This window comes from Typopeltis vanoorti, chromosome 12 (genome assembly GCF_054136105.1).
Source record: "Typopeltis vanoorti isolate ZY-2024b chromosome 12, IOZ_Tvanoo_1.0, whole genome shotgun sequence".
In the NCBI taxonomy this organism is placed as follows: Eukaryota; Metazoa; Arthropoda; class Arachnida; order Uropygi; family Thelyphonidae; genus Typopeltis; species Typopeltis vanoorti.
The window spans coordinates 120442875-121596307 of NC_143560.1; the positions used below are offsets into that span (position 1 = coordinate 120442875).

General features: G+C 36.0%; 5 protein-coding genes and 1 long non-coding RNA gene across 8 annotated transcripts; 2 read left to right on the forward strand and 4 right to left on the reverse strand.

Annotated features, from left to right (window-relative positions):
- Window positions 1-491: 491 nt before the first annotated feature.
- On the reverse strand, window positions 492-114815 carry Rad23 (UV excision repair protein Rad23). Of its 2 annotated transcripts, none has more exons than XM_090401449.1 (8): window positions 114633-114815; window positions 88978-89056; window positions 69026-69105; window positions 54003-54235; window positions 49413-49596; window positions 42090-42198; window positions 19446-19771; window positions 492-1562 (listed from the first exon to the last, which is right to left on the reverse strand). In XM_090401449.1, the coding sequence occupies exons 1-8, from the start codon at window positions 114696-114698 to the stop codon at window positions 1452-1454; spliced, it is 1188 nt and encodes a 395-aa protein (XP_090257575.1). In that variant the 5' UTR covers window positions 114699-114815; the 3' UTR covers window positions 492-1451. The 2 variants fall into 2 exon arrangements, with proteins under 2 accessions (XP_090257575.1, XP_090257576.1); XM_090401450.1 differs by having other exon boundaries at window positions 88974-89056; window positions 114633-114678.
- A 257-nt stretch (window positions 114816-115072) lies between these two features.
- On the forward strand, window positions 115073-415339 carry LOC150101186 (tRNA:m(4)X modification enzyme TRM13 homolog). The gene is made up of 13 exons (XM_090401720.1): window positions 115073-115272; window positions 133964-134007; window positions 187787-187853; window positions 202501-202557; window positions 220198-220267; window positions 242782-242967; window positions 284907-284995; window positions 285085-285160; window positions 331683-331751; window positions 355031-355100; window positions 359568-359728; window positions 387008-387065; window positions 415069-415339. Exons 1-13 carry the CDS (start codon window positions 115123-115125, stop codon window positions 415259-415261), a joined length of 1290 nt encoding a protein of 429 aa, XP_090257846.1. The 5' UTR covers window positions 115073-115122; the 3' UTR covers window positions 415262-415339.
- Window positions 415340-458845: 43506 nt separating this feature from the next.
- LOC150101187 (intracellular coagulation inhibitor 3-like) lies at window positions 458846-491927 on the reverse strand. Its single transcript, XM_090402103.1, has 2 exons — window positions 491771-491927; window positions 458846-460131 (listed from the first exon to the last, which is right to left on the reverse strand). Exon 2 carries the CDS (start codon window positions 460122-460124, stop codon window positions 458922-458924), a length of 1203 nt encoding a protein of 400 aa, XP_090258229.1. The 5' UTR covers window positions 460125-460131; window positions 491771-491927; the 3' UTR covers window positions 458846-458921.
- LOC150101188 (uncharacterized) lies at window positions 463465-783653 on the forward strand. Its single transcript, XR_016549191.1, has 5 exons — window positions 463465-463748; window positions 499011-499145; window positions 548101-548201; window positions 733343-733391; window positions 783542-783653. It is a non-coding gene; the product is annotated as an uncharacterized LOC150101188 (long non-coding RNA).
- On the reverse strand, window positions 545489-953912 carry LOC150101189 (leucine-rich repeat protein soc-2 homolog). 2 transcript variants are annotated; one of them, XM_090402101.1, is made up of 16 exons: window positions 952663-953912; window positions 794782-794877; window positions 773085-773120; window positions 734678-734809; window positions 724655-724723; window positions 716212-716427; window positions 711719-711814; window positions 674063-674183; window positions 657482-657590; window positions 633328-633421; window positions 619866-619970; window positions 607545-607659; window positions 597120-597332; window positions 562326-562463; window positions 562048-562217; window positions 545489-546219 (listed from the first exon to the last, which is right to left on the reverse strand). In XM_090402101.1, the coding sequence occupies exons 1-16, from the start codon at window positions 952942-952944 to the stop codon at window positions 546184-546186; spliced, it is 2028 nt and encodes a 675-aa protein (XP_090258227.1). In that variant the 5' UTR covers window positions 952945-953912; the 3' UTR covers window positions 545489-546183. The 2 variants fall into 2 exon arrangements, with proteins under 2 accessions (XP_090258227.1, XP_090258228.1); XM_090402102.1 differs by lacking the exon at window positions 794782-794877.
- Window positions 953913-984877: 30965 nt separating this feature from the next.
- Window positions 984878-1115981, reverse strand: TBC1d7 (TBC1 domain family member 7). Its single transcript, XM_090401854.1, has 6 exons — window positions 1115809-1115981; window positions 1085555-1085739; window positions 1074669-1074815; window positions 1041476-1041621; window positions 998492-998621; window positions 984878-985152 (listed from the first exon to the last, which is right to left on the reverse strand). The coding sequence occupies exons 1-6, from the start codon at window positions 1115912-1115914 to the stop codon at window positions 985075-985077; spliced, it is 792 nt and encodes a 263-aa protein (XP_090257980.1). The 5' UTR covers window positions 1115915-1115981; the 3' UTR covers window positions 984878-985074.
- Window positions 1115982-1153433: the final 37452 nt, after the last annotated feature.

Consider the following 1153433-nt stretch of genomic DNA (forward strand, 5'->3'; position numbering starts at 1 on the left):
TAATAATTAAAAAAAAAAAAAAAAAAAATTACAATGTCATGTCTCAATTTACCTGAAGCCAATGGTATATCATCTTGAATATATATCATACCCATTTCTGTATTTTCAGTTCTACTAAAATAGTTCACTAATTCTGGAAAAAAAAACATTTGTGACAGATGACTGTTTCTGGGAAGACCTTCCTCCTACTCCATTAAAGATGCAATAAGATCTGCTGCTGCTATGTTTAATATGAAATGACAGCAGTTTTTAGAAATAGTTGCAACTTTCAATAATAAATAAGTTTAAATAAAGTTTGTTGTGTGTGTGTGTGTGTAGAAAGTATTTTACCTTGGGTATAATAAATGTTAAAGATACCAAGCTATTTTAAACCTGGTTTTACTCCATTTCCTAAGTAAGCAAACAGACAAACAAGTCAAGTTTGCGCCTGTGTTTAACTTTTATACTTTATATGTAGCTGACAAAATAAAAGAAAACAGCAGAAACAGTAATACCAATTTCAAGAAAAACTATAATCTTTATACAATGGTTCCAAAATGAAATGACAAGTTGTATCTGATTCTAAAAATCGCATTTAGAACAGATCATGGCAAACAAATTTAATAATCACTACTAATGAGGAGTAGTAGTTGTCTTAGAAATATACACTGATTAAATTAGTGTAAAACCCAATTTAACATTTTGCATTTTTATCACAAAAAATAAAATGAAATTGCTAATTTAATCAAATGATTTTTAACAATTTAAATTAAAAGTCATAAAATAGTTATGATCACCAATTACATGTATCAGTTCATTGTATTACATTACAAGTTATAATGGTATATATTCCTAAAGTGGGAAATAATTTATTTTCAATAGGTATTTGTACAAATATGTAAGGAATTTTTTTTTTTTTTGTCTTCAAAATATGAAACACACAGTGAGTACTAAATTTATAGCAAAACATATCTAGGTACAGTTAAGAAAAATAAAAATGGATTTAGAAGCTCCAAAACAGAACTCATGAAGCAAATTAACCTGTCTTATGTTTAAACAGAATTTGAAGAAGGGAGTAGATCTTGCATAAATTTGTTAACATATGCAATACTGAGAAATCTGAATTACTAATAAATTTTTTTAATATAAATTTTAAAGATACAATTAAATACTTTGTGATGCAAAAGACAAACTCTTTATTAAATTAAGTGGGTAACAAATATTCCTTCTCCTCCACTTTTCCTCAACTAACTCTTGGTCCAGGACTCCCTTACTATAAGTAGTAAAGGAAAGTGCTCATCATTTATGTAAATTTTTATATAACTCCTGCCAAAACTTGATGTTAATTTAACTTGGAGAAACACTGTACTTGGGTTTGTCAAGCATCATTTCATGAAATGAGCAATTAAAAAACAATAGCACTACTCCTCAGTAGCATTTCTTTAATTCTTCTACTGTGGAAAATATGCATTTCAGTCATCAAAGTTCTGTGATAGAAGAAAATTGGCTGCAAGATTTTCATTTTTGTCACATGCGAAGTATGCCTGAATAACAAGGTATTCTGGAAAACCTAAAGCTTTAAGCTGGAGGAAAAAAATGACTAGTTAAAAAATTGCCAGTAATGTATTATTATAAATTTAAAATAATTCAATTTTTTTTCTCTCTTTATAAAAACTGTTTATCAACAACAGAAATTTGTTTCTTTCCCTTTTGATTAGATAAAGACTATGTTTGTTTGTTTTACAAGAAAATTGGCTGTACTTCTCCTTTCAGTATCATTTCATAGTGATTCTCCCCCCACCCACACAGACGTTCTACAATTATGAATGAACCAGGATCTTAAGTTATTTTTGTATACAGCTAATAAATGTGCATTAGAATATATGATTACTAATTTATTAGGAACAAGTGTGGACAGTATTAGTTTAACTTACTACTCTGGATTTTTTTTCTTACCACCATGACATCAAATCCCTGTTTTATTAATTTTGCTAATCTAAAGCAGTTTACAACATTGTTGAATGACAAAAAATCTCAAGATCTTCATTGTTAATAGAGATTGTTTCAATAGTGAAAATTAACTGAACTGCTACATTCATATTAATGCCCATTATTATTATTGAACAGAAAGAATAATAATGGGCAAGAGAAGAAAGAATAGGACTTTGTGTGTGTGTGTGGGGGGGGGGGGGGCTTTGTCCAGCAGTAGTTAGTGTTAGTGGGCACTCCATTCCATAGAAATCCATTTCACCCATTTACCACTCTCCAAGCAAAGACGTAGTCCACATGCCCTTACAAACCACACTCTTACACAACTTACAAGAGTTATCCCTTGTCCCCCCCCCCCCACAACTCATATTGAAAAAAAAAAAAGTGTCCATCTTATAGAATTCCTTTGGTAACTTACAGGTTTCTATCATGTCCCCTCTCTCCCACTTATCAACTAAACTGGCAATTCACACCTTCAATCTATCCTCACAGGAAGAATTTTACAGATCTGTCACCAGCTTAGTCACATGTCTCTGAACCCTCTCCTCCATCTTTTGATTCTTCAAGAAACCCAAGTGACCAAATTTGTACACAGTGGTCAGGATGTGCCTGAATCACAGCCTTATAAAGAAGGATAATCTTCCCCATCTTTATGTGCATTGTATTCTTCAACATTCGAGTAATCCTTTCAGATATTTTGTCAACTTCCACAATACATCCCCTGAACTTCAAATTTCTGTCCACTATCAACCCAAAATCCCTAGCCTCATCAATATTATACAAAGTATGTAATATTTTAATTCCATGTTCATTATCTTACATTTCAACATTAAACTGACAACCATTGTCCTTTGCCTATACTGCCAATTTAAATCATCCTACAGGATATCTACATCACCTTGGTAAACTATTGTCCCCCCCCAATTTGCATGAATTGTTTGCATGTCAGCAAACAACTAAACACCTCTCCCTAAATCTTCTCCTATATCTTTAATATACAAATTAAAGAGTGGCCATAGTACAGAATCCTGGGCACTCCATTAGTCACCTTTGTTTGCCTTAATTCTGCTCCACTATACACCACCCACTGAGGTCTGTCAGCCACCTCTGTATTATTTATGCCAGTCTCATATCCATTTGTTCAAACTTTCATAATAGTTTTTGATGCAGTATTCTGTCAAATGACTTTGCAAAGTCCAGCAGTATTATGGTGTAACAATTTCCTTTATCCAATTTCACTGCCACTTTATTATAAAATAGATACCAATTCGTCTGTAATTTGCTACTTCTGGCTAGGCACCATGTTCATGTAATGGAACTATCTTACATTCTTTTCACCCCTTTGAAACCTTTCCAGAGTTGACTTAGCTTAAAAAACTTCATCAGAGGCACTGCCAGTTCCTTTGCACATTCTTGTAGCACATGGGCTGACATCCATCCAGTCATCCTGCTGTTATTCACACTGATATTTTTCAATATGTTGAGAACCCCAGTCAGTCTACCTCAATTCTCATAACAGTGACTGCAAAGTCACCACCTGGATGATACACCTTTGCAAAGGGTTTATCATCACTTTCTTATCACCAGCAATTTGTAATGGTATCCTTCCATAATCACTCTTCCTCTTACTTGCTACATAGCAAAAAAACTTTTAGATTTACTTTGGACTGCTTATCTAATTTTCTCTCACAATCTGATTTTGCCTTCCTTTCCAACACTATTCAGCTTTCTTGCCTATGCTTTTTATTGCACAAGCATGCTGATCACCTGTTTGTTTATAATCCTTTCACAATGCTTTCTTTTTTGCAGCTCTTGCTTATTTTGCTACTCATCCACTTAATCTCTATTCAGTTTATCCTTCTGACCCTGACATGCAGTCTGATACTGTCAAATAACTCCTAATCACTTTCCCTGCACTATTGAAGTGCATTTCTTGTAGCTTCTCATGTCATGTACTTTTCTAAGCAGCTACCCGAGTTTGTCATAATTGCCAGATTTATAGTTCCACATAAACCTTATCTTGACTGAGAATTCTACATGTTGAGCAAACCTCCCAGAACAAGACTACATGGTCGCTTTCCCTGACTGGAGGCAAAGTTGCTACTGAAGTTACATGTATATATATTCCATTTCCATCTTGCTATGCACCCTTTCCTCCTTCCAATCTATATCCTCATAGTTGAAGTCTCCCATGATAATTGCTTGGCCTACTCTCATTGTGCTAATGTATGGCATCTACATCTTCCTGTGGACCGTCAAGTCTATATTTTGTTGGTTGAATTTCTTCAGCTATCATTAATAATACTCCTCCTCCCACCTTATTCCCTCTGTATTTTTTGAAAATATAATATACCTTATTTTCTGTCTCTTTAACTAAATCATTCTCTGTCAACTAGGTCTTGCTGATGCCAATAATCTTTGGCCAAGTTGAGCTGTCTAATGTCAAAAACTCCTCTCCTTTATTTCTGATACTTCTGGCATTCGTGTACATGCATTTCAACCCCCCCCCCGCGACCCAGAGTTATTCTTGCTTAACATCATTACTATCCATTTAGATTCAAAATCTGGGAAATTGCACTCAGCTGTTAAGTCATTTCTGTGTACTCTCATTTATCCAAGAGGTGGCTAGACACACGCTTATTTGCTTACCCCTAATATCTCTAATCTTTCACTTCCAGCTCATTGAACAACACTTCCTTCAAGCACATTTGATTCTAAAACAATTCAAATACAGTCCATCAGGCATATACAAGTCCTTTCATCCATCAAATTCACCCTATATATCTATAACATGCACAATCTTTTCATTGATTCATTAGCAATCATAGCTCTTCTCATTTCTGTCCCATCATTTGGAAGCAGAAGATACAATCTTTACTGCATTTTTCACACATATATATGTCATCAACCCTTCAGTAAATAAGAATGTGTAAGATGTCTATGATCTATGCAGAGCTTAGCAAGAACAATTTCCTGTATTCTGTTTTTACATTGACTAGACTGCCACTTTCTTGTGGACCCTGATGTTATTCACATTGATAATTGCACTAGTAAGCAATTATCAATGTGAATTGCTCAGGTTTAAGCATTGGTGACATAGTAATGTCACCAATGCTTAAACCTATGCAATGTTTGTCAGGACATTCTGCCATGATGATTGCCACTGGGTAAGCAGCTTTGATTTTATGAACTTTCTGTAGTTTGCATATGGGACTCTCAAACAGCATGTTGAAATTGAAAGTTTTTCCACTTGGTTATACTATAAATTAAAGATGCCAAGAAATTGTATTCTTAGTTTAGTCTGCTATCCAAGTGTAAGCAAACAAAAGTTTGTACGTGAAGTTGTTTGCTTACATTTAAAGGATTAAACCAAGAATATAATTTCTTGGAATCTTTAATTTATAAGTATGTTGGAAATGTATAAGCTGATTTAGCAGCCACATCTGCAGTCTCATTTCCTGTAATTCCAATATGGCTAGGAATCCAGCACAACTTCTTCTTCCTTTTTATAGTGCTTTTAATCATAGTGGACCCTGCTCGGTACAGGGTCCACTATGATTATGCAATTGTGGGAAACCCCAACGGGCTTGTCGCAGTCAGGTTGGGGGGAAGAGGGGGGGGCAATTTTTATGACTGTAGAAGTGTGTTTTCACAGGGCCGGTTTGCCTGTTCGGGAAAACGAAAAACTCGAGTTTCCAGGCTAAAAAAAAAACAAAAAAACTACCTCTGTATGAGATTGGCTAACTCATCTTTAGTCAAAAGAGACCAGATAAAGGTTCCTCAATCTTGGATGGGAATGAAACCGGGGTCTTTCTGACTAAAGGGCCTCGTCTATACGGACTCAGCTATGGAAGCTCTAGGAATCCAGCACAACTGAACATCCAAATTAAGTTTCTTCATTTTGCATAACCTCACACAGCACTGAATGTGGATTATATATAGGAGAGGATATAGCCTATAAAGAACTCAGTGAGTCCATATAAATTACACACTTTTTGTAGTGTTTTTCTTTTATATGCAAAAGCACAAGTGAGCGGCATGAAACTCTGCTGTATAATTACTGCACTCAACTGGGATGGGTTGGAGATAGTAATGTCAGCAAACACAGCAGTACAACCAATTGAGGTTTCAGATCTTGAACCATTAATATAGATGGACAAAAAAATCAGAGTAGGCTGCTCTGTGTGCATTAAATGCAGGTAGTAAGCTGTGATGCGCATTAAAAACAACTGCAGAGACTGATGATGGAGTATGAGATTTCTCTGGTGGACAAAAACCTACTGTGGAAAAATGCTAGGTTTGGTGCAGGTAATGTTGTCAACATTTGTGCAAATAGCTTCCCTAATCTCTCGAGCAGTGGTGTAACTAGAGCTTTTGCCTCCCAAGGTGGTCCCTGTGTTTGCCACCCTCTCAATACACATCAAAAATACTACAAAAAGTCAAAACGATGTATAGGGAAATAAATTAAAACACTATGTTTATTTTTTAAGTAAAACTTTAATTCTAACATTTTAAAATGTTATTTTTCTTGCATTTCTGTTATCAAAATCGTTGATGACATTGGCGAAGTCTATTTCATAGTAATGTAGGTAATTCTTAATCAATTTTAATTTAGAAAAACTCCTCTCACAACTAGCAACACTTACAACAATTGTGAGGAAAATTTGCAGTGGTATACAATATTTGGAAATGAGTTCTCGAGACTGTATTTTAGAGTTAACTACAAAAGTTCAAAAAGGTTCAAAGTGCTGCCCGGAGTGAAACCCCCCCCCCCCCCTGCTGCTCTTGAGCACACATACCAAAGGGACATATGCAGTCTGACATCAAGCTTCCCAACATGCATATTTAAGAGACAATTGTTTTCGTCTAAGTGATTAGAGGAGGTTCATTGACTTCAAGGACAATGTGCTAAAAGTAACAGAAGGTATTCATATACCTTGATGTTCGATATGTCCAAAAAATGGAGTGAGGAATATTGATCAGTACCTCTGAGTGCAAAGGATATTCAAAGCTTTTTTTGCACTTTTTCTCTAAGTTGATGAATGTAAGGAATTGACAGCTTTCTGTCAAAAGATGAGTCCCAAGAACTTGGCCTCTAGTGCTACTAGAATAATACTTTGTTCCATTCTTAAATCAGAATGTGGATGTAGAATATGTTTTGCAGAAGTGTACATAATTTTTTCTGCTGAAAACCTGAACCCATTACTAAGAGCACATGAAGAGACAATTTCTTTTTGAAGCAGTCTTTCATAGACACAAAGAATATTGTATACTGTTGGAGGAAGTGGTTCAGTGATTGAGTTAACTTTCATAGCAAAGAGGGTCACACTTAAGACAGATCGTTGAGGAACACCCTCTTGTTGATGATATAGCTGATATGATGACTTGACTCGGCTGCATAGAAAGTTCTTAATAAAAACAGAATGTGTCTCCTCCAATCATGAATAAACAAGTCTTTTAATATGCCATATCTCCAGGTCGTGTCATAATCTTTTTCCATGTCAAAGAAAACTGAAGCCAGAGGTAATCAGTTTCCACGAAAGCCACATTGGTTGTTGGAAAGAAGTTTGTTGTTTTCTAAGTAAGAGAGAAACGTTACATTTACCATTTTTTCCAAGATCTTACAAAGAGAGCTGGGCAGCAATAAGATGATAATTCTTTGCTTGTGTTGGATCCTTTCCTGATTTTGGGATGAGAGTTGACTTATGCCAAGAATCCAGAAATTCTTCCTCTGTAAGTATTCTGTTCTTTAGTGAGTAGGAGATCCATAGAAGTTGATGGAAGATGTTTTATCATCTCACAATGGATGTCATCAGGACCTACTGCACTAGGGTGGAGATAGTAAAAGAACTCTTTTTAGTTCCTCATGAATGACTGATTCTATGGCTCTAACCCATTGGTACAAAAGCTTAACCCCTATTTCTCTTGTTACTCCTTCAGTTATTAAAAACTAGGAAGGATATGAAGCCATTGCTGAGATTCTGGCAAAATTTGCTCCCAAAATGTCTGCAGCAGCTTTGGGATCCACAACAATACATCCATTATGTTCCAAGGTAGACAAATGGTGTGTTCTGTATTTACCTTTATCTCCTGGATTTTATCTCATACAATTTTTAAGCTGATTGCTTGATTGATCTATGATGTAAATTGGATCCATGATTGTGTTTGACTCCGACATCTCACATAAGCTTTGGCCCGAGCACATTTAAATGCTATTAGGTTTGTTGTGGTAAGGTATCTACAAAATACACTCCATGCTGTCTCTTGATCTTTTTTTTGGCTGCTTGGCACTCTGGGTTCAATCAAGGATTTGAATAGTGATAAGAGTATGTTTTTGGAATTGCAGCTGTAGCAAAATGGAACAATATAATCTGCTACAAACTTCACTGTTTAATTGACAAGTGTGCCACTGAATGCTTCAGCATTAAATTTTGCAAAATGAGAAAATAAATAAATACAAAATGTTATATTCAGGCAATAACAATCAAGGAAAGGAAGGGGTAGCCATAGTATTCAACACAAAATACGAGGTCAATCCTCATGAATGGCAGGCAGTCTCAAGTAGAGTGATGCGGGAAAATATCAGAATAGGGAATTGGACAATGAGACTTATTTGTGCCTGTGCTCCCACAGATTGTTCTACTAAGGTAGAAATGGAAGAATTTTTTGATGCTTTAGAAAAAGCAACTGACACAATGAAAAAGGAAAAGTTGGTCCTTGTTGGGGATCTAAATAGCAGAGTAGGAAATGATTGTGAGACATACAAAAATATTTTGGGAAAATTAGGAGAAGAGCAAAGCTAATAATAATGGCAAATATCTGTTGGATTTCTGCTCAGGACATGGACTGGTTATTACTAACACCATGTTCCAACATAAAAATGTGCACAAATTCACATGGAGAGAAGAGGCTAGGAATAAGAAAAGTCTCATTGACTATGTTATTGTTGATAGTGATGTTTTCTCCCTGGTGCAGGACACCAGAGTGTACAGAGGATTTGAAATTGGAAGTGATCACTATTTAGTCTTGAGCAGGATAAAATTGAATTTCATATTGAAAAGCATAACATGTGAGAAAGTTTTAAAGCGAATAAAAGTTCAGCAGCTCTCAGATGTGAACTGTAGACTAAAATACAGAAAGATTATTGAAAAGAAAATGAAAGAGTTTGAGAACAGGAATCAAACCTTGGAGATTCAGTGGCAAACTCTGAAGAAAACATTGACTGATTCTGCCAGAGAGGCAGGTGGTGAGGTTGTGTGCAAGGATAAAAAAAAATCAGAACTCCCTGGTGGACACAGGAAGTTAAAGAGGCAGTGAAGGAAAAGAAGAAAGCATATCAAAAGTTCCTAGCAAAGAAGTCAGCTTTTACTCTTACAGAATACAGAGACAAATGTAAGAAAGCTAAACAGTGTGTAAAACTAGCTAAACAAAAGTCATGGAGGACTTTGGCAAGAATATAGAAAATAAATATCAAGAAGGTGGCAAAATATTCTGGAGGTTGTTGAATAAGCTTAGGAGTGGAGGAAAGAGTGCTGTAAAAGGAGTTAGAGATGATAAAGGTTACATGAAAACAGGAGAAAAAGATATCCTTGAAGTATGGAGTCATTACTTAGAAAAATTGCTAAATGAAACAAGCAGTGATAGCACAGTGGTAAAAAATACCCAGCAGGCATGCAGTCATGAATATACATATCCATACTTGAAGTAGAAAAAGCCATCAAAGGCAGCAGGAGTAGATGATATTCGACCAGAAATGCTGAAGTATGGCGGTATAAGAGTCTTACAGTGGCTGCACTGCATAGTTCAGAAAGCCTGGACAGAGGGACGAATTCCCGATGATTGGAGTAGAGCTCTCATAGTACCCATATATAAAAACGGAAATAAAACTGAATGTGAGAATATTACAGAGGTATTTCCTTACTGAGTGTTCCTGGCAAGATTTATACAAGAATAATTAAGAAATGGTTGAGAAGAATTGTAGAAGAAAAGCTTGGTGAAGAACAAGCTGGATTCAGGCCAAATAGAGGCTGTCAGGATCAGATCTTCACTTTACGACAAATAGTCGAGAAAGCATGGGAATATAACAAAGATCTGTATTTAAGTTTTGTCGATTTGGAAAAGGCATATAACAAGGTGCCAAGAGAGAAGCTATTCAATACGCTGCAGTTATATGGTGTCAATGGGGCATTATATCAAGCGATACTTAGTCTTTATTTGAGTTGTAAGTCAGCAGTTAGAATTGAAGGAAGTACAGGAAGATGGTTTAATGTTAAATCTGGTGTGAGAAAAGGATGTACATTATCCCCTCTGTTATTCATTATCTATATGGATCATATTATGAAGGAAAGTGGTATTAAACCTGATATCAAAATTGGAGATGTTAATGTCAGCTCTTTGCTTTATGCGGATGATGTTATACTTCTAAATAAATCCAGTACAAGTCTGCAAGATTCCATGACTAAATTGAATACCTGTTGTAATAAATATGGTGTGAAGGTCAGCAATAAAAAGACAAAGACAATGAAAATAGGCAGAATCGTTGAAAATGTCAACTGTGTTGTGAACGGAGAACCTGTGGAATAAGTAAAACATTTCAGCTACTTAGGCACGATTTTTACTGAAGATGGTAAATTAAATATAGAAATAGACAACAGAATCAGCAAAACAGAAAAGCTGGTATGGTGGGAAGTCAATTGAATAAATTCATATGGAATAAGAGAGAAATTAGTTGGAACACTAAATTAGCTGTATACAAGACAGTGTTCAAACCAGTTTTAACTTATGGATCTGAGAGCTTTGTCAGAAGTAAAACACTTGACCAAAGACTAGAGACCGCAGATATGAGAGTACTGAGAAAGATTAGAGGCATGAACAGATGGCATCAATGGCAATATCATATTAAAAATGAGGATATTAGGAAAGAGCTTGACATTGTCAGCATCCAGGAATGCGTTAGCAGAGCTAATCTCAGGTGGTATGGTCACTTAAATAGAATGGGAGAGGAAAGATTAGCAAAACAAATGTTCTCTGCCAGGTTGGCAAGAAAACGACCCAGAGGAAGACCAAGATATAGGTGGATTGATATGGTACAAAGTGCCTTAGACGATAGAAATATAACATCTGATAATGTTGGAGTCTTGACAAGTAACAGACTGATTTGGAGGAAAATTGTAGATAGGAAGTTAGTAATGATGTAATTTTTTCATGTAGTACTGTCATATCCTGTACACCGCTTGAGGGTACGTGGCAGGAATTTGATGATGATGATGAACTGACACAATGAAAAAGGAAAAGTTGGTTCTTATTGGGGATCTAAATAGAAGAATAGGAAATGATTGTCAGACATACAAAAATATTTTGGGAAAATATGGAGAAAAGAGCAAAGCTAATAATAATAGCAAATACCTGTTGCATTTCTGCTCAGGACATGGACTGGTTATTACTAACACCATGTTCCAACATAAAAATGTGCACAAATTCATATGGAGAGAAGAGGTAAGGAATAAGAAAAGTCTCATTCACTATGTTATTGTTGATGGTGATGTTTTCTCCCTGGTGCAGGACACCAGAGTTTACAGAGGATTTGAAATTGGAAGTGATCACTATTTAGTCTTGAGCAGGATAAAATTGAATTTTATATTGAAAGAAATAACATGTAAGAAAGTTTTAAAGCGAATAAAAGTTCAGCAGCTCTCAGATGTGAACTGCAGACTAAAATACACAAAGATTATTGAAGAAAAAATGAAAGAGTTTGAAAACAGGAACCAAACCTTGGAGATTCAGTGGCAAACTTGGAAGAAAACCCTGATTGATTCAGCCAGAAAGGCATGTGGTGAGGTTGTCTGAAAGGATAGAAAAATTAGAACTCCATGGTGGACACAGAAAGTTAAAGAGGCAGTGAAGGAAAAGAAGAAAGCATATCAAAAGTTCCTGGCAAATAAGTCAGCTTGTGCTCTTAGAGAATACAGAGACAAATGTAAGAAAGCTAAACACTGTGTAATAAAACTAGCTAAACAAAAATCATGGGAGGACTTTGGCAAGAATATTCTGGAGGTTGTTGAAGAAGCTTAGAAATGGAGGAAAGAGTGTTGTAATTTAGAGATGATAAAGGTGACATGAAAACGGGAGAAAAAGATATCCTTGAAGTATGGAGTCATTACTTAGAAAAATTGCTAAATGAAACAAGCAGTGATAGCACAGTGGTAAAAAAAACTCAACAGGCATGCAGTCATGAATACATATCTATACTTGAAGTAGAAAAAGCCATCAAAGGCTTGAAATGTGGAAAGGCAGCAGGAGTAGATGATATTTGACCAGAAATGCTGAAGTATGGTGGTATAAAAGTGTTACAGTGGCTGCACTGCATAGTTCAGAAAGTCTGGATAGAGGGACGAATTCCCGATGATTGGAGTAGAGCTCTCATAGTACCCATATATAAAAACGGAAATAAAACTGAATGTGAGAATATTAGAGAGGTATTTCCCTACTGAGTGTTCCTGGCAAGATTTATACAAGAATAATTAAGAAACGGTTGAGAAGAATTGTAGAAGAAAAGCTTGGTGAAGAACAAGCTGGATTCAGGAAAATAGAGGCTGTTAGGATCAGATCTTCACTTTACGACAAATAGTTGAGAAAGCATGGGAATATAACAAAGATCTATATTTAAGTTTTGTCAATCTGGAAAAGGCATATGACAAGGTGCCAAGAGAGAAGCTATTCAATACGCTACAAGGAAAGGAAAACAGTTATAGCAACTGTTTTCCTTTTAACAGTTAAACAGTCAAGCAATACTTAGTCTTTATTTGAGTTGCAAGTCAGCAATTAGAATTGAAGGAAGTACAGGAAGATGGTTTAATGTTAAATCTGGTGTGAGACAAGGATGTACATTATCCCCTCTGTTATTCATTATCTATATGGATCACATTATGAAGGAAAGTGGTATTAAACATGATATCAGAATTGGAGATGTTAATGTCAGCTCTTTGCTTTATGCAGACGATGTTATACTACTAAATAAATCCAGTACAAGTCTGCAAGATTCCATGACTAAATTAAATATCTGTTGTAATAAATATGGTGTGAAGGTCAGCAATAAAAAGACAAAGACAATGAAAATAAGCAGAATCGTTGAAAATGTCAACTGCGTTGTGAACGGAGAGCATGTGGAACAAATAAAACATTTCAGCTACTTAGGTAAGATTTTTAGTCAAGATGGTAAATTAAATATGGAAATAGACAACAGAATCAACAAAGGTGGTATGGTATGAAGTCAATTTGAATAAATTCATATGGAATAAGAGAGAAATTAGTCAGAACACTAAATTAGCTGTATACAAGACAGTGTTCAAACCAGTTTTAACTTATGGATCTGAGAGTGGATCAGAAGTAAAACACTTGACCAAAGACTATAGACTGCAGATATGAGAGTCCTGAGAAAGATTAGAGGCATGAACAGATGGCATCAATGGTAATATCATATTAAAAACAAGGATATTAGGAAAGAACTTGACATTGTCAGCATCCAGGAATGCGTTAGCAGAGCTAATCTTAGGTGGTATGGTCACTTAAACAGAATGGGCAAGGAAAGATTAGCAAAACATGTGTTCTCTGCCAGGGTGGCAGGAAAACGACTCAGGGGAATATAGGTGGATTGATACAGTACAAAGTGCCTTAGACGATAGAAATATAAGATCTGATAATGTTGGAGTCCTGACAAGTAACAGACTGATTTGGAGGAAAATTGTAGATAGGAAGTTAGTAATGATGTAAATTTTTCATGTAGTACTATCATATCCTATACACCCCTCGAGGGTACATATCAGGAATTTGATCATGATGATGATAAAATACTTTGGTTTCTTGCATTTTTCTTTGTATTCTCTCAGATCACAAGTACTTATTGGGAGTTTTTGATACACTTTCCTTTCCTTGACTGCTTCTTAACTTCCTGAGTCCATCATGGGGTTTTGATTTTTCTATCCTTGAAGACATCCTCACCATATGTCTCTCTGGCTGATTTTGTGTGTGAGAGAGAGAGAGACAAAGTGATTCAGTCTACTACAGAAATTACTGTCATTTCAAATGGCCCTGGAGTTATGAAAGCATACAGAAACCATGTACTGCATTCCATTCTTTCCAATTATCTCAGTTATAAAGATAAAAAAAAAAAAAGTATTCAACACACTACCTTTAACAATAAGAAATGAAACTAACCCAAACAAATGCAAAACTCTAATCAAAGAGTATTTACTTTCCCACAGAAATGAGGAAGCTCTGTTCAAAATAATTGTATAAATCATTGGTTTTTATCATATTTATATTCAAAGATCCAGTCTTATGTGTAAAACGTAAAATTTAAATGCTATTTAAATTTTACGTGTTCATAATTAATTGTTATGCAACTTTCTCTGTATGATGAAATTTTATTTTATCTGTGATTTTATTATGTAATTATATTATAATAATATGTAATATGTATATTATATGAATGTACATATGTGTATATAATGAAAATGCATTACATAAATTTTTGTAACTTTATGCATATCGTAACCTGGATGAGCTGTTGCTCTTAGGTTACACATATGATTGTTCAACATATTGTACTATTATAGATAGCTTATAAATAAAATCGGTAATAATAAAAAAAAAAGATAGAAATAAGCCATGAAACTACTGTCTATCCATTCTTTTGCAAATAACAGAGAGCACCATGGCCGGCCATCAGAAGATCCCACTTATATGGATTCCGCAATGCATATGCAGTAGATTTCCTAACCAACATTACCCACTTTTGGAGAACTTTTTTACATTTTTTTATATGACTCCCACCCACAAAATGCTGTAAATCTATAATATATTAGTATTAGGGGAATGCTGAGGAATTAAAAAAAATTTTTTTTTGTATTTTTTAATTGATTTTTTACATAACCAGGGAACCCTGCTGTAGAGACCAAACATGGGGTTTTTCAAGCCATTCCAGACCTCCAATAAGCAAAGAAATGAGAGTTATTCATCTATCACCCACTAATTTGCATGTTCCTTGACCAGTTTGTCTGTATGCTAGATGAAAAGCTCGTTTCATTGCTCGATGAGGCCTGGAGCATGTAGTATACTAGTGATGACACGCTGGGTGACATTGGATTACATAATATATTAACAGATGGGAGACTGTGCAGTGTGAAGTCAATGTGAGTGGCGCAAAGTGCTTTTATAGAAGGTATCCTTGAACTCCATGGGGGTGTAACACAACAACAGCAATAACATGAAGACCTACTTAACAAGTTACCATCTCATCATATGCACTGTTAGGAAACTTCGCAACTGGGTTTCAGTTTTCTCTCCCTGAGTTTCGTTACCAATGCTGTTTTAGATCCTGAATGGAGAACTTTACAAGTAAATTCTTTATTCAGGATTTACCATGATAAATATTAATAATTAAGGAGATACCTGCACATCAACTAATAATTAAGAGAAATTTCTTTATGTTATGTGATAATGTGTAGTCCATATGTGCCATGTATTGAAATTTATTCCTGTATAACTGAAATGAGAAGCAGAGAATTTTGTGTCATAATTCTTCATGTAAGAATTATGGAAGGGAATTGTTAAGTTATTTGTAAATCCCATTAAGCTGTCTAGTACATTACGAAATTTCCAGAAAGATAATAAGTAGTAATACGGAATAATCGTGTATAATCTGTACGAATCGAGCATAGCGATGGAGGCTGTACCTACGTTGAAAGTGACGTCAGAATTACTACCTGGAATAGGGTAACCTAACAGATTAGGGAGAGTGTAGGATCACCCAAGGAGCATGAACGATGGGGTTCGTGGGCAAAAAACACATCGAACAGAGGGTGCCCGATAGGGTGAATAAAAGACGATGCACGTGATATTACAGGGCTTTTTCCTTCTTCAGGTCCTGGATTCGAGTTTTAGGAGGTTTGCCGGGGGATTCGTGAAAGAACGGTGGGTCGACTGCAGCGATGTTGGATGCTTGAGGATTTCCAAACGAAGCTTATCGTGTTACGATGGCCTATGCAGAATCGAGCCTTCGAATAACGTCCCATCGAGAAGAACCGAGAAAATTTCCTGTGGAGCGGTAGACAGCACGCCACAGTCCGGAAATGATTCAAAGAAAAGCATAGTGCATCGCCAGTTGCAAAGACGGCCAATAGCTATACAGTAAGGTAATCCAGATCTACATGAGATGGCGGCATGAAATCTGAAAGGATCCAGTAATGTAAAGAATTTCATTCTATGTTAAAAAAATCGCTTAGAAGAATAAGAATGTTGTGTACGCTGTAAACTAAGGACACTAATAGAGAACTTTTAAGTGAGAATTTGATTGAATTAGTTAAGACACCGAGGAACAAAGAAGAATTGTTGATAGGCAGTATTTTGATTGAGAATGGCTAGGCTTGACTAATGAAATTTAGAATTAAGATAGTTATTGATAGAGTATTAATGAAAGTGTCAATGCGTGTTCTGTGAATAACCTGTGAAATTATATCCTAGTAGTGTTATGCTTACACTTAATCTTATCCTTTTGTAATTGAAGGATTTAGCTTACTCAAATTCATTGTTGTGATTTAGTATGAACCTTAACTTAGAGTGAGTTTTGTTCTATTGAGTATTTGAATTTTCTTAACTATAAATGTTTTATATTTTTCCAATAAACATGTTTTGTACCTTATACTTGAGCAAATGAGTTTATGCCTGATTACAAATTCAAACCACCACTTATGAAATAGAACCTTTTGGCACGAAGGAATTAGATATTATTGCTTTAGTGAGATTCAGGTCACGACTGCTAACTGAATCTACACAGCGCTAGCGTAAGATTAATTATTGTGTATCCCTTTTGAATTTAGAATTGTTTCCCTGAACAAGCCTCTTCTGTTATAGGATATTGGCTGGCGCAGCAAACAAAAAAAAAAAAAAATTGCCAATATCCAAAAAGGAAATAGTACTGAATTAATATTTTAAAGGTGCAACAGTAGATTAGAAAGCGGGCTATTTAGAGATAAAACAAGGTAAAATATAGAAAAAATGACGTAACAGCTGAAATACTCTAGAACTGTACATTTGACTATGCCTTCTATGTATCACTGACTCGCTCAATAACTTCAAATCTCATCCACAGTTTTTGCTAATGACAGTCCATTCAATGACAACCGTTGTAGTCCCCCAAATAACTTTTACATGGAAGAAGACTTCGAGCAACAAGCTCTAGATTCGGCCAGCCTAAAGCCCAAAGTCTGGCTCAGATATATGAATGATATTTTTGCCATTTGGCCACACAGCTGCGAAACATTAAATACATTCCTAAGCCACCTGAACAAACAACACAAACATATCCAATTCACCATTGAAATCGAAAACAACAACTCTCTTCCTTTTCTAGACCACTCATCACATGTCTTCCCCATTGTCTACTGCAAACTTACACATACAGGCCAATACATACATAAAAATTCATACCACCATCCAACACAAAAACTAGGAGTCATCAGTACCCTCAAACACATACCCCTAACAATCTGCTCCAACAAACAAGCTCTAAACCAAGAATTTGAAATCATTAATCAAACATTTGCAAAAAATGGCTACCATAAAAATAAAAAAAATTCACAAGATCCTCCATAAAAATGCCATTAAAAGCAAAAAAGATTACAAGAATGCCATAGTCATACCCTATATTAGGGGCATTTCAGAAAAAATAGAACACTACTTAAAATACAACCTTCAAACCCCCACCAAAATTAAGAAATTTACTGAGCTCCTCCAAAGATCCTCTTCCATACCTTGCCCACCTGAGGGATTACATAATCCAATGCACCTGTAACAGGATGCGCCATCCCAATCAGAAAAGATGAGTACAAACACCACATTAAATACTTCCTATGGTAAAACATGCCACAGAATTGACTGGAAAGTCCCTACACTGCACCAAAAACCTGGTTTGAAAGAAAATTCAAAAACGCTTGTGAAATGCTGAAACATCATCCAATCTGAACAAAAATGATGGACTAATTATTCCAAGAATGTGGAGGACCCATCTAGCAATCAGAACAATCGACAAAAGAAAATCTCAATACGAAAGGACTTCAGAAATTGTTTAATGTAGTTCTATTTTTGTGTTTTTTTTCCCTTACCAGAGATCAGGCTAGGATAAATGATTAACAAACAATTAGATTCATTTTACTTTGTATAGTGCAGTGTCATCTAGCTTGTATCTTATACATATGTATGTTTTCCTGATGATGATCTCAATACAGAGGTCGAAACGTCGATTGTTACTTGCTTAATGTTTAAGTAAAGTAATTATTCTAACATGCGTGTTGTGTCTCCATAGATTCTTCACTATGAATACTGACCACTGTGTAACCTTAAAAGAAAGAAAAACAACCGTTGTAGTGCTCAAACATTTCAAGCTACAAGATATTCTATAACTAATGCCTTAACACTAGATTGCTCTCCTCCAGAGGTGTGAGGCAATCTAGTGAACTTTGATACTACCAAAATACAATTCTTACATCTTGCCAGAAAGATCTCACTTCACTTCCTGCTGATAACACTCAAATGTCAAAGCAAGTTCAGATTTCTCTTCTCTGGTTAACTTGCACTCTAGTTTTTCCTGGACAAACACATCACATCCATACCTGCTTCAACTTCCAAACAACTTGGTGCCCTTTTCTATTGAAGACATTAAAGTGTCACCTGTACAACTGTTGACATTGAATCTTCAAGGTTTGGTTCTTGTTTTCAAACTCTTTAATTTTTTTCTAATGTATGAATATATAAATTGTATACATATAAATTTCAAATCTGCCCAACTTTAGAATACTGTCTTGACATTTAGGGTGATGTAAACCCCACCCCTCCTAAAATGTGTAGGATACAATTCAGTTGATATGACCCTTCCTTTCGTCCACATCATTCCACCACTTTCTTTTAAACTTATAAAAACACAAGCTGCTGCTGGTAAACATCCATTATCCCCATTCAGCTTCAAACCTATCTAATTAACATTAGTCATTCTCTTTCATTTCACCTACACATCTGTTTTTATTATTATTATTATTATTTTTTAATGACCTACCCCCTAATACCTGTTTATATCAAGAGACTAAAACATGAAGCTGTTCAAAGACACATCAACAGGTTCAATCATTTGCTTGCAATCAGCATTGATATGCTACAAATTTGTAGCATATAAATGCTAACTCAGCCAATTTCCAGAGGATAAATTATATATATATATATGTGGTATATATACATATATATATACCACAGATATAACAGTACCTATTTCAGCCCCCCCTTCTCTATCCTTAAGTAGCTTCACAGTATATATATCAGTCAAACCTGAATGCTAATTTAAAGATGGATACTGGCTATGTTAATACATGAAACATATTAATGCAAATATATAATGAAATGTTAAGAAATTCCTGAATGGGAGAAATTACCCTTTCAATTGCTTCTTTATCTTGTGGTGTAACCTGAGTAGTAACTTGGGCAAGTCCAGCTTCAAATGAAGACCCCCCTTGACTTACATTTCCACGTCCGCCACTAGCTGCTTGGCCTGTATTTCCTTGACTACTAGCTCCACTTGCAGGTGGTTCATTTAACATTCGAACAAAGGCTTCTTGATTTTCAGATATGAGTTCCAATAACTGTGGATTACTCTGTCCAATTTGTTGCAACACTGCATTAAGTAAATGAGGATTTTGTTGTATAACTTGCCTCATTTGTTGGAACTGTGGCTGTGATCGTAAAAAAGCCAAAGGATCCTCTATATTAAAAAAAAAAAGTATATTAATAATAGATATACAATACAGATATTTGAAAAAAATCATAAAATCATGCTAGAAAAGAGAGAATAATAAATTACAGCATGTATGATGGAGAATAATAATAAAAGACACCCTATATCATCATCATTGACAAACTCCTGATATGCACTCTCAAGGGATGCAGAGGCCTCCAATACTATCAGATATTTTGGTATTCTAATGCATTTCTAAATTCATCCACTCCATCTTGGTCTTATTCTGAGTCATTTCATTGGCATCAAACTTGGTTGTTTAATCCAACTTTTGTTGATAATTATATTTTGCAATTGGATAATTTTAACTATTCTGTAGTCAACATTATCAGCTATAATGGTATGCATAAAGAAATAGACAAGAGAATTGAGAAGGCCAATCATGGATATTTTGCAATTTTACCACTCCTTAAGTCTAGAATATTATCAAGAAAATCAAAAGAAAAACTCTATTTAAGACAGCATTAGACCTAAATGATCTATCATGCTGTTGAAGAAGAGGAGAGGGAATCTAATCCTGAACATCTCTATTTGGCTTGAACCACAGTTGTTCTTCTCCAAGTTCCCCTTCCACGATTTTTTTAGCCTCTTGTCAGTCTATGCCTGCACAAATCTTACCTGGTAAACTCAGTAGATAAATTTCTCTGTAATCCTCACATTCATTCATTTTTACAGATGAATACTATAGAGCTCTACTCCAAATTCTGGAATTCAACCTTCTAAGCATGCCTTCTGGATTGATGCTGTGCAACAACTGTAACACTTCTACCTCCATATCTGAGCATTTGTGATCAAACATCTGCCACTGCTATCTTTCTACATTTGAGGTTTTTGATGACTTTTCTATCTCAACTATTGATAAGTATTCCTGATTTCATTCCTCTTGAATATTGTCTACAAATGTTCAGTTACCTCTTGCATCTTTTAGCAATCTTTCAAAGTATTACTCCAGACAATTAGAATATCTCCAGTTTTGATGGACCTTTGTTATCTCTGATTTCTAAAACTTTCCTCCATTTCTATGTTTTTTCAAATAGCCTCCAGAACATATTAAACATTTCTGAGATTTATTTTCTATTTTTTCACCAGTCGCATCATGATTTTTGTTTAACAACTTTTATGCTTTATTTAGTTTCTTGCATTTTTTTCTGCATTCTCAGATAATACATGTTAACTTACTTTATTGGTACTTTCAATACACTTTATTCATTTCCAAGACTGTCTCCCCATACCTCTCTGGATGAATCAATGTTTTCTTCAGAGTATGGAACGAATAACTACTGTGCATAAGTGAATGACTTTTGTAATCACTCACTTTAATAATAAATATACCAAAATATTTATTAAAGAGCTGGAAGAAATCAAGGTAACAATCTGAAAGGTTACTTTAAGATTATGTTACCTAGAAAAAATAAACACAGTAAGGCTAGATTCATAAAAGAACACAGTCCAACAGTCTAATAAGCTGTCGATGGAATGTGGAATAAACATTATCTCTTAATAACATGCTATTGGCTATCTATCAGTGCAAGATCTGATTAGCAATTGCCATGATATATATAAAGATATGAATTTACCAGATTCTTTAAAAAGAATGTAACCAAAAAAATTTTTTTTCAAGTAAGGTACTGAAGATTTAGACTAGCCTATGATATGCCCAGTTGCTTGACACGATAAATTTGGTCTCTCTCTCTTTTCTTTGGCAAAATTTTATTTATTTTTAATAGCAATCCCACCCAGAAAGGTTGGGAATGATTGTGAGGAAGTAACTCTGGAAAATGTCGTCAAAGATTAATTATGCTTGAAGAATTTGTGTGTGGTGCTCTTTTGGTTATATTGACTCTACAGAAAAAAAGAAATACTATGGAATAAGAATAATATTTTAAATCACCAGTTAAAAAGGCTAGAAACTTAATGACAATATAAATTAGAAGAAAACTTCACAGGAGAAAAGTAATTAACAATAAACTGTTTACACAGAAAAAAGGTTGATTTACTGATTTCCAATCAGAAATCAGTAAAAGAAGTGAAGGGAAAACACTACCAGACTGAATGCAGGGAGGTGTCACAGATTTTAAGGCTCAATATGATAAATATCTTGTTGGTTAACCACACTACCGGCCAGGACATATATATATACGTCCAAGTTACCATGGATGCGAAGCGCATATTAAAATTGGAATACCATTGATATTACATTGAAATATATGATGGATACAAAGCATATGAGGATGCGTATTTGATCCATAATAGCTGGTAAGGTGGTTAAGTGAGCCTCCCTCAATTCAGTGTCATATGAATAATAATAATAATAATTACTGAAAATCTTAAAATCTAAATTCTGAATCAGAATTGTAACTAATGGCTTGTCTAGTGATTCTATAAAACAATGTATTTTATAAGTTTTAGTCAATGCTCTTTCACAGGGGTAATAAAGATCACAAGTCATACCTGGTACTACAGAAATATAATAAACTTTTTTTTTTTTTTTAGCATAGTATGACTTATTTGAAGAGAAAATGTTTTATGACTAAAAAATGTTTAGTAACAACAAGGGAATTTAAGTTGTTAAAATTTGAAAAATACACCTACTAGTTTTGCACACCTAAAAAAATGAACTGGTGGCTTCATCAAGGCTTAATAAACATCAAATATATATAAAGAACTAAAGTCGATAAGAAAATTGTTACAAGAAAAATAAAATAAATTCATGCTAAAAACACAAACATAAAATGCCTGCAGTTAATGAAAGAAGGTGATTGTTGGTGAAGCTCATGTTAAAAGTATAATAAATTTAGTTTAATCCTTTATCCAAGTGTGAGCAAACAAACTTTGCGCCTGAAAGTATCTTCAGGACTGGGGTAAGGTGGTACAACACCAGGACACTCCTTGCAAAGGTGGAGCAAGCTACCAACACTCCTATCTTAGTATCTCCCATAATGCAAAACACATCTCCTTGTGAATATGTCTGATGTTATGCATTAAGGGAAGGGCCACAACCCAGACTAGTTTCGACCTTTATTGAGGTCTCTTCAGTGGGAGCCAGGCCCAAGTGGAGATACCAGGCAGAAGCATAGCAGGTCATTTCTACCTATAGGAGTTGCCAGATGGTGTGCCACCCTTTTTTAATAAATTACTCTGGATTTAGAGAATCCAGAAACATTTTTCATCATGTTAAAAGATTTAATAAGTGATTACCATATGTCACTTAATATCAGTCCTTTGTTTTTATTTGGTGATCCATGTGAATGGATGACTGTAACTGATTCCTTCAGAAGTCAAAAATTTTCTTCTACACAAGGCCCATGCCTTACATAGAAGAATTGGGCAGAGCAGATCTATCTTTTCTTTTATGCTCAACATCTGTAAACTGTTCCTTTTTTCTCACTTCAAACCCAGAGATTGTCTATTGATAACAGCATGCCATTCTATATACCCCTAGGTATTTGTAGAAAGGTGTGCCATCTTTAGAGGAGACCTCAGGAGGCTGCGAGCAGTTTGTATTGGTCTAAAAGTTACTTTGATGTATGAGCTTTGAAAACAGAAGCTATTTTAATTGATAGACTACCAATATATAGAAATGTGATCAAGTCACTACATTGGATATTCTAGTGATAGGATATTGAGAGAGATCCTATCCTATCCTATCAGTGGTCCTAACAGGCACTTAAGTGCCCACAACCTTTCCAAGTATTCTTGATCTCCGCAACCGTAACTCAAGGATAGGGTTCCTCATGTCATGGACAGGAATCGAATCCAGGTCTTTCCGACCAAATGGCTTTGTCTATTTCTGACTGAGCTACAGATATTCACTGAGAGAGGTAAGGCTCAAAAATAAAATCCTGTCAACAGATTTTTTTTTATTTTTTGAGTAGCCACTGAGAGTCTGAAGTTCAGTCGATTATGTCTAATTTCTGAGAAGGATGAGGAAATGAAGATAATGTCCTGCAAGTGTAGGCTTACGATACACCTCAAGAAAAGGGAATTCCATCTTTTTCTTTAATGTAAATTTGATGGTAGGTTTGTAAGAGTTAAGAGAATGAAGAAATTGTTGCAGAGTTGGGAGATTATGTCAAATAATAAAAATATCTACATATCTCCACCAAACTGCTGGTTTTAGACTCATTTCTGCTAGGAAAGTCTTTGCAAAGTGAACAGGAAACAGTGTTCAAATAAGCTTGTGATGTCTGGTGGAAGAAGGTCTTCAGCGAGGTTTAACACATCTACAGGAACATTAGTAAAGAGGAATACTATGTCAAGACTTGCAAGAATGTCAGTGGATGAAATGATAGTTTCCAGACAAAATGGGATGAATTTTTGAAAAAAAAAATGTTGAAAAATAGGCAGAAAACTGCTCAGATTGTTCATGAAAGTGCAGTGGTAGAAGGTCAAGAGAATGAGGAAGGCATCATGAAAGAAACAGTGCCCTTATGTGGACTACAGAAACATCAAGCAGTAGATGGCAGAGCTGAGAAGAGAAAGAAAGATGTTAAAAAAAAAAAGAACGTGACAAAGTGTGAGTCAGAGATTTGAGAGCTTTTATGTTGATTCGATGATCAGAGAAGTACTTATCAAGAATAAATCTTGTTTTCCTGGCATGAGAAAAGTAATGTTATCAATAAGGCTATCAGGATGTAAAGTGAAAGAGATGACTGTTTTGGCAGGTACTGATGACTTAAAAAGTGAAAAGCATAGTATGAAAGAATATATGAAAGTGTTGTTGGAAGAAGTGAAAAAAGAAGAGTGAGACTATAAAGTTGGCGAGTCTGTTAAAAGACTACGATATAGGTGAGTTGAGGAGGAGAACCATGATAGCAAATGAGTCAATGTATAGGTTATGGGGAAGAAATGGTATACATTGTAAATGTTGATGGCACTTAAATGTATTTGGAGTTATCCATCTTAAGAAAACATTGTCCATTGAGAGTGTGGAAGTGCAATAAGAGAAATTAGAACTGGGGAAAAGCAGGTGGTTGTGTGTGAAAGCACCCATCAAGGAGAGTAATCATTCTTACCCGAGAGATACCAATGAGTGTGAGAATGACCAAAAAATGTGGATTATATAACCTCTCAGATAAGAAAACTGAAAGTTGTTCATATGCAAGGTGTAAAACGTAGATTGGGGGGGGGGGCTAAGTGGATACTTCAGTTTATGCCTACTAATTCCAGAAGGAAGCATCAGGAATAAGAGGTAAGAGTTAGATTTGAGCCATTAAGGGCTGGTGGTCATACACTATAGTCATTTATACCTTCTTTCTTCCCTAGTTGGATGAAATGCCAACTAGAACTCTGAGTGAAACGTCCTTCACCACCACCCTGCTGTTTGGAGTTATGAAGTATCCTTTGCACTGCTTTGTCTCTAGGATTTTCAGTCCCCCCCATGCAATATAGGCAAAGCCCTCCTTATCCATGCACTAACATAATTTTTTGAGGAGACAGCTGTAAAGTTGTTTCTGCAGGCCTCTGCCAGATGGTACATGGGGCAGAACCTGTTAGTAACTACATAAGCTTCCCAATCAACTGGCGATTAATCCAGATGCTACTTACTTTGCCAGGCTGTACCTGGAGGGAGTCTGAATACAGCGCCCTATAGGCACAACCTGGGTGAATGACTCGAGTGGGGGGAGGAGTCAGTACTCCTACACAGTGTCCACACTCCAATCCAAAATCGGGTGGTGACCTTCACCCAAATCATTCATCCCATTCTGCCCTTTCCCAAACCATGCTTTTTAAATTTCCCAATATTTTACTTACAACCATAATAAACAGCACAGAAAATTTCACTCATCGCAGAAAAAAAATTGTTGGAAACAAAACCAAAAACACCCAACAAAATCTCAGAATTAAATCAATAAACAGAACTTTCATATCGACTGACACCAGAGGTCTTCATTCTAATATTAATGATGTGCACCCCACCACCACCTACAGCCATCCAAAACCTGATATGTTACCCATCACTTAACCACAAGTGGCATCATCTGCAACCACATCTCACATTAACTTTCCTCATTACATCTTCCATGATGCCTTTTGTAAGCAGGGCAGAAAATGTACATTTGCCAGGTCTGATCATCATCATCAAATTCCTGCCATTTACCCTCAAGGGGTGTACAGGATATGACAGTACTACATGAAAAAATTACATCATTACTAACTTCCTATCTACAATTTTCCTCCAAATCAGTCTGTTACTTGTCAAGACTCCAACATTATCAGATTTTATATTTCTATCGTCTAAGGCACTTTGTACCGTATCAATCCACCTATATCTTGGTCTTCCTCTGGGTCGTTTTCCTGCCAACCTGGCAGAGAACACTTGTTTTGCTAATCTTTCCTCTCCCATTCTATTTAAGTGACCATACCATCTGAGATTAGCTCTGCTAACGCATTCCTGGATGCTGACAATGTCAAGTTCTTTCCTAATATCCTCATTTTTAATATGATATTGCCATTGATGCCATCTGTTCACGCCTCTAATCTTTCTCAGGACTCTCATATCTGCAGTCTGTAGTCTTTGGTCAAGTGTTTTACTTCTGACCCAGCTCTCAGATCCATAAGTTAAAATTGGTTTGAACACAGTCTTGTATACAGCTAATTTAGTGTTCCGACTAATTTCTTTCTTATTCCATATGAATTTATTCAATTGACTTCCCACGATACCAGCTTTGCTGATTCTGTTGTCTATTTCTATATTTAGTTTACTATCTTCAGTAAAAATTGTGCCTAAGTAGCTGAAATGTTTTACTTGTTCCACAGGTTCTCCATTCACAACACAGTTGACATTTTCAATGATTCTGCCTATTTTCATTGTCTTTGTCTTTTTATTGCTGACCTTCATACCATATCTATTACAACAGCTATTCAATTTAGTCAGAGAATCTTGCAGACTTGTACTGGATTTATTTAGAAGTATAACATCATCCGCATAAAGCAAAGAGCTGACATTAATATCTCCAATTTTGATATCAGGTTTAATACCACATTCCTTCATAATGTGATCCATATAGATAATGAATAACAGAGGGGATAATGTACATCCTTGTCTCACACCAGATTTAACATTAAACCATCTTCCTGTACTTCCTTCAATTCTAACTGCTGACTCACAACTCAAATAAAGACTAAGTATTGCTTGATATAATGCCCCATTGACACCATATAACTGCAGCGTATTGAATAACTTCTCTCTTGGCACCTTGTCATATGCCTTTTCCAAATCGACAAAACTTAAATACAGATCTTTGTTATATTCCCATGCTTTCTCGACTATTTGTCGTAAAGTGAAGATCTGATCCTGACAGCCTCTATATGGCCTGAATCCATCTTGTTCTTCACCAAGCTTTTCTTCCACAATTCTTCTCAACCGTTTCTCAAGTATACTTGCATAGATCTTGACAGGAACACTCAGTAGGGAAATACCTCTGTAATTCTCACATTCAGTATTATTTCCCTTTTTATATATGGGTACTATGAGAGCTCTACTCCAATCATCGGGAATTCGTCCCTCTGTCCAGGCTTTCTGAACTATGCAGTGCAGCCACTGTAAGACTTTTATACCACCATACTTCAGCATTTCTGGTCGAATATCATCTACTCCTGCTGTCTTTCCACATTTCAAGCCTTTGATGGCTTTTTCTACTTCAAGTATGGATATGTATTCCTGACTGCATGCCTGGTCAGTGTTTTTTTTATCACTGTGCTGTCATCACTGCTTGTTTCATTTAGCAGTTTTTCAAAGTAATTACTCCATACTTCAAGGATATCTTTTTCTCCTGTTTTCATTTCACCTTTATCATCTCTAATTCCTTTTACAGCACTCTTTCCTCCACTCCTAAGCTTCTTCAACAACCTCCAGAATATTTTGCCACCTTCTTGATATTTATTTTCTATATTCTTGCCAAAGTCCTCCCATGACTTTTGTTTAGCTAGTTTTACACACTATTTAGCTTTCTTACATTTGTCTCTGTATTCTGTAAGAGTAAAAGCTGACTTATTTGCCAGGAACTTTTGATATGCTTTCTTCTTTTCCTTCACTGCCTCTTTAACTTCCTGTGTCCACCAGGGAGTTCTGATTTTTTTATCTTTGCACACAACCTCACCACATGCCTTTCTGGCTGAATCAATCAGGGTTTTCTTCCAAGTTTGCCACTGAATCTCCAAGGTTTGGTTCCTGTTCTCAAACTCTTTCATTTTCTTTTCAATAATATTTCTGTATTTTAGTCTACAGTTTACATCTGAGAGCTGCTCAACTTTTATTCGCTTTAAAACTTTCTTACATGTTATTCTTTTCAATATGAAATTCAATTTTATCCTGCTCAAGACTAAATAGTGATCACTTCCAATTTCAAATCCTCTGTACACTCTGGTGTCCTGCACCAGGGGGAAAACATCACTATCAACAATAACATAGTCAATGAGACTTTTCTTATTCCTAGCCTCTTCTCTCCATGTGAATTTTGTGCACATTTTTATGTTGGAACATGGTGTTAGTAATAACCAGTCCATGTCCTGAGCAGAAATCCAACAGATATTTGCCATTATTATTAGCTTTGCTCTTTTCTCTAAATTTTCCCAAAATATTTTTGTATGTCTCACAATCATTTCCTACTCTACTATTTAGATCCCCAACAAGGACCAACTTTTCCTTTTTCATTGTGTCAGTTGCTTTTTCTAAAGCCTCAAAAAATTCCTCCACTTCTACCTTAGTAGAACCTTCTGTGGGACCATAGGCACAAATAAGTCTCATTGTCCAGTTCCCCATTCTCATATTTGCCCACATTACTCTACTTGAGACTGACTGCCATTCAAGAAGATTAGCCTCGTATTTTGTGTTGAATACTATGGCTACTCCTTCTTTTCCTTGATTGTTATTGCCTGAATATAACATTTTGTATTTATTGCTCAGAAAGATCTCACCAGTTTTGGTCTTTTTTGTTTCAGTCACCCCTATTATGTCGATCTGGTACTTATCTAATTCCTCAGCTAGCTCCATTTCTTTGCCATTCAGGCTTCTAATGTTGATAGTACCGATCTTTAACTCTGGTGATGTTGAGTTGGGGTTTGTTTTCAGATTTGTTCCAGTAGCTGACTTTTCGCTGTTCGCCCTGGTTCCCTGGCGAAAACAACGGGGGCCTTGTTTAACCTGGCGACGCCCCAGCCGGCATGAAATTTTGTCATGCTGTACCATCATTTTTTATTTTGGTTTAACCAATAAGAATACAATTTGGTCGGCTAAATCCCAAATATGCCAGCCCATCCTCGTTCGTTCAGTATCAAAGTAGATACCCAACAGGGTGCACCACGAGAAGGTGAGGATTGGACATTAGGTCAGAAGCCCTGGTCGGTTCTCCGCATTCCTTTAAAGGCTATGTGGAGGTCTCCTCTCAGTTATACAGCTTTGACCCTTAAGCACCCCGCCAGGTCTGATGTCCATTCTAAATGTTACTGGAACTGAAATCATTCCCATTATATGATATGTTTTGGTTCAAGATTTCCTTACCTCACTTTACTGATTTAATTTCTTGCTTCTACCATTCTCCAAGCTCTAATGATTTCATTATTTATGAGATAACTGCATATTATTATAAACTGTATAAGCTATATGTAGACACAACTGAGAAATTATTTAAGATAGATCAATTACAAATATTTCAATTGGAATTTTAAAATTACAGTCAAATTACTCCAACAGTGAGATAATATTCCTGGGCGATTTCAACATCCACAATTCAGACCAGCTTCCTTTCTCCAACTTTACAGACCATGCTGGAAAAGAAACTAAACTGTTTTTTATTAGTAAGGATTTAACACAAATTGTTTACCAATCCACGAGAATTTCAGATAGTTATCATTCTCACAACACCTTGGACCTTTTCTTAACCAGCTCTCCTTTCAAATACATCGTTGATGTTAGCTCTCCTCTTGGCAGGTCTAACCATAATCTTGTCCGCATCTCTTTTTCTATATACAGATCTTCCCAATCATTCCCAGCCTTGTATCCTGTGGCACTACAACAGTGCCAAGTGAGAATTCTGGTGCACAAACTTTTAGTACAGCTGGAGTAATACCATCAAGGTCAGGTGACTTATTAGTATTGAGGCTATTGAGTTTTTTTTCTGATGTCCACAGTTTGATGATGCTTCTGTTCTTCTGATCCTAGTACTTGCTCTGATCTACTAAGAGAAACTATTCTCACTGGAATGGAGTGCTTTTATTCCCTACTCCACTCCAAATCCTCAATTCTAATCCAAACCCTGGGCTCTCCAACAAACGTGCAGAAGCAGCCCAAGCCAAAAATTTTGCATAAGTCCAATTGACTCAACTCAAAAACTCAAGCCTCTCACTCTGCTTACACTAGTTTGTAATAGCTACAAAAAAAAAAAAATCCAAAGCCAACTTTGTAAGGGCCAAATGCACTAAGCTTGTCTCACGTCCAAATGGTAGTTGCCTTTTGGTCCCTTTCTAAGGCTTGATTTTCAACATCCACAATTCAGACCAGCTTTGCTTCTCCAGTCGTACAGACCATGCTGGAAAAGTAACTAGCCTCTTTATTAATAGTAAGGATTTAATACAAATTGTTTAGCAACTCACCAGAATTCCAGATAAGTGTCATCATTCTCACACCTTGGACCTTTTCTTAACAAGTTCTCCTTCAAAAATAAACTAACAAGGATGCAACATCTGTCCTTCCATGTTTATACCTCTCTCACATCCTGCTAGTACAATGGTAACATCTTCTAAAGATAAACAAAAAAATTGATGCATCTTGGCATCAGCTTTTTTTTTTTCTCTAATTCTCATGTAGACTACTAAGGTCGATCTCCTGCTACTATTTCACAAACTATTCACAGTATGCTTCCTCTGAAATTTCACCAGAATAAGAGGGAAATTAGTCAAAACACTCAACTAGTTGTATACAAGACATGTTCAAACCAATTTTAACTTATGGGTTAGAAATAAAACACTTGATCAAAGACTAGAGATCACAGATATGAGGGTTGTGAAAATTACAGGAGTGAACAGATGGCAACCTGACATTATTAGCATTCAAGAATATGTCAGCAGGGCTAATCTAAGGTGGTATGACCACTTAAATAGAATGGATGAGGAAAGGTTAGCAAAACAGGGGTGTTTGATGCCAAGAAGGCAGGAGAAACACTGACCAAGATCTAGGTGGATTGAGCCAGTCATAAGTGCCTTAGAAGAATGAAATGTTAGATATGACAATATTTTAGTGCTGACAAGTAATAGATTTATTTGGAGGAAAATTGTTGAAAGGAGATTATTAATAATGTAAACTTATTCATATAGTGCTGTCATAGTAGCCTGAACACACCCCCTTGAAGGTACATATCAGAAAATTTATAATGATGATACATTTCATCATCCAGTGTGAGGCCACTGCACTATTTATTAGAGGCCTGAAGTGGCTTGTAAAAAGTTGTGTTTGGTCTTTACAGAAGAGCTTCCATACTGCAAAAATACATAAAAATAAATAAGTAAATAAATAAACAAAATAAAATAATACAAAATTTCCCTACCCTGGCCACAGTACTGTTGCACTATAAGTTTACAACTTTTAGTGGAAGGAAATCACATAAAAGAGAGAGAGAGAGAACAACATCTTGAGAAGTGTTGGTACAGGCATTGGAGAAGTTGGTCAAAGACAAAATTCAGGAATGGTGATAAGGATAGATACTCTATGGAGACAGAATAGTTTTCTAAAGGTAAGTTATGCAGTCCCCAAAGAGTATCATACACCAACAGGATGGCACTGCCTGGTTTTGTAAAGGAGTTTGACAGGACACCATATGGAACTCTGTTACAAAAACAGGAGGAAGAAGATGACTGATGGTGGGCTGCAGATCTGTGTGTTTGGACCATTGCAATTGGTAACTGTACATGAATGATAAAGGAAATAATCTTTGCTGATGATTCAAAATTGGGTAGTGTAATAGTCAACCGAGGAAATATAGAGTGCCTACAGAATGATTTAAACATTTTGATAATATGGGCAAAAGATAATAGTGCCAATTTAATGTGCACAAATGCATTCTGGGCATGAAAAGATTACAAGATTTGCACTACTTTGCAGAAGCTTTGGCAGAACTACACTCCAGGAAATTGATTGATGATTGAGGTGTTGGTGGATAGAGGGTTGAAGTTCAGAGGGCATATTGCAAATGACTAAGATAGCTGATAGGATTAGCTGGTTACTGAAGAAAATGCTGTGATAAGGAAGTTATCTTTCTTTATTTATAAGGCTTTGATACAGCCACATCTGGATTTCTTGAGAATGAGAAAGTGGGGGAGAAGATTCAGAGGAAAGTGACAAAATGGTGAGTCTGTGGAATGTTCCCTATGAGGACAGATTGAGAGTTTGTAGGTTGGTTGGAGAAGTTGGTTAACAGGTGAAAAAGAGAAGATATAGAACCCTTAAAGTTACTAAAAGGGTTTTATAGGACTGAAACAGAGAGAAAAATTTTTAGCACTTGGTTGGGGGGGGGGGGGATTAAGGGAGCATTCCTAGAATTTGAATATGAGGGTAAAAGGCCTCAGGACTAGATTTTTCATGTGGAGCAAGCATGGTGAATGAATGAAATGAGTTGCCAAAGCTTGTTATTGGCAAATGCATTCAAGGAGAGGTATGATAGTGCCCATAATCATACCCATAAAATTCATCTGGAGCCTCCCACAATGAATTTTAGACCCCATGGAGATTCTCATGCAATAATAGCATATCCACAACACAGTATTCCAAAAAATGTATCCACATTATCATGCCCATAACTCTGTAACATCTTTTTCTTTTTCAGGTGAAAACTGGCATTAGAAACTGATAATTACAGACTTATGTCTGATGGTACTGGAAATGTGAAAACATAAAGTCCAGAGAAAGCGGAGAAATGAATTTCAACGAATCTGATTTCTTACTTATGGGGTACCTCAAAGACAAAGTTTATGCCATAAAACCCACAATGCTTATACAGCCACAGAAACAAATAAAAGCTAAATGTCACAAATTTATAGCAGTTAATCAATGTTTGTAGATCAGTTTCTCACTGATATTAGCAATACCTCGATGAGAATGGAGGATATGATATTTTGAACACTTAAGATAATGCATTATTTAAACATAAATCATGTAATTACTTTTATATCTAATCTTTATGTAACGTATAGCATTGTATCCAGGCAAATTCAGACAAATCAGTTTCATATAACTAACACTTTTGAGTAGAAAGTGGGTACACATTTAAATATTTAAATCGCATGCAAAGGAATCACATGTAGCCCTGAACCAAGCAGTGCTTCAAACCAATGGAATGTTTTGCAAACATTTTCTAAGAGGCTGTCCTCACTCTACCATGGAGAATTAAAAGATAGATTTTTTGTTATAACTGCAAAACATGACACATCGTGGCAGGTCAGCTCCATTCAAGCAGAGGTACATGGATAAACTCTTGACAAACTGTGGCAAAGATGTCTGCAACAAGTAGGCCAATACACCAAAAGGCCTGTAGACTCCATTCCTTTAACCACAGCTCATCGTAGAGCATGTTTTCAGTGGTGTTGTACCATAAAAATTGGACAAGACATCAATGAGCTAATAATATACTCTTTACAGATTACAGCCGTTTTAGTTTTTCTTTTGATTCTAGATGACACTTGATCTGGTGTGAAAGTGGTACTGCTTACCATTGCAAAGATGTTCTTGAAATGGATAGATACAGCAGAGCTGAGGGACATGATGTAGTGAGATATTATGACTAATGGACGGATCGAGCTACAAATGCTGGAAAAAGGGACTATGACTGGTGAACAATATTGCAACAAAGTTCCTCAATGTCATGTTCAGCTGTTTCGTGGTGATGTAGGTGAAGAATTCTTTTTTTATGGATGATAACGCCACACCACATCACACACAGATACTTCTGGAGACTAAGGATATTAATGAAATCAAGTGGATAGCACTTGATTTGAATGAGTCTTGACTTGCTCATTCTTGTTTTTTTTTCATTCTCGGTGACATGGGAATTTTCCAGTGCATCGATTGTCTCTTTGTTTCTGGTTCGTACTCGAAAATCCACGTCTCATCACATGTGATGATCTTTTCCTGCAAGTCCAGTTCCACTGTCAGCCGTTCCATGATGGATGAGGTAATGAGAAAATGACAGCGCTACTGAAGCAGATAACACCTGATGACTTGCAGCACTGATTCCATCAATGGAAAATTCATATGCAACAGTGTATAGAGAGAGGAGTATGTTGAAGGGGATAACAATTAAGTTGTACAATTGTAATAATAAACCACATTTTTGCAAGCAATCTTGTTATTTAATAGCCACACCTCATATTTTTATCTGGATTCTCTAAGGAGATATGCTAATTTACTTGCAAGAAGAACTTCCATATGATTTTTTCCTTTCCCAAGATTGTTTGTTTAACCTTTCCATGAAATTCATCTCATCCCACTATTTTTGTCACATATCTCAATCAATTGTATGTGGTTCTTGTTTTCAAACTGCCTCAATAACAGTTATATACTTATTTAATGTGTATCTGTTTTTAAAAACTTTTTTCTAAAAAAAAAAAAAAAAAAAAAAAAAAAAAGACTGCAGTTCACTTCTGAAAGTTTCTTGCTTCTTGACTTTGATTCTTTTCAAAACCTTCAACATTTTTCTTTTCAATACATTTTTATCCTGCTCAGAACTAAATGGTGATCGCTCAATACTTCAAATCTCCTCTTGTGTTCTGAACTATTGCAAAAATATCTCTATTAAAAATAACATATTTAAATAAAACTTTTTTTATTAAATTTCTTGTAAAGTACTATGCCAACATAATAATTAGAGATACCAAGACATTGAGGCAAAAACCAGTAAGATTATTCTAAATAAAAATGGCAAGGAAGGGGCAACTACAGCATTCAACAATAAATACAAATATATAATTTCAAGTAGAGTGATATTGCCAAACATCAAAATGGGGAAATGGACAAGTGTATACGATCCCACTTAAAGATCTACTAAGGAAGAAGCGGAGGAATTTTCTGAGCCATTAGTGAAAGCATATTATAGTAGAGGAAAAGCCAGTCCACTTTGATCTTTTAGATCCCCATTCTGGAGATACAAACAGCAGAGAAGAAAATGAATACCAGACATGTAGAAATGTTTTGAGAAAACTTTGAGAAAAGACCAAAGCTAATAACAGTAATGGTATTTTCTGGCTTTCCATCCAGGACAATTGAAAAGTCATTCCTAATATCATGTTCTAACACGATATTAGGAACAAGACATCTAACATCTCTTGTTAGATATCCATCAATTGATGGACATCTAACAAGATGTCCATCAATTCACATCAAGAGGAGACATGAAGAAATACAAAAAAAAGTATAACTAATTTATTTTTGAAAGTGATATTTTCATGCTGGTTCAGAACAAAAGCATATGGGTAATTTCAAACAGGAAGTGATTTCTACTTAGTTTTCAGTAGGATTAAAAATGAATTTCATATTGAAAAAGAAAAATATTAACAAAAGTTAGGGCAGCATGCAGCGAAGTTATTTTCAAGGATAGAAAAATTAGAACTCTATGGTGAACTCCAAAAGGTAAAGAGGCAGTCATGGAACAAACACACGTCAAAGAAAGACAACCATAAGATGTAGAAGACAAATATCATGAAATTACCAGTATGTTCAAGAGGCTATTGAAAGAGTAAAAAGAATCACTAATGATAAAGATATTCTAGATATCTAGAGTAATTACTTTCGAAAGATTGATAAATGAAACAAGTAACATAAGAGGAGTAGAAAACATCTGGAATTCATAGCGACTTGAGGACTACATGTACAATAACACAACTAACCAATAACATTGATCAAAACATTAATCACACAAAGTAGAATAAATAATAAATGTAAACATATGTTGTAAAGCATATGACAAGATGCCAAGAGAAAAGCTACTCAAAACACTAAAAAAAAAAAAAAAAAAAAGGAAATAAAACTGAATGTGAGAATTACAGAGGAATTCCTATGATGAGTGTTTCAGGAGTTTTATGTAAGAATACTTTGTCAAAGAGAAACCTGGAGAAGAACAAGCTGTGTTTGGGCCAAATATGGGTTTGTCTTTTTATGGGGTTTAACTTTAGATTTTAACTTTATGGCAAACAAACAGTTGAAAAATCATGGCATTATAATACATATTTGTATTTCAGTTTTGTAGATCTGGAAAAGGCATGTGACTGAGTGCCAAGAGAAAAGCTATTCAAAACACTATGATTATATGGTGTAAATGGGACATTATACAGAACCCAAAATCTCTAGGTTATAGGTTAATATCGAACTGAAGGAGATACAAAGGAACTCTGTCTGCTGTAAAAGACATATGCACACTCCATTCTTATTCATCATCTAAACTAGTGTTTCCCAAACAGTGTTACGTGAAAAATTATCAAAATTAATATGATCCTGGATTGGATTTAAATACTGCGACAAGTTCAAGAATAAATGAAAATCAGGTGCTCCTCACTTTGGGTGTGGATTGTGCTATTAAGGCCAACATGTGCTGGCCTTGACTCAGATGCCCGTGGTTGTTGACACCTCCCAGCACGAGTGAAGTATGGAGGTATCTATTCCAGGAAATGTACGGTTACAAACAAAGTCATCACATTTTTGCGATGCAATACAGCCAGCTGCAGCGATAGTGTGTGCTCAGTTTTACATTGAATACAAGAATAACGATACTCGTCTCTAACCGAGGTGTTCCGTTAAAATTTCAGGATTTGTGAAGTGTTCCATCGTAGGAAAAGTTTGAGAAATACTGATCTAAATGAATCACATCCCAGCTCTTTATGTAGATGTTACACGCTTAAATCCATTACTAGTCGGTAAGATTCCTTATCGTCATCATCTAAATGAATTCACATCCCAGCTATTTATATATGTTACATGCTTAAATCCATTACTAGTTGGTAAGATTCCTTATCATCATCAATTTCAGATATGTATAGGACAGTACTACATGAAAAGTTTACATCATTACACACCTCCAAATTAATCTTATTTTTAAGGACTTCTACATTGTCAGAGCTTGCAAACATAAGTTTCTGTGGTTTAGCAATTCTGTGGGAAGCAAAAACTTCCCACAGAATATGATGTAAATCAAGATGTGAATATGATGTAAATCAAGAAGTTTAATAAAAATAAGCAATTAAAACCCGACAAATTTCGCAAGTCATTAGACTTACATCATCAGGGATACTGGTACAGAAAAGTTTTACACAACAAAAGCCTATTAACAATATATGTAACAGTTGTGAAGTTATCAAAACATCTAATATGTGTAATTAATTGTTAATAGGTTTTGTTGCATAACTTTTCTGTACCAGTATCCTCTGATGATGTGTCTTACAATTTATGAAACTTGTTGGGTTTTAAGTGCTTATTTTCATTTATTTACATCATAATGTGGTCTCAATACCAAAAACTTCCCACAGAATTGTCAGAGCTTATCTTTCATTCTTTAGGCACTCGGCTGTATTAATCCACATAGATCTTGTTATCCTCTGGGCCTTTTTCTTACCATGTTTTGCTAACCTTGCCCATTTCTGTTGAAGTGACCATATAATATTAGGTTACATCTGGTCACACATTCCTGAATGTGTCAATTCCTTCTTAATATTATAATCTTTAACATGATTTTGTCAAAGATGCCACCTGCTGACTCTCACTATTTTTACAGTTTGAATACTATCTTGTATACTTAAATATAAAGAGCTAATAAGCTTCATTTCGGCGATATAAACAATATTTTAAATTAAGGGGATATAAAATCCACATTGTTTTAAAACCGAATAAGAAACTCAAAGATTGGAATCAGAGAGTTTCAAGTCGAATATAGTAAACTATAAAGTATCGGTGACACTAGCGTGAGCTAATGTAAGTGACCCTAGTACGTAGTACAATATCGGACAACTCGTTGCAAAGGTGGGGAAAGTTCAGATCGCTATTATTCTTAGGTATATTCCGTAATGTAAAACCACATTTCCTAGGAAATGTATGCAGTTATTGCATTATGGAGGGGGAGTCACTACCCAGACCGGTTTCAGCCTTTTTTGAGGCTTCATCAGTGAGTAGCTAGACCATAATACCAAAGTGTATAGCGAAAAGAACTTATATACTCTGCTATACGAGTTTCCGAGGAAGATGCAACCATTAAGTTACTTAAATATAAAGAGCTAATAAGCTTCATTTCGGCGATATAAACAATATTTTAAATTAAGGAGATATAAAATCCACATCGTTTTAAAACCGAATAAGAAACTCAAAGATTGGAATCAGAGAGTTTCAAGCCAAATATAGTAAACTGATGAAGCCTCAAAAAAGGCTGAAACCGGTCTGGGTAGTGACTCCCCCTCCATAATGCAATAACTGCATACATTTCCTAGGAAATGTGTTTTTACATTATGGAAAATACCTAAGAATAGCGATCTGAACTTTCCCCACCTTTGCAACAAGTTGTCCGATATTGTACTACGTACTAGGGTCACTTGCATTAGCTCACGCTAGTGTTGCCGATACTTTATAATTTACTATATTCGGCTTGAAACTCTCTGATTCCAATCTTTGAGTTTCTTATTCAGTTTTAAAACAATGTGGATTTTATATCCTCTTAATTTAAAATACTATCTTGTATATAGTTAGTTTAGTGTTTTGCCTAATTTCTGTGATATTCCATATAAATTTATTCAGGTAACGCCTTACCATACCAAGTACGCTTATTCTGTTGCTATTTTCCCACCTGCAATAAAAATGTGCCTAAACAGCTGAAATGTTTTACTTCTTTTGAAGGTTCTCCATGCAGGATGCAGTTGATGTTTTTAGTGTTCCTACCTATTTTCATAGTTTTATTCTTTTTATTGTTGATTTTCACATAAAATTTATAACGGCTAGTTATTTCATTTAGCTAATCCTGCAGACCTGTACTAGATTTATTTAATAGAATAACATCATCTGCAGAGCTGAGATTGGATATCAAAATTGGAGATGGGTCTCTCCAATTTTGATATCTGACAATGCTACTTTCCTTCACAATATGATTCATACAAATGAAGAATAACAGCAGAAGTAATGTGATAATGCACCTTGCAACTCGAACACAAAACCATCTTCCCATAACTCCATTAATTCTAACTGCGAACTCATACTCAAATACACACTAAGTATTGCCTGATATGATGTCTCATTCAGGCCACATAACTGTGGCATTTTGAACAGTGTTTCTCTTGATTTCTTCTCACATGCCATTTCCAGATCTCCAAAACTTAAACACAGATCCATATTATATTCATATGATTTCTCAAATATTTACGTCAAAGTGAAAAATTGTCATGTAAAACTCTATTTGGTCTGAGCCCAGCTTATTCTTCACCATGTTTTCCTTCCAACATTTTTCTTAGCCTCTTCTCAACTATGCTTGCATAATTCCTACATAAAAAACATCCAGCATGAAAATTCCTTTGTAATATGTTTGATTATATATCCCTTTTTAAAGATAGGTATTACTGAGAGCTCTACTTCAATAATCTGGAATTCAGTCTTCTGATCAAGAGTTCTGGATTATGCAGTGCAGCAAACTATAAAAACTTTTATACCTTGAGCATTTATTAACTACCATCTATTCTAGTTACCTTCATTTTTGCAGTTTTTCTTCCTCTATGATATGTACTCTGACTGCATTCCTCTTGAATGTTTTCTACCATCATTCTATCACTTCTTATTTCATTTAGCAATCTTGCAAAACTATTTTCACGTGGTTTCTACTCGCAAAAGGTTCTTATGTAAACTTATAGTTTGTACCATGGCTGGGTAAGCGAAAGATTATCTTTTTCTATTTTATTTATTTTTTACATATTCCAAAAACCCTGCTCTAGAGAACAAACATGAAACTTTTCACACACTTCCAATAGGGAAGACAATGGTTTCACACTGGATGATGAAATTCATCTCTTACCTAAAGGTAATCACATACATCCATGCCTGTGATTTGATTCAAACCTACACCCGAATGGACGGAAAGCAGATGTACTAACTACTCAGCGACCAGGCCAGCAATTACTTCAGACATCTAGAACTTTGTCTTTAGCTTTCATGTTACCTTTATCGTCTGATTCCTTTTACAGTCCTCTGAATCAATGTTTCCTGAACATAAATCCTTTACAGCGTTGTATAGCAGTTTTAATTTCTGGTGGCATTCCTTTATACGCTGACACTTGCCTATGTATGAAACAATGTACCCAATTCATAACCAGAACTACTTCCTTGACCTTAGAAACAGCCCCACTATGCCTGCCTGTAAGGGCACGAGCTCCGTCCAAACAGAAGTCCATACATTTTCCCAACTGGATCCCTTTGTGTATTAATGTGAATTATTGAGTGTGTGAAATATTTCTTCTCCAGTTGATCCAGATGACAAAGTTCTACAAAACAGAATATCATCATGAATGTTGTTATTGTGCATATATCTTATGTAGCATATTAACTGCGCATCATTTGTAACATCAGTAGCCTGAGATTCTGTGTCACCTGCCATATCATTAATTCTGTGACTGACAGTGTCCTTTAAAAGAGGAATCAAATCAACATCTTTAGTAACTTGTTGACAAATATAGTTTTTACCAGATCTTTTATAACTGGAAGGAGTAAAATTTCTCTGCTTTCACTACACGCAGATTTAAGACATAGGATGCTTCCAGTGCCTTGCTATTAATCGACCCCATGGCTGAAACTATATCTTTCCCATGATTTAATGTCCCTTAGTGTCGCTAATTTTTCAATTAGCGACAATTGGCTTATTTTTCACACCACAACGTTTAGTTTCTAAATGTCGGAGTTTCGCAGGTTTTATGCACTCGTTCGACAATACTTCATAACACAAAACACATTGAGATTTCTGTTCACTTTCATCTCCACATCAAGTAAACTTGAATTCCAAATATGAACTGTTATATTTCCTACTGTGTTTTTTCTTTGATGCCTAATTTTAAAACTTTTTCTTTGATGCCTAATTGTGATACAACATGTGTATCACAATCAGGATTGTGATAACCCGTTTCGGTTGTTTTGCTTTTCAAAGTCCTAGTTCTAAGCCACTTTTCCATTATTAAAAAACGTTTCTGAAAAATATATAAATACCAGGGTTAACTCACGACACACTTTATTCAGGTATCACTTAGCACTTCTGAAGATATACTGAGCCTTGGTTGAAGGAGGAAAACCTTCAATAATAAAAATCAATAAACAACAAGCAATTAGTTGAAATGTGGATAACACGTTTACTTCAAATCTGACAAAACAGCAAGAGAAGGCGGAAGCAAAAAAACCATATTGTTGTTTACATCACCCCTCTTTTATTACTCGTCACTCTGCCACTGCAATAATTTGTAGCGGCAGAATGTTCACGGAATGAACATTCTGCCACTATTTGCTGTTTTTTTAAGTATCCATTTTATTTCAATAATTTTTACTTACTTATTCAATTTTAATTTGTTTTGTTTGGATAATTAAACAATATATATTTATTTATTTAATATAAGTCTGCCACAAGTTGAGAACCACTGATCTAGATGATGTCTTTGGGACATTACAAGACATTCAAATTTCAACTTTATTCAGTCATGAAAAGAGCTTCCTTTAAACACAAATCGCTTGGTGCAGTCTTTTACCTTTTATCCTGCTGAGTACTACCATGTGACTCCTTTGCACATGATTGGAAAATCTGAATGCCACAAGCTGATTTGTCTAAATTTGCAGTTGTAATCTTCATCCTTAGGTTTTGGACATCAGTGTACTTTATATAGCAGTATGTGCCATGTCTGATAACAGGAATATACATAACAGTGTTCACCTTCCCCTAAAACAAGGGAGGGTTCTAATATCTATTTCAATATAGTATAAACAGGATTCTATGTTTTTGTTATTATAACGACTGATTTTCTTCTGTACATAACTGAAAACTGAGATGGCAACTGTTCCTTGAACTTTATTATTAACCAAGATTTACTAGTATATCATAAATCAAATTCTGAATTTGTGAAACCTTATAGCTAATATATTCTTAATTGTCACACCAACCTGTATGGATCACAGGAGTAGTTTGCTAGAGTAAATTTATTTTAGCATAGCTTTGTGCCTATAGACTATGGTTAGGACATTTCAGTTGTTTGTGAGAGTAGACTGTATAATACCAAGTATTTTAAATAAAATTTCATTTCTTACCTTCACTAGATGTAGTAGTGGAGCTATTGTTACTGGAAACATTACTGATAACTGGAGCAGCTGCAGGAGCTTCACTTTGAGATTCATTCTGCTCTACAGAAGGAACGCCCTGTGCAAGCAATAAAAATTTTCAATGGGAGAACCGAATCGTTTTATTGCATATTTGAATAAACTGTTAATTGCAACTCAACAGCTTGATAGTTGTATTTTATCTCATAGAAGATGTTATGTAAATTTCAATTTCGGATTCTTTCGAAATTTCAATTTTGGAAGCATCCGAAATTTTTTTGCTGTTATACTGTACGTAACTCTGTAATGATAGTTTATGTATGGCCAGCACAAAGTCCAGTGACTCCTTCTGAGTATTCCAGTCTAGAAGGAACAGGGAAGATTGCAACTCTACATATCCATCCACACTTCCATGAATAATACTCTGGAACTCTATGTCCACACAATTAATTGGAAATCCCAAAATTAGTCCCTATTTTGTATATGTGAATCAAAACCCTGTCACTACTCGAGTTCATACCCGTGACAAGCGAGTAAATTACATTCAAAGAACTATTCTCAAATAGCAACCTGCAAACCCCAAAATAATGTTTTTTAAGTCAACCAGGTCTCTAGCTCTCTATCCTAATAAAAAAAAATAATAAAAAAAAAATAAATAAATAAATCGAAACTCTCAAGTCTTTATATTCTTCTACAAGTTAAATTTACTATATGCTCAAGTCAAGCATTTTTTGTTATCAAGAAGCTTTTTTAAGGTTAATATTGAATTATTGTATTTAGTAATATATATATTATTATTTGACACCTCCAGGGAGTCCAAGACTCATCGAGGGAGGGCACCTACTCTACAACTCTCCATCTCCACCACTCACCCATCATCCACCAACCCCATCTACCACTAGTATTTTCACAATCACAAACATCCGTGTCCACAGTGGGATTCGAACCCGCAGCCTTTTGGGTGGAAAGCGGATATGCTAACCACTTGGCCAACCAGGCCAGCAATATATTTAGTTTAAGCGTACCGAGTGGGATTTTTTATACGTGTATTTTTATACACATATAATACATCAATACATGTAGTAACATAACAATAGAGGTGGTTAGCACTTTGTTATATTGCAATTTCAACATGAATTGTTTGCTTATATGTGTGTGTGGGGGGGTAAAGGATTTATCAGAGGGGGGGAAATGCCTCTCCCTCCAAATATTACACCAACACATAAAAGATCATAAAAACTATAGCAGATTAATGCCATGTCTGTATAAAAGGATATGAAGTTAATATCTACTAATGTGTTTCTTGCACAGCTAAAGGTTACAGTCTTTGGGGAAAACAGAGTAGGAGATGCTGTTCCAAAGAATAGTTATATGATATGAAAGGGGAGGAATAGAAGCTGGATCAGTAAGTTTGGAGATGGACTGTAAATGAATGTTAACCTTGTAACTGCTGAGATACTAAATAACCAGTATGACCCTCCTTGCTGAGTTATTTTCACAATTATAAAATATTTTATAATAATATAAATAGTTACTATAATGTATTACACATTTTTACACTGTTTTCTTGTATAAATTGAAGTCACTGAACAAAACTGTTATATAGAAATTTTATTTTCAAGTTAGGGATGTCCAAAATTTATCTTGAAATTTATTTGTTTAATCCATGTCAAATAATGTCACACCTAACTTCAAGTGAGAAACACCTCCCCAAAAATACTTCAATACTTGGGTAGTGTGTGGTAATTTTGAAAGCAGGGGTGTACACATAAGGCCATGCCACATTTGGCACACATATACTGGCTCTCTTTTCTTTCTCTTTGCCCCAATGTGGTATTTGAACACACATGACAATGCCTAGTGGGATTTGCTTTCTTGGGTGTGGGTGGCACAGGTATTAGGAAATGGCTTTCCCTCAGTCTGAGGGGTTCGTCACCGTGTGATGGTCGTCTAGATATAGTGGTCGGTCTTGGCATGTGGAACTTTTGAAAAATTTCTCTGATGAGAGTCAATTGAAAATTAGCATGTGACATTTTCACCAGTATGTACATTATACAAAATATGTGAATTGAAAACAGTGAGATCCAAGAGATGGAAAAAGAATTTTCTATACCATCTGAAGGTTTTTCGCACACATTCAAGAGACCTGACCATCATGTCTGTCCTGTCCACAGCCCCATATTCCTATTATAATCCATGACACATTCAGGTCTCATCATTACTGTGTTTGTTGTCCTGTCAACTTTCCCTGATTGTTTCATAGAGTCTGTGTGGAGTATGGTCAACATACAAACTTCTTGTTTATCAATCCATTTTATCACCATCATATTATCTGTGTGTCTGGATTCTATCTTCCTTTTTTTGTTCAGTTTCGGCAACCACTTCCTGTTTTTCCTAACAGTCCCACATGAATTGGTACCATTTTTATGTAGTCAGTCATGCAGAAGAGGGCCAGAACCAAATGTCTAACCACAATGCGTGCCCTTTCTGCAAATACTTTGCCACTAGGGTTTGCACCACGGCCCCAGAAATCCCAAATTCACTTTCTGGAATAATGTCTGTAGTTGCCCCTGTGTACACTACACATGACAAAATCTAACACATATCCAGTCTCACAGTCAACACAACACAAAAACTTTGATCCTGAATCTATGTCTTTTCGAAGGAACGTACTGTTTGAACTGGAGGCAGCCCTTGAACAGTATCTCGTCAATACATATATTTTGAAAAGAGGGTAAATACTTCACTGTAGGTTTTTCTCAGATAATTGATTGTAGTTTGTGTAGTCTTTGTCCTGGAACCTGTGTTTCATTGTCATTATGTAAAATATTTAAAAGTAAAAGGAATCTGTCCCTGGAAATGTAGTCTGTGAACTGAGGAGTAGCTATGAGGGGATCCTTGGACCAATATTCTGCTATTGTTAGTTTTTTTTACCCTAGCCATAAGCATTATGATTCCAAAAAATATATATAATTCCTCTGGGGTAGTATTTTTCCATTTTTGCAAACGAGATTGGCATGCTGGTGGTAGTTTCTGAGTCAAAAATACATAATATTTATTAGTTTCGTCAGCAATATGTTGCATTATATGAGGGAGGAAAAATAGTTTGAAAAAAAAAAATCAAAAAACAGTTGACCCATCATGTATAATTGCTGAAATACCTGAATTATCATTATTCAATTGGTGAACTGTTGGACAAAAATTTTTATCGCGCCATTGAAACAATGAAGCATCAGTACGATTTCTTTTTTGCGGATGCACTAGTGCTGGTGATTCGTTATCTGAACTTTCACTATCACTATTTTCTAAAAAATAAATATCATCATTGTCACTGTCACTCAAATCTGATAAATCGGAAGGTAAAGTTTCTAATACTTCTACTAATTCTGCCTCAGTAAGAGAACGCTGCTGTCTGCTTGTCGAAGCCATTTTTACTAACTCTGGAATCACCGCATCATGTGATCGCCTGGCTCCTATTGTCAAGGACGGCTCTGATAACATTGTGCATGGTCTCACAATTTTTTAACGAAGATAGTGCCACAAAGCAGACAAAAGATTGAAAATTAATTTCTTCTAATCCTAAGACATGGCAGTATAAGCCTGCTTAATTCAAATGCTTTCACAAACTAAATTAAATGAGTATTAAACATTGAAAGTTCAAATCGAGTTAACTCGTATGTAGCAACATTGCCATTTTTCCCGCACTCAAGTTAACTCGACCATAGCAGTTAATGGGTTAATTGACAGCTATACTTGTATTACATTCTTGGAATGAAGAGGAGGAATGATGGTAACATGACCTGTAGAATATTTCCATGAAAGCACCTAGAAGAGACACAGGGAAGTAACCAAATATCCATATGTGTGTGTGTGTGAGAGAGAGACCGGAATGAATCTGTGCGAGAGCAAGTCTTAACTGGCGTACCCTTTTCTGTATAGCACAGAGCTATCTCCGAGGTTTTAGAGGTCCTGAACATAAAAAGATGCATCAAGGTTCTTAGAGGCTGAAGAAGAGAAATCCAATTATGTTTGGAGAGCTGGATATTATCAAAAGTAAGGGAAAGTTATGCTGAGATCTTCCGTGTGAAAAATTAGACAAATGTAAAGACATTTAAACATCTGTAAATAATTTGTCTTACTTCTAATTTTTTTGGAAATGACAACGTAAAAAAATTATTAATTATAAAAATTTTAATTAATAATTGTCTTACTTCTTTTTTATAATTTTAATTGTCTTACTTCTAATTTTTTTGGAAATGACAACGTAAAAAAATTATTAATTAATAACTACCTATATTTCGGCAATGTTACATTGCCATCTTCAGGGATCACAAAACAATGATATGTGAACACAGGCACTCACACTAAGCAAATGAGGCTGAAGAAAGGCAACTGAGGTCACTCCCAGAGTCCTAAAAGATGCCCCCCCCCCCATTAGGCTAAATTGGGCCAACGCTCTTAGAATGTAAGCTTCCCAATTTTGGGATAGTATTATGCATCTAAATTTCTTGAGGTTTGGGAAGTTTTTCAAAACTGAGGCTGATTCAAGGAATAATATCTTTCATTTTATTCTTATACCTGTACCCGCTGCAGTTGTAATAAAGTGGCCTTCTTCCATCATGGTCAGTTGATAGTTTGCAACTGCAAAGGACCTGGTATACTTTGCAGGTCCTTTGCAGACCAGCTCTCTGAGATAGAGCAGATAAGAGATGCCAATTTTTTATGTGGCTTGTAACTAGTTGTGAGGTCATATTTTCTTAGGATTTTTGTTAGTTTTTCGGATGTAACCTGGATATATACAGGGTGGCCATAAAATAACTTTCCCTCTTTGGAGGATGCTATAGCCAAAACCAATAAACAGAACGAGACCAAATTTTATATTGAGACTTTTGAAGGCATGGGAAGATGATTTCCACAAAAAAAAAAAAAAAAAAAAAAAAAAAAAAAAAAAAAAAAAAAGTACCAAAAGTCGCCGACAGGGGAAATTTTGGCGCTGGCAGAGCCGAAAACAAGTGAATAATTACATTAAAGGCCAGATAAAATGGAATAATAACATTTTGACGGTGTAAGCGACAGCCGCATCACAATGATAATAAGAATAATAAAAATTAAACTAAAACAATTTGCGAGAGAGACAGAAATTAATGTAGTGATTGAACTCATAGGAAATAACGTTTTATTCATCAGAATCAGAGTCCCCTGGACCACATACATGATTTTCAATGTGCTGACCTTTCTTGTGTACAACATGCTCTACAGCTGAGCGTAAGGAGTCAGATTGGATGACTCCTTACGCTCAGCTGTAGAGCATGTTTCAAGACATGCAAGTTGAGAATGCCACCAAACACAACGGATTTCAAATACTCCCACAGCTAAAAGTCACATGGATGATGTCCGGGGATCGAGGCGGCCATGCCGTCGGAAAGAACTGACTGATAACCCTCTTATTAAATTATATTTAACACTAAATAGCAATAATATCAGCAAATTTTCAACACTGTTTTATGCATTTTTTAATAAAATTGTTATAAGAGAAGAAATGCAAATACAAAAATTTATTGAAAATTGAAAAAGATTTTTAATCGCCCTCCTAAAGATTATAAGGCAAAATAAGATCTGACACATTCAAACTTTAATCACTCACCATACCAAAAAAAATGTTTTTTAAGAATTCAGATTAAAGTGAAACACAGAAGATTAGTACAATCATTCAATCATTTAACTGAAGCTGAGAGTAAAGGGCATGATAACTAGGGGAGAAACTGTGGTTCCTGACTTCCCTATGTGCCATAAGCACATGCTTATTTTGCTTAATAGTTAATCCAGCGATGGCAGATCAATACAGTATAAAATGACTTTAAAAGACCAAAATTTGTAAATAGGAATTTAGTAATCACATAAACTCTTCATACAATACTATCATAATATTTTGTATGCTCCCCCCCCCTCCACCCACAAGTTACATAAAATCACCACACTTGACTGGCTCCCACAGAGCCCTGATCTGAACCTCTAATGAACATCTGTGAAATGAGCTGGAGGGTCAGATGAGGTCAAGAGATGTCCACCCCCACAACGGTCCAGGCCCTCATTACATGCCTACAGGAGGAATGGTCCAAAGTTCTCATTGATCACTATTGTATGCTTGTGGAAAGTATGCCCGTAGGGTTGTTGCAGTCATTGCAGCAAAAGGAACTGCTACATCTTATTAAGGTGAGTGTCATGGCTGCTTGTTCTTCACACTATGGTGTCCACTGACTTCTTTCCAATAAAACTAGTAATGTATATGATCAGCATCCTTTATTGCTACACTGACTGCTTATACTGCAAGATCATGGTAATACATTATGTTTAATAATGTTTTCCTCCTTCACATTTCTTTACCATCTTCATTTCAAAATCAAATGGTCTTATCACTCTTACTGCATTTTTGTCTCTTTTGAGTCATATTTACAGCTCTAAAATTCATTAACAAAAAATAGCAAGTGATGACAGCTATGAACATGCCATGATGAAGTTAAGATCAAATTACAGGTACTCTGTTGCTATCATAGACACAGCAAGAAAAGTTTGATAGTGTATTCTTTTATTAGAAAAAATAATTTGGCCTCACGGGAAAAGTTTTGTAAGTCCGAATTTTTGTAAAGTGAGTATTTTACAAGGTGGGCAATGCTGATATTACTAATATAAAAAGAAGTTACCCTACAGTCATCAGTTCACTTGTAAAATGATTCCATATGGAATATTATAATAGCTATTATAATATTCCATATTATAATCCCTAAAAATTAATAGTATGAATTTAAGATCATGCATCTATAACTGCTTCAAAAATTTTTATGTACAGATTTACAGTATGTGAACAGCTCTTTTTTAGATAAAGGACTTCATGATGAGGAGAAAAATGTTAAGTGCTAATTTTTTTCGTGTTTATTAAAGCATTTTTTATGTTATACATTTCTTTTTTTTTTTTTTTTCTATTTTTCTTTTTGGAATGGGAGTTAAACATAATGCAAAAGGCTCAAGGACTCTTTCCTTTTGTATATGGATGTATACCCCCTACCAAATGACTCAGTACATCACAATTAGGTGTGGTATACTGAATCATAATTTATGAGGATATACACCCACCAAATTACACCGAATCAGGTTATTATTCCTGCACACTAGTATTTTTAATCCTTATATTAAACTGTTATTGATAGTATACTGGTAGACAATGCCATCTTTCTGTATTTTTTCATTATGGGATTTTTCCATGGACTATACTATGTAAATTTTAATTACTTACAACTAAAAAATAATAAAACTTACAGAAAGTAAGTACTCAACAGCTCTGTCAGGATTATTGAAACTAGCCCTTAGAGCTCTTTCAACTTGATCCTTTTCATAACCCATTTCCATTATTTGCTGCACCATTTTTTGATATTCTTCACCCAAAACAAGAGTAGATTCTGCAGCTGACAAATTTAGTGAGGCACTATCTACTGGACTGGAACTAGAAAATGAAACAGTTGATTTATTTATTTTTTAAATTTAATTTTCATCTTCTTATATTTTATTTAATGTAAATCTACTGATATAACAAGGAATCCGACCATATTAACAAGATTAATTTTGGAGCAATAGGTATCAAAACTAGGCTTTACTCTATATGAAGATGACATTTTTTAAAAATAAATCCTTCCATTCTCCAAGATGTAATCCAAACTAAATAACTGCTGCAATAAATATGGGATAAAATTTAGCAAAAAATATTTTTTTGATGAGGAGCAACATCTATGTTATTTATGATATGACATTTCATGTATGACTTTGCACTATTATTAGTAAAATAATTAACATAGCAGATATAATGAATAATATAACAATTTGATAATAACACTGAGTGAAAACAACTGATATAGTCATGGAAATGTACAGTGCGAACAATCATGAAAATAGTCTAGTGAAAGCTGGATATATAAAGCCTCTCAATATAACAAAAACAGTTGATCCTTTTCTTTCTTTAAGGTACAATTTGAAAAACGCATAACATGATATCAGATTTTTTTTTTTCTTTTTTTTTTTTTTTCCATTTGGTATATTCACTAAAATTTGTCAATTATTTCAATTTCAGTTTAAAGACCACTGGCCATTTTAGTGACATAATGACTTAAAATTATACAAGGGTACAATAATAATACAATAATCCATAGTGTTCTGAATGGAAAGAATTTAAAGAAATCTGTAATTCAGAATCTGTATAAAAAAAAAGTTTTGGTTTCAGTTAGATTACCTTCATAGTAAACAATCTGAAATAATATGAACCTAGCACTAAATGAATGAGTTATATCTATATGCACCTGTGTTTGGAGTGAAACTGTTGATTCAAATTGCAGAAATGCTATATAGTGAAAATAACACAGCAATGTGAGAAAAAAATAAAAAATAAAATCACAACTATTGAACTTGTGTCATAAATGTTAATTAACACTGTAAATGACCAGGCTTGATGCATGAATTTTTGATCTCTGAATAATATCAATGGATGCCTGTGTGCCACTGTGGAAATAGCATTTGCTTCTAAAGCAGTAAGCTGCTAGAAATAGAAGAAAGACTGTTGGAAGAGATTGATTCTAGTCAATGACTGGAAAAACTTTTTGTAGGTCTTTTTTTTTTTTTTTTTTTCTCCCCAGACAGGTTTTAAATTAGTTTATTTTTGACAGAAGAAAGCAGGGATTTTTCCTCCCTAGAAGTTAGGGTTTTTAATCTCACAACTCACAAAAATTGATACAACCGCCACTATTTTCAAACAATAATACATAGTTCAGGATTACGGACTACCCCAAAATGACAACAGTTGTCTGCCATACTCTCTCTGTATCCCTTGATGTTTATGAAATCAGTGGCTGCTTTGGAGCCAATTATCAGTGCACCAATGGGTGGATATTGGCTCCCCACCGATCTTCAAATAATCAGGCCTAAAAGCACCTTACTTACTACCTTTGAGAATAAAAGGAATTAGGATTTTTTTTTCTTCAAATAATATCAATAACTTACACACTGGTCATACTGCATACAAAATATGCTGTAAGAATTTATATAAAAGGGATGCTACTTTAATTAAGAATTAATGTAATGTAATGTTAATTAAGAATGTTAGAAATTGTTATTATTCCCATATGAGGGGGGAGCTGAAAAGTTCAGATAAACACTTAGAACAAACATGATATTAAAGCAACTGATATAACCACAAGAAAGAACATCTTAAAACTCTTTAACTTCCATGTTTCATCAAATTGTAATAATTTGTTCTTTTTCTTTTACAATATATAAGAAGATGTATCAGAGGTTTAAGAAATTCAAAGACACAGAGGTGCAGGCAGTGATAAAATTTTTCATGCCAAGAAAAGTCCACAACTCAGATTCACAAACTTTGTGTGACTTTAGGGAACTGTGCCCCAGAAAAGTCTATTAACAATTAATAGGCTTAATTAATTAAGCAATTATATTTATAGATTTAGGGAGACAAAAACACGTGTTGAACAGATTATTTTATTAATTACTAATAAAATAAAACTTGATGTTTCGACCCTGTATCGAGGTCATCATCAGAAGGATACAAGCGTATAAGGAACCAAGCTACATGCTCTAGCCCTGTATACCGGTAAACTAAATCTACGTAGTTAATTAATCCTAACTAGATTAATTAGGCTGTGACACTAGCAAAAAAGAGAATAGGAGTGATATGATTGAGACTTACAAACTTCTGAAAGGATTATACAGAATTTCAGTAGAAAGAATTTTTCATTTAATGGAGGATGGAGAAAGGACACAAGGGCATCCATGGAAATTGAGAATGAATGCTGTTAAGAAGGGGGTTAGGGCTATATGATTCTCTCATAGAGTAGTATGAGATTGGAATGGATTGCCGTTGGATGTTGTGTGTGCAAGTAGCGTGAATGAAGTCAAGAACAGGTGTGACAGCTGGTGCGAATAGTATGGCCTCCCTCAATGAGTTCCCGACTTCCCAGACTTTAAATAATAATAATATTATTATTATTATGACTTATTAAAGTAACTTCTTACTTTGGCCAACAGCTTATGGTCAATAGAATTGGCTGTAGACTGTTGGCCAAAGAATTGACTGGGCAGAGTATGAAATGATAAGAACAGACTTAAGATGCTCCTTATTTTCAGACTTTGGCTGAATGATTTGGCCAGATTTTGGACTTTGGCCCTAACACACACACACACACACACACACACACACACACACACACACACACACACACACACTGGACAATGAATTAGAAACTTTAAGTACCATGTTAGATCTCCTTTAGCCTGAATTACAGAACATAAGCGGTTTGACATAGAGTCCATAAGGTGTTTAATTACATCTACAACATTCACCAGTACTTTAACTGGCTCAGATTTGACAGAAGAGGACTTTGCTCTCGGATCTGTTTTTTCTAACATGTCCCACATATTCCCAATGGAATTTACAGATTTGAACTTTGTGGTGGCCCAAGAAGTTAGTTGAAGTTGCTATCATGCTCAATGAACCACTGCTGAACAATTCTTGCATGATGGACAGTAGCACTGTCGTCCATGAAAGAACTGCCACCTGCTGGAAGGACTTGATCGGCATCAATGTTCATATATTCCCCAGAGGACATCTGACCTTCCAGCAATATCAGGGGACCCATTCTATACCAACAGAATATGCCCCACACAATGACACCACCTCCAGAATCTTGAGTTGCGTTTACAAGGCAAACTGGGTTCATTGCTTCATGGGGCTCCTGCCAAACTCTCTGCCTACCATCAGTACAGAACACAGTGAGCCATGACTCATCAGATCACACACACGACTTTTTTCTAGTCTTCCAGTGTCCAGTCACTACTGTAGATGAACTTTCTAATTCTTCGCAGAAATCAGTGATTTCCATATAGGCATATGACTGCCAATACCAATCGTCTTCAATTTTCTGCACATAGTATGGTGAGATATGGGTCGAGAATGGCTTTGATTAAATGGCCAGGTTGCTGCATGCAGGAAGTTCCGCTTATCCATTCACGCCTTCTCAGAAGACAGCACTCTTTCCTGACAGACTTTCTTAGGATCACAGTTATGCCTCTGAGACAAGCAATGTTAGACAAAAACATATTTTTCCACTGATTAAATATCCACGATATCTCTCCATCAGAGAAACCAGTCCAGCTCTGCTGTTTTCAAAATCGTGGCTCTAGCCAGATGGGCACCCACAAGAAGCCCTTTATCAAACTCCAAAAGATCCTTTGTTTTTCCTATTGTGATTATTGACCAGCAGCATTCTTAAATAGTTGCCAAAACTTATGATGATGCACATGACCAATATTTTGCATAAATGCTGTGTAAATGGTGTTTACATACATCTGTATAAAGGTTTCTAATTCAGTAACTGTGTGTGTGTTATTTCAAAAATCATAGCAGTTAATGATAATCAATAATCTAAATTTTAAGGCAATAAAGTATATTGCTTTCCGCTTATTCATTCGTTATGTATTCTAAGCACATAAGAAAAGAAAGACTGTGAACATTAATAATAATTATGGAAATGATAAGCAAAAGAGAAAAAAATAAAAAACTTGAGTTACTAGAGGTTCAACTCATTCAAGAAATTTTCTTAGAAAAATAAAATACATGATGGGAACTACACAACAGCACTATGATGAAAATGTATAGTTTAATTTAAGAGATGACAATACATCCATATTCCACTATGTTAAAGCTAGTGTTCTCAAAGTAACAATAACAGAAAGGCAACAAAGAAATATGATTAAAAAACTCAAATAGAATTGCATGTCCAAAGACTGATTCATACTACCACTCATTACAGATTAATTATTCATGACTAGAAAAAATGTAGATCTCACCTTGTGTTAGAGGATGGCTCTTCACCTTCTTCTTCCTTTTTTTCAGGCTGCCTTTCTTCTGATGGATTCAAGTCTTCTGAAACAACCTCTGAATTACTAACTACTGCTGTCTCATCCGATGCTGACTGTGAAGCAGTAACTACTGAAGATGACTGGGCCGGATTAGTCGAGATGGTTGCATTCTGCGATGTGGCTATTTCACTAGAAGCAGCTTCTGATGGTAAAGGTTTAGGCTATGTAGAATAATATTTTAACTTGTATATAAAACTTGTTTAACTCTTTTTGACACTTGTGAAAATGTTGGGGATGTTTTGTAATCAAACAAGTGTATAAGGCACCTAAACAATTTTAACATGAAAAACCTATATTACAATTCTCTAATGTATTTAAGACTGTCAGTACTGGCTTGTTCAGCTACAGCAAACTAATTTAATCTGCAGAATGTGCAATAACTGTTCCTATTTTAATTAACATTTAAGGAAAGGTATTATATTTAATATTCTCTGTATGTAACATTTCAAAATGTTACTGAATTTCCAAATTATATTAGGACAACAATATTTCATACAGTTCATTCATTTTAGTAAAATTATGGCAACTACAGTGTTAGGAATGATTACTTTAATTTCCTGACATTTCAACCTTCATAGTCTTCATATTAAGGTCATCATCTGGTGTATACACATATATACAAAGACAAGCTATATTCCATTTCTAACAGTAAGCCAAAGCGACAATGATTCGATTAACTGTCATTTTACTGGCCTGATCACTAGCGGGGAAAGAAGGGAAAAAAAAAAAAAAAAAAAAAAAAAAAAAAAAACCCTACACCAAAAGCTATATTTTATTACTAACATCATCAAAGAACAAATCCATAAAGGTAGTTTTAATACAGCAAAAGTGGTGGTCTAATCAATAATTTAACAAGAGTGTTATATCAGAGTTATGATATCCTGGATTGCTTACAGTCCTAATTATAATTACCGTATTTGCCGGCGTATAGGATGCACCCCCTTTTTTGTACACATTTTTTAGGAAAAAAACTTTATCACTGAATATTATAATGAATTTACAGTATTTCAAATATAAAGTAATAAGTAGGTCTACTTTCAACAAATACCTAATCTAACTAGGAAAGACTACCCACCTTTTAATCTTCTTCGTCAAAACCCAGAAATTCATCTCCAGAGCTAAATAAAGAGACACTTGAAACCTCTTCTAAATCAGAATCTGAGTCCTCATTCAACAAATTGTCCTCTGTACTATCTAGTGCATTACTAATGCCACACTTCTTAAATGATTTAATCACTGTCTCAGTTTTCACAGCAACCCATGAAGCTTTGACCCACTCACAAACTTGCAAAATGCTAGGCCTCTTCCTTCTTCCTGATGGCATAACCTCAAAATCTGAAGACTGCATCCAGCTGTTCCACTTCTCCTTCATAAATCCCTTAAATGGTTTATTAAAACTGACATTTAAAGGTTGAAGCTGACTAGTTAGACCTCCTGGAATTACGGCTAACTGAGTTTCCAATTCCTTGCGTTTATTTGTAACATCATCTGTTCTGTGAGAACAAAACTGATTCCATACTAGCATGGCAGGCTTCTTCAACAGTTCACCAGGGTGCCTAGACCAAATTTTATCTATCCATAACTTCATTCCTCCTCCATCCATCCAGCCTTTTGCATGGACATGTACAAACACTCCTTTAAGCAGTTTTTCTTTGGGTAGCATCTTCCTTTTAAAAATCAACAGTGGCGGCAATTTTGTTCCATCAGCACAGCAGGATAAAACAACCATGTAGTGAGTTTTCTCGTGTCCCGAAGTTTTAATAGTAATACTTTTAGTGCCCTTGGAATCTACAGTTTTGTTTAAAGGCACATCAAAAGTCAGCGGAACCTCTTCCATGTTTCCTATTTGGCAAGTTCAAAATTTTCTCGTTTCCTTGCGTTAATGATGAATTGATGGAATTCAATAGTTTTTTCTTCATATTCGGCTGGCATCTTTTGTGATATTTTTGTTTTAGTCTGCATACACAGCTGGTTTCTCTTCATGAATCTTGAACACCATGATGTTGATCCAGTAAAGTTGGAGATTCCTTTCGCTTGATGAATAATCATTTTTATAGACACTGAAAGTCCCGCTTCCTGTGGTCTAAAAATCCAAGTATTCAGTTCTGTTTCAAGTTCTGGCCATTTTGCAGTTCCACTTCGTAGGTTACGTTTACTGTGAGATGTTTTTATTAAATCCTCTTCCTGATTCTGCCAAGTTCTTATCAATTTCTCAGTTGGGGCAGTCCGAAATGCCTCTCTGCAGCCCTGTTTCCATGTTCTTTAGCATACGCAATCACACGTAGCTTGTATGCAATATTGTAACAATGCTGACGTTTTTCAGCCATAATTTGCCAAGAAATTTAGAGAAAATTTAACAGCAGAAATTTATCACCGTTCACAACTGCGACAACAACTGGAAAGTTTAAATGAACAGGACACAGCTGTGATCGTCTATGACAGTGCATGCGCATCCACTGAACTCTACATCGGTGTTTCTCAAAGTGTGGTACGTGAAAGGTCTTCAGGGGGTCCGTGGCAATTTTTGGCTATGAATCATTAACGCATAGAATAATATTCAATATATCCGTGAAGTTCGAGATCGTAAAACATTCCTATTTTATCACTGAATAAGGTACAGAGACATCTGCAGGCTGTGTAATATGTTTCTCCACAAACAGTACAATTAGAGACAACTGGGATAAAAACGGCACTAACTAATGAATCGCATGTCCCCCTCCCATAGAAAATGCTGTATGACTCAAGCAAAACCATATGTTGCCGGTGCAACATATGGTTTCGTTTGAGTGAACGTGTTAAAACGAAGAAATATATAGTGAATGTGTTTCAGATATTATATAAGGAATTCGGTTGAAGAGAATTAGCATTTCAACTCAACTTTCGGCTTGACTTAGTAATTTAGTAGCATGATCTTTGTTAATACTGCACCAATCATACGAACGTGGATGTCCGAAGTTTGAGAAACACCGCTCTCACACACACTGCAAGGAAGCAATAAAGAAATCGTGTAACTCAGAACAGAGAAAATAATAAAAAACTGAGTATCGGCGTATAAGACACACTCTGTTTTTCAGACCTATTGTCAAAGAAAAAAAGTGCGTCTTATACGGTAACTTTTACACCAAAATGCCAAGTGGATAGAATATGTGCCATCCATATTATTTGGAGAATCGAAAGTATATCATGCCTGTCCAAAGAAAGACCGTTATAGATTCCACGGGGTGCGAGATTTTGGCAAGTGCATTTTTTTCCTGGTGAGTAGGATTTTACATAATTTGTGGAGCCCTGGCTGTGGGACTGGTGCTCTATGTTTCTCCTTGCAAATATGAAATTGACCACTGAGACTTTTTTAGATATGAAGTGAAGTAAGAATTTGGAAAGTGAGTTCATGCTATTGATATTAGTTAGTACTGTGGTCAAGGCTGACAGTAACAATAACACTGTTAAGATTAGGGTGATTGATGAGAATTTCACAGGCCTCCTTAAATTTATGTTCATACCACATTTTTATGTGATGTAAACAACAGGTATCTTTCCAGTCAATTCTATGTAGAGTATTCAGGGCATTATCAGAAGGGCGAGATTTACCATAATTATTAAATTTAATATGCTGTTTGTGGTCCTTTTTTTCTGATAGGAATTGTGCTCCCTGTTTCACCTATATAGGGCAAATTACAGGTGTAATGAATACAGTATACTGCAGGATGGGCCAAATGGATCCTTGGATGAGTTGAACAAGTATTTTAATTTTGCAGGAGGTTTAAAGGTGGCATTAAGGTTGTATTTCTGTAGTATTCTGTTTATTTTATCTGATATACCTTTAATGTATGGTATGACTACAGTTTTACACCCTCTGTCCAAAAAGAAACCGAACTTTTCAAAAATAGAAGAAGCTTTCAACAACAAAAAGATACAACAGGTGGCAACCTTTCTTAGTGTTGTTCCAACTGTTTATGACATTTATTTCATTAGAAGCCGAGTTATAGTGCCAAGAGTGACAGTGTGTTTTGACGAATGGTCAGAAAATGAGTTTCAAACAGACAGCTGTGATTGACTTTTGTGTTAAACTTGTAAACATTTTACCGAAACGCATCGAATGCTTCAAAAAGCATACGGTGATGAATGCTTATCCTGTACTCAAGTTTACAAGTGGTTTAAGCGATTTCAAAGTGGTTGTAAGACGTTTGAGGACGACGAAAAGCCGGGCCATCTAAAAACTGGACTGAGTGAAGTTAACATCCAAAAAGTGCGTGATTTCATCAAAGAATCCGAAATCGTGCGTGAGATTGGTTGAAGATGAATTGGGAATTCCAAAATAAATTGTGCACAACATTTTGACCAAGAGTTTGGACCTTCGCGATTTCTTTCCCACAAGTTGACCGACGCCAAAAAAAAAAAAAAGTATCGAATTGAACACTGTAAGGACCTCATTAAAACCGCTCTTAAGGACTCAGACTTCCTTGAAACGATCGTTACTGGTGACGAAACACGGTGTTTTGAGTATGAGCCCAAAACAAAGTGCTAAAGTGCTGAGTGGAGACCACCAGAAGAGGGCATCCGAAAAAAAGTCGCTTGGAGAAATCAAAAGTAAAGACATTGCTGATTTGTTTCTACGATTCCAAGGACATTATCCACAAAGAATTCGTTCCGCCTGACCAAATGGTCAATGGTGAGTTTTATCTCAAAGTTTTGATGCTATTGATAGTGAGAATTCATCACATATGGCATGAACATCATGACGACCGACTGTTCATCAAAACACACTGTCACTCTTGGCACTATAACTCGGCTTCTAATAAAACAAATGTCATAAACAGTTGACACAACGCTAATGAAGGTTGCTGCTTTCGACAACAAAAAGATACAACAGGTGACGCCACTAGTTTCTTCTATTTTCGCAAAGTTCGGTTTCTTTTTGGACAGAGGGTGTATTGTAATCTAGCTAATGAGAGAAGTAAATCAGATAGAGAGGACTACTGCAAAAGGTAATAGATAACGAGAGAGAGAGAGAGCTCATCCCTAGAAACTGTAAAAAAGATCATGTGAGTAAAAAGTCAAGTGAAGTGAAAAGGAGATTTTTACCAATGCATTCTATTCATTCAATGAATGGAATGTGTTGACAGAGTGAGTGGTGGATGAGCCTTTGTTGAACATCTTCATGATAAGATATGATAGTTAATTGTGGTGTGTGAGGGTCTCATCTCCTGTAATGGCTTTGGACTTCATGGAGGCTTGGATCAAACACTAATACTATATTAAACTAAGGGATCTGAGTTAAAAGCTAGTAAAAAAAAATTAATTAAAAAAACAATTTCATATATTTTAATTCTAAAAACCAATATTATGTTCAGCTCCCAACAAAAAGTTTGTTTGACCTATCATCCAGGAATTGGCAAATTCAGAGGGAAAGGCTATTCAAACAAATAAGCTGAGAGTGGTGACAATGTATGATAATAAAACAAATACAAAATTAATAAATAAATAAAACAAACTAAAAATGTGAAATAAATATAAGTGAAAAACTGCCCAATACTATGCAAACGGGCATTAAGGTTTGGAAGACAAATATAGCCAAAAATTTCTCCAAACCACTAAACCAGATGATTAGTAGCTGTTTTGATAAGGCCTGCAGCATAAAAGACTCAGACAACTGTTTGGGATTTGGTTAAAAGTTAGAGTCAAATCAACTAAGGCCACCAACCAGTGCATTATATGCTCTTCATTTTTGGGAAAAGGGAAGGAGAGGTATAAATTTGAGTTTTAGAGGAAGAAATCCCCCTACCTCCTAAAACATTAAATATGGTCAATAATCTGGAATTACATATTTGAATACTGAGCCTCCTGTATTCAAATACAGGTGATTCAATACTCAAAGCATACATACATAGTTTATTCACAACATGATACAATGTGAAAAGGGGAAAAGAAATTTATATTAAAAATTAAATATTGCAAATTATGGTCTTCCATGTCTCTCTATCTTGAGCTAACTGATAGATGTCAGATAGAGTTTTGCACTTCAGCCTACTGATGGTTTCACATATGTATTGCCAAAATTGTCTTCCTCTACTGCATTTGCCATCTTCTGGTTTGTACAGGATGAAGGATTCTAAATAGGGCGAGACTTCAGGATGTCTGAGTTGATGCCCAAGCCATCTGAGTTGTAGATTTTTGACTATACTGGCAAGTGGTTCTTGCTTAGCAGATTTAGCACAGCAGTGTTAGTGATGCGGTCCATCCAGGTGTATCCAAGGATCAGTCTGAGACATGCAGTTCCAAAGGAGTTATTTAGATCTGTGTAGTTTTTTTGGTGCTTATTGTCTAGGTTTGACCATACAAGAAGATGGATACTGGTTGCATAGTATAGTCTTAAGTTTGTCTTTAATGATACTAATGATAATTTCCAGATGGGGAAGAGTTTGTTATGGAAGACTAGAGCAAGCTGTTTGCGTTTTCTGATATCATTTTCTGTATTGCTGATGTACGATCCAAGGTATCGAAAATCCTTTACTCTTTCTAAGAGTTTATTGTTGATATGAAGTATAAAGTTTTCACAACCTATTGAGAATACTTTGGATTTTTGGATGTTGATCTGCAGACCAATAAGTTTAGCCTGTGCCTCTAGTAGACTGAGATGTTTCTGTGCATTTGTTGGTTCTGTATCAATAAGTACAACATTGTCAGCAAAGCTAAGGTCAGTTATTTGCATGGTATGGTTGGATGTTTTAATGTTAAAACCAAGATCTTCTGTGTTGATAGTCCAGAAGATGTAGTCCAAACATATCAAAAACAAATAAGGTGCTAGTACAACACCTTAATGATGTACTAGCATCTTAAGCACTCAAAGCATAACATTTTTTTTTTCCTTAACTGCAAATTTAAAATACTTTTTGTTTTGATTTCTCTGGAAGCAATTCCACTATCACCCAAGCATACAGACTTGCTACCACATGAGTGAAAGATCAAATCTATCAACGTTGATTTTACATATGGAACTGCCACATCATATTGCTATTTAAGCATTAATTTTTTATTGTAAAAGAATCATAAAAATTAAAGTAACTTAAATCATTTGTTTATTTTTTAATGTAAGTATACACGTTTACCAATAGGGCTCAAGAAATCCACTTGCCACAAGTGAGTTATCAGAGACAACTCATTCACTGCCAAGTTATTTCTTAAGGGCCAGTATTATTCCCAACTAGGTGAAAGCATCTTATGTAATTACAAAGAAATTAAGTTATTAAATTAATTTAGAAATTCAAAATGATATAACAGTTACTGCTGATTTTATTAAACAAGAATTATTTAAGGAAACAGAAGATTCCAGTAGTTAGCGCCCTTCCAGATGTTTCTACAGATTCAAATGAGGATGAACTTGCCCATTATATATAATACACTGATAAAAATCAGAAACTGAAAGAGGAATTTATTACTATAATTCTATTGCAAACTACAGGGTACGCTGATATATTAGAGAGTAAAATGAACAATTTATTCTTGCCTCAGCATCCCATAATATGCAGCATACTCCCTTTCAGGCCAGGAAACGAAGTATGCATGTGAAGTATCTTCATGACTAGGCTATCGATATGAATGCAACTATCTCTATATACAATTAGCCTATTCATGAAGATACCTTATATTGTTTGCTTACAATAAAACTTATAATTGGTTAGTAGGCATTGGGACAAGTAGAGCAGGTAACATGCTATGAAAAAATAACAGGCTAGTGGGAGGGAGAAAAAAAAAAAAAAAAAAAAAAAAAAAACTGTATGGCATACATTTTGAATCTTGCTGTTTTAAATTCTATTAAAGATGTTCCCTTTGTTGCTGAAATTAAAAAAAGAAGTAAAAGGGATATACTTTTCACCAGAATTAACCAAAAAGACTGAAACAATTAAGAAAAGTAGTGACCATGTTACAAACAAAAATCCTGAAGTATTGGCATTCAGTAAGGTGGACTGATGCCTTAACAATTACTCTGCAATGGTAATGCATTTGGAGGAAATAGATGATGGAAAAAGGGATGATACTGCAACATCATAAGGCTTGCACAAGGTTGTCTTGATTCCTGGAAAAAACAGCTCGAGAATCGAGATTTTTCATAAATTTAAATTTAAAAATCTGAAAGAAATACATCCAATTGTGTGGAAAGCAAAGCCTGAGCATAAAAAGAAACTGGCTCTGCATGCTAAAGACAACCCACAAGAATTCTATAGATATGCTGCAAGTAAAAGAAAGAATGAATATGAAAGAATAACTCTTCTAAATACAGTTGGCATGAGAGTTACAGATGTACAAGAGGCTGTTCAGTTAATGAGTGCCCATTTTGTTAAAAGCTAACAACCTGGTGTACACAACATTGAGCTCACTGTTATCTCTTCAATAGATGAAGAAATGCAGGTGTATGAGGAAGAAAAATTAGAGCTGTTGCACAAATTGAATAAGAATTCAGCAATAGCGACTGATGGGATATCAGCACATGTGATAAAAGAGTGTTCAGCGAACTGGCCATTCCTTTTACCAGGCTGTTTAATGTGAATCTCAGAACAGGGAAGATTCTGCAGGAATGTATGTTAATTCCATTGCACAAGGGTGGTGCAAAGACCAATGTATCCAACTATCAACCAAGTAGTGTCTCAGGAGTGGTGGTGAAGATTTTGGAAAAATTGGTTAGCGTTCGCATTCAGAAATGGGTTGACAGTGAATCTCTACTTTGCAACAAACAACATCGGCTTCCTAAGGGAAGGTCATGTTTTAGTAACTTGTTCACATTCTATAACAATGTTACAATTGAACTAGACAAGGGGAATGGATACACCATGATACTTTTGGATTTTGTTAAGGCTTTTGACAGAATACAGCATGGTAGACTGATGCATAAATTAGAGCAAATGGGTTTGGATTATAGAATATTAGCATGGATAAGAGGATGGCTGCCTGAGAGATATCAAAAAGTGGTATATACAGGGGATGCGAGTCTGCAAGATTTAAGTTAACAAGTGATATACCACAAGGATCAGTGCTTGGTCCACTGTTATTCAATGTGTACATTAATGACACCTGGAAGAATTTCACAAGCAACATACTATTTGCTGATGATGCAAAAATAGGTAGGGTAATCAGCAAAGCCTGATATGTAGTACTTGCAGAATGATTTGAATAGGCTGGAACTATGGGCATGGGAAAATGGATGTCAGTTCAGCTTCAGTAAATGTCAAGTCATTCACTTCGGCGTGATTAGATATCTAATGTCGTATTATATTGGTGTGATTAGGCTAAAAGAAACTGATGAGACTAGGGATCTTGGAGTGTTAATAGATAGGAAGTTGGAAGTTCATTTTCCACATGGTTAGACTATAATAAATTTAGTTTAACCCTTTACTCAAGTGTAGGCAAACTTTACTACTGAGGCAACTCGTAGTAAAGGTGGACCAAGCTCTCATCACTACATGTCTCAGTATCTCCCATCTCTAAATTTATTATAGTCTAACCAAGTGGAAAATAAACTTTTAAAAGAATGCTGAGGAAAATATGGAACCTATAAATACCTCAAAACAGAAATAAAGCTCAATCAATTTTTAATTTTTGTAAAACAAGAAAATTAAGTGAGAATGTATCTAGATTGGCTGCCAAAGATGGAATCCCAATTTGAACAACTGCCAATAGTTCTTTTATGCTTGAGTCAGCTTCAAAGCAGAATTATATATTACCAAAGGAGTCAAATGTCTTCAAGTCAATTTTGCTAAACATAAAAAAGAGCAAAGATTAAAACTTAATGAATTAACGGAATCAGGTCATCATTTTAGTCTTACTTTGAATGAGTAGAACATTACTGTAAATAAAAGATTTTTCATATTGTTCTTCATTCAGATGACTCAAACGTTTTTAATTTAGGAGTTCATTTATTCAAAAAATGTCCATCAAATGATATTTAAAATATTGTTGACTTGTGTCTGGACAGTTCATCATGGAGATTATTCATTGCTGGAATTATTATTATTATTTATTTTAAATTTATCTATATAAAGTCTCATTCATATTCTTTCTTACAGCTCTGTAGATGGAATGATAATTGTTCCATCTACAGAGCTGGGATAGGATGGTGAGGGAGAAAGAGCACCATATTTAAGAATATTTAGGGAGAATAGTTATATCCAACTAATATTGTGGCAATCAATTTTCTAACTAAGATTATGAATAAAAAATAAAGAAAACAATTTATAACAGATGGAGACTATTTATTTTAAGATTCGGATTTTTATGAAATTTTATAAAATAATTGTTTGACAAAAATAATTATCTTGAATCAAGTTCTGGGAGAATAAAATATATGGGTGACTAAGATAATTAGCAAAAAAAAAAAAAAAAAAAAAAAAAAAAAAAAAAAAAAAAAGATAGTGGCATTGTTCTCCAGAGTGATACAATATTAAGTGAAGAAATATGAAAGGATCTCTTATTTGCGCTGGCATTAAAAACTATAATTATAAATAAAACAAGTAGCAAAAATAAATGTAACGTGTAGGTAATATAATTTAGATTACAGTTACCGAGCAAACAACAAGCAACTGCATTTCTGGTAATCGGTAACTACATATGCCAGGTAATCTAGTTAAGTGTTCTCGTTAGTGTGATGGATGATTGCCACAATATTAGTTGGATATAACTATTCTCCCTAAATATTCTTAAATATGGTGCTCTTTCTCCCTCACCATCCTATCCCAGCTCTGTAGATGGAACAATTATCATTCCATCTACAGAGCTGTAAGAAAGAATATGAATGAGACTTTATATAGATAAATTTAAAATAAATAATAATAATAATTCCAGCAATGAATAATCTCCATGATGAACTGTCCAGACATAAGTCAACAAATCACACTTTCTAATGGATATGACATTCAAATGCACTTGATATCCATGTTTTTTCAACAGGTGGTCTGACTTGTATCCAGGATTTGCTGGACAAGAACAATGACTGGTTGGGAGGTCCCCAGCAATGATTTTTCCTCTAGATGAGGTTTCCATGTGCTAAATTTTCCGTGAACCTTGTGGACTTACAAATGCAAGAATTTGGAATCATTTAAAAAAAAGACATTGTGGTTATAATGACAGAAAAATCAAGGATGTAGCAGTTGAAAAAAATTGCAGCTTAGATCGCGTATATCCAAGAGATACATTCCTTAATAGTATGTGCTGAAATGCAATATAAAAAAAAAAAAAACACTACAAATATAATACATGATGGTTTATTTAATTTCAGTTACAATCTAGAAATTATTGAAAAAAGAAGAAACAAAACAAAACCAATACTATACTGACATTGGAGTTCGCGGTATCTCTCAGATACAATTTACTATCAAATATCACTTTCACTTTCGCATTCGACTCTATCATTCTCATCATCAGACTCGAGTAACATTCGCTGAATCTCTTCAACATCTAATGGATTATCCTGTCGATATATTTTTCCAGCCATTTTCGACAGCAAATAATAAAAAAAAAATGCTATACTGACATCAGAGTTCGCAGTATCTCTCAGATGCAATTTACTATCAAATATCACACCTCTCTACATAACACTTGTTAAACCAAACTGACTTTAAATTTTCTTGCAAATAACACTTTCAGCGAATTTTTTCTGCGATATTTTACCCCACGATGAATTGTCCATGAACCTTGTGGATTTACAAATGCAAGAATTTGGAATCATTTTGAAAAAACACATTGTGGTTATAATGACAAAAAGCAAGGATTCAGAGATTTGGACTTGAAAACCCAGTTGAAAATTTATTCTGCCTTAATCATGCCATTCATTTAAGAGTTATTGGCATATTTTATTTTAAACAAATAATAAATAATAAATATATTTAAAAAAATAATTTTCATGAGCAAAAATATACAGTCTTGGGAATTCCCGGGACTCATTTGGAAAAACGTCTTGGGTCCCAGGAACAGAAAAATGCCGCGACTCAGAAATCCTAGTAATCGGATAACACATGCAGAAAGCTATCCCAATGTTTTTGATGATAATGACAAAATAGTTTCAGTAAATTTGGTGAACAAGTGGTGATAAGTTTCGAGTTGTAGGGAAGCATTCAAACATAAGATCTTTATGGAAGAACAATGGGTAATAAGAATGGGTTACTATTTCTCTGAAAACTGCTCGAAGTTGTATCCAGTAAGTATGTAATCACGTGAACAAGGTTTTAGTCAAATAAATCCAATAAAAGAGAAGTTGAGGACATCAATGAATCTCTCCAAACTGAATGATTTATTGATGATACATATGAATGGCCCCTGCAGGAATGAAGCCCTTATGCAAATTGACAGTGTTAATGGTGTATATTTTAAACCTACATTGAAAGGAAAGGATATTTCTGTATAATTACATAATGTGAAGTAAGAATTAAATAATGTATTACTTTATTTTGTCATGATAACATTTCATTTTTTAAAGCAATACAAAAGAACGCAGTTTGAACTGCGTTCTTTTGTATTGCTTTTGTATTGCACAGGCCCACTTATACGCAGTTTTTTGAATACATATATTAACTTTTGCAACAATCTGAAAAAACTTGCAGAGGAACTGTGTAGCTTAGAAATATCGAAAAAATTAAGTATGTCATGAATGCATAAAATAAATGTAGATACTAGTCTATTTTTTCATTTACTACCATAAAATGTACATAAATTTATTATAAAAAGTTAAAAATTATCAAAACTTATGCACACAAACACTTACAGACCATACATGGTGCCATTTGCAGTCGAGTATTAAATCATAACTGCATAACATAAAAATTTCATAATGATTCATTCATTAGTGTATAGGATAGGCTACCATAAAGCCTAGAGTGAATCTTATCATGAATCGTTATACCTGTAAATAAATATGAATAATTTCTTTTCATTCTTAATGTCTAGTGTTAGTAATGCATATAACATCTGCAGTGTTTTGTATCATATAAGACAATGCTGATGTAGGTACTGACAGGCATACAATTCATCTTGTAAACAGATGACAAACTTACGGTACTAATAAATACGGTTCAGTATTGTAAATCCTTATGGTTTTCTTTAATAACATTTTCTTTTCTCTAGTTTACTTTATCGTAAGAATGTAGTATATAATACATACATACCATGCAAAATATGTGTTAATCGACTGTTTGTTATCACTTTCGGTCAACAGTAGGACTATTAGTAGTTATGTTTTTGAAGAGTCAAAAGTTATATGTAGATTTTCGAACAATGCGAGAGTCGACGCCCCTAACTCCCGCATTGTTCAAGGGTCAACTGTATTTATATGAAACAGACTGATACCTCGAGCAAGTAAAATTTTTTCTATGGGTAGTAGATTTAAGTTGTATTTCTGGAGCTCAGTTTAGTAGTGCTATTTTTATTTAACTAATTGGTATTGCTAATGGCTTTATGGATTTTTGCTCAATACCATAAAATGAAGGCACTCGGTGAAGTGATTTCTATAGGTCAGTCAGTAATGACAATGCTATTAGTTTGAAAGACCTAATCCCAATTATTATGTGAAGGAACTTTTAAAAGGGCAATTCAATAAAGTTGAAAAGCTCTATTAAAAGTTCTTCACATAATATTAAGGTTTCTTATTCTGCAAGACAGACAAATCAATAAAAGAACACAAGTCAGTAATAGACATAGCAGACTAAATGAGATTAAATATCCTATTATAGCATTAACAGGTTTTTATGAAGGCAAACTATTTGGCTGTGACAAGCCACTGAGACACACAAGATGAAGCAAAACCAATTTCCCATAATGATTTCAGCATTACTATCTTTTAAAATTTTATAAAAAACGTGTTTAAAGTAATCAAAAAAAAAAAAAGTGACTTATTAATGATCACTGATAAGCTACTTTTCAAGAAGTCACACCCCTCTGATACTTCAGACTTAATAGCTTTCCCCCTGCTTCTTAAATGTCCAGTTTCCTTTATATATGTTTGTACAAATAACTTCTTGTAAAAATTTAAAAACACAGGATAAAATGTACCTGAGTGTATAAGGATCAGACAGCTTGGTAAAGCTGTAAATTAACTGCTGAAAGATATGAGGTCAGTCTGCTAAAATGTGATAAAAGTTAAAATAGATGTGTAGTACCCAAACATAGGCATGTCAGGAACGTATGAGTATAGCCTGTAGGTAAAGAAAGGCTTAGGTGTGTGCGTGATTATTTATAATAGTGCTTCGCATTGTAATAAAAATAATACATAAATTTATTTATTGAACCTACTAATATTTAGCTGGTTTTCTACCAGACATCTGCAGAGCACAAATTACAACTACAACAAGCACACAGGCACTGAAGTAAATCATTAGAAATACAACTTGTAACCGAAACAGAACTAACATCAGTCCTGTTAGACCATTACATTAAGTCCTCTTGTCAAATGGTTTCAATGAAGCATTCATTAACAAAGCTTTCAACAGCTATAGAATTCCTGTCTCTTCAGCCCAAGAATAAATTATGTGAAAATGTGAATTTTCACATAATTGTGAAAATATCGGAATATATACTACAAAAAATTTAAAGCCTCTCAACATTTCTGTGACATTTTATCGAGTTGCAGAAAAATCTCCACTCTTCTCAGTACACAAAAAGACAGGCACACTCCAGTTAGTTTTTCAAGTGTCTACCAGATTCCCTGCTCATGTGGCTTATCTTATTGTGGACTACCTAGATATGTCTTTGTCCAGTGAGAAGATCCTAGGTTACATCAAGTATCTTGAGCATGAGCAACCTGTCCTTGCTAAATGTGTCACTTCTAGTAAGCACAGAATCCTTGGAATAAGACTAAAAGTCTAAATAAGAGGATTTCTTATGGAACGTTTTTTTAATAAAACTTTTGAAATTACATCAATGTCAAACTTTATGTACATATGTAAACATTTATCCCAAATATGATTACTTACCTTTGTTACCATTATCACTACAAACTTCTTTTCATCAATGTTATATTCACTTAGTCTACTTTCATCATTAAGAATTTTTCCTAAGTAATAAAAAATAATCATATATTCATATCACTTATAATCACTGAATTTTAAAATATGTTCTAAAATCATTAAGGAAATTTATAATTTTAAGAACAGTAACCTCATGCAAATAACAGAAGTCGGGTTGTGCAACATATTGCCTATTCCAGGCAAAATACTTTTCCCATCAAAGTTGCACAAAGAGCTCTGATGATCCAGCAAGAATTGAAATATTTCAACAGTAAAGTAACTTCAACGTCAAACAAAACAAAGTTGCTCAATGAAGATATATATGTAAAGTGGTGTCCAAAACCTAAGGAGATTTGTATAAGATATTTTTACCTGTATATGAAAAAATGTTCATGACTACAACCAAATGCCAGCATACAAATAAATTTATTACTCCAAAAATGTGTTATAAATTTCATACTAATTAAATTGCGATATGTTTTTGGAAGATGTTAAAAATTTCTAAATATGCAGATAAGGAATTAATGTGCTTACAGAAAACAATGCAGAGAGATATTTCAGTATGGAATATGTCCACCCCAAACTGTGATGCAGTTTTCACAACATCCTACAATGCTTACTACCAAGTGATTCAGGAGTTCTCGAGGAAAACTAGCCCACTCCTCCTTCAGAGCAAGAATAAGGCTTTATTTGTTTTCTGGAGGGGAATTTCGAGTGCCAATGCATCTCCCTATTGAGTCGAAACACGTTCTATGGGGTTGAGACCCGGGGAGCATGCTGGCCACTCAATTTGATTAATATTTTCAGTCTCCAGAAGTATCTAAACTGCTTGTGTATGATGTGGTGTGGCATTGTCATCCATAAAAATGAATTCTTCGCCTACAGCACCACAGAAAAATTTAACATGATGCTGAAGAACTTGGTGGCAATATCTTTTCACCAATCATAGTCCCTTTTCCCAGAACTTGTAGCTCAGTGTTACCATTAAGCATAATGCCTCCCCACACCATGACTGCAGCACTGTCATATCTATCACTTTCAAGAACATTCTTGCAATGGTAAGCAGTACTACTTTCACACCAGATCAAGTGTCATCTAGAACTGGAGGAAAGACTAAACTTACTCTCACCTGTAAAGAGTACATTGGTCCATTAGTGCCTTGTCTAATTTTTATGGATACAGCACTACTGAAAAAATGTTCTATGATGAGCTGTGGATAAATAGATGCACACTACAGGCTTTTGGGTATATAGGCCTACTTGTCATGGATATCTTGCCACAGTTTGTCAAGATATCCATGTATATGTGCTTGAAAATAGCCGCTTGCAAGCTGATCTGTCATGGTGTGTCAGTTACATTTTACAGTTATAACTAACAATCTGTTTTCATGCTTTGTGGTAGAGTGAGATCAACCTCTTAGCAAACATCTGGATTATATTCCATTGGTATGAAACTCTGCTCAAAGCCTGAATAGATACAACACTATGTGAGATTCCAAACTCTGGCAATATCAGTAATTCTGCAGCCATTTTCAAGCTTTCCAATAATTCTTCCCCATGTAAAATCATATAGATGATGTCTTAGAGACATTACAAAACATCCAACTTTGCAATTTTATTCCTTCATGAAAAAAGTTTCCTTCAAACGAGATTTGCTCAGCGTAGCCTTTTATCCTGTTGAGAATTTGAACGTGTACCCACTTTCTACTCGAAATCGTCATTTATACAAATTGCCACAAGCTAATTTGTCAGAATTTGCAGTGGTAATCTTCAGAAATAGTGTTTGTCCTTAGGTTTTGGACAGCAGTGTAGTTAAGCATGTCAACTATTAGAAACACAGTGGAATGAAATGAAATATATATATATATATATATATATATAACGCAATAAGAAACTTCCTAACAGCTAACACTTTAACCCATGCTGCTTACTTGGAGATCATGTCAATAAGGAACTAAATACAGTGATATATGTAATTTGGATAGGTTAGTGGGATGTGTTGATGAAGTCGCATTGTGGCCATCAGGAGCTGGATCGCAAACATGTTCTCTGTATGAATGTTTGAAAATTCTGAAACTCACAGAAAACAATCTTAGGTTTTATGACTTTCATTTTTCAACATTTTAAACTTTATAGTAAGGCCATTACCTGGAATATGTGCATGGATACACACATATACAGTGCTTTTTGTGAAAAAAAAAAAAGTTCTGGTACTCATTCTTTGCTATTTACCTATATTGTTACATCATAGCATGATAATGTTTTCTTTCTTAAAGATAGTAGTTGCTATCTACTTTCACTAAAATAGGCAACTTCATTGTTTGCTCATTCCTTAGAAATCTTCATGGCAATCTTTTTTTCCACTCCATGAGTTCTTTCCATTCGTTTACATAATAAACATTCAAACAGGTTAATAACCCACTAAGCAACTAAGGGAATGCCAAGGAACAGGCTCACAGAGCTGCAAAATCTGGTAAAATTGTATCTAAAGCAGTGTTTCTCGACGTGGGGCAATTTGAATATTTTGGGAGGCAATTAGAAAATGATGTTGCATTCGTCACCTCATCACTGATATACTCAAAACACTCACCATTGTCGGCGATGGGGAACATTAAAATCTTTGAGGTGTTGAGGTGGGGCATGATCCAAAAAACATTGGGAAATACTGATCTAAAGCCTCAAAAAAATAAAAAATAAAATAAAATAAAAACTTTTCTGATACCATCATGAACTAAAACAGCTCATTTAATTTCTTAGCTGTGGAAGGGGAGGAAAAAAAAAACATTTCGTTTTTTACTTTATGGTTCAAGATCTTTTTTTTTTTTTTGTATTACTTCTTGGCTGAACAGAACATCTGCAAAAGTCGGAAAAAACCTAGTAAAATGATTTACTTAACATGCTTGCAGGGGAAAAGACAAATCGACTCGTGTTGTACTTGGCCTTCAGGCAAAACAGGAGAATTTGTTCAGTGCTTTCTGTTTGCATATCTGGCATACATTGGTAGTTTAGAACTAAAATGAAAAATGACACTGTAGTGAAACACATCTCTCCTACAAACACCATACTGCACAGAAGCAAATAAAACAAAGTAAATTTTTATTGTACCACTAAAAACAGCATGCAGACACTGTCGATGCATACTATATATTTAGTGAAAAATAATAATTAAAATATTTGGTGTAATTAGAAACAAGTGGAATGAACACCATACTGTATAGTCCCAAACATAACAAAGTAAATGTTTTATTGTACCACTAAAATACAGCCCTGTTTTAGGTGCAACATGCACGACATACAGCCCGATATGAAAGTGTTAATATATAAACGTGAAAGTAATTTAAAATTCTAAAAATATTGGGTTGGCAAATAAGTTCATTCAGTTTTTCAGAGTGGAATGAAATACATTTTATTTAATATATATAATACATACTAGTCAGTTAGATATTGACCCTCTTTATCAATGACCTCTTGCCACCTGTCCACCAACTTCATTATGCCGCATTCATAAAACTCCCGAGGTTTACTGGCAAAAAACTAATCCAGGTGTCTTTTGACAGCCTCCTCATTAGCGAAGGTTTTCTGGTTCAGAGAATTCTACAACGATCGGAATAAGAGGTAATTGGAAGGTGCCAAGTCTGGCGAATACGGAGGATGCGGCAAAACATCCCAGCCAAGACGTAATAATTTACTCCGGGTTGTTAACGATGTGTGGGGTCTGCCGTTGTCGTGGTGAAAGACAACTCCTTTCCGATTTGCCAATTCAGAACGTTTTGTGCTAATTGCATGGGTCAGTCATATTAACTGTGAGCAACAGACAGTTGAATCAATCGTTCAGCCTGATGGTAACACCTCGTAGTGAACAACACCTTCATAATCCCACCACACACAGAGAGCATGATCTTCTTTGGGTGCAATCCCACTTTCAAGGTTGTTTGCAGCGGTTCATTCTTGTCCACCATGATCTTTTACGTACGATGTTATCGTACACGACCCATTTTTCATTTCCCGTAATCATCCGTTTCAAAAATGGGTCGTTTTCTTGGCAATGTCGCAGCGAATCACAGATGGATATGCGAGCAGTCATATTGGCCTCGGTCAATTCATGTGGCACCCAAACATTGAGTTTTGAAACATATCCCAGCTTGTGCAAATGGTTTTCAACGCTTGTATGGAATATGTTCAGTACTGCAGCAATCTCCTGCACTGTTTGTGACAGATTTTTGTTGACAATATCCTTCACAATACTCGAATCAACCTCGGTCGGGCGACCGGTGTAAGGTGCATCACCACATCGAAATCTCCAGAATGGAATTTGGTAACCCACTTTCGGCATATGTGTTCTGTTACGGCACCCATCCCTATATACGCTGCATATTTTTTTTATGAACCCCCACACCTCGTTTGCCTTTTTTGAAATAAAAAAGCAAAATATGCAGGTAATGTACGTTATTTCCCTCCATTTCTAAAAATATGTTACAAGCACACAACTGAAGTAGGCCGAATGAAAATTCAATGAAAGGTTATGTGAAAGGTCGCCTTTCGACTGCGCAATACTGGTGCACGGTAGCGCAACAATAGCGAGAGGCGAAGTGGCGTAAACTTGTACTAACGCATAAACCGAACAAACTTATTCGCCAACTGAATAGTTATAGAAAATATCTTAACTACAGATGTAGTAAATACATGCTTATTGAAAAATGCAATGAATACAACAATCCTCTTCACATGGACTTCATAGATTTTAAAAATGCTTTTGATTGCATAAAAACATCATCATTAATAAAAGCCCTTAGAGAAAATGACATCGAAAAACAACTTATTGAGATAATAAAATACATTCATGAAAATTCTACAGCAGATATAATTCTCAATGAAATAAGCAAAAAACTTCATCTAAATTGAGGAATAAGGCAATGAGACACATTTCTGCCAAACTCTTCACATTAACACTAGAAAATATGACATGTAATTCAGAATGGTCCAATAAAGGAGTCATTACTGGAATTAAATTAAACAACCTAAGATTTATCATCATCATTCCTGCCATGCACCCTCAAGGAGTACAGGATATGATAGAACTCATGAAAAATTTACATCATTATTAACTTCCTATCTACAATTTTCCTCCAAATCAGTCTGTTACTGGTCAAGACTTCAACATTACCAGATCTTATATTTCTATCGTCTAAGACACTTTATACCGTATCAATCAACATATATCTTGGTCTTCCTCTAGGTCGTTTTCCTGCCAACCTGGCAGAGAACACTTGTTTTGCTAATCTTTCCAGGCCCATTCTGTTTAATTGACCATACCACCTGAGATTAGCTCTGCTAAAGCATTCCTGGATGACAATGTCAACTTCTTTCATAATATCCTCGTTTTTAATATGATATTGCCATTGATGCCATTTTCGTGCCCTAAATCTTTCTCAGGACTCATATCTGCAGTCTAATCTTGGTCAATTCTAGTAGCAAGGCTTATACGTTGGTCAGACATAACTGGTAATTAGTTTACGGATTTAACAACGCATATAAAGTATATTAATTAAAAGTAACTTTAATGAATAACTTCTATATTTCGGCAACGTCACATTGCCATCTTCAGGAACATAAAGATATGGTATGTGCACGCAGGCACTAATACAAAGCAAATGAGGAAGAAAGCAAGAAACTAATATTGTTCCTAAAGTCCTAATGGTGCCCTCTTTTGGCTAATTTGGTAGTCTTGGCAGTTGGGCTGAAGTTCTCATAATGTAAGTCTCCCAAATTTGGGGTAGTTTTATGCACCCAAATTTGTTGAGGTTAGGAACGTTTTTTAGAGCTGCTGAAGATTCTTTGAATAATCTTTCATATTTAAACTTGCTGCGATGAATTATTTTTGTTTTCTTCCAACGAATTTTATGGTGGGTATCCAAGGCATGGTCTGCCAGCCAAGAGCGGCTGTACTGGTGAAACCGGATGTAGTCTTGGTGTTCTGAAATCCTGATATTTGTTGTTCTGCCTGTTTGGCCAAAGTAGGACAATTTGCAGCTGCAAGGGACCTGGTATACACCAGGTAGGTCTAGGGGAAGTGGTTGGTCTTTGGTAGAGCGGATAAGGGATGCCAACTTTTTATATGGTCTGTAACAGGAAGCAAGGTCATATTTTTTGAGGATATTGGTTATTTTCTCAGAGGTGCCCTGGATGTAGGGGATGGTGATAGACTTCGTGTAATCTTTATTGTGGAGGGGGGAGGGGGGTTGTGGTTTACTGGTTTTAGTATTTTTTTGGGGGGGGTTATAGCCATTGGCTAAGAAAGTGTTGAGGATGTGGTTTAGTTCAGTAGTTAGGGCCTTGTCCATTGAGCAGATTAATTTTGCCCTGTTATATAGTGTTTTTATTACCCCATATTGTTGTGAGGTGGGGGGGGCTGCTGGTGAATGTATCTGCCAGTATGGGTGGATTTTCTGTGAACAGAGAAAACCAAAGATCCATCAAGCTGGCGGGTGATTAAAGTGTCTAGGAAGGGGAGGGTGTTGTTTTCCTCTTTTTCTGAGATGAACTGGACTCTGGGGTGTTGGTTGTTTAAGTGTGTTAGGAAGGAATGGAGTGTGTCTGAGCCATGTGGCCAAATAGCAAACACATCATCCACATAACGAAGCCAAATAGTGGGTTTTTATGGGGCGGAGTTTAAGGCTTTCTCTTCAAATGTCTCCATAAAGAAATTGGCCAAGGGTGGGGAAAGTGGTGAACCCATGGCTGTCCCCTCTATCTGTTTGTAGAACTTTCCTTGCCAAACAAAATAGCCTGAGTTCATTGTGAACTGAAATAGGGCTGAGATATCGGGAGGAAACGTGGCTTGGATGAGCTCTAGGGTTTCTTTGAGTGGGACATTAGTGAATAGGGAGGAGACGTCAAAACTGACCATTATGTCAGTGTGTTAAAGTGTGAGGTTTTCTATACTGGCTTTAAAGTGGGCTGAGTTTTTTATGTGTGATGGTGTGTTGCCAGTGTAGTGTGTGAGCGTTTTGGCTAAATGTTTGGCTAATTTATATGTGGGGGAATCAATGCCATCCACTATGGGACGCAATGGCACATTTTGTTTATGTATTTTTGGGAGTCCATATAATCGGGGGGGTCTAAAGTTATAAGGTTTTAGTTTGTTGGTGACTTCCACAGGCCAAGAAGTGACCTTCTTAAGGAGTCTGTGGAGAGTTCTAATCTGAGAGCTGGTCGGATTATATTCAATGGGGAGGTAAGTCGTATGGTCTAGTACTAAAGCAGTTAGCTTACCTTTGTAGTCTTTTTGATTGAGCACCACAGTGGCGTTTCCCTTATCCACCTTGGTGATTACTATTTTTTTGTTGTTTTTCAATTCTTGTAGGGCTGCATATTCGTTTTTGGATAAGTTGGTTTTTGGAGGTTTGGCTTTAGTGAGAACACCGACTACATCCAGTCTAACATTGTTGGCGATATTGTTAGGCAGGTTGCGAATCCCACGTTCTATCTGGATCGTGATTTCTCCGGCAGGTATTCTTTTTGGAGCTAGGGCGAAATTGTGACCACATGAAAGTGCGGTGGGTGCTTCAGGCTTTAAAACTGCCGACGAGAGGTTGACTACAGTGTTGAGTGGTGGCTGTAGTAAGGAAGTAGAATTCTTTGTCAGGTTTCGCATTTTTTCAAATTCTTTTTTTGCCGATGCGCATGGGACGTCATAAAGTATCGACCATAGATCACGGCCGAGTGTATCCGAAAGCTCTTCCTCTAGCGCCCGTAAGGTTTTTTCGTCGGCAAGGAGAACGCGTGTCGCATTAATTTGTTCTCTTAACAGGGAGAAGCTAGTGCGATTATAAATGCGCAGAGCTTTCTCGGAAGTAAATCGGTGCTTCAATTTAACACAATTAGGGATCACTTTGTTATCCCGACAGCGGTTTAGGAACATCAGGCGATTTATTTGCCTCGATATCTTCAACCTCGTTGCCGAAATATAGAAGTTATTCATTAAAGTTACCTTTAATTAATATACTTTATATGCGTTGTTAATTCCGTACACTAATTACCAGTTATGTCTGACCAACGTATAAGCCTTGCTTCTAGAATCATGATCATCCACCGAGATGCTATCGCACGAAAGGCCCCTCAATACGGCAAATTGAGGTTGAAGATATCGAGGCAAATAAATCGTCTGACGTTCCTAAAACGCCGCTGGGATAACAAAGTGATCCCTAATTGTGTTAAATTGAAGCACCGTTTTACTTCCGAGAAAGCTCTGCACATTTATAATCGCACTAGCTTCGCCCCCTGTTAAAGAGAACAAATTACTGCGACGCGCGTTCTCCTTGCCGACGAAAACAAAACCTTACGGGCGCTAGAGGAAGAGCTTTCGGATACACTCGGCCGTGATCTATGGTCGATACTTTATGACGTCCCATGCGCATCGGCAAAAAAAGAATTCGAAAAAATGCGAAACCTGACAAAGAATTCTACTTCCTTACTACAGCCACCACTCAACACTGTAGTCAACCTCTCGTCGGCAGTTTTAAAGCCTGAAGCACCCACCGCACTTTCATGTGGTCACAATTTCGCCCTAGCTCCAAAAAGAATACCTGCCGAAGAAATCACGATCCAGATAGAACGTGGGATTCGCAACCTGCCTAACAATATCGCCAACAATGTTAGACTGGATGTAGTCGGTGTTCTCACTAAAGCCAAACCTCCAAAAACCAACTTATCCAAAAACGAATATGCAGCCCTACAAGAATTGAAAAACAACAAAAAAATAGTAATCACCAAGGTGGATAAGGGAAACGCCACTGTGGTGCTCAATCAAAAAGACTACAAAGGTAAGCTAACTGCTTTAGTACTAGACCATACGACTTACCTCCCCATTGAATATAATCCGACCAGCTCTCAGATTAGAACTCTCCACAGACTCCTTAAGAAGGTCACTTCTTGGCCTGTGGAAGTCACCAACAAACTAAAACCTTATAACTCTAGACCCCCCCGATTATATGGACTCCCAAAAATACATAAACAAAATGTGCCATTGCGTCCCATAGTGGATGGCATTGATTCCCCCACATATAAATTAGCCAAACATTTAGCCAAAACGCTCACACACTACACTGGCAACACACCATCACACATAAAAAACTCAGCCCACTTTAAAGCCAGTATAGAAAACCTCACACTCCAACACACTGACATAATGGTCAGTTTTGACGTCTCCTCCCTATTCACTAATGTCCCACTCAAAGAAACCCTAGAGCTCATCCAAGCCACGTTTCCTCCCGATATCTCAGCCCTATTTCAGTTCACAATGAACTCAGGCTATTTTGTTTGGCAAGGAAAGTTCTACAAACAGATAGAGGGGACAGCCATGGGTTCACCACTTTCCCCACCCTTGGCCAATTTCTTTATGGAGACATTTGAAGAGAAAGCCTTAAACTCCGCCCCACAAAAACCCACTATTTGGCTTCGTTATGTGGATGATGTGTTTGCTATTTGGTCACATGGCTCAGACACACTCCATTCCTTCCTAACACGCTTAAACAACCAACACCACAGAGTCCAGTTCACCTTAGAAAAAGAGGAAAACAACACCCTCCCCTTCCTAGACACTTTAATCACCCGCCAGCTTGATGGATCTTTGGTTTTCTCTGTTCACAGAAAACCCACCCATACTGGCAGATACATTCACCAGCAGTCCACCCCCCCCCTCACAACAATATGGGGTAATAAAAACACTATATAACAGGGCAAAATTAATCTGCTCAGATGACAAGGCCCTAACTACTGAACTAAACCACATCTTCAACACTTTCTTAGCCAATGGCTATAACCCCAAAAAAATCCAAAAAATACTAAAACCAGTAAACCACAACCCCCCCTCCACAATAAAGATTACACCAAGTCTATCACCATCCCCTACATCCAGGGCACCTCTGAGAAAATAACCAATATCCTCAAAAAATATGACCTTGCTTCCTGTTACAGACCATATAAAAAGTTGGCATCCCTTATCCGCTCTACCAAAGACCAACCACTTCCCCTAGACCTACCTGGTGTATACCAGGTCCCTTGCAGCTGCAAATTGTCCTACTTTGGCCAAACAGGCAGAACAACAAATATCAGGATTTCAGAACACCAAGACTACATCCGGTTTCACCAGTACAGCCGCTCTTGGCTGGCAGACCATGCCTTGGATACCCACCATAAAATTCGTTGGAAGAAAACAAAAATAATTCATCGCAGCAAGTTTAAATATGAAAGATTATTCAAAGAATCTTCAGCAGCTCTAAAAAACGTTCCTAACCTCAACAAATTTGGGTGCAAAAACTACCCCAAATTTGGGAGACTTACATTATGAGAACTTCAGCCCAACTGCCAAGACTACCAAATTAGCCCGCAAGAGGGCACCATTAGAACTTTAGGAACAATATTAGTTTCTTGCTTTCTTCCTCATTTGCTTTGTGTTAGTGCCTGCGTGCACATACCATATCTTTATGTTCCTAAAGATGGCAATGTGACGTTGCCGAAATATAGAAGTTATTCACTAAATTTACCTTTAATTAATATACTTTATATGTGTTGTTAATTCCGTAAACTAATTACCAGTTAATCTTTGTCAAGTGTTTTACTTCTGACCCAGCTCTCAGATCCATAAGTTAAAATCAGTTTCAACTATTTCAACATCAATGTCTTGTATATAACTAATTTAGTGTTCCGACTAATTTCTCTCTTATTGCGTATGAATTTATTCAATTGACTTCCTACCATACCAGCTTTGTTGATTCTGTTGTCTGTTGTCTATTTCCATATTTAATTTACTATCTTTTAAATTTTAATTAAGCGCCTCCATAGCGCAATTGGAAGAACAATGGTACATTGCGCCCTTTGATTGGCATAAGCCTAAGCTCGATTCTCGTCGCGACAGGAGGAATCTTTATCTGGACGATTTCAATCGAACTTGAGTTAGCCGATCCCATACAGAGATAGCAGGGGTTTGCTCCTGGAAACTCGGGTTTTTCATCCCGCATACAGACAAATCAGCCCTTCAGAACACACGCAATTTACACACAAAAAATACTAGTTGTGGTAGTGGTGGAGGTGGGCAGTAGATGGCGTTGATGGAGATGATTCGTAGTAGAGGTTTGGGGTAGTGGTTGAGACAGTTGTAGGTGTCCTCCTGATGAGTCTTCAGAGTCCTTGGAGGGGGTCACGAATAATAATAATCTTCACTAAAAATCGTGCCTAAGTAGCTGAAATGTTTTACTTATTCCACAGGTTCTCCATTCACAACTTAGTTGATATTTTCAATGATTCTACCTATTTTTCTTGTCTTTGTCTTTTTATTGCAGACCTTCATAACATATCTATTACAACAGTTATTCAATTTAGTCAGGAAATCTTGCAAGCTTGTAGCGGATTTATTTAGAAGTATAACATCGTCCGCATAAAGTAAAGAGCAGACATTAGCATATCCAATTCTGATATCATTTTTAATACCACTTTCCTTCATAATGTGATCCATATAGATAATGAATAACAGAGGGGATAATGTGCATCCTTGTCTCACACCAGATTTAACATTAAACCATCTTCCTGTACTTCCTTCAATTCTAACTGCTGACTTACTGCTCAAATAATGACTAAGCATTGCTTGATATAATGCCCAATTGACACCATAACTATAGTGTATTGAATAGCTTCTATCTTGGAACCTTGTCATATGCCTTTTCCAGATCTAAAAAACTTAAATACAGATCTTTATTATATTCCCATTATTTCTCAACTATTTGTCGTAAAGTGAAGATCTGATAATGACAGCCTGTATCTGGCCTGAATCCAGCTTGTTCTTCACAAAGTTTTTCTTTCACAATCCTTCTCAACCATTTTCCAGGTATACTTGCGTAAATCTTACCAGAAACACTCAGTAGAGAAATATACCTCTATAATTCTCACATTCAGTTTTATTTCCCATTTTTGTATATGGGTACTATGAGAACTCTACTCCTGTGAATAAAACGTTTAATTTTCTTGACCAAAAAGCTCTGGAAAAACTTTTATTGGGATTATATTGATCAAGTGTATATAATAAACAACTAAGTTATACCAACTAGTTTCACCAACTAAGTCTGTTGGCATCTTCAGGGTACATAACTGATGTAAGGTACTAAAAAGTAAAAAACTGTTACAAACTAAAATCAACCGATTCCAATTATATTAAACAAAGAACAGAGCGCGTACAATACATTCATAGAGCGTGGATGATCTCACTTGTTATTTAGGAACGTTCTATAGTTGGCACTATAATTCAGTTCTGGCGAGTTGAAGGATCTGATAAGGGTCTTCCAGATCACGGGCAAGATTAGTCCTTGGTTCCTGTTAAGGTTTTGTGTACAGCGGGCAACTGTTGTGGCCTCCTTAAAAATTCAAGAGCGGAAGTACTCCTCCGTGTAAGGAATTGTGCTTCTATCCCACTCTATGGTATGGTTCGTTCTTGAGAAATGAAACGGTAACCCACAATTTTTCTTCTCTGTTATTATTGACGTCACCTATATGTTCTTTTTGCCTAATTTCAAGGCTCCTTGAAGTTTGGCCGATGTAATTCAAGCCGCACGAGCATGGTATGTTATAAACTCCAGCATATTTGGAGAAAGGATGGCTATCTTTTGGAGATCTTAAGAATTGTCTAATCGTTTCTGTGGGTTTAAAGGCCACTCTCATTTTATGTGATCTAAGGAGTCTAGCAATCTTATTGGAAACTGTCCCTAAATATGGAATGACGATGGTAGAAATATAATGTACATCATCTTGTTGTCTTTGTCGGGGTTCAGAGAAAAGTATCTTGTGGACGAGTCTTCGAGGAAATCCATTCATGGTAAGGTTGGTGGATATCAGGGATAGTTCTTCCTGTAGGTCTTGTTGATCCGTTGTAAGGAGAGAGGCACAGTTCTTCAACATGTGTATAATACTAAGTTTCTGAGAAATGTGGTGTGAGGAAGTGAAATGTAAATAACGTCCTGTATTGGTAGGTTTGCGGTAAACTGAGAGGTTGATACCACCATTCGGAAGCTTCTTAATTAAAGTGTCCAGAAATGATAATTGGTTATCTTCTTCAAGTTCTAGAGTGAATTTGATTGTGTGGCGTAGAGAGTTGATTTTCTTAAGAAAGTCGAACAGGTCCTTTTTTGTGTGGTTCCAAACGATGAAGATATCATCCAGGTATCTCCACCATACTGTGGGTTTAGGGTCTGTTTGAGTTAAGATTTTATTTTCAAAATCCTCCATAAAGAGATCAGCACAAGATGGAGAGAGGGGACTACCCATTGCAAGGCCAGTCAATTGCTGATATATGGTTCACGAATGGTGGTATCAACCTCTCAGTTTATCGCAAACCTACCAATACAGGACGTTATTTACATTTCACTTCCTCACACCACATTTCTCAGAAACTTAGTATTGTACACATGTTGAAGAACTGTGCCTCTCTCCTTACAACAGATCAACAAGACCTACAGGAAGAACTATCCCTGATATCCACCAACCTTACCATGAATGGATTTCCTCGAAGACTCGTCCACAAGATACTTTTCTCTGAACCCCGACAAAGACAACAAGATGATGTACATTATATTTCTACCATCGTCATTCCATATTTAGGGACAGTTTCCAATAAGATTGCTAGACTCCTTAGATCACATAAAATAAGAGTGGCCTTTAAACCCACAGAAACGATTAGACAATTCTTAAGATCTCCAAAAGATAGCCATCCTTTCTTCAAATATGCTGGAGTTTATAACATACCATGCTCGTGCGGCTTGAATTACATCGGCCAAACTTCAAGGAGCCTTGAAATTAGGCAAAAAGAACACATAGGTGACGTCAATAATAACAGAGAAGAAAAATTGGGGTTACCGTTTCATTTCTCAAGAACGAACCATACCATAGAGTGGGATAGAAGCACAATTCCTTACACGGAGGAGTACTTCCGCTCCCGAATTTTTAAGGAGGCCACAACAGTTGCCCGCGATCTGGAAGACCCTTATCAGATCCTTCAACTCGCCAGAACTGAATTATAGTGCCAACTATAGAACGTTCCTAAATAACAACAAGTGAGATCATCCATGCTCTATGAATGTATTGTACGCACTCTGTTCTTTGTTTAATATAATTGGAATCGGTTGATTTTAGTTTGTAACAGTTTTTTACTTTTCAGTGCCTTACATCAGTTATGTACCCTGAAGATGCCAACAGACTTAGTTGGTGAAACTAGTTGGTATAACTTAGTTGTTTATTATATACACTTGATCAATATAATCCCAATAAAAGTTTTTCCAGAACTCTACTCCAATCATCTGGAATTCGTCCCTCTATCCAGGGCTTCTGAACTATGTAGTGCAGCAACTGTAAGACTTTTATACCTCCATACTTGAGGATTTCTGGTCGAATATCATCTACTCCTGCTGCCTGCCAACATTTCAAGCCTTTGATGGCTTTTTCTACTTCAAGTATGAATATGTATTCCTGACTGTATGCCTGTTGAGTGTTTTTCACCACTGTGCTGTCACTGATTATTTCGTTTAGCAATTTTTTGTATTACTCTATATTTCAAGGATATCTTTTTCTCCAGTTTTCATGTCACCTTTATTATCTAATTCCCTCTACAACGCTCTTAGGCACTTGATGTTTATTTTCTATGTGCTTACCAAAGTTTTCCCATGACTTTTGTTTAGCTAGTTTTACACAGTGTTTAGCTTTCTTAAGTTGTCTCTGTGTTATCTAAGAGCACTAGATGACTTATTTGCAAGGAACTTTTGATATGCTTTCTTCTTTTCCTTCACTGCCTCTTTAACTTCCTGTGTCCAGCATGGAGTTCTGATTTTTCTATCCTTGCAGACCACCGCACTACATGCCTCTCTGGTTGAATCAATCAGGGTTTTCTTCAAGGTTTGGTTCCTGTTCTCAAACTCTCATTTTTTTGTCAATAGTCAACGTGTATTTTAGTCTACAGTTCACATCTGAGAGCTGTTTAAGATTTATTATTATTATTAAGAGAGACCTCCAGGGAGTCAGAGACTCATCAAGGAAGGCCACATACTACACATGCCAGCTATCATACTTATTCTTGAATTCATTCACACTGCTTGCACTCACAACATCCAAAGGCACCACTCTCTGAGAGAAAAATCTAGCCCTCACCCCTTCTTAGAGGCTTTCATTCTCAGCTTCTAAGGATGCCCTCTCATCCTTTCCCCACCCTCCATAAATTGAAACATCCCATCAATTGAAATCCTGTATGATCCTTTCAGAAGTTTGTTAGTCTCAATCATATCACCCCTCTTTCTTCTGTTTGCTAGTGTCTGCAGTCTACAAATTCTCAATCTGTCTTCAATATTCCATAATCCTGATAGCATTTTTAACGCTCTCCTTTGTACTCTTTCCAATACATCAGAATTACAATGGAAACCAGACCTGCACACAATAGTCCAAGTGAGGTGTTATCGAGGCCTTGTAAAGAGGCAAAATAACATCCTTATCTTTAGGATGTTATTTTGTGAACATTCGTTTCAGCATTGCAATTATCTTTTGAGTTGTATTTGCAATCTTTGCCAAATGGCTGCTGAACTTCAGTTTCCTATCTATTAACATTGCAAGATCCCTATCCTCATCAGTTTCTTCTAGCCTAATCCCACCAATATAATACAACAACTGGTTATCTAATTGCGCCGAAGTGAATGACTACATTGACTGACACCCATTTTCCCATGCCCACAATTCCAGCTTATTCAAATCATTCTGCAAGTACTGCATATCAGCAGCATTCCGGATTACCCTACCTATCTTTGCATCATCAGCAAATAGCTATATGTAACGTCAAATCCTTTCCAAAATCATCAATGTACAGACTGAATAACAGTGGACGAAGCACTGATCCTTGTGGTATAACAATTGTTACCTTAAATCTTGAAGGCTCACTTCTCCCCCGTATATACCACTTTTTGATATCTGTCAGTCAGCCATCCTCTTATCCATGCTAATATTCTATAATCCAAACTCATTTGCTCTAATTTATGCAACAGTCTATTATGCTGTATTCTGTCAAAAGCTTTAGCAAAATCCAAAAGTATCATGGTGTATCCATTCCCTCTGTCTAGTTCAATGGTAACATTGTTATAGAATGTGAGCAATTTGCAGATCTGCTGATGATATTCTTATTATTGTGAACAATATAAAAGATTTAAAAGAAATGACAGAACTAATGACTAAATCATAGAAACTGGATTAGACGTTCATTTTGAGAAAACCAAAAAGTATACAATGAAAGACAGCATTATTGAGGTAAACAATAAAGAAATTGGAATAGTAGATGAATATGCACACTTATGAAAATTGTTAACAATGAAGACACAAGGAGTCAAGGAAGAAGTGAAAAGAAGAAAATAGGAATGGGATGGTCAGCTTTTGGAAAACTGAAGAGATTTTTAATCAAATCAGATGAACAAGTTCATTGTTTCCTCTCAACATATAACTTATTTTACACAATAACTATGGTATAAAATAACTAGGGAATTCTTAACTATGGATTTCTTTTATCCTAAGGGATAGGAGAAATTCATTCTGAAGCAGGTCGTTGCGAGAAAAAAAGAATTAACACCAAGAATGGCATTAAAATTTTTTTTTTAAAACTTGTTTTTCCACAATCCACTACTAAAAAGATAGCAATTTTATCCGTAGCCCTCTTAGATTAATGATAGGTTAGAAGAAAGGATCACTGTATCAAGAACAATATTTCTACTTAATTAAAATTAAAAGAAACACACGTATTAACTACAGTGAAAATTATTTAACTGTAAATATTTCATCCTAAGTATCTTAGGACATCATTAGTACAGTAGTTTAAAACAATAATAGGAATAACATACAGTTAGGGTGCATGATTACAATAGAATCTCATTAAACGTGCGTAATGTGCTACAGAAGTAAAAAAAAAATTATTTAACATAATTTTGTATGACAATTTCCCATACTTTAGGAACAGTAAGAACATCGTTGCGGTTTAAGTTTGGTCTGTGTAGTAGGGCTTCAGAACTTTCTCTGTATAAACGTTCATGTTTATATAAAGATCTATGTAAAAGTTTAGACTTTTCCCAATGGATCCTATGGATCCTATGGTTTGGATTTTCAATTCAGTGTTGAGAGAGGCCAGATTTCTGTGGTTTAAAAAGACGAATGTGGTCTTGATGTTCCGAGATGCGTTTCTGAACAGACCTATCTGTCTGTCCAAAGTATGACAATTTGCATGAGCATGGAATCTCATAAACACCAGGCAACATCAAAGGTGAGAGTTTGTCCTTAGGAGAAGGTAACAAGTTGTAAATTTGGTTGATAGGTTTGTAAGTAGTGGCAAATTTGTATTTCTTCATAATTTTAGAAAGACGTTCAGAGATGCCTTTAACGTGAGGTATGGGAATCCTATGGACTTCTTCCTGTCTGGTTTGATGTGTGGAGAAGTGACTGATGATTTTTTGAGATGTTTTAGGATTATATCCATTTAGGATGGTTGTATTTTTGATTACTTCTAATTCCTGGTTTAAAGATTCTTCAGAGGAGCAGAATTTGTGTGCTCTGGAAACAATTGATTTAATAATGCCAGATTTCTGAGATGGATGATGAGCGGAAGAATTGTGAATGTAGCGACCTGAGAATGTAGGCTTGCGAAAGACAGACGTGGCAATGGAACCGTCTTCTTTTCTTTGGATGTGTAAATCCAAAACGGAGATACCCTGTGGAGATTCTTTTTCTAATGTAAAGTTGATGCGAGAAGAAGAAGGTTAATTTTATCTAGAAACAGTTGTAATTCATGTTCGGGATGATCCCAGACTGCAAATATGTCGTCGACATATCTTAACCAAATTTTTGGTTTGGGTTCAAAAGTGAATATTTTTTCCTGAAGGTGTTCTAGAAACAAGTTTGCTAGGTTTGGTGATAAAGGAGATCCCATTGCTGTTCCTTCTTCTTGCTTGTAAATTTGACCTTTCCAGGTGAGGTAACCTGATGCAATAACAAACTTGAACAATTCAACTATATCAGACGGAAATTTTTGAGTTAGTAATTCTATTGTTTCTTTATGGGGAATATTTTTGAAGGGGGAGACAATGTCGAAGCTGATTAACAAGTCAGTTTTTGATAGTTGAATGTCTTTAATTTTTGTGTGAAACTCAGTAGAATTTTTTTTTTTACTTCTGTAGCACGTTACACATGTTTAATGAGATTCTATTGTAATCATGTGCCCTAACTGTATGTTATTCCTATTATTGTTTTAAACTACTGTACTGATGATGTCCTAAGATACTTAGGATGAAATATTTACAATTAAATAAATTTCACTGTGGTTAACGTGTTTCTTTTAATTATGATCGCACCACAGGTTTCGTTATTTAAAAAAATTTTAAAAATATTTCTACTATATGTAGTATAGGCTGCACAAATATTGTCCAAAGACACCTCCATAACTCTAAATTACCTCATCCTCATGACACCCACCCACAACACCATATATAAGGATTAGCAGTGGAGAAAAAAAGAGTTGAGCCTGTCCAAATGTGGTATGATATCGGAGCCCACAAGTTCGGTCATTATGCTACTGTCCCTGAATTTCATGGTCAATAAGAGACATTTCTGTAAGTATTATTCACCAGATCTAGAGATCCATCGGATTGCCAGATCGTGCACTATTCATTCACTATTCATTGTTCCACAGAATCCTCTTCCATTAATCAACAGGCCAATGATGGTGATGTTTGCACCATCCCAGATGATATGGGTAAGTGTAATCAAGCCCTTGATTACACCTGCCAATGCCCATGTCGTCTGGAATAATTTGTTCATTGGCCTGTGTATCAATGGAAGAGGTTTCTGTGGAGCTATGAATGGATGTGTCTGGACCTGGTGAATGATACTTACAGAAATGTCTTGTTTTGACCATGAAATTCGGGGGCAGTAGCATAATGGTCTGGAGCTGTTTTTTTTTTTTTTTTGGTTTGGACTGGGTCCATTGGTTTCTCAGTCCAGATTTTTAAATTCTGACACCTATCATGACATTTTAGAAATTCCATTCTTTCCACACTGAGGCAACAGTTTGGAATAGGCCATTCCTGTATCAGCACGATAATGCACATGCTCACAAAGCAAAGATCCTTAGCTCTGTGGTTTGAAGACATGGAGGTGGAAGAACTAAACTGGCCAGCACGAAGCCTTAACCTCAACCCTACTGAACATCTTTGGGATGAGCTGGGGAAAAGGTTCCGTGCCAGACTTACTTGCCCAACTAATACTCATCAGCTGTTTGCCATACTGCAGGAGAATGGAAACAAATTCCACCCACAGAGTAGCAAAAGGAGGACCGACCTCGTATTGACAGCACTGCGAAATACAAACAGTTGCTGTCCAGACACTTTTGGCAACATGGTATATATTGCCTGTACACTCACATTATGATTTACTGTACGCCCACAGATGCAAAACCCTTCGACACTTCTATATATGTCAGGAGAAGGAGAATCCATTCCGGTAATAGGGTAATCAATCCGCCTTTGGGATGAGTTGTTTATTTTACAAGTCGGAAAATTAAATTTTCTTTTATGAACATTGTAGTTTTTAAAGCAGTAACTATTTTACTTGTATAACAGTTGAAAATTTCACATATAAAGCACATGCTTTTGCATGTTGGTGACCAGTTCTTACATCCTTTATTTCTTTCTCTCCTTCAGCATGAATTGACTCTTCTTGGCAAGTTGCCAGACTAGGGTCTCGGATCTGTAGTCGGACAGTAATAGTGCTAAATTTGGACACTGCTTCACAAAACTATACACAGAATACACATAACAGTTTTAAGTGATATGAAAGACATGGTATTTTGTTTAAATATACACCTGCCTGCATAAATCAACTTTTGATATGATGCTGGGTAATCTTTTCCTTTTTGCGTTTCTATCTTTTCTTTGAAGCTTTTAACCTAAAAATAATAATAAATACATAATTTTATATAAAAATGAAACTGAATATTTCACTTATAAGAGTATTACAAGAAATTTTGCCAATTAAATATTGCACAGTTTTTAGCAAAAGCTTTTTTACGTATTTTATTTGACATCTAGCAAAGCATTTACTGAAGCAAAAAATTTTTGATTTTGCTCACTGCTGCAAGAGATTCATTAAATCTCTTACAATTGGAAACCCTCTCATTTTATAAGAGTGCAGAATAAATGAATAAAATAAGAACTGAATACTTAAGGGAACAAAAAAATTAGATTCACTGCTTGCTCAGTGAAAGAAGCTGATACATTTTCAAATGAATAAAGATATGTGGCTAAAGAGAAAAGAAAAGATAGGATGACACAATGGTAGGCCATAACTTGAAATTTCTGTACAACTCACAAGAGTATAAGTTCCCAAAGCTAAAATAGTTTGGTATCATGTTTTGTATATTAGAAAATATATTCATATGCCTCATATGTGAACTTTTCACTCTGAACTTTCGAAGTAAAAAATATTTGTTCAAAACATCACTGCAAGTTCATTACTAAAACCTTATCTGTTCAGTTCAGTCAACAAAACATAAGAGTACCTAAAAATAATTTGCCCGTCTTTTATAAAAAAAATAATAATAAAAAATAAAAAGTCAGAACTATTAATAGATCACAATTAATGGATTGTAAATCTGAGATCGTTATCATTCATCCACCAAGTTTACAGCATAACATGCATTTCTAGAGAATGATATTTTGACTTAAGATTCTGCAGATCTAACATAGTAAATAAAAAAAGGCATGAAAGTAGGTTAATCTACCATTTATCCGACCTTCAAAACAATGACCCTTGAATTAAAAAACTCTTGCATATCAAACCGACTTCTCCATAGAACACCATCTGACAGTACTTCAATTATCCAAACTCATTGTTCAGATAACTGAAAGGTAGGATAAAAGGAAGATTACTGTATATCAAAAATATTCATCTGTAAAAATCAGATTCAGACAATAAAACTGAAAAATCGCCATTTGTGATTACAATCATATAAATCAAAATTCCAAAGAAACATGGAATGGAACAGGTATAGTACATGGAAACTTAATAGTAATGAATCGGGAGGCTTCCCAACCTGTTAGCAAATATCCCTGCTGGCACTTGCTCCAAAAGATCATGCCAAGGGAACAAAATGTTTGTAAAGATCTGGACAGAAGACTGGGCTTCCTGCATGCACGTAACTGGTTTGCAAGTTTTTCACCTCCTAGTTGCATACTTTGTTCTATACTTAACCCTTCCTCTTCACCAATAATGAAGGACAACACATGAAACAGTTTTACTGTGGAACCAACAAAAAAAATAAATAAAATAAAATAAAACTACAATAAACAACTCCTATTCCAAAAGAAACCAACAAAATCAAACTAAAAAAATACATAAAAAGTAACAGTGCCTGGACAAACATTAATAACACTTGCAAAAAAAAAAAGTTTTTTTTTTTTTTTTTTTTTTAATCTTTACAGACATTCAAGACACCAACTATCCACATAACTCAGCTAGCAACCACAACTATCCAAATTACACTTTACATAATTCCTTTCACTGAAAGAATAATGTGCACATTTGTTGGTTCTCACGTCCCGTTTGTTAGAGAATATTAAACCTTGTATCTCCATCTGATCTGGATCACAATTTTCTTATAAAACATTATTAAATTCATTTGTTATCTCAAATGCTCCCCAAATTCTAATAACCACTCTGATCTCTTTGCTTGCCTATCTTTAAAGCTTGATTTTCTATAGGAAATTTACAGAAACAGTGAAGTCATCTTCCTTGGAGACTTCAATGTTTGCTAGAGCTGGTGAGATGGGTGAACCCATTGCTAGTCCTTTTTATTCCCAGAGTTTGTCTTGGTAAAAGAAAAACGTGTTTTTTATGCAATGTTCGTAGAGCTGTACAATATCCGGGTTCACCCCTCTCACCAGCTCTGGCAAACCTCTATATGGAAAATTTTGAAAATAATGCTCTACAAAACTGGCACATCAAACCAAAAATTTGGCTCCACTATGGGATGATATCTTCATCATTTGGCCAGGAACAGCACTAGAACTGACCACGTTTAAAGACTATCTTAATAAGTTACATCCTAACATAAAATTTACTCTGGAACTAGAAGAAAATAAAAAACTTCCTTTCCTAGACATCCTTATAGAAATAAATGAAAGAAAAAACAGATTATCATTCTCCATTTATAGAAAGCCAACAAACATAAGAAGATTCCTTCATGTCACCTCACACCACCACCACCCCAAGCAAAAAATAGGCCTCATAAAAACCTTAAGGGATAAAGCATACAGCATCCCCAGTACAGAAGAAAAGCAGAAAGAAGAAATACAATACTTAACACAGATTCTACAACTGAATGGTTTCAAAACTAAGACTTAAGAAAATTCGCAATACAGAACCTACGAGAAACTTAAATAAACAAGACTTCAAGAACGCAGTCACCGTCCCTTATATCAAGAATGTAACAGATAAATTAGCCAAACTTCTCTACAAGTATAACATAAAAGTGATTTTACTACCACTTGAAAAAATATCAAAATCTCTTCATCTTCCGAAACCTCCACATCACCCAATGAAAAACCAGGAGTTTATAATATTCACTGTTCCTGTGGTATCTGGTATGTAGGCCAGACGGAGAGATTGGGAGAAATCCGCATGAGCGAACATCGAAAGCACATAAAAAAAAAAAAAAGAACATAAGCCTGGCTTGGCATTTCACACAACTTCTACTGGTCATGATGTACTCTGGGACAGAACAAACATGACCTACATTGATAAAAACTGTTTCACAAGAAAATTCAAAGAGGCAGCAAATATGATTAAAATTCCTAAGCCATGCAACAAAAATCAAGGTTTGATTTTAAATCAAGTTTAGTCAACGTTTATTAAAAATTTAACCAGTTCAGACCTCGGACAGAGTGAAAGTGAACCACAGAACGTGACATCAAACAGCAGTTTCCGGCTAACACGCATTAACAGTTGTATAGATCTGTTATTCGTTTTTTTTAACGAACCTTTTCTGATGTTAATAATACCAACAAATGAATTTGTTCTTTCGTAATTTCTTATAGTTTGTGCTTTAAACTGTTGGTTCTCTTTACCCCTGAAGATGTTAGTCTGACAACTAACAAAACTTGTCAGGTTTGTTTTTTAGTACTTGTTTAGTTTTAAAAAACGGTCTTCTTTAATAAAAATGTGGTCCCAAAACCGGAATAATTCGATAGTCCAATCTTATTTATCTCTAGAAAGACTTTGTTTTACTTCCTCCTACTCTTATTACCCACATCTCCAAACATGAAGACATTTCTCTACTTGGGCTCTTATGACTCTAACCATTTCATAACTACATCACATATATAGTCTCTTCAGCATATGTGCACTTTTCCACTCAAGATATGTAAAAATGCTAACACTAAACATACATCTCCAAAGGCACCCAACCCCAGAATACTGTTCATACATTTGCAGTGATGCACCTAAAAGTTCCCTAAAAATGCTTGATGCAATCCAGAAAAGGATAATTTTAATAAATTATGAATCTCCTCTCTCACAGATTCACTCAAATCAATCTCTCCCTCTCTCTTGCAGAAATGCTTCTACCTTATGCTTCCAAAACTATAAGAACATAAGAAGCTGCTAATCAACATCCATTTATTATCTAGCAACAAACACATCTTTTCCTTCTCTTTCATTCCATCTATCTCTGTTCTTTGCAAGAGAGTTCACTGATATGCTGTAGTTGCAAAATCTATACCATAGTAGTGCTGTGTGTGTGTGTGTGGGAGGGAGGGAGGAGAAGATAAGAAGGAAACAGTTGATGTGTTTTTTAAACAATGCAAAGTCATAATCTATGATCACAGAAGTAACTCTATGATTTTCTGTGGCTCACGGAAATTTTGAACCAGAGAAGATCGCAAAGAGGAAATTCAAGGTTTGTCTCCATATCAGGGAAAGTCGGACTTCACAAATACACAGGTTACACCTGTGGTGGCAGGAAAATGTATTCCCTAAAGTCTACCATCTTCAACTCTTCAAGAAACATGTCCATAGATTTTCCTTCCTTCTTTCTTTCTTTCCTTAAACTGAAGTAAATTAAAATTTTCGAAACAAAAATTTATGGAGAAGGAAAATTGTCAGAACAGCTGACGTAAATATAAGTGTTATTTTATATAATGTGTGTGTGTGTAAAAATATAACTATTTATCAAAATACTGTTTCCATTTCAATAAAAATTCATTTATTTTTGATAGTTTAATCTGACTTTATGTAATCTGCAGCTTGCAATGTCAATAAGAACAAACTCACACAACCCAAAAATCAAATGTTAATGGCACAGTTTTCATTCAAGGATGGTCCATTTTCATGAGTGCACTATGAATGGAAAAATGTAGAGGATGTGATTATGGAGAGAGTGAAAGAGGTGAGAAAATATGGACCTACAGAAATTGTAATAGGATGGGCTGTGTGGTATCAGTAAATGACAGCAGGTAACAAGGGGTGAATGTTAGAGAAATAGCAGAATGCAGTAAGGAGCCAAAGGTATTAAGCAGAAGAGTGCTGAGAATGTGATTGATGGAACACAACCGACTGCAATTGCCAGAGTATACAAAAGAATGAGTGCAGATCAAAAGAAATGCAACAAACAAAAGAGATGGCAAGGAATTATATTCTTAGTTTCATCCTTTTATCCAAGTGTAAGCAACAAAATTTGCATGTGAAGTCACTTCATGACTGGGCTACTTGTATATAGAGGCTAACAACTTCACATCAATTGCTTTGTATCCCATAATGCAATGCACATATCCTTATGGACATGTATAGTATAATGCATTAAGGGAAGGGCCACTATCCAGACTGATTTGGCCTTTATTGAGGTCTCATCACTGGGAGCCAAACTCAGAAGTGATACCAACGTTGAAGTAATGCAGAAGTCATATTTCCATATACAAGTAGTCAAAAGGTGTCACACATAATACTCTGGATTAGAGACAGAAGTTGAAAGTTTTTTCTTCACTTCTGCTATTTCTCTAACATTCACTCCTTGTTACCTGGTGTCATTTACTGATACTACACAGCTCATCCTATACTATAAATTAGAGATGCCAAGAAATTATATTCTTGGTTTCATCCGTCACCCAAGTGAAAGCAAACAAAGTTTGCGCGTGAAGTCACTTCACGACTGGGCAATGACTTCACATCAACTGCCTTAGTATCACATAATGCAACACATATCCTTATGGACATGTATAATGCTATGCATTAAGGGAAGGACTACTTCACTGATGACTCCCCAAAGGGGGAAAGGACTGTAAAAAGCTTAGGAGACAGTTTGGAGCTATAGCATGGAATGGACATAGAATGGAAAAGAAAGGAGCATGGAATAAGGATTTAAGCTGAAAGGAGTTAACAACAGCAATATTTTCTCTGAGATAGAAGCTTAATTTGTTAAAGGGAGATCATGTTTTAAGATATTACTTAAGCACTATAACAAGGTGATGCATATACAGAGATATGCTTAGATTTTGCAAAGGCCTTTGAAAAATCACCATGCAAAAAGCTAGTAACTAAATAGTAACAGATGTGATTAGATTAGCGAGTTGCAGAGATGAGTGGCTGTTAGAATATCTAAAGTATGCATACAAAAATGCTGTATCTCAGAAGAGGAAAGTCACTAGTGGCAAGCTATAAGGATCTTCTTTGGGACAATTATTATAATAAATTTAGTTTAATCCTTTATCCAAGTGTGAGCAAACAAAGTTTGCACCTGAAAGTATCTTCAGGACTGGGGTAAGGTGGTACAACACTGGGAAACTCGTTGCAAAGGTGGAGCAAGGTATTGTATGCCAATAACATTGGGATGGAATTCAATTGGAGGTATGCAGCTATTTGCAGATGATACAAAGTTAGGAAGAACAATGCAGAGTCAAGAAGATATGGCCATGCAGAGAGAGATCTGAATAGGCTGTATGAATGTCAAAGAGTGTAAGGTTTTGAATTTTAGTAGATAAGAATGGGATGTAAAGTATAAAATTGGTGAGGAAATTTTGAAAGAGGTAGAGGTGATGAGAAATCTGGGAGTTGTAGTGGACAGGGATCTGAAGTTTAGGGGTTACATGGCTCAAGCTATAAAAGAATCACATACATCAGATTATGACAATCATGAGGAGAACTTTGAAAAGCAGAATATGATAATCCATATGAGGGCTGATTATGAAGCCATAATCCGCCCTCATATGGATTATCATGCAAAATCTCATAACACGGAGATGGAGGATATATTGGAAAGAGTGACTATAGCAGAGGTGCCCAAGCTTTCTTGGTTCATGGCATCCCTAGGCCAAAAGAAATGCCTAACGGTTCCATTTATTAAGTAGTTATGTCCAAACTACTTAATAAATATTTGTGTCCTAAAAACAAAGTAGCTGTTTGAAAAAAATATACACATAAATTATTTGCTGTGTCACCCTGAGGAGCTGTGCAACACAGATTGAGAATCACCAAACTATTGATTTCCAGTTTGTAGAGGTATGAGAACAGATTTAGGAAAGTGCCTTATGAATAGGATGAGTAGGGAGAGGCTGCACAATTTTATTGTGTCCATTCCCAAAAATAAAATCGAATTTCACATGTGTGGAAATAAATAATCAATACCGAAATAACCACAGATCAGCCTTTGAAATGAATTTATTTGGTAATAGTAGTAGTAGTAAATTTGCTAATTTATAATAATTTTCTGTGTTTTATTCTTCAAATCAATGCAATGGATCAAGACAATTTAGGTTCTTTCATTTTACTGACAACATAGCAGAGGTTATTAATTTTTATAGCTATTTTGACTAATTTTCTTTAGGAGTACCATTTTATGATGTCATTGGCTTTTTATTCGATTTTTAGGGCATTACTGATGTTTTAAAGACAGACATATGAAGAATAAAACGTCAGTAATGTCTTTTCAGTAATGGCAGTTCATTTTAATGCAATCTTAAAAGTGATACTTTTATCATGCAATTAATATCAAATGTTTTTCATTACTGCATGTCGGAGAGTGTGTGTGTATTTAAACGTGACATTGGAATGTTTCAAAAAACATGACATGGAAACATTTCAGGTTTTGGTTTATCTTTTTACAGGTTTTGGTTTATCTTTTTATATATAGAGTATGATATATATCCCTGCACGTAGGCATGGATGCTTGTGACTGTCTTCCACCTTGATATATTCATTCACCCAAGTATACATACACTCTCCCAATATGGATTGGGTCACCATGGGAGTAGTAGACCCAAAACCTCTCGTAATGGGAGAAGCCTTCACCCCACAGCGGGTAGAAAAATAGGCTGTTCATCATCATCATCATCAATGTCTTTCAAGTAAGAGCCTTATGAATAGGAGGAGTAGGGAGAGGATATGATTAAAACATATAATGTAAGCAAGGAGTTGTCATTAATGTGGAAAATGTTTTCTAAGAATGGGTTAGAAATAAAACACTTGACCAAAGACTAGAGACCACAAATATGAGTCCTAAGCAGGGCCGGATTTATTGCGAGGCCCTAAGCTGTAGCTTTTTTAGCTTATACGTAAATCCGGCACTGGTCCTAAGAAAGATTAGGGGCGTGAATAGATGGCATCAATGGCAATATCATATTAAAAATGAGAATATCAGGAAAGAACTTGACATCGTTAGCAGAGCTAATTTCTGGTGGTATAGCCACTTAGAATGGGAGAGGAAAGATTAGCAAAAAAAAAAAAAGTCTTCTCTGCTAGGCTGACAGGAAAAAGACCAAGATATAAATGGATTGATACAGTAAAAAGTGCCTTAGGAGGTAGAAATATAAGATCTGATAATGTTGGAGTCTCGACAGGTAACAGATTGATTTGGAGGAAAATTGTAGATAGGAAGATAGTAATGATGTAAGTTTTTCATGTAGTACTATCATATTCTGTACAACTCCTTGAGGTTACATGTCAGGAATTGGATGATGATGATGATGAAGAATGAAGAGAGACAGGGACAGAATATAACACCAAAATTTTGAATGTTTTGACTGTGATACTACTGGGCTATTGCAGAGTCCAACAGCAATGATGCAGCAAAAATACATTTAGAGATGAGTAGAATAAGAGGCCATCCCTGGAAGTTGTATAAGGAGGTGAGAAAAGAGAGAGGTGAAGAGTAGGTTTTTTGCACGAAGAGGAGTTGGTGAGTGGAATGTATTGCCTGAGAGTATGGTGAGAGAAAACAATGAATGAGTTCAATGTTTAACATCAATGGTTTGATAAACTGTGTGTGGCAGTGGGGATCTCCTGCAACGAGTCTCAACACCATTGTTGTGTCCCTATCCACGATTATTAAACTTTCTTTTTTTTCTTTCAAGTGAATCTCTATTTTATCTTTATTCAAACCTTATCTATGTGCAAGATATCACCCAAATACAAATACTCAAGCTTTTCCTCCCCTTAGTGTCTCTAATATTTATATTATACTGCGCCTTTCAGGACATTTAGTTTAAGATATATAATTCATAAACAAGGAGCAATTACCAAAATATGTCTGAGTGTAAAACTAATATGCAGTCATGACCCTTATCTCGTAACTTAACAAAATACCCCCCCCCCACTGCGTGATTAGGTTCGTACGTTTTTCAAGTGGTGCATTGGGCAGCAAATTTCAGACTACTGTAATTTCAATGAACAAAAGTTCATTAAAATCTTAAACATGGTACAATTCAATTTTCTATTATATAAAATCACTTCAATACTAAGAAAAATAATTACAAATTAACATTAGCAACATACAAGTATTAGACTAAGATCCTATATGGGATTTGCAATCATGCCGCCATAACAGATTCTATGCTTACAACAAAATCTATATAATCCCAGAAGAAATTAACACTTTAGTTAACCCTAAGCTAGTCTGAATTCTCTATAGTACAGTATTACCATGGACATATATTATCAGATTACTCTATTTAACTTTCTAAAACAATATGGGTTAAACTATCATTTCGCTGTGCTAACACATACCTTTGACCCTTAAAACTCTCATATACAAATACAATACACATACATAAATCCCCAGGCACATGAATACTTATTAAATAATATTATCAAGCTTACTCTCATTCTAATCTGACATATACTAAAGTCCTAGCTTAATTCTTCTTAAATTTCTTCAACTGTCCAATAATTGAATAGTGATTACAAATACATACAATTTCAGTTAACACGAGATTTTTTTACAGTACCTCTTTTGACTTGGGTCTTCTACACTAGTTTCTACCTCTTTTCGATTCTATCTTTCTAGAACGAACACTTCTATGATCTATCACTCCTAAGTTCCTTTTGCATTAAGCAGGGCTCTCACAATCTTTACTTTTCATGCTTGAATTACGGACACACATAGGATCATCTAATTTTACGGCTATGAAACACACTACGTGGGCACTGACTTCTTAACAGATTTCTTTCTCTTGTTACGAATACTGGATGTTGAAACACATAGACAATATCTTCCTTCTTTTAACTATATGGCGATCCTCGTTTCTTGTATTAGGAACACGGAATCGAAATTCCGTGCACTTTATTTCTTTGTTGTGTCGGACGGAGATAACTCCTAAGCCGTCAACTCAGGAAAACCTGTAAAACCTATACGGAACTTTAGAGGAATCAAAAAGCCTTGTGTGTGTGTGGGGGGGGGGGGGGGTTTCCTAACCCTTTTATCTGCATAGCCCATATCGGCACCTTCTTCAATTTCTTTCCACCCCCCCACCCCATTACTGGAGTCGATCTCACCCATCAATTAAAGTGGCGTTTTTCTGCCCAAAACATGCTACGGTTCGCTTGCACGCAACTCTCACGTGACGACGTCTCACTTCGGGAATTGACCTTGAACGATCGTCATTTGTTTAAGCTAGCCTCTATACTAAATTAATCTCCTTTTTTTTTTTTTCAAGTGTTAAACTAGCCTCTAACATACAAATTCTTATCACTAATCTTCTTTGTCTTACTACAAATAAGTCAAAAGGCTATTTTACTGGCAACATAAGTTAAGTTAAAGGGAGATTGTAAATCCCGTTTTATTTTATAGCCGGGTACGAAACTTGGATCGAAATCGATCAAATCCATAGAGTTTCGTGCCGAAAAAGCTATCGGCGAGCCCAAGTGTAAGTAATCACTTGGGTAGTACAACACCAGGACAACTCCATGCAAAGGTGGAGCAAGCTCCGTCACTAACCTTAATATTCTCTCATAATGTAAAACACAGCTCCTAAGAGATGTGTATATATATATATATATATACACTGTTTTACATTATGAGAAGAGGTCACTACTCAGACTGGTTTCAACCTTTTTTGAGGTCTCATCAGTGAGTAGGTAGACCTGGAATATCAAAGTTTTAAGCGAACCGAACTTACATATACCTCTAATATAGAATTACTGAACTGGTGTACTACTATATTGTTATTACTACAAATAATAAGCCAAAAGGCTATTTTACCTTCTTTGTCTTACTTAACCTATTTTTTTCATATCCTTTTTTTGTAATAAGATTCCCTTTTTTTTTTGTTAAACAAACAATTTCTGCTATAATTATTTTACTTGGATGCAAGCATATTTTCTGTCTTCAAATATTTAGTATTAGCTACTTACATAGGATTTTATATTTTTATTTTCATGTTACACCATGATAACTGAAATTTTTACATTCTTGGTTATCAGGGTGTAACATCATGTAGGTCTGGTGCTAATAATAATTATTATTACCATAAATACACTGCCCTCCTAATCCCAAAAATCACTAACTCCATAATACATGACTTTCTGCAATCCAGATATCCAAATATCGAATTTATCTTCCTAGGTGACTTTAATGGCATAATGTCAACCAGTTCCCATTTTCCAACACTGCTGACCAAGCTGGATGTGTGTAGAGGTCTCTGCCATAAACAATGGTCTAATCACATCTACCCTAGTTTGGAATCAAGACCTAATAGACAAATTGCCTTCCTTCCTCTGTAGTAAGATAGCCAGCTTTCTTTCTCTCTGTGGTTATTTATGCATATCATGATGCATGACATCTCTTCATCATCAGCAATACAGGAGTGCTTCAAGGCTCTGTTCTATCATCTACCCTTTTTTTCTCACACATAAGCAACCTATTCTAAATCACCACTAAACCAGTCCACAGATTTACTGGTTGATAGTACACTCCATTCTTTCTACATTTTTGATGTATGTCTGATGAATCAATCTGACAGATGAGAAAGAAGATACCCCCTTTAAAAGGTAAGGCACCCTCTCACAAAACCAATATTAAGATACTGGCTATAAATTATGCATTTTTGTCTGTAAATTGCTAACTCACCATTTGATCAAAAACACTTGATAAGGATTCCTCATGTCATAGAGAGGATTCAAACCTAGGTCTTTCAAACCAACTGAGCTATGGAAGCTCAGCCAATTCTGATGAACACTGACCATGCAGTCGGCTGTAGGAAGTTTTATGCTAGGTTACAATGCATATAATACTCAAAAAATTATATTCCTGTTTTAATTCTTTCACGAAATGCAACAAAGTTTATACATGAAGAATTTTCATGATTGGTCTACTTGCATATAGAGGCTGTTTACTAAATTACAACTGCCTCAGTGTCCTATAATTCATAAACATTTTGGAGTTACTACCCAGACTGGTTTTGACTTTAATTGAGATCTCAATTTCTTTTTTGCATTCATTTATTCTTATTATCTTCTTGGATCTAGCTCCCACTGATGAGACCTCAATAAAGATTGAAAATGGTTTGGACAGTGGCACTTGATGTCAACAGCTTCTATACACAAGTAGACTACCTGTGAAGATACTTCATATGCCAACTTTGCTTACATTTGAGTAAAGGATTAAAACAAGAATATAATTTCTTGTCAAATATGATATACCACTGAGCTATTTGCATAAAATTGCAAACTCAAAAAATGAACATCTGTGTGAAAGTAAGTGAATTTAGAGATAGGTAATTAATCAACTCATCTCTTCTGTTTCGAATCAAATATTTTTGAGAGGTTTTAGAGGCACTGTACCAAATGTGAGAACAGTATTCAATATTAAAGATACCAAGAAATTAAATACTTGGTTTTAATCCTTTTCCCAAGGAAGCAAAAACCATGTTTTTCGCGTGAAATATATTCACATCTGAGCTGCTTGTATAGGAAGGCTAATGATTTCATATTACTTGCCTTAGTACGTATCCTATAATGCAAAGCACCCCCCTTTCAGATGTGTATAATACTATGCATAATGGGAAGGGTCATTACCCAGACCAGTTTTGACCTTTATTGAGCTGCCATCAGTGGGAGCCTGACTTGGGAGAGATACCAAGGTTGAAGTAATGCAGAAGTCATATATATCTCATGTACAAGTAGCCATAAGGTGCTCGACCTTATTAATAAAAAACCTCTGGATGACAGAAAGACGGAGAAAATTTTTTACCTTGGGTTTCTTAAGTTAAAGCTATCTTTAACCTATAAGAAACCCAAGATAAAAAACATTCTACAGTATTCAATAGTTGAGCAAATGCCTTATGTGAAAGAGAAAATTTTTATTTCTTGGGTACTTAGGAACTGCTACATGTTTATATGGAGCAAGACTGAAGGTAGAAAAATATTGCCTTGTCCCATGATTTGGGTGGGGTAATATCAAAAGTGACAATGGAATGAGTTTTATTAGCACAGCTCACACCAAAATCAACAGACTTATCATAACCCCATTAAAGCATGGTTTGAGGATCAGAATTTGAGTTTCCACTTGAATTTTCTGTGGCATCCACACATGCATAAACTGCCAGCAGGAACTAGTTTTACCATATATATGCCCCATGTTGGGCAGATGAGATTTTGAAACTTTTTTGGTAGAATTTTATTTGTAAATGATCTTAATGATACTGAAATTCTGACCAATGCTATTTGAACTGATTTCAAGTTTTATGCACATGCACACACCTTTATTTGATTACATACATTGTGTGCTCTCTACACCCACTGACTGCATTATAAACAGCTGTTACATGCATTTTCTGCAAATGAAAATTTAAAAGAGGATGTTAGGACAAATGTGTTTAGTTAAATACAGTAGTCCCCACCCCTTATCCATGGGGGATATTCCAAGACCCCCTAGTGGATACCTGAAACCATAGATAGTACTGAATACTATATGTACTATGGTTTTTCCTATACATATGATATGATAAAGTTTAATTTATAAATTAGGCCCAGTAAGAGATTAACAACAATAAGTAATAATAAAACAGAACCATTATAACAATATACTGCAATAAAAGTTATGTGAATGGAATCCTAGCAACCTCAGCAAATGATTTTTTTTCCTTTCCGTATGAAGTCGAGAACTTTTACCTTTTCACTTAAAGGAAGCATTTAAGGGCTCGCTTTGGCATGTCCAAATTGCCAGCATCACTATTCTTGTGCTTTGGAACCACTATTAAGTAAAATAAGGGTTACTTGAACATGAGCACTGCAATACCACGATAGTTGATCTGATAACTGAGATGGCTACCAAGTGACTAACAGGCTGGTAGAGTATACTGTACAGCAGGGGTGTCAAACTGGCGGCCCGCAAAGCAATTTCTTGTGGCCTGCGATGCCTCAAGGAAAGATTTTTTTAATAAAAAGGATTATTGCTTTTTATAAGAAAACAGAAATACCGTATTTACTCGAATATAACTCGCACCCCTGATTTTACTTTATGAAAAAAGAAATTAAAAAGTTTTGCATATACAACACACATGAAAAAAAAGTTTAAACATTTTCACGTTGGGGCGATAACTCGCTCCCCATGGTAAACAACATGCCATCCCTACCAGCCTCTATATTGCAGATGCAAGAAAAACAAGTAATTTTATCGTATTACTGAATAAAGTACAGAGACATTTGCAGTCTGTGTAATATATTTTTCAAAAAATAGTGCAATTAGAGGGATAAAAAGGCACTAACTAATGAATCACATATCCCTTCTCACGTTAACCATGCTGTTTAGACTCATGCAAAACCATATGTTGCATTGGAAAACACAGTATCTAACTAAAAACTGTTGTTTTTAGTTAGATGTGTGTGAGTCTGCCTGCCAGCTCAGAAGCAAAGCAGAAATAAAATTTGTAAATGTGTTAAAACCAAGGCATATATAGTGATGAATATTGTTATAGTAGTTTCATATATTATGGAATTAGGTTGAAAAGAATTAGCATTTCAGTTCAAAAATTGTCGGTTTGCCTTCGTCTTTTAGTCGTGCGAGCTTTTGTTAATACCGCAGCAATCACATGCACATCTTCATAGCTGCTCTATCTCTACCGGCCTACCATTTTTTCGAGCTCTGCTTTCACTTCTCATTTGTCATTCATGAAGGATTGTTCATTATGTATCTCAAGTCTTGTAAATTACTTGTAATTTTTACTTGAAATAATGGGAAAGAAGGTGATGCTATTTGGGTAGATAACTTTGACAATGCACACAAGGAAACCGCTTTCAAGGCCAGAAATAGCGATAGTGAAAAGGAGATTCTTGGTAAGTCATCCCCAATTTCAGTTTTTTCCTGAAAACTTTAGTTTCAAAAAATCTCCACATATATCTCGCATCACAATTTTTTAGCTTTATTTTGGGAAAAAAAGTGCAAGTTATATTCGAGTAAATAGGGTATCGATTTAAACATTCGATTTATGCACTTTCATATGACATTTATAGTTACAATATGGATGCAATGATCTGCTATAATATAATTGCAACAATAAAAATTTATATCGCAATTGTAATGTTAGATCCGATCCTAAGCAATTGTATATTATATTTATGTTTTCGTTGTTAATTTATAGCATGCTATAAATTAACATTCAGGCTATGAGTTTTATAATTGCCTGCTACAGTCAATCAGCAATCTCTGAAGCACATGTCAGTGTACCGAACACGATCCAACAACAACCTAGCTGTGAGAGAATCTCTTTTTTATTTGCAACAGTATCGTGCACAGGTCTACAGTTTTGTGTGTTTTTATTCAAACATTTTTATAAAAATTGTTATTAATACTACATTTATTCACCCAGGCAAATGTCGCTTTCTAAGACAACAAGAAAAAGAAAAATTGCTGATGAGGGGAGAATATTTCAAAAAAAAATGGAAATTGAATTTCTTCTTCACTGAAACAAAGGACAAAAGTGTGTGCATCATTTGTAACGAAACAATTAGTGTCACCAAAGAATGTAATATAAAAAGGCACTACGATAAAATTCACAAAGAACAATATTCAAGCTTTGAGGGTAAACTGAGAGAAGAAAATTAAAATGTATGAAGAATTCACTTCGTAGTCAACAACAAATATTTTCAAAAATGATGAAAGATGATGAATCAGCAGTAATTATGAAATCAGCTATTTATTGGTGAAACATTCCAAACCTTTTAGTGATGGTTATTTGGTTAAGGAGTGTATGATAAAAGCAGCCAAAAATGTTTTTTCCCAAAAATGTGCAAGTTTTTTGCGATATTTCTTTGTCCAGAAATATTGTGATCAAAAGAATAACCAAAATGGCCGATAATCTGTGAAACCAGTTGAAAGAAATATCAGCAAATATACAATGCTTTTCAATTGCACTTGACTAAAGTTTTGATATTCATGACATGGCTCAAGTCGCTCTGTTTCTTCAGGTTTACGATGACAATATGATTACTGAGGAGTTCTTAGAAATGATTCCCATCCATGGGACCACTACAGGGGACGACATTTTTGATGGCGTGTGCATTTTGGAAAAATGCCAATTTCCTCAGAACAGGCTTGTAGCTGTGACAACCAACAGTGCTCCAGCAATGACAGGCAAAAGTAAAGGTTTTCTATCAAGAATTGCAGCAAAGTTAAAGGAAATGTATCCAGACATTCCAAAACTGCAATCTTTCCACTGCATTATTCATCAGCAGGTCCTGTGCTGCAAAATGTTGGAAATGAGCAGCTTACTTAAGCCTGTGACAAATACCGTGAGCTTCATTTGATCCAGAGGCCTCAATCACTGCCAGCTTGCACAATTTCTAAGAGACCTGGAGAGTGAATTTGAAGAGCTACCTTATTACACAGAGATTCGTTGGTTATCTTGTCATAAGGTTCTAAAAAGCGTTTTTTTTTTTTTTTTTTTTTTTTTTAGAGGAGATCAAATTGTTCCTAGAAATGATGATGTTGCATTTCTTAATGATCATACATGCGTACAAGATCTAGCATTCTTAGTTGATATTACAGAACATTTAAATCATTTAAATGTCAGACTTCAGGAGAAAGATCAGTAAATAACACACATCTATGATGCACTGGCAAGTTTACTTTAGAAAATTTATTTTCCTGTGTGTCAACAGTTGAACAATAAGAGTCAAAGTTTTACCTTTTCTCAATATTGTCACAAACTAGAAAAGATTCAAGAAGAATTTGATAGGCAATTTAAAGATTTTAAGGAGCAAGAAATTTTTCCCCTTTTTACAGGTCCTTTTTCCTTTAATTTCGAAAAAAGCTCCTATTTTAATTCAAATGGAACTTCTTTATTTCCAAAATGATTCCATTCTAAAAGAGAAATATCAAGAAGTTGACGTTCCAAAAATATAGTTATTTAGGTCTAAAATATCCAGAAATAAAAAAGTTTGCAGCAAATATTCTATGTTATTTTGGAAGAATCTATTTATGCGAACAATTATTCTCATGCATGAAAAGTAACAAAACAGCCCACAGATCAAGACTAACCGACATCAATCTTTCTGCCATAATGAAAGCCGTATGCTCTCAATCTTTGAGTCCAAATTTTGGCAAGCTGGTTAACAATAAACATTGTCAAGTGTCGGGAAAAAATAAAATATTACAATTAACTTACTTATAATTACCATAAGTATATTATGCAAGTATATATATATATATATATATATATATAACCCCAAAATATTTTCATTAACATTTAAACAATTCCCCAAAATATACTCCCCCCATACCCCCAAAAATAGAAGTATTTTATTTCAACACAAACACAAAAAATTTCAAATTAATAGGAGGCTCTGTAAATTTTTGTGATGGTTATTAATGAGACTTTATACTTTTTTAGACTGTATAAATATTTGATTTGTTCAAATAAAATTTAATTTTGGTTTAATCTAATTTAAATGCTATATTATTACTAAATAAAGAGCCAAGATGCTATTACTCTTAGATTTCAATCTCCGAGTTTCGTATCCGACTTTAAAATAATGAGAGATTTATTATCACCCTAACTTAATTAAATGCTATATATTGTAAATATTAATATAATAAAAATATTCTTTATTTTTTTTTGTCATAATCATTATATTATTATTTTATGTCTTGTAATGACTTAGAATAAATAAAATTTTCATTGTTAATTTTCCTATTTATTTATACTCGTTCTTTCACTTCCCTTAGATTCTAATTAGTGCAGGTTTTTTAGTCTAAAATTTTTTCCCGGTCCACTTGAGATACACTTTTATGGCAAATGGCTTGCAGTCCAATTGAGTTTGACACTCCTGCTGCCCAGCATGGATATGCTGGACAAAGGGGTGATTTATGTCCTGGGCGGGACCACACAAGATTTCATCACGCTATTCAGAATGGTGCGTAATTTAAAATTTATGAATTATACATTTCTGGAATTTTCCATTTAATATTTTCAGACTGGGGTTGACCATGGGTAAGTGAAATTGTGGAAAGCAAACCCGCAGATAAGGGAAGACCACTCTACTATGTTTAGTACTACAATAAATGTGCTGTGCTTGAATGCATGCAGCATGCCTGTGGAAGGGGAGTTTTTTTCATTAAGAAGTGTCATTCCATTTGTCTCTAATTACACAAACTGTTGCTAAATATAGACCACACTGTAAATGTCTCTGTATTGTATTTAGTGATACAATAAATCTACTTGTTTTTCTTTACTTCCAGTGTAGTGTCTGTTGAGGCTAGAATGTTTTTCACATTGTAAGAACATTTTTATTTCATTGTTCGGAAAGACCAGATGTAGTGAGTAAAAATTTACCAATTCCTGAATACAAACGAATCCTGTGTATTATCAGAAGTGGATTGCATCCATTAATCTCCAACAAAATACTAGAATATGTAACATATGAATTATTGATAAGATAGAAGAGCAACTGAAAAAAAAAAAAAAGAGTTACATAATGAACTTAGGATTCACGGAAGGGTGAATAATTCTGATGTTCGGATATTATTTATTAATGTATTACTACGTAAAACGTGTGCACTGATCATCAGTAAATAAATGAAACAGAAAACAAAGCAATATGAATTCTGGATAAATCTGCTGATTAACATCAGTTCATTGGATTAGCCCCCCCCCCCCCCCCCCCCAATATATTTATTTAATGAGCTACCAAATGTATACAGGCATGTGTATTGTAGTTATTTATATTTTGCAAACAAATCTCTTTCACTCCCCTCGTAAGTTTTTTTTTTTTTTTTTAAAGTATGCTATCATAAATGCAAATATGCATGATGTCAGGTTTATAGAATCATATGATGTTCTCTCCACCCATCCTGTATAATAACATTCAGTAATATGAATGTTATTTATTAAAAAATCCTTTCCCAGTAATGAAAATATTTCTATTCACACCTGTTCCTTCTCTCCCTTATATTTCCCATTCTCACATGCTCACAAATTTACAGCTTTTAATAATATAAATATACCAACAAATATTGCATTCTCCTTAATTACTGTTTTCTAGTATATAAAAAGTAAATGCATTAGCCCCTAGATGGATTTATTTACAATCAAAGAACTGTCACAATATGTGGCACATGTTTGTGATTGTCTGTGAAAATACTAGTGGTGGTGGGCGGTAGATGGCGTTGGTGTAGATGATGATGGTAGTTGCACTTCGTTGTATAGTTGGTGGAGACAGAGTTGTAGAGTAGGTGCCCTCCCTCAATGAGTCTCTGGACTCCCTGGAGGTGTCACGTAATAATCATAATAATCTGCCAATAAGCAAGCATGAAATTTGCCTCAAGCATAGCAATTTCTCTGGCCACAGTTGGTTAGGGTAGCAGCGAGAGTCCCAATGTGGACATGTCATCATCAAATTCCTGACATGTACCCTCAAGAGATGTACAGGATATTATGATAGTACTACATGAAGAACTTACACATTACTAACTTCCTATCAACAATTTTCCTCCAAATCAATCTGTTCTGTCAAAACTCCAACATTATCAAATCATATTTCTGTCTTCTAAGGCAATTTTTACTGTATCAATTCACCTATATCTTGGTCTTTTTCTTGCCAACCTGGCAGAGAACACACTTGTTTTGCTAATCTTTCCTCTCCCATTCTGTTTAAGTGACCATACCACACCTGAAATTAGCTCTGCTAACACATTCCTGGATCTGTGGACATGTTTAAAGGTGAATTTAGCCAAAGATCAAATGTTAATGTATCTGACATGACTGCACCATTTATGAGGTGTCTGACAAAGATTTGTAGTGCCCTTTCTGCTATAGGTTTGATACTGGTCATATACTAAGGGAATTTTTTTAGGCTTCATTCCAGCAAGCATCCAACGTAAGGTTCTCCCTTTTTCAAAACTCAGGTTTTAATCTCTAGAACTCAGAAAAATCTACCACAGAATTTAGATAATAATTAGTCACTGGAATTAAGAACACAGGATGACAGCAGTGTGCTGCATCTACATACATGTCTGTCCATGCCTGTGGGCTGGAGAATGCAGCAATCTTCTAGCATTGATAAGGGAGAATGACAGCAATGGCATGATAAAAACATTCTAATATAAATGGAGTGGTGGATCATTAAAGAGAAATTTGGAATAAGATGAAGAGTGGAATTATAAAAGAATTACTGTGATGAATGGCAAGAAATGACAATGCAAAAATAGGAATTAGTTTGAAGCTCTGCTCTATCGTTTGTGGAAATGTATGGAAGAACTGATGTGATGAGATGATGGCACAAATGCCCATTTCAACCACCAGTGTTGGAGAGATTTAGAAGTAAGACATCGGGGAAGTTGTCATAATGAGTTTATCATTTTGTAAGATAGGGCCAGATTGCTGAGTTGCAAAATCTAGTAGATGGGGTACCAAAAGAACACTGACTTTTAAAGATTAAGAATTTTAGAAGGTTGAACATACTGGTGGATGACAACTAAGATAAATGCTAGAGTACTTTCAGTGAAAAAGGCAACTATCAGAGTGGAATGTTAGCATGTCACTAAGGCAGCAGAAATAAAAAAACACTATGTTGACTCAGTTTAAACTGTTGAGAAGATATTAAAAACTAGAACAATAAAATGTGAGCAGGCTGCAGGTTTAATGAAAATTAAACCAAGAATGGTTGAGTGAGTGAGAGATATAATGATGTAAATGTTCTGAGATATTAAGAGTAGATGAAGTAACACCAGATAAAGTATACACAGAGAGTGCCTAATAACATGAACCATTTGAAATTAACTATACCAAAGAAAATGAACAGCATTTGTCCACATGCAACAATCTACACCATAGATCAGATTTTCGAGGAGATAAAAGAGGCAGAACACTAAGTGGGATAACAGCACTATTCAGAAGAAGAGAGAGAGGCTTTATTGAAAGGAGGTATGATAAATCTCTGATGAAATGTGTGAAATGGAGGGATAGATAAACAGAACTCTGAATATAACAGTTCTATTTATCTTTAAGAACAATAACAATATAAGGAAGTAACAATTCTCCAGTGGGAATACAAAGTATGTTGGACAGCAGACCTGATATCACCTTACTTGCATCTCTAAACCCATATGAGCTTCCTTATTATATTTGGTCATTTGGTGAAAATACACCTTCTTTATATCATCCCTGATCCTTAATCCTCTCCCAGATGAGTCTTTGACTCCATGAGGTCTTGGGGTAATAATAATAAGTTAAATATATTGCACTTTACAAAGTGCAATATATTAAACCTTCAGTCTACTATTCAAACTTAAGGTCTTTATTTCTTCCTTAAGGGAATTAGCATCAGCATTGCTCTTTATTTTCTCTCTAACTTTGCATCAGCAAACAACTGAATGTTCTCTCTCTTAATCTATATGGAATACTGAAAAATAAATTTAACAACAGGAGTCTAGCGAAAGATGAAGATCCTATTGTTCAATTTATTTATACTCCCCTTCTGCCAAAACACATGCTGATATCACGGATCAATCTCTAACCCATCTGTTATCCATCCCTCTTCCCTAACTTCAACAATCTGTATATAAGTCTCCCATTTTTACAGCACATTTGCCACTTTATTATAAAACATAAACAGATTGCTAAAAAGCAAGACCTAGGTTTCATAAATCTTGTCTATCAACCCAATCTTGTATTCTATCCCCAAAAGAATATAATATTTCAGTTTTTCCTACAAATATAGCAGTCTGTATATCTGAAGTATACCAGATATACAGACTGCTTTATACTGGGAAACTTCAGTCTGATCACTTTTTCTGACCTAGTTGTTTAATGAGTCCTGCAATAGACAGAGGCCTTACTCCTTAATTGCAGATGATGCGAAGCTGGGAAGGGTTATTAGTAATAGTGCAGATGTGGTAGCCCTGCAAGAGGATTTGAATAAGCTAGATAGATGGGCAAATGAATGGGGTGTCGGTTTAATGCAGCAAAATGTAAGGTCTTGAGGTTTGGGAAACATCAATGGGACGCTGCATACTATGGGAGGAGTCATACTGGAGGAAGTAGGAGAGACAAGAGATCTGGGGTTGATGATTGATAGAAACCTGAAATTTAAGGGACATATTGCAAAGGTGGTGAAGGTAACACAGAGGATTGCTGCAATAATGAGAAGGACACTGACCTGCAGAGATAAAATGGTTATCATTCCATTGTATTATTCTCTGATCAGACCACACTTAGAGACTATTGTTCTCAGATTTGGTCCCCCAGCATTTGAAGGGGATAAATTAACTGTGGAAAGGGTACAAAGGCGAATAACAAAGATGGTTTCAGGACTGTACCATGTTAGTTATGAGGATTGGCTGAGAGAATGTAGACTGCAGAGTTTGGGGGATAGAAGAAGGAGAGGTGATATGATTGAGACTTTTAAACTGTTGAGAGGTGGTTACAGGGTTGACACTGGGGAGTTCTTTCGCTTGGTTGAACAGCAGGAAGGAATGATGACAAGAGGCCATCCCTGGAAGTTACGAAAGGAACTGTTTGCAAGAGGGTGAGGAGTGGTTTCTTTGCATGGAGAGTGGTTGAACCATGGAATGCATTGCCTGATGAAGTGGTGAGAGCGAGAACGGTCAATGAGTTTAAGGAGTAGTATGATAGATTTTGTGTTTCTCGGGGGGAGGGGGACCTCCCCTCGATGAGTCTTGATAGACTTTGTGTTTCTTAGGAAGGACTTCCCACGATGAGTCTTTTGACTCCATGGAGGCCTGAATAATAGTAATACTTAATGTTTGTCTCCATTGCAAGATTCTCATTAAACAACCAGGTCAAGGGTGCAAACTTTTACACATTCTCTAAAAATATTATTATTATAAGACACCTAGAGGTGTCTTATAATAATAATATTTATAGAGACGTGAAAGATTCATCAAGAGAAGCCACATACCACTCACACCATGTCATACATTCTCTTGAATTATTCATATTATCTATATACACTCATGACCTCCAAAAGCAAGCCATTCCAGTCATGCACACCACTCTATGAGAAAAATGTAGCTTTCATCTCTTTCTTGACTACATCCATTCTAAACTAGCACAGATGCCCTCTTGTCTTTTCCCCATCCTCCATAAAATGAAATTTTCTGTCTAATGATATCTTGTATGACTCTTTCACAAGTTTGTAGGTCTCTAACATATCACCCTCTTTCTGCTAGCATCTACAGTCCATAAATTTTCAATCTCCCCTCATAATCTACAATCCATAATACTGATATCATCTTCAACACACTCCTTTGTACCCTCTTCACTATATCTGTATCACCTCAGAAACCAGATCTGCACTAGTCCAGATGAGGTTGTATCACAGCCTTGTAAAGAGGCAAAATGAATTCCTTATTCATGGATATCAGTTTTCTTGTCAACATTGCAATTATCTTCTAAATTGTATTTGCATTATGACTTTTGAACTTCAACTCCAAGACCCCTAGATTGATCAATGGATAAGGATTTGTAACTGTTCTTCAAGGAAATGGGTGAGATTAAGGATCAGGGATGATGACTGATGTATAATTGATGATTCCACTTCTGTGAAATCTTCTGTGCCGAGACTCAAATTATACAGCCCAGTCAAAGGAACAGGGTTCACCTGAACACTTATCATCCATGCTAATATTCCATCAGTCTCTTTTACTGAATTAATATTCAGTTTATGTAACAGCTCTAGTACCTACTCCTCATACCCATAAGTTTCTTCCTCCAGTGCAGTTGTAGCATTAAGCTTAATGTTGCATACACTAGGTTGAAAGTTTTGAGCAAAATGGGTACTTGTTAGCTGAACAATCTGTTCTTCTGCATCTGCTACCTGCACCGATGAGTTATTCTTTCGCATTCATTCTTTCTTTTACTTGCAACATAACAACAGAATTCTTTTGGGTTGTCTTTAGCTTGCATAGCCAGTTTCTTTCAATACAGTAGTTGTGAAGCTTATGGCCTGCACCTTATAATTTTCATAACTGACATCATACTTATGCACACAGTATTCCTTGTACATCATCTTTTTCTTAAGAATCTCTTACTTATTAAGATTGTTCAAGCAATTCGCCCCCATTCTGTTTATTCATCAAACTCTCGGGATATATTCCAATACTGCATCATTGATGTGTTTTTTAAATACTTCTTATGCACTGCTGACATCCTTCCCATCTAGCAACCAATAAAATGAGATTGAGCCTAGTATTATCCTCAGTTGGTCATAATGTTTTGTTCTGAAATTCAGCATTTAACATTTTCTAAATTGAATATCCATACAATTAGCTACAGCATGATCCCTATCACCAGCTGGAGGTCCCTCTGACATTAATCAGATCTAACACTCATTGATCTCAAGTTCATTCTGTAACATGCTGCTTAAGGAAGTTATCACACAACAGCTCGATAAATTCAGCTTTATTTTTTTCAGGAATTTCACTGCTACTCAATCAATGTTTGGACAATTAAAGTTATCTATGATGATTAATTGTTTAATACCTGTTAGGTTTATCTGGCTCATCCTCACATATGTAGTAGTATAGCATATATTTCACAACCTTATTAATATCTAGCTTGTTAATTCACTTCATACCCTCTATTTTTTTCAGTTCTAGTCTCTCTCTATCATTTGCATTCTAGATATTGCACAGCATTATTCACACTAGTGAATAATGCTGTGTGATATCCTTTCATATCACACATACATACAGTGATAAAGTTCTCATTAAATAATTTCACTATATCCTCTGACATACCCTAATTATTCTCCCCCTTGCTTGAAACAATAAGCCAATCTCCTCTCACGTGGTACTTTTCTATTTCTTTGTCACATTTCTATCTAACTGTTTATTCCTCATATATATGATCACTACTAACAAACTTCTGTCTCCACCATAATGATTTTTCCTCCACACTGCTTGCATCAGATGTCTTAATTCCCATGTTCTGTTAACTTCTTTCCCTCCATATTTCATGGTATTTCTTCATATTTCCACATAAATTACCCATCCTCTTAAGAGTAACCATTTACTGCTTGATTGCCTCCCAAGTCAGTATCTCATTGTTACTATCACAAACTGGTGGCAGTATATATATTACATGATGTGGATTTATATAAATTAAAAATATTTAAAATTAACAGGATTTTGTTGATAACTATGGTTAGATTAATACGGCTATTTTTCGTATATAAACTTATGTAAATTTTACATACGATCTTTGTTTTGTGAAAAAATGTATAAACCGTGATGTTTTTATCTGCATATAAGTTCGGTACTACTATTTTTTATTGTGGAAATAAAAAACTCTACTTGACAATTCAACCGGTAGGAATAAAGCAATCTTTAACTGAAGATCTTTATGTGATACCTGTTTTTTTTTTCTTATCATACTCTTTTATACATTTTTTCTCTTTCCATACGCTCTATCTCATATACATTGTGACAATTACATAGCTGAAGCAAGAATGTTACTTAATGTGCAACCGCAAGCAATACAACGTTGAAACAGAAGTTTTTAATTGAACTGATGGTAATTGTGGAGAATATAAAACAGTTTATTGAAGCTCAAGCCTAATAAACATGAGAACATAAAAAACACGCATAAGCAGAGGATATTCAGTTGTTCATCTTTCTGACATGCATTAAGAGCAAACTATGACTCTAACAATGAAAATGTTTTAAAATAGCAGTGTCATCCCGAAGTTAAGCAACTTACTCGTTCACCGAATCAACAGCAAAATCTCAGCAACACACTTACCGTCTCAGACGAATCAACCTCCATTTTAAATGTCTGTTGTTGTAAAGTTTTCAGCGTTATTATCATCTTCGAAGCTCAGGTTTGTTATTATAATTTATGATTATTAATATTAGTAAAGAATCCACCAAGGACTAAACTAAAATGAAAACTAATAACGACATTCACACTTCTACAATTCACACCGTCGCCATGAACATGTGACGTCATCCGAAACAGTGGAAGTATTAAAAAGTTGTTGGAAATGTTATTTTAAAAAAAATGCAGTTGCGATTTTATATATATATATATACAAATTATTAAAAGCATTTAAATTTTGTGAAAGATTGAATGCCACAATTTTGGTTTGCGAGACGAGTGTTTAGGTTAAACTACCTCTATCTTGGGGTCTGTAGTTTTGTTTATTGTCGCTAAAGTGAGCTGTGGTCGTGCACTTCTTTTTTTTTTGCATGAATTAGTAGTAGTTTCGTTCGTGTTCCTTGAGGAATATAAAATGCAAGAGGACATGAAAGTAGACATAAGTCATTGTTCTTATTACATTGTTCGAAAGAATCGATTTTGCAGACTGACTCCAATGAAGAATAATTCATTCTGTGCCGAACATTGCATAATGCCAGAAAACGATTCCAGCTGGGATGTTACAGTAAGCACGAATTCATTTCTGAATTCTGTCCTCTCCTTTTTATAAGGCCTTGATACATCCACATCTGGGTTACTGTGCTCGGGTGTAATGGATTTCTTGGATAGTGGTGGTGAAGATTCGGAGGCAAGGAACCAAGATAGTGTGTGGTCTGTGGAACGTTCCCTATGAGCTTAGATTGAGGATGTGTAGATTGCAGAAATTGGTTGATAGGGGAAAAGGAAGGAAAAAAAATAACGTATCCGTTATTTTTCTAGGATGGTCGTCTTCTCCATATTATCTAGCTTAGGCAGTTTTTTATCGTATTGTTTCGGCGTAAAAATATACGTTTTGTGTATTGAAATTTAAAGTTTCAAACCATATTAGTTTCCGAGCTATTTAATCGATTAAGAGAAATAAAAAAAAACGACATTCAGCTAGTTTAACTTAGGCTTTCCCGCAGATTCTATTTTAATTACACCCCATCAGTGGTACTGTTACGTTACGGTTTATTTTGCTCAGCCTGTTCTTATTTACTACGTGAAATCACAATCAGTACATGACAAGGAATATTATACAGGAAGTACTTGGATAAAGAGTACTTCCTGTATAATATTGATCAACCCCTCCTCCGCATATAATTAGAAACTTAAGGAGCAGGGTAATATTAACAAAACAAAAGCTTTTCCTGGACAGGCTTATATATAGTTTGTAAGCCTGGTGTTTCAAGAAGAAAAAAAAAAAGCACAAACAAATGAAAGATTTACTGTAGTTTTCTAAATGCAGCCAGTCATGGAATCGTTCTATAGATTTGTTCTTACCCTTTCACCCTTGAAATATCCCGTATTGAAAAAAGAAAAAAAATATATATATATACTGGAGGGGTTTTTCAAGGGTGAAAGGGTAAGTATAAGTACAAAAATATAGATGATTCTATGACTGGCTGTGTTTAGAAAAGTAAATCTTTCATTTGTTCGTGCTTTTGTGTGTGTGTGTAAGCTTCTCTCAGTCACTTAATATCACAATCATATAATCTCTTCTATTTTTAATGCTATGCAATTTACATTTCTTCAGTCTACTCTTATAGCTTATTCTGCAGCCTTGAAATTGCTCATTTACCTAAATATCCACCTTTTATAGGTCTTTCATATTATCAATTCTGAGTAAAGACCTTATGTCTCTATTTGCCTATCTATAGTAGAAATGCTTAAAATTATCTTCGTTTTTCATGTGTTTTTGGAACATGCCCTACTTCACCCATTACTGCTCCAAATTCCCTTGCCTTTTCCATTTTTTGCAGCTCTGCATACACTTTTATATGGAGTCTTTCATTTCTGAATCCTAAACTGCCAAAATTTACACATAGCTACATGAATTAATACCCTAATCCATCTGCCCATATCACAAGTCAGTAGACATTATTTTTGCATTCTTATCAAAAAACTGAATATCTTTCCCCCTGCCTCATCCTTAAAACCACTCACAGGATCATTTATAACCAGATTAAATAGCAGTGCACTAACCACAGTTTTATATACTCTGCTTGTTATTTTTATCATTTCAGACATATCATTTCTAATTTTGCAACCATTACACAAATGTAATGTTCATATGCATTTGCCATTTAAAATCTAATTTGCTGTGTTGCAATCTGCCATATGCCTTTGAAAAATTCCAGAAAGGTCACTGTATGTGCATTACCCTTCTGCATACATTTGCTCTACACGTTCTTGTACATAAACCAATTTCACCAAAGCCTAATTACCATTCCAAAAATGCAAGCCGGTCTCAAAATCAGCATATCTGCTTTTCTAATAGTGTGTTACCACTATTCTGTTTCATTTAACTTCTTCCATTCCACTGGTATTCTTCCAAAATCAAGATTCTTATTAAATAATGAAGCCCATCTAGCATATACTATGTGTATGTTTGCACATGTACTATTGTTATCAAACCTATGTGGAGTCAAGGGAAGCTACACATCACCCACACTAAATGCACTCATCATGTTAACAGGCAACTTGTTTCGATCACTCACTGATCTGCGAGAGAAAAATCTAGCTTGCACCCCTTTCTTAACTATATATAAACTAAAGTTTCATGAATTCATCCCATATAACTAAAAGTTTTATTATCCAGTATCCTATAACACCCTTTCAGAAGTTTATAGACTTCTCATATTACCCCTCCTTGTTTATCAATGTTTACAGTCCATATACTCTCAATCTATCATAATCTATGTTCTATAATCTGGATATCATCTTTGTAACTCTGCACACAGTAATCAAGACCTTGTAAAGAATAGAAAAAGACAAGTGGGGGGAAAGTTTAGTTTATATATAATTAAGAAAGGGGTAAGAACTAATTGATGAGTTCGAGATCCCTTGTAGGTCTCCAATAATAAAAGGAAATATATACATAAATTGCATAATCAAGGACTTGTCAAGAGGTAAAATGATTTTCTTATTAGAGGCCTGAAGTGGCTTGAAAAAGTTTCATGTTTGGTCTGTAGAGCAGGGTTTCCAGACTAAAAAATAAATTAAAAATGCAAAATATATATACGAGGGTGGTCGGAATAATTTTCGGCCTAACAATGAAAAAATGAATGTATAATTTCAAAATTATTTTTATTTTTCAACATAATCTCCCTTAAGACTAATACATTTATTCCAGCTATGCTCCAGCACCATTATCCTATCCCTGTAGTGGTTCTCAGTAAGATCTGCAAACTACAGCTGCAATCACCTCTTGATTCAAAGAAAATCGCTGACCAGCCAGGAAGAGTTTTAGTTTTGGGAAGTTATAGAAGTCAGAGAGAGGAGCCAAGTTTGGGAAATAGGGTGGATGTTCCATATTCATAGTGCAGATCCCTTAATTTTTCCGTTGCCAAAACACTTGATTTTTTTCCAAAAAAAAGATGATTTATTTCTTCTGCAAACTGGGTCTTTTCTCACGAATTTTTTAGTCTAGTCTGTTTAAAAGATCGGATTAATATTCACCGGTTATTGTTTTTTTACCCTTTTCAAGATAATTAATAAAGAAAATGCTTAGCATCCCAAAACACTGATGCCATGACCTTTTCTGCAGATGGAACTGACTTTGTCTTCTTTGGTGCTGAACAAACAGCTTCTGTTCACTGTTTTGATTGCTGTTTGGATTCTGGTGTGTAATGGTGAATCCAAGTCTCATCCATAGTAATAAATTGATTCACAAAATCAGTTTTATTCTTGTTAAAACGCACCGAGCACTTTTCAGAGATTTTCTTGTGAGTGCATTTTTGATCTGATGCGAGCAATCGCAGCACCCATCTTGCGCAAAGCTTTTTCATATGCAGTTCTTCATGCAAAATATATATACATCTTCTTTTGAAATAATTATAGTCTCAGCAATTTCACACACTTTGATTCACTGGTCATCCAGTACCACTTGATCGATGATTTCTGGTGTTCTTACACTTCCTTCACGTGGATCATCTTCAAGGCTGGTATAGTCACGTTTAAACTCGGAAGCCCATTTCTTAATTGTTGAAACGAAGGAGAAGAGTACACATAAACTTTTATGAACTTCGAATGAATTTCTTTTGGCATTAAACCTTCTTTTACAAAGAATTTTATAACCACACGATACTCAATTTTATCCATTTCGAGGGATACAGACGACACTTTTGAATTATAAAAAGTTTATTACAACGTGCTCACACTATTTGTTCTACACCTCAACAATTACAGCATGAACTCATAAGCATCAAATGATATGTGAAACTCATTGGGTTCTTAGAAAAGATCACTCAACAGCTTTTTAATTCCTCTATAAAACAAACCAGTTGATAGAATGACTTGCAATTTCACATAGATGCTTATGACAGATGTACCAACTTTAGAGAAAAAAATTTGCCAATAGTGTTGCCATCTATGGTTGAGGCCAAGAACTTTTCAGACCATCCTCATATTTCAGCCTGAATACTACATGCCATCATCAGTGGCAGTGATAGTTAATTACAAGGTGAAATGCAAACAATGGTATGATTTGAAACATGGATAGCCATTTGAATCTATACATAAAACAATGCATAGATATAACTGAGGAAACATTGCATTAATCATTCATTAGCTGTATTTAAGAAATAAAAATTTTAAATATATATTTTTTAGTGAAATGTGATTTGACGTGTAAACTGCATGCATGATGAACAGATTGCTGTTTGAATGTAGCATCCAGTGAAAGTTGGCTTTCGATAAATGGATGTAATTAATTCACTTGATGGTGAACATAAGAGAATGTAGGAAAAGACAAATTATTCTTTTTAGATATTCTACTTCTGCACTCACCATCAAATGAATAAGTTCTGTCCATTTATCGAAAGCCAACTTTCACTGGACACTGCATTCATCATGATCCCTTACAAAAGACAGGAATTATAAAATCTTTATTACAACATGTTCACACTATTTGTTCTGCATCTCAAAAATTACAACAAGAACTCATAAACATCAAATGATATATGAAACTCAATGGGTTCTTAGAAAGGATCACACAACAGCTTTTTGATTCCTATAATCCTAGTGTAAACAACAAGGAAACAGTATGTCAAGTTCCAATCTCTTATTTCTGGCATCTCAGAACCCATTTCCGGAATTCTTAAGAAATACAATTTACTGGCTGCTTTTCTTCCTATCAACAAATTATCAGCTTAATTTCCATCTTCCAGAGATAAATATTCTCCTCTGGCTCTCCCTGGTGTTTATCAAATTCCTTGTAATTGTCAGCAGTTTTACTTTGGACAAACTGGATGCTCAACAGTAAAGAGAATACAGTAACACCAGTCTTTTATATTAGCAACAGGAAATCTGGCTTGGCACAGCATATAATATATACAGACCACGATGTCTTATGGTCTGAAACACTCGTGCTTCATTGATGTTGGTATAAATTTGAATGTTTGTTTAAAGAAATCACTGAGGCCTTACTTCACCATCTGAATTTAAATCGGAATGTCTGCCTCTCTTTTTAAGATTTGTGAGTCTTATCCAAATCATACATCACTAAAAAAAAATTATTTTTTATTTTTTTTTAATTTTATTCTATAAATACAGCTAATGAATGATTAATGCAATTTTCCCTCAGTTATACTTTTGCGTTGTTTTTATGTATAACATCGTGCAGCTCTCACTTTTTCAAATCAATCCATTGTTTGCATTCTACCTTGTAATTAACTACTGTTGCGACTGATGATGGCCTGTAATGTTAAGGCTGAAATATATGGCTTTAAATAAATATTATTACTCATATCCTTGTGTTTTTTTTTTTTTTGTGTGTGTGTGTGTGTGTGTGTGTGTGTGTGTGTGTGTGTGTGTGTGTGTGTGTGTGTGTGTGTGTGTGAATTAAACATGGAGCAGGTTTGCAAAAAAACTTTTGTGACTGGGAGCAAACAACATGTGAGATGAATTTGCAATTTTTTCTATGTGACCTTTGGACTTCAACCTCTTATTAATTCCAAGATTCTCAGCTTCATCAGTTTCTCCAAGCATAATGCCACTACTGTGTCATTTGAAATCCCATCACTCTAAAAATGCATAATTTTACACAGTAACATTGAATTAATTGCCATTATCATTTGCCCACAGTTTCAAATGCTGAATAGCAACAAAATCCCTGATTACATGCCTATCTTTGCATCATTAGTAAACAATTAAACATTTCCTATATCCATCCTGGTATCATTAATGTATAGATCAAACAACAATGATTCAAGGACTGATCCCTGGAGTATACCACTGCTCACCTTAAACCTGGCAGATTCCCTTCTGCCATATACCACTTTCTGATACCTGTCTGTCAGCCATCACATATATGGTAACTGTGTTAATGACGGGAATGGCTTTGTCATGGAAATGTTGACGAGGTGAGAATGATTTGGGGTTTGTGTTCATCTGGTAAATACATTCTTGCAAAGCTCTAGCTTTGCAAGAATGTATTTACATTGAGATTATCCAAGTGTAAGCAAACAAAGTTAGTGTGTAAAGTATCTTCACAACCAGACTAATTGTATATAGAGGCTGATGGCATCACATAAGTTGCCTTAGTATCCTATAATGAAAGAATACATCCTTTTGGGCATGCATAATGTTATGTATCATGGGTGGGAAAGGCCACTACCCAGACCATTTTTGAATTTTATTCAGCTCTCACCAATGGGAGCCAGACCCAGAAGACATACCAAGTAATGTTGAAATAATGTAGAAATCATATGTTTCCACTATACGGGTAGTTAAACAATGTATCACCTTATTATTAAAATACACTGAATCAGAGGTAGTTGTAGAAAGTTTTTTTTTTTTTATAACTTGATAATTGGATGTGTATAATGCTATGCATTATGGCAAGGACCACTGTCCACACCTGTTTTGACCTTTATTGAAGTCTGTCAGCTAAACTAAGAAATATTACAGGTGAAGTAATGAATCAAATAATTCCCATATACAAGTAGTGAAAAGGTGTATCACCTTATTATTAAAATACAGATTAAACATCTGTATTTTAACAATAAGGCGATACACCTTTGCCAAGAAATTATATTTTTTAATCCTTTATCCAAGAGTAAATAAACACCAAACGTTTGTGCATAAAGCATCTTCACATGTATACTATGGTTTCTTTCATGATATTTGTAGAAAGGGCTTTTCACTTGGTTATAATTTAAATTAAATTTGCTAAGTGAAATAGCTTTCTACAGCTATCTCTGATCCAGAGTATTTTAATAACTTTTGACTACTAATCAAAAGTTATTAAAACCTTTTGACTACTAGTATATTGGAAATATATGACTAATACAATACTCCAACCATTGTATCTCTTCTGAGTCTGATTAATTGATGAGACCTCAATAGAGGATGAAATCTGCCTGGGTGGGGTTCTTTCCATACTGCTTAGCAGTATGCATGTCCAAAAGAATGTGTTTTGCATTATGGGATACTAATGTAATTGATATGAAGTCATTAACTTTTGTATATACAGTGATGATACTTTATGCTCTACACTTGGATAAAGATTAAACAAGAATATAATGTCTTGGTAAGTTTAATTTAAACCATAACCAAGTGAAAAAAAATTTCAAGTCCTTGACTGCCTGTAGGTCTCAGAGAATCATAATAGTATACTAAAAATACAATCCAGTGTATTGGATTGTCTTACTTGGAAATTGTTCTCTGTTATTATAACATTTTAGAAGTGATTACACATAACCTTCTGCCTCAAAAGAAAGTACAGCAATAATTCTCAGGGGACTGAAGGTTGCTAAGCTTTTCATAAGTACTCTAAGCACTTAAAGTTTTCCTGCATTTTAAATATTGGCCATAGCAAGCATTAGCAGCCAACATCTAGCCATGCCTTCAACACAAAGCAAAGATGGTGTCAACAAAATGGTGCAACGACAAAGAACTTCGACTCTCACTACCACTGACAGAATATTGCAGAAAAGAAAAAGAGTTTAGTTTACAATTTTTGTTGCCAGCAGACTCATGCCAGTTGTACCAAAGTTGATGAATCAGTGCTCAAACTCCTAATCAATCTCATCTGGCCATTTTTCTGTTCTCTGTGTCTCCCTACCATTACAATTCCTAAACTTTGGCAGGTGCATGGATAACCTGGAAAAGCACCTTATTATGCCCAACAAAACCTTTTCCTGGAAAATTGACACTGCAGACAATGAGAGAGCAGGCTTGACATCCTCATTGCTTCTTCAGTTCAAGATGAATGGCGCAGAAAATAAAAAGTATGATACTGTCATTCTAAATTTCCATTCGGAAAACAAATCAATGTTAAATGACAAAATTTGCAAGCTTGTTGAACAATACAAGTCTGACCAAAAGAAAAGTGTCAGATGTGACTGCTTTGGGTCCAAGATTACACAGAGAGATGGAATGGACTTCCTGCTCTTGATAAAATTGACCTGTGATATCCTTCCCCCCTCCCCATCCCCTTGCAAGCAGATCTGCTTTCATATCAGCTGTGAACATATCTGGCAGCCTGGTTGGCCGAGTGGTGAGTGGTTAGCATACATGTTCTCCATCCAACAGTTAAGTATGTTGTATCAAGAAGGATTATTGATAGAACAGACTTGAGTTAGATCGTCGATAGGAAGTTAGTACTGATGTAACTTTATAATGTAGTACTACCATCTCTGAGAGTGCACAGGATATAACTATGTTATATCCTGTACATTCTCCTTTAGAGTGTATGTTATGGATTTGGTGATGATATTTTTGGTGCACTTCACCAAACACTAAAACAGAAAAGAATGCCTTGTCATGATGTATTTATTCCAGAGATAAATGTCACTCCAAGAAGATATCTGATCCTGTTAAGTGATTTGATCATTATTAGGAAGGTTAAGCGAAGATTAAATTTCTCTCTTACACACAAAGGCAGGACTGTTTAGCAGTAGTGAAGGTAACTATGTTATCTCCTCACTCCAATAAAGAATGCATGAAGAGCTTCCATAAATGATGTCACTGGTTTTTAGTAGGCCTTGTAGCTTGGAATGTTCAGGTACTTTGAGATTGTCTGGTGAGGAGGACAAAGAATTAAGTGCATTAGTGTTTATTGGGGAATGAGGGAGGAGAATTATTGATAGAACAGAGTCTTGAGGCTATCCAGCTTCAGAGTCTGTTTCATGGTAAGGAAGGTCAAAAAGGAGATAATGGGCATTGAACATTGAGAGAGAGAAGGGGGATATAGTAGCAATGAGGTGAATAGAATGGAAAGAATGAAATACTCAGATGTTATACACCTGGTAATGTGAATGGTAGTGACCATGAAATGTATGATCAAATGAGCCAAACAAATAAGAAAAGGATGATTTTAATTATGGTAATATAGACTGGGATGATGAGATAGCAACTGAAAATAAAGAAAATTAGTTTGTTGAGTTTTTGAGGGATCATTACCTCAGGCAGTAACAGAGAGCACACAAGAATTGAGGGTCTTGGATTTGATGATCTCACCAGAGGATGTTATTATAAATGAAATTTCCATCCAGTTGGTGAGAGTGACGATGAAGTGATTACCTGGGTGATTGCCAGCCATGTGAGGACTTCTATGAGGAAAGGTTATATGTGGAACTACAAGGCTGGTTATTATGAGAAGTTCAGGAGACAGCTTGCAGGTGTAGCATGGAATGAGAAATTGGCTGGAGAGGAGATCATTGCTGCTCGGGTGATATTCAAGAACTATCTAGTAGAAGCAATGTCTAAATGTATTCCAAGGGTCAGAAGGTTAAATAAGGTAGGTGTAAAATGGATGAATATAGAGATTAAACGTGTGATGCAGAGAAAAAAGACATTATGTAGGCAACGTAAGAGGAGTGGTAATAATCAATTCCATGAGGATTACAAAGAACAGGTAAGGAGGGTGACTTGGTTGGCAGGGGTAGCAAAAGTGAAATATGAGCAGCTGTTAGCTAATGAAGTAGGAAAAAAATCCTAGGATATGTAGCTAGCAAAAAATATAAATAAATAATAATGATTATGGAAGGATAACATTGGAGAAAATAGTATAAGAACTGCTGTTGAGATATTTAATGAGCAGTTCATAAAGGTCTTTCATTCTTGTGAATATGACATGGAAAGTTTGAGAATAGATGATGATGATGAGGAGAAGAGACTGACTGTTAGTCAGCAAGAGATATATACAGGGAAAATTCTACAACCAGATAGAGGAGACAGCCATGTGTTCACCACTCTCCTCACCCTTGGCCAACTTCTTTATGGAGACTTTTGAAGAGAAAGCCTTAAACTCTGCCCCACAAAAACCTACCATATGGTTTCGCTGTGTTGATGATGTGTTCGCTATTTGGCCAAATGGCTCTGATACACTCCTCTCCTTCTTAACACACTTAAACAACCAACACCCCAGAATCATGTTCACCCTGGAAAAAGAGGAAAACAACAGCCTCCCTTTCCTAGACACACTAGTCACCCGCCAGCCTGATGGAACCTTGTTTTTCTCAGTTTATAGAAAACTCACCCATACAGGCAGGTACGTTCACCAACGATTCCTCCCCCTCACAACAATATGGAGTTATTAAGACACTATAGAACAGGGCTAAACTAATCTATTGAAATGACAATCTCCTAACCACTGAACTTGTCTGAGCAAGTGTTAAGGCACATCCTTAACACTTGCTCAGGCAATGCTACAACCCCCAAAAAATCCAAAAAATACTAAAACCAGTAAACCACAACCCCCTTCAGAATAAAGATTGCTCTAAATCTATCACCATTCCCTACATCCCTGGCACCTCTGAAAAAAATAACCAAAATCCTAAAAAAATATGACCTGACCTCATGTTACAGATCATATAGAAAATTGGCATCCCTTATCTGCTCCACAAAAGATGAACCACTTCCAGACCTACCTGGTGTATACCAGGTCCCTTGCAGCTGTAAGCTGTCCTACTTTGGCCAAACAGGCAGGACAGTGAATATCAGAATTTCGGAACACAAAGAGTACATCCGGTTTCACCAGTACAGCCACTCTGGACTTGCAGACCATTCTCTGGATACATGCCACAGAATACATTGGAAGAAAGCCACAGTAAGAAAGCCGCTGCATGCTTAAATTTGAAAGACTATTCATAGAATCAGCCTCAGCCCTAAAAAAAAACATGCCAAACCTCAACAAATTTGGATGCATGAGACTGCCCCAAATTTGGGAGACGTACATCACGAGAACTTCAGCCCAACGGCCAAGAATACCTAATTTAGCCTGCTAGGGGACACCATCAGGACTTTAGGAAAAACAGTAGTTTTCTCTCTTTGACCTCATTTGCTGTTTTAGTGCCTGCTTGCACATGTCTGTCTTATGTTTCCATGATGATGGCAACGTGACGTTGCAAAAATATAGGAAGTATACATTAAAGTTTATTTTTATCTATATTCCAGTATACGTTGTGAATTCCTCAAGTTATTTAATAATTATGTGCAGCCAATGTATAAGCCTTTCTATAAGAATTAATAATAATGTAAATTTAATCATATAATGCTGTCATACACATCCGAGCCACTGAATTAGAAACTATTTAATACCATGTTAGATCTGTTTTAGCCCGAATTATAGCATATATGCAGTTTGGCATAGATTTCACAAGATCACTATGTGATCACTAACTTCGTGGCATGCTGAATGGACATTATCTCACTGTGGTGTGGATACTTGTGCGTATCTTTAGATAGTGGATAGTTGTGAGATTTGGTTTTTTGATGCAGAGGATGGGAACTGAATTATCAGCTTATCCTTAACTTACCAACCATCAAAAAAAAAAAAAATATATACACACACAATAGGTTTATAACCTTTTGGATTGAATTAATTGAAAAATAATTCCATTTCAAATGTTACCAAATATGCTTCTCTTTTTCCATGATTCATCTCCATATGGTAGAAGTGACTATATAGAATATTTTGCAGTGATCTCTCAATTATTCAACCTTCAGTTAACCACCTCTCAAATGGGTTAGTGTACACAATATTTTTATATTTATGTCTATGAGTTATAGGTTTTTATCTGTCATCTATTCTTTCCATGATTTCTTCTGTTTCATTTTCACTTCTTGCCTGCTACTTTTATTTGCTGCTTTCCAATTCTGACTTAAATTACTGTGATCTGAGCCTGCAGATATTTTACTACTGGATTTTTGATTTAGCTTATACCTTGCTCGTTCTTTCTTTTATATCCTGTAATTTTTCTTCATCCATTCTTTCTTGTTGAGTTTTAAACTTAATATTTCTGTTACTTGGCATACATGTTAGTAGTTCTGGATATATACCCCTAGCAGCAATAATTCAACTATTGTACTTGAAGCAAGCTATCCAGGAGAGACTTAGTCTTGGCATGGGATCAAAGTGTAGTGTTTACATCCATTAGAAGAAAGGCCAAGCATCTATACTAAGTGTTAAATGACTTGAAATGATGACAGTTTAGTGTAATATTTTGCTTATTGGAGGCTAAAATGTATTTCAGAGGCTTAAACATGTTTGGACTCAAGAAAAAATACTTTTTTCTGCCATTTTTTTCTCTGCATACAATATCAGATATTTCTTATTCCTTTTTCTAAGCCTTGATTTGCCAAGAAGTGTTTCAAGACTCTCCAGGAGAAGATTAAACATATTGGAACTGGCTTTCATCAAAGTCAAAATTTGTTGCTGTCTGTGGTAAAGCTTGAAAATAGATGCAAACAATAGATCCAAAAAATTATTTTGAAAGGGCCAAAAGCTTGCACCTCACCCAAATGGCAGTCATTCTTTCAAGTGTTGCTTTCCAAGTGTTGGTGGTTGTATCATATCCTAATTTCACTCCTCCTGCATTCAGATTATTCTATCGTATTATTATCCCACCAAAAAAGCCAGTGTCCTGGCTTCTTATTTTTTTCCCTCCCAATTCTTGCATTGATGCAGGCACGAGATATTCTTTAAAGGTACCTGTGGCATAACTATAAACAACAGTAACCACAGTAATTAACTTTAATGAAATGAAAGTATGGATATTTCATACTGAAAATAACAGTACATCATCAGTGCATAGAAACAAGCAAATCAAAGAAGCAGGAATACAAGGTATATATAACAATCGGTTTGCCAATTAAAAACAGTTGCTGCATGCTATAAATTAATATATTAATAAATAATATTAAAACTATTTTTGATGTTTACATAAAATGAAAATCTCTCAAACTTTTTGGAGAGAGAGAGAGAGAGACTATCATTCCGATTCAGGTTTGGCCAATCTACAAGGGCTTTGCAACTTTCTTTCAAAAGGTATTCATATTTAACACCTCTTCTATGGAGAAGATGAGCTTCATCCCACCAGATACTTTGTTTAGTGTCAATACTATGTTGTGCCTATCAAGTTCAAGTTGTTAGTTGGGATTAAAATACTTTGGGTATGTTACACACTCGTTATGGTCTCCCAAAAATTCATAAAGAAGGTTATCCAGTAAGATCCATTGTGAATTGTATTGACTCGCCCACTCTAAAATTGCTAAATTTCTTTCATGTGTATTAACTGCCCATATCAGACAAAACAGATCATTCATCAAGAATTTCACACATTTTCTTGAGAAAATCGAGGATATTCAAATACAAGAGTCAGATTTGTTAGTCAGTTAGTTCTTTGGCATTGTTTCTCTCTTTACCAACATTCTGTTATCTGACACTGTTAATTTACTCGATGATTACCTTCCTGATATTGTGAAGATTTTTGAATTTGTCGTAGAATCAGGATATTTCAGCTGGAAAAACAAGATCTATAGATATGTTGAAGGCTCTGCCAAGGGTAGCCCTCTGTCTCCACTTTTGGCAAACTATTTTTTTGAACCATCTGGAAGATACCTTGTTCTCATCCATTCATTCCCAAACCCCTCATTGGTTTCATTATGTCGATGAATGTGTTTGCTGTTCAGCCTCATTATGAAAGTGAACTTGCCACTTTCCTACAATGGATCAATAGCCTTCATCTGCACATTTGATACACCATGGAAAAAGAAAATGCTGGTAGTTTACCATTCTTGGATATCCTCCTTACTTGCATGGCTTTTGGTAATTTGTCAGCCAGTGTTTATCGAAAACCTACCTTTACTGGCAGATATATTCATCAAAAGTCTGTTCATCACACTTCAAAAAATTGGTGTTATCAAGTCTTTAATTAATAGAGCACATAGAGTATGCCCTTCTCCCTCAAGCTAACAACAAGAACTTCTCACTATCAAAACTTTAATGGAATTTAATGGTTACAACCCTCATCAAATCCAGCAGATAATTGATTCATATGTTCCAACACCTAAGGATTCTTTAACAGACTACAGGGTTCCAGTCCCTTATATTTCTGGTATCTCTGAACCTGTTGGTAGAATTTTGAAGAAGAATCAGCTTATTTCCACATATTTTCCTATCAACAAAATTTCTCATCTGTTACTATACTGTCACCTTTATACATTAGCTGGTGTTTACAAGATACCTTGTGAATGTAATTTGATGTAATTTAGGCAGACAGGCTATTCCGTGGAAAAAAATAATTAATAAATATCAATATTACATTGAATACATGAAACCTCAAAAGTCTGGTCTGGCACAACATAGTATTGACACCAAACACAGTATCTAGTGGGATGAAGTTCATCTTCTTCATAGAAGCAGTTTTAAATATGAATTCCTTTTCAAAGAAAGTTGCGAAGCCCTTTTGCATTGGCCAAACCTGAATTGGATTGATTGTCTCTCTCTCTCTCTCCCAAAAGTTTGGGTAATTCTCATTTATGCAAACTTCAAAAATAGTTTTGATATTAATCTTATTTATTGATATATTAATTTCTAGCATACAGCAACCATTTTTAATTGGTAAACCAATTGTTGTATGTACCTTGTATTCCTGATTTGCATCTCTTTGATTTGCTTGTTTCTATGCACTGATGATGTACTGTTATTTTCAGTACAAAATATCTGTACTTTTATTTCATTAAAAGTTAATTACTGTGGTTATCGTGTAATTTGTTTGCTGAAGTATGAGATATCTTAATATCATTTCACATTCATGCTGTTCAATATGTCCTTTGATTTTTCATCAGAAAGAGATAGAATAATCTTGTTCAAACTGCATGCCAAAAATTCTCCTTGTCTTTAATGCATGTCTCCATTTTTTTTTTTTTTTTTTTTTTTTAATGTTTGTCACAGAGTTGACTTTTGTTTTGTGTTGCTTTTTTTTTATGCACTCCTTTTCCACTGGTATTTATCCTGCAGCTTGGAAATTCTGTATCTGTCCCATAAAATTCCTGTAGGAACTTATGTTTCTGTCATATCCACTCTTTTCTGCCCATCAGCCATATGTTGTAGCTCACAAACCTTAGTCTGTCTTCTCATAAAGAGCATTCCACAGACCCTGTCACCATTTTTTTGGTCACTTGCCTCAGGCTCTTCTTAACCATTCCATCTCCACCAGGTAACCAAACAGAAAGTTAATATTTGATGATGTTTGAGACATTTAGGGAAAAAAATTATTCTTTTTAAGTTTGAATTACAGTCCATTTCCTATAACTACAGAAGTGTATTTCTTGCTACACCCACGATGTGAGTGACACATACCTTTAGATGCCCCTATTTTAATCATCTCTTTAGGTATTAGTCACATGCACTGAATGTAATCCACACTAATAATCCTTTTGTTTATTAAATAAGTCTAAGTACCCATATCTTAACATCATGATCATGTCTGTAGTGTTGTATATACATTTTCCCAGTTAAGAGAGGTGAAAGGGTGGATGAGATGATTGTGATAGTGGGAACAAATGACTTGAGTGGTGATGTAAATAGGGCAACGAGAGAGATGAGATTCTTTACTTGAGGTTGTACGAAAGAAGACATAGAGAGGAAAGATAGTGTGTGTGTTGCCTAGGTATGATAGTGACGAGCTGAGCAGAAGAGCGGTGATATTGAATGGCATAATAGCGAGAATGTGTCAGAAGAGAGGATTGGAATATGTTGATGCTTGGAGTGCGTTTGAGAGCAGAGAGGAATCGTATGCGAGAGACCACTTGCATTTTAGGAAGGACGTAGGCATCTGGAGAGATTGCTGTTCTGAATGAGTCAGTGTGGATGGATGGTAGCAGGGTGGCCTCTTGTAGGAATGGGTACTTGGGAGAAGGGGGACGACATCAGGTAACGCTGAGCCCAGTGGATTCTAGAGGGGATAATGCTGGGTATAGAAACAGTGGTATTTTTATGCTTTATACTAATGCCAGTAGTATTCAGAATAAGGGAGAGGAATTGGTGGCACTGATAGCATCAGCCTGGCCAAAGATTATTGGGATCACTGAGAATTATTGACAGAAGAGGATATTATTACTGGAATAAAAGTTGCTGGATACAGCATTTTTCGGCAGGATAGGAAGGGAAAGCGTGGTGGTGGAGTACTGCTTTTGATAAGTAATGACCTATGTCCTCTAAGAGTGGAGGCTTTGGAAGGCTGTGACAGTAATGATTTTGAAAGGATATGGTGTGAGGTGGAGGTGGGCAAGACAGGATATTTAGTGGGGTGTTGCTACAGATCAAGGAGCACAGAAGGGGGGGGGTAACCAGGAGATGTTGAGACAGTTGAGCATGGCAAGTGCAAGAAGAATGATTGTTATGGGAGATTTTAACTACAGCAGTATAAATTGGGGAGAGGAAGATGCATGTAGCAATAAGGGAATGGAATTTCTAGAACTCTTGAGGGACAGATGTCTTATGCAACATGTAACAGAGGGAACAAGAGGTTCAAGAGTTTTGGATTTGGTTATAGCATCGGAAGAGTTGATAATAACTGAGATGACATTTCTCCCACCAGTTGGAGAGAGTGACCATGTGGTTTTGACTTGGAAAATATGAATAGACATGCAGGAGTATCAAAGAGAAGGGAACGTATGTGGAATTATAAAGCAGGTGATTATAATAGTCTTAGACGTCAACTTGGGGAAGTTTCGTGGAGGGAGAAATTGGAAGACCGGTATATCATTAGTGCTTGGGAAATTATGAAGGAATATTTGTTAGCAGCAACGGTTAGCTGTATTCCACGAGTGAAGAAGAGGACACAATTTGGAGTAAAGTGGATGACAAACAGTATGAATAGAGGAACTGCATGTGAAAAAGAGGCTATGGAAGAGATATAAGGAGACAGGTGAAGAGAAGATGCATGAAGGATATAAGACACAGGCCAGTTGTGTGACTAGTATGGTAAGGAAGGCGAAACTGGAATATGAGTAAAGATTGGCCCTTAGATCTAAGAAAAATCCTAGGGAATTTTTTATCTATGTGGCCAGTAGGAGGAGAAATGACTGTGGAAGAATGACATTGTGGGATAAAAATGGGAATAGAGTGACTGATGCAGAGGACATAGTGGAATTGTTCAATGAACACTTTATTGGAGTATTTCATCCTGGAGGAGTCAATTTGAATACTAGAGGGATTGGGCAAGTTTGAGGTTTAGAGGTGCAGTAGCAGAACATGTTCCACATACTGAGTACTCTGGATGTTAGTAAAGCTGTTGGACTGGATGGTATTTCACCACGAGTTTTCAGAGAATGTGCTAAGGAACTAACAGTGCTTAGTTCCTTTACTAACTAACTTTGACCTGGCTTGTCAATGAAAGTCTGGCTGTGGGAAAGGTGTCCACGGAATGGAAAGAAGGTAAGATAGTGCCATTGCATAAGGGTGGTAGCAGACTGGAAGTGTTTAATTATAGGAGTAGACATGGATTTGTGAAAGGGCACTGCAAGAGGATTTGAATAAGCTAGATAGATGGGCAAATGAATGGGGGTGTCGGTTTAATGCTGCAAAATGTAAGGTCTTGTTTTAGCAATATGCTAACCTTTTATGATAAAGTTACAAGAGCACTAGATGAGGGAAAGGCATATACTGCCATTTTTCTAGACTTAGCAAAGGCATTTGACAGGGTGCCACATGATAAGCTGATATTCAAGTTGCAGCACATGGTTTGGATGTCAGATTGGTCAACTGGATTCAGGATTGGGTGTCCAATAGGTATCAGAGAGTTGTGTATGGTGGAGTAGTTTCAAGGAAACAGAGGATTACAAGTGGGTTCCCACAGGGCTCAATACTGGGACCACTATTGTTTAATCTTTATATCAATGACATTGGTTGTGGATTGCAAGGGGATATTCAGTTGTTTGCGGATGATGCGAAGCTGGGAAGGGTTATTAGTAATAGTGCAGATGCGGCAAATTTCTGTTGTCCTTACACTAAAATTGGTAACCATAATCATTTGCCTGTAATGTAAAAAAAATGCATCACTTTTATTTACTATTCTCCTCGAAGTTTAACATCATTAACAAATAACTAAATTCCCTTTCAAATCATCTTTGGAATCACTAGTGTATAAATTAAAAGCATTCATAGATCGTGTTACTGAAACTTTTGGTACACCACTGTTTCCTCACTTCTTGAAATCTGCTGTACCATATATCACTCTTGAATATCTACCAGCTCTTCTTTTATGCAGTGCTACAGCTTCATATCCATCCCTATATGTGCCAATTTACTCCACAGATTTTCATGTAATGTCTAAGTGAATAGGAATGCTACTGAAAAGTCTAACCCAACTATCAATTTGTTATGGATGATGAGTGAACTACCAAGGTAAGATCTCCTTTCACAAATCTGTGTTTTACTCTGCAGGGTATCATGTTTCTATTCATGCTTTTGCTTGTATTGGTCTTAACAAGCTTTTCCAAAGCTCCCAACTACAACTACTGGAAGGATACCAACCTAGTTGAAACATCTTGGACCCTTTATTATGTTATGCAATTGGAACTATCTTGTAATTGGAACCCTCAATATTTTTTTGCCTACTTGACTGAAAATGTATTAATCCTGTCAGTATCAACAGTTATTTAACTTTGACACAAGATAACTGAATTATACTTCTTTTTTTTTTAATGCATCTGTTCATTGAAATAACAGGACAACAGAAATTTGTTATAGTGGACAGTTTGCTATAATGAATTTCTTTTGGCATGGCACTGCACTTTGGGCTTGGATCGGGATTTTCAGTAGTTTTTTTATGGCAAGTGAGTTTATTATAAGTAATGTTTGCTATAGTAAAAGTAAATTGAAATTAGTTGCTAAAATGTCAACAACCTTTAACAATTATTTTAAATCATTATCTTTTTTGCAGGAAGCAAATAACTTTCGCATCACATGTCCTTTGGATCCCTCTCAGTAAGTAACAGTTTTCTGCAAGTATAAAATACATATTGTTGAAATTCTCTCATTAAAGACAGCAGTTTATTTTTTGTGTTTTTCTTTTTTCTCTATAGATAGCCCATTCTAAGAACTTAAACATCTATTGACATGATAAGTTGGTCGATTGGTAGAGCCTCTGCTTCTAATGGCTCATGAAAAGTTGAGCAGGTTTGAGCGCGGTTAGTAGTTAGAAGGAGACCAATCGTTCGATGGTGTTGGCACATTCTCCCTCGATGAGTCTTTGGACTCCCTGGAGGTGTCACATAATAATAATAATGATACATAAACTATGCCACCAGCAGTCTCAGCCATGTAACTAAAAATAGAGACACTGAATAAATTTTACAAATAAAGAACTCAAGCAGGCTGATTTGTCTTTTTACTAGTGAAAGTTCTGAAAAAAGAGTTGCAACCATTTTAGCTTGCAATAATGGTCATAATTTATAATTATGAATCTTTTTACAATTGCTTCTATGTTAGTTTTCGTTTTGTAACACATATGATTAGCACTTGTGATGTGCACATTGAGAAATTGATATTTATGTTAAAAAAAAAAAATGGAAAGTATTTGAGATTATTGTATTTACTGATATATGATGTGATACTGATATATCACTGTACATGTAACAATTGAAATAATTTCAATACTTCTTTATTGTAATTCACAATTGTTAAGTGTACAGTGATATCTGTCGTTTGTTGTAAAGACATTCTTCTTTCGCTAATGATGATAATGTGCCAGCCATTACTGACTTCTTGCTTGCCACTTACTTGAACAAGTATGCATGCTTACTGAGGAGATTGATGGGTGATTGAAAGCTGACAGAGAGAGAGGAGAGCATTCAGTACTGGGAGCAACAAAAAAAAAAAAAAATTAAAGAAGAAGAATGAAATGGAAAAATTTGAGAACATAGACCAGAGAATTTTGGTTTAGGAAGTGTTTTGAAAATGTGACAGTCAGAATGTATTAACAGAGAATTTCGAAAAAGGGAATCTTGACCTTTGACTGGAAAAGTTGATACTGTCAACAAGCAAATTGTAATTAAAGGACACACACACACTGGAAAAGTTGATACTGTCAACAAGCAAATTGTAATTAAAGAACACACACACACAAGTAGACATTCTTTTTTAAATGTTCGAAGAAATGCTAGATGGAAAGTTTTGTCTTCTGGCTCAAGGACACAAGAATTTTCTAAGAATAAGTAGTGGAATTAGAGAAATCTAAAACTGCAAAGTGGCATTAATGAAGAATCTTTACTTGGAGACATTTTTTTAAGTAGTAAAAGAAACTGCTTTTATCTAAGTAATGAATTTGTGATTTGTGTTCCTTGTAGTTAAATTCTTGAGATAAGAATATTTATATTCAGTGAAACAGTGAGGATGAATGGAACAGTATATGCTAAATAAGGAAAAACTGCATAGTCCCATGGAAATTAAGAAGTTTTATCTTTGAGAAAAGGGCCTATAAAGAACTGACTCCAATTGTCATTTGTTCCAAAAAAAATAAGATGTTCAGTCTGGAAGAATGATTAAGTATGTATTATTATTATTATTACGGGTATCTCCATGGAGTCAGTAGACTCATATGTATAAAACAACCAAATAATAGAATGAGTCAGAATGAATTTATCCACTAAGGATATTGGATATATCAAAGTATAATCTTATTTAGAAGGCCTTGGATCCAAATAGTTTTAAAATTACTATATTATCTTTATTTACCATGTATATAGCTTTATTTAGTTTCATTAAATATACATTTTTTTTTATTTGGTCTTAAGTCAACCATTTCCTGTATTCTAAAAAGAAAAAACTAATTGCATCAATCATATTGTATCAATTGCATCAATCAATTGTATGGAAAATGAGAGAATGGGTGTGCAAGATGAACAAGGAAACGGGGAGGCTCAGGGTGGACAGGGGTGCACAGCTTGAGAAAGTTGGATGCTCTAAGAGGATGTGAGAGCATGTGTAAACAGGAAAGGAATGAGATGACCTGGGATCAAGAAGAAACTGTTGGAATTGAAGAGGGTTCTAAAATGAATAAGCAGAAAGGGAAATGGCCCCAGTCGAGCATGGAGAGAGAGAGAAATCACATCGAATGAGAGGTATCAGTGGAACTAGCTGAAGATCCATGAATGAGTTGTTGTGTTTTATACAAATGCTAAAAATGCAAGAAATAAGGCAGATGAAATGGTTGCACTAATTGTCTGTTCACCTAAAAATTATTGGAATAAGTGAGACATGGTTAGATGAGGATGACATCCTGACAGGAATAGAGATGGAAGCGTATGATGTGTTTTGTGAGGATAGAAGAGGTATAAAGGGAGGGTGAGTGCTATTGATAATAGACAAAGAGTTATGTCCATACAAAGTAGAGATGCAAAAGGGAAATAGTATCAATGGTTTTGAGGCAGTATGGTGTGAGATAGAGGTAAATGGAATGAATTACTTGGTTGGATGTTGTTATAGACCAGGTAAGGTGGATGGTAGTGACTATGAAATGTATAATCAAATTAGCCAAGCAAATAAGAAAAGAGTGATCATTATGGGCAATTTTAATTATGGCAATATAGACTGAAATGGTGAGATAGCAACTGGAAGTAAAGAAAATGAGTTTCTTGATTTTCGAGGGATAACTACTTCAGACAGTATGTAACAGAGAGCACACGAGGATTGAGAGTCTTGGATTTTTGGTCATCTCATCAGAGGATGTAATTATAAATGAAGTGTCATATCACCCACCAATTGCTGAGAGTGACCATGAGATCACTCTTACCAATTGTGTCATACTGGCAACTACCCAGGTTGTGACCTGTGAGGACCTCTGTAAGAAAAGGGTATATGTGGAACTACAAGGGGGGGGGGATGATTATGAAGAGCTCAGGAGACAGCTTACAGGTATAGCATGGAATGAGGAGTTAGCTGGAAAAGAGATCAATGCAGCTTGGGGGATTTTCGAAAACTATCTAGTAGATGCAATGTCTAAATGTATTCCAAGTTGGAGAAGATTAAATAAGGTAGGTGTGAAATGAATGAATAAAGAGATAAAGCATGCCATACAGAGAAAAAGGGCATTATGGAGGCAGCATAAAAGAAGTGGAAATAACCAATTCCATGAGGACTACAAAGACCAAGCAAGGAGAGTGACTTGGTTGGTGAGGGTAGCTAAAGAGACGTATGAACAGCTGTTAACTAATGAAGCCAGAAAGAATCCTAAGAAGTTCTTTTGATATGTAGCCAACAAAAGAAAGAATGATTATGGAAGGATGACATTGATTAAAGAAAATGGTATAAAGATAGCTGTTGCAGAACTTGTGGTGGAGATATTTAATGAGCAGTTCATAAAGGTCTTTCAATCTTGTGAATATGACTTCATGGGGGATCTCTCTTCCCCATTGATAATGGGGAAGAGAGACTGACTGTAAGTGAGCAAGAGGTGTATGAGGATTTGAGCAAACTAGATCTAAATAAGGCTGGTGGAATTGATAATATATCACCATGTATTCTGAAGGAATGTGCCAGGGAGTTGATGCTGGCCTTGACATATTTTTTTAATATGAGTCTTGCACTGGGTCAAGTTCCTAAATAGTGGAAGGAGGGCAAGATTGTGCCACTTCATAAAGGAGGTGATAGAACTCAAGCATCAAACTATACTACAATATCTGGGTGCCAGGTGTTGTAGTTAAGTTGTTGGAGAAGCTTGTGAGAAGTAGGATCCAGAGTTGGGTTGACAACAATGGTATTATCTTTGATGGACAGCATGGATTTGCTAAATGGAGGTAATGTTTTAGTAATCTACTTACTTATTACAAAAAAGTGACTGCTTCCTTGGACAGAAGAGAAGGATACACAGTAATATACTTAGATTTCACAAAGGCTTTTGATAGATTACTGCATGATAAGTTGATAGTCAGACTAGAGTGGATGAGGTTGGATATTAGATTGATACATTGGATTGAAGACTGGCTATCTGATAGGTATCAACAAGTTGTGTATGGGGGAGCAATATCCAGGAAAAGGAAAGTTACTAGTGGTGTGCCTCAGGGCCTGTTTTAGGGCCATTACTGTTTAACTTGTATATTAATGATATTGGAGAAGATTTAGATGCAGATATTCAGTTGTTTGCAGATGATGCAAAGTTGGGACGAACCATGAACAATAGAGAAGATATTGTGGCCTTACAAGAAGACTTGAATAAATTGAGTGATTGAGCATGGGAATGGGGATGTGAGTTCAATGTTGCAAAATGTAAGGTTTTAAAATTTTGAAAACAAAAATGGATGCAGAATTTATGCTTGGTGAGGATATATTGTCGGAGGTGGAGGAAATAAGAGATCTGGGGGTGATAGTGGATAAGGATCTGAAATTTAGGGGACACATAGCCAAAATTGTGAAGACAACACAAAGGCTTCTGGGAATGATGAAGAGGACACTGACTTGTAGAAGTAGGGAGATTCTTGTTCCATTGTATAAAGCTTTGATTAGACCACACATGGACTATTGTGCCCAGATTTGGTCACCTGGTTTTCAGAAGGATGAAGAGATGTTGGAAAGGGTCCAGAGGTGACTGACTAAGGTAGTTTCTAACCTCTGGAATGTCGAGTATGAGTAAAGATTGAGAAGATGCAACTTGCAGAGTCTGTGGACAGGAGGGAGAGGGGAGATATGATAGAGACCTACAAGTTAGTAAGGGGTTATTATAGGATCAATGCTGGAGAGGTTCTACAGAAAATAGTGGGAGATCGGGGGAGAACCAGAGAATCTGTCATCCCTGGAAGCTGTATAAGGAATGTGTGAGTAGGGGAGTGAGAAGCAGGTTTTTTTCATGCAGAGTTATGACTGATTGGAATGCCTTGTCTGAGAGTGTGGTGTCTGCAGAGAAATTGAGTGTGTTTTAAGCACTGTATGATGAGCTATATGTATGATAGAAGGACCTCCTAGATGAGTCTTTGACTCCGTTGGGGTCTTTGGTGGTAATAATAATAATAATAATATTGAATTCTTATATATACTTAACACTCAGTTTGAAAAGTGTGTGCAGAACACACAAAGATAAATATGTGATTTTAAACAAATTGGCATAGTCTGTTTTAAAGAGATAACAGGTTGAAATGTGATAGATGCAAGCATCCCACAAATTTTCCTGTTCTGAGAGAATAGGACAACTTTGGTATTCTCACACTTGTATACTGAATTTATTGATCCTGACATCACTTCTTTGTTAAAGATTAATGGTTTTTGTTGTATCATCTCTATTCATTTAATGACCCTAGGCGTAACTGCATGTATTTGCATTTCAGTAGCCTATTTATTTAATATGCTAGTTATTATTATTATTATTTAGGACTTCATGGAGTCAAAAGACTCATTGCAGGAGGTCCTTCCTAGGAAACACAAAGTCTATCAAGACTCATCGAGGAAACACAAAGTCTATCATACCACTCCTTAAACTCATTGACCGTTCTCGCTCTCACTACTCTATCAGACAATGCATTCAACCACCCTCTATGCAAAGAAACCACTCTTCACCCTCTTGCTCACAGTTTCCTTTCATAACTTCCTGGAAGGCCCCTTGTCATCACTCCTTCCTGCTGTTCAACCAAGTGAAAGAACTCCCCAGTGTCAACCCTGTAACCACCTCTCAGTGCAAACCTTCTTTCCCATATTACTCACGATTTCCGTTAGATGGCCTGCCAGTAAGAGACACCTGCAGCATCCAAGCTATTCACCAAACTCTGCAGTCCACATTCCTTCAGTCGATTCTCATAACTAACATTGTACAGTCCTGAAACCATCATTAATCATTTTTGAAAGTATTTCACTGTAATCATTACTAGTTTTCCTTTCCCGCCCAGCCATTCGGTTATTTCATTCTTGAAAGCCTTGCATGTATTTGCTACCAGCTGACATTTTTCTGAAGGAAATGAATGACATGAATTAAACTGCACAAGACACATCAAAATCCTCTCCCCCTTCCTGTTGCTTCTGTTTTGTTTTTTTTTCTTTTGCAATATAGACAGTCCATCCTAAAATTCTAAACATCTATGGACATGACAAAATATGACCCTAACAGGTCATATTTTGTCATGTCCATATTTTTTAGCTACCCCTTCACCTAGTGGGTAGCTAAAAAATATGGTTTTCAAGATATCACAAACAAATAGGCTTGAAACTGAAAGGCAAATTGGGGACCTACTTCTTGGAGGCAACATGGCTTGAAAAAGTTCCGTGCTTGGTATCTAGAGTAGGATTTCTGATTTTTGGTCTTGAGAGTACTATCTAATCCTTAGTCCACAGTATAATACTAAAGTACAGTAGGTGTGCAACATTTAACAGGTGGAATTTGCACGAAAACAAAATTATGTCAGTGACATTTTAATTATTGAAACAATAGCAATATTTTTAGTATGAAATATTTTTGCAATGTGTAGCTCAGTGGAAGTGGCACTTGGTCGCTCGAAGTTAGACTTAGGTTCAAGTCTAGTTGCCGACTGGAGGAACTTTTCTAAGCCTATCTTCGACTGGTTCCTGAATTAGTTGATCTCTGGCACGGGCAAGCGGGTTTTTTCTCCCAGAAACTCTGGTTTTTCGTCCCGTAAACTCAAGAAAATTGACTGTAGTACCTACAGTATTTTCAGACAGTAACATATCCTGTTAGGGTTAGGTACTGAGAGATTGCAGCACTTGCTTGCCAGTCTCTTCGTCGGTGGCCACATATAATTAGTGATGGACATGGGCAAGCTATCTCTGATTGATTACTGGTGGGGATTGAACTACCCCACTCAGTCTCCAAAAGCTAGATAGGGTATAAAAGCCTCACCTACTCCCTATAAGGGAATAAAAGGCATTAGCTGATTTATTATTTATTTTTATTACTTGTACTAAGCCACAACCTACAACTTTAATTTGACCTTCTGCAGCTATAGATAAATATAGTTTTTATAAATATACAGCCAGTTTCTGCCAAAAAAACTGGTTTCAGAACTTGCAAGTTTTGCTACAAATGTTTTGGGCACTTTATAATCTATCTCAATGTCTTTAACAGGCCTTTAAGGCCCACAACCCTCTAAGCATGCTTGGATTTCTTAACCGAAATACGAGGATAGAATGGTCACCCCCTATGCCTCGAAGTATTCCTGGCTGTATCCCTATGTGTATGTGTTCACAGGGCCGGTTTGCCTGCTTGCGGGATGAAAAATGCCAGATAAACTAGCGGAAAAAACCCTGCTGTCCATGCCCAAGATTGGCTAACTTGGCTATGGCTGAGGAAGATCCTTCAGCTCCTCACGTCTTCGACAGGAATCAAACCTAGGACACTTCTTCCCCAGTCATATGGTTGCAAAGCGCAAAACCACTAGGCTAATCGCATGGACCACACTTTATAATGGGAAAACTAAATTTCTGATTTTAATTTTTAAATAATAAAATTGTGATCATTCTGCATGCATTAAAATGAAATAGTAGGATCGATTCTTTGGGTTTTTGTGAAATATGTTCATGTAGCTCCTAAATGTGAAAACAGTAAGCAGAAATAGTGAAGCTTATCTAGTAATGGAAGTGCCTGTATATTCCAACTAAATTTAGTTCTAAATTGCTAAATATAGTTCTAACTAAAATGAATTTTTTTTTTTTTTTCAAATTATGTTAAAAGTATTTAAATGGCATACCCGGCTGTGTCCTTTTAAGAAGTTAGGGATGACATGGTTTTCCGTGCCCAAGTTTCACTTGATTGAGCCAAAATATGTATGTATGGTAATTCATTGTAAGCCCCTCATTATGGGGGAGGGGGTTCAACCCATCCTAAGGGACAGATGGGAAGGATAGAAAGAAAAAGTTGAAGTTGAAGATAAAATACTTGAATGTAGAATACAATAAAACTCTTCTTAATACATCAATCTTGAACCATGTAGCAAGTTTGTAGTTTTTGTTCGTTTAAAATCTGAAGAAGAGATTCTTATGAAACAGCCATCACACCATCATGCTGCTGGCTTTTTGTATATTTTATGTGTTGTGTTCCTTACTATTCTTTTCATCTTGCAAAATCCATTTTCTATTTTATCATCTATTAGTTCCATTCATGTTTTTTCTGGCTGTGGAGTATATACAGGGTGTCCCAAAGTTCTGAAATATTTAAATAATTCATAAAAATCAGAAAACTTGATATATTGTGAATAAAGTGAAGCACAAGGATAGGGAATTTTTTTTGGCAGGGAGAAAAAAATTAGTTTTCAAAATTTCGCTGATAGATAGCACTGTACCACATGCCTCATTTGCAGATGCATGCAATGATGGGGGGTGAACAGAATTATTTTTGTGAAAAGAAAAATTTGTTGCTGTGATGCTTACATTGGTATATAAGACATTGTTAGTGAAGTTGTTTTATATAAGTTCAGAATCGGTAGTGTAAACTTTATGAAAGTTTCGAATGCAGAAAAGAATGAAGAAAGGTCAAGGTCCTACCACTCCTGCTAGACTACAGTCTCTAATATGACATTTCAAGGAAAGTGGAAATTTGTCAGATCGTCTTCGCACCGGCAGACTACCGAAGCCTGTACCAGCATTGTGGTATTGCAAATAAATGCCTTAGTGGCACAATCAACAAGCGGTGTAAGCAGTGCATGGGAAGCTGCAAGAATCGCAGGCATAGTGATTCTTGTTGAATTTGGACGCAGGACAATTCACACACCTACACAAAGGAGCTGTTGCATTCACTACAACTCACTGTTTGGCGCCGCTTCACTGCATCTGTCATTGTTGGTCCCTTTTTCTTTGAAGAGCCATGTGCAACAAGGGGCTGGAACACATGTTCAGTAAATGCACAGTGCTACTTGCAACTGCTATGTGAAAACATGGTACCATGCTTGTGGGAAAAAAAAAAATGTTCTTCACACAGTCATGTTCATGTAGGATGTTATTTAGAGATTGTCTCTATAAAGAGATTTTTACTCTGAGTATTTAGTATTTACACAAGGGTTGAATTCCAATTGGTACAATGACTTTTAACTGTTTCTTTTAGAGTCCAGAAAATCACTGACTCAAGACCAAATACAAAAAAATACACATTTAATAAAACTAAAACAATATATGCACTTTAAATAAAATTACATAACTACAGAATACGATCAAAGGCCTTCTAAAATAAATCTACACTTCAGAGATTTTCTTATCCAAAAATATTAAAATCACCCATTCTCTGACTCATTCTATTACTAGATTGTTTAACATATCTACCAGACCAAACACCTTGTTTTCACAATAACTGACTATGAACACAAAATGTTCATAGTCAGTTTCTTTATTAGGGCATTTTCCGAAAATATAAAATTTCTTCTTCTTTTCCATAGGATCCTTCCCTCCCCCCCCCTATATATAGCACACAATATTATTCCTCCTGTTTCACTGAAGTATAAATATTTCTTACCTCTTGCAGTTTGACCTATTTGATGCACAATTTACTGTACCAGAGAAAAAAAGTTTTTTATACTACTTCATAAACAACAGATCTAAGTAGAGCTCTTCATACCACTCTACAGTTTCAAATTTCACCAATTGCTTTTTCCATAGAAATCCAGTGTCCTTAAGACAGAATATGAAATTTTCCATTCAGCAATTCCTCAAACATTCAAATTAGAACATTGACTTCAAAATCTTCTTTTATAAACTAAATACTTATTGACAGTGTCAACTCCTCCAGTTTAAAGACTCAGACTTCTACAATTCTTTTTTGGAATCTTCTATTAATATTCTTCTGACTGTCACATAAAACTTCAAAACTTCCTAGGAACAAAATTCTTAAACTTCCATTACCATTAGTTTTCCTTGTTACCCCAATATTGAATGCTCTCTGTCAGCTGTCAATCACCTATCAAACTTCTCGGTGATCATATGCACTCCATGTAAATGGCAAGCGGCAGTTAAGTATAATGACTGTCACGTTGTCTCTGTTAGTGTGACAAGAATGTCTTTTCAAAACACAACACTTAATAATTTTAAATTACAATAAAAGGATTGAAGGTAACATATTTATCAGAATTCAAATGGTTTACATTTCATTTTGACAATATAATTCTAATCTAGCTTTCTTACATTTGTCTCTGTATTCTGTAAGAGTAAAAGCTGACTTATTTGCCAGGAACTTTTGATATGCTTTCTTCTTTTCCTTCACTGTCTCTTTAACTTCCTGTGTCCACCAGGGAGTTCTGATTTTTTTTTTTATCCTTGCACACAACCTCACCACATGCCTCTCTGGCAGAATCAATCAATGTTTTCTTCAGAATTTGCCACTGAATCTCCAAGGTTTGATTCCAGTTTGAGAACAGGAATCAAACCTTGGAGATTCAGTGGCAAATTCTGAAGAAAACATTGATTGATTCTGCCAGAGAGGCATGTGGTGAGGTTGTGTGCAAGGATAAAAAAAAAAATCAGAACTCCCTGGTGGACACAGGAAGTTAAAGAGACAGTGAAGGAAAAGAAGAAAGCATATCAAAAGTTCCTGGCAAATAAGTCAGCTTTTACTCTTACAGAATACAGAGACAAATGTAAGAAAGCTAAACAAAAATCATGGGAGGACTTTGGCAAGAATATAGAAAATAAATATCAAGAAGGTGGCAGAATATTCTGGAGGTTGTTGAAGAAGCTTAGGAATGGAGGAAAGAGTGCTGTAAAAGGAATTAGAGATGATAAAGATGACATGAAAACAGGAGAAAAAGATATCCTTGAAGTATGGAGTAATTACTTTGAAAAACTGCTAAATGAAACAAGCAGTGATGATAGCACAGTGATAAAAAACACTGACCAGGCATGCAGTCAGGAATACATATCCATACTTGAAGTAGAAAAAGCCATCAAAGGCTTGAAATGTGGAAAGGCAGCAGGAGTAGATGATATTCGACCAGAAATGCTGAAGTATGGTGGTATAAGAGTCTTACAGTGGCTGCACTGCATAGTTCAGAAAGCCTGGACAGAGGGACGAATTCCCGATGATTGGAGTAGAGCTCTCATAGTACCCATATATAAAAAGGGAAATAAAACTGAATGTGAGAATATTACAGAGGTATTTCCCTACTGAGTGCTCCTGGCAAGATCTATGCAAGTATACTTGAGAAACGGTTGAGAAGAATTGTGGAAGAAAAGCGTGGTGAAGAACAAGCTGGATTCAGGCCAAATAGAGGCTGTCAGGATCAGATCTTCACTTTACGACAAATAGTCAAGAAAGCATGGGAATATTACAAAGATCTGTATTTAAGTTTTGTCGATTTGGAAAAGGCATATGACAAGGTGCCAAGAGAGAAGCTATTCAATACGCTGCAGTTATATGGTGTCAGTGGGGCATTATATCAAGCAATACTTAGTCTTTATTTGAGATGTAAGTCAGCAGTTAGAATTGAAGGAAGTACAAGAAGATGGTTTAATGTTAAATCTGGTGTGAGACAAGGATGTACATTATCCCCTCTGTTATTCATTATCTATATGGATCACATTATGAAGGAATGTGGTATTAAACCTGATATCAAAATTGGAGATGTTAATGTGAGCTCTTTGCTTTATGCGGATGATGTTATACGTCTAAATAAATCCGGTACAAGTCTGCAAGATTCTCTTAATAAATTGAATAGCTGTTGTAATAGATATGGTATGAAGGTCAGCAATAAAAAGACAAAGACAATGAAAATAGGCAGAATCATTGAAAATGTCAACTGTGTTGTGAATGGAGAACCTGTGGAACAAGTAAAACATTTCAGCTACTTAGGCATGATTTTTACTGAAGATGGTAAATTAAATATAGAAATAGACAACAGAATCAGCAAAGCTGGTATGGTGGGAAGTCAATTGAATAAATTCATATGGAATAAGAAAGAAATTAGTCGGAACACTAAATTAGCTGTATACAAGACAGTGTTCAAACCAGTTTTAACTTATGGATCTGAGAGCTTTGTCAGAAGTAAAACACTTGACCAAAGACTAGAGACCGCAGATATGAGAGTCCTGAGAAAGATTAGAGGCGTGAACAGATGGCATCAATGGCAATAACATATTAAAAATGAGGATATTAGGAAAGAACTTGACATTGTCAGCATCCAGGAATGCATTAGCAGAGCTAATCTCAGGTGGTATGGTCACTTAAATAGAATGGGAGAGGAAAGATTAGCAAAACAAGTGTTCTCTGCCAGGTTGGCAGGAAAACGACCCAGAGGAAGACCAAGATATAGGTGGATTGATACAGTACAAAGTGCCTTAGACGATAGAAATATAAGATCTGATAATTTTGGAGTCTTGACAAGTAACAGACTGATTTGGTGGAAAATTGTAGATAGGAAGTTAGTAATGATGTAATTTTTTCATGTAGTACTGTCATATCCTGTACACCCCTTGAGGGTACATGGCAGGAATTTGATGATGATGATCTATTTGTTCTAAGTTTCATTTGTAATTCAGTACATATATGTGCATACATAGCATACACAGATCTACTAACTTACCTAGAATAGTTTTTATTGTATTTAGTACTTTTTTGCATGAAAAGTACCTGCAGCAATAACCTTTTTCAGAACAATTCTGTGTATCACCTGTTCAGTTCCAGTCCTAAGAAGTGGGAATTACTACAAAACCATATTGGTTTTTCTCTTTGTGGTGTGTCCGAAACAAGATGGTCAGATCATGTTGAATGTGTGAAGCCTTTTGCAGCTCACTTGTCTGCCATTAAATTAGGATTGGAAAACCTCTTAGAACTAAATTTGACAGCCAAAACAAGAAATGAAGTCCATGGAGTTTTATTATATGTGACATATATGTGACAGTTTTATTATATGTGACATATAATATGTGACATATATGTGACACAGTTAATGTCAGCCATATGTACCATATGGCTGACATTAACTGTGTGTTAATGTCAGCCATATGGTACAAAATATTAGCTGGCATAGATATTTGCTACAATGTCATCTAAGCTAGAAATGCTACACTGGATGTTGAAGTAGCAAACACAGAAACTCTCCTTACAGAGCTGACAAAACTTTGAAACAACTGGAAATGTATGTGGAATGAAGCCAAATTGATTGTGTCAAACCTGAATATAGAAATAAAACTCTTCCATAGATATGATGCAGTTAGGCTGAAGAGAGCAAGGCCACATTATGACAGCACACCTGATGCTCACTTGGAAGAAATGAATGACAGATGATACTCCAGAAGAGGCCTACTTCAGAAAGTGTGTGTGTGCTTTACTTTTTGGTAGACAATGTTATATCTGGATTAACTGTTTGCTCCAATGCTGTTAAGCAGTTGCCAGAAAAATTTGATTTCTTGTGGAAATATCTCACTATGTCTGAAAGTGATGTGGAGAGAAAAGCTTTATCAGAGCAATATCCTGCTGACCTTAATGGTGATGATTTTGGAAAAGAAATGCAACATTTACTTCCAGTGCATAAAGTAAATTTTGGAAATGCACAGTTAAAAGCCATTAGATCTGTTGAACTTGTTAACATAGTGCAGACTTGGTGACCTGTTTCCAAATGTTTGTATTAGTTAAAAATACTGTTAACAATTTCAGCAACAGTAGCTTCTGGAGAGAGTGAGAGAGAGAGAGAGAGAGGTCATTTAGCAAACTTAAGCTAATTAAGAATTATTTAAGGTATATAATGTCTCAGGAACTTCTTGTGGATTTGACCAGGGTAAGTATTGAATCAAACATTGCCAGAACAATTAATTTTCATGCTGTGATTCGAAATTTTTCACAAAAAAAGATGAAGAAAGTGCTTTTTTTAAAAGTAAATGGTAAGTTTATCTACGTTTGTTTACTAATACTTTTGTCTTTTGATGATCTGATATGCATTGCAATATAAAAGGATGTGTCAATGTGAATTCTTTTTCCTTATGTGTATTGTAGCATAAGCAAAGATATTCAAATCAAACATGCTTTCTTATTTCTGATCCTCTTTTCTTTTATTTATATATCATGGAAGGAGTATAAGACCATAAAGTCTTAAATCCACATCCTCTTTCATCTTCCATATCCTTTTTTGACTTTGCAGGTTACAGCTCATAGCATAGTTGATAAAAGCAGAATGACTAATGGAGAAGGGGCCCAAAAGAAACTTTTTTTTTTTTGTTACCACAGTTTACTAAATGAAATACTTTTAGTCATTTCTTTCTTTCCCTGGTGGATCATGGTATCTTCTGATAGCGTGAAATAATTCTCTTATTAAAAACCTTCATTCTTCATTTCATATTAAACTTACATTCATTATCCAGTCTTTGAGTTTGAGTTTATGTGCCAAAGTGGCTCTGTTAGAAGTATGGCATAGTTCCTTTTTATTATCGTATTTCATACTGAAGCTCATAATAGCTGAAAAAAATTATCTTCAGACTCAAATTTGCCTTTGAAAAGTCCAAAAATATAAAACTTTCATTGTCTCAGTGTTAGCGAGTTGTCCCCATTAGTCTCACAAATGAAGATTCTGTGATTTCATGGATGCCAATATGTCAGCTTTATAACTTTGTACCTCTCTTCCAACTATTACTTTGATAATTTACTTTAGGCATCAGCAGCATACTAATTTTTCATAAGTGAAACAAAAAGAATAAAGTACTGATAGCATTTATTAATTGGAAAGTAGTGATAGTTTCTAATTAAAAACAAATTTCATTTACCTTCATATTTTGAAAATGTATGCATATTTGTTTGTGCATAGTGTATTTAAAGCTACACTATGCACCATTAAAATATGGAGATTTTTATTCATTTATACTGATAACTGTTATGAATCCTTTTAAATGCCAGTTGCTTGCTTGTCAACATCTGTCAACAGTTACTATGTAAAGTGCATTAACAAGTATAAAAAATGAAGGCATATATGCCTGTAAATATATCAGAAGTACATAAATAATAAGGAAAAGTTGCCATTGAGAGCAATATATTTATTATATGGCCTGTGTAGCTCAGTAGAAATGATGTTGCTTCCTTAGCAACTAGGCCACCTAAAGAAAGGCCTAGATTCAATTCTGGTCGCTGACTAGAGGAACTTTTTCTGAGTCTTTCTTTGACCATGGGAATATACCTTCAGAACAGGAGTTGCTTTAGCTTGTAACTACTTAAAAGACATGAACTCTGCTACTGTGCATTGATAATGTTTACTGGCCACTGACAACTGTTTCAAACTTTTGGCTCCCATCAGTGACCGGGAAAACTTAAGAGGACAAAAAAAACCTCTGTTCCATATTACAGCACTCCTGTGTAAGAGATTCGTATTCTTTGTAGGGTTTATATATATATATATATCAGTGGTGTTGTGTGCCCATTTAGGTTGGTTGTGCTGATGTGCATAGCACATCAGCACTCATCAGTATAAATCATTCATCTTAATTGGTCCGATGCAATTAATTGTAGGATAACTTTGAATACTTTCATGTATCAATTAATATAATTTTAAATATGGAATGCATAAAGGTCAAATGAACAATAACTATGCTTCACGTGCAACATTTATGTGAGAAGCACAAAGGGTTATGCTTTGTAGTGAGATTAGATTATCATTGGCAACTTCTAGAGTGAGACATGGATAATTTGAATTTTGATACGACTTAAATGCAGCCATATAATATGCACAAAAATCAGAAAAAGTAATTACTTGGGAAATTATTATTTTTCCAGATTGAACCAAAGATGGGCTGAAATAAAACTTGTTTTACTTACTTATTATGCGCAGGTCCAAACTCATTCGACTATAATCATACAATTTGTGAAAGCTCTGGTAGAAAACCAGACGTTCAGTACATTGTCAACCCTGTTTCCCATTTTAAATATGGGCAAAACAGTTATAAATTATTTATAAAAATTATAAATACATATTAAAAACTTGTCTATATCAGTGTCATAAACACGTCAGTTCACACTTCATGCACGTAAAACAGATGTAACTCAGAAAACAGAAACTCATGACAAATGACAATGTTCAATTGAATTGCGTCAAATAATAACCAATCACAGCCACTAATGACTTCTGGATGCTATTGTCCCAGCCCACACCCTGCCTCGTCTTCTGGGCTGTTTAAAACCATTGGAATGTTAAGATTTTGACTTGCTGTGCCATCTGCGCATCTGTTTAAAGGACTCAAAGGTGTCAGTATTTGTGACTGCACACCTGGACTATTAACACGAATATTATGCAATGTTTGCACGCTGAAAATGTGCAAACATTGTATAATATTTGTGTGTGTGTGTGTGTGTGTGTTGCAAATGCATTGATGTGGGTGGGCTTAGATATTCCAAGAACTACACACCTTCACAGGCTAACACCTATGTAGTCTGGTGTTTTTGAATCCAATCATACTCAGTTTGAATATGTACAGGTAACCCTCATATAACGTGGATGTTAGGTTCCACAGAAATGCTGCGTTATATAAATCGCATTATGCGAGACTCATATCACAGAAAAAGTAGGGTTATGTTCCGAAATTTTGTAAATTATGTAAACAACAATGACATACTCAACAAAATTGGGGAGTTTTGGGATAATAATAATCATTCATTTTTTAGTCCTTGGAGATCTGAGGAGCTGAGTGGGAAATTAAATACATATATACAAAAATGTTTTGGGAAAGTTTGGAGAAAAGAGCAAAGAAAATAATTTTAAGTACCTGCTTAATATCTGCTTAGGATATGAACTAGTCACAGAACTAATCAATCCTGTGACTTGTGGGAGGTGCAAAAAAGAAATTAACTGAGTATGGGAATTGATAAGGCATCATCTGACAAGTAATACATAACTGTATACCAAGAGTGAAGCAAATAAATATGAACAGTGAAATTGGGCAGGTGATATTGGGAAAGAAGATATGGAGGAGGTACAAATCATAGTGGTCACAGACAAGATAGGTGACAGATATTGTAAAGAACGAAAGTGTAGAATGAGAGGAGATTAGTCAGTCAGGCCAAAGATAATTTAAGAGAATTCTGCTATATGGCAAGCAAGTAGAGGAATAATCATATAAGGGTGACACTGGTGGATAATTATAGTAACAGAGTGACCGTAGGAAAGGATGTAATGAAGTTATTTGAAATTATTTAATGAGCATGTTGAATAATTTTGAAAGTATGTTGTGAGGGAGGGCAAAAAAAAACAGAGAGAGAGAAAGCAAGTATTAGTTTGTTCTTAAGATGATTGTCTCCCAAATCTTTGGCAACTTTATACAGCCATACTAGTTGAGGTTTGGAGTATGTTTCAAGGCTTCTGTTGATTCCAGGAACAACCTCTCTGACTTGTAAAAGCTTCTGTGCAGCACTTTTCTTTTTTTCCAATCGATCCTGTGGGCAGGGGTATTGAAAGCATGGTCTGCTAGACCTGACTTACCATAGCGATAGTGCTGGATGTGTTTGTTATGTTCACTGAAGCGGATGTCCACAGTTCTTCCTGTCTCTCCTTAGTAGGCTCAATGACACAAACGAGGCATTTCATAGACTCCTGGATGTGATAAAGGAGAGATTCTGTCCTTGGGTGAGCAAATGAGAGTTGCCAATTTCACATACGGTTTAAATACGGTGTGTAGTTTAGAGTGCTTTGTTAAGCACTCTAGATATCTTTTCAGATGTGCCTTTAATGTATGGTATGGTGACAGTTTTTGTGATCTTCTGTGGTAGACAGTGAGGGGGCAGATTTCCACAGAAGTCTACCGTAGAAGACCACAACAAAACTGTCATACATTAATCCCATACATTAAAGGCACATCTGAAAAGATATCTAGAGTGCCTAACAAACACCAACTATACACTGTATTTAAATCGTATGTGAAATTGGCAACTCTCATCTGTTCATCCAAGGACAGAATCACTCTTTTATCACATCCAGGAATCTATGAAGTGCCATGTTTGTGTCATCGAGTCTACTATGTAGATACCCCCCCCCCCTGCTCACAGGATTTCAAACGTATGTTATGCTTGAAACATACTCCAAACTTCAACAAATATGGCTGTATAAATTTTCCAAAGATTTGGAAGACAGTCATCTTAAGACCAAACTAATGCCTGCTTTCTCTCTCTTTTTTTTTTTTTCTTCAACATAGATGGCACCTGATTAGGCTTTAGTCTTTGTGTTGCACATTACAATTTTTCAAACTAGTCCCATTGTTATACCAGATTGTGGTTGTCTTGCGTACTGTGACAAACTGTTTTTGTGCTCTGAAGATACTGGATAGAATACCAGTGAAATATTAGCAATAAGTTAATAAATAGTTATTTGCTTATCAGTGTGTGTTCTCATTTATACCATTAAAAATAATCAACATGTACGACGAACACATAAGCCTTCCTACACATTATTTAATGAGCACTTTATACCAGTTAAATGATGCTATGCAACGCATAGAAGGGAGACAAATAATAGGGGAAAGTAGGTTATAGAATCAGAGGTGTATCAGGTGTTGATTGGGTTAGATGCTAATAAGGCTCTAGGAATGGATGACATATCACCATGTATTTTTAAGGAATGTGCAGAAGTGTTAGCTGTGCCCTTGATCTGGTTATTTAATTAGTCTTGCAAAATTCCTAATGAGTGGAAAGAAGGCAGAATAGTATCACTCCACAAACATGTCCTAGGACAGAAATTTCCAATTGTAGACCAGTCTGTGTGTGTGTGTGTGTGTGTATATATATATATAAAATTGGATTGATGGATATAGGATTCTTCATGATACAGTAATTGATATATAGGTTATCATGTAATTTCTTATTTTAAAGATTATTATTCATATACTGTGATATTCTTGGACTTTGCAAAAGCATCTGATAGATTACCTTGTCACAGGTTGGTGTACAAGCTGAAGAAAATGAGATTAATTACCATAGATTGGCTCCCTATGCAATGCCAGCAAGTTGTGATATTTGTGGCTCTTACCCATGAAATGTTTTTGTGTAAACATATAGTACATTAGTACTGTGGGTGGGCTAAGAATATTTTTATTAATTTTTTATTGATTTTTTAAATAGTCTAGAAACCCTGCTTTAGAGACCAAACAGGGAACAAAATTGTCAAGCCATTTCAGGCCTCCAGCTACAAGGCATTGTTCTTGTATCAGGCAATGAAGGTCATCTTCCATCTGAGACATTCACAAACCTCCATGCCCACAGTGAGATTCAAACTCATAGCTTGTTAGTTAGAGAGCTGATATGTTAACCACTTGGCCAGTCAGGCCGACCTCAAAAAGGGAAGGTAACCCAGTGATGTGTTCTTAGGCCATGCTGTTTAACTTATTTTGTTAATGATATTTTGTACTATTGACTGGAGATCTTCACTTATTTACTGATGGTGCAAAATTAGAGAGAAGTATGTTTATGTGAAGCATTGCTGATAGTAATTTCCCTTCAACCACCCTAATCTGAACAATAATGATGGTCTAAAAATCCTGAGTATATGGAAGGCACATATTCTACTCATGGAACCATTCTTCATAAGAGTTAACTATAAAAGGACTGTAGATAATCCAGAATCTTAAATCTAATATAACAATTGTCATGTTAAATTAGGACATCATTGTTCTAACTTATTTTTTACATTATTTAGAAACTAAATTAATTATTTAGTTTCTAAATAATTAATTTAATTTTATCTGTTTTTATATTTTCATATTTTCAGTAGACGTCATGCCAGTAGAATAACCATTGATCAAATCATTGTCTCTTTAGTATACTGTGTGAAATGTAACTCAGCTTGTCCCTACATATTTGTATATACTCCAGATGATGACCTTAATATGAAGGTCGAAACGTCAAGAAATTAAAATAGTTATTTATAACACGGTTGTAAAGTCCATAATTTCTAAAATGAATGCTGATCACAGTGTAACACTAAAAGAAAGAATAAATTACATGATTAATGTAAAGATTAATGTTAAAAGTGTGAGGAATAGAGTTTTTACATGGAGATTTGTGGGTGAGCAAACACATTACCTGAATGCATTATGAATGCTGCAAGTGTTAAGCATTTTAAGATTCAACATGATAATTATGTTGTTGGTGAATGAATCTCTCACAATGAGTCTGCTGAATCCATGGAGATAGACATGATAATAATAATAAAGATGCACACAAATTTACATGGAGAGAAGTTACAAGAAATAAGTCTCATTGACACTCACAAAACATGACCACATCACAGCTTTATGAAAAGGAATAATAACTTCCTTATTCATGTTCAGTCTTGACATGAGTATATAGGGGATTTGAAATAGAAACTGAACACCGTTTAATATTAAGCAGGATGAAACTGACTATCATATTGAAAAGAAAAGCATTTAAGAAAGCTTTGAAAAGATTATTTGAAAATAATTATGTTGTTGTTGAATGAATCTCTCACAATGAGTCTGCTGACTCCATGGAGGTAGACATGATAATAATAATAAAGATGCACAAAAATTCACATGGATAAGTCAGTAAACTTTTGGCTGTGTGGACTTTTGACTTTACATCCACTGTAAAGTCAAATATACAAATACTACCCAAGAAAAATAAAAAATGAAAATAAGTACAAGTAAATAATAAAAAACAGTAAAAGGAATCATCACCACGAACAACTGGGGCACACTGTCCATTGGTGTCCGATGCCTCCTTGACTATCTTCTTCCACCTTTTTCTGTCTGAAAAAGGTGGAAGAAGACAGTGCACAGTGTCGCAGTTTCTGTAACCCCATTCCACACCAGTCCTTTATATTGTCTATCCATTCTCTGTATTATTATTATTGACACCTCCAAGGAGTCCGTAGACTCATTGCGGGAGGACACCTACAACTCTCCGTCTTCACCACTGCACCGAACCTCTACTACTAATCATCTACATCAACGCCATCTACTGCCCACCACCACAACTAGTATTTTTTGTCTGTAAATTGCATGTGTTCTGAAGGGCTGATTTGTCTGTGTGCAGGATGGTCTCTGTATGGTCTACCTTTTTTTTTTTACGCATCCACAATACTAAACACGAATGTCTTTATCTTCCAATCCTCGCTCATTTTGCAGATGTGTCCAGATAATTGCATTTCTGATTTTCTGTACCCATCCTATTCTTAGAATCTTCCTGTAACAAGTTCTTTCAAATGCCAAAATTCTTTTTCTTGATTCCTTATTTATTACCCATGTTTCAGATCCACTGCTAAAGATGCATGTTTCTAGTACTCTTAATTTCATTTACAGGCTGATCACTTTACTTTTCCAGATGTTATCCATGGCCTTTGGATTTGTTCTTCCCTTTACAATCCTGATCTTTATTTCTTTTTTACAGTCCAAGTCATATGTCATTTTGCTTCTCAAATATGTGAATTGTTCTACATTTTCTATATCAATTCCATTCACTTGTATCTTTTGTTTCATGTTCTTCTCACCAAATACCATTGTCTTTGTTTTTTCCAAGTTCATAACAAGGCCAAATCTCATCCCTTCCTCATTTAACAGTTTCAATGTTTTTTTTTGTAGTTCTCTTTCGTCTCCTTCAATAATAAAAGAAATCAGAGGATGTTAAAGGTGACATGAAATCTGTCTGGATGATTATTGCAGGAGACCCTCGATTATTTGCACAGTCATCCTTAACTCTCCTTAAACTCATTCACTATATAATCCATTCCACTCATTTACCACTTGCCAAGCAAACAATCTAATCTGCACTAGGGATCACCAATTTCCAGTGGTGATCCCTAGCTCTCCCTCTCTACTTACCATATACTGAAAAATTTCTTTTGTATTAATCTTATAGAACTCATTTAGTAATTTTTAAGTTTCAATCATGTCCCCTCTTTTCTGCCTGGCAACCCACACACTTTCAGTCTATCCTTATAGGGAACACGCAACAGACCTGTCACCATCTTGGTCATTCATCTCTGGTTATTGTTGACTACCTCCTGCCACAAGAAACTCCAGATGACCAAATCTGTACACAGTAGTTAAGATATGACCCTATCATAGCCTTATAAAGAGGAATAATAACTTCATTATCTCTACCTGTCAGTATGTTGTTCAGCATTCAAATAATCATTTAAGTTAGTTTGCCAATGTCTGCCGTACGCCTCCTGAAGTTGAATTCTCTGTCTACCATCACCTCCCAGATCTCTACCTTCATCAGTTCCATGCATTCCACCACCATCATTGTAATATACAAAATGTGATCCTTTCATTAATGTCATCAATTATAGAAGACTATAAATAGTAAAATTCTTGGTAAAACAACATTACTATTATAATGGATTTAGTTTAATCCTTTATCCCAGTGAGAGCAAACAAAGTTTGCGCCTGAAAATATCTTCAGGACTAAATATATAGTGTTGTACTATCTTATCCAGTACAACACTATATAGTACAACACTATATATTTAGTCCTGAAGATATTTTCAGGCGCAAACTTTGTTTGCTCTCACTGGGATAAAGGATTAAACTAAATCCATTATAGTCTAACCTAGTGATAAATAAATTTTCAACAACATTACTATTAGTCGAGATAAAAACATCATGTTGCTATATACAAACTGGAGAGAAATAAGGTTTTGGATAGGGTTGGAGGCAACAAATCCAGGATCCAAAGCTAAATTTGGGCTGTAGAGCCATATGAAGAAGAATCTTTTCATCATCAGTGCATAACCTTACACTATGCACCATCAGCAAGCTGTTGATTTATATATTATCATTAATATATAAATTAAACAGTTGTGTCCCTAGTGCAGAGCCTTGGGGACACTCCACTAATTATCCTTGGATTCCACTTCACCATATACAGGAATACCTTGTATAGCACGGTTTTGAACAACACGGGTTTTGGTCTAACGCGGTTTTTATTATTACACTTATCATTATTACACTAACATTGTCAACACTGACCAGTGACTCCTGGGAACCGCAAGTGACAGTCGAGAGCCAGGTTTATGCAATAGTTATTCGATTGGCTGTCATGTAGACATGTTCTTTCCCCGTGGCATTTTATTATTCACATTAATATTAGTATTTAATATTTTTTTATTACTTAAGTATGAGTGAAAAGAGACAAAACAAAGAAGACAGTGTTGGAGTAACAAAAAAAAAAAAACGCAAGTGGTTGACATTAGAGAAGAAACTTGAAATTATAAAATGTCATGAGAATGGCGCTTCGTTTGCTAAAATAGCACGTGAAAATTCAATGAATGAGTCATCTGTACGAACAATTATTCAGAGCAAAGAAAAGATTAAACAACATGAAATGAGCACTGCTTCTTATATGTCAAAAGTGATCACGAGAAATCGATCTTCTACAATGGAAAATATGGAACACCTTCTAATGATCTGGATTGAAGATTGTAATCAGAAAAAGATTCCTTTGAGTCAAATGATAATCCAGGCAAAAGCAACAAGTCTATATGACAAAATAAAAGAAAACGAAAGCAAAAATGAAGGAGGTACAACCAGTGAAACTTTTATAGCAAGTCGTGGGTGGTTCTACAATTTCAAAAAGCGTATGGGACTCCATAACGTAAGAATCCAAGGTGAAAGTGCAAGTGCTGACACTAAAACTGCAGAATTATTTTCCAATGAATTGAAGGAGCTTATGGAGAAGGAAGGCTACACAGATGATAAAATTTTGAACGCTGACGAGACTGGCTTGTTCTGGAAAAGAATGCCCTCGCGCACATTTCTAGCAGAGAAGGAAAAAACACAAGCTCGGTATAAAGTGTCAAAAGACCAATTGACACTTTTACTAGGAGGTAATGCATCAGGTGATTTAAAATTGAAGCCACTGTTAGTGTACAGAGCGGAAACCCTAAGAGCTCTTAAGGAACCCAAGAGCTCGTTCAATTTTCGAAGACTGGTTTAAAACTTGTTTTTGCCCTGAAGTTAAAAGCTATTGTAAAAAGAATGATATTCCTTTCAAAATTTTGCTTTTATTAGACAATGTGCGAGGCCATCCAACTCCATTGACTGACTTAGATGAAAATGTCAAGATTCATTTTTTCCCTCCAAACACAACATCAATTTCGCAGCTGATGGATCAAGGCATTTTTTTTTCACCTTTCAAGGCTTACTATTTAAGACGAATTTTTGCTCAAGCTATTAAAGCTGCAGCAGAAGAAGATTCTTGGACTTTGAGTGAATTTTGGAAGAAATTTAACATAAAAGATGCCATTCAAAATATTTATGAATCTTGACAAGAGATGACTCAAAGCAACATGAGAGCCGTATAGCATAATATCTTGCTGCGTTGTTCAAAGGACTTTGTTGCCTTTGCAACACGGAAAGAGGAAACACGCAAAGATCTTGGTTTTACAAGTTTAGATTGTAACAATATGAACGAATGTATTGATTCTCATTCAAATGATCTGGATGATGAAACCCTTTTAGAGTTGGAACAACAACGAGCCTATGAAGCAGAAGAAGACGAAGATGACCCCACTCATGTCATGGTTGAAGAATTTTCCTTTGCTGACCTTTCAACTTTTGTGAGAAAAATCGATGAAGCTTCAGACTTTCTCATAAATGCCAACCCGAATTTGGAAAGAAGCAGCATCAAAGTGAGGCAGAGTGAATAATGCCATCAAATTCTACAGAGATCTAGTACTTGAAGAGACAAAGAAGACAAGGATGGTTCAACGAACACTAAAAGACTACTTTAGTAAAAAGTAAATTACTGTATGCTAAAATTGAAGCAATATTTGTTTTGTTTTGTTTTCTACAACTTTTATATCAGTTTAAATGGATTTTATTTGTTATTTAGTTAATAAAAATAACAATTTTTTTTTTCATTTTTAAGCATTTTTATTATCCTAAATTTTTGTAATAAACAAATTAAATTGAAAACCTTTATAAATAGACCTCGAACAACGCGGTTTTTGCATAGTGCGGACGCTTCTTGGAACCAATTAACCGCGCTATACAAGGTATTCCTGTACTATTCTTTGTTGTCAGTCTGACAGCCACCTTGGCATCCATTCCTAATTGCTCCAACTTAGATATAGTTTTCTGTGTAATATTCTGTCAGAAGCTTTTTGAAAAGTATAGCAGTATCATGATATAGCCAGTTTTCTCACATGCTGTTATAAGATGTGGGTAAATTAGTAAGGCAAAAAGACCAACCTGTAACAAAGCTATGCTGCCAGCCATAGTCTTATCCACCCATTCCTGAATTGCATATGCTAATTTAAGCTCTACTGTATGTAGACGGTAAATCCAGTACCAATTCTACAGGATTCCTTAACTAAATTGAGGCTATCTTGTATGTAGGCAGGCTATTCAAACCTTCTGTAAGATTAATTTTATTTATTTTTTTATTGAGTGTTTTCTTAGATTAACTGGTGCTGCTTCTTATTGTGCTATCTTCTATCGAAGGTCAGCGACCATCTTGGCGAACAAACTGCGCTCTTGTGCTAATCTGAGCAGTTGTGCACTGCTCTTTCCTGTCCACGACTTGATGTCAAGCCATGATATTCTTTTTCTTCCTCTAGTTCCTTTGCCATCAATTCTTCCTACCAAAATAGTTTGTAGAAGTTGGTATTTGCTGTTTCTCATGATGTGGCCAAGATATGATGTTTTTCATTTCTTGATTATTTGTACAAGATGTTTAGCTTTGCCAATGGATTTTAAGATTGGCAAAGGATTGGATTTTAAAATTACCATCTTAATTGGTAATTTTTTCTGTCTATGATATCTTTAGCATTCTTCTGTATAGCCACATCTCAAAGGCTTCGATTTTCTTGATGGTTGTTGCCCCTTCAATGTCCATGTTTCAACTCCATAGAGCAGAATAAACCACACGTAGCATTTCAGCATTCGGCTTCCATGTTTAGGTCTTTATTGCAGAATAGTGTTCTCATTTTCATGAAGGACTGCTGTGCAACTTCAATCCTTGTCTTTATATCTATTTCTGGATCCCACTGTTCATTAAGCCAGCATGTATACTCTGTCAATGAGTTTTTGGAGATCCATAATATTATCTGCAATTAGCACGGTGTCATCTGCATATCGTAGGTTGTTAACAATCTTTCCATTTATTGTGATTCCCTCTGGACATTCTTCCAATGCTTTTTTAAAGATTACCTCTGCATATATGTTGAACAGGAGTGGTGAGAGCACACATCCTTGTCTCACTCCTCTTTTGATGTTAATATCACTGGTGGTAATGTTGTCTAATTGCACGGTAGCTGACTGATTCCAATACAGATTTGTTATTAGTCTTATGTCTTGTTCGTCTAGCCTTATTTGTTGAAGGACTTCTATGAAGTTAGTGTGTCTGACTTTGTCGAATGCTTTTTCAAAATCTATGAAACACATAAAGACAGATTTCTGTTTTTCTATGCATTTTTGTATCAATATTTGGGTACAGAAAAGGGCCTCTCTAGTACCAAAACCATTCCGAAAGCCGAATTGTGTTTCACTTAGAATTTCTTCACTTTTTCTATAAATGCGATTCTGAATTACTTTCAAAAATATTTTTAATGTTTGGCTCAATAGACTAATAAGTTGGAAGTCACCACAGGAATTTGCTTTTTGTTTCTTTGGGACAGTGATAAATGTAGATTTGAGCCAATCTGATGGAAATTCATCACTTTCATATATTTTATTAAATAGTTTTTCAAGAAGTTTGATGTTATCTGGTTCTATTAATTTTAAAAATTCTGTTTGCACGCCATCTGGTCCACTGGCTTTTCCTGTTTTACTTGTTCGTATAGCATTCTCTGTTTCGCATTTCATGATTGCTGGTCCTTGAATGTTATCTCTTATATTTATAGGCTTCTGTCTAGTATCATTGAAAAGTTCTGTTACATATTTTATCCAAATCTGTGCTTTATTCTCTTCTTCTAGAACTATTTTTCCATTTTCTTCTCTTAGAGACACTATTTGCTTTTTCCTCAGTTTTCCGGAAATTTTGTTGATTTTCTTATACATATTGAAATTATCATGTTTCTTCTGAAGCAGTTCAATTTCCGTACATAAATTTTTCATCCAATTTTCCTTGGCTTCTTTTATTTTTTTCTTGACGATGTTATGTGTTTCTGTATAACTGGCTAGGTCTTTGTTTTTGTACATTCTTCTTGTATCAATAAGAGAAAGAATCTCATCTGTCATCCATTCCTGTTGTTTTATATTATTCACATAACCTACTTCTTCAATACTTGTTGTTACGATGGCATTCTTTAAGCTATTCCAAAGAGATCCCACACTTTTATTTTCTTCTATGTTAATCTGTTGTAATCGCAGGTTAAGCTGTGTCTTGGCATTTTTATTTATGTTCGGGTCTTTCAGTTTTTCTACATATTTTCTTTTTCTTCTTTTGTGAATTTTTAGCTTATTTCAATCTAAGATGTACTTCTGCAACTATGGGATTGTGGTCTGATGAGATATCTGCTCCAGGATAAGTCTTTGCACTCTTTATACTACTGTGGAATCTTTTATTTATCAGTATATAATCAATTTGATTTCTGACAATGTTATGTTGGTTATCTTGAGGCGATTTCCAAGTGTACAGTCTTCTGGGCGGAAGTTTAAACCAGGTATTTGCTGTTGTTAGATCTTCTTCCTGACAGAACTGGGCTAGGCGATCTCCTCTGTCATTTCTGGTGCCTAAGCCATGTTCGCCAACAATTTCTCCATCACCCCCTCTTCCCACTTTTGCATTGAAGTCACCCATCACTATGTTTATATCATGTTTCTTTGTTAGGTTTTTAATCTCTTTTAGGTGTTCATAAAACTCTTCAACATCTTCTTCACTTTTGTCAACTGTGGGTGCATAAGCTTGGATGATATTTATGTTAAACGGGGTTTCCCTGAAGTTGTAAGAGCATTATCCTTTCAGAAAATGGAATCCAATTTATTACTGATTTATTGATTTCTTCATCTACTATTACAGCTACACCATGTCGATGTTTGTTCTCATCATTCTCAGAGTAATACATTGTTGTATTATCTTGTTGACACTTTCCAGATCCTGGCCATCTTGTCTCGCAAATTCCCAAAATCCGGATGCCCAGTCTCTTCATTTCTCTTGTGGCATTTCTTAATTTGCCAGCTTCATACAGAGTTCTGACATTCCAAGTTGCAATTTTAAAAGTGGACACCATTTTGAGCCCGGAGATTCTTCGCACCGCTGTCCCATTTAAGGGACGCCGGGAACTTGGGGCCAATTGTAAGGGTTTGCTCGCCATGGTGGTTCTGGAGATAAGGTAGAGCAGTAGTTTCTCCATTTGCTTTTTGCTCTGCAGTATTACAGATGTATACAATATAATCATATTGCCATCTGCAAATCTCTGATCACAAACTTTTCCATCATCATTTGGCTTCAACCTTGTGTCAGTACTGACAATGCTGCTTCCCAGTGTCAGGGGCAGTGACCCCAGCAGGTGCTTATTTAATGGCGGCACTACTCGGCATGTCACCGAGTTGTCATTGGGCTTTGTGAGGTTTTAAGTGAAACAGAGTTGCCACTTCTGCTCCCCCACGCCCTGATAGCTCAGTCGCTGTTGGTCCACGGCTGCTTATTCACCAGATTGCTCTGCTTATATCGCAGCTAGCGTCCATATCTGAAGGCTGTTTCCCAATCTGCCACTTGGGGACGCACCCGGTAGTAGTCAGCGCTGCCCCGGGTTAACTGGTGCATCTTTAAGTATATTATTGTGGTTTTTTAGTGGATTTATTGTATTAGTGCATTTAGTAACATAATTGTAGAAATATTGTTAATCCTTTCCTTTGAAATATAATATAGCTTGTCTTTGTATATATGATACATATACTCCAGATGATGACTTTAATATGAAAGTCGAAACATCGGGAAATTAAAATAATTATTCCTAACACAGTTGTAATCTCTATAATTTTACTGAAATGAAAGTAGAAATATTGTTAGTTTTTAATAGTCTTAAACATTGTGCCAGTAAACTCATTACAACAAGGCAGTGTCAAAAGCACAAATTAACATAAGTGCTGATGAGGAGAACATTTGCCCCACTGAGCAGAAACATTGCAGCAGTGATGTTGATAATATAACTGAAGATAACTGACATTGGAAATATCCTGATTAAAAGAAATTATGAGAAAATTGACCAAAGAATTGGAGAAAGAGCAGAAACATTAAAGAAACTTGGACAGGATAAGGAAATGATCTGAACAAGAAGAGGCAGGAAAGCACTGCAGTTGGTAAGGACAACAGGGTAAGTCAATTAAAATATAAGAAAAAAAGAAATAACATGGTGTGGCGATTCAATCATTAAATTTGTGCTTGCCAACAGAGTTACAACAAAAGGATGTCACAAATGTTATAGAGAAACAGCAAAGACAAGTAAAAGAAATGGTAGTTCTTGTTGGAACAATTGATTTAACTAGTGACAAATATAGTCCATATTTACTCGAATATAACTAGCACTTTTTCTCCAAAATTAAAGTTAAAAAATTGTGGTGTGAGATGTATGCAGGGATTTTTGGAAACTAAAGTTTTTCAGGAAAAAACAAAAAAATTCATGTTTATAATTAAATCCTCAGTATTCATTATAATTATTCACATTATTTATAAAATGAATGCATTTAAATTTTAATTATCAATGTTATTTACGCAATCGGCTGCTCAATTCATCACGTATATTTGAATCTTTTAGTGGTAATGTTTCTATAATTAAATTAGTTATTTCTGGCAAAATGATGTCCCAAGGTCTCAAAATTCAGTTGCACAACAATTCTAATGATGGTCTCTTAATCCGCCCCCGTGCAATCCAAGATCGAGTAGAAGTCAATGCTCTCACTCCAACGTTTCCTGTATTTGTTGCATCCATCTCTATGTGTATGACTGGTGTGGTATTAACGAAAGATCACACAACTCAATGACAATGTCAAGCAGACAATTGTTAAGTTGAAATGCTGATTCTCTTCAACCGAATTCCAAAATATCTGAAACTGGTATAACAACATTCACTATTTATATCTTAAAGTTTAAAATTTTTTCATGCATGTGGTATATACGAAACTTTTTAATTTCTTTTTTCATAAAGTAAAATCAGCAGTACGAGGTATATGCGAGGGCAAGTTATATTTGAGATGCGGGATGAGTAAATACGGTATGAGAGAGGATATGAAAGTTCTGTGCATTGAAAGTTGAAAGTTTCTGCATTGAAAAAATGGTGAGAATGTGTGTGTGAGTTCAGCTGTGGTATGCAATCATGGTAATCATATGAATGTCATTGAGCATGGTTGTGTATCTGGCAAAGAGAGTGGAAATGAATGTTTGGGTTTGGACCTTTTGAGCAGTGGCAGCTCATGGCTTGAAATCGTAGGGATGCTGCAACTTTCGAAATATACATACACACTGTTAACAGTGTATACGTGTTTGGATAAAATATCAAAATTATGGTAAAAAATTTTTTTAAAAAATAAACATGAAAAAAATATTGTTTAGTATTGATAAAATTATACAGTCTAGTATAATTCGAAATTACTTAAAAATTACTATAACAAATGTTATGTCTTTAATTGTAATGTCCGAATATTTAAAGAGACGGAGTTAACACGATAAGCACTACGAACACTCTACTACTGGCGCAAACTGCATATAAACAACAGTGGAACTGCGTGATGGATAGTGCCGCATTATGCTAATAGCTTACATCTCACTACGACATGCATATGCATAAAATTATTGCCATTAGTGAAACCTAACTACTAGAGGTTTCACTAATAAATGTTATAGTATTTTTAGGAATAACAGAAGAGAGGAGGTGGAGTACTACTAATGATATCAGATCACTTGAGTCCAGTTCGGGTGTAAACACAAGAAAGCAATGATGGTAATAATGTTCCATGTAGCAGTGAGTATGAGGCTAACAGAATGTGCCTCAGTATGTGCTGAGGTATTGTTATCAATCTGGTGGTTCCGTTTAATCTGAGAATGATGAAATGTATAGCCAAATTACCCCGATAGGTACTAAGTGAGTAATCATTATCTATCTATCCCAATGGCTTTAACAGGCCTTTAAGGCCCACAACCTTCCAAGCATGCTTGGATTTCGTAACCGAAATTCGAGGATAGAATGGTCACTCCTATGCCTCAAGGTATTCTTGGCTGTATCCATGTGTGTTCACGGGGCCGGTTTGCCTGCTTGCGGGATGAAAAACACCAGATAAACTGGCGAAAAAACCCTACTGCCCGCGTCCAAGACCGGCTAACTTGGCTATGGCTGAGGAAGATCCTTCAGCTCCTCATGTCTCCGACGGGAATCGAACCTAGGACACTCCTTCCCCAGGCATATGGTTGCGAAGCGCAAAGCCACTAGGCTAACCACACGGACTGAGTAATCATTAATGACAACTTAAATTATCCAAACATTGATTGGATAGAACAGAAATCTCATGATAAAATTGCAGGAGAATTAATTGAGTTGTTGTGAGACAGCTTTCTCAATAGTAACGGAAAAAAGTGCTACATTTCATAGCATCATAGCACCAAAAGGAATATCAGTTAAGAATGTGACTATGTAGTCATGACCATACTGTACTGAAGTAGATAGTTATATAAATGTTCAAATTAAGACAGGTTACAGGCTGAACTCCAAAGCTTGAAATTATGACCAGCTCAAGAGAATATTATCTTTGGTCCCACAATATCAGTTACTGAATGGAAAAAATATTGGAAATACTTGGGAATCTTTTCAAATGCACTTAAATGAGTTCCTGGAATTAGAAGAATAAGTAGGGTGGGAGTGAAATGGATGCATACCCATGTTAAGCAAGAGATCCATTAGAATATGACAATGTGGAAGCAATATTGTGAGAATAAGGGTGAGAGTAGTTATGAAATATATAAGGTACAGACCAGAAAAAGTTAGTTATTTTGCAGACAGTTAAATCAGAGTACAAAAAGAGATTGGCTGTGCAGGCTAAAGGCAATCCAAGAAAAATTTTATCCTTATGTTGGAAGAAAAAGAAAGATGAACGTGGAAGGATAACTTTACTGAATGCAGATAGTACTGGTGTCAAAAGCTGATGAGATTGTTCATCAATCAATGCTCACAATATCAAGATATAGATTTGTGTAACATGGTGCATAGTGCCACTGCATTGGATGAAGAGATTCAGGTGTATGAATGAGGTTGAAGAGTTGTTGCATAACCTGGATAAGAATTTCACAATAGGGAAAGATGGATTATCAGCACTATGGTAAACCAATGTTCAGCTGAATTGGCTAGTTCTTTGACATGTTTGTATAATTTCAGTCACAGCTCAAGAAAGATATCACAAGAATATGAAGTATGTATGATACTGTGCTGTTATACAAGGGTATGCAAAAAAAAATCAATGTGTCAAACTGACCTATCAGTATCACTGGAGTGGTGGTGAAGATTTTAGAGAAGTTGTTAAAAACTTGCATACAAAAATGGGTTGAGTGACAAGCTATACTCTATAAGAAACAGCTTGGGTTTACTGAAGGGAGGTCATGTTTGAGTAATTTGCTCATATTTAATGTTACAGCTGAGTTGGATAAAGGGAATGGATTCACTTTTATACTGTTCGACTTTGCATTTGATAGGGTACTACATGAAAGGTTGCATAAAGTGAAGAATGTAGGATTAGAATGTAAACTCTTGACTTGAATGAGTAGATGGTTGATGGACAGATATCAAAAAGTGGTTTATGGTTGGTATGAGTCTATCAGATTTAAGGTAACTAGTAGTGTACCCCAAGGATCAGTCCTTCGATCATTGTTGTTCAATCTATATATGAATGATATTAGGAATGATCTGACAGGAGAATTTCATTTGTTTGCTGATGATGCAAAGATAAGGACAATTAGGGAGATTACAGGATCATTGAAAACATCAGCTGCATCCTGAATGAGAAACCTGTTGAACAAGTAAATCATTTCAGATATTTAGGTACGCTTTTTAGTGAATGTGGCAAATTAAATATGGAAATTGACAATAGAATAAGCAAAACTCATATTAGGGAGACGGTGAATGATATGCATGCATATGGAATAAAATAAAACAGTTAGTCACAACACTAAAGTGGTATATAAGACAGTGATCAAACCAGTTTAAGATTTTAAATGTGAGAGCTGGGTAAAAATAAAACAGTTGATCAAACACTGGAGACAGTAGATATGAGAGTTCTGAGAAAAATCACATTGGTTAACAGATGACATCAACTGCAAAATCATTAAGAATGAGGATATTAGTTAGGAACTTGACATTCTAGCCATCAGGAATATCTGAACAGAGCTAATCTGTTAGTATCGTCATTTAAACAAAATAGCTGTAGAAAGGTCAGCAGAACAGGTGTTTGATAGGCAGTTCCTTTGGCTTAGAAGACTAAAATGCAAGATCTGATTCTGACAGATAACAGGCTAATTTGGAAGAAAATTATCAATAGGATGTTAATAATACTATAGTATTATTAATATTCTATCAACAACAGTTTTCCTCCAAATTAGTCTATTACTTGTCAGCATTCCAATATTGATGTCTAACATGTCATGCTTCTAAAGCACTTCTAACTGAATCAATCCACCTAGACCTTTCTACCTCTGGATCTCTTTCCTTACCCATTATATTTAAATAGCCATACCACTTTAAATTAGCTCTGCTCACACATTCTTGAATGGTAAGAATTTAAAGTTCATTTTTAACATCTTTATTTTTTATATAATTAATATATAATTTTATAATTATTGTGTTTCTTAGGGGGGACCTCCCCTCTATGAGACTTTGTGTTTCTTAGGAAGGACCAAAATTAGTATTCTTGTGTTTCTTAGGGGGGGGACCTCCCCTCGATGAGTCTTGATAGACTTTGTGTTTCTTAGGAAGGATCCCCCACAATGAGTCTTTTGACTCCATGGATGCCTGAATAATAATAATAATTCTGCTATCGATGATATCTGTTCACTCCCTTAATCTTTTCACAGAACTATTATATCTGATTATCTTATATTTGATTAAGTGCTTTATTTCTAATCTAACTCTTAGTTCCATAACTTAAAACTTGTATGAACACTGCCTTGTATATTGCCAGTTTTAGGTTTAGGCTAATTTCTCTCTTATTCCATATAAATTTATTTAACTGGCTCCCCACCATATCAGCTTTGTTTATTCTGTTGACTGTTTCCAAATTTAATTGCTATTTTCACTAAAAACTGTGCCTAAATAGCTGAAATGTTTTACTTGCAGCACAAGTAAAAGTTCTCCATTGAGAATGCAGCTGAAGTTTTCTATGTTTCTATTTATTTTCATAGTTTTAGTCTTTTTATTGTTGATTTCCATGTCAGAATTGTTACATCTCTTATGCAATTTAGTTAGAGAACCCTGCAGACTTGCTCTGAATATGTTTAGGAGTACAACATAATCTGCATAAAGCAAACAACTAAGTTTGATATCTCTGATTTTAATATCAGTTTTAATGCTGCTTTTTTTTTTTTTTCATAACTCCAGGGAGTGAAACTTTTTTTAATAGCCTCCAAAATGTTTTGCCACCTTCCTGATATTTATTTTCTGTATTCTTATCGAAGTCTTCCCATGATTTTTGTTTAGCCACACAGCTTAGCTCTCTTACATTTTTCTTTTAGGGCATCTGCCGACTTATTTACTAGGAACTTTTGGTCTTCTTTTTTCTGGATTGCTTTAACTTCTTGTGTCCACTGTGATATTTGTATTTTTGCTATCCTTGCACAGAACTTTGCCATATACCTACCTAGCTGAATCAGTCAATGTTTTCTTCAGAGTTTGCAGCTGATATTTGAAAGTTTTTTATTATTATTATCTGAGACCTCTAGAGAGTCAGGGACTCATTGAGGGAGGGTATAAATCTCCACCAACTGTCATACCATCTATAATAAATTTAGTTTAATTCTTTATCCAAGTGAGAGCAAACAAAGTTTGCACCTGAAAATATCTTCAGGACTGAATATGGTGTTGTACTATCTTACCTGGGTAAGTAGTACAACACCAGGCAACTCATAGCAAAGGTGGAGCAAGCTACCAACACCCCTATCCCAGCATCTCCCATAATGCAAAACACATCTCCTTGCAGATATGTATAATGTTATGCATTAAGGGATTGGCCACTACCCAGACTAGTTTCGACCTTTATTGAGGTCTCTTCAGTGGGAGCCAGGCCCAGAGTTGGAGATACCAGGCAGAAGCAATAGCAAGGTCATCTTTACCTATAGGAGTTGCCAAAAGTTTTGCAACCTTTTTTTTTTTTTTATTAAATTACTCTGGATTTAGAGAAAGATGTTGAAAGTTTATTTTTCACTTGGTTACACTATAATAAATTTATTTTAATCCTTTATCCAAGTGAGAGCAAACAAAGTTTGCAGATGAAAATATCTTCAGGACTGAATATGGTGTTGTACTATCTTACCTGGGTAAGTAGTGAAGATATTTTCAGGCGCAAACTTTGTTTGCTGTCACTTGGATAAAGGATTAAACTAAATTTATTATAGTCTAACCAAGTGAAAAATAAACTTTCAATGTCATACCATCTCTTGAATTCATTCACACTATATGCACTCACTACCCCTAAAGGCAAACTATTCCAATCACTCACTGCTCTTCTTGCATTTAAGTAATGTTTCTGCAGCTGTCAGGGCTTCATTATTGTAAGTTGGTTGTAGTTCCTTATCATCACTCTCGTCAAGAGAAACACTTGATTCTGCCATCAGCAGAATAAATCACCACTGCTGACTTCCTATTCTGCTTCTAGAGTTCAGCAAAACTGGACGTTGTACCATGTTACTGATATGGAATTTATACAGTTACTGAGGAATAATTACCTGAAACAGCATTCAATGGAGGTTTTAGGTTTAGGTTAATTTCTCTCTTATTCCATATAAATTTATTTAACTGGCTCCAAAACCTAGCATTTTGGACAACTGGACCTGGTAACAACATGAGAAGATGTATCCATAACCAAGGTAGCCACTCTGTTCTCCAGTCATGGAAAGTGACTCTGCAGTCTTGTACTGCAAGGTTACTTAACATGGGGGAGTTCTCAGTTAAAAAGGATTATATGTGTAACTAGAAAGCTGGCAATTATGACAGGAGGCAGCATGGCATAAGAAGCTACAAGAGAAGAATGGCAATAATGCATGGGAGATAATGATCAGGATTTTGAGGGAAGCAGTATTGACTATATATCTAGGATCAGGAGAGTAAAGCAAGTAGGATTTAAATGGATTAGTAGGACTTAAAATAGGAGATGCAAAAAAAAAAAAAATGCAGGAAGGGTGACAGCATTGTAATAAGGCTAAATCCATTTCCCCCCCCCCTCCCATGTGGAAAAAATAAGAGGAAAAATAATTATGGAATGATAACTTTATGATCGATGCTAATGATAGGAAAGTGACAGAAGCTGAAAAATAGTTGAGATATTAAGTGACCATTTTACAAAGGTGTATCAACAAGGTGGAAATATTGCAGTTGCTGTTGTGACAGAGGCTGATGTGAAAATTGAGAAAAGTTGAACTACTGGTGCTCAACTTATTGTGAATACATTGGTGAGATTAAATGTCAGCCAGTGTGCTGAAAGAGAACTGACAGTGCCTCTGACCCAAACTGTCTAATCTAAATCTCATTTTTGACAAGGTTCTGAGGGAGGAAGAGCGCAAGGTAGTTGTGTTACATAAAGGAGGTTCCAAAACAGAAGAAGCAAATTAAAAGCCACTTTAATATCTCAGTGGTATTATGAAAAATTTCCGAAAAGTAAGGTAATAAATTTTTTTTTCCTTAATTATGGTGAAAGGGAATGAGATAAAACATGGTAGACAGATAGACCCATTAATAATGTTCAAAAAGACTGCCATTGCAGTATGGTGCCACTGACGCCTAATTCCAGTTGCAAGATGGCAGCTATCATGCGAATGTGATCCAAAACAGGTGTCTGTGAAATTATTTGTTTTTTTTTGCAACCAAACTGGCTTCAAGTCATATTTACTGTCAACTGGTTACTGTATATGGTAAAAAGATGATGTCAAAGAAGCAGGTGTGTCTTTGGCGCAATGAATTTAAATGTGGCCGTGGTGATATTGAAGATTGACATCAGGGAGGCCTTCATCGAGCAAGACAGCAGAAGACAACATTTTTGCACGTTAAGGGCATTGTTCTTGAAGAACCAGTGAGTGAAATTGCACAAGTGATGAACTTAAGCGAGTCCACTGTTTATGAAGCTGTTCACGATATTCTTGACTTTCAAAAGGTGTGCTCCCTCTGGGCACCCCAACAATTTTCAGAGGAGCAACAACAACATGTGTGGGAATGTATCTGGAGAGGCTGTTTTGATACAGTAACAAAGGCAGAGATTTTCTCACTTGCCTAGTCACAGGAGACAAAATGTGGGTTCATCACTATACTCTGGAGGGCAGACAAGACTCCATCACCAAGAAACATCTACAATCTCCTGTGTGCAAAAATTCAAAACTGTTCCCACTGTCCGAGAGTCTATGGCCACGGTGTTCCAAGATTGCCAAGGCATTCTGCTGTTAGACTTCTTCCAAAGAGAGGACAATCAATCCGGAGCTTTACTGTGCAACATTGGACAAACTGAAAGCCAACACCGGAACTCCTGACAAGCGGCATGATTTTGGTGCACAACAACAGACACTGTGCAAAAACACCACAGCACAACCACTCGTGAATGGTTTTACTGTAATCGTTGGGGAAACATCCCCCTCCCCTGACAGCCCTGACTTCGCCTTCAGTCTACTCAAGAAACACCTTTCTGAAAGGCATTTCACTATAGATGAGGAAGTTCATCAGCTGGTGTGATACTGGTTACTGAGTGTGGGCACAGTCTTCTTCAGTACTGGTATTGATAAACTGATCTATCGTTGGGATAAGTGCATCAATAAATTTGGAGACTTTGTGGAGAAGTAGTGCATGTTTGTTTATTTCTTGGTGTATAATTTTAACTTCCTATTATTAAACATCCTCGAGAAAAAAAATGTTACCTTACTTTTTGGAAACCCCTCATATTAAAGTATTGGAAAAGTTGATTAATGATAGAATTCAGAAATGGTTGGATAGAAATATAACATTCTTTGGTGGTCAGCACAGTTTTGGGTTTTGTGATAGGTGAGTCTTTCTTTAGTAATTTACATTTTATAATGGAATGACAACGGAATTAAGGGAAATGGCTAAATCATTATTCTGCTGGAATTTGCAAGGGATTTGACAATATTCTGCATGGAAAACTTATCTAAATTGGAGCAGATGAGAATATATACAAAGATGGCTTACAGACAGACACACCACAGAATAGTATAAGGTGGAGTAGAATCCTAGAGAACAGGGTGACTAATGAAGATGCCTCAGGGCTTTGTACTAGGGCCGCTACTGTTTTAAGGATGGAGAAAATGATTTAAAGGAGGGGAGGAGGGTCAGTTGTTTCCTGATGATGTAAAACTGGGATGGGCAATACTTCATAAAAGTAATTTAAAGATATGGCATGATGATTTAAATGAAGAAATTGACAATGTTGGCAAAGGATAAGGTTGTGAGTTTTATGTGGCAAAATGTAAGGTTATGCACTTAGGGATGAAAATATTACATACTGCCAGCCTGCTTGGCCGAGTGGTTAGCATATCTGCTCTCCAGCCCAAAGGCTGCAGTTTCAAATCCTGCCGTGGGCATGGATGTGTTTGATTGTCTGTAATACTAGTGGTGGTGGGCAGTAGATGGCGTTGATGATGAAGATAGTTGGTTGATTGAGTGGTGGAATCAGGACCTGGGGCTTTGTTATTCCTTAATTTTTTGATTGCTTGTTCTACTTCACTTTTGAGGATCTCCTGTTCCGTTTCTGTATTTTCCATAACTCCTTCGTCGTCTTGTTGAATAGCTGGGTCCTTGTAAAACTCGGTGCAATATGCTGGAAGATAGAGAATTAATCAGATCAAGCAGGAAGTGATGTGGAACAGAACGAGAGTTAAACGGGAGAGATTGAAGAGGTGGTTATGAATGAGGAAGTGAGTGGTACGAGTATAGAAAATGAGAGAATGGATGTGCAAGAGGAGCAGGGAAAAGGGGAGGCTCAGGCTGGACAGGGCTACAGCGTGAGAAAGATAAATGCTCCGAGAGGAGGTGAGAGCATGTGTAGATAGGAAAGAAATGGGATGACCTGGGATCAGTTGGAATTGAAAAGGGTTTTAAAATAAATAAGCAGAAAGGCAAATGGCCCAGTCAAGCATGGAGAGATCACATCGAGTGAGTGGCATCAGTGGAACTAGCTGTAGATCTAGAAATGAGCTGTTGTGTTTGTATACAAATGCTAGAAGTATAAGAAACAAGGCAAATGAAATGGTTGCATTAATTGCGTCTGTTCATCCAAAGATTGTCGAAATAAGTGAGACATGGTTAGAAGAGGACAACATCCTGACAAGAATAGAGATGGAAGGGTATGATGTGTTTCGTGAGGATAGAAGGGGTAAAAAGGGAGGTGAAGTGCTATTGATTATAGAGGAAGAGTTATGTCCATACGAAGTAGAGATGCAAGAGGGAAATAGTGCTAGTGGTTTTGAGGCAGTATGGTGTGAGGTAGAGGTGAATGGAATGAAATACTTGGTTGGATGTTGTTATAGGCCAGGTAATGTGGATGGTGGTGATAATGAAATGTATACAGTAATCAAATTAGTCAAGCAAATAAGAAAAGGGTGATCATTATGGGCAATTTTAATTATGACAATGTACACTGGAATGATGAGATAGCAACTGGAAGTAAAGAAAATGAGTTTCTTGAGATTTTGAGGGATAACTACCTCAGACAGTATGTAACAGAGGGCAAGCGAGGATTGAGTGTCTTGGATTTGGTCATCTCATCAGAGGATGTAATTATAAATGACGTGTCAAATCATCCTCCAATTTGTTGAGAGTGACCATCAGGTGATTACCTGGGTGGTTGCCAGCAATGTGATGACCTCTGTGAGAAAAGGGTATATGTGGAACTACAAGGGGAGAGGGGATGATTATGAAGAGCTCAGGAAACAGCTTGCAGGTGTAGCATGGAATGAGGAGGTAACTGGAAAAGAGATCAGTGCAGCTCGGGGGATTTTCAAAAACTATCTAGTAGATGCAATGTCTAAATGTATTCCACGCGTGAGAAGGTTAAATAAGGTAGGTGTTAGATGGATGAATAAAGAGATTAAGCATGCGATACAGAGAAAGAGGGCATTGTGGAGGGAGCATAAGAGAAGTGGACATAACCAATTCCATGAGGTCTACAAAAACCCAGGCAAGTAGGGTGACTTGGTTGGTGAGGGTAGCTAAAGAGAGGTATGAACAGCAGTTAGTTAATGAAGCCAAAAAGAATCCTAAGGAGTTCTTTCAATAAGTAGCCAGCAAAACAAAGAATGATTATGGAAGGATGACATTGATAGGAGAAAATAGTATAAAGACAGCTGTTGCAGAATGTGTGTGGTGGAGATACTTAATGAGCAATTCATAAAGGTCTTTCAATCTTGTGAATGTGACTTCATGGAAAGATTGAGAACAGTAAATGATGGGAAGGAGAGACTGACTGTAAGTGAGCAAGAGGTTTATGGGGAGTTGAGCAAACTAGATGTAAATAAGGATGTGGGACTTGATAATATATCACCACATATTCTGGAAGAATATGCAGTTGACGCCAGCCTTGACATATTTTTTTTAATACGAGTCTTGCACACGGTCAAGTTCCTAAGGAGGGCAAGATTGTGCCGCTTCATAAAGGAGGTGATCAAACTCAAGCATCAAACTATAGGCTTATCTGTGTGTCAGGTGTTGCGGTTAAGTTGTTGTAGAAACTTGTGAGAACTAGGATCGAGAGTTGGGTTAACAACAATGGTATTATCTTTGATGGACAGCATGGATTTGCTTAAGGGAGGTCATGTTTTAGTAATCTACTTATTATAATAAGGTGACATGCTTCCATGGACAGAGGAGAAGAGTTACACAGTATTATACATAGATTTTGCCAATATTTTGATAGATTACCTCATGATAAATTGATAGTCAAACTAGAGCAGATGGGGTTGGATATTAGATTAGTGCATTGGATTGGAGACTGGCTATATGATAGGTATCAACAAGTTGGGGCAGCGATATCCAGGAAAATAGAAGTCAATTTATCATGAGGTAATCTATCATAATATTTTGATAGATTACCTCATGATAAATTGATAGTCAAACTAGAGCAGATGGGGTTGGATATTAGATTAGTGCATTGGATTGGAGACTGGCTATATGATAGGTATCAACAAGTTGGGGCAGCGATATCCAGGAAAAGGAAAGTCACTTGTGGAGTGTCTCAGGGGTCTGTTTTGGGGCAATTACTGTTTAACTTGTATATTAACGATATAGGTGAAGATTTGGATGCAGATATTCAGTTGTTTGCAGATGATGCAAAGTTGGGATAAACCATGAAGAGTAGTGAAGATGTTGTGGCCTTACAAGAAGACTTGAATGAATTGAGTGATTGGGCACGGAAATGGAGATGCGAGTTCAATGTTGCAAAATGTAACGTTTTAAAATTTGGAAAACAAAGATGGGATGCAGAACTTATGCTTGGTGAGGATATATTGTTGGAGGTGTAAATAATAAGAGATCAGGGAGTGATAGTGGATAGGGATCTGAAATTTAGGGGACACATAGCCAAAATTGTGAAGACAACACAAAGGCTTCTGGGAATGATGCAGAGGACACTGACTTGTAGAAGTAGGGAGATTCTTGTTCCATTGTATAAGGCTTTGATTAGGCCACATATGGATTATTGTGCCCAGATTTGGTCACCTAGTTTTCAGAAGGATGAAGAGATGTTGGAAAGGATCCAAAGGCAATTGACTAAAGTAGTTTCTGACCTCTAGAATGTCGAGTATGACGAAGATTGAGGAGATGCAATTTGCAGAGCCTGATGGACAGGAGGAAGAGGGGAGATATGATAGAGACCTACAAGTTGGTAAGGGGTTGTTATAGGATCAATGCTGGAGAAGTTCTATAGAAAATAGTGGGAGATCGGGAGAGAACCAGAAGTCATCCCTGGAAACTGTATAAAGAGGGTATGATTAGGGGGAGTGAGGGGGCAGGTTTTTTTCGTGCAGAGTTGTAAATGATTGGAATGCCTTGCCTAAGAGTGTGGTGTCTGCAAGGAGTTTGAATGTGTTCAAGGCACGGTATGATGAGCTGTGTGTCTGTGATAAAAGGACCTCCCAGATGAGTCTTTGACTCCATGAGGTCTTGGGGTAGTAATAATAATATTCTTTCCATCTTCTGGCTATGTCATTAGTGTCATTTAAGATCTTACCATTTTCCTCTGTAATTATATTAAGTTTTGGTTTTGATGTTTTGGTTATATCCTTTATTATTAACCTTTATTATTATTATTATTACGGGCAACTCCAGGGAGTCCTTAGACTTATCGAGTGAGGCCCTAAACATCATGTCCACACAACTATACGACATTCTCACAGTATCTATCATACCTTGCCTTGAACTTTCTCACCGTCATAGCACCCACAGCAGACTCTGGCAGCTTATTCCACTCATTTACCACTCTAAAAGTAAAGAACCCAGCTCTAACACCAGTGCTAACCATGCTCTTGCCCAGCTTCCATACGTGTCCCCTAGTTCTCCCACCACCAGCCGTGATCTCAAAAATATCCTCTGAATTAATCCTATAGAAACCCTTTAGCAATTTCAATGTCTCAATCATATCTCCCCTTTTCCTCCTATCAACTAATTTCTGCAACCCACAGATCTTCAACCTGTTCTCATATGGTTCATTTCATAGATCTCCTATCATCTTGGTCACTCACCTCTGGATCCTCTCAACATCCTCCCCATCAAGAAGAAACCTAGGTGACCAAATCTGGGCACAGTAGTTGAGATGGGGGTCTTATCAAGGCTCGATAAGTGGAACAATAACATGCTTGTCTCTGCTTGTCAACGTATTCTTCAGCAACCAAGTGATTTGATGAGCTGATTTGGTCACTTTTGCAATGTGCCCTCTAAACTTCATCTCCCTATCCACCAATACTCCCAAGTCCCTGGCTTCATCAATCTCCTGCAGTACAGTTCCACCAATGTAGTAAATTGCTGCTAATCTTTTCACCCCAAAATGTATAACCTTACATTTTGCCACATTAAATTGACATCCATTCTCCTTAGCCCAGAACTCCAATATATCCAAGTCGTCCTGCAAGATTTTGACATCTGCATTCACTATTGCCCTAACCAACTTTGCATCATCAGCGAACAAATGAACTGTTCCTCTTAGATCCTTCCCTATATCGTTAATGAACAAATTAAACAGCAGTGGTCCAAGTACAGAACCCTGCGGCACACCACTAGTCACAGGCCGTCTTTTGGACTCCACTCCTGAATAAACTACTCTTTGATATCTCTCCATCAACCACCCACCTATCCATCTCACCAACCCTATATCCATTCCCATATGTTGTAGTTTACGGATTAGAATTCCATGTGGTATCCTGTCAAACGCCTTTGCCAGGTCCAGCAGTATCACTGTAAACTCATTACCCTTATCCAGTTCAGCTGTAACCTTGTTATAAAACTCGAGCAAGTTACTGAGGCATGATCTACTCTTTACAAAGCCATGCTGTCCCCTGTACAGTATCTCATTTTCATCAATCCATTCCTGTATTTTTCCCTTCACTACTTTCTCCAAGACCTTGACAACGACTCCTGATATGCTGATCGGTCGGTAATTTTCAACAGCAGCCTTGGAACCACCTTTATGCAGCAGAACTATTTTCCCCTCTTTCCATCCCCTTGGGACTGACCCAGACCCGAGGCTCAAATTAAACAAAATGGTCAAGGGCACTGACAATTCTTTAGCCGCTTCACATACGACATGAGCTGGTATACCATCCAATCCCACAGATGTGTTCACATTAAGGTTCTGTAATAGACTATTCACCTCCACTTCATTCATCACAATTCCCGTATAAACTAATGGTTCCTTCATTTTTTCAATGTCACCACCTGGATGATATACTTTTGCCAAGTGCTCGCTCAGTAACTCCACTATATCGAGTGATTCAGTGACCTCGTTACCATCGCCATTCCTTAAAATCATTTTGCTCTGTACAGTTTTTTCTTGCTTGTAGCACATTGAAAGAACTGTTTGGGTTTCTCTTTAGCTTGCATAGCTAGTTTCCTTTCATAATCTGTTTTTGCTTTTTTTACCACACTCGTTACCCTTCTGGCCTGCACTTTATACCGTTCGTGTGCCTGCATGTCACCTTTCTCTTTAAATTCCCTCCACAGTTGTTTCTTTTTTTGCAGCTCAAGCTTAATGGTGTTATTGATCCATTTAACCCCTACTTGTTTTACTATTCGGACCCTAGGTATACAATCAGCCATAACCTCCTGTAAATGTTTATTGACCACGTCCCATGCTCTATCGACATCCAGCCCTTGTAGTTGTACATGCTATGGCACTGATCCAAGCAATCTCCTAAGCTTGTCATACTTGCCACCACGATAATTCCACATATACCCTGTCTTAATCGAAAATTCCACACCTTTAGCCACCTCCAAGGTCTCTTTAAATTCTCTTATGATCATTCTCACCAATAGGTGGCAACATGGTCATATTCATTACAGTCAAATTTTCAGATGCTATTAGCAGGTCAAGCAGTCTCACACCCCTAGTGTTTTCAATTACATGCTGTCTCAGATAGTTATCCCTTAATAATTGAATAAAATCCATTTCCTTCCTCACATGTGTCCTCTCCTCCTTCCAATCAATGTTACCATAGTTGAAATCCCCCCCATAATAATTATCCTCCTTCCACTTATTTCATCAATTTGTTTATGCATACTGTCTCTACCATCTATTTCATCATCTGGTCTATAGCAGCACCAAACTGTATATTTTATTCTGCCAGTCCCAATCTCACACCAAGTAGCATCAAATGAGCTCTTTTCACTATCCTGTGATACAACTTCTATTCTCCTTGCCTGTAGTTCATCAGCTATCATCAATAACACTACTCTCCCCCCCATTTTATTCTCTCTGTCCCTCCTAAATACACTATAACTTATACATTCTATCCCACTAACTATATCATCTTCCGTCAGCCATGTTTCACTAATGCCAATAACTGTGGCCAGGAAGAGCCAGTCAAGGCCAAAAATTCTTCCTTCTTGATCCTAACACTCTTGGCATTAGTGTACATGAAATGCAGTGATCCCTTTGTCCCACCCATGTCTTGATGCGTTATTCTAAATATCCCATTCCCATTTTTTGTCCTTATTGCTGGCTCGGGTACATTATATACATTCTTACACTCAACTGTCTCAACGATGTCTGCATATCCACTCCCCCCCCCTTGGTAGTTCTAGTTTCCCTGGTTCTGCACATCCATTTTCACTTCATTCAGCAACACTTTTTCCAGTCTCCGCACACCAAATCCATTCAAATGCAGGCCATCCATCTTGTATAAATCCTTTCGCCCATTAAACTCATTCCACACGTCCATGAATTCCACACCACACTGTCTACATAGCCTGCGCAAAATGTCATTTGCGATTATGGCCCTCCTTCTAAACTCCTCTCTGTCATACCGCGGCAACAGACTCACAATTCTAACTCTGTCACTCTTTTCTTTCGCTACCTTTAACAATACTTTCAAGTCCTCTCTCATAAAAAATTTATCTGCTTTCAATTCATTCGTACCCACCACAACTATCAATTCTTTCACCCTCTGTTTTTGCGCTCTTACATCTCACTTACATCCTTAAATTTTGCACCCGGTAAGTACGATTTAGTTAAACTCCCATCTATCACTCCTCTTAATAACGAGTCACCATACAACACTGTTTCCTTCATTTCAGAAACTCTCCCACTCTTATGCTTATTTTTCCTTTCAAACACTTGTGTATTTACGTTAGCCGAATCACTCTGGAAAGAGTTTTGCAGGTGCTCTAATTGTCGCTGTGCATTTTGTATCACTGCACCCAACCTAGCGATCTCAATTCCTACAAATAATTCCTGATTTTTTTTATCATTTAAACCATTTTCTCTCTCTGTATAGTTGCGTTCACTCTTTCTTTGATCACTGCTCTCATTGCCATCTTGTACATCGCAATTCTCTATCAAGCCACTATTTTCACTTACATTCTGGCATTCTTCAACCATAACTGGCTCACAACCTGACACATACTTCAACTCCTCACTTTGCTTACACTTTCTGCACATTCTACCACCATTATCACTTTCAATCCAAACTCCTGCCTTATTCTGGAATGCATACATCCCACATACATCACATTGGACAAACTCTCTCACATTACAGTTTTTGAACAATGTCGTCGTATTTAAGACGCCATTATCTTACGTCATTGGCGCCATGTGCAAATCTATGAAACATATCGTTAAAATATTAAATAAATAACGGAATTCATACCAAAATCACACAGACACAACAAGCTACCAAAATTAGACAATATTACGTTTTGATTTAAACCTATATTCTAATTTTCACTCAAAAATATATTTAGCTTTCGGGAGCTCTCTGAAAACACTACAGACCGTGTTGCCTTGTTGAATAAATCTTGTTTCGTTAGAGTTGGAGTGTCTTTCTATTTCTTTACAGATGTTTTGGATATAGCTATTTTTATCTTTTTGACAGGGTTCAGGTAATTTGTGTTTGCCAATCTGTTATTTTAATTTGTTTCCTTTTTTCAATTAGTTTTAAGGTTTCTTTTGCAATCCATGGACTGCCATTCTTTTTTATTGGGTTGTTTTGGGCTGCAGATTTTGCAATGGTATGTTTTAGGTGTGTCCATTGTGATTCAGTGCTTTGTTCCAGAGGTGTGCTTTTTTGTTTCTTGATCTCTGCTTCAATGTCCATCATAAATTTCTTGTCCATTTGTGAAAAGTCATATGTTTTGTTGCTATTATTCTTGTTTGCTTTCAGATGGATCTTTAAATTACAGATTAATAATTGATGGTCTGATCCACAGTCTGCACCTGGCAGTGTTTTGATGTTATTGATTAGTGTCCTCCATCTTCTGTCTATTAAAATATAGTCGATTTGATTCTTACATCGATTCCCACTGGCTATCCAATTCCCTTTCAATGCAGAACTCCAATAGTTTTTCTCCTCATTCGTTTCTAATTCTCAGTCCATATTTTTCAGTGATTCCATTTAAGTGATCATCATGTGCATTGGATCCCACCTTAGCATTGAAGTCTCCTAGAATTATTCGAATATCCTTTCTTCATATCGTATCCATAGTTTCATTTAGGTCTTTGTAGAATTTCTCACTTAATTCATCTTCTGCATTTGATGTGGGTGCATAAACTTGTATTAGCGTTGTTGGAATTGAGTTAGTGTTTAATCTTACTGTTATGATTCTGTCACTGACTGGGTTGCATCCTTTTAGTGCTTTGTTTATGTTTTTATTAACAATGATGGCAACTCCCTTTTCACTGTTATTGTCTGGACCAGAGAAAAACACCTTGTTTCCTTTATGTGTTGTGAAATGACCACGTGCTTTCCAGTGAGTTTCTGCCAACCCCAAGATTAGTATCATATTGTCTTCCATTTCATTCTGTATTATGTCTAGTTTCCTAGGTTGCAGGAGTCCTCTGATGTTCCTATCTTGAAGGTCTTTCTGAGAGTTATTTTATAATGATCTGATTGGTGATTTTGTGGGCTGGGAATATCATCAGTCTTGTTGACGTCATTATTCCTCAGCCTAGTCAAATTTTGTCTTTGTTGCACATTCCTTTCCCCTCCGTACTTAGAGGTGTACCACCTTGGTGTGCCGGGCTGGCGGCTGTCCCTCTGTTATAAGTCAAGTCTGCATCATCATGAAGATTATCATGGGATAATAGTAGAGTGGTTTCCCATTGCCTTCTCTACTGCAGTATCCTGGCCAGAGAGAGGAACAATTCTTCATAGCCCAAGTTGAGGCCAAGTCAGTCCTCTGGCTCTCCGTCTCTTGTAGCATGTATACTACAAGAGGTTAATACTAGCAGCGCTGCTGCCTACTACTACTGGACATGTAATAATAATATAATAATAATATTAAATTAATGGTCCTGAATTGCAGGAAATTTATGAGACTAAGGACTTGGAAATGATGGTAGACAGAGTTGAAGTTCAGAGAGCATATTTCAAAAGTTGGCAATATAGCTCAAAGGATTACTTGGATCTCTCTCTCTCTTTATGATATTATCCAGCCATATCTTGACTACAGCGCACAGATTTAGTCTCCTAAGTTTCTTGGTGATGAGAAGATGGTGAAGAGGAGAGAGGAATGACCAAGGTAGTGGCAGGTCTGTGGAATGCTCCATATGAGGATAAATTGAAAGTGAATGGGTTGCAATGTTTAGTTGACAGGTGAAAAAGAGTAGACATAAAGGTAATGTATAAGTTACTGAAGAAGTTCTATAAGATTGAAACAGAAGAAATACAGTAATAGCCTGCTTTACAATGATCCACTCATTTGATGCTCTTCATTTATGACCAGTGCACGGTTTTTGTGGGCTCAATTTATTTATGACATCATTGCACTCTGCATCTCTCTGTTTTGGTGTTTCTCTTTGAATTATAAACTGTTTATAAGTTTTATTTTATTGTTGCTAGTAATGGCAGATAAAATTCAGAATAAGAGTACTGTTGCTTCTGATGAAAAGAAGATGCATAAATCATTACATTACATACTTAGGTTAAAATTATTAAAGTTAGTGATGATAGTATGTTGAACACTGTGATAGTCTGCATCTAAACTTATTGTAACAATAGTAGGTACAAACTAGATAAGTTCTTAGTGATGTGAAAAGTGCTACACTAGTTAATACTACGGTTATCTGCAAACGTGACAATCTTATTGTCATTTCTAAATTGGAAAAACTTTTAATGGTATAGATTGATGACCAAACTAGTTGGCATGTTTCGTTAAGCCAAGCTATTCAGAATAACTCATTTATGATATTCTAAATTTTTCATTTGCATATCTGATGTAAATATCCGATGCTTTGTTTACATCATTTATGCATATATGTTTAAAGATGCTATTAAACTAATACAGTCATCCCTCGACTTACTTCCACTTAAAGATACGTCCATGATCCCATAAGGGAATAAATAACATTTTCGACTATACTTTCGAACAAGACACGAGTGAGCATAAAGTAAAAAGGTTTCTGTTTAGCAACAGTGCATCATGCACAGTGGCAACAGCATTCAGCAGCAACCTCCCTCGGCAGTTGGCAATCGGCACGTGTCTTCAACAGTTTCTCTGTTGGTATTATGTTTGAAACATAGGTTATTTGTGTATTTATTGTTAAATATTTCACGATATTTTGTGCAACATGGCCCCTACATGCTCAATTGAAAAATCTAGTGAAGAATCGCAGAAAATAGATGAGCAATTGATCTTGAAATGAAGTTGCAAGTCATAAAGCAACATGAAGCTGGTAAGCCTGTCATTGTGATTGCACATGACTTTAGATGGCCTCATTCTACAATGACGACCATTTTGAAAAATAAGGATAAAATTGTAGAGTCTATGAAAGAATGTGCTTCCATTGAATTGACAATAGCGACTGAAAAAGCTACTTTCATCATGGATAGAGGACCTGAACCAAAAGAGCATACCCCTTAGCACTGTGACCGTAACTGCTAAGGCACTAAGTCTCTTCAACATGTTGAAGGAGAAAGCAGGGCCTGATTACGACTATGAATTCAACGCTTCTTCCGGTAGGTTCATGAGATTCAGGCAGCATTTTGCACTGCATAATGTTGAAAATATATGGTGAATCTGCAAGTGCTGATGAGAAGGCTGCAAGGAGTTTGCGGAGAAATTGGATAAAATTATTTGCCAGAGCAAATATTTAATATGGATGAGACCTCCCTTTTTTTGGAAAAAAAATGCACATGCAGACATTCTCCCACAAAAAAGCTAAAATCTATGCCTTGGTTAGAGCTCTTAGAGACCATATTATAATTCTGTTAGGGGGTAATGTGGGTGGATATAAATTGAAACCATTTGTGATATGGAACAGTGAGAATCCATGATCCTTCAAAAACATTAGGAAGCATACTCTTCTAGTTTATTATCGGAGCAATAAGAAGACATGGATTACTCAAAAATTGTTTGAGGATGCCTTAATCAACTGTTATGCGAGTGAAACGGAAAGTTGATTAAGGCATCCTCAAACAATTTTTGAGTAATCCATGACTTCTTATTGGTCCAATAATAAACTAGAAGAGTTATGCTTCCTAATGTTTTTGAAGGCTCATGGATTCTCACTGTGCCATATCACAAATGATTTAAGTAAAAGAAATTTTGTAAAAGAAAATGTAAAATTTAAAATTTAAAATTTTATTAATTCTAGATAATGCTCCAGGCCATCCACCTTACATCAGTGATTTTCACTCCAAGATCAAGGTCATGTTTCTCCCTCCAAACACTTCATTGATTCAACCGATGGATCAAGGAGTTCTTGGAGTGTTTAAGGCTTATTTTCTACGGAGAACTTTTTCACATGCCATTTCTGCCACTGAAAGAAATGATCTGACCTGCATGCAATTAAGGAAAGCATTCAGTATTTATCATGCTATTAAAAATATTGCTGTGGCTTGAGATGAAGTATGAGTGGCATATGGAAAAAGACATTAAAAAGGTTTGTGCATGATTTTGGAAGTTTTGAAAAAAATGAAAATCTTTGTAAATTGAGTGAAGAAATAGTGGGCCTAGCAAACAATCTAAATCTCGAAGTGAATGTTCACGACATAATTAAACTCATAGAAAGTTCCCCTGAAGAGTTGACCAACAAAGAATTGATCGGAGGAACAACGTGTTGCAGAAGAGGAAAAGGGAAACAAGACAAGGTAGTTAAACAATTCACAGTGATGGGTCTTGCATAAATGTTCTCTGCAATTAGCAATGCTCTCAAAATGGCTGAAGCCAATGTTGAACACTACTTATTAGTAGAAAAGAAAGTATATGATGCATTTTCTTGATATAAACAAATTTATGATGAAAAGAAGAAGAGGAATAATAAAGCACATTTGACATTTTCATCAAAAAAAAAAAAAAGTTACACCAGAACAACCTCAGCCTGGTCCTTCACATAGGGAAAGTAATGAAGATGTGATTGTAGAGGAAGATTTGGGTGATTATTCTCCTGTTTTATAGTGGCAGTAATGCACAGTACATTACTGCCACTATAAAACAGGAGGTTTTATAAGGTTTAAAAATTAAAATGACAGTATACTTATTACGATTAAGTCACTGACCCCTATAACTCTGTTGATTTGAATGTATTGACTTACGTTCGACTGACTTATATCCTGCCAGGTGGAACGGAGAACTTTCCTGATGTAAGTCGAGGAATGCCGGATGCCAGCCTGGTTGGCTGAATGGTCAGCATATCCACTCTCCAGCCAAAAGGCTGCAGGTTCAAATCTCACTGTGGGCATGGATGTTGGTGATTGTCTGTGAAGATAATAGTGGTGATGAGTGGCAGATGGCATTGGTGTAGATGATGATGGTAGTTGCAGTTTATTGTAGCTGGTGGGTTGAGTGGTGGAGACAGAGTTGTAGAATAGGTGCCCTCCCTCGATGAGTCTTTGAACTCCCTGGAGGTGTTGCATAATAATAATGACTGTACTTGCATCTACAAGTGAAAAATAAAATGGCAGTGATTCAGTATATGACAGTAGTCTGGAACCTAACCTGTCATATGATTGTATTTCAATATCTGATGAGTAACAATAGAATTACGGGTCATCCCTTGGAAGTGATAAGAGTATGGTTAGTAAGGGCAGAAGGTCTAGATTTTTTCCTTGGATACTGACTGCTTGGCAAATGACTAGAATGGATTGCCAGAGTTAGTTTTGAGTGCTCTAACAGCGAATGAGGGTGGTATGATTGGTATTGTGTGAATAATGGTTAGAGTTTGCCTCCACAATGAGTCTTCTGACTTCATGGAGTTTCCAGTATTAATATTTCATAACATCCAACAATTTTATGGTAATCTTCCTCTGTATAATGTCTTCTGGCTACTAGATACCCTGCTTTTTTTGCCTTCCCACTAAATAGCTGTACATCCTGTTGTTTTTGGGTCTTAATGATTCCTCTTTGTTCATTAATTGCACTTCTTAATTATCCTGTTGTGTTCTTCGAAATAGTTCTGTTAACTATGATTTTTGGACATATGTGGTAATCACTGCTACAGTCATTTTGATTTCTAATGATATTTGTTAAAATACTATTATAAATTACCTTGTTGAACAGCAGGAAGGAGTGATGATAAGAGGCCATCCCTGGAAGTTACGAAAGGAAACTGTGAGCAAGAGGGTAAGAGTGGTTTCTTTGCGTGGAGGGTGGTTGAACCGTGGAATGCATTGCCTGATGGAGTGGTGGGAGCGAGAATGGTCAATGAGTTTAAAGAGTGGTATGATAGACTTTGTGTTTCTTTGGGGGGACCCCCCCTCGATGAGTCTTTTGACTTCATGGAGGCCTGAGTAATAATAATAGTAATAATAATATGTATTTCATGTTTGCTTCTTGTAATTTTTCATTATGCACCATTTATATTTTGTTCTTTTTCTGCTGGAAACATCTGAGCTCCAGAAAGTCAATAATATTATTATTATTATTATTTTATGACACCTCCAAGGAGTCCAAAGATTCATTGAGGAAGGGAACCTACTCTACAAATCTCTCTCTCCCCCACTTCACCAACTACACTGAACCATCATTATCATCGTCATTTATACCAATGTCATCTACTTCACATCACTGCTACTAGTATTTTTTGTCTGTAAATTGCAAATGTTTTGAAGGCTGATTTGTCTGTATGTGGGATGAAAAATCCGAGTTTCCGGAAGAAAAAACCCTGCTACTTCCATATAAGATCAGCTAACTCACCTCCATTTGAAAAAAACTCATATAAAGATTCCGCTCATCATGACGAGAATCGAAATTAGGCCTTTTCCAGTCGAAGGGTGCAACGTACCATTGTTCTTCCAATTGTGCTACTATGGTGGATGGCCATTCCTTCCCTATGACAACTTTTCAGCTTCACATTAATGCCACTCTCTTGTCTCTATTTATTTCAGCAGAATTTCCATTTTCCAACCCTGACAACCATTTTTTTCTTCACATTTTCTTTCTTCTGTGAAAAAAAAAAAAAAAATAAATAAAAATATAAAATAAAATAAAATCGGTTATCTACTGCAAAACCCCTTCCAAGGCAATCTCATATATCAACTTCTTACCTGTAAAAGTTGATCACTAACAAGTGCCAATTTTCATCCAGTTATTATGACATTTCTGTGTCTGTTCTTCCATTCTCCTCTGTCATACCTTGGACATTACTACCAATTTCTTCTCTTGATTATCTTGATTGCCTCTAATATTTATTTCATATTTCTTTTCACATCTGTTCTGCTACTGTTTAAATAATTTTGTATGCTACCACAAATGGTTGATTTCCTTGTTCCGAAAAAAATCTTGGTAATATTTTGTATCTTGCCTTCTGACAAATACATATTCATCATAATTTTTTGTTGCTATTGTTGTTCATTTCATATGCTGCTATCTATTTATCTTGCTGATTCCCATTCTCACTTGAATGCTTTTACATTTGCTTTCTTGCATGAGTTGCACTCTTTCTCTAACTCTTTCTCTCTCAGCTGCACATTATAATCATGATTTTGATTAAAATTTTTAGTAAATATGTTTTTTGTTGTAATATGATTTTATGTAACCACCAAAAAAAAAAAAAAACTATAGTTGGGTGTAAATCACACTTTTTATTCTTTTAGCACTTGCTCGGTTATTAATATAGAGAAGCACAAGAAGAAATGCAATGCCAGAGAAATAGCTCATCCAGTTAAGTATACTAGTATACAGAATACTAGTTTCTTTGTGTTACTAGTATTCCTTAAATATTAAAAGCTATATATTAAATATATATAATAATAATAATATAAAAAGAATATATATACACACACACACACACACACACACACACACACACACACACACACACAAGGGAATGCAGTGGTGTTCGGTGACAATGATTATGAAGCTGAAGAAATACCAAATGAAATTTTTAAAACAATTGATTCTTTCAATATTGAGCCTGATGAAAACATTTTTGGATTTGAATAGTGTAATGTTCAATAAATATTAAGTAATACTTCTACCTTAGTTTTGTTATTACATTTGATTTACCTCTCATACATTTCAAATGTATACTGCGCATGTGCATTTTTAATGATTTTTTAATCATTTTTAAATCTCATTGCAACTCAGCTAGTAAATGTATAAAGAAAGAGGTGAAGGCACAAGACTATAGACTTCTGTTAGTGTTCAGCTTTCCAACCAAATGTTTAGTGTTTTGTAATGGCGGAAGGACAGTAATTGATATAGAGTTACCTCCATTATCACAGATCATATCAACGTATGATCTATCTTCTGATAGAATGCATCAAAATAGCCCAATATCATTTGGACAGCATCTTCTATCACTTGTTTGTTTTTCATGTGACGATAATAGCTCTTTCGTAAATTATATAGGAGTATCTGGAGCACTTGCTATCCCTAGGGTTGTAATTGGCTATTGAGTGCAGAGGCACTCAGTGGCCAATCAGTTCTAGTCTCAGTTCTACTGACCAGGCTGGAGTGGAGTGTTGCTCCAGTCATCTATCCATGTAATATTGATAGTACTAAATGCCAAGCTCAAGTTGCTGCGAATTTACAGTCCTATAAAAATGGCTTACTTTTTATTTCTGGTCCTACATTATCTCAATTGCATCACCTTGAAAGAGAAATGGATGAAGTCAGAAAGGAAGCAGAATGCATGAGAGCTGAATTGAGGACAATGAATAGAAATATTAGGACTACTGAGAATAGTTTAGTTGATGTGACAAGAACAAGAATAGGTTGTAAAGAGAAAGAGAATCGGTGAATGTGAGAGCAAGAGAGAGCATGGAAGTGACAGGAAATTGAAAAAATGAAAGAACATTAGAATGAGAGCATGTCGTGAAAATGCGGAAGAAAGGACAAGCATGATAAGAAGAAAGAATGAAAGTGTGAGAGTAATGAGAGAGAGAGAGTATGGAAAAAGAAATTGAAGATTCTAGTGTGAGTAGTAATGAAGTCATGACTGGCCTAATGTATGGTGATTCCATGATTCAGGGTGTGCAGAGTAACGTGTACGAAGAGTACTTTCCTGGTGGAACAATGGATAGGGTGACTTTACCAATGAAGAGAGGACAGAATGTGGAGGAGATTATAGTAGTGGCTGGTACTAATGATTGGCAGCATTAATCAGGTGGCAAAGGATCTGAGAGCAACGATAGACACTGCAGCAGAAAAGTGAGAGGTAGGGTAGTGAGTGTACCTCCTCGCTTTGACAATGCAGATTTAAGTAGAAGAGCAGTGATAGTGAAGATATGATTGCAAGAATGTGTAGGAAAAAGAAGACTAGAATATGTTGATATTTGGAGTGCGTTTGATGGTAGAAGAACGCTGTATGCAAAAGATGGGTTGCATCTGAATATGGAGGAACGCAAGCTTTTAGAGATCAAATGGAACTAGAATTGGTAGGAGTTGAGAGCAGGAAGTGTAGCCTCATGTGGGGAAGAAGAAGAGTTTGGGTGTAAGGAAAGTTGTAGAATTGGTGATAATATAGAGGGAGGAATTGGGGAAGGTAATGAAGAGTCGCATCAGAGAAGTGATGTTCATAGGAATTGTAGACCCAGAAATGATTTCTTATGTTTGTTTAGTAATGCGAGAAGTTTTCAAAATAAAGGGAATGAAATTGTTGTATTGATTGAGTTTATTCTCCCCGAAATTGTTGTAAGAAGACATGGTTAGATGAGAATGACATCCTGACAGGAATAGAGATGAATGGATATGATATTTTTTGTGAAGACAAACAGGAGGAATACTGTTGATGGTAGCAGATGAATTAGGAACTGGATGGAAAGGATATCATGCTGCTTGGGCCCTACTCAAGAACTATTTAGTAGAGGTAATATCAGAATGTATTCCAAAGGTTAAGATGGTAAATAGAGCAGGTGTGAAATGGATTAATCAAGAGATAAGGTATGCAATCTGGAAGAAGCACAAGATGAGCAATTATAACAACCAGTTGCATGAAAAGTACAAAGAGCAGATGAGGAAGGTCACTCGCTTGATAAGGATAGCAGACGTGCAGTGTGAGCTGTAGTTAGCTAATGTGGCTAAAAAAAAAAAAAAAATCCTAAAAGAATTTTTTTCAATATGTTCCTGGTAGAAGAAAGAATGATTATGGAAGGATGGAATTGATTGGTGAAAATGGAGTAATGATATAGTTATAAAGAGAAGGATATATATTATAATGGAGGAGGATATAGTTATATTGAGCAATTTATAAAAGTATTTCATTGTTGTGAATGTGACATCATGCAGAACTTGAATGCAGTGGGAATGGATGAGGAACGGTTAGTAAGCAAGCAGGAGGTGTATGAGGAATTGAATAGACGTGATGCTATTTCACCATGTGTTTTGAGGTAATGTTCCAAAGAGTTAACAACAGCTTTAACATGAGTCTTACACTGAGCCAAGTACCAAAGGAGTGGAAAGAGGGTAAAATTGTTCCAGTGATAAGACTGGTGCTTTGAATTATAGGCCAGTCTGTATGTCTGGAGTTGTGGTAAGGTGTTGGAGAGGTTAGTTAGGACCAGGATTCAAAATTGGGTTGAAAACAGAAAAGTACTGTTTAGTGGTCAGCATGGATTTGTTGAAGGAAGATCATGTTTTAGCATCTGCTTACTTTTTATAATAAAGTGACAAATGCATTGGTTAAGAGTGCTGTGCACACAGTAGCATATTTATATTTTGCAAATACCTTTGATAAATTGCCACCTGACAAACTGGTAATTAAATTGAAATCGATGGGGCTGAACAGTAGATTAGTTCTCTGGATTGGAGATTGGCTGTCTGATAGGTATCAGCAAGTTGTCTATGGAGGAGAGATATCCCAGAAGAGGAAAGTTACTAGTAGTGTATACCAAAGGTGTCTTTTAGGTCCTTTGCTGTTTAATTTGTATGTAAATGATATTGGGAGAAGTCTCAATGGCAATATGCAGTTTGCAGATGATGCAAAAGTTGGAGAGAACTATCAGTGAGTGGGGATGTTAATTTAATGTTGCAAAGTGTAAGGTTTTGAAATTTGGGAAGCAAAGATGGGATGTAGAGAGTACACAGTCAGTGAAAATATCTTAGAGGAGATGAGAGATCTGGAAGTAATTGGGGACAAGGACCTAAAATTTCGGAGATATGTTGTTAAAATTGTGAGGACAGTGGAGCGAATAATGGGAATGATGTGGAGGGCACTGACTTGTAGAAGTAAGGATATTATGGTTCCCTTGTATAAGGCTTTGATCTGGCCACATATGGATTACTGTGCACCGATTTGGTCACCTGGTTTTCAAAAAGATGAAGATGTATGAAGATGGAAAAGGTCCAGAGAAAATTGACTAAGGTGGCTTCTGGTCTGTGGAATGTTGAGTATGAAGACAGATTGAGAAAATGTAATATGCAGAAATTGGTTATAGGAGGAGGAGGAGGAGAGGGGGGATATGATCAAGGCACATAAGCTGTTAAGAGGTGATTACCAGATTAATGTTGGAGAGGTTTTGCGTAGAATGGATAAAGATAGGGAGAGAACAGCGAGCAAGAGGGTGAGGATCAGGTTTTTTTGCATGCAAAGTGGTGAATGATTGGACTGTGTTGCCCAAGATTGTTGTGAGTGCAGAGACTGAACATATTTAAGGTGCGGTATGATAAACTGTCTGTGTAACATTAGGACCTCCCACTATGAGTCTTTGACTCCATGGAGTTTTTTTATAATAATAATAATAATTTATATACAGTGATTTCCTTAAACTTTGTAAAGCCATTTGATTACCGTTGAAGGTTTTTTTCACTTGGTTATACTGTAAATTAAAGATGCCATGCAATTATATTTTTGGCATCTTTAATTTATAGTATAGCCAAGCAAAAAAAAACTTTCAATATCTTTCTCTAATCCAGAGTATTTTAGTAATGAGGTATGACAACTTTTGACTAACTGTATATATATATATATGGAAATATGACTTCTGCTTTCCTTCAACCTTGGTATCACTTCTGGGTCTGGCTCCCACTGATGACATAATAATTATTGCTCGTCATTGGATTTGCTTACTTCCTGTGGAGTACAGAGGTGCTACTTGGTGATGGATTTTTGCCCATCACTGGGTTGAACCACTGCTGAGTTTCCTGTCCTGGAGTGATTCAGATCAGGAGTAATGAGTTTAGTAGTGATCCTTTAGGATCACTCAGTAAGATTTAGAGTGATCTTGTAAATCACTCAGAGTTTTTTGGAGAGGTATCCCTGCACTTAAACATACCTCAATACCTAACTGGTCTAGGTAGTGGCCCTTCCCATAATGCATAGTATTATACATGTCCATAAGGATATGTGCATTACATTGTAGGATACTAAGGCAATTGATGTGTAGTCATTAGCCTCTGTATACAAGGTCCGGTCATGAAGTGACTTCATGTGCAAGCTGTGTTTGCTTATACTTGAATAAAAAATGAAATCAAGAATATAATATCTTGACATCTTTAATTTATAGCATATGATTACCACATGACAGATTGGTGTATAATCAGGAGTAATGAGTTTAGTAGTGATCCTTTAGGATCACTCAGTAAGATTTAGAGTGATCTTTGATAATGAGATAGGATAATAAATTGATTAGATGGATTGAAGATTGGCTGTCTGAATGATACCAGCAAGTTGAGTATGATGGAGTAGTCTCAGAAAAGGAAAGTGATCAGTGGCATGCCTCATGGTTCTGTTCTTGTGTTCCCTACTGTTTAATTATTTGTTAATGATATTTCATGTGGATTAACTGAGGATCTTCAAATGTTTGCTGATGATGCAAAGTTGGGTAGAATTATCAGAAGTATTAGCAATGTTAATTCATTGCAGGAGCATTTGAATAGACTTTTAGCTTGGACAGATGAATGTAGTTGTACTTTTAATATTAATAAATGCAAGATGCTACACTTTAGAGTGCAGAGTTATAAGGCTATGTACTGTATTGGTGGAGCTGCTTCAAGAAGTGGATGAGATTCAGGATCTTGGACTGTGATGGTAGACAGTTGACTGAAGGTCTGAGGGCACATTCCAAGTATTATGAAGACTGCACAATATATTTCTGCTTTAATAAAATGTACATTGACATGTAGGAATAAGGAGGTGGCGGTTTCTCTATATAAGACATTGGTTAGATCACACATTGTCTAGTGTGCTCATATTTGGTCACCTGGTTTTCATTGTGATGCAGAAACACTAGACAGAATCCAAAGACAAATGATCAAAGTAATAGTAGGACTCTAGAGTGTTGATTATACAGAGTTGTTGAGTGAATGTGTGAAATGAGGAAATAGAACCCTCAGATTAGTTAAGGGATTTTACCAGATTAAACAGAAGGAATTATAAAAAGAGTAAATGATGAGATGGGAAGAATGAGAGGCCATTCCTGAAAATTGTATAAAAATGTAGTGGAGAAGAATGTGTGAGGAATAGATTTTTTACATGGTAAGGTGTTGGTGAGTGGAACCAATTGCTGGAGTCCATTGTGAATACAGGGAGTATAAATGATTTTAAAGTGTAGTATGATTAGACATGTTGCTGTTGAGTGGGCCTCCCAGAATGAATCTACTGACTGACTGGAGTCCAGTGACTAATGAGTCTGCTGCAGAGTACTGTAATATTAATAATATTCAATGTCCCTTTAAGTATTTTCACACATTTTCTGACAGCATATTTATTTTTTCATCTATATCCTTGTCTTTTAGATATGTTATTGTACAATCTAAATAATTAAATTGTGTCACTTGTCCGTTTTATTTTTATCTTTTTTGACTATTTTTGATCTTTGTTAAATGATTGTTTTTCTTATGTGAAATCTTTAGATTATATTATTCGTCATCATCACATTCCTGACATATGCTTTCAAGGGGGTGTACAGGAAATTATGATAGTACTACATGAAGAACTTACATCATTACTAACTTTCTATAAGCAATTTTTCCTCCAATTCAATTTGTTATCTGTCAAAATTCCAACCTTATGAGATCTTATATTTCTGTCTTCTAAGGCACTTTTTATTGTATCAGTCAATCTATATCTTGGTCTTTTTCCTGCCAACCTGGCAGAGAACACTTGTTTTGCTAATCTTTCCTCTCCCATTCTGTTTAAGTGACCATACCACCTGAGATTAGCTCTGCTAACACATTCCTGGATGCTAACAATGTTAAGTTCTTTCCTAATATCCTTGTTATTAATATGATATTGCAATGGATGTCATCTGTCATGCCTATAATCTTTCTAAGGACTCTAATTGTGTGTTATTGGCTAATTTAATTCATAAACTGATGTTTGAAAGTCATCTTCATTTTCTTGTAATGAAATGTGATCATCTCTATACAGCATTTATTACCAATATCATTTATTTTGTTGGTGTTTTGTATTTTTTACACTGATCAATGTATATTGGAGGGAGTTAGAGACATACTACATCCCTGTCTTATACCATAATGAATTTCAGTTATTAATTTGTGCTGAGTGAGGAAGAAATACTCCCCATGTGGTGGCTAGGGAATAAGAATAGCCCCACTGTAGCCCATGCATGTTGTACAAGACGACTAAAAGTGCCTTGGGGGTATAACTGGGTCACCCTGTCTCTGGGGGTCATAAATATGAAGGCCTGGTCCTCCGGATTGGGGGTTGGGCGTGAGGCTGATGACCCCATCCTGGGAAAAAACTAGTTATAAAATGTAAAGAAATGACTGCTGGATGGACAAAATGGCAAATCTTAAGGATTTGAAAATTGGATCATGGAACGTACTTTCTCTTTACCGATCTGGAGCTTTAAAAATGCTGCCGGATCAATTGGATAAATGCAGGATACTTGTTATGGCTATACAAGAAATGAGATGTACAGGAGAGGGGATTATGAAAAAGGAAAATCATATTATTTTTTATAGCTGCTAAAAGAAAGATCAAATGTTTGGAACAGATTTCATTGTAAACAAGAGGATAAAACATCTTATCATGGACTTCAATGCAAATTCATCATCTAATGTGTAGATTAACAAATTAAAGGACGGTTTTTTAACTACAGTTTTTTCTGTGTACATGCTGAAAAAGGGTTGTTTTATGATGAATTAGATAAGATCTATGGGGAATGTCCAAAGAGGGATGTAAAAATTATTATAGCTGATTTAAATGCCAAGATAGTCAAAGAGGATAGACACAGGCCAACCATTGGGAAATATAGTTTGCATAATGAGACTAATGATAATGGGACTAGATTGATCAGCTTTGCTTCTTCAAGAAATATGGTTATTGGTAGTACAATGTTTAATCATGAAGGTATTAAAATGACCTGGAAGTCTCCTTTAATAGATGCAAGACACCTATTCAATTTAATGGATGTTAGAACCTACAGAGAAGCAAATATTGATTCTTATCACTATTTGATTATAACAAAAATTAAAAGCAGAATCTCTAATGCAAGGAAGATATATGGGTGCCATGCTAGAAAGTTTAATAAGGAAAGATTTAAGGAATTAGAAGTTAAAGCCAAATATGGTGAGAGAATCAGTGAAAACCTGTCTGGTCTAACCATTGGTAAGAGTGTTAATGAACCTTGAGATGTTTCTTAGGGATGTCATAGTGACAACAGCAGACATAGTATTAGGAAAAGTCAGTAGAGTTAAGTATAACTACTGGTTTGATGCAGAATGTGAACATGTGACTGTATTAAACAATGAGGTATATAAACAAATGCAGCAAAGGAACCACGCTTGTAAAGCTGTGAAGGAATATCGTTTGTCTGGAAAATAAGAAAAAATAGTGCATAAGAATAGAAAGAAGAAATCTTTCTATCAAAAGTAAAATAATAGTCAGACAGATTTCCAGCCTAGAACAATGTTATATAGGGATTAGGAGGGTATAATTTTGAGTGGGAATGAAATGATACTAGGAAGATGGGCAAAGCATTTCGATGAACTATTGAATTCAAACATATGTTGTAGTTTACGGATTAGAATTCCATGTGGTATCCTGTCAAACGCCTTTGCCAGGTCCAGCAGTATCACTGTAAACCCATTACCCTTATCCATTTCAGCCATAACCTTGTTATAAAACTTGAGCAAGTTACTGAGGTATGATCTACCCTTTACAAAGCCATGCTGTCCCCATGCTAATTTGACATCTGGTTTAATGGTTTTATTTTATTAGTACTTTGACTATCTTTTCAGATGTTCCTCAAATATATGGAATAGAAATAGTGTTGTTTTGTTCTTGTGTGTGTGTGGGATGGAGTCCATGTAGTATTTTATCTGTTTTGTGGGAACTGTAGCCATTGGCCAAGAAAGTATGGTGAAGATAGTTGAGCTCTGTGAAAAGAGCTGCATCATTAGAACAAATTGCCTTAGCTCTTTTTGTAAGTGTTTTTAGAATTCTGTACTTTTGGGCTGAATGATGGTGTGATTGTTTGTGTAGATAACTTCAATGACTGTTGAATGTTGATGATGATGAGATTGTTTATGTAGTATTTTCACTGACACCTGCATAGTAAAAATTAAAACTGTGTTTGCATTTATTTACACACTTTAGAACATATGCAATGTCAATATGTCTCTCTCTTCATGTTGGAGGCTTAATGGATTTTTTACAACACTCAAAAAGAATTAAAATAGAATTTAATACTTCCTATATTTCGTCCTAGTCACTAGGACGAAATATAGGAAGTATTAAATTCTATTTTAATACATCTACGGGGATTACAAAAACACTTAATGTAACATATACACAAATAACAAACAATACTAAGCCCAACCACGTGGGTGACACTAAAGTCCTATCTAGGTAGAGCGCCCTCTAAGGGCAGTAGTAGGTGGCCTGGAATGTAAGGTGGAAACTCTGGTGATGAGTGTTTCCCAAATTTTCGGAAGCTTAATACAACCGTATTTATTGAGATTTGGTTGGTTTTTGAGAGCTGCTGCTGCTGCTTCTAAGAAAAGTCTCTCTTTCTTGAATTTGCTGTGGTGGAGCATGGTGGTTTTCTTCCATGATACCCTGTGGGTGGTGTCCAAAACATGGTCAGCCAAGCCTGAATGGCCATAGTTGTGTTTGAAGATGTACGACTTGTGTTTTTCTAGACAGATGGATACTGATCTGCCTGTCTACAGGAACAGGGTACTTTGTAAACTCCAGGCAGAGAGAGAGGAGGGAGCTGATCTTTCGTCGAACGGATAAGGGTAGCAAGTTTGCGGTGGGGCTTATATGCTGTGTGTAGGTCGTACTTTTTTAGTATCTTGGCTATTTTTTCGGATGTGCCACGGATGTAGGGTATGGTGATGGCATTTTTAAATTCTTGTTGACGAGAAGGACGGGGAATGGGGGAGGAGTTGATTATTTTTTTGATACTGTGATCGCTGTAGCCATTGGAGAGGAAAGTGCTGTGTATGTGGTTAAGCTCAGTAGTGAGGGCGGTTCCACTGGAACAGAGATTGTTCCAGTGGAACCGCAGATACATTCACAAACAGGCAGATACATTCACAAACTCTCCCACCACCACCCCTCTCAACAATATGGCATTATTAAAACCCTTACCAAGAGAGCCCACAATCTTTGTTCCAGTGGAACCGCCCTCACTACTGAGCTTAATCGCATACACAGCACTTTCCTCTCCAATGGCTACAGCGATCACAGTATCAAAAAAATAATCAACTCCTCCCCCATTCCCCGTCCTTCTCGTCAACAAGAATTTAAAAATGCCATCACCATACCCTACATCCGTGGCACATCCGAAAAAATAGCCAAGATACTAAAAAAGTACAACCTACACACAGCATATAAGCCCCACCGCAAACTTGCTACCCTTATCCGTTCTATGAAAGATCAGCTCCCTCCTCTCTCTCTGCCTGGAGTTTACAAAGTACCCTGTTCCTGTAAGCTGGCGTACTTTGGACAGACAGGCAGATCAGCATCCATCCGTCTAGAAAAACACAAGTCGTACATCTTCAAACACAACTATGGCCATTCAGGCTTGGCTGACCATGTTTTGGACACCGCCCACAGGGTATCATGGAAGAAAACCACCATGCTCCACAGCAAATTCAAGAAAGAGAGACTTTTCTTAGAAGCAGCAGCAGCTCTCAAAAACCAACCAAATCTCAATAAATACGGTTGTATTAAGCTTCCGAAGATTTGGGAAACACTCATCACCAGAGTTCCCACCTTACATTCCAGGCCACCTACTACTGCCCTTAGAGGGTGCTCTACCTAGATAGGACTTTAGTGTCACCCACGTGGTTGGGCTTAGTATTGTTTGTTATTTGTGTATATGTTACATTAAGTGTTTTTGTAATCCCCGTAGATGTCCTAGTGACTAGGACAAAATATAGGAAGTATTAAATTCTATTTTAATTATTTTTGAGTGTTGTAAAAAATCCATTAAGCCTCCAACATGATGTCCTCACAGCACTTAAGCCTCTACACACACATCTCTCTCTTCATATACTTTTACAGCTTTCTGCTATTTCACTAGACAGTTTAGTTCTAGTCTCCTTTGTTCTAGGTTGTATTTTTCATGTGAGCATTATGTGCTGCACCAACAAGTAGATTCCTACCATAATATATAGTAGGAATCTTCTTGGTGTGTGTGCATGCATATATACCACATTAATATGATGTTAAGGTGTGTGTGTATACACACCTTAATACTATATTAAGCTTATAATATAAGCTTATTATATATACAGGCCACCAAAGGTTGGTTGATTGGTAGAGTCTCTGCTACTAATGGCTTATGCAAAAAAGTTAAGGAAGTCTGAGTGCGTTTAGTAGTTGGAAGGGGATCAATTGTTCGGTGCTGTTGGCGCCCTGCTGAGGACTGGCTATTCTCAGAGGGTTAACTTCTGCCTGTAAACTGACGTATGTCAAACCTCTGTGCCCTTGGGACACTTGGGGTATGACAGTGACAAAATATATACAGATAAACCTAATTTCATTGTTTTTTAGGGGGATATATACACAGGAAAATGATAGTACCAGGAAACCATTAAAAATTTTAGATAAGAACAATTTAATGATTATTATTCACTGAAATGCAGTATATGATACATTACAATGTGTTTAAAACACTACTTTGTTGACACATAATGACTTCAGAGAAATATGTCTACATGTTTCTCTCCAGGATTCTTCTCTATCTCCTCTACTATTTTCAGTCACTCATGCAAAGTTCTTACTTGCTTTTTAGGTTGAGACATGGTCCAAGAATAATAAAATAAATAACAGCAATAAAGAAATAAAACAATAACAGAAATAAAAGAGGACTATGAAGCATTGTATGCATGTATATGAAAATGCACAGAACTATTTGCAGTGAAGTAAAAAGTCAAAAGTGATGCACTCATAACCGTCTGTGAAGAAGCGCTATTCTCGACACTAGTGTTGCCATATCTTTACTTAGTCCAAAGAAAAGGATGGAGAGCAAAAAGTACATCATTTCAAATTTTTTGAAAAAAACTGTATGTAGGAACATCTTATGTCAGGACCATCAGACGACAGAATAAAATGAGAGTTTGAGGATCAATGCAGCTGGAAAAAAATAGTCTTATTTATACATGAGTATGCATGGAGGAAGGAAATAGAATTTATGCAGTTACTAAGGAATAATTACCTGAGGCAGCATGTGATTGAATGTGTACTAGGGATTTGAGAGTTGTGCTAGATCTCGTTATTACAGACAAAATATGGCATCTCACTAATGTCAAAGGTTAATGGCATTAGTGAGAATGGCTGACAGAAGATGACATAGTTAATGGGATAGAATATGAAGAGCATAGTGTGTTCAGGGATGTTAGAAAGAAAATAATGAGGGTTGAAGAGTGTTATTGATGATAGCCAATGAACTGTAACCAGAGAGTAAAAGTTTAACTGCATGCCAGTGAAAATAGCACATTTGAGGCAATCTGGTGTGAGATAATGCCAGCAGAACAAAATATTCAGTTGGATGCTTCTATAGACTAGGGAATGTTTGGATATATTATCCATCGACAAATAAACTCAATGAGTGGAAGGTGGGTTATTATTATGAGGGGACTTTAACTATGGGAGCTTAGATTGGAAGAAGGAAAGGATGCATGGGAGGAAGGAAAATGACAGAAGTTACTAAGGAATAATTACCTGAGGCAGCATGTGATGGAACGTACTAGGGATTTGACAGTGGTGCTAGATGTAGTTATTGCATCAGAGAATTTGTCTATAACAAATATGACCACGTTGCCACCAATTGGTGAGAGTGGCTAAATGGGTGTGGAATTTTCAGTTAAGATGGGGGTGGGGTGAATACATGTGGAATTACCAGGCTGGTATGTATGACAAGCTTACAAGATTGTTTGGATCAGTGCCATGGCATTTGAAACTACAAGAACTGGATGATATTGCATGGGAAGTGGTAAAGGAGTATTTGAGGGAAGTAATATCAGATTGCATACCTAGAGTTAGGAGAATAAATCATGTGAGAGTTAAATGGATGAATACCATCATTAAGCTGGAGATACAGAAAAAGAAAAATTTGTGGAGGGAATTCAAGGAGAAAGGTGACCAGCAGGCACACAAGCAGGATAAAGCATAAGCCAGAAGGGTAACCAGTATGGTAAGAAAGGCAAAACCAGAGTATGAAAGGAAATTAGCAGTACAGGCCAAAGAGTTCTTTCAGTATGTTGCAAGTAAAAGTAAGAATGTTTATTGCAGAATGACTTTAATGAATGCCGATGGTAGGAAGGCAACTGAATCAGGCGAAATAATAGAATTACTAAGTGAAAATTTTGCAAGAATATATCATCCAGGTGGAGATATTGCAGTAACAAAAGAGAGAGAAAGGGTTATATGGAAACAGGTAAATGAACTGGTAGTGCATATTATATTACAGAACCGTGATGTGAAATCAGTTATGGGATTAGAATGGTATATACCAGCTGAAGTTTTGCAAGAAAGTGCTAGAGAATTGGCAGTGCCTTTGACCACATTATTTAATCTAAGTCTGTGTTAGTCCCAAGGGAGTGGAAAGAGAAGAAAATAGTTCCATTACATAAACAGGGCTCCAAGACTGATGTAACAAATTACTGACTGATCAACATATCAGAGTCATTGTCAAGAGCAAATTACAGGAATGGATAGACAGAAATGGGATACTGTGGGGGGTGGACGTCGTTTTGTGAAGGTAGGTCACACCTCAGTAACTTGCTCACATTTTATAATATGGTGACAGCTGAGTTGGATAAGGGTAATGGGTTTACAGTGATACTGCTGGCAAAAGCTTGGTAAGATACTGCATGGAATTCTAATCCGTGAATTGCAGCACATGGGTATGGATATAAAGTTGGTGAAGTTGATAAGAGGTTAGTTGATGTTGAGATACCAGAGAGTAGTTGATTGAGGAGTAGAGTCCAGTAGAAGGCCTTTGACCAGTGGCATACCATAAGGCTCTGTTCTTCGGCTATCGTTTCTGATATTCTGAGCATTGTTTCGTTTTATAGACATACAGGAAAATGAAACAATGCTTAGTATTGTTTCGTTTTCCTGTATGTCTATAAAATGATAGCCATATGTCACATTTTATGGCTATCGTTTCCGATAGCCATAAAATGTGACAAAAACTCAATAAATGTCCACCACCCCTAAATAATCTCTGGGAGTTGAAAGCTCTAAAATATAAAAATTAGGTCACGACTCTAACCAATACAGATAAGACAAAAACATGAAGCAGGCATAACATGTCATCCATGAGCTCAGAAGACAACACACTGTCAAAATGGCTCACACCCTGTTACTCTCACCCGTGATCTTATCCCATTATATCCCTCCCCAAAAATTTCTACCTTTTACCTCCCTCCCAAAGAATTCTTTGTCAACCTTTAATAAAAAAAAAATAATAATAATATAACCCCAGGTTTAAAATTCACACACCTCTTTCCTCACTGATAATTCTTCCACATCTCTCTATCCCCACATTTCCAACTCCCCCTTCTTTTCTGTCATACTTTAACAGCAGATAAATGTACATCGCCATACACCGGATGCCCCTGAATAAGAAGACAACCAGCAACATCCTACAAAAGTATGTCGCATTATTATTTCTATATATTCTTCACATATCTATCTTTAAAAACATCAGTAATACCCTAAAAATTGAGTAAAAACCAATGACATTATAAAAAAAGCATACTTCTAAACAAAAATGGGCTAAATAGCCATAAAAATAATAATTTTATGGCTATTTATTTTTGATATATACTTATTTATTCCAAATTATAATTTGTTATGATAAATGCTATTTTTCATCATTCACATGAAATGCATGTTATCAAAGAGATTGTTATTTATGTTATTTTATTTATTTTCACTTAGGAGTATTATCAGAAGAATGTTAATTCTGGTCCTACATATGATGATAAGGTGACAAAGGTAAAGAATCTGCTAAATTACTATGTAATCTCAGAAAGGCCAAGATTTTGGGATCTATTTGAATGGCATGACTTAGAAGGATCTCAGCCTTTCTCAATACATCCCATTTTGGACAAATAATGTTAATTCCTGTTAGCTAAATGCAGTTGTCTATATGGTGATTACTATTTGTGATTTGTATACTACAATCATGTACTGTTTCGACCTTGAGTCAACTGATCCCTGAAATTGTACTTTCCCAAATACATAAGTGCTCCTGTATAGTCAGACTGAATTTTTGCTTTTTTCCCCCTCACACTTCCTCCCCTTAACACTGGCTATTACTCCTTAGATGTAGAAATATACCAAGCTGCAATATAACATGAAATGTTATGAAATGTATGCAAGAAGGGAACTGCATTTGAATGCAGTCCATTTCTGGCATACATGACTTCATTTTAATAAGGAAGGATATAGACATCTAGAGAGAATGTTGTTCTCAGAAGCAATTTTCAGGTATTAGTGCAGAGTAACTAGAGTTGTCAGGTGGATGGAAGCAAGGGTGGCCTATTGTTGTAGAAATAGAAATCGGGGAGATGTGGGAACATATGGTGTTATGCAGGGTCAAATGGAGTCTGAAAGGAATAATAACAGGAATAGAAAAACTGACAGTGCATTGATGTTGAAGATAATATGCTGACAGGAATAGAAGGGTATAGTGTATTTCAGCAAGATAAGAAGAAGATAATCACTTATCATAAGCAATAACCACCACCACAGTGGTGGTGGTGGTGGTTATTGCTTATGATAAGTGATTAGTTATGTCTCTTCAGAGCATAGGATTTGAAGGGAAATCCTATACTCTTGAGAGTGTATATAGTGTGAAGGTCGGTAGGACAGGATATTTAGTGGAATGTTGCTATATGGAAGAAAATGCAGAATTTGAAGAGCAGGAAATGCTATTTGGCAAGTGCTGAATGAATGACCATTATGAAGATTTGAACTTCAGCAGCATAAATTGGGAAAAGGAAACAGCATGCAATAGTAATGAAATTTCTGGAATTCTTGTAGATCAAATGCCTCAGGCAAGATGTAGTAGAAGAAACAAGAAGCTCATGAATTTTGGATTTGATCTGGGCATTAGAAGACCTGATTGTAACTGAAATGTCATCTCTGCCACTAGTAATAGAGAGGAACAATGTGTTCTTCATCTGAGAAATATGTAGACATGTAGTGGTGTTGAGAAAGGCAGTTCCCTGGGTAGAAGAATTCGAAGGGAGGAATATCACCAGTGCATGGGAACTAAGTCGAGAAATATTTATTAGTTTATTTATTTATTAGCAGCAATGACAAGTTGTATACCTCTAAACAAGAACACGATTTAGGGTAAAGTGGATAATAAGGTGACAATGATGAAAAACTTTCCCATTTCTCATCATTTTTTATTGGAAACTGGAATTGCAGATGAAAAGTAAGTAATTGTAAAATTATAAGGAGAGGGGTGGAGGGTAGTTGCATGACGAATATAAGATTCAGAGCAGGAAAGTGACTAGCATGGTAAGGAAGGCAAAACTTGACTACGAGAAGCAATTAGCCCTGATATCCGAGAAAAATTCACAGGAATTCTTTCGTTTCATTTTTGTTTTACTAAATTCTCTGGATGTCGCAGTGGGAATGGATGGAATTTTGCCATGCTTTTTAAAAGAATGTGATAAGGAACTGACTGCTCCATTGACTTATCTTTTCAATGAGTTTGGCTATGTGAGAGGTGTCCAAGGATTGGAAGAATGCTAAGATAGTGCAATTTCTTAAAGGTGGTGGTAGAATGGAAGTGCCAAACTGTATACCAGTTTGTGTAGCTTATACTTCCAATACTTTCAATTTCATGTAGTCACTTTTTCTTTCATTTGAACCATGCTCAATATCTTGATTGCTTTCTTGGCCAATAACTACAACTCCCACAAAATTCAAAACATTTAAAACCCTACAACTGCAATCTCCTCCCTCCCCCTTCAGAACAGAGATTACACAAAATCTATCACCATTCCATATATCTATACACAGCCAGGGGAAAAAAAAAAAATCTTAAAGAAATACAACTTACAACCACTTACAGACTACATAAAAAAATTGGCATCCCTTATTCACTTCACCAAGGCCAACCACATTCCCTAGACCTGCCAGGTGTCTACCAGGTATCTTGCAGATGCAAACTGTCCTTCAAGAAGACAAGCAGGACATCCAATATCAGTATTTCAGAACACACGGACTACATCCAGTTTTACCATTACAGCCGCTCTGTGCTTGCTGACCATGCTCTTTGCACAACTGCTACAGGAGGTGCTAGAAGAAAGCCACTCTATTGCACTGAAGCAAATACAAATATGAGAAGCTATTCCTGGAATCTGCCTCAGACCCATGAAACTTTCCAAACCTCAACAAGTTTGGGTGTATAAAACTGTCCCAAATTAGAGAAGCACTTATCCCTCAGCTCTTCAACCTGACTTTGGTTGCCTTTCTTCAGCCTCATTTACCCAGTGTTAGTGCCTGCATACATATATCAGTTTTCTGTGAACCCTGGTGATGGAAATGTAGCATTACTGAAATATCAGAAGTATTAATTAAGGTTATTATAATTAATATTCAGTTTACATTGTAATTTTCTGAAAAATAATAGTTATAACAGTTTCTTAGCTATAGCTTTTTTTACATTTTTCTATGTTATTTAAATAATTGACAGTATTGTGAGAATTAATTATAGCATTTTTAATGTCTCACTTGCATGTTGAATTGAGTCCAAAACTCAGAGGAATTTAGCAATTTGAAAGGCACACCTTGATTAGCAACTAACTGCAATAAAGATTGTATGACTTGAGCCTGAGACATTTCAATACAAAATTTTTGCTTTTTCTTATTAGAAGGTGTGCTGAGATAGTCCATTGCATTATCTTACTCTTCTATTACAAGATGATTGAAAATTTCTGGACAGTATCTTTGTAAACAGTGTCTCACATTTCCTGCATGGCTTCTGACTAACTGAACATTGCAGTTTGGTGCTTGCATTTTGATTTTGAATGGTCTCATCTAATTTAAATAATTTGTTCAGTAATCTCTTCTTTTGTCTATCCATATTTATACTTAGACTTTCGCTGAACAACTGCATGATTAAGATAAAACTATAAACAATAGTAAGTCATGCATTCCTGTCCATCTCTGTAAACAAAAAAAATTAGTGTAGTTTAATAATGTAGTTATGTAGGAACATTGTAATGAGAAGGATTTAAATAAGAAATTTGAATAGAACCAGAAGTTTACAAACATTACAGATTTTTTCCCCTTTCAACTGGAACTATATTTTCTTGGAGTGAAATTTTTTTGTTTTCACTTTTTTCATCATCATCATCAAATTCCTGCCATGTACCCTCAAGGGGTGTACAGGATATGACAGTACTACATGAAAAAATTACATCATTACTAACTTCCTATCTACAATTTTCCTCCAAATCAGTCTGTTACTTGTCAAGACTCCAACATTATCAGATCTTATATTTCTATCGTCTAAGGCACTTTGTACCGTATCAATCCACCTATATCTTGGTCTTCCTCTAGGTTGTTTTCCTGCCAACCTGGCAGAGAACACTTGTTTTGCTAATCTTTCCTCGCCCATTCTATTTAAGTGACCATACCACCTGAGATTAGCTCTGCTAACGCATTCCTGGATGCTGACAATGTCAAGTTCTTTCCTAATATCCTCATTTTTAATATGATATTGCCATTGATGCCATCTGTTCACGCCTCTAATCTTTCTCAGGACTCTCATATCTGCGGTCTCTAGTCTTTGGTCAAGTGTTTTACTTCTGACCCACCTCTCAGATCCATAAGTTAAAACTGGTTTGAACAGTGTCTTGTATACAGCTAATTTAGTGTTCAGACTAATTTCTTTCTTATTCCATATGAATTTATTCAATTGACTTCCCACCATACCAGCTTTGCTGATGCTGTTGTCTATTTCTATATTTAATTTACCATCTTCAGTAAAAATCTGCCTAAGTAGCTGAAATGTTTTACTTGTTCCACAGGTTCTCCATTCACAACACAGTTGACATTTTCAATGATTCTGCCTATTTTCATTGTCTTTGTCTTTTTATTGCTGACCTTCATACCATATCTATTACAACAGCTATTCAATTTAATCAGAGAATCTTGCAGACTTGTAGCGGATTTATTTAGAAGTATAACATCATCCGCATAAAGCAAAGAGCTGACATTAACATCTCCAATTTTGATATCAGGTTTACTACCACATTCCTTCATAATGTGATCCATATAGATAATGAATAACAGAGGGGATAATGTACATCCTTGTCTCACACCAGATTTAACATTAAACCATCTTCCTGTACTTCCTTCAACTCTGTGACTTACAACTCAAATAAAGACTAAGTATTGCTTGATATAATGCCCCATTGACACCATATAACTGCAGCGTATTGAATAGCTTCTCTCTTGGCACCTTGTCATATGCCTTTTCCAAATCGACAAATCTTAAATACAGATCTTTGTTGTATTCCCATGCTTTCTCGACTATTTGTCGTAAAGTGAAGATCTGATCCTGACAGCCTCTATTTGGCCTGAATCCAGCTTGTTCTTCACCAAGCTTTTCTTCCACAATTCTTCTCAACCATTTCTCAAGTATACTTGCATAGATCTTGCCAGGAACACTCAGTAGGGAAATACCTCTGTAATTCTCACATTCAGTTTTATTTCCCTTTTTATATATGGGTACTATGAGAGCTCTACTCCAATCATCGGGAATTCGTCCCTCCGTCCAGGCTTTCTGAACTATGCAGTGCAGCCACTGTAAGACTTTTATACCACCATACTTCAGCATTTCTGGTCGAATATCATCTACTCCTGCAGCCTTTCCACATTTCAAGCCTTTGATGGCTTTTTCTACTTCAAATATGGATATGTATTCCTGACTGCATGCGTGGTCAGTGTTTTTTATCACTGTGCTGTCATCACTGCTTGTTTCATTTAGCAGTTTTTCAAAGTAATTACTCCATACTTCAAGGATATCTTTTTCTCCTGTTTTCATGTCACCTTTATCATCTCTAACTCCTTTTACAGCACTCTCTCCTCCATTCCTAAGCTTCAACAACCTCCAGAATATTTTGCCACCTTCTTGATATTTATTTTCTATATTCTTGCAAAGTCCTCCCATGACTTTTGTTTAGCTAGTTTTACACACTGTTTAGCTTTCTTACATTTGTTTCTGTATTTCTACAGAGTGAGCTTGCAGCCATCCCATGGCAGAACATATTGCAAGGGAAAGATGTTAGCAGTGCTTGGGATAAAATCAGCGGGTATCTGAGGAAAGCAATATCAGATTGTGTCCCCATGGTTAGGAGGTCAAACAAGGCAGGCATTAGATGGATGAGCAGTAGTATCAAGCTTGAACTGCAAAAAAAGAAAATGTTATGGAGAATTTACAAGGAGAAAGGCGATCAGGACACCAATGAGCAGTACAAGGCTCAAGCTAGGAAAGTTACCAGCATAGTAAGAAAAGCTAAATCAGATTATGAGAAGACCTTAGCCAAAGAGATCAAGGTTAATCCCAAAGAGTTCTTCCACTATGTGGCAAGTAAGAGGAAGAATGACTTCGGAAGGATAACCTTAGTGGGTGCTGATGGTATTGAGGTGACAAAATCAGATGTAATAGTCGAGTTACTGAGTGATCACTTTTCAAAAGTCTATCACCCAAGTGAGGATATCTTTATACCTACAGCAATACCTAATGTGAGAATTGAAGCTAAAGAATCAGAGGTATTAAATATATTGCAAAACTTAAATGCAAACACTGCGGTAGGCTTAGATGGAATATCAGCTCGGGTGTTGCGTGAATGTGCAAATGAATTGTCAACCCCTCTCACCTGGATATTTAACTTAAGTTTGAACTCTGGTATGGTCCCTAGGGAGTGGAAGTTAGGCAAAGTGGTTCCTTTGCATAAGGGTGGCTCTAAAACTGCGGTATTGAATTACAGACCAATCACCATCTCAGGAGTAGTGATAAAAGTATTGGAAAAGTTGGTTAAAGACAAAATTCAAGAATGGGTGGATCAGGATATGATACTCTATAGAGGCCAACATGGTTTTGTTAAAGGTAGATCCTGCCTTAGCAATCTATTAACTATTCATAATAGAATAACATCTGAGTTGGACAAAGGAACTGGCTACACAGTGGTACTTCTGGATTTTGCTAAGGCTTTTGACAGGATACCCCATAGAACACTGTTACGCAAATTGGAGCAGATGGGAATGGATATTAAATTGGTGATATGGATAGGAGAATGGCTCAGGGAGAGATACCATAAGGTGGTGTATGGAGGAGCCGAGTCCAGAATGAGGCAGGTGACCAGTGGTGTGCCTCAGGGCTCTGTGCTTGGGCCAATGTTGTTTAATTTGTATATAAATGATATAGGAAATGGCTTAAAGGGAGATATTCAGTTGTTTGCTGATGATGCAAAGTTGTGTAGTGCAATAAAAAATCAAGCTGATGTTGAAAGTTTGCAGGAGGATTTAAATAAGCTGGTAAAATGGGCAAAAGAAAATGGATGTCAGTTCAATGTGGAAAAGTGTAAGGTCATGCATTTTGGGATTAAAAGATTACCAGCTGTGTACTACATCGATGGAAAGGTACTCCAAGAGATTGATGAGGCTAGGGACTTAGGGGTATTGGTAGATAGGGAGATGAAGTTCAGAGGACACATTGCTAAGGTGTCCAAGATTGCACATAGGATTACTTGGTTGTTGAGGAACACACTGACATCCAGAGATAAAGAGGTTATTATTCCCCTTTATAAAGCATTGATACTTCCACATTTGGATTACTGTGCTCAGGTCTGGTCACCTGGATTCCTTGGAGATGAGGAGGCTGTGGAGAGGGTTCAGAGAAGAGTGACCAAGTTGGTGAGTGATATAAAAAATGCTCCCTACATTGATAGATTGAGAGCTTGTGGATTGCAGAGATTGGTTGATAGGCGAAGAAGAGGGGATATGATAGAAACATTCAAATTACTAAAAGGTTTTTATAGGATTCATGCAGGGGAAATGTTTCAGCTGTGTGAAAGTGATGGAAGAACAAGAGGTCATCTCTGGAAATTAAAGAAGAGTGTGGTTAACAAAGGTGTCAGAACAAGGTTTTTTGCCTGGAGGGTGGTGAATGAGTGGAATTCATTGCCTGACTTAGTTGTGAGCTCTTCGTCTGTAAATGAATTCAAGAAGAGATATGACAGATATTGTTTTGCTAGTTTGGGTCTCCCGCGATGAGTCTACTGACTCCATGGAGATACCCGTAATAATAATAATAATAGTATTCTGTAAGAGTAAAAGCTGACTTATTTGCCAGGAACTTTTGATATGCTTTCTTCTTTTCCTTCACTGCCTCTTTAACTTCCTGTGTCCACTAGGGAGTTCTGATTTTTTTATCCTTGCACACAACCTCACCACATGCCTCTCTGGCAGAATCAATCAATGTTTTCTTCAGAGTTTGCCACTGAAACTCCAAAGTTTGATTCCTGTTCTCAAACACTTTCATTTTCTTTTCAATAATCTTTCTGTATTTTAGTCTACAGTTCACATCTGAGAGCTGCTCAACTTTTATTCGCTTTAAAACTTTCTTACATGTTATTCTTTTCAATATGAAATTCAATTTTATCCTGCTCAAGACTAAATAGCGATCACTTCCAATTTCAAATCCTCTGTACACTCTGGTGTCCTCCACCAGGGAGAAAACATCACTGTCAACAATAACATAGTCAATGAGACTTTTCTTATTCCTAGCCTTTTCTCTCCATGTGAATTTGTGCACATTTTTATGTTGGAACATGGTGTTGGTAATAACCAGTCCATGTCCTGAGCAGAAATCCAACAGATATTTGCCATTATTATTAGCTTTGCTCTTTTCTCCAAATTTTCCCAAAATATTTTTGTATGTCTCACAATCATTTCCTACTCTATTTAGATCCCCAACAAGGACCAACTTTTCCTTTTTCATTGTGTCAGTTGCTTTTTCTAAAGCCTCAAAAAATTCCTCCACTTCTACCTTAGTAGAACCTTCTGTGAAACCATAGGCACAAATAAGTCTCATTGTCCAGTTCCCCATTCTCATATTTGCCCACATTACTCTACTTGAGACTGACTGCCATTCAAGAAGATTAGCCTCGTATTTTGTTTTGAATACTATGGCTACTCCTTCTTTTCCTTGATTGTCATTGCCTGAATATAACATTTTGTATTTATTGCTCAGAAAGATCTCACCAGTTTTGGTCTTTTTTGTTTCAGTCACCCCTATTATGTCGATTCTGTGGAAGAAAAGTACTTGGTTTACATAGCATTTGTAATAGTGGAAAATTATTTAGCTCTGTACAATTAGTCATAGTTGTGTTTAAAAAATTCCATGAGAACACACATAGCATATATCTTCTCTATAAATAAAACTTATTTATTTCCATTTTGTATGTTAATAAATTTAAATTATCGATGTTATTTTTTGTTGCTAATAGTAACAATAAATAAATACTATTTTTGCGCATCATATTTTTCTTTCATTATCGTAATTCTTAAATTAATCCTGAATAGTCACTGAATATAGTGTGTATGTATGTTTCAGATGGAGCATTATTTTCAGAGTGAAATTTGCTCCTATCTGGAAAATGTATATTGTTTCTATCCAGATAGATAAAAATTTCAGAATAATAAAAAAATTTTTGTCCAGGATTATTATTTTATGTGATTAGAAAGAAAAAAGCTCCTTTTAAATCATTACAGGAGGAACCTTTTATTTTGGTTCAAAACCATTTCAATGATGAAGGTAACCTAGAGGATCTGCAATATACTGAGGACACTGACCAGCAGAAATAGAAGAGTGGGGATTCCATTGTATAAAGCCCTAATCAGACCATATATGGATTATTGTGCTCAGATTTGGTTACCACGATTTGAAGGGAATAAATTAACCTGAAGAAGGTGCAGAGGCAGATAATGATATCAGGACCATATAATGTTAGCTATGAGAACATGCAGACTGCAGTGTTTGGTAGATAGGTAAAGGAGAGGTAGAAATACCTCTCCTTTACATATCTCTACCTCATCGAAGTCAGAGGATGAGTCTCGACAGATCATGGTGAGGTGGCTGCTCTTCTAAGCACGACACCCAGACCAGTACCTAGGTTGTCTGCGGATGATTTGGTGCCCACATGTCACACCTGAATGGTGCACCGTAGGAAGTAGCAGTCGCATAGTCTCAACAGCTGCCTCATCGCCAGAGCGATCACACCATAACAGTACAAAAGCAACTCTGTCTAGCACTGCCTTTCAATGTGTGAGGCACAAATGATATCATTGAAGTGGCTAGATAGGATTCTGACTTAGAGGCATTCTGTCATAATCCAATGGATGGTAGCTGGTCTCTCGACCAAACACATGTACCATGTGTCTGAACCTGCAGTTTCTTTTGCACTGAGCAGGATTACGATCACAACGACTAGTCATCAGCAAACTGAACTCTCCTGGTACTGGCTACTGGGCATTTTGCTATCGTCTCGCTTAAGAACCTACAGACATTCAATTCAGTCTAATGATACATACATGAATCTAAAGGCATTAAGTTCATGCATTTACCTCAGTATGACTATTAGCCATACTCGCCACTGTATTATAGCTACAGACCTGTATTATTAAGATTCTCACCAGATTGTTTGTGCTGTCACTAACACCAGGTCAGGGCCGGCCATAGATTTTGCCAGTTGAACCTTTCTGTAGTAGTTTGACCAAGCTCCTGATTATTATCACTGTCTAACCTAGCTTACATACTAACTTAAATTATAGTTACTATATCCCCATCTACTCTTATCTGGGAATATTATTCTCAAACTCTAAACATAATTCAGAGTAACCTCATAAATGTCTTGGGTGGAGTCAAATCCCACAGTCAGAGGATGAGTCTCAATAGATCACAGTATGGTGGCTGCTCTTCTAATCATGATACCCAGACCAGTACCTAGGTTGCCTGTGGATGATTCACACGTCACACCTGAATGGTATAGCATAAGAAGCAGTAGCTGCATAGTTTCAACGGCTGTCTTGATGCTTCCATTCTAGTGGCCTCATCGCCAGAGCGATTGCACCATAACAGTATGAAAGCAACTGCAGCTAGTGCTGCCTTTCAACATGTGAAGCACAAATGGTACATTGCAGTGGCTAGACAGGATTCTGACTTAGAGGTGTTTAGTCATCATCTCACATCCCAAACCCAAAGGTGTTCAGTTGGAAATATACGTGAAGCATGATGTGGCCATGCATCTAGCCAGCTATGACCTCTGTTGTTATTATTTTTGGTTATAAGGGCAGCAGTGGAGTCCAGCATCATCCCACTAATGCCAGTTCAGTGCAGCTGCAGATTCGGCCAGTCAAACTTGCACCTTTTCTGTGTCATTTATTATTTGAACAAGCACGTGAATATGATCCTTTTCTTAACCTAGCTTACATACTAATTTAATCTATTTTATATCTAACAGCTCTGAGCTCACCTACTTCTAAACAAGTATCTTATTTTCATATTTAAATTTCAAAGTAACTCATTAAGGTCAGGTTCGTTCCATTAATTCCATCAATCCGATCCAACGATACATCCATTGCTAGAGAGTCAGACAGGAGGGTTCCCTTCATTTTGACATTCAGTTCCCAACAATTGCTGTGCTGGGGTAGGGTGTTTGAGTTGAATGGAGTACACCACCTCCTCAAATAACTAACGATGGTTGCTAGTTAAATTTCTTACGAAAGCTCAGAACATAGGTGTTTGTGTCCAATGATACATCCATTGCTAGAGAGTCAGACAAGAGGGTTCCCTTCACTTTGACATTCAGTTCCCAACAATTGCTGTGCTGGGGTAGGGTGTTAGAGTTGAATGGAGTACATCACCTCCTCAAATAACTAACGATGGTTGCTAGTCAAATTTCGTACTAAAGCTCAGACCATAGGTGCTTGTGTGAGGTGACAAGTTACCACGTTTCTAAGAGTAGCACTTGGCATTCTGTCTATGTGTACACAAATTGGTGTTCCAGAGCTGGCCTTCCACTAGGATTTGCATACATAATGTAAATGACTGGTCTAGCTCAATTAGAGTCATAGTTACTCCTGCTGTTTATCCACGCATGATTGACTTTCTTCACTTTGACATTCAGAGCACTGGGCAAAAATCACATTATCAACACCTCTCAATGGCCATCGCAACGCTTTGTTTTAATTAGACAGTTGGATTCCCCTGGTCCATGCCAGTTCTGAGTTGGCTGTTAGTTGCCAGCCGAAACGGTCGTGCCAGACAGCCATCTGGCACACTGCCATGCCAAAAGATGAGTCAGTAGATTGCAGTATGATGACTGCTCTTCAAAGCACAGCACCCAGACCAGTGCCTAAGTAGTCTGCAAAGGATTTGGTGCCCTCACGTCGCATCTTAATGGTACAGTGTAGGAAGCAATGGCTGCCTTGATGCTGCCATTCTAGTGGCCTCATCGCCAGAGCGATCACACCGTTATAATATAAAAGCAACTCTGGCTAGTGCTGTCTTTCAATTTGCACGAGGTATTGTGGCAGTGGCTAGCCAGGATTCTGACTTAGAAATGTTCAGTCATCATCCCATATATTGAACCTAAAGGTGTTCAGTTGGAGATGTCCGTATAGCATGACATTGCCATGCACTAGCCAACCTTGGTCTCCTTTAACATTAGTACCATAGGGCAACGATGGAGTCTTGCACCTTGCTAATGCCAAGTCAGGGTCAACCACGAATTCAGACATTCAAACTCACACCCCTCCAGTATCTCATTATTAGACAAGCATATGATTAACATTCTTATCTTAACCTAACTTCCTTAAATCTAATTTTATTTTCATGATATGGATATTATTCTCACTTTTATTCATTTGTGGCAGGTCCATGCTATGAACCACCAAATTGACCCAACAAGATCACCATCGCTAGAGAATCAGACAAGAATGTTCCCAACGATTACTGTGCTGGAGCAGAGTGTAGATGGCCAATTTCCCTACCATAAGCTCGGTGCTGGTGTGAGGTGTGCCGGATCTGACCTTCTGCACGGGATTTTGTTAGGTGCAAATTAATGCACCTTATATAACCAGGCTCCCTCTGATTAGTTACTCCGTATAGAGAGTTTAATGAAAATTGGCTAGTTTATATAACCAGCCGAACTGGAGCTCTATCCACCACATCTAAAGCTCATCCACCTCAATGAGTCATGTTTATTCCCACCATATACCCCTGACCTTCATTGATATTCTCTCACTTTGACATTCAAACCACTGGCCAGAAACCACATTGTCAGCAACCCCCCTCATCACATTACATTATTTTAATTGGACAGTTGTGTGGGAGTGGCTGTGTGATTACCTTGGTCCATGCCAGTTCTGAGTCAGCTGTTAGTTGGCAGCTGAAATAGTTGCACCAGATGGGTCATCCGGCATGCTGTGTAGCAGAGGCATTCTACGAGAAGGTCCTGATGCTGGTCTGGGCTCAACCATTCCATCACTGGACAGTTTTGCCCAGTCCAGGTGCAGTGTATACCCACTTTGGACCCAGCCCAGTCCTCAGAGCCAATCTTTGTCCTGAGGTTAGGAATCTGTCTTGCTGACTTCCCTTACCTACATTACTGTATCGACTAGAGGTTGTTCACCTTGGAAATCTGCTGCAGATATGGGTATGGTCCGACTGTACCCATATCTACTTGGCACTATACTCTTTTGTGGGAGTGGCTGTGTGAGCATTGTTCCATAGGGGAGGAAACAAGCACTAGATTGTGGTCGGAATTACCATTCACTGTGTATTTGAGTCACTGATGAGGAAGAAATCTAGGGTGGGAGTTTCCACTTCCAGTGGTCTGTACAACTGGAAGAGGAGAGCCAGTTTGTTGTGGACATTAAAATCTCCTAGAAGGATGATTTTGCGGTTAGGGAAGCAGGATAGAATATCATTGTTTAAGGAAAGAAAGTTAAGGAGCTCAGAGTGGCATTGGGGGAATGATAAAGACAGCAAATGAATTTGATCGAGTGGGGAATGGAGATTTTCAACCAAAGAGGGTCAAAGTCAGTCAATTCTAGGTTGTAGGTTGGATGCTCTCTGGCATGGTATGTCAGAGTAGATATATGCACAAATGTGAATTTTCTAATAGTGGTGTCATCTTCCTTGAGAATTTTAATTTTCACAGTGCCAACTGGGGTTCCTTTTCCAACTGCAGAGATCAGGCAGCAAAGATACTGAGACACTTGCAATCACCATTGCCCTTACACAAATTGTTCACATACCCACCTGTACCAGATAATCATTAGCACTCTGCAAACACATCCCAGATCTCTTCCATACTAGCACTCCTAAGCATTCTATGAATGTATTTTTTGTTGTCTGTTTAATTCAGATCATGACCTAATGCTGATCTCTTTCTCTGTGGAGTAACATGCACATAGCCATTCACACCCACATGTGTGGCATTATAACGAGCTCCATATGAGATGATTTTCATACTACTTTGCTTCATTAATGCCTTCTTGGTTGGATTATCATTTGGCCTTCTGACCCAAACACATGTATTGAACATGCCACTTAAGTAATTCTAACTGGTATGGAGAAATTTGTTCCCCATTTCACTCTAAATTCTCATCCTCTTATCTAAATCTTGGTTCTCCAAAAGATTTGCCAAGGCTGTACACTGCAAGTACAGAAGCAAGCATACCTTAACTTGCTCCCATCCTAAACTCCATCTTTCTTTACTGCTTATACCAAAGCCCAGAATAACTGGGAAAAAAAAAAAAAAAAAGCTAAAAGTAAGCATCTTGCATTCTGTCCAACATATACCCAACCATTAAGTTTGGATGGTTTCATTGCATTCCATCATCACTTACATAATTACATTAAAGCCAATCTCCTGGCATTTTACTTTTCCAATTCCTGCATGGTGACATTAGCAAATATCCTCTTTCTGCCTCCCCTCTTAACCATTATGAAACTCAACACATAATGCTTCTTTCACATTTTGCCAGAAAGAAATCAGAAAAGAATCGGATACCAAAAAGTCTCCTGCTCCCAGTAGCATTTCTCTAATGCAGTGGTTCTTAACCTTTTTTGCCTGGTGTCCCCTTTCAACTATTTGTATAGCCTAGCACCCCCTGCTCAATTTTACACTAGGTTAATGACTCAATAAGATAATTATAATATATTATTAGGGGGGGCTATGCCCCCTGACACCTATGGTGACCCCACCCCGTGTTCAGGACTGGTAGGTTGGTTCTCCTTGATTTCTGATGACTTGAAAAGGGGGGGGGGATTTTGGCGCCTACGGCGCCCAACCCCCGAGTTCCAGACTTGTAGGCCGGTTCTCCTTGAATTCTGATGACTCGAAAGGGGGGTATCATTCATGGCACCTGGGGTAGCCCATGAGTGTAGAGTCTTCAAAAGTGGCCTACAGTGCCCCCCCCCATAATAAAAAAAAATACGTTTTTTTTTATTATTATATTAGTAGCATTATAATGCTTACTGCCCCCTTTAGCATTCACAGCACCCCTGGGGGGGGGGTGTCCCTACTGCCAGGTTAAGAACCACTGCTCCTCTAATGATTTGTGTTCCAGAGCTGATTCCCATTCCATCACCTTTTTATATTGTCATATTCTACTAGTGTCTATCCTGCAAAGAAGTTAGACCACTTACAGTCCATTCCTAAAAAAGGTAAGAAATCTTTACCTCTGAAGTATTGCCCAGTTTCTCTTACCTCAACTCAGCTTTCTAAATAGTTGGGTTTCAGGATACAATCCACAGCTTTTTCTCATTCATCGTAATAACATACTGTAGGTTGATCAACCTCTCATGTATAGGATCATCATCATGGAAAAAGAAAGAAAATTATGGAAAGCATTTGAGAATTTATAGAGTCTATAAAGTCCTGAAGAGTAAGGAAAGAAGAGAAATGCTTCCAAAAATTTATCAATGGAAAAGATAGCAAAATTCTGACTAAGTAGATATTATAATCAGAAGAAGAGAAATGCTTCCAAAAATTTATCAGTGGAAAAGATAGCAAAATTCTGACTAAGTAGATATTATAAACAGAAAGAATACTTTTCAAAACATTGAGAAATAGGAAAAAATGATATTGCAGAAACAACAAAAAACAATTCATGGAGAAGAGGTAATCTAGGGAGAAGAAATGAACATGGCCATTCAAAAAAATGAAATTGAGAAAGCATTGGAATATGATGTGACAGTACAAACAACAGTACAGTTGTTGTCCTATTATATATATAAAGGAAGAAGATATTAGGTTTTTCTAGAATCAGATTTTTTTTACTTTTTAGCATAAACAAGACTATGAATTGAAAAATTTGGAAGACAGTGTTAAAGCTTATGACCAAATAGTCAGGATCAAATTTTCATCCTCAGGCAGATAAGTGGAGAAATAATTGAATACTATAAGCTCACTTATGTTTTTTAAGTTCTGGGAAGCCTTTGATAAGATACTGTGGAATGAACTATGGAAAATATTACAGAAGAAAATATATCAGAAGATAGAGAAGGCGCTCTATCCGCTATTATTTATGCACTGTGGGCATCATCATCAAAATCTGCAGAGAAAAAACAAAGTATTTCAGGTAAATGGTAATGAACTTTTAGAATTAGGTTTTTTTTGATAATGGTAGTACTAGTGGCAAAATCAGAGGAAAATCTTCAGTGTAAGCTTTAAATATTTGGAACTTAAAAATTCTGAAATGGAATCCAAGAACTAGAGCTAGAGTAAAACAGAAACTATAATTATAGCTGAAGAGGAAAGACCTATTGTTATTATTACGTGACACCTCCAAGGAGTCCAAAGACTGATGAAGAGAGGGCACCTACTCTATAGCTCCAACTCCACCATTCAATCCACTAGCTACAGTGAACTGCAACTACCATCATCATCTACATCAGTGCCATCTACTGCCCACCACCACTAGTATTTTCACAGACAAGCACAAACATCTATGCCCACAGCGGGATTTGAACCTGCAGCCTTTTTGCTGGAGAGCAGACATGCTACCCACTCGGCCAACCAGGCTGGCTTGTGTAATTAAACAAGACCATGTGTAATTAAAATTTCAAGATAAACTTGCATGACAAAGAGAAGCTGTAAAATACTTCCTTTTAAGTGAAAAAGGTAAAATTTCTCAACTTCATAAAAGAATAAATAAATAAATAAACGTTTGCTGAGGTTGCTAAGATCCCGTGCACATTCAGATAACTTTCTTTTTTTACAGTAATGTCATAACTGTTCTATTTTATTATTAGTTATTGTTGTTAATTTCTTACTGTGCCTAATTTATAAATTAAGATTTATCATAGGTATGTATGTATAGGAAAAAACAGTATATATAGGCTTCTGTACTATCCACTGGGTGTCTTCTTGGAACGTATCCCCTGCAGATAAGGGGGAACTACAGTACTTCATAACATCTGAAAGTCTTATTTGTTTGTCTAATTTACAAGACTTCTTCCTACCAATACTTGTTAACTGTTCATATCTTATTGTATGTTTTCTGTTACTTTTTCCTGATGATACTGTCATCCAGTTGGCAGGCGAAACATGTTGAAGTTTGTTTACTTTTATGGATAAATCTATGAACCTTATCCCATAGTATTTATGTCTGTATCTATCCCAATGGCTTTAACAAGCCTTTAAGGTCCACAACCTTCCAAGCATGCCTGGATTTCGTAACCAAAATATGAGGATAAGATGGTCAGCCCTATGCCTCTAAGTATTCTTGACTGTATCCCTGTCAAGAATACTTAGAGGCTGGTTTGCCTGCTTGCGGGATGAAAAACCTCAGATAAACTGGCGGAAAAAACCTTGCTGTCCACACCCAAGACTGGCTAACTTGGCTATGGCTGAAGAAGATTCTTCAACTCCTCACGTCACCAACGGGAATCGAACCTAGGACACTCCTTCCCCAGGCATATGGTTGTGAAGCGCAAAGCAACTAGGCTAACCATGCGGACATTTATGTCTGTAGCTAAAGCTAATTTTGCAAGCAAAGGTTTCACAAAGTTTTCCGAATGCTGGTTGTCTGAGTTGTTAGCATATCCATTCTCCTACCAACAGGTTGCTGGTTCAAATTCTGCCATAGGCATTGGTGTTTGTGATTGTCTTTAGGTGAGAGATGAATGTTATCGCCCAATATGAGACCACCCTAGTTATTGGAAGCCTGAAGTGGCTTGTAAAAGTTTCATGTTCTTTCTTTAGAGCAGAGTTTTTATGCTATGTAAAAAATAAATGAACCTACAAAAAAGAATAAAAATTAATAAAAAAATAGAAAAAAAAAATCCTTTGCCCACTCATGCCACTAATGTTCTATAGTAGACTTATGACCTTTTTTGAGTGAGAATCAAAAAAAAAGGGGGGGGGGATTTCAGAAAATCATATTCTCCTTATTTTTTGAATGAAAGAAGCTGTTTTAATTTAAATGTTTCCTTTTTTTTATAAGTTATTAAAAGTTTCTATAGATAATATGTGAACATTATGCTTTTACATTGATTTTATATTTTACTTTGTTTAAATTTTGCTTCTTTAGGTTAAGATTAGTGACATTTCTGATGAAGAATTGCTTATTTTGTGCAACAAAATTTGTGTTGCCTATCAAGGTAAGCTTTTTTTTTTTCCGTAGTGCAATAATTTATTCTGATATTTTTTAAGGATAGTGTAATATAAAAAAAATTCTGTGAGCTCTTAGTTATTTAGTAAAATTGAGGAATAATGAGGAATAAATACATAAACCTTAGAACTATCAAAGTTGAAAACCATGAAATAGAACAAGTTACTTCATATGCACATTTGGCCCAATTGTTATCCTTTGAGGATCGCCAAAGAAAAGAGATTGAATGAAGAATTCACCTTGGATGAATGGCTGATGGGAAACTGAGAGACATATTCATTTTAGAAATTATGGACTTTACAACCATGTCATAGATAACTTTTAATTTCCCGACATTTTGATCTTCATATTAAGATCATCATCTGGAGTATATACAAATATACAAGGACAAGCTGAGTTACATTACGCATAGTAAGCTAAAGAAACAATGATTTCATCACCGGTTATTCTACTGGCATGACCTCTAGTGAAAAAAAAAAAAATTACAAATTAATTAATTATTTAGAAACTACATCAAAGCTAAATTCTATTTAAGAAAACATGAGAAAAACATTCTTTCTTGTAGATAGACTTCTTTCAGTAACAATGATGTCCTATTTTTAACATTACAATTGTTATTTTTTGCTTTAGGATTCTGGATTAACCTACAGTCCTGTTTATAGTTAACTCTTACAGAGAAAGGTTCTGTGGGTAGAATATGTGCCTTCCATATGCTTGGGATTTTTAGACCAACATCATTGTTCAGATTGGAGTGGTTCATAAGAATCTCACAGGCTTCCTTAAATTTACTTCATACCGTGTTTGTGTATGATGTAAACAACTGGCGCTTTTCCAGTCAATTCTATGTAAAGTGATCAGGGCATGGTCAGAAAGGCCAGCTTCACCATAGTTATTATATTTAATGTGTCATTTATGTTCCTTTTGTCTGATAGGAATTGTGTGTCCTGTTTCCCCTATATATGGTATATTACAGATGCTATAAATACAGTATACTCCAGGGTGGGCTAGCGGAGGGAGTGGGTCTTTGGATAGTTGAGTAAGCTTTTTAATTTTGCAGGGGGGGGGGTTAAAGGTGGCTTTGAGATGGTATTTTTGTAGTATTCTGTGTATTTTATCTGATATCCCTTTAATGTAAGGAATGGTTATAGTTTTATTGTAGTATGTTTATTTTTGTTTTTTTATTGAGGTCTTGTAGAGAATTTTGTTAATAGTGTTTTGGCTGTAACCATTTTTTAGAAAAATATTGCTAATAACTTTAAATTTGTCTTTCAGAGCTTGTTCATTGGAGCAGATCTTCAAGGCCCTGTTCTTTAGAGCAGTGCTTCCCAAACTTCTGGATGGCCCCCTTTGGAAAAATTAAAATATTTCACGGCCTCCTCGAAAAAAAATCGTAATATAGACATATATTGTTATAATATTTATTGCATTTATATTCAATACAAAACATATGCAGCGAATATTGAAAAAATCAAATGCAAATATTAAATTTTTATCATCTTACATACACATTTGACAGGCCACATTATCTCATATTTTTATATAGATAGATATAGATATATTGTTATTGTACATTTGCCGTATAAGCACACGATACAAGCACACAAAAGAAAGAATTAAAAACATAAAAGAAGTTTAATAACAATTTAATGTGATGGATGTGTTTCATAACTGCTATACAAAAAAGTCAATATCAGGTGAAATATTTGAATATATTTAAGTATATATTGAATATATTTGAATATAAGTAATGAATATATTTACTAATATTCATTAAGCGCCGAAATACGCAAGAAGCAAAATTTGTGAACTCGCACCAATGTGTGAATTTTTTTCCATTAAAATATAAAAAATTAAAAAAAAAAATAATAATAATTAAATTCGTTTCTTTTAAAATAAAAAAAATCTACTTAGTCTTAAAGCATTTTCAATTTGTTTTTATTATTTCACAGCCTCCCTCAACAAAAACCTATGGCCCCCAAGGGGGCTGTTGCCCACAGTTTGGGAAGCGCTGGTTTAGAGTATTAACGACACCTAGATTTTGTGATTGGTGGTGGTTGGAGTTTATGTGTATGTGTTGGCTTCTGGTACACAGTAAGGAAAGACTGCCAGAAGGAAGACATGTGAGAAGTGTGTTCTGTTTTCAATCTCAATTGTGAACTGTACGCATTTGTGTTGTTTGTGTCTAGCGGCCATGGGACCAGATCGCAAAAACATCATCAACGTATCTAAGCCAGACTTTGGGTTTTAAAGGAGAGGAATCTAGAGCATGTTGCTCAAAATGTTCCATATAAAATTTAGCAGTTGGGGGGATAATGGCTTTGCTTAAGGTGGAAAGAGGCTTAAGGTTTATCCCAAATAACATAGCAGACAAAATACGTTTAGAAACTGCCAACATTTTAAATATAAATCATAAGAAAACAATAACAAGTAACTTAACAAAACATGAATTAATGGCCGTGAAATCATTAAAATCAAATTCAAACATCGTAATAACTAGAGCCGATAAAGGAAGTGCCACCATTATTTTAAACCGAACCACTTATTTAGAAAAAATGAAACTGCTAGTCTTGGACAGTAGTACATACCAACGTGTTAACTATGACCCAACCAATAGAATAAAAAAGAAAACAGAATCTACTTAAATCTATTACTACATGGCCTAAAGACATAGTCAAAAATCTATTTCCGCACTACGCTCGTTCCCCAAGAATTTGTGGTCTACCAAAAATACACATACAAAACTCACCACTCACATCACAGCCGATAGTCGAAGGTATAGATAGCCCGAATTATCACCTAGCCAAGAAATTAGCGGCAACACTCAAGTAGTTAGGTCATTTCTCCTCCTATATCAGAAACACAGAACATAATCAAAGACCTTACATTAGAAAAAAATCATTTATTAGTCAGTTTTGATGTCTGCCCTCTTTACGAATGTCCCAATCAATGACACAATACTTCTTTTACAGCACAAATTCCCTCCAGATATCACGTCGCTCTTTTTGCATGTATTACGTTCTGGTTATTTTGTTTGGCAAAATGCTTTCTACCTACAAAAAGAAGGCACAGCTATGGGCTCGCTATTATCCCACATCTATTGCTAACTTTTATGTGGAACATTTTTAAGCAACATGCTCTAGATTCCTCTCCTTAAAAACCCAAAGTCTGTGCGATCTGGTCCCATGGCCTCCAGACACTAGACACTTTCCTTAGCACCTAAACAAACAACACAAAACAAACGCATACAGTTCACAATTGAGATTGAAAAACAGAACACACTTCCGTTTCTAGATACACTTGTCACATGTCTTCTTTCTGGCAGTTGCTTCGCTGTGTACTGAAAACCAACACATACTGGCCAATATATACACATAAACTCCTTCCACTACCTAACACAAAAACTAGGTGTCATTAATACTCTAAAAAACAGGGCTTTGAAGATCTGCTCCATTGAACAAGCTCTGAAAGACGAAGTTAAAGTTATCAGCAATACTTTTCTAAAAAATGGTTACACCCAAAACACTATTAACAAAAATTCTCTGCAAGACCTCAATAAAAAACAAAGATAAACCACACTACAATAAAACTGTAACCATTTCTTACATTAAAGGGAACATCAGATAAAATAAACAGAATACTACAAAAATACAACCTCAAAGCCAAAACCTCCTGCATCCAAAGACCCACTCCCTCCGCTGGCCCAACTTGAAGTATACCATATTTATTGTACCTGTAATATACCATATATAGCGAAAACAGGATGCACAATTCCTATCAGACAAAAGAAACATAAACGACACATTAAATATAATAACTATGGTGAATCTGGCCTTTCTGACCATGCCCTGAACACTTTACATAGAATTGACTGGAAAAGCAAAAGTTGTTTACATCACACCAAAAAATGCTATGAATGCAAATTTAAGGAAGCCTGTGAGATTCTTATCAACCACCCCAATCTGAACAATAATGATGGTCTAAAAATCCCAAGCATATGGAAGGCACATATTCTACCCACAGAACCTTTCTCTGTAAGAGTTAACTATAAACAGGACTGTAGATAATCTAGAATCCTAAAGCAAAAAATAACAATTGTAATGTTAAAAATAGGACATCACTGTTACTGAAAGAAGACCATCTATAAGAAAGAATGTTTTCTTAAGTAGAATTTAGCTCTGATGTAGTTTCTAAATAATTAATTAATTTGTATTTTTTATTTTATTTGTTTTTTTTTTACTAGAGGTCATGCCTGTAGAATAACCGATGATCAAATCATTGTTGTTTATTTTTTTAATGGTATATATTAGAACACAAAATAATAAGTAAATAATTATTTATTAACTTATTGCTGATATTTTGCTGGTGTTATAACCAGCATCTTCAGAGCACAAAAACACAGTTTGTCACAATACGTGAGACTATAACAACATGGTGTAAACAACGGACTAGTTAAACAAAATTGTAGCAGCAACACAAAGACTAGAGTCCTGAATTTGGCGCTCTCTATCTGAAAAAAAAAATGTAGCTATCACATAAGACTACAGTCTTAAACAGAGAAAAAAACTGGTACTAGTTTTTTCTTAAATGACTGTCTCCCAGATTTTAGGGAAATTTATACAGCCATGTTTGTTGAGATTTGGAGTGTGTTTCAGGGCTTCTGTTGCCTCTAAGAACAATCTCTCCGACTTATAAGAGCTTCTGTGCAGTACTTTTGTGTTCTTCCAGTTGATCCTGTGTGTAGGGGTATCCAGAGCATGGTCTGCTAAGCCCGACTTGCCATAGTGATAATGCCGGATGTATCTTTAGTGTTCTTTGATGCGGATGTTCACAGTTCTTCCTGTTTGACCATAGTAGGCTTGATTACATGAGCCGGGTACTTCGTAGGCTCCTGGCTATGATAAAGGAAGAATGCTGGCCTTGGGTGAACGGATAAGGGTTGCTAATTTGCCACACAGTCTGAATGTGGTGCATAGTTCATGTTTATTAAGAATTCTAGAAATTTTTTTCGGATGTGCCTTTAATGTATGGGATGGTGACTGTTTTGTTGTAGTTCTCTGTGGTGGATAGTGGGAGGGATTTCTTAGGAGTGTTTAGTATTTTGTTTATCAATATATACCGTTAAAAAAAAATAAACAACATGTACGACGAACACATAAGTCTGTCCACATGATCAAATCATTGTTTCTTTAGCTTACTGTGTGTAATGTAACTCAGCTTGTCCTTGAATATTTGTATATACTCCAGATGATGATCTTAATATGAAGATCTAAACGTCGGAAAATTAAAAGAGTTATTTATAACATGGTTTTAAAGTCCATCGTTTCTAAAGTGAATGCTGATCACCGTGCAACACTAAAAGAAAGGAGAGACATATTCAGAAGTGACATCTCTATGAGTCTAAAAAGGAAAGCTTTTGACCTGTACATACTTCCTGTCCTAACATACGGATGCCCTAAACAAAAAGTTGAGAACAACACAACATCGCATGGAGAGAAGTATGCTAAAAATAACATTAAGAGATAGGAAGACAAATACCTGGATAAGATCTCAAACAGGAGTCATGGATATTGTAAAATACATAAAACAGGCCAAGTGGAGATGGGCTGGCCATATTGCCAGATGCAGTGATTGGAGATGGACTAGAAAAACAACAGAGTGGAGACCAATGGATGGAGAGACAAAGAAGAAGGTGGAGGGATGAACTGGAACAAATTGCAGCAGTGAGATGGATGGGAGAGGTTGAAAACCGAGTGGTCTGGAAAATCATGAGGGAGACCTTCATCCAGCAGTGGACAGAACCAAAAGGTTGAAGAAGAACAGAAATTAATTTGGTTGTCAATTAACTGAGGATACAGATAAATGAATGTGTGGTTTCATGATGAAGTTCCAGGAGTTAACATGCTAACCCATTCCATTACAGGTTATTTGAGGGTTAGATAAATGTGTCAGTGTATATTCCTATTTTTATCCATATGTTGCACAGGTGAGATACCATCACAACAGTATACTCATATTTAGTATAAAACCTTTTTATACTAAATATGAGACATTTTCTTTGGATTTTATTGGATGGAGCAAGATAAACTCAATTTCTTTCTTTCTTTTCTTTTCTTTTCGGAAGCCTAGAAATCCGAAAAAAAAGAACATATCGGAGATGTCAACAACAACAGAACAGACACCTCAGGATTAGCCCATCATTTCTCAATTTTGAACCATTCCATTGATCCAATCCCATCTCCATGCTGTACATTGAAGAAGATTTCAAATGTAGGAACTTTAAAGAAGCTGCAGTGGTACTCTGTACAGGAGACAATCTCAATAGAAATTAAGGCATGATATTAAAAGACATTTGGAAAACTTAATAAATTGACTATGTTTAGCAGAACTGAATTATGCAAAAAACTATAAAACGCGATCTACTAGCACTTTATGCTCTTAATGTTGAGCATCCTTTTCAATTTTTTTAAACTGATTTTAAGGTCGTTATTGCATTCTTCTGTTGTAGCATTTAATGTTAGTGTAACCATTCTCGTCCTGAAGAAGCCAGACAGATCCAAGCTTGCGAAACTGGTTGACAATTGTATACATATATTTGTAAAGAATTATGGTCCAATAAAATTGAAAGAAAATGTCTCATATTTAGATATTTTATAGATTAACAACAGCTGACTTCACCGTGAGTTAAGTGTACTGTGATGTAAAACACTTTCTTTCACAGTAATATCTTCATGACCTTCATTAATCTGACTAAAAAATGATCAATATGTAAATTATATATCGTCAGGATTACTGGATAAAGGAATTCCAAAGGGAGAATATAATATTTTTGCATATAAATTTATTATAAAATGTCCACAAGTGGTACTGGAGTAGTTAATAATAGATATCACTGTGTGTATGTTCAAAATAATTGGCAGCTTTCATTTCAATTAGTGAAATGAAAGCTGTAGAATGTTCTAAAGTAATGCCAATCTGTATTATTATTCTAAAACCCAATGACATTACAGACTAATCTAGTAGGTCCCTTTCGTCAAACAGACAGCTCATCATACATATTACCTTACCTACTATGTCTTAAACAGTTTCAAATTCTCAGCAGACACCACGCTCTCAGGCAATGCATTCCAATCATTCACAACCCTCCATGCAAAAAACCCGGTTCTCACTCCTTGCTCACATCCTCCTTATACAACTTACAGGGATGACCTCTTGTTCTCCACCAGTCTCCCAATATTATGAAACGCCTCTTCAACGTTAATCCTATAACAACCCCTTACCAACTTGTACATCTCTATCATATCACCCCCTCTTCCTCCTATCCACTAGACTCTGCAAATTGCATTGTCTCAATCTTTCTTCATATTCCAGAGATCAGAAACTATTTTAGTCAATTGCCTCTAGATCCTCTTCAACATCTCTTCATCCTTTTGAAAATAGGTGACCAAATTTGTGCACAGTAGTTCATATGTGGCCTAATCAGAGCATAATTTGTCCCAACTTTGCATCATCTGCATACAACTAAATATCCCAATTCAAATCTTCCCCAATATCATTAACATACAGGTTGAACAGCAATGTCCCCTGGGGCTCACCACTAGTGACTTTCCTCTTCTTCGATATTGCCCTCCCCCCACCCCATGCACAACTTCTTGATACCTATCAGACAGCCAGTGTCGAATGAAATGGACTAGTCTAATATCAACCCAATCTGTTCTAGTTTGACTATCAACTTATCATGCCGTAATCTATCAAAGGCTTTTGCAAAGTCAAAGCATGCTACTGTGTATCCATCTCCCACATCCAATTTTGCTATTGCCTTATCCTAATAAGTAGATTACTAAAACATGACCTCCCTTTAGCAAATCCATGCTGCTCATCAAAGATAATACCATTGTTGTCAACCCAATTCTGGATCCTGATTTTTGCCAGCCTTTCCAATGCTTTAACCATAACACCTGACACACAGATTGGCCTCTAATTTGATGCTTGAATTCTGTTACCTTCTTTGGAACTTGGTTCAATGTAAGACTCGTATTAAACAAATATGTCAAGGTAGATGTCAACTCCCTGGCACATTCCTTCAAAATACACAGTGATATATCATCAAGGTCCACAGCTTTATTAATATCAAGTTTGTTTAATTTCCCATATACCCCCAGCTCAGTCACAGTCAGTCTTTCCTCTTCATCATCCACTGCTCTCAAACTCTCCATGATGTCACATTCACAAGGATGAAAGACCTTTATGCTCATAAAGCTGACTACATATCAAAAGAAATCCCTAGGATTTTTTGACTTCATTAGCTAACTGTTGCTCATTCTGAACTTTTGCTATCCTTACCAACCAAGTCACCCTCCTTGCCTGTTTGTATTCCTCATGGAATTATTACCACTCCTCTTACGTTGCCTCTATAATGCCTTTTTTTGTGTATTGCATGCTTAATCACTTTATTCATCCATTTCACACCTACCTTATTTAATCTTCTGACCCTTGGAATATAATTAGACATTGGTTTTACTAGATAGTTCTTGAATATCATCCAATCAGCATTGATCTCCGTTCCAGCCAACTCCTCATTCCATGCTACACCTGCAAGCTGTCTCCTGAGCTTCTCATAATCACCAGCTTTGTAGATCCACATATACCCTTTCCTCACAGAAGTCCTCACATGTTTGGCAACAACCCAAATAATCACTTCATGATCACTCTCAACTGGAGGGAGATTTGATACCTCATTTATAATAACATCCTCCGACAAGATGATATGATCAAATTCAAGACCTTCAATCCTAATGTGCCCTCTGTTACATACTGTCTGAGGTTGTTGTCCCTCAAAAACTCAAAAAACTCATTTTCTTTACTTCCAGTTGCTATCTCATCATTCCAGTCTATATTGCCATAATTAAAATCCATAATGATTATCCTTTTCCCATTTGCTCAGCTAATACATTTCCTGGTCACTACCCTCCACATCTGTAACAACATCTGACGAAGTATTTCATTCTGTTTACCTATATCTCACACCATACTGCCTCAAAACCACTATTATCATTTTGGTTGCATTGCATCTCTACCTTGTGTGGACATAACTCTTTTTCTATCATCAGTAGCACTCCAGCTCCCTTTTGACGCTTTCTATCTTCATGAAATACATCATACTTTTCCATTTGTATTTCTTTCAGGATGTCATCCTCATCCAACCATGTCTCACTTATTCCAACAGTTTTTGGGTGAATGAATTCAGTTAATTCAACCATTTCATATCCTTTGTTTCTGTGACTTCTAGCATTTGTATACACATCTCATTCCTAGATCTATAAGAATTTTCACTGATACACTTATTAAATGTGACTTCTCCATACTTTCCTCTAGCCATTTCATTTTCTCCTTACTCATTCCAGAATCTTCTTCAAATCCAACTGCTTTTCCTACATCTCAGGTTGTTCCCTTTCCCTTTTGTCTACACATGCATTCACATCTGCTTGGAGCATTAACCTTTCTTATACTGTGTTCCCCTGTCAACCCTGAGTCTCCCTGTTTCCCATCTTTGCCTTCACACTTGTTTTCTCATTCTCTACACTCACGATGCCCACTTCTTCATTCATAAGCACCACTATCTCTCTTCTACTGTCATGCTCTTTTGCATCGCTTCTTACTTGCTCAGATTCATTCTCTGGTGCTCATTACTCTCCCTTCCAGCAACAGTAACTCCAAATGACTACTACCAAAACCATTCAAATGCCGTAATCACTCTTAAGAAAGAAACTGCACTTTTCCTCTTCACTCATTTCTGCTAACATACCATTCATAATTCTTACTGTCTGCCTCATTTTGTCACTGTCATACCTGGGCAACACACTGACTACCTTTCCTATCACACTATTATCTTTTATCCTTCTCAACAGCCTCCTGATATCTAATCTTACATTCTCCTTGTTCCCAGTCAAGATATTTGTTCCTACTACCACTACCAACTCATTTGCTTGGTTACTCCTCATATTCAATTCCTCAATCACTCTATTCATTTAACCTCTGAGAAAACAAAACCATGTGCAACTTCTCATTTACTGTCCTGTCAGGTGTCTTCTCCCTCCAGGAGATTGACTACCATATGTCTCCACCATGTCCTATTCTGCGCCTCTCTGCTGCATTCCTCATATGAGAGATAGGTCCAGTCTTCTATATTTTTCATCCACTCCAGTCTTTGTCTTCCTATCTTTCTCTTTCCCTCAACAGTTCCTTCGAGAAGTGTCCTTTGTAGGCAGTTATGTCTCGGAATATGTCCAAAATATCTGACTTTTCTCTTTTTAATTTCTTTCATCAGGCTCCTGTTTATGCCTGCCATCTCTAGTACCTCTTCATTTGTCTTTTTATCTTTCCATGATATTCTCATAATTCTTCACAGCATCCACATTTTAAAAGCCTCCAGTTTTTTCACACTCAGATTGGAGAGTGTCCATGTCTCTACTCCATATAATAATGTAGACCATATGTAGCATTTGGAGATTCTTAGTCTTGTTTTCAGATTTAATTCTTTAGATGTTAGTAGATTTTTCATCCTGTTGAAAGTTGACCTTGCAATTTCAATCCTTTTTCTAATTTCATCTTCTGTCCTGCCATTCTCTCTGATCAAGTGTCCGAGATATATGTATTTTTGCACCTGTTCTAATTTATTTCCTTTTATATTGATGCATGTTTTTGGTATTTTCTTTTCTCTTGAAATTGTCATGATTTTTGTCTTTTTAAAGTTGAAACTGAGGCCATACTGTTTGCTATACTTGAGGGTTTCATTTATAAGAATTTTTGAGGTCATATTTGTTTTCAGCTAGAAAAACCGCATCATCTGCATATCTTAGGTTATTAATATTTCTGCCCCCTACAGTGATTCCTTTGAGGTTACTAATTTTATTAAATATTTCTTCTGTGTACAAGTTAAAGAGAATCGGAGAAAAGACACAGCTTTGTCTCACACCTTTCTGAACTGGGAATTCTTCTGAGGTCTCTCTATTTATTCTCAAAGATGCAGTCTATTCCCAGTAAAAATTAGTTAATAGCCTAATGTCTTTTCCATCCATGCCTATTTTTGAAAGGATTTCAATTAATTGTTCATGTTGGACATTGTCGAATACCTTTTTGTAATCTATGAAGCAGAAGTACACGTCTTTTTGTTTTTCTAGATATCTTTCTATGATGGTTCTGACGTTGAAAATACCTTCTCTTGTACCTACATTTTCCTTGAAGCCACTTTGTGTATCATTTATTTTTATGTTTATTTTTCTTTTATTTCTTTCAAGAATAACATATAGGAGTACTTTTGATACTTGACTGATGAGGCTGATTGTCCTGAACTCTTCACATCTTGTAGCTTTTGTTTTTTTCGGAATTGGAACGAAAATTGAGTGATTAATATCTTTGGGTAGAAATCCAGTCTCGTATATTACATTTACTACACCTCTAATAATCAGATTGCCATACAACTCCACTTGAGGGTCTTTCATGACATGATTTGTCTTCATCTTCTATTTTCCATATATATATATATATATATATATATATATATATATATCTAGTTTTCTTCATTCCACTCCACATCTGCCTCATCTTCATCAACTCAGCTTTTATATCCTGCGTCCTTTTTTCATTATCATTCACTCTCACTATTTTATCACAAGTTACACATACACACACATTTCTTCATCATTAACCCTGCTCGCCATTACCATTCATTTCTCTATTTTTCAACATCCTTATTGCCCACTTTATCATCAGTTGAACTTTTTTTTTTCCTTGCTGTTACTTCCACACACTATCTCAACATTCACACAATTTTCAACTGCTGTCTCAGGTGTGATGCTATGTCCCCTACTCATATTTAAACTCATGTTTAAGCAATCCTTGTGGTCCATCAGAATATCGCATTTCCTGCATACCGACACTTGTCTTTTCTCTTATTTAACCTCTGCATAAATATCTGTGACATGTTTCCACACATATGTAGTACATTAATGACACTGTACCATTTTTAAGTAATCTGTGCTGTTCACTTTGTCTTTCGAGCAGAACTACGCAATGATTTGCCTTTCACTGCTATGTTTAATCAGTGTGCTGACAAAAACAATGAATTTACAATAATATCACCTAAGAAATTAATCAAAACATTCCACTCTCAAATATCTCACAGTAATAATTAAGGCCTTGTTGGCTTTGTTAATATTGATATTAATATCTTCATGTTGGTTAAGGATACAATAGTGCATAGAGGATTTGAAATTGGAAATGATCATCAATTAGTTTTCATTGGGATAAAAATTAATATCACATTGAAAAGAACAATATGTAAGAAGGTTTTTAAAAGGATTAAAGTTTAGCATCTTTTACAGGTAAACTGTATCCTCAACTATGTAAGAATTATTCAAGAAACAATGAAACATTTTGAAAACGAGAAGGAAACTCTGAAGAAAACATTTATTCAGCTAGGGAGGCATGGGTGTGAAGTTTGCAAGGATAGAAAAATAAGAACCCTGTGGTAGACATAATTATAGAAGCAGTTATGGCAAAGAAGAAAGCATACTGAAAATTCCTAGCAAATAAGTCAATAGATGCATAAAAGAATGCCAAGAACAATAAATGAGCTGTGTGTAAAACAAAAGTCATAGGAATATCATCATCAAATTCCTGCCATGTACCATCAGTGGGTGTACAGGATATGATAGTACTACATGACAAATTTACGCCATTACTAACTTCCTATCTACAATTTTCCTCCAAATCAGTCTGTTACCTGTCAAGACTCCAACATTATCAGATCTTATATTTCTAGCTTCTAAGACACTTTTTACCATATCAATCCACCTATGTCTTGATCTTCTTCTGGGTATTTTTCCTGCCAACCTTGCAGAGAACACTTGTTTTGATAACCTTTCCTCTCCCATTCCGTTTAAGTGACCATACCACCTGAGATTAGGTCTGCTAACACATTTCTGCTGCTAACAATGTTAAGTTCTTTCCTAATATCCTTGTTTTAATATGTATTGCCATTGATGCCATCTGTTTATGCCCGTAACCTTACTCAGGAAGGAGTGTCCTGGATTTGATTCTTGTCGCTGACGTGAGGAGCTTAAGGATCTTTCTCAGACATAGCCAAGTTAGCCAGTCTTGGGCATAGACAGCAGGATTTTTCTCACCAGTTTATCTGGGGGGGTTTCCTCCCGCAAGCAAGTAAACCGACCCCGTGAACACACATGGATTACGTTCAGGAATACTTAAGACTCAGCCATAGGCCTGATTTGTCAACTATGCCGGTCCCGAGCCCAGATAAAATTGTGGGGGAATTGAGATGTGCCATACTTCCACGGCTGTTATATCAGCATGCGCTATAAATAAATCTTTCTCAGGACTCTCATATCTGTGGTCTCTAGTCTTCAGGTCAACAATAACAAGACAGAGACAATGAAAATAGGCAGAAGCATTGAAAATATCAACTGCATTGTGAATGGAGAACCTACAGAACAAGTAAAACATTTCAGCTATGTAGGCGCGATTTTTAGGAAGATGGTAAATTAAATACGGAAATAGACAACTGAATCAACAAAGCTGATATGGTAGGAAGTCAATTGAATAAATTTATATGGAATGAGAGAGAAATTAGTCAAAACACTAAACTAGCTCTATACAAGACAGTGTTCAAACCAATTTTAACTTATGGATCTGACAGCTGGGTCAGAAGTAAAACACTTGACCAAAGACTAAAGACCGCAGATTACAACAGTTATTCAATTTAGTAAGGGAATTTTGCAGACTTTTAGAGGATTTATTTCGAAGTATGACATCGTCTTCATAAAACAAAAAGCTGAGATTAATATCTCCAATTTTAATATCAGTTTTAATACCACTTTCCTTCATAATGTGATCCATATAGATAATGAATAACACAGGGAATAATGTACATCCTTGTCTGACCCCAGATTTAACAATAAACCATCTTCCTGTACTTCCTGCAATTCTAACTGCAGAAGTATTGTTTGATATAATGCCCCATTGACACCATACAACTGTAGTGTTTTGAATGACTTCTCTCTTGGCACCATGTCATATGCCTTTTCCAGATCTTAAATACAGATCTTTGTTATATTCCCATGATTTCTCAACTACAGTAAAACCCTGTTTTTACGTTTTAACTTATGGATCTGACAGCTGGGCCAGAAGTAAAACACTTGACCAAAGATGCAATTTACATTTTCCTGCCATATACGTCATTTTCCGTTGGTCCCGTCATAAGGCCTATTCTTACGATATATTGTTTACCCGCCATTAACAACTTGATGTGGACGTTATTTCCCGTGATTTGCATTTTTTTTCTCGGGTGGCAATACTGATTTTCGAATCAATTTCTGCAGAAATATGCGCATTTCTGTTCCCAGATGGCGTTGCTTTCGGTTGTAAGTTTCGTTTCTGCCATCATGGTGACTTGCACGCTTGAAGCAGTAATGTAGTGATGAGCGATACTGTGATTTTTCAATCACAGTACGAATTGATATTGCAGAATTTCTGCTACGTAATTTAGCTTGTGAAAGTTGCTTTCAAGTTGCGGTGGTGGATTATCCATGTTAGTAACACGGAGAAAAAAGATAGAAAACGTATTTCGGTAGAAGAAAAGATGGCAATTCTGCGACGTGTAGATTGCATGCTGGAACACATGTGCATTTAGCAAAAGATCTTGGACTCTACGTGTTCACTTTGAACACGATAGTAGAAAACAGGTCAAGCATTGAACTCAATGCAAAGCAATCTGGCGCTATGTCAAAAAAAAAAAAAAAAAAAACGAAAAGCAAAAACAATTAAAGATTTTTTTAAATCGATAAATGTAAGTAATTCTAAATTCATTTATTTTCAGTTATTAAATTTTCTAATCCAGTATGTAGACTCACATACTAGCAGTAAGTCATCATTTAGCCTTTTTTTAATTTTTTTTTATATTTCCTGCTATTTACACTTTCCTGCTATTTACACTTTTTTCCATCAGTCCCCTGAAAAGTGTAAAAAAGGGTTTTACTGTATTTGTCTTTAAGTGAAAATCTGATCCTGACAGCCTCTATTTGGAATCCAACTTGTTTTTCACTAAGCTTTCTTCTACAACCCTTCTCAACCATTTCTCAAGTATACTTTAATAAATCTTTCTAGGAACACTCAGTAGGGAAATACCTCTGTAATTTTCGCATTCAGTTTTATTTCCCTTTTTATATATAGGTACTATGAGAGCTCTACTCCAATCATCTGGAATTTGTCCCTCTGTCCAGGCCTTCTGAACTATGCAATGCATCCACTGTAAGACTTTTATACCTCCATACTTGAGCAATGAATATCATCTACTCCTGTGCCTTTCCTCATTTCAGGCCTTTGATGGCCTGAAATGAGGAAAGGCAGCAGGAGATCAATATCCTGATTTCAGGATATTGGAAATCAATATCCTGAAATCAGGCCTTGGATATTTATTCATGACTGCATACCTGTTGAGTGTTTTTTACCACTGTGCTATCACTGCTTGTTTCATTTAGCAATTTTTTGAAGTAATTCTCCATACTTCAAGGATATCTGTTTTTCCAGTTTTCTTGTCACATTTATCATCTCTAATCCTTTTACAGCACTCTTTCCTCCATTTCTGAGCTTCTTCAACAACCTCCAGAATATCTTGCCACCTTCTTGATATTTATTTTCTATGTTCTTACCAAAGTCTTCCATTACTTTTGTTTAGCTAGTGTTACACAATGTTTAGCTTTCTTACCTTTGTCTCTGTATTCTCTAAGAGCACAAACTGACCTACAGCAGGATAGGGAAAGTATATGTGGTGATGTGTTACTCATGATAAGAGATGAATTGTGCATCAGGGTGGAGAATCTCATTGGAAATAATACTAATTGGCTTTGGGAGTATATACAGGGTGTTCGGGATAAATTTGACATATTTATAATTAATTATATTTTTCCGTAAGTTACATGTATTAACACACACTTCTCTTCATTTAAAAGTTTGGACCCTTCTTCATTCATATACAAGATGTCAGAAAGGATGGATAGCTGGAACCCACCTGAATCATGGAAGAGAATAACTTGTATCATGATGATTCGTGCCCGCCATCAAAATAAGGATATTACGACTGCTGCCCAATGCTCCCTGAATACAGTAAAAACAATCAGGCATGAACTAGAGACTTGCAATGGTGACTACGAGGATGTAGCAAGAAGAAAGATCCCTAGCAGACGATCTGATTGCGTTCGTACAGCAGAATTCCTCGCAAATCTGCAGGAACAGGTGTTGAAGAACCCTGGCATTGGAATTCGGGCTTTGTTCGTGGAGTTGCTAACTGTAGTCAAGCCCTGGATAACAAGGGTAGCCAATGGTAGGCCGTATGTATGGCAGCAGGATTCGGCCCCTTGCCACACCTCTGGGAAAAGTCAAAAATGGTTGTCTGAAAATTTCTACGACTTCACCAGTCCAAATGTTTGGCCTCCAAACTCCCCAGACCTTAACCCCATGGATTATTTTGTATGGGGCGCAGTTGAAAAAGACACCAATCGCACTTCCAGTAATACAAAAGCCCAGTTAATGGATAAAATTAAAACAGTTTTTGCGGCCCTTCCCAGGGAGACTGTAGCATCAGCTTGTTCGAGGTTCCGAAGCAGAATTGAAGCTGTGATCGATGCTAATGGTGGTTATTTTGAGTAAATCTTGTTGATAGTATTGTAATTAACTCTGCCTGTAATGTTTTTTTGTCAATTCATTAAATTTAATAGATACAAAGAAGATTTTCTTTTTCCTTACGAAACTGTCAAATTTATCCCGAACACCCTGTATATGGTGTGAGATAGATGTTTATAAGATAAGATATTTAGTAGGATTCTACAGACCAGGAAATATAGATGATGAGCAGGAAATGTTTAGACAAATTAGCTTGGCAAGTGCAAAGCGAGCGATCATTATGTGGGGACTTCAACTATAGCGATATAAACTGGGGCAGAGGAGACAGCATGCAGTAATAAGGGAACTGAATTTTTTAATTTCTTGAGGGAAAACTGACATCAGAGGATCTAATTGTGACTGAAATGGCATACTTGCCTTCTGTTGGGGAGAGTGATAACCATGCAGTACTATTTATTAGTGTTCCATACTAGTACTACAGACTTTATTCCTGGAAGGATAATGAGTGGTGAAGTGTTAGAAGCGAATGAAGAGGATGTATTCCAAATACTGAGTATGCTAAATTTACATGGCATTATGACACAGGCAACTATTATAGACTTAGAAACAAGCTTACAGCATGATAATGGATGAAAAAATTCAAGGAAGGAGGGTTCATTAGTGAATGGGAGATACTTAAGAAAAATTTGTTGACAGCAGTGACAGAGTGTATACCTCGAGTGAAGAAGACAAAGCAATTTTGAGTCAAATGGATGACAATAGGAATAAAAAGTAGATTGTAGAGGAAAAAGTGAATACTGTATGATGAATATAAGGCTCGGGATAGAAGTAACTAGTATTCTAAGGAGAGAAAAATTAGAATACTAGAGAAGACTGATGCTGTAATCCAAGGAGGATCCCAGGTAGTTTATTTGCTGTGTGGTGAGTAGGAGGAAAACTTTAGTGGATGGATTTTGCTTGGTGGAGATAGGAATTGGGTGACCAAAGCAGATAACATAATTGAGCTATTTAATGATCACCTTATTAGAGTGTTCCACACTGGTACTACAGACTTTATTCCTAGAAAGATAATGAGTGGTGAAGTGTTAGAAGCAAATGAAGAGGATGTATTCTGAATACTGAGCATGCTAAATGTCAATAAGGCAGGGAGACTAGGTGGAATTTCACCACATGTTTTAAGGGAATGTTCTATGGAACTAACTGTGCCATTAACTTGTTTGTTCCCCCTCATATACTTGGTTGTATATGAGGGGAATATACAAGTGGAGTTCCACAGGTATCAGTCCTGGGACCATTACTGTTTAATCAAAGTCTTACAATGGGGAAGGTTCCTGGATAGTTGAAAGAGGGTAAGATAGTACCATTGCATAAGAGTGGAGGTATCAAACTATAAGCCTGTTTGTATTTCTTCTGTAGTTAAGACTTTGGAGAAATTGGTAAGAAGTATACAGAATTGGGCAGATGAGTATAATATTATCCTTTTTTTTAGTGTTACATGGTGATCAGCATTCATTTTAGAAATTATGGACGTGACAATGATGTTATAAATAACTATTTTAACTTCCCCAACGTTTCGACCTTCATATTAAGGTCATCATCTGAAGTATACAAGGACAAGCTGAGTTACATTTCTCACAGTATGCTAAAGAAACAATGATTTGATCAATGGTTATTCTACTGGCATGACCTCTAGTGAAAATATAACATATATATAAAACAGAAAAACAAACATATAGATAAAATTAAAAAATTAATTATTTAGAAACTACATCAAAGCTATATTCTATTTAAGATAACATAAGAGAAATATTCTTTCATATAGGTAGTTTTCTTACAGTAACAATGATGTCCTATTTTTAACATGACAATTGTTATATTAGATTTAAGATTCTGGATTATCTACATTCCTGTTTATAGTTAACTCTTAGGGAGAAAGGTTCTGTGGGTAGAATATGTGCTTCCATGTGCTTGGGATTTTTAGACCATCATTATTGTTCAGATTAGGGGTGGCTGATAAGAATCTTACAGGCTTCCTTAAATTTACGTTCATAGCATGTTTTGTTGTGATGTAAACAACTGGTGCTTTTTCAGTCAATTCTATGTAGTGTTGTTTATGTTCCTTTTGTCTAAACGAATTGTGTGTCCTGTTCCCCCTATATATATATGGTAGATTACAGGTGCAATAAATACGGTATACTCGAGGGTGGGCCAGCAGAAGGAGTTGGTCTTTGGATGAGTTGTGTAAGCTTTTTAATTTTGCAGGAGGTTTAAAGGCGGCTTTGAGGTTGTATTTCTGCAGTATTCTATTTATTTTATCTGCTATCCCTTTAATGTAAGGAATGGTTATAGTTTTATTATAGGCTGGTTTATCTTTGTGTTTTATTGAGGTCTTGTGAAGAATTTTTTAATAGTGTTTTGGCTGTAACCATTTTTTAGAAAAGTATTGCTGATAACTTAAAATTTGTCAAGCGCTTGTTCATTGGAGAAAATCTTCAAAGCCCTATTTCTTAGAGTATTAATGACACCTAGTTTTTGTATTGGGTGGTGGTAGGAGTTTATGTGTATATATTGGCCAGTATGTGTCGGTTTCTGGTAAATAGTGAAGGAAAGACTGCCAGAAGGAAGTCGTATGACAAGAAACAGAGGTGTGTTCTGCTTTTTGATTTCAATTGCGAACTGTATGTGTTTGTGTTGTTTGTTTAGGTGGCTAAGGAAAGTGTCTAGTGTCTGGCGATCATAGGGCCAGATAGCAAAATCATCTTCAATATATCTAAGCCAGACTTTGGGTTTTAATGGAGAGGAATCTAGAGCATGTTGCTCAAAATGTTCCATATAAAAGTTAGCAATAGGCAGGGGATAATGGCAAGCCCATGGCTGTGTCTTCTTTTTGTAGGTAGAAAGCATTTTGCAATATAAAATAACCAGAACATAATACAGTATATGCGCAAAGAGCGCCATGATATCTGGAGGGAATTTGTCCTGTAAAAGAAGAATTGTATCATTGATTGGGATGTTCGTAAAGAGGGCAGAGGAGGGCAATATTATTTAAGCAGGCCAGCATGTATTTGTTAAAGGACACTCTTGTTTTAGTAATCTGGTTACCTTTTACAATTGAGTAACAAGAGCAGTGGATGAGGGTAAGGCATGCGCTGTCTTTTTTAGATTTTTCCAAGACATTTGACAGGTTCCACATAACAACTTGATTTATAGGTTGCATCATTTGAGTTTGGATATCAGGTTAGTGGATTGGATTGGTGACTTGCTCTCTGATAAATATCAGAGTTGTATATGAAGGGAACAGTGGTTCAAGTGGAGTTCCTCAGGAAGGAATCAGTCCTTGGACTATTACTGTTCAATCTTTATATTAATGATATTATCACAGGGCTACAGGGAGATGTTCAGTTGTTTGCATATGATGTGAAGCTTTGGAAAGTTATTATTAATAGAGCTGATGTGTTGGCTCTTCAAGATGATTTTAAATAAGCTGGAAGGGTGGGAAAAGGCACAGGGAATGTCGGTTTAATGCAACTAAATGTAAGATTTTAAAAATTGGGATCTACAGATGGGATGCTTCCTGCTCACTTGGTGGAGTGATACTGGAAGAAATGGAGGAATCAAGAGATCTTGGGGTGATTGTGGATAGAGATTTGGAGTTCCGAGGTCATATATTGTAAAGGTGTGAAGACATCTCAGAGAAGTGCAGCAGTGTTGAGGATAACATTGGCCATGAAAAATAAGTGTGCTGGTCCCATTGTAATACTCTGATCAGACTACATCTGGATGTCTGTATTCAGATCTGGTCACTGGGATTTGAAGGGGATGAAGTAACCTTAGAGAGGGTGCAGAGATGGATAACAAAAAATGTTAGGACTGAGGGCATGCGGACTGTAGTTTGGAAGATAGAAGGCAAATGGGAGATATGATTGTGACATTTAAGCTGTTAAAGGGTTATTATCATATTAATACTGGGAAAATTTTCATATAGTAGAACAAGTACAAAAAGCTATCCCTGGAAGTTGCAAAAGGTGGTAGTGAGTGAAAGGTTAAGAACTAAGTTTTTTGCATGGAGAGTGGTAGGAGTACGGAATGCACTGTGAGAGGGTAGTGAACATGCAGACCATGGATAAGTTTAAGGAGTGGTATGATAGACTTTGTGTTGATCTTCTAACTCCATGGAGATCAGGAAAATAATAATATCTTAAAAGCCACATGAATGTCTTCTGCCAGTTATCCCTCTTTAGCTCTAAATGACCCCTTCTCTCTTTAATTATGCCTTTATGAAATAGGTAAATGTTAGTATAAAAAAAATTTAATGAGGAAAAATTATTTTCACACTTAGTGATTACAGTGCTAAAATTTATATTAACATACTCCTTCCTTCTCGCCTTTCAAAAAATAATCATATTTCTCCTCTTTAGCTGCTTAACTGGCCTTGTCATGTTTACACATCACAAAGAGCAGGCCAGGAAGGTGACAAAGTTGGTAAAGGCAGCAAAAGTGCAGTATGAGAATTAATTAGCCACTCAAGCTAAGAAAAATACTAGTGTGTTCTTTTGATATGTGCGAAGTAGAAGGAAAAGTGATTATGGGAGGATGATGCTAGTTGATGACACTGTCAGATTGGTAACCAATGCAGAGGATATAGTTTAAGTATTCCGTGATCAGTTTATCATGTGCAAGGTCTTGAAATTGGTAGGCAAGGTTGCGATGCATATAATATTAAAATTTTAAAATTATTAAAATATTAAAATTAAAAAAAATTTAAAAATAAAATATTAAAATTATAAGTATATAATTAATTGAGAAATGTTGAAGGTGAATGATTCAGGAGATGAGAGATCTGATTGGATAGATACTTGAAGTTTAGGGGTCACATTGCTAAGATTATAACAGCACCCCAATGGATTATGGCAATAATGAGGAGGACATTGACATGCAGAAACCAAGAGGTTATGGTTCCCTTGTTATAAGGGTTTGATCAGGCCACATATGGACTATTATGCACAGATTTGGTCTCCTGGTTTTCAGGGGAATGGGGATGTATTGGAGAAGCTCCAAAAAAGATTTACTAATAGGTCTGTATAATGTCGGATGCGAGAAGAGATTCAGGGAATGCAACTTATAGCGTCTTCTGAATAGAGACATTGAGATTGAGACATAAATTGGAAAGAGGTTGTTATCAAATTAATGTGAGGGAGATATTTCATAGAGTAGAGGGAGGAAAAGGGTAGAACTATAATCCATTCTGGAAGCTCTATAAGAAGGGTGTAAGGAGAGTTGAGAAACAGATTCTTTGTATAGAGAGTGAATAGTGAGTGTAATGCATTGCCTAAAAGTGTGGCGAGTGTGGAAACAGTGGATTTAAGGCATGTTTCGTGAGTTCTTTGACTCCATGGAGGCCAGATAATAATCATCATCATAATAATAATTACATGGATGCCATGTGATTATGAAAAATGAAATAGCATGGATACAAAGCATAAATTATAATAAATTTAGTTTAATCCTTTATCCAAGTGTGAGCAAACAAAGTTTGCATCTGAAAATATCTTCAGGACCGGGGTAAGGTAGTACAACACCGGGAAACTCGTAGCAAAGGTGGACCAAGCTAACCAGTCCTGAAGATATTTTCAGGCACAAACTTTGTTTGCTCACACTTGGATAAAGGATTAAACTAAATTTATTATAGTCTAACCAAGTGAAAAATTAACTTTCAAAGCATAAATTAATTTTTATATTTAATCCATATGAACATTTGTTTGGTTAATTGTACTTTTAGTGAGTTGTTTTTATATTTATTGATTTCAGAATGGAAGCCAGAAATAAAATATAGTGAAGGAACACACACTCTATTTCAAGGTGAATTGCAATGTAAAGGTTATGGCCAATCAGTACTGAAACATCTAAAACAACAGGCATCTTTGCTCTTCGTGATGGAAAAATACAGTCTTCTGAATGACAATAACTGCTATGTTGAATTTGGTGCTGGAAGAGGTAAATATATCTGCTTTGCATGTGTTTTCAGGCAAACTAATTTTAACTTATGTGTGTTTGAATTTGTGTAGAAATAGAACACATCAAAACTGAGGACTGTAAATATAGGAGTAATGATGAAAATTAACAGACTTAACAAGTGGCATCAATAGCTGAACCATGATAAAAGTGAGCTGGGCATTATTATTATTCAAAATTAATCAACATTTCCTAGCACTTTACAAATCCAGGTGAAATAGGCAGTCTAATATGGAGGCACAAAATAGAAAGAAGAACCTTGTTGCCTCCATATTAGACTGCCTATTTCGCCTGGATTTGAAAAGCGCTTTTGAATGTACTTCTGATTCAGAAAAAAAGGTCATCCAAATAAGGACGTATGTCATTCTTCCATTGCTGTAAGATAGTGAAAATACTAAGTTAAAGTTAAAAAAATAGCAGAGTTCAAATAAGAAGTATTAATGGAAAAGAAATGGAACCAGCAGAAGAATTGGGTAAATGCCAGTTTGACATGATCAAAACAAAGAAGACAAATAAAACAGGTGATATTTTGCTGAGCAACAAATATTCATAGTCTGTATAGATTGCATTATGAATCAAAGAGGTATTAAATCTGATACCAAAATTAAATATGTTAATCTCAGCTCTTTCCTTTATTTTATTTTTATCCTTTCTTTTAAGCTTACACGGTGATCCGAATGCATTTTTGAAAATTATGGAGACAATTACCGTGTTTGAATAAAAACTTTAGTTTAATATAAGTAAAATCGAAAATGTATTTTATTACTTTACTTTCTTTTTTTTACTGTTACTTATTTTATTTATTTCTTATTTTACTTTTACTTTACTTTATAAAGATGATATATTCCTAAATAAAGCCAGTACAAGTTTCAAGGATTCTCTGACTAAATTTGAATAATTGCGTCATAAATTTGGTATGAAGGATCAGCAACAAAAAACATAGAACAAATAAAATATTTCAGGGGCACAATTTTTAGTGAAGATAGCAAATTAAATATGGAATAGACATCGGGATCATATTCTGGATGAGTATATTAGGAAAGAACTTCATGTTGTTATCATTCAGGAATTTGTTAGCAGAACTAATCTCAGGTGGTATGGTCACTTAAACATAATGGGAGAGGAAAGGTTATCAAAACAAGTGTTTTTTTTTCCCAGCATGTCAGAAAAAGGACTCTGAGTATGACCAAGGTCTAGTGAACTGATACAGTAAGATGTGCTTTAGAATACAGAAATATCAGATCTGATAATATTGGTGTCCAGACATCTAACAGATTAATCTGGAGGAAAATTGTTGATAGAAAGTTAGTAATGATTTGACATTTTCATATAGGAGACTGAACAAGTGGCATCAAGTAGTACTATTGTGAATCCTGTACACCTCATACATATCAGGAATTTGATGATAATGATGATATATACACATCATAATCATCAATTTCCTGATATATACTCCCAAGGGATGTTCAGGTTACTATGTCAGCACTACATCATTAAGTTTAGATTATTATTAATCTCCTATCAACAATTTTCCTCGAAATCAATCTGTTACTTGTGAGCACTCCAATATTGTTATATCTAACATTTCATGTTTCTAAGCACTTCTGACCGAATCAATCCACCTAGACCTTGGTCTTCATCTAAGTCTCTTTTCTAGCATCAAACACCTGTTTTGCTAACCTTTCTTCATTCATTCTATTTAAGTAAGCCATACCACCTCAGATTAGCTCTGCTGACACAATTGAATGCTAATAATGTGAAGTTCCTTTCTAATATCTTCATTTTTAATATGATTCTACTATTGATACCATTGGTTCAGTTCCCTAATTTTAATCAGAATCCTCATATCTGTGGTCTCTAGTCTTTGATCAAGTGCTTTATTTCTAACCCAACTCTCATACGCATACTTAAAACTGGTTTGAAACACTGTCTTGTATACCACGAGTTTGGTATTTTGGCTAATTTCTAATATCAGAATTGATGCCACTTTCTTTCATGTGATCCATATTGATGAATAAGAGTAGAGATAATATGCATACTTCTCTTACCCTCTGATTTTACATCTAACCATCTTCCTATATTTCCTTCAATTCTAACTGCTGACTGACAACTTAAATATAGACTGTGTATTGCTCTTATTCCATATAAATTTATTCAGCTGGCTACACACCGTGCCAGCTCTGCTTACTCTGTTGTCTGTTTCCAGATTTAACATGCCATCTTCACTAAAAACTGCGTCTAAATAGCTGAAATAGTTTACTTGTTCTGTAGGATCTACATTCACAATGCAGCTAAAGTTTTCTATGTTCCTGCCTATTTTCATAGTTTTTTTCATTTTATTGCTGATTTTCATGCCAAATTTGTTACAGCAGTTATTCAATTTGGTTAGTGAATCCTGCATTAGATCTGTTTAGGAATAGAACATGATCTGCATAAAGCAAAGAGCTAAGTTTGACATCTCCAATTTTAATATCAGGATTGATGCCACTGTCTTTTATGATGTGATCCATATTGATGAATAACAGTAGAGATAATATGCAACCTTCTCTTACCCCTGATTTTACATCAAACCATCTTCCTGTATTTCCTGCAATTCTAACTGCTGACTGACAACTTAAATATAGACATGTATTGCTCTGTATAATGTTCATCCACCCCATATAACTGTAGTGTTTTGAAAAGCTTTTCTCTGAGCACCTTGTCATTACCTTTTTCCAGATCTACAAAACTTAAGCACAGATCCTTGTCATATTCCCACAATTTCTCAACTATTTGTCTTAAAGTGAAAATCTGATCTTACGACCTCTGTTTAGCCTGAACCCCCACTTGTTCTTCTCCAAGTTGCTCTTCCATAATCTTTCTCAACCTCTTTGGGCGTGCTTGCATAAATCTTAACTGGAACATTTAGCAGAGAGGTTCATCTCCAGTTCTCACGTTCATCTTTATTCCCTTTTTTTATAGATGGGTACTATGAAAGCTCTACTCCAATCATTGGGAATTTGACCTTCTGTCCAGGCCCTCTGAATTTTGCAGTGTAGCCACTACATAACTTTTATACCTCCATACTGGCCTGGTTGGTCGAGTGTTAGTGTATCTGCTCTCCAGCCAAAAGGCTGCAGATTTGAATCACGTTGCAGACATGGATGTTTATAATTGTCTGTTAATATATTAGTAGTGGTGGTGGGCAGTAGATGGCTTTGGTGTAGTTGTGGTTCACTGTAGTTGGTGGATTTGAGTGTTGGAGATGGAGAGTTGTAGAATAGGTGCCTTCCCTCAATGAGTCTCTGGACTCCTTGGAGGTGTCAATTAATAATAATAATACTTATTTTTGGTCAAATATCATCTACTCTAGCTGCCTTTCCCCATTTCAAGTTTTCGTTGGCTTTTTCTACCTCAAGTATTGATATGTACTCCTCTTTGCATTCCTCTTGAATATTTTCTAGTACAGTTCTGTCACTGCTTGGTTTGTTTAACAGTCTTTCAAAGTAATTACTCCAGACATCTAGGATATCCTTATCTCCAGTTTCCATATCACCTTTATCATCTTTGAAAGAGTACTTTTACAAATGTACTCTTTTTTCTAAGCTTCTCCAATTGCCTCTATAATGATAGAAATATAAGATCTGATAATGTTGGAGTCTTGACAAGTAACAGACTGATTTGGAGGAAAATTGTAGATAGGAAGTTGGTAATGATGTAAGTTTTTCATGTAGTGCTATCATATCCTGTACACCCCATGGCAGGAATTTGATGACGATGATGATGACATTTTGCCACCTTCCTGATATTTATTTTCTATATTCTTACCCAAGTCAAGTCTTTCCATGACTTTTGTTTAGCTACTTTTGCACACAGCTTAGCTCTCTTGCATTTTCGTCTGTATTCTTTTAGGACATCTGTAGACTTATTTTCTAGGAACTTTTAGTATGCTTTTCTTTTCCTTTCTTCACCATTGTGTCCACTATAGTGTTCTTATTTTTCTATCCTTTCAAACAACTTCACCACATCCCTCCATAGCTGAATCAATCAATGTGTTCTTTAGTTTGTCACTGAGACTCCAAGGTTTGGTTCTTGTTTTCATTTTTTTTCAATAATGTTTGTATAGTCAAGTCTACAGTTTACCTGTAAAAGCTGCTCAACTTTAATTCTTTTTTAAAACTTTCTTACATACTGTTTTTTTTATGTGATATCCATTTTTATCCTGCTTAGTACTAAGTAATGGTCACTTCCAATTTCAAATCCTCTGTATGCTCTTGTATCTTGAACAAGCATGAAGATATCACTATCAACAATGATGTAGTCAATGAGGCTTTTCTTATTTCTTTTTTCTTCTTTCATGCGAAATTTTACACATCTTTATGTTGAAACATGGTGTTAGTTATCACTAGTCCATGTCCTGAGCAGAAGTCCATTTAGTTAGTTTTCATATGATGATAGCCGTGAGGCCCCCTTTGTCAGGGAAGTACGGCACCATCTCAATCTCCCCTAATTTTATCCGAGCTTGGAACCATCATAGCTGACAAATTAGACCTATGGCTGGATCTTAAATATTCCTGACTGTAATCCATGTGTGTTCACAGGGCCAGTTTGCCTGTTCTGGGGGATGAAAAACCTGAGTTTCCAGGTGGAAAAAAAAAACTCTACCTGGTATGAGACCAGCTAACTCACCTTTCATTGAAAAAAACCAGATAAAGGTTCCTCATGTCACTGATGAGAATCGAACCCTGGTATTTCCAACCAAAGGGCTTTGTCTATACCAACTGAGCTATGGAGGCGCTAGAAATCCAGTAAAGGCTTACCATTATTATTAGCCCTTTTCTCCAAATTTTCTCAAAATGTTCTTTTATTACTGGTGGGATTAATTTTCTACTCTGTTGTTCCAATCTCCAACAAGAATCATTTTTTCTGTTTTCTTTATGTATATACACATACTAAATGAAATATGTATTTATGATATGTAAGCAAAAATGATACCAAAAATTTTCTGATACATATATAACTTAAAAGAAAATACCTTCATAATATGAGTTCAGCTCCTAAGTAGTATGCAAGAAATAATAATGAAGTATTTTTAAACTGAAAATCAGTCAGCTAGTCTTTTATGGTTGTACAATAGCAAGGTTTTTTTTCTCTTTACAAAATGGAAAACTGTTCAAATATTTGTTGGAAGTTTTTCCACTTGGTTATACTATAAAGTAAAGATACCAAGAAATTATATACTTGGTTTAATCCTTTATCCAAGTGTAAGCAAACAAAGTTTGCGCCTGAAGTATTTTCAGGACTGGGGCAACTTGTATTTAGAAACTGATGACTTCACATCACTTGCTTTAGTATCCCATAATGCAAAGCACATATCCTTACGGATATGTATAATGCTATACATTGTGGAAAGGGTCACTACCCAAACCAGTTTTGACATTTATTGAGGTCTCATCAGTGGGAACCAAACCCAGAGGTGATACTAAGGTTGAAGTAATGCCAAAGTCACAATTTCTTATACGAGTAGCCAAGAGGTGTCACGCCTTATACCTTATTATTAAAATACTCTGGATTAGAGAGAGTTGTTCCAACAATTATCTCTAATCCAGAGTATTTTAAACAATACTTATCATACCTTTCCTTAAACTCATTCACTATCAGTGACAATTCATTCCACTCATTCACCACTCTCCAAACAAAAACAAATTCTAGTCTGCAAGCCCTTGCTAATCACACTCTTATACAACTTCCAGGGGTGACCCCCCCTAGTTCTGTCTCTATTCATCGTGCATTGAAAAATTTATTTTGTGTCAATTTTATAGAACTTTTTAAGTAACTGATAAGCTTCTGTCATGCCCCTTCTTTATCACCTAAGAACTAAACACTCCAACCTATGTACCTACCTTCAATCTGTCCTCATAGTGAGCATTCTACAGATCAATAACCAGCTTAGTCTCTCAGCACTAGATCCTCTCCATCAACTTGATCCCTAAGAAACTGAGGTGACCAAATCCCTGCATTGTAGTGAAAATATAGCCTAATCATAGCCTTATAAAGAGGGATAATAAGCTCCCTATTTTTACTTGTTATTGTGTTTTTCAATATCCAAGTAATTCTCTGAGCTATTTTGCCAACTTTTGCAATATGCCCTCTGCACTTCAACTATCTGCATCATTACTCCCAGATCCCTAGCCTCATCAGTTTCATGCAATCATGTTTCATCAATGTAATACACAGAATGTAATCTTTTCATCTCAAAGTGCATAACCTTACATTTACAACATTAAATTGACAACCATTATTCTTTGTCCACATTGCCAATTTATTCAAATCATCCTGCAGGATATCTACATCACCTTTATCAACTATTGTCGTCCCCAGTTTTGTATCATCAACAAACATCTGAATATCTCTGGTTGCACAGCTGACTGCAAGTGGATAATTCCATAGGTGGCAGATAGTGGATCAACTTCCTGTTATGGAGGGCAACTGTGAGATAAGCAGAGTAACCTGATGAATAATTAGTTCCAGAACAACAGCAGCATTGCTCTCATAGGTGGTGGAGTGGCTCTTGGTGAAGCCTCTCAAACCAAAATGCCTAAGATGACATTATGATATGGTACCCTATGCTGCCATTAAATAAACATGTCCCAGGAAAGATACCCAAAGATCAACTGCAGCAAATGTCCATCAGGTAAGATTCAACTGCACAGGCATCTGCACTATGTCAGGAATAGGCCTCTATTTCATGGGATTGATGGTAACTTGCACTGGCCCTAGCTAGGAAGTAGCAACTTGTGACCAGTACTTCACCTTCAAGTTCAAATGCCAATAATGATATTCTGGACACTACAAGAAATGAGCCCACTGCATAAAAGTAGACATACCAGTTCAAACATATCCTGAGTTCACAAGGTTTGTATCCATAGCTTAGGCTGAGAGCAATATTCAAAAGTCCACTACAGTCTCCAAATCATTTCAAGCACCTTAAAAATGAATGCAAAAAAAAAAAAAATCTACCAAACAAGAACATCGGTAATTGACTGACTATCCTCCAATTGAACATTGAGGGATCAGACATACTAAATAATATCCTTATCAGGCACAAAGTGGGCTGTTGCTCTACAAGAAACTCGCCATACCTCACATGAAAATATTTCCATCCCTCACTACAACCTTCTCACTGATAAACTTATGAAAGACATGGTGAAATCTACATAAAACCAAATCTGGAAAGCATCTTTGAATCTCTGGGACATTCACAGAGTGACTTTTTTGTTAGTATCCTATTACACAGCTTCTCAGTTTGCAATGTATATTGTAAACTTCTCAGTTTGCAATGCTACTGCAAGTCCTGGTCTTCACAGGACCATTTTTTAAACCCTTCTGTATACCAGGAGGATTTAAAAATAGGTGCTGCCTTCATAGACCTAACATCAGCTTATAACTTATGACACCATATGGAAATGCTTACTGCATAAAACAGATTAAAAACTGTAAAATTAATAGAACAAATGTTCTCCAATAGGAAAATAATGGTTCATTTGAAATTACAAAAAGGCAGAACATTTATGCTACATGATTGATTTCCACAAGGAGCTGTCTCACCATCTCTGTTCAACCTGTATGCATGCGCCATCCCTCCACTAGCCAATTAAAAGCCTATCTATGCTGATGATATAGCAATCGTTCCCCATGACAATACTGTTTCGAAAGAAGTCATTGAACACCATAGTGTGAGGACAAACAGCCATGGTGCCCACCTTAATAAGATGTAGTTCCTCCTTTCTCTGCAATGACTGCAGCAATCCTATGGAACATACTCTCAATGAGCATGGGATAGCAATCAATGGAAATTTTGGACCATTCTTACTGTAGGCATGTAATGAGGTTCTGGACTATTGTGGTGTGGACATCCCTTGACCTCACCCTATACTCCAGTTCATCCCACAGATGTTCAGTAGGGTTGAAATCAGGGTTCCGTAGAGGTCAGTCAAGTGTGGGGACATTCTTGTCCACAAACCAGACAGTTACAGCAGCAGCCTTATGACATGGTGCGTTATCTTGCTGAAAAAGAGACAGTAGTCAGTTCTGTAGAAATGCCACAAAGTAGGAAGCATTGCATTGTCCAGAATGTTCAGATACCTCTCGGAGTTCAATGTTCGTGACACCACAGAGGCCAAATGGAAAAACAGGACCATACTATCACACCGTCACCTCCGAATTTCATAGTTGGGGTTATTCACTCTGGTAAGAGACATTCACTGGGTATCAGCTACACCTGTCCATCTGCTCAGTAGAGGGAATAATGTGATTTGCCACTCCATAACACAGCTTTCCAACCTTCCATGTCCTACTGTACACATTCTTTGCACCACTGAAAATGATATTGCATGTTGGTTTGGGTAATGTGGGACTTGCATATTGCTCTCCTCCTACCATGTAAACGCATGTTGTGAGCCTCAGTTCTGAATGTTTTTGTGCAGATTCATGTTCCAGTCAATGCCTGGATCTCCCCATTAAAAGTGTCAGACAACAAATGGAGATTTTTACATGTTATCCTTCGTAGCACCCTATGGTCACATTCGGTAAGTGTGATGGGTTGCCCACTGCGGGTAGCACTTGCAGTTGACTTCCTGTGCTTTCATCTCACTATGGCATCACTGACTGTTTACCTGGGATGGCTCAATTTGTCAAAAATTTGCCATCAGGTCTGTAAAATGGCATTCTATCACAATGGCTTTTTCAAATTTCAGTCAGTTCCCTTCTTGCATCCTGAATTGAGAGCATCATATTCCTCCAATTTGTACCAGCTATGAACACATGACTCATCACATGGCACAATGCAATGTCAGTGCCTGTTAACTTCTTTCCAAGCAGTGTACCTTCTGAAGCTTTGAGGAAACACTGAGCAAAGATCCGAGCTCACTTCAAAACCTGGGGACTATCCTCTAATGTCAGCAAAAACTGTTGTTTCAGCCTTCCACCTAATCATGAGGCTCCTAGAAAAAGAAAAATAAATTCCTGAAACAGTACTCTAATCTGTGAAAGTAACTCTTGCTGCCTTGTGACTTGGTGTCACACTTGATCACAGCCTCACATACCAAGAATATTTGGAAAAAACTAAGTTAAAGATATCTGCCAGGAATAGCATCATAAACAAGCTCAGAAGCATAACTTTAGGTTGTAATGCTTCAACTTCGACTAGTGGAGACTAGTCGTGGATTTTCTCTCATATTCTGATTTGGCCTTCCTTACTATGCTAGTCAGCCTCCTTGCCTGTGCCTTGTATATCTGATGAGCATGCTGATCATCTTTTCTTTATATTTCCTCCACAATGTTTTTTTTTTTTTTTTTCAGCTCCTGCTTTCTATCACTACTCATTCATTTAATCCCTACTTGGTTAACCCTCCTGATCCTGGGCATGCAATCTAATACTGACTCTCTCTCTCGCTTTTTTTCCCATATTCTTCACTCTGCTTCTGCTGAGTCTTTTTTTATTATCGTGTTTTCCAGACTACCATCACTGAGATCCACTGCCTTGTCGCCATTTTTGGCATGGGGTGTGGCCTGTGGACATCCTGAAAGGGGATTCTGGTAGTCTTGCACTACTTTGGCTCTGCTTTGGCAAGACAGGCAGTCCTGGATGGCCCACGTAAGATCAGTCAGGAGTGATAAGGGTCAAGAGTGCTGCAGTAAATCTTCTTCCCCATGATCAAGCAAAAGAGCCCAAGGCTTGCTGTGGTGCTTGTATATGGTTTGTGGTGGGTGGGGGAGCTGACCAAAAAAACCACTCAAGCATGAATCCTTCCTCCTCAATCATTTCAGGGGACCTAACAAAGCCCCCAACCAATTGATACTATTGATACACCTTTCAATAACAGAAGCAAGAAACTAAAGGCATGATACCAGTATGAATGAATCCATTAAGAAACTACATTCTTGCAATGTCCTCATAGAAATATCATGCCAACAGCATTCTGAAAAACTACTGAGAACAATATCAATGGGTGGAGTAAATAATAGTTACACCATAAAACACTCAATTCCTGTAGCGGAGTGATCTCAGAGTGGAATCATCTGCTAGATGTCCCTGATGAGGAGATCTGTTCAGAGCTGAAAGATTGGGGTAACAGGTATGAGGAGCATCACGGTCTATAGGGATGTTCATCTATATACGTATAGGGTCCCAGCTCAAAGCATCCTTACATTTGATACTCCTGAGCCTCCAACATCTGTTAAAGCAGGATGTCTCAGTTGTCCTGTTTGACTACATGGCTCTGCCACCTGTGCCCGATGTGGTAGTAAAGAGCATGATAACCAATCTTGCTCTTCCAAGAAAGCAAAATATGTCAACTGTCAGGGAGGTCATCCAGTGTGCTGATATGCATGTCCGAAGTGGAAAGATGAGAAAGAAATAGAAAAAATAAAAACAGAACATATATCAAGATGCGAGAAGAAAGCCAACCACCACCACCCGCTCTGTGATCCTCTTATTCTGAGGAAGTAACAGTTAAGAAAATGTCAACATCAACTCAGACTTGCATATCTATTCCATCATTTGATAATTTCACCATATCTGAACTTTATGAATATGATTGTTTCTCTGGTGAACACATCAATTGCACAATGTATGATCCCACTCTAAAAATGGTATTATCGTATAATACCATTTTAAGAATATACAAAATATAACACATTTTTTAGAATATACAAAATAAATGGATATTTCAGTATCCACTGAAAGTAATTTGAACTTACCCAGTGATCGTGATACATCTGATGATGTATTGGATATTTTTTGAGAGAAAGAGATGGACACTGGTCATCCATACTTCCCTAAATCTAATGAAAAATATAAACCCAACAAAGGTAAGTCTTCAACTTTCTGGAAATCAGGCAAGTCTTTGAAGCTAAAAATAGGAAAATTTTTACAATGGAACAGGTGTGGGTTTCACCAGAAAATCAGTGATATCAAGCATCTGCTTCAGAAACACAAATCTTTTTGTTTCTGTCTGCAGGATACTTATTTAAAAACCAGTGAGAATCAAACTATCAGGAATATCACTACTGTGTGCAAGGACAGAACTGGAGATGGTGTTACACCTGATATCTTAAGAATGTAGAATTCTCAGCTATCATGGTGTAACATGAAGAATAAATAAATTAAAAACCCTGCATAAAAGATGATAGATGAATTATTTAAAAGAAATATTCTTGCATCCAATAAAATATATAAAATATAAAGGTGTTTGTTGAACTAACTAACAAAAAAAAGAAAGAATATATTAATGTTGTGATATGATATAAGAGAGAAAATTTAACTAAATAAGACAAAAGGATTAGTCATAAGAGATGGTATGTGAGAGGCTAGAGATTAAAATATTAAGTAAATTCATAGAGAAATTTTGGAAAGGGGATTAAGTTAGAGGCTAGCAAAAGAAAAACAACAGACTATCGCTCAGGGCCGATTCCGGGATTGAGACATCATTACAGGCTCGCCGACCAAAGGACGTTTGGCAGAAAAACGCCACCCTAATTGGTCGGTGAAGTAAAATCAAATAAGGGGGAAGGTAAAGGTGCCGTTAGGAGAGCAGGTATAAAAGGGTTGAAACCCCTCCCCCACGAGGCTTTTAGACCTTTTTGGCTTTTGGTTTTTGGTTCTGTTACAGGAGAGTTCTTCGCGAGCTCCTTCGTATGGGTTTCACAGTGTTTTCCTGAGTGGCGAGATTGAAGTTATATCTCCGTCGTCACAACACGGAAACAAAAGTAAGCGGAATTTTGGTTCCGTGTTTCCTATGTAAGAAGCGAAGAATGCCATATAGTCGAGGAAAAGAAAGCATATTCTTTGTGTTTCAACTTCAGTGACAACCACGAAAAAGGGAAAGCTGTAAAGAAATCGATATCCGCGTCGCAAGTTGCACAGCCGTTATTTAGACGATTCAAAGTGTGACCTGAATAATGAAAGGTAAAGACCGCGTAGGCATAGTTCAATTCAAAAGGGAACGTAGGAGAAGCAGATTATCGGAGAGGTTATACCAGGATAGTTAAATAGTGTGAATTAATCTTATATGTCCATGTCATATGAAGTTATGTGTTGAAAATGTGTATGGTGGCATGATCGTAATACCCATTATAGTATCATAGCTTAATTATTTATGATAAGCTAATGTCAGTTTGTAAATATTTAGTATAGCATTGAATTGAGTAATAACTAAAATTTGAATTGTACCATGTTAAGGAATTTAATAAACCTTTTGTCCAATGATAAAACAGTTGTCTGAAATTGCTGTCCAATGCACCACTTGAAAAATTACGAACCTAATCACGCGGGAAATTAATGTGTTAAGAAACGAGATAAAGTGTCACGACTGCAACATAGTTACACTTTCTGACATATTTTAGTTCTTTCTCCTTGTTTTTGTATATAATATCTCAAACTAAATATCCCAATAGGCGCAGTATAATACAGATATTAGGGGTACTAAGGGGAGAAATAACTTAAGTATTAGTAAATTTTTTGGTGATATCTCGAGCATAGATAATAGTAGAACATAGATGAGAGGAAATTACTAGTTAGAATAAAAATCATAAAATGGGACACAACAATGGTCCTACACGATGTGGAGTAGCTATTTTCATGATTCAGCTTAATACTGCTCTGGAAGCAGTAGTGATTTGCTTATCTATGGGAATTCTAATCACAGTACACTCAATATATTTACTACCAGGTTCTGAATTAAATGAAATGGAACTCGATAATCTCATAATGCAACTGCCTTGACCCATACTCCTGAGTAACTTTAATAAACATAACACTCAGTTGGGTAGCGCCAAAATGAATAGACAAGGTCATATCATTAAGCGAATACCCGGTAACCGTGACCTCTCCCTTATTAATAATGGAGCAGATTCCTTCTTCCACATGCCTACTCACTCTTATTCGCAATCGATCTTACAATCTTCTCCCTCCTGCCTTTTGTTCCACTGCTCATATGGGATGTTGATAAAAACATATCTGGAAGTGATCACTTTCATCTTATCTGTAGTGTGTCTTCACAGGAACCATGTCCTTCTACATGGATGCACATGTGGAAAATGGACCAGGCTGATTGGAATACATTTTTTTATTTTGCAAAATTTAATACTGAAGCAGTCAGCCAAACACCTATTAATCAAGCAGTGAAGTATGCCACAGATTGTATTGTCTATTGCAGCCACAGCAGCAGTTTCGAAAACATCATCCCTATTTCCGTTCCATCCAAAGCTTTGGTGGAACTAAGAATGCCAAGCAGGCAAAAAAAAAAAAAAGAGAGAGAGAGAGAGAGCAAGATAGAGCATGGGATATATTTTGTAGATATCTGACCACAACAAACTTAATATCATTTAAATATGCTCCGGCCAAAACACATTATGTGATATATCAGAGTCAAAAACAATCCTGGATGAAATTCACATCATTAATTAATCAACCAACCAGTGCAAAAACTGTCTGGATTAAAATCCGGAAGATGAAAGGTATGTAAAACACACCATTTATCTACCTTGGAACATAATGGATGTATTGTTGCTGATCCCAAAGCTGTTGCAGGCACTTTGTGAGGAAACTTTGCGAGGATCTCGGCAACAATTTTCTATCCTCCTGTTTTTTTTTTTTTAATTTTGAAAGAAAAACACTGACTAATGGTCATCCATATTTATACCAAGGAGATTGAGCTATACAATCGGACATACAATCTTTGTTAAGGAAGAACTAAAAAGAGCATTTCTCTTTTACCCTAGCAAAGTTGGCCCTGATGACATCGATTATGAGATGATAAAACATATCCCATCAGCTTCTATGGATCTCCTTTCCTACTATACTACAGAATATTTACAGAGGAAATGTTTCCAGACTCTTGACTTAAGTCGATTGTCATTGCTATCCCAAAGCCAGGCAAGGATCCAGTCCAAGCCAGCAATTATCATCTCATTACTGTGACTGTCATCTTGGAAAAAATGGTAAATGCAGTGCTTCTCTGGTACTTAGGGAGCAAACTTCTTTCCACCACACACAGTGTGGCTTTTGTAGACACCAAATAACCTTGGACCATCTCTTATACGTGTTTAGAAAAATGTATAAGAGATGCTTTCTTGAAACAAGAACATGTTTTTTCTGTGATCGTCAACATGGAAAAATTCTGTGACACACTCTGGAGATAAAAGACCTGTTTAATCTTGGTCTGTGGGGATAGCTTCCTGTTTTTAAGAACTTTTTGTCCAGCAATGTGTTCCAAGTCTGAGTGGGTAGCACGTTATCTCGACCATATCATCAAGAAGAGGGGATTCCTCAAGGCTCTGTCTTAAGTGTGACCTTCTTCACTGTTAAAGTGAACTCAATTACTGATCAGTTTCCAACCACAGTTACTTACTGTGGTTGGAAACTGCCTTTATGTCAATGATTTCACAATTTACTGTCACTCCTGCAATATGAGAATCATTTATTTAAAGACAACTTCAACAAGCAATCGATCTCGTCTCTTCATGGGCTCTTTGTCACTGGTTCAGGTTATCTGCTGAAAAAACTATCTGTGTACACTTCTGCCAGAGAACTACTCTCCATCCCGATCCTGATTTAAGAATGGGAAAAAATATCTCCATATTCCATATTTGAAGTTTCTGAGACTCATCTTTGATAACAAGCTAACTTTCTGTACACACGTTTGTCATCTTCTGGATAAGTGCAAAAATGTATTGAACATCCTCTTCAGAATGGAATGCTGATCGATGTTTCTTGCTCTGCATTTATCATGCACTTGTACATCCAAAGCTTGATTATGGGTCCCAGGTTTACAGTTCTGCAATGGAGAGCATGCTCCAGTGGTTGGACCTGGTCCATCATCAGGGTCGGTGCTTTTTTGCACATCACCCGTTCAAAGCCTTTATGTTGAATCAAAGGAACCCCCCCCCCCCTCTGTTACTTAGATGGAAACATTTATCTCTTAATTATGTCCTAAAAATTAAATCTCTTCCAGATCATCCTACATGGGCTAGCCTCTTTTCTCTACATTGGTAGGTCCAATATCACATGTCAGACTACCATTCATCCTTTTGGTATGTACATTAAAGAGCCTATTGTTACGTCTCTGTATTTTCGTTTCTTTATTAGAGTATGTATTTAGTCTGATCCAATTTTGATCCAGTTCTCTCTATATCCTTCTACCTTAATTTTATATCTTTCTCCTTAATATATAACCCGGTTTGGTACTAGGGATATTTCCTCTTCAGAAACTGGCAAATTTCTATTTTAACTGCACCAGCCAGCTTCCTATAACAAGAATATAATTCAAGCTCAGGGAAATATTCCTAGGATTTAGGCATATACGCTAATCTAGAATTCACATGCGAGTATATAGATCTTGGTACCTTGCAGTCATGACCTAAGATCTAATCTCAATTATATAATTATCTAAACTCCTTCCCGCTATTTGGTTCCATTTTCACAAGTGGTAGTTTGACACCTCGAATTCAGGCAAGACTCAGGTTCAAGTAACAAAACATGTTTATTAATGCTAAAAGACAGGTACATTAAATCTTGTATTAAGTTATCAAAACTTCTGAATTGCTAGCTAAGTGAAAATCTTATGCTAAGCTATACAAACTGTTCAATACTAATCTAACCTTCTTACATAAACTGACATGCAAAATCATGTAATACAAATGGATAATTAAACAATGTCACACTCAAGTCAAGTTCCTTCATTCATATTTACTTTAAACCAGGGGTCGCCAAACTTCTTTGACTGTCGACCCCTTCAAGAGTTTCTTGACTTTTTATTGACCTCCCCTCTATTTTATTATTAAGTAATTATAATAGGACAAGCAAAAAAAGATGCTCATGTGAGTTTTTAGATTGTTTATTTTATAGTTATAGTGTTTATTGTATGTATAATATAGTATATATTATTATATTGGCTTAACGTCAAAGGGATACGTTTTTGTTTTTGACGTCCTTCTTAACATTACATATTTGATAGGAGGAATAAGTAATATATAAAATATAAAATTTAATTTAGATAACAAAATAACAATAATACAATTTTCCTTATATATATGAAAATAAGACTTAAATAAAATAGCCAATAGGCTTCACTTCGGCGATATAACATTATTTAAATGAAGGGGATATTAAATCCCAGATTCAGCATGAAACTCTTTGATTCCGATCTTTGAGTTTCTTATTCGGCTTTGAAATAATGTGGGATTTAATATCCCCTTCATTTAAATAAAGAAAATAAGACTTTTATTAACTTGGTATACAATTTACTAATGTCAATGTGAAGGGTGTGCTTCGTGACTCTTGACAAGATTAGAAATGTTGAGTTCAAAATTAGTAAGTTTCGGCCTTAAATCACCACAGAATTCCATATCTAGCTTATTTCTTTGTTTTGTTAAAATGGAATTAAAATGACTAAAACCAGCTTCAACCATGTACGCGCTGGCCGGACAGGAACCACCGACATCCGTTTATTGGTAAATACATCATTTTGTCCTACTTGATTGGCCTCTGTAACTATTTTCATGACCTTGCTCCATCTTAGAGGCCCTGTTCATGTCACTGTTCCCACGATTCACTCTTAATTGCATTGCCATTCAGGATGGAGGTAATCCAAGTTAACCGAATTAAATATTACCTGTACAATGATGTCTTATATTTTTCTATCGACCCCTGAGCCCAAATCGACCCCTAACAATGTTATATCGACCACTTTGGCGACCACTGCTTTAAATAGATATTTCACAACTCATTTCTCTCTTAGTTAAATTTACTCAATAAACAAAGGGTTTCACTACTTCAAACATATACAAGTTAGAGATTTATCCTATACAATTCTTTGTCTAATAGAATTGGCTGTATTAATTACTCTATCCTGTCAAAGTTCTCTAAAATGTCCTCAGTCTTGCTTTTATCAAGACACAAATTCTACCTTCAAACAATCTCAAGATATAAAACAAAAGGATCTTTATTTTACCAAGTCCCTCCGAAGGTCTATTAGCTGCCACATGTTGCTCGGGTCATCCTTCGCCTTGGCTGGTTCTGGGTCAGGTCTTGTGACTGAGTTGTTCCATTCTCTGCTACCAGACACAAATCAGGAAATGGCTGGAACTACAAGCCTTCTCCGCTCACTCGGGTGGGTCCTTCAGCATTTGGCACCATTCTGCATGAGCTGTTGTTTCTCGTAAGGGTCTCCGTGGAATACCTCTCAGTGCAAGTCATGAATATGGCCGGCTGTCTGTCGACATAGCACCCTCGGCTTGTCTTATCTCCGATCACTCATCGAGAGTCCTCGATCTCCAAAATCCCTGGAAGTAAACAGAAAAAAGCCTAGAGCTTGGCTCGTATTGCCTTAAATATTCTTTCTCAGCGCCCTCTTTTTCTGTATTGTTTTTTCGCACAATAACTTACATCACCCTTAGGTTGATCCCTTGCTTTCCCTCCTTGCTATTAGGTGTTGTTTTCGAGGAAAGGCGCTTATGTCAGCCTTCCCCGTAACTGCAGCCTTCGGCATTACGACAGGCACTTGTGGCTTAGACGTGACCTTTGATCCTATTAGTCATTTCTTATCTGGCGACTTACGATCTTTTAATAGCTAAATAATACATAAATTAAGCCATTATTCCTTTACATGTAATGCTAATCTGACATAATTCCTGATTTTAGCTTTCCGTTTGACAATAAATAATTCCAATACATTACACATACTGATATACACTTTCGCATACAACAACTTAGGTGTTTCTCACCTTCCACTGGCAAGCAGGTATTATGCAAATTTCTTTGTTATTTTGTAAAGCTTACATGTTAGATCCTGAATGAATAACTTGTCAAGAAGTTCTCCATTCAATATCTAACACTATGAATGCTATTGACATGAATATTGACAACATTACTAGCATCATACAAAACAGCATTCCTCCATGGCAGGTTTGCACCCCATCCTGCAGCCTCTCACTTTGTCAACTACATCCATCTCATAAACCCTCATCTTCAATTGTCCAATGCACACAGAGCAGCCCACTCTGATATCTTGATCATCTATACTGATGCTTCAAGGTCAGAGATCTCTGTTGCTGTGCTTCTTTGTTTCCTGGTGTTACAATCTCTCACCAGATCCCACTTGGTTGCAGTAGCTATACAGCATAGTCGCATGCCATTCAGCTTGCACTTGTAGATATCAAAGAAAACTCCTACTAGAAGTGGATTATTTATGCAGACTCTTTGAGTTCTTTACAGGCTATCTCCTATCTGGTGTATAATTCTCATCCAGTGCTTGGTGAGATGCTTCAATTCTTGTACAAAGTAAAGACCCTTAATTTTGATGTTGTGTTGGATTGCCAGCTACATTTGAATTAAGGGAAATGACATCGCAGATGCTAGATCAGCTCATACTTTCTCAATATACAAGGTGTCCATGTTGGACCTCCCTAGTTTCAGAAAATGTTAAAAAACAAAAATATGGAAATATGTAAAGTTTAGGGTGTTCATACAGAGACTTTACAAGTTTTGTCTGAATTTTTTTTTTTAATTGCAAAAAAAAAAAAAAAAGAAATGGTGATTTCAGCACCATGGTCCGTACACTTAAGTAGTAGTAACATATTGAAACTAGGGAGGTCCAATGTGGATACCCTGTACTGTTTAATGGTCCCTTATGCTGACTACACATGGGTTATAAAATCAAAGTTAATTGCTCAATGTCAATACTCCTGGCAGGAAGCACTGATGAACAAATTACATGAGATTAAGCCTGAAATTAAACACTTGGCAGTCTAGTCAATGTAAGAAAAGAAGAGAGGAATTTATTCTTGCTAGGCTCGGCATAAGCCACAGTCAACCCTCAGTAAATGTGTGGGAAATGCAGTACCCATTTTACCGTTAGTCATATTCTGGTGGAGTGCAAGCGCTTCACACGAGAGAGAAATGACATCTTTGCTTATCTGGTCAAGCCCAATATACTCAGCCAGATGTTATCAGACTCGGACAGATTGCATGACATTTTTAGATTTTTACAAAACATTAATTTATTCAAAGACATTTGATTATGGATTTGTTTATATATACATACCTCATTGTAGATACTAAACTTTGTATATATATATATATGTTATACTATTCACTGATTTTTCTCCTTGTAACTATTTATTTATCTATTAACATCCTGTGTACTGCTATTATCTATGTCCTGGCACAGTATGACTTTTTTGTCCTTGCACCATAAAATTCCTAATCAATCAACTGACATTCTTTTCTTGTTGCTTCTTTAGCCTTTTGCACTGCTCCAAGATGCTCTAAGTCTGTCATAATTACCAGGTTTATAGTTCAACATAAAACCTTTCTTGACAGAGAATTCCATATGTTTAGCAACCTCCCAGAACACAACTCTATATCACTTTCCCTGATCAGAGGCTGACTTGGTTATGGATATATCTTCTGATGCTGTTGCAAAATTTAGTACTTTCAAACCCTGGCTCCTCTCCATCGCATGCTGTTTCAGGTAATTATCACTTAGTAACTGTATAAATTCCATCTTCATCTTGCCATGTACCCCTCCTGCCTCCAGTCTCTTTCACCATAGTTGCTATGTTATTCTAGATTAGCTCAAACAAACCATCTCTGTCAGATCTAAAATCTTCCTTAATTTTTATTTTTGTAGGTCATTGTTCTTCAGCTATCATTTAGAGTAACCTGCCATCCTGTTTCCTTGATCCTCCCTGAAAATACAATAACCTTTATATTTTATTCCTTTATGGATTTGTTTATATATACATACCTCATTATACATACATACTAACTAAATCTTCTGTCAACCAACTCTCTGAGGCCAATAATTTTGTGGTCATGTCAAGCTGACCAAAACTTAAATCTCCTCCCCTTCATTTCTGATGTTTCTGTCATTCATGTACATGCATTTCCACATCCCTTCGGACTCACAGTCACTTTGTCATGATGTAATTACTTTTTCTTTTCTTTTTTTTTTTTTTTAATTATCCCATGATATTATTACACCAGATCATAGAGGATCAAATTCATGTATTTTATACAGCACCTTTTCTGGGTTGTTATAAAGTTCACATTTGGAAATATTCATACAATTCAGTAAATGCATTGGTGATGCTTCCTCGATGTTACAGATTTTGCAGATGGGGAAGACTTTTATGGCATTGCTAAACTTGATTGGTCTTGAGACGAGAGATCATGGTAGTGGCACAGCGATTAAACTTGGAGTTGATGGTAGCTCCTGGTTTTTCTGCTGAGTACCAGTGGTGAGTCATGTCCTGGAGAGTCGTTCTTTTTATGTTTTCTTTTTGAGTGGTTTTAAAAAGATTGAAATCTGAGGTATCACTTGATGTTGCAGCCATTTTTGGTACTTCATCTGCAGTTTCATTTCCCTTTAATCCCACATGGGATCCCGTGTGGGATTAAAGCAGTTCTTAAGATGCTGCATTTTCCTTAGCAGCCTTTTCACAGATTCCTTCAAGCTAAGGAATCTGTGAAAAATATAAATTTCTTTGGGTTTTGTTTATCCAAATGTTGCAGTGCTGTGGCTATTAATTCTGCATGGTATAAGTTGCATCCAATACTGTTAGTTGTTTTTAGTTCTATATTTTGAGAGCCATAGATGAGTACACCATTGTAGGTATTCTGGTGGCAATTCTGCTGCTCCCAGAATTGCCATTTGGATTTTTGGAGCCATCTGTCTAGATCTTTATTAAGTCAGGTTCATATTCTATTATTTTTGAAAGAGCTAATGATCTCAAGATTTCAGGGTTTTCTAGGCTTTTTTTCTCATGTTTCGCTATTTCAAAATTGATAACTGCCGTATATTTTACGGTGTATAAGACACACCCAAGAAATTTAATACAATTTTCTGGAAAAAACCTAAACTTTAAAGTATGATTTAAAAAAAAAAAAATGGATAAAATAATAGGTAATTTTTAATAGTAAACTGATCTTTCAGAAACCTGCAAAACCCATGTCACTGTCATCTGACTCTTCTCTATCATCATTAATTTCTTATAATATATAAATAATTTTGTCTTCATATTCTTTTGGCATTTTTTGACTGATTTTTGTTTTTGTATGCATATAAAGTCCACTGCGTTTCATGAAACGGTAACACCATGACGCACCACCTTTAAAATCTTCAATGTTATGCTCACAGGCTACTTTGACTGCATGTGTACAAATCATTTTTGTTGAAATGGCAATGCCATTTTGCCGATTTTCTTGCACCCATTTCAAAACTTCAGTCTCTAGTTCTGGCCACTTCGCAATTTTTCCACGTTCCGTGCGCTTTTCTTTACGCAAATTGTACAAAATCTCCTGACCATGCCAAGTTCTTAGCTAATGACATGCTAAAAGTCACGTGAAGGTCGCGCATCAATTTGATTGCACCATTAACCACCTACAAAGATCTTTGAACATAAAAGGGAGTATGTATGACTTTGAAAAGAGGAAACAATCTTTACCTTCATTATATAAGACACACTCCATTTTTAAGATGAATTTTTAAGGTAAAAAAGTGCGTCTTATACACTAGAAAATACGGTATATTTTTCCTGTCTTGATTTGGAGGAAGTGCTGGGTAGTTGGCTATTTTATCTAGACAATCCAAGGGAATTTTATTTTCCATGATTCCATGCATTGTTGATTTTTTCATTATTCTGTTTGTTTGTTGGCTCTTTTTTGTACAAATTTAGTGAGATTTTCTTGCCACCTAATTTTTAAAGGAACCAAGTTGGATTCGAATTCTGCTATTTTTCCAGGAGTTGTATTCCTTAGTCCACATATGATTCTAGCTGCATTTTTCTGAATTTTTATAAACTTGTCTAAACTGGTTTGTGATGTTTGCATCCAAATCGGCTCCCCACTCTTTACCTGAGATACTTTTCATGATATTTAGTCTTCTTTTTGCGCTGACTACAACATTGTTGATATGTTTATTGAAGCTTAGTGATGGATCCAGAGTAACTCCAAGGTATTTGGGGTTTTCATTAAATGTAATTAGTTGACTGTTTAGCTTAATCTTTGTTCTCCACTTTCTGAGGTGATTATTAATGGTAAATACGCAAATTTCTGATGTAGTAGGGTTAATTTTGATTTTTTGATTTTCACAGTATATAGATAAGCTTTCAATGGCTTTATTTAAGTGACCATCTGCTGTTTCTAGTTGTTGTGAGCTGAGAATAGGACCAAATAAATCATCAGCAAACATAGCTATCTTTGTTTCTTTATTTATATTTTTATCTAAGTCGTTTAAGTAGATGGAAAAAAGGAGTGGGCTCAAAATACTGCTTTAGAACTTTCCCTTCTATTCCAATATGACAAAGTTTGGAAAAGAGTTTCTGCCTCCACACCTTGTCAAAGGAATTGCTAAAATCTATAAAGGCTGCAATGGTGGATTTGGTCGGTTTGGTCTAAAAGTTATCTTGAATTGTCTGGGTTAAGTAGAAAAATTGAAAGTAGAAAAAAAAGTTGTTGAGTGATTTCTTCTAAAGGCAGCTTGAAAATGTGGTAGTATACTATTTTTGTTTATGATGTAATTACTAATTTATTCTTATTCGAAACTGAGGAAACTTCACTCAAACTGCATGATGATTTCTGTGCACGAAGTTGTTTGTTCCTAGAGCAACCAAACCCACACTTGACTGCATTCTCTTCCAGTGCCTCTTGTTTCCCTGATTTGCACTTCCAGTCTCTCACTTTCTTCAAGCATCTAACTCCAAAACCATTCAAATGTAATTCATGAGAATGTACAAGTCCTTTCTTCCATCAAATTCACTCCAGAGATCTATAAAATGCACAGTGTTTCTTCTGCACAATGTTCTCATTTGTAATGGTGGCCCTTCTCAATTCATTCGTATTGTAAAAGCAGTGTTGCAATCTCTGAACACTCTCACTCTTCTTTTTCACTTATTCTTCTAGCAACTCTTTTATGTCTTCTTGCATTCCATATTTCTCACCTTTCAAGTCATTTGTGTCTGCCAAAACAATGAGCTTGTATGTTCCTCCTCTTTGTATAGAGCTTCACTGACATCCTCGAATGCTGCTGCTAGGAAACATGTTTTCTTCACTTTCTCATGAAGCATACCTCTTTCCATAGAATCTTCATACAATAGTAATGTTTTCTCCCTGGTGCAGGACACCAATAGTGTACAGAGGATTTGAAATTGGAAGTGATCACTATTTAGTCTTGAGCAGGATAAAATTGAATTTCATATAGAAAAGAATGACATGTAAGAAAGTTTTAAAGCGAATAAAAGTTGAGCAGCTCTCAGATGTGAACTGCAGACTAAAATACACAAAGATTATTGAAGAAAAAATGAGAGTTTGTGAACAGAAACCAAACCTTGAAGATTCAGTGGCAAGCCTTGAAGAAAACCCTGATTGATTCAGCCAGAGAGGCATGTGGTGAGGTTGTCTGCAAGGATAGAAAAATCAGAACTCCATAGTGGACACAGGAAGTTAAAGAGGCAGTGAAGGAAAAGAAGAAAGCATATCAAAAGTTCCTGTCAAATAAGTCAGCTTGTGCTCTTAGAGAATACAGAGACAAATGCAAGAATGCTAAACACTGTGTAAAACTAGCTAAACAAAAGTCATGGGAGGACTTTGGCAAGAATATAGAAAAAAAATATCAAGAAGGTGGCAAAATATTCTGGAGGTTGTTTGAAGAAGCTTAGGAATGGAGGAAAGAGTGCTGTAAAAGGAATTAGAGATGATAAAGGTGACATGAAAACGGGAGAAAAAGATATCCTTGAAGTATGGAGTATTTATTTGGAAAAACTGCTAAATGAAACAAGAAATGATGACAGCACAGTGGTTAAAAAACACTGACCAGGCATGCAGGCAGGAATACATATCCATACTTGAAGTAGAAAAAGCCATCAAAGGCTTGAAATGTGGAAAGGCAGCAGGAGTAGATGATATTCGACCAGAAATGCTGAAGTATGGTGCAATAAAAGTCTTACAGTGGCTGCACTGCATAGTTCAGAAAGCCTGGACAGAGGGACAAATTCTCAATGATTGGAGTAGAGCTCTCATAGTAACCACATATAAAAAGGAAAATAAAACTGAATGTGAGAATTTCAGAGGTATTTTCCTACTGAGTGTTTCTGGCAAGATTTATGCAAATATACTTGTGGAACGGTTGAGAAGAATTGTGGAAGAAATTGTAGAGTATTGAGACAGTATTCTAATAACCGGAGTTTTCAATATAATTGCTGCAATGGTGGTCGAAAGGTAATAACTACATCAAGAGATGAGAGGAGATTGAAGAATATCATGAAGAAAAACCGCTTTCGAAGTATTAGGTATTTTCACAGAAGATGAAAAGAACTAGATGTGAATGTGTCTAAATCTACGATGTTGAGATGATTTCACAAATTGGGTTTTAAATCATGTGTGCCTAAGACAAAGCTACTTATTACTTCCAAGCAAAAGACAGAGTGCGATGGAGTAAGCAAACACTGTTGCGGATCAAGAGGACTGGAAAAAGGTGCTTTTTTAGTGATCAAAGTATGTTTTGTGTATCCCATGCTCATCACAGGATATGTGTGTTTGGCATCTTAAACAAGAAGTACTTGATAAGAATGAATGAAACGTTCAATGAAATTTGCAACTTCTGTCATGGTCTGGGCTATGACACATAAATCTCCCAGCATTGGAAGATTTATGTGATGGTGATTTCCTTTTTCAACAATATTCAGCTTCTTGTCACATTCCAAGACCAATACTAAATGGTTCAAAGAAAAGCAAATCAATATAATTCCTTGACAGGGAAACTCACCTTATTATTATTATTATTTGACACTCCAGGGAGTCCAAAGACTCATCAAGGGAGAGTGCCAACAGCATCGAACGATTGGTTCCCTTCCAACTACTAACCGTGCTCAGACTTACTTAACTGAGCCATTAGTAGCAGAGGCTCTACCAATCGACCAACCTTTGCTGGCAAAAATTTTTTTAGTTAAACCCCCATTAAGAATTTGGGGGGAATTATGAAGAAACGTCTTCAAGAAGTTGCACGGCACGAAGAGACAAAAATTAATTTTCTAGTATTCAGACCATATGAACGTGTTTTGATTAAAAAAAAAGACTGTGAACTGCTAGTAAATAATATGCCCAATCATTTAAAAATAGTCATAAAAGCTAAGAGGGATGCAACAAAGTACTAATTATCATGTTGTTTCCCTTTGACTGTAATTTTTGTGCATTTTATTTCTGCATTATTCTAATATTTTGAACCACGTTAAAAATTATTCTAATTTTGTGAATGTTTTCAAATAACACTTTACTTATAATTTGCATTACATTTTTATGTGTTTACATGGTTATATAATCAACAAAGTACGTAGACTTAGATGATGCTAATTCATATTTGGTGATAATTATTTTCTACGCAATAAATTAGAATTGCAAATCATTCAACACATTTTCTTAGATTATTCTAATTCTTTGATTCGGAAGTGTAATATCCAGGAAGATGAACTAAAAATCAAAAGGTCATAGAAACGCACTACCTGGTCTAGATTCATGAGAGGAAGAAGAAGAAGAAATGTGAAGTTCATTGCAATCATTAATCCATATAGGACTTAATTCAGTTAAAAGTGAAAGGTATTTTATTTCTCTCCAGTTCATATAGAAATAGGTCCAGTAGTTTATATAAGATTTTCAGTCTGAAGGATGATTTAAAGCTGTTGATATGGCATAGTTGTTTTTTCTTCAATGAGATATGTTGAGATCTTCATACAGAAAATTAATGCAAGATGTGCTGAAAAAGAGAAAATGAAATGAAGAATATTAATGATGAAAGGGATAAAACCGAGAATGCTGCAGAGAATGTAGTTGAAGCAGTAGCAATTTTGGATGAAACATAAATGGGAGAATGAAAAAAGTAGTTGACTCATTGACTATGTTATTGTCTATCAACAATAACATAGTCAATGAGACTTTTCTTATTCCTTGCCTCTTCTCTCCATGTGAATTTGTGCACATTTTTATGTTTGAGCATGGTGTTAGTAATAACCAGTCCATGTCCTGAGCAGAAATCCAACAGGTATTTGCCATTATTATTAGCTTTGCTCTTTTCTCCAAATTTTCCCAAAATATTTTTAATGTCTGACAATCATTTCCTATTCTGCTATTTAGATCCCCAACAAGGAACCAACTTTTCCTTTTTCATTGTGTCATTTGCTTTCTCTAAAGCATGAAAAAATTCCTCCATTTCTATCTTAGTAGAACTTTCTGTGGGACCATAGGCATAAATAAGTCTCATTGTCCAGTTCCCCATTCTCATATTTGCCCACATTACTCTACTTGAGACTGACTGCCATTCAAGAAGATTGGCCTCGTATTTTGTGTTGAATACTATGGCTACTCCTTCTTTTCCTTGATTGTCATTGCCTGAGTATAACATTTTGTATTTATTGCTCAGAAAGATCTCACCAGTTTTTGTCTTCTTTGTTTCAGGCACCCCTATTATGTCGATCTGGTACTTACCTAATTCCTCAGCTAGCTCCATTTCTCCATTCAGGCTTGTTACGTTGATAGTACCGATCTTTAACTCTGGTGATGTTGAGTTGGGGTTTGTTTTCAGAGTTGTTCCAGTAGCTGACTTTTCGCTGTTCGCCCTGGTTCCCTGGCGAAAACAACAGGGGCCTTGTTTAACCGGGCGATGCCCCAGCCAGCATGAAAAGTGTTTATAAGATATATCATTATAGTTTGTTAATAGATATAATAACAATACTATGGTGAAAGCAGCTTCCCTTCTTTGTTTGAAGTATTATTTCATGGTGCTATGCCTATAAAAATATTACAGAAGGGGGGGGGGGGGGAATAGAACTTACCAATTTGATTGAGAGCTTGTATTTCATTTGTTGCTGAGAGCCAGTCTTATAATGTAGGGAATATGAGAAATATGGAAAGCAGACTGGAATTTTGACAGGAATAAAGAAGTTGAAGAAAAAGAGGAGTAGAAAACAGAAAGAAGAAAGACTGTACAGTGAGTGAATGATAAAGGGTCACAACTTTCAACTAGCTTCTCACAAAAACTGTCTCAAGCCAAGTGGCCATCTTCTGAAATTATGAAAAACTTCATTTTGCAGTGGATAGTTTCCTAATTAAAGGGTGCTCATTAATTGACAATCTTGCTGAAATATTGATTAGTATAAGAAGTACATTCTTTTTATATATCTTAATTTTAATAAATCTCTGAGAATAACTATAACATGAGTCATTTTCTGTTTAGAGAATCACATCTTGAAAAATTTTCTGTATACTGTTACCTTTTAAAAATAAAGTTCCTAAATTGCATTTCATGAGTGATATTACTGCAGTTCTGTTGTGGGAACAAAAGATCACATTAAGAAGGTGAATTTTGATAGGAAAAAATCTGAAATGGGAAATGAATGTCAATTGATGACTGTTGTTTATTGCAGTAGAATTGTCTTCTGATTCAAAACTTAAAAATGCACTTATTTATTTTAAAGACCTACAGGTATATGTTTTGTCAACTGAACTTTCAAGAATGAAAAAATCACATAAATGCTATGACTGCAAAATTAATTTAAGGAGTAGATTTTTATAGTCGTCAGGTTTAATCCTATAATTTGTGCATATTAAAATTGCAATGCCATTCATATTACATTGTAATATCATAAATACTAAACACATGAGGGTTGATGTATTTCATCCACATGGACATTGATGTGGTTATGTTAGCATTGTTAAGAAGATATGAAACAATTTCTATTATATTATAGTGCTAAGTTGAAACAATGTTATAAACATTACAACGTTCAGCTGTTGTATACTTCATATACTTACTATTAATGGAACTTAATGCAAATTTACAGTTTCACGATTACAGTGTCATCTTAATGAAAGTGTATAGGACGTACCAGTGGAGTTTAGTGCGTGAAAGGTTCTCTACTTGTAGATAGAGTTTTACTTCCATTTACATTTATTACATTTGTTTTCAAACTACTGAGTTTAAGCATAATATTGAAGATGCCAAGTTAACATTTTAGTACATTTTGTTAGTCATATTTTGTTTGTATGTTTAATGTTAAGTGTATAGTGATCCCCTACACTGATATTTGTAAAATGAAGAGAATGACTTGTTACTAATGGAAAAGATAGCATACTTACATGGAGTTCTCCACAGAACAAAACATGAAATTAAGCAGGTAGAGAAATGCTTGGCAGATGGTATGACACAGAAGTGAAAAAAGGGTGAGATGCAAGAGAAGAGAAAGCAGTGTATGAAAGAGCAAAAGCTTGAGAATAAGAATCAAAGTTGGTAATTCATTGATAAGAGGAGTGGTTGAGGTTAGTGTGATGCAAATGTTTGTTTGGTGCTAAGATTTAAGGACATAGAGAGTGAAGGTGAAAGGGATGTTTATTTTGGCTGGTACAATTGATTTAGGAAGTGACAAGAGTGGTATGCAAGGAGATATGAAAGAGTTTCTAGTACATGTGAACATGAAGAGGAGTATGAAAGTAAAAAATTGAGTCTCTTGCCATAGTATGATAAAGGTGAGCTGAGATGGAGAGCTATGATAACAAATAAATAAGTGCACTGATTATGCAGGAGGAATGTGTGGAATTTGTGGAGCGAGTTTGATGATGGAAACATATATATAAGGTGCATAGCTTACATTTGAATGGATTTGGACTAATGAGTCTTAAGAAAGTTTTTGTTTAGTGAGAGTTCAAAGGCAGGAAAACTAAATTTTTTTTTGGGGGGGGGGGAAGGACAAGTATGGGGGTTTAAAACCTAGAGGTAAGTGGGAGAGTTATTGCATGATGCTAAAGCCTAGGTCAGTGGTGTTCAACATTTTTTACTACGGGAGCTACTTTTCTATAAAAAGTTATTCAGCGATCTACTCTATTATATAGATCACGTTCCCCCAACCTCTTATCTGATTTCGCACAAATAAACTAAAAACTTTATTTGTGTATTTAAAAATTTATTTATCACTTTTAATTATTTTAATACAACAACAACAAAAAAAAAATATATATATATATATATTGCAATAAAATATTTATTTCTCTATTTTGGAAAACCAAAGTTAGAAAAAACAACAGATTGATTACAAACTCACAAGTTACAGGAAATGCTGGTTGATTAAAAAAAAATAAAAAGTTAAATGTGAAATTTGGCATTGTTTGAGCCTCGCAATATTTTCATAGTCAAGTTAATAGGCCACTTCTTCATAGAAGTGGCCAATTGCAGGCATTTGGCCACTTCTTCATAGAAGCGGTCAATTGCAGACAATCATCCAAATGATCATTTGTAATTTGGTTTCTTAATTGATTTTTTATGACGGTCATATTTGAAAAAGCGGATTCTGACAAGTATGTCGATCTGAAACACGATAGAATTTTTCGCGCAATATCAGTTAATATTGGGAATTTTTCACATGTATACTTCCAAATGACTTCATTTGGAAGTATGCACATGAAATTCATTGTTTATTGATTTTAAATGTAAACTATTCTGAATGTTTATTATCTCAAGTTTTACTTCAGCTTGGTTTATATCAAACAGCCCACTAATTTTATTTGAAATTTCTGTGATGTTCAAGTTTTCTTGAAATGGATTATTGATAAAAGATACAATCATTTCAGTTTTATTAAAATCTTTAAATCTTGAATTTATTTCTTCCTCAACTAATTCTATTTCATGAATAAATTCTTTTAAATCATAGCGAAACATTTCACAGTCATTTATATTTTTCTTTAATAAAAGTAAGTATTGTTGAAAAATTTTTATTGAACTTAACATGTCAATTAAATTTTTATCTCTACCTTGTAACTCAAAATTTAAATTGCTTAATTTCACACAGAAATCTACTAAAAATGATAAGTGTAACAACCTTCTTTTATCACTCAATTGTGGAAAAGTTTTTATATTGTTAATTAATACAAGAAATCTTTCTAAAAATTGACTTCTGCTGAGCCAGCAAACATTATTGTACAACAGAAATTCCCTATCATCATCTGCCTGTAATTTAAATAACCACCATTGCAGGGCTTTTCCTCGAACATAATTTACAATTTTAAATGTAATATCCAAAACATCTTTTGTGTTTAATCTTTTACTACACAGTACTTGGTGAATAATACAGTGGTACGCTAAAAAAGCTGGATATTTATCATCATTTTTACATAATGAAATGAAGCCTGATTTATTACCTATCATTGCAGGAGCACCATCAGTAGTAATAGATACAAGCTTAAAAAGCAGAAGTTTGTGTTGTTTCACAAATTCATCAAATGCCGAAAAAATGTCTTCTCCCCTAATCCTTCCCAATAATTTTCAAATGTTCTTCTTTACTTGAATAATCTTGAAATACCATGCGAATAAATACCATTAACTAAGCAATATCATTGAAGTCGTTTGAGTCATCTAATTGTAATGAAAACGTAACACACTGGTGAATGTCTGACATTAACCTGGCCTGGAAACTTTTCTCCGGCAATTGGAACTCTTCCCTTCGGCAATTTGAAACCTTGTCTGTGGCCTAGAAGTAATCTCTCCAGCTACGTTTCGAACTGAGAAGCTCCTTTCTGGAAGCAGGAAACTCCTCTCTCAAGCAACATGGATCCGGGCAGTCTCTCTGACGCCAACTCTGGAACCAGGACCCCTTCTGCTTGCTTCAATCCCTTTTTATTAGGCTTCCTCTGAGACCTCGCATGAAGTTTGGCAACTCCCAAAGAATCGGTATGAGTCTTTCATCTTAAGTTTCAAGTTCGGCACGCCTTTGGTTCTCCTCCGCTTTCTTTTGATTGTAAGTTGCTGGACATCGGAATGTTGTTTGAACTCTGACTGACTTTGGCGATGTTTACACTTAGAGCCTGCAAGCCTTTCTCATACATACAAGTTTCAATAACAATCTTTCTAATGCCACCATATACAGCTTCGGCGACAAAAACATTGCCTTTGTTTTTAACACTCTAACATATTCTTATTAAAGCAGTATATACAATTAGCTTTAAAAGAGTTATTTACAAAAACATCTAATACAAACTATACCGAAACAAACAAAGTTTATTTTTTTACAATATTCACATGGGAATTAACCTAAGCAAAAAATCGATGTAATGTGCTTTGGAATATTTAAGCTACAATCGAGTTTTTACACTTTGCTTATAATCATATTCACTCGGCTCGCTGTTTGACTTCCACTGATACAAATTAATTAATTTACTCGGACTTATAAGAAAATTACTAATTTGACAATTTTAATGAAAAATAAATAAACAATAGGAATACACTTAAAGCGAATTAAAAATAATACAAAATAATGATTAAAAAATATTATGTTTTCAGTTTTAATTAAATTTGTAAGTAAGGAGGAATACACAAGAGATCGACCAGTCGATCGCTATCGACGGGTTGAACCCCTGGCCTAGGTTCTAGTGAGCTAAGCAACACAAGATATAAAGGAGCTTGTGGGATGAAGGGAGGATTGTAGTTTACGCATACTAACACCAGAGTGTTTGGAATAAGGACAAGGAGTATTTTTTGGTATTTGTTAGCTTAACTTGGCCAAAATGAAATGGACATTATCGAGACTTGGTTGACCAAGAATCATGTAGTCATAGGAAGAGAATGCAAAAGATTAGATATTCAGAGAGGACAGAAGGAATGGGATGAGGAAGATTTTTGTTAATGATAGCAGAGGAATTGAAGCCAAAAAAGAATAGAAATACAGCAGGACAGGGATGCAGAGGGCAGTTCACTTGAGGCTGTCTGGTGTAAGAAAGAGGCCAACAGGATAAAATATATAATTAGTTGCTGCTATAATCCAGCTGGTGTGAGGGACTATGCAGATGATATGCATTAGCAAATTAATACAACGAGTGTAGATCGAGTTGTATAAATCCTGTTGCTGACACCTAGGTCCCACCCTGGACCTAGGTGTCAGCAACAGAAAGCCTCAGTTAAAACTTACATGGGCTACAGCATTGCCATTCATCACCACTACTCAGACCAGTTTTGACCTTCTTTGAGGTCTCATCAGTGATTAGGTAGACCCAAAATGTAAAATACCCAGGTTGTAGTGATGCAGAGGTTATACTTCACCATACAAATTGTCAAGTGGTGTCACATCACAAAAGGCACCAATAATTACTGAAATAGAGAGCCAAAAGCTTCACTTAGGCGATGCAAAATTATTCAAATTAAGTGGATATTGAATCCAACATTATTTCAAAGCCCAATAGAGAAATTACAAGAGTTTCGTGCCGAATGTAGAAACTATAAAGGTTTCGATGGATCCAAGCATAAGCAAACCTTTCATGACACAGGCTCATAGTAAAGGTGGAGTAATCTCCGATCACTATCCTTAGTATTTTCCGTAATGTAAAGCAAATCTCCTAGCAGAGATGTATGATGCTATACATTATGGAGGGGGGGGGCACTTCTTCCCCTCCATAATGGTCACTACTCCACCTTTACTACGAGTTGCCTGTGTCATGAAAGATTTGCTTACACTTGGATCCACCGAAGCCTTTATAGTTTCTATATTCAGCACGAAACTCTTGTAGTTTCTCTATTCGGCTTTGAAATAATGTTGGATTCAATAGCCACTTAATTTGAATAAGTTTGCATCGCCTAAATGAAGCCTTTTAGCTCTCATCATCATCATCATCAAATTCCTGCCATGTACCCTCAAGGGGTGTACAGGATATGACAGTACTACATGAAAAAATTACATCATTACTAACTTCCTATCTACAATTTTCCTTCAAATCAGTCTGTTACTTGTCAAGACTCCAACAGTATCAGATCTTATATTTCTATCGTCTAAGGCACTTTGTACAGTATCAATCCACCTATATCTTGGTCTTCCTCTGGGTCGTTTTCCTGCCAACCTGGCAGAGAACACTTGTTTTGCTAATCTTTCCTCTCCCATTCTATTTAAGTGACCATACCATCTGAGATTAGCTCTGCTAACACATTCCTGGATGCTGACAATGTCAAGTTCTTTCCTAATATCCTCATTTTTAATATGATATTGCCATTGATGCCATCTGTTCACGCCTTTAATCTTTCTCAGGACTCTCATATCTGCGGTCTCTAGTCTTTGGTCAAGTGTTTTACTTCTGACCCAGCTCTCAGATCCATAAGTTAAAATTGGTTTGAACACTGTCTTGTATACAGCTAATTTAGTGTTCCGACTAATTTCTTTCTTATTCCATATGAATTTATTCAATTGACTTCCCACGATACCAGCTTTGCAGATTCTGTTGTCTATTTCTATATTTAGTTTACCATCTTCAGTAAAAATTGTGCCTAAGTAGCTGAAATGTTTTACTTGTTCCACAGGTTCTCCATTCACAACACAGTTGACATTTTCAATGATTCTGCCTATTTTCATTGTCTTTGTCTTTTTATTACTGACCTTCATACCATATCTATTACAACAGCTATTCAATTTAGTCAGAGAACCTTGCAGACTTGTAGCGGATTTATTTAGAAGTATAACATCATCCGCATAAAGCAAAGAGCTGACATTAACATCTCCAATTTTGATATCAGGTTTAATACCACATTCCTTCATAATGTGATCCATATAGATAATGAATAACAGAGGGGATAATGTACATCCTTGTCTCACACCAGATTTAACATTAAACCATCTTCCTGTACTTCCTTCAATTCTAACTGCTGACTCACAACTCAAATAAAGACTAAATATTGCTTGATATAATGCCCCATTGACACCATATAACTGCAGCGTATTGAATAGCTTCTCTCTTGGCACCTTGTCATATGCCTTTTCCAAATCGACAAAACTTAAATACAGATCTTTGTTATATTCCCATGCTTTCTCGACTATTTGTCGTAAAGTGAAGATCTGATCCTGACAGCCTCTATTTGGCCTGAATCCAGCTTGTTCTTCACCAAGCTTTTCTTCCACAATTCTTCTCGACCGTTTCTCAAGTATACTTGCATAGATTTTGCCAGGAACACTCAGTAGGGAAATACCTCTGTAATTCTCACATTCAGTTTTATTTCCCTTTTTATATATGGGTACTATGAGAGCTCTACTCCAATCATCGGGAATTCGTCCCTCTGCCCAGGCTTTCTGAACTATGCAGTGCAGCCACTGTAAGACTCTTATACCACCATACTTCAGCATTTCTGGTCGAATATCATCTACTCCTGCTGCCTTTCCACATTTCAAGCCTTTGATGGCTTTTTCTACTTCAAGTATGGATATGTATTCCTGACTGCATGCCTGGTCAGTGTTTTTTATCATTGTGCTGTCATCACTGCTTGTTTCATTTAGCAGTTTTTCAAAGTAATTACTCCATACTTCAAGGATATCTTTTTCTCCTGTTTTCATTTCACCTTTATCATCTCTAATTCCTTTTACAGCACTCTTTCCTCCATTCCTAAGCTTCTTCAACAACCTCCAGAATATTTTGCCACCTTCTTGATATTTATTTTCTATATTCTTGCCAAAGTCCTCCCATGACTTTTGTTTAGCTAGTTTTACACACTGTTTAGCTTTCTTACATTTGTCTCTGTATTCTGTAAGAGTAAAAGCTGACTTATTTGCCAGGAACTTTTGATATGCTTTCTTCTTTTCCTTCACTGCCTCTTTAACTTCCTGTGTCCACCAGGGAGTTTTGATTTTTTTTATCCTTGCACACAACCTCACCACATGCCTCTCTGGCAGAATCAATCAATGTTTCCTTCAGAGTTTGCCACTGAATCTCCAAGGTTTGATTCCTGTTCTCAAACTCTTTCATTTTCTTTTCAATAATATTTCTGTATTTTAGTGTACAGTTCACATCTGAGAGCTGCTCAACTTTTATTCGCTTTAAAACTTTCTTACATGTTATTCTTTTCAATATGAAATTCAATTTTATCCTGCTCAAGACTAAATAGTGATCACTTCCAATTTCAAATCCTCTGTACACTCTGGTGTCCTGCACCAGGGAGAAAACATCACTATCAACAATAACATAGTCAATGAGACTTTTCTTATTCCTAGCCTCTTCTCTCCATGTGAATTTGTGCACATTTTTATGTTGGAACATGGTGTTAGTAATAACCAGTCCATGTCCTGAGCAGAAATCCAACAGATATTTGCCATTATTATTAGCTTTGCTCTTTTCTCCAAATTTTCCCAAAATATTTTTGTATGTCTCACAATCATTTCCTACTCTGCTATTTAGATCCCCAACAAGGAACAACTTTTCCTTTTTCATTGTGTCAGTTGCTTTTTCTAAAGCCTCAAAAAATTCCTCCACTTCTACCTTAGTAGAACCTTCTGTGGGACCATAGGCACAAATAAGTCTCATTGTCCAGTTCCCCATTCTCATATTTTCCCACATTACTCTACTTGAGACTGACTGCCATTCAAGAAGATTAGCCTCGTATTTTGTGTTGAATACTATGGCTACTCCTTCTTTTCCTTGATTGTCATTGCCTGAATTTAACATTTTGTATTTATTGCTCAGAAAGATCTCACCAGTTTTTGTCTTTTTTGTTTCAGTCACCCCTATTATGTCGATCTGATACTTATCTAATTCCTCAGCTAGCTCCATTTCTTTGCCATTCAGGCTTCTTACGTTGATAGTACCGATCTTTAACTCTGGTGATGTTGAGTTGGGGTTTGTTTTCAGATTTGTTCCAGTAGCTGACTTTTCACTGTTCGCCCTGGTTCCCTGGCGAAAACAACGGGGGCCTTGTTTAACCGGGCGACTCCCCAGCCGGCATGAATTTTTGTCATGTTGTACCATCATTTTTTATTTTGGTTTAACCAATAAGAATACAATTTGGTCGGCTAAATCTCAAATTTGGGATTCTTTTGGCTCTCTATTTCAGTAATTATTGGTGTCTTTTGTGATGTGATGCCACTTGGCAATTTGTATGGTAAAGTATAACCTCTGCATCACTACAACCTGGGTATTTTACCTATTTTGGGTGATGAGATCTCAAAAAAAAAAAGGTCGAAACCGGTCTGGGTAGTGGCCCACCCCCTTCATAAAGTATAGCATCATACATCTCCTCTAGGAGATGTGCTTTACATTATGGAAAATACTAAGGATAGTGATTGGATCTTACTCCACCTTTACTATGAGTTGCCTGTGTCATGAAAGGTTTGCTTATGCTTGGATTCGCCGAAACCTTTATAGTTTCTATATTCGGCATGAAACTCTTGTAGTTTCTCTATTCGGATGTGAAATAATGTTGGATTCAATATCCACTTAATTTGAATAATTTTGTATCGCCGAAGTGAAGCCTTTTGGCTCTCTGTTTCAGTAACTTATTAGTTTTCAGAAGGATAATAAGTTTTTCTTTACTTCAGCTTTCAATTTGCATAATTTAAACAATGCCAAGCAAGCAGAAATAAGCTTAGAGAACTTTTAATTTCTTTGCTGCAACAAAAAATAGACGAATATTGTATAATTATTCAAAGTTAATGAATAATATTATTGTTTCAAGAAGGAAAAGAAATGCTAATATATAGTGTTTATTATATTCTGGCCAAACCTAACTCTTCGTAGATTACAAATAAAGAAGGTAGAACTGTTATTAACAAATAAAAGCTTCTTAGAAAGGTAGTCATTTCGTCAAGATGTTTGTGATGATTATATGGCATTTTTTCTTGATATTACTTAACTTGTTTCCATTTTGAAATTCAGTGTTTTCCAAATTTGAAATTTGCTGCAGAATCTTTCTTTTAAGGTTACAAGGTGATCAGCATTCATATTTTCGAATTTAGGAACACAAAACACACGTGTTGAAATGATTATTTTACTTATTATTAATAAAATAACAATTGACGTTTTGACCCCCTGTATTTAAATCATAATCGGAATAATACATGTGTATATGAAAACAAGCTGCATGCTCTTGCACTCTACAAAAGTTAATTGATCTTTTACTTAGCCTGACCTCTAGTGGTAAAAAAAAAAAAACTACAATAAACCCTGCTAAAGTCCTCCCGCACTAAGATTTTCTTCTAGACTTGTACAGTTCAGGTTGCTATTGAATGTTTTAAAAAAAAAACACTTCACCAAGTCTTCTTGTATTGAGATTTTTCTTTGGCTTGTTTTGGTTGCAAATGTATCCTCCACATTCTTGGAATGGTTAGACCATCATTTTTGTTCAGGTTTGGATTATGTTTGAGCATTTCACATGCTTTAAATTTCTTCTTGAACCAGGTTTTAGTGTAACGTATGGACTTGATACCTTTCCAATCAGTTCTGTGGCATGTCTGGAGAGCGTGGTCTGAAAGGCCGGTTTTTCCAAAATGGAGGTATTTAATGTGTCGTTTGTGTTCATCCTTCCTAATTGAGATGGTTCGCCCTGTTTACCCTATGTATGGTAGGTTACATGTGCATTGTATTTTGTAAACCCCTGGGTGGGCTAGGTGTGGAAGAGGATCTTTGGAAGAACTGAGTAGGTGTCTTAATTTTGTCATGGGTTTGAAGGTGGTTTTGATGTTGTATTTGTGTAGTGTTCTGTCTATTTTTTCCAAAATGCCTCTAACATGAGGTATGACAATGGCATTTTTGAAATCTTTTTTGTTTTTAGTGGTGTCTCTGTGGGGAGTGATCTTATGAATAGTTTTTTTTTACTGTATCCATTTTTTATAAATGTATGGTTGATGATCTTGTATTCCTGGTTTAGAGCTAGCTCATTTGAACAAATAGTTTGAGCTCTGTGTTTAAGGGTGCTTATGATACCTAGTTTTTGTGTTGGGTGGTGGTAAGAAGTTTTGTGTATGTATTGGCCTGTGTGTGTAGGTTTGTGGCAGACTGAGAAGGAGAGACAGCCTGAGGGAAGAGGTGTGTCTAGGAAAAGAAGAGAGTTGGTTTTTCAATTTCAGTGGTGAATTGGATATGTTTGTGTTGTTTGTTCAGGTAGCTAAGGAATGTATTTTGTGCTTCGCAGCCGTGGGCCAAATGGCGAAAATATCATCAATGTATCTGAGCCAAATTTTGGGCTTTAGACATGCTGACTCTAGAGCTCGTTGCTCAAAGTCTTCCATATAAACCATATTATGCTCGCACACCAAGAATTTATGGCCTGCCAAAAATACACAAAACAAACACACTACTACTTCCAATTATTGAAGGAATCGGCAGCCCAAATTACTACTTAAATAGCCAAAAAATTAGCAGCCACACTCAAGGAATTAGTAGGTCATTCCCCTTCCTACATAAAAAAATACACACCATTTCATAAAGAAAATTAAAAACATTACACTCAATGACCAAGATTTATTAGTCAGCTTTGACATAACTGTTCTTTTCACCAATGTCCCAATCAATGATACTATTATGCTCCTACGGAACATATTTCCACACGACACCACGGCCCTCTTTGCCCACGTACTCCGCTCCGGATATTTCTTGTGTTAAAACAAATTTTACCTTCAAAAAGAAGGTACAGTTATGAGCTCACCACTCCCCCCCCCATAGCTAACTTTTATATGGAAGACTGAGCAACGAGCTCTAGAGTCAGCATGTCTAAAGGCAAAAATTTGGCTCAGACATATCCAATTCACACAAACGTATCCGATTCACCATTGAAATTGAAAAAAAAAAATTATTTTTCTTTCCTAAGCACACTTGTCACACGTCTTCCCTCAGGCTGTCTCTCCTTCTCAGTCTGCCACAAACCTACACACACAGGCCAGTACATACACAAAAATTCTTACCACCACCCAACACAAAAACTAGGTGTCATAAGCACCCTTAAACACAGAGTTCAAACTATTTGTTCAAATGAGCTAGCTCTAAACCAGGGATACAAGATCATCAACCATACATTTATAAAAAATGGATACAGTAAAAAAAAACTATTCATAAGATCCTCCACAGAGACACCACTAAAAACAAAAAAGATTTCAAAAATGCCATTGTCATACCTCATGTTAGAGGCATTTTGGAAAAAATAGACAGAACACTACACAAATACAACATCAAAACCACCTTCAAACCCATGACAAAATTAAGACACCTACTCAGTTCTTCCAAAGATCCTCTTCCACACCTAGCCCACCCAGGGGTTTACAAAATACAATGCACATGTAACCTACCATACATAGGGTAAACAGGGCGAACCATCTCAATTAGGAAGGATGAACACAAACGACACATTAAATACCTCCATTTTGGAAAAACCGGCCTTTCAGACCACGCTCTCCAGACATACCACAGAACTGATTGGAAAGGTACCAAGTCCATACGTCACACTAAAACCTGGTTCAAGAGGAAATTTAAAGAAGCATGTGAAATGCTCAAACACAATCCTAACCTGAACAAAAATGATGGTGTAACCATTCCAAGAACATGGAGGACCCATTTGCAACCAGAACAAGCCAAAGAAAAATCTCAATACAAGGACTTGGTGAAGTGTTTTTTTTTTTTTTTTTTTTTATACATTCAATAGCAACCTGAACTATACAAGTCCAGAAGAAAATCTTAGTACAGGAGGACTTTAGCAGGGTTTATTGTAGTGTTTTGTTTGTTTGTTTTTTACCACTGGAGGTCAGGCTAGGTCAAAAAGTTTTGTAGAGTGCAAGAGCATGTAGCCTGTTTTCATATCCACATGTATTATTCTGATGATGACCTCAATACAGAGGTCGAAACGTTAATTGTTATTTTATTAATAATAAGTAAAATAATCATTTCAACACATGTTTTGTATCCCTAAATTCATAAATATGATTGCTGCAGAATGTTTCTAGTGTTCAGCATGGGAAATCTTCGATTTCACTTTGACATAACTTCCGGTGATGAGGAATGGTACCCCCCACCAAGTCGCATGATTTTGTTTATGTAGTGCATGTTGGAGATTAGGCTGTCATCGCATAATCATACCCAGCTATGGATCAAGGGTTGCAAATTCTGTATTTCTGGTCACTGATTAGTTGGTGGACCTCCAGAAGAAGCTGAATGTAAATAACATTCTTCATGATTTTTGAGAGAACTGAAGGAAGAGTAATTGGATTTCTCCACCAGTGTTGGAGGGCACCAGGCTTCTGCACTTATACAACCTTCTGTACATGAATTGTTGCCTGACTTCTATCATCCTGTCAGTTGAGGTACAAAGATTGAAATTGCAGTACAAAGTAGGTATTATGGAGAACAATTTTAGCAAAATAGAAGGGATGCTATCAGGACCAGATTAATTCTTGTTATTTAAGCTGTTCAGAAACATGCTAATTTCTTTCCTTCAAAAAGACCAAGATAGGCATGCAGTGATCAATTCTTAGTGAAGTAGGGTACTTTGTCTTGGTTATTAATGCAGAGGTAGGAGGAAAGAAGAATGATGCCAGTTGCTGATGCAGTACCATCTAGATGTGAGAGAGGTGTAAGTAGATGGATATAAAGATGGGAAATGTAAAGAGACCAAAAGGATTGACTATTGTAAATTCTACATTTCATCCTTTCAAAATCAGATTTAGATTTCTTGGTAGTTTTATTGCAACTGTTTAGAGTGCAATGTAGGTTGCACATGATGATGAAGATTGATACTCAAATGATTTAATATGCTTCTATTTTATTATTATTTTTTGACTGCTTTTGCATAATTATTTAACGAATCGAGGCTTAGGTAGTGGTGGGGAATTTGGGAAAGAATGCAGGATGAAGGGTTTCTTCCTGCATTTTGCTCAAAATAACATAAATACATCGTAAGATTTCTGTTCTTTGGTCTGAATAGATGTTTGGATCAAGTGAATGGATATACAAGGAGGGTCTGGAAATTTCTGATAAACACCTAGAACGATAATGATATTAAAGCAATGATATAATCACAAGAAAGAGCATCTGAGAATATAAGAATATAAGACCATAAGTTATCTTCATAACTCTGCTACTAGTATATTTGCTCTTGTGATTATATCAGTTGTATCAGATTGTATCTGATAAACACCTACATTATATCTAGGTGTTTATCAGAACTTTCCAGACCCCCCCCCCCATCCTAGTAGATGATGAATAAGAGTAGAGATATCTTGTCTTACACCTAATCATACATCAAACCATTTTTCTCTACCACCTGCTCTAACTACCAACTTACATCTTAAATACAGACTGTGCATTATCTAAATATATAATGTTTGATTTTAATCTAGATAGAGGAGTAGTTCCATTAACAAAACAGCTTTTTTTCCCTATCTTTCATTTATCCTTTTTTATGTTGACCCCACACATGAAAGGTCACAAGACTTAACGCCACAGTGCCATGTGTGTGGGCAAGTGATTAAGGAGAAAAATGTAGCCTGTTGGTATGCTTAAAGAGTGGGAGGTTGTACTCAGTGAGAAAAACAGTATGGGGAAGATTGTTCCGAAGAATAGAGATTGGTGGAATGAAGGTAGCTGATGATAAGTTAGTGCGATGGGTTCGAAAGTGGACAGTGTATGGGTATTGGCCAGTGGCTGATCTAGTTCTATGGTTAGAAGACAGTGGAGGAATGGTAGTGGCCAATTCAAAGGAGCTTAACTAGTTTTTCTTTGGGGGTAACTGTGTAAATCATAAGGTGGTTGGTTTCCATCCTTAGTTGTCGCTAGTAGTTGAGTTCATGGAGTATGGTTTTGTAAACTCTGCAGCAAGAGCAAACATCTAATGCCATTTTGTCTTCCTAAACCCTCACTGGTATTATTGACTGAAATAGAGTTCTGTGGTAGTTTTCTGAGATTTGGGAATAAAAATCTTATTTCTGTCAAAAATCAACTTCGGGTGGCTTGTCATTATAAAACCAGAGAAGTTGCCGCAATGCCCTGCAGCCTTTGGGGCAATCTCTCTTTAAATGAATCTGAATTTTTATAGTTATATAGGTGTGATGGTTTGATTCTGAATCTGTTTTAAAATCTTCTGTCTTATTAAACATTGATATATATTATTTATCCCATTTAGGCCAGCTTACTTACTGGATATATAAAGCACTTTCTGGAAAGCAAAACTGCAGTTTCATATTAATAGATAAAGCATCACAGAAACATAAGGTATAAAGATTATATGTTATAGAAATATGTTTCTATTGTAATTGAAAATCCAAAGCTTTCTCATATATTTTTACTAATTTGTATTCTAGTTTGATAATAGACTAAAAGGTGAAAAGGCACTTCAGATGAATAGGATTAGGATGGATATTCAACATCTTTGCTTGGGTAATGTTTGGATTTTTTTTTTTTTTAATTTTTTTGTTTTGTTTTGATGAACTTTTTTCCCTTTATTTGTTTTTTTATTAAGATTGACATCACTTAAGTTTTTATGGAAAGAACAACATGTATGTGGTTACTAATATATAACAAATGCCTTGTTTTGTCAGTACTTCACAGACATCTTCAAATTGTATACATTTTATATTGTGTTAACCGTAATCCAAAAGGAAGACATAATTATCAATGATGCAACAGGTAAGTATAGGACCCAGCCAGACTGAGTCTGAATATATTAGAGCATAAAAAAAGTTAACCATGTATCTTAATTCCTAAATTATTTCAGTTTAATCTTGCAGTGTTCATCACACATATAATTTATAACTTCGTCCAGTGTATGAATCATTAAAGGAGAGTATGCCCAGCAAGTCTTTACTTGATGAAATAATAATATTCTTTCAATTTTGTTATTTTGTCAGAGTTATATTTCTTGGAAGTTTTCGCACTTAGTTATACTATAAATTAAAGATACCAAGAAATTATATACTTGGTTTAATCCTTTATCCCAGTGTAAGCAAAGTTTATGCCTGAAATATTTTCAGGACTGGGGCAACTCGTATATAGTAGCTAATGACTTCAACATCACTTGCCTTAGTATCCCATAATGCAAACCACATATTTTTACGGACATGTATAATGCTATACATTATGGGAAGGATCACTACCAGACCGGTTTCGACCTTTATCAAGGTCTCATTAGTGGGAAACCCACCCAGAGGTGATATTGGGGTCTCATCAGTGGGAGCTAGACCCAGAGGTGATACTAAGGTTGGAGTAATGCAGAAGTCATATTTTCATATACAAGTAGTCAAAAGGTGTCACCTTATCATTAAAATACTCTGGATTAGAGATAGTTGTTGGAAGTTTTTCCACTTGGTTATACTATAAATTAAAGATTCCAAGAAATTATATACTTGATATAAACCAAATATAAACCAAGTATATAATTTCTTGGTATCTTTATTTAAGAGTTATATTTCATTTCAGTCATGCACAGCAAGGGCAATTAAGGCCTCTGATGGTGCACTTTTAATAACCGAGAAGGCCACAGCTGCTGGGCCACCTTTACCCAGGTGGCCCAGCAGCTGTGGACATCCAAGAGGTGCGGATCAGGGCGATGACTAGTCTCACTGCAAAAGAGGTCCATTTAGCAATAAAATCGCTAAAAGCCTTAAATTGAGACTTGGTTCTCTGGCTGAGTCGAGTGTGTCAGGGTGAGCACCAAAGCAGTGCAGACAGACATAATATTACCAGTCTTCAAGAAGGGAGACCAGAGAGATTGCAGCAACTATCATGGCATCTCTTCTCAGCCTGCCTGGGAAAGTATATGCTAGGTGCTTGGAAAGAAGGTGCAGGAGCATAGTTGAGTCAAAGTTCCAAGAAGAACAATGTGGTTTTCTTCCTGGTAGAAGCACAACTGAACAAATCTTCACTTTAAGGCAAGTCTTTGAGAAATCTTGGAAATATGCCAAGAATGTCTACACATGTTGTGGATTTCGAGAAGTCATATGACCCGGTTCCTCAGTATTAGCTTTGGCAAGTAGTACAGAAGTATGGAGTGGATGACCAACTATTAGCTGCCATCATGTTCCTGTATGAATCTCGGAGTTTTGTGTCAGGGTAAACAGCACAAAGTCTGAACCTTTCACAGTCTCCTTTGGTCTCTGCCAAGGGTGTGTTCTGTCACCCCTCCTTTTTGTAATATTTATGGGCTGGATTGATATGCACAGCCGTGACAGTGAGCGTGTCAGAATTGGAAGATGTAGCATTCGACATCTGCTTTTTGGATGACCTAGTTCTGCTTAGCTCTTCCACAGATGACCTCCAGTGGACACTGGATACAGGTTTGTAGCTGTTTGTGCAGAAGCTGGGATGAAGATCAGTGTGGTCAAAACGGAAACATTTGTAGTCTCAAAACAACCATCGCAGTGCACTCTACATGTGAGTGGAATCCAACTGAGGCGGTTGGAGAAGTTTAAATACCTTGGGTCCATATTCACAAGTGATGGAAAGTGGGACGTAGAGCTAGGTACTCGAATTAGCTCAACAAACGCAATATTGCGAGAGCTTGTTGACTTAACAAGCTCTCGGCTTAACTCCCACTTCAATACTACTGTTCGGTAGTATTGAAGTGGGAGTTAAGCCGAAAGCAAAGCTGGCTGTCTTCAATACAGTCTATGTTCCCATCCTCACCTATGGTCATGAGAGCTGGGTAATGACCGAAAGAATTCTGACACGAATCCAAGCAGCTGAAATGAGGTTCCTTTGAGGGGTTGCGGGGCTGACAAGACTCGACAGAGTCAGAAGCACTGCAATTTGGAAAACCCTCAATACTCAACTGCTGCTTCTCCATGTTGAGATCACAGTTATGATGGTGCAGGCACCTAGTCAGAATGCCACAAGACAGGCTCCCCCAGAAGGCCCTCTTTGCCAAGACAGAGGGTGGAAGACCAAGGACTTGCTGGATAGATTATATCCAAAACCTTGGGTGGACATGTCTGGGAATCCCACCAGAACACCTAAGCTTGGTGGTGGAGGATCATGACCATTGGAAGTCATTCTTGCAGCTGCTGCCCCCGCAACCCAATTAGGATAGGTGGGCCTTGAAGATGGATGGACGGATTTCATTTCTCTTAAATTCTTTTCCATCATGATTTGCCATAAATCCCTCTATATGTTCTCTACAATTTTCCAGTAGGAAAATATATATGTCCATTAGTTACTTCCTGTTAACATTAGCATTATTATTCAGGACCTTCACGGAGTCATAAGACTCATTGTGGGAAGCTCATCTTAAAAATATACAAAGCATACAAAATGAGGATTGGGATAAGGATCTATCCTCATACCTAGCATTTATACAGTCTTGATATCATTTTTGTTATCTGCCTTTGCATCCTCTCCAAGATTAATTTAACCCCTTGAAATCCTGGTGACCAAATCTAAACACAGTAATCCAGATATGGTCTGATCAGGATTTTATACAATAGAATCACCATATATATATATATATATATATATATATATATATTAATCTCTGCTGGCCAGTGGCCTTCTCAGTATTGCAGCAATCCTCTAGATTACCTTTGCCACTGTTATATGTTTTTCCTATCCTCGTTCTAGTTCTTATAGCAAGCTTACCACTAATCTTTACTTATTTTTCCCTTCTCTCTAACACATGCACGTAAGTCTTTTGTCTCTTATCAAATTAATTTATTTCTTAGGATCTTTGCAGTCTTATTGGCCTCTCTGTTCTAAACATCAATTTATCACACAACAATCTGATGGAGTTCACCCTATAAGTATTAACATATTTATTTTTTTACTGTGCCAGCTAATACCTAGGATAGAAAGGATTCTTTCTCAGGGTGACCCCTTCAGAGTGACAATGATAATTTGATCAAGATTAATCTTATCCCTCCACTTGCTTATTTCTTTCTCACAGTCGTGGCTCGCTTAATATATTTATACTCATGGGTTTATCCTGCTTAGTTCGTTGATAATTTTATGAGCGGTAGTTTTGAATTCATATAATATAAGCAGATCAGGCAAGTACATGAACGAAACAATTTAATGAGCTTTAAGGCGATACACAATAAGACAATTCAAACAGGTTAATATGGTAGCACTCAATTTAGATCAAAGGCTCTAATTAATTTGTACTAATCAGAAATACTAAATTGCAATAACCACTAATACAATCATAAAGTATAAATTCATAGGTCATCATCATGCCATTCTGATACACGTGGCCATCAGTTAACACAATAGCACAATTTACACATTAAGTTTAACATAATCAGATATCTACTCGGCCTCGTGGGCAAACAAATCTTAACACTGTTTCGGACCTATGCCTAGTTGTAGGCTACTCTTACAGTCCCTTAAGTTCAGTCCAATATAAATGTTCTCACAGGGAATTCACTCTCTTCTATAACTGGAATTAGTATTTCAAAAGTCTACATTACCATCTCTGTCCTTGAATTCTTAAGACTTGTTCCTGCCTTGTCTGGTCATCAAGGCCTTCAATATAGTCGCTTTAGAGGATATCCTCCGTAGATCTGTGCGAGTAGAATCTCCACGGGAAAACTGCGAGGTGGCACGGTAACGTCGCGTTGAATGGATGGCATCAATTTAGTTCCTCCGTCACACGGCAACACACAGCTGTCCTAGAACACGGACATAGCTTGGCCCAATACGAACGCTATGACAGACAAACCAAATGCCTTCTGCGACTGGCCAGGAAACTTCCCCGACGACGATGAGCTCGACCACTGTCCGAGAGATCAGGAACCAGGAATCCATAAAAAAGATTTCGAATCGTCTTTGCAAGGCCTTTTTGTATAATTCTTTCCTCTCGGGAAATCTCGATCTTCGCAATGCACACCAACATGGTCACGTGTGCTAACGTCGGTCACCTTAGCTCCCTCTATTTTTTTCTGCCTTCCATTCCTGGAAGATGCTTAGGTTTCCTTTTCCAATACTTCTCTCCCTCCCTCCCCTCTCTCTCATAATACAGGATGGCAAAAGTGACCCTTGAACCCTGACTCATAGGCCTTGCTAATTTAGTACTAGAGACTGGATTTTTCAAATGGATTTGCCAGCTTATATGGATCTCTATAGCTGGTTCACACTTAATACAGATTATATATAAAATATAAAAGCTTACTATACAAATTCATGAAATTCCTAAATTTTAAGTGTTTTGTACTTGTAAACAGCTTACACTTATCCTATTGCCAACGTTCCATATTCTCTGCCTTAGTTGTATTTAAGGTTGTGACCTGAATATTTTATAATAAACATTTCATAGCTTATTCAGGACACAACATAGGTCCACCCCTTTTCTTAGAGAAATTTTACTCTAAAATTTTCTTTTACACCCCCGTACTTCTTGTTTTCTATTTTCTCCTTCCTGATGATGTGTTTCCCTCTTCCTTCCTTTTTTCTTTTGATCGAGGAACTTATTGAAGATCGTTCCTCATTTTCACTGCTCACTACCCTAGACCTCATTCTTCTTTTCCTCTTATATGCTGGGGTAACCCTTCTGTCAGTGGACATGTTTCTGCCCACTAGTTTAGATGTTTCATGCCTTCCAAAATATTGTCTTGTGAACTGGAGTCATCGGATCCTGTCCAGTTCCTTGTCGTGAAGGAAGCTAGGTTCACTTGGTGTCCCCTTTCTTTCCTTCTTCCTTTCATTTAGACTGACTTCTGAGTTTTTAAATTGTATTTTATCCACTTTTGCCATCCCTGAGTCGATAGAGATATCCTGGGAATTCCCCTTTTCACAGAAAACCTGATTTACTGGAGGATTTGTTTCTGTGTGTTCTTCTTGATATGTGCACAGTATTTCACCGGAAGGTTTACTCCTATTGATGGGCCTTAGATTATATCTGGATTGTGTGGATTCATCTGTTCCATTTTCATTGTAGTGTTTTTCTCCCCCCAGACATTGGCGATGTTTGGGTGTTCAGGCCAGCCTTCCTTTCATTCTCTCTGTGGTGATTATATCTATCTGACCAGATAGTAGTAGTGTGATCCTCTTCATCCTTGAGGTGAGCATCAATAATGTTTCTTCCCTTGATAGGCTTAGTGTTATTCCTCTCCCTCTTTTGATGAATAATTCTACCTCCTTTTCCGTAGACACTCTCCAGTGAGTCACCTTGACACACCAGCTTATCGGGCCTGGTTCTATAAAGTTTTAATCGGTCTGAATGAACTTTTAGGGTTTTTGCTCCCTTGGATCTTTCCATGATCTTTATTGTCACAGAGGATAACTTTTCCAAGATCTCATAAGGGCCAGCAGCACTTCTCCCAAATTTGCCTCCCTTTTTATTTATGGATCCTTGTTCTATTAAGACAAGGTCCCCTGGATTCAAGTCCTTGAACTTTCTTAACTTGTTCGCATAGTTTCTAGCCTGCTGGGAACGTTCCTCACTAGAGCTAACCACCATTTCATAAGCCATCTTATTCTCACTAATTAAGTTGTTCAAATAGCCGTCGATATCCGGGAAACCTGAGTCCATTTGGGAATCTCTGAAGTCACTCGGAAAGCTTGGCTCAAAACCATAAAGGACCACAGCAGGGGCCTTCTTTATTTCTGTGTGCAAGGCTGTTCTGCATGCAAACAAGGTGTGCCAGATAGGCATCCCATTTCGAGATGCGATCATTTGCTAGCTTCGAGAGGGTGAGCTTCAATGTTCTGTTCATTCGTTCACACATCCCATTACTTTGGGGATGGTAAGGGGTGGTGAACAGCTTCTTTATTTTCAGTAGTTTGCATAGCTGAAGCATTACCTCAGCAGTAAAGTTAGAACCTCGATCGGAGAGGAGAGTTTCAAGTGTCCCGTATCTAGAAATTATGATTTTAAAGAATTTTCTTGCCACAGTCCGAGCAGATTGATCCTTGATCGCCACGGCCTCTGGATATCGTGAGAACATATCTATGAACACCAGTATATACCTGTTTCCTTTCTTGGTGACAGGAAGAAGACCTACGATATCCATAGCTATGGCTTGAAAAGGGCACCTGGGGATTGAGATCGACTGTAAGGGGGCTTTGCCCAACACACTTGATTTCTTCTGGCACAAGTGGCAAGAGGCCACGTATGCCTCAACATTCCTCCTCATGCCCTTCCAAAGATATCTATCACGAATTCTATTCCATGTTCTGAGCACCCTTTGATGACCTACCAGATCAGCATCATGAAAGGTGTGGAGTACCCAGGGGATCATTGTCGCTATAACCACAATTCTATCCTTCCATTTTCCTGTAACATTGTGTTAAAGCAGGAGACCATCCTGGTCAATATGCAGGGTGTGATCGAATGAATCTGTGTCAAGGGACTCATCTCTCTTTAAAATTTTCTCATACACCTTTCCCCAACTTAGATCCTTCTTCTGTTCTTGTACTATGTGGTGCTTCTCCCATATCTGATGCTCAAGGGGAGTGACTCTGTTCTAGTTTAATACATTTAACACGGAGGGAAAGGCATTATTCCCTGAATTCTCATTATGTATATGATCTGTCCCAATGATCTAGATAGATAGCAACCACGTTTTTTGATCCAGGAATATATTCTACCCTTAAGTTAAATTCCTGCATCTCCAATGCCCACCGGATTATCCTCTGGTTTTTGTCTTTCATCGAGGAAATGAATGAGAGAGGTTTGTGATTGGATCGCAGGATGCATTGTTGGCCTAGAAGCATGTATTTGAACTTCCGCAAGGCATAGACTATTGCTAGCGCCTCCTTTTCTATCACCGAGTAGCTTAACTCAGAAATGGAAAGCTTTCTGCTGATGAAAGCGATGAGCTTAAATCCTTCCCCTTCATCTTGTTCTACAACAGAGGCTATCATATCAAAGGAGGCATCTGCTGAAAGGTAGAACGTCTGTCCCAATCTTGGATACATCAATGCCGGAGATGGCGTTAGAGCAAGGTTTAGAAGATGATGCGCTTGCTGTTGCTCCCTTCCCCATTAAAATTTCTTTCCCTTTTTTGTCAGCAGAACTATGGGCTCCAATAACTTCGAACATTCTGGGATAAACCTTCGGTAAAAATTTACCATGCCAAGATATCTTCTGACCTGTCTTATGGTGGTGGGAATTTTGGCATTTAAGATGGCAGATATATCATTATCAGTGGGTTTTATCCCATTCTTACTTACCATATGGCCAAGATATTCCACTTCCTTGAGGAAGAACCTGCATTTCGAATACTTCAAAGAAAGTTGAGCTTTGTTCAGTCTCTTCACTACTTCAGCCAACAATCTACAGTGCTCTTCAACACTGGATGAATAAACCAGGAGATCATCCTGGAAGCATATTACTCCCTCTCCCAACATCTCCGACAGAACAGAGTTCATCAAAGATTGGATGCTCATGGCTGAGTTCCTAGCACCCTGAGGTAGGCGGCACATTTGATATTTCTGCCATCTGGTGGTGAAAGCAAAGTACTTCCTGTCCTCCTCCCTCAGAGGGATTTGGAAGTTGCCTAAGTTTAAGTCCAATTTTGAGAAATATTCAGCTCCTTCCAATCCTATTAACAAATCCTCAATTCTGCATACAGGGAAGTCAATGGGTTTTGTTACCTTGTTCACCTCCCTCAAATCCAGGATGAATCTCAGCCCACCATTGGGTTTCTCTACTAGTATAAAAGGGCTGTTCCATCGGGAACTTGACTTCTCTATAATTCCAGCCCTTTCATATTCTAGCAGTAGTTTCTTGAGATTGTCCATGTGCTTGAGGGGTGTCTGGTACTGCCTTACGTATACAGGTGTATCAGAGGTGACTTGGACAGCATGTTGAATTTTCTTTGTGCATGACAGGGAACTGATCTCTTCTGTGAACACCTTAGGATAATCACGGAAGACTGACTCAAAAAACTTCTGTATGAGAACCCTGTCGTGCTCTGAGTTTGAGTGTCTACAAGCGTCTGAGGTCAGCTTTCTTCTCCACATATCAATATTCTCACTATTATCGTCAGCTTCAATTTCCATGGTCATTTCCCTCTCACTAATTGGCCTTGTTGGGCACTCAGGCTTGTACTTCTTCCCACACAATGATAGTGTCCTATTTGAGAAGTCACACATGAATTGATTCTCCTCCAGAAAGTCGAGACCCAGTATCACTTGACTCTTGGTGTCTGCCATGTCAGGAAGTACAACCAATTCATGTGTGGATTCAAAAGGGAAACAAGGTATAGAGATTTTAGTATTGACCTTTAATGTTGAGCAAAGCTCAACTTTTGCAATACCAATGATCTTGATAGGCTCGGACAACTCAGTAAGGTTTTTATTACTATCGGTTTGGAATTCCTTGACTAACTGAGTTGGAATTACTGATATATTAGCTCCGGTGTCGAGGAGAAATTTACAGGGAATTCCTCCAACCGAGCCTTCTACCAGAGACAGAGGTCGTTCTTTTCCCACCTTTGCTATTGAGACTGATTGTATTTTATGTTCTCACTTTGTTTTATTTTTATTCCTCGTCGTTAGTTTACTTTCGGTTTTCTCTATTCTCATTTCACACATACTGGAAACCATTAAGTCAGAATTTCCTTCTGGGAAAAATTTTTCTTCAGGGCCTATTAACTGTTTTTCTTTAATTTTCATCCTTAGGAGTGAGGCCTGAGTCATTTCCTCTATGATCCTCTCTCGTTTTATGGCTAGAGCCAAACATCCATCCAACTCTTGTGCCCCTTTCTTAAATATTACCTCCCTTAATTCGTTTCTTAAACCGACCCTAAACTGTTGGAAGACCAACCATCTCAGATGGGATTCCTCTTCTGGGGAGGATATTCTCATTTCTTTAGTTATGGACAATATTCTGTTTAGACACTTCATCACTCCTTCACCATTCTCTTGTATGCAGCAGTACAACTTTCTTAAAACCTTGGGACCCTTTTTCCTTGGAGAGTACCTAGATGTTAGCAGTTGCTTGAATTCTAGGTACTCTGTGGTTTTTCTTATCATGGGGGAGGAGGATAGGTAAGCTTCAGCCTTACCCACCAATTTACTACGTAATAATATGAGTAATTGGAAATCACTCCAGCGGGTAAGCTTTCTTAATTCTTCAATATATTCGAAGAAGGATACCACATCATCAGTGTCTTCCCCAGAATATTGCGGAAATACCTGAGCAGGATTTATAGATCTAAAGAATTCCTCATTGTTCATGTTGGTACTTTGGCTCACACTAAATTGTTATTAAATATTCTAATTAATATTTTAATTCCTGCCTGATATGAATTCAAAAACCAACTCACTGTGATTGATCTGTTTGCTAGTTTTTTTGTTTTCGGGATCGAATCACATCCTGTCGGCTAGCTGCGCCATTTGTTATATGTTTTACCTATCCTCGTTCTAATTCTTATAACAAGCTTACCACTAATATTTACTTATTTTTCCCTTCTTTCTCACACATGCACATAAGTCTTTGTCTCTTATCAAATTAATTTATTTCTTAGGATCTTTGCAGTCTTATTGGCCTCTCTATGTTCTAAACGTCAATTTATCACACAACAATCTGATGGAGTTCACCCTATAAGTATTAACACATTTATTTTTTTACTGTGCCAGCTAATACCCAGGATAGAAAAGATTCTTGCTCAGGGTGAACCCCTTCAGAGTGACAGTGATAATTTGATCAAGATTAATCTTATCCCTCCGCTTGCTTATTTCTTTTTCACAGTCGTGGCTCGCTTAATATATTTATACTCATGGGTTTATCCCGCTTAGTTCGTTGATAATTTTATAAGCAGTAGTTTTGAATTCATATAACATAAGCAGATCAGGCAAGTACATGAACGAAACAATTTAATGAGCTTTAAGGTGATACACAATAAGACAATTCAAACAGGTTAATATGGTAGCACTCAATTTAGATCAAAGGCTCTAATTAATTTGTACTAATCAGAAATACTAAATTGCAATAACCACTAATACAATCATAAAGTATAAATTCATAGGTCATCATCATGCCATTCTGACACACATGGCCATCAGTTAACACAACAGCACAATTTACACATTAAGTTTAACATAATCAGATATCTACTCGGCCTCATGGGCAAACAAATCCTAACACTGTTTCGGACCTATGCCTAGTTGTAGGCTACTCTTACAGTCCCTTAAGTTCAGTCCAATATAAATGTTCTCACAGGGAATTCACTCTCTTCTATAACTGGAATTAGTATTTCAAAAGTCTACATTACCATCTCTGTCCTTGAATTCTTAAGACTTGTTCCTGCCTTGTCTGGTCATCAAGGCCTTCAATATAGTCGCTTTAGAGGATATCCTCCATAGATCTGTGCGAGTAGAATCTCCACGGGAAAACTGCGAGGTGGCATGGTAACGTCGCCTTGGATGGACAGCATCAATTTAGTTCCTCCGTCGCATGGCAACGCACAGCTGTCCTAGAGCACGGACATAGCTTGGCCAAATACGAACGCTATGACAGATGAACTAAATGCCTTCCGCGACTGGCCAGGATACTTCCCCGACGACGAGCTCAACCACTGTCCAAGAGATCAGGAACCAGGAATCCAGGAAAAAAGATTTCGAATCGTCTTTGCAAGGCCTTTTTGTATAATTCTTTCCTCTCGGCAAATCTCGATCTTCGCAATGCACACCAACGCGGTCACGTGTGCTAACGTCGGTCACCTTAGCTCCCTCTATTTTTTTCCGCCTTCCATTCCTGGAAGACACTTAGGTTTCCTTTTCCAATACTTCTCTCCCTCCCTCCCCTCTCTCTCATAATGCAGGATGGCAAAAGTGACCCTTGAACCCTGACTCATAGGCCTTGCTAATTTAGTACTAGAGATTGGCTTTTTCAAATGGATTTGCCAGCTTATATGGATCTCTATATCTGGTTCACACTTAATACAGATTATATATAAAATATAAAAGCTTACTATACAAATTCATGAAATTCCTAAATTTTAAGTGTTTTGTTCTTGTAAACAACTTACACTTATCCTGTTGCCAACGTTCCATATTCTCTGTCTTAGTTGTATTTAAGGTTGTGACCTGAATATTTTATAATAAACATTTCATAGCTTATTCAGGACACAACACCACCTTTATGATATGTTCCCTAAACTTCAAGTTTCTGTCACTCATCACCCCAATCCTTATCATCCTCTGGATCTTGCAAAACAGATAAATTGATCAAGGAATGTGCAACTGCTGTTGAAGTCAACTCTCACTATAATAATGACCACAGAAATAGTTGGTTATTTCAGATAGTTTGCTGTAGTGAATTTTTTTAGCATAGCATTGTGCTATGGAGCATTGTTCAGGACCATTCAATAATTTGTTATAGTGAAAGTTGATTGTGTAGCCCAAGAATATTCCATTTTATCCATTTCTTAGTATTAGTGATATTTAAGCTTGCTAGTCAAGTATCAATAATATAGGTCTTACACAAGGGAACCTAACCCCTAAACTTCAAGTCTCTCTCTCTCTCTCCACCATCACTCCTAGATCTCTTCCAACTTATTCAAAATTTTCCCATTAATTGTATATCATCCCATCCTTGCCTACCATATTTTAAGACCTTACATTAAGTAATATTAAGCTGCTTGCTCCAGCTTATGTTGCTTAGTAATAAAACTTCTTGTCTTGTCATTTGCCCACTCACAATATCTACTGTACTCCTCATAGTTCTTTCCCATCCTAGCAGTAATACTGCTTGGATGGGAAGAAATATTACATATGTACTGGATTACATTTTTTTTTTTTTTCAGTCAAAAATACAAATATTATCAAACCTCAATTTTAAAATTTGTTCATTTCTTAAAATACTAGTATTAGGAAATAAAGCAAAGACTAGTATTTCAGCCACAGATGGGAATTTTGCCGTAAGCCAATTTACGTCATGAAAGGATTTATGTAATTTTTATCATCATTTTCTTTAATATAATTGTCCAACAGTTCATATATAGTCTTGAACTAGCCCTGTAAAACAATAATAGCCTTCAGAATCTCTTTATGCAGGAAAAGTGGAATCGATTCCAAAATACACTGATATTCTTTAATTCAAAGCACCTCATCTTCTGAATTAGTTCATTATAAAAAAAATATATGGGGTGCTTAAGGGTCAAAGCTATATAACTAAGAGGAGACCTCCACATAGCCTTCAAAAGAATGCGGAGAACCAACCTGGTTTCTGACCTAATGTCCAATCCTCACCTTCTCGTGGTGCACCCTATTAGGTATCTATTAGGTACCCTGTTAGGTACCTGGATACTGAATGAATGAGGATTGGCTGGCATTTAGGATTCAGCCAACCAAATTGTATCCTTATTGGGTTAAACCAAAATTTCAACTGATGGTACAACATGACAGAATTTCATGCCGGCTGGGGTGTCGTCCGGTTAAACAGCGCCCCCGTTGTGTTCGCCAGAGAACCTTACAAACAGCGAAAAGTCAGCTACTGGAACAAATCCTAAAACTTAATCCAACTCAACATCACCAGAGTTCAAGATCGGTACTATCAACATAAGAAGCCTGAATGACAAAGAAATGGAGTTAGCTGAGGAATTGGATAAGTACCAGATCAACATAATAGGGGTGACCAAAACAAAAAAGACAAAAACTGGTGGGATCTTTCTGAACAATAAATACAAAATGTTATCTTCAGGCAATGACAATCAAGGAGTAGCCATGGTATTCAACACTAAATATGAGGCTGATCTTCTTGAATTGCAGGCAGTCTCAAGTAGAGTGATAAGGGCAAATATGAGAATGGGAACTCGACAATGAGACTTATTTGTGCCTATGGTCCCACAGAAGGTTCTACTAAGATAGAAATGGAGGAATTTTTTGATGCTTTAGAGAAAGCAGCTGACACAATGAAAAAGGAAAAGTTGGTCCTTGATTGATGTAAATAGCAGATTGAAATAAATAGGGATGTAAATAGCAGAGTAGGAAATGATTGTCAGACATAAAAAAAATATTTTGGGAAAATTTGGAGAAACGAGCAAAGATAATAATAATGGCAAATACCTGTTTGAATTCTGCTCTGGACATGGACTAGTTATTACTAACACAATGTTCCAGCATAAAAATGTACACAAATTCACATCGAGAGAAGAGGCAAGCAATAAGAAAAATCTCATTGACTATGTTATTATTGTTACTGATGTTTTCTTTCTGATGCAGGAAACTAGAGTGTACAGAGGATTTGAAATTGCAAGTGATCACCATTTAGTCTTCAGGATAAAATTGACTTTCATATTGAAAAGAAGAACATGTAAGAAACTTTTAAATAGCATAAAAGTTGAGCAGTTCTCAGATGTGAACTGTAGACTGAAATACACAAATATTATTCAAAAAAAAAAAAAAATGAAAGAGTTTGAAACTGGCTAAACAAAAGTCATGGGAGGACTTTGGCAAGAACATAAAATAAATATCAAGAGGGTGGCAAAATATTCTGGAAGTTGTTGAAGAAACTCAGAAATGGAGGAAAGACTGCTGTAAAAGGAATTAGAGATGATAAAGGTGAAATGAAAACAGGAGAAAAAGATATCCTTGATGTATGGAGTAATTACTTCGAAAAATTGCTAAATGAAACAAGCAGTGATAGCACAGTGGTAAAAAGCACTCAACAGGCATACAGTCAGGAATACATATCCATACTTGAAGTAGAAAAAGCTATCAAAAGCCTGAAATGTGCAAAGGCAGCAGGAGTAGATGATATTCGACCAGAAATGCTGAAGTATGGAAGTATAAAAGTCTTACAATGGCTGCACTGCATAGTTCAGAAGGCCTGATTAGATGGATAAATTCCCGATGATTGGAGTAGAGCTCTCATAGTACCCATATATAAAAAGGGAAATAAAACCGAATATGAAAATTACAGAGGCATTTCATTACTGAGCGTTCCTGGTAAGATATAAGCAAGTACACTTGAGAAGGATTGTGGAAGAGAAGCTTGGAGAAGAACAATCTGGTTTCAGGCCAAATAGAGGCTGTCAGAATCAGATTTTCACTTTAAGACGAATAGTTGAGAAATCATGGGAATATAACAAAGATCTGTATTTAAATTTTGTAGATCTGGAAAAGGCATACGACAAGGTGGCAAGAGAGAAGCTATTCAAAACGTTACAATTATGTGGTGCCAATGGGGCATTATGTTAAGCAATACTCAGTCTTTATTTGAGTTGTGTAAATCAGCAGTTAGAATTGAAGCAAGTACAGGAAGATGGTTTAACGTTAAATTTGATGTCAGACAAGGATGTATATTACTCCCTCTGTTATTCATTATCTATATGGATCATATTATGAAGGAAAGTGGTATTAAACCTCATATCAAAATTGGAGGTGATAATCCCAGCACTTTGCTTTATGCAGACGATGTTATACTTCTAAATAAATCTGCTACAAGTATGCAAGATTCCCAGGGGTGTAGTCCTAAAAGAAATAGTGTTGGGGCTGTAGCTTTGAAATAAAAATCCATAACACGAAGTGCGCCATAATTATTATTATTATTAGGAACTTTGCGAGAAAAAAAAAATGAAATTAACAGTAGCGATGGGAGCACAAGAAACATTCCAGTGCGAAAATCGAGAATTACGGAAAGAAATAAACACACTCAAGTGTCAAATGGAGCACCTGCTACAAAAAGAAAGAAAAAAAGAACTTCAAATTAAGGGAATAATGAAAGAAAATACAGAAGATTTAAGCAACATAATGCAACTGATTGGCAGCAAAATTGGAATTCAAATCGCAACCACAGATATCACCTCTATTAACCGAGGCCCACAAAAAAAACAAAGAGAGACTGCCTGCCAACAGAAGTCTGAGAGACTCCATTCTTACAGCAAACAAGAAAACAAGGCCGACAACAACGATCCTAACTGATAAGAAACTCCCAAAACCAATCTATATAACGGAACACTGGACTCCATACTTCAAAATTCTTTTGTACCAAGCAAGGAAGACAAAAACAGAGAAAAACTACAAGTTCATATGGACAAAGAGTTCCCAGATATTTATGAGAAAGTATACATAATTACAAGTGAATCCGACTTACACAGCCTACCAATATAAAACACTAACTTTTCACATCCTTAAGAATAAGATTAGAACTCATTTAAGAACTATATAATGGAGATCTGAAACATAGGCAAACATATGCAGTCAGACAACATAAACTTGAAGGTCTTTGACTCTTTGAAGAAATGATCAGACAATATTTATAGTAATACCCACTTCACTATCATACACACAAACATAAGAGGTTTAAAAAACACTGGCTTACATTGGTAACACAGCTCAATTATACCATGATAGACATAGATGCACTAATACTGACCGAAGTTGCAATAAACGACACAGAAATTTATGCATACAACATAAATAATTATCAAACCTACAAGGGTATATATATTTTAGTGCATTATGGGTGAGTATAGAAGGCAATTATAGCAGAATAAAAGAAGCTGAAAAATTTTGTACATACCTTGTTTCGATACTAGGATGTCCTCCAATTTCATGATCCTGCTGAAGGTTGTTTATAGTGTTGGGGGGGGGGTGTTTTGATGCGAGATAAATAAATTTGGAAACCCGGGTTTTGTATTAATAATATATATATATATATATATATATATATATATGTTATTGTGTTTAAGGGTGCTTTGAGGGGGGGGGGGGATTACTTATGGGGAAACTGGGGCAGGGGGAGAGTGTTAATTGGGTACAGACCGAAACGGTCCACACCCCGTTAATAATATATATATATATATGTGTGTGTGTGTGTGTAAATTTGTTTTTTACCTTGGGTAATGTATATTAGGGTTACTAAGAAATTTTATAAACTTAGTTATTTTACTCCAATCCCAAGTAAGCAAACAGTTAAGTTTGCACCTGAACGTAGTTCAAGTCTAAAGGTGGTGCAACTCATAGTAAAGGTGGGTAAAGCTTTGATCACTATTCTTAGTATTTTCCATAATGTAAAGCCCATCTCACTAAGAGATGTATACTGCAATACATTATGGGTGGGGTCACTACCCAGACCGGTTTCAACCTTTTTTGAGGTCTCCTCAGTGAGTAGCTAGATCCTAAATACCAAGGTTTTAGTAATACAGAGCCTTATCATCTTTACCTGTAAAATTGCAACAAGGTGTTTTAATTTTTAATAAAAATCTCTGGAGGAGATATAGATGTAAATTTGTTTTTTACCTTGGGTAATGTATATTAGGGTTACTAAGAAATTTTATAAACTTAGTTATTTTACTCCTAATCCCAAGTAAGCAATTAGTTAAGTTTGTGCCTGAACATAGTTCAAGTTCATGAGTTGCGCCACCTTTAGACTTGAACTACATTCAGGCGCAAACTTAACTGTTTGCTTACTTGGGATTATAAACAACCTTCAGCAGGATCATGAAATTGGAAGACATCTTAGTATCGAAACATGGTATGTACAAAATTTTTCCACCTCTTTTATTCTGCTATAATTGCCTTCTATACTCACCCATAATGCTCTAAAATATATATACCTTTTTTTGAGTAATAATAGCCAATGTATTTAAAATAAGGGACACTCCTAAAACAAAAACAGGCTATAATAGCCGTAATTATAATAATAGTGTTTAAGAGGAGCATGGGAATTTTCCCAGAAACTATACCTAATGAAACCTACAACTTATGTAGACCAAACAAAAGATGAGGTGGTATTGTAACATTTATCAAAGAAAAATACAATGTAACTGAAAAACAAACTCACTTCGAACATGCAGAAACAGTAATTTTGGAAATCACAAATAGCCACAATAGTATCAAATACACAATATACAGACCCCCCCAGATAATAATCCACTCAGTTTTCTTCACGAGTTAGAAACATGGCTAAGCAGCATCGAACCCCGTACAACACACAGGCTCATCCTAATAGGAGACATTAACATAAATACGCTTGACCACGCTTCTTCAACCACTAACACATATCTAGATATACTAAATCAGTACAACATAAACCCTACCATTAACTCCCCAACAAGAGAAGAAATACTCAATAACTCACTAACAAAATCATGCATTGATCATATCGACATATGGGCTCTCATCCATACCTATACATCATCAGTAATTAACGTCAAAACTGTCGATCACTACTTTGTCTCAACTTCGTTTTATTACATTTCCTACCCCACCACCACCACCACAAAAGTCGACAAAACTCGATCATACTAAAGAGCATTGTCGATAACCAAGTAAAAAACGCAGACTGGAATTCCCTACTCAAAATAAATGATCCTGTAACGTTATACGAGAATTTTCAACTAAAGTTCACAGAAATATACAAAAAAGCAACAAAACCTGCACAAATGAGGATACAAACAGAAAACAATCCATGGATAAATGATGTCATACTAAATACTATTATTGTAAAAGAAAACCTATGGGAAAAACTTAAAAAGTCACCCAGTAAAACACATTTACAAACCTTATACAAAAACACAAGAAATCAACTAACAACAAAAATTCGTAGGGCAAAAAGACACTACTACTTCCAACAATTCATGGAATATAACGATAGCATTAAATAAACATGGGCTACACTCAACGAAATAGTAACTCGAAAAAAAACTTCAGCACAAGATTTTATTGGAAAAGGCTTCGGTCAGAACACTAACCAAGAGAAACTAACAGACTCGTTCAACCATACTTTCACAAACAACATCACACAACTCAAAAAAGACAAACTACCAATGATCAACAAAAAACTACCAACACAAAGTCAACAACAAACGATATATTTTCCACCCGTAACAAAACAGGAACTGAAAGAAGCAATCCTACAACTAAAACCAAAGACCACTCCAGGAATAGACAAAATAAGACTCACAGACCTTATAACACACTTTGAACAAATAAATCCAATACTTTTGAAACTCGTAAACATAATATTCGACACAGGCATTATTAATACACAACAACAAAAAAACTGCAGTAATTACGCCAATATACAAACATGGCAAAAGAAACGATGCTCAGAACTACAAACCAATAGCTGTACTACCAGTCATCTCAAAAATTCTAGAAAAAATAACACACACCAGACTACAGAACTATTTACAGAAGTACAACATCAGCTCACAAAACCAGTATGGCTTTCAGAAAACAAAAAACACCATTACTTTATTAGAAGACATTGTCGACACTATAAACAAAGCTCTCGACAAAAACAAGTATGCCGTCCTTATACTGCTGGACCTAACCAAAGCATTTGATACACTTGAATATGACATACTACTCACCAAACTATACTCAATAGGTATAAGAGGAACACTGCATACATGGTTCAAGAACACTATCTCTCAAACAGAACACAAGTAACAAAAATAAGTACATGTCACAGTCAGAGTATACAAATGAAACACGGTGTACCTCAAGGTGCCATATTATCACCCACTCTATTCAACATATACATTAACGATGTTCATAACATATCCATAAGAAGTCAAATATTTCAATATGTAGATGACACTCCACTACTAGCAATCCACACTGACATTAACACAGCTCTCTGCAAATCACAACAAGACCTAAACGAAATCACAACATACTTCCACCAAAACGCAATTCTAATCAACTGCACCAAAACACAGATGTTGATAATACACAACCCAAGAATCATACGCCCCACATCACTAACGATACATTGTGACACATACCGCTGCATTAACAACAAAAATACCTGCCAATGTTCCGAAATCAAACCCATAATACACGCAAAATACCTTGGTCTCTATATAAATTCCCACCTTAAATGGACAAAACATATAGAATACCCACACACCTAACTCCGGATCATCGCAGCAAAACTCTTCCAAGTTAAAGACATTATTCCATCCAACATAAAAAAACTCCTATATCACTGTATCTGTGAAACCCTATTCAGATACGGAATAACAGTCTATGCAAATACATCAAACAGCCACCTAACAAAATTAGAAACATTACACAGGAAAATTGTGTCAACAGTGATCTGCACACCTTACACGCAGCAACCAATATCCGACAAGTACATGGCTATACACAGAATTCTGAGCGTTAAAAACCTGAAACACTACATGACATTGACAAGGAATTACTTCAAAATCACCTATCGAAACAACAGAGACACATATCGTATAACACGACCCACAACAACTTTCTACATCGCCACACCCTTCAACAACTCATATAGTTCTTTTGTGAGATCACATCAGATACCACACAACTCAACAACCTACCAAGAAATTTGAAACAGATTTTCTGTAGATAACTACAGAACGTTAAAAAACGAACTCTGGAAAATATACCAAGAAAGTTAAGAAACCATTAACACTAATATACACATCACAAATCACTAGCATCCAATGCCTACATCCCATACATAAATAGTAGCAACAACACAAATAGTGAAGGCTAAATCCCACTCTCTTCATAAAAGCTAACCCAAGCTTCGAAGTAGGTGGAATTAACTTGCCTCACTAATCTACAAGTAAACCTTATAAGCAAATGCAGAAATTTGTATGTATAATCACTCTTTCTCAAACTTTAAAAAATAAAAATAAAAAAATTATACAAAAAATTCTGTATAATCTTCATTGTTAATATTAGAAGAACATGTGTTGTAAATACATAATATAAAGGCAAAAAAGTATTATTAAAAACTTTAATTGAAATCCAATGTAGAAATTGATGCACTTAGTGCTGAACTCTGTAAAATTATAAGGTGCAATGTCACTTAAGATGTTTATTGTATGTATAAATATTTTAGCAATCAATAAATTATTATTATTATTGCTGTGATGGCCATATGGCAGAGAGATTGTCTTGTTTTCTGAAACGAAAATGACAAGATCGGCAAGGTGCTATTTTTTGACCGAAAGCTGGAAATGCATGATAAGTCTCATTATTATAATTCTTATAATTTATTATAATGAATTTAAAAATTTTGATTGTTGTAAAAAAAAAGTACCAGGGCATCGACCTGGCCTGACTACACCCCTGAAGATTCCATGACTAAATTGAATAACTGTTGTAATAGATATGGTATTGTTTTGTCGGAAAAAGTGATGAGTCATCCCTTTTTCCCACCCAACATTAAGTTACCGCAAAAGCGAGGGATAAAGACATGCTTGTGCCTTGGATAGGAAGTGTGCCGTATAATATCCTAAGAGAGTGTAAACAACCAGATGTGTAAATCGCAAACTTTGTTATGATAACCCATGAGTTCATTAAGGTAGTAATTGTGTATGAATTAAATTAGAAAGTCATGTAATATTAACAGATAAATGGGTATAAGCTAAGTACAAGTTTAAGGTTTGTAAAGGCAGTTCGTAGCCACGGCGTCCAATCGGCTGCCGCCGTATGCATGACGACATCGCTGAGTGAGGGAGCTGTTTTTGCCAGTATAAAAGATTCGGCGGGAGTTCGAATGGCTCTCTTTTCTCTCGTCTCTTACCCCTGGCCGCTTGTGTCTCGCCTCCGAGGTTAGTCGACACCAAGTTTCCCGTATGAGAGCTATGTAGTGCTTGCCGCCACCTGTAGCAAGGATTTCCCCTTGCTACGCATGTTACATCGGTCAAAAGCTGCAACTACAGGAGAAAGAGCCGCTGATGAAATTCACGTCAGCATACAGATCTGTGCATGAGTGCTTTCAGTTCGTGTAGAACAAAGGAACAAAGCCCGCCATCAGAGGAGGTATAGTGGACAGATCAGAACACCCAGTCAAAGTAAGAATGGTAAGCGAAGATTTTATTATATTAATGTAGGATTAGAGTATCCATGGAGCAAAGAACTAGAAGTTAAGAACACACGCTATTTACGTGTTGTGCCACTAGAACAGTCTACAATTCTGGATACTTGTGTCTACTGTTAAGAAGAGAACATACTAGGCTCCAGCCGGATAGGAGGCTGAGCTCCGAACTGCTTATGTGTTTTAAGAAAAATAATGTCATATGCTCAGGAAATAGTTAAGTGTTAACAGATATTTTGGGGGAAGGAATTAAGTAGAAATAAGTATTATTGTCTCAGAAAATTACATGTCAGATTTACTGAATTGTCTAGTGTTTATGTATAATGTTTCATGTATGATATTATCAAGTAACTTAATTGTGAGAGTCTGAGGATAGATATGTACAGAAGTGAGGAATTTATGCCCAGTAAGAGATCATAGTGCAGAAATTTAAATGTGTGAAATTAAGTAAGGGGAACCCAGACTCTCTCAACTCTTTTAAGGTTTAAGAATTTAAATAACATTTAAATACTTGTCTTTGTGAAATAATAAATGTGTTTTCTTTTACATAATCAATTGAGTTTGTCATATCTTCTGCGGATTTGAATTACCGTTTGGAAAAACTTCGTACCTTGCATTTTAAGGGGAAATCATTAGTGATATGTGAATAGGGACCACGACTGCATACATACCCTGATCCTGTTTTTCGTTGAGTATTGGATATTGTATCAGAATTTAGTTGACGGCTGGCGCAGCCTTTAACATATATATAAATTTGTCGGCAACCGAAGTCTGATAGTAAGAGATACTAAGGTCTAAAGTTTAATGTTAACTATAAAGTAAAGCAAAAAAGAAAAAAAACTAAAGGAAACAATAAGAAAACTGGGACATAACAGTATGAAGGTCAGCACTAAAAAGATAAAGACAATGAAAATAGGCAGAAATGTTGAAAATATCAACTGCATTGTGAAAGGAGAACTTATAGAACAAGTAAAACATTTCAGCTACCTATGCACGATTTTTTAGTGAAGATGGTAAATTAAATATGGAAATAGACAACAGAAATCAACAAAGCTGGTATGGTAGGAAGTCAACCGAATAAATTTTTATGGAATAAGAGAGAAATTAGCAAAAACACTAAATTAGCTATATACAAGACAGTGTTAAAACCAATTTTAACTTATGGATCTGAGAGCTGTGTTAGAAATAAAACACTTGACCAAAGACTAGAGACTGCAGATATGAGAGTCCTGGGAAAGATTAGGGGCATGGACAGATGGCATCAATGGCAATATCATATTAAAAACGAAGATATTAGGAAAGAATTTGATATTGTCAGCATCCAGGAATGCATTAGCAGAGTTAATCTCTGGTGGTATGGTCACTTAAACAAAATGGGAGAGGAAAGATTAGCAAAACAAGTGTTCTCTGCCTAGTTGGCAGGAAATACTAGAGGAAGACCAGTATATAGGTGGATTGATACAGTAAAATGTGCCTTAGAAGATAGAAATATAAGATCTCATAATATTGGAGTCTTGACAAGTAATAGACTGATTTGGAGGAAAATTGTAGATAGGAAGTTAGTAATGATGTAAATTTTTCATGTAGTACTATCATATCCTGTACATCCCTTGAGGGTATATATCAGGAATTTGATGATGATGATAAAAAAATATATTCTTCATGTTGTACCATCATTTTATATTGCTTAAGATTATAGGTTATATAAGGTTAAGATTACTGTATATTTTATATTGCAGCTAAATTAGTCAAAACTAAATTAACTGTATACAAGACAGTGTTCAAACCAATTTTATGGATCTAAGAGCTGCGTTAGAAGTAAAACACTTAACCAAAGACTAGAGACTGCAGATATGAGAGTCCTGAGAAAGATTAGGGGATGTGAACAGGTGGCTTCAATGGCAATATCATTTTAAAAATGAGGCTATTAGGAAAGACCTTGACATTGTTAGCATCCAGGAATGTGTGAACAGAGCTAATCTCAGGTGGTATAATCACTTAAACATAATGGGACAGGAAAGATTAGCAAAACAAGCGTTCTCTGCAGGTTGGCAGGAAAAAGACCCAGAGGAAGACCAAGATATACGTGGATTAATATGGTAAAAAGTGCCTTAGAAGATGGGAATATAAGATCTGACATTGTTGGAGTCTTGACAGGTAACAGATTGATTTGGAGGCAAGTTATAGATAGGAAGTTAGTAATGATGTAAATTTTTCATGTAGTATTATCATATTCTGTACACCCTTTGAGAGCACGTCAGGAATTTGCTGATGGTGATGATACAAAAAGTATATCTGAGTGTATTAAATGTGAGAAAAATAGTTGAAAGGTTACAAGAATATGCATTCTTAAATTTGATGCTCTTAGTCCCTAACCACCCTATCAGTTTTGTACAAAAAATTAATATCTTACAGAACCTCTAATATTCAAGTAAGAAAAAAAAAACATTTTTTAAGAAATAAACAAAAATTAGAAAATTCACTTCACCAATCAGTAAATTACAAAATATTAATTTTATACAGAATGAAATATGGGGTGCTTAAGGTTTAAAGCTGTATAACTGAGAGGAGACCTCCACATAGCCTTTAAAGGAATGCTGAGAACCGACCAGGGCTTCTGACCTAATGTCCAATCCTCACCTTCTCGTGGTGCACCCTGTTGGGTATCTACTTGGATACTAAACGGACGAGGATGGGCTGGCAATTTGGGAATTAGCCGACCAAATTGTATTCTTATTGGTTAAACCGAAATATAGAATGATGGTACAACATGACAAAAATTCATGCCGGCTGGGACGTCGCCCGGTTAAACAAGGCCCCCGTTGTTTTCGCCAGGGAACCAGGGCGAACAGCAAAAGTCAGCTACTGGAACAAATCTGAAAAAAGACCCCGACTCAACATCCAGAGTTAAAGATCGGTACTATCAACATAAGAAGCCTGAATGGCAAAGAAATGGAGCTAGCTGAGGAATTAGATAAGTACCAGATCGACATAATAGGGGTGACTGAAACAAAAAAGACAAAAACTGGTGAGATCTTACTGAGCAATAAATACAAAATGTTATATTCAAGCAATGACAATCAAGGAAAAGAAGGGGTAGCCATAGTATTCAACACAAAATACGAGGCTAATCTTCTTGAATGGCAGTCAGTCTCAAGTAGAGTAATGTGGGCAAATATGAGAATGGGGAACTGGACAATGATTTGACAATTATTTGTGCCTATGGTCCCACAGAAAGTTCTACTAAGGTAGAAGTGGAGGAATTTTTTGATGCTTTAGAAAAAGCAACTGACACAATGAAAAAGGAAAAGTTGGTCCTTGTTGGGGTTCTAAATAGCAGAGTAGGAAATGATTGTGAGACATAAAATATTTTGGAAAAATTTGGAGAAAAGAGCAAAGCTAATAATAATGGCAAATATCTGTTGGATTTCTTGCTCAGGACATGGACTGGTTATTACTAACACCATGTTCCAACATAAAAATGTGACAAATTCACATGGAGAGAAGAGGCTAGGAATAAGAAAAGTCTCATTGACTATGTTATTGTTGATAGTGATGTTTTCTCCCTGGTGCAGGACACCAGAGTGTACAGAGGATTTGAAATTGTAAGTGATCACTATTTAGTCTTGAGCAGGATAAAATTGAATTTCATGTTGAAAAGAATAACATGTAAGAAAGTTTTAAAGCGAATAAAAGTTGAGCAGCTCTCAGATGTGAATTATAGACTGAAATACAGAAATATTATTGAAAAGAAAATGAAAGAGTTTGAGAACAGGAATCAAACCTTGGAGATTCAGTGGCAAACTCCGAAGAAAACATTGATTGATTCTGCCAGAGAGGCATGTGGTGAGGTTGTCTGCAAGGATAAAAAAATCAAAACTCCCTGGTGGACACAGGAAGTTAAAGAGGCAGTGAAGGAAAAGAAGAAAGCATACTAAAAGTTCCTGTCAAATAAGTCAGCTTGTGCTCTTAGTGAATATAGAGACAAATGCAAGAATGCTAAACACTGTGTAAAACTAGCTAAACAAAAGTCATGGGAGGACTTTGGCAAGAATATAGAAAATAAATATCAAGAAGGTGGCAAAATATTCTGGAGGTTGTTGAAGAAGCTTAAGAATGGAGGAAAGAGTGCTGTAAAAGGAATTAGAGATGATAAAGGTGACATGAAAACGGGAGAAAAAGATATCCCCGAAGTATGGAGTAATTACTTTGAAAAACTGCTAAATGAAACAAGCAGTGATGACAGCACAGTGGTAAAAAACACTGACCAGGCATGCAGTCAGGAATATATATCCATACTTGAAGTAGAAAAAGCCATCAAATGCTTGAAATGTGGAAAGGCAGCAGGAGTAGATGATATTTGACCAGAAATGCTGAAGTATGGTGTATAAGAGTGTTACAGTGGCTGCCCTGCATAGTTCAGAAAGCCTGGACAGAGGGACGAATTCCTGATGATTGGAGTAGAGCTCTCATAGTACCCATATATAAAAAGGGAAATAAAGCTGCATGTGAGAATTACAGAGGTATTTCCCTGCTGAGTATTCCTGGCAAGATCTATGCAAGTATACATGAGAAACGGTTGAGAAGAATTGTGGAAGAAAAGCTTGGTGAAGAACAAGCTGGATTCAGGCCAAATAGAGGCTGTCAGGATCAGATCTTCACTTTACGACAAATAGTCGAGAAAGCATGGGAATATAACAAAGAGATGTATTTAAGTTTCGTCGATCTGGAAAAGGCATATGACAAGGTGCCAAGAGAGAAGCTATTCAATACCCTGCAGTTATATGGTGTCAATGGGGCATTATATCGAGCAATACTTAGTCTTTATTTGAGTTGTAAGTCAGCAGTTAGAATTGAAGGAAGTACAGGAAGATGGTTTAATGTTAAATCTGGTGTGAGACAAGGATGTACATTATCCCCTCTGTTATTCATTATCTATATGGATCACATTATGAAGGAAAGTGATATTAAACATGATATCAAAATTGGAGATGTTAATGTCAGCTCTTTGCTTTATGCAGATGATGTTATACTTCTAAATAAATCTGCTACAAGTCTGCAAGATTCTCTGACTAAATTGAATAGCTGTTGTAATAGATATGGTATGAAGGTCAGCAATAAAAAGACAAAGACAATAAAAATAGGGAGAATCATTGAAAATGACAGCTGTGTTGTGAATGGAGAACCTGTGGAACAAGTAAAACATTTCAGCTATTTAGGCACGATTTTTACTGAAGATGGTAAATTAAATATAGAAATAGACAACAGAATCAGCAAAGCTGGTATGGTGGGAAGTCAATTGAATAAATTCATATGGAATAAGAGAGAAATTAGTCGGAACACTAAATTAGCTGTATATAAGACAGTGTTCAAACCAGTTGTAACTTATGGATCTGAGAGCTGGGTCAGAAGTAAAACACTTGACCAAAGACTAGATACCACAGATATGAGAGTCTTGAGAAAGATTATAGGCATGACCAGATGGCATCAATGCAATATCATATTAAAAACGAGGATATTAGGAAAGAACTTGACATTGTCAGCATCCAGGAATGCGTTAGCAGAGCTAATCTCAGGTGGTATAGTCACTTAAACAGAATGGGTGAGGAAAGATTAGCAAAACAAGTGTTCTCTGCCAGGTTGGCAGCAAAACGACCCAGAGGAAGACCAAGATATAGGTGGATTGATACGGTACAAAGTGCTTTAGACAATAGAAATATAAGATCTGATAATGTTGGAGTCTTGACAAGTAACAGACTGATTTGGAGGAAAATTGTAGATAGGAAATTAATAATGATGTAATTTTTTTTCATGTAGTACTATCATATCCTGTACACCCCTTGAGGGTACATGGCAGGAATTTGATGATGATGAGGAGAATGAAATATAAAAAAACTAAATAAAATCTAATTAAATCAGTAATACAAAAAAAAAAAAAATTTCTAAACTATTTCTTATTTTGCCTTTCATTATCGTACTTGTGTAAACATTACAGTATCATTTCAATTTCCTTGCGAAGAATTTTCCATGAACTCAGCTAAACATATGGAGGTACTGGAAGCTAAATCAATACAGAAGTCATATTTTTCATATACAAGCAATTACCAGAGCCCACTTGTGAAGGCATTTCAATTGCAAACTTGGATAAAGGATCATAACAAGAATATAACTTCTTGTCTAGTATAATTTACTTTCTAATCAAGCAAAAAAAAAATAATCTTTCTTCAGCCATCTCTAAAATTTCTTGTCTTATATAATTTACAGTGGTTTGGCTCCTCATTCCATATAAATTTATATAAGTGGCTCCCCACCATATATGTTTCTGTTGTTTATTTTCATTAAATAGTTTGCCATCTTCACTAAAGTTATGCCTATACATATTAGTTGAAATATTTTACTAGTTCTCTAGGTTTATTATTATTGTTATTATTATTAAGAGAGACCTCCAAGGAGTCGGGAACTCATCGAGGGAGGCTTTACTATCTGCATCAGCCATCATATCTGTTCTTGAATTCATTCACACTACTTGCACACACCAAACACTGCTCTAGAGGCCAAATGTGGAAAATTTCAAGCCACTTCAGAGATACCAATGTTGAAGTAATGCAGAAATCATATATTTTCCCATATACAAGTAGTAAAGAGGTGTTTAAATATGTAATTGCTTCCATTTTGGGGAAATATGTGATGATGGAAATATACGAAAAAATTTGAAATATATGACTTCTGCATTACTTTAAGTTTGGTATCTTTCCTGGGTCTGGCTCCCACTGATGAGATCTCATTAAGGATCTGTAGTTGTCACGAGAAGTAGCAGTGTATGAAGAGGACTCCTGTTTGAGATAAGTTTTTTGAAATAATTAATAGTATATAAGTGTGTGTGCATGAGTAAGAGTTGCTATGAAAGTTGTGTGCTTGCACTGTTATTAGTGTGTGGAATTTTTTGTATAAGTTTATTTACAAATTATTTGAAATTAGAGCTCAGTATAGTAACTGGTGAAGGAATGGTGGCGACTTTGTCCATGCAGGAATTCAATTTCTATTTCGGTCGTTTCATAAAATGCAAGGTGTGCTATATGTACTTGTTTGATTATATCGATAAATTATGGATATTTAAGGTGGATGGAAGGAGAATGTGTTCAAAGTGTGGGCTGAATGACGATTTGATGAGTGCTAATATGCTGATGACTGAAAGTGTTAATAGCGAGAATGCTGCAAGGAGGAGGATGAGTGCTCATCTGATAGAAAAGGACAGTGTGAAAGAGCAGTGAAAAAATGTTAAAAAAGTTTTGAAAAAGAGAACAAGCAATCTAAGAAACTTAACAATCAATGATAAGAAAGACAAAAGCGATGCATATGTGAGTGGAAGTTACAAAACAAAGTGCAGTTAAAGATAAGGTGGCGAGCAGCATTGACTGTGAAGAAGTGTGTATGACGCAAGGTTCGAAAGTACAAAAATTCAAAAGAATGAATGTGTGATGCATCATAATCAAATTCCTGCCATGTACACTCAAGGGGTGTACAGGATATCATAGTACTACATGAAAAATTTACATCATTACTTACTTCCTATCTACAATTTTCCTCCAAATCAGTCTGTTATTTGTCAAGACTCTAACATTATCAGATCTTATATTTCTATTGTCTAAGGCACTTTTTACCATATTAATACACCTATATCTTGGTCTTCCTCTAGTATTTCCTGCCAACTAGGCAGAGAACACTTGTTTTTTGTTAATCTTTCCTTGCCAATTCTGTTTAAGTGACCATACCATCTGATTTTAGCTCTGCTAAACACATTCCTGGATGCTGACAACATCAAGTTCTTTCCTGATATTCTCATTTTTAATATGATATTGCCAATGATGCCATCTGTTCATTCCCCTCAGAAACCTCATATCTGCAGTCTCCAGTCTTTGCTCAAGTGTTTTACTTCTGACCCAGATCTCAGATCCATAAGTTAAAACTGGTTTGAACAATGTCTTGTATACAACTGATATAGTGTTCCGACTAATTTCTATCTTATTCCATATGAATTTATTCAATTGACTTCCTACCATAATAGTTTTGTTGATACTGTTGTCTATTTCCATACTTAATTTACCATCTTCACTAAAAATCGTGCATAGATAGCTGAAATGTTTTCCTTGTTCTATAAGTTCTCCATTCACAACGCAGTTGACATTTTGAATGCTTCTGCCTATTTTCATTGTCTTTGCCTTCTTATTGCTGATCTTCATACCATATTTATTACAAGAGTAATTCAGTTTAGTCAGGATATCTTGCAGACATGTAGCGGATTTATTTAGAAGTATAACATCATCTACATAAAGCAGAGAGCTGGGATTATCACCCCTCCAATTTTGATGTGAGGTTTAATACCACTTCATAATATGATCCATATAGATAATGAATTACAGAGGGGATAATGTACACCCTTGTCTGACACCAGATTTAACGTTAAACCATCTTCCTGTACTTGCTTCAATTCTAACTGCTGATTTACAACTCAAATAAAGACTGAGTATTGCTTAACATAAATGCCCCATTGACACCATATAATTGTAACGTTTTGAATAGCTTCTCTCTTGGCACCTTGTCATATGCCTTTTCCAGATCTGCAAAACTTAAATACAGATTTTTTTTTTTATATTCCCATGATTTCTCAATTATTTGTCATAAAGTAAAGTTCTGATCCAGACTGCCTCTATTTGGCCTGAATCCAGCTTGTTCTTCACCAAGTTTTTCTTCCACAATTCTTCTCAAATATTTCTCAAGTATACTTGCATAATCTTACCAGGAACATTCAGTAGGGAAATACCTCTGTAATTCTCACATTAACTTTTATTTCCCTTTTTATATATGGGTACTATGAGAGCTCTACTCCAATCATCGGGAATTTATCCATCTAATCAGGCCTTCTGAACTATGCAGTGCAGCCATTGGAAGACTTATACCTCCATACTTCAGCATTTCTGGTCGAATATCATCTACTCCTGCTGCCTTTCCACATTTCAACCTTTTTAAGCTTTTTCTACTTCAAGTATGGATATGTATTCCTGACTGTATGCCTGTTGAGTGTTTTTTTACCACTGTGCTATCACTGCTTGTTTCATTTAGCAATTTTTTGAAATAATTACTCCATACTTCAAGGATATCTTTTTTTCCCGTTTTTGTGTCCGCTTTATCATCTCTAACTCCTTTTACAGCACCCTTTCCTCCATTTCTAAGCTTCTTTAACAATCTCCAGAATACCTTACCACCTTCTTGATATTTATTTTCTGTGTTCTTACCAAAGTCTTCCCATGACTTTTGTTTAGCTAGTTTTACACAGTGTTTAGCATTCTTACATTTTTCTCTATATTCTCTAAGAGCCCGAGCTGACTTATTTTCCAGGAACTTTTGATATGATTCCTTCTTTTCCTTCACTGCCTCTTTAACTTCCTGTGTCCACCATGGAGTTCTCATTTTTCTATCCTTTCTGGTAACCTCACCACATGCCTCTCTGGCTGAATCAATGAGGGTTTTCTTCAAGGAGATTCTTCACTGAATCTTCAATGTTTCACTCCTGTTCTCAAACTCTTTCATTTTTTCTTGAATAATCTGTGTGTATTTCAGTCTACAGTTCACATCTGAGAGCTGCTCAACTTTTATTGGCTTTAAAACTTTCTTACATGTTCTTGTTTTCAAAATAAATTTCAATTTTATCCTGCTCAAGACTAAATAGTGATCACTTCCAATTTCAAATCCTCTGTACACTCTGGTGTCCTGCACCAGGGAGAAAACATCACTATTGACAATAACATAGTCAATGAGACTTTTCTTATTCCTAGCCTCTTCTCTCCATGTGAATTTGTGCACATTTTTATGTTGGAACATGGTGTTAGTAATAACCAGTCCATGTCCTGAGCAGAAATCCAACAGGTATTTGCCATTATTATTAGCTTTGCTCTTTTCTTCAAATTTTCCCAAAATATTTTTGTATGTCTGACAAGCATTTCCTACTCTGCTATTTAGATCCCCAACAAGGAACCAACTTTTCCTTTTTCATTGTGCCATTTGCTTTCTCTAAAGCCTCAAAAAATTCTCCCACTTCTACCTTAGTAGAACCTTCTGTGGGACCATAGTCTCACTTTCCAGTTCCCCATTCTGATATTTGCCCACATCACTCTACTTGAGACTGCCTGCTATTCAAGAAGATTAGCCTCGTATTTAGTGTTGAATACTATGACTACTCCTTCTTTTCCTTGGTTGTCATTGTTGCCTGAATATAACATTTTGTATTTATTGCTCAGAAAGATCTCACCAGGCTAGTTCTATTTCTTTGCCATAGAAGCTTCTTATGTCGATAGTACCAGTCTTTAACTCTGGTGATGTTGAGTTGGGGTGTGTTTTCAGATTTGTTCCAGTAGCTGACTTTTTGCTGTTTGCCCTGGTTCCCTGCCGAAAACAATGGGGGCCTTGTTTACCTGCCGATACCTCAGCCAGCATGAAATTCTGTCATGTTGTGCCATTATTTTGTATTTTGGTTTAAGCCAATAAGAATACAGTTTGGTCAGTTAAATCCCAAATTGCAAGCCCATTCTCATTCGTTCAGTCCAGGTAGAAACCCAACATGGTGCATCATGAGAAGGTGAGGATTGGACATTGGCTCAGAAGCCCTGATCCTGTCTCCGCATTCCTTTAAAGGCTATGTGGAGGTCTCCTCTCAGTTATACAGCATTGATCCTTAAGCACCCCAAGTGTGATGCAAGGTTCGAAAATTCAAAAGAATGGATGAGAGCGAAAGTGTTCGAAAGATCAGTTGGTTAAGATGAGCCAAGAGATGAAATGGATGTGGAATGAAGTTAAGAGAATTCGAGTTATGTATGGAAGAGTGAAAATGATGAATTCAAATAATATTGATATAAAAGAGGTAATGAAAGACCTGCATGTGGCATTGTATGGTGATTCAGTTATTAAAAATGTGCTAGACAAGAGGATGTTTTACTGGAGGTAGAATGAGTAGAGTGATTGAGGCATTAGATATGAAAAGTATGCGAGCAAAAGAGTTGGCAGTTGTAATTTACACAAATGACTTGACTGCAAACAAAGAACATTTCAGATTGGATATCAGGAGTTTGTTGAGATGGATAAAAGAGAATAGTGTGATAGGAAAGGTAGTAAGCGTGTTGCTCAGGTATGACAGTGGTGAGATGAGGCAGAGAGCAAAGATTATGAATGATATGATAGCAAAAATGTGTTGGAAGAAAGGAGTGCAGTTTGTTAATATGTGGAATGAGTTTGAAGGACGAAGTGAACTGTATAGGAACGATGGACCGCATTTGAGTGGTTTTGTTGTGAGTCGCTTGGAGAGACTACTGCTGGAAGGTAGAGAAGTGAGTGCAGAGAATCTGAATGAATGTATCTGATCAAGTGGTAAGCGATTTGGAAGAATGGGAGATTAAGACACTTGGAGTGATTTAAAGGGTTGTTGTGAATGAAGAAGTGAGCGGCATGAGTATAGAGAATGAGAGAACAGGTGTTCAAGACAGACAGACAAGGAAATGGGGAGGCTAAGGGTGGACGGAGGAACATGGTGTGAGAAAGGTAGATGCTCCAAGAGGATGTGAATGCATGTATAGACAAAAAGGGGAAGGGAATGTCCTGGGATCAAGGGAAAACAGTTGGATCTGAAGAATGTTCAGAGATAAATAAGGAGAAAAACAAATAAGTCTTCAATGGAACTTGCTATAGATCTAGGAATATGCTGCTGTGTTTGTATGCAAATGCCTGAAGTGTAAGAAACAATGGAAATGAAATGGTTGCATTAATTGAGTTCACCCAAAAATTGTTGGAATAAGTGAGACATGGTTGGATGAGGATGACATCTTGACAGGAATAGAGATGGAAGGGTATGATGTGTTTCATGAGGATAGAAAGGGTAAAAAGGGAGGGTGAGTGCTATTGATGATAGAGAAAGAGTAATGTGCATAAAAAGTAGAGATGCAAGAGTGAAATATTGCCAGTAGTTTTGAGGCAGTATGGTGTGAGATTGTGGTGAATAGAATGAAATACTTAGTTGGATGTTATTATAGACCTGGTGATGTGGAGGGTAGTGACTATGAAATGTATAATAAAATTAGCCAAGCAAATAAGAAACGGGTAATTATTATAGGTGATTTTAACTATGGCAATATAGACTGGGATGAAATAGCAAAACAACTGGAAGCAAAGAAAATGAGTTTTTGAGGGACAACTACCTCAGGCAGTATGTAACAGAGGGCACATGAGGATTAAGGGTCTTGGATTTGATCATTTCATCAGAGGATGTAATTATAAATGAGGTGTCAAATCACCCTCCATTTGGTGTGAGTGACCATGAAGTGATTTCCTGGGTGGTTGCCAAACATGCGAGGACTTCTGTGAAGAAAGGGTATATGTGGAACTACACGGTTGATGATTATGAAGAGCTCAGGAGACAGCTTGCAGGTGTAGCATGGAATGAGGAGTTAGTTGGAAAAGAGATCAATGCAGTTTGGGGGATATTCAAGAACTATCTAGTAGATGCAATGTCTAAATGTATTCCAAGGGTCAGAAAGTTAAATAAGGTAGGTTTGAAATGAATGAATGAAGAGATTAAGCATATGATACAGAAAACAAAAGGCATTATGGAGGCAACAGAAGATGAATGTAATAATCAATTCCATGAGAAGTACAAAGAAAAGGCAAAGAGTGTGACTTGGTTGTTAAGGGTAGCAAAAGTGTAGTATGAGCAGCAGTTAGCTAATGAAGCCAAAAAGAATCCTAGGGAGTTCTTTCGATATGTAGCCAGCAAAAAAAAAAAAAAAAAAAAAAAATGATTATGGAAAGATGACATTGGAGAAAATGATATAAGGACAACCACTGTGGAAGATATAGTGGAGATACTTAAAGAGCAGTCTATAAAGGTCTTTCATTCTTGAGAATGTGACATCATGGAGAGATTGAGAGCAGTTGGTAATTGGGAGGAAAAACTGACTGTAAGTGGGCAAGAGATGTATGGGGAATTGAACAAATTGAGTTAATAAGGCTTTGGGACTTGATAATATATCACCACATATTCTGAAGTAATGGGCCAGGGAGGGAGTTGACATCTGCCTTGACATATTTTTTTAATACGAGTCTTGCACTGGGGCGAGATCCAAAGAAGTGGAAGGAGAGCAAGATTGTGCCACTTCATAAGGGAAATTAAAGAACCCAGACATCAAATTATAGGCCCATCTGTGTGTCAGGTATTGTGGTTAAGTTATTGGAGAAGCTGGTGGTAACTAGGATCCGGAAGTGGGTTGACAACAATGGAATTATCCATATGGATAATTCCATTGTTGACCTCCCTTTAGCAATTCCATGGACAGCATGGATTTGCTAAAGGGAGGTCATGTTTTAGTAATATATTTACTTATTACAATAAGGTGCCAGCATCCTTGGACAGAGGAGAGAGGGATACACAGTAGTATAATTATATTCGCAAAGGCTTTTGATAGATTACCGCATGATAAGTTGATAGTCAAACTAGAGGGGTGGGGTTGGATATTAGATTAGTGCATTGGATCAGAGACTGGCTATCTGATAGGTATCAGCAAGTTGTGTATCGGGGAGCAATATACAGGAGAGGAAAGTCACTAGTGGTGTGCTTCAGGGGTCTGTTTTAGGGCCATTGCTGTTTAACCTGTATGTTAATGATATTGGCAAAGATTTGGATGGCAATATTAAGTTGTTTGTAGATAATTCCAAGTTTGAACTCGGCATTATCTTCTCTATGAAGAGTAGAGAAGATGTTGTGGCCTTATAAGAAGACTTGAATAAATTGAGTGAATGGTCACAAAAATGGGGATGCATGTTCGATTTTGCAAAATGTAAGGTTTTAAAATTTGGGAAACAAAGATAGGATGTAGAATATATGCTTGGTGGGGATATATTGTCGGAGCTGAAGGAAATAAGAGATCTCGGGGTGATAGTGGATGAGGATCTGAAATTTAGGGGACACATTGCCAAAATTGTGAGAGCAACACAAAGAATTCTGGGAATGATGCAGAGGACAGACTTGTAGAAGTAAGGAGATTCTTGTTCCATTGTATAAGGCTTTGATTAGGCAACGCATTACCTTCTGTGCACCGATTTGGTCACCTGGTTTTCAAAAGGATGAAAAGATGTTAGAAAGGGTCCAGAGAAGACTTACTAAGGTAGTTTCTGATTTCTGAAATGTACAGTTTAGTGCAGTGATGGCGAACCTTTTTACCCAGGTGTGTCAAACGTCTTTTTTTTTTTAAATATTGATGTTGTTGATGTGCCACTTGCATTATAAATTTAACTACGTAATCATAGATGGTGACTTATACATATTAGGCTATTTATTTAATAGGATATTGATATAAAATCTATGAATTCATATTATACAATTAATTTAATAAAGTGAAATTACAAACTTGCATTACATTTAATGACTTTTCTGTTGCTGAGTGCTGGTAGAAAGTTGCTTTATAGAAGGGCTATAGTGTTTACATTTTAATGCTACACAGGCAGCGCTCAAACCATTTCTCAATCTATTTCTCCTTTCCATTTGATATTATTTAAGGCAGAAAATAGAATAAGAGTATGTAGAAGTTTTTACGCAAAGTTTTTATAACATCATGTGACTATGCAGAAATTATAATGATTAAGAAAGAAAATGTAAACTTAAAATGCTCGTTGTTTATAGGCTAGTTACAAAATAAAATAGAAATAAGCTAACTACAAAATATAATTCTTTCAATGAACCGAAACCTACCTTCGCCTTAACTGAGAGCGATCTCACATGATTTATTGCAGTTTTTTCATCAGAATACCAACATCTTTCAACATTCAAGGTGTGTCACCTGAAACCCTCAAATGTGTCAGTGCTGACACGCGTGTCATAGGTTTGCCATCACTGGTCTAGTGTATAGGAGGAAGAGGGGTGATATGATAAATACCTACAAGTTAGTAAGGGGTTGTTATAGGATCAGTGTTTAAGAAGTTTTTACAGCATACTGTGGGCAATCAGGAAAGAACCAGAGGAGATCCCTGGAAGCTGTATAAGGAGGGTGTGAGTACGGGAGTGAGAAGCAGGTTTTTTGCATGCAGAGTTGTGAATGATTGGAATGCCTTGCCTAAGAGTTTGGTGTCCACAGAAAATTTGAGTGTGTTTAAGGCGTGATATGATGAGCTGTGTGTATGTGACTAAAGGACCTTCAAGGTGAGTCTTTGAGTCCATGGGATCTTGGAATGATAACAATAATAAAGGTTGAAGCCAGTCTGTATAGTGGCCCTTCCCATAAATGAATAGTATTATACACAATCCAAAAGGATATGTGCTTTACATTATGGGATACTGTGGCAATTAGTGTGAAGTCATTAGCATCTAGTCACGAAGATATTTCACGTGCAAACTTTTGCTGACACTTGGATAAACTATTAAACAAGAATATAATTTCTTGACAAGTTTAATTAATGTCACCTCTAAATCCTTAGCTTTATTGGTTTCTTGCGATGCAGTTTAATCTGTGCAATACACAAGTCTGCATTGTCTCATTTCAAAGTGCAGAACTTTACAATTCAACACATTGAATTGGGAACCATTATACTTTACAAAACCTACCACTCAATTCAAATTATCATTCACGATTTCTATATCATCTTTATCAACTGCTAAATGCATGGAATTTATTTTCACGATATTGATTACAACATAGAATGATAAGAAAATAATTAATATTTATTAACTTATTAGTGATATTTTGCTGATATTATATCCAGCCTCTTCAGAACACAAGAGCAGTTTGTCACAGTACACAAAACAACAACAGTTTGGTGTAACAGTGGGACTAGTTTTAAAAATTGTAATGGACAGCACAAGGAACTGAAGTCCTAATTAGGCACCATCTATGTTGGAGAAAGAGAGAAAACAAGTATTAATTAGATCTTAAAATGACAGTCTCCCAGATTTTTGCACTAATCTGAGAGATTACATAAATTGATACAGCCATATTTGTTAAAATTTGGAGTATGTTTTAAAAGCTGCTGTTGACTCCAAAAACAATTACTCTGACTTATAATGACCTCTGTGTAGTACTTTTGTTTTCTTCCATTGATCCTGTGTGAAGGGGTAACCATGCCTCGGTATACACGACTTGCCATAACAATAATGCTCGATGTATTTTTTATGTTCACCAAGGTGGATGTCAACAGTTCTTCCTGTCTGTTCATGGTAAGCTAGATCACAAGAACAGGGCACTTCATAAACTCCTGGATGTGATAAAGAAGAGAGTTTGCCTTTAGGTGAACAGATGAGAGTTGCCAATTTGACATATGGTTTAAATATGGTGCATAGCTGATGTTTATTAAGCACTCTAGATATCTTTTCAGATTTGCCTTGAATGTATGGGATGGTAACAGTTTTGCTGTAATACAACTTAAGTATGAGCTAATAAGTTAATAAATATTAATTATTTTCTTATCATTTTGTGTTGTAATCAATACCATGAAAATAAATTAGCTTTATCAACTGTTGCTTTTTTTCCCACAGTTTAGCATCACCAACGGACAACTATACTGTTTTTCAGGTTATCTTGGAAGTAAAGAAATATACTACAGGTTGTACCACTTCCGAAAGTAGTAGGATATCAGTTTGCTGTTACTATGGCAACAGTGAAGCACATCGCGTCTGTAACTAAGCACATGCATAGAAAATCCCCTAAAACCCGTCATTGCCCGAACCACACCATTCTACATATAACATTGAATTATGATTGCTAATATGAAATTGCACAGCCAAGATGACTGTGTGCCTTCGGATTTTCTGGAATTAGCTGATAGGCTGTAACAAAGTATATATATAGTTTATTATAAACTGGCTTAAGATAAGCAGTGATTGTTTAATGAAGTGAACTTCACTCGTCACAATGCACATTTCTAAACATGACATATTTTATTACCATAATATATACATAAACACTCTTATCCCTTCATTAATTTAATGAGGAAGCTCCTCAATACCAGTCAGGCTGTGAGTAGTATCATCATCAGATTGTGCATCTTCACTAAATAAAGATTCAGAACTGTCATCTACCATAAAACACACGTTTTCCATCACCTAATCTATCATTCCATCAAGGGCCCAGAATTTTTCTTCTTCTTCAATAGCATGGGTTATGCAACTTTTCCATGTGCACTCAGTAATTTTTTGAAATCCTTCCATGACCAGTCTTTCGACATCTGAAATTTTGTAAGTTGTATTTTTAGCTGCAACAACCCCTTAATTTGTGCCCAGATGAGTTCTATGGGGTTCAGTTCACAATGGTATGGTGGAAGACGAATAACTGTGTGTCCTTTCTGTTCACCAAGTTCAATAATTCTGTTTTCACCATATCAGAAGTAAAACCGATTCCTTTTTCCTACAGCCACTTCTGAATGTCCTTTTGTAGTCTGAGATGGCAAAAATGTCCAGTCAGACAGAATGGTAAGGTGCATTGTCCTTTACAATAATGCTATTAGGCTCAATGTTTGGCAAAAACATGTTCGTGAACCAATGTTCATAGTGTTTTCTATCCATTTCCTTATGGTAATCGCCTTGTGATTTCTGCACTTATAAAATTTCAAGGGCCTCTGGTACAAATCTGTCTTTGCTGCCAGCATACGTTATGATTATACGAGACCCCTTTCCACTCAGTGCTTTCAAGTCCAGCAAAATGTTTGATGAGCACTTTTTACTGTCGTGTCTTGGAGAACTTTAGTGCAGGTGTGACCGGCATTCACCCAGGTTTCATCTGTATAATAAATTTTTCGTCCCTCGCGATGATATTTCCTGATAGAACGCAAATACCGGCGACACCATAAAATTATATCTTCCCTTTCAAGTAATGCCGATGATTGCTTTCTTGTGGCGTAAACAAAATCAAGGGCCTTTAACAACTGGTAAGTTATAATAAATTTAGTTTAATCCTTTATCCAAGTGTAAGCAAACAGTTTGCGCCTGAAGTATTTTCAGGACTGAGGCAACTCGTGGTAAAGACAGACGGACTAAGCTCTCATCACTTGTCTTAGTATCTCCCATAATGCAAAGCACATCTCCTTGCAGACATGTATAATGCTATGCATTAAGGGCCACAACCCAGACTGGTTTCAACCTTTATTGAGGTCTCGTCAGTGGGTGCCAGACCCAGAGGTGGTCTGTCTAACCAAGTGGGAAAAAACTTCCAACCGGTAAGTTGTTGTTAATGAAATGTGAGGGAGATCTTTATTATTGTTTACAGCAATCATTACCTTATATATCATAGGAATTTTGTTCTTTCGGAAGAAATCGTGCACTTTCTGACGAATTGCTGACAGCATAAAGTCGTCGTATTTCACTAAGCATGTGCATAGTCCTACAGTGCTATGCCTCTTTTCCCCCATGGTACACAGTTGTCCCGTCGTGGTCAGTTCCTTCTTCATGCGTATACTGCCATCTTGCTTACACCTGTGAGTTCCACTGTTTGCTTCACAATATTGCCCATTGTTTTATCAGGATTTCTCATCTGTAAAACCAGTGTAAACATTTAATATGATGCGCTTCTCAGAGGTTTGCCTTTAGGATGCATTACCAATTTAGGACTGCTGCGAGTAGGAATACAAGAACCAACACCACCAGTCATCTCCGCCATGTTTAGGGTAAAGTCTGCGGTCATCGAAATGAAATATAATTCTAGCATCGGCAAGTAAGGAAGTAGTAAGATAATTATATACAAAGTATCACACAATGTGATAACATAAAAAATTTAAGGAACTATTTTATGCAGCGTAAGCCTATAGTATGATAGTATAATATTTCTTACAAATGGTAAGAAAAGCCAGAAATGTAGCTTTTTCCACAACTTCCAAGATAACCTGAAAAAGAGTATAGTCATTCTGCCTCCAGTCATTCCCAATGTCACTGATGTACAGATTGATTTCTGATTGATTCATCTCAACCATGTACTACTCTCACTGATGTCTGTCAGCTACCATCTTATTCTGTGTCATCCACTTCATGTTCAACCTATTTGCTTTAATTTACATAACAGAGCTCCATGCATTATCCTGTCAATGCTTTTGCAAAGTCCAGCAATACCATGCTACAGATCAACTCAGATCATTTATCAATCAGCTGTCATTCAGGACAATGGGTGGATAAGGATATCCACCCATTGCCCTGAATTTTATCCTTAACCAACTTTTCCAACACTTTAACCACCATTCCTGAAAGGTTGCTTGGTCTCTAATTTGAAACTTTGGCCTTGTTGCCTCCTTTATATAACATTATTATTTTAACATTGCTTAATGCATGGCTGATATCTCAACCACTGCCATGGCTCTATTATTATTACCCAAGATCTCATGGAGTCAAAGACTCATCTGGGAGGTTCTTTTATCACACACACAGCTCATCATACCGTGCTTTGAACACATTCAATCTCCCTGCAGACACCACGCTCTCAGGCACGGCATTCCAATCATTTACAACTCTGCATGAAAAAAACCTGCCTCTCACTCCCCTACTCACACCTTCTTTATACAGTTTCTAGGGATGACCTCTGGTTCTCCTCTGATCTCCCACTATTTTCTATAGAACTTCTCCAGCATTGATCCTATAACAAACCCTTACCAACTTGTAGGTCTCTATCATATCTCCCCTCTTCCTCCTGTCTGCCAGACTCTGTAAATTGCATCTCCTCAATCTTTCCTCATACTCGACATTCCAGAGGTCAGAAACTACCTTAGTCCTTAGCCTTTGGACCCTTTCCAACATCTCTTCATCCTTCTGAAAACCAGGTAACTAAATCTGGGCACAATAGTTCCATGTGTGGCCTAATCAAAGACTTATACAATGGAACAAGAATCTCCTTACTTCTACATGTCAGTGTGCTCCGCATCATTCCCAGAAGCCTTTGTGTTGTCTTCACAATTTTGGCTATGTGTCCTCTAAATTTCAGATCCTTATCCACTATCACCCCCTAGATCTCTTATTTCTTCCACCTCCAACAATGTATCCTCACCAAGCATAAATTCTGCATCCCATCTTTGTTTTCCAAATTTTAAAACCGTACATTTTGACATTGAGATTTCTTAATATTCGAAACCTAGAGTTTATGTATCTCTTTTCTTGTCTCAATCCCTATCATACAGGTCACTGCATCATTTTCTCCTGTATGCACACTTTGCAATTGTTCATCTAGGAGGAAATTCAACTATTTTTTATGTTTTTATCTCCTCCTTACATCAGTGTTTATTAAAGTTTTCCTTCTATAATTATTCTTCCTTTTGCTTACCATGGTGAAAGAACTCTGAAATTTCTTTCTTACGAATAATTTGTATTGTTCATGAGCCTTCTGATCACCTTACCTCCTCCTAGATCAACACTTGCAAAGTGTGCATATAGGAGAAAATGATGCATTGACCAGTATGATAGGAATTGAGACAAGAAAGAGATACATAAATTCTAGATGTTTCAAATATTTAGAAATCTCAATGTTAATACAGCCAGAGAGCTACAAAAGAAGAAATTGTTATGAAGGGTATATAAGGATATTGCTCATGAGTTTGTTGATCACCTTACTCCTTATATACCCTTCATAACATCTTCTTCTTTTGTAGCTCCTCTTTTTTTTTTCTTTTTCCTTATGCAAAGACACCTGTAGGATTCATAATCAAATTATGAAATGATCAAGCAAATTGCCCTATTTAAATGCATTGTTTCCCTTGGCATCCTCCAAGGAAAGAAGTCTGCAGACGTGTTCCTTAAACTGTATGTAAGGTTCTGAATATTTTTTTTCTAATGTGTGACTCAGACATAGGAGACAGGATCTTAAAGAAATACAATCTTTGCACCACTTTCAAATTTGCACTTAAAACTACTTACACTTATCTGCTCCAGTGAAGACACTCCCTATCCTCTCAGTTCCAGGTGTATGTAGAGATCCTTGTTCCTGCAAGTTAGCCTACTGTGAACAGACAGGAAGATCAGCTGCTATCCATATTAATACAGCCAAAGAACATAAAAAAACAAATGGAAGAACATAAAAAAATACGGCTCACAAAAACAATCAGAAAAAGACCATCATGCTCCATCACAGTAAAGCAAGAGATCCATAAGAAGAATGTGAGGTGGAAGGAATATCATGAGAATAAGAGTACAGTGTGTGATGAAATATATAAAGCACAGGCTAGAAAAGTTACAAGTATTGTAACTTTTCTAGCTGAGTTGGAGTATAAAAAGAAATTGACTTTGCAGGCTAAAGGTAACCCAAAAATTTTTTTTCATTATGCTGCAAGTAAAAGAAAGAATGCAGAAGAATAACTTTACAAACACAGACAGTACCTTTGTATCAGAAATGATGCAATAGTTGATAATGAGTTGTCACTTTGCCAAGATCAGTCAACCAATATGTAATATAGTGCTCAATACCACTACATTGGATGAAAAGATAGAGGTGCATGAAAAGGGGTTTCTAGAACTGTTACATAACTTGGATAAGACTTTGGCAATAGGGACAGATGGGACATCAACATGTACGCTAATGGAATATTCAACCTAACCGGCTAGGCCCTTGACGTGTTTGCATAATTTGAGTCTTATTATTATTATTGAGCCTCTGTAGCTCAGCCAGTATAGACAAAGCTCTTTGGTCTGAAAGACCTGGGTTCGATTCCTGTCAGTGACATGAGGAACCTTTATCATCTCTTTCAACAAAAGGTGAGTTAGCCAATCTCATATAGAGGTAGGGGATTTTTTCACACAGAAACTCAAGTTTTTCATCCCTCAGAACAGGCAAACTGGCTCCATGAACACACATGGATTACAGTCATGAATACATTTGGGGGGGGGGGGAAGCAGTGGTGAACTACCCTGTAAAAATCTCACTAGGAGCACTTTGTAGGCAAAGTCACTTACAGTTGGAAATGACTGAAGGGATAAATCATCATCATTATTATCTCAAGACCCCATGGAGTCAGATTCATCTAGGAGGTCCTTTGTCATACATACAGCTCAACAAACTGTGCCTTAAACACATTCAACGTCTCTGCTGACACCACAGCATGATGATATAAACTTAGGAAAGATCCCATGGGAATGGAAAAATGCATGATAATCCCATTGCACAAGTGTTGTGCATAGATTTATGTCTATCAACCTGTCAGTATCTCAGCAGTGATTTGTGAAGATTTTAGAGAAGTTAGTAAGAACTTGCATACAGAAATGGGTGGACAAAGAAGAGCTATACTTTGCAATGAGCAGCATGGGTTTACTAAAGAGAGGTCATATCTTTATAATTTGCTCACATTTTATAATAGTTACAGCTGAAGTGAATAAATTGAATGGATATACTCTGACACTGTTGCAATTTGCTTAGGCATTTGATTGGATACCACATGAAAAGCTGTTGCATAAACTGGAGAATACAAGATTGGAATGCAAACTGTTGGTTTACATTACAAGTGGGTGGCTGGTGAATAGGTATCAGAAAGTGGTATATGAGGAGTAGGAATCTATCAGATTTAAGGTGACCAGTGGTGTGTGTGCCCCAGGGATCAGTCCTTGGACCATTGTTGTTTAATCTATATATTAATGATATTGGAAAGGGCCTGACAGAAGATCATCAGGTGTTTGCTGATGATGCAAAGATGGGCAGGGAAATCAGAGCTGCTACTGATATACAGCATTTACAGGGTGATTGATTTGAATAGGCTGGAAATGTGGCCAAATAATGGTTATCAATTTATTGTTAGTGAGTAAAGTTGTGCAGTTTGGTTCACTGAGATATCCAACAGAAAATTATATTGGTGGGATTATACTACAAGAAACTGATGTGGCTAGAGATCTTGGAGTTATGGCAAATAGTAAATTGAAATTCAATGGTCACATAGAAAAAAGTGCAAATACAACTTACATGGTAATTGTGCAATTGAAACAGACAAGGTTTCCCCTCCAAAGTTATTTTTAGTCTCTCTTATGTGCTTGCATAAATTTTTCCTGGAATGCTCATTAAAGAAATTTCTCTGTAATTCTCATGTTCAATTTTATTTACCTTTTTTTATAGATGGGCACTATGAGAGCTCTACTCTGATAATCCTGAATTCAGCTGTTTCACCAGCCCTTCTGAATAATTCAGTACAGCCATTGCAAAACTTTTATACCTCCATATTTGAGCATTTATGATTGAATGCCATTTACTCTAGCTACCTTTCCTTATTTCAGATGCTTTGCTTTCTTAAATGTTTCTTTGTATGCTTTCAGAGCACATAGCTTACTTGCTATGCCCACAATGGGATTCAAACCTGCAGCCTCTTGGTTGAAGAGCATATATACACTAACCACTCAGCCAACCAGGTTGGTGAATAATATTTTTTGAATCTATAGTTCACATTTGAAAACTGCTTGACTTTTGTTCTTTTTACAACTTCCTTACACAATTTACTTTTTCAGTAATATATTTAATTTTATCCTGCTCAAAATAATGATCACTTCCTATTTCAAATCTACTGTATGCTCTTGTGAACCGGTATGAAGATATATGTGCACATCTTCTTGTTGGAAAATTGTGTGAATAATGACTAGTCCTGAAATCCAACAGGTACTTACTAGTATTAGTAGGTTTGCTATTTTCTCCAAATTTTCCCAAAACAAAATAATTGGGAAAATAAATAACAAAATCATATTAAAAAGTAAATTTTTACTATGTTATAAAATGAATTTTATAAATTGAAGTGTAATTTAGTAAGAGAAAGAGAAGCACATTTTCAAATATACAATATCTTAGTGGTGTCTGCATTGTTGTATGCGAGTGAAATTAAATTTCAGACCTGCAAAATATTCATTATTTGATTATAAAATAAATATGGATATATTAAAAGAATTAAATGTAACATTTTGAAAATTTTTCACTTAGTTATACTAAAATTAATTTAAATGTTAAATTATGGTAAAAAAAAGAGAACTTGATTGTCTACATAAGCTAAATGATGAATATTTGATCTTCTCTTCTTTAGTATTTTGCAATTGAGCAGGTTCTTCTTTTAGTAGCAGAAACTTTCCTTCCAATAACACTTCCTAGATATTTAAATGTCTTTACTTGAATCAATTTTTCCCCATTTCAACATTTCCCCATAATTGATATCCATATTTGCCTCTTTCCTTGCTATTTTCATCACCTTTGTTTTTCTGATGTTAATTTTCATTCCATAATTGATACAGGATTCCAGTAATCTGTTCAATAGATGTTGTAGTCCTATTTCAGTGTTTGATAGTAATGCCTTGTCATCTGCGTATCTTATTGCAAATATCTGTCTACCTCCAATCTTTATTCCTTCTTCCGAATTCTCCAGTGCTTCTTTTAACATTGCTTCGGAATACATGTTGAACAAAATTGGTGACAGAAAACAGCCTTGTCTTACTCCTCGTCCAATGATACCTGGTTCTGTTGTACCATATATGTCTCTCACCATGGCAGTTTGTCCCATATATAGTGAGATAATTAGCCTTCTGTCTTTCCAGTCTTTTCCATTACTTCCACCATCTTATCCAATTTTACATAGTCAAAAGATTTCTCAAAATCTATATAACAGATGTTAACTTCTTTATTCTCTTCTAGACATCTTTCACTTACTATTCGTAACAGTCCAATCGCATCTCTTGTTCCCCTACCCTTCCTGAAACCAAACTGATCTTCTCCAAGAAATTCTTCCACTTTAGATGCAATTCTTCGTGTTAAGATTCTCATAAGTATTTTTGATGTATGGGAAATGAGGCTTATTGTTCTAAAATCCTTGCAGTTCACTGCATTACTTTTCTTTGGTATAGGTATAAATATTAAGGTCATAAAATCTTTTGGTAGTTCTCCTTTGTTATAAATTAAAATCATTATTTTGGTTATTTCTTCAGTTCCTTTCTTCTGAAGTTGTTTCAGGAATTCTGCAGGTATTTCATCTATTCCTTCTGCCTTTCCACATTTTAGTTCTTTAATGGCCATTTCTACTTCTGTCTTTCTTCAGAATATTTGATATTCTAAATCAAATCAAAATATTTATAGCTGTAATTATTGCCATCATGATGTATTTCAGACTAAATAATATTTCATTTTTTAATATTTTTATGCACATTCAAAAGCACATCATTCTAGCTGTACTTTGAAAACTTTTTAAAAACAGTTTCATAAATTATAGGCAAAGTGCCCATATCTCATGGAAAACAGGTTACTGCTGTCAGTAAACATCTGTGTGGAGCAGCTACTGGTAAGTTCTCCTTTTGGTAATCATTTTGTAATATCTTTTTCTTATCCTTATTTCTCCTCTCTCATATACATGTGGCTACAAAAATCTGGTGTTATTATAGACATTTTTTAAGTTTTTTTTCATCATGTTGTCCCCCCCCCCCAATACATGAGGCTATAAAATCTGTTGCCTGTCTTTAGATTTCATGGTCTATAGGATTGTGAAATATAAGGCAACTGAGAAACTGAAGGAAAGCTATAATCATTCTTGAGGAAATGGTGCAAGGAAGATTGTTCCATAGAACATAGAATAAACAGGAGAATAAAAAAGTTGCTTCAGTAAGTTTGAAGCTGAACTGCATATGAATGTCAATCAATGCTGCTGCTGGTGTTTTTATAAGCATAAAGGAAAGTGAAGAAATGATGGTAGCCTGTTCAACAGAATAGCACACATGAAAATACCTGGAGAAAAGGTATCAAGGAAATAGAATTCATAATGGTAGTTGGAAAACAGTCATCTATTAACCAGATTGTGCCTTTCTGGATAGGAACAGTGCAATTTCAAGCTCACCATTAGAAACAATACCAAACTGAATTTTCTAGTAAATGGCATCACAGTCAGTAGACAAAGGAAATTGTACCTTGATGACAGAACAATGTTTATGCATGTCAGGAGTCATATATTAACAGAGGGAAATGGCAGAAAACAGCACAAAGGAAATTGTAGAAATGACAAAAAAAAAAATAATCACTGAAATAAATCATAGAAATAACAAAGCAAATGAAGGGAATCATACATTGATGACAGAATAATGTTCTGGTATTGCAGGAACCATACATAAGCAAACAGAATTATAGGGAAAACAAAGGAAATTGTGGAAATAACAAAAGAAATGAATCTTGTTGTTCTGTTATCATATATTGATGACAGAACACTAAGGATCGGTAGAAACTAAGTAGCAAGAACACAAAACAGCAATATGATAAAGTATTAATGTACAGCAGTAGGAAATGTATGAGGAAAAACTAGAAGAGCATAAAATTATCAAAATTAAAACGCAGAATTTTAATGTTTAAATTTCAAAATGTTACATTATCATAACTTGTCAGTTATCTGAAATCTTCAAAACTAAATGTGTGCAAACAGTACCATTAAAATCAAAAATTCTAAATCAGAATAATTTTTACCTTATAGATAAAGAATATTTCAAATGCAAAATGAGTCATAACCCATAACTTATAATTAAACTATAGATTTAAGAAATATTTTATATTGACCATATTTTGTTTAATTTACAGTTCTAAAGAGAACTGTGAACAGTTGTCCTTATATCATTTTCTCCAATGAGTGTAATCCTACCATGATTATTATTTTTTTTTGCTATCTACATAATGAAGAACCCCCTAGCGTTTTTGGCTTTTAGCTAACTTCTGCTCATATTGCAATTTTTGCTACCCTTACCAATCAAGTCACCTTTGTTATCTGTTCTTTGTACTCCTCATGGAATTGATTATTACCATTCATCTTCTGTTGCCTCCATAATGCCTTCTTTTTTCTATACATTAAGACATTGCTTCTACTAGACAGTTCTTGAATAGCACCCAAGCAACATTGATGCCCTTTCCACCCAACTCCTCATTCCATACTTGAGCTGCAAATCATCTTTTGAGCTTCTTATAATCACTAGCTTTAATTCCTCATATGTCCTTTCCCCCCAGAAGTCCACACATGGTTGGCAACCACCCAGGTAATCACTTCATGTTCACTCTCACCAACTGGAGAGAGATTTGGCATCTCATTTGTAATGACATCCTCTGATTAGATGATCAAATCCAAAACTCTGAATCCTCACATGCCGTGTGTTGCATACTGCCTGAGGTAGTTGTCCCTCAAAAACTTGAGAAACTCATTTTCTTTACTTCCGATTGCTATCTCGTCATCCCAATGTATATTGCCATTATTAAAGTCATCCCTTTTCCTATTTGCTTGTTTAATTTCCTTATACATTTCGTGGTCAGTATCCTCCACATTAGCAGGTCTATAGCAACATCCGACCAAGTATTTTATTGAATTCACCTCTATCTCTCATACTGCCTCTAAACCACTGCCAATATTTGCCCCTTGCATCTCTGTGGACACGTGTGTGTTTCTTATCATCAATAGCACTCCTCCCTTTTTATGTTCATGAAATACATCATACTCTTCTATCTTTATTCCTGTCAGGATGTCATCCTCATCTAACCATGTCCCATTTCTTCCAGCAATTTTGGGTGAACAAACTCAATCAATGCAACCATTTCATTTCCATTGTCCAGACCTTCTCTAGGCTTCCTTGAGTCATTTATTTTTCTCCTTACTCATCCCAGAGCCTTCTTGAAATTCAACTGTTCTTCTCCCTGCATCCCATGCTATCCCATTCCCTTCTTGTGTACACACATTTACATCGTCTTTGACCATCGACCTTTCTCGCACTGTACTTTCATGTCACTCATGCTACCCATTTCTCCATAAGCACCATGTCCATCCCTCATTCCTTGCTCTCCTGCTCTTTCACTTCGCTTCTTACTTGTTTAGATTCATTCTTTGCACTCATTACTCTCCCTTCCAGCAGCAGCCTCTCTAAATGACTCACACCACAACCATTCAAATTCCTTCCATCACTCTTACACAGTTCAATTCTGCCTTCAAACTCATTCCATACATTAAGAAATTGCACTCTTTTCTCTTCACTCATTTCTGCTAACATATCATTCCTAATTCTTACCGTCTGTCTCGTCTCCTCACTGTCATACCCAGGCAACACACTAACTATCTTTCCTATCACACTATTATCTTTTATTCTTCTAAACAACTTCCTGATATCCAATATTACATTCTCTTTGTTCTCAGTCAAGTCATTTGGCCCTGCTACAACTACCAACACATTTATTTGCTTAATCCTCAATCACTCTATTCATTTTACCTCCTGGAAAAATTCATTTTACCTCCACCACTTTCCACACTCAAATATCTCGCAGTAACACTCATTCTACAAATTAGACAATATCACCACACATTAAATATAAAATTTACTTATCTTTTTTGCAGCCCACATAATGACTGATGTTTAACATATGTCATCTAGTGCACATTTTATATTTTTCTTTTCACCTAACAGCAGCTATGAGGGTGGTCTGAAACGTTCTTTGCATCGACCATAGATGGCAGCACTATCGGCAAGATTTTTTTTTTTCTATGTTGGTACATCTATCATGAGCATCCATGTGAAATTGCAAGTCATTCTATCAAGTAGTTTGTTTTATACAGCTGCCTGAAGCAAAAGTGTTACTTGTATCCCTTGAAATGGATAAAATTGAGTATCGTGCAGTTATAAAATTCTTTGTAAAAGAAGGTTTAACTCCAAAAGAAATTTATTCGAAGTTCATAAAAGTTTATGGGCACGCTTATCCTTTGTTTTTGACAATTAAGAAATGTGGCTATACAGACTTGAAGATGATCCATGTGAAGGACATCCAAAAAGTTTAACAACACCAGAAATCATTCATCAACTGCACGATATGGTATTGAAAGACCGGTGACTCAAAGTGTGTGAAATTGCTGAGACTATAGGCATTTCAAAAGAATGTTTAGGATATATTTTGCATGAAGAATTGCAAATGATAAAGCTTTGCACAAGACGGGTGCTGTGCTTGCTCACAGCAGATCAAAAACGCATTCACATGAAAATCTCTGAACAGTGCTTGGAGCATTTTAACAAGAATAAAAGTGATTTTGTGCATTGATTTATTGCTATGGATGAAACTTGGATTCACCATTACACACCAAAATCCAAACAGCAGTCAAAACAGTGGACAGAAGCGGTTGTTCAGCATCAAAGAAGACAAAGTCGGTTCAATCAGCAGGAAAGGTCATGGCATCAGTGTTTTGGGATGCTAAAGGCATTTTGTTTATTAATTATCTTGAAAAGGGTAAAACAATAACCAGGGAATATTATTCCTATCTTTTAACCAGACTAGATGAAAAAATTCGTTAGAAAAGACCCAGATTGCAGAAGAAAAAAATCATATTTCATCAGGACAATGTACCTGCCCACAAAGGTGTTTTGGCAATGAGAAAATTAAGGGATCTGCACTATGAATTGCTGGAACATCCGCCCTATTCCCTAGTTTGGCTCTCTCTGACCTCTATCTTTTCCCAAAACTAAAACTCTTCCTCACTGGTCAGTGTTTTTCTTCGAATCAAGAGGTGATTGCAACTGTAGAGGGCTATTTTGCAGATCTTACTGAGAACCACTACAGGGACATGTTAACGGTGCTGGAGCATCACTGGAATAAATGTACTAGTCTTAAGGGAGATTATGTTGAAAAACAAAAATTATTTTGAAATTATAAATTCGTTTTTTCATTGTTAGGCTGAGAACTTTTCAGACCACCCTCGTATTAACATCTGCTGCTAACTGCTATTAACACAGGCATTGGCTCTGCTCAAATGGAATTTGCTTTTATTCCCAACCTAGAATTTTAGATTATGAGATAAATCTACCTGCAAAGAACTTCTGAAAAGAAAAGAAAAACAAACGAGAAAATTTTATAACCTTTAGAGATCATTTTCTCATCCGTAGTGGTGTGATTTCACCATGAACAATCTGTTTAGGTTTAAATGCTGGATAGACCTTATGTTAGATGATTAATGAAGTGAAAACTAATAAAGAACTAAAAACAATGTTTAATACTTTCAATGTTTTGTCTCAGTCACAGAGATTGAATCAGTTAGCCTTCATTAAAAGATCAAATCGGATATAGGAGTATTCCAATGTGTATTAAGTTTAAAATCAAGTTTTATTCATAAAAAAGATCTCTGCATTTACAAGCTTGCTTCTGTTAGGGGAACAGGTTGCTTCTACCCATACTGCTGACCTTATGTTAGATGATTAATGAAGCGAAAACTAATAAAGAACTAAAAACAATGTTTAATACTTCCAATGTTTTGTCTCAGTCACAGAGATTGAATCAGTTAGCCTTCCTTAAAAGATCAAATCGAATATAGGAGTATTCCAATGCGTATTAAGTTTAAAATCAAGTTTCATTCATAAAAAAGATCTCTGCATTTACAAGCTTGCTTCTGTTAGGGGAACAGGTTGCTTCTACCCATACTGCTAACTTCATTTTTACTAGATTCTTACTCTTGCACAGCTGTTAGCTTACAATTTGAGCTTTCATCATTTTCTTTTAAGAGCTCTGGTCCATTCTTTCTCCACTCATAGATAATTCATGAAAATAAGAAATACACATATCAGGAAGTATAATACTCTTTGTAATTCGAAATCTGTAGTCAGATAGATTTAATGAAGCAGCAATCACTGCACTTTTTCTCACAAAATTTTGCCAAAGCATCTATACAAATACCAGTATTAGACTTATGTTTCATGTTGAATGTCATAATAACGGATGGCTTTAGATATTACTGGTTTATAGAGATTACTGGTTACTTGGTTTTCATGATGATGAGGAATATTGGAAAGAGTCTAAAGAAGACACTAAGGTGGTAAGTGGTCTTTGGGGTGTGGGATATTTCATATATTGAGGGAATGAAATTTGCAAAACCTTGTGACTAGGAAGAATAAGGAGCAGGTTCTTTGCATGGAGAGTGTTGGTGAGTGGAATACATTGCCAGACATTGTGGTGAATGCAGAAACATTGAATGAGTTTAAAGCATGGTCTTGATGGGCTTTGTGTATAGCAGTGTACCTCCTGCGATGAGTCTTTTGACTCCATGGAGGTCTGGTGTTAATAATAATAATTACTATCAACATTCAGCAATCTGTTTTGCTATAGAAAAGAAAACTAACAATAGTCTAACCGTTCTAAACATCTTAGTAACATGCCATTCTTGAAAATGGTTCCCCTTATCAATTTCTCCAGTGACTTTCTCCTTCCTCTCCAGTTCCTAATGTGTATAGAGTTCCTTTTCCTGCGAATTGGCCTACTATGAACCGACTGAAAGAACATAAAAGATACATCTGTAATTATGACAATGGTCAGTCAGGTCTATTCTAGGATTTACAAGTGAAAAACTTTTTTTTTTAGAATCTGCAACTGCCCTTAAAAACCAGTCCAATTTAAATAAATATTGATGCACTATACCATATTTGACAAGGAATTTTTTCTTACCCATCCAGTGAAAATTTGCACATGAAGTATCTTCACTAGTCTGTTTGTATATAGAAGCTGCTGACTCACATCAGTTGCTTAGTATTCCATAATGCAAAACAGACACTTTCTTTCTTTCAAACATGTATATTGCTATGCAATATGCATGTAAGTAGTAAAATGGTGTATCACTATATCATTTAAATACTCTGGATGAAACAAAGTTGTAGGAAGTTTTTTTTCATTTGGCTTATAAAGTATATTATATTTCACAGTAAATTATATGCTTGTTTTAATTCTTATCCAAGTGTAAGCAAAGAAAGTTTTCTCCTGATGACTAATATACTTGTATATAGAGACTATTGACTTCTCATCAATTGCCTAGTGACCTTTCCCATAGTACATAGCAGTGTATATAAATCGGAAAGGAAGTGTGCTTTGTATTGTGGGGTACCAAGGCAATTGATGTGAAGTTAGCAGCCTCTGTATACATCTAAACTATTTTAGAAAATAGTTCACACATAAACATCATTTACTTGCACTTGAATAATGATTAAAACAAGAATATAATTTCCTCTCAAGCATAATACATTTTATAACCAAGTGAGAAAAAAAACTTCCTGTATTAATTCTTAGGACTCTAGGCATGTGTCTACTGAGTTTAACACATCTAGTACCCATCAATATGATACACTGTATGTTACCTTTTCAACCCAAAGTGCATAACCTTATATTTGCAATATTCAATTGATAACCATTATCCTTTGCCCACAGTGCCAATTTATTTAAATCATCTTTCAGGATATCAATACCTTTATCAACTATTACCCTCCCCAGTTTTGCATTATCAAGAAACAACTGATTATCTCCTCTTAAATCATTCCCTATTCATGGATATACAAATTAAAGAATAATGAGACTAGTAAAGAGCCTTGTGGCACTCCACTAGTCACCTTCATTCACCTAGATTTCACTCTGCCATGTGCTACTCTCTGGTGTTTATCTGTCTGTCCGCCATTCCATCTATGCCACCAGATTCCTATCCATTCCCATTTTCTCTAGCATACGTAATGGTTTTTTCCAAGTAGCTCTCTCAGATGCCTTTGCAAAATCCAGTAGTATCATCATGTTGCCATTTCCTTATCTCATTTTGCTCTTATTCTATTATAAAATGTGAGTAAATTATTAATACAGGACCTACCTTTTACAGAGCCTGTGCTTCCCACCATGTAATATCGTATCCCTATGAGTAATATACCAGGGGAAAGAAACATGGCATGTTTGGTTTATAAAAAAAATTATAGCATCATTATGGGAGATCCCTCTGTTATGCTCACGCAGACTGGAATTCCGGTTCCTTTGATTGCTTGTTTCTACACACTGATGATGTGCTGTTATTTTCAGTAAGAAATATCTGTACTTTCATTTCATTAAAGTTAGTTACTGTGGTTATCGTGTAATTTATTATTTATAATGCTTAACAATGATTGTTTCATGATAATTTGGATGGAAATTCTTCAGGGGAAAAAATGTACCTTCAACTACATGTAATTAGTCAAAAGTAACAAAAAAAAAAGAATTTTGAGATTACTTCTATGTAGATATGTGATTACATATAAGTGCAGAAACCATACATATTGTATCTACCTGTATTGTTTTGCTAAAACGGAGGACACGGTAGACAGAGCATTGTTTTACAGACAAGTTAATTAAAACTTCTCTGTTTATCAGTCAGTAAAAGTGAAGTGCAGACTTCACAGTGCATTGTTTAATTAATATGAAGACAGTTGTAGGTTAGGAAATGAATTGAGAAGTTCAAGTTTTAATAAGAATAGCATGTTGGCTATTTTTACGAGAAGAATCATAGGAGATAAAGCAGTGTTAATATAAAAATCCGAAGGATCAAATTAATTGCTAAACTGTTTTGTGATTGATGTCCTTTTTTTGACAATAAAAAAAATTATATATTACAGTATGGCACTTTCTTTCTAACATTGTTCTGGCACTAAAAACAAACTATAATTGTATTATTTTTGAAGTGGCAGAACTGTAAACTGCATACAATAAAAATATATTGGATACAGTTTAGCCTATCTGATATCTTGTATTTAAGATTAGAGCCAATATTATATGGAAATGCATGTTTCTTGCTTTCAATAGCAATAACCCTGAGATGCTGCTACAAAATCAAGTTAACAGTAAGTAACTGAATTGTCCTCCACTATCCATTATTAACAGTAGAGAATGCATCTGAGATTACTAATTAATTTGATCATGAGCAACTCCAAGTGTGGATTGCAGTTTAATAATCATATCTGTGTTAAAATGCCATATACTAACATTGTACAGATTATATCTTACTTTACTGCAGATTACTGTAGCTAACAAAATTTCATTCTTAGTATTTTATTTTAAACAAAGACAAAATTTTCATTTAAATTATTTTTTCATTAAAACTTACATCAAGTTAGTTCATCATCATCATCATCAAATTCCTGCCATGTACCCTCAAGGGGTGTACAGGATATGACAGTACTATATGAAAAAACTACATCATTACTAACTTCCTATCTACAATTTTCCTCCAAATCAGTCTGTTACTTGTCAAGACTCCAACATTATCAGATCTTATATTTCTATCGTCTAAGGCACTTTGTACCGTATCAATCCACCTATATCTTGGTCTTCCTCTGGGTCGTTTTCCTGCCAACCTGGCAGAGAACACTTGTTTTGCTAATCTTTCATCTCCCATTCTATTTAAGTGACCATACCATCTGAGATTAGCTCTGCTAACGCATTCCTGGATGCTGACAATATCAAATTCTTTCCTAATATCCTCATTTTTAATATGATATTGCCATTGATGCCATGTGTTCACGCCTCTAATCTTTCTTAGGACTCTCATATCTGCGGTCTCTAGTCTTTGGTCAAGTGTTTTACTTCTGACCCAGCTCTCAGATCCATAAGTTAAAATTGGTTTGAACACTATCTTGTATACAGCTAATTTAGTGTTCCGACTAATTTCTTTCTTATTCCATATGAATTTATTCAATTGACTTCTCACGATACCAGCTTTGCTGATTCTGTTGTCTATTTCTATATTTAGTTTACCATCTTCAGTAAAAATTGTGCCTAAGTAGCTGAAATGTTTTACTTGTTCCACAGGTTCTCCATTCACAACACAGTTGACATTTTCAATGATTCTGCCTATTTTCATTGTCTTTGTCTTTTTATTACTGACCTTCATACCATATCTATTACAACAGCTATTCAATTTAGTCAGAGAACCTTGCAGACTTGTAGCGGATTTATTTAGAAGTATAACATCATCCGCATAAAGCAAAGAGCTGACATTAACATCTCCAATTTTGATATCAGGTTTAATACCACATTCCTTCATAATGTGATCCATATAGATAATGAATAACAGAGGGGATAATGTACATCCTTGTCTCACACCAGATTTAACATTAAACCATCTTCCTGTACTTCCTTCAATTCTAACTGCTGACTCACAACTCAAATAAAGACTAAGTATTGCTCGATATAATGCCCCATTGACAACATATAACTGCACCGTATTGAATAGCTTCTCTCTTGGCACCTTGTCATATGCCTTTTCCAAATCGACAAAACTTAAATACAGATCTTTGTTATATTCCCATGCTTTCTCGACTATTTGTCGTAAAGTGAAGATCTGATCCTGACAGCCTCTATTTGGCCTGAATCCAGCTTGTTCTTCACCAAGCTTTTCTTCCACAATTCTTCTCAACCGTTTCTCAAGTATACTTGCATAGATCTTGCTAGGAACACTCAGTAGGGAAATACCTCTGTAATTCTCACATTCAGTTTTATTTCCCTTTTTATATATGGGTACTATGAGAGCTCTACTCCAATCATCGGGAATTCGTCCCTCTGTCCAGGCTTTCTGAACTATGCAGTGCAGCCACTGTAAGACTCTTATACCACCATACTTCAGCATTTCTGGTCGAATATCATCTACTCCTGCTGCCTTTCCACATTTCAAGCCTTTGATGGCTTTTTCTACTTCAAGTATGGATATGTATTCCTGACTGCATGCCTGGTCAGTGTTTTTTATCACTGTGCTGTCATCACTGCTTGTTTCATTTAGCAGTTTTTCAAAGTAATTACTCCATACTTCAAGGATATCTTTTTCTCCTGTTTTCATTTCACCTTTATCATCTCTAATTCCTTTTACAGCACTCTTTCCTCCATTCCTAAGCTTCTTCAACAACCTCCAGAATATTTTGCCACCTTCTTGATATTTATTTTCTATATTCTTACCAAAGTCCTCCCATGACTTTTGTTTAGCTAGTTTTACACACTGTTTAGCTTTCTTACATTTGTCTCTGTATTCTGTAAGAGTAAAAGCTGACTTATTTGCCAGGAACTTTTGATATGCTTTCTTCTTTTCCTTCACTGCCTCTTTAACTTCCTGTATCCACCAGGGAGTTTTGATTTTTTTATCCTTGCAGACAACCTTACCACATGCCTCTCTGGCAGAATCAATCAATGTTTTCTTCAGAGTTTGCCACTGAATCTCCAAGGTTTGATTCCTGTTCTCAAACACTTTCATTTTCTTTTCAATAATATTTCTGTATTTTAGTCTACAGTTCACATCTGAGAGCTGCTCAACTTTTATTCGCTTTAAAACTTTCTTACATGTTATTCTTTTCAATATGAAATTCAATTTTATCCTGCTCAAGACTAAATAGTGATCACTTCCAATTTCAAATCCTCTGTACACTCTGGTGTCCTGCACCAGGGAGAAAACATCACTATCAACAATAACATAGTCAATGAGACTTTTCTTATTCCTAGCCTCTTCTCTCCATGTGAATTTGTGCACATTTTTATGTTGGAACATGGCATTAGTAATAACCAGTCCATGTCCTGAGCAGAAATCCAACAGATATTTGCCATTATTATTAGCTTTGCTCTTTTCTCCAAATTTTCACAAAATATTTTTGCATGTCTCACAATCATTTCCTACTCTGCTATTTAGATCCCCAACAAGGACCAACTTTTCCTTTTTTATTGTGTCAGTTGCTTTTTCTAAAGCCTCAAAAAATTCCTCCACTTCTACCTTAGTAGAACCTTCTTTGGGACCATAGGCACAAATAAGTCTCATTGTCCAGTTCCCCATTCTCATATTTGCCCACATTACTCTACTTGAGACTGACTGCCATTCAAGAAGATTAACCTCGTATTTTGTGTTGAATACTATGGCTACTCCATCAAGTTAGTTTTAATGAAAAAATAATGTAATTAAAAAAAAAATATGTAATCCAGTATGAGAGAATTATATTTTCATGAATGCAAAAACTGCCATACAGGGAAATGATTCAAATATGTACATACAACAAGCATGTATTTAAGTAATGGCTAATGTGCTATTGGTGACACTTGCTAATACTGTACTTCACAAGCATACTGTAGAATAATTAACACTATTATTATTATCTTCTTGGAGTCAGAAGCTTCATCGCAGGAGATCCATTTTTCACACAATACCTATTATACCTCTGTTTAAATTCATTCACTGACAACATACTCTCACATACCTCTGTCATTTGCCATCCTTCAAGCAAAAAATCTAGTCCTAACACCCTTTCTAACCAGTTCTTACATAATATTCTCTTCCTGCCGTGTACTGAAAAAAGTCTTCAGTGTCAATGCTGTAAAACCCCTTGAATAACATATGGTTCTATCATGTCTCCTCTTTTATCCCTATCAACTAGTTTTGGAAGTCCACAGATCATCAGCCTCTTCTTATAGGGTGCATTCCATAAACCTACAGTAATCTTTGTTACTCACCTCTGGATCTTTTGTCCTCTTCATCACTTCTTCATCCCCACAGAATCTGGGTATCTGCATGCACTAGTCCAGATGTGGCCTTATTATCTGATACATAATCTCTGCACAACTGACTTGGACATACTAATTTAATGGGAAATATTAACAAGTATCGGTTTCTAGGTATAAGATTATGCATTATGGACAGAGGACACGGTAGACAGATCATTGTTTTACAGACAAGTTAATTAAAACTTCTCTGTTTATCAGTCAGTAAAAGTGAAGTGCAGACTTCACAGTGCATTGTTTAATTAATATGAAGACTAGAAAATGAATTGAAAAGTTAAAGTGTTAATAAGAATAGCATGCTGGCTATTTTTACGAGAAGAATCATAGGAGATAAAGCAGTGTTAATATAAAAATCCGAAGGATCAAATTAATTGCTAAACAGTGACAGATGATATACAGTGAACAGTTTTACTAAGAGAGAAAAGCACATTTTCAAAACATGCAATTAAGTGTTCTTTTATCGTAATTTTATTTCATAAAAACAGACAATTCTCAGTAGTTTTCCTTTGATAACTTCTTCTTCTTTGAGTGCCATCTCCTATCGGAGGTCAGTATCCACTTAAAAATTTTGAGCAATCCTCAGCCACTCTGAACAGTCCCTCAGATCTCATGCCAGTCCACTGTCTGATGTCTGTCAGCCAAGATTTTTTTCATCTTCCTTGTCCTCTTCTTCCATTTATACTCCATTTTATAATCAATTGAACTATCTTATATTTTTCATTATGAAGTAGGTGACCAAGATATGCAGTTTTTCTTCTTTTTATAATATCTAAAAGTTCACGTGATTTCCTCATTTGTTCCAGTACTCCTTGATTGGATGTTTTTGCTGTCTATGGATTTTTAGCATTCGTCTGGCATCTCTAAGACTTCACTTCTTTTTTTTTTATCAATGTTGTCTTCATGGTGACCCAGTCCATACTGGGAGAGTGTATCTATACTTAGGTGAATGAATGTGTGAAGGTGGAAGACAATCACAAACATCCATGTATGTGTGGGATGTTTGTGATTGTCTTCTATAGTTCGCCCACCGTTTGTAGGTCCCTGCTTCGCGTCTTTCCAAGAATAGTCGATTCATGCTGAAGGGGAGAAAGAAATGAAGGACGTCCAAATTGGTCGCCAACACGCGAAATTACGTGCTTTTTAGGTAAAATTTTCCAACTGTTATACAAGCAACATAGTTAACTACAATAATCATAAAAGAGAAGTTAATTTTCTGACCGGTAATAATAAACAACTCATCCCACAATACGGACTGATTACCCTATTATCGGAATGGGTTCTCCTTTTTCTGAGATGCGCAGAAGTGTCGAGGGACCTCTAATCGGTGGGCGAACTATACCTTCATACATTCATTCTCCCAAGTATAGATACACTCTCCCAATATGGACTGGGTCACCATAGGAATAGTAGACCCAAACCTCCCACAATGGGAGAGGCATTCACCCTGCAGTGGGTAAAAAAATAGGCTATTCATCATCATCATCATCACTCTAAGCTCTAAATTTAAATTGCAGTTACACAGTGTTGATTTCAGGAGAAAATTTTTTCTGCCATTTCAATTAAAGCTTTTATTTCCATTTGATAACTACACAACAAATTTTACCTAGCTTATCAAAATATTAACTGTGAACTGAAATGGACATGGTTTTCTCCTTTTTTTGCTTTATTGTGAAAGTGTGGTGTAAAGCAGAGACAATGTGCTATATTGATAATACAATGTAATTTTATCAAGGAGGCAGGCAGGGAAAAGACAATACACCAGAAAAATGCAGATTGCAAAGACCTAAAAAAATTTGTCAAATTCAATTTGTTTGGTACAAAGAGTGATGATTTCAAAAATTATATTGATATTAATGATGTGCAGTTTATTACAGAGATACCTATTATTCTTTTTATATATTCTCTATAGCAGGAATTCTAAACATGGGTGATATTGTACTCAAGGGGGCAAAAATTGTTTTGTGGGAAGCATAAAAAAATCATGGATATTACAATGTCTTGTGGCCCTCCAAAGTTCAACCTTACCTGATGACATCTTGTTCCATACTGTTTCTTACTAATTTCTCTCACTGGGTTTTCTTTTCCCCTGAAACAACTGATTTTTAACATATAAGTATATTCTATTAGGAGTGAGTGAAAAGTTTTGATAAAAAGAAGATAGTAGGTGAGACTTAATTCAACCACTTTTGCTCTTGATATGCATTAAATGCCTAAGTGCTTTCAGAGGTAATGTCTCCACAACCTTGGTGTTTGCACCTTTCCAACAGTGGCATAGTAAATGTGGTTTGTTTGTTTATTCTTGTGTTTCATCAGTCAGTATATGAGGTATGAATAGGATCAGAAAATGTTTCAGTCTGTTGTTTCTTCCTTCTAAGTGATAAATTAGTGTTCATTTTTTGTTTCATTGTGGAGTCTCACTGTTGAATTAATCATCATATGGCTATGCTATTAGGCATACATTCAGTATTTCAGTGATGATAGCAAATAGAAGAGATGTTTGTAAAATCTTTAGAAACTGACTGTACTGTAGCATCCATTTTTTACTGCTGTAAAACTTCATTTGATGAAAATAAGCACCATCAGAAAATTTGGTGTCCTGTGCCAGTGATGGTCCTACCTCCATGGTCGGAAGACAAAGTTTTTTTAGACCGCCTAAAAAAAGTATAGCCTTGAAGTTCTTGCTATACATTGCATTGTGCACTAACATCATCTGGGTGGAAAAAATATTAGTCTATTCTTTATCAATCTCCCAGTATACAGTTATCAAAACCATCAATAAAATAAAGTCACAAAGTAAATATGATTGCCTCTCAGAAAATTTTGTGTGTTGATGATAAAGAAAATATGTGAGGCTTTTTTTATATACAGAAATCAGTTGGCTTTCTAAAAGAAAGTGTCAAACAAAATTTGTAAACCATTTTGATATGATAATTGGTTTTTTAGAAAGTAAGGAGACACAGATTTAACAAGGGAAATCAGTAATCACAAAAACAACATATGCTATATGGCTTGAATTTTTCAGAAACTTAATGAAGATCACTTTAGGTGAAATTAATTATGGTGATAGACTGCAAACATATATTAAAAGTCTTCACTGAAAAACTGGAAATAATTTAAAGCAATTTAATGAGAAAACCATTTCATGGTATACAAGAGTTAGCTGAAATCGATGAATCTGTCACCAAGAATGAGCATAAGAATTATTTAGAAAAAAGAATAAAAAGATACATTTTTAGTGCATTTAAGCAACTAATAGCCAAAAATCAACTTGACAATGGAAAAAATCAGAGAACTGTCTTCTCATACTAGACACTAGTCATATACCTTTCAAAAGGTTCACTACCATTTTCTATTGATAAGAAGCTATGTACTTGAAAATATTTAGATGATCACATCATCAACCAGTCCAACAGCACTCTATCCTAAAACCCACTAACACATGCAAAGCTGGAGTAGGTATTCCAGTGATATTGCTCTTACCACTGAACTCATTTACTTTGCCACACATTTTTTTTGCCAATGACTATATCCTCCCCCCTCAAAAAAATAGATAAAATACAGTAATCTACCATTTATCCAACCATTCTGATAATTGAAGAGTCTGATAATTTAAGTACCGTTACATGGTGTTGTACTAGGAGTCAGTTGACATGCACGGGTCGTTGTTTTGGATAAATGGCAGATTACTCCCGAATGCCCCCACACACACACACACACCACTCCCTTTTCTCCTAATACACAAGATCACAACAAAACTTGCTATCTCATATATTCAGAACACATCTGAAAAAATATCAAGAGTATTTAATATATATATATAAGCCCCAAATTCTCCAAACCACATTCAAATTAACAATCCTCATCCTTTCACTTTAGGGACACTCTCCATCCTTTATCAGTGCTTCCCAAACTTATGGATGTAAAGGCCCCTTTGGAAAAATTAAAATATTTCACTGCCCCCATCAAAAAAAAAAAAAAATCATAATACAGACATATATTATTATAATATTTATTGTATTTATTAGGTATAGTTTCTGGGAAAATTCCTATGCTACTCCTCTTAAACATTATTATTATAATTACTGCTATTATAGCCTGTTTTTGTTTAGGAGTGTCCCTTATTTTAAATACATTGGCTATTATTACTCAAATTGCCTTCTATGCTCACCCATAATGCCCTAAAATATATATACCCTTTTTTGAGTAATAATAGGCAATGTATTTAAAATAAGGGACACTCCTAAACAGAAACAGGCTATAATAGCCGTAATTATAATAATTGTATTTATATTCAATACAAAGCATACACAGCGACATTTGACATAGCACATTATCTTATATTTTTATATAAATAGATAATATTTATCTTATTAGTCTTAAAATATTTAAAAAAATTTTCATTATTTCATGCCCCCCCCCCCCTCAACAAAACTAACGGCCCCCAAGGGAGCCGTGGCTCACAGTTTGGGAAGTGCTGCTTTATCGCATTCAGGAGAATATGAAATGCCCTGTACTTTTGGACCTGGCTTACTATGGACAGGCAGGAAGATCAGTGGGCATCTGCTCTGGAGAACATAAGAAATACATTCACCACCATTGTATGACAATTTGGGAGTGCTTTGGTCACCTGTTCATACTGGATTAGATGGAAAAAACCAAAGTGCTATACAGAAGTCATTACAAGTAAGAGAGACTGGAATCAGCAGCAGTTTGTGAAACATTCCCCAAACCTCAACATGCATGTCTGTATCAGTTTGCCAAAATATGAGAGACAATCATATTAAGATCAACTTGCAAACTTCTCTTTATCCAACAGTAGGTGGCACCAAATTAAAACTTTAGTTCTTTGTGTTGTCTGTTACATATTTAAATGGTTAACAGTATTTAACTAATTGTTACTATTTATGTACCATGACAAACTCTGTGTGGCTTGAAGATTATTATTATTTTCCTGATCCCCATGATGTCTCAAGACTCATCGCAAGAGGTCAGCATTTGTGTACTGTCTATCATACCACTCCTTAAAATTATCCACAGCCTGCACATTCACCATCCTCTCAGGCAATGCATTCATGCTCCTGCTACTCTCCATGCAAAAGATTTACTTCTAACCCTTTTACTCACTACAACCTTTTGCAGCTTCCAGGAATAGCTTCTTGTCCTTGTTCCTTTCCCTTGTTCTACCATATGAAAATTATCCTCGGTACTAATATGATAATAATCCTTTAACAGCTTAAATGTCACAACCATATCTCCCTTTTGCCTTCTATCTACAGTCTGCATGCTCTCAGTATATCCTTATAATCAACATTGTACAGTTCTGACATTTCTCTGCACCCTCTCAAAGGTTACTTCATCCAATTCAAATCCTGGTGACTATATCTGAAAACAGAAATCGAGATGTGGTCTGATCAAAGCTTTATATAATGAGACAGTTCCTAGGAGCTAAGTTCACATTATGGGCAAATATCAAGAATAGTGATCGGAGCTTGCTCCACTTCTACCACGAGTTGCCCCAGCTTGCACTACCTTTTGGGATCAGTGCTGCAGTATCCAGGTATTTGCGTACGCTTGGAATCGCCGAACTTTATATAGTTTCTACTATATTCGGCATGAAACTCTTTGAGTTTCTTATTCGGCTAAGAAACTATATGGGATGTAATATCCCTTAACTTAAACAAGTTATATGTCGCCAAATTGAAGCCTTTGGCTCTTCACATATCTAATAATTTATTAGAGCACCTCACGGCAATACTCGTAGAAGGGGTACAAGTTCTGTTCGCTACAAACTTGATATTGACTAGGTCTGGCTACTCACTGATGAGACCTCAATAAATATCAAGAATAGTGATCGGAGCTTGCTCCACTTCTACCACGAGTTGTCCCAGCTTGCACTACCCTTTGGGATCAGTGCTGCAGTATCCAGGTATTTGCTTATGCTTGGAATCGCCGAACTTTATATAGTTTCTACTATATTCGGTATGAAACTATATATTCGCCGAATTGAAGCCTTTGGCTCTTCACATATCTAATAATTTATTAGAGCACCTCACGGCAATACTCGTAGAAGGGGTACAAGTTCTGTTCGCTACAAACTTGATATTAACTAGGTCTGGCTACTCACTGATGAGACCTCAATAAAGGTCGAAACCGGTCTGGGTAGTGACCTTCTCTCATAATGTGAACAAAAATACAGTTCCTAGGAGCTAAGTTCACATTATGGGCAAATATCAAGAATAGTGATCGGAGCTTGCTCCACTTCTACCACGAGTTGCCCCAGCTTGCACTACCCTTTGGGATCAGTGCTGTAGTATCCAGGTATTTGCTTATGCTTGGAATCGCCGAACTTTATATAGTTTCTACTATATTCGGCTAAGAAACTATATGGGATGTAATATCCCTTAACTTAAACAAGCTATGAGGTATGCTTTGTGAGGCTATCAGAAAAAAAAGGTCTGATGCTTTAAGAAGATGAAGATGATGAAGGAAAACTGATGGATGCTTCATGATAATGCACCTGCACACATCATTACTAATCAATCAGTTTTTGGTAAAGCAGCCATTCCACAGCCTGCTTACTTGCCTTACTCGCATAATGTTGCATCATGGAGTAAAGAGCTATGATAAAGGTTTACTGTAAATTAGGAAAAACTGCTACAGAAGTCTACCATGACATTAAAAAAGTTTACGCCGATGACTGTCTGATGAGCTGTGCACGGGTTTTCCACTGGTTTTCAATGTTTAAAGAGGGGAGGGAGTCCTTGGAGGATGAACCATGCTATGGACAGCTAGTTTATGCATGGACAAATTAAAATGTTGTGAAAGTGGGAAATGTGGGAAATTGTTCCCCACTACAAGCAAATATTACCAACACCAAGCAATATAGCTAGTAGGCTGGTGCTGGGGTTATTTGCTTGTAGTGGGCAACAATTTCCCACATTTCCCACTTTCACAACATTTTAATTTGTCCATGCATAAACTAGCTGTCCATAGCATGGTTCATCCTCCAAGGACTCCCTCCCCTCTTTAAACATTGAAAACCAGTGGAAAACCCGTGCACAGCTCAAACAGTCATCGGTGTAAACTTTTTTAATGTCATGGTAGACTTCTGTAGCAGTTTTTTGCAGAAGAGGAAGATTTGTTTCAGGTTTGTGCTGCGCATATTGACACACGAACAAAAGTGCACAAAGTTGCATATTGTCAAAATTTCATCCATGCAGTTAAGATCATGTTGTGTTGCAAAGAATTGTCACCTGTGATGAAAGTTGGTGTTTTTAGTTTGATCCAGAAACGAAACACCAGCACATGGAATTGTTTTCACCTTGTCAAAATAATGTTTATTAATTTTTTTCTACACCGCTGGAATTATCCACTGCAAATTTGTTCCTGAGGATACCACTGTGAACAGTCAGTATTATTTAGAAGTAATGTGTCTGTATGCCCACATGCGACATGTCAGGAAAGAACTGTTCCACAACAACAATTGCTTTCTGTTATATGACAACGCACCAACACACTGTGCCCTGCCTGTGAAGCAATTTCTGGCTTCCAAGTTCTTCCACTTGGTTATACAATAAATTAAAGATGCCAAGAAATTATATTTTTGGTTTAATCCTTTATCCAAGTGTGAGCAAGGATATGCTTTGCATTATGAGATATTAAGGCAAGTGATGTGAAGTCATATACGAGCCCCGTCCTGAAGTTACTTCAGGCACAGACTCTGTTTGCTTATACTTGGATAAAAGATTAAACAAAGAATATAATTTCTGGCTTCCAAGTCAGTCTGTGTGATCGAACATCCCCTCCTCCATTCATCAGATGATTTGGCTTCCACAGACATTTTTCCCTCTTCCTAAAGATGAAGAGTGTCTTGAAAGGGGAGCACTTCAACAACATTGAGGACATCCAATGCATTGAGACCCAGACACAATCTGGGTCACAATGACAGATAATCAATCTATTATCTATCAAGACTCCAACATTATCCGATCTTTTCTTTTTGTACTCTAAGGCACTTTTTACTGTATCAATCCACCTATACCTTGATCTTCCTCTGGGTCTTTTTCCTGCCAACTTGACAGAGTAAACTTGTTTTGCTAATCTTTCGTCTCCCATTCTATTTAAGTGACCATACCACCTGAGATTAGCTCTGCTAACACATTCCTCGATGCTAACAATGTCATGTTCTTTCCTAATATCTTCAGTTTTAATATGATATTGCCATTGATGCAATCTGCTCATGGCCCTAATCTTTCCCAAGACTCTCATATCTGTGGTCTCTAGTCTTTGGTCAAGTATTTTATTTCTACCCCACCTCTCAGATCCGTAAGTTAAAGGTTTGAACACTGTCTTGTATATAGCTAATTTCGTGTTTTGACTTATTTCTCTCTTATTCCATATAAATTTATTCAGTTGACTTCCTAGCATACCAACTTTATAGATTCTGTTGTCTATTCCATATTTAATTTACCGTCTTCACTAAAAATTGTGCATAAGAACCTGAAATGTTTTACTTGTTCAATAGGTTCTCCATTCATGATGCAGTTGATATTTTCAATGTTTTGGCCTATTTTCATTATCTTTTCTTACTATTGCTGAGTTTCATACCAAATATTACAACAATTATTCAATTTAGTCAGGGAATCTTGCAGACTTGTACTAGATTTATTTAAAACTATAACGTCTGCATAAAGAGCTGAGATTAACACCTCCAATTTTGATATCAGGTTAAATACCACTTTCATTCATAATGCGATCCATATAGATAATGTATATCCTTGTCTGACAACACATTTAACATTAAACCATCTTCCTGTACTTCCTTCGATTTTAACTGCTGACTTACAATTCAAATAAAGACTAGTATTGCTCGATATAATGCCCCATTGGCACCATATAATTGTAATGTTTTGAATAGCTTTTCTCTTGGCACCTTGTCATATGGTTTTTGCAGGTCTACAAAACTTAAATACAGATCTTTGTTATAATCTCACGATTTCTCAGCTATTTGTCATAAAGTGAAAATCTGATCCTGACAGCCTCTATTTGACCTGAATCCAGCTTGTTCTTCACCAAGCTTCCCCTTCCCTATTCTTCTCAACTATTTCTCAAGTATACTTGCATAAATTTACCAGGAACACTCAGTAGTGAAATACCTCTGAACTTTTACATTCAGTTTTATTTCCATTTTTTTCTATATATGTACTATGATAGATCTACTCCGATAATCTGGAATTCGTCCCTCTGTCCAAGCCTTCTGAACTATGCAGTGCAGCCACTGTAAGACACTTATACCTCCATGCTTGAGCATTTCTAGTTGAATATCATCTACTCCTGATGCCTTTCCACATTTCAGGCTTTTGATGGCTTTTCTACTTCAAGTATGGATATGTATTCCTGACTGCATGCCTGGTCAGTGTTTTTTATCACTGTGCTGTCATCACTGCTTGTTTCATTTAGCAGTTTTTCAAAGTAATTACTCCATACTTCAAGGATATCTTTTTCTTCTGTTTTCATTTCACCTTTATCATCTCTAATTCCTTTTACAGCACTCTTTCCTCCATTTCTGAGCTTCTTCAACAACCTCCAGAATATCTTGCCACCTTCCTTGATATTTATTTTCTATGTTCTTACCAAATTCTTCCCTGACTTTTGTTTAGCTAGTTTTACACTCTGTTTAGCTTTCTTACATTTGTCTCTGTATTCTGTAAGAGTAAAAGCTGACTTATTTGCCAGGAACTTTCGATATGCTTTCTTCTTTACCTTCACTGCCTCTTTAACTTCCTGTGTCCACCATGGAGTTCTGATTTTTTTATCCTTGCAGACAACCCTCACTACATGCCTCTGTGGCTGAATTAATCAATGTTTTCTTCAACGCTTGCCACTGAATCTCCAAGGTTTGGTTCCTGTTCTCAAACTCTTTCATTTTTTCTTGAATAATGTTTGTGTATTTTAGTCTACATTTCACATCTGAGAACTGCCCAACTTTTATTCACGTTAAAACTTCCTTAAATATTCTTCTTTTTGATATGAAATTCACTTTCATCCTGCTCAAGACTAAATGGTGATCACTTCCAATTTCAAATCCTCTGTACACTCTAGTTTCCTGCATTAGTAAGAAAACATCACTATCAACAATAACGTAGTCAATGAGCCATTCTTATTCCTTGCCTCTTCTCTCCGTGTGAATTTGTGCACATTTTTATGTTGGAACATGGTGTTAGTAATAACCAGTCCATGTCCTGAGCAGAAATCCAATAGATATTTGCCATTGTTATTAGCTTTGCTATTGCTACACTTTTCTCCAAATTGTCCCAAAATATTTCGGTATGTCTGACAATCATTTCTTACTCTGGTATTCAGATCCCCAAGAAGGACCAACTTTTCCTTTTTCATTGTGTCAACTGGTTTCTCTAAAACCTCAAAATATTCCTCCACTTTACTAGAACCTTCTGTGGGATCATAGGCACAAATAATTCTCATTGTCCTCTTCCCCATATCACTCTGCCTGCCATTCAAGAAGATCAGCCTTATATTTAGTGATGCATGGCATATATATTTAAAACTTTGTAAAAATGTGCCTACTCAATGTGAAAGGGATATAATATACCATCAAGAGAGTTGCTGCCGTGATAAACATAAATGTGGCCATGTGTTTGTGAGCATGTGAAAGCTATAAAATCTGTGAGATGCACTCTGATATTCTTTTAATCTGTTTCATTAAAAAAAATGCTGGTCACAGACTATTAAACTGATTTCACAATCCACTAAAAGATCATGACCCACAGTTTGAAAAATACTTTCTTAAACTCATACAGTGTGTTCTACATTCACAGTGCACTGAGACAATGCATTCTACTGACCAACCACACACTCTCTATGTGAAGAAACTTTCCTCACTCCTTTGCTCACATTCTCTTTATACAGTTTCCATGGATGGCCTCTTTTTCTACCACTCTCTCTCATTCTATGAGAAATTTCTTCATTGTTAACCTGGTAACAATCCATAACCAACTTACATGTCTCAATCATATCCCTCTCCTCCTCCTCCTATTCACAAGGCTTTGGAAATTACTTTCCTCCAATCTGTTTTCATATGCCACATTTGAAAACAGATATTGGAAGAATCTAATGGCAATTTGCTTAAAAACTTTAGCCCTAATTTTAATGAAGTTTTCATGTTTGTTGAAAAAAAATCCTGGAAAGTTTCATGTATGTCTATGGCTGAAACAGTTATGTGAGACAGTGTTTTTGTTTTGTTTGCAGATTTAGCTCTTAGGTGCTTAATGGAAACTTTGGTTACAAAAGAAAATAAAGACACTTTTAGGCAGTCCAAGTAAGTATAATAATTCAATGTAGGTGTTATTGAATGTGTTTTATTTATAAAGCAAATTAGTTTTGTATTAATAAAAACAAACTTTTGGATCGTTGATTAATTAACTGTCTTCTATTGAGCATAGACTTCTGACCAGGAAGTATAATTGGAAAAAATGGATTTATTTGATCATGGATAACTGCAAAATAATGAAACCTACTAGTTTTTTCACTAAAAATTGTGCCTTCTTGTGGGTAAAAAATATATAAAAATAAAGGCAAACATGAACTATAATATTACTAAAGCAAACTATATAGGAACTGTTACAATATAAATAGACCAAAAATACATGGAATATGGGAGGTGGCATGAGTTAGCTGTTGTTCAGCATTATGTGCAGATGACTGAAAATTGAAGTCTGACATGTAAAATAATCTGTTAAGATTTCCAGATATCACACAGGATTAACTCTTGATTTCTATTAAGAGTGCTTTGTGAAAAGATGACCATAGTAGATTCTCTTATGTTGTGAACAATGAAGTTGTCTTCATGGAGCTCCTATTTCACTCTATGTGTGTATGTGTGAGAGAAATGAAAAGCCAAGACAGAGTTGTCTTTTCTTTTGTTGTTGTCTCCGGTATGTTCTTTCTATCTTATTTCAGAAATCTGGCCTATGTAAGAAAGATCATAAGCACATGGAATATTATAGATCCCAGGATGTTTGTAGAAGGGATTGTGGTCTTTAGAAGAGCAGAGTAAACTGCATAGTCAAAATAGGCTTGAAAGCCACACTGATGTCATGAAAGAAGACTAGTAATCTTGATAGAAAATCTGCCAGTGTAAGGGATGGATGCTGAGGTCATGTAGTGAATGTCTGAATTTTACTATTCTTTAATCCTGCTCAACAGCAAAGATAAAATGAAAGATAAAGTAATGTATTACAGTATATTATAATAATTGTTTATTTTACCTTTTAGTTATCATTCTTGATTTTATATGATTATAACATCAAGATATTAAAACTGACATCATTCACTTTCTCTGAACCATAGAAAGTCGATGTAGTGATGGGGGTCTTATATGTTGCATAATTTTGTTTAAAGGAGAAGGGTTATTATGCAACATATAAGACCCCCATACCCCCTTTGTTTAAAGGGGGGGTATGTGGCAAGAGTGGAGGTCTAAAAATCTGAAGGGGGGGGCATATTTATTGTACATAACTAAATATTGTATAACTTTGTCATAGGTGTTATTAAAACACTTAAGGAATTGAACAACATAGTTAAGGATATAAATTAAATTATACTTTAATAAATATTTTCTGATATTTCAGCAACGTCATGTTGCCATCTTCTAAAGGAACTTACAAAAAAAGGCACATGCACATAGGCACTACAAACACAGTAACTGGGAATGAAGAGATGAAGCTATTGTTCTCCTAAAAGTCCTGATGGTGCCCTCTAGCGGGCTAAGTAGGTGTTCTTGGTCGTTGGGCTGAAGGTCTGCTGATGTAAGCCTCCCAAATTTGGGGCAGTCACATACAACCAAATTTGTTGAGGTTTGGAGAATTTCTTAGGGCTGAGGCTGATTTCATAAATAGTCTTTCGAATTTGTATTTGCTACGATGTATTACTGTAGCTTTCTTCCAACGTATTCTGTGGCATGTATCCAGAGCATGATCCGCAAGACCAGAATGGCTGTACTTGTGAAAACGGATGTAGTCCTTGTGTTCAGAAATTCTGATATTTGCTGTCCTTCCAAAACTTGCTACCAATACCGTAATCAACCTTTCTTCAGTCACCCTGAAGCCTGAAGCAATCAATGCACTGTCACGTGGCCACAACTTCGCCATTGCTCCCAAAAAAATACCTAGTGAGGATATTATGATTCAGATTGAACACGGAATCTGTCACCTTCCACATCAAGTCGCTAACAGTGTAAGACTGGATGTAGCTTGTGTCCTTTCCAAAGCAATCCCACGAAAATCCAACATATCCAACAAGGAATATAAAGCTCTACAGGAAATGAAGAATAATAAAAAAATAGTTATCTCCAAAGCGGATAAGGGAAATGCAATTGCAGTCCTTAACCAAAAGGACTACAGAGGTGAGCTGAATGCTCTTCTATTAGATTGGGTTACTTACCTCCCCATCAATTACAATCCCACCAACTCTCAAATTAGAAAACTTCACAGGCTCCTTAAGAGAGTCACTTCGTGGCCTGTAGAAGTTACCAACAGATTAAAGCCATTTAACTCTATACCCCCCCATATTTATGGACTCCCAAAAATACATAAAGAAAATGTGCCATTACGTCCCATAGTGGATGGCATTGATTCCCCCACATACAAATTAGCTAAACATTTGGCCAAAGAGCTCACACACTATACTGGCAACACACCATCACACATAAAAAACTCAGCCCATTTCAAAGCCAGCATAGAAAACCTTACACTCCAACGTACTGACATAATGGTCAGCTTTGACGTCTCCTCTTTATTCACAAATGTCCCACTCAAGCAAACTTTAGAGTTAATCCAAGCTAAATTTTCTCCCGATATCTCAGCCTTATTTCAGTTCACAATGAACTCAGGCTATTTCGTTTGGCAGGGAAAATTCTACAAACAAATAGAGGGGACAGCCATGGGTTCACCACTCTACCCACCCTTGGCCAATTTCTTTATGGAGACCTTTGAAGAAAAAGCCTTAGCCTCTGCCCCACAAAAACCAACCATACGGCTTCGCTACATTGATGATGTGTTCGCTATTTGGCCACATGGCTCTGAAACACTTCTCTCCTTCTTAACACACTTAAACAACCAACACCCCAGAATCAAATTCACCCTGGAAAAAGAGGAAAAAAACAGCCTCCCTTTCCTAGACACACTAGTCACCCGCCAGCCTAATGGAACCTTGGTTTTCTCAGTTTACAGAAAACCCACCCGTACAGGCAGATACATTCACCAACAATCCCCCCCCCCTCCTCACAACAATATGGAGTAGTGAAAACCCTATACAACAGGGCTAAACTAATCTGTTCAAATAACTTGGCCCTAAACACTGAACTAAATCACATCCTCAACACTTTCTCAGCCAATGGCTACCCACCCAAAAAAGTCCAAATATTAGAAACTACAAACCACAGATCTCCTCCCCCCCCCTCCACAACAAGGATTACTCTAAATCCATCACCATTCCCTACATCTGAGGCACCTCGGAAAAGATTACCAAAATCTTAAAGAAGCATGACCTGACCTCCTGTTACAAACCTTACAGAAAATTGGCATCCCTTATCCGCTCCACTAAAGACCAACCACTTCCCCTAGACCTACCTGGTGTATACCAGGTCCCTTGCAGTTGTAAACTGTCTTACTTTGGCCAAACAGGCAGGACAGCGAATATCAGAATTTCTGAACACAAGGACTACATCCAGTTTCACAAGTACAGCCATTCTGGTCTTGCAGACCATGCTCTGGATATGCGCCGCAGAATATGGTGCAAGAAAGCTACAGTAATTACACTGTAGCAAATACAAATTCGAAAGACTTTTTATGGAATCAGCCTCAGCCCTAAGAAATTCTCCAAACCTCAAGAAATTTGGTTGTATGCGACTGCCCCAAATTTGGGAGGCTTACATCAGCAGACCTTCAGCCCAACGGTCAAGAACACCTACTTAGCCCGCTAGAGGGCATCATCAGGACTTGGAAGAACAATAGCTTCATCTCTTCAATCCCAGTTACTGTGTTTGTAGTGCCTATGTGCACGTACCTTTTTTTGTAAGTTCCTTTAGAAGATGGCAACGTGACGTTGCCGAAATATCGGAAAATATTTATTAAAGTATAATTTAATTTATATCCTTAACTATGTTGTTCAATTCCTTAAGTGTTTTAATAATGCATAACCAATGTATAAACCTGTCTACGAGAGTCATAGGTGTTATAAAAATAATATTTTGATTGGATTATGCGGAGTTTAATACATTTTGTAATTATTTTTTTCATAAATACAGTTTTTTTTTTATTTGTTCAATTAATGCATTTAACTTTATTTCCAAACGGCAGTGTGTTGTGAACATGTTTCCATTGAGTTCAAGCTGAATATTAGTATATTTTGAGGACTAAAAATGAGTCATATATGGAAACTTGTTTCTAATTTTATGGTAGTATGAGCTGCTTGTTATATGTGGTTACTGGTTCCTGTTATAGATCATATTTCAAAAATATGAGCAATTTGTATTTCAGTAATCTTTCTTTTTTCTCTTTGTATAATAAAATAAAAATTGAGTTTAAGATAATAGAACAATGTGGCATATTGTTCTTACAACAATGGATTTTACAAAAGTAATGATCTATGCCATAACAGTATTTCTATACATTCTGCATTTGAATCCAGTTTATGCCACAAGTGTTCTTTTGAACTGGAAGGGGGTCAATATTTTTACATATTGCTTGCACACCAAAGGTGCGCTATTATACAAACAAATTTTTAGGCTTTCAGGCATTTTAATCTCCCTCTGTTGTCATCATCGTTGTGAATGGAACAGCTACGTAGGACAGCAGTTCTTACAAGATTTCGGGTTTAACAAAGAAGATTTTCAGTTGATGACTGCCATAGCAAGTTGGGCAACATGTGGTAATAAGTCTTTTGCAAGTAAGTTATATGAAATCTGTTGTATTGATTCTTTTCTGTATCTCTTAATGCACTATTTGTACATCACGATGAAAAGTGCACTAAAAGAATTAGTATTAAAGATATCAGGTCATCCCAAAAGTAATGTTATTTTTTATACTGTGCTTGTTCAAACGTGTCTCTTCTTATCTAAGCATGAATTTTTAAAGCTTTATGAGTACTGCTAGGCTGAGACGGCCTCATTCTAAGAAATTCCACCTTACAAGAACATCATAAATAAGTTGTTTAAATAATTATTTAGTACTATAGAGGTCACTTAAAAGCACATCATCCTTTATAAGTTCAAATTTTGACAAGAGGACTGTAGCTTGAAAGGCTCCTCTCCTGGGTGCCCTGTCTCTCTTGATAATGATATGCTGGAAGCTGTTATTGCAAGTAATGCCAACGTAACTTTTTATGTTGAACCAATATACAAAGGTTGGTTATCAACCTATAGTATATTGGTACCATATATGGATAGTGGGCTGGGAAAGCAGAAACTTGTTTGCATTTGATTTAAAAGCCTGTATATTGTATTCCTTGGGAAATACATACCACAGTACAGCAGTAATAGGGATGAAGGAAGAGGGAAAAAACTCGTTCTATGGGTTTCAAAGTTTACTATGAAAGGATGTTGGGTGGCAGCTGTACATGTCCCATCGCGCTTAGTACTGAGTGGGGGAATTATTGATCTATTTTAGATAAACATATGCCTGTTGAAGATTTAGCAAAAGATCTTAATTCATTGTCTTCGACCATCCATCGCCATTTGCAAGAACTTGGAATAGTGTCTAAGATCAAAGAGAGCACGTCAGCATCTGCACTGCTCTTCATTCTCGAGAGGTTCATTCTCTGTTTTTGAGTTGTATAGTCATTGTTGATGAAAAGTGGATACTTGACAAGAATGTTAAGCATCAAAGGCAGTGGGTTCATTCAGGGGAACAGGCTTAACCTCAGCCAAAACAAGACCTTCACCCTCTGAAGATTTTGTTAAGTATTTGGTGGGATATGGCTGGTATTATATACTTTGAACTCTTGCCACAAAACCAAACAATCACAGCTGAATTATACTGTGAACAATTCGATTGATTGAATGAAAAACTGAAAGAAAAGAGGTGTTCTCTGATCACTTGAAAGGATGTTGTTTTTCATCATGATAACACATGCCCTCATAGTACAAGAATCATGTGTATCAAAATTGAGGAACTCGAATGGGAGAAGCTTCCACATTCTCCTGATCTTGCACCTTCAGATTACTACTTATTTCGAAGTTTGCAACATTTCATTAATTAAAAACAATACAATACATAAGTGGCACTGAAATTTAGCCTATGTGACTTCTTTACCTCCTGAATTCCATAGAAATGGCATTGTGAAGCTTTCACAATTTTGGAAGAACATTATTGATTCAGATGGAGAATATATACTCGATTAAATTAGCAAGTGATTTATCTTTTATATCCTTCAAAACTTAATGCTAAAAACAACATTACTTTTGGGATGTCATGGTAGAACAGTTATTGCATTTAATAGAATAAACTTAATTTAACAGTAAGTGGTGAAACACCTTACAGTAATATAGTGCCATGTATTCTTAGTGGTCTATAAGAGGTTCGCTGAACTTCTGTTATTAATGTGTATTATTTTTAAACTAATGAGTTACATGTAGAATGAGAATGGAAAATTAGATTAATAGCTAAATTATGATAATGTTGTGTTTTGGTTATACATGGTTTACCAGCACAGATCATACTGTGCCAAACCACAGGTTATAGTAGTCAAGGTTATAATAAATAGTTAAATTAGTAAATAACATTTTATGTACATAAAGCAAGTTTTAGAAAAATAAAGTTAAGTGCCATTGTGGTATCTACACATAAATAGAATTTATAATCAAAATGTGTTTGCATAAATTAATTCTTTATCATGTAGTTTTTTGAATCTGATAAGATCTGCCTGAGTGTATATAGCTCAGCGAAATGAGTAAAACTTTCATCCCTTTCTCAAGTAAATTCTACTAGAACATGCATATAGTGAGATGCATGTTGCATTGTTCGCACATAGGTGGGTTATCAGCCCCCGGTAGATAAAAATGTGTTAGATGACTGTGACCTGTGCAGAGTATAGGAAGAGCAACTTCTTCTCATCTGCCTTCTTTGTTTATAGACTACCAATGCTTAATTTCAGGCTTAATCTTGTGCAATTTATTTGCCAGTGCTTCCAGCCATTGATTAATTAGCTTCGATCTTATAAACTGTCTGCAGTATGTATAGGGACTGGCATACATTGTTGAAAAAATGAGCAGATCTAACAGCTAAAATGCTTATATGCACAAACACAAACTGAATTTCATGCAAACTCTGCTGTATAATTACTGAAATCAAGTGGGAACTGATTGAATATGATAAAGGCAATAAATACAGCACCACAACCAGCAGAAATCTCATATCTTGAACCATTAAGTGAAAAAAATTCCGAGTGTTCTGCTTTGTGTGCATTAAATAACTTCATGTAGTTGGATGATGGAGTACGAGATTTCCTTAGTTGGCACAGTGCACTCCTTAGTTTGCACTCCATTGCACTCCTTAGTTTGCACTCCATTATCCAAACCTGCCATGGAGGAATATTGTTATATTTGGTGTACATAATATTGTCAACATTGATGCCAATAGCGTGCATAATCTGTTTAGTATACCAAAGAAATATATGGCAACCTGATATGTGTGATATTTTGCTTCCCAGCATGCTCTGGAAGAGACTATTTTTAAGGCATGGTTAAGAGACAACTGTTTCCATCTAAGTGGTTGGTTCATATACTTCCACATAAAGACTTTAAATGGTGATGTACAAAAACCACAAGTATACATTATCATGGATAGAATCCAACCATTGCAGGCTACTCTGCCTTGCAGAACTGTAGACTTGAAACCCATAATTCAGCTTTTAATGTATAAATGCATGATAAACATGAAGCACTGAAGATCGATCTGCACTCCATTTGGTAAAGGATAAAATTTGAAGAATATTCATCACACTTTTGCACTTTTCTTTAAGTTGAGATGTGTGCAAGGAATATAAGCTTTCTGTCAAAGATGAATCCCAAGAAATTGGCTTCTTGTGTTACTGAAATAATATTCTTATTTGTCTTATTTTTAAATCAGGATGAAGGATTATGTTCAGCAGAAGTGTACACAGACACTTCTTTCTGCTGAAAACCTGAACCCATTACAAAGAGATGAAGAGACATGATCGATTGCTTGTTGTAATTGCCTCTCAGTTACACTCATGTTACAAAAATGACAGTAAAGTATGAAGTCATCAGCATATGGAACATTATCTACTGTGGGAGGATGCTATTCAGTAATTGAATTAGCTTTGACTGCAAAGAGTTTCACACTTAGACAGAGACTTGGGGGAACAACCTTTTCTTGATTATATGGCTGAGATAATGTGCTTTCCACTTGGACTTCAAAGACTCAGCCGGATAGTTTTTAAAATAAAAAAAAGAAGGTGCCCTATGTTATATGTGTCTCGTAATATGCCATATCTTCAGACTGTAAGCTTTTTCCATGTCAAAGAATATTGAAACCAGATGATCTGATGATCTCTTTTCAAGAATGCATCTCTTATCCATGTTTCTAAACAGTCCAAATAGTTCAACATTGAATGATGCTTACAAAAGCCATGTTGTGTGTTGTAGAGAAGATCATTTCTTTCTAAATACTAGAGAAGTCTGCCATTTTTCAATTGAAGGTGAGTTAGCAGATCTCATATGAAGGTAGCAGGGTTTTCTCCTGGAAACTCGGGTTTTTCATCCTGCATAGAGACAAATTGGCTGTCAGAACACATGCAATTTACATACAAAAAATACTAGTGGTGGTGGACAGATGGCATTGGTGTAGATGATGATGGTAGCTGTAGTTGGTGAATTAAGTGTGGCTCCTTAGAGGTGTCACAAAATAGTAATAATAAAATTTATAATTTTTTCAAAATATCTTACAAAGACAGAGCAATAGGACAATAATTACTTGTTTATGTTGGATCCTTTCCTGATTTTAGTATGGCAATGATAGTTCATTTATATCCTGAATCTGGAAACTCTTCCTCTGTAAGTATTCTGTTGTAGTGAAAGAGATTGAGAGAGAGAATAAAATAGTTCCTACACATTTAAAATTTATGAGATTTGATGCACCATTGTGAATCTTTGAAATATTACCCCATGCTCTGTCTTGACCTTTCTTTAGCTTCTTGGCATTCACGGATCCTCCAGGGCTTTGAATAGAGTGGAAATCAAGATGATGTTTGTAATTGTGGTTGTTGCTACCTGTACAATCTGTTACATATGTCACTGCTTCGTTGACTGACTGGTTCAGAATTAAATTTTGCAAGATTGGAATACTCCAGTCAGCTTTGTCCATTTAACACGAGTATATGCTTAGGAGCACGTGGTTCCTTTGAGGACATAGTGCATACAGCACGAAAATGACTATTTTCACGTGTTTTTTTTTTCAACATCCTGCATAAGCAGTGGAAGAATGGCAGGGGGAACAGATTGTGAGATCTACTATGAAATACAAGTGGATAGGCACATTATTAAGCTTTTGACTGCTGAGATACTAAATAACCAATATGACCCTCCTTGCTGAGTTATTTTCACAATTATAAAATATTTTATAATTATATAAGATCATGAAAAAATGAACATAAATGTTGTAAAAACTCACCATTCATGATATAGATGTTTGTAGATGATCCAAATTTTCAAAAATTCTCATTTTTAAATATTAAAATTCCATGTCAAATAATGTCACACACAACTTCAAGTGAGAAACACCTCCCCAAAAATACTTCAATACTTTAGCAGTGTGTGGTAATTTTGAAACCAGGGGTACACATAAGGCTATGCCACATTTGGCACACATATATCGGCTCTCTTTTCTTTTTCTTTGCCCCAATGTGGTATTTGAACACGCATGAAAATGCCTAATGCGATTTGCTTTCTTGGGTGTGGGTGGCACAGGTATTAGGAAATGGCTTTCCCTCAGTCTGAGGGGTTTGTCACCCTGTGACGGTCGTCCAAATGTAGTGGTTGGTCTTGGCATGTGGAACTTTTGAAAAATTTCTCTGATGAGAGTCAATTGAAAATTAGCATGTGTGATATTTTCACCAGTATGTACATTATACAAAATATGTGAATTGAGAACAGTGAGATCCAAGAGATGGAAAAAGAATTTTCTATACCATTTGAAGGCCTTTCACACACACACATTCAAGAGAACTGACCATCATGTCTGTCCTGTCCACAGCCCCATATTCCTATTATAATCCATGACACATTCAGGTTTCATTATTGGTGTGTTTGTTGTCCTGTCAACTTTCCCTGATTGTTTCATAGTCTGTGTGGAGTGTGGTCGACATACAAACTTCTCGTTTATCAATCCATTTTACCACCATCATATTATCTTATTCTTTTACATCGATTTCTTTTTCACAGATGCACTGGTGCTGGTGGTTTGTTATCTGAACTTTCACTATTTTCTAAAAAATAAATATCATCATTGTCACTGTCACTCAAATCTGATAAATCGGAAGGTAAAGTTTCTAATACTTCTACTAATTCTGCCTCTGTAAGAGAACGTTGCTGTCTGCTTGTTGAAGCCATTTTTACTAACCCTGGAATCACAGCATCATGTGATCACCTGGCTCCTATTGTCAAGGATGGCTCTGATAACATTGTGTATGGTCTCACAATTTTTTACGAAGATAGTGCCACAAAGCAGACAGAAGCTTGAAAATTTGTTCCTTCTAATCCTAAGAGATGGCACTATAAGCCCGCTCAATTCAAATGCTTTCACAAACTAAACTAAATGAGTATTACACGTTGAAAGTTCAAATCGATTGTAGCAAGGTTGCCATTTTTTCTGCGCTCGAGTTAACTCGACCATAGCAGTTAAAGGGTTAAGAATGGAGAGGTCATTATTGTCGAGCATTTGCTCAATGATATCCCTTGACTATTCCTGTTTGGTGCTGTCCCACAGAGTGTTATGTCTATTGAAGTAAGCCATAAGCTTGGACTGAGGCAGTTGCAATATAAGGTTATCAAGGTTGATGTTATTTAACTCAGAACCCAGTGATAAATAAATGGAATGTATTGTAATAAGAAATGTGGATAGTCAAATTGCTTCTACTTCCAGAGCAGTATTAAACTAGACATGTTGGAAAGGAATATGATTGTCCACTACAATGAACAGGAACATCTCCATTTCTTTCCTTATGAATAATAGTGAAATTCCTTAAAGTGGGGTCCACTGGATTTTAAGTATGTTTCCTGCAGATAGAAACAGAATGGTTTGTGTTTCTGCAGCAGAACCTTCATATTATCAATATTTTGGCAAAAACTACATCAGTACCACTGTAAAAATTTGCCTATTATTTTGGCTTTGTGGAGTTGGCCAATATCAGAGAAGTTGAGGGCTAACCTTTCTCAGGCTTATATTTGTCATTTGATTTTGTGAAGTATGAATGGCCAGCATCCATCTCTTCCTCTGGAAAATTCTTTAATACATCATCTGATATATCAGGATTGTTTGGTTTATATGCATTGGATACAGGAGTATCTATCTTTTCTGTGGGAATGTCAGATGGTTTATCTTTCAGTGATACCTTTGCCATAATTTTCCTCACTTGGTTCTCATCAAACAGATTCATTTTAGGAGTTGTTTCAGGGATGAGTCCTGTAATAGGATAGGCGACTGATCAATTCAAAGAGAAGGATTCATGATCATAAAGTTCAGGTCTGCTGGAATAGACATACATGTTTGAGATGTTTTTGATATTTTTTAAACTCATAAGAGAGTTTCAGGATGTGGTAGTGGCAGCGGCGGCCCAATTTCTCTTTACATCCTGATATGATATATTTTGTCCTGTTTTCATATTTTGTATTTCTTCAATTTTCAGCATGCACGAGAGTAAGTTTGAATGGTCTAGGTTTTTTTTGCCAAGCAAGATTTATTATCATGCTCTTTACTACTGTATCAGGCACAGGTGGTAGAGACACGATAGGCACTTTGGTCATGCCCATATTACCTGACATTTAAAGCATCTCATTGGGTTAGGGGTGTACAGCCTAACAGGACAGCTGAGATGTTGGAGGTTTGGATGTATCAAAAGCAAGGATGATGTTCCTGATCAAAGCCAGATGACCATCCCTGCATATAAGAATGCACCTCATACCTGTCACTTCTTGATCTTTAAGCTCTGAACATATCTCTTCATCTGAAACATCAAGGAAACCCCATTCTTATATCACTCCTCTCGAATGCTTTCTGTGTTATGAGGTGTTACCATAATTGGTATTCTACTCATTGATATTGCTCTCAACAGTCTTTCTGAGTGTTGCTGACATAATGTTTAAACAAGTATATCACACCAGAATGTACTTTATTTTAACTTATTTAGAGAAATCTTGCCAGTCCTTCTAAACCCTTTTGAATAAAGCAAGGCAATTGGCTTTTCATCTGATGTCTGGATGATGAGAAACACTGGCCCATTTATTTTAATATCAGATGTCTTTTGTTTCTTATTTCCATTATCAAATGATATATCTATGGTATCTGCACTTGATTGGGCCTTCTCAGGGGCCTGGAAAATTTGAGGATGAAGGATTTATGCTCGAGGGATTTTTTTTTGGTGTCAGACATGCACATCCATTAGAGATGGGTGTGCATGTCTCTGTCTTTCCCAAGCAGAGGCCAAAGTAGTGCAAGAATGCCAGAATCTCCCTTTTTTGGATGTCCACAAGTCGCACTGCATGGCAAACATGGTGGTAGGGTGTTGGATCCAAGTGATAGTAGCTGTAAAAAAAAACTCAATAGAAGTAGAGCAAAGAATACAGGTAGAAAAGCAAAGAAAAAAGGAAGAATGAAAAAGGTTAGTACCATCACTGAGAGGGGTCTTGTGTAGCATATCATCATACAGGAACAGGAAGTTAACATTCAAAGCTAACGAGATATTTTAATTATTTGCCAGTCTGTTTGATATGATCCTTCTAGCTCATGTACTTGCTATTATTGGTCAACTGATTATTGGTCTCACCTTGTATTCTGTCTCTTTGAATTGCTTGTTTTTTTCTGTCTCTTTCAGTTGCTTGTTTGTTCCACACAGACAGTGTACTGTAAATTTCAGTACATTTTTTCTTAATTTCACTAAATTTATTACTATTTAAAGCTTTCTATGTGGCTCTCATCCACAAAAAGTAGTAAATCTATAGTTCATTAGTACCATGGATGGGCTAAGTATTTTTTTCTGTTTTTATTAATTTGTAACTTTTTTTTTTTTTTTTACGTGGTTCAGAAACCCTACTCTACAGACCAAGCATAGAACTTTTTCATGCTGATTCAAGCTTCCAATAAGCAGGGCAGTTGCTTTGCACCAGGTGATAAAATTTATCTACCATCTAAAGATGGGCACATGTGTCCATGTCCATGACAAGATTTGAACCCATAACCTGTTGATTAAAGAGCTATGCTAACCACTCTGTTGGCTTGGCTGGCAATTACACAAAAGTGTTTCAGAACATTTATGTTCTAGAAAATTCATTTTAATAACTGCATTCATTATTATCATCAGTTATTCTTGATAGCAAGGTTTGTGCTGCATTTTAATATAGTGTTTCTCAACAAAAAGGTCATTATCATAACTGACTGAGCTATGAAAGCTCAGGTCAGTTATGATAGTGACCTTTGTTTAGAAGTCTTGGGTTTGAATCCCATCTAGGATGAGAAGAGTCTTTATTATAGCATTTCGACTGAAGGTGAGTTATCTGGTCTCATGAGATGGCAGAATTTTTCATCCTACAAAGACAGCCATATCTGTGCAAATAGGATTAACTGCCCCATCAAAACATTAATTAGGTTTAAAAAATAAGCCAAGTTGATTGGCTTGGTCATGACAGGCCATTGAGCCTAACATGCAACAGAAAGTGAAATTAGATTAGATGAGATAAGATTTCTCAACATAATGTCTCTCCATTTTAATACATTTTCTACATTGCATAATAAGTTTTCAGCATGAACACAACTCAATGTTTCAACTTTCTCAAGGTCTTCTCATAATTATCATATTTATTCATCCCTTTTACTAGATGGTCTGGTGAATAGCACTTCTGTGTTCTTGAAATACAGCATACACTTTCTAGCTGAATGTTGAGTTTTGACATTTTTTTGGCCTTTAATGAGATAGGGTGGTAATATCCATGGACTGAATTTTCATTTTTGGGTCATAATGATGGACTCAAACTTTCATTTAGAGTTTTATAAAGAAAAGGATTGTCTTTTTTCTTTTTTTTTTTTTTATGCTAAATTAATCAGCAGCAAACTTAGGATCTCATCTGAATTTACAGTATTTGCAGTTGCTCCACCACTAAAAGCCTTGTAATCCTGTGAAATTCAGTAGCACTCACATTTTCTTTTGTCAAATTCAATTATTACATGTTTTTTACACTTTGGAGGGAAAAAAGAAACTGCAAAAGTGTAAACAATAATAAAAGATATGCAACTTTGATTATGCACCACTATATACTAAACTGTACTGGAGGTATGAAAAAAAAAAAAAAAGACTAGATACATTTCGAGACCATTCATGCTCTAAGTGATTTGCGTATGAAGGTACATACACAAATACCCAAGGAGCATACAGGATATGATGATAGTAATAAACAATTAAGTGTCCATTATTACTATCTCCCTATCAACCATTCTCCAAATTAATTTGTTATTTTGTAGGCCTCCAACATTGCTGTAACTTACATTTTAGTCCTCTATTAACACACTTACTTAGATCTTGGTCTTTTTCCTGCCATCCTGGGATCACAACTGTTTTGTTCAACTTTACTTTCCCACTCTGTTCCCATCATCATCCTCCTTTCCATTTGATGAGCAGTTCAGATTCTTTGAAAGATCACTATTTTTGAACATGATTCTACCACATACCATTTTGTTCACTTGTCTAATTTTTCTCAGGATTCCCATATCTATGGTCTCTAGTCTTTGATCAACACAACTCTAGATCCATAAATTAAAATTTGTTTGAACACTGACCTTTAACCTCTTATTCAGTCAAAATTTTTATTCAGCTGGCTCACTTCCATACCAGATTTGCCTATTCTTTTAATTTGCTCAGTGAAACATATCATCATGTATGAGGCAACAGGGAATGAGATGTTATTGACCTTTGCTGACTCTAGATCCAAATCCTACCATGGACAAGGGTGTTTGTAATTGTCTTTAAGTGGGAGATGAATTTCACTGCCCAATGTGACACCACTGATGTATTTATTGGAGGTCTGAAGTGGTTTGAGGAAGTTGTGTTTTCTTTTACGTTTTCTCATTTTTAATTTGCCATCTTTGCTAAAAAAAATTGTGCCTATTTAGGCACATTTTTGGTGAAATCTTTTGCCTGTTCTTAAATCTCCATTGAAAAGGTTGATTTTTCCCATATTCCTTCGTATTTTCATAATTTTTGTCTTTTTGTTGCTGATTTTCATTCCAGATTTGTTACAGCAATTGTTTAATTTAGATAAAAGGATGCTGCAGACATGAACTGGATTTATTTAGAAGTATAACATCCTATGCATAAAGTATAGAACTGAAGTGAATCTCCAATTTTTATATCAAAATTAATTCGTTTCCTTCATAATGTGATCAAAAGATGATAAATAACATTAAACATAGTATGTTCTCATGCCATCAACACATCTTCTTGTATATCATTCACTTTTAACTGTTGACTTACAATTACTATATAATGTTTTGTTTACCCCATATAATTGTAATGTTTTGAACTATGTTTTTCTTGGCACCTTGTCATTGCTTATTATTATTATTATTTACGGTATCTCCATGGGGTCCAGAGACTCATTGCGGAAGACCCAAATCAACCATCATACACACAAATCCTATCATACTTCTCCTTGAATCCATTCACCATCAGAGAACTCGCAACCAATTCTGGCAATCAATTCCATTCACTCAGAGCTCTCCATGCAAAAAACCTGGTCTGCACACTCCTACTAACCACGCTCTTACACATCCTCCACAGATGGTCCCTAGTTCTCTATTTGTCATATATTGATATCTTAAAAGTTTCTATCATATTCCCTCTTTTTTGCCTATCAACTAAACTTTGTATCAATTGTTGAAGGTTTTTATCAACAAACTGGCCTGGCTGGCCGAGTGGTTAGTGTATCTGCTCTCCAGCCAAATGACTGCGGGTTCGAATTCCAATGTGGGCATGGATGTTGTGATTGTCTGTTGAAAAAAACTAGTGATGGTAGGCGGCAGTAGATGGTGTTGGTGTAGTTGAGGTCAGTTGGTGGATTGAGTGGTGGAGACAGAGTTGTAGAGCAGGTGCCCTCCCTTGATGAGTCTTTGGACTCCCTGGAGGTGTCAAATAATAATAATAATAAAAACCTTCAACCTATCCTCATAGAGAGTATTCCACAGACCTGTCACCATCTTGGTCACTCGTCTCTGAATCTTTTCAACCGCCTCCTGATCCCCAAGAAACCAAGGTGACCAAATCTGTTCACAGTAGTCAAGATGTTGCTGAATCATAGCCTCATAAAGAGGAAAAAATAACTTCCTTATATTTACTTGTTAGCGTATTTTTCGACATCCAAGTAATTCGTTGAGCTATTTTACCAACTTTTTCAGTATTTCCTCTGAACTTTAACTCTTTGTCTACTATTATCCCCAAGTCCCTAGCCTTATCAATTTCCTGCAAACCAATATCATTGATATGTTACACCATATGCAACCTTTTCAATCTGATGGGCATTGTTGAAGGTTTGTATCAACAAACCTTGAACCTATCCTCATGGTATCCGGAGAGTTATCCGAAAGACAATTCATTGAATGCAATTCATCGAATAACAATTTATTGAAAAAGCAATTCACCAAATAAACAATTCATCGAAAATCAGTTCATCGAACAACAGTTAATCAAAAAGGCAATTTACCTATCAGCAGTTAAAACATAATTAATCGAAATGCAATTGATCAATAAACAACAATTCATCGAAAATACAGTTCACCGAAAAATGAATTATAAGGCATGTGGGGTGAAGATGTGTGCAATTTTTTTTGTTTTGAATTGTTTTGAGAGGGATATATATGTCAGGTCACTTATATACGGTAAACTACTATTTATCCAACTTCGTTCAAGGCAGCCTGCCTTCCATCATACGAGGATGGAAGATTTTTTCTTTCCTGAAACTTGGGTTTTTCTTGCCAAAAAATAAGCGAACTGAATGGAAAAACACATGCAGTGATTTAAGGCCAGTTGCTTCGGCCTTAATTCAGAAAAACTCAACCCAATTCCAATTTCCTTTAGCGCTATGTTTTCTAACTGTGGTCCGTTGACCACTGGCATCCTTCAGAAGTCGAATAAGACTTCCAACACTGCTCATCTAAATATAACAACAGATGAGTATGCTTCAAAAAGGTTTATATGTGTGTTTTTTTTTACAACTCTTTATTCATCATTCCTATTTTATTATTTTCCCAGAGAATATTTTAACCTTTTTTTTTTTTTAACAAACTACACCAATCACCTCAATTTTTTGTCGAACCGTTCCAGTTTTCAGTTCAGCTATATTCGGAGCTACAAAGAAAAGTGTCAGAATTATGTATTACAATAACTCGCTGATTTTCAGAATTCTCAGTACAAGAAGCTGTCTGCATGGTTCAGTTTTAGTTCCAAATGGATCACTTTTATCATAACATTTCCATAAAGAAGTTCCGAAATGATATTAGCAATTCCGCTCTGGCTGGATGAAATTTAACGAAATTTTTAATTTCAGTTGGGCTAGAGTTATTGTGACAAACTTTGATAGATTGAAATGTCTTCTCTACAGATCACTATCTGCACAATGAAGCAGTATGTATACTTACATTAAATGTTCTAAAATGCAAGAAAATAATTATTATGTTTCAATGACCACTTCCATATGTTGTCTGTATCATGAGTAATGTTCTGTATTGTTACTGAACATTTTTAAATAATACTTTGCAAGAAAAATGACTTTTCGGTAAATTGTTTTTTGGATGAATTGCATTTTCGACGAATTGTCGTTCGATGGATATTGTTTATTTGCCAAATTGCTTTTTCGATGAATTGTCTTTTGATTAACTGTTTTTCGATGAATTTTCCTGTAACCATCCTCATAGGGAGTGTTCCACAGACCTGTCACTCATCTCTGAATCATAACCTTACATTTTGCAACATTAAATTGACAATCATTATCCTTTGTCCACAATGCCAATTTATTTAAATCATCCTGCAGATTATGTACATCACTTTATGAACTATTGCTCTCTCTCCTCAGTTTTGCATCATCAACAAACAACTGAATAACCCTCCTTAAATCTTTCCCTATGTCATTGATATACAAATTAAAGAGTAGTGGCCCTAGTACCGAACCCTGAGGTACTCCACTAGTCACTATCATTCTCCTAGACTCCGCTCCACCTTATACTACTCCCTGGTGTGTGTCCGTCAGCCATCTCCCCCATCCATGCTACTAGCCTCATAATCCATTCCCATCCTCTCCAGTTTTTGTAATAGTTTTCCATGTGGTATTCTGTCAAATGCCTTGACAATGTCCAGCAGTATCATGGTGTAACCATTACCTTTATCTAGTTCTACTGTCACTTTATTATAAAATGTGAATAAGTTATTAAAACAGGACCTACCCTATACAAAGCCATGTTGCCACTATAGAGTATTGCATCCCTATCCACCCAGTGTTGTATTTCACCTTTCACCAACTTTTGCCCTCTTTCCACTACTTGGAATTCTGCCAGAGCTGAGACTTAGATTGAACAACTTTGTCAGAGGCATTGCTAATTCTGTTGCACGCTCACGTACTTGCATGCTCACACACCAATTCACTTGCACGCTTAGTAAACAGGGAGTGAAATCAAATGGGTATAGCATATTTTGTCAGAATAGGGAAGGTAAATGTGATGGTGAAGACTTATTAAAAGAGATGAATTGTGCCATTTCAGGGTGGAGATCTTAGTAGAAATATTGGAAATGTTGATAAGGAGAGAATGATTTTGGGTTTGTGTTCATCCAGTTTGGACCCATGAAATGTGTGCAAAAATGTCTACATGTGTAAAGCATTAGAGAAGAATAGAGATCTGCAAGTTGTCCAACTGTGTCAGCAGACTGCAGACAAGACAATACCAAAGAACAAACAGGTAGATCATTATGCCTGTGCACAAATGCAAGGAGTATCAGAAACAAAGGGATAGAGTTTGTTGCCTTAGTCAATATGTTGTGACCTCAGATTATAGGTATTAGTGAGACCTCGCTATCAGAATCAGACCTACTAACTGGTATCGAGTGTCAAGGGTACAGTATTTTTAGGAAGGAGAGGGGGGGGGCACGCAGCTAATGATATCGGATGGCTTGAATCCAGTTAGAGTTGAGACCTATGATTGTAGTACTACTACTACTACTAACAATATTTAGTGTGGCAGTGAGTTTGAAGCCATCTGGTGTGAAGTGGAATCTAATAAGATCAATTACTTAGTGGGGTGTTGTTACAGACCTGATGGAGTGGTTGCTATTGAGGAAGAAATGCATCACCAAATAGAAAAGATGAGTGCGAAAAGAGTAATCATAATGGGAGACTTTAATTGTCCAAATATTGATTAGGTAGCAGTAAAATCTCATGAGAAGAATGAAAATGCATTTATTGAGCTGTTGCAGGACAACTTCCTCAAGCAGCATGTGACAGAAGGAACTCGAGGTCGAAGAGTGTTAGATTTGATTATAGTGTCAGAGGGCAGTTCAGTTAAAGATGTAACAAATCTGCCTCTGGTTGGTGACAGTGATCATGTGGTACTCACTTTGGAAGTGACTAAGTTTATGAATGTTCCATTCAGAAAAGGTTACATGCTGAACTACAAAGCAGGAAATTATGACCAACTGAGGAGTATACTGAGTTCAGTGGAATGAGACTGGTTGATGAATAGGAAGAATATCAACAGTGCATGGGAAGCATTTCAACAATACTTAAATGATGCGATATCAGAGTGTGTCCTGAGAGTCAAAGAATAAATAGGGTAGGAGTCAAATGGACGTGTAATCATATTAAGCAAGAGATTCATAAAAAAAAGGTGATGTGAAAGGAATACCATGTGCATAAGGATGATGTGCATTATAAAAATTATAAGCAGCAGGCTAGAATAGTGACAAATGTTATTCAGAAAGCAAAGTGTTTATGAAAAGAAACTGGTTCTGTATGCTAAAGACAACCTACAAGAATTCTATCAATATATTGCAAGTAAAAGAAAGAATGAATATGAAAAATTACTCTTCTAAATGCATTACAGATGCAGAAGAGGTTGTTCAACTAACTAATTCCCATTTTGTTAAAAACTATCAACTTGGTGTGCATGACATTGAGCTCACTACTGCCTCTTCACTGGATTAAGAAATTCAGGTGTATGAGGTATTAGAGCCGTTGCACAAACTGAATAAGAATTCATTTTGTGCAACATGTTCAGAAATGGTTGACAGTGAATTTCTACTTTGCAATAAACAGCATGGGTTTACTAAGGGAAGGTCGTGTTTTAGCAATTTGCTTACATTCTATAACAATGTTACCATTGAATTAGACAAGGAAAATGGATACACCATGATACTTTTGGATTTTGCTAAGGCTTTTGACAGAATATAACAGGATAGACTTGCATAAATTGGAGAAAATGGGTTTGGGTTATAGAATATTAGCATGGATAAGAGGATGCTGACTGATAGATATCATAAAGTGGTATATGGGGGATGTGAGTCTGCAAGATTTAAGGTAACAAGTGGTGTATCACAGGGATCAGTGCTTGGTCCACTGTTATTCAATCTGTATGTTAATGATATTGGGAAGGATTTGACAAGCGACATACAGCTATTTGCTGATGATGCAAAAATAGGTAAGTTAATCAGGAATGCTGCTGATATGCAGTCCTTGCAAAATAATTTGAATAGGCTGGAATTGTGGGCATGGGAAAATGGGTGTCAGTTCAATGTCAGTAAATGTAAAGTCATTCACTTTGGCATGATTAGATATCCAATGTCGTATTATATTGGTCGGATTAGGGTAGAAGAAACTGATGAGGCTAGGGATCTTGGAGTGTTAATAGATAGGGAGTTGAAATTCAGGGGCCACGTGGCAAAGATTGCAAATACAACTCAAAAGATAATTGCAATGCTAAAACGAAAGTTCACATGTAAAGATAAGGATGTTATTTTGCCTCTTTACAAGGCCTTGACAAGACCTCACTTGGAATATTGTGCACAGGTCTGATTTCCATTGTGATTCTGATATATTGGAGAGAGTACAAAGGAGAGTGTTAAAAATGATATCAGGATTGTGGAATACTGATTAAAGACAGACTGAGAATTTGTTGACTGCAGACATTAGCAAACAGGAGAAAGAGGGGTGATATGATTGAGACTTCAAACTTCTGAAAGGGTCATACAGGATTTCAATTTATGGAGGGTGGGGAGAGGACGAGAGGGCATTCTTGGAAGCTGAGAATGAATGCTGCTAAGAAGGGGGTGAGGGCTAGATTTTTCTCTCAGAGGGTGGTGCTTGATTTGAATAGATTGCCTTTGGATGTTGAGAGTGCAAGCAGTGTGAATGAGTTCAAGAATAAGTATGATAACTGGTGTGTGTAGTATGTGAACTTCCTCGATGAGTCTCTGACTCCCTGGAGGTCTCTCTTAATAATAATAATATTTGAGCATTTCTGGTCTAATAGCATCTACTCGAGTAGTCTCTGCACATTTCAAGTTTTGGATGGCTTATTGACATATAATCCTGATTGCATTCCTGTTGAGTGTGTTCTACTACCTTGCTGTCACTACCTGTTTCCTTTAGCAATTTTTCAAAGTAATCAGGTTTTTGATGGCTTTTTCTACTTCAAGTATTGATATATATATTCCTGATTGCATTCTGTTGGGTGTGTCTACCACCATGCTGTCATTGCTTATTTCATTTAACAATCTTTCAAAGTAATCACTCCAGGCATAGAATATCTTTATTTTATGCTTTCATGGCACCTTTATTATCTTTCTTTCATTTTTAATGATTTAGTCTATCTTTCCCACTGCTGAAGGCCTCTCCCCTTTTAAGAGGGTTGGGTCTACTTCCATATTGATCCACTCCCTATTTGTATAAATGACTGTATGAAGGTGAAAGACAATCACAAACATCTATGACCTAGGCGAGATTCAAACACGCAGCCTTTTGGCTGGAGAGCGGATATCCTAACCACTCAGCCAACCAGACCAACTGATTCCTTTTACAGTACTCTTTCCTCCATTTCTGAGTTTTTTCTATAGACTCCAGAATATTTTACTTCTTCCTGATATTTATTTTCTATGTTCTTATCAAAGTCTTCCCATGACTTTTGTTTAGCTAGTTTTATACAGTTCTTTGCTTTCTTATATTTTTCTCTGTATTCTCTCATAGCATAAGCTAACTTATTTAACATGAACTTCCAATATGCTTTCTCCTTTTCCTTGACTGCCTGTTTAACTTTGAGTCCATCGTTGTGTTCTGAGTTTGTTACCCTTGCAGGCAACCTCTCTGTCTGAATCAGTCAATGTTTTCTTCAGGAATTTGCCACTGAATCTTCAAGGTTTGGTTCTTGTTTTCATACTTTCATTTTTTTCATGAATAATGTTTGTGTATTTAAGTATACAATTCATCTCTGAAAGCTGCTCAACTTTGATTATTTTTTAAACTTTATTGCACACTCTTCTTTTCAATATGATATTCAGTTTTATCTTCCTCAAAACTAAATGGTGATCACTTTCAAATCCTGAACCAGTGGGAAAACATCACTATCAACAATAATATCATCAATGAGACTTTACTTATTCTTGCATGTTCTCTCCATGTAAATTAGTGCACATCTTTATCTTGGAACATGGTATTAGTAATAATTAGTCCATGTGCTGAATGGAAATATATAAGGTACTTACCATTATTATTAGTTGCTCTTTTCTCCAAATTTTCCCAAAACATTTTTATATGTCTGATAATCATTTCCTACTCTGCTGTTTAGATCTCTTACAAGGACCAACTTGCTTTTTCATTGTGTCAGCATGACTGATGCTATTCATACTATAAATATGACTGTCTGTTACATTACACTCATTGTCTGAGCAATTCTCCACTGAGAAGTACTGGCCTATTCCAGGTGAAACATGGGCAAGAAAAAATGCCTTGGATTTTGCTTAACAACCAGACTTATGAAGAGCTAACTTCACCATGGATAGCTGGTGTAAAAAAATTGTACCATTTAAGTGAAATTTTAAATTATGCAATTTATTTGAATGATTTTTCAGGATCTTGTAGATGATAATGTAGAATCAAAAAATGTTTGTTTAATGAACATAATTTGTATGAGGTGAGAAATTGTTTAACAATTATTATTTCTAAGAGTACCATGGAGTAAAATGACTTATTGTGAGACCCCACACTCTCCATTAACACAACACCTATTATACATAAACTTATTCACTGTAGGGGGGTGCTCACAACCATCTCACCTGGCAATCTATTCTACTCATTCACAACTCTCCAAGTAAAGAACCTAGTCCACACACTCTTAGACAACTTTCAAGTGTGACCCCTTGTTTTTCCCTCTTACTCCTCATGTATTGAAAATTTTCTTTTGTGTCAATCTCATAAAAGAAGAATAATAACCTCCCTATCTTTAGCTAAACACGGCAATCAAGAGACCTGTCATGAGCTTGGTCATTCATCTCTGAATCCTCTCCACTACCCACCAATCCTCTAGAAATACAGGTGACCAAATCTGTGCACAGTAGTCAACATTTGGTTAGATCACATAGCATTATAAAGAGGAATAATAACCTCCCTATCTTTACTTATCAGTGTTCAACATTCAAGTAATCCTCTGAGTCTTGTAATATGCAATCTGAATTTCAAATCTTTATCCACCATCACCTCCAAATTCCTATCCTCATCAATTTCCTGTAATATACTAACATCAGTATGATACAAAGTATGTAATCCTTTCATCCTGAAGTGCCTTGCATGTTACATTAAATTGACAACCGTTGTACAACCTTGTCAGAAGTTTTCCCACTTGGTCGTACCATAAATTAAAGATTAAAGATACCAAGAAATTATAACTGTCAGATTTTCGGGAAAGACCTTTAATGTATACTAAAATATTAATTAAAAATCTTTAATTAATACTTCCTGTATTTCAGTAATGTTACATTACCATCTTCAGGGAACATAAAAAATAATGATATGTGCATGCAGGCACTAACACTAAACAAATATGTCTGAAGAAAACAACTGAAGTCGGTCCTAGAGTCTGATTCCAGGAATAATCTCTCATATTTATACTTGCTGCAATGTAGTAAAGTGGCTTTTTTCCAGCGTAATTTGTGGCGGGTGTCCAAAGCATGAGTGGCTGTATTGGTGGAACCAGATTACAGTCCTTATGTTCAGATATCCTGATGTTAGCTGTCCTTCCTGTTTCACCATAGTAGGACAGTTTGCAACTACAAGGGACCTAGTATACTCCAGGTAGGTCTCTTTAATTTATACACCCACTGTCCTTTGCCCATACACTGTGAGTTTATTTAAATTGGAATCAGCCTCACTCGAAAAAATCCCCAAACCTCAACAAATATGGGAAGCTTGCATTCTAAGAACATCAGCCCAACAGCCAAGACAACCCAATTTATCCCACTAAGGGGTACCTTTAGGAGTAGAACCGACTTCACTTGTTTTCTTCAGCCATATTTGTTTAGTGTTAGTGCCTGCATCCACATATCATTATTTTTTATGTTCCCTGAAGATGGTAATGTAACATTACCAAAATAAAGGATGTATTAATTAAAGTTTTTTAATCCATATTTTAGTATATGTTGTCTTTCCCTAAAATCTGACAGTTATGGATTATCAATGTTTAAGTTTATCTACAAGAAGTTATATACTTGTTTAACCCTTTATCCAAGTGTAAGCAAACAGGTTTGCACCTGAACTATTTTCAGGACTGGGGCAACTCGTATAAAGAAGCTAATGACTTCATATCATGATTTCACACATTGTGACCCTTCCCATAATGCATAGCATTATACATATCCACAAGGAGATGTGCTTTGCATTATGCGATACTAAGGCAAGTGATGTGAAGTCATTAGTTTCTTCATACGAGTTGCCCCAGTCCTGAAAATAGTTCAGGTGCAAACTTGTTTGCTTACACTTGGATAAAGGATTAAACCAAGTATATAATTTCTTGGTATCTTTAATTTATACAACCATTGTCCTTTACCCACACTACCAATTTATTTAAATCATCATGTAAGATATCTATGTCACCTTTATCAACTATTGCCCTTCTCAGTTTTGCATCATTAGTAAACAACTGAATTTCCTCCTCCCTCAAATCTTCTGCTATATCATTAATATACAAATTAATGTACATTAATGATATGCATTAGATCAGATCTAGAACAGTATCACATATTGGATTTATGACAATTTATTGGGAAAAGAGTTAGCACATTGGAATGCAACTCCATTTGTCAAATCATGGTTGAAATGCATATAGCCAGTTGATTCTCACAAATTCAAATGAGAATCAATTGATTATATGGAAATTCTGATAAAAATTAATATTTTATTATTGTTTGAAATTTCTGTACTTCAGATTGTTGAAAATCAGTAAAAGGTACACATACATTTTTTTTAGTGAGCTAGTTGTTAAAATTCCATTCATGATGTGAAGGACCTTTATCAAGGCTTTCCAATTAGAGGTGAGTTAGTTAGTCTCGTATGGAGGTGGAGGAATTTTCCTCCCTGGAAACTCAGATTTTTCATCCATCAAAAGTGGCAACCCAGCCTTATGAACATATCTAGAGACAAAAAAAAAATGCATGCTTTAGGAATACAGCAGAGGAGCAGCAAGCCTGTTGCATTAATTGCCTAAAATCCTGAATTAGGAGACTCAAACCATCTCTTATGGATGAGAATTGGAAAGTTTCCATTAACAACATGAATAACTTAAGGGAGGAATTCAAATGTCAAGTATGTATTCTGTTAAAATTCTTTGCTCTTAAACTATCTCACTTTGCAATGCTGTAGAGTAATGCGAACCTTAGACCAATGAATTATTCTAAGGTTCTTATATCTCAAAGAACTTGTTCTGTGATGTTTTTGGACATCAACATCACAGACAAATCAATTACAAAGTTTCTCTTGCCTCCTCCAGAAAAGGTTCAGTTCTACAACATAAAGAGTCAACTTATCTTGTAGATTGAAATCTTTTCTGGAGGCAAGCAAGAAAAGTTTTATGATACATCTGTGTAGCTTTTTTTTAGAATAACCAAGATTCTTTAATGTCTAAGAACCTCTGAATAATTCGATTGTCTCCACAGAAAAGTGAGACAAACAAGAACAAAGCTTTTTACATTTTTTTTCTTGGATTCATACCTGACATTTCAGTTCCGCATTAAGATTATTCATGTTGTTGCATCAAGGGTCAGCATTAAGTCCGTTTCTGTTTAACATTGTGATGGAGGTGGTGATGGAGGAGGTGAGAGAAGACGCGCCTTGGACAATGTTGTATGCAGATGACATCTTGCTGTGTGCAGATTCAAGAGAAGAAGCGGGAACTAAACTGGAAAGATGGAGAAAAGTACTTCTGCTCAGTATGAGACTGAGCAGAAGTAAGACAGAGTATATGTGTTGCACAGTGGGTGGTGGCCAGGAGACAGATCTGGAGCTGGAAGGAAATGTCATCAGGAAGGTGAGAGACTTTAGATACTTAGGTTCAACAGTGGAAGAAGATGGAGGAGCTGAGAAGGAAGTGGGATGCAGGATACAAGCGGGTTGGAGGAACTGGAGGGAGATGGCTGGAGTGTTATGCGATAAAAAGGTGCCAATCAATCTGAAAGGCAAAATCTATAGGACAGTAGTGAGGCCAGCTATGACGTATGCTATAGAAACTGTGGCCCTGAGGAAAAATAACATCAGCCGGATGGAAGTAGCAGAGATGAGAATGCTTAGGTGGATGTGCGGTGTGACCAGAAAGGATCGTCTGAGAAATGACTATGTGAGGGGAACAGTGAAAGTTATGAACTTAGGAGCGAAGATACAGGAGGCAAGGTTGAGATGGTTTGGTCATGTGACGAGGAGAGAGGACGAATATGTGGGAAGAAGTGTCATGCAGATGGATGTGCAAGGAAGGAGGAAGCGTGGGTGGCCAAAGAAGAGATGGAGGGAGCTGGTAGAAGAGGACTTGAGGATGAAGAACTTGGATGTGGTGACAACCCAAGACAAGAGGATGTGGAGGAGACTCATCATCAACAGTGATCCCACTTAAGTGGGAGAAGCTGCAGAAGAAGAAGATTAAGATTATTCATGTTGTTGTTAATGGAAACTTTGAATGCAAGTACAGTTATGAGATTTTTATTAGTCATTAATAAATAAAAACAAGAAGCATTGGCTAGTTTTACCATAAAGAATGAGTGGCTTCTCCAGGGTGATAAAATCATCAACTTATAATTAAAATATATATACAGGGTGGCCATAATTAAAGTGGGGGTGTTCAAACCCCCTGTAGTGAAAAATGTATTAGACGAAATTCAACCAAACTTGGTGTAAGTACACTCTGAAACATGACATTTTTATTTACAGAAGATAAAAAAAATAGTACAAAATTTTGCTACCACGGGACATTTAGTGCTATAAGTGCATGGTTTGGGATTAATTAAACAGTAATGGTTAGAAGAGAAATCAATTTTTGTGTTTGTATAACAGATGTGGTTCAATATGTCCTCTTTCAGATGTTCTAAGAACTTGATTCTGTGAATGACATTTGCTACAGTGAAATGCAACAGATCTACATTGATTTGCTTCACATGTTGCATTATTCTGTCTTTCAACATTGCTAAATCAGGTATACATGTCCTTCATATACCATGCATTTCAGATGGCACCACAGCCAAAAGTCACAGGGGGTTGAGATCAGGCAAACAAAGTGGCCATGCTGTGGGAAACACAGAACCTGTGCTCTGTGAAATGTTTTCATAACATTCACTTGTTACGTCGTTACTTTCTTCTATTTTATATCTTTATTATCTCAATATTCACTATTATCTATTCTATAGTCTAGCCTATCTTAATTTTATCTAGGGTTATTTCCTCTTCAGATACTGGCAAAATTTATATTATGCTGTGCCAGCCAGTATCCTATAACAGAAAAGATTCTTGTTCAGGGAAATCCTATATCTTAAGGCATACACACATCATTTTACACTTTGTTATGGTTATATAGATTTCTGGTACTTTGCAGTCGTGACCTGTAATCTATCGTTATTTACCTTCTAAATTCTTCCCGCTAAGGTTCTATTTTTTAAGTTGTAATTTGATCTCACAATCAGGCATATGTAATAAAACATGTTTATTGGAAATCAAACATTTACAGTTAAGATGCAACATATATTCAATGCTAAGGAAATCAGTACGTGCTAATAAAATCAGTTCACGCTAAGTTAGTTCAAAGAATGCTATACAACATTAAATAACCTGTAATCTCTTTCCACAAGTTATTCTTAAGTTACACATTTACACATTCTCAAGGTTTTCAATTAAAAGCTCTCAGTAATACCCATTTCATTTTATCAGGTTCAATCTCATTCAATAATATAACTGCCTCCAGACAATCCTTGCTAAAGGAAACTAATTATTTCCAAAAGGGAATTCTCACTAAAGTCCTCTAATAATTGTCCATACTTTATGCTTACACACGTTTTTCCTTCCTCTAACATTTCTGAAACATACAAGAAAATTTTCTTGTATGTTTCAATCCGATTCTGTTCCAGACAATGTGTCGCTTCCACATGGTCTGGTTACTTTCTGATTATTCCATCTCTGCACCTGGTGTTGGGTTCACGCTGTCCTTGAATTCTGCTGCCGGACACGAATTTGTTTGTCGCTGCGTTTAAGGGGACTTTCTCCGCTCCTTCCGATGGACATCCAGCGATTGGCACAATTCTGCAAGGCTGATAATTCACGAACTCCGCATGGAATTTTTTAGGCATCTCCAGGAAAAGGCCCACTGTCCGACATCACAACACCTACATATGTTCTCTCTCAAACCACCAGTCAAAATCACCAAGCAGGAACCAGGAAAAAGAACGTTTGTAATATGGCGTGCATCGCCTTATATTCTCATTTCATGCGCCCTCTTTTTTCGCACAACCCTCTTCATTTATGCTCCCAAGTTGATCCCTTGCTTTCCCTTTGCTGTTAGGGTGCTGTTTTCGTGGAAAGCATGCTAACGTCATCTTCCACGCTAAACTGGGTGGCTAGCAAGCAACCTTTGGAATGCTACTTATAAGTTCTCTGGAGACTTGCAACACACACTGGATATCTTAATGAACTAAATATTTTTCTTACACAAATACTATATTATGATACAAATTCTCACTTTGATTTTTGGTTAAACAACAATAAGATCTTAGTAAATTACATGCAGAGGAATATATATTTTCACATATAGTAAACAAGTTTTCCTTATTTTCTGCTGAAGTGCAGGTCTCCTTAAGTTGTTAGTTTTTGCATGTTAGATCCTGAATGAATAATTTCCTTTCAAAATTTCCCCATTCAGGATCTAACACACTGTATTGACAATTCAATGCAAGGTGGTGCTTCATCTTCATGAATATGGTAGAGTCAAGGCCTCGTCACTGCTGCAGTTGCAGAACAACAAAGTTACACAGCATCTTTCGATACCTAACAGCAGAGATGATACAAGTCACTGATCCTATCAGGCTCAGTTCTTCTAAAAAGTACAGACTGATGATAGACAATGCAATGAAACTACACAATACTGAGACTTTCAGTGAGTGTAAAGACATCTGGTGGAACATAATAGCGTTATTCGTAGCCCAAATGCAGCAGTTGTATGAGTTAACACTACCATTCAGATAAAAATGTGCCTCATCACTCCACAAGATCTTCCACGGCCATGCATCATTCACCTCCATTCAAGCTAAGAATGTCAGAGCAAACTGCAGTCGAATTCATCATGGATAGCTTTGCTTACAAGATCTCCCATACTCAAGCTTTGCTTCATCACCCTGAAGCAAAGCTTGAGTATGGGAGATCTTGTAAGGGAAAAACCTCGGCATTTGTCACAGGATTTTCCACATAGTTCGGTATGGCACATCCATTTGCCTTGATATTGCCCAAGAACTGCTGGACCTTTGTGTGGTATTCATTCCATGCTCCAGAATGGCATTTACAACTTCATCAGCTTGTTGAGGAACAATCTGTTTGCGGCTTCATTCTGGCCACACTGCTAAAGATCTGCTATTTTCAAATCATAAAATTATTTTTTTCGAAGATTTGTTATTGTCATTGGACCCTTTCTCCTATCTATCAAATGCTGGAATTCTCGAAGCGCAACATTAGTGTTGCTGATAGTAAAGCTTGACTAGCAACACATGTTTCAATAAAGTGAGATCCATAGCACTTCAGTCTTATCAGAATGATGCAAATCCATTTCCAGTAGAAACAGTGAGATTATACAAATATCACACAATTGTAGTGCCAATTGTCCCCTGGTTGCAAGTTTGGTTGAATTTTATCCAATACATTTTACACTACGGGGCTCTGAACACTTCCTCTTTAATTATGGCCACCCTGTACATATATATATATCATCCTTTGTCCTTAAAACATGAGGAGCATGAGTAATCTTAATGGGGAATTGGAACTTCAGGTGCATATCTTGGAAAAACATAAATGTAAAAAGTTTCTGTCTTAAACTGTCTCACTTTTTTCAAATGCTATTGAGACAGTAAAATTTTCCAAGATTCTTAAACATGAAACAAAAAAAGAGTAGACAAATCTATCACAAAACTTTTCTCACTCTCCTGGAAAGAGGTATAAGTACAGACTTGTGAGATAACATCAACAACATGCTACATAATTCATATGAATCACTATCATCTCCTGGAAAAGCCAACTAAAGAAGAAATTTGCTTCTTTAGTTGGCTAAAGTGAAACAACTAGTTTCAGTCCTTTGTGGTGAAACTAGTCAGTATTTCTTTGTTTTTATTTGTTAACAGTCAAAAAAAAAAAAAAAAAAGTGAGCCTGTTATTTAACCAAATTGGGGGGGGGGGGCCTTAATTATCCAGTACCCTAATTATATCCCAAAATTGACATTTTATACAGAATAGAAAACGTCCTGTATAATCTTCCACTGAATACTGCAGATGATATTCGATTCAGGGCTGTGGTCCTTTGTCCTTCTCTCATCTTGTGTTCCAAAAAGCATTATCGCTAATTCTGAAAAGAAAGCTGTCTACAATTTGAGAAGAAACAAGGACATCTTTATCCTTCAGACAAATAAAGATGATGCAAAGTTACCATGAACAAACATAGCAGATAACATTTCAAAAGTATCTCTCTTTTTTTTTTTTTTTTTTTTTTTTTTTTTTTTTTTTTTTCGATTCTTCAACTTATTCTTCTGTGAATGATGATCCTACATGTTTGAGTCATTAAAAAATTAGTGAACTTCTTCTTCACAATATGGAATACTGACCTATTGAATTAAAACACATACTCAGTATACTAGCTTCTCATGCTTAGATTGTTAATATGGGAGGGGAGTCTGGAAAATTCTGATAAACACTTTGAACAAAAATGATATTAAGCAACTGATATAACCACAAGAAAGAGCATACAAGGATATTAGAACATAAGTTACCTCCATAACTCTGCTACTAGTATGTTCTTTCTTGTGGTTATATCAGTTGCTTTAATGTCATTTTTGTGACATTAAAGGTGTTTATCAGAACTTTCCAGGACCCCCCCCCCACACTCCTTGTGTAATAGTTCTAATAATTTTGACCCTAATTTGCATGTCATCTTTACTCACTGTGAAAAAAACCACTAGTTTCTCCTTTGTGGGCAAACTAGTCAGCATTTCTTTGTTTTTATTTGTTAGCAGTCAATAAAAATTCAGTTTTTTTTTTTATTGTAATGGCAGCATTATGAAATTTGCAGTCTTTAATTTTTAATGTAAATCTCTTTTCATATTGTGAATAAACTATAATGATTATGATGATGAATGGCAGCAGGCAGTATAAAGAATAAATATGCTTATAAGTATATTCATGTTCTTTAATAGATATGGAAATGAACTGTGCTTATGAAAATAATAGTAAAGATGCCATTAAAAAGAACAGGTAAAAAATTTATTATTATTATTATTATTTCTCTTTATTATGCAGGAAAAAAATCACACTTTAACTAAAAAATAAGTTGTGCTGCTCAGCAATTTGCTTATTATAAAAATACTTATTTGAATTATCTTCTTTTCTCTGTCTTTAGTGAATACAGGTTTTTTTTTAATCAAGAAATTAATAATGTTTGGTACTAGTAATTGAAAAGAAAAACTTGCATCATTGATGTGAACTATAATTAATACTCAGAAATTAATTTTTAGACCTTAAAACTAGATTTCTTCATATCATTGTATAGTAATAAGGTCTCTCTAAACTGTGGATGGAAGCATTGTTGTTGTTGATACAGAAAGGGCCCTCACCAAACTGTTGCCATAAAGTTGGAAGCACAGAATTGCCTAGAATGTCATTATAGGCTGTAGCATTAAGATTTCATGTTACTGAACCTAGGGGACCTATGAAAAATAGCCCTGCACCATGATGCCTCCTTCACCAAACTTCTCAGTTGGCATAACACATTTGGGCAAGTAGCATTCAGCAAACCTAGACTTGTCCATTGTACTTCAGATGGTGAAGAGTGATTTTTCACTCCAGACATTGCATTTCCACCACTCCAGAGTCCAATGGTGATGAGTTTTACACCACTCAATGCTTGGGTGGAGTGGTGTAAAAGAGCTGAACATGGGTTTCCATAATTTGCAGCTGCACAACTATGGAAACCCATGTTCAGCTCTTGACGAATAGTTGTTTTGCTGCCAAGGCATTTCTGAACACAATAGTAAGTGTTTCAACTGAGGACATACGATTTTTTGTGCCAGCCACTTTGGATGGTGGTTCCACTCTGTGATTTTATGCATCCTATCCAATTGCAATTGTGCTGTTGTTACTCCTACACATTTCTGCTTCATAATAAGATCACTTACAGTCGATCAGGGCAGCTTAGCAAGGTAGAAGCTTCCAAAACTGAGTTGTTTCATATGTAGCATCCTATGATAGTGTGATTTCAAGTCACTGAGCTCTTCAGTATGGCCCATTTTACTGTTAATGTTTGTCCATGAATATTATATGACTCTGTGCTTCCTTTTATACCTTGTATGAACCATGGTTGCTGCATATAGCTATATCCACTACTACAAAGGGACGTCTAGATATTTTTGATCAGATAGTATATCGTTGTATAGTGATAAGATCTCTCTAAGTTGCATGCGCAGATACAATCAATTAACATACATGTCCTCAGCAATGATAAATAAAGGCAGGTATCATAGTAAATTATCATCTTAAAAATCTAAAAAACCAGCTGTTTCAACTATGCTGTTTTAAACATGAGTACATTTTATAGAGAAAGAGAGTTCTGCATTGTCCTAACTTTAATCAGAATGATGATTCAACATTCCAGAAGTGTGGGAGATTGTAATCTTGATCTGCATCAATTAGCTTTTTGTAATATATATTTGTGTGTGTGTGTGTGTGTGTGTGTAGAAAATTTTTTACCTTGGGTTTATTATACGTTAAAGATACCATGAAATTTTATACTTGGTTTTAATCCTTTTCCCGATTGCATGTGAAATATATTCACGTCTGAGCTACTTCTATATAGAGGCTAATGACTTCATATCACTTGCTTTAGTATGTATCCCATACAAATGCAAATAATTTTTCTCTTCAATCAATTACATTAAAAATAAGTCTAGGAATAAATTGACTGAAGAACGTGTGAAAGCTGAATTACTATTAAAGTGCATGACATACACTCCAGATTTAATTAAGTAAATTGGCTGAGAAGATGCAGAATCAAAAGTCTCATTAGTGAATTTTAAATTAAAACAATCAAATATCTATTAAAATACATAATATTGTATTTTTGTTCAGACTAATTCTTTTTGCAAATAAATATAAATAGTATTTGCATTCTTTTATTTTTTTTTTTAAAAAAAAGGACATGTGATCTATTTAGATATTAACTTGAAGCAATAACACCCTTTTTCTGAGCTATGTGATCTCTCCATATATATGTATATATATATATATATATATATATATATATATGTTTATTTATTTATATAGTATAGTGATATAGGAAATTTAACAGAAAACAATCATTTTTTTTTTTAATTCTTCAATTTTAAATCTCATTGTTTGTGGCCCTAATTTTGGGGGTCCTCAGCTAGAGCCTCATGCACCTGTGTATAAGTACTGCCTTGCTGTCCACTCAAAAAGATTCCAACATTGTGATTATCACATCTTTCCTTGCATAAGTAAGCCATATAATTTAAATCTAGCTGTTAGTGTTAACTCTAATAATGCAATGAATTGCTCTTTCCAAAATATTGATTCCTGTAGTTAATTGGTAATAAACCGGCACATCTTGTTATTGATGTTCATTGAGATTACACCTTGATAATTGTAACATATAGTCTAATTCAGTAATGTCATCATTTTTTACTGTATACCTGCAAGATTTATACCACATACAATAATATGCGAATCCAACACAATATTTAATGACTTCACATCACTAACTTTCTTCCAAATTTAGAGATTTATTAGCTTTTAAATTTCAGTCTTCTAATGTCCCTAACTGCATTAGGATCACTAGAACATCTTTCCTTCATCTTTCTTCCTGCTTGATCTTTCTTTCAAACATTTTTTGTTAATCGTTCATCTCCCATTCTGTTAAAGTGATCTTACCATTTTAGATTAACTGTGCTTACATAATTAACTGACTATACATATAAATTATGTAATGAAATAAAGAATTTAATATAACTCACTAATATTTCATGATGAGTATCTCATCACATCATCAGAGTGGTACATAAAACTAGCTAGTAAAATTATATGAAGTAAGAACTGAACCAAGGTTACAAAGTGTTTCTATTCTGCTGCCCTTTGACCACGGCAGCAGAATATACATATCTTGAAAGCAAAACTGCTTTCAAGATATTCAAGATACAAATATCTTAATTTAATGTTAGTAGTAAAATTAAACTTTGTAGTTTTACTGTTAAACCTGTTCTGTGCCATATACCTTATCTTGAAAGTAGCTTTGCTCTCCTTTGTCTTTTGACTATATTTGTTTATAATTATACAAATTTACAATTTGTTTACAAATAATGCCAGCCTGGTTGGCTGAGTGGTTAGCATTTCCACTCTCTAGCCAAAAGGCTAGGGGGTTTGAATCCTGTCGTGGGCATGGATGTTTGTGACTTTCTGTGAAAATGCTAGTGGTGGTGGGCAGTAGATGATGCAGTTTGCTGTAGTTATGATGTGATGTGGATTGAGTGATGGAAAGAGAGAGTTGGAGTACCCTTCCTTGATGAGTCTTTGGACTCATCGAGTGTCCAGAGTGTCACATAATCTTCTTCTTCTGCAGCTTATCCCACTTAAGTAGGGTCCCTGCTTTTAGTGAGTCTCCTCCACACCCTCCTGTCTTGGGCTGTAACCACATCCAAATTCTTCATCATCAGGTACTCCTCCACCGGCTCCCTCCATCTCTTCTTTGGCCACCCATGCTTCCTCCTTCCTTGCACATCCATCTGCATGACCCTTCTTCCCACATATTCGTCCTCCCTCCTCATCACATGACCAAACCATCTCAACCTTGCCTCCTGTATCTTCGCTCCTAAGTTCGTAACTTTCACTGTTCCCCTCACATAGTCATTTCTCAGACGATCCTTTCTGGTCACACCGCACATCCACCTAAGCATTCTCATCTCTGCTACTTCCATCCTGCTGATGTTATTTTTCCTCAGGGCCACAGTTTCTATAGCATACGTCATAGCTGGCCCCACTACTGTCCTATAGATTTTGCCTTTCAGATTGATCAGCACCCTCTTATCGCATAACACTCCAGCCATCTCCCTCCAGTTCCTCCAACCCGCTTGTATCCTGCATCCCACTTCCTTCTCAGCTCCTCCATCTTCTTCCACTGTTGAACCTAAGTATCTAAAGTCCCTAACCTTCCTGATGACATTTCCTTCCAGCTCCAGATCTGTCCAGATTGTCACATAATAATAATTATTAATGACTTAAGTCCTACATTCCCAGAGTCCTAACAGTACCCATGTGACTGACTGTAGAGCAGCAGAACAGAAACAGTTCATAATCATGGTTCATGTAACTTCAGTAGCTAGTTGTATGTTTCACTCTGATGATGTGATGAGATACCCATCATGAAATATTAGTGAGATATATTAAATTCTTTATTTCATTACTTAATTTATGTATATAGTCAGTTAATTATGTCTTACAATTAAGTTAGCATTAACAATCAAAATCTAACTCTGCCTACACATTCTTGAATATTAACAATATTTAAGTGGTGAATATAACAATTACCATTACAACAAACTTGCTCACTATAACACACTACTGAAACATCTCAAAGCCCCACAGGTATAAGGCTGTGCTAAAAGAAATTCAATATATCAAACTGTCTGCTATAACAAACTATTTTCCTGTAGTCTCTGTGTACTTGCTACAGTGAGAGTCAATTTATGATTTTTGTCTTGAAATATAATCATATGCTTGCTTTTGAAGATCCAATAAAACTCAGAGATCTTCATAAGACTCCTGTTATATCTCGGGAAGATGGAAAACAGAACCAGTGGCAACTCGTGACTTGAAATCATGGGGATGCTGCAGCTTTCGAAATATACATGCACACTTAAGTACAGTGTATACATGTTTGAATAAAATATCAAAATTACGGTAAAAATTTTTAAAAAAATTAAACATGAAAAAATATTGTTTATTATCGATAAAATTGTACAGTTTGGTATAATTCAAAATTACTTAAAAATAAAATATATTCTTTTCGTTTTGTTTCATGAAAAAATATTGTTTATTATCAATAAAATTATACAGTTTAGTATAATTTAAAATTACTTAAAAATAAAATCCATTATCATAACCCCAATAATGTTCTAAAATAAAAACTATAACAAATGTTATGTCTTTAATTGTAATGTCCAAATATTTAAAGAGATGGAGTAAACACGATAAGCACTACAAACACTCTACTTCTGGCACAAGCCATATAAACAAGAGTGGAACTGCACGACAGACAGTGCTGCATTATGCTAATAGCTTGCATCTCACTATGACGTGCATATGCTTGTGCATGTAGCAATATGACACTGTGATAAACACAGCGCTGCCAGCGTCCTTTGCCCTCCTATGTGCTACAAGATGGATTTTTATTATTTTTTATACAAAATAAAGAGAATTGTATAGGATTGTTGATGATAAAATTAAATATTACAAGCAAATAAAAATAAATTAATAAATATATTTATATATCGAGAAAAATTGGGGGAGTGCAGCAGTTCTGCTGTGCCTATGCACGAGCTGCCCCTGGTTAGAACATTAGTGAAGATGCTGAATTAAATGTGTGTTAAGAATTAATTGCAAGTTTTGCTGCTTTTAAGAGAAATATGAAAATGGAATTGTTTTGATTTTGTATTGAATTTTCTGTTATAGATCAGATATCACTTCAGGGCAGGGTGGCCAACTATCCCATTTTACCTGGGACAGTTCCAGAATCCTTATCCTTTGTCGTCTTGCATCCCAAAATGTGTCTGAAGTTCCAGATTTCATAAACAGTTATTATTATTATTATTCAGGCCTCCACGAAGTCAAAAGACTCATCGTGGGAGGTCCTTCCTAAGAAACACAAAGTCTATCATACCACTCCTTGAACTTATTGACCATTCTCTCTCTCACCACTCCATCAGGCAATGCATTCCATGGTTCAACTACCCTCCATGCAAAGAAACCACTCCTCACCCTCTTGCTCACAGTTTCCTTTTGTAACTTCCAGGGATGGCCTCTTGTCATCACTCCTTCCCACTGTTCAACCAAGCGAAAGAACTCTGCGTTAGAATTCTTTTAAAAAAAAAAAAAATAAGAAAAATGAATTTTGTGAACTAGTAATTTTTGGTTTAAGGCATTGCTGTGATTCTCATTTCAGTTAAGTTTTAGCAATGCATAGATGGTCCTATAAAAATGCAAGTGACTCATTCATTCATTTTAGTTTCCATAATTTGCAGACCAGTCAAATGAGTCACAATCATATGTTTTTATTTGCACTTAAATCATTCTTTATTATAATTTACTTAATTAATGTAACAGGACTGCAATTATAATTATTAATATTATCACATATCAATAAAAAATATAAACTATATAAAATATATTGGAAGTTTTTTCCTCACTTGGTTAGACTATAATAAATTTAGTTTAATCCTTTCTCCAAGTGTAAGCAAACAAAGTTTGCGCCTGAAGTATCTTCAGGACGGCAACTTGTGGTAGTGGCCCTTCCCTTAATGCATAGCATTATACATATCCGCAAGGAGATGTGCTTTGCATTATGGGAGATACTAAGACAAGTGATGAGAGCTTAGTCCACATTTACCACAAATTGCCTCAGTCCTGAAAATACTTCAGGCTCAAATTTGTTTGCTTACACTTGATTAAAGGATTAAACTGAATTTATTATAGTCTAACCAAGTGGAAAAAAACTTCCAACATCTTTCTCTAAATCCAGAGTAATTTAGTAATAAGGAGAGACACCTTTTGGCAACTCGTATAGGTAAATGACTTCTCCATTACTTCCACCTTAGTATCACCACCTCTGGTTCTGGTTCCCACTGATGAGACCTCAATAAAGGACAAAACCGGTCTGGTTAGTGGCCCTTCCGTTAATGAATAGTATTATACATGTCTGCAAGGAGACGTGCTTTGCATTATGGGAGATACTAAGACAAGTGATGAGAACTTAGTCCACCTTTACGGCGAGTTGCCTCAGTCCTGAAGATACTTCAGGTGCAAACTTTATTTGCTTACACTTGGATAAAGGATTAAACTAAATTTATTATATCTCATCTCATCTTCTTTATACCCTCTTTTACCTTGCAGTGTCGAGGGTTTATTAATCAACGAAACTCAAACCGTTCACAGGATTATTATTATTATGGACAGCTCCAAGGAATCATTAGACTCATCGAGGGAGGCCCAACATCATGTCAAGAACAACTATTCAACATTCACAAAGTATCTATCATACTTCACCTTGAACTCATTTACAGTCATGCACCCACAACAGACTCTGGCAGCTTATTCCACTCATTTACCACTCTCCAAGTAAAAAACCTAGCTCTAACACCCTTGCTAACCACACGCTTGCCCAGCTTCCATGGATAGCCCCTAGCCTCCCACTACCAGTCCTATTCTCAAAAATATCTTCTGAATTAATCTTATAGAAACTGTTCAGTAATTTGAATGTCTCAATCATATCACCCCTTTTCTGCCTATCAACCAATTTCTGCAGCCCACAAATCTTCAACCTGTTCTCATAAGGTTCATTCAATAGTCCTGCTATTATCTTGGTCACTCGTCTCTGGATCCTCTCCACCTCCTCCCCATCGAGAAGAAACCCTGGCGCCCATATCTGGGCACAGTAGTCTAGATGGGGTCTTATCAAGTCTTGATACAGAGGAACAATAACCTGTTTCTCTGCTCGTTAAAGTGTTTTTCAGCGACCAAGTAATTTGATGAGCTGAATTTGCCACTTTTGCAATGTGTCCCCTAAACTTCAATTCCCTATCCACCAACACTCCCAAATCCCTGGCCTCGTCAATCTCCTGGAGTACAGTTCCACCAATCTGATATACTGCTGCTAATGTTTTCACCCTAAATGCAAAACCTTACATTTTTCCACATTAAATTGACATCCATTCTCCTTAGCCCAGTCCTCCAAACTATCCAAATCATCCTGCAAAATTTTGACATCCTGAGCATTCACTATTGCTCTACCCAACTTTGCATCATCCACAAACAGATGCACTGTTCCTCTCAGATTCTTTCCTATATCGTTAATGAACAAATTAAACAGTAGTGGTCCAAGAACAGAACCCTGCGGCACACCACTAGTCACAGGCCATCTTTTGGACTCTACTCCTGAATAAACCACTCTCTGATATCTCTCCATCAACCACCCTCTTATCCATCTCACCAACCCTATATCCATTTTCATATGTTGCAGTTTACTGATTAGAATTCCATGTGGTATCTTATCAAAGGCTTTAGCAAGGTCCAGTAGAATCACCTTAAACCCATTACCCTTATCCAGTTCAGCCGTCACTGTGTTATAATACGTGAGCAAGTTACTGAGGCATGACCTACCCTTCACAAAACCATGCTGTCCCCCATACAGTATCCCATTTTCATCTATCCAATCTTGTATTTTCCTCTTGACTATTTTCTCCAAGACCTTGACAACAATTCCTGATATACTGATCGGTTGGTGATTTTCAACAGCAGTCTTAGAACCTCCTTTATGCAGTGGAACTATTTTCCCCTCTTTCCACCCCTACCCCCTTGGGACTAACCCAGACCCGAGACTCAAATTAAACAAAATGATCAAGGACACTTACAATTCTTTAGCCACTTCACTTATGTCACGAGCTGGTATACCATCCAATCCCACATATGTATTGACATTGAGGTTTTGTAATAGACTATTTACCACAATTCCCATATAAGCTGTTGGTTCTTCCATTTCTGCAGTGTCACCACCTGGATGATATACTCTTGCAAAGTGCTCACTCAGTAATTCTATTATATCAACTGATTCGTTACCTCCCTACTATCAGCATTCTTTAAAATCAATATGCTGTATATATATTTTTTCTTTTACTTGCAACATATCAAAAAACTGTTTGGGATTCTCTTTAGCATGCATGGTTAATGTTCTTTCATAATCCGCTTTTGCTTTTCTTACCACACTTGTTACCCTTCTGACCTGGGCTTTATACCGTTTATGTGCCTGCAGGTCACCTTTCTCCTTAAATTCCCTCCACAGTTGTTTCTTTGTTTGCAACTCAAGTTTAATAGTGTTATTCATCCATTTAACCCCTACTTGATTTACTATTCAGACTCTAGGTATACAGTCCGCCATAACCTCCTGCAAATGCTCCTTGACCATTTCCCATGCCCTATTTTACATGCCATGGCACTAAACCAATCAAACTCCTAAGCTTGTCATACTTACTAGCCCAATAATTCCACATGTACCCTGTCTTAATTGTAAATTCCACACCTTTAGCCACCTCCCAAGTCAAGACGCTATGATCACTCTTGCCAATTGGTGGCAATGTGGTCATGTTCGTTACAGTCAAATCCTCAGATGCAATTACTCTCTGACCCCTAGTATTTTCCATTACATGCTGTCGCAGATAGTTATCCCTTAATAGCCACATAAAATCCAATTCCTTCTTCCCATGTGTCCTCTCCTCCCTCCAATCAATGCTACCATAGTTGAAATCTCCCATAATAATTACCCTCCTTCCACTGATTTCTTCCATTTGCTTATGCATACTATTTCCACCATCACCTGGTCTATAGCATCACCCAATTGTATATTTTGTTCTGCTAGCCTCAATCTTGCACCAAATGGCCTCAAATGTGCTCTTTTATCTATCCTGCAATTCAATTTCTATTCTCCTTGGCTGCAGCTCATCAGCTATCATCAATAATACTCCTCCCCTCCCCCATTTTATTCTCCCTGTCATTCCTGAACACACTATACCCCTCACATTCAATCCCACTAGCTACATCATCTTCATTCAGCCATGTTTCACTAATGCCAATAACTGTGGTCTGGAAGTGCCAACCAAGGCCAAAAATTCTACCTTCTTGTTCCTAATATTCCTAGCATTAGTATACATGAATTGCAGACCCCCTTTAGCCCCATCCCTACCTTGATGCCTTATACTAACTATCCCATTCTGATTTGTTGTCCTTCTTATTCGCTTGGGCATGTTATACTCATTCATACACTCAACTGCCTCCCTAATGTCTGCATATCTACTTCCCCCCCCTTAATAAATCTAGTTTCCCTGATTCTGCACATCCACTTCATTCAACAACACGTTTTCAAGTCTTCTTACACCGAATCTATTCAAATGGAAACCATCCATCTTATGTAGATCCTTTTGCCCATCGAACTCACTCCACACATCCACCAATTCCACACTACTCATCCTGCATAACCCATGCATAAAGTCATTTGCAATTATGGCCTGCCTTCTAAACTCTTCACTGTCATACCGTAGAAAAAGACTAATCATCCCAACTCTCTCACTCTTCTCATTTGTTACCTCAAACAATTCCTTCAGGTCCTCTTTCATTTCCATTTTATCTCCTTTCAAATCATTCATACCTGCCACCACTATCATTTCTTTCACCCTTTGCTTTTGTTCCCTAATAGACTCACTTACGTCCTTAATGGTCGCACCAGGTTGGTACGATTTTGTCAAATTCTCTACTATCACACCTCGTACTAACGAATCTCCATACAGCGCTCACTCCTTCATTTTGTTTATGTTCACAATCATACTCTTATTTTTCCTATCATACTTTTTTTTTTTTATTGGCTGGTACACTCGGTAGACATTTGTGCATATGCTCCATCAGCTGCTTTGCCCTATGTATCACTCCGCTCAACCATGCGATCTCACTCATTGCATCTGTCTCATCTTTTTTATCTGTTAAACCATTAATTTGCTCTGTATTAATACCTTCATTCTCACTTTCTGTGCTGCCCTCACAGCTCTCTGGTACAACCTCACAATTTCTTATCATATTGCTATTTTCTACATTCTGAAATTTGACAAAAATATCACACTCACGACCTGAAACACACTTTAATTCCTTATTTCCCTTACATTTTCTGCACACATTCACTCCACTATCATCATCTAACCATACTCCAACTGCTCTCCGGATAAGGTGGTGAGTCCTATGTCCCAGTGTAACCTATGTCCTGTAGTGTTGAGTTCTCAAGGCCAGTTTGCCTGCTTTGCAGGATGAAAAACCCAGGATAAACTGGGGGAAAAAACCTTACTCTCCACGCCCAAGACCGGCTAACTTGGCTATGGCTGAGGAAGATCCTTCAGCTTCTCACATCACCTACGGGAATCGAACCTAGGACACTTCTTTCCCAGGCATATGGTTGCAAAGCACACAGCCACTTATTAATATGTTTGTTCCATTCTGATCTGCTCTTCTTATCCATTCATTTATGATTGTATTTAACAGTCTTCATAAATCTTTTCATTTTTTACTGTTCAAAAGTTTTATTAATTATTTTTCTTAATGTTTTCATTTCACATGTCATATTTATCTATTATATTTTTGATGTTTCATTCATGCATAAGTTAGTATTGGTCAGACTACTGATCGATATATTCTTACTTTTTATATCTTTATTTTTCCATATAGTTGAATTTAGACATCCTGATATTTTAAGCCTTCCAGGATTGTTTTTTACTTTCATTCTGTGTTGTATTTTTACTTTTAACAATTAGGTATTTAAATTTCATTACTTGTTCTGTTATTTTTCCATTTAGTTCTAATTTGGATGGTTCTTTTACAGTTACCATTTTTGATTTTTCTGTTGATATTTTCATGATAAAACTGCTGCATATCTGTTGAAATTTCAATAATTGCTTTTGGAGATTGTCTTAATTTCCTTAAAGTAATATTTATCTGTTGTATTTTTGATTTTTTATTCTTATTTTATATACATAAGTCAATATTGCTTGGACTACTGATTTATATTTAATTACTTTTATTTCTTTTGTTAATTCTTTATATTTCCATGTAGTTGAATTAAGACATGCTGATATTTTATTAGCCAATATCTGCACATCCAACAAAATTTAAATTTTCTTTTTTGATTTTTATTCCATTTAATTTCTGTTTCTTAAACTTCGTTATTATTTTATCCATAATTATGTTAAATGAACATGTACTTAAAGATTTGCTTTGTCTGATTCTTTTCCTAATGGGAATTTTTGTATCGTTGTATTACACATTCATTTTGTGTGTGTGATTATTTTGATAACTTGCAGTGTTAATTTTTTGATTCTAGTACTTCCTGGACGTCCTGTAATTGGATTCTGTCAAAGTTTTCTCAAAGTCAATGAAACACATAATACTGGTTTTATGTTCTTTTGCTTTATAACAAATACAGGCATACACTGGTCATACGACAAATTAGGTTCCAGACCACCATTGTATAATGAATCATTGCATATTTTCACTTGTAGAAGCAAGTTATAATGGTTCAGTAAAGTTTTTAAGCAGTCATGTGTGAATGACGTAAGTAAAGTATTAATTTACAATCAAGAGCCAAGAGGCTATTTTTTTCGGCGACGTAAATTAAGTTAAGGGGATAATAGATCCCTCATTATTTCAAAGCTGAATACGAAACTTGAAATCTAAGATTTTCATGCCAAAGAACTTCCGGCGAGTCCAAGCGTAAGTCGACACCTGATAGTACAACACTAGGGAAACTCGGAGCAAAAGTGGAGCAAGCTTTGATCACTGTCCTTAATATTTTCTCATAATGTAAAACACAGCTCCTAGGAGATGTATTACTGTTTTACGTTATGAGGTAAGGTCACTACCCAGACCGGTTGCTCCACCTTTGCTCCGAGTTGCTCTAGTGTTGTGTTGGATTGTACATCATGGCTTTAAATCCGCCATCTTGTTGGAATGTTATTCTTATTTAAATTGTCCGTTTTTATTTGTTAGATGCTGAATGATACTGATCTGAATATAGAGAAATTTATATTATCCTGTGCCTTCCTATATTCAGACTAGTCTATAATATAGAGGAATCAATCATCAGCTAACTCTTGCAATCTCACTTTATACAGGCCGAGGTTAATATTATCAATTAAGGCTTCCGTGAGGTCCGATATTTTTTTTATGAGTGGTGCAATGAAGGGAATCAGACAAACACCAAATTGAAATCAATAAAACAAAACATTTGATGCAGAGTTATATAACATGTACATTAAGTATAACTTTGAAAACAAGATAATGCAAATCAACTTAGTGCAAATATTCATAACAAACATAAAACATTAGGCATCAGACATCCAGCTGTCAATTCTACATTCTTACGAATAATTAAAATGGTTCACACAGTTTAATTTTACAGAATCTTACAGTAAATACTCTTATAGTTGAACTCTCTAATTCTCTCTTAGTCAGCAAACACTTAATTCAATTATGAGGCAGTTATCACTTCAAGGGGGAAACACTTTTAAGCTCCAAACTTCAGCTAATTTTAGTAGAATGCCACAGTTAATGTTAAGATATATCAGGCGAAGCTAACTCTTATTTCTTCATGCTGAAATATAAAAAAAATGGACTGCTCTTACTGGGTTACATCCTTTGCACATCGGATTCACTATAGGCACACTTAAAACTGAAGTTAACTATCACTTTGAAGTAACACTATTCAAATGGAATCTTCACTATATAACTGAAATGTTAAACATGGAGTTTCACAAGTCTTGACGCACTCGTTTCAGGTAATCTACTTATTCCTTATTTTCTTCTATGCATTAAATTCAGCTTTGCACTATTCTACCTCAAAACAATTGGAATTCGTCGTAATTTTAGAATTCCATATAAATATTCCTAATTGCCTATTAATTTCCCGGTCCCTTCTTAATTTAATTATGGTATTTCCAAACCCCCATGCTGCCACCCGTTACTTTACTCCGTGCTGTCCTGAATGCTTCTCCCTTTGTTTACTTTCATTTTCCAATAAAATACCTTCATTCTTCCTGCCAAAATCTGGTTCTAGGTTCAGCTCATATCATCTCCTCCTCCCTTCGAATACCATAGCTCACACTCCACGCACACGCTATCTAAAATTAACTCAGTTTCCTTGACAACAGCCAGTCAAATGCATTCAGAAGAATTACATAAAATTACTTTCTCTTTCAGTAATGTTAAATAAAAAATATAGTTCACATAGCGTACATTTATCTTAATATATACAATTTCTTACAACATTATTACAGGAATAAATTAAATAAAATGAATGACATTTTTATACAGAGTCTTTTCTATAACTATACATTACTTAAGATTATACTATTAAATAATAATAAGCAAAATTCAAGGCAATTATATGAATAACATACTATAAGCAAGAGACAAACAATAAATAATATACACAAGTCTTGTTTATGACATGGTGGATTATTTTGGATTCTGAAAGAAGTATTAACAATTTTCATTTCTCTTCATTCAGAATCCAACAGTTGTACTACCAGGTATTGACTTATGCTTGGGCTCGCCGGAAGTTCTTCGGTATGAAAATCTTAGATTTCGATCTTCGAGTTTCGTATTCGGTTTTCAAATAATGAGGGATTTATTATCCCCTTAACTTAATTTACATCGCCGAAAAAAATAGCCTCTTGACGGTAGTAAGAATATATGGGTACACCCTTCTGGCAATTCGTATAGTAAAAGTATGTAATTTCGGTTCACTTAAACTTTGGTATTATCCAGGTCTACCTACTCAGACCGGTTTCAACCTTTATTGAGGTCTCATCAATAAAGGTTGAAACCGGTCTGGATGACCTTACCTCATAATGTAAAACAGTAATACATCTCCTAGGAGCTGTGTTTTACATTATGAGAAAATATTAAGGACAGTGATCGAGGATTAAGGACAGTTGCCCTAGTGTTGTACTACCAGGTGTCAATTTTCGCTTGGACTCTCTGAAAGTTCTTCGCCATGAAAATCTTAGATTTCAAGTTTCGTATTCAGCTTTGAAATAATGAGGGATTTATTATCCCCTTAAAGTATTAATTTACTTAATGCAAATAAAAAATTTAGAATAATTTTCACAAACATAAAAGTTATTCTGAACAGCTTGGTTTAAGGAAATATGTCAACCAGTTTGATCATCATTCTACACCATTAAAAATTTCTTTCATTTCAGTAATAAGATTGTCACATTTACAGATAACTGTAGTATTAATAAGTGTAGCAATTTTCATTTATCTTTGTTTTATCAACTGCAACAACAGTAGTGTGAGGTAAGTTTAGTCTGCAGCCTATCTCAATGTTTGACACGCCATCGTCACTAAATTTCAGAATTTTTTTTCTCAGTATGTAACGTAATAGGTTTACACATTCTCTTCTTTGACAAGAAGCAACAGCACTCTTACTTTAAAATTTATCTGTGATTATTAACAACAATGAAATAAAATAATAGTGACAAACAATTTTATAATTCACGGTGAAACATCAAAACTCATAGAAAGAGAGAGAGATCCAGCGAGCAATGATGTCATAAACAGACTCGGAACTGTGCATCAGTTGATTCACAGAAACATTATATTGGTAAAACCATACTGTATTCGTAGAAACAAATGTAGCATCATATAAACTGGCATTGGCCATAATTGGAAATGAGCGAATGCAGCATCATATAAATGGACATTGATCATAAGGGATTGTTGTATGAGTGGATCCTCCTAAAGTAAAATGTCATAAAGCAGGGTATTACTGTATAGCATCAGAACATGACTTTCCCTTATGGAATCCTTGTTGTTCATCATTATAATTTAGGCTCTATTCTAATTCTTTAGTAATTTTTGCATATTTTAGTGTAGTGCACCATAAGGTTATTCCGAGGAAAATCACATTTTCCTCTATATTTTAACATTTCATCTCCATAACATAACATTGCAACTCCATCAATTGCAGCTGATTTCCCATTTTTCAATTTTGAGATTACTGATTTTATTGATCTATTAGTTTTATCGATTTCATCTGCGTTTTCTGTTTGTAGTATTTCTGGCATTTTTATTTCTTTTTCATGATTATTAAATTACTTAAGGTACATTCACCAACAATACTCACACACACACACACACAACATTATGGTGAGATTAAGACACTACATAACATGGCTAAACTAATCTGTTCAAATGACAATGCCCTAACCACTGAACTAAATCACATCCTTAACACATTCTCGGCCAATGGCTACAACCCCCAAAAATACTAAAACTAGTACCCCCCCCGTCACAATAAAGATTACTCTAAATCAATCACTATTCCCTACATCCGGGACACCTCTGAAAAAATAACCAAAATCCTAAAAAAATATGACCTGACCTTGTGTTACAAACCATATAGAAAATTGGCATCCCTTATCAGCTCCACAAAAGACCAACCACTCCCCCTAGACCTACCTGGTGTTTACCAGGTCTCTTGCAGTTGTAAGCTGTCCTATTTTGACCAAATAGGCAGGACAGCGAATATCAGAATTTCAGAACACAAGGACTACATCTGGTCTCACCAGTACAGCCACTCAGGGCTTGCAGACCATGCCTGGATACTTGCCATAGAATACGTTGGAAGAAAGCCACAGTGATACACCGCAGAGTTTAAATTTGAAAGACTATTCATAGAATCAGCCTCAGCCCTAAAAAAATGCCAAACCTCAACAAATTTGGATGCAGGAGACTGCCCCAAATTTGGGAAATATACATCATGAGAACATCGGCCCAACGGCCAAGAATACCTAATATAGCTCACTGGGGGCACCATTAGGACTTTAGGAAAAACGGTAGTTTTCTCTCTTCGACCTCATTTGCTGTATTAGTGCCTGCGTGCACGTGTCTTAGTCTTAAGTTCCCATGAAGATGGCAATGTGACGTTGTCGAAAAATAGAAGTATATATTAAAGTTTATTTTAATTTATATTCCAGTTTACGTTGTGAATTCCTTAAGTAATTTAATAATCATGTACAGCCAACATATATAATCCTTTCTACAAGAATTTCTTCTTCACCTTCATATAATCTAGTAAAATAGTTTTCACATTATTCTCTTTCTATGACTGGTATATCTATGTATTCACAAATTTCTTTTCTTTTGTTTTGGATCATTTTTCATACTTGTTTCTGTGCTCTGTAAAAGTCATATTCCAGGTGTTTGGTGAACTTTCAAGTATTTTACTTTATTAGTCTCATTTTGTTGTGTATTTCATTTCTTGTTTTTGCAAGTATAAAGTTTCGTCATTATGGCCTTCATATGTAACAATGTATGCAACATTGCAAATAATTTGTAGTCACGTGTGCAGGAACCAACTAATCATTTCATAAGCGCTTCTCCTCCCTTTCATGACTTACTATTATTCTTCCTGGTTTTCCTTTTCAGTCATTTCCGACAGTAGGTGAATTTGTAGGTATTGCCCACAAGGTATTCCTGGTGAGATTTTTACAGAGTAGTTCACCATTGCTTTCCCCAATTAACCAATTTTTATCTGGGCTTGGGACCGGCATATGGCTGGGATGTATTCGTGACTGTAATCCATGTGTGTTGATAAGGTCGGTTTGCCTGTTCTGAGGGATGAAAAACCTAAGTACACACACAAAATGAATGTGTAATACAATAATGCTACAAAAATTCCCATTAGGAAAAGAATCAGACAAGGCAAGTCTTTAAGTACGTGTTCATTTAACACAATTATGGATAAAATAATAACAAAGTTTAAGAAACAGAAATTAAATGGAATAAAAATCAAAAAAGAAAATTTAAATTTTGTTGGATATGCAGATGGTGTGGCAACAGTAGCAGCGGTGTGTAAGAAGAGCTCCGGATACAGATAAGTTATTCTTGAAATAATTATATATGAGTGATTGTTTGAGTAAGAGCTGCTTTAAAAGTTGGGCACTACTAGTATTATTAGTGTGTGAGATATTTTGCTTAAACTTAATTACAAATTTGTTGTTATTAGACCTAGAGTAGTGTAACTGGCAGAGGAAAGATGGTGGTGGCTTTGTCAGTGCATGACTTTAACTTAGACTTCAGTCATTTCGTGAAGTATGAGGTGTGCTACATGTATTCTTTTGATTACATAGATGATTTGTGGACATTTAGGGTGATGGAAGCAGGGTATGTGCGAAGTGTGGGCAAAATGAGGATTTAATGACAGAAAGTGTTATTAGTGAGAATGTCGTGGGAAAAATGCGTGCTCGTTCGAAAGAGAAGCATGGTGAGAAAGAAAGGTGAAAAATTGTTAAAAAATCATTGAAAAAGAAAACGAGTGATTTGAAAGCCTTAATGGATGGTAAAAAGAACAAAAGCAAGGTGAATATGGTTGAAGGCAACGAAATTGAGAGAACGAAAGAAACCGGAAATAGCATGACGAAAGATTCGAAAGTTGGAAAAATCGAAAGAATGAATGAATCCGGAAATGGTGTGATGCAAGGTTCAGAAGTGGGAAAAATGGAAAGGATAAATGAAGCAAAAGGTGGACGCATGGACCAAAAGTACGGAAACTCAAAAGGATGAATGAGAGTGAAATTGTTAAGCAGGAGTCGAGAGTTCGAAAATTAGAAAGATTGAATGATAGAGAGAATGTGATGTGAGATTCAAAAGTTGAATTGGGTTGGATGAGGCAAGAGATGAAATGGATGCAAAGTGAAATTAAGAAAATTTGGATGAAAACGATTAAAACAAATCAAGTAGGTACAAAAGAGTTAAAGAAAGACGAACGAGTGGCGTTGTATGGCGACTCCATTATTAAAGGTGTGTTGGATGAGAGGATGCACAAGGTATGTTTTCCAGGCAGTAAAATGAGTAGAGTGATTGAGGCATTGGATATGAGGAGGGAACGAGCAAAAGAGTTGATGGTTTTAATAGGTACAAATGACTTGACAGAGGACAAAGAGCATGTCAGAATGGATATCAGGAGGCTGCTTAGACAGATAAAAGAGAACAGTGTGACAGGAAGGGTAGTAAGTGTGTTGCCTAGGTATGACTGTGGTGAGATGAGGTGGAGAACAAGGATTATGAATGATATGTTGGCTGAAATGGATGGAACACGTTCAAAGAATGAAAACAGAAAGATTACCAAAACAAGCCTTAAAGTACAAGCCATTAGGAAAAAGAAAACCAGGACGTCCTCTTAAACCATTCAACGATGACTTCTAAGGTTGGAACAGGCCATGCTAGGCCTAAATCCTTGATACGCATGATGATGATGGCTGAAATGTGTGAGGAGAGGGGTGTACAATTTGTTAATGTGTGGAATGAGTTTGAAGGATGAAGTGAACTGTATGGGAGTGATGGACTGCATTTGATTGGTTCTGGTGTGAGTCACTTGGAGAGACTGCTTCTGGGAGGTAGAGAAGTAATAATGAGTACAGAGAATGAATCAGATCAAGTGGGAAGTGATGTGGAAGAGCAGGAGAGTACGACAGGAGAGATTGAAGGGCTAGTTATGAATGAGGAAGTGAGTGGAATGAGTATGGAAAATGAGAGAATGGGTGTACAGGATAAACGGAGAGGCTCAGGGTGGATAGGGGTATACAGCGTGAGAAAGGTGGATGCTCCAAGAGGATGTGAGAGCATATGTAGACAGGAAAGGGATGTGATGACCTGGGATCATGAGGAAACAGTTGAAATTGAAGAGGGTTCTAAAATGAATAAGCAGAAAGGGAAATGTCCCCAGTCGAGCATGGTGAGATCACATTGAATGATTGGTATCAGTGGAACTAGCTGTAGATCAAAGAATGAGCTGTTGTGTTTCTATACAAATGCTAGAAGTGTAAGAAACAAGGCAGATGAAATGGTTGCACTAATTGAGTCTGTTCACCCAAACAAATTGTTGGAATAAGTGAGACATGGTTAGATGATGATGACATTCTGACAGGAATAGAGATGGAAGGGTATGATGTGTTTCGTGAGGATAGAAGGGGTAAAAAGGGGGGGGGGGTGCTATTAAAGAGTTATGTCCGTACAAAGTAGAGATGCAAGAGGGAAATAGTGCCAGTGGTTTTGAGGCAGTATGATATTAGATACAGGTGAATGGATTGAAATACTTGGTTGGATGTTGTTATAGACCAGGAAATGTGGATGGTAGTGACTATGAAATGTATAATCAAATTAGCCAGGCAAATAAGAAAAGAGTGATCATTATGGGTGATTTTAATTATGACAATATAGACTGGAATGATGAGATAAGCAACTGGAAGTAAAGAAAATTAGTTTCTTGAATTTTTGAAGGATAACTACCTCAGACAGTATATAACAGAGGGCACACGAGGATTGAGGGTCTTGGATTTGGTCATCTCATCAGAGGATGTAATTATAAATGAAGTGTCAAATTACCCACCAATTGGTGAGAGTGACCATGAGGTGATTACCTGTTTGTTTGCCAGCAGTGTGAGGACCTCTGTAAGAAAAGGCTATATGTGGAACTACAAGGGGGGGGGGGGGGATTATGAAGAGCTCAGGAGACAGCTTGCGGGTGTAGCATGAAATGAGGAGTTAGCTGGAAAAGAGATCAGTGCAGTTTTGGGGATTTTCAAAAACTAGTAGGTGCAATGTCTAAATGTATTCCAAGGGTGAGAAGATTAAATAAGGTAGGTGTGAAATGAATGAATGAATAAAGAGATTAAGCATGCCACACAGAGAAAAAGGGCATTATGGAGGCAGCATAAAAGAAGTGGATATAACCAATTCCATGAGGACTACAAAGACCAGGCAAGGTGGGTGACTTGGTTGGTGAGAGCAGCTAAAGAGAGGTATGAACATCAGTTAGCTAATGAAGCCAGAAAGAATCCTAAGAAATTCTTTTGATATGTAGCCAACAAAAGAAAGAATGATTATGGAAGGATGACATTGATTGGAGAAAATGGTACAAGTTCTGCAATGGTATAATTGCAGAACTTGTGGTGGAGATATTTAATGAGCAGTTCATAAAGGTCTTTCAATCTTGTGAATATGACTTCATGGGGGATCTCTCTTCCCCGTTGATAATGGGGAAGAGAGACTGACTGTAAGCAAGAGGTGTATGGGGAGTTGAGCAACAACCTAGATGTAAATAAGGCTGTGGAACTTGATAATATATCATTACATATTCTGAAGGAATGTACCAGGGAGTTGACACCAGCCTTGACATATTTTTTTAATAAGAGTCACTGGGTCAAGTTCCTAAGGAGTGGAAGGAGGACAAGATTGTGCAACTTCATAAAGGAGGTAATAGAACTCAAGCATCAAACTATAGGCCTATCTGTGTGTCAGGTGTTGTAGTCAAGTTGTTGGAGAAGCTTGTGAGAACTAGGATCCAAAATTGGGTTGACAACAGTGGTATTCTCTTAGATGGACAGCATGGATTTCCTAAAGGGAGTTCATGTTTTAGTAATCTACTTACTTATTACAATAAGGTGACTGCTTCCATGGACAGAGGAGAAGGATACACAGTAATATACTTAGATTTATTTAAGTTAAAGGATATTTCATCCCATATTGTTTCTTAGCCGAATAAGAAACTCAAAGAGTTTCATGCTGAATATAGAAACTATATAAAGTTCGGCGATTCCAAGCGTAAGTAAATACCTGGATAGTGCAGCACCTGACCCATTTGGTAGTGCAAACTGAGGCAACTCATAGTAAGAGTGGAGCAAGCTCCGATCACTATTCTTGGTATTTACCCATAATGTGAACTTAACTCCTAGGAGCTGTATTACTGTTCTACATTATGAGAGAAGGTCACTATCCAGACCGGTTTCAATCTTTATTGAAGTCTCATCAGTGAGTAGGTAGACCTAGTTAATACCAAGTTTGTAGCAAACAGAACTTACATCCCTTCTATGAGAATTGCCAAGAAGGTGTCCTAATAAATTACTAATTATATGAAGAGCCAAAGGCTTCAATTCGCATTTGGTAGTGCAAACTGAGGCAACTCATAGTAAGGGTGGAGCAAGTTCCAATCACTATTCTTGGTATTTACCCATAATGTGAACTTAGCTCCTAGGAGCTGTATTACTGTTCTACATTATGAGAGAAGGTCACTACCTAGACCGGTTTCAACCTTTGTTGATGTGGGATGTAATATCCCTTAACTTAAATAGGTTCATGTCGCGAATTGAAGCTTTTGGCTCTTCATATGATTAGTAATATACCTAGATTTTGCAAAGATGTTGATAGATTAATGCATGATAAGTTGATAGTCAAACTAGAGCGGATGGGGTTGGATATTAGATTGGTGATTGGCTATCTGATAGGTATCAACAAGTTGTGTATGGGGGAGTGATATCCAAGAAAAGGGAAGTTACTAGTGATGTACCTCAGGGGTCTGTTTTAGAGCCATTGCTGTTTAACTTGTATATTAATGATATTGGAGAAGATTTGGATGGAGATATTCGGTTGTTTGCAGATGATGCAAAGTTGGGACAAACCATGAAGAATAGAGAAGTTGTTGTGGCCTTACAAGAAGACTTGAATAAATTGAGTGATTGAGCATGGGAATGTGAATGTGAGTTCAATGTTGCAAAGTGTAAGGTTTTAAAATTTGGAAATCAATAATGAGATGCAGAATTTATGCTTGGTGAGGATATATTGTTGGAGGTGGAGGAAATAAGAGATCTTGGGGTGATAGTGGATAAGGATCTGAAATTTAGGGGACACATTGCCAAAATTGTGAGAGCAACACAAAGAATTCTGGGAATGATGCAGAGGACACTGACTTGTAGAAGTAAGGAGATTCTTGTTCCATTGTATAAGGCTTTGATTAGGCAACACATTGCCTTCTGTGCACCGATTTGGTCACCTGGTTTTCAAAAGGACAAAGAGATGTGGAAAAGGGTCCATAGGTGACTAAGGTAGTTTCTGATCTCCGGAATGTCGAGTATGAGGAAAGATTGAGAAGATGCAACTTGCAGAGGCTGGTGGACAGAAGGAAGAGGGGAGATATGTTAGAGACCTACAAGTTAGTAAGGGGTTGTTATAGGATCAATGCTGGAGAGGTTCTACAGAAAATAGTTGGAGATCAGGGGAGAAGCAGAGGTCATCCCTGGAAACTGTATAAAGAGGGTGTGAGTAGGGGAGTGAGAAGCAAGTTTTTTTCATGCAGAGTTGTGAATAATTGGAATGCCTTGCCTGAGAGTGTGGTGTCTGCAGAGAATTTGAGTGTGTTTAAAGCAAGGTATGATGTGCTGTGTGTATGATAAAAGGACCTCCTAGATGAGGCTTTGACTCCAAGGAGTCTTGGGTAATAATTATAAGAATATGATTATTATCATTCTTATCATTTAGATGATTATTAAGTGCATTTTTTTTTTTGCTTGCAATTTTAGTGCTTTTATTTCCTTGATATACCAGGGATTCAATCTTGTTTTGTATTTTGCAGTTAATTTTTGTCCCATTGCTTCATATACTGCTTTTTTAATGTTCATTTTGAAGTTTTCATTTTGAATTATTGACAATATTTTCTGAAAATTGCTTTTTTAGTCTATTTTGGTAAATTATTCTTATACTACTACTTGTAATAATTCCATCTTAAATTTATATCCTTATCATTCTTTATTTTGTTTTTTCACTTTTTGTATATTTTGTTGAAGTCAAAATTTTCCCATTAATATTCTATGATCACTTCCAGTGTGTGCAGGTGTTAGAACTCAAGGCATCCAATATTTTATCTTGTTTTACTGCTCTGTTTGTTATTATTTCTCTCATTATTAGAAAATTAATCTCATTCCATTTGAGTTTTCAGTTGTTCATTGAATCTTTGACATGTTTCCAGTATTATACAGTTTTCAATTCTTGCATTTAAGTCACATTCATCTCAAATATCGTTTATGATATTTTTTTACAATTTTCTGTAGTGTTTCTTAAAATTCCTCAATTTCTGGTTTTGATTTTCCTTCATCGAGAGGATAGGCACTGATTATATTTAAAGTTTTATGTTGCAATTTCATTTTTATTCTCAATATTCTTTCAGATACATATTCCCATTTTTTATTTCATTTTGAAGATCCTCATGTATTATTTTTTCAATACCTGCTTTGGCTCACTCTTGTTTCTTTACACCAATGAAAATATATTATATTTATTTAAATTTATTATTATTATTATGATTCAGGCATCCATGAAGTCGCAAGACTCATTGTGGGAGGCCCACCCTAGAAAACACAGTCTGTCATACCATCTTTGAATCCATTGACCGTTTGTGCTCTCACCACTCTATCAGGCAATGCATTCCACAACTCAACCCATCTATGCAAAGAAACCACTCCTTGATCTCGCTCCTTCCCTCTGTTCCACCAAATGAAAGAACTTCCCAGTGTCAACCCTGTAACTACCTCTCAGTTTAAAAGTCTTAATCGTATCACTTCTCCTTCTTCTATCTACCAAACTCTGTAGTTTACATTCCCTCAGCCTGTCCTCATAACTAATATCATACAGTCCTGATATAATCTTATCTGCCTCTACACTCTTTCCATGGTTGATTTATCCCCTTCAAATCCTGAGGACCAAATTTGAGCATAGTAGTCCAGGTGTGGTCTGATCAAGGCTTTATACAATGAAATGGCAATTCTTTTTTATCTCTCCAGGTCATTGTCCTTCTCAATATCGCAGCAATCCTCTTGGTTACCTTCACCACCTTTGCAATATGTTCCCTGAATTTCAGGTTTTTATCAATCATCACTCCTAGATCCCTTGCCTCTCCCACTTCCTCCAGTAAGTTCCTCCAACAGAGTATGGCCTCCCATCGATGTATCCCAAACTTCATGACTTGACATTTTGCTGTGTTAAACTGAAACCCTTCATTTGCCCATCTGTCCAGTTTATTCAAATCCTCTTGTATGGCTACCACACATCTGCACTATTACTAATAACCCTTCCTAGCAATGTTATTGATATAAAGGTTAAAAAAATACATGTCCCAGTACCTGGTCCCTGTGGGACCCCACCTGTAACATTCTGTTTCCTTGATGCCTATCAGATAGCCAATACCAAATTCAATACTGATATCTAAACCTGATAACTAATAATTAAGGAATTGACAGCATACACTAGAAATATAAATTAAATAAACTGTAATATATACTTTTCGATATTTCGGCAAACGTCACGTTGCCATCTTCTTGGGAACTTAATACAAAGACAAGTGCACGCAAGTACTACATAACAGCAAATGAGAAACGAAGCGAGGAAGCTACCGTTTTCCTAAAGACCTGATGGTGCCCCCTGGCGGGACTTTAGGAAAACGGCAGCTTCCTCGCTTTGTTTCTCATTTGCTGTTATGTAGTACTTGCGTGTACTTGTCTTTGTATTAAGTTCCCAAGAAGATGGCAACGTGACGTTTGCCGAAATATTGAAAAATATATATTACAGTTTATTTAATTTATATTTCTAGTGTATGCTGTCAATTCCTTAATTATTAGTTATCATGTTTAACCAGCGTATAAGCCTCTCTACAAGAATTATGATATCTAAACCCATGTGCTGCAACTTAAAAAATTAGCTTATCATGTGGTGCCCTTTCAAATGCCTTTGTAAAATTCAAAAAAATGGCAGAATATGCCTTTCCCTCATCAACCACTCTTGTCACTTTTCAGAATTTTTGGTGACATTAGGAGAGCAGTAGAGACAGCAAATGAATTTGATAGACTGGGGTATAGAGATTTTTAGCCAGAGAAAGTCAAAATCAGGAGATTCCAGGTTGGGCACTCTTTGACATGGCATGTTCCTGTGATCGTATATACAAACTCCATCTTTGGGACAAAATTAATAAAAGAATGTCTAACTTGAAAAGTTGAGGTGAATAGTTATTGGGAGAGTAGAAATTTGTGTTTCTGTCCAAAAAAAGTAAGTGGGATTTTGTAGACTGGAGATGAAAATGGATATCATTAAGATTTGAATGGAGGCCACGTTTATTGGTGTAGTGCATCGTTTCTCAAACTGTGGTACATGTACCACTAATGGTACATTACTTTATTTTTGGTGGTACAATTTTTACACAAAATATTGTGGGATGTATTGATTTTTAATCGGGAAATACTTTTATGGTGGTACATATATTTTTTGATTCTTATTTATGTGGTACAAAATTTAAAAAGTTTGAGAACCCCTGGTGTAGTGTATTAGGAAGGTTCTGCAGTTTGCTGTTGACTGCATTGGTCATGCATGTTCCTTATTCTGTGATAGAGTTCAAGCTTCCATGAGCTAGTAGTAGGATTGGATTAGTGCTCCTTTTTTCATAGTTAATTTTCCCTACGTCATTTCCACTGTATCATGTTTCTTTCAGTTGTTGCTGTAATTTTCTATTTTGTTCCCGTTGCATGAAGTGAGATCTGGCTGGGCTCATATACAGGACATTGTGGTGGTTGTGCCTTCTGATATGTTGTTCACAGCAGTTATGAATGTTGATCTGTGGCTAGTGTATTATCACACTGACTAGGTGCAAGAGATTCATTCTGTCACTCTGTCTGTTCATGGGCTTGAAACAGTGACACCTGACGATTTTCTCGGCATCAAATTTGCATCTTTTGGGGAGGTTGAAGATGTCATTGTTTAGTGTTGCGTTTGTTTTGGAATGAAAGTTTATTATAATGGTGTTGTATTTTTTACTCTCTGCATCCATAATGTCTTGTACTGACATGCCAATGAGATTGCAAAGTTCACTGGTATTTTTGGTGGTGGGCACATTAATTTCGAGTCATTGATTGTGAATCTCTTCTAATGTGTCAATTTTATGCAAGAAAGTATTATCAACCATAATAAGGCACTGTTCTGGGCTGTCCATGCACTTTCCAAGATTTAGAAGCTGTTTCACGAAAGGGAGGCACAGGGGACAGAGGAATTGTTGGCTGAGGTTGATCAGGAGTTTTACCACCAATTTGTCAGTCTTTGCACAATTAGTATGCATCGACCAGCATCAAAAAAATTGCACTGGAGGTTCTTTTTTTGTCTGTAATCTCCAGCTGTAGCTACAACATTTCTGAACTTCAGCTGGCTTGTCAGAATTATAAAGTTCGTAGTGCTCAGCTGTGTTGCCACTATCTTTGCTTCATGCCGCAGACATATCTATACATAGTGTGTGCAGGTTCTTACTTGGTCGATATTAACACATTTGCTTCCACGCTCCTAAAGCATAGTTTGTTACTGCACGGCAAGCACTTTCACTTCTACAAGGTCAGTACGAGTTATCTCATAGCTGGCTTATCAGACAGAATTTTGTTTCATACGCCAACTCCGAGTAATCTTGTATCACCTCCCCACACACCTATGTCTTACATGCGCTGACGACTGTGTAACTTAAGTTCAGAGTCAGTGACGTTCAGCATTAAGTGCAGTAAGGTTTATTGTGTCTAGTCTTACAATTATTTAAAATTATCTAAATAAAAACCTTCAATTACATTACATCATGTCCAGTAAAAGAAAGCTTACTGATGAAGAATTAGAAGCTTATGGTAATATGAGTGATGATGAATGGAATGAATTATTTGGTTCCGATTCCAAAGATGATTATAATTCTACAGATTACTCTAGCGATGATACAGATGACATCATCTGAGTCATCGCTAATGACTCAGATGATGATATATCATGTATAAATATATATGTTGAAAAAACTTAAAAAGATTGTTTTATTTGCATGAATAAATACAGTTGATGCAACAATACCTCTTATAATATACTATACTTTTGCTGAAATTATTTTCCTTCTACCAAGCCCCCAGACGTGCTCTCCACTTTATTCACAAGCCAAGGGTTCAAATTAACGTGCTTATACTACGGGTTAACTCGTACTTGGCATAGGAGGTCGGTAATGGACATACAAGTATATTCGTAGTTGGCAGCAAACGTGTTAAAGTAGAAAAAAATGTTTTTATTGAAAAGTTTACAATACTTATAGTTGTCTTGAGATTTTCAAATACTTTACATCTGCTACTGCACTGACCTTTGGGACATAAAATTGGGTAAAATTACAATAAAAAGTGGAAAATTAGAGAAAGAAAAATCTGATCAATGTACTCCTGAGTACTACACATCAAACTTGACCCTGTCTGACCCTATTTTATATTTTTTCTCCAGTCTTTATTCTTATTCTTTACTTATCATCAATATCATACTCATTCACTATCAATTTATTTTATTTCATCGTTTTTTACATCAGCTCCAATTAATCATAACCTCTAGGAAACTACCTCAAGATTTTATTGCAACAGAAAAGATAGGCAATGATTTATAATTGCTTTCCTTGATGGTTTTTAATACTTTCTTAAATTTAGTAAAAGAGTTGTAGCCAAAAAATGCTTAATATGTGGGACACTCCACAGAATAATGTTTTTTTTTTATTTTCTCTCTGTCTCTGTTATAGGTATGAAAGACTGAAATTGTCCCCTCAAGAAAGAGAAGATATTGGAAGGAAGTGTAAACGAATACTAGATGTGGGAAGAATGAAATATTTAGAAAAACATAATTTCCATAGTGAACTCATATTTTATGTTGATGTAGATGTTTCTTTGGAAAATGTTGCACTGTTAGTTATGCCATTTCATAAGCACACCTAGTTCATATGTTTTCTTCATGAACTTATCTTCATTTTATGATTAACATTCTCATATTAAACATATTAATCTAAACATTTTCACATGTAATGTAACTTGTAATTTCAGCAACTTGGATGTTGGTTTGATGGAAGGATTAGTTAATGAAAATTTTGAATTATGCTGACAATTTGACTAGCCCACATGGTAAAATTTTCTACACATTTTTCCAGTCAGTTTTAATGTTGCATTTCTTTATTTACTCAGATTTAAGAATACCTATAACACAGTCACTCTTCTGGTGTTCCTACTTGCACTATATTTGGACCTTTCATTAATTAATTATTATATTTCATTTAAAATTTATATTAGAGGTGAAACATGAGTGGGAGTTTTTTTTTTAAGTGTGTAGCTCACAAGTGCTGAGCAGCAACACATCATTCATATCATGCATCAAGATCTTCCTGCTTTTGCTACTTTGTGTTTGATTTTTATGTGAATTCCATCCATGAAAGGTTGTAAACTTGGAGTACATTATTTAATGTTAGTACCATGGGTAGGCTAAAGGTAAGGTAACCAGAATTCTACCCTTTAGACTAAAAACATGGAACTTTTCAATCTTTCTCAGGCATCCAGTAAGCAGAGTATTGTTGATTAATTTTGTCAGTATGTATTAGAACACAGACTGATAAACTCAAGCCGTTCCACGTTAAAAACCCCACGATATATGGAGCACCAAAAATTCCCAAACAAGTTACACCCTTATGGCCTATTGTGGATAGTATAAACAGTCCCACATACTGGCTAGACATTTATCTAAGCTACTAGCTACTCTCACAAACAATTCTCTCTCTTTTGTCAAAAATTCTTCCTACCTAAAAAGTATTTTAGAAAAAAAACCATACCTTAAAAAGTTCAGACATAATGGTGAGTTTTGACATCACCTCGCTATTCACAAATGTACCACTAATTGAAACCCTTGATCTGCTAAGGTCACACTTTCCCCCTGATATATTTGAACTATTTAAATTCACAATACATGCAGGATATTTCGCATGGAAAGGGAAACTATATAAATAATTAGATGGGACAGCTATGGGCTGTCCTATCTCCCCCCCCCCACCCTTACCAAACTTCTACATAGAACACCTGGAAAAGCTAGCTATCAATACAGCCACCCTCAAACCAATGCTTTGGCTATGCTATGTTGACGATGTACTTGCTATTTGGCCACATGGCCTAGACACATTGGATATATTCTTAGCACATTTAAATAGCCAACACTCAAAAATCCACTTTGCAATGGAACCGGAAGCTAATGATTGCTCTTCCTGGATACACTAATCACGTGTCTTCCAGATGGTTCCCTATCATTCGCAGTTTATAGAAAACCCACACATACAGGGAGATATTTACACAAACAATCGCACCATCACCCATCCCAACAGTATGGTATCCTAAAAACGCTAACCCACAGAGCAAGAGCAATTTGTTCCAATGACATTGCTCTTACTGCTGAACTGGCTCACATATGCCATACCTTCTTAGCCAATGACTATAATCCACATTAGATAGAAAAAATGCTCCCAAGAACACCCCCCCACTATTCACCATGGAGAACCACAACAAAGCAGTCACCATCCCATATATTAAAAGCACATCAGAAAAGATATTTAGAGTGCTCAATAAACTTCAACTATGCACTGTATTTAGACCATGTGTCAAATTGGCAACTCTCACCCATTCACCCAAGGACAACATCTCTCCTTTATCACATCCAGGAGTCTATGAAGTACCCTGTTTGTGTGATCAAGCTTACTATGGTCAAACAGGAAGAAATGTGGATATCCGTATCAGTGAATATAAAAAAATGCATCCGGCACTATCGCTATGGCAAGTCGGGTCTAGCAGACCATGCTTTGGATATCCCTGCATACAGGAACAACTGGAAGAAAACAAAAGTACTGCACAGAAGCTTTTACAAGTCAGAGAGCTTATTCTTAGATGCAACAGAAGCCTTGAAACATACACAAAAAATACATCCGGCACTATCGATATGGCAAGTCGGGTCTAGCAGACCATGATTTGGATATCCCTGCACACAGGAACAAGTCAGGAGATTGTTCTTAGAAGCAACAGAAGCCTTGAAACATACTCCAAATCTCAACAAGTATGGCTGTATAAATTTTCCTAAGATTTGGGAGACAGTCATCTTAAGGCATAACTAGTACCCACTTTCTCTCTCTGTCTTTTTTTTTTTTTTTCGAACATAGAGGACGCCTAATTAGGACAAATGGGACTTAGTTTGAACAATTGTTCAAACTAGTCCCATTGTTATACCAGATTGTTGTAGTCTTGTGTACTGTGGCAAACTGTTTTTTGTGCTGTGAAGATGCTGGTTATAACACCAGCAAAATATCAGCAATAAGTCAATAAATAATTATTTACTTATCAGTCTGTGTTCTAATATATACCGTCAAAGTTAATCAACATGTACAACGAACATGTAAGCCTTTCTACAAGCAGAGTGTTGGTCTCTCGCACTGAAATTCATCCACCATGGTTCACACATCTGTGCTCACAGTGGTATTTGAACTTGCATCCTGGAAGTGCATGCATTACCAACTCAGCAAATGTGGCTATTCTAGGAGACTAGGATAAAAAAAAAACGTTCACTCCTTTTTACTGCTGCACATCATCTGATGTGCATCAATAACAAGGTTAGTTTGACTCAATGCCAGTCTATGGTTTCTGGAATGTCAGTACTGTGTAGAGAATTAAGTAATTAAAGCAGTACAATAATTTTAAAAAAATCACATAAAAAATTGTCGTCGTCATCAAATTCCTGCCATGTACCCTCAAGGGGTGTACAGGATATGACAGTACTACATGAAAAAAATACATCATTACTAACTTCCTATCTACAATTTTCCTCCAAATCAGTCTGTTACTTGTCAAGACTCCAACATTATCAGATCTTATATTTCTATTGTCTAAGGCACTTTGTACCGTATCAATCCACTTGTATCTTGGTCTTCCTCTGGGTTGTTTTCCTACCAACCTGGCAGAGAACACTTGTTTTGCTAATCTTTCCTCTCCCATTCTATTTAAGTGACCATACCACCTGAGATTAGCTCTGCTAATGCATGCCTGGATGCTGACAATGTCAAGTTCTTTCCTAATATCCTCATTTTTAATATATTGCCATCGATGCCATCAGTTCATGCCTCTAATCTTTCTCAGGACTCTCATATCTGCAGTCTCTAGTCTTTGGTCAAGTGTTTTACTTCTGACCCAGCTCTCAGATCCATAAGTTAAAATTGGTTTGAACACTGTCTTGTATACAGCTAATTTAGTGTTCCGACTAATTTCTTTCTTATTCCATATGAATTTATTCAATTGACTTCCCACCATACCAGCTTTGCTGATTCTGTTGTCTATTTCTATATTTAATTTACCATCTTCAGTAAAAATCGTGCCTAAGTAGCTGAAATGTTTTACTTGTTCCACAGGTTCTCCATTCACAACACAGTTGACATTTTCAGTGATTCTGCCTATTTTCATTGTCTTTGTCTTTTTATTGCTGACATTCATACCATATCTATTACAACAGCTATTCAATTTAGTCAGAGAATCTTGCAGACTTGTAGCGGATTTATTTAGAAGTATAACATCATCCGCATAAAGCAAAGAGCTGACATTAACATTTCCAATTTTGATATCAGGTTTAATACCACATTCCTTCATAATGTGATCCATATAGATAATGAATAACAGAGGGGATAATGTACATCCTTGTCTCACACCAGATTTAACATTAAACCATCTTCCTGTACTTCCTTCAATTCTAACTGCTGACTTACAATTCAAATAAAGACTAATATTGCTTGATATAATGCCCCATTGGCACCATATAACTGCAGCGTATTGAATAGCTTCTCTCTTGGCACCTTGTCATATGCCTTTTCCAAATCGACAAAACTTAAATACAAATCTTTGTTATATTCCCATGCTTTCTCGACTACTTGTCGTAAAGTGAAGATCTGATCCTGACAGCCTCTATTTGGCCTGAATCCAGCTTGTTCTTCACCAAGCTTTTCTTCCACAATTCTTCTCAACCGTTTCTCAAGTATACTTGCATAGATCTTGCCAGGAACACTCAGTAGGGAAATACCTCTGTAATTCTCACATTCAGTTTTATTTCCCTTTTTATATATAGGTACTATGAGAGCTCTACTCCAATCATCGGGAATTCGTCCCTCTGTCCAAGCTTTCTGAACTATGCAGTGTAGCCACTGTAAGACTCTTATACCACCATACTTCAGCATTTCTGGTCGAATATCATCTACTCCTGCTGCCTTTCCACATTTCAAGCCTTTGATGGCTTTTTCTACTTCAAGTATGGATATATATTCCGGACTGCATGCCTGGTCAGTGTTTTTTATCACTGTGCTGTCATCACTGCTTGTTTCATTTAGCAGTTTTTCAAAGTAATTACTCCATACTTCAAGGATATCTTTTTCTCCTGTTTTCATGTCACCTTTATCATCTCTAATTCCTTTTACAGCACTATTTCCTCCATTCCTAAGCTTCTTCAACAACCTCCAGAATATTTTGCCACCTTCTTGATATTTATTTTCTATATTCTTGCCAAAGTCCTCCCATGACTTTTGTTTAGCTAGTTTTACACACTGTTTAGCTTTCTTACATTTGTCTCTGTATTCTGTAAGAGTAAAAGCTGACTTATTTGCCAGGAACTTTTGATATGCTTTCTTCTTTTCCTTCACTGCCTCTTTAACTTCCTGTGTCCACCAGGGAGTTCTGATTTTTTTATCCTTACACACAACCTCACCACATGACTCTCTGGCAGAATCAATCAATGTTTTCTTCAGAGTTTACCACTGAATCTCCAAGGTTTGATTCCTGTTCTCAAACTCTTTCATTTTCTTTTCAATAATCTTTCTGTATTTTAGTCTACAGTTCACATCTGAGAGCTGCTCAACTTTTATTCGCTTTAAAACTTTCTTACATGTTATTCTTTTCAATATGAAATTCAATTTTATCCTGCTCAAGACTAAATAGTGATCACTTCCAATTTCAAATCCTCTGTACACTCTGGTGTCCTGCACCAGGGAGAAAACATCACTATCAACAATAACATAGTCAATGAGACTTTTCTTATTCCTAGCCTCTTCTCTCCATGTGAATTTGTGCACATTTTTATGTTGCAACATGGTGTTAGTAATAACCAGTCCATGTCCTGAGCAGAAATCCAACAGATATTTGCCATTATTATTAGCTTTGCTCTTTTCTCCAAATTTTCCCAAAATATTTTTGTATGTCTCACAATCATTTCCTACTCTGCTATTTAGATCCCCAACAAGGACCAACTTTTCCTTTTTCATTGTGTCAGTTGCTTTTTCTAAAGCCTCAAAAAATTCCTCCACTTCTACCATAGTAGAACCTTCTGTGGGACCATAGGCACAAATAATTGTCAAATCATTGTCCAGTTCCCCATTCTCATATTTGCCCACATTACTCTACTTGAGACTGACTGCCATTCAAGAAGATTGGCCTCGTATTTTGTGTTGAGTACTATGGCTATTCCTTCTTTTCCTTGATTGTCATTGCCTGAATATAACATTTTGTATTTATTGCTCAGAAAGATCTCACCAGTTTTGGTCTTTTTTGTTTCAGTCACCCCTATTATGTCGATCTGGTACTTATCTAATTCCTCAGCTAGCTCCATTTCTTTGCCATTCAGGCTTCTTACATTGATAGTACCGATCTTTAACGTCCTGGTTCCCTGGCGAAAACAACGGGGGCGGCGTTGTTTAACCGGGCAACGCCCCAGCCGGCATGAAATTTTGTCATGTTGTACCATCATTTTTTATTTTGGTTTAACAATAAGAACACAATTTGGTCGGCTAAATCCCAAATTGCCAGACCATCCTTGTTCGTTCAGTATCAAAGTAGATACCCAACAGGGTGCACCACGAGAAGGTGAGGATTAGACATTAGGTCAGAAGCCCTGGTCGGTTCTTCGCATTCCTTTAAAAGCTATGTGGAGGTCTCCTCTCAGTTATACAGCTTTGACCCTTAAGCACCCCATAAAAAAAAAAAAAAAAAAAAAAAAAAATTGTCACTTCTGTTTAATTACTGTACTGGATTTTTTATGAAAAGCAAACATTTGATATTGTACCCAAATTTAGAATCTACCAAAGATGAATGTCTCATTCCATCACAAACTCTTCAATTACTACAAGGTTTTATAATGCTGAAGGATGATAAACTTTCTGCTTGTTGCGTGGATAGGAAATCATTTTATCAGATAAAAGTAGTATGAAATTGTCATTTGATTGAACAGAAGAAAGTAAATAGGCTTGTTTGTGATTTGAATTTATACAAATAAAAGGAGTTTGTACCTTGATAAATTCCACTGTCTTCAACAATGGAACTTATCTCCAAAAACAAAAATAAATTTTTGTTCCTGAACCTAATAAGGGCATGCCTTATAAGTGTTCTGAATGAACTTCATGAGCCAGATTAGTACTTGTTTCTAAATGCTTTTAAAACCAGCTTGAAATCAGTTTTGTTTCATAATAGTATTGAAAATCCTCCCAAAAAAGCCATACCATTAACAGATAATAAAATGCAAACTCTTCTGTTCTGAAAGAAAATATTTCTGCCACCATTTATTAACACATGTACACGCACGCATACACATATGCACTGCAGACGTGCGCAGGGAACTTGTATAGCCTCTGACAGCATTTCTAGTATCATGCAAGAAAAGACCATTATAGATTCGATTCTAGTTGTAGACTAGAGAAACTTTTTCCTGGTCCTTATTTTTTTTTTTTTTTCATCCAGTTAGTCTATCTCTGACATAGGCAAGTAGGGTTTTTAACTGCATATCAGAAAAGTTGACCATAGAACTTGCACTATTACAGAAAACAATATGAATGTTAGGATTTAGGATCACTAGATGGTTGCAGTTGTCTGCTGTACTCCCACTCCCGGTGCCTCTAAAATCATTGATAGTATAGGCTCAGCTTTTGGCAACAGCTAAGAGTGGAAATTTTCAGACTGATCTTCCCTATTCTTCAATTTCCAGCAGTTACTTACAATTAAAAGAGCTCTACCTATTAAGCTTCAGGAATAAAAGGCATTAGAAGATTTGTTTTCTGTTTATATGTACACACACGTGTGCGTGTTTACATGTACACATATATGTGAGAGATTACTGAATTTATAGCATGTGAAGGCCATGCATAGGCAGTGGCTAGAAAGCAAGAGAGAATGATTCTGTTAATATTCTTTTTGAATAACTAAAGGTTGTAGTCCTTGGGAAACACTCTGTGAGGAAGGCTTCTTCCAAAGAATAAACAGGTGAAATGAAAGAGAAGGAGACTTACATTTGATGGATTAACATTTGGATTGCAAATAGATGTTGGACAGTTATTGCTTATGTTATAGTCTCATCAGAAAATGGGAAAAGACTGATTCTATTTCAGTGGAACAGCACTTCTGGATATTCATGTTGAAAACACATAAGGCAGAAAATAACCATTTGTGAAATAGTAGTTGGAGTAAGTCTGTCAGAAAAAAGTTAAGGTAAAAACTGCTGCTTTTGGACAGTAACAAGAATTATCAAAAAAGTTTTAGGTGAACTACTGAAAAGGTGAGAACAGTTGTGGCAGATTTCGAATTTCTATAGATTTGGTAGCTGGACAGATGAATAATAATGTCCTGAGTAAAGAGGACACCCAAACTTTTTGGAGGCTGAGGAAGTTACAGATGTGATATGTTTGTGCCAAGCAAAGCTAAATTTCAGCACAAGAAATCTGATCTTATCTGGCAAGCAAAATATGATGAAAGCCAAAGAAGAGCTGAATTGAGGTTTTGTTTTGCAAGAAAAAACAGAAGATTTTGGTAGCATTGAAGGTGACTAGACTGTCCTCATCCTAGAGGAATAGTATGGAGATTGGAATTTAAGGTACTAGGTGGAGTAGGTATCAAATCTTGAAATATTTGAGCATTGCACAGTTTGTCACATGAATAGGAGGAATGGGGTGTATTATCATCTCCAAAGCTAAAGTTATGGTTTGAGGTGAGTTGAGAGGTCATTCGTGTATAGAAGAAAGTGGGTAGGTGATATAACAGACCACACTAGCACTCCTGCATTGGTGAGAAGAGAGGAAGCCATTCACCATGTCACAGTGCATGTTAAAGAGAAAACTGGTTCCTCAGTTACAGTGAATAGAAGGAAGACCATAGGATATCGATTTACTAAGCAGTCCTCGAAGCGTGGTCTGATTTAGCATAACTAAATTTCAAAATCCAAACTTAAGGTATATTTGTTGGACCTCAAATTGGAGAAGTATTAAAAGACAGAGAATTTGAAAAGATTATTCTACTGAAATAGAATGAGAAGTCTGGAAATTGTTCAGAGATATTGTTGAAATGTTTGGAGAAAATAGTAAAACTGTAAATTGTAAAACACTTGTTGAATATCTCATAACAGAATACTGCAAGATTGGGTTCAGGATGTCACCAAAAATTATCTTCCTTCTCAGTGGTGGTGCCGCTGCCTATACAAAATAAAATTTTAAAAAATTATTTTCCTAATCAGTAACCAATTTATTAATAAATAAATCTACAGATTTATTTATTAATAAATTGGTTACTATTTAGGAAAAAAAGATTTTTTTTATTTTGTATAGGCAGCACCCCCCCCCCCCCCACACACACACACTTAAAATTTCACCGGCCATCACTGTTCCTTCTCATATTGTACTTCTTTCATGAAAACCTTGGAACAATGAGTGATGATCAGAACAAACTTTTCCATGAGGTGGTTATGGTAATAGAGCAATGTTGCAGAGAAAAGGAAATGTTACTCTAGCAGATGACAATTATTGGTATCTTCAATGAGAGAATAGACCAGAGTAGAAGAAAGGAATTACTTCAAAAAATGCATAATCACCTTAAGAACCATTTTGTTATTATGACTCTATTTCTTATGGCAAAATTAGACAAATCAAAGTTATATATCTAGAGGACATAATTCAATCACAGATGAGAGATAAAATGCTTAAAGCTTTTGACACACTCATTGGTTTTTACAAAAGTATCACCACCAAAATAGAATTATCTGAATTACCATAACTTTGTGTTAGACATTGTGATACAACATATGAAGAAACAACAGAAATATCAACAATCAGAAATTACTTCTAAGAATAATATAATGCTATGTTGTATGTCATTATTGTGGACTGGAAGTATTCATTTTTAAACTTAGGCCTTGGTTCAAAACTGACTGTTGGTGAGGGGGTGGATCTTTTCTCTCCATGTAATAATTCCATTTTCATTGAAAAAATCATTTGAAATGATAATTTTCTTTTGTTCACTGTAATTGGATCTTTTTATTGGCATAAAAATTAGGTGCAACAAAATTATATCTACAGGTTTTATTATTAATTTTAATAATGAATAATGTAACTGTATAAGAATGCAATTTACATGCATCTTTTTTTTTTAATCATTATATATGATTATTTCTTTCTTGCTTTCTTACTTGTTGAATTCTTTATCCAGAAATTTTAATCCTATTGAAACTTGTCTATCTATAGTGATGACTGGAGCAAATCTGAGTTAGATTGCTCCAGTTCAGAAGCAATTAGAAGTGGTTAGGAATTCAGTTATGCAGTTTGTTGAATAGGAATAAAAGGATCGGTGGAAGGTAGATATGGTAAAGCTATTCACTAACTGAAGTCAGTGAACAACTTTATGGGACAGATAGAATTATAGGAGAGGGGATAAAATAGGGATAATTAAAAAAAGTATGTAGATGATGATAATGAGTTATGAATTGAAACCAAGAAAAGTTGGAGTGAGATTTAATGAAGAGTAGGTAAGGAAATTCTGTAGGTGTGTGTCCTCAGTAGAAAATAACTTGAAAATAAACATTTGTAGCTTTTTGTGTTGTTATTAGGAAGTTAATTTTTTAGTAAATAATGATATATAAGGGTTTTTCGAAAATTAAGGCAACGGGCTTCAGTTTATGTAAAGGACTTTATTCTGATATAATGCATGTATGGCATAAGTTGGCTTTGCTGCATATCTCTTTCCACAAAAGCACAAAAAATTTTTAAGCTTTTTTCCAGCAAAGCATCTGTTCTGACTCAGAAGAAATCATTGTTGAGTATCTTCAACCAGGAAAATGATAGCCAATCCTTCAATGGTCCAAAAAGATGGAAATCACAAGATATGGGTCATACAAAAGGGAGCTCCATACCACATGCTTGTGGAACTCTCTCTCTCTCTGTGTGTGGTATTTATTATGTATGATGAAGATGGTTTCATGTAGCAGTCAATGGCATCGCAGTGAATGACCACTCATAACTAATCCATGTTGTAGTAGCATTTACACTGTCACCCTGGTTAAGAAATTCAATCAGAATCATGTCTTTATCATTCCAAAATAGCATTTCGGAATGATAAAACAGAAAATGTCTTTGCTTCAGGATATATTAGGAACCAATAATTAAGGAAGATTCTGTATTTCTTGATATACAGGGTGGCCATAAAATAACTTTCCCTCTTTGGAGGCATCTGTAGCTAAAACCAATAAACGGAATGAGACCAAATTTTATATTGAGACTTTTGAAGGCATGGGGAGATGATTTCTGCAAAATAAAAAGATTTAGTATCAAAAATCGCCCGATAGGGGAAATTTGGCGCTGGTGGAGCCGAAAACAGCGGATAATTACATTAAATGAAGATAAAATGGAATAACATTTCGACAGTGTAAATGACAGCTGCATCACTCATTCTAGCTGGATGTGTGGCGCATTACAATGATAATAAGAATAATAATTAAACTAAAACAACTTGCGAGAGACACAGAAATTAATGTAGTGATTGAACTCTCAGGAAATAATGTTTTATTCATCAGAATCAGGGTCCCCTGGATATACACGATTTTCAGTGTGCTGAGCTTTCTTGTGTATAACAAATTGCATCCGGTGTGCGACATGCTCTACAGCTGAGTAAGGAGTCGGATTGGATGTTCATAACAGCCTGTTTTATGTTCTCTTTCAAGACATGCAAGTTGGGAATGCCACCAACATACACAACGGATTTCAAATACACCCACAGCCAAAAGTCACATGGAGTGATGTCCAGGTTTCGATGGCCATGCCATTGAAAAGAACTGACTGATAACCCTCTCATTACTGAAATGCTGGCGTGAAAGGCACTGTACTGAATGTTCAATGTGTGGCCATCCTCCATCCTGCATAAAAATTATGGAGTCCACACATTGTCTTTGCTGCAATGCAGGAATGACAAAATTTTCCAGCATTCGTTGATAAATCTCTCCAGTAATGGAGCAGGTTACTGGACCTGTAGAGGTAATATGCTCAAAAAAGTATGAAATCGGCTGTGAAGCCACACCACACCACACGGTTACTTTTGGAGAGTGCAGTGGTACTTGCTGGATCGCTTGAGGATGTTCAGATGCCCAAATTCTGCAGTTGTGAGTGTTGACTGACCCATTCAAATAAAAATGAGCCTCATTACCCCACAATATTCTCCAAGGCCAGTCATTGTCGCCCTCTATTCGGGAAAAAAATGCTAGCGTCAAGGTCATGCGCTTATCATAATCTGCGGTAGTTAGTGCTTGCACATGACTGAACTTATACGGATAGAAGTGAAGCATTTTCCGTAAGATTTTCCAGACTGTACCATATCAAGTTTGTGAGCTATGGCACGAGCGCTTGGACCGGTACTGGTCCCTGTGCCATCGAACACCGCAGTAGCAATGTCTGTTACTGTCTCTTCTTGCACTGCTTTCCATTCTCTGCCAGGTCTAACTCCTAGTGATCCAGTTTCTTCAAACTTTTTAATCATAGCTCTCAGTGCTACAGCTGACATAGGACCTGTACGCAGGTTATGAAGCCTTCTAAATTCCCATAGGGCAGCGCTATGGCATTGCACTGTTCAAGGTAAAACAATTTAACAAGTAAAGCACACTGGTGGCTCTGATATCACGTATGCACAATAAAATTTTCATAATCAATTTTACCTCTGTTTAATGCAAATATTTGACCCTTTTTGGTTCCACTAGTGTCAAAATTTCTCCTATCAGCGACTTTTGGTACTAAATCTTTTTTTGCAGAATTCATCTCCCCATGCCTTTGAAAGTCTCAATATAAAATATGGTCTCATCCCGTTTATTAGTTTTAGCTATACCTCCATAGAGGGAAAGTTAATTTATGGCTGCCCTGTATTTAAATTATTAAAATGTGGGAAGATGTGAACCAATGTTAATGAGATATGTTAGAATAATTGATACATAACAGTGTCATTGAAGTTGCCAAGGACAGTGAGGGGATTACAGTATATTTTGCCAGTTATCAAAATTGTCACGCTAAAAAAAAAAAAAAGGCACATAACTACAAATTTGGCAAGGGTTTTCCTTTCTGTGCTACCGAATATAAGAGAGGGGAGAAAAAAAATTATTAATTATTTCCAGTTGACATTAAGTATACTTCTTGTAATCTCTGTATACGTTTTTATTATTAAAGACAAAAGATCAACTTATGAGGAGACAGAAATAGATTTGTTTGTGAAATAATTACGGCCACCTACCTAGTAGTAGCATGTTGAACCTCCTTTGACTGATGTCATTGCTTGCATCCATCCTGTCATTGACTCCACTGGGCTAACTAGACAGAATGTCAAATGTCAGTGGCTGAGCAAGTCATTGGCATCATCTGCCAAATGCTGCATTCTACGTGATCCCACAATCAGGAGAATTAGGCATCCATGGGGAACACTCAGAATCCTTTTTTTTTTTTTTTGATCCACAGGCGAAAGGCCATAAGACCTATAGAACATTAGTGCCATGTGTGGACAAGAGGATAGCAGTTGGAGTTAGCAGTGGCTCTTGTTTTAGTGATTTGGAGGAATAGTAGTAGCCAATTCAGCAGAGACAACATCCCATGTCACAATGCAAGCCTTGTGACATGGGCATGGTCTTGCTAGCAGAGTCCAGTTCCATCTACCCACATTGTCACCATGTTGGGCAATACCTGGTCCATAGCCACTCCTGGGTAAGAATTAGCAGGAGTGGTTATGGACCTCTCATCTCCTACACACACCCTTTCCATTTTGTGTAGGAGATGAGAGGACCCAGTGATATTCATAACCCATACCAGGATCATGCAACCATTGGCCTGCTTTTGTCCAATTGTGCAGCTGAGGCTCAATGATTGGCCATAAAAGTTTTATCATTTCATATTTCTTATATTTATGATAGATCTAAGACCTCAAAAATGTACTGATCCCAGTGATGATAAAACACATCTAGTCAAATGGGATAAATTGGAGGTCCTGTATAGATGCTATGATAACTCTGAGAAGAAAAAATATTAAAAAAAATTAGAATCCACAGAAATTATTCTCAGTTCTGTTCATCTTAATGTAAATCTCAGTTACAATCTATCCAATAGTTGCCCCAGTGCTATTCAAATATGGAACATGAAACCACTGCCATGCTCAGGCATGCAACAATAGAATTGATCCAGAGTTATGGAAGAAATGGAAGCAGTCTGTTTTCAATACATTGACAGTTATATTCCTTGTAATGATTAGTGTTTTTTTTTTTTTCCCCCTGATGAAGTCTTGTAAGAGGAGGAAATTATTAGTCATGCTATTTAAAGAATGAAGAAAAACATTATACTCTTATTTTTTTTGTTCTCCTTGGCCTTTATAACCATAATAACTGCTTCCAAATGTCTTACTGGGAAAGCCATTATTATCGAATGTACTATATATATGTGTGTGTGTGATAATAACACTGGGTGAAGGCCTCTTTCCATCTTTGGAAAATGTATTTATATTTCTATGGCTGAATATGTGAAAGATTGTCACAAACACATATGCCCAAGAGATGATTCAATGCAGGCCTTCAGCTGGAGAGCAGACATGCCAGCCACCCGACCAATATACATATGCATGAACCTAAACATTATGACCACCAACCTAGGCCATTTTGGGCATCCTTTGTCTGAGGTAATCACCTGCACCCGTATTGATGTTTACTTCGATAGTTCAAAGAAGATGTGACCAAGCGAGTCATTGATGTCGACTGATGGATTCTGCATTCCACATGATATCCCATCAAGGAGAAAAAAAAACAAAGGCCAAGGAGAACAAAAAATACTCAGTGGAATTGATATCAGGAGAATTAGGTAGCCAGAACTGTTTTTAATTCAGGAAATACAGTTATTTCCCTCATGTAAATGTGCAAATCATTCTCAGAATACATGCAATTATGAAATAGATACTTAAATAGACTAGTATAGATTCCTTGGATAATTCTAAAGAGCCCGACCAGCCTTTGTGAATTTGGTGCTGTTATTAGTAATAGGGCTGCAGGACTCCTGAGTCCATGGCTGTTGGTGATTTTAGTCAGCAAGCAATAGTACAGCAAGCCACTGTTGCCATCTTGTCATCCTAAACCACCGTGTTATTGTCTGTAATAGTGTGTTCTATGATCTTGATTTTCTTAAATGTAAGTTAGAAAAAGGAGCATCCATATCCAAGTTGGTATAGTCGAGCCCTTTGAAAAGACCCAGGTTTGAATCCCATCTAAGACGTGAGGAACCTTTATCAGGGATTTTCAATCAAATAGCGAGTTTAACTCGTGTCATAGAGGTAGGTTTCTCCCAGAAATTTAGGTTTTATGTCTCTCAACAGCCCAACTGACTCTGTGAACACAGTTCTACAGACAAATATCCATATATGTGAAATTTATTTTTCCTTTGAACATTATATTCGCTTGGTCAAAGCTTTCATTCATATTCATACCGATGAATATTAATTATATTTTTGTAATTTGTTTATCTAAACAATAAATTGATTACATAAGTAGCCATTTGATAATTTTATCATTCCTTATTTTCTACTTTTGCAGGTATTTCATATTAATTGAAGTTATTAATATGAAGAGCTCTTGTTTCAGTAATCTGGTCGCTTTTAATAAGAATGGTTGATAAAGGAAATGCCTATACCATAATTTTCCCCCAGATTTCTTTCTGCAAAAGCATTTAGTTTTCCACCTGACAAGTTCATACTGAAATTGCAAAACAGGTTTAGTGATAAACTGAAACAGTTGTGCTCGGGAGAGCAGTATTAAAGAAAAGGAAAATTACAGGGTTTCACAGGGCTGAGTACTGACATCATTGCTGTTCATCCTCTAAGTCGTTGATATTTTCACTACATTGAAAGAAATATATACAGGTAATATATTCATTTTACGAACATTTTGCGTTGCTTGAAGTTCACCGATATTTTATTGATACTCAACGGAAAATGTTTACTCCGATAATTCCTTCCTCTTGCTTCCTGACCTGGTGGCATCTGTTGTCTCAGGATGCCAGTTTTAAACTTGGCCATCCATCTAGCAAATTTTGGATATGCTGGGGCATGTTTTACACAGAGTTTGGCGAATCTTAGTTGCGAACTTTTCTTGCAGCATGAAAAAGTTGAGGGCCCGCACCTCAGTGTCTTCGTATTTCTTCAAACCATCACTTATGGGTACATGTTTTATGTATCCTAAAAGAAAAAGAACAAATTCTTACAGTTTGATGAAACATGGGGGTTAAAAGGTTTTAAGATATGTTCTTGTGATTATATCAGTTGCTTTAATATCATTTTTGCCCCAGGTGTTTATCAGAACTTTCCAGATCCCCACTCATATACTCGCTCATAAAAAAAAGTAAATGTCGTCGGAAAAATGGAACTCCATTTAACAATTTGAATAAAGAATGATAAAAAAGAAGAAGAAAAAAAATTAGTTTTTTTACCTCACCAAATCGTTACAGAGTTGACCTAGTACTAAGTAGTATACAAAGTGGGGAAAAAAAATTCTTTTCAAATTTTGTATTTTTACAATAACTTTTGTCAAAGTAGGTAGTTTTCGTATGGAATAAATATGAAATTAGTAATTTCATATTTATTACATATAGAGATTATATATACAATGTTGTACTTTATTTTATTTATTGATTTTTTTTCATGAAGGAACTAAAACTTAGTTCATTAATTTAACTATCATTAGAATAAATTTGTGTTAGGGTTAAGGAACCACGAGATGGCAACACTTGTTGAGCCGTCTCCGCTTATTTATTTCGTATCCAAACACAAATGGTACAACATTATTTACAACAAATTAGGATACATTACAAATGAGAACAGATTAATTTGGTAGGTGAATTATACAGGGAATAATAATTAAATATGAAAAAAAGGAAACTATAACATATATATACAGTAAATATGGTCAGATGTTCCTCCAGTATCTTGCACAATCAACTGCTCTCTGTGCAGGGTATAAGATCTTCTGTGCAAGGTGATGGAAGAAAAGGTGTTCCATGGACTGGGTTGTCCCACACTCTCAGTTATCTGGGCCAGTGAGGTAGCCCCATTGGATGAGGTTTTGTTTGCAGTGTCCTGTCATTCGAAGTCTGTTGAGGCTTTTCCAAGTATTCTAGTCCAAGTGGGCACCATGTGGAAGATGATCGGCTGTTGGAATATCAGTATTATTTTCAGGATATAGTGCAAGCCATTGTTGAAGTCTTGTCTCTGGGAAGTTTTTAGGTGGTTCAACAGTTGCCAGGAAGCTATGGCGGGATCTTAGTCTTTGGGGTACTGCAGTCTGGCCGAACAGTGGATGGCATTCATTTGTCTGCTTCTTTTGTCAGTTGAGAATGTAGATCTTTGAATTGAAGGGGGGTGCAAAGTATACAGGTCTTTTAGTGGTGCTGGTTTCAGGCATCCTTTAATTAAGCGGCAGCTTTCATTTAATGTTGGATCAAGTTTTTCAGCATGGCAGGATCTGAACCATACTGGGCAAGCATATTCAGCAGAAGAATAGCAAAGGGCCAAGGCAGAAGATCTCAGTGTGCTAGGGTCTGCACCCCATTTGGAGGAGGTAAGCTTTCTTAGTATATTGTTTCTTTCATTCACTTTTGTTTTTTCTGTGTGTGTTTTATATGAGAGGGTGTGATCAAGAGTCACACCAAGGTAGATTGGGTTCCAGGAATGTTCTATATTAGAGCCTTTCCAAGAAATCTGTAGCTTCCTGTTGACTTCCTTATTGTTCAGGTGAAAAAGGCCAGTCTGGGTTTTCAAGAGGGGTTTGGTTTTTAGTTGATTTCTGCTATAATATGTGGTTAGACTATTTAAGGCAAGTGATAGTGGACTTGAAATTTTTTTGATTCGAGTACCTATAGCAAGGTCATCAGCATAGATAAAATTTCCAGTTCCTGGAAATTTGTGGAGATCATTGATGTAAATGTTGAAAAGTAATGGTGATAACACACTTCCCTGGGGGAGACCATTTTTTTTGGAGATGCCAGTGGCTCTCTCACCCCCCCCCCCCCAGGTCCACGTAAAAGTGTCTGTTTTCTAAGAGTGATTGGATCAGGAGGACAAGGCGATAGTCTAGTTATTCTGTATATTTTATTTCTGAGTGTGAGATGGTTTATAGTATCATATGCTGCAGTTAGATCTACAAAGACTGCTCCTGTGGCTAGTAACCATTTTCTATATATTGAGTGAGGTTGAGAATTTGTGATATACTTGCCTGGTCGAAAACCAACCTGCTCAGCAATAAGATGGGGGTTCGATTAGGGGTTGTAGCCTATTCAGAATTAATCGTTCATAGAGTTTAAAGAGGTTGCTGAGTAGTGATATAGATCTATAATTTTTTGCTTCTGTTGAAGTTTTCCCTGGTTTTTCAGAAAGGCCACCACTTTGGCATATCTCCAGATAGTTGGTATCCTTAGGGTTCTGAGGCAAGTATTGTATAAGTTTAATAACCATTCTTTAGTCCTGGTTTCAAAATATTTAATCTGTTCATTACAGACATCAAGGCCTGCAGATTTTCTAGCTTTATGGCAACATTGAGTTCAGTGATGGTGAAATCTGAGTTAATCACATTTTGTTCCTCACTTGGGGTTCTAAGTAGCTTATTTTTTGGGTGCTTAGGGAATTTTCCATTTAGCAGCAGCTGGTGAGCAATTTGATTAGCTGTTACCTGCAGATGCTCATATTGCTTAGTGAAATCCGTCCTAATTCTGTTGATAAAGTTCCATGCCTTTCTGCTACTATGGGTCATATCAAGGGCTTCTATTTCTTTTTTCCATGAGGAACGCCTTTTTGCTGCCATCTTCGAGCATAATTTTTCTCCTGCTTGGATAGTCTCTTTTGAGAAGGGGGTTGGTGTTGTAAAGTTGTAAATAATCAGCCTACTACGCTTGTATGTCACTGGAAAGGCCTGGAATGTAGTTTGTGCGGCATCCTTGGGGGTTGGTTTGGTTGAGATTTTCCTCAGTATTTTTATATATTCAGGATACTCTTGAGGGTTTGGAGGGAGATGCTCTATGGAGCGGTCTAGATCTTCCATGAAACACCCTTCCAATTAGCTTTTTGGAAATTAAATCGTCGTCTGTAAGGGACTGTTTGGCATAATGGCTGGGTTGGATTGAAGCATTATAGGTCTATATTGAGTATGTGGGATGGGATTTAAAACCTTTTTAACACAAATGTTGGATATTTTTTAGCTATATATATGAGGCCAGGGTTATAGCCTCGTTTCCATCTTCCACTGTTGAAAGATGCAGGGAGTTTTGAATTATGTATCAGGTTTAGAGAAAGGTTTTCAGCCCATTTTTCAACAAGTTCTCCATCATTGTTGGACTTGGTGTACCAGACTTTTGGAAACTGGGTGGGCAGTTCAATCTCCACTGTGAACTGCTTATATGTATATTAGTGGTAGCCTTGGGCCAGCTATCTCTGAGTGGCTACCAGTGGAGATTGAACTGCCCACCCAGTTTCCAAAAGTCTGATAGGACTAAAATGGCCTTGCCTACCCCCTATACTGGAATAAAAGGCGTTACCTGATTTTTTTATTTTTTTTTATAGAATAAATTATTTCGAGATTAACATTTTACTAACGTAAAGAGCCAAAAGGCTTCAGTTCGGCGATGAAAAATGATAAAAATCAAGTGGATATTATAACCAGCATTATTTCAAAGCCGAATGTAGAAACTGAAAGTTTCATCAAAATAAGTTGACCAGAGAGCTTACAGGAATACGCCCACTAGCATTTGGCTCTTATTTTAGTAAATACTTTTACGCACCGACCGAGAGTTCGCTTACGAAAAATACACCTCTCCTACGTTTCAAGTTCCTTAGGATTGAAAGAGAGTTTTTGCTCTCTTAAGGTTTTTGGCTGGTCTCTGACGAGAATCAACTAGTTCGAAACAGCTGTCAGGCCAGTGAAACCTAAAAAAATGGACCAAATTAGAAAGCGAATATGTGTAGGGCTGGGCAGCGTGCATGTTTTCTAAAGTGGTCAGCGCTAGGTCGACTCGTAAATGCCGACGTGCGTATTCCCGTAACCTCTGGTCAACTTATTTTTAAGAAACTTTCATAGTTTCTACATTCGGCTTTGAAATAATGCTGGATCTAATATCCACTTGATTTTTATAATTTTACTCTTAAATTATTAAGATAAGTTATTTTAGGAATGCATTAAAATTTAACAGTATATCTTATGAAAATAATAAATTCACATTACGAACATTGTCCTGGGATACACATTTCTGTGAATGCATTCGTAAGTTGGGGTTCGCCTGTAGTTTTCAAATGCAATGGATATTAATTACAGTGCAGATATTGAGGTTCTCAGAAGAACTTGAGTACTGTCTAGCTGCAAGGTTTTGAAGCACATGGAATGATGGCTGGAAATCCTCTTGGTGGAATTATACTAGAGGAAGCAGAAGCAGCAAGGGATTTAGAATAGTGGCGGGGGGGGGGGGGGGACTGAAAATCAGAGACCATATTGTGAGGGTGGTAAACAACGAAATATTGCTACAATATTGATAAGGACACTGAGCTGCAGAGATAGGGTAACAATGGTTCCATTATATCAAGTTCTAAGCGAACTAGATCGGGATTACACAAACCTCGCTGCCATTTGGAGGAAAATGAAGGAACTTCAGAGAGGGTATAAAGGCAACAAAATAATGATTTCGGACTGCAGAATGTTCGCTCTGAGGAGGGATTGGAAGTGTGTAATCTGCAGAGTTTGGTAGATAAGAGATGAACTAGTGATATATATATTCAAATAGCAAAGCAAGGGAAATGGCCAATGACTGTAAATTGCGCAGCAATGTAGTAAGACAGCAAATAACTAGTGTAAGTGCATATAATGCATTTAGCCGAGAGGGTTGTGAGATTTCGGATAAAAATGAGAAAGTAGTGGTACAATAGACTGTAGTGTCTAAACTAAATCTCCTGCAAAATGAAACTCGCGACTTAGTGGAGGTCATGAATTTAAAAATAAAAAAACAGCTAACGCCTTTGTATTCCGTTTATATAAAGGATTGGAATAAGCCGTTTTAGCCCTAACTATTGGAGATTGAGTGGGAAGTCTAATCACACATAGGCTGTCACTAAGTATAAGAGGTAGCTGATGAAGAGAACTGACATCTTTTGGTCCTCAGCACGATATGTTATCATCCCAAATGTGGGTTCTGTGGTCGATTTTGTTGAGTTTCCAGGACGAAAAATCCGTGGTACAGATCGACGAACTCGGGCACCGGTCGAAGAAAGGCTTAGAAAAGGTTCCTTTAGTCGACGACTAAACTAAGACTTGAGTCTTTTTTCGGGCTGCGTAGCGCAGAGTATGCAAATGTGACTTCCACAGCTATGAGTTTGCGCTCTCATATAAATAAAATAAAAATCGAATATTTTTCATTGCATTTATTGAGTGATAAAATTCAAATATTTGGGGAAGAGGTGACTAAAGAAACACTTCTATAGTATTTTAGTAGTTATATTAGACATAGGAAGTTATAGAAATAGTAATTTGTCGATGGAATTTATTTGTGATTTTATGATGGAGTTTGTGTCCCAGTTTAAGAATATGCTTGAAAGTTATGCCTTGTATTTTTATTTACGAAACAAACCGAGAGCAATGCAAACTGAAGAGTTCATGTCTGTTAACTCCTCGAGTGCTATGCAGAAGTATTTCAAAAACAAAAGTAATTGTAAGTTAGAGTTTAGCTATGGGGCAATTGTATTATGTCAAACTGCATGTGTTGTTATCACTGATTTGTCTCTTTTGGGAAATTAAAGGAATTCCATGTGTGGAAGACCCTGCAGTCGCGGTATGAGACTATCTTGCCTCCGAAAACAGAAAGTATTGATTATTTGCAGAGTTCTTCCTGACAGGCATTAGATTTTCTTCCAATGCAACAATGTACCACTTCATACAAGCGCATGAACGATATCACCACCTCGAGTCATTTGACTCCATATGACCCATCTCCAAAACGGAAAGAATAACAAAGCCAAGACCGTAATGCAGATGCACTTCGCTATCAAGTGCTTCAAGTTCCTTAACAGTTCCGTTATATATGTTATTCGCAAAACCGTATAAACATTGCAGAATTTGCCGACCGTGAAGATTATTATGTTGAGAAGTAGTTTGGATTAAACTGCATTATACAGGTAGCCTTCAAATTTAACTTTGCTTTGTCGATTCATGCTGAAGGGGAGAAAGAAATAAAGGCCGTCGAATTGGTCGCCAACACGCGAAATCACGTGCTTTATAGGTAAAATTTTCCAAATGTTATACAAGCAACATAGTTAACTACAATAATCATAAAAGAGAAGTTAATTTTCCGACCGGTAATAATAAACAACTCATCCCACTATACGGACTGATTACCCTATTATCGGAATGGATTCTCCTTTTTCTGAGATGCGCAGTAGTGTCGAAGGATCTCTAATCGGTGGGCGAACTATAGCATGATACGTCTTTCCATAATACTTTTTCCGCTTCTCACTGTACACGTTCTTTGCACTACCGAAGACGATGCTGCATGTTGGTTCGGGTAACATGGAGCTGTCATATTGCGGTCCTGTCATAAACACCTATGTTGTGAACCTGGGTTCTGAATTTTTTATGTTCCAGATAATGTCGGAACTTCATCGGGTGACACGCTAAATGCAATATCCTTCGTAGCACCCGACTCTCAAAATCAGTAATACCATACCTTGGCATGGTATTACTGATTGTTGACCTGTGATGGTCTAAGTTGCCAACAGTTTTCCGAACAGATAAGAGTTCTGCAACATGGCATCCTGTCACAAAGCATCTATTAAACTCCCTCGGTTCCCATCTGGCAGCCATTTCACCAGATGGAGTTGCACTGACTTAGGAGCATGATAATCCTTCAATTTATACAGGATACAAACACGATGCACCTTGCTCATGGGGGGAGGGGTGGTCTTTGATTTCTTTCCAAGCAGTGTAAGCATCGGACTTCACGTTTTAGTTGGCTAGCTACTCATTCAATCTTCCTAGCATGGCAGCATAACCGTTAGAGGTAAATATAACTATTTTTGTAAAAATCTTTGATAGCAAATACTATCCCGTCGCGTTGACGAGAACACATCGCTATAGTAATATCTCTAAAATACGTTTTATTTTATGACACTATTGATTTAAATTTGAAATACAGCATCCTATATTTGGTCACTGATATATCGGTGCTCTTATCAACCTCTAGAGTGTAATGCAGCATCTGTTATTTCATTTATGGCAGCAATTTGAGTGACAGCATTTACGGCTTCTTCAGGAAGAATAAAGAATAATTCTCACATCTCCAGCAATCGGGTATGTTCACATACCTAGCCATGTGATCATTTATACTTTGAATAGAAAATAAAAATTCATTCTGATCACAAATAGAACATTACCAATAAGTATATTGATTTTTTTTCTCGGTTATTCCGTTTTAAGACTAACAGCCTCTCTTTCCTTTCAGCCAGACCACGAACCATGCTAACTAGTCCACCTCAAAAACAATGGGTTTTTATTTCTCGGTGTCTATACCAGTGGTTCTTAACCGGTGTTCCGCGAGAAGTTCTGGAATTTGTCATTTTTAAATTAATTTGTCGGCACAAATTAATTTATTAATTTAAGGAGTGAAAACCACTTCCACTTAGTGGAAGTGGTTTTCACTCCTCAGTGCTAAACCGCACGAAGAAAAAGCATCGTGAGTTCGATTCTAGTCGCTGACTGGAACTTTTTCTAAGCTCTTTTTTGACAGGTTTCTGAGTTAGTCAATCTCTGGCATTGGCAAGCAGTTTTTTTTTTGTCTCGTAAACTTAAGAAAATCGACCATAGAATCCACACTATTTCAGACATTGAAATATTGTGTTAAGGTTAGGACCCATAAGATGGCTGCACTTGTTAACCTCTCTTCACTGAGTGCCACTTAAATTAGTCATAGCCTTGGGATAGCTCTCTCTGATTGGCTACCAGTGGAGATCGAACTGCCTTGCCTACTTCCTATAAGGGAATAAAAGGCATTTGTTGATTTATTTTGTTTATTTATATGTTGCACTTTTTTTCATCTAGCCATAGCCTGTGTAGCTCAGTTGAAGTGCCGCTTGCGCTTTCTGCGCTTGGTCGCTCGAAGTCAGACTTAAGTTCAAGTCTAGTTGCCGACTGGATGAACTTTTTCTAAGCCTTTCTTCGATCTCTTTCCGAGTTAGTCGATCTCTGGCACGGGCAAGCAAGTTTTTCCTCCCGGAAAATCGGGTTTTTTATCCCGTAAACTGAAGAAAATCGACCTAACCTTAACATGTTGTTAGGGTTAGGTACCAAGAAATGCAGCACTTGTTTGCCAGCCTCTTCATCGGTGATTGCTGTAATTACAAAAAAGCTACAAAAATCCATCACCGTTTGCACTAGTTCAAGTGACTATTCTGTCTGCACAGTAAACACTGTAAACAAATACGCCTCTAATTTGTTGATGTCAGCATCAGTTTGACCAAGGCAAATGCTAACAATAACTAATGCGAGTGTATTAAATTGGAATGAATTAGAATAATATTGGAGAAATTATTAAATAAAAAAGTGACAAGTATGAATTATATGATTCATTTTCATAGTACGTTCAAAATTATTGAGTGTAAAGTAGAAATTCTGAAAGCAGAAAATCTGTGCACGTTCACACTCGCAAAGCTTACAGAGAACATTGCTAGAGAGCTTATGAGAATATATAATTATCGGCATCGGAGTTGGCTACTTGTCGCCTTCACTTTCTGCAGAGCATAGGGCCTCGATCATTGTTCTCCATCGGACTCTGTTCATTGCTTCTTTCTCGACCTCATTCCAGGATTTTCCCAGCTCTTTCGATTTCTCTCCTCCAAGTCATCTTGGGGCATCACTTTCTTCTGCTTCCCTGTGGGTTCGATTTCATATGCTGTTTTTTCTATACTCTCTCTGGGTTTCTGATTGTGTCCTATCCACTTCCATTTTCTTTTTTATTTCTGTTCTGATGTAAGATTGATTTGGTTTGTCCCATAATGTCTATTTGGCGAGCCGATATCTTTCTAAGACATCTATTTTTGCAAATTTGCAATTTATTTAAATTCATTTTGGTTAATCTCCAGGTTTCAGATCCATGTTGAAGAGTCTTATTTTTATCTTGAGATTTATTTCTTCACTTATTCATATATTTTTCATTATATTGAAGACAATTTGGGCTTTTTGTATTCTATTTTTTATGTCGTCTTCTGTTACTCATTCAGTGTTCGCCACTGATCTTAGATAAACAAAAGTCTCTATTTGTATTAGTGGTTGCTCCATAAGGTTGGAGTACTTGATTTTGTTTAGGATTAATCTTCATTATTTTGGTTTATTTTTAACCCACACTTTGAGGCTTCCAGATTTAAATTATCTATCTTTCTTTGCATATGCTGGTGCTTTTGAGCCAGCAAGCATATTCGCTTTTTATTAGTGCTCAAATCAGATTTCACTAGACTGACATCTTATTCGAACTGCTGGTTATCATTAGAGACAAGGTAAAGAACTAGAAGAGAGCAAAACTCCTCTGAATATCCATATTTTCCATTATTATACATTAAAATGATAAAATTAAGAAACTTTGAAATTAAAAAATAATTTATAACTTACCAACAGCTTATTAAATGTGATCCAAATTGAAAATATAATAATTTCACCATACACGTAAATATTTTGGATACTGGCAATTTTATTTATTTATTTATTTTATAATACCGAATCACACGATAGGAGTGAATCTACAATGAAACGATTCTGAGCAGCTAAGCGTTACAAAAATGTCTCTTACATGGAGATGTTTCGTTGTACTTGATATATTCTCATGTGATGATATTATTGTATTATATTTAAAAGAAATACAAAATTATATGCAAAATAACATTTATTTATTCCAGTCCTAGAATACTGAAACTACAGTAATTCATAATTAAATTTTAATCATCGTTTATAATATAAAATATTAATTTTACTAAATTATTAATAACGATTGATTTTGAAGTGAATAATTTTTCAGTCTATTAAATGCGAAAAAAAATGAAACGTCTTAAAATAATTATAACCAATTTGCAAAAGGCAATGTAAATTTTTCGGGTGTATCAGAATATCTCGGAAGAGACGATTTTAAAACATGTCGTAGGGGATTCATAATGTGGGCTACTTGCAGGATAGTATGATGATAGACAAACAATCACACAAAATTAAATAACAATAGAACTGAATAAAAACAATACTATGGATACTTCATGATTCATTGTTGTGTCATTTCAATGGAACAATACCAGGGAGGAGCATAAACATGGGCTCTAAACTTCGGTTATTTTGGAGTGGTGAGGCGTGGGATCACAATGAACATTGTATTCATATGTCTCAGCTTTTTGGGGTTCTAAACCAATAAATCGATTAGTACAGTGCTTGCATGACACTACAGTGCTTGCATACAGTTAGGTGAGTGTGGAGCACTGTGATGATTAAAGCTTCTAGGGAGAGAGGAAAAAAGCTGAAGCACTGAAAACCGAACAATAGTTAGAGGGCTGATAGAAGGAAACGGTATGAATGGAGTGGGAGGTGGGATAAATTCATAAATGAATATATATTTGAATTGCCATAATAAACCTGCGTATAGTGAAAGACCTGGGTTCGATCCCATCTAGGTCGCGAAGAAAGTTTATTATCTGAGCATTCAACTGATGATGAGTTAGCATGTCTCGTATGAAGGTTGCAGGGTTTTCCCTCCCGCGTAATTTGGTTCCCCCAAATTACGCGGGAACCACAACCAAATATATAGAAGTAAATGCCTAAAACAAACATAGTTGGACGGCGGATAGAAGGAAACGGTATGAATGAAGTGGAGTGGAGGGCGTGGAATAAATTCATAAATGAATATATATTTGAATTGCCATAATAAACCTGCAAAACAGTTATCAACAGAGCGAAGACTGCAGAAACAGTAAACACTAAGTCATACCACGGATATGCAATAGCATTCCTACAGAAATGCCTTCCACACAAAATAATCAGCACAATGCCAGAAATTCACGGAAGATTTCCCAGAATGTTTACAGAGATGGCGGAGGGATACGTATTTGTAACAGAGCGCATCAACACTGAAACCTTAATAAGTCAAAAAACAAAAGCAACATACTACAAACTAAGCAGAACAACCATTCCCATACCACAACATAAAGAATTAAGAAGAGGACAAATCACACTCTGTCCGGTATTAAACAATATCTTGAAGCTCCCAATACATCCAAGGTATAAAACCTTCTTCTTTAAAGTGCACCATGCCTGCCTCCCAACCAAGATGTGGATAGTGGCTAAAGTATGCCCCTTGAAGGGCATGCAACATGTCAGTTTTGCCAGAAACCGGAAACACTATACTACCTAATGTTATATTGCAAGGAAGCAAAAGTAACTTGGAAAGCCGTTAAAAGATGGCTTCCCGAAATCAAATTAATCAATGAAGAAATATTATTCTGGCTAAAAGGAAAACATATAAACAGGGTGCAAACAATTGTTCTAATCCTAACGATGTACGCAATTTGGGCTCACAGGTGCGACCAAGCGTATGGAAGGGAAGACAATCCCGGAACAATTTCGAAATTACATTTTCGAAATCACTACATCCAGGAGGAGATCACCAATTCAGTCCAGTCTAGAAGAATGGGCACACTTAACCTCCACCCTTACATCAGACGAACCTTCCAACCAACAACAGAACGACACCTTCATCACTCCTAGTGGAAATGGGGCAAATCGGAAGGATATTACCTCTCCACCTTCATCAGAGGAAACAGCGCCTTAGTCACTTGGAACAGATCTCCTACCGCAGGAAAAAAAAGTGCTCCTACTTCAATGCAAACAGCGAACTCAGTGTTATAAGTTAAAAAAAAAAAAAAAAAAAAAAAAAAAAACTATCAGGAAAATTACAAGACGCCGAGTTTTATGTAACATACGTGAAAGTTTTGTATGTGATTATAATTTCCGCTTGTAATATAATATGAAGAAATTCTGTAGATGATTGCATATGAATGTTATTTCGCTGTACAGATGTATATGTATATATGATTTATCTTGTAGAATATATAGTTCGCTAAATATATAATAAGTGTGATATATATTTATGTATATGGTAAGTAAATATAATTTACTGTATATATTCCTTAAAGAAAAAAAAGTGTTAAACCCAACTGAGAGAAGAAGAAAAAAAGCTAACAAAGCTAAAATATATCTTAATTGATGTAATAGAAAGTAATGTGTATGTAACTACCAGTTATGAGATTCCCTGTTTATAAGTAAAGGAAGTCAAGGCATTTTAAGAGGGAAAAAAAAAAAGTGTAGCTAAGTGGGTGTGGCGTTTGGCCACCATGGCGCTTGACCGCGAAGGAAGCCTTGATTTCGAATCTAGTCGGTGACTGGAGGAAATTTTTTCTAAGCCTTTTTTCAACCAGTTCCCGAATTAGTCGATCTCTGGCATGGGCAAGCGGGTTTTTTTTTTTTTCTCGGAAACTCAGGTTTTTCGTCCCGTAAACTCAAGAAAATCGACCTTAGAACTCGCATTATTTCAGACATTAAAAATACGAATGTTAGGGACCACGAGATGGCAGCACTTGTTGAGTCGTCACTCTTCACTGTGTGCCACTTAATTAGTGATAGCCTTGGGCTAGCTATCTCTGATTGGGTACCAGTGGAGATTGAACTGCCACTGAGTTTCCAAAAGTTAGGACTAAAAACGGCCTCGCCTATTCCCTGTATATACGGGAATAAAAAGGCGTTAGCTGATTTTTTTTTTTAAATAAACCTGCGTATAATGAAAGACCTGGGTTCGATCCCATCTAGGTCGTGAAGAAAGTTTATTATCTGAGCATTTCAACTGATGGTGAGTTAGCATGTCTCATATGAAGGTTGTCCGGTTTTCCCTCCCTCGTAATTTGGGGATTTTTCATCCCACAACCAAATATATAGACGTAAATGCTTAAATAAATACCTTGTATATAGGCATTAGACTAACCACCTCATCCAAATCTAAATGTAAGTGCCACCGATTACTATTTTTGAAGGGAAAATATTAAACAATTACTACGAAAACTTTTTCATGAAGAAAACACGGAGATGGATAATGCTGTGCCTCCATTTCCATCAGGATATTCGGCTGTTCTTACGTTTCAAAGATTTCAAGATGCGCATCTTGAAATATGTCCAAGTATGTAAATATGCAAAATAAAGCCCAGTACGAGATTTGGCCATACATTAAAGAATTAATAATATATCCTGATTTGTTGTCTTCTTCCTTTCCAGTAACACGCATAGTGACCTGTTATTGTCTCTTCCTATCTTTTCAAAGCCGTCATCTATTCTTTCTCCATTGAGGTCGATATATCTGCATCTGAATGTATTAGCATGTATATAATATCGTCGTTGAAGCAAATTTCGCTTCTAACTGGGACTCGACGTTTAAATTGCATGACTTTGGTTTTGCAAGTGGAGATTGCCATATTGTATCTTTGTGCTGTTTCATTTAAATAAAGAGCTGTTCGCTGTATATCTTTATCTTCAATTAGAACCTGATCGTTGGCGAATAAAATTCTATCGATGTTAGTGTAATCATTTATATGAATGCCAAAACTGGCTGTTGTCCTCCCCTCTCTTATAATATTCCTAATATAGATATTAAAGAAGAGTGGTGATAGTCCACATTCTTGTCAGACACCTGCATTTATGTTACTTGATTCAGATTTTTGTGCGACTATCTTTATTTTGTCATTTCTGCTGCTTATAACGTCCGTTATGAACGTTATAAGCAGCTCACTACTACCTCTTCACTGGATTAAGAAATTCAGGTATATAGAGCCGTTGCACAAATTGGATAAGAATTCAGCAATAGGGACTAATGGGATATCAGGATAGGCATGAACACTCTTTTAGCACGTGTGCTAAAAAAGTGTTCAGCTGAACTGGCTGTTCCTTTGACCAGGCTGTTTAATATGACTCATGACTCTCAGCACTGGGAAGATGCCGCAGGAGTGGAAAGAATGTATGGCAATTCCATTGCACAAAGGTTGTGCAAAGACCGATGTATCCAACTATTGATAAATTACTATTTCAAGAGTGGTGTTGAAGATTTTTGAAAAAATTGGTTAGGACTCGCATTCAGAAATGGGTTGACAGTGAATCTCTACTTTGCAATAAACAGCATGAGTTTATTAAGGGAAGGTTATGTTTGAGCAACTTGCTCACATTCTATAACAATGTTACCATTGAACTAGACAAGAGAAACGGATACACCAGGACACTCTTGAATTTTGCTAAGGCTTTTGATAGAATACAGCATGGAAGACTGTTGCATAAATTGGAGAAAATGGCTTTGGGTTATTATAGAATATTAGCATGGATAAGAGGATGGCTGACTGACATATCAAAATGTGGTATACAGAGGATGTGAGTCTGCAAGATTTAAGGTAACAAGTGGTGTACCACAAGGATCAGTGCTTGGTCCACTGTTATTCAATCTGTACATTAATGATATTGGGAAGGATTTGACAAGCGACATTCAGCTATTTGCTGATGATGCAAAGATTGGTAGGGTAATCAGGAATGCTGCTGATATGCAGTACTTGCAGAATGATTTGAATAGGCTGGAATTGTGGGCATGGGAAAATGGGTATCAGTTCAATATCAGTAAATATATAAAGTCATTCACTTCGGCATGATTACATATCCAATGTCGTATTATATATATTGGTGGGAAAGTGATGAGGCTAGGGATCTTGGAGTGTTAATAGATAGGAAGTTGAAGTTTAGGGCCATTTTCCCCAAAACTTTAACGTCTATTTGCAATCTTTGCCATGTGGCAAAGATTGCAAATGCAACTCAAAAGATAATTGCAATGCTGAAACGAACGTTCACATGTAAAGATAAGGATGCTATTTTGCCTCTTTACAAGGCCTTGATAAGACCTCACTTGGATTATTGTGCGCAGATCTGGTCTCCTGGTTTCCGTTGTGATTCTGATATACTGGAGAGAGTACAAAGGAGAGTGTTAAAAATGATATCAGGATTGTGGAATACTGATTATGAAGATAGATTGAGAATTTGTAGAGTGCAGACACTAGCAAACAGGAGAAAGAGGGGTGATATGATTGAGACTTACAAACGGCTGAAAGGTTCATACGGGATTTCGATGAAATTTCTCAGTTTGAAGGGGTGGAGAAAGGACGAGAGGGCATCCTTGGAAGCTGAGAATGAAGGCAGCTAAAAGGGCGGGGTGAGGGCTAGATTTTTCTCTCAGAGGGTGATGAGTGATTGGAGTGGATTATCATTGGATGTGAGTGCAAGAAGTGTGAATGAATTCAAGAATAAATATGATAGCTGGTGTGTGTGTGTGTGTGGTATGTGGCATCCCTCAATGAGTCTCTGACTCCCTGGAGGTCTCTCTTAATAACAATAATAGTATATTCCTTTAATTAACTGGTTAAAAATTTCATCTGTTAAAATTACCAGTACGATTGATTTTATCAAAAGCCTTTTTTATAATCATTGAATAATATATAGGTTTCTAAATTGAATTATTTTCTTTTTTTTCCCCTATTAGGAGCTTGAGAGTGAAAATGACGTTAGTGACGGATCTATCTTTATGGAAATCGATTTGTTCCTCTCGAAAAATATTTCCAGAATATTTTGTTAATTTAGTCTTCGAGAAACTTGATATTTTATATCCAGTGTTTAAACGTCTAATGCTTCTATAGTTTTGGCATTTATTAATATTTCCATTTTTAAAGATAGATAAGATCACAGCATTTTGCGAGTTTTCTTGTGGTGTTGACCATTTAGGATCTTATTCATGAATTCTAGTAGTTTTTATCTGAATTTTTCTCCAGAGCATTTGAAAAGTTCCATATTGATACCACCTTCTCTTGGATTTCTATGGTGCTTGTATTGTTTAAGTGTTAACTCTAAATCTTCAAGGGTAAAGGAGTCTGTGAACTATTTGCAGATAATGGTTCTGAGAGTGGGTTGTCATCAGTTGTCCATAATTCTTTATAGTATTGAAGCCAGTCCTTTAAAGGTATGGTATTGAACTAGATCGATTCTCTGAGGTTATTATTCAGGTGTCTTATAAGTTTATGTTTATGTTTGAGGTTTATAAATAGTGTTTTCTAAACTGGTAACGAAATTGTTCCATTGAACTCCATTTTGTTTGTACTTAACAATTTTTATAGGTCTTTCTTTTTTTCATCTAACATTTTTCTTATTTCTGGATCCAAGTTACGAATGCCTGTTTTTCCTTTCCATTGTTGTGTATGTACCATAGATTCAGATTAATTTTTCATTTATTTTTTGCTGATAAAATTTTCTTTTCTTTTCTCAGGGTCACACAATGAGCTCATTTTGAACAAACGTTTTCGGTTTGGTAAAATAGATGCTGTACTGTATCAATCTGGGGAGGAGCCGTATTAATGTCGCACGTAAATAATGATCTGATTCAGTTTCGCAATATCTAACATCAGGAATGAATCTACATATTTTATTCCTTGCTAATGCATAGTCTATAATAGATTTCGATCCTCTTGCTGACAGTGAGAATTTATGAACGTCTTTGTGCTTGAACATTGTACTCGTTGACCCTAGATTATCGCAGATAAAGAAATCGATTAATCTTTGGCCTCTTTTATATTTTACTAATTTTCCAAATGGTCCGACATGATTTCAGATTTCCATAATGCTTACGCAAGCAATAACATCACCCACCAGTAATCACATGTCATTTTTGTTTATTTTCTCTGTTATATTGTGGGTTATAGAAGTCCGAACTTACTTCGGACTTCTATAACCGTATAATCCAAGAACTGTGAGATATCTTCTATTAAGTTTCAATCTGAGTTTTAATATTCTTTCATTCTAGTATTTATAGTTATTGATGTTGTCTTTAAGGGTTCTGTGAATCATGATTAATATTCCTGCTTTTGCTCTCTGGTAGTCTTGTATTCTATTATAGATAGGTATGTAGTTATCGGTTTGTTGGCTCCCTGATTTTTCTTCTTTGTTTCAGCCAATATTGCAGTTTTGATTTTCTTTTGATATAGAATTTCATCCATTTGGTTTTCTTCGTTAGATAAACTTCTTACATTCTAGGCATCAAAATGAGCGATAATCTTTTTCCAATCGATACCTTTAGCAAGACTAGGGTCATTTCAATTTTGAGCGGTCCGTGAATTCTTTCTTTGAGTCTTGAAAGTAATTAGAATACTTGTGAATTCTTTACTAGCCAAAACACAAGGTATCCCTAATGGCGAGGCTGCCACTTTGACGCAAGTGGGCTCTGCTGTTTTTTTTTTTTTTTTTTTTTTTATTGGTATTGGAAAATATAGTTTGAAAGGAAAAAGTCAACCCATCGGTTAAATTTCTCTAATAGGACACGCGGGGGGGAGGGGGAACAGCAAGAAGTAAGAGAGACTACAGGAAGGAAGAATAGATGACCCGTCTACAGTTATAATATACTAAGAATATATTGTAGGAAGTGAGATCAGGTCTAGCACAGATATCTCTGGTTTGCCATGCCCGTATCCACCAGAGTGAGCACCTGACCCTAGCTTTATTTCATTGCTCCGAAAAAAATGCAGTCTTTTAATATAATTAAAACCAATGTGCAAAAGTCATTGACAATTTTTCTGGTGTATCATCGGGAAAGCCGATTTTAAAATATACATTTCTGGGGATACATAATGTTGTTTACATGCGAAACAGTGTGTCGATAGACAAACAATTACACAAAAATGAATAACAATAGAACTGAATAAAAACAATACTATGCACACTTCATAATGGCATAACGGTGATTCATTGTTGCGTCATTTCAGTGGAACAACACTAGGGGAGAGTATAAATATGGGCTCTAAACTTCGGTTATTTTGGAGTGGTGAGGCGTGGGATCACAATGATATTGTATTCATATGTCTCGGCTGGGCGGTGGATACAACGAAATCGTGAGTCATACTGAAGACTACAATAACTTATCTAGCTTTGATTGGTGTAAGATGTTTGTATAACATGTACAATGCTTGCAAGCATTGTACAGCGTTTGCATGACACTACAGTGCTTGCATACAGTTAGGTGAGTGTGGAGTACTGTGATGATTAAAGCTTCTAGGGGGAAGTGGAGAAAAGCTGAAGCACTGAAAACCAAACAATAGTTGGACGGCTGATAGAAGTAAGCGGTATGAATGGAGTGGGAGGTCGTGGGATAAATTCATAAATGAATATATATTTGAATTGCCATAATAAACTAGCGTATAATGAAATACCTGGATTCGATCCCATCTAGGTCGTGAAGAAAGTTTATTATCGGAGCATTTCAATTGATGGTGAGTTAGCATGTCTCGTATGAAGGTTGCAGGGTTTTTCATCCCACAACCAAATATATAGACGTAAATGCTTAAATAAACACCTTGTATATAGGCATTAGACTAACCACCTCATCCAAATATAAATGTAAGTGCCACGGATTACTATTTTTGAAGGGAAAATATTAAACAATTACTACGAAAACTTTTTCATGAAGAAAACACGGAGATGGATGATGCTGTGCCTCCATCTCCATCAGAATATTCGGCTGTTCTTACGTTTCAAAGATTTCAAGATGCGCTATAAATAGTAAGTAGTCCAAGTATGTAAATATGCAAAATAAAGCCCAATACGAGATTTGGTCATACATTAAAGAATTAATAATACATCCTGATTTGTTGTCTTCTTCCTTTCCAGTAACACGCACGCATAGTAACCTGTTACTGTCTCTTATCTTTTCAAAGCCGCCTTTTCTCTCTTCCCGCTTGAGATCGATATCTCTGCATCTCTATCATCCATTTCATTCATCTCTCTATAAAGATATAGTCTAAAACAGATAACACGAAGTTCCTGTAAGATATGGCTATTTCTTTTGAAGTCTAGTCTATTATATGCAGCTGTTTTGTACATGAATCTCATTTCAGAGCTTTTCAGTCATTTTCTGTCTGCTTGAGTTATGGTCTAGGCTTTTGAACCCTAGATCTATCCTGATATATTAGGATGTCTTGCGATTGAATTATGGTTATTGTTTTCTTATTAAATTTGGATTGAATATCTGTTTAATATTAATAGTGTGTGTTATTCCCATATAAGTGGTTATTTTAGGTTGCATGTCTTTCTCTCTTTTACAAGATAATAAAATTATTAACATGTGAAAGAGAGAAAGACAGGCAAGCAACCTAAAATAACCATTTATATAGGAATAACAAACAACAGTGTTTGTTATTCGTGAAGTTAAAGGCCCAGTCCCGATTGGAAACAAATTTTTCTAATTGGGACTGAGATTTTCATATTGTATGTTTGCACTGTTTCATTTAAATAAATAGCTGCTCGCCGTAGTAAATCGTTATCTTCAGTTAGAACCTGAATGATATTAATAATAATATCCTTTTAATTATAATTTTAATATTTTTAATATCATTAATTCTTATAATTTTAATAACATGCTTATTAACAATAAAATTAACAATTATCTCCATAATATTATTAATATGGATATATGGAAATTAAAATGTCTCAACTTCGTTTTATTACGTTTCCTACTCCCCCTCCCACCACCACAAACGTCGACAAAACTCGATCATACTAAAGAGCATTGTCGATAACCAAGTAAAAAATGCAGACTGGAATTCCATACTTAAAATAAACGATCCTGTAACATTATACGAGAATTTTCAACTAAAGTTCACAGAAATATACAAAAAAGCAACAAAACCTACACAAACGAGGCGACAAACAGACAACAGAAAACAGACAAAGAAAATCTGTGGAAAAAACAAGAACACAAGAAATCGACTAACAACAAAAATTCGTAGGGCAAAAAGACGCTACTACTTCCAAAAATTCATGGAATATAACAACATTAAGCAAACATGGGCTACACTCAACGAATTAGTAACCTGAAAAAAGAAAACTTCAGCACAAGATTTTATTGCAAAAAGCTTCGGTCAGGACACAAACCAAGAGGAACTAGCAGACTCATTTAACCATGCTTTCACAAACAACATCGCACAACTCAAAAAAGACAAACTACCAACTATCAACAAAAAAACTACCAACACAAAGTCAATAACAAACGATGTATTTTCCATCCATAACAAAACAGGAACTGAAAGAAGCAATCCTACAACTAAAACAAAAGACCACTCCAGGAATAGACAAAATAAGACTCGCAGACTTTATAACACACTTTGAACAAATAAATCCAATACTTTTGAAACTCGTAAACATAATATTCGACACAGGCATTATTCCACAACAACTAAAAACTGCAGTAATTACGCCAATATACAAACACGGCAAAAGAAACGATACTCAGAACTACAGACCAATGACTACACTACCAGTTATCTCAAAAATTCTAGAAAAAATAAATAATACGACTTTCAGAAAACAAAACGCACCATTACTTTATTAGAAGACATCGCCGACACAATAAACAAAGCTCTCGACAAAAACAAGTACGCCGTCCTTATACTGCTAGACCTAACCAAAGCATTTGACACACTTGAACATTGCATACTACTCACCAAACTATATTCAATAGGTATAAGAGGAACACTGCATACATGGTTCAAGAACACTATCTCTCAAACAGAACACAAGTAACAAAAATAGGTACATGTCACAGTCGGAGTATACAAGTAAAACACAGTGTACCTCAAGGTGCCATATTATCACCCACTCTATTCAGCATATACATTAACAATGTTCATAACATATCCATAAGAAGTCAAATATTTCAATACGCAGATGACACTGCACTACTAGCAATCCACACTGACATTAACACAGCTCTCTGCAAATCACAACAAGACCTAAACGAAATCACAACATACTTCCACCAAAACGCAATTCTAATCAACTGTACCTAAACACAGATGTTGATAATACACAACCCAAGAATTATACGCCCCGCATCACTAACGATACATTGTGACACATACCGCTGCATTAACAACAAAAATACCTGCCAATAATGTTCCGAAATCAAACCTGTAACGCACGCAAAATACCTCGGTCTCTATATAGATTCCCACCTTAAATGGACAAAACATATAGAATACCTATACACCGAACTCCGGATCATCGCAGCAAAACACTTCCAAGTTAAATACATTATTCCACCCAACATAAAAAAAAACTCCTATATCACGGTATCTGCGAATCCCTACTCAGATACGGAATAACAGTCTATACAAATACATCAAACAGCCACCTAACAAAATTAGAAACACTTCACAGGAAAATCGTGTCAACAGTGATCTGGACACCTTACACCCAACAGCCAATATCCGACAAGCACATGGCGATACACAGAATTCTGAGCATTAAAAACCTGAAGCACTACATGACATTAACAAGGAATTACTTCAACATCACCTATCCAAACAACAGAGACACATCGTATAACATGACCTACAACAACTCTCTACATCTCCACATCCTTCAACAACTCATACGGTTCTTTTGTGAGATCACATCATATACCACACAACTCAACAACCTACCAAGAAATTTGAAACACGTAGATAACTACAGAACATTAAAAAACGAACTCTGGAAAATATACCAAGAAAGTTAAGAAACCATTAACACTAATATACACGTCACAAATCACTAGCATCCAATGCTTACATCCCATACATAAATAGTAGCAACAACACAAATAGCGAAGGCTAAATCCCACTCTCTTCATAAAAGCTAACCCAAGCTTCGAAGTAGGCGGAATTAACTTGCCTCACTAATCTACAAGTAATCCTTATAAGCAAATGCAGAAATTTGTATGTATAATCACTATTTCTCAAACTTTAAAAAATAAAAATAAAAAAATTATACAAAAAATTCTGTATAATCTTCATTGTTAATATTAGAAGAACATGTGTTGTAAATAAATAATATAAAGGCAAAAAAGTATTATTAAAAATTTTAATTGAAATCCAATGTAGGAATTGCAGCACTTAGTGCTGAACTCGGTAAAATTATAAGGTGCAATGCCACACAAGATGTTTATTGTATGTATAAATATTTTAACAATCAATAAAATAAATACATATTTAAAAAAAAAAAAAAAAAGGAGGAGAAGAATGGCTATGCACCACATCCTTATTGGACACCTGCATTTATGTTCTGTGATTCCGATTTTTGTGCGACTATCTTTATTGTAATTTGATTATTGTTATATACTGTATATTGCTTTAATTAACTGGTTAGGAATGTGTTCATCTCTTAAACTTGCCAGTAGCTTATTACGATTGACTTTATCAGAAGCCTTTTCATTCGTGAATTCTGGTGGTTTTAATCTGAAGTTGTCTCCAGAGAATTTGAAAAGTTCCATATTGATACCATCTTCTCCTGGACTTCTATGGTGCTTGTATTGTTTAAGTGTTGACTCTAAATCTTCAAGGGTAAAGGAGTGTTTTGAATTATTTGCAGATAATGGTTCTGAGAGTGGGTTGTCATCAGTTGTCCATAATTCTTTATATAGTATTTAAGCCAGTCCTCCAAAGGTATGGTATTGATCTTGATCAATTCTCTGAGGTTATTATTCATGTATCTTATAAATTTATGTTTGTATTTGAGGTTTATAAATGTTTTCTAAATTGGTAACGAAACTGTTCCATTTAACTCTGTCTTTTACGTGTTTCTCTTTTTGCCATTGCTCTTTTGTGTTTATATTCAATTTCATCCTCTATTTTGTTTCTGCTTAACCATTTTTATATATAAACCTTCCTTTTTTCATCTCTCATTTTCTTTATTTCTGGGTCCCAGTTAGGAAGACTTTTATTTTATTTTCCATTGTTTTTTCATTCCTAAGATTTCTTTTTTGAATCTCCTAAAATATTGCAAAGATGATCCCACCCCCCCGACTTCATTAACAGATTTATTTGAGGGTAGTTACTGTAATTTTTAATTTATTTTTGCTGATATAGTTTTTTTTTTTTTAAGTAATCCTAGCTTTAGGAATAGTTATCAAAAGAAGATTTGAGAAGATTCAAAATACTCTGATAGTCTTTCTTGACTTGGAGAAAGCCTTTGATAGTACTGACTGGAACCGAATGTTTCACCTCCTAAAAACAAAGGTAGATTGGAGAGAGAGAGAGAATGCTCATATTTAATCTTTACAAGCGCCAAGAAGCCCTAATAGAAACAGCCAGCAATGATGCTAACCGCCGCTGAGTTACGAAGAGATAAAAAGGAGGTCACAAAGCAGGATATTATGACTTGCTGCTATAACTAACCAGTCTTCGGATTGATGCAACCCAGAAGAAGAAGAAGATAGTTTTCTTTTATCGGAGTCAAATAATGAGCTGACTTTGAACCAAAGTTTTCGGTTGTCTAATGGATACTGGTACTTTATCCATCTTAAGAGGAACAGTATTAATGTCGCACATAAATAATGATCTGATTCAGTTTCGCAATATCTAACATCAAAAATGAATCTACATATTTTATTCCTTGCTATTGTATAGTCCATAATAGATTTCGATCCTTTTGCTGACAATGTGAATTTTTAAACGTCTTTGTTTTTGAACATTGTATTCGTTGTCCCTAGATTATTGTAGAAAAAGAAATCGATTAATCTTTGGTCGCTTCTATTTTTTACTACTTCTTCAAATGGTCCTACATGATTTCAGATTTCCATAATGCTTACGCAAGCAATAACATCACCCACCAGTAATCACATGTCATTTTTGTTTATTTTCTCTGTTATAGTGTGGGTTATAGAAGTCCGAACTTACTTCTTCTCTCCCCTCCTCTGCAGCGTATAATCCAAGAACTGTGAGATATCTTCTATTAAGTTTCAATCTGAGTTTTAATACTTTTCCAGTATTTATAGTTATTGATGTTGTCTTTAAGGGATCTGTGAATCATGATTAATATTCCTGCTTTTGCTCTCTGGTATTCTCTTATAGATAGGTATGTAGTTATCGGTTTGTTTGGTTCCCCGATTTTTCTTCTTTGTTTCAGTCAATAATGCAGTTTTGATTTTCTTTTGATATAGAATTTCATCCATTTGGTTTTCTTCGTTAGATAAACTTCTTATATTCTAGGCATCAAAATGAGTGATAATCTTTTTCCAATCGGTACCTTTAGCAAGACTAGGTCATTTCAATTTTGAGCGGTCCGTGAATTTTTTCTTTGACTTTGGAAATTGAAATTGAAAATTGTAATTAATTACATTACTTGTGAATTGGTTACCAGCCAAAGCACAGAGTGTTCCTAGTAATGGGGCTGCAACCATGAGGATAGAGGCTCGCCTTTTATTTTATTAATTTATTATATATTGGAATAGTCCGCGCAGTTAGCCTAGTGGCTTTGTGCTTCGCAACCATATGCCTGGGGAAGGAGTGTCCTAGGTTCGATTTCTGTCCACGACGTGAGGAGCTTAAGGATCTTCCTCAGCCATAGCCAAGTTAGCCGGTCTTGGGCGTGGGCAGCAGGGTTTTTTCCTCCAGTTTATCTGGGGTTTTTCATCCCGCAAGCAGGCAAACCGGCCCCGTGAACACACAGGTTACAGTCATAAATACTTACGGCAAGGAAGGCAACGGGAAACCACCTTGCTCATAGCATAAAGCTACCCTCCCGCGGCCGTGTGGCAAATGGGAACCAGAAGATGTATTGGAATATATATATATAATTTGCTAGAAAAGTGTCAGCCCATCGCCCTAGAATTGCACTACTAGTACCTGTGAAGGGAAGGAGTTGTTGTTGGGTTGTTGTCGAGTCCGTTGAAGAGCTTCTAGATATCCCCTTGGATCTGTAGTACTGCTTTGGCAATCTGTTGAACTTTGATGGAGTGGAGCATTTCTCTAGGGTTATTGTCAATTTTCTGTAGAGCAGAAGCAATTGCTGGAAAGAATAGATATGGGCAGGTGTTAGTTCGACTCCTGAACAGTTCTTTCATATTTCATAGTTTCTACTACCGTCTCGATGAATTTCCATGCCTTTACAATGTTCCGTCATTAGCTTGGTGATGATTGTGGTTATTTCTCTGTTTTCATTAATTTTTCTGACTTCATTCTTCTTATTGATAGTTTGTTTTACCGATCTTTTTTTTTTTTTTTTTTTGTGCAATAGCATTAGCATCAGTTAATGATAGTTGGTGTAATTTTTGGGGTGAGTATCTTGCTTCTTTGGCTAGTATGTCTGGTCTCTCATTGCCTTCAATATTTACATCGGCTGGTATCTATTGCAGTGTACAGTTCTTATTTTTCAAATTTAAAGTTGTTAATAGTTCATGAATTTCCGGTGAGTTTTGTTTTTCAATTTTTTAATGCCTCTAGCGCAGATTTTGGGTCGCTGTAGATGATTGTTCCTTCTGTAATGTTTATTACTGGATTAGAGAGATAGAACTTCAGAGCATGTTGTTATTTAATTCTAGTAGTTGCTGATCAAGTTCTTGACTAATGGGTGTGCCAGTATAATATATTTCTAATAATTGCACTGGCACACCCAGTGGTATAAACAATTAGTAAACAATTGGCCTAAATTTACTATTTAGGCCAATTTGCTTTCTGAAGTTCCCAGATCTCTTTTTCTGCGGTTTTTGGTCTAAGTACAAATTATTCGTTGTGATAACAGGTCTATCACAACGAATCACTGAAGGCATTTTTTAGTATTTTCCACTTGGTAAGATTTCTAGTTTCCTAATCTTACTGATTATGAATGCTGATTCTCTACCCGTTGTTTTTGTCAGATGTACATTTTGTTGTTGTTTATCTCAAGGTTTACATCACCAATTATGTGCTCCTTTCCGATCTGGTTGTGGGAGCCCCAAGTTGGGCTTTTGGCATTTAGATCTTCTAAATGAATCTCTGTATCTGACGTTGTTTAACTTTGTTGCTTAAGTAGTTCTGTGTTTATATCTGTGTGATATGCATCGACTATTGTAATGCGTTTTGCGAGAAATATCTTAAGTGCTTGAGCCTCTGTGGTACTATTTATATGGTGTATGTAGTTGATATGAAGCATTGTGACGATGGACAAACAATATTAAAAAATGAAGAATAATGGGACTGAGTAAAAACAATACTATGGACACGTCATATGGCGTAACCATGTTTCATTGTTGCGTCATTTTAATGGACCAAAGCACTAGGGGGGTATAAATATGGGCTCTAAAATTTCGGTTTTTTTGGAGAGAGAGAGGTGGGGATCATAATGAAAATTGTATTCATATGTTTCAGCTTTTAGTTGGGTGGTGGATACAATAGGCATGATGAACCATCCTGAAAATGGCAATCATCTATCTAGCTTTGATTCGTTTGATGCTTCCACCCTTTAAGATGACGTGAGGAGTATTGTGGTGATTAGAGCTTCTCGGAGTGAGGCGGGAAGCTGAAGCACTGAAAACAGGACATAGTTGGATGGTGAATAAAAGGAAACAGTATGGGAGTGGTGTGGCGCGGGTTCGATCCCATCTAAGACGTGAAGAAACTTTATCTCGGCATTTCAATTGATGGTGAGTTAGCTTGTCTGATATGTCTCATATGAAGGTTGCAGGGTCTCTCTCCCCCCGTAATTTGGGTTTTTCATCCTACAACCAAATATATAGACATAAATGCCTAAATAAATATTCTCTTGTGTATAGGCATTAGACCAGTGTTTCTCAACGTTTTGAGAAACACTGGTCTAATGCATATATATATATATATATATATATATATATAAAATAAATGAAATATTTTTGTGTTTAATAAATACATAAAGTGAATAAATAATAAAATATTTTTGTCTTTATTATATAATATAAGTACATAACTTAATATAAATTTAATATTTTTAAATATATGATATATCCAACTTAATTATTTTTTTTAATTTTTCCTGCCTCCAGTATAATTGTAACATAAACTCTTTGTAAGTTTTCAGCCCTTTTACTCCTCTTCCGCTGGCGGCATTCGTCCATTCCGCCTCTGTCTCGGGCCGGAATCTCTCCGCGATTTGTTTCCAAGTAGTGTATGTACTATTCGTATTACTGTTTGATAATTACTTTTATGGTTGATTTACTGAAACTTCAAGGCCTATCTGTAACTGATTTCGTTGACAGCCTTCACCAGCATCGTTAAGTAGAGATTTAGATATTCACTAAGCATCTTTATTATTTATTTATTTATAGAAGTCCCTCTCGCGGTTCGAGTATCATAAGTATTCCGGGGATGAAATAGAAGAAAGTTATTGAAGGTAATCTAAAATTTTGCTATTATTTACATATTTTGTTTAAAGAAGATTAAACCTAAATTACCATATACGACATGTTAAGATTAATTTCCTCAAAATATGCAATGTACGAACAATGATTGACAGATTATATTTTTAAGATGGCAAGCTCTGTTCTTGGAATAGCAAGCATGCAGATGTCTTCGAAGTAGACACCTGCATGCTTGCAGGTGTCTACTTCAAGTAAACGGAAGTAGTTCCGTTTACTGTGAATACGTCTGTTGAAATCATTTGTCCGTGTTTGGTACTCTACAGTTATAGCCTGCACGGTTTTTTCTTTTATTGTCATCGACATGATGTTAGCAAACCATCCTTCTGTCAGTGCAGCTTGAGTTTAAAAAAAATAATAATAATTCACTCCGTTTTGAACTTTGAAAACCAATCCAGTGCTCCAGTTCTTCCGCTGCTTCATCTCTCCGAACATGCCTCAATAACTCGAAGGTTGTTCAGCTTGAAGTACAACGTGATACACTTAAGCTCTTCCTTGAAATTTGTCATGTTTTTGAACAGAGCAAATGCAAGAGGACTCAGTCGTTATTTCTTCTTGATCAGAAAGGCTGTGACTTCGAAATAAACAGCGAATGTTCAAACTTATGGACACTTGTCAGTAGAGTTTTGTACCCAATGCACTTTCGTCATCTAGCGTTCAGTCCGGAATTTTTTTGAGCACATTTTGTACATGCATAGTGAAGCATAGTTTCAGTTAAAAAACTTAATGAAGCCTATGAATATTTGCGAGAGAGAATATCCACCCAACATCGATCTGAAATTGGGACATCTGCTGTTTGTTATTTTACACGTGTTTAAACTTTTTTGATTGTTAATACTGGAATGAAAAAGGATAATTTAAAACAAAATTCACAATCCTTCCCCTATATTTTATTGTTTTATCTCTTTTATTGACATTAAAAAAAATAGCAGTTCAAAATTTCATTACAGCTCCGCCACCTGTCCCATGTATAAGATGGATCCACTCATTTCATCAATTATAAAATACAAAAATGGATAATTAAATTCAAGAACAGTAAAACGGTTCCTGGTGACTATGCCAATAACAGACAAGGCAGAAGCCTCAGATCCCTCTTCGTTCACATTTATGCTGACTTGATGAATCACGTCGTCAACATGCAGACCTTCAGCGTCACTGATCCCTGATAAATCAGCCGCTGTTTCTGTGAACATACTCTCCATCCCTAGAAACTTCAGCTGATTCTGGAGATGGAATTTACTTTCCAATTTAAATTTAGGAAGATACACTTGAACTTGCTTCATGCTAATATTTGCAATAACTTCTTCCAGAAAAGCAGTGGTAAGATTCTTCTCCAATTCCTGAAAATATTCATTATCGAGAGGCATTATTACAAGAAATGTGATATCTCCTTTCATCGGTAATGCGATTGCCTGGATATCTAATGCTTCAGCTGTGTAAATAGAGAAGTTCCCAGTAATCATCATCATCTGAACGATAGTTTCTTGTATACCCTTATTATAAAAGACCGACTGCGTTGTGTTTTCTGGACTGAACTGATATTGCCATATTCCTTTGAAATGATTTGCATTCAGTAGCAGCAATCGTGTTGTTGTACTGGGAACGCTACTTAGAAGATTTTCGATTTTCCCCTCGGTTTTCAGTTTAGTCCACGCATTTAGCCATTCTTTAATCAGCTCCCCATGTCTTTCAAAGTTCACTTCAAACAGATCGGCTTTATAAAACTTTTGAAGTTTCGCTCTATAAATCGATGAAATATTATAGTTCTCTTGAACCACTGCTGCATTAAATATACTCATGTCATATTCACCTTTGTTCTCGTCTAATAGGTCACGTAACTCATAGAATCCATAATGCACAGTTTCCGAATCATTTAATGAAAAATGCATGGCTCTTTCTATTTCACTCGCTGTCTCTGCTCTTGTTCCCAAATACAACATACCTAGTGCTAACGAAAGACTCAACGGAGATAACATTACATTACTGTTCTCAGCGACTAGCGTATTGAATACAGATATCCCAAACCTGTTGTTTGATTCGACTAATGTTTTAGCAACTTTGGATAAATTGCAATGTATAGTATGATCTGCAATCAGAACAGCAACCAGCGCAACGATGAACCCTGACGTCTTACAAGATGGCTTCATGACGCACCTATAAAGGAAAACGAGATGTCAAAAATAAGAAAAGGTACTGTAATAAAAAATACATTTCTTGTAAAGTGCATAAAGAAAAATAATTTGTTTAAATTAATATATCTTGAAATTTGACACTACATATACAGTTGTGCATAATATAAAGATTTTTATGCCTGGCACATGCAAGGTCCACATCTCACCAATACGTCAGAACACTTTTCTGTCAAATATCACCGACACCATTCAGTTTTGGTTATTGGCTTCATCACATCCTTCTTGCATGTTCTTGACTCATGAATAATACAAAGGAGGGGGGGTCTGGAAAGTTCAAATAAACACCTAGAACCGCGTTTAGTTAGCAGCCAAACTCGCACTTGTCTGCACGGTGATCTTTATCGTGTTTTTCTTTTTCTTTTTTATTAGTAATAATTTGAACTGAACTGTAACCAAATCTTAATTACAATTAAACCCCTTCTCTGTAACAGTGGCTCCAATCATGGATAATAAGGTTTTCAATTTGTAGTTAAGGAACTGAGAAAATCAAGTCGTATAAAGGCCATTGCAATTAACCTTGTTGTGCAATTCAACTTTACTACCTTTGTTTTCCCTCTAGTATACCAACAAAGCACCTTGACCTCACCTGACACAAATGGACCAGTTATTCTTCGTGATGTCATCGCAGCTAGAAGGCCATAGTGTAGTTTTTGTTCTTTAAATACTTGAATGCGAATGTCATTTTTTCTTGTAAACTTCCGTAAGTCCTTAATCACTTTCGTTTTTAGATAACCTTGATAGTTACATTTTTTTTTAATCTCTAATATTTCATCATCAGAACACCAGGTGGTGAAACTGCATCATTATTTTTAACAGGCTTTTATTAAATGTTTTTCGTACACGAATCTAAGTACAATGGTTATGAGGCAATTTAGTTCGAGACAGGGCCGTAATTACACTTTTCCCTAGGCGCTGGAGCGTCCCCCCCTTACAAAATAAATAAAAACGAAAAAAAAAATCAATATATATATATATATATAATTTTTTATTACATTTATTAATAAAAAAATACATTTCACATTTCCTATATTATTATAATAATATAGGAAATTTAACAGAAATAATCATTATTTTTTTTATATTCGATTTTAATTAATTATACTTTTAATCTCATTGGGAGATTTAAATTTGCCCTAATTTTTTAGGAGCACCAACTAGAGCCTCGTGCGCCTGTGCATAAGTACGACCCTGGCTCAAGAATAACAGTATACAGGTCGTTCCCGCCTTTACGAGTTAATTCGTTCCTAGCACTCTCTCGTAAAGCGAGAATTTATTTCCCATTGATTGAATTCAATTCGCACAAAGATCTTTAAAAGTGATTTCTGACTGCATGATCTCATATGGTGGGGTAGGATTTTTATCTCTCGGAAACTCGTGTTTTTCGTCTCTCAAAACAGGCAGACGCCGTGAACACACACACACATCTACAGATATAGAATTCTAACATAACTTGAATACTACTGGACAAGGAAGTCAGCGGGAATTCACCTTTTCTGTAATCATTCCCTATTAATGTAGCACTGCTGCCCACCAACCGCTAGGTTGAGAGAAGCCATGCTAAGAGCTCTCATTCGTAAATCCTGCTCTAGAGAAGTTCTAAACGTAGAACTTTTTTCAAGTCACTTCAGACCTCCAATGCAGTGGTCGTAATCTCCCTTGCCCATATTGAGATTCCAATCCACAGCCTCGCGGTTGGAGAGTGGAACGCTGATCATTTTGCCGGCCAGGCCATGATTATATTACTATTAATATATTAATATTATAGCCTCCGTAGCTCAGTCGGTACAGACGAAGTCGTTTAATTGGAAAGACCCGGGTCCGATTCTCGTCCAAGACGTGAGGAACTTTTATCTGGTATATTTCGATTAAAGTGAGTTAGCCGGTCTCATGCGGGTGTAGGGGGTTTTCACCGGGAAACTTGGGTTCATGAATTGCTTTTTTTTTTTTTGTTTGTTTGTTTTTGTTTTCTGAGTTCCTTCTGTTTTGCTTGAGAAGTGTGAACTGACGTGATAGGCAAGTTTTCATATATTATTATTATTATTATTATTATTATTACAAAAACCTCCATGGAGTCAGACTCATCGTGGGATGTCCACTGTTATACATACAGTTTATCATATGTGATATAGACAAGTTGTTAATATATAATTTTTGATAAATTTACAACTTTTTGTCCATATTTACAATGGAAACAGTATTGTAGTCGAAAGAGGTAAGCCTTGTCCCACTCTTCCAAATTTTACGGCTTTGAGCCATTCAAATATACCAACCAAATATAGCATTCTCCTTCATTATTGTTTACTAATATACAGTATCTTAAAACAAACACATTGTCCCCCACTCTGTGCAGATTTAGTTACAATTAATTGATAAAGTATTCAAAGTTATCCTACAATTAATCGCATTGGACCAATTGAGATGAGCGTTGATGCACTCTTAAAACTTTTATACATCGATAAAAATGCAATTACGTACGGTCAAATTCACGTGAATTTTGTAGCGTGGGTTGCATAAGCCACGACTGCACACCCAACCTGCAACAGTATGAATCGACTACAGTTCATACAATGGTTCCTCTCTGACGAGATAACACTAAAAACCTACGGTAAAATTTATTTATTTTATAAATAAATAAACATAAATAATGTTTATTTATTTCACTGTGAGATTTTTGCTGTAATAGAAATAAAAATCTGTTGAATTTAGAAAACACAGAGTATTAAAAAGCTATATGAATCCAAGATAAACAGGTAAATTAGACTTTTAATGTATCGATTTATATGTTGATTTTTCAAATTATAATGACATTACAAGCTTATACGCCATGTTAATAATAAGTATGCTCAAATAGATAATCCCCGAGAAAATGGAGGTGGAATAGAAGCTGTCACAAATTACAAAGAAAAAAAAAGTTGTTGTTTTTTTTCGCATTTTAATGAAAATTCGTTTTTTTTTTTTTTTTTTTTTTTAATGTGGAGGGGAAATACATTCCACTGGCACGAGAGTTTTGCAATATTAGATAACTATTTCATACATTATAAGCGAGTGTGATAAACTGTTGTTGGATTGTAGTTCATGTGTGGTTTTCCCTTGAATGTTGCCACGCAACGATCTCTTCTCGCGAACACCTTCCCCACCCTTGCTTTTATTATGGATTCACGGAGTTTGTTGTGTGTGTGTGTCATTGCATGAAGATGAGATAAAGGAAATATTTTAAACCCACTTATGTATTAACATGTTTATAAGTACAGTGGCAGCGTATTAAAAAAAAAAAAAAAAAAAAAAAACTGTGTGTGTGTGTGTCTCTATGCAAATTGGACAACATGAAGGGATCCACGTGACTAACTTCTTAATCACAATTGTAGCTACGTGTCGTGTGATGTTGCGTAGTTTACGGCGTGAGATAGGAGATGAGGTATTTGAAGTTGAAGGAATGTTATCGCATAGACAGTAAATAAATATATTATTTGTGAGTTTTTTTTTTTTTTTTACTGTGTAATCGACTTTGGAAGATTCGGATGCTCGTGTAATTGTGCGCAAGCAAGGAGTAACTGGTAATGGCCAACTCGAATTAATGAGGTATGGAAACACTTTATTAAATTGAATAGTATTTAATTGAATAGTTATTAAGCGATATTGATGTTGGCCACATCATAAATTATTTAATGGTTCTGTGGCGCAGGGATTTCTTCTTTAAGAATATCTTACATAACAGAAGTTGTGATTTTTTTCAAAAACATGCTTTTCGCTTTTTCAAATGCAATAGAGGAACATGCGAATCTGCATAACAAGTTTAGTCTACCAATAGATAGCTACCTTTTTTTTATGCGAATCCTACCACCAAAGGTTATGTACGCTTTAACCTACCTCTTGAATACTAGATGTCGGTTAAGCGGACATGATCGGTTCGTTCTCTTACTCTGTAGCTCAAACGTGGTAGTTGTTTTTCCAGATACTTTAGTCTTCGAGTAAGAAGGTGGGTTTCGCATCAGGTGATGAATATCATCGACCACTTAATTACTGTCATAAATATCCCTAACCATGCGGGATTTGAATACACAACTGGTTGGGAGTGAAGATGGTATCCATTCGGATAGCATTATTCATCTAACAATGAAAATAAAATTTTGCTTTATTGTTCAAATTAGTTCAGTTATCTTAATTTGACTGATGACAACGCTGATCTTAGTTTAATTTTTTGTAAATTTTGGTTTTAAGAATACTACTTATCCAATGGATACTTCGAAAGCTTAAGTGTTAGCCCTGGATGGATTGGGGGGGGTGGGGGGGGAAGCAGACGGTATTAGTCAGGGCCGGCAGAAGCCAGCCTGCATTGCAGGCGGACGCCGTTTCGAAGTATTAGTATGAAGTTTCATTCTTTCTTTAAATTTTTGTAAACGAATTAAGTAATAATAAGTGGAGAAACAGAGTTTAAATCTGTATTAGAAGTTCGACAACGGAAGAAAAAACGTCAGTTTCAATACGAACATCCTGATGAAGAGCCACAAACACCAGAAGATAAATTTAAAGTCAACGTATTTTGTACACTTTTAGATACTGCATCGACTTCGTTAAACTAACGTTTTGAACAACTTAAAACTGACGTTGATAATTTTAGTTTTTTGTATAGACTTTTCCAAATTAAGAAAAGAGAAGAAAAAACTGCGACGACTTAGAAATTCTTTTGAAAGATGATAACAATAAAGATATAAATGCCATGGAACTCTTTGATGAGATACAACCTTATACAGACATGTTTCGAAACGATACTTCAAAAATTGAAAATCCTCTCGATATTCTTAAATATATTGTGTCGAATAATTTATCTTTTCCGAATTTTGCAATTGTTTTAAAAATATTATTAACTATACCTGTTAGTATAGCAAGCGGTGAGCGTTCGTTTTGGAAACTTAAATTAAGACTTATTTAAGAACATGTATGTTACAAACAAGGCTTGAAAGTCTAGCATTAATAAAAATGATATATGTGAAAACTTGGACATTAAGAATATTATAGATAATTTTGTTAATATCAAAACTAGGAAATTTAAATTTTAATTAATAAAATATTTTCAAGAACAAATGTGTAATTTAATTTCTTTCTTGTAAATTCTTTCCATTTGATTATGACAAAAAATAAATAAATTGTCATTTGTTTGGGGGCGCCCATTTCAGCTTTGCAGGCGGTCGACGTAATACCAGGACCCTGGTATTAGTACTAGAAACGCACTTTCTCCGATAACTGAGAAATCAACCCGTTTATTACTACTCCAACCTACTTTTTCTTTAATTTTAGAAATCTTCTATGTATAATTAAAGTTATATACTCGATCAATCCAAAACCAGAATAGAAATACTGTCGGGCTGAAAACAGGAGCCCAGTAAGTGATGATTATTATTATTACATTGCTCGGTTCATCCACAAGTGGTGCTACCTTTCATGACATTCTTCCATGGGAAAGAGAGCGAGGGGTTATATAGCACTGCTCTTCTGATCACATTACAATCTTCTTTCGATGACCAAGTCAATGAAATCGGTAACAATAAAACGTAAAAAATTTGCCTTAAGTGTCCTAGTGGAAAGTGGAATAAGTCCATGCACGTGGTAACAATATGAGCTCTACAAATCTCATAACTTATATGCAGAGTTTCTCAAAAAGATGCACTCAGTTAGACGTTGAGTGGCTAGCTTATTAGAAATACCCGCGTAATAGTATGTTAGGCCACGGCGAACCTTCAGAATATCCTTGGTATTGGGCATTATCTCTGCTAGATTTTCTGGAAATACTCATGAGGTGTTCTATCCCCTGATGGACATGATGAATTCTAGCAGTTCCACCAGATTCGTTGACTGTGGATCCTTCTAGCGAATTCACAGCCCAAAACATGTATATTGAACATTTGTCTATCCCAGTCAGCTGTTTCTAGCTCCAGAACTTTGACCTGATGTATCACATCAATTTTGATACGCCCAAGACGCCTTGCAGGACGACAACAATTTGAGATATTCTGTTAAATATATTTCATATTCCGCATCTCCCATCTGGCTCTCACTATCATTCTCTGTTTGAAGGTGTTTCGGTCACCCATATTGTTAATTATCTGACGCACCTAAACTCCATGTTAGTCCCAGAGGTAAATTGCTTATTGAATACTTGATGCATGCTCCATTCCATTGGTTGTGTGTCAATATGGATTGCATTTAGCAATTGCACTAATATTTTATATTGGTGCAATTATTTTACTAATATTACTAATATAACCACCATATATAAATGAATATCTTGCGTAGTTTTATGGTGAGACACAAAATTAAATTAATGCGCATCTAATTAGTGTGGTGCACATAGCGTTAGTCGAAAAGACGAACGAAACAACAATGCTGAGCATATCGTCATGGTAGAGAAATTATATAAGTCAAGTAGATTCGGCATTATTTCAAATGCCGAATGGTAGAAAGTTTCGTAAAAAAAAAATAAGTTGACCAAAGAGCTTACGGGAATACACTCACGGGATTCACGAGTTGCCTTTACCGCGGACTAATTAAAAAAACAAACACTGCCCAAGCGTCTGTATATTCGCTTTCTATCAGTTCATTTTGATGACGTTTCACTGTCCTGACAGCTGTTTCGACCAGGCACTGTAATTAAAGCTCCTCTCTAAAAATTAGGCGATCCCCTAGACCACTCCCAACGAGTGCCCGAAGAATCATCCAACTCAGCAGAGGTTCCAATCAGTGACAAGCTCGCCTTGTCACTGAGCAGAACTGTGTTCATATTTGAGAGTAAAAGCATTTGCCGACACTGCCCGATAGAGGCTACGCCGGAAAACACCTACCCTCGAAATCTTCAGCTCACCTCAGTTGGAGCCAGACCCGGAAGGAACCTTAAGAGAGCGAAAACTCCCGTTCAGTACTAAGGAACTTGAAATGTCGGAGACAGGATTGTCTTAAAGCATGGGCACACTAGGCAGTTGCTCAGGGGCCCCATGCCGCAATATTATTCATGAGAGATCTCTTGGCAGAGTCGACCTCTCGCTGGAACACTAAGCTAAGAAAGAAAACTGGAGATGGCGCACAATATGTCAATAACTAAATACTTTTCATACTATACTATAAATAAGATTTTTAAAAAAAATACATTTCCCAGGCTTCGCCCAGGGGCCTACAATACTGTTGAGATGGTACTGGTCAATGAGGTGTATTTTTCGTAAGCGAACTCTCGGTCGATGCGTAAAGTATTTACTAAAATAAAGAGCCAAAAGGCTTCGTTTCGGCGATGCAAAAGTATATAAATTAAGAGGATATTAGATCCAGCATTATTTAGGAAGACACTCTCGGCCATGTTACGCGTTGCCTTAGCTCGGACCTTAGAAAACATAAACGCTGTCCAAGCGTCTATATATTCGCTTTAACGAGAATTTTTGTCTGTTCTCCGATGAAAACCAACCAGTTCGAAATAGCTGTCTGCCAATGAAACCATTATTAAAATGGACTAATAGAAAGCGAATATATAGACGCTTTGGTGACGCTTATGTTTTCTAAATGTAGTCTGCGCTAAGGCAACTCGTGAATGCCGGGGAGTGTATTCCCATAAGCTCTCTGGTCAACTTACCTTACGAAACTTTCATAGTTTCTATATTTGGCTTTGAAATAATACTGGATTTAATAATTTTATTATTTAGTGACACCTCCAAGGAGTCCAAAGTCTCATCGAGGGAGGGCACCTACTCTACAACACTTCGTCTCTACTGCTTACATTCATCATCTATCTACTGCCCATCGTCACCACCACCACTAGTATTTTTTGTCTGTAAATTGCGTATGTCCTGAAGGCCGATTTATCTGTATGCGGGTTGAAAAACCCGAGTTTCCGGGAAAAAACTCTGCTACCTCCGTATAAGATCGGCTAATACCTTCAATTTTAAATCGAAGGTGAGTTAGCCCACGTAAAGATTCTTCCCTTCACGACGAGAATCGAATTTAGGCCTTTTCCAGTCGAAGGGCGCAACGTACCGTCGTTCTTCCAATTGCGCTACGGAGGCGCTTATATAATTTTGTCGCTGAACTGAAGCCTTTAATTTGTAAATACTTGACCACCGACGGAGAGTTCGTTTACGAAAAATGCACATCTCTGAAATTTCAAATTCCTTAGTACTGAACGGAGTTTCTGCTTCGGAATAAAAATAAACGTAGGTTTTTAATGGCTATTATAACGAAGAAAATTTCAGAAATTCGTGATAAACTTATACTCTGAAAGCCTGCACGAGTAATGATTCTGGGTGTTGTCAATAATATTGCAGCAATTCACATACAAGTAATGCACTCTTGAGGCTGGAATTAGTGGGGCGAGTAAATCTTATATGCCGACGTTGTTTTATGGAATGATTTAAGGTGGTCTTAAGCAGAGCTAATGTTTCTGAATGATGATACGTATAGGTAGACTGAGAAGCGCAGGTGTGGAGATACGCTTGGTTATGCAGATTAGGCAAATTTAAGTTCGACGTATAGTGACCCTATATAAACTATCTCTTATCCGAAAATCCGATTATTCTTGTAGAGAAGGCAGAGGAGTCCAGGACTTAGTTTCGTGTTGTGTGATGGGGATTAACTGTGTGCCCACCATTCATTATTTTTATGGAGATGAAGTTTACAAAAAAAAAAAAAAAAATAGGAGCGAGGCCACCCCATAGCCTTTGTGCTGTCGAGCCGATCTTGATGATTATTTCCCACACCAGTGAAGGCGAAAGAGAACGTACTGTAAATCCTTCTCCACCCACAGTTTCATCTGATTTGAACCTCCACTTCAGTTTTATATGTTCGCCCACAGCGTTTAGAAGCGCAGGCTCACTCAATAAAAGAAACAAATTGTCGTTCACGTATCACAAAAACTGGTTTCTGTATAGCCCAAGCGCTGTCCAACATCTATATGCCAGCCAAGATTTTTAACAGGGTTAGATGGGCAGGCTGCATTTTTTTTTTTTTTTAAACACACACACAAGATGATGCAAATATAAAACATGTCCTGCTTAATTTGTCCCTTTTTTAATCCCCTTAATTTTAGAAAAAGTGAAATTTAAAAATTGGGGAAGACAAAAGAAAAGTTAATGACAGCTCTATGTGCAATTAAACTAAACTAAAAGTTGTTGCATGTCTACTTCAATGCTTTTCGGCGAAAGCATTGAAGAATTATCTATATAATTTTGTGCTTTCAGTGACAACGTTGAATTCAGTTCATTGCTGAATAGACGCCTGCTTGGTTTAAGTCAAATTGCTAATACCTGCACAGAATTCTTAATCGCGTTGAACCGAGGAACAAATGCTTTAAAATCTTTAGTTTCAAGTATTGTTATTTAACACTTTCATTGCCAAGCTGAAAATTGGAATTTCGTGTGGTGGCCAAATTTTTTTTTATTTTTTATTTAGTTAGCAACGTCAACGCGATAACGCGTGATCGGCCGTTTGGTGAGAACTCGCATCGCGTGATTGGCAATGAACATGTTAAAAAAAAAAAAAAATCTTTTGCATTATTTAATTCATTCAAATGCTGCTTGATATCAGTTAAGATAGCTAGTACTATATTTTCTTCCTTCCAATAAAAGGGGATAAACTTCTTTCCGAAGTTTGGAAAATCTCGCTCAATATTTTCTAGTATTCAACCAAGCTTCGATTGTGCAAAAGCAAGTCGCCATATTCATCTGAAAATGTTTTGAATATTTTATGCGTAAAAGTACGGTTTTCGTCGCTAATTAAATTTTTTTTATTTTTACTGTCTTGTCCGCTGTATTATGCAAAGCACCATTTAGGATTTGATTCAACCTCTTTTCAGCAAACCAGTAACTAATATTTTCCACAGTTAAGCCGTATGCATAAAGTTGCAATCAAGCGGTCAGCAATAAAAGGCATATAGCTGAAAATGTGCACACAATTACTTGATGAAGTAAACACCCATGACAGGTAATGACGTAATGGGACTCATCAAATATGCTGATAATGAATGAAATAGATAAACTAGTAAATTTAAAATGGGGATAATGAAGGAAGATCCTCAGAATCGTTATTAATTATACCAATATAAATAATATAATATATATATAAAAGAAACAAATGAACGTGAAAATTACAGAGGGATATCGCTACTGTCTGTAGACTACAAAATTTAATCTAACATTTTATTAAAAGAATTTTGACAGATGCTGGAGAAAATGTAGGTAAATATCAAGCAGGATTCCGAAGAAGTAGCTTCATAATGACCAGATGTTCACACTAAGACAGATACTAAAAGGGGGGGTATGCAGATTATCCTTATTTAGACATTTAGAAAAGCATTAATAGAGCCTTTGCGTAATAAATGAACTACTGAGTTAGCTTTCACTAGGTGTGGAATCCCACCTAATATAGTTCGCCCACCGATTAGAGATCCTTCGACACTTCTACGCATGTCACAAAAAGGAGAATCCATTCCGATAATAGGGTAATCAATCCGTATTGCGAGATGAGTTGTTTATTATTACACGTCGGAAAATTAACTTCTGTTTTATGATCATTATAGTTAACTATGTTGCTTGTATAACAGTTGGAAAAATTTACCTATAAAGCACGTGATTTCGCGTGTTGGCGACCAATTCGCACGTCCTTCATTTCTTTCTCCCCTTCAGCATGAATCGACTATTCTTGACAAGTTTCCAAGTGGAGATCTCAAAAGCGTGGGCATACTATAACGCGTTGGTCCACCTCTCTGCGCAATCACGGATGACAAACACCAAGGAACAGATTCCTCAATGTGCCGAACATCCTTCATGCATAACTCAATCCATGTCCACTGCAACAACTCAATTCATTATCATTTCGTGGAGGAGGATCAGCTGTTCTCATACCTCGTTCTGGCATGTCCCAGATATGTTCAATTGGGTTGCAGTCAGAGGAGTTTGGGGGCCAACGCAATGTGGAGAATTCGTTATCGCCACATTGATGCCCGATGACAAGGTACGTTGTCTTGTTTGAAAGATGCCATTGTGGTCGGGTTAGAGGGTGGGCCTTCTGCAGATATGGATAGAGATGGTCGGCTAACGGGTGCCCTGTAGCGTTCAGTGTTTGTGGGATAATAACCAATGAATCTATGGCGTGCCAGGTAAAAGCTCCACAGACCATAACACCTCGACCAGCCTGTTTGAACCCCAACTGTGCAACCAGGGGATATGACTTCATGCTGCTTATACCAAATACGAATCCGACCTGCGCATGGTGTAGCAGGAAATGAGACTCATCACTCCAGACGATCTTCTTCCATCTGTCGAGGGTCATTTGCCGGCATTCCTTGGCCCATGCGAGGTTTTGTTTGCGATGCCTGGTTATCATCATGAGTACCCTTCCAAACATAATGAGTACCCTTCTGGGTCTCTCGTTGTGGAATCCCAGGCGAAGCAAGGTATGGTGCATATGAAAATGGGTCGAACTAACCCGCTGTTGTATTGGTGAGTGAGCTATGTGACTATTCGACGTCGTTGCTGAGATACTAGTCGTGACACTCAACGCTCACCGCTAGGATCAACCACGCGTGGCTAACCAATGTGAGCCCTTCTGGAAACCGTCTTCTTGTCTATTCATGGTTAATTCAGTCCTGGTATACCCTTGATACAGTAATACGGTTTCCAGAAAACGATTGGAACATTCCATATACGTTGTTTACTGCTTTATTACTGGATTGCTGTTTTATAAAGAACACTTGATATTTTTGGTACTTGTTTTCGCTGTATACTGGAGAAATAAGGCACATGTTGACGACGCAGGTATGAGTAGTCGTTTTTCCTTTGTAGCATTATTTTGTGTTTTTATTTTTTCTTATACTTCCAGTAATTGGTAAAACTTCAATATAATCAACATCAACTTGACTCTCCACGAATTTAAGTAATGTTTCTGCAGCTGCTAGGACTTCATTACAACTTACTGTTTTGCCAGTACCAAATTCGGCTGCAAGTGATGAAACGCTTTCACCCTTTTCACGTCTTTTAATAATCTCTAATTGACTTTTCCACTGTAAAGCAGATATCTTCCCCCCCCCCCAATATTTTAGAGGTTGAAATAGTGTGATAAATTTGGTTATACAAGAGGAGCCCGAAGAAGCTTTCGTAATGTTCAACAGACAAAAGAGACTAATTAAATTCGTGACACACTTGATTGCGCACTCTGGCGGCAGAACGGGAAACCGTAACTGCGATGACAAATAAGTTCCGCTGGAAGGATGATGCAACGTTATTTAAAATACGCAGTAATGACTTCTCTTATTTTTTCCGATCTACTTACATAGAGAATTTATTTAAAAAAATTTTGTATTTACCAGAGGATAACGATTATTCTGAGCCCCGAATGCGTAGTGATTATTATACTTTGTACTTTGACTGTGGTATTTGATATGTTGTCGTTTTATCGAATATTTGTTTATTCTCCAATGCGATTTAGCAGCGCTTTATGGACGTGAATACGTCTTTAAATTCAGAACAGTAGCAGGGAGTACGGGACGAAAAGTTGAGTGTAACGAAATCATTCGAAAGGTTTGGCGTAATAATTTCTAAAGTACTAAAGGTAATAGTACTTTAGAAATTATTAGCCGAGGGAATAAAGATTCGTCAGTGACCTTCAGATAGCGCTCCGCGGATGGCAGTGGGGGCTCTGCCATTTTTCTGTGCGATCCGCTGCGCCTCGGAAACTTCCACTCAGTATAACTTCGCACTCTGTCGTGGTACGATGCTCGTTTAGTGTCACTCAATAGCTTTCGTCGAGATCTATCGATTTAACGCATAATTCTTAAATTTCAATAAGAGTGTTGTGAAGAAAATGTGCATTGACGTTGAAAAAGTTTAGAAATTTCGCAATGTCCGTCTATACTCGCCGGAAAGTCAGCCAGAAATATGCTGAACGCATACGACGGAAAAGAGCAGCTCGTCAGCTTTCCAATAATATCCCAATGTCTTGGTCGGAACGAATGAGGAAGTATCGGGCGAAAGAAATTGGAAGCGGTGCACGAACCCATGGATGTAAATGATGTAAGCGACTATGCCACCGCTTCAGAAGATGGATTGAACGAAATGGATGTGGATTTCGTAAGATCGGTGACAATGGAAGAGCATTGAAGGTCAGCGAGTCCGCTTGTGCCATAACGATTCACAAATCGCAAGGAGGCACTTTCGATCGAGTCGTCTTTCAGTACGACAAGTCTCAACAAAATCAACTGGTGTACGTTGCACTGAGCAGAGTCACTTCTATCGACGGGCTGTATTTGACTAACGAGAGAGACGATTATAAATTTTATCACGGTTACGGAAATTCAGCTCCCACTGTCAGGGAGGTACACGATGAATATGAGAGAATGAAGAAACACCACTTGCCGACGCTGGTTAAGCGAGTTGACAGTTTCGGTGGTCAACGATCGTCGACTGCTAAGATCACAGAAGAGGTTCAGATATTAAACGTGGTTGATGATCATGACAATGGCGAAAACTGATGCTGGGAGTCTTACTTGTCTTTGCGATCAATGCACAGTTTGGTGCAGCACGCCGAAGATATCGAAACTGATTCCATTATGTAGATCTGACTACTTGGTCATCAGTGAAACCTGGATGGATGATGCCACACCTGTGAATGTATCTAGTTTCGAACTTAAAGCATGTAAGAATACAGCCATAGAAAGGCGACGCAATCAACCATCAACTTCGTCGTCATTGTCCAGACGCACCGCCGGTGGAGTCGCGTTTACAGGAACCTCAACAGCTTCACCGATTGTCAATTTAGAGTGGAAGAACCATCAGTGGGTATGTATGTAAATATATATGTGTGTGTATAATATATATATATATATATATATATATATATATATATGCATGCCTGGATGACGTAACGATCACCAGTATATCTAAATTTGTCCTTGGAGCTGTGTACATTAATCCGAACGCTTCATCGTCAGCGATAGAATGTTGTATCTATCGATCCCTGCTGCAATACTCGAAAAAGCATAAAGAAAATAATCCTCGGTATCAAGCCAGACTGCATACGCCCATCATCACCACCGGTGGCTTCAATGTAGATGTGTCACAAAACGGGACACGGTCAACTGGGCGACAGAATAAAAGATAAAACATGCAATTCTATTCTGTTGATCTATTACCAGGTAAAAATGAGTTAAAAGAACGGTATAAACAAAAAAATTGAAAAATCTTGCTTATAATTTTTATTTCTGAGCTTCACTGCGTAAGGTGTCTTGTTTGGCAATTTATCATTTGGGCATTTTGTGTGCGGTTATTTAGTTTAATACGCATTCGCAAGATATTTTGACTTCTATTAAACAGTAAGACTAGTTTGTTTGTTTATTACATCGTTTCCGATATTTGTGTCAACGTTAGTTACGACGTGTATAGAACAAGTTTCAGTAAATAAATGGTACGTATTCAAAATTTATAATCTTAATCGTATACTAATTTGTATACGTGACATCTAAATTAATTTAAACAAATTTCAAACTCTTGATTATCTCTCAAATGAAACAAATTGCTAAGTACAATTGTATAGAAATATTTCACTATTGATATAATTAAGAATTTTTTCAGTACTATTTTTCAAATAGTACTGAAAAAATTCTTAATTATATCAATAGTGAAAACTTTTTTTTTTATATTTCTTGTTTCTATTCTTCAGAAATGGATAATTCAAGAATATTAAGTCAAAGAGATAAGGAAAAATATGCTTGGAATGGGTATCTTTATGTTAAAGACAAGATTGATAAGAAGGTTCAATTCAATTTTGGCGATGTGAAAATAAAAACTAAGAATGCAAAGGTAGAATCAGGACAAGTGTCCTGATCCTACCTTTGGATCACTAATTTTCTGAAAAACAGGAACACACATGTAGCAGTTCTGGAAATGTGGCCAACACAAGAAGTTAGTACAACAGCCAAAAAATTTTCGGATAACAATGACCAACCCATCACCAATCAGAACTTAAGTTCTACAAAATGTTCCTTCTGCGGTAGAAGGAATGCTTCCAAATCATAGCAGTCTGTGCAGAAATATTCAAAGAAGATTAAAAAATTTAAAAACTCCAATTAATCCTGATTCTAGGGAAACAATAATTATTCCTGAAGAATACTTAAATTATGAATTCAGTCCATCACAATTTGAACGTTTTTTATTGGCAGATTCTGGATCGGAACAGGTCGACCCCGTGAGAATATTAATTTTTGGCCGTGAAAGCCATGCAGTGTGGAGCCAAAGCATGAATGAATTATTTATGGATGGCACATTTTTACTTTCTCCCCTTCGTTTTTGCTCAAATTTTTGTTATTTGGGCTAGAAAGGATGGAGGTCCTGTTTTCCTTGTTTTATACTGTTTATTACCTAATAAGACTCTTGAAACATACACAAAATTATTTTATATGATACATGAAATGTGGCCATTACTAGATCCCGAAAATATAAATGTTGATTTTGAAATTGCCATTCATCAAGCATTACGTATAGCATTTACACAAGCTAACATAAATGGTTGCTTTTTTCATCTCGTACAAAATCTTCTTAAGCATTTAGCTTCATGCAGTCTTTTAACCAGATATAATTCTGATGCGCAATTCGCTTTAAATTCAAAAATGATCACTTCGCTTGCTTTCGTTCCAGAACAAGATATTATTTACGCAATTTCTGAACTTGAGAATCATTTATCCAATGAATTTGAACCAATTTTAGAATGGTTTAGTTTACGAACACATACATAGGTCGTCTAAGGAATAACAGAACCAGGGTTCCATCGATTTTTCTCTCAAACGTTTGGTCTGTGTACCAAAGAACAATAAATGGAACCGATAGGACAAATAATTTTGCGGAAACCTGTCATCGAAAACTGCAATTGAGCTTTGCCAGCAGCGCAAGTCATCCAAATTTATGGATGTTTATAAATGGACTACAAAAAATTCAAAAAACATATGATGTTGATTATGAAAGAGCTGTAGCAGGTGGTTTTCAACATGAGCACAAACGTAGACGTTACGATGAAGCTGACCAAAAAATTTTAAAAAAAGTTATTAATTACGATAGGGAAAATATAATAGAATATTTACGTGGTATTGCATATAACTATAATATGAATTAATAAATTCAAAAAATTTGTTTTTAATTTCATATACTTTTTTGTTTTAGTGTATATATGTAACATTTGTAAATATGTTTATTAATTACAAAATAATATTAAGAAATTATTATTTTTTTATTTTAATACTGTGCAATTATACCTTTTTGTCATTTTCGGATTTAGCCATCTCTTTCTTAAACGATCCTACAAATTTTGATATATGATATAAACGAAAATATATAATATAAATATTTATTAACTAGCTGACTCATTTTTTGTATGGGAAATTTCAATATAACTTCTATACAATTCGTAATCCTACACAATAAAAATAAACTTAAAATTTTATGTTTATACTGTTCTTTTAACCCATTTCTCAAAAAAATATTATTTAAATTTCCCTGGTAATAGATCAACAGAATAGAATTGCATATTTGATTTTTTATTCCGTCGCCCAGTTGTCGTGTACCCCACAAAACCGATCACTGCAGGACTTTATGAAACGTGAGTTTAATCTCGCTTACGTTCAGACCCCGGTGACCACGCTAGGTAGCACTTGTACTGATTTGACTTTCGCCAGAAACTTGGATGTAGCTTGTCTGCCGTTTGTATCTTACTTCTCTTACCATAGACTTATGATAAATAAAATTATAATCGATTATTAAACTTGTTTTCATTTATTTACACTTCCCAACACATATTTAATCCGCTGGTGTGACGTATTCATGTAAACTCCCTTCGGTCGTGCTCCGACACAGTTACACCCGATTTTTTTTTTTTTTTCCCTTGAAATTTCTAGCATAGCTTGCAGAGAAAGTAACCAATTTAAAAATGTTATAAGGTCAAACAGCGATTTCCTTCAGCTGAGAATGTCTTTGAATAGATAGTTTAATGCTGGTGCGAGAGTATTATGTTGATACGTTTAAGCAGGTTTAACGCTAAAAGAGGGAGCTGTATTTTTAATTTCGTTTATATATGTATGTAATCCTAGTATTTTCAGTTGCCCCGAAAGGCCATCGTACATCTTACAACAATAATAAATGCTATGTTCAGGTTTAAGTACTTTGCATGGAAGTTGGCAGACGTGGTTCCTATTTATAAGCCTGGCAAGGATCCTCAGCAGCCTGAAAGTTATCGTCCCATAAGTCTGATTTCTAATTTGGGCAAAATAGCAGAAAAAGCTATCCTTTCCAGAATTCAACTTTCAGTAAAAAAATTAAACATCCTTCCTTCAGAACAGTTTGGTTTTCGCCAGGTTCACAGTACCACCCAACAAATTCATAGATTAATCGAATTCATTACCACAAGTTACAATTGGCACCAATACACCGGAGCAGTTTTTCTTGACTTAGAAAAGGCGTTCGACAAATTATGGCACTTTGGACTACTATAACTTTGTTGATTTTAGCTGGCATTCCGTTAAATTCTAGTCTAAATTATAAAGTCATTTCTTAGTGACAGACGAATTAAGTCAAACTAAATGATATATTATCTACCCAGAGACGAATCTTGGCAGGAGTGCCTCAATAGTCCCTACTGGCACCGATACTTTTCACTATTTACATGGCGGACATTCCGCATAATCCAATGTCATCTATCATTGCCCTATACGCAGACGACACAGCTATACTAACCAGATCTGTTAATCCGTACCTTGTCACCAAGAAACTGCTAGAAAACCTGCAGAGATTAGAGCACTGGTTCTCGGAATGGAGATTGCAAGCAAACCGTCAGAAGAGTATTGCCATGCTCTTCACTAAAACTCAATATCTCCCAAAGATGACATCTTCCTATTTAATATCAAGATTCCCTGCAAAGCAGAAGCCAAATATCTGGGTGTACTGCTGGACAGAAAACTAACCTTCAATCCACATATAAAAGCCTCATGTACAAAAGCATCAAAAATCATTGCACAGCTTTACCCTCTTATCAATAGGAATAGCAAGCTGGATACCAAAACTGCTTTTTTATCAGTTGATGATTCGAACCATTATTACTTATGCATCCCCAGCCTGGAGCCACACCTCAAGTACAAATATCCTCAAACTACAGAGAGTGCAAAACAAATGTCTCCGCATGATCTTAAACGCACCATTGTATATCAGAAATGTCCAACTCCACCGGGTTACAAATATCCCCTACATCTACTCTTTCCTGCAGTCTTCAGCAGTAAAGTTCTCAGCATCCTCTTCACATCCAAATGAATTTAGTGAAACAAGCGGCAAATTATGATGAAACCGATTTCTCCAAATATAGGAGATCCAAAGCCATCCTACTTCCAAATGAAGATCTTTAAATCGCACCCACTCAGGCAGAGCACTTAGCTCTTAAACTTTTCTCTACACAGCAACCTTATCAGATAGTAGGGATTATAAAAGCATTTTGTTTCACCCTTATAGTCAGAAACGTCTTGTGTGTATTTTCAGTTGGTATTAATATTGTGGAGTACAAAATGCCGTTGCAGCCAGTGGCGTGATGATGGCGGCTCGCGTTTTGATTAGTGTGATATTTTTGGATTTTCGAATGATATATAGAGGTAAGCGTTCTTCGTTTTGTGAAATTTAATTTGCTGTTGCTTCGCGCATTTAGCTAATCGCTCGATATTGCTGGCAGTCCTTTGCATCTGCGATATCCTCTACAGAATTTCTGCTGGCAGGTCTCTAAACCTGCGGGATTTCTACTTGCGCTCATACGCAATTCCTCAATCACCACTTACTAGATTTAACAACGAACAGACATGGATAACTTTAATGACCTTCTACAGCATCTAAACAAAGATCAAGCACTAAAACTATTTAAATTATTACTTAAAAAATTCGATACGGAATGACCAGGTTTCCTAAACCTGTACACACAACCAGATGAACCCGAAGATATCGAGGACGAAGTTGAAGAAATCAACAAAACAACACGACCATCTTCCTACCTGAGAACCACAGTCAGACAGACTTCACAGAAGAACAAACGAGTAAAAGACGCAGAACCAAGGATGATCATATGGAAAACGAAACATCCTCGCAAACAGCGCCGGAAAAAAAGGAAAAGGTCCCCCCGGTAATTCGCCGTGAAGAAGAAAAATGTATCACAGTTGCACGAAACCTCAGACAATTACATTGACTATTGCTGGGTCAGAAACACCGACGAAGGAGTAAAAATTCAACCAACAACAGTCACAGACTACAGAGGGATAACAAAAATGATGAACACCAACAAACTACAGTACCACACCTTCCACTAAGCAGCGAAAGAAATCTCAAGGTTGTACTTCGAGGTTTCACTGAAGGCATTACCTCCGAGGAGATCGCGGCAGACCTCGCCCAGCAGGGCCTAACACCAACCAAAGTCAGCCGGATGCTCAGATCCGGTAAACTACCGATGCCATTAGTATTAGGTGAGATCCAGAACATGCAAAGACGAATTTACGACATAACCGCGGTCTGTGGACTTAACAACAGAACCACTCAGTAAAAGGGCATCAGCAGGGCAATGCCATCGTTGCCAAAAGTTTGGCCATGCCCAAAGCCTATGCAAAGCCGAGTTCAGTTGCATGAAGTGTGGTGAGAAACATCAAACCATTACATGCACAAAACCAAGAACCACACCAGCCAAACGTGCCAACTGTGGAGGTCTCCACCCAGCAAACTACAAAGGATGCAACCACCACCCCAGAAATCACGGAACTACAATATTCGTCCAACATTCCCCAATCTGAACCTCAAAGCATCTCAGCTGCACAGTCATCAAACCAACAAAACCCTATCAACAAAAGTCAGGAAAGGGATCAACCTTCCACCAAGACCTATGCAGAAGCAGCCTGCCCAAAGGACACAATACAGAGCAATGAAATAGGCTCCAACATCACAGCAATACTAACTGCCTCGATAGCCACTATGCTGCAGAAATTCAGCAGAACAAACTCAACTTCATCCTCCACAAAGAGATTACTGCAAGGAACCAATTCCATACTGACAGCACTCAACAATGAATAAAACAAAAGTAAAACCCAACTCGCTTCTAATTGCAGCCCAGAATGCCAACTTCTTCAGTAAAACACTAGAACTACAGGAATTTACACTCAGATACAACCCTGATATAATACTAATCAGTAACCTACTTTTTCTTCTAACAACCCAAAAGTGAGAGGATACACGATGTACCGAACCGATAGACTGAGCACTAAAGGGGGAAGCACTGCCATCGCCATCTATATCAAACCGTATCTCCACCAACTTGGAAATTACAGGAATGCAATTTCACACATGCAATGCAGGAAGCCTCAAGATATATGCAGCCTACAACTCACCAAGCAACCCTTTACTGACAGGAAACCTGGATGCTGTCCTTGGTACCACAGACCCCACCATCATAGCAGGAGACTTGAACGCCAAGCACATAGCCTGGTTCAGCACCATCAACAACAGAAGTGGATGCATACTACACAACTACTCAACACTTAACATAGTTGTGGTAGCAGGACCCACTGAGCACACTCATTACACCCCTCATTGCAGATCAGATGTACTTGACTTAGCTATCCTTAGAAACATCAGTTACCAATACCAACAAAGACGATCAATGAACTATCATCTGACCACAACCCAATCCTGATCAAACTTGGCACGGAAGAGCAACTCCCCCCCCTCCAGCACACCTTCATATCATGAGATAGGCTAGCCAAAATCCTACCAGAATACATTGGCCCTGTACCCATCATCCACAAAAAAGAAGAAATAGATGAAGCAGTAAGCAATCAAGAAAAACTACAAGCAGTCACCAAAACCCCCAACCAGACGGCTCCCAGAAAACATCAAGGATCTCATCAGAACAAAAAAACAAAGCGAGGAAAAGATACCACAACACAAGAGCCCCACAGGACAAGAAAACACTGAACAACTTGAACAACCAAGTCAGAAAAGCACTTCAAAACCCCAGGAATCAGGATTGGGACAATAAACTGTCATCGCTCAACCCAGAAGATCACACAATATGGAAATTTCTGAAGATCCTGCGCACCAAACACAACTCTCTATCCCCCCCCCCCGCGCACACTGATACAGAAAAAGCAGAAGCAATAGTAGAAAACCTAGAAAAACAATGCAGCCTATCATATGATAACATAAACATCACCCACATATATAAAGTCCATCAGCAGGTCAAGCATACCTTAAGACAGACCACAGACAAACCAGACAGCATCACCCCGACTACTCTAATGGAAATAACCAACATCTAAACAACAAAAAAGCTCCAGGTCCAGATGGAATTAGAAACAGAATCATCAAACTACTTGAAAGGCTATTGTTCATCTGGTTAACATAACCAATGCAATACTGAGGATACAACACTTCCCCACTGCATGGAAAGCAGTCAACATCATACCAATAAAAAAGCCAGGAAACAATCCACAACTCCCACAAAGCTACCGTCCGATAAGCCTGCTTTCCAACCTAGGAAAGATTGCTAAAAACATCATCCTCTCAATACTACAAGAAAAATCGGACCAATTAGGAATAATTCCAAACGAACAATTTGGCTTCTGCTGTGTACACAGCATAGTGCAACAAATACACCAACTAGTGGAGCATATCACTCAAGGATACAACTGGAACCTTCAAACAGCTGCAGTCTTTCTGGATATTTCCAAGGCCTTTGACAAGGATTATTCTACAAACTCATTAAGGCCAACATTCCAACAAATCTTACCTGTCTAATAAAATCATACCTCACTGACACCATGCAGATAAAAATAAATGGCACCATCTCAACTAGGCCTCAAATCCTGGCAGGAGTCCTTGTTGGCTCCTTTACTTTTCACAATCTACGTGGCCGACATTCCACAGAACCTGAGGACTACCCATCACAGCCCTATATGCTGATGACACAGCCATAATGAAAAGATCTCTCCGCCCACACCTGGCGATCGGTTGTCTCCAGGACACCATCACAAAGCTACAGAAATGGTTCTCGGACTAGAGGATACAAATAAACCCCGTCAAAAGCTCAGCTATACTATTCACCAGATGCAAAGCCTTCATCCAAGATGACATTCAACTCCTCGGGAAAAAGATACCATGGCAGACAGAAACCAAATACCTTGGAGTACAGCTAGACAAAAAGCTAAATTTCAACAGCCACATCAAGCTCATAGGCACAAAGACATCCAGAACCATAGCCGAACTCTATCCCCTGATCAACCGCAACAGCAAATTGGATACACGCAACAAGCTGTTACTATATCAGATGGTAATACGACCAGTAATCACATATGCATCTCCAGCATGGAATCACACACCCAAATCTAACATCCTGAAACTATAGATGATAGAAAACAAATGCCTGCGGATGATCTCGGACGCCCCATGGTTCGTCAGAAACACGCAGATCCACATAGAAACGGTAACCCCAGATATCCATTCTCTCCTTCATGACCATGCGGAAAAGTTCTTCAGCAAGGCACACTCTCATCCAAACCCACTAATCAGACAAGCTTCCAGTTATAGTGAACATGACTATCACAAACATAAAAGAGACCCAAGGCAATCCTGCTCTCAGCAGAACAGAGCTAACTCCATAGTTCACAAAGTGCCAGCATAAGGCTCACCCCCCCCCCCATCAAGCTTCTCGACACAGACAAAGGGGAAAACAAAAAGCATTTTATGCTTCACCCAGCAAGCCAGTAACGTTGTTGTTGTATTTTATCTAGTAGAAAGTGGTAAGTTAAACTTGAATTTATCTTCATTTGGAGACCTCGTGCTTTGGAACATTATTGCGTAATGTTTCTTAGAAACAACTATGTATGACTCAAATTCCTTGTTGAAGTTTACTGCCATGGATGAATGTTGTTTTTCAAAATACGAGAAATCCCACAAAAAATTTCGTATTTATTCTTTATTTATTTATTTATACTATATGGCTAAATATAAGTGTTTTTCCTTAATATGTCGCTTGTAGTGTTAATATTTATACATTGTGTATACCATAATTGTTTTTCCTTTTGAAGTTCTCTTGTCTTAAACTTTTTCACGAACCATTGACGTTCTTTAACTGTGGATTTCACAACCTTGACCGTGTCGAGGATAAGGTGGTTGGCCCTACGCTTCCCGGTATGTCTGTTCACCTTTAGTCAAAAGAGATCAAATAAAGGGTCTCCACGTCTCTGACAGGAATCGAACCCAGGTCTTTCCGACCAAAGGGCTTAGTCTATACTGAGTGCTACGGAGGCACTTTTGAAGTTCGTTTGGCTTTCCAAAATTCGTGAAAACATTTATACTAGGCCTTTTAATTAAGGGCCATCAAACCTTGATGGTTAAATCTCTTCCGAGTCAATTGTCAGGCAATGGTATAAATTTTATGTGGTATAAAATTATAAAAATTTTGTACCGCATAAAAATCTAAATAAAATCATAAAATGGTTCGCGCGAACTTAGTCACGGCTTGCTAGAACTCAGTGTTACTATCTCTTAATGATAAAACGGATTAAATCGCTTTTTTTTTTATTTCATTTCATTTATATGAACAGAAATTATTTTTTAAAATAACCACTATATAAATGGCGCATTCTAAAATAAATTTATATTTTTAAAGAGCTGATCTAGTGTTGAAAAAATAGTTGGATTTCATATATTTACATAGAATTATAAAATGGTTATATAGGCAACCATGAGGATAACAGCTCTGAGGAAGGAAGCGACTTTCATCATGAGTAATATCAGGAATTACTGTAACTTAGCTGTTCTCAGCTTGGTGACTATTTCAAAGTAACTTATGATTCATTTTCATGAGTTTATTAAAATATAAACTGAGGCTAATTTTTCCTGCATTTTCCACTAACTGGCAGGTCAGTGCAAGCCATAGGAAATGGCCCCCGGGTCCGTCATTTGAGAGGACCTGTTTGTACTTTAACCATATGCTTGGTGCCAGGTTATTGTGCGCCCTAGGCAAAGTTTACAAGTGCGCCCCTTATTTCATAAACTAAAATGTTTCTAATTGACATTAAACAAAATAAAATTGTCTTTCAGGCTAAATTAATAGGGCTTTTTTCTTTTCTTTTTTAATTAATTTGAAAATTCTCTGTTATAATTCATTTACAAAAAAAAAAAAAAAAGCTATAAAATACCGAAATTTAATATTTTAAAATGTTAACGTTTTAAAATATTTATCTTAACTGAATTTTAAATAGCGGTAAGTTCAAATCATTTAGGTAAAGAACAAAAAAGAACCAAGAGTTAAATAGTAAAATAGTGTGAGGGATAAGGAAAAAGAATCGATACCTCATTCACTATTTACTTTTGATATTTTAGTAAAGTATTAATAAAGCATAGCTTGAAGTTTTGAGCCCCTTCATGGCTTTCGCCCTACGCGGTTGCTCAGTTCGCCTAAATGGCCACGCCGGGTTAAATTACGGGCGTGGTGTTAGCAGTTATAAATCTCTTATGCAGAGCGCTGATGACTAGCCTATTTAATTGACAATCTTACCTTTGAGGCGATTGGTTGTCCAACTTTGACTCTGCTTTAAGTTTGCCATAGTTTTCTTTTATCACTTATCTTGCAGTTTTTTCACATCTTAATTGTATTTGAGGAGATTGGATTTTTCACTATAAGTCACTGAGCAAGTTGAATTGAAAAATTCAGACTCCCATAATGAGTACCGTATCTTCTCTTTTTATGTAAAAGTTAAGTTTTTTTTTTTAATCTTAACGTGTATTCCTGATAACTGACCTTAACTTTTTCATGGAAGAAATCGAAATATTTGGCAAATGGGGGAAAATAATAAAATAAAATTTCTTAAATTTTATTAATTTTCTAAATTTAATACCAGAATCACTTACGTTTAATATATATGTTACGCGCAGATTGTGAAATCGCACAATTCATGGAATACGCAACATTTTTGTTCATTCCATGAACTGTATAAAACGCGTTCGTGGAATGTGTAGAATTTTGCACAATTCATGAAATGAGCGTTTTCTGCTCATTTCATGAATTGGGTGCATAATTACAACATATAAATAGATGACAAGTGGGTGAAGAGTGATAAAATAGTTTTAATTCAAAAAATTATATTACATAAAAATAGTTATGTACTTTGACAAAACACAAGAAAAAATATTATTACCAAACTTCTTTCGTTACAACTAACAAGTAAACAATAATTAAGGATTTTCACAAGACTTGTTTGGATGGCATGAAGAGTTAGGTTAGGTTAGGTAGTGACAAAGAACTTGATTTTTCAAACAGCTACATTTCTTATTTGTACAACGCGTTTTACAAGAGCATCTTTTGAATCCTTTTCCGTTATTACTAACAGAAAGTTGGTGAACTACAGGTCTGATGCCGAGGTCTATAGTCGGTACTTCATTTATAGATCATCCCTGAAAAATCAACCTTTTCAAAACAGTTTCTCTCAAGCCAGTTTTCAATAACTCCGCCTTTGGTGCCAATTCTGTATTTCCCTTCTTTCCTGTCAAGATCTACTCCAATCAAGTTTGCCGAATCTCCTCTACCACGATCAAAAGATGGTACAAACACATTTACACAATTTACCTAATAGTGATGATTCGTCACATATTATATAAGCCGCAGGTAAAACACGTTGTACAAATAAGAAATGTAGCTGTTTGAAAAATCAAGTTCTTTGTAACTACCTAACCTAATCTTTTTATGTAATAAAAGTTTTTGAATTAAAACTATTTTATCACTCTTCACCCGTTTGTCACCTATTTATATGCTGTAACTATGCATCCAATTGTGCAAAATTCTACACATTCCACGAACTGTACAAGCGCGTTATACAGTTAATGAAACGCGCAAAAGTGTTGCGCATTCCGTGAATTGTGCGATTTCACAATCTGCGCGTAACAGATTGTGAAATCTGTTACGCGCAGATTGTGGTAGAGGAGATTCGGCTAAGTTTCATTGTCATTGTCAATACCATTATAGGAAAACTCTAAAAAGAACAACAATTTAATTGAAATCGCGTGATATTATGTGTACCATAGGCTGCAGGAGAATAGCCCCATCTGCATTCATAGATTTTCAAAATAAATTAAGTTTGAATTAATTTAGCGAATTATTTTGATAAGCAAAATTTAGCCAATTAAGGAACACATGAATGGCGAGTATTGGTTCATTTAACTTCCCAAACTTGAGAAAGATTTTGGCAATCGCTTTCGTTAGGGTTGTGAATGTGTGCGTCACAGCTTTCTTTGTAGAGTCTTTCCGGAAGTAAGTAACTTTTGTGTAACATTTTGGTTTTGTTCCACTGAATCCTTAAACCAGGGGTGGCCAACCTTTTATAGTTCATGCGTCAATTTTTTCATTTTTTTAGTTAAGATGAGCCATACAAACTTATACCACTCTTCATCCCTTTTAAAATATGGTAATATGGATATATTTAAGTCATGCATAAAATGATTTATATACAGGGTGTTCGGGATAAATTTGACATATTTATAATTAATTATATTTTTCCGTAAGTTACATGTATTAACACACACTTCTCTTCATTTAAAAGTTTGGACCCTTCTTCATTCATATACAAGATGTCAGAAAGGATGGATAGCTGGAACCCACCTGAATCATGGAAGAGAATAACTTGTATCATGATGTTTCGTGCCCGCCATCAAAATAAGGATATTACGACTGCTGCCCAATGCTCCCTGAATACAGTAAAAACAATCAGGCATGAACTAGAGACTTGCAATGGTGACTACGAGGATGTAGCAAGAAGAAAGATCCCTAGCAGACGATCTGATTGCGTTCGTACAGCAGAATTCCTCGCAAATCTGCAGGAACAGGTGTTGAAGAACCCTGGCATTGGAATTCGGGCTTTGTTCGTGGAGTTGCTAACTGTAGTCAAGCCCTGGATAACAAGGGTAGCCAATGGTAGGCCGTATGTATGGCAGCAGGATTCGGCCCCTTGCCACACCTCTGGGAAAAGTCAAAAATGGTTGTCTGAAAATTTCTACGACTTCACCAGTCCAAATGTTTGGCCTCCAAACTCCCCAGACCTTAACCCCATGGATTATTTTGTATGGGGCGCAGTTGAAAAAGACACCAATCGCACTTCCAGTAATACAAAAGCCCAGTTAATGGATAAAATTAAAACAGTTTTTGCGGCCCTTCCCAGGGAGACTGTAGCATCAGCTTGTTCGAGGTTCCGAAGCAGAATTGAAGCTGTGATCGATGCTAATGGTGGTTATTTTGAGTAAATCTTGTTGATAGTATTGTAATTAACTCTGCCTGTAATGTTTTTTTGTCAATTCATTAAATTTAATAGATACAAAGAAGATTTTCTTTTTCCTTACGAAACTGTCAAATTTATCCCGAACACCCTGTATATATATGGTAATATAGACACTTTTAGCAGTTTTAAATAAAAGGATTTCATATAAAGACAAGATAAACATTAATTATTTGAGACTTTTGAAATTGCTTTGCTTTTGCTAAGCTTGTAATGTTTGGAGTTAAATCAGTTACAGAAAGCATCAAGCAGTTTTTCAAATTTGAATTAGTCAGTCGCGACCTTAATCATTTTCATTGATGACAATGCTTGTTCGCATCTGTATGTAGTTCCAAAACGACAGATATAACTCTGAGCAAATTTTCTCAGTTCTGGAAAATGTTCACAGGGCAACAATCGCCAGAAATTAATTATATCAGAAGCATCTGGGAGTGGTGGAAGTTCATTAAATTTAATTTTCAATAAAGAATTGGTTTTGAGATCAATAAGTTCCATTTGTAAGTTACTAGGCATCGTCAAGATTTTTTGTTCAGTAAGTGAAAAGGGATTTATAAATGCAAGTATGTAGTCTTCTTCGGCAAAATTGCAAACACGACTGTTAAAGGACTCTTGCAATAATCTGAGTTTGTCAGTATATTCTGTCAAGTTGCCATTATCTTCAACAGATTCACTATGTTCTTTTAAACGTGGAAGACTCAAATCCCCATTTTCTAACTGGGAGATGAGTTTTAATTTCATTTTGAATGCATTGATGTCATTTACTAAGCTAGGAAACAATTTGTTCGTGCCCTGCAGTTTCAAATTTAGATCACTGAGGTGGCTGGTAACATCAACTAAAAATACTAAATCAAATAGCCATTTCTCATCAACAGGGCTTTTTCCTCATGCAGCTCATCCTTCTCTTCCAGAAAATTAGGAACACTTTCTTTCAGCTTCCAAAATCTACTGAGAACTTGTCCTTTAGAAAGCCAGCACACCTCACAATGAAGGATGAGATCACCATATTCCATATCTAGCAGTTCACAATATTCTCTGAATTCTCTTCTGTTTAATCCTCTTGCTCTAATTTTATTCACACACTTTACTGGTATCATAACATGCTTCAAATTTAGAGTGTTTCCACGCAGAGATTCTTCATGTATAATGCAGTGATACTTTAGTAGATTCTAGATTCTAGTAAGCTCATCAAACACTGATGAGCTTACTAGAATCTAGTTGTTGATTTTTTTAGACATGACTTTACTTTGTCAAATATGTCTGGCCCTCTGGTTTTTCCATGAAGTGACTGAAGACCGATAAGCTCTTCAAAGATGTTAAAATTACCATCAATTCATCTTATAAAAATGCTTAATTGGGCTACATCACGTATGTCAGCGGATTCGTCCAAGTCTAAAGACAAGAAAGAACAAGCATGAACATGGTGTTTCAATTGCTCAGTAATATCATGGGGAAGTTCTTCGATGCGTCTTGTAATTGTTTGCTTGGACAGAGCAATTTGGTTTACTTTTCTTTCAACATTCTTATCACCAAGACATTTTGCAAATTTTTCGAGACAGGGCTTAACAACTTCCTCTCCATCAGAGAAAGGCTTGTGTTTTTTAGCCAACACAAAAAGGCAATTTCATAGGACGCCTCCAGCATTGACACACTTTCACAACTTCATTTCACAAATATATTTCGTCTCTTTTTTATTTCTTCCTTTTTCTTAACCACACATTCTTTCCGCAACTCAGACCCAGGAACTAACTTCAGTTTTTCTTCTAATTCATCTTGATGTTTTCTATAGTGTCTGTTAAGATCATGTCTTCTATTATCTGAGAGAGTGCTTTCACAAACAAAGCACAACGGTTTTCCTGAAGGACCCGCAATAAATAAGAACTCATTTACCCACAGTTCATTAAACCGGCGCTTGCTATCACCTTCTGCTTTTCTTCGGCTCATTTTCTTTTGCAAAATAATGGGTAACTGACAGTAAAAAAAAAAAAAAAATATTTCAAAAAGTAAAGCTTATTATTAAATAATTTATTTAAATTATTTTATCGTTTTAAACATTATGAACATTCAAAAACAGTTCTACAAGTTTAAGATAAGATTCTTGTTTTCATGAAGGCCTAATACAGTTCTATAAGTTTAAAAATCATATATATTTTTTTTTCATAGAGAGTTTTCGTCTCTCTCTCTCTCTCTCGTAATATATTATGTCCAATGAAATACGAGATCGCTTCCTGCCATAAAACAGTCGATCAGCTGGCAATCCCACACACACAACCCAAACATCCTCTTTACGACAGCTTTGCTTATGATCAGTTACATTTTAGGAATAAACCTACGATACGTAAATAAAAAGGAAATATATTGTGTAAAAAAAAACATAAAAACACACACATACAAATACACCGATTAACTGCAGGTTTCAGTAATCAGCAAATTAGGGGATCAGGCTAGAACTTGACATACGCTTTCAAAATGAAAAAAATTATTTTAAAATTTACAGAACTATATTAAGCCTTCATGAAAACAGAAATCTTATCTTAAATACATAAGTTCGAAAACACAGAATTGTTCATTCACATCGAATCAGAAGTTCATCGAACGTTATGACACGAGAGTCAGCTGTAAACTGATTGAGTAACTGGTGACGCATGTCCGCATTTGCCGGTGCCTGTTGCTTCAAGATCAAACAAGTATAATAAGTACGCACTCTAGAATTCAGTGGTAGGTTAATTGTGTGTTATATATATTTATAAATCGTATACAAAATTTTTTAAAATTTTTTCTCTGGGGTTCAGTGCACCACTTTTGGCGCATGCGCCATAGGTTGGCCACCCCTGCCTTAAACAAATCATGGCTTGCTAAACCGGATTTGTTGAGTTCTTTAAGAGAAATAAATTCTTGATATTTTTCAAGACGGATTTGTGCAGATCGACCAGTTTGTCCACAAACCACAAGAAACTTAGTGGATTCTGTGAACTTCAGGATAAGATAGAGGAGGATATTTGCTTTTGGTGATATAAGGAATGCATTAAGTTTGCCAACTGGACGGAAAATGACTTGTACGTTAATCTGTCGAAATAATCTTGATTTTTTTTTTTCTTCTTCTGAAATTCCCTTAACATATGGAATACAAATTCTGGTAATTTCTTCAAGAGGGTCTGGACGACAGCCATATTTTTTCGATGGTTTTTTTTTTTTTCATTATAACCATTAGCAATAAAGTAGTTTTGATAATAAACAGTTCTTTGTTTAGAAGAAAAAATATTAATATTAAAATTATTAAAGTAGGCTGGTATAGCAAGACAAGTCCAAAAAAAAAGTGAAGATATACTTTGTGTTATCTACGCAGAGCATATCCCTACAATTAAACGTGAACAGTACTGTGAAAAGGTTTTTGAAGTCAATGTTAAATTATTTCATATTCTATGTATTATTACACGACACGTGTTCTCTGACTGGTTTCCTCCACCCAGTAATGCACGGTGTTGCAAATTTCAGAATTTGAAATTAATGACGTGAGTTGAGTTATTTTATTACGCTTAAAAATATTATAAAAGTGTTTCGTAGCCCACCAGTCCTCTAATGAACCAGTGCGAATCTAGTTTTTTTTTTTGGGGGGGGGGGGGCGATTGAAAAGCATTTATTTTATGAATATATTTTTCTTCAGTTTTTAAGTAATCACATTTATTTATTTTTTAAAATCTGCATTATAATTCAAAGCATATCATTTTGTTCGGACCTTGTGTGTGGTGTGTTTTCTCCCTCTGGGTCCCGCTGCTGTGTGTAGCATCGAACTCCATACTTTCACTATCCCACACTGAAATATACAAGTGCGAATTGATGTGTGAGAACATTGTTCTTTATTTTGAATGATAAATATCACCCGTAATCTATAAAAACATGAATAAGATCCGTGCATCCATGTGAACTCTATTTGGAAAACTTGTTGAATTCCATGACAAATGATTAGCTCAGATAATTCCAACAAAATCATTTATCCTGAAGTTGTGAAAAAGGTTCGGAGAAAATGTTAGTTTAGTATTGCCGAGTGTGGTCGCCGTAAGAATAATTTGAGAAAGCTTGATGAAATTGGAATGGAGTTTCAGTTACTGCAAAATTAGAAGGGGTGGGTGGGGGGAGAATGTCATGAAACGGAAAGCGTTTCCTTACAAGGCGCGTTCATACATTGTCTTTGCCTGCAAACCAAACATATTATAGTGAACAGCTGAAAGAAAAAAGTGAAGAACGAACTTACGATAAATGTTGAGCGTTTTCTGACTTGCTTCTCTTCGCACGATGTGTAGAATTTCGGAATTTTCTCCTGTAAACCTGCCGTGCGCCCTGTTGAGATTGAGTCCGCAGTGATGTAGCTCCAGCATGTAAAAATACTACAAATTCAATGGAATACAACAGTCGTAGACCGTTCACTGCAGAGGTGACGGATGTCCGAGCATGGTGACCTCAAAATTGCGCAATGTTAAATTCGAGGAAGATTACACCCAACTTTCCATTCCGGTTCGAAGATTACATAAGGTCAGAGGCAGCCAATGTGTTTCCCCCACATAGGCGGAGAGCGTAACTGCATACTGTGCAGGGCGTACGGCGATGAACCAATCCAACGAACTTTGGATATGGGGTTGCTTAAGTATCGTAGTTGCGCGCTTTTGTATCAGGGTGTAACAGTGAGAATGCTTATAATAATCTACGCACTCTGGAGGAAAAAAAAAAAAAAAAAACTGTCAACATTCCATCGACCGCATTTTAGACAAATCTTTCCGATATGATGACAGAATGATTGCATTAAGTTATTTAGACTTACTACAGAACGCTTTTAAATCATGTCAACTACATATTCACCGTTTGTGAATGGCACATGATCTCGGTTTCTTTCTTTTCCCTGTCGAAGTGTTAACATCCAGGTTTGTCACTTGAAAGCTTCATCCATAGAAAAACCTTCGTCAAAAATTGAAGTCTGTATCATAACTGCACTTTTATGAAATTCCTCCATAGACCAAATTCCGTCGGGTGTTTACATAGTCTCATATTTTATCTTCCATAACATAAGATCTTTTCTAGAAATTAGAAAAAGAATCATTCTTTTCTAGAAAAGATATATGAATTATTTACATTTGTTTATTACATTCATAAAGATAAGAATGTCGGATAACTATTGCCACTGCATGTTTCTAACTAGTATTGTTTGTAATGCAAGTTCTGTGGTTGATTTTTCCGAGTTAAAAATCCGACTGTCCGGGAAGGAGACAGGGAAAAAAAAAAAAAAAAAGAATCGCCTGCACCAACAGTTGTCTAATTCGAGGAGTCCCTGAAAACAAAACACGTAAAAAACTTCCTCTAGTAGACATCTAGAATTAAACTATGACCTTTTCTGCTGATCTACGGTCAAGGACGGGATCTCAAGGATACATATTTCATTGCTTATTTTTGTTAGTACTATGAATATTGAATAAATGAGACTTCAATCTGACATTATACATTTAAGCATAAATGAAAAGAATTCTTTTCTGCAATAATTTCTCCAAAATGTAGCCATTTGTGCGAATTTTGATATGTCATTTAGTGAGATCGAAACGTGTTATCCTCAAGTTTATTTTCAAAAATGTTGCTTTACGTTATTGCAGGCATCGCATAATAATTTTGGAACATGTTTATATTCGAAATTTACGACTTGAATTTCGAGTATAAAGAATGTAAACAATTAAGTAAAAAGGTGTCGCATGTCTGTACTCTTCCCCCTTCTGCAAATGCTCATTCCAATTTTGCTGATTTTTTTTTTTTTTTAATGTCTCCCATCTACGAAAGTAAAGCTATAGTAAATAAATCTTTATACCCCACTCAAGGGTATAAAGATTTATTTCCGTGTTTATTAATTGTATTGTAATTTTAGTTATATTTACAATGTCCGGAAACCAAGCTCTAGAGACCAAACATGAAACCCTTTCAAGCTACTTCAGGCTTCCAATAAGCGGTCTCACACCGGGCGATGAAATTCTTCTTCTTCTCCCGTCTAAAGACAATCAAAATCCAGACCCACGTTAGGATTCAAACCCGCGACCTGTTAGTTAGCGGGCGGTACGCTAACCGCTCGACGCCGTGATTGGGCTAGCATTAAAACGTGTAGCATTTAAGCCTAGGGAACAGCAAGGTTCTCGAGTACAAAGCCTGCTCAAAAAATATTCCAATATATTTCGTTCCTCCACCAAACTACGCTATTTAGTAGCCTGCTACGTTTGAAGAAATACTGCTTAAACTAATTTGGCTTGGTTTAGGACTAGCATGTGCGCATTAAGTTTTGCATGTAATCGATAAGACAACTGAAACACACGAACGACCCTGACACCAAACAATCAACAGAGGGAACGTCTTCATTGTGACACGGGCTCAGCGAAACAAAAGTGGTGCTTGTTGTTGTTTTTCGCAAACATGAAGGTTTTGTGCATTACGTTAGTAGTTGTCCAAGACTAAACGATTAATCAGCATTTGTATGTGAAAATTGAGGCCTCAGCACAGACTCGCAAGTTGTGCTGTAATAAATATGGTCAAGCCCAAGCACGTAGTCCAATCACTTCAGTAAATAATGGCCAAATATAAAAAGATGTTTCCAAAAACATTTAACAGAAATTAGTGCAAATCGTATAAGGTGCTTACAGATAATCGTTTGATGATATTTTGGTTTTTACAGTTCAATACTTCTTGATCATGCCTTGTAAAAGACCCCGCGGACTTCACAGCGGCTATTTGCCACTCTGACGTAAAGCATCTTTAACTTTTTGCTACTGCTTCGACACTGCCACAGGACTACATATTTGCCAATTTCTAATTATTTTGATAATTTTAGTGTAGGGTGTGCAAATGTGAAACTCCTTAAATTACAGTTCGTTTTTATAGAAATTTCTTACGACGAAATATACTAAAATGAATAATTTGGGAAGTTATTTCACTGCATAATACTTTTAACCAAACTTTCGACAGTACTGTATTTCAATCAAATGAATCGACATACCTGGACGATGTGCTAACTGCTGTACAGGAGGTTTCTATTTTAGCGAGATATCACTGTCTGTACTCTTTCCCTAAAACTTGCCTTTGAGAAGACACACGAACATTATTCTGAATTCCTTGATCACAAAATGGTGTGCCGGTTGGAATTTATTATTTTTCACTGTTGACTTGCCTTAGGATAATCCTACACTGACGGTACGGGGAGACTTGTTCAAGGTCAGTGCACCTACGCGGTCAACTCTACCAGTAATAGTAAAACAAGGAGGGAGAGCTGGGTATAGACTGTCGTATAAATTTTAGTCTTCAGGCTATTCTGTACAGGACTCGTGTGGCGCTCAGGTGTGTATTCGCAGTGGTCTAACCTGTTTACTTTTTTTTTATTTGTTTTTCTGTAATGACTTTTGTGACCTCTGTCATGAAAAGACTTCTAAGAAATTTCATCTTCTTACAAAACCATAGTCATCTAATAGGCATAACGTGTGAGCCTTGGGAAATAGGTTAAATGTTTCTGTTGTTTGAAGAACATCGCTATTTCTAATTGACGTCTCCTACAGGGACCAGAACAAAGAGTAGACATGTCAGCTATCCAAGAATGCCAGAAAGCAGTACTTACTCGTATCCAATTAAAGGTCAACGTGGTGGTTTGGAGTTTTACTTTTTCGTTAAATTTTTGTGAACAACTATTGTTCGCCAACGTTCTTTTGTTGGCTGCAAAACGTATAAACAAGTTTTGCAGCCTAGGTAGTTATAAAATTGCTTAATTAAAAGATCAGTGAATCGTGAACATGATATCCCTTCAGCTTGAATATGTTAGATTAGATTGAAACGTTTTCAGTAACATTAAAGTAAATCAAACATAATCAAATTTTGACCAAATCAGAAGGGTTTTATGAATTTGTGATTAAACACCGATACTAAACTAGCAAATGATAGTTCAGTTGAAAGTGTTATTGGTGATTTTATAAATTATGGATAAGATTAGTGAGTGCTGGTAATGCACGAGGTTGCATCAATGTAATCATTCGGCCCAGTCGACCATAATGATTGCAGCTGTATATGTGTACACGTATTTTTACACGATTACCAGCCATCATTAATACACCGCCCTGAGCCGTAATTCCAAATATCTAACAGCTGAGAAATGTTTACAACAAATATTCAAGCAACATATCTGGTTCACTGAAGTACCGCCATACGTTTTGTAGTTTTGGAAAAGCAAATTAGCACTATTTTGTAACGTATGTTCTCAGACAGGAAAAGCATTCAAAATGATTGGAACTAAGTGTTATTCCCAAAATACCAGGACAATTGTGCGTCGTTCACTTAAAAATTTTCACACACCATAGGCTGAAAGCTTATTAATATTGTCGTTGATGGGCTAAGAATTCGATAATCCTGCAATTCTAAAGACAAGGCCAGATACTTTTTTCCCAATTGAGACTTGTAAGCAAGAAAACGGAATCTTGCTCATAGCCGTTAAAATAATCTACTTCCAAACAAGACAAAATTATTCCCGTGCATCTTAAATATTATGTATATAAATAAGCTGGAACCCTGTTGAACTGGATGTGATTTTGCAATAAAAAAAAATATATATATATATTTCGATGATGAAACTTATCCCATCCCCCAAAAGTTTGCCATTTTATCTCATTATGGAATTTGAACTCGCAACACTTAAATGTGATTATGGTACAAGAAGATGATCTCATTTAGCAGGATTTTCCTTTCGGCAAAATGAATAAACCGGTCAGAAGAACACCTGCAATTAAGACATATCAGCCTCAGACGAATGACTTGCTTTATCTAATTGAGAACAACATAAGTGGGATGGGGTAGCAACCTTTTCCATCTCCTTGGCGCTCTCTTTCTTATCCTGTTATTTTCTTCTTTTGCGTAAGATGCTAGCATATGAGAGAAAGCTTTCACTGTTATACTAGTATCTTCGACGTGATTAGCTGAATAAGGATGACTATCTGATCATATTAGAACGCACTTGGTTGGTTTTTCATTCTGCCTAGTTGTACATCCCGCTTACTAACTCTATTTTTTCTGTTAATTTGCGTATGTTCCTGGGCGATTTGTTTGGGTGAGAGAAAACTCTGCCAACCTTAATTTGAAAAAGCCTACGAAGATTTCCCTCATAATGATGAGAATCGAAGTCGTGTCTTTACGCAATATCCCGTCGTTTTTCCAACTGCGCTATGGAAGCGCTTTTAATGAGGGATGAAACGATCGTAGACATTCATTATTACAAGAACTGAACCTAGAGCTGGTTTTGACACAACGTATTTTTATTAACTTTGCCATTAAAATGGTCTACGTGAAACGAATCAGTGTTTATTAAAATAAAAGAATAAAATGTTCAATCGGAGTAACTAAGGGACGAACGTCAAAACCACTCTAAGAGGTACTTATTCGTTTTGCCAAACGCATCTAAAAAAATGTCGTGACAAACACTTGAACCTGAAGTTCGACTGTTGTCGAAACATCAAAATAAATGGCTATTAAAATAGTTAAACTGAAATGCCTTAACAAATTTTTGTCATCCTAAATTTCTTATCAAATTTCATCAACATTCCACAGATAAACTATTTTGCCAATGAAAACAATGAAATTATAGCAGAAAGGAAAAAATGGGCATCAGTCTTTAATCTAAGCATGATCTATTCTAAACTATACGAAAGAGCATATTTTCTGTGTTTTTTTATATCGTTACGATGCATACAGTAAGCGTTGGAACCTGCTCTAAACCGTCAACACACCGTGAAGATGCCCTTTCATTCGCCATACTCCATGGAGGCACCTTGTATAATAATAATACTGTTTTTTTTTTAGGGGGGTTTGTTGCTTACGAGCTAGTTTGAAAATACCAGTCGTCCATGAGGAATTCCAATTACTGATCGTATATATTATATTATTATAGAACATTTTACAATTAATTAACCTTTTAACCACCTTAGCCATTAAAGATCAAATACACACCCTCAGAAGCTTCTTATCCATAATAAATTTCAATGTAATATCAATGGTATTACAATTTTAATATGCACTTCGCATCCATGATAAACTGGACGCATATATACCTCCTGGCTAGCGTGGTTTTAATTCTATCATAATCAACCTTGAAAATATTATAATAAATTTTGCCAATACTTTTCTATTTGAACAGCATTTTAAAACGAAATGCTGTTTCAATCACTTAGGATAAAGATGCAGTTTAATAGTTAGTTTTGAACAACGTGATCCTTAACGGATTGATCGTCATTTTACTTCTCCCTTTTGTGCTTTCAATTCTGGAGAAACGAGCGGGAGGAGGGAAGTTAAAAACAATTTCGTAAATTTCTTCGAAAACAACTCAGCGATGGAGCATATAGAGGGGGTTACCCTTTCTCTTTTGTCCGATTAGATTGACAATTTTACGGATGTTTGCACAAAGTAAAGAAAAACTTTAAAGAAAAGGTCCAGAGTGTTGGGTGAATGAAGAGGATTATCGGAAATTCTGGCAGGGAGATGATCTGTTAAGTCACTACTTGCAGCAAAAATCTCTGCCATGCTTCCAGCTTGAATTCGAAGAAATGGAGCCAATTCGAATTGTGGACATTGAAATCACCAAGAAAGATGACCTCACTGAATGAAATCAAGCTTCGAAAATGGTAAGAATTACTTTCAGAATTGAAAGGTAGCGGCAGCAGATGGATGAAAAATATGCGGCAAAGAAATGCTAAACCACAGGAGGTCAAGAAGGTGAGATTGTAGATTAGACATCCTTTGGCAAGGAATATCAGAAGGCGGAAGGAGTTGTATAATCTAATTTGGTCGGTAAAAATCTGAAGGTGATGACGTACGTCATTTAAGTTATTGTTAATGCCACGGATGTTATAAATATGAAAGATTTTTTTGGGAGGGGGGACGGGGATTTCCGTGGAAGGTTTATTTTTTAGTTTAACCGCAAAAACACTACAATTATTCAGCTTTAACTTCATATTTAATGTTTCAAAAAAAGGGGAACATGCAGGAGAAACTCTAAACCATAATGTAGCTTCTACAATGCCTTCCCCCGCATTCCATTACATAGCTTCTCTCCAAGCACGACTTGACAGTGTAGAGAGCGCATAACTTGGCAGTGAGTCATGCGCCAGTTGATGAGGAAGCCTCCTAAAAAGAAATGCATTACCATCTGGTTCGGTCATGTACACTAATTGGCAGGAAGCCTGTGAAACTGCTTTGGAATATCTGCAGTATGTTTAGCATGTTCTCGATGGGTATCACACACTGCATGTTTGGAGGAGACAAACTGGGGTCCTTGCCCTAGAGACCAAAGATGGCGATTAACATAAGTTTATTACTAAATGGCCTAGAATTTTATAACAAATCTCGAGGCATAAATATGAGAGTTCTTAGTAAAATTAGTGCAGTGTACGCATGGCATAAACGGTTAAACCTTATTAAAAGTAAAGAAAAATTTTTTTTAGCATTCAAGAATGTGGACTCGCAGCTAATCTGTAGTGTGGTCAAGTAAACAGGATGAGAGAGAAAAAGGTTGGAGAACAGTGTTAACAAAACAGGTGTTCGACAGCAGGAAAGAAAGCCAGAAAATCAAAATCTAGGTGAGTGGAGTTAGAATGTCTGAGAACTTAAGATAGCGGGTTAATTTGAAAGAACAATGCTGATTGTTAATTTAATACTATCTTAGTATCCTGCACATTTCCTGCACATTCCTTGAATGCTCATATCAGGAATTGGTGACGATGATTCTTCTGTTCCACTGACACTTGTCAAATGACAGAACTATATCACAGTATGAAATTTGCTGCTTCACATATGCATGAAGACCTGAAAGGAATTGAAGTTCATTTATAAATGGCTGCATGAAAAACTTGCCCGATCCTGGAATAAAGCAGTTGAGTACCACGTACAGTGACCAACTCTCCCGTATTCCCGGGAACTCCTGTATTTTAACTAATTTTTTTTTTGATCATCCTGGGTCCCGTATTGATCTTCAAATACTCCCGTATTTTTAATGCTCAATCATTGTCGTTAATTTTTCAATGTGTATTATAACCGCCAAATACAATTTGACACTAATATCGATAGTTTGGAAAATTCTAATCGATACAATTTTGTTCCGGCAAAGATGTTATATCGTTGCGTCGATCTTGTAACCTTTGGCGCCATTTTAATAACCGATACCCATTGGGAATAACCAAATCGTTGGTAGCAGTTTTCGATATACACTTCCGGATTTTGTTTGTTCTTACCAGCCGTTGTGTCTGCATTCATTCTCAAAGTATTTTCAGTATCCTTGAACATCGAGGGCCATCGTATATTTTCGTGATGGATAGTGACCGTGAAACGGAAGTAATAATGTAAAAAGCAACCAAAACAAAAAAAGAAATGTAAATATTTGTGTGTTTATCTGAAGAAATGGGAAGAACTCGTGGCTAAAACCCGTGCCATCCAACTTTCACAAAGCTAATTGTATATTATGTAAACGTGACCTCAGTATCGCCCATGGGATAATAATGACTTCAAGCAACATTCTAGCACTGAAGGACATAAACGGAGAGAGAAAGAAGTGAAAAAAAACTTCTTCGAATTTGAACCTCTTTTTTCGCTAATTTAATAGTTCAAGTAAGGACTTAAACGTTGGTTTGAGTTTGAGACCAGTGGTCTCAAACTGGCGGGCCGCATCCGTCCCCGAAGCAATTTGACACGGCCCGCGAATACATTTCAATTATGTATTTGTTGTAAATACGGTGCTTATAATTTTAGAGACATAGAGATATGGACTGAGCTCAGTCCATATCTACAATTTACAATCAGTAAATTTAGTTCGCCAGCCGACAGTTAGTGGCGCTCCAGTATTCTGGTGTTTCTGATGCACAGCTGCGCAGTTCATATTGCAATATAGATGGAGACAAACTGACATACGGCAGTGGCGCACCCAGGAAGGGGGCCAAGGGGCCCTTCACCCCTCAAAAAAAAAAGAAAAAGTTAAAAAAAACACTAGAAAAATTTCCAAAATACTTTTCCTAATTAAAATTCATTTTTTATTTATGTTGTGTCTTCTATTTCTATACTAGTTATGAATTAGGGGTCACATAAGGTGAGAGAACCCTATAGCAGTGTTTCTCAACCTATGGGCCGCGACGATGGGACAGGTGGTCCACAGGCTTAAATTAACCAAATAAATCTATATATTTTAATTATCCAAACAAAAATTAAAATTGAATAAGTAAAAATTATTAAAATAAAATGAATACTTAAAAAAAGAAAAAAAATAGCGGCAGAATGTTCATGGAATGAACATTCTGCCACTATTTTAATTTGTAGCGGCAGAATGACGAGTAATAAAGTGGGGCGAAGTGAAAAACAATATGTATGGTTTTATTGCTTCTACCTTCCCTTGCTGTTTTGTCAGATTTGAAGTGAACATGTGTTGTCCACATGACCACATTTCAACCAATTGCTCGTTGTTTATTGATTTGTTATTGTTGAAGGTTTTCCTCCTTCAACCGAGGCTCAATATATCTTCAGAAGTGATAAGTAATACTTGGACCAAATGTGTTGTGAGTTAACTTCAGTATTTATATATTTTTCGGAAATCGCGCTAAAATCAAGCTGACAACTGAGTTGAAATGCTAACTCTCTTCAATCGAATTACAATAATATGTGAAACTGCCATAACAGCATTCACTATCTATTTATATATACAGGGTGTTCGGGATAAATTTGACATATTTATAATTAATTATATTTTTCCGTAAGTTACATGTATTAACACACACTTCTCTTCATTTAAAAGTTTGGACCCTTCTTCATTCATATACAAGATGTCAGAAAGGATGGATAGCTGGAACCCACCTGAATCATGGAAGAGAATAACTTGTATCATGATGATTCGTGCCCGCCATCAAAATAAGGATATTACGACTGCTGCCCAATGCTCCCTGAATACAGTAAAAACAATCAGGCATGAACTAGAGACTTGCAATGGTGACTACGAGGATGTAGCAAGAAGAAAGATCCCTAGCAGACGATCTGATTGCGTTCGTACAGCAGAATTCCTCGCAAATCTGCAGGAACAGGTGTTGAAGAACCCTGGCATTGGAATTCGGGCTTTGTTCGTGGAGTTGCTAACTGTAGTCAAGCCCTGGATAACAAGGGTAGCCAATGGTAGGCCGTATGTATGGCAGCAGGATTCGGCCCCTTGCCACACCTCTGGGAAAAGTCAAAAATGGTTGTCTGAAAATTTCTACGACTTCACCAGTCCAAATGTTTGGCCTCCAAACTCCCCAGACCTTAACCCCATGGATTATTTTGTATGGGCGCAGTTGAAAAAGACACCAATCGCACTTCTAGTAATACAAAAGCCCAGTTAATGGATAAAATTAAAACAGTTTTTGCGGCCCTTCCCAGGGAGACTATAGCATCAGCTTGTTCGAGGTTCCGAAGCAGAATTGAAGCTGTGATCGATGCTAATGGTGGTTATTTTGAGTAAATCTTGTTGATAGTATTGTAATTAACTCTGCCTGTAATGTTTTTTTTGTCAATTCATTAAATTTAATAGATACAAAGAAGATTTTCTTTTTCCTTACGAAACTGTCAAATTTATTCCGAACACCCTGTATAGTTAATTTAGTGTTTTTGACCAATTTCTTTCTTATTCCATATAAATTTATTCAGCTGACTTCTTACCATACAAGCTTTATTAATTCTGTTGTCTATTTCCATATTTAATTTGTCCTCTTCACTAAAAATTGTGCCAAAATAGCAGAAATGTTTTACCTGTTCTATAGGATCACCATTCAGAATACAGTTGAGGTTTTCAATGTTTCTGCCTATTTTCAATTGAGTTTGTCTTTTTATTTCTGATTTTCATACCAACACTTATTCAATTTAGTCATACTTGTGCTGGATTTATTCGGAAGTGTGACATCATCTGGTTAAAGTAAAGAGCTAAGATTAACATCACCAATTTTGTATCAGATTTAATATTACTTTCCTTAATGTGATATGATCCATATAGTTAATGAATAACAGTGGAGATAATATGCACCCTTGTTGCACAGCTGATTTAACATCAAACCATCTTCCTGTACCTCCTTCAATTCCAATCGCTGACTTACAGCTTAAATATAGACTATGTATTGCTTGATATAATGTCTCATTTACACCATATAACTTTCCTCTTGTCATATGCCTTTTCCAGATCAGTAAAACTTAAATATAAATCCTTGTTCTATTCCTAAGATTTCTCAACTAATTTGTCTTAAAGTGAAAATCTGATCCTGACAACCTCTGTTTGGCCTGCATTGTTCTTAGCCATTTCTCAAGTATATTTGCATAAATCTTGCCAGGAACACTCCGTTTGGAAATATATCTAATTCTCACATTCAGTTTTATTTCCCTTTGTATAGATGGGTAGTATGAGAGCTCTGTTCCAATCATCTAGACTTCAATCCTCTGACCAGACCTTCTGAATTGTGCAATGCAGCTGCTGTAAATCTTTTATACCTCTACAGGGTGTTCGGGATAAATTTGACATATTTATAATTAATTATATTTTTCCATAAGTTACATGTATTAACACACACTTCTCTTCATTTAAAAGTTTGGACCCTTCTTCATTCATATACAAGATGTCAGAAAGGATGGATAGCTGGAACCCACCTGAATCATGGAAGAGAATAACTTGTATCATGATGATTCGTGCCCGCCATCAAAATAAGGATATTACGACTGCTGCCCAATGCTCCCTGAATACAGTAAAAACAATCAGGCATGAACTAGAGACTTGCAATGGTGACTGTAGGATGTAGCAAGAAGAAAGATCCCTAGCAGACGATCTGATTGCGTTCGTACAGCAGAATTCCTCGCAAATCTGCAGGAACAGGTGTTGAAGAACCCTGGCATTGGAATTCGGGCTTTGTTCGTGGAGTTGCTAACTGTAGTCAAGCCCTGGATAACAAGGGTAGCCAATGGTAGGCCGTATGTATGGCAGCAGGATTCGGCCCCTTGCCACACCTCTGGGAAAAGTCAAAAATGGTTGTCTGAAAATTTCTACGACTTCACCAGTCCAAATGTTTGGCCTCCAAACTCCCCAGACCTTAACCCCATGGATTATTTTGTATGGGGCGCAGTTAAAAAAAGACACCAATCGCACTTCCAGTAATAGAAAAGCCCAGTTAATGGATAAAATTAAAATAGTTTTTGCGGCCCTTCCCAGGGAGACTGTAGCATCAGCTTGTTCGAGGTTCCGAAGCAGAATTGAAGCTGTGATCGATGCTAATGGTGGTTATTTTGAGTAAATCTTGTTGATAGTATTGTAATTAACTCTGCCTGTAATGTTTTTTTGTCAATTCATTAAATTTAATAGATACAAAGAAGATTTTCTTTTTCCTTACGAAACTGTCAAATTTATCCCGAACACCCTGTATATATCTTAGTTTTAACACGTTTACAAATTTTAACACTTTCGGTTGAATTTTATTGCGAACTCACACAATCTAATTAGATACTGTGTTTGTATTAGATATATATATATATATTCAGCATAGTTTCTGTATAAGGAGGCATGTGATTTATTAATTAGTGTTGTTTTTATCCCAGTTGTCTCTAATTGCACTATTTGTTGAGAAATGTATTACACAGACTGCTTATACCTTATTCACTGACATAATAAAAGTACTTGTTTTTATTGCCTCTGCAATATAGTGGCTATTGGGGGTGGGGGGCATGTTGTTTACCGCGGGAGCAAGTTACCATCGCCCTGCTCTGAACGTGTTTTAGCATTTTTTCATTTGCGAGGTATATGCGAAACTACTTAATTTATTTTTTCGAAAAGTAAAATCAGGGGTGCGAGTAAGTACAGTATTTCAATTATGGATAAGTACATTGGTACCTTCTTTAAACGGAAAAAAATCTATGATGACAGTGATAATACAAAACGAGTGTGTAATGACAGTTTGTGTGTAGTTTCTGAAGAGAAAGAGGTCTGTAACGAATCAGCAGAAACACAGAATTCCCATCAGTTGCAATACGATAATATTAATACGCTTAACGAAAGGAAAGATTTGCTGGACACTCGACCAGTGGATCGCATTCAAAAGTAAATACTATTGATTAGTTTGTAGGGACATTTTTCTGTTTTGTGACTTTTCTCCCCTTACGGTAATTATGCCTACATTATTGTGTTATTATTCAACAACTGTTTACAGTTTTGAATGTGTATATAAAGTCAATATCAACAGTAGCCTGATTACGAACGCGTGATGAAAGGCAGGGGGAGTTTTGGAGCTTCCCCGGATAGTATTCAAAAGGTAAATACAATTGGTTATTTTGTATAGGGCCCCGAAACTTTTTACTTTAGAATTTAACCACTGGGAAAGGGTTTGTGTCCACCTCAAAACTCTGAAACAGAATTTGGAAACATTTTCCGAATAACTTTTTATAAGACATTTCTGTGATTTCACGATCCACGAGAACGACCTTTTGGTATCGAAAAAAGTGCAACTAATTGAGCTTTCAAGTCACGGTAGGCTTAAAATACAATTCCGTGATCATGGTTTGACTCGATTCTGAATCTCGCCTTCAGTGAGAAGTGAATTTCCCGAATTATTTGAAGAAGTCGAAAATCGTCATGCAGTTTTCTACAACCTATCTTTGCGAGAAACGATTTTCATCGCTTTTTCAAATAAAAGCAAAATACAGAATTCGTCTTTGTGGGTGTGCCGATCTTCGACTGAAGTTGACCAATATTGAGCCAGATATCCAGCAACTCTGAGATGCCGAGAAGCTGAATCATCTCATTAAAAGTAAATAGTGACATAATTATATATCATATTTATTTGTTTAATAAAAATTTAATTTTTTATCTATATATCACTGGTTGGCCGCCTCTCCAGCCAAAAGGCCGCGAGTTCGAATCCCGCAGTGGGCATGGATGTTTGTGATTGTCTATGAAAATACTAGTGGTAGTGGTCGGAGGTAGACAGCGTTGGTGTTGATGATGGTTGTGGTTGGTGAAGACGGAGAGTTGTAGAGTAGGTGCCCTTCCTCGATATGTCTTTGGACTACCTGAAGATGTTATGTAATAATGATATCGACAAGCTTTATATGTTCATTGTGCATCACACTTGGAAATGCTATATCTGTGACAAATAAGAAATTGCACTGGCATAATTGAAAAGGTACACAATTTCTTCGATACCCCTAAAAGACAGGACGTCCTTGTTTATAATATTAATATCTTTATTTAGCTTGCAAAAAATATTTGCGTGCACCTTACCATAGTCTAAGATAATGCAAAAATCTGACAGTGACCTCTTAATTGCCCTAAATTTTGTTGATGATGTTGTGACTCATTTAAATACCGTTCGTGAAACACCAGATTCTTCATTTAAAGATATTTACGATGAAGCATGTATAAAAGCCAATAATTTTAATATTAACATTAAAAAGCCAAGGACTTCATCAAAACAAACATTAAGGTCCAATGTTCCAGCCGATTCTGTAGAAGTGTATTTCAGGAGAACTATTTCATTCCATTTATTGACCAAATATTGACTCAACTTCATGAACGTTTCACTCGGCACCGCAACATTTTGAAATATATTTTTTTCTCTTCTACCAAATGGAAAAGATGCTCCAACAGCAAGTGCAATGGAAGATTTTTGTCAATTGTGTGAATTTTATGCCAGTGATTTACCTTATACAAATCCAACGCCGAATTCAAGTTGTGGTATAAGAAATTTGAAAAACCGTTTGCAATAGCTCCATGCAAAAATGCCGTTGATGCACTTTCAAAGTGTAACAAAATGATATATCCTAACATCTATAACTTATTAAAAATATTTGCAACGCTTCCGGTAACGACATGCGTCAGTGAAAGATCAATTTCTAACTTGCGCCTTTTAAAAACCTCTTTAAGATCTACTATGACACAATCACGATTGAACGGACTGGCTTTGCTATATACACACACACACACACACACACACACACACACACACACACACACACACACATAGAAAGAGATTAATGTAACCACGACTAAAATAATTCAAGAGCTTTGTAAAAATAAAAGAAAACTGGATTTTATTCTTTAAATACATTTTTATAATCACCTAATGGGATTTTATTGAATGAATGGAATTTAATGAACGGAGAAAAATATTTTTAATGCAAATTCATTGTTTTAAAAAGATTTTTATCCGTTCAACTCCCCCCCCCCCCCAAAAAAAAGATTAAATCCTGGGTGCGCCACTGACTACGGCTTATAAAACCTGTTTATTTGTGCTTGTTGTTACATCTACATTATATCAATACCTATCGTTCAGAATTGTGCATAACTTTTGAGTGTTGCTTTTATACGAAAATTCATCTTGTCGAATTAAAGTTGTAAATAAAATTATAATAGTGATTTTAATTAAGTGATTAAACTGCAAGCAACGTCTTTAACAAAGAGCAAAAGAAAAGTGGACGAAGAAGGACGTGTTTTTCAAGATAAATAGGAAATCATGTACTTTTGTGGTGTTGTGCGCAATAAAATTGTATGTTTTATTTGTAATAAGGGAATATCAGTTCCAAAAGAATACAATTTACGTCGCCATTACGAAACGAATCAGGAAGAAAAATTTGAAATGCAGGAAGGCAAATTGAGGGAAGAAAAGTTAGTTTCTGAAATCTGGCTTACAACGACAACAAAATTTTTTTACTGAAGCAAATAAATCCAGTGAAGCAAGTTCACGCAAGTTTTGCTCTCGTGCACATCATTGCAAAACGATCAAAACCATTTACTGATGGCGAATTCCTTAGAGATTGTGTGATTAAGTCTGCTTTACTTCTTTGTCCTGACAAACAACAATTATTTAAAAATAAGAGTTTGTCAGCCAGCACGGTAGCGGGACGTATTAACGAAATCGCTAGTGATTTACGATATCAGTTAAAAGAAAGTATAGATTTTGCAGCATTCTCAATAGCAGTTGATGAGAGTACTGACATCACAGATATAGCACAACTTATCGTTTTAGTACGAGGTGTTACTGATGAATTTGAAATAATTGAGGTATTATTGGATAATAATTCCTATGAAAGGAAAAACTGTTGTACAGGATATTTTTTCTGAAATAAAAACTAATAGATAAATATAAATTAAGTTGGGATAAAATGGTTGGATTTGCAAATGATGGTGCAGCAGCTATGGTTGGTAAAAAAAAAAAAAAAAAAAAATAGAGTAGCGGTAAAATCAAGAAATATAGTAAAAGAAGAAAAAATTCAGAATGAATTTTGCACTCTAGATTGCATTATTCATCAAGCACTTTGTGCCAAAAGTTTGCAGATAGATAATGTTATGGAAACAGCAACTAAAACAGTAAACTTTATCCGTGGACGAACTCCGAATCATCGAGAATTTGTTGCATTGCTTGAAGAAATTGAAAGTGAGGACGGAGAAATGATTTATTATAACGAGGTGAGGTGGTTAAGTCGAGGAGCTGTATTAAAAAGGTTTTTTTTTTTTTAATAAATGAAATCAAAATTTTTATGACACAAAAATAAAACCATCGACGAGCTACGTAATGATACATGGAAACAGATTTAGCATTTCTTGTTGACTTAACCGGGCATTTAAATATTCTCAATAAAGAGCTGCACGGAAAGAATAAACTTATCACTGACATGTATGCTTGTATTAAAGCTTTTGAAGTTAAATTGTAATTATGGGAAACACAACTGGAATCAAAAAATTTCGTGCATTTCCTACATCTTAAATCCTGCCCTATTATTTCAAACGAAAAATCTCAAGAATATGCAAGAAAAATAGCATTATTACGATAAGAATTTGAAGTAAGATTTAAAGATTTTAATGATTTGGAGTCCGATTTTACATTATTTTCATTACCATTAAAAACGAACTTGAATAACGCACCAGAAAATCTACAAATTGAGCTAATTAATTTACAGTGTGATATAAATCTTAGATTTGAAGATACAGATTTGATTAACTTTCATTCGTACTTGTCAAAAGATAAATACCCTCAGCTACGAATTTTTGCAATAAGAATAATCGCTTTGTTTGGAAGTACATTTATATGTGAACAGTTTTTTTCGCAGTTGAAAAAGAACCCGATTGACCGATGAGCATCTACAATCCGTGATGAAGATAGTTTCTAGTAATTTTTCTATCGAAACGCCAAGTGTCAAGTTGCAGTAAGAAATAAAATAGTTTATAATTATTTACATACAAACATATGTATTTTTTCTGTATGTGTCGAAGAAAAATTTAATAAATAAAAGAAAGGAATCTTGACTGCAGGCAGGTGTTTTTCAACACTTAGTCCTTATAAGGACTGGCTTAAAGGGGCAAAGCAAGAATGCTTTTCATCTTCCCCATAATCTGTAGAGGACAGTGTAGGGATAAAGTGTTATTGAGCTATTAGAGCTCTGATCATGGTAGGAGGGTAACAGCAATAACCGAACCTCAGTTAATGCCATCCATTACTCTGCAAGGGTATTAATCACCGCATCTCACGGTCGATTGCTCCCTCAATCTGTTTTTCAAATAAAAGAAAGAGAATAGGTTGTCATTATTTATTCTTAAGTTATAAAGGTTATAAAAGGGTTTCATAATTATAAAGGGGTGGTATCCATACATTAGGTTGAAGTACGGTTCATTTTGTTAAAAAAAAAAATCCGGCCCGTCAGCTACTTTCACATCGTGCATTCGGCCCGCATGCAATTTGAGTTTGAGACCACTGACTTAAACAACACTGTAGGTGAGCTAGTGTTAGTTTTTCACACTGTAAAACACAACATCTGTTATAGAAGCATGGACTGCGCAAATATAAGCTATCAAGGGACATTTTCTATGACTCGAATTTGGCCAAGAAGATTTCATGTGATCGAACAAAGGCAGAAGCATTTGTGAAAAATGTTCTGGCTCCAAGAAGTGTGCAGGACTTCGTCGATGTTTTAAAAGATTCTTCAGAAACCAGCAACTGATGCCTTAAACCATAAAAATAGAAAGATGTTTCCTCTAGTTGTGAGATATTTTGATCCTCTAAGTGGCATAAAAAACCGGCTCCTGGACTTCATTGAGCAAGCTGATGAGACAGCTAACTCCATTCATAGCATGATAAAGTCTTCCCTTGATGAGCACAATTTAGATGTAATGCACACGTGAATTACGGGAAACATAATTCTGTAATGAAGCTGCTCACAGAAGACAGTGAAAACATGGTTAAAGCAAACTGCTGCAATCATATTTTGCATAATGCAACCAAATATGCTTTTGATGGATTGGATATTGAAATGATTAGTTTTAAAAAAAATTATGGACACTTTGCAGTATCTGCAAAAAGAAGAGAAGAATTAAAATCTTTCTTCGATTTTCTTGAAGCAGAATGGTCTGAAATTCTTCGGTGGCTTTCTCTGACACCAGCTGTAGATAGGTTAATAAAGAACTGGTTTTACCTATTAATTTATTTTTAACTCGTTAATTTATAACTTAAGTTATTTTAAAAGTGTCAACGACTGTTCAAAAATCTTGAAAAAACAATTCAGTGATGAGGATCCAGAAAAGGAGTGTGTTGTTGAAGTATACCTTACTTTTTTTTTTTTTTCCAACATTGGTGCTATTCTTGTTCAAGCTGCCAAATCCCTTGAAACTGCAGATCTTAGTATCATTGAATGCTACAGTATAATGCAATGTTTAGGCAGCAAAATTCAACAGAGGATAAAGGACACTTTTTTTTGGTAATGCCACTGAAAAGATTTTAAACTGTATGACCCAAGCCCTACAAAAAAAAAAAAAAAAAATAATAATACATATGATTTGGTAGTTTTCACTGTTCATTGTACAAGTACATTTCCAAGAATTTTGATTTATCTGATGCCAATCCCATCCATTGTCTTGTACCCCTAAATTTGGACAGTGAACTTTTTTTCAGGCATTTGTAAGCCGTTGTTCAACAATTTCATATTGATATTGTAAATGAAGACAATCTGTATGATGAGATTTGTAAATATGGTGAAATCAGGAAGTACTGAACAAAAGTGGGTGAATATATTTACTGAATTAAATAACAAGAAAATTAATGTTCGAAATCTTGGTAAAATTGTAGGCTTTGTGTTAAGTGTTCCAGGCTCAAATGTCCGTACTGAGACATCAAAGTAGCTTAGAATTAATTAAATTAGAACTAATGGTAGTGATCAATTTTGATTATGATTGTAAAGAGTTTTTGTAGTTTGCATAAGGAGAAAGAAAATCAAAGCTGCTGCAGCATCTGTTGATAAAAATAAGTTTAATCTAAGAAGTATGGATATTTTAATTTTATGTAAGTATAAATGTTTAAAATTATATTAAATGTTTTGGTGTGCTATAATATAAAATGCTATTTGATATTTAAATATAAATCATTTAATTAATTTAGATAATTTATATTTAAAAAACTATCAATTAATGTAGGATTCACATTCCAAAAATTTCGCTAAAATTTATCGTGAACCCAATCTCCCTTATTTTCATGTCATGTACAAAAGTTGGTCACCCTAGTATCAGGAGAAACAGTCGTCACTTCGGCAAGCGAAAATTTCAGAGCAAAAGAGGTTCTCTTAGGTTCAAAACCGTATCAGGTAGTGCTTGAATATACTGATCAAGAATTTCATGGACGTCTGATATATCATAGAAGTGTATCACCGGATACACTTCGGAATTAACTGATAAAAAAGTAACAACAACAAATCCTACACCTAGGCACAAAACACTAGGGAAGAACTCAAACACTTAGCAAAACTTATTTGGATATGTCCTGATGGTCACTGACTAAAAATGACGGGAATAAGATACTACTAATTCGGATTAATTCGCGCTTATACGCGGCTTCATTTAGCAGATTTCAATGTGTCTCTAATTAGGTTGTTTTTCAGTTCTTTACCTCCTTCGATCTCCATACCAGTTTTGTGGAAACTGATACTAAAATGTCACCATCTGCTTCCTCTAAATGACGTCAGCGACCAGCAGTATGTCCGTAGCTGGGAGGAATTTGAAATTTAATACGGACGCTTTTAGTAAGCACTTATTTGCATAGGGTTTCTAAAAGTCAATGCTGTAAAAATGTATATAAAATTTGAAAGGGGCACTTTCTTGGATTCCCCTTCCAAAATGGAGACCAAAGGCCGCCTGCAGACTGGGCTATTTTTTGCCACTATTGAATTTTTTTTTTTTTAACCCGGCAGGATTCGATCCTGCCTCTTGGCTTTTATCCTCTTTGATCTTTAACCTCTTGGATAAAGACCAGATATGCTAACCCCTTGGCCAACACAGGTTCCCAACTGCTCTAACCTTTGATTCTCCAACTGAGCTCCTTTAATCGTAACTTTCTGAAGACATCTGTCTTCAGAAAGTTACCTCGTTCTATTGGTGAACCAAGTTTCGGAAAAGCAAGATGAACAATTATCACCATCTTGTGGCTCTAAACCTTAACAATTGTATTAATGTCTGTAATAGTGTCGGCTTGTCTTTTTTAAATGCAATGTTTGCATTGCATTTAGCCCAAGTTTCTGGGAGTGATAAAATCCTTGCCATGCCTAAGATCAACTGGCATCGGCTGAAGAAAAGCCTAGAAAATGTTTGCTCAGCACTGACTACGATGAAACCTATAATAGTCTTCCTTTGGGGAGAGACTTTCACTGTAAAAGCAAAACTGCATTTCTGCAGAACTATATACACACAAGCACAGAATTGCTTAAGTTTCATAAATTAAATACTTTTTTCTACCAAGTTGTGATGTCATGGTTTTAACGTCCTATATGCTAACCTTTCTGCAATGAGTCTTTTGACTCCATGGAGGCACCTTATATAATATTAATATAAACTTCTTTTTGATTTTAATTATCCCATATTTGTTTGCATACTTTGGTCAAGAACACTCTCAAGAACTCATTGAGATATTCCACTTTACTGCACAGTGCCACCCACCAATAGTATTTTTTGCCAGTAAATTGTGTTGTCTATTTTTGGTTTCATTTGGCAGGGCCATTGTAACCTACTAAGCAACATTGTCAATGCCTGACACATCCAAAAGCTTTACATCGATGCATGTGATGCTTGTACACCTGTGACCTGAGTTTGTTGGATGGCAAGATATGTACAGTGTTGATGGATTGCACTTGAAGAGATTAGGCATCTAATCTTTGTTCACTGAGAGTGTGGAAGCACAATGTCAGGAAAACCAAATTAGGGCAGATGCAAGAGAGGATGTGAAGGCATCCGTGGAGCAAATAAGTGTGTGAATGAACCAAAAAAAAAAAAAAAAAAAGAAGTAGAATAATCTCTCATACAAGAGTATCAAATGGGGGTTAGTCGATTCAGGATGTTAAAGGTGGTTGAGGCTTAAAGGGATACTACAGTTGCTATATACTAATGCTAGAAGTATCAGGAATAAAAGGAAGTAGTTTTTAACATCAGCTGATTTCATCTGCCTGTCACGTGCAGTTGATTGCAGGTGACAAGCAAATGAAATTGTTAAGCTACTGTGTGATCATTTTGCAAGGGCATATCACCCAAGTGAAGATATAGTTAATGCAGAGGTGACAGGGGCCGATGAATTGGGGATACTTAGGATATTGGCTCATGCTTTAAGAAAAGGTGCAGGGGAACTGGTGATGGCTTTTACCAGGCTGTTTAATTTAAATCTCAGCTCTAGCAAAGTCCCACGAGAGTGAAAGGATAATAAAATAATTCCTTTACATAAAGGAGGATCGAAGTCTGTGGTAGCAAATTTCAGGAGCGGTGGCAAAAGTACTTGAAAAGTTGGTCAAAAAAAGAATTCAGGAATGGGTGGATAACAATATGATACTCTATGAGGGGCAGTATGGCTTTATGCAGAGGGGGTCAGGGGGTCATGCCTCGCTAATCTTTTTATAATAGCGTGACAACTGTGTTGGATAAAGGGAATGACTACATAATGATACAGCTGGATTTTGCAAAGCCATTTGACAAGATACCATATAGAACTCTGCTATGCAAACTGCAACAAATGGGACAATGGATGTGAAACTGGTGATATGGCTGAAAGGGTGGCTGACTGCTAACTACAGGGTTTTGTGCTTGGATCACTGCTGTTTAATTTGTACATAAATGATATGGGAGATATTTAGTTGTTTAACTGATAATGCAAAGTTGGGTAAGGTAATAGTTAATCAAGGTGCCATAAAAAAATAGCTTGTAGGATGATTTAGATAGTTAGTGAGAGAGTACTTGAAGCAGAATGTGACAGCGAAAACGTGGGTTATGAGAGTGTTGGATCTAGTTATAGGATCAGAAGACCTATCTATAACTAAGGGATAGAAATGCTGATGCATGTTGAAATATAAAGATTACAAGCTGTGTACCACATTGAAGGACCTTTACTCCAGGAAATTAATGAAGCCAGAGTTTTTTTTTTGGGGGGGGTAACAGTAGTAGTAATATATTGCTCAAGCAGCCAGGGTAGCTGACAGAATTACTAAGTTACTAAAGACACTAACAAGCAGAGATAAGGGAGTTATCTTTTCTTTTTATAAACTCTTGATACAACCACATCTGGATTATTGTGCTTAGGTCTGATCATGTGGGTTTCTTGGGAATGAGGAAGTGGTGGAGAGGATTCAGAGGCGAGTTGTCTGTGAAATCCTTTCTATGAGGAGATATCGAGGGTTTGAAAAGGTTGTGAAAGTCAGTTGATAGAAGAAAAAAATAGGGAGGGGGAATTATTGTTAACATCCTACCTCCATGGTGTCAGAGACTCATCATGGGAGGTATACTCTATTGCACACAATGCTCATTCAACTGTGCCTTTAAAATGATTCAATGTATCTACATTCTCAACATACTAAGACAATGCATTCCACTCTCCATGCAAAGAACCTGCTCCTCACTCCTCTGCTCACACCCTTTTTATACAGTTTACAGCAATGGCCTCTCTCATTCTGTGAAAAATATTCTCCATCAACCTGATAACTCCTGAAGAGCTTATAAGTCTCAATCATATTCACAAGGCTTTGCAATTTACATTCTCTCAATCCGTCCTAGTACACCAAAGACGACTGACAACCTTTTGTGAATCTTCTCTGGACCCTTTCCAAAATATCCTCATCGCCATGAAACCCCGCAACCAGATTTGTGCACAATAATCCATATGAGGCCTGATCAAGGCCTTATGCAATGGCATCATAACCTCCTTTATTTCTGCATGTCAGAATCCTCCACATCATTGCCATTATCTGATGTAATGTCTTCACAGCTTGTGCAGTATTGCCCCTGAATTTCAGGTCCTTGTACACCACCACTCCCAGATTTCTCATTTCCTTTAAAGTTACTTTGCATCCCATCGTTGCTTACCAAATTTCAAAACCTTACACTTTGCAACATTGAACTGACAGTTCTACTTACCTGCCATTCATGTAATCTTATTAAGTCCTCCTGTAAGGCCACATCTGCTTGACTCTGCACTGCTCTCCCCAATTTTGCATAATCTGCAGACAGCTGCATATCACTAGTTAAACCTATTCCACTATCATTAATGGACAAAATAAACAATGGTCCCAAAACTGACACCTATGGTACACCACTGTTATCCAATCCCATCTGTTTTAATTTATTTAATAGTTTGTCATGTGACAGCCTATCAAAATCCAAGTGCACCACTGTATATGCATTGTCCCAGGCCAAGGTATTTGTCACCTTGTTATAGTACATAAGTTAGTAAAACATAATATTCCCTTACCAAACCCATGCTGATAACACCACAAAGAATACCATTGTTTTCAACCCTATTTTGTACCCAACTTCTCACCAGTCTCTCTAGTATCTTCACCATAACTCCAGATATAGAGATTTGCCTATAATTTGAAGACAGCTTAATCACCACCTTTATGCAGTGGAACAATTTTACCTTCTTTTCCACTCCCCTGTAACCTGTCATAAGACTCTTATTAAACAAGCATGCCACTCTTCTGCAGCTTGTCCAACTTAAGTAGGTTCACTGTTCTCAGTGAGTCTCCTCCACATCCTCAAGTCTTCTTCACCAGCTCCCTCCATCTCTTCTTTGGCCACTTGTGTTTCCTCCTCCACTGCATGACTTTTCTTTCTACATAATTGTCCTCCTTCCTCATCACATGACCAAACCATTTCAACCCTGCCTCCTGTATCTTCACTCCTAAGTTCATAACTTTCCCCTTATGCAGTCATTTCTTAGACGATCCTTTCTGGTTACACTACATCCACCTGAGCATTCTCATCTCCACTATCTCCATCCTGTTGATGTTATTTTTCCTCAGGGCCACAGTTTCCATAGCATACATCATAGCTGGTCTCGCTACTGTCCTGTAGATTTTGCCTTTTAGAGATTGATTGGCACCCTCTTATCCATAGCACTCTGGCCATCTCTCTTCAGTTCCTCCACCCAGCTTGTATCCTGCATCCTCTTTCACTGTTGAACCTAAGTATCTAAAATCCCTAACCTTCCTGATGACATTTCCTTCCAGCTCCGGCTCCTGGCTGCCATCCACTTTGCAGCACATATACTCTGTCTTACTTCTGCTCAGTCTCATACCTCTATCTTCCAGTACTTTCCTCCATCTTTGCAGTTTAGCTGTCACTTCTCTCGATTCTGCACACAGCACGATGTCATCCACATACATTGTCCAAGGCGCATCTTCTCTCACCACTTCCATCACAATATTAAACAGAAACGGACTTACTGCTGACTCTTGATGCGAGCCAACTGTCACTTGAAAACTTTGTCTCTCCTAGGCAAGTTCAAACTCTTGTCTTCACATTTCCATACATCTTCTGCACCAACCTGACTTATTTCTCTGGTACCTTCTTCTCCCTCAGACACCTCCAGACTTCTTGCCTTGGCATTCTATCATATACGCTTTCTCCAGATCAATAAATACTAGATGTAGCTCCCGTTGTTGCTCTCAAAACTTTTCTATCTATTGCCGTAATCAAAAGAATAGCGTCTGTCATCGATCGACCAGGCATGAAACCAAATTGCTCTTTTGCAATTTCCACCTCGTTCCTCGGTCTTCCATCAAGAACCCTTTCTAGGATTTGCATTGTGTGGGACATCAACTTTATTCCTTTTGTAATTCTTAGTCTTGTGCATCCCCTTTACCCTTGTAGATGATTGGGACAAGAGTATGTTCCTTCTACTCCTCGGGTATATTTTCCTGTTAGCAAACTTTTATGAATAGGTCACACAGCAGGTCAATTGCCTCTACTGGGATCCTGTCAGGAGCCCAGTGATTTTCCATTCTTCATCCTCTTTATGGCCTCCTTCACTTCCACTCTACTTATATTCTGCACTATCCCCGTCATAAGGCTGCCCATCTTCTCTGTGAGTCCTTGCATTTTCCTCTGTAGAGATCCTACAATACAATTTAAATAGCCTGATAGTGTTGGAAAGGATAAAGTATTGTACTGACACTGATAGAGCCATACTAAAAATAATTTAATTTACTCTTACAAATGAACATATAATATATCATGCAAAATCACTCAAGCTAAAGCTTCCTTGGTGAACAAGGAAGTCCTGGCCACCATTTTCCTTATATTTGTAAAAAAAAAAAAAAAAAAAAATGCATATATATATATATATATATATATATATATATATGCAGAAACAAGACTATTAGATAGTGGATGAAGTAAGTCTATGAGAAGGGGATTGTTGATGGATTGTATTGCTTTGTTTTGGATGGCATCAAGAACTTTTAAGAAGTTCATGGTGTTTTATTTCAAGTGATGCAGTATTTCTAAATGTGTACAAAGAGGGAGAGTGAAGAATGCAGGTGGGCAAGGTATGAATGGAGCTATGAAAGGGAGTAATGCAGAGATTCAATGATTTGTGGTGTGCAGAATAGAAGGGTAGAAAAGTGCTTGCCCTGGAGGAAAATGATAGTGTACCAGTAAAGTCAGGTGAGAATGTGGATTAGATGATAATGATGGTTTGGTATGAATGATCTGAGTGGTAGTGTGAATTATATGGCAAGGAAAGTCTGGGGTTAATGCAATTGTGCAGCAGAAAAATGCGAGAAGAAAGATAATCAATGTATTGCTCAGATACAGTTATGTAGAACTGAAGAGGAGGGAAGCAGTAATGAATGACCTGATAGTGAGAATGTGTCAAAACAGAGGTTTTGTAATATAGGGATGCTTGGAGTGCATTTGAGGATAAAAGAGAACTGTATGTGAGTATATTTGAGGGTAAAAGAGAGCTGTATAGAGAGATGCACTGTATCTGAACATGGAAGGACATAGGCATATGGAGAGAGAGTGTTGTTCTCTGGACAAGTGAGTATTGGGAAAGGGAAGTTGTACCATACATTTTCATATCTCCTGAGCAGTACCGTCGACAGGAAATTTTGATGTTGGAAACGTCGACATTGCTGTTTGCAAATAAAAATTATTTGTGAACAGCAATGACCCAAGAAAGATTGGTTGGTCTGGCAACTATATCGATAGAGGCAGACATAGTTTATAATTTAAATTTAGAAGAGCTTATAAACAATTTTATTGTAAGATGTCCCCCATAGAGCAAACATTTAATTAATATTATTCTGCATTAATGTTTCTCTTGTGATAAAAACAAAATAACAATTGGAGATTTTCTTATGTCTGTCTTAATAATTCATCAGGGACAATATTTAACTGTTTGCCGCAGGGCATGATCTAATCTGGCGATGGCCCTGCTCCTGAGCAACTATCCCCACGAGGCCACCTGTGTTGTATTGCAGTGTTAAATAGAATCTGGAGGGAATAATAGGCATAGAAATACTGACAATGCATTGATTGTTTCTTTATACAAATGCCAGGATTATCAGGAATGAAGGAAATTAATTGGTGGTATTAATAGTCTCAGCCTATCCAAAGATTATTTGGACTAGTGAAATAGTTGACTGATGATCGCCCGACAGGAATGGAAGTAGAAAAAGGATGGCATATTTCAGCAGGAGTGGAAGGACAAACAGAGTGATAATGTTATTTATTGAATGAGTGAGTTGTCTTTCTCAGAGAATTTGGAAGGAAATGGTGCTAATGGTTTTGAAAGTACAGGGTGTGAGGTGGAGATGGGCAGGACAAGATATTCAAGGGGATGTTGCTGTAGGCCAAGAAACACAGAGGATGATGAGCAGGATATGTTTTAGGATAAGTTTGGCAAGTGCATAGTGAGTGATTATAATCTCCCATATCCTTATGGAGGATTATAACTATAGTCATATAAATCAGGCAGAAGAAACAATGTACACTGGTAAAGAATTAAAATTCTTGAGGTACAAGTCACAAGTATCAAGAGTTTTGGATTTGGTCCAAGCATTAGAGGATCTGATTGTAACTAAGATGTCAACCCTGCCCCTGGATGACGAGAATGATCATGCAGTCTTGACTAAGATTACATACTTGCTCCATACTTCAGCATGCTTGGAAAGACATGCTAAAGTATCAAGGAGAAGGGAATTTATGTGGAATTATAAAATAGGTGACTATAATAATCTTACATAGGAATACTTCCATGGATGGAAGAATTGCAAGGAAGAGATTCCTAAGTGCATGATAAGCTGCATTACTCAAGTGAAAAAAGAATAGAGTGGGGAGGAGAGCAGTTGCATGAGGAATACAAGACTCAAGCCAGAAAAATAATTAAGATAGATAGTAAGGATGACAAACTTAGAATACAAGAGGAGAGCTCTATGATCTCGGGAAAATTCTAAGGACTGCTTTCATTATGTGACCAGTAGGAGGAAACGTGATTGTAGATGATAATTACCTTCTAAGTGGAATTGAGTGATCAGTGCAGATGACATATTGAAGCAGTTTAATAATTACTTTCTTTCATCCTGAAAATGCAGATTTTATTCCTGGAGGAATTGGGAGGGTTGAATATTAGAAAGTGCATGAGAAAAATGTATTTTGAATACCAAATACTCTGGAAAAGTCATGGGATTTTGCCATTTGTTTCTTTAGGGAATGTGAACTAATAGCTCCATTGACCTGGCTTTTCAGTGAAAGTCTAGCTATTGGGAGAAAAACTGTCCATTGAGTGGGAGGGTAAAATGGTGCTATTGCATAAGTTGTGCTAGCAGAATGGAGGTGTCAAACTAAAAACCAGTATATATTTCTCAGATGGTTAAGATTTTGGAAAAAATGTTAAGAGCTTGTATATAGAATTGGGTAGATGAAAACAATATTATTTATATAGACAAGAATATTACAATATTTAAGGAACAGAACAGTTTGTGTAATCTTGTTACCTTTCTATAATAGAGTAACAAGAGAAGAGTATGAGGCATATACTGTTATTATTTGGATTTTGCAAAGACATTTGACAGGGTGCCACATAAGTTGGTTTTGGATAACAGATTAGTGTATTGGAATGGTAACTGGCTTTCTGATAGATATCAGTATCATGGAGTAGGTAAGTTACAAATGGAGTTTCATAGGGTTCAGTACTGCATCTATTACTGTTCAATCTTTCTAAGTGATACTGTCACTGGACTACAGGAAGATAAGTTGTTTGCAGAGAATGTGAAGGTTATTTACTTCACTGATGTTGTGGTCCTTCCAGAGGATTTGAATGAGTAGAATAGGTGGACAAATGAATGGAGGATATGTTTCCATAGATACGATACCTGTGTAGTTCAGTGAAAGTGGCGTTTGCGCTCCACAGTATTTGACTGCCTGAAGGAAGACCTAGGTTCAAATCTAGTTGCTGACTAGATTCTCTAAGCCTTCTTAAGTTAGTTGATCTCTGGCATGGGCAAGCGGGTTTTCTCCTGGAAACTTCGGATTTTCATCCCATAAACTCAAGAAAATGCACTATGGAACCCACACTATCTCAGATAATAAATATTTTTACATAGCGCCTCCAGGGAGGGCACCTACATCACAACTCTGTCGTTTCCACCAACTACAATTAACTGCAACTACTTTCATCATCTACCGTCGACCGCCACCACTAGTATTTTCACAGAAAATCTCAAACATCCATGGCGGGATTCGAACCCACAGCCTTTAGGCTGGAGAGCGGATACGCCAACCAGGCTGGCAATATAGTGTTAGGATTAAGGACCATGAGATGGCGGCAGCACTTGTCAGCTGCCTTTCTTCACTGGATGCTGGATATTGTTAGTGATAGTTTTGGGCCAGATATCTCTAATTAGCCTTTGGTGGAGAATGAAAAGCCTCGCTTTGATTTCCTTACTCCTTGTAAGGGAATCAAAAGCATTACTGGTAGCAGATATGATACTTCATGGACTGGAAGAGGCAAAAAATATTGGGATGATTGTAGGCAGAAATTTGAAGTTCAGAGGACATTGCAGAGGTTGTGAAGATAACTGCTGCAATACTGAAGAGGATCTAGTCATCTGGATTTGAAGGGAATGAGCAAGTGCAGATGTGTCAGAGGCAGACTGACATTGTATAGTCATCCTGATATCCTGAAAATGATATCAGGACTATACTATGTTTATTAATATTAATAGGATAGACCTGATACATTTAACCTGTTGCAAGGTTTTCATATTTATAAATTTAGGGACACAAAAACACACGTATTGAACAGATTATTTTATTAATTACTAATAAAATAAAGCTTGACGTTTTGACCCCTGTATCGAGGTCTTTATCAGATTTGACACTGGGGAGATTTTTCATGTGATAGAACGAGAGAAGGAAGAAGGTAAGAAGTTTTTTACATGGGAGAGATAGGAGCATGGAATGCATTGTCTTCAAGGTCGTGAAAGTGTAAACAGTGAATGAGTTTAAGGAGCGATACGATACTGTTGCTCAACATGGCCCTGCACAATGAATATAAACATAGACATAATGGGAATCAGAAAAACAAAGAGGTAACTTATGTAATCAAGGAAGCAAAGATAGGGCCTCCTTGAACTACACACAAGTAGTGTTGGAGTCATGAGGGAAAGAAAAAAAGGAAATGCAAAAAAGTATTCTTGGATGTTGGGAATGACAAAATCATAATAATCAAGACTGAAGGAAAACCTTTTAACATTGGTATTCTCCAGGGTATGTGCTCTTTCTAACAGCCACATGGTGATGAAGACTTGAGGTAAAAAAAAAGGTTATAAAACAAGGATATTTTAATTTTTATGAGAGGGATGTAAATATAAGAGTTGAATCTGGAGAGGAGAGGAATATCCTTAGTAAATGGTAACATTGGACTTACCAGTATTAATCAACAGAAGTATAAGGCAAATTGAGTTTTTATGACTTTAATTATCAAAGCAAAATGACATTTTTATCCATGACCAAAAATTAGACCATATATCTGGATAAGCATAGATGGTCAAATCAGATACCAGGTTGATTATGTAATGATTAAAAAAATTTCATAAATAGTATTGTGCAAACAAAAATGTACTTAGGAGTAGATACAGACTCAGATATCATTCCATTTATTTCAGAAATAAGACTAAAACAGCAAAGAAAGAAAGAAAGAAAACCTTTGCACAAACTTCAACCTAAAGATAAATATGCACAAAAGTTGTTTTGAACATCTTAGGAAATTTCATTTGGAAAATGATAATGCACTTAAAGATGGAAAAATATCAAGGGGTACTTAGATGTTTGTTCTTATGACTGTATATACACCCACTGACAAAATACATAAGAAAACCATGAAGGAATATTATTAAGAGAGACTTCCAGCGAGTCAGGGACTCATTGAGGGAGGTCACATACTACACGTACCAGCTATCATACTTATTCTTGAATTCATTCACACTACTTGCACTCACAACATTCAATAGCAATCCATTCCAATCATGCACCACCCTAGAAAGAGAAATCGAGCCCTCACCTCCTTCTTAGGGCCAGAGACCAGATCTGTGCACAATATTCCAAGTGAGGTCTTGTCAAGGCTTTGTAAAGAGGCAAAATAACATCCTTATATTTATATGTGCAAGTTCAATTCAGCAATGCAATTATCTTTTGAGTTGTATTTGCAATCTTTGCTACATCGCCCCTGAACTTCAACTTGCTAACTACTAACACTTCAAGATTCCTAACATGATTAGTTTCTTCTAGCATAATCCCACCAATATAATGACATTGGATATCTAATCATGCCAAAGTGCACGACTTTACATTTACTGACATATTTCCCATGTCCACAATTCCAGCCTATTCAGATTATTCTGCAAGTACTACATATCAGCAGCATTCCTGATTACTCTCCCTATCTTTGCATCTTCTGCAAATAGCTGTATGTCGCTTGTCAAATCCTTCCCAATATTAATATAGACTGAATAATAGTGGATTATAGAATATTAGCATGGATAAGAGGATGGCTGACCCATGCTAATATTCTATAATCCAAATCAGTATTCTCCAATTTATGCAACAGTCTACCATGCTGTATTCTGTCAAAAGCCTTAGCAAAATCCAAAAGTATTATGGTGTATCCATTCCCTTGTCTAGTTCAATGGTAACATTGTTACAGAATGTGAGCAAGTTGCTAAAACATGACCTTCCTTTAGTAAACCCATGTTGCTCATTGCAAAGTAGTTTCACTGCAAACCCTAACCAATTTTTCCAAAATTTTCACCACTCTTGAGATACTAATTGGATACATTAGTCTTTGCACCACCCCTGTGCAATGGAATAACCATATATCCTTTCCATTCCTGCAGAATCTTCCCTGTTCTGAGACTCTTTAAACAGCCAGTTCAGCTAAACACTCTTTTAGCATGGGTGCTGATATCGCTACTGCTGAATTCTTATTCAGTTTGTGCAACAGTTGTAATAGCCTCTTCTCATACACCTGAGTTTTTTCATCCAGTGAAGAGGTATCAGTGAGCTCAATGTTGCATACATCAGGTTGATAGCTTTTTAACAAAATGGGCATTCATTGAACAATCTCTTTTGCATCTGTTACCCTCATACCATCTGCATTTAGAAGAGTTATTCTTTCATATTCATTCTTTCACATGCAGAGCCAGTTTTTTTATACTTAGACTTTACTTTCTGTACACCAGTTGAGACTATTCTAGCCTTCTGTTTATAATTTTCATAACGGACATCATTCTTATGCACATGGTATTCTTTCCACATAATCCTTTTCTTACGAATCTCTTGCTTAATAAGATTACACATCCATTTGACTCCCATCTTTTAAGTATTTTTTAAATGCTTCCCCCATGCACTTTCGATATTCTTCCGATTCAGCAACCGAATCCCATTCCAATGAACTCAGCATACTCCTCAGTTGGTCATAATTTTCTGCTTTGTAGTTCTGAATGGAACATTCAAAAACTTAGCTATTTCCCAAACGAATACTGCATGATCACTGTCACCAACTGGAGGCAGAATAGTTATGTCTTTAACTGAAATGCCTCTGATGCTATAATCCAATCTAACATTCTTTGAACTCTAGTTCCTTCTATTACATGCTTCTTGAGGAAGTTGTCCCACAACAGCTCAATAAATTCATTTTCATTCTTTTCATTCTACTGCTGCCCAATCAATATTTGGATAATCAGTCTCCCATTATTAGTATTACTCTTTTTTTTTTTTTTGCATTCATCTTTTCTGTCTGGTGATGCATTTCTTCATCACTAGCAACCGATCCACCAGGTCTGTAACAACACCCCACTATGTAATTGATCTTGTTAGATTCCACCTCGCACCAGATGAGTTCAAACTCACTGCCACATGAAATACTGTTACTACAATCATAGGTCTCAACTCTGACTGGATTCAACTCATCCAATAACATTAGCAGCATGTCTCTCCTCTTCTATCCTTTCTAAAAATACTGTACCCTTTACACTCGATACCAGTTAGTATGTCTGATTCTGATAGCCAGGTCTCACTAATACCTACAATCAATCTGAGGTCCCAACATATTGACCAAGGCAACAAACTCAACCACTTTTTTTTTTTTCCTACCACTTTGTTTCTGATACTCTAGCATTCGTGTACAGACATAATCTACCTGCATGTTCTTTTGTATACTCTTATCTGCAGTCTGCCTGACACTGTTCGACATATTGCAGATCTCTGTTCTTCTCTAGTGATATAAAACCTTTTAACAGTCCAATTACAAGAAGTTAAGATGCTTGGAATGTGTAGTTATAAAAAGCAGATGATATATTTTAATAAATTTTTCTTCATATTATTAAATCTTTATTGGCTTATTCACTTTATTCAGCATTTTGGTTTGCTTATCTCTAACCTGAAATTCCTCAAGGTTTATTCAACAGAAATTGAAACACTATCTTCAATTATTTATGACATTACAAAACCAACAGAAGAATCATACTTTGAAATGGAATTCATTTGAAAAAAATGTGAAACTAGTGTTTCATGTAGCACAAAACTACAGGAGTATTGAGCCAAGTTAAAGGTAAGAGATCCAGAACTGTGTTCAAAATAATAATATAAACTGAAATGTGAATGGCTGAGTTTGGGAAGAAGGGGGGGGGGGGATGCCCATATATTTTGCCATTAACTAAGCGATCTTTGTTTTTACACATTGTAAGTGATAGCAAAGTACATGTTTATGAATTTCTAATTTGGGTTCTCAGTATACCGAGAGCAATGTTAACTTTTTTTGCTGCTAAGCTTAAGTTATCTCTAGCAGTTTAAAAATTGAATTCTTGCTAAGCTTGAGTATTCTGGAGTAGTGCACTTTTGCATTAAAACAAAATCTCTCCCCAAACAACTCTTAAATTTTTCAAGCATATGGTAAGATCTATTATGAATATAATTCAGTTCAACTTAAACACTTGTCCCAGCTAATGTATCACATGGTCTCTACCCTTCCAAGGAGATTAAAAAGTAGTGGAAAGTGCAGCTGAATTAGTTACAAAAATTGCATCGAATCATTGGGAAAGAGATAGATCAATTAGCCAATAACAAAATCCATTATATAACAATATACAACAAAAATATGCTAACTTAAATAAAATAAAGGAACAAAGAAAAATCAGAATAACTCAAACTATGTGATGAAATTTTCTGCAATTCAGTGAAAAGCAGAATGAATAAATAGTTTAATTCAGTAAAAAAAAAAATGGGTACATAAAGACAATAGTCAAAGTGCCTCATTAAGGGGTGTGGTCACCCCTCAGCAATACAGCACTCATGTTTCACACTGTTTATGATGATGTCTGGCCCACATAAGGATGAACATAGAGGTCCATCTCTAAGTTGCGGCATGAATCAAGTACATAGAAGTTGGTGCATCCACCTAACAAGAATGCTCCAAATAATCACATTATCCTCACCATAAGTGTCCCTTTCACAGATATTACAGGGGTGATAATGTGTTCCTGGTTCTCTCCAGATGTGGCATGCCTGCTATGACTTGGTAGAACAAATCAGGTCTAATCTGTAAATAATACCACTCCATTTTGTCATGGATCCAGGCTCATTTCAAATGTTCTCTCCTGTGATCTGGGAATAGGAGCATACAGACCATCTTTATGGAGTCTTCTGCATACAGTGGAAGCAGATACACCTGTTCTTGTAGCTGATGCAAGGTCAGATTATAGCCAATTCAGGGTAGCACTCCTGTTTTGGAGAGCAGACAATTGGTGACATCAGTCATCCGTTGTGGTTGTAGCCTTCCTTCATTGTATCTCCTAGATCAGGGTCTTCAACTTTTCAGACAGTGCGGGCCGCATTAAAAATTTCAATGAAGCCTGCTGGCCACTAAGCTATACTGCGGTATTTAGAATTGTAAGATGCTTTCCAGATTCACAAGGAATGCTGTGCATTTGATATTCTACATAAAATCCTATAAAAATAAACAAACTTAGCTTTAAGAGCGTAGGTAGGCGTCGGGTTCATGATAAGTAAATACAATCAATACTTGAAAAAAGATAAATCAATGTTGGAAGTTGCTATGTGCAGAGTATTCTCAAGATGTTAGTTCATAATCTGAGTTCTTGTCTTGGACTTCACATGCTTCATTCTAGAGAAGAACTGCTCACATGAGTATGTGCTTCGTAACAAAGGGCACATCTTCAAAGCATCCCGCCAAAGATTAGGGAATGCATCCTCAGAAATGTAGTCTTTGTAAAATGTAAGCAAGGGCACATTGAACCTGGCATTTTGGCAGCATTGACACTGAATGGCATTGAAAATAAATCTAAAGAAGACTGTTGCTTACGAAAATCGCTAAATCTCTCTTCGAACTCACTTCGCAACAAGGCTAATTTTGAAGCGTATTCATTGAGACGAACAGTTGGCCTCAACGAGAAGTTGAAAATGAGTTAAGTCTTTTTTTTTGCGAGTTCTTTGAGTTGTTTCCCAAAGTTTGAGCTTGGCACAAAAGCTTCGATGTGATCAAACAGCGTATGCACCAATTGATCTTTGGATTGTAGCTGCATATTCAGGTCATTCATATGCAATGAGATGTCAGTCACAAAGGCAAAGTCTGTCATCCATTTCGGACCATTAAATTTCACAATCAGATTCCCCTTGGTTTGCATGAACTGCTGTATTTCGCTCCTTAAGTCAAAGACTTTTAAGAACCTTCCCTCTGCTCAACCAACGTACATCACTATGATAAACCACATCGCACTCTTGGGCCAAAAACTCTTGGAAATGATGATGATTCAATCCTCTTGACGACAGTCACAATAACTTTCGTGCGAAAATTCTCCTGGTGGATTAAACAGTGGTAATGTACGAAATCTTTTCCTTCTAGTTTCGGTTCTTTCTGTAGCAGTGCAACAAACCCTTTGTTATTTCCTACCATAGTAGGGGCACCATCAGTTAACACACCCTCGAGGTTGGTTAAGCTGAGGTGTAAACGCTGGAGCGTTTTCTTGGCAGCTTCAAGAATATTTTCGTCATTCCCTTCATAGGTATGAGCACTAGCAGTTCTTCTGTGCATTGAATTGTTGATCAATGCCATGGACAAAGATAGCCAGTTTTGCTGTATCCTTTATATCTGTGCTCTCATCTAAAGCAAGTAAATATGACGTAAATTCGGATGACCGATTTTTTGAAGGAACTTCAAAAAATCGGTCATCCGAAATAGCTTTTCGACAGGTCGTGCTACAGTTATCCAGACAAACCCAGTTTTTTAAACACTTGCTTATTATTTGGGCACAGAATATCCCCAGCAGCAATGAGCACTCTTTCACAAACTCACCATTCAAGAAGGCTTTTGATTTTTTAGCAATTTTTTCAGCTAACACAGGCTTCACTCTCTTCCCTCTGCATTTTAAACATACCCTGCTGGCATTTAAATCGATTTGGAGACTGTTCATTTTGTCTACATGAAGTCGCCCTTGAAGATCATCGAAATTGGATGCATGCTTTGTCTCATAGTGTCATTTTATATTGTATTCTTTTGATACTGACACTGACTCGCAACAAATTAAATACACTGGCTTATCATCAATCAGCACAAAGTAAAAATGGGTCCACTTTTCATTAAAAATCTGACAAGAATTACTTGATTTATGCTTTTTACTCGTAGACACCATAGCGATGGAAGGTGAACCCAAAAATGATCCAAAATGGCCATCTAATGGTTATTATCCACTAAATATGGCTCACACTAATGGAAAAAAGTGGCAATATGAAACCCACAATAGGCTATGGCTGACACGACAAACCTGCTTGCACTTATACACAAATATCACCCTGTTCATGACTGACTGACTGTGGATGAGATCCTCTTGTATTTATATGATAATAATGAAGTATTGAGAACCTTCAAGATGTATCTGGAAGGCACTAGACAGCACACTCGAATGAGCTACTGCTTCAGCCATCTACCTGTAACGTTAGTACTAGTACTTAAGTACCGCTTGGTGTTGGTAGATGGCTGAAGAAGCATGTCTATATAATATTTATTTTTATAGGATTTAATGTAAAGTAAAATGCACAGCATTCCTCGTGAATCTTGAAAGCATCTCACAATTCTAAATACTGCAGTATAGCTTAATAGCCCATGGGCTTCATTGAAATTCTTTTTTATTTAATAGCGTTTTAATGTTAAGTAGCCATTTTTTCAAAATGGTTGGCAGGCCACGACAAAGAGCTCCGCAGGCCACATGTTTAAGACCCCTGTCTTAGATGCTGTTAGCGACTGTTATCGAAAACCTTCGAGATGTATCTGGAAGGCACTAGCCAGTGCACTCAAATGAGCTACTGCTTCATGGCAAAGAGCTCTGCAGGCCACATGTTTAAGACCCCTGTCCTAGATGCTGTTAGTGACTGTTGCAATTGGTTTCCCAGCCTGGGAACTATGAAGCAATTCACATACAACCATCTGGGCTACCTCTGCCTGACTTTGACCAGTCTTAGTTTTACCATGGCTCACCACCTGAACTCAGTTAAAAAAAAAATCTTGTTCTCATTCCAGATACGAAATGGAAAACTATTATAAAACTGCTGCATTTATACCATGGCTCCTTTTTTGTTATCTGACGCAAGTGAGTTGTGCCAGATTCAGCATCACATTTTTACATAATGTACTTGACTTTCACATGCGTTTTTTCCTTTTCCCTCCAAGTTCTCACATTCTTCTGTTTTGTTCCTTAATTTATGGAAACCAGTGTATGAGAATAGTTGACTTCTCAGACACGAGTAGTTCTGCTGAATTTTTGTGCCAGGCCTCAAAGTGGTATAGTTATTTTTATACCTGTTGCATGTAGGTTCTAAATTCTCAGATACTGTACAAATTATTATTATTATTATTATTATTATTACCACGGGCTACTCCAGGAGTCCTTAGACTCATCGAGGGAGGCCCTAAACATGTTCACGCAGCTGTTCAACATTCTCACAGTATCTATCATACCTTGCCTTGAACTCGCTCACTGTCATAGCACCCACAACAGACTCTGGCAGCTTATTCCACTCATTTACCACTCTAAAAGTAAAGAACCCAGCTCTAACACCCCTGCTAACCACGCTCTTGCCCAGCTTCCATGGGTGTCCCCTAGTTCTCCCACCACCAGTCCTGATCTCAAAAATATCATCTGAATTAATCCTATAGAATCCTTTTAGCAATTTGAATGTCTCAATCATGTCTCCCCTTTTCCGCCTATCAACTAGTTTCTGCAACCCACAAATCTTCAACCTGTTCTCATATAGTTCATTCCATAGACCTGCTATCATCTTAGTCACTCGCCTCTGAATCCTCTCAACCTCCTCCCCATCAAGAAGGAACCGAGGTGACCAAATCTGGGCACAGTAGTCGAGATGAGGTCTTATCAGGGCTCGGTACAGAGGTACAATAACTTGTTTTTCTCTGCTCGTCAAGGTATTTTTCAACAACCAAGTGAGTTGATGAGCTGATTTAGCTACTTTCGCAATGTGCCCCCTAAACTTCATCTCCCTATCCACCAACACTCCCAAGTCCCTGGCCTCATCAATCTCTTGGAGTACAGTTCCACCAATGTGGTATACTGCTGCTAATCTTTTCACTCCGAAATGCATAACCTTACATTTTGTCACATTAAATTGACATCCATTCTCCTTAGTCCAGAACTCCAATCTATCTAAGTCATCTTGCAAGACTTTGACATCTTCTGCATTCACTATCGCCCTACCCAACTTTGCATCATCAGCGAACAGATGAACTGTCCCACTTAGACCCTTCCCTATATCATTAATGAACAGATTAAACAGCAGTGGCCCAAGAACAGAAGCCTGTGGCACACCACTAGTCACAGGCCGTTTTTTGGACTCTACTCCTGAATAAACTACTCTTTGATATCTCTCCATCAACCACCCAGCTATCCATCTCACCAACCCTATATCCATTCCCATATGTTGTAGTTTACGGATTAGGATTCCATGTGGTATCCTGTCAAACGGCTTTGCCAGGTCCAGCAGTATCACTGTAAACCCATTTCCCTTATCCAGTTCAGCCGTCACCTTGTTATAAAACTTGAGCAAGTTACTGAGACATGATCTACCCTTCACAAAGCCATGCTGTCCTCTGTACAGTATCTCATTTTCATCAATCCATTCCTGTATTTTTCCCTTGACTACTTTCTCCAAGACCTTGACAACGACTCCTGATATGCTGATCGGTCAGTAATTTGCAACCATAGTCTTGGATCCTCCTTTATGCAGTGAAACTATTTTCCCCTCTTTCCACGCCTTCGGGACTAAGCCAGACCTGAGACTCAGATTAAACAACATGGTCAAGGGCACTGATAATTCATTAGCCGCTTCATGCAAGACCCGTGCCGGTATACCATCCAATCCCACAGATGTATTCACATTAAGGTTCTGTAATAGACTATTCACCTCCACTTCATTCATCACAATTCCCATATAAACTAATGGTTCCTTCATTTTTTCAACGTCACCACCTGGATGATATACTTTTGCAAAGTGCGCGCTCAGTAACTCCACTATATCGACTGGTTCAGTGAACTCTTTACCATCATCATTCCTTAAAATCATTTTGCCATGTACAGTTTTTTTCTTGCTTGCAGCATATTGAAAGAACTGTTTGGGATTCTCTTTTGCTTGCATAGCTAGTTTCCTTTCATAATCGGCTTTTGCTGTTTTTACCACACTCGTTACCCTTCTGGCCTGTACTTTATACCGTTCGTGTGCCTGCAGGTCACCCCTTTCTTTAAATTCCCTCCGTAGTTGTTTCTTTTTTTGCAGCTCAAGCTTAATGGTGTTATTCATCCATTTAACCCCTCCTTGTTTCACTATTCGGACCTTAGGTATACAATCAGCCATAACCTCCTGTAAATGCTCTTTGATCACTTCCCATGCTCTATCGACGTCCAGCCCTTGCAGTTGTACATGCCATGGCACTGATCCAAGCAATCTCCTAAGCTTGTCATACTTGCCAGCACGGTAATTCCACATATACCCTGTCTTAATCACAAATTTCACACCTTTAGCCACCTCCCAGGTCAAGACCTTATGATCACTCTCACCAATAGGTGGCAACATGGTCATATTCATTACAGTCAAATTCTCAGATACTATTAACAGGTCAAGCACTCTCACACCCCTAGTATTTTCAATTACATGCTGTTTCAGATAGTTATCCCTTAATAATTGAATAAAATCCATTTCCTTCCTCACATGTGTCCTCTCCTCCTTCCAATCAATGTTACCATAGTTGAAATCCCCCATAATAATTACCCTCCTTTCACTCATTTCATCAATTTGTTTATGCATACCATCTCCACCATCTATTCCATCACCTGGTCTATAGCAGCACCCAACTGTATATTTTATTCTGCCAGTATCAATCTCACACCAAATAGCCTCAAATGAGCTCCTTTCACTATCCTGCAATACTTCAATTCTCCTTGGCTGCAGTTCATCAGCTATCCTCAACAACACCCCTCCCCCAATTTTATTCTCTCTGTCCCTCCTAAACATACTATAACCTACACATTCTATCCCACTAACTATATCATCTTCCGTCAGCCATGTTTCACTAATGCCAATAACCTGTGGCCAGGAAGAGCCAATCAAGGCCAAAAATTCTTCCTTCTTGTTCCTAATACTCCTGGCATTAGTATACATGAATTGCAGTGTTCCCTTTGTCCCACCCCTATCTTGATGCGTTATTCTAAATATCCCATTCCCATTTTTTGTCCTTTTTGCTGGCTCAGGTACATCATATACATTTTTACACTCAACTGTCTCACTGATGTCTGGATATCCACTTCCCCCCCTCCTTGGTAGTTCTAGTTTCCCTGGTTCTGCACATCCATTTTCACTTCATTCAGCAACACTTTTTCCAGTCTCCGCACACCAAGTCCATTCAAATGCAGGCCATCCATCTTGTATAAGTCCTTTCGCCCATCAAACTCATTCCACACGTCCACAAATTCCACACCACACCGTCCGCATAACCTGTGCATAATATCATTTGCGATTATGGCCCTCCTTCTAAACTCCTCTCTGTCATACCGCGGTAACAGACTCACCATTCTAACTGTCACTCTTTTCTTTCGCTACCTTTAACCATACTTTCAAGTCCTCTTTCATAAAAAATTTATCACCTTTCAATTCATTCGTACCAGCCACAATTGTTATTTCTTTCACCCTCTGTTTTTGCACTCTAATGCTCTCACTTACATCCTTAAATTTCGCACCCGGTAAGTACGATTTAGTTACACTCCCATCTATTACTCCTCTTAATAACGAGTCACCATACATAGTTCACATCAGATTTTAAAATTGGATGTGCATTGTTTGGTGACAGCATCTCAGACTGAAAAGAAGTCGCTTCTCTACTCTGATTCTTCCTTCACCAAAAAAAAGGAAAATCCCACTAGGTATTGCCGGACCATACCCATATCCGCAGCAGGTCTCCAAGGTGAACAGCCTCTAGTCAATAGAATAATGTAGGTAAGGGAAGTCGGCAAGACGGATCTGTAACCTCGGGACAAGGATTGGTTCCGAGGACTGGGGTCCGAAGCGGGTATGGCACTGCACCGGGACTGGGCAAAACTGTCCAGTGATGGAACGGTTGAGCCCGGACCAGAATCAGGGCCTTCTCGTGGAATGCCTCAGCTGCGCGGCGTGCCGGATGGCCCGTCGGGCACGACCGTTTCGGCTGGCAACTAACAGCCAACTCAGAACTGGCACGCACCAGGGGGAATCCGACTGTCTAATTAAAACAAAGCATATTGCGAATTGGTTGTTTAGAGTTGTTGAAGCAATGTGATTTCTGCCCAGTGCTATGAATGTTTAAGTGAAAGAATATCAATTAAGATCGTGGGTGATCGGTGGGAGTAAACATACTCTCATTGAGGTGGATGGTGATTTATAATTTGAGTAGTTTTATTAATATATAACAGGATATTGTTTGAATGAAGTTTATCTAGCCAAATTTTAATTGTTTATTGTGCGACTGGAGAGTGCATAATGCGCAGTTGTGAATGATGTTTTTATAAATATCTAGCAGGATTATTTTTCAAGTTTAACTAGCCAAATTTAGTTGATTATTGTGAGATTGGAGAGTGCATAATGCACAGATTTTTAATTCCCAGAGACAGCTCACGCCACACCGGGTCCAGCTGGCCTCACAGAGAGGTCCTGAAGGTGTTTGCTATTAGAGCAACACATGACGTGCAGAAGTGGCCTCCAGATGTCCTGTCAAGGCATCATTTTGATTTTCCTTTTTCAGTAGCATAATTCGTTGGTGTGAGTCCATTGATGGTTGCTGTAAATCACCAGGGGAAGCCTGGTGAGTGCTCTTAGCACAACTGATAATTCCTGGAGTCACTTTGTGATAATTCAGGTCCGGCTGGCCTCAGAGAGAGGCCCCGAAGGAGTATGCCCAGTAGGGATGTTGCTACTGGAATCATGCTGCTCTTAACGTGGGGAATTGCCATCCCACCCATGCACCTACGCACACGAGCTTTTTTCGTAGGGAATTCGGCTATCTGATTACCATTGTCTGTGGTTGGGAAGAGGTGAGAGTGCCCTAAAGACTCTCGCTGCTCCCCTATGAGCATATAACGTAGGGAATCTGTCTTTTATCCCAACCTCAGTGGCACTGGGCCTCTCATGTGATTGTGGAACTCTCTGAGTTGACACAAGTAAATAATAATGCAATACTATGGATAAATATATAGAATAACTCTGAAAAATATAGAGGAAAACTCTAAATAATAAAGAGAAAGAATATACAGTATGAAGATGGTGATGTTTTGATTGAGTAAGGAATATATCTGTTCCTAGGTAGGAATAGAGGGAATTTAGTTACTAGTTTTAAGTTAGTATGTAAGTTAGTTTTTAAGCTAGGTTTAGAAAAGGAACTTGAAAGCAATTGATAAAAGCAGGATTTAATTCAGAGTTATTCAAAGAAAATTCTAGCGGTCTTGCCACGACTGGTGCCTGTATTGACGAGAGTGAGAGCATGAATTACACAGGTCTGTAGAATTATTAATAATGGTAAATGCATGAAATGAACAACTTTAGGTTCATGTACCAAATGAAATTAAGCACATTGCCAAGAGTGTCCGAACGAATTTTTTTTTTTTTTTTAATAGTGAAGTTGGGATGATGAACCTCAAGGTTGATGCAATTGTATACTGTAAGAGAGCACTAGTGTGAGTGATGGAAATCAATATTGGAAAAATTGATTAATATAAGAGAGTACTAGTGTGGGATATCAACCTCAAGGTTGATGCAATTGTATACTATATGAGAGCACTAGTGGAATTCAATATTCATTAAATTGTGTAATGCAAGAGAGCAGTGAAGTGGGATATCAACCTCAAGGTTGATGTAATTGTATACTGTAGGAAGAACATAACGTGAAGATAAAGATTACAGGTTAGTTTTACCCTACTGATGACTAGTCGTTGCGATAGTAACCCTACTCAGTACGAGAGGAACCGCAGGTTCGGACACTTGGTACATGTGCTTGGTCGAGTGACCAGTGGTGCGAAGCTACCATCCGTGGGATTATGACTGAACACCTCTAAGTCAGAATCCCGTCTAGCCACTGCAACGATACTGTTCGTTGCCTCGCGTGTTAAAAGGCAGCGCTAGCCGGAGTTGCTTTTGTACCGTCACGGTGCGATCGCTCTGGCGATGAGGCCACTAGAACGGAAGCATCAAGGCAGCCGTTGAGACTATGCGGCAGCTGCTTCCTATGCCGCACCATTCAGGTGTGACATGCAGGCACCAAATCGTCTGCAGACGACCTAGGTACTGGTCTGGGTGTCGTGCTTAGAAGAGCAGCTACCATACCGCGATCTATTGAGACTCATCCTCTGACTTCAACTGAGGTGTTCAAACACCTCAGTTGAAGAGAAGAAAAGGGGGTAGGTGGAGAACAGGTATGTGACGAGTGTTGTATTGTTGTGTGTGTGTGGGGGGGGCTCTTGTTTTGAAAAATATAACAGTGTCTAAATTTTGAAAGGATGATGGAGATATATGGCAGAATATTCAGTATTGTATAAAAAAAAAAATACTGAACAAGATTTTCAATAAAACATAACTGTCACAATTTTATTTGAAATCAAATAGCTTAAAGTTTTGCATATTGTAGTTTAAATTAAAAAAAAAATTGAACTAGCAGTCAGAGATTTGTCTGGTTTCTATTTTCTCAGCAGTGAAAAAGTTAAAAGGAACATTTTGGTTAAATTTTATTTGAAATCAAATAGCTTAAAGTTTTGCATATTGTTGTTTAAATTATTATAATAAAAAAAAAATTTAAACTAGCAATCAGAGATTTGTCTGGTTTCTATTTTCTCAGCAATGAAAAAGTTAAAAGGAACATCTGCAACCTGCAGAGGGAAAGGAGAATGCTTCCTTCTCTGATACAATGAGACAAACCATTGTATTTCTCACTAATCATGGAGGGGGGGGGGGGGGGGAGAAGTGGGTTTAGTTTTAAAGAATACTAGGATATAACAATAAACTGACTAGAGATGCCTTTTTTTTTTAAATCCAAACTCAATACTTAGGTCACCCTTGATCACCACCTAAAGGTACCAAGAAGGTAGAATATGTGATATATAATAGCATTACAAGTGCAAACAATTTGTTTCGAGTGAAATGAGAAAACAGTGCTTGAGTGGTGACCTAGGGCTGGGCCAGTGAAACTATTGATTCAGGTCCCAAATACAAAAATTTAATTAAAAAAAAAAAAAGCTGCCATTTATTTAATATTAGGGTTTATTTTTAAATGAGAAGTAATACATAATTTTATATTGCACAAACGCTTTATTCAGGGCAAAACCATAATTTGCATTCACATGTGATTTACTACTATTTTTCCATGTAGTCACCATGACCATTAAGATACTTTATCATGGAACTGCCTCTGATAGTGGAAAATTCTGTCTTGCTGTAAGTAGCCAAAATGCAAAATCTGTTTCAGACCTGCTACTTTAAGGGTTGTCTACAAATTCACCAAATCTTGCATCTGCTGAGCTATGTGGCATTATATACAGTAGCAAACAAATTAATCTGAACACTCTTAAAGAGTGTTTGGATTAATTTAATGTCAAGAAAATATGTATAAAAATTAAACTCCAACTTTACCTAATAATTTATATGTGCTCCTCTGTTCCTAATAAGTTCATTATTTGCTTAGGCATGAACTCTACCAACGTAAAACACATTTTTCTTATTTCTGCATCTTGAAAGCATACTTTTATAATGGATTGCATTAAGTTATCCTTTGCATCACAATTTAATTTTCTAAATCTCTTTCACTGCGGCCTACAAATTTTTTATTGGGTTAATGTCAGGAGAGTTACCTAGCTATAGAAGCAATTGGATGCTGTAATTTTTGAGGAAGCGTGGCATGGAGTGAGATCCTGCTGGAAGATAAGTTTTGTCTTTCTGGATCTGTGGGACCACTCTTTCCTCCAATATTTTTATATATTGGTCAATTTTCATCACACCATTAACAGGCACAAGTGATCCTAAACTATCACATTTAAAACAACCCCAGAACATCTTTTTAGCTGGGTGTTTAGGAGCTTGATGAAGGTGGGCAGAGAAGTCTTCTCAGCTGCTGATTTGCAAACATAGGGTATTTGCTCTCCTGGACAAAGAATTGGTTCTCATTTGAGAATATGACCTTCTTCCACTTTTCAACTTCTCAACAGTCCAATCTTTGAACACTTTTTGCCGACTGGAGCCTCTTTATCTCACACAGCCTGTGTCAACAGTTGTTTTATTTTTGGTCTGTGAGCAGTCCTTCCTACTTCCAACAATTTTTGACAGACTCATGTCAGAAACATTAATCCTACTAGCTGCCAAGTCTATTTAAGTCTAGAGCAGACAATCTTGGATTCATAATCATGCAAAGATTGCTGTGGTTAAGAAGTTCAATCGAATTATTCTGGTTTTGTGACCACATGTTTATTAAAAAAAAAAAAAAAATGTTATTTTAAAACTAAACAAGTACTAAAAATGTACTGTTAGTTCTCTTTACCCCTGAAGATATTAGTCTGATGACTAACAAAACTTGTTGGGTTTGTTTTTTAGTACTTGTTTAGTTTTAAAAAAAGTTTTTTTTTCTAATAAACATGTGGTCGCAAAACTGGAATAATTCGATTGAATCTTGGATTCATTTTGCTTTTCCTAACTAGTACATGATCTTGAGTAAGTATAGTTACCTTTTATCACCTACATTTTCCTTTTCTGTCAGGAGAAAAGGTACCTATCTCACTGAACCTCTTTAAAATCGCATTAACAGTATCCACACCAACACCACACTCATTGATGATTTGTCTGAGTCAGAGATGTGTGCTGAGAATTAGAATGCTTTCTTGGAGATGTAACCATTTTATAGCTACATAAAATTAATAAAACACTACGAATGTCAATCTGTTTACACTATTCAAAAATGAACAATGCTATTAATAAACATTGTAGAGACAGTTAAAACATACAACATTCAACCCAAAATAATGAACTAAAACCAAAAATTTGAAGAAAATTATTTAGCTTGTTCATATTAATTTGTTTGCAACTGCAAGCACAGAAAGGAGACAGTGACTGTTGTCTCACTCTTCATAAACTCCACAGGTGATTATTACTAGACAGTAGCTATCACTTTTCTTGCAAAGGAAACCACTTGAAACTTGCCCTTGGAAAGTGGAATGCTGCATTATCCCAAAATGGAGATTATTAGAAAGTGGTGACTCCACATTCATCTCTTGTAATGATGCCGTCAAGCACATAATTTTCTCTGACATCCAAAGTGAACAAACACAAAATGGAAATGAAATCGAACTTGCAGAAGAACTGGAAAAGTACCATGTGGACATAATTATCATTACTGAGACAAAGAGGATAAAAAAAAAGTGAGACCTTACTAAATAATAAGTATAGAATGTTATATCTGGGCAATAACAATCAAGTAGTAGTGATAAGCATTCAACACCAAACATGAAGACCAACTTCTTGGTTGTTGGAAGGCATTTCAAGTAGTTATGTGAACCAACGTCAAAATTGGGAAATGGACACTGAAACCTATCTTTGCCTATTGACCTGGGCTGAGAAGGATCTTCTTAGGAAGAAGTGGAGGAATTTTTGGAGTCATTATAGCAGGCAGCTGACATAAAGAAAATGAAAAAGTAGTCCTTGTTGGAAATCTAAATATCAGAGTAGGAAATGAATCCCACCAGACATATAGGAGCATTTTAGGAAAATTTGGAGAAAAAAGGCAAGGCTACAATAATGTAATTATCTATTGGAACTTCTGCTCAAGACGTAGACTATTCGTCACTAACACCATATTCCAACATAAAGATGTGCACAAGCTCATGTGGAGAGAAGACAAGAAATAAAAGCCCCATTGACTGTGTCATTTTTGAGAGTGATATCTAATGTGGTGAAGTTGTCTTCAAGGATAGAAAAATAAGAATACTACGGTGGACACAAGATGTTAAAGAAGCAGTCCTGGACAAGAAAGCATACCCAAAGTTCCCAGTCAGGAAGGTGGCAAAATGTTTTGAGGCTATTGAAAAAGCTTAGAAACAGAGGAAGGAGTACTGAAGATAAGGATATCTTAGATGTCTGGAGTAATTACTTTGAAAGACTGTTAAACAAAACAAGCAGGGGGAAAAAAAAAAAAAAAAAAAAGAAAATTTTCAAGCAAATGCAAACAGGAGTACATATCGATACTTGAGATTAAAATAATAATAATAATAAAAAAACCCGTCAAAATATTGAAATAGACAGGCAGATGGAGTAGATGATATTCAACCAAAAATTCTTAAGTATGGCAGTATAAAACTTTTGCTGTGGCTACACTGCATAATTCAGAAAGTCGAATTCTAGATGATTGAGCAAAGAGCAAAGTCAAACTTTGCTTTATGCAGATTTTACTCCTCAACACATCCAGTGCAAGTCTTCAGGATTCTTTAACTAAATTATACAACAGCTGTAACAAATTTGGCATGAAAATCAGCAATAAAAAGACCAAAACTATGAAAATAGGTAGCAGCATAGAAAACTTTAGGTGCATCCTTAATGGAGAACAAGTAAAATATTTCAGCTATTTAGGCATTATGTTTAGTGAAGATGGCAAATTATATTCAGAAATAGACAATGGAACAAGCAAAGTTGGTATGGAGGATAAAAGCAGATGGAGAAATTAGCCAAAACCTCAAACCAGTTTTAAGTTATGGATCTGAAAGGTTGGTTAGAAATAAAGCACTTGATCAAAGAATACAGAGAGACCACACACACATGAAACTGCTGAGAAAAATTGGAGGCATCAGTGACAGAATCATTAAAAATGAAGATAGTAGAAAGGAAACTGACATTGTTAGCATTCAAGAATGTGTGTCAGCAGAGCTAAGGTAGTAGGCCACTTAAACAGAACACGAGAGGGAAGGTTATCAAAATGTACATTTGATGGCAGGAAAGACCCAGAGGAAGACTGAGATTTAGGTGGATTGATTGTCAGAAGTGCCTTATAAGAATGATATGTTAGATACGACAATATTGGCATGCTCACAAGTAACAGATAGTTTTGGAGGAAAATTGTTGATAAGAGATTAATAATAATGTAAACTTAATCATGTAGAAATTGAACATTCCTTGAGGATACATATAGTAGACACCACTTATTGTGATCCCAACGGGATCACAATAAGTGGTAATAAGTCTCTTTTTGATAACAATAACTGGCTGATAACATTAAGCAAAGGATATAAAAAAATTGCATCAATTATTTCGGTTTATTATTATGAACATTATTTAATTAAATTTAAAAGTTGTTATAAACAACTTTTTAATAAGCAACAACATAAAATTTATTTTAAAAACTTATCTAGTGTTGTTTGGTGTGTGTTTGAATATAGATATAGTAGTTCATGAATAAATTGCCCATATTCATGCCTTTCGAAGTTAGTTGCTCTATATTGCACACTGCAATGAATATTAATAAAGCTTCTTGCATCTGGGCATTGGTTGGAGCTTCTAAAATTTATTCTTCGATATTTGTATTAAGTTCACCTTCTTCTACTAGTTAAAAGTTCTCATAGGAAGCAGCTGGACATATTTCCAACACTGTCATTGTAGCCACCACTTCAATGTTATCAATATCCAACCAATTTTCAAATACTTCTTTGGACATACTATGTGGGGGTTTTATCAAAAATTTCATTCATAAGATATTCAAATTCTTCAGGAGTTTCAGAGTTTGTTTTAAAAAATCCACCTTTTTGAAAGCAGTTTTCAATAGTCTTCTCTGAGATTTGCTACCAAATGCAATGCATCAAGAACGGAAATCTTTTTTGCAGTTACACTTGCATCAGATTGGTCTTTTATATAATCAAGCCCTTCGATAATAAGCTTTAAAAGCTCGTATGATGCCTTTGCCACGTGGTGGAATTAATGATGTAGTGTCCGAAGGGAAGATTACTTTGTTCTTTAATGATAAATTGTGTGTGCAATGCAGTTGTCTACTAACAAGACAATTTTTTGCTTTAATTTCAGATCCCACTTAACTAACCAATCGGCTGATTTTTTATTTATTTTTTTTAAACCCACTTTTTTTTCTTCACCATGAATACGCTTGTACACATTCTCTTCCTTTTTTTTCCCACCTGTTAAACCATCCATCAGTTGCAGTGAAATTTTCTTTGCCCATTGTTTTTGCAAGTTCTGCTTTTTGATGCATCAAAGGCCCATTAATCGAAACATTATTTTCACGAACATTACTAAACCGACTTTTAATGCTGATTCAACTTGAGTATCCTTATCAGATTGGGCTCTCTTCCAATTCATGTTCTCATTAGTAAGAGCTCTAAGAGTTTTAATGTTTGATCTGTTTTTTTAAGATCTTACAATTTCACAACCACTCTTGTGGTTGTGAAACTTTCAAATGTACAGTCACACTATGCTGACTCATTTTAGGCAACTTATCATAGCATTCCAAAATTCTTTGCTTTTCTTGGAAAGATATATCTTTTGTTTTTTACTTGCTTCTGCCATGATGCTAAGGGTTGTTTTAATGAGCATTTAGTCAAATTTACTTACTGAAAGAGCACAAAAATAAACTCAAAATCGCAATTCGACTGTATTTATACCCACCTACATTTGCCTGGAAGATAAGATATTTTCTCCTGATTAATCCTTAAAGTTCTTAATTTTGAGATGCAAAAGGTAAAACATTAGAGGATTTTGATAACAACAACCAGAACTTGATTATAATAGATGGATTAATTTTAAATGGTGTGTTTTGGGACTAGCTGATTGATAATATTATCCACGATTACAGTAAGCGGATTCTACTGTATAAGAAAACTGATAATGATGCAGTCAAGCAAATCATTTTCCTTTGCTGCAGTGAAGAATGGACAAGAGAGGCTGTTGATTTTGTGATTTTCCATCAATTTCTCTGCTACCCAAAGCTAATCCAGAGTATTTTAGTAATAAGGTATGCCACCTTGTGACTACTTGTATATGGAAATGACTTCAGCATTACTTCAATCTTGGTATCACTTCTGGGTCTGGCTCCCACTGATGAGACCTCAAAGGTCGAAACCAGTCTGGGTAGTGGCCTCTCCCATAATGCACAGCATTATACACTTCTGTAAGGATATGTGCATTGCATTATGGAATACCAAGGCAAATGATGTGAAGTCATTAGCCTCCACTCGAATAAAGGATGAAACCAAGAATATAACTTCTTGGCATCTTTAATTTACCATATTTACTCGAATATAACTTTTACTTTTCCCCAAAAAATTAAAATTGGTATCACGCCTGAGCCTGGCTCCCACCGATGACACCTCAATAAAGGTTGAAACTGGTCTGGGTAACAGCCTCTCCCATAATGCTATGCATTATGGGATACTAAGGCAATTGATGTGAAGTCATCCTCTATATACAAGTAGCCCAGTCGTGAAATGACCTCACCTGCAAACTTTGCTTACACGTAGATAAAGGATGAAACCAAGAATATAATTTCTTGGTATCTTTCAATTTATAGTATAACCAAGTGGAAAAACTTTGAACTATACCCAAAGTGAGCAAAAATACCACCCCTGCATATCCTCCAGTGGCATTCTTCTGTTTCCTTCTTTCAATGATCTTATCAACTTATGTACTACGTTCTGTTTGAAACTTCAATCATTTTACAACTGTCTGATGGCTTAACTTTTAGTGTGCATTTTACCAAGCTGATTTAACTTTTGCTACAGACATGTTCTTGTTAAAACTGAACAGTAGTTTCTTTCGTGGAAGAATAGAGTACCAAAAATACAACTGTATGGCATTGTTATGCATCATGTATCTACATGTTTCATAGTGTGACGATGGTGAATTTATTTGGAAAACACCAACCCTCTCCCATTATATGGCACATAAGAGGCTTTGACATATTTACATGGCTACATAAATAGTTTTTTTTTTTTTATTTTTAAAGACAAGCTGAATTATTACTTTTTACCCCAACCACCATAAAGTTTAGTGCCAGTGATGGTTATCACTATCCATAGTCAATGCTCAGTGGAACAAGCTCATATACATTGCAAAAATAATTTGTTGTAGTGAATTTCTTTGCACAGTACTATACATATTGAACTTTGATGTTTACTGCAGTGAGAGTTGGCTGTATATATTTGTAGGTGAATTTCACCACAGGCAATGAGCACCTTTTTTGTTTCTGTTCATATGTGCAAGGTTTAATAAATTATGGAAAATCTTCTTTATTCTCTATTTGTATACAGTATCACCAATCAAGTGATTAGTGGTACTGCGTCCGTATTTTCTTTAAAAAAAAGCGCATTTCATTTAGAAAGTTTCGTCCAGTCTGATGCTACTTGCCAGGTGTGAGCATATTTGTTGGGCCCTGCATATCCATAACCACTCTTATAGCTGGAAGGAATTTAACATTTGCACCTAAGCCCTTTTGCTCAATCAAGACATATTTAGTTATACGCTCCCTGTTCAAAAAGAAACCGAACTTTTGATAGAAAATAAAACACAGGCCAATTATAATTATTCAAATCATTTATTTCAAAATCAATATACTCTCCCTCAACTTTGATACAGCATTTGGCATGGTCAATTAATTCATTAAATGAGTTTTTTTATATCTATTTTTGGGATACTGTTGAGGGCCGTGGTTACTGCCCGCTTGAACATTTTCAATGGTGTTGTACCACTTTCCTTTCGTCGGGAGAAGAGAAAGAAGTCACAGGGTGCTAAATCAGGTGAATATAGTGAGTGATCCAACACACAAACTTGGTTTCTGCTCAAAAACTGATGTCTCACAATGTTCGAACGCTGAGATGGTGCATTATTGTGCAAAGTGACCAGCTGCCTGCATCATGATATTCATGCCGTACACGAAGAATTCTCGCTATCAATCGCTTCAAAACTTAGAAATAAAACTCGCCATTGACCGTTTGACCAGGCGGAACAAATTCTTTGTGGATAATGCCCTTGGAATCATAGAAACAAATCAGCATTGTCTTTACTTTTGACGTTTCCCTAAGCATTCTGGCTCTTTGTTTCGGGCCCACACCACATTGTCACCAGTAACAATCATTTCAAGGAAGTTTGAGTCCTTATGAGTGGTTTTAATGAGGTCCATTTTGATAATTTTTTGGTCATCGGTCAACTTGTGGGGAAACAAATTGCAAATTCAATTTACGAAGGCCCAAACTCTTGGTCAAAATGTTGTGCACAGTTGATTTTTGGAATCTTCAATCAACCTCATTGACAATTTTGGGTTTTCTTTGATGAAATCACGCACTTTTTGGGATGTTAACTTTGCTCAGTCCAGTTTTTGGATGGCCCACCTTTTTGTTGTCCTCAAGCGTCTCACAACCACTTTGAAATCACTTAAACCACTCGGAAACTTGAGTACAGGATAAGCATTCATCACCATATGCTTTTTGAAGCATTTTGGTAAAACTTTTACCAAGTTTAACACAAAAGTCATTCGCAGCTCTCTGTTTGAAACTCATTTTCTAACCGTTCGTCAAAACACTGTCACTCTTGGCACTACAACTTGCTTCTTATGAAACAAATGTCAAACAGTTGACACAACACTAATGAAGGTTGCCACTTTCGACAACAAAAAGATACAACAGGTGGCGCCACTAGTTGTATTTTTGAAAAGTTCAGTTTTGTTTTGGACAGAGGGTGTATAAATGGACAAAATAAAACCTGTTAAGAACCATCTATCCCCCACCTCCCAAAAATGCTCTGGTTTCAATTGTTGTGTTAAGGAATAATCACTATACATTGCATTGTTTGTTTGAGTTCACTGAAGACTATTGATTACAAATGTGTAGCTAGCATTCAGTGAACTCAACAAACAAACAATGCAATGTATAGAGATTATTCCTGAAATTTGCTGTAAAGCTGGAAGCTTTACAGAAAACTTACATGGCTGCATAAATCAATATCATTTTCAAGTCCTTATTAATTCTAATTATTTCTGGCAGATGGATATTTGTAAATAAATAGAGAGAGGAAGTATTTGCTACCTTGAGTTCATTCTCAGGTGCAAAATGTATCTTTCAATAATTTTCCTGGATGTATTAATTAAATAACTTTAACAGGTATATTTGAAAATGGAAAGGAAAAATAATTTAAATAACCATTTTGATGAACACGCGAATGTGTGCATGTGATGATTTCAATTTTTATGTTTTCAAGTGTCGGGTTTATTTTTAATTGAGATAATCATGTTTATTTATTTATTTTTTTTTAGAAATTTAAGCTTATATTACAACAGCTTCATATATGAATAAATAATTTTATGGTGCACCTGATTCAGCTTTTTATAATATTTCAAATAAGTTTTGAAATGCTTTTGCAAGGGAGAAAAATGATTTTTACAGAATAAAACAATAGCTACTTCTTTGCTTTCGATTAACAGTTATCTTCAATTTAGATTGTAGAACAGTTACTATGCATAGTTCTGTAAAACTGTACAGAATTACTTATGACGTACGTTAAATAAACATTAAAAATAATACATCTTATACAGAAATTTTTATTTACATAAGACAGTTTTCATAAATCTATTTATTTGTAGTGTCTTTTCCTTACTTCTCACATTTTTTAAAAGAAAATAATTTGTGTAGATTTGTGTAGGAGATTCCAATTTAAATTACAAAAAACCACTTAACTTATTGTTAATGAATGATACTGGCTCTTTCATTGAATCTGATAACATAGCAACATCAGAATTCATTTACTTTTTCCCCCCTTTTTTTTTTAAGATGACATGCCACAGTCAGCATGAATTAAAATAATGCATGCTAAGGCTAAGATATATGTTAGCAAGGTCAAATTTCTTTCAGAAGAGTCTGGCACTACATCATGAAGTTTATATATTTCTGCTTTTCACCACATTGTAGAGTTGCAATAATCTAAGATAAATATGGTCCACGTATACCTGAATTTGCATTTCTCACGAATAGAACACGCAGTTCAGTGATGACTATATGTCAAACAGTGCTAGAGTATATTATCATAGTGTTCCATCATTTCTATACCATCCATTTGTCAATGACTGATCCAAGAGTACAAAACAGGTGACATGCACATAAAAACACGTAACAAACAGTACCATTTTACACAACGTTACGTAAGCTGGAGGCACATCTGTTTGGTATTCTGCAACATGATCCTTATTCATGAGATTCTTCTTACATATTTACATAATAGCTTCACATTGTACGGTATGGGCCTTTCATTTTTAAATACTGAAATAGAAACAAAAACTTATTTAAAAACAACTAGGAATTACGTGTTTTTTCATACATTATGATTAAAGTTAACAAATCTTTCAAAGTAACATCAACAAGTATGAAATTGTACAAAACACTGTTTTGCCATTCTGATGATGTTAGATATAAACAAGATGACACAAAATTAAAGTACTCTTTAATGTTTGTGAACTTTCTGTTGTGATGATGTTTACTGAGAGTCAACCATAGTTTGATTCAACGTATTAAATATCATAACAACAATCTTGAGATTACTGACCAAGTTGCTAGAGGTACAATGCTGTTCTAAAGAAATTCTTGAAAAATCACAACTAAAGCTATCTGCAATGCTAAAACAAATCCACTGCAGCAAACAATCCCTAAATATTTGCTATCGTATGAGTAATGGTATTATTACCAGACTTCTTTAGAGTCATGGGAGTCCAAAGGTCCCATGACAGCAGGACCTCCTACTCCTACATACAGCTCATCATACTGTGCCTTAAATGCATTTCAATCACTTGACTGCTCTCCAGGCAAAAACCTTATACTCACTGCACACACCCTCTTTATACAGCTTCCAGGAAGGGATCTTATTCTTCTCTCATTCTATGAAACATCTCATCAACATTAATCTGGTACCAACTTATGTCTCAATCATATCCTCCTCCCATTCACTGTTTTTTCACAATGATGAAAAAACCCTCTACTTCCATATGAGACCAGTTAACTCACCTTTCATCAAACGAGACCAGATAAAGGTTCCTCAAATCACTGACAGGAATTGAACACAGCTCTTTCCAACCAAAGGATTAGTCTATACAGACTGAGCTATGAAGGCTCTTGTTATAAGTAAGATCAGTAAATCCATGCTGTCCATCAAAGAGAATGCTGCTGTTGTGAAACCCCATTCTGAATCTTGGTTCTCACTAACCACAAATCACCACCTCGTCTTTTCAACAGCATAATGCACCCATATCCAGGTTTCTTCATTTGTCTCTATCATAGACTGCATATGGAGTAAAGCATTTATAGGTCTTCCTACAGGTATTTTCTTGTCAGTTTTATTTCTAAGCACTTGTCTGATCAATTAGCCATCTATCCTCCAAGCCACCCAAACTCTCTTAGTTCCTAAGAGAGTTCACTTCATCACATAACTGATGTGATGAAGTGAACGAAGTGTTTAAAAGGAACATGGTGAAAACTTCTTCCAGTATTTATGCATGACTTAAAGGAATTAGAGCAAGAGGAGAATGTTATTGAAGACGTTACCAAGCTGCATGAGAGGTGGGATTGGACGATATTACAGCTGAAGATGTGACAGAAGTCTTAGAAAGCCACGATAAACCACTTTCCAATGAAGATTCAAAGAATTAGCTGAACAATTAAATCAACATCCAAAGGTCCTCTGAGAAATATAAAACAGGGCTGATTTACAGCACATCCTTGCAAGCATTGAGACATTGACTGATGAACTCTGCGAAATGGAACGCGATTGGGAAAGGAGTGCGAATGTAAAAGGAGTGTAATCACATCTATTCGACTTTATACTGAACTCCTTAAAGAAAGAAAAAGAGAATCTAGGCAGTTAACACTGGATACTTTTTTTTCAAAAATAAAAAAAATGCAGGTGATCCGAAACCAGGAACTACAACATAGAAATATGTAATATCTTTTCAAAGTTTCATATTTTTTGTATATATAATTATTTTGTTCTTGTTATTAATAATTTTATTTTAACAAATATATATGCATGTATTATCAAAGCTTTAAATATAATAATGTTACATATATTTCATGTGTATATTTTTTGACTGCGCAGAACATAACTTTGTACCTCCCATTAAAATTGGGTTCATTTTATGTCCGTTTTTTCAGGAATGGAAGTGAGGCATAAACTGAGGGCTGCCCGTATTTTATTAATTTTGAAGAATGCACCACTGAAAAGAAAGGACATGATCAAACAAACTCCACCCAAGGTACAACAACTAAACTAGACAGCCCATCATGAACTTGTTAATGTTTAAACTAACCATGCTTGAACACGAGATTTTTATATCACATGCTTATTTTTTTTATAGTTGTATATATGCTTAGAGAAAATTTTATTTAATGAGGAATATGTTTTGTTATGTGATAAAGTAATCTAAAAATATACATATACAGCAGTATACAAAATAAGAAAAATAATTAATTTTTTCTTAATCAGTAACCAATTTATTAATAAGTAAATTTATATATTAAAAAATTATTTGCAATTAATATATACTATTACAAATATTATTTGAAAATAATTCTAATATTATATATTAAATTTAATATTAATAAAATGTTTAATATTTTTGCACGCAAGCATACAATTTATCTGTAGTGAATCCGACACTGCTCAACAAGCAGTCGGATTCACTTGTTACGTGCAGTGACAAGTGTAAACGAATATCGGCAAGTCTGGCTGCAACTGACCGAACGTAATAATTCCAACTGCTTTAGATTGCAATGTATTTGTTTCATGTAACAATAATTGAGAAAATATAATTCTTTTCATATTTTCAACGGTCACATTCGTCAAGTTGTATTGCATTTATATAATGTTGTAAGCATTGCTATTATTTATAAACGCAAACAAAATTTAATTTTTTCATTTTTTCCTTAGGGGTGTCGCAGTGCATACGTACTAGCCGCCACTGATATACAGTATGTGTTCGCATTTTAGTAATGCATTATGTGCTTAGTATTACCAGAGCCATCATGTGATTAAGAGTGGTATAAAAAACTTAATTGTAGTTAAAAGTAGTAACGATGCTTGATGTACATTGCAATCCGGTGACTGTATTTGTTTTAATTGCCGTTTCCAATTCAAGTTTCATTTTGCTAAATCATCTCTTATCTTATCTGTGCTATCATTCTTTTTGGTATTCTTCCTGAATTCATTCTCTTTAAATGTCCAAACTGTTTCTCAAGGAGTATGGAAGCATTTCTTCATATTTTAGCCTTACTCCACTCACTGAGTCCATATTTCTTGTTTTTGCCAACATTTCTCTCAAAACTAACTTCTGTTAATCAAAGTTTACTCTAATAGCAAGGTCTCACTGAAGTGTAGCTATTTACATTATTCAAGATCTGGCCCAGTAAAATCGTTGATATCTCTTAATTCTAAATTTCTGTCACTAGAAAGTAGTATTGGAAGTTTTTATTTCTCTTCAAGACTTACCTGCTAAGACCGCTGTCCATTTTCTCCACAACTTACAATCATGATTTTAATATTATTTTATATTACATGACATCTCCAGGGAGTCCAAAGATACACTGAACCCACAGTCTATGTAATGCAAACTTCTGCATCACACTGTTTTCGTTTGTCTAGTTTCTTCTGTCTGTGCCAAAATTGACAGCTGTTTCTCCTTTCAGGATATTAAATGAATATATGGCACACTCAAACAGCAATGGAGAAAAGTCTTATTAGTGCAAATCATTCCAAATTACCACATCTAGTCTTCACACAACTCCCATATTTAATGTTCTTGTTCAAAGCCATTTCTTCTTTTTCTAAACCTGTCTTTTCCAAACTTTCTCAGACTCATCCCCATTGGATTCAAAGGCTCTACCAAATCCAGAAATTCCATAATAAATAGCATTTTCCAAATTCAGCCTTACAGCAAAAATCAAATCAACAGTTGTCTCTCTATTCTGAAATCAAACTACTCTTCTCTCAGACCTTCCTCTACTTTATCCCTTAATCTTTGTTGTCATGATCCTTTCACAAATCTCTGCACAATGACAGAAGAAATGTCACTCTATTTTTGCTACACTTCTTTCTTAAGCCTTCCTTATATTTTGTGAAAATAATCCTTTTGCTCCAGTCCAGAAGATAATATTCTTCAGATCAGTCTAAAGATGTCAATCTGGAATTACCAGAAGCATCTTACCTATTATGAATCTCACTTCTAGATTTCCAATTTATTCCATCTTTATTAAAAGGATGTAACATTAAAATAATGCTGCAACATCATTTATTACTCCGGCTTATGTGTAAATTCGTACTTTCATTATAAACAATTCTATTATCATCATCATTTGACCTAGTCTTTCTGAAATGCTTTTTGAAGAATAATACATAAATAATCTTGGCAAATCACCTACTATACTTGCCTGCTCTAGTCATTCCTAAATAGCTTGAATATCAACTAGTGTTTTGGTCCTCATGATTGTACTCCTTGTGCTTAACCACATCGCCATCAATATGGATAAAATACATCACTCCTCTACACATTATACCCATCATATATTTCAATGGCATTACAATAATGCATTCCAATAGTGCATTATTCTAATACATAATATTCTAATGCATTGCATTGATGAATGCATCCATCAATGCATAGATGTAGTTGTAATACAGGAAACTCACACTAAGGATGATCTAGATCTACTAACGAGAGGAAAAATATACGGTTACAAGATGATTAACTGCATAAACCATTCCAAATATTGTGTGGCAACATATATAAAAAATGACATTTCTAATTATAAGATCTGTGAACCAAGTACCAGCAAGGACATATATAGTGTATTTATTATAATATCTGGTTATACTATAACCAACGTGTATAAACCTCCCTTAGCTAAATGGCCTGATTACGTACTGTCCCAGCAACAACATCCAAGCATAATCCTGGGAGATTTTAATAGTCATCACTCCCTTTGGGGCTATATAGAAAGGATGACCTAAATGGTACCTTACTAGTGAACTGGATGGAAAATCAAAACCTCTATCTGATCTTTGATGGCAAAGATAAACTGAGCTTTCTCTCCTCTAGATGGGAAAGAGAATATAACCTTGATTTGTGCTTCTGTACTGCAGACGATTATGGTGGCCAAATTCCCATCTCTAGGAAAGTATTAGACAGTTTTCCAAAATAGCAAACATCGACCTATAATCTATAAAGTAGGCCTAAATATTCAATCATAAGAACAATATTAAAACCTAGGTGGAACTTTCTCAAAGCTGACTGGGATTCTTTTAAGAAACAGGTTGACACTGTAATAAGATTCATAAAGCCCACTGTAAACAATTACAATAGATTTGTTGGCATTGTTATTGGTGCTGCCAAATGAACCATTCCAAGAGGTTTTAGGAGAGAATGTATCCCAGGCTGGAATAGTGACAGTGAAAAACTGTATAAAGAATTCTCTACTAATAATAACCCTACAGTAGCTACTGAAGTCTCTTGACAATGCTAGAAAAGACAAATGGATTAAAACAATGAACAATTTTAATTTTACTCATTCCAGCCGAAAAGCTTGGTCCCTGATTAGAAAGCTTGACCCTAATACAAGGACTTCTGGTAAACTGCCTGCCATAGATCTAAAACACATTGCAAAGCATGTAGTCTCAATGACTAAATATCCTCAAGATAAAGTAACCAAGAGAGAGGTGAAACAAAAACTAAAAAATCTCAAAACAGATCTTCCACCATCATCACTATCTCAGGCTTTCACTTCCCAGGCAGTTAACTCATTGAGGACTGGGAAGGTGGCTGGACTCGATAACATCTACCCTGAATTCATTAAGAACTATGGACCAAAAACTATTCAATGGCTTACTGCTATGTACAATAACATCCTGGACTCTAGCATACTTCCATCAATTTTTAAAAGATCTAAAATCGTTGCTGCCTTAAAACCTGGCAAAGACCCTACAATTGCTTCCAACTATCGTCCTATTGCCTTGTTAATTATCTGCCTGGAACTTCTCGAAAGAATGCTATACAACAGAATTTCTTCAAGTATACAAGACAGAAGTTGTTGCGATCAAGTACTGGCCTTGACAACCTTTATAGAGAATGGTTATGAAAAACAATTGAAAACAATAGTGGTATTTGTGGACCTCTCTGCTGCTTATGACACAGTGTGGAGAGAGGGTCTTATCTTAAAATTCCTAGAAACTAGCCAACATGATTAATCAAATACTAGCAGATAGATGGATACAAGTATCTCTCAACGAATCCCAAAGTAAATTCTTTAAGATTAAAAATGGCCTACCTCAGGGGTCAGTTCTTGCCTCATTGCTCTTTAACTTATATATTAGTGATAAAGAAACAGCACCACAAAGATTCATGTATGCTGACGATATTGCCATTGCAACTCAACACTCCAAAAAGCTGAGAACACCTTAACTGAAGATCTGGCTGTACTTGATAAATACTTTAGATGGTGGCGATTACAACCTAACCTGAACAAAACTGAAGTAGCATCCTTTCATTTAAGTAATATCCAGGCCAACTATATCCCAAAAGTTTACTTCAGAAATAAACAGGTGAAATTTAACAATCATCCAAAATACCTAAGAGTTACCCTAGACAGAAGTTTGACATTTAAATATCATCTAGAAAATATTGTTGGGAAATTAAAAACTCATAGTAATATAATACATAAACTTGCTGGTACTTCTTGGGGTGCTGATGCCAACACACTGCATACTACCGCACTGTCTTTGGTCTATTCCACAGCAGAGTATTGTGCACCTGTGTGGCTGAACAGCGCACACGCTTCTTTGGTCGATGTCCAGCTGAATCAAACAATGAGGATATCTCTGGAGCCTTAAGATCTACTCCTGGCTACTGACTCCCAACTCTCAGTAATATAGCCCCTCCCTCGCTCCACAGGATCCAAGCCTTAATGGACAAAAATGGACAAAAATAATTGGAAACCTATGGACAAAAATAATTGGAAACAGTTCCTTGCCTATCCATCAAGACATTTCCCTCCATACTTCACAAAAACTGAAATCCAGGCACCCTGCCTGGAGGAGCGCAATACAAAGAAACAACCAGAACTTCGACCTATGCGAGTCATGGGGAGAGTATTGGTTTCAACATATATCCAATCTTCAAATACCCATCTCAAATCCAACATCTCGTCTGGAGGGCTTCAATCTCCCTAGACATGTATGAACTGTTTTAAATCGGATCAGAACAGGACATGGGAGATTTAACCATCTCTTGCATAAATGGAACTGGTCTGATAGTCCAAACTGTGAATGCAGAAGAGGGATCTACACTATCAATCACATTGTGCTTGAGTGCCCTATCTACTCATTCTCGGGTTCTAAAGAGGACTTTTTTAAACTGACCCCAGAATCGCTGGAGTGGATCCGGGATTTAAGGATTAAGCTCTGACTCCTGATTCTTAATTTTGATGTTTAAATCATTTCAACCTAGTGTACCCCTTTTAAATAGATTTTTACAATGTTTTTATGTTGTTTTACGTAATTTGTATGTTTTATTCTGAGACCTGTACATCATATGCTAAATAAATAAATAAATGCATTCATCAATGACATTACAATTTTAATATGCATTTTGCATCCATGGTAACCTGGATGTATATATACGTCTTGGCCAGTTGGGTGGTTAAAACTTGTGTTCCAAAATTAACATACATCCTTTATTTCCCTGTCCTTAAATTGTATCATATTAATCGAGCAGCTACTGTGTAACGTTAAAGTAAGCTCAAGGTCAGTCATCAACTTTCCCATTTGCCCAGATCCAAATCTTTCCAACCAAAGTTCGAAAGGTATGAATCATCCTGTCTAGGACACACACTATCTTTATAAGTGTTTTTCGACTCAGTGAGTTAGCTAGTTCTTATACAGGGATGCAGAGATTTTTCACCCCCACAGAATACAGACCTTCCAGGTTGGGATTAATTAGGCTTCTATGAAGCTAAGTTATTATTCGCATGGCCCAGTGAACCTAACACAATTTTTTGGTCAACAGATTTGCAATATTACACTTAACAGAAGATCCACAGACTCCAAGATTTCTAATAATGCATTTGTACTATAGGCTTTCAACTGCATTACACAGATGACTACTATTTTCTTATTCTCTCATCATTGCCCAGGCAAGAATAAGCCCTAGGATTAATTTCAAAAAATGATAAATGGTAATACAGTAGTCAGCCAGAAAAAGAAACCACACTATTTTACTTGGAAAGACCAGTCATCTGTATGGTGTGTGTGTGTGTGTGTGTGTGTGTGTATATATATATATATATATATATATAAGTTCAGAGTATATTTCCCTAAGAACTATTCAACTCTGACCAATATTCTTCTGTTTTTTTTCCCCTCTCCTTTTTATTATAACAGAAATAGTTGTTAATACCACAGATTCATACCCAGGATATTGTTATTATGATAAATTAAGAGATTGAGTTAGAAACCAAGGAAATTCAAAAATAATATATTTACAAATAATATTAGTGTAGATTTTTCGGTATTATCTTAAATGGTGTGGTGAAATGTTTGTTTTGCAAGCACTATACAGAGTGATTCAGAACTCTTAGGCCAAACTTTAAGGGGGGTGATAGAACACACCTAAACAAGCACTTTTCGTCATACAATGCATGGTCTGAACTGAAGTGGTGAAGTGCTAGGAGTTAGCAACTACTGTGTCAGGAAATGAAGAAACACAAGAATGACAGAGGAGATTTGAAACAATTGCAGAAATTACAGAACATAAATTGAAGAATTTTATTGAACAAATTACAGAAACTGCTCAAAAGAGAGACCACCAACATTAATGCAGGCTTCACACCTTTGGTATACATTGGCAATAAGGTCCTCATTGGAATCGATGGGGCTATCGTAAATAAGGCTTTTTCATATAGCCCCATACGAAAAAGTCCAGACACAAGGGATCGGGTGATTGTGGCAGCCAAGCAATGGGACCACCCTGACCAATCCATCCTCCTGGAAATGTTGCATCCACGCTGAAATGGGGTGGTGCTCCGTAGTGTTGGAACCACATACATGTCTGAAGGAACAGGGTTCAGTAATTCTGGCAAGACCTCTATAAAAAATACGAGGTACGTTCTTCCATTCAGTCACGGTGGCAGAGGGTATGGGCCAATCAAATGGTCATGTAGAATTCCAGCCCAAACATTTATGGAGAAACTCCACTGGTACGAATGTGGACATGTGGTGTGCGGATTTCTGCTCACCCACACATGATAATTGTGGGTATTAAAAATGCCCTCACATGTAAAGGTGCATTTGTCAGTGAATAAGATCCAAGTCCAGCTGCACTGCAGTCTGCTGCAGGAACCACTGTGCAAAATCCACACGAGGCTGGTAATCTGCAGGTGTCAAGGCGTGCACCCACTGTGCATGGTAGGGGTGTAATCGTTTGTCTCGTAGAACTCACCACACCATCGATTGGGGCACACATACCGCATGGAAAATTGCTCGTGTGCTACATTCGGGATGATCTGCAACCCTACGTAGAATTTCCTCTGTAACACGTGACGTCCTCAAACTCCTTGCACACCCTGTATAATGCGTGCCACTGACAAAGGAGCCCATTTCGCACATATACCGGTGCAATTGCTGAAATGTTTTATGATCAGTCACGCGTCTGGTTGGAAAGCGCTCTCAGTTCAGTCTTTGGGTTTCCCTCGCATTCCCGTCCTCAGCTCTATAAATGAAATGCATGTCAGCCTTCTCCTGATTTGGAAAGAATCTATCCTTTTTGCACTCCATGGTAGAAATAATGATGACTGCAAAAACCAGCGCTTATAAGTGTTCACTGGAAAGCGTCCTCTAGCACTTCACTGCTTGAGTTCGGACCATGCATTATATGACAAAGTGCTTGTTTGGGTGTGTTCTATCACCCCTTTATAGATTTTGCATTTTAAATAAATTTATCTCCTAAAGAGAGTTGAAGGCCCACACATTTAAAGAACATAAGCATACATAAAATTCCATCATCTTCATCATCAAATTCCTGCCATGTACCCTCAAGAGGTGTACAGGATATGATAGTACTACATGAAAAAAATTACATCATTATTAATTTCCTATCTACAATTTTTCTCCAAATCAGTCTGTTACTTGTCAATACTCCAACATTATCAGATCTTATATTTCTGTCGTCTAAAGCACTTTGTACCATATCAATCCACCTGTATCTTGGTCTTCCTCTGGGTCGTTTTGCTGCCAACCTGGCAGAGAACACTTGTTTTGCTAATCTTTCTTCGCCCATTCTGTTTAAGTGACCATACCACCTGAGATTAGCTCTGCTAACGCATTCCTGGACTGACAATGTCAAGTTCCTTCCTAATATCCTCGTTTTTAATATGATATTGCATTGAAGCCATCTGGTCATGCCTATAATCTTTCTCAAGACTCTCATATCTGTGGTATCTAGTCTTTGGTCAAGTGTTTTACTTCTCACCCAGCTCTCAGATCCATAAGTTAAAACTGGTTTGAACACTGTCTTGTATACAGCTAATTTAGTGTTCCGACTAATTTCTCTCTTATTCCATATGAATTTATTCAATTGACTTCCCACCATACCAGCTTTGCTGATTCTGTTGTCTATTTCTATATTTAATTTACCATCTTCAGTAAAAATCGTGCCTAAATAGCTGAAATGTTTTACTTGTTCCACAGGTTCTCCATTCACAACACAGTTGATATTTTCAACGATTCTGCCTATTTTCATTGTCTTTGTAATGCTGACCTTCATACAATATCTATTACAACAGTTATTCAATTTAGTCAGGGAATCTTGCAAACTTGTAGTGGATTTATTTAGAAGTATAACATCGTCCGCATAAAGCAAAGAGCTGACATTAACATCTCCAATTTTGATATCACGTTTAATACCACTTTCTTTATTAATGTGATCCATACATATAATGAATAACAGAGGGGATAATGTACATCCTTGTCTCACACCAGATTTAACATTAAACCATCTTCCTGTACTTCCTTCAATTCTAACTGCTGACTTACAACTCAAATAAAGACTAAGTATTGCTTGATATAATGTCCCATTGACACCATATAACTGCAGCGTATTGAATAGCTTCTCTCTTGGCACCTTGTCATATGCCTTTTCCAGATCGACAAAACTTAAATACTGATCTTTGTTATATTCCCATGCTTTCTCGACTATTTGTCGTAAAGTGAAGATCTGATCCTGACAGCCTCTATTTGGCCTGAATCCAGCTTGTTCTTCACCAAGCTTTTCTTCCACAATTCTTCTCAACCGTTTCTCAAGTATACTTGCATAGATCTTGCCAGGAACACTCAGTAGGAAAATACCTCTGTACTTCTCACATGCGGTTTTATTTCCCTTTTTATATATGGGTACTATGAGAGCTCTACTTCAATCATCGGGAATTCGTCCCTCTGTCCAGGCTTTCTGAACTATGCAGTGAAGCCACTGCAAGACTCTTATACCACCATACTTCAGCATTTCTGGTCGAATATCATCTACTCTTGCTGCCTTTGATGGCTTTTTCTACTTCAAGTATGGATATGTATTCCTGACTGCATGCCTGGTCATTGTTTTTTACCACTGTACTGTCATCACTGCTTGTTTCATTTAGCAGTTTTTCAAAGTAATTACTCCATACTTCATGGATATCTTTTTCTCCCATTTTCATGTCACCTTTATCATCTCTAATTCCTTTTATAGCACTCTTTCCTCCATTCTTAAGCTTCTTCAACAACCTCCAGAATATTTTGCCACCCTCTTGATATTTATTTTCTATATTCTTGCCAAAGTCCTCCCATGACTTTTGTTTAGCTAGTTTTACACACTGTTTAGCTTTCTTACATTTGTCTCTGTATTCTGTAAAAGTAAAAGCTGACTTATTTGCCAGGAACTTTTGATATGCTTTCTTCTTTTACTTCACTGCCTCTTTAACTTCCTGTGTCCACCAGGAAGTTCTGATTTTTTTTATCCTTACACACAACCTCACCACATGCCTCTCTGGCAGAATCAGTCAATGTTTTCTTCAGAGTTTGCCAATGAATCTCCAAGGTTTGATTCCTGTTCTCAAACTCTTTCATTTTCTTTTCAATAATCTTTCTGTATTTTAGTCTACAGTTCACATCTGAGAGTTGCTCAACTTTTATTCGCTTTAAAACTTTCTTACATGTTATTCTTTTCAATATGAAATTCAATTTTATCCTGCTCAAGACTAAATAGTGATCACTTCCAATTTCAAATCCTCTGTACACTCTGGTGTCCTGCACCAGGGAGAAAACATCACTATCAACAATAACATAGTCAATGAGACTTTTCTTATTCCTAGCCTCTTCTCTCCATGTGAATTTGTGCACATTTTTATGTTGGAACATGGTGTTAGTAATAACCAGTCCATGTCCTGAGCAGAAATCCAACAGATATTTGCCATTATTATTAGCTTTGCTCTTTTCTCCAAATTTTCCCAAGTCTCACAATCATTTCCTACTCTGCTATTTAGATCCCCAACAAGGACCAACTTTTCCTTTTTCATTGTGTCAGTTGCTTTTTCTAAAGCCTCAAAAAATTCCTCCACTTCTACCTTAGTAGAACCTTCTGTGGGACCATAGGCACAAATAAGTCTCATTGTCCAGTTCCCCATTCTCATATTTGCCCACATTACTACTTGAGACTGACTGCCATTCAAGAAGATTAGCCTTGTATTTTGTGTTGAATACTATGGCTACTCCTTCTTTTTCTTGATTGTCATTGCCTGAATATAACATTTTGTATTTATTGCAAACAAAACAAAACAAAAAAAGTTTTGTTTCAGTCACCCCTATTATGTCGATCTGGTACTTATCTAATTCCTCAGCTAGCTACATTTCTTTGCCATTCAGGCTTCTTACGTTGATAGTACCGATCTTTAACTCTGGTGATGTTGAGTTGGGGTTTATTTTCAGATTTGTTCCAGTAGCTGACTTTTCACTGTTCGTCCTGGTTCCCTGGAGAAACAACGGGGGCCTTGTTTAACCGGGCGACGCCCCAGCCGGCATGAAATTTTGTCATGTTGTACCATCATTCTATATTTTGGTTTAACCAATAAGAATACAATTTGGTCGGCTAAATCCCAAATTGCCAGCCCATCCTCGTCCGTTCAGTATCCAAGTAGATACCCAACAGGGTGTACCATGAGAAGGTGAGGATTGGACATTAGGTCAGACGCCCTGGTCGGTTCTCCGCATTCGTTTAAAGGCTATGTGGAGGTCTCCTCTCAGTTATACAGCTTTGACCCTTAAGCACCCCATAAAATTCCTTCTCTTCAAAATCACAGGATTTTGTGAGAACGCACAAACTTTAATCTCATAACATCGAGTTTCTTCAGCTCTCAATACTGGTCATAAAATGTAAATTTCTTAACTCATACCTGTTTTTCCTCTAAAACAAAGAAAAAAAATATTTTTGCACAATCTTTCTTAAAAAAAAAAAAAAAACAACTTATTTCTTTCATATCTTCTTTGCAGTGTCTGTTCCTTTCCTATTTCTTTAGAATATGAAGATAATTTTAAAGTTCCCTGTTTCCTTGAGAAAGCTTCATAATCATGAAGCTTCCTCAAGGAAACAAATACATAAAGTTGATCTCTTCAGGTTTACAGCATATGTCGGGAATAAGTCTTCTGCATACTGTATCGAAAAGGAACTGTCTGATGCCTTGGGAAAAACTATATAATCACTTTTATCTGTCACAACTTTATTTCATATAAAGGAAATTCATCTGTTAATTTTGGAATAACTATTTGTTTCCCTCATAACACTTATCCACTTTTTAGGCTTAAGAAATTCTTTAAAACTATTTTCTCCCCCTCCTAATGAACACAACAGCTGTTCTGTTTTTCTCTCTCGTTCACTATTCAACTTCCTCTTCGGAAATACCATGTTTGTGCTAGTGCATTACAGCCTGAACGTGATAAACAACATGGCAGTGAGATGACGGTTGCTTGTAGGCTAGCGTACAGTTCTTCAATGGCATGAAAATGTGAGAGTTCAATATCTTCTCTCAAATTTATGTTACAGAAATATAGAACAGTTTTCACCGACTAAGTATACAAAGCTTTTATTATGAGCATTTCTAATTATTACAAGAAATAACGCATTTTTTAGGAAATGTTTAACTACAAGATAAATAATAAAACGAAAAGTTATCCTTTCCTTTTTATTTATTCATTCAATCGAAACCGGCTGCCATTAAAAATAATGTAAGATAATCTGATATCACTGAATAGCAGATATCTAACACTTCAACAACCCCCCCCCCCACACACACACCCACAAACACAAAAATCTAATTTTTGGGTGAAAAAAGACCTTAATACAGTCATACCCTGACTTGCACGAATCCAGAGTTATGCGATTTGATATATGTACGTATTCCCATCATGCATCACCACTAGTCGTATCTTTCCGGTGTCGGCCGCATTCGCCCATACAGTGAACAAGCACTGACGTGTTTCGCGCTGTCTCCATTCATACACGATTTTTATAGTTTACAAACCTTGCGATTGTTTAATGTTATGTTCTTGATAAAAATTTTATCACATAAAAAATAATAATATCGTCCAAAGGAAGCAAGTCCGATTCTTCTACAGCTAGCAAGAAAAGAAAAACATTGACTTTGGAAACAAAATTCAACATTATTAAGGATTTTGAAGGTGGAATGAAAATTTGTGAGCTAGCAAAGAAGTTTGATCTACAGGAATCCCCAGTAAGAACAATTATAAAAGAAAGGTTTACAGATTTTGGAGGACAGAGATTCTAACGAGGAACGAATTGTAGCCACAAGGTAAGGAATAAAAAAATCATTAGCTTATTCGAAGAAATTTTGTGTGACAAGAAAAAGACATTATGCCGTCAGACAAATCTATTAGATTTTATGAAACCATTGACATCGAAATAAACTTTCTTTTTTTTTATGTACGAAAAACTACAATTATGATTATTTCTTAAAAAATATAGGCGTTTTTGTAAACCTTTGTTCCCAATTAATTAATATTTTGTATGCTTGTATGCAAAATTATACCCGAGTTACGCGAATTTAACTTATACGCTTTTTGTTGGTCCCACCTACTGCATTACAATTGAGGCGATGCTCCACAGCATTACTTTAAACTTCCAATTATATTTCATTTTGTAGAATTATGGAGACAAACTCCATAATTCTAATTCATCAGGAATATAATACATGCACTGGGGCACAGGCTACATCACTGTTCTGGTTCTGACTAAGTGATCAATGTGTCACAAAGAAAGAATTCCAATTATGTTTTTAATGAAAGAAAACTCTAGAAAATCCATTTAAAAATGGATTTTAATAAAATTAAATTGCTGACATAGATATTTTGTTTTGTGTACCGTAAACTTCATTGTCGAATAAACAATAGAAAATTCATATACATACATCGTTCCTTTGAACTAATATAGTAACTGGAATTTACAAATTCCAATTATGTATTTCCTTTGAGTTATCGTCCCTAATATATATATATATATATATATATATATATCCTGATTTTCAATCAGGCATAGACCCACACTTCACCATGCAGGAATTCTAAACTGAAATTCTTATGGAATTGGGAATAAGATTGGTTAATCTTATTCCCAATATGGAATATGGGATAAGATTAATCTATATGGAATAAGGTTGGTTAATCCTTATTCCACGAGTGTCCTATGTCTGTTCTGAGGGATGAAAAACCAGAGTTTCCACATGAAGAAACCAACTACCATATGAGACTGGCTAACCTTTAGTTGAAATTGACCAGATAAACATTCTTCATGTCATGGATGGGAATTGAACTCTGGTCTTTCTGACCGAAAGGGCTTTGTCTCTATCCACTGAGGCTCACTAAAATATATATGATAGCTAAAAAGGTACAGTAATAGGAATTACTGTTTGGAACAGATGATGATGAATGCAATATTCAGTATTCATCATCATCTGTTCTGGTCTATTTAATCAATCATAACTAATAATATGAAGCTGTGTTAGAAGATTAAATTTTACCTGAATCACTAGTGAAGGCCCTCCATTCACAATATCAGGTGGTATCTGTGATAAAGGACAATTTTCAATACTCATTATTTGTAAATTAGAGCAGAGAGCTAATTCAAATGGTAGGCTATGTAGATTAGGATTGTCATTGATATATAGCGACTCCAAATTTTCCAAAGTACCTAATGGAGGAAAAAAAAATTTCTGAGGTATATGTTTCTAACTGTGTGAAACATTTTCTATGTTTCACACAATGATAAAATACTGCAACATAGCAAAGCTCAGATTACCTATTTCTTCTGGAAGATAAACCAGGCCATTTTCTCCGGCACTCAAGTAGGCAAGATTTGTTAAGTGCCCTATGGCACGGGGCAGATTCATAAGTTGATTACTTTGCACGATCAATTTTTGAAGATCCCGCAAAAATCCTGAAGGGGGAAATTTTTTGCATTTTAAAATTATCTTGCAAAACAGACTTTAAAATTTATTTGGAATATTATTGCAAATTTACACATTACATGAAATAATTGTATTACTATTATTTTATACATACAGACAGTGCTATACTCAGACAATGAGTAATATTATTATTCATTGGTATACGTAACACACTGTAAATAATTAGTCAGTATCGCAGCCAACCCAAAGTTAATACTTAGGACCATATCTGATGGTAATGCATCAGGATGCTTCCTGACCAGCTAGTGATAATCCTACTTATCAGATAATATTTTTTGATTTGAGTCTATTTTTAAAATATAATATTTTTAATATATTTTCAATGCTTCTCTCAGCTATAGGATGATTTAAATACTGTATTTCCTGCTTTATTTTTTCTGCATTTTAAAATTTTCTTGCAAAACAGACTTGAAAATTTATTTTAATGTCTGTTTTGTATGCAAACATACAAAGACAATATGCACTGTATTTGTATGTTTGCATCCTCCCATTTTCAATATTATATCAATTGGTATTTCTGTTTTGGTTAACACTTCATTTGACAGAGAACTTTAGTTCATATGTGATATTACCAGGTAATGATCAGTATCCACATCAGTTCCCTCTGTAAGTATGGACATTTTTTATACATGTCTTATGCCTATTATTTATCATTACACAATCTATTTGGTTGCTTACTGTTCCATTTGAGGAGAAGCAAGTTTGTTTATGGATATTTCTTCTGGGAAAGTTAACTGATTTAGGGTTTTATGGTGAAAGTAAATGAATAGTTATAAGGTGATAAATTAGTGAATAACATAAAATATACATGCAAAGTTAGTATCTACAAATGAGGTATGTATATATAAACAAATCCATAATCAAATGTCTGAACAAATTAATGTTTTATGAAAATCTATCAGAAATGCTCAGTCACCAGAATACGACTAATGTTAAGATAGGTGTTACATTTCTCACACATAGGTGGTGCATCAGCCCTCAGTAAATAAAATGTGTGAGATGACTGTGACCTATGCAGAGCCTAGCAAGATCAACTTGTCTTCTGTTCCTATGTTAACTAGTGCTTAATCTCATGCAATTTGTTCATTGGGCAATTAACTTTGATTTTATAACCTGTGTGTAGTCAGTATAAGGGACTACCAAACAGTATGGTGGGAAAGTACGAGCTGATCTAGCAGCTGCATCTGTGATATCATTTCCCTTCATTCAAATGTAGCTGGGAATTCACAAAACCAAACATAAAAATTAAGGGAACTTTATTTTATACAATAGCTGAAGCACCTCACCAAGCACTGCATGGAGATCATGCACCAGATAGAACATAGCCTGAAAAGAATGCAAAGAGTTAGTATAAATTGCACACTTCTAGGAGTTTTCTTTGATATGCACGAGTGCAAGCTGAATGGCATACAACTCTGCTGTATAGTTACTGCAGTTGAGTGGGATCTGGTTGAGGATTGTGATGTTAAGAAACACAGTAGCATAGCCAACAGATCTCTGATCTTGAAGCATCAGCACAGATGGGAAGGAAATCAGAGTGAGCTGCTCTGCATGCATTGAACAATTGAAGGTAGACAGATTGTGTGTGTGTGTGGGGGGTATTGAGACCTGTAATTGACAAACCTGCCATGAAGGAATGCTGTTTTGTTGTCAACACTCATACCAATGGCTTCCAGAACTTCTTTAATGTGCATACCGAAAAGACAGATGGCAGTCTGACATTTGTGATACAGGACCTCCTGATGTAGAGAAAGGAGACTAGTCCACATAGGATGATCTGGAAGGGACTTTATTTTTAGGGTATAATTAAAAGTGAAATGTTTTTGCTTAAGTGACAGGGATGGGGTTCATTTGATTCAACATAAAGGCTTTGAATGGGTGATGTGTGAAAAGCACCGGTAACTAATCAGAAACCATGATGATGGATCAGTTCCTACCACTGGAGCATACTCTCCCTTGCAGAACGGTAAACCTGGGACACATAATCAAGCTCTTGAACATACAAACTCACGAAAAATACAAAGCAAGGAACATCAATTAGTACCCTATTCTGTAGAGGATAGGGTGTGGAGGGTATTCAATACTTTTTGTGCACTTATCCTGAAGATGATGAATAAGTGTAAAGAAAGTTAGCTATCTATCAAAGACGAGTCTCAAAAACTTGGCCGCTAGAACTACGGGAATAATAGTTTTTCCCATTCTTAAATCAGGATTGGGGTGGAAAGTTAATTTCAAGCATAAGTGCACACAGGCACTTTTTTTCTGCAGATAACCTGAGCACATGAAGAGTGATTGTTTGTTGCCGATGTCTGTCAGTGACCCTTATATATAGCAGGAGTGACAGTAAATTGTGAAATCATCAACATAAAGGTAATTGCTTACTGTGGGAGGAAGCTGTCCACTTTAACAGCAAAGAAGGTCATACTTAAGACAGAACCTTGAGGAACCCCTCTTCTTGATGATATGATTGAGATAATGTGCTTCCCACTTGGAACACACAGCTGGATAAAAAGTTTTTAATAAAAACAAGAAGATGCACTCTCAGACAGGTCTTTTAATATGCCATATCGCCGGGCTGTGTCACAGGCTTTTCCATGTCAAAGAACATTTAAACTACATGTTCTTGTTTCAAGAAAGCATCTCTTATAACATGTTTCTAAATGGACCAAATGGTCCAAAGTTGATCAGTGTCTATGAAAACCACATTATGTGTTGTTAAGTACCAAAAAAGCCTTGCATTCAGAGTTGTGAATGATTGGAATGCCTTGGCTGAGAGTGTGGTGTCTGCAAGGAGTTTGAGTGTGTTTAAGGCTCGGTATGAGGAGATGTGTGTGTGATAAAAGGACCTCCCAGATGAGTCTTTGACTCCATGAGGTCTTGGGGTAATAATAATAATTTACCATTTTTTCCAAAGACAGCTAGTCAGAGCAATGGAATGATAATTGTTGGCCTTGCTTTGAGATATCAATGACAACTGACTTATGCCAAGAGTCCAAAAACTATTCCTTCGTAAATATTCTGTTGTACACTAAGAGAAGAAGATCCTTAGAAGATGATGGAAGGTTAAGTTTAGCTACTGTTTTTCTTGTGGTTCTTTCAAAATAAAAAATAAAAAAAAATCAACAAGATAGCAAGCAATCTGGTGCTGTGATCCTGGCAAAGTTTTCTCTAAAAGTGTCTGCACTAACTTTGGGATCAGCAACAATACATCTGTTATGATGCAAGTTAGTAGAATAAAATCTGGAAGACAAAAAGTATATTCTGTGTCTATCCTTTTGTCTTCCAGATTTTATTCCATATTTTTTTTTTGCACTGGTTGTTTCATTAATCAGCGATGTAAATTTAATCCAGTATTTTTGACTCTGATGCCTTACATACCGTGCCTTGGCCCAAGTACTTTTAAATTCTATTAAGTTTGTTGTGGTAGGATATCTATAAAATATATCCCATGCTCTGTCTTGATCTTTTTTTGGCTGCTCAGCACACTTGGTTCTACCAAGACTCTGGGTAGAGTGGAAATTGGAACGATGTTTTTGTAACTGCTGCAGTGGCTGCATGAACAATACAATCTATGATATATTTTACTGCTTCAGTATTAAATTTTGCAAGTTGGGAAAATGTATTCCAGTCAGCCTGGTCCATTTTCCACATGATCATTTAGGTATTTACTCCATTATTAATAAGGGAGAGGTCATGGTTGTCAAGTATTTACTCAATGATATGACTGTCTGCTGTGGCATTACACCACAAAGTGTTATGTCCATTAAAGTTGCTCATTAAAAGTATGGGCTAAAGCTTGCATTATGAGATTAATGAGTTCCATTTCATTTAATTCAGAACCCAGCAGTAAATATATTGATCATAATATCATTAGGAAACCCTCAGTGAGTTTTCTGCAAAGTTTCCTGCAAACAAAACCAAAGTTTGCTTCTATAGCAGAGACTAGATATCTTTGATATTCTGGTGAAATCCATGACAGTTCCATTGTAGAAATTTTCCTAGTGTTTAGGCTTTGTAGACTTGTCCGATTTCCAGGGAGGTTGAGGACTTGCCCTTATTAGGTTTGGGCAAAATGGATGATCAGCATCCATCTCTTCCTCTGGAAAAATATCCAATACATTATTGGATGTGTCAGGATCACTAGATAAGTTTAAGTTGCTTTCAATGGATACTGAAGTATCCATTTTTTCTGTGGAAGGATTTGGTGGTTTGTCTTTAAGCTATAACTTTGTCATAATTTTTTTTCACAAGCTGGATTCTCATCAAATGGAACCATTCTTGGAGTGGGACCATACATTGTGAGACTGATATGCCCAACAGAGAAACAGTCAAGATTGTAAAGTTTTCAGGCATGGCGAAGTTATCAAATGGTGGGATAGTCTGAATTGTTATTGACATTTTCTTAATTGTCCTTCACAGCATAAGAGGATTTCAGAGCAGCTGTAGTGGTGGCCAACTTTCTTTTTACATCCTGATATGATATATGTTTCGTTCTGTTCTTATTTTTTGCATTTGTTTCTCAGTTTCTCATCTTTCCACTCCTGACATGCACAGGAGTATGCTGGATGATCTGCTGATTTACACATTTAGCTTTCTTTGCAGAGCAAGATTGGTTATCGTGCTCTTTACTACCACATCGGGCATGTCCATATTCCCGGCATTTGATGCCCTTACTGGATTAGGGATGTACAGTTGAACAGGACAACTGAGATACCCTGCAGATGTTGGGGCTTAGGCGTATCAAATGTAAGGATGATGTTTCTGGTTGGAACCAGGTGACCATCCCTATGGATTATGATTCACTTCATACCTGTCACTCTCTGATCTTTCAGCTCTGACCATATCTCCTCATCAGGAACATCTAGGAGATCCCATTCTGAGATCACTCCTCTACAGCAAAGTTTCCCAAACTTTTTTTCCCATGGCCCGGTTATTTTAATACTTCATCTTCATGACCCACTAAAATTTTTATGACCAATAGGTAAAATAAAACAGATTTGAATGTTCATAGAGTTTTCATTTATTATAATAAAGAAGCATTTACTCTTACAAAAATATAAAGAAATTAAAATAAAGCCAAGTAATTTATTAATGAGAAGTGTGATGCTGTTGTTTGTTAACTAGAAACTTCAGGTTTGGAGGAAAAGATAACTTTATTCTTAAATCCGACTTCCAATTGGTTTCTATATTTATTTATTTTTTTTTAGAAAATCCAGTGTTGAAAAGCCTGTTTCACACTTATAGGTTGTGACAAAAGGCATTAGAAATTTTGCTTTTTCTGCTAAAACTGGGTACTCCTGATGGTAAGACAGCCAAAAATTCATCAGTGGTATTGTCTTGAAGTGTCTGAGTGCTGTATCACATGATAGGTTCATTATAGATTCAATATCTGAATCTGGCAATTCTGTCTCAGATTCTGCATTCACTATAAAAGGTTCCTTATCCATGCTTTGTTACTGTTGATTGGGGAGAAATATTCCTTCAGACTTGCCTGCAGCCCTAGCATATGTTCCTTGATAACAGCTAAAATCTCATTCAGCATGGAACTCTTATTATACTCTTTTTGTAATTTTGTTAGCTTCGTAAAAGATTTTTAATTCCCTGCTTCCACACGACAGGACCACAAATTGAGTTTTTTTTGTTGCAGCTTCCCTCCACCTTCTCTTGCATTTTAAATACAGTTACATTGCTACCTTGTAATGTCAGATTTAAATTATTCAAAAATAAAAAATGTCACAAAGGTAGGCAACCTTGATTAACCAACTGACATCATGAAAAGACCCGGTGCCAGGTCATGACCCATCATTTGGGAAATGCTGCTCTACAGGAATTGAGTATTTTATGAGGTGTAATTGTTATTACACCTCTGATATTGCTCTGAGTAGTTTTTCAGGATGTTGTTGACATGTTTCTACAGGGACATTGCCAGAACTTAGTTTCTTAACTGTTTCGGAAGGATCTGCAGCCCTTCTATACTCTTTTGAATGAAGGGTGACATTTTCCTTATTGGCTTTTCACTTGTAGTATTGGTACCATGTATATTGGTACCACATGTCTTTTGTTTTTTACTTCTGTTCAATAAGAACAGAAAAGCCAACCAAGTTAATTCACTTTTAGGAAACCCCCTAAAGGGATTGAGGATGAAGGATTCATGCTTGAGTGATTTTTTGTTCAGTGACAGAACTACACATCGACACCCACTATCTGGAAAGTAATGAATGCACTTAGGAGTAGAACATGAGTTACTCCAGACACTATGGGAGCACCACAGCAAGCATTGGGTCCTGTCCTCAGACCATGAAGGACACCTACTGTAACACCCTTGAACCCTTGCAGGCAAGCTCACTGGCTGTGCCATCCAGTACCACCCATCTTGCCAAAATAGTGCAAAACTGCCAGGATCCCCGTTTCCGGATGGCTTTGGATCGCAGTGCATGGTAAACACAGCAGCAAGGAATTGGATCCTATTGATGGTATTCTGGAAGATAGGATAGTAAAAAAAAAAGACTCAGAAGAAGTAGAGTGAAGAATATATAAAGAAAAGCAAAGAGAAAGAGTCGGAATGAAAAGGACCGGTGCCATCACTGGAAGGCCCCCTGCACCAGTAACAGGTGCCTCGCATGGAGGGGTCTGGCACTGCTAACTGTAAGCCCTGTAGAGGATGCAAAATTAATAGCTCCAATCTCATTATTGAGATCAAAATTGCTAAAGGACCCATCACGAGAAAATACTGAGAATTATAGGACCTACAGAAATTTAACTAGTAAAATATTGTGATCGAGAAAAGGCTAGCAGGAAAAAAAATTAATTAAAAAAATTGAAAATAATGTCAGCACGGTTAGCCTAGTGGCTGTGTGCTTCGCAACCAACCTGGGGAAGGAGTGTCCTAGGTTCGATGATTACTAAATCCTTGACACCGCAAGGTAAAAGAGGGTAAAAGGAAGATGAGATGAGATTGAAAATAATACAAATAACTTAGGTTCTTCAAATGCAGTGGGATACTTAAAAGAGGATATGAACCACAAACTCAAATACTAGCAATCCAGGAGAGTTAATTACCCATGAAAAAGAAATTTAGTAATGTCTCAAAATATTAGGACTGTACACCTGATGTACAATCCTAATACAATCACTATTTTCTCGTGATGGGTCCTTTAGCAATTTTAACCTCAACAATTAGGACTGTTGAGGTTAAAATTGCTATTGGACACTATTAGGATAGTACATGTGATGTCATCACTGCCATCAGCTGTACAATCCTTAGGAGAAAATGTTGAAGAATGACTCATCTCTGAGTGAAGTTGAGAATATTATTGAAGCACTAAAAATAATAAAGAAGCTGGCAAAAATAAAATTGCAAGGATGTTCCTCCAATAAATATTGGAAGAACATCCTTGACAAATGAGATTTATGAACTGATCAAGCTGATATGGCAAAAAGAAGAAATCCCAGTTGATTGAAATACAGCCATACTGTGCCTTTTTTTTTTTTTGAAGAGACCCTATGATAACTAGTAACTACAGAGGTATCTCTCTCTCTCTCGAACACTTGCTACAAAATATTGTCCACACTGATCTGGAAAAGAATTAATGTATATGCTTCAAACATTATAGGAGAATATCAGTGTGGTTACATGCCTATAACAGACCACTGAGAATAACACTTGAGGGAAAATGGAATATATACTTTTTTTTGTATAATTCCATGCAACATACAGAAATATTGTGGGTATTAGAGTGGTTTTCCTGTAATCACTTCTAAGACAATATAGAGGTACATAAAAACTGTACCTCTATATATGACATGCATTTTCTGAATTTCAGTTTATCTCACAAAACCATAAAAATTCAGAGAAATAGATCCACACTGCCACGCGTATAGCTTCGCAGTGCAGATCGTCAGATTATTTGTAAATAAACCGGGCTCTAGTGACCAAGCATACTTTTTTTAACAAATTTTTATTTACCGTATTTATCCGTGTATAAGACGATACTTTTTTCTAAAATTTTTAAACCCAAAAATTGGGGGTCATCTTATACATGGAAGGTAACTGGTTGAGAGATCTGCAGTTGCTGTGACGAAACTGCCAATACTGAACTCTCCATGAACAGGCTTCCACCAATCACTAGCCTTTGTCAACTCTGTTGACTGACATCATTAACAGCTGATTCTGAATAAACCAATGAGAACTCTGAAAGCATTCATGTCTGCAACTCGTTGGTAGGGTAGGTTAATGCATTAACAATATTTTGAGTACTAGCACATAAAAATGTCCAAAAATAAAAAAACCATTGTCATATTCTTCAAAATTCAAGTTAAAAGTCATCAATTACACAAAAGAACATGGAAATAAAGCTTCAGAAAGACAGTTGGGACCTCCTCCTTCCACTGAGTGTATGATTAAACAGTGGAGAAAACAGGAAGAACAACTACTCAAGATGCCAAAAAAGAAGGCCTTTAAGAGGAAAACCAGCAAAATGGTCAAACTTGGAGCAAAGGCTTAAGACTTGGATTATGGAGCGGTGCCATAGTGGGATATATGTGTGTCAACGCTTACTCAATATGAGGCAAAAAGGTTTGCAAGAGAAATGAACATTGTTGATTTCACAGGAAAGGCAAAATGATGCTTCAACTTCATGAGGAGAGAATGGTTGGCCATGACAACACGAACCAAGTTAGCCCAGAAAATGAAACCAGCTTATAAGGATAAAATCCAATAGTTTTACTCCTGTCATAAAACTTCGGAAAACAATATGCTTTTGAACCAAGTCAGATTGTAAACATGGATGAGGTGCCTCCCAAAGAACTGTTGATATGAATGGGCTCAAAACAAGTGGTCATGAAAAGACACACTATACTGCTGTCTTTTCATGTTGTGCAGATGGTAAACTGCCTCCTATGCTCAATTTTAAGAGGAAAACGTATCCTAAAGAGAGCATACCACCTGGCATTCATGAGAACGGCTGGATTAATGAAGAGATCATGGCAATTTGTTTATAAAGATTTGGTCCAGAAGACCTGGAGGAGGGCAGCTCTGCTTGTGTTCAATCAGTTCCGAGCACATTTAACAGAAAAGACAAAAAAGGGTTGCAGCAGATTTGTGAACACAGCTAGCAGTTATTCCTGATTGACTTACAGGTCAGCTACATCCACTAGATATTTCTATCAACAAGCCTTTCAATGCTCTGATGAAAGAAGAATGGAATAAATAGATGCAAAAAAACAGATAATAATTTGACACCAACAGGAAGAGTGGAAAAAAACCAACCATTACTGAGGTGTGCAAATGAATCCTAAACTCATGGAATGGAGTCAAGCAAGAGGTGCTTGAAGTCCTTCAAGAAATGTGGAATCAGCAATGCCATGGATGGAACTGAGGATGATTTCATATACATATGTATAGACAGTGACTCAGAAGACAGCTGTGATGCAGTAGAGGTTGAAGAAAGTGATATCTCTGGAACTAATAGTGATGCATAATTTTTTTATTATGTATCTTAAAAATATTGCTTAATTACTAAATATACTTTGAAAGTTTAAAATATTGATTTCTTAATTTTGGGTTCGAAAAAGTAGGGTTCATCTTATACACATAAAAATACGGTATTTATTTTTGTGGTTCCCACCCACAAAAGGTTATTAGTAAACCCACAGGTGGAAAGTTTTTTTTTTTTTCTTTTCTGTAATTATTTATTTATTTTTACATGGTCTGAAACCTCTGCTCTAGAGATCAAATGTGGAACTTTTCAAGCCACTTGAGGCCTGCATTAAGTGGGACAGTAGTCTCGCATCAGGCGATGAAATTTATCTCACACTTAAAGACAATCGCATTTCAGACTTCCAAAAAGCAGCAGTGGTGGTTTCACACTGGGCAATCAAATTCACACACACAATCAACTCTCACTATAGCAAACACTAATCTTACACAATCTCCAACCAAAACTCCAATAGTTACAATTTTAGGCCAAAAGAAATTCCTTCACACTATTCCTATTATTCTTACTAGTTTGCAATATTAAGAGCTGAGTGTATCACATAGACACTCATGTCACATTCAGATTCAAATCTTCAATTAGTAGGTTGGAGATGCTTTACTCATCTAAGTCAAATAGACAATGAAAATTTTATTGCATTCTAATCGTCTTACACACCTCCCAAATGTAAATATCTTTACACTTGGGGCTGTTAGGGAGTGAAGTGATCTATATGACATGCATTTTATCTCACACAACAATGAAAATTCAGAGAAATAGATTATATGCAGAAGGGAGAAGGGAATGGAAACTTCACTTATCCAGATCTACATCTTAAAATATGTAATCTTCTCAGTTCCAGCATCAATATCCATCTGCAATAATCAAATCACACCTTCCAGTTGATTATTTCCTAATTATGCATTTTTTGATCCTCTTGTTGTCAAATGGTATCTAGCCTAAAAATCTCTCATTTTATCAAATTCACTTCTCTTCATTATTTTCTTTCTACATCTTGATTTTTTTCCCCACTCTAGTTATCCAAATAGCAAAGTCCACCTGGTAAAAATGCCAAAGCCTTTGTCACCAATCATAGTAACTTCTTCACATAACCAAATAGAACTATCTTTTGTTGAAAGTTTTTTCACATGGTTATGAATTAAATTCTTGTCTAATCCTTTACATGAGTAAGCAAACAAACAGATGTCTGCAAGTCAAGTATCTTCACAATTCAGCTATAGTGGCCAATGATATACATTAATTGTCATAGTATACATGCAAAGGCACATCCTTTCAGGTGTGTATAATACAATGCATTATGGAAGGATTCACTAGCATTATACAAGTTCAAAAGGATGTGTGCTTTGCATTATAGGATACCATATGCACAAATAAGTCTCATCCATTTCTCCATTATGATATTTGCTCACATCACTCTAGTTGATGTTGCCTGCCATTCAAGAAAATTATTCTAATTTAGTGTTGAATACCATAGCTACTACTCCTTTTCCCTGATTATTATGGCCTAAATATAACATCTTGAATTTGTTGTTTAAGAAGATCTCACCAGTTGATGATGCACTTATATTTCAGTCTCAAATAGTCTCTGGATACATTGCCAGGCTTAAAAATGAGTATTTTGCATAGAGCTTCACAATTCCTCATTTCATTTTTTTACTTAGGTGCGGCAAGCCTTGAAGAAAACCCTGATTGATTCAGCCAGAGATGCATGTGGTGAGGTTGTCTGCAAGGATAGAATAATCAGGACTCCATGGTGGACACAAGCAGTTCAAGAGGCAGTGAAGGAAAAGAAGAAATCATATCAAACGTTCCTGGCTAATAAGTCAGCTTTTGCTCTTAGAGAATACAGAGACAAATGTAAGAAAGTGAAACACTGTGTAAAACTAGCTAAACAAAAGTCATGGGAGGACTTTGGCAAGAACATAGAAAATAAATATCAAGAAGGTGGTAAGATATTCTGGAGATTGTTAAAGAAGCTTAGAAATGGAGGAAAGATGGCTGTAAAAGGAGTTAGAGATGATGTATGCCTGTTGGTACACTCAACAGGCATACAGTCAGGAATACATATCCATACTTGAAGTAGAAAAAGCCATCAAAGGCTTGAAATGTGGAAAGGCAGCAGGAGTAGATGATATTCGACCAGAAATGCTTGAAGTATGGTGGTATAAGAATCTTACAGTGGCTGCACTGCATAGTTCAGAAAGCCTGGACAAAGGGACAAATTCCCGATGATTGGAGTAGAGCTCTAATAGTGCCCATATATAAAAAGGGAAATAAAACTGAATGTGAGAATTACAGGGGTATTTCCCTACTGAGTGTTCCTGGTAAGATATATGCAAGTATACTTGAGAAATGGTTGAGAAGAATTGTGGAAGAAAAGCTTGGTGAAGAACAAACTGGATTCAGGCCAAATAGAGGCTGTCAGGATCAGATCTTCACTTTACGACAAATAGTTGAGAAAGCATGGGAATATAACAAAGATCTATATTTAAGTTTTGCAGATCTGGAAAAGGCATATGACAAGGTGCCAAGAGAGAAGCTATTCAATACGCTACAGTTATATGGTGTCAATGGGGCATTATATCAAGCAATACTTAGTCTTTATTTGAGTTGTAAGCCGGCAGTTAGAATTGAAGGAGGTACAGGAAGATGGTTTAATGTTAAATCTGGTGTGAGACAAGGATGTACATTATTCCCTCGGTTATTCATTATCTATATGGATCACATTATGAAGGAAAGTGGTATTAAACATGATATCAGAATGGGAGATGTTAATGTCAGCTTTATGCGGACGATGTTATACTTCTAAATAAATCCACTACAAGTTTGCAAGATTCCCTGACTAAATTGAATAACTGTTGTAATAGATATGGTATGAAGGTCAGCATTACAAAGACAATGAAAATAGGTAGAATTGTTGAAAATGTCAACTGTGTTCTGAAAGAGGAACCCATGGAACAAGTAAAACATTTCAGCTACTTAGGCATGATTTTTAGTGAAGATGGTAAATTAAATATGGAAATAGTCAACAGAATCAACAAAGCTGGTATAGTAGGAAGTCAATTGAATAAATTCATATGGAATAAGAGAGAAATTAGCCGGAACATTAAATTAGCTGTATACAAGTTTGTATACAGTGTTCAAACCAGTTTTAACTTATGGATCTGTGAGCTGGGTCAGAAGTAAAACACCTGACTAAAGACTAGAGACCACAGAAAGATTAGAGGCATGAACAGATGGCATCAATGGCAATATCTTATTAAAAATGAGGATATTAGGAAAGAACTTGACATTGTCGGCATCCAGGAGTGCATTAGCAGAGTGATAATCTCAGGTGGTATGGTCACTTAAACAGAATGGGCGAGGAAAGATTAGCAAATCAAGTGTTCTCTGCAAAGGTTGGCAGGAAAATGACCCAGAGGAAGACCAAGATATAGGTGGATTGATATGGTACAATGTGCCTTAGACGATAGAAATATAAGATCTGATAATGATAATATTGGAGTCTTGACAATAATAGACTGATTTGGAGGAAAATTGTGGATAGGAAGTTAGTAATGATGTAAATTTTTCATGTAGTACTATCATATCCTGTACATGTCAGGAATTTGATGATGATGTTATTTCCAAAAACCAGATGAACCTTGACAATTTTTTTATGATTACAGGCTTTTCTTGGAAATAAACTCTAAAAACTAAAGTCATTCTTGAGGTTAAAGAACAGATATGCTGTAATTGAAACTTCTTATAAAAAATTTCTCATATTCATTATTTTGAAGTAGGTTTTACAGTATCGTGTTGGAGAGTTAATGGATATTGACAGCACTAGGAAAGGAGTAAAAACCAATTTTAATGCTTCCAATATTTGAACTGTCACTTAGACATCTTTAGGGAGGTGACACTTGCAGCTCACACACAAATACAACATAATAATTAATAAAATATGGGTGACTCTAAACTCTTATCTAGATGTAGATTCCTATAACAGTTCTTCCTTTTTAAATTTACTATGGTGAAGAATGGTGGTTTTCTTCTGGAGGATCCCATGAGTTGTATTCAATACATGGTCTGTAAGGCTAGATTGATCGCAGTCGTGATTGTATATGTATGATTTGTGTTTGTCTAAAAGGATAGTGGCTGATCTACCTGTCTATCTGAAGTAAGCCACCTTGCAGGAAGAGGGTACTTTATATACTCCATGCACTGAGAGAGGAGGGAGCTGATCTTTGGCAGAATAGATAAGGATAGCAAGTTTCCAGTGGAGTTTAAAAGCTGTGTAAAGGTTGTATTTTTTTTAAGGAGCTGGCTATTTTTTCTGATGTATCATGGATATAAGGGATGGCGATGGAATTTCTGAATACCTTCTGAAGTAGTAGAAAGGTGTTGAATATATGGTTGAGTTCAGTTGAAAGAGAGTTTCCACTTGAACAAAGACTATAGGCTCTATTGGTTCGTTTTAATGACGCCATATTGTTGAGAGGGGGGATGGTGGTGGAAAAGTTTGTGAATGCATCTGCCTCTGTGTGTGTAAGTTTTCCATATACAGTGAAGCAGAGGTTACCATTTGGAAGGCATGTTACTAAGGTGTCTAGGAAAGGTAAACTATTGTTATTTTCCTTTTACCATCGTAAACTGAATTCTTAGATGTAGACTATTGAGGTGACTGAGGAAGGAGTCTAATGTGTCTAGGCCAAATAGAGAACATATCTATGTATCTTAGCCAGATAAAAGGTTTGAGAGGGGCTGAGTCTATGGCTCGTTTTTCAAAATTTTCCAGGTAAAAACTGGCAAGTGGGGGTGAGAGAACCCATAGCAGTTCCCCCCCCCCCCACCCCCCCCCCCCCCCACCCCCCCCCCCCCCCACCCCCCCCCCCCCCCACCCCCCCCCCCCCCCACCCCCCCCCCCCCCCACCCCCCCCCCCCCCCACCCCCCCCCCCCCCCACCCCCCCCCCCCCCCACCCCCCCCCCCCCCCACCCCCCCCCCCCCCCACCCCCCCCCCCCCCCACCCCCCCCCCCCCCCACCCCCCCCCCCCCCCACCCCCCCCCCCCCCCACCCCCCCCCCCCCCCACCCCCCCCCCCCCCCACCCCCCCCCCCCCCCACCCCCCCCCCCCCCCACCCCCCCCCCCCCCCACCCCCCCCCCCCCCCACCCCCCCCCCCCCCCACCCCCCCCCCCCCCCACCCCCCCCCCCCCCCACCCCCCCCCCCCCCCACCCCCCCCCCCCCCCACCCCCCCCCCCCCCCACCCCCCCCCCCCCCCACCCCCCCCCCCCCCCACCCCCCCCCCCCCCCACCCCCCCCCCCCCCCACCCCCCCAAGGCAAAATAAATATACTAAACATTCCACAGCAAATTATAACCCATCAAAATAAATTTTATGCGAAAAGTGTCGGCACGCTTTTACTATCGCACGCGGTGAGAATAACCATGCCTAGACAAAGTTGCTGGTTGACTTTAAGCTGTTCAAAGAAACCTGAAAAAACTGTTAACCTGTACTAAATGGAGTTTCATTGACACCTCTGGTGAAGAACGCATTTTTTTCCCTTTATTGTGCGCGTTATTTTATAGAAATGTATGTATGTATGGTTAAGCCTAATATCTCTTCGAAATACACGACGTAATGCAGACAGCACGTGGTTACAAACTCAACATACACAATACAAATACAAGCATCCCAACCTACATCTCACTTATAAATTTCAGATATATCTTACCTTTGATCCATCTTTGACTTCTTTACTACCTGATGGCTGATCCAGATCTGAAACTTCAGATGTCTCATACGTACTAGTGAGACAAATGGGAATGTTCATGGGTCCTGAGCCCGTGGCTTCAGTGTCCGGTGAGCTAGGACTAATATTAGGACTGAAACCAGAAGGTCCCGGCCGAGAGCTGCTTGATGACGATCCACTACCTTCACCTTTATAGTCCGCAAGTCTTTCTGCAGCGCTAGAACTACTAACATTTTCGGACCGGGCCTTAAAAGACTTCCGCATGCTGCCGGTTTTTCCCGCGGTGGAAACGGTGCCTGCCGAAGTGCTACAAATCCATTCAATTGCAATGGACTGACGGCGAGATTAGCGTGAAGTAAGAAAAACTTTGAAGTGCGCGATCTGCAAAGATTTCGGCGAAAAATCCCACTTGTCCTATACGTTGTACACAATCATTCAAAATTAAGCTGAGTAGATTATTATGGATGTTGTACAATACAGTCAGAAAGATCGGCATAAGACGAACTGCAAAAATAAAAACGAAGGCGCTTCTTTTTGAGAACGAGAGTGCGAAAAGTTTGACAGTTTGTAGTTACTAAGCAGAAGTAATCAATATTCGCACTTCTCAAATCATTTAGAACTGATTTAATAATATCTAGAGTCATAGTGAAGCACGGCTCCTTTTTCGCATACTAAAGTGGTCGGGGAAATAATTAGTCACTAACAGTGACAAATTTAAATACCCTTACTTCATATTCCCTCAACACAACTTTGAAAAACATTGCACATCACTTAAAAAGTTCTCGCAGCAGTCCTGCAAACAAAGTACACTGATAATAGTGCGATGTTCTGTTATCTAATCATTTCTATCGACAGCTACACGTTATACCGACGCGCAATATTCCAACTATAACCAAAGAGCACGTCTGAGATTATGGCTCAGTCACCTGTACTTTGAGTAATCGTGGGCGGAATTCCCACTCAAAACAACTTACGTAGAACTATACCTGTGTCGAGGCTATAAGGACGAAAGTAGCTCTCACGTAATGAATTCGCTTTATCAGAGCAGTGTTGACCATGCAGCAAACAGGTGCACATAAGTTTCCAGTACATGCTCTTCCAATTCTAGCTGATATAATATAATCCTTAAACTTTATCCAGACATTCTTACATATATTTCTTGGAGCTTTTACTAAATACCTTCAAAATTTCGTTGCAGAAACACCCTCTTGTATCAACAGAACCTACGGAGATTCCTGATGTTATGTCATTCTGCGTAGAGTGAATGCGCAGTAAGCTCAGCCCTGGGATATGACGTTTCAGCCCAGGGCAGCACCCAGGAACATAGTTAGGTTGATGCAACTGACGACGCAGTTACATGTGGAGTGGAGGTCAACTCGTGGTTGTTGATCACATGCTCCTCACTTGGGATAAAGGAAACTTCATAACATGTTCTGCGAGGACTGACCACCCCCTGAAACTATAGCGATAACATGTCCCTTGCACCGCGGCAAACTGATCTAAACAGTCTTAGATCCAATTTTGTATTATGAGATCTAACGAACTACAAGAAATGACGGTAAGGGCTGTAAGGGAAAACGAAAAATAATATTTATTACATTTTTTTGACTAACGTGTTCTGTGCGACTCATATCTGATTTTGTGTGAGTACGTGGAATTAACCGAAGGGGGAAAAAATATCCAATGATATCATGAGATTTATGCTGTCCACTATGTAAGTGTTGCTTGTATTATATTCAATATGCCGATGTTCTTTCGGAATAATAGCAGTGAAGCCAGTTGGACAGCTTTGCTTTAAATAAGAGAATGCAACAAATGGATGGCGGAAAAATGCATAACCTTGCTTAAATAAAGAAGCCTTGAAACTTCTTTATGAGAGATCATGTGCATAATTTGCACATAACAAGGACACCATTAGTCACGGTTACCTAAATACACGTGAATGCACTCGATTTTTCCACCATCGGCATAACCTAGATTCCCGGGGAAAGACTATCACTGTTTTGTCCAGGCACTTTCGATCGGTTGTAGCAGGTTGCAGCGCATGCAGTCAGGTTCGAGCATTACACCAGAACAGATAGCTTCAATTCTTGCGACTAGGGCAGCCCCAGAATGTGCACGAGCTATTGCCCGGGATTTGCTCCTTCTACGCACACAGTTTGGAAAGTACGATAAAAGCTGTTGAGTGAAGTATTGGACTATTTGCAAACAGAAACGGTATACTAAGATGTGCATTCCTTATAACTATGCAATATTACAAATGATATTTTCTAATATAGCATTGGGTGCATACGTGCATTTTATTTTAAGTGGAGTTGAATTTTGGCAATGTTGATATTATATGCAAAAATGCCTAATTACTTAAGGATTTAAATTGGCATTAAATATACGTTAAATCTTGTTTTTGTTTTGATGCAATAATTAAATTGCTATGTTTACAGTACATCTATTCAAGTTTTTTCAACATAGCATTTAAACCGATTATTATTATCGGAGCAGAATTATGAGAAAGCAAAAGCTTTCGTAAAGCTCATTAGTTTTTTTTTTTTTATTAGCACTGTAGCTTTTTTTGCGATACGCCACTTATGATAAACTAGACTGCATTACCTTTAACCACTGCATGAATGCATTTGAAATATCGCAATGGTCCGAGAATCTCAAAACGATGCGTTTTGCAATACTAGTGCTGCAAGACATCCTGCTCTTATTTGGGCTGGTGGACCATCCGGATGTTTTACTGTTTAGATTATATGAGATAGAATGACTCGAATATTTCGCACCAAGACCCGTCACAACTTAGTTTCTCGCCTAATACTGATCATATATATCTAGTTTCACCCAACTCAAAAGGCGTCACTGTTAGTATCAGGAGTATTGAGATGGCAACTTCTCCCAAACAAAATCATGGATGAAATAATGGAAATTAGAAGAGTAATTATATTTGATGTTTCTGAATATCTCGTGCTAAAGTCAAAGTTTCGAAAGACAAAAGGTTGGCTGCAAATATTTTTAACTTCCCATATTTTCTTTAGAGGATAGATAAAACAAGCAAGATCACAATAGTAAAAAAGGGCAGCTGTTTATTAAGAAATGAGAGAAGGCGCAAGATCATCATCACATTACCAAATTAATCAATCATACGTTTAAAATTATGAACCTATTTCTAGAGCAAGACTAAATGAAAAACGCCTCACTTGAATTCTTTCCCTTAATAAATAACAATAATAAAATAAAACTCAACATTTGGTATTGAATAATACTACCTTCTGTCAAAATCTTGTATAATCTAAAACCTTCTTGCTTCATTATAATACTCTACAAGTTAGTTGAATTAATCTTAACTCCTTGTTTGTTTTCCAGCTTAACGCACAATTAATAAGAGAAAATGATCCATGTCGGATCCAGTAATACCGGGGGAGGGGGGGAGCAACTCAGATGCAAACGCAATGCGAGGAAGGCCAGACATCGTAGTCGTCATGCATATTTATATTATGAAAACCTCGATAAAACAATAAATGACTGGTTTAGATATTAATATCGAGGAACCGTGTTTGTTCTGCGCACAATGAACGGTTCACATCCTAAGCCAACGATGCAAAGTTATGGTGCGAGAGACACTAAAGCAACTACTGCCTCAAATCTAAGATTAAGACTGATGCCTCTGAAGTTAACACACTTCCTTTCTTCTCAACAACTGTGCTCTTCATCCGGTTTGCCTATTATGCGAAATGACAAATGTCAAAAAAAAAAAAAAAAAAAAAAAAAAAAAAACCTAATATCTCCGATGAGATTGGCTTACTCACCTTAAGTTAAAAAGTAATTATAAAGATTCCTTGACAGGATTCGAATTAAATACGTAAAGATGAATTCGGTATCCAGAATTGAACTTATGCTACATTATTGAAATACTATAATTAATTGTGAAGTACAATAAAGCATTCAATAAATTCTTTTCCTTTTGTACTGATCTGTTTTTAATGGAATTATATTGAGGATCATCGTCTTGTCGATATAAATGCAAAACATTACAAGATGTGGTCTACTTTCTGTACACTGCATCAATGCAATTTTATTATTATTACGTGACATCTCCAGGGAGTCCAAAGACTCATCTAGGGAGGGCACCTGCTCTGCAGCTCTGTCTCCACCAACTACAAATGTTTTTTGGTATATAATATTATACCGACCAATTTTACTAATAATTATTCACTAATTTATATATTACATTAATGGTTCGCGAAATTATGGCCTGACAACGTAACCACCTTATTATAATATGTTGTTACTGCCAAATGTGACAATATTTCGTCGATTGAACTAATTAATTTGTCATCAAATTGATTTCAACACTAGTCGAGTTGTGAACGAACGAACCTGTATCCTTCATGCGCTCAATAGATATTGAGCGGTGTTCATTTGTGTAATGCCAGAAGATGACCTTCGATGTTTTAAAATTTTGATCAAATGAATTTCTTTGAAAAAAAAACAAAAAACTATCTGCTTTTATTGTTCTAACGACATAATTGGCATTACTTCTTATTGCTAACTCTAAACTGTCTTTTTAATAAATTTTGAAATTAAGTTATTTATTGTGAAATGTCACTTGTAATAACAGATTTGTGTGAAACGTGCGAGTGGAAAAATATTAAACTTGGCGCCTCCATAGGGCAAGTTTGAAAATCAATGGAACAAAATGCCCTTCGAATGGGCAAGACCTGAGTACGATCCTTGTCATGACGAATGAGAAACCTTTATTTTTTCATTTTGTAGGTGAGTAAGCCCATCTCATACAGAGGTAGCATGGTTTTCCCCTTGGCAGCTCGACTTTTCATACATCAGCCAGAGAACACACGCAGTTTACAGAAAAATATAATTCTTAGGGGAGGGGGAAGATGACGTAGTGTGCAGATGGAGGATTATGTGGTGTATCAGTGGACATAGGAAACTGTAGAGTTTAAACTCCAGCGAATGACTTCCTATGGAGGTGTCAGGTAATATTAATTCCTTCACTCGCAGTAAACAAAATTAAAAACGTACACAGTAGTGATAGAAATTATTCCGTTTCATACAGAAATGTGTGTATGTGTATATATATATATATATATATACACGAGCAATGCGTGTTGGGTTACTTGAATGCTATATATCATTCAAGTAACCACAGACTGCCCTATATTTCCAAACGTGTGTGTAAAAATATTGCAATTGATTCTATTTATGGATGGAAAGACGTTCGAGTACAAAGACATATTTTGCACTTCGAGGCAATCTCTCAAAGGGAAACTATAGACCAATCTTCAAGTAACCCAACACGCATGCTCATTATACTGATGTAATGGTTTATATCAGTTAAAAATCTTAGTAAAAATGTCGTGAGCTAGCTTGCTGTTGTTCTGCGAAATCATTTAAAATGATAGGAAAATCTGACTCAGGTAGGATATTATTGCGCACTTTGCAAGACAATGAGAGGTCATATATTCCACGTAAAGATGTCCGATCTTATGGTAGAAGTATGGATGACAAGCAGTGGCGCACCCAGGGGGAGTGCGCCACTGCTTGTCATCCATACTTTCCCAAAGAAAAAGAGAGAAAAAACCGCTAGAAAATTTTCTAAAAATATTATTATTATTGTGTGACACCTCCATGGAGTCCAAAGACTCATCGATGGAGAGTGTGCCAACAGCATCGAACGATTGAATCCCTTCCAACTACTAACCGCACTCAAACTTGCTTAACTTTTTGCGTGAACCATTAGTAGCAGAGGCTCTACCAATTTACTAATTAAAATTCTTTTTTTTTAATTTATTTTGTATAATGTCTAATATTTCTATGCTACATATGGATTAGCGGTCACATAAGATGGGATACTCTATAGCTCTCGAATCATGGCCGCTGTGAACACAATTCGAACGAAGTAGTGCTCGGGCCGACCGAGCGCTACTTCGTTTGCCCGAGCCAGGCCAGAGGAGAACACGGGTTTCATGTATTGGCGATCACTACAAATGTTCAGTCATAGCTCGTATGCTATGCGTAGTGTGTATTTTCAAATCGTCTAAAACTCGCCCTCCCCAAGATTAAATCCTGAGTGCGCCACTGATGGCAAGTATTGTACTTTCTCATCCCCGTACACTCCTAACGAATATTCAGTTTGGTCTATTCTGTAAGTTGAAAGAACCACCCATAGGAAACGCTTCACTTCCATTAGCTATTTTATGGCTGAAGCGACTCGCCTTATCAAATACAAATAAATAAATGCCGACAGAAATATAAGACTTACTCAAATGTTGGCAGTGATGGCGATTATACTGAAGGCCGATTTTATTTAACTACAGGAATACAGTTGTGCAAAACATTTGAAATGATTCTTGTATACACAAAGAGAGTAAGAATCATATGCTATGTACGTCAGTTATTTAAATACAGTACTTATACTCCCCTCCCTTAAAAGAAGGAGGAAAGTAAGATAAAAATTCGTTTAATGGGTGATAGAATTAATCGAATCAACGTGATCTTCCTTCCTGATGTATGCGAAACTCTTTTTTTTTTTTTTTTTTTTTGAAATCGGCAGGGAATCCGCTAGTTTCCTAGCAGTCTTTTCCTGTAGAAGAGTTATAGCCGATTTTACTAAATCAAATGATTTCAAAACCAAGTTATTATTTTCCGGAAGAAAATCCTACGTTCTAGTCCAAGATAGGATGGATTAAAAACGAAATATTCCTAAGTTCCGGGATTAGAAAAACCAGTAGGGGGTCCTTCGTGAAGGTTATCACGAATAATAATTCATGGTCATTTCCAAATAAATTTCTACTTGAAACACGCTAATATGTGCACTACCAAAGTGCCAACAATTTTTTTTTTCGACTTAAAAAAAAAATTATGAAGATTGTGGCTCCATTTCTTTCTCTCTCTCTCTTACTGTTTTCAATTTTCATTTAGATATTTCGAATCTGTATTTTAATAATTGTTATTTGAATAATACTTGAAGTTATTTTATTTTTAGTGTATTTTTATACCTTAAAACATTAAAAATGCGTTCGTGATTTTAAAAATTCTCGTATCTAGTTGCATTGCTACACTTTGCTATATTTTAAAATAATAACAAAAAGCAATAACTGAATTTTTGGTAATATTACTGGGTTGTTTTTTTTTTTTTTTAATTTTTAAAAATATTAAAAATTTTAAGATAAGTTAAAAGTGCTGGTTTTCTACCTGAAATATATATATATGAAAATTCTATCAATGTAAATATATATAATACTAGAGTTCTTTCTTGCTCGACGACACCTGAAGTGTGATATCATTTCTTTTATATACTGTTTCGAAATATATTGTTTCGAAAATACTTCCTGGAGTCATCGAATCAGATAACAATATGTTTACACATTACATACACAAATCCTTCGATTTATCATGGAAAGTCTCCCCTGCCTTCACCATATCATCATACTGAACATTAAATTCATTCATCACATATTGGGGCATGCATTACACTCATCTGCCACTCTCCACGTAATAGTAATATAATAATAATAATAATAAAAAACCTTCACCCTATTCACCACGCCTTTGTGCAAATTCCAACGATGAACCCCTAGTTCTTGGCCCCTCTTCTTTTTGTTTCACCATGTGAAAAATCTGTCGTATCAATCCAGTAAAAGCCTCTCAACAGGTTAAATCTCAGTAATATCGCTTCGCTTTTATCTACCAAACTGTAGATTTACTCCCCCCAAAAAAATTGAAAAAATAATAAATAAAACATTACAGCGTATGCATTTATTATTATTATTATTAGACACCTCCAGGGAGTCCAAAGCAATATAGCTCAATAGCCACTCTTGTTACTTTATTATAAAAGTAGAAAGATGGTGAGAATTGAATGCAAATGGCGGCTCGCGTATTAGTTCAGTGCGATAGTTTTGAATGATAAATGATATATATAGAGGTAAGCGTTCTTCATTTTCTGAAATTTCATATGATATTGATTTGTGCATTTAGCTAATCGCTCGATATTGCTGGCAATTCTTTTCATCTGCAATATCCTCTACAAAATTTCTGCTGGCAGGTCTCAAGACCTGCGGGATTTCTAATTGCGATCATAAGCAATTTTCCAATCACTACCTACTAGATATAACAACAAATAAAACAGACATGGATAATATTACTGATCTGCTAGAGCATCTAAACAAAGAACAAGAATTAAAATTGTTTAAATTACTGCTTAAAAAATTTGATACTGAATGGCCAGGTTTCCTAAACCTGTACACACAGCCGGAAGAATCCGATGATATGGACGGCGAAGTGGAAGAGATCAATGACACATCCATCTCCCGGCCCGAGAGCCTCAGTCAGACGGTCTTCTCAGGAGAACAGACCGGCAAGAGACGTAGAATCGAGGATGATCAGGTGGAAAACGAAACTCCCTCACAAACAGTCCCGCAAAAAAGGGAAAAGGTCCCCCCGGTAATTCTCCGTGAAAAGGAAAAATGGACCACAGTTGCAAGAAACCTAAGAGAACATCAAATTGGATACTCCTGGGCCAAAAACACCGACGAAGGTGTAAAAATTCAACCAACAACAGTGACAGATTATAGAGGAATAACAAAAATGATGGATAACAACAAACTACAGTACCACACCTTCGCACTAAGCAGCGAAAGAAATCTAAAGGTTGTACTGCGAGGTGTCACCGAAGGCATTACCTCCGAGGAGATCGCGGCTGACCTTACCCAGCAGGGCCTAACACCTATCAAAGTCAGCCGGATGTACAGATCCGATAAACAACCAATGCCATTAGTATTGGTTGAGATACAGAACACTCAAAGACAAATTTATGACATAACTGCGGTCTATGGACTTAAAATATCAACAGAGCCACTCAGGAAAAGGGCATCAGCAGGGCAATGCCATCGTTGCCAAAAGTTTGGCCATGCCCAAAGACTCTGTAAAGCCGAGTTCAGATGCCTGAAGTGTGGCGAGAAGCATCAAACCATTACATGCACAAAAGCAAGAACCACACCAGCCAAATGTGCCAACTGTGGAGGTCCCCACCCAGCAAACTACAAAGGATGCAGCCACCATCCCAGAAATCACGGAACTACAAGACCCGCCCAACCTCCCCCAATCTGGACCACCAATCAAAGCATTTCTGCTGCACAGTCATCAAACCATCAAAACCCAAGCCATAAAAGTCAGGAAAGGGCTCAACCTTCCACCAAGACCTATGCTGAAGCAGCCCGCCCAAAGGACACAATACAAAGCAATCAAATAGGCTCCAACATCACAGCAATACTGACTGCTTCGCTAGCCACTATGCTCCAGGAATTCAGCAGAACAAACCCAACTCCATCCTCCACAAAGAGATTCCTGCAAGGAACCATTCCATACTCACAGCACTCAACTATGAATAAAACAAAAGTAAAGCCTAACTCGCTTCTAATTGCATCCTGAATGCCAATGGCCTCACCAACAAAACATTAGAACTACAGGAATTCGCACAAAGACACAACCCGGACATAATGCTGATCAACGAGACCCACCTAAGACCTGCCAACAACCCAAAAGTGAGAGGATACACAATATACCGAACGGATAGACTCAGCTCCAGAGGGGGAGGCACTGCCATCTACATCAAACCATACCTCCACCACAATGTCATATCCAAACCACAGACTACAAACCTGGAAACCACAGGAATACAAGTCCACACAAACAATGCTGGAAGCCTCAAGATATTTGCTGCCTACAACTCACCAAGCAATCCTCTACTGACAACAGACCTGGATGCAGTCCTCGGCACCACATACCCCACCATCATAGTAGGTGACTTGAATGCCAAACACACAGCATGGTTCAGCACCACCAACAACAGAAGTGGTCGCATACTACACAACTATTCAACACTTAACTCAGTTGTGGTAGCAGGACCCACTGAGCACACTCATTACAGCCCTCATGGCAGATCAGATGTACTTGACATAGCTATCCTTAGAAACATCAGTTATCAATACAAACTAGAGACGCTCAATGAACTATTATCCGATCACAACCCAATCCTGATCAAACTTTGCACACAAGATCAACTGGCCCACCAGCACACCTTCATATCGTGGGATAGGCTAGCTAAAATCCTACCAGAATACATTGGTCCTGTACCAATCATCCACAAAAAAGAAGACATAGATGAAGCAATAAGCAATTTAACAAGCCAAATTAAAAAAGCACTAGAAGCAGTCACCAAAACCACAACCAACCACCCATCCGGTCGGCTCCCAGAAAACATAATGGACCTCATCAGAACAAAAAACAAAGCCAGGAAAAGATACCATAACACAAGAGCCCCACAGGACAAGAAAACTCTGAACAAGTTGAACAACCAAGTCAGAAAAGCACTTCAAATCCACAGGAATCAGGATTGGGACAATAAACTATCATCACTCAACCCAGAAGATCACACAATATGGAAATTTCTGAAGATTCTGCGCACTAAACACAATCCCCTACCGCCCATGCAAACTGCTCATGGAACGGCGCACACTGATAAAGAAAAAGCAGAAGCAATAGCAGAAAACCTAGAAAAACAATGCAGCCCGTCATATGATAATATAAACATCACCCACATATATAAAGTCCACCAGCAGGTCAAGCGTACCTTAAATCAGTCCGAAGACAAACCAACCAGCATCACCCCCACTACTCCAGTTGAAATAACCAACATCATAAAGCATCTAAACAACAAAAAAGCTCCAGGGCCAGATGGAATTACTAACAGAATCATCAAATTACTTCCTAGAAAGGCTATTATGCACCTGGTTAACATAACCAATGCAATATTGAGGATACAACACTTCCCCTCTACATGGAAAACAGCAGACATCATACCAATAAAAAAGCCAGGAAACAATCCGCAACTCCCGCAAAGCTACCGTCCAATAAGCCTGCTCTCCAACCTGGGAAAGATTGCTGAAAAAATTATCCTTTCAAGACTACAAGAAAAATCAGACCAATTAGGAATAATTCCAAACGAACAATTCGGCTTCCGCCGTATGCACAGCACAGTGCAACAAATACACCGACTAGTGGAGCATATCACTCAAGGATACAACTGGAACCTTCACACAGCTGCAGTTTTTCTGGATATTGCCAAGGCTTTTGATAAGGTATGTCATCAAGGATTACTCCATAAACTCATTCAGGCCAACATTCCAACAAACCTTACCCGTCTAATAAAATCATACCTCACTGACAAATCCATGCAGATAAAAATAAATGGCACCATCCCAACTAGGCGCAAAATCCTGGCAGGAGTACCTCAAGGATCTCTTTTGGCTCCTTTACTTTTCACAATCTACGTGGCTGACATTCCACAGAACCTGAGGACTACCATCACAGCCCTATATGCTGACGACACAGCCATAATGACAAGATCTCTCCGCCCACAACTGGCGATCAGTCGTCTCCAGGATACTATCACAAAGCTAGAGAAATGGTTCTCCGACTGGAGGATACAAGTAAACCCCGTCAAAAGCTCAGCTATACTGTTCACCAGACGCAAAGCCTTCATCCAAGATGATATTGAACTTCTCGGAAAAAAGATACCATGGCAGACAGAAGCCAAATACCTTGGAGTGCAGCTAGACAAAAAGCTAAATTTCAACAGCCATATCAAGCTCATAAGGCACAGAGACATCCAGAACCATAGCCCAACTCTATCCCCTGATCAATCGCAACAAGCTGTTATTATATAAGATGGTAATTCGACCAGTAATCACATATGCATCCCCGGCATGGAGTCACACATCCAAATCTAACATCCAGAAACTACAGAGGATACAAAACAAATGCCTGCGGATGATCTTAGACGCCCCATGGTTCGTCAGAAACATGCAGATCCACAGAGAAACCGGAACCTTTGACATCCGTTCTCTCCTTCATGACCATGCGGAAAAGTTCTTCAGCAAGGCACATTCTCATCCCAATCCACTAATCAGACAAGCTTCCAGTTATAGTGAACATGACTATCAAAAACACAAAAGACCCAAGGCAATCCTGCTTTCAGCAGAACAGAGCTAACTCCATAGCTCACAAAGTGCGAGCATAAGTCTCACAACCTCCCCCATCAAGCTTCTCCACACAGATAAAGGGGAAAATAAAAAGCATTTTATGCTTCACCCAGCAAGCCAGTAACGTTGTTGTTGTTGTTGTTTATTATAAAAGTTAACCAGATCACTGAAACAAGTGCGTCCCTTAACACATTCGTGCTGACCTTCCCAGACAATATTATCTTAATTTGCGTAAGTCTGTCTACGAGCTCTCTCCAATATTTTAACTACAGAAGAAATAATTGTCTATGATATTAAGTTTGTTGAGCGAGTGCTTTCATTCCACTGTAATTTAGTACTTCCATTTATGCGCCCAAATCGCAAAGTGATTTGTAAAAGCTTTAAAGGTTATGATTTGTAATGACTTAAAAAGTCAAGCTCGCAGTTAGTCAATCAATAGGTTACAAACCTAGTAGAATAGCAACGTTGCTGTTTTTGAACAGGAAATTACCTAAATAATTTATAGGCCCCATTACGAGCTTTTTTTTTTTTTTTTTTTTTTTTTTTTTTTTTTTTTTTTTTTTAAAGAACACGCTGTAAATTTGAGATTAGTCAACAGCAAAAACAAGCTTTTGTTACATTTCTTATTAAGAATGTAACACACGGATATCTTGATTTAAATGTTAAAGCAGTATATAAAATGTTCTCAAAAGTGAATGTATACCGCATTAGCTGTAATCTCTCTTTGTGTGTGTGTGTGTGTGTGTGTAAACACATACACACACACACACTTCTGATAAAGTGGTCAGTGGCCACTTTATCAGAAGCATAATTTAATAACGAGTGAGACCCCCTTTTACCTTACGGCCTGTATCTCTGAGGCATTAATTCAACTAAGTGTCTAAAACGTTCCTCTGGGATGTTTGTTGTCACACTTTCATCGCCCGTTTATTGCAGATCGAATGATAGCACGATGCTATTGCTAACTGCTTATTCCATCTCATTCCAGAGATGCTATTGGGTTAAGGTCTGGTGACTAAACTCGCCACTGAAGTAAAGGAAGCGCTGTCAAGTACCTTGAACCACTTCAACATACTATGGGCTTTGTGGCATGATGCATTGTCATGCCGGAAATACCCATTTAACATTGGTAAACTGTCGGCATGAATGAGGGAACATGATCAACGACGATGTTAAGATATACACTCAGGTGATGTTCAACTGGTATCAGGGGACAAAACATGTGACATTCTCCCTACCATTACACTCCCGTAACCAGAATGAGTGTCTCCACTTGGCAGGAAGGGACTATGGCCTCATGTCGTTGCCGCCATATTCTGGTTCTGCCATTGGCATAATACAGTACAAACCGGTACTCGTCAGACCAGGCGACATAGTTTATTCCCCCCCCCCATCAGCTGTCTAGTGTTGGTGATCACGTGTCCACTGAAGCTGTATCTCTCTTCCTGTTCTCAGTTGACAGTATTGGATCTGGGATGGTTGTCAGCTCCCGAACCCCTTCCGTGACAGCCTGCGACGAATTGTGCGCTCCAACATAATTCTGACTACCACTCTTGTACTTATTTTATTTATTCATATGGAGTTTCCGCCCTTTTTCTCCCCCGTCCCTATTGGGGCGAGTAGAGCCTCCCTCCTGGGGGGTTTAGGTATTTATGGCTGTAGATCTGTGTGTGTGTTCACTGGCCCGGTTTGCCTGCTTGCTGGATGAAAAACGCCAGATAAACTGGCGGAAAAAACCCTACTGCCAGTGCCCAAGGCCGGCTAACTTGGCTATGGCTGAGGAAGATCTTCAAATTCTTCACATTTTCCATGGGAATCGAACCTGGGATACTCCCTCCCCAGTCATATGGTTGCGAAGTGCACAGCCACTAGGCTAACCGCGCGGACACTCTTGTACTGAACTGTGATTTGATTGGTTTATGGCCTTCCTGTTATGTTTCACAATCCTTTACATTCTTCTCTGACTTCGTACATCAAAGAACCAGAGAATTGACGTTGGCATTTTAACACGTGAAAAGACCAGAAGAGTTAAACGTTTGTCAGATAAGGCAGCACGTCTGGCACCAACAATTATACCATGCTTTAAGTCAAAAAGGTGTCAGATGAAGCAGAACAAATGCCTGCTTTTTATAGCAAACTGCAGCCACGTGACTCGTCTTCAGGAACGAGCTTTTCCTAAATAGGTGTTCCTAACAAAGTGACTACTCAATATAGTACAATACGAGTAGACAGGATTCCGAAATGATTTAGGTAGTACCGATGTCTATTTCACTTCCTATCTGTTCATAATTCTGTTCGGTGATTTAATAATTAAATTGTTCTCTAGAATTTAATTCATATATATATATATATATATATATAATTCCAGTATATATATGATTATATACATAATATATATCATTCCAGTATTGCCTCCTAACGAACTATTTAACATTAGATACCATAAATGCGTAGCAAAAACATAAACAAATCTGCTAACGCCTTTTATTCTCATAATAAGGAATTTGCAAGGTTGTTCAGTCTTATTTAACTTTTGGAGCCTGAGGGACAGTTTGATTTCCATGGTAGCCAATCAGAGATAGTTACTTCAAGCCTATTGCTAATTATAAACGGCACCTGGTAAAGATACTGCAGCCAGTGCCGCCATCTGCTGGTTCCTAACATAATCTATTTATGGTCTGAAATAGTGTGGGTTCTACGGATAACATAAAAAAAATTCACGTCAGGGGGACAACGAAGGATAACCCAAGTATGTGGGAAGATTAGGGAATCAAGGCTGAGGTAGATTGGTCATGTTATGCGGTGAGATAAAAGATATGTAGTAAGGATTGTGCTGGTGATGAAGCCACCAGGCAAAAGTAAGGGGAGACCTAACAACAACGATGGCTGGACATTTGAGAGGGACTTCCAAGACCTCAGACTAGATGAGAAATGGCTTTGGACACAGTAGTTCACTCAGAATTTAATCTTGTGTGTGTGGGGGGGGGGAGACGAGCACTCACGATTTAAGATTGGGGAGGGCTGAGTTGAGCAGATGATTTGAGAATACACATTGCATACGACCCATGACAGCACAGAGGCTAATATTCTGGGTGTGCGGTGCTCATCCACGAAATATCAGTAACCCCCCCCCCCCCGGAGAATTTTCTGCAGATGCACGCCCATGCATACGGTCAAATTGACATGAAATTTGTAGCGCGTGTTGCATAACCCACATGACAGCACACCCAACCGAAATGGGCACACGACGCCACTGAGCATCTGCAGTGATCGCTAATATGTGATACCCAGGATCTCCCCTGAACCGACGCAGGCAAGCAAAGTAGCGCTCGGTCTGCCCGAGCACTACGGCGAGCGTGATTCCCGAGAGCTATAGTGTATTCCTACCTTATGTGACTGCTAATTCACAAGTAGTAAAGAAATAGTAGACACAACACAACATAAATAAAAAAAAAAAATTTAATTAGGAAAAGATTTTTGGAAAATTTTTTAGTGTTTTTTCTTTAGGGACGCAGGGACCCTTTTTCCCCCTGGGTATGCTACTGCTTGGAGACAGAAATACGATGCGGAGGAGGTTGATCCGCTGTAGTGACCCTCTTGAGTTCGAATGAAGCTGAAGATTATATATTTGTTATACAGTATTTTTACTTTTTAGAACTGTCTTTGACCCTTTTTTTATTTACATTTATTCACATGTCAGGGTCGTAAACGGTGATAGTATATTGTGTCTATGGCCGACTTTTTGCTAATGTATCCTATTTTTCTATTGTCACAGCACAGATTTAAATACACAGTACGCTCGTGACGAAATCATACTTCCCCTTTTTTGTTTAGAAAGGTACCTACAAAATTAAGAATAGCTTTATCTTAATCAGCTCTTTGGGTTTTGGTGGTTGAATGAAAAACAGTCCTGAAAAATCATGTTTTTTTTTTAATGTTAAAATATTTTTATTACTTTTACTGGACGTGATTGCGAATTTTGTCCCATTCCTCAAAACAAACTCTCGAGTCCCGAACTGCAGGCTTTCACGGTACGGCATTTATACTTCTGATGCCACCCACTGTCGACCATCTTAACAATAACTTATTTGATAAGAGTTCCACAGTAGTATTCCTGGCGTACAGTGTAATCCGTTGATGTGATGACGTGCGAAAAGGCACCCAGCTCCTTAAGGATCCTCTGTAGTGACAGCCTTTGGTATCCAAAGTTTTGCCGCTGTTCGGCGTTGACTGCGTTTCAGAGACTGTGACACTTGCCCTAGCAAACATCTGTAATTTTCATTTGAGTTAACAGTTCATGGTGTCCCCAATGTCCTTTGCATTGCAGCAGAACACTCCCGGTATGGGGGAATTACGTTTACGAAAACGACGAATAAACTGCTAAGAAACATGTTGAAAGTTTGGACCATTTGCTCTACCCACTCCGTATGAACGAAAATAATGTATTTTCTTCCAACGTCAAAACCATTGCTATAGCTAAATGTAACAGAGTCTACGCGTGCTCTTCTATTAATGTGCATACAGTTGAACAGCATATCTTCAGTGCGTGTACTGAAGTACCTAAGTTTGGTACTATTTTGTGCACCATACTGTATAACAGCCTTCCTTCTGGGAAAGAAGCCGTTTCTCCTGGGTACGCAGGCATCCATAAGATATAAGCTAATCCAAACATGGCTATTGTGTAACACAATATTGAAAATATATATAATATATATATAGACACATAAACAATTATTTATTTATCCAAAAAATAAAAAATCTCAATGAAGCCTTTAAAATAATTAAGCAAATTATGTGGCCTTTGTTGCAAGACAGTATTCTCTTTTCTTTATAACATCTTTATATACATCAACATGTTTTTAAATCTGGAATTAGTCTTCTAATGCGCTCGAAATGTGAATCTTGTGACTGAAAAATTCTATTTCCTTTTTTTCCCCCGTGTATTTAAAAGTTCATCCAAGCCTTTTGAGTGTGAAGGAATGAACAGGCTGTTAAATCTTAACTTCTGCACATATTGCCATTTCAAGCTGGACCTTTTCTGAGCTTCCATTCTGTGCAAATGAGTGACGTCAGTTGTAAAAACTTTAAGGTGTAATTTGATTAGCAATCCCCCCCCCCCCCCACCCCCCCCCCCCCCCACCCCCCCCCCCCCCCACCCCCCCCCCCCCCCACCCCCCCCCCCCCCCACCCCCCCCCCCCCCCACCCCCCCCCCCCCCCACCCCCCCCCCCCCCCACCCCCCCCCCCCCCCACCCCCCCCCCCCCCCACCCCCCCCCCCCCCCACCCCCCCCCCCCCCCACCCCCCCCCCCCCCCACCCCCCCCCCCCCCCACCCCCCCCCCCCCCCACCCCCCCCCCCCCCCACCCCCCCCCCCCCCCACCCCCCCCCCCCCCCACCCCCCCCCCCCCCCACCCCCCCCCCCCCCCACCCCCCCCCCCCCCCACCCCCCCCCCCCCCCACCCCCCCCCCCCCCCACCCCCCCCCCCCCCCACCCCCCCCCCCCCCCACCCCCCCCCCCCCCCACCCCCCCCCCCCCCCACCCCCCCCCCCCCCCACCCCCCCCCCCCCCCACCCCCCCCCCCCCCCACCCCCCCCCCCCCCCACCCCAAGGATTTCAGTTGATGGAATTTTTCAATTCACAGACGGTGGGGAAAGGACAAGAGGGAATGCCTGGGAGGTGAGAATGAATGCTGCTAAGAAAGGGATGAGGGATAGATTTTTTCTCTCATAGGTGCGGTGCACGATTGGAATGCTGGATGTCGTGAGTGAAAGCAGTGTGAACGAATTCAAGAATAAGTATGATAGCTGGTGCATTGTAGTATGGGCCTCTCTCAATGAATCCCTGGAGGTCTCTCCTAATAATAATACTTCACCATAGTAAATTTAAAAAGGAAAGACTTTTAGGAATCTACAGTGGCCACCAAGTGAGTGGCACCTAAACAACTAAGGATGTATAAAATGTCCCAAAATTTGGGAAATAAACATCAGATGTCACAATTTATATCCCAGGCCACCTACAAACACACATAGAAGGTACACCACTTTGATAGAACTTTAGTCACCCATGTGTTTCATTACGTATTTGTTGTTGTTGTGTGTGTGTGCACGCAGGCTACAAGTGTTATTTGTACTCTCCAAAGTTGTTTCAATGACTGAGATGAAATATTGGAATCATTAAAATTAGTTTTTAATCCTTTCCTATTGCTGTAAATATTCCATTAAGCCTCCAACATGATGGCCTCACAGAACTTAAGCCTTAACACACAAAATATATCATGTTCTTAAATTTCTTTAAAAAAAAAAATTAATTATATCACCATACATAAAATAGATAAACCAGTATTACACAATACAAATTTTATTCTTCATATATCTTAATTTTTAAATCACTCACACACACAAACAGAAGTTTTCTTTCCATTTTACAAGAATAATATTATTATGCTGCATCTCCAAGAACTTGTCTTTGGAGAGTACTCTATATCCCATACCCAACCTAAAATCTATAGTATACTTAATCCTCCAACCCCACACAGTACAGCACTATCCAACCATGTACACTTTACACCATTTTATACTTTTTTTTTTTTTTTTGTTAATTGTGTGTCTTTGCTGGTCAATTTGTCTTCATACAGGAATGAAACGCTAGTTTCTGGAAGAAAAAAAATCTTACTACTTCTGTATGAGACTTCAGCTAACTCATCTTCAATTGAAAAAGCACATATAAAGAAAGATTTTACTTATTAGGAGAATAGAAAGGTCTGGTCTTTTTGAATCTAAGGGCAGCATGTCCCATCATTCTTCTAACCGTGCTATGGAGGTGCTTAACTGCATACACATTTGCCATTTATGTTTTTGAATGGACTTTGTGCATTACAGCCATAAATGTTGATGAGTCATTAAAACTAACTCATCTTCAATTGAAAAAACACATATAAAGAAAGATTTTACTTGTTATTAGGAGAATAGAAAAGTCTGGTCTTTTTGATCAACCAATCTTTCTTTGCATCATTTTGCCAGTAACTAGTTGTGCTAATGCTTATCTCCTTAAGCTCAGAACTCTGTCTTTAATGGTATGGAATGGAAGGCATACAAAAGTTTGTGTTCCCTCCATTATTAGCTGAAATAGTCAAATATTTCACATGGTAGAATATATTCTGAATAGAAAAATTTACAAGTTAACTTAAATTCCACTTTTGTTAGCTGCAGATGTACAAAATATAATTTGAGTGACACCAAATTTAGAGCTTCATAAATAATGCTGTTTGGAACTCATAACAAGTCTCATTTAAAATTTGGAAGAGAACAGTAAAACATTTTAATACTCTAAAACACTTACCTATTTCATTTGGTAAACATTCTAATTTGTTTTCCTCTAGATCTAAAACTCTTAACTTCCTTAGATTTCCTATAGTTGCAGGAATTCGTTTGAGCAAGTTATTACTGAGTATAAGGACTTCAAGTGCTTGCAGATATTGAATATCATCTGGAATTTTACTTAGTTGATTTGTACCTAAATTTAATTCAACCATGTTTGTCCATGTACCAATATCTAAAAAAAAAAAACAAAGCAATAAAAATTAAGTTCTATGCACAATTAACCTATATCAACTTAATGACTTAAATAGTCACTCCCCCCCCTTTAATTAAACAGTGCAAAAACTAGGTACTAGCAAATAGTTTATACTACTCTACTGTAAGATAGTAGATGTATCCAAGAATAGATATAGCAGATGCTACCTATAGCCAGCATCAGTCATATTCAGGAAAGAATACAGTTCTGTAGTATTTTACAGGTGATATACACTTGGTGTTTTGCACAGAACACTAAGTAAATCTGATAAACAGAAAATTAAGGTTATTACTTTTGCACAGGGCAGTCATGCTAAATTTTGAATAATGTCATTATCCTATGGGATGAAGCTCACCTTCTCCATAGAAGAAGTTTTAAATATGAACACCTTTTCAAAGAAAGTTGTGGAGCCCTTTTACATCAGCCTAACCAGAATTGAAACGATCCCCCCCCCCCTCCAAAAAAAAAAAAGAAAAAAAAAAAGAAGATTCTAATTTTTTGTAAACATCAAAAATAGTTTTAATATTAATTTCTAGCATGCAGCAATCACTTTTAATAGGTAAACAAATTGTTGTAAGTAGCTACTATTCCTGTTTTTTTATTTTAATTAATTTATTTTTTGCTTGTTTCTACACAGTGATGTACTGGTATTTTCAGTATGAAATATCTGTATTTTCATTTAAGTTTATTACTTTGGTTATCATGTAATTTTGTTAATTTTTAATTATGCCACAGGTACCTTTTTAAAGATAAGTATTAATATGCTGATCCACTAGGGCTCTTCTCTACTTTCTTGAGGAAAGTCTCAAAAGAAAGTGTTCTGCTGCACAGAATACTTCGCTTCTTCATGCACCTGTTGGTATGAAGAAATGAAATCCAGACTTTAGAACATCTTTTAAATTACTCTGGATTAGAGATTATATATGTGTGTGTGTGTGTGTTTTCCCTCACTTGTTTACAAGTTAAACTTGCCAAGAAATTATATTCTTATTTAACCACCTTACCGGCCATTATGGATCAAATATGTATCCTCATACATTTTAACGTATATTCAATGGTATTACAATTTTAATATGCACTTTGCATCCATGGTAACTTGGACATATATGTCCAGGCAAGTAGCATGGTTAATCCTTTATCCAAGTGTCAGCAAATAAAGTTTGGGCATGAAGATTTTTTTATGCATAAACTTCGTTTGCTTGCGATTTAAAGAATCTGCAGGGGGGGGGGGGTCATACCATTTTTATGCCTCTTTTCTGAGTTTCTTCTGCTTTCAGTTAGTTAATCATTTGTCAGTTCAAATGAATGAGAATCAAGGAACTCTTACATTTGAAGCATCAAGTTTTATCTCAATTCCATTTCTACAAATTTCTTGGTGATATTGATGTTTCTTTGGAACCCTGTGAACCAGAAACAAACTGTGGGCACAGTTTTCTCTGACAGCAGTTCACTGTTGTTGACTTTACTTCTTTCAAGCAATGGTCACTGTAACTGCTACAGCTCGACTAACTGTAAAACAAATAAAAGCTTCTGAAGATTGCAATTATTGTTTGATCCATAGGTTGCAGAAGGCTGATAGTATTGGGAAGCAAGAATAATACCTTTACATTTTAATTTAAGTCAGTTAAACGTTGCAGGATAACCTGGCACATTATCAAGGAGTAAAAAAACTTTAAATGCTAAATTATTTTCTCTGTAGGAGCTGGAACAAAACGACTTGCAAACTGTGGAAAGGCTTATGTGTTCGTCACATATGTTGATTGGATTTAAACAGTATAGATGCAAACATAGATTGATAAGAAAATAACTATTTATTAACTTAAATGCTAATATTTTGCTGGTATTATATCCAGCATCTTCAGAGCATACAAAAAATGTTTGTTACAGTGGCGAGACAACCGCAATCCGATGTACCAGTGGGACTAGCATGAGCAATTGTAACGTGCAACACAAAGACTAAAGTCCTAATTAGGAACCATCTAAATTTTAAACTTAGATGGCACCTAATTAGGACTTTAGTCTTTGTGTTGCAAGCTACAATTACTCATACTAGTCCCACTGTTACACCGGATTGCAGTTGTCTTCCTACTGTAACAAACTTTGTTTGTATGCTCTGAAGATGCTGGATATAATACCAGTGAAATATTAGCTGTTAAGTTAATAAATAGTTATTTTCTTATCAATCTGTGATTGCATCTATACCGTTTAAAATCCATGGGTAACATATGTTACCCATGATTTTTTTTTATTAGAACTCAAAATAATTGAAATGTCACCTTGTCAACATCCATAAAGCCCTCAGGTTTTTAGAGTGGTAAACTACTCATGGCTTTAGTTCATAATCTTCCAAAGCATTCCCACCAAGTAGCAGGATTGGATGAACCTTTGAAATTTTGAATTCTGGAACTTTTGACTCCCAATTTGAAATGAAAGGCAGTGACAGCATCTTTTCCTAGAAAAGGCTGAAAAATTTGATGAGAACAGTCATCTTCTTCACTAATTTTTACTTAGGTCAAAGGAAATTCTTTTTGCTAAATTATAATCAGCATTTACAGATTCATCAAATGATATGAAAGGGTTTCACAGTTATTCTTTTTTGAACCTAACAAACTACTGGGCACTAACCTTAAAATCGGCAGAATTGTTTACCATATCTTCCATGCATATTTTAATATCCTGAAAAAGATCCTTATTCATTTCAATATTCAACCATGTTTATTATTTTATTTAAATTCTGAATTGTTAAATAGTATCCCATTTCTTTGATATTTTGTTTTCTAGAAAACAAAATATCATCAAAGATTTTCTAGTAACAATTTTTTTTCCCTTTTTTAACAAAAAAAATTAAGTATTAAATACAGTTTTTTTTTATTTTAAAATTGTTGCAATTGTAGAATGATTGATTCACAGAAATTATAATCATGATTTTCAAGATTGCTGAATTGTGTCCATTTTAGTTTCTACTGAAATTAATTAATATTTTTTGACACTTTCAGTGCTTTCATGTTTGTTTACCACATTTCAATAAAAGCTAATACTGTATATGTAAATACATATATTAACATATTGTATATGTTCAGTAACCAAAGAATATTTAACAGGCCATAGGATGAGGAATGACAAATTAAATGTTTTCCATTGTGCATTGTAATTGTAACATGTTTGTTAGTGTGGAGGTTTCTGTTCGTTAAATGAATCGGAAGTCAATTTATTAGGCTGCATAAAGTTTATAAATACAGAATGTTCATTTTTTGAAGGTTCATAAGTAGAGGTTTGAATGCATTTGCAGTGTTTTTTTTTTTTTTTTTTTTTTTTGTTAATTCTTAATCATTTCTGTAACTAACTTGCACTGAATTACACTTGTAGAGTTTGTGTGGATTTTTATGGTGCACCAACTGTCAGGGTTATAATATACCAAGTCTTTAGTTAAAATCTACATAATGTATATGCACTTTCATTATCTCATAGACTGACTTGATGTTTTTTTGATATTTCAGATTCAGCCTGAATAGAGAGGATGTTTTATTTACGGATTACCAATGTTAACCACATGAAAGTAATAAAACTAAAAAACCGATTTTTACTAATACTTTATCAGGTTTCATGTAGTTTTTAGTACAGCTCTTACAAGAAATATAGACAGATTCAAGTACAAAGGGTGTATTTTCTTAGGATTTTTTGTTAATTTTTTGGATGTGCTCTGGCTATATGGAATGATGATAGATTTAGATTTTGTGTAATTTCTACCCTGAAAGGGGTGAGGGGGGATTGCAGTTATAGGGTTTGATATTTTTTGGTTTTTGTGGGGTTGTAGCCATTGGCTAAGTGTTGAGAATATGGTCAATTTCAGTATTCGGGGCACTGCTGTCAGAACTGATTAATTTTCTCCTGCTACACAGGTTTTTTTATAATCCCATATTGTTTTGGGAGGGGGGTACTGCTGGTGAAGTATCTTACCAGTATGTGTGAGTTTATTGCATTTATTTTTTACCCAGAAGAAGCCACACAAGTCCTAGTGGCAAAACAAGTAGGTTTCATTATCTTTGTAATCAGTTTATGATCAAATAAAACCCACTTATTTCTAATTAAACTTACCATTCAAGCATATCTGTATCCAATATATGAATATTGTCCATGTCATCCAAAATCTGCATAAATGTATAAGACTCAGGTGAAGTGCCAAAAACAGTAAAACATTAACTCCATTTATTGTAAAAAAAAAAAAATGAAGGCAGTCAATTAAAACAGTTTGCAGCTCAAATTATGTCATATCTCACACATAAGTGAATCAGTAGTTCCTGTGTGTACAGGTACAGAATGGAGGAAACAATTTTAGCTTGGCTTAACTTAAAATGATTTCCTTTGTTCTGTTCCCAAATAAGATTGATTTTGGCTTAATGTAGTTTATTCATAGTCCTTTTTTTTTCTCCTCATGATGACCGCTACTGGGAAAACAATGAGTTTTAATGCCTGCAGTCTACATAGGGAACTAATGAAGGGACGAGTTGCTTTGGCTGCTATGTATATAGCCTTAATTCCCTTGATTGAAATATAGCTTGGCATCCAGGAATGGGTCGTTGTTGTTATGTAATGAAACCTGTGGAGCATTCATGACTAAACATACACACATGACCACAGTAATAAGATTTTTTAATAAAAGTAAATATTTCATCCTAAGTATCATAGGATATTTTCAGTACAGTTAATTCAAACAATACTAGGAAATCACATAAAATTAGGGTGCATGCTTACAATGGAATCCCTCTATGCATGCAGTAGCATATTATAGAATTAAATTAAAATAATCTGAAAAAAAAAAAGTACATTAAAATGAGAACATATATAAAAACACTCATGTTTATATAAAGATATATGTAGAAGTTAGGTCTTTCCAATGGTTTGGGTTTTCAATTCCATGTTGTGTGAGGCCAGATTTCAGCAGTTTGATAAGATGGATATGGTCTTGATGTTCCGAAATGCATTTGCTAATGGAATCTACCTGTCTGTTGTATTCAGTTCTTACAGGAACATGGGACCTCGTACAAGCCAGGTAGCATCAGAGGTGAGAGTTTGTCTTTAGGAGAAGGTAACTGATTGTGGATCTGGTTGATTGGTTTGTAGGTAGCAGCCAATTTATATTTTCTCATAATTTTTGAAAGATGCTCGAAAATGCCTTTGGCATAAGGTTTGAAAATCCTATGGGCTCTTGTCTAGGTTGATGTGTGGGGAAATGACTGATTTTTTGAGTTGTTTTTGGGTTGTATTCATTTTGTATGGCTGTATTTTTGATGGTTTCCAATTCTTGATTTAAAGATTCTTCAGAGGAGCAGAGGCTGTGTGCTCTAGTTACTAATGATTTAATGATGCCAAATTTTTGAGATAGATGATGAGCAGAAGAACTGTGAATGTAGCAACCTGAAAATGTTGGCTTGCGATAGAACCATCTTCTTTTCTTTGGATCTGTACATCCAAGAAGGAGATACCCTGTGGAGATTCTTTTTCCAGCATGAATTTGATGCAAAGATGATTTTATCTAGAAACAAGTGTAGTTCTTCTTCTGCATGACCCCCAGACAGCGAAGATGTCATCGCCATATTATAGCCAGATTTTTGGTTTAGGATTAAATGTGAAAATTTTTTCTTGAATGTGTTCTAGAAAAAGGCTTGGTTTGGTGATAATGGGGACCCCATTGCTGTTCCTTCCTCTTGCTTGTAAATTTTCTCTTTCCAAGTGAAATAACAAATTTGAATAATTCAACAACGGATGGAAATTTTTGTAGTGGGAAACAATGTCAAAGCTAATTAGCATGTCAGTTTCCAACAGTTGAATGTCTTTAATTTTTGCATGAAAATCTGTGAAATTTTTAATTGATGAGGCTGAGCGACCTATGAGAGGACAGTGAAGGTTAGATAAAAATCTTGATAATTTGTAAGTCAGGCTGCTAATAGAATCCACGATGGATCAGAGTGGAACGTTATTCTTATGAAGTGTAGGTAAACCGTATATTCTAAGAGGCCTAGCATGGTATGTCCTGAGTTTTTATTTATTTTTTTATTGTTTCTTGATCTAGGGAAGAGGTTTCCTCTAGTAACTTGTTTAGTTTCTTGAGCTTTCTTTTTGTAGGATCATAATCAAGTTGGGCATATATTTCAATCTCAGAGTAATAAATTCATTTTTTGGTCATATGAATAGGCATGTAGGACAACAGTGGTATTTCCCTTGTCAGCTCTGATTATGAGATATTCATGTCTGAAGGTTTGGCATCATAGATTATTTTTGCAATTTTGAAACGTAGCCTATTGACTTTAGTATTGGACAGATTTGTGACCTCTTGCTAGAACATTCTAATTCATCTTCTGTTAGTGGATGACTAGATAAGCTGACAACCCATTTTTCGGTCAGTAATTTGTTGGTACTTTTCTTAGATCGATTTAACAAAGTAAGGTATTTTTTAAGTAGATTAATGCTACTTTTTTCAGATGCTTTGATCCCTGCATTTTTTGAGACATTAGAAATCAATTGTAGCAATCCTTGATTTAACATACTTGATAATTCAGTTTCTAATTCTGTGATTTTTAAAATATTTGTTGCCAGTTCATGTTTAGAAACTCGTAACTGATTAAACAGTAAGGAATGGCTTGCTTTCTGATAAATTTTATGAGCACCTGGTGATTTGATGGCTTCCATTAGTTTAGCAAATGTGGGAATGAGTTTATCGCATCTGCACTTTTTAAAAAAAAAAAGAGATTCTGGCACATAGCTTACCCTGTTTCAATTGTAGTTTGTCTTCTGTGCTATTAGTTCCCCATGAAGGAATAAGACTTTGTTGTATAATGAAACCTGTGGAGCATTCATGACAAAACATACACACGTAACCACAGAAATAAGATTTTTTTTTAATAGGTAAATATTTCGTCCTAAGTATCATAGGACATCTTCAGCACAGTTAATTCAAACAATACTAGGAATCCCATACAGTTAGGGTGCCATGGATTTTTCCCAGTGGATGCATTGTGAAAAATTTGTGGACTGTTAGAGTAAATGAAAAAAAGGAAAATATTAATGTACGTCCAAAGTATATATTGATAGGTTTCGAAATGGGAGCTAGTGTTGGAACTGTAGCAGAACTTTTGCCTAAGCTCTTCTAACTTTAGAAAATGAAAAGTGAAATGAAGCATCTGGAAGATGAGATTAAACACCTAAAGAAGAGAATTGCTAATGTGAATGAGGAGGAAGAAGTTATTATGAAGAAAGAGTAGAAAGATACTCATATATCGTATGGGGACTCAATCATTAAAGGTGTTATGATTAATAAAGTATACAAACATGTTTTCCTGGTGTAACAATGACAAATGTAACTGATGCTTTGCAGAGAAAAAGGAATTAGTGGTAGTTGTGGGCATGAATGATGAATGACTTAGTGAAAAAAGGAATGTTCGTAGACTTGAGTAAGTTGTTGCAGGAAGTAAGGATAATAGTGTTAGAAAAGTTGTTAGTGTGTTACCCAGATATGACAATAGCGAATTAAGAAGAAGAGCAGATATAATGAAAAGCAAGAGCTGAGGTGTGCAAGGCAAATGGGGTCCTTTGATCTAAACATACCAGCCTTAATTAGTAACTTTTATTTAATACAGTGGTTTCTGTATAGGCAAGCGAATGCCAATTCCCTGCATATAGTTTGAAATATGGGTTGGGAACAGTCTTTATTAAATGCTTCAGTCAACTGTGGCACATAGGAAATTCTGTTTGTACAAGCCTTCTCACAGATGATGGTGATATTGTTCCTGACAGACTGCCTTAGGACCACAGTTATACCTCATAGACAAGCAATGAGAGTTATTTTTCTACTGATTAAACACTCCAAAATATCTCGCATTTAGAGAAACCAGTGAGGTCTGCTGCTTTCTAAATAATGGCTCCAGCCAGACAGGCACCCACAATAAGCCCTTTATCAAACTCCAAAAGATCCTTTGTTTTTCTCATTGTGATCAAACACTGACAATTGCTGACCAGCACCATTCTTAAATAGTTACCTAGAGAATGTGGTGACACACTTGCTGAAGTATTTTGCATATACACTGCATACATGACGTTTATGTATATCTACATAAAGGTTTCTAAATTCAGTGGCCGGTATGTGTACCAGGAACACGATAACATATGTTAACTGAAGATAACCGTTCAAAGAAAGGCTTAGAAAAAGTTCCTCTAGTCGCCGACTAGAAGATAGGCCACCTGAAGATAGATTTGAACTTAAGTCTATCTTTGGGCAGCCATCTGTGCACTTCCAGTGCACTATAAACAGTCAAATTCAATGTTAAGTTAGTTGCATATCTATATCTGTATATTTTTTGTGATTAGAATATTCATTAAAAATTTAGCCAACATGAAATTATTTGTATCCAATTCTGAAAATAAAAGCAGATTTTATCATTGAACAAAAATTATATTAGCAGCAAAGAAATGCGATTTGGTTTGAAAAATGCTCTACCTGTATTTGTCAGAACACTATCAATCATTTGTGAAGAGTCATGGATATGGTAGTTTGTGTATGTACAAAGGCCAATAATAGCTTAAACATTTATGGATCACCCATTTGGTATTTATTTCCACAGCTATGGTATAACCTATGCCACACTAAAGGAATAATCACATTTGATTATAACCAATATAACTGTATAGGTAAAGGAGTAGCATCCTCTTTGAAATGGAAAATAGTGCTATGACTTCTTGAGGTAATAAATATCTACCACCGTGTTTTTACTCAGGTTCTCGTGAATTCTTGACCTACTCAATAAAGAAGAATTGTTTGTGCTTCACTGTGTTACCAAGAATCATCGTTCATTAACCTATTTAAAGAAAGACTAGCAGCATAACCTTTGTCAGACATTGTGATATGTTTAAAATGTAGTCAACTCTTCACAACATGATATAATTTTTCCCAAGATGAAAGCATACATATAATGCACATGCTACTAGAGATAATGCCGAGTAGTGAGTTAACAACTATGGTCAACATAAATGGCTCATTCTGTTAATGGAAATAATGCACAGCATAGAACACCTGAAAGAGGGTGTGTTATGCTGAGAAGAATCTTAAGTTTTAAATCTTGAAACACAGTAAAACTTATTTTGGATACATGTAAATAAATACCAATATTTATATTAGGAAAATAAATGTTATATTGGGAATTATGACCTCTCCATACTCTGTTTAGTTGAGATAGCATATTCTGCTAGGCCAGACTGTTCCAATTCATGGTAACGGATGCAAGATTTATGCTCCTCATGACTGACTGATAGCTGTGGATCTGGTAGATGCTCAGAAGATTGAGTGAAGAAAGCTCCTTCCATTCCATTCTGTTAAAGAGATTTCTGAACATATAGCCAAAGTTCTAAAACCTGTTAATAATGTTGTAGTATCCTTTCATCCTGTCAGGAAGATTTCTACTTCCTTTCTTCACTTAAAGACAATCTTTCAACACTCAATCTTCTAGGCATCTACCAGATCCCATGCTCCTGTGGTTTGTCAGTACATTAAAAGATGCTTGTGATAGTAAATTGAAATTGATTCCATAACTGTATGTCATGTTCCATTTTCAATTTACTATCACAAGCATCTTTTAATGTACTGAAGATGCCTGTGATACATAGGTAAAATAAATTATGAGCCATAAAATTTTCACCTAAGTTTTAGTTTCTGTATTTAATTTTTCTAAATTAAATCCAAATAACTGGCAGTTTTATTAAGCAAACTGCAAGTGACAGACCAACGTAGATGCTATTCTTCTGTTTTGCACATATAGCTAGGTTAAAATCATGTGTTTTGCGTAAAGAGAAATTTCAGTGTTGTTGTGTACACAACACTGAAATTACAATACAAAAATGAAATGTTTATCTTGTATGATCTTTGCCTGGACTGGTTAGTGTATCCAATCAATAGGCTGCAGATTCAAATCTTGCATGGATGTTTGTGTGGAAGACCACCTCCCCACTTATTGGAGGCCTGAACTGGCACGAAAAAAAAGTTCCATGTTTTGTCTTAAAAGTACGGTTTGCAGATTATGCAACAAATAAACATACAAAAGTTAACTGGCTAAAAGAACACGAACAAAATGTTTTGTTGTAAACTGGTAGTTTAATACATATATTGGAAGATACATAATATAGAAATAAAATTCAAGAACTTACCTAAGGGCAACGAAGTCAGCTGGTTATCTTTCATGTTGAGTTTTGTTAGATTTTTGGCACGTGAAAAAATACCAAAAGGGATTTTATTAATTAGATTGTGCTCCATATTTATAGACTAGAATAAAATAAATATTGTTAATATTCTATCACATTAAAGAACTTTATATATTATACTAAAATCATTAAATTTCTCAAAAAATATAAGTTATATAGAAATATAAGTACTGTTCTCACCAAGTACATTTGACTTCTATAACTCTTAAAAAACTGTCTTCATGAGAATTTTCAAACATCATCTTTGATATTAATGAATTACATGCTGTATGATATACTATGGTAGTCTCCTAATTCAGGTAATGAAGACTGTTTCATTCAGGGAGAAATACTTTGTTAGTGAAGTTGCATACACACACTGCATGTGTAAGAGAAATGTGTATTTGTTAGTGATCTTTCAATTATCTGTTAATACACTGCTTGCAATCTATTCACCTTGTGAGTTAGCCAGTCTCATTCAGAAGTAACAGGGTTTTTTCTCCCAGAAACTTGGGTTTTCATTCTGTAAAAAAGCAAACCAGCCAGAATAGCAGATGGGATTAACTGCTCTATCATAAACAGTAAGCAGGTTTCTAAGAAGCTATGTTACATGGCTGTGATAGGCCATCGAGCAGTGAGTGAATATGGGAAATCAGTTTGCTGATTAGTTGGCTAAGTCTAGGGTTATATGACAATAAGATTACATAGTGCTGTTCCATGAATCAGTTCATATACTAATCCAGGGGTTCTCAACCTTTTCCAGTGGCGTACACCACTATATTTAATTCAAGATATTAGATGTACCAGTAAAGCTGCGGCTCATGTACCACGAGTGGTACACATACCATAGGCTGAGAATCCCTGTACTAATCCATTCAAGGATAAGTTAACTGAAGGTTAACTGATTATTTAAAGGTCAGATAATTGAGAAATTACTGTATAGATAAAAAAACAAGGAAAATTCATGTCAACTATGTTTATGCTTCTTGTGCATATTTATATAAACCCAAATAAAAAATTGAGTAACTGCCACTTTCAGCTTACTTAATTCCCTATTAAATGGTCCAAAAGTCATAAAGGTACCAAAGAGTAATATTTTATGAACTGTTCTTTCATGGAGCTTGAGAACAGTTCAGGATCTAATTAATAGACTGCACCAGTTATCCAGACCATTAATCATTACAGATGTCTTTGTAGGCTGTTTAATTATTATTTTTTTTTTAATATTTTGAAAATACCACCACCATTTGAAGAGTTAAAAAAAAAAAAATCTATGCGGCTGTATTTTAAAGTACATATGTATATACTTTTCAATCGGAAATGCCACATTCCTGTAAACAAATATCATACACTAGTAAAATTTCTTACGTGAGTGACTTAGCTTACTAAAATTATTTAATTCAAATGAGTTTCTAAATTAAAAATTATTTCTCTTAGTTTTTGTTTTAACTGTTTGACTTTTATCTGATGCCATAAAGCAGCTATTGAGTCTAATAAAATTAATGTTTAATTAACAAAACCTACTGATCTCTATGGAAGAATAGTAATTATCAACTATGAATTCTAGTTAGGCATTTTATGCCTGCTAATTTAATCATCAAATTCTTAACATGTACCCAACAAGGGTCATACAGGATATTATGATAGTACTAAATGAAAAGTTACACCATTACTAACTTCCGATCAGCAATTTTCCTCCAAATTAATTTATCTGTCATTATTCCAATATTATCAGATCTTATGTTTGTCTTTTAAGGTGTTTTTTACTGTATCGGTTCATCTACATCTTGGTCTTTTCCCTGCCAACCTGGAAGAGAACACTTGTTTTGTTAATCTTTCCTCTCCCATTCTGTTCAAGTATGGGAGAGGAAAGATTAACAAAATTAGATTAGCTCTACTAACACATTCCTGGTTGCTAACAATGTCAAGTTCTTTCCTATTATCCTCGTTTTCAATATGATATTGCCACTGATATCATCTGTTCACGCCCCTCTCACGACTCATATCTGAGGTCTCTAGTCTTTTTTGGTGAAGTGTTTTATTTTTAACCCAGCTCTCAGATCCATAAGTTAAAATTGGTTTAAACACAGTCTTGTATATAGCTAATTTAATGTTTTGACTAATTCTAATAATAAATTTTTAATAAATTTATATGGAATCTTATTCCACATAAATTTATTCAGCTGACTTCTTACTATACCAGCTTTGTTGATACTGATAGTAGATTAAATATTTCCATATTTAATCTACCATCTTCACTAAAAATTGTGCCCGAATAGCTGAAGTAATGTACATCCTTGTCTGACACCAGATTTAATGTCGAACCATCTTCCTGTACTTCCTTTAATTCAAGTAAAAAAAAAAGCATTGCTTGATATAATGTCGCACTGATACCTTAAACTGTAGCATTTTGAATACTTTTTTGATGGTGCCTTGTCATATGTCTTTTGCAGGCTACCAAACTAACTTAAATACAGATGTTTGTTATAATCCACACAATTTCTCAACTATGTTTCGTAAAGTAAAAATCTGATCCTGACAGTCTATTTGGCCTGAATCCAGGTTGTTTTTCAACAAGCTTCCCTTCCATAATCCTTCCCAACTGTTTATGCACTTAACTAAATTTTACCAGGAACGCTTAGTAGCGAAATACATCTGTAATTCTCACATTCAGTTTTATTTCCCTTATATATATATATATATATATATAGGGTACTATGAGAGCTTTACACCAATCATCTGGAATTCGTCCCTCTGTCCACGCCTTCTGAACTATGCAGTGCAGCCAATGCAGAACTTCTATACCTCCATACTTGAGCATTTCTGGTCAATCATCATCTATTCCCTGCCTTTTCACATTTCAGTCTTTTGATGGCTTTTTCTACTTCAAGTATGGATATGTATTCCTGATTGCATGCCTGTTGAGTGTTTTTTTTTACTACTGTGCTGTCCCTGCTTGTTTCATTTAGCAATATGTTGAAGTAATTACTCTATACATCAAGGATATCTTTTTCTTTAGTTTTCAATGTCCCCTTTATCATCTCTAATTCCTTTTACAGCACTCTTTCCTCCATTCCTGAGCTTTTACGATAGCCTCAGAAGATTAAACCACCTTTCTGATATTAATTTTCTGTGTTCTTACCAAAGTCTTCCCATGACTTTTGTTTAGCTAGTTTTACAGTGTTTAGCTTTCTTACATTTGTCTCTATATTCTCTAAGAGCACAAGCTGACTTATTTGCCAGGAATGTTCAATATGCTTTCTTCTTTTTTTTGTTCGCTGCCTCTTTAATTTCCTGTGTCCATCATGGAATTCTGATTTTTCTATCTTTGCAGACAACCTCGCCACATGCCTTTCTGGCTGAATCAACATTTTCTTCAGGGCTTGCCACTGAATCTCCAAGGTTTGGTTCCTGTTCTCAAACTCCTTCATTTTCTCTTGAGTAATGTTTGTGTATTTTAGTCTCTAGTTCACATCTGAGAGCTGCTCAACTTTTATTCACTTTAAAACTTTCTTACATGTTATTCTTTTCAATATGAAATTCAATTTTATCCTGCTCAAGACTAAATAGTGATCACTTCCAATTTTAAATCCTCTGTACACTCTGGTGTCCTGCACCAGGGAGAAAACATCACTATCAACAATAACATAGTCAATGAGACTTTTCTTATTCCTTGCCTCTTCTCTCCATGTGAATTTGTGCACATTTTTATGTTGGAACATTGTATTAGTAATAACCAGTCCATGTCCTGAGCAGAAATCCAACAGGTATTTGTCATCATTACAGGAAAACTTCAATAATTCAATATATGCAATATTCAGTTAGTCAAATTGAGAAATGATACTATTTCCTGCTTTAAATAATTAATCAGTTAACATGATTTTTTTCTACATTACACAAAATTTTTTGTCACTAATCTGCAGCAAGCGGCAACATTGGTCAATGTTACAAAGGATAATTCAGGGGATGATTATGACGATCGTCAAATATTCAACGTTAGCGAAACTGGCCTTTTTAGGAAGTGTATGCCAACAAAAACTTTACTGGCTAAAACTGAAGCATCTAAACCAGGATACAAATTATCTAAAGATTGTCTTTTGCTTTTATTAGGTAGCAATGCAGAAAGCAAGTTTAAACTTAAGCCTAAGTTAGTTTATCGTGTGCAAAATCCAAGACCTAACATTACTGAAGATATCAGCATAAATGGAAAAGAACTTAGATAATGAAGATGTGAGAAACTTGTTAGATTCCCATTCAGAACAGGTGAGCGAGAATGATCTCCAACTAGAACAGCGTGCATATGAAGAAGATAATGTTACAACTAAAAAGCTAACTGCAAAAGAACTTCAGCTAGTTTTGAACCACACTAAGCATGCTAAGGAAATTTTGTTTGATGATGTTCCTGATATGGAACGAAACTTCAAAGTTTGCCAAAATCTTGATGAAGCAATTGCTAGCTATTGCAAATCGCATGACAAGATGAGAAAGTCAAGCACTATTCAAACATCTTTACTTACTTTTTTTTGTAAAAAAAAGTAGCTCAATCAAATGTTTAGATATTAAATAAAATTTTAAGGAATTAATTTTTATTGACTGATGATTTTATCTGCTAATATAGCTTATCAATTTTTTTTTTCTTCAAATTTCTGCTAACTGATGGATGAATTATTCCTAATAATGATAACTAATAATTAAGGAATTGACAGCGTACACTAGAAATATAAATTAAATAAACTTTAATATATACTTTCTGATATTTCGGCAAACGTCACGTTGCCATCTTCTTGCGAACTTAATACAAAGACAAGTGCACGCAAGTACTACATAACAGCAAATGAGAACCAAAGCGAGGAAGCTAACGTTTTCGTAAAGTCCTGATGGTGCCCCCTGGCGGGCTATATTGGTAGTTCTTGGCCTTTGGGCTGAAGTTCTTCTGATAAATGTTTCCCAAATTTGGGGCAGTCTCATGCATCCAAATTTGTTGAGGTTTGGCATGTTCCTAAGGGCTGAGGCTGATTCCATGAATAATCTTATTTGAACTTACTGTGGCTTTCTTCCATCTTATTCTGTGGCGAGTATCCAGAGCTTGGTCTGCAAGCCCAGAGTGGCTGTACTGGTGAAATCTGATGTAATCCTTGTGTTCTGAGATTCTGATATTTGCTGTCCTGCCTGTTTGGCCAAAGTAGGACAATTTACAGCTGCAAGCGACCTGGTATACACCAGGTAGGTCTAGGGGAAGTGGTTGGTCTTTAGTGGAGTGGATAAGGGATGCCAATTTTCTATGTGGTCTGTAACAATTCCTATTTTTTACTGTATTCACTTAATAAGATTTCACTTAGCATGCATTAATTGATGGAAAATTAATTGCATTAAACGAGGTTTTTCTGTGTTAGATTTGCTCTTTTTTCCAAATTTTCCCCAAATATTTTTGTATGTCTGCCAATCATTTTCTATTCTCTATTTAGATCCCCAACAAGGATTAACTTTCCTTTTTCACTGTGTCAGTTGCTTTCTCTAAAGCCTTAAAAAAATTCCTCCACTTCTACCTCAGTAGAACCTTCTGTGGGACCATAGGCACAAAAGTTGCATTGTCCAATTCCCCTACTTGATATTAGCTGCCATTCAAGAAGATTAGCTCTTGTATTTAGTGTTGAGTATTATAGCTACTCGCTACTCCTCCTTTTCTCTGACTGTTATTGCCTGAATATAACATTTTTTAATTATTGCTTAGAAAGATTTCTCCAGTTTCTGTCTTTTTTGTTTCAGTCACCTCTATTATGTCGATCTGGTACTTATCGAATTCTTCTACTAGTTCCATTTCTTTGCCATCAGGCTTCTTATGTTGATAGTACTGATCTTGAATTCTAATGTTGAGTTGGATTGTGTTTCTGGATTTGTTTTTTCAACAGGGACCTTGTTTAACTGGGTGACACCCCAGCCAGCATGAAATTCTGTCATGTTGTACTATCATTTTACATTGCAGTTCAAGCCAGTAAGAATACAATTTGGTCAGCTATATTTATATTTATTAGCTTATATTTAAAATAATTATAATACTGGATAAAAACTCATCTAATATATTTTACTAGCATACAATTTTCATCTAAGAATCATAGGCATCTTCAGTACAAGAACAAATAAAGGCAATTGAACATTAACAGACAGTTGTAAAAAGCACTACCTAAATAGCTAATGTAAGATAACTAAAAAGGTCGGTAAATTTCCTAACTTATTATTAAAAAGAAATATATATACAACAGTGGTCTGAAAAGTTCTTGGCCTCACAATGAAAACACGAATTTATAATTTTAAAATTATTTTTATTTTTCAACATAATCTCCCTTAAGACTAATACATTTATTCCAGCGATGCTCCAGCACCATTATTCCGTCCCTGTTGTGGTTCTCAGCAAGATATGCAAAATATCCCTCTAAAGCTGCAATCATCTCTTGATTTGAATAAAAACACTGACCAGTGAGGAAGAGTTTTAGTTTTGGGAAGAAATAGAAGTCAGAGGGAGCCAAATCTGGGGAATATGGTGGATGTTCCAATAATTCAATGTGTACATCCCTTAATTTTCCAATTGCCAAAACACCTTTGTGGGCAGGTGCATTGTCCTGATGAAAGATTATTTTTTTTCTTCTGCAAACCGGGTCTTTTCTCACAAATTTTTTCATCTAGTCTTGTTAAAAGATCAGAATAATATTCCAAAGTTATTGTTTTACCCTTTCCTAGATAATTAATAAACAAAATGCCTTAGGAATACCAAAACACTGATGCCATGACCTTTCTTGCTGATGGAACCGACTCTGTCTTCTTTGGCACTAAACAACTGGCTTCTGTCCACTGTTTTTATTACTGTTTGGATTCTGGTGTGAATCCTTGGTGAATCAAGTCTCATCCATAGTAATAAATCGATGCACAAAATCAGTTTTATTCTTGTTAAAATGCTCCAGGCACTGTTCAGAGATTTTCATGCGAGTGCGTTTTTGATCTGCTGTGAGCAAGTGCGGCACCCATCTTGCACAAAGCTTTTTCATTTGCAATTCATGCAAAATATATCCTACACGTTCTTTTGAAATGCCTATAGTCTCAGCAATTTCACGCACTTTGACTCGCCAGTCATCCAATACCATATCGTGCACTTGATCAATTATTTCTGGTGTTGTTACACTTTTTGGATGTCTTTCACGTGGATCATCTTCAACACTGGTATGGCCATGTTTAAACTCAGCAGCCCATTTCTTAATTGTCGAAAATGAAGGAGAAGGGTGTCCATAAACTTTAGTGAACTTCGAATGAATTTCTTTTGGCATTAAACTGTCTTTTACAAAGAATTTTATAGCTGCACGATACTCAATTTTATTCATTTCAAGGGATACACACAACACTTTCTCTTCAGACAGCTATATAAAACAAACTACTTGATAGAATGACTTCCAATTTCACATGGAAGTTTATGAAAGATGTACCAACTTTGAAAAAAAAAATCTTCCCGATAGTGTTACCATCTATGGTTTAGACCAAGAACATTTCAGATGACCATCGTATTTAGATAAAATAAAGGTAGGAAAGATTAGCTGATTAGTTTATCCTCCACTAAGGGGATAGATGCAGACAATTGAATCTATTAAAGTTAGGAGAGTAAAGTAGTTTCACATGATTCTTTATAAAGCCATTTCATGAGGAACCAACTTTTATGAAGAACTCTGTTACGTGTTGATAGCATGCTCTGCAAGTCCATAGTGTTCAGACTCAAGGTACTGAATATAAGGCTTGTCTTCTTCTAGGTGAATAAAAGCAGATCTTCTTGTTTGTCTGAAATAAGATGACCCAAGTTTTTAAGTTATATTAAAGTTTCTGTTTGATTCATCTTTGCTTCTGCTGGAATATTCAAATACTCTTGGTGTAGTCCAACCAACTTTATATTATGTATCTAAGTTGGGGTCAAAGCTGTATAACTGAGAGGAGACCTTCACATAGCCTTTAAAGGAATGCGGAGAATCGACCAGGGCTTCTGACCTAATGTCCAATCCTCACCTTCTCGTGGTGCACCCTGTTGGGTATCTACCTGGATACTGAACAACCGAGGATGGGCTGGCAATTTGGGATTTAGCAGACCAAATTGTATTCTTGTTGGCTTAAACCAATATACAAAATGATGGTACAACATGACAAAATTTCATGCCAGCTGGGGCGTCGCCCAGTTAAACTAGGCCCCTGTTGTTTTTGCCAGGGAACCAAGGTGAACAGCAAAAAGTCAGCTACTGGAACAAATCTGAAAGCACACCCCAACTCAACATCGCCAGAGTTAAAGATCGGTACTATCAACATAAGAAGCCTGAATGGCAAAGAAATGGCGCTAGCTGAGGAATTAGATAAGTACCAGACTGACATAATAGAGGTGACCGAAACAAAAAAAGACAAAACTGGTGAGATCTTTCTGAGCAATAAATACAAAATGTTATATTCAGGCAATAACAATAACCCTCAACACTAAATACAATGGCTAATCTTCTTGAATGGCAGCTAATATCAAGTGGAGTGACGTGGGCAAATATCAGAATGGGGAACTGGACAATGAGACTTTTTTGTGCCTATGGTCCCCACAAAGGATTCTACTAAGGTAGAAGTGGAGGAATTTTTTGATGCTTTGGAGAAGGCAGCTAACATAATGAAAAAGGAAAAGTTGGTCCTTGTTAGGGATCTGAATAGCAGAGTAGGAAATGATTGTCAGACATACAAAAATATTTTGGGAAAATTTGGAGAAAAGAGCAAATCTAATAATAATGGCAAATACCTGTTGGATTTCTGCTAGGGACATGAACTGGTTATTACTAACACCATGTTCCAACATATAAATGTGCACAAATTCACTGCAAATACATTTCAATTATGTATTTGCTGTAAATACGGTGCTTATAGTTTTAGAAACATAGAGATATGGAATTTACAATCAGTAAATTTAGTTCGCCAGCCGACAGTTGATGGCGCTTCAGTATTCTGGTGTTTCTGATGCACAGCTGCGCAGTTCATATTGCAATATAGATGGAGATAAACTAACGTACAGCTTATAAAACCTGTTTATTTGTGCTTGTTGTTAGATCTATCTACGTTATATCAATACCTATCGTTTAGAATTGTGCAAAACTTTTGAGTGTTGCTTTCATACGAAAATTCATCTTGTTCAATTAAAGTTGTAAATAAAATTATAATAGTGATTTAATTAAGAGACTAAACTGCAAGCCATATCTTTAACAAAGATAAAAGTAAATTGGACAAAGAAGGATGTGTTTTTCAAGATAAATGGGAAATTATGTACTTTTATGGTGTCGTGTGCAATAAAATTGTATGTTTTATTTGTAATAAGGGAATATCAATTCCCAATTCCAAAAGAATACAATTTACCTCATGAGTTTTTTCACTTAAACTTTGATTTCATCCACGTATAGCTACTCACTGATGAGACCTCAAAAAAGGTTGAAACCAGTCTGGGTAGTGACCTCTCCTCATAATGTAAAGCAGTATTACATCTCCTAGGAGCTGTGTGTTTTTACATTATGAGAAAATATCAAGGATATTGAGGGATCTTGCTCCACCTTTGCTTCGAGTTGCCTTGGTGTGGTACTACAAAGTGGTCACTTACACTTGGATTCGCCGGTAGTTTGTTGCCATGAAACTCTTAGATCGTAGTTTTCGATCTTAGAGTTTAGCATACTGGCTGTAAAATAATAAGGGATTTTTAACCTCTTAATTTCAGCGAGAATTTGTTGCATTGCTTGAAGAAATTGAGTACGGAGAAATGATTTATTATAACAAGGTGAGGTGGTTAAGTCGAGGAGCTGAATTAAAACTGTTTTTTGATTTAATAAATGAAATCAAAATTTTCATGACACAAAAAAATAAAACCATCTAGCTACGTAATGATACATAGATAAGAGAATTAGCATTTCCTTGACTTAACCGGCTATTTAAATATTCTCAATAAAGAGCTGCAAGGAAAGAATAAACTTATCACTGACATGTATGCTTGTATTAAAGCTTTTGAAGTTAAATTGTAATTATGGGAAACACAACTGGAATCAAAAAATTTTCTACATTTCCTACATCTTAAATCCTGCCCTATTATTTCAAATAAAAAATCTCAAGAATATGCAAGAAAAATAGCATTATTACGACAAGAATTTGAAGAAAAATTTAAAGATTTTAATGATTTGGAGTCCAATTTTACATTATTTTCATTATCATTAAAAACGAACGTGAATGACGCACCAGAAAATCTACAAATGGAGCTAATTAATTTATAGTGTGATATAAATCTTATTCAAAGATTTGAAGATACAGATTTGATTAACTTTTATTTGTACTTGTCAAAAGATAAATACCCTCAGTTACGAATTTTTGCAATAAGAATAATCTCTTTGTTTGGAAGTACATTTATATGTGAATAGATTTTTCCGCAGTTGAAAATTAATAAGTCTAAGAAAAGAACAAGAAAAAATTTTCTCTTGATGAAATCAACACTGTGTAACTGCAGTTTAAACTTAGAGTACACATGTTTAAATGCTATGTATGGTCTGTACTGCTGTACGGTGCAGAAACTTGGACCTTAAAGACAACATCAATAAAAAGACTTGAAGCCTTTGAGATGTGGTTATACAGACGAATGTTAAAAATCCCATGGACAGCAAAAACGTCCAATCAGGAAGTACTGGAACAAATGGGGAAATCACCTGAACTTTTAGATACCATAAAAAGAAAGAAAACTGCATATCTTGGTCACCTACTTCGTAATGAAAAATATAAGATACTTCAATTGATTATAAAAGGGAAGATAAATGGAAGAAGAGGACAAGGAAGACGAAGAAAATCTTGGCTGGCAGATATCAGACAGTGGCCTGGTATGAACTCTGAGAGACTGCTCGGAATAGCTAAGAATTGCTCAAAATTTGCCAAGGTGGTCGCTGACCTCCGATAGGAGATGGCACTAAAAGAAAGAAAAGAACCCGATTGACCGATGAGCATCTACAATCCGTAATGAAGATAGTTTCTAGTAAATTTTCTCCAAGGCTTTATCAGAATTGAAACGCTGTCAAGTTGCAGTAAGAAATAAAGAAGTTTATAATTATTTACATACAAACATATGTATTTTTTCTGTATGTGTCGAAGAAAAATTTATTAAATAAAAGAAAGAGAATACGTTGTCATTATTTATTCTCAAGTTATAAAGGGGTGGTATCCATAGATTAGGGGTAAGTACAGCTCAATATATATATATATTCACTCTCATTTTGTTAAAAAAAAAAAAAAACAATTCCGGCCCATCAGCTGCTTTCACATTGTGCATTCGGCCTGCATGCAATTTGAGACCACTGCTGTACACCTCAGGAATTTGATGATGAAGAAGTTAGGTTAATAAGGCATTTGATCCAAAAAAATTTATTTTAATCAAATCAATCCATTAATTCCTCTTCTTACCACCAAAAATAATTTCTGTGTTCAGATCCTTCTCTACCCACCCTTAATAATATCATACATATAAAAAAAACCAGGTTTTTTCAAATAATTCCCACACATTACTTGACCCCCCTTCCTTTAACAGCTTAACAGCAGATGAATGCATATCGGATAAGGAGACAGCAAACAACATCCAAAAAAATATGCCAGAATAATATAGGAGGAAAATTCAGACATACCTAATCAACTAATCTTTCCTACCTTTATTTTATCTAAATAAGATGGTAGTCTGAAAAGTTTTTGGCCTCGTCCATAGATGGCAACACTATTTTTCCTCCTATATTATTCTTCATAAATTAGTTTTAACACTTCAATAATGTCCTAAGATTTGAGTAAAGAGCCAATGACATTGTAAAAAAAAAAGGGGGGGGGGCACTCTTAAACGAAAGTAGGCTATATTAGGCATTAAAATAATAGTTTATTTTATAGTATATTAAAAAAAAAGTTATACAGTGAATTGTACTTCAATGACAGAACTTTATTTTTCACAAATACATCTTAAAGGAACTTTGCATTATTGGTATTCATTCATGAATGCAAGTATTTTAAATATCTATTAAATAGAGAAGATAGGCAATCCAAGCATGTGACTGTTTGGTTTTCATTAGGTAACTAAACTAATCTGAAAGAAAACAAGTATTAAAATCTTAATTGTTGGGGCTCTCACAGAATCATGTATATCTCATGAAATGTATCATGACTCAACAGCAGTAGTACTACTCTATAAAGAAATAATTCAATTGCTAAAATACTAATCATGCATTTACTTACATAAACACTACAAAACTGAGATGGACCCCCAACAGGATAAGATGTGAAAGCATTTCTTGATAATGTTAGGCTGGTTAAAGCACTTAGACTAGAGAGTAGGCCTTCCTGAAAGAGAAGTGAACAATACTATCTTTCATTCAGTTATTTTTACTACTACTACTTCTAAAATTTAAGCTATTAAAAGAAATAAAAAAAAAAGTTACAATGAAGTATATTGGAAATCCATTATTCATTTCTATAAATAACCAATGGGAGGTTCTTTCTTGAAACATGAAATTTTCATGGAGTAATATGATCTATTCTGGGAGGCTCTAGCTCATTGACACCACTTTAGATAAATACTCCTCGTTTCAAGGTAAATTACTCCTCCATTTCCTTGCTGACTACAGTCAATCCTAAGTAAAACATTCAACACGTATCTTTCTCCTATCTTCACAAGGACTTCTGTTATAATGAATGTTTTTTCAACACAAAATTGCACCTGTGAGGACTGGTTGGAAAATTATAGCTCCTAAGAGTGAGTGTAGATCTGTCAGAACAGAATTTGCTATAGTGAGAGTTCATTGGACTTAGCAAATATAGCACACATAATGCAAATTTGTAAAGTGTCAATCACAATTCTACTAAAAATAGTCGTGTCAACAAATCAAGGTAGCTATCAAAGCAACTATCTAAAAACTGAAGTTTGGAAATATTGTGTAAATTACTAATAAAGTGGAAATTTGCTATTGCAATAAACTGCCTATTGGGACAACAATAAGGTTACAATTATAGTTGTTGGAAACATGACTAAAATTCAATCGCAGAACACATGAAGGATGTAACTTAACATCTTGCAGTTGGTATATAGTATGAGGGTAGTCTGACTAGTTCTCAGCCTTGACCATAGATGGCAACACTATCGGCAAGATTTTTTTTTCTAAGTTGGTACATCTGTCATAAGCATCCGTGTGAAATCGCAAGTCATTCTATCAAGTAGTTTGTTTTATACAGCTGTCCGAAGGATAAGCATTGTCTGTATCCCTTGAAATGGATAAAATGAGTATCTTGCAGTTATAAAATTCTTTGTAAAAGAAGGTTTAACGCTGGTACGTGGCCATACCAGCCTTGAAGATGATCCATGTGAAGAACGTCCAAAAAGTGCAACACCAGAAATCATCGATCAAGTATTGGATATATTGGTATTGGACGACTGGTGAGTCAAAGTGCGTGAAATTGCTGAGACTATAGGTATTTCAAAAGAACGTGTAGAATATATTATATTTAAATTAAGGGGATATTAAATCCCACATTATTTCAAAGCCGAATAAGAAACTCAAAGATCGGAATCAAAGTGTTTCATGCCGAATATAGTAAAAAAACTATAAAAGTTTCAGCGGATTGTAGCATAAGCTAAAGCACGTAGTTCAACACTAGAGCAACTTGTTGCAAAGGTGGGTAAAGTTCTGATCACTATTCTTAGTATTAAGAATAGTGATCTGGTCTGGGTAGTGGAAGGTCACTACCCAGACTGGTTTCAACATTTATTGAGGTCGCATCAGTGAGTAGGTAATACGGTCGTTATAGCGAAAAGAACTTATGTACTTTGCTATACGAGTTGTCAAAAAGCTGCACCCATAAATTACTTAAATAAAAGAGCCAATAAGCTTCACTTCAGCGATGTCGCCGAAGTGAAGCCTACTGGCTCTTTTATTTAAGTAGTGTAGGATACATTTTGCATGAATTGCAAATGTAAAAGCTTTGTGCAAGATGGGTGCCGTGTTTGCTCACAGCAGATCAAAAATGCACTCACATGAAAATCTCTGAACAGTGCTTGGAGCATTTTAACAAGAATAAAACTGATTTTGTGCATCGATTTATTACTACGGATGAGACTTGGATTCACACCAGAATCCAAACAGCAGTGAAAACAGTGGAGAGAAGCTGGTTGTTCAGCACCAAAGAAGACAAAGTTGGTTCCATCAGCAGGAAAGGTTATGGCATTGGTGTTTTGGAATGCCAAAGGCATTTTGTTTATTAATTATCTTGAAAAGGGTAAACCAGACCAGACAAAAAAATTCATGAGAAAAGATCTGGTTTGCAAAAAAATCACCTTTCATCAGGGCAATGCACCTGCCCACAAATGTGTTTTGGCAATGGGAAAATTAAGGAATCTGCACTATGAATTGTTAAAACATCCACTCTATTCAGGATTTGGCTCCCTCTGACTTCTATCTCTTCCCAAAACTAAAACTCTTCCTCACTGGTCAGTGTTTTTCGAAGAAAAACACTATGATTGCAGCTAGAAGGGCATTTTGCAGATCTTGGTGAGAACCACAACAGGGATGGAATAATGGTGCTGCAGCATCGTTGGAATAAATGTATTGGTCTTAAGGGAGATTATGTTGAAAAATAAAAATAATTTTGAAATTATAAATTTGTTTTTTCATTGTTAGGCCAAGAACTTTTCAGACCACCCTCGTAAATAAAATGATTAATTTTGGTGTTAGTTAATTTTGGAAATGATCTACAGGTGATGATGCATATTTGGGGAAGGTAATACAGAACACAACTGATATAGAATCCCTGTAGGCTGACTTGAACAGAGTGGTTCAATGTGCAAACGACAATAAATATCAGTTTACTACTTATAAAGGTAAGGATAGGCATTCTAGATTGAGAATACTGCATGCAGAGTAGTAATTAATGGGAATTTGTTGCAAATAAAGCAAGAGACTCAGGTGAGTGATGGGAACGTAGTTAAAATTTAGGGTCACATTGATAAGATGAGCAATTAAGTCAAATAATTAAAATTTAAAATGATGAACAGCACAACAACTAGTTGAGTGCAACTTTAATGAAATATGTTCAAAAAGAGAAAGATTATGGATATTTAGGCACCTATAAGCAGCCCCTCCTTTGAGTCCTACACAATAACAGTCAATGAAATGCCTGATATTATACACCCAATGGACAAGATATTAGGTAGGTATCTCTAATGTTATGTCAGCCCTCCTCTAGCATGAATAATGGCCTGTACTCTGCAAATCATTGACTCCGCCAGATGCTAAAGGATTGCCAGTGGCAAATCCAGCCATTCCTGTTGCAGCATTGTCTATAACTGCACCTTAAATGTTAGTTCCAGATAAACATGGATTTGATGTCTTGCTCTCTGGCATCCAAGAGAGAGAGAGAGAGATTGGATTTAAATCCTGGGACCTTGGGGTTGCACATTGTCCTGCTGAAACAGATCAGCTGCAGGATGTGTGAAAACCATAAAAGTGTGTAGGTGATCAGCCAGCACGTTCTGGCTCACAGTGTTTAAATACCTCTCCATACACACTAAGGGACTTAATATGTCACATGAGAAGGCGCCTCAAACCATCCCAGAGCCACCACCACCACCTTGAACAGAGCTGACCTAGAATGATGGGGCAATGGCCTCATGCTCTCGACACCACACCCTCCCATCAGTTCAGTACAACTGGTGAGGATTTGTCAGACCACAAAAATCTGGTCCACTCTGTAGAGGTCCAATTTTGATGGCCCCAACACCAGGCTAGGCACAATGCATGATGACTAGCTGTCAACAGATACATAATTAGGGTGTCAGCTCCCATAGCCCATGGTATGCAGGGTATGAATAAAATTCAACATGGAAATTTATTTAGCATTAATGATCGTTTACACCCTCCCCCACATAGTGAAATAACACAAACCTGACGACAATAAGGATCTGCTTCTCAAGTTGAGAAAGTGTGTGTGTCTGTAAACAAGGTCTATTTTAAATATACCAATCCTCTTTGGTGACTGATATATACACATCCCAGCTACTGAATTTAGAAAAACGTATGTAAATGTTGCTTATGCAGTGTGTATGCAAAATACTAGGTCATATCCATCACCACATGTTCTAAGCAACTATTTCAGAATACTACTGGCAGTGCCGTAACGAAGGCACGGCGAAAGAGGCTCCTGCCATGGGCGCAAAACATTAAAAATAAATAAATAGATATAAAAGTCCGCTATTTTATATTGTATTTTTAAATTTCGGCAATATTCCGCTTTAGACATACAAATTCTGCAACACAGCAGAATTCCGCTACATTTGATAACACCGGTGAGTTCCAATTCATCTCAAGTTAGATGGCAACGACAGTGCCTAATATCACGACTTGAACATAACATTTCTTTGCAGTTGTTCTTGTTTTTGTCTCAAGTAAATTGTTCCGTCACACCATTAACTATTAATGAATGTATTTTTGCATTTTATGATTTTGTAGAATTTTGTATCTCCAAATTCCCATAGATAATCTAATACGTTCTTCCGTTATCCTGCTAATGTGTCTATCTTCCCATTCTAAGTTTATTACCTTCCATATTAAAATTTTAATCCCTTTATGACCTCCTTCGATATCATTCTATCTACCTGAATCCCTCATTTCTTGATCCATCCATAAAAATTATTCGCCAGCCCTTATTTACACCCATCAAACCCAGGATCCAATGAAAATTACTATCTTCCCACTGTCAATATTTCCATTCACTCTACTTTTTGTAGATTAGAGAATTTCCAAAATCATGTAATGATTATTAGTCTTGTTGTCATTCATAAGATCAGTTGTGTTGTTGCTGTGTCGTAATCAGTACCGTCGACAGGTTGTTATATAGAGACAGCCTGCCTCACAGCACTGCTTAAATAAGGGTGCTCGTTCAGTAGTATTATGGCAGCAAGAATATTTTACAAAAATACAGCATTTATTTTACCAAATAAAAAAGCACCATTTCCCATTGACAGTTAATTATGGGCTTATTATATTTTATTAATAAATAAATTATAGTCATACATACTAAAACTAAACATTTTAGAACCCACTTATTAGATACTTAAGGAAACAACCCATAAAGTATCATACGATGTGAATTTCTTAAACTTTTATAGTCTATATATATTAAATTATATTATGCATGAATTATCTTACTCAAATTGCGAGTCATTATCGCCCCGACTTTTCACGTTGGAGCAATAACTCGCTCCCTGCAGTAAACAACAGCAACTATACTGCAGAAACATGGGTTCACAGACATTTGCAGACTGTGTAATATATTTCTCAACAAACAGTGCAATTACAGACAACTGGGAATATAAACACTAACTAATGAATCACATTCCCCTCAACTGCTATATACACTCAAGCAAACCACATGTTGCAGGAGCAACATATAGTTTTGCTTGACACTACCCCATCACGAATGTGTTAAAACTAAGAAATACATAGTGAATGCATTTCAGATATTATGGAAATCTGTTTAAAAGAATTAGCATTTCAATTCAATTGTCAGCTTGTTTTGTTCGCATGATATTTTGTTAATGCCGCACCAATCATATGCACTTCTTTAATAGATGCTCTTTCTCTACTGGCCTACAATTGTAGTAATTTGTCAAGGATTGTTCATTACGTATCTCAAGTCTTAAATTACTGGTAATTTTTGTTTGATATAATGGGAAAGAAGATGACTCTATTTGGGTAGATAACTTTGATTGCACACAAGGAAACTGCTCTCGAGGATGGAGAATAGAAGCTTCTTGGAAAGTTATACCCATTTTTTTTTTTTTTTCCCTGAAAATCCCTGCATATATCTCATACCACGATTTTTTAGCTTTAATTTTGGGAAAAAATTGCGAGTTATATTCGAGTAAATACGGCAATTTTTTAGCTTTCAAATTCTTAAGTATAGATCATTGGTTAAAGACTGGATTTATAAAACGCACAAAAGAGAGCAATATAGCAGATATAGATATAAACAATTTCACTCCTCTCATTGATGATAAATGATTTATATTAAGTAAAAATGTATAGCATCTTTATAAATTTTGTTCTATTAAAAATAAATCATTTTTTTGTTTAAATGTACATCTAAATTCAAATAAAACACATTTACAATGAAATATATTTTTTATTTATTTATTATTATTTTGATAAGGTACTTGGTAATAATGAAATTAAAGAAGAGGTACACGGATATCTGAAGTTTCAGAAACACTGTCCAAATATTTAGTCTGAAACATAGGTGTAAATTACGTCTGTTCGTTTTCTTAAATTCCGCTTTGAATTTGGATAGACAAAACAGCGTGATATGCACTTCTTACATTTTTTTTCAGCGTCATTTCAATTTTGAATGTGCAACATATTGAGTGTATTGTGTATTCTGTGTTTAAGTGACTTTGGACAATTTTTGACTTTGATTTTAATTGTGTACTTATTTTTGGATTTTTGATAGACAAATAAAATTTTAAAGGTAAGTAGTTTATAAATAATAAACATATTAATCAGAGGCACATTATGCTAAAATGGTCGTTGGGCGGTACTTTACATTGCCTTCAATAATTATAGTTTACCTTTAATAGTCAAATTATTGTATAATTATCTATAGTAAAAATCTGTAGAAAGTAACTGTTTTAAATCGATTTTTTTAAATAAGATTGTTTTAAAACTTAAAAATAATAAATAAATTAATAATTAATAGAAAAAGAATAATTTATCAATACAAAATTTATTGTCATTTAGATCAGTAATTTGAAAGAGAAAAAAGTTATCTGGAGCTGCTTTTCTCAAAAGGAAAAGAGAAAAGGAAGAGCAAGTAAAGAAAGCAACAAGTGATATAAGGAGATTTGGAATTTTAACCAAAGAGAACAAGTTTTCAACAGAACCAGCACCAAAAGTTCTAAAAATTTCAGCACCAGCCGTTGGAGAAGCTTCTACATCCTCGTCCACTAATACCAAAGATTCCTCGCATCAGCCACTGATACTGACGTAACAACCATTTGTGGTGATTCCAAAAATTATGATAGCGACAAACAGGAATTACAAACAGATGATCCACCTCCAGTTCATTCAAGCTCAACAACTGAATTAAATCTGCCTTCTACATGTAGTTATGTTTCATGTGAAATTGAAACAGAAGAGAAAAGTACAATTGAACATGAAAACAAGGAAATCGAGAAGCAATGTAATAATGATAATTATATAGTGGATAATAGATTTTAATGATCCCACAACATGGCCCATAACCAATAGTAACATACAAATATTCGTTCAACATGGACCCGAGTTGTGCGATAATATAAGTGTTTATCCTGATACAGAAAATCAGCATTTTGATAAAAAAATGGTTTGTAGAAACCATGTCAAATGGAGAACAAGTACTAAGAAATTGGTTGACATGTTGCAAGCAAAAGGATGCGCTGTTCTGTTTTCCCATGTATTCTTTTTTGAAAAAATCAGAATGTATGGACCACTGCGGGGTTTCGAGACTGGCAGCATTTGAATCCTATGTTACCACATCATGAAAATTCATTATATCATAAAAAAATTACGTCGAATGGAAAACTTTCGAATCAAAAATTAAGAAAGGTGGTTTTATAGACAATCAATTACAAGAAGCAATTTTAAAAGAAAAAGAAAAGTGAAGGCATATTTTAAGTTATTTTGGATGCCATTTATTATGATGGTACAACATGACAGAATTTCATGCCGGCTGGGGCGTCGCCCGGTTAAACAACGCCCCCGTTGTTTTCGCCAGGGAACCAGGGCGAACAGCGAAAAGTCAGCTACTGGAACAAATCTGAAAACAAACCCCAACTCAACATCACCAGAGTTAAAGATCGGTACTATCAACGTAAGAAGCCTGAATGGCAAAGAAATGGAGCTAGCTGAAGAATTAGATAAGTACCAGATCGACATAATAGGGGTGACTGAAACAAAAAAGACAAAAACTGGTGAGATCTTTCTGAGCAATAAATACAAAATGTTATATTCAAGCAATGACATGCAAGGAAAAGGAGTAGCCATAGTATTCAACACAAAATACGAGGCTAATCTTCTTGAATGGCAGTCAGTCTCAAGTAGAGTAATGTGGGCAAATATGAGAATGGGGAACTGGACAATGAGACTTATTTGTGCCTATGGTCCCACAGGAGGTTCTACTAAGGTAGAAGTGGAGGAGTTTTTTGAGGCTTTAGAAAAAGCAACAGACACAATGAAAAATGAAAAGTTGGTCCTTGTTGGGGATCTAAATAGCAGAGTAGGAAATGACTGTGAGACATACAAAAATATTTTGGGAAAATTTGGAGAAAAGAGCAAAGCTAATAATAATGCAAATATCTGTTGGATTTCTGCTCAGGACATGGACTGGTTATTACTAACACCATGTTCCAACATAAAAATGTGCACAAATTCACATGGAGAGAAGAGACTAGGAATAAGAAAAGTCTCATTGACTATGTTATTGTTGATAGTGATGTTTTCTCCCTGGTGCAGGACACCAGAGTGTACAGAGGATTTAAAATTGGAAGTGATCACTATTTAGTCTTGAGCAGGATAAAATTGAATTTAATATTGAAAAGAATAACATGTAAGAAAGTTTTAAAGCGAATAAAAGTTGAGCAGCTCTCAGATGTGAACTGTAGACTAAAATACACAAAGATTATTGAAGAAAAAATGAAAGAGTTTGAGAACAGGAATCAAACCTTGGAGATTCAGTGGCAACCTCTGAAGAAAACATTGATTGATTCCTGCCAGAGAGGCATGTGGTGAGGTTGTCTGCAAGGATAAAAAAATCAGAACTCCCTGGTGGACACAGGAAGTTAAAGAGGCAGTGAAGGAAAAGAAGAAAGCATACCAAAAGTTCCTGGCAAATAAGTCAGCTTGTGCTCTTAGAGAATATAGAGACAAATGCAAGAATGCTAAACACTGTGTAAAACTAGCAAAACAAAAGTCATGGGAGGACATTGGCAAGAATATAGAAAACAAATATCAAGAAGGTGGCAAAATATTCTAGAGGTTGTTGAAGAAGCTTAAGAATGGAGGAAAGAGTGCTGTAAAAGGAATTAGAGATGATAAAGGTGACATGAAAACAGGAGAAAAAGATATCCTTGAAGTATGGAGTAATTACTTTGAAAAACTGCTAAATGAAACAAGCAGTGATGACAGCACAGTGGTAAAAAACACTGACCAGGCATGCAGTCAGGAATACATATCCATACTTGAAGTAGAAAAAGCCATCAAAGGCTTGAAATGTGGAAAGGCAGCAGGAGTAGATGATATTCGACCAGAAATGCTGAAGTATGGTGGTATAAGAGTCTTACAGTGGCTGCACTGCATAGTTCAGAAAGCCTGGACAGAGGGACGAATTCCCGATGATTGGAGTAGAGCTCTAATAGTACCCATATATAAAAAGGGAAATAAAACTGTATGTGAGAATTACAGAAGTATTTCCCTACTGAGTGTTCCTGGCAAGATCTATGCAAGTATACTTGAGAAACGGTTGAGAAGAATTGTGGAAGAAAAGCTTGGTGAAGAACAATCTGGATTCAGGCCAAATAGAGGCTGTCAGGATCAGATCTTCACTTTACGACAAAGAGTCAAGAAAGCATGGGAATATAACAAAGATCTGTATTTAAGTTTTGTCGATTTGGAAAAGGCATATGACAAGGTGCCAAGAGAGAAGCTATTCAATACGCTGCAGTTATATGGTGTCAATGGGGCATTATATCAAGCAATAGTCATTATTTGAGTTGTAAGTCAGCAGTTAGAATTGAAGTACAGGAAGATGGTTTAATAAATCTGGTGTGAGACAAGGATGTACATTATCCCCTCTGTTATTCATTATCTATATGGATCACATTATGAAGGAAACTGGTATTAAACATGATATCAAAATTGGAGATGTTAATGTCAGCTCTTTGCTTTATGCAGACGATGTTAAACTTCTAAATAAATCTGCTACAAGTCTGCAAGATTCTCTGACTAAATTGAATAGCTGTTGTAATAGATATGGTATGAAGGTCAGCAATAAAAAGACAAAGACAATGAAAATAGGCAGAATCATTGAAAATGTCAACTGTGTTGTGAATGGAGAACCAGTGGAACAAGTAAAACATTTCAGCTATTTAGGCACGATTTTTACTGAAGTTGGTAAATTAAATATAGAAATAGACAACAGAATCAGCAAAGCTGGTATGGTGGGAAGTCAATTGAATAAATTCATATGGAATAAGAGAGAAATTAGTCGGAACACTAAATTAGCTGTATACAAGACAGTGTTCAAACCAGTTTTAACTTATGGATCTGAGAGCTGGGTCAGAAGTAAAACACTTGACCAAAGACTAGAGATCACAGATATAAGAGTCCTGAGAAAGATTATAGGCGTGAACAGATGGCATCAATGGCAATATCATATTAAAAATGAGGATATTAGGAAAGAACTTGACATTGTCAACATCCAGGAATGTGTTAGCAGAGCTAATCTCAGGTGGTATGGTCACTTAAACAGAATGGGTGAGGAAAGATTAGCAAAACAAGTGTTCTCTGCCAGGTTGGCAGCAAAACGACCCAGAGGAAGACCAAGATATAGGTGGATTGATACGGTACAAAGTGCCTTAGACGATAGAAATATAAGATCTGATAATGTTGGAGTCTTGACAAGTAACAGACTGATTTGGAGGAAAATTGTAGATAGGAAGTTAGTAATGATGTAATTTTTTCATGTAGTACTGTCATATCCTGTACACCCCTTGAGGGTACATGGCAGGAATTTGATGATGATGATGAATTTTGTTGCACTATTAATATTTTGGGATACAATATTAGGAAATATAAATAAAGTAAATTTACTTTTAACAAGAAAAAAAACCACAGTCTAAAATGATAAAAGCTCTAAAAAATGAAATTCAACAGTACTGAAATGATTTTTTCGATCTGCTTCACAATTCGACAAAAAGTTTAGCCGAAACAATAAATACTGAAACTTGCATTCCAGAAAAGAGACGGTGCAAAATAAAAAATATGCCTGGTGAGAAAGCTACTGTTGATTTGTTTGCCATGAATGAAACTGCATTACTAAAAAAAGAAATGTGTGAAGTTTTAGATTTGATACTCATCATCATCATCAAAATAAAAAAATGATGGTACAACAAGATCTAATACTCAATGATAGATTTACTGCTTTACAAGAGGTCGGAAATGACTTCAGTTTTTGAAATGGACACGCTTTAAAAATTATGAAGCTAGATGATCTCAAACGATGCGCAGCTGACCTGGCATTGAAATATAATAGCGACTTAGATGCTCCAGAATTTGTATGTGAAATTGAGAGTTTCAAATATCAAGCTATGGAAGTTTTTGAAAATTTAGCGATATGGATGCTTTTCAAATCTTTCAAAAAAATTACCAACTCTCATTAAAAAACACATATCCAAATCTAGACAGAGCATTAAGGATTTTCATAACAATGCCTGTAATGACAGCTTCCTGCGAACGTTATTGAAAATTGTAAAATCGTACCTTCATTCTTCTCTTGGACAAGAGCGATTGACAAACATGTCTATAATATCAATTGAAAAAGATATTGCAAAAACATTAAATTATGACGATATAACAGATGTATTTGTAAATGAAAAATCTAGAAAAATTTCTTTATAAAATATGCTGAACTTATTTATGTTTTTATTATACTTGTCGTGTATTTCTTTAATTTATTTGTCACTGAATATGAATAAAAATTTGTTCTTATTTAATAGATTATACAAATAATTGGATTTGCAGGCAACTCATTTTGATGGGGTTAATAGCAAGTATTTAACATATTGCATTTAGTAAAATTTAACTTGTTGCATTTAAAATTTTCAAAATTTTTGTCATTTTTGGGTGGCCGCAAGTTAGATACTTGCCACAGGTGCTTCATGCCCTCGTTACGGCACTGACTACTGGCCAGTAATTGTCATATCAATTGATGGCAAAGGAATAGATCTCTTTTCCTCTGCTATCAATTCTGGTTATTTTTTGTGGAACTTACAAAAAAGGCACGTGCACATAGGCACTACAACACAGTAACTGAGAATGAAGTGATAAAGCTATTGTTCTCCTAAAAGTCCTGATGGTGCCCCCTTACGGGCTGTGTAGGCGTTCTTGGCCGTTGGGCTGGAGGTCTGCTGATGTAAGCCTCCCAAGTTTCTTAGGGCTGAGGCTGATTCCATGAATAGTCTTTCGAATTTGCTATGAATTTGAACTAGCTACACCGTAGCAAGTTCAAATTCGAAAGACTATTCATGGAATCAGCCTCAGCCCTAAGAAACTCTACAAACCCTCAACAAATTTGGGAGGCTTACATCAGCAGATCTTCAGCCCAATGGCCAAGAACACCTAAATAGCCTGCTATAGGGCACCGTCAGGACTTTTAGGAAAACAATAGCTTCCTCACTTCATTCTCAGTTAATGTGTTGTAGTGCCTATGTGCACGTGCCTTTTTTTGTAAGTTCCTTTTGAAGATGGCAACGTCACGTTGCCGAAATATCGGAAATATTTATTAAAGTGTAATTTAATCTATATTCTTATATACATTGTCAATTGCATAAGTGATTTAGTAAAGTTTACCTCTCCTAGATACCTTAGTTACACACCTTCCTAATGGCACACTATCCTTCACTGTATATAGAAAATCTACGTACACAGGCAGATACATTTATAAACTCTCCTACCACCACCCCACTCAATAACATGGCATGGCATTATTATAACTCTAACCAAGAGAGCCCACAATCTTTGTTCCAGTGGAACCGCCCTTTCAACTGAACTCAACCACATACACAACACCTTCCTCTCCAATAGCTACAGTGATTATAGTGTTTTAAAAAAAACAGTTCCTCCCCCATTCCCTGGCCATCTCTTCAGAAGGAGTTCAGAAATACCACAAACCATACCCTACATCTATGGCACATCAGAAAAAATAGCAAAGACCTTAAAAAAAAGTGTACAACCTCCACACAGCATGTAAGCCCCAACGCAAACCTGAAATCTATTCTACCAAAGATCAGCTCCCTCCTCTCTCAGTGCCTGGAGTTTATAAAGTACCCTTCCTGCAAGCTGGCATACTTTGGATAGACAGGTAGACAAGCAACCATCCACTTAGAAGAACACAAATCATACATCTGCAACCACGACTATGGTCAGTCTGACCTGGCAAACCATGTTTTGGATACAACCCACAGGTTCTCCTGAAAAAAAAAAAACCACTATGCTCTACCACAGTAAATTCAAAAAAAGAGACTATTTTTAGAATCTGCAGCAGCACTCAGAAATCAACCAAATATTGGGAAACATTAATTATCAGAGATCTCACCTACAATCACCCATAGAGGGCGCACCACCTAGATAGGACTTTAGAGTTATCCATGTGATTAGCTTATTATTATGTTGTATTTGAGTGTAAATGTTACATTAGTTTTTTTGTAATCCCTGAAGATGTCTCAGCGACTGAGAATTAAAATCAGTTTTAATCCTTTCCGAGTGCTGTATACATTCCATTAAGCCTCCAACATGGAAGCCTTAAAAACTGATGTCAAATTACTTTGCAAAAATATCTTTAAAAATTGTTAAACAATTAATAAGATAACATCTTTACTAATGTAAATATTTTTACTTACCGGTAACTGTGATATAGCATTACTTTCTACATTGAATTCAGTCATATGAACACAGTTGCTGAGGGACTTTGGAACTGATGTTAATTGATTATATCTGATAAAAGTAATGTAGATTAAACCAGTGTGTATTTTATTTCTTCAATAAAAAAAGTTAACATAGAAAAATTTTCATAGAATAAATTACTATATAAAATACTATTATCATCACATGATCATCTCCACAGAATCTGGACTCATCATGAGAGCTCAACTCTAAACCATTATTGACATAGAACTTATCACATCTCTCCTTTATTTGCTGACAAAACATTCAGAACCACCTCTGGCAACCCATTCCATGAATGTACCACTTGAAAGGCAAAATATCTAGTCTTTATGCATTGCTAGCCTCAACTACCAAGGCAACCTTCTCCCCTCCCCCATCCAGTTCTGTACTAGAAAACTTTAACATTTACTCTATAAAACCTTTTAGTATCATATGTTTCTATCATCTCCTCTTTTCTGCCAATTTCCTCAATTTTTTTAACCTCAAACCTTTAAACATTGAAAAATTTTCATAGAATAAATTACTATATAAAATATTATTATCATTACATGATCATCTGTACAGAATCTGGACTCATCATGGGAGCTCAACCCTAAACCATTATTGACATAGAACTTATCACATCTCTCCTTTATTTGCTGACAAAACATTCAGAACCACCGCTGGCAATCCATTCCACTAATGTACCACTTGAAAGGCAAAATATCTAGTCTTTATGCATTGCTAGCCTCAACTACCAAGGCAACCCCCCCCCCCCCCCGTCCAGTTCTATACTAGAAAACTTTATAACATTTACTCTATAAAACCTTTTAGTATCATGTTTCTATCATCTCCTCTTTTCTGCCAATTTCCTAAATTTTTTAACCTCAAACCTTTAGTCTATCCTCAGAGGGAACATTCAATAAATTAATCACCATTTTAGTAACTTATCCCTGTTTATCAATGCAGCGATAAAAAAAAAAAAAAAAACGTTATCCATGCACTGACAAGCAATTAGTCACCATTTTGGTAACTTACCTTTGAATCTTCTCCATTTGTCCCTGCTTATTTGTCCCAGGGATAAAAAAGTTATCAATGCACTGACAAGCAATGTCTTCTTTTTGCAGTTATGTCCTCTGAACTTTAACTCTTTACTCCTAAATTCCTAGCATCATCAAGTTCCTATAGTCTAAAACTTGACACTTTGAACACTGAATTGGCAGATATTATCCTTTGAAAATATCCTAAGATATTTTCTTTTGAAACCATCAGGCAATTTAAATCATCCTGCAAGATTTCTGCATCACCTTTATTAACTAACAGTTGGATATTTTCCCTCAAATCATTCACAATATCAATGATGTAAAAAATGAACAGCAGTCCCAGTAATAAAGCTTAGTGGAGCCTTCAGTTTCATCATATACTGCTCTATACCAGTTTCATGTAAAATCCTTCATGATAAAATTCAGAAATATCTATTATCCAAATCAGCTGTTATTTTACTGTAGAAAGTGAGTAAATTACTAAGACAAGACTAATTCTTTTCAAACCATGCTATCAATCATAGAGCAGAGCTTGATAAATTTTGCAAACTCCTACTCACAGGTGAAAGATGTACTCACCCAAGACCCTAATTTTTTAATTATATATGTTTCTGTGAGACAATAGGAGTGCCAAAAAGTGGTTAGTAGTGCAGCATTTGTATTTTAAAGTTAAAAGCATTTTATTTAGAAAGTTATTTTTTATTAAATAAAAAATATTCTATTTTGTTCAGTCTACAGCTACACATCAGATGGCAAAACCTACTTGCCACAGGCAAGCAAATTTGTCAAACCTTACTGATTTTATTTATTCATATGGAGTTTCCTCCCTTTTCTCTTCCATCCCTACTGGGACGAGTTGAGCCCCCAAATTATTGGGGTTAAGTATTTATGAGTGTAGATCCGCATGTGTTCATGGGGTCAGTTTGCCTGCTTGTGGGATGAAAAACCCCAGATAAACTGGTGGAAAAAACCTTGCTGTCACGGCTGACTTGGCTATGGCTGAGGAAGATCTTTAAGCTCCTCATGTCACTGACGGGAATCAAATGCCTAGGACACTCCTTCCCCAAGCATATATATGGTTACAAAGCACAAAGCCACTAAGCTAACTGCGTTGACAAGCCTTACCGATGAGGATATACAGGTAACCCTCGTATAACGTGGATGTTAGGTTCCATAGAAATGCCGCATTATATAAATCACGTTATGCAAGACTCAGATCACATAGAAAAAGTAGGGTTATGCTCCGAAATCAGTTTAAAAAAAAATATATATATATATAAATATATATAAAATGACATATACAACAAAATTATATTTTTATTTAATCAGGTAATTCATGTAAGTTAAGAAAACATATAAACTATGAAACAAATACATAGTATAAACTTATAAAATTAAAAATTGTATTGCACACTTGAATCGTCATCACTGTCTTCAAAACTAACATTTCATAGATGTTCTTTATTTACGAGTGGCCAGACGTCGTCATCACTTGAAATCTCTTGGACATATTATTATTACTACTACTACTACCCAAGACCCCATGGAGTCAAAGACTCATGAATTTTCCGGAGTGCTCCATTAAGGGACCATTATCCGTAAAATAACTTCTGCTAATTTGTTTACACTGAATTCTTTAACGGCTTCATCACAATCTTTAGCAGAACTTTCCTCATTTTGACATCATCTATTAATTGTACCAGTTCCTCCTCATTTAAATCTATTTTCCCATCAATTAATTTACTAATTTTGTTTTCAACTATATCGCAAAAGCCCTCTAAGTGACCATTACTATAAAAGTAAAATTTTTTACATAAAGAAGCATTACATATTGTATGTAACTCATCAGAAAATAAAGTGCTCAGCTTGAGATTAACACACACATGATGTTTAATGCGCTTTCCTGGCAGAAAACGAAGACAATTGAAATCTTCGTTTACTGTAAACAATTCATGTACATGCATGCTGAAGGGTATTTTCCTTAATATAAATTCATTACTTATAACTACATGCGCAATACGGGTAGACGCAAATTTAACCAAGATAAAATTTGATTTTTAAGTCGTGCAATGAAAAATATATGAAAAGATAAAGCGTTACTACAATTTGCAGACCGCGTTGAACAAGGGTTACTACAAGTTGCAGACTGCGTTATATGAGGGTTACCTGTATTAGAAAGGGTCCAGAGAAGATTGACTAAGGCAATAACTGGCCTTTGTTATGTGGAAACATGGAAGACAGATTTAGAGAATGCAATTTGCAAAGCCTCATGATTAGGATGAAGAGAGGGGATATGATTAAGATATTTAAGTTGGTAAGGGTTTGTTACCAGACTGACTAATTTTGCAAGAAATTTTCATAAACATTGGAGGGGGGGGGAAGAGATTTTTTAAAACTACATGACAAGGGTGTGAGGAAAAGAGGAAGGTTGGTTGATTTATGGTTTATTGGCACAAGGACAGCAAGGGTCATACTGTACCATATCAAAGGTTACAGCAGTATGCAAGTTATTAATAGTCATAAAGAGATTAATTAGTAAATATATGTACAGAAAATTCAGTTAAGCAATGCAGTATCTACATATAAATAGAATTTAAAATCAAATATGTTTGTATAAATTAATTTTGTAAAAAGTTAAAAATGTCATGCAATATGCCTGAGTGTGTGTGTGTGTATGGCTCGACCAGATGAGTAAAAATTTCACTTCTCTCTTGCACAAAGTGCTGGCACTCCGCTAGAATGACAAATGGTAAGAAGCGTGTTGAATTTTTCACACATAGGCAGATCATCAGCCCTCAGTAAATAAGAATGTGTAAGATGACTGTGACCTAAGTGGAGTCGAGCAAGAATATTTTCACTACATTATTTAAGGAAATTACAATGTACTAGGATATACATTAAAATAAATTTTAATATATTTCTATATTTCGGCAACGTCACGTTGCCATTTTCAAGAACTTAAGTACAAGACACGTGCACGTAGGCACAACACAACAATAAGTGAGAAAGAAGTATGAAGCTGTTATTTCTCCTAAAGTCCTGATGGTGCCCTCGAGCAGGCAATGTTGGTAATTCTTGGGCGATTGGGCTGAAGGTCTTCTGATGTAGGTTTCCCAAATTTGAGGAAGTCTCATGCAGCCAAATTTGTTGAGGTTTGGATCGTTTCTTAGGGCTGAAGCTGATTCTATGAAAAGCCTTTCATATCTGTATTTACTAAGGTGTATTATCCTGGCTTTCTTCCACCGTATTCTATGGCAGGTATCCAGTGCATGGTCAGCAAGATCAGAGTGGCTGTATTGGTGAAACCGGATGTAGTCCTTGTGTTCTGAAATTTGCTGTCCTGCCTGTTTGGCCAAAGTAGGACAGCTTACAGCTGCAAGGGACCTGGTATACACCAGGTAGGTCTAGGGGGGGGGGGGGAGGTTGGTCTTTAGTTGAGCAGATAAAGGATGCCAATTTTTTTATATGGTTTGTAACAAGAAGTTACGTTTTTTAGGATTTTTGTGATTTTTTCCGAGGTGCCTTGGATATAGGGTATGGTGATGGATTTAGAGTAATCCTTGTTGTGAGGGGGAAGGGGGGGGTGGTTTACTGGTTTCAATTTTTTTTTGGGGGGGGGGGGAGGTAGCCATTGGCTGAGAAAGTGTTGAGAATATGGTTTAGTTCAGTGGTTAGGGCATTGTCATTAGAGCAGATAAGTTTAGTCCTGTTGTGTAGTGTCTTAATGACTCCATATTGTTGTGAGGGGGGGGGGATGGAATTGTTGGTGAATGTATCTGCCTGTATGGGTGGGTTTTCTATATAGTGAGAAAACCAAGGTTCCATCAGGCTGGCGGGTGACTAGTGTGTCTAAGAAAGGAATGCAGTTGTTTTTTTCTTCTTCCAGGGCGAATTTGATTCTGGGGGTGTTGGTTGTTTAAGTGTGTTAAGAAGGAGAGGAGTGCATTGGAGCCATGTGGCCAAATAGCGAATACATCATCTACATAGCGAAGCAAATGGTTGGTTTTTGTGGGGCAGAAGTTAAGGCTTTCTCTTCAAACGTCTCCATATAAAAGTTGGCCAAGGGTGGGGAGAGTGGAGAACCCATGGCTGTCCCCTCTATTTGTTTGTAGAATTTTCCTTGCCAAACAAAATAGCCTGAGTTCATTGTGAACTGAAATAAGTGTACCGTGTGTTTGTTTTTGGCAGAAGTGTATAGACTTTTTTTTTATGCTGAAAACTTGAATCCATGATTAAGAGCCCATGGAGAGATATGATTAGTTGCTTGCTAAAGTTGTCTTTCAATTATCCTTGTGTGATGAGAGTGACAGTAAATTGCAAAGTCATCAACATATAGAGCATTGTCTACAGTGGGAAGAAACTGTTCAGTGATTGACTTTGACAGCAAAAAGTGTCACACTTATGACAGAACCTTGGAGAAAGAACAGAGCCTGTTCTTGATGAAATGGCTGCGATAGTGTACTTTCCACTTGGAAAACATGACTAGACAGTTTTTAATAAATACAGGAAGATAGCATTAGAGACCTCGGTTATAGAAGTTTTTTAATATGCCATATTCTTTACGAAACTGGCTTTTTCACATAAGTTTTTTTCATGTCAAAGAATGCTGAAACCAGATATTTTCGTTTCAGATATATCTCTCTTATACAAGTTTCTAAATAGCACAAATGGTCTAAAGTTGAACAATGTGTATGTAAGCCACATTGTGTATTAGAGAAAAATACTGTAAATACCAGAAGTATGGCATTAATCTTTTTCTCTTACATATCTTACAATGACTGCTGGTCATAGCAATAAGTAGATAATTGTTTGCTTGTTTGGATCTTTTCCTAGTTTTGGGATAGCAATGACAATTGACTTATGTCAAGAATCCAGAAATGAAACTCTTCTTCCATAAGTATTTTGTTGTTATCAGGAGCTACTGCACTGGGAAAGGAGTAAGGAGGAGTTTCTTTGCATGGAGAGTGGTTGGTGAGTGGAATGCATTTCCTGACGTGGGGTGAAAGCAAATATAGTGAATGAGTTTAAAGTGGGAGGTATAGGCCATTACTTTGTGTGTGCACCCCGATGAGTCTTTTGACTCCATGGAGGTTTGGTGTTAATAATTAACCACCACTCTTGAGATACCAACTGTTCTATAATTTGCACCTCAGACTTGGAGTATCTTTTATGTAATGGAAGTATTTTGCATTTTTCGAGTCTCTTGGGACCAGTGCTGAGAGACCTACATTCTGTTTAGGAGCACAGCTGTTTCTCTTGTACATAGATTAATAAGACATGTAATAGCCCATTGGCTAATTTGCGATCATAACCTTTTTCAGTTCATTTCTATCACTCTTAGAAAGGTTCCAAGTCACTTTCACTGTCTCTCCCTCTCCTTTGTTTTCCAATAACTCTTTCCTATGCTCTGGTATTTCAAAGCATTCATCTTTTAAATCAGTAATTCTTATTTTCCCTTTCTGAAATCAGACAGCATAATTTTATGATGCACTCAAGCACATCCCTAATCATGGAAATGAATACAGTATTGTCTCCTTACTCTGCCTTTTCATACATTAATACTTTCCCCTCTCATTTCTCCTTTCTTACTATTCTGAGCCATATCACTTATCAGATGCTTCTTCAGAGGACAAGCTCATACTCTACCCTGTGAAAACTTTCAGTAAGTGTACTATTTCACTAATTAAGGCCTCTTAATTAATCTCATCACCTTTCTTCTGACTTATATTTTCTTTATTCATACATCATTCAGCTTTACTCCTTTCTGTATTCCTCTATTTGTTCTTTACAACACTGGCTTTTTCACTCATTTCTTCGTAACTGAAAAAAATCTCTCCTCTCTCTCCATTTTCACTTATCTGCAAATCGCCCACTTTCGATAGTGAATACACTGCACATGCATGCACACACACACTCTGAATCTCACAAAGTCCATACTAAAATATATGAATATAGCATCTTGCTTGCCACTGTTGTTTCATTCTGGCACCATTAGCAGCACTGTAATAACATGAGAAAATAAGCTTGACACACTGAGTTAAAAAAAACTCCCTACGCTGTATTAAAATTATATAACATATTAAATCCAACACACTAGCACTAATTAAAAAACTTATTATTTTTTTTACAGATACATGTCACCTCAAAACAAAATAAAACCATGTAATGATACCATAAATTCTATTAAAAATATAAAAAGATATAACTAAGGTTGTAGCAAAGCTTTTGAATATTGGTAGCCTGGTTCTCTAATTCACTTAATTTTTTTCATTTCAATAGCAAGAGATTAAAAGCTTTCCTGAATTACAATTGTGGAAGAAGGGAATGATCATGTGCTAACAAAGGAATTGACAAAAATAGAACTAAATTGGAGATGGGTAGGTGGGAAAAAAGTGAAGCATTTACTAGAAAATACTGCCAGTCTTATTGATAAAAATGAACTGTTCTTTTTCATGATTTTCATCAGACTTAGATAGCATGAGAAAGCAACCACCACCAGAAAAAGTGTTGGAGAATCTCAAGAGTTTTATTTAGATACAGCACAATTTTTTTATTAGGTGACTTACATATTAAGCAGTCTTAATAAAAGAACTAGAAAGCAATGGGATTAATTAAATGTATGTTTTACCCTCCTCTTTGTTTATAGTAATGTTTTTTTTATTACTCTGTGGCAAAATTTAATTGAGCATTACAATGGAATTTATTATTAGTGGAAGTGACATTTGCATCCATAGAAACAGGATGTTTGAAGAAAGCTGTTCTCAGTTCCAATCTAGTAGCTGACTAGAAGAAGCTTTTCTATTCCTTTCTTCAAGCATTCCTGAGTTAGTCGATCTTGGGCAAGTGGAGTTTTTCTCCTGGAAACTTGTATGATATGATGAGTAAGCAAGCAAAACAGTTGGTAGTGGGAACAAATGACTTGACTGGGACAAAGGAGTTTGTAAGACTAGATGTCGTCAGAAGATTGTTCGTTCATTCATTCATTTCGTATGGTGATTCAACGGCCGTGAGCCCCTTTTACAGGGAGGTATGGCACCCTCAATCCTCCTATTTTTATCTGGGCATGTGACCAGCATAGCTGACAATTCAGACCTGTGGCTGGAGGGATTGTCTTAAGTATTCCTGACTGTATCCTGTGTGTGTTCATGGGTCTGGTTCCTGCTTGCGGGATGAAAAACCCCAGATAAACTGGGGGGGGGGGGGGGGGAAACCCTGCTATCTACGCCCAAGACCGACAAACTTGGCTATAGCTGAGGAAGATCCTTAAGCTCCTCACGTCGTTGACAGGAATCGAACCTAGGACACTCCTTTCCCAGACATATAGTTGTGAAACACATAGCCACTAGGCTAACCGAGCGGAGAAGATTGCTGAAATTGATAAAAGATAATAGTCTGATAGGAAAGGTAAGTAATAAGTGTACTGCCCAAGTATGACATCGATGAGATGAAGCAGAGAGCGAGGATTATGAATGATATGTTAGCAGAAATGTGTGAAGAGAAAGGAGTGTAGTTTGTTAATGTGGGAAATGAGTTTGAAGGATGAACTGAACTATATAAGAGTGATGCACTGCTGCTGAAAGGGATATAATGAGTGCAGAGAATGAATCTGAGCAAGTAAGAAGTGATGTGAAAGAGCAGGAGAGTAAGGAAGAGAGATTGAAGTGGTGGAGGTGTGGGTAAGATAAGTGCTGAGAATAAGAAAACAAGTGTGCAAGACAAACAGGGCAAGGAGGACAAGGGAACACAGCATGAGAAAGACTGATGCTCAACAAGGAATTGAATATGTATGTGGACAAGAATGGAGAGAATAGTTGGACTTGAAAAAGGTTCTGGGATGTTAAGGAAAAAAAAAAATGGTTCCAGGAAGGTATTGAGAAGTCACATCTAATAACTGGTATCAGAAACTTGTTATAGATCCAGGAATGAGCTGTTATGTTTGTATATGAATGCTAGAAGTATCAGAAATAAGGGAAATGGTTGCATTGATTGAGTTCGTTCACCCAATAAGTGCTGGAATAAGTGGAACATGGTTAGATGAGGACAACATCCTGACAGGAATAGAGATAAGAATATGATGTATTTTTTGAAGATAGGAAGGGTAAAAAGGGAGGTGGAGTGCTATCGATGATAGAAAAAGAGTTATGTTCGTACAAGGGGCAATCAAATGAAATCAATCCAATCAATTAGTGACAGTGGTTTTAATGCAGTAAGATGGAGGTGAATAGAATAAAATACTTATTTGGATGCTGATGGAGACCTGACAATGTGGAGGGTAGTAACCATGAAATGTATAAGCAAATTAGCCAGGGAAATAGGAAAAGGGTAATCATTGTGAATGACTTTAATTATGGCACAACATAGATGAGGATGATGAGAGAGCAACCGGAAGTAAAGAAAATGAGTTTCTTGAGTTTTGAGGGACAACTACCTCAGATGGTATGTAACAGAGGGCACGTGAGGATTGGGAGTGGTCTTAGATATGATCATCTCATCAGTGGATGTTATAAATAAGGTGTCAAATCTACCTCCAGCTGGTGAGAGTGACCATTAAGTGATTGCCTGGTTTGTTGCCATCCATGTGAGGATTCTGTTAGGAAAGAGTATATGTGGAGCTACATGGCTAGTGATTATGAGGAGCACAGGAGACAGCTTGCAGCTGTAGCATGGAATGAGGAGTTGTGTGGAAAGGAGATCAATGTTTCTTGGGTGCTATTTAAGAACTATCCAATTGATGCAATGTCTAAATGTATTCCAAGGGTCTGAAGTTTAAATAAAATAGGTGTGAAATGTATGAATGAAGAGATCAAGCATTCAATACAGGGAAAGAAGGCATTATAGAAGAAACATAAGATGAGTGGTAGGAGGAGTACAAAGAACAGGCAAGGAGGGAGACTTGGTTGGTAAGAGTGACAAAAGTGCAGTATGAACAGTAGGTAGCTGATGAAGCAATAAAAAAAAACCTAGTTCTTTTGATATGTAGTGAGCAAAAAATAACAAAACAAAAGAGAGAATAATTAGTAGGATGACACTGATTGGAAAAAAATTATATAAGGACAACTGCTGCAGAGGATATAGTTAACACGTTCGCTGCCACGCTACTTCAGCATAGTCTGTTCCTGTATGTCGAGCAATTTCACTTCTTCAAGGTCAGTATGGTAATCTCGTTGCCGGCGGTAAGCATCATACGAGTATACTTGTAGCTCGTTTACCAAACCGTCGCTGCAAACTACGAGTATACTCGTAGTTGGCAGCGAACGTGTTAATGAGCAGTTTATAAAGGTCTTTCATGGTTGTGAATGCAATATTGTGGAGTTTAAGAGCAGTGGATGAGGAGAGACTGACTGTGAGTGAGCAAGAGGTATATAGGGAATTGAGCAAACTTGATGTTATGGGACATGATGATATATCACCATGTATTTTGTTCCAAGATTGTACCTCTTCATAAGGAGAGTGATAGAACTAAACCATCAACGTATAGACCAATGTGTATGTCAGGTGTTTTGGTTAAAGTGTTGGAGAGGTTAATGAGAACTAAGATCCAGAACAGAGCTGATAACACTGATATTATCTTTGATGGACAGCATAGTTTGCAAAAAAAGGAAAGTCGTTTTTTTTCTTCTTTCTTTTAGTGTTTGCATGATGATCAGTGCAACCGGAAACCGACATCTTTCTTCTTCAACTTTTTGGTTCTGTCCACTGCTGGACTAAGGTGTTCTCCAAGATTTTCCAGACCACACGGTTTTCTGCCTCTCCCATCCATCTCACTCCTGCAATTTGTTCCAGTTCATCCCTTCACCTTCTTCTTGGGCTTCCTCTTTGTCTTGCTCCATCCACTGGTCTCCACTCTGTTGTTTTTCTAGTCCAACTCCCGTCACTGCATCTGGCAATATGGCCAGCCCATCTCCATTTAGCCTGTTTAATGTATTTTACAATATCCATGACACCTGTTTGAGATCTTATCCAGGCAATTGTCTTCCTATCTCTTAATGTTATTTTTAGCATACTTCTCTCCATACGATGTTGTGTTGTTCTCAGCTTTTTGTTTAGGGCTTCTGATAAAAGTCCATGTTTCTCCTCCGTATGTCAGGACAAGAAACTGACACATACTGGGCAATATATATATGCAAAAATTCCTACCACCACCAAACACAAAAACTAGGTTTAATTAATACTCCAAAAAACAGGGCTTCGAAGATCTGCTCCAATGAACAAGCACTGAAAGACAAATTTAAAGCTGTCAGCAATACCTTTCTAAAAAATGGTTACAGCCATTTTTTAGAAAGACTATTAACACTATTTATATTAAAATATAAAACAGTATTAACAAAATTCTCTACAAGACCTCAATAAAAAACAAAGATAAACCAGCAATAAAACTATAACCAAAGCCACCTTTAAACTTCCTGCAAAATTAAAAAGCTTACTCAACTCATCCAAAGACCCACTCCCTCTGCTGGCACACCCTGGAGTATACCGTATTTACAGCACCTGTAATCCATCATATATAGAGGAAACAGGATGCACAATTCCTATCAGAGAAAAGGAACATAAACAACACATTCATCATCATCAAATTCCTGCCATGTACCATCAAGGGGTGTACATGAAAAAAAATTACATCATTACTAACTTCCTATCTACAATTTTCCTCCAAATCAGTCTGTTACTTGTCAAGACTCCAATATTATCATTATCAGATCTTATATTTCTATCGTCTAAGGCACTTTGTACCGCATCAATCCACCTATATCTTGGTCTTACTCTGGGTCGTTTTCCTGCCAACCTGGCAGAGAACACTTTTTGCTAATCTTTCTTCGCCCATTCTGTTTAAGGGACCATACCACCTGAGATTAGCTCTGCTAACGCATTCCTGGATGCTGACAATGTCAAGTTCTTTCCTAATATCCTCGTTTTTAATATGATATTGCATTGAAGCCATCTGGTCATGCCTATAATCTTTCTCAAGACTCTCATATCTGTGGTATCTAGTCTTTGGTCAAGTGTTTTACTTCTGACCCAGCTCTCAGATCCATAAGTTAAAACTGGTTTGAACACTGTCTTGTATACAGCTAATTTAGTGTTCCGACTAATTTCTCTCTTATTCCACATGAATTTATTCAATTGACTTCCCACCATACCAGCTTTGCTGATTCTGTTGTCTATTTCTATATTTAATTTACCATCTTCACTAAAAATCGAGCCTAAGTGGCTGAAATGTTTTACTTGTTCCACAGGTTCTCCATTCAAAACACAGTTGACATTTTCAATGATTCTGCCTATTTTCATTGTCTTTGTCTTTTTATTGCTGACCTTCATACCATATCTATTACAACAGCTAGTCAATTTAGTCAGAGAATCTTGCAGACTTGTAACAGATTTATTTAGAAGTATAACATCATCCGCATAAAGCAAAGAGCTGACATTAACATCTCCAATTTTGATATCATGTTTAATACCACTTTCCTTCATAATGTGATCCATATAGATAATGAATAAAAGAGGGGATAATGTACATCCTTGTCTCACACCAGATTTATTAAACCATCTTCCTGTACTTCCTTCAATTCTAACTGCCGACTTACAACTCAAATAAAGACTAAGTATTGCTTGATATAATGCCCCATTGACACCATATAACTGCAGCGTATTGAATAGCTTCTCTCTTGGCACCTTGTCATATGCCTTTTCCAAATCGACAAAACTTAAATACAGATTTTTGTTATATTCCCATGCTTTCTCAACTATTTGTCGTAAAGTGAAGATCTGATCCTGACAGCCTCTATTTGGCCGGAATCGAGCTTGTTCTTCACCAAGCTTTTCTTCCACAATTCTTCTCAACCGTTTCTCAAGTATACTTGCCTAGATCTTGCCAGGAACAATCAGTAGGGAAATACCTCTCTAATTCTCACATTCAGTTTTATTTCCCTTTTTATATATTGGTACTATGAGAGCTCTACTCCAATCATCGGGAATTCGTCCCTCTGTCCAGGCTTTCTGAACTATGCAGTGCAGCCACTGTAAGACTCTTATACCACCATATTTTCAGCATTTCTGGTCAAATATCATCTACTCCTGCTGCCTTTCCACCTTTCAAGCCTTTGATGGCTTTTTCTACTTCAAATATGGATATGTATTCTTGACTACATGCCTGGTCAGTGTTTTTTACCACTGTGCTATCATCACTGCTTGTTTCATTTAGCAGTTTTTCAAAGTAATTACTCCATACTTCAAGGATATCTTTTTCTCCCGTTTTCATGTCACCTTTATCATCTCCAACACCTTTTACAGCACTCTTTCCTCCATTTCTAAGCTTCTTCAACAACCTCCAGAATATTTTGCCACCTTCTTGATATTTATTGTCTATATTCTTGCCAAAGTCCTCCCATGGCTTTTGTTTAGCTAGTTTTACACAGAGTTTAGCATTCTTGCATTTGTCTCTATATTCTCTAAGAGCACACGCTGACTTATTTGACAGAAACGTTTGTTATGACCTTCACTGCCTCTTTAACTTCCTGTGTCCACCAGGGAGTTCTGATTTTTTTATCCTTGCAGACAACCTCACCACATGCCTCTCTGGCTGAATCAATCAATGTTTTCTTCAGAGTTTGCCACTGAATCTCCAAGGTTTGATTCCTGTTCTCAAACTCTTTCATTTTTTCTTCAATAAGCTTTGTGTATTTTAGTCTACAGTTCACATCTGAGAGCTGCTCAACTTTTATTCGAGTTAAAACTTTCTTACATGTCATTCTTTTTGATATGAAATTCAATTTTATCCTGCTCAAGACTAAATAGTGATCACTTCCAATTTCAAATCCTCTGTACACTCTGGTGTCCTGCACCAGGGAGAAAACATCACTATCAACAATAACATAGTCAATGAGACTTTTCTTATTCCTTGCCTCTTCTCTCCATGTGAATTTGTGCACATTTTTATGTTGGAACATGGTGTTAGTAATAACCAGTTCATGTCCCTAGCAGAAATCCAACAGATACTTGCCATTATTATTAGCTTTGCTCTTTTCTCCAAATTTTCCCAAAATATTTTTGTATGTCTCACAATCATTTCCTACTCTGCTATTTAGATCCCCAACAAGGAACCAACTTTTCCTTTTTCATTGTGCCATTTACTTTCTCTAAAGCCTCAAAAAATTCTCCCACTTCTACTTTAGTAGAACCTTCTGTGGGCCCATAGGCACAAATAAGTCTCATTGTCCAGTTCCCCATTCTCATATTTGCCCACATTACTCTACTTGAGCCTGAGTGCCATTCAAGAAGATTAGCCTCGTATTTTGTGTTGAATACTATGGCTACTCCTTCTTTTCCTTGATTGTCATTGCCTGAATATAACATTTTGTATTTATTGCTCAGAAAGATCTCACCAGTTTTGGTCTTTTTTGTTTCAGTCACCCCTATTATGTCGATCTGGTACTTATCTAATTCTTCAGCTAACTCCATTTCTTTGCCATTCAGGCTTCTTACGTTGATAGTACCGATCTTTAACTCTGGTGATGTTGAGTTGGGGTTTGTTTTCAGATTTGTTCCAGTAGCTGACTTTTCACTGTTCGCCCTGGTTCCCTGGCAAAAACAATGGGGGCCTTGTTTAACCGGGCGACGCCCCAGCCGGCATGAAATTTTGTCATGTTGTACCATCATTCTATATTTTGGTTTAACCAATAAGAATACAATTTGGTCGGCTAAATCCCAAATTGCCAGCCCATCCTCGTTCATTCAGTATCCAAGTAGATACCCAACAGGGTGCACCACGAGACGGTGAGGATTGGACATTAGGTCAGAAGCCCTGGTCGGTTCTCCGCATTCCTTTAAAGGCTATGTGGAGGTCTCCTCTCAGTTATACAGCTTTGACCCTTAAGCACCCCTAAACAACACATTAAATATAATAACTACTGGCCTTTCTGATCATGCCCTGAACACTTTACATAGAATTGACTGGAAAAGCACCAGTTGTTTACATCACACCAAAACATGGTGTGAATGCAAATTTAAGGAAGTCTGTGAGATTCTTATCAACCACCCCAATCTGAACAATAATGATGGTCTAAAAATCCCAAGCATATGGAAGGCAATAATAAATTTAGTTTAATCCTTTATCCAAGTAAGAAAACAAAGTTTGCACCTGAAAATATCTTCAGGATTGAGGTAATATACAACAACACTTTGGCAACTCACAGCAAAGATGGACCAAGCTCTCATCACTCCTTGTCTCAGTATCTCCCATAATGCAAAGCACATCTTCTTGCAGACATGTATAATGGTATGCATTAAGGTAAGGGCCACTACCCATACCGGTTTCGATCTTTATTAAGGTCTCATCAGTAATGTGTCAGAAGAAGAGAAGATCAAGAAGAAGTGGATTAGACAGGAAACACTGAAGTTAATACACGAGAAGAGACTGTTGAGGATAAGAAGGAATACATCAAAACAAATAGCGGAGCAATATAGAAGAAAGTGTAATGAGGTGAAAAAAGTAGTCAGAATGGATAAGATGAAATGGTTAAAAGTTCAGTGCATTAATAAAGAACAGCACTATAGAGAGCATAAAACTAGGGAGGTGTACAAAATGATTAGAACTATTAATAGAAGGTGGCAACCAAAACAGATCACAATTAAAGATGAAAGGTAGATCATGGGAGATCTCCTCTGTCATACACACAGCTCATCATACTGTGCCTTTAATACATTTAAATTCTCTGCAGACACCACACTCAGGCAATGCATTCCTGATTCACCACTCTCACCGCAAAAAAACTGCTTTTCGTTCCTTTGCGCACACCCTCTTTATACAGCTTCTAGGGATGACTTTTTGTTCTTGCCCCATTCTATGAAAAAACCTCTTCAATGTTAATTTGATAACAACACCTTACCAACTTGTCTCTATCATATTACCCCTCCTCCTTCTATCCACTAGACTCAGTAAATTGCATCTTCTCAACATTCCAGAGGCCAAAAACTATTTCAGTCAGTTGCCTCTGGACTTTTTGCAATACTACTCTCATCCTTCTGAGAGAAGAATGTAGATAAGATTACAGCATAATGTTTACAAATTTATCTGTCAATCAGGATGCAACATCTGCATTCGGTGAACCATTCATTCTCTGAAGTCACATTTAATTTATTATTGCCAGGATTGTAATATCCCCATACCAGACTATTTATATCTCATTACAAAGAAAAATTACAAACAAGCAATATTTATTTGCAACAAATATTTTATCAAATCTCACTACATGCCATAAAATTCCAATACATCCCTGAAATGGAGAATGTCCTCATTATTATTGATTTCCAAGAAATCAAAAAACAATTACACTTCTCAGAATCTCTAAAAATAAGAACTAACATAAGTGAATAAACATGTAGAGACTAACTAATCTCACTCTTGTATCAATTAAATAAGATAAACCATTCTCAAACCAAATTCCAACTAAAAGATGTACATATTCCACTTATTTATTACATTTGTTTTGGTTCAGCATGACTGCTGGTGTAAATGATGCCATGCAGAAGGGAGGAAAATATTGGAGAAAAATTAGAGGTGAACAAATCATAGATATATCGAGTGTTTTTTTTTTTAATTTCATATCCAAACACAAGTAGTACAGTAGTAAGTAAGTGGTACAACATGAGTTACACCAAATTAGGATACATTACAATGAGATTAGCTTAGATTTGGTAGGTGAATTATACAGGGAAATAATAATTAAATATGAAAAAAGGAAACTATACTAACTTATATACAATAGATATGGCCAGATGTTCCTCCAGTATCTTGCACAATCAACTGCTCTTTCTGTGCAAGGTGATGGAAGAAAGGGGCAAGCAAGAAGGTGTTCCATGGACTGGGTTGTCCGACACTCACAATTGTCTGGGCCAGTGAGGTAGCCCCATTTGATGAGGTTTTGTTTGCAGCGTCCTGTCGTTCACAGTCTGCTGAGGCTTTTCCAAGTATTCAAGTCCAAGTGGGCACCACGTGGAAGATGTTCAGCTATTGGAATACCAGTATTATTTTCAGGATACAGTGCAAGCCATTGTTGAAGTCTTGTCTCTGGGAGGTTTTTAGGTGGTTCAACAGTTGCCAGGAAGCTAGGTCGGGATCTTAGTCTTTGGGGCACTGTGGTCTGGCCGAATAGTGGGTGGTGTACATCATTCATTTGTCTGCTTCTTTCATCAGCTGAGAATGAAAATCTTCGAATTAAAGGGGGGGTGCAATACCAGCCAAAGTATATGGGTCTTTAAGTGGTGTTAGTTTCAGGCATCCTGTAATTAAGCGGCAGCTTAATTACAGGATGCTGGATCAAGTTTTTTAGCATGGCAGGATCTGGGCAGGCATATTCAGCAGAAGAATAGCAAAGGGCCAAGGCAGAAGATCTCAGTGTGTCAGGGTCTGCACCCCATTTGGAGGAGGTAAGCTTTCATAATATATTGTTTCTTGCATTCACTTTTGCCATTGTTTTTTCTATGTGGGTTTTATATGAGATGGTGCGATCGAATGTTCTATTTCAGAGCCTTCCCAAGAAATCTGTAGCTTCCTGTTGGCTTCCTTATTGTTAAGGTGGAAAAGGCCAGTCTGGGTTTTCAAGGGGTTTGGTTTTAGTTGATTGCTGGTATAGTATGTGGTTAGATTATTTAAGGCAAGTGCTAGAGTAGTTTCAATGGACTTGAAATTTTTTGATTGAGTAGCTATGGCAAGGTCATCAGCATAAATAAAATTTCTAGTTCCTGGAAAGATGGGGAGATCATTGATGTAGATGTTGAAAGTAATGGCGATAACACACTTCCCTGGGGGAGGCCATTTTTTTGGGGGGTGACAGAGGCTCTTCCTAACCCCCAGGTCCACATAAAAGCGTCTGTTTTCCAAGAGTGATTGGATCCGGAGGACAAGGCTATAGCCTCTAGTTATTCTGTATATTTTATTTCTGAGTGTGAGATGGTTTATGGTATCATATGCTGCAGTTAGGTCTACAAAGACTGCTCCCGTGGCTAGTTTTTTCTCATAACCATTTTCTATATATTGAGCGAGGTTGAGAATTTGTGATGTGCATGATTTGCCTGGCCTAAAGCCAGCCTGCTCAGCAATAAGATGTGGTTCGATTAGGGGTTGTAGCCTATTCAAAATTAATCGTTCATAGAGTTTAAAGAGGTTGCTGAGTAGTGATATAGGTCTGTAATTTTTTGCTTCTGTTGGAGTTTCCCTGGTTTCAGAAAGGCCACCACTTTGGCATGCCTCCAGATAGTTGGTATCCTGAGGCAAGTGTTGTATAGGTTTAATATCCACTCTTTAGTCCTGTTTCCAAAATGTTTAATCTGTTCATTACAGACATCATCAAGGCCTGCAGATTTTTGAAGTTTTAATTGGTTTATGGCAATTAAATTTGAGTTCAGTTATGGTGAAATCTGAGTTAATCATATTTTGTTCCTCACTTGGGGTTCTAAGTATCTTCTTTTTTGTGTGCTTTTTAGGGAATTTTCCATTCAGCAGCAGCTGGTGAGCAGTTTGATTAGCTGTTACCTTCGGATGCTCATATGGCTTAGTGAAATCCTTCCTAATTCTGTTGATAAAGTTCCATGCCTTTCTGCTACTATGGGTCATATCAAGGGCTTCTATTTCGTTTTTCCATGAGGAACGCCTTTTTGCTGCCATCTTGGAGCATAATTTTTCTCCTGCTTGGATAGTCTCTTCTGAGAAGGGGTTGGTGTTGTAAAGTTGTATGTAATCAGCATACATACTGGGCTTGTATGTCATTGGAAAGGCCTGGAATGTAGTTTGTGTAGCATCCTCAGGGGATGTGTTTGGTGGAGATTTTCCTCAGTATTTTTATGAATTCAGGATATTCTTGAGGGTTTGGTGGGACTTGTTATATGGAGCAGTCGAGATCTTCCATGAAACCATTCCAATTAGTTTTTTGGAAATTAAATCGTCGTCTGTAAGGGACTATTAGGCATAATTGCTGAGTTGAATTGAAACATTATAGGTCTATGTTGAGTATGTGGAATTGGATTTAAGACCTTTTTAACACAAATGTCGGATATTTTTGAGCTAACAAATATGAGATCAGGGTTATAGCCTTGCTTCCATCTGCCATTGTTGAAAGAAGCAGGGAGTTTTGGATTATGTATCAGGTTTAGAGAAGGTTTTCAGCCAATTTTTCAACAAGTTCTCCATCTTCGTTGGACTTTGTGTAACCCCAGTTAACACCACGGCTGTTAAAGTCACCTAATACAACATTAGTCATGTATGCATTATTATTGAGGAGGATGTCAGGGAAGGAAAAAGATTCTTCTGGTGGTTTATAGACTGAGGTGATTGAGATATTTTTAAATGTGATTGTAATAATCTCAATGTTTCTGTTGTTCATCAAGTCAATGGACGATGGGATCAAGTTTTCTTTTGTAAATATTGCAGTACCATATTTATCATGAGGTATTTCTTTGATGAGTTTCATGCCATGGATGTAAGGTCTTGCAGCACCTTCTCCTCTGTGAGTTGTTATCAAGTGTTGATTGGGTTAGATGCTAATAAGGCTGTAGGAATGGATGACATATCACATGTTTTTAAAGAATATTCAAATTAGTTATGCCCATGACCTGGTTATTTAATGAAAATCTTGCAGTGGAATAGATTCCTAAGGAGTGGAAGAAAAGCAAGACAGTACCACTCCAGAAACATGGTTTCAAGAAAAAAGTTTCCAATCATAGAATCCATTGAGTTGCTCATGTAATAATAAATAATTAGTAATAATAAATTAACTTGCCTAAACTTATAATGGCACATCTTGTGCTATCATAATAAATAAGTATACAGCTGAAATGAAAATAACTATCTCAGCTAGATAGTTTTTTGAAGAGAATGTACATTTTCATTTTCAGTTAAGTGGAAGCAATAGTTTTCACAAGAAGTAATACTGAGAGACTTGTTTTATAAACTGAGCAGTTGGTTCCACTATAATTTGTTCTACGTATCTGCTATAATGGAAAACATTCTCAAGTTCTCAAGAGAGCATATATATTATTGCTTTATTTCTGTGATGGTAACTGATACAAACTTAATTATCACTTTTTTAGTATTTTAAAATAAGTTTTATTTTTTTATAACAACATTAATTTCTGAATAAGATAAAGAAAAACACTGTAAAGAGAGTCATACAATATGCACTATTTGTTGTCAGACTAGATTGTATTATTAGCATGAGCAAGTTCACAAGCACATAACTGTTGCTGCTTATGTTATAGTCAGTTACTTTCTAAATACAGAACTTTATTTTAGTACATTAGAAAAGCAATAGCATATCACCACATTATTTTTTACTGTAATAATTAGATTTGATCTAATACATAAAGATACCCAACCCTGCCAGAATGAGTAGTCTGGCATGATATACAAGAAAATATTCTTTTAAATTATAGTTTATAGAATAAGTGAAGCCTGTTTCATATTCTTATAAAAAAAAAAAAGCAAACCTTATTCATCATCATCTTAGTGGTAAGATGATGTACATCCCTTTTCTGTAGCAAATTTAAAAAATTTCCAGAGTTAACTATCTTATATCTTTCGAAACTTTGAATCAACTAGCAATGCTTATCCAAATCCTCTTTCAGTTCTAGAATTATGCAAGGGTATGATTAACTATGCAGCAACCACAGTTCATGTTCATATTATTTCTGCATTTCTTTGTGTTGCTACCTACAAGATACAATTTTCAGTATTGTCCCTCATTCTTCCTCCCCAATCTTTAGCATGCAGTGATAGAATATTAAATCTAATAGAAAGTGATAGGTATGCAAAACAGCAATATAACAGACCCTTTTCATGATTTTCAGAAGATTTTGGAAAAAGTACATGGGATTTCCAGTAACCTAAGCCCTAAGCTTTTCACATACACATAGAATGCTCAAATCCCCTCCCTCCCCCAACACACCAATTAAATGCATATTAAGTTGACTAAATGTAGTAAGGAACCAAAATTATGCAGTACTACAAACAAAATATTTCATATCATAACAATTTCACATCTATCATGTATACTTGCTAGGTTGATATAGATGCTTATGAATGTCTTTAGGGCATAGATGACTTTCATTGCCTGGTGTTGGCTTGAGTGAACCTCTAGCCAGGAGGCTGCAGGTTCAAATCCTGCCAGGGGCATGGATGTTTGTGACTGTCTTACTAAATGTACTGCTATAACTTGTGTCCTAGTGCAGCATGACCTTTCATGTCTTTGCACCATAAAAATCAGAAATAACTAACTCATTGCCTGGTTTGTGAGACCACCATTCTTACTTACTGGAGAAGTGAGTGGCTTGAAGGTCCATGTCGGTCTTGAGAACAGGGTTTTTGGATTATCTAGTATTCTTCCTACCAAAATATTAATGTACAATAAGTACAACCTTTTATGATTGGGATTCACATAAAAAAAAAAAAATTATCATGTCCAGTAAAGCATTTATTTCACAAAAAATGAAATAGTACTGTACGCCCACAGATGCGAGACCTTTTGACACCTCTGTGCATGTCAAAAGAAGGAGAATAGATTCCGATATTAGGGTAATCATACATTTCGTGGGATGAGTGTTTATTATTATACGTCAGAAAATTAGCTTTTCTTTTATGAAAATTCTAGTTTTTAAATGGTAACTATTTTGCTTGTACAACAGTTGGGAAATATATGTATAAAGCACGTGATTTTGCGTGTAGTGACCAATTCGTACATCCTTTATTTCTTTCTCCCCTTCAGCATGAATTGACTATTCTTGGCACTTTGCCAAGGTCGGCTCTACAAAGTGTGGGCATACAGTATTAACTTAAAATTACCATATTCTAATTAATGTTTTAATTGTATATGATTTTCAAAAAAAAAAACATTCATGCAATTCAAAAGATGATCCCATTGAAGATTCAAGAAAGGTTTGTTTTGTAATGCATTATACTGATATGTTATGAGTTATGTTAAGTGTTCATACAGGGTGGCCCAAAATGTACCTACTAAGTTTAAATCCAATTTTCTCTGCAATTAACTGGTATAATTAGAAAAAACTTTACCGAACCATTATAGCCATCAAGTCATTTGTGTTTTCCTTTCATTTTGCAGGGTATGAAAAATGTGAGCCTACACTACTGTGCAGCAGGTATTCATCATCAAAGAGTACATTCGACCATCAGAAAGCCCCCAAAAGGTTAGAAAAGCATTTCAAGTAAAGTTTGGTATCAAGTTGGACCAGGCAGGCACACAATATCAAACCTCATCAGGAAATTTCACAAGACTGGGTCAGTGTTAGACGATCACTCTAAAAGTGGCAGGCCTTCAACAGCAAGGACTGAAAGAAACATGGAAAAAGTTTGGGGAAACATTTAAAAGAAGCCCAAAAAAGTCTACAATGGAGAGCATCTCGGATGTTAAGGATCAATCAAACGCAGCAGTCTTCAGTGAATTCTCAAGGAAGATCTTCATTTGTTTTCCTATGAAATCCAGATCCAACAACATCCAACTACCATATATTCACAAGCAAATATGGTAGCAAGACTGGACTTTGCTAATGCAATGATTAGAAGAATTGAGAACCAGAAATTCATCCTATGAAGCACACTTTTGGCTTGATGTTCGAGAACAGGCAAAACTGGCGAATATGGGGGATCAGAAAATCATGTTTCAGTTTCTTCAAGTCTTCACCCAAAACGTGCGACTGTCTGGTGTGTCTTGTCAAAAGTTGGCATTTTTGGACCTGTTTTTACTGAGGGGACCGTATCCACACTGAAGTATCAAAACTTGCTTGAAAACAATTTCATTCCTTTCCTCCAGGGCTTCTACGGTTCTGGGCTCATGAGTCACTTTTTCATGCAAGACAGTGCTCGTCCCCATCACACAGAATCCATTCGCCAGCTTCTGAATGAATATTTCCCTGGGAATGTCATTGCTTTGGATTATCCAAAGCAGTACATGCAGTACAAAGCAGTGGAAATGAGTAGCCGCCTTATTCACCAGACCTCAATCCTTTGGATTTTTTTATGGTGGCATCTCAAAGACAAAGTGCATCAGAACAATCCGAAGACTTTGGATAAGCTAAAGCCATCTATCGAGTGTGAAATCTTGGCTATTCCAACAGATGTCCTCCACAAGGTGGTGTACAATTTTGTGATACAATTGTGGAAGATCGTCGAGGTTGAAGATAAACATACTGAACATGTAATATAAATGGCATAAGTTATAGACCTTAATACACTTTGGATGAGATTCATATGCTTCCTTGTTCAGGAATAATACAGCATTAAATTTGATAGGTCATTTTGGGCCACCCTGCATTCTTTTCAATAAAAAATGCTCTTCATATGCAATTATGTAATTAAAAATAACAGCAGAGTAATACCCCGACTTACGCGAATCTGGAGTTACGGAGTTTTCTTATATGTACGTATTCCCGTCTCCCACTTCATGGCTCACCACTAGTCATATCTTTCCGACGCCAGCCGCATTTGCCAGTATCGCACATGCTGTGAACAAGTCCTGACGTGTTACACGTGGACTCCATTCATACACGATTTTTATAGTCTAAAAACCTTGCGATTGTTGAATACAATCGCAAGGTTTGATCTACAGGAATCCACAATAAGAACAATCATAAAAGAAAGGTTTACAGATTTTGAAGGACATAGATTCTACCGAGGAACGAATTATAGCCACAAGGCAAGGAATAAAAAAATCATTAGCTTGCTATGAAGAAATTTTGCATGACAAGAAAAAGACATTATCCAGCCAGACGAATCTATTAGATTTTATGCAACCATCGACATCGAAATAACTATTTTTTTTATGTACGAAAAACTACAATTATGATTATATTTCTTAAAAAATATAGGTGTTTTTGTAAACCTTTGGTCCCAATTAACTAATATTTTGTATGTTTGTATATATAAATTACATGCAAAATTATACCCCAAGTTATGCAAATTCGACTTACGTGCTTTTTGTTGGTCTCACCTACCACGTAACTTCAGAGTATGACTGTATAGTATTTACAATAAATGTTTTCTATTGTATTATATGAATATAGTCATTTGGTAACAAAGATCACATACCTTAATCCCATCCTTGACAAGACTTTTAAATTACCTATTGTTTCTGGAATATCAATTAATTCATTATGCTGAACATCTAATGTTGATAACTGTATGCAGTTTCCGATTTCTAAAAGAATAAAAACAAAATTATTGTCCCAAAATGAATTTTAAAAACCATTATTGGAAAAAAATTTATTTAAATAATTTTGCTTTCTCAGTTTTTCTTTTTTAAGAGAAATAAAAATCAATTAACATTCATTTTTAACCTAGATTTACTAGAATATAATAAATTTAGTTTAATCCTTTATCCAAGTGTGAGCAAACAAAGCTTGTGCCTGAAAATATCTTCAGGACTGGGGTAAGGTAGTACAACACCGGGCAACTCGTAGCAAAGGTGGACCAAGCTAACATCACTCCTATCTCAGTATCTCCCATAATGCAAAACACATCTGCTTTTTGGCAACTCCTATAGGTAAAGATGACCTCACCATTGCTTCTGCCTGGTATCTCCACTTCTGGGCCTGGCTCCCACTGAAGAGGCCTCAATAAAGGTCAAAACTAGTCTGGGTTGTGGCCCTTCCCTTAATGCATAACATTATACATATCCGTAAGGATATGTATAATGTTATGTATTATTGTCTTTAGATGGTAGGTGATGTTCAGTGTGATGCCATCACCATGTTTACTGGCAGCCTTGAAATAACTTGAAAAAGTTCCATGTTTGGTTCCCAGATTATATAACCATTAGCCCATTCATACTATCACTAATGTAATGCATTATAAGTTAAGTTTACAACAGTATTTCATGGGTTGGATCTGCATTTAAAAAAAAAAAAACTTTTAACTGCAGTTTACATTACTTCTTTCAAATGAAAATAATTTTTTGTTTGTGTGTGTGTTGTATGCTTGTTTTGAAAGAAGCATATGTGTCTCCCAAACTTAGGTCCTTGTTCACAATCACTCCCAGATCTCTCATCTCCTCTACGTCTTCCAAAATATTTGGATTGATTGTGTACTCTACATCCCATCTCTGCTTCCCAAATTTTAAAACCTCACACTTCACATTGAATTGACAACCCCACTCATTTACCCATCAGCTGGTGTATTCAAGTCTACTTGTAAAGCCACAGCTTCCACTCTACTCCTGATAGCTCCCCCAACTTTGTATCTTCATCATCAACAACAGCATATCATCATTCAAACTTTACCCAATATCATTTGCATACAAATTAAACATACAGATGAACCCAAAACAGACCCTTGGGTACACCACTAGTAACTTTAGGGGATATCACTCCTCCACAGATAACTCACTGATACCTATCAGACAGCCAATCTATCCAGTGAACTAATTTACTGTTTAGCCCCATCCATTCCAATTTAATCACTAGCTTGTTATGTGGCAATTTATTCGAAAAAATAAGTGCAAAATTTTGTTGATTTTTACGATGTGTTGTTTTTTAAATACAATGTTCTCCATGAAATTAATGATGGTTTTATTATATCAAAATGGAGGATATTATGAATCCATCTGTATTTTATAACCAAATGTAGAAAGAAAATCAAGCTTCGAAAACTTACCAGTGAGCTAATGAGAACAAGACTGCAATCAGAGTTGCATTGGCAGCACGATTTATGCAACACAAACTCTACCTACAACCCATACATTTGCCTTTTATTAGTGAATCGAGTAGGTTTCACTAGCCTGAAACACCAAGCTTCAACAAAATTACAAGCAGAATTGAGTACAAAAGCTTATTCAATGCTGTGCCAAACTATGTCAGAAAGTTAAATTCATCATAAGTGATCTCTAGTGTGTGCATAATAAAATATAGAGCTGAGAAGCTTATATTTATCTTACATAGATATTGTAACAAAGAATATTACAAACTCATCTATATTTTATAGCAAAATATGGAAGCAAGCAAAAAGAGGAAATGTAGAAAAAAACTTTTGATAGTTATTATATTTAGGGAAAGCAAAATTTTACTTTTTTTTTTGGATCTTCTTTGATAAAAAGAGAAAGTCTTCATTTTGGCAAAGTAAAATAGACATAAATGGGAAATGTTAAAGACTCATTCTTATTTTGAAGCCACAAAATAAGAATGCACGCACACACACACACAACTTTTGGAGTTACAAATAAACAAGGGAGAGCATAAGCTCTTATGAGAATGAAAGGAAAAATGGATTGATCTGTTGAAAGTTTATTTTTCACTTGGTTAGAGTATAATAAATTTAGTTTAATCCTTTATCCAAGTGTGAGCAAACAAAGTTTGTGCCTGAAAGTATCTTCAGGACTGGGGTAAGGTGGTACAACACCAGGGCACTCCTTGCAAAGGTGGAGCAAGCTACCAACACGCCTATCTCAGTATCTCCCATAATGCAAAACACATCTCCTTGCGGATATGTCTAATGTTATGCATTAAGGGAAGGGCCACAACCCAGACTAGTTTCGACCTTTATTGAGGTCTCTTCGGGGGGAGCCAGGCCCAAGTGGAGATACCAGGCAGAAGCATTAGCAGGTCATCTCTACCCATAGGAGTTGCCAAATGGTGTGCCACCCTTTTTTAATAAATTACTCTGGATTTAGAGAAAGATGTTGAAAGTTTATTTTTCACTTGGTTAGAGTATAATAAATTTAGTTTAATCCTTTATCCAAGTGTGAGCAAACAAAGTTTGCGCCTGAAAGTATCTTCAGGACTGGGGTAAGGTGGTACAACACCAGGGCACTCCTTGCAAAGGTGGAGCAAACTACCAACACTCCTATCTCAGTATGGGTAGAGATGACCTGCTAATGCTTCTGCCTGGTATCTCCACTTGGGCCTGGCTCCCACTGAAGAGACCTCAATAAAGGTCGAAACTAGTTTCGAAACTGGGTTGTGGCCCTTCCCTTAATGCATAACATTAGACATATCCGCAAGGAGATGTTTTTTGCATTATGGGAGATACTGAGATAGGAGGGTTGGTAGCTTGCTCCACCTTTGCAAGGAGTGCCCTGGTGTTGTACCACCTTACTCCAGTCCTGAAGATACTTTCAGGCGCAAATTTTGTTTGCTCACACTTGGATAAAGGATTAAACTAACTTTATTATTATAATGGATTTATTTATTTATTTTAAAATGCTGAAATGAATACATACAGCTCTCCTTTGATAATTACTCTTAACCACCTTACCAGCCATTATGGATCAAATATGCATCCTCATACGCTTCATATCCATCATATATTTCAATGTAATATCAATAGTATTACAATTTTAATATGCACTTTGCATCCATGATAACCTTGACGTTTATAGACGTCTTGGTCTGTAGCGTGGTTAAGCACCAACTATTTTTCGCTTAGGAAAAATACAATGTTCTGAAACAAAATTGCTTTTGTTAAACTGTGAATGAAACTATGTTGTGTATTTTGTTTTTTTTTTATTCACATTTAACATTGCTTATTATATATTAATCATGACTTGCATATATTATATATTAATCAGCTATTAATTTATTAAACAATAATATGTGTATAATTTATTATAACTGATATATACATTATAACGTGAATATTATTATAGTTATCTGTATACGAAATGAAAGAGTTGATTAAGTAGCTCTAATATTCTATTTATTGTGTTTTTATTAACTCAATGTAGTGGTATAGCCTTATGTAACATTTACAAAAATATTTACGTTTATTTGTTGTCTTGGAAACGCATGAAGTAAACGAGCGCGAGTGGAACAGAGCGTGAGCTGGGAGAAGAATAATAATAAAGAAAAAAAAAAAGATAACGAGAGAGTTGGGACGGAATTTTGAAGTGAAAGGAAGCAAGGGTATAAACTAGAGAAGTGGAAGTAAATGAAAGGTTCTCAAGGGCAGAAGTTAAAAAGGATGATATTTATAAGCGAGCAAAGACGAAGTGAATCTTACAGTTAGCTGAGGATGAAGTCAGCAGTAATAATAAAAAGAAATTAATGCCGTAATCAGATAATATAAAAAGCTGGACGTTCAGTGAAGGATTCTGAATAAACCCAGTTGGTCTAGAATTACGACTTATTTCTAATTTGCCCTAAGAAGAACTGCACAGTGTTTAATTGTTTAATGAGTGGTAACAAGGATAATTAAAGTATCCTACAGTTGATGTCTAGAGTTCTAAAGTGCGATTAATAGTGTTTTAGTTATAACTGTGGATAAGTCTATAATTCTCAGAAACTGAGAATGTGTATGTGAAGGTTTGGAAGATTGAACTAATGTGATTGAATTGACCTAATGTTTAACTTGTTTCTATTGTTTAAAATTAGAAGTAAAATTTATGTATGTGTTATATAGCTTATATTAATAAGTTATAGATGTGTTCTTAAGTGAAATAAATATATTTTAAAAGTATATTCACAACGTAATCGATGTACTAGGAACTAATTCTGGTAAGGACTATCATATTGAATTATTTCAATGCATGAAGAATTGAGTGTTAACTGCGCTACGTTTAACCTAACTTTAACTGTGGAAATTCTTTGAAATTGAGAATCGAAGATAAGAATCGCTTGAGAGATATTTACAGCTATTAGTGCCTGCGATATTTTTGAGCTTATAGCATGGCTGAGAAATGTGTGGAAACTGATTAGATAGGAAGTTCTATTGTGTTTAATTAAGTGTAGGAACTTCATGACTCAGAAACTGAGAATGTGTATGTGAAGGTTTGGAAGATTGAACTAATGTGATTGAATTGACCTAATGTTTAACTTGTTTCTATTGTTTAAAATTAGAAGTAAAATTTATGTATGTGTTATATAGCTTATATTAAATGTTTCATTTTGTTAATCTAATTATTGTGTTTGCCTGAATTCCTTTTTATTGCACCGTTCACAAAAATTCGAATCTTGCGGGAATCCCAGGTAGAAAACAAATACTTCGGCCAGAATGAATGAGGAGACTGCTAACTAACTTTGAATTGATCCTGCTGTTTTATATAGACTTATCTAAGGATAGAGTGGCGCAGTATAATAGAAATTTCTCTACCCTTGGATTGGTGATCAATTTACAATTAGTTGTGTTTTATTTTATGAAAGTGACTTAAACAAGATGGCGGATTCGAACATGAAGAGAACAACGTCACGACACTTTGGTATTGATCTGCCTGATCTCTGATGAGAACCAACAGTTCGAAACAGATAGCTGTCAGGCCAGTGAAACCTTAAACTAATAAAAGGTGAATATATGGATGCCTTGACAGCACACATCTTTTTAATGCAAACTAAGACAACATGATTAAGTATTATTACATGTTTTTTAATCTTTCTTCATTCTACAATTTGCAGAAATGCTGAATATTTGGCTAAAGAATAATTAATTAAAATTTAATTAAATCAATTAATTATGTATACCAATACATATACATCAATTTTAATGATTATTATTTTTTTAATTTCTTTTGAAAACATTTGTTTATAAAATTTACTTCAGTATGCTTTAGCCAAATTTCAAACCAAATATTCAGTGCTTCAGGTGCATCCCAACTATATATATCAGTGGCATCTCTTATTGTCCTGCCTATCTTTGCATCACCAGCAAACAATTCAAGATCTCCTGTCAAGGCCTTCCCAATACATATCATTAATAAATACATTAAACAACAATGGTCTAACGACTGATCCTGGAACACACCACTGGTCATCTTAAATCTGGCAGATTCATCCCTTTCCCTCTCCATATACCACTTTCTGAGATGTCTGTCAGCCACCCATTTATCTAAGTCTATGATTTAGATGACAATTCCACATTCTTCAGTTTATGCAACAGCCTTTCATGTGGTATACTATCAAATGCCTTAGCAAAGTCTAACAGTATCACATTATCCATTTCCTTTATCCAATTCGACATAACATTGTTATAATATATGAGTCAATTGCTAAAACATGACCATGCTTTAGTAAACTTATGTTCTTTGCAAAGTTTCTTTGTTCACTCATTTCAAGCACTTCTATTTCTTCATCCAGTGTAGTGGTAGCACTGTGTTATGTACACCAAATTGATAGATCTTGGTGAAGAGAACACTCTTTATTTGAATTACTGCATCTGCTTCAAGGGTACCATATGCATTCAGAAAAGTTATTTTTCCACATTCATTCTTTCTTTTACTTGCAGAACAACAAAATTCTTTTGAGTTGCCTTTAACCTTGCACAGTCAATTTCTTTTTATACTCCACCTTAGCTTTCTGTACAATACTCTTAACTTTTCTGGCCTATGTTTTATATATTTCATAACCCATTTCACTCATTCTCACAATATTTCTTCCACATCATCATCTTCTGAAGAATAAATAAGACTACAGATCCATTTCACTCCCATCCTATTTGTTCTTCAAACTCTATGGACACATTCAGATACTGAATAATTTAAGCATCTTTTCAAAGCTTCCCATGTGTTGCTATCTTTCCCATTCAGTAACTGGTACTCTGAAGCCCAATATAGTATTCTTCTGATTTTGTCATAATTTACAGATTTGTAGTTCAGCATGTAACCTGTCCTAATTGAAACATCCATATAGTTAGCTACTTCCCAGGTTTGTATGGCATGATTACTGTCACTCACTAGTGGCAAAACAGTTACACCTACTGACCTATGATCAAATATAAGACTCAAGTTGCTTCTTTGACATGCTGCTTGAGAAAGTTCTTGCAACAGTCAATAAATTTGAAGAGTGAGAAAGTGAAAAACATAAGTATATTACCTCGATATCATAAAAATTAATTAAGAAGGGCTATGATGGCAAATGATTTGATGTTTAGGCTGTCTAGAAGAATGGATGCAAGTTTTTAGATGTGTGGAGTGAGTTTGAGGGAAGACTGGATTTGTATAAGAGGGACAGCCTACACCCGAATGTGTTTATTATCAGGGAAACTAAATTTATAGGGAAGAATGGCGAGAATATGAGTGTAAGAGCGACAATGTTATTTAACTGTGTTAATGACAGAAATGGGCATTATCATGGAAATGATGATGAGGAGAGAACAATTTCGATTTTGTATTCGTCTGGTTCGGATCCATTAAATGTGTGCAAAGATGTATACGGCACTAGAGAAGAACAGAGATTTGCAAGTTCTTCAACTGTGTCATGCAAATAACAGTATGCAAAAAAACATGCCAGTAGATTATTATGTCTGTACACAAATGCTAGGAGTATCAGAAACAAAGAGAAGAATGGTTGAGTTTGTTAGTTTGATTAGCTAATGTTATCAGTTGACTTGAATCCAGTCAGAGTTGAGACCTATGAACAGTATTTCATGTAGCAGTGAGTTTGAAGTCATCTGTGTGAGATGGAATCTAACAAGATCAATTACATAGTGGGATATTGCTACAGACCTGGTGGATTGGTTACTAGTGATGAGGAAATGCATCGCCAAATAGAAAAGATGAGCATGAAAAGAGTAATAATAATGAGAGACTTTAATTATCCAAATATTGATGGGTGGCAGTAGCATCTCATGAGAAGAATGAAAATGAATTTATTGAGCTGTTGTGGGACAACTTCATCAAGATACATGTTACATAGAACTCTAGGTCAAAGAATGTTAGATTTGATTATAGTGTCAGAGGGTGTTTCAGTTAAAGATGTAGATATTCTGCTTCCGGTTAGTGACAGTGATTATGCGGCACTCACTTGGGAAGTGATTAAGTTCATGAATGTTCCATTCAGAAAAAGTTACATGCTGAACTACAAAGCAGGAAATTATGACCAACTGAAGGGTACTGAGTTCACTGGAATGGGATAGCTTGCTGGACGGGAAAAATATCGACAGCATTTGGGAAGCATAAATACTTAAATGGTGTAATATCAGAATGAGTACCGAGAGTTTGAAAATAAATAGGATAGGAGTCAAATCGCCTGACTCTAGGTATGCAGTCTGCCATTATCTCCCTCAAACACTCCTTTACCACTTCCCATGCACTATCAACATCCAGCCCTTGCAGTTTTACATGCCATGGCACTGATCCAAACAATCTCCTAAGCTTGTCATACTTACCACAGCCGGGTAATTCCACATATTGTTAAGTTCCATCAAGTCGTTTGACTCCTGGTGATTCCATGAACATACACCCTCCATTCAGATCTGTCCCTGGCCATATCTTTCAGAATTTCCAAGCGCATTCCAGTTGCTTCTTTAACTCCATCCACTAATCTAATTCTTGGTCTTCCTCTTCTCCTGCTTCCATGAACTTTAGCAAGCATCATCATGTTCCCCAGACTGTCATTTGCTCGCATATGTCTGAAGTATGACAATTTTTGCTTGATGATCATAGCTTCAAGGGAGCAATCTGACTTTATTCTGTCTATCACTGATTTATTGGTTTGCTTTGCAGTCCATGGTATTCTTAGTAAGCATCTTCAAACTCATAATTCAAATGCATCTATCTTCCTTCTTTCACTCTTTCTCAGGGTCCAACTTTCACATCCATACAGTACCACAGGGAATACCACTGCTTTCACGATTCTGATTTTTGTTGCGAGGCTAATATCTTTAAAGATCTTGTTTAAATTTGTCATTGCTTTCTTTCCAAGCAACAATTTTCTTCTAACGTCTTCAGTACAATAACCATCTTGATCAATTCGGGATCCTAGGAGCACAAAATTGTTAACTTGCATCCATTTTCTCCCCATCTACTTCAAAATCATTAAGTTCACATGTTGCCATAACTTTCGTCTTTTTGGGGTTAAGTTTAAGACCATATTTAGCACTTTCTTCTTTAACTTTCATAATAAATTCCTCCAATCATCTGCATACTCAAATTATTAATATTTCTTCCACCAATTTTAATTCCAACTGAAGAGTTCTCCAGCTCTGTCATTCTTAAAATGTATTCCCTGTACAAGTTAAACAGGTACGGAGATAAAATGCATCCTTGTCGCACCCCTTTACCTATTCTGAAATACTCAGTTTCTCCAAGATCTGTTCAGACAGTAGCTTCTTGTTCATAATAAAGATTAATCAGAAGGATAATGAACTGCTCTGGTACTCCCATTGTTCTTAACACATTTCACAGTTTCACATCATCTACAGAGTCAAAAGCCTTACTATAGTCAAGGAAACAAAGGTAGACATTCTTTTGATATTCCTGTGCTCTTTCTATTATCCATCTCACATTGGCAATTTGATCTCTTGTTCCTCTGCCTTTTCGAAATCCTGCTGTTCATCTGGCATTTCTCTCTTTGTGAATGGTTCCAGTCTTTTCTGAATGATCTTAAGTAAGACTTTATTTGCATGAGAAATCAGTGCTATAGTTCTGTACTTTTTGCACTTTCTTGCACCGCCTTTCTTCAATAAAGGTATATAAATTGACTTTTTCCATTCCCTAGGCAATTAAATTGTGATCCAAATTCGCTGACATAGAGCTGTTAAAATTTTAACTGAACTTCCTCTTCTCCCAGGGAGGTATTCCATCTTCTCCTGGTGCCTTCTTACTGAATAACTGTTGCAATGCCCACCTCACTTCACTCTCCACTGGTACTCGCTCCTCTGTAAAATCCTGCTCTTCAAATTTCTGAATAATTTTGGAGTCCTTTCTGTAAAGGGCTTCTGTATACTCTTTCCATCTTTCTTTGAATCTGTAGCTTCTGTAAGATATCCTTTGTGTTTACTTTTCAATATTGTCACCTTGGCACTAAACTTCCCTGTTAGTTCTCTGATCTTTTTGAAAAGATCTCTTGTTTTGGTCTTCTATTTGTTGGCATTCCTGGTTAAAGTATTTTTCCTCGTCTCTTCTGGCTTGTTGTTGAAACTCTGCATTCAAATGCCGTACTTCCTGCAAATTTCCTGTGGCCTTCATTTTCCTCCTTTCCTGAGCAGTTTTGATGGCATCTTCTGACAGCCATCAAAATATCTTTAATCTCTTCCCATAGTTCACCTGGTTCTCTTTCACACAAATTGAGTGTGTTGATACTAATATTGTATTCAGCTGGTATGTTTCCAAGATCATATCTGATCGACATTTGTGTTGTTTTCAGTTTCCATAATTTCACATGTATCGTAGCCACTAATAACTCATGGTCTGTTCCACAGTCTGCACCTGGAAAAGTCTTGACAGACTGAATTGCACTTCTCCATCTTCTTTGTCCAAGTATATAGTCAATTTGATTTCTGCATTGTCTATCAGGTGATATCCATGTGTACAGTCTTCTTTTGTGCTGTTTAAAGGTGTTAGCAACAAACAAAGAATTCGCTGCACAAAACTCAACTAGTCTCTTCCCTGCAGTGTTACAAATACCAAAATGACCTGTTATTCCTTGTTCCTCAGTCTCTCCCACTTTTCCATTCCAATCTCCGATAAGTAGCCATAAATCGCGCTTTGGTGTTGCATCTATCACTTCTTGAAACTTGCCATAAAATTCTTCAATGTCTTCTTCTGGTGCCTCTGTAGTGGGTGCACAAACTTGAATGATGGTCATATTCACTGGATGTCCACTCACTCTGAGAGAAATGATTCTGTCACTCACTGGATTAGAACCTAATATATACCTAAGCAATCCTTTTCCTGAGTAAGAAAGATTCCACATATACCCCATCTTAACTGAAAATCCCACACATACAGTCACCTATCAGGTCAAGACCATATGATCACTCTCACCAATTGGTGGCAACATGGTCCTATTTGTTATAGACAAATTCTCAGATGCAATTACTAGATCGGGCACTCTCGAACCCCTAGTATATTCCATTACATGCTTTTTCAGGTAATTATCTCTTAGTAACTGCATAAAATCCATTCCCTTCCTCCGACGTGTCCTCTCCTCCTTCCAATCCATGTTACCATAGTTGAAATCCCCCATAATAATTACCTGTCCTCCACTTATTGAGGCTATTTGTCGATGCATACTATCTCCATCTTTTCCATCCCCTGGTCTATAGCAGCATCCAACTGCATATTTTGTTCTGCTGGCCTCAATCTCACACCAAATATCATCAAGATGTGTTATTTTCCTGGCCTGCAGTCGAATCTCTACACTCTTTGGTTGCAGTTTATCAGCTATCATCAATAACACTACTTCCCTCATTCTTTTCTCTCTATCCTCCCTGAACACACTATACCCTTTACATTCTATCTCGCTAGCAATATCATCTTCTGTTAGCCAAGTCTCACTAATGCCAATAATCTTTGACCAGGATTAGCCAACCAATGCCAAAAATTCTTCCTGCTTGTTCCTAATGCTCCTGGCATTAGTACATAAAGTGCAAAAGCCCCTTAGGCCAACACCATCCTGATGCTTTATACTAACTATCCCATTCTGGTTTGTTACCAGTGATACTAATTTAGGCATATTATACATTCTTACACCCAACTGCCTCACTGGTGTCTGCATATCTCCACTCAACAGCTTACCCACCTTTCCTAAAAGCTCCAGTTTCTCTGATTCTGCACATTCACTTTCACTTCATTCATCACTTTTTTTCCCAGTCTCTGAATATCGAATCCATTCAGATGCAAGCATCCTTCTTGTATAAGTCCTTTCACTTGTCAAACTCGCTCCACAGATCCACAAACTCCTCCTGCATAACCTATCCATTAAGTCATTCACTATTATGACCCTCCTTCTCAGCTCTATTCTGTCATACTGCAGCAACAGACTCACTATCTTAACTCTCTCACTCTTTTCTTTTGCTGCTTCCAGTAATTCTTTAGTCCTCTCTCATGCCATACTGTGAAAGTATGCTGAATGATTTTAATCATTCATTCCACCATTACAATCATTTCTTTCACTCTACCCTTTTTTACTCTAATAGCCTCACTATCATTATTAATTTTTGCACTAGGAAAGCACGATTTTGTCAAACTCTCATTGATTACACCTTTTACAATTGAAAAAGCCATATAATACTCAATCCTCGATTTTTCTCTCTCCCCACCTCTCTCTCTCTCTCTCTCAGTCAAGCCTTCATTTTTCTTATCTTATGCTTCTTTCTTTGTTATCAGCTGATCCACTAGACATTTCTGCAATCGCTCCAGCTGCTGCTTCGCCCTATGTATCACTTCACACAACAGAGCTATCTCCCTCATTGCAGCCAACTCTTCATTCTTTACATCAGTCAAATTATTCTTTCATTCAACACTTTTTTCTTGCTTTCAATCATGTCACATTTAATCGCACTTTCAATGCTATCTGGTGTTACATCACAATTTTCAATCGTATTCTGAGTTCATTCCACTACTTCAATCTCGTGATCTATGACACACTCTTGTCCTTGCTCTCATGGCATTTTCAGCACATTTTCCCACCACTATTGCTTTCAAACCAAATTCCAGCTGCCTTTGATAATGCATACATTGCACTGCATGAAGTCCCTTTGATTAAATTCTTTAAACAATGATGATGACTTGGACACTGTTCTGCTTCACGTTGGTGCCATGTGCTATGTTACATATTTTACCATGCAAAAGACTAAATTAACAATATTTAAATCAAAAATTTTAACCTAAACTAATTAACTCCATAATGTCTAATTCTAACACAATTTTTTTTAGCTGATAGCAGCATCCAACTGTATGTTTTGTTCTGCTGGCCTCAATCTCACACCAAATATCTTCAAGATGTGTTATTTTTGGCCTGCAGTCTAACCTCTACACTCTTTGGTTGCAGTTCATTGACTATCATCAATAACACTCCTTCAGCACTATTTTTTAAAACTAAACAACTTAGCTTTCGGTTTTCCAAACACTGTCCTACCATCACACACCACCTGACGGAATTCGTAATTCCATTGCACGAGGGTGGTGCAAAGACTGATGTATCCAACTACCAATTAGTATCTCAGGAGTGGTGGTGGTGTTGAAGATTTTGGAAAACTTGGTTAGGGCTTGCATTCAGAAATGGGTTGACAGTGAATCTCTTCTTTGCAATGAACAGCATGGGTTTATCAAACCTTCCTTTAGTAAATTTTTTAGGAAATGACAATGTAAACTAAATTATTAATTATAAAAACTTTAATAACTACCTATATTTTGGCAACGCTACATTGCCATCTTCAAGGTTCACAAAACAATGATATGTGCAAGCAGGCACTCACACTAAGCAAATGAGGCTGAAGAAAGGCAACTGAAGTTGGTCACAGAGTCCTAAAAGGTATCCCCTAGTGTGCTAAATTGGGTTGTCTTGGCCGTTGGGCTGACGATCTTAGAATGTATGCTTCCCAAATTTGGGGCAATCTTATGCAACCAAATTTGTTGAGGTTTGGGAAGTTTTTTTAGAACTAAGGCTAATTTACAGAATAATCTTTTATTTGTACTTGCAGTAGTGTAATAAAGTTGCCTTCTCCAGTGTATTCTGTGTTGGGTGACCAATGCATTGTCAGCAAGTCCTGAGTGGCTGCATTGGTGGAACCAGATGTAGTACTTCTGTTCGGATATCCTGATATTGGCTGTCCTGTCTGTTTGGCCATAGTATGGCAGTTTGCAACTGAAAGGGACATGGTATTCTCCAGGTAAGTCTAGGGGAAGTGGCTGATCTTTGGTGGAGCAGATAAGAGATGCCAATTTCTTATGTGGTTTGAAAGTAGTTCTGAGGTTAAATTTTCTTAGGATTTTTGTTAGTTTTTCAGATGTACCCCTAAATCTATCACCATCCCAGATATATGGGATGGTGATAGATTTAGAGTAATCTCTGCTATGAAAGGAAGGGGGTTTGTGGTTAACTGGTTTTAATATTTTTTTGGGGTTGTAGCCATTGGCTAAGAAGGTGTTAAGGATATGGCTAAGTTCAATAGTTAGAGCATTGCTATCTGAAATAATTAATTTTGCCCTGTTATATAGGTTTTTTATAATTCCATATTGTTGGGAGGGTGACTGTTCGTAAATGTATTTACCTGTACGTGTAGGTTTTCTGTAAAATATTAGTAGTTATTAAAATTTTTATATAATTAATAATTTAGATTCTCTTGTCATTTCCTCAAAAATTAGAAGTATGTCTAACCAATGTATAAGCTTATCTACAAGAATTAAGGAAAAGTCATGTTTTAGCAACTTGCTCACATTCCATAATAATGTTACTACTAAGTTAGACAAGGGGAATGGATACACCATAATACTTTTGGATTTTGTTAAGGCTTTTGAGAGAATATAGTATGGAATACTGTTACATAAATTAGAGAATATGGGTTTGGATTATAGAATATTAGCATGGATAACAGGATGACCGACTGACAGATATCAAAAAGAGGTATATATGGGGAATGTGAGTCTGCAAAATCTAAGGTAAGCAGTGGTGTACCACAAAGATCAATGCTTGGTTCAACTGCTATTCAATCTATACATTAATGACATTGCAAAGAATTTGACATGCGACATACAGCTATCTGCTGATGATGCAAAGCTAGGTTGGGTAATCAGGAGTGCTGCTGATATGCAGTACTTGAAAATGTTTGAATAGGCTGGAATTGTGGGCATGGAAAAATGGATGTCAGTTCAACAGTAAATGTAAAGTCATGAACTTTGGTGTGGTGAGATATCTAATACTTCTTACATAATCCCACCAATATTATATTGGTGGAATTATGTAAGAAGAAACTAATCAGGCTAGGGATTTTGGAGTGTTAGTAGATAAGAAGTTGAAGTTCATGGGCCATGTAGCAAAGATTGCAAATACAACTCTAAATATAATTACAATGCTAAACAAACTTTCACATGTAAAGATAAGGATGTCATTTTGCCTCTTTACAAGGCCTTGATAAGACCTCACTTAGGCTATTGTGTGCAGGTCTGGTCTCCTGGTTTCTGCTGTGATTCTGATACAGTGGACAGAGCGAGAATGTTAAAAATTATATCATGATTGTGGAATAGCGATTATGAAGACAGATTGAGAATTTGTAGACACTAGCAAACAGGAGAAAGAGGGATATGAATGAGACTTACAAACACCTGAAAGTCATACAGGATTTCAGTTGATGAAATTTTTCATTTTATGGAGGGTATCCTTGGAAGCTAAGAATGAATGTTGCTAAGAAGGGAGTGAGGGCTAGATTTTTCTCTCATAGAGTAGTGCTGATTGGAATGGATTGTAGTTGGATGTTGTTTGTGCATGCAGCGTGAATGAATTCCCCGATGAGTCCCTGACTCTCTAGAGGTCTCTCTTAACAATAATAATAATAAATCCTCCTTCACTCTTATCACTAGTTTTCTCTGCTATTCAAACAATATTTGCATAATTTAAGTCACCCACAACAATTACTCATTTAATACCCAAAAAGTAATTTGGCAATGCATTTCTTCATTTAAAACAAATCAATTGTCAGGTCTATAGCAACACTCACCATATATTTCATCCTGTTAGCCTCCTTTGCACACCAGATAGCCTCATCAAGCTCACTTTTGCACAGGGCATTATTGCTTTCATGAGTTTCTATTCTAACTAGATTCAAGTCATCTAATATAATTAGTAGTCCTCCCATCCTCTGTCTCTCCTTCCTAAAAATGTTAAAATATTATACTCTTTACACTCGATTCCAGCTACAGCATCTGAGTGTGAGAGCCAGGTTTCACTACTGGCAAAAATTTTAGGCTACAACATATTCACCAAAGCAACAAACTCAGCTACTTTGTTTCTAATCTTCCTTGCACTTGCGTATAGACATATCACGTTACTTCCTCAACTTTTTCTTGCATTTAAATCTACAGTGGTCTTGGCCCAGCTGGGCAACTTCCTCTTTTCCCTCCCTTCAGCAGATTCACAGTCATGCTCATCATCACTATTATGTGATAAGAATGTCATCCTAGCTGAACTTCCATCACATCCTCTGAAGATGATCTGGTTTCCCTGACTCTCTGCAATGGTCTTATTCTAATAAATTAGACCCATTGAAGAAACAAGTCTCTTCTAGCATTAAACCACACATCCATTTTTTCTACACAGTCTACACATTGAATCATTTGCGTCCAGAGCTTTCTTTCTTAATCATTACCATCATAACTCAGTAATAAACTAACTATTTTTACTTGCATTTCTTTCTCACTTCTTCAATAATTAACCACTAACACCGAAGATGCTGCCATTGATGCTCTGCTTTCCTCTCCCTTACTAGGAGAGTGATTTTGGAAAATTTTAAACAAAAAGCTTGTAAACTTTTTTCAAAAACTCTTCACCTGACTTTATTACACAGACAAAATGTTTGCAGTGACCCACACATGTATTTACAGAATCATTTTTACAACTGATAAAAGAAAATCAGTTTACCATTTCAAGACACTCTAAGAATCATCTTGTAGGAAAACTCAATGATTTATCAAAAATCCATTTATCAACAAACAGAAATACCACCTTTCCCACCTCTGCCCCTTTCAACATTACAGGGTTTTTAAAGTCTTTACCAACAGAGCAAGATCCATCTGATATATTGAGGAAGTACTTAATAAAGAGCTAGCCTTCCTAATAGAAACAAAAAGCATTCTTTTCAAAGGGGTATGGTACTCATAAAATCAAAAGCATGATACATTATCAACCTATGAACAGTTAATTTTTAACATATTTCATTAAAATTTGGTGATTCAGACCAACCACCTCACAGTTTATGTAACATTTTCATGAATATGAAGTATCTTAAAATGTTAAGAGTTTTATAACTTACCTTGAGGTAAATGTTTTAGATGATTATTAGATGCATCAAAAGTTATAAGTTGGGTGAGTTTTCCAATGCCTGCTGGTAATTCTCTAATTTTATTTTCTCTTAAACTCAGCATTGTTAAATTCTGAAAATTTAATGTAACTTGTTACCATTCTTTAGTATAAAGAAAAAATAAATCAACCATTAAAAATTAATATAAAAATCTAAAAACTCCATTTCATCTCTCAGTTAAATGCTTCTAGTATATCAATTTCAGATATTGAGCAAGTTATTTTTAATGTGTTTTTATCCAAACTAGCCTAAATACAGGGTGTCCAAAAAATGCATACACACTTTTGTTAATAACTGCTATGTTTATTTTCTTAAATTAAATTTAAGAAAATATGTAACAGTAAATTTTACAATAAAGATTATATATAAAAGCATTACTTGATTTATATTTAAATGATACGTTATTCAAGTGTTCAAAAAGTATTTCATTAATTCTATCAAGGCATTTGACTTCAATGAGAAAATGATCTGAACATCGATTAACATATCTCTCACAAAATTGTGCAACAATTCTCTTTGATTTCTTGCTGCTGTCTTTAAGTGTTGTGGTTTGTGACAAATTTTGTCTTTGAAGTGCCCCCCCCCCCCCATTAGTGATAATCGAGTGGTGTTAGATCAGGTGAATGCACAGTTTATATTCAACACTACCTATTTGTCAAATCTGTTTGGAAAAGTTTCATTGAGCTGTCTCATCACAATGAAAACAGAGGGATGCTTCATCTTACTAGAAATAAAAATCCTCCTCCTCATCCTAAGACACCTGAAGAATTTGTGGCAATTGATTTCTGATACATGTTGAGGGACCAGTAACTGTTTGATCAACAAGGAACAGGCCAATCAAATTTGTGGATAATCCACACCATACTGTGGAACTCTGTTAATATACATGCCTTTGCACAATAATCAGTCAATTCTCTTGTGCCATTCAACTTGACTATTGCTTCAACACTTCATAATTTGCAAAATTCTACCCTACAATCAGGATAATCTTTGTTCAGGGCATGCACTGATATTGGGATATAGCTTTCAAATTCTGAACACTTCAAAATTTGATACACTTGACTTTATGATTCCTGATTCATGAGCAGCTTGTCAGACAGATTTCCTTGATGATCCTAGTAATCATTGCAACATCTGGCTTGTAGATGTTTGAGGTCTTCCAGCTTGTACATGTTTCACAGAGTATCATCAGCTTCAATTACTGCGAATATGCAAAATTGTAATTCACGTTGGCAGTTTGTTTGAAATTCATTTCTCCATCATCTCGGACTTCATTTACATTTTCATTATCATTTCAGTACAAATTTCCATTGTACAACTATAAGTCTGTCATTATCCATTTTTAATGTCAGTTGTCAGCAGGCTGATAAAGTGTATACATTTTTTTGAGACATCTTGTAGATGAAACCTGTTAGTGAACATCTTGTAGATGTCCACTAACAGATTAGTGTAAAGAGATATTGACCCTCTGAGAATCCTGACTTAATAAAATTGTTATTTGGGATTTTCTGTATCAAAATGTTAATGTTTGCAATGCCATTTTAATGTTTTTGCTATACACTGTTAATTTTCTTTGTTTGCAAGATATAAAAATGAATTACACATTACAAGCACTGGAGAAAATGGTTCAGTTATATGTACTATTTTGATCAATCCTAATAATTATATATCTATATATCTGATCAATCCTAACATTTCATTTACTACTGGAAATATATGTAATATTTCCAGCAATAAATGGATTGCTAGGAAGCAAATTAGTGCAATGGAACAAGATATTAAGGTCCACTTGCAACAACAACAACAAAAAAGAATGGAGAAATGGATTTTGCATTCTTTCAGTTTGAATTTAAGAAATGAATATAGATTTGAAAATAGAACATATGAATGTTCTATTTTCAAAATTTTAAGTATAATATTAATCATATTATACTTAAAACTGCATCTGAATAGTTTTGGAGTGAGTCATCTGGAAAGAAGTGTAATTGAGTGATTGCCTAGGTATGACAATGAGTTGTGGTGGAAGACAAAGATCTTGAATGTAATGTTAGCAGAAATGTGTGAAGAAAAAGGAGTGCAGTTTGTGAATGTGTGGGATGAGTTTCAGGGACAAATGGAACTGTACAAGTGATGGACTGTATCTAAACACTTTTGGAGTGAGTCATCTGGAAAGGCTGCTGCTGGAAGGAAGTGTAATTGAGTGATGTGAGCAAGATATCAGTTGAAGTCAGAGTAAATGAGCAGGAGAGCACTTCATCCAAGGATCCAGTTTACCCTAGAAGTAGAATCAAATAAGCAGTTAGCCTTTTTAGATTCTTTTAATTCTTTGCCAACCAGATGGTAACCTACATTTCTCAGTCTATAGAAAGAAGACTCATACAGGCCATTATATCCATGCTGAATCTCATCACCATCCCAATCAAAAGGCAGGAATTATTAAAACACTGGTTCATCAGGCCTATTCCTTTTATTCTTCAGATGATCTATTACAGAAAGAACTGCAATATATTACTTTTTCCTTTCTATCTAATGAATATAAGAATTGCTTCATCAAAAGAGCTTTGAGTAGTTTTAATGTCCTCCTCTTCAAATACAGAAGAAATAACGTGCATTCCTATCCTTTATGTACAAGGCATTAGTGAACATATAGCAAAAGTTTTAAAACCACTGAATATTTTTGAAGCCTTTCGACCATTCAGAAAAATCTCCACCTTTCTCACTTCTCCTAAGGACAAGCTTCCACATCTTAATTATCCAGGTGTCTACCAGATTCCTTGCTCTTGTGGATTGTCGTATTTCGGACAAACCGGAAGATCTGCCTCTATTCAGCTAAAAGAACACCAATCTTATATTGAATACCTTGAACCTGAACAGTCTGGACTTGCAGACATTCCATCATCACTAGACACAGAGTTCATTGGAAAGAGACAAGAGTCCTTCACAAAAGTCAGTTCCTCATGGAACGGCTTTACAAAGAAACATGTGAAACTTTACTTCACTCTCCTAACTTAAACAGATCCGATGGTTTACGTCTATTCCCCTTTATGGGAGATAGTACTTCATAAATCAGGTAATCTTTCCTAACTTTTTATTATATATATATATATATATATATATATATATTTTTTTTTTTTTTTTTTTTTTGTTAGAAAATTTTTTGACCTTTTTAGTTATCTTACACTAGTTACTTAGGTAGCGCTTTTTGGAAGTGACAGTTATTGTTTAATTTGTACTGAAGATGCCTGTGACACACAGGCGAAAATTATACTATTAAATAATCTTTTTAAGTGAGTTTTTCTGTTATTAATATTGTATTTAGCATTAGAAGAAATTAGCCAATCAAGCTATGAATTACTATGAAAGAATGATGCTAGTTATTACACTGGCAGCTTGGTAACCAATGCAGAGGATATAGTTGAAATATTCAATGTTTTTCATTCTTTTGAAGGCTGATGGTGAATGAGTAGAAAGTATATGAGGAATTAAGTAAACTTAATGTTAATAAGGCGGTTTAGGACTTGACTATATATCATCAAGTGTCTTGAAGGAATGCTCTAGTCTTGTAACACGGAGAGTCCCAAAGGAATGGATGGAGAAAAAATTTGTTCTACTTCAAAAGGGGGGGGGGGAGAAAGGAATGAGACTAAAGCTACAAATTATAGGCTAATCTGTGTGTCTGGAGTTGTTAAGGTGTCAGAGAAGTTGCTAAGAACCAGGATTCAGAAATGGATTGATAATCTCAATATTTTTCAAAGGTCATTGATAGACTGCCACATGACAAGCTGGTAACTAAATTGAAACAGAGGAGATTATATAACAGTAACAGACTAATTAACTGAATAGCTGATTGGCTGTCAGATAGATATTGGCAAGCTATGTATGGAGGAATGGCATACAAAATGAGGAAGGTCACTAGTGGAATTCCACAGGGATGTTTTCCCTTCAGTTGGTGAGTGATCATGAAGTGATCGCCTGAATTGTGGCTAGAGCCATATGAAGAGTTCTGTGAAGAAAGAATATATGTGGAAATATAAGGTTGGTGATTATGATAAGCTTAGGAGACAGTTTGAAGGTATAGCATGGGATGAGGAGTTGAACAGAAAGGAAATAAATGCTGCTTAGAAACAGACATAAAATACTTAACACCATCAATGGGTGTAAAATGAATGATTGAATGATGGGATTAAGCATAAAATCTGGAAGAAAGAACTTTGGAGGCAGCACAAGATGAATACTGGTAATCATCATTGCATGAAGAGTATCAAGAGCAGGGCAGGACAGGATAGTGAGTCAGTTGGTAAGGACAGAAAAAGTGTAGTATGATTAGAAAAGTAAATCAGGCCAAGAAAAACCATTGGGAGTTTTTTTTCCAAATGCAGCAAGTAGAAACAATGATGTTAATGGATGAAAGTGGGAGATTGGTATCTGCTGCAAAACACATGGTCAAGGTATTCAATGAGCAGTTCATCAGGATGTTTCATTCTCGGTGCGAAATCAGAAGCTCAAGTGTAGAGAATGAAATGAGGCAGGACTTAATGGTGAACAAGCAAGAGGTATATGAGGAGTTAAGTAAGCAAGATGTCACATCACCACGTATCTTAAGGGAATGTTCCAAGGCTCCAGCATCAGCTTTGGCCTAATTGTTTAACAAGAGTCTTGCAACAGCACAAGCCCAAAGGAGTGGAAGGATGGCAAAATTGTTCCACTTTATAAAGGTGGTGATAAGGCTAAGGCTACAAATTACAACATATCTATATTTGGAGTTGTAGTTAAGTACAGGAGAGGGTGGTGAGAGATAATGCGATTTGAAAAAAAAAACAGTTGGAAAAGAACTGAGTTTGATTCTCATTGTGACGAGAGGAATCTTTATCTGGGTTTTTTCCAATTGAAGGTAAGTTAGCTGATCTCATATGGAGGTAGCAGGGTTTTTTCTTCTGGAAACTTGAGTTTTTCATCCTGTGTGGCCATGAGAACACATGCAATTTACAGACAATAAAATAAATAATATATACCATTGTTGGTGGTGATGGGCAGCATATGGCAGTGGCGTCATTGCATATATTTGGAGAATTAAGTAATAGGGGAGACGTTTAGATGTGTGCAGTAGAGTAGAGTAAAGTGCACTCCTTCAATGAGTCCTCGGACTCCTTGAAAGTGTCACATAATAATAACATAGGATGCAAAAGTGTGGTGATAACAGTGGTATTCTTTGTGCTTGTCAGCATGAGCGAGTTTGTTAAAGGGAGATTGTGTTTTACCAACTTGCTTATGTACTACAAGGTGATGAATGTATCAAACAAGGGAGATACATAAACAAATGGTACACTAATTCTCCAAAGGCTTTTGATAGATTACCATACCACAAGTTGGTCACTAACTGTAGCAGATGCAATTGGATAACAAACTAGTGAATTGGATAAGTGATTGGCTATCAAATAAGTATCAGCAAGTTGTATATAGTGGGGGGGGGGGCACTATCTCGAAAGGACTAAGTCATTAGTGGTGTGCCACAGGGGTCTGTTTTGGAACCATTATTTAATTTGGATATTAATGATATTGAGATTGGAACTGTGATATACAACTGTTTACAGACAATGCAAAACTGGGGAAAGTGATAAGGAATCAAGCAGATGTTGTGGCCTTACAAAGGACTTCAACAGATTGTACCAGTGGGCAACAGTACGGAACTGTTCAATGTTGCAAAATATAAGGTTCTGAATTCTGGTAGGCAATAATGGGATGCAAATTGTACATTTGGTGGGGAAACTTTGGATGAAGTTGACAAGACATGAAGCCTTGGAGTGGTGGAGGACATGTATCTGAAGTTGAAGACATATCAGATTATGGCAATGGCATGGAGGATATTAACTTGCAGAAATAGAGCTTCTGATTCCATTGTATAAGGCTTTGATCAGGACTAGTATGGATTTTTGTGCACAGATTTGGTCCCCTGGTTTTCATGGTGATAAGGATATACAAGGTGTCCTCGAGTTACGTCAGAGATTCGTTCCTACGGACCGATGTAAGGCGATTTTCGATGCAAGTCGGAATTACGATAGCCTAAGTTACTTACCTAACCTGAAACAGAACTAGGCCATAGGAAAATGAAAGGGAGAACATAATTACTGAATAGTACAGAAAAATGACAAAAACGAAACTGTAATAAAAAAACAGCAGCATTAGCCCCAAGAAGCAAAGTCAGTCTCTCCTTACCAGCTTTATGGGCTGGTGCTGCCTTCTCCTCTTTGGCGATATAGGTACAATTATCGTTTATATTATTATATATTAACATTTCCAAAATAGGCCTCTCTCGTCCACATTAAACACTTGTTGAGCACTGTAGCCTCCCCCCCTCCCTTATTATCTCAGCCAACCCCCTCAGAAAATTCACTAGCTGCTTTATCATCACCACTAGCAGCTTCACCTTGCATCTTAAGGTTATGTAAATTGCCCCGAGCCTTAAACAGTATAAACTAACCTTTACTAGCATTAAACTCTTCACCTGCACTCATTTCCCCCCCCCTTTCACTTTTCAATGCATCAAACAATCTTTTCGCCTTTTCTTGAATTAACATGAGGCTAATTGGGATACGGCGTTGATGCTGGTCTTCCAGCCAAAGAACAAGAAGCCTTTCCATCTCAATCATGAGCCTACTACGTTTTTTCGTAATCACAGTCGATTTCATGGGCACCAATCCTTTCACGTGTCCAAGGATGCAAACTTTATCTATGATAATAGTCCCTACTGTGTACGACTTAAGTTCAATGCGTGGCCAATGTTTGTTGGCATTTTTCCCTTTTTTGCCTTTTTAATAATGTCCAATTTCACTTCTAATGTAATGGCTTTCCTTTTCTTTGACACAGTGCCATCGAAGAGTCTGCCTTACGTTTGGGAGCCATATTGAAGGCTCCCAAACGTAAGGAAGACTCTCACAAAAAAAAACACAAACACAAAAGTGAGAGAGCAGATGTAAACAAAGCACGTGGTACCCAAAGAGTGTATGCTGGGACGCAAGCGACGGCACCTCTCCCAAACAAACTCTGCGTAACGGCGTATTCTTCTGCTGCGCTCGCAAACAAGTTTGCCTGCAACGTTTGAATGTTACGTCGTGCTGCTTCAAGTCGAAATTTATTTTTAAAATTATTTATGGAATTACCGCCGTAAAGTCGAAATGACGCATGTCGAGGACCCCCTGTACTGGAAAGGGTTCGGAGAAGACTGATTAACTATTCTTTGGGATGAGAGATTGAGGGAATGCAGCCTTGTGAATAGGAGGCAGAGAGGGGATATGATTGAGACATTTAAGTTGGTAAAGGGTTGTTACCAGTTTAATGTGCAGAAATTTTTCATAGAATAGGAGATGGGAGTTACATTGCAGAAGATGTAATGCAAATGAAGCTACTCCTTACACAGCTTCCACCTGCCTGGAGACTGTATAAATAGCAGGTTCTTTGCATGGGGAGTGGTTGGTGAGTGAAATGTGTTGCTTGACAATGCGGTGAATGCAGATATACTGAATGATTTTAAAGCACGTTTTGATGGACTTCATGTGTAAAAGCGTGTGCTTCCTGCAATGAGTCTTCATGCTATAGAGGTCTGTGTTAATAATAATATCAAATAAAGAACCATTTATTCATTATCAGATACATGTATTCACTAGAACAAAAATTTTATTAGAAATATTTTGACCAGAAATTAATAGGCTGTCATTTGCATATCAGCATAATCAGAAGGTGAAGCTAGAATAAAGAATGTTAATCCTATTTACAGAACTGAGCCATGTGCCAGATTGCCATCATATGGGTGGTTACAAAATAAAATGAGACTGTAATTAAAGCTTAAACTATAATGTTTAACTTGGAAATACAATTACTGAATGACACAAAAGATAAGAAAGAGGGAGCAGGGAAGTATGCTATTTGCTTGCCATTTATGAGGAGAGAATTTCAAAATCTTGGCAATGGATAGACAGTCATTCCGATGTAAGTTCAGATGGCACAACAGCTTCAGCACTTTCTTTAAATAATTACTCACACCTAAACTTACTCTGATGCAAAAGGTGGACTTCAGGCTATTGTGGTTAGTGTTCACTCCATTCTGTGAAAGGACAGATTTTTTTTCCAGGTCTGTTGTTGTTATGATTGGTGTTTTTGACTGAACATCCTGTTTGTCCAAAAAGTATGAGTGGAGGCAATCACACTGAACCTGTAATCACCAGAGGAGGGTGAGAGCCTATCCCATATCTCAAGGAAGTTTAAATATGTACTGGATACCTCAAAGAAGTTTTCACTTCAAGGAAGTTTAAATATGTACTGAATATATCTACAAGCTTATACATTATGGGTATCACAGAGGAAATTGTAAAGATCCTGAAAAGTTAGATAGTCTTCACAATCAACATAATCTCCTTATGATTATTTAATGATTTTGCAGTGTAAAAAAAATCACTTTGTTTTGCGATTCTCAATTTACATTGTTAAACAAAGTGCTTCCATTTTTTCGACAATATTTACTTTTTTACAAATAACTATAGGCAAGTATGACTACTATATATATATATATATATATATATATATTTACTTTTTTATCGACAATATTTACTTTTTTACAAATAACTATAGGCAAGTATGACTACTATATATATATATATATATATATATGTCATAAACATGATCAATTGAAGCATGTGATTTATAGTTTATCACTTAATTATGTGCAGTTTAAAAATTAAATATGTCAAGAAATTATATTTAATTTCTTGGCATCTTGGTTTAATCCTTTATCCAAGTGTAAGCAAATAAAAATTTGCAAGTGAAGTAACATCACGACTGGGATACTTGTACATAGAGGCCAATGACTTCACATTAATTGCCATAGTATCCTATAATGCAATGCACATATCTTTATGTACATGTATAATGCTATGCATTATGGGATACACCACTACCCAGACCAGTTTCAACCTTTATTGAAGTGAAGAGTAAAGGGGGGGGGGGTCATCATAGGCCTAGAGTAGTTAATATAGAGGCGCAAGAGAGACTTGATAGTAGTGGGAGAAAGAAAAGACAAATAGATAGATAGTATGAGAGAGAGAAGTCCTCAGCTTATTTTATGTTATAACACAGCCAGACCCAGAAGTGATACCAAGATATAATACAGCCAAAGACTATCAGTGGGAGCCAGACCCAGAAGTGATACCAAGATAGAAGTAATGCAGAAGTTATATTTCCATATACAAAAGGTGTCAAACATCTTGTTACTAAAATACTCTGAATTAAAGATAGATGTCGAAAGATTTTCACTTGGTTATACTATAAGTTAAAGATGCCAAGAAATTATATTCTTGGTTTAATCCAAATGTAAGTGAATCAAAAATTGCACGTGAAGTAACATCATGACTATTCGCTTACACTTGGATTAAACCAAGAACATAATTTCTTGGCATCTTTAATTTATAGTATAACCAAGTGTAAAAACTTTCAACATATGTCCAGTTTAGTTTCTTTGAAATCCAACTTTTTTGCCACTCTTAGGTTATTCACAATTACTATGTCTCCATTCATTTTCCATATTTAAAAGAAAATAAAAATAAACAATATATTTACATTTTTATTAACATTGAAATACTCACCCACTAAAACATGTTGAATATGTTCAGCAACTGAAAAATATCGGTGAACTTCAAGCAATGTGAATTGTTTATATGAACTCTTCATGAATTTCTACTTGTGAATCTCTACTTATGAACTTTAAAGTTCATAAGTAAAGATTCACCTGTACAGATTTCATCGTGATCTAGTGACAATATTGGCAACTTGGAGGTTGAACAGTAATGATGCCAGTGCTCAGCCCCGTTAAACCCACCTTGTAAGTTTTCATCTCTTTAATATTGCTCTCCCTTGCATAACTTGATGTCTGTCAGACAGTAAACTGTCAATCCAATCCACTAACATGTCACTAAACCCAGTTTTAGTGACATGTTATCTGGGGTTGATAATGATATAAGCATTTCCTTTATCAACCATTCTTGTTAAAAGTGACCAGATTACTGAATCATGATTAATAGTTCCAATTAATATGATATACCCCTGCAAAAGTACAAAATAAGGAATGATAAAATAACTGAATGGTTATTGTAAATGTATATTAGAATGAATGCAGTCCTATTTATTCAATTTATCATTTAGATGAACAAGTTACAAAAATATAATTAATGAATGAATATCATACAATTGGATTAGAAGGAATCAAAGAATGAAAGCACTGACACAATTTCAAAGGAAAAATAAATATCACACCTTTAGGGATATTTTGTAGAACTGTGTTCACCAAGTCAGTTTGCCTGTTCTAAGGAAAGAAAAAAATCCTAATTTCTGAGAGGGAAACCTCTCTCTATGAGATGGGCTAATTCATCATTTTTGACTAAGAAGCCCTGATAAAGGTCCCTCACATCCTAGACAGGATTTGTACCCAGGCATTTTCAATACCAAAGGGGCTCATCTGTACCAACTGGGATATGGATGCTCTTTTTTCTAACCGACATTTACGAAAAATCAGCACCATACAACACACTATTATAGGCAATAATACAATGGTTTAGAATGACAAGATGGCAGCAGTGGTTGCTGTACTGTTGCCCACTGACTAAAATCACCAACAGCCATGAACTCAGGAGTCCTGCAGCCCTCCTCCTCCTGTTTCGACAAGTTAGGACTAAAAATGTTCTTCATATTCCTTTTGAGGAAAAAAAAAAAAGGAGTAAGATTTATTTTTTTAAAATTTATAATGAATAAGTCATATTATTTTTTTATTTATTCTTTAATAAGTGAAACAAAGGTAAAAAAAAAAGAACAAATGCAATGTAAAATATGATTATCACTGTGCAAAAAAACCCTGCATTCATAGTGAAACATGTTAGAGGCAGAAGCTGCAGTGTCTGTCAGAGTCAACCTTCTCTATGGCAAACATGGCCGTTGTGAATTTACTCATCAACTATCTAGCAAAAAGTCCAAACTATAAAATCTTATACCATCAATCATGCTAAATAAAAGTCAGGCATTTCCCCCCCCCATTATATTTCTAACGACGATTTCAGGAAACTCATTTCTCAAGAAATGTTCAAGTTTGATACATGTACTGTATAATGATGCGTCATTCAATCATTTTATTTATCTACGTCATTTTGTTGTATTTTGGAGTTAATTATTTTAGTTTTAGCCTTAATTGCAATCTCTTTTTATTTTGTAACCACCCACACGAGAGGTGGCACTCTGGCACATGACTAAGTTCTGGAAATAGGATTAGCATCGTTCTTGCTTCACATTGTGATTATGCTGATACACCGATGATGATCGATTAGTTTCTGGCTGAAATATTTGCAATAATAAAATTTTTATTCTTTATTTTTGTGAATGCATGTGTCTGATAATAATTTTTTATGTCACAAAGACATTAAATACTCATTTAACAAGTTGTCCAATTGCTCTATTCTCAATTCTTTGTCTAAATCAAAACAGTACCAACAAAAACTTAGATTTCTGCAGAGCTTCAATAGTGCTATCTAAAATGTAAATCTTCACAAAGATTTACATTTTAGATAGTACAAATGAATTAGGATGAAAAAAAATATTACACAAATTAGTTCACTGAACTTCCTGACAGAAAGAGTTCTCAATCTGATCGTAGGAAATATTAATGTTCCTTTCTGAAGAATTCCTAATATTCTGTAAAAGTACAGCATCAATTTGATCAGTCTATTAACTCCTTTTTTTGAATGAAACAAAACGAAAAATCCCAACTTCTCCATGGAAGTTTGGATTTTTCGTAGTTAATAATTAACTACAAAATTACTTTGAGGAACAGATCAAGATAAAAATTAAATTACAACACAAACAAATAAACAAAAAGAAAAACAAATCTAAATAACTTGTACATACTTTGCTGATGTGGTTATCTAGAATTATATTTATGAAACGTTTTTTTACTAACACAGGAAATGGAAATTTCATTAACAAAATGTCACAATTACTTTTTTTCCAATGAATGGCCTTTAGTTTCTTTTGAATTTACTACATTTGGTATATATTGTTTTACATGTTGGTCATTCAGGAGTGGATCATTGAATCTTCTACCATTAAATGTAGCAAAGTACTTTGATTGCTTTGGTAGTATCTGTAAGCACTAAGCATGATCTGGAGACACATTAGAACTAAAAGATACTGTAGACAGATCACAATATGATATTCCAAATCCATACATTATTAAACAATCTGTGCAGCTATAATATTGTGATGGGGGGGGGGGGGGGGAGAACACACAATCTCACACAGAAGCTCTCGCATTAACTTTTGCCAACCATGATAAGATGCAAAATTTTGGTGGATAGCAGAGGTAGTTACACCAAACTTTCCTCAACGTCCAGGGAAAATAATGTTCTTATATTCTGTTTTACATCATTCATATCAAAGGCAATCTGTACAAAATATTGACATACTAAAAAAAAGTAAACAAATAATTATTATTACAGGTATCCCTCGATTAACGCAGTTAATTAATCCCTCGATGTTACCATGTATATCAAAATCATGTTAATCAAATCTAATAATCCATGGTAAAAATTACAATTCGGCCATGATCGATTACTGTACTAATAATTCATTTTATATGGTACTCAGTTAGGAAAGATAAAAAATGAATGCAAAGTAAATGTTTAAGAAATACTTGTACCTACATTATTTACTGCAATTTTTTTTATCAAAAGAAGTTATTAAGGGTCATTTGAACAGTTTCAGTTTTTTTCTTTTCAGCATAAATTCTACGATAACAAGCAAAATGACTCACCAGACCTCGGCAAACAAGCAATAAAACAAAGAAAAACACTGCAAATATAATACATGATGGTACAAATTAAATGGATATTGAATCCAGCATTATTTCATAGCCGAATATAGAAACTACAAGAGTTTCGTGTCGAATATAGGGTGTCTCAAAAATATGTATACACACTTCAACAGCTGATAACTCACTTAATTTTCATTATTTTGCAGGTTTAACAGATTTGAAATAATGGCTGAAAACCTGAAACTAAGCTTTGAGGAAAGAAAATTTATCCTAAAATGCTACTGGAAGTATGAAAACATAGTGGAAGTGCAAAGACAGTTTAGAATAGAATTTCAAGATCCACCTACGAGACTTACTATCACTCGAATTAGAGATAAATTTGAAGAAGATGGAACTGTTCAAAATGTCCATAAGCAACGTTCAGGAAGACCACAAACAGCTACGAGGCTCATAACAGAAGAAAAGTTGATTGAAACGTATCATCAAAGTTCAAGAAAATCTGTGTGACAAGCATCTCGTGAGATAGCAGTATCAAAATCAAGTGTTCATTGCATGTTGAAGGGCAGTCATTGGAAAAGTTACATTGCAAGAAGAGTACACGCTCTCAATGAAGATGATCGGATAGGAGAATTCAGTTTTGTGAGTGGTACTTGGAAAAATGTGAAGAGGACGCACAATTTCCAAGACGAATTGTGTGGAGTGATGAGGCCACGTTTAAATTAAATGGGTCAATTAACCGGAACAATTGCACTTACTAGGCACCTGAAAATCCGCATGTTATGGAGGAACATCATGCAAATTTACTAGGAGTGACGGTGTGGTGCGACTTATCAGCACACCGATTAATTGGACCATTCTTTTTCGACGGTACTGTAACTGGTGCCAATTACTTGAACTTGCTGCATGAAGCTGTTGTGCCACGTATTCAAGAGGACTTTGAGGATGAGGACTTTTATATTCAACAAGATGGGGCACCCTCACACCACCATCGAGATGTGAGGGCCTATCTTGATGAGACCCTACCCAACAGATGGATTGGAAGAAGAGGTTCTGTAGAATATTCCCCGCGTTCACCAGACCTCATGCCAATGGACTTCTTCTTATGGGGATTTATCAAGGATAAAGTTTACATTTCAAAACTGGCAACAGTCGACGACTTGAAAGCAGCAATTGAAAGAAAACGCACCCAGCTACAAGACGAAATGATGCTCATTGTTTGCATTCCATTGCTGCACGTTATCAGCGGTCCCTGGACCAGAACGTTCATCAGTTTGAATACAGGGATGAAAAGTACATTTATGTGGTGTACTTTACAATGTGAAAGTTAGCTGTCTTATAATAAATACCAACTTTATGATCATTCAAAGTGTGTATACATTTTTTTGAGACACCCTGTATATAGAAACTAAAAATTTCGGCAGATGCAAGCATAAGCAACCTTATGGGCAACTTGTAGTAAAGGTGGAATAAGCTCCAGATCACTTTCCTTAGTATTTTCCATAATGTAAAGCACATCTCCTAGAAGACATGTATGATAAATAAGCCTTTGGCTCTCTATTTCAGTAATATATGATAGTTTATTTATTTTCAGTTACAATCTAGAAATTATTGAACAAAGAATAAAAAAGAGCACATTGCCAGAGCATTATCGTTAATTACCAATTTCTGCTTCTAGTTTTTGAAATCAGATTTTTCCTTAATGGTAGTTTTATGGCAGCTGTTGTGAGCTTTATATAGGAGGGTATGAAAATATGGGAATTTGGTCTCAAGCCAATACTGCACTCCTATCTTAAACTGTCTGAAAAAAATCTTGCTATAAAATCAAGGATAAGCATGTTGAGATTGAAACATGGAACAAAAAGTCTCCATTTGGGTAATCTGATCAAAAATCTGGATCAGGAGAGAGTGAAAAACAGTAGTCTGACTATGAAAAATTATAAAAAGACAAAATTATAAATATCATCCAAACTGGCACTACTATAGTGCCAAATAACATACAGATAACTGTTGTAGTGGATGGATGTGTACAGGAAAAGAAATCCATACCAAAGTTACGGTCTACGCTACTCAGAACTAAACAGATGTCTATGAGGAGGAAAAAAGTACATCATGATAGCAGTGATGACTGTTTGGTATTCTAGCAGATAACCAATAATTCAACTGAAATACCACAGACTAGTCTTTCTCCCAGCTTGGTTTGTGCAATTATGAAGTGAAAGCAGATAGAACATGGATCGTAAAAGAAAAGAGAACAGATTAAATATTAAATTAATTTAACTAACAGAAATCAATAAAAAGGCAGAGATAAGGTGATTTTATAGTTTGAGACCAATATAAACAGTAAGTGAAGTGGGCAGAATAAATAAGGAAAATTTTGATTGAAAGATCAGTGAGAGAAGTATTTCAGATTAGGTGTTTGGTGACATGGAATATATAAGTACATGAATGAAAAAATATGAACTTGATGGTAGTATGATGTACTATATAATCTGAAGAGTTGAGAATAATGGGAGTCACTAGTATTATATAAATTAAGTGGATATTAAATCCAATATCATTTCAAAGCCGAATACAGAAACTATAAATGTTTCATGTGAAAATTGACCAGAGAGCTTGCGGGAACACACCACCGCCATACTATGAGTTGCCTTAGCCAAACCTTATAGGAAGTGACGAACGCTCAAAGCGCCCATAAAGTATGCCAGACTAGTAAAACCTTATCAATTTGATAAGGTTTTACTAGTCTAACAGTTGTTTCAAACTCACTGGTTTTCAGAGACTAGGCAGAAACCTAAGAGCAAAAACTCTCAGTACTAAGGAACTTGAACCACTGGAGAGTGTATTTTCCGTAAGCAAACTCTCAGTCGGTTGGCAAAGTATTTACTAAAATAAAGAACCAAAAGGCTTCATTTTGGCGATGCAAAATGATACAAATTAAGTGGATATTAAATCCAACATCATTTCAAAACAGAATACAGAAACTATAAAAGTTTCGTAAATTTTTATAGTTTCTGCATGAAACTTTTATAGTTTCTGTATTCACCTTTGAAATGATGTTGGATCTAATATCCACTTAATTTATATAATTTTGCATTGCCAAATTGGATTGAGGAAGGACATGAAAGAATAAAATATTGCATGTTAAAAGCTGACATAGCAATATCAGTCTTACAGCCAGTGGTTTTGAGAGTATACTCTCCATATATGCTACTTCATGAAGAAATTAATATATGTATGCTAGACAAAACATATACAAAGGTCATTAGGCAGGAGTACATGTGAAGGTGTAATATAGAAGACATATTTAATGCACCTGGCAAAGTGCATTTTTAAAAATTCATTGGTACTTGCAAGATGCAAAATTTCACAAATTGAGAATGCTGGAACTGACCTAACACTATTTATTGGCAGAAAGTCATATGCAGACAATACGAATCATCAGCTATTTTTTGTACTGTGAAAATGATATTTATGTATGATCATTGTTAACACCAGATCTCATTGAGGAAGGTACACATAGTCACACACACTCACATAGCTTATCAACTTGTGCTCTAAACTCACTCAATGTGTCTGCATTCACCACACCATCAGGCAATAATAGTATTATACTTGCCAACCATTTTTCACGAAAAGAACCGGCTCCACACACTCTTGTTTACACCAAGGGATGGCCTGTTGATCTGTCTCTTCTTTTATTCTATGAAGAATTTCTTCTACATTAACCTAGTAGCATTCCCTCAACCTATCTTCATATGATCCCACTAAAAACCAGTTACCAGCTTAGTTGATTTTCTCGACCCATTCTAATGTATCCTCTTCACAATGAAAACCAGGAGACCAAATTTGTGCAAATAATCCATATGAAACCTGATTAAGGCCTTATACAATGGAACCATAACCTCTTTATTTCTGCATGTCAACATCCTCTACGATATTTTGAGCATTACAGCACTTTTGCATGTGTACTTTCTGCCCTCAATACTACTAGAATGTAAGTCATGAACTGTTCAGTCCCTCTCCATGAACAAGTACAGTATAATGAAAGTACAAAATGAAGGATCAGATTGTACTTGTTGATGAATTCTTTATTTCCAGCAATATAATTGAGTTATACATCACCTGACAGAAAAACTGTCAGATATTTAGGCACCATGTATGCACCTCCTATAATGACACAAATCAAAACAATAGTCCACGTCTTACCTGACTCTTTGTAACTTGGTGACAGTTCTTAATTCACTGCTGATATAATTTGATGCCAAAGTTATTGCAATGTGGTGATATGTAAACAGTATCTTTAACGAATCCCCAAAGATTAAAAAAATCGCAAGGAGGAAGATCTGGGGACCTGGGTGGCCACTCACACAGCACAAGATCATCTGGCTCTCTTTGACCCATCCAGTAATTAGGAAGATTTGCATTGAGATAATTATGGACATTATGATGAAAGTAAGGCGGTGCCCCATCTTGCATGAAAATGAAGCCAGAGTTGTCGAGTTGAGAGAACAACCAGATTTGTAACATATCGAGGTATGACATCCCAGTTACTGTTGCTTTGGCAAAGAAAATTTGCCAAAGAAAAGAAAAATTGGATGTTCTGTCCCCCATATTCTCATATTATGATTTCCTTCACCACAAGTGAAAAGAAAAAAGTCATGCTGCAAAGCTCCTCCATGTCATCCAACATTTTTATGCAAAAGTTTAACCTTTTTTCTTTGCCAATGGGATGTCATGCCTGCATTAACTGCAACTTGTGGCCTTTCAAAAGCAATCGTTTCCTGAGAACATGCCATACCATTGTTTGAGGAATTCCTAATTCCTTGCTTGCACGGCTTGTGGATTTTCTTGGGCTGCATATGTTTATTGAATTCTTTTAACATTAACTTCAGAAACACAGGGATGACCTGGGCTTTTTGATTGACAGATGCATCCCTCTTTTTGAAATTTTTTATACCATGAGTAAATCTGCTTATGACAAGGAGGTTCTTTCTTACACTGAGTGCAGTACACTGAACTGTAATTACGGAATTACATTTCACAAATTCGATAATACAAAATGCTTTCTCCTGTGGTGATGCCATTTTTGTTAACTCCTAGAGAAAGCGACTCAAGGATCTTTTGTTTCAAGCACTTAGAGTGCACTCTAGTAGCAAGAGCCTGCTATTAAAATATGGGGAAAAGTGAACTCGCATAATTTTCCTATTAAGTGATGTATTATTTGTTTGTATCAGAAATAAATGCAAGCAAATACAATCTACTCCTTCATTTTGAATAACCCTGTAGATGATTCATCACTATCAAAAATGAATGTGTTAACACAGCAATGAAGATTATCAAATCATCCAGAGGGTTGAGATAGCATTTTTTCCACTAAGGAAAGATTTGTTCTAGGTTTGAGCAAATCTTTCCTTAGCAGCAGGGGCAATACTTGCTTTTACTTGGATGTAGCAGACCATACCAACAATATGAGTTGAAAAATTAAAGCGATTGTATATTATGCTTCGACCATCCATCTGCAGCTCAAATGGGGAAGATTTTCCCCTTCAACTTCCTTTTTAAATTGGAATAATGAAACATGAAAACTCCTCTTAACAAATCTGATATTCTTTTTGAAAATGATCTTTATACAGATACTAGGGCAGTCTGCAACAAAACATATGTGAAAGACCAACGAGAAACCCGCAAAAATCTTGCAGTGTCTCTTGAGACCCATGGAAAAGTATTCATGTTCAAACACAGTCATTCAATGTGCCTTAAATTTGACACAAATGCAAGCATTACGATCCCATAAGATATGAAAAATATTTTGCATATGAAAAATTTTAAAACTTATCTAAAATGAAATCTCAATTCTGATTAAAAATTTTGGCTACCACAGAACTGTTTATTATCATATACATTAAAGATTTTTTATTTTTTTAATTTGAAATTCTTCAGAAGCACTTGATATGAAGCCTCAGATATGAAGCACACTGAGCTACTAGAAATTAGGCAATCCTATTTATAATCAAAAGTGAAAACAGTGACATGTGCAATTCCCGTTATTTTTTCCAACTTTTTTTTTTAAATCAGTAGAGAATGCAGTAAATTCTCTATCACTTGAATTAAAACTCGCTGAACTTATTTATTCATTTCACTTCATTACCATCATTCTTTAGAAAACAACCTTCTTTCATTTCCAAATATTCAAAATTACAACATTAATGCACCATAAATGATTTCATGATTGGATTACCAACATATATATTATCATCTTCCCCTTATATATATTAAGCTCAACAGCCTGTAATGGCTAGGTAACTTGGCAATTATCCAACATTTAGATTAACTATTTTATCAAGGCAGTTAATCCATCTACCTAAAAATTTAAGTCAAATGTATGTTAATCTCCCTGCTTTGCAACATGAACTGCTTTTTAGGAGGAAAAGACTTATCACCTCTGTACAAGACTAGCTAACTCACTTTCATTTGTAAAGCCTTTATAAAAGATTTGCACCTTAGACAGGATTCAAACCCAAATTTTCAACCGAAGAGCACTGTCCTTAGTGAATGGATTATAAAGCTCTTCATATATATGTAAGCAACTTGGCAACTATGTGGTATCCCATGGACTCAACAGAGGAGTTCATGCATATGTAGCAAAAACTTGAAAATGTAATTTGTTTGTTTAGCAAACACTCTCTGATAATGATTATTTAAGTTAAACTAGAATAATATTTTCACTATCCTGTGCAGCTATAATTTACTGATTACTATGCCTAAAGTTTTTGGGAAGAGGAGAAGAAGAAGAAGAAGAAAGGGAAATTATACAAAAACATCTGAATAATGTGATGTTATAAAGATTAAAAGAAGCATATTTTGTTTTATTTTATTTATTTTTTTTGAGATTTAGAAAAAGAAGAAATAAATATATAATTTTTGCACAATCAAAAACCTTATTTCTGTTTGCTCTATATCTGCTCCATTAGATAGCAACTATAAATAAATTTAAGACAAGAAACATTTATGTTTTGCTTCTAGATCATAAAACTTTCCAATCACTAGAATTCTGATATCACCAAGATTTATTGTGATTTGAGAAAACTAAAAGCTACCTACTTACAGTTATTTATATTGTGATATGTTTGTACCTCTCTCCCATAGCATTGAAGTACTAAACATTAACTGCAATACATGGTTTGAATTCTTGTAGTAATGGTCTGTTTGTTTGTTGCAATTATTAGCAGGTCTTCCACATATTTTCATCTTTACAGGCTTTCTGTATACTGTGTACCCTGTCAAAGTAAATGAATCCATGTTCACATGCCGTGTGCATTCACATATCTTTGTAATAGCATCACTGAAATTCAGAGAAGCAAAGTAAGGTTAAGTTTTCCCATTCAGCTAGATAAACATCTTCTATTTCTTTATGATATTCAGGTAAATATACACACAAAGACTGCTCACCTTTTTTTTTTATTTTATTTTATTTTATTTTTTTTTTTATGGCAACACTTTTTTTTTGTGTAGGCTATGTTACACTGGTAACTATATGACAGGATAGTGCCATTATCTGTTGGGACAGATTTTATATTCTCTCTTAGACTGCTTAAATGTTTGCTAGTTCTTATACTGTCTGAAAATCCCTTTGCCCATTATTCACATCACATCTCTCTCTGCCTATCCTCCAACTGAATCACTATCAAGTATTACTCTTCATAACAATTAACTTTCTCATGTATCTTTTCCAGCCCATTTATCTGTATTGTTCAAAGTTTAGATCTTAAAGATGATATGCTCAGCTCTCTGTCCTATTTCAAGATTTAAGATTTCAAAAAACCTATACACACCTTGATACATGTGATATCTGAAAATCTTGAGAAATCAACCTTTTGTATGTTTGATAATTTTGAATGACAGATTATGGAAAGAGCTTTACTGCAGCACATGAGTGTTGTAGGAGCAGCACTCAAAAGGGACAAAATCTGGCATATAACATTAACTGCAATTTCATCATTGCCTCTTACATATTTTAATACTACTATCATCACTTTGTGCTATGTAAAAGTATGCCTTCTAATATATCATAAAGTTAGTGATGGAATATATATATATGAAATTAAAGCAAGTATTTTTTACCACTTGTGACATAATGATGATGTTGACAAAAAACTGAAACCAAAATAATAATAGCAGCAAATGAAAAACAAACTTTTTTTTTTCTTCAGGAATATACCAATCAGCTTTCAAATGAACAATTAACAATTAAATTGTTACTTTTTATAAAATTGCCCAAATCAGTTAATATCTCAATACATACTAACAATTACTGAGCTCAGAAAACATTTCTGTTTCCTTGCATTTTTTTCCCCTATTAAACTTCATTTTTTTTTATGTGAATCCCATTCATGAAATGTTGTAAGCCTACAATACATTATTATTAGCACCATGAGTGGACTAAAGATCAGATAATCCAAAATTCTTGCTCTGCTCTAAAGAAGGCCGTTATATATATTTTTTTTTCTTCAAGCCACTTCAAAATTTCAATAATTTGCTAAGCCATGAAATGTAGTACCACCTGAAGATATTTACAAATATCCAAGCCCACAGTTGGATTTGAATCCACAGCCTATTGGATGGATAGTGAATATATTAACCACTGAGCTAATTAAGGCATTTTAGCAATACTTAAAACATTCTGCACAGACTAAAAGTTCTGAAAATAATACAATAAAATTTCGGAAATAAGACTGCTGACACTAAAGAGGAAACAAAAAGCAGTGTTTTTGTTAGTGAACACATTAGCTTCTGGTAGCTGATTTAGTAGAGGAGATCTGCTAGTACATAGATATACAGGGTGTTCGGGATAAATTTGACAGTTTCGTAAGGAAAAAGAAAATCTTCTTTGTATCTATTAAATTTAATGAATTGACAAAAAAACATTACAGGCAGAGTTAATTACAATACTATCAACAAGATTTACTCAAAATAACCACCATTAGCATCGATCACAGCTTCAATTCTGCTTCGGAACCTCGAACAAGCTGATGCTACAGTCTCCCTGGGAAGGGCCGCAAAAACTGTTTTAATTTTATCCATTAACTGGGCTTTTGTATTACTGGAAGTGCGATTGGTGTCTTTTTCAACTGCGCCCCATACAAAATAATCCATGGGGTTAAGGTCTGGGGAGTTTGGAGGCCAAACATTTGGACTGGTGAAGTTGTAGAAATTTTCAGACAACCATTTTTGACTTTTCCCAGAGGTGTGGCAAGGGGCCGAATCCTGCTGCCATACATACGGCCTACCATTGCCTACCCTTGTTATCCAGGGCTTGACTACAGTTAGCAACTCCACGAACAAAGCCCGAATTCCAATGCCAGGGTTCTTCAACACCTGTTCCTGCAGATTTGCGAGGAATTCTGCTGTACGAACGCAATCAGATCGTCTGCTAGGGATCTTTCTTCTTGCTACATCCTCGTAGTCACCATTGCAAGTCTCTAGTTCATGCCTGATTGTTTTTACTGTATTCAGGGAGCATTGGGCAGCAGTCGTAATATCCTTATTTTGATGGCGGGCACGAATCATCATGATACAAGTTATTCTCTTCCATGATTCAGGTGGGTTCCAGCTATCCATCCTTTCTGACATCTTGTATGTGAATGAAGAAGGGTCCAAACTTTTAAATGAAGAGAAGTGTGTGTTAATACATGTAACTTACGGAAAAATATAATTAATTATAAATATGTCAAATTTATCCCGAACACCCTGTATATATATGGTGAGCTTACTATAATCAAAATATGCTACTGACAACGAACTGGAATTACATGTGCTCTTTCATAACATTTTAGAAATATTATTATGAGAGTAAACTTTTTTCTTTTAGCTTTTGTAGAAATTTTTAAACACAATCTCTCTGTAGAGATTATTATTCTGTTTGTGAAATGTAAGAAAAAACATACTTAAATGTAACTAACAGCTTAATAATTAGCAGTTTTTCTAATTGCAAAAACATTTTCAATCAAGTTTTATTTTAAATATGGAGCCTCAGCAGCAACTCTTGTGAAGGTTACATATAAACAGAATAGAAAATACATAAAAATAATAAATTTATCTCGTAAGAAAGATGCGAGAGCTGAAAATATTTTGTTATGGCTTTGCCTTAAACTTGTGTTACATTTAAGATCCCATGTTTTGTGTGTGTGTGTGTCCATTTTTTAATGATACCTGCAGAATTACATGCTATTAATGATTATTATTATAATAACTAAAGAAGAGAACCAACAAATTAGGAACAGTGCTCCAAGGTCAGTGGAAGCATTAATAAGAAGTGATATATATTATTATGATTTAGGCCTCCAAGGAGTCAAAAGACTCATTGCAGGATGATCTCACTGAAGATCATATCTTTTAATTAATGACAGCAAGACAGTCTGGTATGGATACACAGATGGTGGATCCATCCAACAAACAGGTTGTGGATTTGAAATCCACTAATATTTATAAATGTTTTAGGTAGCAGATGAATTTCACAGACCTGATTCTGGAGGCCTCAAGTTACTTGAAAATAAGTTAAGCATTTGGTGTTTAGAGTATGTTTTATTCAAATGATAAAAAATATGGTTCAAAACAAAATCTATTAGATATCTTCACCACCCTGCCATGGTCAAGAAACTTGGCTTCATATAAACTTATTACCATGTGATAGTGTTTAATCTTATCTACAGTTTGCTACATCTGTCAAAATTTATATTCTCTGGCTGCCTTATCAGATTTGTGAGATAAAAAATCTGAGTTGCCAGGAGGAAAAAATTGGACACTTCTGTATCAGACTGGCCAACTTGCCTTCAAACTTAGTGTTCTAGATGGGATTTGAACATAGTTCTTTCTGGCCAAAGGGCATTATTGATACTGAGTGAGACTATTACATATGGTTTTCAACATTTCCAGCTTTCTTTCTACCTATACAAAAATTGACATGCATATTGACAAAACTCTTAATAACAGTGAAACTATTTCTTAAAAAAGAAATAATAATAATAATAAAAGTTTATATCATCATCATCATCAAATTCCTGCCATGTACCCTCAAGGGGTGTACAGTAAAGTTTATATGGAGTTAGAAATTGTTTTTTCTGTTCTCTTACTTTGATGAAACATCTTTTATCTTCTGCTTAGAGATTTTGACTAGAGATGATTAAGAAGTTTATATCAGATAACAGTGACTATTTTCATACACATCTTCCTTTTACATATCAAGCCATGCCACCTGTGATAATCTCATGTCAGTGTTCTTACAGATTATATTCCCTTTAGGTTTATATTTTAAAATTTGTTTCAGATTATTTTTATGTCCACTCTTTTTAATTCCATCCATTTTCTTCTACAAATGAAGAGATGATATGACTTCCAAGGAGTCATAAGACTCACATTGTGGAAGGCCCACTTTAGACAACACAGTATCACACCAATCCTTAAACTCAATCATCCATTGTTCCATGGTCCTACTACTCTCCATCCAAAAAATTACTTTCTACCCTCTTACTTAATACCTCTTGCAACTTTTAGTTGGGAGGATGGCTTTTTGTCCTTGTTCTAAAAAATAAATAAATAAAAAATCAGCTAAAGGCTATTTATTCCCGTATACGGGAGTAGGCGAGGCCATTTAGCCCTATCTAACTTTTGGAGACTGAGTGGGCAGTTCAATCTCCACTGGTACCAATCAGAGATAGATGGCCCAAGGCTATCACTAATTAAGCGGTACACATTGAAGAGAGACGGCTCAAATGTGCCGCCATCTCGTGGTCCCTAACACAATATATTTAATGTCTGAAATAATGTAGGTTCTACGGTCGATTTTCTTGAGTTTACGGGAGGAAAAACCCACTTGCCTGTGCCAGAGATCGACTAACTTGGGAACTGGTCGAAAAAAGGCTTAGAAAAATTTCCTCTAGTCGCCGACTAGACTCGAAACCAAGTCTTCCTTCGTGCAGCCAAGCGCGTTGGTGTGCAAACGCCACATCTGCTGAGCTACACAGGCTTATCCTTGTTCTACTATATGAAAAATCTCTCCAGTATATAAAATCTCTCCAATTAAGTAAATACTTTTCAACAGCTTAAATATCTCAATATTATCCTCCAAACTATAGTCTGCATGCCTTCTCTCTATCCTCATAAGCAACATTGTAGTCTTGATATCATTTTCATCTTCATCCTATGCAAAACCCAGCTCTGAGCACAATAATACAGATGTGATCTGATCAAAACTTTATACAATGGAACCATATCCTTTTATCTCTGTCAGCCAACATTTTTCTCAATATTGCTGCAATTATCAAAGGATTTTTTTTGCAAGAGAAACTCAAGCAGTAGTGCAGAATACATCAGCAATGTCTTGTTTAGTTTTTAACTGTTGATTAGCAGATATCCTAAACAGAAATACTGATATTTATTTTACAGGTTGATACAGTATTTATGTTAAAATAATTTTTTAATTTATAATAAATCAATCACAGTTTCACTCTTATTATTGAAAAATTATAAATTACTTGATGCAATTATCTTGTGGAAAAAAAAAAGGATTTGAATTTTTTTTTTAAAAGAAAGGTGCATGTGTTACATAATGGTTCAACTTTTTTTTTTTGGGGGGGGGGGGTTACTCACCTATTTCAAATGCAGATATTTCAGATAATTTATTTTCAAAACCATTCACAAGACAACTGTTACAAACTTAAATCACTTGGGGAACATGATCATACATTTTAGTGTGAAATAGTAGTAAAAGTATAGCTACGTCAAAAAAGCCTATCTAAACTAGCAGTAAATGTATTTTTCAAATGTTCAGTGATTTCTTCTTTGTACTACAAGAAAATACCAGATAATAATAAAGAAGAAAACAAGGAGTACTTTCTTTTCCATTGAGTGAAAATGTGTTTTTTTCTTTCTATGTTTTTTTTTTTTTTTTGAAAAGAAAGTGCACTGATTATTTTGCTACTTTTATTAACTGAGCATCTGAAATAATTATAAGAATGGCATTAACTTAACTGTAGCGGAGTTGCAACCTTTATGACCTCTTGACTTAGAAGAGTGAACTGTGTTACCTGGAATTTCCTGTATTTGGATATTCAAAGTCAACATTTTGATTGTTTTCAAGATATATATATATTCACTATGGAAGATGCATTACTGAAAATATTGTGGAAATTTTTTTGCACTAATTTCCGAGGCTTGTGTTAAACAATTACTTTAAAATATTCTTAAAAAAAATTATGAAGCAGCATTTATTGAAATAAATATGGTACTTTAAACAGTACTTTTTTTTTTTGTCTTGCAGTATTCCAATTTATGGAAATGCCATATCATCATGCTTACACTTCGATACACTTCATTGTTTGCGAATAACTTTCTGCTTTTATGAACAAGAAATTATGTTAAATTGCATTACATTCTTATTTTAAGGCTAATTTTTAAAACATCACAAATTTATATTCAGTAGTGTTTCAAATGAACTTGCAGTTGAAAAACGAAACAGATTATTGTTGTTATTTGTAGAGTGCACATTTCACTAATAATTCTGTTTCTTAACTGTTGTAAATATACAGTGACATTATCTGAGACATTAATTTATATTTTATGTTCATTTTGAAGTATTCCAATCCCCCCCCCCCCCACTACATGCACACACTGCCACGGCCACTCACAGTAACTGACTTATAAATATAATTATATAGAGGTAAATTGGAACTGTGCTAAAAAAAGTATTTCAGCACAGTTGATACAAGTGTCCTTCAGTAGGTTGTTATTGGGGTATTTTTTGTTGTTTATATTGTGTTTTGCTGCTGGTTTATTCTTACCAAGAGGGTGAGGTCAGGATCAGACGTGTTCAAAGGCAGCAGAAAAGAAATGGATAAGTTTTCGTTATTTTTATTAGAGTTTTCTACTTTAAATAACACAACAAACTAATTTGCAGTTGGGGAATTTCTACTTAAAAATATCATATTTTTTGTATAATTGTGGTAGTTCTTAGTATGTGGTTCTTCATTATTTGAATGATAATGACAGCCACAGCTCAGTTTGCTAATGGCTTGTCACCAAGTCCTCCCCCATTTAAGGATTGCATTTTTCATAGCCTACTATGGGATTTTGTGGTATGCGGTGCCTGTGACATGTATGCGTCTAGGGAGTACATATATGTAGGAAATGGGAAGAACTTTGCGAGTTGGAGATTAGTATAACAGACCTCAGCAGGATTATGTCAGTGGCAGGAGAATACCAACCTAAAGAACAAGTAGTGTGATAGCGGATGAGGATAACAAATGGAATGTAAATGAAAAAAAAATAATAAAAGTGGGGAGTGCGGAAAGTTAGAATCATTGTGAAGTTTTAGGAGATGGTCTTAGTTGGGAGGATGAAAGGCAAGCAAGAGTGGGTAGCTTAGTGGAATGTGTTGAGAAGCATGTGTATGTATATATATATATATATATATATATATATATATATATATATATATATACATACACATCTCTCTCTCTCTCTATATATATATATATATATAGAGAGAGAGAGAGAGAGAGAGAGACTCGATGATCTGTGGTGTGCAAGATAGAATGCCTGAGAAGTGCTTGCCTGGAGGAATAATAGAAAGTGTGACTATGGCAATTAAGCAGGGTGAAAGGGTGGAGGAGATGATTGTGAAGGTGGGCATGAACGACTTGAGAGACAGTGTGAATCAGGTGGCAAGAGATCTGTGGTTCATGGTTGAGGTTGTACAGTAGAAAACTCAGAGAGGGAAGATTGTGTGTTTCCCAGGTATGATAAAGAAGAGCATTAATAACGAGTAGTATGATAGTCAGAATGTGTCAAAAGAGAGGCTTGGAATATGTGGATGCTTGGAGGGCATTTGAGGACAGAAAGGAACTGTATGTGAGAGACTGCTTGCATTTGAATGAGGAAGGGTGTAGTCATCTGGAGGGAATGCTTTTCTCTGAATGAGTCAGTGTGTCAATGCAGAGAAACTAGAATTATCAGAGTTGATAGATGGCAGCAAGGGTGGCCTTTTGTGGGAATAGGTGCTTGGGAGAAGGGGGAATACATAGGGTAGATTATATGGTTATATGGAATAATGATAGGTATAGACACAGTAACATTTTTATTCTTTATACTAATGCCAGGAATATCTGGAATAAAGGAGATGAATTGGTGGCATTGATAGCATCAGCCTATACAAAGATTATTTAGGATCTCTGAGAAGTGGTTGACAGAAGATGATATGCAAAAAGGAATAGAAGTAGTATAGAGCAGCATTTTTCAATAGGATAGGAAAGGAAAACATGTGGTAGAGTACTGCTTATGATAAGTGATGACTTATTGTCCTCTCAGAGTGGAGGATTTGGAAGGCACTGGCACTAATGGTTTTTGAAAGCATATGGTATGAAGTAGAGGTGGACAAGACAGGATATTTAGTAGAGTGTTGTTACAAGCCAGGGAGCATAGATGGTAAGGAGCAGGAGATGTTTAGGCAGTTGAGCTTGGCAAGTGTAAGAAGAATGATTGCAGTGGCGGCCAATGAAATTTTAAGTGGGGGTGCTGCCTATACAAAATAAAAAATATAAAAAATTATTTTTTTCCTAATCAGTAACCAATTTATTAATAAATAAATCTACAGATTTATTTATTAATAAATTGGTTACTAATTAGGAAAAAAAAAATATTTTTTTAAATTTGTACAGGCAGCACCCTCCCCCCTCCCACTTCAAATTTCACCGGCCACCACTGAATGATTGTTATGTGAGATTTTAACTACAGCAGTATAAATTGGGAAGATGAAACTGCATATAGTAATAAGGGAATGGAATTTTTAGAATTCTTGAGAGACAAATGTCTCTCAAGAATTCTTGGGCAACATGAGGACAAGAATTTAATTTAAAGATGCATATGGGCCTTTATAGATTACGAGAAAGCTTTTCATAAAATACACAGAGAAAAACTATGAAATATAATGAAAAAACAAGGCTATCCATTACATTTGGTGCAAGCTATAAAAAGTTTATATAAAGATACAAAAATACAGTTAGAGTTGAATTGTCAATAAAAATTAACAGAATAGATTGAAATGAATCAGGGTGTCAGAAAGGGATGTAGCTTATCTCCAATAAAACAAGGTATCCAGTAAACAAGAACTGTTATCAATACAATGCTGTATGCATATGATCAGATTATATTACAAGACAATGAAGATGATCTTCAAAAATCAGTTTATGAATTAAAAAAAATAAGCCAACAATACGATTTAAAAATCTTGCAAAAGAAAACAAAAAAGCCTTAGCATTTAAAGGTCAAGATTGTGTTAGATCAAAAATAGCTATAGAAAATAAAATAACAGAACAGATGATAGTTTAATTATTTAGGCTGCATAATAACATATCTAAAAGATAAAGCTATAGATGATAAAATAATGAGAAACTCAACTAAAATTTTATAAAATAATGGCTACTTCCCACTATATTATATATTCAGAAGCATGGACTGTTAACAAGAAAGATGAAAGTAAAATACAAGCTGCAGAGATGAGGTTTTTAAGAGCAATTAAAAGATGCACAAAATTGGACCATATAAGAAATGAAGCCAATCAGAAAAGAACTACATATTTATTATATAAATGAAAAGATCAAGGAATATAGAAAGAAATGGAAAGAACATCTAATTAGGATGGAACAATATTGGCCACCAAAAGAGATGGATCGATATAGACAAAAGAAAGAGAGAGGGGATGACCAGCTGCAAGATGGAAAGACCAGTGAAGCCAGAACAGGCAAACAATCTTTGAAGAGAAGAAAAGTTTTTTTAACATGCACACACATGCCATTTTTTTTTTTTAATGCACACACACTTCAACTGTTTCTAATAGTATCAGTTTTTTACCTAGCTATCTCATGATTGCATATAAGGATCCCATTCTCTATATATTCATTTTTTGATTTTGAACTGTATTACACCAACAATGATCCACAAATCTAAATATCTGTAGTTAATCTATCTTAAATAATTTAACTATGTCTAAGAATGAGTAAGATGAATGGTGACAAAAGAAAATGATGAGGTTCTCATTACAAAGAATAAATAAGTATACTCTTAAGTGTCTGCCTGCACAAGTGATACTTTTTTTTTTCCCCCAGAAAGAGTAAGTGGCTATTTTATTACTGTTACCATATTATCTTCCTTGCATAATGCCATGAATGATGCTCTTGGACCAGTTTATTATCTTGTAGGGTGGGGAGGGAATGCAGTTTTTCCTACAGAAGAAACTTAAATGTGCTATAAAATTCCTAAGGCCTAAAACAGATTGAAATACAGTAATCCCTGAATTATCCAGCTGAAATCCAGTGGAAAGTAGAAAGCACAGTGCATTCTAACAGAGTATCACTAAACTATATGTTACAGTGTGTGTGTGTGTGGAGAAAGAAAGAGAGAAGCGTACAATTCAAATGTCATGGGCGAATTTGTTTGTGAGCATGGCAGAAGAACATGCCATTACGTGCCGTTTGTTTGGAAGAGGTCGCATCGCTTGAGTCCCAGCATACACTCTTTGGGTACCGTGTGCTTTGTTTACATCCGCTCTCTCACTTTTGTGTTTGTGTTTTTTTGCTACTTTTTACCCTTCAATATGGCTCCCAAACGTAAGGCAGATTCTTCCGATGGCAGTGTGTCGAAGAAAAGCCATTACATTAGAAGTGAAATTAGACATTTTAAAAGGGCAAAAAAAAAGGGAGAAATGCCAACGCATTGAACTTAAGTCGTACCACAGTCGGGACTATTATCAAGGATAAAGTTCGCATCCTTGAACATGTGAAAGGATTGGCGCCCATAAAAATCGACTGTGATTACGAAAAAATAGTAGGCTCATGATTGAAATGGAAAGGCTTCTTGTTCTTTGGCTGGAAGACCAGCATCAATGCCATATCCCAATTGCTGGGGGGGATCCCCCTTTTGAGTCTTCAAAATTCAAGGAGAACTGGCCTACTAGTCCAGAACTGGGGGGGGGCTTTTGAGTCATCAGAATTCAAGGAGAACATACCTACCAGTCCGGAACTCGGGGAGGGGCATAAATCAGCACGTTGTTTGTATATAGCATCTTTTTGATTCAAAATTGTTCAAAAGTTATAGTGATTGACTTATGTGCATTATAGGAAGAAAAATTCTGCCAACTAAATAGTTATCTTAATGCAAAGAACATGCTTCTTTTCAAAATTTTATAAGCTTTTGATATCACCCTCTACACCTAGCTTCTTAACTGCAGGCTCACCTTTCTATTTGAAATTCTGTGATATGTCCAACCTCGGACTATTTCAATGAATTAGATTTATTCCTTAGTAAGAATAGATTACCAATCCCATTTAGTAAAATAGGTTGAAAGCATATATCACATTCAGCAAAAAGGCTAAGGGTTAGATAACCTAGAAACCTTGCTTTAGCTCTAAACCAAATAGTTGTTTCAAACCACTTCAGGCAGCCAAATAACCAAGGTAGAGTAAGTAAAACCAACAATTATCTATTACCTAAAGACTTTCACAAACATCATATCATATAGAATTTAAAACAACAGCATTATACAGAATTTTTTTTCATTTGGTTAGAAATTATTAAAAATGCCCAGAAATTATATTCTTCTTTAATCTTTTATTCAAGTGTAAGCAAACAAAGTTTACAAGTGAAGTTTATTCACGACTAAGCTACTTGTATGCAGAGGCCAATGACTTCACCTTGATTGCCTTAGTATCCCATAATGCATACCATTGTGGGCCACTATGCAGACTGGTTTCCACCTTTATTGAGGTACTGTTAAGGCGTTTGTGTGTGTGTGTGGGGGGGGGGGGGGGGGAATCCCTATCTCCAAAAACTCTGAGCGATGAACAAGATCACTCTAAATCTCAGTGAGTAATCCAAAAAGGATCACTCTGCTAAACTCATGAAAATCTCATCAGTGGCTCTATTCATTGACAGGCTAAAACCTACCAGTAAGCAGAACCACTCTACTTCCTGGAATCAAACCCAAAAACACACATCATTAAAAGCATCATCAGTGGGAGACAGACCCAGAACAGATACCAAGGTTGAAATAATGAAGAAGTCATACAAATCCCATATACAAGTAGTGAAAAGGTGTCAACACCATAATATTAAAATACCCTGGATTAGAGCTAGTTGTGGAAAGTTTTTTTCAGTCATGAAGAAACGTCATACGAAAACTTTGTTTGCTTACACTTGGATTAAACAAGAATATAATTTATTGATATTTTAAATTTAATTTATAACCAAGGGAAAAAACTTTCCACAACTATTTCTAATCCAAGATATTTTAATAATAAGATGTGATATCTTTTCACTACTTGTATATGGGATTTATATGACTTCTGCATTACTTCAATCTTGGCTTGTTTGTTTTTTTCCCTTTTCTTCACACCCATGCCAGAATTCCAAAATGGGTGAGCCTCAACAATATTCCAAGTCATTACGGTCTGCCACCTAGCAGTAGACCAAAACAAACATCCCAAAAACCATACTGAACAAAGTAGTTTTTTAATTAAAAAAACTACTTTTTTTTTTTTTTTCATTGGTAGTCAATAACCCAAAATGGGTGATCCAAGTGCTCAATAATATTCCTTAAAACAGAAATTTTGTTGCAAATCTGACAAAGGAATAAAGAACCACAGGTCCAATCAATCCATCTTGCCAGAACAGTTAAGAGCTAACCTTGGTATCTCTTCTGGGTCTGCTTAGTGGTGGGTTTTTGCCTGTCACAGAATGGAGCTACCACTGAGTTTCATGTCCTGCAGTGATTCAGGTCAGGAATGTTGAGTTTAGTAGTGATCTTGTAGATCACTCAGTTTTTTCAGAGGTAACCCTGAACTTTAACAGTACCTCGCTAAAGGTCTAAATCGGTCTGAGTAGTGAGTGACCCTTCTCATAATGCATGGAATTACAGACACCAAAAATGATGTATGTTTTACATTATGAGATACTAAGGGAATTAATGTGAAGTCATTGGCCTCTATATACAAGCAACTCAGTCATGAAGCAACGTCACATGCAAACTTTGCTTACACTTGGATGAAGGATTAAAAAAATATAATTTCTTGGCATTTTTAACTCACAGCATTATAATTGTAATCTAGAGCAGCGCTTCCCAAACTGTGGGCTGCGGCCCCCTTGGGGGCTGTGAAATAATGAAAACAAATTTAAAATGTTTTAAGACTAAGTAGATTTTTTTTATTTTAAAAGAAACGTATTTAACTTTTATTATTTATTATTTCTTTTTTGTTATTTTTTATATTTTAATGGAAAAATTCACGCATTGGTGTTGGTTCACAAACTTTGCTTCCTGCGTATTTCGACGCTTAATGAATATTAGTAAATATTGCTTATTCATATGTTTCATTTCAAAGCAGTGGTTAATTGTATTTACTTCGAATGCTCTCCAGGGAAGCTCCAAATCTTCCAGTCCCTTTCATCACGCATTCGTAATCAGGGACTGTTGATACTTATATAAAAAAAGTTTCGCATACACTTCACACATGAAAAAAAGCTTAAACAAGTTCATGTGGGGAGATAGTAACTCCCTTGCAGTGGTAAACAACAGCCCTCCTTAACAGTCACTATACTGCAGAGGCAATAAAAACAAGTACTTTTATTAGGCCAGTGAATAAGGTATGAGGAGTCTGTATAATATATTTCTCAACAAATAGTGCAATTAGACACAACTGGGATAAAAACACCCTAATTAATTAGGGTGTTTTTATCCCAGTTATTAATGAATCACATGTCCCCTCATACAGAAACTATGCTGTATAGACTGAAACAAAACCATATGTTGCATGGGCAAACACAGTATCTAACTAAAAACTATTGTCATTAATTAGATGAGTTCGATTTCCCAAGGCAGCAATAAAATTCAACCGAACGTGTTAAAATTCGTAAAAGTGTTACGATAAAAGAGTATATAATGAATGTTATGGCAGTTTCACATATGGAATTCGGTTGAAGGGAGTTAGCATTTCAACTCGATTGTCAGCTATGCTTTTATCTTTTGGATGCGCGATCTTTTGTTAATACCCCACCAATCATATGCACGTTTTAATAACCTGCCTTTGCTGTCTGTTTCGCGTTAGGCTTAATTACCGTAAAGGGAGAAAGTCACAAAAGAGAAAAATGTTCCTGGTCCGGGGATTCCCTTATTCAGGTAATATTCACTAATTTCATGTTATCAGTCTGTGGTGTGCCAGTATCGGTAAGTGGTGATATTATATGATCTATTCTATGTTAAAAAAATTAACCATGAGATGAATAAGTGGCTGATAAAAAAAAATATATAAAAAAAATCCCGCGAAGAAGCAGAAACAGACTTTAAAAAAAAAAGGACAGTATTTCATATTTTACCAGAACAGCCCGCATCGTCTTCAGAACCAAACGGTAAGAGGCAAAAAATGTAATATATGCATTTGATTTTTGCAATATTTGCTGTGTATGGTTTGTATTGAATATAAATACAATAAATATTATAATAATATATCCCTCTATTACGATTTTTTTTCGAGGGGGGCCGTGAAATATTTTAATTTTTGCAAAGGGGCCCCTGACATCAAGAAGTTTGGGAAGCACTGATCTAGAGCAATGCTTCCCAGAGTTATGGATGTCAAGGCCCCTTTGGAAAAATTAAAATATTTCACAGCCCCCAATGGAAAAAAAATTGTAACACAGACATATATTATTATAATATTTATTGTATTATATTCAATACAAAACATACAACAGCGAATATTGCAAAAATCAAATGCAAATATTACATTTTTAGCATCTTACATACACATTTGACATGGAACACTTAGTCTTATCTTAAAACATTTTAAATTTGGTTTCATTATTTCAAGGCCCCCTCAACAAAAATAACGGCCACACAAGGGTCTGCAGTCCACCGTCACTGATCTAGAGCCACTCTGCACTTGGCAACCTAGGCTAGCAACGTATATGAGGGTAGTCTGAAAAGATCTGTCTCAACCATAGATTGAGATGTCCCAAGATACTTGGGATGAAATATTTACGCATTAAAACTAATCACTGTGGTTATACGTGTTTTTAGTGATCAACCATAGATGGCAACACTATTGGCAAGATTTTTTAATTTTTTTTTTTTTAAGTTGGTACATCTGTCATAATGAATGGGCATTAAGAAATGGGCTCCCGAGTTTAAATGTGGCCATACCAGCCTTGAAGATGATCCAAGTGGAGGACGTCCAAAAAAAGTGTAACACTAGAAATCACTGATCAAGTGTACGATATGGTAATGGATGACTGGCGAGTCAAAGTGCATGAAATTGCTGAGACTATAGTCATTTCAAAAAAATGTGTAGGATATATTTTGCATGAAGAATTGCAAATTAAAAAGCTTTGTGCAAGATGGGTACCACACTTGTTCACAGCAGATCAAAAACGCACTCGCATGAAAATCTCTGAACAGTGCTTGAAGCGTTTTAACAAGAATACAACTAATTTTGTGCATCGAATTATTACTATGGATGAGACTTGGATTCACCATTACACACCAGAATCCAAACAGCAGTCAAAAGAGTGAACAGAAGCCAGTTGTTCAGCACCAAAGAAGACAAAGTTGGTTCCATCAGCAAGAAAGGTCATGGCATCGGTTTTTAAGGCATTTTGTTTATTAATTATCTTGAAAAGGGTAAAACAATAACCAGAGAATATTATTCCAATCTTTTAACCAGACTAGATGAAAAGACCTGGTTTGCAGAAAAAAAAAAAAAATCATCTTTCATCAGGAAAATGCACCTACCCACAAAGGTGTTTTGGCAATGGGAAAATTAAGGGATCTGCACTATGAATTCTTGAAACATCCACCTTATTTCCCCAGATTTGGCTCCCTCTGACTTATATCTCTTCCCAAAACAAAAACTCTTCCTTGCTGGTCAGTGTTTTTCTTCGAAGCAACAGGTGAATCCAGCTGTAGAGGGATATTTTGCAGATCTTACTGAGAACCACTACAGGGATGGGATAATGGCACTAGGCATCACTGGAATAAATGTATTAGTCTTAAGGGAGATTATGTTGAAAAAAAATAAAAATAATTTTGAAATTATAAAATCATAATTTCATTGTTTAAACGTGCATAGGTCGAGAACTTTTCAGAACACCTTCATATGTGTGTGTACACACACACACACACACACACACACACACACCTGGGGGAAGTGCTGAAAAGTTCTGATAAACACCTAGAACAAAAAATCAGTGGTTTGTGCAACAATGGAAAGACTTTTTTTTTCAGAGGATTGCAAATAATGCAGCAGTGTTATAACAAGTGTTATAATACTTTGTGGGGACATATAGAATAATATGCAAGTTACATAGCTCTATCTCAATTCCTTCATGGTGATTATCATGACTTCTCAGCACACCCTCGTACATAATATTCAAGTTCGAGGATCTATAATAATGAGGACTGCAAAAAAAAATCCCAAGCCTCATTATTTTCTTGTCTAATCATAAATAGAATAATATTTTGTTTATATTTTCTTTCATTAATAAGAAAAACTATGATAAAAGAAACAAGTAAACAAGTGAAATGGAAATATACAAGTAACAATACTTTATGCAGTACTTGTATATTTCCATTTCATTTTTGTGAAGATTTACTTTTGCCTAAACAAAGCTAGTTATGGAGGCAAAAGTAAATCTTCACAAAGATGCACTGTTAGAACAGAAAGTGCACTGTGTAGGTAATACAGAAAATGAACTTTTTAGTCATGTACATGTGAGTTGTGAGATACTGATAGGATTTTGACAAGCTCTGTATTCCATATCAAGTGACACAATGAATGAATGAATGAATGAATCATTCATTGAGTTACTTTATATAACACAAGAAATGGTTTATAATAATACTTATTATTATTATATGGACAATTCCATGGACACTGTAGACTCATCACAGGATGCCTAATAACACTTTGCATTAACCATCATTTACACAATACCTGTCACACTTCACTTTGAGATCAAAGTGAAGTGTGACAAAGCACTCAAATGATTCTGACAAATCATTCCACTCATTAATATGTATTTCATATTAGTAAGATTGTGTGTATGTGCACACACATGCATATATCATCAGCAGAAAAGATTCAAGTGGATTGTTGTACAAAAAAATCTGTAATTATAAAAAAATTATAATTAAAAAAAATAATAATAAATAAAATCAGCTAACGCCTTTTTATTCCCATATATACAGGGAGTAGGCGAGGCCGTTTTTAGCCCTATCTAACTTTTTGGAGACTGAGTGGGCAGTTCAATCTCCACTGGTACCCAATCAGAGATAGCTGGCCCAAGGCTATCACCAATTAAGCGGTACGCAGTGAAGAGAGACAGCTCTACAGGTGCCGCAATCTCGTGGTCCCTAACCCTAACACTTGTATTTAATGTCTGAAATAATGTGGGTTCTACAGTAGATTTTCTCGAGTTTACAGGACAAAAAAACCTGAGTTTCCGGGAGAAAAAACCCGCTTGCCTGTGCCAGAGATCAACTAACTCGAGAACCGGTCGAAAAAAGGCTTAGTAAAATTTCCTCCAGTCACCGATTAGACTCGAAACCAAGTCTTGCTTTGTGCGGCCAAGCGCTGTGGTATGCAAACACCACATCCACTGAGCTACCCAGGCTCAATTTTTTTAAAATAATAATTAATTTTATTTATTTAAATAATATTTAATAATTTGCTTACTGTGAGATGGGATATTTCTTCACCTACAACTTTGATCCTGTTAAATCTCAAAAATAATGTAGTTAATGATGTCAAACTGTGTACTACATCTGGAATCTAGAACACACAAAGAAAGAAAGGGAGAAAAAATCCAAATACTGTTAGGTGTTTAAAAAATCACAATTACAAAAATAGAAAAACCATTTACAAATTTAAAAGTATGTCAAAATGATTGATAACAATTAAGATCTTAATAGTTACCTGTCATCTTAATAACACTTGAGAAATTACAAAAAATGCATCAAGCTTGTGCTCTTGCCTACATTATCATTTTGCCTATATATATATATATATATTTTTTTAAATACAGCTGAATGAACATTTGCATGAATGTGTAGCAGAATAATTACAATATTACAATTATAGTCTATGAATAGTTATTTTTGATTGTACACTATAAGATGAACACAGTTTTGACTTATGCCTTCCAGTAGCAAATGAATATGCAACTGAACCAATTCAACTATGTTCAAATCTACACAATGATAACAACTACTCGTATGAATAACAAGGTGTTTATTACATATAAATCATTGCAAATTATTCAGGTTATTACTTATCAATCTTTTTTTATGAACATTAACTGGAATTTTTAATGAATGCCAATTCTGATTTATTAAAAATTTCAATTTGAACAAGAATAATATTTAAAAAGAATTCACAAAAAATATAAATTGAATGGCTATTTTATTAGCATGCTTACTTAACAGGGGTTCTTAAGTCAAATCTGTATAATGGGAGGAGACCTCTATGTAGCCTTTTAAGGCATGTGGAGAACTAGCTGGTGATTCTGACCTAATGTCCAATCCTCGCTTTCTTGTGGTGCACCCCGTTAGCTATCTACCTGGAGAATGAATGAACGAGGATAGGCTGGCAATTTGGAATTTAGTTGACTAAATTTTATTCTTATTGGCTTAAAACCACAATGCAAAATGATGGTACAATATGACAGAATTTCATGCTGACTGGGGTGTTGTCTAGTTAACCAAGCCCCCCCCCCCTCCCCTGGTAGTATCACATTAAAAATGAGGATATTAGATATTAGGAAAGCACTTGCCATCGTTAGCATTCAAGAATGTGTTAGTAGAGCTAATCTCAGGTGGTGTGGTCACTTGAACAGAATGGATTGATACAGTAAAAAGAGCCTTAAAAGAAGAAATATAAGATCTGATAATATTGGAATCTTGAGTGATCACAGATTAATCTGGAGGAAAATTATTGATTAGAAGTTAGTAACGGTGTAACTTTTTTTTTATGTAGTACTGTCATAATTATCCTGTACACCCCCGAAGGTACATATCAGGAATATGATGATGACGACTGACTTAACAGCAAATAGTGCTTTCCTCTCTTATTTCTTGGAACAGCTTCAATTCATGAGAGAGTGATCTCAAATGTGTGCTGAAAGTGTTCTGACTCCCCATCCAAGAAAGGTTGTAAACCTTTCTTGCCTGTACCAAAACAGACATATTGGCACTCAAATTCCTAATCAATCTCAGCCAATTATTTTTATTCCCCCTCATGCCTCCCTATTATTAAACAGTTCCTAAATCTTGGCAAGCATATGGAACAGTGCTTTATCATGCTTGACGAAAACTCCTCCCAGAAAAAAAAACAGCATGAAACAATTCATGATCAGCATCTCAAAGCTAACACATGCCTGTTGCCAGCAATTTTGCAACCTCATTGCTTTGTCAGTTCAAGACATGAATGAGAGAGAAAACAAAGTATAATGCCATCGCCCAAAATTTTATTCTGAAACAAACAAACACAATGCTAAATGCTTGTTTAGCATTGTGTTTTAGCATTTAGCATTGCAGGCTCATTGAACAATGCAACTTTGACCACAAGAAAACTATCAGGTGTCACCAGTTCAGACTCACAATTACACGGAGAGAACGAATGAACTTACTTGAAGTTTATTTTCCATTTGGTTAGACTATAATAAATTTAGTTTAATCCTTTATCCAAGTGTAAGCAAACAAAGTTTGCGCCTGAAGTATCTTCAGGACCGAGGCAACTCGTAGTAAAGGTGGGCCAAGCTCTCAATCTTTGTCTCAGTATCTCCCATAATGCAAAGCATATCTCCTTGTGGACATGTATAATGCTATGCATTAAGGGAAGGGCCACTACCCAGACCAGTTTCGACCCTTATTGAGGTCTCGTCAGTGGGGGCCAGACCCACAAGTGGTGATCCTGAGGCAGAAGTAATGGAGAGGTCATATTTACTTATACGAGTTGCCAAAAGGTGTACCACCTTATTTTAGAGAAAGATGTTGGAAGTTTATTTTCCGCTTGGTTAGACTATAATAAATGTCCTGAAGTTACTTCAGGCACAAACTTTGTTTGCTTACACTTGGATAAAGGATTAAACTAAATTTATTATAATGAACTTACTGCGCTTAATAAAAGTAACCGGCAATATCCTGATGAGCAAATCTGTGCTAATATCAGCTGTGAACAAGTCAGAAAGCATGGTCACTATTATCTGTACAAGCATGGCCAGATCTGACCTACATGCAGCAGGAACAAAGGTGGTGACTACGATGAGAGCTGGATGAAAAATGTCAAAGTGGAGATGAAGAATGGCTTCATCTCCACTTGCCAATAAACAAGGAATATTGGCAAGAAAATCAAATTCTGCAAATAGCCAGCATGGTAACGTGAACCTAAACACTGCATAGGGAACATGTGGGATCCATGAGGTTAACAGCAGACTTTGCAGAACTTTCAGATCCATTTTATAAATATATACAGTCTCAGTTCTAACTTTAATGATGCTCACTTCCACCTCTAATCTGCACAACCTCACCTACTTTTCTTGACAAACTAAAATCTCAACCTCTACTCATCTCTCCTTCCAAACTACATACCCTTTCAGTCCTTTTACCTCAGGTGAGGTTTGTACATATGTTTGCTCCAGTATATCGTGCAAAAGAGTATCTCCCAATTTTGGCCTCCTTTGGCTAAAAATCACTACCTTATTTCTACTAAATTCATATGCTGTCTCTACCACTCTCCTAATGCAAACAACCATTTTGAACTCTTCAGTTACCTTTCCTTAAATGTTGATTTTCTTCAATCCAACTTTCCTAACAGCACTGAAGGAGAGACTTTAATGTTAACAACACCAGCTGGGTGCCCTCTTCCAACTGCACAGATCAAGCAGGTAGAGAGGCTGAGACATTTGCAATCACAAATGATTACATAGAAATTGTTCACATGCCCACCAGAATATCAGACAACCTCAATCACTCCCACCCTCGATCTCTTCTCACTAGTGACACATCTAAGTACATACACCACTAAGACACATCTAAGAATGTTGTCTTGTTCTCTAGGCAGCTCAAACCACAGTTTCACACTGTATCATGTGCATGCAAGAGATATAGCATCCTACATCTTTCCCAGTCCTTGCCTTCCTTACTTCTCATTCCTCATTTATTCATACCATCACAGCTGCAGTTTAACTATTTGCTAGAAATTTTCTGAGGGTTTTGTGTTGGGATGGGTATCTTAGCGATCAATATCATGACATTGCAAAAATTTTAATTCATCATAGCATTACAGATCCACATATGTCTTGTTAGCTTACTTCCTAATTTCTTCCTAAAGAAGTTAGGAAGTAAGTTATTAACTTAGGAAATATACAAAAACAAGGTTTTTGTAAGGGTTGTGTTGTAATTTTTCAAAGTTTGCACCAGATTTTCTATATTTTATGCATTAATTATAACTAGCTGTTGTTATTTATTTATGTGAGATGCTATTTTTGTACACTTATTTTTCTCTTGCATGTTAGGCTCCACATATCAAAGCAATGCAGCTTGGCTTTAGAGAAACATAATTAATGATATGATAGGGAAGTTAACCCTACTTACATGTTGTCTGCCTGTTGTATGTTTCTCTTGCTGGTTGGTTTATCTTGTCAGATGAAAAAGCATATCACCTCACTTTCTGCTGAAAAGTCCTTATAAAACGTTCTTCACATCCTAGTTTTGGTATCCAAGTAGGTTGATGAGATAATCTGATAAAATATGTGCAATTATATAATCTTAAACAATACACATTTATTACTGTAATATATGGAAATGTTTCCATTTATCTTAACACACTATTTTTGCTGTTCCTTCCAGTTTTCAAATGATGAGTGTATTGATGAGTGGTTCCCATTCTTTTTTAATCTTGTCTTACTATATCATATCAGCATTTTGGAATGCCTCTCTCTATTCTTATTATTAGCAGCACATAATCTTTGTTCTTATATTAATTTGGCTTTTTTTTTTTCTCCACAAGTTATTAGATGCTGAATAGTTAGTTGTTCTAATTTATGTTCGTAACTTAATTTAACTATTAATCCTTGAATTTTGCAAAGAATATTGCATTTTCATTTCATTAAGCAATGAATTCTAATTTATTATTTCATTTCTATTTTGGTAGAAAGAAGAATTACTTACCTCACTTAGTTTATTATGCCTTAGATCTAATACTTTTAAATGCTTTAAATTAGAAAAAGTATCTGGCAAACTGGTTAAAGAATTTTCACTGAGGGCTAGAGTTTCCAGATTGATGAGGAAGCCAATCTCAACAGGAAGAGTAGAAAGTTTGTTACCATAAAGATATAATTCCACTAAGTCTGTTAATTCCTTCACTGATGGAGGAATTATAGTGATCTGAAAGAAAATTGTTGAGAGAGATAGAGAAAAAAATAAAATAAAATAAAATAAAATTCTCTTGCAAAAATAGTTTAACTGGAATGAAAAGGTACATTTCAATCATTACAAAAAACTAGGGGAAAAAAAACAACAGACTTATATTCTGAAATTTCTATTCAGAGGTTGTCAATTATTATTTTGCATTATGGTTCAAGTCAATAATAAACACTGAAAACATCAGCTGCATTCTAAATGGAGAACCTATAGAACAAGTAAAACATTTCAGCTATTTAGGTAAAATTTTTAGTGAAGATGGCAAATTAAATATGGGAACAGACAACTGAATTAGCAAATATGGTATTGTAGGAAGTTAACAATAAATTTATATGGAATAAGAGAGAAATTAGTCAAAACAATAAAGTAGCTATATACAAGATAGCACTCAACTAATTTTAATTTATGGATCTGAGAACTGGGTTAAAAATAAAACAACTTCATCAAAGACTGAAGACCACAGATATGAGAGTTCTAAGATTAGGGGGGGGGGGGAGTGAACAGGCAGTATCATTGGCAGTACTGTATTAAAAATGAGGATATTGGAAAAGAACCTAGCACTGTTATCATTCAGGAATGTGTCAGCAGAGCCAACGTCTTGATTACTTAAACAGAATGAGAGAGAAAACGTTAGCAAAAAGAACCAGAGGAAGACAAGATCTAGGTAGACTGATAGAGTATAAAGGGCCTTAGAAGACAGAAATATAAGATCTAATCTTGAACAATAACAGATTAATTTGGAGGAAAATTGTCGATAGGCAGTTAATAATGATGTAAACTTTTTTATGTAGTATTATCATAATATCCTATACATCCCTTGAGGGTACATGTCAGGAATTTGATGATGATTATAATCAATTATACTCAACATGATCATCTGGCATCTACCAACAACATGGAAGCAAGCCTTTACTTGTCCTGTACCTAAAAAGGGAGATATAAGTTGGCCATCAAAGTATCATCCCACTGTTCCCACATCAGTACTCTTGAAAAGGATGGAGAAGGTCATCATTAACAACCAGCTTCTTCACTACCTGAAGATCCATCAGTTAATTAGTGATCCTCAATATGGATGCCACCATTCTTGTTCTACAGCAAACCTCCTTGATAACCTTACCCACCCTTAGACACAGGCCATGGAAAGATTTGGAGAAACTCAGCATTCCTGATGTTTTCAAGGTATTTCCATGATGCCAGACATGGTCTGGCATCATGGTTTTCTCAACAAGCTAACCATCTTATAGCCTCTCCCTCTCCTGACCTTTGGGATTGGATTGCTGCTTATTTGCACTCAGCAGATTTCTTTATCAATGGTGGAGTACTACAAGGTTCTGTACTTTTATCTCCACTCTTTCCTCATTGACATCAATGACCTTCACTGACTTCAAATCTTATTCATAATTTTTGCTGAAGGCAGTTCTCTCCATTCTTCATTTGAGAAACCCTATAGTATGTAAATGATTGAAACCTCAAGACCTTCCATAACCAACATCTTAAACACTGATCTCTTCACCATTCTAAGTTTGCAAGAAAGATCCTACTTCACTTTTTGATAATATTCTATCTTTTTAGTTTCTCATTCTTGGGCTAATTTTTACATCCAGCTTATCCTAATATAAACATATTGTAGCCTCATTATCCTCTATAAAGGCCAAGGCAATTGATGTAATATATAATTTTCTTTTTCGTTCTACTTCTCTCCTGCACAACTAACACTATAATCTCAAATTCAACCAACTTTCGAAAATTGTTCTTACATTTGGGGTAGTGCACTCAAAACCTTTGTAAGAATTTTTGATTATACATACACAATGTTTCTGCATAATGCTTTTTATAAGTATGTATGTGGGCATTGTTCTGCCAAATTGGCAACTCTCATTCTCCCACTTTACTCTAAGCATGTAAGAACTAGAGCAGCCATTGATCAATAACCATACACTGCCCACATCCAAATATATCACAAACCAACATCTTATCTTCCTTCATTCCAGCTATCTCTGTTCTTTAGAACAGCCTTTCTCTTTCTGTTTCCAATCAGTACAACCCCAGCTTTTCAGCAAACATGTTAATAGATTACTTTCTTTTGTGGCACTATTGTGTTATAGGTCATGTAATTTCTCGTGTGTGTGTGTGTGTGATTATGAAGTATTTTCATGACCAAACTAGCTAAATATATATATAGAAGCTGGTGACTTCAGATCAAATTGCCTAGTCACAAAGATACTTCATGCACAAACGTTTTGTTTACACTTGGATATTGGATAAAGAATTAAAACAAGAATATAATTCTCAAGTATAATTTATCTTCTAACCCAGTGAACAGTGTGTAACATTCAATAAAAGAGATTTGCAGAAGCACCATTCTGAGTACAGATAACTTCAAATTACATTTAAAAATCACTAAACTGTGTTTCAGCCTTCATATCAAAGTAATCATCTGGAAAATACGTTATATACAAAAGAAGTTAACCGGGTATTGTGCTGTTGTTAAACAACAACATGACTGTACTACTACTTAAAATATATAAATAAAAAAAGTTAAAGCTTGAGGCTATTTCTAGAAAGGTTTCAAGTCATTTGTCAGTCAGCCATCATAATATGTAAGCAAATAAAGATATTTAAATAAATCTTATTCACATTCAGCTGGAAAAACAGTAAGTCTCTAACTGTGAGTAATTAGATATGGAATTCACTGATGCTGGAAATTAATTATTTAATATAAGCAAAATCTTCAGTTTTGTTCTGAGACTATTTTCAGTATGTACAGTTAGAGGCAAAATAAAACAGATTAACAACTGAAAATTATAGCAAACATCATGATATGATATTAAATGCAGGAAGAAAGTTTGATTTCCACCTATTAGAATTCAAGGAAAAGCTACTGAAATTAATATTAAAAAAGTAAATTACTTAATACAGTCAGGAGTAATGGGCAAGATAACTTCCTAAACTTGGGAAAGTTTTATACAATCATTTCTGTCCAGGTTTGGATGATGAACGTAGACTTCACAGCTTTCTTTATACAATCTTTCTTATGAAAATTGACTTTTTGCCTAAAACTTTAGTCTTATTTCAGTGAATTGTATATCTAGTAGAAATAGGATTCACTATCTGATCAAAAATACCAAGACATCCCTTCATAGTAGTGAATATGGCTATATAAATAACAATCATGGCTCATACAGGTATAAAAGGAAGCATGGAGTCTTGCAATCTTCATATACAAATATTAACAGTAAAACGAGCTTCACAAAGAGCTTAGTGACTTTTGACATGACACTAACACAGGAAGCCACCTACATAACAATTCAGTTTGCTAAATTTCTGTTCTGTTGCAATTGCCCTGATCAAATGTAAGTGATGTTATTGTGAAGTGGAAATGCCTAAAAGCAACAACAGCACAATCACGACTTTGTAGGCTATATAAAATCATGCATGGAGCAGGACTATCAAGTGCTAAAGCATGTAGTGCAAAAAAAAAGCATGTCCTCGGCTGAAATGTGCTACTGAGTTCCAAAATGACTCTGCAAGTAATGTTCTGTTCATCAGGAGCTTAAGAACATGGGTTCCAATGACTAGGCAGCCACACACAAACCTAACATCAGCAAGTGTTGGGTGGAGTTGTGTAAAAGTTGCTGCTATATGATTCTGGTGCAGTGGAAGTGAATTTTCTGGAGTGATGAATCACACTTCACCATCTTGCATTCCAATGGATGAGTCTAGGTTTAGCAGATGCTGGGAGAACATTACTTGCTTGATTGTGTGGTGCTAACTGTGAAGTATGGTGGAGGAGTCATCATAGTCTGGGCTGTTATTTATGATCAGGTTGATATCACACAGCCCTGATCTCTGTGAGATCAGTCAGCATTCCAGTTTATTCCACACGTGTGAAACCCTATATTAATGCCTTTTGTATCAGAGTGAGAGTAGGGAGGAGCAGGCGTCCAGATATTTTTGATCAGCGTATGGCATTACTAACAAGACCCAACTTATCAGAATCATGGAGATGAATGTAATCTTGGTGTTCTTCCAAATGTTTCTGAGCATGCTGCCCTGTTTTCCTACAATATGAGAGCCTGCTGAACAAGGAATTCTTAAACTCATGGATAGGAAAGAGGGGAATATTTATCCTTTGAAGAATGCATGAAAGAATAAATTTAGTTTGCAAACCAGACAGAAGACCTGAAGGTTAATCTACTGAGAAATATGGACTTCCTGAAGTACAGAAAAAGAAAAAGACAACAGTCTCACCTTCCTAAACACTTTAACTGTATGCCAACCTGACAGATCTCTGGCATTCTGTTTCCAGAAAATCCACACTAAACTAGTAAATACATTCACAAACAGCCACCTCCCAACAGTATGGAATTATTAAAACTTTATATAACAGGACAAAATTAATTAGTTCAGATAACAGTGCCCTCTCCACTGAGCTTGACCATCTTCACAAAACCTTCTTAGCCAATGACTACACTTCCTACCCTACTTAAAAAATAATAAAACAAACTCACACACCCTCTCCAGAACAGAGACTACACCAAAGCTATCATTATCCCATATATCCAAGGCATATCAAAAAACAAATAAAAATCTTTAAAAAAAATACAACCTTTTAACCATTTACACAGCCTATATAAAAATTAGAATCCCTTATCTAGTCTACCAAGACCAACCACAGTCCCTAAACTCCTAGGTTCCTTGTAGTTGTAAACTATCCTACTATGGGCAAACAGGCGGGAGAGCAAACTTCAGAATTTCTGAACTATAGACTATTTCTGTTTCCATCACCACAGCCACCACTCAGAACTTGCTGACTATGCTTTGGATACCTATCATATAATGCAATGGCCTGTGCTGACACAGGCCTCTGTGTCATACCCAATCAAATGTCAAGCACAGCTATGAATTTTCTCAAGTTTTTTTTTTTTAGCTGGTGATGACTTTCTCCATCAATTTTGAGAAAACTGAAGTGACAGCAGTGGAGAAGATGGCTGAGTGAAGCATAGATTCAACAGCTGTAGATGGTGCTTGATGAGTTTGGGTAGGAATGACAGATTGGGTTTTTGGAAAACTAAAAGTGGCATTGAAGTTCATTTTCTAGTTTTCAGGTTATTATAATATAAGGAAAAAGGCAATTCATTGCCCTTTTCAAGAGTGAATTTATTTCTTGGGTAATGACTGTTAACGAAGAAAGGAATTCAGCTCTTTTGTCATAAGAAGAGATTCCAAGATGTCATCCAGGTAACATACATATGGTAAGTTTAAGAATGGCTCCTGATAATATTTTGTCCTAAACATTCTTTGATGTAACTGGCAAGAGGAAGATAAAATGAAATATATCTCATTTACAGACTGTTGCTAAGTAAGGTCAAGAGTGATATAAGGTGAAATTATTCAGCTTCGGATGAAGGCAAATGTTATCCATTTAAATATACATTTGGCAGATTTGTAAAAATCATTTGTTCTAAATAGTCCATGAATAACTGGCCAGAGAAACAGAAATAGGAAAATTCATCATTAACAGAATTTTGATAAATGATATTAGGTAAAACTGTTCAGATTCAGATGCACTCAGGAGGATCAAAAGAGAGACTGCAATTGAAGACTGCTTTGTGTTTCTGGAGTGATAATGAAGGTGTCAGGAAAGCTTGTTAGAATAAGGCTGCAAAAGTCTGGATTGCATTTTAACAGCTAAAATTTATTTTGAATTTTATAATGGGATACATTGCTTAAAGATCAAACTAGATAACTGATGAGAAAAATGTAAGATCTGCCTTGAGCTTGTAAAACAATGTCCAATTCTTGTCTTCCTGTATGAGAGGGTGTGCTGAAAAATTCACCATGAAGGAATTGAGGTAGAACCATGTAACTTACAGGTTATTCTACATATTTCCCGCAAAGTGTTATACACTTGTTACAACACTGCTGCATCGTTTACAATCCTCTGAGGAAAAAAAAAAAAAAGGTGGGGACTTTCCCTTGTTGCACAAACCAGTCCTCAGCTGCAGATATGACTTCATTCTGTGGTGAATTTTGTTCCCTTACAAGCATTTCTTTAAATTTGGGAATAGGAAATAGATGGGGCCAGGACTGGCAAATAAGGTGGGTGAGGCAGACATTGAAAGCCCAAGTTGTCTATTGTCTGTTGGGCACAGTGATAAAAAACACTGACCAGGCATGCAGTCAGGAATACATATCCATACTTGAAGTAGAAAAAGCCATCAAAGGCTTGAAATGTGGAAAGGCAGCAGGAGCAGATGATATTCGACCAGAAATGCTGAAGTATGGCGGTATAAGAGTCTTACAGTGGATGCACTGCATAGTTCAGAAAGCCTGGACAGAGGGACGAATTCCCGATGATTGGAGTAGAGCTCTAATAGTGCCCATATATAAAAAGGAAAATAAAACTGAATGCGAGAATTACAGAGGTATTTTCCTACCGAGTGTTCCTGACAAGATTTATGCAAGTATACTTGAGAAACGGTTGAGAAGAATTGTCGAAGAAAAGCTTGGTGAAGAACAAGCTGGATTCAGGCTAAATAGAGGCTGTCAGGATCAGATCTTCACTTTACGACAAATAGTCGAGAAAGCATGGGAATATAACAAAGATCTGTATTTAAGTTTTGTCGATTTGGAAAAGGCATATGACAAAGTGCCAAGAGAGAAGCTATTCAATACACTACAGTTATATGGTGTCAATGGGGCATTATATCAAGCAATACTTAGTCTTTATTTGAGTTGTAAGTTAGCAGTTAGAATTGAAGTACAGGAAGATGGCATAATGTTAAATCTGGTGTGAGACAAGGATGTACATTATCCTATATATTATTCATTATCTATATGGATCATTATGAAGGAAAGTGGTATTAAACATGATATCAAAATTGGAGATGTTAATGTCAGCTCTTTGCTTTATGCGGATGATGTTATACTTCTAAATAAATCCGCTACAAGTCTGCAAGATTCTCTGACTAAATTGATGAAATTCATACCATATCTATTACAACTGACTGTTGTAATAGACATGGTATGAAGGTCAGCATTAAAAAGACAAAGACAATGAAAATAGGCAGAATCATTGAAAATGTCAACTGTGTTGTGAATGGAGAACCTGTGGAACAAGTGAAACATTTCAGCTACTTAGGCTCGATTTTTAGTGAAGATGGTAAATTAAATATAGAAATAGACAACAGAATCAGCAAAGCTGGTATGGTGGGAAGTCAATTGAATAAATTCATATGGAATAAGAGAGAAATTAGTCGGAACACTAAATTGGCTGTATACAAGACAGTGTTCAAACCAGTTTTAACTTATGGATCTGAGAGCTGGGTCAGAAGTAAAATACTTGATCAAAGACTAGAGACGGCAGATATGAGAGTCCTGAGAAAGATTATAGGCATGAACAGATGGCATCAATGGCAATATCATATTAAAACAAGGATATTAGGAAAGAACTTGACATTGTCAGCATCCAGGAATGCATTAGCAGAGCTAATTTCAGGTGGTATGGTCACTTAAACCAAATGGGCGAAGAAAGATTAGCAAAACAAGTGTTCTCTGCCAGGTTGGCAGCAAAACGACCCAGAGGAAGACCAAGATATAGGTGGATTGATATGGTACAAAGTGCTTTAGACGATAGAAATATAAGATTTGATAATGTTGGAGTGTTGACAAGTAACAGACTGATTTGGAGGAAAATTGTAGATAGGAAATTAATAATGATGTAATTTTTTTCATGTAGTACTATCATATCCTGTACACCCCTTGAGGGTACATGGCAGGAATTTGATGATGATGATGATGTATATTTTAATACCATTGATGTAAAAAATGACCTAAAATGGAACTAGGACTAACCTTTGCACTTGATATCCTCACTATACTACTCTGATATCAATCATTCCTTACATTATTAACTGCTTTTCCATCTGTCCCATATAATTCCTTCAACTTTCAAACAAGATCTGTATGTGGCACTATTAAATACCTTTACAGTTAAGACAAAATAGAGCAGATGCTATTAGTTAATATTTCAAATTTGATCAAGTATGGAATTATTGTGAACAAATATAACCAGTTATAGAAAAGCATTCAAATACAAAAATTCTAGAATCAAAATGGTGAAGCTGCCTCAAAGGCTTTCAAAAGGGTAGACATTAACAACCTTCAGAGAGCAAAATAAAGGACTTACATTGGATTTGCTCAAATCTAATCTGGATGATCCTTCTTCTTTACACCTTATAAATTCTTTAGATACATCCTAAAAAAAATTAAAAAGTTATTAATACATACATTAACTAAAGGCCATTACTATAAAGATTTTTTTTTTACATAAAAAAAAGCATTACATATTGTATGTAACTCACCAAAAAATAAAGTGTCAGCTTGAGATTAACACACTTATGATTTTTGATGCGCTTTCCCGGCAGAAAAATACAATTTTCAGCAATAAATATTTTATACGGTAAACAATTGACATACATCGTGCTAAAGGGTATTTCCTCTAATATAAATTCGCTACTTATAACTACATGCATGATATGGGAAGACACAATTTTAACTAAGATAAAATTTGATTTTTAAGTCGCACTTTGAAATATATATGAAAGGATAAAGGGTTACTAGAGTTTGTAGAGCATCTTATATCAAAACTGCGTTGTATAAGTACTGCGTTCAACAAGGGTTACCTGTATATCATTTGGGTCATTATCGAAACTGTTGAAAACATATTTATTGTATTCTTTATCTATGGTTAGTCTAGAACAGGAGTGGGCAACCCTTGGCATGCATGCCAAACATGGCACGCCAACGACTTTTTTCAGGCACACAACCCAGGGCTCACCTTAATAATTAAATAAATAAATACATTTCAAACATCTTTGCTGACTTGTATATTTTAACTTAATATAATACAATTTTATTAAGTACAGCTATACCAAATAAAAATGCAATAAAGAAGCAAACCCTACCAACTGTTTTAGTAATAATAAGTAATAAGAAACAATGATCCTATTTACAAGTCAATGTACAAGTTTCGTCTAATTCAGTTATTGCATCATTCGCCAGGCAGCCAGGCGTGGCGTGACTCCTTTACCATCATTCGATATATCTTTTAGTGTTTCGTAAAGAACGTATCCGTTTTCTAAAGTGTGTGTATATATGGGGATTTGGATTTTATTAAATTGTAAGTCATTAAAATATGGATTGGAAGTAGTTATTGTCAATTAATATGTTTAACTTATTAGATATAAAAGCAAATTTCCTTTACATTGCCATAAACATACCGTATTTACTCGAATATAACTCGCACTTTTTTTCCCTAAAATTAAAGCTAAAAATTGTGGCGAGATATATGTGGGAATTTTTGGAAACTAAAGTTTTCAGGGTTTTTTTTTTGTAAAATCCCAGCATATATCTTGCATCACAACTGCTATTGCTATTTCCTGCCTATAGAGCAGTTTCCTTGTGTGCATCCTCCCCAAATAGTGTCATCTTCTTTCCCATTATTTCAAGCAAAAATTACCAGTAATTTACAAGACTTGAGATACTTCATGAACAATCCTTCACAAATGACTAATGAACAGACGCTATGATACTAGCCCAGTAAAGATAGAGCAGCTATGTGCATATAATTGGTATGGTATTAACAAAAGATCGCGTGAGTCAAACATAAAAACAATTTTTGAATTGAAATGCTAATTCCCTTCAACCAAATTCAATATCTGAAACTGCCATAAAAATATTCACTATATATTTCTTAGTTTTAACACGTTCACGAATTTAAACACTTTCCATTTATTTTTATTGCTGCCTTGGTGTTTGAGCTGAGGGGACAGACTCCTGCACATCTAGTTTTTAGTTAGAACCGTGTTTGCCGGTGCAACATATGGTTTTGCTCGAGTCTAAATAACATAGTTTCTGTGGGAAGGAAACATGTGATTCATTAGTTAGTGCCATTTTTATCCCAGTTGTCTCTAATTGCACTATTTGTTGAGTAATATATTTCTCAACAAATATATTACACAGACTGCAATTTCTCTCTACCTTATTCAGTGATAGAATAAAATAATCTGTTTTTACTATTTGTCTGCAGTCACTATTGGCTACTGGGGTGGATGTGTGGTTTACCACGGGAAGTGAGATACTATCACCCTGAAACGTGTTTAAACTTCTTTTTCTTTTCTGTGCAAGGTATACGCAAAACTTTTCCATTTCTTTTTTCATAAAGCGAAATCAGGGGTGCGAGTTATATTCGAGTAAATACGGTAAGTTATTTTTAAAGCTATGTGAAATGTATTATTAATATTCAGGGTTATGAAGTGTTATCTACATATGATTAGATTGCATGCATACTCTTCTCTTTCATTTGAATGTGTGTAGGTCGGCTTATAATTGTACTAATTTTTGGTTTGCTTAAACTTGGTTCGTATATGCAGAGAGCGATTATGATGAGATTTTCCGAGTCCAAATTAAAATTTTTGTCAGTGTCTATATGTCTCTGTCCACATTTTTACACCCCATAATCCGATTTTCATTAAAGTTAAAAGCTGTATGAAGAAAGCAATTATTTAATAATTATTCAATTAAATAAATAAATATATATATATATATTTTTTTTTTCTTTTTCTTCTACCTGCTCTTTACAGATTGAGCAGAATGTCACAACCACCAGCAAAGAAACAGACATTCAAATGAAAATGATATTAGACAATTTAAAGGATACTGGACTGAAAATAAAGCATTATGCATTTTATGTTCCAAATCAGTTGTTTGTAAGGCTTCTTCTTCTTCTGTAAAGAGACATTTTGAAACTGCTCATAAGAAATTAAGTAATAAAAATGAGCAAGAAGAGAGAGATAATTAATTTCTCGTGAACTGAGCAAGACGAAAAACAGTCCGATACATTGATGAAATTTATTTCAGGTAGACCTAGTTCCAACTTAGCTGCTGCTAGTTTTGAGATTTCAAAAGTTGTTGCCGAACATGAAAAACGACTCAGTGATGGGGAGTATATTAAAGAAGCATGGCTAGTATATGCTCCTTTCCTTTTTGACAATCTTTTAGAAAAGGTAAAAATTATTCAGTGCATAAAAGAATTGTCTGTGAGTAGAAAAACAATAAGGATAGGATACTCAAGTTGGAAAGGAATACAGCAGAACAATTAACAAAAGTTTGGCTTCATTTAAGTTCTTTTCTATTTGTGTTGATGAGAGCACAGACATTACATCAGCTAGGCTGGCAATCTTTGCTCGATTTTGTAGAGATGACGAAGTATGTGAAGAGAGGATTAACCTTGTAACACTACCTGAGCGTATCATTGGAGTTGAAATATGTAAAGCAGTTATGAACGAATTATTTATTTGGCAAATTGATATTTCAAAAGTGGTATTCGTCACAACAGATGGTGCGCCCAGCATGTTTGGTAAGAAAGCAGGATTTGTAAATCTGTTTGCAAAATATGGTGGTCATCCATTGATAGGTTTTCATTGCAACCTACATGAGGAGAATTTATGTGCAAACGCTGGCCTAAAGGAACTTCAAGAAGTGATGCAAACAGTAACCAAGGTTGTTAATTACATTTCTGCACCTGCTTTGAATAAAAGACAATTTCAGAATCTATTGAATGAGGTAGATTCGGTGTACAAAGGATTAATAATGTACAACAATGTTCATTGGCTTAGTCAAGGTCTTGTTCAGAAATGATTTGTTGAATGCCTGAATGAGATAAATCTCTTTTCGACTAATCAACAAATGTGTTATAAAGAAACGTATGACATCGTGTGTGTTTGTAAACTCGTGTTTTTTTGCAGATTTTTGGAAACATTTAAATAAATGTTTCCAAAAATATTTCCGTGTCCTGTAGTTTGAGGTTCATACTACAGGACACGAAAATATCTTCAAATAAACTTGCAGATGTTTTCGTGGATAAATATGGATGATTTTGAAATGAAGTTGATTGATTTTCAAAGTAGTTCAATTTGGAGGCAGAAATCTGTTACTCTCAGAGTTGACTTGGAAAATATTGAAAAGAAGGGATTCGAGACGAGGAGTAACAGAGAGAAGTGTGGAAAAAGAGGTTACTAAAACTTGGAATGCTATTTCCGAAATTTTGTATGTTTAAAAACCCTTGCAACAGCATTATTATCCATTTTTGCATCTACATATTCTTGTGAATCATTGTTCTAAGTGATGAACTTTGTTAAGTCTCGTAACAAGAGTGGCCTTAAAGATGAAATTAGTAGCGATGCATATCTCTACAGGTTACAAAATATAAACCTGATATAAATTATCTTTCATTAGTGTTGTAGTAACAGCAGAAGTCTCATTGATGCTAAATAAATAAAATGTCCACTATTTTTCTTTCTCTAGTTTTGATTTGATGTTTTCTGCTAAAAATGGTACAGATTAATTTCTTTTAATATTATGTAATTTTAATATATTACTTGAAAAGAATTAAGAAGTAATAAGCTACTTATTTTGCTTTAACCAAGTAAAACGATTACGAGATTGTGCACTGCAATATATTGGAAAAACTTGAAAAAACTCATGTCTGACTGATCTTTATAAAAAATATAAAAAAATTCAGAATTATCGTTTACTCTTGCTGATGTTAAAATTGCGTATTTAAATCGCAGCTAGAATTACACTTAAATGCAAATAAAAAAAAATATTCACGCTATCAACAGGGTAGAAGAACTTAAAAATTCTGTCCCTAATTTTTACATTCATTCAATCTTACATGACTTACAATAATCACTCTTACAGTATTCTTTGATTTTACCATTCTAGTGTGATTATGTGAAAAGTTCTTCCCAATACTTAAAAGATACCAAATAATAATATGTTCCCCAAAATTTCGGTTGGCACGTGAGAAAATTTTGCATCAAAGATTTGACAATTTTGACATGCCCACTAAAATAAGTTCCTCATCCATGGTCTAGAGTCCAGATTTAAACAAATCTATCATACTGCTGCGCATTTGGGAATTTACGGCGATCAAGTTTCGTAAATTATCAAGGAGCTGCGGTGAAAAAGCCCGCCAGTCTGACCAGTGATGACGGTAATTAAGATTGCCAGAAATGCAATACGTCTTTTTGACTTTTTTGTAGTATTTTTAGTGTGTATTGAGAAGGGCGGAAAACTCAGGGACCGTCCCGGGCATCAAAAGCTCTAGCTACGCCATTGAGAAAACTGAAAATAAATATCGAGAAGGTGGCAAAATAATCTGGAGGCTATTGAAAAAGCTTAGAAATGGAGGAGGAAAGAATACTGTAAAAGGAATCAGAGATCATAAATGTGACATGTAAACTGAAGATAATGATATTCTAGATGTCTAATTATTCTGAAAGATGTTTTACTGATCTGTTAAATGAAACAAGCAATGTCAGCATGATGATAAAAAACTCCCAACAGGAATGCAGTCAGGAAAACATCAGGCAGAAAAAGTCATCAAAAACCTGAAATGTGGAAAGGCAGCTGGAGTAGATGAAATTCTGCCAGAAATGGTGAAATATACAGGGTGTTCGGGATAAATTTGACAGTTTCGTAAGGAAAAAGAAAATCTTCTTTGTATCTATTAAATTTAATGAATTGACAAAAAAACATTACAGGCAGAGTTAATTACAATACTATCAACAAGATTTACTCAAAATAACCACCATTAGCATCGATCACAGCTTCAATTCTGCTTCGGAACCTCGAACAAGCTGATGCTACAGTCTCCCTGGGAAGAGCCGCAAAAACTGTTTTAATTTTATCCATTAACTGGGCTTTTGTATTACTGGAAGTGCGATTGGTGTCTTTTTCAACTGCGCCCCATACAAAATAATCCATGGGGTTACGGTCTGGGGAGTTTGGAGGCCAAACATTTGGACTGGTGAAGTCGTAGAAATTTTCAGACAACCATTTTTGACTTTTCCCAGAGGTGTGGCAAGGGGCCGAATCCTGCTGCCATACATACGGCCTACCATTGGCTACCCTTGTTATCCAGGGCTTGACTACAGTTAGCAACTCCACGAACAAAGCCCGAATTCCAATGCCAGGGTTCTTCAACACCTGTTCCTGCAGATTTGCGAGGAATTCTGCTGTACGAACGCAATCAGATCGTCTGCTAGGGATCTTTCTTCTTGCTACATCCTCGTAGTCACCATTGCAAGTCTCTAGTTCATGCCTGATTGTTTTTACTGTATTCAGGGAGCATTGGGCAGCAGTCGTAATATCCTTATTTTGATGGCGGGCACGAATCATCATGATACAAGTTATTCTCTTCCATGATTCAGGTGGGTTCCAGCTATCCATCCTTTCTGACATCTTGTATATGAATGAAGAAGGGTCCAAACTTTTAAATGAAGAGAAGTGTGTGTTAATACATGTAACTTACGGAAAAATATAATTAATTATAAATATGTCAAATTTATCCCGAACACCCTGTAGAGGTATAAAAGATTTACAGCAGCTGCATTGCACAATTCAGAAGGTCTGGTCAGAGGATTGAAGTCTAGATGATTGGAACAGAGCTCTCATACTACCCATCTATACAAAGGGAAATAAAACTGAATGTGAGAATTAGATATATTTCCAAACGGAGTGTTCCTGGCAAGATTTATGCAAATATACTTGAGAAATGGCTAAGAACAATGCAGGCCAAACAGAGGTTGTCAGGATCAGATTTTCACTTTAAGACAAATTAGTTGAGAAATCTTAGGAATAGAACAAGGATTTATATTTAAGTTTTACTGATCTGGAAAAGGCATATGACAAGAGGAAAGTTATATGGTGTAAATGAGACATTATATCAAGCAATACATAGTCTATATTTAAGCTGTAAGTCAGCGATTGGAATTGAAGGAGGTACAGGAAGATGGTTTGATGTTAAATCAGCTGTGCAACAAGGGTGCATATTATCTCCACTGTTATTCATTAACTATATGGATCATATCACATTAAGGAAAGTAATATTAAATCTGATACAAAATTGGTGATGTTAATCTTAGCTCTTTACTTTAACCAGATGATGTCACACTTCCGAATAAATCCAGCACAAGTATGACTAAATTGAATAAGTGTTGGTATGAAAATCAGAAATAAAAAGACAAACTCAATTGAAAATAGGCAGAAACATTGAAAACCTCAACTGTATTCTGAATGGTGATCCTATAGAACAGGTAAAACATTTCTGCTATTTTGGCACAATTTTTAGTGAAGAGGACAAATTAAATATGGAAATAGACAACAGAATTAATAAAGCTTGTATGGTAAGAAGTCAGCTGAATAAATTTATATGGAATAAGAAAGAAATTGGTCAAAAACACTAAATTAACTATACAGGGTGTTCGGGATAAATTTGACAGTTTCGTAAGGAAAAAGAAAATCTTCTTTGTATCTATTAAATTTAATGAATTGACAAAAAAAACATTACAGGCAGAGTTAATTACAATACTATCAACAAGATTTACTCAAAATAACCACCATTAGCATCGATCACAGCTTCAATTCTGCTTCGGAACCTCGAACAAGCTGATGCTATAGTCTCCCTGGGAAGGGCCGCAAAAACTGTTTTAATTTTATCCATTAACTGGGCTTTTGTATTACTAGAAGTGCGATTGGTGTCTTTTTCAACTGCGCCCATACAAAATAATCCATGGGGTTAAGGTCTGGGGAGTTTGGAGGCCAAACATTTGGACTGGTGAAGTCGTAGAAATTTTCAGACAACCATTTTTGACTTTTCCCAGAGGTGTGGCAAGGGGCCGAATCCTGCTGCCATACATACGGCCTACCATTGGCTACCCTTGTTATCCAGGGCTTGACTACAGTTAGCAACTCCACGAACAAAGCCCGAATTCCAATGCCAGGGTTCTTCAACACCTGTTCCTGCAGATTTGCGAGGAATTCTGCTGTACGAACGCAATCAGATCGTCTGCTAGGGATCTTTCTTCTTGCTACATCCTCGTAGTCACCATTGCAAGTCTCTAGTTCATGCCTGATTGTTTTTACTGTATTCAGGGAGCATTGGGCAGCAGTCGTAATATCCTTATTTTGATGGCGGGCACGAATCATCATGATACAAGTTATTCTCTTCCATGATTCAGGTGGGTTCCAGCTATCCATCCTTTCTGACATCTTGTATATGAATGAAGAAGGGTCCAAACTTTTAAATGAAGAGAAGTGTGTGTTAATACATGTAACTTACGGAAAAATATAATTAATTATAAATATGTCAAATTTATCCCGAACACCCTGTATATACAAGACAGTGTGTGCAAACCAATTTTAACTTATGAATCCAAGAGCTGAGTTAGAAATAAAACACTTGATCAAAGATTGGAGACTTCTGATATGAGAGTTCTGAGGAGGATTAGGAGTGAACAGATGGCATCAATGGCAGTATCACATTAAAAATGAGGATATTAGGAAAGAACTAGCCATTGTTAGCATTCAGGAATGTGTTAATAGAGCTAATCTCAAGTGGTCTGGTCACTTAAACAGAATGGAAGATGAAAGATTAATAAAACGTGTTCTTTGCCAGGTTGGCAGGAAAAAGACCCAGAGAAAGATGAAGATGTAGATGGATTGATACAGTAAAAAGTGCCTTAAGAGGCAGAAATATAAGGCCTGATAATGTTGGAGTCTTGACAGATAACAGATTAATTTGAAGGAAAATTGTTGACTGAAAGTTAGTGATGGTAACTTTTATCATGTAGTACTGTCATATTATTCTGTACACCCCCCACCCTCCTGAGGGTACATTTGAGGAATTTGATGAATTTTTGTTATTGGAATGACCCTTTATATTACACATTCTTTTGCATTTTCTTAAAGTTAAAAAAATATTTTGTTTAGAAAGTTATTTTTATTTAAAAAAGTATTCTATTTTGTCTAGCTAGAAGCTTCTAGTCAGCTGGAAAAATCTACTCGCCAAGGGCAACTAGGTGAGTATATTTGTGGAGCCTGGTTATCCATACTCTGGTTTTACAAGTGTGCCAAGGAACTCCAACACAAAATTAGCATATCATGTAGCTCAAGACCAGAACTACTACTTCACACTCAGCCTAAACTGAGGCATATAGTGGATATAAAAATCATCAACAAAATCAACCACCAACTCTGAAATGACCAAATTCAGAAAACATCCTACCACTCCAACTGCAGTTGTTTGGTCTTGCCTCTCCCATCTAGATGTTATACCATCAAAAGATCATCTAAAGATAAGACTGATTTCCTGTAGTATCTCTTGTAGAGATACTACATCTTCTCCCTGTCCATACCCTCCTAACAACTTGGACAAGTCTTTTGATCTAGATGATATATCCCTAATTATACCTGAAAATTTGTGCTCCAGAACCCTTCTTATACTGTCTCTACAGCATCTTATTCAAATTGGCATCTTACACAATGGTATGGAATAGGGCCTATATCCAGTTCATTCCATAAAGGGAGATAAAATTTAACTACCATCATAGCCTTCACCTCAATTATTTTGAAGATGGAGAATGCCATAGGCAGCCAACTTCTTCACCACCTGAAGGCCCACCAATTAATTAACAATTACTAAAATATAGATCTTGCCACACTTATTCCACAACAGATCTTAGCTTGTTACTCATCTATAGACACAAGTCACTTTAAGGTTCAGAGAAACTTGTGTGGTCACTCTTGACATTTCTAGTTAATTTGATCAGTCTGGAGAGGCCTCCTTACCAGGCTAAGATCTTTATCTGCACAAGACAGATAATTATCTGTCTTGTGCCATTTGCATTGGGTCATCAGTTTCCGCTCTTCAGATTTTCCTGTTAATATCCATAATCATTCACACTTGTGGATGTACTTGTGTGCATCCTCTGCACAATCCTCCACACTCTCCCATATATTAATAACCTCTCTCTCTCTTTGTCACTAATCTCAAAATCACACCAATAGTTTGGAAAATCAAAGGACACTTTAATTCTCTTCTTCATTTAAAGAAGAGGAATGGTGGTGCAATGAAGCAAACTTAACCATAACACACTGCTTGTTTATTTCTTAAGAAAGATTTCACTTCACATGTCTTTAATATGAAGTCTCCAAAGCAAAATCAGATTTCCTTTCTTTTGGGCTGATTAGATTTTGCAACTATCATGTGGTTGATATTTAAAAAACTGACAATAAATGGAACATTGCATTTGTACTATCTATCTAATATTGCAGTGGTAATTATTTTAAAATAATGTACACTTACTAAGTCAGCTTGTATAGATCCTTTCTTCTTTGATGTTAGTTTTACTTTATTACTACCAGGATGAGTGACTGTGACTTGTTTAGGCCTTGCAGTATCACCACTTCCTAAAGACACTGAGCTCAGTTTTTTTTCCTAAATACAAACATAACATTATAATGTATGCTGACTGATAAAAAATAACATACGACTTGCTAAGTACAGTTAAACAAACATTTTCTGTCATGCTAAAGACAATATAACAACAAAGAATGATTTAAAAAGTTACTGATAAAGGATTAGTTGGTTTGATTTTTTTTTTTTTTTTTTTTTTTTTTTTTTTTTTTTTTTGGAGGGAGGAGGCACATCATAGCTAAGCTATGATTTACAATCTAATGGCTAAAATATAGCAATAGTATAAATCAATACTTCCCAACTTAGTATATAACATAGTATATACTATGTTATATACTAAGTTGGGAAGAAAAGCAAAATAGTGAATAACATAAAATTAATTTTAAAAAAATCGTTTAAAATTTATGTATATAAATAATATAAATTTACGGAAGGTATAAAAATAATGACTGCACTAATTCAAGAAATGAATTTTGTTAATTAAAATATGTAGTGCCTTTATGTATGTGCAGAACCACAGTACTCACACACAGACATGTCATCATACACAACAAGACAAAATGTATAAAATGACTATGTGAATACAATATAATCTTGTTATTCTCTACAATTCTGACCCTCCTGCCTCCACTAAAGAGAAATTGCCTCCAATTATCTTAAGAGAAAATAATAGGTGGACAGAACTAAGGGCCACTATGACTAGTCTACAGATAGCATACACTACAGCAAAGAATTTAGATGATGGTATCAAAATCCAACCCGCCACTATAATGGACTACCGCAGACTCACAAAGGAGCTAGACAATAAAGGTGTGCAATACCACACCTTCACCCTTGACTCCGAGAGGAGCCTGAAGGTGATTCTCCGTGGAGTATCAGAGCACATACATACAGAAGACATAGCTGCCGATCTCGGCTACCAAGACCTACCACCCATCAAGGTCAGCCGAATGACCAGAGCAGACAAAAGTCTAATGCCACTCGTCTTAGTAGAGATCCACCAGGCGTATAAAACATATATGACCTAATTTCAATTTGTGGGCTAAAAATCAGCCCAGAACCACTAAGAAAAAGAACCTCATCAGGACAGTGCCATAGGTGCCAAAAATATGGTCATGCCCAGAGATTATGTAAAGCAGAATACAAGTGCCTAAAAGGTGGGGAGAGCCACCCCACATATACCTGCACCAAGCCAAAATCCACCCCAGCTAAATGTGCAAACTGTGGGGGCCTGCATCCAGCAAACTATAAAGGATGTATACAACACCCAAAAAAACAGATCTGCTCACTCTACTAATCTACAAAAACCAGTAGCTCCAACTCCTCAACCCCCAAGAGATTGACAAAATATGATACAAAACAAACTGCCGCAACCAGAAGCTCCGCTCGAAGCAAACCGCAATCGGCAGACAAAGTCCTATGCAGATGTAGTCCGCTCAACAAAGACCACTCAGGAGCAATACAACCCAAATTTAGCAGCCGTCATTACAAACTCTCTTGCAAATATGCTGCAAGACTTCAGCAAATCAAACCCACATCAGACTCCAGAAAAAGATTTCTACAAGAAACCCAATCCATCCTAGCAGCTCTCATAAATGCATAAAAATAAAAGCACTCCAGTTTCCCTACAGATCATCGCTTGGAACGCTAAAGGACTTAGAAACAAGATTCTGGAACTCCAAGAGTTTGCGCAAAGATACAACCCAGATATCATCTTAATAAACGAATCCCACTTAAGACCAGCAGACAATCCCAAAGTTAGAGGATACCTCCTCCACAGAAATGACAGAATAAACTACAGAGGAGGAGGCACCACCATTTTCATAAAAAACCACATCGATCACCACTCTGTAACCACCCCCTCAACCAAAAATCTAGAGCTCACAGGAATAGTAGTACCCACTACCTCAGTCGGGAAACTAACACTTTATGCAGCTTACAACCCTCCATCAAAGAATCTACTATATTCAGATCTAGATACTGTTCTAGGCAATAAAGATCAAGTCATCATTGCCGGTGATCTAAACGCGAAACACCCAGCATGGAACAGTAAAACCACAAATAGAAACGGCTACACCCTCTTCAACTACTCCAGTTTAAATTATGCAGTGGTGGCAGGCCCTGCAGAACCAACACATCATAGTACGTATGGCACAGCCGACATACTTGATATTGCTATATTACAAAATATTAAGTTACAGTATAGCCTAGACTCTTTAAATGAGCTGACATCTGATCACAACCCAATCCTGCTCCAGCTGGGAAAGCAAGAACAACTGCTGCCTCCTCCGCACTCCTTTATCTCATGGAAAAAACTAACAGAAGTACTGTCAGAACACATTGGACCTGTCCCTCACATCAGATCCATAAAAGAAATTGAAAATGCTGTCAAAAGCCTGACTCAGCAAATCAATACAGCCATAAAGGTTGCAACCTCTACCAAAACCACTCTTAAGCCAAACCGACTACCAGAAGACATCATGGAATTAATTAGGAACAAAAACAAAGCAAGAAAAAGGTACCACAACACCTGTGCACCTCAGGACAAAAAGAACCTCAATAAACTTAACAATGAAGTAAGGAAGCACTTAAAGCTCACAGGACCGAAACATGGGAAGCCAAACTAGCCTCTGTATCACCCGGCGAACACTCTATCTGGAACATATTAAGAAGTCTCAGAAACAAAAACAAATCTCTTCCCCCACTCAAGTCAGACATGGGACCAGTACACACGGACGCAGAAAAAGCTGAAGAAATAGCAAAGAACCTACAAAAACAGTGTAGCCCTACGTACGACAACTTGGGCTTCAAGCATGTTTATAATATCCACCTCCATGTCAGACATGCACTGAAAGTCACCGATACCTGCAACAACATACCTCCAAACACCTCACCAGCAGAAATCTATGAAGTTCTAAAGAAGCTAAAGAATAAAAAAGCCCCTGGTCCAGATGGCATATCAAATAGAATAATTAAACTGCTGCCCCGAAGAGCTGTCGTATATCTCACCACCATAATCAACGCCATGTTCCGATTTAACTATTTCCCCAGCTATTGGAAAGTCGCAGATGTGGTCCCAGTGCATAAACCAGGTAAAGATCCACACCTGCCTGAAAGCTATCAACCCATCAGCCTAATTTCAAACTTAGACAAAATTGCTGAAAAAATCATCCTCTCTAAACTCCAAGCCTCAGTCAATGAGTTAAATATCATTCCTAAGGAACAATTTGGCTTTGGGCAACATCACAGTACTACTCAACAAATTCATAGGATAATTGAGTACATCACCACCGGTTACAATTGGCACCAGCACACTGGAGCAGTCTTCCTTGACATAGCGAAAGCTTTTGACAAGATATGGCACTTGGGATTACTACACAAACTCATTTCAGCAGGCATACCATCAAGTATCGTCCACCTAATTAAGTCTTACCTCCAGGACAGACACATACAAGTCAAAATAAATGGTACAGTTTCAAGTCAGCGACGGATCTCTGCAGGAGTTCTCCAAGGTTCCCTACTGGCACCGATCTTATTCGATATATATGGCAGACATCCCACACAACTCAATGTCATCCATCTTAGCACTTTATGCGGATGACACAGCAGTACTTGCCAGATCTCTGCGTCCACATCTTGCCACTAAAAAACTGCAAGAAAACTTGCTACAACTAGAACAATGGTTCTCCAAATGGAGATTACAAGTGAATCCCCAAAAGAGTGTAGCGATACTTTTCACCAGAAGAATGGTAACTCCCATGGGGGACCTTTATCTATTCAACACCAAAATCCCCTGGCAAACAGGAACAAAATATCTTGGAGTAATTCTGGACAAAAGATTAACGTTCAACCCACATCGAAGCCTTATGCACGAAGGCATCTAAAACCATTGCACAACTTTACCCTCTAATAAATAGAAAAAGCAAACTAAATACCAGAATCAAAGTGCTCCTCTACCTGCTGACGATCTGCCCCACGATGACATATGACATGTGCATCTCCAGCCTGGAGCCACACATCCAACACCAACATCCTCAGGCTACAGAGAGTGCAAAATAGGTGTTTGCCCATGATATTGGATGCACCGTGGTTTTTAAGGAACGTACAACTGCATAGAGATACAAACATCCCTTACATCTACTCCTTCCTACTAACTACAGCAGAAAAATTCTTCTCAAAGATCTCTACACACCTCAACGATCTAGTTAAACAGGCAGAAAACTATGAAGAAACTGACCTCTTCAAATATAAGAGGCCAAAATTCATCCTGAATACTTGCAACAATGACTAATCTCCGTGCCAGGCTGGACACAAATGGATGACTGTATTTTGATATTTAAAGCAGCACAAAGGATTTGGTATAAGGTGCCTAACAGGGAAATTGAAATACCATGATGCTGGAGGTTTCAAGGTGTAAAACATAGGCATGATATTCCTGGTCAGTACTAGGATACTGTCCCTGTATATGAAAAATCGGCTTATAGCCATCACTTCTTGTTCATTTAGTCTAGCAAATCTCCTTGTCAGAAAAAGTGGAGGATGTTTCATTCTGATATTACTTCTCCACAAAAGTTCAGAGTTTGTGTGTGTGTGTGTGTGTGTGTGTGTGTGTGTGTGTGTGTGTGTGTGTGTGTGTGTGTGTGTGTGTGTGAGAGGGATATTAGTATTCTCCAATTAGCATGAAGCACTTGCTGTAATTCTGGGAGAATATTTCAATGAGAATGTTTCCTGAATGGAATTTTCACAGATTCTGGGATCCTGCCAATCCTAAATTCTTCTGCATAAAAGGCAGAACATGTCTGATTGGATGTTCATCTAATGCAGTGATTCTCAACCTTTTTTTCGTAACGGTACACTTTTAATAAGTTTAAAATTTGGCGGCACACTAACAATAAGATAAATTTAAAAGAATTTTACTTGGTTAATTAATTCATGTACCTATAATATATTTTGTAAAAATAGCATACAATAATAATTTGCAATAAAATATAAAATGAAATTGCATTACAAAGTAAACAAAATGTTTATTTAATGATAAATTACATTTAATGCAAAATTTGAGCATGTTTTTTTTTTTTTTTTTTGATTACTTCATTTATATTTGGACGTATAAATGATAATGTTACTCTCATTTTGTGATCCAGATTTAAAAGTCTGGATCTTTTTTTTGTTTTTATATCAAATAAGATGTGGAAAATTGTAATAACACACTTAAAAGCTTTTTGTGATATTGTTGGATAATCATATCTAAGATTAATCCAGAACGAATTAATTGATTCTTCTGAATGTTTTGAAATTAAATCTCAGTTATTACACACAGAAATCAGTTCTTCTTCTTCTTTCAAAGTTAGTTCATACACTGATGTGTCGTTTATCACAAATGGATTCCGAATCCAATCAAATTTTTTTATTTCTAAATTTGGAAAGTAATGAACAATTTTTTGCTCTAGTATTGTCAAATGATTAATAACTATTTTATGAATTATTTTATAACAATCTTTTAGAACTGACTCAAACTTTTCTAAACTACCTTCTTATGCTTTATTCTTCCATAAAGTAATATTTTTTTGAAATCCCAACAATTTATCGGTTGAGTTTAAAATATTTTCTTTCGGTCCTTGCAAACTCGTATTTATGTTATTAAAAATATCAGATAATTAAGCCAGCTTAGCACACCATATTTTGTCATCCAACAAATCAACAAAATCATTATTATCTTAATCAAAAAATATCTTTATCTCGTTTTTTAATTCAAGTTCGTGAGACAAAACTTTCCCTTAGGATAACCACCTGACTTCCGTGTGTAGTAACAATGATTCGTATTTAGACTCCATAGCCTGGCATAATTGACTAAACAGGAGACTTTTTATGGTCTTGATTTTATATAATTAATCATTTTAACACATTGTTCCAGCACTACTTTCAATTCTGATGGTAATTGTTTTGTAATGAGTGTTTCCCAATGCAAAAAACAATGGGTAACTAATATATCTACATTATGTTCTCTTACATGTGCTACAAATCCTTTTATAGATCCTGTCATAGCCAGAGCACCATCTGTACGAATGCCAATGCACAAATTCCACGAAATTTTAATTTATTGTAAATAAGAATTAATTTCATTGAAAATATGTTTTCCTGTTGTGAAATCTGATAATTCACGACAACATAAAAATTGATTAATTATATCATTTTCGTGAATGAATCGAACAAATGCAATTAAATGTGCTTTTCCCGTAATATCAGTTGTTTCATCGATTTGTAAAGCAAAATTTGAATTTGTAAGCGTTTTAGCAGCATTTTCTTCAATATTTCGGGACAAGTCTATAATTCTGCGATGAATTGTGTCATTTGAAAGTGGTATTTTACAAACATCAATTTCTGCTGATTCACCGATCATTCTTTTTACAATTTTACGACAAGCAGGTAATATAATTTCTTCAGCCAAATTATGAGATTTTAATTTGAGAGCAATTAATTCAGCCACTTCATAAGAAGCTCTCTGAGCTTTTTCAGACACACTAATTTGCTTTTTAAAAATCTTTAACTGTTTGGATCTTGCAGATAATGAATTTTGAAAGTCATTAATTTTAATGCTATTTTTAATAACATTAAAATTAATGACAATTTTAACAACATTAAAATTGTCTTTTAATGCTAGCGAAGGATGATTAGTGAGCAGGTGATGTTGGAGCTTGCTCGGAACCATAGCGCTGTTTGATAATTTACAACCACATACCACACACTCGGGAACAGTTTTATCATTTTCCATTGTAGATGTAAATCCAAATTTTAAGAAGTCATCATTATACTTATGAGGAACATTACATTTTTTGGTGGAGGAAACATCTTTACTTGTACTGGGCTCGTTAGCATCATCATTATCGCAAGCATCATCATTACTGTCGTTAAGCTTTCTTTTTTTTTTTTTTTAATCCATTTATCCATTTTAGGGGGTTCATTGAAAATAAAAATAATTTTGTCAAAAATTATTAAAAATGACATATTGTATATTGCCTTTGAATCCGTTTTAATTAAGTTTGACTACACAATATTGTGGTATTGCACGTACGAAAACGAATATATAAGTTGTAACTAACCATATGCACACATCAAGCGGGTGACCTAGTAGACTAAACTAATATGTAGCTTTGTTAGCCAGTAGCCAGAACTATAATAGCCATGCGCATTGGTTCAACCAGTCCCCGCTAGGAAGGTAGAACTGATTGAACCACTTGTCTGATGCCGCTTATGTATGGGTATTCGCAGTGGCGGCACACTTAAAAAATCTTACACCACACCAAAGTGCTGCGGCACAGTGGTTGAGAATCACTGATCTAATGAATGAATAATAAGGAAATGTACAATGTTTTCAGGTTTCTCTGGTATTTTTTGCTTTTTATTTTTTTTTGCTCCCAGCTGATGTGAAAATGGTTTCTGAAAACTATGACTTGTTGAAGGCCCTAATAAACTTGAGGATGAAAGATTCATTCTCAAAATGAGGAATAATTCAGCACTAGAACTTTCCACTCACCATGGAGCCACATATGGTGACACATTACTATTTTGTAGGCAATGACTATACTCAGAAGTGGTATGTTAGGGATAACCTAGACATCATACTTGTACTACAATAAGCCTTGGATCCTCTCCCTAGACCAGTGGTTCTCAAAGGGTGCGCCCTAAAAGATTTCCGGGTGCACCCTGTGGTATTCCAGAGAAATATGTGTCCAGATATAAAAATAAATATAGTTACTCTATTATACCTTTTCATTATGGATATACCGCTCTTTTTGTCAACACATCATTATTATGTTAATTAACAGTGGTTTTTCTTGCAAAGAGAAAAAGAATATGGTTTATTCTTGTTGTGTATATTACTTATTTTAAAAGTTTTGGAAGTGGATGTTATGTGCATATTACTTATTTTCAGATAAATACACCCAAATAAAATGGATAGATTTCTCAAAAAGAAGCGTGATATTGAAGAATCAGATTCTGGAAGTGAGCAAAAGTTAAGTGCAAGTAAGAAAGCAAAATCGTGGCCTACTCACAAATATAATAAAAGTTATTTAAGCTTTGGTTTCACTTGGACCGGAAGTGAAGATCATCCTTTGCCACTATGTTTAGTATGTGGATGTAAAATGGCAAATGAATCATTGCTTCCTAGTAAATTGAGTAAACATTTTAAAACTCTAATTGACAAGATAAATCTAAGTTTTTTCAAGAGATTGTCTGAACAGCAAACAAAAGCGGCAAATTCTTTTAAAAGTATAATGACTGTTTCTGATAAAGCTCAAATCGCTTCTTATCAAGTCTCAGAACTGATAGCAAAAAATATGAAAGATTATACTTTAGGTGAGTCACTTATTTTGCCTGCATGCAAAAAAATGGTCATGACAATGCTATGAAATGAAGCAGCAATGAAAATAAGCAAGATTCCTCTGTCCAACGATACAGTTCACAGGCATATTATAGAAATGTCTTCTGATATCGAGAAAAATGTATGCAGTAATAAACTTCAGTATTCAAATTTTGCATTGCAAGTTATTGAGTCAACAGACATTACCAACAAGGTGCAACTCTTAGCATTCATCTGTTTTATTAATGAAGATCAAATAGTAAATCAGTTTCTTTTTTGCAAAGAATTAAGTGTCTACAAAAGGTGAGAACGTTTTTAACATTTTGAATAGCTATCTTGATAAATGGCAGTTAACATGGAAGTCATGTGTAGGCATTTGTACAGATGGAGCCCCTTCCATGGTAGGCTGTGTTAAGGGCCTTACATCTTTTGTAAAAAAACAAAATGAGAATGTTATCATAACTCACTGCTTTCTTCATAGGGAGGCCTTGATGGCAAAAACATTGGGAGAAAAATTAAGAGAAGTTTTAGATCAAGTTGTTCAGATAGTAAACTTTATAAAAACAAGACCTGTCAAATCGTGTTTATTCAAAAAGCTTTGTATCGATATGGATTCACAACACAGATGGCTGCTTTTGCACACTGAGATGAGGTGGCTGTCAAGGGGGGAAAGTACTTACCTGTGTACACGAGCTACGACAAGAACTTCTTGCGTTTTTTGAAGAGATGAAACAATTACATTTTTGTAACCTCCTTCGGTGCGAATTTTGGATTGCCAGGTTACAGTATTTGGCCGATACATTTCAGCAGCTCAATATTTTGAATACTAGCATGCAAGGGAAAGAAGAAAATATTCTCACATCCACTGACAAAATGAAAGCGTTTCAGAGAAAACTACAGATTTGGAAAAGAAAAGCTGTTGAAGGTAATTTGGAAATGCTTCCATTGGTAAGTAACACTTGCATAAATGAAACACTTCCAATAATAGTTGAACATTTAACAAGTTTAGAAGAAAAATTGAGTTCTTATTTTCCATCACTTAACACTGAACAATACGATTGGATTAGAAACCCATTTATGGAAACTTCAAGTGATTTTGGTTTAACATTAACATAAGAAGAAGAACTGGTAGCTATATCCACTGATCGTGGATTGATGATTAAACATTAGGAATTGTCTCTTGAAGCCTTTTGGATTTCTATAAAAGAAGAATATGTGTCAATATCTAAAAAAGCTTTGAACATTTTACTACAATTTTCAACATCATATTTATGTGAATTACCCTCACCACAATTAAGTGTAAAAAGAGAAGAACTCTTCAATATATTGATGGAAATGTCAATACATTGAAGTATTGATATGTCAATACAAATATATGCCCAAACATTGAAGCATTGACATGTCAATACAAATATATGCTCAAACATTGAAGCAATCGCTAGGACACATCAGGCTCATGTTTCTCATAAACACAAGAATGAATAAACTTAAGGTATGTTTCATTTTATTTTTTTTCTGTAATATTTGACTTAATTATTATAACATATTTCTCAGAAATTTGTATATAGTGCGCCTACAATTATTTGTAGGATTTTAAATGTGCCCCGACTTCAAAAAGTTTGAGAACTACTGCCCTAGACCATGGAGAAGGAAGGAGGACTTACTACTAAATCAATAACCAGTGTAAGCAAGCCCACTAGCCGACTAATCCTGGCCAATTAATCAGACTGCTTGTCTTGCCAAAGTAGTAGGAGACTACTGGAATCTCCATTTCTGGATGATGTCCATGGGTCACACCAAAATGCAACCACAGTGGCAAGGTTGTGGATCCCAGTGGTGTCTAAAAAAAAATAGGACAGTAAAAAAAAGTTGGGAGAAGTAGCACAAACATTATAAGAAGAAAAGAACAGACAAAGATCAAAAATGAAAAGGGCTAGTAGCATCACTGGCTGGTTCCATCCACTGCGAAGAGCTGTCCTCCCTATATGGGGCAACTCTTCTTTATTCAGACAAGTTCAGCCTTTATGTTGAGTCTAGCTCCCACTGAGGAGACTTCAATACAATTAGGCATTGTATCAGATGGTTGTAGAATGTGTTTCTCTGCCTGGTTATAAGCAAGCAAAGTTTGTGCATGATTTATCTTCATAACTACACAAACTGTATATAGAGGCTGCTAACTTCATGTCAGCTGTTTTAGTATCCCATAATGTAAAGTACCTGGAAATGTATATTGCTATCCATTATAGAAAGAATCACTATTCAGACAAGTTCAGCCTTTATGATGGGTCTAGCTACCACAGAGGAGACATCAATAACGATCAAAACCAGTCTGAGTAGTGAACTTTCCCATAAAGGATAGCAATATAAATATATACATCTGAAAAAGTATGCATTATTATTAGTAGTAACCTCCATGAAGTCAACAGACTCATCGTGGGAGGATCACTCAACCAACAAGATGTTTATCATATAGACCTTTGAAGTTATTTACACTACCTGTATCCATACTGCACTCTGGCAATGCATTCCACTCACCAACAACTCTCCATGCAAGAAATCTACTCCTCACACCCTTTTTCACCTTGATACAACTTCCACGGATGGTCTCCTGTTCTTACCCTCTTAACATCCACTCTTTTTATAATTCCTTTTGTATTAACCTGATAAACTCCCTTAACTAACTTGAAGGTCTCTATTGTATCTCCTATTTTCCTCCTCTCCACCAACCTCTGTAACCCACAGACAACTGATATGAAGTCAACAGCATCTATATACAAGCCACCTAATTGTGAAGATGTTTCATGTTTTTTTTTTTTAATTTTGCTTACACTTAGGTAAAGGATTAGGTATAGACTAAAGAATATAATTTCTTATGTATTATAATTTCATCAGTCATTGTTTAGTAAAATATTATTTTATTTATTTATTCATTTTCAATCAAACTTCACTGAAATCTTTATTCCATTTCGCATTTCACGAATATTCTGTAGCAAGTTTGAAGCAAGATGATAAATGAATATTGACTAGCTGCTGCTCTTATTCTTACAGTTGTGGAAGAAAGTAGAGGAATCATAGTAGTCAATTCAGCAAAGGTATCCTCATCCCATTGAACAATAGCAATGAGATCAGAGTTTTTTGGAAGTTTATTTTTCACTTGGTTAGATTATAATAAATTTAGTTTAATCCTTTATCTAAGTGTAAGCAAACAAAGTTTGCGCCTGAAAATATCTTCAGGACTGAGGTAAGGTAGTACAACACCAGGAAACTCCTAGGAAAGGTGGACCGGGCTCTCATCATTCCTTGTCTCAGTATCTCCCATAATGCAAAGCACATCTCCTTGAGGACATGTATACCACTATGCATTAAGGGAAGGGTCACTACCCAGACCGGTTTCAACCTTTATTGAGGTCTATTTAAGTAAAGACCTCTCTAAAAATTAGACGATCCCAAAAGATCGCCCAACTCAGCTTTGTTCCACTCAGTGACAGGCTCATCCCCATCACCAAGAAGAACTTCTCAGCATTGGCTCTACTCAGTGGCAGGCTCACCCCACCACCAGAGAGAGCCATAATCTCAGCAATGGCTCTATTCAGAGACAGGCAAAAACCTACCCCAAGCAGAGCCTCTCATATATATATCCAGCATGGGAAACACAAGATGTTGCTGACTATAAGGGTGAAGCAAAATGCTTTTATAATCCCTGCTATCTGATAAGGTTGCTGTGCGAGGAAAGGTTTATGAGCTAACTGCTCTGCCTGAGTGGGTGCAATTTAAAGATCTTCATTTGGAAGTAGGATGGCCTTGGGTCTCCTATATTTGGAGAAGTCTGTTTCATCATAATTTGCTGCTTGTTGCATTAATTCATTGGATGTGAAGAGGATGCCGAGAAGAACTTTACTGCTGAAGACTGCAGGAAAGAGTAGATGTAGGGGATATTTGTATCCCGGTGGAGTTGGACATTTCTGATATACCATGGTGCATTTAAGATCATGCAGAGACATTTGTTTTGCACTCTCTGTAGGTTGAGGATATTTGTACTTGAGGTGTGGCTCCAGGCTGGGGATGCATAAGTAATAATGGTTTGAATCATCAACTGATAAAGGAGCAGTTTTATTTTGGTATCCAGCTTGCTATTCCTATTGATAAGAGGGTAAAGCTGTGCAATGACTCTTGATGCTTTTGTACATGAGGCTTTTATATGTGGACTGAAGGTTAGTTTTCTGTCCAGCAGTACACCCAGATATTTGGCTTCTGCTTTCCAGGGAATCTTGATATTAAATAGGAAGATGTCATCTTTGGGAGATATTGAGTTTTTAGTGAAGAGCATGGCGATACTCTTCTGAGGGTTTACTTGCAATCTCCATTCCAAGAACCAGTGCTCTAATCTCTGTAGGTTTTCTTGCAGTTTCTTGGTGACAAGGTGTGGTTTAATAGATCTGGTTAGTATAGTTGTGTCGTCTGCGTATAGGGCAATGATGGATGACATTGGATTGTGCGGAATGTCTGCCATGTAAATCGTGAAAAGTATCGGTGCCAGTAGGGACCCTTGAGGCACTGCTGCCAAGATGCGTCGCTTAATAGATATTAAGTGATATATTATCTACCCAGATAGGTCTGGGTAGATAAAATATCATTTAGTTTGACTTGCATTCGTCTATCACTAAGAAATGACTTTATAATTTGGACTAGATCGAATGGAATGCCAGCTAAAATCAACTCGTATAGTAGTCCAAAGTGACATAATTTGTTGAACGCCTTTTCTAAGTCAAGAAAAACTGCTCTGGTGTATTGGTGCCAATTGTAACTTGTGGTAATGAATTCGATTAGTCTATGAATTTGTTGGGTGGTACTGTGAAACTGGCGAAAACCAAACTGTTTTGAAGGAAGGATGTTTAATTTTTTTATTGAAAGTTGAATTCTGGAAAGGATAGCTTTTTCTGCTATTTGCCCAAATTAGAAATCAAACTTACGGGACGATAACTTTGAGGCTGCTGAGGATCCTTGCCAGGTTTGTATATAGGAACTACGTCTGCCAACTTCCATGCAGAGGGAAAGTACTTAAACCTGAACATAGCATTTATTATTGTTGTAAGATATACGATGGCCTTTCAGGGTAGCAATTTAATAACTTTGTTGGATGTGCTGTCAGGCCCTGGAGCTTTTTTATTCTTTAAGTTCTTTATAATGTCATAAATTTCAGCTGGGGAAGTAGATGCGAGTTGGCTGGTACAGGTATCAGGGCATTTTAACACGTGTCTGACGTGGCGGTGGACTTTGTAAATATGATTGAAATTTAGATTATTGTATGAAGGGCTACACTGTTTTTCTAAATTTTTAGCTATAGTTTTGGCTTTTTCTGCATCTGTGTAAACAATGTTCAGGTCAGATTTGAGAGGACGAAGAGATTTGATTTTGCTTTTGATGTTTCTCAGGAACTTCCAGACGGTTTGATGAACAGGTGATATGTAAATATGATTGAAATTTAGATTATTGTATGAAGGGCTACACTGTTTTTCTAAATTTTTAGCTATAGTTTTGGCTTTTTCTGCATCTGTGTAAACAATGTTCAGGTCAGATTTGAGAGGACGAAGAGATTTGTTTTTGCTTTTGATGTTTCTCAGGAACTTCCAGACGGTTTGATGAACAGGTGATATGGAGGCTAATTTGTCTTCCCATAGTTTGTTTTTGTGGACTTTAAGTGTATCTCTCACTGCACTGTTCATTCTGTTGAGATATTTTTTGTCTTGGGGTGCTTTGGTGTTGTGGTATCTTTTTCTTGCTTTATTTTTTTCCCTGATTAAGTTCATTATGTCATCTGGTAGTCATTTAGGCTTGAAAGCAATTGAATTTGAGGTGATAGATGCTATGGCTGTGTTGATTTGATCAGTAAGTTTATTGACTACAGAATCAATTTCCTCCTTGGAATTAATATGAGGGATGGGATCAATGTAGCTTGGAAGCATTTTGGATAGTTTTTCCCAGGGAATGAAAGTGTGAGGCGAAGGGGGAAGTCCCCTCTGATAACCCAGTTAAAGCAGAATAGGATCGTGGTCTGATGATAATTCATTCAATGATTCCAGGGTGTACTGCAGGTTGACATTCTGAAGGACAGCTATATTCAAGACGTCGGATGAGTCAGTGGGACTGTGGTGAGTTAGCACTGAGGGGCCAGCCACAGCTGCGCAATTTGAGCTTGTGTAGTTAAAGAGGATGCGGCCATTCCTATTTATAGACCTACTGCTCCAGGCGTGATGTTTTGCGTTTAAATCTCAGGCAATAATAACCAGTGGTTTAACACCAGCGGTGTTAAATCCAGATCGGTGTTAAATCCAGATCCAGATTAGCATCCAGATCTGTGGTCAGCAATGTTTTTGATGGTGGGTTATAAGCAGCATAGATTTTTATGTTTCCGACAGAGTTTGTGATGACATTGATACCTGTGACTTCGAGATTAGTGGTTGTAGGAATGGCCACAGCATGATGGTTGATGTGATTTTTGATGAGGATGGCTGTACCACCACCTCTGTAAACCAGTCTATCATTCCTGTGAAGTTGATATCCTTTGAATTTAGGATTGTCAGCAGGTCTCAGGTAAGTTTCATTAATTAATAATATATCCAGATTATATCTGTCATTGAATTCCTGCACTTCTAGTATTTTATTTTTAAGGCTGTTGGCATTCCATGCAATAATCATTAGAGAATATGGGATAATTTTTTTCCTATGCATTGGAGAGTGTAGATAAAATGGACTGTGCTTGCTGCAAGAAACTTTTTGTAGTGCTTAGTGATGGATTTGCATTACTGAAATCCTGTAACATATTTACAAGAGAAGAGGTGATGATGGCTGTTATATTTGAATGTGGATTTGGCATATTCTGGTCATGGACTGCTTTTTTGGGGCAGGCCACGTCAGCATATGTTCTTGTTTGGTGTTGAAGATTTATTTTCTTGGGGGCTCAGTTGATGGTGGGTGAACACCTGTCATCTTGTTCAAACTAATAGGAGCCTGATGAACTTGAGCTTCTGGGGCTCTCGTTTCTGATAGTGAGGTAGATTGACTGATTAACTCAGTTTGCCTGTTTCTTGGGTGGCAAATGCACCCTCTGTAATTTGCAGGGTGGGGGCCATCACAATTAGCGCACTTAGCCAGGGTGGTTTTTGGCTTGGAGCAGGTATGTGTGGGGTGGTTGTCACCATATTTTAAACATCTGTATTGAGCTTTGCACAACTTCTGGGCATGACCAAATTTTTGGCATCTATGGCACTGCCCAGAAGAGGCCATCTTCCTAAGTGGCTCCAGTGAGACCTTAAGCCCACAGATTGTCTTCAAGTTATAAATATTTTTATAGATAGTGTATTTCCACCAATACCAGAGGCATAGGGATCTTGTTTGATCTGTACATTCTACTGACCTTTATGGGAGGCAGATCTTGCATGTTGAGGTCAGCAGCTATTTCAGCTGTTTCAATGTCTTCAGATACTCCTCGGAGTACCACTTTTAAATTTTTCTCCGAGGTAAGTGTGAAGGTATGGTATTGTATACCTCTTACATCCAACTCCTTGGTTAAATTTCTATAGTCAGTCACTGTAGCGGGCTGAATTTTGATGCCCTCCTCTGTGTTCTTGGCAGTGGAGTATTTTATCTGCAGATTGGCCATGGTGGTTCTTAAACCTGTCCATCTCTGCTTTTCCCTAAGAATGACTGGAGGCACCTTTTCATTGGTGGAGGCAGAGGAATCTGTGTTGGGGGCATCTTCATCCATGCCATTTTCGTTTGTTGACTCCGAGGCGAGGGTTTTGCACGTGTGCATCTCTCTCCTTGATCTGAATGAGTAGAGTATGAGATTACTAGATTTAATTTTTCCTCCATTTGAGGAACGTCTTCATTTTGATCTTCATCAGTCTCGGGTAAAGAGTAAAAATTTAGGAAGCCGGGCCATTCAAGCTCGAACTTCTTAAGGAGTTTCTTTATGAAGCTGAATGCCAGTCCTTTATCTAGAGTGTCTATAATGATGTCAGGATCTATCATGTTTGATGGCCATTTGAGCATAAACTTCCTTTGAAGTTTATTTACAATAATAAGCACTGGCTCTTCATCCAGAGAATCTGTGAGGGCGTCCAAATCTAACACATTCATCATTAACGATTTGCGTATAAACGCAAGTAATTCTGGCAAATATATGGATCTGAAATAGATGTGCTAACAATGGCGATTCTAATGGCTGTTAGGCCTAATGAATCCCCTCGTTGCAATTACAGTCCGCTTACCTGTGCTGCTGTTCTTAAATACAGTATAATCCATAATTTAATAACTTTAATCACGTCTCAGCTAGTTAATCTAGCTAATACACTACAAAACCAAAGTTTCTCATATTTGATTAACACGTTCTACCAAGAAGAAAATCCACAACCATCATCAAAGAACAATTTCGATCATCTGGCCAAATTCAACCTGGTGATCGCAATCCAGAGATACTAAGGCAGAAGCAATAGGAGAGGTCATATTTACCTATAGGAGTTGCCAACAGGTGTACCACCTTATTATTGAATTACTCTGGATTTAGAGAAAGATGTTGGAAGTTTATTTTTCACTTGGTTAGACTATAATAAATTCAGTATAATCCTTTATCCAAGTGTAAGCAAACAAAGTTTGTGCCTGAAAATATCTTCAGGACTGAGGTAAAGTAGTGCAACACCAGGCAACTCCGAGCAAAGGTGGACCAAGCTCTCATCACTCCTTGTCTCAGTATCTCCAATAATGCAAAGCACATCTCCTTGCGGACATGTATACCGCTATGCATTAAAGGAAGGGCAACTACCCAGACTGGTTTCAACCTTTATTGAGGTCTCGTCAGTGGGAGGCAGACCCAAACGTGTAGATACAAAAGATATTTTCAGGCACAAACTTTGTTTACTTACACTTGGATAAAGGATTAAACTAAATTTATTATAGTCTAACCAAGTGAAAAATAAACTTCCAACATCTTTCTCTAAATCCAGAGTAATTCAATGATAAGGTGGTACACCTGTTGGCAACTCCTATAGGTAAATATGACATCTCCTATTGCTTCTGCCTTAGTATCTCCATGTTTGGGTCTGCCTCCCACTGACAAGACCTCAATAAAGGTTGAAACCGGTCTGGGTAGTGGCCCTTTCCTTAATGCATAGCAGTATACATGTCTGCAAGGAGATGTGCTTTGCATTATGGGAGATACCGAGACAAGGAGTGATGAGAGCTTGGTCCACCTTTGCTCGGAGTTGCACTACCTTACCTCAGTCCTGAAGATATTTTCAGGCGCAAACTTTGTTTGCTTACACTTGGATAAAGGATTAAACTAAATTTATTATTAGAGATCAGAGTTTAGAGCACAGTAATTGAAAATTCTTGATGATTCTAATGATTGGGCATTAACAGGGCTCACCAAATAAAGGAGTGGAGTGTACTTGATAAGATTTCAAGTCAGTGAAAGCAGGTCATTTATGTACAGGAGGAAAAGAGTAGGTAAGAGTACAGAGCCCTAAAGTACTCCTGCATTGCACTTATTTCCATCCTTGCAATATTTGCTCTAAACTTCAACTTCTTGGTTTACAAACATCCCCATTCTCTGGCATTAACAATTTCCTAGAGTCCATTTCCATTACTATAGTAAGCAGTGTGATCTCTTCTTACAAATGTGTTATCTTACACTTAGCCACAGTGAACTAGTAGCCATTATCTTTTGCTCAAACTGCCAGTCATTTTAAGTTATCTTGCATTATCTGTATATTATCTTCATTACACTCTTGCCAGTTTTGCATCAGCAAACAAATGAATATTTTATCTCAAATCATTTCTTATATTCATGTATGAATTAAATAGCTGTGGCTCAATGACAAAGCACCAGGTAGTATACCACTAGTCACCCACATTCATTATTCAGTGAGTGAGAGATATTCAGCGAACAGTTTATCAAGGTTTTCATCCTCAGCGTGAAATCATAAGCTTAAGTGTAGAGAATGAAATGAGAGAAGACCTAATGGTGAGTGAGATAAGAGAAAGTTGATAAGAGAATGTTCTAAGGCATGAGCCTTGGCTTACCTGTTTAACAGGTCTTGCAATAGCACAAGTCCCAAAGGAGTGAAAAGATAGCAAAATTGTTCCAGATCACAAAGGTGGTGATAAGGCTAAGGCAACAAATTATAGGCTGATCTGATTATCTGGAGTTGTAGTTAATGTGTTGGAGATGTTGGTGAGATATGTCGTCGTCTTCCTTATACCCTCTTTTACCTTGCGGTGTTGAGGGTCCATTGATAATCGGACCTCACTCCGTTTACAGGATAAGGTGGTCAGCCTTATGCCCCGGTGTATCCTATGGCCTGTAGTGTTGAGTTCTCAAGGCCAGTTTGCCTGCTTTGCAGGATGAAAAACCCCAGAATAAACTGGGGGAAAAACCCTGCTGTCCACGCCCAAGACTGGCTAACTTGGCTATGGCTGAGGAAGATCCTTCAAGCTCCTCACGTCACCGACGGGAATCGAACCTAGAACACTGCTTCCCCAGGCATATGGTTGCGAAGCGCATAGCCACTAGGCTAACCGCGCGGACACGCATTGGTGAGATATAGGATATAAAAGTGGGTTGAGTGTACTACAAGGTGATGAATGTATTGGACAAGGGAGATGCATAAACAATGGTACACTTATTCTCCAAAGGCTTTTGATAGATTGCCATACCACAAGTTGTCACTAACTGTAGCAGATGCAACTGGATAACAAACTAATGAATTGGATAAGTGACTGGCTATCAAATAAGTATCAGCAAGTTGTATATAGTGGGGAGGGGCACTATCTCGAAAGAACTAAGTCACTAGTGGTGTGCCACAGGGGTCTCTTTTGGAACCATTATTTAATTTGTATATTAATGATATCAAGATAGGTTTAACTGCTAATATACAACAACTTTTTGCAGATGCAAAACTGGGGAAAGTGATGACGAATTAAGTTGATGCTGTGGTCATACAGGAGGACTTGAACAGATTTATGACTGCGCAACAGTATGGAACTGTCAATTCAATGTTGCAAAGTGTAAGGTTCAGAAATTTAGTAGGCAACGATAGGATGCAAAGTAGACTTGGCAGGGAAATTTTTGAGGAAGTTGACAATACAAGAGACCTTGGAGTGGTGGCAGACAAGGATCTGAAGTTCAGCGGTCACACTGATCAAGCTGTGAAGATAACACATCAGATTATGGCAATAATGCAGAGGATCTTAACTTGTAGAAATAAATTCTTTCTTTTAAGGGTTATATGGTGATCAGCATTCATATTTATAAATTTAGGGACACAAAAACACGTGTTGAACAGATTATTTTATTAATTACTAATAAAATAAAACTTGATGTTTCGACTCCTGTATCGAGGTCATCATCGGAAGGATACAAGTGTGTAAGGAACCAAGCTACATGCTCTAGCTCTGTATACTGGTAAACTAAATCTACGTAGTAATTAATCCTTTTCCCTAGCCTGACCTCTAGTGATTAAAAAAAATAATAAATAAATAAATAAAAATATATTTAAACAAAAATAAATAAATACAACTACAATAAACTGCTAAAGTCTTCATGTATTAATATTCTTCTGGATTTGTACAGTTCTGATTGTTATAATATGATTTCTTTCAGTTGCTGTTGAATGTTACAAACACTTCACCAGGTTGTCTTCTTGTAGTGGGATTTTTCTATGGCTAGTTTTGGTTGTTACACAGGTTGTAGATGGGTCCTCCACATTCTTGATATGGTTAGGCCATCATTTTTGTTGAGATTTGGGTTGTGTTTGAGCATTTCACGACTCTTTTAAATTTTCTCTCAAACCAGATTTTGGTGCGGTGTAAGGACTTGGTATTTTTCCAATCAATTCTGTGGTATGTTTGGAGTGCGTGGCCAGAAAGGCCGGTTTTTCCAAAATGGAGATATTTAATGTGTCGTTTGTGTTCATCTTGTCTGATTGGGATAGTTCACCCTGTTTCCCCTATGTATGGTATGTTACATGTGCATTGTATTTTGTATACCCTTGGGCGGGCTAGGTGTGGAAGAGGATCTTTAGAAGAACTGAGTAGGTGTCTTAACTTATTTGGGGGTTTAAAGGTGGTTTTAATGTTGTATTTGAGTAGTGTTCTGTCTATTTTTTCAGAAATGCCTCTAACATAAGGAATGGCAATAGCATTCCTGAAATCTTTTTTGTTCTTACTGGTATCTTTATGGAGGATCTTGTGAATAGTTTTTTTGCTGTATCCATTTTTTTATAAATGTTTGGTTGATGATCTTGTATTCCTGGTTTAGAGCTTGTTCATTAGAACAAATTGTTAGAGCTCTGTGTTTAAGGGTGCTTATGACATCTAGTCTTTGTGTTGGGTGGTGGTAAGAATTTTTGTGTATGTATTGGCCTGTGTGTGTAGGTTAGAGGTAAACTGAGAAGGAGAGACAGCCAGAGGGAAGACATGTGACAAGTGTGTCTAGGAAAGGAAGAGAGTTGTTTTTTTTCATTTCAGTGGTGAATTGGATACATTTGTGTTGTTTGTTTAGGTGGCTAAGGAATGTATTTAGAGCTTCACGGCCGTGGGGCCAAATGGCGAAAATATCGTCAACGTATCTGAGCCAAATTTTGGGCTTTAGACATGCTGTCTCTAGAGCCCGTTGCTCAAAGTCTTCCATATAAAAGTTAGCTATTGGGAGGGAAAGTGGTGAGCCCACGGCTGTACCTTCTTTTTGAAGGTAAAAATTGTTTTGCCACACAAAATATCCAGAGTGGAGTACGTGGACAAAGAGGGCTGTGATGTCGTGTGGAAATATGTTCTGTAGGATCAAGATAGCGTCATTAATTGGGACACTGGTGAAAGGGGAAGTTATGTCAAAGCTGACTAATAAATCTTGATCGTTGAGTGTACATAGGGGAAACAGGGCAAACTATCCCAATCAGACAAGATGAACACAAACGACACATTAAATACCTCCATTTTGGAAAAACCGGCCTTTCTGACCACACACTCCAAACATACCACAGAATTGATCAGAAAAATACCAAGTCCTTACACCGCACTAAAACTTGGTTTGAGAGAAAATTTAAAGAGTCATGTGAAATGCTCAAACACAACCCAAATCTCAACAAAAATGATGGATTAACCATTTCAAGAATGTGGAGGACCCATCTACAACCTGTGTAGCAACCTAAACTAGCCATAGAAAAATCCCACTACAAGAAGACAACTTGGTGAAGTGTTTGTAACATTCAACAGCAACTGAAAGAAATCATATTATAATAATCAGAACTGTATAAATCCAGAAGAATATGAGGACTTTAGCAGTTTATTGTAGTTGTATTTATTTATTTTTGTTTAAATATATTTTTTATTTTTATTTATTTATTTTTTATCACTAGAGGTCAGGCTAGGGAAAAGGATTAATTACTATGTAGATTTAGTTTACCGGTATACAGAGCTAGAGCATGTAGCTTGGTTCCTTATACACTTGTATCCTTCCGATGATGACCTCGATACAGGGGTCGAAACTTCAAGTTTTATTTTATTAGTAATTAATAAAATCTGTTCAACACGTGTGTTTTTGTGTCCCTAAATGTATAAATATGAATGATTGTAGAAATAAAGAAGTTCTGGTTCCATTTTATAAGGCCTTGATCAGGCCTCGTTTGGATTAGTATGCACAGATTTGGTCCCCTGGTTTTCATGGTGATAAGGATATAGTGGAGAGTGTCCAGAGAAGACTGATTCAGGTCATAACTGGTCTTATGTGGAATATGAGGACAGATTGAGAGAATGCAGTTTGCAAAGCCTTGTGAATAGGAGGAAGAGAGGGGATATGATTGAGACATTTAAGTTAATAAAGGATTGTTACTGAGCTAATGTAGAAGAAATTTTTCACATAATGGAAGAAAAGGGAAAGAACAAGGGGACATACCTGGAAGCTGTATACGGAGGGTGTGAGTAGGTTCTTTGAATGAAGAGTGGTTCGTGGATGGGATGCATTGTCTGACATTGTGGTGAATGTAGATACATTAAATTAGTTTAAAAGCATGGTTTGATGAACTTTGTAACAGTGTGTGTCTCCTATGATAAGCCTGGTGTTAATAATAATAAAATTTTGAACATGCAACAGATGTATGGTAAGTACTGAGATGTGATCACTGTCATAAAACAGTGTGACCACCACATTAATGTTGAAGGGTCCTGAGCCTTTTTGCTATTAAGTTACAATCCAAAGAGTCTTGTTCTAAGGAAAAAAAAAAATGAATTGGGTGGCACAATGAGATGTATTCCTGTGCACAAAACTTTCAATAGGCAGTTTTTTTCTTGTTTTACAAGCCCAATTTCAGTTATAAGCTGAGATGTCATGAGATCTTGAAAAAAAAAAAAAAAAAGTATATATATATAGTGATGCCAGTGATTTGTAATACATGTGGAATATACAATCTAGTATGTTTCAAGTATTTCGATGAGTTATAAACTGACATTATTATTATAATTAGTGGTATTATTACATGTGCAATCCAATCCATTCCATCCATTCATTCACCACTCTCTAAATATAAAAATCAACTCCTCACCCTTTGCTAACTACACTCTTACTTAATTTCCATGGATGACTCCTAGTTTTCCTTATGTTAATAAAGTATTATTATTACGTGACACCTCCAGGGAGTCCATAGACTCATTGAGGGAGGGTACTTACTCGACAACTGTCTGTCTCCACCACTCAATTCACCAACTACAGCGAACACCATTTACCAACCACTACTAGTATTTTCACAGGCAATCACAAACATCCATGCCTATGGTGCAATTCGAACCCACACGTCTGATATTTCCTTCACATCAATCCCATAGAATTCCCTAAGTAACTTATATATCACCCATTACCTACCTATCAACAAGCCTCTGATACCCACAAATCTTCACTCCCCTCTCATATGGAACATCCCACAGACCTGCCACTATCTTGGTCACTCGCCTCTGAATCCATTCCATCTCTTCCAAATCTCCAAGAAATCTAGGAGACTAGACCTGTGGGCAATAATCCAGATCAATTACCTAATTTTGTGTCATCTGCAAACAACTGAATTTCCCCTCACATCATTTCCCCTCATATCATTTTTGTACAATTAAATAATAGTAACCCAAACCCTGTGGCACGCCACTAGTCACTGTCCTGTATAAACATTACTGTCTGGAATCTCTCCATTAACCATCTTCTTATCCACATTAGCAACTTCATGTCCATATTTGCTGTAATTTATGTATCAGAATTTCATGTAGTATCCATTGGATTTTCACAATATACTACAAAGATCTTTGACTGTTGAGCTCAGGAGCTTAACAGTATCTGTAGCCATTACATTTATCCAACTCAGCTGTCAGTTTATTATAAACAGTAAGTTATTGAAGTATGACCTACCCTTCACCAAACCATGCTTCCCCCTCCTTAAAATAGTATACCATTCCTATCCATCTATTCCTGAATTGTCTTAAATCAACTTCTCCAATACCTTGACCACCACTTCTGAAATGCTAATTGGTCAATAATTTGCTATTTCTGTCTTGGAACCTTCTTTATGTAATGGAACTATTTTTCCCCTCCTTCCACTCCCTTCAGACTCTGCCAGAGCAGAGATTCAGATCAGACAATATAGCGAAAGGCAATATTAATTCCCTAGTACATTCTTGTCATATGGGAGTTGATATCCCATCCAAACCCATGCTGTAATATCCTACATACTTATTATATAGAGGGTGTCCCTGAATTCATGGCCCAAACATGAGGGGATGGTAGTACACATCGAAACCACCAATATTTGTCATAGAATATGCGGCTGCCAACACAGACAGGTGCCAGTAGGGGGAGCAGATGAGATGGCACAGCTTAAAAGCGCTGGATTGGACAAACCCCAGCATTCTCAACATCGACCAGACACGAGATGGAGCAGTTTACGAATACAGAGAAAGCCGATATGCACCTGATGTACAGCGTAGCCAAGGGCAATGGTAGAGAGGTGCAAAGACTGTACCGCGAGCCCGATCATAAAATGTTTGCATGACCGCACCATCAGTTGAGTGAGGCAGGCACCTTCCACATCAGTCGATATGATGCCGGACTAGCACGGACAGCCAGAACGCCAGCTATGAGCGAGGACACCTTGTGTATGGTGACAGATAACCCAGGTACAAGCATGCGATCTGCCCCCTGGAGCCTGGGTGTGCATCGGAACAGTGTTTGGTGAGTACTGTATGAAGCAAAGCTACATCCCTATCACTTGCAGAGAGTGCAGGCATTGACAGCGTTGATTATTCCCTGCACATGGATTTTGCCCAGTGATTCCTGCAGCGAAGTGTTGTACAGCCCAATTTCCCTGCTCGTGTGCTATTTACGGATGAATCAACTTTCTAATGCAAGTCCATAATGCACATTTGCGGGCGGCCCAGAATCCCTATGATACATGTCCACAGTCGAACCAGCAACGGTTCGCCATCAATCTGGGCTGGGATTGTGCATGACTATCTACAGCCGGACTGCTTCAATGGTGAACGCATCGTATTTTTCTGCAATAGGTTTTGTCGGAATTGCTTCAAGATGTTCAAGTCGCCATCCACTCCCATATGTGGTTCCAGCACGATGGGGCACCTGCCCATTTCAGCATGGACATACATCAGCATCTTGTATGTGATGCCAGTGATGCCGCATTTGGGAACTAATGAATTGGGTACAGTGGTCCCATCCTGTGTCCCCCCAGATCGCCCGATCTTTCTTGTCTCGATTTCTTTCTGTGGGGACATTTGAAGAGTGTCGTGTACGAGATGCCCGTGTAGTTCATAAAGAATCTGGTAGCCCAACTGTCCGTCGCAACTGGCGATGTGCATGCCAAGCCCGGTGTTTATGAGCAGGTACACCAATCACTACTCCACGGTTGTGCCGCATGTATCAACGTTGGTGGGTGGACATTTCAGCATTTGTTGTAATGATCTCCAATAAATGTCACTCTGGAAACCTGGTATTATTACATTTATTGTGTAATAATACCAGGTTTGCGTCCGTCCGTCCGTCCTTCATTTCCGACTCCTCACTGCGTTTGCAGCCGCATATTCTATGACAAATATTGGTGGTTTTGGTGTGTACTACCATCCCTTCACGTTTTGGCCATGAATTCAGGGACACCCTGTGTGTGCGCGTGTGTGTGGCGTTGAGCTCAGTTAGTACTTGAGAGGGTGACCACCTGGGAAAACAGTACTGTTGGCATTAACTATTTTTGATGTAGATATCCTCCTGCAGGATGATTTAAATAAATTGGCATTGGGGGCAAAGGATAATGATTGTCAATTTAATGTTGCAAAATGTAAGATTATGCACTTCAGGTTGAAAAGGTTGCACATGGTGTATCACATTGATGGTATTGGATTGCAGGAAATTGATGAGGCTATGGACTTGTGGATAAAGGTGGACAAAGAGTTAAAGTTCGAGGGCATGTTGCAAAAGTTGGTAAAATAGCTCAACAAATTACTTGGATGTTGAAAAACATGCTAACAAGTATCTGTAATCATTACTTTTATCCAATTCAGATGTTGGTGGAAGCTGTGTAAGAGTGTGGTTATTAGTGGGGTGCAGACCAGATTTTTTGCATGGAGAGTGGTGAGTGAAAGGAATGGATTGCCAAAATTGGTTGAGAGTTCTCTGACAGTGAATGGATTCAAGCAGAGGTATTATTGGATTTGTGTGTATAATGGTTGATTTTGGTCTCCTGCGATGAGTCTCTAGACTCCATGGAGATGCTGTAAAATAATAATAATAATAATAATAATATATATATATATATATATATATATGTGTGTGTGTGTGTGTGAAATGTCTTCACCTGGATAATACACCATTGCAAAGTTATCACTCCATAATTCAACTAGTTTATTCTAATTCAGTCAACTCCTTACCATTAGTATTCATCAAAATTATTTTACTATGGTCATTCTTTCTTTTTACTTTCCACATATTGAAAGAGCTCTTTCACTCTTCGGCTTGCTCAACTAATCTCTGCTCATACTCCAATCTTGCTTTCCTTACCATCAGTCTCTTTTGGTGTGTGCTTTGTACCGTTCATGGGCTTGGATTATCTTTTTTTTTTTTTTTTTTTTTTTTTTGAATCTCCTTCACATTCTTTTCTTTCTTTAACTCCTGCTTAATACTGCAACATGACCATTTAATTCCCAATTTATTAATTTCTTACCCACAGATATGCAGTCACCTAGTTGTTCCTTTACCATGAACTACTACCATCTTTCTCCTGAAGTATATCCTCCAACAGTACCACTTCAAGCAATTTCCAAAGTTCCCTGCAGTTTCAAACATTGTAATTAAACATTACAGTGCTTGACACAGTAATTAAACATTAATTAATTAATTCTGCTTGTTTAGCGTCCTCCCAGGTAAAAACCGAATGACAGCAACTTCTCTCTCACCAACTGACAGAAACGTAGCCATCTTAGTCATAAAAAGTCCTCAGATGTAATTATAAGATCTAGCACCCTCGATCCCCCTAGTCCTTTCCATTGCATGATGGCATAGGTAATTGTTTCAAGAAGCTGCAAAAATTCCTTTTCCTTCTGTCTGTATGACCCTTCCTCCTTCCAATCTATATCCCCATAAGAAACTCTATCCGAATAAGAAACTCTTTGAGTTTCTTATTCGGCTAAGAAACTATATGGGATGTAATATCCCTTAACTTAAACAAGTTATATGTCGCCGAATCGAAGCCTTTGGCTCTTCACATATCTAATAATTTATTAGAGCACCTCACGGCAATACTCGTAGTAGGGGTACAAGTTCTGTTCGCTACAAACTTGATATTAACTAGGTCTGGCTACTCACTGATGAGACCTCAATAAAGGTCGAAACCGGTCTGGGTAGTGACCTTCTCTCATAATGTGAATAAAAATACAGTTCCTAGGAGCTAAGTTCACATTATGGGCAAATATCAAGAATAGTGATCAGAACTCGCTCCACCTCTACCACGAGTTGCCCCAGCTTGCACTACCCTTTGGGATCAGTGCTGCAGTATCCAGGTATTTGCTTACGCTTGGAATTGCCGAACTTTATATATAGTTTTTACTATATTCGGCATGAAACTCTTTGAGTTTCTTATTCGGCTAAGAAACTATATGGGATGTAATATCCCTTAACTTAAACAAGTTATATGTCGCCGAATCGAAGCCTTTGGCTCTTCACATATCTAATATATCCCCATAATAATTACTGTCCCTCTACTTATTCAGTTCATTTGCTGATGCATATCATCCTTTGCATTCCCTAGCCTACAGCAACAACCAACTAAGTACTCTGTCCTGTTAGCTTCTATCTCACACCAGAAAGCCTCAAATGCACTGCTTTCCATCTTATTGACCTCCTGTACTCCTACTCTTTTAAGCCAATTTCTGACCAAGGATGATGATTATATCATCCTCAGTCAGCCACGTCTTGCTAATACCAATCATTTTTGCAGTAGAAACTAACCAAGCCTAAAACTCCTCCTCCTTGTTCCTATTGAGTGAGTTTAGCCAATCTCATACAGAAGTAGCAAAGATTTTTCTCCTGGAAACTCAGGTTTTTTTTACCCTGCATACAGACAAATCGGCCTTCAGAACACATGTAATAATAATACAATTTACAGACAAAAAATACTGTTGTTGGTGATGATAGGAAGTGGATGGCACTGATGATAGTAGTGTTGTAGTGGAGAACGTGAGATGTATTTAGCGAAGTAGATTGCTCTCTCACGATGAGTCCATGGACTCTCTGGAGGTGTCATGTAATAATAATAATCATATTTCTGGCATTAGTATACATAAATGGTATTATTCTCATGGGTCCATAACTACTTTACGCTTTGTACTCACAATCCCATTCCTATTTTCTATCCAAAGAACTAAAGTCAGTTTTCTGTCCAATCACACACTTATTTGCCTAATTGGTGCTTGCATGTGCTTTCACCTGCTTTCTCCTCAACAACTTTAGTTTCCTGCATTCTTCACATCAAATCCTACTCCAGTCAGCAACACACTTTTCTAAGCTCCTAACATCAAATCCATTCAAGTGTATGGATTGCTAATGTATATCATTCATATCATCCTTTGCATTCCCTGGCCTATAGCAGCCCTGCCTATAGGCCAGGACTGTTTCTCAAATTGTTTCTCTAAAAATGTTACACACAACCTTTAACGAAATATTAAATTTTATATATGCTATTATATCTAACTGCTGGCAGTTTATAGTATCGTAATAATGCAACACAATAATAATCTACAAAAGAATGCCATTATAATTCATATATTATTCAAACCAAATTTTTGATCGTTAACCCTAAGACCATTGTTTGTCTATCTATTCAAAGAGTTTTGTGCACCTATCTGGCTGCAATCAGTAAATGTCAAGATGGCAAGTAGTTCAGTATGATTTATGGTAAGCACAACTTTAGCTGCTGGTTCATATGTAGTGAAAACAGGCAGATATTTCAGATTAATATGAAATGCTGGCAATGCTCAGAAATTTACTTACATATAAGGTGATGAGAACTTCTTTGGAGATATGCCCTCCTGAATAGGTGATTGGATAGAAAAGAACCAATTTTTCAGCAATTTTATAATCCCAACCTAAACTCTTAAAAAGTTTTAAGGTTACATACAGGATAAACTATGATCAAAACTTACTTCTTCACTTAAGAGTTAAAACATAAAATTACTGACTGATGGATTTTTCACTCCAAGCTGCCATTCAAAATCTCCCCCATTCCATGGCATATCACAGCCAAGTAACTTGGTTTTTCAGAAACAATCTCATTAATTTTGTGTGTTATTCTGGAGGTTTGCTGGTATTGGGAGATGAAAAAAAAAAAACCTGCGTTTCTGAGAGAAAAAACCCTGCTGCCTCCATCCAAGACCAGCAAATTCACCTTGCAGTTTATTAAAGATTCTTTGCATCCAAGACAATATTCAAACCCAGGTCTTTCCAACTACAGGGTTCTATTATACTGATTGAACTATGGAAGCTCATGCCATTCAAATACTGTTGTTGGTGATGATGGGCAGTGGATGGCATTGATGATAGTAGTGTTGTAGTGGAGACAGCATTTTTGCTGTCTTAATTTTTTTTTTTTTCAATAAATATTTAAATTCAAAATACTGCCATTCTTTTGTGGAAACTCGTATAGCATTTTTGTAAACAAGCAAAAAACTTCAATACTTTTTATTGATCACATTTGTATAATAAAAAGTATTAAGAGAGACTTCCAGAGAGTCAGGAACTCATTGAGGGAGGCCGTACTATTCGTACCAGCTGTCATACCTGTTCTTCAATTTATTCGCGCTACATGCACACACAACATCCAATGGCAATCCATTCCAATCATGCAGTATTCTATGAGAAAAAAAATCTGCCCCTAATCCCCTTCTTGACAGCATTCATTCTCAATTTCCATGGATGCTCTTGTGTCCTTTCCCCACCTTCCATAAAATGAAAACGTCCATCTACTCAAGCTCTGTATAACCCTTTCAGAAATTTGTAAGTCTCAATCATATCACCCCTATTTCTCATGTTAACTGGTGACTGCGGTCCACAAGTTCTCTATATATCTTCATCTGTATCACACACAATCGTGATATAATTTGACACTCTCCCCACTTAATCAGAATCACCACGGAAACCATGAGACCAAACCTGCAAGCAATAGTCTAAGTGAGTCTTATCAAGGCCTCATAAAGAGGCAAAATGATTTCCTTACCTTTACATGTCAAGATTTGTTTCAGCATTGCCATTACTCTGAGTTGTGTTTACAATTTTTGCTATATGACCTTTGAATTTCAATTTTGTATCTACTAAAACTCCAAGATCCCTAGTCTCATCAGTTTTTTCAAGCTTAATCCCATCAAATATCATACAACATTGGACATCTAATCACACCAAAATGCATGACTTTATATTTATTAACATTCAAATGACAGCCATTTTCACATGTCCACAATTCTAACCTACTCAAATCATTCTGCAAGTACTGCATATCAGCAGCACTCCAGATTACCGTACCTATCTTTGCATCATCAGCAAATAGCTGTATGTCGCATCAAATTTTTCCCAATGTCATTAATGTACAGACCGAATGACAATTGACCAAGGACTGATCCTTGAGGCACACAACTGGTTACCTTGAATTTTGCAGATTCACCCCCCCCCATATACCAGTTTTTGTTATCTGTGAGTCAGCCATCCTCTTATCCATGCCAACAGTTCATAATCCAATCCCATATTCTACAATTTATGCAACAGTATTCCGTCAAAAGCCTTAGCAAAATACAAAAGTATCACGGTGTATCTATTCTCCTTGTCTAGCTCAGTGGTAAAATTATCTTTTTCAGATTATTTTGGAAGTAAAGAAATATACTACAGGCCATACCGCTTCCGAAGATATCTGGATATTAGTTTGCTGTTACTATGGCAACAATGTTTAGGGTAAAGTTGGTGGTCGTCGGAGACCACATGATAGATTAAAGATAATTCTAACATCGGCAAGTAAGAAAGTAGTAAAATAATTGTATACAAAGTACCACATGATGTGATAACGTAAAAAATTTAAGGAACTATTTTATGTGACGTAAGCCTATATAGAATGAATGGTAAGAAAAGCCAGAAATGTAGCTTATTCCGTTACTTCCAAAATAACCTGAAAGAATAGTATAGAATATGAGCAAGTTGCTAAAACATGACCTTCCCTTAGTAAACCAATGCTGTTCATTACAAAGTAGAGATTCTCTGTCAACTCATTTCTGAATGCGAGCCCTAATCAACTTTTCCAAAATCTTCACCATCACTATTGAGATACTGATTAGTCGATAGTTGGATGCACGGTCTTTGCACCACCCTTGTGCAATGGGATTACCACACATTCTTTCCACTCCTGTAGAATCTTCCCTGTTCTGAGACTTGAATTACTTAGCCTGTCAACAGAACAGTCAGTTCAGCTGAACACTCTTTCAAGATCCATGCTGATATCCTATTGCACAATTCTGATTCAGTTTGTGCAATAGCTCCAGTATTTCCTCCTCATTTACATGACTTTCCTTATATATTAGCAGTGAGTTCAATGTTGCATTCCCTTGACCAGGCTATATAATCCAAGTCTCGGAACAGGGAAGATTCCACAGGAGTGGAAAGAATGTGTGGTAATCCCATTGCACAAGAGTTGTGCAAAGACAGATGTATTCAACTATCGACCAATCACTATCTCGATAGTAGTGGTGAAGATTTTGGAAAAGTTGGTTATGGCTTGCATTCAGAAATGGGTTGACAGAGAATCTCTACTTTGTAATGAACAGCATTGGTTAACAAAGGGAAGGTCATGTTTTAGCAACTTGATAGCTTTTAGCAAAATGGCTGCTCATCAGTTTAATGATCACTTCTGCATCACTCTAATAGATAAGCTTAGGTGTTGGCGGTTATTCATGACTTTTTTTTTTTTTTTTTTTTTGAATGGTATTAACAACACCAAACTATTTTATAAACAGATGTTTTATTAACTTTCTTATATTTTGCTGAATTTCAAATCAGCATCATCAGGGCACAACACAACATGTATATGCGACAGTATGTAAGTCAAACAATACAATTGTAATGGACAAAAGATCTAGTCTATTTTGACATCCTCTAATGTTGTAGAGGAAAAAAAAAAATTGCCAAAAATTTGGGGGACTGTTATCATAAGAGCAACTCCCACATAGCTGTAATTGTTTCCCCCTACAACATTAGAGGGCACCAAAATAGGACTTTAGATCTTTTGTCCATTACAGGTATATTGTGTCCTGATGATGCTGATTTGAAATTCAGTGAAATATAAGCAAGTTAATAAAACATCTGCTTATAAAATAGTTTGGTGTTGTTAATATCTTTAAAAGTAAGTCACTTCTGCATCAGTCACCCACATACCATCTGCATTCAATAAGATTATTCTTTCAAATTCATTCTTTCTTTTACTTGCAGCATAATGATATAATTCTTTCAAGTTGTCTTTAATTTGCAGGGCAAGTTACTTTTCATACTTGGACTTAGCTTTCTGTACAACACTTGCAACTCTTCTGGCCTGCTGCTCATAATTATCGTAACTGACATCATCCTTATGCACACAATATTCCTTCCACATCATCTTTTTCTCACAAATTCCTTGCTTAATTAGATTGCACATCCATTTCACTCCTACCCTATTCTTTGAACTTCAGGGACATTTTGATAATATCAATATACTGTCAATATCCTTCCCATTCAAGATGCCATAGCAAAGAACCCAAAATACCCCTACAGGTAGTCACAATTTTCTGCTTTGTAGCTTAGTTTATGAATGTTCTGAATGGAACATTCATAAACTATGCCAACTTCCCAAATGAGTACTACATGATCACTGTCACCAACTGGAAGCATAAAGTTACATCTTTACGTGAAATCCCCTCTGACACTACAATCAAATCTAACACTTTTCGATGTAAATTTCCTTCCATCACATGTCATAGTGTGTAGTGTTCATGCAAGCTCCTGATAAGATAAGTAATAATTTTAGTTATCGTTGATAAAATTACTTAATACTGCGTAGTTTTGTTTGCCTTGCATATTTTAGTGCGTCTATTTGTGTGTTTTTGGTGTGTTATAACTTATTATTTGATAAAACACGTTGCAATAATTATGGCACCCGTACGAAGGAAAATGGCGGCCAGCAATGATGGTTCGCCATCTTTATCAAAGAACAGTAGTATAAAAGAAATGAGTCAGTGTACTAGCTGTGAAATGCACGCTTTGCGAAGTGCGGTCGGAGTGTGGATAGATGATAATAAAGGATTGAATGTGTGTAGAAAATGTAGGGAGAATGAGGAATTGAAGTGTATTTCGGATCGTGAGTGTGATAATTTTGTCAAACTTCAGAATGAAGAAAATAGCGATATGACAAGAAACGGCAAGGTTGTACATGAGAATTATGAGAGTGTGAATGTAGAAAGTGTGAATGATAGTATTAATGGTTTCTCAGAGAATAAAAAAGATGAGATAGATGCATTGAGTGAGATCGTGTTGTTGAATGGTGCAATAGAAAGGGCAAAACAGCAGCTAGAGTGCATGAACAAAAGTTAACTGAATGAACCAACCAGTAATAAAAGGTATGACAGGAAAAATAGGCATATGAATGTGAACATGAACAAAATGAAGGATAGAGTGCTGTATGGAGACTCGTTAGTACGAGGTGTGTTAGTAGAAGATTTGACAAAATCGTACCAACCTGGTGCGACCATAAAGGATGTAACTGGGTCCATTAGAGAGCAAAAGGAAAGGGTGAAAGAAATGATTGTTGTGGCAGGTACGAATGATTTGAAAGGAGATAAAATGGAAATGATAGAAGACCTGAATGAATTGTTTGAGGTAGCAAAAGAAAAGAGTGAGAGAGTTAGAATGATTAGTCTTTTGCCACGATATGACAGTGAAATGTTTAAAAGGAGGGCCATAATTGCGAATGACTTTATGCGTGGGTTATGTATGACGAGTGGTGTGGAATTTGTGGACGTGTGGAGTGAGTTTGATGGGCGGAAGGATCTATATAAGATGGATAGTCTGCATTTGAATGGTTATGGTGTAAGAAGACTTGAGAGAGTGTTGCTGAATGTAGTGGATGTGCAAATTCAGGGAAACTAGATTTGTTAAGGGGGGGGGGGAGTAGATATACAGTCCTTAGGGAGGCAGTTGAATGTAAGAATGAATATAATATGCCTGAGCAAATAAGGACAACAAACCAGAGTGGGATAGTTAATATAAGGCATCAAGGTAGGGTTGGGGCTAATGAGGGTCTTAAATTCATGTATACTAATACTAGAAGTATTAGGAACAAGAAGGAAGAGTTTTTGGCCATGGTTGGCACTTCCAGACCACAGGTTATTGGTATTAGTGAAACATGGCTGACTGTAGATGATATAGCTAGTGGGATTGAATGTGATGGGTATAGTGTGTTCAGGAATGACAGAGAGAATAAAATGGGGGGAGGAGTATTGTTGATGATAGCTGATGAGCTACAGCCAAGGAGAATAGAAGTTGAATTGCAGGATAGAGAAAAGAGCACATTTGAGGCCATTTGGTGTGAGATTGTGGCTAGCAGAACTAAATATACAATTGGGTGCTGCTATAGACCAGGTGATGGAAAAGATGGTGGTGACAGTATGCACAAGCAAATAGAAGAAATGAGTGGAAGGAGGGTGATTATTATGGGAGATTTCAACTATGGTCGCATTGATTGGAGTGAGGAGAGGACACACGGGAGGAAGGAATTGGATTTTATGCGGTTATTAAGGGATAACTATCTGCGACAGCACGTAATGGAAAATACTAGGGGTCAGAGAGTGCTTGACCTAGTAATTACATCTGAGGATTTGGCTGTAACAAATATGACCACATTGCCACCAATCGGTGAGAGTGATCATAGGGTCTTGACTTGGGAGGTGGCTAAAGGTGTAGAATTTTCAATTAAGACAGGGTACATGTGGAATTATCGGGCTGGAAAGTATGACAAGCTTAGGAGTTTGATTGGCTCAGTGCCATGGCATGTACAACTGCAAGGACTAGAAGTTGATAGTGCATGGGAGGTAGTTAAGAAGTGCTTGCATGAAGCAATGGCTGACTGTATACCTAGAGTCCGAATAATAAATCAAGTAGGGGTTAAATGGATGAATAACACCATTAAGCTTGAGCTGCAAAAAAAAAACAACTATGGAGGGAATTTAAGGAGAAAGGTGACCGGCAGGCACATGAACAGTATAAAGCGCAGGCCAGAAGGGTGACGAGTGTGGTAAGAAAAGCAAAAAAGGATTACGAAAGAACATTGGCCATGCAGGCTAAAGAGAATCCTAAACAGTTTTTTAGATATGTAGCAAGTAAAAGGAAAAATGTACATGGCAGAATGATTTTAAAGAATGCCGATGGTAGGGAGGTAACTGAATCAGTTGAGATAGCTGAGTTACTGAGTGAGCACTTTGCAAGAATATATCATCCAGGTGGTGACATTGCAGAAACGAATAAACCAGTAGATTATACGGGAATTGTGGTGAACGAAGTGGAGGTGAGTAGTCTATTGCATAACCTCAATGTCAATACATCTGTGGGATTGGATGGTATACCAGCTCGTGTGGTACGAGAAACAGCTAAAGAATTGTCAGTACTCTTGACCATTTTGTTTAATTTGAGTCTCGGGTCTGGGTTAGTCCTGAGCGGGTGGAAGGAGGGAAAAATAGTTCCACTGCATAAAGGTGGTTCCAAGACGGCTGTTGTAAATTACCGACCGATTAGCATATCAGGAATCATTGTCAAGGTCTTAGAGAAATTAGTCAAGAAAAGAATACAGGATTGGATAGATGAAAATGGGATATTGTATGGGGGACAACATGGTTTTGTGAAGGGTAGATCATGCCTCAGTAACTTGCTCACATTTTATAACACAGTGACGGCTGAACTGGATAGGGGTAATGGGTTTACAGTGATACTACTGGACCTTGCCAAGGCCTTTGACAGGATACCACATGGAACCCTAATCAGTAAACTGGAGCAGATGGGGATAGATATAGTGTTGGTAAGATGGATAGGAGGGTGGTTGAAGGAGAGATACCAGAGAGTGGTTTATTCAGGAGTGGAGTCAAAAAGACGGCCTGTGACTAGTGGAGTGCCGCAGGGCTCTGTTCTTGGACCACTGCTTTTCAATTTGTTCATCAATGATATTGGAAAGGATTTGAGAGGAAGTGTTCACTTGTTTGCTGATGATGCAAAGTTGGGTAGAGCAATTGTGAGTGCACAGGATGTCAAAATTTTACAGGATGATTTGAATAGTTTGGAGGACTGGGCTAGGAAAAATGGATGTCAGTTTAATGTGGCAAAGTGTAAGGTTATGCACTTTGGGGTGAAAAGAACAGCAGCAGTATATCGCATTGGTGGAACCTTACTCCAGGAGATTGATGAGGCCAGGGATTTGGGAGTGCTGGTGGATAGGGAGTTGAAGTTTAGGGGGCACATTGCAAAAGTGACTAAAACAGCTCACCAAATCACTTGGCTTATGAAAAATACTTTAACATGCAAAGACAAACAAGTTGTTGTTCCTCTGTATCGAGCCTTGATAAGACCCCATCTGGACTTCTGTGCCCAGTTATGGGCACCAGGGTTTCTTCGTGATGGGGAGGAAGTGGAGAGGGTCCAGAGACGAGTGACCAAGATGATAGCAGGTCTGTGGAATGAACCTTATGAGAATAGATTGAGGATTTGTGGGTTGCAGAAATTGGACGATAGGCGAAGGAGGGGTGATATGATTGAGACATTCAAATTACTGAAGAGTTTTTATAAGATTGATCCAGAAGATATTTTTGAAAATATGACTGGTGGTGGGAGGACTAGGGGCCATTCATGGAAGCTGGGCAAGAGCGTAGTTGACAAGGGTGTTAGAGCTAGGTTTTTTACTTGGAGAGTGGTGAATGAGTGGAATAAACTTCCAGAGTCTGTTGTGGGTGCTACGACCATGAATGAGTTCAAAGCAAGATATGATAGATACTGTGTGAATGCTGAATAGTTGTTCCAGACATGATGTTAGGGCCTCCCTCGATGAGTCTGTCGACTCCTTGGAGTTTCCCGGAACAATAATAATAATAATAAAAAAAAATAATAATAATGTTGCTTGAGAAAGTTGTATTGCAATAACTCAATAAATTTAGTTCATTCTTCTCATGAGATTTCATAGCTATCCCAATCAATGTTTGGATAACTAAAGTCTCCCATTATGATTACTGTTTTCACATCTATCGTATTTATTTGTTGATTCGTTTCTTCGTCACTAGCAACCAATCCACCAGGTCTGTAACAACACTCCACTGTGTATTTAATCTTGTTAGACTCCATCTCACACCAGATGGCGTCAAACTCACTGCCTCATGAAAAACTGTTACTAGTATTGCAGTCATGGGTCTCAACTCTAACTGAATTCAAGACATTTGATAATATTAGCAGCATGTCCCACCTCTCATATTTTGTCTATCCTTCCTAAAAATACTGTACTCTTTGCACTCAATATCAGTTAGTATGTTTGCTTCTGATAGCTGTCTCACTAATGCCTACAACATGAGGTCCCAATACATTAACCAAGGCAGCAAACTCTTCTCCTTTGTTTCTGATACTCCTAGATTATACAGACATAATAAATTACCTGCATGCTCTTTTTCATACACGTGTGTGGTCTACATGACACAGTTGGACAACTTGCAGATCCCTGTTTTTATCTAGTTCCAATTTTGCAGACATCGTTGCACGTGCTTAATAGGTCTGTCAAACGAACACAGAATCATTCTCTCTTCAAACTGATTTCCATAATAATAACCATTCTCATCATTAATACAGTTACCTACATTGTCTCTCTTACACAGATTCTCATGATTCCTCCCATCAGAATTCAGTATCGCTGACTCTGTGTGATATCAATTAATAATTTTTGAAGACTCCTGATGCCAAACGAATTCATGTGTAGGCCATCCCTCTTATACAAATCCAATCTTACTTCAAACTCTCACTCCACACATCCAAAAACTTGCATTCATTTCTTCTACACAGCTTAGGCACTGAATCATTGGCCACCATAGCTCTTCTTCTTTATTCATTTTTATCATAGAGATAATATACTTACTATTTTCACTTTCACTTCTTCAAATAACCCAGTCATGTCCGAACCTATCTCTAGTTAAGTTGTTAGTGCCTACTACAATTATGATCTTGTTTACTTTACTTTTGTTTTGAATTGCTTGCATTATATTTTTAATTTAAATTAACAAGAGGAATAAATAAAATAGCAAGTGAGAGAGAGAACTTACTTTTAAGGAGGTAGATGCGCTCTCATCTAAACATCTCTATAAAAGATATTAAAATGTATTATTTAGTAATTTTTTTATAAATAAAGTCTAATGCTAAGTAAAAACCATAATTCAGTAAATAAGGAACACAAGTTCCTAAAAATACTTCAGTACTTTAGTGTGCAAAGGCAAACTATAAAGCAATAAAAATATACAGCATTCCTCAAAGTGAACTACTGTCTTTACATGTTGAAAATTTATTTATCACTAGGTTGGACTATAATATAATAGATTTAGTTTAATCCTTTATCCCAGTGAAAGCAAACAAAGTTTACGCCTGAAAATATCTTCAGGATTATATTATACTGTCTTTACAACACAGAAAAGGAACCCAATTAAAGTTCAGTTATACTCATATCTTCCCTGATGACACTACAGTCCTTGTAAAGAAACACTTAGTATAACTGAACTTCATGTGCAACTCTTGAACAGAATGCACTTAACTCTGTCAATGCTTAAATCTATATTATCACTGTAACACACAATTCACTTCATCTCTGGGGAAAAAGCAGCCTGCCATCCCAGAACACTATTTTGACAAAACCTTGTTGAGATGATGGTCAGGAGCAGTAATTATTCTATTCAGGGACACAGTGATTTCTTGGAATTCATAGTTAATTCCAAGAAATCACTTGAAAAGCCCATGAAATCCTCAATCAGCCACAAATCTGCTCTATACCAAACAAAACCCATTATTTGAAAGCCTTAGTACCTTTTCATGAAGCACAATATAAATAAATAAAATGAAACAAAAATCCTAAAACATCTTTTCATTCTTCTGCAAGGGAGTAAGTGATACTATTTAACTTTTTTGGAAAATCGACAGGTAGTTGCCAGTCTATACTATTCAACACTGGTGCAGCTCTTCACTGTATACAGATAAATGAAACAATATCCCAAATCATAATTAGTACTTATCTGTAATTTTAGTGGGTCCCCTATATGGATTATAATCCATATTTAGTGATAATTATCACTAAAAATTACTTTGGAGAAAGAAGAAAAAACAAACAAACTTGCAGCTTGTTAACATTAGCTTTAAAGACCTGCAGCTTATACTGTTTAGAAAATACATAAGAGGAGGCTGTATCAAAGAAGAACAGCAGCAAATTTTGCTCCCTCTTTGTTCATTTTTCTTCTATGAGTATGGAGTTGAACTGCAAAGGGTATAAGTAGCCATTATATGTATGTAAAATGATTTACAGGAGACCAAAGTATTCTGCTGTCTTCTAAATTCTGATGAACAGTGATTTTTTTCTTTAAGCAAATCCAACTCACAAAAGGTTGAAAGCATAACATACATTTTAGTATTATCAGCACACTAAGGATCATACTATCTGCAAACATCTCTAGAAACCACAGACCTAAAGATTTTCACAAACATTCATGCCACAGTAAGATCTGAACCCATGGCCTGTTGGTTGTTGAGCAGACAGCATTTCCCTTATCACTGATAGAGTGGAATGGTATGTGTATATCATATCTATCATTTAGCATATAAAAAGTTGGAAATTAAAAAAATTAAACAACAATGAAGGCACATGGAGAATGGAATCTTTCCTTGTATGCATGAAACAACCAGGTAAAAGCAATGCCATTAGTATAAGTGATAATTGAAAGGAAAAGGAGAGTATGTTCAGGAGTCACATAGAAGAACTAGAAAACAGCACAGAGAATTGTTGCTTGCAATAAACTGGTTCTGAAGTGCTATGAACAGAACTGCTAACATGGAGCAAAGGAAACAGAAGGGCAAAAGAAGAGTCATCAACCTCTGGAAATGAGCCAGAGGAAGGTTAACTAAAAAATTTATCATTACAGTTGAATATGATGGTAGACTTAGTGAATGGAATTGGCAAAGCCTCAAATAAAATAAAATATAAATAATAATAATAATAATAATAGAGGGTGGCTGATGGACAGATATCAAAGAGTAGTGTATGGAGGAGTGAGTCCAGGAGAAGGCATGTAACTAGTGGTGTACCTCAGGGCTCTGTTGTTTAATTTGTACATTAATGATATTGGAAATAATTTGACAGGAAATATCCACTTGTTTGCTGATGATTCAAAATTGGGAAGAGTGATAGTCAATTCAAATGATGTAGATATCTAGCAGGATGATTTAAATATGCTAACAGTATGGGTAAAGGTAAATGGTATCAGTTTAACATGGCTAAGCATAAGGTGCACTTCAAGAGGGTGAGATCACATGTTGTATACTATATTCATGGAATTGAGCTGAAAGAAGTTCATGACACAAGGAACTTGGAGGGTTATTGTGGACAGAAAACTTAAGTTTAGAGGACATACTACAAAGGTGGCCAAAACAGCACATCAAATCATATGGTTGTTGAAGAACACACTGAAAAGCAGGGATAGAGAAGCTATTGTTACATTTTATAAGGTATTAATAAGGCTACATCTGGATTATTGGACACAGAAGATCTAGAGGCAAGTGACAAAGATTGTTGCATGTCTGTAGAATGTTTCCTATGAGGAAAGATAGGTCTATATGCTCTAAAAACTAGCTGATAGGCATAAGAGAGAAGATATGATAAACACACAAATTACACAGGCCTGTGATGGAAAAGTTGTCTGAGAAGTAATAATTGATTCTTATAGATTTTTAGACTGAGTTCAGAAAAAATAGTAAAAAAATTCCATCACCCACCAATTTTACCCAATTTCTAATTTTATCGTGTTTATTAGTAGTATTTGGATTTAAATTCAGCGCATTGGTATTTATTTTCATTCTCCTTTATTAACAGCTAATTAGTTGTTTAAGTGCTTTTTTGAAATGCCTTTTTATGGTAAATAAAAAAATTTCCATGAAACTTCTCATTCTTAAGACAGGAGAGGGAGGAATGCAGATAAAAGTGCAGGTGGCTACTTTGAATCTGATTTGCTGAGGTAATGGATGACTTTGCTGTGTGACAACAGTAAAGTCATCCATTATCTCGCAATCACACAAGAAAATGTGTCACAGACACATTTTCTTGTGCGATTCTTTAGTTAAACTTTAGTCGTTGACTACTAAGGTTATCATATTTCTCAACATAAAAAAAAAAAAAATCCCTCCCCCCTTTTTCACACAGACGCATGGTCTCTGCAATATGTATATTCTACAAATATTTCCATGGGAAATGCTCATCTGAAATGTCAATAATTCCTCCGCTCAGTATTAAACTCATTGGAACACGTACAGCTGCTACTGTACGTGTTCCAATGACCTAGAAACAAATAGAACAAGTTTCTTTTCCTCTTCCTTCATCCCTGCAACTACTGCACTGTGGAACAGTCTCCCACCTGCTGTGTTTCCCAAGGAATACAATTTAAAGTCATTCAAATCAAATGTAAACAAGTTCCTCCTTTCCCAACCCACCACCCATCCTCCTGTGTATGGCTCAACATTATAAAAAATAAAATAAAAAAATCTAAGAAGAAAGATTTTCTTCCTTACTTTTCAGAGGAAGGTGATTTAATTTACTGTAGCGATATTCCCAGACTGATAAGCAAATTCAACATAAAATATGAAGTCATTGATTGGAAGAGGTTGTTTATCAATTCCTCAAAAAGAAACTTCAAAGCTATGCTTCCATACTACCAGCAGCACATTCATTGCATTTGAAAGAACGATACAAAAATTTAGCCTTCATTCTCAGCAAACTTAAGTATAATGATCATGGATGGACAGTTTGTGGTGATCTTAAAATCATATCTGTGATTTTGGGATAACAAAGAGGATACATCAAATACCCGTGCTTTTTGTGCGAGTGGGACAGCCGAGATCGAGAGCAACATTGGATCAAGTAGGAATGGCCAGAAAGAGTCGCATTAGAACCTGGAAGTAAAAATGCGTTACACGAAACTTTGGTTGCTTGGGAAAAAATCCTTTTACCCCCGCTTCACATAAAGCTGGGATTGATGAAGCAATTTGTCAAGGCTTTGTCGAAAGAAGGAGAGTGTTTTAAATACATCTGTGCAAAATTTCTGGGATTATCTACAGCAAAATTGAAATAAGGTATTTTTATAGATCTGGATATCAGAAAACTTATGAAGGATAAACTGTTTGAAGAAAAAATGGCAACTGTTGAAAAAGAAGCATGGAAAGCTTTGAAAGAGGTGGTGACCAAATTTTTTAGAAATCACAAGGACCCCCAACTATAAAATGATTGTGGAAGACATGCTACAGAAATTCAAGGATTTGGATGCTCCATGAGCTTAAAAGTGCACTTTCTCAACTCTCATTTAGACTACTTTCCTGAGAATCTGGGAACTGCCGGCCAAGAGCAGGGAGAGCGATTCCACAAGACATCAAGGAGATGGAAAGAAGGTATCAGGGCAAGTGGAATATCAACATGATGGTGGACTATTGCTGGATATTGCACAGGGATGACCCGGAAAAGAATTTCACAGAAAAATCAAAAAGGAGCTTTGAAGGAAAAAGACACCACAACAAAATATAAAGTATGTACAAAGATTAATCTTTAATTACTTTAATTTAAAAAATTTTAATTAAATAATCCAATGCTTTCATTCCAAAAATGTTTACAGAAAATTTTAAATACTGTTATTTTACTTAATATAATGCGTTTTTAAAGCTATTTTATTGTAATATTGAGATTCATTTTGTGAAAAATCCTTATGTGATAGAGAAAAATGTTAGTAGATATTTGAAATCAGTGGTCAAAAATAAATCAGAAACAGTTAATAGTTTCCAGACAACTTTTCATGACTTGAATTTGGCAGGCCTGTTATTAAAGGGGTTTTATAGGATTGATATTGATCAGTTTTTTCTGTACAGTGCAGGAAGGGAAATAAAGGGGTCATCTCTAGAATTTGTGTAAGAATATAGTTAACAAGATTGTTATGACTACATTTTTTGCTTGGAGGATGGTGAAAGTGTGGAATGCATTGCCAGAGATGGTTGCAAGTGTTGTGTCTGTGAATGAGTTTAAGGAGAAGCATGATAAGTATTGTATGAATAATGGTTAGTGTGTCAATGTAGGGTCTCCCACAATGAGTCTTCTGACTCTATGGAGACACCGTTATAATAATAAGGAAGGAGTTGATGCAAATAAGATATACAAGGTCTAACAATTAAGTAATTAGAGCAAATTTATTATGGATCATACTGCAATATTAGATCAATAACACTGATGAGATATTTATTTCTGTCGTGTTCATTTCTGAATTTCAGTCAGCAGTAAAGTATGGTAAGAAGTCAATCAACTGAATAAATAATTTATATGGATTAAGAGAAAAACTAGCTATATACAAGATAGTGTTCATACTAATTTTAACTATGGATCCGAGAGTTGGGTTAGTAGTACGTATCATAATACCCCCCACCCACAAGGCTGTATGTTAGGAATTTATTATGATGAACTATCATAAGCAGTATATGATGGAAGTAACCCAAGGATTTAGGACATTGCATTTGGGTTTTTTGAGTTAGGAAATTGACTGTTATGTTGGAGGCTTAATGGAATGTATACAGCACTCAGAAAAGATTAAAACTGATTTTAATACTTTCAATATTTCATCTCAGTTACTGACATCTTCAGGGATTATGAAAAACTAATGTAACATACACTCAAATACAACACAATACTAAGCTAACCACATGGGTGACTTGCCAATAGAGGATGCACCACCTATCCCGGTGGTGCACCCCTCTATGGGCGATTGTACGTGGCCTAAAATGGGTGGGCATAGAGGGCGCACCACCTAGATAAGACTTAAAGAGTCACCGACGTGATTAGCTTAGTATTGCGGTTTATTTGAGTGTATGTTACATTAGTTTTTTGTAATCCCTGAAGATGTCTCAGTGACTGAGATGAATCTTTGAAGTATTAAAATCAGTTTTAATCCTTTCCAAAAGCTGTATACATTCCATTAAGCCTCCAACATGATATCCTCACATCACTTAAGCTTCGACATGTTTGAGTTATCTTACATTAGCTACTAAGATGGCACTTTTTAGAAGTGTCTTATTGTTTTAATTACTGTTCTATAATCCTGTACCTATGACACTTAGGCAAAAATTTCACATTAAATAAGTTTTTATGCTACTAGTCTTCTTCCATTTTTATATTTATTATCATTATGCCAACTTACAGTATCCCATCAGTGAAACAAATCTCACAGCATGTGGTTGTAAATGATGTGTCAACATTGTCAATGGTTAGTGAGAGTGATCACAAGAATGGATCAGGAATAGCTTTGCATTTATTCATAATAAAATTTCATTATGAATGAATTTCATTTCATAAAATTTCATTTTATTATGGATTTTATTCATAATAAAATTAATAATAAAATTTGCTTTTATTCATAATCAGGCAGTGTTTTATTATAAACAAAAATATTATCTGGCTTGGGCAGTATCTTGGTAACTGTGGTAACAACTGCAAAATTGATTCCTACATTGAAAAAATAATAAAAAATAAAAAACAAACAAGCAATTTTATTAGCAAAACTAAGGATATGATTGCAGAATACAAGCAAACCCAAACTTACAATTATAATGTATTCTTGATTGTGTTTTTAAGTTGAATTTCTTTCTTTCATAAGACACATTGTTACATATGTTAATGCATTTCTGAAATAAATTACCTTAACACAAAGGACTGTAAAAATGCATACTTTGAAAATTAATTTATTCTAAAAAATTTTATTGCAAGAATACATAATTTGAAAGTATTTTTTTTTTTTTTATACTTTATACATTTGTTTGTAGCAGACCAACTCTCTTAACACCTTTGTAGTATAGAAAAAGTGCATGTTAAATTCCCTCCTGATTTCTGATCTTGAACTCAAATTATTAAACAGTGTTCCATTTCTTCAATGACACTCGATTTTTCAGAAATAACCACAGACTGAATAGAGAGAGATGGAATTGTGAATATAATCACATTTTTTTTTGTTTATATTTTAAAATTGGTCTTAGAACCATTGACATCCCAAACCATGAACACAGCCACCCAAATCAAGAAATTAACTATTTTTCAGAACGTCTACGTCTGTTTTAGTTTCTGTTGAAATCAAGCAACTTTTTTTTTTGCCACTTTTAGCACTTACATTCACTGCATCCACATATTTTCCATATTTCAAGATTTAAAAAAAAGAGAGAGAGATCAGTAATACACACACAAAAAACATTAACATGTGAAATATTGTTCAACTGAAGAATATTTGACAAATATTAGCAACAAAGGGGAAGAAATTACTCAACAAAACATTTTCCATTGTGCATCATAAAATCTCTGTGAACTTTATGCACCATAAAACGTTCATTAAGTGCAGGGTTCTGTGTTCATTAAATAAAGTGAGGTTGCAATGAACCCCTACTTACAAAGTTTGTAAGTAGGGATTCATCTGTACATGGATATGATCAAATCTGCACATGGTAAATTTAACAAACTACCAGAGATAAAATTTCATTACTGCAAGAATGTAATTTCTACTTCATATACAGATTAAGGTTGGGGAAGTATTTGGGCATTGCTTTACAGCCTCTTCTTCCTATTTTGAAATCAAATATATAACCAGAATGATATCTAGCAATAGGCTCATCATTCTCACCACCTTACTGATTTATAACTAGGAATTTTGACATGGTAATCCAGAGGAGGAGTATTCAATAAATCCAAGAAATGAATTATTGATATGTTGATAATTTGGCATGCTTCAGCAGAAGAAGATATAGCATGCATATAGCTGTTTTATACTTTGTATTGATGTTCAATATTATCAGAGACTGATTCACGAAGTCACCTTGCAGCGATAAGTAAAATAAGGTGAAGTGCAATTGCATATCACACTTAGAAGAATGACATATCCCTTTGACTGGAAAGACCTGTAATCAAATACCATCAAATTAAATCCAGTTTAAGTAAGGTCTTTTCAAATGAAGAGTTCATCAGCCTCAAATAAGATATAAAGTTTTAACTACCAGAATACATTATGGAAAATTATGGAGACGACTACCATGTTTGAGTAAAACTTTAGTTTAATATAAGCCAAAATCAACACTCACTCCCGAAAATTCTGATTTTTATCTAATCAAAAAAACACCATGTAACTAAGAGGCACAATGCAGTCAACTCATTGCCATAATTAATCTGAAACAATAACAGTTCAAATAAAAAGTAAAAAAAAAAAAAAAAAAATCTTAAACCAGTGCAGTCTGTGCTATACTATACTCCTTTCTCATGTTAATGCTGTCAAATCCATCTGGGTGTAGTCCCCAAAATAGGAAATCCAAACAGCACGATTACCGTAATATTTTAAGTGATTTCCACTCACTGTTCCAGTGAGTGGAAGTCACAACATTTGTTTACAACAAATGTAAACTAAAGTACGATAGTATGTTAGATAGGCTAAGATTTTGTTAATTTTTTACATAATCCAGAAACCTTGCTCTAGAGATCAAATATGGAACTTTTTCAAGCCACTTTAGGTTCTTTATATTGCCTCTACCCACAAAAGGTTATTTGTAAACCTACAGTACATTTTGTACTGTGTGTGGACTAAGGAGTCTCCCCCACCTTATTTTTTTTATTTTTTTTTATCAAATTTGTATTTTTCATTTATTTGTTACATAATCCAGAAACCCTGCTATAGAGACCAAACATTGGACTTTTTTAAGCCACTTCAGGCCTCCAATAAGCAGGGAAGTGGTCTCACACTTGGTGATGACATATTTTCCCCACCCCTAAAGACAATCACAAATATCCATGCCCATGATGGGATTTGAACCCACAGCCTTTTGGTTGGAGAGTGGGTATGCTAACCACTCAGCGAACCATGTCGGCAAAATCCAATAAGTGGATTACTCAGCCTCATGCTGAGTAATGAGATTCATGTTAAACATCCTGTTGGCTGAAGAGCAGGTACAGGAACCACTCTGCCATCTAGGATGGCATATATTCACAAAGAAAAACAACCAACAGTTTAAGATAAAAAAAATAAAAACAAAAAGTCTTAGGTTAAAACCCCAGTAAAAAATATAACAGACCTTAAGAGGAATAAAGCTCTGTGGGATCAGAGGCTATGCTCACATACACAACTTTCTGTTCCTTCAACTTGTCATATAAGTTTGCAAAATGCAAAATAATCACTATACGTGAATCTCTCTTGTTCAGCAGATTTATCATTATCCCAAAATGCAAATCATGAAATCCTAAGCAAGGTCTGCATTTGTAAATCAATGTGACTTCAAACCTAAGAGTCCTGTTCTCACTGATCTCACACTTTTACTCTGGTTCTAACTCTTCCAATACTCTTAACTGCAAATAAATACTAGCATTTAATTACACATCTGTCCTAGCACAATGTTTTGCTTGCTGAAACTTCTTTGGGTCCTTTTCCAATTCAAATACTCCTAAAAAAAATAAAAGTTAAGAGCACAGATAGCTCCTTAGTACATTCCTTAAAAATATAATAAGCAGTAACATAATTATGTTACTAAAACTTAATGTTAATAAAACTGTATAGTTTTATTAACATTAAGCCTGCTCAACATCTCATTCACCCCCAGTTCCTCTAGGCAGCTCTTAACTTCCAGTGTCATGCATAAAATCTTTTAAGTCATAGTCATAGCTGGCCTGGCGTATCTGCTCTCCAGCCAAGGGGCTGCGAGTTTGAATCCCGCCTAGGGCATGGATGTTTGTGATCGTCTTTCACCTTTATACGTTCATTCATACAAATATGTATACACTCTAGCAAGATGGACTAAGCCACCATGGGAGAAGTAGACCCAATTCTCCAGCAATGGGAGAAGTCCTGTAGTGGGTGAAAATACAGGCTGATCATCATGGAGTACAAGTGTTTATTAAAAAAACTACATCTTCTTTAGTGGCTAATTTATCACCCAAAGTGTAAACATTTCTTTAGATTCTGCTTTACTCAACTTGCCAATCTCTTCTCTTATATTATGTATTCTCTTTTTTTTTTTTTGCAATGCTCGTCTCTTTTTGAGCCTGCACCTTCTCCATATACATGTGGTCAGTATCAGACATCTTACTTTTCTACAATTGTTTCCACAGTGTTAGCTTGTTTTCACTATTCATCCATTTCCTGCTACCATATAATACTCTGATAATTCTCTTAACATGCTGTTGTACTGCATACTATGAATAATGATGAAACTGATCTAGAAATGTAGAACAAAATTAAGAAAATTTTAACAGACTGCTGAAAATATCCTCAAAATGTCTAAACGAAGTAGCCAATATTAACTTCCCATTACAAATATTTGAATAAGAAAATAATTAAAATCTACTGAAATTAAAAAAGAACAATTATAGAACTTGGAAACAATCTAGCATAGAAAACAAGTGATTTTATTAAAAGTTTCTGTCAGCAAAAAAATTAAAGAACAACAACACCTGCTAATGCCTTTTATTCCTTTATAGGAGTAGGCAAGACCGTTTAAGTCCATCTAACTCTTGGAGACTGAGGGAGCAATTCAAACACCAGCAGTAGCCAGAGATGGCTGGCCCAAGACTATCACTAACTATAAAGAGCATCCAGTGAAGAGACATCTGATAAGTGCTGCCATCTTGTGGTCCCTAATCCTAACACTATGTATTTCTTGTCTGAGAGAGAGAGAGCATGGGTTCTTCAGTCAATTTTCTTGAGTTTACAGGATGAAAAATCTGAGTTTCTGGAAGAAAAAACCCGCTTGCCTGTGCCAGAGATAGAATAACTCAGGAACCAGTCAAAAAAAGGCTTATTAAAATGTTCTTCTAGTCAAAGACTAGAATTTAACCTAGGTCTTCCTTCGGGCAGTTAAATGCCGTGGAGTGCAATGCCACTTCCACTGAGTCACACAGGCTCAAAATTTAACAACATGCTAATAAAAAAAAAAATTAAAAGATTTTATTAAAAGACCAAACTAAATGAATATTTATTCTAATAGATAAAAAAACAGATGTACAGCACTGCAATAATTATAGAACAATTACGTTTGTCCTATGTCAGTAAAACTCATATATTATGAATGAATACTTAAATGAACAAGTAGGTTTCATTTAATTGTATTCCCTTTTCAATTTGAAAAGGGAATACAAGATCATACTGTAAATATATGAGATATGTTGAAAAATCCGATGAATCCGATGAAAAAAATTGAATAAAGGATGAATCTTTTTTCTGTACTGATTATACAAAAGCTTTTAAACATGTAAAGTGCATAAGTGGAGAAAGATGCATACAAAATGATGGGTCGCACACGCAAATGCAACATTATACACTTTTTACAAGCATAAGTGCATCAATGCTGTATTAATTTTTTTATAAAATCTTTATGGAGAAAACTTTATTAGGAAATCAATGAAGAGTTATAGGTTCTAGTTGTTGGGGAACATTTTGTGAGGAAGTCTGTTCTAGAGAACAGAGACAGATGGAATGAAAGAGGAAGAATAGAAGCATGTACAGTGGGATCTGAAATTGGAATGTAAAAGAATGCTGAGCAGTTGCTGCTTGTGTTTTAACAGTCACTGAGAGAAGTATCAATGACAAGCAGGATTCAGCACAGCATTAAGAATTTTTAGGGAGGTCCTTGGTGCACTGCCTAAACATTTGTTCTAAGAGTAGGTTTGAGATTTGTAGAGTTAGTAAATGGGTTGAAAAAGAAGTAGCACCTTCAAAAACGAAAAGATGCCAAGTTTTGTACTGTAATAGGAATTTAGAATAAAATGAAATGTTGGGAGAGTGAAGAGGATTATCTGCTATTCTAGATGGCAGTATTAGATTATCTGCATTGGATAACTGCTTACAACAATACTTCTACATCTCTTCAAGCTTGATCAGTGAAACTAGAAAAGGGAAGTCCATAAGGGTTATGAACACTGAAATCACTTAGGAAGATTACTTTACTGATTAAGTGGTTAGACTGCCCACAGTTAATCACAATGACAGAAAGTCGAAGGGGTCAGAGTGATTTTTAGAATTTGAAGTGAAGTAGAGACAGCAGATGAATGTGAACGTGGAAAGGATGCCCTAAGCCAGAGAAGATAAAAAAGAATAAAGAGAGAATTCTAGATATGGCATTCTCGAGCATGAGATATTAGATCATGCAAAAGCTCAAGTGCTATACTTACTGCACTTGAGGAAATTACTGAGGAAATTAGAGTGTAGCTTAGACAAATGAGACATAGTTGTTGCTGGGGTTTATATTTGAATTTCCACGTCTTCACATCCATAAGCAGTAATACACTTCATTTATGTTCATGTTATGCTGCAAATGTTAGTGAAGTAAATGTGGAAATGATTTTTCTTGGGGGGGGGGGGATTTTAACTGCAGTGATAACACCATTGTTTATTATTCTGTTCATGGATTTTGGTGATTAAATGAAAGAAAGTAAGAGACATGTAGAAAGAAAAAACTCTTAGAATATGCTGCCATTTGGACAACATCCAACTCCTTGTCATACATGCTCTCAACAATGTTCCCAAACCATTACTTTGACTCTCCTCTGGGAATGATACGGCAGAGTAAGTGATTGCAGGATTACACCAGCTGGATAAGAGGCCTCTGGATGCATTATCATGAAACGGATGTATCCATTTAAGTGTAACCACAGTTCGTCACTGAAGAAAACGTGCAGTTCGCGAACTCCATTTTCTTCAACACGTGATCAAAACTACCTAGAGTACATGACACGTTTTTCCTTATTCAGTGGCTTCAATTCCTGAACTGAGTGAACATAGTATGGACAATTTGGTCATGTCTACTACTCTGGCAGCTGGCTTGCAGAGCCACTTTACTGCTGTAGCATTCTCGGTATATATGGTATTTCCCTGAGGTATCACTTACACTGCATGAGAAAGGCTGAGTGGGTAGAAACTGGAACCCCTGTGCTGGAAATCAAAGATATTATTACTATTATTATTATTCATGACACCTCCAAGGAGTCCGAAGACTCATCGCAAGAGGACACCCACTATACAAATGTCTCCACCACTACACCAAACCTACTACCAATCATCTCCATCAACAGCATCTACCGCCCACCACCACCACAACTAGTATTTTTGTCTGTAAATTGCATGTGTTCTGAAGGGCCAATTTGTCTGTATGCAGGATGAAAAACCCGAGTTTCCGGGAGAAAAAACCCTGCTACCTCCGTATGAGATCGGCTAACTCACTTTCGACTGAAAAAGTCCACATAAAGATTCCTCCCGTCACGACAAGAATCGAACTTAGGCCTATTCCAATCGAAGGACACAATGTACCATCATTCTTCCAATTGCACTATGGAGGCACTTATTATTAGCTACTTCAGACTTCCAATAAGCAAGGTACTACACTAGGGCAAAGATCATCTACTATATGGTGGATCAAGTTTATACTTCTTCCAACTAAGAAGATATCACTTTCAAATGAGACTTCTTGATGAGTTTGTCAGTCAGTAAGTCAGTTTTGTGAAAACAGTATATACCACAATAATAAGATGAGTGATTAAATGGAAGAAAGTAAGGGAGAGGGTTTTTTTCTTTTTCTTTTTTTTCCCCAGTTCACATGCCTATTAATGGTCCTGTGAATAATGTCACAAATCCTCAGCCTTGAAGAAAGTGATAATACAATTGTACACTGCTTGTTTTACCATGCACCACTAACTATAATTCCAAGTTAACTATGAAAGCTTTCCATATTACCAACTGCGGTTCAACGGTTATCCATTTTTACTGCTTGATAAAGTTAGAAGTTTGGTCACTTCTATCCAAATGCGAGGCTTAACATCTTATTTTCATTAATCTCATATGATAATATAATAAAGAGTATAATATATAACAATGATTAAAATTGATACAGAAGCATCCAGTTACAATACTGCAGTTTTTGCAGCTTCAAACTTCCATTTATTCAAAAATCCTCACTGATATTCTATGGAATACTGTGAAAAGATTGGAAAATCATTTAAGTTGGTGTGCATTCTTTATTTGTTTTTGTTCATTTTTCAATTATATTTGACATTATTTGATGCAATGTGTTTTTGCTTAATGTTAAATTATCTTTCACCAATGTTTTCATAGTATCCTATAGATATCAGTGACCATTTCTCTCCCAGTTTGTGATGGATAACAGATTGGTCAGATGGATAGATATAGAGCAGACAGTATCCCATAAAAGACTAATGGTACAGGCACCTTACTATGTAACTTATTTGTAAATTGACACTTAATGTGGATTGGCATGCAATATTCTGTGGAGTGAAGCTAATGTTAAGCTGTGCCATTTGTAAACTATCAAGACTATTCCTTCAGGATAGTTTAGATAGACATTTGGCTGGGGTAAGGAATAGATTTGCCGTTTAATGTTTACAGGCACAATACTGCACTTTAAAGTAAAGAGGTGCAGAGCTATTGTTATTTTGAATAAATATCACCTCGTACATCCAAATATATGATATCAGTGTATTATGTCTGCATTCTTCTGGCCATGCAAGATGAAATCTTGAGTTTTCAGGAGGAAAACTCTGCTGCCACTGTACTGAGACCAGCTAACTCCTGTTCAGCGGGTGCATCATAAGAACTATACAGTGCATTGCTCCTATAAGAAGAAAGTGGTTGTCCCAGTGCTTCTTCCAATTATAGAGTAATTGGTATGTTGCAGCCTTTAACTGGAAAAGGCCTAAGTTTACAATTCTCATCATGATGGGAAGAATCGTAACATGGGTTTTTTCAGTTGCAGGTGAGTTAGCCAATCTCATGGAGATAGCAGGGTTTTTCTCCCAGAAAAAAACTCTGGTTTTTCATCCAGCTTACAGACAAATTGGGTTTCAGAACACATGCAATTTACAGACAAAAAATACTAGTAGTGGTGGGCAGTTAATGGCATTGGTGGAGATGATGTACTGGCAGTTCAGTGTAATTGGTGGATTAAGTGGTGAACAGAGAGTTGTAGAGTAGGTGCCCTCCCTCAATGAGTCTTTGGACTCCTTGGAGGTGTCACGAAATAATAATAATAATAATACAAGGCACTGATCAAACTACTTAGAGACTACCATGCCCAAATTTCATCTGTTTTACATTATGATATAGGCACTCAGGAAAGAATCTAGAGATAAGGCAATATCAGATTTCTGAAACAAGTCATGAGAGACGGTGGAACTGTACAATACAAAGTTTAGTAAACAGGTAAATAAAAAGGTGGATATGGTCGAGATGTTTAAGCTGGTAAGGGAATTTTATTGGATCCCTATGGAAGAATGTGGGAAAAAGAGGAGATTTCTTACAAGGAAGTAGTAATCATGTTAAGGATGCGAATGCTTTGAGTGTGAATGAGCTTAAGGTATACTACGACTACCATTTTTGCTGATTTAATGAGATCTTTTGCAAAGATGTTGACTTCATGGAGGTTTGTCATTAAGAATAAAAAAGAACTGATTTCCTTTAGGCAGATTATTTGCAGTGACATTTATAATGCATGAATAAAGCCAAAAGAATTAACAATTTCAAACTCTACACTAGAATGCACAACAGACCTGGTACTTTCCTAGCTGGTGTAATTATACACAAACCAGCCACTGAAATAGAAACTTTTATGCAAATGTACATAAATGTCACTTACACAGCATATATGAAAATACTTAGTCACGTGCATCACCACGTGCTCTAGGCAACTATTTATGAATGCTGCTGGTCAATATTGCTGATTACAAAAGCTCTTTCAGAGTTCGATAAAGGGATTATTGTGGGTGCCCATCTGTCTGGAGCCATGATTTTGAAAACAGCAGGGTTGACTAGTTTCTCAAAAGGTGAGGTATCTCAGGTGTTTAATCAGTAGAAAAATAACACAAGTTGCTTAGTTGCTTGTTTAAGAGACAGTCTGTCAGGAACAAGTTCGACGTCATCTGAGAAGGCTTCTACAGACAAACTGAACTTCCTAAATGAAGCAATTAATTGAAGCATTTAATGAAGGCTATTCCTACCCTATCTCACCAAACTATGCACAGAGAATTAAAGAGGGTCAGTATTGGCAGGTCCAACATGGTATTAAATAAAAGTTTCTAATTCAGTGGCCAGTATGTGTAGCTATTCCAAATATTTTGGTTTCTTTATGATTTTTCTAGCTCTAACTTCATCATCATTTTTTTATAATGCATTCTTAACGACATATACAGGATACCGTTATTTATTTATTTATCTTGTGATGGTAAAATACAACGAGAAATATAATACACCAATGTAACAGGTGTATGACAACTAAAAGTCACATAAAAAGTTTTACAAAGCAATTTTCAGTTTTTCAAGCCATTTTATAGCTTCCATCATAATATTATGTATATCTTGTATAATGCCTTCAAAAGGTATATATCAGGCAGTCAGGTAAAATACAGCCAATAGTTTGAGAGTGATAACCACAGTCTGCTTGTGACTGTGGTTATCACTGCAGACTGTGGTAATGGAAATAGACCAACAGGAGAGGTGGTCTATTTCCATTTATGTAGATGCTGTTTACATCTGCCACGACCAGTTCTAATGTGGTTTAAGGTTGTCCAAATCCAGGTAGTTTAGATGTAGGGTCTGATATAGCTAATCTGGGATTGTTATAGTGTTGGAGCCATTCATCTTTCCATCTATCGGTCAAGCTGAAAGATTTACCTATTAATTCCTTTGCTGTTCTCCAACTAGGATTTCTTGATTTTAGTCTCCTTGTAGGGGGATTTTGTATGTCTTCGTGGATAGATAAGTTAGCATTATTATTATTAATGGGCAACTCCAAAGAGTCGATAGATTCATCGAGAGAGGCCCTAACATTATGTCAAGAACAACTATTCAACATTCACACAGTATCTAATATACTTCGCCTTGAACTCATTCACAGTCATGCCACCCACAACAGACTCTGGCAGCTTATTCCACTCATTCACCACTCTCCAAGTAAAAAATCTAGCTCTAACACCCTTGCTAACCACACTCTTGCCTAGCTTCCATGTATGGCCCCTAGTCCTCTCACCACCAGTCCTATTCTCAAAAATATCTTCTGAATTAATCTTATAGAAACCCTTCAGTACTTTGAATGTCAAAATCATATCACCCCTTTTCCGCCTATCAACCAATTTCTGCAACCCACAAATCTTCAATCTGTCCTCATAAGGTTCATTCCGTAGACCTGATATCATCTTGGTCACTCATCTCTGGATCCTCTCCACCTCCTCCCCATCAAGAAGAAACCCTGGTGCCCATATCTGGGTACAGGAGTCTAGATGGGGTCTTATCAAGGCTCGATACAGAGGAACAATAACCTGTTTGTCCCTGCTTGTTAAAGTATTTTTCAGCAACCAAGTGATTTGATGAGATGATTTAGTCAGTTTTGCGATGTGCCCCCTAAACTTCAACTCCCTATCCACCAACACTCCCAAATCCCTGGCCTCGTAATCTTCTGGAGTATGGTTCCACCAATGTGATATACTGCTGCTAATCTTTTCACCCCAAAATGCATAACCTTACACTTTGCAACATTGAAATGACATCCATTCTCCTTAGCCCAGTCCTCCAAACTATCCAAATCATCCTGCAAAATTTTGACATCCTGTGCACTCACTATTGCTCTACCCAACATTAGCATTGTTGGTTAAATTTGTCCATAACTTAGCAAGAGCTGTTTTTCTGCGTAAGTTAGGAGGTGTGATGTTACTGATGACAGGGAGCCAATAATTTGATGTAGATCTTACAACTGCTGTAATTATTCTCATTGTTTGATTAATTTGGATGTCCACCTTAGAAGTATGAACACTGTTGACCCATACTGCAGAGCAGTATTCTGCAGTTGAAAACCAAGGCCAAAGCAAGGTAAGGCTTCAGCATCTTCACCCCAAGTTGAACCAGCCAGCTTCTGAATTACGTTATTACGAGTTTTTATTTTCTGAGCTACTTTCACCAAGTATTGTTTAAAGGCGAGTGTTCTATCTAGGGTAACACCTAAATATTTAGGTGTACTGTTAAAGTTCAGTAATGTACAAGGTCCGACACAAAAAGAAAAAAAAAACCAAGAATAACCCTATAGCTTGGGAATGGAGAGTGGAAGGGGAGAGACTAAGAGATAGTTATAGAGCATGTTCTAACCTGTCACTGTGAGACAAGGCTCAACTCCATCACTTTACTCAGTATGACTGGATGCATGTTCAAATACAGACATATTTGAACTTACCCTCGGTCGGAAAATGTTGGAGTGCAAGAGTGAACGGCAAGTTAACATCAAGTTTCTTTTATTCACTGAGGCTTAAGATGAAGAGTGCACGTCTCATGCATGCGTTTTTTGAATGGCACAAACAATTTTCGGAAGGCAGAGAAAGCGTGAAAGATGATGATTGCCCATACTGCCCACGCACAGCAGTTATCAATGACAACATTAAAAAAGTGCAAGATGTGATTCGAAAAGATAGAAGGTTGGGTGTTCGAGCTATAGCTGGGAAAGTTCATTTGGACAGGGAAAGTGTTCAACACATTTTAACAGAAGAATTGAACATGAAAAAGGTTTGCGCAAAAACGGTTCCAAAAATATCAGATGAACAAAAAAAAAAAAGTCACAAGGAATTGCGTGGATATTTACATATTAATATTATTAGGATATGAATACTTGGATATTTACATATGATCCAGAAAACAAGCGACAATCAATGCAGTGGAAGTCAGCAACATCTCCAAGACCAAAAAGAGCAAGCATCGGTTGTTCGAAGTTCAAGGCCATGTTGATTGTTTTTTTGTTTTTTTTTCCGATATCCAGGGTATTGTAATGACAGCATGAGTTCCCAGTGGTAGACAGTAAATTAGCAGCATTACCTTGAAGTCTTGACGAAATTGCACAAACGTGTGAGAAGGAAACAACTAGAATTGTGGAAAAATGGTTGGATTTTGCACCAAGACAATGTGCCAGCCCACAACACTTTGTCTGTAAAACAGTTTTTAGCTAATCACATGTGCTTGAGCACTTACCCTATTTGCCAGAGCTTGATCCAAAACCTAAACTCAACTTCTACCTCTTCCTAAAGATCAAGTCAGTGCTCAAAGGAATCCATTTTTTGTCAGTAAAAGATCTGAAAGCAAAAATGACAGAGACCCTCAACAGCCTTTCAGAAAATTATCTGCAGAATTGCTTTGAACGTTGGCAACATCATAAGCAGCTGTGTGTGAACTCAGAAGTAAACTATTTTGAATGAGATTGTAGTTGATTTTCTCAATTTGTTAAATAAAAAGAGATACAGGCACAGTCTCGTTTTTTCTGTATCAGACCTCGTATCTCTGAAGAAGACAGTAGGTTTGAAATTAGCCTGATGGTTATTAAGATGGAAGGTAGACACTTCAGTTTGATAGGTTTGGGTTTAGATGCCACTGTTTGAAATATGAGTCCAGAATTTTCAAATCATTTGTAATGATTTTTTCAGCTTCATTAAACTTAGCACTTCGTGTGATTATTGCGAATTTGTCTGCATAAGCAAATTTCCTTGAACTGGTTTGAGAGAGATCGTAAATATATAAATTAAACAACAATGGAGATAGTATAGAGCCTTGAGGAAGTCCATTATTAAGCTTGCATGGAAAGATTCAAAAAGACTCTTTTGAACTACGTGCAAATACCTATATTAATCTGTTATTAAGCATACTGTTCAATAAGTCGGCAAGTCTTTTACATGGAATCATCTTCAGAAATTTAAATATCTCTATACTGTGTCATATGCTGACATTAAGTCAATAAACACATCAGTAGATTTCAGATGTCTCTGTCTAGACAGAGACAATGGTGATAGCATAACTAAAAGAAGAGCAGGCCAAGAATTGGGAGGAGGATTAAGTACTTTGTTGCTTTTGTAGGAATTGTAGCCATTAGATAAGAAAGTATCGTACATATAGTTGAATTCAGTAGTAAGACAAGCCTTAATGGAATAAATACTGATAGCGCTATTGGTTAGTTTTAATAAACTTTTTTTTATCATAGTGGGGAAGGACTGGGTAGATGACAGGAAAATTTATGAATATATATCTACTTGTATAAGTAGGTTATCTACATGCAACCATTAGGAAACCATGTTACTAAGGTATCCAGAAAAGATGCACCATTTAATTTCCTTTTCCAAAGGTGAAGAAAAAAAGGGTAATTCTTAAGAACATACATTTCAAATTTTCCATGGAAAAAATTGGTGGTGGTGGTGGTGGTGTTGTGTGTGTGTGACGGGGAGGGGGAGAGAGTCCACAGTGACAGCGATATCTCTCTATTTGTTTGTAAATTTTGTTCTTTCAGTGAAGTAACAAGAATAGACAGCAAGGAAAGAAAAGCATTTTCGAAAAGTGTTAAGATGTTATTCAAGGGAAAACTGGTAAATAATGAAGTGATGTCAAAAGCTGACCAACATATCAGAATTATTTACAATTAAATTTTTGACAGAAGCTTTAAAATGGACAGAAATTTTAATATAAGAAGAGGCATGTGACCAGTGAGAGGAGAGGGTAGGGTAAGAGATTTAGCTTTGAATAAACAATTCATCATGATTTTATTTTTGTTTGTGTGTGCACGCACGTGTGTGTGTACACGAGTTACAATTTTATATTGTACTCCCTAATGATAAGTATCTGTGACAGACAGAATACTGGAAGCATTAAATGTTGATTTTAATATTTACCCAGTAGCATTTTTGCTCCATTAAGAATGTAAAATAAATATTTATATGTAATTTGGTGGAGACAGGAGGATAAAAGGTCATCCCTGGAAACTATAGGATCATCAAATAAAGTGAAAAATTGATTTTTTTTTGCATGCCAAGTAGTGAATGCACTGCTAGAGTAGGTGGTGGTGCATCTAAATGTGCTCAAGGCAAGGTATTGTGGACTGTAAAGATGGTTTCTCACAATGAATTCTGTGACCCCATGGAGTCCTGAAATAATATTAACAACTCCAAAAGCAAGGTGAATGCTTTTGCTTTGTGGGGAGGGGGGAAATCTTGGGTGAGTAAGGTTTTACCATAAGTTGTCTAGCTCTGTATATATCGCATAAGATATTGCACATCTTAAACATCAGTGAAGGGGAGGGGGGCAAATTCGATGTTTTTCTGTTGACGGTACCACAGTTTAAATGTTTACATTTTACTTGGTTTTAAGCTTATTTTCCTAATAAATGTTGAATGAGCTTTTTTTTTTCAGTCTAACACGTGAAACATTGGGAAACCTATAATATTGTTTTCAGAACATGGTTTTCAGGTCATGTAACCTAAAACCATGTTCAATTTTTTCTACATATATATTTTATTAAAAAATAATGTTATATGTAAAACTAGATTGCACATATGTGTGTATGTGTATGCACACATACTCTGAAGAGAGAGCAGAGCATTTTGATAATCAGAAATTAAATTTATTTTGCTAATGTGATGAAATGCAAAGAGAATTAGTTGTGAATCTTAAAAAAAGAATATCTCTAGCATTCTTTTTCTTCTATTATGGTTTCTTTCAAATAAGTTAAGTGAGGATTATTCCAATGATATAATATTCTCAGTGATAAAATTATAGTGACTGATTATATTATTTTTTTTTTTCTCATGTTTTGTATATATTTATATATTTCAATACTTTTTTTGAAATACTAATACCACTGCTAATGATCAGTTAAACCATGCTATCAAAGCTACTGAAGGATGAAAAGTCTAGGACATACACTGCCTGTCTCCAGGAGCTCCTGCTCCAAGGTCGGTCCAGAGTTGCTTTCTGGTCCCCTGCAGCAACACTCAACTTGGCAGCATGATGGACCACGCTAAAAAGGCAGAAAAAATAACAGTGCTACTACTACTGTTTTTGTGAACTGAAATATACAGTGCCAATACAGAAATAATCAAAGAAATTATATGATTAGCCAATGAAAAATTGAATTAGCTGAACAGGTCCACAGAATTTATTCCTAAAAAATGTGGCTATAGTTTAATTATAATGGAGAGGAAACCAGATTTCCAGTAAACAAGATTTCTTTGCTCATTTGCTGTCTTTACCACTCTAATTTTGATGACTATATTATCTTTTGCATTATTTATCTCAGAAAGATCTTCAATCGAGGTTTCAACGACCATAATTCAAACTCGCTCCCCTTCTCTCCTAGGAATGCTGAAAGAGAAGCTAAATTGTTTGCTGTCAGTAATGACCTAACACAAATCATTCACCAACCTACCAGAATACCAGATAATCTCCCATCATTCTCCAAACACACTGGAGATTTTTTTTTTTTTTTTTAAACACCACTGATGTTAGCTCTCTCTTCTTGGCAGCTCTAACTACAATTGTCCATGTTATAACAGGTTGTCTTATTCTCAGACAATCTTAGCCCCATATCCTATACGGCACCATTCAGAATTTCTGTGATGGCCTGATTGTTGCTTCCGCTATCCTAATCTAAGCATTTGCTCCAATCTAATAAACTCAAATTTTTTGCTCTAATGAGTGTCTTTACTCCCTATTCAAAAAATATGCCAAAGGAATTCAAGTAAAAAATGCAGCATATTAATGGCTCGAGTTAAAAACTATAGCATTTACTGATCTTTTACAATACAGCCAACAACCACTGTAAAAAAAAAAAAAAAAAACATCGATAACTCCAAGCAGTTCAAATGCACTATGCATGCCTCTTGCTCAAATGTTGATTGAGCTTTCTAGTATCTCACCGGAAAGCTCAATCATAGTGTTGAGCACAGCTTCTGCTTTTCTATGTTTCTACCTCTATCTCAATCCTATAGTACATCTCCTAAAAATAAGGTGCCATAGAGATAAAGAACTCTGTGGCATTTGTCTTTACCCCTAATTCTTGTTTAGACAACTAATGGAAATATCCTCCCACTATTCTGAGAACTACCAAATTAATGTCTCTTCTGATTGCAGAAGGACATTAGAAAAATACTCAGTAGCCTTGATACTTATTTATTCGTGTGGGGTATCCCCCATTCCTCGACTGCCCCTTAGGACTGGTTGAGCCCTCCCATTGAGGGATTAAGTATGTATTTCTTGACTGTAGCCTGTGGGTTCGCGGGTCGGGTCCGGTTTGCCTGCTTGCGGTGAAAACCCCCAGATAAACTTGAGGGGGGGGGAGGAGGGCTGCTGTCCACGTCCAAGACCGGGCAACTTGGCTATTGCTGATGAAGATCCTTAAGCTCCTCATGTCATCGACGGGAATCGAACCTAGGACACCCCTTTCCCAGGCATATGGTTGCGAAGCACGTAGCCACTAGGATAACTGTGCACACACTTTGACACTAATAAGTACCAATGCTCAGATGGTGTCCCTCTTATGGTCTCCTGTGGGATGACATTCAGTGCATGTCATGGTGAATGGTTTCCTCTCATCAGAATTTAATACCTATCCTGTACTATCCTTACAAGTTATCATACTCATCTGGCATATATCAAACAAGGAGGCAAACTTTTATCCAGCTTGCCTCTAAAAAAGGGAGACAAAAGTCAACAATCATATTATCATTCTATTGCTCTCACTTTGATATTCCTGAAAATAATGGAAGATGGCCAACTACTTTACTACTTGGAAACTAATCAATTAATTAGTTATCATCAGTATGATTTCCACTGCTTATATTCCACAACAGATCTCCTAGCTAACCTTACCCACCACTGGACATAAGCCATGGAAAAGTTTGGAGAAACTCGTGGTTGCTCTTGATATTTCCAAGCTTCTGATTGAGCCTGGTATCATGGCCTTCTAAGCTGCCATCTTATAGTCTTCCTCCTATCCTCTGTTCTTTATGAAAACAACTGTAGTTTTTTGGATACACACTGGTCATTCTTTCAAACAATCACTCTTCTGCTCGTATTTATATTTATTTTTCCAGATGTCACTTGCTTCAATATGTATTATCAAAATTCATTTCAACCCACTCTTCCAATCAATGATATCGCCAATTGCCTAAAGCTAAACCCACTGAAATGCAAACAGACCTGTTGATATAAATTATTTCCTTATTTTGGATGAAATCCAGATCCTTGAACATGATCAAATTTCTCTCTTTTCAAGTTGATATTTTTCTCTAGCCTTACTTGGCATGAACATATTACATCTATAATCACCTTAGCTTCCAAGAAAATGCAGCACCTCTAACACCCAAGATGCTACTTCTCAACTGTAAAGCTAAGTTAAAGCAAATCAATCTTCCTTTATTGAACTGGAATCCATCGTTGCTCTACTTTTCTCCAGTCCTGTAAAAACATCAATGGCCATTTGTCAACAGTAATATATGAGAGTGGTCTGAAAAGAGTTCTCGGTCTAACAAGGAAGAAATGAATTCATAATTTCAAAATTATTTTTATTTTTTAACATTATCTCCCTAAGACTAATACATTTATTCCAGCAATGCTCCAGCACCATTATCCCATCCCTGTAGTAGTTCTCAGCAAGATCTGCAAAATATCCCCCTACAGCTACAACCACCTCTTGATTCAAAGAAAAACGCTGACCAGTGAGAAAGAATTTTAGTTTTGGGAAGAGAGAGAAGTCAGAGGGAGCCAAATCTGGGGAATAGGGTGGATGTTCCAACAATTCATAGTGTAGATCCCTTAATTTTCCCATTGCAGGCAGGTGGATTGTACTGATGAAAGATGATTTTTTTTCTTCTTCTATAAATCTTCTTTTCTCAGGAATTTGTTTGTCTAGTCTGGTTAAAAGATTGGAATAATATTCCCCGGTTATTGTTTTACCCTTTTCAAGATAATTAATAAATAAAATGCCTTTAGCATTCCAAAACACCAATGCCATGACCTTTCCTGGTGATGGAACAGACTTTGTCTTCTTTGGCATTGAACAACTGGCTTCTCTCCGCTGTTTGGATTCTGGTGTATAATGGTGAATCAACGTCTCATCCATAAATCAATGCAGAAAATCAGTTTTATTCTTGTTAAAATGCTCCAAGCACTGTTCAGAGATTTTTGCGAGTGGGTTCTTGATATGCTGTGAGCAAGAGCGGCAACCCTTGCACAAAGCTTTTTCATTTGAAATTCTTCATGCAAAATATATCCTGCACGTTCTTTTGAAATGCCTATAGTCTCAGCAATTTCACACACTTTGACTGGCCGGTCATCCAATATCATATCATGTACCTGATTGTTACACTTTTTGACATCCTTCATGTGGACCATCTTCAAAGCTGGTAAGGCCACGTTTAAACTCTGCAGCCCATTTTCTAATTGTCGAAAATGAAGGAGAAGAGTGCCCATTAACTTTTATGAACTTTGAATGAATTTCTTTTGGCATTAAACCTTCTTTTACAAAGAATTTTATATCTGCACAATACTCGATTTTATCCATTTCAAGGGATACAGACAACACTTTTGCTTCAGACAGCTGTATACAACAAACTAATTGATAGAATGATTTGCAATTTCACATGGATGCCTATGACAGATGTACCAACTTAGAAAAAAAAAATCTTGCCAATAGTATTGTCATCTATGGTTGAGGTCAAGAACTTTTCATCTTTCATCAGTAGATGAAAGATGAAAAGTTGATAAGTTGTACAAGACTTACCGTTGTACAGTAAGTCTTCACAAATTCACTGTCAGATCTCTTACTCGGCTTTCATTTCCTATACCTTTAAATTTTGGCAGCCTTGTTCAATTGAGTTTACATAAGAACTACAATCCCAACTGTTCACAAAAATATCACCAATAGGTTCTGTTTACCTTTATCATTACTAGCCCATACATGGTTAAATGTGGTACATACACAGGTCCTGAAGTTTCTTTCATGCAAGATGGAGATGGATATATCATTTGTTTTAACACATCATTCATTCCACATAATTACAGCCCTTTATTTATTTGGCCCTATGCTCATTAGCAAGAATGCTGGATGTGTTTACTTGAAATTTCAATAACACGCTGACATCAAGTTTATTACACTCTCTGCTCCTAATCAGTTTGATAATCTTCAAAAGCATCTAGCCCTTCTGAATGTGACAGATTAGTGTGGTTATACAGTAAATTATAATAGACAAGAAATTTTATTGTTGTCTATTATATTATATGAAATAGCTCTTCACAATTAGACTACTTGTATATGGAACTGATGACAAATCATCAGTTCCATATACAAGTACTGTTGACAAGTGAATTGCCTCTGTTGCTCAGTCAGTATAGGCAAAGCCTTTTGGTTGGAAAGATTCCAAGATGTGAGGAATTTTTCTCTGGTCTCTTTCAACTAAAGGTAAGTTAGCCAGTCTCATATGGAGGTAGAGGTTTTTTTTCACCTGGACACTTGGGTTTTTCATCCTTCAGAACGAGCAAACCGGCCCCACGAGCACACATAATTATAGCCATAAATACTTATGTCCCAGACATATGTCTGATTCATTAACTATATGCCAGTCCCAAGCCCAGATAAAATGGGGAACTATCCTGTAAAAAAAAAGTGGTTTCTGGTGATAACACTTTGTGGCAAGAACACTTGCCTATAAGTTGGATATGATTGAAGGGTTAAATCATCAATTTGTGGCAAGAACACTTGCCTAAAAGTTGGATATGATTGAAGGGTTAAATCATCAATCCTATAACGCACAACACACTTCCTTGCAAATGTATAATTGCTATGCATTAATGAAAGGATCACTTATATTGTATTACTTGTTTAGTAATACAATTTAATTGATGCTGTTTGATGTCAATAAGTAAGTTTTTCACAGGTGTTCTATACCATTTCCATTCGGATGTTCTGGCATTGTCTATTGAAAAAACATGGGACGAAAATGACTCAAGAAACAATCACAATGTCACTGAAAAGATGAACATAGATGGATTTAAATATAACACATCCACCATGATTTAAAAACTATCTAATTTGTTATTAAAAATAATATGAATATTATATATGCTTCGCAACATTAAATAAGTAGTGCATTATTTTTTTTACAGATATTTATTATATAATGATATACTCAAAAATGCAATAAGAAATCTAAAGCTTGGAGCGATCAAACTTATAAAAATATGCATGACATAACAATCTTAAACAAAACTAGCAATTCTTATACTTTCATAACATACTTCTCTTTTCCATACTGAAATTAATGTTGGATTGGTTTGTGATCAACAAATCGTTGTACGCAACGCTTAAACTACTGGACAGTAAGGACAGAATGGATCGAAATACTGTCATGATGATACTTCCATCCTACAAATCGGCTGGATGGAAAAACGGGGGGGGGGGGGGGGGTACTATCTATGTTTAAGACTGGCTAATCCCTCCCATTTTCGGCATAAAAATGGTTCTTATAAAATTCCTGTGATTCAGACAGGATAATCCACATTTTTAAAACTAAAAGAGCGAAAGTCGGGCTGTACTTCTAACATAGGTACTGTACAAAGGGCAACAACAGAATCTCTACACCAAGATTTCGGGTAGAAGAAGAAGAATCGTTGAAAGTTGATAGGTTAAATCCAAACAAAACCAAAGAAAATACAGGTAGCCCTCATATAATGCGGTACTTATACAACGCGGTTTCAATATAAGACCATCTAAAAACTGCTGTAGTAACCTTTTATCGTTTCATATATTTTTCAACGCATGACTTAAAAATCAAATCTTATCTTTGTTAAATTTGCATCTGCCTGTATCACGCATGCAGTTATAAGTAGCGAATTTACATTAGGGGAAAATACTCTTTAGCATGCATGTACGTCGATTGTTTACCGTACAAAGTGTTTATTGTTGAAAATTATCTTCATTTAATGCCAGGAAAGCGCATTAAAAATCGTAAGTGTGTTAATCTCAAGCTGAGCACTTTATTTTTTGGTGAGTTACATGCAATATGTAATACATTTTTTTATGTAAAACAAAAATTTTTTTTATAGTAATGGCCACTTAGAGCGCTTTTGAGATATGACTGAAAACGAAATTAGTGAATTAACTGGTGGGGAAATAGATTTAAATGAGGAGGAACTGGTACAATTAATACATGACGTCGAACCAAATGGCGGGGAAAGTTCTGCCGAAGATTCTGACTGTGATGAATCCTTTAAAGAATTCAGTTTAAATTAATTAGCAGAAGGATTGGACTTGGCAAGAAAGTTATTATATGCAGGACTGGCAGAAGCGGGCATGCAGAGCATGCGGTCACCGCTATGAAGGGGGCACCGCCATCAGAGCACCGTTCATAAGTTCATTTTTTAAGAAACAAAATTTTTATCATAAAAACAAAAAATTCTTAGAATGATCAATATTAAAATAAATAAGGCTGGATATACCGAATAAAAATTTTAAAAAATTGTATATTGCCATCCTCTTTGATCAGCCGGCTGTTTACGATTTTGCAGCAAGAGCAGGCTAAATGCTTGCCTGTAGAGTTGCGTCTACTGCAGTCTATCTAAAGTGAAACGGTGAACGGTTTTTACGTGCAGAAACGAATTTTCGTACAAAACATTTGTTGCTAGTTAACCAGTCATATGGTACGCATCTCAGTAGGATACTGACAGTAGCGCAGTGCAGACTATTATTTTGTCTCTGTGTTGTGTTGTGTAATAATTTCTTGTGGGTATAAAATAGAAATGGAATCAAAAATTAAAAAAAGTTATCCGGTGCATAAAATCGTAAGCGTCATGCTGCGAAAGAAGCAGATGTTAAGAAACAAACTGGGGCTCTTAATAAATTTGTTAATATATTAAAATATTCTGATGCAGATTGTAACCAACTCAATACATCAGAAATCAGAGTTGAAGAACCGTGCACATCATCCAGTTTGCACGAAAACACTATTGCAACGATTGAACAAGATGCATGATTTAAGTGAACAACAGTTAGGAGAAGATTTAGTTGTAGTTAACCACGAAACTAACACATTGTTAGTCTCTGTAAATTTAGAAGATCCAGGTGAGTGGGGAAATATTGATGAAAAATTACGAGTTGTTTTAATTGAAATGAGGCCTGTTCAAAAGAAATATATAATATATCCCAGAGATACATATGGTCATAAATTTGGTGACACGTATTATAATAGAAAAATGGAAAACGGTGAGCTCATTTCAAGAACATGGCTAATTTATTCCGAAACTTTAAATTATGTTTTTTGCTTTTGTTGCAAACCTTTCGCACCTACCAAATCAAGTAATCTTGTAGAAGGTTATAACGATTGGAAAAATGTAAGTAGAACTTTGTATATACATGAGACTAGTTTAACTCACATGAAAAATTTCTTAAAATGGAAGTTGATAAAAATTTAAAAAACAAAAGTACTATTGATTACCAGACTCAATGGAAAAGAAACATTGGACGAGTATTTTAGAACGCTTGATTGAAATTATAAAATTCCTTGGTAGCCATAATTTAGCTTTTCGCAGATCATCTAATAAATTATATGAAAGGAATAATGGCAATTTTTTAAAATTAATCAAACTGTTAGCGAAGTTTGATCCCGTTATGGAAAATCATGTTGAAAGGACCCTACAACGAAACAATAGAGTACACTATTTGAGTAAAGACAGTCAAAATGAAATATTGGAAACTTTAAGTAACACAATCAGGGATACAATTTTATTATCAATTCTAAAATCTAAATATTATTCCATAATTTTAGACTGCACACCTGATGTAAGTAAAACAGAACAAATGACCATTATTATTCGCTTTGTTTCCTGTGACAATGGAATTGTCAAGATCAGAAAAAACGTTTTGGGTTTTGCAGATATATCAGATTCCACAGGACGTGGTTTATGTGCAACAATAATGGAACAACTGGAAAAATGGAACATTCCCATTGAAGACATGCGAAGTCAAGGGTATGACAATGGGGCAAATATGAAAGGGAAAAAATATGGGCCTCCAAAATTTGCTTTTGAACAAAAATCCTCGAGCTTTTTATGTGCCATGTGCTGCTCATACTCTAAATTTAATCATTAACGATGCAGCCAAAGTGAATGCAGATACAATTAGATTCTTTGCAATTATTTAAGAAATATACAATTTCTTTTCGTTCTCTTGGGCAATCCTTTTAAAGTTCGTAAAAAAATTAACATTGAAACAGCCATCAGAAACGCAATGGGCATCCGCCTTCTACGATATCAGTTACGAGAAATTTACGATGCACTTTTTGAAATTTTAAATAATGAAAATTTTAATAAAGAAACTCAGCATGAAGCACAAACATTATGTGCTAAAATAAAGGACTACAAATTTATTTGCTCTCTTATAACTCGGCATGATTTACTTAACAGAATAAACCCTGTGAGTAAAATGCTTCAAGACAAAAATATGAACATTACACTTGCTTTAGAATCTATCGAAAACTTAAAAATATTCTTACAAGAGTATCGATCGGATATAAATTTTAAAGAAGTTCTAAAACGGCAAAAGAACTGAGTGAAGAGGTGGACGGAGAACAAGAATTTATAACTGGTACGGAAGTCCGACGACGAAAGAAGACACGACAATTTGACTACGAGCATCATGACGGAACGCCAGAAGATAAATTTAGAGTGAATGTGTTTTATACACTTCTAGACGTTGCAATGTGTTCGTTAATAGAACGTTTTGAACAACTAAAAACATATTATGATAATTTCAATTTCTTGTATAGATTACTACAAATTAATAACGAAGATTTACGAAAAAATTGTGACGATTTAGAGATTCTCTTTAAGGACGGCGACAATAAAGACGTAAATGCAATAGAACTATATGACGAGTTATGTGCTTTCCGGGATATTTTTCGGAAGGATAATTTAAATACTCAAAACCATTTCGATATTCTTAATTTTATTGTGTCCAATAATTAATCTTTCCCTAATTTTTCAATTGCTTTAAGAATACTATTAACCTTACCTGTTAGTGTAGCGAGCGGTGAACGTTCCTTTTCCAAGTTGAAATTGATTAAAACCTACTTACGAGCAAATATGTCACAAAAAATGCTTGTTAGTTTGGCGTTAATAGTTATTGAAAATGATATATGTGCGGAATTAGACGTTAAGACCATTATTTCTAATTTTGTGAATATGAAATCAAAAACCCTAAAATTTTAATTTAAAAAATTTCAAGTATATTTATGTAATTTAATTTTTTTTTTCTGTTATTCTGAAGATGTTATTTTTTGAATACTTATATTAAATGTTCTAATTATTTCTGAATTCTTTTCTTATTTTCTCATCTATCCTGAGTTTCTTTTATTTTCCTATTTTCCTATTTTCCACTTATAAAAATTATTAAAAAATGTTTACAAGTTACTAAGAATTTAGTAACTTGTAAAATGCAAGAATTTTTTAAACCTTAGTTCAAATAAATTTTAACTTTAATTAAAATTCAATCTAATTTAAATTTCATTCTCAGATCGGTGAGAAGGCTATAATCCCTGTATCATTATATTCAACGATTAAAGCTTTATCAAAATTTGCTTTAACTTTTGAGAATTTTTTTGAATATTCAGGTTTTTAACGACTATCCTGCCTAGTCAACAACCCCGGTTCGTTACATTTAGCGAACCAACGTGTGGCTGTTCTGTCAAAAATTATTTAATAAATTTCAAATAATTAAAATTTTTATTATCGTAAAACAACCACACACGCCCGGATCGTTACAGGGGCGCTTAGATAGACATTGCATGCGGGCGACAAAGACCCTAACGCCGGCTCTGATTATACGGATAATGATCTCTCAATGGAGCATCTGAAAAATTCACGAGACAATTGGATATTTGTTTAGCTCCGTATTATGAACTTAATAAAAAATTGCAGCATAGTGGTAAGCAAGTTCTTATTACTGACTTCTTGATAACTAAACCAACCGAAGTATGCAATGAGAATTATACAAATGATGTCCAAGAGATTTCAAGTGATGACGACGTACGGCCACTCGTAAATAAAGAACATCTACGAAATGTTAGTTTTGAAGAGAGTGATGACGATTAAAATATACACTTTTATTTTATTTTGTCTAAAACATTTATGTATTATGTGCAATGAAGTTTACGTACAATTTGTATTTTTATAAGTTTATACTATGTATAAACTTACAAAAATACAAATTTGTTTCATAGTTTGTTTTCTTAACTTAGGTGAACTACCTGCATTAATTCATTTACATAATCTTAAAAAAAATATATTTCGGAACCTAGCCCAACTTTTTCTATGTGATCTGAGTCTTGCATAACGCGATTTATATAACGCGCCATTTTTTTTTGGGACCTAATATCCGCGTTATACGAGGGTTACTTGTACAACTTAAAATGAAAAAAAGTGAAATTGTTTCAAAATTTGAATATCTGGATAGTGTTTTATCAGCAGGTGAAAGAGCAGCTAAAGACATTGCTTTAAGGATTCAAAAGGCAAGACGTGCTATGCTAAACTTAAAATGAAAAATATTCGCAGACATAAAAATAAAAGCATTTAATGTATGTATTAAAATCAGTTATTTTATATGGATGTGAAAATGGTTGGTATCAAAGGAAATCCAAAGAAAGGTACAAACATTCTTAAAGCGATGTCTGGGAGTATACTTCGAACATAGCAACCTGAAATTATTGCTAGTTAAGATCTCCGGAAAAGAAATGAAAAAAAGTCAACTTGGAAATCAGAAAACGAAAATTCAGATGGATTAGATATATACTTAATAAAGTTCTTCAAGAAATCTGCATGCAGCATTTGGGGGGGGGGGGGGGGGTAGGACCATCCAAATATATGTGAAGATCAAATTGAATAGAATGTGATCAGATTTGCTGAAACTAAAGCAGTGATTTTCAACCTTTTTATGGCATACTAAAAATATATTCTTTTAAATTGTTGATTCTTGACCACAAGGATTAATGAGAATAAACTATTATTTAGATATTGGTCAAGTGTAGGTGAATAACTATTTTAATTACCAACTAGTTTCGCCGGCTTATGCTGTCGGCTTCATCAGGGTACAATCAGGAAAGCAAAGAAAACGAAAATTACAAGCTAAACGTTAATTGGCAATTCTATTTCAATAACAAAATAGTGCGCGTGAAATAATACGCGTGTCGCGGATATATGATTTACTTCACATAGTGTATTCGGGTAATTGGATTGTATTTTTTTTTTATATAATAAGCTATATAAAACACAATGAATTGATAAAAGACCCGACAAGTTTCCTAAGTCTTTTGACTTGCATCTTCCGGGGAAAGAGGTAACTTAAAGTTAAAACAAAGAAAAGAGAAATTATTAGTAATAGTTCATACTGTCGTGACGTTCTATTTTCATGTTATGTTCTAAATCCGCCATCTTGGTTCAAGTCACTCTTATCAATATAACACTTAATCGCAAATTGATCACCGATCCAAAAGTAGGGAAATTTATAATTATACTGCGCCACCCTATTTTTAGATTAGTCTATATAAAATAGTAGGATCAATTCTTAATTAAGTTAGCAGTCTTCTCATTAGGCCGAATCATTTATTATTCTACTTGGGGCATCCGCGAGATTCGAATTTTTTATGAACGGTGCAATAAAAAGGAATTCAGGCAAACACAATATTTAGATTAACAAAATAAAACATTTAATATATGATATATAACAAATACAAGAATTCTGCTTTTAAATGAAACAATACAATCAACTCAATACATCTTGCTAAGTCACTCACGCCAATTCAATGTTCTAAACTTTCACATACAATTCACAGCTTTAAAATCACACGCCTTCTTAACTCAAGTTAGTAAAACAAAACTTCTCATTTGATCAGTCTGCACACATCTATCAGTTGTACTTAATGTTTAAATTCACAGCAGGCACTAATCAAGGTAGACATTATTCCAAGCAATCTTATTTCGGACCTTGAGCTTCGAAGATACGCTATAGTTAATGTTAGAATAAACAAACATGTATGACTACTCTTACCAGATACAATCTTCAATACATCAATTAATTGTGAGCACACTTATGAATTAACTTATTTACGTTAGCGGAACACATTAATAAAATTTCTCCAACGCTTTAACTGAACTACTGTTAATCGCGCTTCACTACTCTAAACAACGGCAATAAGGTACTGATATCTTTCCTTGTTTACTTTTCTCCAATTAGTTAAATTCACTATAATTCTTCTCAGGGCAACATAGAATTAAGACGTAATCCTAGACTAACTGGAACTAATCAGAATTTCCCATTGAATGTCCAGTTCTTTATTTATCCGATTACGACATCAATTTTCCCCTACAACAACAGCTGATTTCACTTGCAGTTGAGTATAAGATTCACTACGTTTTTGCTCACTTCAAAACACTATTCTCATGAATTTCTGCCCTAAAGAATTTACAATTTTTTTTTACTTCCTTGCTTATATCCTACTTTCCTTCAGGCTCCGCAAAACTCTCCCCTTTTCTTTTCTTTCTATATAATTCTTATTGCCTCTCCTGTCTGGTTCCAAGGTCACGCACTCTTCGACTCGTGCTTGTTTATTTCATGCGTCTCCATGACAACGCATGAACGTAAACATTTCGCTAATGTAATACAACGTTCTACTCTTACATAAGTGATTACATAACATTAAATTTTCACAAATAAGAATAAACAGAATATTTGAGCTACATAATCAGCTCTTTCATTACGTATACAATTATTTATAATAATACCTTTCGTTACATTATATATATATTTTAGTTATCATAAATTCTACACATATTATTGTTTAATAAATTAATAGTAGGTTAAGTTTAGAATAAATATTTAAATAGTAATCCTTAATTAAGGAATAATAAATAATTTTTATACAAATCATGATTAATACATAATAAGCAATGTTAAATGTGAATGAAAAAAATAAATTACACAACATAGTTTCATTCACAATTTAACAATACTAAATAGTTGTGGCCGTCTGACTATTTGCACTGAAGTTCATTTCTTGTGTGTTTATTGTTATAATAAAAGTCTTCCATATGTCTGGTAGGATTAAACCTTGGTTCCTGTTGAGGTTATTTGTGGAACTGTAGCGGCTTCATTGAAGATTCTGGATGGTAGTTTTCTTCTATATATGGCGTAAGACTTTTATTTCATTCAATAATGTGGTTGGTTGTAGAGAAGTCATCAATCAATCGATACGTGTAGATCATATAACCATGTAAACACATAAAAATACAATATAAAATTTAAGAAACCTGTTATTTGAAAACATTCACAAAATTAGAATAATTATGTGTTTACATTGTTATATAATCTACGAAGTACGTCGATATCGATGATGCTAATTCATATTTGGTAATAATGATTTTCTATACAATAAATTAGAATTGCAAATAATTCAACACATTTTCTTTGATTATTCTAATTTTTTGATTCGGAGGTGTAGTTCAGCGAAGTGCCATCTTGTGAACGAAAACAGAGGTTTTGACAATGCACTGTGATATGTAAAATGGATTCACCCGAGGATTGGTACATACATAATCGGCCAAATATACGTACGCACGTAGTGATATTGTTTGCTGTTTACTTCTTTGGCTGTAGTCTAAGTGGTCAGTTGTCAGCTTTACATTTATTGTAAATTTCGGTTATATATTGAGAAATAACGCTTAATTAAATGAAAATTCTTCCTCATTCCATTTTAAATGATTGCCTCTTATCTAAACCTAGGCTTTCTAACAAATTTAGCAAGGACTGTGTCCGATATAAAATAAAATAATTGATTTGCAACTTAACTTTCAAATTTCTTATGTCTTTCAAATATCTTTACCATGACAATTGTAACGTGTGCAAGCAAACTGTCAACATACCTCGTTCTTATTTATAACAAAAGCTAAAAGTGGAAAACTTCTCAAATGCACAGAGATCAGTCGTGCGTTTTGTGGTCTTTTGCAAAAGTTATTGCTTGATCATATCGAAGAAACTTAAAGCTAGGATGAGATCAGAAATACTGAATTAGACACAAAACAAGTCTCGTGGCATTCCCCCAATTGTCCTGAAAGTTTGCGCACTAGAACTGACTCCTATCCTATGTCGCCTATATATATATACTATCTTACTCCACTGGAATCTATCCCACAAACTGGAAATTGGCCTATATTCAACCCATTCCCAAGAAGGGTGACAAGTCACTGTCGTCTAACTACCGTCCTATCTCGCTTACCTCAGCCCTGTCTAATGTAATGGAAAAAAATCAATTCCCAACTCCTACACTACCTGAAGACACCCACCTAATAAATAAACGACCGCCAGTATGGATTCGCTGCCGATCAACAGGAGATCTACTCACACATGCCACCCATTTCTATACAAATGCCATAGAGAAGTTTGGCAAATCTCAAGCGGTTGCACTTGATATCTCCAAAGCCTTTGACCGGGTCTGGCACAAAGGCTTACTAAGCAAACTACCATCATTTGGTCTGACCCAGAACTTCTGTAGTTGGATTTTTTTACGTTTCCCCCTCCCCCTACCTGTTGTTTCATAGGAGAAGAAATCAACTTAATGTTGATTCCTTCTCCTATGAGAAGGAATCAACATTAATTTTTTATCAGAAGAATCTTGCCCAAATTTCTTCATAGGAGAAGAAATCGACTTAGTGTTGATTTCTTCTCCTATGAAGCAACAGGCATGCAGTCACTGTCATCCACGTATCGTCTAGCATTATACGAAAGCAAAGTGGGGCACTTTTCGTGACTCATTTGAATGGCTGGAATATTTTTAGCCTTGGCACTGAACGCATCACAGAAGTGGTGCTTACTGGTATGGAAACATTTATCACTTTTTTTTTTTAATTGTTGTCCCTTAACTTAACCTTGATTTCTTCAAGATGAGTGCCGAGGCTAAAAAAGAAAAGAACCGGCCATACAGAAAATTGTTTTCATCGAAATTTCTTTCTATTTTCTGTTCATAAAAAGAAACCTTTTCTGTCTATACCAAAGCTGCAAGCAAACTATCAGCACATCCAAAACTGATTTTGAAAGGACTAAAAGCAGGCTTGCAACACGTGCAAATAATCTTAATAGATCATTTGGACGTCCTTTGTTTTCTTCTGGTTTCACATTTTCTTACAGTTAATGGCTGTAACTTTTGTTCAACCATTGCTTCCACCTATTTTGCATTTGGAGTAATTTCATGGCATCATTATTCACAGAAAACCAATCTTTGGCAGAATTCTTTCTTTTCCTCTAATTCTTGCACGAAAGATCTTAGCAAATGCCTTCCTACTATTCCAAACGCAAAACATTCAGTACTTCATTTGAATTTTCTGCCAGAAAGCGATCAGAAGAATCTTGTCCAAATGAGATATACAAGTCTTCGGGTCATGATGACATTTCTCCAATTGTAATGAAAGTTTGTGCTGCAGAGTTGACTCCTGTTGTGTAATTTTTTTTTTATTCTCTCCTATTTTCCCAGCATCTATCATGCAGCTTGGAAATTAGCCCATATTCAACTCATTCCCAAGAAGGGAGACAAATCTTTACTATATAATTATCGTCTAACTTTGCTCTCTTAAATTCTTCCTAAAGTAATGGGGAAAAAAACCATCAGCACAACTTGTAAGTTATCCTCTCTCAACTAATAAACAATCGTCGGCACCGATTCCATAAATGTCAATCAACATGGGATCTTGCTTTGAACTATCGATTGAACTTTGGACAAATGCCATGAAAAACTTTGGTGAATCTGATATGGTTAATAATGACATCTCTAATGCATTGGATTCTGTTTGGCACAAACGCCTATTAAGTGAACTTCCATTATATGCGTCTTCTGCGACTAGGTTGCCACCTTTTTCAGTGGATGCACATTACATGTGATGGATCCTTATCTTCAAACCCTGCAACTATGCTAGTGATCCACCAGGCTCTGTTTATTAACCTACTTTATTCCGTCTCTCTCAGTATATCTTTTCCAGTTGACTGTAAATACAATACAGTTTTTCTGCTGACAGTACATTGCGACATTCATTCGACAAGCCTTGCCCTACATAAATCACCAGAACTTTCGCAATATGAATTTCGACATCAAACTGTGATCTCCAAAGCAATTCAATGAGGTTCTGAATTCCTCATGAAATTCAATGCAAGTGAAACTTAATCCTGGTTTATTTCTAGCAGGAAAATAACCCTTTTCTTCTAGCCTTACTTTTAACAAAACCCAAATCTCTATACAGATGAAATTTCTCTTCTTGGGATTAATCCAACCTTAAATCCCTCTTAGTCTTAGAATATTACAAATATCACCTCTAAAAATTAAGTTTTATCTTTCGCTAGAGGCGTCACATCTGAACAGCTATTAACTCTATACATATCCATGAATATTCCACACTGAATATTATTCTAACAACTGTGGTAGTGACCTTAAGAGCTCCCTAAAAATACTTCACTCAGTACAGAAAGGAACAATTAGGAAACTCTTTCGTTCAGTTTCTGCTATTTGCATTTTCTTCAAATATTTTCATAGACACTGTTCATAACTGACAACAATTCTTCCACGCTCTTCTAAACCTGTTAAAACGAGTGCAGTAGCTATTCAACACCCCTTTTACAATTCAACTCCAAACTCAGAAACAAATTCTTTTTCTTCTACTGTCTGTCTTTTGGAATAACTCTCTTCTAATTTCCGAAAGGGCACAATCTACAGATCTTCAAATGCAACGTTAACTAGTTACTTCCTTCTATCCACAGTACTATTTCTTGAACAATGCTTCGTAAACTGAATTACCATAAAAAGGAAACAAAGCACGCGTTACTCAAATTTCTGGATCTAAAATGGTCAAATTGCAGTTTCCACGAAGCTGTCGAGTTGAATCGAGGTAAGTAAATAATTGGAAAACAAAACTAATTAAAACTTAGAATCGCATTAAAATATTAACATTTTGATTAGTAAACGTGCCAAATTGCATTCTTTTTTTAGTGTTCTACAGCTATACTGCGTTCAGTAATCCCAATCCATGATATTGCACATTGTAATGAGTATCGTTTCGGAATTACAATCTAAACTGTTCCCACGGTTGTGGTTCAGAAAATATATTAATAATCAAAAATAAAGCACAGTATTAAATATTACCTTGTCAAAATCTGTATTTCTGCGATTAATATCCATAAATACGAATTACAAAAGATTAATTACACATGTGCAAACAATACAATTCAATTTAAATAAAAAAATAAAAATAAATTTTTAGACATTACGAATTTGTGTAGAATTATACTAATCTCAGATCCTACCCTGGTGAGTCAAATCTGAGATCAGATAAGTTCTCATATTTGGGAGCCTTCTCAATGAATAATTAGCCATTATCCATTCATTGTCCAACTGATATTAGTACTTAACTTCCTTTCACTGATTCCGATGACAGTATCTTTCACCATTAAAAACGTCGGTTTAAATTCGGTGCAAAGAAGGTCGGCAGAAGAACCGAGGAAAGAAAAAACGGAAACAGGGAATACAGAACTCCTGTTTGAATGAATTATAAAATATTATTACATTAGATTTTTTTTTGTTGTTGCTTCCAAACAGTATCATATTTCGCAATATTTGGCTATCTTTGTAAATAATTTCGACGATATCCTTAACAAAAAGAAGTTTCAGATTTATTACTGCATTTACCCTTATAATACGATTCATAATAGTTATAGATGTTAGAAAATTGCTACTGTAATGATTTTATAAACGTTACAGATCATTTCAAAAGGTAAGCATACTTCCAAAATTACATCCCAAAATACCTATCTTTAGTCTGCGCACATTTCAATTTGCTGCTCGCTAAATATGTAGAAAGAGCGGTACTACAAGAGGCAAGCAGTCGCTATCCAGTCGGAGCTTATGGCTGAACCGATGCGTCAAAACTAACGATCAATCCTTTACGCCCGATAAATAACAATTCTTTTATGAATATGTAGACTTTCGCCCAATAAAATCAATTATAAGGAGAAGTATAGTGGGTTTATTTGGTCATAATATAAAAAATGAAAACTGACTAGCTTCTCCGCAGATATCTGTTGTGGCTTTTGGTTTATTTTTTATCTTAACGCAGAAGAAGCCACAAGTATCTGCGGCAAAGCTAGTCGATTTCCTTTTTTTTTTTTTTTTTTTTTTTTTTTTTAATATTATGACTGCCAAATAAATCCAATGTATTTCTTCTTAAAACAATTCTTTTGCTTAAGGTTCAAATTCATCGCTTACTTTTATCTGGATCTTTTTTTCACCCATTACCGAATTAGTCTCAAGAGCTTCTTCCAAACAAGAGCATTTTTTATCTAAAAAAAATCTTTGGAATAGCGATAAATTTGGCTCTAAAGATCCTTCAGAAAAACGTCTCTCGTAAAACCAATAAAAAATTGTCGCATGCTCATAAGCACAGCAAAATCAAACCACACTGCAGCCGGAATGCCGAGCTCCAAAGACCACGAGGAAAAAAATGCTACCAAGCTTATTAAATAAAAGAAAATAATAATAATAATAAAGTTTATTTAGTGCTTATCAAATAAACGTCATCATAATACCATAATCATTTCTTGGAATGCAGTCTCAAGGTCTGTAAAAATACAATAATACATTAATCTAAGATTTCGATTAACTTCATATAAAAATTTTTCTTTCGAAGTGGTTGATTAGTTCTAAGTTCTCTAATGAACATCTCTTACACTTGTGTCTTCCAAAGCACTCGAATTTGGCTGGATTTGGTCATCGTCTGGTCTTTCCTGAGACATTTTTCTTTCGAGCAGCTATTTAAAGTTTCATTCCATTTTTATTTAAACTGCCATATGAATTTTGAATGTTAATATTCAAGAATGTGCCAGTCAGTAAGCAGAGCTAATGTTCAGTTCTTTTTCTAATTATTTCACATATTTATTTGATTCTGTCATTAAAGCCATTTGTTCACATTTTTGTTTTATCTGCCAAAAACTAAAATTCAGTGGGCTCGGGTATTTGAGCTTTTTTTTTTTTTTTCCATTCTTGAACTCCTGAGTTTCACACGTTAACTCTTGCTTCAGAACCGTTTTGAATCCTGCGTTTGGTATTTTAGCTTATTTCTTTCTTGCTTGCTCCAAATAAGTTTATTCATCAACTTACTCAATATAATTATTTATGCTTATTCTGTTATCTCTATGTTTAATTTTTTTTTCCCTCCTCAGTAAAAACTGTGCTTAAGTAGGTAAAATATGTTATAGGTTCGTCACTAAAAATTTAAATGATGTCTTGTTGGTTTTCATAACAGCTTTGTTACAAAACTTATTTACTTTAGAATCTATTACAACCCTTCACGATTCATTATCTTCATCAGTTTAGATAATGAATCGTGAAGAGTTGTAACATACTTAAGAGGGTGACATAATCCGTTGAGTTAAAATCCCCTCTCCCCCTTTTAGAGTTCAGGATTAATATCGCTTATATGTAATGTGATCTACACAAATAGCTGTACATATAGTATATACAATACTGCCTTACACTTGTTATTTAATTACAATACATAGGTATAAATCGGTTTAAAGGCTCTCTTACAACTACACATAAAGTATACTGCTCTGTATAAGGTTTCGTTTATGGCATGGTTTTGAAAAGTTTTTCCTTTGAGACCTCATCATATGCCTTTCTTAAGAAATAAACGGAGATCCTATCGTCGCTGTGTCCTCAATATTTACCTTCGAAATCTGCAAACTTTTATATGTTATGCATTTTACTTGTTCCTGGTGAATATTATATTATACTCGACAACTGTATTTTATTCACATTCCAGCTGAGCAAACAAAAATTTGCACATTAAGCATCTTCGGGATTAGCTACTACTCCCATGATGACAGATTTCACTAAAAGTTACTCTAACCACTGTTTTCGATCTTTATCGATGCTTCATTACGAGTGGTGGGAGGCTAGAATGGAGATGCCTACAAGAAACAAAAATAGAGTAACATACATGTACAATTCTGGTACTGTAAATGGCTTGATATCCAGTTCACTATATCACAGTCTAGCTTACTATTAACGAGACCTCCATAAAAGTCGAAGTGTATAAGAACTGACTAGAATAATCCATCCCCTAGGATAGTCAAATACCACGATATTTCCTAGGAACACAGACTAACTCGTAGCGAAATCAACTGCTCTCATTGTACCAGTAGATAATTGTGATAAAACTTCATGAGCAAAATTTTATTAATTCCTTAAGCTGGGGTAAAATATCGATAAAAATAATATTACAATTTCATATAAAGTATATTATCCAATCAAGTGGTAACACTTGAACGTTTCTACTACTATTTTATCGCTGAAATCCTCATTTGATAAATAATTCATCTATATATTCAGAATATCATTAACTTCAGTTTTTTACATCACAGTGATCGTCTCGTACTATCTCCATTCATCATATATTTGTGAATTCATACCTAAGTCTTTCCACGACTTCCGGTTAGCTCTTTTTATACTAAGCGACTTTTCTAGATTTTTTTTTTTTTTTAATTCTTGAAGACACGTATTGATATACTTATCAAGATTACATACATACACACGCTGCTAATTTTCATATACTTTTTGGGTTCACCAAGCTTTCTTCCCTCTTCCGATTTGCAGAAAGCTTCATCGCACTTACATAGCCGAATCAGTTAGTTTTCTTCAGATTTTGGCTATTAAATATCTAAGATTTGATAATATGGTTTTGTGTAATAACTGTTTCACTTTTCCTGGCAATATCTCCAATAATTTTTGGTCTGCAGTTGGTATCAGAAAGGGGATATGATATTCATTTATCCTACTGAAAACTAGGTAGTGATCGCAGCCCATTTCACATCCTCTCTTATCACAGAAATACAAGAGTATTCCTGTGTCAATCTGAAGACCAATAATGAAGTCAACAGTTAAGTTCGATATGTCAATATGTCATGATATCAACAATTATGAACTCAATCATATTGGAGGCAATGAGTGATATGCATTTGTTTGCTCATGATGCTAATTTAGGGAGGGTACCGATCAATAAAGATGACGTGAAATTCTTCAAGCATTGAAGGATTTCCCGTCACTTGAATAAGGTGACAACGTGGGCAAAGGATAATTTGTTTTTTCCCAGTGTGGCAAAATGTAGTTATACACTCTGGATTGAAAATGCTCCAATTTGCATATTAGACTGATGGCATTTCACTTCTAAAAATTGATGAGGTAGGGATTTAGGAATCATGACTCATAGGGAACTGAACTTCAGAAGCAATACTGCAAAAACTGGCAAAATACTATACTGGATCACTTAGACCTTTTATAAGCTGTCTGATAGACCGCATCTGGTCTACTGTCCTCATATTTGGTTGTCTGGATTTCTTGGTAAGAAATCCAGACGACTGGTGGCCAAGAAAGTTTCGTGCCTGCAGAATGCTTTTCAGGACGATAGAATGAATATTTATGGGTTACAGAAGCTGGTCGATAGATGGAAGAGGGATATAACATACTGCTAAAAGGGTTTTATAGAATGGATGTAGTCAGTTTTTTTTTAGTATATGGCAGGAAGGGAAAGAACAAGGGCCTTTTTGCTGTGGGCCTCCCGCGGTGAGGCTTGGACATCACGCATATACCAGGTTAACAATAATTTGTTCATCGCTTAAACAAATGTACGAACATCTTTTTGGTAGAATATGACGCTAATAATGGTTTGACCATGACCAGAGTAGAAATGCTTCAATTATATATTTTGTAAGTATATATTCTTAAGTGCATTTTTAAAATTTATAGGCACAAATATATAACAGCTGTACCGTTCCACCCCCCCCCCCTTCTCCCAAACACTTCCCCGTTTTATTGATTCGCTCTACTATTCAGATCAACAAGAACTAATTTCTTATTTTCAAGTTTTTTTCTTTCTGGTGATGGGAAAAAAAATTCTCACACTGTCAACTGCAGTGTATCTCAAACAGAAATAGAGACGTCCAATTTTCCTCTTTTGAAACAGCCTCCCAGTGAACTTTATCTTCAGAGTTGGTGTTAAATAGGACGGCTGCTCATTCTTCGATTATCTTTCTTACATAAAGAAATAATTATTTGAAAGGAACTAGTCTGTTTTGGTCTTTATCCTCAGTTATCTCACCACGATATTTATGTAGTTTATCTACATAATATTTATTTTGTAACGAGAACAGGGATGATTGTTTAACTGACTACGGCTCAGCCAGAACGATTTTTGAGTACGTTATACTATCAGTGAATAGATTAATTCAAGTTATATTTTTCAACTTCAACTGAAGTTAATAACCTATTCTCTCTCTCTCTCTCTCTCAAACACAGAGAGAGAGAGAGATCCACATTCAGACTTTACGGCCTGGTTGGCCGAGTCCACGGTGAGAGTCCCGCCATGGGGGAAGAATTTCATCACCCTGTGAGAGACCATATGCTACCAATTTACTGGATGCCAGAAGTGGCTTAAAAGTTTCTTGTTTGGTCTCTAGAACAGGGTTTTCGGACTAGGTAAACAATAAATAAAAATTAAAAGTCTACAAGACTTTCGTGGGCGGGAACCACATAAAAAAGGGTATGCTAGAAAAATGTATAACCACTTTCACAACCCAAGATAGATCTACTTTTGCACAATGCTGTCATTTTTATATACGTTATGGCAAAAAAAAAAAATAATAATAATAATGACTTCGACATTCGTTTCAGTATACGCGATATGCCGTTTGACTGCATGCACATTAATAGAACAGCACGTGTAGAGTTATCTATGCCTTTACATTTAGCTGTAGCAATGGTGTTGACGCTGGAAGGAAAGACGTTTACTGCTTAGCATTATTTTCGTTCATACGGAGTTGACAGAGCAAATGGTCCAAGCCTACAGCATGTTTCTGAGCAGTTTGGGGTATGCTGAAGGAATGGGTATTCCACCGTGACCCGCCTTCAAACATGGATGAACTAATGGATAAAATTACACGAATGTCTAGCAGGTCCCAACTCTTGTTCTCCAAGATGACAGAGAGTCTTCGCATGCGCTACGAAACCTGTCTTGAATGACAAGGTGCCCATTTGGAGCACGTAATCTACCGTCGTTAATGCTTTATTCGACCATGATTCCACCGACAGTTGTGAATGGGCACCTTGTCATTCAAGACAGGTTTCGTAGCGCATTGAACATATCATCATGTTTATCAATCTATATGTTCAATGGGCATCCACAGATGCCGTATGGTCACTCCGATGTTCGGTGATGTGCTACACCAGGCCTCGCTAATTAGTCCTATACCTGTTTGCTTTTCTGGAGGCCTCAACTCTCTGAAGATCAGTCATTCCACACACACCATCTATCCATCTCATTGATGGTCTACCCCTTCCTCTTTTTCCAGAAACTTTACCTTCTATTATTGTTCTGAGAAATCCCCCTTCCATCCTTTCAATGTGTCCAAAATATTTTAACTTTCTTCTGTCAATATCCTTAAGGAGTCTTAAGAGTTCTACTGATCTTTTCTAACACCCATTCATTTGTACGCCTTACAGTGTATGATATCAACAGCTGTCTGTAACACCACATCTCCGTTTCTTATCTGACTTCTTTAGGTTCCAAGTATCATCATCCATAACTCGCTGTTGGAAAAACAACCGCATCCAAAATCTTCAACTTTGTTCCCATGATTTTAGAGAAGTCTCTGACTGTTGTTTTAACCATTCCTAATCTTCTTCTGAACAACAATTCTTCACATTAATAATAGATCCCAGGTACTCAAATCTGCTGACTTCTTCAATTCTTTCTCCATTAACGTACACTTGTTTCTCAAGAGCTTCCCTGTTTGTATTTCCTTTGAGAACCATAATCTTATCTCGATAGGATTGAGTTGAAGTCCTCTGCTATTACTTATCTTATTAACTTTGCCAAGAAATAGTCCTAGTTCTTCCTTATTACAAAGGAGTACTGTATCATCAGCATACCTCAGATTACTGATCAATCTACCTCCCATCCTAATTCCTGTCTTGAGCTTATTCAATGCTTCACGCATGTCATCCGTATATATACCAAACAACTGAGGCGAAAGTAAACATCCTCCTAACTCCTTTTCCGCCCTGAAGTCAATCAGTCAATCCAACACCTGTTCTTTCCGTGGCTTCTTGCTCCCCTGTATAAATTGGCTATCAACCTGATAGTGTGTTGATGAAAACCCATTCTTTTCATTACTTCCGACAGTTTCACATGCTCAACACAGTCAAAAGCTTTAGAGTAGTCTAAGAAACACATTAGCAGAGGGAGTCTGAATTCTTTATATTTTTCTATGATCTGTCTAAGGCAAAGGATCTGATCTCTTGTGCCTTTAGCTTTTCTAAAACCTGCTTGTTCCTCGGGCATCTCTGCCTCAATCCCATTTAGCATGATCTTCAATAAAATTCTGCTTGCATGAGCTATTATACTAATAGTTATTGCATGCCTTCGTATCACCTTTCTTATGTAGTGGTATGAAAACTGACTTCTTCCAGTCTCTAGGCCAGTGGTCTCCAAAGTGTGGTACGAATTCACCTGTTCTAAGATCTTGTTATCTATTACTATTTTAGTTCTTGCTGGATCTTGTCCTTTAAAGGCTAGTTTTTGATTTTTCTGTTGATATTATCATACCATAATCTTTGGATATCTCATTTAGATCTAAAATAGCTTTCTGTAAGTTATCTTCAGAATTTGTAATTATTATTTGGTCGTCGGCAAAGAGGAGAGGATAATTAAAGATAAAGAATATTACTTTCTTTCATCAATTAAACATATATCTAATATAGACAAAGACGTTATAAAGATCCTATAAACTTAAATTTGCGAGTAGCGCACACTGGGCGACTTTGCACACATAATCGTCCGTGGCAAAGCTGTCATGTTTTTTTAAAACTAGGGAGTAAATCTCTTACTTCTTATCATTGCCATTGTTTGTAGAGCATGCTAGTGTCGACAAACCCAACTAGAGAAGGAAAATTGCTTAGTTATCCTGCTATCTACAGATGACACCACAGTTGTATTAATTATTTGACTATTAGTAGTAAGTTTAACGATTTTTTAGTATATATTGTTTCTGTGCAATTCCAACGCCTTTTTGTGCTTAATTTTACGTTTACACTAGAAATAGTGAATTAATATTATCAAAATTGCTTACATTTTTTAAAAGTGTTTGATATTATCAATAGTAAATGAATTATATTTAAATTTTACAAATTAACCCTCACAAAATGGATAAATGGTTAAAAAAATTTCCTCCAAAGAAACCGCGAATTGAAGATAATTATGATAGTACTTAAACATCAGACGAACAACAAGGACAAGATAGGATTGATCCTTCTATTCAAACAAGTTCGTTATCAGTCAAATTAAGTGATAAAAACATTAATCTGAAACCTAACAAAACCTTGCTCAAGAAAGTTCGAAATTATCAAGAAGACTACTTGAAATGGGGATTTACATCGACGATAGTCAAAAATGAACCTCGTCCTACATGTGTATTGTGTCATGAGACGCTATATAAAGGAAGTATGAAACCATCATTATTAGTAAGACACTTAAAAACTAAACATCCTGAACATGAACACAAATCTTTACAATTCTTTGAACGATGTTTGAAGACGTAATTCTCAATCCAACAACTTAAAAAATTCACTAAAATAACGATAAATATTTGGAGGCATCTCTTGAGGTTGCATTCTTAATTGCAAAAGACCAAAAGCCACACACCATTGGGGAAACACTTGTACTCCCAACCGCCATAAAAATGGTAGAAATAATCCATGGAAAAGAATATGCAGATAAACTAAAATGTATTCCCTTATCAGCAAATACTATTGGTAGGCGTATTTGCAGATAATTTAAAGAGGCAACGTATGGCAGTATCAGAAGCCATCAAACCAGAATTTCAAGAAATTATGAAAGAAATGCCAGGCCATTGTTCACATTAAATATTGTAATAAATATGTTTGTAAACTGTTAATAATAAAAAATAATGTGTAAAAATATCTAGCGTTTTTAATTATATGATGATACAAGGCATATTTCCTCTTTATAATACTTATTACAATAGATTTTTGCTCAATCAATTGGGGGTACGCGCTATTTATTTTTTCTGTCTTGGGGGTACGCGATCAGAAAAAGTTTGGAGACCACTGTTTCCCATATCCTTGTAATCAATCTAAGAAACACTCTTATCCCTAAAATATAAAGAGCTAATAAGCTTCATTTCGGCGATATAAACAATATTTTAAATTAAGGGGATATAAAATTCACATTGTTTCAAAACCGAATAAGAAACTCAAAGATTGAAATCAGAGTTTCATGCCGACTATAGTAAACTATAAAGTATCGGCGATCACTAGCGTGAGCTAATGCAAGTGACCCTAGTACGTAGTACAATACCGGACAACTCGTTGCAAAGGTGGGGAAAGTTCATATCGCTATTCTTAGGTATTTTCCATAATGTAAAAACACATTTCCTAGGAAATGTATGCTGTTATTACATTATGATGGGAGGTCACTACCCACACCGGTTTCAGCCTTTTTTGAGGTTTCATCAGTGAGTAGCTAGACCATAATACCAAAGTGTATAGAGAAAAGAACTTATATATTCAAATTAAAATATTGTTTCTATCGCCGAAATGAAGTTTATTAGCTCTTTATATTTTAGTAACTTAATGGTTGCACCTCTTTGGAAACTCGTATAGCAGAGTATATAAGTTCTTTTCTCTATACACTTTGGTATTATGGTCTAGCTACTCACTGATGAAGCCTCAAAAAAGGCTGAAACCGGTGTGGGTAGTGATCTCCCTCCATAATGTAATAACAGCATACATTTCCTAGGAAATGTGTTTTTACATTATGGAAAATACCTAAGAATAGCGATCTGAACTTTCCCCACCTTTGCAACGAGTTGTCCGGTATTGTACTACGTACTAGGGGCACTTGCATTAGCTCACGCTAGTGATCGCCGATACTTTATAGTTTACTATAGTCGGCATGAAACTCTCTGATTCCAATCTTTGAGTTTCTTATTCGGTTTTGAAACAATGTGGATTTTATATCCCCTTAATTTAAAATACTCTTATCCCTCCCTATCCCCTGTGGACTTAATTAAATCTGCTGGGATTTCATCTGCACCTGGGGTCTTATTGCTGCTAAGCTGCTCTTTCAACCTCATGCCTAAGTGGAGGAGGTTCCAAATCAAAATTTTCCTGGTGAGAGGGCTCCGCATTTTCTTATCCACTCTACTGCACAGTTCCTCATAGTATTCTTTCCGTCTATTTTTGATTTCCAATTCTTCTGTTAGTAATGCTCCATTCCTGTCTTTGATGACATTCAATTTGGGCTTAAACTTGCGCTTTAAGTCACGAACTAAAAAAAGCAACCTTTTATAATTGTGCCTCCTCGTCCGGAACTCTATCTTTTCACATTTATTAGTATAGAACTTTTCCTTTGTCCTGCTTGATGGCTCTTCTGACTTCTCTATGTAATCTCTTATATTCGTCAGTCCCTGTCTCTTTGTTTTTCCAGCCGCCTTCTTTTGATTAGTTCCCATGTTGAATCCGATATCCATGGGTCTCTTGGTCTTTTTATTGGGCCGAGATAATTCTTCGCTGTATCCTGTATTACCACTTTGACTCCTTCCCATATCATCATGTGTAAACATATATTTCTTTCTTAATAAACCAGTTAACTCCATAACCTATATCGTTGTAGTTATTCAGTACTGATTTTTTTCGCTATATACTGTATAAATTCTGAATATCAAACAGAATATTAATCTATGACATGAGAGGAGGAAACAGTTTGTTCAGTGGGCTACTCGCTTTAAGCATCAGCTTGTTGCGTTTGCAATAGTTCTTTTCAAGGCAATTCGATTTTTTTTTTTGGTCTGCCAAATGGTCTTTTGTATATGGTTTTAATTAACTATTCGTTCTGAATCCATTCTATTAATGTTTATTCCATTCTAATTTTTTTTTTTATCCATTAGTTTATGGATTGTAACTGATATACTTCACAAATCTTTTCGTTTTTTTTTTTTTTTATTCTATCAAGTTTTATTTTCCTGCCTGTTTTCAGTTTTCATTTCACATCTGTTGTATCTTTGATGGTTTCATTCCTGTTTCATATGCATAAATTAATACAGGTTGGACTACTAATTTATAGATTTTTACGCTTGTTTTTCTTTCATTAGATCTTTATTTTTCATAAAGTTGAATTTAAACAACCTGATATTTTATGAGCATTAGGGATTGCTCTTTTATTTCATTCTGTATTACATTTTCACTATTAACAGTTATTCCTAGGTTTCATTAAATCTTCCAATATTTTCCCATTTTGTTCCAGTTTACATCTTACTGGCTCTTTTGAAAGTAGCATGGTTTTGAATTCTCTGTTAATATTTGCACGTTAAAATTGCAGCATACCATGTTGGAACTTAATTGCCTTTGGAGGTCATCTTCATTTTCTGCAAGTAATACTACATAATTTGCAAATCCGACCAAATTTAAAATTTTCCTTTTTTGATTGTTATTCCATTAATCTTCACTTTCATAAATCTTGTTATTTTATCCATAATTATATTACATAATCATGGACTTAAAGAATCGCCGTGTTCAATCCCTTTCCTGGGATTTTTCGTAGTTGTAATGTGATATTTTATTACATATTCATTTGTGAGTCTGTGAGAGAGAGTATTTGATCGTTTCGATCATTTCTATCCTAAAATATGTATAAAAATTATCAAATAAGAATTAAAATCCTTGTTCATCGTTATCTCTTGATTCAAATTCTTATTTGATAATTTTTATACACATTTTAGAATAGTGCCCTATAAGTTTATTCCTTAACAGTTTTAGGTTCGGATTGCCTTTTTAAAAGGGTCATCATGGGTCGTTGAGAGCAATATACCGCCTCTCCCGGTGTGTGGCCAGTTTCCACTGAAGGGGTTCTGGCGACAGCGAGTATTCTTGCTGCAAAGGGATGCCTTCCTAAAATGCCAACTAGACCCACTAGATGGTAGACTAATTTCATCGCCCAATGATATACTACCACCTTGCTTATTGGGGACCTGAAGTAGTTATCGCCATGCTTGGTTCTCGCTCAAGGGTTCCAGTTTCTGTCCCCCCCCCCCCCCCAACCTTCTACATACGGTGTGAGTGATACCCATCGAGGAAATGCCAAACATACCGCAGAGATCCATACCTCCCCTATCTTCGAGGGTACAGCACTCAAGCACTTCCGAAGGCTGACTACCAGTTAGTGTATAGTAACGCGATTTTAAGAGACTTCCTGATAAAATGGTGAATAATGCCGCTTCCATCTATATTGTCAGGTCCTGCCTGGAGGGAGGCGCTGTGTAATGGTATACCGGGGAGGGGGGGGGGGCGAATTGTAGAGGCGCCACGGTATGATTTGGAGACTGGATACTCTCAAAGCGTAAGTTTTTCAAAAAAGTCACCATCATTTCAACTGCCTTCGTCCTTGTGTAGATGGATCACCAGTTTTCTCTCTTATCGGTCTCTAAGTGTAATGGTGGATGATGTTCTCTTCTCAGATGTAATAATCACTACTTCTACAGCACCATCAACTTCTAAAAAACACGGCATCATTTACCGCTCAAGACGGTACTTCTCTTCTGACCAGTTACTTATTCTGTGTAAATCCAACTAACCTTGGTTTACTGCTCCTATGTTTAGGTAGATGCACCTAAGACCTCCCTAAAAATTCTTGATGTTGTTCAGAAAAGGGCAATTTGGTTGATTAATGGCATCTCTTACAGACTCTCTTCGGCTACTTTCTCACCGAAGATCAGTTTCTAGTTGTTCTTTTTTTTTTTTTTTTTTTTGCAAATATTTTCATGGTCAACAAAACTAGTATCCATTACGGCTCCGATTTCTGCTAGATCTACAGAAACTCTAGCAACAACTACTCAACATCCTTTTACAGTGGAACTACATACTTACTCAACCAGCCACTCCAATCATGTTTCATTCCACCCACCTGAATTCTGCGGAACAGTCTCCTCCCCAAGCATTTCCAAAGCACAGCCTCAAGCAGTTTAAGGAGAATATCAATAGATTACTCTGCTCCTGACCCACATATGACATTTGCTACAGATCCTTCTGCCTCTCATGTGTGGGAGTAATTTTTAAAAAAAAAAAAGGATTGATATTGTAATGTTCATCATCCATTCATCCGGGAGCTTAAAAATATGCTTAAATTCTTGTGCTTCTTTACATTCATATTTCGACATCAGAAATTCCACCAACTTCAGCTGATTTCCTATTTTTAAATTTTCACCCCCCCCCCGTTTTCTGGCTGTAGTATTTCTGACATTTTTATTCCTTCTTCGCCTTCATATAATTTGGTAAATAGTTTTCCCATTCTCTATGACTGGTATATTTTTATACATTCACAAATTTCTTTGATTTTGTTTCATTCTTCATACTTCTTGTGCTCTATAAAAGTCAGTCTGTCGTTTCATTTCTTATTCAGTCCATATTAGTCGTATCTTGTAAATGTTTATTAAATGCTTTTTTGTTGTTGTTTGACAGTGCTTTTATTTCTTTTAAGATAACAGTGGTCCATTTTGTTTTGCATTTTCCAGTTAGTTTTTTCCAATGCTTAAAAAGCTGCTTGTTTAACCCCTTAACGTACTAATTAAAAATCAGAAAGCGGTCGTTTTTCTGCCAATTTTTTGGGCGAGGGTGATTTGCTGGATCAAATTCATCATTATTTGAAAAATAATGATGAATTTGTGCAAACGCAAACGAAATAGCCGATAAACGGCTATTTCGTTTGCGTTTTCGTTGGCAACTTTTCTCGGCTGAAAGGAAATAGGCGCAAAATTGTGTAGCGTCTATATTCGGTTGAATTTATATGTGAAACCAAAATTCAAAATCAATTTTGGTGCAATAAACAAAAGACGTGTCACAGACGTCTTTGTATGTTAAGGGATTAATGTTTGTTTTTAATTTTTCCTCATTACCGATACTTTTGTTTCTGAAATTGCTCTTGTAGTTTGTTTTTGCAAAATATTATTGTCTTCTTGTAATTATTCACTTTAAGTTTCTTTCCTTATATTTCTTTATCAGTTTATATTTCGTTGGAGCCGAAACTTTCCCATTAAGGGTCCATGATAACTTCTACTTTCTGCAGAACTCAAATATCGAATATTTCATCTAGTGCCTTTCAATTTCTTATGATATAAGCTACGGTAGACGTACAAAGGCTAGACAAAATAATGGAAGCACCTGTTATACATGCATATTTCTTTATTAATATGGTGTTGGACCACCTTCTGCTTTCGGTACAACCCGAATTCTTCATGGAATGAACTCAAGTTTTGAATAGTTTCTGGTGGAATTTTGTACCATTTTTCATTAACATCTTCAAGTTGTTCTAAAGAGGCTGCAGGTGAGAATGTATTTCTTATTCTAGTCTCCAAAACTGACCATAGCGGTTCAACAAGTGGCAAAGAAAGATGTTAAAGTTCACCTACATGATCTTCAAACTACGACCTGTACACAGCCCAAGCCGTGTGAATGGGAGTGTTGTCTTGGAATACTGCATTATTGTTTGGAAATAATGTCTGAATCGTGGGATGCACTTGATTACCCAAAATGTCCAAAAGAACATTTGCAGTAATTCTTCCATAAAGAGTAATAATGGAACCAACAGAATACCACGATACTGCTGCCCAAGACAATCACAGAGCCGTCCCCGTGCTTTACTATTGGAACCGTTCCGAGTTGTAAGCTTCCTTGGGTGTTCTCCAAAGGTAAAGTCGTCCTTATATAGGAAACAGCGCGAAGGCCGACTCATCTGACAACAATCACACGTTTCCAGTTTTGTAATGTTCAGGTTTGACAGTCGCGACACCATCGTTTACATATCTGAGCATTCTTTTCAGTAATCAAAAATTTAGCAGTTTCAGCTCTACCGTGAAAACTGGATTTATTAAACTCACGTCAGACAGTGGAAACAGGTTCTGCAAGATGAATATTCAGTTCTGCTGTTACCTGTGCTGCAGTAGTTTTGTGATTTTTTCGAAAAATCCTTCTCATTGTCCAATAATCACGGTCATTCTGGCGCTAATCCTCAATAATCCACGTCTACAGAAACCAGTTTAAATACTCTCAAATATGAGAGAAAGTTCATATACAGTCAAATAAACAGAACAAAGAAATACAAGAAAATGTCTCGTCACATAGAAAATTGCTCATACATGTAAGGTCTGCGCTTTTCTGGCAAGGAAAGTCAAAAAACATTTCGCATAACTGTTTTCTATGGCCTTCCCACTTTAATTCAAAAATTATACAACTCAATTTTGTTATAAGAAGAAAAAGTGCACGCTCCCAAGCATATTACTTTGCTTTTGTATTTAAAAATGTGTCCCGCTCCCGGCGATTTAAATGAAAGAAAGGCAGTCCCCGGAAAAAGCTCATAAAAAGATCTATGATCAAAAAGATCATAGAATTGCTATTCTGTAAAATTGACTCCTGTCTCTGTTATTATCCGTAACTTAGAGATATTAATGCAGGAGCAGATTACACAAATTAGTAATTATGCACATTGGCTTTTACACTACTTTATTCTAAGCCTGTTACAATATAGACGGTAACAAGACCACTATTCCTCATATGTTGAACTCCAAAGTCATCAGTTTGACTTCTTTCTCTTCATCTATCTGTAATTTACCTGTAGAATCTCTAACACTGCAAATCCAGTGTTCAGTTTCCTTTTTTACACCTCCCCAAACCTACAACCAATTCACCAATACCCACGTAGTTCTTGCAGATCCAAGTACTTCTGTATTTAGGAATCTTAAAAAAGTAAATTTTCCATTATATTTAGGGTACACCGCTGATCTAACCCTAATCCGCTAGTATTACATCCTATCCAGCCAGTCAACAATAAAATGACAAAACTTAATGCGGTAATATATGTAGTTAGATAATGGTTATTTTTCACAGTATGTTATCCGAAAGATATTCTCCAATATCAGAAAATTCTCAAAACAGCTCTTATTTATTCGTGACAGGAATATAAAAAACGAACATTACTTCAAACAAATTTTCATATCAACTGCAGGACGAACTTCATAAAACTTCAGGAACTTCTATAACACACTTTCGGTCGATATGTTCGGAACAAACTAGTACACAGTTGTGTACTATTTTCATTAATTTTGCTTTAGTTAGTTCTTATTCATAAATATCATTTCTTCTTTTGCAATGTTTGAAAGACAATTAATGAATCGAAATTTTCTCCTGTAAGTTAGGCACTGCTTTAACATAAAGCTAATGCTACAGCAATGTACAGCGTTAACAATGTATAAAACCACATTATGAAAAAATGTCAAATATTACTACTTGATAAGTTGCCACACGATACTCATGAGACAATCGTGGTCAATTTTGGGAAACAGTAGCTATGGTGACTTATTTTGGGCATTACGGACAAAGCTAATGAAGCTATGAGATCTCAGATACGTGTATTTATATCTGTAAATTAGTGTATTCTTCTGGTCGGTGTGCTTGTTCTTTTGGAGATGAAGCGCCTACCGTCGGTAGAGAACAAGGTAGGCAGAGTTTGGCGGGAGCCCAATGAAGCAATGAACCCAGCTTGCCGTGTAAACACAACTCATGGTTCTGGAGGTAATGTCAGTGTGTGAGACATATTCTGTTGGTATGAAACGGGTGCCCTGATATTGCTGGAAGGTCTGGTGTCCCCCCAAGGAATATCTGAACATTGTTGTCGATCAAGTCCATCTTGCAATGACTTTTTATCCAGCAGGTAACGGCTGTTTCATGGACGAGAACGCTACTGTCAATCGCGCGAAAACTGTTCAGCGAGCATGACAGCGACTTCCACCATCTTTCCTGACCACCACAATTCCCGGATCTGAATTCATTGAGTACGGGACATGTTAGAAAAATAGATCCGGGGGAAAATTTCTCTTCCGTCAAATCTGAGTCACTTAAAGGAGTGTCTGGTAAACGCCTGGTATGTTGTAGACGTAGATGCAATCCAACACCTTGTAGAATCTATGTCAAACCGCATATGTACCGTAATTCGGGCTAAAGTAGGTTCAACATGGTATTAAACAAAAGTTTCTAATTCAGTGGCCAGTATATGTATGAAAAAATAATCATTTCACCATATATTTCTCCAGGGACCTTGTCGACAGTTTATGTAGTTCGTAAATGAATAAACGTGGAGTGCGTCATGTATTGTGCCAAAACATTACGTTCTAGTCGCCACAGCCTCGTTTTCCATGGAAGGGTTGCAACGTACAAGATAAGCGGCATTCTAAACAATACTTAGGTTTTAGACTGCGGAGCAACAGACTGTTGGAAACTGTGGTATGACGTGGCAACTATGACACACTCAGAGTGGGATGGAAGTGTTATAGCGGTTGACATGAAAATATTATTTTACCTAAGTGCATTGGCCTACTTCTTGTATGGTGGTGGTAGTTATGAGAAAGGGATGTTTCTTCTGATTTGGACTAGGATCCCTGGTCGCACTGTCTATAAAAATGCGACAAAAAAACTGTACAGTTTTTCTGTTTTGCCTACTCAAAGCTAGACTAGCTAGCATCCACAGAATCCATTTTTTGAACCCCATAAGACACCATTAGGAAGAGTTGGAACATCAGTACGTCTAACTTCAGTTACAAGAAGTGGAAAGTGTGTCCAAGGAAGTGATATCTATTATTGCAGTTGCAGATAATCCATCGATACATGACGGATTGGATGGACACAGTTCGTTAAACAGCCTTTTTTAAAATATCCCTTTTACTTCATAATTAACTTTACGAAACCGGTTTCTTGAATGTTATAAAGGAAAGCGAATAATTATGAGAATAGTTATTGAATTAAAGGATATTAAAAGGATCATTATCATTTCATAGTCAAATATTTTGAAACTTACAAAGTTTCAAAATTGATCCGAGAGCTTCTGAGAATACAAACTTTGGACAATGGAGTTGTCTTGTTATCACAAAAGCAAGTTTCAAAATATTTAGGTATAATATTGAAACATTATACCTAAATATATCAAAATATTGAAATAATAATGAATTTAATATCCCTTTATTCAATAATTTTACAGATACTAAGCCTTCTAGGCTCTCTCTCCCCGCAATAATTACTACCAGCATAGTTAATAAATTATGGTTATAAAATTCTAATTTTTTTTTTTTTTTTTTGAAAGTTACCATACTGGATATAGTCAGCAATAAGCTTGAGAAAAGGCTGAAACAGTATGGCATCACTAAACTAACCGAAAGATGTCAGAAAATGAGAATACTATTTTCTGGAATTCCAAAAAGATGTCAAAACCAGTGGCTTCATGATGAGTTGCCGTTATTATAGAACTTCAGTATCTCACAATGTTTACATTTTTGGCTTGTTTCAGTCTACAAAAGTCGCCGAACTGTGGGTGGGATAAAAAAGATGCGCTTGATGCCGCGAACTTTTAGAAGTGATAAAATTACAACGTAAATATTTTAAAGGGCACTACATAATTATTCATTTCTTGCAAATTTTCGGCTTAGTAATATCAAGACCATCAGTGGAATATTCCTAGAACGTGGAGCGCTAACCGAAACAGTGCTAAAACGGTAATTATAACGTCCTACTTTATTAGATAGCCAAAAAATATAAATATAAGAGAACAACAATGAAAGTTTAATGTTTTCATTTTTTTAATGAAAGTCAGTAATTACTATATGTTAGATAAGAGACTAGGCTCGGAAGATCCAGTCTTTCGAGGTTATTCCTTAATCCACTTTGTGTTGAAAATGTGTTGATAGTTGCAGACGCTCTTGTGTTAGCAATAATGCACAATAATGGCTAATATCGGGAATTATCGAGTGCGAGCTCTACCGAAACAGTGTTAAACGGGGAAGCGTTAAGCGAAGTATTACTGTATATTAAAATTATAGTATGCGACAGACGTTAAATTGATTATGTTTTCATTTTCTTCTCTAGTGCGTCAATCCGAAAATGGTAAGTGTGCGTCATAACATCTAATCTTTTTTATTTCATCATAGTTCTTTCCTTAAATTCTCGAAAAGGTAAAAAAGCACCACATTAAGATGGGCCATTTCTTTAGAAATGACTGAGTTTCAGCTAAAGATTACGGTGTGCAATGAACAAGAATTACTGATATATACTAATTTATACTTATACCCTATACTAATTTCCTATTCATATTTTCTTTGAAATCGAAGAATCGTAACTGCTAGAGATGTACGATTATATAGACAGGTGAATTCACCTATCCCGCTTAACAACTGCTTATCACGAAAATGAACGCATAGTTGCGCTATCGATTTACACTCATTTACAATTGTGGAGATCTGGTTTGGTTTGATTGGAATTACGGCCAAAGTAATTAAGGCTGTCTGTCCACGCGGTTAGCCTAGTGGCTGTGCGCTTCGCAATCATATGCCTGGGGGAAGGAGTCTCCTAGGTTCGATTCCCGTCGGTGACGTGAGGAGCTGAAGGATCTTCCTCAGCCATAGTCAAGTTAGCCGGTCTTGGGTGTGGACAGCAGGGTTTTCCCCCCAGTTTATCCTGAGGTTTTTCATCCCTCAAAGCAGGCATACTGGCCTTGAGAACTCAACACTACAGGACATAGGATACACCGGGGCGTAGGGCTGACCACTTGATCCGAAATAGCGGTTTGAGTCCGATGAATAAGCCCTCGACACCGCAAGGTAAAACAGGGTATAAAGAAGATGAGATGAGGTAATGAACTGTGAGGGCATGATCAGGGCCTTGTGGAGAAAAGGACAACAGAAAGATAATACAGATAACCCTCGTATAACGTGGATGTTAGGTTCCATAGAAATACCGCATTATATAAATCGTGTTATGCGAGACTCAGATCACATAGAAAAAGTAGAGTTAAGTTCCGAAATCGTTTTTTTAAGATTATATAAACAATGACACATCCAACAATTTTTTTTTCATTTAATGCAGGTAATTCGCGAAAGTTAAGAAAACATATAAACTATGAAACAAAATACATAGTATATACATAAAAATATAAACTGTACGTAAACGCCATTGCTTATGATGGATAAAATGCTATAGGCAAAATAAAATAAAGTGCATATTTGAATCGTCATAACTCTCTTCAAAACTAACATTTCGTAGATGTTCTTTATTTACGAGTGGTCGGACATCGTCATCACTTGAAATCTCTTGGACATCATTTGTATAATTCTCATTGCATACTTCGGCTGGTTTAGTTATCAAGAAGTCAGTAATAAGAACTTGCTTACCACTGTGCTGCAATTTTTTTTATTAAGTTATAAATCATAATACGGAGCTAAACAAATATCCAATTGTCTCGTAAATTTTTCGGAGCGCTCCATTGAGAGATCATTATCTGTAAAAATAACTTTCTTGCCAAGTCCAATCCTCCTGCTAATTTCTATAAACTGAATTCTTTAAAGGACTCACCACAATTAGAATCTTAGGCAGAACTTTCTCTGCCATCTGGTTCGAGGTCATCTATTAATTGTACCAGTTCCTCCTCATTTCGATCTATTTCCCCATCAGTTAATTCACTAATTTCGTTTTCATCCATATCGCAAAAGCGCTCTAAGTGGTCATTACTATAAAAATAAATTTTTCACATAAAAAAAAGCGTTATATATTGTATGTAACTCACCAAAAAATAAAGTACTGTGCTTGAGATTAACACACTTATGATTTTTAATGTGCTTTCCTGGCAGAAAAAGAAGACAATATTCAATAAGCACTTTATACGGTATACGTACATGCGTGCTAAATGGTATTTCCCCTAATATAAATTCGCTACTTATAACTACATGCGCGATACGGGCAGACACAAATTTAACGAAGGTAAAATTTGATTTTTAAGTCGCGCGTTGAAAATATATGAAAAGATAAAAGGATACCACAGTTAGGACCGTCTAATAACGAAACCGCGTTCAACAAGGGTTACTACAATTTGTAGACCGCGTTATACGAGGATTACCTGCAGTCACATTCCATCACCCTCGTAAGCGCAAGAGCGCACACACATTTTAAAGGATAACGCAAAACCCCGATATTTTTATTTTACTGTTCTTTTTATCATTCCCTCTATTTACAAATGAAGGTGTATGTTTCAGCAGTCAAACGTTCGATCTTGGAAGGTTATGTTTATTTATTTGACTGAAATAGCAGTAATGAGAATTAACAGTTAAGAGTCAAAATTCAGTGGGGTGAACAAACCAAAATTAAGTAACCAGGACGAATTCTATTTATTGCCACGTTTCACAAATGTGATGGTGATGACGAATAATGTTAGCAAGTAGGTTTGGGTTGTTTGGAATTACGGGCCAAGTAAGGCTACGTATTGTCTGATAACTGGGTGTTTTTCTTGACCGGTTTGCTTCTTTTGCGTGATGAAAACTCAAGTTTCCATGATAAAAAGTTCTGTTTACACCCTAAGGCGATCTTCGAACTAAGGTCTTTTCAAACAAAAGACATCGTCGTTATCGACTGATACGTCAGAAAGAGATGCTGCATCAATATATTAGCAGTACAGCATGAGACTTACAAATTACAGAAGCATGCTAACCGTCTGGAAATTAAAGACAAACCCGCATAGCTTTCCAGAGGCAACTCAAAAGTGTCGTTTTCGACCATGTACATATTCGAAGAGTGTTACATTTCTAATAACATTTTAATTACAATTATAAATGATTGTATGAATCATTAAAAGGGAGAGAAACTGCTGGCATTTTAAGCTAGCAGACTCTGATGAGGGGAAGCCAAAAAAAAAAAAAAAAAAAAAAATTTTTTTTTTTTTTTTTTTTTGGATCGTTTGGTTTCTTAACGGTAAATTCGTAACAGGAATGTATTTAGTGATAAACTTCATAACGTGCTGTTCAGACAGAAATATAGTCAGTGTCTCCTAAAAACGTCTCTTGAAGGTAGTAACTGAAGACTGGAAAAACCGAAATATCGGGAGAAAAAAGTGCAGATGTATTATTCTGGCTTAGAAATCATAACAGCGATCATCTTAACTTTCTTTACAACTAAATCGCAGGCTCCTGCTTAATTATTAATGACACCTGGAAAGTTGATAAAATGAAGTGACGGAAGATGGGAAATAAGGAAACACAAAGGGAACAGAATTAAAGGAAGGATAAAAATAAACTCCGCAACTCATGTACATTGTTGGCAAAACAAATGAAGAGGGGAAAAGGAAACTTCTAAATTACTTCACAAGTGAAGTTTTGTGCATCTTTCTTTTAGTCAAGTGAAACAAGACTGATGTTTTTTTAATTTTTTTTATGGATAGAACAAGCTATTTTTGGGATGATCACACTGTAAAATAACTTGGTTCTGTATTCCAGAATGTCGCAAGCTTATTGTAGGAGAGATAGCTTTTTGTTTATTAGCAAGATCAGGTATTATTTCTATTTGAAACAGTTTTATTTGTAGTAATCAACTGAATTCGAGTACTATAAGCAAGACTACTTCAAACAGAACAGTGCACAGCCTTGTTGATCTGCGATCTTCTTATGTAACGTGTTCTGGATGAGGTCACTCTGGCTCATTCCCCCCTTATGACTTTTATTTTATGTTTGTCGAATGTTATATATATAGCAATCTGTAAGTATTAACTCGGTATTGTGATATGTTCATATTTATATATATTGACCGAGACTAGAATAACAATTAAATTTATTCAAAACGCAACATGTTTCATCGGATTGTCCGACTTCTTCAGCCGTGGGAACATAGAAAGCAAATAAACACTATAAGAAACATCGTATCACTATACAAACGACTATTATAAAATTCAATTAGTTTTGAACTGTAGCTACAGTCCGTGTTGAAGTTCTATTGTTAAGCAGCTGCCTGCGTCTCATGTCACGAGTGTGACAATATCGGATAGCAGAGCTGAAAGAGTCCGGTAGATTATAGCTAAGGTTATTATTTATGTGATGAGGGTCCATAACAATTTCCTTAGACTCGACTATGCAGCTCTCCACCTCGTCACGGCATATATGAAGGTTTGAGGTTGTTGTCCAGTTTATCTCATGTTGACGGCCTTCATCATTTGTGTTTACTGAAAACAGTACATAGCTTGACAGGGCACTTGCTCTAGTTCTTTTGAAGGCAATGTCCCTCTGGTGTTCTTCAGGCGTGGGAACATAGAAAGCAAATAAACACTATAAGAAACATCGTATCACTATACAAAATTGCTTCCCGCAGTCACATGTGATTTTGTATACTCCTGGGAATTGTAGATGGTTGTGAGCTTGTTTGTATTTGCTTAAAATCGATCTTAGTTTAGGAAGAGTAGAGAAACAGGTTTTTATGTTGAACTTTTGTTGTAAAATTCTTCTTAGTTTCGTGGAGAGCGAGCTGATGTATGATAAGGAGATATAACCTTTGGGATTGTCTTGTGTTTCTGAGTTGTTTCGATGGCGGCGGTATAGATGCTTATTAATAGTTTTCGACGAGTAGCCATTACTTGTGTAGGTTCTTTGTAGATGTTGTAGTTCATTTTTTTTTTTTTTTTAGATCTTCATCATCTGACAGTACAGATCTGGCACGATGTGCTAGGGTTGAGATGATACCCACTTTCTGTGCAGGATAGTGATGTGAGGACGCATGCAGGTATCTATCTGTGTGTGTAGATTTTCTAAAGATGGAGATTTTAATAGAATCAGATGTCTTAGTAAATCTTACGTCCAGGAAGGGAGAGATCCATTTTCTTCAACCTCCATTGTTAATTTGATATCTTGGTGGAAGTTGTTTAAATTATTTAAAAAAGACTGAATGTTATCGGTGCCATGTTCCCAGATAAGTAATATGTCATCTACAAATCTCAGCCAAATTTTTGGTTTAAGAGTAGCTGAGGAGATTGCCTTTTGTTCGAAATTTGTAGATGACATATTTCTTATATGGGAACATGGCACCGATAACATTCAGTCTTTTTTAAATCATTTAAACAACTTCCACCAAGATATCAAATTAACAATGGAGGTTGAAGAAAATGGATCTCTTCCCTTCCTGGACGTAAGACTTACTAAGACATCTGATTCTATTAAAATCTACACACACAGATAGATACCTGCATGCGTCCTCACAACACTATCCTGCACAGAAAGTGGGTATCATCTCAACCCTAGCACATCGTGCCAGATCTGTACTGGTCAGATGATGAAGATCTAAAAAACGAACTACATCTACAAAGAACCTTCACAAGTAATGGTTACTCGTCGAAAACTATTAATACGCATCTATACCGCCGCCACCAAAACATCTCAGAAACACAAGACAATCCCAAAAGTTATATCTCCTTACCATATATCAGCTCGCTCTCCACGAAACTAAGAAGAATTTTACGAAAGTTCAACATAAAAACCTGTTTCTCGACTCTTCCTAAATTAAGATCGATTTTAAGCAGATACAAACAAGCTCACAACCATCTACAATTCCCAGGAGTGTACAAAATCACGTGACTGCGGTAAGTAATACTATGGCCAAACTGAAAAATCCATCCTCCTACGTCTGGAAGAACATCAGAGGGGCATTGCCTACAAAAGAACTAGAGCAAGTGCCCTGTCAAGCCATGTACTGTTTTCAGTAAACACAAATGATGAAGGCCGTCAACATGAGATAAACTAGACAACAACCTCAAACCTTCATATATGCCGTGACGAGGTGGAGCGCTGCATAGTCGAGTCTAAGGAAATTGTTATGGACCCTCATCACATGAATAATAACCTTAGCTATAATCTACCGGACTCTTTCAGCTCTGCTATCCGATATTGGCACACTCGTGAAATGAGACGCAGGCAGTTGCTTAACAATAGAACTTCAACACGGACTGTAGCTGCAGTTCAAAACTAATTAAATTTTATAATAGTCGTTTGTATAGTGATACGATGTTTCTTATAGTGTTTATTTGCTTTCTATGTTCCCACGCCTGAAGAAGTCGGACAATTCGATGAAACATGTTGCGTTTTGAATAAATTTAATTGTTATTCTAGTCTCGGTTATAGTCAGTATATATAAATATGAACATACAGGGTGTTCGGGATAAATTTGACAGTTTCGTAAGGAAAAAGAAAATCTTCTTTGTATCTATTAAATTTAATGAATTGACAAAAAAACATTACAGGCAGAGTTAATTACAATACTATCAACAAGATTTACTCAAAATAACCACCATTAGCATCGATCACAGCTTCAATTCTGCTTCGGAACCTCGAACAAGCTGATGCTACAGTCTCCCTGGGAAGGGCCGCAAAAACTGTTTTAATTTTATCCATTAACTGGGCTTTTGTATTACTGGAAGTGCGATTGGTGTCTTTTTCAACTGCGCCCCATACAAAATAATCCATGGGGTTAAGGTCTGGGGAGTTTGGAGGCCAAACATTTGGACTGGTGAAGTCGTAGAAATTTTCAGACAACCATTTTTGACTTTTCCCAGAGGTGTGGCAAGGGGCCGAATCCTGCTGCCATACATACGGCCTACCATTGGCTACCCTTGTTATCCAGGGCTTGACTACAGTTAGCAACTCCACGAACAAAGCCCGAATTCCAATGCCAGGGTTCTTCAACACCTGTTCCTGCAGATTTGCGAGGAATTCTGCTGTACGAACGCAATCAGATCGTCTGCTAGGGATCTTTCTTCTTGCTACATCCTCGTAGTCACCATTGCAAGTCTCTAGTTCATGCCTGATTGTTTTTACTGTATTCAGGGAGCACTGGGCAGCAGTCGTAATATCCTTATTTTGATGGCGGGCACGAATCATCATGATACAAGTTATTCTCTTCCATGATTCAGGTGGGTTCCAGCTATCCATCCTTTCTGACATCTTGTATATGAATGAAGAAGGGTCCAAACTTTTAAATGAAGAGAAGTGTGTGTTAATACATGTAACTTACGGAAAAATATAATTAATTATAAATATGTCAAATTTATCCCGAACACCCTGTACATTATATATATATATATAGAACAGCAAATCAATCCGTTATGTTTTACAATGAATTGGTTCTTAAAGTCGATTAGTGTTATTGCAGTTCTCATAGCAGCGACGAAACTAGAGTATACTGGATTTTCACGGACCACATACACCATAATTCTCCCCTATACTGCTTGTTTGCAAACTATATGAGAATTTTCTGAGTACTATTTCTACAATTCTTCCAGGCTAAGATAGGTGATACTGAGAAGGCATCCAAGGCTAACGAACAGCTGCAACCACACAAATCAGAGCAATGAAATCATTCATGTATCCATTCAACAGTGAATTACTTTCGATCTCTCTCTCTCTCTGACACACCACACACACACACGCGCGCGCACGAAGAGAAAAAAAAAACAAAACAGTAGTTGTAATTCCCACAAACTCAGCTTAATTCGTGAGGACGTGTGTGTATAACACAGTCCAACACAAATTTTGCCGACTTTTATGACTTGTTTTTTTTACTAATTTAGGTGCGCTGATTTCAAATATCAAACTCATTTTTCTCTATCACGTCAGGTTTTTCCTCTATGGCATTTTCTTTTTGCTAATTTGTAAGTTTTTGATAATTTTAAGGAGGCAGTACTATTTAGAAGATCAAAAAAATCGATTTTTTAATATTATTTTCTGAAAGTATGTACTTTTAAAAATCTGTTCCTAACTTTTTATCAAGCAATTCGAAAAATTCCCGAAGATATAGCCTATTATTCAAAGCGGTGCGCAGATCAAAATCGGAGCGCTCACCGCTCTCGCTTGTTAGTAAACGAATAAATGCGTAAGAACCTGCAACGGAACATACTGGCGCTTTGAATGCGAGAGAGGCCGATAATTAGATACATAACTACTTAACAATATTCATTAAAAATTACAAGAATATTTATAAAAAAATAACAATTTTACTTACACGAGTTTCAGGGAATAATTTTGTTTGTAGCAATTTCTGCTGTGTGTTCTGTTTTGGCAATCTCTTTGAATACTCCAACAGTAGTCGGCCATCATGTGAGAATCCCATCTTCCTTGGTACCGATCTTCCACAGTTTTTAAGTCTTGATGAAATCTTTCGCCTTGTTCATCGCTTACAGCACCTAAATTCTTGGGAAATCTATCAAGATGACTATATATAGGAAATGAAGCTTTATGCTCATGTTGCAACCTACGTGCTGGAAATTTTCAAGCATTGTTTCCACTAGATCTTTGTAATTGCACGCTTTTTTTGTTTCCAAGAAAATTATTCGCAACATCGTAAATGAAGTCCAGGCCTCTTTCTCAATTTCGTTCATAGAGTTGATGAAATTTGGGTCTTTCATTAAAGTTCTAATTTGCGGTCCATCAAATACACCGGCTTTAATTTTTTCATAACTAAGTCGTGGAAATTTTTCACATATGTATTGGAAACAGTCACCTTGTAAATCTAAGGCTTTAACATACTGCTTCATAAGATCTAGTTTGATGTGTAGAGGTGGAAAAATGATTTTTTCTCTGTTGATTTATAACATTCTGTTCTCCAACATTTAAGGATATTCTAAGAAGCCAATGTTTCTGACTCCAGTGTTGGTTTCTAGCTCGACTATCCCAGAAGCATAGAAAACACGGAAACTTTGTATATCCTCTTAGAAAGCCAAGTAAAAAGTTCACCATTTTAAGATCCACACAGATGATCCAGTTATGGTCTGTATATTTTAATAACTTCAGAACCTTTTTAATGTCCTCATATGTTTCCTTTAAGTGGACTGAATAGCCAATAGGAATTGAGCCATATACATTCCCATTGTGTAGTAAGACACACTTGAGGAATTGAACTGTCGATAAATAAACGCCACTCATTTGGGTGATATTGTACAACACTCATTTCAGTGTTAGTAAACCTGACACATTGTTACAGTAAACAAACCCACACTCATGTTTAAAATATTGTACAAGATTACTTTCCCTACTACGATAAAGAGTTATCCTCGTATTTTGCTCCAGCAAGTTTTTTTCATTTAATCTTGAAACTAACAATTCCGATGATTCCTTTGATAGGCCCAAATCTCTTGCTAAGTCATTCAATTCCGCTTAAGTAAAATGTTGCGGTCCAGAACTAGAAATTAAATTTTCATTGTCTAAATCAACATCCAGGTCTTGCTCCTCAAGAACATCTGGCATATCCCGATCATGCTCGTTCTCAAGTAAAGGAAGCCTTTATAAATTGGCACGGCTATTTCATTGGAATGAGCAACTGGCCGAATTGCTGAGTCGAGTTTGGATACACAATTTTTTTTCTTATTCTTCTTATTATAACCAGAAGTCTGAACTAAACAAAAATAGCAATCATCTACATGATTTTTCGGTTCACGCCAAATCATTGGAATGCCAAAAGCTAATTTTTGGCGTTTTCCCTTGCTCCACTGTCGTAAATTTTCTACACAGGACTTACACACTTTATTTGGAGCCCATGACTTATCCTGATCTGCAATTTTTACTTCAAAGTATGCAAAGTACACTTTCTTAACGAAATCAGTGATATTTGTCCTTTGACTGGGAACAGTAAAGCTGCCACAAATGTAGCAGAAGGAATCTACACTATTGACACAATTTCGAGTAGTATACATGATGTATTTTCTTCACTGCCGACTAACATGCAATTAACAAGACAAAAAAAAACCAGAGACTTTATTGAAACGTTATAAGCGCTCATCATACTTTCACGATCGATTAACGATTGACTGATTTCGATCGTTCTTTGTCCGCTATGACGCATGTAGCAATCATTTGTTTTAGGCAGTTGTCATCGCCTACTTTTCATCACCTAAATGTATTAGGTCGGTTATCGGCCTCTCTCGCATTCAAAGCGCCAAATACGTGCCGTTGCAGGTTCTTACGCATTTATTCGTTTACTAACAAGCGAGAGCGGTGAGCGCTCCGATTCTGATCTGCGCACCGCTTTGAATAATAGGCTATATCTTCGGGAATTTTTCGAATATCTTGATAAAAAGTTAGGAACAAATTTTTAAAAGTACATACTTTAAGAAAATATTAAAAAATCGATTTTTTTGATCCTCTAAATAGTACTGCCTCCTTAAAACTATCAAAAACTTACAAATTAGCAAAAAGAAAATGCCATAGAGGAAAAACCTGACGTGATAGAGAAAAATGGGTTTGATATTTGAAATCAGCGCACCCAAATTAGTAAAAAACAAGTGTCAGATCATAATCAGCAGAAAAAAAATTTTTTTTTTTTTTTTTTGGCCAGTGTAATTTATAAACTCACGCTCTCGTGAATTTCAGTTTTGAATTTAGTTGATACAGAATAATATATCACACTTACTAACAGAGAGCATGACATGAACGATGTTTATACTTATCCGTACTGTAACGGAGACATCCAACATACTGATGGATCGTTTGAGCGATTCCTCAAGTTGCCATGCAAGCCAAATATAACAAACAAATAAACTTTGAGGTACTGACCGATAAGTTATCATGAGGAACCGTTTCATTACAATATTTTGAAATTCAAATGCACTTTATTTCAGATTCTCGTAAAAGTCATTCGGAGCGCAGTATTAGCAGGATAAGGGGTGAGTTCCATGTTCACAGTTCATTATGAGCTGCGAGCATAGAGGAATTTTCCTCTTTTGACTGTTGTGATAGGCAGGAGGAAACACCCCCGTTGATTGAAAAAAAAATTTTTTTTTTTTCGTCCACGATCAGCTAACAGCATCATTAAAAAAACTAATAAAGTTCCTCTGGTCAGACGGGGTTTGGAAAGAGGCAAGCAATTCGTGGTAAAAATTGCTCACTCCACAGCCCCAACTTGTAAATTAGTTTTTCCATAGGTAATTTTAATGTGAAATACATTTAACTTTGCGGAGGTCGCGGCTGATCTGACAGATATAAACAAATTGTTCAATATAAATATTCTCACACATATCCAGTTATAGCTTGGAGGCCATGACTAGCTGCGCATGCATATATTACGAGTGATATTCCACACTGTTTATGCGGTCAGTTTTGGTTTAACACGTGTTATGAAAAGGTTTGTGATATTTGATAGTAAATTGTATCTGAGAGATACCACGAACTCCGATGTCAGTATAGTATTGGTTTAGTTTTTTTTTTCTTCTTTGTTCAATAATTTCTACATTGAATGTCAAAATATTGTAACCACCGTCCTAATAGTTCGTAGGACTGTTGCTGTCAGAACTGTTGTTACGCTACGTAGCATAACTGTATACAACTAGATGATTGAATGTTGCAGATATACGTCGTCAGGATTGCTTTCTGTAACTACAAGCAGTGGTGGGCTATAAGGGGCCCGCGCGAGCCCTTTGTTACATTTTTTTTCAAATTTGCGAGCCCCCTTGTTCTTCTTGTTTAATAATCGTGTAGAAAATACCACCGTGAATGTATACATGCTACTTTAAATTGATATGGATTTTACATCGAACGATAAATATAAGGGCTTTTTAAACCGACTTCTCAATTTGGAATTTTTAAAAGATCTAGCATTAATGATTGATATCCTACAGGAATGATCATATCTGTCAGAAGCTCTACAAAGTCGCAATATAAGTATTATATGGGCTAAGTTAGGCTTTTTTTTTTTTTTTTTTTCTCGACGATGCGAGCCCTATGTTAAAATTTCCAAAACTGGCTACAAGTGGTCTGAGTGAACGATTCAAATATGGCGAATTCGGTGATCATGGTAACACCTGGAAGTCGCCAGAATTTGGAAGCGACATTCATAAGAAATGACAACTTTTTTTTTCGACCCAATGGTGTATCTGAGATGCTAAGATGTTGAGTGCCTTGTACGAGTACCTTGACTGGAACACCTTCGGAGGTCCATACAGTGATACGTTGGTCTGGGAAACACCCCTATTTGTCCCCATTAAATTTCCGTAGTCAGCCTTTTTTCAGTCTACATTTTTCATCTACGGGCTTCTACGAGGCGGAAAAACCAACTGCTCTTCAGAACAGTATCCTTCCGCTCTTGGAACAGCTTAACTAAAGTACTCCGTGAGCAGCATACAATACTGTTCCCTGGTTACTGTCTTTTTTGAAGTCCTCACATCACGTCACTTATTTGTGTTGATCACAAACTTCGAATGAATAGTACATCACACACCTTCAGTATATCATGTATATTGGCTTCCGCCGTAAAACAAGAGCAACCTGGTGGGTGGAATGGCCTTTTGTGAAATGTCGGACGTGGTCATAATATTTTGAATGGATTATGTAAATAGCCTATGACTAAATAAGATAGTAGTTAGAAAAGAAGGATACACACACACACACACACACACACACACACACACACACACACACGAAGATAGTTTTTGGTGTAAAATTAGGTGTAAGAGTATTTCCATCGTCATTCTTCATCGCTATGAATCACGTTATGAAGGAAGTAGCATTAAAGCTGAAATCAAAAATCGGACACATAACGCTGAGCTCTATTCAGGACTAACTAATGTGAACAACTGTTGTAATAAACTTGGGCTGAAAATCAGCAATTAAAAGACAAAAACTATGAAAACAGACAGGACGGAAAAGGTGCATTGCATTTTCAATAGGAAAAGTAAAATATTTCAACCAAAGAGGCACAGTTCTTTGTGAAGATGGCACATAAAATAGGGAAATAGATAACAGAATAAGCAAAGCTGGCATGGTGGAGAGTTAGTTGTATAAATTCATACAGAAGGGGGGGGGGGGGATTTAGCCAAAACATTATGTTTTGTCTCAATTTTAGAAAATTTTAGATAATTAAAGGGATGAATAAATACCCATAAATGACATAATATATTTTTTAATAAATCATAAAACAATTTATCTAAATTGCACATTATAGTATCGAGTATTAATATAAGTAATCTAAAAGCAAGAGCTAGTCCATGTTAAAGTACGCATAAAATTAACATGTGCTAGTACAGTATATAGAAAAAATCTGCACTATATAAAGTTACTTTGATTTTGGAAGAAATAGAACAGTAGTTAAACATTACTCTAAACGTTACACCTAAGACTTGAACGCAACCAATTTACTCGATATCATTACTTTTAAGTAATGATTTCGAGTAAAATTCTAATACTACGAACATTTTTTTTTTTTAATTTTGAACAGATGTTCCTCACATTTCTGTAGAAAAATAAATATTCCTTGATTAGATGCTTGTATTTTTTTATTTTTTATTTTTTTTGGGGGGGGGGGGGTTTCATTTCTTATTGGTAAAAAGTAGGATATTGAATAATTTTGGCGATAAGTTTGTACTGCTTTATGTGATTTGGGAACTGTATATTTTATGCAATTGTGTCTACTAAACAAAACATCACATTGAATATCTACGTATTCACATTGATTTTTATGAACAACACTAGCCTATAAAATTAGACTAGTGTTATTCATAACAACACTAGGCGTTTAAACATTTGATGTAATAGGCTCAGTATGGTGTATTATTGCACATCACAATATCCTTATATTTGTTTTTAGTCAACATATGAATTATTTAATTATTTTTGAGTCGAAACTAGAGATCCTATACTGTAGTATGCTTTGAACAGATGGGACTGCAATTTTGAATTTGCTCCACAATTCAAATCATGGAAAAATAATTGTACGGAGAAGATAGTTTTACATATTACATTTCGCAAGCTAAAAAAAAATCATTTGGTTTTTGAGACATTTCGACTAAATTTGAGTGGAACCATTTTACTTTTAAGAGATTAGCATGTACCATGGTTTACATTTCTTCGGCCGTGTCCGAAGAGTGACGGTATCATCAACGAATGCGTTGGTTCAGTATTTAGTTTTTAGATCCCTCCTTGGTATCTCTACTTTGATGTGGTAAGGAGGCCTAAGCAGGTTAAGAGATAGGCGCCAGACAAAGAGAGATGCCTGGAGAGCCCTCCAGATTGTGGGTTTTATATGAGTAAAGCAACTAAATATTAATATAGCTGTGATAGAAAAAAAAAATAAAGGGAACAAAAGATATAAATGGTTATATTATGTTACATAATTTAAGTAGACCAGCATATCAGAGCTTCAAGTGATGGCCCTTTTAACTGATAATAAATGAAAAAAATTGAATAAAAAATACACTTATGTAAATGATCGAATTATTCCATTTCGACTAAAAGCTACTTACATATCATAGGTGTATATGCCTTTGAAGAGGGTAGAAAAGAGGATCTGGGCAGTTTCATGCGAAACTACAAAAATTTAAATGTAATAAAATTCTATATATTAAATAGCAGGAGATCTTAATGCTCAAGTTAGGAATAATCCAATCCCCAAATGTTTTAGGTAAATATGGAGAAATTTGCATAAATAATAATGGTCAAGCACCATTAGATTTCTGCATTTGCACTCATTTTAAAATAACTAATACTTTTTATATCGAAAAAAACAATATAAATAAATACTTGGAACGGTAGAGGAACAAAATCTATATAGATCTATATAAATTAATATATAATCAATGAATTACTAAAATTACTAAATGACATTTAGTAATTCAATTTCATGGAACTAGCTCCATGAGTGAGAGATGTACATGTTCACAGAGGAATGAAGTTTTTTTAGATTATTTAGTGGTCTCTAAAATAGAAATAATAGCAAAATAGAGAAAGGAAGTAAATAAGAAAAGGAAAAAAAAAATGGAAGAAGTATACAAAGTACAGTATATCTATTACAAGAAGAAAGCTTAGAACACCATATTAATCACCTTTATTGAGGTGATTAACAGAAACGAAAATTAGGATATTTTGACATGCTGTTACAAAGCTGATTTATTGAGTTTTCGTGAATTAATTGGTGTATCTTTAGTGGATATATTATCATAGTGCATTTAATAACATGATTGTATAAATACTGTTAGTTTTAAACAGACTGAAGCATTGTGCCAAAAAAACTCGCCACTACAAGTCAATGTCAAAACCACAAGTTAACGTAGTTACCGGTGAAGAGAACTTTTGCCCCGCTGAGCAGAAGCATTGCGAAAGTGATGCTCATAATATAAGGGAGGGTAATTTGACATAAAAATCCCGATTAAATATAACTTTCTACATCTTTCTCTCATACAGATATTTTTATTAAGAATGGTAAGCACCTTTTGTCTACTTGTATATGCGATATAACTTCTGTATTACTTCAACCTTGGTATCTCTCCCGGGTCTGGTTCCCACTGAGGAGACCTCAATAAAGGTCGAAACCGGTAGTGGCCCTTCATGGTAGCATCATGGCGGTGGCCCTTCCCATTATGCATTGCATTATGGGATACATACTAAGGCAAGTGATATGAAGTCATCAGCCTCTATATACAAGTAGCTCAGACGTGAATATATTTCAAGCGCAAAATTTTGTTTTGCTTACTGCATATAAAAGTTCTTGGTATCTGTAACACACACACACTAGAAAATCGACCAGAGAATTGGAAAAAGTAAAAAAATTATCAGAACAAGAAAAGGCAGGAAAGCACTGAAGTTGGTAAGGATAATAATAAAGTAAATAATAAAAGTAAGGTAATAATAGTAAAGGGTGAAAAAAGAAGTAATATGGTACGGTGATTCAATCATGAAATTTGCGACTGCCGACGGAGTCACTATTTACAGCTTCCTGAGCGCGAAAATAGAATGAAACAAATGTAACAGAAAAGAAAAACAGACGGTAGTTCTCATTGGAACTAATGACTCTTTCTAACTAATGAACTTTCTCGTTGAAACATAAAATACACCGACTCATAGTCTGAGGTGCTTCACCGTGAAGGTCCTTCACCGGAAACAATTCAAAACAGGGACGGACTGAATATCAGCACACATGCTAAAGGAATGTTCAACCGAACTGTCTGGGTCATTGACTTGTTTGTGTAACTTGAGTCTCAGCTCAGGAAAGATACCACAGGAATGGACAGAAAGTATGATAGTTCAGTTGTACAAGTGTGGTACAAAAACCGACGTGTCTAACTATCGGCCTATCAGTATCTCCTGAGTGATGATGAAGATTTCAGAATGATTTTAGATTAAAAAGAAATGGCGGCGCATACAAAAAATGGGTTGACAAACAAGCTATACTTTGCAAAGAACATCATGGTTTACTAAAGGGAGGTCATGTTTTAGAAATTTGCTCATATTATATTATACTAAAGGGAGGTCATGTTTTAGAAATTTGCTCATATTATATTATATATAACAATTTTATGGCTGAGTTGGATAAAGGGAATGGATACACTATGATACCGATTGGGTTTGCTAAGGCATATTTGATAGGATACCACATGAAAGGCTGTTGCATAAGCAGCAGAATATGGAATTGGAATATAAGCTTTTGCTTGGATAAGTGGTTGGTTGATGGACGGTATCATTAAGTGGTATACGGTGGCTGTACATCTGTCAGATTTAAGGTGTCGAGTGTGGTGTACCGTAGGGATCAGATCTTGGACCATGGTTGCTAACGTAATGCATTAACGATAGTGAGAAGGATAGGGCAGAAGATGGTCTGTTTGCTGATGATGCAAAGATGGGCAGGGCAATCAGAGATGCTACTGATATCAAGCACTTTCGGAATTATTTCAATAAGCTGAAAATGTTGATAAATGATAATAGGTTTCAGTTCGATGTTAGGAGGTGTAAAGTTATGCACTTTGACATAATGAAAATTCCAACGGTATATTATATTTGCGAGGTTCTGCTACAAGAAACTGATGAGGCGAGAGATCTTGGAATTTTAGTAGATAGGAATTTAAGTTCAAAAGTCACATAGGAACTCAGAGGATAACTACGATGCTGAAACGAACATTGACATGTAAAGATAAGGAAGTCGTTTTGCCTCTTTACAAGGCCTTGATTAGACAGCATCTAGACTACAGTGCACAGATTTTGTCTCTTCTTCATCCGAGGAGATGAAGCTGTGAAAAGGGTGCAAAGAAGAGTTAAAAAGATTATATCGAGATTATGTAATGCAGATTGTGATACGATTGAGAGTAGGTGGTCTGCAAACACGTAAACGGGAGAAAGTGGGGTGATATGAGAAAAATTCATAAACTTCTGAGTTAAGATATCGTCCGATGGTGGGGAGAAAACACGGGGCCATCCATGGAAGTTTGATGGCGGTTAAGAACGATTTTTCTCTCAGAGAGTAGTGAATGAGTGAAACAGTTTTCCTGTTGAAGTGGTGACTGCATCTAGTGTGAATGATTTCAAGAGAATGTATGATAGCTGGTATGGGTGATGTATATCTTCCCTCGACGAGTCCTTGACTTCAGGGAGGTATCAGATAATATACAGAAGAATGGAACAGCTTAATAAAGCATTCTCTGAAGTATTTAGAAAGAATAATAAAATATTAAAAAGAAAAACATTTTGGAACACCGATATAGAAACTGCGTCCGCTCGGTTAGCCTAGTGGCTTTGCGCTTCGCAACCATATGCCTAGGGAAGGAGTGTCCTAGGTTCGATTCCCGTCGACGACGTGAGGAGCTTAAGGGTCTTCCTCAGCCATAGCGAAGATAGCCAGTCTTGGGCGTGGACAGCAGGGTTTTTTCCGCCAGTTTATCTGGGGGTTTTCATCCTGCAAGCAGGCAAACCGGCCCTGTGAACACACAGGGATACAGTCAGGAATACTTAGAGGCATAGGGCTGACCATCTTATCCTCGCATTTCGGTTACGAAATCCAAATATGCTTGGAAGGTTGTGGGTCTTAATGGCCTGTTAAAGCCACTGGGATAGAATATAGAAACTACAATAAAAGAAAAACAAATGGCATACAAATCATTCCTTCAAAAACAAAGGAAACAGAAGAAATATAGCTAAACAATAGTACAGAAAGCTCACCAAGAAGTGGTGAGCTTTTTTTTTTTTAGATAAGACATATCCTACAAAAAGTTTTGAGTAAAAGATACAGCAGAAACCAACATACAAGAGAAACAAGAATTTATGGTATGATCCAAATTTATTCACAAACAATAACAATGAAGAAATCGGTATTGACATAAAACCAATTAGACTTCAAGAAATAAAAGGTATCGAAAAATAGAAAATGATCTGGATTAAATGGCATAAATCTAGAACTTCGGAAATAGGGCAGAGAATATTCACATCGAAGATACTTAAGATTATTAAATAATTGTGGCAGGAAATGTGAAGTTCCATCAGATTAGTCAAAAGCAGAGGTTATATCTATATTTAAGTAAAGAGACAGGTGGCTGGAAATTGCAGAGGAATACGTTTATTAAATGCCGGTTACAAGATATATAGTCAAATTTGAATAAAACACTTAGAAATATTGCAAACTGTTCATTCTTATTAAAACAAAATGGTTTCGGACATGCAAGATCAAGTACAGATAATATCTGTTTTCAAACAAAGTATTAATAAAAGACGATAATTTAATTTGAAGGCTCATTTGGCTTTACAGATTATGAGAAAGCTTTTGATAAAAACAGAAAACTTATGCAGTATAATTAAAAAACAAGGATATATATTATATTATTCAATACAAGTTATACAAAGTTGATATAAAGACAGAAATGGTTACAATTAAGTAATAAATTAACAGAAGAGATTTTAAATTGATCAAAGTGTAAAGACGGGTGATGTGTACACACACACACTGAATAGAGTTGGAGACAAACTACACTCGTCTTTACGCTACTAATTAAACAATGTATCGCAGAAGAACTGTTATCAATACAACGTGGTATGCAGATGATCAGATTATATTACTAAACAGTGAAGGTGACTTTCAAAAATCTATTTATGAAAATAAGCCAACAATACAATTTAAAGATCTCAAAAAAGAAAACCAAAGTCGGTGTTTAGGGGTAGAAATCGTATTACATCAAAAATAGTCATAGAAGATAAAACAATAAAACTGTTACCTGTTCTATGATTTCTGTAGCATAATAACATATCTAAAAGACAAGATATAAATAAAAAAATAAATTTCAGAAAATGTGGAACAATTAAAAGAGGTACAAAAAACAAAACGAGAAAACCCAACTTAAATTCTACAAAGTAACCCATTTCCACTCTTTCATATGGTACAGAAACGTGGACTGTTAAAAGGAAAGATGGAAGTAAAAGACATGCAGCAGAGAGATTTTTAACAATTAAAGGATGCACAAAATTAGACCACATAAAATTACGACATTAGAAATCAGCATTGGCACTTTTAACTTAAATAAAAAGATCAATGAATATCAGTTACCAAAGAAAGTTGATATAGACCAAAGAGAGGGGGGGCGGAAGAAAGACCAGCGAAACCGAAAACAGGTAAATACCTGATCCTTGATGAGAAGCAGTTTTAGTTCATAGAAGTCACGGATATACATACTAAATAAAATTGGTTCTAGGACAGATCCTTGTGGTATACTATATCTAAGGTTTGAATACGACTATGGCTGTTGTTTATTTTTGTAGTTCGAGATCTAACATTTAAATAATGTCAGAATACCTCGTATTAGAAATAAATATGAACTCGGTATTGTTTAGCATAAGGTGTGAGCAGCGCTAATCTGAAGTATTATGGTCACTTAAAACGAATGAAAGAGAAAAGGCCAGCTAAACATTTTGATGGTAGAAAAAATATGTACAAGAAGACCTACTGGATGGATACAATTAACACTGCCTAAGAGGACGGAAAATGTATCGTTTCGTATGGATGACGTGAAAAATAACATTGTGGAAATAATATAAACCTAAGATTTTGCACCATCATCCTATCCAGTACATCTATTGGGGGTACATATCAGGAAAATCATGACAACGATTATTATTACGAGACCCAGGAACCTGTTTTGGGGGTAACTATGCATCACTAACACCATGTCATACCGTCTGAATTCATTCACGCTACCTGCACTCACCACGGCCAAAGACAATCCATTCCAATCACGAACTGCTGCATGAGAGAAAAAATCTAGCTCTTACCCCTCTTTTGACTATGCATTCTCAACTTCCATGGATGCCCTCTCTCCTCTCATCAGCAAAGTGGTAATCTCACACAAGGCAAAAATCTTCCACCACCTCAAGACATTTACAAAACATCCATACTCGCAGTTGGAGAACAGAAGCGCCATTCATCCGGTCAACCAGGCCAGTTGTTGAATGTTTTGCCTAATTTCTATCTTATTCCATATAAATTTATTCAATACCATACCTGCTTTACTTTTTCTATTATTCTTTCCGTATTTAATTTGCAATCTTCATTAAAAATTGCATCTAAAATTCGTTACAAAAGTTATTCGATTCAGTTAAATCATTTTAAGATTTGTACTTATTTTTACTTATATTATTTTAAGATTTATTTAGGCATATAACATTATCTACATAAAAAGCCAAGATGAATGTTTAAAATTTTTGATATGAGTTTAAATTGCACTTTCTTTTATTATGTGATCCATACATAATATTTGATAGTATTCAAAAGAGGCAATTCAGTTACTCAATCTCTCCGAGACTTACTGCAACCACTCTCTCTCTCTCTCAAGCGGTCGGTCTGCTTGTTTTGTTTCCTTACATGCTCCCATCTTGCATTTTAAGGCAGATGCTCAACATCCGTTCAGAACCTAGCCAAACCCACCCAACTAACTTCTCTTCAACTTTCATCGCAGTGTTCCTCAGGAGAGCCTCCATAGAGGTATAGACGAAGCCCTTTGGGCAACGAGAAACCCTTGTGTCATATCTCCATAGTAATCAGTTGCAACCCTCTAAATAAGAGTGGTGGCCACATGATTAGGATTAGTTCCTTAGGAACTGCAACTCTAGCTATTCAAAACATATATCAACTGCTTCGTTATCGCCTATCTACACACGGCATTCATGGAGTACAGGTTCAGCCTCTCGTGAGTGATATCCCGCCTCCCTCACCTCGAATAATAAAAAAAAAAAGTTGTTCAAAAGCATGAGGCAGATAGTATGAAATTAGTATTTCATAAATATTCAGAGTGTAAAGCGGTTTCTAAAGAACAAATCAGCAGTCATCCTCCTCCCCTCTCTCTCTCTGGCAATCTCACCAGCCAAAATCTGGAAACGTATAGCACATTTCCAAGGTTAGACCAGCGGTCGCCAAAGTGGTCGATATAACATTGTTAGGGGTCGATTCGGGCTCAGGGGTCGATAAGACATCATTGCATGGGTAATATTTAATTCGGTTAACTTGGATTACCTCCATCCTGAATGACAACGCAATTAAGAGCGAATCGTGGGAACAGTGACATGAATAGGACCTGTAAGATAGAGCAAGATCATGAAAATAGTTACAGAGACCAATCAAGTAGGCCAAAATGACGTATTTTCCAATAAACGGATGTCGGTGGTTCCCACCCGGCCGGCGCGGCAGGAGCGAGATTGCAATACGTGCGCGGTTGCTTATTTACTTATACTTACATGTATTCGAACCCAGTCTCATTTTTCCGCATCAACATACAAATGAGCGTTAATGTTCTAAAATTCATCAACATACATATTAGGTAATATTAAAATTATGTAATAGTAAAATAGAGGGGGATCGATAAAAAGTCAATAAACTCTTGAAGGGGTCGACGGTCAAAGAAGTTTGGCGACCCCTGGGTTAGACAATCAAGAAGAGTACTGTCCTAGAAAACAAGGTGATTGTTATTGCAGGCCAGCAATTCCAGTGTTTCAGGAATGGGGGGGGGGGGTGATAAGATCAATGTGGTACGGCAATTCTGTACGATCTTAATGCTAATGAAAAGCCCTAGCGATACGAAAGGTGCATAGTGTGACAAATAAACCCACCCTGATGAGGGAACAAGTGAAGCACTTAAGTAATTTACAGTCGTTTTCACAGTAAAATCAGGTGCAACACCGGTATAAGTTGATTTAGTTTGTTATCATGAAACCGAGTTGGCTAAATCCATGAACATGTCTTTTTTTGTGCAAGAACTGCTACTTCACAGCTAGCTCATCTTCAGCTGAAAATCTTCTATAAATGCGCCTTGCAACTTAAATAGAATTTGAACATAAGTCTAATCAACCAAAAAGGATGGGAAAGACTTATGCTCAAATCCTATTTAGGTGCATTCAGGAAGCATACTTCATGACATGAGAAGTATACTAGGGGATCGTCCATAGGCGTACCTTGCTCTCACATTTGGTGTACTAGTGCACAGATTGATTCCTTTACTGCTCGATGCTATCCAGAGGGCAATCAGGTTAATTAATGTTCCCTCCCTCTCTCACAGATCACTTCAATCCCTCTCGCAGTCGTTCAGTTTCCAAATTATACTTGTTCTACAGATACTTTGAAAGATAGCCTTACTGAACCAGCTAATACCATGCGTCCACTCTCCTCCAAAAACCATAAGAACAAGAAGGCTGCTGCTAACCAACAACCATTTAGTCCAGCTCCAATCTTTACCGAACAAACTTCTTTGCCTACTATTTCATTCCATCTACTTCTGCTCTTTGGAACAGTCTCTCTTTCTCTCTCTCTCTCTCTCACTCTGACTTCCCCAAAGAATACAACCTTCAAATGGTCAAAAGATGTCAACAGATTCGTCCTTTCTTCTTATCCGCTTGCCCAAACACGGCAATGCGACCTTGCATATGTGGGTCATATTATATATATGACCAGGGAGATTCTATAATGTGTCAGCACACCGACCTAAAATTGAAAACTGCTTCACATCCAAAATTCAACAGATTCTTTTTTACATTTTAAAAGGAGTGCACTACCTTGATAAACTAACGATGTTTTTAATTCAGTTATATAGTAAATATAGATCGGGAAAAAAAACTTGTAAATGAAGAGCAAGAAGACACCATCGTTGACATCAGAAGGCATTTGAAAAACCTTAATGTGTGTGCAAATAAAAATGCCAATGCTCTGAAACTTTCTTTCCCCGATCAAACCACAAACAGAAGCATAACGCACAGTCGATAAATAATGCAGTTAGCACCTACAATTTCGAAGGAATACAAACAGGCGATTTCTGCACCCTCGAGAAGAAGCAGAATTAGCTGCAGTACAATAATATCTACGTACTAAGATTTCGACACTGTCTCGATTCGAAAATTAATCGAATAGTGAAAAAATCGAAGTGCGCTTTCGCCCTTCTTGGCTAAAAATAACGTTCATTTGCAATCTCCTAACACAACTGAATTATAACCAGTTCAGGGGGGGGGGGGAATATATATACCTGATATTACTGAAAACTACATGAAGTTTATGCTGATGAATCTTAAGCTTCATAGAAAATATCAACATACAGAGACTCAAGTGAAATACTTCCTACTGCGCTTCACTCACTAACTTCAGTGTTGGACAATAGCTGTACTGAAATGCATTCATACATGAAGAATTTTAGGCGCCTTTTCAATCAAAGATCAGTTCATTTCTCTTTCCAAGACTGGCTAAGTTTTTCCTTACCAACAAACAGGTCGGAGAACACACTTCATTATATACAATCACGTCTGTACGAACTCAGAAATGAGTAAACTACGATTACTTCTGTCTTACTGACAGAAGTAATCCTTCTGGACCTACCCTCAAGTAACAGCATTTCTCTACGATTTATGACCAAGCCCACCCAAAACAACAGAAAATGTTACAGCTTACCTGAGCTGATTTAAAATAAAATTTCCCAGCTGCTCAATCATGCAAATATATATATATATATATATATATGTTTAGCTTAAAACTATTGCTTAAGTCTGGTCTGGATCTTGTGATCCAGATGTAAGGTGGCTGGTAAGTTCGTACAGACGTAAGTGTATATAATGAAATGTATTCTCCAGAGTAGACTTGGGAAATAATGAGCAGCACGATTATAGTGATCCCTTAATTAGTCGAAATTGTCTTCTGATGATTTCGGTTGACAACACATGCGACCCAGCCAGAAAAAAAAGAACATGTCCTTATAAATCTTAAATTATTTTGTCGCACTCTAATCAGCTTACCAACTCTAGAAGGTTTCCGTTGGCACAATGAAAATAAAGCAAACTACCTTACCCGACGTCAATGCATGAATAGAAGAATTTGCAATGAATTCTTCCGTCCACTGCATTGAATATCCAATAAATGCAGTTCAATACAGCTGATCATCTAAACTTTGATGTTCAACTGCATTGAATATCTACATAAATGCTGACGATAAATAAACAAGCTATTAAGACACACTGGAATGTGCCAAAGGAAAACGTAAAACAGGAGGAATGAATAGGTCTGAAGAAAGAGAACTGAATTTTAGTTTAGTTCCCCATTCCTACCAGATCTATTCACACACATTATCTGCAAAACCCGCCCTTAATCTCGTCCTCAGAGTTTCCATCACATAATGAACACTAGTGATCGTCAAACTCCTTCAGTACGGTTCCTGAGAATCTCACGAACAAAAAAGAATACTTAAGTTAAAAAAATATTCTCTCCCTCCACTCAAAAGCATAAAATAAAAGAATTAAAAAATTACTATTTAGAGTATATAATATACTCTAAATATAATATAAATATATAATTTTGTATAAATATAATTTTTTTACAAAATTACTATTTTGTAAAAAATAGTAATTAAAAAATTACTATTTTATACAAAATATTGTATAAAAGATCTGTGATAACATGAGTAGCAACAGCACTGGATTGTCAGAACAAAGCTTCAGCTCAGCTTAAGTAATAATGTGGTAAAAAAAAAAAAATTTTTTTTAAATTTTACCAACAGCGCCCTATTACCGTCCTTGGGGTTCTCGGTCTACTAGGGTTATAATAATAATCCGCGGTGCACACAAGCCGTTAAGGCCCACCACCTGCCCAGAATAGTTTTCGTAATCATAATTCTGGGATAAGGTAGTTAGTTTCATGTCTAAATACATATCCTTGTGGGTAAACTGCATTTACTTGGTTGCAGAATGAAACCCGCGTTCAGAGGATGCGGTTATTTTGGAATCATAGTCGAAGCATCTAAAGCTATGGACTCACCTCCGAGACTGGTTAACTCACCTTCAAATGAAAAGCCATGATGAAGGTTTTTCGCATCCTGGACGGGATTCGAACTAAGATCTTTCCAACTAAAGTTCTTCGGTGAAACTGACTGAGCAATGGAAGCTCTGTGCTATGGTTATACTGCGCAACTACATTGTGCAATCTGCGAGTCGCAATGGAATCTGATTGCGGGCTTGGAGCACTGCAATCAGTAGATAATTTTTATACCAGTGCTGTGCACGATCTTACAATGACGAAAACATATAGAATAACCAGAAAGAAAGAAAGAAAGAAATACGCCACAAGCAAAAGGGCATTCAATATTTACTACCAAAGAACGGAAAAGAAATAGAATGGGATTGCGCCTGAATCTGGTAATTTAATGGGATTGCATCTTGGAGTTGCATCTGATTCGTTCGAATCAGATGCAACTCCAAGTGGAGAGGAAAAATTCAAACGAAGTGAAAATAATGGAATAGATGGTATGTATCTATCTTTTACAAATCGTGATAAACAAGTTCCGGTTCAAAAAAAAAAAAAAATTCTCTGGCAATAAGCGAACCCTTCAATATGACAGATTTTTTTAATTTTAATTTTTTTGTTATGCAGTGGAATAAAAAATAATACACACACACACACAATGGCGGGAGGGCACTACAAAAACAGGATAATATGAAGGAACCGATAACAAAAAATGAATTTATGTATATCGTTAAAGTTCTGACTTATCTTCCCCCAACACACCTCCAAAGGGGAGTTCGTTTGCCCAATTATTTTCTCGTATTGATTTTTAAAAAATATCACTAACATACTGTTTTTATGTAAGTTTATATTTAGCATAGAGAATTAAAACTTTTCTCCTCCCAAAACAGTTGCTGGTGTCAACGCCCTCCGCTACGATGCGAACTAACGTGGGTTGTAACGTGTAATGAGGAAAGGGGGGGAGGAGGAGGTTATGAAACTATACTTCAATAATATTACCTCGTGCATTCATTAGTATTTAATCTTCTTATTGAAAAGACGCTAAAATAGCAATCTTAACAGAGTGAGCAGACCGAAGACATTGAACTATTGATGTTAACAACGCACACTCGTTCTCTCGCCAAGCGAAATGTTGGAAGGATGGGGCGCCTTACGGTACAGTGAAACAATCGCATGCCCTAGAGACGGTAAGAACTACACAATTTCTTCCTTCTTTCAGTTCAGTTATAACACTTGCAAGTGAAAAAAAAAAATTAAAAAAAAACAATTACCTCGACATTGCTGTGTGCTGCACCTTCCATGCTGTCAGTCACACTCAAAGGAGGGATGTAAGAGTCGACGTGATTGGCGAATATCAACACAGATTAAAAAAAATATATATATAAACTGTGCGACTTGCACGACGGCGGGCGCCACACTAATGGAACAGTGGCCGAAGGTCCACTGACGGACCAATAATAGCAAACGCGGAATTTTATTAGTTCTTATTCAAAAAATCCTTAAGAAAAATATCAAATAAACGGTACTGCAAGACAGCTAAATGCTGAAAAGTGATGATGGGTAAAAAAAAAAAAGAAAGAGAAAATTAGAATCAAAACGAAACAGACGATTAACTAAGACTTTCTACTATAACTACACTGCACCAAATAAACGCTGCAGTCCAGAACGCCTTATACTGTGATACGATTCTATTAATTCAATTGTGACGTTAATGAGAAGATTACGACTGTGACCGTTTCACCAAGATTTCGCTTCATTATTCCTTATGTCGGATACAATGAACAGTCAAAGATTTTGTTTAAAAAAAAAAAAATACGAAAATGCACATTGTAAGGAGTTCTCTCGAAATAGGCTAATTCTTACTGGTCTCGCACAAACAAGTTTATAATTTAGATAACTGCAACTTAGAATTTGATCAAAATCGATTCATTTACCGGAGTTAAATTCTTAGCGTAACAAAGCAAATGCACACTCATCCAGCAAAATACATGTGTGGCCCCTAGAAAAACCAGTGTCTCTGTCAGCTCTACTGTTCCAATAGTCCCTCCTGCAGTGCGATTCGATCCGTTTTTGCTTTAATTTTATTTTACAAACTGTTTCAGCTTCGCCGCATGGCATAGATGACAATATCACAGCGTATTTTCCTACCTGCAATAAAAACTTCCAATCAGTGTTAAATTAATAAATACTATTCATTTTGAAATTAGCACAGTGTCGAGCCTATTTTGGGATGACCTAAGGTGATCATGTTTTAGATATTAAAATAGGAAAGAACTATAGAATTTCTTCCTTCTTTCGCTTCAGTTTTTAGCTGTTACTCTTTGGGCCAATTTGATCCATCACAATATAATTTTACTGGGGATGCCTTTCTGTACCTCATATTTAATATTAATAAAAAACAATTTACAATGAAATAAAAATAAACAAAGAATACCTTAACAGAAAATTACTTAACACAAAAAAGTATACTACATAAACCGTAACAATACCTAATACAAATAATAAATACAACATTTAATTTTTTTAAAAGTATCTAAAAGCTGACACAGTTCCAAACACGTTAATAGCAGTCTGTTGTATACAAATGAATTATTAGCGAGTACTTGGACGACTGCTCTTGACCCCTTGCTTTAGCAAGAACTATTATAAATTATTTCATAATACCTGTCTTATTTTCTTAAGACTTATCTTTCCTGTGTTGATGTAAGTAATCTCTCGAAAGTATATTATCTTTCACTACCTTAATGGTGCATTATACTATGCCACAGAATTTATTCCTCCTCCGCTATTATAATTATACTTCAGGACGACAAATAGGTACCAACTGTCCCACCTTATTGGTTCATGCTTATACCAAGTATAGATGTGTGAACCAAAGAAAAGACATCTTTATCATGAACCTCCCTCCGATAATATACTAAGATGATATAATAATTATATTAACTATATTTTGTGAGTAGTTTAAGTATTCCACTTTAGCTTTGGAATCGAGACACTCTCCAAGATAAGCAACATTATTTGTTTGCTTGATTTCCTTAGAGTTACTCTGCTTTTCTGTTGAAATGAATAGCAGTTTAAGGCTTTGATTTTCTTGACATTTCCGATGACAGTAGGTAAAACTAAAGTGCACGCTGTTAACTGTTACAGCACCTATTAAATGGGATTAGATCACGGCCGGTGTCCATATGCAAAGTTTCCAAATGTTTTTAAATGCTATTGTGGTACTGTCTGCATATGAGACGCCAATCCACAAATTATTATGAAAATGTACATTTACTTAAATGACAAGGATGAACTCCCTGAAGGATATGGTTTTTTTTTTTTTTCATCCAATCTTTCGCGTTTATGATTTGATTATTCATTTGTATAAACTATTTTCTATTTGTCATGACAGAAGACGAACTGTCTCCGGAGGTTTCCACTAATGGCGAATAATTTACATAGCAGGAGATTATGATCTATGCCAAAAACTTGTTAACACCAACGAAATGGGCACTTCCGTGAATTATCTATGTTAACTATAATGGTGGTTTTAGTTAGTAACAGCACAGTATCTTTGCCGATAAGGAACTGTTGAAAAACGAACTGCGTCAAGTTTAAAAGATCTACTTAACAAACCCGTTAACTGTTTCATCAGTATCTGTTCTATAACCATTGAGAGAAGAGTAAAACCTGAGAAAATAATCCATAATTATTCCTATAATTTTTCTTGACTTTTTAATCAAAGGGCACCGGAAATTTTCCATGGCTTCCTCATCTTTTTTTTTTTTTATTTTATTTTTAACTAAAAAACATTTCTGGTCTTAGATCATATCTCATTCCCCCATTTAAACCATTAATTACACTCTGAATTTCCGTTGTTTTCGTAAATTCCAAGTACAAAAATGTTTTATAACGCTTGCAGAAGATTAACAGAGCCTTTTCAACTAACGTTATCACTTATTTATATTAATAAAATGTTTATTGAAATTCTCAAATGAAATTCTTAGACTCAAAAACACGAAAGTGTACTAATTTACTCCCCTAGTCCTCCTCCTCCTTTTGGTGATATGTACAGTACTATATCCCTTTTGGATATTACTTACAACACACACATATAGAATTCCTTTTCATTGTTCTAGTATCTGGTTTAACTTTCTTATTAGTTAATCGCTTATTATCCTTTTTCTAATCCGAGATTCAACAATGCTATATTTTTATATATAAGTTTTTCTCTCATTTTAGAGTTCGGTCAATTTCGAACCTCATCCATGGGTAATTTTTATATTTATTTTTATCATGAAACCTGTTAGGCAACTTGAATGTATTGCCATTAATCGCATATTTATATCCGACATTATTTCTCTTCTTTCTCTTCAGTATAGCAGGTGAGAGCCGTACTTTCTTCAAACATTTTATAAAGTTTTCTTCTATGTCTATCTAAAACGTGATGATGATTTAATAAAAAAATTCGCATTTTAATGATTATCATCATACATCTTGAGGATTTAAGTCTATCATGGTCTGTTCCGGTCTCAGAAACCATCTCCCTCTTCAATGGACGAGCTGGTCTCCTTTCTCCAGATGGTTCATGTTAAAGTATTTTCCATTCGGCAATCTTTTTGTTTGTATTCCTTTCACATGCTTCCAATTGTGTTAATGTTTCTTTACTTATCTGTTATAAATGGGTCTTGGTTTATTTCTTCATGTCTATTATGACCAAAATAGGGTATATTTTACTATACGTTTCATAAATTTCATTTCCGGTGCCATTAATCGTTGCTCATTTTGTTTGATTGTCCAAATTTCACTTCCACACAGTAGTGTTGGCACAGCTAGTTTATTACAAACTACCAGGCTAGTTTTCAGTAGAGAATTAATCAGAATTTTAGATATTTTCTAATTTTCATATTTATGTCCTCTTCGTCTTTATATGAAATCAAACACCCTAAATAAACAGAAAAATTAACTTGTTCCGAAATTTTGTTATTTGTTACTATTTTACTTCTAAATTAATCTTTAAAAGCCATTGTGACTATCATTCCGAAGTCTTCGGTTATTTCTTTTAAGTTTATAACAGCTTTCTGAAGTTTGTCTTCAGAATCAGTGATTATTATCTGTTCATTAGCAAAAATACCTGTCTAAATTTCCACTAGAGGATAGTTTTCATATCATAATGGTTTTCTATTCCTTTTTATTATTATTTCATTTAAGTATATATTCAAGTTGCAACAGGGAACATTCCAGCCTATTTGTTGTATTTTTAATACAACCGAAGAGTAGTCCGTTATATCTTTGACCAATACTGTGGTATTGATCGATGTACTGAACCGTCTCAAGGAAAATAAGATCGATACAGGATTCATAATCATTCTCTATTCTGGCATTTTTATCTATCGCTGATAAAAGCTCAAAGTTTCTCAAACCATTTCTCCATTTAATTATTTTTAAAACTGAAATAAATGAGGGCAGCAACTACAAGTTTCGCTATTTAGAACCAACAGCTTCTCCAAAAAGTAACAAAATATACTCTCAAGGAGTTGTTACGTAATACTTGGAAGTCTCTCATACGATCATGAGTATATCAGACCATTACTACGCTAGCAGCCTCAGTAACCCATACGGTAGTCCGTTACTCAGTAAATAACATTGAAATACTAATTGCTATTGTGTAGATGGTTTACTGGTAAACTATATAATATGTTTAGAGAATTTTTATATTACTGCATTCAGGGATCTCCGGAGCTTTTCTTGTTTGATTTGTCTAGTTTTTAGCTTACTGAAGAAGCTGTTTGTTCTAAATAGTGGAATATGCAGTACTTACTGGTTTTATCAAAATATACAAGTGGTTTTCCTTTAATTCTCATTTATTCACTATACAATCTGTCCTCATATTTCTCTTTCAAAATATTAACTGGACTCATAATTGAGGACGTTTCACTGTAAATATCAATATAAATAAATTAAACAATTGTGTCGCTCTCCGGAAACTACAATAGTCAACCTGTCTAAAAGTTACTATTAAACAAGTAGACACTGGACACCTACTACTCGAGAATAAGTCTAAATTCTATTCTAGTCACTTAGATGAGATACTAGTGAAAAGAAGCAAAACTATTTTTATGGCTGAGATATGGGAGAATGGCCGACTACATATGATAATAAGCCAAATTTCTTAAAATACAGGAATGTTTGTACTCAACATTGTGGGAAGGAAGAATGCTGTCTGCCAGCATTCAGGTGTTTTTGGAAAATTTCAGTGAAAGATTATATTAAAACTAGCATCAGAAAAAGGGTAAAATTTAAACATTTGGAAGTCTTTCTTTTGTCAATACACTGAAAACTGAATCTGAGAAGTCATTAAAGGCGAGCATATATAAATGTTTAGGTCCTTTGAAGACGAATCCACCCATCAGTGGCTTTAATAGACACTTAGGCACCAACGGCCTTACAAAGTAGCATTGGATTTCCCTAGCCATAATATCCCTATATCTCCAAGTATTCATGTCTGTAAATTGCGTGTGTTCTACTGGCTGGTTTGTCTGTTTTGAGGGACCAAAAAAATCCCCGAGTTTCCAGGAGAAAAAAAAAAAGACTACCTCCGTATGAAACTGGCTAACTCACCTTTCGTCAAACTCACGTCACTGACGGAAATCGAACCCAGGTCTTTCCGACCAAAGGGTTTCGTCGTCAATGCTGACTGCGCTACGGAGGCTTCCTTTGAAGAGGAATGGAAAACTAATATTAGGAAATGGAGCTGGGGGGGGGGATTCATTTCTTGGGCTATTCTGAAAAAAATACTCCTGAAAAAGAAACACTTCACTGAACTGATGAACTGAAGAAAAGAGAAAAAATTAAAAGCAACAATTATTCAAAAAACGAATACGAAAAGATAAATGATCTAAAAAAACGCCGGGAACGCTTTTTCAGATTATACTGAATATAAGCAATTACAGAGGCGTTAACGCTTACATCTATGTGGTCGCGTCGATAATGCAGTGCAGTAATTTATTATTTAACTAATTCTAGATTCAAGGCTGAAATTTTTTTTCCCATTATAACTCAGAATTTACTGGCAAAACGACTGAAATTACCGTTTTGAAATGACCAGAGAATAATTTCACTGAAAATGAAAATTCTGATAACTGAGGAGCTGTTTTTGGTATCTATACTGTACACATAACCTTTTGAACGTTTCTATTAAAACGATTCATTTTAGAAATGTTCAAAAGGTTATGTGTACAGTATGGATACCACAAACAGCTCTAGGTTCAGTTATTTCGATAAATGAGTGGTGTCAATATACAATAATGCAATTACGAAAAGCATCTTTTTATGACATTGTCTGTAAATAATCCTATTGAAACAAACTGAATACATGAACAATTTCTTGGGATCATTCTAAATCTCCAAGTTCATTGGATTCCATCCAGCCAAAGCGAGGTTATTATAATACATAATTCTGAATACAATGAACTGCTGCAAATGGCCCGACTGTCACTAAAGCTGAAAGACTCAAATACTGAACTACAATAAAACCCATTCAACTAGATTCCAAGAATGACATGCATACGTATGGGGAGCGTCCATAGCTTAGTCCCTTTAGTTGGTATAACCTACGTTTTGAACTCCGTCTAGAAGGAAAAGAAGCTAAAAGAGCTTTTCAATTGAAAGTGAGTTAGCAATCTCATATGGGGAGTTGCATGGTTGTTTCACAGGGTTATTATACGGTTTTTGTCCTGCAAAAGACACGAATCAACCGGAGAACACACGCAGTTAACAGACATAATACACCAGCCTTATAAACTTAGTTGTTTCAAATATAAATACCTAGGAATCCCTGAGGAAGACGACATCTTGGTATTCAGAAGTCAAAAAGAAAACAACCTAAATATCTGAAAGTTCTAAAATCCAAATTGATTGGAGGAAACACTTTAACAGCAATCAACACGTGGGGCATTCATTTAATCACATACATAGCAGATATAACGGACTGGACATAAGCAGATTTTGAATGCACTTTATCGTAAACCTCAAAAATTAATGACACTGAATCATGCCTTGCATCCACGCAGTGATGTGGATCGGTTATACAGAGCGGGGAAAATTCTGAGGACGTAGCCTTTTACAAGTCAAGCAAACAGTATAAGTAGAAGAAGAAACCGGGGCGTTGAATGATTACATCGAGGCACAGAAAAGAAGCTAACTGAAGTTAGAAAGAAAAAGTAGTGAATACAGGAGATCCAAAAAAAGCAGTATTAAGAAATGGCTAAATGATCAGAAGGTTGTACAAATAAAGCACTCCATGATCAATACTTGAAGGATATTGAAGGGAAAGTTGACAGTCACTTAACTTGTCAATGGCTTCAGTAGGGCAACATCAAGAAAGAAACTGGTCTGAGAGTTGCTCCTCAAGAAGGAGCACTAAAAAACATGCAATGCCAACTGTACAGGTAAAAAAGCGGCAGAGGACTATATAATTAGTTCTTGTAGCAACATTAAGTAAAACCATGATCGGGTTGCAAAAGATGTACATTGAAGCCTGTGTAGAAGAAGATGGGAAATATGGTTTCCCAAATTGCAAAACCCCTTAAGAATACACGGCTGGAAAAGGCATTGAAAATGTGTGGTTTGCTGATGTAGCAATACCAGAGAACAGTAGAGTAGAAGAAAAATTACATGAAAAATTAACCGAGGATAGAGATCTAGAGTTTTTGGAACAAAAGTGCAACAACAGTTCCATTTATCATAGGCACACTAGGAGCAGTACCACGGCTGAGCCTACCAGATAGTAACACCATCAGCTCAAGAAAGCGACACTCTCAGAGCCCTCTCACATTTTACGACGCTACCTAGTCGATCCCTAAACATATAAGGCCCAAATTGGACTCATCTGCCAGTAAAATATTTCGTTATGCTTTTGCGTGTTTCTAGTTAATCTTTCACTGCGAACACTTAACTGAATACAGAAATAACAATAAGGAAAGTCTATCAGAATGTAAGAAAAAAGTAATGCGGTTAATTCACTCATTAAATTTGGGCTTATTGACGGAATCACTATTTCGAGCTTCCTAAAAGCAAAAATTAAAGATATGAACTAATGCAACAGAGAAACGGGGGGGGGGAGTAAGAGAGGGTAGTACTTGTTGGGATCTAATTATTTAAGTAATGTTAAATACAACGTGAGATGTGAAAAGATTGCTGGAAGAGGCAAGAGAGTGAGAGAATTCAGCCCATTATAACCGAGATACGATAGTAGTGAGTTAAGGAGAGCTATGATGGCAAATGATTCAATACGCTGGCTGTGTAGAAGAAATAGCTGTGAGGTTTTTAGATGCATGAGGGTTTAGATCATAGGTTCCCAAAGTGGGCGGTACCGTCCCCCAGTGGGCGCTGAAGCCTTCTAGGGGGACTATAGTGGGATGAGAAGCATTTGGGGGCGGTCTTGGGGTCAGTGGCTCTTTATAGAAGAAATTAATAATATATATTTAAAAATTAATTATTTTCGTGATTTTGCGATTAGATAATCATTTAAAATTTGATGAAACTGCACATTAATTTGTTATTTTTGCTTTGTATTTTTACTTTATAAGTTGGAAATAAACAATTTTGTAATATATTTAATGGTGTTTTAATTATTACAATAAGATTCTTACTAATGCAATCTCTTAATTGTATTCCACATTTTCATATTTAAACCATTGCATGAAACTGTGCACAATGTTATTCGAGCATACATTTTACAATCTTTACATATGGGCTACGTTTCACCAAAATCGGTATGGCAATAACTGTGTTCAACATGAAGCACATATTGGCCACTTCTTTTTAAAAATTTAACGGCATAAGCAGTAATGTATCATTAGTTGCTATTTACGTCAAAAATATCAAACGGCTTGAACGCGGAAACTGTTATAATGGGGGGGGGGGGGGGGGCGTTACAAAATTTATGTCTTGCAAAGTGGGCGGTGGCCCGAAAAAGTTTGGCAACCTATGGTTTAGATACATGCAATAGTTTGCCTATCGAAGTAACGAGTGTGTCATCTTGTGAATGAGTTATGATAGAGCTGATGTCTGTGAAGTACGGTCTTCCTGAAATCGTCGAATCCATCCATACTAAATTCACTTCATGAGGGATGGCCTGCATCCCTCATCAAGTGGATTTAGTATCAGATGATTTACTCAGACATTTACTGAGGTGAGACCGGGAAACTAGATCTTGGGAGGAACGGTGAGAATGTGCAAGTTCATCTAAGGTATACAAAACCGTGGTAAGGATATGAATGTCAGTATGCATGGTTATGAATCTGGTGAAAGAGTAGACTTGCACATTTTGGGTTCAAACTTTTTGAGTGAGTGAGTGAGAGAGAGAGAATTTGTCCAACGTTAAGCAGACTGAAACCTGAATCTCAGGTATCACTTTCATATGAAACCTGAGAGTCAGGTTTCACTCATACCAATAATCTTAAGCTAAAAAGGTATTTACCAAGGCAATGAATTCAACCCCTTCGTTCCGGATGTTCCTGGCATGTGTGTATAGTTATAACAAGTTACCCCCACGGCTTTTTCGAATATTTAATGTACAGTCTGCTTAACGTCGGACAAATTCACTCTCTCACACACACTCAAAAAGTTTGAACCCAAAATGTGCAGGTCTACTCTTTCACCAGATTCATAACCATGCATACTAACATTCAAATCCTTACCACGGTTTTGTATACCTTAGATGAACTTGCACATTCTCACCGTTCCTCCCAAGATCTAGTTTCCCGGTCTCACCTCAATAAATTTCTCCAGGTTTCTGATACTAAATTCATTCATCTGTAGGTCATCCTTCATCAAGTATTTTCTGCCGTCAAACTAATTCCATGCATTCAAAAAACTCACAGCTATTTCTTCTACACAGCCAGCGTATTGAATTATTTGCTATCATAGCCCTCCTTAACTCATTACTGTCGTATCGGTTATGTAGTAACTGGAATCGAATCTGAAGGGTATAGTATTTTTAGTAAGAGAAAAGAGGAAGGACACTACTAATGATATCAAATTGTCTGAGTAAAATTAGGATAGAAATTGTATTGAAGCAAATGTCTCAGGTACCAGTGAGTTTTAAGTTATCTGGTGTGACGTGGAGGCTAACAGGATGATATATGGTGGAGTGTTGCTATAAACCTGGAAGTTTAACAGATGGGAATGATGAACATCGCTAAATTACCCTAATGCATACTAAATGCAGGTGTATGCAGGACTACCAGTACGCTTTATGTGCATGAGGAGATGCTAGAGAAATTGCATAACATGGATAATAATTCAGCAATATGAACAGATGGCATATCAGCACACATGCCAAAGAATGTTCTGCAGAACTGGCCAAGCCCTTGATATATTTGTATAACTTGAATCTAAGCTCAGGAGAGACCCGACAGGAATGGAAAGAATGCATGAGTTCCATTGTACAAGGTTGGTGTATAAAACTGATGTCTTACTACCGACCTCTGAACTGGTGACGAAAATTTTACAGAAGTTGATAAAAACTCGCATTCAGAAATGGGATGACAGACAAGTTATACTTTATAAAGGACAGCATGGGGTTACTAAAGCGAAGTTATGTTGGAGCAATATATTCATTATTTTATAATGCTACGACTGATAAGGATAGAGAGAATTGTTACATTATGATAGTGTTGGACTTCGCAAGGTATGTAACAGGAATACCACAAGAAAGGCTATTGTATAAATTGGAGAATATGGGATTGGAACAAACTATTGACTTAAATTGACAGGTTGCAGACGGACAGGTGTCAGAAATATCTGAAAAGACGAAATGTGGGAGAATGATAATTACTGCCAATTCAATGTTACTTAATTGTGAAGTTATGCGCTTTTGGGTGATGCGCGCGGATTTGATCTTCTAGGTTCTGAGGGGATAAAAATGCTATGGAAGGGGTGCAAAAAGAGTTACAAAGAGGATATCGGGATTATGGAATGTAGATTACGAGAACAGATTGAGAGCATACGTGTATTATAGATGGTGACAGCAGAAAGAAGGGTTATACGATAGAGGCCTATAAATCGGAAAGGGTATTATAGGATATAAGTTTATAAATTTTTTCGTCATATGGAAGGCGAGGAGAGGACAAGGAAGCATCTGTGGAAGTTAAATTTGTACGCCGTTAAGAAAGGGGTGAGCTAAATTTTTTTTCTCTCACATAACGAGTCAATGGAACAGTTGGCCTATTGAATTAATGAGTGCATCTACTTGAGAATGAGTTATGATAGCTAATGTCTGTGAAGTATGGTCTTCCTGAAATCGTCGGATTATTTTTCATTGTGTGTGTGAGGAGGGATCTGTTTGCAAACTTTTTTTTTTTTTTTACAAGCGTTATTTGTACTTTCGTTGCATTTTTGGGTCTCTGGCTCTCAAGGAAGGAACCAACAAAATCTTCTCTCTCACTCATAAACAGTATTAAAAGTAAAGGACTGTGAAACAAAAAAAAAAGAAAAGAAAAGAAAAAACACTCATAAAACACGTACACGGTAAATTTAAAATTTTTGAATAAATTTCAAAAGTCAGGATGTTAAATGAATAAGGAGTACTCAATGTTTTTTTTTTTTTTTTTTAGCTATTCTTTGTTTTAAAAAAAAATGCCTCCTGTCTCTCGGTTGAGGCCTAGATAGTTTTTATTATTATTATTCAAAAGTCCTCTGTTTGGTTTTCAAAACAGCAGAAAAGTTAGTTCATAAAGGGCTGAGAGTATTTAAAAAACTGTTTATGAGGAGAGAGCGTTGAATACTCATATCTGTGTAGAAGTGGTAGAGATGAATACTGCACTCAAGTCCGAAAGTAATTCCATTAGCCTTCTTCCAGAGAATCAGCATCTTCTGTTTCTAGTTATTTTCCAAAAGGGTAATTAAGAACCACATCTCACTGAGCCAAGTGAACTTAATGAAGAAATACGTCATGTTAATCTAACAAAGCAAAAGCAAACCTTTGAGGAATCCAGGTTGCAAGAATGAAATTCGCCAGGTAAAGATACGATTATATCCATTAGAGAGAAACAAAAAACCGTCGGCTTTTATACGGCATTCCAATTGCGAGGCAAATCATGAACGGATCGACAGAAGAATTAGGATTTGGACAGAAACCCGAATAACGAAGTTATTTACTGATTCCTCCAATTCAGTTAGAGGAATGTTTAGTTGCACAAACAAGATGTTCATTTACAACAAACCCTGTTGCCAGTTGTGTAGTAATCAGAAGGTTTACTTGAATTTCGGGAGTGTTTCATAAAGGATTGCTATTTCTTATACTAATGGTTTAGTCCATTATGAGAACAACACTAGCTGGTAAAGGAGACTGAAAAGAGAAAACTTTGTTCGCAGGAAAACATAGCTCAGTGCACGTGATTGTTGAATCCTAAGTTGATACTTTTTTCCTTACATATACGCAAGATCTATGAAGAATTTTGTAAATAGGCTTAGAGAAAGAGAAGTTTTATTTCCTTAAAGGGAAAGATTCCAAAACTGAGTTATATCACAATCCAAAGAAGTTATCTTTGTCAGTCCGCTGCGTGGAAATAAAACTCCAACGCAAGAAGGTGAAGCCCTTGAAATTTTTAGTTTTGGGACAATAAGGAAAGGAACTGCCCAATCAATTTTAAACCTAGTACTATATTTTGAAATCATTCTAACCTCCAAGATATCCACAGTTACGTTCAAATTTCTCTTTATAATACAATAAAATGAATTAATTATAATTTAATTAGCACATGAAGCATTAATAAGTAGCCTACTGTTGCATTTCAAGGGCAGCTCCATTCCTAGCAAGCCATACTTCTCTAGGAGCGACATGAAATAATTTCGGATTTTTTTTTATGATTTAAAGAAATCTATTATTAATTGATATAAGAAATATAATTCAGGATGTTGAATATCAGTAATAATACGTTTTTTTTTGTTTTTTTTTAAAGTGCTCTTCTTGATTCTTCTCTACCTCTCCACAAAAAAAAAAAAAAAACTGTGGTACTATTCGCGATGAAGAATATGGGATCGTGATATAATGAGTAAAAGGACATTATTTTTGCGTCTTATGTATTATTATCCTAAATGAATTGATAAACTTAAGGTCAGAGGGAGTTTTTTCCCCAAGTTGTATATTTATCTTAGTTTTTATTTGTGACCATAATATGAGCATATGTTTTAATAGTAATTAAAAGTTTAATTTTATTAAAGTTATCATTCAAAAAATGCATAGCATATAATTTTGAATACAAACAAAAATTAGAGGATGCTTTTCTGTGCCTGGTATAAATCTTCATTATCTATTTATCATTTTCATAATAAGGGTATCCAATTTAGTAAAAAATAAAAAACTTATTTCATGTATGTAAATGTTTAAATAAGATATTTACACAGCGATTAATTACTGTCTTACTGGTCACTTGAAGAAATAAAATGCCAGGTTTAGTCTCTCAATTAAGGCTCCTGTATTATCAAATTCGTAACTCATTTGTGGTACTAATGTACTATATGAAGGCTTACAGCCTTTCGTGGGTGAGATTAATATAAAAAAAAAAATACACTTATTATACTTGTCATATAATAGGAAAGCTTACCCCATGCAAGCTTTCCTATTATATAGCTGGGTGCAGTGATTATTATTATGTTTCAACAGAATAGAATCCGACTACTACGTAGTTATTAATTCTAGTAAATTCTTGTAAATATGATGGTTGTTAAGCAGACTGTTTTTAATTTTTCATGTAATTACTATTTTTATTTTAACTAACGGCTTAGACCTTAATCTATTTAGTACCTCCACTAGCATTTTCCTATTATTAAGTGGTTATCACGATATGTCTACGTAATTTTACTCTGCCTTCTCTGCACAGCCACTAGCTTTGGCTACTGGCGCAAGGTAACACATAAAACTGATTACCTCAATTGAGCAATAAGTAGCATAATCTTTAGCCTGCTTAAGACTAGACCGCAAGGCAATACATTCTTCAATAATTAGATTCTGAACTCTGTACTATTGTTTTGGTGGAGTAGTGAAGAAGTACAGAATAATATAAACACAGCTTACAATTTAGAAGATATTTTGGCCAGTGAATCTACAGTATCCTCTTAAAACTGCTATGTTCTCAGCAAGATCATTTTCCTCGCTCAGTGATCATCGAAAAACGTGTTCAAAAACAAAATACGCCATTTCCTAAACACAATTTACTAATGAATGTTAACTGCTAAACATTATGAACATTATGATAGTTCTAATTAATATTAAAAAGCAGAATATTTCCTAGAAAGTAAGATAAAAATAAAAAGTGGCAGACCACGTACGAATTAAAACGTGATGTAGCAGTTACTATTTCGCTATTCAGGAAATATCTAAAAAATCGGCTGGTAAGCGCTAGAGAAGTTTTTAACTCGATCTGAAATAATATATTTATTTCGCATACGGATCATCGCTTCTATGGTTAAAATATATCGTGACACCCACTATTTTAGAATATAACATGCTGGTATGCTACAGTCTTGTCACGCGCAGCCTGTAGTACCGCAAAGGCAAAACTGATTCATCCGTGAAGTTGGCTTTACGTCTGTATGGTACTGTTAATACACGGTAGCCCATAAATCACGCAAGAATTAAAACATTTAATAACTTTAAAATTATTTTTATTCTTTTTTTTATTATAATGAAATAAAGAACCTGGAGTTGTTTTTATTAGTTATGAAAAACCACATCACGTAAACGCCTTCCACTTTCGGCTTCACAAAGATGGGGCCTTTCTACGGCATGTTCCACGACAGCTGTAAATGTTTCTAGCTGCGGCGCCCTAATTTCTGCACAAATGTTCTATGAGGTTACTGAAAGGAAAAGGTGTATGTGAGCAAGCCCCAGACAATCCGCCAGCTGAAGGAGAACATTCTAATTCAAATATTGCTTTACAATCTTAAAAAGTTTAGTTAATGCTAGTTGTTTCTTATATCTACACACACCGGCCAATGAATAACTTTTATTTAATGCCGTGTTCCCGTATAGGTATGCGACCTCCAATACCATTCCTCCTCAATTCTCTGCACACGGTTCGGCAAGATATGGGTCGGGAACAGCCTTCATCAAATGCTTCTGTCAACTGTCACACACACACACACGAAGTTCTGTTTGTCGTACAAGCCTTCTCAAACGAAGGCCGTCTCATTCCTGACAAGATTGTCTTAGGACCACAGTTACGCCGCTTAGTCGAGCAATGTGGGTTATTTTTCCACTGATTTTTCATCAGGGATATCTCACATTTTAAGAAACCAGTCAGCTCTGCTGTTTTCAAAATCGTGGCCTAACCAGAATAAGTTCCCACCCACAACAGGCACTATATCCGAACTCCAAAAGATCTTTTGCTCTTGCCATTGTGACCAACACTATTAACGATTACTGACCAGCAGCATTCTTAAATAGTTGATTAGAACACGTGACCAACTATTTTTCATATTGGGTCACGTCAAAAAGCTGCGTAAGTGACGTTTACGTCTATCTGATTAAAAGGTGTCTGATTCAGTGACCAGTATGTGTACTATACTTAATGATTGATGTATCAGAGGGATGCCCTTCTATTTTTTCTTCTTAACATAATACTTGTTTAGGAACTTGATTATTCATCCAGCTGACTCTAGGTTTATTACGAAATACATACATACGGATAAATTTGAACACTAAAAGTAAGCAATATGACCCTCAGTACCGTTTATTCCCATTACAAACGCTTAAATTATATTTAGGGTTTGTGCAGGCTTTTGTTAGTTCTTTCAAGAATTTATTTATAAATGTTTGACGATCTATTCGGTATAGAAATATGCGTTGTTGGATCTACCACCATAAAATTTGGTCCCACGAGTGCAGCTTATGTTTGGACCAAATTTGATCTTCTGGAGAATTTTTATCCTCTCTAGCTGGTTAAGACTTCCAACCAATAACCCTCCCTGTAATGATCACTTCTCTAAATGGCATTAGCGCCTTGATGTGAATTATCTATTAGAGCGAAAAACATTTGCTATTAAAGATTTTAATATCTTGATTTCTATGAATGCAGTTAGTTACATAAGGAATTAACGTAGAAACGTGCAGGTTTGTGTGCATTGTTATTGCAAAATAAATAGCACACGAGATAAGTAGAGAGCAGAAATAAATATACATATTCTATTAAAGGCAGGGCCGATTTTATCATTAGGCGAACCTCGGCAATCGCCTACGGGCGTTGAGACTTCAGGGCGCCAGATTTTGTACATAGTTCGGGAAAAAATTACAACCTTCGAAAAAAATTAGTAAAACCTTGATTAATAGTAAAAAGCTGAAATAAGTCAAGCCATCCTGGTGCTCGCTGATGATCCTACATTATTTTCGCCTTTCTATATTTCTTCCACTCCACTGCTCTCTGTATACTTAACCTCAAGTGCAGAGATTTTTCCTCCTCCTGGTATCTGTCCCAGGATGAGCGGGGAAGTTCCAGGGTATCCCCAAACTAACCGACTGTTCTTACTTCTTATCTTCATTCCCTACAGACTTAATTCTGTCGATTTTTAGATTAAGCCTGTTTTTGCAAGCTCTCTGAGGTCTGAGAAGTTGGGGGTTACGTCATTCATTTTCTCACAGAATCGTCTTGTTAATTCAGTTCAGTTTATTTTAAATCAGTATAAGAATGCCGTGGGAATTTTCATAAAATTGCAGTGGCAGAGATTCTGATTGGTAGTATTACCAATACAAAAACTTACACTCGCTCTACGATGGCTCAGGAACGACTCACTGGTCTAGCAATAATATCTATAGAGCATGAAATTGCATCTACAACCAATATAGATGAATTAATTCAAAACTTTGCCAAAGCAAAAGCCCGAAAGATTAATTTTTCATAATTTTTGTATTTAAGATGTAATAATTTTCTTGCTATACAGATATCAGGAGTAATCGTATATGTATACAAATGTATTGGTTTTGATTAATAAATTTTATATATAAACATTTATATATACATTTTATATATAAAATGTTCATAATGATATTATTTTTAAAAATATCCACATGTGTAGGTGTACGTGTGTGAGTATGACAAAATATATAGAGAGAGACAATGTATAGGGGCGCCTAAATTTTCTTTGCCTAAGGGTATCAGATACTCTCGGATCGGCCCTGATTAAAGGGCTGGCATTTGTCACAACAAAGTGTGAATGTTAGGCTTTGAAAACAAGTGTTAACCTAATATGACGAGCAATATACTGAAGTAACTATTTCAGAGGTATGTGAAATGCATCCAGTCGAAGAGCACTATTTCAGTCCAAGTAATAAATTTTGTGTTATTTGCAAAGAATCTCAACGATAAAGGTGCATTTCATGTAGTTACTGGCTTACATCCCGAGAATATACTGAAAAGGTGTTTACTCTTAAAATTTAAATTTCAAAAACACAAGTAAATAAAATAAAAATGGCAGTCGTTTCAGTTGAAAAGTCCTTGCTGATAAAATAATACAATGCCACCCCAGTGATCATAAATAATGCTCAATTCTTCCACGAACATAAATTTGAAATAAATTGGAATTTGTTGCTTCCAAAATGCACTCAATGAAAAGGAAATTCACACACAATTATTAGTAATATTATATATAAAAAAACTTTTCTACAGATATGAAAAAGCATTTTGAACACCGATATCTATGTTCTAGTTTAATTCTGCTGAAAGAAAGCAACAATTCCAAATTTTGTATCAAGTAATTGATGCACAAGAGTAGGAGGGTAATACAGTTCTACTGCACAAGGGTAAAATGTAAGCATCAAACCAATTTGTATTACTTCTGCGGTTGCTAAAATTTTGGAACTAACATACACAATCTTGGACAGATGAGAGTAATATCTGTGCACGTCAGCATAAATTTATTAAGGGGCGCTCAGTAACTACGCTGATTTTCATAACATAGTAACAAGGACAATTGATGAGGAACATGCACACACTGCATTCTTTCTGGATTTTGCAAAGAATTTGACGGATCGCCACAGATTGGGTTAATATTTAAGGTGTAACGTATGAGTTTAGATATATTATCGGAGTGGATCTGCGGCTGGTTTTCTGACAGATAAAACACTTGGGTATGGAGGAAGGTTAATAGTCGAGTCTCATAAGGTCATTAAAGTTCCACGTTTATGTCAACAATACTGTCACTGAATTGTATGGAGATATTCGAAGGCAGTGCGAAGCTAGGGAAGGTTTTTAGTGCATGTAGTAGCTGACTCCTCTGAAAATATGAATAAGCTGGAGAAAATGGGCAAATGGATGGGGATACCAGTTAAACGCCACAAAACAAAAGATTTTGACTTTTGGGATGCAAAGGAACTGCATCTCTATTTGTGGAACTATACTGAAAGAAGTGGGAAAGGTACGAGATCTAGGGTTGATGGCGGATGAAATTTTGAAATTCGAGATCATAACGAAGAGGGCTATAAACATAACTCAACTACTACAATATTAAGAAGAACATCGATCAGAAAAGATAAAGTGGTAGTGATTCCATTTATAAATGGTTCTGATTAGACTACATATGGGCTAGTGTGCTTGCTAACATCTGATGAGAAAGTTAGCAACGAAGACAGAATCTGAAGAGTTTGATGTAAGACAAATGAGTGATATGATTTAGATGCATTTAACCTGTTGAGAGGTATTTCCCGGACGGAAGGGACAAAGACCATCCTCTTGGAAGTTATACTAGGAAGTGGAGAATAACTCTAACGCACAGAGTACTGAATGAGTGAGTGAATGTTTGGTATGACATATGCTACAGGTGAGGAAGAAACCTTCCATGATGGATCTGTGTATATACTCTGTGGAGGTTTGTTGTAATGAGTAATAATGCTGTTCTTCCTCGACAAATCCGACTCCAGGAATTATAATTATTATAAGATTAGTTGCTTGTAATTATGAATTTATAACTATGAAATGAAGTAACACATTGTTTTTTTTTTTAAATATCAATACTGGGATAATTTTTTATTGCCAGTTAATTACCTTCCATGAAAGAATAGTATTGTCTTAATCCAACTATCCATAAGAATTAATGCATGAAGTGAAGTCCTTTGATTTTTATGCCATTTTGCAACGAAAACATCAGTGTAATACTGACTTTTAAAGTTATGTACAAATTAATTAGGAAAATTAAATAAGTAGCGAAATGGCCTATTACCAATCACTTATAAGTAATTTAAAAAGCATGCAGTGAATACTCAGCGGCACTTCGCAAATCTGTTTGAAAATTATTTCATGAGACCTCCTTTCCTGGGAATAACGTCGAGGTTTGTCCCAGAAAGCAATAGGGCTAATCACATAATCGTGTCGTAATTCCAAATTAAAACAGAGCACAGGCAAATCTTAAACCAATGGAATCTGACACTGTTTTGAAATTTCTCTACTCGATGACCAAAATTATCAACCTTCCTACCAAAATACTGAAGACCAACATAATATAATAATAAAGCAAAAACAGCATCCTAGAACGTTTTTGTTGTTTGTACTTATGCTTCAGTTCAAATACTCTAGAGAACTTTTTATGGGTAGTTTGGATCAGAACGTAAATGATATTATATATACTATGAAATATCACGAACAAAAGTAATACTCCATATACGCTTTCACTCGTAGTGCTGTATTATCCTTATTAAAATCCTTATTAAAAGTACTAATAAAAATAAGGCAAATAACGAGTTCGTGAGATTTCATATCCCTTGAAACAGTGCAATACCAAAGGTATCTCATACGAAAATTATATTTCTCATCGAATGCTATCAAAACTAAGTTTCAAAGTGCAAATAATGTCGGCCTACTTAGTTCATGAAACATATTTATTAGTCTTCCTTTTAATATGAAATATTACTTTTCCTCAACCGACTAATGTTGGTTTTTGAAGAAATATTTACAAATTATTACAAGGGGAACTAATGCCACTCCTCTTTTTTTTTTTTGTCATATCCCAGAGTAGAGCAATAACAGTAATTTACCCACCTTCAAATTACAAATTCATCGACAACTTCTATCAATTAAATTACAGTTTCAGAAACAAATGATGCCCATGGAAAATATATAAACCAAACAATATAATTCTGCAGTATTATGAAAAGTCAAATGTTATTTACATATACACACAAACATCCCCTGCAAAACGACAGTCCTTAGACATGAACAATGTCTCTTCTAGGCTGCGAGTTCCACTTCCCACTATGATATGGGTGTTCGTAAATATCTTCAAGTGGTACATTATTTTCATCGGCCAGTATGAGACCATTATTCTGATTACAGGAGACATGAAGTGGCTTGATAAAGTGCTCATCTCGAAAATAGGATTCCTAGATTAATTCTTAACCTATGCTGTTAAATGTGCAGGTTTGCAATTTCGTGGTTGGGATTGACAACGAATAAAGACAGATAATAAATACTTCAATACGTAAATAAAAAAGATGCTTCAATATACAACCGGTCATGGAAGTGGTCCTATATCGTATAAAGAAACGATTCATTTAGGCAGTACCGATTTAGTGCCAAAAATCTACCTTTTTTTATCAATAAAAAGTGAATTCATTCCAAACAAATATTACTGCAGTGGCACATTTGCCGGCTTAAAATAGATGAGATCTTATAAAAAAATATCTTATAATGATTGCTTTCCAACTAAATTTCGTAACCAAGCTTTAACTTTAATCATTAGCCACTGCTCCGCTCTTCAACTGGAAGAGAAATACGATGTATAAAATTAATCATTTGAAAAGGAGAATCAATTACATTAATCTAAACAAGACATCAAGACAGCTTTCAGCAACAAGATTATTATTCTTGGTCTTCATATAAGTATATACTAACTCATAAAAACTCACGTGGAAATACGTCATTATTACAAATTAACTTCATTTTTTTTTTTTTGATGTCTTGCAAAATGTGTAAGCATCTGATCCGTCTCTGCCCATCCCTATAAAGTTATTCCAATACTTTGGACAGGTCAGATTTTACTGAAATGTGGTGTTTGGAATCCACGCTGAATTTGTCAAACCATTTCAATTTTTGTTTTAATCGGCCTATTTGCACAAAGGGAACAGAGCGTCCAAATCTTACACCACAGTAACAAACCTGTTTTGATTTGTTGGATTTAATAAAATCGGTAATGTAGGACGTTTGCAAGAAGTTATTATGCGGTTCAATTTTGATTTTATGCGCTATCTGCTAACGCTTTTTTTTTTTTTTTTTTTTTTTAATTTCCCAAAGGCGAGTTCGTTTACCACTGACTAACTTTTTATCTGATCCTTATCACTAGCTAAACGATTCCAACTGATATTAATAATTCTCACTGGGCGGACAGAATTTAATAAAATTTAGCACGTAGGCACTTTCATGGCAACAACAAAACTGATTCGGATACATAAGCCAAAAACAGGTATGTGTCATTAACGCACAGGACGATCAAAATTAAAGTATCCCTATGCCTAAAGTAGGTATGCCACGAACTGCATTCTTTGCACAAAATGCAGCTGGTCGGGACTGATGTTGCGCACATACTGCGTTGTGCTCTTTCAGCGCTGGCAAATTATTAGGATGATCCCGATAAATCCTTTCTTTGAGAAATCCCCAGAGCCAGAAGTCATGGGGAGAGGGAGGGGGGGGGTTCAAATCAGGTGAACGAGGCGGCCATGCAGTGGAAGACGGACGGCTGATCACTCTGACTTCCGTGAAATGCTCTCGAAGAATCTACTGTACAGATCAACCGTTGTGTGGAGGGGTCCCATTCTGGTGTTGAAAATGACTAAAAGACACAGACACTGCTGTAGCTATGGCCCAACAAAATTGTTTATCATATCGCGATACTTCTCGGCAGTAACTGAGCAGATCACAGGATCCGACTGGCGAATGCTCTCAAAGAAAGCGGTCCAATGATAAAAGCCGCTATAAACTTGAATCAGGCAGTAACTTTGGATGAATGCAAAGAAATTTGATGGGTTGCATGTGGGTTTAGCGTAGCCCATACCCGGCAATTGTGGGTTCACAGCTCCGTTCAGCTGGAAGTGGGCCTAATATTCTCACAAAAATCATCCACGGCGAATTCCACTCGAGTAAGGAATGTTAAAGAGAACGTCAGTAGACTTTCAAAGTCATTCGGGGACAACTCCTGTGCCAGGGTTGTCTTCAATGGGTAGAAATTCAGAATCTTCAGTAGAATTTTCCACACAACTGTGCAAGGCACATCCATGTGACTTGATACAGCACGTACATTACAGGAACCAACTGTTATTCACAACGGAAGTAGAAACTTCATTCACTTGTTAACTGATTGATTTATGACCTCTGCCAGGTCTAGCTCCCAACGATCCATTTTCTTCAAAACGACTAATCATTCGTCGCAGAGCACATGGAGATAGTGGACCTCGTCGAAATTTGCTCAGGCGACGAAATTCGCGGAACGCAGAAACAGCATTGCAATTATTTAGGTAGTACAGCTTCACGAGCAAAGAGCATTTGGACAGGGTTAGTGCAATCACTGTGGACGGCATTAACAACCACTATGAAGGTAAAAATCCCATATCAATCTTTTAAACACTTCTGACACCTGTCCTAGCATGAAATGCAAAATACCAAATAATGGAATTTTACAACTCCGCTGATGATGAATTTTGAAACAACCCCCCCCCCCTTTCAGATATCACTTCCGCACGACGCACAATGTATTCCTGCAAATGTTTCGCTGTATTTGGATCACTGAATGGCGCTCCACAAGGCCTTAAACAGAGATTCTTTAATTTTGATCACCATATAAATATACATATAGGTCAAATTATTAAAATATGGAAAACAACATGGCGCTCCACAAGGCCTTCAACAGGGATTCTTTAATTTTGATCACCCTATATATATATGTCAAATTATTAAGATATTGAAAAACAACAATAAAATAAAGTATCCAATTAACCAGAAGATTAATACAACGCTGTATGCATATTATCAGATTTTACAAGAGACAATGAAGATGACTTTCAAAAATCAGTTTACGAATTAAACATATGCCCAACAATATTAATGTAAATTTCTCAAAAGAAAACAAAAGTCATGGCATTTAAAAGGTCGAGATCATATTATATCAAAAATTCATAGATGAAAGAATAGAACATGTGACAATTTATTTCAGGTGCGAACTAACATATCTAAAAGACAAAGATATAGACGAAAAAATAAAAAAATTTCAGAAAAAATGTGGAACAATTAAAGGACACTGGAAAAAAAAAATGAGACACCCAACTTCAACTTAAATTATACAAAGTCACTGTCACTCTATTATATGGTTCAGAATCATGGACTATTAAACCCAAAGATGAAAGTAAAACAGAGGCAGCAGAAATTAATTTTTAAGAACAATTAAAGAATATATAGAAAATGACATTAGAAAAGAGTCTAGATATTTACAACGTAAATAAGAAGATTAAGAAACATAGAGAGGGATTGAAATATATCTTTTATCTAATATTTTTTTTTTCGTCTGTAAATGCAGAGTGGTTATTATGGTACAATGATTCAAAATGATAATTCCTCCCTGGCTTGATTAAATTTGCAATTAGAATTACTATTAAATTACGTAGTCGTTTTAGATCGACCATTTTAATAGTAAAAAAAGTCTGTCTGCAGTGTGTCAAAACCAACTCAAGTGTCAATTACTGTGACAATGAATATACAAAGAACGCACACCATTTGATGATTATTGTCGTTTTGCCTGCCACAAATGGCCAGATCAAAACTGAAACGATTCAACGAATTCTAATGAAGACCCCAATTTTCGTAACCGAATAAAAGGAGATTACATGTAGCTACTGAAACAAATCAGTTAGAGTAATTTTGCCAATTGTTTCAATAATCCCACGAAACCAAGAGTCAAGTACATGCCCAAATCATATTACAATTCCAAACTAAAGTACAGTTATTGCAATATGTATAATTCACACACGCCCATGCAAACAGCATGGGCGTGTATGAATTGCTCGACAAAAATTGGTGAAGATTGCAAATATCGAAAAGGAGATGAGCCACAATCGACAAAAACGAATTGATGCCAAGGTATCGCCCGAATTTCGGAAGGGATTTTATATTGTCAACAACTGAAACCTTATATACTGAGTCTTCTAAATTGAAGTTTCTAAATTCTATCTTCTGAATTTAACATATGAAATGTTTTTATGATATATCACTCATTTGTTAGATAAAATACATTACATAAAAACTCAGAATAACTGGTCGAAATTGGCCTGAATGGCATCCTCTAACGATATTGCTAATGAAGTTACGTCCGCCCCCGTAATTTTATTCTTCTTCTCCTCTACTCTCCCCCCCCCTCCTTGGATAAGGAGAAGCATAATTACGTGGTTGTTGTTTTTTTGATGTTTCGCTATAGTTTAAGTGTTCTAGTTTATTTTTTTTTTCTCTCGCTAGTAAATGGATTTCAACATTTCAAATAGGACAAACTATGCCCTGTTGAATGGCTCCCTCGAATGAAAGAGGCGAATCGATAATATTCAAATTAGAATTAAGTTACAGCAAGTCGAAGATGCTCTTAATTATTGTAGTAAGAGCAATCAGTGACATTACAGTATTAGCTTGACTTAAGTCACTGCGTCAAATACTGATGCAATGAACAAGCGAAGAATTATGAAAAAGACACCGGCTGATTTCTTTTAGAATAATGCAACAGGAAAAAAGGAAATTACTTCTTACATTATCGAAGGAAATGTCTAGCATTTCATTCTTGTATTACATGAATGAAACGGAGAATGCCCCCCCCCCCTTCACACAGTACACCAACTCAATGATAATTGTTCAAGAAAGTAATAAATGTAATTAATTATAATTGTACAAGCAGACCCATATCAGACTGTATGGCATCTGGTTTCCGTAATCGAATGATGAGAAATCGTAAGCATTCATCATTCGATTACGGAAACCAGATGCCATACAGTCTTTTAATCAACTTGCTGAAGTTGATTAAACTTCAGCAAGTAACATAATGCGTGCTCATAAAAATTCTCACATTTTCTTCTTATTTTTATATATGAAATATGTAATATTCAGCAGCTGATGACGTAATTCAGCTTTCAGAGATCAGGAAGAGGGACTTAAGCTAACTAGTGATGTTATCGACAACATCTGGGACGATTACATTACTAACAGTACTGACTCCAACAAAACGAACTTTGCGACGAAGTTATTAATAAAATTATCGATATACAGGTGGAGAGAGAGTAGGTTCGAAAGATCAGAGGCATATCATACAGTGAAATCGTGCAATACACCTGAGGGTGGCGGGGAGGAAAACACTAAAATTTCTAGCCAAGCTTAAAACTGACTGACATTCGGCATTAAACCTAGAAGTAAACACAGTTGTTCTAAACTTAAACTGATTCTAATATTTGTACATATAATTTTTCTTTTATTCACTAATAAACGAAATCATATTCTAGTTTAATACTTCATCCAATTGTAAGCAAAGTTTGCGCGCGAAGTATCTTCACGACTAGGCTACTTGTATATAGTGGCTAATAACTCCGCATTAATTGCCGTAGTATCCCACAATGCAAAGCTCAATCCTTTCGAGAGTGTATAATGATATACATTATGGGAAATATGACTTCTGCATTACTTCAACTTTTGATATATTTTCTAGATCTAGCTCCTACTGATAATATCTCAAATAAGGGTCGAAACCAGCCTGGGTACTGGGTCCTTTTCAAAATGCATATCATTATGCATCCCGAAATAACGTGTGCTTTACATTGTGGGATACTAAGGCAATTAATGTGAAGTCACTGGCCACCATATACAAGTAGCCAAATCGTGAAGTAAACTTCACGCGCATCTTTAATTTAAGAGAAACAAATGTAACGTGAAAGTATGGCCATACTAATAACAGATAGAATGGACAGAAGATAAAATTAATTCAACGTACGCCAAATGGCTAAGTGGATAAAGTTGCAAGTAACATCAGGCTGTGGATTTTAATATAACGGTATATGAATGTTTGAAATCTTTTCAGATTAAAGAATTTAAGCTTGTAAAAATAATAAAACCTAGGTGACAAGATTTATAATTTTAGTGTAACATTAGCGCAGCGTAAAGCAGGCTTTTCCAAACTGTGTTCCGCGAAAGATAAATAAGTTTTCTGCGAGTTCTCCTGGAATTTGTCATTTTAGTTTTCTAAGCATTTTTCATGAATAAATATTTTATAGAAATATTCTGAGGAGAATAATATTCATGAATATGTCGAAAAGCTCAGACCTAGAACGCCTAATAACATCTATGTAGCAAATTTTAGTGACCAAGCCGTGTATTTTTAAAAATGGAAGTATTCATGAATTATCGTTAATTTTCACACATCGAAATCTTTCAGCAATCGGGAAAGAGAATACCGCTGTTTATGACCGATCATAACAATTGCCTGCAAGCCGATTATAACAATGGGAAGCGTATCCTCTGTTCTCAAAACTGAAAGAAATAACATCTGTGTTGCATCTGTTAGTGATCAATCAGCAAGGAAGTATAAAGAAAATTTTTCCACTGAAATTGAAGATCAAGGTAGTCTGCATCCGGTTCTCAAATCTAGTAATACTGGATACTTTATTCACAAGTTCGTATTGTAGGGTGAAAGTTTCGAAACCGTAGTGCCGTGATTTTTTAAAAGTAATAGGCCAGCAGATTTAAATTTTAATATGAATAAGAGACTTTGTTTAATTTTGGTGTTAAGAAATCTCTTATTGAAGGTGTTTGTGACGCAACAGATAGTGGGTCATCCAGCACCAGCCTACAAAGCGATTTACAGGGTGTACAAAAGGAGGGAGAAACTACCAGCACACAGGAGAAAAAGTCTGCATTCACTCGTAACTACTTATAATATTCTAAATTTTTGGTGATCAGAATGGGATATGTCAATGAAAATCGGCACAAATTAATTTAATGATGTTTATGTTTAATTGATGCTTAATTATTAATTAATAAAAAATCAGCTAAATTAACAATTAATTATTAATGGCAAATACCTGTTGGCTTTTTGCTCCGGACATGGACTAGTTATTACTAACACCATGTTCCAAAATAAAATGTGCACAAATTCACATGGAGAGAAGAGACTAGGAATAAGGAAAGTCTCATTGACTATGTTATTGTTCATAGTGATGTTTTCTCCCTGGTGCAGGACACTAGAGTGTACAGAGGATTTGAAATTGGAAGCGATCACTATTTAGTCTTGAGCAGGATAAAACTGAATTTCATACTGAAAAGAATAACATGTAAGAAAGTTTTAAAGCGAATAAAAGTTGAGCAGCTCTCGGATGTGAACTGTAGACTAAAATACACAAAGATTATTGAACAAAAAATGAAAGAGTTTGAGAACAGGAAACCAAACCTTGAAGATTCAGAGGCAAGCCTTGAAGAAAACCCTGATTGATTCAGCCAGAGAGGCATGTGGTGAGGTTGTCTGCAAGGAGAGAAAAATCAGAACTCCATAGTGGATACAGGAAATATACAAAAAGGGAAATAAAAGTGAATGTGAGAATTACAGAGGTATTCCCCCACTTGAAGGAAAAGAAGAAAGCATATCAAAAGTTCCTGGCAAATAAGTCATCTTGTTCGCTTAGAGCAGTGCTTCCCAAACTTCAGGATGTCAGGGCCCCCTTTGCAAAAATTAAAATATTTCACGGCCCCCCTTCTAAAAAAATCGCAATAGAGAGATATATTATCATAATATTTATTGTATTTATATTCAAAACAAAACATACACAGCGAATATTGCAAAAATCAAATGCATATTTTACATTTTTTGCCTCTTACCGTTTGGTTCTGAAGACGATGCAGGCTGTTCTGGTAAAATATGAAATACTGTCTTTTTTTTTTTTTTTTTTGAGTCTGTTTCTGCTTCTTCTGATTGTTCGCGGAATTTTTATTTTTAATCAGCCACTTATCCATCTCAGGGTTAAATTTTTTAACGTTGAATAGATCAAATAATATCACCACTTACTGATACTGGCACACCACAGACTGATAACATGAAATTAGTGAATATTACCTGAATAAGGGAATCCCCGGACCAGGATCATTTTTCTCTTTTGTGACTTTTCTCCCTTTACGGTAATTAAGTCTAACGCGAAACAGACAGCAAAGGCAGGTTATTAAAACGTGCATATGATTGGTGGGGTATTAACAAAAGATCGCGCATCCAAAAGATAAAAGCATAGCTGACAATCGAGTTGAAATGCTAACTCCCTTCAACCGAATTCCATATGTGAAACTGCCATAACATTCATTATATATATTACTTAGTTTTAACACTTTTACGAATTTTAACACGTTCGGTTGAATTTTACTGCTGCCTTGGGAAATCGAACTCGCACACATCTGATTAATAACAGTAGTTTTTAGTTAGATACTGTGTTTGCCCATACAATGGTTTATTTCAGTCTATACAGCATTTCTGTATGAGGGGACATGTGATTCATTAATTAGTGTGTTTTTATCCCAGTTGTCTCTAATTGCACTATTTGTTGAGAAATATATTACACAGACTCCTCATACCTTATTCACTGGCATAATAAAAGTACTTGTTTTTATTGCCTCTGCAGTATAGTGGCTGTTAGGGAGGGCATGTTGTTTACCACTGCAAGGGAGTTACTATCTCCCCACATGAACTTGTTTAAGCTTTTTTTCATGTGTGAAGTATATGCGAAACTTTTATTGGTAACAGAAAACTAGCTCGGATGACAATGATAATATAAAACGCGTTTTGATATGTATATAAAGTCAATATCAACAGTCCGTGATTTCCGTGATGAAAGGAACAGGAAGATTTGGAGCTTCCCTAGAGAGCATTCGAAGTCAATACAATTAAGCACTGCTTTGAAATGAAACATATGAATATGCAATATTTACTAATATTGATTAAGCGCCGAAATACGCAGGAAGCAAAGTTTGTGAACCAACACCAATGTGTGAATTTTTCCATTAAAATATAAAAAATAACAAAAGAAATAATAAATAATAAAAGTTAAATACGTTTCTTTTAAAATAAAAAAAATCTACTTAGTCTTAAAACATTTTAAATTTGTTTTCATTATTTCACGGCCTCCTTCAACAAAACCTACGGTCCCCAAGGGGGCCGCGGCCCACAGTTTGGGAAGCGCTGTCTTAGAGAATACAGAGACAAATGTAAGAAAGCGAAACATTGTGTAAAACTAGCTAAACAAAAGTCATGGGAGGTCTTTGGCAAGAACATAGAAAATAAATATCAAGAAAGAGGTAAGATATTCTGGAGGTTGTTGAAGAAGCTTAGAAATGGAGGAAAGAGTGCTGTAAAAGGAGTTAGAGATGATAAAGGTGACATGAAAACGGGAGAAAAAGATATCCTTAAAGTATGGAGTAATTACTTCGAAAAATTGCTAAATGAAACAAGCAGTGATGACAGCACAGTGGTAAAATACAATCAACAGGCATACAATCAGGACACCAATATACTTGAAGTAGGAAAAAAACCATCAAAAGCTTGAAATGTGGAAAGGCAGCAGGAATAGATGATATTCGACCAGAATGCTGAAGTGTGGTGGTATAAAAGTCTTACAGTGGCTGCACTGCACAGTTCAGAAGGCCTGGACAGAGGGATGAATTCCTGATGATTGAAGTGGAGCTCTAATAATACCCATATATAAAAAGGGAAATAAAAGTGAATGTGAGAATTACAGAGGTATTTCCCCAATGAGTGTTCTGGGCAAGATTTATGCCAGTATACTTGAGAAACGGCTGAGAAGAATTGTGGAAGAAAAGTTGGTGAAGAACAAGCTGGATTCAGGCCAATTAGAGGCTGTCAGGATCAGACCTTCACTTTACGAACAAATAGTTGAGAAAGCTTGGGAATATAACAAAGATCTCTATTTAAGTTTTGTAGATCTAGAAAAGGCATATGACAAAGCCAAGAGAGAAGGTATTCAATACGCTACAGTTATATGGTGTCAATGGGGCATTATATCAATCAATACTTAGTCTTTATTTGAGTTGAAGTCAGCAGTTAGAATTGAAGTACAGGAAGATGGTTTAATGTTAAATCTGGTGTGAGGCAAGGATGTACATTATCCCCTCTGTTATTCATTACCTATATGGATCACATTATGAAGGAAATTGGTATTAAACATGATATCAGAATTGGAGATGTTAATGTCAGCTCTTTGCTTTATGCGGATGATGTTATACTTCTAAATAAATCTGCAACAAGTTTGCAAGATTCCCTGACTAAATTGAATAACTTTGTAATAGATATGGTTTGAAGGTCAGCAATAAAAAGACAAAGACAATGAAAATAGAATCATTGAAAATGTCAACTGTGTTTTGAATGGGCAACCTGTGGAACAAGTAAAACATTTCAGCTACTTAGGCACGATTTTTACTGAAGATGTTAAATTAAATATAGAAATAGACAACAGAATCAGCAAAGCTGGTATGGTGGGAAGTCAACTGAATAAATTCATATGGAATAAGAGAGAAATTAGTCGGAACACTAAATTAGCTGTATACAAGACAGTGTTCAAACCAGTTTTAACTTATGGATCTGAGAGCTGGGTCAGAAGTAAAACACTTGACCAAAGACTAGAGACCGCAGATATGAGAGTCCTGAGAAAGATTATAGGCGTGAACAGATGGCATCAATGGCAATATCATATTAAAACAAGGATATTAGGAAAGAACTTGACATTGTCAGCATCCAGGAATGCGTTAGCAGAGCTAATCTCAGGTGGTATGGTCACTTAAATAGAATGGGCGAAGAAAGATTATTAAAACAAGTGTTCTCTGCCAGGTGAGCAGGAAAACGACCCAGAGGAAGACCAAGATGTAGGTGGATTGATATGGTACAAAGTGCCTTAGACGATAGAAATATAAGATCTGATAATGTTGGAGTCTTGACAAGTAACAGACTGATTCGGAGGAAAATTGTAGATAGGAAGTTAGTAATGATGTAAATTGTTCATGTAGTACTATCATGTCCTGTACACCCCTTGAGGGTACATGTCAGGAATTTGATGATGATTAATACATTACAAAATAACCAAGGTGTTCCGTGAAAATTTCAGGATTTGTGAAGTGCTCTGTCATAGGCAAAGTTTGGGAAATACTGGCGTAAAGAATGGTTTTTTTCATTTTGGCGAGAAAAAAAACTTAATAATGTATAGATTATAATAAATACATCACTACATTTCGATAACTATCAACGCGAATCTACGTTTTCAATTTTTATTGAAATAGGTAAGGAGAGAGGGAGATTTCGTTGTAAGAATTACACAAAATAAGTTTTTGAGTTAAAATGTGTGTCCATTTCGACTTTGTACGAGAAAGAGGTTTAGCAACCCTAGTCGAAATCTTGGTTTCTTTTTCGCTTATTTTCTCTCATGGACAAGAGTATGACGAGATGTAGGTTCGAATTTAAATTATACCTTAACAAAGTACTGTCAGCGCAAGTTACTGGTAATGCTGTTCACAAAGAAATTATGAATTTCTCCAAACGTACATTAAGCGCACTAGCATTACTAGAAGTTACACTTGAAAGTGGTTGTAAACCAAAACTAGAATTTTAAAAAAAGAATTTAGAAAGCAAAAAAGGGCGAGAAAAAACTTAATAATGTATAGATTATAATAAATACATCACTACATTTCGATAACTATCAACGCGAATCTATGTTTTTAATTTTTATTGAAATAGGTAAGGAGGGAGGGAGATTTCGTGAATGTAAAATATGCAAGCAGTTTCGTGTATTGTAAGTACACAATCACATATCATGAATTATGAGGTTCTCCCTATTATAAGAGAAGTGGGTTGTTTTCGTATGAAACTGAAAAGTTAGCTAATTTAAAGACCTTAACAGTTGAATACAAATATCATTAGAGTGAGAAGCATCGATTAAAAAAAAAGAGGAATAAAAAATGCCAAGACTACGAAACTAATGTTCAGATGAAGAAGACGAAAAACAGGTAGGATCCTTCTAAATAATAATTATGAGGATCATCAAGTGTAAGTTCTGCACACTATATGTAGTCATGCTTAAACCAAACATTTATGGACCTTTAAGAAAATCGTTCCGCCTTCACTATTACCAGACGTTGGGGATACTTGACAGGACTTTTATTTCTGTCAAGTTTTTATTCATGTGCTAACCACTCGGCCGAGTGGTTAGCGTATCCGCTCTCCAGCCAAAAGGCTGCGGGTTCGAATCCCTGCGTGGGCATGGATGTTTGTGTTGTCTGTGGAAATAACAGTGGTGGTGGTTGGCGTTGGTGTCAGTTGGTGGATTGGGTGGTTGAGACAGTTGTAGAGCAGGTGCCCTCCCTCGATGAGTCTTTGGACTCCCTGGAGGTGTCAAATAATAATAATGTGTGTGTGCCTATTTCCGTATGTCATCAATAGCAGTGAAGCATTTTCCACGAAGCGGTTCTTTTAGCTTAGAGAAATGATCGAAGTTTGGAGGATTCGTGTCAAGACTGTATTGAGGAGGAAGCCTGCTACCCACAAGATCTGATAGCTTACGTGACCCATGAGGCTCACTATCATCATGCGAAAAGAGAATATCCGGCCTGACTCGTATTTCCCTTCAATTTGAAGCGCAGAAGGTCACCGACATCAGCACTCAGTCTGCCTTACAACTAACTAATGAAGGTGAAAACTATGGTATACCATCTATATATACATCTGGTATACCGGCTATGCATCGTGCAGAACTTTTGAAGTAATTCTCGTACATGATTGGTTCAGACAACAGGGATCAGTACAGTAGCTACCGTATCCGATAACAGACATTAATAAAAATTCTTGAATGGCGAGCAATTTCAAACAGAGTGATGAGAAATTTTAAAATTTGAGATTAGAAAATGCGATTTTATTTGTATGTGGTCATAGTGCAAGGAACAAGCAGGGCAATTCCTTTAGTCATTAAAAAAAGACAAATGACAAAGAAAACAAAAAAATTGATTCGTGTTGTAAACCTAAAATACAGAATGAATGAAACACACACGTTTTAAGCGAAATCTGGAAAAAAAAAAAAGAAAAAAGGACAGAACAGTAATATCAGCGGGATTTCCGCTCAAGATTTACTAAAGATGTAATATTAAGTAGAATAAAATTAGTAACACGACGACAAGGGAAAAAAAAAAATGTGTGCAAATGTTTTAGAAATAATAAATGTTGAGCAAGTTTCAGATGGGGCAAAGCAAAAATGTTCTTGGAACTTTTCGCTTCAAGAACTAAACTTGAAGAGACAAATCTGAAGAAATCATTGACCGCTTCAGTCAAGAAAGTATGCAGGGAAGTTACCTGCAAGGATAAAATAATCAAAATATCACGGTGTACTCAAGAAGGTGGAAGCAGTCTTGTTTGGAATTACAGTGGAAACAACTAAGACTGTGACCATTGCATTGTCTTAATTGCGTATATTCTTCTGGCTGGTTTGCATGCCTTGAGGGATATGAAACCCGAGTTTCTGGAATGGAAAATAAAAAACCGCTGCATGTAGCGAATAGGAAAGTAGTTATGTTATTAGAAATTTAATAACCCCAAATGAGGATATCTTTTCCACTTTCATCAAATATTACTGCTTTTTTGTGTGGCAATAATTTAAGTCTGTGCCGTTCAGAATGAGGCAACCAATTTTCGAATTTTACTGCGGCACAAATGTCATAACCCATGTTCCTGTTATTACGTGATCTAATTCATTATCGTGTTCTCCTGCAATATTACCGATGCATTTCTTTTCAAGCTTTCACTTTTTTCGTAATATCGTCAGTTCGTTTTTAATCTAATTTATCTTTACTCAAACGACGATCCCCCCCCCACAAAAAAAAAAAAAAAAACTATTCATCGTCGCAATGAAGATAATCTACAAATTAAAGATACCAAGAAATTATATACTTGGTTTAATCCTTTATCCAAGTGTAAGCAAACAAAGTCTGCGCCTGAAGGACTGGGGCAATCCATGGTAAAGGTGGTATAAGTTCTAATCACTTGCCTTAGTATTCAATAATTCAAAGCACATCTCCTTGCAGATATGTATAATGCTATGCATTATGGGAAGGGGCACTACTCAGATCGGTTTCGATCTTTATTGAGGTCTCTTCAGTGGGAGGTGATACCAAGATTGAAGTAATGCAGAAGTCATATTTTCCTATACCAGTTGCCAAAAGGTGTCAAAAAAACACCTCTGATATATGCAAAACAGAACATTTGTATTCACTAATGAAACAAAACAAGGCAACCGCACTTCAAAATACGACCGCAGGAGATGTTTAGCGTAACTCCAATGACGAAACGAAAATGCTGCAAGACGAAACATGCGGACCGGTGCCGCCATCTATGAGAATGTCGTGCAGTCCTTTTAAAATATGAAAAATACGGAAATGACAAACTTCCGTGGTTAAATTTATCGGCATGAAAACAGCGGCAAACCTTATATAAGTGTATACGTAAGTGAACGACTGTCTATACCGGGATATTTAACTTGTGTAAAGTGAGTCACCAAAAGTTCATTCCAAAATTCCTTGTGTTTAGGTATATTCAAAAAAAGGAAGAATGGAATATTTAAAATATCGTTTCTGATGTTTAAAAATCATGTTAAAATAAGAAATATATGGTTAAATGTATTATACACAGAAAATATAAAGATGGTGGACGGCTGACGTTCTTTACTTATCCTCAATCATATGTGGTTGTACTTTAATATTTCACTGCGAGTAAGCTTAGCTTTTCCCTTAATGGAGCAATTGGTTGTCTGTTGGCAGTAAACTGGGGTTAGTCGACTGGAGATGATTAGCACTTAGCTGTGTTTCTTGAGAATAAAAACACCGTCTGCAGTTCCAGATGAAATAGGTAAATCCTCCCTTGGTCGTGCTATTTGCTCTGTTTAAATGAGAATAAGCTCATTTAAATGCGGGGGGGGGGGATATTTATCTACTAAGACTACAAGTCTCGCCAACTAGGACCATGAACTTTTTTTTTTCTTTTTTTAATCCCATTCCCACCTAACAGCCAAACCGACCAGAGAACTCAAGCAAGTAACGGGCATAATACGTTGGCCTCGTAGGATGAAAAAAGGACCTGCAACTACGTAGGCTCTGAATGTGAAGGAAAGATGCACAAAAGCCAATTGTCAGCTATGACAATCAAAGGCGCAGTCTACACTGCCATCTATAACATTGTAATGAGTTCACATAAGTGCTGGGGGTTCACGATATACACCATTACGGCACACCTTTTCCAGTCATATGGAAGAGTGAGAGTGGTGAGGGTCTTGGGAATGCCTTTATGACTCAATATCAACTGAAGTTAAGTGGTCTGGAGCTGTTTTTCCTATATACACTGGTGTCCTCAGAATTATTTCAACGTAGTGTATCCTGTTAGAGAATGCATACACAAAGGTTTAGTGTTTCTGTCACTACTAAACGATCGCCATGGAGTATTTATGGAGTTCCTTTGAGTTCGAGTTCAGCTCTGCCTAAACTCGGTTCTGAATGTCTGAAATGTCCTCGAGTCTGCGCTCCATCTTGGAGAAACAAAAAAATAAATGAAATGCCTCAGGATGCACAATTCATGACGAGTCATGTTAGCGAGAGAGAGAAAAAAAAAACGATTGATCGAACAGCAATGAAATACGAACTGCAATATATTGTCGTGTTGACAGTTTTTTTTTTTTTTTTTGGAACTCCAGATGAATACTATCGATATGCCGAGACAAGACGGGTATTTCACAGGGCACATCCTGTCTTAAGTCAGATTTTTTAACCGTTTAAAAAATACTTTGAAACCGATTGTGAACACATGCACAGCGAAAAGCATACAAGAAGATAAAAATTATTCCCCTCTTCCTTCTTCTCCCCACAAAGACCTTTCTGCAGATCGCTGCATTTGACCGATTTCAGGCAAATTTTGAATATATTTGTTGGTACGATTGCTGAAGACTCCCCTGAGGGGGGGGGATGGATTAACGGGAATAAAATGGACAGGGTAAGAAATAGGGTGCTTCTTATAAGGACAGCCGATTTTGACCAAATTTGAATGTTGCTGTGTTTCACTTTGTTTATAATCCTCTAAAAAATTTATCCTATTCGAACTAAAATGAAAGAGGAATGTTCCTGTACAATCTCCAACAAGCACCTTCATAAGTTTCAATTTGCTTCAATCCAACTCTCCCTGCCCCCCTCCAAAAAAAAAAAAAATAAATTAAAAAAAAAATAAATAAAAAAAAATAGTCCTACTGAAACCATAGTTGAGATTTTCATCCCTTTTGATACCAAAAGTATAAATGGTCAAAAGTATAGTAGAGATCATAAATACCAGATTTAATGAAATTTCAGCAGGTCAAAATGGAAGAATAACACGGAGAGAAAACAAAACGAACTGAGATGGATGTTGATGCATTTTGTTAAACGTACTTATAATTAACAAGTGTTCAATTTGCAAAGTAATCTGCATTACTACGGGATAAAAATATGGAAATGATCCAAGATAATTATTTAAAAAAGTGTATTTCGTAACAGCATATAATATAATGATGTCATCCATAATCAAGGCAAATGGAGCAACAGTCATCTGTAATATTTATTATTCGTGGCACAATTTTATTCTTTAGAATGGTGTTGCTTAATTCTGCGACTAAATTGCTCCAAACAAAACTAGAAAATTTTAGTGGCGATCACAGCAAAATTTCATCTTCCAATTGCCACAGCCAAATTATTACTTTTGTGTTATTTCGAATTGTATTACTACTAAAAAATAATTATTATTAAATAAAAAAAAGTATCCAATGTAAACCAATCTAAGGCAGTTACATTTCAGAAATTCTAAATGCCATTTCACTAAAATCCATCCAAATGAATGGCTCAAATACAGGATACGCACATGTGAAACGCGTTCTAATAAAATATTTCGTAGTTGGTGAGAGGGCAAAGGCCAAAAGAAAGAAAGAAAAACCCATCTAACATCTTTTCATGTCCAAAAATGAAAAAAATAACGCGGTTGTGTGCAAATTAGTAATCTGGTGTATCCCTCACCATATCCAAGTCTGCGTGTATTCTTAGAAAACATGGCGCACTCCGAACTATAATTTATTTCTATGTACTTGTTCTATGAAGATTTTGATGAGATGAGGAATTAAAACTCGAGATACTTCCCAGGTTTAAAAACCCTTGACAAATTTCCTTGATGGTCATGAATACCATAAGACTATGTAGGCCTTAATTATAATTCATGTAAAATTTTGATAATTCATTTATTAAAATAACTTTTATTTATAATCAATACTTAAAATTTTATAAAAATATACGAATTTTGATAAAATAAAATAAGACTTATGGGTACTGTCACTTTAAAATGAACGCGAAAAATTAGCATTTCGAAATAGGCATAGGACTACCAAGTCTCGAGAAATTCTAGATGCAAAGAGAAAACCCTGCTACATCTATATGTGACCCGATCCTCATCGCGCCATGATGAGGATCGAATACAGTTTCCCCCCCCTCAACTAAACCGTACCTGTCTCGTTCTTGGAGACCTATGGAGACTTATGCATTTTTCTCACAAAGAAGATTAACTGAATTATATTTTTCAATAATTTCCAAATTAAACTGCATAAAAAAAAACCCTCACATTACCAAATTTGGGGACTAAAAAAAATTCGAAGATACTTCGATGTTTTAGATAGCGCTCAGTCGTACCCGAGGTAGCCAATTAATCGCGACAAGGCAACCTAAAACACATATGCACAGGAGAGGCAGCAACAATAATCTTATTTCTTATCCAATAACAGAATATGCATAATTTGACCGTCGATATTAAAAACTCGGAAGTTGAGAAAGTTTTTTTTTTTTTAAATATTTTTTTATATTGCTTCTACCTTAAATGTTTCTCGACTGTTTTCAGTTGTTGCCAAGCTGCTGGCCCTGTCTATTTCGACGATGTTTCCGAGGCAATTGGAACCCAAGTAGTAAGTTACCTTAGGATTTTAGGTTTTTATGATACTGAATGTTTATAATGGCTAAAAAGGAACTGATGTTCTATTCAAGATACACGTATTAGAAGCAAAAACGTAATGAAAAATAACATCACTACAAAAAATACTAATAGTTGATATTGTATCAGTTATAAAATTAATTATAAATCACCATCCGATTATCGCCCGTCCAAGACTGTTGATGTTGAGTCCCTTGATTACGGACGTCAGAAAATTTGATGCAAACTAGCTTGACAGTCCAATGCTGTATCACTAAGTATTTACGTCCATAATACACTGCTTGGAAAGCAGTCAAAAGACACCATACGAGGGTGGTCTGAAAAGTTCTCGGCCAAACAATGAAAAAATGGATTTATAATTTCAAAATTATTTTTATTTTTCAACATAATCTCCCTTAAGACTAATACATTTATTCCAGCGCCATTGCCCATCCCTGTAGTGGTTCTCAGTAAGATCTGTAAAATACCCCTCTCCAGCTGCAATCACCTCTCGATTAGAAGCAAAACGCTGACCAGTGAGAAAAAGTTTTCGTTTTGGAAAGAGATAGAAGTCAGAGGGAGACAAATCTGGGGAATAGGGTGGATGTTCCAACAATTCATAGTGCAGATTCCCTTAATTTTCCCCTTGCCAAATGGGCAAGTGCATTGTCCTGATGAAAGATGATTTTTTTTTTCTTCTGCAAACTGTCATTTCTCACGAATTTTTTCGTCTAGTCTGGTTAAAAGATCGGAATAATATTCCCTGGTTATTGTTTTACCCTTTTCAAGATAATTAATAAACAAAATGCCTTTAGCATCCCAAAACACAGATGAGAAGACTGTCTTCTTTGGCGCTGAACGACCGGCTTCTGTCGTTCAGCGCCAGAAGCTGTTTTGACTGCTGTTTGGATTCTGGTGTGTAATGGCGAGTCCAAGTCTCATCCATAGTAATAAATCGAAGCATAAAATCAGTTTTATTCTTGTTAAAACGCTCCAAGCACAGTTCAGAGTTTCATGCGAGCACGTTTTTGATCTACTGCGAGCAAGCGCGGCACCCATCTTGAGCAAAGCTTTTTCATGCAAAATATATCCTACACGTTCATTTGAAATGCCTATAGTCTCAGCAACTTCACGCACTTTGACTCGCCGGTCATCCAATACCATTTCGTGCACTTGATCAATAATTTCTGATGTTGTTGCACTTTTTGGACGTCCTTCACATGGATCATCTTCAAGGCTGGTACGGCCACGTTTAAACTCGGCAGCCCATTTCTTAATTGTCAAAAACGAAGAAGAAGAGTGCCCATAAACGTTTATGAACTTCGAATGAATTTCTTTTGGCGTTAAATCTTTTGCAAAGAATTTTTATAACCGCGCGATACTCAATTTTATCCATTTCAAGGGATACAGACAACACTTTGGCTTCAGACAGCTGTATAAAACAAACTACTTGATAGAATGACTTGCAATTTCACATGGATGCTTATGACAGATGTACCAACCTAGAAAAAAAAAATCTTACCATCTATGGTCAAGGCCGACAAATTTTCAGACCACCCTCGTAATAAGATCCAGGACCAACTACCACTGCGATGATTGTAGCAATCCTGCGGGGCATAGTTTCCACAAGCATACTATGGCAAGCAATGGAAATTTTGGACCATTCTTTCTGTAGGCATGTAATGAGATTCTGGACGGTTGTGGGGCGGACGTCCCTTGATTCAACCGACGCTCTAGTTCACCCCACAGATGTTCAGTAGGTTTGAGATAAGAGCTCTGTGATTACACAGTTCATGACTACAAACCACGTAGTCACAGCAACAGCTTTATAGCACGGTGCATTGTGTTGCTGAAAGGGACAATAGTCATCTCCGTAGAAATGCCACAAATTAGGAAGCATTGCATTGTCCAGAATGTTTAGATACCTCTACAAACAGAGTTCACTGTTTGTAGCACTACAAACAGAGATCCAAGACCATACCATCACACCATCACCACCACCTCCGAATTTCATAGTTGGGGGTGACGCACTCTGGTAAGAGCGTTCACCTATTATCTGACACACCCGCACTACTACATCGCTCCTAACACAGCTTTCCAAGCTTCCGCGTTCCACTGTACATGCTCTTTGCATCACTTTAGACGACGCTGGATGTTGGTTCAGGTAATGTAGGCTTACACAGTTTTTTTTTGCATCCAGTCGATGCCCGGAACTCTGCATTCAACGTGTCGGTCGACGAGTTGTGGTTTTTACATATTATCCTTCGTAGCACCCTATGGTCCGTTCGGTGAGTCGTTCACTGCAGGTAGCACTTGCAGTTGATTCCCTGCACTCTCAGTATGGTATCACCGATTGATGACTTGAGATGGCCGAATTTATCAATAATTTTCCGAACATAATAGGCCTGCAAGATGGCATCTGATCACAACGCCTTTTTCAAATTGTCTCGATGAAAGAGTGCGGGTTAACATCATCGACCTATGAAAGAATTACAGAGTGCAAGTGGGCCGTTCACAGGAGAGGAAGAAAAGGAAAAAAAAAGTGGCAATAGTAGTAGAAGGAAAGGCCTCAGCTCACAATTCTCATCTTATTAGCTAATAACTATCTGTCAGCCTCTTTCATTGTGTGCTCCGTAACAAAAAAACCTCACAGACCCTTGTTAGACGGAACCCGAGGGTGAGCGGATGATCTTCCTCTTCCGAGCAGATTGCCTGGAGTTAACTTGCACCGTTTGGAGTTGTCATCCACTCATTCCAGGAAATGACTGCAGCCATTTCACCCGGACACAGCTGCGCCGACTTGGAAGTATCATATTCCTCCAATTTATAACGGCTACAAACAAGTGGCACGATGCACTTTGTCATGTGAGGGGGGGGGGGGCGTTGATTTTTTCCACGAAGTGTATGTGTGCACGGGGGATGTTTGCGGGAGGAAAATCCCCGAGCACGAGACCATCTAACTCATCTTCAGTTTAAAAGCCCTAATAAAAAATTCTTCGCGTCCTAGACGGGATCGGTCCAAGGCTTTGTGTACACCGAATGAGCTAGGGAGGTTCTATATAAGTAATTAACATATTTGCTTCAACACTGGTAGTTATACAGCGTAAAAATTAGCCATAGCATTAACAAAAACTTATAAACTGGCAAGATCCGGGATTAAACACGTGACTATAATATATTAAGTGACCTGTAGAGCACACTCAAGCTAAGATCTGACTAGTGAAATATTTTCTGAACCAATAAAAAGATTTTCATGTTGAAAATATTTTTTTAATAACCTCTTAATAAAATATTTTAATAACTTCTGAACCAATAAAACATTTCCATGTGCTGGTGTTAACTTCATGAACATTTCATTCCTCAAGCCTTTGATGAAGTTAATACCTCTGGTGTTAACTTTATGAAAGGCTTGAGAAATAAACGAGAACTGGATGGTAATGATGAAATGGCGCGCGCGAGCACACGGTTATTGAATTTCCTTACTCGTGATAGAAATTGTACAATCGTGTAGAAGGTGGAGCAAATAAGCCCATCCTCGTGAAATCCTTTAAGTGCTATGACGTAACAAGGAAGATTACGGTCAGCTTTTACTGCCATGACTGTCTAGTAATAATAAAAATATTCACAAAATTGAAACTCGTTTATTAGCAAAACGATTATAACTTGGCTGGCGGGAATTCAATGAAATTTGGTATTTAGGATCGCAAACAAAAAAAAAAGAAAAAAGAAGTCAAGTCGCATGAATTTTGATTTCAGTTAAATCATTTTTAATAGTAAAATCAGGCAAAGCAAAATTATGTCTATAGTAAAATGCCCACAAGTAAGGAAATTATGTAAACAAATAATAATAATGACTGCATTTAGTAATAGCATTTTTGTCAATTAGCGCCATTCATTAATCAAAACAATTAACTTTTGGGATTTTGTGCCAAAGACAATTTCTTTCTCTGAAGTAAAAAAAATTATCGCAATCGAAACGACTCGACAAATCTTAATATAGATCCTAAATATCATTAAAATTCAATCCAGCCAACATCACTTCATATCGTTGTGCCAATGAAAGTATACGACTGAAATCAAAACTGAACCGTGGACATTCTTGTATACATCCTAAATACATTGTATTAAATCCCACGTGGACAACGCGGAGTTAATGTGAGGCTGTAATGTGCAAACATTTAGGATAATTTCAATTAGAGAAGAAAACAAGCACTGAGATGGTTTAATATTTTTTTAAGATTCAAAACACCGGCTTTCAATAAAATTAGTCCGACTAGAATTCATGACTTTCGTACAAACACCTGTATTATCATAAGAGCAAAGGTGAACCGTTATGATAATAAATATCTCTGCCAAGAATGCATTCGCAAAGCATTTTATACGATTCTCTCTAATCATTTTCAGTCTTGGTTTTTTCCATTATTAATTTGTCAAATCTTGAGTTTCAATTTTAATCGAAGCATGTTAAAGGTCGTTTTCGATGTCTGCTATGTTTCAAGAGCAAAAAATACAACACACACTATGCTTTCTTTTTAATAAACAACAAGATGCTTTCTCCTTAAGCTTTAACAATTTTTAAATGACGTTTACTGGAGCACAAGAAGTTCAATAAACACAGAAACCAAACAAATCAGAAAGCTGTTTCGTTTCAGCTGACAAAACTAATTTTTAAGCCGTAGATAACAGTTATTATATTAAAACATCGTACAATTTTTTTGGAGAAACAGATGCTTCTACTCTATCCCCAAATACGCATAAGCTTCACAACTGAGAACCCTGGCTTAAGGTTTTTGCTCAGGGAAATGACGCTACTTCAAAAACAGAATGACGAAACTACCTCCAGCAAATGCCAGAACAGATGGCTGTCAACGTGGAGAAACAGGTGCTGTTGTAGCCAATAATATTCTCGGCGCTCTGTAATCAGTTAGGAAGTGCCCAATGAGGGTTTAAATGTGTAAGAAACCAGACGGTGTTTTGATGCTATTGGATGAAATATCATACATACAAGATCATAAGAAAAGAGTACTGACGTGCTTTTTTTAAAAAAATACTGTGACGGACGAGGCCTAATCGATGAAAGTGGCTTACTTAAAAAACAGCAAAATTAGTTAAATACGTTATAAATAACATATGCATAGCTAATGATAAAAGGTTACAATTACAAATTACCAAAGATAATACTGTAACAAAATGTATCACAAGGTCTGCTAAAAGCTAGAAAATGCATTCAGGAATCTGAATTATATCGAAGCTAATTTTAATACAATGAATGACGTGGATTGAAACATTTCTGCAATTATATTAAAGATTTCATGTATTATTATTTACGGCATCTCCATGAGGTACGGAGACCCAAAGTCATACACGAAGAGTTTCATATATGAATTTGGAATCATATCATACACGAATACAAATTTCATATATGCAGAGTTAGTATACACACCAACATACAAAACTTTGATCAAGAAAGACTCCTGGTTGACAAAGGATGATAGTTTTAAGAATACAGTGAAATGATTTTCTATTTTTAAAGAAGACAAAAATGGGAAGTGGGAGTGTCGTTAATGATAAAATTCTTCCTAACAACAGGCTTGAGATTCGTCGGAAGGGAAGTGCAATGACTGTGAGATGCAGAGTATTTAAATCTATTTCGTGCGAGATAAAAGTTAACAGTGCAATATTTGTTGTAAGGTGCTGCTATAAGATTAGGAATGCAACAGCAGATTTAAATAATTGCATCTGCAGATAAGTTTTATGAGTAAATTCAAGGTAATTACTATGGGAAATCTTAATTATGGAGATATACTGCAAAGGGAATTAAATTCATACAACTACTAAAATACAATTACTTGGATCGAGAGGATTGGATCTGGTAATAATAATTTGTCTCATATACAATTTTGCCTCCGATTGGAGAGTGGTCATTCATCGCTATTATCCTAAATTGTTTAGTCATGTTTAGGGATCCCATGCGTCCCGGTTTGCCCGGGACAATCCCGATTTTATTACTTCTGTACCGGCGTCCCGATATGTTTAGTTCGGGACGCTAAATGTCCCAGATTCTTTAGAATATAAAAATATTAACATTTCTAATAAGAATAAGTACAAGTCGTGATATTTTTGGGTGCTTTTAAAAATGTATGTTTACAAAACAAAAAGCAGAGACATTTATTTTGTAGTTCGGCGAATTACCAGAATGTTAGAATTTTGGGAAAACGATTTAGTTCCATACATTTCATTTAGCAGGATAAAAGAATGTCAGAATGAGGAAGACAGTCGCCCAACTGTATGTTTAACTAATCGCAACCACGGCATGTCTCGTCGGTCGTAAATTATTAGCAATCTTTTGTCTCAAGCTTAGTTCGCATAGCGTACGAGATCCGACGGTCCGAAATATTTCTCATTGGTCGACATGTTTTTGAATATTAACGCGCCACGACAGTTTATTTTCTTTCAACCAATGAGAAAAATTTCGAACCGTCGGATATCGTACACTATGCGAACTAAGCTTCACGCGTCAAGCGCTAAATTGTTTTTATACCGCTATAGGGTATGTGATATAAAGATATTTGAACTGTTCATTTCGTATTCTTGCATTCTCGTATTAATTGTGAATATTGTATTTTTTTTAATTAATAAAGTTATACCGTTTGTTGCAAAAAGAGTTTGTACAGGAAGAGGCAGAATAAGGAAGAGGCAGAATAAGGAAGAGAGGAAGTATATATTAAAAATTAATTATAAATTTGTTTTTATTTTTTTAATTTTTAAATTAAATTAATTTATTTTTCATATAATTTCAGATATTATGCATCCACACAATACGCATAAGGCTCGTGTTGTTTATATTTTATTGTATTTACATCGTTTTATTGACATATTAACATTTTATATCTTTATTCTATGTCTTTATATTTCATATACTTATTAATGTTTGAGTTAAGTGTTGTTATTAGAATTCTATTTATTTGACGTATAAACATTTATGTTATCTATATTAATAAATCAAATTCGAATAAATATTTAATTTTTTTTTTAATTTTAAAATACATAATGTTAACGAATCAAATTTATTTCTCTTAACCCTTAATTCTACAAAATTTATTGTGTCCCAGTTTTTTGTTTTCAAAAAACGGGATCCCTAGTCATGTTGAATCTTCGATAAAAATTTTTAAAAAAATGCGTATATGTGGAATTATAGATCTGGAGATTATATCAAACTCAGAGGACAACTTGGAGTAGTGTTGTGTCACGATATTCTACAAGGAAAGGACGCCAACAATGCATGAGATGCAAAAGAATAAATTGTTGCAAGGGAGGGAATATAAGTACGAGGTGTGGACTCCTGCACAGGCAAGAAAGGTGATAAGCGTACTACAGAAGGCAAAATCATATGAGAGAAATTAGCTGAACATGCCAAAGCATGATATACTGCAAGGAAATGATGTCAACGACGCGAGTAAAAGGGAAAATGATTATGGACATAAGTATTTGAATTCCGCTTGTATCTGAACCTGAAGAAATTGTTAAATTACTAAGCGATTATTTTGTGAAGTTTCAGAATTACAAGGACCTTACCCTTGACCAGGCAATTTAAGTCGCAGCTCTGACAGAGTTCCAAAAAAGTGAAATCTAAAACAAAGGTTGAAAATTACAGACCTGTTACTATCTTAGGAGTGGTGGTTAAGGTTTTTGAAAAGTTGGTGAAAGCCAGAATTCAAGAATGGGTAATGTTTATCTTTCCTATAATGCGAAAAAAAAAATGCAAAGTCATGCACTTTGAATTGAAAGTTTCAATCCAATTTTATTTTATTGATAGTATTTCGCTGGAGGAAATTGATTTAATCAGATCGGGGAGTAGGAAACAAACTCAAAGGCTATACTGCAGAAATTGGCAAAAGATCATTGGTTGCTTAAAAATACACCAACAGAGAAGTTATTAGTCCTCTTTCTAAGACTAGAGCCTCAGAAAGAATACTAATTTTACATATTTTACTACTGTGCTCAGATGTGTTTGTTGGCTACACGCCTCTGAATTCTTTCAGAGACGTAACCAAGATGGTATCGGGACTATGGAATATTCCAACGAGGATAGATTTATGATTTGTGAGTTACAAAAGCTGACAGATAGATGGAAGAGAGAGATATGACAAAATCTGTTAAAAGTATTTTATAAAATGGAGGTAGGTGAAAATTTTCAGTATATGGCGGGGAAAAAAAAAAAAAAAAAGGTCATCATTGGAAAATGAGTCAAGTTGCATTTGGCGCGGATGTGATGTTTGAGGATGGTGAATAAGTATAATGGATTGCCTGAGATGGTTACCAGTGCTTCGTCGGTGAAGGTAAATCATATAAAAGCCAAAACTGAACAGTAAATACGTGGAATTCTAAGAAAATTATATAAAAAAAATTATTGTGAACTACGTAGACGCGAAACTTGGCTACTGCAAACGGCAACTTTTAATTTTCAAGTGAATCTTCGTATTTTTACGTTGTCGTCTAATTAGTCATCGATGAGCCTAATCGCTACGATTTTAAATGCATCTTGCTTAAAAAGAATAATTCGTAAGCGCTATGTCGACGCACAGTAAAAAGAAAAAGTTTAATCCTTCTTTTTCAAAAATATTTTCCGTTTAGTCTACGGAAGGATTTTCCGACTGAAGAGGAGTTCAACAGAAAGCCCTTCCGTACTTGGTCTCATGGAACAGAAAAACGCAAGCAATTATAAACAATTACACTATCCTCGTAGCCTAATAAATTGCTTCGGCCGTAATTCAAAACAACATAATCCCACAAGACGCTTATAGAAATCTAGTAAACGCGTGAGTATGCGCAGTTGTCGCGTTGCCAATCTTGGTTATGCAGAACGCAAAATAACAAGATCATAAAAGACTTTAAAAACTTGGCGGTAAATATTATTAAAAGGAAGGGTAGAAATATCATTATTTTATACTAGGTGTACATTTGACTTTATAAGTAAGTCTGAAAAGTAACACGAACTTACAAAAACATAAACCTCTGACATCGGTGTCTTCTTGCGAACTGTTGAAAAATCTGCATGATCATTCTTATGCAGATTTTTTTTTTATTTATTTAGGGTTTTTGCTGATCTGACAGCTGTTCCGAACTGTTGGTTCTCGACCCACTACACCAATGGTGTTCAACCTTTTTTTTACTAAGCGAGCTATTTTTCTATAAAAAGTTATTCGGTGATCTATTCTCTTATATAGATTACGTTCCCCCAACCTAATATCTCATTAAGCACAAATAAACAACTAAAAACTTTATTTGTGTATTTAAACATTTATTTATCACTTTTAATTATTTTAATACAACAAAATATATATATATATTGGAATAAGATATTTATTTCTCTATTTTGGAAAACCAAAGTTAGAAAAAACAACAGATTGATTACAAACTCACAAGTTACAAGAAATGCTGGTTGATTAAAAAAGAAAAAGTTAATGTGAAATTTGGCATTGTTTGGAGCTCGCAATATTTTCATAGTCAAGTTGATATGAAGAAGTAGACAATCATCCAAATGATCCTTTGTAATTTGGTTTCTTAATTGATTTTTTATGACGGTCATATTTGATAAAGCCGATTCTGACAAGTATTTCGATCCGAAACACGACAGAATTTTTCGCGCAATATCAGTTAATATTGGGAATTTTTCATGTGCATACTTCCAAATGACTTCATTGTTTATTGATTTTAAATGTAAACTATTCTGAATGTTTATTATCTCAAGTTCTACTTCAGCTTGGTTTATATCAAACAGCCCACTCATTTTATTTGACATTTCTGTGATGTTCAAGTTTTCTTGAAATGGATTATTGATAAAAGATACAATCATTTCAGTTTTATTAAAATCTTTAAATCTTGAATTTATTTCTTCCTCAACTAATTCTATTTCACGAATAAATTCTTTTAAATCATAGGGAAGCATTTCTTGAATTTGTTCAAAAAATTTTAATAAATGTGGGAGATGTCTAAATTTGCAATAATTTATATTTTTCTTTAATAAAAGTAAGTATTGTTGGAAAGTTTTTATTGAACTTAACATGTCAATTAAATTTTTATCTCTACCTTGTAACTCTAAATTTAAATTGCTTAATTTCATACAGAAATCTACTAAAAATGATAAGTGTAACAACCATCTTTTATCACTCAACTGTGGATAAATATCTCCTTTTTCACCAAAAAAAAAAAAAAATTATATCGTTAATTAATACAAGAAATCTTTCTAAAAATTGACTTCTGCTGAGCCAGCGAATATTATTGTACAACAGAAGTTCCCTGTCATCATCTGCCTATAATTTAAATAACCGCCGTTGCAGGGCTTTTCCTCGAACAGAATTTACAATTTTAAATGTAATATCCAAACATCTTTTGTGTTTAATCTTTTACTACACAGTACTTGTTGGTGAATAATATAGTGGTACGCTAAAAAATCTGGATATTTATCATCGTTTTTACATAATGAAATGAAGCCTGATTTATTACCTATCATTGCAGGAGCACTATCAGTAGTAATAGACACAAGTTTAAAAAGCGGAAGTTTGTGTTGTTTCACAAATTCCTCAAATGCCGAAAATATGTCTTCTCCCCTAGTCCTTCCCAATAATGGTATAATTTTCAAAAGTTCTTTACTTGAATAATCTTGAAATACCATTAACTACGCAATATCAGTGAAGTCGTTTGATTCATCAAATTGTAATGAAAACACAACACACTGGTGAATGTCGACATTAACCTAGCCTGGAAACTTTTCTTCGGCAATTGGAACTCTTCCTTTCGGCAATTTGAAACCTGATCTGCGGCCTAAAAGTGGTCTCTCTCTAGCGACGTCTCGAATCGAGAAGCTCCTTTCTGGAAGCAGGAAACTCCTCTCTCAAGCAACGTGGATCCGGGCAGTGTCTCTGACGGCGACTCTGGACCGGGTGGCCTCCTCTCTGACAGCAATTCTGGAACCGGAACCCCTTCTGCTTGCTTCTGTCCCTTTTTATTAGGCCTCCTCTGAGACCTCGCATGAAGTTTGGCAACCCCCAAAGAATCGGTATGAGTCTTTCATCTTAAGTTTCAAGTTCGGCACGCCTTTGGTTCACCTCCGCTTTCTTTTGATTGCAAGTTGCTGGACATCGGAATGTTGTTTGAACTCTTTCTGACTGACTTCGGCGATGTTTACACTTAGAGCCTGCAAGCCTTTCTCATACATACAAGTTTCAATAACAATCTTTCTAATGCCGCCATGTACAGCTTCGGCGACAAAAACATTGCCTTTGTTTTTAACACTAACATATTCTTATGAAAGCAGGATATACAGTTAGCTTCAAAAGAGTTATTTACAAAAACATCTAATACAAACTATACCGAAACAAACAAAGTTTATTTTTTTACAATATTCACATGGGACTTAACCTAAGTAAAAATTCGATGTAATGTGCTTTGGAATATTTAAGCTACAATCGAGTTTTTACACTTTGCTTATAATCGTATTCACTCGGCTCGCTGTTTGACTTCCACTGATCCAAATTAATTCATTTACCCGGACTTATAAGAAAATTACTGATTTGATAATTTTAACGAAAAATAAATAAACAATAGCAATACACTTTAAAGCGAATTTAAAATAATACAAAATAATGATAAATAAAATATTAGGTTTTCAGTTTTAATTAAATTTGTAAGGAGGAATACAGAAGAGATCGACCAAAAATCGCTCAGCGATCGACGGGTTGAACACCCCTGCACTACACCATCAGATATTCCAATACACGGTGGTTCATGCTTGAGTTTCATAGTTTTTCCATAAGCGAACCTTCGATCGTCATGTAAATTGCAGTTAATGGAAAAGTGCCGAAAGCGCGTATTCTACAATATTCTAGTCAGAAATAGAATACTGTAGATCAAAAACACTAATAATGGGCGAATATATACGGGCAAAAAGTACAGTAGCACAATTATTAGGCAACTGGTGTTAAAGGTTGGCAATTTCTCCGTCAACTTAGAATCGTTTATAGTTTCAAATCAAAAACAATGTTCGCCTACTTGGTATAAAGTAATAGATATATATAATCGTTTCAGGCAACTCTTAAAAAGACAAGATAATTTATGTACAATGCCAGTACTTTTCAAAAAGGATCAGGTATTTTCTGAATAAAGGTATCCACCATGGCCTTATTGCAGAAGTTCCAGTATTCATGCTCTATTATACTGTAGTACATACCTTCGATATCGACCAATATTGCAGATATGTGCTGGTTTGCACTACAATTTCGACGAGCAAAAGCGTACATGCTATCTTTAAGTACCGTTGTGTTTGTAGAAATTGCAGAAAAGAAAGGGTCATTAAACCTGATATCAACATTGAAGACATTTCAATATTGATATCACTGTTTACTTTATATAGATGATAACATCAAATGATGTCCTAAATAAAGCCAGTACAAAACTTCAGGATTCTTTAACTAAATTGTATTAACTGTTGTAACAAATGTGGCATGAAAATCGGTAATAAAATGATAAAAGATTATGAAAATAGGCAGGAACACAGCAAACATCAGCTGCATCTTGGCTGGAAAACCTATAGAAGTAAAACATTTAGACTAATAGAAGTAAAGATAGCATATTAAATTAAATAAGGAAAGACATTAAAATAAGTAAAGATGGTATGGTGGGAAGCCAAATGAATATTTAAATGGAATAAGAGAAATTAGCCACACACTATACTTGGTATACGAGACCATTTTGAAACCAATTTTAACTTATGGATCAGAGCCAGGTTACAACTAAAACACTGATCAAACTAGAGACAAGTGACATGAAAGGTATGAGAAAAACTATTGGAGCAGAGGACAATGGAAGAATCATATTAGAAAGTAACTTGACATTGCTAGCATTCAAGCAGGAAATAATGTAAGGTAGAATGGTCAGGTAAACAGGAGAGGAAACATTAGCTAAACAGTTGCTTGATGCCGGGACGGCAGGAAAAGACAAGATCTAGGTATACCGATGCAGTCAGAAATGCCTCACAGACCGAAATATTGGATATGACAATCAATACTAACGTCATGACAAAGAAGGGATTCGTTTGGAGGAAAATGTTGATAGAAAGTACAGTAATCATACAGTATCATGGAATTCTATGCATTCATTGAAGATGCATATCAGAAATGAGAGGAGTTTTAAATATTTCCATAATAAAATGGCATTTCATCCATGCCGTCTGCTTTAATACATTTTATAACAACATGCATTGTGTAGATATCTGAACTGTCCGTCTTCCAGTAGAGAAGGCGATAGCAGACTATTCGTCTTCTATTCCACTTTATCGGCTCATGAAGTTCAAACTAATCCCACCCTCCCACCGCTCTATACAACATTCGGCCTTTAATTCAAGTCGTATAGCAAAACACTGAGATTTCAGAAGTTATACGTAATACTCTCACGATACAGACAGACGTGATGAAGAGTTTTACGTTCTGAATTCAACCTAGAATGATTTTTATTTATATACTCGTAAAATAAAAAAATATTGGCTGTACTATTGTAGAAACGTGTTTATAAGTAATCAATACTTACGGACAAATAATATTCACTGTAGTGGTACAACTAAGTATACCAAATAACCATACTTGAATTATAACGAAAACTATCATTTCAAAATGACAATATTAACAATATTTGGAGAGTTAAGCATACGTTCATTCCCATAATTATGAAAATTAACTAAGTTAACATGCTAAACTTTGAGAATGCTGAAAAGGAAGGGAGCAGCAAACCAAAGAAGATACGTTAAAGCAGGGTAACTCACTATGAGAAGGATTCAACAATCTTTCGTTTAGTATGATCTGCAGCCAATTCTACAACCTCCGTACTCCTTAATAAAATGGTTTAGCAACCAATTATATTGACTGTTGAAGGCGTTATCTGAGAAGGGGTATTCTTCTCTTCTACAATAATGAAAAAGTCGCAAAGAGTACATGAATCCAGTACGTAGTTACTGTTCCATGTATTTCGTGAAGTTCGTTACTAGGTTTGGATTCGCACTGTCGCGACATATTCATGTAAACACACTGGAGTTCGAAACCTAGGGACGAACGCTATTTCTAAAGAGTACAACCGCAAATTCAAACGAATCAGCTTGTGGCAATTTGTATAACTGACGATTTCGAGCAGAAAGTGGGCACACGTTCAAAATTTCGAATCAAGAGCAAAAGGCGTGGTAGCACTCAAAAAGATAAAAGGCTGCGCTAAGCGAATTGTGTTTGAAGGAAGCTCTTTTCGTTTAGGAATAAAGTTGCAGCCTTTGATGTGTTGTAATGTCTCAAAGACATCATCTAGATGATTTCGTGAGAAAGAATTATTGGAAAGCTTGAAGAAGGCCGCAGAATTCCTGATATTCCCAGAAAGTTTTGTATCTCACATAGCGTTGCATCCAGGCTCTGGACAGCGTTTCAAACCAATGGAATGTGTCCCACACGTTTGCTAAGAGGTCGCCTTCTACCAAGGAGCATGAAGATAGATTTTTAATTATAATAGCAAAATGTAATCGACGCATCACGGCAGGTCAGCATGCAAGTCGGCTCCATTCAAACACAGCTACGCGGATATCTTGACAAACTGTGGCAGGACGTCTGCAACAAGTAGGCCTATACGCCCAAGGCCTGTAGTCTGCATCCACAGAATGCACCGAGCTACAAGTACTGGAAAAAGGGACTATGACTGGTGAATTATATTGCAACGAAATGTCCGATTGTTCTGTGGTGTTGTAAGCGAAGAATTCATATTTATGGATGACAATTCTAAACCACATTGTTCACGAGCAGCGGAGATACTTCTGGCGACCGAGGATATTAATCGAATCGAGTGGCCAGCACGCTTTCTAGATCTCAACCCCACAGAACAGGTTTGGGAAGCATCAAAGAGACGCGTTGCTGCTTGAAATTCCCCTCCAGAAAACAAACAAGGCCTTATCCTTGCTCTGAAGGAGGAGTGGACCAGTTTGACTCAAGAGCTCCTGAATTACTTGGTGCTAAGCATGATACGACGTTGTGAGAGCTGCATCGCAGTTTGGAATGGACATATTCCATAACTGAAATGTCTCTCCGCATAGTTTTCTGCAAGCACTGTACATTAATTCTTTAACTACGTCCTAAGAAAATTTGTAACTTTTGCTAAAAATGTATTGCAATGTAATTTGTACGAAATTTATAACATATGTTGTGTGTAATATAATTTATTAGTATGCTGGAATTAAATTTATGTTCCCATTTGGCTATAATCATGAAAATGTTTTCACATAGAAGTAAAAATGTAGTTCGTCCTCAGCTTTTCGACAGCAGTGTACATTCCGAAAATTTAAAAATTACTCATTTTTAAAATAACCGCATGCACAAAGGCTGTATTCGAATTCCTGCGTAAGGCATGGATGCTTGTAAACACTTACTATAGGACTTGCATAGCTCCTTGAGATTATAAGGTTTGTCTTTTAATAAAAGAGAAGTAATTGAGTTATAAGAAGGTAAAAAAAATCAACTTAATAAGTAATAATCTATAAGAAAGAAATCTAAAATCTGGGTTTCATATTTTTCCCCTCACGTAAGTATTCTTAGGACCCTTCGCAGCTCAGTCAGTATAGGCGAAGCCTTTTGGTCGGAAAGACCCGAGTTCGATTTCGTTTCAAGGTTTATCTTGTCTTTTTTAATTAAAGGTGAGTTAGCCGGTCTTATACGGAGATAGGCTTTTTTTTTCCCCGCCTAGATACTCGGGTTTTTCGTTCCCAAGAACATGCAAACCAGCAAACCACCTTATCCTCGAGACGGTCGCGGTTGTGAAGTCCACAGTTAAAGAACCTCAATGGTTCGTGAAAAAGCTCAAGACAAGACAAGTACGGTATTCTTATAATTTGCATGATAATTTCTCTAACACATAGGTTGAGAACTACTTGGTTTCCTAAAGGACAGTTTGCAATGGCATCTAATTATCCTTACGCCAGTAATCGGTACATCAAATATTCCAACACCGATTCAAGAGAAAAGACCAACTATTAAAATTCAAATACAAATTTTAGGCTACGTGTTTAAAACAAGTTATAAAAATTTTATGATATAATTGGAAAACTAAATGCCTTCTAAAAACAAGAGTGGAAGGAGAGACTCTTCTACTGATATATTTCTCCCCGAACTGCTAAATGCATTTTTCTATTAGGACGAAGGATCATGCTAGAATACTAAAACTGTTTAAAAAAATCAATACAGAAACTCGAATTTATGGCGGCTTAATAACAATTCGGAAATTAGCATAAGTCAATTCTGATATTTAGTATTCAAATTCAATTAAACGAGAAGCTCACTCTTTCTCTGCTACAAACTTCAATCTGTGGTTGGTCAAAAGTTCACGCGGGGCGCACACACACATTAATAGGTAATGCACGCAACACAAATATACGTGTTTAAAAATTCCTGAAAAAATAGCTAGAGAGAGAGAATAACTATTTTGAGTAAATAATGAAGTTCATATAACACTTTGAACGGCATGTGTTGATTAGGATTTTTTTTGTGCCGGGAATTTCAAAGACGAAATTCTTCAGAAAAGTTTGAATCTTTCTTGTCTCGAGTCCCGAGAAAAGCAGCTCGAGATATCTGATAAATTTACGAATCCGAAACAGAAAGGAGTCAAATTTATTAATTTTTGTAAAATGAATATTGTATTATGTAGATTATAGACGATTATTGAAATCTTATTATGATTAAAATATTTATCGACTGCAATGAATATCAATACAATATTATTCGTTATTTTATATATCTATTTGTGTTTCTTTAAATATCAATGTATGTAATAAATGTGTTTTTTAAATAAAATATCACTATATGACTATGAACCAAGTACAATGAAACAGCCACAAGTGAATATATTTTTATTACACAGCGGCTTTTTTTTTTTTTTTATACAAATTTCAAAACAGATTAAGAGAAAACTCCAGGGAGTCAGGGTCTCAGAATCCAAGAATGCCCTCTCATCTTTTCCCCACTCTCCATAAAATGAAAAATTCCACCAACTAAAATCACCTCTTTCTCCTGTGTGCTTTTGCAGTCTACAAATTCTTAATGTTTCATAAACAGTGTTCCACAATCCTGATATCGTTTTTTAACACTCTCCTTTGCACTCTCTCCACTGTATCAGAATCACAACAAAAACAAGGAGACCAGACCTGCACACAATAGTCAAAATGCGGTCTTATCAACGCTTGTAAAGGAGCAAAATAACTCCCTTATCTTTACATGTGAAAGTTCGTTTCAGCATTGCAATTATCTTTTGAGTTGTATTTACAATCTTAGCTACTCACACTCCACGATCAATAGCCTGTTCAGTTTCTTCTAGCATAATCCCACCAATATAATATGACATTAGATACAGTATCTAATCTGACCAAAGTGCATGACTTCGCATTTACTGACACTGAACTGACATCCATTTTCCCATGCCCACAATTCCAGCCTATTCAAATCATTCTGCAAGTACTGCTTATCAGCAGCATTCCTGATTACCCTACCTATCTTTGCATCATCAGCAAATAGCTGTATGTCGCCTGTCAAATCCTTCCCAATGTCATTAATGTACAGATTGAATAACAGTGGACCAAGCACTAATTCTTGTGGTACACCACTGGTTACGTTAAATCTTCAGACTCACATTCCCCGTATACCACTTTTTGATATGTCAGTCAGCCATCCTCTTATCCACGCTATTTTATAATCCAAACCCATATTTTCCACTTCATGCAACAGTCTACTATGATGTATTCTGTCAAAAGCCTAAGAAAAATCCAAAATTATCATGGTGTGTTCATTCCCCTTGTCTAACTCAGTGGTAACATCATTATGGAATGTGAGCAAGTTGCAAAAATATGACTACCCCTTACTTAAGCCGTGCTGTTCGTTGCTAAGTAGATATTTTCTGTTAAACCATTCCTGAATGCGAGACCTAACCAACTTTTCCAAAATTTTCACCACCACTCCTGAGATACTGATTGGTCTTTGCACTACCCTTGTACAATGGTATTACCATACATTCTTTCCGCTCCTGCGGAATCTTCCCTGTTCTGAGACTCAAATTGAATAGCCTGGTTAAAGGAATTGCCAGTTCGGCTAAACACTCTTTTAGCACCCTCTTTTGCATCTGTCATCCTAGCACCATCTGCATTCAGAAGAGTTATTCTTTCATATTCATTGTTTCTTTTACCAGCATATCGATAGAATTCTTGAGGGTTATCTTTAGCTTGCAAAGCCCATTTCTTTTCATACTCAGACTCAACTTTCGTACAACACTTGACTCTTCTGACCACTTGCTTATAATTTTCATAATGAACATCATTCAGATATCTTAAAATTAACTTCTGTGAACATGAAAAAGAAGAGCAAATATCAACAATTTAAAGAATTAACAGAATCAGATCACCGTTTTAGTTTTATTTTAGATGAGTAGACCGGTACTGGAATAAGAGGTATTTCGGTATTGTTGTATATTCAGATGACAAAAAAAATTTTAGTTTAGGGTTAGTTCGTACACCCCGGAAAAATATTCGTCAACTTGATATTAAAGATACTTGATATTAATGCCATTTATTTAGCGGTCATTGGCGCATTTTATAAAGAATATAATAAATAACAAATATACTTTAAAATAATTTTCGAAAGCGAAATAACAGTCCTGGGACTTGGCGGGGAGGGGGGAGGCTCTACTCTCGGGACCCTAATGTTGATACAATTAATCTTTTATCTGTCTATTTTGTAAGCAAGTTAATTCGATTCTACGAAATTTAATCAAGTTTCATCGGTCAATTTTGGTATTGTTTCTTGAAAAGACAGAATCAATAGGGCATCATTTAAATACAAGACAATACTTTTCAAAATAAAATAATATATATCTGTAATTTAGAAAAAAAATACTGCAATAACAAAGGATACCGTTTTGCTACAAAAGACTGTGCATTTAAACCAGTATTAAAGAATTATTTCTGTTAATCGACTTTCTGTCGTGGAGTATTGAGAAATAAGCGAAAAATGTATCAATAACTTTAGATCTGTCACAATGTGTTCTCTGTGAAGAGGAAGCCACGGTACTAACAGTGAAAAAAAAAAAAAAAAAAAAAAAAAAAAAAAAAAAAAAAAAAAAAAAAAAAACGGGGGGGGGGGGGGGCTCAGCAAAATCTGTTCATTTTACCACAGAACATTACTGGATACAAGTCAATGCTCAAAACCAATACAGTAAAAATTTCAAATTGAGACAAAAGTGACTCGTAACTCTAAGTTAGGAGACAGACATTCTGTGTTTTTATTATTATTATTTCGTAAATAAGTACAGAATACCCCTTGATTGGTTATACACAGTATAAATTTATCTGATTTGTGGACAGTTAAAAGTTACTGTTTATTAAGAGCACTAACGTATTAATGTGCAATTTTTTTGTCACTCGCAAACTGACATGAAAAGTGAGAAACAAATTATAACACACAAAAGTGATGAGAAAAATATATCTTTGAAAAATAAATAAGAAAAGCCGAGGCAAAACACCTGTACAAAATCACAATTCACAAGTTCTGTTTAAACTGAAAATTCGTGTTTAAGTACAGTATTTATTTAGTTCTTCTGTGAGGATTTATTCACTTTTTTTAACCAAAAATTAAAAAAAAAAAAACGAAGTTAACTTATTTCATTGTCGCTTCCCAATCTTTTTCTCCATTTTGTCTAAAGAGACATGACAAATACAGATATGTGGATATAGGCAACAGAGGGGAAAGTTTTGAGGACAATGTTGCAAAAAATAAGGAAAGATCGAATGAGAAATATGAACATTGGGACTAGAAATCATCTGAACATATGAGAATTCAGAAGAATATATGAAATGGGGATTAAGGGAGAAAGCTAGCGAGAGTAAAAGATTTAGGAAATAAACTAGAGCTAGAATGATATTCACTAAGAATATGGGAAGATAAGCCAGGTCAGGTGGATCAAAACACTTCTTTTTTGCTGATGATGAATAACAAGTGCACATTGCTATTCGACCGGGCAATCAAGGTAACGAGACTGCAACACAAGTCTGCCAACCGCATGTGTTCTTTAACCTAGCCGCCATTCTACTTTGGAGGAGCAAAAAAGCATGGCACCTCGTTCGTGATCATTTATTACTATTATAATTCTGAAAATGTATAAAAAAATCTGGAAATTTTTGGAATTACTTTAATTTGACAACAAAAGGCGATAACGAATGCGTTTAGAAATAAAAATAAAAGAAAATTAAAACAAGGCCGTCGTCGGACTTCATCATTCACCTGAGGGTGTGAGTGAGATTTTGGATCTTCCCAATGGATAACTTTCACTAGCCACGTCGCGGTCTGATGTCCTAGCTTAACACATCTGTGTTGCATCAATTAAGCAGTAAGAATTAGTAAGGTGATAAGAGTCACAAGTACAAAACTTCGAGGCTAGAAAAGTTTTTTTTTTTTTTTAAATGTCAGCTGAGTGTATAAGAAGCTAAAAACAAAAACTAAATTGTTTTGTTTCTTTAAACAAAAATAGAACTAAAACGAATAGGGATTAAATGACGTGGATTATTTTATTCGAAAGCCATATTAAAATAAATATAAAATTTATCCATATGAAAAGGACTAGTCTACCAGGGATTCTGGAGGAAAATTTCAGGATCTGGAAAAGGAAGGGAATGTCGAATGCCAACTCTCTTTATTTGTATGTGTAAAGATATCAGAAACGTAATTTTCGCATCGGCGTTGTTGCCCGTGGTTTGCGCAAAGTACGGTATAAAAGTAAAATAACTAAAAAAAAAAATTAGCGTATGCCTGTAAAAAAAAAAAGCATACAAAAAAACGGAACTTCATGAAGAGGTGAAAGAATCAATGGGAAAAACATTAAACAGTATATTAATGAAGAACTTCAGACCTGAAACGGGTAACAAGGCCTAAGCAATAATTATATGAACGGCTGTGTTACTGAAGTAACGTTTCTAATACTTTAAAACTATTGAAGTACTTCCCAAAAGAGAAAAAACAGCTGATGAACATCTCAAAATAAATGAATCGATATTCCTACGTCTGTGCTGCACCATAAGAACGTGATGTTCCTGCGTGAAATGAAACAACGCACTAAAATTTTCTTTCTTTGACACGGAATGAATATGTTATACAAGCAAATGGCACCGTGAAAATGAAATTTAAAAAAGGTATTTATAAGTAATTATTTAAGAGCATCTCAATATTTGTGGCAGGAACAGCCATTAGAAACCTGAGAGGCTAGTCATTTTCGACGAGAAATATAGCAGCATGAAAGTTTTATGACTACACTGCATAATTCAAAAAGCTTGCTGCTTAAATCTGTTGCAAGTCTTCGAGAATCGTTAACCAACTGCTTTAACAAAGTTATGAAAATCGTCGCCTATAAAGAAACTAAACATGAAAATAGGATACAGTAACTGCATTCTCTATAATGAGCTATAAGGGGATGTTATTACACATATTAGTACTTATAGCATGTTTGCTTATTTATGGAAAATTTCCACTAAAGCTTGCATTTAATATGAAAATATGTAATAGGATCAAGTAAGACATATTGACCACCTATTAGCAGAGTACTGGGCCGGCTTTGGCCGAGATAACCGCTTGGACCATTCTTAGCATCGACTCCACTAAACAAGAGGGTGTCCTGCGGCATTCTGAACTAACTAGACAGAATAGTAACCGAGCAAGGCACTGGCTTCGACGGCGGTTGCCGAGTTCCACGTAATCTCAAAAATGCCGGATGGCATTCAAATCAGGAGAGCACACCGAATACTTGGATGTGCTCTTCGAATCATACTTGCACAAGGCGAGTCTTGTGAAGCGGCGCGCTCTCTTGATGAAAGAGTACAGATCCCTCGGACCGCATTGTCATCATGTAGGGCAACGCCTAGTCTTAAGAATTAGCGGTCAAGTCTTGTTCAATGGAGATAAGACTCAGTGATGTTCATGAGAACAATCTCTATACCAGTTCTGCAACCACCGGCTCGTTTCCCGCAACCATGCAATTTGGTTGGCGGAAACAGCTGGGTGGTTTAGGCACAGAGTGTATATGATGAAATGATCCGTCGAAACGCTAATCGTGCAGCATATAACAGCGTTCAAAGCAATTTTTACCAACAAATCTAAGAATTGGTTTAGAAAAAAAACAGCTAACTCAATATTGGAGACGAGGTTATGAAAATTCTTAGAAAAACTAGGGGAGGGGGACAGATCTCGCCAAGGGCAGAACTATACGAAATGACCTAACATTATTAATATTCAGAAATGTTGTAATATAAATAATAAATGGAGATAAATTAACATGGTCAACTTACACAGAATAAATCAGGAATGATCAAAATTGACTTTAAAATATGGTGATGGCAGGTAAAAAAAAAAAGTTATAGGTGAACCAAAATTACTGACTTAGAACTTAAAGACAGAAAAGAAAGTGCAGATCAAATTAGAGACCTGACAAATGATAGGCCAAAATTGTCTACAAGATTAAATACACTGAAAAATGATGAGTATTTTATGAAAATAAATAACGAATTATTGTAATAGATCCCAATTTTTTTCCACTAAAAAACAATTTTTATCACGTGTCCTTGGCACATTCCACCTTCACCTTTTGGAGTGGGGTAGGGTGGGGGGAAGAGAAAATATTTTTAAGTAGGACAAGTTTTTTTCCAAAGCGAAATGATGCTACACTCGCGAAACATAAGCCAATGCTGTAATTATCTGTATTAGTAAAAGAGTCACCATGATAAGTTTTCGTCAATGGCGTGGCTGCTAAGCCAGGTATGCTTAAAAAGAAGAAAGAAAGGGAAGAAGAAAAAAAAATTTGTCATCCCACATTCTGAAATCAAATAACTCAATAAGATAAACAGAAAAATTCCTTATGTCATCAATACGATTCACAACCAGTTTATTCTCCTCCCGATCAAATCAGGAGAGTAAACACGAAGGTCCACAGTCATACAAAATGAAGGGTTTTTTTTTTCTTTTTTTCCCCAGCTTTGGATTCTGTCCTTGACTATGACAATTAGGGTGCATGTTCCATTATGACTAGTTTTCAGCTAATATATGCAGAACGCAACTGTAGATTGTCTTCGCACTCACAGAGAGAGAAAATCAGATTTTCGTGAAACCGAAATAATTCTTTTCCAAGCCAAATGTGAATATCGAATGTCTTGAATCTAATGTATATAGTGAACATCTGGTGTTCTGTGGACCATCCGATAATTCCGCTATCACAGAAACATTCTAACAAACAAATAAAAACTTGACTTTCTTTTTAAAGTAGGGTTTTTAACTTTACTTTCAAAAGAAAATAAGCTATTCTTAAACCTGGTAAAAATTCTGAGCTGAGCATTAACTTGTCTTGGATTGCTATTCAACTAAATGCTACCTACAAATTATTGGATTTGTAGGTAGCATAACCTTATAACCGAATCGTTCCAAACATTGAATATACCCACTCTTTCCAGAGTGAGAATTCAGATTCAGATCAAATACTGTCATCAGATAACTGTTTTCACCAGCTGCAAAGAGAATGACTTAAAAAAATAAAAAAATTAAATTCATAGCTGCTTATGATATAGTATAGACGGCAGGACGCTTGCGAAAAATTATAAATAGCAAATTCTTGCATTAAGCTATTAGATGTGTTAAAAAGCCATCTAAGTAATATAGGACTCAAACTCATTAGATCAAAAAAGTAAGCCTTTAGGTCTCGCCAAGCTTCGTTCTCTGTATATAGAAAGCTTTCGTTTCTGTTGATGTCACCGTTCTGGACACAGTCAACTGGATTTATTCAGTGCAGAAACAATTCTCAGATCTGATTTAACTATTCTGAGTCATTAATTAAAAAACGGCGATAACGCCTAAACGAAGAAAAAACGAGTCTTAACCTTCCATCTTAAAAAAAGGAGGGAGTCATTGTTCAGGTCAACTATCGTTTTTAGAAATCGAATACTGTAGACCAGGGGTCGGCAACCTTTTCAGACTCACGGGCCACATTCAACTTTTATTTTTAATAATCTTCTTAATTAAAAATTTTATTTTTGATTAAGAAGAAATAGTGAGTGAAAAAAATATTTAAGTTATCAATTTTTATTATATCAACTTAAAAAAGCACAGAAATATTTAAAGTATGAGATAAGAAAAAAACACAATTTATTAATTTGATTTTTTTCTAAGTTCATGACATCTGATATTATATTCTTTTATAACAGCAACACTTTTATGACAAATAAGACAAAAGGGTTTACCCCCATTTTCAATAAAGAAGTGTGCTGTTCCATTCATCATTAAACCTTCATATGCATTTTTACGTTTTCTTGACCCCATTTTTGAAATTATTTTTAACAAATATATATACTCTGAAAATAATAGTTGATGTTATTGAATTATATTAAAGACGGAGCAGGGAACGCACTGCAAAAGTGCGCCAAAATCTCGATTGTCGTCGGATGAAGTCGCCTTTGTTATCCCCACTCATGATGACTCGCGCCAAATTGCACGAAGTATAAGTATAAAATTATTTTTAATTTATTATTCATATTATAAAATGTATTATTTAAATAATTCAACATACGGGCCACATGCCATGCAAGTATGGTCAACCTTTTATGGGTCGCCAAAAATGCACGTTTGGGTCGCTGGTTGCCGACCCCTGCTATAGACAGAATCCGAAATAATTAAGTGATCTTAAACAGAACACTATTCGGTGCTGTCTTACTGCGTGGATATGTGGTAACTGGATCTCCAAATGAAGTGGTTATGATTATTATTTTTGTCAAAAAACAAACTAATAAAAGTTCGTTTTTTTTGACATTTTTTTCTCGCTAAATAATAAGCAATTTTATTTCGATAACGCACTCAATTGTGAACAAAAAAACAAAACACAAAACGAAGTATTCTGTCACTGGAATGAATGAGCAATAATCGCAGTTACCGGTTCGATTAAATTTTATACAGTCTATCTCGCAAGTCAAATTCCTTGATTTTTTTCCCACTTGACAATGTCTTTGCATATATGTACCCTAACAATAACTGAAGTGAATGATTTCACGTAGTTTCAGTAATCAATTTTTTTAAAAAACCATTACTATTCATGCTGAAAAGTTCTAATACGTAAACAAATATTTCAATATTAATAATAATAACATAGAATTTACTTCTCTTGTCTCTGTTATGAAAGTAAATCACATAAAAGCAAGCTAAAAACGGAAGGTGGAACATTTTTAGCTGGATGAGTTTTTATAAGCATGAATAATATTCTATTCATCACATTTATATAGTTCTTTTCAAGCGTCTCATTCAGTGCTCTCTTTATAAATATTAAATTTATAAAGAGAGCACTGAGTAGCTGGTGCACTCTTTATAAATTTAATATTTCTGCATGAAAAAAAAAAAGTTTCACCCATTTCATATACTTTAAGCTGAGCTCTATGAAGCATTCACCTATTAGCACTGATCTGTTCAAATGCAGGAAAACGTGCTGATTAGTGACAATTTGTCAGTGATGTGAATTACAAAGATGCAACCGCCTTCGAGATCGTCTTTTGCGCAATGCAACACCAAAAGAAATTCATAATGCTACTGCTTTTACAAATTTGGATTTCTCAGCACAGAAACCATCTCTGGCTTTCTTGATGTGAAATGGATATTCTATATTCTGCTAACACATTAATATCATGGGATAGGTTAGATAAACTGGAAAATGTACTCCATAGATCAGCAAGGATTTAATCTTCGAGCGAGTTTTGTGAAAATTGTGAGAAATTCAGTAGTAGGGATGTGCAGTCGAGATTCCAATTACTGGTGGGCATATTCTAGTTTAAAATGTTTCTCCGTCACTTACACATGGATCTTTCGTTTTTTCAGAAGGGCAATACGATGTTAATATAAAATTATCACTAGAATATACAAATTTAAAATTCGAAATTAACTACAAGCAACAAAATATTAGCGTATCAAATAAAGTTAAGAGAATATAAATCTAACACAAAATATATACCCAGCTATGAGGTGAAAATAGCTGGCTTTTTGGATGAATGAGATGAGGGAAGAAGGGTTTTAATAAGTAAGGTCTACTGCTTCAGTGTTTGTTATTCTGATCAAAATTATAGCGATTTTATGGTAATGAAATTAGGAAATTAAGTTAGATCACAAAATGTACCAGGACATGTTTGTTGGAACTAGAATATGAAATAATCCTCGCTACTTAAAAGCCTTTAAAACACGACTTGCCGAGACTGGCTTTCGTAACCATAGTTTTAGGATTTAATCTTATGCCTAAAGATATATTTTCGATGTCATCGTTTTCGTGACTGTAGGATGCAAAAACCAGAGATTCCAGGAGGAAAACTATAAATTCCTAGCAGACCGCTAAACTCGCGTTCAACTGAAGAGGTTCTTCACATCTGTATGGGTCTTTCCAATACGATGAATGAATACACCTGAAACTGGAATATATAATCTAAATAAAGATATGAATAAGAAAGTGACCTAAATTCACACGTGTTTATGTTAGTGGGAACGAATGATTTAATGCTGGGGTTATTTAAAGACTACAGGAGGAGTTCTAGCATATATATTAGTTGCTAGCTCAAGAGTTAATAAAAAATGAGGTTAATTTCATGAATATAATACCGAGATCTGACAAGAAATCCATGGTCACAGCCATGCACTGCAGCTTAATTCATTTATGGAATCAGCTTGTTAATATCGCGAATGATTTACTGGCACTGGTAAATCAATCAAGCGCTAGACCACAAAATGTAAAGTTTTCAAAGGATTTTAAAAAATTACATAAGCTCGACTACAGTTAGGGACAAAGTGGTTAAACTTTATTTTCGCACACGAAAATAAAGTTTAACCACTTTCACGTCGGAACAATAACTCACTCCCCGCGGTAAACAACATGCCTTCCCCAACTGCAATTAGAGACAACTGGTATAAAAAACGGCACTAACTAACGAGTCACATGTCCCCTCCCACATTACCATGCTGTTTAGACTAAGCAAAACCATATGTTTCACCTGCAAACAGAGTACTAACTAAAATCTATTGTTTTTAGTTAGATGTGTGTGTGTGTGCGCCCACTAACTCAAACACAAAGCTGCAATAAAATTCGTAAACGTGTTAAAACTAAGAAATATAGGGTGAATATTGTTAAGACAGTTTCAGATATTACGGAATTTGGTTGAAGAGAATTAGCATTTCAGCTCAAAAATGTCGGCTTGACTTTGTGTTTTGGTAACGCGATCTTTTGTTAATACCGCACCAATCATATCCGCATCTTCATAGCTGTTTTATCTCTATTGGCCTACCATTGCTTCCTATTTCACGTTCACTTCTCAGACATTCGTGAAGGGTGTTCGTTACGTATCTAAACTCTTGTAAATTACTTGTAATTTGTACTTGGAATAATGGGAAAGAAGATGACGCTATTTGGATAGATGACTTTGACGATATACAAAAGGAACCCGCTCTCGAGGCCGGAAGTAGCTATAACGAAGAGGAGATTCTTGGTATGTCATCCCCATTTTCAGTTTTTTTCTTTAGTTTCTAAAAATCTCCGCATATATCTCACACCATGATTTTTTAGCTTTAATTTCGGGAGAAAAAAGTGCGAGTTATATTCGAGTAAATACGGTATCGATTTATACGTTTTCATATGACATTTATAGTTACAATATGGATGCAACAATAAAAATTTATGTCGCAATTTCAATGTTAGATCCGATCCTAATCAGTCGTAAACTATATTTATGCTTTCATTGTTAATTTACAGCACGCTGCTGGTAGCGTACTGAAAAAGTTGAATTCTATTGGCTACCAGCTGTTCAGGTGACGCCCAGCATACGCACTCATGGGAATTCAGCTATGAGTTTATAATTGCCTGCTACAGTCAATCAGTGATCTTTGAAGTCAGTGCACCGAACATGATTCAACGACAACCTAGCAGTGAGAGAATCCCTTTTATTATTATTTGCAATAGTATCGTGCACTGGTCTACAGTTTTGTGCGGTTTTATTCAAACATTTTTATAAAAATTGTTAATAATATTAATACTATATTTATTCACCGAGGCAATGTCGCTTTCCAAGTCAACAAGAAAAATTAAATTGCTGATGAGAGGAGAAATTTTCAAGAAAAATGGAAATTAAATTACTTCTGCACTGAAACAAAGGACAAAATTGTGCAATTAATTATTTGTAACGAAACAATTAGTGTCGCCAAAGAACATAATATAAAAAGGCACTACGATAAAATTCACAAAGAACAATATTCACACTTTGAGGGTAAACTAAGAGAAGAAAAATTAAGAAATATGAAGAATTCACTTCAAAGTCAATAACAAGTATTTTCAAAAATTATGAAAGATAATGAATCAGTAGTGAGAGCCAGTTATGAAATTAGCTATTTATTGGAGAAACATTCCAAACCTTTTAGTGACGGTTTTCCTTGGTGATAAAAGCAGCCGAAAATGTATGTTCCAAAAATGTGCAAGTGTTTCGCGATATTTCTTTGTCCAAAAATACTGTGATCGAAAGAATAACCGAAATGGCAGATAATCTGCGGGACCAGTTGCAAGAAATATCCGCAAACGTACAGTACTTTTCAATTACACTTGACGAAAGTGTCGATATTCACGACGTGGCTCAAGTTGCTTTGTTTCTTCGGGCTTGCGACGACAATATGAATATTACTGAAGAGTTCTTGGAAATGATTCCCATCCATGGAACCACTACAAGGGAAGACATATTTGACGCCGTGTGGAGCATTTTTGAAAAATATCAACTTCCTCTGCACAGGCTCGTGGCAGTGACAACCGATGGTGCTCCAGCAATGACAAGCAAAAATAAAGGTTTTGTGTCAAGACTTGCAGCAAAGTTAAAGGAAATGTATCCAGACATTCCAAACTGCAATCTTTCCACTGCATTATTCATCAGCAGGTCTTGTGCTGCAAAATGTTGGAAATGAGCAGCGTACTTAAGCCTGTGACAAATACCGTGAGCTTCATTCGATCCAGAGGCCTCAATCACCGCCAGTTTGCACAATTTCTAAAAGACTTGGAAAGTGAATTTGAAGAGCTACCTTATTACACAGAGATTCGTTAGTTATCTTGTCATAAGGTTCTAAAAAGCTTTTTTTTTTTAACTTTTAGAGGAGATCAAATTGTTCCTAGAAATGAAAAATCATGATGTTGCAATTCTTAATGATCGGACAAGGGTACAAGATCTGGCATTCTTAGTTGATATTACAGGACATTTGAATGATTTAAATGTCAAACTTCAGGGGGAAAGACCAATTAATAACACATATGTATGATGCACTGGCAAGTTTTCGATGTAAGTTAGTTTTGTTTCAAAATCATTTAAAAGAGAATATTCTAAATTACTTTCCTATGTACGAACAGCTGAACAATAAGAATCGAAGTTTTACCTTTTCTCAATATTGTCCCAAACTAGAAAAGATAAAAGAAGAATTTGATAGGCGATTTAAAGATTTCAAGAAACAAGAAGTTTTTTCGCTTTTTACGGATCCTTTTTCCTTTAATTTCGAAAAAGCTCCTATTTGTATTCAAATGGAACTTACTGATTTCCAAAATGATTCCATTCTAAAAGCGAAATCCCAAGAAGATGGTGTACCAAAAATATACAGTTATTTAGGTCAAAAATATCCGGAAATAAAAAAAAAGTTTGCAGCAAATATTCTATGTTATTTTGGAAGCACCTATTTATGTAAACAATTATTCTGATGTATGAAAGGTAACAAAACAGCCCACAGATCAAGATTAATGACGTCAACCTTTCTGCCAATAATGAAGGCTCACAATATTTGAGTCCAAATTTTGACAGGCTGGTTAATAATAAACGTTGTCAAGTGACGGGAAAAAAATAAAATATATATATACACACATATATATATATATATATATATATACATACACACACACACATACTTGCATAATATAATTATAATAATTTAATTTCAGTATTTTATTTTTTTCATATATATATATATATTTTTAAACCCGAAAATATTATAATTTTCCCCCAAAATATTTTCAGTAACATTTCAAAATATAGGCTTTCCCCCCTTTTTTTTGGGGGGGGGGCAAAAAATATATAGAAGTATTTTATTTCAACGCAAACACAAAAAATTTCAAACTAACAGGACGCTCTGTAAATTTTTGTGATGGTTATTAATGAGAGTTTATACTTTTTTTTAGAATGTATAAATATTTGATTTATGTAAATAAAATTTAATTTCGTTTTAATTTGGATTAAATGCTATCTATTATAAATATTAATATAATAAACATATTCTTTATATTATTTTTTTTTGAGTTGTCATAATCGTTATACTATTATTTTATGTCTTGTAATGCTTAGAATAAATAAAATTTTTATTATTAATTTTCCAATTTATTTATACTCATTTTTTCACTTCCCTTCGATTCTAATTAGTGCAGGTTTTTTTAGTCGAAAATTTTTTGTGGCCCACTTGAGATACAGTTTTATAGCAAATGGCCCGCAGTCCAATTTGAGCTTGACACTCCTGTCGTTGGTGGTCAATGCATTGCAAAGCTTATGACGTGACTAAAATGGCTAGCACCGACTCCGAATGCAGCTCGCATTAAAATAAAAGGTACTCGGCCATTCAAACCATTATTAAAGATATAGCGTTCTTCACATTTTCTTCAATTGCATAATGTACACACAAATAAACGCAAGAATTAATAGCTCAGTCGGTTTCAACAAAGCCCTTTTGTAGGAAAGAACTGGATTCAAATGCCGAGAATGATCTTTATCGTCTTTTCAATGGAAGATAAGTTAGCCGGTCTTACACGGGAGTATTGAGGATATTCTTCTCAGAAATTCGGTTTTTCATCCCGCAACCAGGCATACCTGCTAAGATACCACGCAATTTACACAAAATATATTTTTCTATATATTTCTTACATAAAATAAACTTTTTTTGATTAATAAAATTTTAAATTTATGATTATTTATCCTAATTGCTACGCATATGTGCTTTAATTTTATTTTTTAGCGCATAACATGATGATTACAAACTAACTTATACGGTAAAACTTCTATTCTGATATGATCAATTTTGGAAGCCGTTCTAATGTAAACTTATGGATGGTCCCACAGAATCCAGCCACGTATGGTAACATCATACGTGGTTCAGTTAGTAATGCCACGTATGATATACATGGTATTATTAACTTGTTAATTATGTGTTGTAAATTTGAATTAGAACTGGCAATAAATCATATTAGTCCAAAAATATTCGTAAGTCAACACAAATGAACCAAGGATAGGCAGCTACTTGAGGACGATTTTGAATGATCCAAGTAAATTTAATAAATAAGCGTACATGAACAGTGGTCAGCCAAAAAAGGAAATGATGCTTGAGAGACAAAATCTGATATATTCGCGAAATATTGGAGGAAGAAATTGTCGATATCTTAAATCATTTCACAAATAAAAAGATAGGTGGTAAAAATGATAGCTATGTGGTTGCAAAGAGATTTATGCCATCTCTGTTAATCTATTTTTGATCGTATTCAATGAATTGCTGAGAATGGGAATATTTCATTCCAATTTCCTTTGAATGGAAATCTGAACGGGCTATTTTACTTCATAAGGATGGTTCATTACATCAAGTGGACAATTAGGAATCACATCCAGAATATCCTTGATAGGGATTACTTTGTGATTAAGGCACGGCATGGCTGCATGTTATGATAAATCTATTGAACAATAAATCAACGAAGGAAAGAGACCAAGGTAAATCGAACGGCTATAACATTACATTACTGATTAAAATATGTCAAATAGTTATTTATGATTACCTAGTGAGATGGGAAAAAAATTAGATGACAAAGACCGTATATAGTAGTGTTTAGAGATGAGTCTTCAAAGAGCTAGGCAGTTAAAAGTCGGTTATTGCGAGATTTTTAAATTATCTTTTAAAAATTTCTTTACTGGTGTGAAATGGGCGGAATTATCAATTCCTCGGATGATGTAAGAAGTTCTTTATAGAATAATCGTAAATTATTGAAAACGCAAACAGAAATCGTGAAGTTTAATGAATGCAGTATATGCGATTTCATAAGAACAGATACAAGCATTTGGGTAATCAGGTTGATATGGGAAGTTCTGAATTATATTGGTAAGACAATAAAGCTGATCAAACTGTACGCTTAATTTAAAGAAGCTAAACTTGTACAAATTTGTAATACCTTAATACAACCCTATGGTGAAAACAATATTGGAGTATGATTCAATTTATTCACCACGGTTTTTAAAGGATGTCAATAGAATCGAAAATATTCAGCAATTGTATGGAGAAAAAATGTATTATGATAGATATCAAAATCAGTTGTCTAGTTGTAATCAGATGAGTATCTTACAAGAGAAAGTGCGATTCAAGGCATATGATACAGACAAGTCTATTGGTACTCAGCATAAAGGAGCCTCTATTAGAGGGCATAGCAAAAGAGAATTCTAAGCTGTGCAATTGAGGTGCTTGGTGAAACATCTGGGAAGATTACAAAGCAGAAGGAGGGTTGGTAGTGGAATAATGATGTACAAGAAGCAGTGACGGCTAAGAGGAAGGCAAAGCAGAAGTAGGACGAGTCAAGAGTGGAAGAGGACAGAGAGAAAAAGCGAGAGCCAAGAGAGTTGTTGCGAAGGCCATGGCATATCAAGACTTCTATGATCAGAAAATAAGGGGATAAACATCCAATGTTGTTTTATAGCCAGTGAGCGAAACTAAAGATCGATAACTACGATCTATAAGTTTCATGCCGAAAAACTATCGGCATGAACTTATAGATCGTAGTTATCGATCTTTAGTTTCGCTTACTGGCTATAAAACAACATAGGATGTTTATCCCCTTATTTTCTATATTAAGGTGCCAGAAAACTAGCCATTTGGCTTTTTATCTTAACTACTTCTATGATCAATTAGAAAAAAAGGAATGACAGAGAAAGATTTATCGATTGGCAAAATGTAGAAATAAGGCTTCAAAGGATATCGTACATGTGAGGCAGATCAAAGACGCTGAAGGAAGAATATTATGGAGGGATGTGGACATAAGAAACAGATGGAGAATATACTTTGAGGGACTTTTGAATGAGGAAAATGCGAGGACTCACAGAGAAGATGGGCAGCCTTCTGAGGGGATGGTGCAGAACATCAGTAGAGTGGAAGTGAAGGAGGCCATGAAGACGAAGAAGAATGGAAAATCGGTGGGCCCAGACAGGATTCCAGTGGAGGCATGGAAGGCTCTGGGGGAAAAGGGAATTGAACTGCTGTGGGACCTGTTCATGAAAGTTTGTCAACAGGAAAATATACCTGCGGAATGGAGGAAAAGTACTCTTGTCCCCGTCTACAAGGGTAAAGGGGATGCAGAAGACTGTAAGAATTACAGAGAAATAAAGTTGATGTCCCACACAATGAAAATCCTAGAAAGGGTTCTTGATGGAAGACTGAGGAAGGAGGTGGAGATTGCAAAGGAGCAATTTGGCTTCAGGCCTGGTCGATCGGCCACAGATGCCATCTTTGGGGTACGACAGATGATGGAAAATTTTCGAGAGAAGCAACGGGAGCTACATCTGGTATTTATTGATATGGAGAAAGCGTATGATAGAGTGCCAAGGCAAGAAGTCTGGAGGTGTCTGAGGGAGAAGAAGGTACCAGAGAAATATATCAGGTTGATGCAGGAGATGTACAGAAATGTGAAGACAAGTGTTCGAACCTGCCTGGGAGTGATAAAAAGTTATCCAGTGACAGTTGGCTTGCATCAAAGGTCTGCATTAAGTCCGTTCCTGTTTAATATTGTGATGGAGGTGGTGACGGAGGAAGTGAGAGAAGACGCGCCTTGGACTATGTTGTATGCAGATGACATCGTGCTGTTTGAAGAATCAAGAGAAGTGGCATCCAAACTGGAAAAAAGTACTAGAAGAGAGAGGTATGAGACTGAGCAGAAGTAAGACCAAGTATATATGTTTGCAAAGTGGATGGCAACCAGGAGACAGATCCGGAGCTGGAAGGAAATGTCATCAGGAAGGTCAGCGACTTTAGATACTTAGGTTCAACAATGAAAGAGGATGGTGAGGCTGAGAAGGAAATGGGATGCAAGATACAAGCAGGAGAGAGAGAGATGGCTGGAGTGCTATGTGATAAGAGGGTGCCGATCAATCTAAAAGGCAAAATTTACAGGACAGTAGTGAGACCAACTATGACGTATGCTTTAGAAACTGTGGCCCTGAGGAAAAATAACATCAGCAGGATGGAAGTAGCAGAGATGAGAATGCTTAGGTGGATGTGTGGTGTGACCAGAAAGGGTCATCTGAGAAATGACTATGTAAGGGGAAAAGTGAAATTTACGAACTTAGGAGCAAAGAAACAGGAGGCAAGGTTGAGATGGTTTGGTCATGTGATGAGGAGGGAGGAAGAGTATGTGGGAAGAAAAGTCATGCAGATGGATGTGCAGGGGAAGAGGAAGCGCGGACGGCCAAAGAAGAGATGGTGGAGGAGGACTTGAGGATGAAGAACTTGGATGTGGCTACAGCCCAAGACAGGAAGTTGTGGAGGAGACTCACCACAAACAGCAACCCTACTTAAGTGGGAAAAGCTGCAGAAGAAGTAAAAGACAATGAAAAGAGAACAAATTACGAAATTTATTTTTCGTTTTAGGTTTAAAAAATGTGCATCAATCAATGGGTTAACTGTAAGGAGGAATAAGAGTTATGATTGGAAGATTGTGTATTTATACAAAAATATCGCTAACATATTTAATTTTACTTTTATTATATATATTTACACATAAATGTATATGATAAAAGAAAATTTATATAAAAGCATCTTTGATATTTTCGTATGGGTCAAAAAGAGTGAGGGAGAGATTATACGTAAGTTTCGAGCGAATTTCGTTTTATCCCGTATCGATTTAGGTGGCTTATTTATTTAGCGAATGATGATACAACAGCAGAGATGCCCACAGGCATTCGTCACCATCTTATGAAACCAATTTATTACTGTAGATAGCAATGTAATTTTTTGTCTTTAAATTGCGTGCGTTCTACTCGCCGATTTGTCTGGTTGCAGGACGAAAAACTACAGTTTTCAGGAGGGGAAAAAAACATTCCACCTCCATATGAGACCGGCTAACTCACCCTAAGATTAAAAGTCCTGGTAATGGTTCTTCGTGTCCTAAATGGAATTCGAACACAGATCGTTCTCTTTCCAACCAAAGGGATATCGACTGAGCTGCCGAGGTTCACGGCTACAGTGGTGATCACTCAGTATAGCGACCAACCGTTTCTCTCTCTCAGGCACTGAGTTAGTCAGCCTCTGACTGTGGGAGTATGTTTTCCTCCACATGCATTAGTTTCTTCCTCACAGTAGTGGCGACGTCTACTGTCGATATGTAAATAAAATAACAAAAAACACAATAATAAAATTAATGAAAAGTTATTTCATTTTGTCAATACAAGTTCGAAATTGCTTATTCATTTTCAGATGGAAGCTTAACTATTCTTCTCCTAATCGGAATAAGGGTGGGTATTAATAATTTCTGAATACGTCTTCAGAAGGTATTCCAGGGACACACACAATCCTTGGGAGCAATGAAGTTTTAAAAATGCCGGGTAAGTCTTCCCCCCAACAAAAAAAAAAAAAAAAAAAAAATTAAAGGAACTTTCACATTTTTTTTAAAATAAATCCACGAATGCATGAACATGTAGCTGTAAAGGAGAAGTAGCCATTACAGCTGCATGAATGGAATGTGTTTTTTCTTTTTCCTCTCAACGAAAATAACAAATAGAAAAACTGTGAATTACTGGATGAATATTGCTTCATCGATCGATGGAGGAAACCAAACGTTTCATAGCAGTACAAAACAGGCGAACCAGTCTGAGAATGCACTCCATTAGCAAACATCCAGTGCTTCAGGATAAAGTTAATGGTTTTACATGAGTTGTCCATGAAAGTGGCCAGCAGAAATAAACGAACCTTTAATAACGCATAATGTTCAAATTTTATATTATAAAATCATACTAAAATATTTTTTTTTTAATCAAAGAGGTTTATGGCCAAACGGAGGGACATAAAAATCCTAAAAATAGAATATTTATATATGAAATTCTATGATAAAAGCGCTCTCAAATAAACTTTACCCCTACACACAAACCTGCCACTTAAAATGTTTCTTTACATTAATAAAATTCTCAAGTTGGTTCATAAGGTTGGACCGATATGAAGTTAAAAACCTTCATAGGAGGTTCATCACGCTATGAAGTTAAAAACCTTCATAGCGTGATGTTATTGGGATTAAGCATTAAGGCTACAAAGTAAGTGTATAAATCTGATATTAGACTATATTCTGCTAGTCAGTCTCAGTTTTGCAGGATGAAAAACCTGAGTTTCCGGGGGAAAATCTTTCCATATACACAGGAAAAACCTTAAAGGTCTTTCCTGTGTATATGGAAATCCCATCTTCGCGTAGAAGATGGGATTTCAACCCAAGTTTTTCCCAATCGAAGACCTCGTCGAGGTGAAGAGAATTATAAGAATAAATGTACGAAGTGTTTTTAACGCTGGGTTTGAAAACAGAAAATTAGATTCAGAATGAACTTCTAGCAACATATACAAATGAAGGGAAGATTAATTAAAATGTAAATATGATAATTAACGAATTATTCAATTTCCGATATTGACGATGTGAGTTTCGGTTGGTTGAATTATGGCCGATTAATGCTATGAGGTTATGTCTGTCAACTGCTTGTGTTCTCCTAGCCAGTATACAGTGGTATCTCGCTAATCCGAACAAAAAAAACCGTGCTCGTGCAGAGTAGCGAAAATTTCGGATTAGCGAAATTTCCCCCAAGAGAGAACAATAATTAGCGTTAAGACAAAAATAATCAGATTCTTAATGGTACATCAATTTAATTCTTTAAATAAATGGAGTAACTGATAAAAAAAAAGCTACTGTACTGTAATGTGAAGCTTAAAAAATAATACAGTATACACGTTTATTTTAGTAAAAAATTTAGTTTGTATGTGCCTGTATTGTTGAGGATTCTGATTTAATAAAATTGTATAGTTCAGTACGTAACTTAATTTTCGTAAAAAAAATATCACTTTCTTGTACACAACACAAAAAAAGTTTTTCACAAAATAACACACACACACAAAAAGTTTTATTTCTTTGTAAAAAAGTCACTGATTTTCTTTTGCTTCTTGGAAGCTAAACTTTTTTCGAATGCTTCTTCTCGGAGCTGAATTAGCAATAAGATTTTATGGAATGACCCATCATTCTGCTTAGTCCATTCTATACACGTATTAAAATTGTCAACTGCCTCTTCATGTTTTACTTTTTTTCTTCGAGTTCTTTATCGTCATCATCGTCTCTGTAGCTTCATATTTATAATTTCCGCATCTGATTTGATTTAAAATTCGGTGATTCATGCCGACAATACAGTACGTACTGTACAGTATGAAAAAGCAAACGTGAACACACACACAATAAATCAAAATAGGCCTACAATATAACCGTACAATCGACAGTATGAAAAAAATACTGTACTGTAATAATAATAAAATAAATAATAGTTAAAATAATAATTATTAAATAAAAATAATAGTGCATAAAATAATAATACGTAATAAATAAAACTTTTTTTAACCGCAGTTCGGATTACTTGAGGGTTCGGATTAGCGAGACACCACTGTACTTATTTTTTGCATGATGACATTTATACACAAACCCAATTTTATCTACGATGAAATAAAATGCGTTCATAGCAGGTCTGAAACAGTAAGTTAAACACACTAGTTTACTTGCACAAATTAGCTTTCTTTTCAGCACTCGGATAGCACTGAAAAGAAATCTTCATAAGCAAAATAGTTTCTTGAATTCACACATCTTTATTATCATGGCTTAGTTACTTTTTTTTTAGTATACTGGATGAATAAAAGAGTTTAAAATATAAAATTCCTTAAGAATATATTGGATGTTTTCACACGCTGACTTGTCAATATTTAAACATACGTCATTTTTTTTCGATCTCTAAAATAACAACATGGTACCATCCGCATAAAGAGCTTATTCTATCCATCTTATCGTTCCAACATTCAATTTCAAGAGGTTCAACAGCACAATTATATTATTCACTGTGTATATACAGTACATACAGAAAATCACCTAAGTATGAACGTTCCCTAGAAGAAATCCATTCGCAGTCTTAAATATAATATAACTGCCGCCATTTCATTACCGCAAAATTTTAAGCATACAACTTGCAGTCTTAAATATACAATCAGTATATTTGATATATTAGAAATCCGAAACCCCACAAGATTGCAAAACATGTCTGACTTGCATGGGATGGTGAAATAGGATGTCACGGTAATAGTCGGATTAACTCGCAATTACTTGATACTACAGTATATATCCACGGTGGCCAAACTGCGACTCGCATGTGGCTCTTCTAAGTTTTACGGCTCAACTAACGAATATTTATAAACTATCTTAATTTTCTATTGTTTTTAATTTAATTTTTCAATTAACTACATTGCTGTTCGGCAATGTAGTTATTTATATTACCTTGTCAGAAATTTTAAAAAGATATATTAAAAGACACAAAAGAATCAACTGACATTACAGACCAACCACAATTAGCAATTTTTATTCGTTTCGTTCTTGAGGACGGAGTGACGCGAGAAGAATTATTAGATTTAATAGCATTAAAAGATAGTACTCGTGGCGTTGATATTAATGAAACTTTTGATGTTACCCTTAAAAATGTTCCAAAAAGTAAATTTGTGGCTCTTAACAATTTCTGATAGGTAACTAGGGCTCTTGCTGCAAAAACTCTGGCTATCCCTGCTATATATTATACATCAGCATCTAACCTACAATCATCACTTTTGCAGGTTCCAGGCTTCTCTTCACAAGTTAGGGTCCAGTATAAAAAAAAGAGAGAAAAGAAATCCGTTATGTCCACGCAGTTTGTATAATCTCGATCGGTATCGCCCGACCTTTTCTCGAAACACTTTCTGGCACTATTCCACATGCACAAAGTTCAGAAGTCTATCACCTCAACAACGCGCGTGCCATGCAATTGATTGCATCTATTAACAGAACCGAAAACTGGACATAGCTGTTAAATCAGTTAATTTATACAAAACTTACTCATATTATGCGAGAAATAAAATTGGAGAGCATACAGTTTCTATTTTTTTTTTCTTCTCCAAAATTAATCCTATTTTAAGGGTTCGCAACAATGCGGTTGGAAGAATGCAGGGCTCTTTGGCTGGAAAATATCCGTCTATGATGCAAGATTTATTGGAAAAATTATTTTCAAGACAAGATATGAGCAAGTCTTATATAGCAAGGTTGAATGCTTTCTGGCAAAATAGCTAGATAAAATCATCAAGCGAACACACGCAATTAAGAGAAATAGTTCACACGTTTGATGACCTTCGTTACCTCAACGTATTGAGGTAACGAACTCACACAGACTGAGCTCCTGAAACAACAGGCTATGGTTTCGAATTTCAAACGATTTTCGTTGCCCGGGGTGAGACTGCTAATCTGCAGGTGTGAAGCGCCTGCAAAAGTTTGGTCTCTACACCAGATCATCTAATTTTAATTCACCCCCACTGTACTAAATGTAAGATATTTTACAATATTTTGTCGATGGGATTTACATCGTCATCATTGAACACACACACACACACACACACACACACACACACACACACAGAGAGATTCAAGAAACGAGCAGAAACAATTAGAAATGTTGTATACGATAACACAATGGCAAAATGCTTCTGTTGCATCCCCGGAGTTTGCATTTGATAATTTCTTGAGATGACTTACTTATTGATATGTTAAGTGATAATCATAAAAATATGATATTACTAATTACTTGAATTAGACGTTCTAGTGAAGTTTATTTCTAGTATCTTACATATTATAAGGAATACATAGTAATTACTATTTTATTATGATGAATATTTTGCATATAAATACGGTATGCAATTATTCTCTGAGTTTTGCTCGTTTCTCTAATTAAAATCTCTTCTCTAACTAAATGGACGTTAGCTTCCGTAACAAGTTCAGATTCTACTTTTGTGCACATCATCAGTGGTTCTAACTGGCCCTTAAGCGGCCACGATCTTCAAGTACTCGGATCTTGCAACCATAATTCTAAGATAAGGCGATTAGCCATACACATAAATGTTTGCAAATTATACTTATGCCTGTGTTCTGACCAGTCTGAATGTTTTGCGAAATCAAAACCCCTCACCTTCCAATGAAAAGTTCTGACAACGGTGTTCTCCATGTCCTAAATATAAGTCAAGCCCAGGTCTTTCCAGTGCTCCGTCAAAACCAACTGAGGTTCCTTGTGTGTGTGTGCATATATATACAGGGTGTTCGGGATAAATTTGACATATTTATAATTAATTATATTTTTCCGTAAGTTACATGTATTAACACACACTTCTCTTCATTTAAAAGTTTGGACCCTTCTTCATTCATATACAAGATGTCAGAAAGGATGGATAGCTGGAACCCACCTGAATCATGGAAGAGAATAACTTGTATCATGATGATTCGTGCCGCCATCAAAATAAGGATATTACGACTGCTGCCCAATGCTCCCTGAATACAGTAAAAACAATCAGGCATGAACTAGAGACTTGCAATGGTGACTACGAGGATGTAGCAAGAAGAAAGATCCCTAGCAGACGATCTGATTGCGTTCGTACAGCAGAATTCCTCGCAAATCTGCAGGAACAGGTGTTGAAGAACCCTGGCATGGGAATTCGGGCTTTGTTCGTGGAGTTGCTAACTGTAGTCAAGCCCTGGATAACAAGGGTAGCCAATGGTAGGCCGTATGTATGGCAGCAGGATTCGGCCCCTTGCCACACCTCTGGGAAAAGTCAAAAATGGTTGTCTGAAAATTTCTACGACTTCACCAGTCCAAATGTTTGGCCTCCAAACTCCCCAGACCTTAACCCCATGGATTATTTTGTATGGGGCGCAGTTGAAAAAGACACCAATCGCACTTCCAGTAATACAAAAGCCCAGTTAATGGATAAAATTAAAACAGTTTTTGCGACCCTTCCCAGGGAGACTGTAGCATCAGCTTGTTCGAGGTTCCGAAGCAGAATTGAAGCTGTGATCGATGCTAATGGTGGTTATTTTGAGTAAATCTTGTTGATAGTATTGTAATTAACTCTGCCTGTAATGTTTTTTTGTCAATTCATTAAATTTAATAGATACAAAGAAGATTTTCTTTTTCCTTACGAAACTGTCAAATTTATCCCGAACACCCTGTATATATATATATATAAGAAATGTTGTATTACGCTATGAGCATTAGTCATGTTGAACAACATGAATTTCATGTTTAATGTTCTGCCCTGGTTTAAAGGATACCGCCGTCTTCACACAGCAATATATAAATTTTTATATTTTCACTAAATATAAAAATCAATAAATATATCACTATATACGTCATTAAGGAAACAAAAATCTTGCAGGAAAAGCGCGTGTAATTTCCTCCTCTTCTTGGCTTCCCGTATTAGGCAATTGGTTAAAAAGTCTTCTGCCCATCTCCTCCTGGGTCTTCCTCTTGATCGGTGTCCCCTTTGGTTTATATTTCCAAGCAATATTTGGCCATCTGTCCTCATTCATTCTTTCTGTGCGGTTTTTCCAGTTCTTTCTATAGTTTGTGATGTCTTCTGTTATATTAATTATGGATAACTGTTTTCTTATTTCTTATCTTGTCTATTCTTTTATAGCCTGCGAGCGGTCTTAGGAACTTAATTTCTGCAGTTTTCACTTGTCTTGCATCCCAAGTGCATGTTTAACTGCCATATTACAGAACTGGTTTGGCTATTATTTTATATAGTTTTATTTGGGTTGTTCTAGACATCTGTTTACTGAAGTGTCTATTCAAAGTTCCAATGACACTGCTAGGAATTTTTGCTTTTTATATGCAATGTTGATTTCTCCTTATGTAACTTCCTAGATATTTAAATTTGTTCACTTCTTCTATTACTTTGTTGTGGATAACTAGTTTGCATCTTTTAATTTCTTTACCTTGAAATGCTATTGATTTCATTTTATTTTATTATACTAAATACTCTGGATATCAACAAAGCATCAAGGCTGCATGAAAGTCGCCTTAAGTTAAGAGAATATTACTAATGAAATGACTCACTAGTCTCGTAAGTTAAATGAAAGTTTGCAATTAGACTGAGTAAAGAAAGAAAAGCTACAATACCAGTGCATGATGTAATTCTTCATCTCCATTCGTATTTAAAAGGAGAGCTACACACAGTTTGCAAGTATTCATGCAAACTGTCTGTAGTTGAATGCTCAAACTATAAGCTTAAGATTTTGAAAACATTAGTTAAGAACCCACAAAGAACTGACAGATGCATAAGAGGAATATTTTTATTACGATCAACGTGGGCTTGTTAAACAGGCAGTAAGGCGATTTCACCCATTGGCTGCCATGAGACTAAACGCGATGGTAAAGCATCAGGTGGTTTCCCGATCAACTAATGTGTAATCCTGTTGTTACTCGGCCGGATCGTGTTCCTAGCAGAGCATACTATCAAGGCCGGGAGAATGTGTGATCTCTGTAATAGTTGCATAACCTGAAGTAATTATTCTCGCTTCATACCCTTACTTACATTCACCAAAATGAACTACAAAATAAAAGAATCATAGTATCACTATAGCTAAAAAAATTTCTTCCATTTCGCCAAATAATAAGGCATTTTAACTATTGACCTCGAATTGTGCATCTTAACTCCGAATTTCGCCACAAGGGCAGCACATGTGGCTTAATGTGATCCTCTGCCCCATACTAAAGAATGCCACTGTAGCATTGTTTTTGACCTCTAGTTTTCCTTGCTCAATTTGTCTTCATCTTTGCCTCCCTGCAATGCATTAAACTTATTTTCCTAAGTAACTAACCTCTCCAATCTAACTGCTTCCAATGTCTAATTCGATAGATTACACTGGAAGAGATGTTGAATTATTTGCCGTGAACGATTAACACATATCGCCAATTTACCATGTAATCCTCTTCACTTGAAACATTTTCTTAACGAGCTTTCCATCCAAATATATACACTGTAAATGTCTCCCCCCTCCAGTAACTCAGGCCTTCTGCAAGTTTTTATTCCCACAGAATATCCATACGTCAGCAGCACACAATTTCTTGTCCTTGGATACAACAGCAGCCCCAGTGGGATGACTTACAACACTTCACTATCTAAACATTTGCTCCATGTTAATAATTTAACTTTTTGTTAATGAGAAGCCTAAGTTATCATTCTTTAATGAAGAATGATACTTAGAATGCATAACAACAGATGGTAGAAGTTATATAATCCAGAAATTCCACTCTGGATATCAACCTTTTAAGCCCATTTCAGTCCTACAGGTTTAAGAACCAATATGCTACGGTATTCCAAGATAAAAAAAAAAAAAAAAAAAAAAAAAAAAAAAAAAAAAAAAAAAAAGCATGCAAGTGACCTGAGACAAGAACTCCACATCTGTTGCAAAAACCACCAAAAAAGTGAAATCCAGTTTTGAAATGTCCAAATTCAGAAAAGTTGCATGCTGTGCAAATAGTACCTGTGTCTTGAGGACCTTGGATGCCATCAAATGCAATTCTTGCTTCAACTTCCTACTCAACCAGATAGACCACTGCAACTATATCTAATGATAAAAGGTATCGTTCTTCTCTAAACCTTGTCATACTCATGCCAAAACAGTAAGACATGACTCTTGCATTATTTCATATGGTATCTCTGACATCTAACTATTCAAAAACTGTAGTCTCAGAACTAACATGTCCTTTATTATCTATGCACTCTTTTCACTCATCAACCCCAATATAGAAAGATGCCTGTATTCAATCCATTAAAAAAATAAAAAAAGGGACATAAGCCTGTAGTCAAGCTATTTCTCAGAAATAACAGACCAGTCAAGTTATCCACTAGTTGAACAGTAACCAGTTAATGACCATTAGTATAGATCTAGCCTAAATCACACACCTCATGACTGAAAATGTAAAGAAGCCTCTGCTGCTGCTCTTCACTTCCAGAGCATTTGTTTCGATCTGACAGAGGCCTGCTCAGCAAATTTCCAACCTTGTTCTTCCTCAGCAAATAGGTAGCTAGTTCTCTTTCTCCCTCTCAATTACACATGAGATAACCGACTTCCTCACTTCAGACTTCACCATCACTGCAGGAGTACACATACCTTCTTTCTCCTATACATAAGTGACGTAGTCTCACTAATCAATACCCTCAATCCATAGTTTCTGATAATATACTATTCCTCCTAGTCATCTGATAAACCTTCAATCTCTAAAAGCCTTAGCTTCAAGAATTTCTTTACAACCAGTGCTTGAAATAAATCTTCATGCCATTTCGATGTTGTGAGATTATTTTCAATGCTACCAAAACAGTATTTGTTTACATACAAAATAGGATATACACAAACCTCAAACAGGAGAAGCTTTTTTGAAATTCCTGGAATTTTTACTTTTAGCCTGACAAACATTTACATCAATAGCTTTCTGTCTTAAATTTGGCAAGACTTTTCCATGCAGACAGCTGGATGAGTGAAAACATTAACTCAGTACAAATCTCAAACGACTATCTATTCTTGTGTATAGGGGTGGTGCACTGAGGACCACCATAAAATTCTTGATACTGCATAAAGGTAAAAAAAAAATTTCATTAGAAGTCTAGCTAATCAACGGCCCTTCTCACTTACTCGGTTGAATGGTCTTACAAATAAATTTATTGTAGCCTCATCTTTACTGTGAGTATTTGTACAGGTTCTTCCAATGAATTGCCATCCATTATTCCTCTGCCCACAGTTGTCAATGTCCTTTTATTACCCAACCAAAACCTTCTCTTGCCCTTCATTTCACCCATCTCTATTCTCTGAAATAATCTTCCTTACAAAGAAGACTGAAGATTCCCAATCAACTACAACCTCCAAATTTAAGAAAAACATCAAAAGGTTTCTTCTCCCTAAATCCATTCCCAGCAATATATCATTACGTTCAGCAACTTCTGATGTGCAGGACTGCTCAAGTTGCTTGATGTTTACCAATAGCACTCTTCCATAAAGGCTCGGTAATGAAATCATTACTAATAAGTTATGTCAATGACCCTGTAAATGGAATGCAGGCAGCAAAAGTGCAATATATTGATGCTGACTAAGTAGGTTTCCCAAAATGGTTTTCCTTCAATAAAGTTCTATGATAAATACTTCAATTTTTTGAGACATATATATGAACACTTCTAAGTGCCCAACAAGATTTGAATAAACAGATCTCTGATGGTCACTGAAGAGTGTGCATACATATACATGATTTCTCACTGAGTATTTATCATAGAACTTCCATTGAGGAAAATCGTTTTGTGAGAGCTACTCTAGTCAGCATAAATCGATTATGCTGACTAGATGGGCAAATGTTAGATAATCCAGAAATCCTACTCTGTTCTTCATGGATATCAACATGGAACTTAGTGAACTCTCTATACATGTTCCTATGCATTCTATTCTCAGTGAGACTAGGAAAGGGGAAAGAAGAACTACAAAACTATCACATACAAAATCTCAACTATCCTCTCTCAACTGATAAAACCACACATCTTACACCTTGCAATGTGGAACTGAGACAAAATTCATTTTCCATTCTCTAGCTTGTCATTTGCATAAAGTGAAAATTTAAATTCATCTGAGACTACGATAAATACTGCAATTTTCATAGCCTCAAAAGCTTTAATCAGGCAGCAGCATTTATTTGTGAACTAACTGTTTTAGTCAGAAATTGAAACAGCAGAAACCAACACCAGCTATATACCATTTCTCTTCACATGGTTCAAGCTGATATAGGATAATACTAGCATAAGTTAAAAAGGTATCAGTGAATTAATAGCTAACAGAATGATAATTCAATTTTTTTTTTAAAAAAAGGTCAATTTGTAGAATTTTATTTCTGCTGAATTTAGCAAAATAAATTTTGACAATCCAATATTTCCATAGCATATATTACATTTCTCTCAGCTTGTTTGGTACTAATAAGCAGTCAAGTTATGCCAGTATTGATGGAAATGCTTTGTTGACAATACTCACAGTGTTAATGTGCTATAGGCTTATAACCATTTGTGGATAGGTTATCAGAAAAATGAACCAGAATGGAATGTGGATGCTTAATCTTTTTCTGAATATAGGCTGAACTGTCCCCCCCCCCCTCCTCAAAAAAAAAAACTTAATTTACAAAGCCTTGTGAATAGGAAAGAGGATATGATTAAAACATATCAGTAAAAGATTGCTAACAGGTTAATGTGGAAGAAATTTTCATAGAATGGGGAAGAGATAGAACAAGGGAGCTTTCCCTAGGAGCACTATAAGAAGGCCGTGAAAAGGGACATAAGGAGCAGGTTCTTTACATGAAGAGTGGAATGCATTGCCTGATATTGGGGTGAATGCAGATAAACTGAACGAGTTTAAAGCATCGTTTGATGGACTTGGTGTGCAACAGTGTGCACTGGCCACAATGAGTTTTTCGACTGCATGGAGATCTGGGGTTAATAACAATATTATTTAACATCACCTGACAACCTTCTTTAATGATGGGAGGAAAAAAAGATTGGCTTACAGGTCTAATCTGTTTGCCATATGCATAGTAGTGGTGCACTAAACAGAAAGAACTTAAAAGGCTTCATTTCACATTAGACTATTAACCTCCCTACTGGCCAAGGTGGATGAAATAGTGAGACCAAACTGCAATTCTTATCCATATTATTCAATAGGTGTTACAGAATCATATCCATATTTAGCTGGACGTCTATAGACATCATGGCTGGTTAAACAAAAGGAAAACACGTCCACATATAGCTTAGAAATAGAACAGCATCTCCTCACACTTAGGAAGTTAGTATGCAAGAGCTATTGAGAACACAAATTGTTAGCATGAGTCATTTTGGTATTGTAAACTTGGTCCATGAACCACTATATTAAACTTTTATTAGTGGTTTCATTAAGCTAATAAACATGGCATCATGAAGGTTAAAAATGCAAGTAGAACGTTTTACCATGAAGTCATAACTGAAAAATGAGACATTGAATTTATTGAAATCATAGCAAACTAAAGAAATATGCATTACAGACTGAGTTTGCTTACTTGTGTTACGTGCTAAACATCACTGATTTGGCTTTTGTCAGTAACATTGCTGTTGCAAAAGACTGTTCATTTGTTTCGGATTAGATAAGCACAAATTGTGATTAGACTAGTCTGTTCATCTGGAGAAGTTACTGTTTCAGAATAAATTCCCTATATTTCTGAGTACCTATTACTGCAAGGTGAATTATGTGTTTGTTGCAATGAACTACAACTTAATACATGTTTCCAGAAAAAACTAAACAGTTCTTTAAGGTTTTTAAGCTAACAAAAAAGTTGTTTAAGGCTTATCATGCATACAATCAGATAGCAATGATACTTCATTTTTGGCAAATGTTTATTTATATAATATTTAGACTGCTTTAGTGAAAATGTTTGTCATACAACTTTATAGGAGGCTGAGTTTAAAAAATAAATAAATAAATAAATGAATCTCAAATTGTTCATTACAACAAATGTCTTCACTGTCAAATCCACCTGTATTTTATCTTTCACTAGCCGTTTTTCTCACTACTTTATAAATAATTAATTTGCTGACCAACATAAAAAAGTAGCAATTTAAACTCATCTCCTATTTCAGAATAGTTGTTTATCATCTGTGAGAAGAAACATATTCAGAGTTAATCATTGACATGATAGCAATTTAAATTTGCTTAAAATAACGCAGTTGCAAATTTCCAAACATGAAGTCTTAATGAAGAAAGCCTCTGCTACTAATGGCTCACACAAAAAAGTTGAACAAGTTTGAGCGCAGTTAGTAGTTGGAATGAGATCAACGGTTCGATGCTGTTGGCACACTCTCCCTCGATGGGTCTTTGGACTTCCTGGAGGTGTCACATAATAATAATAATTTCTTTATCAGTGATATTAGGAAATCATCTAAAGGAAAATATTCAGTTGTTTGCAGATGATGCAAAATTAGGTAGAGCAATAGTCAATAAGGATGATATCTTACAGGTTAATTTAAATAGACTAGCAGGTAGAGGAAAAATTTGAAGTGAAAAGATTACCATCTGTGTACCATATTGATGGGACTGTACTCTAGGAACTTAATGAATTCAGGGATTTGGGGGTGTGGTGGATAAGGAGTTGAAATTCAGAGGGCATATTGCAAAAGTGGCTATAACAGCTCATAGGATTAGCTGGTTATTAAAGAACACCCTGACATGCAGAGATAAGGAGGTTATTATTCCACTTTATAAAGATTCATCTGGATTATAGCACACAAATCTGACTACCTGGGTTTGTTGGATATGTGGATGAGGTGGAGCAGATTCAGAGGAGAGTAACTAAGATGATGGCAGGATTGTGTGATGCTCCAAATGAGGAGAGATTTAAGATTTGTGGTTACAGAAGCTAGTGGATTGGCAGATAAAGGGAGAGATATGATAGAGACATAAGTTGCTTGGGGGGGGGGGGTTATAGGATTGATATGGATGAAATATTTCAATACATGAATTAATGTGAAGAAAACTAGGTCATCCGTGGAATCAAGTAAGAGTGTGGTTAGTAAGGACTAGATGTTTTTCTTGATGAGTGGTGAATGAATGGAAGAGATTGCCAGTCAGTTGTGGTGTTCACTGACAAAGCCTAGTACTTTGTCAGTGAATGATTTCAAGGCAAAATATGGCAGATGTACAAGTATCGATAATTCTTGTTGAATGTTTTTAAAGTGGATCTCCCATGACGATTCTTCGGGCTCCATTGAAGGCCCTGTATAATAATAATAATTAATAGAACATAAGAATAAGGAAGGATTAAGCGTTCATCTAAATCTGCAACATGTCTGATGGAGAAATTTGTGACAGAAGTTTACTTATAATTTGCAAAGATTACATCATGATTTACCCAGCTTGACAAAGCTTTTTCAAAAAAAAATCAATGATGCTGTTAATGCATATCATAGTAAACTAGAAACAAAGAATTCTATGCTGTCCCTCAATGCACATAAAGAAAAAGAATATGCTAATTGAAACATAAAATTTTATTTACATCATCTAACAGGTATAGAAGAACAAACTTTCTGAGATATGCATATCAGTGAAAGTGCTTAAACAATGAACAGAACATTCAATGTTACATTAGCAAAGCTTTAAAAAAATCTAGAAATTTATCATGATAAGGGATACATCCCAGCTAGATAAGACAGTTCTTTTGGTGCAAATGCTGCTTGCTGTTGTACTTCAGATAAAGCAATATCATTACATGCCAAAACTAATGCTTGCAAAATGAAAACATTTAAGTAGAAAATTTGTTTCAGATGTATAATTATATGATATAAAAATTGCAAAACTATTTTTGCTATTCTATTCTGGAGGGAGTGAGTATATATTTATCAATTTATACTGGAGAAATTTTTTTTTATTTATGCAGACTGAAATCTGTATTTCTGATGTGCATGCCTATGTGGCAGCTAAGACTGCTGCAGACATCCTAAAGGACAATTTCTCAATTAAGGTTTCTTAACTTTTTGTATAAAGAATTCAAGAAACTCTTGCAACATCATGTAACAATCTGAATTTTTATAGAATTTTTAGACTTGAAACAGTGCTAAACAGAACAATTCTGTTTTAACCCATGCACATTATCATATGACAATATGTATTTTTTTAACAAATTACTTGACTTTTTTCTTGACTTATTATTTTTGGTAACCTCCATGGAGTCAAACTCATCATGGGAGGCCCACTCAACCAGCATCATAATGAGCTTTGAAGCCTAAAAATCTACTCCTCACACCCTTCTTCACATCTTTATGCAATTATGAAAGACAAATTGCCACGAAGAATATTTAGACTAGTCACACAAGCATTTAATGAAAATATGCGACTGAAAAGTAAATTTGAATGAAAACTTGAATTGAAATTCAAACCTGTGCTCAAATTTAAACTAAAAACAGTACTCACTGTTGTATTCGCCCTAATTATGCATCAGTACTGTTGTGTTCTCCCTAATTATGCATCCACTATAATTTTTATTTCTTGCCAAGTTAGAATGTTATATTCTAAAAGAAGCTATATCTTTCTTAATAAAAGTATTAATGGTTCATTTAAATATATCAGTAACCCTTTTCCACGTTCTCAGTATACTTTATTATATAAATAAAAGCTAAACTTTTTCCTAGAAGCTATATAAGATACAGGATCTAAAAAATCTTTAGGATAATCTTAACTTTAATGAAAGATTTCCCATTTGATCACCCATTAATATCCATTCAGAAATTTATTTGATATTTATGTGCATAAGGAAAAAATGAAGATAATATTTTGGAATCAAAAGGAGGTGAAACTGAAATTTTGGATCTAATACTATTGTCTGATTATTGTCAGCTATATATATATATATATGTAGAAAGTTTTTTACCTTGGGTATATACTATGTTAAAGATACCAAGCAATTTTATAAGCTAGGTTTTAATCCTTTTTCCCAAGTAAGCAAACAGACAAGTCAAGTTTGAGCCTGCACGTGGTGAGGTCTGAGCCAACTAGTGGTAAAGGTGGAGTAAGATCCAATCACTTTCCTTAGTATTTTCCCCTAATGCAAAGCACATCCCCTTGCGGAGATGTATGATGCTCTGCATTAAAGGCAAGGGCCACTACCCAGACCGGTTTCGACCTTTTTTGAGGTCTAGTCAGTGGGAGCCAGACCTAAAAATGTCAAGGTTGAAGTAATGCAGAGCTTATAAATTTTACCTAAACAAGTTTTTTTTACCTTGAGTATACCTAAGGTAAAAAACTTTCTACATCTTACTCTTATCCTGAGATTTTTATTTAATACGGTCAAAGCACCTTGTTCAGGTAAAATTTATAAGATCTGCATTACTTCAACCTTGGCATTTTTTGGTCTGGCTCCCACTGACGAGACCTCAATAAAGGTCGAAACCAGTCTGGGTAGTGGCCCTTGCCTTTAATGCAGAGCATCATACATATCCGCAAGGAGATGTGCTTTACATTAGGGGAAAATACTAAGGGAAGTGATCAGAGCTTACTCTACCTTTACCGCGAGTTGCACCATGTGCAGACGTAAACTTGACTTACTTGGAAAAAAGGATTAAAACCTAGCTTATAAAATTGCTTAGTATCTTTAACATATATATACACACACACACTAGGGGGCTCTGTCCCCCCTGGCACCCAATCCCCCAAGTTCCAGGCTGGTAAGCCAGTTCTCCATTGTTTTGAAACATCCAACAAATTGTTGTCTCATGAAGGCAAACACATTGTTGGACGTGAAACATATCAAATTTCGGCTTAATGGCTTATCCAGGCTCAAAACAATGAAGAGACAAAAACGTTTCAAATTTTGGCTTATCAGCTTAATGGCTCAAAACAATGAAGACACAAAAAAAACGTTTCAAATTTCAGCTTATCTTTTTATATATATATATAGCTGACATTGATCTAATTGTTGTCAGCTTTTGGGCAAGTGCTTATTTGTTCATTAATGAAAGAAAAATTCAAAATATCACTTAGGCACACATTCAGGAATGCTCATCACCAAAACTCTAAGTGTTATAACAGAAAAGATTGCTTTTGTATTTGATAAATGACATGTAATGGCAAATGGTCACTTTTTATGCCCATCCCAAAATTAGTTTTTGCAGATCAGTAAGTTGACAATACTCTAAATACTTTCATTGGAAAGTCTTAATTTCAAATTATGTTTTTCATGTGAAGAACCTTTATGATGGTTTTAAGTGAAAACAAGTTAGCTGGTCTCAGATGGTAGTGGAATGGATTTTCTTTCCAGAAACCGGCATAACAGATGAAAGAACAGACTTAATAAACTAGCTTCTTAGCCTTAGATGCTTCAGCTGAAATACCAACTAACCATTCCAACATTTACTGGTTTACTACTAAAATTCATCTTTGATTAGTTGAATTATTCTAACTGCATGAACAAAAAAAGCTACTTTACATTTCTGCCTGTTGTTTACTCTAGAAAGGAATGTTTTCACCAATCAGAGTATGGCATAAAAATGACAAGGGAAAAAACCAATAAATTCATTAAGGATTCTCAGTGAGCAATGTGTGTTGACAGATGCCATTACATTTAGTCTACAAATGTCCCATTAGAAAATGCTATACTACAGCCTGCCATACCAGCATTAAGTATAGCAGGCTGTAGTTTATGATGCTGAGCAAAGTCTTGTTTTGCATTGCATTAAAAATCAGCCTTGTATATAAAAGGATAACAGCAAAATTTACACATTCATAAGACAACACCCTATTTAAGATGTAAACTAATCAACAAAAACAGATCAACTGTTAAATAAGATTAACATATAAACATTCATCATTCATAACTTAGAAAACTGTTAATCAGAAAAAACAGTGGGCATTCCTATTAGCTTGGATAAATTTGTGTATGTTTAAAAAAAAAAAAAATCAGAAGGATCCAAACGAAGCGGCTTTTCTCAGTGCATGATATAACCTAAAATGTTACAGAAAAATAACCTAATAGTTGAGCCACGTGGATGCATAAAGATATGAAATTATGATATTTATCAGGTATGGAAAATAATAAAAATAGAATTCCTGGCTCATGCATTGACATTTCCTTTGGATGCTGAACTGTCTCCCCACAGGACAACATTAGTAAAAATCGTTTCAATAGAATTTCTTCAATACTCCCATTATGTTATCATAATGACAACAAAAAAAAGTGTCTTTTAAAATCCTGGTTAGAACTAGTTCACAAATTTAAGCAAGACGATTTCAATGGTCATTGTTTCTTACTTTTTTGTTGGTCTGTCATGTTTTTTTATGTTTTTATTATTATCATACTTGATTTTACAGAGTTATAAGACTCATTTTGAGAGGGAAATGCCAGACAACTCATTTCTATTAGTGGGTTTGATTAGTTATTTCAAATGTCTTTTCCCCCACCCCTCTTCTCTCCAGTCTTGTGTAACCTGTTTTTCTATTTCTCTTACTTTGTTTCTTCTACAATGATTCACTTCTATTCCTCTTATTATCCATGCTTCACTTCCATATAACAATGTTTGTTTTAATAAGATATTACATTCTTAACTGAATTCATTAAGTGGCCTTTATTATTAGTGTTATTTAATATTCCAATTTACTTTAAAGAATTTATTTTGTTAGATATGCCTAATTCTTTACTGTAACTTATTTAGAACACAACTATTTTCTCCTCTTGAGAAATTGACAAACAAAATTTATATGCAAAGCCTTCCATATTAGTACTTGATCAGTTGCCAAGTAAAAAGATGTTTATTTAAAATCTTGTTTGTTCACCTTTCTTTAGTGCTTTGTTAGTTATACATTTATACTAATCAAAAATTATAAAATATAAATATCCATTTTATATTTAAGTTGTAAATAAAGTTCATAATGTATAAAAAGGAAAATCTGTTCTGTTCTCCACCTAAAATCATTATCCCGATGGAATCTAAATCCTTTTCATATGTAGTGAGCACTGACAACTACAATAAGTTATTCGAAGAATTTCTTATGAATGAAACAAAATTTGAGAACTCTATATAGTTTACTGTATCCATGAATACTGCACATGTATGCATTTAAAAAAAAAAAAAAAATCAAATTATTACTCTTTCCCATTAGCAGAATATTGGATACCATGATCCATTTCTGTGCTGTATCTTAAGTATTACTACAAATATTGTACCTAATTTATGCTTCAAAAATTACTATAAATGATTAGAGTATATTATGAGGAAATTCAATTATTAATTGAATTTACTCATTGCAATAACACAAAAAAAGAGTACCTCCCAAAAAATATTTTCCCAAATGAGAAATGAACGGCTTGTATTTGTTTTTCTTAACTACAAATATGTTCTTATCCAAGAAAAACAAACCAACAGTATCGTCTACTAACATGGTTATGGAGAGCATCGCAAAACATATGCAACACTGCCCACCCCAAAATCGTCAAAAGGTTTAAAGTATCCCATAATGATTTTATAACTAGTTAAACATGAGTGCATTAAATAAGCATTATCTTGTGGTAATGTTTCATTATTTCAGTTCAAGAATGAAAAGTCAGGATTACATACTGATAAGGGCTGTAACCGATTTGAACTACATTCAACAAAACAAATTTTTAAATAAAAACGGTTGATCATTAATTTTAGTCCACACAATTCAAAGTTCAAGAGCATTAAAAAAATATATATATTATGGATAAAATTATGTTTAGGTTTCAATAAAATTATCGAAAGAATGATTTGATACAAATGCACTGCTAGATGTGACCAGCAAATGAGCCAGAAATTAAGATGCTGTGCAAACCAAAGATTTTAGACATTTGAATATATAAGTACCACTGCAGAAAGTGAATTAAAAATTATTCTAGAGTTTGCATACTCCATTATCACCATAAGTTTGAATAAAGAGAAGGATATCCCAATTATCTATTCTCCAAAAGATCTTTTATATATATCTTATATTTCCTTGACATTCTTAAACACTATTGTTTAAGAAAGTAATGAAAATTCGTGCATGTTTCTTAAAAAATAAAACTAAAATAATAAAAGATGACTTCCAAGATTTACATATTTTGTACAATGATGTGAGTAATCTTGGAAGTTTTTATGGCAATATTTAGTAGGGTAGATACATTCATTGTGCACAGAGTTCAGGTCAAAGTTTACTAAGTTTTTTCTGAAGGAAATCAGAAATTCAGTTAGAATAACAGATTAACAAGCTAATGGCTTCCAGGAAAAGAAATGCAATGAAAGAGTTTGGGTCTTGGTTCACTACTGTTTAACTTACTGCAAGTGGTTCAAAATGGATTTTCAGTTTGATAATACAATGGTGGCAAGAATGTGATGCAGTATTTCCCAACTTTTGACACTGAAGTGCTGAGGGGTTGTGGGTTACAAAGTGGAACCATGCATCAGGAGGTGGACAAGATGCAAGATTTAAAGATCAGATGATACACTGCAAGTGGAAATGACATAAATAACACTCAAATTACTTTGGTTGGGCATGTCCATTAATGCAATTAAAAAAACCTTTCTGATAGTGTACATTAAAATTACAGTAAATGCTCCATGGCTTTTTAAGACAGTTAATCAATCTAACAAAATTAAATGAGCAGTTTAAAAATGACATGATCTTGTAGAGTGTTATGAAATTTCATAACACTCTACAAGGTCTATTCAACTTTAAAATGATAGATACTGTGAGAATGTTGAACAGTTGTGTGAACATGATGTTTAGGGCCTCCCTCGATGAGTCTAAGGACTCCCTGGAGTAGCCCGTTGTAATAATAATAATAATAATGTAATTAATATCAATCATGCTTATTAAATTCATTACCACTGTTCTATTGTTTATACTATACTTTATTTATTCTGCAATCAAAAACTTATTTTGTTGAATATCCAAGCGGTAATAATAAAGGACTATTATTATTATTATGGGCAACTCCAAGGAGTCCTTAGCCTCATCGAGGGAGGCCCTAAACAACTACTCAACATCCACACAGTATCTATCATACTTTCCCTTAAACTCATTCACAGTCATGGCACCCACAACAGACTCTGGCAACTTATTCCACTCATTCACCACTCTCCAAGTAAAAAACCTAATTCTAACAACCTTGCCCAGTTTCCATGGATGGCCCCTAGTCCTCACACCACCAGTCCTGTTCTCAAAAATATCCTCTGAATTAATCTTATAGAAACCCTTCAGTAATTTGAATGTCTCAAACATATCGTCCCTTTTCCACCTATCAACCAATTTCTGCAACCCAGAAATCTTCAACCTGTTCTCATAAGGTTCATTACATAGACCTGCTATCATCTTGGTCACTCGCCTCTGGATCCTCTCCACCTCCTCCCCATCAAGAAAAAACCCTGGCACCCAGATCTGGGCACAGTAGTCAAGATGGGATCTTATCAAGGCTCAATACAGAGGAACAATAACTTGCTTGTCAAAGTATTCTTCAGTAACCAAGTGATTTGATGAGCTGATTTAGCCACTTTTGCAATGTACCCCCTAAACTTCAACTCCCAAATCTCTGGCCTCGTCAATCTCCTGGAGTACAGTTCCACCAATGTGGTATACTGCTGCTAATCTTTTCACCCCAAAATGCATAACCTTACACTTTGCCACATTAAATTGACATCCATTCTCCTTAGCCTAGTCCTCCAATCTATCCAAATCATCCTGCAAAATTTTGACATCATGTGCATTCACTATTGCTCTACCCAACTTTGCATCATAAGCAAACAAATGAACAGTTCCCCTCAGATCCTTTGTGATCGAGAATGCCAAGAAATTTAAAATTTGCCGTTTTATTACTAACATAAATCTAATTTTTGTTGTAATGCTAGCCATGTATAACGAAAAGGACTATTTCTACATTTATGTACTTTTCATTTCTCAATCAAAATATACTCAATTATTTCTAATTCAATATACGATCTGTTTATATAAAACATTTCAAATACCAAACCCTTAGATCAATCATTCTTAAAACACTACTGCTGGTGATCATTAATCAATACATTTTTTTAAAAAATTATATTTAAAAGTAACAATCATGTGGTCATTTGTTAAATATAAGAACTTGCACGTCTAGTTATATGTATTATCACTTTCTCTGTATCAAATCAGAAATGAAAGATACAAGGCAAAGTATATTTATTAAAACAAAAGTTAATTATAAGGATAATAAAAAAAATTAACAGCAATAAATATATGAAAACATCCTTTACAGCTTATGAGTTAATAAGATCTAATTTTAGTAGGCTTACTGGAAAATAAGAAAATTGAATTTTTTTTTTTTTTTTACATAAATGTATAATATAGCACGAATTCTTTAAAACAGAACAAATTTGTGCCCCCCTTTTAATGTGGTTTCAGTCAAAAATCCTTTATTTTATAACTGCTTGAAATAATAATAACCCAAAGTATGACTTTAAAAAAATAAATAAACCTTTCGAATAAAGATGAATAATTTTTCTCGCCTTAAAATTTTCTGAAATTATCTGGCTCAGAAAAGGAACAAGAGGAATAAATATACTAAACATTCCACAGCAAATTATAACCCATCAAAATAAATTTTATGCGAAAAGTGTCGGCACGCTTTTACTATCGCACGCGGTGAGAATAACCATGCCTAGACAAAGTTGCTGGTTGACTTTAAGCTGTTCAAAGAAACCTGAAAAAACTGTTAACCTGTACTAAATGGAGTTTCATTGACACCTCTGGTGAAGAACGCATTTTTTTCCCTTTATTGTGCGCGTTATTTTATAGAAATGTATGTATGTATGGTTAAGCCTAATATCTCTTCGAAATACACGACGTAATGCAGACAGCACGTGGTTACAAACTCAACATACACAATACAAATACAAGCATCCCAACCTACATCTCACTTATAAATTTCAGATATATCTTACCTTTGATCCATCTTTGACTTCTTTACTACCTGATGGCTGATCCAGATCTGAAACTTCAGATGTCTCATACGTACTAGTGAGACAAATGGGAATGTTCATGGGTCCTGAGCCCGTGGCTTCAGTGTCCGGTGAGCTAGGACTAATATTAGGACTGAAACCAGAAGGTCCCGGCCGAGAGCTGCTTGATGACGATCCACTACCTTCACCTTTATAGTCCGCAAGTCTTTCTGCAGCGCTAGAACTACTAACATTTTCGGACCGGGCCTTAAAAGACTTCCGCATGCTGCCGGTTTTTCCCGCGGTGGAAACGGTGCCTGCCGAAGTGCTACAAATCCATTCAATTGCAATGGACTGACGGCGAGATTAGCGTGAAGTAAGAAAAACTTTGAAGTGCGCGATCTGCAAAGATTTCGGCGAAAAATCCCACTTGTCCTATACGTTGTACACAATCATTCAAAATTAAGCTGAGTAGATTATTATGGATGTTGTACAATACAGTCAGAAAGATCGGCATAAGACGAACTGCAAAAATAAAAACGAAGGCGCTTCTTTTTGAGAACGAGAGTGCGAAAAGTTTGACAGTTTGTAGTTACTAAGCAGAAGTAATCAATATTCGCACTTCTCAAATCATTTAGAACTGATTTAATAATATCTAGAGTCATAGTGAAGCACGGCTCCTTTTTCGCATACTAAAGTGGTCGGGGAAATAATTAGTCACTAACAGTGACAAATTTAAATACCCTTACTTCATATTCCCTCAACACAACTTTGAAAAACATTGCACATCACTTAAAAAGTTCTCGCAGCAGTCCTGCAAACAAAGTACACTGATAATAGTGCGATGTTCTGTTATCTAATCATTTCTATCGACAGCTACACGTTATACCGACGCGCAATATTCCAACTATAACCAAAGAGCACGTCTGAGATTATGGCTCAGTCACCTGTACTTTGAGTAATCGTGGGCGGAATTCCCACTCAAAACAACTTACGTAGAACTATACCTGTGTCGAGGCTATAAGGACGAAAGTAGCTCTCACGTAATGAATTCGCTTTATCAGAGCAGTGTTGACCATGCAGCAAACAGGTGCACATAAGTTTCCAGTACATGCTCTTCCAATTCTAGCTGATATAATATAATCCTTAAACTTTATCCAGACATTCTTACATATATTTCTTGGAGCTTTTACTAAATACCTTCAAAATTTCGTTGCAGAAACACCCTCTTGTATCAACAGAACCTACGGAGATTCCTGATGTTATGTCATTCTGCGTAGAGTGAATGCGCAGTAAGCTCAGCCCTGGGATATGACGTTTCAGCCCAGGGCAGCACCCAGGAACATAGTTAGGTTGATGCAACTGACGACGCAGTTACATGTGGAGTGGAGGTCAACTCGTGGTTGTTGATCACATGCTCCTCACTTGGGATAAAGGAAACTTCATAACATGTTCTGCGAGGACTGACCACCCCCTGAAACTATAGCGATAACATGTCCCTTGCACCGCGGCAAACTGATCTAAACAGTCTTAGATCCAATTTTGTATTATGAGATCTAACGAACTACAAGAAATGACGGTAAGGGCTGTAAGGGAAAACGAAAAATAATATTTATTACATTTTTTTGACTAACGTGTTCTGTGCGACTCATATCTGATTTTGTGTGAGTACGTGGAATTAACCGAAGGGGGAAAAAATATCCAATGATATCATGAGATTTATGCTGTCCACTATGTAAGTGTTGCTTGTATTATATTCAATATGCCGATGTTCTTTCGGAATAATAGCAGTGAAGCCAGTTGGACAGCTTTGCTTTAAATAAGAGAATGCAACAAATGGATGGCGGAAAAATGCATAACCTTGCTTAAATAAAGAAGCCTTGAAACTTCTTTATGAGAGATCATGTGCATAATTTGCACATAACAAGGACACCATTAGTCACGGTTACCTAAATACACGTGAATGCACTCGATTTTTCCACCATCGGCATAACCTAGATTCCCGGGGAAAGACTATCACTGTTTTGTCCAGGCACTTTCGATCGGTTGTAGCAGGTTGCAGCGCATGCAGTCAGGTTCGAGCATTACACCAGAACAGATAGCTTCAATTCTTGCGACTAGGGCAGCCCCAGAATGTGCACGAGCTATTGCCCGGGATTTGCTCCTTCTACGCACACAGTTTGGAAAGTACGATAAAAGCTGTTGAGTGAAGTATTGGACTATTTGCAAACAGAAACGGTATACTAAGATGTGCATTCCTTATAACTATGCAATATTACAAATGATATTTTCTAATATAGCATTGGGTGCATACGTGCATTTTATTTTAAGTGGAGTTGAATTTTGGCAATGTTGATATTATATGCAAAAATGCCTAATTACTTAAGGATTTAAATTGGCATTAAATATACGTTAAATCTTGTTTTTGTTTTGATGCAATAATTAAATTGCTATGTTTACAGTACATCTATTCAAGTTTTTTCAACATAGCATTTAAACCGATTATTATTATCGGAGCAGAATTATGAGAAAGCAAAAGCTTTCGTAAAGCTCATTACTTCTTTTTTTTTTTTTTTATTAGCACTGTAGCTTTTTTTGCGATACGCCACTTATGATAAACTAGACTGCATTACCTTTAACCACTGCATGAATGCATTTGAAATATCGCAATGGTCCGAGAATCTCAAAACGAGTATGCGTTTTGCAATACTAGTGCTGCAAGACATCCTGCTCTTATTTGGGCTGGTGGACCATCCGGATGTTTTACTGTTTAGATTATATGAGATAGAATGACTCGAATATTTCGCACCAAGACCCGTCACAACTTAGTTTCTCGCCTAATACTGATCATATATATCTAGTTTCACCCAACTCAAAAGGCGTCACTGTTAGTATCAGGAGTATTGAGATGGCAACTTCTCCCAAACAAAATCATGGATGAAATAATGGAAATTAGAAGAGTAATTATATTTGATGTTTCTGAATATCTCGTGCTAAAGTCAAAGTTTCGAAAGACAAAAGGTTGGCTGCAAATATTTTTAACTTCCCATATTTTCTTTAGAGGATAGATAAAACAAGCAAGATCACAATAGTAAAAAAGGGCAGCTGTTTATTAAGAAATGAGAGAAGGCGCAAGATCATCATCACATTACCAAATTAATCAATCATACGTTTAAAATTATGAACCTATTTCTAGAGCAAGACTAAATGAAAAACGCCTCACTTGAATTCTTTCCCTTAATAAATAACAATAATAAAATAAAACTCAACATTTGGTATTGAATAATACTACCTTCTGTCAAAATCTTGTATAATCTAAAACCTTCTTGCTTCATTATAATACTCTACAAGTTAGTTGAATTAATCTTAACTCCTTGTTTGTTTTCCAGCTTAACGCACAATTAATAAGAGAAAATGATCCATGTCGGATCCAGTAATACCGGGGGAGGGGGGGAGCAACTCAGATGCAAACGCAATGCGAGGAAGGCCAGACATCGTAGTCGTCATGCATATTTATATTATGAAAACCTCGATAAAACAATAAATGACTGGTTTAGATATTAATATCGAGGAACCGTGTTTGTTCTGCGCACAATGAACGGTTCACATCCTAAGCCAACGATGCAAAGTTATGGTGCGAGAGACACTAAAGCAACTACTGCCTCAAATCTAAGATTAAGACTGATGCCTCTGAAGTTAACACACTTCCTTTCTTCTCAACAACTGTGCTCTTCATCCGGTTTGCCTATTATGCGAAATGACAAATGTCAAAAAAAAAAAAAAAAAAAAAAAAAAAAACCTAATATCTCCGATGAGATTGGCTTACTCACCTTAAGTTAAAAAGTAATTATAAAGATTCCTTGACAGGATTCGAATTAAATACGTAAAGATGAATTCGGTATCCAGAATTGAACTTATGCTACATTATTGAAATACTATAATTAATTGTGAAGTACAATAAAGCATTCAATAAATTCTTTTCCTTTTGTACTGATCTGTTTTTAATGGAATTATATTGAGGATCATCGTCTTGTCGATATAAATGCAAAACATTACAAGATGTGGTCTACTTTCTGTACACTGCATCAATGCAATTTTATTATTATTACGTGACATCTCCAGGGAGTCCAAAGACTCATCGAGGGATGGCACCTGCTCTACAGCTCTGTCTCCACCAACTACAAATGTTTTTTTGTATATATTATTATTATACCGACCAATTTTACTAATAATTATTCACTAATTTATATATTACATTAATGGTTCGCGAAATTATGGCCTGACAACGTAACCACCTTATTATAATATGTTGTTACTGCCAAATGTGACAATATTTCGTCGATTGAACTAATTAATTTGTCATCAAATTGATTTCAACACTAGTCGAGTTGTGAACGAACGAACCTGTATCCTTCATGCGCTCAATAGATATTGAGCGATGTTCATTTGTGTAATGCCAGAAGATGACCTTCGATGTTTTAAAATTTTGATCAAATGAATTTCTTTGAAAAAAAAAAAACTATCTGCTTTTATTGTTCTAACGACATAATTGGCATTACTTCTTATTGCTAACTCTAAACTGTCTTTTTAATAAATTTTGAAATTAAGTTATTTATTGTGAAATGTCACTTGTAATAACAGATTTGTGTGAAACGTGCGAGTGGAAAAATATTAAACTTGGCGCCTCCATAGGGCAAGTTTGAAAATCAATGGAACAAAATGCCCTTCGAATGGGCAAGACCTGAGTCCGATCCTTGTCATGACGAATGAGAAACCTTTATTTTTTCATTTTGTAGGTGAGTTAGCCCATCTCATACAGAGGTAGCATGGTTTTCCCCTTGGCAGCTTGACTTTTCATACATCAGCCAGAGAACACACGCAGTTTACAGAAAAATATAATTCTTAGGGGAGGGGGAAGATGACGTAGTGTGCAGATGGAGGATTATGTGGTGTATCAGTGGACATAGGAAACTGTAGAGTTTAAACTCCAGCGAATGACTTCCTATGGAGGTGTCAGGTAATATTAATTCCTTCACTCGCAGTAAACAAAATTAAAAACGTACACAGTGGTGATAGAAATTATTCCGTTTCATACAGAAATGTGTATGTATGTATATACACACACACACATATATACACGAACAATGCGTGTTGGGTTACTTGAATGCTATATATCATTCAAGTAACCACAGACTGCCCTATATTTCCAAACGTGTGTGTAAAAATATTGCAATTGATTCTATTTATGGATGGAAAGACGTTCGAGTACAAAGACATATTTTGCACTTCGAGGCAATCTCTCAAAGGGAAACTATAGACCAATCTTCAAGTAACCCAACACGCATGCTCATTATACTGATGTAATGGTTTATATCAGTTAAAAATCTTAGTAAAAATGTCGTGAGCTAGCTTGCTGTTGTTCTGCGAAATCATTTAAAATGATAGGAAAATCTGACTCAGGTAGGATATTACTGCGCACTTTGCATGACAATGAGAGGTCATATATTCCACGTAAAGATGTCCGATCTTATGGTAGAAGTATGGATGACAAGCAGTGGCGCACCCAGGGGGAGTGCGCCACTGCTTGTCATCCATACTTTCCCAAAGAAAAAGAGAGAAAAAACCGCTAGAAAATTTTCTAAAAATATTATTATTATTATGTGACACCTCCATGGAGTCCAAAGACTCATCGATGGAGAGTGTGCCAACAGCATCGAACGATTGAATCCCTTCCAACTACTAACCGCACTCAAACTTGCTTAACTTTTTGCGTGAGCCATTAGTAGCAGAGGCTCTACCAATTTACTAATTAAATTTTTTTTTATTTTTATTTATTTTGTATAATGTCTTCTATTTCTATGCTACATATGGATTAGCGGTCACATAAGATGGGATACTCTATAGCTCTCGAATCATGGCTGCTGTGAACACAATTCGAACGAAGTAGTGCTCGGCCCGACCGAGCGCTACTTCGTTTGCCCGAGCCGGGCCAGAGGAGAACACGGGTTTCATGTATTGGCGATCACTGCAAATGTTCAGTCATAGCTCGTATGCAATGCGTAGTGTGTATTTTCAAATCGTCTAAAACTCGCCCTCCCCAAGATTAAATCCTGAGTGCGCCACTGATGGCAAGTATTGTACTTTCTCATCCCCGTACACTCCTAACGAATATTCAGTTTGGTCTATTCTGTAAGTTGAAAGAACCACCCATAGGAAACGCTTCACTTCCATTAGCTATTTTATGGCTGAAGCGACTCGCCTTATCAAATACAAATAAATAAATGCCGACAGAAATATAAGACTTACTCAAATGTTGGCAGTGATGGCGATTATACTGAAGGCCGATTTTATTTAACTACAGGAATACAGTTGTGCAAAACATTTGAAATGATTCTTGTATACACAAAGAGAGTAAGAATCATATGCTATGTACGTCAGTTATTTAAATACAGTACTTATACTCCCCCCCCCCCTTAAAAGAAGGAGGAAAGTAAGATAAAAATTCGTTCGTTTAATGGGTCGTGATAGAATTAATCGAATCAACGTGACCTTCCTTCCTGATGTATGCGAAACTCTTTTTTTTTTTTTTTTTTTTGAAATCGGCAGGGAATCCGCTAGTTTCCTAGCAGTCTTTTCCTGTAGAAGAGTTATAGCCGATTTTACTGAATCAAATGATTTCAAAACCAAGTTATTATTTTCCGGAAGAAAATCCTACGTTCTAGTCCAAGATAGGATGGATTAAAAACGAAATATTCCTAAGTTCCGGGATTAGAAAAACCAGTAGGGGGTCCTTCGTGAAAGTTACCACGAATAATAATAATTCATGGTCATTTCCAGATAAATTTCTACTTGAAACACGCTAATATGTGCACTACCAAAGTTACCAACAATTTTTTTTTCGACTTAAAAAAAAATTATGAAGATTGTGGCTCCGTTTCTTTCTCTCTTACTGTTTTCAATTTTCATTTAGATATTTCGAATCTGTATTTTAATAATTGTTATTTGAATAATACTTGAAGTTATTTTTTTTAGTGTATTTTTATACCTTAAAACATTAAAAATGCGTTCGTGATTTTAAAAATTCTCGTATCTAGTTGCATTGCTACACTTTGCTATATTTTAAAATAATAACAAAAAGCAATAACTGAATTTTTGGTAATATTACTGGGTTGTTTTTTTTTTTTTAATTTTTCCAATATTTAACTTATCTTAAAATATTAAAAATTTTAAGATAAGTTAAAAGTGCTGGTTTTCTATCTGAAATATATATATATATATATATATATGAAAATTCTATCAATGTAAATATACATAATACTAGAGTTCTTTCTTGCTCGACGACACCTGAAGTGTGATATCATTTCTTTTATATACAGTATTGTTTCGAAAATACTTCCTGGAGTCATCGAATCAGATAACAATATGTTTACACATTACATACACAAATCCTTCGATTTATCATGGAAAGTCTCCCCTGCCTTCACCATATCATCATACTGAACATTAAATTCATTCACAACATATTGGGGCATGCATTACACTCATCTGCCACTCTCCACGTAATAGTAATATAATAATAATAAAAAAAAAACCTTCACCCTATTCACCACGCCTTTGTGCAAATTCCAACGATGAACCCCTAGTTCTTGGCCCCTCTTCTTTTTGTTTCACCATGTGAAAAATCTGTCGTATCAATCCAGTAAAAGCCTCTCAGCAGGTTAAATCTCAGTAATATCGCTTCGCTTTTATCTACCAAACTGTAGATTTACACCCCCCCCCAAAAAAAAAAATTGAAAAAATAATAAATAAAACATTACAGCGTATGCATTTATTATTATTATTATTAGACACCTCCAGGGAGTCCAAAGCAATTTAGCTCAATAGCCACTCTTGTTACTTTATTATAAAAGTTAACCAGATCACTGAAACAGGTGCGTCCCTTAACACATTCGTGCTGACCTTCCCAGACAATATTATCTTAATTTGCGTAAGTCTGTCTACGAGCTCTCTCCAATATTTTAACTACAGAAGAAATAATTGTCTATGATATTAAGTTTGTTGAGCGAGTGCTTTCATTCCACTGTAATTTAGTACTTCCATTTATGCGCCCAAATCGCAAAGTGATTTGTAAAAAGCTTTAAAGGTTATGATTTGTAATGACTTAAAAAGTCAAGCTCGCAGTTAGTCAATCAATAGGTTACAAACCTAGTAGAATAGCAACGTTGCTGTTTTTGAACAGGAAATTACCTAAATAATTTATAGGCCCCGTTACGAGCTTTTTTTTTATTTTTTTTTTTAAAGAACACGCTGTAAATTTGAGATTAGTCAACAGCAAAAACAAGCTTTTGTTACATTTCTTATTAAGAATGTAACACACGGATATCTTGATTTAAATGAAAAGTGAATGTATACCGCATTAGCTGTAATCTCTCTTTGTGTGTGTGTGTGTATACACACACACACACACACACATACACTTCTGATAAAGTGGTCAGTGGCCACTTTATCAGAAGCATAATTTAATAACGAGTGAGACCCCCTTTTACCTTACGGCCTGTATCTCTGAGGCATTAATTCAACTAAGTGTCTAAAACGTTCCTCTGGGATGTTTGTTGTCACACTTTCATCGCCCGTTTATTGCAGATCGAATGATAGCACGATGCTATTGCTAACTGCTTATTCCATCTCATTGCAGAGATGCTATTGGGTTAAGGTCTGGTGACTAAACTCGCCACTGAAGTAAAGGAAGCTCTGTCAAGTACCTTGAACCACTTCAACATACTATGGGCTTTGTGGCATGATGCATTGTCATGCCGGAAATACCCATTTAACATTGGTAAACTGTCGGCATGAATGAGGGAACATGATCAACGACGATGTTAAGATACACACTCAGGTGATGTTCAACTGGTATCAGGGGACAAAACATGTGACATTCTCCCTACCATTACACTCCCGTCACCAGAATGAGCTGTCTCCACTTGGCAGGAAGGGACTATGGCCTCATGTCGTTGCCGCCATATTCTGGTTCTGCCATTAGCATAATACAGTACAAACCGGTACTCGTCAGACCAGGCGACATAGTTTATCCCCCCCCCCCTCATCAGCTGTCTAGTGTTGGTGATCACGTGTCCACTGAAGCTGTTATCTCTCTTCCTGTTCTCAGTTGACAGTATTGGATCTGGGATGGTTGTCAGCTCCCGAACCCCTTCCGTGACAGCCTGCGACGAATTGTGCGCTCCAACATAATTCTGACTACCACTCTTGTACTTATTTTATTTATTCATATGGAGTTTCCTCCCTTTTTCTCCCCCGTCTCTATTGGGGCGAGTAGAGCCTCCCTCATGGGGGGTTTAGGTATTTATGGCTGTAGATCTGTGTGTGTTCACTGGGCCGGTTTGCCTGCTTGCTGGATGAAAAACGCCAGATAAACTGGCGGAAAAACCCTACTGCCAGCGCCCAAGGCCGGCTAACTTGGCTATGGCTGAGGAAGATCTTCAAATTCCTCACATTTTCTATGGGAATCGAACCTGGGATACTCCCTCCTCAGTCATATGGTTGCGAAGTGCACAGCCCAGTATAAGAGTGTCCGGCTAACCGCGCGGACACTCTTATACTGAACTGTGATTTGATTGGTTTATGGCCTTCCTGTTATGTTTCACAGTCCTTTACATTCTTCTCTGACTTCGTACATCAAAGAACCAGAGAACTGACGTTGGCATTTTAACACGTGAAAAGACCAGAAGAGTTAAACGTTTGTCAGATAAGGCAGCACGTCTGGCACCAACAATTATACCATGCTTGAAGTCAAAAAGGTGTCAGATGAAGCAGAACAAATGCCTGCTTTTTATAGCAAACTGCAGCCACGTGACTCGTCTTCAGGAACGAGCTTTTCCTAAATAGGTCTTCCTAACAAAGTGACTACTCAATATAGTACAATACGAGTAGACAGGATTCCGAAATGATTTAGGCAGTACCGATGTCTATTTCACTTCCTATCCTTCATCCGTAATTTCTTCCTATCTGTTCATAATTCTGTTCGGTGATTTAATAATTAAATTGTTCTCTAGAATTTAATTCATATACATATATAATTCCAGTATATATATGATTATATACATAATATATATCATTCCAGTATTGCCTCCTAATGAACTATTTAGCATTAGATACCATAAATGCGTAGCAAAAACATAAACAAATCTGCTAACGCCTTTTATTCTCATAATAAGGAATTTGCAAGGTTGTTCAGTCTTATTTAACTTTTGGAGGCCTGAGGGACAGTTTGATTTCCATGGTAGCCAATCAGAGATAGTTACTTCAAGCCTATTGCTAATTATAAACGGCACCTGGTAAAGATACTGCAGCCAGTGCCGCCATCTGCTGGTTCCTAACATAATCTATTTATGGTCTGAAATAGTGTGGGTTCTACGGATAACATAAAAAAAATTCACGTCAGGGGGACAACGAAGGATAACCCAAGTATGTGGGAAGATTAGGGAATCAAGGCTGAGGTAGATTGGTCATGTTATGCGGTGAGATAAAAGATATGTAGTAAGGATTGTGCTGGTGATGAAGCCACCAGGCAAAAGTAAGGGAGACCTAACAACAACGATGGCTGGACATTTTAGAGGGACTTCCAAGACCTCAGACTAGATGAGAAATGGCTTTGGACACAGTAGCTCACTCAGAATTTAATCTTGTGCGGGGGGGGGAGACGAGCACTCACGATTTAAGATTGGGGAGGGCTGAGTTGAGCAGATGATTTGAGAATACACATTGCATACGACCCATGACTGAGCACAGAGGCTAATATTCTGGGTGTGCGGTGCTCATCCACGAAATATCAGTAACCCCCCCCCCCCCCGGAGAATTTTCTGCAGATGCACGCCCATGCATACGGTCAAATTGACATGAAATTTGTAGCGCGTGTTGCATAACCCACATGACAGCACACCCCACCGAAATGGGCACACGACGCCACTGAGCATCTGCAGTGATCGCTAATATGTGATACCCAGGATCTTCCCTGAACCGACGCAGGTAAGCAAAGTAGCGCTCGGTCTGCCCGAGCACTACGGCGAGCTTGATTCCCGAGAGCTATAGTGTATTCCTACCTTATGTGACTGCTAATTCACAAGTAGTAAAGAAATAGTAGACACAACACAACATAAATAAATAAAAAAATTTAATTAGGAAAAGATTTTTGGAAAATTTTTTAGTGTTTTTTCTTTAGGGACGCAGGGACCCTTGTTCCCCCTGGGTATGCTACTGCTTGGAGACAGAAATACGATGCGGAGGAGGTTGATCCGCTGTAGTGACCCTCTTGAGTTCGAATGAAGCTGAAGATTATATATTTGTTATACAGTATTTTTACTTTTTAGAACTGTCTTTGACCCTTTTATTTACATTTATTCACATGTCAGGGTCGTAAACGGTGATAGTATATTGTGTCTATGGCCGACTTTTTGCTAATGTACCTATTTTTCTATTGTCACAGCACATATTTAAATACACAGTACGCTCGTGACGAAATCATACTTCCCCCTTTTTTGTTTAGAAAGGTACCTACAAAATTAAGAATAGCTTTATCTTAATCAGCTCTTTGGGTTTTGGTGGTTGAATGAAAAACAGTCCTGAAAAATCATGTTTTTTTTTTTAATGTTAAAATATTTTTATTACTTTTACTGGACGCGATTGCGAATTTTGTCCCATTCCTCAAAACAAACTCTCGAGTCCCGAACTGCAGGCTTTCACGGTACGGCATTTATACTTCTGATGCCACCCACTGTCGACCATCTTAACAATAACTTATTTGATAAGAGTTCCACAGTAGTATTCCTGGCGTACAGTGTAATCCGTTGATGTGATGACGTGCGATAAGGCACCCAGCTCCTTAAGGATCCTCTGTAGTGACAGCCTTTGGTATCCAAAGTTTTGCCGCTGTTCGGCGTTGACTGCGTTTCAGAGACTGTGACACTTGCCCTAGCAAACATCTGTAATTTTCATTTGAGTTAACAGTTCATGGTGTCCCCAATGTCCTTTGCATTGCAGCAGAACACTCCCGGTATGGGGGAATTACGTTTACGAAAACGACGAATAAACTGCTAAGAAACATGTTGAAAGTTTGGACCATTTGCTCTACCAACTCCGTATGAACGAAAATAATGTATTTTCTTCCAACGTCAAAACCATTGCTATAGCTAAATGTAATAGTCTACGCGTGCTCTTCTATTAATGTGCATGCAGTTGAACAGCATATCTTCAGTGCGCGTACTGAAGTACCTAAGTTTGGTACTATTTTGTGCACCATACTGTATAACAGCCTTCCTTCTGGGAAAGAAGCCGTTTCTCCTGGGTACGCAGGCACCCATAAGATATATAAGCTAATCCAAACATGGCTATTGTGTAACACAATATTGAAAATATATATAATATATAGACACATAAACAATTATTTATCCAAAAAATAAAAAATCTCAATGAAGCCTTTAAAATAATTAAGCAAATTATGTGGCCTTTGTTGCCAAGACAGTATTCTCTTTTCTTTATAACATCTTTATATACATCAACATGTTTTTAAATCTGGAATTAGTCTTCTAATGCGCTCGAAATGTGAATCTTGTGACTGAAAAATTCTATTTCCTTTTTTCCCCCGTGTATTTAAAAGTTCATCCAAGCCTTTTGAGTGTGAAGGAATGAACAGGCTGTTAAATCTTAACTGCTGCACATATTGCCATTTCAAGCTGGACCTTTTCTGAGCTTCCATTCTGTGCAAATGAGTGACGTCAGTTGTAAAAACTTTAAGGTGTAATTTGGTTAGCAATATATTTACGACCGCTTCTGTATCATTTTGTGCGATCTCTGCTAATTTTTAAAATCCTTCAAAAGTATTAATAAACCGAGGTGAGACTATATTGCATCGATAAACTGAGAAAAGTTGTTACGTACTGTACACCTACGTGCTTTTCAAACGATCTATTTTATTTTTTGCATTTACTGCTTTCTACTTTCACTTTTGTCGATACATGAAAGAAAAAAAAAGGAACTCGTAAAGGAGAAACCGCCTGTATATATGGTTCTGCTTTTACTTTTTTCAGCTGTTTTGGAAAGTTAACAGAACCTCCAGTAATTGAAGTCAATGGCATCGATTTATAAGCCAGATCTGATTAAGAACTCTGCTTATGTGTCAGCGAGTAATAGTGAAACAGAGAACGTTATTGATTTGATACGAATTGACGTGTCCAAAATTCGAACTGTTTTGGTATCCGATTGCTCGTTACAATAATCAATTATATGTTTACAATTGCTGCACGGAGGAAATTAAATCAGGAACTATGCAAGAATTAGATAATTAATCATAAGTACTACTATTTAATGGCTAGCTCCCTACCTTTTGGTCAACTGCAAGGAACAGTGACGAAGATCCGGCGTGGTTGGCCGAGTGGTAGCATTTCCGCTCTACAGACAAAAGGCTGCGGGTTCGAATCCCACACATCCGTGCGGGTTTGAATCCCGCACGGATGTGTGTAATTGTCTGTGAAAATAGTGGTAGTGGTGGTCGGTAGACGAAGATAGCTGCAGTTGGTGGAAACGGAGAGTTGTAAAGCAGGTGCCCTACCTCGATTGAGTCTTTGGACTCCCTGTAGGTGTTACATAAATAATAATAAAAGATCTTATCTCCTTCCATTTAGCACAACGTTTTCAAAAATATGTTGCACAAGAAAAATTCTTCGATTTAGCTTCATTCTTCTTTCTAAACGACCTGGTAAAGACAGTAAGGAAGAAAACTGCCGCCATCTCATAATCCATATCCATTTAAAATCAGTCTTGGGGAAACTGCCTCTGATTGGCTAAAGGTAGAGACTGCTGCCCGTTAGTCTCAAAATTTAGGGCTAAAATGGCCTCGCTTACTCTGTTTGAGGAATAAAAAGTGATAGTGGATTATTTATTTTTTCCTTCTTCTTTTCTACCTCCATCAACTTTTCAGATATCAATCTATTACAAGAGCTAATAATAAACCCTCGATTCTTTTCTCCCACTCAATAATAAAAACTTCGCAGAAATCCGTAATTCTTCAATACTGTGGGATTCTCTACTCCAGAGAATTCGTTATGCTTTTGCAGGATAGCGAAATGTTATCCTGCAAAAGCTAAAGCTAGCTATATAATTATCTTATTTCCTTGTAAAATTTAATACATCCGTTTTCATGCCAGGCATTCAGAGAACATAACTTTCCTAACTAAATAAATGTAAGGGAGATTCGACATATTTAGAAAGAGCAATGGACAAAATGAAAGATGCAAAAAGAACATCAGTACACGGAATGAGAATTAACAATCTGAGATTTGAAGATGATAGTTATTTTTGAAGAGGACGAAAGAATACTAAAAAAAAAACGCTGAAACTGTTAAATGAGGAAGGAAAGAGATTTGGAGTTGTTATAAACTTGGAAAAAAACAAAGACAATGGTATTTGGTGGGAACATGAAATAAAAGATACATAAAAGTGGATGGAAATGATATAGAACAATTCACATTGTTCTACATTTGGAGAGCAAAATGACATGACTTGAACTGTAAAAAAGAAATAAAGATCGGGATTGTAAAGGGAAGAACAAATCTGAAAGCCATCTATAACATCTGGAAAAGTTAAGCGATCAATCTGCAAACGAAATTAAGAGTACTAGAAACATGCATCTTTAATACTGTATGGATATGAAACGTGGGTAATATATTTAGGAATCAAGAAAATAATTTTGGCATTTGAAAGAACTTGATACAGGAAGATTCTACGAATAGGATGAGTACAGAAAATATCACAAAGTGAAGAGCTCTATTGGAAGATACAACCAAAGGCGAATTTAGTAGAATGAAAACCAATTCTTCCAGTCTCTAGGCCATGTTCCTGTCCCCCATATCCTTGTAAACAATCTATGAAACTCTTATCCCTCCAGTCCCTGTGGCCTTAGTTAAATCTGCTGGGATAAAATCTGCATCTGGAGCCTTATTGTTGTTGTTAAGCTACTAACTGCTCTTTTAACTTCATGACTAAGTGGGGGAGGTTCCAAATTAGAATTTTCTTGGTGGGAGAAAATTCTTTAAATTTTCTTTATCCACTCTGTTGTACAGTTCCTCAGAGTATTCTTTCCATCCTATTCTTCTATTTGATGACATTCAATTTGGGCTTTAGGTCACGAACTAAACGAAACATGCTTTTTATAATTGTGCCTCCTCACCTGGAACTCCATCGCTTCCCATTTGTTAGTATAAAATGTTTCTTGACTTCTCTCTGTAATCGCTTATATTTTTCAGTCCGTGTTTGTTTGTTTTTTTCCAATCGCCGTCTTTCGATTAGAATGCTCTTTAAGTCCTTATGAAGGGATTTCGTCAACCATGCACAGATTCACATCCAGAAGGACAATGTTCTCCGCTTTGCGATACATGTGACCCACAGAGAAGTGAAACAGTGATACAAATAATCGACTCGACAAGACAGAGGAAGTGAGAAGAGAAATAGACATCGAGAGTACCACCGGCAGTCACAAGAAATCATTGGCGTGATATCGTGTAAGAAATTTTCACCAGTTGACATCAGAATATGCGAGAGAAGAAACACAATAGTTGCTAACTAAAGATGCATAGATATTATTATCTGAGACTTCCAGGAAAGGGGGGGAGGGTCAAGGACTCAAGAGAGGCTACACATCATCCAAACCATCTATCATACCTTCCTCTAAACTCATTCACACCAGATGTACTCACTCTTCAAAGGCAAAGTACTGCTTTCATTCACTGATCTATGAGAGAAAGATCTAGCTTTTAACAGTCTTCAACAGCTAAAAAAAACTTAACTTCCTTAGAAAGATCTAGCTTTTAACAGTCTTCAACAGCTAAAAAAAACTTAACTTCCTTGGATGCCCCTGTGTTCTTTCCACACCTTCCTTATAACAAAAAATCTCATAGGATATCATATAACACCAATTCAGGAATTTATAGACCACCATCATATCACTCCTCTTTCTCTTGTTAACCAGAGTCTGTAATCTACATGCTCACAATCTGTCCTAATAATCTAAATCCCATAATCTGAATATAATCTTTGTAACTCTTCTTTGCACCCTTTTCAGTTTTTTTTTTTTTTATCTCATCAGAACCGGAGACAAATCTGTGCACAGTAGTTGAAGTGTGGTCTTTCTCCAGGCCTTGTAAGGAGGTAAAACGACTTTCTTATCCTTACATGTGGATACACGTTAGAGCATCATAATTATCCTGAATTGTATTTGCAATTTTTTATTGCAAATACAATTCAGCATTCATACATTTTTTATATACAAATAGCATTCATACATTTTTTATATACAAATAGTAAAATGGTGTATCAATTATTCTTAAATATTATTATTAAATATTCTTAAATATTTCAGATCAGAGATAGTTGTAGAAAGTTTTATTGCTAAGTTACAAAGTGTATTATACATGGCAAATTATATTGATTTTAATCCTCTATCCAGGAATAAGCGCACGCACATTATACACTGAAGCATCTTCAGGACTAATCTACTTGTTTATAGATGCTGTTGACTACATATCAATTGCCTCAGAATATCATAATGCACAAATATTATGAAAAAGGCCACTACCCAGACCAGTTTTAACCTTTATCGAGGTCTCATGAATGAGTCAAACCCTGGAAGATACCAAAGTTGCTTACACTTAGGTAAAGAAATAAAGAATATAATTTCTTGTCAAGTATAAGATACTTTGTTACTCAGTGGTAAAACTTTCTATAGCTATCACTGATCTGGAGTATTTAATAATAATCTGATGATATATCCTAAATATATCAGTTTATTATTTATATATAGAAAATATGCTTTCTGCATTGATTTCAACTTGGCCTCCTCCTAAGTCTGATACCTGACATTTTAATAATCTTTGTCTGGGAGCTGCTCTAGAGGGTCCTTCCAATTCTTTGGATGAGGTGATAAGTTTTGTGTGCTGGATGGCAGGCTTTACCTGTGGCTCTATAGGGACAGAACTGAGGTTCGATGCAGTGTTTTGGGCAGAGCTGAGAGATATAATAGATATTTATAAGTTTCTCTTTGGGCTATATGAAAGATAGACTTTTTAGGTAACTCATGGGTTTTCAAAACCCTGAAGATACCGAATCAATGAAATCCTCAATAAAGTCAAATATGTTTTGGGTAGTGGCACTTAGAGAAACACTGATTCAACTAGGGAAGCATGTGGTGAAGTTGTCTTCAAGAGCAAAATAAGAACACCAAGGTGGAGATGTTAAAGAAGCAGTCCATGACAAGAAGAAAGCACACCGAAAGTTCCTAGCAAATAAATCAGCAGATGGCCTAAAAGAATATAGAGAAAAATGTAAGAAAGCTAAGCTGAGTGTAAACGCAGCTAAATAAGTCATAGGAAGACTTCAGTAAGAAATCTTCCTATGACTATCCCAGATGTTTAGAGTAATTACTTCAAAGACTGTTAAATGAAACCAAACAGTAGTAGAAAATTTTCAAGAAAAGTTTGAACAGGAGTACATATCAATGCTTAAGGAAGAAAAAAGTCATCAAAAATCTTGAAATGTGGAAAGAGAATGGACTGATATTCAACCAGAAATGATCAAATATGGAGGTATAAAAATTTTGCAGTGGTTATACTAGTTCCCATCTTTAAAAAAAAAAGGGATTAAAGATGAATATGAGAATTACAGTGGTATTTTTCTAGTGTTCCAGGTAAAACTTATTCAAGCATACTTGAAATAAGACTGAGAAAAATTGAGGAACAGAAACTTGGAGAAGAACAAGTTGGGTTCAGGCCAAATGGAGAGTGGTTGTCAAGATCAGATTTTCACTTTACAACAAATAGTTGAGAAATCATGGGAATGTAACAAGGATCTGAACTTGAATTTTGTATATCTGGAAAAGGAATACGATAAGGTCCAAAGAGAAAAGCTCTTCAAACTGCTGCAATTATATGAGGAAAAGGGAACATTATAAGGAGTAATACCATATTTAAGTCATATTTAATACCATATAATACCATATTTAAGTCAGAGTTGAAGGAAATACAGGAAGATGATATGATGTAAAATCAGATGTGAGACAAGGATACACGTTATTTCTACTCTTATTCATTATTTATGTGGATCACATTATAAAAGAAAGTGGCATTAAACTTGATATTAGAATTGGAGATATCAAATTATTGCTTTATGCAAATGATGATATACTCCTAAATGCATCCAATGCAAGTCGACAGGATTCTCTAACTAACTTAGAAAAGGATCTGAGAGGAAGCGTTCACTTGTTTGCTGATGATGCAAAGTTGGGTAGAGCAATTGTGAGTGCACAGGATGTCAAAATTTTGCAGGATGATTTGGATAGTTTGGAGGACTAGGCGAGGGAAAATGGATGTCAATTTAATGTGGCAACGTGTAAGGTTATGCATTTTGGAGTGAAAAGATTAGCAGCAGTATATCACATTGGTGGAACCGTGCTCCGGGAGATTGATGAGGCCAGGGATTTGGGAGTGTTGGTGGATAGAGAGTTGAAGTTTAGGGGGCTCATTGCAAAAGTGGCTAAATCAGCTCATCAAATCACTTGGTTACTGAAAAATACTTTAACCAGCAGAGACAAACAAGTTATTGTTCCTCTATATCGAGCCCTGATAAGACCCCATCTGGACTACTGTGCCCAGATATGGGCACCAGGGTTTCTTCTTGATGGGGAGGAGGTGGAGAGGATCCAGAGACGAGTGACCAAGATGGTGGCAAGTCTGTGGAATGAACCTTATGAGAACAGATTGAATATTTGTGGGTTGCAAAAATTAGTTTATAGGCGGAAAAGGGGTGATATGATTGAAACATTCAAATTACTGAAGGATTTCTATAAGATCAATCCAGAAGATATTTTTGAGAATAGGACTGGTGGTGGGAGGACTAGGGGCCATACATGGAAGCTGGGCAAGAATGTGGTTAACAAGGGTGTTAGAGCTAGGTTTTTTACTTGGAGAGTGGTAAATGAGTGGAATAAGCAGCCAGAGTCAGTTGTGGGTGCTATGACTGTGAATGAGTTCAAGGCGAGGTATGATAGATACTGTGTGAATGTCGAATAGTTGTTCTTGACATGGTTAGGGCCTCCCTCGATGAGTCTGTTGACTCCTTGGAGTTGCCTGAAATAATAATAATAACTTGCATAACAGCTGCAACAAATTTCGCATGAAAATCAGCAGCAAAAAAACCAAAATTAAAATACGTAGAAACCAGTGGTGTCGTGTGCTCATTTCGGTTGGGTGTGTTACCATGTGGGTTATGCAACCTTCGCTACAAATTTCACGTCAATTTTCTCGTATGCATGGGCATGTGTCGTCCGCAGAAAATTTTCTGGAGGGTGTGTGTGGGGGGGAAGCTTGGAGACAAATAATTACATAAATAAATTTTTATAATTATTGATTATTTAAATAATTACATCAATAAATGTCTTTTAGCTTTTTTTTTTATGTAATTATTTGTCAATGTAAACTATAAATACAGTACATTATTTTCATTTTGCATCGATTTTAATGATCTATAATTCTTAGGAGAAAAAAGTATTTAGAAGTAACAGTTTTTAGCACAATTTCATATATAAAAGAAAATTGAGCAGCATATTTTATTAAAAATCAACTACTTAATTAATCCGAAATTAAATTATTTCACTTTAAAAGCAAAAAAATCATAAAACTAACAAGTAAAATAATATTAAATTACACACACCTTTTAAAAATGTATTTTTCTGTTTAAATTTGTGTCACTATAAACTTACAATTCACACTCAGTAACTCACTAGACACAGAGGGCAATTTAACCCATCACTGTTCACAAATGAGAAAAAGATGAACTACAACAGGAACACGTTTTATTGCTGCAATAAAATACGTGTTCTATGTCTACCCTCGCTGTGGGCCAGCCGAAACAGGCTAACTCAAAATAAAATTTTAAGACAGACAAAGCATTCCCAGGGTCGAGGTTGTAAGATTACATATCTCAATAAATTTTATTATATTTTGTGGAATTTTTTAATCGATCCTGGAGGGGAAGGGGCTGTCCCCCTTGCAGATGCCCATGACTGTATGATTGCATTTTATCTATGTTATGAAAGTTTTGAGAGGGCATAGCGCATCAGCACTCATCTTAATTGATCCAAAGGAATTAATTACAGGATAACTTTGAATACTTCTGCTTAGAGTGGGGGAATAATCTGTTTTAGGATTTATTAGAAAACAACAATGAAGGAGAATACTATATTTGGTTGGTATATTTGAAATACTCAGAGATGAAAAATATGTGAACCGTCATTTAAAAGACATGTGAGAACAAGAAAGGAATAAGTGTGAGTAGAAACACTTTCATTAATGGTAAAGAATAATTATTAATCATCATTTGTAATACGTGTGTCCTATAAGTTGCTGGGTACATCGATTAGAATGATCTTATAAATTCTAAACATGAATAAGTGAATTTATGATGGCATAATTGAAAAAAAAAAAAACTTATGAAGAGATAGAGAGAGTATGGCAGGAATAAATATGATTTCATGGAGCATGTTATGTGTATTTCTCTGGTTTGTGTATATTTCGTTCTATTATCCAAGAATTTTATTTTGTTTATTGAGACTCGTGCGATCTGATGGAATTCTGCTCAGGACATGAACTGGTTATTACTAACACCATGTTCCAACATAAAAATGTGCACAAATTCACATGGAGAGAAGAGGCAAGGAATAAGAAAAGTCTCATTGACTATGTTATTGTTGATAGTGCTGTTTTCTCCCTTGTGCAGGACACCAGAGTGTACAGAGGATTTGAAATTGGAAGCAATCACTATTTAGTCTTGAGCAGGATAAAACTGAATTTCATATTGAAAAGAATACATGTAAGAAAGTTTTAAACCGAATAAAAGTTGAGCAGCTCTCAGATGTGAACTGTAGACTAACATACACAAAGATTATTGAAGAAAAAATGAAAGAGTTTGAGAACAGGAACCAAACCTTGGAGATTCAGAGGCAAGCCTTTAAGAAAACCCTGATTGATTCAGCCAGAGAGGCATGTGGTGAGGTTGTCTGCAAGGATAGAAAAATCAGGACCCATGGTGGACACAGGAAGTTAAAGAGGCAGTGAAGGAAAAGAAGAAATCACATCAAAAGTTCCTGGCAAATAAGCCAGCTTTTGCTCTTAGAGAATACAGAGAGAAATGTAAGAAAGCAAAACACTGTGTAAAACTAGCTAAACAAAAGTCATGGGAGGACTTTGGCAAGAATACAGACAAATATCAAGAAGGTAGCAAAATATTCTGGAGGTTGTTGAAGAAGCTGAGGAAAGGAGGAAAGAGTGCTGTAAAAGGTTGGAGATGATAAAGGTGACATGAAAACAGGAGAAAAAGATATCCTTGAAGTATGGAGTAATTACTTCGAAAAATTGCTAAATGAAACAAGCAGTGAAAAAAGTAAAAAACACTCAACAGGCATACAGTCAAGAATACATATCCATACTTGAATTAGAAAAAGCCATCAAAGGCTTGAAATGTGGAAAGGCAGCAGCAGTAGATGATATTCGACTAGAAATGCTGAAGTATGGTGGTATAAAAGTCTTACAGTGGCTGAACTGCATAGTTCAGAAAGCCTGGATGATTGGAGTAGAGCTCTAATAGTGCCATATATAAAAAGGGAAATAAAACTGAATGTGAGAATTACAGAGGTATTTCCCTAATGAGTTTCCTTGGCAAGATCTATGCAAGTATACTTGAGAAATGGTTGAGAAGAATTGTGGAAGAAAAGCTTGGTGAAGAACAAGCTGGATTCAGGCCAAATAGAGGCTGTCAGGATCAGATCTTCACTTTATGACAAATAGTTGAGAAAGCATGGGAATATAACAAAGATCAGTATTTAAGTTTTGTCAATCTGAAAAATGCATATGACAAGGTGCCAAGAGAGGAGCTATTCAATACACTACAGTTATATGGTGTCAATGGGGCATTATATCAAGCGATACTTAGTCTGTATTTGAGTTGTAAGTCAGCAGTTAGAATTGAAGGATGTACATGAAGATGGTTTAATGTTAAATCTGGTGTGAGAAAATATGTACATTATCCCCTCTGTTATTCATTATCTATATGGATCACATTATGAAGGAAAGTGGTATTAACCATATCATAATTGGAGATATTAATGTCAGCTCTTTGCTTTATGCGGACAATGTTATACTTCTGAATAAATCTACAAGTTTGCAAGATTCCCTGACTAAATTGAATAACTGTTGTAATAGATATGATATGAAGGTCAGCATTAAAAAGACAAAGACAATGAAAATAGGTAGAATTGTTGAAAAGGTCAACTATGTTGTGAATGGGGAACCTGAAGAACAAGTAAAACATTTCAGCTACTTAGGCACGATTTTTAGTGAAGATGGTAAATTAAATATGGAAATAGACAACAGAATCAACAAAGCTGGTATGGTAGGAATCAATTGAATAAATTCATATGGAATAAGAGAGAAATTAGTCGGAACACTAAATTAGCTGTATACAAGACGGTGTTCAAACCAGTTTTAGCTTATGGATCTGAGAGCTGGGTGAGAAGTAAAACACTTGACCAAAGACTAGAGACTGCAGATATGAGAGTCCTGAGAAAGATTAGAGGTGTGAACAGATGGCATCAATGGCAATATATTAGATTAAAAACAAGGATACTAGGAAAGAACTTGACATTGTCGGCATCCAGGAATGCATTAGGAGAGCTAATCTCAGGTGGTATGGTCACTTAAACAGAATGGGCGAGGAAAGATTAGCAAAACAAGTGTTCTCTGCCAGGTTGGCAGGAAAATGACCCAAAGGAAGACCAAAATACAGGTTGATTGATACGGTACAATGTGCCTTAGATGATAGAAATATAAGATCTGATAATATTGGAGTCTTGACAAGTAATAGACTGATTTGGAGGAAAATTGTAGATGGGAAGTTAGTAATGATGTAAATTTTTCATGTAGTACTATCATATCCTGTACACCCCTTGAGGGTACATGTCAGGAATTTGATGATGATGAAATTCATTAGTTTTTTTTTTTTTTTTTTTTTGTTTAGTATCATCGGTTCTTCTGTCTTATCAATCTCACATATGCTGGTATTTGGTTGTAGATCAACAATTATAATACACAGAATATTCATTTTTATTCAGGAAGAGATATTTTTCGCTGTCCTGTTGTTTCCGAAGACTAGAATAAAAATGTCCCTATATACCGTTAAAAAACTGCAACCTCAGCAGATGCTATACTGCACAAGCAAAAGAAAACAATTAGCATTTTTCTCCTAACATCCACTTTCAAAATTTCAGTTCCAAAAAACCTGCGTAACTGTTTGTAATATACATCGAATACGAAAAGCTCTCAACTCATGACAAGTGACAACGTTCGATTGGATTGGTTGACACAATAACCAATCACACACGCTAGGTGTTGAGTAAGCTCAAAATTTTAGCTCACCCGAATCCGCCTTCTCAGTGGTTTAAAAATACTACGACACTAAGAATTTGACCTACTGCGTCCTCTTTACATCTTTTCGAATGGCTGAAAGGTGTATGCATTTCGAAAGCACACCCGGGCTATTAACGTGGATGTGACGTGCCGAAAAGTGCATTCTTCATGAAGCTCTAATGCTTTATTACCTTCCTGAAGAGGACAATGAAGCATTAGTACAGTATATTGTGTTCGATTTTAGGAATCGCGCGAAGTCTGCAAAAAATTGGGGGAGTCTTTAATGGGAATAAATGCAAAAATATATTGGTGATGCTGATATTTCGTGGATGAGCACTGCACACTAGCACATCCGGAATATTCGCCCCTGGTAGAAACATAGAAAACTTCAGTTGTTCTCAATGGAGAAATCCTACAGAACAAGGAGAAAAATATTTCAGCTATTAGGCACAGTTTTTAGAAAAGACAGCAAATTAAATCTAGAAATAAACAACAGAATAAGTAAAAGTGATATGTTGGGAAGTTAGGTGAATAAATTTATATGGAATAAGAAAGAAATTAGCCAAAATACTAAGCTAGCAGTAAACAATAGTGTTCAAACCAGTTTTAAGTAAGGAGCTGACAGCTAGGTTATAAACAAATCATTTGATCAAAGATTAGAAACCACAGATATGAGGGTTCTGAGAAAAATTAGCAGCCTGAACAGACAGCATGACTGGTAGAACATATTAAAAATGAAGATATTAGGACAAAACTCGACATTGTTAATATTCAAAGATGTGCGAACAAGGTTGGTCTAAGTTATTTAAACAGAATATGAGATTCCTCTCCTTTCCCAAAGGTTAACAAAACTGGTATTTGGTACCAAGACAGCAAGAATAAAGATCCAGAGATCCAGGGTTGACTGATTCAGTCATAAGTGTCTTAGAAGACTGAAATGTTAGATATGACAATATCGGAGTGCTGATAAAAACAAGTAAAAAACTAATATAGAGGAAAATTGTTGATGGGAGATTAATAATAATATAAACTTCATCATGTAGTGCTTCATAACAGCCTGTATACAGCGGGAAGCTGATGATATAAACTGTCAATTAAAGAAATTAAAAAAAAAAAAAATGGAGGATGCTTAAAGGTCAAAGCTGTTATAACTGAGAGGAGACCTCCACATAGCTTTTAAAGGAATGCAGAGAACCGACAAGGGCTTCTGACCTTGTCTGATCCTCACCCGCTCATGGTGCATCTGTTAGGTATCTACCTGGATACTGAACGAACGAGGCTGGGTTAGCAAATTTGGGATTTAGCTGACCAAATTGTATTCTTAGTGGCTTAAACCACAATATAAAATGATGGTACAACATGACAGAATTTCATGCTGGATGGGGAGTTGCCTGGTTAAACAAGGCCCCTGTTGTTTACGATAGGGAACCAGGACAAACAGCAGAAAGTCAGCTACTGGAACAAATCCTAAAACACACCCTAACTCAACATCACCAGAGTTCAAGATCAGTACTATCAACATAAGAAGCCTGAATGGCAAAAAAATGGAGCTAGCTGAGGAATTGAATACCAGATCAACCTAACATGGGTGACTGAAACAAAAAAGACAAAAAGTGGTGAGATCGTTCTGAGCAATAAATACAAATTGTTATATTCAGGCAATGACAATCAAGGAAAGAAAGGAGTAACTATTGTATTCAACACTAAATATGAGGCTAATTTTCTTGAATGGCAGGCGCTTTCAAGTAGAGTGATGTGAGCAAATGTTAGAATGAGGAACTGGAAAATCAGACTTATTTGTCAATAGAAATATTCCGTTTTTTTTTAACCACATGTTTATTAGAGAACTGTTTTTAAAAATCTAAACAAGTACTAAAAATAACCCTACAAGTTTCGCTAGTCGTAAGACTAACATCTTCAGGGGTAGAGAGAACTAACAGTTTAAAGCACGAAATATAAGAAATTACAAAAAAACAAGTTCATTTGTTGGTATTATGAACATCAAAAAAAGTTCATTAAAAAACCAAATAACAGATCTCTACAACTGTTAATGCGTGTTAATTGGAGACAATGCTATTTTGTTGTCACGTTCTGTGGTTCATGCTCACTCTGTCAGAGGTCTGAAGTGGGTAAATTTTTAATAAACAATGACCAAACTTGATTTAAAATCAAAACTTGGTTTTTGTTGCATTGCTTAAGAATTTTAATCATATTTGCTGCCTCTTTGAATTTTCTTGTGAAACAATTCTTATCAATATAGGACATGTTTGTTCTATCCCAGAGTACATCATGGCTGGTAGAAGCTGTATGATATGCTAAGCCATATTTATGTTCTCTCTTCTTTTGTATGCCCTTTTGATGTTCACTCATGCGGATATCCCCCGATCTCACTGTCTCGCCTACATAGCAGATGCCACAGGAACAATGAATATTATAAATCCTGATTTTTTAATTGGGTGATGTGGGGGTTCCAGAGGATGAAGAGATCTTCATACTTTTTCAAGTGGCAGGAAAGTCACTTTTATGTTGTACTTGTAGAGTAATTTGGCTAATTTATCTGTTACATTCTTGATATAAGGAAGGGCGACTGATTTCTTTAAGTCTTGTTTATTTAAGTTTTTTGTAGGTGTTGTGTTGAGAAATTTCTTAGTTATCTTAGTTGTGTAACCATTCAGTTGTAGGATCTGTGTTAAATATTGTATTTCTTCTTTCCGCTTTTCTTCTGTACTGGGGATGTTGTATGATTTATCCCTTAAGATTTTTATTAAGCCTATTTTTTGCTTGGGGTGGTGGTGGTGTAAGGTAGCATGAAGAAATCTTCCTGTGTTTGTTGGTTTTCTATAGATGGAGAATGATAACCTGTTTTTTTCTTTCATTTATTTTTATAAGGATGTCTAGGAAAGGCAGTTTTTTATTTTCTTCTAGTTCCAGAGTGAATTTTATGTTTGGATATAAGTTATTAAGAATGTAACAGATAAATTAGCCAAATTACTCTACAAGTACAACATAAAAGTGACTTTCCTGCCACTTGAAAAAATATCAAGATCTGTTCATCCTCCAAAACCTCCACGTCACCCAATGAAAAAACCAGGGGTTTATAATATTCATTGTTCCTGTGGCATCTGCTACATAGGCCAGACACGGAGATCAGGAGAAATCTGCATGAGCGAACATCAAAAGGACGTACAAAAGAAGAGAGAACATAAATCTGGCTTAGCATATCACACAGCTTCTACCGGTCATTATGTACTCTGGGATAGAACAAACATGTCCTATATTGATAAGAATTGTTTCACAAGAAAATTCAAAGAGGCTGCAAATATGATTAAAATTCCTACGCAATGCAACAAAAACCAAGGTTTGATTATAAATCAAGTTTGGTCATTGTTTATTAAAAATTTACCCATTTCAGACCGCTGACAGAGTGGGTGTGAACCACAGAACGCGACCACAAATAGCATTGTCTCCAATTAACACGCATTAACAGCTGTATAGATCTGTTATTCGGTTTTTTACCGATTTTTTTTTTTTTTTGATTTTCATAATCAAATGAACTTGTTTTTTTCGTAATTTCTTATAGTTTGTGCTTTAAACTGTTAGTTCTCTTTACCCATGAAGTACTAAAATTTACCCGACCTGAAAACTGGTCGGGTTATTTTTAGGACTTGTTTAATTTTTTAAAAACAGTTCTCTAATAAACATGTGGTCACAAAACCAAAATATTTCTATTGAACTTCTTAACCAGAGAAACCTACGCATGAGACATATTTGTGCCTATGGTCCCACAGAAGGTTCTACTAAGGTAGAAGTGGAGGAATTTTTTATGAAAAGTTGGTCCTAGTTGGGGATCTAAATAGCAGAGTAGGAAATGATTGTCAGATATATTTTACAAAAATATTTTTAACAAATTTGGAGAAAAGAGCAAAGCTAATAATAATGACAAATGCATGTTGGATTTCTGCTTAGCATATCGACTGGTTATTACTGACAATGTTCTGACATAAAAATGTGCACTAATTCACATGGAGAGAAAAGGCAAGGAATAAGAAAAGTCTCATTGACTTTGTTATTGTTGATAGTTACGTTTTCTCCCTGGTGCAGGACACTAGAGTGTACAGAGGATTCGAAATTGGAAGTGATCATTTAGTCTTGAGCAGGATAAAATTGAATTTCATACCGAAAAGAAAAATATGTAAGAAAGTTTTAAAGAGAATAAAAGTTGGGCAGCTCTCAGATGTGAAGCAGACTAAAATACAAAAAGGTTATTGAAGAAAAAATGAAAGAGTTTGAGAACAGGAACCAAACCATGTGGTGAGGTTGTCTGCAAGGATAAAAAAATCAGAACTCCATGGTGAACACAGGAAGTTACAGAGGCAGTGAAGGAAAAGAAGAAAGCTTATCAAAAGTTCCTGGCAAATAAGTCAGCTTGTGCTCTTAGAGATTACAGAGAGAAATGTAAAAAAGCTAAACACTGCATAAAATTAGCTAAACAAAAGTCATGGGAAGACTTTGGTAAATTTTTGTATTTGGTAAATATTAAGAAAGTGGCAAGATATTCTGGAGGTTGTTGAAGCAGCTCAGAAATGGAGGAAAGAGTGCTGTGAAAGAAATTATAGATGATAAAGGTGACATGAAAACTGTAGACATAGATATCCTTGAATTACGGAGTAATTACTTCGAAAAATTGCTAAATGAAATAATCAGTGATATCACAGTGGTAAAAAACACTGACCAGACATTGCAATCAGGAATATATATCCATACTCGAAAAAGCCATCTAAAGCTTGAAATGTGGAAAGGCAGCTGGAGTAGATGATATTTGACCACAAATGCTCAAGTATAGCAGTATGAAAGTCTTACAGTGGCTGCACTGCATAGTTCAGAAAGCCTGGACAGAGGGACGAATTTCAGATGACTGGAGTAGAGCTCTCATCATACCCATATATAAAAAGGGAAATAAAACAGAATGCAAGAATTACAGAGGCATTTTACTACTGAGTGTTCCTAGTAAGATTTATGCAAGTATACTTGAGAAACATAATAAATTTAGTTTAATCCTTTATCCAAGTGTGAGCAAACAAAGTTTGCACCTGAAAGTATCCTCAGGACTGGGGTAAGGTGGTACAACACCAGGGCACTCCTTGCAAGGTGGAACAAGCTACCAACACTCCTATCTCAGTATCTCCCATAATGCAAATTTGCATTATAATTTGCATTATCTCCCATAATGCAAATTTGCATTATGATACTGAGATAGGAGTGTTGGTAGCTTGCTCCACCTTGCAAGGAGTGTCCTGGTGTTGTACCACCTGACCTGAAGATACTTTCAGATGGGAGATACTGAGATAGGAGTGTTGGTATCTTGCTCCACCTTTGCAAGGAGTGCCCTGGTGTTGTACCACCTTACCCCAGTCCTGAAGATACTTTCAGGCACCAACTTTGTTTGCTCACACTTGGATAAAGGATTAAACTACATTTATAATACTCTAACCAAGTGAAAAATAAACTTTATACTTGAGAAACAGTTGAGAAGGATTGTTGAAGGGAAGCTTAGTGAAGAACAAGTGGATTCAGAACAAATAGATGCTGTGAGGATCAGGTTTTCACTTTATGACAAATGATGAGAAATCATGGGAACAGAACAAAGATCTGTATTTAAGTCTTATAGACCTGCAAAAGGAATACAACAAGGTGCCAAGAGAGTAGCTATTCAAAATGCTACAGTTATATGGTGTTGTCAGTGGGGCATTATATCAAGCAATACTTAGTCTTTATTTCAGTTATAAGTCAGCAGTTAGAACTGAAGTACAGGAAGATGGTACATTATCTATATGGATCACATTATGAAGGAAAGTGGTATTGAACCTGATATCAAAATTGGAGATGTTAATGTCAGCTCTTTGCTTTATGCAGAATGATGTTATACTTCTAAATAAATCCACTACAAGTCTGCAAGATTCCTTGACTAAATTGAATAACTGTTGTAATAACTGAAATGAAATGGTAAATTAAATATGGAAGTAGACAACAGAATCAACAAAGCTGGTATGGTAGGAAGTCAACTGAATAAATTTAAATGGAATAAGAGAGAAATTAGCCAAACACTAAATTAGCTGTATACAAGACAGTGTTCAAGCCAATTTTAACTTATGGATCTGAGAGCTGGGTTAGAAGTAAAACACTTGACCAAAGATTAGAGACTGCAGCTTTTTAACTTTACATTTAGGTGAGTTTCATACAGAAGGAAAAGTCCAAAAAGTTAGGCTTTTCCTTCTGCAAAATAAACTGGTCCCTACACACTCAATGAAGAGATATATGGAAGACTATGCAAACAGGATTAACTGCCCTATCGGAGTATTGATTTATATGAAACTAACTTATTTGGCTGTAATAAGACTAACAGTTGTTTGTGGCTGAAGACTTTTGTAAATATTACATTAATAAAAATAATGTTGCATCTCAGACTTCAAACATTTATGTCACATAGGGAGTGAACATATGAGTTTGTTGATGTGCAAGTGGAGATGCTATCAAATTCATGCTTCCTCCCATCACTATCCCCCACAAAAATGTGGTTCCACCTTAGCTCACCGAGCCAAATCATTACTTACAGAAGAAACAGAAATTGAAAATGAACTCCTTTTTCTTAAAAAAACTTTTATTAACAATGGTTTCTCTCCAAAGAAAATTGACAAATTTCTTCCCCCCAGGCACTCAACTACTCCTAAAGATCCCTCTCCCCCAAGTGCTTTCATCTCCTTGCCTTACATCAGCTCTCTTTCACCAAAACTGGCCAAGATTCTCAAGAAATTTAACTTCAAAACTTGCTTCACTATGCTTCCAAAACTTCGTTCATTACTTAGCAAACATAAACAGAAACATCTTCTTACTCAGTTTCCAGGAGTGTACAAGATTTTGTGTGATTGTGGAAAGCCATACTATTTGCAGACTGCTAAATCTATCCTTCTACGTTTGGATGAACACCGTAGAGATATCTCCTATAACAGGACTAGAGCTAGTGCTCTCTCTAGCCACGTTCTCTTTTCAGCTAACTCAGATGAAGGCTGCCAACACATTGTAAACTGGACTCAAACTTCTAACATCCATGTGTGCTACGATGAACTCGAAAGAAAGATTGTCGAATCGGAAATTTCTCTAGATTCCTCTCATATCAACAACAGCCTGAGTTACAATCTCTCTGATGCACACGTTGCTTCTGTTCAGTACTGGCACACTCACGACAGTGTGTAGTATACGTTTGTTTGGAACTCATACTCGCATTTGTTTTTCAAACACGCTACTGTCTTTTTATACTTGTTCTGTTATTATAATTTTAAGTCTCTGTAATTTTTTATATACTTCTTTGATTGTGATACCTGAGGATGTTGATCTATTCAACGAAACTAGTAAACTAGTAGTATCTTTTTAAATATATCTTGTCATCTTTTTATCTCTCAGTAACAGTCATTAAAGCTTTTCCATATATATATATATATATATATATATATATATATATTAGTAGTATGCTTGATATATATACAAATGACAAAATATAATATATAATTTTCATAAAATATTATTTACAGTTTGTGGAAATCATACAAAATTTGAGGTAGTTATGCAACAATAATTAACCAATTTCTTATATATATATAAATATAAACTCACTTTATTTGATACATAGAGTATATAATGAGGATATTTCAAAAAATAAAGTAGCAGCACATCACATGTGGACCTGCAATTTTCTTCTGTGCCACTAATGGGTGTTCACAATATGTGATGAAGAGTATTTGCAATGTATATTTTAACATATGGCAAAGTATTATTACAGAGGTTTAGAGCATGATCCAATTTCTGTATAGAGCAATGTCATGTCATTCAAATAAGTCTGGTGCAAAGCATTTTCTCATAGAAGGACAGAAGAACATGACAAGCAGTAAATCTTGCATTCAAGCATGTATGTTAAGGATAATAATGCTTATCATGTAGATGCCTCAATCAGAGAAGGGACAGTGAAATGAGTGATTACGAAAGAGATCTCAATTTAGTACACATAACATTATTTAAAACCATCTTGACCAGAAAAGAGCTTATATATACTTGATGTCAAAGCAACTCACAGATGTTCCTAAATTTCTCTAAATAGCATCGTTGATACAAAATGCACCCAGTGATTTCCATTTACTTGAACAATGCAAGAGTATCTTATCTAGCTTGTGAGTGATTTGCAACTGACAGCAACTGCAAACTGTTATTGAAGTCACCTGACACTGATTTCTTTAACACTTGGAAAATGTATACACATCATTGGTAAGGATGTGGGAAAGTGAGTGTACCAAAGTTGACCTAAGTCTTTCACATTTCTTATTCTCTTATTTTTTGGAACACCCTCGTATATGTTTTTCTTAATTGCAAAAAATGGGATAGAAAAGAAAGCATTAATTTTTTTTTAATATTAGGATTTTTATCTGAGACAAATAACTAGCATATTTACAGAAATATCAAGTCAAGGAATTTGAGTAAGTATATATATACACTAACTTGATGATATTAACAATGGGATCATGATGATAATATTATGGTGCCCAATCAACTCATACAAAACTATATATAGTTTTTTACTTATAGTATCAAGGCAAAAGTATATTTGAAATCTTAATATGATATATATTAAGTATATGATACAAATACAAATCTATTGTTAAAAATTCATTCAGTTTTGTATATACATAATATATAAAGCCAACTACTGATACAGCAGCTAACAAGGTGGGAAGGGAGAGAGAAAGAATTTTCTTTGTGAAATTTTAACATGTAAAAGAAGGAAGAAGGCTGAAACTTAAAAATGTGAGAATATATACAGCTTTTGGTCCATAAATCTAATGGCAACAATTCATCTTTGTTCACTTCGTTTCATATACCACAGATCTAAGGCTTTATTAACAACCAGATCAGCAGTGTCTTCAGGAACCTGTAATAATTTACAAACATATATAACAAACAAACGAACAATGAACAATACACAAATGTACAGTAATGAATTTAAATGCATGGAATTACACTAAACATAAGTGATAAAAATTATTTAATAATTGTATGGACTTGACGTGAAGTGAGTTACTGAACAGAAATGTGAAACATCCATTACTGTCAGCCTCAATGAAAATGGAAGTGGATAGCACTTCCCATGCTGGAAGTTTGAATCTCCTGCAGGTATGGATGTTTGTGAATGTAAGTAAGTATGTTTAGAATTTACTGGGACAAGGATAACTAAGATCATATTGTGCTGCCACAAAAGTTACAGTAATATAAGGTAATAACAAACAGTTAAATATAGAAGTAAATATTTATTTGCTTATATATTTAGATATTTATTTAATATCTTATATAGAAGAAAGAAAATTTAAAAGTTGGACAATACAGTATACGCAAGTAAAAGATATTTACGATCAGATGCAACTGTACAATTAATTCTTTGTAAACAATTAAAAATTCTGTGGCAAAAGATACCTGATACTGTGTTTAATAGGTCATGATAATATAAATAGTTAAACTAACTAGTTTCACCACATATGCTAGTGACTTATTCTGGGTTAGGAAGAACAAAAAATACAAGGGGTAAACAACTGAACCTGTAGGAACCATTACAGAAAAGTAAAAATACAGAAAAGTCTACATATTCACCAATTAAAAAAATTTCATTAATTTTGTCTAAGTTCAACAAGATCTGTATATGACTCAGATGGAGTACTATAAGATGCATTCCTCTCTCAAGTAAAGTAATGAAACTCAACAAGCAGAGATATGTGGTGAGATGAGTATTACAGTGTTTGTACATAGGTGAGTCTCTAACCCTCAGAACATAAGATGACTATTGACCTATGTGGCAACTGAAATGATCTGTCATTTCAGTGGCCATTATCATCACACTAGATGATAATGCTGTATGCCTCCTCGCTTCCAATACACTTAAGTGCATAAGCAATGTTTATGTCACTACTAGGTTTTAGACTATGTGCCACACTGTTCCGATCTTCTAGCTGGCAAAGTGATTTATAACCAATGAAATACTGTCATTTTTTGAAAGCCCAACAGGGAATTTTTTCAAGAACAATGAAAAAGTCTTTATGTAATAGATTACTTCTTCACTGTTTTGTGAGAAACCACAGAAAAGAGAGTTTCTGTTCTGTGGCCTACACGCTATCATTCAGCTAGCCAGGCTAGAACTCAATATTAATTTGTTTTATGGCAGGTAAGATACATAAATATCTTTCGTGACTGTCAATAAGTGATGCTGAGCAAAACTGACTTGCATGTTATCTTAGATTTCGAAACGCAATAATTTCAAAGTGTTTATTATTATTATTATTAAGAGAATGAATTCATTCACACTGCTTGTACTCACATCCAATGGCAATCCATTCCGATCATGCACCACCCTATGACAGAAAAATCTAGCCCTCATCCACTTCTTAGTGGTATTCATTCTCAGCTGCGAAGGACTGCTCTCTTGTCCTTTCCCCACCCTCCATAAACTGAAAAATTCCAGCTACTGAAATTCTGTAATAACCCTTTCAGTCTCAATCATATCACCCTCTTTCTCCTGTTTGCTAGTGTCTTTAGTCCACAAATTCTCAATCTGTCTTCATAATCTGTATTCCACAATTCTAATATTTTTGACACTCTCCTTTGCCCTCTCTCTCTCTCCAATGCATGAGAATCACAACAGAAACCAGGAGACCAGACCTGTGCACAACAGTCAAAGTGAAGTCTTATCAAGGCCTTGTAAAGAGGAAAAATGATATACTTATCTTTACATGTGAATTCGTTTCAGCACTGCAATTATCTTTTGAGTTTTATTTGCAATCTTTGCTACATGGCCCATGAACTTCAACTTCCTATCTACTAACACTTGAAGATCCCTAGCTTCATCAGTTTCTTCAAGCATAATCCCACCAATATAATACGACATTGGATATCAAATCACAGCGAAGTGAATGACTTTACATTTACTGCCTTTGAACTGACATCCATTTTCATATGTCCACAATTCCAGCCTATTCAAATCATTCTGCAAGTACTGCATATCAGCAACATTCCTGATTACCCTACCTATCTTTGCATCATCAGCAAATAGCTGTATGTTGCTTATCAAATCCTTTCCAATATCACCAATGTATAGATTGAATAATAGTGGAGCACTGATCCTTGTGGTACACCACTGGTTACTTAAATCTTGCAGACTCACATCCCCATATACCACTTTCAGATATCTGTCAGTCAGCCATCCTCTTATCCATGCTAGCATTCCATAGTCCAAACCTATATTCTCCAATTTATGCAACAATCTACCATGCTGTATTCTGTCAAAAGCCTTAGCAAAATTCAAAAGTACCATGGTGTATCCATTTTCCTTGTCTAGTTCAATGGTAACATTGTTATAGAATGTGAGCAAGTAGCTAAAACATGACCTTCTCTTAGTAAATTCATGTTGCTCACTGCAAAGTAGAAATTCACTGTGAGCCTTAACCAGTTTTTCCAAAATCTTCACCACCACTCCTGAGATACTAATTGGTCGATAGTTGGATACATCAGTCTTTGCAATCACTCTTGTGCAATGGAATTACCATACATTCCTGCAGAATCTTCTCTGTTCTAAGACTCATGTTAAACAGCCTGGTCAGGGGAATAGCCAGTTCAGCTTAACACTCTTTAAGCCCACTTGCTGATGTCCTTATTGCTGAATTCTTATTCAGTTTGTGTAACAGCTCTAATACCTTATCCTCATACACCTGAGTTTCTTCATCCAGTGAAGAGGTAGCAGTGAGCTCAATGTCACATACACCAGGTTGACAGCTTTTAACAAAATGGGCACTCATTAGTTGAACAACCTCTTCTGCATCTGTAACTCTCATGCCATCTGCATATTCATTCTTTCTTTTACTTGCAGCATATTGATAGAATTCTTGTGGGTTGTCTTTAGAATGCAGAGCCAGTTTCTTTTCATACTTAGACTTTGCTTTCCGTACGACAGTTGTGACTATTCTAGCCTGCTGCTTATAATTTTCATAATGCACATCATCTTTATGCACATGGTATTCTTTCCATCTCATCGTTTTCTTAGGAATCTTTTGCTTAATAAGATTATGCATCGACTTGATTCCGATCCTATTTATTCTTCAAACTCTTGGGACACACTCTAATATCGCATCATTTAAGTATTGTTTAAATGCTTCCCATGCACTGTCGATATTCTTCCCATCCATCAACCGATCCCATTCCACTGAACTTAGTATACTCTTCAGTTGGTCATTATTTCCTGCTTTGTACTTAATAACATTACACATTGATTTGATTCTACCCTATTTATTCTTCAGACTCTTGGGATACACTCTGATATCGCATCATTTAAGTATTGTTTAAATGCTTCCCATGCACTGTCGATATTCTTTCCATCCATCAACCGATCCCATTCCACTGAACTTAGTACATTCTTCAGTTGGTCATTATTTCTTGCTTTGTACTTCAGCATGTAACCTTTTCTGAATGGAACATTCATAAACTTAGTCACTTCCTAAGTGAGAACCACATGATCACTATCACCAACAAGAGGCAGAATAGTTAGATCTTGCACATTACAATTAAGGTATGAAGATTAACAGTCTTCTTCATTAACAATTTTCTGTCCACTGTGCTGCATGAAGGCCTATCCCAAAGTCCTACACTCGGTCATATCTTACATTTTTCTATGCAAGTGAGGTCCAGCCATCTCTAATTTAATTCTCCCACTGTCTCTTTAGTCTTCTTATAGCTTTCATCAATATTACATCCATTAGCATAGTAAATGGATGTAATAATGAAAACAGCAAAATTTACATACTGATAAGCTATGTATCATTAACACTCTCTCTCCAAGTAAAAAAATGGTTTAAGATGATCATTTATTCCAATTGAGACTCTGGTTTTTTAGGATCTTCAAAATAGGATCACTGTTTGATTTCAACATATCTCATCTCTACCAGAAAGTGTATGGTAGGCAAAAGGTTTTTCACAGAAGAAAGAAGAAACGAAGGTTTTGTACAGGCTTAAAATTTGAGGACTTTGGTAATCTATTCATAGCACTTTTGATGTGTGACACACACTACTTATGAATATGTGCGGATGATATTATTATTATCATCATTAATAACATCCGACCTCCATGAAGTCAGAAACTCATCGTGGGAGGTACACACAATGCTCATTCAACTGTGCCTTAAAATGATTCAAAGTGTCTACATTCACAACACACTCAGGCAATGCATTCCATTCATCAACTACTCTCAATACAAGAATCTGCTCCTCACCTCTGCTTACACGACTTTTTACAAGTTTCCAGCAATGGCCTCTTGTTCTACACCCTTCTCTCATTCTATGAAAAATCTCTTCCAAGTCAACTTGATAACAACCCCTGACTAGTTTATATGTCTCAATCATATTCCCTCCCCCGCCTCCTATTCACGAAGCTTTGCAACTTACATTCTCTCAATCTGTTCTCATACTCCACATTGCAAAGACTACTGATCTTTGTGACCTTCTCTGGACCCTTTCTAACATATCCTCATCATTATGAAAATCCGGCAACCAGATCTGTGGACAAAAATCCATATGAGGCTGATCGAGGCCTTATACAATGGCAATATCATATTAAAAACGAGGATGTTAGGAAAGAACATGACAATGTCAGCATCCTGAGGTTAGCTCAGCTAACACAGGAATGTGTTAGCAGAGTTAATCTCAGGTGGTATGGTCACCTAAACAGAATGAGCAAGGAAAGATTAGCAAAACAAGTGTTCTTTGCCAGGTTGGCAGGAAAACGACCCAGAGGAAGACCAAGATATAGGTGGATTGATACAATATAAAGTCTTAGACGATAGAAACATAAGATCTGATAATGTTGGAGTCTTGACAAGTAACAGACTGATTTGGAGGAAAATTGTAGGTAGGAAGTTAATAATGAAGTAAATTTTTCATGTAGTACTATCATATCCTGAACACCCCTTCAGGGTACATGTCAAAGAATTTGATGATGATGGGTCCTCCACATCATTGCCATTATCTGATGTAATGTCTTCATAACTTGTGCAATGTAGCCCCTGAATTTTAATTCTTTGTCCACCACCACTCCCAAATCTCTCATTTCCTCTACCTTCTTTAAAGTTTCCCCACCAAGTGTATACTTTGCATCCCATCATTGCTTACCAAATTTCAAAATCTTACATTTTGCAACATTGAACTGAGAGTTCCCACTAGCCTGCCCATTCATGCAATCTATTCAAGTCCTCCTGCAGGCCATAACATCTGCTTGACTCTGCACTGCTCTCCCCAATTTTGCAATGTCTGTAAATCACTAGTTAAACCCATTCCAATATCATTAACATACAAATTGAACAACAATGGTCCCAAAATTGACCCCTGTAATATACCACTAGTGACCTTCCTCTTTTGGGATAATGCACCCCATATACAACTTTCTGATACCTATCTGACAGCCAGTCACCTATCTAACTCAAAAGTCTGTTATCCAATCCAATCTGTTTCAATTTATTTGATAGTTTGTCATGTGGGAGCCTATCCAAAGCTTTGCAAAATCCAAGTGCACCAATGTGTATGTACCTCCCCTATAAAAGGTATTTGTCACCTTGTTATAGTACTTAAATTAGTAAAACATGCTTTTCCCTTAACAAACCCAAGTTGATTACCACAAAGATTATTCCTGTTTTATTCCACAAAGATTATCCCAATTCTGTATCCTACTTCTCACCAATCTCTCTCTCTCTCTGGTAGGTACATAAACTACAACTGCAAATATACAGATTGGCCTATAATTTGCACAGCCTTATCATCACCTTTATGCAGTGGAACAATCTGACCTTCTCCATTCCCTTGGAACTTTGTGTGGTTTTAAGACTCTTATTAAACAAGCATGCCAATACTACTGCTAATTCCTTGGAACATTCCCTTAAGATGTGTGCTGCTATGTCATCAAATCCTATTGTCTTATTAACATCAAAGTTATTTATTTCCTCAAATACCTCCTGCTCACTCATAATTAAGCCATCTTCTCTTGTGTACTCTATAGTTAAGTTCCTCATGATTCCACCTTGTTCAGGATGAAACACCCTCATAAATTGATCACTGTATACCTCAACAATGTCTTCTGCAGCAGTTATCATTACTATTTACATCCATTAACATTATCTTACCAAGTTCATTTTTCCTTCTACTTGTCACATATCTAAAACACTCTAGGGTTTTTTAGAGTCTTTGCCTGATTTCACAATTTCTGCTCATACTGCACTTTTGTTTTCCTTACTGAGTTACCCTCGTGGCTTGTTCTTTATTATTATTATCTGAGACCTCCAGGGAGTCAAGGGCTCATCGAGGGAGTCTGTAAATTACCCAACCCAGCTATCATACCTTCCCTTAAATTCATTTACACTAGATGCACTCACTACCCGTAAAGGCAAATTATTCCACTAACTCACTGCTCTCTGGGAAAAAAACCTAGCTCTTAACCCATTCTTGACTGATAACAACCTTAACTTCCGTGGATGCCCTCATTTTCTCTCCCGGCCTTCCATTATTCCGTATAATGGAATAATGGAAACTTCCATATAATGAAAAATTTCATCATTTGAAATGTTATAACACCCATTCAAAAGTTTATAGACCTCTATCATATCACCTCTCTTTCTCCTGTTAACCAGAGTCTGTAATCCACATACTCGCAATCTGTCCTCATAATCTAAATCCCATAATCCGGATATAATCTTCAGTTACACTGGTTACCTTACTTTGTAACTCTTCTTTGCACCCTTTCCACATTTTTATTCCCTTGGAACCCAGGAGATCAAATCTGTGCACAGTAATCCAAGTGTGGTCTTATCAAAGCCTTATAAAGAGGCAAAATTACTTCCTTATCCTTACATGTCAAGGTTCGCTTCAACATAGCAATTATCCTCTGAGTTGTATTTGCAACTTTTGCTATGTGACCTTTGAACTTTAAATTCTTATCCACCAATAACACCAAGATCCCTTGCCTCTTCAGTTTCTTGTAGCATAACCCCACTAATATAATATGCCGCTGCAACTCTAATCACGCCAATGTGCATAACTTTACACTTACTAAGATTAAACTGCCAGCCATTTTCGTTTTCCCAGATTTCCAGTCTATTCAAATCATTTTGTAATTGCTGAATATCAGTAGCATCCCTAATCAGAGATGCAAAGATAGGCAGGGCGATTGCCCTGTCTATCTTTGCATCCCTGATTAGGGATGCTACTGATATTAGCAAACAATTGCAAATCTGATGATAGACCCTGCTTGATGTCATTAATGTATAGATTAAACAATAATGGCCCAAGGACTGAACCTTGAGGTACACCACTGGTTACCTTAAATCTGGCAGATTCACACCCACTGTATACCACTTTTTGATATCTATCTGTTAACCATCCCCTGATCCAAGTCAATAGATTATGTTCCAAACCCATATTCTTCAGTTTACACAACAGGCTATCGTGTTTTATCCTATCAAATGCCTTAGAAAAATCCAACATTATCATAGTGTATCCATTCGTTTTATCCAACTTGGCCGTAACATTGTTATAAAATATGAGCAAATTGCTAAAACATGACCTTCCTTTAGTAAATCCATGCTGTTCCCTGCAGAGTATAGAATGCTTTACCCTTTTCTGTATGCGAGTTCTTACCAACTTCTCTAAAATCTTCACTACCACACCAGATACTAATAGGTCGGTAGTTAGACACATCAGCTTTTGCACCACCCTTGTGCAATGGAACTATCATACATTCCTTCCATTCCTGTGGTATCATTCCTGAGCTGAGACTCAAGTTATACAAATGTGTGAAATGCCTAGCCAATTCAGCTGAACATTCCTTTAACAAACGGACAGATATTCTATCTGTCCCTATTGACAAATTCTAATCCAGGTTATGCAAGAGCTCTTCAACCTCATTTTCATGAACCTTTAACTCTTCATCCAACGTAGCAGTAGCACCATGCTACATACACCTGGTTAATATATCTTAGCAAAGTGAGCACTCATTAACTGAGCAATCTCCTTAGCTTCCGATACTCGTGTACCATCTGCATTCAATAAAGTTATTCTTCACATTTTGAGTGATTTTAATTATGGCAATATAGATTGGAATGAAGAAATAGCATTTGGGAATAAGGAAAATGAATTTGAGTTCTTGAGAGATAGCTATTTCAGGCGGCATGTAAAGGAAGGCATACGAGGATCGAGAGTTTTACATCTCATTGTATCATCAGAGAATGTAATTGCGAGTGCTTTATACTCTTTGTTCTTTATACTATTCATGAATCTGATTATTACTATTATTCATCTTGTACTGCCTCCAAAGTACCTTCTTCTTTTTCCAGATTTCATGTTTAAGTCCCTCATTCATCCATTTTACACTTACCTTATTCAGCCTTTTGGCCTTCGGAATACATTCACACATTGATGCTGTTATATATTTCTTTGCCATTTCCCAAGCAGCATTTATTTCCTTACTGCCGAACTACTCATTCCATGCTATAGCTTCAAGCTGTCTCCTAAGCTTGTCATAATCACCAGCCTTATAATTCCGCACATATCCTTTCCTCACAGAAGTCTACATATGGCTAGCCACAATCTAGGTGAAAACTTCATGATCACTCTTACCAACTGGAGGAAAGTGTGAAATCGCACTCGCAATTACATTCTCTGATGATACAATGAGATGTAAAACTCTCGATCCTTGTGTGCCCTCCTTTACATGCCGCCTGAGAGTTATCTCTCAAGAACTCAAATTCATTTTCCTTATTCACAAATGCTATTTCTTCAATCCAATCTATATTGCCATAATTAAAATCACCCATAATAATTACCCTTCTTTTGTTCACTAATCCAAGTTTTTTATACATTTCTTTCATCACCACACTCCACATTCCCTGACCTATAGCAACATCCAACTAAACATATCTTCCTTTCAACTTTTTTGTTACACCACACTGCCTCATAACCAGTGCCATTATTTCCCTCTTTCAGCTGTACCTCACGTGGATTTGATTCTCCTGCTATCATCAGCAGCACTCCCCCTCCCTTCAGCCTTTTCTATCCTCGCAAAAATACCGCATCTTTCCACTTTTTATTCCCATTATGATAGCATCTTCATTCAACCGTGTTTCACTTATTCCAATGATTTTGGGATGAATAAACTCAATCACTGAAACCATTTCATCCCCCTTATTTCTGATACTTCATTTTTAAGTTTATAACCAGTCCTATCCAGGCCACTGGTTGGTTGTGATTTCCCCACCACATCTGACTTGCCCAATCACATTTATTACCACTTACGCATATATCAGCACAGTCTCAACTTCTCCACCCACACTGCAATATACTCCATCTCCATACACACATTCACTGCTACTTTCAACATTCACTCTCTCTCTCTCTCTACCCCCCCCCCCCCCGCATTTCCTCTTGCATTCCCGTTCTCTCTTCTTCTCTCACACTACTAAGCACTTCTGTCTCTTCAATACCACTCTCCTGATCTTTCATTTCATCTCTTCTTGCATGCAGCACACTGTACTAGCAACACTTTCTCCAGTACATTCACTCCAAATGCAACCCATTGCACCTGTATAATTCCATTCTTTTCTCAAACACACACACACACCATACATCCACAAACTTTACTCCCTCCTCCTCACACAGCTCCAATAGCATACTACTCATGATTCCAGCTCTCCATTTCAACTCATCATTGTCATACCACAGCAACACACTGATAACCTTTCCCACTACACTGTTTTCTTTCACCCTTCTCAATAATCTTCTCATATTTGCTCTTACATACTCCTTATGTCCACTTAAATCATTTGTCACCACAACTACCATTAGTTCTCTTGCTTGTTTCCTCCTCATGTCCAACATCTGAATTATCCTGTTCATTCTCCCTCCTGGATAGCAGACCCTATGGATTCTCTTATTATCTAATTCTCCAACTGTGGAATCCCTATGCACTGCTTTCCTGGAGTCACTAATCACGTTTTTTATCCTTTTTTCTTTCATTCTATTCTTTTGCACACTTTCATTAGTTTCAACTCAATGTCTCATATTACTCTGCACATTCCTCATTTCCTTTTTGATTTTCGGCAACTGCTTCATCAAATCTTGCATTCTGACAATTTCACTCTCTGTCACTCCTGTAGCCTCACAACCTCTTGTTATGCTGCACTGTACTTCCGTTTCCTCATTCATACTTTCTTTCACTCCCTTATCACTAAGGGATACATTCTTGTTTTCTCTAACTTTTACTTCTACATTCTTACTTTCGCATACACTTCTACAGTCTTGCTTTTTCATTTACATCATCTTTTATCTTTTCCGTCTGTTTCACATTCATCGCTTCGGGTCTAATAATATATCGCACTTCTTATAAATCCATACCTTCCCTTGTCTCCTGTCCATTCTCTCCATTTACACTCCGTCATGCCTACATATTACACTCATGAGTCGAATCATTTTCAAAAAGTCAATTTTGTTAATGCCACTTGATTTTTGCAGCACTCGCATAGTCACACAAGTCAACGTCCACGCGGTTGACCTTGTGAGTACCGCCACTGTGTTCTGCTTAATAAATAATAAATCTAACAATTTAATAAATCACACAGACACATTTTATTCTCAAAAATAAATAGTACAACACTAAAATTCAAGAAACATTGCCGATTATTACTCAATATAAACTTATCTTTCCCAATGAGGTCCAATAACGAAAGTAAACAGCTGCCAATAGTGTGCCACACTCCTGATGGATTATATTCATTCTTAATTATGGAGTCTTTCATGAAACAGAGTTCTATTCGCAAAGATTATGTTATTGAGAGTAACTGGGACATTCCTGTTTCCGAATGAAATATACTGACATGCATTCTTTATCTTCCTTACAGACTTACTTCAATCTTTATCTCGCAAAACCAGAGTTTCGACATTGCGTCTATTCTACAGGTACTTTCAGTGCTCCAATGAACTGACAGCTTCCCAGATTCCCTTTTCAGTGCAACTGTAAACACACCCATCTACTTATCCTCTTCCTCTTTCAATCCATCTACCTGTCTGTTGGAACAACTTTCTCACAGAGTATTTCCAAACTACAACATGCAACTTTTCAAGAAAAATGTCAATAAACATCTTCTTTCTCAATCTTTATCTACACCTCACACATGGCACAGATGTGCTTATAAGTTCTTCAACTTCTCATTTACAGGAACAGTATAAAAAAAATAGGTTTTACACATTGAGCTCTTTATCAAGTAGTTATACACATATGGTCAAGATTTAAAAGTTTTATTTTATTTCTAGCAGTAAGAAGAATTTAGAGTATATGCATTATGAAACATGCTGGAAACAGTTGTTATTCTGCTAAAGAGAATGGCTGAAGAAAGCATAGCGACATCAGTAGCTTTGTTCAAAAAGAACTTCATCAATCATCATCAAGTCTTTCCATGCCTACTGGCACATAAGGCTGCAATGCTGGTTTTCCATCTGAAGAAAGCATAGCGACATCAGTAGCTTTGTTCAAAAAGAACTTCATCAATCATCATCAAGTCTTTCCATGCCTACTGGCACATAAGGCTGCAATGCTGGTTTTCCATCTGCCCCTGTACCTCGCAGCTGCTTTTGCTTCTACCCATTTTGTCTCCTTCATTTCGGATTCCATCATTCTTCTCCAAGTTAATTTTGGATGACCTCTAGAGCCCAATTTAGTGCTACTTGGGGAATTCTGTTTATCCCCATGCGAAGAACATGTCCAGTCCACTTCCATCATCTTAGGTGAATCATCTATTGACTTGGAGAAGGTTTTCTTTAAAAGTTCCTCGTTAGTAACTGTATTTGGTCAGAAGATTTTTAAAATTCTTTTTAAACACTTGTTTTGGAAAATGTCCAAATTATTACTTTGTGCTTGGGGAAGTTTCAGAGCATAGCAGTACATCTCACACAATATATATAGCAGTTACAGCTCACACAATAGATTTATATACATTAATTTTCACTTTAACTGTAATATTTGATACTTTCCATAATTTATTTAATGACTTGAAACAATTTTGTGCTTTAGCAATTCTTTGTAAAATGTCTTTGTCAGTGCCGCCTTGTTTATTTATTACTGATCCAAGGTATGTAAAAGTATCAACATCTTCAATTGGTTCATTTTTTAACTTAATTTCTTTATTTCATTTATTCGCATGACTTTGGTTTTCTTCTTGTTTATATGTAGACCCACAGTTTCTGTGCAGCGAGCAACATCATCAGTTTTTTAGTTGCAAGTCACTTAACTTGCAGGACAGGAGCAGTATGTCATCAGCAAAATCAAGGTCTTCCAGTGAGGATGTAAAGTCCCAACATATTTCTCTCTTTTGATGAGAGTTTCTCATAATCCAATCAATTAAAATTATAAATAACTAAATTATAAATTATAATTTAGTTCTGTAAAATGGAAATTTGAAAAATTCCATAAACAGATAAACTACTTTTCTATGTAAATGCATTTGGTATGACTCTTCCAGGGACACCATGTTTTTACACAAGCTTCAATGTGTCTAAATGAAATTAGTAAAAAGTAACATTATAAATATTTGGTATGAGCTTCTGGCAGTCATTCTTAAATTATGCCAAACTTTTCTGAGAAATCATCATTTCTTATTTTTCCCTTCTTACAAAGGTATCTTTTTATGTGACCTCCATCCACAAAAGGCTAGTACTGTAAATCTACAGTAATTAGTATCAATGGATACTCATTATTTTAAAATATTTTTTATTTTTCCCATCATCTGAAAACACTGCTCTATTCAGGTATTCAATATTATGTAGATTGGTGATCTCACACAGAGTGGTGCGATTCATCTGCCACCTAAACACAGTCACAAACATCCACGTCCATGGTGGAATCTGAGTTCATGTCCTATTGGCCAGAAAGAAGCAGAGATGTTATGTCATGTAAACACATAAAAAGGTATATGAAAAGTATTTATTTTTGTAACTGCAATAATTATACTGTAGTTAACACACACACACACACACACACACACACACACACACACACACACACACACACACACACACACACACACACACAAATAAACTTAAATAAATGAAAAGCATTCAGTTCCATTCATATTCAGTTAACAATTTTGCTAAGATACTGCATTTCAAATACTGAAAAAGACAGAAGTTAATCAAGCTTCCTATACCTTTCTCAAGTATTTTGTAACTTCTTCAGCTGTATTCATTGCTAAAAGAGGACGTCTTAGAGTAATTAGTAAGGCTGCTCCCATAAATGCTAAAATTTTTGATGAACCAGCAAAGACTTTATCCCATAACCTAAAACAAAAAAAGGAAAATTAATTTATAAAAGTAAAACAAGTAGGATGATGACATTCTCAGGGATGCACTGGGAAAAGAATAGCAGCAAAACAAGTAATATTTTTAAAGATATCATCAAAAAAAAATAATAAAATCTGCTAATGCCATTTTATTCCCGTAAGGCACATGACTGGTATACTGAAAAAACTTTACCAACTCTCATAAGTTTTGATAGCTCAACTTCATTTGAAAATTCATTTATTGATTTATTTAGTGAATGATGTAGATATAGAAAGTGAAAAGAGAATAAACAGGTGGAACATAAAACAGAAAAGGCATCACAGTTTAAGAGCTTTTGAATCCATATTAAAGCTTTAGGTTTAACAGTAAAAAAAAAAAAAGTCTATATAAGTTCCAGGATAAGAAAACACAGGGTAAGTCTGGCAGTCATTCTTGTCACTAATGATACAATCACAGTATGGAAAGTCACACCATTTCCATTCATGGAGCTTCTGTTTTCATTTTCCATGTGCAGTCCTGATTCAGTAAGTGTAGTCTCAGATGTAATGGATGGTCAAAACCCTTCAATCTGGCATTTGGATGAAGAACACAAAGACTTCATGCTATATATCAATGACCTACTTCAGTTGACCTCCAACCCAATACACAGTTTTGCAGATGACAGCACATTCCACTCCTACCTTTCATTTGATAAACCTTACCCTACACAACTCACCCCACTTACAGAACATCAACCACCACCCTCAATTCCGATCTCCAAGACATCCTCCTCCAATGGGGTTCGGATAACCTCATAAATTTCAATGCAAATAAAACCCAGTTCTGTCCTATATCCCATAAAAAAGAACCATCTTTTCCCAGTATTCTTTTTGACAATACCAAATTTCCAGACAGTTTGAGATTTCTCTTCTCTTCTTGGAATTACCTTGACATCAAACCTCTCTTGGCATAAATACATCACAATGATTGCATCCTCAGCTTCAAAAAACTAGGATTTCTCTTTCGCTCAAGACGTTACTTCACCCCCTGTTAACATTATAACAGCTGATAACATTATACAAATTGCAAATCCACCCAGCTATCGAATACTGCTCCCACATATGGGTTGGGGTTCTTAAAAGCTCTCTCAAAATACTTCACTCAGTAAAGAGGAGAGAATTACTTATTAATGATTAATGAGCAATTACCATCTCTTAGCAACTCACTCCCCCTACTTTCACACAGATGTTTGGTTTCTGCAATATGTATATTTTACAAATATTTCCATGGGAAATGCTCATCTGAAATAACAAATAATTCCTCCACTTGGTACTAAGTTCGTTGGAACAGGTGCAGATGCTGCTCAACATCCCTTCACAATGCACCTAGAAACAAACAGAACAAGTTTCTTTTCCTCCTCCTTTATCCCTGCAACTGCTGTATTGTAGAACAGTGTTCTTCCCAAGGAATACAATTTACAGTCATTTAAGTCAAATGTAAACAAGTTCCTCCTTTCCCAACCCACTACCCATACATGGTACTAATGTACTATAGGTTGATCAACCAACCGCTTGTGTATGGGCTCAACATAAAAACATTTGCACAGCAGTTCTCCAGGTGTCTAGATTTAAGTCTCTGAGAAGCTGCATGGGAGATATTTTCACATATGGACAGGTTATTGTTCTCAACAATTTAATTCCGTGGGCTGCCTAAAGCCCTTTTCTTCCATAATGGAAGAGAAACAATATTATCTAAGTGTTGGAAGCCAGTAAGCTAGTGCTGATCTTACTGTTCCAAAGATAAAACTCACAGTGAAGTGCGAGTAATGTTAAGCTCACACCTCACCCTGGGAAACAGTATTCTGCTTTGGGATATATACTGATGCCATGACTGTTGTGAGTAATGTACTGGCATCTGCACACTCCATGAAGAACCTGCCAGTTCTAACGAGATGTTATTGTGAAGCTATCAATCTTTGTCAAGTGATTTTTGAAAGTCAATGCTCTGTCAATAATCACTTCAAGATACTTGGGTTCTATTGTATTTTACCATGCTATTTCTAAAGTAGACTATAGGTGCATAGATTGGCTATTATTTAAATAGAAAGCAGTGACTTCAGTTTTCTGCAGAATGGGTTACATGCAGCATTATTTAAAGTAGTTGTCAATTTTTGATAAGTCCTCTAGTGTATTCTCTGCAAATTGAAAGCAGGTGCTGTAGGTTGCAAGTGCAATGTCATCTGCATACATAAATTTTCATCACACAGTGGTAGGAATGTCATAGGTGTAGAGACTGAAAAGCAATGGAACTAGAACAGGTCCTTGCAGAAGACTATTTCTTAGCTTATGGAATTCACTTTTGGATTTATTATAAATGTTCCTTGCATCTCACTAAATGTGATTTCAGTTTAGGCTCTGTAACCTAATCTAAGACATCCACATGAATTTAACTCCAACTTTGGCCACCAGATGTACATGCTGTTATCAATACATTGCATCTCAATAGAATATAGTGTAATATAATTTGTGGTTACATGATTCCAGATCCATTACCTTTGTTCAGAGATGGTGGTTCACAACAAAAGAGCTCAATGTGAAACAACCATTCAGAGCTTCCATTTATTTCTGGTATAAGCAATTATTAAAAACATTTACTTATGAAAATAAAAAGTCCTGGACAGTATTCAATAAACTATCAGATTGTGGGAGTTTGTGAGGTCTTCTTCATAAGATCTGACAAGTCAACAAGGTATGCAAGTTATAGAAATTCAAATGCTAAAACAATATGGTAATCTTGCAAGAGTAACTGGAAACTTCATGTTTTCAGTTACTCTTGCAAGATTACCATAATTAAAGCTACAAATATTACAAGAAATCAAACTATAAGGTGAGCTGCCTTATCTTTGTTCAGGATTACCATTCATATGAATGATTTAGCATGTTCACAACAGGCAATGGACAAATGATGTTATAAGAATGGAAACTATAAGAAGAAAACAATAAGCATGGATTTGCATTCATGCTTATTCTTTTTTCCCTTAAACATGCCTAATCTTCTGAATGCATATTTATGACATGCATAAATCAGTCTTAATTGGAACTTTATACAAAATTTACATAAAACACATGATACAAAAGTATGTGAAATGTCACATTACAAGATTTTGAATTTTGTTTGGTAAAAGAAATCCAAAAAAGTATATGATTATTTTATAGCGGTTAGTAACATTGAGGCATCGTGTGTTTTTTATATAATGACTGATTGTATTTTTGATGACTGAAGGGGAGATAAGAATAGAAACTGTGTAACACTCAGTTATTAACATTTACCTTCACTATCAGTATATAAAATCATCACAAATTCAATGAATTATTTGATTTTTTTATTTGATGATTTGATTATTTGATTTGAATTATTTGATAATTAGAACATACACATTTTTCCTTTACAAGAAGTCTGCTTCTCTTCTTCCTTCCTATTCTCAATGTTACTAACTGCTCTTCAGCCAAAAAATATATGTGTTATTGTGTAACCTAGTCAATGAGTTAAAAACAAAAACAAAGAAAAAACCCTTTATATTTGTATTTTCTTTTGTCTGTTTTTAAAGATAATGCAAAATCATATAATCATAAAATCGAAATATCACTAGTCATTCATATGCACTTCACTAGATGAAGAAACAACCTAATTTATGTAATGTATAATATTTTTAAAAGCAAACGTTTTAAAATAACATTACATTTCGTATGCCATTAAAATTTTACAAAAAAAAAAAAAAAAAAAAAAAAAAAATCAAACTGGCATGTCACATGTATATTGAAGGATTTGTAAAAAAATATGCTCACTTGATGTGGAAAGGACATGATATACTGTAAACAGGGCCGGTTTTATCCTTAGGCGAACCTAGGCAATTGCCTAGGGGCGCTAAGACTTCAGGGCACCAGATTTTGCTACATAGTTCGGCGAAAAATTACAACCTTCGAAAAAAATTAGTAAAACCTTGATTAACAATAAAAAACTGAAATAAGTCAAGCCGTCGTAGTGCTCGCTGATGATCCTACATTATTTTCGCCTTTCTATATTTCTTTCACTCCCCTGCTCTCTGTATACTTAACCTAAAGTGTAGAGATTTTTCCTCCTTCTGGTATCTGTCCCAAAATGAGCAGGGAATGATATTATTTTTATAAATATCCATATGTGTAGGTGTACGTGTGCTTGTGTGAGTATGACAAAATATATAGAGAGAGACAATGTATATGGTGGCTAAATTTTCTTTGCCTAGGAGCGTCAGATACTCTCGGACCGGCCCTGACTCTAAAGCAAGTTCCAATCTGATGCACAACACAAGTGAGACAGCCCAATATGAATGTCTGAAATCATCATATACGTTCTATACTATTAGTAAATGTCAGAAATTCACAAGTTGCTTCCACAAAGATAAGTCCTAGATCTGAATGCCAATCTTCGATGAAGTGAGAACAACCTAGTTAGCTATCAAAACCATTTTCTTTCCTAGACTTAGATCCTTAGGCAAGTTCAGATTTCTCTTAACTACATTCCTGGCAAAACCACATTACATACATAACTTCCTCGGTCTCCAAAAAAACAACTTGGTATCCTTTTCCACCCAAGACATTACTTCTCATCTGAATAGCTGTTGGCTACTCTGTAGAAATCCAGGTATGCATTCAATCCTTAGAATGCAGTACTATTTTTACACCTTCAGATAGTATAAGAGACACAGCACATAGACCACGTAGGCATGGATGTTTATGATCGTCTTCCACCTTCACACATTCATTCACCCAAGTATAGATACACTCTCCCAATATGGACTGGATCACCATGAGAGTAGTAGACCCAAACCTCCCTGAATGTGAAGGCCTTCACCCTGCAGTGGGTATAAAAATAGGCTGTTCATCATCATCAGCTAAATATCAAAATTAACTTTATCATAGATATTGACACAGGTAATAAATGAGTAATAATGTAGTGTGATAATAAAACAAAAGAAAAAATGAAGGGAAGAATTAGACACGATGATTTGTTAAGTCCAATGCTACTCAATATGCTTATGGATGAAATAATAACAGAACTAAAAGATAAGAGGTTAATGGAATAAAAATTGATAATAATGTAGTAAATCTGATGTAATATCTAAACAAATGATAAAGTAATGCTAACAGACAAAGAAGATAATTATTTTATTTTCAATAGCTTTACAAAAAAATATGATATAGGAATGTAAATGAAGGTAACCAATCACGTTGTGAAAGTTAGTATAAGAAAGAAATAATATAAAACAGTGAATTTTATATACTTAGGAATTCAGATTATTTTAGAAAGAATAACATAAAAAGGAAGTAAAATAGTCACTTAAGGGAACAAGACTTGTGGATGTTTAAATAGAACAATAAGAATTTAAATGTTGTATTAAATTTAAATTGTGAAGAAAACAACCTGATAAAATCAGAAATGAAGAGATGCACAAAATGCTTGTGCATTACAAGCAAATGAATGGAAAGCAAACAAGAAAAGGAATGCAAAAAAGACAGAATTATAAAAACATAAAAATGGTACAAAATCAAGTACTAAAATAATTAGTTGGAAGACAAATAAAATAAGTGTCATAGACTGTAATGAGCATATTTGTTAATGCTGATTGTAGTCCATCTAAGGTGAAAGATAGGGGGGGGGGGAGTAAGGACAAGGACTTATACTTATCTGAATACATCTGACTACAAATTCATTGAACCAATTTTCTATTTCTCTCTTTCATTCCATGGAAACTCTCTTCTATGGAGCAGCATTACTATACCTAGCATTCCAAACAGATTACAATCTTCAGCTAGTCACAGAAAGCAAGAACAGGCTCTTTCTTCTCATGAGTGGATTCATTTAAGCATTTCTAAGCATAAAGATGATCTGTACTAACTTTCAACAATATTGCAACATTTGAATCAATAAAGCTATGTTACTGAAAAATATAATAAACATAGTGGGGTAATTTATCAATCATTAGTGGTTAGTTATCTGCTCCTCTAATCACAGGGCTAAGTTCCCCATTAACCAGCAATTATAATTTTTTTTCTTCTGATGCTTGCATCTGTAAAAAAAAAAAGTGAACATTGCAAAACCACGCTTGTATTTCAGATGGGAAAAGAGAAGTGTTAAGAGTGACTTGCTGAGGATAATACAAATACTTACCAAAGTCAAAAAGTTACTTTTTGACTCACTATATTCTAGCCAGTGAGATACATCATGCATATGGAAATTCCTTGAAATTATCAGGTACATAATTTTTCTTCCTCGAATTATTTTACTCGTTCAACTTCTCATTGTTCAGAACCAGAACTACAATAGGGCTGCTGTTGATACTGCAGGTGTCCAAGGATAGGAGGTGGAGAGTAGGGGAAGAGCATTTAGTACAAGAGGAAACTTGCACAGTGTTATGGTCTGAGTTACTTCTGTCAGAAATGACTTCTATGGTATATCTGGTAGAAGACCTCCTTAAGAAAGGACCAAAAATGTTGGGAGAATGCCGTCAGTTATCTAGTGGGTATTATACAATGATAGTTCATTATATGAAATACATCAGAATATCATCACATATCTTTCAGCTTGGTTATCATCGAGAGAATTGGAAAACAGAAGCCAGATGAAGTTGTAGACATTAACCCTCCAACCGGTCAGGACGTATATATACGTCCAGCTAAATCTGGATACAATTCAATACACCTGTTGAAAGAACATGGATAAGAAGTGCAATTTGGCCGGCATGTCCATTAGAAGGTGTGATAATCCCTCATGCTGAAGAGAACATTTAACCAGATTATCTCACGTTCATAGCTGCATCTCAGTTGCCTATAACAAGAAACGCAGTTCCTCCTTCTATGCTGGGTAACTGAATGTTAGTAACATTGGATAGACTAAAAATATAGAAATTATTTTTCTCTTTTTATTGTACAATACAAATTTCATGCCTGTACAAAATAAAGATCCTTTAGTTTCTTCACTTAAATAAAGATCCTTGCATAGTTTCTTCACTTAAATATTGCCTTACCGTTCAGAACCAATTTAATTTTTAATTTTTTTTTTTTTTTTGCTAATTTTTTCTAATCACTTACTCCACAAAACATTTTCTTTGTTCTCAAAGAAATTAATTCACGATAATTATTTGAAATATTATTTAAAAAAAACTAGCTGCCGACGTTCGAGATTATGTTATATTTTTGTTCAAAATCATGTTTTGAAGAATACTTCACAGATTTCCTGAAGGACGTTCTTGAGCGACTTTGTTTTATAGAGAATATCATGAAATTCTTTAATCATAACACTAAATTTTTTTTCTTTATATTGTAATCTACTGTTCTTTGCACATTCACCTTCTTGGTTTCCCTGTATAATTGGTGATTACAAAATGAAATTAACGGTTATAATTTAAATTGTTATGTATATATTTTCTGCTATTTCAGATATTATCCCAATTTTATAGTAAGCGATACTTTTGCTTATATATATATATATATATATATATATATATATATGTGTGTGTGTGAAGATCAGCTTTTACTCGGTTGTTATACATTTGAAAAAAATAGATTTAATGACTATAAGACCGAGATAACATATAAAGATTTTAATGATAAATACTACTAGTTTCGGCATATAGCAGCCTTCTTCAGGTATTTATAAAGGAAAAGAATACTAATAAACATTGAATTATTTAAACAAACAGGAAATTACAGGTACAAATTGCCTCACATAATCGATACATAAAAACGTATTTTTTCAAGTTGTTCCAACTGGCGTGCCATTATTTGTTGCAATTGTGCGTGCAGGTTCACGTGAACGCCAATATTGAATAACTGCAGCATGGCTATCTGGGATGTTATAACTTAAATTGTTGTTTAAGTGGACCGGGTTCAGTAGGATTTTCCTTGATTCTACGATTTTCCTTTCAAACTCATCATCACAGCGAAAGATATTTTCTGATCTATTCCAGCAGACAGAGTGGCTTCGTTGGTCATCATTAGGATTATTTGAAAAAAGAACATGACTGGATAACGCAGTTGCATGAGATCTTTTGTAAGAGATGTCTCTCTTATGCTCTTCTATTCGTTGTTCAATAGATTTGTTAGTTTGACCAAAGTATGGGATATTGCAATCGCACCACAATTTATATACTCCAGGGTACTTAAGGTTGTGATGAGTAGGTTTTGGATGGCTGATTAGAGAACGGATTTTTGGAAGTGTGGTGAAGAAGGTCCTGATATTATATTTTTTAAGGACTTTAGCTATTTTCTTAGAGACTGTGCTAATGTATGGAATGGAGATGCTACCTTTAAAATTAATAGTCTCTGTTGTGCACTGCCTAGGAGGATTCAGAAGAAATTTCTTAATTGTTTTTTCAGAGTATCCATTTTGTTTAAAAATAAGAGTGAGGTGATTCATTTCTTTTTGTAGTTCATCTTGTTCATTTAAGAGAGAACGTGCTCTGTGTCCTAAGGTAGATATAATTCCAAGTTTTTGTGGTGGAAAATGATGAGAAAGATTATGCAGATATCTATTGGTATGCGTAGGTTTTCTGAACTCCATTTACCAACAAAAACAAGGCCTGGCAATGGGCAACCCTTTGTCCCCAGTGCCAGCTAACATCTTCCTTGAAGATTTTGAAAAGAAAGACACATCTTCCTTCTAATTTAAACCAAAAGTTTGGAAAAGATATGTTGATGATATATTCATTATTTGGAATCATGGGCACACATCTCTCACAGATTTTCTTCGTCATCTAAACATCCAACATCCTAATATAAAATTTACTGCTGATCTAGAAAATAATAACTCCTTACCTTTCTTGGATGTTATGCTTACACAATGCTCTGAAAGATTAAAAATCTCTATGTACAGAAAACCTATGCATACCAATAGATATCTGCATAATCATCATCATCATCAAATTCCTGCCATGTACCCTCAAGGGGTGTACAGGATATGACAGTACTACATGAAAAAATTACATCATTACTAACTTCCTATCTACAATTTTCCTCCAAATCAGTCTGTTACTTGTCAAGACTCCAACATTACCAGATCTTATATTTCTATCATCTAAGGCACTTTGTACTGTATCCACCTATATCTTGGTCTTCTTCTGGGTCGTTTTGCTGCCAACCTGCATAGATTTCATCCACCTCAGCTGGTAGGAAGGTTAAAGTCACAAAAAATATACCATTGTTTTGGGCAGATGAACTATCAGACTGCAAAAAATAAAGCTTCACAGTGATTTTCAGAATTTGGAAAGTAGTAAAGACAGAAGATAAACATTACAGAATGGGACAAGAAAACCTTGATCTAAGAGATGGTAAAAAAAAAAAAAAAAAATCCACATTTTGCATAAAATACCAAATACCACATCATCCACAGAAAATAAAAACATAGCTGATCTTGGTAAATGTCAGCTCAATCATTCCAATCACATAACACACAATGCCCTCCCTAACTTTCTGCCAGAAAGAGATCAAAAGATGTTAGTAATGACCAGTTCATGTCCTGAGTAGAAGTCCAATAAATACTTATCATTATTATAGCTTCGCTCCATTCTCCAAATTTTTGCAAACTGTTCCTATATGCCTGGTGTGATTCATTTCCTACTCTGCTGTTCAGATCTCCAACAAGGACAACTTTTTCCATTTTCTTTATGTCAGCTGTCTGTTCTAATGATTCAAAAAATTCCTCCACTTCTTCCTTAAAAGATCCTTTTGTGAGATACAGGCACAAATAAGTATTGTCCATGCCCCATTTTGTAGTCTGCCTTCCTTTCCTTGATCATTATTGCCTGAAAATAACATCCTGTACTTGTTATTTAGTAAGATGTCACCTCAGCAATGCCAATTATGTCTGTGTGGTACTTTTCAATTTCTTCTGCAAGTTCAATTTCCTTTTCATTAATACTCCTTATATCGATAGTTCTTATCTTCAGCTCTTCTGGTGTTAGTTTATTCTTCTTCTGGATGCTGAGTTGGAGCTATTTCCAGTAGCTGACTTTTCCCTCTCTGCCCTGGTTCCCTGACAAAAACAGCAAGGACCTTGTTTCACTGGACAACACCCCAACTGGTATGAAATCTGATCATGCTATACCATCAAATGCATATGATGCATTTGATGGTACATGGCCAATAGATGAGGTGCCTACCAATAAGGTGCATCATGTGAAGGTGAGGACTGAACATTAGGTCAGAACTCTCAGTCAGTTTTCTGCATTCTTGAATGGTGATATGGAGGTCTCCTCCCAGTTATTTGGCTTTGACTCTTAAGCGACCCCATTTTCAGGATACTGCATCACCATATACAACTTTCCGATATCTGATTTGAAAGCCAGACACTAATCCAACTCGTAGTCTGTTATTCAATTCCATCTTGTTTCAGTTTATTTAACAGACTTGTGGGACAGTCTATCAAAAGCTTTCACAAAATCTAAATATACCACTGTGTATGAATCTCTCTTGTCCAATATATTTTGTCACCTTGTTATAGAACATAATAAGCTGGTAAAACATGACCTCCCTTTAACAAACCCATGCTGACAACCACAAAGAATACAACTGTTATCAATATATTTCTGTATCCTAGCTTTCACCAAATTTTCCAATACCTTAAATGCAACTCTGGATATACAGACTGGCCTATAATTTGCAGCTGTCTTATCACCATCTTTATGGAATAGAACAATTTTATCTTCTTTCCACTCTTTTGGAATCTGTGATATTGTAAGACTCTTATTAAACAGGCATGCCAGTGCTACTGCCAATTCCAGGGCATGGGAAGATACATATCACCATGTGTCTTCCCCTTAAGACACATGGTAATATGTCATGAAATCCTTTTGCCTTGTTGACATCAAGCTTATTTCCTCATATTGTAGGTTTGCTGTTCTTACCAACTGAGTTACCTTCCTGGCCTGCTCTTTATGTTCCTCATGCAATTCATTGCTACCATTATTCATCTTGTGCTGCTTCCATGGTATCCTCTTCTTCAAAATTTCATGCTTAATCCATTTAGTCATGCACTTGACACTTACTTTATTTAATCTTTTGATCACTTTGCACACTGATGTTGTTAAATATATTCTGGTCAGTTCCCATGCAGCAATGATTTCCCTCTCGCTTAACACTTCATTCCATGCTATAGCTCTTAGCTGTCTCCTCAACTTCTCATAATCACAGCCTTCTAATTCCACATATATCCTTTCCTCACGGAAGTCTTCATATAGCCAGCAACAACCCAGGTGATCATTTCATGATCACTCACCAACTAGAAGGAAGTGCAAAACTCCACTGACATTCACATCCTCTGATGAAATGATCAGATCTAAAACTCAATTCTCATGTGCCCTCCTTTACACACTGCATAAGATCGCTGTCTCTCAAGAAATTCATTTTCCTTATTTTCTAATGCTATCTTTTCATTCTAATCTAAACTGCCATAATTAAAATCGTCATCATCGAAATTATCTAGCCTATAGCAACATCTGACTAAATATCTTTTCCTGTCAACCTCCATCTTATACCATACTGAATAAAAACCATTGCCACTATTTACATCTAACATCTCCACTTTGTGCGGACATGATTCGACTGCTATCATAAAAAGCACCTCCCCTCCATTCTTGTCCTTTCTGTCTTCAAAAAAAACATACTACCCTTCCATTTCTATTCCTGTCAGGATATCATCCTTATCCAACTATGTTTAACTTATTCCAACAATTTTTAGATAAATAACATAAGGGGTTCAAGGTTATATCATGAGTAGTTGATGTAATTTAGCGATTGTGTAAAATTGGTGATTTTTATCTGTTTTATTATGTTTATTCCTTAAAAATTAGTATTTTATAGTATATTAGAGTAGATTTTCATGTTTTAGAGTATTTAGTGCCTTTATAACATTTATTGTGATATTTTAATATTAAATACATCTGTAAAATGGCATGAAAAACAGAAGAAATGGAATGCTAAAAAGAACAGTGAAGTGATGAACAAGAAGATTTTGTCCACTAAAGTTGATAATGAAAATAATTTAACCTCCGAGATTACTAGGTTAAAGCAGATTATTAGACAGGCAAAAGGGAATAACAGAGAGTCAAGTGGTGTTTAGAGGAACTTAGGAAGAATAAAACAGTTCAGCAGCAAAATGGAAGACAAAGCACAGAATCAGGTAAGTTAGTGCATAATAACAAATATCTGGTAAGTAAAGTTGATTATAAAAAGAAGAATGTTATTTGGTATGGTGATACTATCATAAAATATGCCTTCATGAGCAGTTTATAACATCAAGTTTCCCCTGGAGCAAAAATTAAAAATATAACGCAAGCAACTGAAAAACAGAAAAGAAAAGCACTAAAGAGGTCGTATTCTGGTTGATACCAATGATTTAACTAGCAATAAATTCACTATGAGAGAGGACATGAAAAAGTTGTTGGAAAAAGCAAGAGTGAAGAGTGAGAAAGTAAAAATTCTTAGTATATTACTTAGATGTGATGGAAATGAATTACAAAGAAGGGCTATGATGTGAAATAATTGAATGCATATGCTGTGTAGAAGGAATGGATGAGAGTTTTTGGATATGTGGAGTGAGTTTGAAGGAAGATTAGACTTGCATAACAGGGATGGCCTATATTTGAATGCATTTGGCATCAGGAGTCTTGAAAAATTATCAATTGACACAGAGACCTAACATAGAGTCATGGGAAGTGAATTCTGATGGGAGGAATTGTGAGAATCTGTGTGTAAGAGCGATGATGTTAGATAACTCTGTTAATGATGGGAATGGTTATTATTATGGAATTGATTATGAAGAGAGGACGATTCTGTGTTCATCCTGTTCAAACCTATCAAGCATGTGTAATGTTGTCTGCATAAGTAAGGAACTAGATAAGAATAGAGATCTGCAAGTTGTCAAACTGTGTCATGCAGACACAGACAAGTGCGTATAAAAGAGGATACAGGTAATTTATTGTGTCTGTACATGAATGCTAGGAGTTTCAGAAACAAAGGAATAGAGTTTGTTGCAATGGTTGAGATCTGGCTATCAGCAGCAGATGTACTAACTGGTATTGAATGCAAGGGTACAGTATTTTTAGGAAAGATAGGATATGAGAGGAGGGGGACATGCTACTAATCCAGTTAGAATTGAGACCTATGACTGCAATACTTGTAACAGTTATTCATGTAGAAGTTTGAAGCCATCTGGTGTGAGGCAGAGTCTAACAAGATTAAATACATAGTGGGGTGTTGTTACAGACCTGGTGGATTGGTTGATATTGATAGAGAAATGCATCACCAAATAAAAACAATGGGTGTGAAAAGAGTAATCATAATGGGAGACTTTAATTATCCAAACATTGATTGGGTAGCTATGAAAATAATGAAACTGCATTTATTGAACTGCTGCAAGACAACTTCCTCATTGTTATTCAGGCATCGTGAGACAGAAGGAACTTATGGCCAAAGAGTGTTAGATCCAATATTATAGTGTCAGAGGAAATTTCGGTTAAAGACGTAGCTATTCTTCCTCCGGTTGGTGACAGTGATCATGCAGTACTCAATTGGGAAGGGGCTAAGTTTATGAATGTTCCATTCAGAAAATAAAAGGTTATATGCTTAACTACAAAGCAGGAAATTATGACCAGATCTAAAACTGAAGAGTATGCTGGGTTCTGTACCATGGTATCAGTACTAACACTGTGTTGGAGGTATTTAAAAAATGCTTAAATGATGCGATATCAAAATGTGTTCCTAGAGTTAAAATAAGAGTTAAAATAAATAGAATACGGGTGAAATGGGTGTGCAATCAAATGAAGCAAGAGATTTGTAAAAAAAAAAAAAAAATGATGTGAATGGAATATCATGTGCATAAGGATGGTGTCAGTATAATTATGATAATTATAAGCAGTAGGCCAGGAGAGCCACAAGTGTTGTACAGAAAGCTAAGTCTGAGTATGAAAAGAAACTGGGTGTGCAAGTTAAAGACAACCTAAAAGAATTCTATTGTTATGCTGCAAGTAAAAGAAAGAATGAATTTGAAAGAATAACTCTACTGAATGCAGATAGCATGCAGGTGACAGATGCAGAAGTGATTGTTCAACTAATGAGTAGCCATTTTGCTAAAAGCTATCAAACTGGCATATGCAACATTGAACTCACTGTTACCTCTTCACAGTGAGAAAACTCATGGGGATGAGGAGGAAGTACTAGAGCTGTTACACAAACTGAATAAGAATTAATTCTGCAACAGGAACGATGGGATATCAGCATGGATGATAAAAGAATGTTCAGCTGAACTGGCTATTCTTTTGACCAGGCTATATAACTTGAGTCTCAGAACAGGGAAGATTCCACAAGAGTGGAAATAATGTATGGTAAACCCATTGCACAAGGGTATGCAAAGACCGACATATTGAACTATTGAGCAATCAGTATCTCAGGACTGATGGTGATAATTTTGGAAAAGTTGGTTAGGGCTCACATTCAGAAATGGGTTGAAAGAGAATCTACTTTGCAATGTACAGCATGGATTTACTAAAGGAAGGTAATGTTTTAGCAAGTTGCTCACATTTTATAATAATGGATACTTTTGGATTTTGCTAAGGCTTTTGACAGAACCCAGCATGGAAGACTGTTGCATAAACTGGATAATATGGGATTGGATTATAAACCATTGGCATGGATAAGAGGATGGCTGACTGATATATCAAAAAGTTGTATATCGGGGTTGTGAATCTGTAAAATTCAAGGTAATCAGTGGTGTGCCTCAAGGATCATTCCTTGGGTCCATTGTTATTCACACTTGTACATTAATGACATTGGGAAGGATTTGACATGCATCATACAGCTATTTGCTGATGATATGCAGTACCTGCAGAATGATTTGAATAGGCTGGAATTGTGGAAATGTGAAAATGGATATCATATCAATGTTAATAAGTAAGGTGTGATTAGATATCGCTTTATTGATATCTTTATTGATATTTATTGAAGTGATTACATATCACTTTATTTATTGGATATCTAATCACACCAAAGTGTGATTAGATATCCAATATCATATTATAATGGTGGGATTATGCTTGAAGAAACTGATCCAGCTAAGGACTTTGGAGTTTTAGTAGACAGGAAATTGAAGTTCAAGGGTCATATAGCAAAAATTATAAACACAACTCAGAGAATAATGGCAATGCTGAAACAAACCTAAACATAAAAAGATAAGGAAGTCATTTTGCCTCTTTACAAAGCCTTCATAAGATCTCACTTGGACTACTGCATGCAGGTCTGGTCTCCTGGTTTCCATGTTGATTCTGATACAGTGGAGAGAGAGAGAGAGTGCAAAGGAGAATGTCAAAAATGATATCATGATTGTGGAATACTGATCGTGAAGACAGATTGAGAATTTGTAGGTTGCAGACACTAGCAAACAGGAGAAAGATGGGGTGATATGATTGAAACTTACAAACTTCTGAAAGGGTAATACAGAATTTCAGTAGATGGAATTTTTCATTTTATAGAGGGTGGTTAAGGACACGAGGACATTCATGGAAGTTGAGAATGAATGTTGTCTAGAAGGGGGGGGGGGATCAGGGCTAGATTTTTCTCTCACAGGGTAGTATGCCATTGAAATGGATTGCCTTTGGATGTTGTGCATGCATGTAGCGTGAATGAATTCAAGAACAGGTATTGGGGCCATCTTAAAGCATGAGCACAATGAGCAGTTTCCCAGGGCCCCATGCTGCCATATTGTTTATGAGATCTCTCTCTCATGAACAATATGGCAGCAAAAAGAATCAGCTTCACAGCAAAATGGGGCAGCAGCGTTTGAACTGGCTTTCACTCATGTGCATGGAAAATGACATCCTGAAGACCATTGGCTTTAGGTCAAAAGTTTGTGTTGATTAATCCTTTTTTATAGTGTGTGTTTTATGTTTAAACATTGATTTTGCTAAAAGATAAGTCTATAGGCTTGATTTTATTGACAGTTACATTTTTATTCCCGTGGATGGGTGGGTGGGTAGTACATTGCTTTGCCCAGGGGCCATAATAATGTTAAGACAGTACTGACAGGTATAAGAGCTGGTGCGAATATTATGGCCTTCCTCGATAAGTTCCTGACTACTTGGAGGCTTCTCTTAATAATAATAACAACAATAATAAACTTCCCAATCAATGAAACCAATTCATCTTCCTTATTTCTGATGCTTCTGGTATTTGTAACTAAACACAGTAATTCAATATATCCCAGTATTCAATATATATATATATAATTCTGTAATATAATATAATAATGGATATATAATTCAATATATCCATTCTTATATTCTCGTTCTCTCATTATCAGTCAGAAAACTACTATTCTCATTTACAATCACTTCAGTCTCACCAGTCCCCCTCTCTCTCTCTCTCTCTCCCTTTTACTTCACCTCCTACTTCCTCTGCTCTTATCACTCACTGTTCCTCCTTGCTGCAACATTCTGACTCACCAAATCCATTAAATGCAATCCATCAATTTTGTACATTTCCATCTCTCCCTCAAATACATTCCCCATATTCACAAACACTCCAATCCCTTCTCCTTACGCAACTCTTCCAGCATACCATTCATAATTCCTGCTCTCCATCTCAACTCATGATCATCATTATACATAGGTGACTGCCCTTCCAACCACTTATCATTTACTCTCCTCAACAACCTCCTGATATTCATTCTTATATGCTCTTTATGCCCAACCAAGTCATTTGTTCCAACAACCACCAATTCACTTGCTCGTTTGCTTCTTTTATCTAACACAACACTTATCCTGCTAATTCTTCCTCCTAGAAAACACACCTTATGAGTTCTCTCATTTACCACACTTCTAATAATGGAATCTCCACACATTGCTATTCTTTAGTCATTCATCACCTCTTTTTCTCAGCTTTCCTTCATCCTAACCTTTTGCACTCATCCATTCTTATCCACCAAACGCCTCACTATGCATGTTTTTCATTCACTTCTCATTCTGTTCAACTCAAGTTTCAAGTCTTGCATCCTGGCAATTACACTATCTGTCAATCTATCATTTGTTTCTTTCATTTCCTCATTTTCCTTCACTTTCCTTCACTTCCTAAGAAGTGTCACTCTTTCATTTCTTCAGATATACTTTATTTCGCTTCTGTAGTCCTTGCTTCCATTCCATGATTTATACAATAATTTGTTCCTACAATTGCTTCCATTCAATGATTCATATGATCATTTGTTCCTGCAATTATACAATGTTTCCTTCCATCAGTCAGTTTCACATTTACTGATAACTCATATTCAACAGAATATCGCACTTTTGACATATTCAAACCCTCTCTCCCATCTTATGTTCAGTCTCTTCACAAACACACTTTCCATATTCCACCACAATGTGGTGGAATGTTGCATTCATGATAACAAACCATTCTGAAGAAGTCCACACCATTAATTACGTTTGATTTTCATGCTGATCTCATTTCATTACTGCCATTTTGTTGTCGTTCACCACAAGTTTCAAAATAGTAAAAATGTCTGTTTCAAACACACAAATATCAACAATCACTCAGTTACACTAAGCTATGAAAAATAAACAAAACTATCAAAATGCAAATCCAAATTGCTATTTACTACAAAAATAAAATTTATCTTTTCTATAGTACACAATAAAAATATTCACAATAGTCGATCTCATATGGAAGTAACAGGTTTTTTCCTCCAGAAAACTTGAGTTTTTCATCCTGCATACAGGCAAATTGGCCCTTCAGAACACATGCAATTTACAGACAAAAAATACTAGCAGTGGGTAGTAGATGGTGTTGATGTAGATGATTGGTAATAGAGGTTCGGTGTAGTGTTGGAGACAAAGTTGTACTGTAGGTATTCTCCCGCGATGAGTCTTCTGACTCCTTGGAGGTATCACGAATAATAAAAAGAGTAACTTTCGACACCCTTTCAACTAAGTGGCACTCTAGTGTGCTCCCAATTAGAAATAAAAGTTATCGTTAATATTTTTATTGTGTAATTTGAGGAAATAAGTGCAACTTTCTTTTTCTGATTTTTATGTTATATATTATTTTTTAAATAAATATGTCGTATGAAATAAAAAGAAAAAATACTTTTATATTGAAATGGAGGACATTATGGATCCATCTATATTTTAATAGCCAAATGTAGAAAGTAACTTAAAAGTCTCAAAAATTTATCAAAGAGCTTATGAGAACAATCTTCAGAATAGTCTTGGCTTGCACTAATTAAACGACATGAACTTTGCTCAGGTGTGCTGCATATTTGCCTTGTATTAGTGCACTGATTAGGTTTCATGCCTGACACCTGTTGGTATTCATCACAGACCACGCTTGAAATTGTCCAGGCTCGTAAAACCTTAGCTAAAAGCAGAAATGAAGAATACAAAACCTCTCATTCAATACTATAACAAAACCATGTCAGAAAGTTAAATTAATCATAAGTGAACTTTCAGTGGATGCATAATAAAATATTAAAGTATAAAGTAGAGACGCTAATTTTTTACCAAGTAAAAAATTAATATAGAGAATATTATGGATCCATCCATATTTTATAGCCAAGTGTGGAATGAAACCAATGTTTCTTTCTACATTTGTAAGTTTCAAATATTTACTAGAGCTTATTATAAGATTATGTTCTCGTAAATTCTCTGGTACATTTTCAAAACATTTCAGTTTCTTTCTATATTTGGCTATAAAATATAGATGGATAAAATACTATCCCTCATAGTATTTTATTTTTCAAAACATTTATATATAAAATTCAATTCAGTATGCTTCTGCAGAACATTTGGGGCTTCAGCAATATTTCAAAAGGAATATTTACGATTCAGTGCTTCATGCTCCTTGAGAGTATAAACCAGGAAATGTTCACAATAAAATTTGATACTTGATAAAAAAATTAAAAAAAAAACAATAGCTTTATAAATTAGTTTTCACAAACACACATGCTTCATGATTAAATGGCCACATGTAAATTACATAAGGAACTTCTCCCATAAATATCCATCTGTGATTGACAGTTTATGCAAAAAATTATTTATTGCTTAATTTATTTTACTTAAAATTTGTAAATGCTAATCTATGCATTATCCCAAGGAAGAACCAAAACAATGACAGGGAGTGAAGTTTAGAAGAAGCTGAATAACCCCTTAAATAAACACTGCTTTTCACAATATTGAGACATCTAGGGTAGGTCAGACTTCTATAACAACCTAGATGGCAATGCGTTTGTGATAATAGTTATTAATAAAAAAATAATAAAAAGAAGCAAAGACTATTATTTTTAACTTTCTGGGTCTCAAATTTGCATTGCTTGTTCAATCATCCAGTGACTCCACAATCTAGTAGTTTGGTGTTTAATTACTCGGAGCATTTCACAAATCTGAGTCCATGTGTGTTTGTCTGTCAAATGGTTCGGCACTTTGTCTTAATTACATTATTATTACACCCTCCATGGAGTCGGAAGACTCATCGTGGGAGGTTCATTCAAACAACATATTTATCATATTGAATCTTAAAATCCTTAACACATTCTGGTAATGCGTTCCATTCACTGACAATTCTCAATGTAAAAAATCTACTCCTCACACCCCTCTTCACCACACTCCTACATAACTTCCAGGAATGGCCTCTGGTTTTTTTCCCTCTCACCTTCTAATCTGGATTAATCCAATAAAATCCTCTCACTAAATTAAAACATCTCTATCATATCACCTCTTTTCCTCCTATTCACTAAACTCTGCAATCCACATTTCTTTGACCTCTCTCCACAGCCAGCATTCCAAAGTCCTGATATCTTCTTAGTCACTCATCTCTGGACCCTTTCCAATGTTTCCACATCACACTGAAAACCAGGTGACCACATTTGAGCACAATAGTCCAAGTGTGGTCTGACCATTGCTTTATACAGTGGCACAACCACTTCCTTATCCATACATTTCAGAGTATTCTTATCACAGCAGCACTATGATGTGCAGCCTTTGGAACACTAACAATATGTCCTCTAAACTTCAGCCTACTGTCAACCATCACTCCCAAATCTCGAATCTCATCCACTTCTTGCAGTATGGCACTGCTGATGTGCGAGAGTGGTCTGAAAAGTTCTCAGCCTCGACCATAGATGGCAACACTATCAACATGATTTATTTTTTTCCTAAGTTGGTACAACTGTCTTAAGCATCCATGTGAAATTGCAAATCATTCTATCAAGTAGTTTTGTTTATACAGCTGTCTGAAGCAAAAGGATTATCTGTATTCTTTGAAATGGATAAAATTGAATATTGTGCGGTTATAAAATTCTTTGTAAAAGAAGGTTTAACGGCAACAGAAATTCATTCGAAGTTCATGGGCACTCTTCTCCTTTGTTTTTGGCAATTAAGAAATGGCTGTACCAGCCTTGAAGATGATCCAAGTGAAGAATGTCTAAAAAGTGTAACACCACCAGAAATCATTGATCAAGTGCACGATATGGTATTGGATTAACGGCGAATCAAAGTTCATGAAATTGCTGAGACTATAGGCATTTCAAAAGTACGTGTAGGATATATTTTGCATGAGGAATTGAAAACAAAAAAGCTTTGCGCAAGATGGGTGCTGTGCTTGCTCACAGCAGATCAAAAACGCACTCGCATGAAAATCTCTAAACAGTGCTTGGAGCGTTTTAACAAGAATAAAATTGATTTTATGCATCGATTTATTACTATGGATGAGACTTGGATTCACCATTACACACCAAAATCCAAACAGCAGTCAAAACAGAAGCCGGTTTTTCAGTGCCAAAGGAGACAAAGTCGGTTCCATCAGCAGGAAAGGTCATGGCATCGGTGTTTTGGGATGCTAAAGGCATTTTGTTTATTAATTATCTTGAAAAGGGTAAAACAATAACTGGAGAATATTATTCCGATCTTTTAACCAGACTAGACTAAACAAAAAAATTCACGAGAAAAGACCCGGTTTGCAGGGAAAAAAAAAATCATCTTTCATCAGGACAATACACCTGCCCACAAAAGTATTTTCGCAATGGGAAAATTAAGGGGACTAGGTAAAATGCAAGTAAATTTTTGGGACATCCACCCTATTCCCCAGATTTGGCTCCCTCTGACTTCTATCTTCTCCCAAAACTAAAACTCTTCCTCGCTGGTTAGTGTTTTTCTTCGAATCAAGAGGTGATTGCAGCTGTAGAGGAGTATTTTGCAGATCTTACTGAGAACCACTGCAGGGACAGGATAATGGTGCTGGAGCATTGCTGGAATAAATGTATTAATCTTAAGGGAGATTATGTTGAAAAATAAAAATAATTTTGAAATTATAAATCCGTTTTTTCATTGTTAGGGCGAGAATTTTTCAGACCACTCTCGTAGTACACAGCCTTATATTTCTGCACTCCAAAATACAACACTTTGTACTTATTAATATTAAAACTACAACCCCACTCCTTTGTCCAAGTTAAAAGTCTATTCAAAATCTTCCTGAAGGGAATTAACATTAGCAGTGCTACTTATAATTCTCCCCAGTTTTGCATTATCAGCAAACAACAGATGATCCCCCAGTCAGTCCACATGATATATCATTGACAAACAAGTTAAATAGCAGGGTGCCCCAAGAACAGAATCCTAGGTGACACACCACTGGTTATCCTCCTTTTTTGGAGACACTGCTCCATTATACACAACTCGCTGGTATTGTTCTCAGAGAGCCAATCTCCAATCCATCTAACCAATATACGATCTATTCCCATCCTCTGCAGCTATCAAATCTTTCAAATATTGAAAATTGGACTCTGCAAAAACAATCTATCGAATGTTTTTGCAGAGTCCAAGAATATCACTGTATATGATTCTCCCTTATCTAACACACTCGTTACTCTATCATAAAATGCAAGTAAATTGCTAAAACAGGACCTACCCTTTACAAATCCATGCTGACCATAACAAAAAATGCTATGTCCATCAACCCAATCCTATATTCTATTCCTAACCAATCTCTAATACCTTGAACACAATCACAGTTATAGAGACTAGTCTATAATTAGAATCTTCTGTCCTAGAACCATGCTTGTGGACTGGTACTATTTTCCTTCTTTCCACTCCTTCGAACCCTACCCACTGCAAGATTTTCATTAAATAATCAGGTCAAGGGCAACTGGTGCACATTCCTTAAGAATATGTGGTGATATGTCATTGATTCCCACAGCCTTGTTAACATCTAACCCAATTAACACCTGATATACCTCTGATTCTTTCACTTCCAATTTTCCTAATACTTGCTTCTCTTCTATATATTGCACCGCATCATTTACACCAGTATGATATACACTGATTAAGTGCTCCTTCAATAACTCTACTATATCCTTTGCAACTGTTATTCTGCTGCCATGACTATCCATCAGTATTGACCTGCTATAATTATTCTTTCTCTTGCTTGCCATATAGCAGAAAATTCCCTCGAGTTCACCTTGGTCTGACCAGTCAATCTTCTCTTATGCTGCGCCTTTTCTTTTTTTAACATGCTCATCATCTTTTTAGCCTGCACTTTATCCTCATCACCACCAACTGTCTTGTGCCTCCTCCATAGCCTTTTCTTTTCATTTATCATATATTCATTTGCAAAAATGCTGCTTTGCACAAATATGTTGAACCAAAGCAAGCATACAATTTTTCTGCATATTTTCTTATTTGAGATACTGGTCACTAGCCAAATATTTCCAAAAATTATCCTCCAATGCCCTTGTTTTAACAAATATATAATTTTGTATTTCTTAAAATACAAAATTATGTATTTGTAATTATGTATTATTTCTGTCTCAACTTCAAGAATATCCATATGAAAGATAGTTGAAAGATTTTCCATAGTTTTAACTTTTATGTTAGAATCAAATGGAAAACTCAAAAATAAAACTTAATTCTCAAGTTTTTAAAAATCTTGGAAATGATTATCAAACTCTGCAATAAGGTTCCCAATTTCTTTCATGTATTTAATTCTGTGAAAACTGATATTAATAGAACTTTTTTAGTTGTGCCATCATGTTTTTAAAAAAAAAAAGACAAGATTTTGTCAAGTCTGGACACGAACAGATTTAACTTCTGCTTAAAAGAGCTTAAAGAAGTAATTGTGTGAATAATCATTTTATCCTGACCTTGCAGTTCTAATTTAATTCATTTAGTTTGGATGTACCATCTGTAAAAAATGCTAAATCTAATAAAAAAAAAATATCATCCTCAAACTGCTTATAATCATCACCCTTGAGACAAGAAACTGCTTAATATCACAAGTTAAATCTCTAAATTGCTGCAAAAACTTGACTTAACCACCTGACATCAGCATGCATAACCAATTCAAAATGCCCTTCATTATAATTTTCTTCTATTTGCAGCCTAAAAAGCTACCATCTTTGGAATTTTTTTTCTCGATTGAATTGAATTTGCCATCTTGAAAACTATATCCATAACTTCTTTCATGTTTAACCATTTTAGCAAACAGAACTTGTTGGTATATTACACAATGACAATATAAAAATTCAGGAAAGACAGCTGCTTTTAGACAGTGCAACAAAACAAAAAAAAAAAAAAGAAGAAAAACCCAACTTATCATAGCTGGCAATCCATTGGTAGTTATGAATGTCAGCTTGTAAAGAGGTAACTGAATTACCTTCATTTTTTTCATCATCATCATGCCTTGATATGCATGATGATGAAAAAAATCAAGAATTTATGCCTAGAGTGGCCTGTTCTGGCTTAAAAGTCATCATTGAATCTCTTAAAGTCCTGGTTTTTTTTCCCTAATGGTTTGTAATTTAAGGCTTGTTTTGGTAATCTTTCTGTTTTCATTCTTTCAATGTGTTCCATCCATTTATATATATTTTGTTAATTTTTTTCTATCATTTTCCTGGTTTAATTCTTTCATAATTTTTTTGTTTCTTTTGTGATCAAATAGAGTATACTTTGCAGTTTTTTCTCATAAACTTCATTTTTGCTGTTATTAAACTTTGTCTTTTTATTGTATCGTCCAGATTTCACTTTCATGCAATAGGTTGAGACAAATGTAAGAAAGCAAAACACTCTCTAAAACTAGCTAAACAAAAGTCAAGGGAGGACTTTGGCAAGAAAATAGAAAATAAATATCAAGAAGGTGGCAAGATATTCTGGAGGTTGTTGAAGAAGATTAGAAATGGAGGAAAGAGTGCTGTAAAAGGAGCCAGAGATGATAAAGGTGACATGAAAACGGGAGAAAAATATATCCTTGAAGCATGGAGTAATTACTTCGAAAAATTGCTAAATGAAACAAGCAGTGATAGCACAGTGGTAAAAAACACTCAGCAGGCATACAGTCAGGAATACATATCCATACTTGAAGTAGAAAAAGCCATCAAAGGCTTGAAATGTGGAAAGGCAGGAGTAGATGATATTTGACCAGAAATGCTGAAGTATGGTGGTATAAAAGTCTTACAGTGGCTGCACCGCATAGTTCAGAAAGCCTGGACAGAGGGATGAATTCCCGATGATTGGAGTAGAGCTCTAATAGTGCCCATATATAAAAAGGGAAATAAAACTGAATGTGAGAATTACAGAGGTATTTCCCTAATGAGTGTTCCTGGCAAGATCTATGCAAGTATACTTGAGAAACGGTTGAGAAGAATTGTGGAAGAAAAATCTGGTGAAGAACAAGCTTGATTCAGGCCAAATAGAGGCTGTCAGGATCAGATCTTCACTTTACGACAAACAGTCGAGAAAGCATGAGAATATAACAAAGATCTGTATTTAAGTTTTGTAGATATGGAAAAGGCATATGACAAGGTGCCAAGAGAGAAGCTATTCAATACGCTACAGTTATATGGTGTCAATGGGGCATTATATCAAGCAATACTTAGTCTGTATTTGAGTTGTAAGTCGGCAGTTAGAATTGAAGGATGTACAGGAAGATGGATTAATGTTGAATCTGGTGTGAGACAAGGATATACATTATCCCCTCTGTTATTCATTATCTATATGGATCACATTATGAAGGAAAGTGGTATTAAACATGATATCAGAATTGGAGATGTTAATGTCAGCTCTTTGCTTTATGCGGACGATGTTATACTTCTGAATAAATCTGCTACAAGTTTGCAAGATTCCCTGACTAAATTTGGGATATATCAACTACATCAGTAGATCAATTGATATATACCACATCTAACTGAATTGAAAATGCTTGAAAATCCTTGTTGTCTTGCAATAATTACTCTTTTAAATTAGAAGCTATTTCATCTGCTCATTGCACCACTACACTGGGAGGTAACTCCATGCTATTGATGGTAGAAACTATTTCTGCCTTACTTCTGAAGTTGCAAAACAAGGAATTTTCTGAAAATGCTTCTTTGAAAATTGCATCATCACAAAATGGCTTCTTATTTTTAGCAAGAACATGACATATGCAGAAGGATGCAACTGTATATGAATTTGATGTTTCTTTAACAAAAATTGTTGAGCCGAAAGGCTGTTTTTTTTCAGTTCTTTAAGTTTAACTTTCTGCAAATCACTATTTTGTGGACAGTTAATTTCATATTTGCCAAGTGCTGTTTAAAAAGCCACTCCAGATCTCCTTCCTTTGGTAACACAACACTCACATTACAAATTAAACATTTGTCTTTTATCATAACAATTCTTGCTTTTATCAAAACTAATCTTGCTCACATTCTTCACGGCAGTGATATGTTTTCTTCTTTTTGGTGTTGTTCATGATGTAAAAAATATTTAATTATTTTAAGAAAACATAATTTTATTTCATAACCAACAGACACTGTGCTTTGCCAACAGAAAACACAAGTTAGTTACCACATGTTTGCTTTCCATTACGATTACCACTAACTGGTTTTATGTACTTTGTCTTTTTCATAAACATTGAATAGTGGGAGTGGAATAGTATTGCATAGAACATGTATCATATTATAAAGGTATGCGAGCTGTGAATCCATCAAATGGAGTTGTTCAAGTAAAGTTATTTTCAAAAATAAATACAACTTTGATAATGTTATTTAGAATGCGAACAGCACCTTGCTTTGAGTTCTACCACACAAATTTTTAACAAAGTGCATTCTTGATAATTTTTAATTATAAAAATTTTTGTGATCATTATCTCATCACATCATTAGAAAATGTGAATATGCAAAAAGAATGGACTGGGACTGATACATAAGCTAGAAAGGAATAAACAGAAAGTGGCAGAATAGAAGCACAGAGTGCTTCTATTCTGCCACTCTCTTGCCTGTTGTGTGATATTATTAAAAACCTGTGGAAAGTGAGAACAGTCATTTGACTATGTCTTAGTCATTAATAAGTCAAATTAGTTAACATTTATTAATCAGTAACCTCTGTTCACTCCTTTCTGGCTTCATGTAGCAGTTCGTTCTTTTTTGCAGACTCACTCTGATGATGTGATGAGATATCCATCATGAAATATCATTTTATAAAAATTCCTTATTTTCCTTATGCAATTTACGTGTGTGGTCATTCAAACATCTGAGATTAGCACTGTGTGTATCACATATTATGCATAGGACAGACAACAAGGTGTTAGACTTGTCTAGGTTTTGCTACATACACCACTAAAGCTGGCAAATGAATTATGCACACATCTGAACATTTCTAGCTTAAAACTGAGCATCATTATAACACATACAAAATTTTTCAGTTTAAGATTGCTGCTTTCTTTTTCTTAATAACAGCTTTCTTATAAGAAAATTAAATAACAATAATAAACATATTATAATACCGGAACTTAAGTGCAGTTAGAAAACTCAGTTCATCACTCAAAATACCTATCTTAACTCTCCTTAAACCCATTCACTGACAAAACATTCAACAACTTCTGACAATCCATTTGAACTCATTCGTCACTCTCCAAGAAAAATACCCAGTTCTTATACCATTGTTAATCACACACTCACTCAATTTCCATAGATGATCCCCTCCCCTCCATTCTCTTCTGACATTGAAAAAGTTCTTCAGCATCCTCTCTGTAAAACTCTTCTAGTAATTGGTGTGGTTCCTCTCCCAAAAAATTGGAGATGTCCAAATCTATGCACAACAATCCAGACACAGTTGCTTGGAAAGAAGCCAACAAAAAATTCCCATGGACAAGGTGCATCGTGCTATGTAACCAGACCTGTTTGGGTACATAGCACGATGTTAAAAGCCCAAGTTAGTGCAGCTGTGTCCTGGTGAAATGGCTGTGAGAAGCAAACTGATGGAGTTTGAAAGAGGCATTGTGACAGGATGCTATGTTGTAGGATTTCTGTTTGACCAAGTCTTGAAAAATTAGGCCATCACAGGTCAACAATCAGTGATACCATACTGACATAGAAGCACAGAGTCAACTGTAAGTGCTACCTGCAGTGGACAACCCACCACGCTCATCGAATATGACTATATGGGGCTACGAAGGTAAAAATTGCCATTCATCAGCCAGTACATTGAATGCAGAGTTCTGGGCATCAACTGGAATGTGAATCTGCACAAAAACATTTAGAAATGAGGCTCATAACATGGGTTTCCATGGTAGGACAGCAATATGTGAGCCCCACATTACTCAAACAACATGCAGTGTCATCTTCAGTGGTGCAAAAGAGAGAGAGAGAGAGAGCAAGTGCAATGGAATGTGGAAGCTTGGAAAACTGTATTATGCAGTAACAGATCATGCTACACCCTCTACTGAGTAGATGGACAGGTGTGACAGATGTCTGGTAAATGCCTCTTACCAGAGTGCATAACCCCAACTATGAAATTTGGAGGTGGCAGTGTGATGATATGGTACTGCTTTTCCTGGTTTGGTCACGGACCTCTGTTTGTGGTGCCATGAACACTGAACTCCACCATGAGGTATCTGAACATTGTGGACAATGCAATGCTTTCTGCTATGTGGCATTTCTATGGAACTGACCATTGTCTCTTTCAGCAAGACATTGCACCATGTCATAAGGCAGCTGCTGCTGCAACTGTATGGTTTGTGGACATGAATGTCACCACATTTGACTAGCTCCCACAGAGCCCTGATATCAACCCTAGTGAACATCTCTGGGATGAAATGGAGTGTTGGGTGAGGTCAAGAGATGTCCACTGCATAACAGTCCAGGACCTCATTACATGTCTACAGGAAGAATGGTCCAAAATTCCCATTGATTACTATCATACGCTTGTGGCAAGTATGCCCCATAGGATTGCTGCAGTCATTGCAGTAAAAAGAGATCCTACATTTTATTAAGGCGGATGTCATGACTGTTTGTTCCTCACACTGTGGTGTCTGTTGACTTCTTTCCAAGCAGTGTATTTCTAAACAAACTATACAAAGTAACTTGCTTTTAGTATTAAAAAAGAACTTCCAATATAATTTATTGTATGCTAGAACCAGCCTGGTTGGCAAAGTAAATAATATCACCACTCTTTAATCAACAGGTTCTGGGTTCAAATTTTACTATGAGTATGGATGTTTCTGTGAATGTCTTTAGACGATAATAGGAATTTCAATGCTTGACATGAGACCACTAGCTGCTTAATGAAAGGCTGATGTGCATGAAAAAAGTTCTATATTTGGTCTTTAAAGCAGTGTTTCTAGATATCTATCCCATAGCCTACCCAAAGTACTATTGTATATATAAATATAATATGTTTATTTATAACTTTTTGTGGGCAAGATTCAGATAAACAAACAAGAAATATTCCTAAAAATGCATTATACAATTATGAGAAAAGACTTTCTAATGTTGCCTTATGTTAAGTTAAGGGGATAATAAATCCCATATTATTTTATTTTACAGCCGGGTACGAAACTCAGAGATCGAAATCTAAGAGTTTCATGCCGAAGAACTATCGGCGAGTCCAAGCGTAAGTCATTACTTGGGTAGTACAACACTAGGCAACTCATGTCAAAGGTGGAGCAAGCTCTGTCACTATCCTTAATATTTTCTCCTAATGTAAAACGCAGCTCCTAGGAGATGTATTACTGTTTTACATTATATAGGAGAGGTCAGTACCCAGATCGGTTTCGACCTTTATCGAGGTCTCATCAGTGAGTAGGTAGACCCTGGAATATCAAGGTTTAAGTGAACCGAACTTACATATATCCCTATTCCAGGGTCTACCTACTCACTGATGAGACCTCAATAAAGGTCAAAACCAGTCTTGGTAGTGACCTCTCCTCATAATGTAAAACAGTAATATATCTCCTAGGAGCTGCATTTTACATTATGAGAGAATATTAAGGATAGTGACAGAGCTTGCTCAACCTTTGACACGAATTGCCTAGTGTTGTACTACCCAAGTGATGACTTACGCTTGGACTCGCTGATAGTTCTTCGGCATGAAACTCTTAGATTTCTATCTCCGAGTAAAATAAAATAATACAGGATTTATTATCCCCTTAACTTAATTTATGTCACCGGAAAAATAGCCTTTTGGCTCTTTATCATTGCCTTATGTTATTTAAAGAATTGGGATAGTGATTATAAAATCCATTGTAACCAAATCTGTAAATAAAAATTAATATTTATTATGCTTTGTGTTCTAATGTTTTATGTTATACTTACAGATCTTATAATTATGTTACGTATACTGCAGCAAAAAGTAATGCCACATTTTGTAAGTAACATTGTCTTAATAAGACTCTTAATAGGAGGAGGAATTAAGACTGAATTTTCTGAAAAAGAAGTGTCTAACACGAGTATTGCTTCAAAACAAAATTGCTGATAATTTTATCACTTCCCAAACCAACCGGCCACAATTTTTTTTTTTTTTTTTTTTTTTTGTATTAACGTTCTTTGTACATGTTTAATGTCATTTGGAAAATGAAAAATGGAATAGATCAATATCAACTTTTGTGTAAATTTGGGAAAAATCCTACTGAAATATTACAAACAGCTTATGGATGACGCTCTATGCTCAACACAAGCATGAACATTTTAAAGAAAGTTGAGAGGATAATGCACACAATCTTCAACAACAATCAAAAACAACCTACAACCCATAATCTCAAACTGGTGGACAAAGTGAACTATTACTAGATTGTACCTCTGATTAATGGTGTGAATATGGAATCAATAAGTTTGATAATTACATATTTGGAATTGTCTGATTGGTGGCTATTGCAGAACAATGCACTTGTCCATGTACCAATTGGCATGCAAGCAATTCTGATTCACAAGTAGGATGTAATGCCTAAACATTCTCTTTACTTTCCTGATTTGGGTCCAGCACATTTCTTTTTTGTTTGTTTCTCAAGTTGAAATTAAAAACTGAGACTGAAAGGATGCTGATTTGATAGTATTTATGATATTCAAAAGAATGTGACAGCAAAACAAAATACGATCACACACATGCACAAAGTAAATGAGTTATCAAGTCTTCCAAAGGTTGTGTGAGTGTGGCAACAAGTACATTCTGTTCCCTTAGAGAATGCTTTGATGGAATAATAAAATGTTTTCTTTATCTATACCTTGGCTTATTTGAATTCAGTCTTGGTACTTTGTTTCCTCCCCAAACATTGTGCATATAGATTTGATTTTGTGCATCGAATTATTCCACTTCAGAAAAATTTTTCTGTAGGCCTTCAATAGAAAGTAGTGAACAAAATTTTAATATATACCATATTTTTTGATAGATAACGAGCGTGTTATCTATACAAAAAAAGTTTAAATTCATTAAAAATGAACATGCGCGGTATACATTTGAAAGGTATGAGAAGTAAATCAAATGTAATAACAAAACTAAGGTAGAAGTATTACTTAATATTTATTGGCCATTACCCTATTCAAATACAAAAAATTCTTCATCAGACTAAATATTGAAAGAATCAATTTTGTTAAAAATTTTGTTTGGTATTTCTTCAGCTTCATAATCATTGTCACCTAACAACACTGCATTCCCTTGTGCTTTAATGAAACCATTTCTAGCACAGTTTTCACTTATAGCGGCTCAACTTTCTACAATCTATGTAATTATATCTTTATATGATGTTCTTTTCATCTGCCCTGTTTTGTTATATTCATGGATGCCATTCATCATCCAGTCTTCCCACTTAGCCTGCAAATTGTCTTTGAATGGTTTATTTACTGAAAGATCAAGGGGTTGGAGTTTTTTTGTTAACCAACCTGGAATGATGGCAAATTTGGAATACTTACAATTGTTTTAACTTTTGCTGTTGTGTGTGGTCACACAAAAAGTCGTAGTAATGTCACAGTGCTCCCAAATAATGTGAAAATTCTAAAATTTTGAATTAAAAAAATCTACCACTAATAAAGTTTTCTTTTAATAATGGCAAAAAAGAACATATATAGGATTTCTTAATAAAAAAAAATAAATAAGAGGAAAATGAATATCAGAAAGTATAATCAAAATGAAAATTCAGTTTTCTTTTGGCTGATTTATAAGTTCCATAGAAGGGAAAAACAGCCATTTTGTCTGAGAAAAGCGTTATTCACTATTTGAAAATTATTTTCCTCCATAAGATTTTCCCAAAGAATTAAAAGTAGTAAAGCCACTGCAATGAAATACACTGAAAAAACAAAAGTGAAGTGCTAGCACAATGAGTGATGTCAATAATGGAATTTGTCCACTGAGGTTATTTTGTGTTCATGTGTTTAGTGTGAGCCTCTGATTTTTATAATTTAATTATTTTTTACAGTGCTGTAATTTAACTCAGTGGTTCCAAAACTGTGCACTGTACAGTTTGATAGAAATGAACTGCAGCCAAAATTGGTGAAGACCAAGCTGGATTCAGGCCAAATAGAGGCTGTCAGGATCAGATCTTCACTTTACGACAAATAGTCGAGAAAGCATGGGAATATAACAAAGATCTGTATTTAAGTTTTGTCAATCTGGAAAAGGCATATAACAAGGTGCCAAAAAAGAAGCTATACAATATGCTACAGTTATATGGTGTCAATGGGGCATTATATCAAGCAATACTTAGTTTTTATTTGAGTTGTAAATCAGCAGTTAGAATTGAAGGAAGTACAGGAAGATGGTTTAATGTTAAATCTGGTGTCAGACAAGGATGTGCATTATCCCCTTTGTTATTCGTTATCAATATGGATCACATTATGAACGAAAGTGGCATTAAACATGATATCAAAATTGGAGATGTTAATATCAGCTCTTTGCTTTATGCGGACGATGTTAAACTTGTAAATAAATCCGCTAGAAGTCTGCAAGATTCCCTGACTAAATTGAATAACTGTTGTAATAGATATGATATGAAGGTCAGGAATAAAAAGACAAAGACAATGAAAATAGGCAGAATCATTGAAAATGTCAACTGCGTTGTGAACGGGGAACCTGTGGAACAAGTAAAACATTTCAGCTATTTAGGCACGATTTTTATTGAAGATGGTAAATTAAATATGGAAATAGAAAACAGAATCAACAAAGCTGGTATGGTAGGAATCAATTGAATAAAATCATATGGAATAAGAGAGAAATTAGTCGGACCACTAAATTAGCTGTATACAAGACGGTGTTCAAACCAGTTTTAACTTATTTATCTTAGAGCTGGGTCAGAAGTAAAACACTTGATCAAAGACTAGAGACTGCAGATATGAGAGTCCTTAGAAAGATTAGGGGCATGAAGAGATGGCATCAATGGCAATATCATATTATAAACGAGGATATTAGGAAAGAACTTGATATTGTCAGCATTCAGGAATGCGTTAACAGGGGTAATCTCAGGTGGTATGGTCACTTAAACAGAATGGGCGAGGAAAGATTTGCAAAACCAGTGTTCTCTGCCAGGTTGGTAGGAAAATGACCCAGAGGAAGACCAAGATATAAGTGGATTGATACAGTACAAAGTGCCTTAGACAATAGAAATATAAGATCTGATAATGTTGGAGTCTTGACAATAATAGACTGAGTTGGAGGAAAATTGTAGATAAGAAGTTAGTAATAATGTAAATTTTTCATGTAGTACTATCATATCCTGTACACCCCTTGAGGGTACATTACAGGAATTTGATGATGATGAAAAACTATAAAATAATGATTACTATGTTTACCAAAATATAACGCTTTATGTAACGAAAATAAATAAATCTTTCTGTGGAAATGACAATCTCTCACCTCCTCAAGATGAATAATGAGTCATTTTTTTAAATAAATTTGTATATATCTGAAGGAGCTATGTAATAGCTGCATTTCCACTTTATGTAGATAAGCCACGATCTGATAAGTTTTTGGAAGTATGGATCTGATTTTCCATACTTCCAAAAATGACATTCCATATATTCTTGTCATCTTATTTCAGCAGAAAAGCTAATCTATCTACAATATTTGAAATTACATGAAGAAAGAGTTCTACAGCCAGTAAGTCCTTTGATACAATTATGAAATTGATCACATAATATTACAAACTTATGGAAGGTATCTATAGGAATCTACATCATTCATATATAACTCAAGAAATATTAATCATGATTCTTAACACAATACCACAAGCACCTAAGGACTGAAGTCTAGTATAGTTTAAAAGCCACAGAATAGAAAAGAATGCTTATACATTAAATCTTTAAGTAGTTTATCTTTCTGATATGACCAATAACGTAAAAAAAAAAAAAAATCACATACAGAAAAATAAAGAAACAATAACCACATGTTCCTGAAAAGCATTTTTTAAACTACGTAAATAGCAACATTTGAAAATGCCAATTTGTTAAAAAAAAAAAAAAAATCATGGAAAAATCATTTAATAATAAACGCTTGACTGATAAAAGGATAGTATAAAATTATTGAGAAGCATTTTAACTGTGCAAAATAATAACTTATTTCTTCCTTTTTCCCCTCTTTAACTTTGCTGTATTGCGCATTTTTCTACTCATTTAACAGCAACCATACACAAGGGTAAGATGGTTAGACCTATGCTTCCCGGTGTATTCTTCTCCTATGTCTGAAGAAGTGTTGAGTTCTCAAGGCCGGTTTGCCTGCTTGCGGGATGAAAACCCCCAGATAAACTGAGGAGAAAAACCCTGCAGTCCACACCCAAGACTGGCTAACATGGTTACGCCTGAGAAAGACAGCTTAAGCTCCTCATGTCAGTGACAGGAATCGAGCCCAGGACACTCAACTAACATTGTGGACTCACAAAAAAAAATAATTCAAAATTAAGTGGATACTGAATACTACATTATTTCTTTGCCGAATAAGAAACTCAAAGATTTCCTATCTTTGAGTTTCTTATTCGGCTAAGAAATAATGTGGTATTCAATATCCACTTAATTTTGAATAATTTTACTTCGCCGAAGTTAAACCTGTTTGGCTCTTATTTCAGTAATTGTATTTGTGCACCTTTTGGCAACTCGTACAGTAAAGAAATAAGCTCCGACCATTTTTTTTTTTTATTATTTGTATGGAGTTCCCTCCCTTTTCTCCCCGACCCTATTGGGGCAAGGTGAGCCCCCTCATGGGGTGGTTAAGTATTTATGCTGTAGATCCAGGCGTGTTCACCGAGCCGGTTTGCCTGCTTGCGGGATGAAAAACCCCAGATAAACTAGGGGGGAAAACCCTGCTGTCCACACCCAAGACCGGCTAACTTGGCTATGGCTGAGGAAGATCCTTAAGCTCCTCACATCGGCGACGGGAATCGAACCTAGGACACTCCTTCCCCAGGCATATGGCTGCGAAGCGCAAAGCCACTAGGCTAACCGCACGGACAGCTCTGACCATTGAAACCTTAGTATTACATCTAGGTCTATCTACTCACTGATGAGACCTCAAAAAAGGTCAAAACTGGTCTGGGTAGTGACCTTCTCTCATAATGTAAAATAATAACACATCTCCTAGGAGCTGTGTTTTTAAATTATGGGTAAATACTAAGGACAGTGATTGGAGCTTGCTCCACATTTACTATGAGTTGCCCTAGCATTGCACTACCAGGTGTTGGCTTATGCTTGGACTTGGCGAACTTTATAACTTTATAGTTTCTATATTCGGCATGAAACTCTGAGATTAGATTTCCAATCTTTGAGTTTCTTATTCGGCTAAGAAATAATGTGTTATTCAATATCCACTTAATTTTGAATAATTTTACTTTGCTGAAGTGAAGCCTGTTGACTCTTATTTCAGTAATAATAAAATAAAATAAATAAATAATAATAATAATAAAAAAAAAAAACTTTGCTGTGATTAATTATGACAATCCACTATAAATGGTTAGTAGTGGATTGTCCTAATTAAAAAAAAAAAAAAAACACTGCTTTAAGTAGCGCGCACACAGTTCAAAACAAAAAAAATGCTGTTATAAGAGGTGGGTGGATAAGCATATAATACTCTATGAGGGGCAACATGGCTTTTTGAAAGGTTTTTGGTATATGGAGGAGCACAATCCAAGAGAATGCAGGTAACTAGGTGCAACAAAAGGTTCTGTGCTAAGGCCATTACTCTTTAATCTGTATATAAATGATATAGGAAGTAATCTGAAGGGAAATATTCAGTTTGCTGATGATGCAAAATTGGGTAGAGTAACAGTTAATCAAGGTGATGTGAAGAGCTTGCAGGATGATTTAAATAGGCTTTCACAGTATGGGCAAAAATTACTGGTATCAGTTTAATGTTGAGAAATGCAGTTATGCTTGGGATAAATTGATTACAAGTTGTGTACCACATTGATGGAACTGTACTCCAGGAAATAGATGAAGCTAGGGATCTGGGGATAGTAGCAGACAGAGAGCTGAAGTTTAGGGTGCATACTGCTAAGGTTGTCCAGGTAGCTCATATGATTACTTGGCCAATGAAGAACACAGTAACAAGTAGAGACAAGACAGTTATTTCTCTTTATAAGGACTTGATATATCCACATCTGGAGACCTGTGCTCAGGTCTGAGCACAGTTATCTGATTTGTTTTCCAATATCATCATCAGCAAACTTTAGATTGTTTATTCTTCTTCCTGCTACTGTTACTCCCATATCTCACAGCTCTCCATGGCTTCGTTTACAACACATTTAAGGAAACAGTTAAATAATGTTGGTGATAATTTGCACCCCTGTCTCACTCCATGCTCCACTGGAAAGAGAGTGCTATAATTCCCCATGATTTCAACTATCATTTCAGAAGATGAGTACAAGGATTCAATAAAGTCATATTATGCCAAAGGCATCATACCAATAGAATCAAAGGCTTTCTGTAGGTCAATAAAATTATGGTGTATTACTTTATTATGTTCTATATATTTTCTGCAAGATATGGAGCATAAATATATGGTCACTTGTACTTCTGTTATTTCTAAACAAAGCCTGGAAGCCTGAAAAATTACAAATCCATTTTTGTTTCAATATGTGAAACTAAGATGTCAAAAAATTATTGCACTTTTTTTTTTTTTTGAATGGAAATAAGAATGACTATGCAGTAATCTTTCGGCCAGATGTCAGTGTCCCACACAGAGATGTGGCAATTTTTCTTTAAGTAGTTCTGATGGGATATTGTCAATTCCTAACGTTTTTCCTGTTTTTAATCTCAGATGGCTTTTTCTATTTTTTATCTCTCTCTCTCTCTAAGTATAAGATAGTCACTATTCTCTGTTATCATTGAGACATTCCCTCTAAATTTTGTTGGTGCAAGCTGTCATAATACTTGAGCATAATACTTGTCATAATATTCAAATAATCAATACCATCTTTTCAATATTTTTTCATGATCAGTATTTGTTTCATCCTCATCTATCCAGCTCTCACATACAAAAGGTTTTGTTAATTATATAGTTGTACAGTTATTCTTATGAAGATTATCCTAAATTTATTTGCATTCTTTAAATAACCACTTATTTTTTTGCAAGCATTATCCCCCTTTTAACCTGTCTATTCAGATAATTATATTGTTCATTTTTGTTCTCAATGTGCTGAATTGGTTGTAATCTTCTCAGCAATTATAAAGCTCTACTATATCTTGGGTAATCTAAGGTTTGTTAATACTGTATTCTCTTCTGAGAATATTTTCAGCTGCTTCAATGATTGTTCTTGAAAACTGTTGGTAAAAGGCATCAGGATCAAAAGTCAAAAGGAATTTCAAAAAGAAGAGAAGCAATATTTGTTTTACACAATTCTTTAGTGGTATTTGATTTGCATATGAATAAACTTTTGTCTTCTTATTTTTATCATGGTTCTAATTTCAAATTTCCACATAAATGTCGTTATGACTAAATTATGGCTGCTTCCAATGTCAGCAGCTGGGAAAGACCTTCGTGAGTTTATACAGGTTTTATACTTTTTTTTTTTTTTTTTTTAAATCTCACACACTCTCAACACACACAAAAGGCAGAATCTTGAACTGTAAAAGACTGTATTCCTTTGGAAATTTTTTACAAGTATACAATCAATTTGGTTCTGAGTTTTTTATCTGTGGATATTTGGATCCATTTTCGCAACCTTTTATGTGGGAAAAGCATGTTGGTTATGGTGAGATCATTCTTCAAAGTAAGTCATGTTTCTCCTAATCCAAACACAAAAAAAAAGGGAAAAAAATTCTTTCTATATCTATTCCAATTTTTGCATTTCAATCCCTTTGTACTACTAGAAAGTCTTTCTTGAGTGTTTCACCGATCACACTGATTTGGTCATAAAAGAGATATACTTCCTGATCATTACAGGAGGTTGTTGGTGCATGATAGATATAGTTAGTGGTTTGCCCTTTAATCTTACTACTGCAAGTCTGCTGCAGTAGTAAGAATAGTAGACTTGCAGTAGTAATCTTACTACTGAAAGTCTACTATTCATAGGTTTAAGGTTTATGACATAGTGCTTAATATTCTTTTGGATCAAGAAACCAACTCCTTCTTGCCTTCCTTCTGAAGTACCTGAGTAAAGAAAGAGATTTCCTTCCTCTGCTGTTAATTCTCCAGAATCTGGCCATCTTGTTTCACATAAACCAATGATAGACCATTTATAGTGTGCTAGTTCTTGTTGCAGAATCTTGAGTTGACCATGTTGATATAATGATCTAATGTTCCAATCATAAATCTGTTTCTCAGACAAAATTCACATTTAAATATCTTTATATTCATGGAAAGTCTGTCACCAGCAGCACATTTTTTCATCATCTCTCTTGGTGTCTCCAAAAGATGATTCAGTCCTTGTTTGTCCAGGCAATGACCAAGCTGGCATGACATTCATATTAATTTTCTTCATATCCAAATAGTGGGTAATTAAGGACAGGTAGTGCTCATCTCCTCTCTTTACTTGCAAGCATTGAGCTGGACAAAGTGGAACGACCTTCATGCCTAAGGTGACCCTACCAGGAACATATATATGTATACTCCTGACATGCTTGGCTTATTTTGTTCAGTGTCACCTCTCCATCATGATGAAGCAGCTTGCAGGACTTGAGAGAACAAAATGCTTTTCATGAGTAATTTGCTTTTAACAGTGTCTATGAAGGCAAATATTTGATATAATAGGCATGCAAATTCCAAGTATCCAATGGAAACTGATCTACCACTCAAGAGGTCTGACACAATTCAAATTACTCATTACTATAAAAACATGGGTTACAATCACATCACTTTTTTTTTTTTTGGCTAATCATAAGGCAAAGTGCTCTCCTCTGGACAGGATCGAGAATTTTTAGGGAGTCTAGGTGCACCATCCAAAATGTGAACAATGCTCCAAGGATGAGCAGATGTGTGATTTGAATAGTTAGTAGATGAGGGAGTGAAAAACTGCATCTTAAGCAGAAAAGAATGACTGATTTTTTAGAGGTGGAGGAAGCTACTGGTGTGATAATTGTTTATAATATGAGAAACTGGAGATAAATGTCAATCCAAGAGGGAGATAGAGAGAGATCTCACTCTATCTAGTGATTTGTGTATTACTGAAGTTAATGGAATGTAAACTGAAGTCTCTTTCATAAGAAAAAAGGCAAAACTGAATTTTTGTGACAACAAACGTGACCAGGTATATTTGTCCCATTGAAGAATGGTGTGGATATCAGTGTCTAATTGATTGTGGATGGACATTTTTTTCTGTCAGTCTGGGATGCCTGAGTACTATGGTCTCAAAAGAGTAGGATGAATGAAGTGTACTATCATTGACAAATGGGATTAGTGATGATTGAGAATAGGTCATTTATGCATTGAATGATCAGAGAGAAAGCTGGTTATCCAGTTACAAAGGGTGACAAGTAGACCAAAGGATAGCAACTGGCATCTAGAATTGAGGCCTGTTATGCAGGCTTGATGTGAGATGGGACTGAAAGCCCTGGAAATGTCAAGAGTGACAGTACATATTTGTCCAAGCCTTTCCATACCACATGACCAGTGGTGGGAGATGTAGGCTAATCGTGGTGGATGTTGATTGACAGAATTCATACTGATGATTGCTGATTAACTAGTCAGTCTCTAAGCATTGAGTTGACTGTTGATTACTTTTTCTATTATTATGGAGAGAACTGAGGTGATGGTGATTGGGCATTAGTTGAACAATAGAGTTTCTATTCCCTTTCTGGTATAGGCCGGATATATGCTTGCTCTATGCATTAGGATAAGTATCAGCCAAAAAAAAAAGACTGTAGAGATGATACAGGACACACATTAACACTGGAGCACAATATCTGACTACAACTGGAGAGATGCCATCAGGACTAGGAGACGTGTGATAATTTTAATGAAGTGTCATTTAAACTGCCCTTTAAAATTAATACAAAACTTATACTGAAGGTCTTTGTTAGCACACTATTTTTGGTTTTTAAATTTAAATATAAAAATAGTCTTTCACAAAAAAAAAAAAAAAAAAGAATCTAATAATAAATATTAACAAATTATGTTAAAATTAGGACAAATGCAATTATCAATTTATTTTTTAAATAAGGAGTCTTTGTAGGCTGGATGTTATGTAATGCAAAAAAAAAAAAAAAAAAAAGGTTTTTTTCAGCCAGAATTTCTTTTTATACATATATTTTCTAATGGTTTATAAAGTCGTGCAGCTTTCAGAGGTGAACTGTAGACTCAAATATACAAATGGAAATATAAATAGGAAAGTCAAATTGAAAACTTCTGGAATTAACTATGCAGACACAGGAATAAAATGACTAAAGTATTTATAACACGATGTCTCCTAAGCATTCTCAAAGGCATGTTTAAGATACACACTCAATAGAGACTACAATTAGAATGGCTTCCAGATCAAGGACCGTGATGTGCATTGAAGGCAACAGTAACACTCTCTCTATGGTGATTTTTCATGTTACCCATTAAAGAATGGTGGATAGGGTCATGCAGTGATTTAAACTGGGACTATGCAAAAGCTTTTCTTTTTTTCATCTAATGAAATGGTCTTCATCTAAGGTATGTTAGGCTAGTCTACTTTTTGGTTGTCCATACTGAATATAATTTTTTGTTCTTTTCTTCTGGCAATGGTGGTCCATCCTGTTTTGTCCAAAATACTGGCTCTGACACTGACAGAGAATACTATAAAAACCTGGAAATGAGAGAGAGGATCTTGGTGGTTCCTAATTTGTCTGAGGAATTTTGAGATTGTCCAGAGGTTTGTAAACTGTTCTATTTTGTGGCTTGAAGAGTGAGCCCAGTTTATCTGTTGTACATTTGATATAGTGCACATATACTCAAGACGGGAGAGGAGTGAGTGTGTGTGTGTGTGTGTGTATTCTTTTTTTAGAAGTTTAGTGAGGATTTTTTTTTGTTGTTGTTGTAATCATTCTGTTCAAAAAGTGTAAATAGTGTCTCATTCCAGATGCATTGCCTGTTCTCAGAATGAAATTTGCTGTTTCCCAGAGGCTAAAGGTTTGAATATTCCAGTTTTTTTTTTTTTTTTTTTTTTTTGGGGGGGGGGGAGGGGGGCAGGATGGTGATGTGAAGTGTTGTGCATCTGATTCTCTGTGTGTGTGGACTTCTGATAGACTGAATGCGTGAGAGACCCATCTGGTTGCCTAGTAACTAAGATATCTAAGAAGGCTGTAACCCCCCCCCCCACACACACACCCTTTTTTCCCAGAGTAAAAGTGATTTAGGGTGGAAAGTGTTCAGGAATTGTAAAAATTTGGAAAGAACTTGTGGGCCATGTGGCCAAATGACAAAGACACATTTATATAACTTAGCCATAATTAGGGTTGGGGGGGGGGAGAGTTTGAATTAGGTGCTAACATTTCAAAGCATTTCATATATAAGTTAGTGATGGGAGGTAGTAGAGAACCATTGCTTCACCTTCAATTAGTGTTACATGCTGGGTATTCTAGCTAAAATATCCTTATTTAAGATAACGCTTAAAGGGTCTGCAAATATCAGGGGAGATATTTTGGAAAGCAGCTTTAGTGTATCATCTACTGGAACATCAGTGAAAAAAGGTGACATATCAAAGCATATTAAGTGATCCTTTTCCCTAATTCAAGGTTGATATAGCAGTTAAGTGTGTATAATTTTTAATGTAAGGAGATGTCTTGCTGATATGCTTGTTGAGTTTGGATGCCAAATTATCAGCAAGTTTATAGGCAGGGAAATTTATGGCATCAACGATGAATGGTAGCAGGGCTCTAGGTTTGTGGAACTTAGGTAGCCCATATAAGTCTTGGTGTGTGTGTGTGTGTTAGTGTGTGGATAAAAATTTTTTAATTTGGACAAAGTTTCCATTAGCCAGCTTGTAGTGTTGTCAAAAAGTCTGAAAGACCTAAAAGCAGACAAAGAAAATGCTATGGTCATTATTAATACAGTTGACTACAACAACAAAATAAAATTACTATTGGTTATATCAACATATATTCCAATAGCAAATGATTCCACAACATCGATAAAAAATAAATCCACAAGTCTTTTAGACAATATTACAAGCAAGCTAACAGAAACTGTCCAAATTAAAATTCCTAAAAATTTTTATTACCTTAGTTACAAGGCAACTGGTTTAGCCTTCAATGCAGAACAAATTTTGTCATGAGGATGGCCAATGCATCTGAAACAGAGACTCAACTAACACTTTTTGAACAGAATGGTTACAAAAAAAATCCTCACTAAACTTCTAAAAAAGAGCCCCTCTCCCTGCCCCAACTTGACCTGGGTTCACTCTTTGAACAACACAAAATCAGAACAGTTTAAAAACCTCTGGAAAATCTCAAATTTTCTCAGATAAATTAAGGCCTACCAGGATTCTTTTGCCTTTCCAGATTTCACCATGTCAATATAGGATTCCATATTTTGGACATAACAGGACATGTACCACCAAGAAAAAGAACATAAAAATGTTATTTTCTTTGGTGGCTCAAAGAAAAATTATGTCCTTTTCTCATGCAGCTAACACCAAGACAGATAAATAATTTATGTCACCTTTAAATGCTTTTTTTAACTAATAAGTTTAACTTATTATACTCTTGCTCTCTCTTTCAAAAAGAAAAACAGATGAATAATTTTTTTTATATATTCAAACTATTTTAGTATGTCTGACAAAGTTTTCTCTAAAAAGCTCAGAGTTCAAGCACTAATTTTAGCATATGTATCCAAGGAACATATGAGTAATAAAGTAACTGATTAAAAGTGTTGATACAAAAGTCCGAAGGAAATAAATATATGGCAATGAGGAGAGAAACTTGACAATGTTAACTGATAAATTAAACAATGATATGATTATCTTTTAAAGAAGAGTTGATCAAATTAGAATCTTAAAAATAACAAGCCAATGTGGAAGTGAAAACTGTCGATGCAAAATTTTAATTTTCAATTATTAGTGTGTACATCAACATTATCAATTTAAGAAATGATGACACAGTAGAACACTTTCTATTCTGTCATGCCACAACTGCACAGTGTGCAACTTCTGGAAGATAAAAATAATAATAATTATAAAATTCACCTCTCTAGAGCATTTTCATGGAATACTTCGGCAAAACTGGTCTCAAACCATAAAGAAGTGGGAAGTGCTTTGAAAGCCTGTATAGAGTCCAGATGATGATATAATTCTGGATCTTCTTTCTGTACAATAAATTCCATGCGTTCTGGCTACATGAAATAGTTTAACAAAAAAAAAAATATATATATAAATAAATGAATAAAATAGTAATGTATCTGATTTTAAAGCAAATCTAATGATTCAGTACTACTAGATTATTTTTAAAATAATCTCTTTATCAAAGTTTAGGGATTTTATTATGAGATCAATAATAAATAAAATGGAATAAAAATTTTACTATTTTAATGTTATTACACAAATTTATACAGGAATTCCACAAGTTATGTAACACATTTTTTTTTATGGATAGAAAAAGATGTGTGTGTGTGTTCTCTGGCTATTATACCTATTTTGCAGAATGTCAATAAGAACATGCAAAACTATCACCATTATATGAGACTGGTTATCTTGTCTTCCGATGAAAAGTCCTTCCATAGTTTTTTTTTTTTTTTTTTTTTTTTTTAAATCCTTAGATGGGATTTGAAGTAAGGTAGGCAAATGTTGCATCATCCTTTCAACTGTGTCGTGGAAGTGCTTGGAAGGGATCACATGAAATTTCTACTTTATTTCTTTCAGCAAAGAAACTTTTTATTTATTTTTTCTTTCTTTCAATGATTATATATATGTATACACTACTTGGAAAGAAGTCAACAAACACATTAGTGTAAGGAACAAACAGCCATAGTGTCAAACTTTTAGATGTAAGATCTCCTTTCACTGCTATGACTGCAGCAATCCTACAGAGCATACCTTCCACAAGCATATGATAGCTATCAATGAGAATTTTGAACCATTCTTCCTTTAGGTATGTAATGAGGTCCTGGATTGATGTGGAACAAACATCCCTTGACTTCAACTAATGCTCCAGTTCATCCCACAGATGTGCAAGTTGAGATCAGGGCTTTTTGGAGGCTGGTCAAGTGTGGTGATATTCATATCCACAAACCATGCAGTTAGAGCAGCAGCAGCCTTTTGACACAATGCACTGTCTTTCTGAAAGAGCCTATGGTAAGTTCCATAGAAATTCCACAAACTAGAGCATTGTATTGTCCAGAATGTGTTCAGATATCTCTTGGAGTTATGTTTGTGGTACTACAAAAAGAGGTCTGAGACCAAACCAGGTAAAACAGTACCATCACACCACTACCACTGAATTTCATAGTTGGGGCTATGAACTCTGGTAAGAGACATTCACTGGACATCTGCCAAATCGAAACCTGTCCATTTACTTGGTGGAGGTTGTAGTATGATTCGTAACTCCATAACACAGCTTTCCACCCTTCCACATCCTACTGAACACACTCTTTGCACCATCTTACCATGGAAATCCAAGTTATGAACCTCGGTGAGTGCTTTAGTGGTGTATGACATCACCAGAAATGAATTTAAATGAGTGTGCATGTATGTCCATGGGTCAAGTGAGGACTGATAATGCCATTTGGCTGAAAAGGCCTAGGTCAAATCCTATCTAAGACATAAAGAACCTATATGAGAGCTTTTCAACTGAAGGAGTTAGCTAATATAAGGATGGCAGAGTTTTTTCCTCATAGAAACAACTAGTTAGTTCCCCCCCCCCCCAAACACTACCATTAATACAAATTAGATAGCAGAAATAAAAAAAAATAGATATTTGTGCACTGACAAAGTATCTTTTTTAAATTCACTGGGTAATTCCTGGAGTTCATGCTATTTCCATGACACAAATATTCTGTAAGTTTTTCAAGATAATTAAAAGAAAAATAAATAAATAACTGTCAATGTTTTATAGTACCAAGAACCAAATGGACTCCTCTTCACTGCATTCCTATTGCACCTATAATATTTTATATTATTATACACACACACAGTCGGGTCTCTTTTTATGCGGTAGATACGTTTCACAGAAAACAGCATATAAAAAGACCTAATTCATGTTGAAATATTAGGGATATGTTCCATAATTTTCTAAAACCAAAGCAATGAATTAACCCTCTCATCCATAAGAGCTCATCCAAAATATGTGTCCTCATCTTCATATGAGGACACATATTTTCCCTCATAATAATTATTCATTCATAATTTAGTGCTACTGTATGCATATAGTCCTCATCTGGGAAGACCAAATGTTCTTAGAAACCACACCAGATGGCAGGAGTTTCAACAGAGTTACAGGAATACCAATCTCCCTCTCTGCAGTGCATTGTGGCATCAAGGAGGAAGTTAAAAGCTGCTGTTTTGTTGATTTGAATTTGGTGATTTTATGAGTCTTCTGGAAAGGTTAGTATGGTTTTATATATTGTTATACCTTGTAGATGAAGTGTGAATATTTAACTTGTTCATGTTTATTACCATATTCATAAAACTAACTTGAAAACAACCTGTCCTCACATGAGGACAATATGTTTATAAGGTAATCGAAAGTTCTAGTACAATATTTTTATAATTTTATTTAATTTTTGCAAATATAAATGAATAGTAAGTGTGTTAATTGACATTATCATCTCTTTTACTGATGGAATGACCAAAAGCCAGGTCCATCAGGGCATAAAAAAGGCCTATTACCACAAGAGACTTACTGAAGAGGAGAATGAAAAACTGTTGGAGGAATCTGAAGATGGTTTGGAGCTGAGTGATTCTGATGATGCACGAATGCAATGTAATGCACGGATCATTTGGAAATGGGAAGAAAAAGAAAAATTGGATTTAAGATAAAAAGCCAAATGGCTATTTTTTCTGGCAAAGTTAATTAATTGTACACCTGGTAGTACAATTAGTTAATTGTACTACCAGGTGTTCACTTATGCTTGGATTTGCCGATAGTTCTTCGGCATGAAACTCTTAGATCGTAGTTTTCGATCTCAGAGTTTCGCATACTGGCTGTAAAATTATAAGGGATTTTATCCCCTTAAGTCAGACACCACCAGACACCAGACTTCAAGTCAGACACCACCAGCACTAAAGAAACGCAAAACTCACTCTGTGCCACATGAGAAACATTTTGAGGCAGTGGACACTTCCCAAAGACGACAACAGGTGCTAATGCCAAACATTTCAGAGATGTACACTGCAAGAGTAAAACAAGATATATCTGTGGTAGATGTGAGGGTTCCAATCTGTCTGGAATGTTTTCAGTCTTTCCATACAAAATGAGGCAAAGAGAATAAGACTGTTCTTGATTTACATAGCTCTACTGCAAATTCTAATTGTTCATACTTTTTTGTATGTACTAAGTAATCCAAATTTTTATCATTCATGCAGTGTTTCAGCAAAATATAAATTGTTTATAATCTGTTTTGTCATACTTGTAATGTCTTTCATTTCATGATGTCCTCAGATGAGGACATCATGCAGTAACGCCATTATTCAGCCATCTAATGGCTGAATAATGCTTGTTGTATTGGGTGGAAAAAATACTATCTGCTCATTTGCATGTTCTAAATGCAGATGACTTGGTGCATTGTCAACAATTAATAAAACTTTAAAATCATGAGCTTTTTGCTTCATATATGTTTCCACTTATGGTACAAAGCAATTATTGAACCATTCGGTAAATACAGCAGTTGTTACCCAGGCCTTTGTATTAACCATCCAATGTATCAGCAGCTGTTTTAGATCTTTGCCTTTTAGAGCATGTGGTCTTAGAGATCGATTTACTAGGAGGGGGGTTTCAACATTTGATCCCCTGATGCACTGCTACAAAGTAACAACGTTACTCGATCTTTGCTTGCTTTAAACCCACTTGCTTTTTTCTCAGACTTTGCAATGTAAGTTCGACTAGGCATTTTCTTCCAAAACATGTTTCAGCGTTAAACACTTGATTGGGATCCACCATCTTCAATAATTTTGGCTAACTTCTCTTGAAATTTTTTGGCTGCTTCTTCATCTGCTGCTGCTGCAACCTTGCCTGTAATCTTCACGTTATGAAGTGCATTCCTTTTTAAAAACCCGGTTAGCCATCCTTTGCTAGCCGAAAATTCTTTATCAGCCTGGGAAGTGGAAGAAGATGGCTCCAATTGCTTCATCTGTTCATAAAACCAAAGAGCTTTTTGTTTAATTAAATAACCACTTATAGGAATTCTTCGAGTTAATTCTTCAATCCAAATTACGAGCACTCGTTCCGTTTTTTCTAATAAAGCATCTCTTAAGTACGATGATAATTTGGCACTTAGTTTTGTGCCAAATTTTCTTATTGCGACTTCATTCTTTTTAATTGCTCTTATGGTAGATTCGCTTAAATTAAAATGTTTACCAATTGCCGTAGATCCTTCTCCTTTTGCTAAGCGATCTAAAATTGCAATTTTCATTTCCAAAGAAATTGCTTTTCTTTGGTGCTTTTTTCTCCATTGGACCAAATTAAATCTTTAAAATAAAAATTAGCAAAATTTAGACTTATGATAATGAAAAGACAAACACTTACTCACATGCAAAATTAAACTTCACGGACACTCACTGCTTACACGTTACTCACGTTATGCCAGAATGTGCTGCAACACGCTGTTCATTATGTACAAAGGGAAACCTCAAATTTGCATGAAACATGCAGTGCATAACTTCAAAACTGAATAAAAAAGATACACATAAAAAGAGACCTGTGTGTGTGTGTGGATGGAGGCCATACAATAGCTTTCAAATAAATATAAACGAGAATCCCATAAACATAAGATACTATAGTAGGCATACACAGTTATTCCCAAGATAATAAATTTTATTCCATGGCGTGGGTTGATTAAAATTGCACAAATGAATTATTACTACTACTATGAAGGTGGTATATATGATGACTATTAATTGCATTGTCTAGTTGCTTGCTTCTTTTGTGGAATGAAAAACTCCATGAAAAGAACCATGGAATGAAAAGCTCCTGGAGCTGGAATCTAATAGACAAGCTTAGGTGATGAATATTATTCATAACTTATATCACAATACCAAATGAACTAAATTAACTGGTTTATATTTGTTAGATTTCAAAAACTAGCATCTTCAGAGCACACTACATGTTAATGTTAACATGCAACAATGAGTAAGTGAAACATTTCAAACTGTAATGGACACAAGATCTAAAGTCCTAATTTGGCACCCTCTAAAGTAAAAAAAGTATTATAGCTATGTAGAAGTTGGATCTTAAGATAACAGTCTCCCAAATTTTTGGTAAATTAATGCTATCCATACTTGTTCAGATTTGGAGAATGACTCACAGCTATGGTTGTGAATCATTCTCCAAATGTGAGTCTAAAAATAATATTTTCTGACCTGTAAAATGACTTCTAAAAAGCACACTGGTTTCTTCCATTTGATTCTGTGGGAAGGAGTGTCCAAAGCATTGTCTGCTAGTCCAGACTTGCCTTGATAATGGTAGCAAATGTTATTTTTTATGGTCCCCAAAGCAGATGTTAACAGATCTTCCTGTCTGTCTATAGTAGACCAAGTCACAATCATATGGAACTTCACATACTCCAGAATATGCTAGGGAATGGAGTTTATCATTAGGAGAGCAGATCTGAGTTGCTAATTTAACATGTTGTTTGAATTTGGTACAAAGGTAATATTTTATTAGTACTTTGGCTATCTTTTCAGATGTACCTCGGAAAAAGAATTACGGTGTTTTTTGTTCTTGTGTTTGAGGAGGGAAAAGTAAGAGAGCCATGTAGCATTTTATTTATTTTTTATGAGATGTAGTCATTGGCCAGGAAAGTATAGCAAAGACATTTAAGTTCAGCGAAAGAGCTACATCATTAGAACAAATAGCCCTAGTTCTGTGTATAAGTGTTTTTATAATATCACACTGTTGGGCTGGATGATGATGCAATTGTTTATAGATATCTTCCTCTGTGTGTGTGTGTGTGTGTGTGTGTGTGTGTGTGTGTGTGTGTGTGTGTGTGTGTGTGTGTGTGTGTGTGTGTGTGTGTGTGTGTGTATGTGTGTTTGTGTTGGCTTTCTATAAATGGAAAAGGAAAGTGAATCATCTGAAAGTCGGGTGACTAATGAGTCAAGAAAATGAAAACAGTTATTAAATTCTTTTTTTCTACTATAAAGTGAATTTTAGGGTGTTGGCTATTTATGGATAACAAAAGAATATCCAAAATGTCTTCTATAGAGGCAAATGGCAAACAGATCATCAACAAGGCACAACCTACATTCCGGGCTCGTATGTAGCTCTGGTAAGCATTGTGTTTTTGAAGTATTCCATGTAAAAGTTGGTTAGATCAGAAGGGGGGGGGGACCATAGAGGCACCATTAGTGTTTTTTTAGATTTGGAAAAGGATTATGACAAGGTACCAAAAGAGAAGTTATTCAATGCACTACAGTTATATGGTGTCAATGGGACATTATATCAAACAATACTTAGTATATATTTGAGTTTGTAAATCAGCAGTTAGAATTGAAGTACAGGAAGATGGTTTAATGTTAACTACTAAATTATTTATGGAATTTACAACGTATACTGAAATATTAATTAAAATAAACTTTAATAAATACTTCCTATATTTCAGCAATGTCACATTGCCATCTTCAATGGGAACATATAAATATGACACGTGCACACAGGCATTACAAAAAGCAAATGAGGCAGAAGAGAGAAACTACTGTTGTTCCTAGAGTACTAATCTCCTAACAGGCTATATTGGGTTGTCTTAGCTGTTGGGCTGATGTTCTTGTGATGCAAGCTTCCCAAATTTGTTGAGGTTTGGAGAGTTTTTTTAGAGCTGAGGCTGATTCTATGAATAATCTTTCATGTTTAAACTTGCTTCAGTGTATTAACGAGGCTTTACTCCAACGTATTCCATGGCAGGTATCTAGAACATGGTCTGCAAGCCCAGAGTGGCTGTACTGGTGAAACTGAATGTAGTCCTTGTGTTCTGAAATTCTGATATTTGCTGTCCTGCCTGTTTGGCCAAAGTAGGACAGTTTACAGCTGCAAGAGACCTGGTATACCCCAGGTTGGTCTACGGGAAGTGGTTGGTCTTTGGTGGAGCAGATAAGGGATGACAATTTTTTATATGGTTTGTAACAAGAAGTTAGGTCATATTTTTTTAAGATTTTGGTTATTTTTTCTGAAGTGCCCTGGATATAGGAAATGGTGATGGATGTAGTGTAATCTTTGTTATGCAGGGGAGGAGGGGGTTGTGGTTATCTGGTTTTAATATTTATTGGATTTTTTGGGGATTGTAGCCATTGGCTAAGAAAGTATTAAGGATGTGGTTTAGTTCAGTGGTTAGGGCACTGTCATCTGAACAGATTAATTTTGCCCTGTTATATAGTGTTTTTATAACACCATATTGTTGTGAGGGGGTGGGTATTGCTGATGAATGTATCTGCCTGTATGGGTGGGTTTTCTGTAAACTGAGAATACAAGGATCCATCAGGCTGGTGAGTGATTCGAGTGTCTAGGAAAGAGATACTGTTGTTTTCCTCTTTTTCCAAAGTGAACTGGATTCTGGGGGTGTTGGTTGTTTAAGTGTGTTAAGAAGGAGTGGGGTATATCTGATTTTTTTTTTTTAAGTGTGTTAAGGAGTGGGGTGAGCCATGCCAAATAGCGAACACATTATCAACGTAGTGAAGCCAAAAAGTGGGTTTTGTGGGGCAGAGTTTAAGGCTTTCTCTTCAAAAGTCTCCATAAAGAAGTTGGCCAGGGGTGGGGAGAGTGGTGAACCCATGGCTATCCCCTCTATCTGTATCTGTTTGTAGAATTTTCCTTGCCAAACAAAGCAGCTGTAAACGGTCCTACTTTGGCCAAACAGGCAGGACAGCAAATGTCAGAATTTTGGAACATAAAGACTACATCCGGTTTCACCAGTACAGCAACTCTGGGCTTGCGGACTATGCTCTAGATCAGGGTTTCTCAAACTGTGCTCCACGGAAGGTGAATAGGTGTTCTGTGAGAAGTTCTAGAATTTGTCATTTTAGTTTTCAAAGCATTTTTCATGAATAAATATTTTATAGTGGAAATATTCTGAGGAGAATAATATTCGTGAATATGTCGAAAAGCTCAGACCCAGAACACCTAATAACATCTGTGTATCATTAATTTTCACACATCGAAACCTTTCAACATTTGGGAAGGGGAATACCGCTGTTTATGACGGGTCATGAATATTGCCTGCAAGTGAATTATAACAATGGTGGCATATCCTCTGTTCTCAAATACTGAAGGAAATGACATCTGTGTCAGTGACCCAGTGGCATATTTTTAAAAATGGAAATATTCATGAATTATCGTTAAGTATCACACATAGAAATCTTTCAACAATCAGATATTTTAAGGATACTTGTGACATAAAGATAGAATAATATAAACACGTAAACACAAGAAAGATATTTAATTAGCCAAATATTTCGGTCTGAAAATTGCAGACCATCTTCAGTGGCACTACAAAAACAGTTTTAAAAAATACAAGGTGGAATACTAACAATAGATCATTTAAAAATTGAACAAGCTGTGTGATGTTATATCACTAAGTATTAAAGGGAATATTATTAAGCAGAGACATGATTGAAATAAAGATATTAATAATATTAAATAACATAAAATTAATAGAATTAATGAGTTATTCTGATTAGGCTTTCCCAGATTTTTGATACAAACGTTCTGATTCAGGTTAGGACGATGGAGTAATGCCTCTACGCTTTCTTTGAATAAATGTTCAAATTTATAGCGGGATCCATGTAAGAGGCGAGTTTTTGACCAAAGGATGTTGTGGTTAGTTTCAATCCCATGCTGAGCCAATCCAGATTTTTCAGGTTGATTGTGATGAATGGAGGATTGATGTTCTTGGATTCTTTTTTCAAGAACGTGCCCAGTTTGTCCAAAATAGGAGAGATCACAGTTGCAGGGAATTTGATAAACTCCAGGAAGAGACATAGTTGAGCTTTGTCTTTAGGAGAAGGAAAATGGGAAGATAATTTGTTAATAGGTGAATACATAGCTGTTAGCTCATATTTCTTCAGAATTCTTGAGATAGGTTCTGAAATCCTGGAGATGTATGGAATTGGAACTCGACGTATTGAATCTTTGTTGTTTAGTGGTGGATTATAAGAATCAAGATGTTGTGTACTCTTTTCAGAAAAGCCATTGAGTTTCATGTGTTGTTCAATAGTAGAAAGTTCCTTCTGTAGAAAATTAAAAGTAGAACAATTAGTTTTGGCTCTTCTGATTTAAAAACAGGAATTTTATGATTCCTGTTTTTTGACAAGGATGATGGGCTGATTCTTTAAGAATATACCGACCTGTGAACGTTAGTTTCCTGTAAACTGTAGTTGTAAGAGTATTTGAAGGTGACCGAATGAGGAGAACGTCTAAAAATGATAACTGGTTGTTTTTTTCCATTTCCATAGTAAACTTTATACGATGATGTAAGGAATTGATACTGTTTAAAAAAGAAGGTAAGGAGTCTTTGTTGTGAGGCCATATAGTAAAGATGTCATCTATAAATCTTACCCAAAAGGATGGTTGAGGGAAAATAGATGAGAAGAGGACGTTTTCTAGATGTTCTAAATAAAATTTAGCTAAAGCAGGAGAGAAAGGACTTCCCATGGCCATTCCTTCTACTTGGCTGTAAAATTTTATTATATGTTGTTAGTATTCCACCTTGTATTTTTTAAAACTGTTCTTGTAGTGCCACTGAAGATGGTCTGCAATTTTCACACTGAAATATTTGGCTAATTAAATATCTTTCTTGTATTTACGTGGTAATATTATTCAATCTTTCAACAATCAGGAAAGAGAATACTGCCGTTTATGACCGATCATAAAAATTGCCTGCAAGCCAATTACAACAATGGGTGGTGTAAACTGAACGAAATACCATCTGTGTTGCAAATGTCGGTGACCAATCAGCAAGGAAGTATAAAGAAAATTTTTCCACTGAAATTGAAGATCAAGGTAGTCTGTATCTAGTTCTCAGATCTAGTAATAATGAATACTTTGTTCGCAAGTTTGTATTGCAGTGTGTAAGTGCTTGATCTGAAACCGAAGTGTCGTGATTTTTTTAAAAGTAATAGGAATACAGATTTAAATTCTAATATGAATAAGAGACAAGGCACTTTGTTTAATTTTGGTATTAAGAAATCTCTTATTGAAGGTGTTTGTGATGGAACAGATAGTGAGTCATCCATCTCAAGCCTACAAAGATCTCCAGGATGTACAAAAGGAGGGTAAAACTACCAGCACACAGGAGAAAAAGTCTGCATTCACTCGTAAGTACTTATAATAATATTATAAATATATTTGGTGATCAGAATAGGATATGTCAATGAAAATCAGCACAAATTAATTTAATGATGGTTTATTGATGCTTTAATTAAATCAATTAAAACATCAATTAAATCAAACATTAACTGACGTTTAATTAATTATTAATACATTACAAAATAACCAAGGTGTTCCGTGAAAATTTCAGGATTTGTGAAGTGTCCTGTCGTAGAAAAAGTTTGAGAAACCCCTGCTCTAGATATCCGCCACAGAATATGTTGGAAGAAAGCCACGTTAATACACTGAAGCAAGTTTAAATATGAAAGATTATTCATAGAATCAGCCTCAGCTCTAAAAAAACTCCCCAAACCTCAACAAATTTGGGTATATGAGACTACCCCCAAATTTGGGAAGCTTGAACATCACAAGAACATCAGCCACAGCCAAGACAACCAATATAGCTCGCTAGGGGACACCATTAGGACTCTACGAACAACAGTAGTTTCTCTCTTCTGCCTCATTTACTTTTTGTAATGCCTGCATGCACATGTTATAGTTATATGTTCCCATTGAAGATGGCAATGTGACACTGCCGAAATATAGGAAGTATTTATTAAAGTTTATTTTAATTAATATTCCAGTATATGTTGTAAATTCCTTAAATAATTTACTATTCTATGTTTGTCATAATCTCTACTTTTGGAACTTGTAACAAGTGTAACAAGTGACTGGGAGCATTCTTATCTTCTTCTGTATGCACTGTGATGATAAATTTATAACCATGCAATTTCATTGAAGTTGAAGGATAGTACAATGGTGCTGTTGTAGATTTCAAATTTCTTCAAGCACTTGCTTTTAACTTTTAATTTTTTTTTGCCGAAACTTTGGAGATGTGATATAAAATGGTCCACAATTCAGGATTTAACCCTTTAACTGCTGAGAACATATTTATTATGGGCTCGGAAATACACGCCTGCATTGCTGAGCCGGAATATGTACGTTTGGCGTGCCTCCCATATTCAGACAATTTTTTAGTATGGAAAGAATCATCGTAAAATATTCAATCTTAGTGGGTAGGTTCCTCCATCTATTGCCAACCAATTGAAGTTTATTTGACTTGGGTTTCTGTCCTTGTATGACATCTAAAGAGAAAAATTTGAACTGATGCAACTAATCATATGCAATTCGATGCATAAACCACGTGACTGCAGGTATTTCAGGGATGTCACAATATGGCGTCTACCAGTAAATATCCGCGTTATCTTACTGATGATCAAATTGATGAACTGTTAACAACAAATGAGTCGGGAGAAGAATTGTCCGAGTTAAATGAATTGTGTACTTCAGATGAAGAAGATCCTGGTGATGTAAGTGTTACAAGCGAGTAAGATAGTGACAAAAGTCTTGATACGAACGTGTGTAAGCGAATGTGTACCGAAGATGTATTGTTCAAGTGGCGTGATGATGCATTTACTCCAAGTGTACACGAATTTGATAGCAGTAATTCAGGAATAATCACAGGTAATATCACTGATGATGCTTCAGCTTTAGATATTTTTGAACAATTTTTTACCACAGAACTAATGACAACAATAGCTGATGAAACAAACAAATTTCATACCTTCACCACAAATAATAGACCAAATACACTATCTTCATGACTAAAGCAGTGGAAAAACACCATCCCTCAAGAACTTTACATTTTTCTAGCTATTATACTGCTAATGACAAGGGTAAAAACACTTAAAATTTCTGAATATTGGTCTACAGATCTTCTCCTCTCAACTTTGATGTTAACAAAATGATGTTACACAGACGGACAAAAAAGATCAACAGATCAACAATAGAGAGAATATTGTGAAACCACATTGTGTGGTGGATTACAATGTCAACATGGGTGCTGTAGATAGGACAGATATGATGGTCACTTCTGTTGAGTGTATAAGAAAAACTATGAAGTGGCAGAAAAAACTATTTTTCCACCTTCTGGATATGACCATACTAAATTCCCACTGTCTCTATAATGTAAAATTTGGAAAAAAAAACACAAACTTAACAGACTACCAACTCATGCTTATCAGGGAAATAATTCAAAAGTACCATATCCCCAGAACAACAGGGAGGTTGAAAGGACATCCATCACCTGGAGATCAACCACTGCGTCTCAAAGAAAGGCATTTCCCTTCTCTTGTACCTTCTACTGAGAAGAAGAATGCAGCTCGAGTTTGTTGTCTGTTCCAATACCACTCTTGAGCAGAAGCAGCATCGTGAGAGCCGGTATATTTGACGTTGAACTCTGTGTACAGCCCTGTTTTGAAAAATATTATTCCATGCCAAATTTTTAGGATTTTCATACCCTGCCACTTGATAGGCTTAGTAATAACTGTGTTGTAAATAATAGTGCTCTTTATATATTTTGATTAATTTCTACATAATGTGTAATTTGCATAACCAAGTGGATACCCCTTGATTATGCAAATGTTTATAAAACACTATTATTGCCATTTTTGTGAGTGAACAAGTGTATATCAATGTATGATGCTATCTGAACTTCTTACTTCAGTAAGCATTTTAATTGATTTTATTTATAAATTTTTTGCAAAATTAATTCAACACATGGGACAATGTCAGTAGAATATAAAATCGGCAGTTAAAGAGTTAAAACATTAAATAGTTGTTCATGTAGAGCCGTTACAGTGCTGTTTAACTTCATAACCTTTATGTGAGTGGCAACAATCTGTTCCTATGGGAGCGCTAAACTCGCCCATCGGTAAATATGATGTGATTTAGCCTAATGTAACATTTCTTTAAATTTGAGAAAAGCAGGAATAATATCACTATATTCCATCTACCTATGTCCTCTGGAGCAGTCTTCTTGTTATTCCCAAACTACATATGCAACATTTCAAGGAAAATATCAACAGATTTCTTTATCAATCCTCACCTGACTCCACGCATAGCACTGTTATGCTTATACAGTCTTTGACCTCTCGTGTAGGGGATCAATTTACAAAAAAAAAAAATAAATAAATAAATAAAATAAAAAATTATTAGCTGAGACAATATGAGATAGAAATATCGGTTAATTTCCAAATTTAAATTGCAAAGGTATAACAGAGCATGAAAAGGTTCTCAAATTCCTTGTATGCATCCACAAGGTGTATAGAGTTCACTCTCTCCCATTCTTTTTAAGTGACATATTCTTGAATGTCAGCAATGTCAAGTTTCTTCTTAATACCTTCAATTTTCATAAGATTCTGTCATTCATTTATAGATTATAAGGAACAGTCTTTCTAATGCCTTGTAAGGATCAGTTGCACATACTCATAACTTTCCTTTTTAAATATGTTTATTTAAAACATATTTATTTTGTAACAGAACTCATTCCCCCTACTGTTAGGTTTTTTCCTCTTCTGGTCTGTTTATTATTATTGCTGTATTTTTTTAGGGTAGCTTCATTACAAATTTTAATCACTGTCTAAGTTGCATTAATTTTTCAATCATCCATCCATAGTTTCACTACACATCATCAGATGTCATATGGTCACTCCGCTCCTTGTGATGTGCCACACGAGTCCTCAGTATGTTGTATGCTTTACTGGAGACTTCGACTCTCTTAAGACTACTTGCTCCAGACACACTGGCAATCCATCTTCGAGGGTTTACCTTCTATTACTGTTTTGAGAATTCCTCCTCCTATTCTTTCAATGCTTATTATTAGACACACGTATTCACAAGAATAAAGAATAATAATTGCCCCGATTGTAAATATTTCGATCAGAAATTAATTAACCATCATCAATGCATCAGCATAGTCACACGGCAAAAATAGAACAAAGAATGTTAATCCTATTTACAGAGCCGAGGCATGTGTTGGAGTGCTAATTTTCCTTTAAAAAATAAAGGAAAACTTTAAAAAAAAAAGGAAACTGCAATGAAGTTAAAACTGAAATTAAAATAATTTTGAAACACAAAAATAAAATAAAATTTTGACAAATAAAATGATTGAGTTATACAGCATTTAAAAAAGGTAAGTAGGTTATTGCTTACCATTTATGAGGGTGAGACCTATTACCAAATCTTGGTAATAAATACTATTATTCAGATTTAAATTTGGGCAGTGTAGCAGTGCTTCGGCCCTCTTTAAATAACTGCTCAAACCTAAAGCAGAACTGATATAAAAGGAAAGTACTGGACCAGAGGATACTGTGACCAGTGTCCATTCTATGATGAGCAAGACCAAATTTTTCAGGTTTACTGTTATTGATATGCTTGATGTTCTTGTAGTTGTTTTTCGACTGAACATATTGTTTGTCCAAAGTACAAGAACTTACACTGAACCTGCTAAACACCAGGGAGGGAGAGAAGAGGCGGCTTAGCTTTTGTAGATAGAAACCAAGAGATTTTGTTGATAAGGATAAATTTAGGGACTAAACTACATCTTTTCAGGATCTTTGCAGTTACCTATGATATGCCTATAATGGGGACTTGCCATACATTTTTACTTTAATTGCAATCACATTTTATTTTGTACAGTGGCACATGGCTCAGCTCTGAAAATAGGATTAACATTCTTTGTTCTTGCTTCACCTTACAATTATGATCAAGCACTAATGGGGGCCAGTTAATTTATGGCTGAAATATTTGCAATAATAAAAATTATTATTCTTTATTCTTGTAAATACATGTGTCTAGTAATCATAACTATATCACAAGTGCCATTAAAAATTTATTTTATCAATATATCCCAAAATATTTCAGCTTTTTTTGGTCACTATATTTAAGGAGTCACTATCGATCATTTTCTAGTTTTTCTGATCCATTTATCTACTTTTCAGTATATGAGCTACTCAACAGGATCATGCCAGTCAATATTTCAATTCCAACCATACTACTCAGATATTCATCAATATCTTTAAAACCGATTCGGTGAAAACAAAATGAAAATCAGCTGGAAAAAAAAATGATAACAAACAAAAGGATAAAGAATTTTTATTTTTCTTTATGCTAGAATGAATAGCTGAAGATCTCAATCTCTAGTTTTCTCTTCCACTAAATTAGCCAGTTCTGATTGACTGATTGATTCAATATTTCATAGTTATTATTATACTGAACCATGAAAAAATTATTTTTTACATCTTCCAATTTACAGCTTTGAATATAAATTAATAACTGGTACGAGACCTAACACACAGAGTTAAGGAAACTAAGTTATGATAGGAGGAATAGCAAGAATCTCTGTGTAAGAGTGATGATGTTTACATAACTGTGTTAATAATGGGAATTATCATGGAAGTGATTATAAGGAGAGAACAAATTCGATTTTGTGTTCATCTGGTTTGGGTCCACCAAGCATGTACAAAGACGCTTGCATAAATAAGACACTAAATAAGAACAGAGAGATCTGTGAGTTGTCCAACTGTGTCATACAGACTACAGACAAGAGTATACAAAAAAAAAAAAAACATGCAGGTAGCTTATTATGTATGTACACAAATGCTAAGAGTATGAGAAACAAAGGGGTAGAGTTTGTTGCTTTGATCAATATGCTGGTACCTCACATTAGTGAGACCTGTCTATCAGAAGTAGACATACTAACTGGTATCAAATGTAAAGTGTACAGTATTTTTAGGAAGGATAGGAGAGGAGGGGGCATGTTACTAATAATATTCAATGACATGAATCCAGTTATTTTTGAGACCCATGACTATAACAGTAATAGTTTTTCTTCTGGCAGTGAGTTTGAAGGCATCTGGCATGAGGGCAAAGATTAGCAAGATCAAATACGTCACGGGGTGTTGTTAAAACTTACAGGTTCGGATGCTAGGATGATTTAAAAAAATTTTTTTAAAAATGCATCACCAAATAAAAACAACATGTGTGAAAAGAGTAATCATAATGGGGGATTTTCATCCAAACAATGATTGGGTAGCAGTAAAATCTCATGAGAAGAATGAAACTGAATTTATTGAGCACTTGTGAGACAACTTCATCAATCAACATGTTACAGAAGAAACTTATGGTCAAAGAGTGTTAGATATGATTATAATATCAAAGGGGGATTTCAGTTAAAGATATGACTATTCTGCTAGTGCATGTATTATGTGGCATTCTTCGATCAGTTCGACCCCCCCCCCCCCCCGAGGTCTCTCTCTTTAATAATAATAATAAAGTTGAATATAATAAAAATACTTCCTTAATGGTATCTCTACCTGGACACAGTAAGAAGGCTTGCACACACCAATAACCCCAAGAGTAGTGCTAGCTAATTTACTGGTAGGGCCTCTCTCTCGAAGGACAAGTCAAGAGGCAAATGACAGACTAAGAGAGATACACTGATCCTCCAGGTTGGGAGTTTTGCTAGTGACTTTACCAAGTAAAAAATTTCTACAATTCAAGATGCCTCAAATGGAAAATTCATCAGACAGCAACAATGGAAAATGACCATGAAAGGATAAAGGGAAATTATTAGGAATCTCGGACATTTTAAAATTAGCCAGATGGAATGTACAAAGAATAACAACAAAGGAATTAGAATGTATTTTAGCAAGACATTTAAAACAAAAAATATTAATATAGTAGGGATGACAAACAAAAAAAAGAAATTAAAGGGAACAAAAGATATAGATGGTCATAATATATTATATAATGGAGTGAATTAACATATCAGAGATTCTAGTGGAGTTGCCATTTTAATCCATAATAAATGGGAAAATAGAATACAAAAGTAGAATTTTGTAAATGATCGAATTATAACAGTTCAATTCAAAACAAAAAGAAGCTACTTAAATATCACAGGAGTATTAATATCATAAATATCATATGATATTAAAGCAACTGATATAACCACAAGAAAGTACATATCTTAAAACCCTTTAATCCCAATGTTTCATCAAATTGTAATAATTTGTTCATTTTCTTTTAGGATTTGTAAGAAGACAAAAATTAATTAAATATTGTTCTAGATGTTTATCAGAACTTTTCAGCCATCCACTCCCCTCGTGTGTTTGAACGAGGATGGTTTGCCTGTTTGCGGGAGGAAAAGCCCTCAGTATGAGACTGTCTAACTCGTCTTCAGTTTTAAAAGCCCTGATAAGTTCTTCGAATCCTAGACAGGACTGGTCCAGGGATTTGTCTATATGACCAAGCTACAGAGGCTCTATATGTCAGAGGTTTTGAAGAAATTCGAAGACAGAGAGGTGCAGGCCATCATCAAGTTTTTCATGTTGCAAGCAAAGTGTGCAACTGAGATTCACCAAACTTTGTGTGAGACTTTAGGGGGACTGTGCCCCAGCATATCCAGTTACCAGATCGGTAGCCAAGTTTAAAACTGGGCATTCTGAGACAACAGATGTCCCCAGGTCATAAAGACCTTCCACAGTGATAACACCTGAAAACATCAATGCAGTGCATACCATGATCCATGAGAAAGCTCACCAAGATTCTTGGGATAGATTTATTAATAAAATAGCAGAAGACATACATAGAAGACAAGACTTAGCCTACAAAATATTAAGGAAACTAAACAATGAAGAAAGAGATACAGCATAAACCAACATAATACAAGAGAAACAATGGATAGAACATTATAAGAATTTATGGTATGAGCCAAATTTAATAACAGAAATTAATGAAGAAATGGTCATACAGGATTTCAGTTGATTGCATTTTTTATTTTATGGAGAGTGGGGGAAAGAACAAGAGGGCATCCTTGGAAGCCGAGAATGAATGCTGTTAAGAAGGGTGTAAGATCTAGATTTTTCTCTCATAAAATTGGTGTGATTGGAATGAATTGTCAATGAGATGTTGTGTGTGCAAGTAATGTGAATGAATTTGAGAACAAGTATGATAGCAGGTGAGTGTAGTAGTGCGTGACCTCCCTCAATAAATAGGTATCAAAAAATAGAAAAATCAACCAGATTAGAAGGCACAAGCACACAGCTCTGGTGGAGAATATTTACATCACAGATTCTTTAAATTAATAATTGCTGGAGGAAATGGGAGGTACCATCAGATTGGTTAAAAGCTAAGGTTATATCTATATTTAAGAAAGGAGACAGATGATTGTGGAAATTACAGAGGAATAAGTTTATTAAATACAGGTTACAAAATTTACAAATTCTTGAATAAAAGACTTAGAAATACTGCAAACAATCAACTCTCAGAAGAATAAAATGGTTTCAGATGGAAGATCATGCATAAACAATATTTGTGTTAAAACAAATTATTGAAAAAAAGACTAGAATTTAATTTAGGGCCTCATCTGGCCTTTGTAGATTATGGGAAAGTTTTTGACAAAATGCAGAGAAAAATTATGAAATATAATGAAAAGCAAGGATATCCATTACATTTGGTACAAGCTATACAAAGTTTTTTTTCAGTTACAATTATGCAATAAATTAACAGAAGAGACTGAAATTAATCAAGATGTTAAACAGGGATATAGCCTATCGCCAACTCTATTCAATATATAATAATTTAGTTTAATCCTTTATCCAAGTGTGAGCAAACAAAGTTTGCTCACACTTGGGAGCCAGGCCCAAGTGGAGATACCAGGCACAAGAATTAGCAAGCTCATCTCTATATATAGGAGTTGCCAAACAGTGTGCCATCTTTTTATTAAATTACTCTGGATTTAGAGAAAGATGTTGAAAGTTTATTTTTCACTTGGTTAAATTATAATAAATTTAGTTTAATCCTTTATCCAAGTGTGAGCAAACAAAGTTTGCGCCTGAAAGTATCTTCAGGACTGGGGCAAGGTGGTACAACACTGGGCAACTTGTTGCAAAGGTGGAACAAGTTAACATCACTCCTATCTCAGTATCTCCCATAATGCAAAACACATCTCCTTGCGGATATGTATAATGTTATGCATTAAGGGAAGGGCCACAACCCAGACTGGTTTCGACCTTTATTGAGCTCTCTTCAGGAAGCCAGGCCCAGAAGTGGAGATACCAGGCAGAAGCAATGCTGAGGTCATCTTTACCTATAGGAGGATTTTATGGAATCAATCAATGGTTCCAGTGAGTGAATAAAACCTTTCCTTGATCTTAGCCTCTATGTACTGCAGCATGTCCATACAATGGGTGCCTTTCATCATTTAGTTGTTGTTTCTGCTCATATCTATCTACTCTGTGTAGCCCTGCTGATGTGAGGAGGTGCAATACTAGACAGCGAGTATAGATGGTCAATTTTTGTAGGCTTAAGGCAGCCGGTAATGTGCCAGCATGTTTCATTAAGAACCTTATCAATAATTTTGACATGTGATGATCTTCCCCAAACAGGGATGGAATACTCAGCTGTTGAAAAGCAGAGTGCCAGTGCAGAGGTGCGCAGTACTTGTGGATTTGCACCCCACCGAGATGAAGTTAATCGCCAGAGAATATTATTACATGTTTGAGTTTAGCTGCTGTCTTTTCTATATGTCACTTATAAATTAGGGTCCTATCTAGTGTAACACCTAGGTAAGTTGGATTTGGATAATCGACCAGTTTCACACCATTCCATTCTATATTCAACTCTCTCCTTGCCTCCTTATTATTGAGATGGAAAAGACGCATTTGGGTTTTACTGGGATTTGGTTTCAGTTGGTTTTCCTTATAGTAAACTGTAAGAGTTTCTAGCTCTTGTGTGCGCTGCTTCTCAATGTCATCAAAGGATTTTGCTTGATAAGCTATTGCCCAGTCATCTGCATATTAAGAAGGTTCTTGATCATGGGTTTATTGGTTGGTCATTAGTATATATATTGAAGAGGAGGGGAGATAGCACACTTCCCTGAAGTAGACCATCTTTCTGGATACACCATCTGCTCTTTTTCCCTTGAAAATCAACGAAGAATCTCCTGCTGAAAGCAGTGACCTAAATATCTCCATTAACCGATAGCTGTTTGTCATGCTGTAGATTTTGACTATAAACTTTCTAAGATTTAGTGTGTCATAAGCTGCTGTCAAATCTATAAATATAGCTCCTGTATTTACCCCCTTTCAAAGCCATCCTCAATAAACTGTACTAAGTTTAATACTTGTCCAGTGCATGATCTTCCTGGTCTAAATCCTGTCTGTTCTTTTATCAGCACTCTCTCTATTTCTGGACTTAGTCTGTTCAAGATTAACCTCTCATACAGCTTCAAGTGTTGTTCATAGGAGAGCTATAGGCCTGTAGCTCTTTGGATCCTCAGCAGGTTTACCCGTTACACGATTTCAGGATAGGTATTACTTTCGTTTGCTCCATATGCTGGGTATTTTAGCAAATTTCCAAGAAAAGTTGAAAAATTCTAACAACCACTCTGTTGCCTTTTCTCCCAGATTCCTTAGTATCTTGTTTCTGATATCATCTATACCAGCAGCTTTTCCTACTTTTAAGGCTTTTAGGGCATTTTCTAAATGGTGCTTTGAAGAGATTATTTTCTGAATCCAAACTTTAATATAATCTTTAGGTATTTTTCCTTCAGTACTTGGTTTACCATTCAGAGATAGCTGAGTTACAATTTGGTTTGCATTTATATTAACTTTGCTTGCTGCTGTTGTGGGGTCACCAGATAATTTTCTGAGTAAGAGCCAGGCTTTCCTGCTACTGTGCTTCATATCTAAGCTTTTAATTTTCTCTGCCCATTGTTGACTACTTTTTTCAGACAGTGCTACTATAAGTTCCTCTCCTGCATCAATTGTTTCTGATGAAAATGGATCTTTATCATATAGGTCACAATCTCTTTCATATATTTCCATATTGTGCTCTGTAAAACCTGGAATGTAACATGTTCTACAACCTCTTGGGATGTGCCTGGTAGCAGACTGTCTAATAGCTTTGATGAACTTTCCATAATTTTCTGGTCTGGTGAAATGTTGGTCAAGTTTATGTCTAATTCTCTTTAGAACTGTTCTCAGTTAGCTTTTTTAAAATTAAAGTGTCTTCTAAGTGGAATCTCCTTAAGTCGGACTGGTGGGAAATTTGCAGCATTATTGGTCTATCTTGTGAACTTGGGATTGGTGCAAGTACCTGTTTAGAGCACAGATTAGCCATTCTATTACTAACAAATCCAAGGCCTGGGTTATAACCTCTTTTCCATCTTCCACTGTTAAATGATGGCTGTTTAGGATCGTGTATAAGATTCATTTGATTACTTTCAGCCCACTTTTCAACTAACTCTCCATCTTCATTTGTTTCACTATAACCCCACTGTGTGCTGACTGTTAAAGTTGCCTATAATAATAGCAGATTTCCTTTGTGTCAAGTACTGGGACATTTCAAAAGCAAAGGTTATACAAGGTGGTTCATATACTGAGAAAACACTGATGTTATCCAGATCTATTCCAAGGATTTCTATGTTATTTTGGTTTGTGATTAGGCATCCTGTAATCCATTTTTTTTGCCATTTTTTCTTTACTCAAAACAGACTTCGGTGCATTATCAGAAGTACCCTTTTTTTAATGAATTAACTGATAAATCTTCCTTTACCTTGGAAGTTTTTTTCCACTTGGTTAGACTATAAATTATATATTTAGTTTAATCCTTTATCCAAGTGTAAGCAAACAAAGTTTGCGCTTGAAGTATCTTCAGGACTGGGGCAACTCCTGGCAAAGCTGAACTAAGTTCTCATCACTTTCCTTAGTATCCCACAATGCAAAGAACATCTCCTTGCGGACATGTATAATGCTATGCATTATGGGAAGGGTCACTACCCAGACTGGTTTCAACCTTTATTGTGGTCTCTTCAGTGGGAGCCAGACCCAGAGGTGATACCAAGTTTGAAGCAATGCAGAACTCATATTTCCTTCCATATGCCAGTTACCAAAAGGTGTCACACCTTATTATTAAATTACTCTGGATTAGAGAAAGATGGAACTTTTTTCGCACTTGGTTAGACTATAAAATAGTATAGTCTAACCAAGTGGGAAAAAACTTCCAACATCTTTCTTTCAACAAGTTTTTTTCTACTTGGTTAGACTATAAAATAGTATAGTCTAACCAAGTGGGAAAAAACTTCGAACCTCTTTCTCTAATCTGAGTAATTTAATAATATGGTGTGACACCTTTTGGCAAATGGCATATGGAAATATGAGTTCTGCATTGCTTCAACCTTGGTATCACCTCTGGGTCTAGCTCTCAGTGATAAAGGATAAAACTAAATATATAATTTATACTTTAGCTGTTCAACATTTTCCAAACTTCATTCTTATAAATTAACTGAGAGGTAGATAATTGCACATTCTAATTGTCCTTTCAGTCTAACATTTTCCACTTATTCAGAATCTTGTACAATGTGTACTTTTATGTGCCCATGTTATGTTAACATTTTTATGTTAATATTATTAATTAAATTTTCCCTTTCCTGTGCAATTTCAAGTGCTTGTCTTATTGTGTCTATCCCTTTCTTATGTACAGCCTTTCAGATGATGAAATGTCTTATCCATAAATTCAGTATTACTGGTCGCTACTAAAATTTTAAACTACTACAGTAAGCCTATCATAATACGATTCCTTAGGACTCTGAATACAATTATGAACCATCCATAAGTCTGGACCATTATTTACACTTCTGGAAAGCTTTTAACAGTAAGGAGTTAAATGTTTCATAATTGGGGGCTTGTCTTAATCTCTTTGCACTATTACCCTGGAGCTAAGATGTTAAAACTACTAAAAACACAACTCGACTAACTGCCAAGAGCTCTAACAGCCTTAGCTATCTTAAAAAAAAAAAAAAATCAGTTGGTTTTACAAACTGTGGGAATTTTCTTTTCTTTAAAGTACTATCCATCTACAATGACATTATCAGAAGAATGTGTTTTTGCATAAACACTGTAAAAATAGCAAATTAGCTCATATACAAAAGTATTAAATCTTTACTACAGAGATCTTACTTAGGAGTAATTTACACTCAGCTTAAAATCAGAATTCTTTTGATTACTGTTCTCTTATCTGAAATCAAACCATAATGTTTCATGATTTTTCTTTTGTGTGCATTTATCATTTTAAATGTCTGAAATAATAATTAAAATCAAGTAAAATGGTATTACTGAATTCAGCATTAAATCATTTTAATACAAAAAAACCTGATCTTAATTATGCTTACTGCAGTCAGAAATTACTCCATGTATAGCAGATTAAATAATTTAATTAATCAAATATTATTCATAGTAATTTTATATAAATTCAAAACTCATGGAACAGCTGCTATAGTGTAAATAAATGTTGTAAATATATATAGTGTTGTAAATAAATGTTAACAGTGTAAAAATCATGTAAAAATGTTAATCATGTAAAATCTCACATGATTATTGTTGTATCATGTTCGTTTTACAACTTTTATCTAAGGAAAAATATATATACATAGAATTGTCATTTGTTTGTAAAACTTCTAAAGTTTCTTTGTATGGAATAATTTTATTACGAAACTTTGGTTAATCAAATGTGTGTTGCATGAAGCGTGACATCATTATGTTCAGATGTTAATGCATTTCCAAATATGGGAATTTTGAGACACACATGCATGCTACGTGAAGTCCAGAGCTATAAAGGCTTTTGTAGCAGGAAGGAAAGCATCTTAAGGTTTTAGTCTTGTTCCTTCCCTGGGTCCACCACCATGTGAGATTTACTGTCCGCCCACCGAATCATCTTGAGTGAGAAGGTCAGTACAAATCTCCATGAAGAGCTCAATGGAGAAAGCAATCATCGAATGCCGAGGCTGCCATGTTGCTGAATAATGGAATTCAAAGGATAAAGAATATCAACGACAAAGAAAACAGCAGGAAAGAAAGAACAGGTATACAGCCAGAAGAAAAGGAACGTTATTGTGTAGACAAATGTATCATGAATGACAGTACTGAATGAATGAATGAAGTATATAGAATTCAACTCATAAGTACTTAGAAGGATAGATATGCAAGCACTTCTGGACAATTCACATTATGTGTTTAGTTCCATATTCAATTATGCTAATTCATGATATATTTGAATAAGTATCTATTGTAAGATTAAGCCAGGAAAATTAATTAAACCAAGAATATAATTTCTTGGCATCCTTAATTTATAGTATAACCACTGGAAAAACTTCTGACAAAACGTAAGATTAAGTAAACTGCTGTATGTAGTGAATGTAAGTTATTGTTAAAGATGCTCATGCCTGTCATGCAAAATGTTAAATGAATAGGAATGACCAGTGAATAGTGTAAGTTATATAGATTACAAGATAGAATCATGTATAATTATTCATGACTTGTAATTTCATTGTATTCATGCTCATATATGGATTGAACAGTGTGAATAGATGTCTTGGTTTAATTAAATTAGTTTGTGAACATGAGACTGATTTGTTCAATGCACTAATCCCCAAACTATGAACCTGCATTTATCTGACAATTGAGAGGGAAGGTATATACACTATTATTATTATTATTATTATTATTACCACGGGCTACTCCAGGAGTCCTTAAACTCATCGAGGGAGGCCCTAAACATCATGTTCATGCAGCTGTTCAACATTCTCACAGTATCTATCATACCTTGCCTTGAACTCGCTCACTGTCATAGCACCCACAACAGACTCTGGCAGCTTATTCCACTCATTTACCACTCTAAAAGTAAAGAACCCAGCTCTAACACCCCTGCTAACCATGCTCTTGCCCAGCTTCCATGGGTGTCCCCTAGTTCTCCCACCACCAGTCCATATCTCAAAAATATCATCTGAATTAATCCTATAGAATCCTTTTAGCAATTTGAATGTCTCAATCATGTCTCCTCTTTTCCGCCTATCAATTAGTTTCTGCAACCCACAAATCTTCAACCTGTTCTCATATGGTTCATTCCATAGACCTGCTATCATCTTAGTCACTCGCCTCTGGATCCTCTCAACCTCCTCCCCATCAAGAAGGAACCGAGGTGACCAAATCTGGGCACAGTAGTCAAGATGAGGTCTTATCAGGACTCGGTACAGAGGTACAATAACTTGTTTTTCTCTGCTCGTCAAGGTATTTTTCAACAACCAAGTGAGTTGATGAGCTGATTTAGCTACTTTCGCAATGTGCCCCCTAAACTTCATCTCCCTATCCACCAACACTCCCAAGTCCCTGGCCTCATCAATCTCTTGGAGTACAGTTCCACCAATGTGGTATACTGCTGCTAATCTTTTCACTCCGAAATGCATAACCTTACATTTTGTCACATTAAATTGACATCCATTCTCCTTAGTCCAGAACTCCAATCTATCTAAGTCATCTTGCAAGACTTTGACATCTTCTGCATTCACTATCGCCCTACCCAACTTTGCATCATCAGCGAACAAATGAACTGTCCCACTTAGACCCTTCCCTATATCGTTAATGAACAGATTAAACACCAGTGGTCCAAGAACAGAACCCTGTGGCACACCACTAGTCACAGGCCGTTTTTTGGACTCTACTCCTGAATAAACTACTCTTTGATATCTCTCCATCAACCACCCAGGTATCCATCTCACCAACCCTATATCCATTCCCATATGTTGTAGTTTACGGATTAGAATTCCATGTGGTATCCTGTCAAACGCCTTTGCCAGGTCCAGCAGTATCACTGTAAACCCATTTCCCTTATCCAGTTCAGCCGTCACCTTGTTATAAAACTTGAGCAAGTTACTGAGGCATGATCTACCCTTCACAAAGCCATGCTGTCCTCTGTACAGTATCTCATTTTCATCAATCCATTCCTGTATTTTTCCCTTCACTACTTTCTCCAAGACCTTGACAACGACTCCTGATATGCTGATCGGTCGGTAATTTGCAACCATAGTCTTGGATCCTCCTTTATGCAGTGAAACTATTTTCCCCTCTTTCCACGCCTTCGGGACTAAGCCAGACCTGAGACTCAGATTAAACAACATGGTCAAGGGCACTGATAATTCATTAGCCGCTTCATGCAAGACCCGTGCCGGTATACCATCCAATCCCACAGATGTGTTCACATTAAGGTTCTGTAATAGACTATTCACCTCCACTTCATTCATCACAATTCCCATATAAACTAATGGTTCCTTCATTTTTTCAACGTCACCACCTGGATGATATACTTTTGCAAAGTGTGCGCTTAATAACTCCACTATATCGACTGGTTCAGTGAACTCTTTACCATCGTCATTCCTTAAAATCATTTTGCCATGTACAGTTTTTTTCTTGCTTGCAGCATATTGAAAGAACTGTTTGGGATTCTCTTTTGCTTGCATAGCTAGTTTCCTTTCATAATCGGCTTTTGCTGTTTTTACCACACTCGTTACCCTTCTGGCCTGTACTTTATACCGTTCGTGTGCCTGCAGGTCACCCCTTTCTTTAAATTCCCTCCATAGTTGTTTCTTTTTTTGCAGCTCAAGCTTAATGGTGTTATTCATCCATTTAACCCCTCCTTGTTTCACTATTCGTACCTTAGGTATACAATCAGCCATAACCTCCTGTAAATTCAGATAAGTTTTACTAGGAATAATTAAGTATATATGCGTAATTGTTTAAGTAAGAGCGGCTGTAAATGTTGTACGCTACCGATATTATTAGTGTGGGGTTTTTTCTTGCTTAAACTAAATACGAAAACGTTAATATTAGACCTAGTAACCTGCAGAGAAAAAAAAAAAAAAATGGCGGCGGCATTGTCATTCCAGGATTTTAATTTGGATTTCAGTCGGTTTGTTAAGTGTGAGGTCTGTTATATGTATTCCTTCGACTACATAAATGATTTGTGGATGTTTAGTGCGGATGGAAGAAGGGTGTGTGCGAAATGTGACCTGAACGAGGAATTGATGAATGCGAATATGAAGTTGATGACAGAAAGTGCTAGTACCGATTGTGTCGCGAGTGCACGTTTGAAAGAGGATGGCGAGAAAGACAGGCGAAAAAAATGTTAAAAAATAAGGAGAAAAGAAAAAGAGCGATTTGACAACCGTAACGGATGTTAAAAGGGACGAAAGTGAGGCGGAAAGAAACGAAATTGAGAGAACGAATGAAAGTAGAAATGGCGTGGTGCAGAAATCGCAAGTAAAAAAAATCGAAAGAATGAATGATAGTGAAAAAAGAATGACTGATGGCGAAAGTTGGATGCATGTTGGAACGAAAGTACTGAACCAAAGAAAGATGAATTACAGTAAAAGTGAGAAGAATTATAGCGAAAGTTGGACGCATGTTAGTCCGAAAGTACGGAAACAAAGAAAGATATGTGAGAGTGAAAGTGAGAAGAATGATAGTGAAAGTTGGACGTATGTTGGACCGAAAGTACGGAAACAAAGAAGGATGAATGAGAGGGAAAGTGAGAAGAGGGGGTCGAGAGTTAGAAAGTTAGAAAGATTTAATGATAGAGTGAATGTGTCGCGAGGTTCAGAAGGTGAATTGGATTGGATGAAGCAAGAAATGAAATGGATTGGATGAAGCAAGAAATGAAATGGATGCGGAATGAAATTAAGAGAATTCAGGTCAAAACTATTAAAATAAATCATGATGGCATGAAAGAGATAACAAAAGATGAGCGAGTGGCATTGTATGGCGACTCCATTATTAAAGGTGTGCTAGAGGATAAAATGCACAAGGTATGTTTTCCAGGCGGTAAAATGAGTAGATTGATTGAGGCATTGAATATGAGGCGGGAACGAGCAAAAGAGTTAATTGTATTAATTGGTACGAATGATTTGAGAGAGAACAAAGAGCATGTCAAAATGAATGTCAGGAGACTGCTTGGAAAGATAAAGGAGAATAGTGTGACAGGAAGGGTGGTCAGTGTGTTGCCTAGGTATGATTGTGGTGAAATGAGGCGGAGAGCAAGGATTATGAATGATATTCTGGCTGAAATGTGTGAGGAGATGGGAGTACAGTTTGTTAATGTGTGGAATGAGTTTGAGGGACGAAGTGAGCTGTATGGGAGCGATGGACTGCATTTGAGTGGTTATGGTGTGAGTCGCTTGGAGAGACTGCTGCTGGAAGGTAGAGAAGTGAATAGAGAGAATGAATCAGATCAAGAGGGGAGTGATGTGGAAGAGCAGGAGAGTAAGACAGGAGAGATTGAAGGAGTGGAAATGAATGTGGAAGTGAGTGGTATGAGTATAGATAATGAGAGAATGGGTGTGCAAGAGGAGCAGGGAAACGGGGAGGCTCAGGGTGGACAGGGATACACAGCGTGAGAAAGGTGGATGCTCCAAGAGGAGGTGAGAGAATGTGTAGGCAGGAAAGTAATGGGATGATCAGGGATCAAAAGGAAACAGATGGAATTGCAAAGGGTTCTAAAATGAAGAAGCAGAAAGGGAAATGGCCCCAGTCCAGCATGGAGAGATCACATCGAGTGAGTGGTATCAGTGGAACTAGCTGTAGATCCAGAAATGAGTTGTTGTGTTTGTATACCAATGCTAGAAGTATAAGAAACAAGGCGGATGAAATGGTTGCACTAATTGCGTCTGTGCACCCAGAGATTGTCGGAATAAGTGAGACATGGTTAGATGAGGATGACATCCTGACAGGAATAGAGATGGAAAGGTATGATGTGTTTCATGAGGATAGAAGGGGTAAAAAGGGAGGGGGAGTGCTATTGATGATAGAGAAAGAGTTATGTCCATACAAGGTAGAGATGCAAGAGGGAAATGGGGCCAGTGGTTTTGAGGCAGTATGGTGTGAGATAGAGGTGAATAGAATCAAATACTTGGTGGGATGTTGTTATAGACCTGGTAATGTGGATGGTGGTGATAGTGAAATGTATAGTCAAATAAGCCAAGCAAATAAGAAAAGGGTGATCATTATGGGTGATTTTAATTATGGCAATATAGACTGGAATGAAGAGATAGCAACTGGAAGTAAAGAAAATGAGTTTCTTGAGTTTTTGAGGGATAACTACCTCAGACAGTATGTAACAGAGGGCACAAGAGGATAAAGGGTCTTGGATTTGGTCATCTCATCGGAGGATGTAATTATCAATGAGGTATCAAATCATCCACCAATTGGTGAAAGTGACCATGAGGTGATTACTTGGGTGGTTGCCAGCAGTGCAAGGACCCCTGTGAAAAAAGGGTATATGTGGAACTACAAGGGGGGTGATTATGAAGAGCTCAGGAGACAGCTTGCAGGTGTAGCATGGAATGAGGAGTTAGCTGGAAAAGAGATCAATGCAGCTTGGGGGATTTTCAAAAAATATTTAGTGGATGCAATGTCTAAATGTATACCACAGGTGAGAAGGTTAAATAAGTTAGGTGTGAGATGGATGAATAAAGAGATTAAGCATGCAATACAGAGAAAAAGGGCATTGTGGAGGCAGCATAAGAGAAGTGGAAGTAACCAATTTCATGAGTTCTACAAAGACCAGGCAAGGAGAGTGACTTGGTTGGTGAGAGTAGCTAAAGAGAGGTATGAACAGCAGTTAGCTAATGAAGCTAAAAAGAATCCTAGGGAGTTCTTTCGATATGTAGCCAGCAAAAGAAAGAATGATTATGGAAGGATGACATTGATTGGAGGAAATGGTATAAAGACAGCTGTTGCAGAATGTGTGGTGGAGATACTTAATGAGCAGTTCATAAAGATCTTTCAATCTTGTGAATGTGACTTCATGGAGAGATTAAGAGCAGTTGATGATGGGGAGGAGAGACTGACTGTAAGTGAGCAAGAGGTGTTTGGGGAGTTGAGTAAACTAGATGTAAATAAGGCTGTGGGACTTGATAATATATCACCGCGTATTCTGAAGGAATGTGCCAGAGTGTTGACACCTGCCTTGACATATTTTTTTAATACGAGTCTTGCACTTGGTCAAGTCCCTAAAGAGTGGAAGGAGGGCAAGATTGTGCCACTTCATAAAGGAGGTGATCGAACTCAAGCATCAAACTATAGGCCTATCTGTGTGTCAGGTGTTGTGGTTAAGTTGTTGGAGAAGCTTGTGAGAACTAGGATCCAGAGTTGGGTTGACAACAATGGTATAATCTTTGATGGACAGCATGGATTTGCTAAAGGGAGGTCGTGTTTTAGTAATCTACTTACTTATTACAATAAAGTGACTGCTTCCTTGGACAGAGGAGAAGGATACACAGTAATATACTTGGATTTTGCAAAAGCTTTTGATAGAGTACCTCATGATAAGTTGATAGTCAAACTAGAGCAGATGGGGTTGGATATTAGATTAGTGCATTGGATTGGAGACTGGCTATCTGATAGGTATCAACAAGTTGTGTATGGGGGTGCAATATCCAGGAAAAGGAAAGTCACTAGTGGAGTGCCTCAGGGATCTGTTTTAGGGCCATTACTATTTAACTTGTATATTAATGATATTGGCGAAGATTTGGATGGAGATATTTAGTTGTTTGCAGATGATGCAAAGTTGGGACGAACCATAAAGAGTAGTGAAGATATTGTGGCCTTGCAAGAAGACTTGAATAAATTGAGTGATTGGGCAAGCAAATGGGGATGCGAGTTCAATGTTGCAAAATGTAAGGTTTTAAAATTTGGAAAACAAAGATGGGATGCAGAATTTATGTTTGGTGAGAATATATTGTTGGAAGTAGAGGAAATAAGAGATCTGGGAGTGATAGTGGATAAGGATCTAAAATTTAGGGGACACATCGCCAAAATTGTGAAGACAACACAAAGACTTCTGGGAATGATGAGGAAGACACTGACGTGTAGAAGTAGGGAGATTCTTGTTCCATTGTATAAGGCTTTGATTAGGCCACACATGGACTATTGTGCCCAGATTTGGTCACCTGGTTTTCAGAAGGATGAAGAGATGTTGGAAAGGGTGCAAAGGCGACTGACTAAGGTAGTTTCTGACCTCTGGAATGTCGAGTATGAGGAAAGATTGAAAAGATGTAATTTGCAGAGTCTAGTGGAGAGAAGGAAGAGGGGAGATATGATAGAGACCTACAAGTTGGTGAGGGGTTGTTATAGGATCAATGGTGGAGAAGTTCTACATAGAATAGTGGGAGATCAGGGGAGAACCAGAGGTCATACCTGGAAACTGTATAAAGAGGGTGTGAGTAGGGGAGTGAGAGGCAGGTTTTTTTCGTGCAGAGTTGTGAATGATTGGAATGCCTTGCCTGAGAGTGTGGTGTCTGCAAGGAGTTTGAATGTGTTTAAGACCCGGTATGATGAGATGTGTGTGAGATAAAAGGACCTCCTAGATGAGTCTTTGACTCCATGAGGTCTTGTTTTAATAATAATAATAATAATAATAATAAATGCTCTTTGATCACTTCCCATGCTCTATCTACCAATAATTGTCTGGACACTTTAGCAATTTATAATTGATAAATTATACCAGCAGATGAACCCTAATATCAAAGCCATCTTTGCCTTTAATCATCTCCTGCACCCTTTGAGGGAGGTTTTCCACCAATGTGTGGCAGACATCAGGTGGAATATGTCTCCATTCCTCCATGAAAGGAGACATATTCCACCTGAGTTCAGCGACAGATCAAGGCCATGCTGCTCTGGATCTCAATCACCACTCCAATTCGTCCCACAAGTGTTCAATGGTAGTCGTTTAACACCAATTGCTTCATACCATTCCATAACAGATGCAGCTTTGTGACATGGGGCATTGTTGTCTTGATACTAACACAGGTCCATTCCATAAAAATTCCAGTGTAGACAGCACCCGATTATCCAGAATATCAAGGTACTGAGCTGCCTTTATAGAGCCATGGATGACCAGTGGTCTTACTCCAAACCAGCTGAATGCACCCCACACCATTATTCTCCACCACTAAACTGTACTGTGGGGGGTATAACACATTGTGGTAACAAGCGTTCACCAGGCTGCCTCCACACCCTGTCCTCAGACTAGAAACAAGTGAACCTCAATTCATACCTCTAGAGTACTGTTTTCCACTGGTTAATTGTCCAGTTCACACACTCTTTGCACCAGGCCAGAAGAGTTATCTTGTTCATTGTTGTGATGTTCGGTTTGTGTGTGTTGCTGCACTTCTATGGAAATCCAGTAAATGGAGTTCTTTTTGTACAGTATTTAGTACTCATCATGGTTAGTTGTGCTCTGGAACTCATCACGGATGGTCTGTGCCAACTGTGTCAGATGTTACATGCCACCCATTTTAACACCCTCCTGTCCCTGTCAGTTATTTTTGGAGGCCGCCCTGGGTGTTTTCCTATGCTAGTGATGCCAGAACTTCTCCATTTGTTTATCACATTACCAACTGTTGATTTTGGAAGCTCCAGTTGAGCGGCAATGGCAAGTATGGACATGCCACCAATGTGACAACCCATGGTGACACCTCTCTCAAAGTCACTGAGTTCATGTCATGTTGCCATACCACCTGTATTTAACTGCTATGATGAAATACTGCTTCCTACTATCTGTACACTAGTTTTTATGTTAATGACAAACCTGGAATGTTCCATAACTTCAAATAACAGGGATGTCCGGACAATTATTGGTAGATAGCATATAATATGCTATGCAATAAGTTCAAGCCATGACTGATATAAGATAATGGTCAGAATTAACAGGAAATATGCTTTATCTTCAGTTATAATTCTTACAAATTCACACTCAAGGAATAATATAACTGGCACAGTTGTTAATCAAATAAATTCATTCAATTATAGAGTGTGAGTGATAGGAAGAAAACCAAAGCATAACAATATAGTAGAAATAACATAATGGCAGAGATAAGATAAAGTAGAAATATTAACAAAATGGAGCAGAATAACACAAAGCAGATGTTAACAAGTGTTAATAATAATAATTTTTTCAAGTAAGCAAGTTGATGTTTATGCTGCTTAATAAAAAGCCAAAATAAAGGATAAAAATTTACTCCCATTGCTGATGGTCAACAACATAAGTTCTCATAATGCTATTGCTTCCAGAAAATTTGTCAATGTCTATTTGCTTACTTGGGAAGAAACATTACAGCCATTTTGTTAATTTTGTATCCAATTTATACAGAAGATATGGTTAAATGATTCAATTAATTTAACAGCAAATCAAAAGGCCACTTACCAACGTGGGAAGTATTTGAATAAATTTCTCTTTCTGGAGTTTCATAAAATTCCTTAATAGCCAATAAGCATCTTCTGTAGATGAAGAGCACATTTTGGCACATGCTGAAGCTATTACCAACAATTTTTCATTATCAGGTTCATTCCACTATAAGGAAACAAAACCATTTTAAGTGAAAATAAAACACTATTTTTTTCCTTTTTTATTTTGTTGAAATATATTAACATGTAGGTTGCCAAGAATTTCCAAAAATGATATATTTGAAACAAAAAACAAAAATTCTATTTTGACACAGTACACACTGTCCAACTATTATGACAATCATCCTAAAAGTGCAGAACTTTTTTGGGCATGGATTCTCTATTCCATACAACCCTTGAACGTTGTAGAAGGTATATGCTGTACCACATCATCAGATTGTTTCTGTAGAGCGAGGGTTTGGTGTGGAGGATTCACATCCAGAGGATTCGGTAGTCACAGTAACATATGGAAGTAGCTGTTGTATTTAATAACCCACTCAAATGGCAACGTGACACTGTGCTTATCTTACTAGAACACACATCTGCCATCTGGGAAGATGACACGTTTCAGTCAGATAATACACCCTATCACATTTCCAAATTATTGTTCAGCCAAATTGAATTTTTTTTTTTTTTTTTTTTTTTTTTTTTTTTTAAGTGTGGTTCCTATCCATGAAATTATTATTTTAATTATAAATCTATATTTTGTACTGTAGGTGAACTAAGGATTTTTTTTTATCATTTTTTATCCATTTTATCCATTTATTTTTTTCATTTATTTTCACACAGTCTGGAAACCCTACTCTAGTGTCCAAATATGGTGCTTTTTCAAGCAACTTCAGGCCTCCAGGTGATGAAATTCATCTCCCACCTAAAAACAATTACATACATTCATGCCCACATTCAAATTCATGTAGAATTCAAACCTACAACTAGCTGGTTGGAGAGCAGGTATGCTAACCATCCGGCCACAGGCTGGCAAAATCTGGCAGGGATCGAACCTGAACCATTCACATGCAAAGTGAGTGCTCTACCACTAAGCTATACCCCCCCCCCCCCCAATATTTAGTAGCATTAAAAGAGAGCTTTTTTCAAGCCACCTCACGCCTTCAATAAGTGGGGTGGTCGTCTCATACCAGACAGTGAAATTCATCTCCCATCTAAAGACAATCACAAAAATCCATGTCCATGGCAGGATTTGAATCTATGACTTGTTGGAGAGTGGGTACACTTACCACTAGGCCAACCAGGCTGGCAAAATCTGGAGATGCTGGGGATTAAATCCAGGATCTTTCTGATGCAAAGCAAATGCTCTACCACTGAGCTACACCCCAGACAGTAGCATTAATAGGTTATCTATGGGTCAAGGAAAACATTCTCCCATTTTTGATAACACCACTGTCTGTTTCTGCTTGACCATGACATGGGTGAATGGGAATTCCTCTTCAAGTTTCTGTCAAATCATCCATCCACATGGCATAGCTGAAATGAAATTTGTCTGGAAATGCAATTTTTTTTTTCTTTTCTGGCCTTTGGTGGTCCAGTGCTGTCTCTGAGATGTAAACTGTTGACATAGTTGTCAATGATTAGGCATAAGCATGGGTACCTTTACTGGGCACCTACTTTGGACACTCATAAAGTGGAGGATAAGCTAGTTATGGTCTGGGAAAAAAGACTTCTCAGGTCCAGAAAACATGTTTCATGGTCCTGATGGCACCTCCCTCCAGTAGAGAGGAAAATCACACATCCAACTATCATTTATCGCACTCACTCACCTTAGTAATTAAAAATAATTGAGAGTCATCAAATATCAACTCCTTTACTACCTAGATACCTACAAGTTAATCAGTGACTTGTTCTGCAGTAGATCCCTTGCCAACATCACCTATCTGTAAACTCAAGTTATGGAAAGGTATGGTGAAAGCTGTGTGATAGTCCTGAACATTTCCAAGGCATTTCACCCAGTTTGGCATTAAGGCCTACTTACCAAATTACTAATGTATGCTTTACTATCCACCATTTGCAACTTTATTGCCAATTTCCTCACTAGTTGTTCACTACATGCCATGGTGGATAATTTTCTTCAGATTTCTCCACCAATGCTAGAGAACCCTTGGGTTTTCTCAATTATAATCTTTCTAATATTCATAAATTACCTTTCATTAATCTCAAATTCTATTATAGCTTTGATGACAGTATGCTCCATTTCCTCTTTTTATTTGATGAACTGCAGCGCAAATATATCTCAAGCCACAAGATCTTCAATGTTCAGAGTATACAATGCTGATCTCCCTGCCATATTTCAAATAGGGTGAGAACAACCTTATCAAATTCGATGCCACCAAAACACAATCATGCCTCATCACTTTCCTATCCTTCTGAAACATTGTATATCCTTCCATTTCTATTCTCAACATGACATCGTCCTCAGACAACCATGTTTCATTTATACCGATTATCTTTGGACATACTGACTCAATGGATATGAGGGAAGATATGGTTGCAGCAGGGCAAGGTGATGGAATGCATAAAGGTGAGGATTAGACAAGCATGAATAGCAATCAGGATCAAAGAAATGGGAGTGGTATAATAGAAGAGAGGTATGGAGTAGATGTGCTGATGTTGGTGCTGTTGAATTCTTGAAGATATTCAACTGATTCTTTAACTTTCTTATACACTTTTAATATGATATTCAATTAATCCTGCTCAAAATAAATATTGACCACTCTCATTTCCTGAAGCAGAATGAAGATATTGCTATCAACAATAACACAGTGAATAAGACTTTAATTTCTTCTTCTTCTCTTTGTGTGAATCTGTCAAACGTATAGAAAAGCTTATGTGTTTGTCGTTCATGATGTTTAATTTTGACAGTATATATCAGAACACAGAATTACAAGTAAATAATTATTTATTGACTTATTGCTGATCCTTTCTTTTAGTGTTACACGGTGATCAGCATTCATTTTTGAAATTATGGATTCTACAACCGTGTTAAAATAACTCTTTTTATTATCCTGACGTTTCGATCTTCATATCAAGATCATCATCTGGAGCATACATAAATATACAAGACAAGCTGCATTACATTTCAAACCGTAAGCTAGAGAAACAATGATTTGATCATATGCTACTCACTGGCATGACCTCTAGTGAAAAAAAAAATAAATAAATAAATAAATAATTACATCAAGCTAGATTTAATTTATGATTACACGAATAAACATTCTTGCTTACAGATGGTTTTCCTTCCAGTAACAGTGATGTCCTATTTCTATTATTACAATTGTTATTTTTTATTTAAAAAAAAAAATATTTATAAATTATAACATGAATAAACATTTTAGAAGTTTATTTTTCACTTGGTTAGACTATAATAAATTTAGTTTAATCCTTTATCCACCTTTGCTCGGAGTTGCCTGGTGTTGCACTACCTTACTCCAGTTATAAAGATATTTTCAGGCGCAAACTTTGTTTGATTACACTTGGATTAATGAATAAACATTCTTTCTTATAGATTTTTCTTTAACAGTGATGTTCTATTTTTTAGTATTAAAGTTGTTATTTTAGATTTAGGATCCAGGATTTTCTACAGTCCCGTTTATAGTTGTTCTTAAAGAGGAAGAATTCGTGGGATGAATATATGCCTTCCACATATATGGGATTTTTAGACCATCATTATTGTTTAGATTGGGGTGGTTGATAATTATTTCACAAGCTTCCTTAAATTTGCATTCATACCATGTTTTGGTGTGATGTAGACAACTAGTGCTTTCCCAGTCAATTCTATGTAAGGTGTTCACGGCATGATCAGAAAGGCCAGCTTCACCATAATTATTATATTTGATGTGTCATTTATGTTCTTTTTGTCTGATCGGAATTGTGCATCCTGTGCGAACACAAATTTAAGGAAGCTTGTGAGTTCATTATAAACCACCCCAATCTAAACAATAATGATAGTCTAAAATTCCCATATATGTGGAAGGCAAATATTCGTCCCACGAATCCTTCCTAAGAACAACTATAAACAGGACTGTAGAAAATCTAGGATCCTAAATCTAAAATAACTTTAATACTAAAAAATAGGGCATCACTGTTAAAGAAAAAATCTATAAGAAAGAATGTTTATTCGTGTTGTAATTTATAATTTTTTTTTTTTTTTAAATCAAAAATAACAATTGTAATAATAGAAATAGGACATCACTGTTACTGGAAGGAAAACCATCTGTAAGCAAGAATGTTTATTCATGTAATCATAAATTAAATCTAGCTTGATGTAATTATTATTATTATTTTTTTTTTCACTAGAGGTCATGCCAGTGAGTAGCATGTGATCAAATCATTGTTTCTCTAGCTTACGGTCTGAAATGTAATGCAGCTTGTCTTGTATATTTACGTATGCTCCAGATGATGATCTTGATATGAAGATCGAAACGTCGGGATAATAAAAAGAGTTATTTTAACAGGGTTGTAGAATCCATAATTTCAAAAATGGAAGGCTTATTGCAGACATTTCGTTGGTGTTATAACCATTATCTTCAGAGCATAAAAACAAAGTCTGTCACAGTATACGAGACTACAACAACATGGTGTAACAAAGGGACTAGTTTAACAAAATTGTAGCAACAACACAAAGACTAAAGTCCTAATTAGGTACCTTCTATCTAAAAATATATATGTATATATAGATTGTAGTAATAACACAAAGACTAAAGTCCTTAAAAGAGAGAGCAGGTACTAGTTATGTATTAAGATGACTGTCTCCCAAATCTTAGGCAAATTTATACAGCCATATTGTTGAGATTTGGAATATGTTTCAGGGCTTCTGTTGCTTCTAAGAACAATCTCTCTGACGTGTAAAAGCTCCTGTGCAGTACTTTTGTTTTCCTCCAGTTGATCCTGTGTGCAGAGATATCCAAAGCATGGTCTGCTAGGCCTGAATTGCCATAGTGATAGTGCCAAATGTATCTTTTATGTTCACTGATGCAGATGTCCACAGTTCTTCCTGTTTGACTGTAGTAGGCTTGATTACACGAGCAGGGTACTTTGTAGACTCCTGGATGTGATAAAGGAGGGATGCTGTCCTTGGGTGAACGGATGAGAGTTGCTAATTTGACACACGGTCTGAATATAGTGCGTAGTTGATGTTTATTGAGAATTCTAGATATCTTTTCCGATGTGCCTTTAACATATATGGGATGTTGTAGTTCTCTGTGGTGGATAGTGGTTATAACACCGGCGAAATATCAGCAATAAGTCAATAAATAATTATTTACTTATAATTCTGTGTTCTGATATATACCGTCAAAATTAAACAACATGTGTGAATCTGTGTACATCATTGGGAATTTGGCGCAGTGGTGTAGCTAAAGCTTTTGCTGCCCATGGTGGTCCCCGAGTTTGTCGCCCCTCTCAAAACACACCAAAAATACTACAAAAAAGTCAAAATGACGTATAGATTAATAAATTAAAACACTATGCTTATTTTTGAAGTAAAACTTTAATTTCAACATTCTAAAATGTTATTTTTCTTGCTTTTCTCTTAGCAAAATCATCGATGACATTGCGAAGTCTATTTCATAGTAATATAGGTAATTCTTAATCAATTTTACTTAGAAAAACTCCTCTCATAACTAGCAACACTTACAGCACATGTGAGGAAAATTCGCAGTAGTATTACAATATTTGGAAATGAGTTCGAGACTGCATTTTAGAATTAACCGCAAAAGTTTAAAAAGATTCAAAGTGCCGCCCGGGGTGGACCGCCCCCTCTGCTCTCCCCTAGCTACGCCTCTGACATGCCGTTAGTAATAACTAGTTCCAAAAATATTAATGATGTGATGAATAACAGCCATTAAGCATTGCATAATGGCCAGGTTGTTTAGAGAGAGAGAGAGAATTACAATAATGAAAATAAGCAAGCAAATGAAGAACAGTACTGCAATAACAAGGAAATTTAATTAGTCATTAAAATTTGAAACTTATACTTACTAGTTCATTCATAAGAGAAAGCCCTGATTCTTCATCAGGGCTTTCTCTTAAATAAGTACTGTACTGTTTTACTTAGACAATATCTAGAGCAGGAATACGATATGTTTGTTTATTAAATTTTTATGTAAATAAATATATAATGAATGTAAATATAATTTTTATGTAAATTTTATGCAATAGCTACTGTAGATTAAAAAAAGCTGATACAATATATAGTAAATCAGACTAAGGTAGGATCAAGCTGACAAATTGTAGTTTTTCTTTTTTTGTGGGTAGGGGAAACAAATGCACCTTTTCTCTATTTAATGGGGGGTGGGGGGGGAGAGAGACAGACAGAGAGCCAATGTAGCATATGTAATGAATGATATGATCACTTAATTTTATGTTACTGTTAATAAAATGACTGAATTTTTTTATCATGTCTAAATATGTCTAGAATAATCTAAAAGAATCATCATAATAATGGTGCATTTTGTTAGTTTTAGTCTATTGTTTGTGCATTTTGAACATAATACTCAAACGTTAAGTTTGGAGTCCAGACTGGCTGGTCAAGGGAATAGTTTCGTGCACTCTAATAAACAGGTATGAATTCCACCACTGGTGTGGACATTTTCTTAACGTCTTTGTGAATAAGAGATGAACTTCATAATATGGTGTGAGATCATTCAGTTTACTGGAGGTCGAAAGTGGCTTGACCATGTCTGGTCTTCAGCAGGAGTCTCTGTATCATTTAATTCCTAACCTACCCATAGTATTACAGGTGAGTACAAGTTTCACCTTTCTTTGGGTGGGATTCATATAAAAAAAACCACCACCAACAAAGGGTATTTCGCACATGCTGATCAACAGTTCTTACAGAACACAAGTGCCACCCGTCTGTATTAGAATTATGCAAACTAGGGAAAATGATGCAACATTGTGATTAATGATTTAAATTCAATAGCAGCTAAGGTATTGAGACCAAAGACATAAGAGGGTGGTTCATAAGTTTCCAGTCTAACTTTTAGAGGTGATAGAAAGAAAACAACTGTGTCACTTTTTAACATAATCTCCCTTTACTTCAACACACTTTTCACATTTTTGAATTAACATTTCTATGTCCTTGAAAAAAATAGTCTGTATTTTTGTCTGCAAAATGGCCTAAAACTGCATTTTTCATCTCATTTCATCTGCAAATTTTCTTCCTCGAAGGTCTTTCTTCAGTTTTGAGAAGAGGAAGTAGTCACTGAGTGTTAGATCTGGGCTCTAGGGTGGGTGGTCAATCTCCAGGAAGCCACAGTTCTTCACTCTAGCCTTCAATAGTCATATGGACTGGAGCATTGTTGTGAAGCAAGAGAACACCATGACTCAGCATTCCTCATCACTTCTCCTTTATGGCATCGCACAGTTTGTGCAGGAGTGAAGCATATTTTGCAATCACAATGGCATTCCTTTCCTTGAAGTCAATCAAGAGAATTAACTGGAAATTTCAAAAGATTGTTGGCATGATCTTCTTAGTGAACTGAGTGACCATGGCTTTTCTCAGCAGTGCTTCACCTGGTTTGCATTACTCCATGGATTTCCTTTTGGAAAGAGGATCATAATAAAGGACCATGGTTTCATCCCCCATGAAATGGATTCCAGCATGTCTCTGTGATTCCCTTGGCAAAGCTGTACTTGCAAGAACGGGTCACATGATGCTCTTTCTGAATTGAAGAGAAAAGTCAATGCACTCACCTTTGTCATGTGAAGCTTTTTGTGCCTGATGCAAAAGACGGTTGAAATAGAAAGCCCCAACCTTGCTGAGATTTCTTTGAGCTTCAGCCATCTGTAATTGAGCAGTTCCTCCTCAACAAGAGAGGCATTTTCCTCAGTCATCACTTCCACAAACTGACCATCATGAGGATCATGCTCTCTTCCTAGGCAAAACTGTTTAGCCCATTCCTTCATGGTAAAATATGAAGAAGCTTCCCCATAAACATCCTCTAATCGCTGTTTGAAGCACTTGAAGAAAGCCCTTCTTTGGTGAAAAACTATCACAGTGCAGCACTCAATTTTTAACATTACAGCCACTCAGTGGGCCATGTGTTAGTCAAACGAGTACCTCTAACTGAATAACACAGGTAGAGAGTTGAAACTGGTACACTAAGCTTCCCATAGATGGTGCTATCTGTCATGCATAGTGTTTTAAAATTTGCGCAAATTTTGTATATCAGGTCAGAAACTTTTAGACCTACCTTGCATATGCAATAACAATATGTATTTTGTTACAAAAAGAAATGTACGAGAAAGTAAAATATAATCACCATCAAATTCATGATATGCATCCTCAGGGGGTATACAGGATATTATGATACTACATGAGAAAGTTACATTGTTGATAATTTCCTATAGACAATTTTCTTCCAAATTAATCTGGTATCTTTCAAGATTAATATTAATTCTATTCTAAGATACTTTTACTGTATCAATCCATCTAGATTGTTGTCTTCCTCTGAGTCTTTTTCCTAAAATCCTGGCAAAGAACATGTGTTTTGCTAATCTTTCCTCTCCCATTCTGTTTAAGTGACCATACAACCTGAGATTAACTCTAACACATTCTTGAATGCTAACAATCTCTATTTTTTTCCCTAATATCCTAATTTTTAATATGATACTACAATGCCATCTGCTCACTTGCATAATTTTTTTTTGCAGAAGTCTCATATATGTCTTCAGTCTTAGATCGAATGTATTTCTAACCCAGCTCTCAGATCCAAGTTAAAATTGGTTTGAACACTGTCTAATATACAACTAGTTTAGTATTTTGACTAATTTCTCTCTTATTCTATATAAATTTATTCAACTGACTTCCTACCATACCAGCTTTGCTAAATCTGCTCTCTGTCTATAGTTAATTTGCCATTGTTTAACTTGTTATACAGTAGTTTCACCATTCAGAGTGCAGTTAATGTTTATTTCTATTTTCATTGTCTTTGTCTATTCACTGCTAACTTTCATACCAAATTTACTGCAGAAGTTACTCGATTTAATCAGGGAATCCTGTAGACTTAAACTTGATTTACGCAGAAGTACAACATCATCTGCATAAAGTAAAGAGCTAAGATTAATAACATCGCCAATTTTGATATCAGATTTAACAGTGCTTTCCTTCATAATGTGATCCATATAGATATTGAATAATAGTGGAGATAATGCAACCTTGTTGCACACCTGATTAACATCAAACCATCTTCCTGTATCACCTTCAATTCTAACTGTTGACTTACAGCTTAAATAGAAACTATGTGCTGCTTGATATGATGTCCATTTACACTATACAACTAAATTTTAAAGAGTTTTCCTCTTGTCATATGCGTTTTCCAGATCTATGAAACTTAATTACAAATTTTTGTTATATTCCCAAGATTTCTTAACAATTTGCGTTAAAGTGAAAATCTGGTCCTGACAAACCCTATTTTTTGTAAAGGTAAAAAACTCGTTTTTATGTTGTACTCGTGGAACAATGTAGCTACTTTGTCTGTGACATTCTTGATGATTGTAGTCTTGAAATTTTGTTTAAGTAAGGAAGTTGCAGGAGTATTAAGAAATTTTCTGATCATCTTGGGTTTATAACCATTAAGTGCAAGGTTCTGTTTCAGGTAGTGCAGATCAAGTGCTTGAGCAACAAACAAAAATGTTATATACTGATCATCACTGTTTTATAAGAAAATTTAAAGAAGCCTTGCAAATACTCAGGATCTCTAAACAATGAAATAAAAATCAAGGCTTGGACCTCAGCTCTTGCTGGATCCCAAGGGAGCAGAAAGAGGATGAAATAGTTTTGTTATATAAAGGATATTCCTAAACAGAGGTAACAAATTACAGACAGATGAGTATTCAAGGAAGGGTGATTAAGATATTGGAAAAGTTGGTTAAAGAATTCAGGAACAGTTGAATAGGATATTATTATATAGTGAAGAGCAGCTTTGTGAAGGGAAGATCTTGAAATTACTTACCTACTTTTTTAAATGTCATATAATAACATATATAATAACAAAGTAAAAGGATAAAAGAAAAAATGACTATGCCATGATACTGTTCGACTTTACATACAAAGACATCGGAAAGAATAGCACATTGAAATCCATTAAGTAAAATGCATAAAATCAAGATGGATGAGAAGCTGATGACATGAATAACAGGGTGGCTGACAGAGTATCCAAGAGAATGCAAGTGACAGCAATGTGCTGCATGACTGTGTTGGGCTGTTGCTATATAATTTATACATTAATGATAAAGGAATAATCTCGGAGCAGGGTGGGGAGACACCAGTTGTTTGCTATGATGTAAAACAGGGAGAGGTTAATATAGATGAGGCTAGGGATTTAGTGACAGGGAATTGAAGTTCAGAGGGCATACAGCAAAAGTAACAAACCTGCTCAACAGTTCCTTTGGATGTTGGAGAACACACTAACAAACAGAGATAGAGAAGCCATTAATTTTCTTTATAAGGCCACATTTTGACCACTCGAGTTTCTTGAAATGAGAAAGTGGTAGAGAGAGCTAGAGGCAAGAGACCAAAATGACTATTCTGCTGAGTGCTCCTTTGAGGATAGACTGAAGGGATTTTATACCTTCAACCTATCCTCTTCTATACCTATCCACTAAATTACAAATATAGTGGATAAGTAGAAAAGAAGAAATATGAAAATATATATATGATACAGCAAGGGGGAGAGTCACATCAAAGAGGTTATGTAGCAAGAGGTTTGGACTAGATTTTTTTTGTTTGGAGAGTAGTGAATGAGTGCCACAGATATATGTTTATCCATATGAACTTATATAAAGAATATCAAAAAAACTTATAAATGTAATACATCCATAATGCAAGGCTTCTGAATTCTCAATGCTTACATTTATCTCTGGTCTGTATATCAACATTCCTTTTTCTAGCATAAACATTAATGCTAAAACAGTGGACTGTGGAGTTTCACTGTTGATTTTACGCATTACAGTAAGAGAATGATTTAAATCCATATACTGTTTAGATCGCTCATTGGCTACTGCTTGATGACACTGGGGTGTTTCAGGGAGTATACCTAAATAAATATATCTATTAAAATGTATATTTAAAACAATATAGAGCACATATGTCATTAAGTTTAAGGTTATACAAATAGCTGGTAATATTAACAGCCACATCCAGTTTCATTACATTCCAGTATATATTTTCATCTGTTTTCAGATGACATAATGAAAAGAGCTATATCAATTTTTATTGAATCTTATTATATAAAAACTGGTTAAACATGATAATTAATACTTAAGGAAATGACAGCGTACACTAGAAATATAAATTAAATCAACTTTAATATATACTTTCCAATATTTCAGCAACGTCACGTTGCCATCTTCATGGGAACTTAAGATAAAGACGTGCACACAAGTACTACATAACAGCAAATGAGAAACGAAGCGAGGAAGCTACCATTTTCCTAAAGTCCTGATGGTGCCCCCTGGCGGGCTATATTAGGTGTTCTTGGCCTTTGGGCTGAAGTTCTTCTGATGTATGTTTCCCAAATTTGGGGCAGTCTCATGCATCCAAATTTGTTGAGGTTTGACATGTTCCTAAGGGCTGAGGCTGATTCCATGAATAGTCTTTCATATTTGAACTTGCTGGGGTGTATTACTGTAGCTTTCTTCCACATAATTCTGTGGCAAGTATCTAGAGCATGGTCTGCAAGCCCAGAGTGGCTGTACTCGTGAAATCAGATGTAGTCCTTGTGTTCTGAGATTCTGATATTTGCTGTCCTGCCTGTTTGGCCAAAGTAGGACAATTTACAGCTGCAAGGGACCTGGTATACACCAGGTAGGTCTAGGGGAAGTGGTTGGTCTTTAGTGGAGTGGATAAGGGATGCCAATTTTCTATATGGTCTGTAACAAGTGGTCAAGTCATGCTTTTTTTAGGATTTTGTTCATTTTTTCCAAGGTGTTTCAGATGTAGGGAATGGTGATGGATTTAGAGTAATCTTTTTTTGTAAAGGAGGTGGATTGTGGATAACTGCTTTTAGTATTTTTTGGATTTTTTTTTTTGGGGGGGGATAGCCATTGGCTGAGAAAGTGTTAAGGATGTGATTTAGTTCAGTAGTTAGGGCTTGGTCATTTGAACAGATTAGTTTAGCCCTGTTGAATAGTGTCTTAATAACTCCATATTGTTGTAAGGGGGGGAGGGTGATGGTGAATGTATCTGCCTGTATGGATGGGTTTTCTAAAAACTGAGAAAACCAAGGTACCATCAGGTTGGCGGGTGACCAGTGTGTCTAGGAAAGGGAGGCTATTGTTTTCCTTTTTTTCCAGGGTGAACTTGATTCTAGGGTGTTGTTGTTTAAGTGTGTTAGGAAGGAGAGGAGTATATCCGGGCCATGTGGCCAAATAGCGAACACATCATCAACATAGTGAAGTCATATGGTAGGTTTTTGTGGAGAGAGTTTAAGGCTTTTTCTTCAAAAGTCTCCATAAAGAAGTTGGCCAAGGGTGGGGAAAGTGGTGAAATCATTGCTGTCCTTTCTATCTGTTTGTAGAATTTTTCCTGCCAAACGAAATAGCCCGAGTTCATTGTGAACTGAAATAGGGCTGAGATATCGGGAGGAAATTTAGCTTGGATTAGCTCTAAGGTTTCTTTGATAGGGACATTTGAAGGATGTGATTCAGTTCGGTGGTTAGGGTTTGGTCATTTGAACAGATAAGTTTAGCTCTGTTGAATAGTGTCTTAATAACTCCATATTGTTGTGAGGGGTGGTGGTGGGATTGTTGGAATATTGGAAAGTATATATTAAAGTTGATTTAATTTATATTTCTAGTGTATGCTGTCAGTTCCTTAAGTATTAATTATCATGTTTAACCATTTGTGTTCACAAAAAGCTCTCCGTATCTATAACCGGACAGCCAGGCTTCACTATGGGAGCAAATTAACGCTACACGAGGTTCCCTAGTCGACGTAAACAGAGCTATTTTAGCGCTAGAGATAGAGCTTTCAAATACGCTAAATCATGAACTTTGGTCAATTCTACATGATGTCTCATGCACTGCGGCAAATAAAGAATTCGAAAGAATACGGAGTTGACATATCAACAAGTTTAATAAAATAAAAAAGAACTCGATGTCCAAACCAAAACTACAAACCAACACTGTAGTTAACCTTTCTTCAGTTATCTTGAAGCCTAAAGCACTCAACGGTCTGTCATGTGGTCACAACTTCGGCATTGCTCCTAGGAAATTACCGGCAGAGGAATTAATGATCCAGATCAACAAAAGCAAACCCATCAAAAACCAATATATCCATTAGTGAATACAAGTCTCTACAGGAAATGAAGAAAAACAAAGAAATAGTTATCACCAAAGCAGATAAGGGGAATGCCACTGTGGTACTCAATCATACTGACTACACAGGTAAGCTTAAGGCTTTACTATTAGATTGAGCTACTTACCTCCCCATTGAATACAATCCCACCAACTCACAAATTAGAAAACTCCATAGGCTCCTTAACACGGTCACTTCTCGGCCTGTGGAGATTACTAAGAGAATAAAACCATATAACTCTAGATGCCTCCGTATATACGGGCTCCCAAAAATACATAAAGCCATTATGTCCCATAGTGGATGGCACTGATTCCCCCAGTTACAAACTAGCTAAATATTTAGCCAAAGCACTCTCACACTATATTGGCAATGCACCATCACACATAAAAAAACTCAGCCCACTTCAAAGCCAGTATAGAAAACCTTACACTCCAACATAATGACATAATGGTCAGTTTTGACTTCTCCTTATTCACAAATGTCCCTTTCAAAGAAACCTTAGAGCTAATCCAAGCTAAATTTCCTCCCGATATCTCAGCCCTATTTCAGTTTACAATGAACTCAGGCTATTTCATTTGGCAGAAAAAATTCTACAAACAGATAGAAAGGACAGCAATGATTTCACCACTTTCCCACCCTTGGTCAACTTCTTTATGGAGACTTTTGAAGAAAAAGCCTTAAACTCTGCCCCACAAAAACCTACCATATGGCTTCACTACGTTGATGATGTGTTCGCTATTTGGCCACATGGCCCGGATACACTCCTCCTCTTCCTAACACACTTAAACAACCAACACCCTATAATCAAGTTCACCTTGGAAAAAAAGGAAAACAATAGCCTCCCCTTCTTAGACACACTAGTCATCCACCAACCTGATGGTACCTTGGTTTTCTCAGTTTTTAGAAAACCCGCCCACACAGGCAGATACATTCACCAACAATCCCCCCCCCCCCCACAACAATATGGAGTTAAGACACTATTCAACAGGGCTAAACTAATCTGTTCAAATGACCAAGCGCTAACTACTGAACTAAATCACATCCTTAATACTTTCTCAGCCAATGGCTAACCCCCCTCCCAACCCCCCCAAAAAATCCAAGCAATACTAAAACTAGTTATCCACCTTCCCCCTTCACAAAAAAGATTACTCTAAATCCATCACCATTCCCTACAGCCGAAGCACCTCGGAAAAAATGAACAAAATCCTAAAAAAGCATGACTTGACCACTTGTTACAGACCATATAGAAAATTGGCATGCCTTATCCACTCCACTAAAGACCAACCACTTCCCCTAGACCTACCTGGTGTATACCAGGTCCCTTGCAGCTGTAAATTGTCCTACTTTGGCCAAACAGGCAGGAGACAGCACATATCAGAATTTCAGAACACAAGGACTACATCTGATTTCACCAGTACAGCCACTCTGGGCTTGCAGACCATGCTCTGGATACTTGCCACAGTAATACACTGCAGCAAGTTCAAATATGAAAGACTATTCATGGAATCAGCCTCAGCCCTTAGGAACATGCCAAATCTCAACAAATTTGGATGCATGAGACTTCCCTAAATTTGGGAAACATACATCAGAAGAACTTCAGCCCAAAGGCAAAGAAAACCTAATATAGCCCGCCAGGGAGACACCATCAGGACTTTAGGAAAACGGTAGCTTCCTCGCTTCGTTTCTCATTTTCTGTTATGTAGTACTTGTGTGCACGTCTTTATCTTAAGTTCCAATGAAGATGGCACCGTGACGTTGCTGAAATATTGGAAAGTATATATTAAAGTTGATTTAATTTATATTTCTAGTGTACGCTGTCAATTCCTTAAGTATTAACACATTGACCACCATATGAATCAAATACAATTCACACTACATTTTTTCAATGCGTTGCGTGAATCATATTTGATTCGCATAAAGATTTTTCTTTCAGGCCGTGTAGTTCACCCATGATTCATATCTAAATGAAATGCTTATGGGTAATGGAAATGTTGTAGAGCCTGGTAAACAAGTTTATATAGTTAGAGCAGTAGAATTTCAACTACATGTACAAAAGGTGACCTATTATTGGGGTTTTATTTTTACCTGATTTAGGCCAATTTCTAATGTTGAATAAAACAATAACAATGGTGCTAAATATTTATTTATAATATATGTCATTATAAATGTGTCTTCGAAGACAAGAAGTTTAGGCTTTTACCTGATCGGATAGATCAATAAAACTTTTGCTTTTGTTATAGTGCATAATAGCTTCCGGCTTTTGCACTTCATTACCATTTCTTTCTGTAAGGGATTTCATTTTGTTTGTGTGTTTTGTTGATAACATAAGCACTTCACGTTTATCACACCATTTTATTACCACCACCCCTGTGTCACTTTCTTTACCAATTATTTCACCCTTTTTCAATTTCTTCTGTGTAACATCCTGTGGAATTCCCTTTCGGATTTTTCTCAAAGTGCCTACAAGTGTCTCACAAAGTCCCATAACAATTGAAGTTGGAACACTATTCGTAGTATTGGTCTTTTCTGCACCGCAGTATATCTTGAAATCATATGTATATCCATCTTCAATACACAATTTGAATAGTTTTATGCCAAATTCCTGTCATTTATTCTTGATGTATTGACGAAAGGCAAGACGATCTCGGAAAGGAACTAAAGTTTCATCTACTCAAATATTACTCGAAGGCGTCATTATTTTCTAGAAATTTTTTCTTATATGATTTATGAGAGGTGTAATTTTATAAAGTCTTTCAAGAAGTATTTCCACCCTCGTTGTCTGTGAAGTGCCAGTTACTGAGAAGAAGATTGAACAGATTCCTTGACATAACTTGTTTGATTTCTGTAGAATAGAGGATGTTATTCGACCAATAACACTCTAATTTTGGCATCTGCACTAAACCGAACCAAATTTGCAGACCCAAAAATATCTTCATTTCATTGGGATTTGTGTTTTTCCACTTTCTTATCCTTGCTTTTGGTAAAATTGTCTTAATGAGTTTTTGAAGAGTGTATCTGTTAGTTTCTTGCACCATTAGGTCCAGTAGTCCTTCATCAACAAACATAAAAAAGAAGTCTACAGGCTGTTTATCGTGCATTTCTTCAATAACATTTTGTGTTATTCCAAAATTATTATCCACAAACTGAAAATGTTTTAGATTATTACCTGTAATTTCATTCCATTGTAGGTCGGTTGAATTCACATTTCCAAGTATTTCATCTGAGGAAGACTCATTAGTCAAATGCAGCTTTCTTTTAACATCATCAATTGTTTGTTCTACAGAATGAGCAGCAGTAAACCGAGATGTACTAGGAGCGAAAACTTCGGTATTACTAGTTGTAGATACTTCTATTCTCTTTCTAGTAATGAGAGAATCAGAATCTGAAGACAGAGAACTAAGATCACTTCTGTTGTAACTTTTCGACAAATATTCGTATGGTTCGTCATCAGATAGAACTTCATTTATCAAGGCTTCTAAATGATGTTCTTTTTCGTAGTCTCCCATATTAGGGCAATTTATAACAATATTTATCACTATAACAAATTTATTCCACCGGACAAAACACTGAACGCATATAACTGTTCGTACGCGTCATAGATATGCAAGTTTGACTTTGTGTGAAGTACGAATCATGTGTGCACCGGTCGTCCCAGTCAGTAAAAAAATTCTTCTCATGCTGACAATTCTAGCCTATTAAAATTATTCTGCAAGTACTGCATACCAGCAGCATTCCTGATTAACCTACCTATCTTTGTATCATCAGCAAATAGCTGTATGTCGCCTGCCAAATCCCTCCCAATATCATTAATGTACAGACTGAATAGCAGTGGACCAAGGACTGCTCCTTGATATCTGTCAGTCAGTCATCCTCTTATCCATACTAATATTTTGTAATCCAATCCCATATTTTCCAATTATACAACAGTCTTCCATGCTGTATTCTGTCAAAAGCCTTAGTAAAATTCAAAAGTATCATGATGTATCAAAAGTATCCATTTCCCTTGTCTAGTTCAATGATAACATTATTATAGATTGTGAGCAAGTTGCTAAAACATGACTTTCCCTTAGTAAACCCATGCTGTTCATTGCAAAGTACAGATTCATTGTTAACCCATTTCTGAATGTGAGTCCTAACCATTTTTTCCCCAAAATCTTCACCACCACTCCTGACATAATGATTGGTCGATAGTTGGATGCACTGGTCTTTGCACCACCCTTGTACAATGGGATTATCATACATTCTTTCCATTCCTGTGAAACTTCCCTGTTCTGAGACTCAAATTATATAGCCTGGTCAAAGGGATAGCCAGTTTGGCTAACACTCTTTTAGCACCCAAGATGATATTCCATCAGTCCCTATTGCTGAACTGCCATTCAGTTTGTGCAACAGCTCTAATACCTTCTGTTCAAACACCTGAGTTTCTCCATTCAGTTAACTCAATGTTGCATACAACAGGTTGATAGCTTTTAGCAAAATGGGCACTCATTAGTTGAACAACATTTTCTGCATCTGTCACCCTCACACCATCTGCATTCAGAATAGTTATTCTTTCATACTCATTCTTTGTTTTACTTGCAGCATACTGATAGAATTTTGTGGGTTGTTTTTAGCTTGCAGAGTCAGTTTCTTTTCATACTACTTAGCTTTCCATACAACAGTTGTGGCTATTCTAGTCTGCTGCTTGCAATTTTCATGATGGACATCATCCTTATGCACAAGGTATCCTTCCATATCATCCATATGTCAGGCTCTTGAATTTTTTTGAATCAGATTTAAGGTTGTTCACAGAAGTAATTATCTCATGGAATGCTTATATAAATAAAAAAAAGTTGTGAAACTTTGCTTCATCATCTGAATTTAAACAAAGTGATGGACTGAAATTATCCCTTTTATGGCAAACAGTACTTCTTCACAAGTTCCAGAATTTATTTATTTTTTTTTAAATTAATGATCTCTTGTTAAAGCAATTTTATTAGGACTTTAATGTATTTAGGCTGTGTCATTCTGTCTCATGTGGTTCATGCATTTTCATTGTTGAATTTTCCAGTTTCTGTTCTTGTTCTTTAGTATGACTTTCAAATTAAACATGTCCTTAACACTAAGGCAAAAATTTTATGCTAACAAAAAAATTATGTACGTAAAATCTGTATTAAGTTTAATGATTATAGCTTACATTCCAATTGGTCAAGTTCTTTAGTATTTGTTTCCTTCTTATCTGTTTAAAGTGAACTTGTCGAGTGCATTTTAGTGAATTATTCAATTGTTGTTTCACAAATACATGCCTTAAGCGTATAAGTATTCCAGATTCAGTCTGTTATGTGTGTTCATTGCAGAGTGACATTAAAATGTGCAAAACAAGCATTCACTTCACTCTATCAAGAAACCATATGAACTGTACTTTGGGTAAAGCAAGAGATCAGGATAGGACCTGGAGTTTCCACACATTATAGCAGATACATAGTACACACCTGCTACAATGCCTTTTGGCAAGTTGTCAGCTCCAAACAAAGACGTGGATGGATGAACTCTACTGAGAAAGACCTGAAAACAAAACATGTCCTTGTGAACCAGGTCCAGATTTTCAGCTACAAGTTAACAAGTCATATGAATAGCTCACCTCACCTCAACCTAAGCAGCATTAAATGATCTAGTGAAAGACCTGAATATTACCAAAACACAACACAAGCTGAAATCTTAGGATCGAGAGTGCAAAGTTGGCACACCCTCAAAAAGACTACCTCATAGAAAAATTGTTTATCAGTTAAATTTAGAATTTTTTTTTTTAATTTATGAGAGAGGTGACCTCCTCATGTTTTACTATGATGTTAATGAAAATGCTAAGTCAGTACACACAAAGTCCTTTGGTCGGAAAGACCGGGGTTTGATTCCCATCCATGATGCGAGGAACCTTTATCTGGTTTCTTTTGATAAAGGTGACTTAGCCGGTCTTATACGGAGGTAGTAGAGGGTTTTTTATCCCTCAGAATAGGCAAACTGGCCTCCTGAACACACACACACACAGAGACTTACAGTCATAAGATACATATACTAAATCCCTCATTAGGAGGGCTCAACCCTCCCCAAAGGGGCAGGGGAGAAAGGGGGGGAACCCCACATAAATAAAATGAAAATGGTTAGGAGAAAACATCATCCTGATTAATGGCATTTGTTTATTTGCAGATGCATCAAAGTTTAGTATGAAGGTCCTGTACATCGAAAATCATTCTCCCTGCAATTTGCTAGTATATGCTTTTGCATATAAAGGAATCCTTATATGAATCATAGCACATTTAACAGACATGCAGTTAGACTTCAAAACTGCATTGCTTTTTATACCAGTGGGATAGTAGCTCAGTTGGTAATGCCACCACTTGTTTACAAAAGTACTATAGGAGAAAAATGTTTCATATTTGCAAAGCCCAAAAAAGGTTTTCCTGCCACTGTTTTGCATTAAGTTGATCTAATGAAAAAAAAAATTATTGAAGTTTTAAAATAATGGTAATGGTTTGGATAAATGATGTAAAATATTTAAGAAGTTTTTAATGATGCACAACTATGTATACTTATGAAAGCAACACAAAAAGTTTTTAAAGTTTTCGCTGCCAATTTTTTAAGACTTTTTAATAGTGAAAATTCAGACATCACATAAAAGATATTCTGCAGGTATATCAATGCAACATTCCTTCAGATGCGTCCTACATCCACAGATTTCTTTCTTTTAAACTGGGTGCTGTCAATGATGAAGATGACTTTTTTTGTGGTGATTTGTGTTGGTTCTTAATTAAAGGAACAAAGATGCCAGCTGTAAGTTGAAATAAATGGAATATTTCATGAGGATGCTTATAAATGAAGTACATCTGCATATGTTCATAAGAAATATAATTAGTATGTCAACATACAATTTTGATTTCTGAAAAACTAGAAGCAGTTTTAAGCTCAGGTTTGAATTCAGCATGCTGAAATTAAGCCTTATCTACTTCTGCTTCAGAGCAGAACAAAAAAATTCTCAATTTGTTGCTTCATGTAATAATGAAGAACAAGCCAGATGTAGTGAACTGTATATGGAAAACACTGATAGAGTGGTGTTATGTAATATTATTTCCCATGAAAGGGTATATGTAGTTCACGTGAATCAGATCTGTTTGAATATGCATGGTGTAGTAATATTTCACAATTCTGTTTATACAGTTCCATGAAGAACTTGCTGTTATGTAGTCTTTTTCCTAAAACTTTGTGGAGGTAATACCATGCTATCACCTTCAAATAGGGTGGTTCACCTTAAAAAAAAAAAGTGTTACCTAATAGCAGATTCCTCCTGGAAAAATAATGTAAGTTTTAAAGAATTACTATATCATCCAAATCTGAACAGATATGATGAATTGTATATATATATATATATATATGTGTAGTTCCTTATATCATCAGTTAACACTGATGTGGATTATCTTGCACTCTACATCAATGTTATTATTTTTTGATACACTTTTTTACTTAACCACAACTTAAAATACCATATTTATTGTTAATCCTTCTTAATAATAATAAATAATTACTGAAGTCACTTACAAAAATGTATTATTTATTTCTGTAGAATCTGACAGAGCCTCTGACAAATATAACTGAATTGCAATATAAAGATTTTCCTCCTAATTTGATTTTTTTAACACAGCAAAGACATCAAAAGTCATACTGCATCAGGACACAGGTTTACAGCAGTACATATAGTAAACAGTTAGTAGGACAATCATAAACATCTATAACCTTGGCAGAATTTGAACTACCGCTTCTTAGCTAGAGAGCAGATACGCCCACCAGGTCAGCTTTTCCTCCTGATATTGTGATTTTATTTTATTTTGTCACTAATTCAGGATACTTCGGTTGTTAAAACAAATTATACAAGCTGACAGAAGGAACAGCAATGGGGTCTCCCATTTCCCCCTATTCTAAATTAATTACTTCATGGAATGTTTTAAACATATTCTCGACTGTTTTTTTCTACCTAAGCCATAAATTTGATACACATGTTGATGATGTTTTTGCTGTATGGATTCTTCTTCTTTGTCCAATCTCCATGAATTTCTTGAGAAAATTAAGTCTGTAAACCCAAGAATCAAATTTACACTAGAAGTAGAAGATAACTGCTGTCCTTTTCTGGATGTTCTCATCCTGCATCAACCCTAATGCAGTCTATAGGTCTTTGTACACAGAAGCCAAATCATACTGGCAAATATATTAATGCTAACTCACATTATTACCACTGCAGTGGTAATAATGTGAGTTAGAATTTTGACATATAGTGTTTGACAGAGCTCATAAAATTTGTTCCACTGATTCTCTTTTAAACAATGAGCTATTATCAGAGCTACCTTTATCTCCAATAGTTATAAGGCAAAAACTATGAATAAAATAATCTATAATAATTATATTCATCTTAATTCTTCTCAAGATGAAGTCTCTAGAATTTGTCTTTCATATGTCAAAGGACTATCAGAAAAAAATAGCAAGACTTCCTCATCAGATTGACCTATGAGTCTCTTTCCAAGTACCAGTTTGTAAAGTTAATATGTTTCTTGTCTCTCCAAAAGACAAATATCCTCCTCTCTGTTATCTGAGACTTTACAGAATCTTATGTTCTTGAGGCCTATGTTATTATGGACAAACTGGTTGTTCTGCAGGGTGCTTAAGGATCAAAGCTATATAACTGAGAGGAGACCTCCACATAGCCTTTAAAGGAATGCAGAGAACCGACCAGGGCTTCTGACCTAATGTCCAATCCTCACCTTCTCGTGGTGCACTCTGTTAGGTATCTATTTGGATACTGAATGAACGAGGATGGGCTGGCAATTTGGGATTTAGCCGACCAAATTGTATTCTTATTGGTTAAAAACCAAAATAAAAAATGATAGTACAACATGACAAAATTTCATGCCGGCTGGGGTGTCGCCCAGTTAAACAAGGCCCCCCGTTGTTTTCGCCAGGGAATAGCGAAAAGTCAGTTACTGGAACAAATCTGAAAACAAACCCTAACTCAACATCACCAGAGTTAAAGATCGGTACTATCAACATAAGAAGCCTGAATGGCAAAGAAATGGAGCTAGCTGAGGAATTAGATAAGTACCAGATCGACATAATAGAGGTGACTGAAACAAAAAAGACAAAAACTGGTGAGATCTTTCTGAGCAATAAATACAAAATGTTACGATAGAAATATAAGATCTGATAATGTTGGAGTCTTGACAAGTAACAGACTGATTTGGAGGAAAATTGTAGATAGGAAGTTAGTAATGATGTAATTTTTTTCAAGTAGTACTGTTATATCCTGTACACCCCTTGAGGGTACATGGCAGGAATTTGATGACGATGATGATGAAAGTCTGTCTTGAAGAACATCAATAATATATTTCACTTAAATGTCAAATAAAGATGGTTTAGCAAGCCACACTTTGTCTACAAAACACAGAATTCAGTGGAATAATACTAAAGTTCTATGCGAAAGTTATTTCTTCTGGAAAGATTGTATAAAGAAAACTGCAAAGCACACATTCGTGATCCTAACCTTAAAAAAAATGACTGCATTAAACTTTCTCGATTTTAGGAAGTTATTCTAACTAATACTCACCATTCATGTGTTTCATAAAAATTGTAATTATTTAAATTTTAAAAATATTTTTATTTTAATTTATTCTTTGATATTTATTAATGTAGATAAGTTCTCCTGCATTCAACAGGAGGAGAATATCATGTGCTTATATAATATAATATCATGCACTTTCAATTTAATTGTTCATTTTTATGTATATCTCTTTTTTTACTATAATGTATTGAAAATGGCCATGAAACATAGCTGAAAATTCTACAGAAATAAATAATACATTTATGTAACTAGTTATATAAATGTATTTATATAAATAGTTATGACTTCCATAACTATTTATCATTGTAATGTCTTTCATTTACGTCTCGATTTTTAAATCAATGTTAATCCTTCTGTCAAAGCTTTTGCTTTGCTCCACTTTTAAATCAATCACACTAGAGATGTTCATTACACGTCGACTGAAAATCCTACAAATAGATAAAATATTTTTTACTTAAGTAATTCATATTTAATCATTATTACAACATCAACTTATGTCTCAATTTAAAAACACAAGTTGGAAAATGCTTGCTAATAACACATTTAGTGTGATACTGCAATCAGTTATTGATTGAGAAGTATGAAGTTTATGATTATTTAGAATTACAGCTACGTAATTAGATAAGATATATAAGCATATGTCTGTCAAATGTGTTTTGTTGTTGGGTGATCTGAATTTCTGGAGGGGAAAAATCCTTTCGCTAACATCAAATTCAGCTTCAGCTGAAAAGAGACCTAAAACACGTTTCCTTTTATCCTTCATGGGATTCAAAAACTCATGCCCTTTCCAACCAGAGGCAGGGTGTGTTCTTTCAATGGTACCAGTGATATGCAGTATTAATCTTTTTGGGAGACAAAGTGGCAGAGCTTACATTCTGTCTTTACAGTATACAAGTCCAATTTTATAAATAATTTGCAATAATGAAATAAAGAATTCATAATCTTATTCCACTATTGAATTGCCATTTTTAAATATAGGCATACCACAATCATATGACACATAAGGTTCCAGACCACCGTTGTATAGCAAATCACCCCCCCACACACACACTTGCAGATGAATGTAATGGTTTAATAATGCTTTTAAAGAGTCATCATGTGCACAAATGATGTAAATAAAGCATTTATTTATATCAGATATGCAAACAAAATATTTAAAATAAATTTCACAAATGAAAAGGTTATTCTGAATAGCTTGGCTTAAAGGAAAATGCCAACCCTTTTTTTTAGTCATCAATCTACACCGTTAAAAGAAAATTTTCCCACTTCAGCAATAATACTTTCACATTTACAGATAACTGTAGTATTAACCAATGTAGCACTTTTCACTTCACTTAGCACTTTATTGTTTTCATTAAGTGTAACAACAGTAGTGCACAGTAAGTTTAGCCTGTCTCTCTCAATGTTTGATTCAGCATTGTTACCAAATTTAATAATTTTAATCACAGTATGTAATGTAATAGGCCTATGCATCTTCTTTTTGCAGCAATCAACAGCACTCTTACTTTGATCTTTATCTGCCATTGTTAGAAATAAAATAATAGTTATACAGAGTTGATAATTCACCACAAAACACCAAAATACAGTGAGATGTAATGAGAAATGACATCATAAACAGTTCACAAAAACTAGTTATTGACTGATTCGCAGAAGTGTCTTGTTGCTATAACTGTCATGTAAGTGAATATAGTGTCGTATAAATGGGCACTAGTCATAATTGAAAAGCATCACGAGAGTGAATTTGTAATGCAAAGCATTGTAAGGTAGGGTATTACTGTATACTACTTTTTATGGAAATGTATCTATTCAAGTATCTATTCTTCCTGCAGCTTTTGGGCACTTCTGAGTGTGACACTGCAATAAATAATTTCAATAAATATTGAAATTATTTTTGTTACAGGTAATCCTCATATAACGCGGATGTTAGGTTCCACAAAAATGCTGCATTATATAAATCATGTTATGCGAGACTCAGATCATATAGACAAAGTAGGGTTAGGTTCTTAAATCGTTTTTTTTAAAGATTATATAAACAATGGCATATCCAACAAAAAAATATTTTTATTTAATTCAGGTAATTCATGTAAGTTAAGAAAACATATAAACTATGAAACAAATACATAGTATAAAATTATAAATCGTAAGTAAACTTCATTGCATATAATACATAAATGTTTTTAAAGTGTATATTTCAATCGCCTTCACTCTCTTCAAAACTAACATTTCGTAGATGTTCTTTATTTACAAGTGGCCGGACGTCGTCATCACTTGAAATCTCTTGGACATCATTAGTATAATTTTCATTGCATATTTCAGCAATGAAAATTATCAAGAAGTTTTTTATAACTGGTTTAGTTATCAAGAAGTCACTAATAAGACCTTGCTTGGTACTATGCTGCAATTTTTTATTAAATTCATAATATGGAGCTAAACAAATATCTAATCGTCTCGTGAATTTTCCAGAGCAATCCATGGAGAGATCATTATTCATAAAATAACTTTCTTGCGAAGTCCAATCCTGCTAATTTCTTTAAACTGAAATTCTTTAACGGATTCATCACAAGCAGAATCTTTGGTAGAACTTTCCCCACCATTTGGTTCGACGTCATCTATTAATTGTATCAGTTCCTCTTCATTTAAATCTATTTTCCCATCAATTAATTCACTAATTTCGTTTTCAACCATATCGCAAAAGCAGTCTAAGTGGCCATTACTATAAAACTATATTTTTTTTTTTACATAAAAAAAAAGCATTACATATTGTATATAATTCACCAAAAAATAGTGCTCAACTTGAGATTAACACACCTATGATTTTTCATGCGCTTTCCTGGCAGAAAACGAAGACAATTTTCAACAATAAATACTTTATACGGTAAACAATTGATGCACATGTGTGCTAAAGGGTATTTCCCCTAATATAAATTCACTACTTATAACTACATACGTGATACGGGCAGACGCAAATTTAACGAAGATAAAATTCGATTTTTACGTCATGTGTCGAAAAATATATGAAAAGATAAAGGATTACTACACTTTGTAGACCGTCTTATATTGACACCGCATTGTATAAGTACCACTTTCAACAAGGGTTACTAAAATTTGTAGACCGCGTTATATCGAAACTGCACTGTATAAGTCCTGCGCTATACGAGGGTTACCTGTATTTATTAGCTTGTTATACATGATCAACAGATACAATACAATGAAGCTGTTTAGATATTTGAAACAGCAAAGTGTTTTGATTTCATGAAAACATGAAACACTGTTAAAAAAAAAAAAGGATGGGGAGAGGAGGACTTGGAAACCTGATACAATATGATAACCTGACAAATTAAAATTTTAATAAAAAAATTAGTTTATGTTTGTATTCAAAAATAGAAGTGAATCTACATTCCCACAATTCAACTCTGTATTCCTCACAGGTTTTTCAGAACTCGCTTAAATTTTTAACTCCGAGAATCTCTATATTTACTGTTAGTGATACTTGTATAATTCATTCTATCATCATTCTAACTTGCTTACAGATCTGTCCTGGCAGGAGGCTAAATTAGGATTTCTGATTCTTGGAAACTCTGGGTTTGCTGAATTATAACACAATCACCTGTATCGTGCATCTCACATTTTGTTAGTGAGAGTATAGTCATGCCTTAAAGACACTGGCTCAACAAATTATGCAAAACTCTACCAGTTGCACAAAAAAATGTACTCACCTAAGACCCCTCTCCCCATTTTTTTTTTAATATGTTGAAATCAGCCAATGGGTGTTCCACAAAATGATTAACTGTGTTCTACTGCAGTTTGAGAGAGTTATTTTATTATTAAATAAAACATTATTTTTAGTCCAAATTGCAGCTACTCAGGAGTAGCTGCAATTTGCAAAACCTACAAACCAGCAAAACCTACTTGCCACAGCCAAGTATATTTGTTGAACCCTGCCCATGAGTGCCTTTTGATGCAGGCTACCATATTAAATAGCTAAGTCATTTTGTGTTTCCATTATTGGTAACACTGTGATATCGTGTTTAATAGTAGTTTAAGTGATACTACAGAAATTATATGCACTATGTTGAAATAAGCTCTGCAATGACTTGTTTCACAATGAAACTTACTATTATGTACATTCTTGGTCTATGTTGCTCTATGTTTTTCATAAGGCAAAGAGAATCCTTAGAGTCAAATGTATATCTGCATGCTCGATTGTATGTGAGGAAGAAATTATTATTATTTGACACCTCCAGGGAGTCCAGACTCATCGAGGGAGAGTGTGCCAACAGCATCGAACGATTGATCCACTTCCAACTACTAACCGCGCACAAACTTGCTTAACTTTTTGCGTGAGCCATTAGTAGCAGTCTACCAATCGACCAACCTTTGCTGGCAATGTACTGCATTTCTTCTCCAGATACTTGTGTAGAGGCTTAAGTGCTGTGAGGACATTATGTTGGAGGTTTAATGGACTTTTTACAGCACTCACAAATATTTATCTTCATTTTAACACATTTCGGTATCACTCTTGTGTCCCGACATCTTTTTAAAAAGGCCAGCCTATTTAGTTGTCTAGATAGTCGTAGTTTTGACTTACCGTATTGCTTACCGTATTGGATTTGCGTGCTAACTCTTCTCCATGGATGATTAGAATTCTTGTGTAGAGGCTTAAGTGCTGTGAGGACATTATGTTGGAGGTTTAATGGACTTTTTACAGCACTCACAAAAAGTGAGTGCTGTAAAAAGTCCATTAAACCTCCAACATAATAATCTTCTCCAGATACTATACAGTGTTCATGATAATGGTGAAAAACTTCTTCATATCATGATTTTAGGACAAGTGAACTGTTCTGATCTCGTGCCATCACTTTCTTAGGCTTGTAAATTTTCTTTTTACATTATTTGTAGAGCATTTCTAGCAGTCTGCTATTGTCCATTGTTCTAAACATTTTTGTTTATATTAACTTATATAGTAGTTAATTGGTTTTATGGTCCCACTTAGTATATCCAATTGTTTTTCAGAGAAATTTCATCTCTGCTGTTTGAATTTTTTTTCATTTTTCTTTTTTAAGGTCCATTTTCACTTTCATATACAGTTGGTTTAGACAGGATATTATAGTCTAATTCTTGTGTTTTTGTATCAAGGATGACTTAAATAAATTGTTTATTATGCCATTTACTTGAACATAATTTGATATTTTAATGTCTATATCTTTTTCATCTTCATATAAGTCACATACCAGGTATTTGAAAGTATTTACTTCCTCTAATATTATCTATCACTATTTTACTTCTTATTAGGTTTTCTCCTTTGAAAGCCATTATTTTTGTCTTTACTTTTGATATTCTCATATTAAACTGTTCTGAAATTTTATTTAATGATTTCAGTGATATTTGTAGATCATCTTCTGGTGTAGCTAATACAATTTGATCTGCAAATAATAGTGTATCTATCTTTATGTGTTTATTTGTATACCACATGGGATATGCTGTATTCCAAGTGGCTAAAATTTAGTGATGATAGGGTACATCTGTGTCGAACTCCTTTTGATATGTCTTTCTATTCTGATATTTGTTATTTTATGATATTTTATTTCCTACAGATATTTTTTGAATAGATCAAGAGCTGGTTTGGTATATTTAGATCGATTAATATTTTAAATAACTTTTGTCTATTCATTTTATCAAAGCCTTTTTCATAATCAATGAATACCACATGTGTTTCTTTTTGAAATTCTCATCTCATTTTGATTCATAATTTTAGAATGAAAATTGAGTCTATGCAAGATTGACCTTTCGGAATCCATTCTCTTCTACTAGTTTGATCTCTATAATCCTGTTTAGTTTCTCTTTTAATATTCCTTCATGTATTTTGTACCCTGCATTTAGCAGACTAATTCCCCTATAATTATTCAATCATCTTTATTTCCTTTTTTTATAAGTTTGGAGTTTTGTCAGACATCCAGACCATGTTAAAGAATTTCAGAAGTCTTCCATTAAATTTTTCATCTGGATTTTTTGTACAATTCTATGTTTATAATGTCTTCTCATGGTGTTTTCTTATTTTTGATCTTATTTATTGTAAGATGAATATTTTATTAATGAAATATTACGATATCTCTTACATCGTACTATTTTCTGTTAGATCGTTCTTTCTTATATAGAAGTTTACTTTTTTATTATCAGTCCAGAGATTATGAAAATAAGTGACTTATTTTTCCAAATCTATTGTTTGTATTTTTACCTTTTTTTTTTATTTCTTTGTTCATGCATTTTATTATTTTATAGGTTTTTGGTAGTGACTTAGATATATCCTTTTCTAGTTCTGTTACAAAATTGTTTTATCTCTCTCTCTCTGTATGTTTTTTTCTTACTTCTTGTTTTGCAATTGTACTGTTTCTTTTGTACTCTTGTTTTTGCTTCTACTGTCTTGAAATTTAGCCATTTCTGGCAACTTTCTCTCTCTCTCTTTTTTAAATTATCTTTTCTACTTCCAGTTTCATAGTCTTCTTTTTCTATTCCATTTAATCTTCATTCCTAAGCTTTCTGTTGTTGCTTTTGTCAGGATTTGTTTCAATTTTTCCAATTCCTCTTCTATGTCATTTGATTCATGTATGGTTTTTATTTTTAAATCAGTGCATTTCTGATAGTGTTGTCTATTATGGGGATCGTGTAATGAAGAAATTTTGAAACTCAGTTGATAGTTATTTTCCACTTTATTCTTAGCTATTTAAACCAATGTTTGGTTTAAATAAATTTTTCTCGATACCAAATTTATTTATTTATTTATTCTGAGGCCAATCCAGGACCTCATCTGTCACCTCGTGGATGTCCTGGAAGCCGCTACCATGAAATTAGCACCTTGGGCAGTCATTCACAATATGAGTAATCATCTGGGCCACAGGGGAATAGTCACAATAAGGGTGGTCTGACAGTCTCCATTTATGTAGAGGTAGCCACATCTGCCCTGGTTTGTTCTGATCCTGTTGAAGAGAGTTCTAAAATCAAGAAACCAGAAAGGGTTTCTTGATTTTAGGCAAAGACTAGGTGGATTTTTGAGTCTGGAGCAGGGCCAAAGATGGATTGCTCATTAGTGAGGGACCATATACAGCATTGGGCAGAAGAGGGTAATGTTATCTGTGAGAGTCAACATGGATTTGTGAAAGGGTGCTCTTGTTTTAGCAATATGCTAGCCTTTTATAATAAAGTTACAAGAACATTAGATGAGGGAAAGGCATATACTGCAATTTTCTTAGACTTAGCAAAGACATTTGACAGGGTGCCACATGATAAGCAGATATTTAAGTTGCAGCACATGGATCTGGATGTCAGATTGGTCAACTGGATTCAGGATTGGCTGTCTGATAGGTATCAGAGAGTTGTGTATGGTGGAGCAGTTTCAAGGAGGCAGAGGGTTACAAGTGGGGTCCTACAGGGCTCAGTTCTAGGACCTATATTGTTTAACCTTTATATCAATGACATTGCCAGTGGATTGCAAGGGGATATTCAGTTGTTTGTGGATGATGCGAAGCTGGGAAGGATTATTAGATAGTGCAGATGTGGTAGCCCTGCAAGGGGATTTGAATAATCTAGATAGATGGGCAAATGAATGGGGGTGTCAGTTTAATGCAGCAAAATGTAAGGTCTTGAGGTTTGGGAAACATCGATGGGATGCTGCATACTCTATGGGAGGAGTTATACTGGAGGAAGTAGGGGAGACAAGAGATCTGGGGTTGATGATTGATAGAAACCTGAAGTTTAGGAGACATATTGCAAAGGTGGTGAAGGTAACACAGAGGATTGCTGCAATTATGAGAAGGACACTGACCTGCAGAGATAAGAGGGTTATCATTCCATTGTATAAGTCTCTGATCGGACCACATTTGGACTATTGTTCTCAGATTTGGTCCCCAGGATTTGAAGGGGATAAATTAACTGTGGAAAGGATACAAAGACGGATGACAAGATGGTTTCAGGCCTGTACAATTTTGGTTATGAGGATCGGCTGAGGTAATGTGGACTGCAGAGTTTGGTGGACAGAAGAAGGAGAGGTGATATGATTGAGACTTTTAAACTGTTGAGAGGTGGTTACAGGGTTGACACTGGGGAGTTCTTTCGCTTGGTTGAACAGCTGGAAGGAGTGATGACAAGAGGCCATCCCTGGAAGTTATGAAAGGAAACTGTGAGCAAGAGGGTGAGGAGTGGTTTCTTTGCATGGAGGGTGGTTGAACCATGGAATGCATTGCCTGATGGAGTGGCGAGAGCGAGAACGGTCAATGAGTTTAAGGAGTGGTATGATAGACTTTGTGTTTCTTAGGGGGGACCTCCCCTCGATGAGTCTTTTGACTCCATGGAGGCCTGAATAATAATAATAATTACTTTATTAAATTCTTTAATCGAGGCTTGTCTTCAATGTAGTGGAGCAATGTTAGATAAAACAGGCAGCCAGGGGAGACAGGTGCTTCTCGGTGTCCCACTAATTGTGCGCATAGTAGAGTTTAGTGGGTGTCTATAATGTTAGTGTGTGCACTTCTTTCCCACACGAAGGCACAGTATTCTGCTGAAGAGAATGCAATGGCTAGTGCCGACGACCTTAGGATTTCTGCACCACAACCTCAGGTTGTTCCAGCAGCAAGCCTTGAAATGATATTATTTCTCGTTTTAATTTTGTTAGACAGGTTGGTGATGTGCCTTTTATAGGCTAGGCTTCTGTCCAGGCTCACTCCAAGGTATTTTGGGTGACGCTCATGTTCTACCATTTTGCCACCGAAAGAGAGGTTGAGATGTCGATTTGCCTCTGCATTGTTCAAGTGGAATACTGTGGACACAGTTTTTGTTGGATTTGGCTTCAGGTACCACTTTTAAGTACTCTTCCAGGATGTTCAGGTCTATGTTCAAGGTTGATTCCAGGTTGACAAAGGAGGTAGATTGGTGTAGGATCACTAGGTTGTTGGCATATATTTTCTTGAACTAGTATGTGGCAAGTTGGACACATAGATGTTAAAGAGTAAAGGGACTAACACAGAGCCATGTGGGCCTGCTCTTTTTTCCACCAATATGGACTCAGATTTTTCTGTTGGAGAGAATGGATTCAAAAACTGGAAAGCTTTTTTGTACCTTATAATACTGCTTAGCTTTAGGAGAAGGCCCCTGATCCAGACTGTGTCATAAGCTGATGTTAGGTCAATAAAAGTGACTCCGGATTTAAGTTTCTTCTGGAAGCCTGCTTCAATCTGTGTTGTCAGGACCAGGATCTGGTCACAGCAACTTCTTCCTAGCCTGAAGCCAGCATGTTCAATTGGGAGTGCTCTTTCAATGAGTGGTGAAATTCTTTTAAGGAGAATTCTTTCAATGAGCTTAAAAGTGAAGCAAAGCAAGGAGATAGGTCATAGATTTTTGACATCATTTGGATCTTTCCCTGGTTTGGGCACAGCAATTATTTTGGTTTCCTGTCACAGATTTCGTAGTTTTCCAGTTGTTATAACTTTTGAGAAAAGGGCAACCAGCCATGTTTGATCTCGTTGGCTGAGAGAGATGTATTAGAAACTGGGGAGGATACCATCCACTCCTGCAGCCTTGCCATTCTTGGCATGTTTTAAGGCTTCCTGAGATACTGGGTGTACAAGTTCAGGAAGCTCAGGGACCATCTTCAGATTTTTTTTGATGGAAGATTGCAGTTATTTTCTTGATAGAGCTGGGACGTATCTTGAAGGCTTTCAGTAAATGATTAGCCATTTGATCAGGAGTTATCTCTAGTGGTTTGCGTGCTGTTGGTCCTGCCAACAGCACGCAAACCCCCACCATTTTTTTCAGAAATGACCAGCTTTTCTGGATAGATTTGGTGAAGTCAAGTTCATGGATGGTTAAGATCCATCTTTCCGTTATGTTTTTGTTGAGCATTGCTATGAGCTCCTCAACAACAGCTGGGTCTTCGGTTTCTTCATATTTGGCTAAAACTTCCTCAGTTTCCCTACTCCAGCATGGAATATATTGTTTTCTGCAGTCTCTAGGAATAGTGGCTTTGGATGCAGTTTTGATTAGTTTTAAGAAATCTGGGATAGCAATTAGGGGTGGGTGGTATTGCTGTAATGATCTGCTCAATATGCTTCTCAAATACATTCCAGTTGGATCTGCAAAGGTTCCATCTAGCGAGTGGTGTCCCACTGATGATTGGAATTGATGTGCCTGTCTCTATTAGTGTAGGACAATGCTGGCTGTTAGGGAATCTGTTGAGGATGGTTCTGGTTGTTGGCAGAGGGTGGTCTTCAGCATCTTTAAAGACTATGCACAGATCTGGAGTGTAGGTTCTGTTCCATCTGGCTGAGTGAAGCATGCCTTCCTGCTTGGCATTGTAGATCAAATACAGATTATATGTATCCATTCAGTTAACTAGATTATTACCATCTTGGTTGTTAGATGAACAGTCCCACATGGCGTGATGAGAGTTGAAGTCACCAACATAGATAGCAAGGTGAGGTGGCAGTCGGTCCATCTGGTCAGGCCAAGATTGTGATGGTTTGTAGATGGTGGTATTTGGTAATACCAAATAATGATCAGAGTTTAATTCAAAGTCTCCATATGTTCATACATCTATGACTAACTCAGCTAATTTAAATTTTGCAATAATATAGTCATCCTCTGGCTGACCAGAGGATGACTGAGAGGTTATATATTGTGCTTCACTACCACCCCTTCACACCCCGGTGAAAGACTAAATCATCCAAAATCAATGTGGGCAACATTATGCTGATACTAAGAAATTCCAAGTCTCATAACTCAGAGTCTATGGGATTCAGATCAGCAATAAGATACTATGTAGAACTGCACAGTCTTCATTTTTGTGGAAGAGCATCTGCATATAAGACAATGACCAGAGCAATCAACAGCCCAGAGATCTCGACCAGCCCAGCGTGGTCGAGATCGTCCTTTCCAACTGGATGGGTGAGTGCGTGGAAAGGATTATATGTTCACAGTACATGTTAATTTATTTTTAATGGTATTGATGAGAATACAGACTTATAAGAAAATAATTAATTTATTAACTTATTTGCTGATATTTCGCTGGTATTATATCCATCATCTTCAGAGCACAAAAATAGTTTCTTAGAGTACACGAACAGCTACACTATGGTATAACAATGGGACTAGGCTAAACAATTGCAACGAACAACACAAAGACTAAAGTCCTAATTAGGTGCCATCTATGTTAAAATAAAAAATAAAAGAGAAAGAGAGAGAGAAAGCAGGTATTAATTAGGTCTTGAGATGACTGTCTGCCAACTTTTTGGAGATTTATACAGACATACTTGTTGAAGTTTGGATTATGTTTCAAGGCTTCTGTTGATTCCAAGAACAATCTCTCTCTCTCTATCTCTCTGACTTATGACTTCTGTGCAGCATTTTTGTTTTTTTTTCAATAGATCCTCTGTGTGTAGGGGCATCTAAGGCATGGTCTGCTAGACCCATCTTACCATAACGACAGTGTTCACAGTTCTTCCTGTTTGTCCATAGTAAGTTCAATTACACGAACAGGGCACTTCATAGACTCCTGGATGTGATAAAGAAGAGATTCTGTCTTTGAGTGAATGGATGAGAATTGCTAATTTTACATATTATTTAAATATGGCGTAGCTGATGTTTATTAAGCACTCTAAATATCTTTTCAGATGTGGCTTGAAAGGAGAGGGAAAATATACCAACAATTAGATGGGACAGCAATGGGCTCCCATCCTTTTAGCCAATCTACATAGGACACTTGGAAAAGCTAGCTATCAATACAGCCACTCTCAAACCAGTGCTTTGGCTATGCCATGTTGATGTGTTTGCTATTTGGTCTCATGGTCCAGACACATTAGATATATTCGTACATTTAAATAGCCAACACCCATAAATCCACTTTGCAATGAAACTAATACTAATGGATGGATGAGTGTGGGTATGGAGGATGACTGGGGAATATTCTATGCCTGCATCATCCTAACTGCAAAATTTGATGGTGGTGATGTAGTTGTTTCTCCTGGTACGGACTTAGATTTCTGGTTATAGTGACCGGAAGGATAGATGCAAATAGATCTGCAACACTTCTGTTACACCCTGATACCTACACTATGTGGAATTTCCAGTTATCATGGTGTAACATGAAGAGAAAATAAAATAAAACCCCTGTATAAGAGCTCATACAGAAATTATTTAAAGAAAGAAAAATATTCTTGCATCCAAGTAAAATATATGTCAAAAATAGTGTTTGTTGAACTAAATAATAAAAGAAGGAATGCATTACAGTTGTGATATGAAAAAATTTGCTAAGTAAGACAGAAAGGATTAGTTATAAGAAATTGTATGTGAGAGGCTAGAGATTAAAATATTAAATAAATTCATAGAAAAATTTTGGATGGGGGATTAATTTAGAGGCTAGCAAAAGAAAAACAATAGACAATTGCTCAGGGTCAATTCCCGGATTTAGACATCGTCACGTGCTCACCGACCTCAGGATGTTTGGCAGAAAAACACTACCCTAATTGGTCGGTGAAGTCGAATCCAGTAAGGGGCGGAGAAAAGAAATGAAAGAAGGTGCCATTAGGAGTCAAGGTATAAAAAGGTTAGACCCCCCCCCCCCCCACGAGGCTTTTTCCTGGATAGTTTCTTCAGTAGCTCCTTTGTATAGGTTTTCACGCAGTTTTCCTGAGTGGCGGGATTGGAGTTATATCTCCATCCGACACAACAAGGGAACAAGTAGTGAGCGGGATTTCGATTCTGTATTTCCTATGGTAAGAAACGAGGAATGCCATTTAGCTAAAGGAAAGAAGGTATTATCTATGTGTTTCATCATCCAGTGACAACTACGAAAAAAGGAAATCTGTAAAGAAGTCGGTGTCCACGTGGCGAGTTTCACAGCCATGGTATAGATGATTCTAAAGTATGTTCTTAATTCAAGTACAAAAAGTAAAGATCGCATAAGCACAGTTTAATGCAAAAAGAACTCAGGAGTGACTCAGGAGTGATATGGCAGCATGACCGATTATAGGAGAGATCATACCAGGATAGTTCAATCAGAAAAAGGTAGAGGCCAATATAGAAAACTCAAGAGAAAAAGGTACTGTAAAATCTCGTGTTTACTGAAAATCATCTGTAATTATAATCATTATTCTATTACTGAACTGTTGAAGAGACTAAGGAAATTTATACTAGGACTTTAGTACATGACTGATTATAATGAAAGTACGCTTGTTAATGTTAATATTATATAAGTAGTTATGTGTCTTGAGATTTATGCATGTGTATTGTAACTTATAGGAAAGTTTTAAATGTCAAAGTTATGTGTTAACACAGTGAAAGGATAATTTAATTTACATAGTTTTAGATAGTAAAATAGAGTGAGTTGATCACATATGTCCATGTGCTGCTGCATATAGCACATATTCAGACTAATATAGGGTTAACTAAGGTGTCAATTAGATCTGGGATTATACATATGATTGTATGTGTTGAATTTGATATGGCAGCATGATCGCAATACCCATATAGGATCATAGCCAAATTACTTGTGATAAGCTAATGTTAATTTGTAAATGTTTTCTTAGTATTGAATTGAGCTATATATATTAATTGAATTGTACCATGTTAATGAGTTTAATAAACCTTTGTTCATTTGATAATACAGTTGTCTGAAATTGCTGCCCAATGCACCACTTGAAAACGTACGAACCTAATCACGCGGGAGGGGAGAATATTTAAATGAGTAACGAGATAAAGTGTCACGACTGCAATATTGTTTCACATTCAGACATATTTTAGTAATTGCTCCTTGTTTTTGTATTTTATATCTCAAACTAAATGTCCCAAAAGGCGCAGTATAATATAAATATTAGGGACACTAAGGGGAGAAATAGCTTAAATATTTGTAACTTGGGATAAATCTCTATATAGATAAAAGTTGAATATAGATAAGCAGAATTTCACTAGTTAGAATAATAATCATAAATTGGGACACAACACTTCCAACACTGTATGAATAAAGTAAGAAATGGAATGGAACAGATACATGTCATGTCTTCTTCAACATGAAAATGCATCGTTCACGTTGTAGGCACTAATGTAACACAGTTTACAGAAAATAATGCAAAAAAATTCCAATACTGCTCTCAACCTTTTGGAACAAACTGGAATGTTAGGTATAGGCTGGAATATGATGCATTCAACAATGATATGCGAAATTGTGTGCATGCCTAGAAATGTAGAAAATGACCATTCTTCTTGTTATGATGAGAGCAATATTTATATGAGAATATTTCAATTGAAGGCGAGTTGGCCGATCTCATATGAAGGTAGCAGGGCCCCCCCACCACACACACAGAAACTTGGGTCTTTCATCCTGCATACAGACAAATCGGCCTTCAGAATACATGCAATTTAGACAAAAAATACTAGTGGTGGTAGTGGTGATGGGCAGTAGATGGCATTGGTGTAATCATGATGGTAGTGGTGGGTTGGTGTAGTTGGGGGATTAAGTGGTGGAGACTGTGAGCTACTGAGTAGGGCCCTCCCTTGTGTCTTTGGACTCCTTGGAGGTGTCATGAAATAATAATCATAATAAAATTAAACAAGGCTTAACAGAGCTTGCTATTACTGCGAACCTTATTAATAATATTAATCTCCAAAATTCTGTCACTTCAGGACTTTAACTGAAGATAATTACTTCCAAAAGTTAAATAACATAAGAATTACAGAGGAATTTGCTAAAATAATGTTTAAGATATATCTGAGAAGAAGCCAGGAGGAGTCAATGAAGACAAACTAAGAATTTTTCTTTTAAGAAAAATAGTGAAATCAAGGGGTATATAATGACTTCTTTTTTTAGATGATAAATTGTTACTGAAGCCTGTTTTCGTTTAGGAGTATCCCTTATTTTAAATACAATGGCTTTTTACTCAAGAATTATTAGGGCATTAGGGCAAGTGTATTTTAGAGGTAAATATATGCAGACTAATAGAGGAAGAAATTTTGCACATACCTTGTTTGGATGTTAAGATGTCTTCATTCTCCATACTTCTGCTGTTAGGCCGTTAAAGTGGGGTAGGAACCGTGTGTGTGTGGGGGGGGGGGGGTTTGAGGCAAGGTGGGAAGATTAATTTAGAAAAACCAGTTTTTTTTTTTTATATAATTATATATATATATATATATATATTATATTTAAGGGGGCATTTTTGGAAAAGGGAAGAGTTTTATGGGAGACAGGGGCGGGGGAGAGCATTAACGAGGGGCGAGCCGTTTTGACCACGTATCGTCATCAGAACATTTCGGGATAAGTGTAGGGCCATGTTATGACAGCTTGGTGTATCTGCCTTAGAAGGACTTTTGTTATCGTTTATCGGTCGGAGTTGTGACCTAATTTTTATGTTGTGGAGCATCCAACATTTGGAAATTAGGTAGAGCCGGTGGACGATGATTGAGTTTGTCACATTTTATGGCTTTCTCCCCCACCCCCGTCTCCCATAAAACCCTTCCCTTTCCCAAAAAAGCCCCCTTAAATATATATTATATTTAAGGGGGCTTTTTTAATTTAAATATATATATATTATTTTAAAAAAAAAACAGGTTTTTCTAAATTAATCTTCCCACCTTGCCTCAAACACCTCCCCACGGTTCCTATCCCCCCTTTAACGGCCTAACAGCAGAAGTATGGAGAATGAAGACATCTTAACATCCAAACAAGGTATGTGCAAAATTTCTTCCTCTATTAGTCTGCATATATAGACTGCAGACTAAAAAGCCAATGTATTTAAAATAAGCGACACTCCTAAATGAAAACAGGCTAAAATAGCTGCATAAATAATAGTTTTTTAAGAGGAATAACATGGGAATTTTCCCAGAAACAAATACCTACTGTTACTGAAGTTTTTCATGCAGCTCTTCTGTTCAATTCATTCAAATTAATCTAGCATAGTATGATTATTTTGTTTAGGTGCATCCTAACTTTTGAGTTAAGGGTACACCTTAAAGGAACCACGGAACAAATAGCAAGGATTCTTTGAAAACTCAATCTATACACTTTCTTCAAACCAGCTCAGAAATTGTCTTCCACAAAGAACATGACCATCTCTTTCCTTACCAAGTGTCTATCAAGTATCCTGTTCATGCCATCTTTGTTATTTTGAACAGATTAGCCGTTCTGCATCGATCAGAAATGAAGAACATCAATGATGCATTATTGTAATTCATCTTTTGAATGTAGTTAATGGTAGTTAATGGTCTATCTCCTTGACTAAGTCCACGTAATGTTGGATGAATATACTGGAGTTTTTAAATAAAATTCTATATAATTTTTTGCTGCATGTGTAAGCTCTAAATTTACTTTATAATGTCGAGTGCACATGTTCCATTAAAAGTATTAATAAAGTGACAGCAGAATTGGATAAAGGAAATGGCTATACCATGATACTGCTGGACTGCAAAACATTTGAGAGAATATCACACAGAAAACTATTAAAAACATTGGAGCAAATGAGAATGGATATGAAGATGATAACATGGATTGGGGATGCTGATCAACAGATACTGGTGAGTAGTATATGGTGAAATAAAATCTAGGAGAATGAGAGTGACTAGTGGAGTACCTCAGGGATGTGTACTAGGGCCAATACTCTTTAATTTGTATATCAACGATATATTGGCAGATTTAAGGGAGGGGATATTCAGTTGTTTGCTGATAATGCAAAACTGAGAAGAGCACCAGTTGATACAGGTGATTTAGATAAACTGGCATTGTGGGCAAATGATAACGATTGCCAATTTTTCAATTAATGTTGCAAAATGTAAGGTTATACATTTCAGGTTGAAAAGTTAAATATGGATAGAAAGTGATGCAAATGATTCAAACATTACAGAACATTCAAACACTATTCAAATGTGATATATGAAAGTCTACAAATATTTTTTTTCTTCAAAATAAGAAACAGGAATTTCCTAGTAATGGATTATATGGATGGCTCATAGCCAGATTTTTGTGCTATCTTTCTTGAATTTATGTAAAGATTCAGTCTGAAGCACACTGGCATTTGAAGATGTAATATAGAATGAAAACTGAATTCAGATTTTTTTTTTAGGCCTGCTCTTAGGCTTTATTCTTGTGAGGGCCTCCATACTATACCTTATAAATCCAATCTTGTAGCATAACCAGAAGACAATATGACAAGCTGTGAAATCACCACACAGCAGTTCAGATATATCTGTTACTGTTTAATTAAAGGCTTGTGATGCTAGTAATATGGTGAGTTATGCATAACTGAAATAATTATCTCATCTTGTTTATGAAGAAAATTAAAAAAAAAAAAAAAGTAGTATGAGCTGGCATACTTTCTAAAGAGACTGAAAATTTGATTCTAAAAATTGATGGGGTCATCAATATCAGAAATTCTGTTAATGATATTTAAAATGCCTGCAATGGTGAAGAGTTCAGTGTGGCTACCCACTGATGTTCCAAATTCAGGCTAAGAAGGTGCTACCTACCACAACATTTTTTGTGACTACATGGTTTAATAATTAAACAAAACGTATGAGATAATACTTAAAAAAAAAATTTTTTTTTCCCTTGGATAAATCGGATTTTACTGTTTTTGATCTTTTTTGTGATTGATCACAATATTTCAAAATGCAAAATTTGGGGGGAAGAGTGAGCTTTTTTTGGGGAAGGGAGAGGTTATGACTACACATCTGAATGCATTCCTCAGTATGGGTGTTTCTGTTCGACTACTGGTCATTATCACTAACATTTAACATCGAACTGAAGGAGCAAAGATAGTTCGGTAACTTTTTTTAAACCGATTAAAAAATTAAAGATTTCTTTATGAATAAAATTATCTAAATAAACCACTTATGTTAATTATTAGTGATATTAAACCACCACGGAATGTATAAACCTTCGCAATGTTGCTTTGAAAACAAGTTATTTTTAACATTCCTGGATTTCAAAAATCTCGATTGGGTTTGCAGTTATCCACGTAGCCTCCGAAAGAAAATAAGACAGTTCCCGCATTAAAACACTAAACTAGTTATAAACCTGTGACCTGTTCGTTCATTTGTTTAAAACGATTAAAAATGCTTGTTTTTGACGGATGAAAAATACTCTATACTGTCTCATCTACTCGTATTACAAAGTTAAGATTTCTGCTAGTGATAACTTACTTAAAAGTAACTTCCACACGTACAGACGATACATTGATGGAAGAGAAAATCTCAAACAAAACTGAGATAACTTTGAGATATCTATTGGTTTATCTTTTAATAGCATTTCTAATGACTTTTTCTCGACACCCCGAAAACCGACTTTATCGTAATAGGAAGAACGAAAATTTCGACTGTCATCCGCCATTCTGTAAAAAACTTTGATGCTCATGCCCTCTGCTGGTCTCTTTAACTAATGTTTACTTTTCAAAAGCAGAATACTGTACATTCTTTCCAATCGAAGGATTCATGAACAAATAGATTAAAAAAAAAAAAAAAACATCAGACGAGTGAACATATTAATGGAAAGGACTACAACAATAGTTATACAGTATTAATAAAGAATGAATTGGTAGCATAACACAAAAAGAATCAATTGAAACTTCCAATTGATTTGGAAGGCAAAAGAAAGGCCAGACTGTAAACACACAAGTTTAATAATAAATATTATTTCTATGCATAAAAAATAATTGCACTCCGCTTTTCAAAATTCCTAGCCTTCAATATCCAATTACAACTGTTTTCCATTACTTTCATCGTATGCCATAAAGAATATGCTTACCCTTTAGGCTGGTAAACTATATTTTCATGCCATTCTTGGGAGAGTGACATGAAAATACTCAAACCGAAGGAGGAGGAAGGAAAAAAAAAAAAAAAAACTCCCAAAACAGTGTTTCAATTGAAATATGCTACGTTCGATTTTTTAAATGGTGCCCTAGTGCTGTTGTTTGTACTTATGAAATGTTTAAAAAAATTTCCGAAAGTGATGATATAGAGATAGCTTACAGGACGACCTCTGACAAAAATATAGCTTTGATATTGTTGCATCATCCAAGAAATACGATCTCCTTTCATTCGACTTTTTTTTTTTTGTTGTTAAAGAATTTCTACTAAAGTCTGCGTAGTTCAGTGAAAGTGGGATTTGCACTCCACAACATTAGGCAGCACGAAAAACGACATATGTCCGATTCTAGTACCCAACTACAGAAGTTCTTCTAAGCTTTTTATTTTTTCTTAAGCTTAAAGCGAAAATAAAAATAAAATATTACGCTTCTCTTTAAAAATTCTATTAACAATTATTTTCCTATCCCTTTCATAGTATGCTTTTTATTACACAGGATCAAGAGTTAGTCGATCTCTTAATATGACAAGTGGATTATTTCAACCGATACTCAGATGGTCTGAGTGGATTGATGCAATGTAAAGTCCTTAGAAAACGGAAATACGAGGTCCGACACAAAAAGGAAAAAAAAAAAAAACACGAGAATAATCCTATAGCTTGGAAACAGAGAGTGGGAGGGAGAGATACAGAGATGGTTATAGAGCATGTTGTAACCTGTCACCGTGAGATAAGGCACAACTCCATCGCTTTACTCAGTACGAGTGGACAGTGTTCAATTATAGACGTTTTCTTACCCTCGGTCAGAAAATGTTGTAGTGCAAAAGTGAACAGCGAGTTAACATAAAGTTTCTTGTGAAACTGAAGAAATTCGCGACGGAAACTTTTCAATTATTTACATAAGCTTATGGGGAAGAGTACATGTCTCGTACACTCGTTTTTTTTTTTTTTTTTTTTTTTTTTTGAATGGCACAAACGATTTTTTGAAACGCATTAAGCATGAACCAGATTTGTTGAATTCGGTAATTACTTGTAATGAAACTTGGATATTTATGTGATCCGGAAACCAAGTGACAATCAATGCAGTGGAAGTCAGCAACATCTCGAAGACCAATAAAAGCACGCATGAGTCGTTCGAAGTTCAAGTCCATGTTGATTGTTTTCTGAGATAGCCAAGGTATTGTAATGGTAGAGTGGATTCCTAGCGGCCAGACGGTAAATCGACAGTATTACCTTGCAGTGACGAAATTTCGCGAACACGTGAGAAGGAAACAACCAGAATTGTAGAGAAACTGTTGGATTTTGAACCAAGACAACGCACAGTCCAGAACGATTTGTCTGCGAAGCAGTTTTTAGCTAATCACTACATCACTGTGCTTGAGCACCCACCCTATTCGCCAGACCTGGCTCCCTGCGACCTCTACCTCTTCCCAAAGATCAAGTCGATGCTCAAAGGAACCCATTCTTTGTTGGTAGATGTGAAAGCAAAAACAACGCAGATCCTCAACAGCCTTTCAGAAAATGATCTGCAGAAACAGCCTTTCAGAAAATGATCTGCAGAATTGCTTTGAACGTTGGCAGCATTGTATGTAGCTGTAAATCAGCTCAGAAGGGAACCACGTATTTTGAAGGAGATCGTAGTTGATTTTCTCAATTTGATAAATAAAAAGAGATACAGGTCTCGTTTTTTCTGTGTCAGACCTCGTATAAGATCTAGTTAAAATTTGAGTCATTAAAACAAGAAAATTGTAGATGAGCACATAGTTATAACATAAGGGTGTTCTAAAAAGTTCTCGGCCTAACAATGAAAAAACGAATTTATAATTTCAAAATTATTTTTATTTTTCTACCTTAAGACTAATACATTGTTTCCAGCGATGCTTCAGGGCTATTATCCCGACCCTGTAGTGGTTCTCAGTAAGATCTGCAAATACCCCTCTACAGTTGCAATCGCCTCTTGATTCGAAGAGTTTTAATTTTGGGAAGAGATGGAAGTCAGAAGGAGCCAAATCTGGGAAATAGGATGGATGTTCCAACAATTCACAGTGCAGATACCTTAATTTTCCAATTGCCAAAACGCCTTTGTGGGTAGGTCCTGATGAAAGATGATTTCTTTCTTCTGCCAACCGGGTCTTTTCTCATGAATTTTTTCGTCTAGTCTGGTTAAAAGATCGGAATAATATTCTCCGGTTATTTTTAGCCTTTTCAAGATAATTTTTCAAGATAATTAATTATCTTGAAAAATTCCGATACCATGACCAGTGGCACACCCAGGATTTAATCTTGGGGGGGGGGGGGGGCGAGTTGAACGGATAAAAATATTTTTAATACAATGAATTTGCATTAAAAATATTTTTATCCGTTCAACTAAAATTCGTTAAATTTCATTCATTCAATAAAATTCATTAGGTGATTATAAAAATTTATTTCAAGAATAAAATCAGGTTTTCTTTTCTTTTTACAAAGCTCTTGAATTATTTCAGTCGTGGTTACATTAATCTCTGTGTGTGTGTGCGTGTGTGTGTGTGTGTGTGTGTATGTATATATATATATATATATATATATATATATATATGTAGCAAAGCCAGTCCGTTCAATCGTGATTGTGTCATGGTAAATATTAAATAGGTTTTTAAAAGGCAAAGTTAGAAAATGACCTTTCGCTGACGCATGTTGTTATCGGAAACGTTGCACATTTTTTAAATAAGTTATAGATGTTAGTATTATATCATTTTGTCACACTTTGAAACTGCATCAACGGCATTTTTGCATGGAGCTATTGCAAACGGTTTTTGAAATTTCTTATACCACAACTTGAATTCGGCGTTCAAAATTGCTGGATTTGTATAAAGTAAATCACTGGCATAAAATTCACACAATTGACAAAAATCTTCCATTCCACTTGCTGTTGGAGCATCTTTTCCATTTGGTAGAAGAGAAAAAAATATATTTCAAAATGTTGCGGTGCCGAGTGAAACTTTAATCAAGTTGAGTCAATATTTGGTCAATAAATGGAATGAAATAGTTCTCCTGAAATACACTTCTACAGAATCGGCTGGAACATTGGACCTTGTGTTCAATGTTTGTTTTGATGAAGTCCTTGGCTTTTTAATGTTAATATTAAAATTATTGGCTTTTATACATGCTTCATCGTAAATATCTTTAAATGAAGAATCTGGTGTTTCACGAACGGTATTTAAATGAGTCACAATAGCACGAACAAAATTTAGGGCAATTAAGAGGTCACTGTCAGATTTTTGCATTATTTTAGACAATGGTAAGGTGCACGCAAATATTTTTGCAAACTAAATAAAGATATAAATCTTAAAAGATATTAATATTATAATATTATAAACAACAAGGATGTCCTGTCTTTTAGGGGTATTGAAGAAATTGTGTACCTTTTCAATTATGCCAATGCAATTTCTTATTTGTCACAGATAAAGCATTTCCAAGTGTGATGCACAATGAACATATAAAGCTTGTCGATATTATTATTACATAACACCTCCATTAGTCCAAAGATATATCGAGGAAGGGCACCTACTTTACAACTCTCCTTCTTCACCAACCACAACTACAATCATCATCATCATCTACACCAACGCTGTCAACTGCCGACCACCACCACTAGTATTTTCACAGACAATCACAAACATCCATGCCCATGGCGGGATTCGAACTCTCAGCCTTTTGGCTGGAGAGTCGGCCACCAGGCCGGATATATAGATACATAAAATAAAAAATTAAATTTTATGGATAAAAATTAAAACAGAGTTTTAATTTTTATTAAACAAATAAATAAAATGATATAATTATCATTTTATTGAGGCGTATTACATCTCCTATTAGCTGTGTTTTACATTATGAGAAAATATCAAGGATAGTGAGGGAGCTTGCTCCAACTTTGCTTCGAGTTGCCTTGGTATTGTACTACCAGGTGTTCACTTACGCTTGGATTCGCCGATAGTTCTTCGGCATGAAACTATTAGATCGTAGTTTTCGATCTCAGAGTTTCGCATACTGACTGTAAAATAATAAGGGATTTTTATCCCCTTAATTTAATTAACTTCACCAGAAAAAATAGCCGTTTGGCTTTTTATGATATATTTATGTTACTATTTACTTTTAATGAGATGGATGAGCTTCTCAACCTTGCAGAGTTGCTGGATATCTGGCTCAATATTGGTCAACTTCAGTGTCGAAGATCGGCACAAACACTAAGACGAATTCTTTATTTTGTTTTCATTTGAAGGAGCGATCAAAATCGTTTCTCGCAAAGATAGGTTGTAGAAAACTGCATGACGATTTTCGACTTCTTCAAATAATTCGGGAAATTCACTTGCCACTGAAGGCGAGAATATCCAGAATAAGGCCGAATCACGATCACGGAATTGCATTTTAAGTCCACTGTTACTTGAAAGCTCAATTAGCTGCTCGTTTTTCGATAACGAAAGGTCGTTCTCGTGACTGCAAGCCTGAAATGGATCGCGAACCCACAGAAATTTCTTATAAAATGTTATTCGGCAAATGTTTCCAAATTCTGTTTCAGAGTTTTGAGGTGGACACAAACCCTTTCCCAGTGGTTAAATTCTAAAGTAAAAAGTTTCGGGGCCCTATACAAAATAACCAATTGTATTTACCTTTTGAATACTATTCGGGGAAGCTCCAAATCTCCCCGTCCCTTTCATCACGTGTTCGTAATCAGGCTACTGTTGATATCAGTGGCGCACTCAGGATTTAATCTTGGAGGGGGCCGAGCGCTCAGGATTTAACCTTTGGGGGGGGGGGAGAGTTGAGTAGACGTTTTGCAAATACACACTACACATTGCATACGACCTATAACTGAGCATCTGCAGTGATCGCTAATTCATAAGTAGCACACAACATAAATAAAAAAAACGAATTTTAATTAGGAAAAGATTTTTGGAAATTTTTCTAGTGTTTTTTCCTTTTCTTTGGAGGTACCCGGGCCCCTTCCCCCCCCCCCTCTGGGTGCGCCACTGGTTGACATGGACTTTATATACACATTCAAAACTGTAAACAGTTGTTGAATAATAACACAATAATGTAGGCATAATTACCGTAAGGGGAGAAAAGTCACAAAACAGAAAAATGCTCCTACAAACTAACCAATTGTATTTACTTTTGAATGCGATCCACTGGTCGAGTGTCCAGCAAATCTTTCCTTTCGTTAAGCGTATTAATATTCTCGTATTGCAACTGATGGGAATTCTGTGTTTCTGCGGATTCGTTACAGACTTCTTTCTCTTCAGAAACTACACACAAACTGTCATTACACACTCCTTTTTATTATCACTGTCATTCGAGATATTTTTCCGTTTAAAGAAGGTACCAATGTACTTATCCATAATTGAAATACCGTACTTACTTTTAGAAAATACGGGGATTTTACTTTAGTAATTTTTAGAAATTAGTAATACGTAATTTTTAGAAAAAGTACGGAATTTTACTTTTAGAAAAAATAAATTAAAAAGTTTCGCATATACCTCGCAAATGAAAAAAAGGCTGAAACACGTTCAGAGCAGGGCGATAGTAACTTGCTCCCGTGGTAAACAACATGCTCTCCCCCAATAGCCACTATATTGCAGAGGCAATAAAAACAAGTACTTTTATTATGTCAGTGAATAAGGTATAAGCAGTCTGTGTAATATATTTCTCAACAAATAGTGCAATTAGAGACAACTGGGATAAAAACGACACTAATTAATAAATGACATGTCCCCTCATACAGAAACTATGCTGTATAGACTCAAGCAAAACCATCTGTTGCACCGGCAAACAAAGTATCGAACCAAAAACTATTGTTATTAATTAGATTGTGTGAGTTCGCAATAAAATTCAACCCAAAGTGTTAAAATTCGTAAAATTCGTAAAATTGATTTTAGCGCGATTTCCGAAAAATATATATATACTGGAGTTAACTCACAACACATTTTGTCTAAGTATTACTTAGCACTTCTGAAGTGATATATTGAGCCTTGGTTGAAGGAAGGAAACCTTCAAGAATAAAAATCAATAAACAACAAGCAATTGGTTGAAATGTGGTCATGTGGACACAACACATGTTCACTTCAAATCTCACAAAACAGCAAGGGAAGGAGGAAGCAATAAAACCATATTGTTTTTCACTTCACCCCACTTTATTACTCGTCATTCTGCCTCTACGAATTAAAATAGTGGCCGAATGTTCATTCCATGAACATTCTGCCGCTATTTTGTTTTTTAAGTATTCATTTTATTTTAATAATTTTTACTTACTTATTTAATTTTAATTTGTTTTGTTTGGATAATTAAAATATATAGATTTATTTGGTTAATTTAAGCCTGTGGACCACCTGTCCCATCGTCGCGCACCACAGGTTGAGAAACATTGCTAAAGGGTTCTCTCACCTTATGTGACCCCTAATTCATAACTAGTATAGAAATAGGAGACATGACACAACATAAAATAAAAAAAATTAATTTTAATTATGAAAGTATTTTGGAAAATTTTCTAGTGTTTTTTAACTTTTTCTTTTTTTGGGGGGGGGGGGACCAGGGCCCCTCGGCCCCCTCCCTGGGTGTGCCACTGGCCATGACCTTTCCTGCTGATGGAACCGACTTTGTCTTCTGAACAACTCGCAAAAGACAGAAGCTTGCCTGAACAATCGGCTTCTGTCTATTGTTTTGACTGCTGTTTGGATGATTGTTGTATGTAATGGTGAATCCAAGTCTCATGCATGGTAATAAATCGACGCACAAAATCAGTTTTATTCTTGTTAAACGCTCGAAGCACTGTTCAGAGATTTTCATGTGAGTGCGTTTTTGATCTGCTGTGAGCAAGCGCAGCACCCATCTTGCTCAAAGCATTTTCATTTGCAATTTTTCATGCAAAATATATCCTGCACTTTCTTTTGAAATTCCTATTGTCTCAGCAATTTCACGCACCTTGACTCGCCGGTCATCCAATATCATATCGTGCACATGATCAATGATTTCTGTTGTTATTATACTTTGGACGTCCTTTACGTGGATCATCTTCAAGGCTGGTAGGGCCACGTTTGACCTAGTTTAAACTAGACAGCCCATTTCTTAATTGTCGAAAACGAAGGAGAAGAGTGCCCATAAATTTTTATGAAAACTTCGAATGAATTACTTTTGGCGTTAACCACCTTATCGGCCATTATGAATCAAATACGCATCCTCATACGCTTCGCATCCATCATATATTTCAATGTAATATCAATGGTATTTCAATTTTAATATGCACTTCGCATCCCCGATAAACCTTGACGTCTATAGACGTCTTGGCCGGTAGAGTGGTCAAATTAATAGCACAATACTCAGTTTTATCCATTCCAGGGGATACAGGCAACACTTTTTCTTCAGACAGCTGTATAAAACAAACTACTTGATAGAATGATTTGCAATTGCACATGGATGCTTATGACAGATGTACCAACTTAGAAAAAAAATCTTGCCGATAGTTTTGCCAACTATGGTCGAGGCCGAGAACTTTTCTGACTACCCTCGTATATCTTATGTAATAGAGTAATGACTGTTTACTCAATATTACTAACTGAACTGTACCATGATTGTGTATTGATGTCCCACATGGAGGCACATATTAGGAATTTAATGATGATGATGATGAAAAGAGTTTCATTTAGTATCTCTGATAAATAAAGTGCTTTAAGTGGATTTATTTATTAAAATAAAAATAATAAAATAAATCCTCAAACACCTTTTATTCCTAAATGGAGAGCAGGCGAAACTTCTTTACACCTATCTAACTTTTGAAGAATGGGTGGGGGCAGTTCTGTCTTTTTTATAACAGCAACAATTTTTGCTTGCATCAAAAGTTTTGATGGCTATCCATCAGCTTTACCCTTTTTCAGTGAATTTTTAGAAAACATTCAGGAAGGACTTTCATGGTGCAGAGCTTGCGATGATTCTACTAGCCATGTCATATACCAATTTGTCAAACTATCAGCTTGTCACTTTATACTAGTGACAGAGAACTATGAATCAGAATACCTACTCACATTTCAAATCAGATAAACCGTGATTTGGGCTGCCATTATTCTTAAGACATCGTTATGTATATCAGTGGTGTGGCAGAGCATCATGATATATGGATGTTTCTCCCGGATTAAATAAAGTCCTCTTATGATAATGCTCAGAAAAATTAATGCTGAATATTATACCGATAGTCGACAATTCTGTAGCGTTTCGATGGAGACAACCCATTTGAGTATCAACGTTCCATGTTCTGTGTTTGGAACAGCCTTTTAAGGATGTGAGGCGATGAATATATAAGACATCAGGAGAGACTTCAGATTTAAACCTTAATGTACATTTGCGAATGGCTAGACCGTAGGATAAGGTACGTCCAACTTCACTACTACAAGAACTAAGTGGGACTTCGCTGGAGCAACGGGCAAAATTTCGGTGTCCGTTTATTAGCATTTAGCAGAAAGATAACCGAGGCCAAAACTGAGCTAATGATGTAATGCGGTTTATAAAACTAAAATGATTGTAAAACATTATTTAAACATAGACTTAATTTTATCAGAAATCATTGATGATATGTAGTCTATTAGCACAGACGCCTTCAACATACATTAAAGCTTTTTTTTTTACAGGTTCCAATACTTACAGAATTTTAGTCACAAGTGATAGTGCAAAGAAGTAGTTAATCATCTTCCCTCTAACGGACCATGTAAGGCCGATATAAGGCGGACAGTGTGAATAAATATTCGTCTTATTTTTATTTATGTACAATGCTAAACAACGAAGTAAATTTCCATTACCTGCTGCTGAACAGCAGCAAGTAGCAGCACTAGTTATCAAAGGGTTCGCAAACTATGAATATTGTGATGAAGATCAAAGTACATTTCTGGCAGTTCTCTTTTAGCACTCAAGTCCATATTAATGGCCAATAGTATATTGCAGGAATCTATTCTTCCACTATAAAATCTTAAAGGTATTTTAATTAATTACTGTAATAAACTTTATATGCTGTGTCTGTTTAGTGAAATGCTGTGTTTCATGATGTTTCTTCATTATTTTTTAAATTATAAGTGAACATATTGTTCTTAAGATTTAATAACTATTTTTAGTGTAAGGGAGGTTACTGCAGTTTCATCATTTTGTCGTACATACACCTTCAAAGTTCAGTAATACTTCTGACACTCTCTCTCTCTCACCCACTTCTGTCACTGCTATGTCTAATTACTCATCAACGGCCTTAACATTTTCACTTCTATGTGATCATTTAATAAATCAACCGATTGGTTTCCCAGACTTCTTTCCACTTTTACCCATTACGTAACTGCCATATTTCATTTATTTTGCTAGCTATATATCTCTTGGCCTCCTTAGTACTTTCTTTGGTCAGTTTTGCACGTATTCTCTTATGTTCCTCTTGCTGATTTCCCGTTACGATGGCACTCTTCTAGTTTGGTATAATGTTTAAACAACTGTTAATAAACAACGAGGGTGTTTGACATAATGAGATAAACTTATTCCTATGTGATAGATGCGTGTATAGCACATGTCGAGTGTGATTAATCGTCACTCTTTTACCGTATTCATCAATGATCTTTATAAATCGTTCGAAGCACCAGGGCATCTATTTTCTCATCAGAAACATAGCTATAAAGTATTTTTAACCAGGAAATGACCGTGTGCTCATATTATTGATTGCAAATGGATGTTTGTTATCTTCTTCTTCATTGGTCCAAAAAAGGTAAAAATTACTGAGTGCCAAATCAGAACTCCATCAAACGGTACAGATATCCCTTTCCATATCGTGAACATCGGATCCGATTCAAACTTATTTCTGCTCCTTATACCTTGAATCGGTAAAACCACGGGGCTTTCTACTGATCATGTTTCCAACCATCCAGTCATTCGTAGTCGCACGACGCTCATGCAGTGCCATCCAATGGCTATATGAGAAAACTATTTATTCTCTCTCTCTGCAAACAATATGTTTGCATGTGTGATTATTTATATATATATATATATATTTTTTTTTTGAAATTCTTGCATATTTATATTTCCTCCAATAACTGATTGATTGATCACATTAATCTTCAACTTTTTTATTCTTGGAGAGCAGCCTGGGACCAGAATCAAATGCATCTTTACTAACTGACCAGTATCTTCAAGTTCCTCATGTAATTATACTCATCCAAATTTCATGCTATCGTAATTATAAAGCAAATGATTATTTGCTTTATAGTTCTTCTACATATATCCTCTTATTGGGGACTTACAGATGCCTGATGACATTCTAGATGAGAAGCATAATCATTCCTCTCCAAAACGGAGGTAGTGCAACTTCCTTTGTTATCATATCCTCTCATGCCATTCCCAGATTCAATATGCTTAACCTTCTTCTAGTCTCATATGTTGAATAAGACATCATTCGGAAACTTTCTTTCTTTTATTTTGTGCGAGTTTGATAGAGAAGAAATGAACAACTGCATAGAACTCGACGAACTAATTCACGTGCTGATTTTAATTCTTCTATAAATTCCACTCTCATTTATTCTCCTATTCACCTTCATCTTGCAGGAAATAGTGTAAAATCCGCAACCCTCTTCTCAACACTTCAGCTTTATTCCCGAGTAGAATCGCTTCACTTCGGCTGCAATAATAAAATTCTTCAAGTTTATTTAGATATGTATAAATGATTATCATACAAAATCAAACACAAACAAACCACTATAGGTATTGTTTCTGGATGTCTTTAGTTGGGTTAGCAGTGTGGCACACTAAATACTACTGTGCATATTACAGGATTGATGCGGCTTGAGAAATTTCAATGTTTGGTCTCCAGAGTGGAGTTGCCAAACTATCTAATCCATCAACATCAATGTTCCAATATCACATAAGTTTGCAACTTTCATTATCTTCAGTACATATCCTTCCCAGAAAATGCTAAAAGGATAAAATGAAGTATAGTCTTATCATTTATGAGAAGGTCTAACGTGCGACTTGACCATGGACTACCAAATGCTGAACTGCATTTCAAATATGAATCGCCAATTTATTTTTCACTGACTGTGCTTGGAAACTAACTGAATAATTCCCAAGCTAAGTAATAATTTTAATCTTTTATTTTTTGTATATATATTTTTTTAATTTGACGCGTGTTATTTAAAACGTTTATCTTCCTTTTCATATTTGTGTTTGAAAAGGAGATCGGTGAAAGCAGAAATATCCAGTCTAAATCTAACTCATTTTTTTTAATCTCCTCCTACGAAAAGTTGTAAACCCATAGTATTCAGTACAGTAGTACAGTGGGCAAGCTAAGTAATTTTTCAATCATTTTTATTTATTTATTGTATTTTTTATTATTTTTACATAGTCCGAAAACCCTGTTCTCAAATATAGAACTTTTTCAAGCCACTTGAAGCCTAAAATAAGAAGGACGCAGGTCTCACACCACATGATGAAATACAGTACATTCCCAACTAAAGACCATCTTTAACAATCACGCTAATGGTTGTGAAATTCTAAGCTGCATCCTATGGTTTAAGTGGATACGCTAACCCGGTCAACCACAGCGCAAAAAAATGTAATGACAGAAAAGATGATGTTTCTGATTAATTATTGCTTTAATTAAACTGGATTTGAGATATAAGACTGACGTCACAATTTATTAATTTTGGAAGTACAGCGAGATATTTTTTTTTCCTTCCAAAAAAAAAAAAAAGACCTAGTAGACCTAGATAACACAGACGATGCCTTGTGATTGGAAAGACTTCGGTTCAAATCCCATCTAGGACGCAAAGAACCTTTATCAGGGCTTTTTAACTGAAGGTAAATTAGATGATTCCCGAGTTTTTAATTTCACAACACAAGTACCCAGCCAACACAGGCCTCATTAGTCACTTCAGCCATAATTCAAAACTACCAACCAACCAACCTACTCCAAAATAGAATCAAAAGGATTAGAAACTTATTGGAAATAATTTGGAAAAAGCTAACATTGTAGTTATCTCGGATTGTTAGGCAATATCAAGTGGCTGCTGATAATATCCGTCTATGAAGACAGATTCTTGTGTGTGTGTGTGTGTGTGTGTGTGTGTGTGTGTGTGTGTCTATATATATATATATATATTTTTTTTTTTTAAAGAATTGAATGACACCCCTTCGGTTTATGTTATTCAATTCTTTAAAAAAATATGTATAACAACCGAGTAAATGAACCTCCATGCACATATATATATCTATATCTGTTATATGTTAAAGATACCAAATAATTTTATATACTTGGTGTTAATCCTTTTCCCAAGTAAGCAAAATAAAGTTTTGCCCGTGAAATACACTCACGTCTAAGCTACTTGTATATAGAGGCTAATGACTTCGTATCACTTGTCTTAGTATGTATCCCATAATGCAAAGCACGACCCCTTTCGGACATGTATAATGCAATGCATAATGGGAAGGGCCACTACCCAGACCGGTTTCGACCTTTATTGAGGTCTCTTCAGTGGGAGCCAACCACGGAGGAGATACCAAGGTTGAAGTAATGCAGAAGTCATATATATCTCATATACAAGTAGACAAAAGGTGCTTGACCTTCTTAATAAAAATCTATGGATGATTGAAAGATGTAGCTTAGACGTGAAGCTCGAAACCGATCTGGGTACTGGCTCTTCCCATTATGCACGTACGAAAGGAGATGTGTTTTGCATTATGGGATACATACTAAGGCAAATGATACGAAGTCATTAGCCTCTATATACGAGGGTGGTCTGAAAAGTTCTCGGCCTAACAATGAGAAAAAACGAATTTATAATTTCAAAATTATTTTTATCTTTCAACATTTTCCCTTAAGACTAACACATTTATTCCAGCGATGCTCCTGTAGTGGTTCTCAGTAAGATCTGCAAATACCCCTCTACAGTTGCAATCACCTCCTGATTCGAAGAAAAACACTGCCCAGCGAGGAACAGTTTTAGTTTTGGGAAGAGACAGAAGTCAGAGGGAGCCAAATCTGGGGAATAGGACGGATATTCCAACAATTCATAGTGCATATCCCTTAATTTTCCCATTGCCAAAACACCTTTGTGGGCAGGTGCATTGTCCTGATGAAAGATGATTTTTTTCTTCAGCCAAACGGGTCTTTTCTCATGAATTTTTTCGTCTAGTCTGGTTAAAAGATCGGAATAATATTCTCCGGTTATTGTTTTACCCTTTTCAAGATAATTAATAAACAAAATACCTTTAGCATCCCAAAACACCGATGCCATGACTTTTCCTGCTGATGGAACCGACTTTGTCTTCTTTGGCGCTGAACAACCGGCTTCTATCCACTGCTTTGACTGATGTTTGGATTCTGGTGTGTAATGGTGAATCCAAGTCTCATCCATGGTAATAAATTGACGCACAAAATCAGTTTTATTCTTGTTAAAATGCTCCAAGCACTGTTCAGAAATTTTCATGCGAGTGCGTTTCCCACACTTTGACTCGCCGGTCATTCAATACCATATCGTGCACTTGATCAGTGATTTCTGGGGTTACACTTTTTGGAAATCCTTTACGTGGGTCATCTTCAAGGCTGGTACGGCCACGTTTAAACTCGGCAGCCAATTTCTTAATTGTCGAAAACGAAGGAGAAGAGTGCCCATGAACTTTTATGAACTTCGAATGAATTTCTTTTGGAGTTAAATCTTCTTTTACAAAGAATTTTATAACCGCATGATACTTAATTTTATCCATTTGAAGGGATACAGAAAAAAAAAATCTTGCCGATATATATATATATAATATCCTTCATAATATAGGGATATCAATATATATATATATATATATATAACGCATAGTTCACTAAGTAATGGCCGTGAATGGAAATTTCTCAGTACAAAATGCTACTATGCTCCAACCTCAAAACAAGAATGAATGATGAATTAAGAATGAATTATTGTATCTCAGCAGAGTCCTGTAAACTGGGAGTACTCTGACTATTTTACTTCTTTTCCCAATATTTGTTAGGTGGATTTGGCAGGAGAAACTTTGTAATTGATTGTCGTTGTGGATTATGCTTTGTCCAAAGAATGGGACCAACTCTTTAGTACTAGCGATTTTTCTGAAATAGAAGTGAGCTAAGGACAATGAGTAAAGCCAAAGCATATGGTAATGATTGCTCATATGAACGTATGAAAAGAGACGGAGATTAACTTATATACAAGAAACAACTGAAGACGCTATCAACGACATATTTTTGACTATCACCAAATTTTATATTCTCGTAATGAAATCAGAAGAATGCACTCTCGCACATAAAAATGCGTTTAAGTAAAACTGAAAAGCCCGAGGAAAACTAATTTCAAATTAACTTAACTTGACTTAATTCAAATTAAATAATTTGAAAAAGAGAGACCGAACCGGAATAATTATTTTGGAGAGCATGAGATAAAGAAAATCTAAGCGAGGTCAACTGATGTCGAAAATAAGACGAGTGACTATTACATATAAATTGGCCAATAAAGGATAAATTATAGGATTTTGAAGCAGCAACGGTGTTAGAGAACCAAGAAAAAAGGATAGTTAATAGAGAAATCTATATAATGGTTAATGTGTAGAACAAACCTATCCGAATGTAGAAATGTGAACATATCTACATTCAGACAGGTCATCGTCATTAAACTGGTATAAACGTTTTTTTTTTTTAAAACAAAAAACAAAACAAAACCTGTAATCATATTGTAGATTCATTCTAGCTTCGAGATCCTCAGATCATAACCGACATCTAGACCATTAAAGGATTTTTTATGAAGAGCAGGTGATTTCAATTTAACTAAGTAATCAATATAATCAATACTCGTAATTATTTTAGGTATTACATTTTCAAGTCTCTTTGAGGCAACTGATAGAATTCGACTCATGCGTACTATGAATGTGAGTGATTCCAAATAATAATTATAATAATCACAGGATCGGTAGGAATCAAGATTTTCGTAAATGAACTTACAAAAATATCCTTCGTAATATAGGGACATCAAATAATTCTAAGTGAGGGCTAACCATTATTTTGTATGGGGAAATAGTTACGTTTTTTAACAACTAGTAAACTTCCTGCAAATTGAAAAAAAAATCCTCTTCGCAGTTCCGCTTGCCTTACTACACTGTTTAGGAAGCTTAACATTGAACTGCACTATTATTTCTATGCCCTTCTCATCTTTTACCATTTTGAATTTATCCGTACTCAAACAAAAGGTTGCCCTTGGATTTTTGTTACCTAGTAAAGGATTCTAAACTATCAATTGCCATTCCCAAGACCAAAGAAAGATCGTATTTAATCTTTTTTTTTTCATGATCCCCGTCCATGAAAGATTGTAAACCTATAGTACTAGCGCACTATAGGTGGGCAAAGGACGTTTTTAAATTTTAATAATTTTATGTACATATTTTCCTATTTTTTTAAATTTATTTTTACATCACCATGAAATCGGACTACACATCAAACGCGGAACTTTTTTCAAGCCGCTTCAGATTTTCATTAAGCAGGGATGTTGTCTGCGATAAGAGGGTGCCGATCAATCTGAAAAGCAAAATCTATAGGACAGTAGTGAGGTCAGCTATGACGTATGCTATAGAAACTGTGGCCCTGAGGAAAAATAACATCAGCAGGATGGAAGTAGCAGAGATGAGAATGCTTAGGTGGATGTGCGGTGTGACCAGAAAGGATCATCTGAGAAATGACTATGTCAGGGGAACAGTGAAAGTTACGAACTTAGGAGCGAAGATACAGGAGGCAAGGTTGAGATGGTTTGGTCATGTGACGAGGAGGGAGGACGAATATGTGGGAAGAAGGATCATGCAGATGGATGTGCAAAGAAGGAGGAAGCGTGGGCGGCCAAAGAAGAGATGGAGGGAGCTGGTAGAAGAGGACTTGAGGATGAAGAACTTGGATGTGGTGACAGCCCAAGACAGGAGGATGTGGAGGAGACTCATCGTCAACAGTGACCCCACTTAAGTGGGAGAAGCTGCAGAAGAAGAAGGGATGTTGTCTCCGACCTAAAAACATTCGAAGCCATCCAAGAAAAGATGGCTTATACAGTCATCTTATATCTCATATTGCGTAAATGCGAATGTCAAAAAAAAAAAAAACTGATTTAAACCATATCGCTTTAAAATATGATATGATCACTTTATGATCGCTTGGCTTGCCGTTAATATTCCTAGGGGGTGTTCTAAAGCAGCGTTTATCAAAGTGTGGTCTGCGCATCCTGGTGGCCACGAAAGAATTTTATTAGAAAATATTTAAATTTTTTAAAATCTTAGTTCGTAAATTTTCAGATACAGTTTAGAATTATATATATTAAAATCTTATTACTTAAATAGTTCTTTTACATAATTTGTTTAATATTTTTTTAGGGAGAACTCATCCACGAGAGGTCAGTTAACCCATAGTTCGCTAGTACTGTGGATGGGAATAAGGAACATATTCACATTTGACGACTTGAAAACCTATCGGCTGTATTCCTTGGAAAACACATGCGTTGAAAGACTTTTCCAGAGAACAGCAATAGAAGGGATAAACGAAGAAGAGCAGAAGCTCAGTGGATGTGGCGTTTGCACACTACGGCGCTTGACCGCACGAAGGAAGACTTCTTGGTTTCGAATCTAGTCGGCGACTAGAAGAAGATTTTTCTAAGCCCTTTTTTTCGACCGGTTCCCGAGTTAGTCGATCTCTGGCACGGGCAAACGGGTTTTTTCTCCCGGAAACTCAAGAAAATCGACCGTAGAACCCACATTATTTCAGACATTAAATACGAGTGTTAGGATTGGGGACCACGAGATGGCGGCACTTGTTGAGCCGTCTCGCTTCACTGCGTGCCGCTTAATTAGTGATAGCCTTGGGCAGGCTATCTGTGAGTGGGTACCAGTGGAGATTGAACTGCCCACTCAGTCTCCAAAAGTTAGATACGGCTAAACGGCCTCGCCTAATCCCTATACGGGAATAAAAAAGGTGTTAGATGATTTATATATATATATATAAACATAAAATGTGCATAATATTTTGCCACATGCACCCAGTCAAAGACTCCACAGTTTTGGACTCAGGGGCAGCCCATGATAGCTCACCTCTAGTAATAAATTATGACTAATCGGGAGAACCTAGGATATGGGGCTAGTGGGCCGCTGAGTTACATGTTCTACAGCGGGCCGTAGTCAGAAAAGTTTCAGAAACACTGTTCTTAAGTACTAATACGATTTACTCCTTTCCTTTTAATGCTATGTAATCTTTTGAAGGTAATATATAAGTTTATGTTAAATGCAGCACATTCTAGTCTCGGTCAAGAATAGTTCTCTCTCATATTAAACTCTCTCACAGTAGGTTGGATTGGTTAGAATAGTGGCCAAAGTAACTAATGCTGTGTATTATGCGTCTTCTTCGGAAACTATCCTTTTTGCCGTTTCAGTTTTGCAGTGTAGCTCTTTAAATTGCATTTCATTTGCATCATACAGTGTTCATTAATCCAACATCGCAGGAATCTCTTGGTTTAATGATTTTCTTCAGGTGCAGAGCATGTCTGTCTGATTGGAAGAGTGGAGAGCGTATCCATTCTCCAACCAACGGGCTGTGGTTTCGGATTCCGCCGTGGGCAATGGATGTTGGCGATCGCCTTTCATTGGAACATGAATTTCATTGCTCCGTGGGAGACCATCGCCACGCTCGTTGAAGGCCTGACCCAAAAAAAAAAAAAAAAAAACCATCCGCAGTACGAATATACTATAAGTCTACAAATAAGCCTTTCGTGAGTGGAGTCACGTAAAAAATAATAATCTGATTTTGATCTTTCATGACTACCATGACTTTCATTTTGTACGATTTAAGAGAAGTTACTTTCTTCACGGGACTTTATTATGCAGTCTAGTTTTTTCCTTCGAATATCTTTTCTCATCCAGTCCATTCATTATGTCTCTGGATTTCTCTATCGGTTTTCAAGCCAAATATGTTCATCTCCAAACTCGAATCAGATCTGCCAACAGTTCGCATTTTCTTCTTATTCTTCTATGTCCGACGAGTCCTAAGATCATTTTAAGAACTTGTTTCGTGGGTATTATTTATTCTGAATCCTTACGATACTTGGAATTTGATTTAATTTGATTTTAGTAATGGTATTTCGAATCTGAATTCTCCTCTGATACTTGTATCGTATATACGATTAGAAATTTGATGATTTTGCATCAGCAATTAATTATTTTTTTTTTGTAATTTCTGTTTTTCATTTTTCTGTTGTTCACGTGCACCTTTTTCTTCAGATAACCCCATAGGAAGCAAATGTGAACAAGCCGCACTCAAACCAACAGCTAAAGGAGAATATTCGTGTTCTCCTTTAGAATAAAAATAAAAAAATCTCCAGGTTCTGGATTTCATTATAATACAAAAAATTAAATAAATAAAAATAAAACTAATTAATAAACAATAAAAAGTTATTAAATGCTTAAAATTCTTCCTGACTTATGCCCATCCTATATTATTCTGCATCCGTTATTATTTATTATTTTCATCGTGCTAAGGTACTTCTTAGGTGCTTCATATTATTATTATAATTATTATTGTTATTAACACCTCCAGGGAGTCCAAAGACTCATCCAGGGAGGGCACTTACTCCACTCTCGTCTCCACCATTCAAGCCCCAACTACAACGAACCGCAACTACTTTCATCATCCACACCAACGCCATCTACCGACGATCACCACCACTGGCATTTTCACAGACAATCACAAATATCCATGCCCACGACGGGATTCGAACCCGCAGCCTTTTGGCTGGAGAGCAGATATGCTAACCACTCCATATCCATATTCATGAGGTACTTCTTTTTATACCAGCAATTACTTTGCTTTTGTTTCTTTTTTTTTTTTTTTTTTTTGGGACGGGGGAATTAAGACTGTCATGTTTTTTGTATAAGGTCCTCAATTTTCTTATCGCCACCAATTTGTTTCTGCTTAATTTTTAGTTTGATTGTTTCATGCGATTATTCATAGAGGTTCTCGTTTCTTATTTTTGTTGGTTTCGTCAACGAGGTTACAGTTTTGCCTTTGATGCATACTTTTTATTAGTATACTTTTGTTCTTAATTTTTAGCTTTTGTCTGCTAACTTTGATGCTTATATTTTTTTATAGTTTTTCTCATTCTGATTCACATCCCTGTGATTATCTCTCTCTGAAAATATTTTAACTTGGTAGACTCATTTACATTTTATTCTTTCTTTTGTTTTTATATGCTATGATTTTTATGCATAAATATTATTTCATCATGTTCAGTTATCTTGATCTCCTTAAGTTATTCTTTAATTTACTTAGTGATGGTGTAATATCAAATTCTGCGTACGTTTCTGCCATATAGAAAAAGCATAAAAATGCTATCTCTATATTGCTTGAAAATAAATATAATATCGACGCAGTTTCTCATCGTGCTCTATTAGCTGTAACCATATTTTCTCTTCTGCTTTGCAGAAATGGACTAATGAATCTGCAGAAGAAAACCGTTGAACTTTTAAGTAAGAAAGTAGCAAGAAATAAGATGGAATAATATAAGAGTTGACGTCATTCGTTTTTGACTGAGTTAAGTAATCACAAGACTAGTGCGTAAAATGATTTCTTTAAGATTAGAAAGAGTTCTTCCCTAAATTAAGTAAATCTTATGCGGATGGCTAAAGAATCCATCTCTGAAGGCATTACTTTTTATACTGTGTTTTTTTGACGATGAGAATAAAGTTTTAAACATTCAAAAAATAGTTTGCACAATTTACAGATGAGTCGGATGAAACTGATGACGCATCCAATGCTATTTTGTATAATTTAAAAGTCTATAAACACATGCTGATATACTAGAAATATCCGTTACTGAAACCAGTGTAATAGTCTGTAAGTTAATGAAAGTTTTATAGTAAAGTATTCATGCAACACGAGAAACCAACCAATGATAATTTTTGCAAATATTAATTTGTCTTTACCAGCAATCATCGGTCTCAGAAAGTATCATAGAAAGACATTTATTTGTCAATATGTTCAATATCCTAACCCATTTTGGTGGACATAAGATTTGAATGGAAAGGCCATTATGCGTAATTAAGTGAACAAAAAGGAAAGAAAATTTGTTGGGTCTCCAATTTGTACAGATAATGAGTGAGTGATATTTGGGGCAGGAGAAAGTAACGCTGTCTTGATACTTTATATGATCAATTGTCTCAATTAAAATCCCATTAAATCAGCAATTAGTCGGGTGGTTTGCTAGATGAGTAGAAAGTTTGTCATTAGCTTACTTTCATCACCCTAACAACGATGGAGCACACAAGAGTAACTTTAGACTAAACTGTCCATAAGAGCAGGAAACCGACGACTATAAACCTAGCTTTCCTGTAGATTTACCTTCCCCTCTATTACGGGACTTGTTGATCACTTTTCGTGTGTGCCGGTATTTAGGTCTCTCTAAATGTTTCCTTTGTTATATCGCATATGAAATTTGCCATATAACAAATGACACATATAACTACGGGATATCTGTGAATATTGCATAAATGTTATGCAATATTCACAGATATCCCGTAGAAAACAACGCATCTATAAGGGCGAAGATATTTGTTTTTCGGATGGAAAGATCTGGGTTCAAATCCTTTCTCGAACGCCAGGAACCTTTATAAGGACTTGTCAACTGAACATGTGAGCCAGTTTTATAATGAGGTTTGCCGGTTTGCAAACCTCATTGGCAAACCTCTTGCAGTTTGCCAATTTCATCAAAACTGGCAAACTGCAAGAGAACACACGCAGTTAACAGGCATAATAAACTGGCCTCAACAGTCTGTTAGCATTGGCATAAATTTCACCCAAATCAGTCGAAAACAGTAAGTGCAAACTTCATCGTCGTAAGTGATAGCGAAGCCTTTCCCATGGAGTGGTTCTTTCAGCTTTCAGGAAACCGATCAAATTCTGGTGGGCTCATGTCACACCGTGCGGGGGGGGGGGGAGGAGGATTGGAAGCATCAATCCATGTTTTCTCATAAACGGATAATTATTTATGAAAAAAAAATCGACTAATTTGACGAAAAAGAATCCCAAAAAAACAAAAAAGAACACACGACATTTTCCTTCATAATCTGTCTTACAACTGACGTGAAGGTGAAAAATGATGTTCATTCCATAGGCTACATATGCGCAGTGTGCAGAACTTTTCAAATGACCCTCCTGTGCATGACATTTTTATATCATACTTGACGATTATACAATAAAATATTTTGATTTCTATTGGATATTGAATTCCGATGAATTCGCTTTACTACGGCTGCAATTCATGAATTATCGTTCGGTAAGATAAGCCCAAATTATGTATAAGCATAATACCTTACTTTGTTATACTAGATCATGCTGGATTTTAGATGATACTGTACTCCTCTGTAATAAGAGGGAAGAACTAGGACGAATCCTTGTATGAAGAGATCAGAGTAACTGATATCCATTATTAATGTGAAGAATTACTCTTCAGAAGACATCAGAAGAAGATTACGAATGGCAAGGACAACAATCACAGACTTATCTAAAGTCTGGAAGAACAGTCCTATCGCTATAAGAACAAAGCTGAGGATTCTGGATGCAGTTATCATTTTTTTTTTTCAGGGGTTGCAAATGTGACTTGAACCTAAAGAAGTCTGATAGGAAAAGGATAGCTGCTTTTAAGATGCGGTTATTGACTATTGAGGATGTCGTGCACTGAAAGGTGGACAAACGGATGGGTCCCAGAAAAAATCAGTAGAACTTTCAAACGCATTGACGGAAACTGAAATCATTTTGGTACATGCAGGGGTGCGCCAGTAGTGCCCTGCGCCTGTGTGCGAAACTTTAGTTGACGCCCCTATACCCCCTTCCCCAAATAAAAAAAAACTTTATAAAAAAGGTTATTTTTATTATTTGATGTTAATAAAGTGAGTATTTCATTTTGAATTTTATCTCCTAAATAGGAGAGCATATTTTTAAAGTCAGGATCATTAGCTACACGTCGCGTGTGTTCCGATATAAAAGGATCCAACTTTTCTAACATCTCGATGCATTTTAAAAAATTGCCATTGTTGCGATCGTGAAGTTTATTACTTTTACCACGAAGTGCTAGATTTTGTTTGCGTAAAACTCTACTACAAAAATTATTATTTTTATAACTTCATACCAACGTTTCTTTAATTATCTAAACTATTTGTTGCAAATGATCAATACAAGTTTTATTTTTTAAGGATGTAATTAATTCTGTCCATTTTTTGTAATTGTTCAAATGATTTCAATTTTCATGACGATTCAGGTACATTGTAAGATGTTCAACTGCAGCAGATTTTCTTATATATGTTTAGAGCAAATGCGAGTTTGAATAAAATTAAACAAATTCAAACGCGCGTCATCCTGTAAACAGTAAACTCACTCTAGTTCAAGTTTTTACTTGTTTACACTAAACTACTTGTTAGAACTAGGATCGGAATAAAATAAGATCTTGAAGAATAATAACAAATAAGTGATTATAAATAATTTGTTTAAGACAAAGCTATAAAATATAATTAAAATTTAAACAAAAATGTTATTTATTTTGATATAATTAATGAAGAATATATTTTTAAGTATTTTCTCCTCGCCTGAAATCTTTGGCGCCTTTACTATCCTGGCGCCTGTGTGCGTCGCACACATTGCCGGCGTGTCCCTGGGTACATGGAAGGAATGGAAGGTGGATTTCTCCAAACAGCAATAGAGTGTAAATTCCTGATGAAAGAGAAAATGATAGATCCTCAATGGATGGATGGTGTGCCTGAAGTAATTAATTGATTTTCAGAGAGAGAGAGAGGAGTTGAAGCCTCAAGAAAAGTCTACACTAGGACCACCTAGCGAGAGTTCGTGTGGCATATTACAGAGATACAGAGTGACCATATAGCATCTACTGATGTCCAGTGAAATTATGATTATGGTGCTGTATTCTTTCTTTTTCTTTTTGTACGAAATATTGGCTGTTATATTGTACCTGTAGCTTGCCAATATTTGCCAACCTGTTAATATTCCAACTCACTTGATCTCAATACTGGTCTCTTTCAACATTTATCCAAATGAGACCATAATCACAACAGTTTAGGCGCACTTCAGTGGAACTTTTTTCCCATTGCCGTCAAAAATGGTTGTTTTTAACTCGTATATTGATTTAAAAATGCTTCGCAGAACATTATAATATAATAAACTACTTTTCTAGCTCTAGATTTTTTACGAATGAAAAAATATACTAATAAAAAATTATCATTTAACACACAAACACATCACAAATGTTTATCTTCGTTTCTCTGGTTAGAAGTAGATCAGATGATATTTCTAATAAATGCTAAGAGTCATAAATATCCGAAATAGAAAAAAAATATTCCATGCCTGGGACTAATTCGACGTTCAGCAACTCTTCAAATATTATCAATAAGTTTATTTTAATTATTTAATACATTGCTTACTCCCTACCTTGACTAATTCAACGGCCTACTATAAAAAACGAAATATTCATACAAACAACAGCTACCCAGAGAACAAGAATGCAGTCTGTATTCTTACATATTATTGTTATTATTATTAAATTCTCTCTCTCTCTCTCTCTCTCTCTCTCTCTCTCTCTCTCTCTCTCTCCCTCAAAGTTAACACAAGAATTCCCAAAGAACCTGTATGAATCCTGTAGTATATAGTTATGAAATATTTTATTACAGTACTGTTATAAAAAACGAGTTACTACGTTGGTTTTCCTCTGGCGAAACGATTTTAACTCTTTGATGCTTTTGATGTGCCCTTTGAAGTTTTTAGTATGTTTTTGACGTTCAATGTTTTCACTGATCTCATTACACTCTTGACAGTTCCACATTGAGCGGTTTGGGCAGATCGCATTTGTTGGCTAAAGTCAAAGAACGTCAAAATTCTGAACAGGAGCAGCAAAATAGGTATAAAGGCATACTTAAGTGCAATAAAACAGTAATAAAAACATACATAATGCAGACGAAATAATAGTAACATACTCATGCTGAATCGAATTCACCAGTAACGTGATATTTGCACTCATATAAACAGGCGGTAGCTTGCCCACAAGAAAGAGAAAGAGAGAGAGAGAGAGAGAGAGAAAATCTGCGTTGATATATATATATGATAATGGACAAAATTTAGTGACCTTTAGTAACCTCAAAAGCGGATGACAGTGAGATGGGTCGGTAATAGTATCTTGCAAATTGTTGTCCTTCCCAGAAGATGATTTGTGCAGGATTCTTTCGGTCTCAGATATACCGAAAAGGGTGTGATAATCGACGTCGGGTATATCAACAACTAATCGACAGGAGTGTCAACTACAATCATGGAGTGCGAGGGAGTATATCCAAATGCAGCATGCACTAAAAACTTTCCCAAACGGGATGTAACATCAGATGACCAATAAAAACAACAGCTGTACTCGTCCAACAAAACAAGCAGCTACGTTGGTGGTGGGTGGGATTGGCGAAGGAATGTCAAAGGTCGCGTGGAGTGATCTTTCTCCCATTCTTCTCCATGCAGACGAAGGACAAGTATATAGTGACAAAAATAAGACGCCGTGGACTTACAGTGGTTGATCACAACCCTGCAAGGCAGTGGCATGTTGGTTTGGTAACATGTTTTTGCTGGCATCCTTTAAATCCTTTATTACTAGCAGAGCAAGAGATTAATGCTGGAGTGTGAAATGAAACATCGTTGACTGCCAATTACTTCGTGGTACACAGTACGAATGGGCATCATGATGTCCATTCGTACTGCGTGTGCGATAGATACCTCCAACAGGATAATGTGTCGGGGGGAACTGTTGCCTAGGAATTATTTTAAAGGAGTGTATTGGCAACTTAAGCTTAATGGAATTTTCTCCCTCAATCTCTGGACCTCAATTCCATTGGCAGTCTTTGAAATATGGTGGAACAAAATGTTCATGACAGGGACCAATGGCAAGAAATCTGATGGAATTGCAGGAATTTATCATATTTGCTTGCTGCCTGTTTCAGGAACTTCGGGTTATTGATGCACTGGCATACTGAATTATTTATGACGGATCCAACAAGTTATTTAGGTGGGTATGTCTAATAAATTGATCCACTTGGAATTGATCCACTACAACAATTGTTAATAACATAACCAATTATTTCCTCCGCTGCTTTCCTTTCATACTAAGTGTCACGAATCCCAACAAATGATTCTAGTATGGACAAAAAGCATTTGAAAATTAAAAGCTTAAAATTGCACCACGACAACCAACGCTATGAGGTTGAGTACAAGTTGCTGAATAGCTTGCGTTTATGTTACATACACTGCATATTAAGAATTTTTATCCTTATTTTTTTTAAAAATTACTTGCAGCGCCTCGAAGATTACGCGAAATATCATAAGAAACTATATATACACAAGAGAATTTTGAAATTAATGCCTTTCATTCACCCCCCCCCGCCGCTGAAAAGTAGGGACACTTTCAGGGACAATCAAAGCATACCTTATTGACTGAAATTACTCAAGTGTTTTTTCTGATTTTGATCGAAATAAGAAGAGTGCCTACTAATTTTTGATTGAAAGTCGGTGGCGTTGTAAGCTATTACTCTTTTAAAACTTTTAGCATTTGAACGTTTTACTTATAAGGACGACTATCTTGCTTTTATTGCATTCACTGCACAGATATTCTATCGATTTCAAGTCGTGGATTGTGCTGGCTACGTGCGTTTCAACTTTATTCTCTTCAGTGCAAGGGTTTGCAGTCGTTCTTTTGTGACATGGAGGTGGACTATCGTGTTGGAAGGTTTATCTTACAATGTGCCACAATGTAAGGTACACAGTTGTCCAGAACATCAGTGTAGTACGAAGTAATCATGACTCTTAAGCAATATCACCATCAAACTCGATCCATACTACTATAAGCCGCTTTTCACACCCACCCACACCACACAAGGACATCATTACATTGCCACCTGCAAATTTCATCGTTGGGACAACACACTTAGATAAAAAAGCGTTCTCTGTATGTCCTCCATACTCGAACTTATCCTTCATATTAGAAGAGTTTATAACGTGTTGTTGCAGAGCTAGCTTACATATCTTCGTTAAGCACAATTGGTATGTAAGTAAACACAAAACCAAGACATATTTCCCTTTTTGGAACCAGGTTTTGTGTTCACCGATGTCGTTCATTGTTTTCAATGAAGATATGTGGGTCGACCCTTCTGTTGTTCATTGAAAACAATGAATAGTGCTACAGCACTATTCATTAGTTTCGAAATGTATACCGTATGGGAGTATCCAGGATAATGGTATTGGTCATTTGGATCTGCGATGAGGCACTGGTCAAAAGTTGCCACTTCCTAGCCGGGGATCAACGGAAGCTACCATCAATCCCCGAAGTGTACTAAGTCTGTAGATATGTGTGTCACGGGCTGGTTTGCCTGTTTTTGAGACCGTTTAACTCACCTTTAGTCGAAAAGATACAGATTTCTCACATCCTAGACGGGAATCGAACCCGGATCTTTCCGACTAAAAGAGTTTCGTCTATACTAGCTATTTCAGTAAAAAATTATGGTATATGACTATCTACGTGTCCTGAAATCACTAAAGGATTGAATGTGACTGCCTCTATCTCAAAATACAGATTTTCTACAGCGTCTACAGCGCATTTTTTTTTTATTTTTAAATTTCAATTCTACACAAGAGGTTGCGAAACATCAATCAAACACAGAATTTATTAAGATAATATGGGATACTCATAGTGGAAAACTATGACCAGCGCGCTGCTTGTGACTTCCGTCATCGTTCTTCCTTTAGGTTTGTTGGCGAGATTTGAATAAAATTCGAAACCGGTCTGGGAAGCGATTCTCATCATAACATAATGGCACCTTTACTGATTTTAGAGTTTAGAAATCCTAATTTCATGTGAGATCAACTATTCTTAATGGCAGTAACTTGCTCGCGAAGATAAATCACACCCAATTTATATATATATATATATATATATATATATTTTTTTTTTTTTTTTTTTTTTTTTTTTTTTGCTTACGGTAGACTAAAACATGGATAAAAATTAAGATCTTTCCATTTCCTATTAAATATATATAAACCAGCCTAAACCTTTTATGTATGTCGACTTGGGTTGTCTTAGTATTACATTACTTAAAAGACACGACCTCAGAAGAGTCCGTAAATCTGCATTCAACGCGTCTTGAATTAAACGCTCTACTGACTTAAGCGTACTGTTTCGAACTAATTAGTCCTCCTCAGAGGCTAATTCTGAACTCTGTTATCTTGCAAGAGAGTGCTGATTGTTAGACCGCTTCAGTTTTTTTATTCATTTTTTTTATGTTCGTATTAATTGTCTCGTCACAGATTGCATTCATAACATTGAAATAGTAACGTTATTCCAGCTGTTCTATTCGTTGTCGGTTGTTCTCCACAATGTTTGCTGTAATCAGCATCATGCGCTGCTTTTTCACACACACACACACACACACACACACACGCACGCACGCACGCATACAAATATAAGTAATTAGAATGAAAAAGCGGCTACTATCAAAGCAAAGAAGGCAAAACAGAAATAATTACAGCACATCATCCCGAGGGAGAAAAATGATGGTGAAATATTTTTCTACGCGAGTTTGAAGTTCGATTTAGCTCGCAAATGACGACTTTCCTTTTTCCAGTGCGATTATTTCAATCAGTTTTTGGCTGGTGATGTATTAAGTTTTTAATGTGCTGAATTCTGTTGGTACACGTTTTTTCAACCCCATCAACCAATAAAAGCTGTCCTATTCATTATACCAGCACCCATTTTCGGCAGTGTGAAGTACTGCTGTGTGCCTAATTCGTGTTTTTAATTAGTCATTTTCCCAGCTCATTATGTTAAAAGCTACCCTGAACGTTCTTTTCAGAGAATTCTTCGGCACACATACTGTAAAATGATAGAGTGCTTTAATTACTCTTTGTAATTAGTCGCTCTTTAGACATGAACACCATACGCCGATCTGTTTTTTAATTAATCTTTTCGTATTAAAAAGCCCCTACTTAATAGCTTTTCACATTAGTATTGTTTCTCTGTGATGGCTACGAAATATGCTCATCCAACACTGTTTACTGATATTTACACTCCTATCTTCAAGGTGCATCTGAAATCTTTCAGCGCGCACATTTTAAAGGGTTTAAAAGCTCCTACAGTCTCTTTTCGTCTTTTACATACTTCTATTGTTTTAACGGTAAAAATTTTCATACTGTTCCGTTAACTGACTTGTCTTCAAGAGGTCTACAACTCGGATGTAAGTTATTCCAACTCGGTCTTCCTCCCTTTTCAGTCGTCTTAAGCCTGTTAGTTTAAAAATGAAACAAACAGTAAGTTCCCAAATGTCAAATGGATGTCATAATTGATGGTATCTCAAGATACATCGCTGAATACATCAACAATTCGCCATCACGTGAGGCTTTGTGCTATACACACAATACTATCAGGAAACATCGTTTCAGACGTTAACCAGATATAATATTGGAGAAGAATGCATGGAATGTGTCATCCATATTTTCTTTACTCCAACACAATTTCTTAGATCGGGAAATGGTATTGAATTCAATTAAAGAAAATCTCTCACATCGGAAAACATTGGATCCTGAAAGTAATACTAGAGAAGTTTATAGATAAAGAAATTACCCACTGAGCGAATTGAGAATCCAGTTGCAAAAGTAAAAAAAAAAGGCAATAAAACGAATTCTATTTCCGCAGTGCCGGATTACGGGGCTGACTCGTCCCAGGCGCCAAAACTAAGGCCGACACTAGGGCCTTAGAGCCTGCGCCTCTTCCAAAAATAATGAAAATAATGATTGGCAAATTTCAAATTCAAAAAGTAACAGTTTACTTCAGAAAAACACCAATTCGCCTTTAGAAACTTGACAATTTTTAAAAGCAAGCAATATGTAGAATGTAGTGTATATAGTGCGACCCACGTATATAGTTTCAAATACGTGGATCGCCTTCCGATTTTTGCTGACAATTCCTATAGCGGCAGCAACAGCCGAAAGAAGTTTTAGCAAATAAAACATATTTGCGATTGACAACGGATTTACTGCTTCGACACACATACTGTAAAATGCGTGCCGAAGAAATGTGTGCTGTTGCTCAGAAAATAGACATTAGTGAAAGAATAAAAGCTTTCGCAGATTTAAAATTAAGAAAAAAATATAAATTATAATTGATTAAATTAAAATTACAGCGTAAAATCAATAATTTTGTTTCTTTTTTATGTAATATATCTGTGTGAGTAAAAATGACAAGTTATGAAATCATTAATAACTTGCTAAAATATTTATACTTACAATTAGAAAGTACTTAAGTGTATATATATATATATAAAATTAGGGGCATCACACACGAAGTCTGCCCGGGACGCGAAATTATCTTGGTTCTTCACTGCATTTCCTACAAGGTAGCAAATCGGAGAAACATTGCGACAAATAACCTTTAAAAAAGCACTTCAAAATAATTAATATTCGGTTTGTTGGTACTAAAAAGATATATGTGTGTGTGTTTGGGTACTGTAGCTCCCCAGCGAGAAAGAAATGTAACACAATGCATCATCCCATCTGTTAGGAGAAGTGAACTACGGGAATGACTAGTCGATATTAGCATGATAATGCACCATCCTACCTACAAGACCTGAGGCGACAATAGTTCGAGAAAATGCAAAGGATAGACTAGCTAGTACAGTATTCCAGTCAGCCCTGTACATCCAACGTAAACAAACCATCAAATCGCCTACTCCTGTAGGGAAATCTTAAATGTTTCTCTCTATCTAAACTTTATTAGCAGCTTATGACTTGAATTACACCTTTCAACTAAATAAACAAAAAACTTCGAAGTTTTTAACCCATTACACATTAGAAGGTTCTTTTCGAAGGCGATTAAGCATCGCAAGTTATATCTGAGTCTTTCCATTGAGGCTGGTGGATAAAGCGAGGACAAACTTACTGCCTGTAAGTTTCTCACTATTATCCAAAATGGCCCCCTTTGGAATATTAATGATATCGACTATTAATAAGTATTTAGATGCATTTTGCATCCATGAATAAGTTTATTTAATTTGTTTCATCTGTATGCGTATAAACATTATTCCATGGATGGACGGATTTTGATGAAATTTGAAATCTTTGTATTTGTAGACTCATCTCAATTTATGTTTCCATCGTTTCTTTTGAAGACCAAAATAAGACCAAATGATAAGAAATGACATCGCATTGCAGTAATCACACCATTATTTTGATCTTTGGATCGATCACATGCTTTCTTAGAAAGTTTAATTTGATTATTTAATAGTCAAATATAATTTGTCGCGCGTGGTGAGTGAAATGGTGAATTTTGTTTGTGTTTTATTAATTAGATAAATATTTGTTGTTTGCCCTTTCGATTACAGTTACAGAAATATGAACTGGCCACGAAGATTCTTGTATTAGCTTATTATATAATCCTTAATGGATACGTTTTGCAAAAAATGTTTCATGGATTATTATTATTATTATTATTAAAGATAGATAATACAATCTTTATATTATTTGTTTTGGGCAAAACACAACCTTTGTATGATTCTCTATGGCGATCTCCATACCTGTTTTAGCATTAATTCACGCAGCTTTGAAAGTGATTTTGTTATGGAAGTTTGATAGCAAAATATTTAAGAAATTTACGGAAGTTGAATCTTCCTGAATGATTCGAATAACACTGACACATTGATCATCATGTTGACTAGACCATTGGTTGCATTTCGTGAGTGAGTGAACTGCAGTGAAGATGCAACCATGAGTCAAGCTCTATTGCTGAAGACGTATTACATGGGCCCCGTATACATATCCAAAATAAAATAAGAAAAAAAAAATCGAGACAGATGTGACGTAATGCTTTTATAGCCTTCATCCGTTTGGCCCTAGCCGATGTTTTGTAATCATGCTTCGTGATTATAAAATCTGGTGTATGTCTGGTGTACAGATCGTCGAGATTGTAATTTGTATGTCTGGCGTTGATTTTTTTTTTTTATTATTATTCCAGTGCAGTTTTGCGCTAATTGTTTTGTGACATAAACAGGTGAAGACTGATTTCAAAAGTGAAAGTGAGCCAAGTTTTCTATTTATATTGATATATTAGAATAAATTCAATAAATCAACAAAGAAACATTAAAAAAAGGAACCAAACATGTGTTATTCTTGCAGTCAGATTACACTTGATTGTTGTTTAATTTCCAGTTGGGAAAAAAAAAAAACTCTTAGTGCAACGAGAGGTCAACTAGCTAAGCATCCCAAGTGCTTCTTTGCAGTGTTTCATTTTGCAATTGTTCCTAAACGATGGTTCAAGGGAGGTCATTAAGGCAGTATTGGAATCTCTGGGCGTGTTAGAATGTTTGCAGTGAAAAGCGCAGCTCTGGCTGATTGTCACTAATATGAAATTTTTTTTTTTTTTTCTTTATTCATATCCATTGCGAAGCACATAGGGAATGCGCGAGGCTTGCTTGTCGATATGGCAATAAAGAATTCTAAAAACATATGTGTGCCATGATGGGTTAAAGTTGCCCCTAAAAGACCAAGCATGCACGACAATACCATTCTTCTGTTCAACTGGGGTCATCACAGGAGGCGGTGCCGGCTGGTCATATATTTATTTGATCATTCTTTTAGGGCGATGACAACTTTTTACACTTTAAGACAAACAGTCGCGCGCGCAAAAAAAAAAAAAAAAACCCACTCGAACATTTTTTTTTTTTTTTTTTTACCACTCTCCCTTTTGCAGTACCCGCGAGACAGATGAATGCAGGCTGACAGATGAATGGGGAGAGGGAGGCTTTGTGTGCATTTGTAAGGGTGTCCCGATTACCAGTTGGCTCTACGATTTGATATGTTCCAATAAGCTTTTGTTATCGGCATTTTCACTAAAAGTTCACGATAAAAATGTGCGCAGAGATTAAACGAGCCATCTAGTTGTGTTTCTGACAGGCCTGAACGGCCTTCGGCAACAATGACAATGCGAACCTTTAAGCGGGTACGGGGGGGCCCTTGCGTCATCGCTCGTGCCACCACGAAAATGAGCTGCTCATGCATACAAAGTTCCATAAATTCCTGGCGGTTTCTAAAACGTGATACGATAGACAGGAGGAATATGAGTTTTCTTTTTAACCTCCGTAAAAACTGTGCTGTTTTTATAATGAAACTTCATCAAGGAGCAATGTAGACCGCGTCTCATTCGCGTTATCTTTGCGAAGGGAGAAAGTGAGGAGGGGAAAGGGTCTAATGAAGCGTGGGTTCTAATCTCGGCCGCGCGTGAGCAAATGAAACAATGTATAAGATCCCAGTGAATGCGGCATCGTTTATCTTTGGGATTGGATATTCACGCGTAATTTACTCTGAAAGTGTCCCACTGCCGTGCGTCCTGCTATCTCCGTGAGGGAAAGACAAAGGCCGATATTGATTGTGACAAGCCGCAACCACCACACAAGCCGGTAACAATTAGAGTGTGTAATCTGTGTTCTTTGCTGCGACAACACTAGTATTCAATTGTCGGCAGGCACTGTCCCGACGTCAATGCATCTCATCAGGGGAATGTTGCTTACTTGGCTTCATCTATCTTTTCAAAATATTTGAACGAAAATCGCCTCGAATGTAAATGATACAAAAGAATGCGAGGCAAACTCGTAGCGAGTGGCCAGATGACCTGTACACGTTATTGCGACGAATTTAGCAGTCATTTGCAGCACTTCATTACCCCTAAAATAAATGTTTTGTAAACGATCTACGTTTCGGAATGACGGGGAAAGATGGGCAGGGGGGGGGGGGATGGAGAGGAACACACCGAACAGTTTAGGTAGCAAATCGATGCGATGACGTCAGGAATGGTGAGCGAGATTATTTCCACTTAATAGACATCGCCTTCTGATTGAGAGGTCACTCGAGAGAACCAAAGGATTACTGTGGGACAAAACACAGCTCGAGAATTTTCGTAGAAATGCTTTGTTTCGGTTTTTCTTCTGTGATGTTCTCATCGTCCCATTTGCACGTTTCTTGTGACGCACACCGATATGAATCGGTAAATAAAAAATGACCAATATTGTATTTTAAATGAGAAATGCACCAGCGATTATTATTATTAAACTTCCGACCAAATACAAGTCCATCTAGAAAGGCAAACGTCATCAACTTCCTGAATTACCCAATTCGTTTATTTTTATCTTTTTTAATTTTTTATTAATTTTATATATACCTAAAGAAAATATATGTTCACCGGTATTTGTTTAAAACTTTTTATGCAAAATGTTTTAAACAAATATTAATAACATTAGTAGGTTAAGAATAGATGGCGAACTCTCCTTTACAGACGGACCTTTTCCAAGTTCCCCATTAACAGGGTGATGTTGGTCTCACACCGGGTGATGATATTTATCTACCGCTTAAAGACATTCACAAAACATTCACGACAGTGGATTTCGAACTCGCCGTTTATTTGTGGATACTTTAACTACGCCTCGAACCACACAAGCAGCTACGTAATAATCACCTCGAACAAATTCTGCTATCGCTAGATTTGTACGAACGTCATTAAAAATTAACGATAACCACAATAAAAGCTGCTTTCACTGCCAGTTGACCTGTTAATAATGTAATTAGTCACTTAACATTCTATTAAGTGTCATCGAAAGCTTACAGCGAAGGATGATGAGATTGAAAACTGGATCGACTGAAATGACACAATACGAAGGACTAACAAGTTTGGTTTACTCGTTTTTTTCACTGCGATCAGAATGTGCACGAAGGCAAAGATAAGAAGAAATTTCTGGTGCTTGAATTGTATGTTCTCTTGGTAAACGAATACCTCCACGGTCGTTGGCAATCATAAAATTGTGGGGATCGCCTCTGACCCGCTCCCTATTATGATGACGTTATCTGAATCAAGCCTTCATATGGCCTTAGAAGAACCTTCTGATTATCCCAACAGATTAATAAACTCGAATGCTGTCAATCCTCACGTTTTTATGCGGTATTATTCGTGTAGTTTTCCCATACTGCTGCAATAAGAATATTTTAGGCTATTTAATTAGGGGAATGAAAATAGTAAATGTGGAGGAGTTCGTTTTTGATTCAGATGAACAACAGGGTAGTCATAAAATAACTTTCCCTCTTTGGAGGCATCTGTAGCTGAAACCAATAAACGGAATGAGACCAAATTTTATACCGAGACTTTTGATGGAATGAGGAGACGATTTCTACGAAAAAGATTTAGTACCATAAGTCGCCGATAGGGGACATTTTGGCGCTGGCGGAGCCGAAAACAAGCGGATAATTACAAAAGGTAGTTAGTGCTTGCACACGATTGAACTTATACGGATAGAAGTGAAGCATTTTCCGTAAGATTTTGCATACTGTACCATAAGCCATATCAAGTTCGCGAGCTATGGCACGAGCGCTTGGACCAGTTCTGGTCCCTTTGTCGTCGAACACCGCAGTAGCAGCGTCTGTTAGTGTCTCTTCTTGCACTGCTTTCCGTCCTCTACCGGTTCTAACTCCTAGTGATCCAGTTTCTTCAAAGGTCTTAATCATAGCTCTCAGTGCTGCAGCTGATATAGGAACTGGACGCAGGTTATGAAGCCGTCTAAATTCCCGAAGGGCCGCTACGGCATTGCACTGTTTAAGGTAAAACAACTTAACAAGTAAAGCAAGGTAGGACGCATATTGAGCACAATTCTTCAGTCATTCGAATAACTGCCTGAACGTTCCCAATCCCTTTTTAAGTGGATTTGGTGGCGGTGCTGTCACGTACGCACAGTAAAATTTGCATAATCCTTTTTACCTGCGTTTACTGCAAATATTTCACTGCTTTCGGCTCCACTAGCGCCAAAATTTCCCTTATCGGCGACTTTTGATACTAAATCTTTTTTTCGCGGAATTCATCTCCCCATGCCTTCGAAAGTCTCAATATAAAATGTGATCTCATCTCGTGTATTAGTTTTAGCTACAGATGCCTCCAAAGAGGGAGTTATTTTATGGCCACCCTGTACTTTGAAGGATCCGCAAAGTGAATTTCAGACCAAATTGTGATTAGCTTCACCGCACTCCGAAAAGTGACGGACTATTCATAGACAGCAGTTGAACTTCTCATAAAGCAGATAAGGATCCACTTCTTCCGAGAAGACGAGTCTCGCAGCTGACAACGTGGACAATAGCAACGGCGGGGTGGGTTAGGACGAGGAGAACCTCGTTAAATGTAACTTCATCATCTGAAGACGCAAACAGTCAGTTTGCATCTTCAGATGATCTCGTGCAGCGGTGACAAAGATTTTCCTCCCGGAAAAGGCATAACACGTAATGCACTGGCTAATGTGAGAGCCTCAATTTCTTTGGACGCAAACCCAATTCGCTTAATTTTTTAATTAAACAAAATGAGGCAATCAATTATACTGTTAGCAATGTGGACCATGTAGAGTTTATATTATGAAAGTATTCCTCACTTTGTAATCAAAGGACGACGAAACCCTTCTCCCTCTGATTTCTAGCCCGACCCTCTATGTGTGAAGATGGGCTTAGTGATCGTGGAATGGAAGAACGATCACGTGAGTGCATAGGAACAGAACCAACTAACTCGATTCAACCTCGCAGGTCGGTGATACGGAGAGAACAGTGGACTGCTTTCTTTATATTGTCAGAGGGTTTTTTTGTTGTAATCCGCTTTCGATTCCACAGTAGTAGAATTATGAAGCCGATCCAGCATGGAGAAGGAACAAATAAAATGATGAAAAACTGAATGCGAGTCGGAAGATCAACTAAAGTTTGCTGAACACGACTGATTCTGAATGCGATTAAATAAGGGGTGGCTTCTTATCAGCCATTATGGATCAAATACGCATCCGCATACGTTTCGTATCCATCATATATTTCAATGTAATATCAATGGTATTACAATTTTAATATGCACTTCGCATCCATGATAACTTGAACGTCTATAGACGTCTTGGCCAGTAGCGTGGTTAAATGTGCAACTGCCAGTGGCCCCGTCTCTGTCGCAATCCTAGCGATGGTACTACTGAGGGGATTGTGAAACCTGCGCGATTCAGAACAGCAATGGCGACTAAGCCACGTCCTGTCCTCTTCAATCCTCTTCTGCTCCACTTTAAAAGGGGAGAGCTACTGCACAACATTTGCTTTTTTTTAAGCAGTTGTCAAAACTATTACATAAGGAGAGCTTCTTATTCTTGGCTCCCATCTCAGTAAGCGGGGTAATCTTTCATCGTCCAGCTCTGCATCCATTTCTCATAAATTTATGAAGCAATTTGCTCGAAACTATCACGCAACGATAAGCCCTGTTTAGTATCCATATATCTCTTAAAATGTAATATTTTAAATATTAGAAGTGCCACATAAACATCATGCGCATGCGCGTTCACGTCAAGCATTTCGGGTTGGAAATCCAGCGTGGAGAATGAACGCTGGATTTCCAACCCGAGATAGTTGTGAAATGAAGAGTGTATTTTTAGGGGGGAAATGCCCCGCATAATCTTTATCTCCTAATAGACAACTACGAACTGAGTAGTTTGCACCTAACTAATGAACTTCGAACAGCTAATCAAATGATCTCGAGGAGGTTTCAAAGTCGTGTGGATTATTGAGATAAATTACAGAATCCTTTATGTCTTAAAGAAATTATTTATTCCCTGAATCGACGATATATGAACCTTGAAACTGTTTGCAAACTACTGCGCAGTAGCCGTGGTGCGGTTTGTCTTTAAGGTGGTTCGTTTTTGTTTTTTCTTTAACTGCGATTTCAAACCAACTCTAATTTTTATTTGAAGAGTCTCTCACTCAACGACAATCTAGAGGCAGGGCAACTCTAATTTCAGAAAAAAAAAAAAAAAATTGGGAAGGACACTCGGGTTC

What these genes read in the sequence shown, in the direction of transcription:
- Rad23 (XM_090401449.1), bottom strand. Translation starts at nt 114,698, where the DNA reads ATGATAATAACGCTGAAAACTTTACAACAACAGACATTTAAAATGGAG. An exon ending in GAGCCATCCTCTAACACAAG is followed by an intron (nt 49,597 to 54,002) that starts GTGAGATCTACA and finishes TTCATTTTCTAG; the next exon opens with TTCCAGTCCAGTAGATAGTG. An exon ending in CTGTTGAGTACTTACTTTCT is followed by an intron (nt 42,199 to 49,412) that starts GTAAGTTTTATT and finishes TTGCTTGCACAG; the next exon opens with GGCGTTCCTTCTGTAGAGCA.
- LOC150101186 (XM_090401720.1), top strand. Translation starts at nt 115,123, where the DNA reads ATGCAAGAGGACATGAAAGTAGACATAAGTCATTGTTCTTATTACATT. An exon ending in AATTTGTGTTGCCTATCAAG is followed by an intron (nt 220,268 to 242,781) that starts GTAAGCTTTTTT and finishes TATTGATTTCAG; the next exon opens with AATGGAAGCCAGAAATAAAA. An exon ending in GATGCCATTAAAAAGAACAG is followed by an intron (nt 387,066 to 415,068) that starts GTAAAAAATTTA and finishes TCTCTGTTATAG; the next exon opens with GTATGAAAGACTGAAATTGT.
- LOC150101187 (XM_090402103.1), bottom strand. Translation starts at nt 460,124, where the DNA reads ATGAAGCCATCTTGTAAGACGTCAGGGTTCATCGTTGCGCTGGTTGCT.
- LOC150101189 (XM_090402101.1), bottom strand. Translation starts at nt 952,944, where the DNA reads ATGCGGAAGTCTTTTAAGGCCCGGTCCGAAAATGTTAGTAGTTCTAGC. An exon ending in TTGTCAAGGATGGGATTAAG is followed by an intron (nt 633,422 to 657,481) that starts GTATGTGATCTT and finishes TACTTTTATCAG; the next exon opens with ATATAATCAATTAACATCAG. An exon ending in CTCAGTTTTGTAGTGTTTAT is followed by an intron (nt 607,660 to 619,865) that starts GTAAGTAAATGC and finishes ATTTTATTCTAG; the next exon opens with TCTATAAATATGGAGCACAA.
- TBC1d7 (XM_090401854.1), bottom strand. Translation starts at nt 1,115,914, where the DNA reads ATGCTATTAAAAGATAAACCAATAGATATCTCAAAGTTATCTCAGTTT. An exon ending in CGTGTGGAAGTTACTTTTAA is followed by an intron (nt 1,085,740 to 1,115,808) that starts GTAAGTTATCAC and finishes ATATTTATTTAG; the next exon opens with GTATACTCCCTGAAACACCC. An exon ending in TATACAGACCAGAGATAAAT is followed by an intron (nt 1,074,816 to 1,085,554) that starts GTAAGCATTGAG and finishes GTTTCCTTATAG; the next exon opens with TGGAATGAACCTGATAATGA.